Source organism: Homo sapiens, chromosome 7 (assembly GCF_000001405.40).
Source record: "Homo sapiens chromosome 7, GRCh38.p14 Primary Assembly".
Lineage (NCBI taxonomy): Eukaryota > Metazoa > Chordata > Mammalia > Primates > Hominidae > Homo > Homo sapiens.
The window spans coordinates 27,338,389-28,298,467 of NC_000007.14; the positions used below are offsets into that span (position 1 = coordinate 27,338,389).

The following is a 960,079-nucleotide window of genomic DNA, read 5'->3' on the forward strand; positions in this document are numbered from 1 at the left end:
CATCTCTACTAAAAATACAAAAATTAGCTGGGTGTGATGGCATGCACCTGTAGTCCCAGCTACTCAGGAGGCTGAGACAGAAGAATCACTTGAACCCGGGAGGTGGCGGTTGCAGTGAGCCGAGATTGCACCTCTGCACTCCAGCCTGGTGACAGAGTGAGACTCCATCTCAAAAAAAAAAAAAAATTTTCATTCAACCAACATGTCCTGGAGGAACCAGATTTAGGACCTGCCTTCAGGGAGGGCAGTCAAGAGGAGGAGACAACAGTAACGGTGCCGTAGTGAGAACGTGATAATCGAGGTAAGTTAAGGACGGACCCCTAACCCAAACTTGAGAAGGGGATGGTGAAGCTGGGCATAGGGAAGAGCACTCCAAAGAGTGGAGAGAGCATGCCATGCCCAAGAGCCACACCTGTGAGTCTACAAGGAAAAGTGTTTCTAGATTTACTATGAAGAAAAACAAAAGAAATTCTGGGTTGATGTATTTTGTGTGAATAGAGAACTTGATCTAAGGTTAAGAAAACCAGAAAATTCTGATGGTAAGAACACTGAATGGGAAGTCTGGAAAGCCAGCTTCCTCCAGCACCAGCTTCTTCTTGGCTGTGCGGTTAACTGGCTGTATGACCTGGGCAAGTCATGTCACCCCTCTTGGCCCTGGATTCTTCACCCATGAAAGAAGGGATAGGGAGTTATACCCAAAGTCCCTCAGACTCTGGGATCTGCAAATCCTAAGATTCGAGGTAGCTTTATGCACTATGTCTACCACACAGAATATGTATTGAATGAAATTCCTAAGTTCTACCCCATTCTAATCAGAACTAGGTTACAGGTTAATAAAACTGATTTCAAGAGGCATAGGCAATGCAGACTGCCCAGTGACCTCCTTTCCTTTTAGGAAAATACATATGTATAATTGATTGTGTTTCATGCATTTTATTTAGCTATTAAAATAATATTGTAGATAGATATGACTCTTCTCATTTACAGATAACAAGACTGGGGCTCACAGAAGTTAAGTAATTTGCCATCATGACACACATTAAAAGTGGTGGTGGTGGGATTTGAACCTGAGTCTGTGTGAGGCCAACATCTGACTTCTTCCCACTATGCTATTTGAAAGTAAATTTCTGTTAGAGAGAATCCTGACTATGTAGGAAAATACACTGTGAAGATGACTTCCACTTAGGCAAAGGTCATCTTCCGCATCCACCACCAAGCCCCTGACTCATGCTATTTCCTGCCCTGCTCCCCCGTCTTAGTTCTCCAAACTATACCATTCTCTGCTCTAGGAGCCCCAGCTCAGGTTGCTGAGTGAAAAAAAAAGGGAACTAGGGCAAGAACTAGTAGAGTTGATAAAGTTTTCTTCAGAAACCACTTTGTCAACCTGACTGTCTCTGCTTTTGTCTGAAACCAGCATGGAAGCTTCCCACTACTGAGACTAGAAACAGAAATCCCATCCTGTTTCATGAGTTTTCAACCAGAAATATCACCCGGCATGCGTTTCTCTCTTCTACCTTTTCTCCCTGGTCTGTCAAAGCCCCTTTCCTGGTCACAGGTATTGCTTGACAGATGGGCCTGTTAGCAGGCCCTCACTGGCCTCTGATTTACAAAACTTGTTTAGTTGCAAGCAACACTGATCTATTCAAGTAAGCTCAGGAAAGATAGTTTACATGAGGATTAATGTGAATGTTCGCAGAATCCCAAGAGCATAGTGGAAACAGGGCCAGAACTCAAAGTCCAGAACGGGAGGGTGTTTCTGGATCTAAGGTGGTCCCAATGGCCCAAGGACTGGGAGTTTATGGATCTTTACTCTGGTGTTCCACCAGTGGTATGACTCAGCAACCTGGGTATCTGTTCTTCTTTGTCTCTGATTGAAACTAGCTACAATGCACTTATTCTAATTTTTTTTTTTTTTTAGACAGAGTCTCACTCTGTCGCCCAGGCTGGAGTGCTATGGTGCAATCTTGGCTCACTGCAACCTCCGCCTCCCGGGTTCAAGTGATTCTCCTGCCTCAGCCTCCTAAGTAGCTGGGACTACAAGCAGGTGCCACCACATCCAGCTAATGTTTGTATTTTTTAGTAGAGATGGGATTTCACCATCTTGGCCAGGCTGGTCTTGAACTCCTGACCTCACGATCCACCCGCCTCGGCCTCCCAAAGTGCTGGGATTACAGACGTGAGCCACCACACCCGGCAATGCACTTATTCTTTTTAAAATCTACTTTATCCTTTAAAAATTCATACTTTTTTGGCCGGGAGCGGTGGTTCATGCCTGTAATCCCAGAACTTTGGGAGGCTGAGGTGGGCGGATCACCTGAAGTTGGGAGTTTGAGACCAGCCTGACCAACATGGAGAAACCCTGTCTCTACTGAAAATACAAAATTAGCTGGGCGTGGTGGCACATGCCTGTAATCCCAGCTACTTGGGAGGCTGAGGCAGGAGAATCGCTTGAACCCAGGGGGCTGAGGTTGCAGTGAGCTGAGATTGCACCATTGCACTCCAGCCTGGGCAACAAGAGCGAAATTCCATCTCAAAAAAAAAAAATTTCATACTTTTTGCTTAATCATAATTTCAGTTTGCCAAGATCCCTCACAGCCCCTTCTCTCCCTCCCCTCATAACCCTAACACTGCCTCAAGGCTTCTGTTTATGCATCCTTTGAGTTTCTACTCCTCCTGTTAATTTCCTATATTTCTACATGTTTCCAAAATAAAATTCCCAAAGAATTGTCCCAGATTATCCTTCATGCAAACAATGTTAATTGCCCCCAGACTCCAAGTATGCACAGATCAAGGTTGGATGCTGACTCAGGGTAGACCATTTATTGGCTACTTATGTCATAGCCTGGAATGAAAATAGGAGTCGGGCCATCAGCTGGAGAGGAATTGACTCCAACTAGATAGGTCTTGGCATCATCACTGACCTCCTTTGTATGACTACTATTGACCCATTTGGAGCAGCTTTATCACAATGTGAAACCTGCCGCTCACTAGTTCTGCTAGATGCATGTTGGAAGCACTGACTCAGGTTAATCCAACCTGTACAAGTTTCTGAGGCAGGTCTTCTTGGAGCCTTCAGTATGGTAAAGTGTATTCTAAATTAGCAAGCAGAGGATAAGGAATGCGGTGTGTTTCGCTCTATGTAGCAGATGCTGTCAGCACCACATCCATGTCCTCTCAGCACATACCTGTACACTTTGAAGGCTGCTTTCTATGAACACCTGCAATTCTTTGCCTGAAGCCTTTTTTTTTTTCTTTTTCAGGGTGGTGGTGGGGGCCGATGGGAGTCCACTCAACCTGTTAACAGGTAAGCTGAAAGAACAAGACAGTTAATGTCCCTCACCTCAAAAGCAGTGTTCAACCAAAGATGGACAGGCAGGTGGCAGATAAGTTTCCCAGTTGCCTCTCAGATAGGAAACTGAAGCATGTTCCCCGATGCTTTCCAGAGTTCCCCAGGAGGGCAGAATTCCTCCTACGAGCTGTCTTCACTGTGGAGCTGTCAATGAGCTGGCAGAGACTTTGCCCGCTCTGCCCGATGGTCTGACAGTTCTTCCTCTCCAGGCCTGCTTCCCACTTCTCCTCTTTCACAGGTGTTACTCTCCAGTGGAACTTTGACACTTCTAACTCCATCTCAATCTGCTTCTGACCCAACTGACCGAAAAGTGCCTATATCACAAAAATTAGGGCTGAGTTCCTGCTGCTGGGAGTGGAAACTGACTTGGTCAAACTCCTCATACTGGCTACCTTCCCCTCCTGGCCTCACTTCCCCACTCTTTTATTGGTGTTTCCCGGAATCGCCTCCTAAACTATTTGCACTTCAATCTTTGACTCAGGCCCGATTTCTAGGGAAACCCACACCAAGACCCTCCCTTTATTGTGGGTGGTGGGGGGAGTGGGGGGGAGGTGAGCACATCTTTTAACATCTAACAGGCCCGGAGAAATATTGACCTAGTGTACACAGGAGCTAGGGAAAACTACCTTTATCTCAAACTAGTTAAATTTCCTGAGACTTGTTGACGATAAAATGGAGAGCACACGCATTCCTGATTCAAGGTGTTCTTCATTGATAGCATTCCCACACATATAAGGATATGTGGATCTCAGACGTGTAACCACTCCATTTTGGTTTTACCTCTTTGTTACTCTCTCCCTGAAATATGGTTTACATTGCATCCTTTTATATTACTGTATTTCACAAGGAAGACATAGTAGAACATTTTTCTCAGCATGACTGTAAATCCTAATTGTTTTTGAGCCTGGCTCATCTTAGGTGTCATTGTGGGGACTCCATGAGTTACCACAAACATCTTTGTGATGTTAATAGATGATACAGCTTGATATGTCAGTATAAGAATTTTCTCCATCATAAGATTTAGAATTAAAAGGGGTTTTCAAGACTATATATATTATCCAAGCTTTCAACTAATAGGTTTCTAACCATTTTATTATGCTGATCTCCAGATTTATAATCATGTATTGTTATTAATTTATGAGATGATTTTATGTATGGTCTTTCAGGTGCTTTTTATTTGTGAAAATAAAAATAAGTATATTTTTAGGAAAGCTGGAGCACCTAATGGATATAATAATATCCTACAGTTGTTAGGCAATTTAAGATCTTTTCAGCTGATTGTAGCATAACTTTAAATGGCCTTAAATTGAGATACGTATCCAACTTGTTCACCTGGACAAATTTTCTGTTAGATGCTTGGCTGTAAGTAGCAGGAAACTCCAACTCAACTGTTTTAAACAATAAGGGAATTTTCTTTTCTTCTGTAACAAGAAGTCCCGGGGCATGGTGGCTCTAGGGTTGATTAATCCATCAGCTTTTCATCAGGGACCTGGCTTCCCACCATCTCTGTCATTCTCAGTGGATCAGCTTCTTCCTGAGGCTAGCTCTTCTCATGGTCATGAGATGATGCTACTCATTAAAAGAAGAGGGAGGGTCAGCTGGGCGCAATGGCTCACGCCTGTAATCCCAGCACTTTGGGAGGCTGAGGCAGGCGGATCACTTAAGGTCAGGAGTTCAAGACCAGCCTGGCCAACCTGGTGAAACCCCATCTCTCCTAAAAATAGAAAAAATAGTTGGGCATGGTGGCGTGTGCCTGTAATCCCAGCTACTCGGGAGGCTGAGGCAGGAGAATCACTTGAACCTGGGAGGCGGAGGTTGTAGTGAGCCAAGATCATGCCGCTGCACTCCAGCCTGGGCAACAGAGCAAGACTCCGTCTCAAAAAAAAAAAAAAAAAAAAAGAAGAAGAAGAAGAAGAAGAGGGAATGTTTCGTAATGTGCTTCTCTTTAAAACTAAGGAAACTTTCCTGAGAAGGCCTCTGGTAGTCTCTCTTGCATTTCACTGGCCAGAATTGTGTTGCAGCCTCCTTCCTAAACCAGTCACTGATAGAAGACAGCATTACCTTGCTTAGCTTGGTCTATTCAGGCTTTACTATGAATGACATAGAGAAAGGGAGGTCTCCAAACAAAATCAGGGCTCTCTCAGGAAAGAAAGGCAGAGGGGATAACTATTGGGCAGACCACCAGTCAGGTTAGCTTCCATCGCCCACACTGTTTGTCTTGGGATAACCAGAGTAAACGAGCAGCGGCTCTTAAAACACTTTCTGTAATGTCTAAAGAAACACAACCCATAAAAGGTTTAGCAATGACAAACTACTGTGTTATGACTTTAAAATGGTTACTGAGCATCACGCAGTGTTCAACATTGCTACTGTGAAGTTTGGTATGGTAAGGAGAGAGGCAGATTTGGAGAGAGAAGACCTAAATGTGTTCCTGGACTTCAACGATTACCTGTTTGACCTTAAGTAATGAATCAGCTTTTCTGGATCTTAGTTTTATCATCTGTAAAATAGAGATTTGTCTACCTCAGAATTTGCTGTGAGGATTCAATACAATGTGATGCAAAGGAAAGTGCGTTGTAAATTACTAAGTGGTTCATACATGAGGGAGATTTAATTAAATTAATGAATTTTAATTGGTAAATAAAAGTTGTATGCATTTATGGTGTGCAACATGACATTCAAAATATGTATACATTGTGGAATGGCTAAATCAAGCCGATTAACATATCCATGGCTTCACATACTTATTTATTTGTGGTGAGAACACTTAAAATCTATTCTCTTTCCAATTTTCAAGTGTATAGTACATTGTTATTAACTATAGTCACCCTGTGGTATAGAGATGTTTTGAAAGAGGAGCAATAATGTGCCATTTATCCAAGCAAAAATCTCCACACCAGTCTTGGCAGTAGACCTGCAGAGGCTCTAAGGGAAAACAGCTGGAAGGATTACAGCTAATGAGCAGGCTTTTCAATGAAACAAAGCTGATTTAGTAACAACCCAAACAAAGTTAGTCTCTTCAGGCATTTTTTTTTTAAGTTAATAAGTTCAGGAGGGAGTTTAGATGTGCAAATGTGGTTACCTGGGCTTAAAGGTGATCAGGTGAACAGGAGTATATTGGTTCTAATTAAGGAGCACTTGACTTGTATTTTAACATAGTTAAAGCTGAAATCCAAAGCGCTTCATTTCTACAGCAGGCTTGCCTCTTCATTATAGCAAAATCTTCACTCAGTTCTGTTACCTCATTAGAAAGCTTAGTCATCTATACAACATTCTCACTCACTCACACCTGCATATTTCCTATACCTCCAAATGGCCTACCAGGAAAATATCTTTTTTCCTAATTAATAAGTTACTGTGATCTCAGTTTCTCTTCCCACGCCCTCAGCACTTCAGAGCTTGAATTATTCATTTCCAGCCTCAGTGCTGGGCTCCAGCTGCTCATATTGAAGAAGGCTCTGTTGACCTTGAGCTTGAGAATTTGTATGTGTTATAATACAGATGTCATTAAAATATAAAATTTACCTGCTGAGAACAACATTATACTATTTATGAAACCATATAATTTCAATAACTAAACTCAGCAAGATTTTATTGCTCTTTCCACCTGCAATCACAGAAGTGCTGACTCATCACTTGAGAACCACAGCTCACCAATGCGCAGCTTCACTAAAAATCTGCAATGAGTCTTATTTTTTCATCATCTCTATGTAACCTTTTTTTTTGTGGCAGTTATACAGCCCCCTTCTAAAAGGTTATAATTAATTAAAGGCTCAAATTAACACCAGGAAAACTTTCATGTCACAAAATCTTCAGTGCCTCCGTGGTTAGAAAGAGCTATATTTTTAATACCATGATGATAAATTAAAATTCAGGAATGTCTTTAAAATTTTTTATAGGTATTTTAACAGTCAATTTCACCTTCTCTGAAGATAGACTAAAAGGAGCCTTCTTTGATGTACTGAATTTCCTTATCTCCCACTCTGGCTTATTTATTTTACTTTATGTTATATACAGATACACACACATGCACAATTTTCTTCGAGATATCAGTCCTTTTTGATCAGAATGCTTAAGTAATTTTGTAATTCTCTTAAGGGTCTTTAGACATAGTCATATGACCATTTATAGTGCATTTCATCTTGATCCCCTCCTCCCAAAAATTGAGGGGAAATAAAGGCTTGCCTCATGGAAATGGACAAATAATTTACCCAATTCCATTTTCACTTTGAACCACAGTTGATATCAATATAGTTAAAAGTGAGATGAAGGTATGAGAACAGCAGAAAACATTAATTGTACGTACACGGGATACCGCTCTGTTTATGTGTCACCAACAATTGCAGAAGCATGGCAATGGCCTGTGAAGTGTCCTCCCGACTCCAACTGTGGTACGAGTGTGTGCACAGAAAGTGAACATTCTTAGAATTCACAATCGCTAATGCCATTCTTATCTGTAGAAGTATTACATCATTTACACATTTTTACTAAGCTGTTAGCCTCAATCATGCCCCGAAGCAGTTATTTCCACAGGTTAATGATGTATTATATAAAGAACGATTTCCTTTTTATTCTTGGAGGATTTGCCTTTTAATTTCATTTAGCAACCATTTTGTCTTACATGATGGAATGTTGTAGGCTTAAATTAACTCTCCAAAGATTGAAAAAAATCGATGTCTGTTAGCTGCGCTTTGAACTATACTTAAACCTTACAAATGGAATTTTCTATTTTCTTTTAAAGGGGAGGATTATAAAGAATATTTGATTATTTTGGTAAAAACAGGCTTCCCTTAGTAAAAGAGATAGTATGTTATGAATGACGTTTATAACCTAATATTATTTAGATAAGGTGGAAAAAAAGCCCCCCCAAACCCAGCAGGACCTCAATGATGGAAGCAAATCTGGAAAATAAGGAAATCTGATAAAACATAAGCCCACCATTTTTGCCTTGTGGTGTGGGTGTTGTCCTTACCTGCTGGAAAACACTGGCAAGTCTGTTCAGTGAGAGGCAGCCGAAGAAGGCTAGCAAATAGATTTATTAATCATTTCAGGAAAAATGAAGAATGCCTTTAAAGACAACACCCTCTTCTTGGCTTCACAGAATCTTTTTAGGTTTTACTGTTAATAAGATTAAACAGGAGATGAGCAGTAAAGATATTGAAGCAGAGTTTTTTTTATAAGAAAAAGTACACATTAAGAATCGGGCTCCCCCACCACTTAGCTCAGCACTGTGTCCACATTCTTCTATTCAGATTTTTTTATTGCTGTTTGCTTAGGGGAAAAAGTCCCTGTTGAAAGAATGCGGGCCGGAGTACATTAGTCACCTTTCCAGTGCTGTTTCTGTGGGACGGGGCCACGTATCCCTCCCAACTCTGTAAGTTCTCTGCTAGTCAGGGCTGGAGACTGCTGCTGGCAGAAACCCAATCTTCTCCTTGCAAATAAAGGAGCCATCTGACAACGCTGTATTTGTTGGGGCCTCTTCTGAACCAATCAGAGACTGCCCTTGACCGACGGGAGGAGGAGAAGTTTATAATAGGATCAGTTTTGTTTGCAATTTGTTTCTAATAGATGCCAATAAGCCAGTTAACTAGGCTCCGGTTAATGGACATTTTATTGTTCCCCCCCTCCCGCCATGGTGCACATGACCTTTCCTTAGAAGCATTTGTGATGCCTGAAAACATGTATCTGCTGCCTGGTAGCCAGAGGGCTTGCTCTGCTCTAGAAAACTTGTTCCCTAGCCCCGAGCTGCAGACCAGACCCAAATACTTTGATCATTCTGTCAGTGGGAAATTTAGAGCAACATTCGGGCTTTTGTTCCATGTGTATTTCTCCAAATGTAATATCTCCCTCAAGAAATCAATGATAAGCTGTTAAACTAAAGAGCATGGTAACATCCACAGAGCAGTAAATTAATGGTCTTTCGTGGATAGATGGTTACAGATTTCATCATAAAAAATGGATAAAAGATTACATATCACACAGAGCGAAACTTTTAATAACTCAACATGACTTTTCTTAATGGGTTTTATTCATTTTAATCATTATAGTGTCAATGATGATTATAGCCTTATTAGATTGTAGTGATTGAAGGGCCTGTTTATGAGATATTGAAAATCTCAGCCTGCTCAGAATAGCCTGGCGGCCTGTGTGGGTTTGATGTGTAACTTTATCTGAAGGAGCAGGGCTTGTCAGGAGACTTTCAATTAATACTTTTACTAAATTGCTCCTGTCTTTAGTGACCTAGGTCACAGATGACTTAGGGATTCCACAACATCAGCTTTCCCAAACAGTTGGGCTACAGCAGTGTAAATCAAAAGAGGTTGTGAGTGTGTGTGTTTAAACGAAGGTAGGACTAGGAAAGGCCTCAAGTGAAGTGGCTTGAGTCCTTCTGTCTCACTTCGCAGCCAGGAGAGTCCTCTTTCTGCCTTACGATGCCTCACGAGAAAGGAGTTCTAATAACGGGATAAAAAGTTGGCCTCAAGAATCTGGAAGTTTCTCCGTTTTTCCCTCCATGTCTGGGCACATGATTAAAATAAAAATCAAGACTCCATTCATGATTAATAAGGTGCTATTTCAGAGAAATGCCCCAAAACCCAGTCATCCTAAAAAAGTTATTATAATAAAGGTGTCAATGTTCCTAAATTCAAAATAATAATAATAATAAAACCTACAGATGAATACCTTCAGTGGGACCAAGATTATAATGCCATCTATTTGATATCCTGATTTAGTATTGATTCTTTAGAATATCTATTTCCATTACAAATAAGTGTCACCTAAAAGTTATTCCAAATGTTTCACTATAATGGATGTCATCTGTAATAGGCCTTTGAGAAGCAGTGTGGTGTGTCATGGTGTTACAGGAGACCTGGGTATAAATTTGGGCTACTTCCTTTACCAGCAGTATGTTTTGGGACAGGTGACTTGAATTGTCATAGCCTCCATTTCTTCATCAGTAGAAATGGGAATAATGATAATACCCATTTTACCTGTCTCCTTTGTAGGGTGACTAACAGAATCAAATGAGTTCACATTTGTGCTGAAAAAACTCTGTTTTCAAGTGAATCTTTAGAATGTCACTAAGATCCAGGAGCCAGGTGATGTGGCTTTTAAAAATACAGGGTTCAGTGTTAGATAGAAAATATCAAGTGATTTGATGAAAATCTGGAAAAGTCAAATTCAATTGAAGTCTAAGTGATTAGGTCCCAAATATTTGAGAATAGAATAATAAAAGTCAAAAGGAATCTAGCAGAGCTTTTTTTTTTTTTTTTGCTTTTTTAGTAGGGAGAAGTGGATATTTGAATGTAAAAAGATAGTGCAAGCCAGTAGGAATGGCTTGGGAAATGCCATACTGTATGGACAAGTGGTCTGTCTCCGTCTGTCAGATGGGCATAGCTGAGAATCAATCTCAGTCCAGACCTTAGCACAGGAGAAGGGAGATAATCACGGGTGGGGGAAGCCCTGGAATTCAGAAGGGAAGAGAAAGGGAAAGAAATGGGGGTAGAGGAAGGACAGTGGCTTACGCCCAAGCTGGAGAAAACGCACAAAATTAAAGGGAACCAAGGGTTGGAGAGGGGGGCAGCTGGTAAGTGGGAACTGAATGGAGTCCATCTATGACAAGGAAGCACACAGCAGGGAGGAGGTGCGGTAGGGAAAGAACATGACCATGACCTTGGGATCCCACAACCCTGGTCCAGTCTTTTTCTACCACCCTCACGATGGCCCCCCAGCTGCCAGCCCCACTCAGTATCCACTCACCACTAAGGACATGCCCTGTGGAGTCAGTCACATTTATATCTGCTTGGGGTAGATATAATCTATGGAGTGGTTGCAGATACTCAGATAATCTCAAAATTTAATTCCCTCGGTCCACAGACTTCTATTCTTGATCTACACACTCTCCCTGGGATAGTCAAGGCTAAGCTTCTCTACACAGCCTTTCAGTCCCCCAACTTTCTCCCTGGGTCCAGACATAACTTTCTAACTGCCTTGCTGGTCATCTTTGCTTAGACATATCCTGAACCTACCTTGTTCTCATCAAACCTGTTCCTCCTCCTGAGTTCCATACCTTGGTTAATTACACATCCACTGGCCCAGGTCACCAATTTTTGAGTCATCTTCCACTCTGTGTGCTTTACTCCCCAAATCCAATCAATCACTAAGCCCTGTCAATTCTAATTCCTTAGTGCGCTGGTTTTAAAATATATCCACAAATTCTTTGACCCTTCTCCTATTGATAGGTGCGTCTGTATTTCTTCCCCTGGAAACTAGACTTTTATGACTGTTTTGACTAATAGAATTTGGCGAAAGTGAAACCATGTAACTTCCAAGAGGCGACTTAGCCTCCACCTTGCTCCTTGGAACGCTTGTGCCTTGGAGCCACGAGGCTTCCATGTTGTAGAGAAGCCCAAACCAGCACATGTGGTGAAACCACATAGAGAGGCCCCGGGACTACATGAAGAGAGAGAGATGGTTGGCTAGGTCCCAGCTACTCTGCCCCTCTGCTGACTACCTGGCTTCAACCATCATTTGACTACTACTATGATAGACCCTGCCTAGAAAACCACCTAACTGAATGGTCCCCAAGTTTCTGACCACAGAGATAATGAGATATGATAAAATGATGGTTAATTGTTTTAAGCTACTAAGTTCTGGGGAAAATGTAACATAGCAAAAGTAACTGGAACATTTACCATCCATCCCCTTTTCACTACCACCTTAGGTTGGGCCCTCATCAGCTTGCCCAGCCAGTGGCTGGCACACAGGAGGCCCAATCAGTGCTCTGGCTGAATGAAAGTCAACTTTATGACAGCAGGCTTTGCGGACGAGATTAGGACCTTAAATCTAGTTAGGTTAGAATTTTGTGGCAATAGATTTCTCCCTGCTGTTATAAAACTGCCGATGTGACCCAGATGAATTCGAGAACTAGCATGAGATCCATGCCTCCCTCAGAAATAAAACATGAAAGGGAAGAGAAAAGATTTAAAAATAAGCATTATCAAGTGCTGTAAGTGATTGGTTTAGAGTTGGTGCAGATCTTTTTCTTTTTTTCACCAAAATTTATTCTGTCTTGTTAGTTGAAATCAATTCAGTCATTTGAGTCTTTTTCCCAAAAGGGCAAAACAAAGATTGTCTTATGTTTTTCTTTTCATGACTGGATGTTACCCAGTTTTAGTTGGAGACATTTTGGTTTTAACTTCTCTTAATCCTTGGACAACACTAAAATGATCCAGAGAGATTCTGATTTATACATTCAGTGAGAAACAGCCTTCCAATTCTTATAGCCTTTTAAATGTTCCATTTTTCAATTTTATCTATTGGAATGCAAAATTTCAGCCCTTTTATAAATTGCCTATTAATATTTAATTTCTTACATCATTGTATTGTTACCAGATAACCACAATTGCTACATGGAACAGTAACAGAAGATGCATTAACTATCAATTGAGGAGGACACAAATAGATAGCAAAGCTAATATACATGAAAAACAGTCTGTCAAGCAACGTCGGCCTCAATGAGCATGAATTTACAGTCGCGTACAGTAGCCACAATGATTCTCATTGTTGATTCATCCTCTGATTACTCTGTTTGCACCACAGACAAAATAGTCTAAATGAACACCAGGATAATAAGTGAACTATCTATCATCTCTTTTATTTTTATTCCAAGCTAGGAGAATTGGCAGAAAGAGAACAGTAAATGGAGATTCCTGCTGGTTCTGTGTCATAGGACCCTTTTAAAACACGGAAGGCACTGTGAATTATTTAAGACAGAGAATAGAAAGCAGGACTTTGCAATTTTACTGAAGCTTTATGTCACATTCTTACCTGCACTCCAACCACAGTAATCTCACACTACAGGGTTTTTGGGTTATTGTTCAAAAACGATCAGTACAAGTACATTTTATGTCAGTAAAACAGAATGGCGAAGTCAGGAAATAGAGAAATGGTCAAAAAACAGGCATTGCAGATGCAGACTGGAACTCAGAGGAATAGTTTCGGTTAATCAGAGAATCACAGACTCCTTTAAGTGATTTTGCCTGTTTGACATCTCTGTTGGAGGTCCTACAGGTATATTCAACTCACCATATTTAAGATAGGCTTACTCTTATAGTCTTCCCTAACATTCTATAACAAGACTAAACTAACCCTGTTCCTTTTCATCTTGATCTTCTTTTTTGCCTAATGGCACCATAATTTCCCCCCGTACTCAGGTTCAAAACCTGACTTCCTGTTTCTCTGTCCACGTACCACAGCCAATTGTTGCTAAGAGACAGAATTATCAAGAAGCAGATGAAGCTTAAACTGTGGAGCCCCTCTAGTGCATCGGCCTTTTCTGGGGTTCTGGCAGTAGGGTGGGGTGGGGGGGTCGGGCAGGGGAGGCCGTGGGTGTGTTCATAATGCCATAGGCTTTGTAAAATTTGGAAAAGATACTTTAGCTGATGTCTCTTTTGAGTCCAACTTTTCCTCTGCCACACTTCCCTTCTTGTCAAATGCCAGTTTGGAGATTAGGCTAAGGGGATGTTGAATTGAGTTTGAGGATGTGTTTATTTGGGTTTAATGGGCCATATTTATGTGTTTTGAAGACCCTTCTGTTTATATTTGATTAATGTAAGTTGTCCCAGTATAAGGGATGGCTTCCAGTATACTCCTACCACCCACTGTGCTGACTTATGTGGCATCATGCCAAAAAGAAACAAGGCTAGAAGTGTATCGTGCTGTGCAGGTGTGAAGGGGGAACGAGAAGTGCATGTGTGGAGCAGTCTGTGGAAAGTTTTCCCGTTTTCAGGCATGTGAAATCGGAAGCAGAGGATTCACTTTTCATTGACACCTGGTCAACATACCAGTTCTGTCCTATCAGAAATACACCCTAAAATGCAATTTATATAATTGTGAATGTACTATACTTTTTAAAAGGAGAATAATACAAAATAGAATTTATCATCCTCTGTTTGCAGGGCACAAACCTGTAGAAGGACTGTAATTAGTGAGCATGTCTAAAACAAGTTGCATAGAAAAGCAACTTAATAGAAGAGTTCTTCAATTTGAAAACAATCCTAGGATCATGTGGTGGATCATGCCTGTAATCCCAGCACTTTGGGAGGCTGAGGCAGGAGGATCGCTTGAGGCCAGGAGTTGGGGACCAGTCTGGATAACATAGTGAGACCTTGTTTCTACTAAAATACTTTTAAAAATTAGCCAGGTGTGGTGGTGTGCATCTGTAGTCCCAGCTACTCAGGAGGCTGAGGTGGGAGGATCGTTTGAGGCCAAGAGGCAGAGGTTGCAGTGATCCATGATCATATCACAGCACTCCAGCCTGGGCGACAGAACGAGATCCTGTCTCAAAAAAAATTATTTGTTTTTAAAGAGGGCCCCCTAACTATATAAGCCTCATACCTCAGCAAACCAGGGTCCACCCTGGCCCAGCCCTGTGGATTCTTCCTCCACGGTGATTCTTGATTCTATGTTGTTTCCATTTGCCGGCCTCCCCTTTCTTCAGACTTCATTTCTTTTTGTGTGGTCAAGGAGAGTAAGTGCCTGCAATGGTTCTCATGCCACCTTCATCTTCTCCTTACCCTCATCCGCCCTACTCCCTGATATCAGATTACTCTTATTAATAACAATAAAAAGTACAGCTTATGTGATATCTGTTAGGTGCCAGGTACTTTATATACACTATCTTTAATTCTCACAGTCACCTAGGAAGTAGGTATTAATACCATTGTATAGATGAGGAAACAAGGACTCAGTGCTTATGTGACTTGTCGAAGGTCACAAAGTTACCACGTGACAGCCACAGGATTCAAGCTTAGCTCCTCCTGTTCTCATTCGGCTTGGAGCATGTGGCCTCTCTGTACTGTAAAACAGCTTCTCTCATTGCTTCCAGAAAAAAACAATTAAAACCTTTTGCCCTCAACAGTAAGATGCCGGCCTCTGCCTGTCACCTTTCCTGTGTGTATACCCTACAATCTAGCCAAATCAAACCCTTGGTGGTCCTTGAATATGACACATCTTCCCTTGGTGTGGAACCTTTCCCTCCACAGTAAGCCCTTCTCTACTTTCTGGAACCCTCAAATGCCTATTTCACACACCACTCCCATAGTCTCCCAGATGGATGTAACAGCTCCTTCTAAAGCCCCCCAAAGCATTTCAGTTTTGCTGTAAGAGATCACAGCACTTCCTGGACTTCCTTTTATTAAGGAACATGGGCACTCATCTTTAAATTGTTGCAATTGTCTCATTGTACATGTAGTTTGCTTATTCCATTTACTGTCATAGACTGACTTTTTCCATACTTCTGCATTGTCAATAATTTTCACATTGAACAGTTACATGACATTTTATTTTACTGACATAGCTGATTTAAATATTTCTCTGCAGTTAGACTTTTCTGGTTTCAGTTTTTGTTTGTGTTGTTGTTGTTTGCTACTGTTAAAAGTCAGGATTGGAGAGAACATTTTTGGAATATAGAATTATTTCTTCTATGTAATTATTTCCTCTGGACAAAACTCTAGAAGTGGCATTACTAAATCAAAGTGCATGGACATTTTATTACTCATATAACTCTGCTGCTTTCCAAAAGTTTGCATAATTTACATTGCAACTAATAGTACATAATTGTACTAGTTTCATCTTGCAGCATTGGATGATATTATTTAATTTTTCAGTTTTTGCCATCCCTTTGATTTTTTTTTTTTTTTGAGATTGACAAGTCTTTTGATTAGAGCCAGGGGAAAGGAGGAAAACCAGATAAATTATGTGAATAAGATTGCTTAAAAATTCTAATTTTAAGATGAATGATGAAGAAAGGATACATGAAGAGAAAAATCTATGACTAATTTGGTACAAATTGTAAAAATAATTTGATAATAAATATATCAAAGTCTTCAAACCCATGTAACTATTACCTGACAACAAGGTTTAGTTGGATGATTGGCTGAAGATTTGCAGATGCAAATATTACCACTATGCCAGATGTGTAATTGGACAGTCACTGCCAATTAAACAAGACAGGAAATTAAAAGAGTCTAAGAGATAATTCATTCTCCAAATTAGTAACTCAATTGGTCAAAATTACAATACCTGTTGAAGTTACTTTAAATTATACTCTAATAGTAATTAGAGGCTTTGCCTCATGTTCTATGAAATATTTCCATTTGCTGATGAAGTACTAAGGGACTGGTAATTTAGGCAAATAAATGATGATTGCCTGATCAAAGTCATTAAATTAATATAAAATGTAATGGTAGTAAATTCTCTGATAAAAGAAAACGGTTTAAAATCTCTATAGGGAGGTAGCCAAAAATATATTCTGCAAATATTTGGATACATTTTCATACGGTCCAGCAACCCATTCCATTTTGCAGATTGACTTGATAGGTTCATAGACCCATCTTTTTTCTTTTACTATGGCAATAAGTAATTGTGTCTATTCCATGCCTTTGTCATACCTAATTGCCACTTTATTGTTCCCGAAGGGCAACTGGACGAAGACTTGTAAAAAGCTGAAATTAAAATGACTAATAAGGATTAAAAGAAGAAACCCAGAGGTTGCGGAGCCTGTTGAAGCCTGATGCTATTTCCTAGAGTTATATTTTAAGGTAGTTAACTATAGGTCTCATAATCACACTTTGTTGAGAGAGTAATTGTGCTTTCTTGAGATCTATACTTTAAGAACCATATATTTGCCTTCATTGTGACATAAGGAGCATGTTCTGAGTCTCAGATACCTTTTGCCAAACGTTCAAATCCAACACTGTCATTCATTAGAAAGGAAAAATTGTCCTGATATAGAGCAGGATCCACAAAGGAAAATGAATCTGAAACAGACAGTTGCTTTACACACTGGGAATTCCACTTAATATGCAGCACTTGGAATGTGATAAGATTTCTGGCATCTTTTTAATTGTGTCCTGGTTGCTTTATAGAAAAGATTATGTCCCAGTCTATGTACCTGTGAAGAGAGGTATCTGGGGAGCACTCATTTTTCACTAACAAGGAACATTTTAAGTACCTACTAATTGCAAGACAAGTTCTGCACCAATGATGCTTTGGGATAGATGAATAATTCGGCTACCTTGAACAAAAGATATAGTCAGGTTTTTTTTTTGGTTTGTTTCCAGACCTCTGGAACATGTAAACGTTGCCTAAAAGTATAACACTCTATTGCTGCAAAAGCAATGTAAAAATTAAACATAATTTTTGGAATTTTTTTAACAAAGCAAGTTTCTCCTGGATGCTGGGTAGGAGCACCTAGGAAGGAGGCTGTCAATTTCTGGGTGTAGAACTTACGAAGAGTTAGTGAATCGGAACCATAATCAGTGCAATTCCAGTTGGTCTGCCTCAAGTAAAACACAAAATCGTATTTTAAAGGGGTGAGTAGATGCTTTAAAAATATTTTCAAAATAAGTGTTCTGAATGTCAGTTTGGTTTCTGAGTTAAATTGCCTCTAAATGACCCAGTTCTAAAGTCACATTTCAAAGCTTTGGGAAACCCTGTCTGGGGCCTGTCTAGACCTCAGAATTGGCCTGGTTTGTTTTAAAGTTTCAGCGAGGGCTGGCCTGCTGGGTTTGCCTATTTCCAGGGCAGAGGCATGTGTGAGACGTGATGCAGATTTCCAAGGTACTGTTTTGTTTTGTTTTTTCATTATACTCTGTATGAAAAAATAATTTTAAAAAGTGATATCATGGTATATGTCATTTATATGTCATGGAAATTGCATCCTTCTTTGGCTTTGGAGCTTCTTAAGTGAAAAGGGTCAAAGTGGTGGATCCCAACCGATGATCCAGTGGCTTTGATCCAGTGGCATCAGAGAGCTGGATTCTACTCTGACACCATAACTAACCCACTGTGGAAATCTGGAAACTCAGCCTCTCTGGACTTCACTTCTAAAATGAGGCATTTGGAATATAAACTCTCTATAGTCTTTTTGATTCTTTGCCTCTATGATATTACAAAGAGTGCTAGCAGCTTTTCTAAATTTTATTGTATGCTATATATTTTTCTGGAAAACAAATAAAAAATTCAGCACTAATTATATACTGGGTAAAGCTAAAACTTAGAATGAACTTAGCAGCTGGGCAGTCATGAGTTAGTAAATAAAGGTTTATGGAGACTCAGAATCTCATGCAATTGGGGCACTGAGTCAGGTGAGGTTGTTCATTTGTCACAATTGCTGTGATAAAATATTCAAACTAAATATACACTTTTAAAACATAGACATGCTTTGGTTTTTTTTTTTAAATAGAATTTTGGAAAATACTAGAAACATTGGTCAAATCAATTAGCTCATACCTTAGCAGTTCTGTGTTGCATGCATTTGACAGGGTGGAACATTCCTAAATAGGTATATTTAAGCCCCCGTCAAGGCTGGATTGTGTAATGGTCTGGCATATGTGACTTCTATGTTTCTTTAATTACTGCTTCATGCAGCACCTGCATTAAAAGTGGAACACTGTGGGTCTAGTGAGCCTACCTCACACTGAAGGGATGGAGGGGATCACTCATGTCTGTTGCATGATCCTTTCGAGTTGGACAAAGCAAATGGGTCAGTCACTGGGGGGCTGCAGCAGTGTGCATCATACTGGACCCTGTCATTCCAGCCAACAGAGGTATCCCCTCAACAGCAAAAGCCATTCACACAGCAGCAGTGAGCAAGGAGGCTCACTGCACACCATGATGCTAATACTTCTGAGATCTCCATCATAATGTGCGTGGCTCTCACTGTGTGAGAATATAGCCTCATCTAAAGAGAGACAGACTGGCAGTCTTCACTTAGGGAAGATGAGAAGAAGTTTATTCAGGTAATTAAGAAAGGCCACTCTTTCACCTTGAATATTAAACAGACTCATTGGCTAATTGTTAAATTCTCTTCTTATAGACTAATTTGGTGGTATGAATTTTCTCTCAAAATGTATCCTTGAAACTCTGTCTCATCAAAGAATTGACTTAAGGGTGAATGAAATCTGTGAGAGTAGTGTTTCACTTTTTGTAAAAAATTGTGAAATTCACATAACACAACAACCATTTTAAAGTGTACAATTCAGTGGAATTCAGTGCATTCACAATGTAGTGCAGTGACCACCTCCCTTTAGTTTCAAAACATTGTTATCACCCCAAAAGAACACCCCATAACCCACTGAGTAGTTACCCCCACTTACCCCTTCCCTCATTTCCTGGCAACCATGAATTTACTTTCTGTCTCTGTGGATTTGTCTGTTCTGGACATGTGTTATATTTTGAGAAGCTGCTTTTACTCCAAGGTACTCAACTCCTAAAGGATGTGAAGGAAGAGAGCATGCACCAGCGGCCCTGTGATTATCAAGTATCTACCTGTTGGGACCTCCTGCTTCCTGTACCCATGAGGTACAACCACCTTCAGACCACAACAGGCTGTCGACCAGCTCCAGGAAGGCTGCCTGGCACCCCAGCACAGGAGGGAAGAATGATGTCCATTTAGAGTTCCAGGAAAGGCATAAGTAGGGCTGAATAAAATGATTTTAGTTGGAATTTGGCCACATTCAAGGGCTAATTAATGGGGATTATGAACAAAGTGAGGAATGTGCTCTTGGCTGCCACTGAGTTATCAATGTAGTAAAGTATGGCCTGCGAGTTTCCTAACCTCTGTAGAAGGACGCCCTTGGGCTCTATCCAACATATTGAACTTGTTAAGTGCTGAAGAAAGCTGGACTCTTGGAAAAGGATGTGGAGTCTTTTATTCACGCACTGGACGATTGGTGCTTAAATCTGCGGGAACCTGGACACGTGATGTTTAATCTTAAATCTCACAGGGAAGTGGTTTGGTTAGCGCACACGGTTAGGATGCCATTCTGAGGCTTCAAAAAGCAATGGAGGAGATCATCTACCTGTTCCCTTTCCTAATTTGGACAGTTACCAATCTTACAGTTGAAGTGAAAATATTAATATTTCTAGACACCTGCAAAATGAGAAAAAAACTGTGGATTGAGTAGCTCTGCAGGCTTCTTTCTCTCTCTCTCACTCTCTTTTTTTTTAGGAACCTGAGATCTGAGAGGCTTGTTTCTTCATTAAGTATTCTACAAACCTGAGAACTCTAGAAATGCTAGCTGGGAAGAGAAAGACAAAATGGGGAAAATAACAAAAAATGGAAAAATCTTTCTCCCCACAGACATCATTTTTCAGTGAGTGAAAAAAGTTTCCAAATATCTGTCTGTTTCAGAATCCATTTAGGCAATCTTAATCATCTCAACTCCGTTTCCTTATTATTCTAGAGCCTAGTCATTTTTTCCCCTCTAGAGTTAAGTTGCACTGCATATAGAAATGCATGGGTTTTATCCAAAACTTGTGATTTATTTTAGGTGGGTTCTTTCTTTACTCACATAAAGTAGCATTATGCATAAAAATTTAAAAATTTCCAACCCATGATTTTTTAAAAAGTAACTTGCCTCCCCCACTGAAGTAATGTCCAGATAATACAATAAATAAAAACTCTATTCTTTGCCATCTAGCTTTTAAAATTGGGCAAGAGTGAGCGTTTACTGAAATTTGCTCCATTGCATAGAGCATAAATACTGTTTTAAGAGAAAAATGGGAAGATCTAAGCAAATGGGGATGTAGTCTGTTTTTCTGCTCTTGAATTGGAGGAGCTATTTTGCATTTCCTCAAAATCTAGAAGTAACTGGGGCAGGCTGGGATTACTATGTGTTGGGCAAGAGGGTGAGGAAGAGGAGGAGGGAGAAGAAATGAAGAGGAGGAAATGGAAGAAAGAAAAAGGGAGGAGGAGGGAAATGGCTCTCTAGAGGGACTTCCCTAAGCAAGGCCAGGGCAGTGCAGGTAATAAGTATCTGAATACAGAAGAGCTTATTGGCGGTTTGTGACCAACTCCCTCACTGGGCATCCCTCCAGGTAGGGGTTTAGTGGAAGGCAGAGTTTCATGGGTGCGCAACTTGGGCAGTGGCACAGTCTGGTGCTCAGAAGGCCCACACTCAGTGTAAGGCTCTGCTGTCATCATCTTGAAATTCTTACTAATCTTATTTTTGAACTTGTGTTCTGTACATAAAGTCTGATGGGACACGGAACACATACATGAGCAGAGAAGACATTTGCAATATTCATGTTTCCTGTTCCTTATCACCTCATTTGCATAAAGAACCCATGATGCTTAATAAGCACAAAATTTCAGCGGTCCCACAATGCATGAGAATTCAACAAGACTCAAAAAGACTAAGTGTAAAAAAAAGGGAAGCGTCTGATGCCTACAACTGAGTAAGCAGGGCAGCAGAAAGCCCCAAGAGGCCATGCTTTCCATTAGAAGACGTGCTTTCCAGAATTTGCTTCAAATGCAGGAAGAAGTAGTGGAATTCTAAGAAACACAGATGAACTGGGCGCAGTGGCTCACGCCTGTAATCCCAGCACTTTGGGAGGCAGAGGCAGGCAGATCACCTGAGGTCAGGAGTTCGAGACCAGACTGGCCAACATGACAAAACCCCATCTCTACTAAAAATACAAAAATTAGCTGGGCGTAGTGGTGCGTGCCTGTAGTCCCAGCTACTCGGGAGGCTGAGGCAGGAGAATCACTTGTACCTGGGAGGCAGAGGTTGCAGTGAGCCAAGATCGTGCCATCGCACTCCAGCCTGGGCAATAGAGTGAGACCGTCTCAAAAAAAAAAAAAAAAAAAGAAAGAAAGAAACACAAGTGGCCAAGGAACCCTATCACATCCTTTCTTATTCATGTTGCTTCCCTGTAATAGTCACCACTTACACTGAAAAAGATGACATAAAAGGAAAGGGAAAGATAGGGCAAATCATAGTTTCCTTTCCTTTCAGATCCCCCTTGCTTATCAGTAAGCCGAAGGTAGAGAGGGTTGATAGCATATGCACTTATCAAGCAGTGAAAGAAGACAAGCTGAGCTTGTTTTGTGCAGAATATTTACTGTTCTGGTGAGAACAAAATACATATGCATGTATGAGGTACAAAATGTGAATTGTGCAATTTTGGTGATTCTACATACAAGTTAAATGTTCCTATATTTGCATTTATAACTGATGTTGCACAATATAAAAATGAATGGTGGCTGGGCGCGGTGGCTCACGCCTGTAATCCCAGCACTTTGGGAGGCCAAGGTGGGCAGATCACCTGAGGTCAGGAGTTCGAGACCAGCCTGGCAAACATGGCGAAACCCCATTTCTACTAAAAGTACAAAAATTAGCTGGGCTTGGTGGTGGGCGCCCGTAATTCCAGCTACTCAGGAGGCTGAGTCAGGAGAATTGCTTCAACCCAGGAGGCGGAGGTTGCAGTGAGCTGAGATCGGCCACTGCACTCCGGCCTGGGTGACAAGAGTGAGACTCCATCTCAAAAAAAAAAAAAAAAAGAATGGTAAAATTCATGCTAATAATTTTAACTTAAAATTTTTCTTTAGTACAACATCACATAGCAAATAAGAACACATCATGACAACTAGGGAAGAAAGGAAAAACCTTTATAATTTAGTATCTTTAACGGTATTTCCCCCTGCTTTTTGAACAAGGGGTCCCACATTTTCACTTTGCACTGGGCCCCACAAATTCTATAGCTGGCCTAGGGGAAGGTGTGCAGGTGTGGTGCTGGAGCCAGGCGGAAGGTTGGGGGCTGGAATTGTAAAGCTTATCTGGTTACATTTAAAAAACAACTCTGAGTACCTTGATAAGGTATTTCTTTCTTTTTTCTTAATAATTTCTCTTAAAACCAAATAATACGGTTTGGCTGTGTCTCCACCCAAATCTTACCTTGAATTCCCACATATTGTGGATGGGACCCAGTGGAAGGTAATTGAATCATGGGGGCAAGTCTTTCCTGTGCTAGTCTCGCGATAGTGAATAAGTCTCACGAGATCTGACAATTTTAAAAAGAAGAGTTCCCCTGCGCAAGTTTTGTTTCTTTGCCTCCTGCAGTCTGTGCCTTCCACCATGATCATGAGGCTTCCCCAGCCACACAGAACTGTAAGTCCAATTAAACCTCTTTCTTTTGTAAATTGCCCAGTCTCAGGTATGTCTTTATCAGGAGCGTGAAAACAGACTGATAAACCAAATACCATGCTTCTCCAAAGCACTCCGCCCCTGGTATATTTCCGGGAGATAAGCCCGTTTTTCATATGAGAACAGTGAGCTCCAAGGAGCGGCCTGCCCTTGGCTTCTGTTCCCAGGGCGAGTGTGAAGGCTGAGCTTTTCCGTTCCCTCTTCCATGGAGCTTGGCTGGTTCCTATGAACTGCAAGTTAAGGTTTGTTATTTTATAGTCCATTAAACAATCTTTTATAAAAATTAAAAACAAGTTATAATGTAAATGTAAACAAAAAGCTAACGTAAAAAGGTTAAAAAAATTATTTTGGTGACTTTTTTTTTCAAGGCCTGAAAGCCGCAATCAGATATTGTTATAATTTTAGGTGTCATAGATCATATCTTACATTTGTTTTTGTATTTATAACTCTGTGGGATTTACCAATCTTAGGGCTATAATACTTTTTATAACATAAGTGGAAGCTGTTTCCCAGGTTTGACTTGTTAGTCTTCTCTTCTGCCGTTAATTTATTGGTTTGTTCTACGTATTTTACAAAATCCAAACCTTGAGAAACAAGGCTTGACAATTTAGCTCCATATACACTTCAAAACTTAAGAAATGGGGAGATGTGTTTCATTTATATTCTTTATTATTCATTTGACTTACAAAGTATATAGGCATGGAAATTGCCTGTCAGTTTTACTACTGAAAGCCCCAGCTACTCTTACTTAAGATTAAAGTCATTCTTTTTATAATCACTCACTTTCCTCCAAGAAAATTCTCTGTGTGGGGGGAAGTTTTCGATGGAGAAGGATTCTGTGTGGACTTCCAACCCTTTAACCTAGGTTATAGTGGGATGTTAAGTCAGGAAATGACATATCGGGGCAGGAATCAGTTGTGCTCCCTCCCAAGTCTATTTTAAAGCACTTTCCATTTTAAATATAGCAATAAAATATCAGCCTCGAAATGTCTGATAAGGATAAAAGCAATAGATCCAAATCCAATCTAAATCTGACACTGCTAGGAACAAGAATTCACATTGGTAAGTCAGGACTCATTTATGGGGCCATAAATGGGTGGGCCAGCTATAATTTGGGTATTAAACTTGTAAAATATATTGATGGTATGGAAGAGCTAAATAAATAATTTACTACAAAAAAATTGGAAATCTTTACATGGTACTTAATTGACCAGTTGGTCTCCCAGATTCTCAGTGCTCCTTGCTTTGCATTTATGTGTTTTTCATAGGCTGGATTTTCCTTTTCCTCACTTGAGTTTAATTTCCCTCTGCAATGAATGATCACAAGTTAGTGCATTTCTGAAAACACACACAGTTTCCATTTAAAATTTTGCCAATCCATTACAGGCCTTTGACAATTTCATTTACCTGTTAGGAGGATAAATGTACCCCCACGTTCTGCCTGTTCCAGGATAAGACAAATTTCTTTCTGGCCTCAAAAAGCCTTTTCAGTACCACATCTTATATTCCTGTGCTGAGCACATAATGGGAGGGGCTTCAAGGAGATGCTTTACAAAATTTACTGAATCTTTTTGCTTGGTATTTTGGGAATCTGCTGAATAGAGAAAAAAAGTGATTTTAGAAAGATCTGTCACGGCCTCCTACACATCTGTGAGGTGCTAAGTGTGGTTGGAGAAGGGAAAGGAGAATGAAAATATGGAAACTCAAAGTAAGACAGTGTTATTTATGTATGTATCCAGGAAAACAAGATTTCTTGGACGATTTTAAATTTATTTAATAGTAACAGTATCTCATATGTGTATAACAATTACTTGTTTCCAAAGACTTTCGTATCTTTTATTTTTTCACCTCTTGTGATATTCCGCCAAAGTAAACAATAGAGGTATTACAATGGCCAGTTTTACTAGATGAGAAAACTGAGGTTTGGGTAAATTGGGACTTGCACAAAGTAGTTTATACAGCAAATTGGCTGGTGCTTAGAGCCCGATTCTTCAGAATCCCAGGTTGACTCTACTGTGAAGGATCATTTTGTGCTTTCACTGGCAGGTAATAGAAAGGCCACCCCAAGCAAGCTTAAATAATAAAGAGTTGCATTGGCTTGTGTAATGAGAAACCAAGACGGGGTGGGCTTCAGGCTTGGTTCCATCTAGGTTTTGACTCTGTTTTTCTGCAGTTCTTTCTGTTCTGTGCCCTTCTGGGAGCTGACTTTGGCTTCTGGCTGGTGGTTGGTAGCAATTGAGGCAGCATGCCTCCTAGTTCACCCCTACCAGGTTGACAGTCTGATGTCCCCATTGTTATCTCTTAAAAGCAAGGTAGGACTTTCCTGGAAACTTCCAGCAAGATTTTTCTTTCTCCAGAATTGGAGTGCATGACATCCTCAGTCAGTGACTAGCGTGGACCATGGGATTACTTTGATGAGCTTAGTCTAATCAAAGCCAATTCTGAGTGACTGGTTATTCTGAAGAGGGAATCTATCTGAACAAAAGCAGGATCCTTGTAGGAAGAAAGAGGTGAGAATGGGTGATGGGTAGACAATCAACAGAGTCCTCTACAGTTACTTTGTAAGATTTCAGTAGGCCACACGTTTGAGGAAATCCATGTGTTTGTTATGGAACAAGGTAGCCAAAGAGACCTTTTTCGTTTGGCCAGAGGGACTGATGAAACAACTAAATCCTGGTTGTTTCGCAGTCTCTTATGCAGCTTCTTGTTTCCCCAGCAGCATCTGTGCTCTCCCACATGGCTTCTGCTTGGTCTTCTGCCAGACCCTGGGCTTCTCACAGGCACAATGGCTGTGCCTTACGCTCAGGAAAGCCAGGGTTTGCCAGAAGCACTCACTCCCCGAGTCCCTAACTTCATCCTCTCCTAGACCCCATTTCTGAAGTGAAAGTACACAGAGGAGTTAGTCATAGAGAGTCTTGTGCAATTCTAAGAGGGAAAATGGGTGAGAGTTCATTGTTTTCCCTGAAGCAAGGCTTGGCAGTCCAAAATATTCCCCAATGTGCTGAAGTTAGTTTACCAGCAATGTGTTTTTCTTATACCAAACTGCTGTCCGAGCCACAACCTTGTTGAAAAGAGTAGGGCCATACAGCTTACACAACTCTATCTGTCCTCCCCGACAATTACCTTATAGAACAGTACGCACTAGGAAACTTTAAATTTTTTGTCTGGAGAATCCTTGGTGTTCTAAATATGCAAAGCCTTCATCGCATCAGGCACCACCTCTTACCCTGAAGACAAGCCACACTCTGGCTGTTAATCTAGGCCCAGCCAAACACACCAGGGTCTGATGGGCCAGATCCCACAGTACAGAGGATGTATGCTCAGAGAGCACTGCTTAAAATGGAGGTCGCTGGAGATGCTGAGGAGGAGGTGCCCAGCTTCCTTTAATACCATCGTGTGTTTTCAAGTGGAAGATTCATTTAAGCAGGGGAAAATACCTTCTCCCTAGGCTTCAGGCCCAGGTAGGTAATAAAAAGCAAAGAACACAACTCCAAACCCCAAACACTATGTCTTTTTAAATGACGTTTGAGGCTTAGTTACTCACGTGTGACTAGCAGGATTGGTGTCATAATTTGCAGGGCTCTGTGCAAAATGAAAATGTGAACTCCTTGTTCAAAAATTATTAAGAATTATACGACAGTGACAGCAAAGCATTAAATCAAGCATGGAGCCCTTTTAAGCACAGGCCCTATGCAACTTCACAGGTCTTACACCTACAAAGCCAGACTTGGTGACTGTGCTCTGTAAAGTGACAGAGCACATTTTCTCTCACTATTTACTGTAGCTATTTCTTAGCTCTAAACAGTCATTTCCTTTCAAAGAGCTCGGAACATGGAAAACTAAATAGTTTGGATATTAAGAATTCTTTTAATTGAAGGAGGAGAGCCTAGAGACAGATAAAATTGTGAGTTTTTGTTCTGGAGTCAGCCTTGATTTGCTAGAGTCAAACCTGGTTTGATTGTGCTTTAATCTCTGAATCGCCTTCAGTGAATCGCTTCAGTCTCAAAGTCATTGTCTCATTTATTGTAAAGCAGGGGCAATTCTTGTGCCTACCTTATTGGACTTCTAGAAGAATTAAATGTAATATTGAATGTAAAGTACTTAGCATAATGCCTGGCTCATATTATTGCTCAACAAATATTAGCAATTGCCATAATAATTATGAACTGAGAAAGGGATGGTTGAGGACTGAGACTCCTCGAAGGATATCGTAGGATTCGGGGGTTTAATTTATGTTCTGTTTGCCTGAGCCTAGTTACCACTAGAAAGTTTAAAAATGTTTTCTGATGATATATTCTTTATTTGTAGAAAATTTTAGAAAAAAAAGCGAAATTTATACATGGATTAATCATTCAAAGGTAACAACTGTTAGTTTTTTAATGTATTTCCCTGAAATTTTCTTTTTTGCATGTATGTGTATGAGAATTGTACCCTAGTGTAGCTTTAGTTTTATATTCTGCTTCCTCCCCTTCCTGTAAATATCACCTTATGGCATTAAATTGCTTTAAAAATTTTTCATGACAGCTTAATTCTGTATTGTGCAGATGTTCCATAATTTGTTTCCCTATCTCATGGACTTTTAAGCCATTTTCCATTTTTCAGTATTGTAAATTATGCTATGAATGGCCATGTGCATATATCGCTGATCACCTCTGACTATTCCTGTCTTAGAGAAGAGTCCTCTTTTAAAGAAGGGATCTAGAAATGCATGGGTTAAGCCTCTTGCCATGTATGATACTTCCAAAATGATTGTACCAGTTTCTCTCCCATCAGGTAGGGATAGGGGGATCCTATCTTCCAAGACCTTCTCCAACATGGAGCTATTTGTAAACCTTTGACCATTTGATAGGCACAAAAGTTGTCATATCTATAATACTCTGTTGCTTTGACCAATAGTGAGATTGGGCATATTTTCATGTTTATTGAGTATGTTTACTATTTACTAAGTATTTATGTTTCTTTGTGAATCATAAGTTCATGGCTTTTTGCCAGTTTTTCTATTGGGCAATTTGATTTGTGCCCAATTATTATCTGTTTTTTGCTCAATTATATTATTTTTAATAAGGTACCCCAGATTCTTACCTCTCCTAATAATGCATAATGAATACATCAGGTAGTTTTCTGTAATAATGCAGTGTTACTTCTAAAAACATTTAGGACCAGAACAGAGTACGAAGTGGTGAGATGGTAAGGTATTTGACAAATATGGCTATTGACAGCTTCTTTCACCATCATAGTCATGTTAGGTGAAACTTGCTTTTTAAGAAAAATTATTACAATACTAATAGAGAGCAATTCTTCCATATTTTACAGGGTTATCATCAAATGTTAGTAGTAATTAGGACTGTGATTTTTATTTTATTTTATTTTATTTCCTATTATTCCTTGTATTTTTCAAAATTTATATCCTGAACACATATAGCCTTTTATTATCCGTTTTACAGTTAAACAATAAAAACAAACAAATTCAAAGACCTAGTAATGGCTAGAATAAGCCTGTAATATTTTTGTTTCATATGATTTAGCAGAACTGAAGTTGCAAGTAAAATTATTTGACAAATTACAAATGAGCTATTTAGTCCTATTACCTTTTTAGTCTTTATACAATCCAATCTTGCAGTTGCCTGCACTCCCCTAAAGGGGATGTAATGCAGTGGGTACCACAATAGGATATCGGGTCAACTAGATCTGAGGTCACATCCACATAGCCTCATGTTGGTTGTGTGACCCTGGACATTAACATTTTTGTGCCTTAATTTTGTTTCTTTTAAGATGGGGACAATAATATCTTCCTCTTCCTAATAAGGTTGTTGTGAGAAATAAATGAGAGTATTTAACACAGCCATAGGCACCCAGTAAGTGCTCAACAAATAGACTTCATTTTTATTAAATAGAGTTGATGTTAAGCCTATTTGAACAAATACATTGGATTCAGTGACAGCACTGAAAGTCAAGCCTACAGAGGCCTTTTTTTATGCCTCTTGTGCCTTCACCCTGAGCAAGTGATGTCAAGGGACAAAGTCCACTGCGATCACACCTGCCTGCCAAATAGGGTCTCATGTAGAACAGACCACTGTTCTCCCAGGAAAGGCCCCGTGTGGCTGTGTGTGTAGACTTCTCTGTCTCTGTCTCTGTCTCTGAGTCTCTCCCTGGCTCGCCCTCTCTGTTTCCCACACACCACACATCCACACACCCACACACTCACAGACTCACACACTGCACACTTACACATCACACACACACTTTCATACACCACACACTCAGACTCACACACACACCATACACACTTACACCACACATTCACAAACCACACATTAACACATACCACACACACACCACACACTCAGACTCACACACATGCCGCACACTCTCACATATCACATGCTCAAACACCCACACATTCAGACACACCGCACACACACACACCACACACTCACACATACACCACATGCTCACACCACACAGACTCACACCACACACATACACTTACATAACCACACAGACTCAGACACTCATACACCACATGCTCACCCACCACAGACTCACACACACCACACACTCATACAATCCCACACTCACACACCACACACACTACACACTTACACACCCACTCACCACACGCTCACACAGCACACACTCCTACACTACAAACACAACACATTCACAAACCACACATTAACACCCACAAACCACACACAGACACTCACACCCCACACACGACACTCCCACACACCACACACCCACCTCACACACTCCTATACCACACAACACATTCACAAACAACACATTAACACCCACACACCACATACACCACACACACACCACACCCTCTCTGATCTGAGCAAGTTGTTGTGGGCAGAAGAAAAATATTTTTTCCTTGCGCTCATCTTAAGTTTATTGGCTGGGGCCCTGGTAATAAAAGACAGAGAAGAGCACACACATTTATGTGATCTAAGTTTTCTGACACACGGGAGACCATCAGGAGACACAGAGCCGAAGGAGCAGTTAAACCCGTGTGTTTCTCTGCTAGGTTTGAGGAAGAGCGAAGAGTGTTGGAGAATATGACAAGACAAAGGAGGTCTGAATGAAATGTTAGGCCTGGGGACCTTAGTAAGGCCTGCTCGTCCACATTCCTCCCAGCATCCCTGCGTCTTCAGAGGCAACACTGCTGCTTCTCTCTGGGTCTAGGGGGTCACCTCTCTCAAGAGGGGCTTATGACCTGCTTCAGGGGAAGGTCAGAAGCTCTGTCTTGCACATGCTATTTCTCAAATTCCTTCAGCTTAAGATATTCAATATACCCCATGCCCTATTTTGGAGTAGCATGTCCTGAACCCCGTTATGTGGTGATGGAGGGTATACATTAGTTGATTACTTTCCACTGATTTTCACTGTACACGAGGTTGTAACCACAAATATGGTGGCAGTCAGTGAGAAGTTTAAATGACAGAATGCGTTCCCTTTAAATGTGGACATAATACTTTAAAGCACACTCTATGACTAGAATTAAGCATTAGAAAGCAGATGTTTTAACAGGACTGCTTGACTCAACAGACAGACCAACCTGTGATTAAGGCAGAAGCCCATGGGTGTACCCAGGAGGCTGACGTCCTTTCTCCCAATTAGATGGGCAGGCCCTATAAATCTTAAACTAAATGTTGTCTATAAATTTGGCAAAGAATTGCAACAACTCTAACGCTGGTAAGGGGAGACAGGCATTCTCATATCCTACCAGGGCAGTATAACTCGAGACTGTCATCTGGAGGGCAATTTGGCAATGCAAAGTTTGATCAGTAAACCCACTGTGTATCATTAGTGAGGATACTTTTAGATGCAAAGAATAGAAAACCTAGACAAAAACAACTTAGCCAAAGAAGAAATTCATTATCTCACCTAACAAGAATTCTAGAGGTAAGGGAAATCCAGAGCTTGTTAACTGAGTAGCTCTGTGGTCATCAGGGTCCAGTGTCTTTTCTACCTTTCTGCTCTGCCACTCCCAACATATGGGGTTGTCCTCATGGTTAATTCATAATGGTCATAGTATGGCTGCAGCAGCACCAGCCATCACAGACTCATTTGACAATGTCCAAGGGCTGGAAGAATGTCCCTCTCTTGTGTCCCTATTGAAGAGGAAGAAACCTTTCCAGAAGCCCCTCTGTCTGCCTTCGCGTGGCTAATTTTCCCTCTAAAATTTCCCTCTAAATTTTTCCCTCACGTGGCTAATTGACTAGAAACATATCACACATCTATTTTAAATCCTATCATTGGCAAAGAGAGTGAAATTGCACAATTGGCTTGGGGCTGAAGAGAAACTTGGCTTTCTCTGAAGCACAGACCCTCCCAAAATCTGAATCAGGTATGAGTTCAATTAACAAGGAAGAAGTTGGTGGATCCTTGCTGTCTAGGCCATCAGTAGAGTCTGTCATCCTTTTTAAAGCAGGGCTTTAGAGAGCTTTCCACAACACAGCACACATAGAAAATTCTAGTACAGGCTGGGCACGGTGGCTCACGCCTGTAATCCCAGCACTTTGGGAGGCCAAGGCGGGTGGATCACTTGAGGTCAGGAGTTCGAGACCAGCCTGACAAACATGGTGAAACCCTGTCTCTACTAAAAATACAAAATTAGCTGGGTGTGGTAGTACACACCTGTAAACCCAGCTACTTGGGAGGCTGAGGCAGGAGAATCGCTTGAACCCAGGAGGCAGAGGTTGCAGTGAGCCGAGATCGCTCCGTTGCACTCCAGCCTGGGCATCTCAAAAAAAAAAAAAGAAGAAAAGAAAATTCTAGTACAATATTTGCATGGCATTCTGAAGTAAATTGGGGAGCTTCAATATGGGGCTTGGTGAAAATTACTATCTTTATGATACATAATTATAATAAAAGTAAAATACAAAGTATTGAGAAAGATATGACACATTGAATTTGTATAAAACTTCCAAATAAAACCTTTTCAGGTTGTAACACAAGAAACCTGAGCTTGCTTCTAGAGACACATATTTTTCTATTTCAGGTTTTATGTTGAAATAGCTACACTGAACTCTTGATCAAGACTTTTCTTTCAATGATGATTTCTTCAAATTCTTTATAGTCACCAGAGGAGAACTTTATTCTTAAAATAGGTGATAAAAATAATTAAATTGGCCAGGTGCGGTGGCTAACACCTGTAATCCCAGCACCTTGGGAGGCCAAGGTGGGCGGATCACAAGGTCAGGAGTTTGAGACCAGCCTGGCCAACATGGTGAAACCCCGTCTCTACTAAAAATACAAAAATTAGCTGCGTGTGGTGGCACACGCCTGTAGTCTCAGCTACTTGGGAGGCTGAGGCAGAAGAATCGCTTGAATCTGGGAGGCGGAGGTTGCAGTGAGCCAAGATCCTGCCACTGCACCCAGCCTGGGTGACAGAGCGAGACTTAGTCTCAAAAAAAAAAAAAAATTAGCTGGGCGTGGTGGTGTGCACCTGTAATCTCAGCTACTTGGGAGGCTGAGGCAGAGGAATTGCTTGAATCAGGAAGGTGGAGGTTGCAGTGAGCCGAGATCACGCCGCTGCATTCCAGCCTGGGCGACAGAGCGAGACTCCATCTCAAAAAAAAAAAAAAATTTTTTTAAACCATTTTTACAACCATTTGAACATTTTCTGCAGTTGCAAATCTATTTAAAAAATTAATAGGTCTTCTTTTTCTTTCACTGACAAATATAACAGTGAAATTTCTTTTATTAATGAAAGTGGATTTCAAACTCATTTGAACTTTTTCATAACAGGTCTTTCAAAATCATGACACTGTTCTAATGTACATATGAAATGGTAAAGTGGGTATTATTACCTAGCCAAGATGCCGGTACAAAGGCACCTCAGGTACAAGTGGACAGAGGTGTACGGTATAGATGAAAAAAATGCCTCCTGGATGAGCCCTTCCAGAGCCCTGTATTCAGTCTCCATTTTGCCCCTCTGTTTAATAATTGCACTTGGGACATAAACTCCCCCAGCAGCTCCATAGGTCCTTGTCTTCCAAGGGCATGGTGTGATCCATAGCCACCTGCTTGGGGAATCACCCTTTCCCCATGCTTAATAGGTTACTCAATAGGTTACTCTAGAACAGTGGTTTTCTGAGTGTATTCCCCAGACCAGAAGCAAGAGCATCATCTGGGAGCTAGTTAGAAATGCAAATTCTGGGGTCTTACCCTAGACCTATTGAATCAGAAACTCGGGGTGGGCCCAGCCTGTGTGTCACAAGCCCTCCAGGTGATTCTAATGCGCCCTCAAGTTTGAGGGCTATAGTTGCAAACACTGAAGACAGATGTTGCTCATCATGCCCAACTATACATGCCCTGTTAGTCCTCACTCCAACCGTGGACTGAGAGGATTGCGATCTTGTGGTTAGCTTGTGTCTTACTCCATTTGTGTTGCTATAAAAGAATACTTGAGGCTGGGTACTTTATTGAGAAATTTTGGCTCAAGTTCTGCAGGCTGTAGGATAACGGTATCAGCACCTGCTTCTGGTGAGGGCCTCAGGAATCTTCCACTCATGGCGGAAGGCAAAAGGGAGCAGGCATTACATGGTGAGGGAGGAAGGAAGATTGAGGGGCAGGGTCAGAATCTTTTAATAATCAGTTCTCAGGGGAACTGAGAGAGTGAGAACTCACTCACTACCACGAAGACAGCACCAGGCCATTCATGAAGGATCTGCCCCCATGATCCAAACACCTCCCACTAGGCCCCACCTCCAACATTGGGGATCAGATTTCAACTCGAGGTTTGGAGGGGACAAACATCTAAACTATATCAAACTGTGACTCATCCAAGGCACACAGTCTCTGCTCCAAAGCAAGGGTGCAGCTCCACCTCTTGCCTCTGGCAGTTTTGAATGAAATAGCTGAAAGCAGAAAGCAGGACAGAACAACAGCCAGGGGAGGAAGGCCTGAGGCAGCCACCCATGGGATAGTTAGGGCCCATTGTATGTTTCCTTGGCTGTGGAAGTCATATTTCCCTTAGCATTGTTTAAAGTTGTCCAAGATTGATAATGGTGACAAGCCTGCCTCTGTCCCCATCAGAACTCCAGAGAGCAGGAGTAGCCGATCTCAGCCATTGGTGCCACCCACACGGGAAATGAGAGCACTTCCTCTTTTACACACACACACACACACACACACACACACACACACACACACACATCATTAGCAGTTATGGTTGGGCACTGTCTCACAAGATCTCACCTCCTATAGGGCTTGTCCCTTTGTTCATGAGGAAAGATGGGACCAGAATGCTGTGGGATGCAAAATCAATTCATTAGATCACAGGGTGCCTGGAAAGTGGTGTTAGATTTTTGACTTTAGAGAGAGGGTCTAGCAGACACTCAACCACTTACCAGATGTCCCTGAGTCTACTGCTCAAAGTCAAGACAGTCTTTCCTTCCAGGGTAACACTTTTGGTAGTCAATAAAATGTGCATGACAGCAGAGGGTGGCACTGGTCCTAAGGAAGAATTTACACTGGGCTTTGTCTCTCCCCTCTGGTGTGTTTGTTTCTTACCCTTGGAGGGTGATTTAGGATGGAGAGCTGAGAGGGTACCCAAGAGCCAAGGGGCATCATTTTCCATTCCATTCCTCACCAGCTGGACAAAATAGTACTATGCCTTGATATTGTGGTACTGACTACCCTATAGCATTTGATGCTTAAAAAGCATTTTCACATACTGGATCTTTGGAGTCTCCCTAGGACAGTAGTATGAAGGAGAATTTGAACCTCAGCATAAGTGACTTGCCCACGGGAATATGTTTGATTTGTGCAAGTGGAGATCTGAACACAAAGTATCTGGATCTAAGCACTGTCCTCTTCTTGCCCCAAAACAAGACCTCCTTGCCGCTTCACCTTGCTCATCCTCAGCAGGTCAGGGTCAGTTTCTTTCCTACAGACTTTAATGACGAAACTTTCTGAGACTTGCTTTGTCTAAGAAAACCATCTCATGTTGTTAAACATCTTCAGGCTTGGGAAATTCTTCTTATATTGGACTAACATCCTTGCTTTAAAAATCGTAAGTAAGCCCATTTTTTCTCTTTCCTTCCTGGTAAAAAGTGGGGTATAGTAATAACAACAACTAAATTTATCGAGCATCACTATATTCTAGGCATGCTTCCTCAACTTCATGAGGAAAGTACTATTATAACCCCATTTTATAGATAAGGAAAACCCCATTTTATAGATAAGGAAAAACGAGGCATAAGATGTTAAGAACTGGTATAACTGGCCCAAGATGGAAAAAAACAGAGGCGTAGGATGTTAAATAACTTGTCAGAGTTAAAATGGCTAATGAGTGATTATGTAGGGATTTGAGCCCAGGTGGTTTGACTCCAGAATCTATGTGCCTGATTCCAGGACCATGTTGACTTTAAGTAAAAAAAAAAGAGATCCCTGATAACTTGCTTTCTTTGTGTATCTCAGTGTAATTCCTTCATTCTCTCTCAAAATAAATCCAGCTGCTTTTGTAGTTTTCCCCAGGTGTTACTTACCATTCAGTTAATCTCTTTTTTCCCCCCTGTTAGCTGCACTTCAGCAGTAAACACATTTGGGAGGCTGTTCTAACATTCTTTTACTCCTGGGTTATTACTTCCACTGTGGCAAAACTGTTATACCAAATTTGGGTGTAGATCTCCCTTAGGAAGTTTTTCCAGGTCCTGCTTCTACATGACCAACAGGAATCTCCACTCCTGTTTCCTCCAGGCAACACACTTCAAAGTTCACATTAGACAGACTCAGCTAACCATTATTCTTGAGGCTGCTATAAAATTTCCCAATGTAATCAGTACGAAAGATTTCTATCATTTTGCATAATTTTAGGTTAATTTACATGAAGTAATTAAAATAAAGACAAACTAAAGTCTAAACTGTCGGTTGAACCTGTTTTGTTGTTGTTGTTTTGATTTGTTTTTTGAGAAAGGGTCTTGCTGTGTATCTCAGGCTGCAAGCTGGAGTGCACTGGTGCAATTATGGCTCACTGCAGCCTCCACTTCCCAGGCTCAAGCAATCTGCCCACCTAAACCTCCAGCAAAGCTGTTTATTATGTTTAGTAGAGATGGGGTCTCCCTATGTTGCCCAGGCTGGTCTTGAACTCCTGAGCTCAAGCAATCCCCCTGCCTCAGCCTCCCAAAGTGCTGGAATTATAGGCGTGAGACACTGCACCTAGCCTGAACCTGTTTTAAAAGCTTGGAATTCAGAAACACTGAAAGGAGTGTGTATTAAAAGAACTACCTGAGACTGGGTAATTTATAAAGAAAAGAGGTTTAATTGGCTCACGGTTCTGCAGGCTGTACAGCAAAAATAGCTGGGGAGGCCTCAGGAAACTTAGAATCATGGTGGAAGGCAAAGGGGAAGCAGGCACGTTTTACGTGGCTGGAGGAGGGGGAAGAGAGAGAAGGGGGAGGAGCTACACATTTTTAAACAACCAGATCTTGTGAGAACTCACTCACTATCAGAAGAACAGCAAGGGGGATATCCACCCCCATGATCCGATAACCTCCCACCAGGCCCCTCTTCCAACATTGGGGATTACAATTTGACATGAGATTTGGGTAGAGACACAAATCCAAACCATATCAGAATGGGATTAAGCCCAGACTATAAAGCTAAGAAAAACTTCATTATTACTCCTAAAATATCTGGGGACATTTCTGGGCATGAGACTGGGGAGCTGAGACAGGGATTGCCCCATCAAGCAGTACACCAGCTGTTCCCTTGTTCTGAAACTTCTTCCTTCTTCATTCCAAACTGTCCTTGACTATCATCACAGTCAGATGTCCACTTAGACATCTCCTCCTCTCTGGGGAGCTCCTCCCCGATTCCAAATTCAGTTAGGTGTCCCCCCCACCACCCCACCCCCCACAGAGCCCTCCTAGTGTCTTGTCCTTGCTCATTCTGCTGAATGGCTGGCTTCCATCCTGTCCCAGGTTGCAGGTCATTGCCTGCAGGCAGTGACCTTGCCTCACCTTTCATTGGCTCCTAGTCCTACCTCGTAAAGGAACTGATTCATAGATACTCAATAAATATTTAGTAAATGAATGAATGAGACCCTATTAGTGCAGATACTTTTTTGTTTGTTTACTTTTTCTCATCTCTATAAAAGAGGCAACCTTACTTTTCTATGTCAGTGAACATAATGAGAGCCTTTTTTTCCTGATTTCTCTCCTTTAGTTAGGTGGATCATGAAAAATCACAAAGTACTTTAAAAAATGAACTGGTTCAGAACATCCTTCCCAATTATTAGCAGCTCCCAAGGATTCTACAGGCACTTTTCAAGGCACTCCCTCCCTTTTCCTCACTGACGTTTCCAGAGCCTGCTGGCGTGGAAAGAATGTCTGAGAAGGAAAAAGAGCTACGCTGCGGAGACTGCTTTTTCAAGCCAGGTTCCCAGCCAGGACATTTTCTTCTACAGTTTCCCAGAGATCAAGCCAGCAGCTGCTTCCTGCCCCTTGCTGAGCTGTACCTGGGGGCTGATGGTTTTACTGTTCTTTGGTAACCATGCAGATTCAGAGCTGCATGTTCAGTAGCTAGAGGGCTCCCTTAAATGGACAAGGTTGGAGCCTCACATTCCACGAGCCATTGGAAACTCTCAGCCTTTGGTTCCTTATTATGAGAATGTTACTGTGGCTCTGGGCTAGACAATGAATCTAGCAATGGTTTTGATGTCTTTTGTTTCATGCAGCCCATAAAAAGCAGCCGGGCCCTGCTGTCTGCACTTGGTTTGGGCAGATAGACCCTCTACTATGACAGCCTTTAACTCTCACTCTAACCTGCCCTCATTAACTTACCTACAACAGGAAATCTTGCATATCACGTTTCATTTTATAGTGGCCTGTAGCACCCTCAAGGTGCCCATCCCACCTACTCACTTTGAAACCCTGACTTGGGAAGCTAAAGTGCGTTGTCCCCATTTGGTGATTGTTAGAACCATACATAGGTCACTTTAGTTCACTGGCCCATTCCCATCTTCCCTCCATTAAGTAGCTGCAACTGAATTTTGCGATAGCCTTTTCTTTTCTGCCTCTGAGGTGATTTTAGGGAATATGTGGAAATCTAAATCTCCTGCTGGTCAACAGGCAAGAGCTGGGTACCAGAGGCTGAGCTGCTGATAGGGCATTTGATTCTTTTTCATTCTGATTAAGCCTCTGGGGACTCATAGTCCAAACATGAAGAACAAATGGATTTTAAATTAGTTCTTAGGATCCAAAAACTCTGGCTGCAAGTACAAAGAGGTTAATGGTCTTGTAGGCATTTTTACTTGCTTCTCAGTTTTACAGCTTTGAATCCTTATGTGAGCTGATAGGAGCTTCTTGTTGGCAAGAGATGTTAGAGAACTAAACCCAGGAAGAATAGAAATAGTGCCAGGAAAGACAGATAACCTGCAGAAAGGCTATAAGGCTGTTTTGGCTTCTCCCAACCTGTGCAAGCTGCCATCAGGAGGGTAGGGGTAGGCAGGTGACAGCCCCCATCTTTAACTACAAAAGTGCCTGGAGGTAGCATAAAGAACCATCGGAGCAGTGTCAGACTCCCTTCCTCCCTATTAGATGTGCCACCCAGAAGGTATGGTCCTGTTGCTTTTCTGTTTAATTTTCTGAACAGTGGACATGTATTAAATGAGGAACAAGTCCTTTTGCAGATCTTTGTACAGTATGCAAGTATTCATTCAATACCCAAAATGTTGGAAAGTCAGATGTAAGCCAACATTAATAACAGCTAAGCCTGCAGGAAGTATGATTTCCTCAACTGCTACCAAAGGAAGTGACAAAGTATCAGATATATGTTTTTAATGTTTTACTTTTTAATATTTATGGGTACAGAGTAGTTGTATATATTTATGGGGTACATGAGATGTTTTGATATAGACATGCAATGGGTAATAATCACATCATGGAGAATGGGGGATCCATCCCCTCAAGCATTTATCCTTTAAATACCAGGTATTTGATTAAGAGAAATTGGGATGGAGAAGATAAGTAACTGCAACAGAAGTTGTAATGGTCTTCAACTGTCTGTATCATCATCAGTCTTCTAGCTCAAATGATGGCTTGAATACACTGCCACAAGAAGTATTTTCTGGTTCAAAAATTGAAAGCAAGTTTTCAAGGGCCAGGATGAAATCCACTGCAATAATGTAAAATGTAATCGCCCCATTTATTATTACAGAGATTACCAAAGGTCTGATGGTGTTTTTAATGGCAGTGTGTTTTAATGGCAATGTGTTTTATTTCTCTGGTGGAAAAAAGGGTTATGCTCCAGCGACCTAAAATAGCCCCACTGAGCATATTTCGCACCTCCACCCAAGGCACTTGGGGATTTGTATGGGAAGAGTCCATTTTCTTGGGTTCAATGAGATGCGATTTGGAAAGGGAAAAGGTTGCTGAGGGCAGGAAGTATCTTCGATTCAACTAAAGTCATAGCTAGCTGTTGTCCTTCTGGTACCTTCCTCTGGCCCATGGGGGCAGCAGTGGGCAAGAGGGCGTTATTTAGTTGATGGAGGTAAGGAAAAAATGAAGCGTATGAAGTCGAAGATTGAGCACTATGAGGAAAAGTTTTATTGTTAAGCAGGGAACCTGTGTCTAGGCTCTGGGGGATGAGATGCCCAGACTCGGGAGGGGGTGTGGGGAGAACTAGGGTGGGTCCTTCAAAGCCAAGACACTGCAAACTCTATTTGTGCCCTTAGGATAGCAAAGTCTCTGATGGTTGCTATTTGGTTGGTGATGTGTGAACTGTCCCTGGGAGGTTCTCCTGCTTGGGATATGGTGGTATAAGATGTGGTGCCCAGCTGCCCCTGCTATGCACAGGTCATGCGGGTCAGGATTGGGTGGCCCAGTCCACTCTGCACCAGTATCAGCCGGCTCATGGCCAGGCCAGGGTTTATCAGTGGCCACAGTGGTGGGAGGTGGAGACAGTGTCCTTGTCATATATTCCTTTTATTTATTACACTCCCCTGCCCATTTCTACCATCTACGTCATGTGGCACTTGGGAACATGCAGTTTGATCCTGGACACTACTCTCAGACTCTCTGAGCCTCAGCCTGCTCACCTCTGAGGAAGGGGGATAAACGCCCAGCACAGAACAAGCTTAACATCAGACATCCTGAACCGCTGACTGTGGACCACCCCGACCCTGCAATCTCACAATGGGATTTTTTTATCTTATCTCTTCCCAAATACTATGAACTCCTCCAGACACTGCATTCCTTATTAAACTGGACATATATGTCTAACTTAAAAGGTAATGAACTAAAAAGTCAAGGTATAGATCAGGGAACCAGGCCCCCCAGCAGCCCCCAAAGTTGTTGGTGTCTTCACACTGGAAAACAAGCCATTTGATTCCTTTTAGCTGGAGAAAAAATGCATTAAACTTTGTAACTGAGAACATTTATGATCCATCTGACCCCAAATCTCAAAACCCATTGAAAGTGGCATTTAAATCTCACAGTGCCCTGAGATTCTGCCAACACCAGTGGGGAACATAGCTAAGAGATTGTGTTACATCTTTGACCTGAGCTTTTTTTTTTCTTTTAAATATGGTCTTGATAAATGATTTCCCATTTACCTTTTTCCTTTCTCTATTGTCTGTAACCTTGAAACTTGATTTGCTATCCACCAGGCAACACTGATTTGCAACTTCACTAGATAGGTTGGAGGAGGGGGGCTTACAGCCTCAAAACAACCCTGCTTTCCCTATCACGGGGCCAGAGGGAGTGGAGCTGCTTCTGAATGCTTGCTCTGAATTCAGCCTTGCTGAGTGCTACTCAAGGTACGGGTGCGGTGGGTGGTGTCCCCAGTTCCTAATCTGGGGAATTATCCCAGTGTACTTTGGGCAGCAAATTTCTGATGCAGAAAGATGGTGTTTGTACTGCAGAGCTGTGGTCTTAACATTTACACAAAGTCACAAAGTTTGATCTCAAAGTCGCTAAACCTCTCTGTGCCTCAGTTTCCCCATATACACAAAGGAATAATAACCGTCACTATCAGTAGGGTGTTTTAGCAGCAAATAACAGAAAATCCAAATCAAATTGACCTCAACAATAAGAACATTTACTGACTCCCAGAACCAGAACTGCAGTGGTTGGGTATGGCTTCCTCTCCTGTCATCTCTTGCCCCCATCCTGTTTTGTTCTCATAACAACTAAATCCTTAGGCTGATAGGAAAATGGAAGCAACAATCTGCAAACTGACATGGGCCAAGGTTTCAAGGATTTTATTTAAGGTAACATCCTAACAGGAGATTTTTGAACCACAAAGGTTCCAGCCCTTAATGGTGAGATTTAGTGCCTTACAGTCACTGGTATATCCTTGGGATGCTAGATATTATCGTGGCTAGCATAAGACCATAGGGTCAACTTTGCTTCCCTTGACATTCTGGAATGTGTCCACACCAGGCACAGGAGCCGGAATGGCTGTGCCTTCTGTGAGGTCACCAATATCATCAGAGGATGCTCCTTTTAGGGGATGCAGGTAGCCAATGAACAGCCAGAGCTGAAGAGGCACCATGAAGCTGAAAGGTCACCTTGGGTTCCTTTGAAGGGAAGGATACAGAGTCCAGCCAGTGCTCATTCCTGTTGGTGGTCTTCTTCCAGAAGCCTAAAGTAGTGGTTCTCAAACTTGAGCACTGGCTTTGAGAGCTTCTCAAGGTACAGATTGCCAGCCCACACCTCAGGAATCTCTGATCCAGCAGTTCTGGAGAAGGTCCTGATCATTTACATTGCTTACAAGTTTCCAGATGATGCTGATGCTGCTGGTCCAGGGACCAGAATTTGAGAAGCACTGACCAAGAGGATGAATGATGGAGTACGCTTTGCAGCAGAGACCAACAGCAGCCACCCGGACTCAGTTGACTTTCTGCTTACTCTGGCTTATTTATTCTCCATATGCTCCCCATCATCACTGAAGTATCCTGGATCATTCATTTATGGAGGGAACCACATTTTTACCTTATAGGCTAGAGCTCTCTGTGGGAGAGCGGTGGGGTTTTATAATTTATCAACTATGAGGAGCTCACTATTTCATACCCATGGCTGTTTAGAATGCTTAAGAGAACACAGAAGCTCCCTGAGGTGCGGCCCTTTTTTATGCTGGATCTCCAACACTGGAAGCAAAAGGAAGTCCCAAACAGAAACTATATGCAGTGCTGAATCTACAGTGGCTCTGAGAACTTTTAACTAATGGGCACTTGTAAATCTCACAACATTTCCTACTGGCGTGAATGCCCTGGGTAAAATGCTCATTAAACTGTCAGCCAGCAGAGAGGTGTCGTTGCTGGAAAGAGAGTCACAGCATCCAGGGGTGGAAAGAGGCCTCCCTGGGCCACCAGGGCCCTCCTCTCCCCCATTCACCCACCACCAACCCCAGACTCAAACCCTCCTTTCAAAGCCTTTCAGAGGATGTTACAACTCTCCTTCACCTCCACCAGGAAATTATTCTTTTTCTCCAATCCAAATATATATATATATATTCATGTTTAATCACTATTTCTTTTTGTTGGAGAGGATATCTTCTATGAAAATTGAGAATGGCTAGCCACTGTCCATGGTGGACAGTCTTTCATGTACTTAGAATCCCTTATAAAATTACTCCTGAGTCCTTATCTTTTTTATTTTTGTTTCATCATTTTAAAAATTACCATTTAGTGGCTGGGTGTGGTGGCTCATGCCTGTTATCCCAGTACTTTGGGAGGCCGAGGCAGGCAGATCACGGGGTCAGGCGTTTGAGACCAGCCTGCCCAACATGGTGAAACCCCATCTCTACTAAAAATACAAAAATTAGCTGGGCGTGGTGGCAGGCGCCTGTAATCTCAGCTACTCAGGAGGCTGAGGTAGGAGAATCATTTGAACCCGGGAGGCAGAGGTTGTAGAGATCCAAGATCGCGCCATTGCACTCCAGCCTGGGCGACAGGGTGAGACTCCACCAAAAAAATAAAAATTAAAAAAAGATTACTATTTAGTATTAAATAACATTTACACAGTAAAAAAAAATTACATAGCACAAAATAGTATATAACAATTCTTTCCTATAATTAACCTCCAACAATAGTTTCATATGTACCTTTCAGAGATTTTCCAAACATATATTTGTATATACATACACACACACACACACACACATGATTTTAACTTAATGACATATCTTGGGGTTTCTTCATATCAACACATATACTTCTTTATAAGGATATGCCATAAATTATTTCATCACTTCTCTGTTTATGGTTTTTTGACTATTTCCAGTTTTGTACTTTGGGCAGTGTGGTAGATACATCTTTCATTATTTTGGCAAATAGAAGATTTTCTAAAAGTGAGGTTGCCAGGCCAAAGTTTGTATATATATTTTTTTCTTTTGAGATGGAGTCTTGCTGTGTCACCCAGGCTGGAGTGCAGTGGCACAATCTCAGCTCACTGCAACCTCTGCCTCCTGGGTTCAAGTGATTCTCCTGCCTTAATCCCCCAAGTAGCTGGGATTACAAGTGCGTGCCACCACACCCAGCTAATTTTTTACATTTTTGGTAGACACAGGGTTTCACCGTGTTGGCCAGGCTGGTCTCGAACTCCTGACCTAAAGTGATCCACCCGCCTCAGCCTCCCAAAGTGCTGGGATTACAGGCATGAGCCATTGTGCCCGGCCTAGGTTTGTATATTTTTAATTTTGACAGATTGCATTCTAGAGGTTGCACCAATTCTCACTCCTGTCAACAATGTTCAAGAGTGCCAGTGACTCCCTACATATGCTCACCTGTATAGTGTGTTGACAAGTTTTGAAATTTTTGCCTCATAGGCAAAAATAATGCTATAATCTTCAGACCTATAATTCCCACTTCTCTTCTTATGATTGAGCACCTTTTTTTTTTTTTTTGAGATGGAGTCTTGCTCTGTCGCCCAGGCTGGAGTGCAATGGCACCATCCTCGCTCACTGCAACCTCCACCTCACAGGTTCAAGCGATTCTCCTGCCTCAGCCTCCTGAGTAGCTGGGATTACAGGTGCACACCACCAGGCTCAGCTAATTTTTGTATTTTTAGTAGAGACGGGGTTTCACCATGTTGGTCAGGCTGGTCTCGAACTCCTGACCTTGTGATCCACCTGCCTTGGCCTCCCAAAGTGCTGGGATTGCAGGCGTGACAGCCACTGCACCCGGCCGTGCACCTTTTCATATGTGTAAGTACCACGTGTGTTTCTTTGAAGTTTGTTTATCTCCTTTGACCGATTTTTCTATTGGTTGTTGAACTTTTTTTGTAGGTTATTTTTACATATCAGGAATTAACTTTTGTATGTCACACATGTATATTCTGTTGTAAGAATTTTAACTATTTTTCCCCATTTTGTCATTTCTGTTGATTCAGTTTAAAGTGTTTTATGCCATGGAGCCATTTTTTATTTTTATATAGTTAAATATAATCATGCGTTTTCTTAGGGACTTCTGGGTTCTATGTCAATTCAAGATTATTAAAAATGAAAAACAATATTCCTTGCTTTCTTCTAGTACTTTTGTGGTTTATAGTCTTGTGGTTCCTTTCTAACATTTAATTTGGTATAAGGAGAGAGGTACTGATACAGCTTTATTTTGCTTCCCAATGGCTCTCCACTTGTCTCAACACTGCTTACTGATGGCCCATTTACTCTTTACCGATATACAATGTCACTGTTGTAAACTAAATTCCTGTTTGAACTTGAGTGTGTTATTTGTGGAGTCTGTACTCATTCCACTGATTGGTCTGTTCATTTGCCAAAATCTCGTTATAAGAAATAGAGCAAATTTATCATGCATTTTAGCATCTGCTAGGACAAGTATGCTCCATTACTCTTCTTTTTCAGAATTTTCTAGACACACTAGCATGTTTACTTTTGTGTAGAAAATTGAAAATCTGTCTGGAATTGAAAATTACCATGTTGGTACTTCTATTGAGATTGCATTAAATAGGTCTATTTAGATTGATTTAAGAAGAATTGACTTTTTATGATTATTAAGTCTTTCTATCCAATAACAAGGTTAGCATTTCCATTTATTCAGGTTTTCTTTTGTGTCCCTTAGTAGCATCTTAAAGTTTCTTCATGCACAACTTCAACATTTCTTGTTAAGTTCATTCCTGGATATTTTTCAGTTTCTTCTTATAAATGAGTATTTTTTTTTCATTTTGTTTTCTAATCTGTGTATATTTTGTATCTTATTTTCATACCCATCAATTTTCTGAATTCTTTTACCTGCTATAGTAATTTTTCGATTGATTATCTTTTTGTACTCTCTGCAAGTAGTAATTTTGCCCACCCTCTTCCCATGCTTCCACTTACTTCTTTCACCTGTTCTGTTGTAATGGCTACTACATCTGGAACACTGTCAAATAACAGCAGGAAGAATGGATATCTTGGTCTTGCTCCTGAGTTGAATTAGGAAGGCTTCTAGGGCTTCTGCATTCTGTATGATTCAGGCTTTGGTGAATGATCTTGTTATTTTATTGAGTTAATATGTTATGAAAGCATCCTCAATAATATTTTGTTAAAAGTTGGATAAAAATTTTACAATGAATGTTAGATAATTAAATAAGTTTTCAGCATCCAGGGAAGCAATTGCGATTTTTCTCTTTTGATCTATTAGTATGTTAAACTATAGTCATAGCTTTTTCCGGTATTGGAAAATAAATAGGTAATGTTTATTCTGTGTTTACTTTGTTCCAGGCCCTATTCTAAGCACTTTACATGTGTTAATTCATGGAATCCTCTCAATATACTATAATTAACCCCACCTGAAAAATGAGAAAACTAAAGCACAGAGAAGTTAAATAATTATGTGTCCGAGGTCCTATACCTGGTGAGTACCAGATCCGGAATCTGAACACAGGCAGTTTGGCTCCCGAATCTACATTCTCACCAGCTACTCTCAGCAACGGTCTTTGAAATTCTCATCAAGAGGTAGCATTCTCTTAATGTGTACTGGATTCTCTCTGCTAACACTTTATTTAAGTGGGTTTTTTGGCCTTGATATTAATAGATAACTTTGGACTATAGTTTTTCTGTGTGTATATTATCATTGTCGATTTTTGGAATTGATATCTTGTTAGCTTCAAAAACTAATTTGAAAGTTTTTCTTCTTTTACTGTGGCCTGGAACAGTTTAAGTAGTCCTGGAATGATCTTTTCTTTAAAACATTCTTTGCACCTGTGAAGTGTCTGATTCTAGTGCTTTTGAGCGAGTTGGATTTTTGATAATGTACGCTATTTTTTTCCTCTAATCATTGGTTATTTAGATTTTCTGTAACTTCTATGATTGGTTTTTGTAGTTTATGTTTTTCTAGAAAGCTATCCATTTCATTCAGGTTTTCAACTTTATTTCAGTAGAGCTGAGCAAAGAAATATCTCAAAATTATTTTGTTTTGTATACATACAAAACAGTTCCCAATGTACTATTTTGATTTTGTATTAGCCTATGTTCATATTCTTTTCTTAATTATTTTAGCCAGCAGTTTTTCTGTTTTGTTCTGTTTTCAGAGAAGTAGCTCATGGATTTATTTGTTGGTTTTCTATTTTATTTTAACATTTTACTCTATTTGTGGTTACTTCCCTTACCCATTTCTAATTTTGTATATGCTGTTTCATCTTTTTATTTGACTAGGTTGGCTAATGGTTTGTTATCTATTTTATTGTGTTTTTTTTTTGTTTATTTATCCCAAGTACCATCTTTTGGATCCATTTTTAGTTCCATTTAAAAAACTAATTCCTTTTGCCATATTTAGTTATATTTATTATTATTTTTATAACTTGCCAGAATGACTGTTCCTATTAATTATTTTCATTCTTTTATGTTTCACAACACTAGTTAGTAGAACTATGTGGTGAGAGGCAATATCCCAAAGATTGTGATACATGATTCTTGCATTATCAATATTTTCTAGATATTGCATTTTAAATTTTGTTTTAATTTTTCTATGGACCAAGAGTTAAAGAGATAACTTCTTAGTTTCCAGGTGGTTAAGATTTTTTTGTCTCTTATAAATAGGGTTATTTTGATCAATATTTCAAGGACAATTATATAATGGGCATATTCTTTGTATTCAAGGTTTAGAGGTATAGATATGTACAAATATAGATATAGAGATACACACTTATGTGTGCACACACTCCACCCTATTAACTATGGGATTTAAGTTGTCAGTGGCATTCTTTTTTGTCTACTTGATCTGTCATGGCCTGAAAAAGTGCTCACCACAGTTGCCTTTTTGTCTGTTTCTCTTTGTTTTTATTGCAGTTTTTCTTTTACGGATTTTGAAGTAATGCTATTTGCTGCATGAAAATTCACTAAATTGTGTTTACCATTATAAATTGTCCATCTTTGATTTGTATAGTGTGTTTTTTGTCTTGAATTTAATATTATGATCCTTGTTATTTTTTTGCTTGCACCTAATTTCCATGTCTTTGCTTTACCTTTTACTAGCAACCTTTCTGAGTAATTTTATTATAAATGTATTTCTTGAATGTGTAATGTGGCTGATTTATATCTTATTTCAGGTAAGATATATATTCAGATATCTTATTTCAGATAAGATATATATTATTTCAGATTTATATCAATCTGAAAGTGTTTTTCTTTTAAAAAGGGGAGTTTCCCATTTACGTGTACTGCTAAACTATTTCTGAACTTAGTTCTATCATCTAACAACTTACTATTTTACTCTTCCTTTTTTGTTGTTTTCTCTATGGCTTAGGTTTTATTGCTTTATGCTCTGAGTAAATGTATTTATCTTCTACAAGTTTTTAAGATTGACATTTGGTTTTTATTATTCTAATGATACCCCAGTAAATTTTTTTTTTTTTTTGAGATGGTGTCTCACTCTTGTCGCCCAGGCTGGAGTGCAGAGGCATGATCTTGGCTCACCGCAACTTCCACCTCCCAGATTTAAGAGATTCTTCTGCCTCAGCCCCTCGAGTAGCTGGGATTACAGGCGTGCACCACCATGTGTGGCTAATTTTTGTATTTTCAGTAGAGATGGGGTTTCACTATGTTGGCCAGCTGGTTTCAAACTCCTGACCACAAGTGATCCGGTCTCCCAAAGTGCTAGGATTACAGGTGTGAGCCACTGTGCCTGGCCCCCAGTAACTTTTAATATATTGAAACCTTCTTGCTTTTTCAAGTTCAAGCAATATTTTTCGACACCCTGCTATGAGAAATGAGGCAAATTAGCAAGACTCCCTCTAGCCCTCTGCACCTTCCTGTCCTTATTATCCCTGTCACCTTTGTTTGTACTGCATCACCACGAGTCCAGTTCTTCATGGCACTTATCACAGTGCGTAATGATGCTACTCATTCATTTGTTTACTTGTTTGTTCTTTAACTCCCCCTCTGGACTATAAAATACTTGAGGCCAAGGGCTTTGTGTGCTTTTGTGTGATCAGAAAGAAGTGACACAATTACAGGATAAGAGAAGGGTTATAAGGGGCCTTTAAGATTATCTCACCCAAGCTCTCACTTCGAGTTAGGAAATCGAGCCCTGGCGGGTGGAGACACTGGCCCTACATCACAGAGCTAGTGAGTGATGTCACAGAGCTAATGAATTTCGATCACTTCACCCAAGCTTGTTCCAGAACTCCAGGCTCCCTCAAACATATGTTAACCACAAGGGAGGCTTCACATTTACATAGAACCAATGTGGATGATATTTTTTAGCAATTTCAATTGCTGTCACTGAGCATCTTTTAAATGACATATTTGAAAATAGCTCCATTATAATGTACAATTTAAAAAAATCATTGTTTCATATGTTCATAATAATCTTGTAACTTTTTTTTTTTTTTTTCGAGACAGAGTCTCACTCTGTTGCCCAGGCTGGAGTGCAGTGGTGGGATCTCAGCTCACTGCAACCTCCGCCTCCTGGGTTCAAGTGATTCTTCTGCCTCAGCCTCTTGAGTAGCTGAGACTACAGGTGCGCACCACCATGCCCAGCTAAATTTTGTGTTTTTAGTAGAGACGGGGTTTCACCATATTGGTCAGGCTGGTCTTGAACTCCTGACCTTGTGATCCACCCACCTTGGCCTCCCAAAGTACTGGGACTACAGGCGTGAGCCACTGTGCCTGGCCATAATCTTGTAACTCTTTACAGATATATTCTGAATCTAATCTTTTGAGGTTTCTTGGTGGAGGAAGCCTGAGAGGAAGAACACCCCCATTGTAAGTTGGGAACCAAGATTCTAATAAGTGACACACTCCAAGTCACTTAGAATGGCGAGAAATGATTCCAGAAAAGAATCTCTGTTTCCTGGCAACCAGCTCAGTACTCTCTGAAGGGCACTTGGAAGGAAAGTTCAATCAATGGAAGGGTCAAATGTTTCTTTTTCAAATGGCCATTTTGCATGTAATGGCTGTTCTGTGCAGACATTGTGGGCTGTTCTTCTCTTGTTCATAAGATCTAGGGTCCTTCTGTGCAAATGTATGTGCTGTGGGTAAGAAATTACTTCAACTGAGTTTATTGGCATTTCTTAGCACATACGAGTTCGAAGAAAATTTATTACAGGTAAGAGCTCTGTCCGTTAAAACACTGCTGTATAGATTACATAGTGATACATTTGGTCAGAGAGACAGCCAAGAAAAGCTCAGGACAGATCTTGCCAATTCCAAAGACCAGCCTTTCCAAAGGGTCTGTAAATCTTTCTCCCAACCCCAAAGCCACCTGCTTGGCCCTGATAATGTTTTCAATTTGACTGAATTTCTGCTAATGGGAATGTGCGCAGTGTAGGAAGGGTGCTGGAATCAGACCGAACCGTTGGTTTGAACCTGAGCTTCTGCATGCTTTTGAGAAAGGTCTTATCGTGCCCAAGCCTTCATTCCTTTAGATGTGGACAGAGTATAGTAACATTATTTTAGAAGATTGTTGTGCTGCTTCAACAGGATTATGTGTGGGTATCTGCTACTTGGTATATTTAAGCCTTCTCCTGATCACAACGCATTACTAGCTGTCAAAAGATTGGCAGGGAGATCTGGACCAAATTGAAAACAGTACTGACCAATACTATATCATCATTTGTGCTCAATCAGAGACTTTGGTTAGTTTCTCTGCCAGCTCTCGAAACTCTGTATTAAGTGTACGTAATAACCCCTTAGGACTTAGAAACACGGACTTCCAGTTAACAGAAGAAAAAGTGGTCATCGAAAAGTAAGGCAATGAACCTAAAGCTACACGAGTCACTGGCCAGCTCTGTGGATGAGCAGCTCTCACAAGGGCCACTGTGGCACCCTGGGGGCCGCCTGTGTGTGGTGGGGGACGGGTGCCACAGATCTCTGGAGCTATGGTCTCTGGAGGGCTCTCTCTCTTTCTGACTGATAGGAGAGACTTTCTTAAATTTCAGTTGTAACACTGCATACATTTCTTCCCCTATTAATAACCATTAGTTCTTCGTGTGCTAGAAATCATGAGTTAGAGGGAATAGGACAGTCCTTTGTAAGACAGGCCATTGAGGAATAACCCCAAATAGAAACAGTGAGTTGCAATTTCTCATTCAACAAAAATATTACTGAGCACTTCAGCTGTGCTGGGCTAGGCGAGTGCTGGCTGATGGCAGGGACACCATTGGTGAATCAGACCCAACCTGTCTAGTGGGAGAGCTACAAATAACTAGAAAAGACTGTGTGGTGTTCACCTTCACCAATTTAACCTGGACCTCGATTCCTAAAGTACAAAAAAAGGAGACCTGGGCCAGGTGATTCCCCAAGGTCCATTTTACTTCTTCAACTCATGTTTATATGAAACTTCACCCTCAGTTTCTTAAAAAAACAAACAAAAACAAAACAAAACTAAAGGATAGAGAAATATAAGAAACATTTTAAATGATTTTACAACATCTTAATTTCCTCTATAAAAAGGTTTAAACTGAACTGGTAATGATGACTTCATCCAAGCAGCCAATTTTAGCTCAACATTTAGGAATCGCTGTGGAAGAGTCCCAAGAGCCTTGGCTGTTCTTTCTTTCTTTTTCCGCCTTTGCTCTTTCTGGCCTGCTGCTGCTCAAAGTTTTCCATGTTGATTTTTTTCCCTCTCTCCCTGCCTGCTGGTTCCTCTACATCATTTACTGCCTGTGTTAATTCACTTTTATTTGACCCTTAGCATCATCTGTCAAATTCTTGCATGTTCACTAGCATACCATTGTTTTAGTAGTGGCTCTGCAGCTTCAGTCGACCTCTGGCCACAATTCCCCTAACTGTTGCTGCTGTTTCTTCTTCTTTCCTCATCTGGCTAGCTAGAAATGGGTGACATTAGCATTGAAAGGTCTGTTCCCGTCCATTCCTGTTTTCCTAAAATTTCAGCTTTTGAAACTGAACAAAGTGATACTGTAGTAAATATGCCTGTGCTAAGAAAACTGGGACTTTCCTTTAAAAAAAAATGGAGTTTCAAATTATAATGAATTTGAATTTTTCCTTTGAAAACATATTACATTCAATTAAGCTGTATTGCAAGCTAGGCTCACAGTCTGTGATTTATATTGTTATAATTAGCAGATGAAATAAAGATTATAAAATACACTGAACAGGGAAATGCAACTTGAGAATATGTTAGAAGTGTTCATTCTAAACATTGCAGTGTTTGTTTCCATCACCCTGTTTCTAATTAGAAGCACAAGCACAAACTAAAACTAAAGGGTAGGATAAGAAATGGAGGCTATTTTAGGCCAGATGCAGTGGCTCATGCCTGTAATACAGCATTTTGGGAGACTGAGGCAGGAGGATCACTTGAGGCCAGCAGTTTGAGACCAGCTTGAATAATACAATGAGACTCCACCTCTACAAAAAATAAAAATAATAAAAAGTAAAGCTAGATATGGTGGCTTGTGCCCATAATCCCAGCTACCTGGGTAGCTGAGGCGGGGAGGATCATTTGAGCCAGGAAGTCGAGGCTGCAGTGAGCCATGATCACACCTCTGCGCTCCAGCCTGGATGACAGAATAAGACCTTGTGTCAAAGAAGACCCAATTTAGGGTAAATATCAGACTTTCTCAGGTTTGCCCTAAGTCACTCAATGTTTTTGTCCTTTCTTGGTATATATTTCAGTCATTATTTTGTTTATTGTCCATCCCTCCCTCCTCTAGGGTGTAAGCTCCATGAGGGTAGGGAGTTCTGTTGTTTTTGTTTAGTGCTGTATCTTTAGGGTATAGAATCATGCCTGGCATATAGTAGGTGCTCTCTCTATATTTGAGTAAATGAAAGACTAGAGGAATAGTCATATTTGCAGGACTAAATTCCAGTATTGTAAAAGGAAATTACTATACTGCAGGCTAAACATGGTAAATGGAACACATGTGTTTATCTCCGTTCCCTCCAGAAATGCCTCTAAAATAACATAAAAGGCCTAAACTCACAAAGACTAAAAGAACTAGAGAGAAGACTGCAGCAGATAAGAGATTTCAACAAAATTTTGATGGCTGATCACCTTGATGATTTTGTCATGCTGGGAAAAGCTGAAACCTAAGCCCATGGGGGAGAAGCCAATTAAAAACAAGCTATTTGTACCACAGCTCCCTAGAAAGGCTCAGGATTTGGAGGCACTTTGTGCCTCTCATGTACCCTTCTCAGGAAGCTACTGGAGGATGTACTCCACTAAAACAGGGTAGAAGTCAAGGAAGAAAAAGACCTAGGGTTGGGGAAACAGGAATCCAACACAGGAGAGAGATAAAGGACATTTCCAGGATGAGAGTAGAGAGAAGTCTCAGCCTGACAGGTTAACAGGCCTAGGGAGCGACCAGTCCAGATGGTGGCAGGGGAACAAAAGACTCCAAGGTTAATGTCTTAAAGAAATAGAAAACATGATACTTTCAGGAACCGTTTCTCTAGGTGTTAAAGAAGTAGAAGCAGCAGCAACAACCTGGTGTACTTGAACGTTCCCAGAGGAGATTTTACAGTTCTGTCAGAGGATTTAGGGTCCCATTAATTATACAAATGAGAAAACAAAGCAATTATAATCTCCAGGGAAAGCAAACAGCTATATGAAAAAGGAAATGGAATTATATTTTACTACTAAGGCTTAACTATGATTAATATTTACTTATTCATCATAATGCTATATATATTGGGATGTTCAAGGGGAGGGCAAGTGTTTGGTGTGTGTGGGGAGGAGACAGTATAAGAAAATAAAACCGGTATCTTCCATAACTGAGAATCAGTGGATGCTATCTAAAACTGAAAAATCATGGCTGGGTGCAGTGTCTCACACCTGTAATTCCAGCATTTTGGGAGGCTGAGGCGGGCAGACCATCTGAGGTCAGGAGTTCGAGACCAGCCTGGCCAACATGGTGAAACCCTGTCTCTACTAAAAATACAAAGATTAGCCAGGTGTGGTGGCACATGCCTGTAATCCCAGCTAATTGGGAGGCTGAGGCAGGAGAATTGCTTGAACCCAGGAGGTGGAAGTTGCAGTGAGCTGAGATCGCGCCACTGTACTCTAGCCTGACTGACAGAGCGAGACTCCGTCTCAAAATAAAATAAAACAAAACTGAAAAATCAAAAAATAGCAGTAGAAACATAGTATTCAAAGCTATGAAGGTAAAAACTCAAATAAATGGCTAAAATTTAAAAGTGCTGGCCTTTGGAAAGCTTACAAAGCTATGTGCACATGTGTTATATTTTTATATAAGTAAAAATAAAATTAGCAAGAGGAAATGAGGCTTTCATTATACACCTCAAGAGAAGGATCTTGAAGTCAGATGTGTTCATCTTTCAATCTCTATATGTAGAAGATATTTGATAAATGATGAATGAATGAGTGAATGGAGAGCTGTCATGAACTTATTTAGAGTTCATAACATATCCCTGGCAGCTGGTGGAATGATGAGAAGTTCTGCAAGAGAGAATGATTTAGGAAGCTTAGAAAAGATATGCAATTGTGTATCCCACTACAATGGAGCCCAAGGTTTCTGCTCAGTTTAACCTATTACACAGTGTAAGGCCGGCAAAAATTGTTCATTTCCATAGAGCTGACTTTGCAGATTTAAAAAGTCCTGAATGGGAAATAAATATGCTGCTCTTAATAAATGTCTAGTTAAGGTATAGTTAATATAGTTAAATGTGAAAGTGTATAAATGATATATTTTAATAGCACCCAGAGCACATTTCAGGACTGAGATAAATGCAAACTTTTAAAAAACTCTAACATCCTCTAAACACATTGCCTTATCCTAGTAAATGATAAATTACTAAAGAAAAATGTTATTCTGCAATGTTTTGAAGATTAAGTAGCATATGAGTAAAATTAACATTGTGTGTAAGTGAAGCTGTGACTATATCATGTCAGGTTGGTAATAAAATTGCAAAGGAGAGAGAATTAGAGTTTTATGCCACAGAAATGGAAGTAGTTTTCATTTTAATTGTTTTTCTTTAAATGGATTGTTTCTGTAGTATACTATATTCTTTCCAGTTCACAGATGTTCAGGAGGGATAAAAGAGTTATAAAATATTCTAATGTGAGCTTTTAAAATAGCTTTTTTGGAACAGGAAAAGAGCAGTCTAAAGAATTCAGAATTTTTAGAGTACAATAAAGCATTCATATTGCAAATTTAGTAATTTGTGTTTTGTGATATGGAAAAATAAATGGCCTTTTAACATTGACTCCAGTGCTGGCCTGTTAGTCACATACATTCACTTTATGATTTTATTTTTAATGTCAGAGTTCTGACAGTTCACTTTCTTCCTTGCCTCCTCTCTTGCTAGCAGTTCTTTATTCCTGGCCTTAGGAAAGTCCACCTTTTCTCTAGCATCTAAATCTGGCCCTGGACTTTGCCTGGGCTGACCTGGATGGATGAATTTGTTGTGCTAATATCAGAGGCTTCCAGCTGTGCCTCTGCCACTGGCCAGAGTTCCTTCCCCCTCCATCCTTCCAGCAGGCCCCACCCAGGTCCTCCTCAGAGGCCCTCCGATGGCACAGAGCCAGGGTGCTGTGCTCCTTATACTTGCTGCACTTAGTATTTCTTGTCTACTTCTCCCCATCTTCATATCTTTCCATGATTCTTTCTAAAACTACATTTATCCTTTGTGCTGTGTACAAAAGCTCCTGTTTATTTCAGGGCTCTGATCTTCTGTTACCATCACAGATGCTTTTTCCCTGCTGCACACATGATCAGAGCCTAAGATGTATCCTGAGAAATGGGCACCATTGTGGAAACCAACATTGGGATCAAAATGCCACTTTATTTATTTGTTTATTCAACAACAACAGCAACAGATATCTACTGAGTGCCTGTTATGCACGAGGTGCTGGGCTGGTTTTATAATGCTGAGCAAGAGAAACATGGGCTCAGCTCTTACGCAGCTTACCATCTGGTAAGCAAAATATACGTTGAAATGAATTCGCCAATGAATCTATTACTTTCCAGTATCATAAGCACCGGGAGATAGATGTACAGGGTGATATATGTACATAAAGCAGGGGTATCTGACCAAATTTGGGGGTTAGGAAAAGTTTTCTTCAGGAAGTGACACTTAAACTAGAGTCAGCTGGAGAAGAGCAGAGCTTCCTCTGCAGAAGCTCAGGAGTGAAGGCCTTGAGGCAGGGGAGAGAGTGGAGAATTTGAGAAACTGAGAGAAGGATCCTTGCCCTTCATTGATGAGGAGGCATTGAAGGATGAGGCTGAATGGGCAGGAGGAGATGTTATGGAGGGCTGGCACGTGAGGGGCAACAGAGGCTTGAATGGGAGCACGATGGCATCAGACCTGCACTCTGACAGAATGATTGCAGGGTGTAGGTGTGGATGGGGGACATCTGTTCCAATTCTCCCTCATATCCGAGGTAAGCTGGTACCCCAAGGCTCCCTGGGTTCACCCATCACTTCCTGTGGTCCTGCCACAGGGTCACACACAAGCGAGTGAGGGAACCAGAGGGCAAGGAGTGGTACACACCAGCCTGGAGAAGTAGATGTGAGAGATGCATGCTGCCTTGATTAGAAGACTTCTAGATTTTTCTTTGGGCATTTCTCTTATTTTTCAATGTACAGTCAATGCGTGGTTTTTAACCTTGCTTCTGCCTGATCCTCTGATACCTCTTGGAGGTAGAAGAGGAAACACTAACGTAGCAAAGGCAAAGGGGAGTACTCTGTTGTTTTGTATAAGGGCTGTATCATCAACCAAAAAAATGAAGCTACACTTGAGGTAGGGGAAAGTATGTCATTTCGAATGGAAAATCCAGTCGTTAACTACATTTTAAAAATTATTAACAAGAAAAGGACCAATGATAGAATGAGACATTAAAGAAAAACACAGACATCAGAGTTTCTGTTTCCCACACTGCAAAGTTGAATTCCATCAGTCAAGCCAGAAGGTTAGGATGACCCTGCTCTTCTAGCCTCCTCTCTGTAATCCAATACAAACATATTCTTTGCGGAAAGCAACACTGTTTGGTGATATTTTCTGTTATGTCAGCTATTTAGAGAATAAGTTATTCTACTCATCACTCCATGTATAGTTTTCCACCACAGGGCATTTTCCAATTTTTTCCTTGTAATGCAACACTTGGTTTCATGGGCAAAAATGTTTTCTGAGTATAAGAACAACTTCCTTCTTCCCCTCCTCTCTCCACCCTCCTGTCCTTCTTTCCACCCTTTCTTCCTTCCTTTTTCCTTCCCTTTCCCTCCTCCCGTCAATAAGTATTGGTTAAGACATTCAAAGCACTAACTTCAAAATCAAATTTGTGCGAAGTGGCGGTTTTGATCATCATCCCAGCATTGTCCTGAGATGACTCCCCGTTGATTGATGACCTAATTCTGCCTGGTCAAATCAGAGGAAGTCTTGGCCACATGGACTTTGTGGCCACAAATCCTGTCTAGCACATTGATTTTGATTCAGCTGGGTCTTCCCTATTTGGACACCTTCTTTGGAGATGTTTGAGGAAAGATGGAATGTTGGAGGAGGGGGTTGTCTTCTTTTCTCCAAAACAAAAAGGAGAGAGAAGGTGACAATACAGCTCTGCACAATAGAAAAGGAAAACCCAGGCCCCTGAGTGAGAGCCAAGGAGCACTGCAGAGACTGAAGCTTGTGCCCACAGGTAAACGACAGCAGCTCCCCTACATAGGAGCAGGGCCACTGCTATGGAGTCCAGCAGGGAGAGAAGGGGGCAGGCAGGAGAAGCAGGGGGAGATTTGCTTACCCGGCTCTCAACAGTGCTCGACTAGGGCAATGTGGCCTCCCTGACCAGGTGGTGGAGGCACTGAGGACATCCCACATCTCCCTTTGGCACCATTCCTTTGCACACCTGGCCACCCATCATGCACTCAGCAAGCATCTGTTGAGTACCTTGTATGGACATGACATTGAGATGCTCACATTGTGTCACTCCTCAAGGCACATAAAGTCTAGTGGGAGGCAAATAAATAGACCACAGAACACAATTTGTGGCAGAGCAAATGAAGAAGGTGCTTTAACAGAGGGACATTGGCAAATAAAGAAGGTGCTGTCACAGACGGACATTTTCAGGCACACAGGGAGAAGGGGAGAATTTATTATGGCTGGGTCTGAGATTTAAATACGAGAATATGATACTTAAAGTGACAAGGTCATGCAACATACGTGTGAGGTGTCTGATAAACCTTCATGTCAAAGAAGCCTAGTGTATGAAAATTTAATCTCGGAAAAGTTAGGTGGGGCTGTTACTTTATAAATAGGTGCTTTACAACAAAAGATTCTTAAAATAGTAAGTATGTCTTATGTTAATATGACATAAAATATTAACAGAAGGAATAGACTTAAAGGGCTTTTGAAATGTTAATATAGCTATGAAAATATGGTTCAAGCTACTAACATGTCATTGCACATTATTTTTCATAAATATTTCTGTTGCATAAGCTAAAACATACCTGTATTCGGGATCATAAGTGCAAACACCTCTAGGAATAGGACCCAGGCATCAGGAGTTTTTAAAGCTCCCAGGGTTGTTCTGCTGTGTGGCCAACACTGAGGACCACTGCTATGGAGTAGCGCCCCTCAAACTTGGATGTGCAGAGGAAGCTCAGGGGGTCTCTTAAGTGGAGGTTCTGACTCAGTAGGTCTGAGGTGCGGTCTGAGAGTCTGCATGTCTAATGGGAACTCAGGTGGTGGTGATGTTGCCAACCCAAGACCACATGGTGGAAATGATGTTGGTTTTAAACCATGTGCACGGTGCATCCTGGGGAGCCTCTGATTGGACAGTGGGGCCTTGATTTTTCCAGGGCTTCTCATCCTGAAGTACAAATTGAATTACACAACAATAACAACTCAGATGCCACCAGCTCTCATTTGAGCCAGTTCTCACAGGTGTACCACACTCCTGTCCCCACTCATGGAAAGAGAGTGCTGTAAATATGTCCAATAGTCGTGTCATAGTTCTTAGGGGTATGTCACATGCATGTCCAGTTAACTGCCCCATAATCATTTCTCTCTCTTGTCTTGATTAGCCTTGTTACCTTGTACTGTGACAGCAAACCCCAGCCCTACACCAGACCCACAACGATTCCAATGGGGGACAGCCAGGAGACGACTCTAGCTAAAAGACACCATCCTGTCCTCAGAATCACTGGTCCCAAGCAGCTCTTATAGCTCAGGGTGTTAGGTTTCATCATCCCTTATAATGAGTTCTCTCTGGAAGGTCTTCATGGCTCACAGTAAAAAAAATTCAGGGGGCCCACCCTACCAAGGCAACAGCCTTGTCTGAATCCCTGCTCATTTTCACATAGGAACCATAGCCATACCAAGTTTCGTTTTGTTGCTGGAAAGAAGAGGACAAGCCTAGTAGAAAAGGGAGTATGTGGAGACAGGAGGAAAAGAGTTCTCCGGGGAAATTCATGCCAAGGACCTCTGTAGCCACAGTCTCCACAGCAGTGGGAACACTGCCTGGGACTCTGATCAATGGGTTGTATCTATGCAGGGAGGGCTGGACTTGCTTGCAGTATGTTAGTACAGGGCCTTAGGACCTTCTCAGATGGCCTTCACAGATGGCGTATCTCATCCTACAATGGACATGATGTGACTGGGCAGAAACCTCAGTTAGGTGCAGAAACCTCATCAGTAAAGGTTTCTGTGGTTAAGGGAGCACCCCACCTCCGTCTGCTGAACCAATCTCTCTATAAACTCTTCTCATCATGTTTCCAGGTACTCTGTTTCCTCTCTCCATTTTTTCCATTCCCATCATGTGTGTGCAAGATGGACACATAGACGTGGCATGTGTCTACACCCTATGTTATTGTTAAACACACAATTATCTTTTTCTTTGCCAAAATGCATATTTTTGTTGTGTTATTTGAGGAGCTACTAACAGTTAAAGTGGCCCTCATAATGATTTAAAATGTCCATATGCAGTAATATACAGCCTTCAGAAAATACTGGCACAGTGTCTATTAACATACTGCAGTGTGTGTGTGTATATTTTAAGACAGGATCGTGCTCTGTCACTCAGACTAGAGTGTAGTGGTATGATCATGGCTCACTGCAGACTCAAACTCCTGGGCTCAAGCAATACTCCCACCTCAGCCTCCATAGTAGCTGGGACTACAGGTAGGTGCCACCATGCCTGGCTAATTTTTTTTTTCCTTGTAAAGATGAGGTCTCACTATGTTTCCCAGGTTGGTCTTGAACTCAAGGAATTCTGGCCTCAAGGAATCCTCTTGCCTTGGCTTCCCAAAGTGCTGGGATTACAGGCATAAGCCACTGCACCCAGCTCTGCAGTATAAAATAGTAAATTCCAGGAAAATTTAAATGAGGCCAGAATTTCCAAACCATTCTGCTGCCATTTATAACAAATGGGCCTATCATATTATCTATTTCACTCTTTTGTGTGTATTTCTGTTGTTTCATAAATACAACTCTCTCGACTAAGTATTGCATGCTTTCGGAGTAGAATGGAGATGCCACGTTGTTCACATCCTCAAAGGTTTTGTTTAAAGAGACAAACAGCTTAAGCAACACCCCAATTGGTAAGTTTAGCACAGTTTAGATGTAGAAAAGCAGAGATGTGCCTTACTGCAAATCACCGCCTCCACATTGCCAATATGTGAAAACCCAAACTTCCCAAACACACAAATTAAATTAATGCTGGATGTTTCATTTTACAAAGCTTTCATTAGATAGTGGGTTCCTAGAATGCATTCATGTGAAGGCAGCTCTTCAGAAGTCAATCTCCTGCACAGTATGAAGCAGGCCTTCCTCTCATTCTGCATGAAACATTCCAACTATTTTTAAATCATGAGGTCTAGATTTAACAGCTTTACAAGGAAAAAATTATCTAGGTTTTTACATGTGTAATGAGAGGATACAGTAAGGCCAAAAACCATCTTGAGCCAAGAAAATTTAGTCTTGGAGCAAACAGTGTTTAAGGATTTCCGATGTTACAGCAGCCCCTGGCAGAGCTGCAAAGAAAAGCCAAGAGATCTCCGTTCAAGTTACAGCCTGGGGCCAGCTTGAGCACGTGGGTGCCACTACTGCTGGGGCTTCTGATAGATCAATGAGGGAGTCACTGGCTGAAGAACACAATCATGTCCACTGTATGGGCAGAGATCACTAGGCATTGGTTCACTGTTCACTAGTTTTTTTCCCTACACCTGGTGGGTGCATGGAACTAGACTTAACCAGGTTATTAACAAAGTATTTCTGGACTGGAGAGATCTTAGAAAACCATGTACATCAACTCCCTCATTTATTATGCATGAGAAGGCAAATAACTTGCCCAGGACCATAACACAAGTAAAGGTTAGAGTTGAGACTGTAGTGCTCTTGGCTTCTAGTGCAAGACTCTTTCTGTACCTGCTACCATAACTCTTCATCTCCCACCTCCAAAATGGGGCAACTCCCTGGGGTTAACCTGCCAGTTAACCTGTTCATCACTAAAAAATGACCATGGTGAAACCCTGGGCACAAAGCTTCTCTAGCCACAGTGTGGGCCCAGCAGCAGGTTCATGTAACAACCCTGGGCTTTTACAGACTCACCTGCTCCCGAGCCTGGCTCCCTTTTATTCCGCAGCCTCACTCCTAACAGGCGTCTCAGCCGTCTCTGATTCTCTCCTTGTGGAAACCTTAGGACCTAATACCTTCAGCTCCTGCATGCCCAGCCATGGCAGGGCATTAATGCTGGCTTTATTTCCTCCAGAAATGAGCAATAGCTCTTCAAGCATTTTCTACAGGCTCCACATGGCTCCAAGTCACAGCCCATGGCCACAAGCACTGCCAGCTCCCTCAACAAAATTGGGAAGTTTGTGGACCCCATGAGAGGCCTTATTTATTACCTCTCCCAGAGAAAGCAGACTGGGGCAATAATCGTCAAAGTAATATTTACCCCTTAATAACTGCCTATTTTTATACTGGTGTTAGAGGTTAATAGCAGTGTTATTTACTCCTCTGCCAAAAAGAACTGAAGGATGTGAAATGTAGCAGTCAATAAAGCTCAACAGTCAGATAAATAACATTCATATTATTTCCTGACAAATCCTTCTGCAACCCAGGGATATAAATAACCCTAAGAAAGCACTTCCTGCATTACAAGTTTACTGATGTGTAAAATGTAATTTAAAAGAGAGCCTCGAACCCTAGAAGCACTGGACTCTGTAACTGTGTACACCAACAGACAGCCCCACGATTGTGCACACGCACATGTGTGGAGGCCATCCTCGAATGCACATTCATTCCCAGACACACTTATTATCGCTAGTCCGTGAGTGTGGTCATTCCTCTCATTTCCTCTTGACTTCCGGGACGTGCACTTCTGCTTTTCCTCCTACCTCTTTGATGACCTTTCTTAGTTTTCTCCTCTCATGCTCTAAAGAGGACCTCATCCCAGTCCCAGGCATTCTGTTCTGGTGCTTTCCTCAGTGGTCCCGCCTGTCTTCGCAGCTGAATCACAAATATGTATCCCCACCCACCATCTCCCTGAGCTCTAACTCCCTGACATTCCAACTGGCATGTATAAGAGGCACCTCAGTCATGGTCTGGCCACGATGTGGCTCTAAATCCCACCCTTGGCCTGCTCCCCAGTCCCTCAGCCCCTGTGGTCTTCCCCAAACCAGCAAATGGAATTACCTTTCATGCAGCTATTTCATGAAAATGCCTAGCATTTTTTTTTTTTTAAGTTCTAGGGTACATGTGCACAACATGCAGGTTTGTTACATATGTATATATCTGCCATGTTGGTGTGCTGCACCCATTAACTCGTCATTTACATTAGGTATATCTCCCAATGGGATCCCTCCCCCCTCCCCCCACCTCACAACAGGCCCCAGTGTGTGATGCTCCCTACCCTGTGTCCAAGTGTTCTCATTGTTCAATTCCCACCTATGAGTGAGAACATGCAGTGTTTGGTTTTCTGTCCTTGAGACAGTTTGCCCAGAATGATGGTTTCCAGCTTCATCCATGTCCCTACAAAGGACATGAACTCATCCTTTTTTATGGCTGCATAGTATTCCATGGTGTATATGTGCCACATTTTCTTAATCCAGTCTATCATTGTTGGACATTTGGGTTGGTTCCAAGTTTTTGCTATTGTGAATAGTGCCGCAATAAATATATGTGTGCATGTGTCTTTATAGCAGCATGATGTATAATCCTTTGGGTATATACCCAATAATGGGATGGCTGGGTCAAATGGTATTTCTAGTTCTAGATCCTTGAGGGATCACCACACTGTCTTCCACAATGGTTGAACTAGTTTATAGTCCCACCAACAGTATAAAAGTGTTTCTATTTCTCCACATCCTCTCCAGCACCTGTTGTTTCCTGACTTTTTAATGATCGCCATTCTAACTGGGCCTAGCACCTTTTTAATCCCCTCTGATATTCCCCTGCTCCCACTTGGTATTAAAGCCACCAGCAAGTCCTGCAAGCCTCTATCCCTGTTCTTTCTGTCTCTGCCCCATCCCGCAGTCCAAGGTCTCCATCTTTCTGATTGCTTTCCCAGCTGCTACTCCAGCCCCTCATTCATTCCCCTCCCAGAAGAGTGAGCTTTTAAAATATGAATCCAAGGTCTTTCCTTGGCCTACCGGCCCTATGTGACCTGGCCCTGTTCCTCTCCAGCCCCTCTCCCTCTCTCATAGCCCTCCAGCCACAATGGCCACCTCTTAGTTCCTCAAACAGATCAAGCAGGCTCCTTCTACCCAGAATGCTATGGATCCAGTGTTCCCATGCTGGCTTCCTCCTGTCACTCTGTGAGGGGTCCTTCCAACCATACAGTCTAAATACACGCTACTCCCTTTATGACACCATTACTATTTTCTTCATAGCACCCATCATTTCTTGAAATTATGTTGTTCCTAGGTGTGCTTGTGTGTTCATTATTGATCTCTACCAGACTTCGACCTCCAGAAGAGCAGGGTCTTGGGCTGTCATCTTCATCAGTGTACATCCAGTGCCTGGGGAGCCATCAGGCACACAGCAGGCATCTGTATTAGTTTGTTAGGGCTGCCATGCAAAGCATCACAGACTGGGTGGCTTGAACAACAGAAATTTATTTTCTTAAGATTCTGGAAACTAGAAGAAATCCAAGATCAGGGTGTCAGCAGTGTTGTTCCTTCCTTCTGAGGCTTCTCTCCTTGGTTTGCAGATGGCTGTTGTCTTCCAGTGTCTTCACATGGTCTTCTTTTTTTTTTTGAAACACAGTCTCTGTCGCCCAGGCTGGAGTATAGTGGCGCAATCTTGGCTCACTGCAACCTCTGCCTCCCGGGTTCAGGCAATTCTCCTGCTTCTGCCTCCCAATTAGCTGGGATTACAGGCACCCGCCACCACACACGGCTAATTTTTTTGTATTTTTAGTAGAGATGGGGTTTCACAATGTTGGCCAGGCTGGTTTCGAACCCCTGACCTCAAGTGATCCACCCACCTCGGCCTCCCAGAGTGTTGGGATGATAGGCGTGAGCCACCGCACTGGGCCCACATGGTCTTCTTTATGCATCTGTGTCCTAATCACCTCTTCTTGTAAGGACATATAAGTCCCAGTCATATTGGATTAGGGCCCACTCTAATGACCTCATTTTAACTTGATCCCCTCTTTAAAGACTTTGTCTCCAAATACAGGCACATCCTAAGGTACTGGGGGTTAGGGCTTCAACATATGAATTTTGGAGGGAACACAATTCAGTTCACACCAGCGTCTAATACAGGGTAATAGTGATGATGATGAAAACTACCATTATTGTGATTTTATTATGTGCTAGACATTGTTTCGAGTACTTTTCCTGTATTATCTTAATCTTCACAAACACCCTGTAAGAATGTCATTATTATCAGTTCCATTTTCCAGGTGAGAAAACTGAGGCACAAAGAAATTGGGTGACCTGCCTGAAGTCACAGATTATATGTGGTAGAGCCTGTTTGATTCTAGCATCTGTGGTCTTTACCACCACGCTTTCCAGCCCCCTGGTATTTACAAACCTCTGTTGAATGAATGGACGCAGGGGAAGTGACCCGGAATTCATCAGGTTCACATGCACAGCAGCTAAGGCAGGCACATGGCCATGCTGCACACATTGTTTCCATGTAACTAAATTTATCCATCTTTTTCTTTATGGCTTCCATGATGGCTCCTTGCCTTGCTTAGAAAGGTCTTTCCTTCTCCAACATTTACAAATTTGGGAATCGGTTTTTCTCCCTCATTTTGAGACATGAATTGCTACTTAAATTGATCATGAGAGTCACTCTTTTTCAGGGTGACTTAAACAAGGTTTTTCTTTTGTTCATTCTTTTTTTTTTTTTTGGAGACAGGGTCTCACTCTGCTGCCCAAGCTGCAGTACTGTGGCCATGATAGCTCACTGCAGCCTCCTGCCTCAGCCTCTTAAGTAGCTAGGACTACAGGTTTGTGCCACAACACCCAACTAAGTTAAAAATATACACTTTTTTTAGAGATAGGGTCTTGCTATGTTGCCCAGGCTGGTCTCAAACTCCTGGTCTCAAGTGGTCCTCCCATCTCAGCCTCCAAAGTGCTGGGATTACAGGCATGAGACATCGTGCCCAGCCTCCAATGTTTTTCTTAATCCACAAAACTGGAACTTTTGGCCTTGAATATAACGGTGATGGAGAGTTGAAAATGTGTTGTTTCCAAACCTTCACCAGGACTTCTCCCCCAAAAATCTCTTCTCACGTCATGTTGAACAGTTCGTTGGTAAGTGATGTGACACATTTTTCTAAGCCAGAAATCTCTGAACTTTTTCCTGATGTCAGCTACTTTTGACTTCTCTGAAGTCCTCAGACAAAGCAGGGAGGCAAGTGTGGGTGGTGGGGTGGGAGGGAAGGTGGCTGTGGCTGTAGGCATGTGACTATTCTTCTCTCCACTTTGGAATCCCTAAAAATCATGGCAGACAGAATGGGAGGACAGGCCTTGCAGTGATCAGGGAAAAAGGGGAGTGAAAATGCAAGATGCTGCAAGAAAATGATGTGACCAAGCTGACTTGGAGATTGACCCAGTAAAACTTTGAACTTTATTAGTTGTAAATATCTTAGTCTGTAAAAAAAAACAAATACTGCTGAAATATTCTTAGTGTGGCATGTCCCATTCTGGAAATTTCAGGTAGTTGCAGTCTGGCATCATGTGGCACATCATCACTGTCTCTTCTGCAAATTTCTGAGAATAAGAAGAATTGGTTGAAAAAACTTCTAACATCTCCATCGGTTTGTAATCAGCGAATACAGTAAGTGCAGGGAGTTGATGACTGCTTGCAGAGTACATTATTTTATGTATCTTGTGGGAGAGGTTGAGAAGGTTCTGTTTAAAAAGGTTACCCTAATAAATGATTTACCAGGGCAGCCAGAGATCAAAGAAATTGCTCAGAAATTGCATCTCAGGGCACCTAAAATTCAGAGTTTATGGAAGCCCTCAGAACCCCAAACCTTTTATGACTTTTATATTAGCTAACCACTAAATTTTCAAAGCAGTGTGACTGCCATGGGTTTTAATAAGAGCTGCATGGCCCAATCCCTCCTCTGTTAATAAATGGAACGACGATGCCGTGAGAGACAGTTTGAAAATATGGCACATGTCATGGAAGATCTAATACGGAGCAAGGCTCAGGCTGGATGGTGGAAATTTTAAATTCTGATGAGAAAAAAATTGACCCAAAACAAATCCCACATACTTTGAAACAAAACGATAGGAATTCTGCCTTGGACGTAGTGCCTTAGCTGGAGTCTGCACATCAGAGAACTGTGAGAGGCTGAAGAGCTCCAGAGATTAGAAACCCAGTTTAGTGCTCTCAGAGCAAGCTGGGCACTGACTTACTCCTCATCACCGTTGTCAATGATGAAAGTTACCCAGCACCCCTAGGACTTTAGAGAGTTTCCCTAGAACTAGCTGGTGTTCCTCTTCCCAAACAAGCCATGGTCCAATCTCAAAATGGAGAACCAAAAATAGGAAGGATAGGTCCTCAAAGTGTGTTCCAGGGACCCTTTGAGGGTTGGTCCCAGAGACCCTTTTAGGTGGTGTGTAAGGTCAAAACTATTTTTTAATAATTCCAAGACACTATTTGCCTTTTCCATTCTCATTCTCACATGAGCAGCCCGCAGCAAGACTGACAGAAGGATCACCCAACTGAATGCTGCTCAGATTGCAGAATTATGAGCACATAAAATGGTGGTTGTTTCCAGCCACTGAGTTTGGGGTGCCTTTTTTGCAGCCATAGATCATTATCATTGGAAGAGTCATGCCAGGGATGCATGTTGAGGCTGGTAGTATTGGTGACTTTTATTGATGACCTTTTTTTTTTTTTTGAGACAGAGTTTTGCTCTTGTTGCCCAGGCTGGAGTGCAGTGGCGGGATCTCGGCTCACTGCAACCTCTGCCTCCCAGGTTCAAGCGATTCTCCTGCCTCAGCCTCCTGAGTAGCTGGCATTACAGGCATCCGCCACCATGCCCAGCTAATTTTTGTATTTTTAGTAGAGACAGGGTTTTGCCATGTTGGTCAGGCTGGTCTTGAACCCCTGACCTCAGGTGATCCACCTGCCTTGGCCTCCCAAAGTGCTGCGATACAGGCGTGAGCCACTGCACCTGGCTGGTATTGGTGATCTTGATGGGGGAACCTTCTAATTTTTTTTCAGCCATTTGAGGACTGAGTCTGGGTGTCACCAAGGAGAACGTTTAATAAAGGATCACTCATAGAAATGGAGATCAGAATTACTGATTTCTTGGCATATTGATGGCTTGAATCAGAAAATGAGGGTATTCGCACAGCCATGGTTTCCCCTCACAGACAGAACTAAAAGTGGTTACTGACAGTTGAAGGAGATTTCTGCCGATGAATAACTTTGAGGAAATTCGTCGAAATGATGATGACGATGGTGGTGATGATGCTGATGATGGTGATAATGATTGTGTGGTGCAAATGGAACTTGGCCCGGGACTCCAGAGTACTAAACCAAGAGAAATGCATGTTGGAGAGAACATGTTGTCATGGAGAGAGTATAGGCACTGGCGTCAGAAGACCTGGTCCACGTCCTGGCTTCATAATCTTGGACAGGTCATCCCTGCCACCTTAAGTCCAGTTTCCTCACTGCTAAATGCAGACAGTGTACTTCCTGCTTCTCCTTTCACAGAGTTTTCATGAGGGTCAAGCGAGAGAATGTGGAAGTGCTCTAGAAAGTGCCATGCAGAGGGGAAGAATATTAAGATATGATACGTGAGCTTGCTGCTGGAAGGAATCTTCCTGATATTAAGCAGTTATGAAAAAAAGTAGCAGGTGATAAAAGACCTTTTTGCAAGAAGTTTTTGAAAAAAAATTTTTTTTTGAGAGTTACTGGACTTGGTGCCTCCTACAGCTGATGTCCAGGGAAAGGTGATGTGGCGCCACAAGTAAGTGCAAGCTCTGTGTTCCTGATGTCTGGAAGGTGTAGCATTTTCTGTTCTGTTTACCATCATCATGTATAAACTAGTCACGTCCTAGTTGTTCAACACAGTCCCAAAAATTGGGGATGGGGATTGAAGCACAAAAAGCAGGTCCTTCCTTTCTAGCCTGCTCATGGTATGCAGAATAATCCCCATCTCCTTCCCAAAGACGGCCACGTTTGAATCCCAGAACCTGTGGATGTGTTAGGCTGTGTGGCAAAGAGGAATTAAGGTTGCAGATAGGATTATGGTTGTTATTAGCTGACCTTGAAGTGGGAGAGTGTCCTGGGTTATCCACATGCATCCAACGTAAGCACAAAGGTCCTTAAAAGCAGAAGAGGGAGGCAGTGGAGGAGAAGCAGAGGGAAGGCCGGTAAGAAGGACTCGGCTGGATGTTGCAGACATTGAAGACGGAGGAAGGGGCCAGGAGTCCAGGGAGCAGCCTCTAGGAGCTGGATGAGGAAAGGAAAGGCATTCTCTCCTAGAGTCTCCGGAAGGAACAAATCCTGCCAACACCTCGATTTTAGCCCCATTAGACCTATTTTGTCCTTCCAACCTCCAGAACTGTAAGAATAAGTTTGCATTGTTTAAGCCAACAATTTCCTGGTAATTTATTACATCAGCAATCGAAAACTAATATATTGCCTGACATCATCTTAGGCAAGCTACCTTTGTGGGAGGACTGGGCGGAAGAATGGGAAGATTTGACCCAGGGCCACATATGATGTCAATGGAATTTTAGTTCCATTTGCCATGATACATTCAAAGACCTAAAGTTACTGGACTTGGTAACTTTAGGTCTTTACTGGCAGGCAGCATGGAAGGTCTGAGATTTTCCCATTTGTGAAGCTGTAGTTGTATAGGCAGGAAGTGGTATCAGCACCAAGAGCCAAGCTGCATACAATTTACCATCTGACATCTCCGCATTGACTTATTTGGCTTTTGTCTGGCTTCCCCTCCCTAGAATATAAGCTGTGTCAAATTCACTGCTGTGACCTCAATGCTTAAAATAATCCCTGGGCCATAGTAAATGCTCAAGAATTGCTTAACAAATTCACTTATTCAACAAATTTTTGTTAAGACTGTGTATCAGTACTAGAAAGTAAGTTAATTGCGGGCAGAGAGTTTTATCTGTTAGCTGCTGCACTTCTGTATGTAGAGCAGTACCTGGCACTCAGTAGACATGTATGGAATAGTTGAATTAATGATTTAAAGAATAACATACAAAGGCTCTGCTTTTGAGGAGTATATAGTCTAGGGACTTCTGTTTTTAGGTTTGTCAATATAGCTGCTTGTACCAAAATTGAACTTTATTTCCTCTCCCAAATTTTCAATAATTGGCAATGACTTGTCAATTCAATGTGTTGCAGGGGAGGAGAGGTGAAGGCATGAAGAGGGGCTGGAGAAATGACATGAGGTTCCTAAGTTAATATTTTTCCAGGTTATATGAGGATTTATCTAGACAAATAGAGTATTTGCTGAAACAATTTCTATTTTTATTATTGTAATATATGTATGCATATTTGCAATTTGACTACATGACATGCTCACTGTAAGAGAGTCAAGAAGCAATGGATTCCCCACCTTCCCAGTTCCACTCCAACCCCTCTCAGAGGTAACCACTGTTCACAGTTTGGTCTGTGTTCCCTTCTTTTCAAATATCTTAATAGAGGCCTTGTTTTCAGAACTGCTTAAAATAAGTATAGGCCTAGAGCTTGATAGGAACCAAAATTGCTGAGAAAACAGCTTAAAAATACATACTAAAAATAATATGAAAGACAACTGTGTAACAGAAACCCCTAGATGGGAAAAATTGTTTTTCAAATTGCTGTGATTTCTACAATAGCTGGTTTTCCCATGCTCTATGTTTTTGTCCCTTTAAATTTTTTTATATCTTAAAATTACCAGGAGCCCTAAATCTATTTGCCTGGGAATGAACAAATAAGCCTTTACTACTATCAACAGCAAAAAAGAGCCTTTCCTGGCCTTTACAGGGATGATATTTTTGTGAAAATTTGAGTGGAGTACTTTGGAAAACTTTGTGTTTTGCAGCAATATAGGGAGATGAGGTTATCAGTTGCTATCTCTCATCCAAATAATTCTCACCCATGATGACATCAAACCCTTCCAGAAGGAAGATATGTCAGCAAATCAGGACTGAAGCCCAGGCAGTAGTCTGATGGCTGCCCTTGAACTTCTCTCTCACTCTTATATTCCCTCCTAACCTTGTGTTGGCCTGATATTTAAAGGCTAAGTTTATCCTATAATAATATTTACTATTTTTATATCTTTTTACAGATTATGAAGCAATTTCCTACCTGTTTTTTTATTTGATCCATGAACTTTTCAAGAGATGTGTGCTATTGCTGTTGTGACCATTAGCTCCCATTTCTCAGATGAGGAAACTGAGGCTCAGTGAGCCTTAAATGACTTGCCCAAAACTATAAGGTCAGTTAGTGGTGGAACTTCTGCCTTCAAATTTCTTGTCTTTTCCTGGAAGCAATGTTGGCCCCCAGATAAGAAACCACAGTTCATAACCTCCTGTTATTGTTGTCAAAACCTTCACCAACTTATTGGAAAAACAATAATTATAAAAATAATAAAATTAGATAAGGTGTTTTATTGCATTTCGTTTATGCAGCAAATACAAGGCATAAACTGTGCCTCTCTAAGGTGGTCTCCCAAGATGGAGAATGGACTTTCTTAAGGGAGAATCGCCAGGATGTGCATGTGGGCATCTCTGACTTTTCTACTGCACTGGCTGCAAGCCCTGGCTAGGGCCCCGGGTAACGACTTTCACAAGAATCCAGGGCTAGGAACTCCCATTTTGTCCAATAGGGCACAGAGGCTCCCCACAGCATATTCACCGGCCTCCCTCACTCCAGTATCCCTCTTCCCCTGGCTTGCTGCCTCATTGTCCATACTACCCTCGCAGCAGGCTGGAAACACAGACAAGTGGGGCTGGCAATACAGGAGGCTTCCAAGACTTTAGAGTTTAATTGCAGGTCTGGAAAGATGGGAAGCCCAAAGGTAGGACCTCTAGGCCTTCCTGGAGGGTGCGGCAGGCTTCAAGTGCTCTGACCCAGTAGCTCCATTTGTGCACATGATTGGAAAAGAGCATTATGGGAAAGTCCTTCAGTGAATAAATACAAGATGGTGGTGGAGCATGGGGGTGGGGATTGAGTTTGAATCCTGCCTCTGCCACCTGATAATTAAAAGACTTCCTAATCTCTGTGACTCTGTCTTATCATGGAAGCAAAATAGAGGTAGCATTATCTGCCATTCCTGGTATTTAAGGCTGTTATAAAAACTCAATGAGTCATTAAGTAAAAGCACTTTAAAACCTATAAAATACCAAAAAAACCACCCCACATCTGCTTGATTTTTGTTGTTGTTGGTTTGTCTTTCAGATGGAAATCTCTGCCCATAAAAATCTTCCACAGTAAACAGACACTGATGCAAACACACTGGGCTTCCTTCTATTACCTCATCATGCATGTGCTCCTTAAAATTGATCACCAGTGACTTCCTCTCTTCTCCCTTTCCCTGTGCTTACGTAATTCCTTTCCTGAATGACTTATCTTAGTACCAAGCTTTGTCCTCCTTCCCGAGTAGCCCAGTATGAAGAGAACATAAGGGAGACCCATTTAGTAGTGGGAAAAGTAACTACCGGGTGAAAATGACGTTGATGTTTTCCCAACGTCAGCAACACTGCTTAGACTACTACTCCAATAGTTAATCAAGCTGGACTTCTAATGTTAGGGACTGAGTTTTATGTCCCCTAGTATGTACTTTCTCTTCTATAATAACAATGAAAATACAGACCACCCAATTTGAAAGTGGGCAAAGAGCTTGAATAGAGAATTTCTTCAAAGCAGATATACAAATGACCAATAAGCAAATGAAAAGATGCTCAACATCTCCAACATTAGGGAAATGCAGCTCAACACCACAGTGGGATGCCACTGCACACCCATAGATGGCTATGCCTTTTTTTCTTTTTTTAAAGGAAAATAGCAAGTGTTAGGTAGGTTGTGGAGAAACTGGAATCCTTATACACTGATGGTGGGAATGTAAACAACTCAGTTGCTGTGGAAAACAGGTTGGTAGTTCCTCAAAAAGTTAAATACAGAATTACCATGTGGCCCAGCAATTCCACTCCCAGGTATATACTCCAGAAAACTGAAAACAAGTACTTAAATGCATGTACACACATGTTCATAGCAGCATTATTCACAATAGCAAGGTGGAGACATTTCAAATGCCCACAATTGGATGAATGGATGAACACTGGTGGTACATACATACAGTAGAATATTACTCAGGAATAAAATGGAATGAACCACTGACACAGGCTACAATGTGATGAACCTCAAAAACATTAAGCTAAGTGAAAGAAGTCAGATACGAAAAGGTCACATACTACATGATTCCATTTATAGGAGCTATCCAGAATAAATAAATCCAGAGAGACAGAAAGTAGATCAGTGGTTGCCTGGGGCCTGGGTGGGGAGAGGGGAATGAGGAGTGACTGCTTAATGGGTATGCAGTTTCCTTTTGGGTTGATTAAATGTTTTGAAACTAGATAGAGGTGATGGTTGCACACCACTGTGAATGCACTAAATGCCACTGAATGGTCCACTTAAAATTAAACTGGTTTTAAGTCATGTGAATTTCACCTCAGCTGAAGAAAAAAACACAAAAAGCCATGGAACCCCAAAGCTACAGTAGGGTTGTTTGTTTCCAGAAAGACGCCCAGCAGTGCAGGGGTCTGTTTGAAACAAGAACCTGAGCCAGCTGAGCAACTAGGCCACTAATGAGCTCCCCTCCTCCCCGGAAGCAAATGTTTCTCCTCCTCCTCCTCCCAGCCATTCATTAGGCTCCAACCTGCTACTTGTCAGGTAGCATTAGTTGTACCGGTATCCTGGGGACCGGGGTGCCCTTGCTCTTCCTGGTTCCTTATTTATTATGTTAATGAGAACATAACCAAGCTTCTGAGGCAGAAAGTCTGAGATGGATATTTGTGCTCTAGTCAGTGGGCAGGTGGTCTCCACAGGGTGCTGTGGAAGGACTCCCACCAAGATGTCTGGTTTCAAACCCAACTATGTCACACACTTGCTCTATATTCTTGAGCAAGTCAGTTCTGAGGCTGAGTTTTCTTACCTTAAAATGAGACTAAACAAAATTTTTCTTAATTAATTTCAATGTCCAGAAACAGATCGCCTTGGTAACCCCTCACTTGCAATCTCCCTGGGTCTGAGCCACCATCATCTTTTCCTTGACAAATGCAATGGCCTCCTAACTGATCCCCCTGCGTCTGCCTGTGCCCTCTTCCCAGCATAAGACCGGCTCTTTCAGACATAAGTCAGACCACCACATTCCTCCTCAAAGCCCTCCAGAGAGTCCAGGCACGGTGGCTCAACACCTGTAATCCCAGCACTTTAGGAGGCAGAGGCAGGCAGATCACTTGAGGTCAGGAGTTTGAGACCAGCCTAGCCAACGTGGTGAAACCCTGTCTCTACTAAAAATACAAAAATTAGTCAGGCATGGTGGTGGGCACCTGTAATCCCAGAACTTGAGGGGCTGAGGCAGGAGAATTGCTTGAATGAGGCGGAGGTTGCAGTGAGCAGAGACTGTGCCACTGCACTCCAGCCTGGGCGACAGAGCCAGACTCCATCACAAAAAAAAACAAAAACAAACAAACAAAAACCAACCCTCCCAGAGCTCTCAGCTCACTCGGTAAAAGCCAGGTCCTGACACGGGCATTCGTGGTCCCACACGAGAGCCTGCCTGCTGCTTCTTCAATCACACCTCTTACCACCCATGGCCCCTTGCTCACTCCACTCGAAACCCGGAGGTCTCCTTTCTGTTTCTGCCTCAGGACCTTTGCACTGGCTGTCTTCCAACCTGAAAGGTTGCTTTTGCCCTTGGTTCCTCCAGGTCTTGACTCAAATGTCATCTTACCAGTAAAGTCTTTTCACCTTGGCAGTTTTTATCCCTCTTTCTTGCTCAGTTTTTGTTTTATATTACATTGCACTTAACACCATTCCATACTTAATACCAAACAACGTCTTCTTTGTTTATTATCTGTCTCCCCCTAAAATGTAAGTTCCATGAGATTTTTTTTTTTCATTGCTATATCCAAAATGCCTAGAGTTGTTACTGGAACATAGTAGGTGGTCTGTACACATGAACCAAATGAATGAGTTATTTTGAAGATCAAAGACAATGAATGTGAAAGTACTGTACAAATGTACAATGTTTGGTTATTCATATGAAAATGAAGTTTCCTTGATACACCAAAGTCTACACCAGTAGAATCGAATTTGTGATGTTTGAAAAAAGCAAATAACAAAAATAAAAATTTTCAGTTGGAAAACTGCCGTGAGCCTCAAAGGATATTTTAGGATCTGACAGAGCCTGTTTCTAGACTCTCATCCCAAATGGCACTGTTTAGTCAGCTTCCCAGAACTCATTTCATCAACCTTAACAGAACCGACTTCATATGAGCAGGTTTCTGACGTGTGTAAGTCGAAGGAGCCTGGCTATTTCATAGCTGGTGTGGGATTGTATGGATATCAAATTGGCTTTTTATTTGCTACTGCAAAATTAAATTAGGAATGAAAGTAATTTGGTTCAATGAAAATAAAAAACTAGACTCAAAGTCAGGGGAAAAAAGGCCAAATCAGACAGAGGTCAGGACTGCCAGGAAGGGTCCTTCTTAAAGTCTTATAAATAGAAGGTAATTTCTAAAATGTCAAGGGTTTCTCGGCTCAATTAAAATTATTTGTAGCACAAATGGCTGAGACCAGGGAGTGCTTTAAACCATGGAAATGCAGTAACAAGAATAATAAGCAACTAGGTTATTGTTGTTCACGAGATGTCTTATTTAAATGTTGAAGAATTTCAATCATGTCAGATGCCAGAAAGGGCCAGTTATAAAGGGAACGAAGCTGTTGTCCTTCAGGTTCTTTTCCTCCTACTTTCACTTAGAAATAGGAAACAGCCAAGAGCCATTTTGCAATCGAAACAACTTCATTTCCCATGTCCATTTGGAAGAAAGAGCCATAACTCAACTAATACACGTTTAGGACAGGTTGGGGAATGGCTGTGATGCCGCAGCCCTGAGCTAAGAGCACATAACTTCTTTCTAAATGTGTGTTGGACTCCTTGGCTGTCATCTATTAAAGGATGAATTTTGCAAATATTATGAACTTATCCATTAGGGAAGCAAAAACAAATATCTGATAGACTCAGCTTTTGTCACAGATAAATAGTTCTTTACATAAGCAAGCCCAAGAGTGTTTGGCACAGCCTCGCAATGTCCAGTGAAATGTCAATTCAAGCCAGAGGTGTGATTGTTTATTGTCAGCATAGACTGTCATCACTTATGGTCATAATCAGGAAAACTGCTGATGATTGATACCGATGGCAATGATGATTACTCTTGCAATAAGCTTAATTAAAATAATGAAGTGCTACTGCATGTGACTTAGCTGTGGCACACGAAGGATGTTGTATAGGCACCACAAAGAAGTCACCAGGCAGCATGGGGTTCATCTTTCAATCCTGACACACCTGGGAAGCCCCAAGGTATTGGGCGTGATTCTGGAGGTCCTCTGCCTTCTCTCCTGGGATCACAGTTCCTCATTCCTCCTGCATACATAATTGCTGGAATAAGTGCAATGACAGAGGTCTGCTGGTTACTGGTTTCAGCTGCAAATCCAGCCCAGGAGATGGTCTGTCTCCTCCTGGTCAGTCTTCCCGCGGAGCTACTTATCAAACTCCATGGGGATGGCGATTTAACCTGGGTACTACGAGTGGCTTCAATCTCCCCCACCACTGGCAACTGACCCCATCAAAGGTGAGGGAAACCCTGGAGAGAGAAATGCTTCTGACCTCCTGGAACACTGGCTCAGAAATCTCACCCTCCATTGGCCTGCACCATCCAGTTCATTTTTCTTCCCAGAGTTTCTTGCTGCTGACTTTTCCTCTGTTCTTCAGCACCTGGGGTGTAGGGGAGAGGGGAGGAGAAAGAATAAAAACCTTTGAGGGACATTTGAACCACCCAGAAGGCCAGCCTCCAACCCAGCCCTGAGACCATTTCCCATAATTGGTGAGGGCCTTAAAAACACAAACAGCCCTCATCCACGGGGGGAAGATCAAAGGAACATTTACCCACTCACTTAACTCAGAAAAAATAAAACACCCAGCGCAAATTGTGGGCTTTTAACTATCTTGCGGGACCAAAAACCTAATCAGAGTACAGAGGACTATAAACATCTAGGAAGGGAAGCAGACAGTCATTAAAATTTGATTATGAGACTAGCAGCTCTGATAGGGCCTTGTAGGCTCAGAGAAGAAAAATCCCGGACTGCCTGGCCACCTTCCCTGCAGAGGGGTCTGCGTGAGAGCGGAGAGAGTGAGTGAACAAAATCAGCCTGGAACATCTTTTCCTTCACATGTATAAGAATTTGGAGCCACACAGGCCTCTGCAACTTGTCTCCTATTAAGAGAAAAATTGGCCTCTGCAGTTAATGGATTTTTTTTTTTTGTATGAGCTTGCTCATGAAACATTAATCATATGTCCATCACAGGAAAATGCAAACCTTCACAGAGCTTACCATAGTGACATCTCCGGCTACTTGGAATTGGGATTTGTTTCATTCATTCATTCACTCAGGCATTCAGCAAATATGTATTGAGCATCTGCTTTGTGCCAAGCTCTGTTCTGGGTGCTGAGGATATAACAGTATGCAAAACAAAGATCCTTGCCCTGATGGATCTGAGGAAGTGCTTCCTGGACAAACTGGGATTGGAATCAGAAGAAATATCAGGGCAAGTTATTAAAAGGAAAGAGGGACAGGATTGGCATTTCTAGAGTGCCACCCCGTGACCAGTACAATGCTGGTGGCTTACGGGTGTTCTCGCTTTAAATTAAAGAGTGCCAGCCAGGCGTGGTGGCTCACACCTGTAATCCCAGCACTTTGGGAGGCCGAGGCGGGTGGATCACTTGAGGTCAGGAGTTCCAGACCAGCCTGGCCAACGTGGTGAAACCCCATCTCTACTAAAAATACAAAAAATTAGCCGGGTTTGGTAGCCTATGCTGGTAATCCCAGCTACTCAGGAGGCTGAGGCAGGAGAATCGCTTGAACTGGGAGGCAGAGGTGGTGGTGAGTCGAGATCATGCCACTGTACTCCAGCCTGGGCAACAGAGCAAGACTCTGTCTCAAGAAAAAAAAAAAAAAACAAAAAAATAGTGCCTTCTGTTGGCACTCATCTGATTGCAACAAGTTAATGCAGTCAAGGTCAGAATTGCTGAGGTCAGAACCTCAGGCTGTTTGTCACCCCAATTCTAAAGTGCTCTCTGGAGTCTAAATGACTTCAAGAAGTCACTCTTGGATGAAGGTCTTGCTTGCAGCAAAGTAAAACCACACATTTTCAGGGACCCACCTCTAGTCTATTAATTAATTAGTCCATTAATTGTATCACCCTTGGCACTATTAACATCCTGGATTGAACAGTCTTCTGCTGTGGGGGGCTGTCCTGTGCATTGCAGGGTGTGTAGCAGCCTCCTTGGTCTCTACCCACTAGATGCCAGGAGCATCACCCCAGCTGTGACAACCAAAAATGTATGTCTCCAGACTTTGCCCTAGATGACAAAATCACCATGGATTTTTGTTGTTGTTGTTTTGTTTTTTGAGACAGAGTCTTGCTCTATCGCCCAGGCTGGAATGCAATGGCACGGTCTCGGCTCACTGCAACCTCCACATCCCGGGTTCAAGAGATTCTCCTGTCTCAGCCTCCTGAGTAGCTAGGATTACAGGCGCACACCACCACGCCCGGCTAATTTTTGTATTTTTAGTGGAGACAGGGTTTCACCATGTTGGCTAGACTAGTCTCAAACTCCTGACCTCATGATCTGCCTGCCTCGGCCTCCCAAAGTGCTAGGATTACAGGCGTGAGCCACTGTGCCTGGCCTAAAATCACCATGTTGAGAACCAGTGACCTAATGTGCACTGAATTAACCTTGAAAATACATGTGTTTAAGAGAAACTCACAGAAACCTCAGCACTCATTCAGCACCACTCATTCAGCCACTCATGGAGCCACTCCCGTGTGCCAGGGCAGGACAAGGAGACTCTAGGTGAGATCACAGCTGTATCCCACCCCCTGGCCCATAGCGAGACTGTCCTCTTTGGCTTCCTTGCCACCAGCCTGCCGCCTGCCACCTGCCACAGCCTCTCCATCATCCACACAGTTTCTATAAAGAGATCTGAACTATCACTTATCTCTTTAAGACCCTCAACAGCCTTAGAGGATAAAATCCCAATGCCCGTTAGCATACTCGAGACCCTTCACCATCTGGCCTCAGTCACCTGCGTAGCCCCCTCTACCCCAGTCTCCGACTGAATGGTCTAGTCCCCTTCACCTTCTCTGTCTGTGCCCTAAATGGGATCATGCCTCCTCTACCCTGACCACACCCTTGTCTCCACCCCTGCCTTGGCTCCAATTGCTCACTTTTTTTTTTTTTTTGAGACGGAGTCTCGCTCTGTCACCCAGGCTGGAGTGCAGTGGCATGATCTCGGCTGACTGCAAGCTCCGCCGCCCGGGTTCACGCCATTCTCCTGCCTCAGCCTCTCCAAGTAGCTGGGACTACAGGCGCCCGCCACCACGCCCGGTTACTTTTTTGTATTTTTAGTAGAGACGGGGTTTCACCGTGGTCTCGATCTCCTGACCTCGTGATCTGCCCGCCTCGGCCTCCCAAGGTGCTGGGATTACAAGCGTGAGCTACCGCGCCCGGCCCTGACTTTTTAAAAATTAATTTTTGTGAGTACATAGTAGGTATATATATTTATGGGGTACATGAGATGTTTTGATACAGGCATGTAGCATGTAATAATCACATCAGAGTAAATGGGGTATTCATCACCTCAAGGATTTATACTTTGTGTTACAAACAATCCAATTATACTCTTTTAGTTATTTTTAAATGTACAATTAAATTATTATTGACTGTAGCCACGCTGTTGTGCTATCAAATACAAGGCCTTATTCATTCATTCTATTTTTTGTACCCATTAACCATCCCCACCTCCCCCTAACTCCCCACTATCCCTTCCAGCCTCTGGTAGCCATCCTTTCATTCTCAGTCTCCATGGGCTCAATTGATTTGACTTTTAGATCCCACAAATAAGTGAGAACATATGATGTTTGTCTTTCTGTGCCTGGCTTATTTCACTTAATGTAATGACCTCCAGTTCCATCCAAGTTGTTGCGAATGACAGGATCTCATTCTTTTTTATGGCTGGATAGTACTCCATTCTGCATGTACCACATTTTCTTTCTCCATTCATCTGCTGATGGACACTTAGGTTGCTTCCAAATCTTGGCTATTGTGCAGTTCCTCACCTTTAAGCCACAGAGGCTCACTGAGCCTTTAAAGTTCAGATCCAGTTCCAACTCTTCAGCTAAGTCTTTCTCAACATTCCTTTCAAGCCTTTAAAAACAAATGGCTTCTGGAACTACATCCCCATAGTACCCCGCTCACACATCTGCTGTGCATTGTGCCTCAGCTGGCCTGTTCTTCCATCAGTAAGTGTGTGCTGAGGATCTGCTATGCGCCAGGCACTCTTCTAGACCCCGGGAGAGAGAGGTGAACAAATCTGGCAAGATCTGCCTTTGCCAAGCTTACACTCTAGATAGGGAGCTAGAAAAGAAAATAAATGACCAAACATAGTCAGAGGGTCATGGTGCCAGGAGTTGTACTCGGTTTTGGGAGTAGAACTGAGCTAGGCCCAATCCCTGCTTTCAAGGAGCTTATGGTCCTGGGGATGGGGAGGGAGGGGAGCATGAAATGAGGGAGTAGAGGTGGGGGGTTATGGGAAGAGGAGGAAAGAGCATCTAAATACTGGGCCCAAGTGTGAGGAGTCCCCAAAGTCATGGAGAGGTCAATGAGCGATGGCCAGAAACCACAGGGAAGGCTGATTTAGAAACTACTGGAGAACCTTCTGAGAGGGTCAGGACGTTGACAAGGTAGAATGCATTCTAGGTAGGCCCAGCCTGAGAGAGAAGAAAAAGAGATAGTTTCCAGAAATGCTTAGATGGTATCCCCATCCAAATTTACCTCAGTCCAGAATTTTCCCCTTTGCTTCAAGGCCACTTGACGATAGTGGTCAAGACAGAACTGGAAGTCCTAAGGTCATATCCCTGATTCATATCCTGTGCCTGAAACCCTGCTACTTCCTGAATTCCTGTGCTCCTCGGGTAAGACTTCCTCGTGGAGATGGAGCTAAAGAAACTAAAAGACACTCCCACCCTTGTTAGGATAGACTTTATTTGCACATAAGGTCAGACAAATTTCCATAATGCCACCTGCTATGGACTGAACATATTCCTGCAAAATTCATGTGTTGAAAGCTACTCCCCAATGTAATGGTATTAGATGAGGTTTGAGGAGGTGGTTTGGTCATGAAGGTGGACCCCTCAAGAATGGGATTAGAGCCCTTACAAGTGGCTGAAGCAACCAGAGTGTTCCTTTTCCATGCGAGGACATAGCAAGAAGGTCCCACCCAGGAGCCGTAAGCAAGCCCTCACCAGACACTCAATCTGCCTTCAATGTGGACTTCAAGGTCTGTGGGAACTGTGAGAAATAAATTTCTGTTGTATATAAGCCACTCAGCATATGTAATTTTATTTTAGCAGTCAGTTCAAATGGGCTAGATGCTACGCTTGAGGGGACCTCCAGGAATAGATAAAGGCTGTGTCCCATGTCTCCTGCAAAGCAAGAAGTACACCACAATATATAAAATAAAAAGCCAAAAATCATCCCAAGAAGTCGACATTATATCATCATTAAGACCCAGTTGGTCTTTACTTGCCCTGTTTTCCATGGTTTGTCTGAATTCTCTCCCACCTTCCCACCATGCCAAGACTGCAGGGGTGTGTTGACTTTCATTGCCTTGAAATAGTTAATCTTTGCAACCAAGGTTCCAAATGGGAGGCTTAAACTGGGAATCAGCTCACTCTGTGTGTAGGTCATTTAAGAGCTCAATCTCATCTTTGAAATATAGATTAACTAGGAGAGTATGAGTTCAGCATTTCTCTATAATGTTGTTTCATTGATCCTGCGGGCCAACTGGACATGGCTTCAGATGGATACCTAAAAATTAGTTTTAAAACTTTCCCATCTTTTAATATTTTATAACCTGTCAGAAAATCAATTATGGACTCTGCCCCCTTTCAACGCTTGGTTTCATAGGAGCTGATGTTTAACCAAAGCAAGGTTCTTTCCTCTCCTTTACAAAAAGCAATGGACAAGTTTAGAGTAAATGATGACTTCAGGGAATTTCTTGGATTTGTAAAGATTTAGAGATGAATTGAATAGCTTTGACCTGCCAAGTCCACAGCTTGGGTTTCTCTCTCTCCTGAGCCATAGCCAGCAAATGGTTTCCCTAAACACTGGGAAAGATCAGGGATCCAGAGGTCAGTATTGTGGGAACCCAGTCATAATTTAAACTTGTCAAATATCTTGATATATTTCTTCAAGCCCAGTGAATCACAAAGGGCCTTTCTCCAAAACCTGTCCTTCCTCTTATGCACACACATGCACATGGAGCACAATCTTTCAGGTTTAAAAAAATTTTTTTTTCATTTTTTAGTTTAGGAGGATTTAAGGGAAGAATAAAGATTAGGAGATATGCCAGAGCGATTTTTATTTTTTCTTTTTCTGTATTTCATAACATTTCTAATATGAACATATATTAATTTTGTAAGAGAAAATAAAGTTAAAAAAAAAAGAACCTAGGTAAAGTCACACTAACATAACACTAAGAATCCATGTTGAAAGAAAGTGGAATTAATTTTAGGTTAACAATAAAAATTTCAACTTCCATAGCATGCATACTCCAATCACTTCTGAATGGCCATATTCATCAAAATGAACTATAGTTTGTCCCATGAAAATAGGTAGAAGCCAGGAACCGTGGTGCACATCTATAGTCCCAGCTACTTAAGAAGCTGAGCCTGGAGGATCCCTCAAGCCCAAGAGTTCAAGGCTGCAGCGAGCCATGATCGTGCCACTGCACTCCAGCCTGGGCAACAAAGTGAAACCCTGTCTCTATTTAAAAAAAAGAAAGAAAGAAAGAAAATAGGTAGATTAAGCATTCATGTTTAAGAAATGGGTAAGGAAGAAAGAGAGAGAGAGAGGAAAGGAAGGAAGACAAGAGGGAGGAGAAAGAGATAAATCCTGGCCAGGATGAAAGGGGAGAAAAGGAAGGGGAGTTGTAGAATGAAAAAGGAAAGTGGATCGAGTCAGATGCTATTGAACTGATAAAGTGTTCAGTTCTGTTGGGGAAATTCCAGCTGGCCTCACACCCATGTTTATTGCAGTAGGTAGCAGCAGCAGTATAATACCTCTCATCCCTGGTAGTACCCATGGCACAACTGCACATTATGCTGTAAATGGAAGCAGAACACTTGCTATCTTTATTGTGCTGACATTTAATGACTAGAAGAGGCCTGGGAGAGAGATACCCACGAGATCCTGCCTTTGGTATGTTGGCCACAACTTCCAGAATGGGGATGCCAGTTACTTGCCTCTCTTTATGCTTTTGAACAAACTAGCCACCAGCTGGGCTTTCCAGATCTCTCAGTGGTTAAAGAGCTGGGGAAGTCTCGGGAAGAAGGTGGTATGTTTAGCCTGGGGCACGGGGAAAGTAACATGGCTGCTGGTAGCAGGCACAGTGGTAGGGGAAGCCCTACGTGGATTACAGTGAAATGGAGTTTACCTAACAAATTAACAAATAATATGTTCAATTTCTGCTTTCGGCCTACCTGTCTGGTTGGTTCTGAGAACTCAAGTTAGTTCTTCCTTATTTCATTCGCCAAATTTGACAAGTCCCTGAAATTCATCACTGGCAACTTAACCCAGTTTGTTTCTTCTACCAAATGCAAGGAACCAAAACATTTTCTTTTCTTATTCCCATTTGGCAATGACATTTTACTTTGGATAGTGGGACATGTCTAAACATCCTCCTACTTATTAGTTACAAAGGTGCCATAATGTAGGCCTCAATTCAAATCCACCTCCCACATGTAGTGGGAACTTGGGCAAATTAATTTACCTCTCACTACCTTAGTTTCCTAACCTCTAAAATGCAGAGGGTAACAACAGTACCTCCTTGTCATGGACGTGTTGCAAGGATTGCCCATGTTCATGAATGTAAAGCATTTTGAACAGTGCCCAGTGTGAGTTTAATGCTCTGTGTTCACTATGATCATTTCAATCATCCACACATATTTTTGAGTCCCTGTTATGTGCCAGGCGCCTTCCTGATCACCAGGAATAGAAAAGTGAGGATGTCTTTGGAGCTTATATTCCAGTGGAGCAATAGAGTCATAACAAAATGAACAACAATAACGGCCACTAATATTTATTGGGATTATAATATGCATAGCCTTACTTGATCTTTCTAATAATCCTAAGAGGTAAGTAAGAGTATTGTTTCATAGGAGAGGAATCCACAGGCTTCAAGGGGTTCGATAACCTGATCACACAACACAGCTGCTAAGTGGCCCAGCCCAGGGCTGGAATGGAACAACATGGTTCCCAAGTTTTCAGTCTTAACTGTGTCTTTCACTTTTATGGAATTGGGCTATTTTCAACTAACAACCGTGGTTCTAGGAAACAACACAGCCACTTTGTCCCTTTATGTTATTCTTAAAGAATCATTGCCCTGTCTCCCACTTTTATGCCAGTCACTGAGTTTTTGGTAGCCATTCACTGAACATGATCAAATTTAACCACCCAGTGTAAAGGATTTTACCTGCTGGTCAGAGGAACAACTCAGCATTTGGAAGAACATTTAATACTGTACGGCGGCGTTGGCCTTCATGCTGAGAGACAAGCGCACATCTCAAGGCCTACCCTGAACCAATCACTGGAGGATGGTTTAATTGGTTAATCATATAAATTACAATCACTTAATCATTTTAAGCACCATCAGCCAATTAGCTCAGAATTATGGGCTCTGAGGTAACAGTCATGCAAATGTTTGTTCCACTGCAGGCTATTAACAGCCATATTTTCTCTATCAAGATGACAGAGACTGATGGGTGGGGGAAGAAAAGGAAAGAGAGCATTTGTTTAGTTTAAACTTCTTTCCTGTTGGGTTATAATGAAGCATTCAGTGGGGAGGAGCGCCATGTGCAGTGATTTCTGTATCCTACTCAATGTGAGTCTCCGAGTGGATTGGAGGGAGGCCCCTGAGCAAAGAACTGCAAGGAATGGCTTCAAAACTGCTGAATCAAGACTGCGCAGGAGTTTAGCCTACTCTTGCTGCCAGGTGCTGGCTTTGTTGACCACCTGGTGTGCTCAGCCATAATACAGATAAATTGAGGACTGGCTGGGCACGGTGGGTCACACTTGTAATCCCAGGAGTTTGGGAGGCCGAGGCTGGCGGATCACTTGAGCCCAGGAATTTAAGACCAGTCTGGGCAACATGGCAAAACCCCATCTCTACAAAAAAAAAAAAAAAAAAAAACACCCAAAAATTAGCTGGCCACGGTGGCACACACCTGTAGTCCTAGCTACTCAGGAGGTTGAGATGGGAGGGTAGATTGAGCCCAGGAGGTCTAGGCTGCAGTGAGCTGTGATTGCACCACTGTACTCTAGCCTGGGCAATAGAGCCAGACCCTGTCTCAAAAAAAAAAAAAAAAAAAAAAAAAAAAAAAGAAAGAAAAAGAAAAGGAAAGAAACTGAGGACCAAAATGAGGACATGACTTTTGTGGCTGCTTTTTCTCCACCAAGCAACAAAGAGTGTCCACTAATCATGCAGGAGAATAGATCAAGTTCAGACAGAGCGTCCCCATCTACGATAACCATTACTATATACTAACAATGAAGAAAATAAAACAGCTCTGGAAAGCAAGGTGAGTCATCGTCAGCCGACCAGAAGCTGTGAACACCTGAACGTTTGCCAGTGTGGGCGTAGAGGAGCTGTTTGTGCTCATCAGTCCCTGGTTTAGGGCCTGGTACATGGTAGCTTCCCAGTAAACTCTTGTGGATGAATTAATGATTAGTGGCCAAATGTGAACGTAAGAAGCAGGGAGATGGAGGAGCACTCATCTGTTTGATGTGGCTGTGCTCTGCCAGCGTGCCTGTGCAAGTGTGTGTAAGACAGCTGGACCCTGCAGTGGAGTCTTTGCCGGCTTCTGGCTCCGGCAGAGCCTAGTGTAACTGCGCTTTCTGTCGGGTGGTCAGTTGAGTAGACTGGGTCATTTGCTAGCCTGCGATTGTAATATTTGCAAGTGCTGTGATGGTAAGGAACATCAGAACTTCAAAGATTACTTTTGTCAGGAATGTGTAGGAAGCAACATGGTTTTGTGGTCCCCAGTCACTTTGTGACTACGGCATTGTGGTCTTCAGACTTCACCTGTCTTGACTGATTAATTAAAGTTGGGGGTGGGACTGCTCCCAGCCTCTCACCATTTCCCAAGTGCACGCGCACGCGCGCGCGCGCACACACACACACACAGAGGTACATGCAACATATTTGTCATAAAACTTCATGCAGTCATTAAATAATACATACTGGACTTTTATGTGCCAGAGATCATGCAAGGGACCAGGAAAACCGCACAGAACACATAGCACTTGCCATGTGATGGCAAAGTATGGTCAAGTGCAGAGAGGAGAGGAAGACTCCTGAAGGCTGACATAATCAAGGAGAACTTCCCAGAGGAGGTGGGGATTGATCTAGGGAGAAATTAGATAGACAAAGAGATGAAAGTAGGGTACTTCATTGCACTTGTCATATTGACCTAGACTTAAAGCTTCAGGGAGAAAGTTTTCCAAATTAGGAGTTTTAATTTCCTTAAGGAAGTAACTGGCCTTGTTTTATCTTGTTTACACATGTCCCGGAGGTGCCTTGCCCGCAGGCAGCAGGAAAGGGTTCCTGGTAACTCCCTGTCTGACCTGAGCCAGAGGCTTGTCTCCCTCTCTGGCCTTGCTTTTTCTTCCTTAAACAGGGAAAAAATGATATTGACCTACCGTTGTGAGGGAAAACTGATACAAAATATGACAACACACTTCAGAGAGTGAGGTGCTCTTAGAAAAAAGAAAAGCCTAACGATAAGTATGCTGAGACACAGAAAACAATGGGTGGGAATAGAAAATTGGACTAAAATCATAGAAAGAGGTTTTAAAGATTTTCTCACTTCAGCATTTACAACACTCTATTATTGACTGTAGATTTTTTTCTTGCACTTGATTAGTCAGAAACCAGGCGAACACTCTCTAAAATCCTTGTACAGGTCAGACACTAGCAGAGTCCATATTCCTAAGGACCGAGCTGTTGAGCCACTCCCATGTTTGATTACTTCCCTTTTAGTTTTCATGCACACTCAGCTTGCACTATGTTTATTTGCCCTTGAAAGTATGAAGTCATTTTGTTTGTCTCTGGGGATTCCTCACACTCCCCACCCCTGTCACTGCCTTTGCCCCAAAATAGGTTCCTAACTTCCTGGGGGACGTGTTTAATGAGGATGTCTTGGCAAGAGAACTCCCTTAAGAGATCTTATAACATCAGAGCTGAGTCTGACTCCAGCCCCGATGAGATGTGGTCAGCTCACATGCCCAGTGGGTTCCAATTCCTCCCACCTTTCATGGTTCAGGATGGAGTTGAAACTCACCCTGGGAGTTCCCTGTACTCTTCTGGCTTGATTTATATAGCATAGAATAGTTTGTGTCTTTGAGTTTCCCCAGAAGTAGACCCAGAGACAAGGGTTCAAATGCAAATGATTTCTTTGGGCAGGGAAGGGAGTATCAGCAGGGGAGAGGGGAAACGGGACAGGGGAGGCAGCCAGTAAAAGGTGCGTGAGTAAGCCAGCTGCCCCAGTGGGCAGCTGGAGCCGAGTCTAGGAAATGGAGTAGGACATAGCCCATAATTAGACCTCCAGAGGTGAGCACACTGGGACATTTAGACACCAACTCCTGTCAGTCATTGGTTGAAGGCATTGAGGAGGGGTTGTTAATTCCGAGGAGAGGTGCTAGCAGCCGGAAGTCATCTGTCTTTTGGGGAGCACCCGGAAATGGTGGGGTCTGAGGGATGTGGATGGGACAGGAAGAGTATCTGTTAGGATTTGCATCATAACATTTATACTTTCTTGCCTAACGGTCCAAGTTCAGGGACATAGTAGCAGACTTATAGCACAATTACAAGCTTATAACATGATCGCAAATTTACACCAGGAGCCAGAGGATGACGAAAACAGCCCTTTGTTTCCCCTTTGGATCATTTATCACAGGAGACTGGGCCCACCCACTCAGACCCTGGAGGGGAGGCTTGTTTGTTGGTTTCATTCCTCTTGCTGATGATTGTGTCCACTTGGCCATATGTCCCGGTCTCAGCCAATGAAACCTGAGAGAAAGTTGAGGGTGGACGTGCGGGGAGTCTGGAAAACAGTGTTCTTGCTCGTAAGAGAGATACCTGGATGAGAGCATCTCTCTTTTTTGCTAGACGTCTTACAGTCGGGTTCTGATGCCTGGAACTTCTGCACCCACTTTGCCATCATGTGGGGTAATCACATCCAGAGGGCAGGATAATAGAAAGATGGAAAACAGGAAACCCTTGGGTCTTTGTGAGCCTCTGAGTTACAACCCTGGAGGCACCCGCCTTTGGACTTCTTGTTCTTTTAGTTCAAGACACTTTTGGTTGGGTTTCTTTCAGTTTAAGACACTTATATTCCTTGTGCCCAAAAGCATCCTAAATGATACAATGTCAGGTAACCGCGTGACTAGTGAGGAGAACCCCTACCATATATGAAAGCAAGTGAGTGTGGGACTGCATGGATAGAGTGAGTCAGGCTGGACGCCTGCTCCCAGCTTGTGTGTAGCTGTTTCAGTCAGCTTGGACTGCCACAGCATAATATCACAGACTGGGTGGCTTAAACAACGGTAACTTATTTTCCTATAGTTCTGGAGGCTGGAAGTCCATGCTCAGCATGTCAGCAGGGCAGGTTTCTGGTCAGGCCTCTCTTCCTGGATTTCAGAGGGCCACCTTCTCCCTGTGTCCTCACATGTCCTTTCCTCTGTGCCTGTACTCCTGCACAAAGCACTTCTGCATGACAGTGTGACGGTTGTCTTGACAAAAAGTACTGGTGTGATTGATGAAATTGGAGATAACAGTAATGGATATAATTTTTTAATATCCTATAATAAAATGTTGAAAGTATATTTTCCACATGACCAATGTATGATGTTTCAAAATTGTGTGTGGGTAAGTGATCTCATCAAAGTGAAAGAGATACCAATACATTGTAATGTAACAGAGTATGAAAAGTTCATTGATAATGGTTTTAGATTCCACATTGCAACTAACATTTAAGAAAGTGCTACTTGTCAAGTTTTGGTGTAATATCAAAGAAGAATTATCTGGAATTATCTGAAAAGCTAGTAATATGTAAGACCAGATTTTCTTTATATATGTCAACCAAAACAACAAAACATATTGCAACAGATTAAATTTAGAAGATAAGAAAATTGAACTCACCTCTACTTATTCAGACATCAAAGAGACTGGCAAAAATAAAAATTAATGTTACACTTCTCACTAATTTTTTTGTTTTAGAAACATTTTTCATAAAATTTTATTATTTCTGTTGATGTGAAATAGGTTTATTATTGTTATTTTGAAATGAATTAATAGATACATACTTTCTTAAATCTTAAGATATAGTATGGTAAATATTGATAAATATAGCCTAACTAAACAAAAGCTTTTCAGAGTTCATGATAATTTTTTAATCCAGTAAAGAGATCATGAGACTAAAAAGTTTGAGCATTTCTGACATAAATTAATGAAAACCGTCTGAATAGATAGCTCTGCCAGGGTTCTCAGTTGCAAACAACAGAAACCCCTCTAGCTAGCCAGTTCAAGCAGAAAAGAAATTTATTTAAGGATGTTAGCTCCCCAAAGCTAGATGTCTCCTCCAGCACCTTTCTGGAAAAATGGACTCCATCCTTCTTGCAGAGTTCTCTTCCACATCAGAGCCTCATGGGGGAACCTCCCACAGTCAGGGACACAGGCTCGGAGCTCCTAGAAAAGCAAGAGACTAGAAACGTAAGTTCTGACGGCATCTCGGGGAGGTGTGGGAATTTCACAATGTGTGAAATTCCCCAAACATAGGAAGGCTGTGCAAAAGATTGCTGGGCAGCTACAAATGTCCACTATAGTAATTACTAATAGTCCCATTTTTTTCAGAGCAAAACCAAGGTTGAGGTGAGAGCTGTAAGGGAAGGAAGAAGCCATCATTTAAACTCAATTACTGATGCTGGATCCACTTCTGAACCAATGCACAGAGCCCAGAAATTCTTTAAGCTCCAAGACAGCTTCACTGCAGTTCGTCCCATGGGGGTCTCAGAGATTCCAGGGCTCAGGGAGGAGGACAATGTATTTTTTAAATATATTTTTTGTTTTCCTTATGATAACAAAAGTGAACATGTAATTCTGATAAATAACCCTCATTACCCCATCATGCAGTGATAAACACTCATAACATTTTGATGTATTTCCCTCCAGATATTTTACATTTGTTATTTTAAACAAAAATGAGTTCATGCTGTACATGTTATTTTTAACCTTTGAGGCTTATATATCAGGATTATCTTTGCATGTTATTAAATATTAATATTTAATATTCTTAATTTAGTGACTGTATAGTAGTCTACTGAATGGAGGAACATAATTTATTAAATGATGATACATTGCTCTAGAAATATATCCCATAATACTTCTATTTCAGTGGCTCTCCGTTTTTCTTTTTTTTGAGACAGTCTCGCTTTGTCACCCAGGCTGGAGTGCAATGGCGTGATCTTTGCTCTCTGCAACCTCCGCTTCCCGGGTTCAAGCAATTCAGTTGTCCTGCCTCTATTTCCCAAGTAGCTGGGATTACAGGTGCCCACAACCACGCCCAGCTAATTTTTGTATTTTTAGTAGAGATGGGGTTTCACCATGTTGGCCAGGCTGGTCTCGAACTCCTGACCTAGGGTGATCCACCTGCCTTGGCCTCCCAAAGTGCTGGGGTTACAGGCCTGAGCCACTGTGCCTGGCCGGCTCTCTGCTTCTAAGACTAAAGACATCAAAGTCAATTTTTACTGCATTCCTAATTTATAAAGCTAATCCTTTCCTTATATCCACAGTGCCTAGCATAGAGAAGACAATCCAAAAATACTTGATAAGTGATTAAAAGAGTGACATACATTCAACATGAAAAATATAGTGGATCAATTCAAGCCTCATGTTTCAGAGTTTCAAGATTTGGAAGTTAATGTGGAAAAAAGGAAAGGACATTTGGAAATAAATTTTTCCTGTCTTGTGGCTGTCAGACACCTAACTGTTACAGAAGGAATACCCTGAGATAGCACAACCGAGAGTGGTCTACGTTCTGCAGGAAACAACTGGTGCAGGCAGTGAATCTTAAAGCCATAAAACTGAGAAGCATTGAAAGTACAAAGGAGCCATTCTAAACTCCTGACTTAGACTTTTAATACAACTGAGATGTGGCACTGCTGCCAATGAGGATAATGACTGAAAAATCATGCCTCTGTCCATTCTTATAGGTAGAGAGAGAGAGAAAAAAAAACTGAGGAAGAATGGATGAACAGAAAAATAATGGGAATATCTTAATTTTTAGCCAAAAGCTGTTAAGTTTCCAGCAACCAATAACCAAAAGATCCTATTCACCTTTGGTTCAAAGAGTAGTTCTTAGGCTAATTTATTGCATACCCAGGCAGATAAGCTCCATGAGGACAGACACTGGGGTGCCTTGGTTGTCACTCTACCCCTAGTGCCTACAACAATACTAGGCATGCCCACAAAAATTAAAAATTAAAAAAAATTTAAAAAGAAATAAAAATACAAAAAATACTGGGCATGTCACAGGCACTCAGGAAACACCAGTCGAAGGAATGAATGAAAGAGACTTCCTTGCCTTTCTTGTATACTCCAGCCACTCTACATTTCTTCCATAGCCCCGACACTTTCATAGGTGTGTACCTTTGCATATAAACCACTCATTTTAATACAACAAATAACAACTGAGCTCCCACTAACCGTTCTGAGCATGGGAGATACATGGACAAATGGGCACAGAACCTGCCCTTGAGAACTCTTGACTCATCAGTGTGTTTGCCAGTGCTTCCTAGACTTTAATGTGCATAGGAGTGTCCTGGGGATCTTGTTAAAATGTGCATTCTGCTTCAATAGGTCTGGGGCAGGGCTTGAGACCCTGCATTTTGAAGAAGCTTCCAGGTGAGGCTGATGTGCTAGGAGGCACATTGAGGACAAAGTATTCCAGCACTTCTGATTGTAGTATGACAACCAGGAAGATGGTTCTGTCAACAGATACTCATAGCCTGATTCCCTGATTACCACATATAGACTTAGCTCTGGTCTTTTTAACCCAAGAGTTGTTTGAGGCCCAGAGTGTGTATACCTCCCAGCACAGTTGGCCTGAGGCCAGGCAGGATTACCTTACAGTTCTGCCCAGGTGTGAAAGGGACAGGGTAGATACGGCCTGGATGCTGACAGCAGGTGAGAAACTCACATATCTTGCATCAGTCATAGAATCAGGGTTTCTTTCTTTTTACCACTGGAGACAGTTGAGCACATTCTCATTGTCACATCTCGTTGAAATATTTCATAAATCTGCAGGGTAATCATTTAAAATTTAAGTTATTTCCTTCTAAAAAGTGTTCAGAGAGGATGTGAAACTGAGCAAAATGCAAAGGCTTTTTTTCCCCACATCATAAATGTGCTTCCTCAGCAACTAATACCTTTCAAATGATCTGTCACACTTTGCATAATTAAATCACAGTCTCAATGGCAGCAAATCACTGCAGGAACAGTAAGAAAACACTAAGAGAAGATAGAATATGAAGGGGAGAAACTTCCTTCGTTAGTAAATTTTTCTTACATCAGGCTAAATACTCCACACCAGTCAATGAAGGTGGAGCAAAATTAACTCAAGTTTTTTTTTTTTTGTTTTTTTTTTGAGACAGGGTCTTGCTCTGTCACTCAGGCTGGAGGGCAGTGGTGTGATCATGGCTCACTGCAGCCCCCACCTGCCAGGTGCAAGCAATCCTCCCACCGAGTAGCTGGGACTGCAGGTGCACACCACCATGCCCAGCTAATTTTTGTATGTTTTGTAGAGATGAGGTTTCACCATATTACCCAGGCTGGTCTTGAACTCCTGGCCTCAAGCAACGCCCACCTCGGCCTCCCAAAGTGCTGGGATTGCAGGTGTGAGCCGCCATGCCTGGCCTAAACTCTCCATTTAGATCCACCAATAGGATATTTATAGGGCACCAACTGGGGTGGTTCCTGCCCACAAGGGAGCTTATAGTCTTATGAACACCAAAAAGTCAAACAGCAAAACAGAGTTCATCAGTAGTGTTTCAGGAGAACTGTCTAGATAATGATATAATTGCAAGTCAGTTATAAAAAGGATCACTTCATGGAGTCATGTGGATTCAAACTGCTCATGTCGTCTTTCTTAATACCTCAGCCACCCAACAGCACAGGTCTTCATCCCTTAGACCTGCTCTCCCTCCAAGACTTTGAATTCAGAGACAGTTCCCACCATATCCCCGTTACTCCCTGCTTTTCCTGTACCCCACTCTCTAAGCACACCAGGACTTTTTATCTTTTGAGACAATATAGTGATTCAGAAGACAGGAACACACATACTGAAGCCTGACTGGGTTTCTGTGACCTTGGGCAAGTCACCTAACAACTCAGTTTCCTCATCTGAAGAATGAGGATCATCATAATACTAGTTCATAAGGTTGTGGGGGTGATGCATGTGAGCACTGTGTAGGGGTTTGCTGTCCTTACCAGTACTCTCCTTATTCTCAGTCATCTCCAGCCATGCAACTTCCCTCACCTCCTGACTGATGATGGTCAGTCGGCCCATGCCTGCCTTCACAATGTACAACCCTGAAGACCCAGAAGTTGGTTTTGTCCATTCCCATGGCTAGGATGCCAAGTGTTATTAGGGGAAAATGAACCCTTCTTGGTGTGTTGGACAGACTCACTATGATACCTGTTCTTTGGAACAGTCACCAGTACACAGAGATGGGCTGCCAGTGAGCCCTTGTGCTCTGGCTGTAGCTGATTGTCTAGGAGTGAACATGTAGCCTAGGCTGGGCCCATCATTCCATCTCCCAGGAAACTGAATCTGGAATGGAGGCCTTGACTCGATCCTGATCAATGGCAGAACTTGGGAGAAAGAATCTCTGACTTCTTGATGCCAAGTCCCCAGGGACTGCCCTGCCAACCTCGCTTCTCCTGGCTTCTGCTGAGATACCCCTATGTCTTTCCAATAAATTCCTCTCTCCTCATACCCTGGTCAGAGTGCACCTCTACCTTTCACAGACCAAAGGAACCTCAGCTGAGGTTGCCAAGAAACAATGACAGTGAGGTCTTGCACAGAGCCACACTATTTGATTTCAGATGACTTGTCTGTCACTACAGCCCAGCACTTACTGATCATCTCTTTTTGACTCCCTGGGACTTTCACCACAGCAGCAGTGGTTTAAAATTTTCTCCACTCAGGCCTCACCCGACCCTCCTCCACCTCTTCACCTGCTCTTTAGGGCAGTGGTTCTCAACCCTGGCTCCACACTGGAATCACCCCCAGGGTGCCTGAAAAATCCTGGTGCCTGGGTCTCAGTGGGTCCTGATGGGGTGGAGACTGGCCTGAGTTATTTTCATTTGTACCCTGGATATAGTCCTCTCCCAGTCAGACCAAGACTATTCTACACAAGCCCCTTCAGCCTTCCGCCTCTCCCTCCAACAGTTTTTACTTTCTAAACCCTTTTTCCCTTCCATCCAGGTTTAGAGGATGGCGTGCACCTGCATTTTGCCAAGACAAGGCCTAAACTGAAGAAGGTGGCCAATCCTGTCCCTGTCTTCAATCCCCAGCACCACACGCACACATTCCTTGGGAATCACTGGCCTCTCCTCCTTCCATTTATTTCCTCAGGCTCCTCAGAGGAGCAGGCTGCAGCCTAAAGATTCTATTATGTGCTAAACCAAGTTAGGAAGCACTAAAGAATATATTTATCCTCCTGGGCATAACATGATTTAATCATTGTAATTAAGAGTTTTTAATGAACAGAAAATGTAAATAATAAGAATAAGAATAGAAAACATGTAGTAAAGCACTTACTATCTGTCAGGCACTGTCCTATGCACTTTTCATATATATCTTACCTAAATCTCCAAGCACCCTGTGAGACAGGAGCTGTTATTGCCACCTTACTGGTAAAGAAACTGAGTTATCGCAAGGCTAAGGAGCTTGCCCAAGGACATATAGCTGGAATGTGATGGAGCTGGGATGCAAGAAGATTATAATAAACATTTAGAAATAGGGCATTGTATTTTATTTAAGAAACAGATACATAAATGTTTTGTTTTCAACTTAAATGGTTTTTTACATATGGTTAACTCTAAGTTTGATTTTTTAAGTGGCAGTATGGCCAGGATTTTAAAATTAAAGCAGAAATTAAACAGCTGCTGTCCCTTAGACTACAATCACTTATTTCTGTAGTAATAGCCTTTTTCTTAAAAAAAAAAAAAAAAAAAAAAAGAGAGAGAATGTAGGAGGGTAATTGACAGCATTTTATAGTCAGTGTGGAGGCCAAAAATTATCCAACCTAGTCATGTCATATGCTAATGTTGATTAAATTTAATGCTGAGATTTTTCAGCAAGTGAAAAAAAATTCAATCTATTTGTTTCAACCTAAGAGAGACCATTTATGGAATTCTTGCTGTTTGTAATTGACCACTATTAGAGAAGGAACTGTGTAATGCAGCTGCCCTCTGTGATTATTTTCTGCTTTCCTTAATAAATTACAATTTACAGTAGCACTCACTAGGAGCACTGTTTGCCGCCCCAGTCTGCATGGGCAGACGGCAGAATCACCAAATGAGCACCAGCAAGGTTGAGATGAGGCCACCGCGTGCCCACCATCATAACCAGTTCACCCAAGTGACAAACAAGCCGAAGCTACCACCTTGGCTAAAAAAAGAAATTGACTGCTGCTCAATTAAGCAGAAATGAGACTGTCACTCAGGGGGGTGGACACTGAGAATTGCCTTATTTAGTGCTCAATAGCAATTTGGGTTTTTGGAAGTTATTTTACAGTTGTAATTACAAAGGGAAATGAAGTCTGCTTTTGCAGTGTTACCAGGTGCTCTTCCTTCCATTATAACCTTGATGAATAGCCCCCCAGAGCAAACACACTGGCTGCTCTGCTAACTGGTTTTATTATGCAAGTACAGGATTAAAAGGAATGCCATTCAGTTGAGGCAGCATCTTAAGACCTGGGGACGTCTGTCCCCATGTAAAACTTCTGGTGAATGATTTAAACTATCTCTACTAGGCCAACATCCTTTTAAGCTAAGAAAACCACATTCTAATCTAGACATTTGATATAAAAATTAGATTTCATGAAATAGCATAAACGTATTGTCGTTAGCTCTTCTCTGCCATGGAATCACTGGAGACAAATGTGATCATGTGACAAGGTCCAGGTCCTGAGCTGGCGCAAGAGAGCAGAACTCAGGCTCCACTTCTAACTTTCTATAGTCAGACCTCAGGGCACACCCTTCACTTTTCTGTGCTCCACTTTTCCCTCCTGTTAAACGGGGTTTTCTAAACGGAATACTTGTAAGGAGGGCTACTGAGAGAGATGCTGTGGAAGCAGACCACAGCAGAGTCACGGACTCCTAGAATGTTGGCGGGGACTTGAGCAGCCATCCTGTCCAGCCCCCTCTTTGACAGTGGAGGGAACTGAGGCTGGAAGGAGGAGTGACTGCCCAAGGCCACACAGCCACTTTAGTGTAGGGCCAGAGAGGGAAGCAGATCTCCGAGTCACAGGCCAAGAGCCTCTCCAGGAAAACTTCGAAGCTGAGTGGAATTCAATGCAAAAGTCACAACTTCCACCTTATATCTGACACACAGTGGGTTGCACAGCAATCACAGCCTCGATCTCAGCAAGAATGCTAGCTGATGGCCAAATGATCAGGATATTCCCTCTTGAAATGGGCATGATTGCTGTGCCTATGTTAAAGAGGGAACCAATGACAGGACATAATTATTAAGCATGTGCCATCTGTCAAGTGCTGCCCTGATCAGTAAGCTTGCAGATGGGATCCCCATCTCCCCCAAACAAATGAGGAGAATGAGATCCTTCCATTCCCTTCTGCCTAAAAGTTTCCTCTAAAGCACAGACACAACAATGGAACTAACCAATGAATCTGTGTCTTCCAAGTATTCCGGAAACTCTACACCTCTGGTGGCCTGAGTGGGAAACCACTTGCAAGAGTTGGGTTGGTGAGCTAAGAGCTAACCTTCTGACCCTGGCAATAAACAAATAGTAAAGTTGTCTTTTGCTAGTCAGTACAAAACTCCCTCTCACTGCTCTAAAAACCATTTGGAATTGGTCCAACTTGCATATCTGTTGGATGTTTAAGAAATAGATTAAGAGGTCAACAGAGAAAACAAGGCATCTCCAGATGGTTGTCTAAATGGACAATGGTAAGAAGAAAGGAGTGGAGGGGCTAGGGAGTTCATTGTGGTGGAACAAAAAGGGGCTAATCAGATCACGGAAGCAGAGAGAAGCCCAGAGTCACCAGTGGAGGGAGCCTGCGATTTTTAGGATTTGTTAAATCGAGAGTCATGGAAAATTCAAGTCAACAGGATTAAACTATATTGGGCAGTGCTTCTTGAACTTTAAAGTGCACATTAATTAGCTGGGGATCTTGTTAAAATGCCGATTCTGACTCAGGAAGTCTAGGATGGGACCTAAAATTCTGCATTTCCACAAAGCTCCCAGGTAATGCTGATGCTACTGGTCCTCAGACCACACTTACTGGAGTATTTAAGTCCATGTGACTGACAAGACAGCTGTAGAGGTAGGCTCCAGGATACTCAGTCCAGAGGCTCAATCTCATCCTTGAGGACCCAGTTTATTTCCATTTCTCTGCACTGCTGGCTACAGCTTTGGCTACAGCCAAACAATGTTTCATCTAGTGCTCATGTAACAGCTTCCAGTTGTAATCTGAGCTACTGGCCTCTTCATTCTCATCCGGTGAGAGAATGCCAAGCAGAGCTCTGGGAATTCACCCTAACTGGACCAGCTTAGGTCATATGCCCACCCATGAGCCAGTCACTGTCAGAGGAACGGGCTATGCGAAGTTTGCTTATGCTCATCAGGCCCCATTCCTTGAGTTGGGCAAGGGAGGAGGTTACCCTCAAGCACAAGGGCTTTGTGGGCAAGAGGTGGCTGCCAGATGAAAAAATTGGGTGCTGTAGGAAGTAGTATGGAAGAATGAACACTGGGTATTTTCAGTTAATGATCCTTTGGTTATGGTGGTTGGTAAAAAATGTGAGCATTAGCGACATCCCTTGCCAGTCTTGGGTCTTTGGATGCCCCTAAGCTTTCACTTTGTGTGTGCAAGATCATATTGAGGACTTCACACCCACAAAGGTGTCTGCTAGTGTCACCCACCTACATCCACCCACACATACACACTTGTAAACCCCTGGTTAAAGTGGATGAAAAGGGCTAAGGTCATCTGTGTTTCATGAATGAAATCTGTTTGCCAGCATCCTTCTGTACTGTGGACCTCCTTCCGTGCCTCCACCATTTCCATTGTCCTGGTACAAGATCCAAATGTGTTCTTGGGACCCCAGTAAAGTGTACTTACCCTGTGTTTCATTTTCCAGGGTGACAACTAGCTGATCTGATAACCTGCTTGATATCATGTGTGCCCAGTGGTAAAATGTGTTACTTCTCCCAAAGGGATCATGCTTAGGTTTTAAACTGGTGTCCTCTGCAGCCTCAGCATCTTGAATCAAAGGATTGAGCCCAATAATGGGAATTCAGGCATCATGACAGACTCCAGTGGGAAGACATTTGGGGACAAAGGAGCTTTTGGAGCCCCTTAGGCCACAGTATGTTGGCAGCCATGTGTCCTCACCCAGAGGGAAGGGTAGCCAAGATTGAAGAGAAAATGCACTTCCAGTTTAAAGGCTATTTTTCACAGGGGCACATTCTCTAATAGAAACACACACACACCGTGACATAAAAAAGCATGTTGCTCACGCCTCTATTTATTACTGTTACTTTCAGTATTTATTTATTTTCTATTTTCTATTTCTGATAGAACCTCATAAGATAAAGTCAAAATTGGCCAGGCGTGGTGGCTCATGCCTGTAATCCCAGCACTTTGGGAGACCAAGGCAGGCGGATCACCTGAGGTCAGGAGTTCAAGACCAGCCTGACCAACATGGAGAAACCCCGTCTGTACTAAAAATAGAAAAATTAGCCGGGTGTGGTGGTGCATGCCTGTAATCCCAGCTACTCAGAAGGCTGAGGCAGGAGAATCACTTGAACCCAGGAGGTGGAGGTTGCAGTGAGCCGAGATCGTGCCATTGCATTCCAGCCTGGGTAACAAGAGTGAAACTCCATATCAAAAAATAAATAAATAAATAAGGTCAAAATTAAAAATTAAAAGAGTGTTTTGAGGATGACATCATTTTGTCTGTACATTCTATCAGATATCCATTGAAGTAGCCAAGGTAGCCAGCTGCATTAGGGCTGGGACCCTGCCAGGTCTCCCTAGAGAGGCCAGGAACAAGGATACTGAGGGTCTCCTGTGTAGTTACCTCATCAGCTCTGACTTGGGATCCAGAAGGACCCCGTGCCAAGCAGGAGTTAGAATGATCTTTGTACCCCAAGTCATCCTGCACTTTTCTTTGTCCCCCTAAGCTGGCGAGAAAACTATTTAGATTTCCATTTTAAAATGTGGTAAGTTTTGCTTCACACTGGTTTAAATTATTGCATATTAGACCAGTAAGAGAAGAGTTTCAGATATAAGTTGAGATCCTAAAACATTCCCAGAATCTGCCTCCGCAGTAAGCTGTCAAAGGTGCTATTTTGTTCAGAAAACTACTGGAGGTAATTTTCAGTTCTTAGATCTGGCTGAGGGCATATTATAAAAAGTTAAGAGTTGAAGGAGGAGACAGTTTTTGTCTTCTTTCCTCAAAATGGACAGTATTCTATTGAAAAGACACAGGAGCTCATGTGATTCCCAAAGCTCCAGTGAGTGTTAGTTTGGGGCCTTTCTTCTTCTGCCCTGGAGAACAGAAGGGAGGCCTGGAGCAGTGGGCCATAGGGAAGTTTCCTTTCTTACTCCAAGAAGTGCAGTCAGCTGCGCCTGCCAGGAAGCTGTTAGGATGGGAACTTTATCTTCGGGGAGTGCTTATACCTTTCTAGCTGTGGATACAACTGTACACAGGAGGAAAGAGTCAAGTGTAACTCCCTATGAAAGAAAAAAAATTTAAAGATAAGAACTAAGAGATGGATACTGAATTGTTCCTAGATACATATTTTAAACTCTTGCTTTCATAAAACCAGTCTCTAAAATGACATTTAATAAGGGAAGACAGCTGCCTTAGAGGGCCAGAGGCTTGGGCTTTGGTGCCATTTCTGCTGTTTACTGCTGTGTGCCTTTAGAAAGGCCACTTAACCCAGTAGAGTGACCAGCTCATCCTGATTTTTATGCTGAAAGTCCCATGTGCCTGGAAACCCCTCAGTCCCAGGCAAATCAAGGTGGGCCTTGCTGGGTCTCCCTTTACTCACTGATAAAATATGCAAGTTGGATTAGTTTTTTTTTTTTTTTTTTTTTGAGACAAAGTCTTGCTCTGTCACCCAGGCTGGAGTATAATGACGTGATCTCAGCTCACTGTAACCTCCGCCTCCCAGGCTCAAGTGATTCTCCTGCCTTGGCCTCCCAAGTAGCTGGGATTACAGGCACCTGCCACTACCACCCGGCTAATTTTTGTATTTTTAGTAGAGACAGGGTTTCACCATGTTGGCCAGGCTGGTCTCGAACTCCTGACCTCAAATGATCCACCAGCCTCGGCCTCCCAAACTGCTGGGATTACAAGTGTGAGCCACCACACCTAGCCAGATTAGATTGTTTCTTAAGTCCCTGTTAGCTGCAGAAAAAACTGATTACCTTAAATTGTTCTATTATTTTGTTTATTTACATATAATGGACTATTTTTACTAAAGGATTTGGGGCAGCTTATAGAGAATAAGCAGTATAAAATAGAAAATAGATTTTAAAAAGCAGGGCCAGTAAAAACATATAGAATAGAAGAACAAGGCCAAGGTTCAAGCTGAAGCAGAGAGATGCTGGACATTGATCCAATAACTATTACAATTGAGTGGCAAATCTGGCTCTGAGCTTCCTGGCAGTCAAAGCAAAAAAACAAAACAAAACAAAAAGCCTAATCTATAATATGATTCATTGTGCATGAGGAAAAGTATTAATTTCTCAGGGGAATAAAAGATTTTCCTGGGATTTGGTCTGAAAGAAATTTTACACATGCATCTTTATATAGAGGATATTGAATTGGTTCAGAAACACTGACTTAACAACGTCTTAACAGTAAATGCAATAATGACCTCACATGGCTGTTTATTGGGAGTCCTTCAATGTAAACAGAGGAGAGTACACCAGAGCAAACTCCGTGCAAATAATCCCAGAGTCTGCCAAAATAATATTGTACAAGATGATATTTTTGGCTTGAAAAAGAGAAAATCTACGTAACTTAGAACACTTGGTATGCTGCATGGCCATCAAATAATCCTCTACAGATTAGTATCTTTCAGCCAGACATTTCCTTGGGATTATAAAAGGGTTACAAAGCAGGGAAGAAAAGGGTAAAACTGTACCTCAGATAGAACCACACTAGGAGTTCATTGGCAATGGCCCTTGCTGGAGGTTGCCCCTGGATCTCTTTCCTCACACCCCGGCCCCTCCCACTCCAACCTCCATGTGGCAGGTCCTCTTTCTTCTCCCCGATGGAGTCCCTTCCTCTTTCCCACAGATCAAATAAAATGTCAGTGCATATGGTGTAGATATCTTCGTATCACTGTCCCAAACTGTTTATCATGAAACCTCCAATTTAGAATTTGATTTGGGTTTTGTCTTTAAATAACAAATGTCTGTTGAAGTGTTTCATCCTAATTAAGAGCTCAAACTTCCAAGAGGGAATTCAGATCTCCACCTGGAACTACAGATGGAATTTTAAGGCCTTGGGTGGTGCTCCAGAGTCCAGGTCAAAGCCTTTGAAAATGAAAACATTTTCCCCCAAGTGCTTATGGAACCCACCATTCCCTGGGTAATGTGGCTGGGGTTGTTGGAAGAGATCTTTCTTTATTTTCCACGGCAAATGCCAACATCTCTGAACTTTTCTTTGTTATATCCATAACACAGATGTAAAGACAGAGAGAAATTAAGAAATTAGATCCAGGTGAAGGTAAATGAACATCTGGCAGAAGCAGGGTCCTTTTTAAATTAATTTTTTTGGGGGGGGTTTATTTTGTTTTTATTATTATTATAAAGTCAACACATGCTTACAATAAAAACTCAAATAAAAAAGAGTAAAAAGTAATACTTCCTTTCCCTTCAGACCTACTTCCCAGAGGAGATAGGAAAGATGCACAGCTTGCATATTTTTCTAGATATGTTCTATTGAGCCATATTTCTGATCAAAGATGATCTGTCAAGGATCTGGAAGCTGACTTAACAAATAACTTGCTATTTTTTCAAAAAAAAGTACAAGATACTGATTGAGCATAAAAGTCATGGTTCTTAACTGAATCTCAAATCAGAGCGAGTACCTTATCATTTGGTCAGTGTTTTTCATAACTAAGACCCTTACTCACCTAACATAGGCTACCTACCATAGGTAGCCTAGTATGACAACAGGGAAAATGTTGCAGAAGAAACACATGTGTCTGGAGCAGTTAGCAAACACAAAGGTTCATTAGGGATCCTGTGAAACTCAGCAGCATATTTTACCATCATCTACAGAAATTTAGATATCCTAAGATATAACTTGAGACACCGTGGCATGAGATGGTAGATCTGTTAGATTAAGATCCTTTAAGATGGTGGGATTCTGCAGGTGGTCATATAGTTCTAAAACTGATTCACCGTTAAGGTTACTGAGTGTTGGAAACTAGAGCATAAGTGGTACCAAATTCAGGAAGAAGAAGTAACAATTTGTCTGACTTCCTTGACTCTTGCCTTATTTTTTATTTTTATGAGTCCTTTTAAGGGAATCAAAGTTTCCCTTTCTAATAAAATATAAGTAATCTCAAGTTAACAGTAATAATGAGAAAAGTAAATAATGCAGTTTAAAACTTTTAGCATATGTACACATGCAATAAAAAACACCAGAGACATGTCTCTGCCTTTCAATTTCTTTATCTGTAAAATGGAAAGAACTTTCCTCATTGTGCTTGCCTGAACTAACAGATTACTGTGAAAAACTTTTGAAACTGTCAACACCATTTGTATTAGTTATCTATTGCTGTGTAACAAAATTACCATATATGTGGTGACTCAAAACTAGACAATCATTTATTATCCTCTGCAGTTTTTGTGGGTCAAGAATTCAGACAGGCCCAGCAGGGATTTCTTGTCTCTGCTTCTCACTGTTAATGGTTTTGGCTGGAAAACTCAAAGCTTCAGAACTGGAAGCATGTGAAGGCTCTTCACTCACATGTCTGGCAACTGATGCTGACTGTTGACTGAAGGTCTAACTGGGACTGTGGATTAGAACACCCACATGTGGCTTCTCCATGTGGCCTGGGCTTCCCTAAAACATGGTAGCTGGGTTCCAAAGGCAAGTGTCCTGAAAGAGCCAAGTGGGAGCTATATCCTATGAGAGGTCACATAGCATTGCTTCCACCATATTCCATTGGTCAGGGTAGTCACACCAAGATTTGAAGAGAGGAGACAGACTCCCATCTCTTGGTGAAGAAGTGCCAGGCATCTTGCAAAAAGAGCGTATGGGATAGAAGAACCTTATAGATATTGCGATTTCTGGAAAATACAATCTGGTACACTATTCAATGGAGAAAGGGTTATTGTTAGTGGTAATATTAATGCTAGGAAGGTTTTTTAGACATGATTATTAACACTCCTCTTTTGTCAGATCTTGGACTATCTCTATGTGCAAAACAGTGAAATAGGTAAGGCTTGTTTTCAAAGATGTGCCCCTGCCCCTAGCCTTCTACTTCACTCTTATATTTATTCTTCCTCTCTCCCAGGGGTTCATCTTTCCATAACACTTCCCAGATTCCCAAGCTCCAGACATTTCTATTTTTCTACCTCCCATGCAAACTCAACCTTTGCTGTCCCCATCCACCAAGGCCTCAAGAGATCTCACTTTCAACCCCACTTGCTAAAGTAAAAATGGTTTATGAGCCATCTCAGAGACAGAACTAATTTCTACAGCATCAGGGCTTTGTGAAAGCAATGTCATATGCCAACACATATCTTGGGGGACCAGTAAAGCCAGTAAGGTTCTTGCACTGTAAAGGAATTTGCTCCTTGCTTCAGAAGAGCCAAAGCATGTCCTTGATAGACACCAGAATGTTACCTCTTGTTATCTGTGGAATTATGGGTGACTTTTACTTTATCCATTCATATTTTCAATCTTTTATAAGTTTTCCACAAAGAATGTGTATTGATTTTGTCATTTGGAAACAAAGCTATTTTTTAACAGCTTTATTGAGATATAATTCACAGACCATACAATTCGCACACTTAAAGTGTACAATTCAGTGGCTTTTAGTGTATTTACAGAGGCGTGCATCCATCACCACAATCAACTTTAGAAACATTTTTATTACCTCCCAAAGAAACCTCACACCCCTTAGCTGTCCCCCTTAACTCCTCATCCCCCATTTTCTGTCTCTATGGATTTGCCTGTTCTGTACCTTTCATGTAAAAGGAATCATATAATATGTGGTCTTTTGTGACTGGTTTCTTTCACATAGCATAAGGCTTTTCAAGGTTTTATGGATTATAGAATGTATCAGTATTTCTTTCTTTTTATTGCTGAATAGCATCTCATCATATGGGTATATCACATTTCATTTATCCATTCACCAGTTGAGAGATGTGCCAAATCTTTACCCCTGGAAGTGAGTCATAGGAGCCAGAATTTCTCTTCCCCAAAGTGAGTCATAGAACCTAGAACTCCTCTCCCCAAAGCAAGCCATAAAACCTAGGATGATCACTCTCCCTCTTCCCTTCTTCCTTGAAGACTCTCATCCCAGAAGGATCTTGCCCAATCCTCAAGGAAGGAATGCTACACAGAGAGGCCAAGAAGGATTTGAACAGACAGGTCTTGCTGGGTTCCCCCTCTCCATCTATTACTATTAGATCATACCCTTTTAATCTAATCATATTTCTGCATGGCCATCCATTCTTCATTAAACCTAAGCATAAACATACAAAATTTTCCCTGGTTTTTGGATCTTTATTTCTGAAGGCTCCTATGTCACGTAAAACTTTGATTAAATAAGCTATTATGCTGTTGTCTTGTTAACCCAACTCCTGCTATAGGCGTGTTGGTTGTGATTCTTATGATGGGTGAGGAAAGGTACCACACCTTTCCACCCCTACAGGGACATCTGAGTGGTTTCTGTTTTTTGCCTATTATACATACTACTACTGCTGTGGACATTCGTTTATAATTTTGTGACTGGACACACATTTTCATTTCTCTTATATATACACATGTGAATGGAATTGTTAGACTATGTGGTAGCTGTTTAACCATGTGAGGAACTATAGGGCTGTTCTTCAAAGTTGGTGTACCATTTTACATTCCTACCAGCAGTGCCTGAGTGTTCTAATTTTCTCTACATCCTCCCCAACACTAAATTATTACCTGTCTTTGCGTCTAGCCATCCTACTGGGGTGTATCACATTGTGGTTTTGATTTGTATTTCTCTAACTGCTAGTGATGTTGAGCATCTTTTCATGGGCTTGTTGGCCATTTGTGTATCTTCTTAGGAGAAATGTTGATTCAAATTCATTGCCAATCTTTCAACTGGATTGTCTTTTTATTACAGTAGTCCCCCCTTATCCACGGGGGATATGTTCCAAGACCTCCAGTGGATGCCTGAAACTGAAAAGAGTACCAAACCTTATATATACTTTGCTTTTTCCTATGCATACATACCTGTGTTAAAGTTTAATTTATAAATTAGGCACAGTAAGAGATTCACAATAACTAATAATAAATGGAACAATTATAAAAATATGCCAGCATCACTACGATTGCACTTTGGAGCCACTATTTAGTAAAACAAAGGTTACTTGAACACAAGCACTGCAATATTATGACAGTTGATCTGATAATTAGGAAGGTTCCTAAGTGACTAATGGGTGGGTAGAGGATACAGCGTGGATGTGCTGGACAAAGGGATGCTTCACTTACCCGGTGAGGTGAAGCGGGGTGGCATGAGATTTCATCACACTGCTCAGAATGGCCTGCAATTTAAAACTTATTAATTGCCTATTTCTGGAATTTTCTATTTAATATTTTCAGCCCATGGTTGACTGTGGGTAGCTAAAACTGCAGAAAGCAAAACCATGGACAAGGAGGAACTACTGTATAGAATTGTAATTGATCTTTATATATTCTAGATACAAATCCTTTACCAGATGTGTGATTTACCAAATTTTCTATAGATTGTCTTTTCACTTTCTTGATGGTGTCTTTTGGAGCATAAAAGTTGTAATTTTGATGAAGTCCAGCTCATTTGTTTTTTTCTTGTCCATGTGCTTCGATGTCATATATATGTAAAAAAATCATTGCTTAATCCAAGGTCACAAAGATTTACCCCTATATTTCTTCTCAGATTTTTATACTTTCAGCTCTTACACTTAAGTTTTTGATCAATTTTGAGTTAATTTTTGTATATGCTGTGAGGTAGGGGTTCAACTTCATTCTTTTGCATGTGGATATCCAATTTTCCAGCATTATTTGTTGAAGAGACTATTTTTTCCCCATGGAATTGTTTTGACACCTTTGTCAAGAAAATCAATTGACTAGAAATTCAGGGGATTATTTCTGGTCTCTCAATTTTTATTTACTGATCTATATGTCTATCCTGAGAGAATAACTCACTGTCTTGATTATTGTAGCTTTGTAGTGAGTTTTGAAGTTGGGATATGTGATACTCCAAGTTTTTCTTTACTTGCAAGGTTGTTTTGACAGAAGACATACAAATGGCCAACAGACATATGAAAAAATGCTCAATATCACTAATCATCAGAGAAATGCAGATCAAAACCACAATGGATATCACCTCACCCCAGTTGGAATGGTTGTTATCAAAAAAGACAAAAAATAACAAGAGCTACTGTAGAGAAAATGGAATTGTTAGACACCATTGGTGGAAATGTATTATGGAAAGCCATTATGGAAAATAGTATGGAAGTTACTCAAAATATTAAAAATAGAACTACTATATGATCCAGCAATCCCATTACTGGGTATATATCCAAAGAAAAGGAAGTCAGTATATCAAAGAGATAGCACTCCAATATTTACTACAGCACTATTCACAATATCCAAGATATGAAATAACTTGTGTCCATCTACTGATGAATGGATAAAGGAAATTTTATACACACACACACACAGAAATACTATTCAGCCATAAAACAGAATGAAATACTGTCACTGGCTAGGTGCAGTGGCTCATACCTACAATCCCAGCACTTTGGGAGGCCGAGGCAGGAAGATCACTTAAGCCTGGGAGCTGGAGACCAGCCTGGGCAACATAGTGAAACCTCATCTCTACTAAAATTAAAAATTAAAAAAAAATAGCCAAATGTTGTGGCATGCACCTGGAGTCTCCAGCTACTTGGAAAGCCGAGGTAGGAGGATCGCCTGAGCCCAGGAGTTTCAGGCTGCAGTGAGCCATGATTGGACCACTGCATTCCAGCCTGGGCAACAGAGTGAGACCCTGTCTCAAAAAATAAAAATAAAAGAAAGGGAGGGAGGGAGGGAGGGAGAAAGGAAAGAAGGAAGGAAGGGAGGGAGGGAAAGACATTCTGTCATTTGCAGCAACATGAGTGAACCTGGAAGACATTAGGTTAAGTGAAATAAGACTGGCACAGAAAGATAAAGATAAACACACTCTCATTCTTGTGTGGAATCTAAAATCATTGATCTCATAGAAATAGAGAGTAGAACAGCGGTTACTAGAGAGTGAGGAAGGGGAGAAGAGGGATGGGTAGATGTTAGCTAACATCTAGCCAGTTACAGTTAGACAGAAAGAATTAAGTTCTGGTGTTCTATTACACAGTAGAGTGATTGTAGCTAATAAGAATACATTGTATATTTCAAGATAGCTAGAAGAGAGGGCTTTAAATGCTATCACCACAAAGAAATAATAAGTGTTTAAAATGATGGATATATGCTAATTATCCCGATTTTACCATTATGCAATGTCCACATGCATTGAAACATCACACTGTACCCCATAAATATGTACAATTTTGTGTCAATTATAAATTTTAAAAGACAAAATAGAGACTGTTTTGTCTATTCTGTGTCTCTTGAATTTTTATATGAATTTCAGGATCAGCTTATCAATTTCTACAAAGATGTCAGCTGGGATTTTGAAAAGAATGACGTTGAATCTGCAGATCAATTTGGGGAATATTGCCTTCCTGATAATAGTACATCTTCTAATCCATGAACATGTGATGCTTTCTGTTTATTTAGGTCTTCCTTAATTCCTTTCAGCAATATTTTGTAGTTTTCAGAGTATGAGTTTTGTGCTTCTTTTATTAAATTTACTGCTGTTTTATTCTTTTTTTCTTTTTCTTTTTTTTTGATGGAGTCTTGCTCTGTTGCCAGGCTGGAGTGCAATGGCGCGATCTCAGCTCACTGCAACCTCTGCCTCCCAGGTTCAAGTGATTCTCCTGCCTCAGCCTTCCGAGTAGCTGGGACTATAGGTGGATGCCACCACACCTGGCTAAGTTTTGTATTTTTAGTAGAGACAGGGTTTCACCATGTTGGCCAGGCTGGTCTTGAACTCCTGACCTTGTGATCCACCCACCTTGGCCTCCCAAAGTGCTGGGATTACAGGCATGAGCCACCGTGCCCAGCCATTTTATTCTTTTAGGTACTATTATAAATGGAATTGTTTTCCTTTTAGTTTTTAGTTTTTGGGGATGGAGTCTCACTCTGTCACCCAGGCTGGAATGCAGTTTTCTTAATATAATTTTTGCTTGCTCAATGCTACTGCACAGAAATACAGTTGATTTTACTGAACACATTTATTATTTCCAGTAGTTTGTTAATGGGTTTCCTGGGATTTTCTATACATAAGATCATGTCATCTGCAAATGGAGATAGTTTTACTTCTTCATCTCCAATCTGCATATACTTTATTTCATTTTCTTGCCAAATTACCTTGGCTAGACCCTCCAGTACAATGTTGAATAGAAGAGGCAAGAATGGACATACTTGCTTTGTTCCTAATCTTTGGGAGAAAACATTGTCTTCCACCATTAAGTATGACACTCACTATGGGTTTTTCATAGTTATCTTTTATCAGGTTGAAGAAGTTCCCTCCTATTCCTAGTTTGTTGAATGTTTTTATCATTAAAGTGTATTGGATTTTGTCAAATACTTTTTCTGTATTTATTGAGCTGATCATGTGGTTTTTGTCCTTATTCTATTGATGTAGTATATTACCCTAATTGATTTTTGGATGTTAAACCAACTTTGCTTTATGAATCTGGGTGCTCCTGTATCGGGTGCATATATATTTAGGATAGTTAGCTCTCCTTATTGAAGTGATCCCTTTACCATTATGTAATGGCCTTCTTTGTCTCTTTTGATCTTTGTTGGCTTAAAGTCTGTTTTATCAGAGACTAGGATTCAACCCCTGCTTTTTTTTTGCTTTCAATTTGCTTGGTAGATCTTCCTCTATCCCTTCATTTTGAGCCTATATGTGTCTCTGCACGTGAGATGGGTCTCCTGAATACAGCACATTGATGGGTCTTGACTCTTTATCCAATTTGCCAGTCTGTGTCTTTTAATTGGGGCATTTAGCCCATTTACATTTAAGGTTAATATTGTTATGTGTGAATTTGATCCTGTCATTATGATGTTAGCTGGTTATTTTGCCCGTTAATTGATACAGCTTCTTCATAGCCTCGATGGTCTTTACAATTTGGCATGTTTTTGCAGTGGCTGGTACCAGTTGTTCTTTTCCATGTTTAGTGCTTCCTTCAGGAGCTCTTGTAAGGCAGGCCTGGTGGTGACAAAATCTGTCAGCATTTGCTTGTCTGTAAAGTATTTTATTTCCCCTTCACTTATGAAGCTTAGTTTGGCTGGATATGAAATTCTGGGTTGAAAATTCTTTTCTTTAAGAATGTTGAATATTGGCCCCCACTCTCTTCTGGCTTGTAGGGTTTCTTCCGAGGGATCCACTGCTAGTCTGATGGGCTTCCCTTTGTGGGTAGCCTGACCTTTCTCTCTGGCTGCTCTTAATATTTTTTCCTTCATTTCAACCTTGGTGAATCTGACAATTATGTGTCTTGGAGTTTCTCTTCTCGAGGAGTATCTTTATGGTGTTCTCTGTATTTCCTGAATTTGAATCTTGGCCTACCTTGCTAGGCTGGGAAAGTTCTCCTGGATAATATCCTGAAAAGTGTTTTCCAACTTGATTCCATTCTCCCTGCCACTTTCAGGCACACCAATCAAATGTAGATTTGGTCTTTTCACATAGTCCCATATTTCTTGGAGGCTTTGTTCATTTCTTTTTACTCTTTTTTCTCTAATCTTGTCTTCTCACTTTATTTCATTAATTTGGTTTTCAATCATTGATATCCTTTCTTCCACTTGATTGGATTGGCTATTGAAGCTTGTGCATGCCTCACGAAGTTCTCATGCCACGGTTTTCAGCTCCATCAGGTCATTTAAGGTCTTCTCTACACTGTTTATTCTAGTTAGCCATTCATCTAACCTTTTTTTCAAGGTTTTTAGCTTCCTTGTGATGGGTTAGAACATGTTCCTTCAGCTCGGAGAAGTTTGTTATTACCGACCTTCCGAAGCCTACTTCTGTCCACTCGTCAAAGGCATTCACCATCCAGCTTTGTTCCATTGCTGGCAAGGAGCTGCAATCTTTTGGAGGAGAAGAGGTGCTCTGGTTTTTAGAATTTTCAGCTTTTCTGCTCTGGTTTCTCCCCATCTTTGAGGTTTTATCTACCTTTGGTCTTTGATGTTGGTGACCTACGGATGGGGTTTTGGTGTGGTTGTCCTTTTCGTTGATGTTGCTGCTATTCTTTTCTGTTTCCTTCTAACAGTCAGGTCCCTCAGCTGCAGGTCTGTTGGAGTTTGCTGGAGGTCCACTCCAGACCCTGTTTGCCTGGGTATCACCAGCAGAGGCTGCAGAACAGCAAATATTGCTGCCTGATCCTTCCTCTGGAAGCTTTGACCCAGAGGGGCACCCACCTGTATGAGGTGTCAATCAGCCCTTACTGGGAGGTGTCTTGCAGTTAGGCTACACTGGGGGTCAGGGACCCACTTGAGGAGGCAGTCTGTCCAATCTCAGAACTCAAACGCTGTGCTGGGAGAACCACTGCTCTCTTCAGAGCTGTCAGACAGGGACGTTTAAGTCTGCAGAAGTTTCTGCTGCCTTTTGTTCAGCTATGCCCTGCCTACAGAGGTGGAGTTTATAGAGGCAGTAGGCCTTGCTGAGCTGCGGTGGGCTCCACCCAGTTCGAGCTTCCCAGCTGTTTTGTTTACCTACTCAAGCCTCAGCAATGGTGGACGCCCCTCCCCCCACCAGGCTGCAGCCTCGGAGGTTGATCTCAGACTGCTGCCCTAGCAGTGAGCAAGGCTCCGTGGGCATGGGACCCACTGAGCCAGGCACGGGAGAGAATCTCCTGGTCTGCCAGTTGCTAAGACCTGGGAAAAGCACAGTATTTGGGCAGAAGTGTCCTGTTTTTCCAGGTACAGTCTGTCACGGCTTCCCTTGGCTAGGAAAGGGAAATCCCCCAACCCCTTGTGCTTCCCAGGTGAGGCGATGCCCGCCCTGCTTCAGCTCACCCTCCGTGGGCTGCACCCACTGTTCAACCAGTCCCAATGAGATGAACCAGGTACCTCAGTTGGAAATGCAGAAATCACTGTCTTCTGTGTCAATCATGCTGGGAGCTGCAGACCAGAGCTATTCTTATTCAGCCATCTTGCACCATCCGATGTTAAACCAACTTTGCGTCCCTAGGACAATCCCACTTGAGCGTAGTATATAATTATTTTTCTATATTACCTATCCTAATATTTTGTCAAAGACTTTTGTACCTATATTCCAAGTGATGCTGATATGTAGTTTTTCTTTTCTTGCCATGTCTTTGTCTGATTTTGCTATCAGAGTAATACTGGCCTCATGAGTGAGCGGGGAAGTCTTCCCTTCTCTTCTATTTTTTGGAAAAATGTGTGAAGAATTGGCATCAGTTCTTTTTTAAATGTTTGGTAGAATTCATCAATGAAGCCATCTGGTCCTGGGCTTTTCTTTATAGGAAGCTTCTTGATTACTAATTTAATTTCTACTTATTTTAGGTTTACTCACGTTTTCTATTTCTTCTTAAGTAAGTTTGGTTGCATCTGCCTTTCCAGGAATTTGTCCATTTGATCTGTTATCTAGTTTGTTGGCATACAATTTTTTTATAGTATTCCCTTATAATTTTTATTTCTGGAACGTCAGCACTAATGTCCCTCTTTCATTTTTGAGATTTATCTCTTTTTTTCCTGTCTGGCTAAAAGTTTGTCAATTTTGTTGATCTTTTCAAAGAACTAACCTTCAGTTTCATTGATTTTCTCTATTGTTTTTCTGTTTGCTATTTTACTAACTTCTGCACTAATCCTTGGTGCTGCCTTTTTTTCTGCTTGTTAACAAAGCTTTTTTGACATATTAAAAAGAAGAAAAAATTACTTATCCAATATACTTTTGATGGTTATTTGGGTTATTTCCTGATTGAGGCTAGAGGCTATTATGTATAAAGTTGTATGAACATTCTTGCACATATATTTATACGAACATATATTTTTATTTATCTTAAGTACCTTGGAGTGCAACAGGAATAGGGTAGATGTATGTTTCAGTTTACGGAAAACTGTCAAACAATTTTCCAAAGTAGTTGTGCCATGTTATATTCCAACTAGCACTCTGAAAATCACCACATCCTCCCAACATTTGGTATTGTCAGTCTTTTTCCTTTTAGCATTGTGGTGGGAGTATAATGGTATCTGGTATTTTAGTTTGCATTTCCCTGATAACTAACGAGACTGATCGTCTTTTCACTTCTCTCAAAGTAACTAATGAATTTTGTCCCCTTTTCTGTTGACTTGTCTCCTTTTGTCTTACTGATTTGAGTTCTTAATATATTTTTTATATATGTCTTTTGTTGAATAAATTACAGGACCTTCATACAATGGATTACTCTAAAGTAATCAAAGTCAATTAACTATTGCTATATACAGTTACGTGTGTAAACTCACAGACATAATATTGAGAAAAAGAAGCTTTCAAAAAAGAGTACATACTGTGTAACTCTATTTGCATAAAGCTCAAAACTAGGCAAAACCAATGTACTATATTAAAAGTCAAGTGAGTGGTCCCTATAGGATATTGGGTAATGACTAGGAAGGGGGCATGTGGGGATCCCTGGGTATCCTGGTAACATTCTATTTCTTCAACTGTACACAGGTTACACAGGTGAGTTCACTTGTGAAAATCTATTGATATGCCACATTGCAGTTTGTGCACTTTTCTGAATGTTACATCTGAGCAAACTATTTTAAAAAAAGGAAAATTGAATGAGTTCTTGAAAAAAATCTGTTAATTATCACATGATATTTGTTAGCAGATTCTCTGTATATGATGTATTTCTAACTTACTGTATTAAGGTGGGGGTTTTTGTATTAAATGCTTTCCTTGTTCATACTTTATATTGTAAGCCTAAAAATTTCATTCATAGGTCAATAACAGCTTAACTTTTCCTTTGCTCTGGACTGCAGACATCTTGGCAAATAACACAATCTGAGTTCCCAAGGGCTATACCGATTTTAAAATCTGCTCCTTCCCCATCAATCCCATAATGCTGAATACAGTGCTCATACAATGAAATGCCACAGCTAACACTGCTCTAGCTGTCCCCTTAGGAATTCATTGTAAAAGGGTTTCACTGTACTTTGTAAAGCAATTTGGAATCCTTCATGATGAAATGTTCTATATAAAGAAGGTAATATAATGGACTTGGCTTTCAACTTATTTCATTTAAGCCTTAACAGAAACATGAATCTACTATATTAGCATCATAAACCAATAGGTGCTATATAAATGCTGAATAGAAATATTCTGGGTGAATTAAATTGCGAATATAGCCATGTATTAGCTAAGTGCTTTACCAAGTATTATGCAAATACTGATTAATAAGGCAATTATACTCAAAATAATAATAATAATGTTACATTCTTCTATATTCTCCCAATTCTCTGAGCACCCATTGACTTAGTTATTTTGTTTGTGTCTGCCACCTAAATCTCAAGCCTAAATGCAAACTCACATAAGATGTCCCTTTGGAAGGAAACAGTCTTCCTCATGGGTTGGTACCAAACAAAAACTTCAGCAAGTATATGTCAAGGGGGCGGGTAAAAGAAGTCCCTCTAACACATGTGATTGACATGCTTTTAAAAAGTCCATAATATTCGAAAAAATACTCCCAGGTCCTGTGTAATACTGCCCAGAGTTACTTTTATACTCCTTAGCATTTCTTTGGAGACCAGATTCTCCAATGCTTCCAACATTATAATCATGTCATTGAACAGTTGCTATGCTTCACCCCAAAGACAGTGATGACCAGAAATGCCTGATGCAACCCCTACATGAAGTTTAAAAAGTTACTGGAGGCTGGGCGCGGTGGCTTATGCCTGTAATCCCAGCACTTTGGGAGGCCGAGGTGGGCAGATCATGAGGTCAGGAGATCAATACCATCCTGGCTAACACGGTGAAACCCTGTCTCTACTAAAAATACAAAAAATTAGCCAGGCATGGTGGCGGGCGCCTGTAGTCCCAGCTACTCAGGAGGCTGAGGCAGGAGAATGGCGTGAACCCGGAAGGCAGAGCTTGCAGTGAGCCGAGATCGCACCACTGCACTCTAGCCAGGGTGACAGAGCGAGACTCCGTCTCAAAAAAAAAAAAAAAAAAAAAAAGTTACTGGAATGCTTTTGATGAAAGGTGTGTTAACATGAATCATTATCGTCATCATCATTGCTCTTTTAAAAATTTCATCTTTCAGGACTGATAGATGATTCCTACTTTTATAGGAGCTGCATTTTAAAAATGTTTTGGGTTTTTATTTTTGTATTTGTGAGTCTAGATTTACAGAGAAATGTATTTATGGAAAAATGTGTTAAATCTCCAGCTATTAGTTTTGCAGGTATGTCAGATGAAGTACTCAACTTGATGGGTGAAAAATGGAATTTCTATTTCAGCCTCTCATTTACTGTGCCTTACTGTGATGGGACAGGGCACAGCAGGGTCTGGTTAGAAATCAATTTTCTTGAAGTTCTAGCCCTCCGTACAAAATAATATAAATCACCAATCCTGTTGCAGAAAGTTTCAAATTTCACTTTGAATGGTCACAAATTTGAAAATGAAGAGAAGAGGGACTGCTAGACTGGAGAGGCTGCTAAAGAGAGGATGGTGACCAGCTGTTGACAGTGTCACTGAAGATGGGGCCTGGCTTAACTGAATCAGGAAGGGTGAGGGTTTATATCCCTGAAAGGAGTTGCAATGAAACATGCAAGTCCCTCATCTCAAGGAAAGCACGGAATGAACCTTATTCTTGTCTCTATTCCTTTGAGTTGTAACATCACAGATATTCTGTGCACAAAGATTCTTATTTTAAGAGTAGTCTAGCTGGGTGTAGTGGCTCACGCCTGTAATCCCAGCACTTTGGGAAGCCGAGGTGGGTGGATCACCTGAGGTCAGGAGTTCAAGACCAGCCTGGCCAATGTGGTGAAACCCCATCTCTACTAAAAATACAAAAATTAGCCAGGCGTTGTGGCACATGCCTGTAATGCCAGCTACTCAGGAGGCTGAGGCAGGAGAATCACTTGAACCCAGGAGGCGGAGGTTGCAGTGAGCCGAGATCACGCCATTGCACTCCAGCCTGGGTGACAGAGTGAGACTCTGTGTCAAAAAAAAAAAAAAAAGTAGTCCAGAGGGTTTCAAAGCTCTTGTAGCTGTGGCATACTTTGTTCAAGGAACCTTTAACATGAAACCTCAAAGAGAAAACAAAAGCCCCAGGATCCTCTCAGGCCTCCTCTCCTTCTCCAGCCCTCCACAGGGGCCCTCCCAGCCTGTTGTCACTGCTCTATTCTTGTGGAATGAAGATCCACAAGGTGAGGCCATTGTTAGACTCCCAAAACCTTCAGTGAGCTTCATGAAGCAGATGGGATCTGAACCAGGACTCTGTCGTGGGGGATGAGGGGGGACAACTTCGGTCACATCAAGAAGAAAGGAATGAAACACAGGGAATGAGGTTGCTACAAAGTCACTGGAGGGGCCGGAGGAATGAGTCATGGGGTCGCTAGGCTAGATGATTGGCTTCAAGGTCACACCACAGCAGCTATGATGACGAAGTCAGGAAACTACCAGACACTGAACTGCCTCCACTCTGGCTGCTGCCACAGTCACCCTATACCCAAGAAATTGTTAGAGACCAGCTGCTGCCAATAGTGCTTGCTCGTCAGGCAGCACTGCTGCAGGAAGATGGCCTCTGCTTCTCTCTTTCTAATCTTTATGCAAGGGCATATCTCACTGCAGAATCTAAATCACGTCCAGAACCATAGTCTAGGAGTCTGAGAGTCTAGCTGTCAGCCTTCCAGCTCCATGAGAGGAGACAGAACTAGGCGGATCTCAGTGGATCTGGCACAGAACAACTGGGGAAGAGGCAATGCTTGTGAAGAGCCTGAGCGAAAGTGGTGTCAAAGTAAACTGGAGGTAAATTCTGGAAGTGGAGAGCTTTAGTCCTGCTGTGAATCAACAAAAAACACCAGCAGCCTTCAATGGATAAGTGGAAGGCAAAGAATCTCCTTCCATAGAAAAGTTAAATAATGAGGCCAGGTACGGTGGCTCACACCTGTAATCCTAGCACTTTGGGAGGCCAAAATGGGAAGATCACTTGAGGCCATGAGTTCGAGACTAGCCTGGGAAACATAGCAAAACCTTGTTTCTACACTGAGAAAAATATTACCAGGCATAGTGGCAGGCACCTGTAATCTCAGCTACTTGAGAGGTTGAGGCAGGAAGATTCCTTGAGCCAGGAGTTTGAGGCTGCAGTGAGCTATGATCACGCCACTGCACTCCAGCCTGGGCGATGGAGCAAGACCGTGTCTCAAAAAAAAAAAAAAAAAAAAAAAAGGAAAGAAAAGAAAAATTAAAGAATAGCTCAAGCCATCATTTTTAGGATCATTTAAGATGAAGTCTTTGATTTCTTTCCTATTTTTGTAACATAAGAAACTTATGTTCATTGTAAAAATACTAGAAAATGCATTCACTCAAAAAGAAAAATAAAAACCACCCATAATCCCACCATCCAGGGATAATCACAGTATTGGTGACTCTCTTTCCTTCCAGATATTCCAGGGTTATTTTACTATGATATCATTGTTTTAAACTTTTTAAAAATTATGAACAATGTCATCCAGTGGCATTATCAATATTAACAGCCACATTGTTGACAGCATTCTGTTATAGAGCTGTCTCATACTTTAATAAAATATTTGAAGTCCCCATTTTGTTGGAAATGCTAATATGTTAGATTAACAGTGATGGAATGGATAGAAAAGGCAATATTGCAGAGGAGGTTTGAATTGGGAGGTGCTTAAAGCTAAAGTATTAATGACATGGGAGGATGCAGGAAAACTCACAATCCGTTGAAGCTAGAAGGAACTTAGAGGTCATCCTCGTCCACTTTCCTCATTGAAGGGATGAGGGTAACTGCAGCCACATCACACTCTCTTTATCCCAACCTCTCCAGTCCTCATTCTTCGTATTTCTTTATTCTGTCCTCAGCCATGTGTGTGATTCTTATTAAAACTCCAATCTAAACAGCAACTCACAGAAAATATGACTTAAAGAATAAGAACAACAAAAAATCCAAGTTGTCATAATTCCATTCCATTCATTCCTTTCACCTAGCATTTATTGAGAGACCATTCTGTGGCTGATACAGTGTTATGAAGGAGGGGTTTAAAAATCCAACACAGAGCCTAGCACGGTGGCTCACGCCTGTAATCCCAGCACGTTGGGAGGCTGAGGCAGGCGGATCACAAGGTCAGGAGATCAAGATCATCCTGGCTAACATGGTGAAACTCCGTCTCTACTAAAAAAAAAATACAAAAAATTAACTGGGCATGGTCCGGGCACCTGTGGTCCCAGCTACTCGGGAGGCTGAGGCAGGAGAATGGCGTGAATCCGGAGGTGGAGCTTGCAGTGAGCCGAGATTGCACCACTGCACTCCAGCCTGGGCGACAGAGCAAGACTCCGTTTCAAAAAAAAAAAAAAAAGAAAAAATCCAACACAGATCCAACCCTCCACACACTCACTATCTTACAAAGGAGATGAGAAGAAGTCTTTCAGTCACATTGAGGCACATGCTTTTCCTATATGTGGGAATGGCCCTGGGACCCAGACAATTTCTTCCACAATTTTTTCCTTCTTGGGTTTTGGTTGTAAAAAAGCAGGAAAGTGAGAAAGGAGGGTGTATGTGGTTTTATGTCTTCCAGTACAAGAACATTTAAGACATGATCTCTAATATTTTTCTTGTCTAGACATCCCCATCTTTTTATTTTTTTATTTTTATTTTTTATTTTTTTTAAATATTACGTAAGGTTTTCTTTTATTTAAAAGATCATTCACAAAATACCATATCCATAGATTTACTTTCTGTCATATAGCTGAATGTGTTAAGTGTTTGGAATTCCATTCTTACATTTAAAAGTCAACTGGATTGCCCAGCAGTTTAGATGCATGTGTTTTGTTCTTTATCTTATCCACATTGAAGATGTAAGTAGGTCATCTGAAAGCCTCGGGTTTGATTACACCACATAATGCATGTCTTTCTGAAGTTAAGTGTTGGTGTTACACAAATGGTTCTTATCTCAGAAGCAGAGAAGCTGACAGGTGGAAGGAAGGAGAGAGAGTTCTGTGGATTGCTGAGGCCTTGTAACAAGACACAGTAGGAAAAGCCCAGGATGACGGCTGGTGACCAAATACTAAGCACATTCCGCTGGGTGCCCCAGGCCACCCTGGCCCTGCCATCACCTGGCGAGGGCCTCTTTCCCAGGCTCCTGCTGCCGGCCGCCCCCAAACTGCTCCCCATAGGACAGACTGGGACTTGGGTACTGAAGGATTTTTCATCTGTTCACACGCAGGCGTTCAAGCTCAAAAGCCTAACCCCTAGCACTCCCACGTAAGTGCTGAACCCTGCACATGGGAACAATCCAGTGTGTCCCCAAGATGTGGCCGCAGACCTAGGCAGCTGCAGTCCTCTACTGCTATCTGAAGGTTCCTGACAGCTCTGCACAGTACAATTTATCAAAGGAAATGAGTAAAGTGCCAGATTCTAGACCCATTTTGGCTCTGAACTGAAGGGGAGGTGGGAAGCACAGTATCTCATTATGTTGCCTATACTAGGAACAGATCCACACAACACACAGGCAACAGGGATGGGGGGAAACGCTGTGTCAGCGCCGCAGTCAGCCCAGTGCAGCGCCAGCACCACCCCCTCCACCCCCAAAGCGCCTTGGCCCAGCAGAAAAGAAACCCGCTGGCCGTTCACTGCACCCGGCCAGAGAGGCGAGCCTCCACCACGCACGGCGAAAGGAGTGAACTAGCTGGGACACACACACGTGTGAATGCATGCAAGCATTCACTGCATCTTCTCCGTGGACTCCCTACCGCTCTTCCATGGCCCCCCCTTTCAGCCTCACTGTTTCTCGTGTGAGCCTATCTGCTTGGACAGTCCACTCGGGAGGGGGTCATGGAGCCAGGACTCCCTCTAAATAGGAATGGAAAGGACCCTGCAGATATTTTTATCCTAGTTGTGAAAACAAGGTGCCTCCGATTCTCTATATCCATCACAGCTGAATACCAACAAGGTCTCTGCAGTTCCCTCTGTCAGTGACTCTGGTTTTTGTTGGAAGCCCCAGCAATACAGAACTCAACATGCAGGTCAGAAGAGAAGCACTGAGGGAATGAAAGGAAACTCCTGGAGTTGGGCCAGTGTCTAAAGTAAAGAGAAAGCAAAGGAAAAATGACGCAGCACCGCAGCCCAAACGCCCCCCCACGGCGGCCACCTCTGCTCCTCCGAGGAACCCCGTGTGCTGCTGGGAAAACAAGGAGCAGGAGAAAAAGGACAGAAGGAAAATGGGGAAGCAGCGGAAGAAAGAAAAAAACGCACAAACAGGCACTAGATAGATACAGCAAAGCCCAGAATGTACTAAAAACCACTTGTTAACAGCTGACATGCACTCACAAGCTGTGTTTCCGCTGTGAGGAGGCCAATGGCAGGCGCAGGAGTGGCGGCTGCAGGACGGCTGCCCGGGGACTCACCAGGCTGTGGTCCTGCTCTAACCCCCCACGCCCCATTCCCTCCCAACCGCAGGCTCATTTTTGCTCCTTTTGAACAACTTCCTCTCTAGGCCTGGCACCCCCGAAGATAGCAGAGTTGGGATTGGCTACTTGATTGAGGGGCGTCGCGACTGTTCGAGGTTTAAGCTGGAGTCGTGGTCTCTGTGCGCTTTCCTCTTCTGTGGGTTCTCTGAAATCCATGTTGGATCCACCGAGGGGAGGGCCATCTCCGAAGCGGCTGCCCATGGGGGGGCCTGTTCGCCGGTCGCCTGGGCGACTACCTCCCCTGCCCCCTAAGAAGTCATCCCTGAAGCCTCTGTCATCTGGTCCACCTTTTCTGAATCCAAAGCCACCTTTATCTTGTTTTCTGCCTTCTGCAATGTCCACACGAAGTGACCGATCGCCCAACAGTGCACCATCGTATGTCAAGGCTTCCTTAAGGGAATCCACTTCATCGAATTCTACATAGCAGAATCCTTTAAATTTATCTGTGTCTTTGTCTCTGACTAGCCGTACACTCCTTATGCTGAGATCCTTAAAGATAGCATCTATGTCGCCCCGAACCGTATTGAAAGGTAGATTTCCTACGTATGCTGTGTAGGGGGGCTCTGTGGGCAACTCCTTCTGGCTACGGGAACCATGGCCACCAGCACTGCCGCGGGACCCTCTGCCGCTGCCGAAGCTGCTGTAGGCCTGATCGTCGTAGGTGTCGAAGTCCGCCATTTGCCGTCTCCGCTCCGAGAGGAACCCCTTTTTATTTTTTAATAAAGCAAAAGGCAGTTGTCCCTTGTGGTTTGTAGCAAGAGTTCATTATCAGAGGAATGCTTGGCTTTTAAATGGTGTTAACACTGAAATCCTCTTCTCTTCTCTTTTCCTAGTTAGGATTTCCTCATCTTGATCCTCTCTCCTCACATATTGATCACACATTGCATGCTTCAAAGTGTTCACTGAATCATTCTACTTTTTCCAAGAGAATAGCTAACTCTTGACATGCTGCAGGTTTCCAATTACACTTCCTTTGCCTTAAAAAATGTCTTGAAAGAGTAAATCTGTCCATAAAGAAACCACTCGGACCAAAAAGCCTTTGTACACATTCTCCCAAATGGAGCTGGACTGTAAGCAGGGAAGATGTAGCAATAGCATCCACACACTGTCTGGGGTTCCTGGACCCATTTATCAACTGGTCCCATTTGAATGGAAACAAAGCCTCCACCCGTCACTCCCTCTCACTTGACTTGCACTTTCTGAGGTCTCAGCCACATGCATCTGAAGCTGTCTGGGGATTATCCATTCTACAAATGGTTTCAGATCTGGTCATTTTACTCTGTTGTTCTTGTATTCCTTCTGTTTGACAATCTGTAGCTTTTAATTTGGGGGACAGAGTAATAGCTCTTAAGCAGATGGTTGTCATTGGTCCCCAGGGGTGTACTTGGGGAGGAAGATTGGATGGGACTCTCACCAAGGTTCTAGGATTCTGTGACTCACTCGGCTTGATTCCAGGCCAGAAGTGAGGTTGCTGATTGCTTCTAACCTGTTCTTCGGCAAGTAGTAAATGTCAATTGATCTTTCTTCATGTGGTGGGGATGATATCCATATAAGAGAACATGAAAAACTGTACATGTTAAAATGCATTCACAGCAGCCAAACCCATGCGTGCTTAGAATTAAGTTGTTGCATCCAGTCCATTTGTCATTCTTTTTATGTCCAAGTTTTAGTAACAGAATGTTTTCAAATAGTTTACATTTCTCTTGGGACATCTTCCCTAACCAAATGTCATACTAGTGTTAGGCTGGCGTTATTTGGATTGCTCAATTCTTATTGTTTCCAACAACATTTAGGCCATTTCTGCAAGCAGAATTCTGCATTGAAGATAATGGGCTTTTTCATGCATGTCCATAAGGAGAAAAATTATTAGATCAGTGGGAATTTTAGAGTACATTATTGAATTCTTGGACATTAAAAACTTCAGTTACTTGGAACACACACATGACAGAAACAAACTGCAACTGACACTCAAAAGCACATCTGATGAAAATATTAAGGTTGATGTTTTTCTTAATATTATCTTATGTAATATCTAGTGTTCTCTAAGGAAATTATATTTATTAGGCCTTTCTTTTTTCTTCTAAACTCTTTTACTGTACTCCAAAATATCTTTATTTTCTGGTTATGAAGTAGTAGATCTTCACTGTAGAAAATTTGAAAACATATGGAAAAGTATAAAGACAATTTTTAAAGTACCTATGATTCTTCAATCTTGGGGTCTTATTTATTTATTTAGAGACACAATCTTGCTCTGTTGCCCAGGCTGGAGTGCAGTGGCGCGCTCTCAGCTCACTGCAACCTCTGCCTCCCAGGTTCAAGCAATTCTCCAGGCTCAGCCTCCCAGGTAGCTGGGATTACAGATGCATGCCACCACGCCCAGCTAATTTTTGTGTTTTTAGTAGAGACTGGGTTTCACCATGTTGGCCAGGCTGGTCTTGAACTCCTGACCTCGTGATCCGCCCACCTCGGCCTCCCAAAGTGCTGGGATTACAGGCATGAGCCACCGCGCCTAGCCAGGGTCTTTATTTTTAAAAAGATAGTCAACAGTGAACATTATTTGAAATCTTATTAAATGTTAAATACTTTTTTCTGAATTAAAGATTTCCTGATTTAAACCCTGATTCATTCTTCTGCTAAGGATCTTGCTCTAGTGTCAAAGCTCCCTGATGCCACACTTCAAATGAAGCTTAGTTCTAGAATGACTCCTTTTTTAGATAAGTGGACAATAAGTTATGGGCAAAGGTTTAGCCTGGTTCATCTCACTGGGGTCTTGGTGAAACCACTATTTCCTTTTTAATGTAATATTCTGTGAATAAAATCAAGATTAGAACAATGCTTGCAATTAAAGGGATTACTCAGTACTAATAAGATAATTAGAAAATGAAGTATCAGCCCCAGCTGCAAGGAAGTATGGGGATGTGAGTATTTTGAGTAGGACACATTGCTGCTCTAGGTAAAATGATGTTTCTGAAATGGAAGGTGAAAAGAGAGTAATAACTAGTAGGCTGCTAGCTGTGCCTGCCACAGAGATACTCACAGAGCCACTCAGAACAATTCTGGGACACTAACCTAAGACTTCTAGCCACACATCCCATGAGTTTTGAGCTACAGAGAAGTTATTATGCCCACCTTTCCAGATAAGCCTGAAACCAAGTCAATAAGACAGTTCTGTTTTAGAATTGTTCAACACAGGTAGTGAAAGATAAAGTAATAGCTTCACAGAGCACATGGAATTTTACTGAACCAAATCACGTGGATGTATTTCTGGCTGAATTTACCTTCTATCTTCAGTAGGCTTTTAAAAGCCAAGTCTCTGGAAGCAAATTCTTTCCAGATACAACTATCCTAAGATAGTTGCATCCATGTCAAGAAATGTTTGTTCTGTGACGGGTGCGATGGCTCACACCTGTAATCCCAGCACTTTGGCAAAAGGATCGCTTGAGCCCAGGAGTTCAAAACTAGCCCAGGCAACGTAGCAAGACCTCATCTGTACAAAAAAAAATTTAAAAACTAGGCAGCTTGAGTGGCCAAGGCAAGATGGGTCAAAGTCAAGAGTGGTGGTCATGGTCTTGGAGCTGGAAAGAAGGATGATAGGACAAGAAAAAGAAATATGAACCTCCTATACCAGCTAGAGTGAGGAAGAAGAAGAAAACAAAGGGACCAGATGCTGCCAGCAAACTGCCACTGATGACACCTCACACTCTGTGCCAGTTAAAATTATTGAAAGTTAGAGATAATTAAATACTGTCTTCTCATGAAGGAAGAATTCATTAGAAATCAGGAACAAATGAAACTATTAGAAGGAAAGCAAGAGGAGGAAAGATCAAAAGTGGATGATCTGAGGGGACCCTGATGTCAGTAGTAACCTTGGAAGAGATTATTGATGACAATCATGCCATCATGTCTACATCTGTGGGCTCAGAGCATTCTTGTAGACAAGGATCTGCTGGAACCTGGCTGCTCGGTCCTGCTCAACCACAAGGTTCGTGCTGTGATATGGGTGCTGATGGATGACACGGATACCCTAGTCACAATGATGAAGGTGGAAAAGACCCCCCAGGAGACCTGTGTTGATACTGGGGGGTTGGACAGCCAAATTCAGGAAATTAAGGAAATCATTCTGAATATTATGAAGAGATGGGTATAAAGCCCCCTAAGGGAGTCATTCACTATGGTCCACCTGGCACAGGTAAAACCTTGTTAGCCAAAGCAGTAGCAAACCACATCTTAGCCACTTTCTTGCAAGTGATCAGCTCTGAATTTATTCAGAAATACCTACATGATGGGCCCAAACTCATATGGGAATTGTTTCTAGTTGCTGAAGAACATGCACCTTCCATCATGTTTATTGATGAAATTGATGCTATTAGGACAAAAAGATGTGACTCAAATTCTGATAGTGAGAGAGAAATTCAGCAAATAATGCTGGAAATGTTGAACCAGTTGGATGGATTTGATTCAAGGGGAGATGTGAAAGTTATCATATCCACAAGCCGAATAGAAACTTTGGATCTAGCACTTATCAGACCAGGCTACACTGACAGGAAGCTCAAGTTCCCCCTGCCTGATGAAAAGACTAAGAAGCACATCTTTCAGATGCACACAAGCAGCATGACACTGGCCAATGATGTAACCCTGGAACGACTTGACACTTGACATCAAGGCAATCTGCACAGAAGCTAGTCTGATGGCCTTAAAAGAACATGGAATGAAAGTAACAAATGAAAACTTCAAAAAATCTCAAGAAAATGTTCTTTATAAAGAACAGGAAGACACCCCCAAGGGGCTCTGTCTCTAGTGAACCACAGTTGCCATCAGGAAAATGGCTGGGAGATTTCCCAAGCCCTCAAAGGGATGAGGTTGGGGGAGTTGCCCAGAGGAATTCGTGTTCCAGTTTATTTTTATTAGCAACACTTCCTGTGAGTCTTTTGGAGTATGATGTGTAAGACGTCCATTGGGCCGCCTTCGCCTGTCGGTCACTGTGCAACACTCTGCTTCCCAATAAAGTGTGCTTTTTCTTTCTCTCTCTCTACACACACACACGAACTAAAAACCAGAAATGTTTGTTCTAGAACCAGTAGTTTTTCATATAATCAATTGCTAAGCTGAAAAATATGCCCTGCCTAACAAACATCAGGTAGGAAAAAATAAACCTATTTATTTAATTCAACAGATTTTTGTTTTGATGTGACTTAGTACCGTAGGTTTGTGTATAGCAATGACTTTAATCTTCTAAGACATCATTGATGTAATGCACTTCAAATATGTGTTGATGCCAAAATTATCTATAAATCTAAATTTCTATGAGTTTTTCTTAGGCTTTTATCTTCCCATTCCAATTAGAAAGTAAAGGCATTCTCTGGCTAATATTCACAACCTTAACCCAACTCTAGGTTGAAGAACTTGTTAATTCTTCATAACTTTCCCATTCTTCACCTTCTGTCTCCATTTATCACAGCCATCCACTCACACTAGCCTATGGATTGGGTGAAGTTTAGAAGCATAAAGGAGATATTATTTGGAACAAGGTGTTGTTTTATTGCAGTCCTACCCTTTCCTGCTCTTTTCTTCAAGTGAGTGACTAATTCCTCGGAATTTCTAAGATTTGGGTTTAAAACTACACTGTCTCTAGGCTGTACCTATTATTGAATGAGATAACTACCCTTGCAGAGGTGCATAGATATGTTTTGATGGTAAAGCACATTCATTTGCAACCACTGCTGCACAGAATGAAGGAAATGCAACTGCTATCCTCCTGGGAGAAGCCACTTAGGCAAGAAAATAAAGAAGAGGATTTTGATTATATTTGGAACTCTTAAGCTTGTGCTCAGGGAGGCTCCGTCTTTAAACTCTTGTCGTTTCATGTTTACACAAAAATTATAATGGAAAAAGTAGGCTCATAGTTCTCTGTGCAAGCATGGCACGTTTTAAAAATGTATCCATGTTTTATTGGGATAATACCAGCCACAATTTGCACATGTTATTGCATCTTATTGTATGAGACAACAAATGAAAAGGGCTCAGCATGGTCTCTGGCACGGTGTGGACCAGGAGAAGTGTCCTTTTTCTTCCATTCTCCCTCTTTTGCATGTATCTTATTGTCCCTACTTCTTGTTAAAGTTATTCTGAAGAGAATGCAGAATTCCAGGTATCTGAGCCAGATACAGCTGTCAGAGCCAACGAACGTAGTACTCTGCCATTGGACAAATTCTCCTACTTCTCACTATTTTCTGTGCACATCATGTCTCTTCATTGGTGAGTGCAAAGAATCCATGTTCACACTGCCTGCCTCTTCCCCTACCTGCCACAATTAGTTCAGCAAACAGAGTATCAGTCTAGTTGGGGGAGAGATGTGCACATGGATAATAACAATATGATTATTACTAAATAACATTATTTAATAATAATACTGTGTACCAGACACCAGGTGCAAATACTATAGTAACTGTTACTACTATATTTATTGAGCACTTATATGCCAAACATTGTGCTAAATGTTTTTACACATGGCAGAGAATTATTCACTAAATGGGCCCAAAGAAGTAGGCTTTAATCTAGAAACTTCTTAATTTATCTCCTTTAAACACAGTCTATCAGAAATTGGACAATATTAGTTGCCTATCTCTCCCGGTCACTTTCAGTTATTAAAACAGTCCTGGCCAGGCTTTGTGGCTCATGCCTGTAATCCCAGCACTTTGGGAGGCTGAGGCATGAGGATTACTTGAACCCAGGAGTTTGAGGCTGCAGTGAGCTAAGATCATGCTACTGCACTCCAGCCTGGATGACAGAATGATACCCAGCCTCTACAAATAAAAATAAAACAGTCCTAATCACAGACATGTTAAGGTCCAATTCATCCTAAAACAAAACTTCAGACTCGTATCCAGTTTAGTTCTGCCTGAGTCCCTGACGGCTTCCTAGTTGCCATCTGTAATCCCCATGAAGACCAGCTGCACCTGACTTCCATGAGCCACTCCTATACCTGTTTAATAGTCTCCTGTCTTTATTTGAGCAAGCTGGCAACCTTACAACCCACTAGTCAATCCCTGACTAGAAGAAGATGGACAGTACATTCTCAGCAGAGATTTTGAAAAAAAGACACTTTGGCTATTGCCACCTCCACCCTGGCCACCACCCTGTAATTCTGTCAGGAATCAGCTGCCTTTCTCTGCCTTTCCACCTTGATCAGTTCATGTGTTGTGGTTTCGTGATTTTTAACTAACATCTTTATTTGTGTAAAGACACCAGGCACAGTGGTGCATGCCTGTAGTCCCAGCTACTTGCGAGGCTGAGGCAGAAGGATTGCTTGAGCCTGGGAGTTTGAGGCTGCAGTGAGCTGTGATCTCACCACTGCAATCCAGCCTAAAGACAGAGCAAGATCTTGTCTCATAAATAAATAAATATCTTATATATATGGGGGGTGGGTTGCCGGAAGGTATTTTAGAAAAGGCTTTGCCATAGATCCTGAGGGAGGTTTCTGCCTTCTCCCCTCCAGTGAGGTAGGGCCCCCATGGGGCTACCTGGTAAACTTAATATGTAAGCCCTATGAAGGGCGGTGAAGCTCTAGCCTCCTCTTGGAAAGTCTACTAGGGCCATGCTTGCTGAATCCCTTTGTGAATCCGGAGGGATGTTTCTTGTTCCACTCTTTCAAATACAGAGTTCCTTTCCCCCCATGTCTCCATTTGGAAGTTCAGTCAAAACCTAAGACAACAGGATATGTCCCCCTGTACATTGTGTTACGTAAACATCGGATATAATCCTCACAACAGCCTTCTGAGGCAGAGAATAAGATCCTTGCTTTATAAATGAGGAAGTGTAGGGAGACTAAATATCTTGTTCTAGATCACATATTTAGTGATGCTAATACAGGATTAAAACCCAGGAGGCCGGTCTGATTCTGAAGCCTATCCTTTCCACCACATCCTGGCGGAGAAGAAGGCAAAAAAAAGTTGCAAAAGGTTGGTGCAAAAGTAATTGTGGTTTTTGCAATTACTTTTTTAAAAAAATGACCAAAACTGTCATTACTTTTACACCTACTTAATAGCTTAGTGTGAGCAGGGTCCTCGGGGGCAACCGGCAATGTCTGTGCTCTGTGGACAGGGTGCTCCTGGCCAGCTGGCATGGAGGGAGTCCATGGGGGATGGTAGGAGACGGTTCTGCAGAGGTAAGGTCTGGCCAGACCATGGAGGGCCTTGGATGTGGGAGGTGCATGTAAAAATGGTGGGGAAGTTGGACTCTGCCACGGGTAACTGGGGGTCATTCAAGTTTTGAGCAAGTAAAGGACTCCTTCATCTCTGCTTCAGAGATTGTCCAGGTGGCCAGGGGGAAGCAAGTAGGAGGGGAGCAAGGTTGCAAGTGGAAGCGGATTGCAGATCCTGAGTGGATGCAGTAAGAGTCCAAGCAGGCAGTGAGGCAGTGCAGGGATAGGGATAGGGATAGGGATAGGGACAGGGACAGGGACAGGGACAGGGACAGGGACAGGGACAGGGACAGGGATAGGGATAGGGATAGGGATGGAAGGACTGGGCTAGGAGAAAAACCAGTGGCCTGCAGTGACCACTAGTTCTTCCCAGACACAGACAAAATTGAGGCAGGAACAGGAAATGAGTGTGGGTGCTAATAGTGCGGGTGCCCCAGATAAAACAGTCCTAAGGGCATCTTCAGCGAACCCAGCCCAGCTGGCACACAGGACGACAGAGAGGTTCTGAGGTCTGCAAAGGTGAGTTCAGTACTCAGCCAAATGCATTCCTGCAGCATTAGATGGCCACAGCCCCCGACATGTGTTTTTAATGGATTCCCAGGCTGCTAACAGTTAACATTGTTAATGACCTGCGGAGAGTTCAGATCCCTGGATAAGGACTACCTGCAAATCTTGGTTATTACTTTTAAAGTATGCAAAGTGAACCTGAGCTGGTTCTTTTCTTCTTCCTTTAAAAAATGTAGATTCTAGAGTCTTAAGGGTGTGGGGTGGTGTGTGTGTGTAGTCATGTCTATATCATCTCTCGCATTGACAGACCACTTTCTCTGCCTGAGTCAGGTCACCTTGCTTAGGCTGAGAAACTTCATGTCAAGCATGAAGCTTTTCACTCTAAATCAGTTTTTACTTCTAAATTAGTTCCACAAAACAGCATCCATTAATCAATACCCTGTTCAATCATGAAGCCTTTTAAGCTGGAAGAGGTTGAGTGCAAGGGTGTGACGTGGGCTTCCAGATCTGCACCCCTAATCCCTGGAGGCCCTTCATCCTCTGCCCTTTCTTGCCCTTGTAGCCTCATCTCTTCCCTCTCAAGGGCTCCCTGTTTCTCAGCCTTTTACCCAACATGCTTCTTCACACTCTAGGGCCATGGCACGTTTTGTTCTTTCTGCCTGTGCCCTTCAAGTGCAGCACCATGTGCTCCATCCTTTCCTCACCCAGCCCCAGCTCACCTTTAATGCTTGGTGCGGGTGACACTTCTTCCAGGAAGCTCTCCCTCACCTGCTGCTCTGTGTTTTCATCTTCTGTGTTCACACAGTTTTGTCGCAACACTTTCACACTATATTTAAAAAGTATATTTCCCTTGATTATAAAAGTCACTCACACTTGTAGAAAATGTGGGAAATAAAAAAACTTAAAGAAAAAAATGCATATAAATTGACTACTTGGGGGTTATAAGCACTGTTAACATTTTGATGAATTTCTTTCCAGTATTTTTTCCATCTATATATTTGTAAAACTTTCATACTCAGAAAAGAAAAAAAATAAGTGCTGTAAAAAGACAAGGGGAACTTTGACTGAGAAAAAGTTCAGTGCATTTATTGTTTCTAGGTGACTGGCAACTTAAAAAATTGCTTAGTTTAAAAATCAAATTACAAGGGATTTTTTGGCACCAGCATAACAAAAGTGTGTGCTGGAAGATGAGTGCTTACACAAACAGTTGGTGTCCTCTTTTTTTATTTAGCATTTGTCATGCCCTAAGACTTCTTTGAAAATGTGTTTTTACTCCATAACCCTCTGTTTTCTGATTCTCATTATATTGCCCCGTTTGTTTACCTTTTGGTAGCCACTATTGGACTATAAGCTTCTTTCTTTCAGGCAGGGCCTGTGATCTTACTGTTTTTTAATTCAATCCCTAACCCATTCTGATGGAGTGGGAGTAGGCATGTAACAAACAGAACGCATTACCTGAGATTACCAAAAGATTACCTGAGTCTTCCTGAATTGCTTACTTACTCAACCCCTATTTGTTCTCTACGCTGAGGTGTGTCGAGACTGTACCAGCATCCACAGGTCTGGTGGGTGCCACAGGCCTGCACCACCCACATGCCCCTTAAGGGATGAAGGGCCACTCTACAGCTGCAGGGACTGCTGCCAGCAGGAAGCCCTCAGAGATTGCCTTGCCCAATGAGGAGCCGCTTCATCCAAGGTCACCCCCTTTCCCGGGGTGGCCTGCTGCATCCAATGACTGGTCCATGGAGGTATAACGTCCTGGCCCGTGTTCCCCAACTGGGACAACTCTGAAAAGTTCTGCTTCAGAACTCTCCTTAGCATCTACCAAGGTTGCCATTGAGACCACACCACAGCTGGACTCCTCCCACTGCCCGATCCTGCTTCCCTCTCCTCCCTTCCCTTGGGTGTCATCCCAAGAGCACCGCCCCCCCCCCGACAAAGCTCCTGCAAATTCATCTTTGCCTCAGAGCCTGCTTCCTGGGTAGCCCAGCCTGCAACAGTAGGCATCTAAACAATGCCCAGACACACCCCTAACTTGAAGTGACTTACAAGCCAGCCGTGTCATGTGCTTCCAGGTTGTAGATTGTTAGTTCCTTGAACAGTGACCATGTCTTATCCCTTTCACAGTGCTGGGCCTCACTACAGTCCCTGGAGCACAGAACATGGCCAAGCACGTCCCATGTCGAGAGGGTAACATCGAATGGGGAGGGAATAAGAGAAGAGTTCCCAGGGAGCATCAGCTGGGTGCTAATGGCTGTTGGGATACAAGGCGAGAATGACGAACAGGTGGTTTCTGAGTCTCAAGCCTGAGAGACTGAGAGAAGAGTGACTGCTGGAGTGAGAAGTTAATATTGTGGAAAATTGGTTTGATATTAGATTGGTGTGAAAGTGTTACACTTGAAGCACCAAAATCTTCTAGGGGAACTGTCCTGTAGGTGGTAGTTGAGGCAGAACCAGGTCTTGTGTACAGAACGATTTAGAAATAACGTTGAGGCACTATGGATTCCCACAGGGGTAGTATTAGAAGCTGTGAGAATAAGGACAGGTTCAGAGGGTTTCTGTTTGTTTTTCTTTTCTTTTCTTTTTAAGTTTAGACATAGCAGAGAAGAAAATCCACCGAATGATAGCTGGACTTGAAGTGCAACATCAGCTCTTCCCTGGATCTCCAGCCTGCTGGGCTACTCTGCAGGTTTTGGACTTGCCAGCCTTCGTGAGCCAATTCCTTATAATCTCTCTCACTCTCTCCATAGGCATATACATAACAAGAATGACAAATAGATGGTTTCCAAGTTTCATACATATGTGGAGAGAGAGAGAGATAACCAATAGAGTGTGTGTGTGTGTGTATGTGTGTGTTTCTCCAGAGAGTCCTGACCAATAAAAATTTTGACTAAAATCTCACTAAGCCACTTGATTAAGGAAAAAGCAGCAGCACTGAAAGGAAGGAGAAGTCAAATGTTTTACAAAGAGATTCACTATGGTGCAGTGTCTTCAGGGGCTAAAAGAACCAGGTTTTAATCTTGATTTCCTTCTGTTTCTTTGGCTCAAGCTGCACATTGAGTTAGCTATCCTATGATGCAGCCTTTGTAGAGGACACAGAAACAATGCAAGGAGCAGGGGGAAGCTTCTGGAATAGTGATTGATATCCTCAGAGAGTAAGAAAAATCAGATACTAGAAGGAAGGAAGATCCAGCAAACAAGACATAGCTCTTGGAAATTAAGCCCATGATGACAGAAATTTTACAAGTAATAAACGAATTAGGAGGTAATTGAGTAACTCTCACAGTAAATAGAATAAATAGTCAAAGAAATTGAGAAGAGAAAATTGGAGAATCAATTCAGAAGGTCTAATTTCTGAAAGACAGGACAGATAAAATGGACCAAGGAATTATCAAAAAATTATACAAAAAATTTCCCTGATGGATGTGATATTTCAGATTGAATGGGCTTAAAAGCCTGGCATAATTAATGAAAATGACTAATAACAAAGCATTTCATAATGATATTTCAGAGTTCTGAGGATAAAGAAAAGATCCTGAGAGCTCTGACAGGGAGAGAGAGAACCGGTCACAGGTAAAATAAATATGGGATCAGACTTCTCAATAGCAATACCAGAAGTTAGAAGACAGGCCGGGCATGGTGGCTCACGCCTGCAATCCGAGCACTTTTGCAGGCCAAGGCGGGAAGATCATTTTAGCCCAGGAGTTTCAGACCAACCTAGGCAGCATAATAGGACCCCATCTCTACAAAAGTAAAAATAAAAAAAAAAATTAACTGGGTGTAGTGGCACATGCCTGTCATCCCAGCTACTTGGGAGGCTGAGGTGGGAAGATTGCTCAAGCCCAGGAGATAGAGGCTGCAGTGAGCTGTGATCACACCACTGCACGCCAGCCTGAATGACAGAGTGAGACCCTGCCTCAAAATAATAACAATAATAATAATAATGTTAGAAGATAATGGAATAATGCCTTTGAGATCCTAAAGGAAAATAATTTCCAAACCAGGATCTTATACTCAGCTAAGCTTTCAATCGAGGATGAGGGGGATTAAGACAAGGTCTCAAAATGTACCTTCCATATATCACTTTCTGAGAAGTCACTAGAAGACGCACTCCACCAAACCAAGACTGTTGTCAAGAAAGAGACGTGAGATTAACAACAACAACAATAAAAATAAAAATAAACAAAAGCCAGAGGATTTTCCACAGAAGAGTGGGAAAAGAGTTTCAAGGATGACGGGGCAGAGGAATATAAGAAAGCTGAATTCTGATCTTTCATAGCAGGAAGTCAGTGGGTGATATCTGTAAGTGAAAAATAAAGGGAAAACAGTATAATATTGTTATTTAGAAATATGAAGGTATATAGCAGGAGGAACGGCTAAAGAGATGAAAGGAATTTCCTTTGGGAAACAGGAATTGGAGGAGGGGGTTGAGTCGGGAAAGGATTGCTGTTTTTCTTCATATGTCCTGTAGTATTATTTGACTTTTAAAGTAAGCACATTTATTGCCTTCATACAAATTAAATTTAAATAGGCAAAAGTCTATTAATATGCCAAAAATAATTTGTAAATTGTGAGCAAATATAGACCCCTTGCCCACACTACTAGAAGTGGTCTTTCAGGGGAGAAAGCACGACCCTCTGATTTGTCTTTCTTCCTCTGCAAATGGTTTTTAAGCAAATTCTTGGGAACCCATCAATCTGCCAATTAGAAGAAAATGCAAGAGTAACAGCAGGAATCATGACTGCAAGGAAACAGTTACCATCCCATAAAATTATTGCCTTTACCAAATTAGAATAAACCTGTCAAGACAACGTTTAACTATCTTTATGTAAAAATCAAAACGGTCTGACTTCAACTGTCAAACAGAGTCTTCGAACTTGTCTGTAACAAAGTGCTCCCTTAGTAAGTCGTATAGTTCAAGTTGCATTTGCAATTTGGGGAAATGGAGCTGCCTGGCCCATGAATCCAGCAAGCTCGACTTTTCTATGGCTGCTGTTCCTGTAGAACGACTGGCTCATTTAGTTGGCTGGGCAGTTGCAGCAGGCTGGGTGGGTGTTGCTCCTGCAGGAAAACTATGAAATAAAATATCATTGCACCTACCTCACTGATCAATAACATAAAAGGAAAAAAATCTAGCTCCTCTATTTGGACAAAAGGCAATTTTCTGTGGCTTCTCACATTTGCTAGAACTTTACAAATATGTATCACAAACTACCAGATGAGACAAATCGGTACAATACTAGTTATTTTTATGTGCTGCCTCATCCTTTATACAAAGTATCTCAGATCACTTTAAAGTGAGAGGTCAGAATGGAAAGTGTGATTTATAGAGCCTAAGGGACCAAGGCGAAGGCTGCAGAATAGGCAAACGGCCCACTAAGGATTCTGGGAAAGGAAGGCAGGCTAGGAGTCAGATGCAGACCTCACTGCAGCCCCTTCCAGAGACCAGGGAGACAAGTGTAGCGGGTGTCACAGCTTCAGTTTTGCAGTTGTGGAGCTCATTATGAAAGGATGATCAAACTAGAAGATAAATGAACATTAACAAAAGTTGAACTGCTTCTAAAATTATCTGCTTGATCAGTTCTTTTTAAAAAACAACTGCTTTTTAAAAACCTCCTGGATTCAAGCAATCCTCTTACCTTACCCACCCACCCCCCCCGCCATCCCCCAGGGAGTAGCTGGGACCACAGGTCCATGCCCCAACACCTGGCTAAGTGTTTGATTTTTAGTAAAGATGAAGTCTCGCTATGTTGTCCAGGCTGGTCTTGAACTTCTGAGCTCAAGGGCTCTCCCACTTCGGCCTCCCAAAGCGTTGGGATTACAGGTGTGAGCCACCGCACCTGGCTTGATATTTTTTAGTATATTTACAGGGTTGTGCAATCACTACAATTTTAGAACATTTTTATCCCCCAACCCCATACCCCTTAGTAGTCACCCTCCTTTCTCTTTCTACACCACCATTCCCCTACACACACACACACACACACACACACACACACACACACACACACACATACGTACATGTCCATGCAGTTCCAGGAAACCACTATTTCTGTCTCTGAACATTTCATATCAACAAAATCATACCATATATATTCTTCTGTGATGTTTCTTTCACACTGCGCTGTGTTTTCAAGGTCCATCATGGTGCAGCATTATCAGCCTCTACTCCTCTTTCTGGTGGAATAACCTTCCATTGTATGTACGTACCACATTTTGTTTACCCATTTCTCCATCCATGGACATTTGGGTTGTTCCCACCTTTGAGTTGTATCAATAATGATGCCACGAACATTTGTGTACAAGTTTCTGTACACACACTTGCTTTCAATTCTCTCTGTTATAGACCTAGAAGAGGAATTGCTGGGTCGTATGATATATCTATTCTTAACATTTTGAGGAACTGCCAAATTATTTTCCAAAGTGGCTGCACCACTTTACATTTTCATCACTGGTGTATGAGGGTTCTGATTTTTCCACATCTCCATGTGGAAATTGTTGTTATCCATCTTTTTTTTATAGCCGCCCTGACTGGTGTGAGGTGGTGTCTCACTGTCCCAATAATTTCTCATCTTTAATGATGCTACTATGCTCTCATGTTATGCAGATTTTAATATCCAACAACCGTTTTGTTAAAATCCCAAAATGGAAAGAAAAGATCAGTAAAGAACTCTTGAACTTTGGTGCACCATTCAGAGTTGTCCATGGATCCCAATGCTTGGGAAAAATGTTTATTTGAAGGTATAATCGTGGATACTGAATAAACCACATATTATTACTATTCAGCAGCAGCTATTGAGAACATATTGGCCACCAAATGGCTATTCTAAGTGTCTTAGAGGAAATTAAAAACACACAGGCTCCTTACTGCCAAGCACTTGTAGAATTCTGGTACTCATAATGATGGCAATAATACTGTTTACATGCACCTTTACAGATTATATAGGGCTTTGAAATTTTAATTCTGATTTCTGTTCCTGGGGCCGAGAGTTTCAGCAGCCACGTCATTCAGACCCTAACATTGTTGTATTATAGGGGACTGGGAGAGTTTGGCAGGCTGAAAAACAGTGACCCTCCCAGGTAATTGCCTCTGACTGCCCTGACCTGCCCACAGAATCTGGTCTTCAGCTTTGTTAGTTTTCAAAGAGGTGCCAGGATTCAGGGGGCCCCCATCCTTGTTAAACCTCCCAGAGACTAACTAGTAAGCCAGGCTGGCTATATACGAGCACACTCTGCCCAGAGAATCAGGAGAGCTGGCTGACATTCTGTGCATTCTATCTTCAGAGGGAAAGTCTCCTGGGAGGCCCCAAGAATTAAAGAAAAGTGGGTTGGATGGTTTGCAGAGCCAAGTGACTGAGCTAAGAGCCCCTGATAGACACAGGTCCGCTCCAAGGCTGTAACCACCAAACAGACATGAGGATCAATATCGACAGCTGGGAACCCCCCTCCCCACAAAACAGTGCTGAAATTCTCTCACAAACTCATCTTTACACTCTTCCAAAATGCTGAATCGGTCACCAGAGCTTCCACTATTACTTCACCTAATGACCGGCTTAGAAGCCCAACACCTGGTAGGTACTCAACAAGTAAATGGATGAGTTGGTGAATTAAGTTTTAAAATTACCTTCATTTGCTACACATTTAGATAAGATTCTGGAGCCATTCTCCTCTTAGGAGTCAGTCGCACATTATTTCTCGGGATGAGTTATCTCCTGGGAAGATTTCCAAAGAATCATTCATTAGATCACTTTTCACTTATTTACTCACTATTCATCTAACAAACATTTCCTGAGGGCCTACTACATACAAGGCTCAACAGCACATGTAATGGGGCTTTTAAAAAATTACATATTTGGGAGGCCGAGGCGGGCGGATCACGAGGTCAGGAGATCGAGACCATCCCGGCTAAAACGGTGAAACCCCGTCTCTACTAAAAATACAAAAAATTAGCCGGGCGTAGTGGCGGGCGCCTGTAGTCCCAGCTACTTGGGAGGCTGAGGCAGGAGAATGGCGTGAACCCGGGAGGCGGAGCTTGCAATGAGCCGAGATTGCGCCACTGCACTCCAGCCTGGGCGACAGAGCGAGACTCCGTCTCAAAAAAAAAAAAAAAAAAAAAAAATTACATATATAAATATACAAAGAAAAAAAGGCATATCAAAATAAAGAACAAAAGATATACCAAAATGTTAACAGTGGTGGGATCATTCATCATTTTTCTTCCTTCTTTTTGCTTATTTGCATTTTGTACAGTGCCCATGTCTTGTTTATTTAAAGTGTTCTAAAGCATTCAAGATGCATCTTGCCCTCAAAAAACATGGATAGAGTGAGTGGGCAGGAAATGGGACAAGACAAGCTGAAAAATGACAACTCTGACACAAGTGCAGACCGTGATCATTTCCCTAAGAGGCTTAAATGCTGTCAGGGTTAAGAGGAAATTGCGATGACCTTGACAGATGAGAGACCAGGTCACAGAGGTACCATCCTTGAAGCACAGGAGGGTTTCTCCAGGGAGCAGGACCTCAGAGAGTGGGAAGCATAAAGGTGGGGAGACAACAAGAAGTCTTCACATTTTCTATTTTCTCTTCATTGAGACCATTTCAGTGACTTTGCTTGCTATTCACAGGGCTCTGGCTCTCTAACCTCCTACCCCAACAAGGCAAAGGATCAGGGCTTACCAGGAGGTGGGGATGCTGGGGGAGGGCAGAGTGGCAGAGGGAACATCTCTGATGAGACATGCTGGGGGAGCCCCACGATGCTGGAGCACAATAATGGGAGCCAAGAAGGATGGGAAGTCTGAGAAGGAAGTCCAGTCACATCATGATTCCATGGGCAGGAGAAGTAGCTGGGTACAAAGAGGTAAACTGGAGGGCCCAGTGCGCAGATAGGCCCCAACAGAGTGGGACCAACCTGGGGGCATTTATTAAAAGCCTTTGCCAGCTGGGTGCAGTGGCTCATGCCTGTAATCCCAGCACTTTGGGAGGCCAAGGTCGGAGAATCCCTTGAGACTAGGAGTTTGAGACCAGTCTAGACAACATAGTGAGACCCCTGTCTCTATAAAAAAAATTGAAAAAATTAGCCAGGCATGGTGGCACATACCTGTGGTCCCAGCTACTTGGGAAGCTGAGGTGGGAGCATCACTTGTGCCCAGCGGTTTGAGACTGCAGTGAGCTCTGATGACACCACTGCACTACATACAGCCTGGGTGACAGAGCAAGACCCTATCTCAAAAAAAACAAAACAAAACAAAAAAAAACACCAAAAGCCTTTGCCATCTCATCACCACTTATAAGAAGGTGGCCAAAGTGCGGCAATCAATGCTGTTCTCAATGTAGCCTCACCCTGCGCCGCCCACTCCTCTGCTACCCTTCTCCTGGCATGGGTCACTCTTCCATACACTCTGCAAAGCCTTCCCTGATGCCCCTGAGCAGAATTGACTCCCTTTTGCATGTGTTTCCTCACCCCTTGCTTTATACCATCATTGCCCTCATCATTGTCTAGCATGCTGTATATAAAGTTGTGCACATTTTAGTTTCTCAGATTGTGAGGTCATTGAAGGCAGGGTCTCTGTCTCATTCATCTTTCTATCAACAGTGCCAAAGTGGGCAATCCAAGTCAAAGCATTCAAAAGGGAGGGAGGGAGGAAGGGAGGGAGGGAGGAAAGGAGGGAGGGAGGGAAGGAAGGAAGGAAGGAGTAAATGAATTTAAAGGAAATACCAGATTTGTTTAGAAAAATACTTGTTTAGAAAAATATTATCTTGGATAAATGTCGTGACTAAGTTTATCTCAACATGAGATCAGAATAATTAGCAAATTGTGCTTACGTTTACACTTTTGTTCTCAAGAGAGACTATTTACATATGCTCTCCTGCTTTGATTAGAGCTCTTTTTGATTAGTTCATACAGGATATAGAAGTATTATTTCAACCAAGATTGCAATAAAAACAAAAGAGAAATTAAAAAATGAAATGCTTTGATTTACCAATGGTCATCAATAGCAATGAGCTAGAAGTGCAAAGAAATTCACAGTTCCTGAACCTAATTACTTTCCATAATAGTAAGATACATTAAAAAAGGGAGAAGGGCTGGGTCTTTAGTGATTTTCTAAGAAATGTAATGCACTAGTACATTTGCAGAACAATCGGGCAACATCAGAGATACCCTTTGTGGTACTTTATGTCCTCAGAAGGGAATTGATCTGCCTGTAATGAATTAAAGATGGCTGCACATTCTCTAGCACTGCTCTCATGGAGAGGCGGAGTCTATGCTCTTTCACCTTGTATCTGGGCTGGCCCTTGACTTGTTTCATCCAGTGAAAAGTAGCAGAAGTCACACTGCATAACTTCTGAGGCTGAGCCTTGAGAGATCTGCAGTCTCTGCTTTTGTGTGCTGGAAATGTTCCCTCTTAGAATCCAGACACCATGCTGTGAGAGGCTGCATGGAGGGGTCCTCCTAAGGTGGTCTGGTCAACAGCACTGAGCTTACAGCCAATAGCCAGTGCCCACCGTCAGCCATGTCAGTGATCCAGCTTTGACATTCCAGCCCAGTGAAGCCTCCAAATGACTACAGACCCAGCCAACACCAACATGAAGCCAAAGAACCACCTAGTGGAGCACAGTCAACCCACAGAATTGTGAAATATAGCAAATGGCTGCTGTTATTTTAAACCACGATGTTTCAGGTTGTTTGTTACGCAGCAATAGATAACTGAAACAACCCCTGATTTGTATTTACTGGAAAGTAAGAACAATTTGAAATTCTACTCATCTCTAGGAATAGCAAAGTAGGACAGAAATAAGGCTTTCTGTCTCCCAGGCAATTCCTAGGAGAAATAGCTTAGTTGGCTGTAGAAGAATTAATAAGAACAATGCAGTAAAGTAAGTAAGACAAACTATGCTAAGTCAGCAGTGTCACTGGCAAAGTGTGCAAAAACTTATCGCGCCATTAAGGCACGCAATCCAATTACTACAATACGTACAAAGTGAAATGATAAAGTTGATGGGAAGAGTATATAAAATCAGTGGCTGTAAAGAGCATGGTAGAATCATTAAAGTTTATGAAAATGGAATTAGTTGTGCATGAACGTGGGCAACAAACGCACAACATGTTCTATATTTAGGAAATAAGGACAGAGCCCTATGTGGTCTGAGGCTACATTCAGAATAAAGGGTTAACAAATACTCGTCTACTCCCTGATTTATTTTGATCACATCTAAGACTATTGGGTTTATTCTAATTTTTTAGGCTTTCCTTTTGCCTGTGTAGCTTCTGCCTCCAACCCAGTGGACTCCTACTTTTCAAGGTCCAGTGAACACTACCTCTGTGAAGCCTTCTTTATTTCTCCTGCCAGTAATTAGTCATGTCCCTCACTGTGTTCCAGTGACACTTTTTACGAGTTGTTGTAATAGCACTTATCAGCTCTGTTTCAAATTCTGCTTACATGAGCTCATTGGGGATGGGACCAAGCCTTATTGAGTTTGGTGTCCCCTCTCATGAGTAAGACATGGTTCCAGGCAAGTAGAAAAGGCTACACTGTGAGTGCTTAGCATTCAAATAGATAGATGAATGGATACATGGATAGATGGATACAAAGAAGATTAAATGGATGAGTGTGTGAATCCCCACTAAACTGTGATTTATGAAGTATCCTAAGAGCTGGAAAGATAGGAAAGAAAAGTTATGTGGTATCTTGAGTATTCTCTATAAGATTAGAACCATTCATTGTTCTAATAGCTTAAATTCTGATCCAGGTACAATGGCAAGGACCACACTGTGTACAGGACACTCTGGCAACAGAATAAAAACATTGTCTGCAGATGAAGAGAGCCATATTGTATATACATTAATTCAGATGACATTTACTGAGTGTCTATGATGTGCCAGGTCTGTCCCAGGAGCTGGGATACAAGGATATGCAGCTCTTGTAGAGTTTATGTAAGTCTAGTTAGAGTATTAGACATTAAATAATAAACACACTCATAATTACAAATTATGATAAGTGCTATGGAAGAAAGGACAAGATGATGTGATACAGAAAAATCCAGCTTAGATGGGGTGGAGACAGAAGAGGAAGGCAGGAAGCAAGTACCAGTGAGATTGAGAGCTAAGAGTATAATTCAATTATATATATATATATGGAGTTGGAAGTTACTGTTAGGTTGAAACACATGCAATTACTGATACTTAACTATTTATGACCTACAAAATGGCAATTTCATGTGGTTCAAGCTAACTTATGTGTGTATTCCAGGCAGGGTCAGAGACAAAAGGGTATTCTATAATACTTTCATCAGAGCAGGCACAGATGGCTGCAAGATTAGAGGGAACTGTAGCAATGGAAAGAAAACTCGCAACCCCACATTATAAAAGTAGCACCAGAATTTTAGCAGTATGAATTGAGGTTTATAGTATTCTTTTGATTTTAAATACTCATGCTTGTTCTCAAAACACTGAATGGATGATTGGAGAAAAATCTGAACTTCTATGATCTCACCTCCTTCTGAAATAAAGGTGGAGGCGGGATGTTGTTTAAGTTTAGGCCTTGGACAGCAAAAGAAACTATCATCAGAGTGAACAGGCAACCTACAGAATGGGAGAAAAATTTTGCAATCTACCCATCTGACGAAGGTCTAATATCCAGAATCTACAAGGAACTTAAACAAATTTACAAAACAAAAAAAACCCATTCAAAAGTGGGCAAAGGATATGAACAGATACTTCTCAAAAGAAGACATTTATGCAGCCAACGAACATATGAAAAACGCCCAACATCACTGACCACTAGAGAAATGCAAATCAAAACCACAATGAGATACCAACTCACGCCAGTCAGCATGGTGATTATTAAAAAGTCAGGAAACAATAGATGCTGGTGAGGCTGTGGAGAAATAGCAACACTTTTACACTGTTGGTGGGAATGTAAATAGTTCAACCACCGTGGAATACAGTGTGGCGATTCCTCAAGGATCTAGAACCAGAAATACCATTTGACCCAGCAATCCCATTCCTGGGTATATACCCAAAGGAATATAAATCATTTTACTCTAAAGACACATGCACATGTATGTTTATTGCAGCACTATTCACAATAGCAAAGACTTGGAACCAGCCCAAATGCCCATCAATGATAGACTGGATAAAGAAAATGTGTCACATATACACCATGGAATACTATGCAGCCATAAAAAGGAATGAGATCATGTTTTTTGCAGGGACGTGGATGAAGCTGGAAGCCATCATCCTCAGCAAACTAACACAGGAATGGAAAACCAAACACTGCATGTTCTCACTTATAAGAGGGAGTCGAGCAATGAAAACACATGGACACAGGGAGGAGAACAACACACACCGGGGCCTGTTAGGGGGTGGGGGGCAAGGGGAGAGAGCATTAGGACAAATAGCCAATGCATGCAGGGCTTAAAACCTAGATGATGGGTTCATAGGTGCAGCAAACCACCATGGCACACATATACCTATGTAACAAACCTATACGTTCTGCACTTGTATCTGGGAACTTAAAGTAAAATAAAAATAAAAACAGTTTGGGCCTTGGGAATTGTGTATTTCTAAATGAATCAGCCAGTACTGTCACCGTGTACTGTTATGCAGTCACCATGTACTGTTTTGCAGTCACAGTGACAGGAACATGAGCACACAGCATTAGGTATGCTCATGTCCCTATTACTGTGACCACATAACAAGCCACCCCAAACTTACTGGTGTAAAACTACAGCCATGTATTATGCTCACAGGTTCCAAGGGTCAAGTACTAGGAAGGGCACAGTAAGGATGGTTCTTCTCTGTTCTATGATGCCTCTGGCCTCAGCTGGGAGGATACGAACTGTGAGAGGCTGGAATACAGATACTTCTTGACTTACAATAGGGTTTCATCCCCATAAACCTATCGTAAGTTTAAAATATTGCTAAGTAGAAAATGCATTTAATTCTCCTAACCTACCAAACACTTAGCCTAGCCTGCCTTAAGCATGTTCAGAACATTTACATTAGCCTAGACACAGATGGGTGTTTCATAGACATGATGGGATGTGAAAACACAAAACACAATATTTAAGAAATGCTGGCAACGCAGTACACGGTTGGGTATGGGTTGTTTACCCTTGTGATCGCGTGGCTGGCTGGGAGCATGGGAGAGTATCATAGGGCATGTTGCTAGCCTTGGAAAAGATCAAAATTCAAAGTACAGTTTCTGTTGAATGTGTATGACTTTCACACCATCTTAAAGTTGAAAACTCCTAAGTTGAGCCATCCTAAGTTGGGGCCGTATGTAGTATGGTATGTGGTGGGAACTGGAGGATCCACTTCCCGCATGGGTTCTTCACTCATTGTCTGGTGCCTGAGCTGATATGTAGGTGGCTGGCTCCACCAGGACTGTGGTACACAGCATCCCACGCAGTGTGGGCGTCTCGCAGCCTGGAGGCTCAGTTTTGAAAGGAAGGGTTCCGATAGGGGGCCTCTGGAAAGGGAGAATTCTAAAAGACTAGGCCAAAGCTCCATGGCCCTTTCTTCACAGCCCATTCCTTCTAGTGTACTTTACTGGTAGAAACAATCACAAACTCACTCAGACCCAAGGTGGCGGGGGTGGCGGGGGGGAGGCTGCAAAAAACCCACCTCTCAATAGGAGGAGCGTCAAGGTCACAGTGTAGAAAGCACCTGGGATAGGAGATATTGCCGCATCTATCTTTGAAAATATAATCTGCCAGACAGGTGCGGTGGCTCGTGCCTGTAATCCTAGCACTTTGGGAGGCCACGGCAGGCAAATCGCTTGAGTTTGAGACCGGCTTGGGCAATGTGGTGAGACCCTGTCTCTACAAAAAATGCAAAAATTAGCCTAGTGTGGTGATGCATGCCTGTGGTCCCAGCTACTTGGGAGGCTGAGGTGGGAGGATTGCTTGAGCCTTAGCAGGAGTCAAGGCTGCAGTGAGCCTTGATCGCACCACTGCACTCCAGCCTTGGCAACAGAGTGAGACCCTGTCTCAATAAAAAAGAAAATAAAAGAAATATAATCTGCCATGCAGTGATTAAAGAGAGAGTAACACCCAAAGAAACTTTTATTGGAGGGCCAGGTAATAGCTTTGCACAGGATTGTTGCGTATCTGTACAAAGTGAAGGCGAAGGTGGAAGTATCCCCTATCACAAGAAGGGAGTGGCCCCACCAACAGAAGTTTTCCAAAAACAGTCCTTCTCTTGTCATAGCATGCAGAAAACTATTGGCTGTTTCTGAGAAGATGGAAACACACACACTCTGTCTAGAGAGACAGGTGACTTCTGCCAGCAGCGTTAGCATTTTGGAGAGCGTAGTAGGGGAAACAGAGTACCCCAAAGCGATCAAAGGTTCAGGTTGGAAAGGCTGCTCTTTGAGCAAATCACATAAGCAATATCTGAGAGTTAGTGGTCTGAGGCAAGAATCAGATGTCAAGACTTAGATATTGCAGACTTCAGCCCAGAAGAGAGGGAAGGAGTTGACCTTTCTCAACTCCTCCCATTCCATCTCCTTCCACTTCCTACCATTGGCCAAACCAAACCAAGCCAGAGGGCAGAAAGCCTGAGTGACACTGTCCTTAGAAGCCAGCATCCAGAGACACAGGGCAGGGTGCAGATGGGTGGAGGATGAACCTGGAGCACAGCCCTAAATGAAAGAACCCAGAACCTATTTATTAAATTCAAGATCCAGTGGCAGAGAATAAGCAACGATAATTTTGTGTTATTAAGGCTTCTGTCTCTATGCTAATGGTACAGTACTTTTCTGAAAAAAAAATCTTAATGTGAATACATCTAGAAATCAGGATTTCTGTGTTCTGTCTGAATTACTGTAAGGTGGGCAGCATGGTGGTTGAGCTTGAGGCTCTGGAATCACACAGTCTGGGTTCAAGTCCTGACCCTGCCACATATTAGCTATGTAGCCTTAGGTGAGTTACTTAACATCTCTGTGCTTTTATTTCTGTCATTCAGAAGTTAGGCATGATGATTGCACCTCATGGAATGTTCTAACAACAAGGTGAGATTGTGTGTAGCAAGCAGAGTGCCTGATGGGTAGTTAAGGGGTTGATAAATGCTACTATTGTTTTTGTGCCATAGAAGCTTTCAGAGGTTAGTTTATATGTGAACAGCTCTGTATTTTTTCAATACAGCATAAAGTTGTTTAAAACATACTTTTTAATGCAATTTTAATAACTTGCCTCTTAGTTATTCTTTAACCTTCATCCCTCTGACAATTTTCAGGTGGACAAAAACATTACCAGTCAAAATTTAAAATCCATATGCCTTTTGACCCAGCAATGCTAATACTAGGATTTATTTAAAACATAGACTGTATTGCCGGGCGCAGTGGCTCACGCCTGTAATCCCAGCACTTTGGGAGGCCAAGGCGGGCAGATCATGAGGTCAGGAGATCAAGACCATCCTGGCCAACATGGTGAAACCCCGTCTCTACTAAAAATACAAAAATTAGCTGGGCATGGCGGCATGCGCCTGTAGTCCCAGCTACTTGGGAGGCTGAGGCAGGAGAATCGCTTGAACCCAGGAGGCGGAGGCTGCAGTGAGCTGAGATGCACCACTGCATTCCAGCCTGGGCAACAGAGCGAGACTCCATCTCAAAAATAAATAAATAAATAAACTTTATTTTTTAGAGTTGTTTTAGATTTACAGTGAAGTTGAGCAGAGGCATGAAGAGTTCCCATATAGCCTCTGCCCCACACATGCATATGGTTTCGCCCATTATCAACCACCTCTACCACAGTGGTACATTTATTACAATTGATGAGCCTACTCTGACACATTGTTTTCACCCAAAGTCCGTAGTTTACATTAGGGATCACTCTTGGTGTTGTACATTCTATGGGTTTTAACAAATATATAATGACATGTCTCTAGTATTATAGCCCCATACAGCATCAATTCATTGCCCTTAAAATCCTCTGTGCTCTGCCATTTTACCCTTCCCTTTCTTACCCACCCCCAATCCCTGGCAACCACTGATCTTTTACTTTCTGCACAGTTTTGCCTTTTCCAGCATGTCATATGCTTGGAATCCTACACTAGGTAGCCTTTTCAGATTGTTTTCTTTCACTCAGTAATACACATTTAAGGTTCCTCCATTCTCCCATGTCTTTTCATGGCTTGATAACTCATTTCTTTTTAGTGTGGAATCACATTCCATTGTCTGGATGTACTGTGGTTTATTTATCAATTCACCTTCTGAAGGACACCTTAGTTGCTTCCAAGTTTTGGCAGTTATGAACGAAGCTGCTATAAACATCCATGTGCTGTCTTTTTTTTGAGATGGAGTCTCGCTCTGTCACCAGGGTGGAGTGCAGTGGCGTGATCTTGGCTCACTGCAACCTCCGCCTCCCAGGTTCAAGTGATTCTCCTGCCTCAGCCTCCCAAGTAGCTGGGACTACAGGCACATGTTGCCACACCCAGCTAATTTTTGTATTTTTAGTAGAGACAGGGTTTCACCATGTTGGCCAGAATGGTCTCGATCTCCTGACCTCATGATCTGCCCACCTTCGCCTCCCAAAGTGCTGGGATTACAGGCGTGAGCCACCGCGCCCGGCCCCATGTGCTGTTTTTTTGTGTGAACCTAAGTTTTCAACTCCACTGGGTAAAAACAAGGAGCACAATTACTAGACTGTATAGTAAAATTATGTTTAGTTTTGTAAGAAGCTGACAAACTGCCTTCCAAAGTAGCTGTATCATTTTGCATTCCTACCAATAATGAATGCGAGTTCCCCTTGCTCCACATACCCACCAGCATTTGGTGTTGTGAGTGTTCTGGATTTTGGCTACTCTCCTGGGTACATAGTGGTATTTCATTGCTTTGATTTGCATTTCCCTGATGACATATGATGTGGAGCATCTTTTCATGTGCTTATTTGCCATCTGTATATCTGCTTTTGTGAAGTATCTGTTAAGGTCTTCGGTCCATTTTAAAATTAGGTTGTTTTCTTATGTTGAATTTTAAGAATTCTTTGTATATTTTGGATAACAGTGCTTTATAAGATATGTCTTTTATAAATATAATATTTCCTCCAGATGGTAGCTTGTTATTTCATTCTTTCAAAAATGTCTTGGCCAGGCGCAGTGGCTCACACCTGTAATCCCAGCACTTTGAGAGGCCAAGGCAGGAGGATCACGAGGTCAGGAGTTCGAGACCAGCCTGGCCAACATAGTGAAATCCCATCCCTACTAAAGATACAAAAAATTAGGCAGGCGTGGTGGTGCGCGCCTGTAATCCCAGCTACTCAGGAGGCTGAGACAAGAGAATTGCTTGAACTCTGATGGTGGAGGTTGCAGTGAGCCGAGATTGTGCCATTGCACTCCAGCCTAGGCGACAGGATGATACTCCATCTTAAAAAAAAAAAAGAAAGAAAGAAAGAAAAAGAAAAAAAGAAAATGTCTTTTGCAGAGTTGAAATTTTTAATTTAATTTTATTATTTTTTTGAGACAGAGTCTCTCTCTGTTGCCCAGGCTAGAGTGCAGTGGCACCATCTCGGCTCACTGCAGCCTCTGCCTCCCAGGTTCAAGCGATTCAAGTGCCTCAGTCTCCCGAGTGGCAAGGATTACAGGTGTGTACCACCATGCCAGCTAATTTTTGTATTTTTAGTAGAGACGGGGTTTTGCCATGTTAGCCAGGCTGGTCTCAAACTCCTGACATCAGGTGATCCACCTGCCTCAGTGTCCCAAAGTGCTGGGATTACAGGCACGAGCCACCACTCCCAGCCTAATTTTTTAATTTTAATGAAGTGCATTAAAATTTTTTTGCATTGATTGTGCCTTTGGTATTGTATCTAAAAAGTCATTGTCATATCAAAGGTCATCTAGGTCTTGTCCTCTGTTACCTTCTAGGAGTTTTATAGTTTTGCATTTTATAATACTAGGATTTTTAACTCACAGATATGTGTGTTGCATCCAAACAAGTATGCTTGAGGATGTTCTCTGCGGTTTGTTTATAATTTCAAAAAATTAGGAATAATACAATTGTCCATCAGTAGGGGACTGGTTAAATTATGGCACAATCTATACATGGTGATGTTGAACAAACTTCAAGATATACTGTTGAATGGAAAAAAATCAATATACAAAGCAATGTTAACAATGTGCCACCTCTTGTACTTTGAAAAGGATACCGTGTATACACACACACACAAGCAAACAAACATACAGACACACATACATACATGCTGGTATATATGTAGACTATCTCTGGAACGACACAGAAAAAACTAAAAACAATGGTTGCTCCATGTGCAGGGGAAACAAAGGCCTGGGGAGTGGGGCAGGGATGGGAGGAGAGGCACCTCATCCTCATTGTATACTCTTTTGGACATTTTTAGCTTTGACATTGTGCATGTATTATTTAGTAAAATTAATGAAATAAAAATCCAAATACAATAAATGCACAGCAATGGACACCTGTTCTATACAATTCAAGGACACATTTTAGGGTTGACGAAATAATGCTAATACATTATTTAGAATTTAATATTTAGGTATATTTTTAATGATGGTAAAGCTGAGATTTCTGGGGATGTGGAGGAAACGGAGAGGGATAATCCACATACAGGTGGGCTTGCAGCACAGACATTACCTTGGGCTTTCCTCTGCTGGGAGATGCAGCTCCATGGGGAAGTCTCTGGGGGCGAGGAGGGGTCTCTTGCTGGGTGTCTGCCAACCATCCACATCAAAGGTCATTCTCACTCCTGCCATCTGGCAAAAAGGGTGTGAATTTTAGGAGGCAAATTATTAGACTATGGCATTCTCCATTTCTTCTTTACCTGGATGTCATTTACTAGCATATTTTAGCAAAGTAGGATGGCGTTAAGGGTGCAGAGGTGAGGAAGCCTGGGAAATGCTTGGGAAGCGAAGGCCTTGACTGGACAGCAGCAGAGGTCTTTGAGGGATCCTCAGAAAGCATGCCTTGCCCTTCTCCAGTTCTAAACAGAAAGGCTGCACAGCAGGGAGCTCCGTGTGCCCCACCATCTGATTGCCACCCAGTGCCATTGAAGCTTAGCCTGTGCCCCAGGAGCCAAGCAGAGATGGCCAGCCTCCAGCCTTCCGGGAGCCTCCATGGCCTCCAAGACCACACTTCATCTTCATTGGTGGCCCATCTGCAAATGGGCCAGGGATCTTAGTGACCCCCTTGAAGCCATATCCCTGGACCCCCTCCCACATCTACCTGCTCTGATGAACTGAGTCTGGCCTCCTTGGCACAGTGGCAGTTCCCTTGTTGGAGGCTGGCCACCTAGAGGACAGTGATTAGACCCTGAACCAGGCCAAGTTAAAGCACAGGTCTCTAAGTCCTATTGTGTAGAGGGTGGTGGAGTGCAGGGTTCCCCTGACTGAAACTGTGGATAAATAAAGAAATTCCATCTCATTGCCTATCAGTTTTTCCTGGTCTTCCCCCACAAGCAAAAATTACCAGAAAAGTACACACAGGTGAGCCAGCGAAACCAGGGAAATAAAGACCTGGGCCAGAGCAGCAGGGCACTGAATCTAAACAGGTGCTAGGATCCAGCCCCATGGATTTCTTCGGGGCCTGGTTTCATCTGGTGGACACTCACCTGGCTCGAATCCTACAGATGACTGTACGGGCTGTCCTGTCTGAATCTCACTTCATACTTGGATTCAGAGATGGCTTGTCTGGAAGGAACACTCTGCCCCACATGAAGACTTTTTCTAAAGAAAGATTTTTGTCTTTTAATGAGAAGCATCTTATCATTTTTACTTGACCCCTGGACTGCAGTGGAAGCCACGTCCCAGCTTGCACGTCCTCCCACTCTGGAGTGCAAACGAGCTCCCACTTGCACCACGCGTTCCCTGTGTGCTGGGCCCCGCTGGGCGGTCAAGGGCATTGTCTCACTTACTCCTCACAGCATCCTCTGAGGTGTGCACTATTTCTAGCCCTATTTTACAGAGAGGAGACGGGTTTGGAAAGGAAAAGCAAGTTACCCAAAGTCAACTGGGCAGCCTGACTCCATCCCTCCACCTCTCATTGCTCTTTTAGTAGTTTAAACAACACATCCAAAAGTTAAAGATCTAAAATCCCATTTCTTGACCCCCTAAAGTCCGATGCTTGATTTCAGTGATGTGGTCCTGTAGCTCAAGCAATGCAGGGTAAAGGAGACGGGGTCAAAATCTGCTGACAGTGCCCAGTGCCTTTGCCCATGCAGGAGAGGGGACGGCTGCCCACTGTTGTCCTATGGCTGGCACCTTCTCCTTGTCCTTCCTCTGGAGAAGAGATGTGGTCACAGCTGATCTGCCACAGTGAGAAGCAGCTTCTCTTGGCAGACTGGCAGTGTGTATGGATAACCTCGGGGTTCATTGGAACTGCTCTTGCAGGTGGGGGTCTGCCCCACCAACCATCACCTTGTGTCCGCTCTGGCTCAGGACATCTGCTCCTGGGCACACGTGCAAAACATCTCCTCCCCAGGAATGGCCTTTGAGGGGATATCCTTGAGTGCAGCCTGGCTCACTCAGACTTCTCTCAATTGGGAGATCACCTGCTTTCATCAGTCTCTAATTTAGAGTTCTCTACCTGATTTAACAAGACACTAGTGCTGTCCTCGGGATTCCTGGAGTCTACAAGTCTTTGCTTGGAAATCCCTGGGGAGAAAGAAAGGTGCCCTAAACTTCTTTCTTCCTCACCTTTAAAGGGGTTCCCATTGAAAATCCTCCCTGCTCCCCTCCTTTCCTAAACAAAAGGCATTCTTTACAGTCCCCCTAACTCACAGTTTGTTTTATTTTTCAATATTTGGTGGTTGCTTTAGTTTAAGGTCCTTGGGGGATTTAAACTACACGGATTAAAGAAGAGCAGCTGGAAGGTGGAGAACATTTCAGCAGAGTATCTTTTCTCTCTCTAATTGGTAGCAGCACAAACTGTAACAAGGTGAATCTAATTCCATTCTGCTGAGAGAGGAAGAGTTTTGTTTTTATTATCCTTCCAAGACTGGCAAATTGGCAGGGTTTTTTTTTTTCTAATATAATAAAAAGTAGAAAAGCCCCAGTTTCTTCCCATTTCTGAGGAAACATCAAATGTGGGGGTCAAATGAGGACACAGACATGTCCCTTTCATCACACCATTGCCTTGTTCTAGAGCCTCCCTTGCCTGCCAGGACCCATCTTATCTAGTTCAGCCTGGTTCAGTGTTGCTTGGAGACACTTGCCACCTTCTCTGGTCCTACCACTCTGCGCCCACACCTGCTGGGGCTGGTCTGAAGGGCACCTGCTTCACATCAGCAGCTTTCTCCACCTCTGGACCGGTCTGTTACCCACCTTCAAGACCTTCCTCAAGCCTCATCTCTCCACAAAGCTTCTCCAGACTCAACCAGACCCATAAGACTGCTCCCTTTCTGTGAATTCCTTTAGCCCTTATGCCCATTACTGCAACCATGCACTGCTTGGCATAGTTCTCTAGGTGTGACCACAGCAGCATGGAGGGAACCTTCAACTGTCATAGACATAAACCCTGTGCACACTGTGAAAACAATTACTATAACCCCCTCCATACTCTTATATTGGCCAATTAAAAAGCAGCTAAATACAGCCCTAACAGAGGGTAATTTGGTAATATGAATTTAAAAACTTAATATTTTGTAGACCCTTTTACCCAGCAATTACACTTCTAGAAATATCTCCTCAGAAAAAAATCATGTTTGCAGGAATGTCCATTAGGAATATTTATTCTAAAAATTGGAAATAATTCAAATGTCCAACAATAGGCAAATGGCTAAATTATAGAGCAGCTATGCAAAGGGCTATTCTATAGTCATTCAGATATTATAGAATAGTATTTAATGACAGGGGAAGATATTAAGGTTTTATTATTCAGTAAAACAAAACCAAACCAGACTTCAAATTAATGGCAAATTTTACTTTAAATTATCTATCTACAGCTCAGAAGAGCTAAAAAAGAAATAGACGAGTCATAGAATTAGAAGGTAAAGCTCTTTCGATGGGTAGTGATTCATTTTCTATATGCTAGAAAAAAATTAAAATACACATAAGCAAAGGAAGAGAAAAATTGGCCAGCTGCCTCCACCCACATATAACCAAAATTAACATTTTGGTGGAGGCTTCCCATGACTTTTCTATGTGTGCATGCAAGTGCATGTGTGCTTGGGTATGAGTGCATGTATCAAGAGTGGTACTCTTTTAATAGTCCTTGGGTCATTAACATAGAGATGCAGTATACATCCTGACTTATAAAAGCCTGATGTTATTTTATACTTCTACCCTCTTCTGATAATGCCTTAAAATACTGATTTATTAATTTACCCCCTTCCATCCCACTCTGACCTTACATATTATTGTTGCCATGCATTTTAATTCCATAGGTATTATAAATTCCATGAGGCATTATGATAATCAATATTTATTTATATTTCCTACATACATTTTCCATTGCTCTTCGTTCCTTTCTACACCTCCAATTTCTGTCTTTAATCATTTTCCTTCTGTGTGAAGAATAACCTTTAGTATTCCTTCAGTACAGGTCTTCTGCTGACAAATTTATCCATGTTTGGTTGAAAATGTTTTTATTTCATCTTCATTCTTTAAGGGTATTTTTACTGAGTGTAGGATCCTCAGTTGGTTGATTTTCTGTCAACTCTTTGAAGATGTTTTGAACAGTTTTGCTGTGATGTGCCTAGGTCTGCTTTTGCTTTTATTCGTCCTGCTAGGAGCTGGTAGTACTTCCTGAGTCTGTGGCTCAATGTCTTTCATCATTTTTTGAAGATTCTCAGCTACTGTCTCTTCAGATATTGCTTCTACCCAATCTCTCTCCTCACTTTTGGGACTCCAATTACACATTATGTTAGATTCCTCACAGTATCCCCATGTCTCTTATTCTTTCCTCTGTCATCATTCATCATTCCAAATATTTTTTCATGGCCTATCTTGCAGATCATTAATTTTCTATTCAGGTGCATCTATTCTTCTATTAAACTCACTCAATGAATTATTAGTTTCAGTTACTGAATTTTTCAATTCTACAGATTCCATTTGATTTTTCTCTGTGAAAAATCACAATGTTATTTATTTATTTTTGCATTTTGATTGTTTATTATGTTTTCTCTCCATCAGAATAAAAGCTCCTACTTTGGTCTACTGTCTGTATTGGTTGGTGCCTAGGATTGTGCCTGTATGCGACAAGCACGCAATAAATATAAATATTTTTGCTGTAGACTGGACGGACATGAGTTAGATTATCTGGGGCTTCTGCAGAGTTTGGTTTGGAAAGGGGGTGCTAGGGAAAAACCCTGCTCCCTGCAGCCTCCCATTTTAATCTTTCAGTGTTGAAAAGTAGGGAGGAGCTGGATTCAGTTTGCTGGGGACAGAGCCAGTGGGGCGCCGAGGTGCCCAGAGCAGCCTTTGGGAAGGTGTGGGGGAAGTTGGATTCCCAACTGCCAGCCTCCAGGCCTGGGATGGACCTAGGACGCTGAGACAGGACATACATCGCTAGGGAAGTCACCCACCAGTCACCAGCTCACTGAGGAACCAGAAAAATGTACTGTTCTTGGTTTGAAGGCACTTGGAGAAGGAGAGGAAGGAGGGATGGGGGCTGAATCTCTTCCCGCCCCATCTCTGCCAGGTCCCAGCCCCACCTCTGGGCTTCTGTCCCACAGAGACCTGCCTGCAAGTCTTCAAAGGCCAAGGAACCCCAGTTGGGGGTCCCTATTCTGGAGCCATGGGGTTGGAGTGCCGGCTCCAGCAGAGTTGTCTGAGCAGCGGCCTGAGGTGCTGGGTCTGACATGATTGTTGGCCGTGGAAGGCCTCGGGCCATCCTGAGCTCAGATCTTGGCTGCCGGCCGCTAGGGCGGCTGCTTCTGCAGCAGGGCTAGGGTGTCCCGCTTCTCAATGGAGCGCAGCTGCTGCTGCTTTGCCCGCTTGAGCTTGGCAGGGTTTCGGATCACTTGGACGATCTCCACCTTCCGCTCGTTCTCCAGGCGGCATTTCAGGTTCTCCGCCCGACGCTGTTTCTTCTCCTGGCGGCGCCTCTCCTACTCCTCCTCCAGGTGACGGGCAAAGTCCTTGGCCAGCTTCCTCTCCTGCTTCATCTTCCGCTGCCACGATATACGCAGGGGCTTGTCCTAAAGCATCTGAGAGAATCTTTTCTTGGAGCGGTCCTTCCACACTTGCCCCGACTTGGGCTTCCCCTTCGGGATTACAGGAAGCTCCTCCTCCTTCAGCTTCTTGGACGCTGGGGCCTGGGATGAAGAACCCTTTGGCTTCTTTGCCCCGAAGCCGTCTGTCACCATCTCCCCAGCTGGAGGTGGTTTGCTCTGCTCGTGCTGACCCTGGGGGAAGCCAGGTGCCTCGAGTGTTAGCTGCAGTAGTGGCTGAGAGGGCTCCGGACCCGGAGCTTCCTGACTGGGGTTAAGGCTCTGGTGATCCTGGGCCCGGCAGTAGCTGATGCTGGGGGGCCCCCTGGGATCAGCTCCTCCTTACTTTGGGCCAACTCCGAGGCCAGGTACTCCCTGGCCCTGAGCACACTTGGGTGCCTCCTCACTTGGCTTCGGCTGACATCGTGGGGATTGAGGACTGGACTCCAGCTGTCTTTGAGGCGACTCCAGGTGTAGGCCTTGCTGACACTGGGGGGACCCTGGACCTGATTCTAGCCGCCCTTGGGGGGACTCCAAGCCTGCACCCTGCTGCAAAGACTGGGTGATCCTGGGCTTCTCTCCAGCGTCCTTTCGGGGGGCCCCAGGCCAGCTTGTTGCACACTCGGAGGAGACCCGGGCTCCCTCGTTTCTTCTGTGTCCAACTCGAACTCCACAAGGACCCATCTCCTACGTGAAACTGAGGTGAGGCTCTGGAGGGATTCAGGCCCTAGGCCTTCCAGCTGTCGGCTTCGCCTTGGCGGTGTATCCATCGTTCAGTCGGTAAGTTTCCAAACCCCTACACACATCCACAATGTTATCTTTAAACATATCAGGCATGGTTATTTTAAAGTCTATGTTAATACCTTCCTTGTTTGGATCCCCCGTGGATCTATTCTTTCTCTTGATTTTCATTTGTACTTTTCTTTTTTCTCATATGCCTGGTTATTTTTGCATAAGTGCCTGAAATTGGTTATGAAAAATAGTAGAAAAAATTAAAAGTTAGAAGAATGTTACCATGTCTTCAGAAAGGATTTATCTGTGCATCTGGATGATAGCTGGGGCATTAGCAACCTAGGATCCCATTAATCCAATTCAGTAATGAGAGGATTTTAAGCTGAGTTTCAGTCCTTTTGAAAGTTAGTTTACTTCTAGTTCATCTTTTTAGTTTACTTCTAGTTCATCTTTTCTTCCAGAGTATAGATAATTATGAGTATCACCTCAAATTATAGAATCCAGTTTCTGTTCCCCTGTGTTCTGCAAAGCAATCAAAGCCCTGTTTATGTTTTTAACCTCTCAACCATCTCTTCTGGGATTGGCAGAGGTAGTCCTAAATGCCACTGGGTTTCCATTGCTCTGGGTTTCTGCCTTCCCCCAAATCTTAACCTGGTAACTCTTTTCTGCCTTATTTGTTCTCTAATGCCTTCAAGCAGATTTTTACAAACTACTTTGTTCAGCTTTTCTGATTGTCTTCAACAGATAGGTAGGTTGGTCCAAATATCCTATTCTGCCACTACTGAAAGCAGAAATCTGATATCTATTATGAAATTCATTTTTAAAGGGCTTCTATAGCTATTTTTTAACCCCTATTACTGAATAATTTGCCACTTTCTGTTTCTTATTACTGTTGAATTGGTTGTCCTTTGTTCCTTTGAATCTCAAAAGAATTGCCAACCAAAACCGTAGAAAATTACTTCTGCCTGGGACTGTTTAAGGATTCTTTCTCCTGTGGTTCATCTACTTATATCCCACTTTACTGCTCAGAAACTCAACCATGATATCGCCTGGCCAATTGGGACCCAAGACAAGAGTGCTCTTGAAGTCTCCCTGAGTGCAGACTACCCTGCCTCTTCCTCCCTGGGGTCTAATTCTTGCCAATGGATGAAAGCCTGTCGTGGCCCAGATCTACTATCCTAATTCTAATGCTTTGGGGCTCTATAGAAGAAAAATGCAGTCTACAATTCCACACACCAAAAGCCTGGGAAGCAAAGCCAAAGCATCAACAAGATCATATTTTAATCTGCCTTTTGCCTGCCTCTCATTTGTATTGGTGAGAGCTACAGCTACTGGCCCCTTTTCTGTCAGTGATTCACACAATTTTGTTGCTAGTGCTGAATTTCCCAGCTACTAGAAAGAGGATCTAATGTTTCTTTTTCAAAGGTCAAGTCTATCGCAGTTATTTTTTTGTTTGAGTTGATTTTAAGAACAGTCTTTGGAAGGATAGTGGGTGGTGTGGTATTCTATAACACAGCTTCCCTGTCCAGGGCTCCTAATGAACAGAGGTGGGACCTCAGAAGAGGTCATTGGAGCGGTATCCAAGACTTCAGTGTTGGGTTCCTTTTGTAACTCATCCATCCACCCACTCACCCCCTACTCTTTGTCTTGGTTTGGGCTGCTATAACTAAGTGCCACAGACTGGGTGGCTTTGAAACAACAGGAATTTATTTCTCATGGTTCTGGAGACTGGAAGTCTGAGACAGAGTGGTAGGGTTCTGGTGAGGGCCTTCTTCTTGGTTGCAGATTGTCATCTTTTCATTGTGTCTTCACATGGATAAAAGAGTATGAGAGAGCTCTCTGGGGTCCTTTTTATAAGGACACCAATCCCATTCATGAGGCTTCTGCCTTCATGACCTAATTAACCTTCAAAGACCCCCACCTCCTAATACCATCACACTAGAAATTAGTTAACGTACGAATCTGAGAGTGACCCAAACATTTAGTCCATAAAACTCATTCACCTCCTCATTGAATATATACTTATTAGACCTTACCACTTGCAGGACTTTATGCTAAGTATAGTATTTCAGGGGATCAAAAAGGTTAGAAAGGCAAGGCACAGTGGCTTGAGCCTGTAATCCCAGCACTTTGAGAGGCTGAGGCAGATGGATCACTTGAGCCCAGGAGTTCAAGACCAGCCTGGCCAACGTGGCAAAGCTCTGTCTCTACAAAAAAAAAAAAAAAAAAAAAGAATTAGCTGGGTGTGGAGGTGCAGGCCTGTAGTCCCAGCTATATGTGCAGCTGAGGTGGGAGGATCACTTGAGCCCGGGAGACGGAGGTTGCAGTGAGCCGAGATTGTGCCACTGCACTCCAGCCTGGGTGACAGAGTGTGAGACCCTGTCTCAAAAAAAAAAAAAAAAAAAAAAAAAGAGAGATTAGAAAAATCATTATAGAAGGATGAAGATCTAATAGAGGCCACTATCATGGCCCTAAAATGTTTGCGCCATGTGATGAACAGTGAGATGCTCCTCTGAGATTTTCCCTTCAATGAAAGACCAGTTGTCCCAGCTACTGGGAGGCATGGGCAGACAGCTTTCAGTTGTCAGACCCTTCAGGGATTGCCTCAGCTCCCGAGAGCCATCTGGCCTGGTCTTCACAGGTGGCCTACATCCAATGAGTGACTGATGCATGAATATAAAGTCCTGGGCATCTCAGCCCAACTTGGGAACAGTCTGAGAGGCTATTCTAGGTTCAGAGCTCCTTGTGTGACTGGCTGAGTCTATTGCTGGGCCTGAATCACAGCCCAGCTTCTCTATCCAGTCCAACTTCCTTGCCTATGTTCCACAGGTGTCAATACCAAAGGTGCTCCTTAATAAATATCTGCACATTAAACTCCATCTCAGAGTCTGCCACCTAAGAAATGCAATCTGCCATACACCTGTCCCAGAATATCTAATGGTTACAGAAACTGCTAGAATAAGTCAGGTTCATTTAGACTCTTGGCATAAGTCTAGCCAGGGCTACAGAAGCAGTACTGCATGGGGAAACGGTTGGCAATTTTTTTTTTCCTTAAAGGGACAGTAGTAAATATTTTAGGCTTTGCAGGCCACGTAAGATTCTTGTTGTATATTCTCCGTGTGTGTGTGTGTGTGTGTGTGTGTGTGTGTGTGTGTGTGTGATAGTCCATTAATGTAAAAAACATTCTTAGCTCATTGGCAGTAGGAAAACAGGCTGCAGGCTGGTGGGCTGTAGTTACTAACTCCAGTGTAAGGTATTAAGAGCATAGACTTGTTGGGAGGCAATTATCCATGGGTCTTTCATGTTTCTACACACCTAGCAAAGCACAGATACCAAATAACATTGTTCTAAACTACTTTTTTGCGTTAGGCCATTCTTTCACATTGCTATAAAGAAATACCTGAGGGTGGGTAATTTATAAAGAAAGGAAGTTTAAGCGGCTCAGGTTCTGCAGGCTGTGCAGAAAGCACGGGACCAGCATTTCTGGGGAGGCCTCAGGGAGCTTTTACTCATGGCAGAAGGCAGAACAAGAATAGGGGCATCACAAGGCCTACTCCCACTGTGGGAGCAAGAGAGAGAGTTGGGGAGAGATGCCGCACACTTTTAAACAACCAGACATCGCAAGAACTCAGTCACTACCCTGAGGACAGCACCAAGCCATGAGGGATCCATGACTCAAACACCTCCCACCAGGCCCCACCTCCAACACTGGGGACTACATCTCTACATGAGATTTGGAGGGGACATCCAAAGTATATCACTTTTGAAAAATTTTGTAGAGTGGTCAGCCTTCAAAGATACAGTGTCTCTTACCAGAGAAGAGATTGGGCATACTCTCTGTCCATTATAAAAGACTCAGGTTCCCTCATCTTAGTGTTCCTCTCCTACAACTCAATCTACCACATGTAAAGGAATCAACTGGCCCTCTTTGTATTGCCCTGTGGCAATGAGGCTCATGAAACCAGCAAAAGAAAATGCTGATACTCTACCTACTGCTATTGCTATGAGCAATAAATTGCTCTTTGTCTCTGATCCAGGAGTTTTGTGTCTATGGCCAATCCATGAAACTGTAGCAGGCTAATTTGTTAGATTACAAGTAGAGTAAAACCTCAGACCCTTCATAGTTCTTAATTTCCTAGGTTCAAATTCTGGCTCCTTCACTATTTATAGGTTGGTTAGATGGCCTAATGCCCAGGAAGGCCCAGAGACAGGGACAGGTAGGAACCATACACAGGGACTGCCCACAGACCTCACCAGCTGACTGCATGTTGGGCTTGCCCCATCCCTGGAGTACAGAACTCTGCAGCTGCTCCCAACTGAGCTTGCCCAGACTCTGTATTTCCTTCCCTCTTCAGGTTAGAGCAGTGGTTCTCAACGTGTGGCCACCAGGCCTGTAGTATGAGTGCCCCGTAAGAATTAGTTAGACATGTCCATTTTCAGACCAAGCTCTCAACTCAGATGTACTGAACTGGAAATTCTAGGGGCAGAACCCAGCACTCTGTTTTACCAAGCCCTCCAGTGATGCCCATGAGTGTCTTGCTCTGGCTTTTCATCCCAAGAAGAAAAAAGCTCTGTTTCAAAGCCCGAACTCATTCTCACATATCAGAACCCCAAAGGCACCAGGGTTTCCAGTGAGCAACTACACCTTTTAAGTAAATTAAATTCTTTCTATGAAACTTTGACCCCCATCCAAGGACGTGTTCTAAGCACAAAATTAAAGGATCAAGAAACATGCCTCAAAGTCAAGGGCTCCTGTGAGAAGACAACAAATTCAAGCTTGAGAGTTTTGCAGATCTCTCTAGGTACACATTTTTTCCCCACCTAAAAGCCCACTGCAAAACTTTTCCTACTTGTTATCATGAGAAATAGCCCATACCCTTTTGGTAAATATTAAAATCTCAAAATACTTCTTTAAACATTTGAATTATCAATATCCTGACTTAATATAATAGTACTTTTACAAGAAAAATTATTTTGGTATTAAAAAACATTTTGGGGTGGGAGTGGTGGCTCACGCCTGTAATCCCATTATTTTGGGAGGCTGAGGCGGGCAGATCACTTGAGGTCAGGAGTTCGAGACCAGCCTGGCCAACATGGCAAAACCTACTAAAAATACAAAATCTACTAAAATACAAAAATTAGCCAGGCATGGTGGTGGCACCTGTAATCCCAGCTACTCGGGAGGCTGAGGCAGGAGAATCGCTTGAACCTAGGAGGTGGAGGTTGCAGTGAGCCAAGATCGTGCCATTGCACTCCAGCCTGGGTGACAGAGCGAGACTCCAGCTCAAAAAAACACACAAACAAAAAGCGTTTTGATCATGGGCTATCAGTGTGAGTGTCACACACTTTCTATCTTAGGTAAAACATGGAGGCTGGATCCAATCCAAGTCTGTTAGCATCAAGCTCAGTTCATGATGTGTGCAAAGTGTACTGTGCCCGCGCCTTCCACCCCTTTCCTTTGTTCCTCCTTAAGGGAGCATGCTTCCTTTCCTCTCAGTTGAGAACCTCTGATTTAATATCAGTAGAATCACAACAGGGTGAAAAAGTATAGACCAGCACCCTAGAGTGTCACCTCCAATTGTGTCTGGTTTTTATTAGACTATATTAATTTTATATACTGCTATTTGTAAGATATAGAGGCACAAATACAGAAAAAAGGAATGAAGTAAGTCCTCATTTAACGTTGCCAATAGGTTCTTGGAAACTGCAAGTTTAGGTGAACCGCCATAAAACAAAATCCATTTTCCCATAAGCTAATTGCTATAAACGGAAGCTAAGTTCCTGGAATAGTTCTAATCGCAAAAGCATCACCAAACTTCTAAATAAAGACCAGAATGCTCCTGACATTAAACACTGAAATAAATATGAGCAATACATACACTTAAGACAAATTCATAGAAACAAGATAATTATTTTCCTGCTTATTCCAGTTCAGGGTGGCAGGTGGCCGGAACCAGCTCAGGCTGCAGGACGGAACCTGCCCCAGCCCGGACACCATCAGATCTCAGGGCGCACTCACACACACCCACACTCACACTGGGACCAGGTAGACATGCCATGTGCACACCTTTGGGATGTGGGAGGAAACCGGAGTACTTACAGAAAACCCACGCGGATGTGAGGAGCATGTGCCAATTCCACATAGACAGTGGCCCCAGCTGGAATTGATTTTTCTTTTCTCATCAATTTTGTAAGAAAATAACGTTGAACTAAGTGTTATTTGGCCGGGCATGGTGGCTCATGCCTGTAATCCCAGCACTTGGGAAGCCAAGGCGGGTGAATCATCTGAAGTCAGGTGTTCAAGACCAGCCTGGCCAACATGGCAAAACCTACTAAAAATACAAAATCTACTAAAATACAAAAATTAGCCAGGCGTGGTGGTGCATGCCTATGTCCCAGATACTTGGGAGGCTGAGGCAGGAGAATCACTTGAACCTGGAGGGTGGAGGTTGCAGTGAGCTGAGATCATGCTACTGCAGTCTGGCCTGGGTGACAAGAGCGATACTCCGTCTCAAAAAAGAAAAGAAGAAAAACAACATTATTTGAGGACCTGCTGTATTTACTAAGTGCCAAGTATTGAATACGCATTACCTCGATTCAGTACACAGCAACCTTCCAAGGTGGCAGCAGCATTGCCGCCCCGGGTGGTTCTCATGTGCAGCCAGACTTGAGAGCCACTGATGGGTGAAGTTTGTTGGCAGATGTCGTGGTTAGTGAATGCTGGGGCTCACCAGCCTGCTCCTTCAAGGCCTCAGGTTCTCCCTGGAGCCCTGGAGCCCTGAAGCTGACACCGCAGATGGTAAGGGAAGACTCACAGGAGGCCACATCTATTCATGGATGTCTGGGAAGCGGCCAGTCCCGTGCCTGCCCCTCCTGGACCTGCCTGCTCTGGCCGTGGGTCTGGAATGGAAGACTTGAGACCCTCCACTGCTGATGGCACTCTTAGGTTGCCACTCGTCAAGAACATTCTGTGGCTCAATATTTGTCAAGAAGGTGGTCAGTTAAAATGGAACCTGCTTAAGAGAAAGAGCAATTATTAAAGCACCACTGTGCCCACTGTGGAGGCTGGAGACTCCAAGTTTATATGGCCAGAGAGAGAGGGGCCTGATGTGGGTTTTTTCCCAAAGCTTCACCGGAACAAAAACCACATCTCTGGCCCTTGCATGGTTATTCTCCCCTTGGTGCCAAGAGGGGCCTTGTGCTGGGCTCTGGGATGCCTGTTAGGCCTAGCTTCAAGAGCTGGGTAGCTAGCAGAGGGCTGTCCAAGCTCCTTGGCTGTTTCCTTCTCTGCCTCCCTTACTGCCCACATTTTGGTCATTTTGCTGCTCATTAGCACCTCCTCCAGAAGGTGACCTGGTTAAGGGGAGGAGGTGAAACTCAAATCCTGCAATTTTCCTGCCTGTTAGCAGCTCTTATAAAAGTCTTGACGGACAAGCAGGTTAATGCTGTTGGCTAACCCTGGAGCCTCCAGCATCCCCGTCCAGGGGCTGCATGGGGGCTTGCATTTACTGAGCACCTACTGGCATCACTAGAGCAGCAAGTGATGTTCTGTGAGGTGCTGATGAGTTCACGGAGCACTTTGGAATGTATGGCTCAGGTGATCCTCACAGCAAGCCTATGGGGTCACTATAATTCTTGTCTTATTTTACAGATACAGAAGCTGAGACTGTGAGAGGCAAGTGACTTGTTCAACATCCCACAAACCACAGCAAATAAGTCCACCAGGAATGTGAATTCTGATAGGAAATTGGGAGTCCAGATCCTACTCGCATTACTATACCACTCTGTTTTTCTACCACGTCACATTTGGTGTGAGGATTTCAAGTTCCCATTCTTGATATACTTCTGACCTAACGGGGGAGGGATGGCATCTTCAAGGTGAAAACCTAAAAAACAAAAGGGAAAGGGGCATGTGAGATCACAGCTGCTATGAGGAAGATGAGACATCAACAAACCAGGGAGAAGGAGGAGGGGTATCTCGAAAGCGGTATCATAAATGCACTTGAGGCTGGGCATGGTGGCTCACGCCTGTAATCCCAGCACTTTGGGAGGCCGAGGCAGGTGGATCACCTTAGGTCAGGAATTAGAGACCAGCCTGGCCAACATGGTGAACCCCATCTCTACTAAAAATACAAAAATTAGCGTGGTGGCAGGCACCTGTAATCCCAGCTACTTGGGAGGCTGAGGCAGGAGAATCGCTTGAACCCGGGAGATGGAGGTTATAGGGAGTGGAGATCGTGCCACTGCACTCCAGACTGGGTGACAAGAGTGAAACTCCGCCTCAGGTGGAGGGCATTTTGAAAGACAGAGCCCAGAGGAGGTGCTAGGCAGGGATAGGAAAGCTGGGGGCAGTGAGCAGGGACGGGGGACTGGGCCAGCACTCCTGAGGAAGGAGACCTTGCAGGATGACAAGAGTGTATGGTACAGATAAGAGTGTCGTGGGAGGTGTGGCCACTGTGCAGAGTGTTAAGGCAGGTGCCAGACTGGGGAGGCTGCGCTTCCTTCACGACTTCTGCCGGTGTCTGAGCAGATCAGGTCTGTGGTTGGAGCTGTGCCTCCAGGAAGGCCAAGTGGCAACTGTGTGTGGATTAGGCCAGAGGGGACAGAGTGGAGGCAGGGGAATGAGTCTCACTGGCCAGGAGGGAGAAACAAAGGAAAGGAGGGGCCTGACCAGCAGAAAGACATTGTGCAAACCGAATCACCTCTATTTATGACTGCAGTGAGCTCTCAGCAGTGCCTGTTGAACTAGGCTGCAGGGCTTCCATAATGTTATCTTGTTGTAGCATCAAAAGGCTTAGTTTTTTGTTTTTTTTTTTAAGTTTTTAAAATGGTTTAATTTCTTTGAATATCATCGGACTAGAGTTTGCCCAGGTGGCAGAATTTAGTTAGGGCCTTTAGCTGAAAATTGTTAGTGCAGTGAAGGTTTACCCTGAGTGGGCAAAATATTAAGGATCCCTTTCAAGTTTATTTTCAATTGATAAAATGCTTATTCTCCTAACCAATTCTTCTTTTTTTTTCTTTTTCAACTTTTATTTTAGAATCCAGGGGTACACGTGCAGGATTGTTACAGAGGCCTATTGCATGACTCTGAGGTTTGGGGTATGACTGAACCCATCCCCCTGGTAATGAGCACAATCCCTAATAGGTAGATTCTCAGCCCTTTTCCTTGTCCCTCTCTCCCGCCTCTAGCAGTCCCCAGTGTCTACTGTTCTCCTCCTTATGTCCATGAGTACCCATTGTTAAGCTCCCACTTATAAGAACATGCAATGTTTGGTTTTATTTCTGCATTAGTTCACTTAGGATAATGGCCTCCAGGTGCATCAATGTTGCTGCAAAGGGCATCATTTCATTCTTTTTTATGGCTGCATAGTATTCCATGGTTCATACCACGTTTTCTTTTTTTTTTTTTTTTTCATTAAAGTAGGCCTTTAATGGTGGAATTACAGTCATCTTAGTTGAAGAGATTTGTTTTTCTTTGTTTTTTTTAAGTTTTAGGGTACATGTGCACAATGTGCAGGTTAGTTACATATGTATACATGTGCCATGCTGATGCGCTGCACCCACTAACTCGTCATGTAGCATTAGGTATATCTCCCAATGCTATCCCTCCCCCCTCACCCCACCCCACAACAGTCCCCAGAGTGTGATGTTCCCCTTCCTGTGTCCATGTGTTCTCATTGTTCAATTCCCACCTATGAGTGAGAATATGCGGTGTTTGGTTTTTTGTTTTTGCGATAGTTTACTGAGAATGATGATTTCCAGTTTCATCCATGTCCCTACGAAGGACGTGAACTCATCATTTTTTATGGCTGCATAGTATTCCATGGTGTATCTGTGCCACATTTTCTCAATCCAGTCTATCATTGTTGGACATTTGGGTTGGTTCCAAGTCTTTGCTATTGTGAATAATGCCGCAATAAACATACATGTGCGTGTGTCTTTATAGCAGCATGATTTATAGTCCTTTGGGTATATACCCAGTAATGGGATGGGTGGGTCAAATGGTATTTCTAGTTCTAGATCCCTGAGGAATCGCCACACTGACTTCCACAATGGTTGAACTAGTTTACAGTCCCACCAACAGTGTAAAAGTGTTCCTACTTCTCCACATCCTCTCCAGCACCTGTTGTTTCCTGACTTTTGAACGATTGCCATTCTAACTGGTGTGAGATGGTATCTCATTGTGGTTTGATTTGCATTTCTCTGATGGCCAGTGATGGTGAGCATTTTTCCATGTGTTTTTTGGCTGCATAAATGTCTTCTTTTGAGAAGTGTCTGTTCATGTCCTCCCACTTTTTGATGGGGTTGTTTTTTTCTTGTAAATTTGTTTGAGTTCTTTGTAGATTCTGGATATTAGCCCTTTGTCAGATGAGTAGGTTGCGAAAATTTTCTCCCATTTTGTAGGTTGCCTGTTCACTCTGATGGTAGTTTCTTTTGCTGTGCAGAAGCTCTTTAATTAGATCCCATTTGTCAATTTTGGCTTTTGTTGCCATTGCTTTTGGTGTTTTAGACATGAAGTCCTTGCCCATGCCTATGTCCTGAATGGTAATGCCTAGGTTTTCTTCTAGGGTTTTTATGGTTTTAGGTCTAACGTTTAAGTCTTTAATCCATCTTGAATTGATTTTTGTATAAGGTGTAAGGAAGGGATCCAGTTTCAGCTTTCTACATATGGCTAGCCAGTTTTCCCAGCACCATTTATTAAATAGGGAATCCTTTCCCCATTTTTTGTTTTTGTCAGGTTTGTCAAAGATCAGATAGTTGTAGATATGTGGCGTTATTTCTGAGGGCTCTGTTCTGTTTCATTGGTCTATATCTCTGTTTTGGTACCAGTACCATGCTGTTTTGGTTACTGTAGCCTTGTAGTATAGTTTGAAGTCAGGTAGCATGATGCCTCCAGCTTTGTTCTTTTGGCTTAGGATTGACTTGGCAATGTGGGCTCTTTTTTGGTTCTATATGAACTTTAAAGTAGTTTTTTCCAATTCTGTGAAGAAAGGCATTGGTAGCTTGATGGGGATGGCATTGAATCTGTAAATTACCTTGGGCAGTATGGCCATTTTCACGATATTGATTCTTCCTACCCATGAGCATGGAATGTTCTTCCATTTGTTTGTATCCTCTTATTTCGTTGACCAGTGGTTTGTAGTTCTCCTTGAAGAGGTCCTTCACATCCCTTGTAATTTGGATTCCTAGGTATTTTATTCTCTTTGAAGCAATTGTGAATGGGAGTTCACTCATGATTTGGCTCTCTGTTTGTCTGTTGTTGGTGTATAAGAATGCTTGTGATTTTTGTACATTGATTTTGTATCCTGAGACTTTGCTGAAGTTGCTTATCAGCTTAAGGAGATTTTGGGCTGAGACAATGGGGTTTTCTAGATATACAATCATGTCGTCTACAAACAAGGACAATTTGACTTCCTCTTTTCCTAATTGAATACCCTTTATTTCCTTCTCCTGCCTAATTGCCCTGGCCAGAACTTCCAACACTATATTGAATAGGAGTGGTGAGAGAGGGCATCCCTGTCTTGTGCCAGTTTTCAAAGGGAATGCTTCCAGTTTTTGCCCATGCAGTATGATATTGGCTGTGGGTTTGTCATAGATAGCTCTTATTATTTTGAGATACGTCCCATCAATACCTAATTTATTGAGAGTTTTTAGCATGAGGGTTGTTGAATTTTGTCAAAGGCCCTTTCTGCATCTATTGAGATAATCGTGTGGTTTTTGTCTTTGGTTCTGTTTATATGCTGGATAACATTTATTGATTTGCATATATTGAACCAGCCTTGCATCCCAGGGATGAAACCCACTTGATCATGGTGGATAAGCTTTTTGATGTGCTGCTGGATTCGGTTTGCTAGTATTTTATTGAGGATTTTTGCATCAATGTTCATAAAGGATATTGGTCTAAAATTCTCTTTTTTGGTTGTGTCTCTGCCCAGCTTTGGTATCAGGATGATGCTGGCCTCATAAAATGAGTTAGGGAGGATTCTCTCTTTTTCTATTGATTGGAATAGTTTCAGAAGGAATGGTACCAGTTCCTCCTTGTACCTCTGGTAGAATTCGGCTGTGAATCCATCTGGTCCTGGACTCTTTTTGGTTGGTAAGCTATTGATTATTGCCACAATTTCAGCTCCTGTTATTGGTCTATTCAGGGATTCAACTTCTTCCTGGTTTAGTCTTGGGAGAGTGTATGTGTCAAGGAATTTATCCATTTCTTCTAGATTTTCTAGTTTATTTGCGTAGAGGTGTTTGTAGTATTCTCTGATGGTAGTTTGTATTTCTGTGGGATTGGTGGTGATATCCCCTTTATCATTTTTTATTGTGTCTATTTGATTTTTATCTCTTTTTTTCTTTATTAGTCTTGCTAGCGGTCTATCAATTTTGTTGATCCTCTCAAAAAACCAGCTCCTGGATTCATTAATTTTTTGAAGGGTTTTTTGTGTCTCTATTTCATTCAGTTCTGCTCTGATTTTAATTATTTCTTGCCTTCTGCTAGCTTTTGAATGTGTTTGCTCTTGCTTTTCTAGTTCTTTTAATTGTGATGTTAGGGTGTCAATTTTGGATCTTTCCTGCTTTCTCTTGTGGGCATTTAGTGCTATAAATTTCCCTCTACACACTGCTTTGAATGTGTCCCAGAGATTCTGGTATGTTGTGTCTTTGTTCTCGTTGGTTTCAAAGAACATCTTTATTTCTGCCTTCATTTTGTTATGTATCCAGTAGTCATTCAGGAGCAGGTTGTTCAGTTTCCATGTAGTTGAGCGGTTTTGAGTGAGATTCTTAATCCTGAGTTCTAGTTTGATTGCACTGTGGTCTGAGAGGTAGTTTGTTATAATCTCTGTTCTTTTACATTTGCTGAGGAGAGCTTTACTTCCAAGTATGTGGTCAATTTTGGAATAGGTGTGGTGTGGTGCTGAAAAAAATGTATATTCTGTTGATTTGGGGTGGAGAGTTCTGTAGCTGTCTATTAGGTCTGCTTGGTACAGAGCTGAGTTCAATTCCTGGGTATCCTTGTTGACTTTCTGTCTCGTTGATCTGTCTAATGTTGACAGTGGGGTGTTAAAGTCTCCCATTATTAATGTGTGGGAGTCTAAGTCTCTTTGTAGGTCTCTAAGGACTTGCTTTATGAATCTGGGTGCTCTTGTATTGGGTGCATATATATTTAGGATAGTTAGCTCTTCTTGTTGAATTGATCCCTTTACCATTATGTAATGGCCTTCTTTGTCTCTTTTGATCTTTGTTGGTTTAAAGTCTGTTTTATCAGAGACTAGGATTGCAACCCCTGTCTTTTTTTGTTTTCCATTTGCTTGGTAGATCTTCCTCCATCCTTTTATTTTGAGCCTATGTGTGTCTCTGCACATGAGATGGGTTTCCTGAATACAGCACACTGATGGGTCTTGACTCTATCCAATTTGCCAGTCTGTGTCTTTTAATTGGAGCATTTAGCCCATTTATATTTAAGGTTAATATTGTTATGTATGAATTTGACCCTGTCATTATGATGTTAGCTGGTTATTTTGCTCGTTAGTTGATGCAGTTTCTTCCTAGTCTCGATGGTCTTTACATTTTGGCATGATTTTGCAGTGGCTGGTATCGGTTGTTCCTTTCCATGTTTAGCACTTCCTTCGGGAGCTCTTTTAGGGCAGGCCTGGTGGTGACAAAATCTCTCAGCATTTGCTTGTCTGTAAAGTATTTTATTTCTCCTTCACTTATGAAGCTTAGTTTGGCTGCATATGAAATTCTGGGTTGAAAATTCTTTTCTTTAAGAATGTTGAATATTGGCCCCCATTCTCTTCTGGCTTGTAGAGTTTCTGCTGAGAGATCAGCTGTTAGTCTGATGGGCTTCCCTTTGTGGGTAACCCGACCTTTCTCTCTGGCTGCCCTTAATATTTTTTCCTTCATTTTGACTTTGGTGAATCTGACAATTATGTGTCTTGGAGTTTCTCTTCTTGAGGAGTATCTTTGTGGTGTTCTCTGTATTTCCTGAATCTGAATGTTGGCCTGCCTTGCTAGATTGGGGAAGTTCTCCTGGATAATATCCTGACGAGTGTTTTCCAACTTGGTTCCATTCTCCCCGTCACTTTCAGGTACACCAATCAGACGTAGATTTGGTCTTTTCACATAGTCCCATATTTCTTGGAGGCTTTGCTCGTTTCTTTTTATTCTTTTTTCTCTAAACTTCCCTTCTCACTTCATTTCATTCACTTCATCTTCCATCGCTGATACCCTTTCTTCCAGTTGATCGCATCGGCTCCTGAGGCTTCTGCATTCTTCATGTAGTTCTCGAGCCTTGGTTTTCAGCTCCATCAGCTCCTTTAAGCACTTCTCTGTATTGGTTATTCTAGTTATACATTCTTCTAAACTTTTTTCAAAGTTTTCAACTTCTTTGCCTTTGGTTTGAATTTCCTCCTGTTGCTCGGGGTAATTTGATCGTCTGAAGCCTTCTTCTCTCAGCTCGTCAAAGTCTCTCCATCCAGCTTTGTTCCGTTGCTGGTGAGGAACTGCATTCCTTTAGAGGAGGAGAGGCGCCCTGCTTTTTAGAGTTTCCAGTTTTTCTGCTCTGTTTTTTCCCCATCTTTGTGGTTTTATCTACTTTTGGTCTTTGATGATGGTGATGTACAGATGGGTTTTTGGTGTGGATGTCCTTTCTGTTTGTTAGTTTTCCTTCTAACAGACAGGACCCTCAGCTGCAGGTCTGTTGGAGTACCCTGCCGTGTGAGGTGTCAGTCTGCCCCTGCTGGGGGGAGCCTCCCAGTTAGACTGCTCGGGGGTCAGGGGTCAGGGACCCACTTGAGGAGGCAGTCTACCTGTTCTCAGATCTCCAGCTGCGTGCTGGGAGAACCACTACTCTCTTCAAAGCTGTCAGACAGGGACATGTAAGTCTGCAGAGGTTACTGCTGTCTTTTTGTTTGTCTGTGCCCTGCCCCCAGAGGTGGAGCCTACAGAGGCAGGCAGGCCTCCTTGAGCTGTGGTGGGCTTCACCCAGTTCGAGCTTCCAGGCTGCTTTGTTTACCTAATCAAGCCTGGGCAATGGCGGGCTCCCCTCCCCCAGCCTCGCTGCTGCCTTGCAGTTTGATCTCAGACTGCTGTGCTAGCAATCAGCGAGACTCCGTTGGGTAGGACCCTCCAAGCCAGGTGCAGGTTATAATCTCCTGGTGCGCCGTTTTTTAAGCCTGTCGGAAAAGCGCAGTATTCGGGTGGGAGTGACCTGATTTTCCAGGTGCCGTCTGTCACCCCTTTCTTTGACTAGGAAAGGGAACTCCCTGACCCCTTGTGCTTCCCGAGTGAGGCAGTGCCTCACCCTGCTTCGGCTCGCACACGGTGCACGCACCCACTGACCTGCGCCCACTGTCTGGCGCTCCCTAGTGAGATGAACCCGGTACCTCAGATGGAAATGCAGAAATCACCGTCTTCTGCGTCGCTCACGCTGGGAGCTGTAGACCGGAGCTGTTCCTATTCGGCCATCTTCTCTCCTAACCCAAAAGGCTTAGTTTTTGATCCCCAGATGGCTGACATATCTGCCCTGAGATTTGTAATTTTTGTAGGAAAACTAAGATTCCTGATAAAGATTCAGATCTTTCTTCAGTAATAATTTTAAAACTCTCAAACTTTCTCTAACAACTTCTTCCAGGCTTCATAAATGCAGCTATGTTATTAGGCTCTTTGAAGAGAGGTAAGGGGGGTACCTGTCTTCTACATAATATATCAGAAAATTTCAATTCTTTAGACTTACTCTCACCAGCCTCCCAGGTATGTAGTTTTTTGTCTTACTATAAGTCCCTAAAATTAACTGGCCCACAAAACGTCTTTAAAATCAATGTTTAGTTCCCCATACTCATCTTTCCTTCTTTCTCTCCCTAGAATAGGTCTGGCAGTAAATAAATTTAGAAACTTTTTTTATTTCCTGACTTAAACTGACATTTGCATTGGGGAGCAGGTAAGAGTTTTGTTGTGTATGTGTGTGTTTTTTTTGTTTTGTTTTGTTTTTGACAGAGTCTTGCTGTGTTGCCAGGCTGGAGTGCGGTGGTGTGATCTCAGCTCGCTGCAGCCTCCACCTCTGAGGTTCAAGTGATTCTCCTGCCTCAGCCTCCCGAGTAGCTGGGACTACAGGCGCGTGCCACCACGCCCAGCTAATTTTTGTATTTTTAGTAGAGATGGTTTCACCATGTTGGCTAGGACGGTCTCAATCTCCTGACCTCGTAATCCACCCACCTCGGCCTCCCAAAGTGTTGGGATTACAGGCGTGAGCCACCACGCCCAGCTGAGAGTTTTTTCCCAAGTTCCATTCAGATTTTTTATTGTGCAGTTCCTACAAGCTGTGATAAATTTCAGGTGGCCAGGGTCCCACCTCTCAGGCCTCTTGAACTGCCTGCCAGTCCTTGGCCTCCTCCCCTGCTGAGGTCAGCCTTCACGCAGATCATTTGTACCCCCAGCCCCTCGAGCTGATCCAGAGTCCAATTCTAGGCTAGCCAGTGACCTGTGGAAAGTTGGGAGCAAAACGTTTTATTGGACCCATCAGATTCTAGCTCTTGAGAATTTAGATGGAGGAAATCAGGCATCCGTATGAGCTGAAGCTGAAAGGAGGTGCTGATGGAGAAAGGGATTGGAGGGGCCATCATGGACCATGTCAAAGCCTAAGTTGTGTAGCAGCAGAAGCCATGAGGAAGCTCTGAAATGTGGTCCGTGAAGGGAGGAGAGTGGAGCAGACACAGGAGCTAGGGGCAGAGGACAGCCTGTCCCTGGAGCTGCCTCCAGATCTTGCTTTCAGACTCCAGTTCAGGTGCATGTATATCCCATGAGTAAGCCCTCTGCTTCTTGGAGTGCTCTGGGTCTAGGATTCTTTCCTCGTATAGGACATCCCTTCAAACTAAAAACCTGCCAACAACCCTAAACACCAGCATCCCCTGGCACAGTGCAATCTGAGGGATACTCAGCAGCTCTTCTCACGACAGGTCTGGCTGGCAGCCGAGGCTCTGCATGTCTATCACAGCCCTAGGTGCTGCCACTCCTGCGGGCCCCCAGTTCACAAGGGCAAGAGAATGGGTGACTTGCACGAGCAACCCTGTTACTCAATTAGAAAGAAAGAAATCCGGATCTAAAACAAAACCAACAAAAACTAGGTTTCCAGCCAATCTAAAAGAAAGAATAAGTGATATTTCCTCACTTTTTTTTTCCCTTTCTGTGGCATTTAGGAAAAGAGTAGAGGAAGATGCTCAAATCTGGCATGACCAAGAGCCTCTGAGGCCTCAGGATCCTTAGTATCTTGAGGAAAGCTTTTTTCTTTCTTTTTTATTTTTTAGAAGAATTCTTGGGTTTATAAATAAATCTGTTCTCTGATATCAATAAATTCACCCAGAGAGGAGGAATTTTTTTTTTTTTTTGGCTAAATGGATTGGTCTTGAATAGTTTCTAAGACTCTAACAAGAAACTGCTAGATTTCACTAGAAGGCAGTATGATGGAATCTGGTAATCATTCTAAACTCAGCAGTAGGTCTCCTGATGTGCAATTTCCAAACATGCTGCTTTCCATTGCTGCTGAAGTCTGTTGAAGTTTTTGATGCATATTTTGCTTTTAAAATGAGAGGGTTGACTCTTGACCAAATGACTGAGTGCAAATGGTAACATCATTTTCCTCGCACATATTTTCCTGTTCTAACTTCAGGCTAGATCAATGTTTGCCCTCTTCAAACACTGGAAAGGCTCCACTGGGATAGAGGTAACAGTGAGATGGGAAATAAAGGGAAAACAAAGAGAACATTACTGCAAATACCAGTCAAACTTGGATCTGGTTCAAAAAAACCAAAAGGTATAATATAAAAATGTAAGCTTGAAAAATATCCAGTAGACTAAACATTCACTCATCCTGATTAAAAAAAAAAAAAAAAAAAAAAAAAAAAGGCTTTGCCTTGGTGTCTTCTGGGCTAAACTCTTGGGCAATGGCTTTTAGTACAGTATAATTTGTTAGCATTTACTGCCGGTGATAAATTAGGAGGCCCCACCATGAGATTTTACTGCTTCAGGTAGGGTGATCACAGCTTTCCAAATTGTAAATTACTTTAGCAACTACTTGGGACAGAAGGAAGTGAAACAGAACACTTAAGCTTAGAAGACCACTTCTTATTCTTCCTCTACCCTGGTGCTTATCTGCATGGAATGCTTGGGTAAAAGCAGGCTTTAAAACATCCCGCCATCCCTTGCCTGACCAGCCTTTTTAATTGTCTTTTGAGTAAACTTCAAAGCCATCTGTTAGTTATGCAAAAGATATCAGTACAACTCACCTGATGTTAAACATAGTGCTTACTGGAAGCACCACATTTTAGGTAATCATATTTTTTAAATGCTACTCTTGGACTTAATAATCCATACTTTGTTATTTAACCAACTTCTTAAGAGAGTCTTTAATCAAAAAGGTCACTACAAGGCTAAATTCCTTAAAACCCCACTAAGATAGTGGAAACTACATATACGATAATAAATCAGACTGTTCATCTGGGACATAACAGAGTTTTAGAGATGTCACATTGATCATGCTTTTTGAATCTGAAATCACACATTATGTAATAAAGGTTTCTTAAGGAGACAACAGGACAAAGTATTTGAAAACGAAACTCATTTTTATTGAGTACCTTCCCTGGGTCAGATGCTTTGTATATGCTCTTTCATTTAATTCTCCCAATAGCTCTACAAATTGCTTTTCCTATTTTGTTTTAATTATTTTTTTTTTTAGAGACAGGATCTTGCTCTGTTGCCCAGGCTGGAGTACAGTGGTGTGATCATAGCTCACTATAGCCTCAAACTCCTGGGCTCAAGTGATCCTCCTGTCTCAGCCTCTCAGTAGCTGGGACTATAGGCGTGTGCCACCACACCCAGCTAATTTTTATTTTTATTTAGTAGAGATAGGGTCTCACTATGTTGTCCAGGCTGATCTCTAACTCCTGGGCTCAAGTGATCCTCCTGCTTCAGATTCCCAAAGTGCTGGGATTGTTAACATGAACCACAGCACCAGCCTGCTTCTCCATTTTATAGATAAGGAAACCAAGCTTCAGAAGTGTTAAGTAGTTTGCTATTTATCGGTAATTCAGGTACTCAAATATAAGTCTGCTATATTCCAAAGCCCCTGTTCTATTCTCTATGTCCTAAGATACTATCCTAAACAATGGCAGCTCACTCTCTAATCCTCTTTCCTTCCCCCTACTATCTTCCTGTCTTCCTGTAGCTCTATTTTACTATGAGCTCTATTTACATTCTATGGCTCTATTATGCTGGAAGCATGTTTGGCTGGCTATATGCAGTTATTTGTAATCCCTGCCTAGGGCATTTATTAAGCATCTACTACAGGTCAGTAACTAGGAGAGCTGTGGATGGCTGCAAGTAAGGAGGGATAGATAATTTTCACCAGCCATGTCATGCCCTATTGACAATTTAACAGTGGTAGGGAATACTCCAGGGTTCCTATGGTTCTTTTTTTTTTTTCCCCCGAGATGGAGTCTTGCTCTGTCACCCAGGCTGGAGTGCCACGGCGTAATCTCGGCTCACTGCAACCTCTGCCTCCTGGGTGCAAGCAGCTCTCCTGCCTCAACCTCCCGAGTAGCTGGGATCACAGGTGCCCACCACCACACCCGGCTAATCTTTTTATTTTTAATAGAGACGGAGTTTCACCATGTTGGCTGGGTTGGTCTCGAACTCCTGACTTCGTGATCTGCCAGCCTCAGCCTCCCAAAGTGCTGGGATTACAGGTGTGAGCCACCACGCCTGGCGGTTCCTATAGTTTTGTGGTGGCTCTTCCTACTTCACTGCCATCTCCAAAGCCAAACCTCTTCACCAGCTGCACTGGGCCTGGCAAAGCTTGGCTAGAAAGGGCCCAATAAGGAGACCAGGGCATGGAAAAGGATCTGAATCACTTGTCAATACTATTATATAAAACAAGCTAAGATGAATGAATACATTTGTAAATATTTCAGTGTTTAATTATAAATCAGTGTTTTTAAAATCTATTGGCAACTGATCCTCCAGCAAGATTTTTATCAGTCTACACTCCCATCAGCTGTGCACCAGCTGAGTCCCTGGGTTTGCAGACATTTAGCTAGCAATCTCCAGTTTGGTTTAGAGTGATGTCTGCTTGTCTGGCGGCTTCAGAATTTCTAAACGGGAAAGACTCAGGGACAGGGAGGTGGGAAAGTGCTTTGAAACCGCATCTGCATAGCACTTTACATGAGATTGACAAAGTGTCCATTTTCCACATCAAAGAATGGGGTAGGGGAGGATTGCACAGGAGAGAGGACTTAAAGCCACCATTTGCCCCACTGGGCTGAGCACTAACAGCCATGGGCTGCGCCAAAGCCCCAGCTCTGAGTGGAATTCATTCAGCAAGATCTGTCTCCCAGAATATGACCTTGCAGACCACTGCTTTTGTCTTAGCAGATACAGCCAGTGAGTCCGCACATGTCTGACTTATCTTCTGCCAAGTTTGAGAGAGCCAGGCTTTTCGTATTCGCTATCTCTACTGGGTCCTACAGCACTAGAGAAGAAAAATCTCCCACAAGCAGATTCGAATACCCTCTTGCTAACTAACCAGAAACCATTTGAGGTAGAAGATGGCTGATGGCAGTCTTGTATTTATCAAGTTTGCTCTTCACCAACTGGCTTCTTGGTTACCAGTAGCTCATAATAAGAGCTCGTAAGTTTTAGTGAGCATTAACTATGTGGCAGACACCATGCCATGCCCTGTACCTACACTGTCTTATTTAAGCCTTTCAATTATCCCCTGGGACAGTTACTGTTATCCGTATGTTACGATGAGAAAACTGGCACTGAGAAAGGCTAAGTTACCTGCTGAAGCCCACACTAGAAAATGGTGTTGCTGGGTTTAGAACTCAGGCCTGACCTCTCCGTGGCCCAACTTTTAATACAGTGTTGAAGGATATGGGAGGTGAGTAGGGCAGCAAAGGATGGCTTTCATCATTTTCAAAAGTTGATTATAAATTTGTAAAATAAAGCAGAGTGTTTAGATTATCTCACTTAAGATATATTAAGTGAAATGAGATTAAGCAGTTTCTGGTCTCCTGCTATGGTGGGCTTCTGTGTTCTCTAAGCTTGAGTAGCACAGCAGCATTTCAATGTAACAGGCTCGTGACTCCAATCAAAGATCCTACCTGCCAGTATTCAGATGCAGTCACTCTGAGAGCAAGGGCATTTATTAAGCATCTACTACAGGTTAGAAACTCTGCTAGTGATTTATGTGTGTAAAGGGATGTTTAGAGGGCCTATTCCTGATGCCTTGGAATCGGCCCTGGGCCCATAATAACACAGGTTATGTGTTCATGTTTCTAACTCAGGGAAAGCTTCCAAATATTGGGGCTGGGCTTCCTAAGACTTGGCAAACCTGCCTCACTACAATCAATCCCTCATTTCCTCCAATCCTTCCTGCTTTAGAGCTCATGGAATCAGGACCCTGGGAGCTTTGGCTTTGCCTGTGTTCCTGGACAGCTAAAGGAAGGGGAATTACTAGTTCCTTAGTAATTTTATTAGTAATTCAAGAGAATTACTAATAAAAACTGGGGTTATCTCATTCATTTGTTCATTCACTCATGCACCAAACAAATGCTGTGTGTGGGATCCATCCAGTGTGCCAGGTGCTTGTGATACCTCAGTCACAAAACCACAGTCCCTGCCCTCATGGAGCTCATGTTTGAATGTCTACTCAGGCAGTGGACATGCTCATTTGCCTGGTGCCAGCCTGTGGTAGAAATGCAGGTGCTGCCACGCATCAAGAGGCCTCCTCAGTAGGTAGGTGGGTTGGAGCCTTCTTGTCAGTGCCCATCTAAAGAGCCCAATAAGGAGACCAGGGCATGGAAAAGGATGTGAATCACTTTTCAATACTATTACATAAAACAGCTTAAGATGAATGAATACAGGAGGTCCCTGCCTATAAGACGCAGGTCTGTGCCCATATGGAAGTTGAGAGAGATGTGGACAAAGGCAAGCTGGAAGAGATCTTCCCATCAGAAAATAGTGGGGTTGGGGAAAGGTGACAGCAAGAGGGACTGCAAGGCCCTCTGAGGCCTCACACATGGTGCCTTGAGAGATATAGAATACCCCCAGTTTTCTTAGGGAGGGTTGCAGCTGTTTTACCTGGTCTCAAGTAGATTTTACTAGAATGCTCTCCCTAGCCATCTTCACAAGCAGACTAACAAGGCCTCCTCTTCCTCCTTAGCCTAATCAAATCCATCTGGAGAGACAGAGGGCATGGCCTCCCTTTACACCCGCTATCCATCTGAATTACCTGGACAGGACCCGGAGTCTTGCTCACGCCAGTATGAAATTGTCCCTAGGCTCTCCTGACACTTCCCAGAGCTGCACTGTGTCTTCCTGAGTGCAATGGATCCAAGGTGACATTTACAGGAGAGTGCTGATTTGATCTTGCTTCTAGGAAGCAGGGTAAGGCTGAGGTCCTTGGCCTTGACAAGGCAGGACCCAAAGGCCAAAGGTTGCTATTTAAACACACGTTTCTAGCTGAGCAAGTTAATGTTGCCAACGTTGACAATATTTAAAAAACGTCTCCCATAAGCAGGATGCTGCTGCTGCAAGCCAGACAAAGAAGCACCCACTGTCCCCCGGCAGCTCACTGCATGCTTGGAAGTCAGTTGAAAACTTCGGAGATCACTTTGTTTTACTCAGAAACTGCTTATTTTTCAAAGTTAAAATTTTTCAAAGTTAATATTTTTCAAAGTCACAATTAAGCAGTTTCTGATTTTTTGTTTCTACTGAGCTGCTCCATTTGTTATCTGTTAAGTGATCAAAATAGGCAAAGGCTTTCTTTTGACATTTTTCTTTTTTTCTTTTTTCTTTTCATTTTTTTTTTTTTTTTTTGAGATGGGAGTCTTGCTCTGTTGCCCAGGCTAGAGTGCAGTGGCGCAATCCCGGCTCACTGCAACCTCTGCTGGTAGGGTTCAAGTGATTCCCATGCCTCAGCCTCCTTAGTAGCTGGGATTACAGGCACGCACCACCACGCCTGGCTAATTTTTGTATTTTTAGTAGAGATGGGGTTTTGCCATGCTGGCCAGCTGGTCTTGAACTCCTGACCTCAAGTGATCCGCCCACCTCAGTCTCCCAAAGTGCTGGAATTACAGGTGTGAGACACCACGCCCTGCCTCTTTGGACATTTTTCTCACTCCAACAATTTAAGGAGAAGAGAGGTTCTTAGTTACTGACAGGAAGGTGATTGCCCATTATTCTGAAACTCAAAAATAAAAGTGCAGAAAGATTGATCAGAGGATTTGCTCTCTCTGGAAATACCGGTCTTGCCATCTTTCAAGCAAATAGCGGCTCACTGGTAGGAATTTCAAAACCTGTGCTTAAACTGCCAAATTCCTTTCCTCTGCTGTTCCCATTTCTCTGTAATGATGGCCCCAGAAGGGAGGCTTGGTGCAGGCTGACGCTTTCTCTGCCTTGGGCAGCATGGAATGTCTCGCCTTTGACACACAGCCAGGCTCCAAGGAGGTCCTCCATAAACACTTGTGGATACATGTTTGTGGTCTGTGTCTGCAGTGCATTTACCTTCTCTACCTTCTCTATTATAATTCACATTAGTCCTCCTTTGTCTCTCTAACAATAGAGAAGGGTAGGAAAACCTTTTTTGTAACCTAATTTCAAACTCATCACCTATTTCTTTCATTACAACCTTCATCATTTACAGCAAGCAAAGCAAGCCTTAGGTCATCATTTTCCCATTAGTAGAGGACAGCAAGGGTTCACTTTATATGAATATTCTTTCCCTTTCCCACAAAGTAATGATCTAAGACTTCTAGCTAGGGGGAAAAAAAATGGTGTTCTTCCCAACCTGGAAATGGCATTGCTCATTAAGTGACTGAGGCTTGCTGAATCCTATGCAAATCAGTCCTGATGAGCCTTTAACTAATCTGTTTACAAACCAGACCTGCTAGACAGGCCTCAGTGATTTTCTATCAAAGCAAAAAGCACTGCTCTTTATGGGCATCTGGCTGTCCCTGAATGGGTAGTTTAAACATAGACTCTTTCCTTCAAAGTAAGATCAAAGGCTTTATGACTCCTAAATGAGTGCATTATTTCCACTTACTACCTTCTTGTTTGCAATTTGTGTTTATTAACAGCACTGTCTCAGGTTTACTTTGTGAATTACTAGTTTCTGAAAACAGTATGGCAGTTTTATGGACCACAGTATACATTTGTGGAGATTATGTAGCATATAATATATAGAATGGCCCATCAGACAGGACATTAGGCAAAGACAGTTCTCTGCAAAGATGACAATGCCTGACCATGCAGAATACATTCATGATTTTTTTAAGGAAACCATCTGGCATAACAGGGCTAACACAAGAAAAGATTCCCCAGCTCTCCAGATTTGATAACTCTTTGACTACCTTAGAAGAATTTTCTTTGAAATTTTATTTCTTTTGAAGAGAGTAAGTACCTAAAGCTGTATCGTAGGTGAGGGAATGCCACTGGTACTTTTCAAGGAGAAGCACAAACAGGTTCTTTTAGAGAACAAGCAGATTGTTTTAAAAACCACAACAAAGATTCCAGCATGTAACTAACCACTTAAGAAACCCTTCTTTTAGTCCTTCAGCTAGCAGCTTCCCAGTGCGAAGACAGAGGTCTCTATCGTCCCTGGTCCTAACACAGAGATTAGAACCCTGTCCTTCACTCCCACCATCCAATTCATCTTAGGAGGATAAAGCTGCCAAGAAAATTGCATCTTTTAAGATTTGTGGTGACTCAGGTATACAAGCTTCAAGGTGTCACTGACCTATAAAAGGGACTAGACTAAACTGCAATGAGTACAGTGCAATGCAGGGAACATCCACCTTTGGAAGGGGCAGCTTTTAATGTCACTAGATGGTCCAGCCAGAAATTAAATGGGATGGCCAGGAAAGGCCATAATCAGGGACCAAGCCACTGTTCAAAGTCATATCAGTTTTTAATAGATTTTTTTTTTTTGGACACTGAAGTGAGCATAAATTCACAAGGATAAAAACACATTTGTCAGAACCCCATGGACAGACCCCCTACCAATCCAAAATGAATTGGGCTGAAAGTGGCAAGCTGGACAACAGGGAAACTAAACCCATCATAAATCTTCTCCTTAAAAGTCTCTTCCAGCTTATCACCTTCTAAGTGTCCTTGATGGCCCAGTTCTGCCATTGCAACTTTGAAAAAAAAAAAAAAATCAGAGACTACGTATTAAACTCAAGTCAGAAAAGTATGCCTGCACACACAAGCAGAATCAGAAATTATGTTATAGAGGCTGGAGAAATAAGACATTCGGATCACAAAGTGACAAACATGAAAAATTTTAACTTGGAGATATGATGATTCCTAGAACTCACAAGAGGAAAGTAGTGTGAACAGGAGCACATTAGGCTTTAACTGTATAATGTTCATTAACATGTTAATGAACATTTATACTGGAACTATAATATGGCAGTTGAGGTACAGGATATAAAGATACTCTCCCTCTCCAGCAGTTTGTTTTATGTTTCACTCTGTATCCTGACTCTTGTTTAAGTCAACTGTTTGCATCTCTTTGTCTAAGACAAACGTTTCATCTCTGAGACAAAGGGTCAATTCTAGGCAAAGCAAAAGCCAAATAAATGAGTTAGGAGTTAACTAGTAGAGCATACTTACATTAGCGCAAATAAGCTATCAGGTCTCCTGGTCATCTTGGCTCATAAAAGGAACAAAACTAAACCAAGCAAGGAGAATGAATCATGTTTGGCACTTACAGAGAGTGGTCCTCAGGTCAGGGTTAAGGTCATTAAGGGGAGGGAGAGAGAGACGAGATGAAAGCTGCATTTGCTCTGGAGTCTCTGGGATTGGGACTCTGAAGTGAAATTTCTGGAAGAGGTCTCAAATAGTCTAAAATTACCATAGAATACTTCAGTTCTATCCATAAATGGTATATAAACGAAGTTCAAGAGGCTCAAAACAAACATAAAAGACTAGTGAACTTAATATCATCTGAACTCAGAGGGGCTGAAAAGCTCCATCTGGAAGTGAATTAACTCTTTCAGGGCACAAGGCTATCTCTTAATGGTGCTGGGAGGAGTAATTCACTTCCAAAAGGCCCAGACCATCATTTTTACAAGGAGAACTGGCAACAATTATGCTCAATTCGTATGATTAAAGGGAAAATAGTGAAAAGATTTTAAGTTTTGATTTGACAATGTCCATGAGAAGTTTTCCACTCTAAAATCCTGTTTAGTATTGACACAATATTTATTCTAACCTACAGTAATCCAAACTCTAAAGTATTTTAGGCATTTATCATGTTTAATGACTACAGCAAATGCCAAATTTTGTCCTTTTGAAGATAAAATGCTGCACTCAAAAAGTCATGGGATTTGCATATACAGCCAGGGCTGAGAAACACACCCCAAACCTGCTTTTGATTTTATGAGTCTGGCTGTGAAGAAGGTTTCCATAGTTTCTTCCTCTGCCAATGTCATTATTTCACAGAGAGGCCTGCCAAAATGCAGCTCGAAGCTAAGCTTATGTGTCAGGTTTATTCAAGTGGCTCATTCTAGATGAGCTTTCTTGCTATCTCTTTACCAGGCATGACGGACTATCATTAATAAAAATGTATTGATCTCTGAATCTATTCCTGGCTATAAAAAAAACCTTAATAAATGAGATGGCTATATGAGCAATAAATAATACCTAACCAGAGAGAGTCCAAAAACTGTCAGAAGCACATGCCTCATGTTTTCTTAAACCCTTAACTATGGGGAATCAGAATTTTAGAGCTAAAACAAACCTTAAAGATCAATGGGATGCCCTCATTTTAAAGAGAAGGAAACAGATCTACAACACACACAGCTTAGTGCTGACCTAGGGCTAGAGCTCACGTCTCCTGTCTCCCAGCCCGGGAACCATTCTTGTAACCAAGGCATTCGAAAGCACTCCCTGTAGGCTGGTTGCAAAGGGCTTCTGATTTACTGTGTTTTCCTATTAATGCTCTAATCTGAATAAAGAAGTGTTCATCCCCTTTAGATATTCTTGAATTATTAAATGATGAATACAATTACATAGCAAAAGGTCATCTTCAGTCTGTCTGCCACCAATGAGAGACGATTCCACTTGCGCATCGGTATGATGGACACGCTAGTTTATGGGTCTGACACCTTGCATGGAATGTTACAAATCCCTATGATGTCCTTAAGCTCCCTCTTCAATTGAACTGAAAGATGGCTAAAAACCCCACTCAAGCAGACGCCTCCCCATTGGCTGGCCATTTGAGAATACTCAAGGGTGCAGTTACCGCAGCTGAGGCTGGTAGTAACTCGTGCTGTTTTCCTGAGCAGCAGCAGGCTTCTGATAGTAGCCTGGGTAGAATTTATGCACGTGGATAATTTTGCCCCATTCTCTGCTCAGATTTGCCTTTCTCCCCCCTATAATGTGGACATAATATACACATTTCTGATTGCTTAGAAAACAAGATAGAAATTTGTGTAATGTGAAGAATGGCCAAGGAGTAGGCCCAGTTCATTTGGTGTTCACTTACATGTGGACTCAGCTGTGGCTGAGCCGTGTGCTCCATTATAATGGTGTCAGATCAGTAGGATGGCAAAGAGTCTCTCATACACCTATTTACAGATTCCCTTGAGTAAATCAAACCTAGATTATTCTGAGATTCACCTCATGTCTCAAGGTCTACATAGCATGTTATGTAAGATTACATTTGCAACTGCTGTACTCCATAAGGGGCAATAGGTGCATGCTTTACTGTATGCAAGTACATAAAAGTTTAGACTAAGCTTGCTACCAAAAATGCATACTCTCTCTTCCAGAATTTCTCCAGTTTTAGCAGCATAAGCTAAACTTTTGACTAATAAACTTGGTCTGCTAAGCAAGAATCTTTAAGAAAACGTTTATGCAGTCAGTAATTCACCTAACATAAATGTAATGCCCTAGCTTTCACTCATTCATTCATTTATTCAAACGCTTATTGAGCTCTTAATGCTAGGTGCTGAACTCAACGCAAACCTCAAAGCTGATACGACACATTCTGTGCCGTCCAGCTCACAGTCTGGTGAGGAAGACAAATGAGCAAAGCTGCAAATATAATGTAACAGGGCAAGTCCTATGATGAGAAAGATGTCAACAAACTGCTGTGAAAACAGAGTGGAAACGACTGAGTCTGAAGTTGCTGAGGAAGGCTTTTTAGAAGACAACAGTGCTGAACCGGTCACGGTGCCAGAAGGGGCGGCATTCCAAATGGAAGAAATGGCATGTGCAAATGTACTGAGGTGTGCAAAGCATGGCACGTTTGGGAAAAGACAAGTATTGTGGGCAGTGGTGCTGGTGAAATAGAAGCCCCAGCAGGATGGCTTTGGAGACCAGACTGTATCCTAGGCTCAAACATTCTAAACAGGGTTGGCCGGATTGGATTTCAGTCTTAGAAAGACCTCTCTTGCAGCAGTGCTCAGCAATTGGGAAATAAAACCAGGCTGGTGGCCAAGAAGCAGCTTTAAATCTAGAGTCAGAAAGCTTAGTAGCTGCCAATGGCTGGGGGCCGGGAGAATGAGCAGTGATTACAAATGGATGCACGGGATTTTGCAGGGGTGATGGAATGTTCTAAAACTGAATTGTGGTGAGGGTTGTAAAACTCTCAGTTTACGAAAAGCCATTCATTGTATAAAAGGAGCAAATTTCATTGTATGTACACTATACCTTTAAAAAGCTGTTAGGGAAAATAAAAGGTGTCGCTGCAGATACTGAAGTGCCCTAGATCAGGGGTCTCCAACCCCCGGGCTGAGGACCAGTACTGACCTGGTCCGTGGCCTGTTAGGAACTGGGTTGCGGGGCAGGTGAGTGGCCAGCCGGTGAGCAAGCATTACTGCCTAAGCTCTGCCTCCTGTCAGATCAGCAGCTGCATTACATTCTCATAGGATCCTGAACCGTATTGCGAACTGCACATGTGAGGGATCTAGGTTGTGTGCTCCTTACAAGAATCGAATGCCTGATGATCTGAGGTGGAACAGCTTCATCCCAAAACCATTCCTCCAACCACCACCCATGGAAAAACTGTCTTCCACAAAACCAGTCCCTGGTGCCAAAAATGTTGGGGACTGCTGCCCTAGATAAGAACTGGTGAGGGCCTATAATAGGCACTAGAGATTTAGAATTAGCTAAGGAGAATGGGTGGAGGAATGGAGGAGTCAGGGATGGGTCCTGAAAGCCTGGGAGGAGTCGTGGGATAGGACCAGAAGGAGAAGCAGGGCTTTGGGGGAAAATGAGGAGCTCAGGTTTTGATATGCTGAGTTCAGGTCTTGTGGAACATACACCTAGAGCAGCGTTTCTTAAACTTTGCCTGACTGGCATTTTGGGCAGGATAACTATTGTTGTGGGTGCTGTCCCGTGCATTATAAGAGGTTTAGCAACATTCTTGGCCTCTGCCCACTAAATGCCAGTAAAATGGACAACCAAAAATGTCTCCAGCCATTGCCATGTGTCCCCCCTGGCAAGCAAAACTGCCACAGTTGAGAACCACTTATCAAAAGATCTTAACTCATGATATTTTCCTTAGGCTTTTTAAAAATTGAGAGGTAATTCACTATTTACAAGTATACAACTCAGTGATTTTAAAATATATCCACAAAGTTGTGAACCACCACTATTAATTCCAGAACATTTTCATCACTCCCCCCAAAAAACTCCATATCCGTTAGCAGTCACTCCCCATTTCCCCCTCTCCAGTCCTTGGAAACCACTCATCTACTGTCTGTATGGATTTGCCTATTATCCAATACTTCAAATAAGTAGAATCATACAATATGTGGCCCTTTGCATCTGCCGCCTTTCACTTGGTATGTTTTTAAGTTCATCCATGTGGTAGCATGGATCAGTACTTTATTCCTTCGTATGGCCAAGCAATCTTCCATTGTGCAGATATGACAGTTTGTTCATCCAATCATCAGTTGGGGGATATTTGGATTGTTTCCACTTTTTAGCTATTATGAATAATGCTGCTATGAACATTTGTGTACAAGCTTTGTGTGGATATATTTTTTTCCTTATGCATCTAGGAGTGAAATTGCTGGATCATGTGCCAACACTGTTTAACCTTTTGAGGAACTACCGAGCTATTTTCCAAAGTGGCTGCACCATTTTATATTCCCAGCAGCAATGTATAAGGGTTCCAGTTTTTCCATATGCTGCTATCATGTGTGATTGTCCTTATATCTTTTGTTTTCATTTCCAGAAAGCATTTAATATTAAGCTAGATGGTTTATGACAACTTCATAGATGAGAAAATGAATGGTCAGTAGAGGGTGGCTTGTACAGGGTCACACTCAGAGGTAATTCCTTTCCAGCACAAATATTTTGTTCGTGTTGAAAACTGTATAATTGATTACAATTCTATTCTATCCTTCACGTAAGATGCTGACGGGCTGAAATGTGATCTGATCTGTTTTTGCTGGTTCCTTTAATTTGCAGAGATTTGGCCACAGTTAAACCCCTTCCCTCTCAACTACTCGAAAGGCAGCATTTAGCAAGTAGCCTCTCTGTTGTGCCATTACTTCCCCTCGTTACTGGATCATTCCACTTCCATCCGTATAATCCCATAACATTTCCTATTTTAAAAATATAATAAAACTCCTCCTGGTCCCTTATTTGCTGCCAATGTCTATCCCATTTGTCTGTTTTCCTCTGCAGCAAAGCTCTTCAAGAATTCTCTATACTTACTGTTTCCAATTCCTCTCCCACTCTCAATCCAACTCTCATTTCCAAGACTCCACCAAAACTCTTGAAAAAGTCACCAGTGATAGCTCTTTTGCCAAATCCAAATGATTCTCAGCCCTATTACTCAACTCACAGATCATCATTCCCTCCTTAAAATACTGTTTTCATTTGGCTCCTGGGACACTGCTCCCATGTTTTTCCCCTACTTTACTGATCTCTCTGCTTCAGTCTCATTTGCTTGTCCCCCCTCATTTTCCTAACCACTAAAGTTACAGTAACACAGGGCTCAGTCCTTGGACTGTTGTTCTTCTTTACTTAGATGTCTATTAAGGCATCTCATATAAATCTCTGATTTTTTTCTCCTAAACTTCCTACAATCCTCCCCAAATCTTCCCCCCATGATCTTCCCCATATAGGAAATGGCAACTTCTTTCTTCTGCTTTCTCAGGCCACTGACAGTGGGATTATCCCTGACTCCCTACTTTCTCTCTCATGCCATCCATCAGTTAGTGGCTCTGTTTTCTAGGTTCAGAATCTAACCACTTCTTGCCTCCTCCATCATTTTAACATTCTGGTCCCAGCTACCACCTCTCAACTGGGTTATTACTATTGCCTCCGAATTGGTCTCCTTGTTTCCAGCCTTGCTCCTACAGACTCTTCTCCACACAGCATCCAGAGTGATCCCTTTAAAAAAGTAGGTCAGATCACATCAATCTGGTGAAAAAGTTTCACAGGCTGCTTGTGATAGGCTGTTTGCAAAAAGGCCACCATAATGCCCCTCTTTGTGTCCACACTCTTATGCAGACCCCACATATGCTGATTCTGGGCTTGGCTATGACATTTGCTGTGGCCAAGGGGAAAGTACAAACATGAAGCAAGCAGAGGCTTAGAAAGTCAGGGCTTGTCCTATGCTGCTGCTGGGATGCTTCCACCACTATGTGAACAAATTCATACCAGCCTCCTGGAGAATGCATGAAAACATGGAGAGAAGCCCCAACCATTCCAGCTGTCCCAGCTGAGTAAAGCCAAACTAGACACTCTAGCTGCAGATGAGCTGGTCTAGGCCAGAATAATAATATGGCCAACCCACAGAATCTTGAAAAACAATACATGTTTGTTGTTTTAAGCCACTAAATTTTGGGGTGATTTGTTATCCAGCAAAAGCTAACTGATACATTGCCCATTTTGCTCAGAATAAAAGCCAGTGTCCTAACATACCCTGCAAGGCCCCATATGATCTGGCCACCCTCATTCTGTGCCACTTCACTTATAGCCTCCCTGTTATTCCTCATATTCAGTACTGTCCTACCTCAGGGCCTTGGTACTTTCTGTCCCCTTTGCCTGGAATGTTTGTTCCTCAGATACCTGCATTGCTTACTCCCTTACCTCTGCTCAATTGACACCTTATTGGGGAGAACTTTCCTTATCACCCTAAGAAAATACCCCTGGCACTCCCTATCCATCCCCGTTATCCTGCTTTTTCTTTTTAGTTCTTCTTATCTGAAAAATACATATTTCTTGTCTGTCACAAACACATGAGACACCAGAACTTATGCTCTGCAAGGGCAGAAATCTTGTGTCTTGTTCATCACTGTATCCCCAGCACTTATAACAGTGCCTGGAATTTTTTATCACCAGTAAAATGATGAAAGTAGTAATACTTCTGCCAAATTTGGTGTCTAGGTCTATTACCTGGAATGTTTCTAGAGGCTGAGGTGGGAAAAGTGGTGACTGTGCTCCATATTGGGGCATGTTACACTTAATGCTGGCTGAATTCCTAGAGAACTGATGACCTAAAAAACATTCAAACGAATACTCAATAAGGATTCAGGTAAAGCAGCAAAACACTAGCTTGCCACTGGCCAACTCAGAGCTTTGTTCCTTTTGACCTCCCCTCCTTTCTCTTTATTCCCATCCTTTCCCCATTAGTGTGAACATCAGTTTGTCAGAACATTAGTTCACCAAATGATGGGGAAGAAACAAAAACACCAAGAAAGTATTACCAGTATAGAAATTTATTTGAATTCAAAATAATATGGCTATATTTATAATAATATAATAATTATCTAAAGCAAATATCATCATTGGCTCTGAAATGCATCTAAAGATGTCATTCTTAAGTCAAAAAATACGTAGTAAGAATGAACAAGAAAGAAAAAAATATAAAAACAAGTCTGCTGAGTGTCGGGAGTTGGTGAGGGATATCCTACCATATTGTGACGGAGTCCAAATAGAAAACATGCAGCAACAGTTCTCCTGCTTTATCAGCTCCCTGGAAAATAAACCAGTAACCCTGGTAGTGCAGTAACCATTTGGTTAACAGGACAAACTTCCTGATGGACACAGATAGTAATTCACTGCATTTCCCTTCTCTAACTTCTCTCTTCACACCAATTCCTTTTCTTTCCTTTAAGATGGGTTTCATCCTGTTGACAAAAGATTTGGTTTTATTTGTAAAGTAAAGCAGATAATATCCTGATTGAAGTATTCAATGATTTAGTTGAGGATGCTTGGGGATCAAACTTTGTAAAAAGGTCAATTAAGCTAGTTAGCAGAGACTATCAGTGGCTTGCAGAAAAAAAATTCGGATAATATGTTTGTTAAAAAGACAAAAAGAATAAGCGGTGAAAAATCCTAGGGATTACTGTGACCTAGACAATCAAAAGCAGATAGGTGACCTTTGATTAAATCCATTTACTTGTGGAGTGAGCTAAAAGGAGGCTCCAAGACAGAGTTTGGTTCCCAACAGTGTCCGTGGCCAAAGGGCACACTCAGAAGGTCTCCTCCTCTCGTAGGAACTGGAACACGGATGAGAAGTCTTTCTTTGAGTAGCCCTTTGCACACATCATCCTGTAGATCTGATGGGCCAGACTGCCAAGAAGGATTGGGCTCTTTGTGCTGGTAGCAGAGTCTTGTGCCAATCCCAGATCCTAAATCAAACAGGAGGAGAGAACACGCTGAGACTGGTGGTAAAGGCTCTTTGGAACTGTGGTTCCTTATGTTTTGGTTTGAAAGAAGGAAAAATGTAATCTGAAAAAATAAGATACTTATAAATACTATGGTAAGTTAACATTTTTAAATAAGCGCTTTCATATAACTGCAAAATTGCTCCAGACAGAAACCTTGATTTCTGAGTGTCTCTTCGATTTTTCCACCTTCCACAATACCTGTTTGTTTTGTTCCACAGATTTGAAGAAAAAAAATTTCCCTGTGTAATCTTATCTGTGGAAATCTTTAAGACATAAATTTTTTTTAAAAAATTCTTAAATGAAAACAAGGAGAAATAAAACTGCAAAACAGGAAATACAGTTGCAAATATTACTTCATCCAATAAATATTTGAAGTGTGCTGACAATGTGCCAGAAGCTGGGATAAAATGATGAGCAAAACAGCCACAGCCCACCCAAACTCACATTGTGTTAAGGAGAAAGACAATTAAATAAGCATGGTATAATTGGATAGGAGGAGTACTATCATGGGATCCAAGGAAGCAGGGTCTGGGGTGCTGGGAAAGGTGAAGAAAAAGAAGACAGTGAAGCACAGACCTGGAGCCAGGTGAAAACATGGGGGTGGCAGGGAGGTGGTGGGCAAGGAAGAATGATCCATCCTGGCAGACAATGTGACAGCAAATGTGAAGCAAATGTGAAGGTTTCCAAGAGACAGAACAAGAGGGAGAAGTGAGTTCAGCACGATGAAAGCAAGGAGAGGGGGATGGGAAAGAAAATCAGTCTGGTTGAGGCAAGCAAAAGCCAAGGCATCTGGGGGCTTGTCAGACAAGTTGCAGGGATGGACTTTAATCTCCAAGTAACTGAAACTACAAAAGCTTCAAAGGAGAAGTGACACAATCAGGATTTTACATTTTAGAAAGCTCACTCTTGCTTTGATATGGAAAATAAACTGGAGAAGATCAGGCTGAAAGACAAGATCAGTTAAGATGTATTTGTGGTACAACACAAACGAGGCTCAGCCAAGGTACAGCTAGCTGGGGAGGAGGGAGCTGGATGAATTCAAGGCATATTCAAGAAGCAGAATGAACAAACGTCATGGGGAATGAGGGAGAGTAAGCCAAGTATGGGCACATCTTGTCTTAGTGTGCTTCACTTTATCATGCTTCACAGATAATGCATGTTTGTTTTTGTATTTTAATAATTGAAGGTTTGTGGCAATCCTGCATTGAGCAAGTCTATCAGCACTGTTTTTCCAACAGCATGTGCCCAGTTCATGCAGCTGTCACATTTTGGTAATTCTCACAATATTTCAAACTTTTTCATTACTATTATTTCTGTTACGGTGATCTGCAATCAATCAGTAACTTTTTTTTTTTTGAGACGGAGTTTCTCTCTTGTTGCCCAGGCTGGAGTGTAGTGGCGCAATCTTGGCTCACAGCAACCTCTGCCTCCTGGGTTCAAGTGATTCTCCTCCCGCAGCCTCCTGAGCAGCTGGGATTACAGGCATTTGCCACCACCACACCCAGCGTTTTTTTTTTTTTTTTTTTTTTTTAGTAGAGACAGGGTTTCACCATGTTGGCCAGGCTGGTTTCAAACTCCTAACTTCAGGTGATACACCTGCCTCGGCCTCCCAAAGTGCTGGGATTACAGGCATGAGCCACTGTGCCCAGCCGATCAGTGATCTTTGATGTTACTATTGAAACTGTTTTGGGGTGTCAGAAAGCGCACATAAGATGGCAAACATAATCGATAAATGTGGTACACATGTGTTCTGACTGCCCAGCCACTGAATGGCAGCTCTCTCTCTCTTACCCCTCAGGCCTCCCTATTCCCTGAGACACAAAATATTGAAATTAGGCCAATTAATAACCCTACAATGGCCTCTTAAGTGTTCAAATGAAAAGAGGAGTCAGCTGTCTCACACTTTAAATCAAAAGCTAGAAATGATTAAGCTTAGTGAGGAAGGCATGTAGAAAATCAAGACAGGCTGAAAGGCAGGCCCATTAAAACAAACAGTAGAATGCAAAGAAAAAATTCTTGAAGAAAATTACAAATGCTATTCCAGTGAACACATGAATGATAAGTGAAACGGCCTTACTGCTGATAGGGAGTAAGTTTGAGTGGTCTGGATAGATCAAACCAGCCAAAACATTCCCTTAAACCAAAGCTTAACCCAGAACAAGGCCCTAACTTTCTTCAATTCTGTGAAGGCTGAGAGAGGTGAGGAAGCTGCAGAAGACGTGTGAAGCTAGTAGTGATTAGTTCATGAGGTTTAAGCAAAGAAGCCATCTCCATAACATAAAAGTGGAAGGTGAAGCAGCAACTGCTGATGGAGAAACTGCAGGAAGTTAGTTATCCAGAAGATCCAGCTATCACTGATGAGGGTAGCCACACTAAACAACAGATTTTCAGTGTAGATGAAACAGCCTGCTGTTGGAAGATATCATCTAGGACTTTCGCAGCTAAAGAGAAGTCAATGTCTGTTTCCAAAGCATCAAAGGACAGGCTAACCCTCTTGTTAAGGGCCAGTGCAGCTGGGGACTTGAAGTTGAAGCCAATGCTCATTTACCATTCCAAAAATCCTAGGGCCCTTAAGAATTATGCTGAATCTACTCTGCCTGTGCTCTCCAAATGGAACAGCAAAGTCTAGAAGAAAGCACATCTGTTTATGGGATGGTTTACTGAATATTTATTTTAAGCCCACTGTTGAGACCTACTGGTCAGAAGAAAAGATTCCTTTCAAAATACGACTGCTCACTGACAGTACACGTGGTCACCCAAGAGTGCTGATGGAGATGTACAGGGAGATTAATGTTGTTTTCATGTCTATGAACACAACATCCATTCTGTAGCCCATGGATCAAAGAGTCATTTTTCAACTCTTATGTGAGAAGTATTTCATAAGGCAATAGCTACCATATATAGTGATTCCTCTGACAGCTCTGGGCAGAGTAAACTGAAACCTTATGAAAATAATTCACCATTCTAGATGCCATTAAGAATATTTGTGATTCATGGGAGGAGGTCAAAATATCAACATTAACAGGAGTTTGAAAGAAGCTGATTCCAATGCTCATGGATAACTTTGAGGCCTTTAAGACTTCAATGGAGAAAGTCACTGCAGACGTGGTGGAAATAGGAGAACTAGAATTAGAAGTGGAGCCTGCAGATGTGACTGAATTACTACAATCTTGTGCTAAACTTGAAGGGATGAGGAGTTGCTTCTTATGGATGAGCAAAGAAAGTGGTTTCTTGAGATGGATCTACTCCTGGTGAAATGACAGAAAGGATTTAGAATATTACACAAACTTAGTTGATAAAGTAGCATCAGGGTTTGAGAGGATTGCCTCCGTTTTTGAAAGAAGTTCTACTGTGGGTAAAATGCTATCAAACAGTAGCACATAAATCTTCTGTGAAAGGATGAGTAAATCAATGCAGTAAACTTAAACTTCATTACTGTCCTATTTTAAGAAATTGTCATAGCCACCCAACCTTCAGCAACCGCCACCCTGGTCAATCACCATTCATCAACCTCAAGGCAAGACCTTCCACCAGCAAAAAAGGACTATATGACTCACTGAAGGCTCAGATAATTGTTAGCTTTTTTAGCAATAGAGCATTTTAAAATTAAGATACGTATATTGTTTAGACATAATGCTAATGCACACTTAATAGACTATGGCATAGTATAAACGTAATTTTTATATGTACTGGGAAACCAAAAAATTTGTGTGACTTGTTGTGGTTGTCTGGAACTGAACCCACAATATCTCCAAGGTATGCTTGTGTGGTATCTAGGTATATGTATTCTTTTTCTTTTTTTTTTTCTATTTGAGACGAAGTCTCACTCTGTTGCCCAGGCTGGAGTGCAATGGTGCTATCTCAGCTGACTGCCATCTCCACCTCCCGGGTTCAAGCGATTCTCCTGCCTCAGCCTCCTGAGTAGCTGGGCTTACAGACACGCACCACCACGCCCGACTAATTTTTTTTATTTTTAGTAGAAACTGGGTTTCACCATGTTAGCCAGGCTGGTCTCGAACTCCTGACCTCAGGTGATCTGCCCTCCTCGGCCTCCCAAAATGCTGGGATTAAAGGCATGAGCTATCGCGCCTGGCCGTATTCTTACTTTTTAATCAGGAAAAACAAACAAACAAACAAACAAACAAAAACCAACCCTCAACTGGGAGAAAATAAGCACTGCAGAAATCTGAAAGTTAGCTGGTCTAAAAATTATTTTCTGTAGTTGAGAACATAGACTTTCTAAAGTTGAGATCTCAAATAAGAGAAGGATGACAGTTTGCTTTTCCAATGACTTAACTAGTTTTTATATATAAATCCATATATTAAAATCTTAAAGCAGGAAGATGTATTTGGAAATCTATTATCAATGGGAAAATCCTCTCTTCGTGATGCATATATGCACTGCCAGTGTATTATTAACAATGAGAAAATTCTCACTGTTCTCATTTAAGAAGTTGGTAAATTAACATAAATTAATGGTGAACGAAATTTTACCGGCTCATATAAATAAACCCAAGTGCGCACACACACACACACGCACACACATACACACACACACATGGTCTGGCCCATTCTTCTCAACCAAAAGGCCAGGAATAAAAATGAACAAGATAAGGATTTTCATCTAAGTTAGGTTTTTACTCATTTTCAGTGAGAGTGAATATTCTAGTAATTTTGCCTCTTACCTGAGACATATGCTTTATTAAGAGAAAGAGAAGGAAGGTGTTATTGGACCGTGAAACGTTTTTCCTTCTCTCTTGGGTGTCTACATTTACCATACCTTAGCCATGAGTGTTGTTCCAAATCCACCCTGATAGTTATTAGCCGAGGGAACGCCATCCATCACTCCAGGTACAGGATTATAAGTGTCACTTGACCAACACCGTCCTGAGCTCATATTTAGGATTTTAGCCAGTAGTTTTGGGTCAAGCCCTAACCTGTCAAAGGTCAAAGAAAAGAAGTGTTAAGTGTCAAAATGTACACGTCGTGCGTGACTTATTTATGTATGGGGATGCTCCATCTTCTCTCTCCATTTATTATATGTCTTCTAAAATCTAAGCAGGTTGATACGAGAGTGAAGAATCCAATTTTGAATTATAGAGTACTAAACACTACTGGTTAAATAAGAATATTTTTGAGCCAGGACCATTTTGCATTTGGAGAAAACCTTCTATGTTATCCTATTATTAAGAAAAAATAATATACAATTGCATAAAAATATTGTTGGTTTATCACACTCATGGGTTTTCTAGTCTTTGGACATTACTACATTTATATGTCACATAAGAACCTTAAAACAATATGATAATTTAAATTCTACATTCTTTACCCACAAATGATATATTTCAGAAAGAAATACTGACAGATAAACGATGCATCATGGGAGTCTGTGTGAATGCATTTATATGTATGTTTATTCCTTTAGTTTTTATGAGAATAAATGCAAGAGATGAGCCAGGAGCTGTAAACGAGCTTAAGAAAAGTTATTATAAAAGAAGACTTTTTGCTGCAAACTTTTCCTTATTTATTAAATCTTTATTAGACAATCTTGCTTATGAAGCAAGTCTGCACAGAGTTGTGACATATGCTATCTATTCAGAGACATGCATTATAGTTCTGGGTCAACTGCTGATAAGGTTACTGATCCTGATAAAACAAAGCTTGCCCAAGCAGAAACATCATTTGTTCTATCACTGGGCTGATGGCATAAACGGCTGTTCAATGTGGACCCTAGAAAAAATAATAGAATCAAAATGCTCCATTACTTGGATTCTAAAGATATAATGCAGTTTGGGAAGCACAATTTTGCTAGGTATCACTGAATCAAGTTTCAAATAAAACTTTATTCCTAGCAATTTATTTGGTTTCTTTCATACACAGAGCCATTATGAAACAATTGTCATAAAAGCTTTCCACTTTTTCTTAAAACCAACCTCTTCCAGAAAATAAAAAAAACACTGAAAAGAGACACTTATGTAAATGTTAAACAAACTGTGCATCTTGGCACGCTCAGATTGTTTACTCTGTGTGTCTAAAACACATGCCTGTTTATTTCAAAATCTGAATATCATGGCCAATAAAACATTTTTTCAGATGCTAGAGCAGGGGGCTGAGGCTAACAGCCAAAAATATGTATGGAATTACCACATAATACAACTGTTATGTAATCAGGCTTTCAAGGGGTAGCTGTGGTTCCCAGACTGCTATGTGGCATATCATGTATCTGAATTCATATGGTGGCCCATGTTATAGTGATGGATTTTACTAAGGATTGTAACAGATACAGAAATTCAGTCTAAATTGGCTATCATTCATTCTGTTCAACTGTAGATTCCCAGAGAGAAACCCAACAGTTTCATTCATTCTTTTATAAAGATCCAAGTTCACTGCATGCATAGTATGCTACTGATGCTTGCTTTCTCCTTTTAAATAAGATTAGGCTATCAGTATGCTACTGTAGTATATCACTTAGGAAAAGATAAAGCCAGTGTGCTTAGGGAATAATTGTGAAAAGTAAAATCACAATTAACAATTAGTTAATTTGCTATAACTGCAAAGTACCAAATGTTCAAGAATGCATACATCTAATATGCTCCATAAGGAGAAAATACTTTTAAAGACTCCAAAACGTCACTTTCTCTCTCCATTTGAAATATAATTTCAGGGCTTCCTAACTTAGATCTTTTAAGATGGTTCATCATATTTAAAGCAGCAGAATTCCTTCCTTCTTTCTAATCTACCAGGTTACACTCAGTAGTAGCTCACAAGAGCTTTTACAGCTAAGGAAATTCACTCTTTTCTATAATATTCAACAAAATGGTGAGCAAAGCTAATTATCCTAACTTTGTAAAACCCTACATTTTTCTTGAATGTTCAAGGAAAAGTACTGGTATTGATTGATGGAAACCCTTTCTGGTGAACACATTACTATTTAGAAGCATCCTGAGGGGCACACACAAAAAATCAGGTGGCAGTTGTTTCATTCTCACTTTTCAAATCTGATGCTTCCCCACCGTGCTGATTCCCTTCAGGAGATAGTTATTCCCTCTCCACTTCCCTCCCCCTGCCCCCACCCGCAGCAAAGTGTATCATTAAAAAGAGCAAGTTAGAAGTGTTTTGCATTTCATCTTTCTGAGGATTCGTTCTCTGGCACATACATAACTGACAGTTAAAATTAGACATGATATTAAAATCAGTTACTGAAGTCCTCTGTTTTCCACTGTGCCCAAGGCTTGTAATGGTCTGAAACCAGCTAGAATACACAGTAATTGTCATTCAGAGTCTATCCTAGAACGTCATGCTTCACTGGAGAAGACTGAGTTTCCATTCGAAATCAACAAATTAATCCAAGACAGGTATCTGAAAGGGCAAGTTTAATAGGAAGCAGCTACTGGGCTCTCAACCATGATAAAATGTTATTGCTGTTTCCCTGTAAATTGGCTGGGAACATATGATACTTTCTGCATAAGAGCCCCATTGCTGTTCAGAAGATATACAGCTCAAGCCATCAAAAGAATGACAGTCTGTCAGTCCCCATAATAACTTGCCACTGGATGTGGTTCGAGAGTGCATGCGTGCATGCATGTGGCTTTACAATTGCTGGAATGTTCTCTGATATAAACAGAATGAATTCATCGCTCTGACTGCATATATAATGCGTCTCAAATAAACGTCACTGTGTCAAATCTACTCACCTCTAAAACAAGAATTTTAAATGAGGTTTGGAAGAAGTAAAAATAATGCATAAACTGCAAAAAAATTTAAAAAATTAAACATTTGCCTTCACTGTAACCAAGACTTTAAGGGCCAAAAATGTTTGTTTATATTATCTGTGAGTAATCTATACTGTCTGGTTTCACGTAAGAACGAAATAAATTATGTCACTAAACTGGGATGTTTGTATCACAGGAACAGATCTGGAAATGAAACATCTAAGACCATGTCAGTTTTAATTAATCAATCACTTATCCATCAATGTTTACTCAGATCTGCTATATCCAAGTGCTACACGTGCAGCGAAGGAGACAGTAAGAAGGAAGCTAAGAGGAGGCTGTGCCTGTCTGCCAGGAGGGCTGAGTTAAGACCCACCTGGATAACTTTTACCTTTGGCAAGAGAAGTGCCATATCTTATCCCCTCACTCACTCACTCCCCTACCTCCTCCCTCCTCTCCTTATTTATCTGACAAATCTTCACTGGGTGCCTAATACCTGCCAGGTATATTCTTAAGATATGGCAATGAGTAAACAAACCATTTCCCATCATGGAGCTTCTAGATGGGAAGACAGGTAATAAACAGACAAATAAATATGTAATGCCAGCTAGTGAGACATGTTAGGAAGAAAAAGATTAAAGTACAATTTAATTTCAAACAATAACCACCTCACCACAACCACAAATATCATTACCACATATCGACACCTACTATGTGCCAGAAACTATTTAATAAGTTTTATATGGATTAACTCACTTAATCTTCACAACAACCCAGTGGATAGATGTAATCACTTTTGTCATTTTATAAATGAGAAAAGCTTAAGTCTGTGGGACAGCTTGAATGCAGACCTACATGTATGCCCAAATGCCATCGTACTGGCTAGTAGTTGACTATTAAGTAGGTGGTAAACTTAATAGTCAACAACTAGCCAGTACGATGGCATTTTATGAGTTTATTAAGAAATTTGTATGATGGATAAGTGAATGATTTGGATTGACATGGTCTTAGATGTTTCATTTCCAGATCTGTTCCTGTGACACAAACATCCCAGTTTAGTGACATAATTTGTTTTGTTCTTATGTAAAACCAGACAGTATAGATACATACAAAGAACAAGCTTTTTGGCCATTTACAAATTACAAACCTTTGCCATCTGTTATATTTATTAGGGTAAACAACTAAGGCTCCAGTCATCACATAAATGCAAAAGCAACATCTTCTAAGGGCAGTATGCAAGAAACTATTAATAAAACTACATTGGAGGGAAAGTTCTCATCTTGAACAGCTTTCCAGAAGTTCAGCTGCTTCAAGCTTCTTTTGGCGGAAGACAATACAGTGGTTGCTGGAGGAGCCTGGGCCTGGTTGGCAATGCAAGTAACTTGTTATACCACCAAAAATTTTTTTTTAAAATCAATTTCCAGTGGAGCTGGTAATTTAAAACAACAAAACATCATCAATGTTATTTCTATGTGATACACAGGAACAAAACCTCTCTAATACAAGTAGGGTACTTTCAGGACCATAAAACTATGCTTCTAATGCCTATGTAGGAATCCAATTAGAAAGCAGAAAGGTCTAATAAAAAAGGAATCTCAAAATATATTGTATACCATATTTTTTACTCTTTACTTTTTTTTTTTAACAACATTTAAAAATTTTGCTAACATCCATAAAGACTCACTGTAAAAGAGCATAGGGTCAATAAGAATTTTAAACTGTAAGATTTTATTCTTCAATTTTTTTAAAAAAGGGGAACAGTGTTCCAGAAAAACCACTGACTTAGAATAAAATTAATCAGAAATGATCACTTCACAGGAATGGGTGACTCAATTTGTAAATGTTGACATTAATACTCTGAAAAAATTTCACTTCAGAGTGGGCAGAATATAAATGTGGCTACACCATTTTGATGCTATACTACTTTGCGGGAATTTACTACTTGGGAATTTATGCTTGCTGATGCCAATTTTCTCTTTCACCTTGCAAAGCTCAATAAATCGTGGCCGTTCTCTATACTCTATTAGAGAACAATCCTGTCACTTTAAACCATGTCTGTAAACCGTGAAGAAAAGACAATAGCAGAAGCATTCATTTTTAGGGTCTTTAAACCACTGAGAATCTTCGTAAGATAAAGTGATAAAATCCTCATGTTATGAAAATAAGCAATTCATTGGTATAATCTGAAACACTAGAAACTTATAAATTATTTTTAACAGTTAAGTATAACTAGTGAGTTTCTGCCTTGTGTTCAGACTTTTAGAATATATTTTATGTTATATATATCAGTATATATGTAGAGTTTTAGAAAAATGAAAGATTTAAAAGTTTCATATTTCTAAATAACAATTTTGTCATAGTTGATCAGAGCCAAAAATAAGGGAAACTCTATTAATTGCTTCTGCTCTCTTACATCTCTATTTTTTATCACTTTTCATTTTCTCCTTGAAAACAAACCCACTACAAGTAGCCAATGGTTTTTACTTCATTGTACACCTCGTATTCGATTGTATTGCCTACAGTTGTAGCTGGTGTTTGCAGTAGAACTTCCACAAGCACTTAGCCTATACAAAACTTCATTTTAGAAGGTCAAATGATCATCTTATAGTAAGAGTTCTGACAGGAAAATTATTCAAGAAATGCCAGAGGATGCATCACTATGACTAAGGAACATCCTGGTCCAGTGATGCTCAAGGTGAGAAGCACAGAGTCAATGGGCAAAGAGGGAAAGCTGTAGTACAGTATAACCTAGGTTCATCCAGCCTTTTACTTTATATAATCATTTATATCCAGAAAAATAAAAATAAAATTCTAAACATACATATGCATACCAATCCTGGTGTCAACACCAATTAATTGTGTATGCCATTTATGTTCCAGAAATGTACATTTTCCTCTTCCATGAAATTAGTCTAGAGAATGAACATGAAAACAAGTTACTAGTAACCAGTTTTTCAATTATGATAAGTGACCCATATCCTAAAACTGGCCACAATACAAACATAACACTGAAAAGGTCCCTATATACTACCACTTTTATTAAGGCTCTGTACAGACATGCTTTACCATCTTATGGACATTCAATTTTAAAATGTAAATGGTACATGATATTGATAAACCAATTAGTGCTGACGCAAAGCAAATTCCTCTTTTATCTCAATTACAACATGACAACTTAATAGGTCAAGATAGTTAAACATCTGAGACAAGGGCAATTCAATAAAACAACAGCATCTTGATATGGTAATTAAGAGGAAATGTGAATCCATTACTGTGTTTTCAAAAATATCTCAAGTATGTTGGCTCTTTTTATTACTTTTATCAAAAGCTATGGTATGAAACACTATTCTGTTTTGTGATATATTTGGTAAGCAGTTTTGGGGAATGTGATGAAAGCAACTGAGTAAAGCATCCTGCTCATTAAGCATTTTCTAAAGTAAGAAATGTATATTTATTATTTTCATGAAATATAAAACATTCAAAAATTAATTAGGTGATTAATCATATGTAGCATTACTAACCCAAAAGATTAAAGGCTAAAATTAAGACATTAACCTTAAGCATTTAAAAGATGATCATCCATAGGAAAAACAGAATTCCTGAATCACTTTAAGCAAAGTATGCCACTTTAATAGAAAGATACATACGAATGCAAAGTAACTAAACCACAGGCAAAATAAAATGAAAGAGTTATGCATATGAATTGCATCTTTATGAATGCTATCCAGTTTTTAGCCTGAGAATGAACCACCAAGAACACTTTTAGTGCAGATTTGGGGGACTATATTTTTAAAAGGTACATAAACTAGTCACATGGTAGCATACCACTTGAATTCACTACACACTAAAACCATGTCTTATACAAATTTGTCCCAACATTGCCAAAGTATGTTTAAATTTTACAGAAAAGTGTTTCTTGTATTTCAACATAATAGAAGAAATGGGGGTCCCACATAAAAAGGATAATATAGCTTCAAATGCACAACTTCAAATGCACAGGCAATACATTTTATGGCTATGGCAAAGAGTATTCATGCTCTCCTGGGTCCTATTGCTTGTCCAATAAGCAAAGTCTATTAAAGTTCAATAATGAAGTACTTTCAAAATGTTCTTGGATCAACTCATTTATCTCTCATGAATATCATTTTTTTAACATCAGAAAATCAAATAGGAAAGCCTATAAAAATGTTAGTATAAAAACGTACTATTCAACAAACCTGATTCCAAGATTCATAGCTTCAGCAGTTCCAATCATACTAATAGCTAACAGCATGTTGTTGCAGATCTTTGCCGCCTGAAAATAAATTGAGTACATATTAAATATCTGTATTTTCAAGGTAAAACTCACAGGACGTTTTTCCTTGCCCAATTCCAGGGGCTGCTTTCTAAAAGAAATAACATTCAACTGTTGATTTTCTCGAGTGCGGAAGAGAACCTGATGCAGCATGGCTCCCTCTGAACCTCACATGCTATCCCAGAGCAGACTTGCGGGTCTCCTCCACTAGGTAATAAATTTGCCTATGTGAAAATTTATTTTCCACATAGCTACTACGGGCTCAGCACTATAGGGCACAACTGCTCTTTAAGGGATGGAACTTACAATCTAATTGGAAATGGGAGTAATATGCTGTATGAAAAGGCAACAAAAACAAGTGGTGAATTGTAAGGTAGAGGCTATAAGAGATAGGAGTTCAGAGCAACAAGACCACTGAAGGCAGGAACAGAGAGGAAGTGGAACCTGAAATCATCCTTTAGGAGGCCAAGGCAGGATTTAAACAGACAAGAAAGAGAAAGAAGGAGATCCGGGGCGAAGGGTAAATATATAAGAAGGATTAAATATTTAAGAACATGGGATGTTGCTGGAGATCAGTAAGAAAATTGTTTAATATGCCTGTGTTTTAAGGAATGGTGAGAAATTTGATCGTTAAGACTGGGGCAAGGACATGTCAGCTATGAAAGCTAGGGTGGAGAGTTAAAATTTGACACGGTAGGAAATAGGGATCTATTCAAAGTTTCAGAATGGGGAAGCACTATGATGATACAAGCATCTTGATGGAGTTGGTCTGGGTTATGATGTTGGACAGAGTGGTAAATTTGACATTCAGAGACTATTAGGCCCCCTGACCAGTAAACTAGGTGTGAGACACTGAAAGAAAGGCTTGGACCAGGTCCTGTGTTGAATGGAAATGAAGGTCAACAATGAGAGTAACTTGAAGTAATAGAGCTTGGAGACTGACTGGACAAGAGTATGGAGACAATAAATATATCTAAGATAATACCAAGTCTAGAGTGAGATAAAGAGAGTCCTAGTGACCAGGATAAAAGCATTAAGAGGAGGAGAGAGAGTGTGTGTGTGTATTGGGAGGGGGAGGGAGACAACTAACAATTTCAGTGTTCAGTATTGTTTAATCATCTCTGTCAGTCACCTCATACTTCTAAATGAAAGTTACTTGCTTTTCAAGAAAAATTTGAAGTCCATGGGTTATTGCTGCGTGATTGTACTACAAATAGAGAGGACTATGGCAAGTACAGTTGACCCTTGAATGATGAGGGGGTTAGGGGTGCCAACCCCCAGTGCAGTCAAAAACCCATGTATAACTTTTGACTCTCCAAAAACTTAACTACTAATAGCCCACTGTTGACTGGAAGCCTCGTCAATAACATAAACAGTTGATTAACACATATTTTGTATATGTATTATATATTGTATTCTTATGGTAAAGCAAGCTAGAGAAAAAAATGTTACTAAGGGAATCATTAAGGAAGATAAAATATATTTATTATTCATTAAGTGGAAGTGGATCATCATAAAGGTCTTCAATCCCATCATCTTAATAATGAGTAGGCTGAGGAGGAAGAGGAGGGGTTGCTCTTCGCTGTCTCGGGGTGACAGAGGCAGAAGAGGTGGAGGTGGTAGAAGGGGAGGCAGAAGGGGCAGGCACACTCCGGATAACTTTATGGAAATTGTAATTTCTATCTGATGTTTTTGCTCTTTCATTTCTCTAAAAACGTTTTTGTATGGTACCAATCCGTCTTCCACTGTTTGCTTTATTTTCAGTGTCTGTATCAGAGAAGGGTCCATGTTGTAAAAGAAGTTGAAAGGAGTCTTGAATAATCAGAACCGTTCTGCCATACTGTCTAATGTCAATTTGTTTCCTGGCACTGCTTTTGGTACATCTTCTTCCTCATCATCTGGTACTGTTCAGAAGCACTCATCTCCATCAAGCCTCTTCTGTTAATTACTCTGCTGTGGTGTCTATTAGCTCTTGAATTAATCCAAGATCCATATCTTGAAAGCCTTCATACACTCCCCACCTTTTTTGCCATATGCACAATCTCTTTAGTGATTTCCTTGATTGGCCCTGCCATAAATCCTGTGAAGTCTTGCACAACATCTGGACAGTTTTTTCCAGCAGGAATTTACTGTTAGGGGCTTGATGGCCTTCAAGGCGTTTTCCACAATAACAATGGCATCTTCAATGGTGTAATCTTTCCAGATTTTCATGTTCTATCAGGGTTTTCTTCCACAGTGACAATCCTTCCCATAGAGTACCATGTGTAATGAGCCTTAAAGGTCCTTATGATCCCCTACTCTAGAGGCTGAATTAGGGGCGTTATGTTTAGGGGCAAGTTGGCCCCTTGGACACCTTCAGTGTTGAACTCATGTTATTCTGGGTGGCCAGGGGTACTGTCCAATATCAAAATAACTTTAAAAGTCAGTCCCTTACTGGCAAGATATTGCCTGACTCCAGAGACAAAGCCATTGATGGAAACAATCCAGAAACAGGGTTCTCATCGTCCAGGCCTTCTTGCTGTACAACCAAAAGACAGGCAGCTGGTATTTATCTTTTCACTTAAAGCCTCAGAAGTTAGCAACTTTATAGATAAGGGCAGTCCTGATTTTCAACCCAACTGCATTTGTACAAAACAGTAGAGTTAGCCTATCCTTTCCTGCCTTAAATCCTGGTGCTGCTTGCTTCTCTTCCTAATAAATGTCCTTCGAGCATCCTTTTTTTTTTTTTTTTCTCCGTAATAGGGCACTTCTGTCTGCATTAAAAACTCATTCAGGCAGATATACTTTCTCTTCAATGATTTTTTCTTAATGGCGCCTGGGAACTGTCTGCTGTCTCTTGGTTGGCAGAAGCTACTTCGCCTATTTCTTGACATTTTTTAAGCAAACCTCTTCCTAAAATTATCAAACCATCCTTTGCTGGCATTAAATTCTCCAGCTTTAGATCCTTCACTTTCTTTTTGCTTTAAGTTGTCATATTTTTCTTGAATCATATTAGATGTAAGTATGCCTTTCTACAGCAATCCTGCATCTACATAAAAGCTGCATTTTCAATGTGAGATAAAAAGATGTTCTGCAAAAAGTGCAAGCCTGCTGGAGTAGCTGCAGTGATGGGTTCATGACTATTCTTTTCTTTGTTTACAATGGTCCTTACATTGGATTTGTTTATCTTGAAATGGAGGGCAAACGCAGCCGCAGACCTCAATCCATGGTATGTATCAGGCAATTCAACTTTTTCTTGTAATGTCATGACTTTTCTCAGCTTCTTAGGAGCACTTCCAGCATCACTAGTGGCACTTTGTATGGGTCCCATGGTGTCATTCAAGGTTTATGGTATTGCACTAAACATGATAAAAAAATACAAGAGAATTCCAAGAGATCAATTTTTACTATGATACACAATTTACTAAAGAGATGAACCACTCACACAAAGATGATTAGTGTCACATGACATTTTATGCTCAATACTTGTAACACTTGAGTTCACTGCAATAGCAACAGGTGGCCACAAAATTATTACAGTAGTACAGTATTACTAGAGTTAATTTTATGCCATTATGATTTAATGCATCTTTACATTTCTTTACATTTCTCTCAACTGTAAATGGTGCCATGTATGGTCTATAAATATTTGTAAACTTTGATAAATTTTAACTCTTTATAACAGATTTGTGCATATTTATAAACTAGTATCTATCTACATATATTTTATGCGTTCACGACATATCTAACTTTTTCTTAATGTTTTTGATATTTCTAGGCCATGTGGTTCATCTGTTTTTTCAAACTGTCACAAATCTTCAAAAAAATTTTCAATATATCTATGGAAAAAAAATAGATGTATAAGTGGGCCCATGGAGTTCAAATCTGTGTTGTTCAAGGGTCAACTGTAATTACAAAATTAGATGGAGGAAAATAGCAACTCAGAAACAAGCACTTCGAATAAGAGCAGTTTTAAGGATGATTTCACTAGTTGCTGGGATGACAGACATGTCAAGATCCTAATAATGAATTTTTTTTCCCGTTTTTTTTTTTTTTTTTTTTTTTTTTGAGATAGGTTCTTGCTCTATCACCCAGGCTGACTGCAGTGGCTCTATCATGGCTCACTGCAGCCTCAATCCCCCACCCCTGGGCTCAGGTGATCCCCCCACCTCAGCCTCCTAAGTAGCTGTGACTATAAGTGTGTGTCACCACACTCGACTAATTTTTTTGTTCTTTGTAGAGATGGGGTCTTACTATGTTGCCCTGGCTGGTGTCAAACTCCTGGGCTTGAGTGATCCTCCTGTCTCAGCCTCCCAAAGTGTTGGGATTACAGGCATGAGCCATCACGTCTGGCCAATAATGGAAGTTTTTTAAATAAGTAAATTGGCTGATGTCTGCTTAAGCCCACCAGGAATGATGCAAAACTAATTTATTCCAAATAAATGTTTTAAAATCTGAGCAAAGAATCCATAGGTTGAAGAAAGAAGAATAAAAATATGGTCAGGAAAGAGAAAGGAACATTAGTCAATTTTACATCATCAAGTCAAGGTCATTAATGTAAAAATCTTACCTGCCCAGTCCCAACAGCTCCACAGTACACCACGTTGGAGCCCATGCACCCCAGCAACTCTTGGGCAGCAGCAAATTCATCTTCAACTCCTCCCACCATAAACGTGAGGTTCCCAGATCGTGCAGCTCCTACACCTGAATCATTTGGGGGTAAAGGGATAGAAGCAAAAGAATATATTTCTTAAAATGTTTAGGCAGGTAATAAAATTAGAGAAACCAACTAAAAACATCCTGCCTCCAATCTGTATTTATGCCAGGCATGTATAAGATACTCTAAATCTCTACAGAAATATTCAGCAATCAAGTATCACCCAGATTAATCACAAACCAAGAGAGACATACAGATTCAGTTGTACTCTCAATCTCAACTCACCTTAATCATTTTGGCACAATCATGGCCTAACAGATAAGGGAACTTAAAATGTAAATGTTATTATTCCCATGCATCTATTATTCTCCTAAGAAACCTACTAAGTTATAGAAAGTATACAAAAAAAAAGTTTTACCTGGGCCCTGATCAGCAAAGGAGCAGCCAGAGAGAGGTCTGCTGCCCACGTTTGGATTCGGGGTTCTTGCTCACTCACCCACTCTCCAAATACTATCTATAAGTGAGATCTACAAAGAGGGAGACCTGGCTCTTTGTTCCTTAAACAAGTAGGCATTTCAGATGGTAGATTCTTTTTTTAAGGCAAGGAAAACTTTGCTTATTTTGACTGATTATTCTCATATGTACTTTTCAATATTATTTGATTTTTCTTTTCCTTCCTGCTATACATCTTTTGGGCAATTTATTTTTAGTGATATGAGCAAGAAGAAGAAATAAACTTTAACACTGACTTCACTACTCCTTAGTAGCTTTTAACAGAGGCTTAATGCATGTTCATTCATTCTAATGATTGGAGAAAGAACCTTCAATTTAGCACAGAAAATATAATCTAGACTTGTCCTAAAAGGGAGAGGAAAAGCTTCATTCATCTAAATTTTTATTAACTATAAAATAAAACCAAGAGCGCTATTACTGTTTTTAATATTGAAAGAAATCTTGATTCATAATTTTCAAGTTAGGCTTTATTTTTCAAAACTTCCCAGGCAAGTATGTGGAAGAACTTATTTTACAGTACAGTAAGAACAAAGAAACTGTAATTGTCTGTAGTATGTATCAAATCTGGCCATTAGACAGCTGCAGGTAATGGCCTGCTTTTGGATTTAATGTGTTCAATGAAATACAGTATTTATATATTTTTTAAAAGCCCAAGTGAAGAGATACCTATTTCATTCAAATTGTGAATATTTTGCTATTGTCAAATCAAATAGCTTTCTATTTTACAGTTTATACTATTCATAAGCAATTATTAAAAGCCAAAAAAGTCAGCATTATGCTAGCCAAACAATCTTGGAAGAGTGAGTGCCCACATGTTATGAAAACCTGAGATGCTCACACATATGGTTAAATTACACCATTTTACAATATCTTCACTTTGGATTATATACAAAAACCCAATTTATAAAAAATGCTTTCAATTAGCCAATCTATGTCATTCAAACATTCTTATAACATTAAAGTGACTGCTGTTTTGTTAGTTTCTAGTTTACTTTATCAAGATGGTAAACCATTAATGTTTTATAATTATTTCGCTCAATTTCTAGACATTTTTATTTAAACCATATAACCACCATTCCTCCTAATCCTGTTGATCTCACCTAGAGAAATTAAGTAGACGATTTAAGTCAAAGCTTACAAGCAAATCCAGCACTATCCATCATAGATCAATAGTTTTGCTTTGTATTTAGATTACAGACTGCTAAATAGCTTCGGAGTCATTTATTTAAAAAAAATTAATGCTGACAATGGTTCTCAGCTGGTTAGTCTTTTGACAGGTGTACTTTCTCACTTATTCAAACACATATTTTAAAAAGCAGAAATAAGTTGCTTAAGCAAGAGAAGACCACAAAAGAAAGAATAATTTATCTTTTAATTCAGAGGTCTGTGGTAGTTCGACTCTTTCCTCATATTGATGTGGTATCATAATTATTTCCGACTTCATCATAACCTACATCCCAAAGTAAGCATCTAACTAAAATGGGTAATTCTAAAGTTTTGACATTCCTTGGAACCAAATCTTATCTTCTCATACATATTCCTTTAATCATATAACACTATCAAGCCTAGTCCCACAGCCAAAGACCTAAATTAGCTAGGCATAGTGGCTCACATCTGTAATCCCAGCACTTTGGGAGGTTGAGGCTGGTGGACTGCTTGAGCCCAGAAGTTTGAGACCAGCCTGGGCAACACGGCGAAACCGTCTTTACAAAAAATACAAAAATTAGCTGGGCATGGTGGCATGTGCCTGTAGTCCCAGCTACTCAGGAGGCTGAGATGGAGGATTGCTTGAACCCAGAAGGTGGAGGCTGCAGTGAGCTGAGATCGCACCACTGCACTCCAGCCTGGACAACAGAGCAAGACCCTGTCTCAAAAACAAAACAAAAAGACTGAAATTATCCTGAAATAAATGTAACCATTTTGAACTTAGGAAAGAATACCTAGAAAGCTGCGACTCTAAAACTGTGTAAGACAGCTTATGGATTTCAGGAGACATTGTATAGATGTTTATGTCTATCAAAAATGAAGAAATTTATTACAATGACACGCCATTTTGATTCTAGTCCATTTTCTAAAATAGAAAAACACACAATGCATACTCGGGTAGTTGCTAGAATACTGAAAGAAATACTTATTTTACATATATTTTATTAATTATATATACAAAACCAAAATCCACCCTGTGCTTGATTCTATTACAGCATTTATCATACTTTATTAAAATCTTGGATTTTCTTGTCTGATTCCTCCATTATAAACTTCCTAAAAAGTCAGCACTGAGGTCATGGCTTGCCAGCATCCCCATTATCTATTATAGTGCATGATATACTCAACAAATGGTTGGCTGATAAATAGCATGGTAGAAAGGGTAAAAGATCTGGAAATGTTATATTTTGTTTTGGGGATGTGCCACTTGCTGGCAAATTGTGTGACAAATTATTTAACTTCTGAGTCTCAGTGTATAAAACAGGAAAAGTATTAATAACTTCTTCATAGATTGGCTGTGAATATGTGAATGTATGCTGTAAAATAAAAATGCTATTTATTTATTTATTTTTTGAGACAGGGTCTTACTCTGTCACCCTGGCTGGAGTGTGATGATCATAGCTCACTGCAGCCTCAACTTCCCAGGCTCAAGCAATCCTCCCACCTCAGCCTTTCGAGTAGCTCGGACTACAGGCATGTGCCACTGTGCCTGGCTATTTGTTTTTGTTGTTGTTGTTGTTGTTTTTGGTAGAGATGGGGTTTCACTTTATTGCCCAGGTTGGTCTCAAACTCCTGGGCTCAAGCAATTCTCCTGCCTTGGTCTCCCAAAGTGCTGGGATTACAGGTATGAGCACCGTGACCAGCTAAAAATGCTATTTAAATGTAAGGGCTTACTACTTTTTAACTTGAATTTGTGAAGTGGGCATTTTCCTATTTAGTTACTTAAGCCATTGTCTTCTCTGGGATAATTTTAGCCCCTCTTTTTAAGTATTAGCGGGTTTGGGCCGCACCTATAAATAACAGAAGTAGGCTGGCACAGGTCAAGAAGAACTTTAGTGGTCTACAGCCACTATGTTAAGATGACATCACTGTGAAGACTTCTTGCAAAATCTTTCTCTGGCAGCATAGTGAATGGGAAAGACAAGAAATCTGCATTTGTTTTATCTATTCAACACAATTAACTGGGCACCTGCTAAGAATCAGGCCCTGTGGTAAGCCCTTGGGTGAAGGATGAATCACAAATGTCCCTGCTCCTAAGAAGGTACACACTGGTGATTCAGCCACTTCTCTCACTGTCCATCCCTACTACCACGGTCTGAGCTACAGGTAACTCCTGCCTGGATTACTGCAATAGTCTCCTACTTTATTTCTCTTCTCCTCTTGTCTCTGTAGTCTGTTCTCCATATAGCAGCTAGAGGAATCCTCTTAAAATATAAATCTAGTTCACCCAGCTCATGTTTGTTCCCTATTCCCAACCCTCCAAAGACTTCCTAGCCCTCTCAGTATAAAATCCCAAGTCCTACAAAGCCCTACATGATGTGGCTCTGGGCTACCTCTCCTATTTCATTTCATATCATTCTTCCCATCACTTGCTGCTTTCCAGCCACCTTGCACTCCTTGCTGTTCTTGAAACAGGTGAAGTATGTTCCCATCTCAAAGCCTTGAACTTGCTATTCCTTTTGCCTGAAATGTTCTTCCCCCAGATACTCATGACTGGTATAGTTTAGTTCATTCAGGCCTCTGTTCAAAATTCACCTCTTCAGAGAGGCCTTCCCTGACCACTCAACCTAACAATCTAAAATAGCATCTCATCACTCTCTCCTTTTCCTGCTTCAATTTTATTCATAGCATTTATCACCTCTTTAACAGTTTCATTTGTTTCTGGTCTGTATCCCCTAGAATAACACTACCTCCATGAGGGCAGTGATTGTTGGCTCATTCACTCACATCCACTAGCTCTAGTACATAAGAGATTCTCAGGAGGCAAGAGAGAAGGAAAGTCTCAAGGAAACAGACAACGACTGTAATACCATGTGATAACTGCTCTCACAAGATATGCACAAGATGCCAAGGATTACAGACAAAGCATTTCTATCATTCCAGCAAGTCATTAAATGCTGCTCACCCTGTTTCTTCATCTAGGATGTGAAGTGGTTAGAGAAAATCATCACTGAATTCCTTTTAAGCTTTTGAAATTCTATGATAATTTTGGGTTTTCAAGTTCATAATCATCCACTTTCCCACATTTATTATATTAATACACAAAACTATGGCATGTTTTACTTTGCACAAAAAAATTGTTCCAAATGAGAAAAAAGAAAATTTTCTCATGTAACTACATTAACTCTAAAAAGCCTAAATATTTGTGGCTGCCTTTAGTGCTTTTTCTAACACTTTCCTGTGATGATGTCTCTAGTGTTTCTCTCCCATAATACTACAATCAGAAACATTGAACTCATTTGTACAAATAAATGAAAAAGCAAATGCCCAAACTATGCAAAATGGGTAGCTGACTACCCTGATTTTAAAGTGATAGACATCTGTCACTTCTCGTGGTAGTCTGTTTTGATTTTAATAAGCCTTATAGTGGAGAAGCACTTTTAAATCTAAGCACAAATCCTCTAAGTCAGCCTCTCTCTCTCTTAAAAAAAAAAAAAAGTATCATAGAGGACTCCATTTGCTAAACTGCCTTCTTTCTTCCCTTCCACACCTACTTATAGTTGACATCAAAAATGTGATCACTGGAGATCCATTCTTCAGTGGTCCTCAACCCTGAGAATGAGGAAGAAACAATCCTTGTTCTCAAGGAGTTTGAAATCTTGTGCTTGTGATGGTTGGGGGGAGGGAGAAGTTGGAGAATGGAGGTGGGGGAAGGGATAAGGAAAATACATATAGCTAATAAAAAAGTCAGATTCATGCTATTAGAGGGCATACAGTTGTACAAAGGTCCAAAGAGGAAAAATATCATCAGCAAATATTTATTCAGTGCCTTTAACAACTTGCTAGATCTCTGTGCTATGTGTAAAGATTCAACGAGTAAACATATTTGCTGAATCAAAAATAAGGACTTGTTTTCTGTTATATTCAGAAACTACTTGAAATATGACCATCACAGACAGTCCAAAACTAAGGTCATGGTAGATATAAAACCTAGTCTTTGCACTCAAAAAATCCAAAATATAATTAGGGAAAAGAGATGTATAACCAGAAGAAAATGCCAAAAGGTAGCATCACATACCAAGTGTCAGATGAATGAGGGCAATCGCCACCAAATCCTGATTCCCCCTTTCCTTTCATTTTTCAACCCTCGTCATTGAAAGAATAATGAATTCTCAGAGAAGGGGTGAAAAAACAAGATATTGTTCTTGAAGAGTAATATTCTTGCTGTCAACTGTAGGTAGGCATATAAAAACTGATGAGAATACAGGTATTCTGAATCCATTTGTGAATCTAGTTCAGAGCAGTTTAACATGAACTGAGCAAGTAATCTGGTATGCTTTTTATTAGACGCTGAGTTCTGCCTGTTATCTAAATGCACATAATACTCCACCACTCTTCACAATCAATGTGGGTTTGCTTATCAGAGCAAAAAAAATAGAGAGCTTTTAGAAAATCAGAAATAAGGAGAAATAAGTTCAAGAGACCTACTGTACAACATGGTGATTATAGTTAATAACAATGTATTGTATTCTTGAAAATTGCTGAGAGTAGATTTTAAGTGCTTTTATCACAAAAATAGTATGTGAGGTAATGCATATGTTAATTAGTTCGGTTTAGCCATTCCACAATATTTACATCTTTCAAAATATGTTGTACATGCTAAATATATACAATTTTTGTCAATTAAAAAATGAAATCGAATTTTCAAAGGAAAACAAAATCAGTATTAAGAATAAAAAAAGAAACCATAGTATCTCACAACAAATCTCAAATATAGATCTGAGTATCCTACAAGTCTTGGGAAACTCTATTTGAGAGCAAGCATATATTTTCCTTGAACTCAGTTAACATATTTTTTAAAAATTCTCATTTGGAACTTCATGCAGGAACAGTAAATGAAGTAATGAACAATGTTTTCACATTTTTGCATCAAAAATAGTGACCTTTTTTCCCAAGATAAACTGAATTGAAGCTTGGTTCTTGCTTTATACCCTTTTCAGGCTAATCTTAGCCTTATACCTATAAAAGAAGTAAAACTTACATCACCTCATTCTAACATTTATGCTAATCTGTCTCCTAATCTTTGGGCAGTTTTATTTGATATAAGAATGAAAACAGGCTCAAGGCTTAAGTTATACATTAACATGAAAATAACCAGTAACTGAAAACATTATTCACTATTACTTAGCATTTCTTTTCTTTTCTTTTCTTTTTGAGATGGAGTCTCGCTCAGTCGCCAGGATGGAGTGCAGTGGCACAATCTCAGCTCATTGCAACCTCTGCCTCCCAGGTTCAAGCGATTCTCCTGCCTCAGCCTCCCGAGTAGCTGGGACTATGGGCGCGTGCCACCACACCTAGCTAAATTTTTTTGTATTTTTAGTAGAGATGGGGTTTCACCATGTTGGCCAGGATGGTCTCGATCTCTTTGCCTCATGATCCTCCTGCCTCGGCCTCCCAAAGTGCTGGGATTACAGGCATGAGTCACCACGCCCAGCCAGCATTTCTTATATAATCTCAAAGTTCCTCCCATTTTTTCTCCATTAAGTTATTCTTTCTGAAGTACCTGTATATTTATGCTTCAGCAAAAAGGAGAACTACATAACTCACTGTACCCTCTCTTCTGTCTTCAGTTGTAGGAAGCAATGAATTTTCTCTTCTCTCCTTAAATGAGCTCTGATTTTTAAATCTTTATTTTCCTTGTCAGTGAATCCTAATTACTTCTCTGGTCTCCTCATCTAACCCTTGCAACAAAAACTACCACTCAATGCACACTGAAAACTATTTGCAATGGCCAGAATGTGCAATGATTTTTCATGCACCCATGCCTATCTTGGGCTGTTCCCTCACATGAAATACCCTTCTCTGCCTTCTTTGCCTGGCTAACTCCTGCTTATTTTTCAAGACTCAACTCATGACAACTCAGAAGTATTTCATGACCCCCCTTTCTCTATTCTTAAAACATTCCTGGTGATATCTCTAATAAAGCACTTACACTACTCTAATCAATGATTTTTCTGGTGTGTCTTATTAAGATCCTTATTGTCATGAGCTGTTTGAATCTTTGCACCCAGCACATGGCATGTGTCTGATAAATGTTAATTTTCTTCTTAGTAGGCAGGCAGATATCAATGGCTAATAAAATGACCAAGAATACTCATTAAGACTCATTAAGACTTAATATTTTCTAGTTTATCAAAAAGCTCTTTTTAGTATCAATGTGTTTATTGTAATCTTGAAAATTACTGAGAGTAGATTTTTAAGTAACTTCACCACACCACACCAAACACACACATACACATACACACAGATGGTTAGTATGTGAGGTAATTAACTAGCTCAGTTTGGCCAATCTACAATGTATACATATTTTATAACATGTACACAATATATACAATTTTTTTTTGTCAATTACTTTTTTAAAAGCTCAACTTTGGGGCAGCATGATTCTTTACATGTGGTAATGGCATTTTCACTTACTGCTACATAAACATGCATAAGCTAAGTGTACATGTATGAGGACATTATTATGAGGAGTTAAAAGTGAAAAACGTGATTGAGTTAAAAGACTTGGAAAGAAATCACAGTGCAGGGTCACACCTCTTGGACAAGTTATAACACCTCTCAATCTTGGTTTCTTCATCTGAAAACAGTGATAAAAACACTGGCCATACTAACTTTGACACTCAAATGAAACAATACATTGGAAAGGTATATAGCTATTACACAAATGTTATAAAAAATTTAAACATAACAAGTAAATTCATTCAGCTTAAACATGTCGAAGTCTTTGATCTAACAGTAGGAAAGAGCTGAAATTTGGAATTTAGCCTTACTGAAAAGCTGACCCAAAGAATTATGATAGATAAACCATGATGCAGGTGCTGATAACTTAGACGAACTACTCCCAAGTTACAAATAAGGAGATCATTTTCAATTCTATGACTATTAGAAAGAAGGCTTCAAATCCAAAGAGGGAAGAGATGGAAAACTAAAAAGTACAATTCAAATTATATTTGTCTTTAATACTGTAAAAACATTGCCACCAAAGCACTTCCATTGATATATAGCCAAACATAGTAAATCACTTAATTTACTCAAAAGAACTTAAATGTTTTAACCAGTGTGCCATCAAAAGAGATCAAGAAGAGGACCAATGGGACTTGGGCTGCAATGTGAGCCATCTTTAAAATGCAATTGTTCTAATCATTTTCTACAGATGCAGCCTCACAAGGGGCTGCTGTCACAGGGACCATTTACGACTTGCTATGGTGTCTCTATTGTTTACCAGCGACATTCGCAGAAAAAGGCGACAGCTGGGACAGAAAGCTGCTACTCAACGAACAATATAATCCCGTGAAAGTAATCAACAAATTTAAGGGTGTTAATTAACTTTACACTTTATCATGTTCAATTAGTTGTCCTTTCTAGAAAAGATTGCCGTGCACAATCAGTTTAGAGCGTGCCATGTTTGATTTGTAAGTGATCACTGTTTCTGTTTCAGAGTCCATGTCAGATGTTCTCTTGGGTTTTGGTGACACAGATGAATGGCTTTGCACATGTTAGGGGTGATCTGGTTTAACATAAGCCAGCATAACATAACCCCTTGTTAACACTATTTCTGGCATTATCCAAGCTGGAAACAGAAAAGCAAAAACACTCACAGCACTCTTCTGGAGTCAGATAAACAAAGTTTAGTTAGCTTTTCCTGAAATAAACACAGACACAAATACATGAAGAAATAAGCAATTTTTCATCATTATTTTTCAGAGTAAGGCTTGTCTTTCAGGGGCATGTTTGGGATCATTTCCTCCCAGCAAGATCTCAAAGCTCTGCTGCATTATGCACAAAGCACCACTGTATCCTCAGACTTTACATAACGCAGACAGTCTTTTCTATGGCAGTTGAATAAACGCTAGGGATGTGTTGTTAAGTGCTGGCTTGTGTTAAATTCTAGAATATGACTTTTAAATCCAGAAACTGTATTTCACAAGTATGAAAAATCTGCAGGAAGAATACTAATCTATGAATGCAATTTGCCTTCTCTCTTACCTTAATGCACCTGTTCCTACTTGCTAATAGGACAAGGAAAAGCTCATGATGGAGTGACAATATATTCAGTATTGCATTTTAATGAAAGTCACTGCAGCAGTTCCTCTGAATTGATAAATAGAGCTCTGCATCAAAATATTTCATAAGCCATTGACAAAGTGAACAAAATTCAAAACTGAGATTTGGTAGGTGTTTAAGAAAACAAAAGCAAGGGACATGCATCTATCTCTTTTTTTAGAAGAGATACCTATATACGATTGTGAAACATCTTAATAAAGCTATACCTTGCTCTTACAGACTAGCCATTTCCTGCACAACACACAAATTAAATGCATATAAATAAACTATAGCTGATTAGCTAAAGCCTACACAAGGACAAAGCTGAGATTCTTCAAAATAGAAAAGTTGTTAACTCTGAAAGCTAATAATGTCCTAAGTTAAATATTAAAGAAGGAAATTATAGGCTATATCTGAAACAGCTGAAACCACAATACACAGCAGCAGAAAACATTAGTTTTCTGCAGAAGATCTGCAGGGAGAAGAGAAGCGGTCGATAGATCCTTAAATTGGAAGCAATAGCCGTTCTTCTATCCCAAGTTGGCAGCTGCTACATTTGCAGACCTGGTTCATTATTTACCCATAATGACCATCAAGCTGCAGTCAAAGTCAGATCACAACAACTGTCAGCAGCTCTTTTAATTAGCCTTGCCTGAATTCAGATAAATATCACAATAGACCTGCTTATGCTGAAAGAGCAACAGAATGTTCCGCATGGAGCTGGCTGGCTTGAGGAGGACTGATGCAGTACAGAAGCCGTAAGACAGAAATGCAGAGTGGGGTTTTTAAAGGGAGGGCAAATCAGAGATGAAATGGTTTTCTTTTATTCTAAAAATCACTTTAAAAAGCAATTCCTTGGCATTCACCTCAGATCAAGATGGTGCACAATGTCGGTTTACAATAAAACACTAAACTCCTGAAAGCTAAATAGCTGGAGCACAAAGACAGTTAACTTAATGCCCCTGGAGAATATGATTTTTAAAACTCCGTCTTGCAAATAACGTATCTTTCAGCTTTAAAAGTCATTTTTATTTTTACTATTTATTTGAGATGGAGTTTTGCTCTTGTCGCCCAGGCTGTAGTACAAGGGTGTGATCTTGGCTCACTACAACCTCTGCCTCCTGCATTCAAGCGATTCTCCTGCCTCAGCCTCCCAAGTAGCTGGGTTTGTATGTTTGTTTGTGTTTATGGAGTTTCGCTCTTTTTGCCTAGGCTGGAGTACAGTGGTGCGATCCCAGCTCACTGCAACCTCCACCTCCCGGGTTCAAGTGATTCTCCTGCCTCAGCCTCCTGAGTAGCTGGGATTACAGGCGCCCACTACCACAGCTGGCTAATTTTTGTATTTTTAGTAGAGACAGGGTTTCACCATGTTGGCCAGGCTGGTCTCGAACTCCTGACCTCAGGTGATCCACTTGCCTCAGCCTCCCAAAGTGCTGAGATTACAGGCGCGAGCCACCGCGCCCAGCCAAAAGTCATTTTTAAAAGCCAAATAAGAGGAAAAAAAAGCCAAATAGCTTGTAATCATTATGTCCTTCTATTTTACTTTCTTTAGGCAACACGTGGTTTGTAACATTTCTGTGATTGGAGTTGGCTATTTTCCTGTAAGTTTCACATGCATCCTTTCATTCAGCATTAACAATCACAAAGTAAAACAAGGCCAATAACCAAATTCTCAGTAATCCAATTACCACCAATACCACACCCTTCTGGGTATCCTCCCATCCCTATTCCCTGTCTAGTTTGCTTGAGAAGAAAAACAGGCATAATAATCATGTGCCCTCTATTTTAAAGAGAACTGATTATTCACATGAGTTCTGTTATAACTTTGAGGGTAGGTATACAGAAGTAATGGCTGTCAGAGGAGAGAGGGAAGAGAGTAAGAAGAAATAAGCAAAAGGCAAGATGATAACCCGGCAGCAAACAGTAGAAAACTGGGGACAGCAGAAAACTAAAGATTAAGAGAAGGCTGTGCTAATAAGCTACACTTGGCTAACCAGGAATTATCTCTTTCATGTGAAAATCCCTTGAAAATGTGGACTCTCATATTTTGGGGTTGGGGTACAGTTGAAGAGGGTGCCAACTCCTACAATGAGTTGAGTATGGTCCACTCTGCCATTCTTGGTAGCCCCTCAGCCAATGCATAGCCTTTTGCAACCATTTCTGATGGTGCATTAACATAACATTAAGGAAAGGTAACTAACCAGATTTGCGTGAGGACAAAGGACACAGTACTGCTTGTATAGAGTTTGAATGCCATGTGACTGTTTCCTTATTGAGCAGAAAAACACTCCTCTGGGAAGTAGTTTAAAAATTATTTTATTTTTGGTCTACTTCAAGGACTAAAACCTTGGAATAAAATTTTTACAGAATTCTGTATATGTGATAAAGGCAACCACTGCTTAATGGTGGTAATTTAAGTGGGGAGAACTGTTCTTCCGGTTTCATGAGAACCAATCACAGCAAAAGGAACATTTCTTGCTCTACTTTTTTTTTTTTTTTTTTTTTAAATAAAGACTAAGCCAAATACATAAACCTATTATGGATAATGGCCTTCTCCCTCCTCAGCCCTTAATACAACCCACCTCCTGACTACATACAACTTGTTTCAGTAGAACACTGAGTACAAAGACAAGACTCAACTTGTCAGTTCCAAGTCTAGAGTCAAAATTTCAACTATCTATCAGCTAATTCTTACTACTGGCCCTCAGAAGCACAATGAATTCAACATGTCCAAACACCTTTTGTCCCCCTACCCTCTCCTCAAATAGACCCCAAATTGGTCTCCTGCATGTCCATTCAGTTATGATGTTACCATTACCCACTTATGGCAGCATTTCCAAATTTACAGTGATATAAATGTATAGATATGTATTATTTATTTGGATCACTTGAAAGACAATTCAATACTATGTCAAGAAGTTCAGGCATATAAAAAAAGTACCCAGCCAGTCAAAATCTAGAGACATGATTCATGCAGTATTTGCCAAAGTAGAACAGAAACAAATCCTCGTAAAAATCATGTCTATCTTCTCAAGTCAAATATATATGCATGCAAGTGTGTGTCCTGAAAGCTTAACCTGTTAGGGTCACATGATCAAGGGTAGCCAACTGCATTTCTTTCCTTGCCCTTTCTCTTCAAGGGGCATACTAAATAAACACCTTCAAGTGTATTCTGAAAACAAAATTTAAAGATAGTCGTGAATTAGAGAATACAGAAAGGATTTTAACTTAATGCAAAAAACATTCCACTTTGATAAATTACAGTATTTGAAAAAACGTCCACCATAAGTTACTAATTCTAAGACTCAGTTTTCTCACTTGTTAATAATATCTGCTTCGACAGGACTGTGAAAGACTACATAAGCAATGCTTGATACACGATAGTCATTCTGTGTCCTCTAGAAAAGTCGAGTATCTTTTTACATAGTTCACTGGGTTTCCTCTTCAGTAAACTGCCTATCATGTTTCTTTACTTTTCTCCTGATTCTTGGTCTTTTTCTTGTTAATTATAGATTTTATGTCTACTCTGTTATATATTTTGCAAATAATTTCCCTCAGTCTGTTGTTGCCTTTTAACTTTTCTTTTTGTCACAAAGATGTGTGTGTGTTTTCAATTCTTGGATCTGTTAATTTTTTAATGGTTTTTTATTATTTGTCTTGCTTCAGAAGGTTTTCCTCATTCTAAGATTTTGAAAGAATTCTCTTAGACATTTCTTTGGCCTTCTTACACATTTTTTAAAACAATCAGTTATTTAATCCATCTGCTATTTATTTTCAGTGTATGGGGTGAAGTAGGGATCTGCTCCCCACAATGAATTGTCCTAACACAATTTATTAAAGAATTCATTTCCCCACTGATCTGATTGCCTTACTCAGATTCTAAGTACCTATACATACAAAGGTCTGTTTGGGGACTTAACTCTGTCTCCCAGTCTGTCTGTTCTTGAACAAATATGATGCTGTTTTAATCACTGTAACTTTATACTGTGTTCTGATATTTATGGAGTCCTAATTGTCTTATTAAAAAATTTTTTTGGGCAGGTGCCTATAATATTTGGGAGGCCAAGGCAGGAGGATAGAGGATAAAGGAGGATAGAAGAGGATAGAGCCTGAGCCCAGGAAACCTGCCTGTGCAACATGGTGAGACCCTGTCTTGACAAAAATTTTTAAAATTAGCTGAACATGGTAACACATGCCTGTGGTCCTAGCTACTCAGGAGGCTGAGGCAGGAGGATCACTTGAGCCTAGGAGGTTGAGGCTATAGCGAGGCATGTTCACACCACTGCACTCCAGCCTGAACAACAGAGTGAGACCCTGTCTAAAAAGGAAAAAAAAAAAAATTGGCATTTTTTATTTACTTATTCTCCCAGATGAGCTTAAGGTTTTTTTTTTAAGAAATAACACGGTTTTGCATTACAATTTATATATTATCTCAAGAGAATGGACATGTTTACATGCTTTTCCAAGCAGATAAGTGGTGTCTCCATTTATTCAGATCTTATTTTGCCTTTATAGTTTTGTCATCTTCCTCATATAGGTCTTACACATTTCTTGTTAAATTTGTTAAGTACTATTCTAGACCTCAGAACCAAGAATAATATTAAACTATATTATATAGTTACATATTGTCTTAGTCTGTTTTGTGCTCCTATCACAGAATATCACAGACTGGGAAATTTATAAAGAGCAGAAATGTATTTTTTCACAGTTTTGGAGGCTGGGAAGTCCAAGATCAAGGCACCAACAGGTTCAGTTGTCTGGTGAGGGCTGCTCTCTGTTTCCAAGATGGCAGCTTGTTGCTGTATCCCCTCCAGAGGGGAGGAACATTGTGTCTTCACATGGCAGAAGACAGAAGGGCAAGCAGAACAAAATCCCTCCATTAAGCTTCTTATAAGGGGGCCTAATCCCATTCAGGAAAGGAGGAACCCTCATGACCTAATCACCTCTTAAAGACCCCACCTCTTAATATCTTTACATTGGCCAGTAAGTATTAACACCTGAATTTTGGAGAGGACACATTCAAACCGTAGCACAATATACAAGAACTAAGTATTACTTGAAGACTACATAAGATTTGTCTTTTAAAACCATCTTTACTTTGTTCCTTCTTAGTAATGGCTGTCTGAATATCTCTGGTCGTTGGAAGTTTACTCATGTGTTTACCTCTTCTTGAATCAATTTTGGTAACATTTTTTTCTAGAAAATCACCTATTTCTTCTGGACTTTCCATTTTTCTGCCCACAAACTTATAATTCCTTATTTCATCCATATCTGTGTGCAATCTCTTATCTTATTCTTGATGCTTATGGTTTCTATTTTTCTTGGTGAAACTTCTTAAAGATTTGTCTTCTGAAAGACCAGTTCTTGGTTTTATTCAATGACTCTATTTTTCTTGTTGTTAACTAATTTCCTAATTAATTCCAATTACCACATTTGTCACATTTCTCTTCTTATTTAAATAGATTTATATTTGTTTTATTCTAGTTTATTGAGTTTTAGAGGATCTGCTTATTTTCCATTTTTTGGGGGGACAGGGTCTCGCTCGGTCACCCTGGCTGGAGTGTGGTGGTACAATCTCGACTCACTGCAACCTCCAACTCCCAGGCTCGAGCAATCCTCCCACCTCAGCCTCCCAAATAGCTGGGACCACAGACAGGCATGACCACACCCAGCTACTTTTTTGTATTTTTTTGTAGAGATGGCGTCTTGCCATTTGCCAGTTGGTCTCAAACTCCTAAGCTCAAGCAATCCACCTGCGGTCCCAGCTACATAGGAGGCTGAGGCAAGAGGATTGCTTGAGTCCAGGAGGTTGAGGCTGTAGTGAGCCATATTCACTCCAGCACTCCAGCCTGGACCACAGAGCAAGACCCAGTCTCAAAAACAAAAAACAAAAACAAAACAAAACACAAGCATTTAGTCTATAAAATCTCTTCCACAGTTTTAGCTTTATAAGGGGGCCAAATCGCATTCAGGAAAGGAGGAGCCCTCATATTTTTTATGTAAAATGTTCTCATTTTCATTTATTTTAGCTTAAAACTTCTCTGATCTTAAAACTATCCAGCAGAATATTTTCAAGTTTGAAATGGTAGCTGTATTAGTTTGCCAGGGCCATCATAACAAAGTACCACAAACTGGGTGGCTTAAACAACAGAAATTTACTGTCTGACAGTCCTGGAGGCTAGAAGTCTCAGATTAAGGTGTTGGCAGGATTGGTTCCTTTGGATGGCTGTGAGGGAAGGATCTGTTTCAGGATTTTCTCTTTGGTTTGTGGATGACTGTTTTCTCCCTGTGTCTTCCCATCATCTTCCTTTTATGTGTGTGTCTAAATTTCCCCTTTTTGTAAGGAGAACAATCATATTAAATTAAGGCCCACCTTAATGACCTCACTTTAACTTCATTACCTTTGTGAGGACCGTATCTCCAAGATGGTCATATTCTGAGATACTTGGGTTAAGGATTTCAACATATGAATTTTGGGAGCCCACAAATCAACCCAAAACCACAGCTTAAAACTGTATTTAGGCTGGGCACAGTGGCTCATGCCTATAATGTCAGCATTTTATGAGACCAAGGCAGGGGGATTGCTTGAGGCCAGGAGTTCGAGACCAGCTTAAGCAAAAAAGCAAGATCTCATCTCTAGAAAAAATTTAAAAAATAAAGAAAATTAGCCAGGTGTGGTGGCCCAAACCTACAGTCCCAGCTTCTTAGGAGGCTGAAGCAGAAGCATCACTTGAGCCCAGGAGGTTGAGGCTGCAGTGAGGTATGATCACTCCACTGCAGAGCAGCCCAGCCTAGGTGACAGAGCAAGACTCTGTCTCAAAAAACAACAATAACAAAAAAACCCTATGAGTAGGGAATCACAAAAACTATATATGCCCTTGTGATTAGGGAATATGACAGGATTTTCTATTTCTGAATCTTTAAACGTTTTATCTGTGGCCAGTTCTCCCCATGGAAATGTGATAAGAAAGTATATTCTCTATTTGTAGTATTCTATTAAACTAAGCATCACTGTTAATTACTTTTATATGTGTTGTCATTTTGATCTGTCAAATGCTGAGAGAACTATTATAAATGTCCAATATAACTGTAGTTTTAAATCAAACTCGTAAATTTCTAAAGATTTTGCCTTTATGTATTCACTGATATATAATAATGCTGTATGCATAAAAGTGCATAATTTTGTTTCCTCTTCACAAGTTGTGCAGTTTTGTTCCACTATAAGACATCCCTGTTCATCACAAATTCTGCCCTAAGTTTTAGTTTCTGTAATATGATGTTGCCATCAAATCTTGTTTACATTTCTATTATTATTATTTTGATAACAGAGTCTTGCTCTGTTGCCCAGGCTGGAGTGCAGTGGTGAGATCTCAGCTCACTGCAACCTTCACTGCCTAGGTTCAAGCGATTCTCCTGTCTCAACCTTCCAAGTAGCAGGGATTACAGGCGTGCACCACCACGCCTAATTTTTTGTATTTTTAGTAGAGACGGGGTTTCGCCATGTTGGCCAGGCTGGTCTTGAACTCCTGGCCTCAAGTGATCCACCTGTCTCTGCTTCCCATGGTGCTGGGATTACGGGTGTGAGCCACTGCACTCAGCCTTTTATTCATTTATTTTAAATATTTTTTATTTCATTAACTTTTGGGGTACAAATGGTTTTTGGTTACATGGATGAATTGTATAGTGGTGAAGTCTGAGATTTTAGAGCACCTGTCACCTGAGTAGTGTATATTGTACCCAAAATAAATATATCGTTGTTTCTTCTTTTATTGTTAGCCTTTAATATAATTTTGTTTCAGGTATTTCTTAAAAAGAGCAAAGAGCTGCATTTTGTTCTTTAACCTTGAGAATACTGTCTCAATAACATTCCATTACGTGCATATACCACATTTTGTTTGTCCATTTATCCACTGATGGACATTTGGGTTGTTTCCACCTTTTGGTTACTATGAGTACTGCTGCTATGAACATATGTGCTTTCAATTCTTTGGGCATATACCCAGAAGTAAAATTGCTGGATCATATGGTAATTACATGTTTAATTTTTTGCAGAACCACCAATATCATTTTCCACAGTGGTTGCACTATTTTACATTCCTACCAACAGTGCAAAAGGGTTCTAATTTCTCCACATCCTCAACACCACTTGTTTTCTATTTGTTGTTTTAATAGTAGCCATTCTCATGAGTGTTCAGTGTAATCTCTTTGTGGTTTTGATTTGCCCTTCCCTAATGGTTAGTGATGTAGAGCATATTTTCATGTGCTTATTAGTCATCTGTGTATCTTCTTTGGGGAAATGTCTGTTCAAATCCTTTGTCCATTTTTAAACTGGGTTATTCACTTCTTGTTGAGTTCATTTTAGTTTTCACTGTGTACTTTATATTGGAAAAAATTTAAGTTTTCTAATACTCACCTTGCCCCTTATATTTTCAAATTCCACTCAAAACTTGCATTCTCAGTTTCTTAAAAGTCCTGCTGCAGCTGCATCCCAGTTTAATATACAGGATTTTCATTACTGTTGAGTTCTAACATTTTTTCTTATATGACTTATTTGACTAAAAAAAATAAATTCTTTAGAAATGTGATTCTAAATTTTAAATGTATAGGTTTTAATTGTATTTTTACTACTAATTACATTGCATTGTAGTCAACAATGTAGTCAAAGAATGCAGTCTATAAGATACAGATTCATTGATGCTGGAGACTTGCTTCATGGCCTATTGTGTGGTCAATTATTAATAATTTTTTGATGTGTCTTGAGAAATACATTTCTTCAATTGCTGGATATGAGGTTCTACATGTGTCCACCTGATCAAATTTATTCAAGTCTATATATTTACCAATATTTTTGTTGTTTGATCATCAACTGAGAGAAGTATACTGAAAGGTCCCACTGTGACAGTAGACATTTATAAATTTCTTCTTGTGGTTCTACAATTTTTTGCTTTATACATTTCTGAGGTTATTAGGTACAATACATACACGTTTACATTGTCATATCTTTTTAAGCCTTTTAATTAGTAATGATCCTCTTTATCCCTAACAGTGCTTTTTAATCTTAAGAACTGTTACATTTAATTAATTAACCCATTTATTAGATATTAGTAAATCCATATTTCTTTTGATTGGAATTTGCATGGTATGTAAGAAAAAGATACTTATATTTTCTGAGTCTTTATGTTTTAGGGGTGTGTGTCTTATAAATAAGATTCAGCAGGAGTTTTCAAAAATCCAACATGATAAAAATCTGTCTTTAATTGGGTACATTTAATCCATTTTTTCCTACTATTTTACTTTGTGCTTTTCCTCTATGTGATTTTTATTTCCCCTCCTTTCTTGTTTTTTAAATTGATTCAGGAGTTGTTTCTGTTTTCTTTTTTCCTTTACTGGTTTGGAAATAATATACTTTATTTTTATTGTTTTCAAAATTTCACCATGCATACTTGAAGTTAAACTGAAAAGTTAATCAAATCTTGATCTATCTTTCATAGAACAGAAGACCTTTAGACATTCCTTGCTCACACATTACTTCTGTTCAGTATTTTAGTTCTTTAATTCCACAATTTATATTTTATTTTTATTTAGATATTTTCAGATTTATCCAAATAATTTAAATTACCCAATCTTATAGACCATTTAAATTCAAATTCTGTGTTTACATTTCTTGTTTATCATTTCTCTCTTTAAAATTGAGACAGGATCTTGCTCTGTTGCCCACACTGATGTGCAGTGGTGCAATCATGACTTACTGCAGTCTCAACCTCCCTGGTTCAAGTGATCCTCCTACCTCAGCCTCCTGAGTAGCTGGGACCACAGGCACAAGCCACCAATGCTTAGCTATGTTGCCCAGGGTGGTCTCAAACTTCCGGGATCAAGTGATCGTCCTGTCTTGGCCTACCAAAGTGCTGAGATTATGGGTATGAGCCACCACACTCAGCCTTTGCCATTTCTTTTCATATCTCAGACTTCCCTTTAGGATCCTTTAGGATCAAAGGATAACCTTTAGATGTTCTTTTAATGTACATCTCTTGGTGTTAAATTTTATCAGTCTTTGTTTACTGAAAATGTCTATGTTTAATCATCATTCCTTTTTTTATTTTGAAATTATCATGCTGTAAAATTAAATTTTATGTGTGTGTAAAGTTCTACAAGTTTTAGCAAGTATACATTCATTCAACCACCATCATCAGTGAGGATACGAAATAATTCTCTCACCCCCAGAAGTTCTCTCATGCTACCCCTTTGTGGTCAAACCCTCTTGCCTTCTCCAACTCCTGATCCTACTATCTGTTGTTCATTCCCACGGTTTTGCCTTTCCAGGATGTTATATGAACATAATCATAGAATATAACCTTTCACACTGACTTCTTTCACTCATACAATGCCTTTGGGTTACCTGTTATTGTGGGTATCAGCAGCATATCCCTTTATATTGCTGAGTAATATTCCCTGTATGGAGGTTACACGGTTTGTTTATCCATTCACCCATTGAAGGATTTTTAAGTCGTTTTCAGTTTTAGTGGATCATGAATTCAGGTACAGGTTTTTGTGTGTACACAAGTTTTCATTTATCCAGGCTAGCATGAAGGTTTACCGAGAGGTAGGATTGCTGGAAACTTAGATAAGTGTATGTTTAACTTTATGAAAAGCTTCCAAATTGTTTTCCAAAGTGGTTGTGCTATTTTGCATCTCCACTAGGAATATGAGCATTCCAGTTGCTCCATATTCTCATCAGCACTTAAACTGTTGTATTTTAAAAGTTGCTGTAGCCATTCTATAAATGATGTGTACTGGTATTTCACTGTGGTTTTAGTTTGAATTTTGTTAATGGTAATGATGTCAAGCATCTTTTCATGTGCTTATTTGCCAACCATGTATTTTCTTTGGTGACATGTCTGTTGAAATCTTTTGCTCATTTTCTAATTGAGTTGGTTGTTTTATTGTTGACTTTTGAGAAATGTTTATACATTCTGGCTACATGGCTTTGGTTGAACATGTAGTTTGCAACATTTCTCTTAGGCTGCAGCTTGTCTTTTCAGCCTCTTAACAGTGTTTTAGCAGAGGAGAAGTTTGTTAATTTTCTTTTTTTTTTTTTTTTGAGATGGAGTCTGGCTCTGTCGCCCAGGCTGGAGTGCAGTGGCACGATCTCGGCTCACTGTAAGCTCTGCCTCCCGGATTCACGCCATTCTCCTGCCTCAGCCTCCCAAGTAGCTGAGACTACAGGCACCTGCCACCACACCCAGCTAATTTTTTGTATTTTTAGTAGAGATGGGGTTTCACCATGTTAGCCAGGATGGTCTTGATCTCCTGACCTTGTGATCTGCCCGCCTCAGCCTCCCAAAGTGCTGGGATTACAGGCGTGAGCCACCGTGCCTGGCCGTTAATTTTCATAAAGTACAATTTATCAATTATTTTTTATGAATTATGCTTTGGGTGCCATATCACAGAATTTTTTCCAAACCCAAGGCCAGAAGGATTTTCTCATATATTTTCTTCTGTAAGTTTTACATTTAGCTCATTTTGAGTTATTTTTTATATAAGATGTGAGCTATAGATCAACAACCTTTTTTTCTTAATATATGTAGAATTGTTTATCATTTGTCGAAAAGACCATCCCTTCTCCCTGAATTGCCTTTGCACATTTGTCAAAAAACAAAAACATTCACGAGTCTTATTTTAAACTCTCTTCTGTTTCACTGATCTCTATGTCTTTCACTAATACCACATTTTATTAGTATAGCTTTGAAGTAAGTATGAAAATTGAGTAATGTGACTTCTCCAACTTTATTAATCACATTCAAAATTGCTTTGGTTATTTTAGTTATTTTGTTTTTCCATATAAAATTAATGTCAATTTCTCTATAGATGCAATAAAAAGTAATAGTGCTAAATTGGGGGAAATTGACATCTTTACTACACAGAGTCTTCAAATCCATCAATCCATGAACACAGTACACTTCATTTATTTAGGTCTTCTTTAACTTCTTTCATCAACTTTTGTAGTTTTCACATGTTCTGCACATTTAGATTTATAGCAAGTAATTTAGTTTTTGAAACAAATGTAAATAATAATGTTTTAAATGTCAGTTACCAATTGCATTAATTATGCCTTTTAATTTATTTCTGATGTTTTGAAATCTGGGCCCTTGCTGATCCTGGAGAGACTACCCCTCCCAGGGCTAATCAATTCCTAGAGAGAGTAAAAGACTAACCTTTAAGCGTGCCTTTCATATGCAAACCAACCAATCTAAAGCTCACATCCCCAACTACCTGCATTATAGAGCTCTTATGCTCCAAGCCACTATTTCTCTGCTCTAATCACCCCAGGGCCAAGTACCAGACACTTAGAGATAGCCCCTACACCCCAAAACTGCTGAAATTATTCAAACTAGCCAAGCCTAAGCCTGCTTACCCTGCCTCATCCATTCTTTCATGTGGAAACCACAACAAAGGCTCTTGCCCACGTTTTCCTTCTGTTCCTTCTGCCTCCTGATCGACCCTGATGCATCCCCATATGGCCTTGTGTGGTGTGACACGGCCCCTCCTCTTGGGAACTGTAAGTAATAAACTATCTTCTCAATGGTAGTGGTGTCCTGATCTGTTGGCCTCACTATACCTGCTTAATAATAAACTCTATATCTTAAAACACCAATGTTGATTGCTAGTATAGAGAAATATGATGAATTTCTGTATGTTGACCTTGTGTTCTATGACCTTAGGAAACTCATTTACTGTTTATAAGCATTTACTTGTAGACTCCTTGAACTTTTCTACATGGACAATCATGTCATTTGTGAATATGAATAGTTTTATTTCTTTTTATTTTTCTTACTTTATTGTACTGGCTAAGATTTCTAGTGAGAGACTAAGCAGTGAGAGTAGATATCCTGTGTTGTCTGATCTCAGGGGGAAAGCATTTAGTCTTTCACTACAAAGTATAACGTTAGCTATAGGTTGTTTTTGTTTTAGTACATGCCTTTATCAGTTTTAGGAAGTTCCCTTCTATTCCTAGTTTGCTGAGAGCTTTTATCATGAATGGATGTTGAATTCTGACATACAGATATATGTCATCTATATGTCATACATACATTATATTCTGTATACATATATATACATATGGATATTAGCATCAAGTCTTCTTTAGACTATTAATATTACAAAGACTGATTTCAGTTGAACAAGATTTGCATTCTAAGATAAATCCCACATGGCTGTATTGTTCTTTTTATGTATTGCTGATTCAATTTCTTAATATGTTGATCAGAATTTTTATGTGTACAGTATAAAGAATACTAATCTGTACTAGTCTTATAGTTTATCTGGTTTTAGTATCAGTGTAACACTGGTCTCAAAAAATGAGTTGGGAAATACTGCATACTCTTCCAGTTTTCTAGAAGAAATTGTGTAGAACTGCTATTTCTTTAAATAAGAAGAAATGTGGTAGAATTCATCACAAAAAAACATCTAGGCTTCTGTTTTTCTTTTTCAGAAAGTTTTTAACTACAAATTCATTCTTTAATTTCTTTTTAAATAATTTTTAGTAGTTTGTGGCTCTCAAAAAAAAAATGGTCCATTTCATTTACACTGCAAAATTTATGTCAATTGAGTTCCTTACAGTGCTCCATTCCTGACACTGGTAATTTGTGTCTTATTTTTTGGTTAGGCTGGCTTTTCAAAAGTAGCAGCCTTGGGTTTTATTGATTTTCTTTAATGTTTTTCTGTTTCCAATTTCATTAATTTGTTCTTTATTATTTCCTTTATTCTATTTGCTTTGGTTTTATTTTACTTTTCTTTTTCTAGTTTCTCACAATAGAACTTAAATTACTGATATGAGACTCCTTTTCTAATACAAGCATTTAATTTTATAAATTTCCTTCCAAGCACTGCTTTAGGAGCATCCTACAAATATGTTGTATTTATATTTTTGTTCAGTTCAAAATATTTTCTAATATCCCTTGACATTTCCTCTTTGACCCATAGATTACTTAGGAATGTGTTATTCAATTTCCAAATATTTGAGGAGTAAATCTCCATATATATGTTACTGGTTTCTAGTTTAAATCTTTATGATTAAAGAATACATTTTGTTTAATTCTAGTTCTTTTCAAATTGTTAAGGGTGGTTTTGATCCAGGATACCATCCATCTTGGTAAATGTGCACTGAAGTAGCATGTGTTTTCTGCTGTTGCTGCATAGAGTGTTCTATACATGTCAATTAGGTTCATTTGATTGACGATGTTGCTCAATTCTTTTATATTGTTGTTGATTTTTCTGTCTACTTGTCATATCCATTACTGAGAGAGAAGTGTTGAAGTCTCCAATAATAATTGTGGATTTGTTCATTTCTCCTTTTCATTCTGCTAGTTTTTATTTCATGTATTTTGAAGCTCTATTATTAGGTACCTACAAATTTAGGACTGTTAGTGTCTTCTTGGTGAATTGACTCTTATCATTATGTAATGTCCTTCTATACCTTTGGTAATTTTCCTTGCTCTTTGTTTTGACTAGTATTTACATGGTATATCTTTTTCTATACTTTTAATCTACCTACATCATTATATTTAAAGTGGATTGCTTGTAAACACATTTTGGTCTCTTTTTTAAATCCAATCTGATAATATCGTGCCTTTTAGTTGGTGTATTTAGGTCATTTACATTTAATGTTAGTATTGATAGGTTTGGATTTAAGTCTACTAGTTTATTTTCTGCTTGTCCACTATGTTTTTAGTTCCTCTCTTTCTCCTTTCCCACCTTCTTCTGCATTACAGTATTTGAATATTTCTTTGATATTCCATTTTATCTATTGCATCTTTGTATAGGGTGTGTGTGTGCGTGCGTGCACACGTGTGTGACTGACCTAGGGATTACAATATACATACTAAAGTTTTCATGTCCATTGAAAATTAATATTTTACCACATCAAGTGAAATGTAGAAAATTTACTATTACTGCCTTTAATATTATAGTTGTCATCTGTATTACATTTACATATATAGAAAATTCCACCAATGTTTTACAGATGGCCTTCGACTTAGTTTGCCTTACGATTTTTTTTGACTTTACATTGGTACAAAAGCCATATGCATTCAGTACACTCCTTGATTTTCCATGGGGCTACATCTAGATAAACCCATCCTAAGTTGAAAATGCACATTCAACTTACAATATTTTCAACTTATGCAGGAGTTACTGGGATGTAATCCCACTGTAAGTCAAGGGGCATTGGTAATTTTTAATCACAACCATCACACATATTTTTAAGAACTTAAAAGTAGAAAAAATACTGTATTTATCCAAATGCTTACAATTTCTGTTTCTCTTCTTTCCTGCAGTTCTATAGTTCTCTCTGGTATCAGTTTCCTTTTACCTGAAGAAGTTCCTTTATCCTTTTTTTGGTAAAGCAGATCAACTGGAGATAATTTTTCTGAGTTTTCCTTTACCTGTGAATATCTCTATTTCATCTTCATTCCTGAAGCATATTTTTGTCACATATAAAATTCTGGTTTCAGTGCTTCAAAAATGTTATTCCACTGGCCTTTTGGCCTACATGTTTTTTTCTGAAGTTGTTGCAATCATTGTTCCCCTGTAATGCATCATTTTTTTTTCTAGCTGATCTCAAACAATTTTATTTCTTTAAATAGCCTTTTATTTTTTTGAGACAGAGAGTCTCTCTCTGTCACCCTGGTTGGAGTACAGTGGTATGATCTCAGCTCACTGCAACCTTCGCCTCCAGGGTTTAGCCAATTCTCATGCCTCGGCCTCCCAAGTAGGTGGGATTACAGGTGACTGCCACCAGGCCCAGCTAATTTTTTTTTAAATTTTTTTGTATTTTAATAGTGACAGGGTTTCACCACGTTGGCCAGGCTGGTCTCAAACTCCTGACTTCAAGTGATCCACCCACTTTAGTCTCCCAAAGTGCTGGGATTACAGGCGTGAGCCAGCACCCAGCCAACATTTTTTCTATGTGTCTGGTTTTTAGTAGTTTATGATAATCTGGGCATAGATTTCTTTATTGTATTTGGGGCTCACTGAGCTTCTTAAACCTCTAAGTTTGTCTTTCACTAAACTTGGGAAGCTTTCAGCCACCTTTTTTTTTTTCCAAATTTTTTTTTTTGTACCACACTCATCTCTGTATGAAACTCCACTGGCACAAATGTTAGATATTTCTTGGTATTATCTCAGGGGATCCCAAGGCTCTGTCCATTTTCTTACAGTCTTCTTCTTTTAGTCTGATTAGATAATTTCCATTCATGTAATTTCTGTCTCCAAATCCACTGACTCTTTTCTTTGTCACAAGCACTCTGCTTTTGAACATATCCAGTGATTTTCTTCAAATTTCTAATTATTGTATTTTCCAGTTATAAAATTTCCATTTGGTTCTTTTTTATAGCTTCTTTTTCTTAACTGAGATTATTATTTCTTAAAGCATGGTTATAACAGCTGTTTTAAAATCACTGCCTAATATAAAACATCTGGGTAATCTCAGGGTTGGTATCTTGTCTCTTCCCTTGAGACTTAATCAGACTTTCCTGGTTCTTTTTGTGTCAAGTAATTTTGTATCATATCATGAACATTTGGGATATAAGATGCTATGAGACTCTGGGTCTTGCTCCAATTCTATGAAGAACAGGATGTATTTGAATCTGTCCTAGATGTGCATCAGCCAGGAGCCAGCCTGATATCTGGGTGGGCTATCTATCCCACAGCTACTTGGTATGCTGTTTAGGGTCAGATCTATGTTGTATGGCTCAAGGGTGGGCCCAGAAGTTCATACATAACATCATGCGGTCCCTTTATGAGCTCCCTCTTATCTGTGAAGGGCCCCACTCTCTGACACTCTACTACCCCACCTCCATCCCCCACTGCCACCCGGTCCTCTGACTAGAAAGTCTTGTACTTCCTGCAACTAGATCTGTCTCTGGGGCCAAACAGCAAGAGAATTAAAAAAAGAAAAAAGCAATAGGAATCATTCTACACTGTTTGGACCATAGTTCCTCTGATCAGAGAGGATTCACTTCCCTTGGATTTTTAAGTGTCTGGTTGGCTGCTGCTGCCACCACAAAACTGCAGGTTCAGAAGAGAGGATCATATGGCAGAGCTGGGAGGGAAGAAAAACAAGACAGAGCATTTCTTCCACTTTCTCTGTCTCATAGAGCCTCTCTTCCTGCTCCTTGGATCAGAAATTTCCCTTGGAATTCTTGTTGTTTGCACCTGTGCACAGTCCTAGGATTCATGCTGTCTTTGAATTCAGACTGGGAGATACAAAAAGTGGGGAAAGGATCCAGGAAACTCATTGCCAGAGCTTTTGTACTTAAAAGTTCTATTTTCCTTCTCCAGTCTATTTGCTATCATTTACCTTTCAGAGTCCTCAGACAGCTTCTCCAGGCACTCTGCCCAAGGTTTTTAGACACATTCAGTAGGAGAGAAAGGACAGTATATTTACTTCATCTTAACCACAACTGGAACCTACTATCATTCTTGGTTCTGTTGGATGCAAATTCTAAGGTGACAGTTACTTGTATTTTGATGATATTGTTCTACTGTTTTCTGGCTTCAGTTGTTCTTAGGAGGTCTGCTATTAACACAAAAGGCTACCTATTGTATGAATTCTACATGCATATGTACATGATATTTACATGATATTTTTACACGATATTCTAGAAGAGGCAAAACTATGGTATCAGAAAGCAAATCAGTGTTTACCTAGGGCTGAGGAAGGAACTGACTACAAAAAAGCATGCGGGGAGTTTCTGGAGTGATAGAAACTCCCCTCTGCCTTAAACGTGATGACGGTTACACGACTATATATAGTTGTCCAAATTCATCAATCTCTACACTTCAAACAGGTAAATTTTACTGTATATAAATTATACCTCAATAATGCTGGGGGCGGTGGGGGGAGTAAAAAGAAAGTATGGTATCAGTCTGTATTGTTCTTTTATAGGTAATGTGTCTTTTTTTCCCAGCTGCTTTACACGTTTGTATTTGGTACTGCGTAGTTTTACTATCATGTATTTAGTAAGATTTCTTTTTTAAAAAAATTTAAACTCCTATTTGATATACATTGTCCTTCCTGTTTCTGTGGGTTTATGTCAATTCTGAAAAATTCTCAGATATCATCATGTTGACCACTCTCTTCCCATTCTATCTAGAACTCCAATTAGATGCATGCATAACTTTTTCTTTCTAGCTTTCTATTCATGTCTCAACTTTTCTTTCATATTTTCCATTTCCAACTCTTTCTGTAGTACCTTTGGGTTATTTCTTTAGATATCTCATTTACTAATTCTCTCTCTTCTGCTCCCATATACCATTTATCTATTAATTTTTAAATTTCAATGATTTTTCTAAATTCGGTCATTTCTGACATTTTCTGGATCCTTATTCATTTTCAATCTATCTTTTATTTTTATTTTTTTTTGAGACGGAGTTTTGCTCTCGTTGCCCAAGCTGGAGTGCAATGGTGTGATCTTGGTCTACTGCAACCTCTGCCTCCCAGGTTCAAGTGATTCTCCTGCCTCAGACTCCCGAGTAGCTGGGATTACAGGCATGTGCCACCATGCCCGGCTAATTTTCTTGTATTTTTAGTAGAGACAGGATTTCTCCATGTTGGTCAGGCTGGTCTCAAACTCCTGACCTCAGGTGATCCACTTGCCTCAGCCACCCAAAGTGCTGGGACTACAGGCATGAGCCACTGCTCCAGGCTATCTTTTATTTCTTTAAATGTTTTATGTATAGTCATTTCATACTCTGTTTTGGAAACATCAGTATCTACAGTTCGTAGAGATTGAATATTTTTGTTTCTGTTGGCTTGTCTGGTGACCTGTCTCCCTTTGTGTCTGGTAATTTTTTTTTAACTGTGAGCTTACATTTATTGTACTTGATATTTATGAGTTCTAAGATTCCTGGATTAAGGATGATTTTCTCCAGAAAGAATTTTTATTCTTCTATGGATGACAAGTTCTAGCCCTACCAAATTAAGGTCTTAAATTTAATTATTGGTTGAGTATCTTCCCAATTGGATGAGTAATTTAAATTTGAACTCTATGCCCATAAATTCAGAGCTACTATTGTAAAGATTCAGGAGAAACTAATATACTTTATTTCTCAACCTGTAACCAGCATAGACAGACAGATTTCCTAGTTAGATTCTTTAACTAGCAGGCTTACGATCCATAGAACACCCTTTCTCCCAGAAGTTATGGCCTCTTTGGGCATTTGGCTTTGTTGGGGCCTAAGGGTTGGCTTTCTCACTTTGTGTGAGCATAGGGCCTAGGTTTCCATTACCCCATGATTGTTTTACTCACAAATGTTAACGTCCAGAGCCCCTGTTTTCTGGAATCAGCATTTGCTTCCAGGTCAGCCAGAGCTTCTGGCTTTATTTATTATTCTTATTTCAGATTACTACTCGATTATTTGGTCACTGAAGATCTCCATTCTCTAATGAGAAATGTAAAGTGCATTTAAAAGTACATTTATTGTAATTTATCCAGCCACCGGTATTTTATAGCAGCAGGGTATTTTAATATACCTAGTCTACCATATTGCCAGAAGCAGTAGATGGCTATGTAAAGAAACAAAACAGGTCCTTAAATGTCAAAGTAAAGAGTGATTTCCATTGTATTTTTATGCCAAGATACTTTTAACTGTTTTCTCATAATAAAACAGGTTTCATCTTTACCATTAGCACCTTCATTATTACAGCAGAATGTTGCTTTTATGACATCTATTTTTACAAATGAAATCAAGAAATTTCATCCAACTACATACAGCAGTCAATCATGTTAATGAAGACTTTCCATGAAAGTAATCTACAAGAAACATTAGGTACTTGAAATCTCTAGATCACTTCAATTTTGTGCTTTTGTTTTAAATATCTCATAAAAATATTTATTATCCACGAATCAAGTATTTACTGAATATCTTCTGTATACAAGGAACCCACTCTCAGCTCTTCAGGGTATACAAAAATAATTAATATGCAATTCTTGCTCAAATTAAGAATTTGATTTGGTGAGCCAGACTATTACTGCATTATAAAATTAACTTTAATACACAAAATATTGTCATACAAAAGTTAAAATGTTCAAAATTCCAAGAAGAGAAATATCACATTCATTTGGGGCATAAAACTACAACAGAAGAGTAAAAGAAGCTTCACTAAAAAGATCAGATCAATATGGGCCATGAAAGATGATTAAGATTATATATACTGGTAAGAAACGACTAGGGACAGAGAAAGAAATTCTGTGTAAAGTGATCTGCAAAAGCAAACGCATAAAGGCGAAAAAAGTAGGGAATTTGTGCAGAAAATTGTAAGTAGCTGAATTTAGAACAAACAAAACTCCAGATACACTGACTCTCATTTAATCTTCAAACATGCCATGCCCTTTTCTAATTCTCAACTTTGAATACTATCTCTTCTTGGAATGTCCTCATCCAGCCCCATAATACATGGTAAACATGGATTACTTCTTCAGGAAAGCAACTGCCTAGCAATCAGATCTGGTAAATGTGGATGACCCTAACTACATCATCGTCTTATCATGGAACTTCTTTATATCTCTGTTATGGCAATTACCGATCCATACTGTAACACAGTATCTTTTTCCATGCCCATCTCACTGATTAGACATCGTCTAGACTAGACTAGAGTATGAGCTTCTTGAGAGCAAAGACCATGACTTATTCTAACAAAGTGGCTGATATATGCATTATTCTAAAAACAGGAGTGGAAGAAGTATAGGAAAAAAGGAACGAGAAAAATTCTGTAAATTTCCTTGCATGTATTTAACAAACTTTGACAGGTAGTGCAGAACCAGAATATGTCACTGGCTAAGAGAAAAATGTAGCGGCAGACTCTCTAAGGCTGTGTCCTGTCCCACAGAGTAGCTACTAGCAACATGTGGCTGCTGAGAACTTAAAATATAGCTAGTTCACATTCAGATGTGCTTTAAGTGTAAAACACACATATTTCAAAGACTTAGTATGAAAAAATGTGAAGTATCTGAATAAATTTTATATTGATTACATGTTGAAATTATGTTTTTGATATACTGGGTTAAATAAAATGTATTCCTGAAATTATCCTCACCTGTGTTTCTTATTACTTTTCTAATGTGACTACTAAAAAATTTTAAATTACACATGTGGCTTATATTACATTTCTATTGGACAGTGCTACTTTCAGAATTTGAACCTAAAAGATTAGAAAAACTGAAATTGTAATATACTATAGAGGACCAAGAGCTAGAGCTGGTTTTACTGAAATGAAAAAGTTTGACTCCAAAAATGAGCTTGATTGAAGGAGTCCAATAAATAAAAATGCAGATCCAGAAATCAGAAAAGTCTGTGATGGAAATACAGAGTTAGAAAATCTCTTTAGAAATTAGATAGTTGGAATTTTGGAAAAGCAGGTGAATCCCCAGAGAAAATTTCAGATCCCACAGCTTAGAAAAGGGGAGGAAGAGATAGCAGGTGATTTTTTTTTTCCTCAAAGGATAGGATAGGAGGGGCTGGTATCCCACGAAGAATCTCTGAAATCATTTCCCACAGAAATATGATGCTAATTGTGTTATAATTTAGGGATATTCTCAATATATGTGAGGTTGAAAATAATAGGGACCTAAATATATTAGAAAATATTTTTTCCAAGGAAAGTACATTCCAAACTCCAAACAGGTAACTCTTTACCTTTTTTATTTGTAAACAAACAAGCTTGCAAGTTAGCTTCTGTCATAACTAAGTACATAGATAGGTTCAGACATGCAAAACTTTATTATTGCTGCTCTAATAGAGAAAAAAAGTGGTTATGCACACCTCCCCCTCTAATAATAATGAAATTTACATACTGTACTCAGCCACTGGAACTAATACTTGAAAAGAGCCCCCAAAATATAGTTCAAGTTCAAAATCCATGTATCTTCCACATCTCTTATTTTTACCAAAACACAAGCAATCTGGAGCTGTTATAAGCAAAAGACTGTTTTAACAAAACTCAATTTCTTCAAAATAGAGCTATGTACATACAAAATGAACATACCATTTTAAATTATAAAATACATTTTCCTCTCATTTAGGAGATTTAATAGAGAACTGTTTGTATTCCCAGTGATATTATAAAGCAGGTAATCGAGAAGGGCAAGCTGACTACTATTCTTATGTGTTCAGACAGAGCTCAACTTATTGGACAAAGGCTTATCTTATCTTTTGTAGATGAGAGTTCTAGGATATCCCATGACCTTCCCTAATATTACAAACCTTAGCATTATAAAATTATTTTACTTTTCCCAGAATAAAATTAGAAAGCCAGATACTCTGCCAAATAGGTTTTTTAATTGGAAATTTTAGCACTCTTGATTTATTTGTCAAGAATCTCTGGACTTACAGTGTAGCTGAGAACATAGGTATACAGTAATTACAATGTAGGTGAGACCCTAACCTGTCATGGTGCTTCACAGGGAGGGTGACTTTTACCTAAGGAGAGATCACAGGAGGTGGCATCTACATTGGGACTTGAGTAAATAAGGTAAATATTTAAGAATTAGTGAATAGTCCAGTTTGGTTAGAATTTAAGGCATGTGGAAAGAAGTAGCAGAAAATAAGAATGGAAAAGTAAGTTGGATCCAGAGTGTGGAGAGCCTTGAATGGCAGGCTGAGAAGGAAGACTGGGCTGGACTGGGTGAGCATCAGGAACCAGAGAAAGTTTCTGAACAATTTATCAGAAGTATATCTTGGGCAGACTGAAATCTCAGAACAGTGAGGTGGATATAACTGTATAGCAGTGGCATAGCAGCAGGGATGGTAAAAGCAGCAAGAAGTAGAGGAAGTCCGAGCAATGGTGTGATGTGCCTGCTTTCTAAGAAATAATGCACAGGGCTGTTTTCAAAAAAAGGAAACACATGTGCACATGTTGTTTTTTCCCTAAGATCATGAGGCCTCCTCTTGAGCAACTAGCCTAGCCTGTAAGGAGGAAAACAGTTTTTATCATGTAAGTACGGAAATCTGCTTTTTCCTGAATGGATTCTGGGCTGGACAGCCTGAAGACAGCCATCTGCTCGCAGCAACAGCAGCAGCAGCATGCTTGCTTATATGCATACAATCTTCCTTTGCACTGCTGGTTGGCTCAGCTCAAGTTGCCCACCCTAGGATTACTTTAACATATGCAGTAAAAGTCACATTCTTCTACTCATTGAATCAAGGCTGGAAAGCTTGAGAAGAAACATTCAATCACTGACAAAATAAAGTGGAAAAGGAATCCAAAGGAGGGAAGGAAAGAAATAAGACAGCAGAGAAAGGGATGGGAGCAACGGAAACCAAGAATGAAGCAGGAAGACAAGACATGAGGGAGGAGGAGGAACTGATCATAACCATTACACCTATGTTCACTTAAAAGTAATTGTTATTTAGAGTAAAACTTTATTTCCAAAAACTGTGTGGATGTGGAGGCGGTAACAAGGTTAATTATGTCTCATAATTAGTAATTAAGATTATATAACAAAGCCTTTGGCAATGTTCTATTCTAATGATGGAGGGCCAACATCAGAGAAATATAATAGTGCATTAGCATAACCACATATGCAAAGTACACAAAACCATTTCCAAAGTTAACTTGTCATTGAATGATTAAATATGAATTCATAATTAGAAAAATCCACACTGTAATTTATTGGCTCTCCTGACTGTTCTGGTTCATTAAAAGTTGATTACTAAACAGTGACCTCTAGTGGCCCATAATTTTCCAATGCTATATTGTTTCTCTTAAAGAGTCAGCATAGATTTGAAGAACCTATTTACCCTAAATAAGGCAATTACTTTGAAGATGTTAATATTCCTTTTCATTATAAAGGGAAATATTCCTTTTTCCTATACTTAGCTCCTTAAAGTATATTCTGGCAAATACAAAATGCCAAAAAGCTCTCCTGCTTCTACCCAAGTGTCACACATTCATTAACAAATTATGATCGAGCACCTATTTGTGAAACCGTGGGGCTGGGTGTTTGGGGTATTTTATTAATAATTAGAAACTGACTTCACTAATTCTTTACTATCCAATAAGAAATGAAATCAACATTAATACAATTGTCATGCTACTATCTATTCACTGCCTATACACACGGGACACACTGAAAACATACTTGATTTTAAAATTCAAAGACACCAACAATTTCTGATTCAATGCATACCAAATTACTAAGGTTTATCTTAAAAGGCAATAGATTAACAACTGTAAAAAACAAATCCAGCTCATCTCTTAAATTTTTCTTAAAGAGATTTCTATAACAATGACCTTTCGGAAGAAATTACTTCTACAGCACATTTGTGAACTTTCCAAGCATCATTTCTCTCTTTTTTTTTTTTTTGAGATGGAGTTTCGCTCTTGTTGCCCAGGCTGAAGGGCAGTGGCATGATTTCGGCTCACCACAACCTCCGCCTCCCGGGTTCAAGCAATTCTCCTACCTCATCCTCCCAGGTAGCTGGGATTACAGGCATGCGCCACCACACCTGACTTATTTTTTATTTTTAGTGGAGATGGGGTTTCTCCATGTTGGCCATGCTGGTCTTGAACTCCTGACCTCAGGTGATCTGCCGACCTCGGCCTCCCAAAGTGCTGGGATTACCGGCATGAGCCACTGTGCCTGGCCAAGCATCATTTCTCTCTTAAAATGAATACAAATCTTTTTAAAAGACCCATATCCTTGTAATAATAATTTATGTTAAATTTAAACCCAATTTAAAAATCCATAAATATATTTGTTTTTATTACTTGCAACCCAGGTACACTCATTATGAAAACAAGGTTTCAGAAAGGCTCGCAATATAAAGAGAAGACTTTGGGTGTGTTATTAAAAGGATTATATATCCCTTCATCCCCCCAAATCAGTCAAGATAATCATCCTCGTTCCCTAAAGTAGTGGCAATGCTGTAGCATCCTTTAAGAATGTAGGTAAGCCTCCAAAAAAATTTGAGATGTAAATAAAAGAAACAAATATACTTCCCTGATGTACCATTGCTGCAGAACACATGGGTGTGGAGTGCCAATTGTTTCTGTAATGATTTAATATAGTAGCTGGATAATGAGTTGTACCTTCTGCAACAACTGAATCACCATTTAATGCTATTATCAACAGTTCATGACCCACCAGCAAGAAATGTCAACCTGATTAATCTAAACACTGCTGACCTCAAAAAAAACCTTACTCCTCACAGAATACTGTTATTAGCATCCATTGTTCATTAGAATGAACATATATAAATCAAATCATTAAATAGTTTAGAGAGTTCAGTATGCTAATTTTGCTAAGTGAGAGTTAATAGGGTTCTGAAAATGTGGAGCTGAAGACATTACTTAAGCATGAATATTTGTTAAAACTAAGAGAATCTTTTTTTTGAAGATACATTATTTTATAAGTTCAATATGTCAATGAAAATATTTGTTTTCTTAGTATTGTACATTAGGGTTACAGTAAGATTTCATTTTGGTTCTAAAGTTCAATGTTTAGATTTTTTTTTTTTTTGAGACAGTTTCGCTTTGTTGCGCAAGCTGGAGTGCAGTGGCACGATCTCAGCTCACTGCAACCTCCGCCTCCCAGGTTCAAGCAATTCTCATGCCTCAGACTCCTGATAGCTGAGATTACAGGCGCCCACCACCACACCTGGCTGATTTTTTTTGTATTTTAGTAGAGACAGGGTTTCACCATGTTGCCTAGGCTAGTCTCAAACTCCGGAACTCAGGCAATCCGCCTGTCTCGGCCTCCTGAAGTGCCAGGATTACAGATGTGAGCCACCGCGCCCAGCCAAATTCTTACTTCTTAACATAAATTTCAAAAATAACCAGATTATATTTAGAGCGCATATTGGACACTGATTTTTACTAAAAATAAAACCACATTTTTTTTTGTTGTTACAATAAGCTAGGTCTTCAGTACCCACAAAAGTAGTCAAACTCTGCTTCCTTGCACCTGAGTTGAGAGGTTAGGACTCTAAGAAAAGCAGGTGCAAGCAGGCAGAACAAGTCAAGATTCTCTATAACTGAATACTACACTTCTTAAAAAATAATCAGACTCTATATGGTAACCAGAAAGATTTAACCTAAAATTAACAGTAAGAAAATAATCAGACAAATCAAGAATGAGGAACATTTCATAAAATAACTGGTCTAGACTCCAGAAATGTCAAGATAGATTATTTTTATTTTTAAAGGGAGGGCATGGGAACTGTTTTAGATTAAAGAAAGATGAAGAAACAAAACAACTAAATGTAACATATGAACTTTTATTAGATGCTGGATCAAAGAAAATTAGAAAATCCAGTTATTTGGGGGACAACTGAGAAAATTTGAATATGGGTTATATATTAGATGGCACTGAATCAAAGTCAAATTTCTTGGGTGTGATAGTAGTTTTGGAGTTATGTCCCTATTCTCAGACGATATATACTAAAAGTATTTAAGGCTGAATGGTTCCACCAAAAACAAAAATTATGTGGCACGGGGCTGAAGGGGGCAAGAGAGAACACATAAATTGAAATTTAAAATATAACAAATAATTACATAGCAGAGCACTGATACCACACATAAAGAGAATCTCTATACACCCATTATTTAGAAATGTTTCATGAATTCTATTTTTACTGTGTCTTCCAAAAGGGCAGAAAGTGAAGGAGGAAAAACTTTGGTCCCAAATACCAATGAAGGTAGTTATCTTTTGATTTACAAAAACAGATATTTTATTGAAACATCTGAGTCAAATTTCTATAAACTGAATACTTAACCATTACTTCGTATTATTACATTGCTGAGTTACTCTGTATCTCCACTTTAACAAGCAGGTTTACTTATGTGCTTTCTGTCTCTAGTGGCTCTGAGTTTGCCCTGGCAATAGCTTTCCAAGTAAATGACTAACCACATTAATGGTGTTTGTTCTGGGGTATCCACCACAACATTACGTTTAGAAATGACCTAGCTGAGTTCTATTTTAGGGTTGTCCTACAAATAAAAACACAGCCACCAAAAAAGCAGCGAGGTATCTTTACCATAATACCATTTGACTCACATTAGTAAGAACTGCAGGATTCATGGACTGGTTCTATAACCTACTGCCATGCTACTAAGTTATAGCCCAAGAAAATCCATAGTACTTGCTCCCATACAAAAACCGCACTGCATGTATTTCAAAATACATGAGAGTCTGTTTGAACAGCCACACTTCTACAAATTAGGATTAAGGGAAAAGAGATATAGAACTAAATTAAAATACATGTGGCTGTTTTCTACGATTTTTCATGAAACACAGGTGTCAAGGAAACAAACATGTTTCCCCTGATTTTAATGAAAGAAATGCAATCAATTATATTGAGACTATACTAGGCATTTCTCAATACAAGAATCATGCCCAGATTCACTTCAGTGAGAAAAAGTGATGGAGCAGGCAGTTGAACTCAGGTCTTCCAAGTAGCAGTAATGAGTAAAATGAACAGTTCTGGATTTGTACAGATCTATTCACTTGTGAAACTGCCACCAGAGAAATTCATTTGAAAAGCAAAGCTTAACCACTTAGAAATCAGAAAAATCTCAGTTCCCAATAACAACAACAACAACAAAAATCCAGATAACTAGGACTGTGTGCATAAAAATGCTAGGAAAAGTTTTCAGGTGAGGATAGTTACAGTAAATCAGCAGAAAACTCTTTAAATGAACATTGTAAGATGAACAGTTTAGCTCCAATTTGATCATAAAACACAAGGAAAGATTATTTATTAAGCTCTTCAGAGCTTGTACTGCAATTTATATCTTTTTTACCAGAAAGATTCATTTGTTCATTTATCCATTCACTCATCTATCCATTAAACACAAGACTGAGTGCCTACTATTGGATTATGTATTGTTACAGGCATTGAGAATACAGCAATGAGCAAGAGAACAAATCTTTGGTCTGTGGAGTTTACATTCTAGCAGAGTGGTTCTCAATCTCAACTACCTATTAAGGAACAACTCCTAGAAATTGATTTAATGGGGAAGAAGGTAAGAGAGGTGGAGATCAAAGCAGAAGTAGAAAGGCTGACTTCAGAGACCACTGCTGCTTGGCCAATTCTAACAGGAGGATAGGCAGAGTACATGCATACAAATGCATGCAGGTTAAGGGGTAGGCGATCATGTGGAAGTTCTTTCACGACTGTGTCTATTCTCAGTGAAAGTAAAAAGGAAAGGTCATCAGCTGACACTGCGTGAGGATACCAGAGGCATAGAGACAAGAGAAGGTGTGAAATAATTGTTTAGGTGATGGAAAAGAATGAATGGACTAAGGAAATGAAGGGGAACTGTCAAGCAGCCCTAAGGGCCAACTTGGGATTAGTGATCATTAATTTAAAATTCAAGCCAGACCAACATGGTCATCCATTTACTCCAACCATGTTCAGCTACTCAAGGGCCAATGCAGAGCAAATGAACAGTTGGATTTGACCAGGGGTGGGGTCAAATTCAATAGAGGAAGGAAGAACGAGGAAGCTGAGGATGTGTAATCATGTACGGTGGAATATAAACCAGTAGGGAAGGAAGCTAGGACATGAAGAGGGTAGAGATAAAGAAGCAGGTGTTTAATTATTCTGCTTCAGTTTTATCTACAACAGGTACTGCCATCAACTATAATTGCTTATCTTCCTAAAATTTGAAATTCCCTTCCTTTAGAATTATTCAATTCCTTTTACGGAAGGATGGAAGGTAGATTTCCTTTTCTCCTCCAAATTTATTAAGGTTTAATTGATAAAAATTTTATAGATTTATGATATACAACATATTTCGATAAATGTATACATTGTGCAATGATTAAATCAAGCTAATTAACATATCCATCACCTTATATACTTATCGCTTTTTCTAGATTACTTTTGCTCAGGAGTGGCCAAACTTAGTTTCTTTCAAAGTTCAGAAGACTCTGTGGATCCTTCAGCACTTAAAGACCACCATACAGAATATCATTTTTCCATTCTCATTTTAAAAAAATGAGATTCTATTACAAAAAGGAATCTACAAAAAAAAAACCCAATTCAAATGGATTTAGCTTCTTGTGTTTTCTTTGATAAACACAGATCCTCTAGAAAAAAAATATAGTACTTGATTTTAGTCCCCAACTTCATTTAAAGTGACGCATACTTATTTGAAAGAAGATAAAATAAGAGATGCTTGTTTTCTCTCTTTGGATGTAATTATTAGCATTTGAAATCAGAGGCCAAAAAGACTTCATGCTTTGACTTAGGATTAACAGTCTCTTTTGAACAGAACTATCACTTGTCTATTCAACTTAGTAAAGTAATTGCTTCTTTATTCTCCTTGAAATGTTGTTGTATGCTTTACAAGTACACAATCCCTTCCCTTCAACTCTTATACAATAAGCTCTGAAATGCAAAAGAGTTTTTCTTCACTCATTTGGCAGCAAAACTTTACCTGAACTGATTTAAGGCTATAGTCTTCATTTCTTCTGCTTAGTGTGAATATTCATATATTTCATTGCAGAAATTGTTGGTGTTTTGATTACAGGGGGCTGCCCTGGTCTCTGCTGGGGATGTTACATAGCATATGGTAAATATACATATTACCTTGCTATAATTCTAAAACAAAACTCACATGACTCCAAGAGTTTCAAGTAAGGGATTGTGGGACTATGGGAATTTTTTTCTTTTCCTATTTTATGAACAGGAACCTAATTTCTGGCTTAGTCGTAGAATTATTGTAATAGTTCACTCCCACTTACTAAATAATTATGATATACCAGGCACTGGGTTTTACATATTTACATTATTCTAATTGAATGCTGTGGAATGAATCTTTATGGCCTAGAGATCTAAGTGTATGGGACTTTATCCAGGCTTCTCCCCACCTCAAAATCAATCTGGTTTCCCAGAGTAAGAAGCTGGGCGAGCTGCTCTTTGTGTCCGTATGGTGGTTTTTCATTTCTCTTTGGTTGGAGATTATTATATGGATAAAAAGCACAAACCTTACAGTCAGCCAGGCTCATGTCTGAATTAGCTCTACCTCTACAAATGAGTAGGACAAATTCTTTAACCTCTTTATGAGACCATTTCCACATCAGTAAAATGGGGATAACAACAGTACTGACCTCACAGGGCTTTTGTGAGGATTAAATGAGATGATGTCTGTAAAGTACTCAGCAATTTTACAAAATACCTGGCCTAGTACTTAGTGTATAATCATAAGCTACCTTACCTATCTTTACCAATAAGCATCTGCATGATGATAATTTACTTTCTGTATTACAGCTATTATTCCACAAAACTTTTTTTTCACAGAAATAAGATGATATTTACAAGATGTGTTCTTGTTTTCAAAAGACCCTTATTTTGACTTCAAGGGAAGCTTTATTAAGCATTAATTGTCACAGATACACCGCTATTATACAGAATTTTAAAAGCTAAGGAGATGTTAGAGGGAAGTAAAATACATTGAACAGCTTACTCTGTTAACAACCTTGATCTGATTTTTAAAGTAAGGAGAACAAAATTCAGACTTGGCCAATGTTACAAAACTAGTAAAAAGCAAATACCTTCACCAAAAGCCAGAAGGAAACAGTATCTCATGATGCAGTCTAATACTGTTATGACAACTTCAAAAAAACTTTTTCTACCTTCCTTTTCAAGAAAAAGCTACCTAATACCTAGGTATTATAGAATACAATATTAAGCATATTATATATTAATAACTTTTTGTGACATTAATTCATGTATTGTTTCAAAACCTGCTTTTACTACTAACACAACACTGTAAAATATTTTCATGTCAGATATTTATCTACATCACTGATTCATAATATGTAATTTAATCAATTCTCCCTTATTGGACATTTGGGTTATTTCCAAGGCCTCATCATTTTAAACCAGTGGTTCTTAAACTTTTTGGTCTTAGGATTTCTTTATACTCTTTAAATATTTTTGAGGACACAAAAGCTTTTGTTTATGTGGATTATATCTATTGGTATTTACTGTATTAGAAATCAAAACAAATTTTAAAAACATTTCTCAATTGACTTAAAAACATCAATCATAAACCTAATACATATTAACATATTTTGGGAAAAATAACAAGCAACAAAATTTAGTGAGAAGAGTAGCACTGCTTGACAATTTTTCAAATCTCTTTAGTTCTGGCTTAATAGAAGACAGCTGGATTTTCATAGTAGATTAAATGCAGAAGCAGATATATGTTGTTTTGGTTGAAATTAAGAAAAGCTGACCTCATATAGATAATGCAGTTTAAAAAAGTAAGAGAGAATTTTAATAACTTTTTCAGATAATTGTGGATATCCTTCTTTTATATTAAACCCAAACCTGACAAATGGTGGTTTCTTAAAGGCTTGTTGCAATGTGGAAAGAACTTTTTATACTATGTTACATTAAAATCTATCCCTCTATTTTGTACTTTGCATCTTTTATCTAGGCATAATTTGGTAACATCATACAACGGTCAATTGGAAAATACTCGTTCAGTTAGTTATGCAGATATTCTAAATTCCCAGTATACAGTAACAGAAACTCACATTCTTTAACTGCACCAACAATCTTTTCACAAAAGTCTTTAAGGATTAGAAAGTTGTTAAGTTCATATGGTCAGATACAAGTTTTCCAAAATTCTAATTTTTACTTGAAAGATCCAGTTTTATCATTGGTTACAAATACCCTCAGTTGCTTTCCTTGAAGTAAGACTCACTTTTTTCTTTCTATAAGATGTCTTGTTATTCTTTGAAATAAAAATGGTGTTCCACAAAAATGCAGATAGTATAGCTGGCAACTCAAACAATCACCTAAATACTTCTCAAGACAACCCCAATACCAACTGTAGCAGGATCGTTTGGGGCATATTTTCCATTACATCAAATAAAATATACAAAAGACATGTACTCAACATTAAGATTTAATAAAATTAATAATTTTTAATGCTTCATCAAGGAACATTAAGTGGAATGCTTTATGTGTAGCTGTTAAGAATACGATACCACTGTCTTGACTCTTGCTAAGGGCAGCAGTTTTACTCACCATTCCTTTTGCACCATGAGTATTATTACTCTATTATTAGAAAAATAATTTTCACTTTATGGCCTCCTAGGGATCCATGGAGGGTACACTGAGAACCAATGTTCTTAACAATGCTAAAAGTACATTCTTATAGTTAAATCTTTACACATATTCTTACTCTGGGGGGATAAATTCTTAAAGTGGAATTACTTGGTAAATTATATATATTTGTAAAAATATACATACATAAATTACTAGGTAAATTTATAGACCTATAAATATAGAGCTTTTATACATACATACAGGTGTGCATGTTTTTTATATATGTATATATGTGTGTATATATGCACACACATATGTATGTATAAAAGTACGTGTGTATATTTGCATGTGCACACACGTGTGCATATATACACACGTGTGTATGTATGTGTATGTATATGCACACACGTGTGTGTATGTATAAAAGTTTTTGATGCATACTACCAAACTGTTCTCTGAGTTGGTTCAAATAACTTACATCACCAAAGCAGTCTATGAGGCTACACATCTTCCCTATCTATGCTAGGACTAGACTTTTGTATCTTTGCCAATCTGAGGGTTAAACATAATAACTTTTCAGAACCATCCTGACTGCCACAAAGACTGGGTGGCCCCAGATTAGCCAGGAGACACTACATATATTTGCCTTCATTGTGGCTCACATTTCATCTCATCAAAATGAAGATATTATTTACCCTGTCTAATTCACTGGGATGATATGAGAAATAATTAGGAAAAGAATGAAAAAGTAAAAAGCATTTGTAAGACGATTCAAAGAGAAACAGATCAAATGTCAATGACACACACTCAAAGGAAGTGTATAAATTGGTTTCACCAGATTTTGGTTGTCCTAAAAGTGAGTGAGTTTGGGGCTTGTAACATTTAAGTTTTCTGTTTACTGAAAAATGAATCTAGAGTTTTCCTGCCCTTAAAAATGGTTGTATTTTCTAGGTACATGATTTTTTTTTAAATTTTTTTGGAGAAAATGTTATAAGATGGCAAAATTCTCAATTTAAGAACACAGATGTAAACTTTATTAACAGCAGGCAGAAAGCTGGCCTTCTTCCATGCTATTCTATTCTAATCTAAGAAGATAGGTGGTTATGTAATTCCTCCACATAAATTCAGTCCACCTGGACGTGAAGGGGGAGGTGACTTAACAAACTGACTTCACATCAGTTCACGCATTTTCTCTGCAATTTATTCTTTAAAAATGTTTTTTCCCTATGAACAATACATTCAATATAAATTATTAGATTATCACCAATTTCTACAAAAGCAAATATGCCCTTGTTGCAAATATGCAAAAACAGAAGGAAAACACAAAAAGGAACATTCTTTCCATTCCAACTGATAGTCTACATGAGCTCTCAGGAAGTTTGGCAACTGGGTTTCAAGGTTTTAAGAATATTACAATAATCCAGAGCAACTGCAGTGTAGAGCAATGTGGAAAAAAAGAAAGAGAGAAAGAGAGACAGGGAGAGAGAGAAGGAAGGAAGGAAAGAAGGAAGGAAGGGAGGGAGGGAGGGGAAGGGGTTGATTAAAGATGGTTTCATGAATAAAATATATCATGAAACCATCTTATTCTCTGCTAAGACGATTTTACTAACTATAATTTTGCTTCTAGAAATTAAAATTTCCTCAATTCCATCTGAGCAATCAATACTCTAAAAGCATAAAGTGTTATATTCTCTAATTATTTTTACTTTTTAACTCTGTTCTTGACCAGAAATGAAGGGGAAGGGGAAGGGGAGAGACAGAGAAGAAGAAAAAGGAGGAGGAGGAGGAGGAGACAAAAAGAAAAGAGGACAGCACTCTTAGAAAAGGAGGGAAATCACTCTTGTGAGGCGTTAGCTTTGTGGTTCCAACAGTGACCACCTCGACTTTCCTGGGACAGATTTATTCAGCTTAACAACCCTCACTGGTGACTTGTGACATTCTCCTGCCAGTCCCTGCAGGTACAGTACCCTGACAGGCCATTATAAAAAGGCTCTCTAACAGGGCCACTGGCTGTCAGAAGCCACCAGCTGGCGTGCCACAGCCCTGCAGTCGCCAGGGTCCAGCTGCCAGTCTGGGCGGTGCCGTCCATGCTGCGCAACGTGCCACCCAGCTGCTGCATGGTCACGTCCATCTGGAGCTCTCTAGCTAGACAAATCTCTATGCCTGTCAGATCTCTTCAGCAAGCCTTGTTATGCAAATTCAATTACTCAAGTGTGCCCTATTACTGCTGGCTAACTGCTCCTAGAACCGATCTCACACTGACAGTTCACATTTTTTGCTCACCAAAAAGTACCTCATTTATTCTTGCTTTGCTACCTCCTTGTATCATTAAAGATGAACAGCCAAAGTCCACAGTATTCTAACCTCTCTGCAGTGGGCTACTGTTCTCCACAAAGAGCTGAGAGGAAAATTAATTGCAAAAGAAAACCTTCTAATCAGACATGAAGTGGTGTTAAAGCTGCAGATTCCCCACACTTGACAGATGATTTTACTACCAGAAATATGAAATTTAAATCTTAATGACCGAAAGGAAAATCTGGTATAACAAGTTATATTGGACAAAAAAAAATGAATTATTAGGAGAAAATGCTGTAGTAGCTTTTACTAATACCTACTTTTAAATAAAAAGAAAAGAAGTGACAAGAAATTTCATTAGGTAAAGTTCATGTGAGATAGCTCACTGCCTTGTCTACATTCTCCCCTCCCCTGCACCCTCTAGCCCTAGTCATGCCACTCCCAAACACATGCACTTCCTCTCCCCACTGCCTATACCCTCTCGCCTTACCGCTACAATTAGGAGGTTTCGTTCTTTTTCAATAACTCATTTTAACCCATCAGTGATTTGAAGGTTGAGATGAGTATTTGAAGCCATTTAACCATTTCTAATCCATTCAAGACAACTGAGAAAAAATTCCAAGGTACAGCTGTAATTCCAAGATTCTCACCCAAGCAACCTCATCATAAAATGAGACATTTTAATCAACTGAGGAGGTAAGAGAAAAAGAGTCCATCAGTAGTTACACTTTCAAAATAGCAGTTTCCACAACATGAGTAGAGTATAGCAGTTTAGAAGAGAAAGGGAATAAGTAATGTCTGTTTATGAATCATGCAATGATACAAATACCAACAGAAATTTAGCTAAAATAGGGATTACACAGTGATATCTGGACATCAGTCCCCAAGAAATGTTTCTAATGCACAAATCTTTAGGATCTTTACTCTGAAAATAACAGTTAACTGTTGATTACAAAACTAAAAAAATGAAAAGGCTGCTGGCCAGGCACAAGTCAAATGTAACCATGTTTCAGGTTTAAAGCTTATGGACAATGGAGGGTTGTTGGTTTTTTTGGTTTGCTTCATTTGCTAAGTGAACTTGGAAAATGTGTAAGGAAAGGAGGTCCAGGATAAATACAAGGCAAGAAGTTTTGGTAAACAGTTTTTATTTTTTATTTTCTTTTGTTTAAGAGATACGGTCTCACTCTGTCACCCAGGATGGAATGCAGTGGCATGATCATAGCTCACTGTAGCCTCTAACTCCTGGGCTCAAGTGATCCTCCTGCCTCAGCCTCCCGAGTAGCTGGACTACAGGTGTATGCCACCACACCCAGCTAAGATTTTAAAAATTGCTTGTAGAGGCAAGGTCTTGCTGTGTTGCCCATGCTGTTCTCTAACTCCTGGCCTCAAGTGATCCTCCTGCCTCAGCCTCCCAAAGTGCTAGGATTACAGGGATGAGCCACCACACCTGGCCCAGTATAGAGTATTTTAAAATATATCATGAAACCATCTTATTCTCTGCTAAGATGATTTTACTAACTCTATAATTTTGCTTCTAGAAATTACTAAAATTTCCTCAATTCCATCTGAGCAATCAATACTCTAAAAGCACAAAGTGTTATATTCTCTAATTATTTTTACTTTTTAACTCTGTTCTTGATCAGAAATGAAAAAGTAGAGTGCCTATATGCTTGGCCTTAAACCCCTAAAATCCAATTGTTTAGGAATTGCTTTTCAAATGCCTCATTTGTAACCACTTTTTAAAATCAGTATCTCTTATGTTTTGAGAGACCCGACCACAGTTTTTTTAAATTATACTAGTTAAAACTGAAAGCAAACTATTTCACTCAAGTATGTGAATAATATGTATGAAAATTAGGAACTATCTGCATTTGCAGGGACAAATAGCTATCCCACAGGAATGAATTTTAAAATGTGGGAATGGCATTATTAGGTAATATAGGTATATTGAAAATGTGTATTTTTATGTTATAAAATGGTTTTATCAGCATGTTATATTTCCACTTAAAAATTCAGATTAACAAAAAAGGGTAAGTATGCTTCTATTACATTTTTAAAAATCACTAAAATGCTTATATTTGAATTAGGAAAACCTTAATTTTTTTGTTTTAATTTTTATAGTGAATAAAACCTTTTCCTTCAAATCTTTATACATAAGTAGAAAACGAGTAACTAGAATTTATCCTTAAACTATGCTGCTAGCTCTCAAATTCTTATTGACTAAATGAGAAATTCACATTTTCCCCTTAATAATTCCAATAGTGATTTTAATAACAATAGGAGTAATTAACACTATTCAGTACATACTGTGGATCAGACACTTTTCTAGACCCTTAAGAAATCAACCCTTGAGGTATGTGTTACATAATAATGCCTATTTTACAGATGTAGAAAGGCACAGAGATATTAAATAACTAGGATATATGCCCACTATGCATCAGAGAAAGTGATTCTAACTCCACTGTCTTCAAATGTATGGTAGAAACTAAAAGGAAAACTGAAATCAAGTACTTGATTGTAAGACAATCAGTAAAAAGGCAATTTGGGGAAATACTTCTCTGTATATAAAATGAAGAGAGTTATGTTCTCTGAGCAACCTTTTCTGTGGCAAAGACTCTGTGGTTGACTTTTGGGTATATGTGAACATACCCAAGTCATACAACTAGTAAGTGACCTACATTGGAGTCCTGAATCCAAATCCCGTGATCGTCCCATCACACCAAACTGCCTCTTCTCAAAGTTCTAGAAGTCCTGTTTTGTGAACCAGAGTAAGAGTTCTGATTTGGGTTACAACATTCTCAAGTAAGTACTAATGTGTATCTTTCCACAATGATTACATTAGAACATTCTGATAAAGTCAGCCCTGAGGTTAGGATTTTGGTGAGAAAAAAAGAAAACACCAAAATCTCATTTGATTTTCACAAAAAGTCAGGCCCTAAAAATGGCATTAGAGAAAGGAATATGCCCACTCCAAGAGATTCAATGGTACATCATTTCATTTAAGTCTCAAAATAAGCAATGCATTTAGACTCAGCACCAACAGTCCCATCACTTTTATTTACACCCAGAAAAGTTGAGACTCAGAAAAGTTAATTTGCCCAAAGTCACACAACAGATAGAGGAAATAAAAGAACTCAGATCTGAGTTCAGATTTCTCATGTAAGTGCTCTTTTCACTATACCTAATGCACTTCTATACTGCAATTAATTGTTCTGCTGCCCATCAGTCAGAATTTCCTGCTTATCCAAAACTGTCCATTTTACAAAGCAAAAAGAGTAGGCCCCAAATTTCCAAACCATCTGAATAGTTTCTTCTTGATACTTTCAGAAGCACTAAAAAACATCAAGGTTTCTCATGGAACCAAGTCAGCAAAAAATAAGCACTGTACTTAACAGACCTCTAGTTTGAAGATTTTAAAAGGGACATCTGCTATTGCTTAACCACCACCCACCTAATCCCTTTAGAGCTCTACATCTATCTACATACACCTCAGCTGTAAAGCATTCTGAAGGTATCTGTTAATCCCGTCATAGTCCCAGATAAGGATCTCACTTAATCCTATAAAATACAACTATCACTTTCTTCAAAGTTTGGTCATAATATTAGCAAATATTATTTGAATCATTTGAATTAGAAAAGCACTTTCTTATACCATTTAAGAAGATACTACCAGGTACGGTTAAGTGAAATTATATTTCCAGCCTTTCAGTGAGGGACTCTGTTCGCTTCAATCCTTGAATATCTCCCTCAAATAACAGAGAAATGGTTAAAGGCAGGAGACAGGATCTCAGGAAAAATATTAACACTGCAAGAGAAAAGTTGATTTTTCTTTTTATAAGGAACTTAACTGATACCATCATATTTTGGTATCAAATGGTCTCATCTAAGTCTTACATTTTTAATTTGAAGTTTAGCTTTCAGTTTTTCTAAATTGAGGCACCATATAAATTCAATTAGGTAAATGGGTACGATCAAAACATCATTTAAAAAATACTCTACGAATCTCAGAGACTCTCCAAGTCTCTCCTTAGAAGTAAATTTTAAGTTGGTGAGGACCTGAGCCCTCTCAGCTCACTTAAGATTATCACCTGTGGCCGGGCGTGGTGGCTCACGCCTGTAATCCCAGCACTTTGGGAGGCCAAGGCAGGCGGATCACGAGGTCAGGAGATCGAGACCATCCTGGCTAACACAGTGAAACCCTGACTCTACTAAAAATACAAAAAATTAGCCGGGCGTTGTGGCAGGTGCCTGTAGTCCCAGCTACTCGGGAGGCTGAGGTAGAAGAATGGTGTGAACCCGGGAGGCGGAGGTTGCAGTGAGCCGAAATCACACCACTGCACTCCAGCCTGGGCGACAGAGCGAGACTCCGTCTCAAAAAAAAAAAAAAAATTATCACCTAACCCACCACAAGTTCTGACTGCCTTCAGTGAAGAGCGTGGGAACTTTCATTATTTTGTTTAACTTTCATTATTTTATCTGCAAGCATTTACATATACACACAATGTAAGGCATTTATAAAGACAGTATTTTCTAAAAGTACAACTAAATCTGTCCCCTTGAAACTTAGTTTAACAATTTACTTGTTAACCTAGGTAAAAACAGCATCTTTTAAATGGAGTTGTGGGCTTCTAAAATCTAAATACATTGCTATGTTAATTTCTCATGCTAGCCTTTTATATCCCCCAATCAATGTAAATGCTTTTCTGAATACAGTGATTCTAGAAGAACCTTCATGTGAGTGTCTTGTCAATCGAGCTAATCTCATCTCTTCCCACTTTCCTCTCCATTTACAACCAGAAATGCCAAAATCCAGAAATATCAAACTTCCATATTTAAGCAAAAACATTGTGTTATTTCACATTTCTGTATCTTTGTAAATGCTATATTCCCTTTGCCTGAAAACAGCCTTCCCCTTCCTCACTTGGAAAATCTCTATTAATCTTTTAAAACATAATTTGAACCTCACCTATTCCAGAAAGGCTTCCAAATGATGCCTCAAATGTATCAACAGCTTCATTTTGTGTGTTACATTTAGTGCAATGTGTTTTTTATGAATATGCATCTGTCTCACCTAATACATTATGATGATCTTGAGGTCCCTGAGGGTCCATTTATCTTTTTCCTCAGCACTCAGCAGAATGCATGATACAAGAGGTACTCAAATGTTTGCTGGATGAAAGAATGTTTAAGATAACGAAGAGACTATCTGAAGAAAAGAGACTGAATTTTTAGGTCAGAAACCAAAATAGGAAAGATGAGAAGAAATAGCAGGATGAGAATAAAAACAATAAAACAAAAAGTACTCAGACCAACTTGGTTATTTTTTATCCCAAAAGCCACACCTTCGCCTGGCCCCATTCATCCTATGAGTTATTCTTGGTGAATGTTATAGGCTGACTTCTTGTAAAGCCTAAATTTAAGGTACTTTTAGGAAAACAAACAAAAAAAAACATGCGACAACTTTTCTCTATATCTATATCTCTAGCTCAAGCTACCATCCGTGTGTGCCTGGACTACTACAAATGCCTCTCACTTGTCTCCCAGCTTTTACTCACACCCTGTCTCTAAAATGTTTTCCACACTATAGCTACCATAATCTTTTAGAAATCCTAATCTGATTATGCTGTCTCCTTACTTAAAACTTTCAATGGTTTTTAGCATATGAACAAAATTAGTAACATGGTGAAAAAGGTCTTGATAGTCCAGCCCAACCTCTCTCTTCAGCCTCATCCAACACCATACTTCCCTGTTTAAAATGTGCCACCAGGTGCTCAGCATGCTCTTCCTCTGTGCCTAGTTAACTCATACTCTCCTTTAAGGTCACAATCAATGGTACTTTTTCCAACAAGACTTTCCTGACCTCCAAGAAAATCCACCTTAGGTAAATACTCCTATGGTTCAATGTAACCCTGCTGTAGCACAGGGCAAAATATGGTACAGTTTTTATGATTATATGATTAATACAGGTTGAAAGGATCCCCAGTCCAAAAATCTGAAATCCGAAATGCTCCAATGAGCACTTCCTCTGAGCATCATGTCAGCCCTCAAAAAGATTTAGATTTTAAAGCATTTTGGATTTTCAAACTAGGGATGCTCATCCGGGTATGTATTCTGCAAACACTCCAAAATCCAAAACGCTTCAGGTCCCAAGCATTTTGGCTAAGCAATAATCAACCTGTATCAGTTCCCCCAGACTGTAAGTTCCAAGGGCAGGGATTGTGCCTATTCTGATTGCTCACTTTCCAGGGCCAATGCAGTAACTGACTCATACTAGAAACATAATATTGGTTGAGGAAATGAATAATGCAAACATACATTTAAAAAAAAAGATATTTCTTCAACATAATTTTTCAAAAACCTCCTTCAAACCAAAGCTACCACTGTGTTTAAGATTAACTCAATAAAAGCATTTTCATTAATGTCAGGAACATGACAAGGACACTTGTTATCACTACTATTATTCAATATTATTCTGGAAGTATTAACCAAATGTTTAATAACCAGTTAAGAAAGAGAGATAAAACTTACAAAAAGAGGCAATATGATTTAGGAAAAAAAGGCACAAAATGATCATTTTTAGACCTAGAAAATCAAAGAGAACCAACTGAAAAACTAGTAGAATAAGAGAATTCAAAAAGGAAGTAGAGTTCAAATTAATATATAGAAATCAATACCTCTCATATGTATAAACATCGATGGAAATTTTTTTTTAATAAAAGAGAAGTCAGTTTACAATACCAGCAACAGAGACAGGAGAATGGTATGAACCCGGGAGGCGGAGCTTGCAGTGAGCCGAGATTGCGCCACTGCACTCCAGCCTGGGCGACAGAGCGAGACTCCGTCTCAAAAAATAAATAAATAAATAAATAAATAAATAAATAAAATAATACCAGCAACAACAAAGATAAAAAGACTTTGGAATAAGCTGTTGAAGAAATGTTTAGGTTGTTACATAAAGATGTTTTTGTTTTTTTGTTTTTTTTCTGAAACAGAGTTTCGCTCGTTGCCCCGGCTGGAGTGCAGTGGCACAATCTCAGCTCACTGCAACCTCCTCCTCCTGGGTTCAACTGATTCTCCTGCCTCAGCCTCCCGAATAGCTGGGATTACAGACATGAGCCACCACGCCTGGCTAATTTTGTATTTTTAGTAGAGACGAGGTTTCACCACATTGGTCAGGCTGGTCTCGAACTTCTGACCTCAGGTGATCCACCCGCCTTGGCCTCCCAAAGTGCTGGGATTACAGGCGTGAGCCACTGCACCCAGCCTAAAGAAAACTTTAAAGTCCTAGTAAGAGACACACAAAAAGAAATCAATGAGTATATCTTATTCTTAAATAGAAAGATTTAGTTGTGTAAATATATCAATTTTCCATAAATTAATCCATAAATTCAGTGCAATCCCAACAAAAATATTAACAATGTTTTGGGAGGAACATGATAAAATGATTTTCATGTCTCTTTGGAACAATAAACAAGCAAAAGTAGTCTAAAAAATTCTGAGCGAGGGAAAAAGAGCAATGAAAGACAACTACCCTTCCAGACAGTAAAATAAAGCAACGGAAAGTTGTCCTACTCAGGAAACACTCAACAATGAGATATCAACAGAGAGCTCAGAAAAAGACCCAAATACATGCTGGAACTGAGTGTATGAAATTAATGGGGCATTTGAAATTAGGGTAAAAAAACAGACTTTCATTAAATATATTTTTAAAAGAAAAAGTAATCTAGATTTCTACGCTCACCCCTTCAACTAAAATAAACTGCAAAGGAATAAAAAATTTAAGTTTTTAAAAATGAAATCACAAAATAACTAAAAGAAGATGTACATAAATTTCTTTTTAATTTTACAAACTTAGTGACAGTAAACCTTTTCTGGATAGGACACCAAACTCAGAAGCCATAAAGGAGAAGACTGATACACTCAACTGTATGATAATTCCAAGCTTCTGTATTTTAAAAATTACCATAAACTGAATAAAGAAAGGACAAACTGGCAGAAAATATTTGCAACATTTTTATCTCCCCACGCATATTCATACTCATTAAAATGTAATTTCCAGCCAGGCGCAGTGGCTCACACCTATAATCCCAGCACTGTGGGAGGCTGAAGTGGGCAGATTGCTGGAGGACAGGAGTTCGAGACCAGCCTGGCCAACATGACAAAACCCCCGTCTCTATGAAAAGTACAAAAATTAGCCAGGCATTGTGGTACGTGCCTGTAATCCCAGCTACTCAGGAGGCTGAGGCATGAGAATCATTTGAACCTGGGAGGCAGAGGTTGCAGTGAGCCTAGACCGTGGCAGTGAGCCTAGATTGTGACACTGCACTCCAGCCTAGGCGAAAGAGACTCTGTCTCAAAATAAATAAATAAATAAAAATACAGTGTAATTTCCATAAGGGCAGGTGTGTGTGTGTGTGTGTGTGTGTGTGTGTGTGTGTGTGTGTGTGAACCGCTATATTCCCAGGCCTAGACTAGTACTTGGTATATGACAGATAATATTTATTGAATAAATGAATGAGCATTTGATACTCATACATACCAATTAGAAAAGATCAATGCCTAGCACAGTGCCTGGCAAACTGTAAGTACTCAAGAAATAGCTGCTGAATGAATAAATCTAATAAAATTACGCATAAAGGACAGGAATTAGCAATCACTTTTTAAAAAGGCAAATAAATGGCTAATAAATGTTCTTAAAATGCTCAAACAAGATCGTAATTTGGAGGAAAAAAAGAAAAGAAAATCAAAACCACACTATACTATTTTTTACTTCTTATTAGACTAGAAAAGAAATGTAAAGATAATGTATCAGTTCCCCCAAACAGATTGTTGCAAATGTATGAATAAATGCTCTTTTTCCTTTTGTGCTCCTACAACAAAACATCTGACACTGGGTAATTTATAAAGAACAGAAAAGTATTTCTCACATTTCTGAGACTAAGAAGTCCAAGTCAAGGTGCCAGCAGGTCTGTTGTCTGGTGAGGGTTCCAGCTCTGCCTCCAAGAAGGCACCTTGAATGCTGTGTCCTCTGGAGGGGAGGCATGCTGTGTCCTCACATGGCAGAAGGGGGCATAAAGGCAAAAAAGGACCAAAGGACCAAACTCCCTCCACCATGCCCTTTTCTAACATTATTAATCCATTCACAAGGGCAGAGCCCTCATGATCTAAACAGTTCCCAAAAGTTCCCAAGACTGTTGCACTGGGAATTAAGTTTCTAACACATGAATTCTGGGGGATACATTCGGACCACAACATTCTCCTACATTGTTGGTGGAAGTAAAAACTTTGATGAAAAGACTGGCAACATCTACCAAAATTTAAAACACACATACTCTTTGACCTAGAAATATCATTTCTTAAAATTTCTCCTACTGATAAATTTGCATTTACATGAAAATATCTCTGCAAGAATATTCAGAGTAGCCTCTGTAATAGCAGAAGTCTGCCTACAAAATAAAATATTTTGTAGTAATTTGAAAGTATAAAGTAAATTTATTACAGGCTGAATGTCCCTTATCTAAAATGCTTGGGACCAAAAGTGTTTTGGATTCCAGATTCTTTCAGATGTTGGAATATCTGCATTGTACTTACTGGCTGAGCATCCCAAATCCAAAAATCCAAAATCTGAAATGCTCCAATGAGCATTTCCTTTGAACATCATGTCAGTACTCAAAAAGTTTCAGATTTGGAGCATTTCAAATTTCAGATTTCATATGCTCAAGCTGTATATATGAAAAGATATATGAAATTTTAAAAAAGTAATTTGCAAAAAAATCCCATTTGTTTTTTAAAAAAGTGTGTATATGCATATATATGCAATAAAAACTTTTTTTAAATATTAAGGCAAGTGTTAAGGAAAAAGTAGATGTAGAGAGTCTTAATTTTATTAAAAAATCGGAAAAAATAAGCAAAGAAAATAAAAATTAAGGCAGGAATAAAAGTACATAGAGAAAGATTTTAAAAAGAGACAGCGTAGCACAAAAACCTGATGGCCCTATAATTCATATATTTACTTCCAAAAAGGATTTTGAGATAATCTGTAAGATGACAGAAACATATGCACTATAAGCACTAAAAGGAAGGAAGGCAGGTCTCTCATGTATACCATTGTATTCTCAGTGCCTACCAGATAGTAGGGACTAAATAAATATTTTTTAAGCTAAAGACACAAGTGAAAATAGAAACCACACAGAAAGAGGGAAGGCCAGGGGAAAACGATGATTATTATTGGGTACCAAAGTGTAGCTCCGAGCTTCCCATAGACTCAGTAAAAAAAAAAAAACAATCATGATGCTCGGAGTCAATAATCCTGTATTTTCAGGCTTAGAATAATGTGCTGGGTACAGAGGCTACACCACTATAAGAGGCACTACCAGAATCCCCCAAACCAGACTCCTTTGCATCCTGTATCTCAGATGCCATAATCATAGTCAAAGACATGAGTGGACTCCAGATACCACTAAGACCACTTACTGTTTTGATCATAGTTCACTACTTTCCTCCAACACCAATAAAAAGAGGGGCTTAAGACTGCAGATGCTGCTGCTATCTTATTTTGCTCCTAACTACTGAAGGAAAGAATACCTATAAGATAGAAAATAAAATATAAAGGAATTTGAAGAGGGCGTTTCAGATCCAAGATCAAATTTTGATTACCTGTATTAGTATAAGAAAATATTAATGGCAAATAGCTGAGATGGAGGATAATAAAAGTTTGCGAATCACCCCACAGACTCAGTTCAGGCTATAAATTTACTCCCAGTTGTGTCAAAGCACATCTGCAGTGGGAATCACCCAAGAAAGAAGAAAGAAACTCTGTCTCTAAATGCCAAGCAATGTGATTAGAATCTCCTACTTGTTTTTAGCAACAAGTTTATTTGTTGGGAGAATTTAATCAATCAAAAATTTATTTCCATCCAGTAGGTAAGTGGTGGCTAACAGCTTTCAACACAAGTGTAGATAAATTACAGACTGCATAAAAGCTATTAGAAGTACACAATTATCTAAAAATACTATTAGTCAAACTAATCAGAATAAAACTAAAGATTGCTATGCTACATGAATGGGAGAATTGAACATTTTATTTCTGGAATATAAAAGAACCACATAACTTCTTTGCTTTTATTTTCTTTTATAAAATAAGGGCAATCCTTCATTATCTAGATATTTCTCTCTAGAAGTTATGAAGAAAAATGTTTGACTATTTCTACCATTTGTTTTATTTTAGACAAAACTAATAATCAATCCTGGTTTTTATTCCTAAACCTTTGTTTTAAAGAAGGAATAAGAATCACAAGCATCAATTAGAAGTACACATTATTATTGCTGGTCTGCTTGTGGACTTGTTTGCTTAATGGTTTGAATACTATGATTCCATTTTCTTCAGGAAACTGAAACGAACAGTAATCTTTCCAGAATAAACTTCCACCAAGCAGTTTTAGTACAACATTTATCATACCTAGCAAAAATACCAGAGGACAACTCCATCTGCCACAACAAAACAGAGAAAGATAAAGGTCTCCAAACACTTTCCCAAAAAAGGGCCATATACCTAACACCACTGCAAGAGAAATGCAATCTGCACTTTGCAGACCTAGACAGGAATTGCTTCAATACTATCTTTTCCCCTCTTCCTCACCATAAAAACTACCCAACCCTAGTCATGAGGTACAGATCTACATCCCAAGACTCTTAGAAGATTAGGAACCTACAAATACCAACAAAGACAGGAAACAAGGACTTCTTTCCCATACAAGCTTTATGTACTGAGTGAGCACTGAAAAAAAAAAGAAAAAGTATGACCACCAAGAGGCATAAAGTGAGTACAATTCAAACTCGACATACAGTAACATAATCATCTATGTCAAATGCAGAACATCTTACAATGATATGTGATTGCTCCCATTCAAAAATTTTAGTTCGTTACGGAAAGGGAATAATTAAGGACCCCTTCAGAAAGCAAACATCATATCAAAAATGTGTTCACATATGATGTATGTACCAATTAGTCCGTCAGAGTTGTTATTTTGGATCCAAATAAAAAAGTTTATCAAATGCATTCCTTAGGTTGAACTTAAAGAAGGATTAAAATGAAAGAACATTTTTTAAAGGAATTTCTATAGAAAATGCAGAAAAATAGCAGAGCCAATTAGATCAATTTCCCTTCCCAAACTTTGTTTTAAATCCTTTGTATTTCAATTTTTAATTAGTTTTAAAAATTGATGGCCGGGTGCGGTGGCTCACGCCTGTAATCCCAGCACTTTGGGAGGCCGAGGCGGGCTGATCACGAGGTCAGGAGATCGAGACGATCCTGGCTAACACGGTGAAACCCCACCTCTACTAAAAATACAAAAAATTAGCTGGGCGTGGTGGCAGGCACCTGTAGTCCCAGCTACTGGGGAGGCTGAGGCAGGAGAATGGCGTGAACCCGGGAGGCGGAGCTTGCAGTGAGCCCAGATGGCGCCACTGCACTCCAGCCTGGGTGACAGCGAGACTCTGTCTCCAAAAAAAAAAAAAAAAAAAAAAAAATTGATTACAGCTGAACAACAGAAAGTAAAATAATACAAATAAAACCAAATACCAATTGTTTAAAACATTCAGTTTTTTTTTAAGGGAAGTTTTTTTTCTTCAAAAAAGGTTTGCATGGAAAATTGTAAGTAAATGTTTGTTGGTCCTTTATAATTGTATATATTGTCTTATAATCACACAAAAAATTCAAAATTCAGACATAAGTAAAAGGAATGCTATATCACATTTTTGTTGCCAATGGGAAAAAAAAATCAAAGTTTAAGTTACTATGGGATATGGAAGAAGTAACAGAGATAAGTAACTTCTTATTTCTCAGATGCTAAAATGTTTTGACGGGGTCAGGGAGTTCTCTCCCTTAAACAACAAAAACAGAATGGGTCTTCTTTCACATTTCTTATTTTTCTTCACCTTTATTGCTATGGTTTTCCCATATCATCTCTCCTTCATGAAAACACTGTCATATGTTCACTTAGCATACTTCCTAGAATATAACAATCTACCCTTTTAAAGTTACAGCCTCTATCTTCAAAAAACACATCACTCAAAACATGCATAAAGATCAAGAATTGTTCTTTTTTTTTTTTAAATGAAGAATCTCATTATCATAAGGCATTTTGGTTTGAAAAGATAACATCATTGAAGTCAGGCAAAGCTAAACTTGACCTTGGTCCTGCCATAATCAAACAACCCACTAAAGGTCTTTGCCAATCCAACCAACCACAGGAAAAGAGTAAAATCACACAAAAATAAGAGTTGGCTAAACTCCAGTTTTCATCACTATCTAGTTGGGCAATTTTCTGGCTAGCAATAATCCTTATTCCCTTGGAACTTTATCCCAGTAAGGGTGAGGGTCAGAATATATTTTCAAAAGTAATTTTCTCTACTCATCCTTTTCGAAACCTTTCCTTTCACAGCAACCTATCTAGTAAGCATTTCTAGAAACAATTTAGTATATAACGAGCCAGGAATCTTTAGAATAAGAACAAGTTGAAATGAAAAGGTCTTCAGACACTACTTCTAAAACAATCTGGAAACTGGTAGATGGCTCTTCTTTAGTGCTCTAAGCTATAGTAACAAAAATACTGGTTTATATTTTACTTTTGAACACACCAATGTAAGAAGAAGAGCCTCTTCTTTACTCTTCTTTCCAAACTGCTGACAATCTTATTTGGTGCAAGAAATCTATGAGTTATGAAGCCAGACTTACCAGACTACTGAATTCTCGTTCTTAGAATATGTAAAATCTATTGGGTAAGTGGGTTTTGGTTTGTTTTCCAAAAATACACTAGCATTTCGTACTTTGGATACTTGATCTTTGCAAAATTCAGACAAACACTGGCAAAGGAAAATGTTATAAACATCAGATTTTCTTACAGCCTTCAATGAAACCTATGTATAAAACTGTAAAAGTTAAATCATGATGAGTATGGGCCGGTTGATTGGATCTTTTTAACATAATCTAGAAAGTATCTTTCACTGAGTTCTCTTCAAGATAAAACTATTACACACACCTCACACTCTTGAAGGTCCTCTGTTTAAAGTTGTTGGAACAGATTTCTTTTGATGAAACTACTGAAAGATTATATATATTGAGAGGGATTAAAAATACTAACAAGATGAAAAGCATCAGTTACCAATATAATTCTTTCAGTACAACACCAAATGATAATTGCAATGCCTAATTAGCACTGAATAGTGTATTTTATTATGATTGTGCAATAAGCTTGATACACTGTTAATCATGTATTAACGTTAAATACCTATACTATAAACGTGCTAAAAAAAAGCTTATCAGTGATTAATGTTGAATACTGAAATTCTCATTGATATTTTGTAAAGGTCAATTTTGGGTATTTAAAAAGTTATAAAAGTGCATTTAACTGGGTAATGTTGGAAAATAAAAATTTAAAAATTTAAGGTAAAGGGGAAAATACGTAAAGCTGTCCTGTGTACTCATATTATGATTAATAACTAAATAAGGTATTCTGGCTTTTTAATAATCCAATTGCTAAAAGACCTATGAAGGATATTATGTTAGAAGGTTAAAAATTCTGGTTTTCACTTGTTTATACATGTTTGCCCTTTTTGTTCCTTTAGTTAACTAGATTAAAGCACTTAAAACCAAAAATAAAATTACTTTAGATTACCTATGTGAACTTTTTTTGGTTAGCTAATAATTCTTTCTATATTTTGATTGTGGGTATTGTGTGGGAGTGGGGTCATTGAATGGTGTGATATCGATAGAACAAGAAAAAGTATTTTTCTCTATTTTGTTTTTAAATGAAACAAACCAAAGCCTTTTAGTTATTCTAGCAACCCAAAGAAACTCCAAACTTGAATGTATTAGTCTCCTGCAATAATATTGAAAATCCTCTACCTAAAATGTCTTATTTTTGCTAAATCAGGCTAATTCTTAAAATTGCATATTGTCCTATTGTGCCTTCCTGAGACTCAACTTCCTCACTGAAAAAAAAAAAAAGAGGATAATCTGCATTTCATGGGGATGCTATAAGGATGAAATGTTTTAAAATACAGAAACAACCCAGTGTGATAAACTGACACACAAAAGGTACTTAATTAATCAGTTGACTTCTAGAAAATTCTGCACTATAAAACTTTAAGGTGATTAGAGATGTTTTGAATCTACTTATTGATAAGGCTGTGTGCATTTTCACACTTTCCACTCCGTTAAGACTATCAGATTTTATTCCAAGAAAGAGTGCAGGGAAGAAAAAGCAGCAGGCAAAAACTGAAACAGAAAAACAACATGGATGTTGTAGCTCTTACTTTCATTCTCTTATTTTTAAAAATAAACTTGACTTTTCATCCCTCTTGTTACCTATTTTTCAAAGAAATACAAGTTTCCTTAGTCTTTTAGTTTTTAGAAGCCATGTTTAGAGCTAAGCTGATATACTATGCCAAAAGTACACTTAAAACTGGGTATCTTCATTGCTGAACGTTTTACATTACAAGGCGTCAGTCTTTAAAAAAAATTTTTTTAAACCTGAAGATTACTGACAAATAAGCATTCTCTAACAATTATGAATTATTTCACATCATTTTAAGGTTTCACTTGATCAATTTTACATGCAAACGTACTTTCTCATTATTTACTCTTTCCTACTATGTTTCGCATGCCAAAAAAAATCCACTAATAGATTATAAACTCTGCTTGCCAGTTCCCTTCTCAACAACCTCCATCCATCCCAGCACCCACCCATTCCCAAAGAGATACCCAGCATTGTTTATGTGGAGTTGGAAACAATACACTCCCCACTGCTGGTTAATTTACATCAGATACAGCCAGGCCCAGGAAGCAAAGTGCCTGTCGTTTTCACCCCTTTTTTCTTCTCCCTTGCTTGCTCATGCCCCCTCACCCCTTTTAATTTAAATTACTCGTTTTAACTTAAAAACTTCTGGATGTTTTATTACCTTGGCAGCTTTTTCTCTGGATTGACTAAAAAGGTAAGTTTAAACAGTTTTTGTCAGTTAATATCTCTTCTTTTTTTTATATTTGTATCTGACAACCAGAATCCATAGTGTTAAAACTGCAATGATGATGCTGCTGCATTTTACCAGGCTAACTCAGGTTGGGCACAATTTCATTGTTTTTTTGTAACCTAAACATACAAAAAACAAAAATGTTACTTTGCATGCAGTTAAATTGGTTGTTCTCTAATCATCTCTATCTCTACAATCTTTATGTGCTCCTAAGGGATATAAAAAGATTTTATGTTAGGTTTTGTTGTTTTCATTCTTTATTTTTTTAACCATAAAATATTACACATGCAGATACAGTAAGTCATTGTTTCCTTGCCTATATATTTATAGAAAATTACTAAAAATCTAGTATTAAAAATACTATAAAGCCAAAATGCCAGCTTTTCTTTGAAAGCCACATTAACTGTGTCCTAATCAGTTTTTCTAAATTTCAGATATTTAAAAAGAATTAAATATAACATCTTTAATAACATGTATAAAGCCATTTCAAAGACTGAAATCCTAACTCTCAAATTTCACTAAATTAAATTTTATCTAAAACCAAGTAAGTTAAACATATTCCACTGTACATTAAAAATAAGATATGCAAAGACTCCCCAGTGTGTGCAAATGATACCAATAATTAAGAATCACATTTCGAGCTTTAAAACACTTCTATCTAAAAGAATCCAAAAGTGTGAGTAAATTGCTTTGACTGCTAACATTTACTTTCTGTAGTACTTTCTCTCCCCTTTTCATCCTAGCTCTCACCCCCACACCAACACACATACATAAAATAGATCATTTAGGCCAGTGGTATTTCAGTACATCGCCCCTCCTCCTCCACTTAGACAGTATTGCCTTTTATATCTATGTGGAGGTTCCCATGGCAACACTCACTTACACCAATACTATTTCCAACTGAAATGAGAGAATCCAAAATCTAAATGCTTCATTACTAAATAACATATACCCTAACAAGTAAGAATTGTTTTTCTCATTATCATTATTTTTCAATGTTTTTAGATTTCTGGAATTTCAGCAAAAAAATCATTTTAATATTATAGAAATAACTAGAAAAACAGTCATTGTAGGCAACTATATGTATGCATATCATTACATGAGATTTGTATGTGCTTACTCTTACTGCATAAAATTGATATGCTGAGCCAAGAAACCTCAATTATAATTATGAATAGTAAGTATAATTTTTACTAGTCCAGTTTACTCTATCAAATTTGATTTTTTTTTTTTTAATGTTGGCTACATAGCTCACAAAAGACCCTGGTGAGAAATTCTAACACAACAAGCCAAGAAGCAATTCATGGACAGCAGGAGGCAATTCCAGAACACAGGCATAATCTATAAAGAGAAACCTCTACAGCTTTTTGATGTTAAATAAGTAGAAATATTAGCATACAACAAAGCTAAGAAGCAGACTGTTGCATCAAGTTTAAAAGTAAAAATTTCAGGGTCAAATGTCATGAGTACCTTTGTCTAGACTACTTTCAAAAGTGAAATTTCCTAATTTTTAAAACCAAAAGGTCTCTTTTGGTAATACTGAAGGGTGCATATATTTAGTTTTAGTACAACACACATTCTCATCAAGTTATTCAAAATATAAGGGAGGGGAGGGTTTTGCTTTTAAGTGGGAACATCAAGGTGGGAGGTCAAACATTTACTTTGAAAACATATACATTTCTTAAAACAGGTTGTGCACATTAAGAAGCCTCAGAAGAGGCAAGAGTATAAAATGAGTAGCACTAAGCTTTTTGCTAAATGATCAAAGCTAAGCATTAAACATCACTCTGCATGGTGAATACATTTTTTAAAAGAATAAAAATCAATAGAATATACACTGAGCTTTATTTATTCTGACAACATATCCTATCACCTGGATAGCTGTATTAAGTAATTTAATTGTTTCTGCTACAGTTTATTAACTTATATTTATGGGTTCATAAAAATAGAACATGAATACGTATTTTAATGAAAAAAATCACACTTTTATAAAATTTATAATGAGCCTTTTTTTATTGTGCTTTTTACATTATCACTGTTTTAAAATGAGCTGATTCAAAAGACTATAAAGACTCCCTGAAAAACAGTACAGGAAACTCAAGAATTTACTTTCCCAAAAACAGCTTTTAAGACATGAACATGAACTGCCTAATGAATCTCATAGTTAGGCTTGTGAAAAGGACCAACTTGCACCTTTCAGAGGTTTCTCCCTCTTTTTAAAAATTCCCATACAGTAAAACCTGCTGACACTTTTTTTTTTTTTTTTTTTACAAGACCCAGGGAGGGGGGTGGAATCTTGCCACATGGTGGGGGGCGGGGATTTGAAATATTTGTGAGAATTTTTATACGCTGGATTCCCCTCTCCAGTGTTTAGACAAGCAAAAAAAAAAAAAAAAAAAAAAAAAAAAGCCAAATGTTAAATGCTTATTTTACTAAATGAAAAATAGCAATCCCCTCCAAATATTTCATTTTCATTTACTTTCGTTTTAATATCAACAACCTAAAAACAAATATTTAGAGTTTAGAAATCTTTTCAATTCTTTGCAGATACTTAACCTTGATATCAGATGTAGTTTTCAGTCAACTTCAAAAGTAAAATCGTTATATCTTTAACAAAAAATAATATATTTTATAATCCTTTTATCATTAGCAGGTTTGGATGCAATGCCACCTGGTGGCACAGATAAATTCTTAGCTGGACTTAGGTTTTTGGAAACTGAGCTGTTCTATGAAATACTAACCAACTCTTCTGACTACTCTAACCTCCTCCCAAACAAGTTATTCATCCCACAGTTTAACAATAAATGATCATTTTCATTTCAAAAATTTTAAGATTTTTAAGCAATTAAACTGTACATATGCACATGACAATTTCCTCAGCATTTAAACATCATAAAACATTTTTTTCATAAACCAAAATTATACCAAAGATTTACTTTTTAAAAGTTGAAATGTTTAAATATGGGGGAGGGGGTAAGATGGAGTAACCAAGTTGCTTTGTAAAATTACACTGTATAATTAATTCCATGGTAAGAATGTTTTTATGGTGTGTTTTGGTGACCTTTTATGACCATCAAGTTCACAATGCTGGTGGGCTGCCTTTTAATCCCTCCGCAGACAAAGGCCCTAAATAAACACAGATCCCTTCCTGGGAAAAAGTCCACTCTGGTTAAATGGTAAGGAAATGAGTAAATCATTAGTAATCTTTAAAGCCAAAGCTATAAACTCAAGTTACCTTAAGTTGAAATGAAAGTGTCCTGCAAGAGTTTCAAAGTTCTGTCACAGATAGAAATCTCCAGCTCTTGACTCCAGACTAGGCGCCAGCTGATAAACAAACAATTTAAGTCAAGAGCTGGAGAATTCCCAGCTTTTTCATTTAATGGCTTTGGCCAAGAGTATTTATTGCCTCCAGTTTTATTCTCACTTAGCTCTAAGAGGAAATTTAAACTCATCATTATCTTAAAGCCCCATATGGGTAGCAGTCAGCTCACCTGATAATAGCTCCTCTTACTCTGCACTGATTGTTGAGTCTCTACTAAAAGTGATGTAATAATATAAACTAATTAACCATAGTTTTAGGTTGACTTTTTAACAGGCTAAATAAATTTTGTTCAATATAGTTTACATTCCCACTTTGGATAGTTACAATTCCAAAAAGTTAAACTTTACAGTTTTCAGTAGAAACTACCAACTAAAATGGAAGAGGACAATGTAATCTCTCTCTCATTCTTGCATGCTCTGGTCTCTGGCACCCCCACCCCCTAACCCTTGTTCACTAGCTCCTCAATATTGCGTAAGGTAACTTTTCTGTATCAAATGTAGACTTTTCCTATTAGCTTGAAATATCCAGTGTTGCTCTATTTCCTAACAGAGCAAAGTGCAGGATTTAAGATGTAAATGCCGAATCATGAAAAGCTGTTGATTTTATATGTGTACTAATAAGAATGTAAAAGTTCAGTCCAATTAAAGACCATAAGATGTCATCAAACCTTTCTAAATGCTGTATTTAAAAGTCTGCGGCTGGGCGCCATGGCTCACACCTATAATCCCGACACTTTTGAGAGACCGAGGTGGGCAGATCACCTGAGGTCAGGAGTTCGAGGCCAGCCTGGCCAACACGGTGAAACCATGTCTCTAGTAAAAATATAAAAAATTAGCCGGGCATGGTAGCTCATGCCTATAATCCCAGCTACATGGGAGGAAGAGGCAGGAGAATCATCTGAACCCAAGAGACGGAGGTTGCCGTGAGCTGAGATCACGCCACTGAACTCCAGCCTGGGCAGCAGACCAAGACTTTGTCTCAAAAAAAAACAAAAAAAGTTTGCTATCAAAGATTACAGGTCTCAAAGTCAGAATTATGTCGCTGCTCTTATTCCTTTCTCAAAATTATCATTTATTTTTAGAAAAACCTCACCTCTACCCAGGATTTTATATGGAAATAATTATTTTAACTATCTGAATGTTTGTAGATATTTAACAATTACAGTAAACTAACTAGCCTCCTTCCTCCAGCTGCTTATCTAATGAAAGAATGCTGCAAAAAAAAAAAATGTTATAGCCTAAGGTAAAGGGTTAATAAAATATGCCATTAGTGCATAGAAAAATACTTTTCTTCCCGTTTCTTAATTTTCACAAAGTTTTATAAAACTATCTTGGCTGTAAAAGCCAATTAACTATTTCAGTGTCTGCCAAGACTAGTTTCTATTCTTTTAATATATGGACATAGTACATTAAATATGTTGGTCACTTAAGAACAAGTACTACTCTCACACATAAGAAGCATTAGGGGAAATGAAATGTAATTAATGATAAAATTATTCGTATTCTGGCCTCATACTAAGTTTGATTTTTTAAAATCTCCCTAGGTACAATGTCCTCCTAGAGGCTGTAGTAGATAAACAATTATGATAACCAAAACTAACAGTCAATAATAACTCAAAGCAAAAAGATGTCAGATACTAATGTTAAAATTCTTAGTACTCTTTTAAAAGAAATCCACATCTTTCCTATCCCTGTAGGTAACCTAAGCTAAATGCAAAAAAACAACAATCTTCTACCTTCAGGTCAGGTCAAAATCCCTCCAAGGCAAAAGACAGAAGGCATATCTGCTGCCATACTTTCCTTGGACCTGAAGGAAAGATGACTACTATGAAATTTGCATGTAAATTTAAAATGTTCACAACTACATCACCCAAGCAATGCAAAACAGAATTTTATGGCAAATACATAGAAAGACAGACTTAAAACTTAACGTCATATACTTTTCATCTGTTAACATTATCAAACCTCAAGAAAATCGGACTTCTTGAAAACTTCAAATAAGTCTGATAAGGTTTCAGTTTGATTATGGTAGCAAGGCCCTTGTCAAATTCTCAATTACATCTCCTCCTCCCACCTCACTGCCAATGCTATCCAGGGATCACAAACAAAACAAAATGAAGACATATAATACATAGAGTATACTGGAACTAGTTTCACATTGCTTAGAAATCAATAGATGTTAAAGAAAAATAAATTGTACATAAGTAATAGCTTCAGATTTATTTGCTAAATTCACCTTTATATAAACAGGGCTCAGTAGTCCTAAACTGTGACCAGACCCAATTGTGTCTGACTTACATCCTGAATGGCAATTAAAGGACATTAAAAATACCCTGGGATTACTTCAGGCAGGACCCCTGCCTTATCCATATACTTTCCAGCATAACCATGTAAAGAGAACACAGGTTCCCCCTCTACCACAGAATAGAGCCTGGCAAGAACAGCTGGTGTCATGGTTACTTGATTGGAAATTACAGTGCAATTAAAATTTGGCCTTCAGGTCTGGAGATAAAGGAATTGCAAACTGCAAAAGTAAATTTTTAGAAATAAAGTAGCTTGTTGTTGGCAATAATAGTAATTATTACTAACAATAAATAATGAGAGCAATAATAAAAAATACTGTAAAAGTGATCACCTTGCCTTCTCTAACACATTCTTCTGTAATTTTCTTAGGCGACAAACTGCTGGAGCTGCCTCAACCATGTTATCTTGGGCAGTGAGTCACCAGTCTTCTTTGAATGTGTTAAGAACTTAACACCTTATATATGAATTACTGTCTATGACAACTGTTGCAAGGCAGTCTTAGGCATGCCAAAGAATGTAAAAAGAGATTTTTATGGGCACCTCTTCTTCAGGACTAATTTCAAAGAAACCCTTGGAATTTATTTACCAAACATTTCTGAACTACTTGTGCAAACTGTAGAAAATCCCAGGCTAAAGATATTCTCCAGAGACAGAAAGGATACTTTATGGATACAGAGTGATAAGTAAAATTATGGGAAAATGTAAATGGCTAACATAATTGACCCAGTTCTGTGTACTAGTACTGATGAATCTTAACTCATTTCTAAGGAAATGGATTTGTCCCTCAAAGTAAGGTATACTTTAATTATAAGAGTTACTAAAGTTTTAAATAATAGCAAGTCAGACCAAGGAAAGTCTTATTTTATTTAATTTTTTTAAGATAATGTAATTCAAGCCTTTCATATAATAGTCAACGCACTAAGTACTTTAAATTTTATAATAAATAACAGCAGTTGCTAATTAAAAAGTAAGTTTTTAAAAATTTATTTATTTATTTATTTTTTGAGACAGAGTCTTGCTCTGTCGCCCAGGCTGGAGTAGACTGTGCAATCTTGGCTCACTGCGACCTCAGCCTCCCAAGTTCAAGCGATTCTCCTGCCTCAGCCTCCTGAGTAGCTGGGATTAGAGGCAAGCACCACCACACCCGGCTAATTTTTATATTTTTTTAGTAGAAATGGGGTTTCACCATGTTGGCCAGGCTGGTCTCAAACTCTTGATCTCAGGTGATCTGCCCACCTCAGCCTCCCAAAGTGCTGGGATTACAGACATGAGCCATCACGCCTGGCCAAAAGTAACTTTAAAATACATAATAGTACTATAACTCTTTAAAGACAGGAACCCATGGAGATGAATTATTTTACCAAAATATTTCAAATCATTTTTAAAAATTTTCTTAAACAGCCTTATTGAGGTATAATTGATATACTGCACATATTTAAAGTATACAATTTGGTGAGTTTGGACATATGCAAATACCCATAAAACCACCACCACATTCAAGGTAATAAACATTTCCATCACCTCCAAAAGTTTCCTCATGCCCCAAATGTGGTGGTGGTGGTTGCTTTGTGGTAAGAACACCTATCCTGGTATCTACCTTCTTAACAAATTTTTAATACTCAACACGATATTGTTAACTACAGGCACTATGTTATACAACAGCTCTCCAGAACTTATTCATTGTGTGTAACAAAAATAAATTCTTACTGAGGTAAGAATAAAACATAAGAATAAATATCACATACAAGACTACTGTATAATCGAAGCACTTGTGAGAGTATCAAAAAAAGACCTATTCTGATAGCCCTTCCCCCTCCACACATTATAAACCAAGGCAATTTCAGTTATATGAAATTTGATGGAAGAATTTGCTTTTGGACAAAAACAGCAATGTTTCAGCCCAAAGCCAAGTAAAACTGCCAAGTTATAAACTTCTCTAAGAAAACGTTTTAATGGAAATGCCAAAAGACCCTTAACTATAATAGTGTTAGGTGCCAAAATAGAAATAATTTTTTGTGGTCCTTTTACCATAAATTAGATACAGATCTAGTGGAAAAACAGTAGGTATCCAGTTCAGTGAGCAGTAAGGGCCAAGCCTGCATGGTTGATTTTAAAAACAATAATGAAGTCTATATGAAACTCACTGAGATTTACCAAGCAAGCCTACCTCTCTAAGAGAAATTTCTTAATAGGTTTTGTGCTTATTCTAAGAATGCCTCAAACAAATTACTAAAACTTAACTCAGCCAAGTAGAGTATAAAATTTGGTTTTCTGGTATGGAACTGTTATACAAACACATACACACAAGTTCAATTATTTAATTTTGACATTAATTCCTACCTAGAACAATACAGTTTAGCAAATCAATGAGGCGTGCCAACATGCAGTGCCTGGGGCTAACTACAAGCGCCACTTCAGAGTCACTTCAACTTAAGGTCTCTGGGCAAATCTACAGATGTATTAGGCAATCAGTGAGTTTATTCTTCAATTATTCAAGCACAGCTATAATGATGCCCTGGGAGCAGACTGAACAGTATTTGGTCATTAGTCACTAGCAATAGTTTTTAATTTAGTTTTAATTTGCTGTATGTCTAGCATTCATTATAGACGAGAGCTGATCAAGTTGGAACCAACACTGTGGTAGCAGACCCACTGCGTGTGTGCGCGCACACACACACACCCACCCACCCACACACGTGTATGTATCCAAAATGGCATGACTAAACAACATGAGACATTAAATAAGGATTACAACTTTCATAAAAATGTGATTTGCACAAGTTAATAGGGCATCATACTTATGAGACCTGTGTCATGGGCTAATTTATATAAAGCCCAGTTCACTTTACTTTGGAAACAACAAACTAATAAACAAAGGCATGGTATTAGACATACGGGGAGTCAGGTACAGGTTATTCAATTGAACAAACTCTGAGTGAAACAACTGCTAAGTCTGGTGATACAAAGATAAATGTTCCATGAACACACCAAGCTAGTTCAATGCCTCAGAGCCCTTACAGAGCAACTCCTTTCAGTGAAACACTCTTCTCTAAACCTTTTCATTCAAATTTCTGCTTAAATATCACTTCCCCAGAAAGGGCATCCCATCCACTATCCAAAAGAGCACTCTCAATACTTTCTATCTCCCAAACTGTTACTCTTCCTTTTTTTTTTCCTTCATAGCAATTATCACTGAAATTATTTTTATGTTAACTCTCTCTATTCCTCTATAAGTTTCAAGAGGCAAAGGACTTTGAGTATCTTTAAAGCCTTATCCCTAGTGCCTTCTTTGTATGAACTGGAAAATAAGGCAAGTCCCTTGTGGTGAAGATGCTGTCAGCATAATACAGAAGATGAGATTAAAGTGTATAATCAGAAACAAGTAGATAATCTTATAAGGACTATATAAATAATTTCAAGTACAAGATATTTTGTTGAAGAAAGAAATGCAGACCTTGATTTTTAAAGTTACATTCTCTTTTTCTTTTCCTTTTTTTTTTCTTTTTTTTTTTGAGAAAAGTCTTGCTCTTGTCCCCCAGGCTTGAGTGCAATGGCTCGATGTCGGCTCACTGCAGCCTCTGCCTCCCGGGTTCAAACGATTCTCCTGCTGCTGCCTCCCAAGTAGCTGGGATCAAGGTGACTGCCACCACGCCCAGATACTTTTTATTTTTTAGTAGAGACGGGGTTTCACCATGTTGGCCAGGCTGGTCTCGGACTCCTGACCTTAGGTGATCTGCTGCCTCGGCCTCCCAAAGTGCTGGGATTACAGGCATGAGCCACCGCGCCCAGCCTGTAATCTCTTTCTAAAAGTACCAGGCTCAGCCAGACACAGGGGCTCACACCTGTAATCCCAGCACTTTGGGAGGCCAACGCAGGAGGATCACTTGGGCCTAAGAGTTGGAGATCAGCCTGGGCAGCACAGCCAGACCCCATCACTACAAAAAAAATTTAAAAATTAGCTGGGCATGGTGGTGCATGCCTATAGTCCTAGATATTCCAGAGAATTCCTAGATATTCCAAGCAGAAGACTGCTTGAACCCAGGAGTTCAAGGATGCAGTAAGCTATTATTGCATCACTGCACTCCAGCCTGGATGACAGAGACCATCTCCAAAAAAATATATATATATTATTTATATATATATTATATATATATTTTATATATATAGGATATATATATCCAAAAATATATATATTATATTTACATAATATATAAATATATATAATATAATTTATATATATTACATATAAAAATTATATAAATTATAATTTATATATATTCATATAAATATATTTATATATATTTATATAAATATATTTTATATAAATATATATATTTATATAAATATATTTATATAAATATATATATTTATATTTATATTTATATATTTATCTTTCTGAAGCTGTCCTCCAGGTTATCTCCAGATTATTTAACTCTCTTTGAAGTGTAAGCTAAGTGCCTCTACATTTTGTTTTATATATATATATATAAAAGAATAAATTGAAAGAAGTTTCCCTGGATGGTAGAAAGAGCCTCGTTTAGATAGATAGACAGATAAAGCACAACAACAAAAAAATAAAGGTGGTAGGAGAATTATATGAACTAATTCCCTTTCTTCTTTATTTAAAGAATATGTACTAAGGAACTGTCAAATCTAATTCCAAATTCCACTGGTTCCCCCCAGGTTGTTGCTGGGAAGAAATTTTAAGAAATTTCCAGTTGATCTTTAACAGAAACTTTCCATTTCCAGAACTAAAAGTCCTTCTGTTGGCCTGGAATCAGCTGTATAGATTAAATCTAGTGGGGTTTTTTGTTGTTGTTGTGGGTTTTTTTTGTTTTTTTTTTTTGAGACAGGTCTCACTCTGTCACCCAGGCTGGAGTGCAGTGGCACAATCTCAGCTCACTGCAACCTCCACCTTCCAGGTTCAAGTGAATCTTCCATCTCAGCCTCCCGAGTAGCTGGGACTACAGGTACACGCCACCATGCCCGGCTAATTTTCGTATTTTTTGGTAGAGACAGGGTTTCACCATGTTGGCCAGGCTGGTCTCAAACTCCTGGGCCCCAGTGATTTGCCCACCTTGGCCTCCCAAAGTGCTGGGATTACAGGCGTAAGTCACTGCTCCCGGCCTAAATCTAGTGTTATTCTCTCTTTAAATATCCAGAAAGCTGACTATGAGATAAAAGTGTAAATAATAAAAGTCAACCGAGATGGGATGAGGACTGTTTCTTTATAGTGCCTAGAATGCTGTTAGAGATTAAACTGGTAATGAGGAGTTCCATTTCTGCTTGTTAAATACTTCTGTAACTATTTGCAAGTATTAGTATGTTTTTCTAAATTCTAAACTTTTAATGTAAGAACTTCCTCTTTAAGTTGTTCTGAGTATTTCTCTCTTATCTCATCCCCACTAAATTGATCATAATCACACTCGCCACAATGGCACCTAATATTACAATACAACATTTTAAACATAGTATATGCCTGCTACCTGACTGATAACAAAATGTAGAGGCAGTTAGCTTACACTTCACAGAGAGGTAAATAATCTGGAGATAACCTGGAGGACAGCTTCAGAAAGATGAATAACCGCAAGAAGGCTCAAAATATTTAACATCAGTCTTGAATTTTAAAGAAGAAAAGATTCTTGATTCAACCAACCATACTTTATTGTCTACAAGGAGATATACATTGGAGATATAAAATTAAATAAGACATGGTGTCTGCCCTCTTCAGTCTAGTAGAAGAGACAGGCACAAACATAAGCATAACACAGTTGTCCTTGCAATAGCATGGATTTCATACTATCATTGTTGCTATATAAAAATCCTCTCATCCCTTTGCTTTCAACTATAATTCTGTTCAATTCACAAATCCTTATATCTAAAAACAGATCTTATCCCATTAAACTAAAACATGTTAAAGATATGTCAAGGTATCACTTTACTTTTCTTTCTCTGGAGGCTTATTTGATGAAACAGCACTAGTCAGGTGGATCTCAATCAGGAAAGACCCCAAAAACTGGTTCCATCCCAATCCATCCACAGAACAAATGCCCCTTAGAGCCAGTTAACAAACATTCCAGGATGGACCTAACCTAATAGGACTGATCTGATCTCTCCTGAGTTCTCCAGATTCAAGAATAGTGGCTTCTCAATGATTCTTCTCGTGTGAATCTAAAACAGAAATGTTAAGCCTCTAATCTTAACAGAAATGTTAAGATTATAAAATAGCCTCTGAGGACTAGGAAATATGGCGATTCCCTGTTTTTACTACATGCCAGTGCCTATCAGCTAGCAACATAGGAGATAGGGAAGCAGTTGCCGGGGTAAATAAAATGGATACAAATGGAGTTATGAGAATCCCTTCTGATAACTATGACTGCTATGAAGAAGACAGGAGGCCACCAAGGAACGAGACTGAAGGGAGGAAGGTGTGACATAGTGTGGGAAGAACATTAGATTTAGCTGGAAAACTGATTCTAGTCCTAGAGTTGCTAACAACCTAGAGAACCCTGGGCAAGTCACTTATCCTCTTTGAACCTCGATTTTTCCATCTATAAAATGTTAATAGAGTTAAATTAAATTATTAGTAAGGTCCTTTCTAATAATAAAACTGAAGTCTAGGAGCACAAGAGACGTTTAACAGCTAGACATACTACCGCCATGCACTGCATAATGACATTTCAGTCAATGACAGGCTGCATATACAACACTGGTCCCATGAGATCATCACGGAACTGAAAAATTCCAGTCACCTAGTAATGTCACAGCACAATGCATTATTCATGTTTGTGGTGATGCTGGTATAAACAAACCTACTGCACTGCTAGTCAAATAAAAGTGTAGCACACAACAATTATGTACAGCACATAATACTTGCTAATGAAAATAAAACAACTCCGCTACTAGTTTATGGATTTACTATATTTTTAGAGTAAATAGAGTATAATCCTTCTATTGATAAAGAAAAGTAAGCTATAAAAAAACCCCAGGCAGGTCCTTCAGGAGGTATTCCAGAAGAAAGCATTGTTATCTTAAGACATTATGGCTCCATGCCTGTTAATTGCCCCTGAAGACCTTTCCAGTGAGACAAGATGTAGAAGTGAAAGACAGTGTGTCTAAATGGACTACCATTTAGTGTTGCTATAAAGGAATACCCAAGGCTGGATAATTTATAAAGAATAGAGGTTTATTTGGCTCGCAGTTCTGCAAGCTACACAAGAAGCATGGCACTAGCACCAATGCATTTTCTGAGGGCCTCAGGCTGCTTCCTCTCACGGCAGAAAGTGAAGGGGAGCCAGCACGTGCAGAGATCACAGGGCAAAAGAGGAAGCAAGAGAAAGAAGGGGAAGGGGCCAGACTCATTTTAACAACCAGATATTGTGGGAATTAAGACTGAGAATTCACTCACTCCTCACCTCCAAGGAATAGCATTAATCTATTCACGAGGGATCTACCTCCATGGCCCAAATACTTCCCATGAGGCCTCTCCTCCAACACTGGGGATCAAATTTCAACATGAGGTCTGGAGGGCTCATATATCCAAACCACACAGCACAGTAATATCAAATGAGTGAATGTGAAGGCTTAGGAAAGGCCCAGGCTAATGTGTGTGATCATGTCTTCGTTGTTTTTTTTGTTTGTTTGTTTTTTAATATAGGGTTTTTCTGTCGCCTAGGCTGTAGTGCAGTGGTGCCATCACGACTCACTGCACCCTCAATCTTCCAGGCTCAATCGACTCTCCCACCTCAGCCTCCTAAGTAGATGGGACTACAGGTGCACACCACCATGCCCAACTGATTTTTCTATTTTTTGCAGAGAAGGAGTCTTGCCATATTACCCAGGCTGGTCTTGAACTTCCGGGCTCAAGTGATGTGCTCGCCTTGGCCTCCCAAAGTGCTGGAATTACAGGCATGAGCCACTGCGCCCAGCCCCCATGTCTTCCTTTTTTAGAAAAGAGTTAAAAGGTAAAAAAAAAAAAATTTTTAATTAATAGAAAAAAAGCTTATAAAATAAGAATATCAGGAAAAAATATTTTTGTACAGCTGTATAATGTGTTGCTGTTTCGAGTATTATTACAAGAGTCAGAAAGTTTTTTAGAAATTTAAGTTTGTAAAGTAAAAATGTTACAGTAAGCTGAAGTTGATTTATTATTGAAGAAAAATATTTTTTATAAGTTTAGTGTACCCTAAGAATACAGTGTTTATCAAGTCTACAGCAGTGTACAGTAATGTCCTGGGCCTTCACATTCACTCACCGACTCATCCAGAGCAATTTCCAGACTCACAAGCTCCATTTATGGTAAGTGGCCCTATACAGGTGTGCCATTTTTTATCTTTTATATTGTATTTAATATTGTACCTTTTCTAGGTTTAGATATGTTTAGAAACACAAATACTTACCATTGTGTTACAACTGCCTACAGTATTCAGTATAGTAACATGTTGTATAGGTTTATAGCCTAGGAGCAATAGACTATGGCAATATAGCCTAGATTCAGGTTTGTGTAAGTACACTCTATGATGTTAGAACAATGACGCAATTGCTTAACATTAAGTGACACAACACTGCATTTGATCTCAGCAGTCCTAACACTATAACAACTTATATTAAATTTTCACCAACTTGGTCAAAACTCAGTTACCTGGTTGAAAATGGCTGACGACAGATACCAGACAGCCACCCTCTCCAGAAAGAAGAGCCAAAATTAGGAATAAAAATACCTCAAATAGAAGAGAACACTAGAGTCCAAGGGTGAATTCACAGCAAACACCAGAGGCATAGAAAGAGAAGAAAGGAAGCAGCCAGCTTAACCAAGATCAACCAAGAGCCCCGAGGGACTCCCTATTACAGGAAAACGGTAAGTAAAAGAGCTTCAGCAGTCCACGTCTCTGCAATGGACTGTTGCGATATGAACCACAAGAGAGCTCCTCTACTTACATGAACCCTGACACTAGCGCAGGTGGAGATCTGGAAACCCTGCAAGGGCAGGCACTGCACCAGACAGGAAACTCATCCTGGGTCATTCACCATCCCCCAAGACCTGAATGGCTGTGGTGGCACAGCACTGGCTGGGTCCAAAGTGCTTTAACCCACAGGGTATACTACTCCCCAGGAAAAAAATGGTGCAGTGCGCTGAAAGGCAGTACCTGGGACAAAGGAAACTGAAGCACACTCTACAGTGTCTGAGAGCTCCCTGTCTGGGGCTGTGAGAAATGACTCCAAGCCCAGCAATTCACAAACCCTGTGCTTGGCTTTGCAAAGGAAGAGTGAACTCTTCTCCTACTGGTGGAGCAGCCTCTGTGATCAAGCTCTCACACAGAGCATGGTACCCTTCCCCCTGCTCTGTACACTTGCTCCTGCTATCACCGGAGGCTGGGCCAGGCAAGCTGGAGGGCTACCTATCCGGGGCAGAGAGTGGTGACTGAAATCCCACTGGCAGCATGGCCTCCATGCTAAGGCTCACATGCAAAGGCAGGGCCCATACACCACTCTGTATAGCATGGCAGCATTGCTGCTATAGACGGCAGAAAAGCCTGGTAGCAACATGTCTGGGGCTGTTGGGGGTGACCCTGTATTGCAGCCACAACCAGTATCGCAGCCACCACCATCACCAGCCCACGCAGATAGGGACCCAGAAGGTAATCAAACCACCACTATTGCCATTGCCCATACCACTCCAGCTGACCAGTGACATAAGAACCTGCTCACCTACCCAGCCCCCGCTGCCACTACTGGCATTGGAGTAAGCCATGTGAAAGCCCAAGAATTGGTCCACTGGTAACCACTGACACAGGTGCCAGCATGTATGAGGCTGTTCTTGCATTGCTATAAAGAAATACCTGAGGCTGGGTATTATAAATAAAAGAAGTTAATTGGCTTTTGGATCTGCAGGTTGTCAGGAAGCATGGCATCAGCATCTGCACAGCTTTTGGATAACCCTCAGGGAGCTTTTTCTCATAGTGGAAGGCAAAGGCGGAGTGGGCATATTACATGGCCAGAGTGGGAGCAAGAGAGAAGGGGGAAGGTGCCACACACTTTTAAACAAGCAGGTCTCCTGAGTAGTTACTCATTATTGCAAGGACAGCACCAAGGGGATGGTGTTAAACTTTCATAAGAAATCTGCCCCCGTGACCTCCCACCAGGCTTCACCTCCAACACTGGGGATTACATATCAACATGAGACTTGGGGAGACAAATATCCAAACTGTATCAATTGCCCTGGGGAACAAAGCATGCACAGCCCACTGCTGCCACCACTAGGGCCTGAACACTGGCCTACCTGGCTTCCCAGTCCACACCACAACTTCACCACAGCTTCCACTAATAACTTCACCCTAACCCTCCAAGGAAATAACAGATACCAGAAAAGCTATTTACAGCCAAGGAAACCATGCAGTGACTATAATACTGCATGCAACCGTAATCAAAGCCAAAGAGCCCTGCTCAATCATGAAACCACAGATACACCTTTAAGAAAAAGTCTTCCCCTATAAAAAGTAAATTCAAAAATAGGAGGAAGAGACTGTTACACCAGATGCACAGATATCAACATGAGGACACAGGAAACATGAAAAAGCAAGGAAATATGACATCTCCAAAGGAATACAACAATTCTACAACAATATATTTTAATTTTTAAAAATCTTCAAAATTCCAGATAATACATTTAAAATATTGATTTTAAAGAAGCTCAGTGAAAAACAGATTAATTCCAAAACACAATGCAAACAAATCAGAATAACAATTAAGGATATGAATGTGAAATTTACCGAAGAGATAGATATCTTTAAGAAGCAACAAGTAGAAACTCTGGAACTAAAGAACTTATTGGAGGAAATATAAAATACATTAGAAAGCTTCAACAATAAACTACACAAGGAGAAGATAAAAAGCTCAGAACTTGAAGATAGATTTTTTGAAATAATGCAGTCAGACAAAAATAAAGAATTAAAAAGAATGAGTAAAGCATTCATGACATTTGGGACAACATACAGTGACCAAATATACAAATCATCAGTATCTCCAAACCCACAGAGAAAGTGAAAAGATCAGAAAATCTATTTAATGAAAGAATAGGTGAAAACTTCCTAAGTCTAGCAAGAGATTTAAATATTCAGATACAGGAGGTTCACCAATTCCCAGAAAGATACAATGCTAAAAGATCTTCTTCACTACACATTTTAATCAGACTGTCTAAAGTCGAATCCAGCAGGATATGGTAGCTCACTCCTGTAATCCCAACACTTTAGGAAGCCAAGGTGGAGGAGCGCTTGAGCCCAGGAGTTTGAGATCAGCCTGGGCAATATACTGAGATTCCATCACTACAAAACTTTTAAATTAGCTGGGCATTGTGATGCGTACCTGTGGTCCCAGCTACTCAGGAGGTTGGGGTTGGGGGGAATCGCTTGAACCCAGGAGTTCAAGGGTGCAGTGAACTTTGATCACACCACTGCACTCCAGCCTGGGCAACAGACTGAGACCTTGTTTCTAATAAACAAATAAATAAAGTCTAAGCTAAACAGCAAGACAAAAGCATCTGGTCACCTATAAAGGGACCCCCATAAGACTAACAGAAGATTTATCGGCAGAAACTTTATAGACCAGAAGAGAATAGGATGATATATTCAAAGTGCTGACAGGAAAAACAACAACAACAACAAAAACAAACCAAAACAAAACAAAAAAAAAACCCTGGCAGCCAAGAATACTGTATCCAACAAAATTACTGTTCACAAATGAAGAAGAAATAAAGTCTTCTCTAGAGAAGCAAATGCTCAAGGAATTCATTACCACTAGCCCAGCCCTACAAGAAATAATCAAGGGAGTCCTAAACCTGGAAGCAAAAAGACATTTACCATCATGAAAACACATGAAAGTATAAAACTCACCAGCAAAGCAATCACACAAAGAAAAAAGGACTCAAATGGTACCAATACAGAAATCCACCATGCCATAATGACTAACAATGAGAGAAAAGGAAAGAAACAAAATATATAACACCATCAGAAAATAATTAACAATATGACAGGGACAAAGCCTTGCATATCAATAATAACCTTGATAGTAACTAAACAGATTAAATTATCCTCTTAAAAGATACATAAAGGTTGAATGGATTTAAAAAAAAAAACAATCCAACTGCTTACAAGAAACTCACCTCACTAATAAGGACACATACACAGCTAAAGTAAAAGAATGGAAAAAGATATTCCATGCAAACAGAAACCAATAGCAAGCAAGAATCGTTATACTTACATCAAACAGACTTTAAATAAAGAACAATAAAAAGACAATCATTAATTGTAGGGCATTAAATAATGAAAAAGGAATCAATCCAGCAAGATGATATAACAATTCCAAATATATATGCACCCAACACTGGAGCACCCAGATTCATAAAACAAATATTACTAGATCTGAAAGAGAGATCCAATAATAGTTGGGGGCTTCAACACCCAATTCTCAATGTTAAACAGATCACCTAGACAGGAAGTCAAGAAAAAAACGTTGAATTTAAACTGGAGTTTACACAAAATGGACCTAACAGACATTTACAGCACATTTTATCCAACAGTTGCAGAATATACATTTTTTCCATCAGTATATGGAACATTCTCCAGAATAGACCTTTTATTAGGCCACAAAATAAGTCTGAATAACTTTTAAAAAACTGAAAACAGCCAGGCGCAGTGGCTCACACCTGTAATCCCAGCACCTTGGGAGGCCAAGGCAGGCAGATCACTTGAGGTCAGCGGTTTGAGACCAGCCTGACCAACACAGTGAAACCCCGTCTTTACTAAAAATACAAAAATGAGCCAGGTGTGGCAGCACAAGCCTGTAAACCCAGCTACTCAGGAGGCTGAGGCAGAAGAATCGCTTGAACCTGGGATGTGGAGGTTGCAGTGAGCCGGGATGGCACCACTGCATTACAGCCTGGGTGACAAAGCGAGACTCGATCTCAAACAAACAAAAAACTGAAAACCTGTTAAGTATCTCTTCGCGCCACAATAAAATATAACTAAAATTAATACAAAGAAGAATTCTACAAATACACGGGTGGGGTGGCGGGGAAACATGCTCCTGAATGACCACTGTGGTTGACTAAGAAATTAAGATGAAAATAAAGGCTGGGCACCATGACTCATGGCTGTAATCCCAGCACTTTGGGAGGCCAGCACTTTGGGAGGCCAAGGTAGGAGGATCACTTGAGCCCAGGAGTTCAAGACTAGACTGGGAAAACAGTGAGAATCCATCTCTACAAAAATTAGACAGGTGTGGTGGTACACACCTGTAGTCCCAGCTATTCGAGAGCCTGAGGCTGGAGGACCCCTTGTGTCCAGGAGGTTGAGGCTGCAGTGAGCTGTGATTGCACCACTGCACTCCAGCCTGGATGACAAGGCAAGAGCCTATTTTTTTTTAAAAAAGTTAAAAATAAGAAAACATGGAAATTAAAAAAATTTATTGGAACAAATGAAAACAGAAACACAACATACCAAAACCTCTGGGATACAGCAAAAGCAGTACTAAGAGAGAAGTTTATAGCAATAAATGCCCAAAGATCATAACATAACATAAAATGAACAGGAGAAAATAAATAATAAAGATCAGAGCAGAGCTAGATGAAATAGAGACTTAAAAATACAAAGGATCAACAAAACAAAAATTTGGCTCTTCAAAAAGATAAATAAAATTGATAAACCATTGGCTAGTTTAACCAGGAAAAGAAGAGAGAAGCCTCAAATAAAATCAAATGAAAAATGACACATTACAACTGATACCATAGAAATACAAAAGATCATCAGAGACTATTATGAACTACTATACGCTTAAAAAGCAGGAAAACCTACAGGAAATGAAAAATTTCTAGAAACATACGACCTACCAAGATTGAATCAGAAAGAAATAGAAAACCTGAACTGACATTATAGGTAGCAAGATGGAAAGAATAATAAAACATCTTTCAACATGGAAAAGTCCAGGACCAGACAAACTGACAGCTGAGTTCTACCAAACTAATACTAATCTTTTTGAAACTATTCCCAAAAACTGAAATGGGGAGAATTCTCCCTAACTCATTCTATGAAGCTGGAATCACCCTGATCCCAAAATCAGACAAGGACACAACAAAAAAAGAAAACTACAGGCCTATATACCTGATGAACACAGGTGCAAAAATTCTCAACAAAATACTAGCAAACAGAATCCAGTAGCATATCAAAAAGATAATACAACACGATCAAGTGAGATTTACACCAGGGATATAAGGATGGTTCTATGCAAATCAACAAATGTGATACATCACAACAGAATGAAGGACAAAAACCGTATGATCATCTCAATAGACACAGGAAGCGTATTTGATAAAATTCCACATCCCTTCATAATAATCCTCAACAAACTAGGCATAGAAGGAACATACCTCAAAATAATAAAGGCCATATACAACACACTCACAGCTAACATCATATGGAATGGGGGAAAGTTGAAAGCTTTTTCTCTAAGAACTGAAACAAGACAAAGATACCCACTTTCACCACTCCTATTTAACATAGTGCTGAAAGTCCTAGCCAGAGCAGTCAGGAAAGAGAAAGAAATAAAAGTCATCAAAATCGGAATAAAGGAAGTTAAACTGTCCCTTTTTGCTGATGATATGATCTTACACCTAGAAAAACCTAAAACTCAACCCAGAAGTCTTAGATTTGATAAATAAATTCAGTAAAGTTATAGGATACAAAATCAACACACAAAAATCAGTAGCATTTCTATAAACCAAGAGTGATCTAGCCGAGAAGAACATCAAGAAAGCAATCCCACTTATAATTGCTATGAAAAATAAAAGTATCTAAGAATAAATTTAACAAGGTGAAAGATCTCTACAAGAAAAACTACAAAACACTGATGAAAGAAATTGAAGATGACATAACCAAATGGAAAAACATGACATGCTCATAGATCACAAGAATTAATATTGTTTTTTGTTTTTTGAGACAAGGTCTCACTCTGTCACCCAGGCTGGAGTGCAATGGTGCGATCTCAGCTCACTGCAACCTCTACCTCCCGAGCTCAAGTGATTCTCCCGCCTCAGCCTACCAAGTAGCTGGGACAACAGGCGCATGCCACCGTGGCCAGCCAAATTTTTGTATTTTTAGTAGAGACAGGTTTCACATTGTTGCCCAGGTTGGTGTCGAATGCCTGAGCTCAGGTGATCCACCTGCCTTGGCTTCCCAAAGTGCTGGGATTACAAGCATAAGCCACCGCATGCCCGGCCAAATTAATATTGTTAAAATGACCATATTGCCAACAGCAATCTAAATATTCAATGCAATCTCTACCAAATTACCAAGTTATTTTTCACAATATCAGAAAAAAAAAAATCCTAAAATTTGTACGGACCAGAAAAGAGCCCGATTATTCAAATCAATCCTCAGCAACAAGAACAAGGCTAGAGATGCCACATTACCTGACTTCAAAACATATTCCAAGGCTATAGTAATGTTAAAGCTGGCCTTCATATCAAAACCGCATTACAATAATTCTCCTTCAGAAAGAGTTTATAACACTTGTACTAAATAAGCACAGGTAGCACACTGATAATACAAGCAACATTAAATACTTCTATATAATTATGGAAATATCAACTTTATTGGCTGCATCAGTTATTTACTGCTACATATAACACCCACCCCCAAATTTAGTGGCCTTACTTGTTCACAATTCTGTAGGTAAGCACTTTAGATTGGGTCTAGCTGGAATGTTCATCTGCTGCTTAGCCCTAAGGTCACTAATTCTTCCATTTAGCAATCTTTATTTCCCTCTTGAAATATATGAGAACTCTAGAAAATATTATTTCCTAATACAGTAGAATATGCATTAAAGAACCATCATATCAGTCCTTCAATTCTGCCCCTGATCAACAGTATGGTCTTGAGGTAAGTTATCTAATATCTCTTGGTGTTACTTCCACCCTTGGTAAAATGGGAGTATCACTGCTTATCCTGTCTATTTCACATGGTTGTTTTTCCAGTTGAAGTCAACTCAAGTTTTTAAACATTTAGTGAAGACCAACCATGTTCTAAGCATTACACTGGAAAAACAGAGACTAAAAAGACACCTTTCCATGGTGTGTAAGAATGCGAATATTTTTTTAACTTGGAAATAATCCAAATGTATATCACAATAGAAAGAAAAAATAGTGATGTATTTATATAGAACAATACCACAGAGCAGTTAAAATGAAAGAACTGCACGTAACAACCACATAATGGCAATACATTTTATGTACTGCACATGGGCATCTAGCCAAATGGGTGAGCAGGGGCTGACATTTAATCTACATTCAATGTGTCAAACCGCAAACCCTGACATAAGGCTACACGTGTCTACAGAAAGGCATACCTTTTTCTTTATACAAAGGTTCGTTCTGCTCACCTGAAGGGCTATTTTGGTATAGAGAGGTGCCCTTTCTAATTCTCACACAGGTACCAAGTAAGCCAGTGGCTCTAGTAACACCAGGGTTGAAACTCAGAAATACAGTGTAAAGTGAAAAAGCAAGTCACAGAATATGCTCATTATGGAACATTTCTATAATGTTCCAAAGGTGGAAAATAAACTACTGTTTAGAAATAAAAACATATGGAGTTAAACTTAAAAAAAAAAGCATGGGAATGAGACATAAAATTCAGGATGCTGGTTACCTCTCATCAGAGAGAAAAGAAAATAGGATCAGGGAAACAAGAACTTCAAAGGTAATAAATAGCAAGGCTCTAGTTCTTAAACTGAGTAGGGGGTACGTATTAGTTCAATGTATACTTACACTTTATACCGCACATATATTTTATAAATATGTTGCACATATATTCAATATTTAATTTTAAAAATTGGGGAAAAAAACTTACTCCCTGCACTAAAAAAGCTTAAACTCAAGAGGAAGAGAATCATAGCCTATAAATATAGCGTGATGTGGGCTCTGATAAAGATGTACACTTTAAGGCCAGGCATGGTGGCTCACGCCTGTATTCCCAGCACTTTGGGAGGCTAAGGAGGGCAGAACACCTAAGGTCAGGAGTTCAAGACCAAACTGGCCAACATGGTGAAACCCTGTCTCTACTAAAAATACAAAAATTAGCCAGGTGTGGTGGCAGGCGCCTGTAATCTCAGCTACTCGGGAGGCTGAGGCAGGGAGAACTGCTTGACCCTGGGAGGCAGAGGTTGCAGTGAGCCAAGATTGCACCACTGCACTCCAGCCTGGGTGACACAGTGAGACTCCGTCTCAGAAAAAAAAAAAAAAAAAAAAAAGATGTACAGTTTGACAGCTTCAAAAAGAAGCACCAACCCCATTTTACATGATGTGATTATTAGGCAGTGCATGCCAGTATCAAAACATTTCATCTACCCTTTAAGTATATACACCTATTATATACCCACAAAAATTAAAATTAAAACAAAAAGAAGCATCAAATAGGCTGAGGCATGCCAAAGTGCTTTATAAACTACTATCTATACTATAAAGTGATAACTACACAAATATTAAAGTGGTTCTTCACATTGGTTTCAGGATGATAAACATAACAGTTTAAGCATTACTTTCGATTTTTAAAAGAAGTCATATAGCACTTAAATACAATTGTATTCTTTCTAATAAGGATAATGTACACAGGAGCCATTACACAGTGGGTCTAATAAGTATCAAAATGAAACCTGAGGAAAACTTTCCATCTGTTATTCCATAGGCTAGAAAAATGATTAAGTAATAATTCTTACTTTACTCCCCAGAATAATACTTACCAGGAAGTAGGGGGAAACGCTTGACTGAAGAAACCAATTGCTTCTCAAAAATCATTACTATTTTAAATTCATCTGAGTTTTTTAAAAAAACTTCTCTTTAAAATACTAACCATAGGATAATAGAAGTATAGTATGTTCCCATTTACACTTTTAGAATACTACTCTATTTGTACGTACCTATATATAAATCCATGATGCATTTTTTAAAGTCTGGAATAGGAAATAGATGAAGACTTGGGAGAAAGGGATGGGGAGAAATTCTTCAAGTTTTGTTCAAATGATCTCAAAGATTCCATGTTTCAAGACTGATGAACACTGGACTTCTATAAAACTGTGGGCCCATTCTGGGTATCTAAGCCATGCTTTCCCCACATCCCTTTTGAAACCACCCTCACAGAGTTGATGGAGAACTACAAGCCAGGCTTTAGGCAGAATTATAGTCAGGCATTGACCAGGGTGCACTGGGGTACTTCAACCCACTTCCCTGTAGCTGGTAACTAACCAAGGGTCATGCGGCATGCTGACCACCTGCTCCCCCATTGTTCCTATACACAGAATCTCTGACACTGGACCTTTTTACCCAAGAATTGCTTATGGTGTTTTTCAGGTCCTGAATTCCAGCAGAATGGCTGAAGCCAACCAGTCTCAAGACCTCAACCAAGGAACCAACCAACTCTGCACAGGAATGCGGTTTCTTCATCTCCCTGTCCCAGGAATTCCCCCTTGCTTCTTGACCAATCAGCAATCCCCACATTTTAGCCCTACCTGTTCAGACCCTTTACAAGCTCCATCCCCAAACCCTGGAGGGAGGAGGATTTGAAGGTTCCTCTGTCTCATTTGACTGCCCTACAATTATTAAACTCTTTCTCTACTGCAACTCCCATTGTGTCTGCATACTGGTCTGTTATCATGCAACAAGCAATCAAACCTAGTGGTCCTATAACACTTTGGTTTAACTTTATTTAGTTAAAATACAGTAATTTTTAAACCAGCCTATTTTAAGTGGGAAGGTGGAACAGTTTGTAACATACCATGTTAAAAAATATAAACATAATAACAATAAGACCAATATAAATAAGCTGCTATTATATACTGGTTAACCTCATAATGATCATGTGTCAACCAATAAATTACCACAAATCATCCCTGCACAAAGCTTTTAATCTACTACATATGCAGGTTCAGGTGTATTCAGTTATGTTAGCATTTTTGTACACTAAAACAACAAACCAAAGTTTAAAAATTGCTTGATAAGAACAAAAGAGTAATTTCAAAGTTTTCTCATAAGATTATATTTTAAAGGTTAAAATAATGTTTAAAAATCAAATTGGTATTTTTTATTATCAGATTATAATTTCAGGTTGTACTCTTGAGACCAAAGAAAATCAATCAATGGCAAGAACATTTGTACCATACCAATTTTCAAATTCAACTGCAGAACCACTCTAAGAAAGATCTGTTCAGTTTATTAATTCCATCCAATAAAAACCACATTAACGCCAACCTTAAAACTGCTTATTAGTATTTTGTAGGTACTTTTAATCAAAGTACCTATACCACATCATAAATTTTTATACCTAAATCCTATTTAAGTAATTCAATATAACAATCAGAAGAGCCAGCAATTATTTATTCCTCCACCTATATTCAAAAATCATTTGGGATATAAGGTACCTCTACAAGATCATTAAGTTCTTTATAAAAAAATACGAAATGATTTAAATTATTATATGTTACTTTTTAATTCTAAAGCCCACAATCAAGTTTAATGTAACTGGAATAAAATTCATATTCTGCTGTCTACTGCTATACTGCTACAAATACATAATATAAATGTGTACACAGTAATTCTGATTACACAGTAATTTTGGAAAACTTGGAAATTACAGAGAAGCCATACTATAATCCTGCCATTCCAAACTACCCAGATACCTGCTATTAATGTATGAGTTAATAGTAAATTTTTAGCATTTCATTAGTGGGTCTTTTCTTCTAATTGAGACAATCATATGACTTTTAACCATGTTAACATGGTAAATTATATGCACAGATTTTCTAAAATTAAGCCATCTCAGCATACATGGGCTAAAGGAAACTTGGTTATAGTGTTTAATCTCATTCATACATGGTTGGATTCAGTTTGCTAATATAAAGTTTTTACATCTACATTCATGACTAAAATAAACCTATATTTATTTTTTCTCTTTTATAACATTTCTATCTGGTGTAAATATCAGAGTTATAAAGGTCTTACAGAATGAATTGGGAAGTATTTCCTCTTTTCCTGTTCTCTGGAAAAGTTCGTATAAAATTTAGATGATCTGCTCCTTGAAATTTTGGTAATATTCATCTGTAAAATGATCTGAGCCAATGCTTCCCTTGTGAAACAATTGTTTTTCTTTTTTTCCCACTTGTTCAATTTCTTTAACAGTTACAGGATTATTTAAGCTGATTTTTTTTTCAATAGTTCCAAAAAAAATTTTCTAAAAACTGATGTATTCCTATCCACAGTAAATGGACCAAAAATTCACAACACTTCAAAGTTATGACACTTTTTTATCTGAATTTAAGACTAACAATGTTAGTTATTTAGACTTGAGAGTACTAAATAACGTATCAGTTTGGCTTTATTTTTAATGAGAATCCTGTAACAAGTCTAAAAATAACTACTACAAAACCATATGGTACAACAAAACCATAATTGCTACTTTTGACAAACATAAATAGGTTTGCATATATTTTAGCTACCACTTACCACCAGAAACAGGGGCATCCATGAAAACTGCTCCCATTTTCTCAACTTCTTTGGCCAATTCTTTTGAAACTGCAGGATCAATAGTGCTGGAATCTATTAATAATGAGCCCTTCTTCACTTTTCTAAGTAAATAAATAAAAATATTTGTAGTTTACAACTCTGAGTAAAAATTTCATGCAACTACCTACAGAATTAGAATCTGCTGAAAAGCTGCCATATATCAAGGAGGATTTTAGTTTAGTATTAAAAACATTATTAATTAGAACACGTTTAAAAATCTCATTCTTTTTGAGACCAATTGTACTTCAAAAGTAAACCCAAACTCTTTCAAAAGATCCAAAAAAAACCTAATAAAACCTAATATACTACATGGTATAAATTCTGATTTCAGATGAACTACACACTAACCATAATAATAAACATGAAGCTAAGATGTAAGCAATTTAAAACACCTATTAACTTTAAAAGGGTATTAGATAGGACTTAAATTTTTGTCTGTAAAGTAGCTGGATCTTTAAAAAGTAATTTATTTGTCTTTAACAAGCCATACTGCAAATTTCATATATCCGTGTTATTTCCACAATGAAGAATAAACATAAGCAATTAAAATCTAGCCATTTGTGTTGGGATGGCATATTATTTTATAATTGTAACTTTAATGACAAAATAAAATATCAAGCAGGTAGAAAGGAAAATATATGAAAGAATCTGGAAATCTCACAGTCTTTTTGGCTTTTTAGGGTAACTTATATATATACACTATAAGGCAGTGTCTATCTTCACTAGCTAGGAAACTCTAACCTAAATTATAATTTATTTAAAGGGTATGGCTAACCTTTAATTCAAACTTTCCAAAGTTCTTTAAGACAGAGTCTCCCACCTCAGCCTCCCAAGTAGCTGCGACCACAGGTGCATGCCACCATACCCGTCTAAGTTTTAAATTTTATATTTACAGAGATGGGATCTCACCATGTTGTCCAGGCTGATCTTGAACTCCTGGGCTCAACCAATCATCCTGCCTCAGTCTCCCAAAGTGGTGGGATTACAGGTGTGAGCTACTGTGCCTGGCCAAACTTTCCAAAGTTCTTACTATAGATATACTAACCCAGAGGGCATGGAATCATGATAAGAAAATTAAAACTGAATAAATATAAATACTGAAGAAGAAAACAGAAAAATCATTGATAAAAACTATTAAAAGGAAAAATCTTTCTATTAAAAAAATAGCACACAAAATGGTTTAAACATAACCAGGCATGGTGGCTTAAGGCTGTAACCCCAGCACTCTAGGAGGCCAAGGCAGAAGGATCACTTGAGGCCACAGGTTGGAGACCAGACTAGGCAACATAGCAAGACCTCGTCTAAAATAAAAAGAAAAGAAAAATATACATATTAAAAATTGTTTAAACAACAATTTTAGACATATGAATTGTTACAATTCAAATGCAATTGTTGGGTATATTTCACAGAAGAGAAATAGCATACTCCAAGAGTATGTAGGTTTCTCTTTAGCCTAAAAGAATAAGAATTAAGTTTATCAATCTGTGATCTTAATATTTTAAGATCTTAAACCTTTCAACAAATGGAAAATCATCCCAAAAATTATACATGCACTGGGTGTATGGAAATGATCCTCACCCAGAAAAAAATAAAGAATCACCCATAAGAAGCAAATTATAGTTCAATGTAAAGTCAAACTTTTTAAAAACACTCCCTGGACCAAACTGTTCTGATAGCTAGTCACCATATTCCTTAGCAAAGGATATTAACAAATGTAGGGCTATGTCTCCTCAGAAGTTTTTAGTAACTTTTCTTTCAGAGGTAAAGCAGGACCATAACTGTAACAGGCTAGGTAACAGGACAGCTAGGATGCCTCTGGACCACACACACTGTGGCCCTGAGAGCTCCATCCAAAATGAGTGTCTTTTAACCTTCCCTGAAATCTAAACATTTATCTTATCAGTTTTCTGCCTAATATCCAAGTGTCTTTTGCTTCCTTCCAAGTTGGTTAGTTTTCCAACACAATTCAATTACCAGAAACTTCAAATTTCACATATTACAGTTTCCTGAAATTACACCCTTTCTTTTAGCCCTTCTTGTGACTACAGTGTCTACCAGTTTGCTCTAGCTCTTTGCTGAAATTCAACAACAAAATAAGTTAGGAATAGAAACAGTGACATGACAAAACTAAGCTGGGAATTCAATCACTATCATCCTAACATAACCGCAAGGGTTTGGCAATAAGCAGCAATTAACCAAAAGGTTTCTCAGAGCCAGGGAAGACAGGCACTGATTAGGAAACTGACCTAAACTGTATTTTACTTAACCCATTTATGCCTAGTGTTCCATTTATGCTAAGTTTGTGGGAGTTATTTACATCCTACTGCTCAAGCAGTACATCCTACTACTCAAGGTCATTGCCAAGGTCTGATTTTTCACAAAAAAATTTGCAACCTCTGACATAAATGGGTTAAAGAGCTACTGCTAACCTTTAATTCCAACTTCCCAAAGTTCTTACTACAAACGTACTAACCCACAGGACATAACTTTTTTTCGTATAATAAAATGTTAAACGATGGTGTTCTTTCCAATGTTTGGCTATATTTTTCATAAAACCCTTTTCCTGAATTTCTATAAGCTGTAAGAAAATTATATTATTAACAGTTGCAGTTTCAAATGTAAGCTTTAAAAGTCTCTTAAACATGTTACTAGTGAAAGGGTAAGTTTAACGCAAGAGTTAAAGGAAAGAAACGGAACCAAAAAATTTTATACACATTGTCACATACTTGACTTCAGTGAAAAAATAAGCCTTTTACAATGAGAAAACCACCACACTATTCACTTTATGAAATAAAAACAGTATAGAAAGGTTTAACAAACACAATTGTAATTTCCTAATAGTTCTAACATGTGAAATTCATGAACTATCATAACAAGAAAATATCCACAGGTGAGAAATACATACTTTAGAATCCCATTTGCTCCGGAATAAGCTTCTATTGCATTGATACTGGTGGGCAGCATTGTAATAATTCTGTCAGCTTTTTCAGCAACATCTGCTGGGGAAGATACTACCTTTAAAAAAAATTGCAAAGGCACATTATTTAAATTAAAATGTAAGCAGTTTCTAGAGCACAAACAGGATCCACTTTTCATGCATGCCTATAACAGTGACAGTGCATAAAGACTAATCCTTGTTTGCAAATGACCAAAAAAAAAAAAAAAAAAGCTTACTGCCCAAAATAAAGGCACATCATTATACATATACAGATGCAGTTTCTGTGAAATCAAATCTATCGTTTATTTTTAAAAGTGTGAAGGGAGTTGAGGGTAAAAGGGCAAAACCCAGCAGTCCTGGGAACAGACACACTTCTCATGGGTTCTTCCAAGTTGGATTCCTAAACAGCATAATCTTTGGTATACACTTTGACTAAGAAAAATATTCTAGTACAACAACGCTGGTAACTCAACTGTAGGATTCATCAGTGATTTGGTGGGCAGCAAAATCCCCTAACAAAATCTCAAGTCCCAGTCCCCACCATCCTCCAGTCTGTATTTTCAAGCAAAAAAAAAAGAAGAAAGTATCTGTTTCAGAAAAGAAAAGTCTGTTTCAGAAAAGAAAAGGTCAGGACAAGGACATAAACACTTACTACAATGACTGCAAGTACCACCAGGAAGGCTAACAGTATGAGCTACCGAAACTTACGTGGAAACTACATACAGAATAAAGATATATGAATAGGCATCAGGGCACTCTCTCAACCCTCATTTCTGCTTTAATAATGACCACGAACATACTGCAAAGGAAAATTGCGCTGTCTATCCTGTTTGCTTAGGTGCATGCATGAGTAGATGCACTGTTACTCACATCCCCCATCCCCAGCTCTCTGGCTCTTTTCCACATATTCACCTTGATAAACCTGGCCAGCCAACTGGCAACCAAAGAGGTCAGGAGAGACCAGGAGCTCCTTCCTTGACTCAAACTCTCCTTTAATAGAAAGAATCAGCTGGGCACAATGACTCACGCCTGTAATCCCAGCACTTTGGGAGGCCGGAGCAGAAGGATTGCCTGAACCCAGGAGGTGGAGACCAGTCTGGGTAACACGGTGAGACTCCATCTCTACCAAAAAATAGAAAAATTAGCTGGGTGTAGTGGGGCGCACCAGTAGTCCCAGCTCCTTGGGAGGCTAAGATGGGAGGATAACTTAAGTCCAGGCGTTGGAGGTTACGGTGAGCTATGATCGCGCCACCATACTCCAGCCTGCCTGGGCAACAGAGCGAGACCTGTCTCTTAAAAAAAAGAAAAAGAAAAGAAATCCGGCATCCCAACTGTCACAACATCTTCTGCAAAGCCTTTTTTCTCTTCATTAAAAAAAGACAAAAGACGATCAGGCAGATTATTGAGGATTTCTCTCCAGAATGAGTTACATATGTAAAAACTAACATATTTCTACATACATTATGCATGTAGAAACGTATTTCTACTAGAAAATGTGAAGGGACATGTAAGCATCTTACAAATAGGAATGCCTCTGCTTTTCATGTGGCAGAAGTTTACACATGTTCTTTTTGTATTTATGTGCATTTGATGAAAGTAAAAGAATAGGAAGCCAAACAGAGTGTGTAATCTAAATATTAAGAGCTAGAAGTAATTACATTTCAGTTTTCCACAAGAGACTATCAGCTTCTAAATCAAATTCAGGATAAATGTAGCTTTAACAAAAAGCAGTTTCATAAGTCACTCTTTAAAATTTCAGTAAATCAAGTATCCTGGCATATTGTGTATTAACAAGCTAGGAAATGATATTATAAAATATCTCAGACCCTAAAACAACAAAAAAAGATATTCTCTTTTAATGTTTCACTCTAAAGACAATACAGCATTTTATAATCTACAATGAGATACATTCAACCTGTATATTTTGATATATAATGAGGACTTGCTACAAATAATTCTAAAAATTAAAAAATTTTCCATCAAATTACAAAGAAATAAGCGCTTAAGTTGCATGAAAACCTTTCCTACACCTTCATAAATATTGAGACTCTAGAAGAGGCAACTATTTCCTGGCAAACAGTTCAAGTTTACTCAAGAAAAATAGAGCTCAGTGAAATAAGAAAAAAAAAGTTGTAGTAGTCATACTTCTCTACTCCTATACTATACCAAATATATGTTACTTAGTCCCATTTGTTCATCCTACTCTAATAAACACAATGCAAAACAATGGCATACTTTCCTTCTATTGCAGCTCCATCCTTCCAGACCTTTAAGGGACATCAGTAAGACCTGAGGTCTAAGAGTTAATTTCAACTCTCTCTTAGGAATTGAGTTCTCTCCCACTGAAAGAAATTAAATTCCATCTACATAACTCCTTTAGAGGGGCCCTGAAGGGCACCAACAATTAGCTCACAGGTCTAAGGATGTTTCACAGCTCCAAGTTTCTTAATCCCATAAACTGGCAGTGCCAATTCGGGCACTTGCCAAGTGCATGGGGTGGCCAATCAGCCCCCTGCATCCCTAGCATCTGCTTCTTGAGATGGTTGCATTGCCAGAATACTGCTAACCCCTCAATTGTATAGGAAAGTAGTATCAAAGCTCACAGGCCCGGAAGAAATACACAACAGTAGTGATAGCTGGAATGTCACCACTGTACTGGCCACAACTGCTCTATACCTAATAACACACACTCTCTCTCTTTCTCTCTCTCTCTGTGCATGTGTGTGTGTGTGTGTGTGTGTGTATTTGGTACATCCTAACAGTCTCTAATTTGTACTACAAAGGCATGTTTATCAGACAGATAAACAGACATTCAAACAATCTCACCATCCATGTGATGACTTCAAGACCCTGAAATAATTGACTGACAAAATCTGGCCACAACTCAAAAGCTGGGAGGAAAAACAAACCAACCTTGTTGCCAGTCTGACATCAACTACAAAAGCCTTTAGAAGCCAAACTAATTAGAGTCCTTCAATTACATTTGCTAATTGAATGGATAAGCAAAGACAGCATGGATCAGTGAAAGGAACACTAATTTGGGAAGCCAGAGACCCGGGTTAAGTTGCAGCTCAGCCAAGAAGTCATGGGTGATTTTGTGTAAACTATGTAACATCTCCAGCTTCAGTTTCCAAATCTATAAAATAAAAACAGTGATTTGGGTTATCTCTCAGGGTTCCTATCTCCAAAGTAAAAAGGAAACTTAGACAGATATTTTTCATATTTAGTAATCTCAAGTTCTAAGAAGGTATGGTTCCCATGAAAAGGGGCTAAGGGGACTGGAAGCATGTGCAATGATTCAGCACAATGCACAGCATTTGCAGGACTTTCACCGTGCAGGTTTTCAACACCTCCATAACTGGGGATGGTCATTGGCCTGGCTGACTCTGGGACATGGCTCTGCTCTGATTGTCAAGGCTGCCCCAGACAGATCTCCTGCTAATTCCAACGGCCTCATACTTATACTATTATGAATTAAGATAATTCTACTCTTCTATTATCTCAATTTTGACTACAGGAAATTGGTTTCTGTGTAAACCACAATATAGTCTTTAAGAATTCTTGCAGCCAATTTCTCTGAATTAGACTTTGATTTATCTGTATGCCAGTATGCATCAATGGTGGGTGTGTAATATAAAGAGCAGAGGACTGAATAAATTAAAAATCTGCTAAAATAAATTAAAAATCTGTTTAATAACAAAAAATCTGCTTTGCAGCATGAGGAGGGGGGTGAAGAGCCAAGAGTAATCTGAAGGGACTACACCCCCTTTTTACATATCCATTGGAAGAAGACAAATGTTACCTAGTTGCTTTACATGAAGAGAAAAATCTTGCTGCCTCTTCTAGATAAAACAGTCACATAAGTTAAGTTCAGCATTGCTTCCAAGTAAACCAGATGGGTAACAGAAATTTATAAAGAAACAAGAAGAATGTGATCTTGTTAAACTTGCCACTCCTGTGTTTTTTAATCTTTAACAGTACTCTTTAAAAGTACTTTTTAAATACTTTAAAAGTAGAAAAGCACAATTACTTCAAAATTAAACTACACTTGAAAAACTGACAAAAGCGCTTTGTGCCTACATCTTGAAACATTTGGTCAACAATGATGGAGCCCACTCAGCAAGAGGCTTTTAAAGCTCTCATTTAACAAGACCTGAGTGGATGCCAGATTAGATCCCAAGAGATTTACTTAAGCAAACATGTTCAGCCTTACAACTCAGGAACAACAAAATGGTTTCCAAGTTTTTAAAGAGAAAACAAAAGAAAAGAGAATCTAATTAAGCCTAGTTCAATCAGAATAAACTCACACAGAAGTGGTGCATACATCCCAGACTTTTGGCATAGATCAGCAGCATCTCCAAGGAAAATCCTAGACAATGAAAATGAAGCACAAGTCACATGTCCTTGATGCTAAGGATTAAGTTAAAAAGAAAAACCAGTATCTTCTGCAAAATAAAGGTGGGTCAGAAGGGGCAGTGCAGAGCAGACTCTTAAACAGGAATGCTGTCAAATCACTTTACCTCCTAGTTTGGTTTTAATTTGTATCTTCATTCTTTCATTTAGAAATATGTCTACATATCACTTCTTGGCCTTTTGGCTATAATCAAGAATGAAAATACATCTATTATTCTCTTTCAACATATTCTGGACTCAATAATGCAGCTGAGACAGTGGTGTTTGGGGTATGTTGGAGAATAAAGATTTTGGAGAAATATGGCATAGATACAGTAACAGCAGCAGCAGCAGTAATAGTAGTAGCAGCAGCAGTAATGGTACTTTCTATGTGCCAGGTTCTTTTGGGCTAAGAGAAAGGTACTCTTATCATCCCCATTTTATATAAGAATAAGAAATTTAAGCAGAGAAAGGTTAAGTAATCTGAAGTCACACAGCTAGCAAATGGCAGAGCTGAGATGTGAGCCCAGACAGTTTGGTTCCGGGGTTTATATTTTTAAATCACTGCATTCGCAATTTATTGATTCAAAATTTCTAAAATATTAAGATCTGATCATTATTATCAGTTACGTTTTTTAAAAAGATGCTAAAAGTTGAAATGATGCATCTGTTTCCAACAGAAACACGAATATAATAAAGGGATAAGCTATAACAAACCCACAGCCAACATCATACTGAATGGGCAAAAGGTAGAAGCACTCTTCTTGAAAACCGGAACCAGGCAAGGATGCCCTATCTCATCACTCCTATTCAACATAGTACTTAAGTCCTGGCCAGAGCAATCAGGCAAGAAATAAAAGGCATTCAAATATGAAGAGAGGAAGTCAACCTATCCCTGTGTGCAGACATGACGCTGTATCTAGAAAACCCCATAGTCTCAGCCCAAATCTCCTTAAGCTGATAAACAACTTCAGCCAAGTCCCAAGACACAAAATCAATGCGCAAAAATAACTAACATTCCTATATACCAACAACAATCAAGCCAAGAGCCCAATCAAGAACACAATCCCATTCACAATAGCCACAAAAAGAATAAAATACAGGAATACAGCTAACCAGAGAGGTGAAAGATCTCTATAACAAGAATTACAAAATACTACTCAAAGAAATCAGAGATGACACAAACATTCCATGCTCATGGATAGGAATAATCAATTTTGTTAAAATGGCCATATTGCCCAAAGCAATTTATAGATTCAGGGCTATTCCTATCAAACTACCAATGACATTCTTCACAGAATTAGAAAAAAACTATTTTAAAATTTATATGGAACCAAAAAAGGAGCTCAAATAGTCAAGGCACTCCTAAGCAAAAAGAACAAAGCTGGAGGCATCATGTTACCCAACTTCAAACTCAAACTTTTCTATAGGGCTACAGTAACCAAAATAGCATGGTACTGGAACAAAACAGGCACACAGACCAATGGGACAGAATAAAGTACAGAAACAATGCTGCACACCTATACCCATCTGATCTTTGGCAAAGTCAAAAAAAAAAAAAAAAAAAAAACAAGCAATAAGGAAAGGACTCCCTATTCAATAAATGGTGCTGGAATAACTGGCTAGCCATATGCAAAAAACTGAAACTGGAACCCTCCTTATACCATACTCAAAATTCAACTCAAGGTGGATTAAAGACTTAAATGTAAAACCTAAAGCTATAAAAACCTGGAAGATAACCTAGGAAATACTGTTTCTAGACATAGGACCTGGAAAAGATTTCAAGACAAAGATATCAAAAGCAACTGCAACAAAAACAAAAATTGACAAATGAGACCTAATTAAACTAAACAGCTTCTGCACAGCAAAAGAAACTATCAACAAAAAATAAACAGACAACCTACCTAATGGGAGAAAATGTTTGCAAACTATGCATCCCACAAAGGTCTACTACTCAGAATCTATAGGGAACTTAAATCAACAAGCAAAAACCAAACAACTGCATTAAAGAGTAGGCAAAGGACATGAACAGACACTTTTCAAAAAAAGACATACACACAGTCAACAAACATGAAAAAATGCTGAACATCACTAATCATTAGTGAAATGCAAATCAAAACCACAATGAGATACAATATCACACCACTCAGAATGGCTGTTATTAAAAAGTCAAAAAATAAGAGATGCTGGCAAGGTTGCAGAGAAAAAGGAACATTTATACACCGCTGGTGGGAATGCAAATTAGATGAGTTACTGTGGAAGCAGTGTGGTGATTCCTCAAAGAACTCAAAGCAGAATTACCATTCAACCCAGCAATCCCATTATTGGGTACATACCCAAAGGAATATAAACAGTTCACCATAAAGACACATGCACCCGTATGTTCATCATAGCACTATTCACAATAGCAAAGACATGGAACCAACCTAAATGCCCATCAATGGTAGACTGAATAAAGAAAATGTGGTACATATACACCATGAAATACTATGCAGCCATAAAAAAGAATGAGATCATGGCCTTTACAGCAACATGGATAGAGCTGGAGGCCATTATCCTAAGCAAACTAATCCAGGGAAAGAAACCAAATACCACACATTCTCACTTATAAGTGGGAGCAAAACACTGAGTACACACAGACACAAAGAAAGGAACAACAGACACTTGAGACTACCTGAGGGGGGAGGGAGGGACAGAGGGTGAGGATCAAAAAACTACCTGCCAGGTACCGTGCTTATTACCTGGGTGGCAAAATAATCTGTACACCAAACTCCTGTGACATGCAATTTACCTATATAACAAACCTGCACAATTACCTCCGAACCTAAAAGTTAAAAAACATCAACTGCAAGCTTCCTGTGGGCCTTGGAGGCTGCCCTACAAACACACTCATTTTCTGAGTCCATCATTCTGCCCAACTTATTTTAATAAATGCTTATATAATAAAAACTTCCCTCTGATTTTGTTTTTAAATTAAAAAAAATAAAGGGATACGGAAACGTCCACATATTTTATGAAAATGACCACAAATAACAAGTTCAACCAATTATAAATGCCTTATCAGAATAGGTTAACACTTAAAGGCATAAACAAGCTATTAAGTAGTCCTGTAAAACATATTAAACTTATCAAAGTTTTTATTTCCCTAATAATCCACGTACAGTCAAGCAAAAGAGATACGTTCTGAGAAATGCGTTGTGAGAAAAGAAAAATAACTTGAAGTAGTCTGAACTATGTGAGGTTTGCAAAATTTATCAGGCCCAGAGAGACGTAAGCATAGGACTTTGGTCACCGCCACCCTCCGTGCCCAGTGGCAATTGCTTAAAGGCATTTTTGTTCCTGACTAGCTGCCTCCCTTATTATTGTCATATTCCTGGAATTTGGAATACAAAGAACAATGTACAGTCAATTAATAATTTATGTTAATGTAAACTCTTGTTAAACAACTTAGGAACTGCCTCTTCTTTTTTCCTTAAAAACCCACCTGGGGCCAGGTGCAATGGCTCACACCTGTAATCCCAACACTTTGGGAGGCCAAGGTGGGCTGATCACTTGAGCCCAGGAGTTCAAGCCCAGCCTGGGCAACAAAGCAAAACCCTGTCTCTACAAAAATACAAAAATTGGCTGGGCATGGTGGTGCACACCTGTGGTCCCAACTACTTGGGAGGCAGGGGCGGGAGGATCACTTGAGTCTGGGAGGTTGAGGCTGCAGTGAGCCATGATCCCGCCACTGCATTCCAGCCTGGGTGACAGAGAGAGACCCTGTCTCAAAAGAAATGAACAAACAAAATCACTTGTAACATCTGCTAATCGTATATATTCAAGGCAACTTGAATTTATGCTTCCAGGTGGCCATTTTCCACCTTTTGGGCCTGAATAAACTCTATACCTAATCACAGTTTCTGAATCATTATTTTAATAAGGTTGACAGTTGTTAGGCTATTTCATGTTGCACGAACATCAGAGAGAGCACTTACAGACCTTCATGGTGTAGTGTATTTCTTCTAGGCTACAAACCTGTACAGCAACGTTAATGTACTGAATACTGTAGGCAACTGTAACATAATGTAAGAATTTGTACATTTAATGATCTATACATACAAAAGGTACAGTAAAAATACTCTATTATAATCCTATGGGACCACCTTTATGTATGCAGTCCATGACCAAAACATCCTTATGAGGTGCATGACTACGGTTTTACTAAAGCTTGAAGAAAAGCCTCCAGGGTCATAATATTCTAAAATACTTCTTCACCTGGAACGGCAGGTGGCCATCTTGCACCTTGAAGGGAGAGAGGAGCCTGATGGAGAAAAGCAGACTCCAGAAGCAAAGAGAAAAGAAAAGAATCTGGCTGTATCTATGTCACTAAATTCAGCTCTGCCAGAGGTCAGGCCACTCCCCAACTCTTCCAATACATGAAACAATAAATTCTCAGTTTTTGCTTTCAAAAAAAACAAAAGCACTTCTTCAAAACAACATCTGATTTTCTTCCCTGCAAATCTCTCACTGAAAGAACAGCTGACATTAGAAATCAACTAACCAGCATTTCTGCAATCTTGGTGGGGTGTTGGGGGATGGGCTTGTTTTCTTTGGCTCTCACTTCATCAGCTTGACTTGATATAGTAACACAGAGGGAGGAAATGGACACCCGTCCTTAAAAATGTATGAGTCAACTCAAATATACGCTGAATTTTTTAACCTTTAAACCCACCCTTCAGGGCACTATTGTGGCAAAAAGTTTCAGAGTTTCACACATACTTTTCCATCTCATCCCAAGTCGTGTCTTGGCCTTATGGTAATAGAATGAAATTCATTTTTTCTTTTATCCAACATTTTAAAAAACTAAACATAGCTATGAAATAAGAATGTTGACATTTTAATATATCAGAACGTATTCATCCAAATTAATATTACCTTTTAAAGTAGTGCTCTTAGGAAATCACACTTGTTCTGATGACATGGCCACTGTTCAAAACACTCTCTAAGCTGCCAACGTAAATCATTTATCAACAAATGCTTTCATTTTCTGTTGCCCTCAGGACCAAAGCTTTTTCACCCTTTACCTTTCTCACTTCATTCATCTGAATTTCACATTGTCCCACCTTCCACTGCTGTTAAAATCAATACTCAGAGGACCTCTTAGAGTCAAGATGCTTAAGAGAATGAGAGATGTGAGGAAGAGAGGCAAGAAGATTCTGTCTTCCAGGCTTCCTGCCTCAGGGTGAACCACACACAGAATTTTCCCCACTGTGTATTGGGGGAGGAGTGGCAACTGTGCACAAGAAGCTAAGTCTTCGCTATTATTCACTAATCTGGGAGGAGCACCGACCCAGAACCCACCTTCTTTCCTTCTTCACACCCAGTGACATATTGCAAGGAAGAAGAAAAAGGAAAACCCAGTAACTGAGTCTGTGTCCTGGAACCCTCAAATTTTTATGCAGGAATCTTGGAGACCTTGTCCTTCATGATTTCATTTTACAATCTTTGTTGGGTGAGTAAAGATTACATGCAATCTTCCTGTAATTCCCTATCAGAAATGAAATGATCCTTAAGAGTTGCTTATTTTTTTCTTCCTCAAAAATTGCCTTAGCACTTAATTATAGTAAAATTACAATAGAAACTTCCTTGCAGTATTAGTTGGTCTTGCCACCTAAGACATATCCAACACCTCGTCACATCCAACTCAACCTGTTTTATTTCCCAACAGCATTAGGTAAACTACTAGACATTTGGTAGTTACTCAAGCTATCTCTGTTGACCTAAAGTAAAAGTCTTCAGCAAAGACTGAGGCTCCACTTTTTGAGGAAACTGCTCCTTTGTCCTCATTCTTAATCTGGATAAATCCTACTTATTCTTTCGCTGTCTGCCTAAATGTCTAGTTTTTTTTTTTTTTTTTTTTTTTTTTTGAGACGGAGTCTCGCTCTGTCGCCCAGGCTGGAGTGCAGTGGCGGGATCTCGGCTCACTGCAAGCTCCGCCTCCCGGGTTCACGCCATTCTCCTGCCTCAGCCTCCCAAGTAGCTGGGACTACAGGCGCCCGCCATTACGCCCGGCTAATTTTTTGTATTTTTAGTAGAGACGGGGTTTCACCGTTTTAGCCGGGATGGTCTCGATCTCCTGACCTCGTGATCCGCCCACCTCGGCCTCCCAAAGTGCTGGGATTACAGGCGTGAGCCACCGCGCCCGGCCAAATGTCTAGTCTTTAGAGAGAATTCCCCTAACCACCCTCTCACCTAATGTAACACATATTTTACTAAAAACTAATGTGACCTTTTACTTTTTCTTTAGACTTATCACAATTTGGAATCACATATTTGTGTAATTTGATAATCTAACACCACCTATTGGTCCCTAAAGGCACAGACTGTGACTGTCTTGTTCTGAGCTATATTCCCAGTGCCTGGCACATAGAAAGTTCTCGAGAAACATCTGTTACATTAGTGACTTAATGAAGGTCCTATCCCATTTTGCTAAGGTAGTCTACAGTAGCCTTAACCCATAGTGATTAGAGCAATAAAAAGTAACTTTTCTTCACAAAAAAGGAGAGAATATCTGATACTACCTGTTGAATGGACAGCATGAGAAGAGGAACAGCTGTGTACAGCAGAGGTGAAACTAAGGCACACAGAAACTAATTTATAGTTAACATTAACATACAGTGATTAATATGTGCCAAATGCTACTTTAAGCTCCATGCATAATTAACTCACTTAATCCCTATAACAAGTCTATGAAAACAGTATGATTATCCTTCATACATGTGGAAACAAGCGTATAGAGACACTGAAAAACTTGCCCAAGATTGCACAGATACTAAGTGGTATAGAAAGATTCAAAACCTACACATTTTGTAGATTCCCAATGTTTGCTACATTAGTTTTCCACAGCTGCTGCAACAAGTTACCACAAGCACCGTCGCTTAAAACAACAGAAATTTACTCTCTCACAGCTCTGGAGGCCAGAAGTCTGAAATCAAGGTGTCAAGAGAGACACACTCCCCACAAAGGCTCAAAGGGAGGATCTGTCTTTGCCTTTTCCAGCTTCTGATGGCTCCTGATATTTTCTGGCTGGCAGCAGCATAACTCTAATGTCTGCCTCCATCTTCATATGGCCTTCCCCTCTGTGTCTCTGTGTCTTCTTTTCTGTCTCTGGTAAGGACACTTGTCATTAGCTTTAGGGTCCACCCTAAATCCACGATGATCTCATCTTAACTTTAGATCGTCAAAGACCCTGTTTCCAAAAAGCTCACATTCACAGGTACTAGGAGTTAGAACTTGAATATATCTTTTTTAATAGCTTCACTGACATATAATTCGCATACAATTCACCCATTTAAAGTATACCAAAGGCCCTGTTAACATATTCACAGATATATGCAACCATGATGACAATCAATTTTAGAATCTTTTCAAGAAGAAACCTGGCCAGGCATGGTGGCTCACGCCTGTAATCCCAGCACTTTGGGAGGCCGAGGTGGGCAGATCACGAGGTCAAGAGATCGAGACCATCCTGGCCAACATGGTGAAACCCCGTCTCTACTAAAAATACAAAAAATTGGCCGGGCACGGTGGCTCACACCTATAATCTCAGCACTTTGGGAGGCCAAGGCGGGTGGATCACCTGAGGTCAGGAGTTCGAGACCAGTCTAGCCAGTATGGTGAAACCCCATCTCTACTAAAAATACAAAAATTAGACAGGCGTGGTGACATGTGCCTGTAATCCCAGCTACTCAGGAGTCTGAGACAGGAGAATTGCTTGAACCTGGGAGGCGGAGGTTGCAGTGAGCCAAGATTGCGCCACTGCACTCCAGCCTGAGCGACAGAGCAAGACTCCATCTCAAAAAAAAAAAAAAAATTAGCTGGGCGTGGTGGCGCGTGCCTGTAGTCACAGCTACTCGGGAGGCTGAGGCAGAAGAATCACTCGAACCCAGGAGGTGGAGGTTGCAGTAGGCCAAGATCGCACCACTGCACTCCAGCCTGGTGACAGAGTGAGACTCCATTTAAAAAAAAAAAAAAAATCAGAAATCTTATACGCATTAGCTATCATTCCTCTATGCCCAACTTTCCCTCTTCCCCAGCGCTAAGCAACCACTGATCTACTTTGTGTCTCTATATAGACTTCCTTATTCTGGACTTTCAGGAAAAGTCTATAGTATGTGGTTTTTTGTGACTGGCTTCCTTCACGCAGCATGCTTTCAAGGTTTATCAATGTTGCAGCAAATATTAGTACTTCATTTCTTTTTATTACTGAATAATCATCATTGTATGGATATAACACATTTTGTTTGGACATTCTATCCGCTGATAGATTTTTGCGTTGTTTCCACTTTTTCGTGATGATGAATAATGTTGCTAAATACATGTTTCCGTGTGGATACAAATTTTTTATTTCTCTTGGGTATATAGCTAGGTGTGAAATTGCTGGGTCATGGCATAATTCTAAACTTTTAATTATTTGAGGAACTCCCAAACTCTTTCCCAAAGTGGCTGTACCATTTTACATTTCCACTAGCAGTGTATGAGGGCTCCAACTTTTCTACAACCTCACAAACACATTGTTATCTAACTTTTTAATCTAGATTCTAGTGGGTGTGTCTCATGGTTTTGATTTTTTTTTTTTTTTTTTTTTTTTTTTGAGACAGAGTCTTACTCTGTCGCCCAGGCTGGAGTGCAGTGGTGGCAATCTCGGCTCACTGCAACCTCCACCTCCTGGGTTCAAGCAATTCTCCCACCTCAGCCTCCTGAGTAGCTGGTATTACAGGTGCACACCACCACACTTGGCTAATTTTTTTTGCATTTTTAGTAAAGACAGGGTTTCACCATGTTGGCCAGGCTGGTCTTGAACTCCTGACCTCAAGTGATCCACCTGCCTCGGCCTCCCAAACTGTTGGGATTACAGGCATAAGCCACCTCACCCGGCTGTTCTGACTATGTTTCTACGATGCCTAATGATGTTGAGCATCTTTTCACATGTTTACTGGGTCATTCATATATCTTCCTGGGAGAAATGTCTATTAAAATCCTTTGCCCATTTAATTGAGTTACTTGTCTTATGCTGGCGTTGTAAGACTTCTTCATATATTCTAGATACAAATTCCTTATCAGATATATGATTTGCAAATATTTTATCCCATTCTGTGAATTGTTTTTCACTTTATTGATGGTGTTCTCTGGAGCACAAGTTTTTAATTTTGATAAAGTCCAATTTACCTATTTATCATTTTGTTGCTCATGCTCTTGGTGTCATATCTAAGAATCCTTCGCCAAATCCAAAGTCATAAAGATTTACCTCTGTGTTTTCTCCTAACAATTTTATAGGACATCTTTGGGGGTTGGGGAGGTGGGCCACTATTCAACCCACTAAACAACCCATACAATAGATAAATATTATTAAATTGTAACTCCGTGGGTACAGAACCACACAAGAGAAGGCAAGGGAGACCAATGATCAGTGGCTTGACTGATCTAGGCACCTTATTTTCCAGCAATCTAGTTTATAAATAGGTTAACAGGTAGCTACATTTCAGAATCATCAACACAGATGTCACATACACACACTCAAAAATGTCTTTCACATTAATTTCAAAAAGAACCAAAACTCCGAAGTCAAAGACCTTTGTTTAGACATTGGCTCTTGCTATTCATTCACTACACAGTGGTAACCCCTCCTCTGAGAGGTATACATTCCAAGACTCCCAGTGGATGCCTGAAACCACAGACAGTACCAAATCCTATACAGACTATGTTATATAAACATATAGACTATGTTTTCTGGTTTGTTTTTTTTTCTTTTTAAGGCAAGGTCTCACTCCATCACCCAGGCTGGAGCACACAGCTCACTGCAGCCTCAACCTCCTAGGCTCAAGTAATCCTCCCACCTCAGCCTCCCAAGTAGCTGGGACTACAGGCACACACAACCACGCCCAGCATTTTTTTTTTTTTTTTTTTTTTTTGAGACAGAGTCTCCCTCTGTCATCCAGGCTGGACTGCAGTGGTGCAATCTCGGCTTATTGCAACCTCCGCCTCCTGGACTCAAGCGATTCTCATGTCTCAGCCTCCCAAGTAGCTGAAACCACAGACACACGCCACCGCGCCTGGCTAATTTTTGTATTTTTAGTAGAGCCGGGGTTTCGCCACATTGGCCAGGCTGGTCTTGAACTCCTGGCCTCAGGTGATCCGCCTGCCTTGGCCTCCCAAAATGCTGGGATTATAGGCACAAGACACTGCGCCCAGCCAGTTTTTCTTTATATATACACTCCTATGATAAAGTTTAATTTATAAATTAGTCACAGTAAGAAATTAACAACAACAATAAAATAGAACAATTATAACAATATGCGAGCAACACTACTCTTGCGCTTTGGACCATTATGAAATAAAATAAGGGTTACCTGAAAATAAGCACGCGATATCACAACACCCGATCACTGAGGCGGCTAGTAAGTGACTAATGGGCCAGGGAGTGTCTGCAGCATGGAGACGCTGGACAAAGGGATGATTCACATCCAGGTTGGGACAGAGCTGGACAGCACAAGATTTCATCATGCTACTCAGAACGGCATGCAATTTAAAACTTATAAATTGTTTATTTCTTGAATTTTGTACTTAACATTTTCAGACCACATTTGACCATAGGTAACTGAAATCGTAGAAAGTGAAACTGCAGATAATAAGAACCACTATATAACATTAGGGATATTATTTAGCTTCTCCAAGCATTGGCTTCTTGATAGCACTTCTGTTGCAAAGATAAAATGAGATAATACATACAAAATATTTAGCAAAAGACCTGACACATAGTAGGTGCTCACTAAATACTGTATTAGATTCTTTTCTCTCCCTTTCAAAACATAAATATCTCCTTCATGCAGGGATAAGCCTTATTCTTAAGGCAGCCTTCCTTCATACCTACCTAAAATTAGCAACACTAAAGAAATAAGAAACTTGTTGGGAAACAGAGGTAAGCCTGGTAACTTCAGAGTATGAGGTAATTCAGGCAGAGCATCAGAAAGCTCTAGAATTCTGGGAAAAAGCAGGAGAGAGTCACAAAGCAGTGATGATCATTACAGTCGTTCCACATACAAGCTGGAAGTACTACAGGCATAGAGGGAAGAGTACCTGTGTCTGTAACAACGTAAAAGGTCACAAGCTTCTGCTTTGCCAGTCTAGGGTAATAGTCCCCATTCAATTCCTACCCCACTCTTTGGTTAAATTCTGTTTTTAATTGAAGATATTTCCTCTGTTTAGAGATCAAGTACCCTTGTTACTCTTACTAACAGATAAACCACTGTAAAATGGCAATACCAAATAGATGTGTTATCCCAAAAAGTAATAACTGTCTCCTCAAAATAACTACTAATTGGTTCATCTCAGACTGAATATCAACTTGAAATGCTCACCATCTCTGAAGATGGTAAAAGGCCGCCTTTCCCAGATTCTCTACTATACGACTGATCAAATCTCTCCAACAAGGCTACTAAGTCCCTACATTAATTAAGCCTGTAAGCCTGCTATACTGGGAGTGTAATATCCGTATTCAGAGACTGAACAGGCAGAAGCAGCCACAACACTACCCTGAAAAGTTCCAAAGTCATACTTCCATCCTCACACTATACTGCTGCAATTTCCATATGGCACAAAAACCATGGAAAGGAAAAAGATTCAGATATATAGTTCTGAAAATGGCTTCTAAGTTACCTAAAGCTGTTCTGTAACTAGGTATAGCATTTTTCAGTATTTACTTTCAAGTCTATTATCTAGAAGCTGGCTGTGTAATTTTTTTCTCACCTTTTTCTCAGGAATTTTTTAGTATTCTCTGTTCTGGGATCACACACTATCCTCAGTTACCACTCTACAACTTGACCAAGAAGAATTTCCCTCATATCTAGAAAAAACAAACTATATTCGGATACTGATACATGGTCTCCTGTAATTTGAGTTATTGATAAAGTTTAACAAATCCAAACAACTCAAGACTTAACCAGCAGATGTTATCATCCAACATGATAAACTCTGGTACCAAAATTCTTTAAACATGAATGATAGCCTAAAAACACTAGAGATCCACTATAACTCAACTCTTCATTATAGGACATAGTGTTTTTAGGCTGTCTCCTGGTTTATGGCCAATAACTAATAATTATTCACAAAGTGCTGCCATATGATGTTTTCAAAGTATGTTCACATACATTCTCTCATTTGAGCTTCACAACCTAATGGCATAGGTTGTCATCGTTCACATTTTAAGAATGAGGAAATCAGCAGAAGTGATGTAACTTGCCCCCAGTAAGAAAGCATGTATCTGAGCTTCAACTCAAACTAAGCTTTATATCTCTAAGCCTACTCTTGTTTTAAAGACATATGTGCTTTTAATAACACAGGAGGTTATTTCCACCAAACTAACTACTTTAACAGCACAATCAGTAAAGTTACTATCTCAGAAAACTGATACAGAGCTAAAACAAGGCCCTCTGACCAAATGTGCAAAATGTTCCAAGTCACCTGCCAAAGAATAGATACCCCTGAATGTCTAACGAGAACTCTCCTTTACTGCAAATCTGGATGTTGGATGAATGATTACATATATATAAAATTAACACTGAATTAGGTTTACAACTCCATTGGGTATACTTCTAAGAAGCTGTCACTTATTTGAATGTATATTCATTTTTCATTCTCAAAATCTAAAACAAATCTAAAGAAAAGGTCTTACCTGTTCACCTGCATCTTGAAACTCTTTGCAGGCATCAGGGAACACATCATAAATAATAAGTGGATAGCCATGTTTCATGAGATTTTTTGCCATTGGATTCCCCATGTTGCCCAGTCCAATGAATCCAACTGGAGTCTTTGAAGCCACTGACCTAGAACACACTGATTTCAATACATTATTTTCAATAGGGGCAAATAACATTTTTTATTGTAAACATTCATTTAATATTAGCAAGTCAATTGTTAGATTTTTTTTTTTTAATAAAAGAAACTTTCAGGAACCAGGTGCAGTGGTGCACACCTATAATCCCAGCTACTTGGGAGGCTGAGGTAGGAGGACTGCTCGAGCCCAGGAGTTTTAGAACAGCCTAGGCAACACAGTGAGATCCCATCTCAAAAATAAATAATAATATTTATTAAAAAAAAAACCCACTAACTTTTAAAAGGCAAATTTTAAACTAATGGACCTAACCACATTTAAAGTTATCAACAATGTGCAGGCAGACTAACTTCTAATTATTTAGTTTTCTGGGGCACATTCACAAAATTTTAAGCATTTTTCCTGTTTTGTACCTGTATAACATTCTTTTACCATTTTTAACAATAAACTAAATAATGTTATCATTTATAAAACACCTAATATGTAATTTACTTATAATGTGAAGTATTCCATATTATCTCCCTTAATAATGTGTATAAAAGACAGAAAGTATTCAAAAAGACGTAAGTCTTGGACCAGCTTCAAGAATGGAAAAACTTTTTACCTTCCCACTCCCACAGTTACAGAAACCATCCCCTCCAATGATACAAAAAAAAAAAAACTCAAAAAGATGTTAAACCCAGGAGAATGGAATCACCAGTTTATAAAGGTGGTCCTGGGGTAGAAAGGGGAGATACCTCCATAGGCTTTAAATGGCAAGTGTAACAGTATCAGGACCTTGGTCTAACAACTCTGAACTTTCAGAAAAGAGAGACTTCCTTATTATATTTTTATTTATTTATTTATTTATTTATTTATTTATTTATTTATTTATTTTTTGAGACGGAGTCTCACTCTGTCACCCAGATTGGAGGGCAGTAATGCAATCTCGGCTCACTGAAGCCTCTGCCTATTGGGTTCAAGCAATTCTCATGCCTTAGCCTCCGGTGTAGCTGGGATCACAGACACGCACCACCATGCCTGGCTAATTTTTGTCCTTTTAATAGAGACAGAGTTTCACCATGTTGACCAGGCTGCCATTAAAAAAAAAAAAAAAAAAGCCTTAAAAACTACACAGGTTTTATTTATTCTTTTATTTTTCATATAAGACTTTTTGAAATTACTCCGTGGGCATATGAATCAAAGTAATGCGTTACAGAGTGGGGAGGCTTTACAGTACTATGGAAATAGCGTTAGATGCAATTTTTCACTTTCTAGATTTAGAACTCCACTCAATAAATATTCACTGCATGAAGTACTATGACAGAGCTCAGAGACAGACACAAGCAACGTATGGTCCCTGTCCTTTAAAAGCTCACAGTCTAGTGAGGGAAAAGAGAGAAGTAACTCTCCTTGCTCTTCCATTTCCCAGCATTCTTTTTCTTTTTTCTTTCAAGAACTCCAGCTTTAAAATTTGTAGTGCAACAACTAATCACAGTCCCTCTTTTAAGTTTCAGGTCCCCTCAACTGAACTTAATCTGCTCTTCCCTGAACTGAATCTGAATGGAATGAGATTTGTTAAAAGCAAATTATTTGAAGCCCTAATGCTTAAGAACTAGAGGTCTTCTTGGGTTGGAAGCATATTTAATTCCTTTAACTTAATGACTGACTCTAACACTTCCATTAAATGTGGGTGTCATTTCTGTGCAACATCATTTAACAGGCGCTAAGTTTAATACACTGGTATAATAGTACACTGGTATAATAGTACACTGGTATAGTTTGTCTTTCTGGCCTGCAAGGAATTCAATGACAGAAAAGTGACACCAAACTGAAATTTTATTTTGATATTAAACAGAATGAGTACACTTCATCAGAGAACTCTAACTAATGCTCATAAACAAACTAGCAATAATAGCCAGAAAGAAAATGTGGCATTACTGTGTTAAGGTTGAAAAGGTGTAATTTAGCAATCTAAAAACTTCAGCAACTAGGAAGATTATAATTTAAAGACAGTTAATTTAACAGGCAATTCACTCTAGGTCAAACAATTCATAAGTATGGTCACGTAGAACCACAATTCATTCACAAATTCAACAAACACTAAGCAACTATCACATGTACCAAAAGAGATGCCAAAGAAGGTAAGAGACACAGTCCTTGCCTTCAACAAGCTTAAAACCAAGAAGAAATAAACCATGTACATAAACACTAACATAAGACAGTTAAAGATAAAAACACAATGCTGATGAAAAATGAGAATTCATGGTGTGGGAACTTGAGGAATGTGGCATCTGACCTGGATATTATACAAGGGGTAGGATTTCAAATGGATAGGAGGGTAAGGAGGAGGGGAACTCCATACAGAAAAAGGAACATGAATATATACAAGGAACTAGAAGAGCCATGAAGAAATGACAGTAATAGTTAATATTTACTGCAATTTTACTACATGCCAGACACTATGCTAAGCACTTTATAAACAGACCTATTACCATATGCTATATATGAAGCCCATCTTACAGCTGAGAACCCTGATGCTGAGTTGAAGTAAAATACCTAATACTTTACTAAGTTGTAATGCCAAGATTCAAATCCAGACATTCTAATTCTAGAGTCTCCACTTGTAAACATTGTATGATACTGCCCTCTATTCTTCCTAAAGAATGCACAAAGAAACAAAACAGCAAGAGATTAAGATTAAAAAAAAAATGCAACCATAATGTGGAAGGATAGAAGGATGCTAAACAACTTGTATTTTGTAGGCAAGAGGTAGTTATTGAAACAGTGGGCAAGAGAAATGACAGATGAGACTTACACTTTAGGAACAGAAATGAGGCAGCAGTGTACAATGAATGAACTTGAAGAAAAGAGCCTGGAGGCAAGAAGACCAATATAAAAGTGACAGTAATCCTCTAGATGCCTTAGTTTGAGCTACTATAACAAATATACCATAATGGCTTAAATAACGAACACTTATTTCTCACAGTTCTGGAGGCCAGGAAGTCCAACATGAAGGTGACAGCAGATCCAGTGTCTGGTAGGTCCACTTCCTCGTTTGCTGATGGCCATTTTCTCACTGTATCCTCACATGGTAGAGAGCAGAAAGAGAAGCCACTCTCATGTCTCTCTGTACAACAGCACTAATCCTATTCACAGGAGCTCTATCCGCATGATCTAATTGCCTCCCAAAGGGCCTAGCTCCTAATATCATTATATTGAGGGTTAGGAATTTTGGCCAGGCGCAGCGGCTCACGCCTGTAATCCCAGCACTTTGGGAGGCCAAAGTGGGTGGATCACCTGAGGTCAGGAGTTTGAGACCAACCTGGCCAACATGGTGAAACCCAGTCTTTACTAAAAATACAAAAATTATCCAGGCATGGTGGCATGTGCTTGTAATCCCAGTTACTCAGGAGGGTGAGGCAGGAGGATTGCTTGAACATAGGGGGTGGAGGATGCAGCGAGCCAAGATCGCACCACTGCACTCCAGCCTGGGTGACAGAGCGAGACTCCGTCTCAAAAAAGAAAAAAAAAGGAATTCAACATATAAATTTTGTGGGGACATAAAATTTCAGTCCATAACAAAGTCAAAATTAATAAAGTGTGGTAGCCACAGGAAAAGACAGGTATAAAAACTATTTCAAAGACAGAAGTAAAAGGATAAAACAATGGATTGGATTATAGGCTAAAATAAGGGTGAGGTCCAAAATGACAGTAAGAGAATAGTGTTATCAATACCTAAGTGAAGAAATCAAGGAGAGCTGGCTCAGTTTTACCCAGGGTAACTATGAACTGTCAATGAGCTGAAAAGATGTCCAACAGACTATTAGAAATACCATGACCGGCCGGGCGTGGTGGCTCACGCCTGTAATGCCAGCACTTTGGGAGGCCGAGACGGGCGGATCACGAGGTCAGGAGATCGAGACCATCGTGGCTAACATGGTGAAACCCCGTCTCTACTAAAAATACAAAAAAAATTAGCCGGGTGTAGTGGCAGGCGCCTGTAGTCCCAGCTACTCGGGAGGCTGAGGCAGGAGAATGGCATGAACCTGGGAGGCGGAGCTTGCAGTGAGCTGAGATCGCACCACTGCACTCCAGCCTGGGCGACAATGTGAGACTCTGTCTCAAAAAAAAAAAAGAAATACCATGACCAAGGTTTCAGTGATAGGATGAGAAAAAAGAGATATACCTGGTAGCCATTTGTCTCAAAAGTTAAGAGGTGAAATTTGTAAAAGTTAATAAAATCACCAGATGAGTATGAAGAGGCTGAAGGCCAAAGTTGAACCTCTCTGAAGCCCAAGGGAACGTGTATACTCAAAAGTCAAAAAGTCAAAACCAACCCTAAGCTGAAACAGATGTTAGAATTAGAAAACAAGGACGTTAAAAATTATAACTGTAGTCTATATATTCCAAAGGTAGAATTATGAAAGATATTTTTATCAATACAAATTAAATTTCTTGAGATGAAATCTACTACTAAAATATGTGAGATGAAAATTATACCAGAAGATTAACTGAAGAGTAGATACCAAAGGAAAGATTAATAACCTTGAAGATACAGCAATAGAAACTATTCAAAACACAAAGAAAAAAATAATTTAAAAAATAAAGAGAGCATCAATAAGCTGTGAGACAGCTTCAACCACCCAAACACATATGTAACTAGAGTCCTCAAATGAGAAGAGAGAAGTGGGGCAGAAAATATGTGTGAAGAACAAATGGCCAAAAATGTTCCAAAGTTGATGAAAACTACAAACCCCATGCATCCAAGGAACTCTATGAACCCCAATACAAGAAACATGAAGAAAACCATATTAAGATGCATCACAATCAAACGCACAAGAGCAGCCACAGGAAAAAGGACACACTATGTAGAAAGGGAAAAAGATAAGGATAAAGGCAGATTTCTCATCAGAAACAATGCAAGTGAGAAGACAGTGGTGCAACATTTTTTAAATACCAGAAGGAAAAAACAACTATCAAGCTAGAAATCTATAACCAAGAAAAATATACAAATATTTGTATATTCCAGAGGTATGAATCAATCTCAGGGGTATGATGATGGATATGTTTACCATTTTTTTGTGTTTTTTTTTTGGACAGGGTCTCACTCTGTCGCCCAGGCTAGAGTGCAGTGGCATGATCACAGCTCGCTACAGCCTCAACTTCCCAAGCTCAGATGATCCCACTTCAGCTTCCCAAGTAGCTGGGACTACAGGCACATGCCACCAGTCCTGGCTAATTTTTGCATTTTTTTGTAGAGATGAGGTTTCATCATGTTGGCCAGACCAGTCTCGAACTCCTGAGCTCAAGCAATCAGTGGGCCTCAGCCTCCTAAAGTTCTAGGAGCGCAGGCGTGAGCCACCGCACCCAGCCACACTCTCTTGACTGTGATGATAGCTTCACCGGCTTATATACATCAAAACTAATCAAACTGTATACTTTATGTACAACTTATCATATATCACTATATTGCTAATAAAGCTGTTTTTAAAAAGTCAGTATCATATATATAGAAACAAACAAGAGAAGACAGTTCTCAATTAGTACTAAAGTGATAGATCAAATGTAAAGTGTGAAGTCTGAATGGATCCTGACTTTAAAAAAAAGCTAGCCTTTAAGAAAATAATGAAATTTTGAATGCAAATTGTACATTAGATGATACCATGGAATCACTGCTAATTGGCTTAGGTAGGATAATGGTAGTTTGGTTACATAGGAGAATATCCTCATTCTTAGATTCATGCTGAAGCATTAGGGTTAAAGTGTCATGTCAGCAATTTACTTTCAAATGATTCAAGCGGGATAGGTATATATGTGGAAGAAAAAAAGTCAATGTGGCAAAATATTAACAACTTGTTTCTAAGGAAAGAGTATATGGATGTCAGTTATATTATTCTTTCAATACTTTCTGCTTCATATTTTTCATAATAAAACAAGGGGAAAAAGATTAGCATATCTATATGGAAAAAATATCACAAACAGATAAAATACAAATAAGAAAAACACTCTAACACATGACAAAAATAGAGCTACTTTGTTTTATATGTAAAATAACTTTACAATCTGGAAGAAAAACATGAATAATTTTTTAAAGTAGGCAAAAATCACAAAATGACAACAGAAAATATGTAAATTACCCCCCAGAAAACCTCTAAAAATATACCCAACTTGTCATAATTAGAGAAATGCAAAACAAAATGATGTGATACCATTTTTCACCTGTTGGATAAGTTTTTTCTTTGATAAAAACTACTCTTGGTAAGAAATAACTGATGAAAACATATGCTCTCATATACTGTCAAATTGTATATTAGGTCGACCTTTTGGATGGTAATTTGGCAAAAAAAAATTTGAACTTTTATTTAGAATTTAAATTTAAAACATGCATACTCTTTGACCTAGCAATTCCATTTCTAAGAATATATACTACACATGAGGGGCCAGCCAACTTTGTCTTAAAGAGTCAGGCAGTAAATTATTTTCAGCTTTGTGAGCCATTGTGAAATGGTGTTACAACCATTTCATTCATCTACTCTAGTTTGAAAGCAGCCATAGACAACATACAAACAAATGGGTATGGCTGTGTTCCAATACAATTTTATTTACAAACAAGGTGCCCAACTATGGGCCATAGCAATCCCTACTATGTATTAAATTCTGAACAACACAAAGATATAGTTTATTACAGCACTACTTGTAACAGCCAAAAAACTGCAAATAACTATGTATTAATAAGGCACTTCATTCATAACTAATTATATATTAATAGGGCACTTAATTCATAACTAAATGTACATTGTAGGACACTTGATAATTCACAGTAAATCAACACAATGAAATGTGCAAATGTTTAAAAAAAGGTGACATTTATCTAAAATTATAGGAAAAAATCTCCAGGATAAGTTATTAAGTGGAAAAAAAATGCTGAGCATTATCTATAGGATACAGTATAAGAGAAGAAAAAATGATACATATGCATTAATTTTTCTGATTTTCTGTATGGATACACACGAAACAGTACTTACACCTGGAGAGTTGGACTACTGGGTCGGAGTTGAAGAAAATTTTACTTTTAATTTTATAACCTTTCCCATTTTTTACCATGAGCATGTAACTTTTGTAACTACTTTTATAATAAAATGAAATAAATGAAGTGGCACAGTGAAATTTAATATATGCTATGTGAATGAATAATAAACTAGGTAAGTTTCATCAAATGGGCATATGGGAATAAAAGCCAGTTCTAAAGCAATTACAAAGTAATGCTGCTGATAAAAGTGGACTGTGTAAAGGTAAACAGTGTCACAGCAACCATTACACATTGCAGGTTGACTCTCCAATATTCTTTCCCGTAGATCCGAGGTCAAGTTTCAAACTGTCTAAACTAATACATGGTAATGGCATCCTTCTGCCAAATGACTGGTTCAGGAGCTGCCAGCCCTAAGTTAAAGTTCTGGAAATGCTGTGGAAAATCTGAAAATGTAATGGGGAATAAACAAGAGATTAATGAAAGCATTGTATCTAATCAGCAAACTTCTGTGACTCTCCATATCACCAAGCTAAGTGACAGCTGGGGAAAGGCACAAACAGACCACAACAATGGATTTATCCAGAAATACAACAAGAGGCTGAAAAAAACAGTATTAGGCATCAGTGAAATTCCTAATTATAAATAAGTTTGAGAATGGGTACAGACAAACCTAGAGAGAGACCTTATGAAATGAGGAAACAAGAAAGCATGTCTATGTACTTGGAGGAAAAGGGAGGGAGTCAAAGGACCAGGTGATGAGCATTATGTAACAGTATGTTTGTTAGAACAAGAATCACAGAGGAGGTTAAATCAACCAGAGACTAGTTCTGCTGGTGAAATCTCAGCAAGAGAATCACTCCTACTACTAAGATCCTAGAAAAACTGAAGTAGAGTGCTGATGTTACTGAAGCTGAAGAAGTTAAGAACAATGAGGCCATGTTGGATGGGCCAACATGAATGTGAATGAAGATAAAGTTTTCAAAGGACTCAGCTCTCTTTATTTCATCTTTCTCTGTGGCAAAGTTAAAGAAAGGCCAGTATAATTAGATGACCTGATGTCAAAAGAGAATAAGTTATCTATTGATGGTGATAATGTTTAAAATTTTCTCTGAGTTGGGAAGGCCTAGGTTCCTATCCTGATAAGTTCACTTCTTAGATGTATACCATTGAAGTTACAAGTTACTTAACTTCTCTAGACAACATTTGATCAATAAAAGTACCTACTTCAGAAGATTATTGTAAAGATTACTTGAGATGATGCATATAAAGCGTTAAACAGTGCCTGGCACACGATTGATAATAAGTATTAGTTACTCTTACCAAAAATGGTCAAGTTGTAGCAGTACAGGTCAAGTCCTATGCCAACTGCCCCTTTTTGCCTAGTGGGTTACAAGAGCCAAAGAGATAGAAAAAAGTATAGATGACTGTAGGAGAAGCCCTGTATCTGGGGAAAGAAAGCTTTTAGTTAAGGTGAAACACCTGAATAAGCGCTTGGCAAATATAAAATAATTTGCACCCAAAGGGGCAGAAATCCATGAGTATAATGGAATGATTATTGCCCTAAAAACTCTCAAACCTAAATAATGCATCTCTCTTTAAATAACTTCTGACAGTAGTGCGTGGAAAAAGTAGAGTTAAAACATAAATAAAACCAAGCTGGGAGAAAATCAATCAACCAAATACAAAGGTGATACTGGTTCACTGGTTAAGAAACTAGCATTAGTGTCTATTACTGAGGACGAATGAAAAGAAACTAGCCAGAAAACTTGGCAAAGTTTGTTTCTAAATTTATAGATGCAAATTTACCGATTATGACCTCTTTCTCCAATGTAACAAGGGGAGTTATCCGTATCTTGATAACCTTAAGTGCTATCAAAAAGCAGGTTTCACTAAGTGTCAAAATGCAAAAATTGGTAACAAGTTAATTATTTTACATTTCTGAGGCTTCTTTTCTATTCAAAGTAATGCATTTTCATTGTAGAAAACTAGAATGAAAAAGTATACAGTTGTAAGGGGAAGCAATCTCATTACACAAAAATAAAAAAAACATTTTGCATGGACTTTCAGTCTTTTGACTGCATTTTTCATTATATCATAAGGTTATATTTTCTATACAATGTATGTCTATTTTATCACATAATACATTTTTTATATCTATTTTATCACATAATACTACGTCATAAGCACTCTATCTGCTTTACTATTAACAGTTACTAAACTAAGGGTGACGACTTTCTCTATAAAGGCCTTTACGGTTTCAGTCAACTTATTTTAGTAATAAATACGCTCCTTATGTAATTTCACAAGTTTAGGGTCAACTTTTAGGCCCCGGACCATGAGCAGCTTTTCAGAACTTCATGTGCAGCCCTAGAAGCTAATGTAAAGGGAAAAACTGCCATTATATATTTGATTTATCCAATGAGTTATGCTACTTTGAAAGTAAATTTCACATATACAAAAAGGACCAATAATATTAAAAATTGTATTCCTGTTTCTATACATGATGCTAATTTTTCCATTCTACCTTTGGTCAGGTGGTCACCTCAAGATGATCTGATGTGATTTATTTTTCCATGTACAAGCTGTAGAGTCACAACGTGACATTTTGTAGAGGGCCTATAGCTGTAGATTTTCTTCTCTGTACAAATAAGTCTGAAACTAAACTTAATTACCTTCTAAAATAACATACACAATTTTATCAAACAGGTGATGAAATAGTAATACATGTACACTTTAACATTTCTCATTCTTCTATTTCCTTTTCAATGCTTTAAGTATTTTAAAATTAGGCTTAGGCACAGTGGCTCATGACTGTAATCCCAGTACTTTGGGAGGCTGAGGCAGGAGGATCAGTTGACCCCCAGAGTTCAAGACCAGGCTGGGCAACATGGTGAGACCCCATCTCTACAAAAAAAATAAATAAATAAATAAAGCCAGGTGTGGTGGTGTGCACCTGTGGTCCCAGCTACTTGGGAGGCTGAGGCAGGGGGATTGCTTGAGCCCACGAGGTTGAGGCTGCAATGAGCCATGATTGCACCACTGCACTCCAGCCTGGACAAGAGAGAGAGAGAGACCCCATCTCAAATAAACAAACAAACAAACAAACAAACATTTAAAAATTAAGATGTGGCAGGCTGGGCACAGTGGCTAATGCCTGTAAGCCCAACACTTTGGGAGGTCAAGGCAAGAGGATGGCTTCACGCCAGTAGTTCTAGACCAGCGTAGTAGGCAACTAGCCTTGTCTCAAAAAACATTTTTTTTTAAATTAGCTAGGTATCGTGGTGCACCCTGCAATCCTAACTACTTGGGAAGCTGAGGCGGAAGATCACTTGAGTACAGGAGTTCAAGGTTGCAGTGAGCTAAGTAGGTGCCATTGTACTCCTGCCTGGACAACACGGGGAGACCTGTCTCTAAAATGTATTTATAAAAAAGTTAAAAAGATGTGCTACTAACCGGCAACTTTCAGGTTTCATTTTTTTAAACAGTAAATTATATAGCTCCTTATAATATTATCATTCATATGATATAAACATCTTAAACATACTACAAATATCCAACAGAATTCAGAACATCACACATTACTATCTGAACATGGTTCTTTTTCTTAATGTCATTTGACTCCAAACTTGCAGGCAGATTTTTTTCTACTCTTTAAGAATCTAATGTCAGAAAAGTTAACACTTTTGCAGTAAACTAAAATTAACAGAAATTTAAATGTTTAAAACAATTCCAAAGAAAGGCCGGGCACAGTGGCTCACGCCTGTAATCCCAGCACTCTGGGAGGCCAAGGCGGGCGGATCACGAGGTCAAGTGATAGAGACCATCCTGGCTAACATGGTGAAACCCCGTTTCTACTAAAAAATACCAAAAAACTAGCCGGGCGTGGTGGCAGGCGCCTGTAGTCCCAGGTACTCCGGAGGCTGAGGCAGGAGAATGGCGTGAACCTGGGAGGCGGAGCTTGCAGTGAGCTGAGATTGCGCCAATGCACTCTAGCCTGGGCGACAGACAAAGACTCCGAGGGAAAAAAAAAAATTTTTTTCAAGAGAAAAAAAAATTGCTTAAGTGATTTAACCACTTCATCACAAAAGAACTATTTAAAATTTATCAGAAATCTATATTCTGACAATTACCTTTGGGCCAAAGAACCCAAAGTACAAGACCATATGCCAAAGTAGTCTAATCAGCACTCTGAGGTAGGCCCTCCCAGTTTACAGAGGCACGTATTACAGTCTTAGGCCTCAGGCTCTTTCACCATGAATTGGTAAGAACTTTCATAACTCTAAAAGGTACATCAAGGGTTCATTAAAATACCATTAGAACACCTTGTAAAACCACTAAACAGCAAATATGTCTTCCTTGGCTAATGGGAACTGAAAGAATTGTGAATTCATGTGAAAACTGGTGCTACTGTGGAAAAGTGTCTATTCTTTTAGGGTTATCTCAAAAGTCGGAAGCATTTTTGTAGCTCAATATATGAAGCTCAAACAGTGGTTACATTCAAGTTTGGCATATTCTGAGTTTTTATCTTGTTACTGTGGTTCTGTATCAGACATCTGGTCTCTTGCATCTCACCGAGCCTCTGTTCTTCTCCAGCCAGAAAGGAAATTCAGAGGTTTCACTGAGGGGGAGAATGGGAAGCTGTTAAGAATTGTAAGAGAAAGTTCTTACAATTCCTGGCCAGCCACAGTGGTTCATGCCTATAATCCCAACGCTTTGGGAGGATCACTTGAGCGCAGGAGTTCAAGACCAGCCTGGGCAACATGGCGAAACTCCGTCCCTACTAAAAATACAAAAATTGGACGGGCGTGGTGGCACATGCCTGTAATCCCAGCTACTCGGGAGGCTGAGGTGGGAGGATCACCTGAGCCCAGGAGGTCGAGACTGCAGTGAGCAGTGTGACTGGGCCACTGCACTCCAGCCTGGGCGACAGAGACCCTGTCTCAAAAAAAAAAAAAAAAAAAAAAAAGGGCGGGGGGCCAAGGGGCTCAAATCCTAACCCACTATTTTTTTTTTAAGCAAAGATTAGAAAAAATTAATGCCAAGGTTTTTTTTGTTATTAATCCTCAGTATGATCTTGCTAAACGATGCATTGTTACAACTCTCAAACTTTCAGTTTGAGGAAGACAACGGCAGTGCCCCCACAAATCAACCAATTTTTCAATTAAAGAGGAGTCCTGGTGTGATAGAAAGTTAAGGAATTAGGAACAACTGATAACAACTTTCTAGGTCTTGCTGGGAATATCCTGATTCACTCATCCAAGGGGCCTCATGTCCCTCGTGCGGAGTATGAAAGACTGTATTAGATCTCCGTGGATCTTCATCCTGGCTCTAAAAACTGCCTCTTTGTAAGTTCATGGCTAGCTTCCACAATTTACCATGGTATGAGAGGAGGGAGGCAGGATTAATTCTGCCCACAATCTTGAGGACGCTGAACGTGTTTTGGTTCATAATTTGACAAAAATGACATTTTTTTAGGTTACAGTAGAGGGGGGAAGCCCGTCTTGCTGGTCAAGGGTGACTGAAACTTTGCTGAAAGACTTACTGCCTGGCTTGTACAGCCACCGCTTGTGTAATAAGGCCATCCCCTCGGACTCAGGTGGTTAAACATCAGGCCCTGCTGCCCAAGTGTGTCCCCAACCCAAGGTGCACCCTGGGGGCGCTGAAAGACCAGGGGTCGCTGGGGTGAGTGCGGGTTGCTCCTGGAGTTGGGCGCTCCAAACGTCCTCGGAGTCCTAACTCCAAAGCAGCATGCCGGGGTCCCAAATACTCTCTTCTCTTCAGCCCAAGCTCTTCCCCACCTCTTCCTAAATCCCGAAAAGGGCGCTGAACCCGTTCATCAGGAGCCCGGGAGAAAGGGAGGGAAGGCAGAGGGGGGTACTCGCGGAGTGAGTGGCGGCCGCAGAAAAGGACAGGCCTTTAGTACCAGCCAAAATATTGTTTTTTAAGCCCCAGCCCAACCGCAGGGCCTCCCGAGAAAAGACTTCTTCGGCCGTCTGGACAGAAGAAGCGAGCGGCCGAAAGAAGGACAAGGGGGAGGAGGCGTGAGGTCCTTACCCGCTGCAAAGCTGCCGGCTGCCGGCCGCAGCCGCCGGCTCCAGTACCGGAGACCGGAGGCAGCTCCGAGGAGCCGTAAGGAGGCTGCCATGCTGCGCCCGCCCCTCTCCCCGCGGTGACCTCCGCCGCCTCCCGGAGGGCCCACAGACTGCGAGCGTGTGCAGCGGGACTGGCTGGCTCGCCCACGGAGAAGGGCGCGCGCGCACGCGCTCTCACCGCTCGGGGGCGGGTGCCCACGCGCGAGGGAAGGAGCGCGGAGCCGAGAGGAGCGGCCTGACGCGGCAGGGCCTGTCAATCCCTTTACGGACAGGGAAGCAGACCAATCAGAATTCCCAGGTCCGCAGCTGTGCGAAGGACCAATAAGAGGCCTTTTTGAACAGTGACGCCAGGCGCCCTGGCGCTGCCCCCAAGCTCGTGCCTCATTTACAGCCTGCGGGCGGGAGTCTCCTTGTTTACCAAAGCAGAGGGCGTGTGGGAGGCGGGGGCCGTCGCTCGCTCCCGCCTCCTCGGAAACCTTGTCCCCACAACCGCTGCGTGTTAAAAAGGACAAAACTGACTCGCAGCTTGAAAAACACTCAGAAAGCTACCATGTGTGTAATAACTTTTAAATTCATTTGATTTTACTTAACACAACAGTTTCTCAATACTAAAAATAGTAGGAAAAGAAGTTGGTAACATTATCTTTGAAGGGAAGAGTTACTAGAAACTTGCACTTTCTATTTCAAGGCATATTTCTCTAATCTTTGAAAATTCTACACCCTAAATCCATTTTGTAAGCAAAACTAAATATAAAATCCAGAAAGTAGTAGTATATGTATGTGTATTAGAAAGACCTTTTTTTTTTTTGGAGACGGAGTCTCTCTGTCACCCAGGCTGGAGTGCAGTGGCGCGATCTCGGCTCACTGCAATCTCCGCCTCCCGGGTTCAAGTGATTCTCCTGCTTCAGCCTCCGGAGTAGGTGAGGTGGGACTATAGGCCTGCGTGCGCCACCACACCCGGCTAATTTTTTTGGCACTTTGAGTAGAGGCGGGGTGTCGCCATTTTGCCTAGGCTGGTCTCAAACTCCTGGCGTCAAGTGATCCGCCCGCCTCGGCCTCCCAAAGTGCTGGTTATTACAGGCGTGAGCCACTGCGCGGTGCAGAGAGACAGACATTTAGTCATTCTTCTGTCAATGCTTAGTGTACATATTTGAGTCTGTAAACCCCTTGGGGGTAATTGCAGGCCTTCTCATCTCCACTGACTCCACCAAAGGGTTGGAAGCCATGACCACACCAAAGCAAGACTATAGCCTTTGGAGAATGGCAATACAGCAGGAAAGAGAATGTGTATGGAGTAGCTAGGGAAATGCGAACCCCAATCTAAGTAGCACAATCAACAAAATTTGACTTTGACCTTTTTTTCAACTCAGTAACCCATGGAGTTGAAAGCAAAGGAATTGGATCATTTCCATCTGGGCTCTTTTCATGTTTCTGGGCATGCTGGCAACGTTTCCAAAAACTTAAAAACTTGTACAGAGTGCAAGGTCCCTATCTGTAACTGGGAGGAAGTTAATGCCCTTCTTTGACCATCACTCCACCCCAACCCTCTACCCAACACTAAATGAAAAGAAGGAAGGAAAGGGACGAAGGGAGGGAGGGAGAAAAAACTCATTTCAACAATTAGACCTTCTCCTAGATTTGGGTCCCCACCCCTACTAGGGGTAAATTAGTTTCTGGAGCATTTCCCACCTGTGCCTCTCTTCCTGGTTTCGTCAGGTTTTAGCTGGAATAGATCTCCTGCAGGCAACAAATGTGGGCCTACAGGTTTCTTTTTCTTTTTCTTCCTCCAGCACTACAGGTTTCTATAATTAACTCCTGAACTGCAATTGGTCTTTCAACTGTGTCTCCTCCAAGAAGCCCTGCATTGTCTTCTCCAACAATGTCTCCTCCAAGAAGCCCTACATTGATTCATAAACTAAGGAATTTTCATAGGTTTCCATGATTTTAAAGAAGCGTTATGAATTTTTAAGTAATTCTTACTGTTTGAAGGTGCTTGCAGATATTATTGTACTGGCAAATGCAGTTCCTGCCTATGGCTGGTTAGCTTTCTTCATTTGATTGCCCTCCTGATGCCCTTGTTTGAAAGGCACTGCAACTCCTCCCTGAGTCTTTGCCACGCATTTTTGTTTGTAATTGTTTCAATGCCTTATAGTGGCCCCTGACTTCCGCTTCCAGGAAGATGGAGTAGATAGGTTTCTCCCTATTCTTCTAAGTACAACTAAAAACTCAACATTATATATAAGATAAACATAGGGAGACTTTGAAAGGTGGAGAGAAGTCACACTGGCTAGGGTCCAGAGAGCAACACGGTGGGAAGTTCCTTGGGTTTTCATGTAGCCTTATATACCCCAAACTGGGTGCTGGAGAAGCCAAAACCAGAAACCCCAAAATGCCAGGAAGCATAGATAGACAAAAAGTGCCCCAATAAAAGGCTGCTCTTTCTAGCCAAGTGATGAAAAAGGAGTGGCCTAGCAAGAAAGGAAACATTTAGAAGATAATCACTCCACTGTAGACAAACAATACACACATACATACACACACTGACCCCACCCCATAAAGCAAAGGCTGAGTTGGGAGCCTAGACTTCCACACTCTCCAGGTTGTGATGAGACACCCCAGCATCCTAACACCCCAATCGCTCTACTCCTCAACCCCTCTAAGGTGATGTCAGAGAAAACCAAAGAGAGGTATGGGATTTTCATCTTCAACTGGGCAGTAACAAGTAATCCTCCACACACATCCTTCCCTACTCTCAGTGTCACTGGAAACCACAGGGCGACCCTGGATTTCCACTCCTACCTTACAGTGGTGAGGTACCCCTCCCTTTCCCTGCTTAGATGGTGTAATTGGAGGTGTATTGGAGAGTCAGAGCTTTCATCACTGCCCAATGGTAAGGATGTCACACCCCTTCCCCTCCATGGTGTCACTGGAGGCTACATGGGGGCAGTAAGGAGCCATTCCAAGCCCTCTCAACTAGGGAAGTATCAGTGGACAACTAGTGGGGAGCTGAAACTCCCACCATTGCCCAGCAGTAACAAGGAACCACCCACCCTTGGTGTCAACAGAGGTGGAATAAGGAACCTAGACTTCTACTACCAGTTGCCATTTACAAGTTGATGCCCCCTGCCAGAGCAGTGTCAAGAAAAACTAGTTAAAATAAAAGGTTTAAATAATATCCAAAATATCATAATACCCAAATGTCCAGATTTCAACAAAAAATCACTCATGATACCAAATTTCAATTAAAAAATGACTCATGATTCCAAAACCCAGGAAGATTTCAAGCTGAATAAAAAAGACAATAGATGCCAACACTGAGATGACAAGTTAAAATTATCTAACAAAGATTTGAAAGCATCCATCAGAAAATATTTCAAGAAGCAATTAAAACATGCTTGAGGCCAGGCATGGTGGCTCACACCTGTAATCTTAGCACTTTGGGAGGCCGAGGCTGGCAGATCACTTGAGGTGAGGAGTTCAAGATCAGCCTGGCCAACATGGTAAAACCCCATCTCTTCCAAAAAAATACAAAAATTACCCAGGTGTGGTGGTGGGCACCTGTAATCCCAGCAACTCAGGAGGCTGAGGCAGGAGAATCACTTGAACCCAGGAGGCGGAGGTTGCAGTGAGCTATCACGCCACTGCACTCCAGCCTGGATGGCAGAGTGAGACTCCTTCTCAAAAAGTAAAATAAAACAATAAAACATGCTTGAATTAAATAAAAAGAAATCTCAGCAAAGAAACAACATATAAAGAAGAAATAAATGGAAATTTTAAAACTGAAAAAATGCAAGAAATACAATTTTTTAACTCAACAGCAGAATAAAGAAAAGAATCACTGAGCTAGAAGATAGAACAGTAGAAACTATCTAATCTAAACAGAGAGAAACTAGACTGGGATTTAAAAAGCTACGAAGCGCTGGGCGAGGTGGCTCAAGCCTGTAATCCCAGCACTTTGGGAGGCCAAGGCGGGCGGATCACGTGGTCAGGAGATCGGGACCATCCTGGCTAATACGGTGAAACCCCGTCTCTACTAAAAATACAAAAAAATTAGCCAGGTGTGGTGGCGGGCGCCTGTAGTCCCAGCTACTCGGGAGGCTGAGGCAGGAGAATGGCGTGAACCCAGGAGGTGGAGCTTGCAGTGAGCCGAGATTGTGCCACTGCACTCCAGCCTGGGCGACAGAGCGAGACTCCGTCTCAAAAAAAAAAAGCCACGAAGCTCAGGGGCATGTGTTGTGACTCTTAACAAAAGATCTAACATTCAGCTGGGTGTGGTGGCCCACGCCTGTAATCCCACTTTGGGAGGCCCAAGCAGGTGGATCACCTGAGGTCAGGAGTTCAAGACCAGCCTGGCCAACATGGTGAAACCTCGTGTCTACCTAAAATACAAAAATCAGCTGGGCATGGTGGTGGGCGCCTGTAATCCCAGCTACTCAGGAGGCTGAGGCAGGAGAATCGATTGAACCTGGGAGCAGGAGGTTGCAGTGAGCCGAGATCGCGTTACTGCACTCCAGCCTGGACAACAAGAGTGAAACTCCGTCTCAAAAAAAAAAAATCTAACATTCCTGTCATCAGAATCTCAGAATCTGGGAAGAAGAGGAATAAGACTTTCCCAACAATACCCACACTATCTAATCATTTTTACGCCTATTCCTAAGATATCATTCTCTCTGTACTCACCTCCCTGACAATGCAGTACTCTTTCCCTTTCCCAGAGCACTCTGAGTTCCTCAGGTTCTCTGCTTTTCTTCTTTCCTTCCTTTCTCTTTTCCACACATTCTAATACTGCTTCTACACTCCCCACTTGTTAGGACTCAACTCAAAGTGACTTTCCTCAAGAAGTCTTTTTCTGAATAATATATAAGCAGTCATAAAAACAATCCAGTTTGATTAAGAAACTACATTTAAAGTCACTTTCAAAAACTATCAGCATCAGGTTTGGTTGGATAAAACAAAGTCCAAATGATAACAATTTGGTTTTTCCTCTCATAAAAGTAGTGTGGATGTAGGCAGAACCAGGGCCAGTTTGACAGCTCTGAGTTGTCAAAATTCCAAACTTCTCATTTTGTTTTACTGTCTAAAATGATTTTCTAACCTCATAATTACTTCATGATCAAAGATAGCTGCTAGTGGTCCAACCATCTTGTCTGAGTTCCAGGCAAGAGGAAAGAAAAGGAGGGAAAAGTAAAGGAAAGAGGTGTGTCAGCAAACTGTTCTCATTTTCAGAAGCCTCCCTATAAGTCCCACCCCACAATTGTCCTTCCCACTGGCCAGAACTTAGTCACTTAGCCATAAGATTTGGATGGCATGACAAGTCTTTGTTCTAGGCAGTTTTAAAAATTTTGGAACACAAAACACCGGTAAGATAATTGAGTTGTGTCCTAAGATAAGAGCAAATCTAAGTACATATTATTGCATTTATTTAAATGGATTAAAGTTGGAGACATCAGTATGAACTCATGCTTAACTTAATATAGATACAGATGGTTACATATAGAAATATTTATCAATGTGTATATAGACACAGGTTAGTATACACATGTCTCTTTGCTCTGTCATCTGAGGGGGCCTAGAAGCAATTATAATCCAGTAGCAACAATTGTGTGTTTTCCAGTTCTATATGTCTACCTTTGACTGTGGTCAACAATTATCTTGTAATTGGATTGCAAGATCCTTGTAAATATGGATTACAAAAGGTTATTGAATAAATTTAATTACCATGAAATAAATATCTGTTGATTTTGCCAATTATTATTATCATACAACCCAATTTATATTCAGAGTTATTTTACTTACTATGTGGCCCTCAACATGCAAATTCAATATGAACATATAATCAAATGAATTAACTATATTCTTTTGTTTCTGTTTCATAAAACATATCCAAACATGTTAATGTTCATAAATACTATTGAGCAATGCACTACATCTTTCATTATCTTTTTTCTTTTCTTTTCTTTTTCTGAGACGGAGTTTCACTCTTGTTGCCCAGGATGGAGTGCAATGGCGTGATCCTGGCTCACCGCAACCTCTGCTTCCCGGGTTCAAGCGATTCCCCTGCCTCAGCCTCCCAAGTAGCTAGGATTACAGGTATGTGCCACCACACCGGCTAATTTTATATTTTTTTAGTAGAGATGGGGTTTCACCATGTTTGTGAGGCTGGTCTCGAACTCCTGACCTCGAGTGATCCACCTGCCTCGGCCTCCCAAAGTGGTGGGATTACAGGTGTGAGCCACCACACCCAGCATACTTTCTAATATGGCATGATAGTAAGGAGCCTGAGACTTATCTCTTTTGATGATGTCTATGGTATAAAGGTGTTACAAATTCCCATAAATCACTGTTCCATCTTGATAATTTTGTTCCTCAGTCATGGACCTGAATTTTTATGACCTCTCAGTATGGGAAGATTCAAAATCATCCTTACTTTTTTGCTAGTTATATAACTAGCAAAAAAAAAATTAACTAGCATATGAATTAATAATATTAGAAAGGGATGTATACAAGTGATAAAACTTTTTTTTTTTTTTCTGAGACAGAGTTTCGCTTTTGTTGCCCAGGTTGGAGTGCAATGGCATGATCTTGGCTCACTACAACCTCCGCCTCCCAGGTTCAAGTGGTTCTCCTGCCTCAGCCTCCCGCGTAGCTGGAATTACAGGCACCTGCCACCAGGTCCAGCTAATTTTTTGTATTTTTAGTAGAGACGAGGTTTCACCATGTTGGCCAGGCTGGTGTTGAACTCCTGACCTCTGGTGATCCACCCGCCTCCACCTCCCAAAATGTTGGGATTATAGGCGTGAGCCACCGCGCCTGGCCAAAACTATTTTAATTCTAATAAAGACCACATAGTAAATCAGTCTTTATGTCACAAGTTGTCTTAGTTCATTTTGTGCTGCTGTAACAGAACACCACAAACTGGGTAATTTGTAAAAAACAGAAATTTATTTCTCACAGTTCTGGGGTCTGGGAAGTCCAAGATTAAGGTGGCATCTTCTGTGGGCCTGCTGGCTGTGTCCTCACATGGCAGAAGAGTGAAAGAGGGCAAATGTACTCCCACAAGTCCTTTTTATAGTGGCAGAGCCCTCATGACCTAAACACCTCCCAGAAGGCCCCACCTCCCAATACTGTTGCATGGGGGATTAAGTTTCCAGCTATCAATTTTGGGGAACACATTCAGACCATCGCACAAATTATTTTAAAATTTTAATTTGCTTAAAGAAATAAAAAGAGGGTGTTGGTCTGCATTACTGAAAAGTCTGTAGTAGAGAGACTTGTTCCACTCTACCTGCCATGGTCTTGGCTTCATCTTCAAGCATCACGCACTGTCCTAGTTGCTCCCCTGGCAGTGGCCAGTGGCTATGGCTGCTTACATTCTCATACTGAACCATCCTGGGGTGGATATGAACTTTCTTATGGAAGACGGAGGAAACTTTTGTCCTCACAGATACTGATTAGATTCTTGCTTACCTCTGAATCAATTACTATTGCCATAACAATGGAATAATACAAAGCTCTGGTATCAGGGCTCACAGTGGAGCTAAGTTGAGGTCATTCTCACTCAAACTATGGCTTGAGCATGGGAGATGAGGGAAAGATATGTTCTGGGTTTTTTAACCCACAAGAGGATGAAGGGCTACAGGATAACAACAATGGGTGTCGACCTCAGACAGTGACTGAGCAAATTAATACATAGACGTGACTTTAAACAGGGTTTTAGACTGGCAGCTCCAGGTAAAATCTCATCTTCAAAATGTACTGCAGTGCTTTTAAAAATTGGAATCACAATCTGTCATGGGATTAGACTGAAATAATAAAAGAAAAAGAAAAAATTGGAATCAGATGCCTTTGGAGAAGTCAGGCAGTCTCCCATGTTGACATCGTATGTTTATGTAACCTACTGGCCCCTTTGTGATTGAGGAAGCAGTGGATCAACTTTGTTCAATATCCCATATACCAATTATAACAAAAAAAGCTGAAGTATATGGTTTTGCTGTTGTTTATTTGATTTTGTTCAAGAGTTTAATTACCAGAGACTCATAACATAATTCTGGTAGCCTTGGATCACTCTGATATTTCCTAGTCAGATTACTTCTACATCTGGCCCAAGATGGTTCAGTTCATCTTCCAACCCACTTCCAATTCATCTTCACAGATCATAAAGCAATGGCTTGCCATCCTAAGTGCACATTAGAATTTTTTCGAAATGTGAAAGTCCAGTCCCCATCCAAAAGTAATTTCTAAGGTGAGTCATCAACCATTTGATTTTTTTTTTTTTTTTTTTTTTTTTCAGATGGAGCTTTGCTCTTGTTGCCCAGGCTGGAGTGCAATGGCACAGTCTCGGCTCACTGCCACCTCCGCCTCCCAGGTTTAAGCAATTCTCCTGCCTCAGCCTCCCGAGTGGCTGGGATTACAGGCATGTGCCACCATGCCCAGCTAATTTTGTATTTTTAGTAGAGATGGGGTTTCACCATGTTGGTCGGGCTGGTCTCGAACTCTGACCTCAGGTGATCCACCCACCTCAGCCTCACAAAGTACTGGGATTACAGGCGTGAGCCACTACACCCAGCTGAATTTATTTTTAATTTCCTCAAGTTCTGCTTTACAGTGATAATTGAGAGCCACTTCCATAAAAGGTAAAACTATCTAAGACATAAGAGATGCTCAGGAATAAATCATGCTAGCAGTGATAGCAAGCATAGAAAGAAAGAGGCAGGTATGAGAGATATCTGGGGTGCAAAATTAATATTATCACTTACTTCCAGGGGTTGAAGGAGACTTGAAGGAGAATGGATAATCTAGGTAGATTCCCAGGCGTTTGGGTGAGTGGATAGATGAAAGTGCCATCTCCCAACACAGGGAACTGTGTAACAGTGAGTCGGAAGTGGACATTATTCAAGGGCAGTTGGCCATATGGAGAGTGTGAGTTAGAGATATATATCTGGGAGTCGTGGGCTAATAGATGATACTTAAATCATCAATGTAGATGGGGTCATCCAAACATTTATAAAATGAGAAGGCAACATGGTTTCTGATAAAACCCCTGGGAACACCCCTAAGGAGGTGGGAAAGGGTGTAGAAAAATAAGTTTATGAAGATGGAGAAGGAGGGGCCGTTGAGGAGGAAAACAAGAATGATGTCATAGAAGTTGAAGCAGCAACAAAGCTTAAGGAAGGAATATTTCACAGTGCTGGTTATTATAATCAGTGATTGGTAAGATAAGTACAGAAAAGTCGGTATAGGCTTTTACAGCTAAGAGTTATTGTTGACTTTAATAAGGGAGAGCAGGTTCAGTGAAATGGTGGGGCCACTCACAATAGGTCAAGGGAAGAATGAGAAATGGAGAAATAAAGACAATGAATCTTGCCCACTTTTTCAAGAAACATGGCCTGTGAAGGAAAGGAGAAATCAGAAGACAGCAAATTTAATGAAGGTTTTTATTTGTTTGTTTTCATTTTAAAGAGGAAAGAGATTTGAGTATGTTTAAATGCTAAGGGGGAAAAGTGAGTAGAGGGCTGGGCAGGGTGGCTCCCACCTGTAATCCCAGCATTTTGGGAGGCTGAGGTGAGAGGACTGCTTGAGCCCAGGAGTTCAAGACACGCCTGGGCAACCCAGCGAGACACTGCCTCTACAAAAAATAAAATAAATTAGCCAGGTGTGGTGGTGCATGCCTGTGGTCCCGACTACTCGGGAGGCTGAGGTGGGAGGACTGCTTGAGCCCAGGAGGTTGAGGCTGCAGTGAGCCATGATCACGCCACTTCATTCCAGCCTGGGTGACAGAATGAATCCCTGTCTCAAAAACAAAAAACAAACTTCCCCATTTAGTTTATACATGTGGCAAAGTAGTTAGCTGAATTGTGTTTATGTTCTAGTGTTTTGTGGAAGGTAGAACTCAGAAGTGATGAAATTGGAGGTTTCTAACAAGTGTTAAAGGAGGGGCTTGGTTCCTTCCATTTATAGTAAAATGCAGCAGGAGAGAAAATAATTGAAGATGAAATTGTCAAGCAAAAAGGAACCAGAAGTCAAAGCAATGTTTAGCAAGTCGCAAAAGAGTACGTGCATTTATATGGTACTCAAAACAGGCAGAACAAAAAGTATTTCATTTTTTGAATACATATACAGATAGTAAATCTATGGTGCTGATTTATTATTATTATTATTATTATTATTTTGAGATGGAGTTTTGCTCTTTTTGCTCAGGCTGGAGTGCAGTGGCATGGTCTTGGCTCACTGCAATCTCTGCCTCCCGGGTTCCAGTGATTCTCTTGCTTCAGCCTCCCAAGTAGCTGGGATTACAGGCACCCGCCACTACGCCCAGCTCATTTTTGTATTTTTAGTAGAGACAGGATTTCTCCATGTTGGCCAGGCTGATCTCGAACTCCTGACCTCAGGTGATCCACCCGCCTCGGCCTCCCAGAGTGCTGGGATTACAGGTATGAGACACCGTGCCCAGTCTAAAACTATTATTTTAAGCAAGAGAATAATTAACACAGGTTTCAGTTAGAGGTTACCTCTGATTGGGAGGAAGGGAAGGCAGATTTATTATTATTCTTTACATAATAGTAAGGTCAGGAAAATTTCACAGGGATTATTCCATGAGTCTAGATCAATGATTCAGAGAAATCAACATGTTTTATGTATTCTTAGTCACAGGGCATGACACTGAGCAGAACATTTCCAGCCTACCTTGCAGCTAGATTTGGTTATATAACTAAATCTGGGCCCATAACCTATGAGCAGAAGTGATGTGTGTGACTTCCACATCTTTCCTTAAAGCCAGAGTCCCCTGCCCTCGACATTTTTTTTCCATTCCCACAGACTAGAATATAAACATGGAGAGAGCCAGTTTCAACCATATGGATGAAGACAATACCTAGAGAGGTGGTAAAGCAAGGAGACAGAAGAAACTTGGGTATCCGAATGAAACCCAGGCCTCTGCTCTAATGAAGTAAGACCCCCAGGCCAGCCCTGGACCTCTTACTCTAGATTTATAAGAGAGAAAGAAACTTCATTTTATTTAAGTCAATATATTTTGGAGTCTCTTTATTATAGCAGCTTAGCTTGCACCTTGACTAATAAAGCCACTGCCATGTATTTTTTTTGTAAATGTCAGTAGATAGGCATGAATTTAAAAATGGAATCGTGTGCACAATAGCAAAGACTTGGAACCAACCCACATGTCCATCAATGATAGACTGGATTAAGAAAATGTGGCACATATAGGCTGGGCGTGGTGGCTCACACCTGTAATCCCAGCACTTTGGGAGGCCAAGGCAGGCAGATCACAAGGTCAGGAGATGGAGACCATCCTGGCTAACACGGTGAAACCCTGTCTCTACTAAAAATACAAAAAATTAGCCGGGTGTGGTGGCGGGCGCTTATAGTCCCAGCTACTCCGGAGGCCGAGGCAGGAGAATGGCCTGAACCTGGGAGGCAGAGCTTGCAGTGAGCTGAGATCCCACCACTGCACTCCAGCCTGGGCAACAGAGCGAGATTCCATCTCAAAAAAAAAAAAAAAAAAAAAAAGAAAAGAAAAGGAAAAAGAAAATGTGGCACATATACACCATGGAATACTACTCAGCCATAAAAAAGGATGAGTTCATGTCCTTTGCAGGGACATGGATGAAGCTGGAAACCATCATTCTGAGCTAACTATCACAAGGACAGAAAACCAAACACTGCATGTTCTCACTCATAGGTGGGAATTGAACAATGAGATCACTTGGACACAGGGTGGGGAACATCACACACTGGAGCCTGTAGGAGGGTGGGGGGCTGGGGGAGGGATAGCATTAGGAGAAATACCTAATGTAAATGATGAGTCGATGGGTGCAGCAAACAAACATAGCATATGTATACCTATGTATCAAACCTGCATGTTGTGCACATGTACCCTAGAACTTAAAGTATAATTAAAAAAAAATAAATAAAGTAGCAAAAAAAAATGGAATAGTGTGCATGTGCCATGGTATACAAGAAGACCAGCTGCTTCCACATCCTGGAAATGTCATTTTCTCAGTGCCTGGGAGTAATCAGGCCCTGAGAGACTGGGACAAGTTGTCTGAAAAGCACAAGAGACCAAAATAGGTACCAGAATGCAAATGTATTAATTTACTAGGAGAAATAAAACAGCAATACCCCTGTGGACATAATCAGCATATTCCCTCTCCTGTAATGAAGCTACATAGGAAGCTAAGCCATATTCAGAAGTCATTTCCATGATTTGCTAGAAATGTTTGAAGTTCAGGTGGTCAACCCAGGCTCTCCCTGGTTGATCTACATTGGAATTAGATGGTTCCTTCATGAGTATGAGAGAAACAGATAAATCAAATGTTTAGTGAATGTCCTGTTACTTTTGTGACCATATTAAGAGGAAGTACTCAAAATCAATGCCTAACTCTCCTATATTTATCTTTGCATTGGAAATGGTATTGCAAGGCCAGGCACAGTTGTCTCAGGTCTATAATTCCAGCATTTTGGGAGGCTGAGGTGGGAGAATCACTTGAGGCCTGGAGTTCAAGACCTGCCTGAGCAAAATAGTGAGACCATGATTCTACAAAAGAAAGAAAGAAAAAATAAATGGTTTTGCAACTGGAACCAGGAATAGGTCAAATTTAGGTGGCATAGTTTCCTTTTGCTTGGACAGTGGACACTACTGGTGTTTGCCTTTGTGACTTTTCTTTTTTTGAGACAGGATCTTGCTCTGTGGTCCAGGCTGGAGTACATTCATGTTCTTAGCTCAGGCATGTTCTTAGCTCACTGTGGCCTCAACCTCCTAGACTCAAGCAACCCTCCCATCTCAGCCTCCTGAGTAGCTGGGACTATAGACATGTGCCACTACAACTGGTTAATTAAAAAAAAAAATTGGTAGAGACTGTGCAGGCAGCGGGGGGCCTCACTAAAATTCCTCACTCAAGCTCAAGGGATCCCCCCACCTCAGCCTCCTGAACCACTGGGATTACAAGCACAAGTCACTGTGCCCAGCCCCAACTGTGACTTTTCTCATCCCAAGGGCTGATCCAAAGAGTATTGCTTGCCTTTCAGGAGATTTTCACCTGTTGGGGGGAAAAAATCTCCCTAGATTAGTAGACTTTCTGGGAAGTACTATCTTTGTTCTGAAGATATGCTATGTGTATTTTTTGGAGACAAAACATCTTTCTTTTAGGACATGACAGCAGTAGTAGACTGTTAGATCTTTTTCATGCCAGTCTTGGGTAAATTGAAAAGTTGGCAGCACTTCATCACATTCTACAATTTTTTTTCTAACTTGGTCATAAAATTCAAAGTCCTGGAACTACTGTTCTGTCCTGCCACAGTTGAACAACGACTTGTTTTGATTGATACATTCTTAAAATGTGATAATAACTTCAAACTGGTTTCATTAAAATTTTCTGGGCCTTTGGCCGGGCGTGGTGGCTCACGCCTGTAATCCCAGCACTCTGGGAGGCCGAGGCGGGCAGATCTCGAAGTCAGGAGATCGAGACCATCCTGGCTAACACGGTGAAACCCCGTCTCTACTAAAAATACAAAAAATTAGCCAGGCGTAGTGGCAGGCGCCTGTAGTCCCATTTACACGGGAGGCTGAGGCAGGAGAATGGCATGAACGCGGGAGGCGGAGCTTGCCGTGAGCCGAGATCACGCCACTGCACTCCAGCCTGGGAGACAGAGCGAGACTCTGTCTCAAAAAAAAAATTTCTGGGCCTTCGAGCTATCCTTCATGTGATTCCTTTTAGTTAGTTTTATAACTAAAAATTTAGGGGCATTTTGTTTTATCACATTCGCAAGTTATCAATGCATATCACTATAGCTCTCAATTATTCACAACATCCTATGGATTCACTTTCTAAGAGCACAGGAATCATGTCATAGTAATAATAACAATGATCTCTACCATTTATTGAGCATACTGTATATGCTAGGCACTATGTAAGTCCTTTACGTGGAGCAATTCAGGTCAACCTTTCAGCAACCCTTTGAAGCAATTATAATTATTCTTTGCATTTGAAGAGAAAACAATTAGGAAATGAAGAGGTTGTTAACTTGTCCAAGATTACACAGCTATAAATAGGACTAGAACTCAAAAAAAGGCATCTGATTCCAAAGGCCATGCTCATAACCACTATATATTCTGTCTTTCAAAAAATCAGGGGCTGCATCCCCATTGGGAATTTGAACTCTGGTTTTCCATGAGAAAACAAAACTAGTGAGGCCTTGCAGGGCTTTTTTTTTTTTTTAATATTTAATACATAAAAAATATTCAGTGCTAAACCTAATCTATACCATCCATATACAAAAAACTTTCATTGTGTAGGGTAGAATAATGAAAATATTTCTCAATAAATTTTTTTTTTTACTCTTTCTATTTGTAAACTTTTTGTCCCTAAAGAGATTCCTAACTACAGCTTTATCAAGAACAGTATACTTTAAAAAAGAAGTGGCCAGATGCAGTGGCTCACGTCTGTAATCCCAACAGTTTGGGAGGCCGGGGAGGGCAGATCGCTTGAGCACAGGAGTTCGAGACCAGCCTGGGCAACAAGGTGAAACCCCATCTCCACTAAAAATACTCAGGAAGCTGAGCTGGGAGGATCACTTGAGCCTGGGAGGCAGAAGTTGCAGTGCGCTGAGATTGTACCACTGCACTCCATCTTGGGCGACAGAGACACTGTCCCTCCCCCCAGAAGAAAAGAAGTCTATTCTTTCTTGCAGGTCCTTTTTTTGTTTTGTTTTGCTTTGCTTTGCTTTGTTTTTCCAACACACTTTCTGATTTTAACCTACTCAGCCAATGTGACAGAGATAATACCAGCCCTTGTCTCTCTATTCCATTTTCTGGGATATGGTCTTGGGTTCTGTTTAAGGAAGGTCCTGTCTCTGATTTGCATGTCTTTCTGCCATACTGAATCCTTCAAACCTTCCTTGGTCTTCCTGCACTGATCTCTCCTGAGTGTACCCTATGTAACTTGTCCTAATGGGGGTCTTTTGGGAAGTCTACAACATATGCCAATTTTCCGCATATTATTAGCCTCGGCTTTAGTGCTTTGGATCTCCCAACCATATTATGTAATGCTTGATGTATTAGGGATTCCCATTCTGAACTCTAAGAAAAATAATCAAACCAAAAATTACATTCAAGACTTTCTCCAGTGGTTTCCGTATATTAACTGATATGTCAAGGGCCCCCAAAACCATCCCCAGATTTGGTTATTTGCTAGAAGGACTCAGGAGTCAGCATATGGTCACACTCATGGCTATGATTTATTATAGCAAAAGGGTACAAAGAAAAATCAGCAAAGGCAAAAGCACATGGAGCAAAGTCTAGAGGAAACCAAGCTCAAGCTTTTGATAATTCTTTCCAAATGAAGTCACAGAAGACACGCCTAACTCCTTAGTAATGAGTCATGATGACATGTGGGAAGTGTTTTCTACCAGAGAAGCTCATTATACACTCTGCACCCAGGGTTTTACTGGTGGTTAAATCACATAGGCATCCTCTGCCTACCACCAAATTCCAGACTCCCAGAAATAAAGCAGGTATTCATCATAAACTCACATTGTTTGTATAGTTTAGGTATAGTAAGCCACTTTTATCAGTTAGCATAGTAGAAACCTTTCCCAAATTCAAGTTCGCAGATGTCAGCCAAGGGCAAACCTGGTAAGGAGCCAGGCCTGCCATGTTAACTGTTTTTTGTTTTTTTAAATATCTAAGGAAATACAAATAGAGGAGCTCTGGTAGAACAGATCTAAGGCAAATCTCTTGAGGGAGAGCCAAGGGTCTGAGGCTGGAGTCACCAGACATAACTGTCAAGTCCAAAGGTCTGCAGCTTGACAGTGAATGGGAAAGAAAGCTAAAATGGGAAACCGAGCAGGAAGTTGATTGAAGTACAGCCCACTGAATGCTTTGGTCAGAATTGATTCTTCCCAAATGCTGCTAGGTGCCCAAAGTTACCCTTCCAGGTGCATAGGTGAATCAAGCAACCTAAAGATACAGAGTCAAGATTGGCAAACACTCTCCAGATGCCACCCCACCCCCACCCACCCACCATGACATGGCAGATTCCTCAGGGAAGAAAGGCTATGACTGGTCACTGAGGTGAGTGTTTGTATTAGAAGGCCAGTGTTCTGAGTTTTCCATTTGTTTTTCCATTTGCTTTTTCCATTTGTTTCCAGCCAAAGTCTAATAGCTCTACAGTGTCTGACATGACCCATTCTTTCAATGATGCATTTGTGGCAGATGCTGAATTATGTGTATAGTACCCCACAACATATAGCCAACTATTCTTGAAGAAAAAGAAAAGCCCCGCCTCACTTTAAACCAGGCTGCAGTGTCCCATGCTCCTTGGGAAGAATGAGAGGCTATGTCAGGAATACTGTGGCCTGCACACAGTGACCTTAGGGCGTCATTATCCACTCACTTCCTCTGCAGCCAGTAGTAACAGGCCCTGAGAGGCTCATCAGAGAGTTAGATCTCTAAGGAGGCTAAAGCCTTGGGCATCTCTCTCAGGAAATAAAACAGTTTTTCCAAGCCCAATTCAGATGTTTGAATACTGGCTATAAATATTAGTTTCCTAGCAATTGATTAACAACATTTTTCATGACTCTCTGAACTAATAGACTTATTTGGTCCCTGGATCTTGCCTCTCACACACCTCTGGTGCTGAAAGTCCTGGACTGAAATGGATGTGGTATGTTGATCTCCAGGCAAACTGGAGAAATTCAATTCTGAATGCCTTGCTTGTAGAGAGCACCTCCTCAGACCCAATATCTATTCATAGATTTTGGATTTTACAGCCTCTGGCCACACATTCACTAGTCTAACTCTCCCACTGACTATTCTCTGAAGCAGCACTATGCAAAAGAAACATAATTTGAGCCATTTAAATTTTCTAGTAGCCACATTTCAAAAGAGGATAGAGAAATAAGTGAAATTAATTTTAATAATATATTTTATTTAACCTGATACTAAAAATAGTATTTCTTCATATAATCAATATTTAAAAATGATTAACAATATATTTTACACTTTTTTAGACTAAATCTTTTAATTCCAGGTTCTATTTTATGCTTGGAGTACATCTCAATTCGTACCAGCTACCTTTCAAGTGCTCAGTAGCCACCTGTGGCCAGTGGCTACCGTACGGGACTTTGAAGTTCTAGGGAAAGGCCAGGGGGTCACTCAGAATCCAGCAGTCAGGAAGTCTGTGACCCTGTAATGCACCCTACACATTAGCATTCAATGCCATTGTCCTAAGAAAATACCTGCAGATGTGCCCTGCTACATGCTTAGTATTTTCACACAGACTGATGCCAGATGAGTTTAATTACTAGGGTAGAAGAGCAGCTCCTCACCATAAAGTTCACCTTCAACTCCTAAAGACCCCGCCTCAAAAAGATCTATTGCCAGGCATGGTGGCTCACGCCTGTAATCCCAGCACTTAAGGAGGCCGAGGCAGGTGGATCGCCTGAGGCCAGGAGTTCAAGACCAGCTTGAGCAACACGGTGAGACCCCATTTCTATTTAAAAACAAAAATACAAAAATTAGCTGAATGTGGTGGCACAGGCCTGTAATCCCAGCTACTGGGGGTCGGAGGTGCGGGATGCTGAGGTGGGAGGATCGCTTGAGTCCAGGAGGTCAAGGCTGCAGTGAGCCATGATTTCACCACTGTACTCCAACCTGGGTGACAGAGCAAGACCCTGTCTCAAAAATAGAAAAAAAGACTTAGCACTCCTATTAAGTTCAGAATGAAGCCCTTAGCAGATATGTGCCACTATAAATTAAGGCCAGAGGCTTAATTCTTCCACTGGTTAATTTTAGGTTTTAAGGTGCTTTGAGACCAAGAAGTCAGAAAATTATCCCCATTCCAGATCTTTCATTCAAAAACCTCTGCTATATAGTCCTACAACCTCAAAAGAACTGGCAAAACTCATACAGTGCCACCAAACAAAATTTCTGTATCTGTCCAATCTTACAGGGCTCTGAGCATACCCTGAGAGTCAGCCATGTGAACTAGGAGTAAGGAAGGCCTCCCATGCAAATACAGCCAGTTACATGTCCCAGCAGACAAGGCCTAGGTCCAGGTCTTTCTGCTGTGCCAGGATGCAATCTGAGAGGGCCACTGGGGCCCTTTCAAGGAAACTAATTTGACTCATTAGGGACTCTAATGGTCCCGTGTGTAACATAACTTCTTTCATTAGTCAGGCAAGTGCAAATGGTACTCCTGGCCAAAAAATAAATGGGTGATTCCCAAAATGCTATTATTCTTTTTTCTGCCCCCTAAGCCTGCTAGGGTACAATGTCATCCAATTTAATCATAAACTTTCCTGTTTATCTGGGTTCATCTCAGGGAAGATGGGGCTATTAATGAAGATAGTTTTATTTATCACTTGTGCCTGACTACACTTGACACTGGACACTCAACCATCACCTGCAAAATGTGATAGAACAGTATAGACCACTGAGTAGATTCCTATCATACATGTAGAACCCTTTAGAGGACCTACACTTGTGACTCGCCTTGTAAGACATCACTTCCAGGTCCGAATGTACTTCCTGTTACCCCTAAACTCATGGCTAAGAATTCATCAACCACGTGCTAGAATACTTCAAATTTAGGGCATCTTCTTAATAGGGTAATTGCCCTTAATAGGCCAAACTTCACACTATGAAATTTTAAAAAATAACTTCATTCAGCCAATATTTAAAATACATACTACAATTATGTGTTTCAATCTGTCTACATTATTTGGGCTGCTGTAACAAAACATCAGCCGACAACAGAGGAATGAATAAAGAAATCATGGAGGCTGGGCGCAGTGCCTCATGCCTGTAATCCCAGCATTTTGGGAGGCCGAGGTGGGCGGATCATCTGAGGTCAGGAATTCAAGACCAGCCTGGCCAACATGGTAAAACCCCATCTCTACTAAAATTACAAAAATTAGCCAGGCGTGGTGGTAGGCGCTTGTAATCTCAGCTACTTGGGAGGCTGACGTGGGAGAATTGCTTGACCCCAGGAGGCAGAGGTTGCAGTGAGCCAAGATCGCATCACTGCACTCCAGCCTGAGCGACAGAGCAATACTGTCTCAAAAAAAAAAAAAAAAAGAAAGTGTGGTATATTTGTATATATACAAAAACATATATAAATATTTACATATATGTGTAAAAATACAAATATATTTACATATCTATGTACCACAATGTGTGTGTGTGTGTGTGTGTGTAAAATGGATATTTATTCCACCTTAAAAAGGGAGATCTTGGTCAGGCACAATGGCTAACACCTGTGATCCCAGTGCTTTGGGAGGCCAAGATGAGAGAATCATTTGAGGCCAGGAATTCAAGATAACAGTGAGCCATGATCATGCCACTGCACTCCAGCCTGGGTAACAGAACAAGACCCTGTCTTTTTAAAAAACAAAAAACAAAAAAACAAAGGCAGGTGCAGTGGTTCATGCCTGTAATTCTAGCACTTTGGGAGGCCCAGGCAGGTGGATCACCTGAAGTCAGGAGTTTGAGACCAGCCTGGCCAGCATGGTGAAACACCATCTCTACCAAAAAAAAAAAAAAAAAAAAAAAAGAAGGCTGGGGTGGTGGCTCATGCCTGTAATCCCAGCATTTTGGGAGGCTGAGATGAGACGATCACAAGGTCAGGAGTTCGAGACCAGCCTGGTTAACACGGTGAAACCCCTTCTCTACTAAAAATACAAAAATTAGCTGGGCATGGTGGTAGGCATCTGTAATCCCAGCTACTCGGGAGGCTGAGGTTGGAAAATTGCTTGAACCCGGGAGGTGGAGGTTGCAGTGAGCCAAGATTGCACCACTGCACTCCAGCCAGGACGACAGAGCAAGACTCCGTCTCAGGGAGGGGAAAAAAAATACAAAAAAGTAGCCAGTCATGGTGGCAGGAGCCTGTAGTACCAGCTACTTGGGAGGCTGAGGCAGGAGAATCACTTGAACCTGGTAAGCGAAGGTTGTGGTGAGCCGAGATTGTACCACTGCACTCCAGCCTGGGTGACAGAGCAAGACTCTGTCTCCAAAAACAAAGGGCTCCTGTGATTTCCCACAACGTGGATGAAACTGGATAACATTATGCTAAGTGAAATCAAGCCAGACACAGACAGAAAAGTGTTACATTATCTTACTTATAAGTTGAATCTAAAAAAAAAGAGTGAAATATGCAGAGATAGAGAATAAAACAGTGGCTACCAGGGTTGGAGGGTGGAAGGAAGAAATGGGGAGATGTAAGTTAGAAGCCACAAAGTAGCAGGTATGTAGGATGAACAAGTCTAAGGAGCTGATGTACAACACCATGGCTATAGTACGGCTAGAGTTAATAAAACTGTGCTGTATTTAGAATTCCTGCTAAATGAGTAGATTTTACCTGCTCTTACCCCCTCTACACACAAAATGAGTTACCATGTGAGATGATGCATATATTTGCTCCACTCTAAAAATTACTTTGCTCTATGTATCCTGTAACATGATGTCGTATACCTTAAATATACACAATAAAGTTTATTTTTTAAAAAGTATCATAAGTGGGGTAGCTTATAAACAACAGAAATTTATTTCTTACAGTTCTGGAAGCTGGGAAATCCAAGATCAAGGCACCAAGAGATTCAGTATCTAGTGAGGGCCCGCTTCCCGGTTCACAGATACTGTCTTCTTGCTGTGTTCTCACATGTTGAAGGGGTGAGAGATCTCTCTGAGGCCTCTTCTACCAGGGCACTAGTCCCATTCATGAGCACTCCACCCTCATGACGTAATGACCTCCCAAAGACTCCATCTCCAAATTTCACCACTGAATGTATGTTAAGAGTTAACATATGAATTTGGGGGTGACACAGACATATAGTCCATTACACACCCCAAATAGTTCTCCATCATTCACTTCAATCACCACTACAACAACTCATCTAGAAGAATCCCATGCAGCCCAGAACTATCAAGCCTTTTGAGACCTAAAAGACTAGACTCTGAAGTCTAAAATACAGCCAACAATAATTGTTTTATAGATGGTGTCCATGAAATGTTCAGCTTCGCTTCCATTATGAGGTTCTTTGGGAATATCTCCTTTTGCTGGGCATACAATGAAAAACAGATAAGCTTCAATGTTCACAGTTGCCATTGTTTCTCTTGATAGCATCAGTATTTACTCTATATTGGGCTAAATCTGGGAGAGATAGAATGTTCATGGTAATTTTAACATAAATTTAACATAACTTTAAAATTTTAACATAATTTGTATTAGCAAGGAAAGATTCTGTAGCTTATTTTTTAGGCTTTTTGTGGGCTTCTCTCTGTAACCTTTACATTGTTTCTTTGTAGACAATCATTAGTGAAGGAAAGTTAGACCTAATGAGTCCCACTTTGGAGTTTATAATTATTTCCTCATTGTGATGATAATTATTCTATATCCTCTCCAAGTCTGACATTCTTGAAGATATAGTTCTATTTCTATTCCCCCAATGGTTGTATCCTAAGTAATAGGATAATCTAACAACTGATCTGTATCAAATGAGAGAACCTCCTATAAATTATATCTTTTTAAAAGACATATTATGATCATTATTGCCAGGCATTATTCTGTTGCAATAGAAGAAAAATTAATTCATTTTCTTTGACAGTAATTTACAAACTTTTTGGAGGCAACAGTGGAAAGGCTTTTATAATAGCATTGAGGAAGATTAGAGTAGAAGTCATGGTCTTTGTTGGTTGCCTGCAAGGCACCAATTTCCCTCTTTTCCCTTTTCTAACAGTTTCCTAATTCAGGTTCCAGTATAATTCTTCTCTCGTACTTCAGGGAACACTGTTGTACCTAGCTCCAGAGGAAGACCATTTTGAATGAAGGGTAATGTCATCTCCCTTGCCACAGTGACTGGTACAGGAACCCAGGCCTAAGCTTATCTGCATATGGCGTTCCTTTGACCACAGGGATTAGTTCAGGAATGACATAAGAACCAGTTTAAGCCAATGAGACATAAGAGGACACGTGCAGAATCTTCTGAGAGCTTTTCTCTCTTTCTCTGGACATTAAGGAGAGCAGATGTGAAGGTAACATTTGGTCATGAGAAAAGCCAATGTGAAAAGGAATCTAGCCAGGCACGGTGACTCATGCCTGTAATCCCAGCACTTTGGGAGGCCAAGGCAGGTGGGTCACTTGAGGTCAGAAGTTTGAGACCACCCTGGCCAATATGGTGAAACCCCGTCTCTACTAAAAATACAAAAATTAGCCAGGCGTGGTGGCTTGTGCCTGTAGTCCCAGATACTTGGGAGGCTGAGGCAGGAGAATCGCTTGAACCAGGGAGGTGGAGGTTGCAGTGAGCCGAGATTGCACCACTGCACTCCAGCCTGGGTGACAGAGCAAGACTCCGTCTCAACAAACAAATAAACATTAGCTGGGCATGGTGGTGCACACTTGTAGTTTCAGCTACTCAGAAGGCTGAGGTGGGAGGACCACCTAAGCCCAGGAGGTTGAGGCTGCAGTGAGCCGTGATTGTGCCACTGCACTCCAGTCTGGGTGGCAAAGTGAGGCCCTGTCTCAAAAAGAAAAAAGAGAAAGAAAATAAATCCAACAAACAGGAATAAATAACAGTCTTGGCAGCCTGCACCAGGTGAAACCTGAAGCCTGCCCTACTCTGGACTTCCATTATGTAAATTCCCAGTTACATAAGCCAATGAAAACTAAGTGAAGTCTGGTTTTCTGTTACTTTCAAAAACATTCTAAATGAAATGGTGAGTTAGTTTTAATTTTATTTCACTTTTGGAGTATTTTAGAGCCTTAATTCATGCCTGTAATCCCAGCACTTTGGGAAGCTGTGGTGGGTGAATCACCTGAGGTCAGGAGTTCAAGACCAGCCTGGCCAACATGGTGAAACTCTGTCTCTACTAAAAGCACAAAAATTAGCTGGGCGTGGTGGTGGGCGCCTGTAATCCCAGCTACTCAGGAGGCTGAGGCAGGAGAATCACTTGACCCCGGGAGGTGGAAGTTGCAGTGAGCCAAGATCGTGCCACTACACTCCAGGCTGGGCAATAAGAACAAGACTCTGTCTCAAAAAAAAAAAAAATTATAAGCATATGGTAAAATTCAAGCAGTGTAAAAGGGCAATCAAAGTAAATGTCCCTCTCATTTCAGGCATCATTCATCTCTCCAGAGTCAACCTCAGACAAGTTTCGTGTGTGTGTGTGTGTGTGTGTGTGTGTGTGTGTTTCATTTCTACTCAAATACAAGACAATATACACATTGTTTTACATCTTGTTTATTGTACTTTATATATCTTTCAATCAATACATATAGATCTATCTCCCTTTTTAAAGACTGCATGATATTATATTGTATGGATATACCACAATTCATTTAACCAATTCTAATTTTTTACCATTATAAATAGTGATGAAATGGACATCTTTAAATTTACATCTTTAGACAAAGATGTGAATAGAAATCTGAGGATAAATTCCTAGAAATGGAATAACTGATTCAAAAAACATGCATTTTACATTTTAACAGCAATCGCCAAAATTTCTTCTAAAGAGGTTCTATACATTTACATTCAAGAATAAGATAGTTTTGATAATAGAAAAAGTTCTATCCACCCTCATAGATTTCCAAAAGCCTTAGCTGTTGTCTATTTCAAAATTAGCAGACAATATGGTCATCTCCTATATGCTAGGCACTTTGCTAAGCACTTAATATACACTAACTTATTTAATACTCAGAACAGTCATGCAAGGCACAAAAGGATGAAGTAATATGTCCAAGGTCACACAGATAGTAAGGAACAAAGGAATTAAGTAACATACCAAGGTCACACAGCCAGGAAATGGTGAGGCTGAGACTAAACACTCATAAACTGACTTCAGAGCTCATGTGTCAGTTGCTATCCTGCCTCACTACTTTACTTTTTTATACTAATCAAAGTAATATGTATATATGGTTAAAATTTTTTCAGCTTATAAAAGCAACTATAATGAGAGACAATAGTCCTCTGCTCCCCAGAAACCACAGCTTTTAATCACTATGATTTTACTTCTAGTAGAGACTTCCATACATCTAAATAATACGTTCATATTTTCATTGCTTGATTTATTTGTTGATCTCCCACTTTAAAAGATGAGGATTTAACTCACTCTACTTACATCTACATCTCTTTCCATTTTTCCTTTTTTAGATATTTGATTGTTCTATCATTTTTTAAACTTTGTAATATTTAAGTTTTATTTATTGTTGTCTTACTCAAAGACAGTATTTCTTAATTCCCCATCATGTTTTTTTTTTAAAAAAAGGTTATTAGTGTCCCTATGCTTCCATTTACTTTTCTTCTTCAATTTTACCTACCAATTTCTATCAGCTTTATCTTTCTTTTACATTGTCAAGGGTGGTTTATATTCTGTTCTGTGGTCATAACATAATAACATTTTCTGTATCTTATCTATAAATTGATTCTAAAAGTTGAATCATAATTAATAACACATTTATTATTTAGACTATAAAGGTATTGTTCAACAGAGAGCCAGGAAGCTTGCTTTTTTTCAAACTATAGATTCCATTTAGGATTGCTGTATACATGAAGGAGAATGCTTCTGACATCATAGTCAACTAGATTGTTTTTGTTTTTTTGTTTTTGTTTTTGTTTTTTGAGACGGAGTTTTGCTCGTCTCCCAGGCTGGAGTGCAATGGTGTGATCTTGGCTCACTGCAACCTCTGCCTCCCGGGTTCAAGTGATTCTCCCGCCTCAGCCTCCCAAATAGCTGGGACTACAGGTGTGCACCACCACCCTCGGCCAGATTGTTTTTTATACTCTGCCTTATACTGTATTGTATTTCCTTTATACTCTGCCTTATACTGTATTGTATTTTCCTTGTACTCTAAATACAATATAATCCTTGTACTATAAATACAGTATAATATACAATTAAGTTATACTGTATTTTAGATTGATTAATATGAGGAATACAACTTTATTTCAGCATTTTTGTTTTCCTGGAGTTTCTAATTGCCTTGCTTTTTTTTTTCATGAAAAAAAGAACATGCTTACTTTCTCATATCCAAATATCTTTCAACATTTTATTTATTCTACCTATGACATGGGATTCTTTCCTTTCTTACTGAAAATATTCTTTTTAGTCCCCACTGAATTCTTGTTCCAATTTGGAAAGACTTATTTCTAGGCCCGCAGTACCCAAAATAAGTTCTTTTTATTTAACTCCTGAGTAGTTCCACATTTTCTGTATTCTAAGTCATTTTCTTTCAGATTTCCCTCCCTCTTATTTTTTTCTTGGGTACATCAAGTAACTTCCTAAGAAAAGGAGTTTCTGAGACCTAAAGTGTCTTTATCTTCTTCTCACGCTTACTTGATGGTTTGACTCCAAGTTCTCCAGCCTCAGAGTTTCTCTGAAGTGCTGCCGGTCAAATTCATTCCTACTGCCACTGAAGCCCCTCCCGACTGTATCTGGGTTATGGCTTCCTTCCTTCTGTTTAATCCATTACATGATTCCATCTCTTTTCTGACTTCCATAAATTTAAAACAAATCTCATCTGTTGGTGATTCTCATTCCATTCTCTTCATTCTTGTCATTTTATTTCCTTTCCAATTTTTGTTCCTTTATTGCCATTTTAATGGCATCCAGATCAAATACATGTGTACAGTCTGCTATTGAAAATAGAGGCTTCTCCCTTGTCCTTTTTATTTTTTAGAGTCGCAAAGATTGTGTTGTTGGTTGTCATCATGCATAAGAATCCACCTTTCTACTTTTTCAACGAGCCAGGCACTATAATGTATGCCTGTAATTTCAGCTATGTGGGAGGCTGAGGTGGGAGGATCACTTGAACCCAAGAGTTTGTAACCAGCCTGGGAAACACAGAACGACTCCATTTCAAAAAAGAAAAAAAAGAAGTAGCTCATGGTAAGATCTAACCTCTTATGTAATCATATAAAATTGAACTATATAGGTGGGAATAAAACGTTACTTTCCAAAAATAGTATGCAGTTAGCATTTCAACATGGCTTTAAAGTCTCACCATGGATCTCACAGGAGTTCACTTGTCTATTTGTCACGAAAGCATTTAAGGAAATAACTGAATGAGAATTCCTATTAAGCACTGGTGACAGCCTGAACTTTTTGTAGCATTGATGGAGTATGATTTAGGGTGGAGTCATACTAGTCTGGAACTAAGTGAGTGCAAGTGGAATGAAATGATGCATTATTCATATTTTGTTATTATTAGCAATTAATTACAAACATATTACCTAGAAGTAGTGGTGCGCTAGTAAATGTTTAAAAACTGACTCTTCAGGGAATAAAAGTGTGCATACATATTTATATGTGTGTGTGTACATATAAGTTTATTATAAATTTCGTGACATAAAAGATATAGAGCGTACGATTTACAAATAATAATAAAATATACAATACTTTTATTGTGACTTCATGTAGCCAATGGATTTGTGAAGAATGCATTTGTTAATTTTTGCCAAACTTTTGTTTCTGTAGCCAACATATGGTTACAATTGAGCAATGATTTGACAAATGGAGTTGCATCTCAATCTGCTAACTCTTTCCCCAGTAAATCTTTTGTCATTAAATCTGACATGTGTACTTTATTTTTCATGATGGCTTCATTTAACAACCAGCTTGCAAAATTCCTGAAAATTTAATACTCAGCTCTCACAATCTGGTACAAGCCAACTCCAGCACACCGTCACTTACAACTCCACTTCACTTACAAACTCCATGCAGAGAAGTTTACACTCCTTCCAAACTCCACTTACCAACTCCACTTCTCTGACTTGAAGGACAAAATGAGGAGCCATCTATTTTTGTTATCCAAATAATACTTCTCTGACATGAAAATATCTTTCTTCTCTGTAATCCCATCTCTCTGACCATTCCCACATCCCACCATAGGAAATCCATACACCTCAGGGACTGTACAGTCAGGTCTGCCTCTAGAAGAGAAAACCAGAAATTTGGCTCAGAGTGGCACACTGGGCTAGATCTAGGCTGTTGCTGGTGTCATAGCCACATGATGGCACTATTGAAACACAGGTGTTGCAGCTGCCTCAATACCCCCTCCATACCCAGCCCCCAGCTTGTCCTCAGTCATGCAAAGCCTACATCTCTTCTAAAAACCTCACATCTCTGTCTCCTTTCACACCCAGTTCCTTTCAGTGCAGGAAGTTCCTTAAGTGCCAAAAGCCCATGGGCATTCTGCTTGCCTAAAAGTCATATCACAGGACCTTCCTGTTGCATCTGTCCTGGCAACTTCTACCTTTTGACATCTGATTTTTAGACTCTGTCATCCATAAGTCACCAGGGCCTTCTCTGTCTCTCACTGATGCAGGCAATGCTTTGTCCGAATACCATTCCAGGGCCTGGGTTCAAGTTCTTATAATTTGTGTGTCCTTATTTATTTGTGTCTTTCTGTCTTCCATTGTTTACTTTATCTGCATGGCCTGCTCCATATGAGATCCTAATGGGAAAACTTGATTGTTTATCATTTTCCATAAGAAATCCAACACAACTCAGCATTTTTATGTTTTGGTAGCCTCATTGAAGTGTTCCCAGTTTCATATAAATATCACAGGGAAAGACTCTAATTGGCCCCGCTAGGGTCATATGCCTACTACTGGGCCAGTGTGTGGCCAGGAGGATGGAATACTACGAATGATTAGACCTGCATCGCATGACAACTTCTATGATGGTAAGAATATAAATGAAAGCCCAGAACTGCATGGAGTGAAGGAGGAGCAATATCCTCAAAGAAGTGGGAAAGTATTACCTGAAGATGGGAGACAGAAATACCGAGAGGATAAATGCAACAAACATTTCCTACTGGTAGAGATTTTACCCTTCCTTATGGCTAGTTCTCCTTTTTGGGATGTTTTACAATTCATGGAGAAAATAGGGAATTATATGCTTTGGGAAAGAATGGTAAAATGAAAACATATTTACCATAAAGTGATGCTGAAGAATGTCCTTTGAAGCATTCCTTTGAAATATCAGCTTATCTATTATGAAGCTTGGATTTTCACCCATATAATTGGCATTATCAAAGCAGGGGCATGATTTTGGCATGCTTTCAAACTCTCTGACATGTGGCATTACTTTAAATTCTCCCTTAATATGCTGTCATTATAATTTAGGAGCTTCAGTGGAAAGTAAAGCAGAAGCTGCCTTATACTACTTTGGTAAAGCCAAAAAATGCAAAATAATCCCACTGCTATTTATTCTACTATTCTAGTTTTATATTTTTGTCTTATAGACTTTTTCATCTCTAAAAATTCAAAACATATAGATTAAAATAAAGAAAATAATTTAACTTTGGAATGTGAGTTCTGCCAATAGTGGAGCGTGTTCACAAAGGAGTTCCTTTTGCCCTACTGATTTTCTGGCGGCCTGATGCTGTTTGCATGCCTCACCACCGGAAGCCTATCTTCTATCTAGCATCTTCATAGCACATGCACTTCTAAAAAGAGTTCAGGGGAGTAGGCTTCAAACTGGATACTCATATATTCCTAGGGTACATGAAGACTTTCCAAAAGCACATTGTGATGGATAGTGCAATCAGTTTCCAGATTCCCAACTTCTACATCTTGGTTTCCTGAGAGCTCCTTTTAAGGCCTGCCAATATCTGCCTTTACACATTCACCCTTCTTCCATCTCAGAGAAGACGGACTTATCTCTCTCCCAACTTGAATCTTACCTTGGTGTATTGCTCTGGCGTATACAAATCTTGAGGATAACTCATAAGGGGATAATTTAAAATGCACTGCTTCTGAGGGGGCTTCTTCTCATTCCTCCCTAACAGAAGAAAGAAGGAAAGAAAGAGAGGGAGGGAGGGAGGGAGGGAGGAAGGAAGGAAGGAAGGAAGGAAGGAAGGAAGGAAGGAAGGAAGGAAAGAAAGAGAAAGAAAGAAAGAAAGAAAGAAAGAGAAAGAGAAAGAAAGAAAGAAAACAAGAGCAAAGACAGTCTCAGTAAAAATTACTAACGCCTGGCCGGGTGCAGTGGCTCACGCTTGTAATCCCAGCACTTTGGGAGGCTGAGGCAGGCGGATCATGAGGTCAGGAGATTGAGACCATCCTGGCTAACACGGTGAAACCCCGTCTCTACTAAAAATACAAAAACTTAGCCGAGCGTGGTGACGGGCGACTGTGGTCCCAGCTACTCGGGAGGCTGAGGCAGGAGAATGGCGTGAACCCGGGAGGCGGAGTTTGCAGTGAGCCGAGATTGCGCCACTGCACCCCAGCCTGGGAGACAGACCGAGACTCGGTCTCAAAAAAAAAAAAAAAAAATTTACTAAAGACTTATTTTATCCAGGCAACAAACTCTTGGCAAATCTCCATGCCTTCTCTCTCTACCTTGTCTCTGTCTCTCTCTCTACCTCGTCTCTGTCTCTCTCTTGTAGAATTAAGATTCACAATGATAGGCCATTCATTTAAATTTTGAAATGATAGGCAGTAAGTCTGATTTAGCTGATTGGTTTGACAGGAGAGACTGGCTTCTCCAGTAACGTATTTGTACAGTGGACTTACTCCATAAAGTGAGCGAGCTAAACCTGCAGCTCCAAGGATTTGATAAAAATAAAATTAGGCCAGCCACTGTGCCTAAAGCCAGTAATCCCAGCACTTTGGGAGGCTGAAGGGGGAGGATCACTTGAGGCTAGAAATCCAGATCAGCCTGGGCAACATGGTGAGACTGCCACCCCCTCCCCCAACTCCATCTCTACAAAAAAATGAAAAATAAGCTGGGCACAGTGCTGTGTGCCTGTAGTTTTACTACTTGGGAGGCTGAGGCAGGAGGATCTCTTGAGCCCAGGAGTTTGAGGCTTCAGTAAGCGATGATCAAGCCGCTGCACTCCAGCCTGGGCCACAGACAGAAAGACCTTGTCCCAAAAAATAAAATAAAGTACATATTCAAATTATAATACACCAGGAAATACATTATTTGCAATGACTTAAACTTAAGATAAAATATTTTTAGATATCCTTGTAAAATGTTCAAGAGACCCGTTGTTTTTCAAAATGCTTTGGAGATTAAATTTGCAAAGAATTTTGAAGGCCCTGGGTCTAAAGAACCAGAAAAATACTTTGAACAGTTTAAACTCTATTAAGAAAATATAACTATATAACTTACAGCCATAATTATTAAAAATACCCCATTGAAAAGAGAAGGATGGAAAAGAACATAACATGTTAGTAAAAAGTCAGTTAACTAAGCAAACTTTTTTTTTTCTTTTTTTTCTTTTTGAGACGGAGTCTTGCTCTGTCACCTGGGCTGTAGTGCGGTGGCACGATCTTGGCTCACTGCAACCTCTGCCTCCCAGGTTCAAGCGATTCTCCTGCCTCAGCCTCCCGAGTAGCTGGGATTACAGGAGCCCACCACCACCCCTGGCTAATTTTTCGTATTTTTAGTAGAGACGGGGTTTCACTATGTTGGCCAGGCTGGTCTCGAACGCCTGACCTCATCATCCACCCGCCTTGACCTCCCAAAGTGCTGGGATTACAGGCATGAGCCACTGTGCCCGGCCCTTTTTTTACTCTTGAGTCTATTCAAATGTGGGGATTTTCCTGTTGAATATAGAATTTGGCCAGAGGACATACTAGCTTTCAGTCCCACTATCTTTTATGCTATAGGAGGGAAGTACCTGGTGTTTAAATTCAATTTTCCCAATATTTAAGCCTATTACACTTATATTTTAACCCCTACAAGAGCAAACGTTTCTGATTACAGTTCTCCTGGTGGTGGTTTTTCCCCTCTGCTAAATATTTCTCAAAAAAGAAGAAAATAGCAATTTCCCCATAGTCTGGTAGATCCCATGACTATTTCTACCCTATGAAAAAGAAAATCGCGAAAGAACTACTAACTTTTACTTTCCCTCTTCCACCTCTGCTGCTTAGATACCTTAGGGTCACTTAACACAATTATAATGAAAAATTAATTACTAAAGTTTGATTATATTAAATTGCCAGATGGTTTCACTGACCCAGAGCCAAACTGGTTTTTCTACCAGAATTTTCCTCCCTGTTTCTAATAACTAAAAAAAAAAAAATTGAAACTATAATATAAAGACTGTAAATGCTAAGCAGCACAATTTTCTCCACAAACGGTACCCTCTTACCCATTAATTTGCTGCCAGCTGAGAGAAAAATTTAGCAGGGACAGGGAGACCCCTGAGAGGTAGAGGGAGGGAGAAGAAGCGACTGCAAAGAGAAAGGGAGCTGTTTGGAGATGTGCATGTGACAGAGACAAACTTCCTATTGCATAAGCTTGCTTCTGGCAAGGCCAGGCCTTGAGGACAAGGCTCTCTTTAATCACCACATTGAACCTGGGATGACCTTGGTTTGGGGAGACATAGTAATGTATTGATACATATTTGGAGCAGAGGGTTAATTTTTGATTTAGCTTTTCTGCACTTAATTTTTATTTTCTATCTGCCTTGTAGGCAAAGCCCTTGCGATAATAAACTAGGTGTGGCTACAACTTTTGGTACAAAAATCGAGCTTTGAAAAAGATATTCTAGCTATAGACTTGGAAGCGTTTTTCTTTTTTTCTCTTGTTTCCATAATATTTTTGATGTAGTGGCTGATTCATCTATATTTTGCGCTTGCATCCTGTAAAGATTTTTCTGTTGACTCATTTGAGGAGTAAAAACTCCCCAATTTTTTTTTCAAGAATATAATCCCAAAAGAGTAATTACCTGTTCCCTGTGGTGATAGGAACATTTTCTAGTCTCATCAGCAGAGACTGCAGAGCACAGCCAATGAACAATGAATAACTGTTAATAAGGATAAAGCCATAAATAAGCAAAATTAAAGTGTGATTCATTATAAATTGTAATGGTGGACATGTTACCAAGAAGAAACAAGTTAACTACTCATGTAACATATTTTAAAATGATGAGAAAACCATTCATTGGTACAGAACTCTTCCTCAGCTCAGATTAAATGAAGATTTAAGTGCAGTTAAGTGTATACACGTGCACTAGAGAGTAGACAGAATCTTCTTGCCAACTGCTTCATACTAATAAGGACACTGAGGTCACCGAGGAATTCACTGAGACTCTGTCTACGCAAGGGCCCAAAGTCATCAGTTTTGAGACAGTTCCTTACAAATCTGTTTTCACTATCATGTAGGAATAATCATAATTTTATAATATCAATATGGTCTACCTTATAACTTTTGCGAACCAATAGGCATCCCCCCAATTCCCCCAGTTCCTCAGCAGGTGCTGTTAAGGTAAAGCTTCTGTTTGCCTAGCCTTCTAAGGTTAATCTAATCAATATTGAATTATGTATTGACTTACTTCTTCAAGGCACCAAACCTATTTTCCATCAAGAGAATAGGAGAATGATGTACCAGAAAGCATACTGCAGACCAGAGGACTGACTCAATGTTTTAGCATGATATAGGATGAAATACAGCATAAGAAAGTGCAGGCAAGGAGAAAACATACGGATGGGAAATATATCTTGTCTGGAAACACAAATTTAAAGCATTCCCTTCCATATACTCTGATCAAGACGACAGAATGAGTTTACTTGGAAGCAACATCCTACCCACAAGAAAACCACCCTCTGCCCTCCACAGCATCATAGACAGAATGTTTATTTTAATAAGTCTATACTTAGAAGTGATAAAGAAAAAAATTATTCAATGATGCTTGTTAAAGCATGCTAAAGAAGACTTTATTCAGGAAGACTGCAATAAGTGTAAGAACCATGGCGAGGGGATTTTGCAGTGGAGGAGAGAGATTGGGCTCAACTCCGAATACAACACAGGCAAATGGGAATTTATAGCCAAGAAGCAGGGTAGGGCTCAGTGGATAAAAATTACTAAGAGGACACATTAAGGGTAAGGGGGATTCTGGTGAAATTGACCTAACAGGATTCTTGCTGAAGACAGGCCAGGGTGATCAGACATCTCCTGCAGGATGGCGGAGTTTGAGGAACCTGATCAAGCTATTGAGGGTGATAGGAAATGCAGGATGGAGAGTTCTTGCTAAACTGACTTAGCAGGGCTCTTGCCAAAACTGGATTTTACAAGGAAGAGCATAGATGGGCCTAGGAGAAGGTTCAGGAGCCTGACTAAAATTTGGTCAAGCAAAGCATCTTTGTCAAAAGACATCTCCAAGTTCCAAAATGAGAAGCTTAAAATGGGATTTGAAATATGTCTCTATGTACACATGGAGAAATAAGAAACATGATAAATTTATGTATTTTCTTTTAGAGAAGTTTGTGATATATTAAGTAAAAATAGTAAATTGTGGATTCACATTTATAATTCTATTTCACAGAAAACAAACTCAAAAATCAATCTGTGTGTGTGTGAGATGAGCAAATTATATAGGCTAGATTATACTATATAATTTGTGAAATGATACATGTTGGTCATTTAACATGTGAGCCTTAGATGGCAGAGACAGAATATATACATAAAATAGTTTTTTGGCTTTTTAAAAGAGACAGGGTCTTGCTGTGTTGTCCAGGCTAACTGGAACCCCTAGACTCAAGTAGTCCTCCTATCTTAGGCTCTTAAGTAGCTGGGACCACAGGCATGTGCCAGGAAAAATTGTTTTTTTAAAATATAACTTTGTATAATCTCAGTTGTTACAACTAGCCTGTATTATTTTTATAGTTTGAAAATCCCCAAATTAAGGGAAGTATAAAAAAAATTACATGACTAAGTTTAACATAGTTTCTAGATTCAATAGTAAATTTCATACTGATTCAGGATTCATTTGTAAATTTTCTAAATTTCATCTAATTATAAAAATATTAAATATTCATTTAAGAAATACTGAACAACAGAAAATCACACAAGTACAAAGAAAATAGGTAACACCAATAATTCCAACTCTTAGAGATAAATATTATGAACATTAATATTTTGGTGTAATTATTTCTGGTCTTTTTTTTTCTATGTATGCTATGTGTGTGTTTGTATATTTAAAACAAAAATTAAAAAAAAATACTTTCTATACCCCACTGTTTTTGAAACCCAACAAAGGTTTTCCAAAAAATCAAATATCTTTTTTTTTTGAGATGGAGTCTCGCTCTGTCGCCCAGGCTGGAGTGCAGTGGCGCAATCTCGGCTCACTGTAAGCTCCGCCTCCCGGGTTCATGCCATTCTCCTGCCTCAGCCTCCGGAGTAGCTGGGACTACAGGCGCCCGCCACCACACCCAGCTAATTTTTTGTATTTTTAGTAGAGACGGGGTTTCACTGTGTTAGCCAGGATGATCTCGATCTTCTGACCTCATGATCCGCCTGCCTCAGCCTCCCAAAGTGCTGGGATTACAGGCGTGAGCCACCGCGCCCGGCCTCAAACATCTTTCTTTAGCAGCAGTGTAGTGACTATACTGCACACTGTAAGGGCAAGGATTATATTTGACTAAAATGAAACGGTGATTTAAACACAAAAGCAGGCAGTTTAGGGATGGTGTGGTGGTTCCTTGACGTCAAGGCTGACTGTAATTGTGGGGCCCAGTGCAAAATGAAAATGTGGGGGCCCCTGTTCAAAAATTTAAAAAGTGTTTCATTAAGAGTACTGAAACATAGGCTGAGCGTGGTGGCTCATGCCTGTAATCCCGGCACTTTGGGAGGCCTAGGCGGGCAGATCACCTGAGGTCAGGAGTTCAAGACCGGCCTGGCGAACATGGTGAAAGCCCGTCTCTACAAAAATACAAAAATTAGCTGGGCATGATGGCAGGTGCCTGTAATCCCAGCTACTTGGGAGGCTGAGGCAGCACAATCGCTTGAGCCTGAGAGGCGGAGGTTGCAAACAAACAAAAAAAGAGTACTGAAATATAAAGATTTTTCTTTTCTACTGGGACCTCTCTCTTGACTTGCCCTGGTGTTTTTTTAAAATTTCCTATTGTTGATCTAAGTAACAAAAAATACGTAAAAACGTAAATTGATAGCATGAATTTTACCCTTCATCTTTATATTAAGCAATGCTAGTTTTAAATGCAAATATAAGAACATTTAATGTGTGTACATGAGATCACCGAAATCACATAATTCATATTTTATAATATGTGTGTGCATTTGTACTTTGTTCTTAACCAGAAGAATGAAAATGTTGCACAAAATGAAATTAACTGTTTTTATTTCACTTCTTGATACAAGCAGCTTCTACCAACACTTTCTACCTTTGGCTTACTGATAAGTAAGGAAGGACTGAAATTAAAAGGAACTATGGGCTGTCTAACTTCCCTTTTCCTTCTATGTTATTATTTTCAGGGTAAGTTGTTGACTACTACAGGGAAGTAACATAAGTAAGAAATGACACAACAGGATTCCTTGATTGTTTATGTTCCTAGAAATGCCACTGCCTTCTTTCTGCATAGCAAGTTCTAGTTCAGATGGAAAGTGTGGCCTCTTGGGGCCATCAGTACTCCAATTAATTAGTCATAGATCTAACACATTTTCCTTGTACACTCTGAGTCTCATTGAACTCTCACTCATTGTGGGGCCTCCGGAATTCAGAGCTCATGAGACTACATGCAAATAGGGCAACAAGAAACAGCAGACGTGCTGATTGTGTGTAACTTCTCTTTTCACACACATGCTTCCTTGTTCTACTAGACTTTATGTAGAAAGCACAACCTCAGGCTCGGTGTGGTGACTCATGCCTGCAATCACAGCACTTTGGGAGGCCAAGGCAGGCAGATCACTTGAGCTCAGGTGTTTGAGACCAGCCTGGGCAATGTGGCAAAACCCTGTGTCTTCAAGAAATAAAAAAATAAAAATAAAACAAAACAAAACAAACGGACGTGGACGCACATGCCTGTAGTCCCAGCTACTTTGGAGGCTGAGGAGAGAGGATCACTTGAGCTCAGGAGGCAGAGGCTGCAGTGAGACTGCACTGCAGCCTGGGCCATAGAGGGAAATCCAGTCTCAAAAAACAAAACAAAACCAAAAAATATAACATCAAAGATGACAGTTATTAAAAGTTTCAAGGTAGCAATAATAGAGCATTGAACCACATGTGAGGCCCTTCTGAGCAGAGGTCCTTGTATGACTGCACACTCCAAATCTTCCAGGATTTGGTCTTCTTTATCTTTTTCCTCCTTCATATGAGGGTCTCCAACCTCAAGGTCACTTCATGGTCCAAGCTGACTGTTGAAGTTCAACATCAGCAAAAGGGGTGCAAAGAAGTCTCCCCTTTGGGCTGAATCAGCTCTCTAGAGGGAGACTTCGCAGAAGCCCAGCTCTGCTTTCATCTCATTAGCCAGAACTTAGTGATGGGACTACACTTAACTCTAAGGACAGCTGGAAAATGTAGTCTTTTTGCTGGATACATGGCCACCCAGCAAGAAATAAGGCTTTTACTAAGAAATAAAGGTGAATGGATATGGGTAGGCAACTAACAGTCCCTGCCATACCAAGTGAAAAAAATATTTAAGCAAACCTTAATTTTTATTTACAAAAATCAGGTTGTATCTGATTTTTCACCATTATCGACATTACTTGCAAACTTTTCAATTGTGTCTTGCTCTAAATTTTTAAAAAACACATCCCTAAATACCAAGTACACTTCTTTGGAATAATTTTCTGTTTATTAAATCAAATTAAATAATTTGTATTTAATTAAGCTTGCAACAATAACAGTTGAGTTCTTTTTAAAAAGGAGGGCAATTGAATGTTTATATTGATATTTAGTCCTGACATAAGCTTGACCTTGTGGGTCAAGGAATAGATGGCTAAGATAAAGATATGTTAAATTATGATTTTCTTTCTTTCTCTTTCTTTCTTTCCTTTCTTTCTTTCCTTTCTTCTTTTTTGAGACAGTCTCCCTCTGTTGCCTAGCTGGAGTGCACTGGCACAATCTTTGCTCACTGCAACCTCTGTTTCCCCGGTTCAAGCGATTCTCATGCCTCAGCCTCCCTAGAAGCTGGGACTACAGGCACGTGCCACCACACCCAGCTAATTTTTTTGTATTTTTAGTAGAGATGGGGTTTCGCCATATTGGCCAGGCTGGTCTCAAACTCCTCACCTCAAGTGATCTGCCTGCCTTGGCCTCCCAAAGTGCTGGGATTTCAGGCGTAAGCCACCATGCCTGGCCTAAATTATGATTTTCTATTCTTGTACAGTATTGCTAATTAATGTGTGACTACATTACATAAATAAAGCAAAAGTGATGTAAGCAGCTTCTGAAGGTTGCTGATTTTTTAAAGATCATTTATGTCTACTTAAATCAATCTACTGCCAATATCTGGATGCATTGTATCATCTTGCATTAATGTTATCTACTTGAAGCATTCCAGATGACTAAATTTAAATGAGAAATAGCTATTGTTCATTTCTGCATTAGCATTTTACATGGCGTATAATCAAACTGCTCTTTAATTGGTGAAAACTAGTTCTCTGTTTGGTGTTAGTAACTCAAGGCTGAAATAACTTGAATTTTCTTAGCTCATTTTTATGTTTCTCACATCTTTGCCAAGCTTATCAAATTATTTCCATGTGAAATGAAAAAAGACTTTACTAGCCTCCACAACATTTTTATTTCAAGTAAATAACTGTGAAAGAATTTACTTATTCAAACCAGTTTTTAAAATTTGTTTTTAAATTACAAGAACTTGTAGTTTATTAAACAACAATTTCTGCATATTTAGATTCTAATGTGAGATTTTTCTGAATGAATTTGGGCACAATTCTATTTCAAAAATGGAACCATTAAAATCTGCGCATTATGAGTAAACTATTATTTATAGAGTATAGTTCTACATATTCTGACATTTTATCTTTCACATATAAATATCTGGGTACATGCACATCTGAGCGTATAAAATTAAACTACCTGAACACCTTTAAAAAATTAGAGTAAAACGTAAAAATGTCTATAAAAAGAAACTCATTAGAGATTTCAAAATATCCGTAAGTGCTAAATAAGGTTTCCAGAAATCAGTGATTACGCTGAAACGTGTCACAAGGGGAACTGTTAACAAGTGTTACTTTGCCAATGGTAGGAAGATTGCCAACCTTTAATTGGCTTTAAAGTTGGTGTTCTATCAATGGTGTATTGTAAAAGGTAATAATGCCCACATTTATTATTTAAGCCTGAAACGGGAACTCTAGATTTGACTAAAGGTGGCACTGTGCACTAGTCCTTCTAATTAAAAATATTCAAATGCCCACATTTTAAATTTGATTAAGATGCACATTATCATGTTTATCATTAACAATAGCAAAACAAAAGATGTTTGTCTACACTTTACAATACACAGTGACCAGTCAACCTTCCCTTTTGGTTTGCTATTCATTAACTGTTTTGTTCTAAGGAAAATGCTGAAAATAGCTCTTGGTAGGTTGATAGGAAGGTACAATTTTATTGAATGAAACCCGAATTTGGCGTGCCATCTTTCTTTGTATTCTGTTAAGGTCAGGGAGGCTCCTCATTAATAAACGCAAATAAGGGATTATCTTATCTTCCAGAATAAACAATGCTCTATCCGTTGGTTTCTGGATTTCTAACCATGAATTACCATATAATGACCCAGAACCTAGGACAGCACAAGAGAGCTCTTGAATAACAATTATGAACAAATAAATATGAGGAAAAACCAGTCAAACACTTAAGATAGAAAATTCCCACAGAAAGATCACTTTCAATATGTGTGAGGCTTCAGAGAGTAGGAAAAAGATCCATTGAAGATTTTTGAGGGAAATCAGCTGAATGTTGAATATCAGCATTCATCTGATTAACCTCGAAGTTTTGTCCTGCTAACTTGAATAGCTTTGCGGATTAGGGATAGTTTACAATTTTTCTGACTCTGGCACATTACATATTCATCAGACTAACATTCTATACCAGGCATGTGTCTTTTATTTTTTTTTTTTAAGACGGAGTCTCAATCTGTCACCCAGGCTGGAGTGTAGTGGTGCAATCTCAGCTCACTGCAACCTCTGCCTCCCGGGTTCAAACAATTCTCTGCCTCAGCCTCCCAAGTAGCTGGGATTATAGGCACCCGCCACCAGGCCCAGGTAATTTTTGTATTTTTAGTAGAGACAGGGTTTCACCATGTTGGTCAGGCTGGTCTCGAACTCCTGACCTCAGGTGATCTGCCCGCCTCAGCCTCCCAAAGTGCTGGGATTACAGGCGTGAGCCACCATGCCCCGCCGCCATGTGTCTTTTAGCCCTCTCCTCTTCCTTCCACCCCATGTGACATTCACATCCTCCATGTTTTAGCTCATTGGCCGTAAGAAAGATGCAAGGCACATGGAGTGACGATAGCTACAAGACCCTTGTGGCAGACCTCGTTGGTTTCCTTCCCAAGGTCTCCTTCCTTGCTGGCAGGGCCATCTATATTCTATAACAGAGACAGAAAATACCCAGTACTCCCATTCCTAGCTTCCCTGTGACCCCAGTTCTGGTTTATGATGTGAGGTGAAGTCTGCTGAGAATTTCTGGAAAGAAGAAAAGAATAAAAGTTTCTCCCCACCCCCCATCCCCAGGCTTTCTGTTTTTAATGTGATCAGGTAAAAGATGTGATGTTTGAAGCCCAGAAGGCCGTTTTGTGACAATGAGGATGAAGCTTAAGATATCGCATAAAAGCCAACTTACTGTCTGTTACCCAGGCTGTCACCCGGGTGGAGTACAGTGGCTTAATCACAGCTCACTGCAACCTCAAACTCCTGGGCTCAAGTGATCCTCCTGCCTCAGCCTCCTGAGTAGCTAGGACTAAAGGCATGCACCAAAAGATAAGCTATCTTTTAATGCCACTTGTTAATTGATTTTTTTACTTGTATCCAAAAGCATCTTATCAATACCACTGAATCAATATAGTTTTCTAATATAAACAGACTGACCTGTGATGACTTAAGTTGCCTTTCAGACTGTGCATAGTATCTACTAGATCATTTCTGAATCCAATTTCTATTATGCTATAGAAAAGTAGTTATCAATCAAAGGTATACATCTAATATGTTGAGATTTAGATATAATCTACATAGAGGGCCAGGTGTGGGTGTGGTTGCTCATGCCTGTAATCCTAACACTTTGGGGGGCCAAGGTGGGAGGATCACTTGAGGCTAGGAGTTCAAGACCAGCCTGGGCAACATAGTGAGACTCTGTTTCTATAAAAACCAAAAAAACCTAGCCAGGTATGGTGGTGCACACCTGTAGTCCCAGCTACTTGGGAGGCTGAGGTGGGAGCATCGCTTGAGCCCAGGAATTCAAGGTTACAGTAAACTATGATTGCACCACTGCACTCCCGCCTGGGCAACAGAGTAAGACCCCATCTCTTGAGAAAGAGAAAACCTGCATAGAATGAGGGTCTGTGAAAATTACTTATCCTGCGTGACAAAATTCACTCATCCTCAACATGAACGCATTTTTTTCTCCCTAGATGCTTCTATAAACATAAGGCAGAATGCCTGTGAACATAAAAATGTCTTTTCCAGAAAAGGTGGATTTAAAAAAGTCTTTGTTAATACAATGTCTTGTGGAATGTAAAATATGAAAAGATGAAAATCATATCCACTAAGAGCTAAAAGTAATGATAATAATTTTAAAAGAAAAACAAAATTGACTTTAATATTTTGTTCATGCAACTCATTCTCATATAATCACAAACTATGAAATAAAAATCTAAGTATTTAAACCTGAGGTTTTGAGGTCATCTCAGGAACATTAGCAAATGCTAAGGAATCTTTTGCATTTATTCTCAGCTAGAAAAAATTGTCAAAAATTTTACTATATCCTGTAAGCATCACAATTATTCATTAGTCAGAAGAATAAAAATGTGGAAAGGATATTAAATGTGTTTAAGAATTGGCAAATCTCTATGCTGGGATTATCACTGAATTAATGGGAGCTCAAATATAAAATATCGACTAAATCACCTCATCTCATAGTCTGTCCCTTCATAGCCTATTCTATGATATGGAAACAATATTATTGACAGTTCCTGAATGTCCCCTGTGAGCTTGGAAAATTTCCCATCATGGCCGGGTGCGGTGGCTCACACCTGTAATCCAAGCACTTTGGGAGGGCAAAGCAGGTGGATCACTTGAAGTCAGGAGGCCAGCCTGACCAATATGGTGAAACCCAGTCTCTACTAAAAATACAAAAATTAGCCAAGCATGGTGGTGGGCGCCTGTAATCCCAGCTACTCAGGAGGTGGAGGCCGGAGAATTGCTTAAACCTGGGATTCAAATGGGTTCAGTCACGCCACTACACTCCAGCCTTGGCGACAAAGGGAGCTGTCATCTAAAAAAAAAAAAAAAAAGAAAGAAAAGAAAGAAAGAAAGAAAGAAAATTTCATACACACTGAAGGTTAACCCCAAGCAATTTATAACATTATATCATTTAGGATTAGGCTAGTTGTTGGCAACATAGACTGAAGTTATAGCAGCTTAAACATACGGTTTATTATCTCTCATAAAATAAGTCCAGACATGGCAGTTTAGGGCTGATGTAAAGACTTCACAAAGTCATCAGGGACCCAAGCACTGCTATGCTTGATGCATGGCTTCTGTCCTTATTCCAGCCGTCATATCTACATTCTAGCAGGAAGCAGAATGGAGTGGGAGGAAAAGGGCACAAATAGGGTAATTGCAATAAAGACACCTTTTCAGAAAAGAAGAGAATGTGAAATGTACAGAGTGAAGAAATCTTTAGTTACTAGTGTCATTCCATCATTGATTTCTTGGTTTTGACAAATGTCCCATGTCAAGGTAAGATGTTAATATTAGGGGTAGCTTGTTGGAAGGTATAAGGGAACTTTTTTATATAGTGGTAAAACTCACCATTTTTAAGTGTCCAATTCAGTAATTCAGTGGAATCAGTGCCTTCACAGTGTTATGCACAATCACCACTGTCCAAGTCCAGAACATTTTTGTAACCCCAAAAGGGAGCCCTGTACTCATTAAGCACTCTCCACTCTCCCTTCTCCCCAGCCCCTGGCAAACCACTAATCCATTTTCTGTCTCTGTGGATTTGCCTGTCCTAGATATTTCATGTTAATGAAATCATACAATATGTGGGCTTTAGAGAGAGTAATCAGAAGACTGGCTTCTTTCACTTAGCATAATGTTTTCAAGGTACGGGAATTCTTTGTACTATGTCTTTTCAACTTTTCTGTAAATCTAAAATTATTTCAAAATAAAAAGTTTATTTAAAAAATCTTAGTAGGCTTATGGTCTGTTTTCTTCTAATACGTTCCCCTTGCTAGTGACTATAGTCAAAGATCAGGCTACATTTGTGTATGCTGAAGCCATCATGTTCATATTCCAGACAGGAAGCAGGAGTGGGAGTTGCAGGACGCATGGGATCATTCAGCAACTTCTGCTTACATCATGGCTGGGGAGTTGTAGTCTTTTAGCTGGGCACATTGCTGCCTGAATAAAACAGTGATCCTGTTACTTACTGAAGAAGAAGGTGAGAATGGATATTGGGTAGGCAACTAGCAGTCTGCCACAGATCTCCAACAAAATTCCTCATGGCCATGAAAATTTGAAGCAAGTTTGCTTGCTTGAAGCTGTTTGCTCTAGGGAGCAACAGCATGAAACTTGAAGTCTCTCTGAAACCTGGCTTTGATACTATCTTTGTTACTTACTAGCTATGTGACCTCAGACAAGCTGACATCTAAACCCTAATTTATCTTGCATAAATGCAGAGAAATAAAATATGCTCAGTACTTGTCAGAGTGCCTGGCCATCATCATCATCATCATCATCATCATCATCCTCCTCCTCCTCATCATCTTCGATGCCTTATCTCCCAGTCCAGAAAATTTTCTGTTACAATATTTTGACTCTTTTTCTTTCTTTCTTTCTTTTTTTGGCAGGGTCTCACTCTGTCTCCCAGGCTGGAGTGCATAGGCACAATCTCGGCACACTGTAACCTCCACTTCCTGGGTTGAAGTGATTCTCCCACCTCAGCCTCCTGAGTAGCTGGGACTATAGGCGCGTGCCACCACACCCAGTTAATTTTTGGTAGAGACAGGGTTTCACCATGTTGGCCAGGCTGGTCTCAAACTCCTGACCTTAAGTGACCCGCCTTCCTCGGCCTCCCAAAATGCTAGGATTACAGGCATGAGTCACCATGCCCTGCCAATATTCTGCCTCTTTTAAGATTCTTTTTTGGTTTTGTTTTTTAATAATTTTTTAAAAAAATTAAAAAGTAGATAAATTTTTAAAAAATAAAAATAAAATAAAATATGCTTAGCAAGAAGATTAACTGTAATAGTAAGTGGGAGCTATTTCATATTTATCTGATGAGAAGTGATTTGAAAAGATAAGATCTAGAGCTGGAGCAGGACTTGGAGGGGTTTCTCAGGAACAGCAGCCTTGTTGTTAAAAACAGGAGCTAATTGGTTCTCACAGATTTCAAAATTTTCTCCAATAGGCTGCTGACTAGCAGTGACAGCAGGTATTCTTGTTTCGTTATGGAAGACCTCAAAGGCTCTTCTGCCATAGTTCTCCATGATGGTTACTTTTATGTGTCATTTTGGCTGGGCCACGGTGCCCAAATATGTGGATTATTCAGGATGTTTCTATGGGAGTATTTTTGGATGAGATTAACTTTAAATCGTTTAAATCGGTGGACTTTGAGTAAAGCAGATTACTTTCTCTAATGTGGATGGGCCTCATCCAATCAATTGAAGAAGCCCTGACTACAACAAAAGGCTGACCTCCACCACCCCCAGAGGGAGTTCTAGTGGCAGATGGTCTTCACACTTGAACTGCAGATTTGGGGTTTACCAGTCTCCGTAATTGCTTTAGCCAATTCCTTAAAATAAATCTCTCTTTCTCTCTTTATATATGTACACACACACACACACACACACACACACACACACACACACACACACACCATCCCCTGTTGGTTCTATTTATCTGGAGAACCCTGACTAATACATTCTCTGACAGAAAACCTAGGGGTTAATTTCACTGTAGTCTCTTTTAGCCTAGATCCCTTAGTAAAACTTACCCTTTTAAGATGTGTCTTAAAACATCACTGTATCTGAGGAAAGCACAGGATAATGACCCAATTCCAACAAGATTGGTTACAATGAGCCTCTGTTCGGATGATTAAGTGGGGAGATAATTAACTCTTAGCTGGGTATAAATGTGCATTGCCTATTCCAACCATGTTTATGATAGACAAGGCCTTAACACATAAAGTAGGGGCTATATAAACACAGTGTTATAGTGACTATGTGTCTTACTCATATTAATTTTCCATATTGAGCTGGTGATTTCCTGGAACGCTTATTAATGTGCATATTAATTGCATTTCTAAAAGCCTTTTGCAGCTTTTAAAACGCAATTTATTAGCAAATATAGTTCACAACCACAAACTCTTACTACTTTCCAACTGTGAATGCATCAATTCATCATTCCTTGATACTTTTTCATCATACATTTCAAAAGTGCATTCTCAATGTTTGGTTGGAAAAACTTCAAGTTGGCACTGAAAACAAATTATTGAGCATGAATGTGATTTTCCTATTCTAAAATATAAAATTATACATGTAATGATGACCCATTTACACAGGTAAACTAGAGTTTTATATAAGTAACTGAGAAAGGAGATATTTACGTTATGATTTTTCTAGTGTTGAATAAGAATTTTATGACTAGGTATGAGCCTTTTCAATATAAAGTAATAATTATTTTTCCACTAAAGATAATATGTAGCTTGTGCATTCAGATGTTTTTGATCACTTAAAGCATACAGCTTTATTTTTAGCTTTTGCATTCTAAAGAGCTGAAATAGTTTTAGGAACTCTCTCATTAATCTTCACAACATTCCCTTTGAGCTATAATGGGAATCAGTCATTATCTTTGGGTAACATAAGGATAATATAATATAGATGTATATTTATTAATATAAGTATTAATATGCTATATGCAGAATACACACATGCTCTGAGTATGTTCAGTTCTTAACATTTTTACTTAGACACAGGTTAAGTAACAGAGCCAAGCAAATGAACCTCTTTCATTAAATCTTTACCATCCGTATCTCACATGCATATGAAGGTTTAAAGACATTTAGTCTTGACTGGGCACAGTGGCTCACGCCAGTAATCCCAGCACTTTGGGAGGCAGGTGGACGGATCACTTGAGGTCAGGAGTTCAAGACCAGCCTGGCCAACATGGCCAAACCCCGTCTCTACTAAAAATACAAAAATTAGCCAGGTGTGGTGGCAGGCGCCTGTAATTCCAGCTACTCGGGAGGCTGAGGCAGGAGGATCGCTTGAACCCGAAAGGCAGAGGTTGTAGTGAGCTGAGATAGTGCCACTGCACTCCAGCCTGGGTAAAAGAGCAAGACTCTGTCTCAAAAATAAATAAAGACATTTAGTCTTGATTACATTTGTATTAAACACACGCACAAAACAGTACTATATTTTTCCTATGTATATAATGCATGGAAATAATCTGGAAGGATGCATATTTAACTAATAACAGCAAATACCTTTGGAAAAGTAGTGCTTGCATCAGGATGGAAGTGGTGTTCTAAGAGACTTTAGTTTTATCCATTACATATATAAACTCCTGGTCTCAAGTGATCCTTCTGCCTCAGCCTCTTGAGTGACTGGGACTACAGGTGTGTGCCACCACACCCAGCTGTTTTTTATAAGAAATTAAGTTATGTATTGTTTTAGTAATTAATTAAAAAAAAAAATTTCCATCCTACCCAGCCTGAGGCAGAATAGGGTCTGGAGGCAGGGAACTTAAGGCTGACTTCATGCTGACTTCCCTAGAACTGAATCAAAAGGAAAACTCCAACTTTCCACACCCAAGTAACAAAAGGATCAGAGGCTACTTCCTTTGCAACACCCCCCACCTTCTGTGTTGCAGATGAAAAATGGAAGGCACCTCTGATTGGTACCCTTCTGCAACCAATCAGACATTTGCGTACGGTGTAACTTTGTAACTTCACTTCAGCCGCACTGGTTGCCTTGTGCCAGAAAATTCTGTAACCCGCGCTCTTGAGCTGCTTGCTGGAGCCTGCTCCCACTCTGTGGAGTGTACTTTTATTTTAATAAATCTATGCTTTTGTTGGTTGCTTTGTTTGTGCGTTTGTCCAATTCTTTGTTTAAAACACCAAGAACCTGGACATCTTCCACCAGTAACAACCAGGCAGGCATAATTAAAATAATTTGTAAAATGAAACTGCTGGGCTGTTTTTCCTCTTTGCAAGATAGAATTACAAACAGTATTTGTCATGCCCATCACCTGGGTCCCTATAATCCTATATCACCACTTTTGACCCTGGCCACCCAGTATCTGGTTTTAGAGACTCTTCTTACCACAGAGGAAAGGGTTTTGTGGAAATTTGTACATGAGGCTTCCTTGTACATATATGATGGCTGAGAAAGAATAAGTAACACACGTATCCCTTAAAGCTCTGTTTGCAGTTTTGTTATGAATAATAATCTGGGTTTAAGTAACAATTATTTATTCAGTGTCTATTTGGTATCTAGGACCAGGGTAAACATTGAACATACAAACATGCATAAAAGTGTTCTTGCTTTTAAGGAAAGGTGGAAGGAGTGGGCAGACATAAACAAAAGAATGAAAATATAGTGAGATGAAAGCTAATGGAAGTCTGGGCCAAGTGCTTGGGCAACACAGAGGATGAGGTAACTAGTAGTGCAGAGGATAAAGGTGAAGAATAAATCAGGGCAGACTCATAGTGATATTTAAGTTGATTCTTGAAGCAAGAGTAGGAGTGTGCTTGGCAAACAAGAAGAAAATGAGCATAACCAGGCAAAAGAATTGTTAGACTCTCTAATCAAAGATCACCAGGAGTACCTGTTGATTATCCAAAGCTGGGTTTATTATGCATACTGAGCAAGGCACAGCACAACTGTGACGGTGTCCCAAAAGGAAGGAGTCAGGGAAGGGTACTTGGGTAGGGGCTGCAGTTAATAATCAGGTGGTTTTAGGTGGCAGATAGTAAGTGTGGTCTTAGCAGGGATTGGTCAGAATATGTAAATGAAGTGAGCTGTTAGGAGAGTCAGTGGTCCCATCTGCACAAGATATGAGTCTGCAAAATTTCAGTTAAGTCAGTTTATCTGTGGTCTTACTTGGAAGATGTGAATCTGAAGGAGATAGGGTTAATTTGATCTTAGATTGTGTGTGTGGCACATTATGGTTTGGTGCAGTTTATCTGTTTTGTGAGTCATGGTGCATTTTCCAAGTTGCATTTCTGTTTCATTTCTAGGATCCATTTGTGCACTAAATATAAGGCCATAATCTGAGAAATATGACACATGAAAATAATGACTCAGTCTGGATGTCAGCCTCAGGGCCAGGGCAGTGATCCATCACAGATGGTTTTTTGTTTCTCATTGCCCAGCAGGTCCATGGGACGGTATGGGGCAGAAGGACCAATCATAGCTCCAAGTTGTATGTCAGAAGGGCAAGAACAAATCTGCGAGATTTCTAATGTTGGAGCTGGAGAAGTGACTCCAAACAGGTTGTCAAAGCAAGGAAAGCCTGAGATGAGGATCTTGAGCCAGAGTAAGAAAGAACAAACAATAGTGATTTAAGCTGAACAAGTGGGATTCCTAGTGATGTGTTTGCCTATAATACCAGGGGTCAAGAAGAATGTCAGAAAATCACACCCCAGATAAGAACTACATAGTCTCTGAAGTCCTTTCCAAATTCAAAACTTAATGGATCAAAAGGATGAAGGTAGAAAAGGGCAAGGTAGAACCGATGGACATAAGGATAAGCAAATGGTCATAAAATATATACAATTTTGTCAAGTGAAACTTCTTATCTACTCACTGCAACATCCCCTCAATGGGTGGTCATCTGCCTTCTGCATGACAACTTTCAAAGAGTTTATATACTACTTTACAATGTGTCCATTTTGTGTGTGTATGTGGGGGTACAGTTTTAATCATCAACTGAGGTAAAACTGGATTATCTGTCATTTCTGCTCATTATTTCTGCCTTGGGAACTATACGGCATATATCTTACCTTCCACACAATAGAGGCCTGCAAATATTTTAAGAAAGTAACCAATATTATTATTTCCCCAATGTGTTTCTTATTCCTGACTAGAGGTCCATTAAAATAATTTCTTGGCCAGGCATGGTGCCTCAATGCCTATAATCCCAGCACTTTCGGAGGCGAGGATGGGAGGATTGCTTAAGGCCAGGAGTTTGAGACCAGCTTGGTCAACATAGTGAGACACTGACTCTACCAAAAAAAAAAAAAAATTCCACTTTTATTCTGATAATTTCTTGTCATGTACATATAGGAATAAATTATAAACATATATGTAAATTTTGACTTTTATGGTTTTAATATTGATAAATATTTTTAACAGTGAATAAACTTTTTATTTTAGAATAGTATTAGATTGATATAAAAGTTGCAATAATATTACAGCGAGTTCTCACATACCCCACACCTAGTTTCCCCTATTATTTATGTCATTATGGTACATTTGTTACAGCTAATAAACTGATATTATTAACTAAAGTCCATACTTTATTCACATTGCCTTAGTTTTTACCTAATGTCTAAAAGTCCACTTTTCACATGACAGTTTTCTGGCCTTTATAGTCCTGGACAAAGCCCTCTTCAAATGCTCAGAAATAAACATGATTCTCCAGATGTAATCTTCCCAAAGAAGATCCCTGGTCAGAAACTAGAAAGTGAATGAAAATAAGAAAGAGAGGTTGGGGCAACCCCAAGAAAGGATACGAGGCCAGGCATGGTGGCTCTTGCCTATAATCCCAGCACTTTGGGAGGCCGAGGCAGACGGATCACCCAAGGTCAGGAGTTCAAGACCAGCCTGGCCAACACAGCGAAACCCTGTCTCTACTAAAAATACAAAAATTAGTTGGGCGTGGTGGTGGCACACCTGTAATCCCAGCTACTCTGGAGGCTAAGACAGGAGAATCGCTTGAACCCAGGAGGCAGACGTTGCAGTGAACCGAGATGGTGCCACTGCACTCCAGCCTGGGCAACAAAGCAAAGCTCTGTCTCAGAAAAGGAAAAAAAAAAAAGAAAGGATGTGAGATCAGCATCAAGGAGACTATGTCTTAAAAGCTGTGCACTGCTCATTGATGGATTCATTTAATCCTCCCAACCATTCAGGAGGTAGGTGCTGTCATTATCTTCATCCTTATAGAGACTCAGATAGGTTAATTGATCTCCCCAGGGACACAGATGTGTCTGACTCAGAAGCTCATCGCATTGCCTCCCCTTGGTATATTTCAAAGAAAGGATGCCACGTCTCTCTCTCTCTCTCTCTTTTTTTTTTTTTTTTTTTTGAGATGGAGTTTCATTCTTGTTGCCCAGGCTGGAGTGCAATGGCGCGAAGTCAGGTCACCGCAACTTCCACCTCCCAGGTTCAAGCGATTCTCCTGCCTCGGCCTCCTGAGTAGCTGGGATTACAGGCATGCGCCACCACGCCCAGCTAATTTTGTGTTTTTTAGTAGAGGCGGGGTTTCTCCATGTTGGTCAGGCTGGTCTCGAACTCCTGACCTCAGGTGATCTGCCCACTTCGGCCTCCCAAAGTGCTGGGATTACAGATATAAGCCACTGCGCCTGGCCAGTATGCCACGTCTCTTATCCATGAACCACTCATTGTTCATCCAACATTGTAACATGAAGGGCATTTAGCCATTCTCTGCTGTGAATTCATTTATTTAGCAAGTGCTTTAGCTCCTGCTATGGGGCAGAAATGACTGCACTTTGCAGAAAGGACTTTGGATAGAAACAAAGGTCAGGCTGGGGCATGTGGCCCCAGCTAGTAAATGTAAGTGTGAAATATCAACACATTAGTGTTAAAGTCAAATTTCTTGCCTTTAACCATCAGACTCCTAAGACCAATAAATGCAGGGAAACTGTGTTCAATTACGATTTGGAGTTGTTAATAAAGATAGACCATAATTAAGAAACCAGTAGTACCCAGGTCCATACGTGTGCTATTTGTACTTCTATCTTAAGAGAGTAGGACATTATTAAGATTCAAGGGTAAACAGGTGACTCTTAATGTGTATCTCAAGGTTGAGAACCACTGGTTTACTGAGTAGGTTCTACATGGGTGAGAGACTATGTAAAAGAAAGTCCTTTTTTCTTTTGATATGTATTGTCCACCTAACTGTTGATGTAAAGTAGTTGTGATATCATAAACACGTACTAATGATGTTGGCCACCATTTACTGAGCCTGTGGTGATGTGGACCAGCCTCTGCATTAAGTGCTTGGCATTCATTTTCTTATTTAACCTTCACAAAGACTCTTGTGGGAGATATCCTAATCACAATTCCACAAGGAGTGAATTGAAAATTAGAAAGATTAAGCACTTACTATTAGTAATTTCGTACTGAGCCCAGGTTTGAGCCTGGATTTGTCTGATGCCTGGCTGGCAGTGAAGAGGCTGTGGTTTACCTGGCTCAAGCATGAGCCATATGAGTCGGGGAACATGTGATGAATGGCTGGCCTCGAGGAGGTTCACCACTGGGGTTTGGAAAATAAAGATATCCTTTAAACATGAAATAGAAATGTTTAGCTAGTTCTGATGTATTAGTCCATTCTTGCACTGCTATAAAGATTTACCTGAGACTGGGTAATTTATGAAGAAAAGAGGTGTAATTGACTCACAGTTCCACAGGCTGTACAGGAAGCTTGGTTGGGAGGCCTCAGGAAACTTACAATCATGGGCAGAAGGTGAGAGGGAAGTGAGCATGTCCTTACACATTGGAGCAGAAGAGAGAGAGCAAAAGGGGAAGTGCTGCACATTTTTTTTTTTTGAGACAGAGTTTCGTTCTTGTCACCCAGGCTGGAGTGCAATGGCGCGATCTTGGGTCACTGCAACCTCTGCCTCCTGGGTTCAAGCGATTCTCCTGCCTCAGCCTCCCAAGTAGCTGGGATTACAGGTGCCCGCCAGCACGTCTAGCTAATTTTTTGTATTTTTAATAGAGACGGGGTTTCACCATGTTGGCCAGGCTGGTCTCAAATTCCTGACCTCAGATGATCCACCCGCCTCAGCCTCCCAAACAGCTGGTATTACAGGCATAAGCCACCGCACCCGGCCTTGCTACACACTTTTAAACAACCAGATCCTGTGAGAACTCACTCACTGTCACAAGAACAGCAAGGGGGAAATCCACCCCTATGATGGAATCACCTCCCACCAGGTTCTTCCTCTAACATTAGGAATTACAATTTGACGTGAGATTTGGGTGGGACACAGAGCCAAACCTTATCACCTGGGATGTAATATTGTGTCATTATACTAAAGTCCAGATGCCAGGCTAGCACTGTAGGTAAAGAAGCCAAGCTTCGCCTAGGGGTGGATTGATGAGTTTGATATAGCTTATTCCAACAAATCTATGATATAGTTTATTCAATCAACAGGGCGATCAGTTTAAAGGAAAAAGAAATAAACTTTACCTACCCATGAGGGTAGGAGGAATGTGAGAAAGAATGAGGAAATTAATACATATAAATGTAGAGAGAAGGAAGACAGAGCCAGGTGGTGTCTTCCCATGATGATATCATTAATACTAGTAATAATAATGATGATGATAGCATTTTAGTCAGTTAGGGCTGCTGCAACAAAGTGTCATAGACTGAATGGCTTAGAAGCAACAGAGATTTACTTGATGGAGTTTTGGAGGTTGGAAGTCTGAGATCAGGGTGCCAGCATGGTTGATTCCGGGATGGCCCTTTTCCAGGTTGCAGACTGCCAACTTCTCAATGGACTCTCACAAGGCAGAAAGAGGACAAGAGAGCTCTCTGAAGGCATTATAAGGGCACTAATGCCATTCATGAGGGCTCCACCCTTATGACATATTACCTCCCAAAGGTCCCTCCTCCTAATATCATCACACTAGGGGCTAGGATTTCAATATATGAATGTAGGGTGTGGAGCGGGGGGTATATATTCAGTCCATTGCAGATAGGAAACTTTTTTGAGTATTTATCATATGCAGGCACTTATGTGAATGTTTCATAACTATGAAATAGGTGCTATATGGATGATAAAAAGCTCAGAGAGGTGAAGTAATTTTCATAAGGTCACTCAGGTCTATCAGACTCAAAAGCTAAGAAACAGTACTATTTCTTTATCCATGTGTGTATCACCTATTATCCAGCCAGGATGTCCTTCAAACCTCCCTCTAAGAAGGCATGAAGACTAAGAAGGATGTGGAGTGAAAGTATCTGGGTGATCTGAGATACAGTTTCACTGGATGGGATTCTCAGGAGGGTGTGGACACCACTGGTGAGAGCCTAGTGCTGTTTGGTTATTGTAGGAGGAGAAATCTGTGCTTTCTCAGCCTCACTGTACTTATGAACTTTGTGTTTTCTTTACGTTCTTTTATCTTCAATCATATTCCTTTGGGAAATTCCAGCTTGCTTTACTGTGCTGAGATAACAATGTTCTTTTGTTCATGTCTGAGCCAGAGAGTTTCTCTGCCAAGGGTAGAGGAAAGGATGTGATGGGATGGGGGTGGGCATGGAGTTAACAGTGGATTTCAAAATGTGAGAAGCTTAAAAGGGCGACCCATCTGCACACACACACTCCTGGGTCCTTTTCTCCTCCATGTACCGTTGCAAGGGAGAGGGCAATGAAAAATGGCGAACATCTTTTTACTTAACCTTGCTGTGTTGTCCCCTCTTGGCTGTAGATGGTCTCTGCAAAACAGGCATCCAGTGGAGCATATGTAGGGTTCTCTGGGGACTGCTATAGGGGTCCTCCCCACTGTTTAGTTCTCTGACTAGAGAGAAGCTAGCCTGATGCTTTTTAAAATCCACCAACCCCCTCTCCTATCCCTCTTTTCCAGTCCTGCCGCCCCTTGATCTTGGGTCCTTTTGCCCCACAGGCAGCCCTCTTGGGCGGGGCACCTCCAAGATGGCTCAAGCCTATCTGTCTTCATCAGGGTCCACTCAGATCCTTGCCAAGCCCAAGAGAAATCTGACAAATTACTCATACAAAAAAATAAAACCAAAACACACAACTGTTTCCACTGACCTATTTGTGTTTTACCAGCTAAGGCTAACATGGTGCCCTCTTTGAGTGCAGCTGTCCTACTACCTCAGCAAGGGAGCAGCCTGCTCCTAAACTGTCCTGTCTCCCTTCCTTGTTGTCACTCCCTGATTTCTTTTTCCTTATGCTCAAATGGGCATAATGGATAAATCAGCAATATCAGGGCATAATTATAACTTCAGCCGGGGAATGACTCTCTCCTCACAGGCCCTTTCCAAATGTACAAATTTACCAGAGATTCTCTTACTGTCCTCCTCATGTGGCTTGGGTTGGGAATGGAGAAGGAAGAAGCACAAAAGAAGCGTGGTGAAGAGAGGGAACTCACCACACAGCTAAAGGATTTCTTGAGAATTATGAATGGGAAGTACAAGCACCTATTTTCCTCAGTTTTAGGATCCAATGTTCTCAGCTTTGGGGTTTTCCCAGCAATCAAGAGGTGACAGGAAAAATCTTATTTAACTTTCGGTTATATGTATATACTGAACATATAGGTGCAGAAATATATACTGAACAGCAAAGGTGCAGAAATATGTTTATCTCAGTCATAGGGTTGATGTGAGAATCAAATGAGATAGTCAAAAGGCTAATAGCTGCAGCCTACGGTATCTCTTAAATTAGTGATAGCGATTCTAGTTCCACAATCTCTTATTTGAAACCTGTAGGGCCAACCATATTCTAAGATTCAGAAGTTTTTGGACTTTAGAATAGTAATTCTATATATTATAGCACCTCCAGGGAGTCTGGAGCAAAGTCTTCTAATCAAACACATTCATATTTCTGCAGTGAAATGTATAAATAGTAACAGTAAATGGTTTAAATAGATTTTAAATAGCCTGACATCAGTTCAGGTGATAATTTGCCACTAAATGAGTTCAGACTAGTCCAAGGTTTTGGCATTTTGAGATATGACAAATTGTCAATTTCAAGAGTTCTTTGGATTTCAAAATTTCAGACAAAACATTGTGGACTTGTATTAAGAATACAAGGTCTTTGTCCTAGGAACTAAAGCCCAACAAACCAAGTGCTAGACTGTAGCTTTCCTTGCTGACAGTTTCCGTCATTGTGTCATTGACCCGGCCCTTCACAAAATAAACTGTGCTTTGTGTGACCCATTCATATTTTCCTTACCCAGCCTAAAACAATACCCTTTCTAAGTGTATCAATTTTTCTCCCACTCTGGCAAGAGCAGTTGGCTTCTAGTAGGCAAAGCCTCTTGGGTGACTATAACAGTACAGAGATTTATTAAAGGGTGCCCTGCTGGTTAACAAGCATTCACACAACTCTGAAACATGCCTAAGTTATAAGTAGGGATGGTCAAACACAAGGCTGAGTTCATTGGGAATTTTGCTCCCCTTAGAGAGTATAGAATACACTGTTTAGTCATTAGCCCCTTTAAAGTGTTTGGTTCTGGCTACTGTCCATTGATTAGATATTCCATGAGCATTGGCCAAGCTCCAGGTAATCAAGGGTTCCTTCTACTTTTGAATGGCTGATTTTTTTTTCAGTTTAAAATATGGTAGAATGAAAACCATAAATTTAATCCTCAGAGTCCCCAGATCTCTTGCAACTATTATTTGACTTGGGATATTTACTACCAATTAGTTGACTCATTTAAAATAATGTATGGTGGAAAGCTTCATTTTATGCTAAAAATATTTTTAATATAAACTTATTATAGCAATGAGAGATATTTTTAGCACAATTTAAAAAGTGCCCTAGAGCTTTAAATTGAAAGAGTATGTTAATAACTTCCACAGAGTTGGCATGAAATATAATTTTCAAGAAACACATGGGATGATAAACACTCAATTCAGAATATTAGTTATCCCTGTATGGAGGGGAATGCAATCTCTGGGAGTACACAGAGCCCTTCTTTATCAATAAGTCAATACTCTGAAAGATTGATTGATAAAGTCAATATTGATAAAGTTTTGATAAGGTTTTATTTTTAAGATGGATTAAGGGTTCATGAGAATTTATTACTCTTTCTTTTCTCCCTTCCCTTCCTTTCCCTGCCCTTCCCTTCCCTTCCCCTTTTCCTTCCCTCCCTTCCTCCCTTTTTCCCTTTCTCCCTTTCTCTCTTTCTTTCTTTCACAGGGTCTCACTCTTGCACCCAGGCTGGAATGCAGTGGCATGATCATGGCTCATTGCAGCCTCAACCTCCCTAGCTCAGGTGATCCTCCCACCTCAGCCTCCTGAGTAGCTGGGACTACAGGCACATGCCACCACATCTGGCTAATTTTTGTATTTTTTGTAGAGATAGGGTTTTGTCATGTTGCCCAGGCCAGTCTCAAACTCCTGGGCTCCAGTGATCTGCCTGCCTCAACCTCTCAAAGTGCTGGGACTACAGGTGTGAGCCACTATGCCTGGCATTTATTATTCTTTATGCTTTTTTGAAAGTCTGAAATATTTCATGATAAATTAAATATAATATACATACAATTTCATGAATTCATCTAGGCTAGGGTAGTGAAGCACAAAATAGACTTCTATATCATACATCTTGATAATGATGAACTATTTACTACAGCCATCCTTCCATGAGTTTGCTTCTCCCGTCCTCCAGTGATCAATGTTTCTTCATCACTGGCTGTCCCCCAAGCTCAGAATTCATTTTAAGAACTAGTCATTAGACAAAGGGAAAGGCCTCTCCATACAAAGTCTGTGAAAAATGATTTCATTTTAATGTGAGGTGTGACATTTTATTCTTAGAAGGAGATTGAAAGCACTCCTGGCCTCCCCTAAGGCCCACTGTGGTGAACATTTTTGCTTTCTTGCTCAGTTCTTGCATTGTCTCCTCCTGGCCTCACCTTTGCATGAGGCAGAAGTCGGTCATGCTATGTGTATTTTTTGTTTTATGCTTCCTTTCTCATGGAAACTATTGAAAATAAGGCATCATTACTGCATGGGAGTGGCCCTTCCCAGAATTCCAGGCTCTTTTCCATAAAAATTTATTTGTGAAAAGAGCCACAGTCCACATTAGTCAGATTTACAAAATGTGGGAACCTAATACTGGGCCTACTTGGTCTTTTCTAAGCAGAAAAATCTCCTTGAAGGCAGATATAAAGCAAACATTTTGAAAATGCTCATTTAGCACTATTTACACAAACTTTAGTAAGTTTAAGAATTTCTCATATTAAAATCATATTCTCCTTTTATGCATCATTATAGTAATTATGTAACACTCCATTATGAGTATAGTTTAGATAAGAAAGGTCTTTGATATCATATACATATGCTACATATGTGTTATATGTAATGCCTGCAATATGATTGTTCATAGAATCTTGGAGAAGTATGTTTATTTGTCTGAAGTAAAATACACTACATTTGAAATCCTTAAATAAACTCATGATTTTCAAAATTTGTTGCTTCATAAAAAAACACTGAAGTTTTGTTGGAGTTGTTTACCTTCTGCCTGTGGGCAAGTCTTTGTGGAATGGGCAGCTCTAAAGCCTTCTAAATCAGTAGCTGTCTTTACTATTAACTCCTTGAAACCGGTGTGGGGAGCAGAACCAAAGTCCCAGAAGTCAAGATCTGGCAAGTGTCCAGAAATGACTGATATCACATTAAACAGAGCAGGGAAGGTAAGGAGGGAGAATGAGAGGCATACGTCCTTCAAGTCCCTTTGGTTTGCTGAGTGAAGACGGGATGCTGATTTCCTTGGTTCCACGGGCAGAGGCCAGGTCAGTCTTGTGTTAATGTGCACAATGGTACAGAAAAGGATCAGTCTGCAGCTGTAAGGAGCTCAGAGTAAATTCAGTACTATTGGAAATGCAATCCAAAATTACGTTTTTCAAAGGATAGGGCAGTTATATTATGTCCAGGAAAAGGAGAAGCCTGTGTTCATTTGTGGAATAACATGATGGTCTATGTTTCTTTTCTTTCTTTTTTTTGAGATGGAGTCTTGCTCTGTCACCGAGGCTAGAGTGCAGTGGTACGATCTCGGCTCACTGCAACCTCTGCCTTCGGGTTCAAGCAATTCTTCTGCCTCAGCCTCTTGAGTAGCTGTGACTACAGGCGCCTGCTGCCATGCCCAGCTAATTTTTGTATTTTTGTAGAGACGGGGTTTCACCATGTTGGCCAGGCTGGTCTCGAACCCCTGACCTTAAGTGATCTGCCTTCCTCGGCCTCCCAAAGTGCTGGGATTATAGGCGTGAGCCACCGCCCCTGGCCAATGTTCTATGTTTCTAAGGGTTAAGTTAGCCACAGTACAGTTGTTTCTAGGCAGTGACCTCGAGAAGAGCCTATTCTAAAATGGAAGCTTTTCTAAGACATTACTACACTGCTGACCTCAGTGTAGTAATCTGACAATTCTTTTAGTCCCTCCAAACTGGACTGGAAATAATGAAAACTAAACTATATAGGGCCTTAGCATTTGCAAAGTGCTTTCTCCCATCCCTAAACGCATGAGTCAGACAGACTCTGGACAATCAATTGGTGGCAGATAGAGTAACTCAATATAGCAGGTTTACTGATTTGGCTTTGATGAGGACTCTGAGCTGTATAACATGTACATTCATTCATTTAAATTATACATATATATATATATATTTTTTTTTTTTTTTTGAGATGGAATCTCACTGTCACCCAGGCAGGAGTGCAGTGGCACAATCCTGGCTCACTGCAACCTCTGCCTCCTGGGTTCGAGTGATTCTTGTACCTCAGCTGCTCAGCAGCTGGCATTACAGGCATGCACCACCACACCCGGCTAATTTTTGTATTTTTAGTAGAGATGGGGTTTCGCCATGTTGGCCAGGCTGGTCTGGAACTCCTGGCCTCAGGTGATCTGCCCGCCTTGGCCTCCCAAAGTGTCGGGATTACAGGCATGAGCCATTGCGCCCGGCCTATTTATTTAAATAACATTTTTTGAGTTTTTCTTACATGCAGCACACTGTTCAAGGCATGGAGACATTGCAGTGCAAGAAACAAATTAAGTCCCTCTCCGAATGGGGCCTATAATTTTTACGATCGCAAAGATGACAAATATCAGTTAATGAAGAGTATTATTTAAAAAAAGCAGGATAAAGGACTAGAAAAAAGAGTAAGTAAGTAGGATAAAGGACTAGAAAAGTAAACAGGATAAGAGGGATGCTGTTTTGTGTAAGGTAGTCGGAGAAGGCCCCTCTTAAGAGGTGACATTTGAGCAGAGGCCAGAATAAATTAAGGAAGCACACTATGTGGCAACCTGGAAGAACAATATTCCTGGCAGAGGTGACAGCATGTGCATAGGCCCTAAGGCAGAAGCATATTTGCATCATTTTTTCTTACTTTTTATTATGGAAAAATTTAAACTATACAAAAGTAGACAGAATTGTATAAGGAACCCCATGTATCCATTCATCTGCTGCTATACTGCCAACCAATTAATCAACACCCCCACTGGATTATTTTAAAGCAAATCAAGACATCATATAATATCATCCAAAAAAAAATTCAGTATGTATTCCTAAAGACAGGAGCACTTTCCTTTGACATGCCACATCACTGTCACACTTCAAAAATTGTCAATAATTCCTTAATATCATTGAATATTAACTAACATTCAACTTTCCCAGATTGACTCATATATATTTTTACTAGTCGGTTTGTTAAAAATCAGTACGTAAATAAGATTATCTACAACATCTGAAAAATAGCAAGGAGGATGGTGTGGCTGGAAAGAACACAGCTTGATACCAAAGATTACAGCTTCACAGAGAGGGAAAAAAAGCAGGATTGGAATCAAGATGTCCGTTAAAGGAAGTGGGAGAAGGTGATCAGTAGTTATGAGGATGCAATGAACAGGCTAGTGCTGGTTGGCAGAGGTGAACAGGCTTCTGTCAACATTTATGAGAAGTGTTGTCCTGTGGGTCCAGCTCCAGGAGGGGCAATCTAGAAGATGCTATTGCCCCATCCTTGAGATCCTTGGATCCTCTTGCCCCAGACAGGAGAGAATACTAATCTTTATATACCAGCTCCTAATTCTCACAGTAGCCCTGCAAGATGATAACTGTTGTTTATAAAAGATGAAAGAGGCTCAGAGAAGTCAAGTGTCTGGTGTGGTGTGGAGAATGAATTTGAGCACTGGCCTATCTGGCCCCAAAACTGGCCTTCACTTTCTGATATTATATCCTAAATCTATTTCTTTATTGTCCCCTCATGAGGGCAAGGACTTGTCTGTTTCATGCACTGTGATATCCTTGGACCTAGAAAACTAACTGGCACTTGGAAGAAACAAAAATATACATATATATTAATTTAAGGTATGAATGTACATGTTACATAACCTTGGGTCTCACTGAAAATGCTTTTGCAGGGATCAACTCAATTTCAGATCAATTTCTGTGTCTCCATGGCTCAACATGATGCTTTCTACCTCTCTCTACTTCCTTTAATTTTTTCTAGATCCACAGGTCTTGGATGGCTTGGAATATGGTCAGAGTTGGGAAAGATGAAAACAGCTCAGGAATGACCCCAACTGAGATACTATTTTATACTTACTAGGTTAGTAAAAAGTAAAGGCTGACTATATCAAGTGTTGGTGAGGATGTGGACTAACAGGAACTCTTACATATCACTGGTGAGAATGTGAGTTGATAAAATCACTTTGGAAAAGCTTGGCACTGTCTTGTAAAATTGAACTTCTGCATATTCTAAGACTCAACAATTCCACTCCTAGACCTTATTCCTGGAGAACTCTTGTACCTCTTTACAGGAGACTTTCATGGCAGCCTCATTCATAACAGCAAACAACAATACTTGTAGTTCTATTCACAGTAGAATGAGTTCATAAATCATGCTATTGTCACACAACAGAATTTTGTTGTTGTTGTTGTTGTTTTGAGAGGAAGTCTCGCTCTTGTCTCCCGGGCTGGAGTGCAATGGCGTGATCTCGGCTCACTGCAGCCTCCGCCTCCTGGGTTCAAGCGATTCTCCTGCCTCAGCCTCCCGAGTAGCTGGTATTACAGGCTTCTGCCACCACGCCCGGCTAATTCACACAATAGAATTTTATACAGCAGTGAAAATGAATGTGTGAGCTACAGCTACAAGCAACAATATAGATGAATCTTGAAAACATACCCTTGGGTGAACAAAATCAAGTTGCAGAAGACTATTTTAAATATGTTGTTTTTATAAAGCACAAAACAAGGAAGGTGAAACAGTGCAAAGTTTAAATATCTATATATTTATATCTATCTACTAAAACCATTGTTTTAAAACATAGGAAAAACAAATGCAAACAAATCAAGATTTCAGTTACCTCTGAAAAGGCGGCAGAAAAATGAGAAGATTCTGTGAGGTAAAGGAGAGAAACATATATAGGTAGGTGAAAAAAATAGATAATGTTGTCATTCTTCTTAAGTTTGGGTGGTGTGTTAATGGCTACTTATTTTATTCTAACACTTCCAAGCTCAGAAATTAACTATGTGACTTGTTTTGTAGGTATCAAATAAATAAATAAATAAAACAAGCCAGTCAGCAGGATGGAGCAGTGTGTGAGGGCATCCTGTCTGCCATCCACACAGCCATCTGCTGGCTGCTGGCAGGAGTGTGCTTTTGGCATCTGGAAGCTGTTGTTTACTGTATGGTGGGTGCCAGGAGGTGTGCTGAATCCCTTAAGTGAGAAATGAAACACTTGCTCAAACTTGGAACTCCCAAGTACACATCCAGTAATTACACACCAGGGAGCAGACTTCATTCAGGGAATGCATAATTTATTTGTGCTTAGACATTCCTTTACTGTTTGACAATGTAGTGATCACACCGAGAGGTACCAAGGATTCAAATGTGTTCTTTTATAAACATTTTTCTTCATGCCCATCATGCTGCATAAAGCTGCCAAAGATCACGCCTTAAGTTCACTGAGCTTCTTTGCCACAGACACGGAGGCACACACATTCTCAGCTACATGTGTAGAATTAATATGTCTGATCTCACTTGGTCTCATGTGAGAAAAGTCACAAATTTCATCCATCTTTCTAGTACAGTTTCAGGACTCCTGGCAGCTCTTGCAATCTATAAATGGGGTAACTTTATTAATTCTAATTAAGTGTCAGAAATGAAAATAGAAAACATACAGAAGGACTTTTTCCTTAATAAGAAATGTTAACACCATGTGATCTCAGCTTGTGCCAAAGACAGTAGTTGTACTGGAGTCTAAGGTGTCAGACTGTTTTGAAGAGTTTTAAAAGTATTGAAAAGGAATTTATTCATTCTTTTTAATGATAAGTTTTAGAGAATAAAAATCTATGCTTGCTCTCCCCACAATGAAAATGAAGATTTATAAATCATCCAGACAATATGATCAATGTAAATAAACTGGTAATCTAGATACCTTTAGTTTTAGGCTTATATTGTCAACTGAATGTCTTTATCCCATGAATCAGACAATTGCTATATCTCCATTTTACTTTCTTCAAATTAGACACAGTGTTAATAATTACTCTGGCCTACAAGATCATTTTCTTGCAAATTAAAAAAAAACTTTGAATAAACCAATTGAAGAAGCCATGTGCATATATATAATATATAAACATATATGTGTGTATAATACATACACATTATATATGTATATAGTAATAGTACACACATACTTAAATACATATATATGGAAAAACATTTTTTTTTTCTTTAGAGACAAAGTCTTGCACTGTTGCCCAGACTGGAGTGCAGTGGCATGATCGTAGCTCACTGAAGCCTGGAACTCCTGGACTCAAGCGATCCTCCCACCTCAGCCTCCTGAATAGCTGGGACTACAGGCATGTGCACCATGCCCAGCTAATTTTTTTTTTTTTTTTAGACAGAGTCTCACTCTGTTGCCCAGGCTGGAGTTCGGTGGTGCGAATTAGCTCACTGCAGCCTCCACCTCCCGGGTTCAAGCGATTCTCCTGCCTCAGCCTCCTGAGTAGCTGGGATTACAGGCACCCGTTACCATGCCCGGCTAATTTTTGTATTATTAGTAGAGATAAGGTTTCACCATGTTGTCCAGGCTGGTCGCGAAACTCCTGACCTCAGGTGATCTGCCCGTCTCAGCTTCCCAAAGTGCTGGGATTACAGGCATGAGCTACTGTGCCCGGCCTGCCCAGCTAATTTTTAATTTTTGTGTAGAGACAGGGTCTCTACACAAACTCCTGGGCTCAAAACAATCCTCCTGCTTTGGCCTCTTAAAGTGTAGGGATTACAGGCCTGAGCCACAGCATCTGGCCAGGAAAAGCATTTTTAAAAAACTGCCTACTATTCTTAGACTATGTAGCAGTGGGTTTATAAAAATACTTGTATTAAAATGATATTCCATTAGATTAATTCACATGAAACTTTTTAATTTTTTTTTTTTTTGAGACGGCATCTCACTCTGTCTCCCAGGCTAGACTGCAGTGGTGTGATCTTGGCTCACTGCAACCTCTGCCTCCCGGGCTCAAGTGATTCTCCTGCCTCAGCCTCCCGAGTAGCTGGGATTATAGGCACACACCACCATGCCCGACTAATTTTTTGCAGTTTAGTAGACATGGGGTTTCACCATGTTGCCTGGGATGGTCTTGAACTCCTGAGGTCAGGCAGTCCGCCCACCTTGGCCTCCCAGAGTGCTGGGATTACAGGCGTGAGCCACTGTGCCCAGCCCACATGTAATTTTTAAAACTTACAATCATCAATAAAGAATGACACTATACACAACATGATGTACAAGTGTCCTTTCGTAGCTTAAGGGTCTGGTCACGTTGCTGGGACTATTTCTTACATAGTTATTAGTATTTTCCTTTACGAGCTTTTGGTTCTTGGGCACCATGATTATACAATATCCACTCATTTATTCATTAATTTATTCAACAAATATTTATAAAATATTTGAAAATAATACTGTGAGATGCTACTCACTTTGGTGCTGGGGCCATAATGATGGACAAAATCAAATATGACTCTTTACCTCACAGAATCTTCTGTCTAATGCTAAATATATTAATAAAATAATCACCAAAAAAGTTTTTTTTTAAATTTTTTTAAATTTTGAGATGGAGTCTTGCTCTGTTGTCCAGGCTGGAGTGCAGTGGCGTGATCTTGGCTCACTGCAACCTCTACCTCCTGGGTTCAAGCGATCGATTCTCCTGCCGTAGTCTCCCAAGTAGCTGGGAAATACAGGCGCCCACCACCATGCCTGGCTAATTTTTTTATTTTTAGTAGAGTCAGGCTTTCACCACATTGGCCAGGCTGTTCTTGAACTCCTGACCTTGTGATCCACCTGCCTCGGCCTCCCAAAGTGCTGGGATTACAGGTGTGAGCCACCGTGCCCGGCCCCAAAAAGGTATATAATTATGAAATGTGAATAAAGAAAAGTATGTGGTGCTGAAAGATTATAATGGAAATATGCCTTAGTTTGGGAACATCTCAGAAGGCTTTCCTGAGAAAGCCATGTTTAAGGCGAAGAGGGCCTGGTATACAGAATCAGCCATGTGAATCTCATTTTCTTTAGAATTCTTTTTAATGCCTGGTGTTTTGCCAGTTACTCTCTAATTACTTTCAAAGTTGTATGATTAGTTATAATCAAATTCACAAAAACCGACTGAATACTTACTATGTGATGAGTAGTATAAGTACTAAAATAAAGTCCTTCCCTTCAATGAGTTACTTAGGGAAACAGCACAATGTGATAATACAAAATAAAACTTACAAGCAAAATAAGAGATATGCAAGCTAGAGCACAAAAGAAGGAAAGCTTTCTTCTAGTTAGAAGTAGATTCTAGAGCATTTTCACTAAGCTTGTGGCATATATCTTGGGCCTTGCAGTATTGATAGGAGTTTGAAGATACAGATGGGGGAAAGTAATTCAGTACGACGTAGGGATGGGAAAACATGAAACATATTCTAGAAATTGTGGGTCTAGTTTGAGTTCTGTAACAGGAAGTGGTGAGAGTTGCGGCTGGACAGTTAGACTGGAATCAACCTGTGACAGTCCCTGATGGCCATGAGTTTGTATGGGCTTTTCAAAGTAGTAGATGAGCCAGCCTCAGTGGCTCACACCTGTAATCCCAGCACTTTGGGAGGCGGAGGTGGGCGAATCACTTGAGGCCAGAAGTTCCAGACCAGGCTGCTCAACATGATGGCACCCCGTCTCTACTAAAAATACAAAAATTAGCCAGGTGTGGTGGCTCACGCCTATAATCCCAGCTACTCGGAAGGCTGAGGCAGGAGAATCACTTGAACCCGGGAGGTGGAGGTTGCAGTGAGCCGAGATCGAGATCGTGCCACTGCCCTCCAGCCAAAAAAAGAGAGGGAGGCAGGGAGGGAGGAGGGAGGGGGAAGGAGGTAGAGAGAGAGAGAGAGAGAGAAGAAAGAAAGAGGATAGATAACTCCTTAGATGTGTAAAGAAGTGGATGATAGATAACTCCTTAGACGTGTGCATCCAGCCCTGCTCAGCTCTCCTACTCCATACTGTGGCACTAGGTCAAGAAAATGATTAACGCTAATATCCCCGTCCGTTTCTGTTCCTTAAGCTGGGCAAAAGTGAGGCAGATAAATTGTGTGCATTTGGAGGAACACAGAGGGACTATATCCTTGAGGTTAGAGACCTTGTCCTATTCATATTGATATGCCCATCGCCTCCTTGAGGTTAGGGACCTTGTCCTATTCATATTGATATGCCCATCGCCTCACATAAGCCTGGCATTTGATTAGTAATAAGTAACTGTTAGCTCCCATATTAATCTACTCAGTCACTAAGTAGAAGACAATAAAAGATCAAAACCCATATATTGCCCTTTTTTCAATTACATTTTTTATTACAAGACACTGAGCAGACATAACCAAATACAATGTATTTTATTGGACCTTGGCTTGAAAAAAATAGATAAAAAAGGCATTCTTGGGACATTTGGTGAACTCTGAATATGGCTCATTTATAGGAAGATATTATGAAATTATTATTCATTTTCCTAGGTGTTTGCAACTTTCTCAAATGTTCAGAAAGCACACAAACATACATATAAGGCAAATATATAAAAATATTACTAATTGTTGAATCTGGATGGATGATATGCAGTTATTCATTTTACTACTCTTTTAACTTTTTTTTTTTTTGAGATGGAGTCATGCTCTGTTGCCCAGGCTGGAGTGCAGTGGCACTATCTCTGCTCACTGCACTCTACCTCCTGGGTTCAAGAGATTCTCCTGACTCAGCCTCCCGAGTATCTGGGACTACAGGCACATGTCGCCACGCCTGGCTAATTTTTGTATTTTTAGTAGAGACAAGGTTTCACCATGTTGGCCAGGCTGGTCTCGAACTCCTGACTTCAGGTGATACGCCTGCCTCAGCCTCCCAAAGTGCTGGGATTACAGGCGTGAGACACCGTGCCTGGCCTTAACTTTTCTATATGTTTGAAATTATTCATAATAATAAGTTAGGGAGGCTTTTCATTTCAAAAATCAGTGTTTTTAGTGTCTAGTAAAGAAACAAACTCTGGCTTATCTAGGAAAACAGTTTTTACTGAACAGGGAGTGGACAGCTCACAGATCCTCTGGGAAGGCTTGAAAATCATAATATGAGGGACCAGTCCTTCAAAGAACTACTCACCTTTCCCCCACCGTCCACACAGCTGGTTCTGCTAACACTGATGCTACAATTACTGTCATGTCTCCCTCTGGAGACCCCACAGTTTCCACTGAGCTGCTGCCTCTCCTGGGCCAGAATGAATTCTATATGCAGCTAACTGGTGGAGCCCAGGACCCGATAACAAGGGAGTATGAAAAAACACATTTCTTCCATTTTCAATATTTATAATGGAATACAAAATCTGCTTCATAAGGTGGGGGATTCCCCAAAGCAAGGTGGTTCAGAAGTTGATTGGTCAAGAACAATAACAAAGGTCAACTACAGAAGTATGTATGTATGTATTATTATTATCTATTTTTTTTTTTTTGAGACGGAGTCTCGCTCTGTCACCCAGGCTGGAGTGCAGTAGTGCAATCTCTGCTTACTGCAAGCTCCGCCTCCCGGGTTCATGCCATTCTCCTGCCTCAGCCTCCCAAGTAGCTGGGACTACAGGTGCCCGCCACCACGCCCGGCTAATTTTTTGTATTTTTAGTAGAGACGGGGTTTCACCATGTCAGCCAGGATGGTCTCGATCTCCTGACCTTGTGATCCACCCGCCACGGCCTCCCAAAGTGCTGGCGTGATCCACCGCACCCGGCCCAGAAGTATGTATTATTGAAGATGAAAGTTATACTCCTTCTCAGAAAGATAGGAGACATATGAAAAAAGTTATACCCCTTTCCAGAAGGCATCACAATTTTATATGTATCCTTCCATATATACAGATAGATATAAATACATATAGATATATAAGATACTGGTAAAAATATATATATTTTATATAAACAATAATAATGGTAGTAGCTAACATTTACTGAGTAATAGCTATGTACCGGATACCATTTTGAAATATTGCTTATGTAAACTAACACATTTCTGCTGACAACAGAATCCTCTGAGATGGGTACTAACATTACTACTCTAATTTTCCTATAAGAAAACCGAAGGCTAAGTAAATATTTAAACTATCCAGGTTTCCAGAACTAGTAAGTGGTGGAGCCAGGATTATGAATTCAGATAGAGCATACACTCTTTAAACACAGCCTCTCTAATACCTATTGTTTATTATTTTCCTTATTCACTTACAATATGTGATTGTCTACTTCATTCTTTTAATGGCTACATATTATGGGCATATCACAATTAATCTAACCATTCCCCCATTAGTCAACATTTAGTTTGTCTAATTCTTCCCTATTCAAAGTAATATGTCCTATTAAATATTTTTCTGCATATGTGTAAGTATTTCCAAGAGTCCTGGAAGTGCAGTTGCTGGTCAAATAGTACAAACACCTTAAATTTTATGTATATTGCTAAATTGTCCTCTAAAACATTTTGTACCAATTTACATCCCACCTCTCTGAGTATGAGGGTCTCTTTCTGTTATCAATCTCTACATTTGTATCAATTTAATGGTGAAAAGCATTTCATTGTGATTTTATGTTTCCCTGATCATTAGTGTAGCTCAGCATCTTTTCATGTGTTCATTGACTGTTCATAATTTTCCTTCTATGAATTGCTTATTTATGTATTTTAATCCATTTTTCCATTGGTTAGTCTTTTTTTTTAATTTGAAGCTTTATTAAAAAAATCCTTTGTCATGTTACTAATGGTTAAACTTTATCTAAACTGAGAACAAATAATTTAAAAAGCAAGAGACATGTGTGTCTGTGTATGCACTTGTGTGATTAAAAAATCAATCAGCGGTGAAATCTACACAGGGCCTGTGGTCTAGTTAACAGTATGGTACTAATGTCAATTTCCTTGCTTTGATATTGTACTATAGTTATACTAAATATTACCATTGGGGCAAGCCGAGTGTATTAGTTTCCTAGGGCTGCTGTAATAAATTATCACAAACCGGATAGCTCAAAATAATAGGAATTTGTTCTCTCTTAGTTCTGCAGGCTAGAAGTCTGAAATCAAGGTATTGGCAGATCCATGCTCTCTGAAGCATCTAGAGGAGGATCGTTTCTGGCTTCTTCCCCAGTTTCTAGTGGTTTCTATCAAATCCTTGTATGCTGGTGTTCCTGTGCTTGTACATACAGTACTTCAATGTCGGCCTCTGTTGTCATGTGGTGTTCTCTGTGTACCTATGTCCAAATATCCCTCTTCTTACAAGAACACGAGCCACTGGATTGATGCCCACCCTAATCCAGTATGACCTCATTTCAACTTGATTATATCTGAAATGATAAGGTGACATTCATAGGTTCCTGGGATTAGGACTCGAGCGTATGTTTTTGGCACACTCAATTCAACTCAGATACTGGGTGAAGGGTACAGCGGACTCCCTTTACTTTTTTTTTTTTTTTTTTGCCACTACCTGTAAGCCTAATTATTTCAAAATAAAAACATTTTAAAAAAATCTATCTGGAAAAACATAACAAAATTATTAACAACGGTTACCTCTTTAGAAAATTTTACATTTTATTTGATACACTTCAGTCCAGCTTGGCTTTCCTTGGGAGTTATGGTATATGACTTTTGTCATTTAAAAACTAAAACAAAAAAAAATAGAAATTTGGGAGAAAAGAATGGTCTTGTCATTAAAGCACTTAGATCTTAGCCTTTTGGAAAGAAAACTTTAGTAGCAGTGTGAAGGGATGGTAAAGGGATGGTTTGATGCTAGAAGCTGAGAGACTAGATAAGAAATGTGTGCACTTATCAAGGTGAAAAGAGATAAGGACCTGAGCTGGGAGCACTGGTAGGGAACGGCAAGGAGGAGGTAAATGTGAGAAACATTCAGAATGCAACATAGACAGGATTTGGTGACTGATTGCATATAATGGAGTAAGTAAGAGCGAGGAGTTGAGACAAATTCCCAGGTTCCTGGCAAGCAAGACTGGGTCCTTGGTGTTGCCATTCATTGAGATAGGCTGGTTTTTGTCCATTTGCCCCAATAGAACTATTCTCCACCCTTTACCTCACTACTTTCTGCCCAAGAAGCTGACCTCAAGAGACCGAATCCCTGGGCTCTTTTTATCCCTGGTTTCAGGTTGGGTTTGGCCAATGAGTGGTATTAGCAAGAGATCAGAGAGAGGCCACACCTTCTAACAGAGAGCCCTTCCTCCACATCCAGGTCTCAAATGCTTCCCTGACCCAGTTGGGGGATAACAGCTTCCTCTCTGTTTCTGCTTCTTCTGCTGCTAGAGAGAAACTTTACTGGATTCTTAAAGGGTCCTATCATTAAACTCTCATCAATGACTTACAGAGTGTGTCATCCATTTCCTGCCAGGACCTTGATTGGTATAGAAAAGGAATGCAGGTGAAGGGGAGTGAAGTGAGAGAAAGATGGCAAATTCACTTTTAGAAATGCGGGGCTGGACATGGTGGCTCATGCCTGCAATACCAGCACTTTGGGAGGCCAAGGCGAGGGGATCGTGTGAGGCTAGGAGTTCAAGACCAACCTGGGCAACATAGCAAGACACTGTCTCTACAAAAAATGAAAAATTAGTCAGGTGTAGTGGTACATGCCTATCATCCCAGCTATTCAGGAGGCTGAGGTGGGAGGATTGCTTGAGTCCAGGAGGTCAAGGCTGCAGTGAGCCGTGATTGTGCCACTGCCTTCCAGCCTGGGTGACAAAGCAAGACTCTGTCTCTTAAAAAAAAAAAAAAAAAAAAAGAAGGCCAGTTCGCATTGGCTCATGCCTGTTAATCCCAGCACTTTGGGATGCCAAGGCCAGCGGATCACAAGGTCAAGAGATCAAGACTATCCTGGTCAACATGGTGAAACCCTGTCTCTATTAAGAATACAAAAATTAGCTGGGCATGGTGGTGTGCACCTGTAGTCCCAGCTACTCGGGAGGCTGAGGCAGGAGAATCACTTGAACCTGGGAGGCGGAGGTTGCAGTGAGCCGAGATTGTGCCACTGCACTCCAGCCTGGTGACAGAGTGAGACCCTGTCTAAAAAAAAAAAAAAAAAGAACAAAAAAACCTGGGTTTAGGATGTTTGTGTGACATGTAAGTGGATATCTATTATACATAGGGTTGATGTCAGGAGGAAAGCCTGGGCTGGAGATATAGATCTGGTAGATCTGGTAGTTATTAATAAATGTATTAGTATATTTGGCAATTGAAAATATGCAATCATAATCAGAAATAATTTAAACCTGAAGGGACTGATGGCTGGACTCTGAGGAAGATTAGTACTTATGGGAGCAACTGCAAAATGAGAAGCCCACAAATGAAATTGAGAAGGCATATTCAGAGAAATAAAAGGAAGACTAGGATGCAATTGTATCCCAAAGGGGATAAGGAAAAAGTTTTAAGCAGGAAGGAGTGAACAATTCTATCATTAGAACTTCTTGGTTGAAAAGTTTGTGGAATAAGGTCTGAGAACTGAAAAGTAGGTTGGGAAATGAGGGTCATTGATGACCTTACCATGGTAACTTTCAGTGGACTGGTGGGGGTTGAGCACACTTTTTTTTTTTTTTGAGATGGAGTCTGCTTTTGTCACCCAGGCTGGAATGCAGTGGCACGATCTTGGCTCACTGCAACCTCCGCCTCCCGGGTTCAAGTGATTCTCTTGCCTCGGCCTACTAAGTAGCTGGGACTATGGGCACCTGCCACCACGCCCAGCTAATTTTTGTATTTTTAGTAGAGACAGGGTTTCACCATGTTGGCCAGGCTGGTCTCGAACTCCTGACCTCTGGTGATCTGCCTGCCTCGGCCTCCCAAAGTGCTGGGATTACAGGCGTGAGCCACCATGCCCAGCCTGAGCACATTTTATGGGGTGAGGAAGGCAAGATTAATGAACATGTAGCAGTATGAATTTTAGCCCACAACTCAAGCTTGTAAAGAAATATGTTTTAATATATTCCACCAATTCAATTTCTGTTTTGAGTCTCCATTCTGGTTTTGTCAGGATTTTGAAATATTGCTCTGTACTAAGATAGGGTACGGGATATTTTGGAGACCAGGAAGGTTAAACGGGCTGTGTGGTTTTGTCCACCTAGAAGCACCCTCCCACCCTCTCAGACCCAGAGAAATCTGTTTCTAGAGTTGAGGGGGAGGAAGATGCTGCCTGTTCTCCCTCCACCTATATACCCCTGCCCTTGGCTTCTCCTGAAGCCATTTCTCTGTGGCCTGAATCCTCTCCCCATTTGTGGGGTTTGAGAGTCTAGAAACAAAAGCCAGAAAGATTTTCCTTCTACATCCTTTCTTCAATGCAACAAACCTATGGGTGAGGGTTGGGAAAGTGGCAAGCTATACAAGGAATACCAAGAAAAATAGGTTAATATCTAAAATATCACATCATATAGGTTGGTCCTTAAGAAGTTCAGCTGGGAAGGAAAGAAAAAAAATAGGATGCTAGTTGGAAGAAGATATGGGTTAAAAGGAGCTTCTCCCGGAATGATAGCAACTGTGCTTAAAGAAGCACAAGGAAGTTTCCTTACTTAAAGAGATCCTCCCCCATGCATGGAAATCCAGCTTGACAGACTCATTACTTTATGCTCGTAGGTCTTATTTTGAGATCCTGAGACTTGCATTAAGTTCCTCACAGGCACAGAGATTACTACTGAGAATCAGTCTCTTTTTTTTTTTTTTTCCTGGATAACACTGCTTGGTGCCCGAGGGGTGGAGGCTGTTAAACCTGTGAAGGGTACCTGAAAAAGAGGAAAAAGTGTAGAAAAGGAAAGATTCAGGAAGGGGAATTTTGTCTACTCACAGCTTGTCTTAGAACTTGCTATATCGCACTATGTAACGTCAGAAGTCAATTTTCACAATTAACTAATAAAATGTATTACAAATTACTTTCTAAAGATGCTCAGCATAAGTACTTGGTAATAATTTCATTTTTCCTTTTGTCTTCATGGCAGGATCAGCCTAGCCACGGTCTCTTGTGAGAATAAAGGCATTTCTTTCATCTATTAAACCCAATGCTAAATGGCAATAAATCATCATTCATTGAATTCTGCAACCTAAACTATACCTTACTGAAGAAATTCTAGCCCCTATGCATCATAATTAACATCAAGTAGCAGTAGAAAATTACAGTACAACAAAGACCTACATTTTGGCAGCAACCCTACTTGGTCGGAACGGAATGAACTCTGAGCAATTACTTCAGGGGAAGAAAGAAAAATAAGACAGGCTTTACCTATGAAGCTAAACAAAGCAGTAGAATGGTTGTGTCAGTCTGGGTCCAATTAGTAGAGAAAAACCATATAGGTAATACGAACAAGGAAAGTTTAATATAAAGAATTATAAACTATAACAGGAGATTGAAGTAACAAGGCTAACAGGAGTAAAAGGAACTCTAAAAAATATAAGAATGGCTGATATAAGGAGAGGCACCACCCCTAGATCTGAGATAGAGTGTCCAAGCAAGATCACCTCTCAGGGCTGACATCTAGGCCCTGGAAAGGGCACGTCTGTGGGTCCCTGAATAAAGTCGCACAGAGAAGTCTCACAGAGAAGTCCTTGTGTTGCTGAGCTGGTGAAACTTGCTGGAAATTCACCTTCTGGAACTTGCCAGAAATCTACCATCTGGAACTTGCTAGACATCCACTATCTGGAACTTGCTAGAAATCTGCCCTCTGCATCTTGCTAGAAATATGCCTTCTGGAACTTGCTGGAAATAGATGGAAGATGAGGGAGTATAATATAGACAATTCTTCCTAGAAGTGAGAAGGTTGCTTGTAAAGACAAAAGACAATAGGAGCTGGAAGGAAACAGGGAGCTGGGAAAGTTTTTAAAAATTGAAGAGACTTCAATATGTTTAAAAAGACAATGGAAAAGATCTCGTGGAGATAGGGGGCTTGAATATAAAAATGAGATAATGCAGAGTTCCTGAGAAGGTGGGAGGTGTTGGGATCTGTGAAATAAAAACATATTTGAGCCTAAAACTTTGATTTAGCCTTGGTTAAAATTAAACATTTGAAGATTATCTTAACATTTCCTTAAAATAATTTTTATTAACTTTAATTATCATTGATACACAGTGACTCACAAAATACAGGTATTTAATAAGAAACACTGGGAAGGAAGAATCTTGTTGACATAAGTACCTTAAAAATTCAAAGTACTTTGCTGGCTATTACTCTTCTCAGTAAGATGAGGAAGAGAGGTTAGAAAATATTTACATTCTAGTGACCTTTCAGTTGCACAAGGAACAAAGAACACTGTTAGGAGCCAATGGGGCAAAGGTCTTATATAAACCTCTGCAGGCTCTGTTTCTTAGTATCATAAATTATAGTTTCTCTTTTTGATAGTGCAAGAAACTTCCCAAAACACTCAATTTTAACTTCAAAGTTTCTGCTTAGTATTTCCAGACGTAAACTTTAGTGTAAAGCATGTGATGACTACAAAGTCTGTAATGCATTTGTTATAGGAAATTTTCCTTAATGTGCAAGATAGGAAGTCAAGGGAGTTTAAGGTGTTGGAAGTCGTGTTAATGAAATTATAGCTATGGACTCTAAGTTGGATACTGAGGGAAGTATTAAAAAAAGAAATGGATTGAGATGCTGATGAGTTTGAAAAATAGTTCTGCTGGGCATATTTGAATGAACAAGTTAGAAGAATAGGAGATTGTGGTCAAAGAGTAGGAGGCTTGCTTTTCAAGATGATGGCAAGGGCCAAGGTGTGACCACAGAAATAGGTATCTGGAGTGGAGTATTTGAGATGAGGGATTCAGGAAATTAAAATGCTGGGATGTTGGCCTTTTCATTTTAATCTCATCCAAGTAGACAATGAATGGCTTAGAATGGAGGAGACTGTGCACTAGGTGACACTCTTCACTGAATGAGGAACAGTGACTTGGAGATCAGAAGACGACAGCCACAGGGAGGGAAGACGGAGCATAACACAACAGTGTATATCTCAAAGGAGCAAAGGTGTGTTACAAGCACCTAGGTAGGTAATGATTGGGAAACAAGGAGCAATGAATACATCAATAAAATCTAACAGACAGGGAAAGAGAAAATCAGCCTATTTTAGAGTGTTTGGAATCCTCTCTTTCTCTGCCTATCCAAAGCCTACCATTATTCAAATCTCATTTTTAAAGGCTCTCTTTTTAGATTGAGACCATCCTGGCCAACATAGTGAAACCTCGTCTCAACTAAAAATACAAAAAAATTATCTGGGTGTGGTGGCATGCACCTGTAGTCCCAGCTACTTGGGAGGCTGAGGCAGGAGAATCACTTGAACCCGGGAGGCAGAGGTTGCAGTGAGCCAAGATTGCGCCACTGCACTCCAGCTTGGGTGAAAGAGTGAGACTCTGCCTAAAAAAAAAAAAAAGCTCTCTTTTTAAAACAAAGGTTTACAAAGGTGTTTTTTTCTTTTTAATTAAGAATCATTTATAACAAAAGGAATCTTTAATACAAATTCTAATGTAAACCATTGTTCTAAGAAAGGAGAACAACTCATTTGCCTGGCTTTTAAAACCTGTAATGTTTCTAATAAAACATGTCTATTTGAACTTTTTCAAAAATTTTCAATCCATGTTTTGCTATCTAGTTGTCCCATCTGTGCCTTTTAAATTATATTATTCTCACTATGTAAGCCTTTTTTTCATCTTTTCAAATCTTATCAGTCTTTTGAAGTTTAGAGACCAATCTCTTTTACAAAGTCTAGCTAATTTCAAAATTAATTATTCTGTATATCTTTCTACTTTATTTCTCATAGTCCATTTCCTTCAAATTTGACAGTTATCTATACCATCCGGTAACATCTTGACCTGATTTTAAGCAGTTTCAGGGAAGAAACCATGCTTGATTCCTTGTTTTTCCCAGAGCACATAGTAAATGAACAAAATGCTCTTATTAAGAAGCGACATGACACAATGGTGAATGAATGAACTTTGGAGGAAATTATTATTTTTGGTTAACAATTTTCTTCTTGCCTGATTCCCTTGCCCAAGCTCTTAAATCCTGACTGGAAAGTCCTCCTCCTCCATCTCCTCATCGAAATCATACCTCACTTTGACAGTCTAGGCCTGCCTCCCCCATGAAAAGTGTACTGCTAACATAAGCCTGTACTTTCTCCCATCTCTGAATATCTGTCTTCCTATTCATTTACACTTTAGTTACCTACATTTTCATGGGCTCATTTCTTTTCTTCCCTTTGCTATCATAAGTTCCTCTAATGAAAGAACAGTGCCTTTTAAATATAGTCAGCATATTTTCCCAATCAAACACAGGACAACTGCCTAGAAACTACTTGACACTGTAGTTGCTCCAGAAAAATCATGGGTTACTCACTGATTTACTTTCCAATAATTCTCTCAATATTCACCACTTCGAAATCTAAAAAGCTCTGAAAATTGGCCAGGTGCGGTGGCTCATGCCTGTAATCCCAGAAGGAGAATCACTCGAACCTGGGAGGCAGAGGTTGCAGTGAGCCGAAATCTTGCCACTGCTCTCCAGCCTGGGTGACAGGGAAGAGGGCAGAGACCCCGTCTCAAAAAAAAAAAAAAAAAGAAAAAGCTCTGAAAATCAAATGTTTTCTCAACATTTGGTGGCAAAACCTGTTTGACCTGACTCATTTGTCATTAAAACTTGACCTGAACCCAAGGGCAAAGTGGCAGAACCTGACCTGAAAAACTTGACTTGAGTGAGACTATACATTTCATTTATCTTAGTGTGATATTCATAATTGTTCCGGAAAAAAAAGTTGACTGTGGGTGCTGCCCCAGATAGTGAGGAATGTCACATAAAGCACACCTCTCTAAAGTCTGAAAAATTCTGAATTCTGAAATCCATCTGGCAGAAAGATTTCACTTAAAGGAAGTGAATCCATATCTCTTCTAGCCATAGTCCACTGCCATACAAATAAGAGGCTAACTTTAAGAAATTCAATTAAAGCCGGGTGCGGTCTCTCATGCTTGTAATCCCAGCACTTTGGGAGGCTGAGGCAGGCAGATCACCTGAGGTCAGGAGTTGGAGACCAGCCTGGCCAACATGGAGAAACCCCGTCTCTACTAAAGATATAAAAATTAGCCCAGTGTGGTGGTGTGCGCCTGTAATCCTAGCCACTGGGGAGGCTGAGGCAGGAGAATTGCTTGAATCTGGGAGGTGGAGGTTGCAGTGACCCGAGATCATGCCACTGCACTACACCCTAGGTGACAGAGCGAGACTCTGTCTCAAAAAACAAACAAACAAAAAACCCAAACCCTACTCCCCCAAAACCCAGAAATTCAATTAAATACTAAGAGGGTATCTATTTATCTTGGTGGGAAAAACTTGGTCTAAAAATTAAAGGATCATTATTAAAATGAATGAAGCAAGCTAAAATTCCAGAACAAATACCTTCCTGGGGAAAATAAGGTCTAAAAATTCAAGAAATAATTAAAAATAACAAAGTAAAAATACCTGTGAAAATGTCCTTTGAGACCAGCCTGACCAACACGGCGAAACCTCCTCTCTACTAAAAATACAAAAATTAGCCAGGCGTGGTGGCTGGCTCCTGTAATCCCAGCTACTTGGGAGGCTGAGGCAGGAGAATTGCTTGAACCCGGGAGGCGGAGGTTGCAGTGAGCCGAGATCGCGCCACTGTACTGCAGCCTGAGCAACAAGAGCGAAACTCCGTCCCTCTCAGGGCAAAAAAAAAAGTCTTTCAATTATGGTTTTTATTAAGCATACTGTTTTTCTGATTTCATTAACTGAAAATTAGTGGTAATTAAAAATGTATTACATATAAATAGGAATGTGATTTAAACAAAGAGTGACATCTCTGACAAATTGTGCTTATAAAATTCACTGCTATGTTTACATTTCTTAAGGGACACAGTTATTTCTACTACCAGAAGGTTGCTACCAGTAACGCAAGTGATAACTTATGTTGATTATTCACACCGTTTTCTTCATCCATAAAATAAGGAGACTGGGACTAAATGGCCTATTAAGGTTCTTCTGAAATTCTATGATCAAGTATAATACCCAGCACAAGACCAAGTTCAAAAATGTCAATACACAGGAAACAAATCAGTCTGTAAATATTGAGAACCTATGTTATCAAAGCTAATGTCTTCTGAAATAACTGGAAGTAAAGATGAAAGTATATGAAAGATAATTTTGAATGTTCTGTATTTAGAATGTGCTTCAACATTTAATGCGATCTAATTTACATATCCTTTCTGGTGCTATTGCAAGGTTTGTCAGGGTTTTACGGCAACAGAAGACTATGATGAATTCGAATGGGACACATTTGCTTCTGTGGAGTTACGATTCAAACTGAATGTCCAATATAGGAAGGCAACATATACAACAAGCAAAAGTGATTTTAGAAATAACAGAACGCGGGAGAAAATTCACACACGGAAAATGATACGGATAACAAAAGCAGGTAACTCACAGAAATGCGGCTAGAAAAGAGGCCTCTGCTGGAGCGAGAGCAAATAGAATCAGAGGGCATTAGAACTGAAAAGCTCCTAGGAGCTTTCAGTGAACAAAACTTCATAGCCAAAAAAGCACACGACTGGGCCAGGAGTTCAGAGACAGTCTTGGTGCTCAGGGGTTTGCAGCCCTAGCCGTGTGGTCACTCCCTTGCTTCTCTGGCTATTTCCTTATCTATAAAATGAGTGGGCTAGTTTAGGCCGACTGAGACGCAGACAGGGATACGGTACTGTCCATGGACCTCTGAGCTGCCCTTTCCACATCGCTGGTGAGTTACTTAAACCTCCTGTGTGTTTCCCCCTTTCGTATGTCAAAATAATAACATAAAATCAGAATGTAAATCCAGACGCATTGTTTTGCTGCGATTAAGTTGAACGAAAATAGCAAGGACGAAGTAAGGAGAGAGCCAGCCTACCCGCGGGATGAGGCGTCCCGCGGCGGAGTGGGCTGGGGGCGTGTCGTCGCGGAGGGGAGCGGCGAACCAGGCAGGAGGCGGAAGAGACCGCCCCGTGGGCGGAAGTGACGCAAGGCCTACTGTCGGCTGGGAGGGGAGGTGTAGCCGGTCTTTGGGGGTAGGCGGTAGTGGCGGAAGAGGTTCGGCGGCTGATGGCGGATCAGGATCGGAAGCCTGCGTAACTTTCTCCCTTGATCCGGGAGTCTTTCCACTGGGTAAGGCGCCTCCCCGGTCCACCCCAGCGCCTTGTGCGGGGCGGCCTCCAGCTGCATCTCTTTTAGGGCTCGTGCTACACCCTTCAGCCCCTGTACTGTAGGGGCCTGGCCGGTCTCGGGAGAGGTCTCTGTGGTGACGAGGCTTTCCTTCCCGAAGACAAACCTTCCTTTCCAGACTGCGATTGTGACGGGGGTGTGGGCGACTCGGATCAGCTGTGGAGTTTTGGAATGGCAACGGGTGGCCGCCCCACGCGGTGGGAGGCCCGTGGGACAGGCCTTCGCGATTTGGGGGAGGCGTGTGGGACGGGGGCCCTTTGGCTGGGGACGAGTGACGCTGGCGACCCCCGAAGGAAAAGCTTCTGGTGTCCAAGGCTAAACTCTGGGGTGACTGTTTTGAGGGCAGTGTGGGTTTTACCGGCGCAGTAAGCTGAGAAAACACGTAGGTCGCGTCCGAGAAGGACGCTGGGGTTTGCCTTTGCGGAGAGAAACCCAGCTGTTTTGGTTTGAGTCGCCGGTGGCGAAGGGGGCGGAGACTCCCTGCGCCGCCTACTTTTGAGGGCCGCGGGCGGAGTTGGCGGTTCTGGCTGATGGCCTGCTTCACCTGGAATCCATTCCCCACCCCGCCCCGTTCGCAAGGTGTGGACTAGTCCCGACCGACTTGCACTCCTGGCTTAGGGAATCTGTGGCTAGAGTTTAGCGTGCGCGCGCGCGCGTACACCTTATTAGTAAAAAATTGAGCTTAGCGTGCGTCTGTGTGGGTGTGTGTACACACCTTATTGGTAAAAGTTTTGTTAGAAAACACTGGCATTTGACTTTAGACATACACAGTGTTAGATTTCCGGTTTCACACAGTGGTTATGAATTGCTATTATGTTAGGCTTTAGATGGGAAAATAAATCTTGATTTTTCAGCTGTCTGCATTCTGCTAATGTTAAAATTTCTACGAGCTGTGCACGAACAATTAATAGTTACAAGTTTGGTGCTCAATTCCTAAAGGATTTAAAGAGATCATTTGAATAGAAACTAAAAGTGGGTCGATCGTCCTCAAAGTGCTTTTCGGGTTTAGGGAAGGAGCTTAGGACAGCCTTTCTCTTTCGTTCTGTTCCTTTCAAGGGTAAACTTGAAGGATTGTTTGATGATGCCGACTTCTAATAAGGTTTTATTTATTTTTCAAACTGATTGTTCAACTTCAAAGAACATTGTAGTTTTTGTTTTCTAGTCATCACGTTCTTTTTTTTTTTTTTTCCTTGAGATGGAGTCTTGCTCTGTCTCCCAGGCTGGAGTGCAGTGGCGCGATCGCGGCTCATTGCAACCTCCGCCTCCCAGGTTCAAGCGATTCTCCTGCCTCAGCCTCCTGAGTACCTGGGATTACAGGCGCGCACCACCACACTGAAGGGGTGGGTTGCCCCTCCACACCTGTGGGTGTTTCTCGTTAGGTGGAATGAGAGACTTGGAAAAGAAAAAGACACAAAGTACAGAGAAAGAAATAAGGGGATCCGGGGAACCAGCGTTCAGCATATGGAGGATCCCGCCAGCCTCTGAGTTCCCTTAGTATTTATTGATCATTTGTGGGTGTTTCTCCGAGAGGGGGCTATGTCAGGGTCACAAGACAATAGTGGGGAGAGGGTCAGCAGACAAACACGTGAACAAAGGTCTTTGCATCATAGACAAGGTAAAGAATCAAGTGCTGTGCTTTTAGATATGCATACACATAAACATCTCAATGCTTTACAAAGCAGTATTGCTGCCCACATGTCCCACCTCCAGCCCTAAGGCGGTTTTTCCCTATCTCAGTAGATGGAACGTACAATCGGGTTTTATACTGAGACATTCCATGCCCAGGGACGGGCAGGAGACAGATGCCTTCCTCTTGTCTCAACTGCAAGAGGCATGCCTTCCTCTTATACTAATCCTCCTCAGCACAGACCCTTTACGGATGTCGGGCTGGGGGATGGTCAGGTCTTTCCCTTCCCACGAGGCCATATTTCAGACTATCACATGGGGAGAAACCTTGGACAATACCTGGCTTTCCTAGGCAGAGGTCCCTGCAGGCTTCCACAGTTTTTGTGTCCCTGGGTACTTGAGATTAGGGAGTGGTGATGACTCTTAAGGAGCATGCTGCCTTCAAGCATCTGTTTAACAGAGCACATCTTGCACAACCCTTAATCCGTTTAACCGTGAGTTTGACACAGCACATGTTTCAGAGAGCACGGGGTTGGTGGTAAGGTCATAGATTAACAGAATCTCAAGGCAGAATAATTTTTCTTAGTACAGAACAAAATGGAGTCTCCTATGTCTACTTCTTTCTACACAGACACAGTAACAGTCTGATCTCTCTTGCTTTTCCCCACACATACCCGGCAAATTTTTGTATTTTTAGTAGAGACGAGGTTTCTCCATGTTGGTCAGGCTAGTGTCGAACTCCTGACCTCTTGATCCGCCTGCCTCGGCCTTCCAAAGTGCTGGGATTACAGGTGTGAGCCACCGCACCCAGCCCATCACGTTCTTAAATTGTAGACCGCTGTTTATAGTTCTCACTGCAGCCATGTTTGTAGAATTAACCAGCAAATACCTTTTCCATAACAAAAGTAAAATTTTGGAATTCAAAGTTTCAACCTTTTTAATAATGTTAAAATAATCATGAAAGATCCTAATGATGCTCCTTGTATACTTCTTTTGGGGACTTTGTTGTATTCTTTTGGAATGGATATGTTAAATCTGGGCTTTATGCATTTCTGTCTTTTTAAAGCTTATTTTGTCCCAAATAAACCTTTAGAAGAAGATAAAAATGTCCTCTACCCTAATATGTGTGGGCCAATATCATAGCATTTTAGAAACCAACTTATAAAAATCTAAAAAGTAAATAAAAGTGGTGCGGGTGATACCTGGGCGGAATGTCTTGGCACTCAGGTGTAAAGGATTCTGGAAATAGGGATGTCTGCAAGGGTGCAAATTAATAGACTGGGGCTTTTGCTGTTGCCTCCTAGAAAAATTGCTGATTACATTTTTTGGGAGCAGAGGTCTGTTGAGAGTTGTTAGTCTTTCTTTTTTTGAGCCACAGTGTGAATAATTGGAAACTATTTGAATGCTGGACATTTTTTCCTTTCATATGTTTGTGTGTCCTATCGGATTAAAGTTTGGAGATAATTCTAAAGGTTTTTTAGCTGAAGATGTGAAAAACTTTCAGTAACTCTATCAACCATTACCTGAATTACAACACTTCTAAGGGTACAAAGCGTTCATATTCTAAAATGCAGTGTTTCTGCTACAGTGGGTCATATGTGGAGTGTTACTAATCTGTTTCATTTCTTTATTTGCTTTGGTTTTACTATTACAGAAATTTTCAAACATACACAAAGGAGAATGAACAGTAAAATGAACCGACACTTTACTAATCTTGTTTTATTACCCCCTCTAACATTAATTTTTTCCCCTGGAGTTTTTAAAGCAAATCTTAGACATCAAGACATTTCACTTACAGTTAGTTTAGTATCTTTATTTTTTTTTTTTTTTTTTTTTTTTTTTTTTTTTTTTTTTTTTTTTTTTTGAGACGGAGTCTCGCTCTGTCGCCCAGGTCGGACTGCGGACTGCAGTGGCGCAATCTCGGCTCACTGCAAGCTCCGCTTCCCGGGTTCACGCCATTCTCCTGCCTCAGCCTCCCGAGTAGCTGGGACTACAGGCGCCCGCCACCGCGCCCGGCTAATTTTTTGTATTTTTAGTAGAGACGGGGTTTCACCTTGTTAGCCAGGATGGTCTCGATCTCCTGACCTCATGATCCACCCGCCTCGGCCTCCCAAAGTGCTGGGATTACAGGCGTGAGCCACCGCGCCCGGCCTAGTATCTTTATTTTTTATTTTTATTTATTTTTTATTTTTGAGACGGAGTCTCGCTGTCACCCAGGCTGGAGTGCAATGGCGTGATCTCAGCTCACTGCAGGCTCCGCCCCCCAGGGTTCACGCCATTCTCCTGCCTCAGCCTCCCGAGTAGCTGGGACTACAGGCGCCTGCCACCTCGCCCGGCTAATTTTTTGTATTTTTAGTAGAGATGGGTTTTCACCGTGTTAGCCAGGATGGTCTCGATCTCCTGAACTCGTGATCCGCCCGCCTCGGCCTCCCAAAGTGCTGGGATTACAGGCGTGAGCCACCGCACCCGGCCTAGTTTAGTATCTTTAAATGATAAAGACTAGAAAAACACAGAATCACCATAATTATATTATCACACATAACAAAATTACCTTATTTTTGAATTCTAATTGTTAGGACTGGCAAATTATATTTAGTATTTATCTAAATTAAAAAGCTTAATTTGGCTTCATATGTTTAATGTACAGAAGTTCTTACTATGGTCTATTTTTCAGTAAGTTCACTAAGGCTTACATTTTTGGGCTAAAGTAAAACAAGTATTGGGAACCACTGGAAAAATACTACCACAAAAGTCAAATCTGCTTTGGGCTTGAAAAAGTTACAAGAGGAGTAAGTAAAGATAACATTGAAATGCTTCCCTGCCCCCACCCCATGTTTATTTTAGCTGTATACATAACTGAGTGCCCACTATATATTATTTATCTTTTTTATAGACATTAATGCATTCGCAAAATAATAAAATTGGAATTTAGACCAAAGACTTTATAATATACAGTTTACAGCATAACACACATAAAGAAATTCTAGAGGCATTGGAACTTGGGGAAGTGTAGTAGGAAACCTGGAAGAGGGCACTGTAGCCAGCATGTATAAGCATTTCTGATTTTGTTTCCCAGCCAAATGTGTCTGGCCCCTTAATTGTTGACTGGACGTTTCATACTTATCCTTGGCTTGCCTACTTACTATACTCCTGTTTGTAGAGGTGCACTTTAGAGAAGGGGAATCAGAATTTGACATGGTAAAGCTGCTTGCTTCTACTTTCCTTTTTGTGTAGGGAGTGTACTTCTCTCCAACTGAGAGGAGGTTTGTACTTTTTCTCAGGATGTTAGTGAAGCTACACTTCCCAGGCATTACCACAAGGTGATGCAGTGACTTTGCATATTATTTCTCCACTCCCGTGCGACCTTGACATTCTCAGTGAATTCCAACATTTTTGTAAGCTTGCCTAAGTCTGTTATCTGTAGGAGGAGTGAACCAGAGGAACTATGTGGGAATTAGAAATTTTATTATTTAAAATGGGTTGATAATGACATAATTATATTTGATTGCATTCATCCATGTAAACTTTTTAAATGATTAGTAGCTATATTGTAATTTAATAAGAGTAAAAAATGACAAGGTACTGGAATGACTTTTGTAAAATATTTCTATAATTATAGCAATGAAATTTTAAAAAGATTGGAGTGTTGGAGAGAGATTAATGAAGGCCATTAATAGGATAATCACAAATTATTTTACTTTTCAGACTTGTAACCATTGTGAATACTATATTTTAAAGTGAAATACTAGTGTTTTCTATTAGAAAATGTGAAATTCAGGGGAGGGTTTAAAAATGGAATTTCTTGTTAATAGGGCTATTTAAAACAATAGAAATAATACATTTATATATACTTGTAAAAATTCAAACAATAAATTGATGTAAAATTTAAGGTCCTTAAGTCTTCTTTTTACACACATCCCTTATAAGACTATTAACTCTATAGTGTATACTTCTTGAGTTCCTTTTGATGCATTTGTAAACATATACAAATACATATATGTATACCTATGTGCTATTTTGTACCTCAAAAACTTCAGTGAACTAAAAGTATAAGGTTGGATTGTGGGTTTTTAAAAAACTGTTATAATTGAGGTTAACAGAAGTTGAAACACTTTTGCCTTGTTTTATAAAAAAAATAGTTACAGCTTTGTTGGTTTAATTTATTTTAGGAAATGATATGTTAAATTTTAAGAAAAAAGTATTATCCTTAATCAGCTTTTGATTAAAAACATGGGACGTTTATTCTAAGCTAGTTTATTTCCTTCTTACTGAATATCTTTCTTAAAGGAAGCGTGACTATTCACTCACTTCATAGAAAAATATTATTCTCTTAATTCAGTTTTGGTAGTTGTATCTAATAGATGTTGGTTCTGTTGATTTAGCTATAGTTTCTTTTGTTGGTGTCTTGTAACCAGTAGTGAGTTTTTTTTTTTTCTTTTTTTTTTAAAGAACTGGAATTGGTGTTTTTTTTTTTTTCCTTTGTGAAGCCAGTGACTTGAGATAATCATTAATGACTTCATTAGTATCATGACCTCCCTGGGAGCCCAAATTAGCTCAGACAACTCAAAGAAACAAAATAATAAAACTCTTCAGTTATTTTAGGCAGAGTTCTCCAGTGTTTGTAAATGCTACCTGTTCATTTTTCTGATGGCTTTAGGTTACCAGGTAGAGAGTATTCATAGTTAAGTCTTTCCATGAAATATGGTTGCTGGTAGCAAAGTCCCTTTATTAGTGCAGAGGTAAAGGGGGATTGCTACTGAATATACTCTTTATCTTGGAATGCTTGCAAACCTCAGGTAGGGAGAGGCTGACAACTAGCCTGATACTCTACAGTGGTTTCCAGGTTCATGATTGACAGTCTCTTTTTGGGATATCCATTATATTCAGTAAAGCAGGACTTTGGCCATAACAGAAGCAGAGGGGACACAAGAAGAAAGTTGATATTTTTTAAAGTGCTTATTATTACAAAACTTTAAAAATTTGCCTTAGTATTTCAAACAGGTCAGCAAAAGAAACAGTTGTAAAAGCACACTGTTTTAGATCTTAGCAATAAGCCTTCTTACTAATGGCTAAAATATGAGTAGAGCCTTACTGCTGTGCTTGCTCTGTAGAAACTTCATTGATTTGTGAAGTAAATTAGATTAATTTGGTTAGCAAAAACCTTGCCCCAGTTTTCCCCATTATTACAGAGATGCCTGTTTTAATGACTCAAGCAAGTGCAGTCAGGACAGTCATAGTTTCTTATGTGTATTGTAGAATTAGTGATTGTACGGAGCCTGTGACAAACTCTACAGATTGCTTTTTTGGGTAAATCCTCATTTGTTTCTGTTTTCTCAAAAGTAGAGCACAAAATAGGGAAAACATTTGGATCTTGCAGTTTTTATAATCTGCTTTCACCATTCATCTGCTATCCAGTGCTTGGTGTTTACTAAGCCAGTGAGCGTTCATGAATCTCTAAGAGATTTTCAACAGTGTGTATTTTATTAACACTACACTTTTATTTTTATTTTTAAATATAAGTTTATTTTAATCAGTAAACATGTGGAAAGGGTACGTGAATACTAGAAGTTGAGGTAGGATCATTGATTGGACCTATGATGAAATGATAGGTTTGTTATAGGTGGAGAAGAACAAATAGGCTGAGCCATTTCAAGTAGACCAGCTAAGATTTTACATGGTTTGAGAGATTTGAACAAGCTTGTAACAGAAGCCCAAGAAGACAGGCTGGGTCTGGGATCTGTGGAAATGAGTGAGAGGTAGAAGTTGTTGGATAGTGGTTCTCTTTTCTGGTTGCATACAGGATTGAGATTACTTGGGGCGATGTAGGGGCAGGGCTATGTATATTCGTATACACACCCACAGACACACATGCACACACTCCCAGGCCCCAATCCCAGAAAGTTGTTGTCATCTATTTTTTTTTTTTAAAGGCCCCTAATGATTCTAATGTGTAACCAGGGTTGAGAAATGCTGGTCCAGGGGATTAGAAGGGCAGGAATGTAGGCACAGAGATGTTAGCGTCAGGTTTAGTTATAGGACCCCAAAACCTAGGGAGAGGGGAAGAGATGAATGGGATGGGCTAGGTTAGGGAGGAGAATGATGAAGCCCAAGGGTTCTACATAGGAAGGAAATGTTAATTGACCCATAGCCAGTAAAATACTGACTTTTAACTGTTCTTGTTTCTGTTTCTTAGTGTTTGTTACTAGGAGCCAGCAGGTTTATATTGGCAGCGTGTGCACAAAAACACCTCTGGTTCATTTGCTTTTGATTTAAATAGAAGCAGAGGGCTAGGCTTTCCAGGAGAGTTAATTTTTGGTTTTGGTTTTTTAACTTTTAAATGCCCATATAACTTTCTGAGCCAAATGGGTTTTAGTTATTTTTCCAGTTTGTCTGTATTTTTATATTTAATCAATTTTTAAGAAGTTCCAGTATTTACAAAGTATATATTTTCTTAATTATGACATGCAAATATTCATGAAACTTATATTAAATATTATGTATTTTCTGAAGGCATAAGTTTATTCTTAGTTGGTATAATTTAACTTGTATGAATTACTTGTTTCAGATTCACAATGACATCCTTTCAAGAAGTCCCATTGCAGACTTCCAACTTTGCCCATGTCATCTTTCAAAATGTGGCCAAGAGTTACCTTCCTAATGCACACCTGGAATGTCATTACACCTTAACTCCATATATTCATCCACATCCAAAAGATTGGGTTGGTATATTCAAGGTAAGAAAGCTTTCTGAATATGTTCTCCATGTAAACACTTAAAATTTTCTTTTAAAACAGATTGATAAGTAGCTTTTACTTGCCTTAACTCTGCATTAAGACTCATTTTTGTAAACATCACCATGAAATATTTAACAGTGGGGAGTAGATAAAATGGATGTTGGGAACTCCATTTCACCAGATTTTCCTCTCCCTGATCAGAAAGTTTACCTTCACTTAAGGACTTGTGAAAATTTTTTCAGAATCTTCTTTTCCTATTTTCTCCATTCATTACCTGCAATAAAAAAAGATCTTTTTCTTTGGGTTCTTATATTATTTACCATTTTTTCCAGTCATTTGAAATTAATTTTATACAGCTTGACAGCCATGTTATTATCCCTTCTACTGTCCTGCATGGCTTAAATATTGCTCAGATTGTATTACACAGTTTTAAGAGTATTCTGTTTGTATTACACAGTTTTAAAGTATTCTGTTTAACATGACTGAATAGTAAACTCTTTGATGGCAGGAGTTCTAGTTCTTATATTTTACCAGTGATTTTGTATAATACTTTCTTGAAAATGAAGGTGATCATTACAGTGGTACACCTCACTGTGCAGGACTTTTTCTGGCAATTTTAACTCTTCAAAATGTAGTGGAAAACCAAAACATAAGAATGTCCTCTGAGCAGTCAAAATAATGTCACGAATGTCCAAACAGTAAAACACATTCACTTTTCTCCTGTGTTATTCTGTAGTCTTCCTCAGAATCAGTTTGTTTTATTTTAGTTAAGATTTTTATGGGCTTGAAATTTTGATTGTCTAATCTGTATAAAGTTAAACAACAAGGAAGAAAGAAATGAATAGCTGCTAGAAATTAGGCACATTGAAAGTGTCTAGAAGTAAAAGTCCAGCCTGACGGGAAGGCAGAAAAACATTTGGACAAAACAATTTTGGCATTTAATGACTTAGTTCCTTTCTTTGAATTCCTCATTTCTTGATGTTTCTGAATACAACACAATAGTTATTTACTGTTTACTTTTTGTGTCAGTTTTTTAGGCTTGTCAAATCCCAAAATGGAGAAACATTCATTGTAACAATTTTATGAAATTAGGAGTAGTTTTTAAATTTTATTTCTTATTTTTTGAGACAGGGTCTTATTCTATCACTCAGGCTGGAGTGCAGTGGTGGGATAGTGGCTTACTGCAACCTGACCTCCTGGGCTCAAGTGATCCTTTCCCCGCAGCCTTCCAAATAGCTGGGATTATAGACACAACACCACGCCTGGCTAATTTTTAAAATTTTTTGTAGAGACAGGGTCTCACTATGTTGCCTAGGCTGGTTTTAACTTCCTAGGCTTAAGTGATCCTCCTGTCCCAGCCTCCCAAAGTGCTGGGATTACAGGTGTGAGCCACCGCACCTGGCCTCAGTAGTAGTTTCGATTTTATGGGAGATACTGGTATCAAGTTAAAGATACTGATTGAGAACTGATGTTTTCTGTAGTAACAGAGCAGAGAGGAAGAAAACAGAAATGTGACTGAGGAAAAAGAAGGGCATTTCCAGCAGGAAAATGGTACAGGTTGAACATCCTAAATCTGAAAATCTAAAATCTGAAATGCTTTAAAATCCAAAACTTTTTGAATGCTGACATGATGTGCAAAGGAAATGCTTATTGGAACATTTTATGTTTTGGATTTGGGATGCCCAACCAGTAGGTATAATGCAAATACTCCAAAATCTGACAGATTTAGAAATCCAAAGCACTTCTGGTCTCAAGCATTTCGGATAAGGGATACTGAATCTGTATAAGCAGAGGCTTAGAGGTAGGAATGTTCATGAGAATGAGTAAGTCAGTTTAACTAGAGCATAAGCTTCAGTTAGGGAAGTTGTGGGAGATGAGATTGGAGATAAGTTTCATTCTGTCTATGGACGACCTTCAGTGTTAGAGAGTTTATGGACTTTTTTCTGAAGGACAGTGGGAAGTCTTTGTATATGTATAGGTTGTTTGAAAAAGTATGTTTCAGGAAGATGAATTATTACCTTTTTCCTGCAGACTACTTGTTTATTTCTTATATTTTTTCATTTTTTTAAAGCCAAAAGACTGTGACTTTCCCTTCAAATCCAAACAATCAGTTCTAACCATTTTACTGCTTACATATTTCTAAATCCTTAATATCACTAGTTCATGCCTTCCATATTTTTTACCAAGACTATTGCAATAGGTCAGCTGTTTTACCCACTTTCATTCTTGTCCTCTAACCTTTGTTTTTTAACTGCTCTATATAAGCTGTAAAATGGAAACCTGAACATGTCTTTCTGTTGTTTGAAACTCTTCATTGGTTCTTCATCATCTGTAGAATAATGCCAAGACCAAATAACCTAGAGCCATACAGGGCTCCTGTATAAGATTTTATTTCCAGCTTCAGTTTTGGTCATTCCTGCTGCTGCCTTTTTGCTTTGGTAATGCTAAACTATACTTCTTTCATTGTGCACTTTAAGGATTGTAAGTTTTCTCTCAGCAAAAAAGAAAAAAAAATCTTCTGTTTAATACCCTTTCCATCCTTTTTGCCAGCATAAAACTTTAAAACTCAATAGGAAGTTCAGGCATGTAGTAAAGATTTCAGGTAATACAGGAAGGCTCAAGGAAGAAAATAATCATGCTTAACACTTTTACCTACTGTTAACTATTGTTAACATATTGGTATATAGCTACATGTAATAAAATTACAAATAATTATACACATGCATAATGTGTGTATAATAAATATATACACACATACTACTGATGCATCATAGTGTGTGTATATATTCGTTGAACCAGTTTCTTACTATTGGAATTTACATTGTTGCTAAATGCTTATCATTAATACTTAATAAAGATCTCTACCTATCTTTATTTTGTCTACTTATTTCATAAGGTAAGTTCTTGGAAGTAGAATCACCATGTTTATGGCATTGTTTGTTTTTAAGCACTTTATGTGTACTGCAAATTGCCCTCTAGAGTGATTTTGATAGACACCATATTGACAAGCAGGCAGGAAGAGAGTGCCTGGGTAGCAATTGTAAGGGAGGAGGAATGAAGATGGGAAAGTAGTATGCTTGAGAAAGTGTTAAGGAATTTGATTTGCCTGGGACAGCTATCAATTAAAAATTTATTATTATTATTTTTTTAGAGACTGGGTTTTGCCATGTTGCCCGGGCTGGTCTCGAACTCCTGGGCTCAAGCGATCCACCCGCCTCAGCCTAAATAAGTGCTGGGATTGCAGGCGTGAACCACCATGCCCAGCTACAGATACCAGTTTTAGAAGATGAATGGGAAAAGTTAGTTTGGATCATGTTGTAGATTGTTTTAATATTTGAGGGATAGTTTTTAAGTAAGGAGTAATAAAGTTTAGAAGTGAAGCTTAATCTTATAGTGCTGAGTAAGATAAATTGGAATTCGAAAGGAATGGAGGTAAAGAGAACGTTTAGACTATCCTAATTTTCTATGTGAGATAATGAAAGCCTAAAGTGGAGAAGGAAGTAAGTTGTGTGTAATAATCCATAAGTAGAATTCATAGGATATGTCAACAGTCAATTGAATTAGAACTGGCACTCATTCTATGGCATCTCAGTAAGGAGGAGCAAGGTCATATGTTAAAAGTTGGGGAGGGCTTGAGTATAGATAATTGGTCTTGCTACTGTGGAATAATGTCATAGGGAATCGGAGTGGCTTAACCAGAAGATTACTAAGCAGCAATTTTATGACTTTTTCCAGAGAGATTCAGCATCTGGAGTTGTGTCAAGAGTGCCAGAAGTGGCTGTCATTCAAATTGGGTGTTGGAAAAGGGTGGGAATGGGAAGGGAAGTTAAGAGGACAAAGGATACTATGGTGGTTTTGAGTACATTATTGAAATGATTGACTGATAGTGAAGTCCAGGTTGGGTAGGGAAATGAGTGAAGCCAAACAAGGGATATAGACTGGGTTGGAGGTTTTTGTTCCTTTTAGTTTTTTCACTCCCTCTGAAGTATTGATTGATTAGTTTTAATTATAATGAAAATAAACATTTAACATGTTGGGAATTTTATACATTCACCTCTCATCTGAGCATTATACTCCCTGTTTTACAGATGAGGGAACTGAGGTTCAGAGAATAAAGTGACTTGTTCAAAGTTATCCATTATACGTTGGAGCTGAGATTTGAACCTTATGTAAATTGGCATTCAATAATTATTCTCTGGTTGTTTGGTTAAGTGAGAGATCTGATTATTCAAAATTAACAACAGAGTTGCTAATAAGTTCAGCATGGATTTTCTTTAGTGACAGAATTGAAGTAAAATTACAGGGAAAGATTTAGAACTGCACCTGATGCAGGCTGGGCACAGTGGCTCACGCCTGTAATCCCAGCACTTTGGGAGGCTGAAGTGGGCAGATCACTTCAGGTCAGGAGTTTGAGACCAGTCTGGCCAAAATGGCGAAACCCTGTCTCTACTAAAAATATAAAAATTAGCCGGGTGTGGTGGTGCATGCTGGTAGTCCCAGCTACTCAGGAGGCTGAGACATGAGTATCGCTTGAACCCAGGAGGTGGAGGTTGCAGTGAGCAGAGATTGTACCACTGCACTCCAGCCTGGGCGACAGAGCGAGACTCCGTCTCAAATAAAAAAATAAAAAGAACTGCACCTGATGCCATATCTTTATTATTAAACCAACGTTAATTGCAGTAAAATACTATATGTTACATTATATTTGAGTTTTGTTCCGTTTTGTGTTTATGAATTTGATTTGGTCTTAGTTGTATAAGTACATAAGCATGAGGAATTGGTGTATGTTTAGATTTATGCTTAGTACAAATTAAATTACCTTACAGTTAAAGATCCCCAGTGGATGCCTGAAATTACAGGTAGTACTGAACTCTATTTACACTGTACTTTTCTGATACAGTCATACCTATGATAAAGTTTAATTTATAAATTAGGCACAGTAAGAGTTAACAACAATAACTAAAAATAGAACAATTGTAACATGAAATTGTTATATTACCTGATACCCAGCCTGCATCATTAGCAACTCTGTTGCTAATTTTGAATAATCAGATCTTTCACTTAACCAAACAGCCGGAGTAAAAGTTATGTGAATGTGGTTTCTCTCACTCTCAAAATATTAAAATATCTTATTGTACTATACTCACTTATTTTGGGGTCTTGGTTGACCTTAGGTAACTAAAACCACACAAAGTGAAACCTTAGATAAAGGATGACTACTGTAGTAATGTTAAAGGTCCATGAGTTTTTGTTTTTTAAACTTTAGAGTCTTAGAATTCTCACATCTCTGAGATACTGTTCTAATTGGAATTCTCACATCTCCGAGATACTTTTCTAGTTGAGGAAACTGGAAGTGCAAAGTGGTCATGTGACATGTTCAAAGTCACATTGCTAATGCATAACATGTCCTATACTAGACAAACAAAACCTCCCTGTAAGGTACTGTTTTCACTGCATCCTGCTGTCAAGCACATCAAAAACTAAGTTGCCTGATTAGAAGGTGGATCCAAACAGTGATTTTATGCTTGAATATCCTGTTTCAAGCTTTTGTTTCTTTGTTCCTTGTTTTTCCTTTTCAAATTTTTTTCCTCCTTCTTCTCTTTTCCTGCCTTGGTCTCCCCTTCAGTCCTGTCTCATTCCACTCATTTTCTGTTTTTAAAAAAAGTCCTCTGGTTGTAAAAAAAAATTACAATTATAATATATATAATATATAAATATTTATAATTATACTTATTTATAATTATAAAATTAAAATGTCCTACAGTCCCACTACCCAAGTATATCCCTACCTAATTAATATCAATGGTTAGCACTGTTAATGTTTTAAGTATTTCCTTCCAGCCTTGTTTTATTAATGGAAGGAGACTTTCAGTCTTTTTTGTTTTTTGTTTTCGTTTTTGTTTTTTGAGACAGTCTCGCTCTATCGCCGAGGCTGGAGTGCAGTGGTGCGATCTTGGCTCGCTGCAACCTCTGCCTCCTGGGTTCACGCCATTCTCCTGCCTCAGCCTCCTGAGTAGCTGGGACTACAGGCACCCGCCACCACGCCCGGCTAATTTTTTTAAATTTTTTTTTATTTTTAGTAGAGACGGGGTTTCACCGTGTTAGCCAGGATGGTCTCCATCTCCTGACCTCGTGATCCCCCCACCTCAGTCTCCCAAAGTGCTGGGATTACAGGCGTAAACCACCCCACCTGGCTTGTCTTTTTTCTAATGCATATATTTTGAATGTTGCTGGCATATCTCATGCCTTTTTTAATGCCGTGATTTTTTCACTTAATCACTTACAATTAGTTCTGTACCATTTTATCTCATTGAGGAATTTATGCTGTTTATGATATTTCTCTTTTGAATCAATGTTGCATACTCCCTGTGTATATCTAGGCATTTTTGCAGTCATTTTTTTCCTAAAGGAACTTTTCTAGTAACATGATTTTTAGAAGCTACATTGTATACAGAAGAAGGAAAATGAATGCTTCTACCCATTGTACTCCTACCTTCCCCAGTGATGTCTGTTGTTGTATGTTTCTGGATTAGAAAAATTCATAGGCTCATTTGATACTTTTTTGTGGGCGTTTTTCCTCACTTAATTATATTTCTTGGGAATCCTCCTATATCCATATGTAATCAGCTCATTTATTTTCAGTGCCTTTCCTACTCCAAGGCTTGTCTCCCTTTATTCATCTCCAAACATCAGTCCCCTCTTCTCTATTTCTTTCTTTCTTTCCAAGTGGTGTCTCATATGCTTTCCTCAACCTAATGTTTCTGTCTTTTTCTCAATGTTTCTCCAGGATTTATTATCTTGATGTTTTTCTAGGTAACTTTGATGTTATTCTGGTCTTCTGTATGTTCTTTCTCAGAATTTCCTTTATGATCAAAACTTATCCAACATGTTTTTCTGAAATGTTAATCCTATTTAAAAGGAACACTTTGTGGCTTTCTCCCTTCTCTGTCACCCTTGTTTAATTTCCATTTTCTCATTTATTTTGCTGTTGCAGTAGTAACAAGAATGATGCCCACTGCTGTTGTAATTCTTCAAACTAAAGTATGTGACATATTCATTGCTTTAGTTTCTCTCTTAACATACATACAGCCTCCAGTGGTATCTGTGACTACAATTAACTGGTTAACTAGATTCAGGTATATCTCCTAGAAGCAATGTATTTTGGCAGTTTTATATAACTGGTATTTTGTCCCATTGTCCAAAGTGTTGCCATGTTCTCCCTGCCATTTTTCAATGTTTGAAAATTGCTGTTATTAACTTTAAGTGTAATAATTTTCTTTACACTTGGTAATGGTGGACTAAAAGACAAGATTTCTTGCATTTCAGTGTGTCCTGTAGCATTGAGCAGCAAGTTCTAGCCCGGTGACCAGGAAAATAAAACAGAGAATCAACCTTTGGTTTGGACACATTATGGTTTATTGACCCTTCTAATTAGATTTATTATTATTGCAGTGGACTCCTGCATAATTTCCTGATGTTCATCTTTTGTGTTCCTTCCAGTATTATCCACTCTAGCATACTTTCATGTGGGAGCTTAGATATAAGACAGTTACATCCCAAAGGAGCCCATTCTCTGTATCTTTCCAGGTTGAGAGACTTCTACATTTATTTTTTATGTATGCCCAACATGCCCCTCTCTAAGTAACTTAAGAACTATTGTTTAGTTTTAGTTTTCCTTACTCAAAAGCAATTTGAAGTGTAGTTCTATATTTCTGACTTTTTACTCAGGATTGTATCTTGCCCCCAACTTCTTGGTAGGCTCAGTTCTCAGGCTGCTAACAAGCACTTATGTGATAGGCACTGTGCTAAATACAGGGATGAACTCACTTAATACAGACACAACCTTTTGAGACTGTTTTTGTTATCAGAGGAGAAAATAGAAATGAATAACTTTTCCAAAACCATACAGCTAGCAAATTATCTTTTCTGGTATTCTGACCTCACACCCTATGCTCTTAGTTATTACAAAATACTACACCTATAATAACTACCATTCATGGAGTGTTTGCCATGGATTAGGCACTTCAGATGCTGCTTTTAGGTTCATTACCTAATTTAATTCTTCCAACAACTGTGAAAGGAAAAAAATGGGCTCAAACAGGTGAGGTAAATGACTTGTTCACTGATTCCTCAGGTTTCATATCCGTAAAGAGATGAATAGTGTCAAATGTTTTTTACCTTGACACAGAACAAAGTAAATTGTAAGATTTGTCCCAGCATGCAGATACACCAGAAACTAAATTTCATGAAACACTTACCCTTAATATACTCCAGTACTTTCTCTTCTATATAATTACAAAATAAATGCCAGTCATGAACCACTAAATTGGTTTTATCACTTCTTACTGGGTTTGTAACCTGTAGTTTCAACCATTCCTTTGGAGGCTAAAGGTGACTAAGGTTCGTCCAGCTTCAGTATTCTGTTGTCTACAATCAGGCCAATCAGAATCATAGAACATGGATAATCTAACCTTGTGGCTGATGCATAAATTTTTGTAATATTCCTAGCAAATGGATATCTAGTACCTGTTTTAAACATCTCCAATTTTCAATATTTAACATGGTATTTAGTCCATCTGGAAAATACAGATTGAGGTATGTATATATTCATGTTGTAAGTAGAAAATGTGTTAGCATTAGGTGAGACATGGGTGGTCTGTTTGTGCATATATAAACATCTTGGTGCTAAAGGTCTTTTTACAAAATTTGCCAATTGGCTGCAGGCAAGACTTGCCAAAGATGAGAGATTAGTGAATTTAGTGGATTTAGGGGGAGGCAGATGTCTAAGTAAAACAAATAAAACACTTACATTGGAGGTATAAATTAAGTTTTTTGAATTTTGATATATGTGAAAATTCTTCAGAGGTGAATTTGTAATGCATGTCTAATATTTTAAATATTAATTTTCTTTAGTCTATAACTCCCTCAGTTGTTGGATCTGCTAGACATTCAGTATGTGCCACCTTTGAAAATAATACTCTGTGGTCAATAAAAAATAAATAACAAGTATTTAAAAACTCACTGTGTTTAGTGAAATTAAATTTTAATCAAAACACATTTTTATATTTGATCATATGGATAGTTAGATTATCCTTGAGAAATTGGATAGCAAATTGCATTTTAATATAGTAGAAACTCTACTATTCAATTTATGTAGATTTTTATAGCATTAGGCTGTAGTTTAATTTAGAAATAATTTGACATGCTTGTTAAAATACTCATGATTTGTAAACATATTAAATGTATATTTTAACTGTAAAATACAATAAATAAACAGTATGCTGTATGAGCCTAATATTAAACTATTTGCTTATAAATCCGCCTTTTTTGTTATTTCCCTTTAGGTTGGATGGAGTACTGCTCGTGATTATTACACGTTTTTATGGTCCCCTATGCCTGAACATTATGTGGAAGGATCAACAGTCAATTGTGTACTAGCATTCCAAGGTAAGGACTGAAAACTGCAGAACTCAATGAAACTAGATGTCTTATTGCCATTAAAGATGTTGTACTCCATTGTAATGATTTGTTCAGGTATCTCCAGGGTACCAAAGTTGAATTAGTTAGTGTCTTTACTTAGCAAAAGCCCTAAGAATGTAACTGTCTGGTGTAGGCCACATGATATTTTATGTAGACATTTAAAAGTTATTGGTTGTTGTCTTAACTTTCACTGAAGAGTGGGTTTCTTTTTAGGTACTAATTTTTGGAGATTTTTTTTTTTCAAGTGAGAAAACAATACAATAGTAATAACAGATATTAGAATAATGTAACAAAAAAGAGGTGAGGAAAATAGTCCAGATGCAAACCACAAACATGATTAACAGAACTTATAGTTATTTGAATTCTGTCATGTGTAAGTTCCTTTATTATAAAATGATAAAGTAATATAAAATTCATTTTTGTGTTAGCTTGGCATTATTTACAAAATTTAAAAAATACTCTTATTCAGGTAATTCTGACATATGCTACAATATGGGTGAACACTGAGGATGTTATGATAAGTTAAATAAGCCAATCACAAAAAGAAAAATACTGCATAATTCCGCTATATGAGGTACTTAGAGTAGGGATAGACACAGAAAGTAGAATGGTGGTCTGCAGGGCATTCAGGTTCCCTCAAGGGAGGAATGGGGAGTTATTGTTTAATGAGGGTAGAGAGTTTCAGTTTTAAAAGATGAGAACAATTTTGGAGATAATGGTGGTGGTGGTTGCACAACAATATGAATGTGCTTAACATTGAACTATACACTTTAAAATGCTTGAGATAGTAAATTTTATGTGTTTTTTAGCACAACTTAAAAACTTGAAAAAAAAATAACACTTATTCAGAGATCTATCACAGAATTTGCTGCAGAGTAATTTTGTATTATAATTGTACTGACTTTAGGATTGTATTAAAGTGAATTCTTACCCTTGTATATGTCATAGATTTCTTTTGGTCTGGTGAAGTTTATGGACTCTGTCTCAGAATAATATTTTAATGTATATAAAATAAGACATAAAATTGCAAAGAAAACCAATTATATTGAAATAATTAAAATATCACAGTAACAAATTTTTGATATATTAATACATGTGCTTCAAAATCTGTGTGTTAACAAGATGTATTTTATTGGCAGATTTAATCACTGCCATGATTTCCAAGTAAGATAACATTGAGATACCTGTAACAATTGTAATGTGGTATTAACATATAAGTAATTCCTGTTAGTGACAAAAATCACAAATACTGATAGTAATCAAAGTACATGCTAAAATTTTAGTTAGATGTTAGTAAAAATAAAAATATAATGTTTTTCTCCATTAAAGTTGATGGATGACCTGAATTTTCTGTATCCTTTAACCCCAAGTTGAACATTCCCTAAAACTGCCTCTTTGCTATTGAGAACTTTATTTGCCTTTATGTTTAAAAAAAAAAAATTCTAGGACTTTATTGCTTTCCCCTGGGGCTGGCTATTAATAATTAAGACTTTTTCCTCTGGGTTTCTCATATCTTTAAGCAATGGGCTCTGTTAAGAATGTTCTTATGTTAGCAGAAAGAAGTTTACATTGTATGAATCACTACTTTAAAAAAATGTGCTCAGGATTATGAGATGAATGATTTAAAATAAAGTTTATTGTCTCACACATTTTCACATATTTTAATGCAATTTTAAAATTTTGTAAATCTTTTTTTTTTTTTTTTGAGCCGGAGTCACACTGTGTTACCCAGGCTGGAGTGCAATGGTGTGATCTCAGTTCACTGCAATCTCTGCCTGCTGGGTTCAAGCGATTCTTGTGCCTCAGCCTCCTGAGTAGCTGGAACTACAGGTGCTCACCACCACGCTTGGCTGATTTTTGTATTTTTAATGGAGACGGGGTTTTGCCATGTTGGCCAGGCTGGTCTCAAATTCCTGACCTCAGGTGATCCACCCGCCTCGGCCTCCCAAAGTGCTGGGATTACAAGTGTGAGCCACCATGCCTGGCCCTAAATCTTTAAAATGAAACCCCAAATCATTTCTCCCTTATCTGATCTGGTTTACCATATTCAGAATGTTAAAAATTAAATTTGTTTTAACAAACTAAAAGAAAAACCTTTAAAAAACCAAACTATACTAAAATATTTATTTAATGAAAATACTTTGTTAGCATGCAAATACTTACTTCAGAAAGGAACCAAAAAACAGTTTGAATTTGGGATAAACATTTCTAGTATTATTTATTTTAGAATTTTTTTTTTTTTTTGAGACGGCTTCTTGCTCTGTCTCCCAGGCTGGAGTGCAGTGGCGCGATCTCGGCTCATTGCAAGCTCCGCCTCCTTAGTTTTCGCCATTCTCCTGCCTCAGCCTCCCAAGTAGCTGGGACCGGAGGCGCCCGCCACCATGCCTGGCTAATTTTTTTTGTATTTTTAGTAGAGATGGGGTTTCACCGTGTTAGCCAGGGTGGTCTCGATCTCCTGACCTTGTGATCCGCCCGCCTCGGCTTCCCAAAGTGTTGGAATTACAGGCATGAGCCGCCGCACCTGGCTGAAAAATTTTTACAGTGATCCCTCCCTTGAGTTTCAGTCAGTTTTTGTTATAGTCGCTAAGAGAGAGCATCAGCCTGTTTTAAGGGCAGCATAACTTGGAGCCTATGCACATAGCTTTGGTATAGTGATTTCCAAACTTAACTTTAATTTGGAATCCTGCGTGCTTTAAGACACACAGAAATTTATGTCCCACCTCCAGATGTTGTGATTTAATTGGTCTGTGGTATGGCCTGGGTTTTAGAATTTTGAAAAGATCAACAGGTGATTCTGTTATGTAGAAGTTTGGGAACCAGTGGCATGGCAGACAGTTTTCAGCAAATAATTGTTAACATTATCTAATTGATATGGTCTTATCTAAGTTAAAATGTCCTGTTTTTTTATCAGGCAATATCTGACTTGGATTTTGGTGACATGTGCAGAGCAGCCTTCTAAAATAACTAGGCTCAGATTAATCAGCTTCAGATAGTTTAATTTTAAAAAATTAACATACTTTTTTGGAGCAGTTTTAGGTTTACAGAAAAAATTGAATGAAAAGTAGAGTTCTCTTGCAATCCCTTACACCACCCTTCCCTGCTTTCCTTTATTTTAACATCTTGTGTGCTCCATTTGTTATAATTGATGGACCAATATTAATACACTATTATTGTCTGAGTTCATAGTTTACATCAGGGTTCACTGTGTGATGTAAATTCTGTTGATTTTGATGAATGTATGAAGACATATACCTACTGTTGCAGTATCATAAAGAACAATAACTTCACTCCCCTAAAAGTCTCCTGTGTCCCACCAACTCATCTCTCCTTCCCTCCTGGTAAAACCCTGGCAACCAGTGATGTTTTACTGTCCCCACAGTTTTGCCGTAAAATGTCATAGAGTTGGAATCATAACGATATGTAGTCTTTTCAGATTGGCTTCTTTTACTTAGCAACATGTGGTTAAAATTCCCTCATGTCTTTTAGTGGTTTGAATAGCTCATTTCTTTTATTACTGATTAATATTCTATTGAATGGATGTATCATAGTTTATGAATCTATTGAAGGAGATCTTGGTTGCTTCCACGTTTTGGCACTTACAAATAATGCTGCAATAAACACTCTTGTGCAAGTTTTTGTGTGGATGTAAGTTTTCATTTCATGTGAGTAAATACCAGGGAATGTAATTAATTAATTGTATAAGAGCATGTTCAGTTTTGTAGGAAACTGCGAAACTGTCTTCCAAAGTGGCTTGTACCATTTTATATTCCTACCTGCAATGAATGATGAGAGTTCCTGTTGCTCCACATTTTCAGCAGCATTTGATGGTGTCATTGCTTTGGATTTTGGTGGTCTGTTTGTTTAAAAACTTTTTTTCACTTTATTCTGAATTTTGCATATGTTTGGTCTAAACATTAATTGGCAATGTGAGTTCATGGAACTTGCATATATAAAGAAATTTCCTTCTGTTCTGTGCCAGGAAACCAGTATGCAGAGGATAAAACTTGTGGTGAAATATGGGCAATGATTTAGGTATTCATAGATGTTTTTTGGATAAGGAAATGTTGTAAGTTATATATGTAGTTTATCTTTTAATAGCCTTTTTTAGATAATAAAATTTAGGTGTGTATTGGAACCGGTTTTGTTACATTTAAAACTTCTTTCCTGAAAGCTGTTGGTTTATTTTTAGTCATTTTTATTGTGATTGGTTTCCCCTTAAAAAATAAGTTAACTGCCAGGTTAACTTATTTTTTAAGTGGTGACTCACACCTGTAATCTCAGCTGTTTGGGAGGTTGAGGCAGGTGGATGGCTTGTGACCAGGAGTTAAGAGACCAGTGTGGGCAACATAGTGAGACTCCATCTGTTGAAAAAAATTTATTCAATTTGTTATAGTGACTATTGCTTTTGTTTATTAGGGACTTAGGAGTAAGTTTAAAAGTGGTTAAAAAGTAGAGAAAAGCATCCAGTTTATTTCTGTTAATACTTTAAAAACATTTTTGGGCCAGACATGGTGGCTCACACTTCTAATGTTAACATTTTGTGAGGCCAAGGAGGATGGATTGCATGAGCCCAGGAATTTGAGACCAGCCTGGGCAATTTGGCAAAACTTCATCTCTACAAAAAATACCCCCAAAATTAGCCAGGCATGGTGGTGTACACCTAAAGTCCCAGCTACTTGAGAGGCTGAGGTGGGGAGGATCACTTGAGCCCAGGAGGCTGGGGTTGCGGTGAGCCGAGATTGTACCACTTCACTCCAGACTTGGCGACAGAGTGAGAACCTGTCTCAAAAATTCATGGGCACTAAGCCTAAATGCAATATGTTTTACAAGTTTCTGAAAATTCAACAGTTCATTTTTATTTTGAATTTTGAAATTCAGAAATAAAAGCATCTCCGTGCCTAGAACTTTTTTGTTATATAAGGAAGTCAGGGAAAGCTTAGTCATTGAATATTAGAGTTATAGAAGGGCTTTCAAGCATAATGCAAATCACTTTGCTCATTTTGTGGATGAGTAATGAGAATCCTGAAATGCAAAACCCAAAACATCTAACAATACCTAAACGTGATTGTTTTCCTAAATGAACCCTTATTTATTTATTATAATCTTGTTGAATACTAAAGGCACAGTCTGTAAAATTTGACTCGAAAATTTAGTTTTCACTTTTTCCCATTTTATTTTCAGTATCCATCTGACAAGTTTTTCCAGGCAGCTTTAAATTGCAGCTCTGAATAATTATGTCTATCTCAAATGGTTTTGAACCATATTTTTTAGCAGTTTATTTTAGTGAAGTTTTTGTTTTTTAAAGAATCAGACCTTGAGGCCGGGCACGGTGGCTCACACCTGTAATCCCAGCACTTTGGGAGGCCGGGGCGGGTGGATTACCTGAGGATAGGAATTCAAGACCAGTCTTGCCAACATGGTGAAACCCCGTCTCCACTAAAATACAAAAGAATTCGCTGGGCGTGATGGCGTGTGCCTGTAATTCCAGCTACTCGGGAGGCTGACGCAGGGGAATTGCTTGAAGCAGGGAGGTGGAGGTTGCAGTAAGCTGAGATCAGGCCACTGCACTCCAGCCTGGGTGACAGAGCGAGACTCTGTCTCAAAAAAAAAAAAAGAATCAGACCTTGAATACCTAGTTTGTACAGTTTCTAATGTCTTGATGCCAGAGCTGATTAATTATGCTATATATTTGTTTTCTAGTTAAGCTTTTAAATAAGCCTAGTGGCTATTTGGAAGTTGGTATGAATTAGTAAGTTTTTAGTAGCTATTAGGAGGGTGGATTTTTAAAATCTTTAAAAATGTATGTTGCCAGATACATGTCTATGATATTTATTTAAACTTTGTATTTTGAAGTAATTTTAGATGTAAAGAAAACTTGCAAAAGTAGTACACAGAATTTCTGTATGCCCTTTGCCCATCTTCGTGTCATGTGAGCATCTTACATGACCATGGTACATTTATTTAAGAAACCAATAGTTTAACAGTGGTACAGTACTATTGACTAAAGTACAAACCTTACTCAGATTTCACCAGTGTTTCCATTACTGTTCTTTTTCTGTTCTTAGATCCAGTCTTTAATTCCTCTTTGTATTTAATTGTCATGTTGTCTTAGTCTCCTTGGTTTCCTCCTTATCTTTCATAACCTTTACTTTCTTGTGAAGTACTGTTAGCATTTTGTGGTGTTGTTTGTTTTGGTAGCTTGTCTCTCATCTTGGTTTTGCTCGATGTTTTCTCATGATTAGATTGAAGTTATGCATTTTTGGGAAGAATGCCATAGAAACAGTATTGTACCTTTCTCAGTACATTTTATCAGGGAGTATGTGATGTCCATACATCTTATTACTGGTTATAATAATCTTGATTGCTTGTTTAAGATTGTGTCTTCTGGATTTCTCCACTGTAAATAAAGTTATTATTTTTTTCCCTTGTAATTAATGAATATTATGAGGGAGCTACTTTGAGACTGTGGAAATATCTTGTTTCTCCTCATATTTTCAGCCACTAATTTTAGTATCCCTCTGTGCATCTTGCCTACGATTATTGTGGTGTTTGCCTAATGAAGTTCATTACTTGTATATTTATTAGTTGATCATTACGTTAGAAAGAATTTTCTTCTTCTCCATGGAATCATTAATTTCTTCTGTGAAATAAAGTCTAATACCATATTTTTTTTGTTACTTAAATTGTTTCAGCTTTAGCCATTTGGAGCTTTTCAAGTGGGCTCCTGTATTTTTTTTTGACATGCTCCACCCCTCTCTTAATTCCTTTTTGTGGACTGCTACTTTGCTTTAAAGCGCCACAAGAATTTCTCTTATCTTATAGATTGTCTGCCTCTCCTCTCTGTTTTTTTTTTTTTTTTTTTTTTTTGAGGCGGAGTCTCACTCTGTCGCTCAGGCTGGAGTGCAGTGGCACCATCATGGTTCATTGCAGTCTTGACCTCCTGGGCTCAAGCGATCCTCCCGCTTCAGCCTCCCTAGTAGCTGGGACTGCAGGTACATGCCATCACACCTGGCAAATTTTTGTATTTTTTGTAGTGACAGGGTTTCACCATGTTGGCCAGGCTGGTCTCTAACTCCAGGTGGGCTCAAGCGAATCTGCCCACCTTGGCCTTCCAAAGTGCTGGGATTACAGGCATGAGCCACCGCACTGGGTCCTAAAGCTTATTTTTACCATACTGCACTAGCAGACCTCATCTTTTCTGCCTTCATATAGTTCACATGTGCAGCATATTACTTTAGTTAATATCTCTTATTTACATGTAATGAATGTCAAATTGGAGGGAAGATTTCTCTAAATGACATATTCCCACCCCCACTCCCAGTCCTCAGTAGACTTTTATATTGGTTCTTCCCTTGCTCCTCCTCCAGCCTCTTTCCCATTGTAAAGTATATACTTGCCTGTCCTAAATGAGTGGGTTTTGCCCTAGTGAAGATACAAGGGGAAAGGATATTCTGGGAATATAAGCTTAAACCTAAGAGAAGAAAAAATTTAACTTTGAGTAGGAAGGAAGAATCTAGTTTTGATAATTTGCGAAAGGAGGAAGGACATATCCCAGATTCTTGTCAAGAACAGTGTGGGGAATGAGACATGGCAAGTATTGTTAAATTGAAATAACATGAATTTTATAATAGGAAGTTTAATAATTTTGTTTGTTAACTTCCTCTTAGGATATTACCTTCCAAATGATGATGGAGAATTTTATCAGTTCTGTTACGTTACCCATAAGGGTGAAATTCGTGGAGCAAGTACACCTTTCCAGTTTCGAGCTTCTTCTCCAGTTGAAGAGCTGCTTACTATGGAAGATGAAGGAAATTCTGACATGTTAGTGGTGACCACAAAAGCAGGCCTTCTTGAGGTTGGTGTTCACAGTGAGATAGTGATTCATTGATAATTTTAAGAACAGAGCTCATGTTGGTTGGCATTTTAAGAATTTTAAGGTTATGTGAGAGTTGCCACAAAAATCGAATGCTTTGGCTGGGCGCAGTGGCTCACGCCTGTAATCCCGGCACTCTGGGAGGCCGAGGCAGGCAGATCACGATGTCAGGATATCGAGACCATCCTGGCTAACACGGTGTAACTCTGTCTCTACTAAGAATACAAAAAATTAGACGGGCGTGGTGGCAGGCACCTGTAGTCCCAGCTACTCGGGAGGCTGAAGCAGGAGAATGGCATGAACCCGGGAGGCAGAGCTTGCAGTGAGCCAAGATCGTGCCACTGCACTCCAGCCTGGGCGACAGAGCGAGACTCCGTATCAAAAAAAAAAAAAAAAAAAAAAAAAAAAAAAAAAAAAAAAAAAAAATCGAATGCTTTTTAACTAAAATAATAAATTTAGAGTGTCTTTTTTTGAAATGCTTAAAAAAATCTTTTGGCCACAATTATGCTGTTGGTTCCACTGTGGCAGAGACTTTCCCTAGGGCCTATCCTTATTTTGCGCATAGTGGATAGTGCAGTAAGTACCAATTGGGAGAGTTTAGGTCTAAAGCTTTCCTTATGTTCCTTTGCCTAACTTTTTGTGGTGGCGTAATCAGTTCATTGTAGAATGTTACCGATTTGGGGATGAAGCTGCTTGGGATAATGGTGTAAATCAATAAATCTAACTGTAATTGGATGTGAACTTTGTTTCACTACCATGAGCATTCTCTTTCTAAAGTGTGGCAGTGAGTCAGGGGAGCTTCCCAGTCTCTTAATTTAGATTGGACATTTTTAGAATGATTCCTGTTGTACTTCTGATGAAATGAATAAGCCTAGATTAACCATAATTTAAAAAGAAAATTTAAAAAGCTATTTACTCCTTACTGTTTTTGTAAATAGAATATTGTGGAGTCATGATCATGGCTTTAATATAAATTTACTATGTAGATGGTCTAATAATGCCTTGTGTATTAATTTTTAGTAGTCATTGACAGAAAAAATAGAGTGACATTCTTTTCTCATTTTAAGATCACATTTTTCAATATCTTTATCCTATACCTAAAAAACTACAGTGTTATATTTGAGTTATTGTGATTAATTGTATATAGTGCCCTCTATTATAATAATAAGAAAAATAGTTTCTCAAATTGGTTCAGTATACATTTTTGGCTAATTTATATTCATATTTCTTCTATTGCAGCTATTGCTTTTTCTTTATAGTTGGATAGATTTTTTTAACATGTAAATATTTAATACCTTTGATTTTACTTTTATTTACCTCAAAGAACTGAGACTGGAGTAAAAAGACAAGAGGTTACAGATAGAATACTTTTATTAGACAGTCAAACTAGGTTAGGAGGAACTAATGATTTTTTATTGTGAATTCTTTCATATCTTTCCTTCCCCTTTACAGAAATTCCTCTCTTATCTTAAAGAAATGTAACTTTTATAGGGTGACTAAAACATTTTGTGGTGCAACTGCCTGATGATCAAGGTTTTTAGCTTTGTATTTGAATGCCAGTCAAAGATGCTGAAACAAACCCAGATCTTAAGAATGCAGTCAGTATTTATATTGTAGCTTTTTGAATACTTATTAGACCACCCTCATTTCAGGGCCTCCAACAGAAAAGTGATGGGCATTTTGGCATTCACATTTATCTTGTACTTTTTCTTCAAGTAGATTGAGACATATCTCATTCTGTTTCACTCCTTCCTACTCCACAAAGGGTACTTTATAAAGAATGTGAAAATTGCTGTTTCTTAAGTAAATATTTCTGAGATTAAATGTTTTTTTAACAAATATTTTGGTGAGTCTTTAAAATTCTCACATTCATTAAAATCTTTATCTAAAACTGCACAAAATTATTACAAATGTGAGACATTATCTGGGGTCCTGTTGACATTAAAAGTGATTAGTGAGACATAATTTTGCAATCTGTGGACCTTGATTGTGTCCTAGATTTAAAAAAAAACTGGGGGGATAGTGAGGGATATTTGACTATGGCCTATTGGAGGATATAAAATTATTCTTAATATTCTTAGCTATAATAATAGTGGTGGTTTAAAGCCAACTGTCCTTATTAGGTGATGCTTGCTCTGAAGTATTTAGGAGTGAAGTGTCTGCAATTTCACATTAAATGGCTTAGAAGAAAAAAGGATACATAAACTTAGGTATATAAAGAGATAAACATGCAAGATATTAATAATCAGTGAATTTAGGTGATGGATGTTTGGATGATCATTGTAAAATTTTAACTATTTTGTATGCTTAACATATTCCAAAATACAAAATTGAGGCAAGAAATGAGACATATACATTCTTATCTAATTTGAATTCTTCTAAAAATGTCTACTTAAGCTTTAGTGAACTCTTGAGAAAGTATATGTGAATTAAATAAATCACTGGAAAAGGTGATTCTTTTATAAAGTCTATGTTGTGCTATGTCAAGATATATCTTTATTTTTAAGTTGCCAGAGTTTTGAGCCAGATTTAATGCCAAATTAATAATGACATTAACCTTTATGGGTGATATACTTGCCTGGTTCTAATTTTCTGTTGACTTTATTGAATGCCATTTATTGCAAACTATTTCAAATCATTTTTTAAAAATAGATAAGATATAAAAAAATTCAATGATTGAATAAATAAACTTTTCCTGGCATTTTGATTTGATTTGTTGGAACAGGTAGAAGAGTCATTCAGAAAGTTTGCAGCTATTCAACTTTGATAAGAGCCATTTTAGAATTTAATCAGTTTGATTTCATAATCCCATGACCCTGGAAAACCAATTTGGGGTGTATGGAGGAAAAACATTTTACCAATTAAATGTATAATACCACCTTTGTTAAGTCTTCCCTGTGAGTCTTCATTCTTCCTGTAAGAGAAATATTAACTTTGTTTTACTATCTTATGACCATTTATTTAGTAATCTTTTAGAATATTGAAGTTTATATTTTCCTGAACTATTAGCTGTTCCCATAAGAATCAGGTATATTGTTAATATGTTGTTACAGTCTGCATGTTTGTCCTAAAATTTGTATTTTTACTTATGAAGAGTGTTTTAATTTAGCCAAGTAGAGGCCATTTTATATATAGAAACTATACATTTCTTGGTGTCTTAAGGAATCAGCACTTTTAGTAGTAATTCCATAGATGAAGGCCTTATATACCATATAGTAAGTTTGTGATAGATTCAAAGATTTCCTATAGGTTTGCATTCAAGAAGAGGTACAACTTTTCCTCTTGGAGTATCTGATTATTACTGTGGATAAGAAAGCCCTGTAATTAACGGGAACATTAATATGCCTTATTTTTAGTTCTGATCTCAAAAATGATTAGCAGCCAACTTCATAATACAGTTCTCTCATTTTGTAATATTTTCTTCTTTGCTCAACCAAAAGAAGGTTTAAATTTATGATTGATGAATTTTTCTAACTGAAGGCTAAAAAAAGGCTGATTGATATAAAGTAGGTAGAATGTAAGAGTTCTTTCTGTGAATGTCTTCATTATTTTTTTTGGAAATGGAAAACTAAATTTGTAATAACATATTTTAGGATTAAGCAAAAAACTAATTAATCTGAGTTTTTTGCTTTATAGTTGAAAATTGAGAAAACCATGAAAGAAAAAGAAGAACTGTTAAAGTTAATTGCCGTTCTGGAAAAAGAAACAGCACAACTTCGAGAACAAGTTGGGAGAATGGAAAGAGAACTTAACCATGAGAAAGAAAGATGTGACCAACTGCAAGCAGAACAAAAGGTTAGTTGTGTCTTATGTAACTGATTGAAGTTGATAGTATATTGCCTGAAACCCACCTTTTTAAAGAGCTGAACCAATTAAGTAAGTGAAAACCAGGTACTGAGAAAAGTAGCCTTTTAGATAGACGTTTATACAAGAACAGGTCAGTTCCTATTAACCTTCTGCCACAGCTGCTTTTATGTTTGTAAGATGGTTAAAATACTTTTAGACTTTTGGTACCAGGCTTGTTGAGGTAGTCCCTGACAACTATTTCCAGATGTTTTACATCTAATTGTAGAATACTTGATTTTTTTTGTTTAGAAATACAATTAGAAATGATAAACGCTGAATAAAGGAAAAATGGGATACATAAATTAAAATTACTTTTCAAAAAAGCATAATTTGGTGAAATAAGATGTAGTATTAGACAAAATTTTGAAATTTTTAATGGGTGAAATGCTATGTTATCCTAAGAAACAAACTAGTTAAAATTGGCAGAATTTCTTGAGCTAAGAAAAAGAGAGACAGGTACAATGAAGCAGAAAACATTGTGGCTTCATTAGTGATAGAAATAGACTTGTAAGAAGCCAAAAACAGTGAAAAAACAGTTATCTAGTCATTGACTTGTTTATTTAATATTTTCACAAGAAAAGCAGTTTGTTCTGAAACTTACACAGACTGTGATCTTATATATTACAGTCTCATGTACAGTAGAGCCGGTTGGGCATATTTATGCCCATTTACAGTATTGAGCTATTGTTTCCTGAGGGTGGGGTCTGTTCTGTTATCCTTTTGTCCAACAAGGCCTCCAGCAATTGCTTAATAATTGCTAAATGAACCGCTAGTGCAGTGATTCTCAAACATTTGTATACTCCAGTGGAGTGGTTATATATTGCACACCTGGGCAGAGATGTTATACAAGTAAGTCTTAAATTCTGAAAAGATTTTCCTTGCTTTGTTCTATTTGTTTGAGGATTGCTCTTTTGAGTTAGAGGGTAAACATAATGTCAAGTACTATGTACATTTACAAATCTCCTTATAAATGTGAAGTCTTCAATTCTGTCTTTTCTATCGTTAGCCTTTTTAGTTAAAAATATGCAAGTATTTCCCAGTTTTACTCCTGGGGAACACTTAGTGTCCTGCAGCAGACTATAGGAGTAGGATTTTCCATTTGGTTAAGGAACTACTTTTTTCATTTGAACCTTTGAAGCAGGTATACCAAGTATTAAAATATAGTAAAATCTCATAATATGTGCCCTCGATGACTATTAGGACATTCAGCAATTTTTTTTTTTTTTTTTTTTTTTTTTTTTTTTTACTCATTTGTTGTAATTCTCTTGCTGCTTTGTGTAGTTATTACTCTCTTTTTCTCCATTCTTCACATATTTTTCTCATGATTTATACCTGGATTTGGTAGTTTTCCAAAGTTTAATGTCAATCTTTTTTTTTTTTTTCACTGTATTACAAGCCAGAGGGATCAAGGTGAGATAGATGACTCATGAAAAAGGCCCATTTCACCATGTCCTAAGCCCATGAGATCAAGAATATCCTGAAATGTGGGCTTTGAGGTTTTGACTCTGATTACTTTGAAATCCAAGGAAGGAATGGATGATTGTGAGAATAGGAATGGCGGAATGATAGGCCTTCATTTGTGTGAAATTACATATATATATACACACACACACATCGGGCCATTTCTCTGGTCCATTTGAGTAGTAGCTAAGATTTAAACAGTCTCAGATTCTCTGTGCTCTCCAGGTGATAAAGGGGTTAAGGACTACAGACAAGACTAAAGTGGTAGACTGAGGTCAGGGGATTAATGAAGCAAAACTTGTAGGACATTGTGGCCTTGGTGCTCAGAAGAGGTCTTCAGCAGAAGTTTTTATGCCAACTCTTAAATCTTGATGACAGTCACGAATCTTGGAGGAGACTGCTTCTCTGCTGCCATTCTTGCATTGGGGCATATTCTCTGGGAAGCACTTGAAAGTGATTTTTTAAATGATATTCCATATTATAGAAAAAAATTGACAAAGGACCTGGAATGGTACTTGATGCATGGGAAGTTCTCTCTAAATGTAAGTAGCTATTATTATTTTACTGTTTTTCATAATAGGAACCAGAGAATCATCAAGGAAGGACTACAATATAAAGTGTCATCCAACAGGACTGGAAATTCATAGCATTTCCCTCAGATTCTAAAAGTATAATGGATACATAATGTAACCAAAAAAACCCTCTAAGTTATAAGACATATGTGGTGACAATTGTTTATTTCTGGGGATAAAACGTGTTGGCCAGGAGAGATAGTTCCTCTTTGTTACTAGTCAATGGACTTTTAGTTTTTTTTTTTTTATGAATTTGCTTCATATTCCAAAATTAGTCTCCATTTTAATCAAGCATGCCTGCTGGGCAGCTACAACTCCAGACTTTCAAACTGGTCTGGTTGGATGGCTTATAAAATCTGTGACATTTCTTGGCACTTGTTTTAAATCTGTTCCATGGTGTGAATCCTATAGTAGTTCTAGAGGTCTTCTATTTGAGGTACTGAGTATATAAACTGTTGAATATCTGAAAGATTGTTCTGATGTATCATCTATAATTTCATTTAAAGTTTTGTAATGGATTCTCCATGTAATAAGCAGAGACCTTCATTTTCTTCATAATAGGAGAAATTTATTGCATTTCCATTCTTTTATAAAATAATATGACTAGCTTATTACCTATTCCATACTTGACAAAAAATAAAAGTGAATTAAATTCTGTAATTGTTTATTAATAAAATTTTTCATCTTTTATCACATTGACTTTTATCACTCTAAAGTGCTCTAATAATTAAAACTAAATGAAATTCTGATAATTACAATTCTTTAACTTGGTAAATTAAAAGAATTGGATATGTTGGGATTATTACAACAGATTGGTTTAAATTATGTGTTTGTTTTTAATGTTATTTTATGAAATTGGCTGCTTGAAGGAATAAACTAGGATTACAAAGTAGATTAAAACTAAAACAAGATAATGTTTATAAATTGAGAAACAATAAATTACATATTGTATTTCCCCTAGATTTTTGTGGTATCTACTTCATTATTCATGTACATCCTAGATTTAAAAAGTAACTCTATTATTAAGGATAATTTTCCATTCCTTTCTGGTTCAACTGTAAGGGAAGATTTCTCCCCTCCTCTCTTGAAAAAGGCTCATTAATAAAAATAACTCATATAACACTTAATAAAAGCCAGATGGTGATTTGAGTGCTTTACATATGTTAGCTAACTTCGTCCTGTGAAGTAAGCAGTATCGTCTGCATTTTTCAGAGGTAGCACAGAGAGGCTACTTACTTGTCCGTGATTGCACAGTTAGTAAGTGATAGAGGCTAGCAGTATGGCTCCAGTCCGTGCTTTTAACCACTGCTGTATACTTCTGAGGGCCAAAGATGTGAGCTGATCTAATTGATTATTTTTCAAAACAGCTTTATTGAGATGTCATTTGTGTATCATAAAGTTCACCAGTTTATACAATTCAATGGATTTTAATGTATTTACAAAATCATGCAACCATTACCATAGTCTAATTTAGGAACAAATTCATCCCCAAAAGAAAGCTTTTACTTACTTGTGGTTACTCTACCGTTTACCTTCTGATTGCTTCCCCCAGTCCCAGACAGCCACTAATTGAAATTTCTGTATCTATGGATTTGTGTATTTTGGACATTTCACATGAATGGAATCATATAATATGTGGCCTTTGTGACTGGCTTATTTCACTTAGCATAATGTTTTCAAGGTTCATCCATGTTGTAATATATATTGTTAATTCACTCCTTTTATTGCCAAATAATCTATTGTACTGATGAGTATTTTTTGAAACCCCATCTTTACATTTATCAAAGACTTCTGTGAAAATTAGCAGTTTGTGTGTTTCATTGTGTTCTTGTTTGTATTTTGGAGTGCTAGATACGTATTGGAAATTGAAAGAGTTAAAACTGAGGCTCAGAGAACCAGTGATTTTGAATCTTGTTTTTCAAATAGGAGTAAAAAGAGCTGTGCCTCTGTTAAGTTTTTCAGTTAATTTAGCTTATAATTTTTTTGGAGCCTAAACTATGAATTGAGTTTTTTTCATATAATTGTATTTTCAACTTGAATAATAAGATGGATGTGATGTACTTCAAGGCATTTTTGAACTATATTTGAGAATATTAAAGTAATATTGCCAAAACAATGTAATGGAGGATGTTACAAACTGTTAAATGTATTCATACTGTTTTGATTCTTAAGTTTCACAAACTGGGTAGGAGACATCACCAGGTATTTGGGAAGTATCATAGGTATGGGAGTGAGAGAATGTGCAAGATCTCTTCTCTGGTTAGTGTGGACCTCTTAAGCTATCTTTATCTTTTTGGCTGTTTCTTCTCTAAAACGTAAAGATATTTTGTGTTGTTGTAGAGTGACAGCATATACTGCAAAGAACAACTTGTCATCAGATAGAGTTTTCCTTTTTATTCTCATTGAAATAAGGTGGTCACTTAGTTTTTCTGAGTTCAGGCTTCCTCATGGATAAGTCGTCTAGTTAACAAGTGGCAAAGTTGAGAACCTGAAAACCCAAGCTAGGTGTTTTTGTTACTATATTACAATGGCTTATAATAACAGATACAAGTATAGTATGTCTCTTTATTCATCAAGTATTTATGGAATAAATAGATAACAATGAGTTTTGGGGCTTGTGGCATTCTGACCAGCTTTAATTGTAGTCAAAAGAAGGGTCTGAAGGTGACGTTTTATTTGGAATATGGGATTTTATGGTCTTGAAAAATGATTTAAAAAAACATATATTTAAAAACTATCATTCTTGGACAGTCCTGGTTTACTATATGTGAGCTATTTACAATGTTTTCTTTTTATGCATCTTTAGTGTTTTTCTGTGGCCTTCCAGTTCTTTTAAGAAGTTTTAAAAAAGCACTATTTTGTACTTTATCATTTTATAAATATTGTGGGTATTCTGGTATTTAAAGGGATGAAAATACCAGTTTTTAACAGCTAACAAATGAATTGAAAGATTTTGTATTACTAAAACTCAGCAGTCATTTGTCTCCCTCTAGCGATCACATAACTGTGCCACATTGCCCATTTACTTAGCATGTTTTGATTGAAAACCAGAAAAAAGAAGTTTAATACCTTTTAAATTATGTTGCACATTTTATGGAATTTGGTTTACATTTATTTAAGATTGTCCTGATTACAATTTTAATAGAAAATCAGTAGTTCCTGCAAAGATTTTGGGAAGCCTTTAATATCTTGCTTCATTGAGCCTGAGAAGCTATGGTTATACATCATTACTGCCAGGAAAAAAATAATCCAAGTAAACTAAGACATACCGTTGATTGTAAGATGCATCTCCATTTCAGAAAGGATAAATTGTGGGAAAAAATCAGCATATAGTTTTAGTACAGTAATGTAATGTCTTTGTGGATATTAGTCATTGAAATGGTTTTCTCATTTATAGAAGAAATTTTTCTTATCAGAATATACCAGGACACATAATGGTATGGTTAGATGAAACTCATTGATAATACAATTGAAGGATCATATGTATTAAAAGTTTAAAGTTTAGAATTTTGAGTTGCGGGAACTTAAGTCAAATGGAGTTCTTTCTGATAAATGGAATTTTGTGGTGGTAGCTTTGTAATATGTCACCTTGCTAGGCTGAACTTATTTTCCAGAGTTCTCTTCTCTGTAATTTGTTTAGGATGAGACACAAGAGAGATTCTTGCATGAGATTTGAAGGCAGAAGTGAAGCAGCAGCCATTTTTGTAGCTTATACAAGTTGTGGCTTCTCTCCTGGCTCACCTTGTTGGTATGAGGTAGTAGTAGCCAGGCTGCAATTGCCCTACCTTCTGTGGAATCCTCTTTCAGTTTCTCCATCTCTTGGGTTAGGTCTGTCAGGAAGGACCCCAGCATGCTCAAGACATCTTGAGACTATCAGGGTCAGAATAAAAACCAACATGGACTTCAGTTTTCAGTCCGTTCTGGTGGGCTTCATCTGGTGATTGTGGATCCTATTTTGTTCTTGCTTTTCCCACTTTATGATGTCTTTCTTGATTGCCTGCCTTACACAAGCTAGTTCCAGCTTCTACAGTTACACAAGATCAAATCTCTTAGTGTCTCTCTCAGTCTGTCTGTTCGTCTGTCTGTCTTTCTCTCTCTCCCCAGCTGTTTGCTTATCTGGTCAAGCACTGACTGATAAATTTACCATGGTACATAATTCTTAGGGAGATTTTATGCAACTTCAAATTTGAAATTCTAGTAATGTAAATTAACATTTAGGAAATTGAATTAACCATTTTCCCTTCAAAATGGTAGTGGTACCTTTTGGAGTACTTAAGTATTCTTCAGTGTATTGTAAGTAATTTTAAGGATTCTTATAAAGAACCAACCTGGTAAAATGCATAGATAAAGGTTTCTGTCTGGTATAATTTTCCTTCTACCTGAAAGGACTTTCTTTAACATTTTTGTAGTGCAGGTCTTCTGTTGATGAATTTGTTCAACTTTTGTATGTTAGGAAAAGTCTTATTTTACCTTTAGTTTTAAAAGAGATTTTTGTTGTGTATAGAATTCTAGATAGATAGTTTTTGTATTTGAGTATTTTAGAAATGTGGTTCTTCTCACGTTTATTGTTTTTGATGAGAAATTCAGTGTCATTGGTATTTTTCTTCCTTTATATTTAATGTGTTTTTTTCCTCTTACTATTTTTAAGATTTACTCTTTATCATTGAATTTAAGTGGTTGATTATGTTGTGTCCTCTTTATTTTCTTTATTTTTTATGCTTGGGGTTCAGTGACCTTTTTGTATCTGTATACTTATGGTTTTCATTAAATTTTGAAAATTTTAGGCCATTATTTCTTCAGCTGTTTTTTCTGTCTTTCCTCTTCTTCAGGGACTCGAGTACACATATGTTTTGTTGCTTAAAGTTGTTTCAGAGTTCACTTGTGCTTTTTTTTTTCACTTGTGCTTTTTTTTTAAGTCCCTTTTCTCTCTGTTTCATTTTAAATAGTTAAATTTTATTTGTCTCCAAGTTCACTAATCTTTTCTTTGCAATATTTAATCTGCCATTAGTCCCATCCAGTATATATATATTTTTTATCTCAGACATTGTTGTTTTCATTCCTAGAAGTTTGATTTGAGTCTTTTTCATGTCTTTCATGTTTCTATGTGTTTACTGTGTTCAATTTTCTTCTAGCTTCTTGAACATATGGAATACACATGTTTAAATGTCCGTTCATTAACTTGATCATCTGGCTCATTTCTGTATCAGTTTTGATTGATTGGCTTTTCTACTCATTATGGGTTATATTTTTCTGCCTCTCTGCATGCCTAGTAATTTTTGATTGGATGTCATATATTGTGAATTATACCTTGCTGGGTGTTGGGATATTTTTTATATTCCTAAAAATATTCTTGAGCTTTGTTCTGGGATGTGGTTTAATTACTTGGCAACAGTTTGATTTTTTTGAGCCTTGTTTTCAAGCTTTGTTTAGTGGTACCAGAGCAGCATTTAGACTGGGGTTACTCTCTCCCCACTACTGAGGAAAGACCCTTCTTTCAATTAGAGAATACTGTAATTGTTCTCCCATGAATTATGAGTTTTTCCACTCTGGCTGGTAGGAATAACCACTATTCCTGGCCCTTTTTGAGTTCCAGGCACTGTTCCCTGTAGTCCTTTTTGGGTGATTCTTTCTCCAGCCTGGGTTAATTTCCTCACACGCATATGCTGATCACTAATCAGCTCAAGACTTGAGGGGGACTCCTTGCAGATCTCTCGAGTTCTTTTTCTACATGATTCTTCTCTGGTACTCTCTCCTGAAACTATTCTCCTTAGCTTTCCTAGACTCTCAGTTTCTCTCCATAACTCAGGGAGACCACTGGATTCTGCCTGAGTTTGCCTCTTTGCCCTGTGGCCTTAAAAGTCTCTCTAGACAGTAATAAGCTGGAGCAGTTATAGAGGTGACCTCTGTTGTTTCTTTTCTTTCAGGGATCACTGACCTTTTATCCTGATGTCCAGTGGCTTGAGAGCTGTTCTTCATTCAGTTTTTTAGTTTTCAGGTGGTAGAGTTCATTTGGTTCTTGTTACTTTATCTTGGCACGATTTTAGTTGCATCTAATTGTGTGTTTTAGAGTCGCTATCAGGAGAAATGTTTATTTAGAGGAGCCAAGATATTCTTTCTCAAGTGATTTGAATTATCTGGTATTCTAGGTACCCAGGTTTAAAAGCCTGTATGGTTTTTCTGCACGTATTTGGCATTCTGTTCTTAGTTTTCTATTCCATGGTACTCAAAGTAGCTGGTTCAGAAACTTTGTTACTGGTCTGTGTTGGAATGAAAAATGTACACTGCAATGTATGTAAATGCATTACTTTCTTCACTGAGAAAGTATTGCTATGAAAAGCTGTTAGGTGAACCCAACAGTGTGGTTAGTGATGTAGTTGATTTATATTTTGTACAAGTGTCTTGTCTTGATATAGCCTGGTAACTGTCGGTGGTCTAGTACTGTTCGCCTAGTCACACTCTTGAGTAGCTGCTTGTACTTTATATTACGTAGTTTAACAAACGTGGACTTTTATTTAATATGCTTTTTATTGTACTCAAGAATATAGATAGGTTCTGTAAGATTGTATCCAGGATTATTCAGTTGCAGATATAAAAGAAAGCAAGCATCCAAAAGCCAACCTATATTAACTTCAGTTACCTTGATTTTTAAAAAACTTATACAATTGGCCAGGTGCGGTGGCTCACGCCTGTAATCCCAGCACTTTGGGAGGCTGAGGTGGGTGGATCACAAGGTCAAGAGATCGAGACCATCCTGGCCAACATGGTGAAACCTCGTCTCTACTAAAAATACAAAAATTAGCTGAGTGTGGTGGCACGCACCTGTAGTCCTGCTACTCGGGAGGCTGAGGTAGGAGAATTGCTTGAACCTGCGAGGTGGAGGTTGCAGTGAGCCAAGATCATGCCACTGCACTTCAGCCTGGCAACAGAGTGAGACTGCGTTTAAAAAAAAAAAAAAAGTATACAATTTGGATGGTTTTTTGTATATTTATAGAGTCATGCCACCATCACCAAAATTTAATTTTAGGATGTTTTTTATCATCCTGCAAAGAAACCTTGAGTCCATTAACAGTCACTCCTTACATACCCCTGTCTCCAGCCCTAGGTAACCTTGAGTCTACTTTCTCTGTCTCTATATTTGCCTTTTTTTTAATATTTGTTTAATGATTTTGAGGTTCATCCATAGATCAGTACTTTGTTTCTTTTTATTGCTTAATAATATTCTATATCTTGATGTAAAATTTTCTTTTTAAAATATAGAGACAAGGCCTCACTATGTTTCCCAGCTGGCCTCAGACTCCTGGACTCCAGCCATCCTCTCACCCCAGCCTCTCAAGTAACTGGGACTACAGGTGTGCACCACTGTGCTTGGCTCATATCTAGATTTTTGATTTTTGAGGCAAATATCTTGAGGCACTTTCTGACAAGTGCTTTGCTGTTTTGAGATCCTCTACCATATGTATTTGTTGCCCTTCAAATTGGCTGTTTTTGGATTAAGTGTACTCAGTATCATAGCAGTGTTTGAACTAGCTTTGTAATTTCCCTATTTTTGGCTTTTAGTTGCTACATTTTCTCTTCAAGATTCAGATATTTAAAGTAATTTACAATAGTAGTTGAATTTGGGTATGATCAGTGATGCATATCTTATACTTTATTACATAGCCAATTTAATTTTTTGTCTTAATGGCAGTGTATCAGATGAGTTACTTGATTTGAATACTAGTCAGGGATAAATAATGAATTAGAGTGAAGACAAAGAAACCCAACAGTGTAAAGTTTTTGTTGTTCTTAATGTAACAGTCTATGTCATAAGTCATTGAAGTCTGGGGAGGGGATCGCAGATTTGCTTTGCATGATTATTCGGGGGCCTTGTTACCTTTTATATCATTCCACTGCCCACCCTTAGATTCCTAGAGAATTTATGTCTTCGTGATAGAAACTTGGTCACTGACATATCCTGGTTTCAGCTGGATGAAAGGGGAAAGAGATCTTAGACAAGGCATGATCAATAGTGTAAGTTATAGAGGTGGAAGTAATATATATCATTTCATTTATATTTAACTGATGATAATTTAGATGACTATAATGCATTGCAAGAGAAGCTGGGAATACAGTATAGTTGGGCAGTGATATGTAGTTACTATGGTTGAAAGGAGGTCATAATTTGGCAGACAACCAGCAGTCTCTGCCACAACACACAACACCAATATAGTAGTCTTTGAATTTAGCAGTTTGTGAATGAGATCTGGAAGTTATCTTTGGAGAGTATCTTATAACTTAATCTATTTATTAGTACCACTGTTAAGAAAGGTCATATCAAGAGTAGATAAAAATCAAATTACCAAAATTTCAGTACCTCAATTATTAAAATTTTCAGTTATTATTTTAGAAAACTTTTGTTTAAAGATATTGGAAAGTTGAAATCATTCTCAGTTCTTCCATTTACTAGCTGTGTAACCTTTGATAAACTACTTAACTTCTCTGTGGCTCACTTTTCTCATGTGAACGAGCCTTATAGTCGTTCCTAATTCTTAGGCCATGTGCTCATCAAATGAGAATGTATTATACATAAAGCACATAACATTTCCTACACAGTAGCTCTCAAGATAGCTGTTATTGTTATCATAGCATTAGGTACCTGGTTTTGGACAGAGGCAGTTTAAGGCATTTAGTATCTAATACATGGAATTGCCAAAAACCAGTTTTGAATTTATGATCTCATTGAATTTGTTTTTGTTTGTTTTTGCCAATTGTCATCAAGAAAAGATACAAAAGGCTTAATTTTAATACATGGGGTGATGATTATAACTTATGTATACATAGCAATATATTTCTTTCAAGCCAATTACTTTAATTTTGTACCTGCTTTACAAAGTAATAGTTTTAAGAAACTCATAATATATTATTTCTACAATATATTTATATACTTTTAAACCCATAATTTTTGTATTGATAAGTACAGAACTGTACAATGAAGCATTTTCATAGTTTATTTCATAAGACTACATCATTGAGTAGTTCCCATTCAATTTAATTAAAAGGTAATTTTAAGTAAAGTTATACTACCCTAAATTTTTTTACTTATTCCCTAACTCTTTAAAAATGTATATGAAACCTAATGTTAAAAAAAAATCACTAGTTTGTGGAATAAATTCATATTCAGGAAATAATTTAGACACTAATATATTTGTAGCCTGTCTCTCTTCCCCCTCCTCTCCACTCCAACCACAAAAATAGTGCTTGGATCTGTTATTTTCTGTAAAAGTTGAATTTAAGTACATTTGTTCATAGCAGATTTTTCAGTGAATTGAAGGTAGCCCTCACATTTTTTACTATAGTCATGCACCACTTGACAATGGGGATACGTTCTTAGAAATGTGTTGTTAGATGATTTCCTCTTTGTGCAAACATCATAGAGTGTACTTACACAAACCTAGATAGTATATCCTACTGCGCACCTAGGCTATATGGTATAACCTGTTGCTCCTAGGCTACAAACCTGTACAGCATGTTAGTGTACTGAATACTGTAGGCAGTTGTAACACATGGTAAATATTTGTGTATCTAAACATATCTAGATATCTTAGAAAAGGAAAGGTACAGTAAAAATATTGTATAAAATGTAAAATTTGTTATACCTGTATAGGGCATTTACCACAAATGGAGCTTGCAGGACTGACAGTGCTCTAGGTTATTCAGGGAGTGAGTAGTGAGTGAATGTGAAGGCCCAGGGCATTGCTGTACACTACTGTAGATTTTATAAATATTGTATACTTAGACTACACTAAATTAATTAATTAATTAATTTTTTTTTTTGAGACGGAGTCTTACTCTGTTGCCCAGGCTGGAGTACAGTGCAGTGGCGTGATCTCGGCTCACTGCAACCTCCAGCTCCTGGGTTCAGGTGATTCTTGTGCCTCAGCCTCCGGAGTAACTGGGATTACAGGTGCACGCCACCACACCTGGCTGATTTTTATGTTTTTAGTAGAGACAGGGTTTCACCATGTTGGCCAGGCTCTCGTACACCTGACCTCAGGTGATCTGCCCGCCTCGGCCTCCCAAAATGCTGTGATTACAGACATGAGCCACCGCACCTGGCCAGACTATACTAAATGTATAAAATATTTTTTTCTCCAAAAATAAATTAACCTTAGCTCACTGTAACATTTTCACTCTCTTTTTAAAAACTTTTTGATTCTTTTGAAATAACATTTAGCTCAAAACACAAACATGTACAGCTGTGCAAAAATATTCTTTCTTTGTATCCAAATTCCATAAGATTTTTCCATTTTAAAAACTTTTTGTTTTCTTTTCTTGTTTTATTTTATTTTATTTTTTTGAGATGGAGTCTTTCTCTGTCGCCCAGGCTGGAGTGCAGTGGCATAATCTAGGCTCATTGCAACCTCCACGTCGTGTGTTCAAGCAATTCTCCTGCTTGAGTAGCCTCTCAAGTAGCTGGGACTACAGGCACACACCACCACGCCCAGCTAATTTTTTTTTTCTTTGGTATTTTTAGTAGAGATGGGATTTCACCATGTTGGCCAGGCAGGTCTTGAACTACTGACCTCAGGTGACCCACCCACCTAGGCCCCCCAAAGTGCTGGGATTACAGATGTGAGCTGCCACACCGGCCAAATATTATATTTTTGTCTGGTGGATTTGTAGAAACCAGAGAAGATGTCTTTATAGTCTGTGTAGCTGTCATCATAACTTGGTATTATAGTTGATTTCAAAATTAGGTGTTTGAGAAAAGCCAGATTAAGTAAAATGAGTGATATTTGATTTAAAATCTGACTAGCAATTTTCATAAATAATTGTTTTGTCAATAATTTGTTATTTAAAGTGTTCAGGTGCTAGTTTACTAAATTTTACTCTGTGTATGTGTGAATCTAGAATACCATACCTTTTTTCTAGATAATTGTTAGTGATACTGTATCTGGTTTCTTCATATGCTTTTGTTTATAATCAGAATTTTATTTTTTAACATGAGAATAAATGTGCTCTGTTATTTTAAATACTTTTAAAATGTGTTTAGCCACCTAGATGAATGATTCATAATCTTTTTATCGGGTTATTCATAAGTGAGAGTTATGACTTGTGGGAATTGGTAATAGTGGCTCATGGAAACAGTGATTTTTTTAGTTTAGGAGTGGGAGGAAAGTCCCTGCATGAATCTGAAGTACTCAAATCTCTTTATCTCCCTTTGCCCCAATTTTTATGATTGTTTTCATATCGGCATACAATGTAGCAGGCTTAATTATCTGATGGAGGTTTTCTTTGTTTTAATATTAGAATTATGATGTCCTTTTGGCATGATTTACAAATGACTAAAAGTGTTTTAGAAAAATTGTCTTTTAGATTTTATCTTTTAAAGTTAATTTTTGAAAGCATGATTCCTAGTTGTTTGAAATGGCAAAGCTCTTAGCTTTTTCATGCTAAGAACGACGGAGCCACATTGAAGATGCTTATGCTTAACTCAGACGTGAAAACTACAGGCCTGAAGAATAATCCTTACTTTATCGTTTTCATGTGTTTTGAAAGGAGGCTTGTATGCTGGGAAGCTATCAGGTGCCTTTATGGGCACCAGAGAAAGTCTAAGACGCTTGTTGTAGTCAGAGTTAATTTATAATTCACTGTAAAGTTAACTGACTCAAAGCAATTAGTTCATGATTTACATTCAGTTGCTAGTGATTTTTTTCTCTTTTCCTATGCATTTTGTAGAATGCTGTATACCCGTTATAGGGCTTCATTACTTACAGGATTGGAAAGTAATTTTGTCCTAGGGAGAAATACTTGGGTTAAATCTGTAGTGTATTTGCAGTGCCAAGAGAGCACTGGTGGTAAAACTAAAAATAAAAAAAATGTGAACATTATTTAGAAACCTCTCTGGCCATCTTTATAAATCAACAAGACAAATCCTGAAAATGTGCCCAATTTCACAGCAATCATTATGATTGCAGAGGAAATAAATATTATTTGTTTTTTTCTCTGGTATTATGGCATTGGAACCAAAAAAGCATTTTGTACAACAGTTTTTGGTTAGTGTTACAAATTCAGTCAGACAAACATTTGCTTTGACCAAAAATAAGTCAATAGGGTGTATCTGACTTTTAGAAAATAATGTAGCAATGTTCATATTCTAGCAAGATATTTAAAATGATATTCTATCAAGAAAATACTTGGGTGAGTTCTTTTATGTGAATTAAAGTGAATTATAAATACTATATAATCTTTCATACTTTTAACTTGGCAGAACGGTGATTTTTTTAGTTTTTGTTGCTGGGTAGGTAAGTATTACTGTTTTGGGGAGAAATTTTAAAATTGTTCTTTAATAAAAATAATTTTATCTTAATTTACCAATTCTTTTATAATATAGTTTTCTATAACAAAGCACTTCCCTATATACACTGTTATATTTGAGTCTTATGAATTGTCCATTTAAAGTAGAATATTCCAAGTAGAAATTCAATTCAACATTCAATTTGTTGCACTTACTACCTCTTTTATATTTGTCTTAGTGTCTTTGAATATTTGTTTAGGCCTCTGAGTCACACTGGCAAGAAGATTAGGAACATGGCTTTAGGCATATGTTAGTGCTTTGATGGCAGTTAGTGACCTGTGCTAGAAAAAGTGGGTGTTAACCTTGATGGTGTCGTGTAAGACTTGATATGTCGTGACTAATTTTTAAAATTTTTTTCTCATTTTTCTTGCCTGCCCCCTGGTGGAGAAAAGTTAGTAAAATCAACATACAGGGTACATGAAAAGTCTGAAGGTGGGGGGAAAATGTATATAAATAAACGAATCATTGCTCATGCCTGTAGTCCCAGCACTTTTGGAGGCCGAGGCAGGAGGATTGTTTGAGCCCAGGAGTTTCAGCCTGGGTGACATGGCAAAACCCTGTCTCTATTAAAAAAAAAATTAGCCAGGCGTGGTGGTGGGTGCCTGTAGTCCCAACTACCTGGGAGGCTGAGGTGGGAGGATCACCTGAGCTGTGATTGTGCCACCATACTGCAGCCTGAGTGACAAAGTGAGACCCCAAACAAAAAACAAATTATCGATTAATTTAGTATATGAAAATTTAAATATATGTTATCATTTCAAGTTTTATAGTCTTAGCTTCTCAAATTTGGAGGGAACAAATGTGGGATTAAAATTCTAAGAATACATAGTTTTCTTAAAGATATGCAAATTTGCTTTACTGATTATGTTTCTGTGTTTTCTCAAAATACCTTGTTGTCACTTCTCAGGGTCTTACTGAAGTAACACAAAGCTTAAAAATGGAAAATGAAGAGTTTAAGAAGAGGTTCAGTGATGCTACATCCAAAGCCCATCAGCTTGAGGAAGATATTGTGTCAGTAACACATAAAGCAATTGAAAAAGAAACCGAATTAGACAGGTATTTCTCATGCTTTTAAAAAATAAATTCAATAAAAATTTTAAAACTTTAAAACATTATAATGTTACTTTATCATACCTATCTTAGTTTAAAGGACAAACTCAAGAAGGCACAACATGAAAGAGAACAACTTGAATGTCAGTTGAAGACAGAGAAGGATGAAAAGGAACTTTATAAGGTAATTTATTTTTTACCATATCTATTGCCTGTTGCTTCAAAAGAAATGACCCCAGAACTTAGGGGCTGTAGGTCAGCAATTTAGGAGCAGCTTAGCTGAGTGGTTCTGGCTCTAGCCTCTTGTGTAGTTGCAGTCAGGATGTTGGCAAGGGGTGCAGTCAGCTAAGGGCTTGATTGGGACTGGAGGGTTTGCTTTCAAGATGGCTTACTCCAGTGGCTTTTGGCAGGAGAACCTTCAGCTCCTCTTGAAGTGGTCTTTTCATAGGCTGCTTGAATATCCTCACAGCATGGCAGCTAGCTTCTCTCAGAGTGAGTGATCCAGGAGAGAGCAAGGAGGAAGTCACAGTCATGTTGTATATCACCCCTAAAAGTTAGTTTTCAGGGAATTAATTTGCTGCTGTTTTAGATACTTAACAGGTAGTGTGTAATAAGTTGAAGAGGTTTAATGGAATTAAGATACTTGTTTATCACAATTCATGTAACTATTTTTCCTTTTTAAGAACATATATATATATACACATTGGGGAGAACATTAATTTAGTAATAATCCCATTTTAGAGTTTGACTTTTAGAATATCTTCAGAGATGTCATTTTGTAAAAATATCCTCACTGCTAACAAATCTTGACCGCTTGAAGTTTTGAATTTTTTTTTTTTTTTTTGAGATGGAGTCTCGCTCTGTCGCCCAGGCTGAAGTGCAGTGGTGCGATCTCGGCCCACTGCAAGCTCTGCCTCTCGGGTTCACGCCATTCTCCTGCCTCAGCCTCCCGAGGACCTGGGACTACAGGTGCCCGCGACCACGTCCGGCTAATTTTTTGTATTTTTTTAGTAGAGACGAGGTTTCACCATGTTAGCCAGGATGGTCTCGATCTCCTGACCCGCCTCAGCCTCCCAAAGTGCTGGGATTACAGGCGTGAGCCGCCGTGCCTGGCAGTTTTTATTTATTTATTTTTTTAAGCAACCCTGAAATATAGGGTAGTTAGCTTAATTGTCAGTAATGCTGTGGGTGCAAATTGAGACTTATTTTTTTAAGTGGCTCATAAGCATTTCCTGAAGGCAATTCCAGATGAGGAATTTCAAGAACATTCTGAGTTAAGTCCGTTTCTTGTTAAGTCAATTTAATGAGCTGATGATTATGAACATCAGGTAGCGTTTTAAAGTGATGCTGCAAGGGTGTTGGTTGCTGATGTCTTCAGAGAATCAGGAGTTAATATTCTATCCTTGTGAACAGGAATTAGTCCTTCAGCATTCTGTATATTTAAAGAGTAAAGTGCAAGAAGTAAGTTAATTCATTTCTCCTCAGTACTCTTAACGAAAGCAGGATATACTTGATAGTGTACACTACAGGTCTGTATTTATAATTCCAGTTATTGAATTTGATTTGTATGTGTGTTAGGAGCAAATCAGCAATAGCGAGAGTCATGGGAAAATCAATATAGTTGGGTTAGTCAACAAATACATTTTTCAGCACATTGAAACTAAATGATATCGTACTTTTCGCCTGCAGAAAATGGAATTGTTTGAGATGTTGTTTTTGAATGCACCCCTTCTAGTTTTCCAGAGTCTTGTCGTGCCAGATTTGAATATGCCAAATAACATAATTTGTTTCCCCAAAAGAACAACCAAATCTATTTGCATTTTTAAAGAGAACCTGAAACCATTAAATCAAAGGAAAAGACTTTAGAGATCAGGTGATGTTGTTAGGGCTTAGAATAATCTCTCTGGAAAATAAAAAAGCTTAGAAAAGCTGTGTTCTGCTCCTGCATGCTTAACTAGTCATTTGGCAGAACCTGGGTCTCCTAAATCCTAGTCTAGTATGTCTTTCCTTCCTTTCGTTGTCTTTGGGTTAGAAATATAATGGTATTTTAAACTTTGACTAACTTAGGTCATGGAGTTAGAATATTCTTGACATTTTCAAACACCATTACAGGTACATTTGAAGAATACAGAAATAGAAAATACCAAGCTTATGTCAGAGGTCCAGACTTTAAAAAATTTAGATGGGAACAAAGAAAGCGTGATTACTCATTTCAAAGAAGAGATTGGCAGGCTGCAGTTATGTTTGGCTGAAAAGGAAAATCTGCAAAGAACTTTCCTGCTTACAACCTCAAGTAAAGTAAGTACTTTTGCTATATATATTTGAAGATTGTAAAACATACCTATGAAATGTATGCAATATGATTTTCATTTTTAATTCCCCCAAGCTTTTGTTCTAAAAAAGTTCAAACTTACAAAACAGTTGGAAGAACAGAACAATGAATACTGATGTACCCTAAAATATTTTGCCATTCTTTGTTTTATCTCCCTCATTTATATGCCTTTTTTTCTGAGCGATGTGAGTTGCAAGTATTACGATAATTTACTCTAAATACTTTAGCATGTCTCCCTTATGAACAAGTGCATTCTTCTTCATAGCCATGACACCGTTATTACACCTAAGAATTTAGCACTGATTGAATAACAGTCATTCTCATAGTTAGTTCACAATCACATTGCCCCAAATGTATTCTTATATAATCTTTAAAATTTTGTGATTCACAGTTAGTCAAAGACTACATATTATTTTGATTGTTGTATTTTGAGTCGGTTTCAGTCTAGAATAGTGTCCCTACACTTTTTATGACATTGATATTTTTGGAGAAGACAGGCTAGTCTGAGAAAATGTTCTATAATCTGGATTTGTCTGTTGTTTCTCATGACTAGATTCAGGTGAGACATTTTTGCAAGAAAAGACATAGATGATGTTTTGTCCATCCTGTTGGAGTCATATCAAAAGTTATATAATGTCAATTTGTTTCGTTCTTGATAATGTTAGGTTTAATAATTTGTTTAAAGTTATGCCTACCTGTCTCTATATAGGTGCCTTTCTTTTCTTTCCCTGTTTGTGATTATTAAGCAATCTGTATAAACACCCTGTTCTCCAACAGCCTTTCCTCAATGTTTTTATTGTCCTTTGATGCTCCTCACCTGCATCAGCTATTATGTTGGTAATAATTAATGATAGAAAAATGGTGATTTAAAAAATTCTATTATGCCTTCTACATTTATTTGTAGGTAATCTTTTATCATGAGGACATTCCTGTCACCCTTCCCTCTTTTTTAAATATAACTTTGGACTTACTGATTTTTTGCTGCATATTATGCATAATCATCATTATTCTTTTTCATACCCAAATTGTTCTGAATTTAACCAGGGGAACCTTTTCAAGCCTGCTTTTTTGTCCTGATATGTTCCTATAATGCTTTGAATACTTTCTTGCTTTATGGCACAACTGTATGTTCTAACTTCAGGTTGTTCCCCCAGACCTGATATTACCATTTCTCCAAGAAACTCTGTTTTTTTTAGTAGGTAATGGTATTTTGAAACCAAGAACTGGATCCTATTGCTACTATGGGGCTGCTGCTTTGCACATTCAGTGGGTATTTTGCATCTTTAATTTATATTGATAGCTCCAATTCAGATTTAGTACCTTAGGATTCTTCCTTCCTTTGCTCCATTCCATATTTATATCTCTCTTCTCGCAATGTGAGAACTCTTGTTTCCCAAACATCATTATTACTCATGTGTTTCCATCCAGCCGTACACACCAGTGTTTTCACAATTATTACATCAATGCCACTTCCAACAATAAATGTACTAAATAAAGCTAAGGTATTTTTACAGCTCTTTTTTCTTAGAATATGTTTCACTAAGGATGTATAGAAACGCCATGTTCAAAAGTTACTTGAACTATTTTTTTGCATACCTATGTTATAAATTTGTAATATAATTTCATTTGCTTGTATTTAATTTTAATATTTGCTTTTATTCTTCTGTTTGATTTATTTTTATTGTTTGAATATGTAAAACAGTTGCTTTGTTCAGAAGTCAAAATGATAGAAAAATTTTACTCTGAGGTCTCAATCTCTTCCTTGTTTTTTTAAACCCTTTTCTTACCTATGCCCATAGATAAACATTTTCATAAGTTTCTAGTTTATTCTTATGTTTCTTTTTGTAAAAATAAGCTTATATATGCATGTGTACATGTACATACATCCTTCTTTATCCTCTTCGTTCTTAAAAAAGGTAGCGCTACTATACATACCATTTTGCACCTTTTTCTCACTGAACAAAATAAGTTGCTAGTTACTCCATATCAGTTTGTAGAGATCTTCCTCATTTGAAAAAAATGGCCACATAATATTCCATTATATAGATTTACCTTGATTGATTCATTATTTCTTATGATGTTATTTTTAGTAATTTGCTATTAAAAATACTCAGACATAGTTAATGTAATACCTAAAACGTCAGAAGCGCATGACATTTAGAATTAATGGTTAATCCTTGTTACTTTTTAATGTAACAGATTGCCAGTGCAAACATGAGAAGTGTATTTGATTATTTGTTATTTAATAAGATGCTAAAAATTTCTCTAAGCATCTTTTTCCTATTTAAGCAAGACTTCTGTGAGGAAAAGCGTAGTTATGGAAGTACCTGAGAAAAATGACTACTAGTTGCTAAAGCTTTTAAAAGATTGTGAAAGTAGTTTGAGGTGATGGTTATAAAAAAATTTAAACAGTACATGAGGATACAAAGTAAAATGTAATCCTCATCCCTTCTCAGATAAGTAAGTTATTATTGAATTTATGAATATACGTATATTTATATTTTAACACAAATTAGAATTTATACATTTTTTCCTTTTAAAAAAATTTATAAATGGATATCTTGCACTATGATACACATGTGGATCTTTTTCATTCATCATAACAACTGCCTAGTATTTCTTCTCTTCATTTAACAACTGTGTAGTATATGTTTTTTGATTGTTTTTGATTGTTTATAGTCTTCAGCTTTTATAAGCATCCTGCAGTAAACATCCTTATAGCAATATGTAGGCACATTTATAATCCGTAGAATAAGTTCTTTCAAGTGGAATTACTGGGTCAATGAGTATTTAAATTTTGATAGTTATTTTCAAATTACCTTTCAAAAAAATGTTCTATTGATTTTTTTATTCCCACCAAGAGTATATGAGATATGTATTGTTTGTAATGTCTGCACAGACTTTGATTATATAGAGGTAGTATATCATAGTTTATCATAAATTCTCATGTTGGTAGACATTTTAGGTTCTTAATGATTTTTCATTATTTTAGTATTTTATTGAATCCTTGTAAAGCTAAACCTATGTCTATACCCTTTGATAATTTTCTTGGAAACTTATGGAAATAAAATTGCTAGATCAAAAGCTGTGAGAATTTTTAAGGTGCTGATGAATGTTGTAAATATCTGATGAGAAAAGATGCCAGTTACAGTTTATATAAGCCCACCTGTTTGTGAATGTGCCAGTTGCCCTAAACCCATGCAAATATTGGAATGTTACTGTTTTTTTGATCTTTGTTAGTTTGAAAGGTGAATGGCATTTGTTTTAACTTATTTGTTTGATTGTTGGTGAGTTGAATTTTTTTACTGCATAATCGCATTTATTTCTTTAGAAAATTTTGTATGTTCATGACTTTTGACTTTTGTTTTGTTTCTCCTTATTGACTAGAAAAGTTATTTATATCAAGTATTATTATACCTTTCTTGAATATATTACATATAATTTTCTTCTAGTTCTTTTTCTTCTCCTTTGACATATAGAAGTTGGCGATCTTTTTATAGGTAGATCTATTAGTGTGATGCCTCCGAAGATTTTGTCCATGCCAACACTGCATAAAATCATCATTTACATTTCCTTCTAAGGGGCTAACAGTTTAGAAACCAATATTGGGTTGCATTTTTTTCCTGATTTTACATTATTTTTAGTACAGAGATTAAAAACAGGAAGTTGAATAAACTAAATTTATTGTGTTTATAATGTTTAAATGTTATAATGTTTAAACATTAATATTAAAGGAAATAATTTCACCATGGCAATTTTAGCTTTTTAAAGATACTTTTAGGTTTGTCAAGCAGTATGAATTACTTTTCATTTTCCCAATGCCTCGTCTTTACTATTTGTATATCAATATTTTGTTTTTAGAACTAAGGCCTAAATCTGTTCTGTGTTTTTATAATGATATGAAATAGATTTATATTATATTGGATGTCTCTTGGGGTAGAAAGTAGGAAACATCTTTTAACCAAAATTTTTGGTGTTACAAAGAAGCTTTCGGAATGATTTTTACTGGTAGTCATACAAAATGAGGGTCAGTATTTCTAGCTGAAGAGATTCTGGGGGATGGGATCTTTTGTTTGAGCCTCAGTTTGGGCAGGTCCTTAAGCACTGGGTATGTTGCCTGACTCGCTGTACTTTAGCTTCCTTGTGTATAAAGTAGTAGCAGTGAAACCAAGTACATAGGGTTGTTATAGAGGGAACCTAAAACAAAGTTACTTCTTAAGTTTTTTGTAGGCATATACTCTGTAAGTCATGAGTAGAAAAACCAATATCTAAAATTTTGGCCCTGTTGAAATATGTGCGAAAATTGTTTCTGCTTCTGTTTTTTACTTGAGTGGTTGAATTACAAATATATTTATCTGCTTTCTTCAGGAAGATACTTGTTTTTTAAAGGAGCAACTTCGTAAAGCAGAGGAACAGGTTCAGGCAACTCGGCAAGAAGTTGTCTTTCTGGCTAAAGAACTCAGTGATGCTGTCAACGTACGAGACAGAACGATGGCAGACCTGCATACTGCACGCTTGGAAAACGAGAAAGTGAAAAAGCAGTTAGCTGATGCAGTGGCAGAACTTAAACTAAATGCTATGAAAAAAGATCAGGTAAAACAAGTTAATTTTGAATTTGCATTTTGATTTAAGAAACCACTATAATCTCACAAAGTAGTAAATTGTGTTAAGATAAGACAGGTCAGATTTCTGCCTTATTTTAAATTTAAAATTTTCATTCCTTTTGTTTAGTCATTGTGACTTCTTGGCTTACAGTTAATGTGTGCTGTAAGGAAAACTTCTGTAAGCAGAATTCTTAATGGTTGGTGAAAGCTGCCCTATTGATTAAATATATTGATGTCAGATATGTATTGTTTTGTTTGGAATTTCTTACTAGCTGTATAAAACAGTATTATGGTTGTTTAAGGGAGTAATAATTGCTCTTCAGGAGGTGGATTATTTTTCTCTAGTTTTTTAAATGAACCTTAGTCCTAAGAATGTAAAACTGGACTTAACAAGAGACCCTATGTTGCTCTGTAGCCAAAATCCCAAAATAAAAAAGTGGCCGGGGACAGTTGCTCACACCTATAACCTCAGCACTTTGGGGGGCTGAGGTGGGAAGATCGCTTGATCCCAGGAATTCAAGACCAGCCCGGGCAACATAGTGAGACCTCATCTCTACAAAAATTTTCAAAAATTACCCAGGTGTGGTGGTGTGCAGCTGTAGTCCCAGCTAGTCCAAAGGCTGAGACAAGAGGATTGCTTGAGCCAGGAGGTCAAGGCTGCAGTGAGCCATAATTGGGCCACTGTGTTTCAGCCTGGGTGACAGAGCAAGACTCTGTCTCAAAAACAAAAAAAAGAAAAAAAGTAAGATTGAAGTTGGGGTTACTATTAACATTAGGAGGTATCAGATTTTTATTTTTTTCTTCAAATGTTTGTTTCTTTCTAGGACAAGACTGATACACTGGAACACGAACTAAGAAGAGAAGTTGAAGATCTGAAACTCCGTCTTCAGATGGCTGCAGACCATTATAAAGAAAAATTTAAGGAATGCCAAAGGCTCCAAAAACAAATAAACAAACTTTCAGATCAATCAGTAAGTATCATTAAATTTACACATAGTAAAATGTGTTGTTAGTATTTTTGTTCGAAAATCAAATTTGTAATATTCCAAATATCAACCTTTTAAATATTATTTATCTCTGCTTGATTTCAAGTCATTGGCCAAATATTGTAATAACTCTTCTTTAAAAAAGTCTGGAATTTTAATTTACTGGACAGCCAACAAAGGAAGCAAGGGCAGTAGCAAGGAAAAAACAGAAAAAAGTCTTCTTTTCTAGATAATTTCCCTCTTAAGTTCTTGATAAATATCTGTCACTCAAAACTCAATACTTATTATTGACTCTTGTGACCATGACATCTATCCTCATTGGAGTTCACCATTAATCATCCCTAGGTCTTAGATGGTGTCTCAGTTGTAATTGGCAAGTTCTTCATACTCATATTATGAAGATTCCTATTCCTATTAGATTAGGAACAGTTAAAGAGTGTTAGCTAATTCTTTTTTATTCCATTTGAGAATAGGTAGGTAGATTTGTAATATACCAAAGAAGATGTTTTTGTTTTGAGGTATGTATGTTTCAATGTGGGTCCTTAAACTGTGCTTAAATACAAGGCTTACTATCTGAGGAACTCCTGGAAATGTAGAAGAAACATATTTAAAACCTGAAATTGAAAGTGGTACTATAGCTCTCTTTTACTATGTGATGCATATGATACTTTCCTGGTCCTACTTTTTTAAATCAGAGGAGACAAGCAAGGAATGCATGTAGTAAAGTAGGAAGGCTTTTGTGAAAAAATATGATACTTTAAGTATGACTCACTCACATGTATGAATTTGGCCTGGGGCCTTTTGAGTACGTTATAACTTTGTAGTAGATTTCTGTGAATGACTTATTTTGGTGGTCTTTTGATGAGTTTATAAGAAAAAGCAAAATATAGTATATTTCTTTTGCAACATTTAGGTCAGTTAGCAAAATGATGTGTATAACTTTAGTCTTTGTTGGCTTTTAAAACAAGAGCAGCTTTGTGGACTTCTTAGGATTTCCTAAAGTAATATGTAAAAATATTATTTACTTAGTTACTGCAAGGAGGAAATATAACTAATTCATTGACTCATTTAACAACTTATTAACATTTTGAATAGGCTAATAATAATAATGTCTTCACAAAGAAAACGGGGAATCAGCAGAAAGTGAATGATGCTTCAGTAAACACAGACCCAGCCACTTCTGCCTCTACTGTAGATGTAAAGCCATCACCTTCTGCAGGTAAAAATCTTTTAGACTTTTTGTGTAGGGTGTCCTACATTGAAAAGTACTTATACTGCCTTCTTCCATGTGTTAGAATTTCAGGATGTTCATAAAAATTTTCATGTGATAAGTGAAGGAATTGAGGCAACAAGAAAATAAGGGTATAAATGTAAAATAGAGTCATGCAAGTGGTGAATATACACAACATGAACATATAAAATGTGAATGTAAACTAGTAGTTATCTTCTTGAGACTATTCACACATGTTAAAAATGAGCTGGTGCTTGTGAGTACTCATTTGGGCTACATAGGACAAAAGCCACGAATTGAATTTTTACTTTATGTTCCATTAAATCTATGGAATTTTGAAGCATTTTATTTGTGGATTTTAATTTTTAAATTCTGCAGGGGAAAAAATCCCCTATTATTCTCATATTTTTCTATTTATTCATTTATTTTTGGCTGCTTTGGATCAATGGGGGTACTTCTTCCCTTGTCAATGTACCTGTTGGCTGATGAGTTAAGTTTTTATTAGTTTATTAACTTATAGAACAGAATAGAGAGACATAGTGAGAACATTAATAACATGAAAACTTGGATTAACTAGGTTTTCATCTGTCCTGATTTTTTCACTTTTATGTAAATTTGACAGTAATGACGTTAAATACTAGAGAAAGTATATTTTCTTGTTTAGTGTGTGTAGTAATTGATCTTTTAAGTCTTTTTAAATGTAAACATCTTAGACTATTAAATATTAGGTTTATCCCCTGTAGGACAGAATTGAGCCTTCTGTTTCCATGTATCCTCTGTAGTACCTAAAATGGTGTTATAGGGTATTTACTTAATAAAGACTTAGTGGTAATGAAGGGCTAGAAGAATGATTTAAAATGTGTTCTTGGTGGGGTATGGTGGCATGCGCTTGTACTCCTAGCTACTCTGGAAGCTGTGGCAAGAGGATCACTTGAGCTCAAGAGTTTGAGGCTAGCCTGGGCAACATAGTGAGACCCTGGCTTTCAGAGAGGGGAAAGAGAATTCTCAGAGTATGGTTTTCCTACTTACCCTGTCTATTCAGTTATATAAGGAGAACAATTTTTGTGCTGTTATGGAACTCTTTTTAGCAAATTTTGTTTTGTTTTGTTTTTGAGACAGAGTCTCACTCTGTCCCCCAGGCTGGAGTGCAGTGGCGTGATCTCAGCTCCCTGCAGCCTCTGCCTTCTGGGTTCAAGCAATTCTCCTGCCTCAGCCTCCTGAGTAGCTGGGACTACAGGTGTGTGTCACCACGCCTGGCTAATTTTTTGTATTTTTAGTAGAGACAGGATTTCACCGTGTTAGCCAGGATGGTCTCGATCTCCTGCCTCGGCCTCGACCCGCCTTGGCCTCCCAAAGTGCTGGGATTACAGGCATGAGCCACCGTGCCCGGCCGCTTTTTAGCAAATTTTTAAAAAATCAAAGAATAATCCTTTATTATTGAATGCGAACTTGGTTCTGGCCAAACACACATTTAACAATTCTCAACTAGAGTTTATATATCCTTCTTTGTATATCTAGGATATGAATAGATATTTCTGTCCTTCAGCATTCCATTTACTATATTTTACAGTATACTGACCTTTAAGTTATTCTGAACAGGAAGATAATATAAGGGGCAAAATACTTTTTAACAGTCTTATATTCTGCCTTTCTACAGCAGAGGCAGATTTTGACATAGTAACAAAGGGGCAAGTCTGTGAAATGACCAAAGAAATTGCTGACAAAACAGAAAAGTATAATAAATGTAAACAACTCTTGCAGGTAAGTTAACTACCTTGTAAGTGAAAGAGATTTATAAAATGTTAATGACTTAGCTTACCTTTATTGTTTCAATTGATTGGTATCTTTGAGTTTCTTTTCCATCTCCATATAGTGTTACTTAGTTTCACTTTGGCTTTTGGGATGATGAGGTGGGCGTTTTGTGTACCTGTTCACATAGGCGTGTGTGTAGCATCATGAGACCTAAAGTTACTATTTTCTTTTCACCTAATAAAATGTTCTTGTTTGGGTAATGGGCAAATAGTTAATTGAGGTTAGAAATTATCTGTCATCGTATAAAGATGCATGAAAAATATTTGAACTTCATAAAAGGGAAGTGCTGTTTTTAAATTTACTATTATCGGCCAGGTGCGGTGGCTCACGCCTGTAATCCCAGCACCTTGGGAGGTCGACGTGGGTGGATCGCTTGAGGCCAGGAGTTCGAGACCAGTCTGGCCAACATGGTGAAACCCTGTCTGTACTAAAAATACAAAAATTAGCCAGGCTGTGGTGGAGCATGCCTGTAGTCCCAGCTACAGTCTCCTGAGGCAGGAGAATCACTTGAACCCGGGAGGCGGAGGTTGCAGTGAGCCGAGTTTGCACACTGTACTCCAGCCTAGGCAACAGAGCGAGTCTCTAAAAAAAAATAATAAATAAAATAAATTACTATTATAATAGCAAAGATTTTTACATCTTAAAGTGACTAGACTTGCATAGTGGAAAAGGGAATGTTAACCAAATGAATTGTCTCTTACGGTGTTTATTTTGATTATTATTATTTTATTTTATTTTTTTTTTTGATACGGAGTCTCACTCTCTCGCTCAGGCTGGATTGCAGTGGCGTGATCTCAGCTCACTGCAATCTCCGCCTCCTGGGTTCATGCCATTCTCCTGCCTCAGCCTCCCAAGTAGCTGAGACTACAGGCGCCTGCCACCACACCCAGCTAATTTTTTGTATTTTTAGTAGAGGCGGGGTTTCACGATGTTAGCTAGGATGGTCTCTATCTCCTGACCTCGTGATCCACTCGCCTCGGCCTGTCAAAGTGCTGGGATTACAGGCATGAGCCACCGCGCCCGGCCTATTTTGATTATTTTAAACAGCTTCATTCAGACTTTTCTGGTTTGCAGCCTTCTTGGTGTAGTATTCAGTACTGGAATATTTAAAGGAAAAGGGAAAATGCTTCTCATTTATATCAATTTGGCATAGAGAGGAAAAAGTGTTGTTTGTGCAAGTGATTTTTGTTTGTTTTTTTAAATGTGCTTTGTGTGTTTTTGTGTGCATTGGGGAGGGGAGGGGCATTTTTTAGAGCTATAGAATAAAATTTACACATTAGCTTCATGTTACTGTAATTTAATTTACAGTAATTATTTAAAATATTTTGTTGCTTATAAATAGCAAAATCTTTTAACCAAAGTTAAAATGAATTTTTTTTTTTGCTTGAGAGAATCCTGTGGAAGGGTTGATTAGAACAGTTTTACTCTTGAATTCAGGGTAGTTTTTTGTAAGAGTGAACTACATTTTCGTTAAAGATGAAACAATTCTGGATGAATATTTCAAGATTTTTCTATAGAAATAGTATTGAAAGGAAGATAGAATAATGTTCAAGCAAAAACCTTCCTCAGGGTGCTTTTTTTTTTTTTTAAACAACCATATTGAGGTATAATTGAAATCCAATGAATTGCACGTACCTAGAGTATACAGTTGGATCAGTTTTGACATACACAGTTGTGAAACTATCACCACAGTGCCATCACTCTCCCAGTTTTTTTGGTACCTGTTTGCAACACATCCCTTTCGTTATCCTTATCTCTAGGAAATTATTGGCCTGCTTTCTGTCACTATCAATTAGCCTACCTTTTAGACAATTTTATAAAATGGAGTCATGTAATATGTACTTTTTTCTACCCACTTTCAGCATGATTATTTGAGATTTATTCATATTATTGCATATATTTATTCCTTTTTTATTTTATCATTTGTTTATCCATTCACCACTTGATGGGTAGTTGGGGTTGTTTTTCGGCTGGTACAAATAAAGCTGCTTATGAACATTTGTTTAGAAGTTGTTTATGGACATATGTTTTTTTTTGTTTCTTTTGGGTAAATATCTAGGGGTGAATTGCCTGGGTGATATTGTAGTTGAATAACTCTGTAAGAAATTACCTCCTGGGTGCAGTGGCTCATGTCTGTAATCCCAGCACTTTGGGAGGCCGAGGTGGGAGCATCACTTGAGGTCAGGAGTTTGTGACCAGCCTGGCTAATATGGTGAAACCCTTTCTCTACTAAAAATACAAAAATTAGCTGGGCATGGTGGTACACTCCTGTAATCCCAGCTACATGGGAGGCTGGGGCAGGAGAATCGCTTGAACCCGGGAGGTGGAGGTCGCAGTGAGCCAAGACTGCACCACTGCACTCCAGCCTGGGTGACAGAGTGAGACTCTGTCTCAAAAAAAAAAAAAAAAAAGAAATTACCAAACTGTTTTGTAAGGTGTTTGTACCATCTTACATAGCCAGCCTAATGGGTGTGTACTGATAGCTCATTGTGGTTTTAATGTGCATTTGTATAATGACTTGATGTTGAGCATCTTTTCTTATGCTTATTTGCTCTTTATCTCTTTGTGTGAGTGGTCGAATCTTTTTGGTAGTTTAAATATAGGGTTGTTCATCTTGAGTTGTGTTTTTTTTTTTTCTGTATATGTCTTTTGTCTGATATATGTAAGGTGAATATTTTCTCCAAGTCTGTAGCTTGCCTTTTCATTTCCTTAATGATGTTTTTAGAAAAGCAAAATTTAAATTTTGATAAAGTACAGTTTATCAGTTCATTTATGTTTTATGCTTTTTACCTTCTAAGGAATGTTTGCCTAATCCAAGGAGATAAAGATTTTCTCCTGTGTTGTCTTCTAGAAGTTTTATAATCAGCTTTTCTATTTAGGTCTGTGAATCATTTTGAGTTAATTTTTGTGTATAATATGGAATGTATGGTATGGATATTAAACTGACCTAGCGTTATTTGTTTAAAAGATTTTCCTCTCCATTGAATTGCTCAAAGTATATTTTTAAGCGTTCACATTGAACAAAATGTTCCAAATGGAATTGGCCTAATTACCTTTTTGTCATGATTTGTAAGTCCTCCTTTAAGATAATCTGGGTTGTAGAGAAGAGCAATGTATAAGAAGTCAACCTAAAAATTATCTTGGTCAGCAAATCCTAGAGTTTATCACTGCATGGAAACAACAGCATTATAAATATGACTTTATTTCCTCCCTTTGCAAAAGTAATATATACTTATTGTGAAATGTTGTAGTGTTCCAGAAATGAAGAGTAGAGATGGCAAAAATTACCTCTATCATTCTGATCCCCTGAGATAAGAACTATTAATATTTTGGTTTATATTTTTGTATACAACACAAACATATAGATATTGTATTATAACTGTGTAAAACAACTTATAAACAAAAATGGATTATATATTCTATTTTAGCAACTTGCTATTTTCAATTAATGTATCTTAACATTTTTTCTTGTCAATTTGTACATCTGCCTTATTTAAAAATATATATACTATTTCATTGTGTGGATAGAAAATGATTTATCCAATTGTCTATTAATAGACATTTGATTATTCCAATTTTTATGCTGTTACAACAGTGTTATAATAAATGTTCAGCCCATATCTAAGTACATTAGTATAGATTTTCACTCTACATGAATTTAAAATCTTTTGGTAATTATACTAATTTCATTTAGGATGAGAAAGCAAAATGCAATAAATATGCTGATGAACTTGCAAAAATGGAGCTGAAATGGAAAGAACAAGTGAAAATTGCTGAAAATGTAAAACTTGAACTAGCTGAAGTACAGGACAATTATAAAGTAAGTTTGGTACTCCTTGTATGTAAACTTAAGGCATAAACTTCTGAAAATTAGTTATGTATAATTTTATTCAATCTAATGTACATTTTAAATATGGATAATTGATAGTTTTTTCTACAAATAAAAATGTACTATATATTTAGTTACATAAATACTGTTCATTAACTTTGAATTGAGAAAATGGATACCATTTGCATTGCTATTGTGGCTTTAATTCTGTGGGTTCAGATGGCTATTAAAATTACATCTTTTAATTGTGTTTATTTTTAAAGTTGAAAAGTGATCATTATCCTCCTGTTCATTTTGAAACAAACATGAATGCATATGTAAAATTATTTTAGGATGGCTGGGCATGGTGACCCACTCCTGTAATCCCAGCACTTTGGGATGCCAGTCTGGGAGGATTGCTTGAGTCCAGTAGTTTGAGATCAGCCTGGGCAACATAGGGAGATACCCACCCCCCTACCAGTCTCTAAAAAATAAAAATTAATAAATAAAAATAATTATTTTAGGGCCTTGACTTTTTTTGGAGTACAATAATATGTCATCAGTAATTTTAAAAATTTGGCTGGAGTTTTAACATTTATCACTAAAGTATGTGACTGTGATCCTAAATGAAATACTGTAAAAGCAAGTGATGTAATCTTAACTGATGAAAATTATTTTTGCCAATATAATCTTAGGCAACAGACAAGCCCAAATGATAAATGATACTGTAAGAATGTTAGAGAAGGTCAGGCATGATGGCTCACGCCGGTAATCCCAGCACTTTGGGAGGCTGAGGCGGGCGGATCACGAGGTCAGGAGTTTGAGACCAGCCTGGCCAACATAGTGAAACCCTGTCTCTACTAAAAATACAAAAAATTAGCCAGGCGTGGTGGTGGGCACCTATAATCCCAGTTACTCGGGAGGCTGAGGCAGGAGAATCGCTTGAACCCTGGAGGCGGAGGTTGCAGTGAGCCAAGATCATGCCATTGCACTCCAGCCCGGGTGACAGTGTGAGACTCCGTCTCAAAAAAAAAAAAAAAAGAATGTTAGAGAAAAAAAAAAAACAGGCTGTCCAGCTACTTAATAAGTAGAAATATGTATTTCTTCTAAGGAATAAAGTATAATTTAATATATTTTAAGAAATGTATGTAGATATAATTTACATTTTTTTTTTTTTTACTGAAGACCAGGAATTCTAAATGGTTTAAATATCATAGCTAATTGTATCTATGATCTAATTTTAAAGTTAGAATTACTTTAGTTTTCCCTTTTAGGGGCTGGAGATGTAGCACATTACAGGCTAAGTTACATTAGCTTATTATTTCTGTGATCCTTGTGGATATTCTTTTCAATAACTGGAACCTTCCTTAATTATTTATTAAGTGTGAATCATGAATTCATATGAAAAGAATTTTTTGCATATTGACTAGGAAAATGGTTTAGTAAATGTCTATTGAAGCCTATTTTACATAAAGTGCTATGTTAGATATTATGTGGGCGATCACATAAGGCACAGTGCTATGCTTAAGGAGTTTATAATCTGGTAGAGTGCTAGAAGTGTAATGGTAGTATGCACAAAATTTTCACACCACCCTAGGTAATCATCTATAAGCCATGGGAAGCTAAACAGGTAATTTTATTTCATTAATGTTAAAAGTAAGCATTGAGATCAAACAACATATCTAAAATTACGTAGTTGGTAAATGTGTTTGGCTTTTTATTTAGTTTCTTTTGCCCTATTTTGTACTGTTTTGACACAGACTAACACTGACCAGACAAGGCAAAATGTGATAAAGCTCCACATGAATGATAAGTTTAATTGCCTTAGAGTTGTGTCCAATCAAATATTTAGGGGGAAGACATTATGGAGTAACTAGACCTTTGAAAGAACAAACTGGAGGGGAGGAGAAGCAGAGCTAGGGAAAGGAAGCAGCAGCATTCTAAGTAGATGGAAGAGCATTAAGACACGTTTGGAGTTCAGAAGTGGAGCGCGTAGTCTGCGAACTGTGAGCAGTCTTGATCATTAGGACTTGAGTATCTATAATGGAGTAGCTTAGGCTTGAATGATAGCTTGAAGCCAGGTTTTAGAAGGCCTAAAATGGAATTTCGGTGCTAGTTCTGTTAAGAATGTTCTAGGAGAAAAGAGACCCAATCACAGCGAGTCTTTTTGAAAATAATTTGGCAGCATTGAAGAGGATTTAGAGGTGGGAAGGGTTTGAAGGTGAGGAAATCAGGTAGGAATATTCTTAGAATGAATTGATAAAGACCACCTCCTTTTGGGTACCTTCCCTGATCACCTGCCATTGAATGGGTCATGTGTCTACAAGAGAAAGCTGTGAAAGACATCTTTAGGGAAGAACCATTGAAGAATGATTTTATTTGTATTTGTATCCATTAATGCTTAAACTGTAATAGGTGACCAGTGGGTGATTGCTGAATGAATGAATGATTTAGAGACTGAAAGTGTTGGGGAGTGGAGAAAGAGGAAAAGGAAAAAGTATTCCAATATAGTTTCTAAGCTTTAGTCACAGTGTAGTCTGAGATTGAATTCTGTTAACAGAAGTACGAAAGTAGGCTTGGGACATTAACCATCAATTTAAAAGGCAGATTTGGAACTTGGGAAAGAGAAAGTGGTACACGAGTTAATATTTGTGATTTATTCCCGGGGGCGTGATATTTGAAGGTTTGGAAGAAGGTGAGTTTTCAGAGAGAATATTGAGAGAAGAGGCCAAAGAAGAAACTTTGGAGAATACTCATATTTGGACTGGGAAGAAAAAAAACACAAAAAAAGGGCATGGGATGATGAAAATATTCATGCAATTTCACATAAACCAAAGGAATAGTTTTAAGAATAAGGCAAGTTGGTCAATAAATGACAAGTAATTCAGAGAAGTCAAAGAATTAGCTGAGGAAAATACGTGGATTTAGTAATAGGAATTATTTTCGTAAAACAGTATAAACCAGATCTCAAAGTTGCAAGGAGGGAGTAGGTAAATGAAAAAAAATAAAGAAATTTCTTTCTTTATTCAGCTTCAATTGGCAGAGAAAGACAAAGAAATAAGTGGTCTGATTTCACATTTGGAAAACCTCTCCAGGGAGAAGGTATTGAGCAATGTAGTTAAACAAATGTGTATCACATGAAACTGAATAATAATAGAGCTTTATGAAGAGACACATTTTGAAGTTCATGTGACAGTACAATGTTCAAATTTAGGAAAACAGTGAAATTTCTAAAAATTACGTGAAATGTTTATCTGGTTTTCTTTTGTAATAGGAAACATTTTTGAAGTTGTTTAATGACTTACAGCAAAACCTCACATTCACATAGAGCAATACATTTGTAATGTAAAAGATACTATAGTGCAGCATTTCTGAAAGTGTGGTCTGTGGTCCTTTTGGTGGTTCCCAATCCCCTTTCAGGGGCCTGCAAAGAAACAATTTTCATAATAATACTACAACATTATTTGATTTTCTCCCTGCTGTGACATTTGCACTGTGTGAAAGCAGTGTGGAAAACTGCTTGTGTATTATTATGAATTAAGGCAGTGGCACCAAACTGCATTAGTAGTTATTGTATTCATCACCACCATGTGCTCACAGTAGAGAAAAAAAAAGCCAGTTGCACTGAAGATGTTAAAACAATAAAATGTGTTAATTTTATTGACGCTTGATCCTTGGGTACATGTCTTTTTAGTATTCTGTGTGATTAAACGGAAAGTACCCCTAAAGTTCTTTTGTTGCCTAATGAAGTATGATGGTTAATAAAGGTAAAGTGCTTGTTTGTTTGAGTTGTGAGTTGAGCTAGTCTCTTTTTTCATGGAAACCATTTTTACTTTAAAGAACAATTTCTATATTCAGACTTGGGTATTTGACAGATATTTTCTCAAAGTGAAATGAAATGAGCCTGTTATATCAGGGAAAAACAATTGATAATTTTTTTTGCCATTGATAATATTTGAGCTTTTAAGCAAAAACTGGAATTTTGAAAAACTTGTTATCTTCCAGTGTAAGCTTGATGCTTTCCAATGTTTACAAACTTTTCTAATGAGATGGTTGTAATATTTAGACTGTATTTTTTAATTGTATAGCAAAATTTGTCAGCATTTAGAAGATCCACATAACTCAGTGAACCAGTAGTTTTCCAAATGACCAGCGATGTTACAAAATCATGTATCATAAAAGAGCCATTCTAAGTGCAAGTTAGATTTCAAGGTTGTATGAGGTTACTGTGATAGTTGTGAAATTCTGATTTTTCAACTCATCACTTTTTCCACATTTGTCCTTTGGCATTCTACTATAAGGACGAACCTTCCTTTGTCCTTGTTTATGTATGTCTGTGTGGTATTGTTCCAGCAACGATTTTCTGATGCCAAAACTGGTATTCTACAATTCAGTTCAATTCTGATACTAACTACCATGAGTTAGCATAGACCCCTCAGGTTAAGGCTCAGTCCCACAGGACTGCTCCCACTTTAGATGCCAGTTACAAGTGAGGTCCTCAGGCTACTGATAGCAGTCATTTTCTCACACTTATTCACACGTAATTCACACATAAGTACTTAATAGCAAAAACTATTATGTACCATTAATAACAGTGAAAAAATAATGTGGCAGATGGGGAATTGTCTACTTGTGGCATCATGTCAGTGCTCAAAAAGTTTCAGTTTGGAACATTTCAGATTTTGGATTTTTTATCAGGGAATGCTCAACCTGTGTATGCTTTTTCTCAGCACTACTATATTCTGAAAACCATTCCATATATGAAGCTCATAGAAATCCTCCATCTTTTTTTAAACAGCTGTGTAGTACTTCATTATACATACCATAATTTATTCAACCAACTTCCTGTATTTGGCCATTTAGGTAGTTGCTAATATTTTACAAATAATACTGCAATGAATGATTCTATGCACATGTAGTTTTCTGGTGTTGGGGTGGTACCTTCAAGGTAAATTCCTAGAAGCGTGATTGCTGGTTTGAAGGGTAAATGCATGTGTAGTTTTGTTAGAGATTGCCAGATGCCCTTTCATAGAATTTGTATTATTTTTCGTTTCCACCAGCAATGTATGAGAAGTGGACCTGTTTCCCATATAAATTGTAATCAGGCTTTCTAATTTTTGCATATGGGAGAGATTAGGAATAGTACCTTAGTGTAGTTTTAATTTGCATCTCTATTATGAGCAAGGTTAAACATCTTATCTTTTTTGTGAGTTCTTTGGCTCATTATTCTCTGATTTTTGGTTTGTTTTACTTATCTTGTTATATATATATTTTTCCCCTATTAGAGATATTACCCCTTTATTTGTGATACATATGTGGTAAGGATTTTCTCTCAGTTTATTTGACTTTTGACTATGCTCACTATACTTACTTTTACCATGTAAATGTTCTTTATTTTTGTGTAGTCTAAAGTGTGGTACTGCCTTGACCAGCAATGTTAGCACCATCTGGAAACTTGTTAGAAATGCATATGCTTTGCCGGGTGCTGTGGCTTACGCCTGTAATCCTAGCACTTTGGGAGGCTGAGGCTTGTGGATCACCTGAGGTCAGGAACTCGAGACCAGCTTGGCCAACATGGTGAAACCACGTCTCTATTAAAAATGCAAAAATTAGCCAGGCATGGTGGCTCATGCCATGAGCCCAGCTACTTGGGAGGCTGAGGTGAGAGAATTGCTTGAACCCGGGAGGCAGAGGCTGCAGTGAGCCGAGATTGTGCCACTACACTCCAGCCTGGGCAACAGAGTGAGACTCTGTATCAACAACAACAACAACAACAACAAAATGCATATTCTTGGGCCCTGTTCTGGTCCTGCTGAATCAGCAGCTCTGGAAGTGATGCCCCAAAATTTGTGTTTGACAAAAACCCTCCAAGTGTTTCAGATTTATGCTCAGCTTTGAAAACTACTGATGTGTTGCATTTGAATTTTTAGTTTTCCACAGAAAGCATTCCCTACACCCAGGTTATAGAGGAGTTCACTTGTGTTTTGTTCTAATACTGATAGAGTTTCAGTTTTTTTTTTTTTTTGAGGTGGTGTCTTGCTCTGTTGCCCAGGCAACAGTGCAGTGGCACTAGCTCGACTCACTACAACCTTTGCCTCTCAGGTTCAAGCAATTCTCCTGCTTCAGCCTCCTGAGTAGCTGGGATTACAGGCTCCCGCCACCAAGCCTGGCTAATTTGTATATTTTTAGTAGAGACAGGGTTTTGCCATGTTGGCTAGGCTGGTCTCAAACTCCTGACCTCAGGTGATCCACCCGCCTCAGCCTTCCAAAGTGCTGGGATTACAGGTGTGAGCCACCATCAGTTTTTTTTTTTTTTAACATTAAAATTTCTTATCCATTTAGAATTTATTCTTGGATATCACAGAAGGAATGCATCTAAGTTTATCTCGTTCTAAATTGCTATCTAGTTATCTCAATCCATTCATCAAAATGCCGGTTTTATGTCAGTGATTTGAGATACTACATTTATTGTATAATAGATTTCCATATGCAGTTGGGTCTCTTTCTGTACTTTGAGTACTGTTCCATTGATCTGTCTACTCATATGGTAGTAACATGGTGTTTTAATTGTAAGAACTTTGTAGTCTATTTTAATATTTGGTTGGGTTAGTCCTTTCTCATAACTCTTTGTTTTCAGTGTTTTTCTAGCTTTTCTCTTGAAGGGTTAGTTTTCCATAGCAATTTTAGTACCAACTTTTCTAGCTCTAGAAATGATTGTTGGTGTTTTTATTGATATTGCATTAAGTATATACATTAACTTAGGGATAACTAACATCTTGGTGATATTTCTACCTTTTAATAAAGAACAGGCAATATGGGATGTTTTGTTCAAATCTGTTTTGTGTCTTTCAGGAATTTTAAATAATTTTCTTCCTATGGGTGTGGAAGAATTCTTTTTAAAGTTTATTCCTAAGTATTTTTGTTTTTCCTCTTGAAAATGGGATTTTCTCTTTCATTGTATGTTGTAACTGGTTATTGTTTTTGAATATGGGGCTCTTGAACTTTTTGTAGTTTTAAATTTTTATGTAATTTCAAACTCAAGTTGAAAAAATAGTATAGTGAACTCTCATTTATATTCTTTCCCCAACATTTGACAGTAACTGGAGGTGAAGACATAACAGTCCCTGCATATTGTATCCTCAGTACAAGGATGTTCTTTCAGCCATGTTAAAGTTAACAGATTTAGGAAGTTTAACACTGACACAGTATTATCATCTAACCTACAATACATATTGAAATTGTATCCTTAGTACTTTGTTTATTGTTTATAGTCTTTTCCTCCCTGATCTAGGATCCAATCCATGATCATACATTGCATTTAGTTGTCATGTGTTTAGTTTCCCTTTATCTGGAACAACTTTATAGCCTTTCTTAACCTTGACATTTTTGAAAAATATGGGCCAGTTATTTAATATAATACTAATTTTGGTTTAATATTTCATCACGATGAAACTTAGGTTATGAATTTTGCCAGGAATACTATAGAATTTAAATATCCTTCTCAATACTGGTGATCTTTCATTATTTGGTTAAGGTATTGTCCACCAGGTTTTACTGATATAAAATTAATATTTTCCCTTTGTAATTAATAAGTAATTTGTAGGGAGATACTTTGAGACCATGTAAATATCTTGTTCTTTATCAGACTTTCACCTGGTATTTTAGTATCTATTAATGATCTTCTAACTCCATAATTCCTTCTATATTGATTAGAATTTTTCTGTAAGAGCTATCTTTTCTTTCTCCCCAATTTGTTTATTTATTCATTGATATTTATCATTGTAGACTCATGGATTCCCGTTTTAGTCAATGGATTACAGTCTATTTTTATAATCATTTTGATACTCAGATTGTATCAGATTTAACTAATAAGAGCCCCTGCATACTAGCTCTTGTGGCTTAATGTGTCTTTCATTATTCTTTGAGCACTTATTACTTTCTGGTGCAGAAGGATGTTCCAGGCTCATCTTGTTATTTTCCTGCCCCAGCCTGGAATCAGTCTTTTCTCCAAGGAGCCCTGTTCCATTTACTGGTGTATGTAGTTTAGAAACCAAGATCTGGGCTGTAGGTGTACCCTCATTGATTCAAAGTCCTTAGCAGACAGAGCTGGAAAATATGGTTCTCCCCCTCTCTTTCCCTCTCTGTATATTAAAAAATAGCAACACACACAAAAAACTATGAGTAAATACTTATACCTCCAATTGTAGTCTAAAACTACAGCATAAATTCTAGTCTTCTCTCTTTCCATAATATAACTTCCTTTTCTAATTAGACTAGGAACCTGGTCTGAGTTTCCTTGATATATTTACTCAAGTGTTGAATACACAGAAAATAATTTCAGAATTGCTAACCCATAGCACTGTGAAAAGCACATCTAACTAGAGTTCAACATTTGTTTCATTTTTTTGGTGGGTAGGGTGGAGGGTGTAAAATTTACATATTTAGTTGTCCTATGGTGTACTCTCCGCGCTCCTTTACTCTCAGAACATTCCCATGATGGCAGAGAAGAGGAATATATTATTTCTCCTATTTACCAGTTGGAGTATCAGAAACATCCTTAACTTGTCAAATAATTTGTAAAACCGGGGTCACTGTGAGCCATTTTGGGTACCGAAGAAAAAAAGTATTTAGGCACCCTGGCAAAGGCAACCAGCTAAACAGACTTGTTCCTGGGAGCTGGAACAGTAAGAGATGACTACTTCTGACAAAATCTCTTTCTTAAATTGTGGTGGCTATTTTAGGAAAATTATGAGTCAGCAGTTAATACTGTTTTGCTCAGTTAAGATAGCTACACTTATGTTATCCATGCCTTTGTAAGTAGGAGAGGTCCCCCAGGGATTCTTGACCATTTTTGTTTCTAGAACCCTTTGATATTTTGACAAAGTCTATTTTCAGAAAATGATTTAAAATGAATAGAGCAAAATGTGTAGAATCACAAAGGAAACACATTATTGTAGTTATCAAAATATTAAGACAAATTTGTGATATATATGATAGAGTATGTGCTTATTCTTTTAAATGTTAAATAAGATTTAATAGCATGTCTAATAATGACTGTAATTTTGAAGTGGTGATCAATAGAAAGGCTATTTTGAGATGGCTACAACAAATGTAATTCGAAACAAATGTAAGATTTAGCAGCATGTCTGATAATGACCATAATTTTGAAGTGGTGATGAATATAAAGGCTATTTTGAGATGGCTACAACAAATGTAATATGAAACAAATCTGTTTGATCTCTGTAGGTGGCCAAGTTACAGGTACCACAACCATTACTGTGTTTTTTGGCCTACATTCCTAATGGAAGAAAATCCTAAATTTTAGTTAGAAGTTAGTGAATAGATACAATTTTTTTTGCCCATGTAAGTTCATGGACCTCCTGAAATCTAAACATGGACCCCTTGAGGGGCTTTGTGAATGCAAGTTTAAGAACCTTCTCTAAGTCCAGGTATTATGTTTTGGAGGGGAGAGTTCAGTCTTCTGATTTGCAAAAGAACCTAACCTTAACTATCTTGTCCATGTGCATGCATTCTCTGTCCCCCATGAGGAATCAAAGCTGCTTGTCACCAATCCTATTCTTACCCTGAATCCTATTTGCAAATAATTTATTGTATCTTTGATGGTAGAGTAGGCATATTAGATTAAACTCTCTATTAGGTTGGAACTCTATAAAGTTGCTTGACTGTACCAATGCAGCCTAAATCTTTTCATGAAACCCTTGACTCTATTTCAGTAGTGTATTATTTGCTTACAGAAGAATTTAAACTCTACTTCTTTAATTTGCATAAACTTTTGAATAAGTATTTTATTATCTCTAACTTCTTTTGTGCCTTTTTTTTTTTGGGAGACGGAGAATCTTGCTCTGTCACCTAGGCTGGAGTGCAGTGGCGCGATCTTGGCTCACTGCAACCTCTGCCTCCTGGGTTCAAGCAATTCTCCTGCTGCAGCCTCCTGGGTAGCTGGGACTACAGGTGTGTGCCACCACGCCTGGCTAATTTTTTATATTTTTAGTAGAGACAAGGTTTCACTGTGTTAGCCAGGATGGTCTTGATCTCCTGACCTCATGATCCACCTGCCTCAGCCTCCCGAAGTGCTGGGATTACAGGCGTGAGCCACCACGCACAGCCCTTTTTTTTTTTTTGAATCGTGTTTGAAATGTTTCTTGGATTTAACCTTTCTTTTTTTTCTGTAGTCACATGCCAGTCTTGAATGACTACAGTAGCATCTCTGGGGTTTTCAGTCATGGCAAGAGATGAAGGATATCTTTTGAATGCCTTTCTTGTTCTAAATGTATCTCCTATTTCTCAATAGCCCTGTAAGGCTTAGAAAAGGTAAATTCTTTAGGGTTATTAGTGCTGATCTGATAATCAAATCTAGGTCAGCCTGATTCCAATCTACCATGCTGTGCTGCCTTCCTACTAATTTGCTTCTGGTTTTGAGTATGCCCATTATTGTTTTGCTAGATTAACCTTACCAAGGACCATTTTTACCGTGTTGTTATTGTTAAAAAACCTGAAGGCCCATTGTAAATTGTATGACAGATTTGACACATCTGACCTTCAACTTGTCTTTTCAGCTATATCTCCTGCCTGAGACAGGGTCTTGCCTTGCTATGTTGCTCTCTAACTCCTGGGCTCAGGTGATCTTCCCTCCCAAAGTGCTGGGATTATAGGTGTGAGCCACCATTCCCAGCTCCTGCTGCTCTTAATATGCATCCTTTGCTCTAGTCATATTTTACCAAGCCTGAAATACGTTATTATTTCTCATATGTTCTGTATCTTTTTATTTACTTTATGTCAGAATGCTCTTCATCTGCTTGGTGAAAATTCCTTAGGATCCATCTCAAATGGCTCTTCTCTATAGTCTCTTCCTAGTATACAGTGTTTCCATTTTGATACATTGCATTTTACCTTCATCTCTATACGAGACCACTTACCACAATTAATTGCTAATTATTTATCTAGAGTTGTACCTTTTATTAGACTGAATTCTTTGCAGGCAAAATCCATTTCAAGTTAATCTTTGTATCTCTAGTTCCTAGTACGGCACCTGTTACATAATAGATGGTGTGCTAGGTATCTTGAAAGAGTATTTTCCTTTTTTGCTTAAAATTTCACAAGTCTTATTTTTGCAGTTAAATAATGAGTGGTTGAAAGGCAGGAATGCCATCTTAACCTCACAGTTTTACACAGTACCTGGCATAGTTGATATGTGGACGTGTATGTTATGTATGGACTTGCTTAGAAAGAACTTTTAATTCCTGCATCTCTTATCAAACCTAAGTTGACTTGCATTTTTCTTAATGTTTGCAAGTTTTGCTCTTGATGATGACTTTCATTTTAAGGTTACTTAGTCCATTTATTGGATCATTTATATAGGTAAAAATGTGTTAACTTAGACACAGTCTCATCTCTACCCCCAAGAAATGACAAGCAGCAAAACCAGCTCAACTTTCCAGACTAAATTTTTCATTCTTATATCCTTTGTTAATAAGGCCTCTGGTTGATTTTTTTTTTTTAACAGCTCTGTTAAGGTGCAGTTTACATGTAATAGAATCTGTTCATTTAAATAGAGTTTGATGACTTTTGGCAAATGCATGTAGTTCTGTAACTACCGTTTCATTCAAGCAGTGTAACGTTTCCATTACTGCACAAAGTTCCCTCTTGCTCATTTGCATTCGTCCCCTCCTGCTACCCCCCTGTCCTAGAAAACCTCTGGTCTGCTTTCTGTCCCTGTCGTTTTATGGCTTCTAGCATTTCATGTAATTGGAATAAAGCAGAATTTATCCATTCATTAGTTGATAGACATTAATCTACCAGCTGATGGACATTTAAATTATTTCTGATATTTTGCTATTACAAATAATGCTGCTATGAACATTCTTACGTAAGTCTTTTTGTGGACATATGTTTTCATTTTTCTTGAGTAGATACCTAGGAGTGGAATTGCGGGCTTATATGGTAAGTGTATGTTTTTAATGAAACGGCCGAATTGTTTTTACAAAGTGGCTGTACCATTTTTGTATTCCCACTGGCAGTGTATGAGCATTCCAACTGCTCCATATCCTCACCAGCACTTGGTATTTTTGTCAGTCTTTAATTTTAGTCATCCTAGTGGGTGTATTAGTGTTATCTCATTGTGGATTTTAGTTTTAATTTCCCTGATAACTAGTGATGCTGAGCATCTTTTCATGTGCTTGCAGGCCATTTGTACATATTCCTTTGTGAAGTTTCTGTTCAAATCTATTTTTTTTTATTGAGCTGTCTGTCATCTTTGGTTGCGACAGTTCTTTATATATCCCAGATATAATTCCTTTGTCAGATATTTTGGTGTTATTTTCTTCCAGTCTGTGATTTCTTTTTTCCTTTTTTACAACATTATCTTTTGAAAAGCAAAAGCCTTGAATTTTGAGGTAGTCCAGTTTATCAGTATTTGTCTTAATGCTTCATGCTGTTTGTCCTATCTTAAATTTTTGCCTAAATCAAGGTTATGAAGATATTCTCCTATTTTTTTCTTCCAAAAGGTTTGTAGTTTTAGCTCTCTTACTTTAGATTTATGATCTATTTGTTTTTTATATGGTATGATATGTAGTCAAAGTTTATTTTGTATATAAGTACCCAGTTTTTAAAGATCATGTTGAAAAGACCATCCTTTTCCTCCATAGAATTTCCTCTACATCTTGAGGTATTTTAAATGTTGAAAATACTCTATAAGTATGGGTCTACTTTTAGAATCTATATTCTATTTTATTGATTTTTATCAAGGGTCAGCAAACTAAGGCCTATATGCTAAATCTGGCTTTATATAAATAAAACTTTATTAGCACATGGCCATGCCCATTCATGTAGGTATCATCTATGACTGCAATTGCAGAGACAGATTTCAGTAGTTGCAACAGAGACTGTGTGGCCTACAAAGGTGAAAATATATACTGTTTGACCCTTTGCAGAAAAAGATTGCCAGCTCCTCATCTATATTCTTATGCCAATACTATACCGTCTTGTTTACTGTAGCTTTATAATACGTCTTGAAATCAGGTTTCATAAGTCCTCCAACTTTGTTCTGCTTTTTTTTTTTTTTTTTTTTTTCTTAAAGACAGCATCTCCCTGCCATCTTCCAGGCTGGAGTGAGTGGCTTGATCGTAGTTCACTGCAGCCTTGACCTCGACCTCTTGGGCTGAAGTGATCCTCCTGCCTCAGCCTCTGAAATAGCTGACTACAGGCATGTGCCACTGTACCTGGCTAAATTTTTTCTTGTTTTCTTTTCTTTTCTTTTTTTTTTCTTTTTTTTTCTGAGACAGGGTCTTACTCTGTCACCCAGGCTGGAGTGCAGTGGTGCCATCATGGCTTACTGTAGCCTTGACCTCCCAGACTCAGGTGATCCTCCCACCTCAGGTTTCTGAGCAGTTGGGACTATAGGCACATGCCATCACACCCAGCTAATTTTTGTATTTCATGTAGAGAAAGGGTTTGCCATGTTGCCCAGGCTGGGCTCAAGTGATCCACCCAGAGCCTCACAAGTGCTGGGATTACAGGTATGAGCCACGGTGCCTGGCCATTTTAAAATTTTTTATTGAGATAGGGTCTCACTATGTTGTCCAGGCTTGTCTCAAACAGGCAATCCTCCTGCTTTGGCCTCCCAAGTGCCACATTGTGAAAATCAGTGAGAAACAGGAAATGAAGGTGGCTTGTCCAATCTGATTCAAAGGCTTGAGGAGTTGTACAGTGGCCAATAGTCACACACATCCCATTAGTAACTACTTATTTAGGAATGAAATAAACACATTAATTTTCTTTCAATTTATGTGTAGTTTTTTTTTTAACGGTCACTAAATTTGTTAGAAGACAAATACTTAATGGTCAGTAAGTCCTCACTTAACATCATAGAGCAGTTCTTAGAAACTGCAACTTTAAGCGAAAGGACTTACAGCAGGTTGAAAGAAATAACTCCTCATGATCCGCCCGCCTCGGCCTCCCAAAGTGCTGGGATTACAGGTGTGAGCCACCGCACTTGGCCTTTTTTTTTTTTTTCTTTTTTTTGAATCGTGTTTGAAATGTTTCTTGGATTTAACCTTTCTTTTTTTTCTGTAGTCACGTGCCAGTCTTGAATTACTACAGTAGCATCTCTGGGGTTTTCAGTCTTGGCAAGAGATGAAGGACATCTTTTGAATGCCTTTCTTGTTCTAAATATATCTCCTATTTCTCAGTAGCCCTGGAGTTACAGGCATAAGCCATCATGTCCAGCCTGTTCTGCTTTTTACATATGGGCTATTACAGGACCTTTGTGTTTCTGTGTACATTTTAGAATTATTTTGTTAATTTGTACAAAAGCCTACTGGGATTTTCTAGGCATTGTATTGTATCTATAGTTAATTTGGGGGGGGAATTAATAGCATAAAAGTACTAAGTTTTCTAGTCCATGAACATGTTATATGTCTCCCTTTGTTTATGCTCTTCTTAATGCATTATTTTGTTTAGTGTATAGGCTTTGCACATCTTTCATATATTTATTCCTAAACATTTTATCTATTGATTTTACTCTAAGTAGAATTATTAAAAATATCATTTTCCAATTATTTGTTGCTGTATGTAGAAATACAATTGATTTTACATATTGATCTTGTATACTGCAACCTGACTAAATTATTTACACTCATTTTTCTAGTTTTTTTTTTGAGACGGAGTCTCATTCTGTCACCCATGCTGGAGTGCAGTGGCGCGATCTCGGCTCACTGTAACCTCCATCTCCCAGGTTCAAGCAATTCTTTCTGCCTCAGCCTCCTGAGTAGCTGGGACTACAGGTGTGTGCCACCACGGTTGACTAATTTTTTTGTATTTTTAGTAGAGACGGGATTCCACCGTGTTAGCCAGGATGGTCTTGATCTCCTGACCTTGTGATCCATCCGCCTCGGGCTCCCAAAGTGCTGGGATTACAGGCGTGAGCCACTGTGCCCGGCCATTTTCCTAGTTTTTATAGATTTTTTGGGATTTTTTACATTTATCCTCATACCATTGTGAATAAAGATTGTTTTACTTCTTCCTTTCCAGTCTACCTTAATTTTGCCTTGATCCACTGGCTATTTTGAATGGAAGTGTTGAGAGCAGACATCATTGTCTTATTATTATTGATCTCATTTTGATCTTCAGTAGAATCATTTAGTTTTTCACCATTAAGGGTCACAGTAGGTTTTTATAGCTGCCTTTTATGAGGTTAAGAGAGCTCCTTTTTATTCTTTAGTTTCTGAGATTTAAAAAAAATCATGAATGACTTGAATTTTGTAAAATATTTCTTCTGCATCAATTGAAATGATCATGTTTCTTTTTCCCCTTTATTAAAAGGTAAATTACATTTATTGATTTTTGGATGTTGAACTGCATTTGGTTTTTGGATGTTAAAATGACTTTTTTTGTGATAAAGTCCATTTGATCATGTTTTATTTTTTAATATTGGGTTTGACGTGCTATAAGTTAAGGCTTTTGCATCAATATTTATGAGGGATAAGGTCTCTAGTTTTTTTGTGAAATCCTTGTTTTTGGTATCAGAATAATACTGGCTTTGTAAAACAAGTTAGGAAATGTTTCTTTGTGTTTTGAAAGAGTTTATACAGGACACATTTTTATAAAAAAATCTTAAGTGATAGAATTCACGTTTTTCTTTTTTTAAGGAGACTTTTTGGCCGGGTGCAGTGGCTCATGCCTGTAATCCCAGCACTTTGGGAGGCTGAAGTGGGTGGATCAAGAGGTCAGGAGTTCAAGACCAGCCTGACCAACATGGTGAAACCCTGTCTCTACTAAAAATACAAAAATTAGCCAGGTGTGGTGGTGCGCATCTGTAATCCCAGCTACTCAGGAAGCTGAGGGAGGAGAATTGCTTGAACCCAGGAGGTGGAGGTTGCAGTGAGCCAAGATCGTGCCATTGCACCCCAGCCTGGGTGAAGCTCTGTCTCAAAAAAAAAGACTTTTTATTCATACCTAAGTTGTAAGAGATTCACAGTTTACCCTACATTAACTCAATGAGAATGATGTACTTTCTTGGCACAAATAAATTTGAAAATACATCGGCTTTATCCTGCTTTCTGATTTTGTTATATGTGGAGGATACATTTATGAGAAGTTGAGAGCCAGCTTTTCTAACTGTGTTTCCAATTGCATTCCAACTTCATAATAGGAAATAATTTTATTGTTATATTTTGACTAAATGTTTAATACTGCTGTATTTATGAAATATTTTATTGCTTTGCTTATTCATCTTTGTTTTTGTTAATTTTAGGAACTTAAAAGGAGTCTAGAAAATCCAGCAGAAAGGAAAATGGAAGGTCAGAATTCCCAGAGTCCTCAATGTTTCAAAACATGCTCAGAGCAAAATGGTTATGTTCTCACATTGTCAAATGCACAACCAGTTCTGCAATATGGTAATCCTTATGCATCTCAGGAAACAAGAGGTTATTACAGTATTTTTGGTTTGGGATTAGCTGCATCTGGAGATTTTTTTATGGTTTATATTTTCATGGATTAGCAAACTGCTGGTATAATCAACCCTAATACAAACATTATTTTATTTGTATAATTAGCAGTTTTAATATTTAACACTGTAACTGGCTTCATCTAGAAGTGATGCACCATGAGATGAGTACTTTATTTACTTATTGCATATAGTTCACAATTTAAAAAATCACCTGGGTTAAAAATAAAAACATCTATTTTTTTCACATGCCAAAGTGGTTCTTTATATCCTGTTCATCATATCTGTATATACAGATGTTAGTTGTAGTAACCAGTTTCACTCTACCTTTCCAAAAATTTTATTACAGATGGAGCAGATGGTGCTTTTTACCCAGATGAAATACAAAGGCCACCTGTCAGAGTCCCCTCTTGGGGACTGGAAGACAATGTTGTCTGCAGCCAGCCTGCTCGAAACTTTAGTCGGCCTGATGGCTTAGAGGACTCTGAGGATAGCAAAGTAAATTGAATTTTCATTGTGTGAGCCTGTCCCTTTTTTATTTTTTAGCTTATGTAGAGAGTTAAGGGTATGTGTGCATATGTGTATCTTTGTGCGTGCATGCGTGTGTGTGGAAGGAGAGTGTGTGCTTGTGCCTGCACACAATTGCCTACTTGATTTTTTGAAAACTGTGCTTGTATTTAAATTTGAAAAATCTACCAGTATGCTTCAGACTTATACTTTAGGATTTATATACTAAAGTAAAAGATTAAGTTTAGAGAATAATCTCAGAATATTGTAGTTATCAGATAGTTTAATCTTAAACATCACTAAGTAACTTACTATATTCTTTTGATTATAGATGTTAGGCTTGAAGCAGCAAAGTGTTAATGGCAGTGTTATGCTTCAGTGTACATCTTTTCTTTATAGCATTTATATCCCACTTTAGATTTTAGTGTGGACTCTTCATTATCTTCAGCCAGAAAAAGAGAAAAGTGTATGTATCATATAGTGGTTTTCTTTTTTGGAGAAATACTATTTGAGATGTCTTTAGTATTTAGGTAGGATTTCTTATTCTCTGGCAGCAACACAATACTGATGATAATTGAATTAGTTTGTATAGCATGTCATTATTTTTGTAAATTTTATTTAAGAGATTCCTTCAATATTTAATGAATAGGTTTGTTTCCTTACAGCAGCTCTTTTTGGATAGATAATATGTTCTTTTCTTCATAGTAGCTCTTTTTGGATTTCCTGTGCATTAAGATGAATTTAAAAGAAATGCTTTATCGTGCTCTTTGCAAGTACAGTGGTATCATGACCTGTTTCTTATTTAATCTAGTTTGCTGCATTTAATTGCTATTAACCTTTGCAGAAACTGATCAGTGTTCAGACAGGCATGATTTTAGCCCTAGTGCTCAACACCCATAATGGAGAAAAATGTATTTCTCCCTCCTGCCTTTTGGCCTCCTGTGTCCATTACTGGGAATAATTAGGAAAACTGTCAGAACTTTTGTAGCCTATTTAAGGTCTAGAGTATCATCTTACTGCTTTTTCACACCTTTACTTCACATTTTGCGTATTTAATCTGATCATTCTTGGCACAGATGTTACATGTGACAAGCCCTTCTCTTCCGTAGTCATCTGCTTCAGTTTAATTAGCAGAATGTTCTTTCTGATCTGTGTGCTTTGCCCTCCTGCAAACCCAGGAGAAGCAGTGTTAGAGTCTTGTGCTCATTTGCTGACATGCTTAGATTTGGTAATGAGATGGAGGACTCTTAATATGCACACCTCGAGTAACTTTATTTTGCAGTCAGAAGATTTTTCACATTAGAAAGTAATTCTTATGTATATTCAGAATTAAAAAAAATTCTTGTTGTTACAACAACAAAAATCACTTGCAAATGAAGTGTTTTAGTAAGTAATTTTAGTAAGAATATGGAAAGCAAATTTGAGTTGACCTGTTCTTTCTTTCTGTTTCTCTGCCCTGGGAGTGATTAATAGCCACAGGCCCCAGCACTTTTGAGTCAGGGTTGAGGTGACCTACCTACTCTTTCAGCCTACCCTAGTGCCTACACCTGCCATATCTCCTCTCTTCTGCACCAGAAACTGTGGTCAATTGTCAGATCAAAAACCTTTTGTGACTCCCGTTTACCTAATGATTGTAATAACTTTAACATCATAATTATGACAGCAGCAAACATTTCTATACCCCTCTTTGCCATTAATGCTGAACTCTTTAGATAGAGTCACTTATTTGTTCTTCATAGCAGTCCTATGAGGTAGGAATTGTTACTGTTACAACTTTATAGTGGAGGAAACCAAGAGACAGATTAAATAGCATGCCCCAAATCACTTAGCTGCTGTGGGTAGAGACAGGATTGAATCTCATGAGATTGGCTATAGAAGTTGTGGTCTTAGCCACCTGTCAAATGGACTAAACCAGAGGTTTTCATACTTTCTTAGTTCTAGTAACCCCTAGGCCAAAAGAAATACAGTAAGTCCTCACTTAATGTCATATATAATAAGTTACTGGAAATTGTGACTTTAAACGAAATGATGTGTAACAAAACCAGTTTTTTCCCTCATCAACGTTGTAATGAACCGATGAAAGAATGATGTTATTTCTTTCAACCTGCTGTAAGTCCTTTCACTTAAAGTTGCAGTTTCTAAGAACTGCTCCATGATGTTAAGTAAGGACTTGCTGACCGTTAAGTATTTGTCTTCTAACAAATTTAGTGACCATTAAAAAAAAAAGAAAAAACTACACATAAATTGAAAGAAAATTAATGTGTTTATTTCATTCCTAAATAAGTAGTTACTAATGGGATGTGTGTGACTATTGGCCACTGTACAACTCCTCAAGCCTTAGAATCAGATTGGACAAGCCACCTTCATTTCCTGTTTCTCATTGATTTTCACAATGTGGCACTTGCTTTATATCACAGCAACTGCCAAAACCAGCATCTCGAAGATAAGATGGCATTGAAAGGAATGTGTAGCACATTTAAAGTTGAATCTGTGAGCGATCTCCAGTGACTGTAGTTGTTCACGTGGTATATGACAAATGCAGATGCTCCTCAACTTACGATGGGGTTACATCCTGATAAACCCATCATAAGTTAAATATGTGTTTTTGACTTGAAGGATATTTTCAGCTTACAGTGGGTTCATTGGAACGTAACCCCATCATAAGTTGAGGAAGGTACTGAATGTGTATTGCTTTTGTACCATCTTAAAGTTCAAAAATTGTAAGTCTAACCATTGTATGTTGGAGACCAACTCTAATGAATATTTCTGTGTACTTCTGCATATATAATATCCTTAGAAAATTAAAATTATCCCACAGTAACCCTCGGAATTTACTGTGGTGCCCTAGGTACTTTCATACCTAGTTCTGCAAACTATGGGTCTAAATCCTTGCTCCTCAAAAAAGTGGTTTGTAGACCAGCAGTAGTGGTATCTCCTAGGAGTATGTTGGAAATGGCAGAATCTCCTGCCCCACTCCAGCCTTACTGAGAATCAGACTGCATTTAACAAAATCTTTAGGTGATCATATGATTTTTAACATTTGGGATACGCTATTTTAAAACTGCCTAACCCCAATCATTCAAGGCCAGATTATTATCTCTTCCCTTAATTCATATCTTACTTTCTAGTTGCATTCTTGCATTTCTTAGTGTTTCTCTTCTACCTTCATTCCTTTCTCCTCTATCAAAGACGAAAGCCCACACATTCTATTAATATGTGGCTTATTTGAAACTTTTCACATGAGCCCTTCACTGTGAACCCCTAAACTGCAGACATTTTTTGTTGATAGACAATTTTTTTCTTTTTTCTGGTGAGTTCTAGCTTTTATTCTCAGAAGCGTCTGTTACTCCAAAATGATTGAGAACCAGTGCTTGAGAGAGTTGAGGGCTGTTTCCCATTTATCATGTTGCACTGTTTGAGTTTTTGCCTTTCTCAAACTTGCCATTTTTCATATATTATCTTACGTTTTAAATTTAATTTTAATGTGTTTTCTGTTCACAAAAATAGTGTGTGATTACAGTCAATTCATTTTTATCAAGAGAGCCAAGACAATTCAAGAGGAAAAGAATAGTCTTTGCAACAAATGGTACTGGAAAAACTGTATATGCAGTTCGATGAAAGAATGAAATTAGACTCTTGATTCATAGCCTGTGCAGAAATTAACTCAAAATTTGATTTTAAATGTTAAGAGCTAAACTACAAAACTCAAAACATACAGATAAATCTTTACGACTTAGATTAGGCAGTAGTTTCTTAGATATGACACCAACAGCATAAGCAACAAAGGAAAAAATAGATATAGGTTGACTATCCCTTATCCAAAATGCTTGGGACCAGAAGTATTTCAGATTTCAGATTTTTTCAGATTTTGGAATATTTGCATTATACTTAACAGTTGAGCACCTCTAATCTGAAAATCCAAAGTCCACAGTGCTTCAGTGAGCATTTCCTTTAAGTGTCATCTCAGGGCTTAAAAAGTTTTGGATTTTGGAGCATTTTGCTCTTCAGATTTTTGGATTAAAGATAGTCAGCCTGTAATTGAATATGTCATCAAAAGGATTAAATGAATCTTTGCTGTTCCATTTAAAATTTTTTGTACACAGTTATTTCCAACAGATAATATATAGCTGGTTGGCATCTCTTAATTCTGAATATTCACTTTTCTATACCATATTAGTATAATACCTTTCATATAGTAGAGGCTTTTAAAATGTTATTAATGAGTTTAAAGAAATGTGTTTGTTCCATTTTTGCCTATTAAACTATTTAAAATTCAGGCCATCTTAGAAAAGTAATTGTTGGGCTGGGCATGGTGGCTCAAGCTTGTAATCCCAGCACTTTGGGAGGTCTAGGCAGGCAGATCACTTGAGGTCAGGAGTTCGAGACCAGCCTGGCCAACATGGCAAAACCCCATCTCTACTAAAAATACAAAAAAAATTTATCTGGGCATGGTGGTGCACGCCAGTAATCCCAGCTACTTGGAAGGCTGAGGCATGAGAATTGTTTGAACCTGAGAGACAGAGGTTGGAGTGAGCCAAGATTGTGCCACTATACTCCAGCCCGGACAACAGAGCAAGACTCGGTCTCAAAAAAAAAAAAAAAAGTAGTTAATTTTTTGTGATAGCTTGAGATATAATTCACATATTATACAATTTGCCATTTAAAGTATACAATTTAGTGGTTTTTAATGTATTCACAGAGCTGTGCAACCATCACCGCATTCAATTTTAGAACATTTTCCTCACCAGCAAAAAAAACCCTGTAGCCTGTAGCGGTTAACCTCTTCCCATTTATTCCCACCAGCCCAGGAAACCCTCAGTCCACTTTGTTTATAGATTCGTCTGTTCTGCATAGTAATATAAGTCAAATCATAAAATTGTTATCTTTTGTGACTGGTTTCTTTCACTTAGCATGTTTTCAAAGTTATCCATGTTTTAGCATGCATCCATGTTTAACATGAAGAATGGGTTTTATTCTTGTTTGTTTGGGTGGTTAGATTGAGCATCCAAAATCCGAAACTGAGTGCTGACATGATACTCAAAGGAAATGCTTACTGGAGCATTTTGGATTTTCAAATTTGGGATGTTCAGCTGGCAAGCGTAATGAAGTATTACAAAATCTGAGAAAGTCTGAAATCTGAAACACTTCTGTTCCCAAGCATTTTGGATAAGGGGGACTCAACCTGTCCCACATTTTGTTTACCCATTCATGTGTTAGACATTTGGGTTATTTCACTTTTTGGCTATGGCATACGTGCTTTTGTTTTCATACCTTTTTACTTCTTTGGGGAAAGTGGAATTACTAGGTCAGTTCCACTAGCAACTGCTGTAGTGGAAATCCTAGGAGTGGAACTGCTGGGTCATGTGGTAACTCTTATGTTTACCTAAACCTTTTGAAAAACTGCCCGATTGTTTTCCCCAGTGGCTGCATGACTCTACATTCCCATCAGTAGTGTATGAGGGTTCCACTTACTCCACATCCTCAGCCACACTTGTTACTGTCTTTGTGAAATGGTTCATCATTGTGATTTTGATTTGCATTTTCCTGGTGGTTAATGATGTTAAGCATCTTTCATGTGCTTGCTGGCCATTTGTATATCCTCTTTGGAAGAATATCTGTTCAAATCCTTCTGCTGTTTTCAAATTGGGCCCCTTATCAGATAATAGGGTTTGCATATATGTCTCCCATTCTGTGGGTTGTCTTCACTTTTACGATGGTGCTCTTTGCAGCACAAAACTTTTTAGTTTTAGTGAAGCTGAATTTATGTTATTTTGTTGCTTATACTTTTGTTATACCTAAGAAACCATGGTCTCTCCAAGGTTTTTAATTTACTCGTATGTTTTCTTGTAAGGGCTTTATAGTTTTAGCTCTTATATTTGGTTTTTGGTCTATTTTGAGTTAATTTTTGAATATGGAGCAAAGTAAAGCTTTTGAAAACTAACAGATGTGCAAAATTATTTTTAATTTTTGAATATGGAGCAAAGTAAAACTTTTGAAAACTAATAGAGATTTGCAAAATTATTTTCTTTCTGATTTTAAATGCTTTTAAATTAGATAAATTATATATAGTTCAATGTTATTTCTTCATTGATATATTACTAGAAATGAATGTCTGGCAAAGCATAAGCAATAACATCTCATAAGAAGAGGAGGAATACTGACTAATACTGTATAGTAATACAAAGTTTTGAGGGGCAAAGAGATATTCTCTTGTTTTAAATAAAAGTTACCCAGAGTCATTGGGTACTCTCTTTTCTCTTATGCATTGATTTTGGCCTTAGCAAATATGTAAATTTCTTAAAGTGTGAATACTCTTGAACTAAAGTAATAATTATCAACTTAGTAAGAGTTTTGTTAAGTGGTGAAACTTTTCTTCCTCAATATTAATTACTAATTCCTGAATGATAACTAAATATTTCAATTAGTAGTTCCTAGCAAAGGTAGAATTACAACACAGTTTGGGAAATGCTAAGTAGAGAGTCCCACAGTCTGGATACTGATGATACAGATTATGTAACTCAGTCATTTACCCCTGAGTATGTATTGCCATAACTTGATCATGATAGATGGCATTTTTTTTATTGTGGTAGAATAAATATAAAATTTGCCATCTTAGCCATTTTTAAGCATATAGTTCTGTAATGTTAACTTTACTGCTGTGCAGCCAATCTCTGGAAACTCTTCATCTTGTAAAACTGAACTCCTTACCCATTAAACAACAACTCCCATTCCCTCTTCCTCCAGTCCCTGAAAACCACCAGTAATTTGAATTTGACTACTCTGGGTACCTTATGTAAGTGGAATCATATAGTATTTGTCTTTTTGCGAGTGGCTTATTTCACTTAGCATAATGACTTCAAGGTTCATCCATGTTGTAAACATGTATCAGAATTTCATTCCTTTTGAATAAGGGTAAATAATATTCCACCCTATGGATATATGCCACATTTTGTTTATCCGTGCATATATCAATAGACATTTGGGTTGTTTCTACCTTTTGACTATTGTGAATAATGCTGCTATGAACATGGGTTCGTGATTGAACATATCTGTTCAAGTCCTTGCTTTTAGTTCTTTTGGGCATATACCCTGAAGTAGAATTGCTGGATAATATGGTAATTTTATTTTTAATTTTTTGAGGAACTACCATGTATGATCATGATTGCATTTTGAAGTTAGTGTGATCTAACCCTAATTTATTTTCCAACAGGTTATAACCCCCTTTACCATCAGGCCAGGCAGGTGACTCATGTCTGTAATCTCATCACTTTTGGGGAGGCCAAGGTGGGAGGACTGCTTGAGCCCAGGAGTTTGAGACCAGCCTGGGTAACATAGTGAGATCCTGTCTCTTAAAAAAAATACCGAGTGTGGTGGTACACGCCGGTAGTCCTAGCTACCTGGGAGGCTGAGATGGGAGGATTGCTGGAGTCCAGGAGGTCATGGCTGCAGTGATCCATGATCGTGCCACTGCACTCCTGGGTGACAGAGCAAGACCTTGTCTCAAAAAAAAAAAAAAAAAAAAAAAATTACTGTTCAAATGTCCAAGGTGGTCGTATGCTTTTAATAAGAAAACAAGAATGTTTTTGTACAGAGTATATCCTGAGCAGATAATGAGAAGTTTTTGAGTTTCAAATTGAATGTCAGTTTATCGTAGCTTGTTTCCTTTGCTTAAAAACCAGTTTGTAATGGAAAGAGTATTGTGCTGATGGGTGTAAACATAGATGAAAACAATAGGGCGTTTAGATCTTTAAATGGATTAAAGTAATATTAATAAAAGTTTTCTGAAAAGGTATTTCTTAAAATTTGGAACTGTTCATAAATATATTTCAGTACGGTATTCTCAATAAAATTTGCTTACAAGATTATTTTAGTAGTTTAGCTAAAATACTAGGTGGTGATATTTTAAAATGTGCTGTTAAACCCTTTGGGTTTGTAAGTTTCAGTGCTGAAACTGATAATTTAATAATTTGGGGTAGAAATATTTCTAAAACAGAATGCATGATTCTCTGGCTTTCCATGCTTTCATTTAATATAACCTTGATGATTAAGGTTTATTTAAAAAATCAGTGTTACATGGTGTCATATTCTTTTAAGATGTATAGTAAGGCTGTGTGATCTATTACTAATAGTGAAATGCCTAACATTGGATATTTCAAGTTCTTGTCTTGCTTTTCTTTTTCCCAGTAGCTTTTTTTTTTTTTTAACTGTCAGTCGGCCTGCTTTAAAAGCTTCATTTCCAAATTAAAGTATTTTTAATCTACTGTGGTTTTGAAACTAATTAACCAGGCTTGTTGAGTAAAATAGAATAAATGTATTCTCGAGTGAAGATTTCACTCATCATTTTGCCTGTCAATATCATGAGAGACTTTATTATATGTATTGGCTCCTTAGAGTGCTTACTGCATACTCTCTGATTTCAACCTATGCTCTGGGTAGATGGTTCATGTTTTATTTCATGAGAACTTATTGTTTCTCATTATAACATGTAGAATTATACTCTTGAGCCCCTCTCCCCTTTTATTAGGTAATAGGTGGTAGAAGATAACAGAATAATCGGGTTATCATTGCCAAATTATATATGACTTAGAAAGTATAAATTACTTCTACCTTTTTTCCCCTCCAGGTATTTAACGAGCAGGGTTAACATGTCTGACAGTTTGTCTGAGTCTGGAACCTTAGCTACAAACTCTACTGTTAGCTGATTCATGGAAGCAGTAAATTGGTGTAGGCTGTTAGCTATTATAAAACAGGAAAAGGAGGTTATGAGACTTTTGGTTCCATTACATTTTTGGCCCCTAGAAAATTGTATTCTATTTTAAATATTTGTCGTTAAAAATTCTAAAAAATATAATATCAAGACCTGCCCCATTTTATCTTTTCCAATTATTTTCTTCAGCATTTCAATATTTTGGATTTTTTTTTCAAAGATGAGTGAGAAAATTTTGTTCCTTATCACTGTTTTGTAGTTATTTAAGTATACTCAGTGTTTCAAAGATTGTTGCTGGGAGGCCTAAATCTGGGAGCTAGAGTAACCTGGCACAAAATCAGAATTCACTGTCCTACATACTAAGCTCAGCAGATTCAACTACTTTCTCATCTTCCTTCTTTGTATCTACAGACTTAAAAGCTGTCTGGATTTTAGTTACTTGATTGAATTTTTGAAGTATATAAAGTATTCGTGTTTTATCTCCCAATTTAATCCCCCATTAGGTTATCTGTCCCGTTTTCCTTTTGCTCAGTTATATCCTATGGGACTCACAGATAAACAGAAGTATTTTACCCCTTCTTTTACTTTTCAAGAGGGGAAAATTGTCAGAAGGATAGTCAAGTACTAGAAATACTCATTTTGTCTTTTGTTTGTTCACGTTGCACTTCACACCATATATACTTTTTTTGGTGCTCCTTCCCATGACAGACTTAACTGACCCATTAATAGCAGCTCTGGGGCAAGCATGCCTACCCAGTAACATAAAGGCTTCCTCAGTGCCGGCTGCGCTTGGGGATATGCTGTTAGTTCATGACATGAGAGCAGCTAACGGCTGCTGAGAGATAAAAAGGAAATAGGCAATTTAGATGATGTGCCTGGTTTCAGTGTTAAATGAGCCTGTGTGTTTGGCTGTTGATGTAGCACGTACAGATCTCTAAAAACTGCTGGGATGCAGCCATGGGAATCCAAATCAGTGTTTTCTTTGTGATGAAAACTAGATGCACAAATTTTTAGAAGTCTCACTTGACAACCTCTGAAATATTTAACTTTGGATTTTGTTCCTCTATAGCAGAGTTTTGAGGCTTGTAGTTTAGTGCATTGCTTTGCTTTAACACGTGTTAATCCAGTTGGACTTGCTTCCCCAAGAATATGCATATACAAACTCACACATACTTTATTAGTTTTTCATTATGATTTCTGTATATCATGCAATGGATGTATCTTGTCAGAGAGACTGTCTTTCTTGTAATTAAGCTTACAGTTATTAAATGAGAACGTTTGGGACAATAATGCAGTCTGACAGTATTGAAAGTAGGGCCAGGCACAGCGGCTCACGCCTGAAATCCCGGCACTTTGAGAGACCAAGGAGGACGGATCACTTGAGGCCAGGAGTTTGAGATCAGCCTGGCTAACATGGTGAAACCCTGTCTCTACTAAAAAATACAAAAATTAGCTGGGCATGGTGGTGCACACCTATAATCCCAGCTACTCAGGAGGCTGAGGCATAAGAATTGCTTGAACCCAGGAGGCAGGGGTTGCAGTCAGCCGAGATCGCGCCACTGCACTCCAGCCTGGGTGACAGAGTGATGACTCCATCTCAAAAAAAAAAAAAGCAAAAAACTGGTCACCCAGTCTGCAGAATGATAAAGTCAGTAAAAGTTACCTACGTATATAGGTTTGAAAAGGTCTACTGTTCTCAGCTTCATTTACACATACAGGTATGGTAAATGGTATGTGTAAATGGTATGTCTCTATTCCTCTGAATACTGCTTTTTATTTCAAGAACACCACAGTGTTAGTTTATAGTGAAATACTCTGCAAAGTTTCAAACATGTTTATTTGAAAGTCTAATTAAATGATAGCAGAGAGAAAATTTCCTGAAGTGTAATCTTCTTTTATACTGTCAGTATGTGCTTGATTGAATTAAGGAATTTATATTTGGTTTTACTTTTCTTAAAAGTTCCAAAATTATTTTTCCCCTAGGAAGATGAGAATGTGCCTACTGCTCCTGATCCTCCAAGTCAACATTTACGTGGGCATGGGACAGGCTTTTGCTTTGATTCCAGGTAGTTTTCTTCTTTACTTTGTAGAATTTGGGTTATATCGGCCAGTGGTTCTCAAAGGTGGTCCTTGGGAACTCATTAGAAATGCACATGTGTAGGGCCTGGCCTAGCTGAACCAGAAACACCAGGCGTAGGCCCAGCAATATGTGTTTTAACATGTCCTCCGATTTAGGGAGTTTTGTCAGAAAACATTTTTAACTTGCAGTATTTAAAAGAATATTTACTGTTCCTAAAATGTCATTCAAATGCATGTATTGTCTGTTGTTTGGGGATGGGAACTAGTTTTGCAAAAAACACCTAATGTTGTATAATAATGCACCAATGATCTTGCTGGTTAAAAATACAGTATTTTTGGCCAAAAACAAAAACATGTCCTCCGACTGATTCTGATGCATACAAGCATTTGAGAACCAGTGCCATAAAAACTTTGCTATTAAACCAAATGCACTGGTGGGAAGTTATGAGTTGTATTTATCCTTACAGTCTTACAAAAGGCATTTTCTGTTAAACGTGGAAGAATTCTTGGTACTAATTTCACGTAATTGTGATTGGATTTGGGAGGTTTTAAGGGGGAAAAACGGTTTTGTTAATCTAATTGTAAAATTGAATTTAGAGGCTCTATAAATGGGTTACACAATTGTCTACAGCAAGCATTTAGAAGCAGAGAAATGTTTCTGGAGTAAAGACTTTTAAGGTAGGTTGTTTAGTATGAATATCAGCTAACTAGATAAATGGAACCTTGTCATATATGGACAAGTTGTTGTTCTACATTTATTAGAAACATGTAATTCTTTCATTTTTCTCTTTAAGCTTTGATGTTCACAAGAAGTGTCCCCTCTGTGAGTTAATGTTTCCTCCTAACTATGATCAGAGCAAATTTGAAGAACATGTTGAAAGTCACTGGAAGGTGTGCCCGATGTGCAGCGAGCAGTTCCCTCCTGACTATGACCAGCAGGTGTTTGAAAGGCATGTGCAGACCCATTTTGATCAGAATGTTCTAAATTTTGACTAGTTACTTTTTATTATGAGTTAATATAGTTTAGCAGTAAAAAAAAAAAAAAAAACCACACCTAAAATAGACCACTGAGGAGACCATAGAGCGGATGCTTTCATGCACCCTTTACTGCACTTTCTGACCAGGAGCTACTTTGAGTTTGGTGTTACTAGGATCAGGGTCAGTCTTTGGCTTATCAATAAATTTTAATCTCTGTTAATCTTACCTGCTTTAAAAAAAAGTTCTTGTGTGTTCGTATCTTTATTTATTCCCTAGTTTGCAGAACTGTCTGAATAAAGGATACAAGGATTATTTCAATGTTACTGCACTGAAAAACGTGTATGTATTAGTGTGCTAGATTATTTAGCAGAATATTCACAAGTTTCTGTTGACCTTGTTGATTGAGCATGACTACTAAATATTATGTAATAAAAAGCATTTGTCATAACAGTCTTATGAAGTAGTTCTTCGAATATAGAAAGTTCTATAATTTAGCCCATGAAATGATAGGTTTTTAATTTTCAGAAATGGAGCTGCATGTAGAATGAGATCACATGCTTTTATATGTGAAATATTGGTTTTAGCAATTAACAGAAGGCATACTTTGCTAATTTTATGGCAAAATTTTAGAATAACCTGAATGATTATTTTTAAACTATCTTGAAGTTGTATGTATATATCTAATGGGAAAATGGAACAAGAGATGTCAGTATAATTGTTTTCCTATTAAATGATCTCATAACAGGGGTGTTTGTGGCATAAAAATCATAGAATATATATCAGTATCTTTTTTACATTTTCCTGATGAGAATATAAATTTGAAATATTCTCAGTAAGTGATTAAAAGTACAATACATAAACCCAAATCAAAGTAATGTGTTTCTTCAGTTATGTCTGTGCTGTATAGAACTGTCACTAACATTAAAGAAAGAGGACACATTTTTCAAGATCTGTAATTTCATTGTTGTCAAATTTATTTGTGAAAGTTTTTCATTAATCTAGCATCTTGAACATCTTTTTTTGGTTTGGGCCTTTAAAATACTTCTGAATTGTATTCCCTTTCCCTTTTATAATGTGCGTGTGAATAATTTAAAGCACCAACTTTTGATTTTGCCGCTTTTGTAGTTATCATCAAAATAGTTTACATTTGTTCTGAGCAAACTAGCTATTGAAGATGTTAACCTAATATTTAGACTTGGTGGCATTTTGAGTTGCTATATGTGAACTGCAGCATATCATGTCGTCACTTGTATTTGTTTGTGGAAGCAGAGTTTGTATATTGTTAGAATCCTTTAAAAAGTTTTTTGAGTCTAGGGCAAACCAGTATGAGGCATTCATATGCCAGCTGTTAGGACACAGCAGTCCTAGGAAGCAATAGCTTTGGAGACTTTCAGCTTCCAGATAGGTTATATACTTAGGTAAAATATGTTCAACAATGGGAGCATTTTTGTTGGAGTTAATAATTATGGACCATGTTAATCCAAAAGTATCCTTGGAATATTTATTATAGTAGTAGACACTGTTCATCTTACTAGCCTAGAACTTATTTTAAAATAGTTTAAGTAAGTAAGTCCAAGCTTAATTTGTTATTGACAGAAAAGTAATACAGCCTAATCTAATCTAAGCAAAAATGTAAGGGAATAAAGTCTACATGCATCAACTGAACAGCCTTAGAATGAGGAACTGAATGGATATATTAATTTCCATGGTAAACTTGATACTGGTTTTCATAATGGACACTAAGGAAAATAAAGAGCCATATTTATTTTTGGGTCAGAGGCAGTTTATTTTAAATGTGATTTCATTTACATTTATAAGCAGCTTTTCTTGACAGGAATTTTGATTAAATTGCCTTCAGTTCTAAAACAAACCTCTGTTGCTTTCAGACTTAATGTGCTCTGTCCCCAACAAAACATATGAAAATATAATTTAAAGCACAGTTTTCACAGACACAGTACAATACATTCACTATACACAGTATAACAAAATATTCCCATCCTTACCTGTTTAGTAATACTGTCACAATGAATAAGTAAATAGAAATTGGAATTTATCTTTGAAAGCATTGAAAGAAATTTAACATGCACAATGACTATTTTATGACTGTTTAGCTGTTGAACTACTGATCCAGCCTGCAGTTTCTTGCACTAGAAAGAGCGAAGCTAAATAATAATTGCTGGCCTAAAAAATTTTTTTTGGTCAATTGTAGGTAGATATGAAATAGCCAAGTGGGGCCTTCTTATGCACCAACTAGTTGCGTCTCATGTCTGGATCACCCTTTTAAACATAGGATAACACTGTATATTCAGGACCAAGACCATACTTCAGATCTGAGGAAATTTTTAGAGGGCAGTGTTTTTATAAATACTTTGAATCCCTCATAATGAAGGATTTTAGAACTTATGAATATAGAGGTTTACTCATCTAACAAACAGAACTGTCATCCTTTCAAAATGTCTGAAAATTGAGGAGGGACCCCTGCTTCCCAGTTATATGTGATGTAAGACTTTTCATCAAATGGGAACATGGGAAGAAACTTTATAAGCAATTTGAGTTTGTTTTATGGGCAGTTAGCTATCTCAAAGCATTTTTTATTGCATTATTAGGCAACTGGTAAACTCTCGTGTTTAAGGAATAGCACTTGGGAGAAAAGAACACTCAAGGCATGATGGTACTGTCGGTGAGGAAAAACTTAAGGAATGGTCCAGATGTAGATTACTCTAATAGGTCGTATTAGTCATGCTTTTCTTTGACCACCTGCTGCAAGAAGCACTTAATTGTCAATAAGGCTCATTTTCCTATTTCAGCAAAGTGTTTGTTTTATAAAGCTAAACAGACATTTCCAATGAGAATGCAGACCTCTCTACAATGTGATGAGAAAAGTACCTTTTAAAAAAAGTAAAAAATGAGCATGAAGAAGAGGCAATAGGGGTCTTAACAAAAGTGTTCATCTTTGAAACGTGCTTAGAATTTTAGTTCTGATTTGCAACCCACAGGTTTGGTAGGGCAGTGGTTGCAAGAATTGGCAACACATAAACATTAAATTGTTGGCAATAGAGAACTACAAAGTGCTTTAAAACTTCATCTGAAGATGAAGATATAACTAAACTTCACACACACACACTTTGCACTGAAGTATTTCAAAGTCTTTTCTAACAGATTTCAGGGAAAAAAGTATTTCACTAAATGGGTATCTTGGTCCGCAGATATCAATAGGCATAAATTGAATCCCTTGTACCCAGCAGGCACTCAATCAATGTGTGTTAAATGAATGAACGAACTGAATAGACTATTTTGTACAAAATGCCATTTATAACACTAAAATGACTAGTAAGTCAGATGGCAAGATTTTCAGCTTTTTAAAGGGCAAAAGGATTTGCAAGATAATATAAAACACAGAAAGCACACCTTTACGTATGTTATTTAAATATGAAAATATTTTTAGCATATTATGTTAAACATTCTTTCTTATTTATATTTCCATTACCTAAAGTCTTTCTACTCACAAATACTAACTCCATTATGTAAGGCATGGTAACCAGTTTGATAATGAAGGTATTATTTTGGTTTTGAACATATGTGAGTTGATGTGTTGAAAACTTCAATCACATTACAATCTTGAAAAAAAAATCTCAGTGCCAGCCCCTCCTCCCCCCAGGTTGATACCACCGCAATACAATTCAACAATATGCAACATGCCCTCAATTTTATTTTGTTTTGGGGGAAATGTGCTGAAGAACCTAGAGCTTTTTTTGTTTAGCACCTTATATCAAAGTAATGAAAATGGGTATGATGATTACATGTGCAAATGTACAAAATCATTAACTCTACAAAGATACATCATTCCAAAATTACAGAAAAAATTTAAAGCATGCATTTAATTCTTTTTCTTTAAAGGGTTGCTGAATGCTTCCCCTGAAAAAAGGTGGCTGTTTTCAAAATCAGCAACTGCTGGTGAGGATTTCTTGGCACAGTTATGACCAGCATGTTATTGCTGCATCTTCCTGATAATCTCAGCCGACACCGGGGGATGGAAATTGATTGTGTGGTGCCGCAGGCCCTGAGCTGTCTTGTAACTCTTCCCACAGCGACACTTGAATGGTTTGCGGACACGAATCTGTGTTCTGTGACCATTCTTAGCGTGATACTTTATGCCATTCACATTCTGTGGAGAAGACAAAAATATTTATTACATGGATTCACAGGATACCTGTCAAACTTCGGAAACCTCAATTTGGGTCTGGATTGCAGTTCCTGGATGGCAGCTGTTTAGAGTGTAGTCTTTTGCAAGGACTCCAGTTGGGACCCTTCAAGGACATTCTGGTGTGTCGGTCATGGGCTGTACGGATGGTCACACACACAGCTGACTCAAAATTTCAGATGTGCCTCAATTACTCTGAAAATGAAAGTACTGATTTCTTCCAATTTTATATAAAATATATATTTAGGACTTACAGACTGTATAAAGAAAATCCTCTGAATCTTTTCCACTCTAAAGAAAGTTAACAGTGAACAATCCTACACAAATATCCTCAGCATGACCAACAAAATATCTTTCTAAAGAAAAACATCAGGGCATATCCCAAAAGTTTAACATATAGAAATTTTTGATTTGGAAACTCAATTTACAGCTTGCTTCTAGATAACTGTGTTAACAGTTCCCTACCATGCCTTAACCAGAGTTTTTGTCAGTTTTCTGCTCTGCACTAAGCCAGTATCTCTGATGCCACTGTGGGAGCTACTTGTTGCCCAAATCTTGTCCCCGCCGTACAGTTGTACATGTTTAATAAGCACCTGTAGTCAGACTAGTCCTTACCTTAAGTATTACATTCCAAACATACAATGAACTTTAAAAATTTAAGGTTATATAATGTTAGTCACTAAGATTGGACTTCTTAGCATCTGGATACTAAAGTTATCAAAATGCTTTCTAAATTTCTGTTTGTCGGTTTTGCTAGTTCACCAGCATATTCTATGTAAGATTCCGTATTCTATGTAAGAGTCACTCTCTACAGTTTTAACCACCAGTAATCCTCATCCCAATTAAATGGTGAGGAAATGGGCTTGAGGGTAGTAAGTAACTGGTGGAAGATCTAAGAAGGGACGGCGGACGTGTGGTATTTGAGATAGGTCTTAATTTCCAAGTCAGCAATTGCCAGATTAGAGAGTAAGGGAACACAGAAGAGACAGCCTGAAACAAAAAGCACAGATTTTAGGAGAGTGAGCTGTTTCCTAAAATATTACCTAAATCCAGTCCTGCTAGAGCCAGTCCCTTGCCCAACTGAAGGATTCCAACACAAATTGTTCCCACTCTTCATGGGATGCCTTCAAAGAGCTCCCAGAAAACAGCTCCCTGCTGTTGTCTCATGAATACCTAGCACAGTGCCTGGCACATTGTCGATGCTAAGTCTTTGTGAGTGAATGAAGTTACAACAGCACTTCCCAAGTTCACGCCTCACTAGTCTGGAAGAAGGGTTGCTACTAAATATAAACGTGGTGGTGATTACTACACTAGAGATGTGCAGTACACATGAATGCTTTTTTAAAAGTCCTTGGAAGAGAACTCTGCTGGACTTTGTTGAACCCAGGGGTGCCAAGTAGCAGCTGGCTATGCTCAGAGTCTGAAGGTTGTCCAGTGATTTGAAGCAGAAGGACAAACACTCTCCCCTGAACACCTGGCTCCAGGCCTTCTGCACCTCAGCCCTGTCCTTCCAGCATCAATCCTTTCAAACATAAGGTACTTCAGTCTTGTTAAGAGGCATGTTGGGGGTTTCAGAGCCTACTGGGGCAGGAAAGGGGAGGGTAGTGGTGGTGGTAGAATCAGACCCACTGAAATGTTAGATGGGTAGATATGCCCTGCCAGTCCCTGGCGGTTCCATCCCCTCCGAGGCCCAGGCACATGAGTGAAGAGGCCAACGTGTGTATCCAGCCCAAGTGAGCCTTCAGATGATTCTAGCCCCAACTGGTGTCTTAGAGCAACTGCATGAGACCCCAGGCGAGAACCACCTTGTTGAACCAGGCAGCCCAGAGAACTGTAAAAGATAATTGTTTTAAGCCATGTATTGTGTGTGTGAGAGAGACAGAAAGAGAGTGAATGTTAGTTTTATGACCATTAGATAAAGACTTTCAACTTTAATATGGTGGAAAGTATCCTGGGTTACAAATGCTAGAAATGTGCACCTGCCTGCTTAGTAATATCCCATGTATAGCTCAACGAATATTGAGCACCTAGCAGGGTCCTTTTCCGTGGATGAAGGGCTACTAAAATATTTCATGTCCTTGTTTTCATGGGGAACTTGATGCAGGACAGCTCATTAATAATCCAGCTACCTCTGTGCCCCAAAACCATTCAAACCTTGTCAGAAAATAGAGGAAACCAAAAATAGAAAAGCATTAACCAAGAAACAAAAAGGCACAGCAACTCTTAACAGTATCAGGGCTTAGCCATTCCATTGAGGGCTGAGGTTTTTATAACTAATTAGGCTAAAAAAAAGATTTAAGACCAGAAATTGCTAAAGCCATAAAAGCCAGTCCAATGTGAAGCCAGATCTGTCGTTCACCAAGAGAAGGACAAGCCAGGGCTGAGGGGATTCCGGCAGGCGCTGTGGCCCATTCACAGCTTGAATGTAAACATTATGTTGTGTGTCTGGCATGAGACTGTGAAGAAAACAGCCAACACCACACACACATCAGCTTTATGACTCTGGAAAAATCAGGAAGCACATTTAGAAACATAAAGTATTTCCAGGGTTGGTCAGAGAACCTGCTGTGCCATCACTCCTTTGTCTTTGCTGCTGTGATTAAAAAATGTTGACAAGCGTCAGTGGGTTGCCCTTATCGCAAATGTTAGTACAAGGTCAAGTGAGACTCTATTAAGACATTTCCTCCATCCAGCCATTCAGTTACAGGCCGCGGGAACGTCCTCTTTACAAGACCAGAGGAGCTCTGAAAAGATCCACCAAAGTTTATTTCATCAGTCCTGAAACAAATTTGATCTTTCAGAAATATTAGTAAAAAAAAATAAATAATGGCCGGAAACCTGAAATGCTGAAATTGCTGAAATTCTTTGGTCTTTGAAAAAAATGGAATCAAGCTTCAAAAGGGCAAGGAAAGTTGCTAACATTTATTAAGAGCTTACCATACTGGGTACTTGATGTCAATTGCCTTATTTAATACTCATGTTCTGGATGAGAGAATTGACTCCTAGAGAAGGTGAGTGACTTGGCCAAGATCACATGGCTGGTAAATTACAGAACTGGAATAGGAACCCAGGGATGTCCAATCCATAGTCCATATTTCCTCATTTAGTCTCCTAATGTGCTAGGTACTCGTTAATTAGAACAACCAGCTAGTGGTCTTTGAAAAATCTTACCAGTTGGGAGGAAGGATTGGGATAATAGTCTGGAGAAAACTGTCTTTGAGTTTTCTCAAAGTGATGCTCTGACATCAAGCTAGTAAGGGAAGAAAGTGGGAAGGTAGGAGGTAGAAAGGAGAACTTAGGTGGGGGGGGTTCCACCATTAGGAACTACCTGTCCCCTCTGATGGAATTAGGCCAGTCAATAGACAGCAGGCGACTTAAAGGCTTTTCTAAAAAGTCTACTCCAAATCAAATCATGAGGCCTGAAGTCCAGATGCTGAGCTGGGCCATCCTGTCCTTACCTGTATGGGATCTTTGTTGTCAGTACTCAGGCCTTCATGTGTACAACATGTGACGCTTGCCCTAGATAAGCCCAGTGGTCAATTTCCCAGGGCCTGGATGTTGTACACAGCGGAGAAGATGAAGTTGCTTGGGGATTTGATGAGGAAGAAGAGTAAGAAAACAAATTGGGGATGGTAGTAGTGGTAATGGTGGGGGTTAAAAGTGAAACCACTTGCAGCAGTGTGGACACCTCACCAGCCCCAGAAAGCAGGAGGCTGAGGTGCACGCAGTTCCCTACTGGCCACTGCACAGCAGCACACACTGTGTCCAGCAAGTTGGGTGGGGTCTTCAGGAAAAAAAGAATTGCCTCTTCCCTCAGTCATTTAAATAACATGTTCAGTTAGACAATTACAGAAATTCAGAAAACACAGAAGAGGATAAAAAAGAACAGACACTATCACTGTTAATATTTGAGGTATTTCTTTTCACTATTTTTTCATACACACACACACACTCTCTCTCTCAATACCTTTTTTCCACTCAATGTTACTTTGTGAGCACTCCCTCATCATTAAATGTTTCTCAGTGTTTGAAAATGGGACACTGTATCTGGATCTGTCTCTGTTGCTGAAACAATCAATGTACCTCTCTGCAGCAGAGGACTCCAGAGGAACTTTGGGGGGCGGGGTATTGTTCTGTGTAACATTTCTTAAAACAAAACAAAACAAAAAAACTTTAAAAATGCCTTAATCCTCACCATTCTAACATAAAAATTATCAAAGGTTAAGCACTTCAACCCATCTTTTAAACCTATCTGCATTATAAGGAAGGGAAGTCCTCTCTGTTCCCTGAATTCAGGCGAGCATGAGCAGGGCAAGGGTGGTGGGCTCAGTGGTTGTGGCCTGGAACGCCTCTGGGAAGGATACAAAGGAAAAGAATCCTCCCATGGCTTTGGGGCTCAGTGGGGAGCCCACATTTCCCCGTTCCCATGGGCTACACCTTGATTCCTTTGCCCTCAGAGCATCTGTCACATCTGAGACATGTGCTGGGTGCTGAGGAGGGACAGTGAGCTCTGCGGGTTATGGGAGCAGTAAGGGAAATGGCGCCTCAATGTAGAAAGAGCATGTGGGGAGGATGAGAACTTGACCTATGAGGGGCGGAGAGGGGAGTAAGTCTGGGAGGTTGGTGAGGGGTCCCAGAGGTGGAGGCACTGGAGCTGTGCTGGAGAAAGGAGTGGAATTAAAATGAGAGATACTGAGGGAGAGAGGAAGGGACAGGGGACCCGAATATGCAACCCAAAAATGCCTCTTTGCCCTAAGGACTCTTTAGCCGAAGGCAGTTCAGCAGCAGCAGATGCAGGAAGGAGGCTCCCTGCTCTCCCTCTGTGTGCCTCAAAACAGGACACAAATTTACAAAGTCAGAAGAAAGCCCACTCCCACTTCTTCTGGGGAGATCAAAGGTTAACCAATGAAGAGGACTTCAGACTCTTATTGGCCTGGAGATGGTACTGGAGGAATCTACATTAACAAGCTAATACACTAACAGGACTTTGTCTGCCTTTTTTTTTTTTTTCTTTTTTCCTTCCACAAGTTGCTGCTTCCAGAGACTCAAAGCCCTTTTCCTTTGTTACTTCTCTAAAAATGTACTTAACTGTTCTTTGTTGAAGATGCTGTATAAGCTATGAGAACTGCCCATTCCCTGGGTGTCTTGTCTCCTGTGTGTATATGAAATACACATGTTGATAAACTGTTTTTCTCTTGTTAATCTCTCTTTTGTTAGAGAGAATCTGTTGCAACTAGAACTTATGATGACTGAGGAAAACATTATTTTTTCCTCTACAAAGGGCAGGGAGCGTCCTAGGCTAAGGAGTTAACATGGGAAGGAAATGTGGAGACTTGGCCTTACCAGTGGGATCCTTCTCCCATTCCCTGCTCTGCATGAGGTCTGGGAGTTCGGTACCTCATCTTCTGTCTGATCCGTAAATGCCAATGAAATGGTGAGGACTGTAGATCCTGGTCAGTGCCCAGGAGACTTGGCTGGCAGAGACTGCTGCCAGCAGCAAGCAGGGAATAAGAAAAGTCTGACTTGCCTTGAGAACAAATGAGGTGGTAGCACTTCTGGATTCTGCCCGAGTCCACAGTACCCAGCTTATCCCACCCTCTTCTCTCCAGTACCCAAGCCAGCAATGATGCTGTGAATAAGATGAAATACTAATCGCACTGGAGCACAGCCCTGCCTTCCAGCCAGCAACTTCGGGGCAGAAAGAGTCAGCTGCCAGCTTTGGGATGTAGGAGCAGCTCATCTCCAGCGCCTGGTCACAGGTGTGGTCACAAGCCTGCTATGGCCCTGTGTATCATGACCTGGCATTCTGGCCAGAAAAGGAAACTCACGCTTCCCTCGTGGGATCAGGACCACCAACTGCCACCCATGTCACCTGCCAGTTAATGGGGCTGGAGCCAGCAGCCCCTTCAGCCCAAGGCTCACTGAATTCTCAGTGGCCTTGGGTGGAGAGAGAACACTCAGAAAAGCCCCCACCAACCCAGACACAGAGAACGGAAGGGGGAAACTGCCAGAAACCCAAGCAAAGGAAAAGTAAAAGACAAAACAGAAATGACAAGGAGGAAAGGATGCGAGTAAGAAAAGGGGATGGAGCTGGAGGTGGGAGAGAGGGGATGCCTCCCCTGCACCCTGTGCCCAGAACCCAGGGCGTAGCTTGTATTTCCTTTGTTTTTTGGCGGGTCAGCCGAGTACAGGTCATTACTTGGCTCCCGCTTTTAACATGGCCGAGGTGCAAGACACCCCCGGCCTGGTGCTTGGCCCTGGAGAGCAGGCAGCAAGACCGCAGTGGTGGGGAGGAACAGCTGGGGGAGACGCGGTGGGAACCAGCCCCAGCCCAGGCAGTGGCCAGTCACAGCCTTATCTGTACAAATCAAGAAAGAAGGAAAAAGTCTCTTTCTGCAATGAAGCGCTGCCCTCTGGAAAAATGGGCTTGTCCAACAATCCTGTGGATGTTTTGTATCCCAAGGTAACCCCTGAGCAGCCCTTCCCTCCTCTCCCAACTCCACGCCTCTGACACAGAATGTACAGATGCGTCCTGAGACCTGTTCTGACCCAAATGCAGCGCTCCTCTGCCAGCCCTCAGAGGCTTCTCACATCTGCATCCTGGGAGTTCATTTCAGTTTAAACAATGAGCATCTGGACTTTGCATGATGGAATTGTAACAGTACCTAGGGAAGGTGAAACCTAGAAATGCTAACTTTGTGATACATTTGTGTGCCATGCTTTTATATCAATAGCTGCTATGAAAAGTACTGAAATAGATTAGTGTTCAGAGACACATATTTAAGAAGGGGCAATATAAGTGCTTATGCTATCTTTTTTTTTAAGCTTTAAAAAATAGTCAATCTGCTAGCCTATGAGTGAATTAGCATATCATCAAGCATACCAGGTATGTTTCTGATTTTTATACTCCTAGCTCACAGTTGGATGTGAAAGAGCTGCTAACACCTCATGGGGAAGTTTGCAATTTTGTTTTTTAAAATGCCCTCTAGACCCATACTTGACTATTGTGCTGTTTCTCGTTGTTTTGTCCCTGTTCCTTATTAGAAAAGTTAGCACCCCCAGCTGCCCATGACACCCAGGCCCTCAGAGACCTGGGTCAGCAGACAGGCAGCTGAAGCTGAAGTGGATGGTTTGGTGAGAAAAATATCAAAGGCCTTTTTTCTCCTGATCCCCTTTCATGCCACTGGGTGGAAGGAAGCAAGAACTTCCTCAGCTGGAAGCTAAATACCCTCCACACTCACCAAATGGCTCTGGGAGCCATCTGGGGCTTTTACAACTTCAAAGTGGTCTCCCGTGAGCCATCTGTAGGGCCATCCGTTGGGGAAGGTGCTTGGCAAATAAAGTAGGTTGACATATTTGATATTCTGTTCTGATGGGTCCCCCAATATGACATGAATTTGAAGACTATCAAAGACATGATCCTCCTACAAAAGCTCTCTCTTGACTGCCAGGCTCCCACGTAGGTGAGCAGAGGGGAAAGCCCCGGCAGCAGCGGTGGCGGGTGAGCACTTCCTTGAGGGCACCTGTGTGCACACAGGGGTGAGGCCCACGCACTCTAATGCAGGAGAGGGGAGTGTCTCCCCCCAGCCCATACGCTCGCTTTAAAATCAAGAAAGGGCTGCTGCCTTCCATGAAGCTTGCCCTGTTTCCATGTGGTTATGCCAAGCATGCAGCACCTCTGTTACCTTGTATCTCTTTTTACATCCAGGAACTGGGCAGGCAAAAGGCTTCTCTTCCCCTCCATTCATGCACATGGAGCTGAGGATGGCTTCGGAGCTGATGGCACTCTCTGTGGTCCAGGACTCATCGCTGTCCGACTCCTCATAGTCCACCTCCTCCTCGTCATACTCGCTGCCTGCAGGACAAGAGAAGTGCAAGGACTGTCAGGAGCGCTCATCTCCCCACAGGTTCACCCGGCCACTTCCAGGACAGGAGATGTGGCCGTGGCAGAGCAGCGCTGACGGCCCAGGGAGAGGGCACTCCCGGCACCAGGGGACTGCAAACACGGCTATTCCCTTACAACCCTGGAAGCAGGAGCCCTGCGTTCCCACCTAAGAGACCAGGGCAAGGGCTTCCCAACAATTCACAGCTAGGAGTTGGCGGAGCAAGAACATTAACTCGGTTCTATGGCAACCCAGCCTGTGGCTGCAAAGGCACAGGGAAGACTTGCTCTGGGGCCAAAACCAAAAATAAGCAACGATGACAGGCTCCTCACACTCCCCATGCTAGTGCCTGACACTCCCAAATGAGCAGAACACTGTCCCCTTAGTTTTATGCTTTACTGGCCTAGTAAATGCAGAAGTCTCCAAGGTCGGGGGTTACGTTTTGGACTTTTAAGGCATTTCTACTTCAGTGGAATGAATTTCAGGTCTTTTTCTTTATAGATTTGAGCTGGGAAATTTGGAACTAAAAGAGGGTTACCCTCACGCTAGGGAGCAAGAGGCATAGAAGGCCAGGAGGTCTAAGGATAAATCGCCAGCGGCAGAATGTGGGGTAGCTCCTGGAAGACGAAGCGATCCCCTACACACGCAGTACTAGGCACCGCATCTGCCCTTCAGCTCATGCGACACTTCCTGCTAGGGCTGACCCATCACAGTTACGCAGCTCAGACAGGAAGCAGGGATTCTCTTTTATTCCTAAGGGCTAAGAGCTCTGCTGAGAATCGAATTGAAATACACTCTACTGACTTCTTTGCAAGACGGCAGGGATGGAGAACCACTTCAACAGGCAGCCTCTTTTGCTCTTTTTTAATGAGGCCCAAAGCCATTTATTTGGAGCTTTTGCACAATACAACCCTGAAGGACATAATTCTACCGATCATAAACAGTGTAAAATAATATGTTGACAAGTCCTAATGCATTTACAAGCCCCGTGGAATAAATAGGAATTATAGCACAACATTAATAAGAATTATATGGTAGCAATTACAGTTGTGAAATTCATCCCCCAGGTGTGAGGCTACATTGCACCAGGGGCCTGCCTGGGTGCTTCAGGGGCTTACTCTGCTACATCAATTATTTCAACACCAAATATTGGCACTTTTATTGGGTTTCATTTTAATAGGCATTAATAAGATTGTTTGAAGAGCCAGTTGCGCCAGGAACAGGGACGCCGGCATCTGAGGCTCAAAGTTGAAAGGAGCCAGGAAGGAAGGAAGGGACCTGAAGTTTACTCAGTGCCTATGATGTTTCAGGCACACTCTGTGCATTATCTCATTTAATCCTCCAGTAACCCTAGGAGGTGGGGATTACTGTCACCGTTATACACACGAGCAACTGAGCCCTCGTGAGGTTAAAACGCGCATGTGTTCTGAACTCACCATTAAGGGACGGTGTGCTTTTTCCCTCATTGCTTCCCAGCCCCCAGTGCCAGGCTCTTCTGAGGGGTTCCCTTTTAATCTCCTTTGAGTTGCTGGCTCTTCACCATTTAATACTGAGATGGAATTCGAAGCAGTCTGTTTTGAAGTCTGTTAGAAATTCTCGGGTGGTGCAGAAAAAACAATCTGGCAAACATGAAGCTTTGGAGCTAAATGTGGGTTTCAATAAATTCTGCTGTACTTGGCCATAGCTCCCTAAATAAAGAGAGCCGGTTTGGAAACGCTTGTACCAAGTGACACAGTGGTACCACTTGGCCACGTTGCTTGGGGTCTGTCCTGGAGCAAATCTTGAAATCTGTTTTTAAGTAGGGCATTGTTTAAGACATTTTACTCTTAAACAAATGCCACATGCTGGCGTCCTTTAACTTGCTTGTTAGAAAACTATAAATGCTATTTCGCAAAGCTCCTCCAGCGGGACTTCAGAAAGTTAGAAAGACTAATTTATCCATCTAATTGGGCTAATTTGTTAACCTGAATACCAAGAGCCATGAAACATTTAGAATGGGGGGAGGGTGGGGCACCTCAGACCAACTGGGGGATTAATGAAGCCCAACAGAAGAGAAAACTTCAAAACTCCACTGGATCAAAAGCGATCAGCCCGAGGCGTTGAAGCAGCCTACACTGTCTGCGTCTCAGGGGGAAGGCACGTGGTATCCAGCCCCAGGCAGGGCAGGAAGGGGACACACAGCTTACCCTGCAAGTTGGAACACTTCTGAGAGGGAAAGGTAGTGTAGGCCGACAGGTGGTAAGTTGGAACTATCCCAGGCAAGGTGGGACACACACCACTCGGCAGCAGCTTACCACCAAGTCCTTGGGTGAAACTAGTCATCTCCCTCGGTTGCGACAAGATGGACTTTTGTTTATATACTTAATTTTGTCCTCTGACAGAGAACATCAACACAGACCTGGGTTCATGCCTTTGCTTTCGTTAGGTGAAGGACAAGCCACTTGGCTTTTATTTTCTCTTTCATGAAACAGGCACAAGTCTCTTCCTTGCAGGTTGAATTTAAAGATCAGAATGAGTGTGTATAGAATACCTGGGATAGGAGGACCTCCATAGAGTATGCACTGAAAACATGGAAGGCAGTGTAAGCAATGCCATCTTTGTAATCATATTACATATTCCATATAAAATAAGATGATCTTTAGAAAGGCCTGTTGTGAAACCAAACAAAATAATTCCAAAAGGGTTGGGAATCCCTACTAGAAAAAACACAAGAGAGACTCCAGGACCAGACAGGCCCCATCTGCTTTAAGCTCAGAGAAGGAGCAAAGCACACTCCAGCCCCCACCTCCAAGAGGCTACAGAGGCCAGGAGGGAGCGCAGCTGGGGCTCAGAGCACTGTGAGCCCAGGCAAGTGACGCCACCTCTCTGAGCTTCAAATTGCTCATCTGTAAAATGGGCGAACGCCTGTGTGCACTAAGGCTGTTGTGAAGAATAACTGAGTTCCTGTTTTTAGGACTCTGGACAAAATGCCTGGCCCATGGTAGGCCTTAGAGTAGCACATGGTAAGAAAATAAACAAAATGCTATGTGAGCTGTTTATCTCATTTACTGTTGCCTTGCTCTCTCTTGAGAACAGTCCCCTTTTTAAACCAGAGGAACATGCTGGGGTTCTACTACAGCTTTTCTTACTGTACCCCAAATGCTCCCCTTTTATTAACCAGGCGTCCACAGCACCAGGCGGCAGCCAGAGGGCCTGCGGTGGGCAGCGTAGGGGCTGCGGGACTCGAGTCACAGGCGCTCAGATGCTGGCACCCATTCGCGTCCCTGACAGGGCGTGGGGTGTCCTGCAGAAAACTTTTGAGGCCAAAACACAACCGCTGTTAGTCTCCTTTCAAACATTTTGGAACTCTAGAAAGAAATACCCTAAAACTAAGTCACCAAAGCCCCTGGGCCAGCCTCTGTCCTCTGCTTTATCCATTTCCTCATGTTTTCCCACAAGAGGAAAATAAATCCCAAGCTCGTTCATTCATCTTCAATTGCTGCTTCAGCTGCTATCTCTCAACACTCACTGCAGAATGAACAAATCCCCAGCAGTCTCCACACCTTTGCTAGGGAACTCCTTCCCCATTCCTGGAAAGCAGGAGGTAGCAAAGCTGCTTCTCCTAGCAACACCCTCCCAAGCTTTTACTCCTGCACTTCAATTAATAAAAATCACGAGCACTGCCCCGACTATGAATGTGTGTGAATATTTTTATTATAAATGCCAAATATGTACTAATATATCATTGCAGAAACCACATATGCAAAGAAGCAAAAAGGGTAGGGATAAAATAAGAATAAATATCTTAATACAGGAATAGTTTTAATAAATTTTTTATAAGTAGGTACAAAGAATTAATACCCCCTTCTCGCACCTCACTTTGAGCCCACTGCCCTGCATGCCAGCTGGGGCTCCAACGGGGCACATCACAGTCTGCACTGAGGCTATCAGGTTGAAATGAGGCTCTGGGCTACTCTAGGGGAAAATGAGGGGACCTTAAGGATGAATACATTCATTTATTCACATGGCAAACTTTTACCCAACACCTGTCATTAAGTAGAGTTGGTGGTCGTTAGGTCCTGTCTAAACTCCACCCTATAAGCCAAAGGAGAGGTGCCGGGTGCCCCGCCAGGAGACAGAAGATCATAAGGAAATGAAATGATGTTCTTGTTCTGTGCCTCGCACCATCCCGAGACAAGAAATGTTAATTTCCATACAATTTTTGAAACAACAACAAAATATATAAAGTATTTCCTCTGTGTAAAAGAGAGGGGAAAAAACAACTATGTGTATATATAGTTATAAGCAGTTGGGGCAGGACAGGTCTTTGCAGTGTGAGAGTCACAGAAAGAATCTACCCCTTTGGGGCCCAGAGTGGGCATCTGTGGAGACACTGGCAGATGTCCTCAACGCCACCCTCTTAGCAAGCTCTGCTGGGGAACTCTGGACTGGGGGGTCAGAATGTTGCAACTCACTTCAGAATGAACAATGCAGACCACTGAATCCCACGCTCATCTTGGTGTCTCAGAAGTTAGTGACTAGGGCTGGGCGCAGTGGCTCACGCCTGTAATCCCAGCACTTTGGGAGGCCGAGGCGGGTGGATCACGAGGTCAGGAGTTTGAGACCAGCCTGGCCAACATGGTGAAACCCCGTCTCTACTAAAAATACAAAAATTAGCTGAACGTGGAGGCACGAGCCTGTAATCCCAGCTACTCAGGAGGCTGAGGCAGGAGAATCGCTTGAACCCGGGAGGCAGAGGTTGCAGTGAGCCAAGATGGCGCCATTGCACTCCAGCCTGGGCAATAGGGCGAGACTCTGCCTCAAAAAAAAAAAAAAAAAAGAAAAGAAAAAGAAAAAGAAATTTTAAAAAAATGTTAAGTGACTGGCCCACAGTCACACAGCGGTCTGCAGCCTTTTCATGGGGGCTTCCCTTCTCCAGGTCTACCTCATGCAGGATTCTAAGCAGGAAAAGATCACACCGTGGCCTGCACCCATTCACATTCCCTCTCTTCTCCCTCTCTCCTCTACCCCACCCTTTCCAGCCCTAAATCGCAGGATGCTTCAAGGGAAAGGGACAAGGTGCTAAAAAACAAAACAGAAAAAACCCGTTATGTGCCAACCACCCCTCCCCATACGTTCCTGCTTGGGGGTCCAGAGGAAAGCTTTCTCACCACTACCACAAAGCTCTCTAGCTTTGTTCATCCTACGTACCTACTACTTCATAACTTCTAAGCTACATCTCCCCATTTCTTCCCTCCACCCCACAACCACTGTTTTATTCCCTATCTCTGTATATTTGACATTTTCCACATATAAGTGAGATCATGTACTATTTTTCTGTGTCTGGCTTATTTCACTTAGCATAATGTCCTTCAGGCTCATCCATGTTGTGGCAAATAGTAGGATCTCCTTTTTGTAAGGCTGAATAGTATTCCATTGTGTGTGTGTGTATACATATGTACACGTATATATACACGTATACGTGTACATATGTATACGTACATGTACGTATATATACATATACGTATACATGTATATATATACATATATACACACAGATTCTTGGTGCATTCATCCACCGATGGACAAGTTGGTTGTTTCCAATTCTTGTCTGCTGTAATGCTGGGAGAACATGAGAGTGCAGACATCTTCCTGGGGTGATGATCTCATTTTCTGTAGGTATATAACCAGAAGAGGGATTGTTGGGTCATATGGTTAGCTCTATTTTGCTAACACTTGTTATTACTTGTCTTTTTGATCAGAGCTGTCTGAATGGGTGTGCTCTTTTAAGTGCTAGCTCATGGTGGTTTTGATTGCATTTCTCTGATGCTTAGTGATGCGCACCTTTTCATATCCTGTTGGCCATTTTTATGGTTTCTTTGGAAAAATGCCTATCCAGGTCCTTTGCCCATTTTTTAATCAAGTTATTTGTTTTTCTGCTATTGAGTTGTATGAGTACTTTGTAAATTTTGGCTGTTAACCCCTTATCAGATATATGGTTTGCAAATATTTTCCCTAATCCATAGATTGCTATTTCATCTTATTGTTTCCTTTGCTGTGCAGAAGCTTTTTAGTTTGATGTAGCCTTATCTGTTTTTATTTTTATTTTTTTGAGATGGAGTTTCACTCTTGTTGCCCAGGCTGGAGTGCAATGGCACGATCTCGGCTCACCACAACCTCCACCTCCTGGGTTCAAGCGATTTTCCTGCCTCCCAAGTAGCTGGGATTATAGGCATGTACCACCACAGGCATGCACCACCCCGCCTGGCTTTTTTTCTTTTTTTTTTTTTTTTTTAGTAGAGACGGGGTTTCTCCATGTTGGTCAGGCTGGTCTCGAACTCCCGACCTCAGGTGATCCACCCACCTCAGCATCCCACAGTGCTGGGATTACAGGCATGAACCACCATGCCCAGCTATGCAGTCTCGTTTATTTATTTTTGTTTTTGTAGACTGAACTTCAGGTGTGATATCCAAAAAATTCATTGACAAGGCTAATGTCAAGTTGCTTTCTCCCCCACATTCTCCTGTTCTCTAAGAGTTTTACGGCTTCAGATCTTATATCCATTTGGAGTTGATTTGTGTGTATGGTATAAGATAAGGGACCAATTTCATTCGAGTCTATGTAGAAACCCAGTTGTCCCAGCACCAATTACTGAAGAGACTATCCTTTCCCCATTGTGTTCCCTCTGTGCCCTCGTCAAAAAGCAGTTGAATACATGTGGGCTCTCTCTTCTGTTCCACTGGTCTATGTGGCTGATTTCATCACAGTACCATACTGTTTTGATTATCTTTGCTTTATAATTTTTATTCTGAGATGGAGTCTTGCACTGTCGCCCAGGCTGGAATGCAGTGGTGTAATCTCAGTTCACTGCAACCTCCGCCTCGTAGGTTCGAGTGACTCTCCTGCCTCAACCTCTTGAGTAGCTGGGATTACAGGCACCAGCCACCATGCCCAGCTAATTTTTGTATTTTTTGTGGAGACAGGGTTTTGCTATGTTGGCCAGGGTGGTCTCGAACTCCTGACCTCAGGTGATCCGCCCGTCTCAGCCTCCCAAAGTCCTGGGATTACAGCATGAGCCACCGTGCCCAGCCTATAATATAATTTTAAAGCAGGAACTGTGATGCCTCCAACTTTACTTTTTCTTTCTTAGGATCACTTTGGTTATTTAGGGTCTTTGTGGTTCTACATCAGTTTAAGGATTGTTTTTACTGTTTCCGTGAAGGATGCCATTAGGATTCTGATAGGGATTGCACTGATTCCATATGTCACTTTGGGTAGTGTGGACATTTTAAGAACATTCATTCTTCTGATCCATGAGCAAGGGATATTTTTCATTTATTTGTGTCTTCTTCAATTTCCTTCATCAATGTTTTAGTTGTCAGTGTACAAATCTTTCACCTCCTCATTAAATTTATTCCTTTTTTTGATGTGATCATAAATGGGATTGTTGTCTTGATTTCTTTTTCAGCTAGGTTGTTATTTGTGTATGGACATGCTACTGATTTTTGTATATTGATAACGTATCCTGCAACCTTACTGAATTCATCTTCCTCTGTACTTAAAAACAAAAATCAGTTGGATTAGATTTGTAACTTTGATGAAACCATTCTCTATCAGAGGAGAATGCGCTCAGAGATCTACCTTTCAAAAGGACACAAGGTTTAAGGACACAAAGGATCCACCGGCTGTGACACTGGGTGAGTGCGACAGTAGGGTGGAGAGTCAGCCCAGCAATCCCTTTTATTGGGATGGTTAATTGTTTCTGCTGATGCTCTGATTGAAGTGCCACGGTTTTGAGGCCCTATTATTTTTTAATGAACAAATGGGCAGATTGTAGGAATGTGTACATGTCATGGCAGCCAAAATGCCTGTTTTTTGATTTGGCCTCCTTTTGCTCTAAGCTATTAGCTCCTTAAATTCTGGCACTTGTCTTTATACCCAAACCTACCTGTGCTTACTTGATTTTTTATTTTAGTAAAAATTCTAGCTGCCTAAGAATGGGCAAATTTTGTTTTACATGTGCATTTAACCAGAGAAACATCTTTGCCATTTAGGCTGGAGGTGCCACCTATGAACCTGGCCCTAGGAGAGGTGCTTTCCACATCACCAGCCTTTGTCTCCCCAACTGATCAGAGGGGAAAGCTGGGGTGTGGGAGGGTAAGGGATGTGCCACAGGTCACCTGGCTAGCAACAGGCCCATCAGGTCTTTGGTTTCAAAATTTGTGTTCCTTTGATTTATTTTTAAATTGAATATCCCCTGTGTGACGGGGAGAACAGAGACGCGACAAAGCAAGGCCCTGGAGACGGGCTGCAGGGAGAGGAAAACGAACACAACGCATGGAGTCGCTCAAAACCACACGTGACGTTCAGTGTGTGAGCAGGTGGGGGCAGCAGGCTAAGCCTCGTGACAGCCAGTGATGGGACCCTGCCACCCAGGTGGCTGTGGTCCAGTCTTCCAAAGGCAAGGGACAAGGGCTGCCTTTGTAAGGCTCTCTGTAGTCTCAGATATGATTAATCAATTTTAAAATGGTGTTCGCTAATGTTAGAGTTTCTGCAAGAAAACGTAATTTAACCTGACACTGTCACATATAAAAATTGGCTGCCACTCATCTTTCTTGGGTTGAGTTTTCTATTTTCATACTCCATGGTTTCATAACCACTGTGGTGGGAACCTGGGGCAGGCAGGACAGCAGCCGAAAGGGGCCTCAAGAGCTCATTTCAGCATTTCAGTTGGGGAAATGAGCAAAACGAAGGTAGGACCCTGTGATAAAACAAATATATTCCACAGGATGGCTGGGGAGCTTCTACTGGTTGTTGGCAAAGGAGGTAAAAATCACTGTCAGTTTCATGAATCAATATTGGAACCCTTACACACAGACACACACACACACACACACACCCCTACACCTCTTCCCGGCCGCCCACCTACACGGAGCCCACATCGCCATCCAGGGGCCCCGCCGGGTGCTTCTGCCACGTTTGCTCTCTCACTGGCCACAAGAAGATTTCCAATCTTGCCCACTCTCCTCGAACCTCTGCCCGCAGTTCCCTTTGCTGACCCCTTACCCGTGGAGATGGCCCAATTCTGTTTTACTACCTAAAGAGTTCTCATTCTTCATAGTCATAAACATAAAACACTGACATACAGATAAAAGTCAACCTTTTCCAGAAACCCAATATGCCACATTTTTCTTATAATGTATATCATTAATATTCATGTAAAAGTGATAACTGCAGTGACAGCAAATTAAAACTTTCCTGGGGTATCAAATTCTGGCAAATACATTAGCAAAGAGTTGCCTTTCTGCCTTATAGATTTATCATTATAAATTAGCTTTAATTGGTACTGACCCACTTTATAGGAGCTGAAGCAACAAGTCTAAATGAATTGGCAACGAGTGATTACAATGAAAGACACATTAATGGCTCTGGGACCACGGGCCATGCCTGGAAAATTCTTGACCTCTTTGTTCCTGGGCCTTAGCTCATTACTGGAATGTCATTCTCCCCTGTCTCCTCCTTAACTATGGAATTGGTTCTGGTTCTCCAAGCCAGAAGTAATACTTCCATAGGACTTTACACACTTTCTAATGAATTGCCAGCCCGGTGTTGGATTCATCTCTGGTATTTGGAGTTCTTGGTCATTATTTGTGATTACCTGACAGTTCCCAGGACACTGCTGGAACCACAAGGAGCCACTGGACATGTTTGTTGAATGAACGAATGAGTGAATCGAGTTCAGACGGGAAGGAGGACCCAAGATAACACAGCTTCAACTCTTGACTCCCTCTAATCTTTTTTAAAAAATTACGTTATTTCACTTGCCTGCTTAAACCCTCTAGTGGCTTCTCACAGCAAAGAGCAGCCCTGGGCCTCATCATGACCTTTTTCTTTATCAAGGTTTCTTTATCAAGCCATCTTTCAGCTCTGAAGGACCATTTTTTTTTTTTTTTTACTTAAGAACTATTTGTACTTGGTTTAATGATAAACTTTTACAACTATAAATCTAACAAACATTTATAAATCTTTAGATAGTATTAAATAATAATACATCGGAATGAATTTTTAAAATAATTTTTTTTTTGAGATGGAGTTTCACTCTTGTTGCCCAGACTGGAGTGCAATGGCACGATCTTGGCTCACTGCAACTTCCACCTCCCGGGTTCAAATGATTCTCCTGCCTAAGCCTCCTGAGTAGCTGGGATTACAGGCACCGGCCACCACGCCTGGCTAGTTTTTGTATTTTTAGTAGAGACAGGGTTTCACCATGTTGGTCAGGCTGGTCTTGAACCCCTAACCTTAGGTGATCCACCCGCCTCGGCCTCCCAAAGTGTTGGGATTACAGGCGTGAGCCACCAAGCCCAGCCTAAAATAAAATGTTCTAATACATTTAAATATTGATTACAAACACACTCAAATTTGACATATTTCAACAAAATCATGCCAACTTTACTATGTAAGTTTTAAAAGATCTTAAAAATACACACATCAAGGCTGGGCATGGTGGTTCACACCTGTTCACACACACTTTGGGAGGCTGAGGTGGGAGGATCATTTGAAGGCAGAAGTTTGAAACCAGCCTGGGCAATGTAGTGGCACCCCATCTCTATCAAATAAAAATTAAAAAATTAGCTGGGTGTGGTGGTACACACCTGTTGTCCCAGCTACTCAGGAGGCTGAGGCAGGAAATGAGCAAAACCAGGATAGAACCCTGTGATAAGTTCGGGAAGATCACTTGAGCCCAGGAGGTCGAGGCTGCAGTGAGTGGTGATGGCACCACTGTACTCCGACAAGGCAAGACCTTGTCTCCTAAAAAACAAAAAAATGCAAACCAAAAAACGAATCACACCAATGATCACAATGACTACCAAGCCTAAATTTAGCCTATTACACAGTTGGTTCTAAAGAGCTGAATTATTTTTTCATAATTTCCATATTAGCTTTGACCTTCCTGGGTCACAAGAATCTGGTGAGACCTAAAAGACAGAGGAACTGACCTCGGGCCAGTGGAGGGTGTGTGTTCTGAGTTATGGACCCACACTGATGCCTGGGGGTTCTGAGTTATGGACCCACACTGATGCCTGGGGGTTCTGAGTTATGGACCCACACTGATGCCTGGGGGTTCTGAGTTATGGACCCACACTGATGCTTGGTCAGTATGCAGTCAGTACAAGATGATTCAAAAGTGAGCCTGTGTTTCCTTGCCTAGACTCCTAGGTTTTTTGACCAACGTTTGCTTGCTCAATAAACAGGACTTTTTTTTTTTTTTTCTTTGAGATGGAATCTCACTCTGTCGCCCAGGCTGGAGTGCAGTGGAGCGATCTGAGCTCACTGCAACCTCCACCTCCCAGGTTCAACTGATTCTCCTGCCTCAGCCTCTTGAGTAGCTGGGATTACAGACGTGCGCCCCAACACCTGGCTAATTTTTTTGTATTTTTAGTAGAGATGGGGTTTTACCACGTTGGCCAGGCTGGTCATGAACTCTTGACCTCAGGTGATCTGCTCACCTCAGCCTCCGAAAGTGCTGGAATTACAGGCATGAGCCACTGCACCTGGCCATTTTTGCCACTTTGATGCCTTCAGTCTAATTACTAGGGTCATTTGAGGTTGCAACTCCCTCAGTGTGGCCAGCCCTTTTCTCAGGGCACACGGCCATTCTCCCATCTTGCAACCCTCTCTCAGGTCCTCTTTCTACCTGTTTGTGACCAACACAGTGTTGGCCAGTCTTTCCTACTCTTGCCCCAGGCCCTACTTTTTCTAGAACTGTGGGGTCACTCACAAGTCCCTGCCTATCTGCTAAACGAGATGGAGAAAATATCTATATTTTATAAACAGCAATCTACTTTACAGAACACATTTCACCTGTTCTGATATTATAGCTACTGTTTGGGCACACTTTATACTATCTTCCCCATTTTGAGTAGCATTTTGGACTCACTTATTTTCAAAGATTCAATTAATTACCAGTCATTATCCTACTCTGTGATGCTCAAATTACCACACCTTGGTCGATGGAAGCCCCATTAGGTGGCCTCCTGGCTCTTTTGGTAATCCCCATTACTATTTTTTAATTTAAATTTTCTTCTCTTTAATCAAAGTTATAATTGCATGCAGTAAGAAGTCAGATAGGGCTATGAGGCTTGCCATGAACCACAGGAGTGCCCTGTCCTGTCCCTCCCTGCGGTGACGCCTTCCCAGTCTTTGACGTGGCATTTACCTCCCCATTTCTAAATAATGTACTTCTGCTGGTTTTTGGTGTCAGTTTTGGGGTATCTACTGATTTCCTACTATGGAAGATAAGAGTTTTGATCTTTTACATCCTCCCAACCCTCTTTCTGCACCTTCCCTCCTCCCAGAAGAATTTCATTATATTACAGCAGGTTTTTGTTCAATGTTGTTTTGTTGGAACATTGATGAGAAAAACTGATTCCCAGTAGGGGCCATTGTGTATGTGGAGTCTGCTGGTTCTCCCCTCATCTGTGTGGATTTTCTCAGGGTCCTCTGGTTTCTTCCCACATCCAGGGCTGTGCACGTGAGGTTCACTGGTGTGTCTGCATGATCCTATCTGAGTGAGCGTGTGGGTGGCCCTGCGACGGGAGGGTGTCCTGTCCAGAGTTGGTTCTTGCCTTGTGCCCTGAGCTGCCACGACAGGCTCTTGCTACCTGAGACCCTGAACTGAAATAAGCGGGTTAGAAAATGAGTGGATACTCATTGGTTTCAAAGAAATTATTTATTTCTGCCTTCATTTCATTATTTACCCAGTAGTCATTCAGGAGCAGGTTGTTCAGTTTCCATGTAGTTGTACAGTTTTGAGTGAGTTTCTTAACCTGAGTTCTAATTTGATTGCACTGTGGTGTGAGAGACAGTTTGTTGTGATTTCTGTTCGTTTGCATTTGCTGAGCAGTATTTTACTACCAATTATGTGGTCAATTTTAGAATAAGTTTGATGAGGTGCTGAGAAGAATGTATATTCTGTTGATTTGGGGTGAAGAGTTCTGTAGATGTCTATTAGGTCCACTTGGTCCAGAGCTGAGTTCAAGTCCTGAATATCCTTGTTAATTTTCTGTCTTGTTGATCTAATATTGACAGTGGAGTGTTAAAGTCTCCCACTATTGTTGTGTGGGAGTCTAAGACTCTTTGTAGGTCTCTAAGAATTTGCTTTATGAATCTGCATGCTCCTGTTTTGGGTGCGTATATATTTAGGATAGTTAGCTCTTCTTGTTGCATGGATCCCTTTACCATTATGTAATGCCCTTCTTTGTCTTTTTTGATCTTTGCTGGTTTAAAGTCTGTTTTACCAGAGACTAGGATTCCAACCCCTGCTTTTCTTTACTTTCCATTTGTTTGGTAAATATTCTTCCATCCCTTTATTTTGAGCCTATGTGTGTTTTTGCACGAGATGGGTCTCCCGAATACAGTACACCAATGAGTCTTGACTCTTTATCCAATTTGCTAGTCTGTGTCTTTTAATTGGGGCATTCAGCCTGTTTGCATTTAAGGTTAATATTGTTATGTATGAATTTGATCCTGTCATTATGATGATAGCTGGTTATTTTGCTTGTTAGTTGATGTAGCTTCTTCATAGTATCTATGGTCTTTACAATTTGGTATTTTTTTGCAGTGGCTGGTAATAGTTTTTCCTTCCTGTATTTAGTGCTTCCTTCAAGAGCTCTTGTAAGGCAGGCCTGGTGGTGACAAAATCTCTCAGCATTTGCTTCTCTGTAAAGGATGTTATTTCTCCTTTGCTTATGAAGCTTAGTTTGGCTGGATATGAAATTCTGGGCTGAAAATTCCTTTCTTTAAGAATGTTGAATATCGGCCCCCACTCTCTTCTGGCTTGTATGGTTTCTGCAGAGAGATCTGCTGTTAGTCTGATGGGCTTCCCTTTGTGGGTAACCTGACCTTTCTCTCTGTCTGCCTTTAACATTTCTTTCAACCTTGGTGAATCTGACAATTATGTGTCTTGGGGTTGCTTTTCTCAAGGAGTATCTTTGTAGTATTCTCTGTATTTCCTGAATTTGAATGTTGGCCTGTCTTGCTAGGTTGGGGAAGTCCTCCTGGAAAATATCCTGAAGAGTGTTTTACAACTTGGTTCCATTCCCCACTTCACTTTCAGGTACACCAATCAAACATAGGTTCGGTCATTTCACATAGTCCCATATTTCTGGGAGGCTTTGTTTGTTCCTTTTCATTCTCTTTTCTCTAATTTTGTCTTCATGCTTTATTTCATTAAGTTGATCTTCAATCCCTGACATCCTTTCTTCTGCTTGATCGATTCAGCTATTGATACTTGTGTCAATGAGAACAAAGACACACAATGTATCAGAATCTCTGGCACACAGCTAAAGCAGTGTGTAGAGGGAAATTTATAGCACTAAATGCCCACAAGAGAAAGCAGGAAAGATCTGAAAGTGACACCCTAACATCACAATTAGAAGAACTACAGAAGCAAAAGCAAACACATTCAAAAGCTAGCAGAAGACAAGAAATAACTAAGAGCAGAACTGAAGGAGATAGAGACACAAAAAACCCTTCAAAAAAATCAATGAATCCAGGAGCTGGTTTTTTGAAAAAATTAAAAAATAGATCGCTAGCCAAACTAATAAGAAAAGAGAGAAGAATCAAATAGACACAATAAAAAATGATAAAGAGGATATCACCACTGATTCCACAGAAATACAAACTACCATCAGATTATACTACAAACACTTCTATGTAAATAAACTAGAAAATCTAGAAGAAATGGATAAATTCTTGGACACATACACCCTTCCAAGACTAAACCAGGAAGAAGTCGAATCCCAGAACAGACCAATAACAAGTTCTGAAATTGAGAGAGTAATTAATAGCCTACCAACCAAAAGAAGCCCAGGACCAGATGGATTCACAGCTGAATTCTACCACAGGTACAAAGAGGATCTGGTACCATTCCTTCTGAAATGATTCCAAACAATAGAAAAAGAGGGACTCCTCCCTAACTCATTTTATGAGGCCAGCATCATCCTGATACCAAAAACCAGCAGAGACACAACAAAAAAAGAAAATTTCAGGCCAACGTCCCTGTTGAACATCGATGCCAAAATCCTCAATAAAATACTGGCAAACCGAATCCAGCAGCACATCAAAAAGCTTATCCACCACCATCGAGTTGGCTTCATCCCTGGGATGCAAGTGTGTCCGGAATTGGTGGGTTCTTGGTCTCACTGACTTCAAGAATGAAGCTGCGGACCCTCGTGGTGTGTGTTACAGTTCTTAAACGTGGTGTGTCCGGAGTTTGTTCCTTCTGATGTTTGGATGTGTTCAGAGTTTCTTCCTTCTGGGGGGTTCGTGGTCTCGCTGGCTCAGGAGTGAAGCTGCAGACCTTCGCGGTGAGCGTTACAGCTCTTAAGGCGGCACATCTGCAATTGTTTGTTCCTCCCGGTGGGTTCGTTGTCTTGCTGGCTTCAAGAGTGAAGCTGCAGGCTTTCACAGTGAGTGTTACAGCTCATAAAGGCAGTGTGGACCCAAAGAGTGAGCAGCAGCAAGAGTTATTGCAAAGAGCGAAAGAACAAAGTTTCCACACTGTGGAAAGGGACCTGAGCGGGTTGCCACTGCTGATTCAGGCAGCCTGCTTTTATTCTCTTATCTGGCCCCACCCACATCCTGCTGATTGGTCCATTTTACAGAGAGCTGATTGGTCTGTTTTACAGAGAGCTGATTGGTCCATTTTGACAGGGTGCTGATTGGTGCGTTTACAATCCCTTAGCTAGACACAAAAGTTCTCCATGTCCCCACCAGATTAGCTAGATACAGAGTGTCGATTGGTGTATTTACAAACCCTGAGCTAGACACAGAGTGCTGATTGGTGCATTTACAAACCTTCAGCTAGATACAGAGTGCCAATTGGTGCATTCACAATCCCTTAGCTAGACATGAAGGTTCTCCAAGTCCCCACCAGAGTAACTAGATAGAGAGTGCTGATTGGTGCATTCACAAACCCTGAGCTAGACACAGGTGCTGATTGTGTTTACAAACCTTGAGCTAGAGACAAAGTGCTGACTGGTGTATTTACAATCCCTTAGCTAGACATAAAGATTCTCCAAGTCTCCACCAGACTCAGGAGCCCAGCTGGCTTCACCCAGTGGATCCTGCACCAGGGCCGCAGGTGGAGCTGCCTGCCAGTCCCGCGCCGTGTGCCTGCACTCCTCAGCCCTTGGGTGGTTGATGGAACTGGGCGCCGTGGAGCAGGGGGCGGCGCTCGTCGGGGAGGCTTGGGCCGCGCAGGAGCCCATGGGGGCGGGGGGAGGCTCAGGCATGGTGGGCTGCAGGTCCCGAGCCCTGTTCTGCAGGGAGGTAGCTAAGGCCCGGTGAGAAGTCAAGCACAGCAGCTGCTGGCCCAGGTGCCAAGCCCCTCACTGCCTGGGGCTTGCGGGCTGGCTGGCCGCTCCGAGTGCGGGGACCGCCGAGCCCACGCCCACCCGGAACTCGTGCTGGCCTGCAAGTGCCGCCCACAGCCCCGGTTCCCACCTGCGCCTCTCCCTCCACACCTCCCCACAAGCTGAGGAAGCTGGCTCTGGCCTTGGCCAGCCCAGAAAGGGGCTCAAACAGTGCAGCGGCAGGCTGAAGGACTCAAGCGCGGCCAGAGTGGGCGCCAAGGCTGAGGAGGCGCCGAGAGCGAGCTAGGGCTGCGAGGGCTGCCAGCATGCTGTCACCTCTCACAAGGCTGGTTCAACATATGCAAATCAATAAACATAATCCATCACATAAACAGAACCAATGACAAAAACCACATGATTATCTCAATAGATGCAGAAAAGGACTTTGACAAAATTCAACATCCATTCATGCTAAAAACTCTCAATAAACTAGGTATTGACGGATCATCTCTCAAAATAATAAGAGCTATTTATGACAAACCCACAGCCAATATCATACTGAATGGGCAAAAGCTGGAAGAATTCCCTTTGAAAACAGGCACAAAACAAGGATGCCCTCAAGGTCTCACCACTCCTATTCAACATACAATTGGAAGTTCCGGCCAGGGCAATCAGGCAAGAGAAACAAGTAAAGGGTATTCAAATAGGAAGAGAGGAAGTCAAATTGTCTCTGTTTGAAGATGACATGATTGTATATTTAGAAAACCCCAATGTCTCGGCCCAAAATCTCCTTAAGCTGATAAGCAACTTCAGCAAAGTCTCAGGATGCAAAATAAATGTGCAAAAATCACAAGCATTCCTATACACCAATAATAGACAAACAGCCAAATCCCACTCACAATTGCTACTAAGATAATAAAATACCTAGGAATAAAACTTACAAGGGATGTGAAAGACCTCTTCAAGGACAACTATAAACCACTGGTCAAGGAAATAGGAGAGGACACAAACAAATGGAAAAACATTCCATGCTCATGGATAGGAAGAATCAATATCGTGAAAATGGCCATACTGCACAAACTAATTTACAGATTCAATGCTATCCTCATCAAGCTACCATTGACTTTCTTCACATAATTAGAAAAAACTACTTTAAATTTCATATGGAACCAAAAAAGGGCCCATATAGCCAAGACAATCCTAAGCAAAAAGAACAAAGCTGGAGGCATCATCCTACCTGACTTCAAACTATACTACAAGGGTACAGTAACCAAAACAGCATGGTACGGATGCCAAAACAGATATATAGACCAGTGGAAAGAACAGAGGCCTCAGAAATAATGCCACACATCTACAACCATCTGATCTTTGACAAACCTGATAAAAATAAGCAATGGGGAAAGGATTCCCTATTTAATAAATGCTGTTGGGAAAACTGGCTAGCCATATGCAGAAAACTGAAACTGGACCCCTTCTTACACCTTATACAAAAATTAACTGAACATGGATTAAAGACTTAAACATAAAACATAAAACCATAAAAACCCTAGAAGAAAACCTAGGCAATACCATTCAGGACATAGGCATGGGAAAAGACTTCATGACTAAAACACCAAAAGCAATGGCAACAAAAGCCAAAATAGACAAATGGGATCTAATTAAACTAAAGAGCTTTGCACAGCAAAAGAAACTATCATCAGAGTGAACAGGAAACCTACAGAATGGGAGAAAATTTTTGCAATCTATCCATCTGACAAAGGGCTAATATCCAGAATCTGCAAAGAACTTAAATTTACAAGAAAAAAACAAACAACCCCATCAAAAAGTGGGCAAAGGATATGAACACACTTCTCAAAAGAAGACATTTATGCGGCCAGCAAACATATGAAAAAAAGCTCATCATCACTGATCATTAGAGAAATGTAAATCAAAACCACAATGAGATACCATCTCACTCCAGTTAAAATGGGAATCATTAAAAAGTCAGGAAACAACAGATGCTGGAGAGGATGTGGAGAAACAGGAAGGCTTTTACACTGTTGGTGGGAGTGTAAATTATTTCAACCATTGTGGAAGACAGTGTGGTGATTCCTCAAGGATCTAGAACCAGAAATACCATTCGACCCAGCAATCCCATTACTGGGTATATACTCAAAGGATTATAAATCATTCTACTATAAAGACACATGCACATGTATGTTTACTGCAGCCCTGTTTACAACAGCAAAGACTTGGAACCAACCCAAATGTCCATCAATGATAGATAAAGAAAATGTGGCACATATACACCATGGAATACTATGCAGCCATAAAATAGGATGAGGTCATGTCCTTTGCAGGGACATGGATAAAGCCAGAAACTATCATTCTCAGCAAACTAACACAGGAACAGAAAACCAAACACCACATGTTCTCACTCATAAGTGGGAGTTGAACAATGAGAACACATGGACACAGGGAGGGGAACATCACACACCGGGGCCTGTTGGGGCATGGGGGGCTAGGGGAGGGATAGCATTAGAAGAAATACCTAATGTAGATGACGGGTTGATGGGTGCAGCAAACCACCATGGCATGTGTATAGCTATGTAACAAACCTGCACGTTCTGCACATGTATACAGAACTTAAAGTATAATAAAAAAAGAAAATGAATACAAATTATCAAATAAAAGTCTGTAAAGTCTACGATAATTGTACAAGTGCACGACAGTAAATGATGATGTGCAAAAGTGCTCAGCGAGCCTGCCACATCTGTTATTGCTGGTTTTTGAACTGTGGTGGGAGGAGGTGCTCCTTACAATAGTCACACATTTATTTCTTAATTTAACCCACTACCAAGAGGACCATTGTTACTCACTGATGCATCAAAACTTGGGTAAATAATTATCCTGTTTAATTAATTTTCTTAAATGTATGATAGCTCACATTTATTTTAATGTTTAATACTAGAAGTGTTTTGGGTCTTTATTTAGAAGTTTGCTGTTTTTGTGATCAGAAATATGCTGTAGGAACTTAACTTCTCTTTGTATAAATTAGCCTTTGGGAAAATTGGTTCTGTTATATGTCATTTCACTTAAAGTGAAAATTTCCAAGAACCTCTTGACAACATTAAGTGAGGCCTTCCTGTATTTGGCTTCATTAGTATTCAATGTTGCACTATGATGACACTGAGCCATGGGATGAACCAAGCTCACATCTTTATCTTCCTTGGAGTTCAACACCATCTCCACAACCTCTGTTGTGATCTTTCTCATCTTCATCCTCCTCCTCATCCTCCTCACTGCATGAGCAGCTGATGTGTATCTGGGGCTCACTACAGGCCAGGCACAGCTCTAAGCGCTGTACATCTATTAGCTCATTTAAATGTCACAACAACCCTTTTAGGTGAGTACTAAGATTATCTTCATTTTACATAAAATGGAAGCCCAGAGAGGCAGAGTATCTTGTCAGAGGTCACAAAGCTCCTCCGTGGGGTGCAAGGGTTCCCAGCTGGCCAGGGTCTGTGTTCCCAGCCAGCGTACTGCACTGCATACTTGAATCCAGCCTGACCCTCAGATGGACTGTAAGCCTCCTCTCAGTGTGTTTAAGCCCCCAGGTATTCTGGTTCCCCCCATCCCCACTTTCCTCTTTGCCTCCCCTCGTCCCTCCTTTTTCCTAAGAGACAGTCTTTGGGCACCTGGTGCCCTCTGTCCTTCTACTCCAGAACCACCCTGCATGGCTGCCATCCTGGGATTCCCCTTCTCCACTGTCCCAGCAGTTCCCTTTTCCTCTCCCCACATGGGGCCGATGCCTGTTCCAAGGTTCTGTGTCTTCCTCTTTCTTCGTTCACCCCTTGCTTGGGTCATGGGAGGTAAAATCTGGAGTCCCTGAATGTCTGAGGACGTCTTCATTCTACTCTCAGGTCGATGCCCACGAGTCCTGAGCTGCACTAACTCCCATTCTCAGATGTGTCCTCCTCCTGGGAGACTCAGCTTCTCGCTGCTCTCTGTCCTTCCACCTGCCATCCTTTTACTACTGTGCGGGGGACTCATCCACCTGGAAACTCACGCCCTTCAGTTCTGGGAAATTTCTTTGAAAAAAATTTTTTTTTTATAATTTCCTCTCTTAGCTGTCTTTCTGGGAATTCTTTTTATTCTAATGTTACACACCTCCTGGACTAATCCTCTCATATTCTTATCACTTCTGTTTTCTAAATCTCTGATTTTTTTTTTCCTTTTTACTTTCTGGGAGATTTTTCTAAAATAGCTCTCTGTCCTTTCTATAAATGTTTTCATTTCTGCCATCACCTGTTTTAATTTCCAAAGACTACTTTTTTTATTCTTTTTTTTTTCATGCACAAAGCTTTCTTCTCTCTGTAAGGAGAAGGTTGTTGTTTTTATTTTCTCCTGCCCCATGCACTGTCACTGTTTCTCCGGTGTGCCTTTTTTCCTCTTTAATCTGGTCTCTGACACTGTCTGTCCTGGAAGCCATTCCCAAACCTTGAGGATCCTTGTCTGTCTGCTCATATTTAAAAGTGAGGCATAAAAAGCAGATTGGATGCTCTGGTGCATAGGTGGGTCTATCAAATGGTGAAGGTCCACACAGTGAACCTGGAGGGGGACCACCTCACAGGTCCTTTCCCCTTGGGCTGACCATCCTGGGTGGTGTGAGTGGCTGTGGGTAGAGAAAGGGCACTGGACTTCTACCACTCAGGATGGAGTCTCTTCCTCAGCCTCCCTGTTCTAAGAACTGTGCCCTCACCCTGGGCTCTGCCTGGCAGCTCTGGTTCAGCATCTCCAGAGCCATGCTCTGTCACGGGAGGGATGGCAGCTGCCTGGCCTCGCAGAGTTAGGGAGGATACAGAGGGGGAAAGGAAGGGACATCCCGTGGAGACTCTCAGCCAGTTCTCCTGACTTCAGCCTTATCTGTACTCCCACATTCAGAGGTATCTGTAGCTCCATTTTTAAAATAGAACAGATTTATTTTTACTTTTTAAAAAATATTTTCAACTTTTATTTTAGATCTAGGGGGTACACATGCAGGTTTGTATATTGTGTGATGCTGAGGTTTGGGGTACAATTGATCCCATCACCCAGGTCCTGGGCATGGTAATCAATAGTTAGCTTTTCAACCCTTGTCCCCTCCCGCCTCCCCCGCCCCAGAGGTCCCCAGTGTCTACTGCTGCCGTCTTTATGTCCATGAGTACCCAATGAACATAAAGCTTTACTGAGGTATAATTCACATACTATACAATCCACTTATTTCAAGCGTACTGCTCAAGGTTTTCCATATATTCACAGAGTAGTGCAGCCATCATCTCAAACAATTTCAGACCATTTTCATCTCTCCAAAGAGAGACCACGTACCTATTAGGTTGCTCCAGATCTGGAGGCTTTCTGGGATTATTGAATGTGAATCAGCCCACCTCTGAGCTCACCCTTTTCAGCTTAAGTTCCAGCTTTTTCTAGTCTGCTAAGTCAGTGACCTCTTTTCCACTTGCTGTCCAGCTTCCACGCTTCTGTTGCTGCTGCCTCACCTCTATCTTTATCTTTGTGGCTTATGATTTTGAAACCCCGCTTTCTGTATTTTGGGTGCATGTGCGTGTTCACATCACCTTTTTAAACTGGAAGTTCCCTGGCTGCTTTGAAATCATTCTTTTTTCTAGCAAGAACAAAAGTTCCAGGCCTGTCTTGGATTACTCCTGCCCTAAGACATGGGGTCAGCTCCTTTCCTTTAAATAGAGGACAGCACTGAGACCAAAATCTAGGTGCTGCTTGTGGGGCCCGATGGTCCCATGTGAGGGCTGCTTCTGGGTAGGGCCACCATTCCGGCCTGCCTTGGGGACAGGGCTGTCTGGGCTTCTCTTTAGGATCATGAATTCACTACTGACATTTCCAATTTAATGCTAACATCAACATGTGCTTCAAAATGTTATTTCAGGTGAACATGCAGATTTATTTTCTCTGCCTACGGCTACTTCGTTGTCTATTCCTTCCCTGCCCATCATTATCCTTCCCTCTCTTTTATGACACTTGTATGTCTCCATGTCCATCTGGCTGGGGTCCCTTTGATGACCCTGTTCTCCCTGCTCTTGAATTAGAGACCGGTGGCTATAAAATGCTGAGCCTGTCCCCGCCACAGGGCCTTCTTCCCATGGTGCCCTCTCCTTGGACTTTCTTCTTCCAGTTTTTCTCATGGGTGGCTGCTCAGCATTCAGGTCATGTCAGCTCAAATGTCACTTCCCCCAGGAGGCCTGCCCTGATCACCTCCCTGCCGAGGGAGCCCGTCCTTGCCCAGGCACAACCTCCGTACCTGGGTATCTCCCTCATAGTGCAGCTAACTTTCTAAATGATGCTGTTTTCGTCTTTGCCATCCTTCTTCCCCCAGCACTGGAATGCAAGCTCTGCAAAACTGAATTCCTGGTATCCTTAAAAGTGACTGGCACACAATTGGCACTCAATATATATTTGTTGAAGAAATAAATCAGAGGCAGAGACAATGTGCAAACACAGGGCCTCCTGACCCCCAGGCCACTGTCTTGTGACTACGCGATGTGGTTCCTTGGGGAACAGAAATCCAAGTACAAGGCTCAAGGGAGGAAGGCATAGCGAAGACACACAAAAACGTCACCTACCTGAGATTCAGCTTCCAGCAAATGAAACGCCTAAGTTCAATTCCCTGTCACATTTCTCTCTGCCAGTTTTTGGCAAAGAAGTGAAACTCACAAGTTGATGGAATGCTTGTGGGCAGTGGCACTTCCCGCTAGGTCAACTGCCAGAGAGGAGCACAGGAGAATGCAGGGGCTGCCTCCTCCAAGCCGCCAGCTTTGTGAACAGAGCCCGGACTCACCAGGAGCGCAGGGCCCTGACTACCGCCTGGCCGCTGTGACGAGACCGTCGTCATCCTAAGGGCTAATGATGCACAGAGGAGGCTGTGACTCACCCCTGGCTCCCTCACTCTGCATCAGGGAAGAAGGAAGAATGTCACCCTAATTCCATGGCCCGCGATTTAATTTGAGGTCAAGATCAAAGCTATTCAAATCAACATCTTCTAAAAACTGGAAATTCAGATTTTAAGACAATTCCACAAAGCCATAACAAGAAATTCTGCATGTATTTAAATAAGCACATTCTCAGAAAAAGATGAAAAAAATGCACACCCTAGGAAAAATCAGTCCCTTTCTCATTAACCCTAGAGTGCCAGGCCCCTTCATCCTTTTCTTCTTTTCATTTTGAGACTTCAAAGCAGCCCTCTGCTCACCTACTCAGTTTGGAGTCAAAACCCATGGGTTTGCCCGGCTCAGAGCCTACTGCCCCCCTAGCAGGAGTCCTCTCCCTGCTGAGGGCTCCGGTCAAGCTGACTTCTCCTGGTACCTGAGTTCCCTGCTCTCCCAGCTTGGTTAGAAGAGAAAGAAACCACCTGAGTAGCACCAAGAAAATATCATCTCCTTTATTGTTCCCATATGTTGTTTCAGGTCTCATTTCTTAAAAAAAAATCCTACATTTTTAGGAAAAACTGAGCAACGAAAAATGCCAACGTCTCTTCAGGACAGCAGGGAGCTCAGAGAGACACCTTTCCCCATCCGTTAACCAAGTCAGAAGTCCCACTACTTCCCTCTTGGGGAGATCAAAATGACTTATTTTCCCTTAACAACATTTCTCAATGTTGCTACAGACTTGGGGAAATTTACTATAAAGTTTTTCTGTGGCAATGGGCTCCCTCACAGGACCTGCTTCCCCCAGAGTCTCGAATAGTGCTCCCAAACTGCAGACCGTGACCCAGGAGTAGGTTGTGAGATCAATTTAATGGGGCATGACGAGCATTTGAAAAGGGACAGAATGGAATAGAGAGTATCAGAGTATAAGGTGTGTTCATGGGCTGGGCACAGTGGCTCACAGATGTTAATCCTAACACTTTGGGAGGTTGAGGCAAGCAGATCGCTTGAGCCCAGGAGTTCAAGACCAGCCTGGGCAACATGGTGAAATCCTGTCTCCACAAAAAATACAGAAATTAGCCAGGTGCAGTAGCACACGCTTGTGATGCCAGCTACTCAGGAGGCTGAGGTAGGAGGATTGCTTGAGCCTGGGGAGGTTGAGGCTGCAGTGAGCCATGATCGTGCCACTGCACTGCAGCCTAGGTGACAGAGTGAGACCCTGTCTCCAAACAGAAAACAATGACAAAAGAGATGTGTTCATGAAGCTTTTGTTTCAGGGGTGTATGTGCTCTCTCACAGAAAATGTAGTTCTTACTACTTCAAACAGTAAAAATCTTTAAAGCCATATTTAACCATCAGAATCTAGTTTATAGGATTTCTTTATAAAAGAACCAACATTTAACCCAGAAAAAACATACTACTGAATAATGGTATCCAACATTTAAATAGGATATAAAACAGGCTAACAGAGAAAGAGAAGGGGAGTTTTTGGCGACCATCGACAAGATGTTGTGTTAGCTAGGAGTACAGTGAGTGCCACCCACCAGCCCTCCCCACCAGGAACCTGAAGTTTAACCGGGGAGCAGAGCTGTTGCCAATCCAACTTCCGTAGCTTCAGAAGGGCCCAAGTAGAAGGGAGCTGACAGCCACAGACACGAAAGTGACAGATACACAGATTGATGGACAGTATGCAGAAGATTCCCAGCTGATTCAGTATCCTTTAGGACACGGGGCACATTCTTTGTGAATATTCTCAAGGGCAGTCCACCCTTGCTTTCTGAGCAGGTGACTTTGTTCTAGGGAACAGCCACAAGTCACTTGGGGCTGTTCTGCTGGACTAAGAATGATCATGTATGCGGCACTTTGAACTCCTTACTCAGGCCGTCATCAGGCTGCTACCTAGAATGGGTTCGCAGACAGGTTCAAGTCTTGCAGCACAACCTCAGCTCGTCTTCATCGAGTGAGGGCAGCACTGCCGGCACTGAAAGGATGGTGCTCTGTGACACAGTGCACGTAGGCATTTGTATGTAGTATGGATATTTTGTACTTAGTAATTTTGCTTACTTAACAGACACTACAATTTCTATATGATAAAATGAAAGGAGCCACAATGATGATAGGCCAGATTGCAATGTGCAAAGGTGCACACAGAACGGCTTCATCCTTCCATTAACCCTGATGAACACAAAGACACAAACTCAACCCAACTGTCCAGAGCCCACATGGTGAGGTGGCTAAGAGAGGCACTTGGGAGCAGGCATCCTGTGCTTCATTCTGCTCTGTTCTGACAGTTATCTCACCTCTCCACACCTCCATTTCCTCATCTGTAAAATGGAAGTAATATTAGAGCTAACCTCACAGGGCTGTGGTGAAGATTCTGTGGTTTCATAAGCATATTTAGGTTGACTTCCAGCACACAGTTAACACTATATTAGTGTTGGTTGCTATAGTCCTGTTAATCAGTATTTTTAAATTAAATGTCTGGATTTGAACAACGACCAAGGAACCACAAAGGCCTAACAATAATCTAATTCGAATTATCTGCCTATAATTAGTGGACTAAAATGTCTAAAATGTAGTTTACATTTCGAACACACTCGATTACCATACTGCTTCCTAACGGTGTTGGAGAAACATAATGTGCTGATTTAGGATTATATTGCTGAATTTATTTTCATTAATCCATTCACATTAGTGGAGACCTGGGGATAAAGAAGACACGCTGTCTCTCTGGCCTCGAGGTGCACGATGCAGAACTTGGGTGGGCAGACTGCATCACACCGTGGAGGAATGCAAGGTTGGAGATGGCCCAGACACTAAGGGAGTGCCTCACTCTTAACGACATGACTTCTGAAGGCAGTGAGAGTGAGTACTGTCTTTGTTGGACCAACTGCTGCTTGTGTCTGCACTGCGGCAGCCCTCGCCGGAGCTTGTTTTGGTATGATGATTTCCTTCTTAACTGTGAAATAAAATGTGCTATATTTATAGAGGGTACACCTACAGACAGGGTGGATATTTTTATGCCAAGAGAAAGCTCAAAAGGAGGGCTGGGAAAGGGAGGATGATTGATATAGAGAAAAATGTTGCAATGATCAAGATGAGAAATAATTAGGGTCTGCCAGCCAAAACCAGTTTCTACTACATCAGAGTAATTGTCTCTTCCAAGACATAGCATATGACATGAAAATGCACCAACAGAAAATAAGCTGCTTCTCTTGAGAATAATGTCGTGAGAGTCACTGAAAGTTCACGCAAATCTCAGAGATTGCCCATAAAAGCTTAGTTTCACACTTCGTCCCATGGGGAAACTACAGCCTGTGCCGCATGAAAAACGAGTTTTATGAGAGTACTTCTGATTTTTAAGAAGGCTATTTGGCTTCCTAACAGGGCAGCTTCCTAAGAGCACCAGCAGTGTCGCTTTTACATATTGCATGTACCAGGCAGGCCTCATAACCATCAGGGCTGCATTTCAATCTGGTAAAACGTTATGCGGGTGACAAACTTTGACATAAGCGATTGGGAGAAACTGCAAGGGCAAGAATTTCCCACTCAAAGAGATCGTTTTAAGAATGAGATCTAAAAATCAGTCAGAATTTTACACTCCAGGCATGACAACAAAGACCGAGGGAGAGGTAGACAGCGTGGCTGTCACTGCTCCCAGTGCCATTCATGTCCTACATGCTTATCTACTAAGCTTCTCTTAGACATGGGCATTGTGGCCAGTTTCAGAGGGCCAAGGTCTCAGTGGGAGTGCCCAGTGACCCTGGCAATGCTTTTCCTGTCATTTCTATTTCTTTCGCAGGATCTCGCCTGGTCATGAGAGGACACTCTGTGACCGACTAGCCTGGGTTCCATGTTGGTTTCTTCATGGACTCGCTTGGTGACTCAGGCAAGACATTCAATTCCATTTGCCATTTTCTTCTCTTGCTACAGAGCCCACTTCAGAGGATTCAATGAGTGAATACGACAACGGTGCTTGGATCAGTGCCTGCCATACTGTCAGCACTAGTCGTTACTATTTTCACTGGTTGAACAGACACGTGAGTTCACACATGACACCATCTATTGGGATGAGTCACGTTGCTTGCTCAACAACTTTAAGGCCTAGGATCAGTGACAGAACTCCAGGAGCAGCGGGGTTAACACGGGTGACCAATTTCTCCTGCCCACTGTCACTCACATGGCCCATGCCTGCTCCTGCAGATGCCGTTCCCCGGTCCTCACCGCAACTCCCTGTGGGGTTGACTGCCGCTTGCTTCTCCCGCTCCCATCCCCCTCTCCAGATTCCTCCGCCCCTGCATGGGCCGCCTCACGGGGGTTTCTCACCATCCACTCTGAACAAGGCGTGGAGTTGCTTGCTCCAGCCTGGCTGGTCGGCTCCCCAGCTGCCCTGCCCCAGCCTATCTAGGTGACAAAGGCATGATGTCACTTCCTCTGAAGACTGGATTCTTCTTTAATTTGGACACAGTGGACTTCAAAAGTGGCACTCAGATTTCCCTGTTGCTGTGACTTATAAGCATTAACTCTGGCAGTGAGAGGTTGCCTCCTGGAAAGAGAGAGCATGGTACCCAAGTCAAACTGCCAACATTTAAACCCTGTTTGTGGGATCTTGGGGACTTACTCCTTCAAGCTCCAGTTACCCCACTTGAAAAATGACAACCACAACAGTAGCTCACTGTGGCAAGGATACAACTAATACATGGAGAAGGCTTTTCACGGTGCCTGACAGAGAGCAGTAGCTCAGTCTAGACCCTGGGCAGATTGGTCACACCAAGAATGAAAGGGACGATATTTTTCTTCCCCAGAATAGAGGTGTGTGGGCTCTTTCCTCCACTCTTGTCCTTTGTTCATTCAACTTCAGGGCCTCTCTGGATACATGTATTGTTATGTATTGCTACACTGGAAATCCTGCATTCACAAGTTGCAAACTTCTCTGCATGTTCATAAAATGTCTTGTGGAACAGAACGATGCCACATAAACACCACATAGTGATAAGCAAGAGGTTTTTACGTGGTTTGGTAATAAGACTAAGTGTTATTAGACCTCTATTCAGGGCTGAAAAACAGGAACAGTCATGGCCTAATAAATCACACCTATCAGTTCCCAAACAAGCGGCAACAGAAATAAGGGAGGACCCCGCACCCTGCTGTGAATGGAAATGCGATGAATGACGTATTTACCAGTAGGACTCCAAAACCATCAGGTGCTTCCATTAGGTTCTGCCTGAACTACGGGTGGCCAGTTTGGATAGTAGTTTCCATTGTAATAAATGTGGACAGACTAGGTATTTTGGGGACTCTAGACAGCAGTAGCTCGACGGCACCAACATGGAGGTACAAACATCTGCAGCATCAGCTGTGCCATCCCCCTTCTCCTCCCCATGCTTCCGAGACAGATGATTAAATGGACACAGGCTTCTATTTGGGTCCCTTCCTAGTGTGGTGATCCCATGCAGGAACCAAGGGGTTGCTTCTGGCCTGTTTTCCAGAATCACATCCAGGACGGGGCAGGCCAGGAAGATGTCCCACCTGCCACTCGTAATGTGCAGTAGGAAGTAGGCTTTGTGTAAAACAAAAATAGAAACACGGCAACAAAAGACACTATCTCTCTGTCCTTCTGCCATTTCTTCCCTTCTAGGGTTAGGAAATGGTATTTCTACCAAGGGCTGACTTTCTGTGCAAAGTAAAGGGAGGCTGGTTTGAATTTCTGTGTCGTATTTTCCTAGCCCCTCCACCATCAAGCCCTGCCTCCCTAACTACATTTATTTTATTTTGAGATGGAATCTCGCTCTGTTGCTCTGTCGCCCAGGCTAGAGTGCAGTGGCACGATACTGGCTCACTGCAACCTCTGCATCCTGGGTTCAAGTGAATCTCCTGCCTCAGCCTCCTGAGTGGCTGGTATTACAGGCGCACACTGCCACACCCGGTTAATTTTTTTTTTTTTTTTTTTTTTTGTATTTTTAGTAGAGACTGGGTTTCACCATGTTGGTCAGGCTGGTCTCGAACTCCTGACCTCATGATCCACCCACCTCAGCCTCCCAAAGTGCTGGGATTACAGGCGTGAGCCACCATGCCTGGCCCCTAACTGCATTTAGAAAGCCCCCATAAGCTCATTTCCTGGGGTCTTGGAGGAGGTACTGGTCCTGCTGTGCCTCTCCCTCCAGCCCCAACTTGCTCACTGCCCCTGGCTCCGGCTCTGCTACCTGTGTTCTGGCCATGTCCCATCCCTTTCATGTATGAATTCCACATCTGCTTTAAGTTCCAAGTGGGCTGGGACCCTGTTTGATGAGTCTCTCCTACACAAGTCCCAAGTATGCCATCAGTACATACTTTCTGATAGATTTTAAAACACTCAAGCTTGACCTATATACAATGTTATCACTGTGTCATAGAATAATAATATTTCAAGGCTGGAAAGAACCTCAGATTTCCTGTGCCAACCTCCCCTCTTACAGAGGACAAGACCAAGGGCCTGGGGAGGGGGTGACCTGTCCCAGGTCACATACTCAGCAAAGGTCCAAGCAAGGGTGGAAGTCCGGCCCCCAGGTCACTGGCAACCCCTCCAAGGTCCTGCTAGTGGCTGCCCAGGTCAAATAAATGGGAAACCAGCATTTGCAAGCCAGGTGACAGAGCCCTCCTGAGTCACAGATGCTGCTCGGGAGGCTGCTTAAAACTCATTCTCAGGCATACACCAGCGCACGCATCCAGTACTCTGTGATTGTGTCCACCCAAACAAGCTGCTTATCTACTTTTCTGAACATGAGGTTCGAATAGGGAGTGCTTTTGAAAACTCCAGAGTAGTTAGCAATGCTTCCTGGATGATTTTGACTGGGTTCATGTACCCCCAGCCACAGTACGTATATGTAGATGCAGTTTCATGAATAGAGGAAGAATACCAGGTTTAAATGTGTCTCTTAAACCGTCATTGTAACGAGAAGTTACAAGTTGGGTCCTGAGGGAAATAAAAAGGAGAGATTTTCCAATTCTAAGTTCTCAAACCACTGAATAACTTCGCTGTTCCTCCTCAACTGGTTTGGAGTTTGATTTGAGACCAGCACTAAATACAAATGGCTCATTTTTCAAATCAATCTTGATCTAGAGACATACAGGTCAACCTTGGGAAAGCAAGGTCAGTGCTGTGTGCCAACGGGGTTGTGACATCTGTAAGGAGATGATCACAATCTTTAGCCAACCTCCCATTTGTCAGCTCAAGTCTATTAACTGTTTCTTCCCTTGCTTTGTTTTGCTCTATAAGGAGAATACCACTTTTCATCTCAGAACAAACCAACGATATGTCATCCACAGATGTCCTAATGGGATAATCCATGTGTCACAGACAATAAGGAAAGTACTTTCCAGTTAGCTAAATAAGGATTAATGAACAGATACTCAGCAAACCTTCGGGGGAGACACAGACAACCTCTGCAATGGGTAGTGTCATCAATGTCCAAGAAGCCTGCACAGTATGCATTTGTAAATGGCCATTTCAAACTGCTTCAGGGGCAAAATTTTCAAGTTTGTGCATCCAAGAGAAATGTTTTCTATGTCTATATTTTTCTAAAAAGTGAAGGTTTAGAAAAACATGCTTCGAATGTTAATTATATGATGATCCCAATCTTTTGGGGTGGGTTCTAGAATTAGAAGCGTGTGAAGGGTATATGGTTCAAGTGGGCAGAACTTTTTCTGCCTCAGCCGACTGTCACACGAGAACTGTCAAGGATGGAAGGTGGGGAGACACACATGTCAAGGATGGAAGGCTGGGAGAAAGTGGTGGTACTATCTGTGGCATGTGCTCCGTTCAGCGGGGCTCACTTCAGAAAATGCAGCTGAAACACTTCTGAGGTGCTAAAGCAAATTGTTATAATGTCACTGCCTATGGTGCTGTTGAGGCTTTATAGCCACAGAGCGCCCATAGTCTCTGGAAGTCATTCTGCATTCTCACATAAACTCGTCCCCGCCAGCAAGCTCCATTCTCCACAGAAAAAGGCCTTTCAATAATGAACAGCCGTCTGTTCCACAGAGCACAGGAAAAACATGATAAACCAAGTCACACAGCCTTGGCTGTAAACATATTCTTACACAAGATTTCTCCAACTCCATATAAAGAAAAAAACAAGCTATTAACCACTTGCAGAACAACAACAAAAAATGCATTGGGTTTCCTGCAATTAAGCTGCAATGTTTTACAGTGCAATTTTATTTATAACTGAAAAAGAGTAAATAAGTAAATATATAAAACGTCGAACAGACCCCTCCCGCCAAAGGCTTTTTCTGCAAATTAACTTAGCAGTAATAAAACCTGTGCCAGCTGGAATCCTTCCCCTGTGCTCTGTGGCAAGGGCAGCCCACGCGGGTATACGGCTGAGAAAAAACACAGTAGGGCATTTTCTACCTTCAGCCAGGGGATGTTAACTCAACTTTGGCAAGTGTTTAAAGATTTCTCTCTCCACATGTTCAAGAAAGAATTAAAAACAGTTGAACTGGGGAAAATGAACATCTGTTACTTACTTACACTCACAACCACAATGAAAAACATTCACAATTAAAGCGATTTTGCTTCCCTGCTAGTTGCAGCTGTAATCTTGGGTTAAAAATATAAATGCGGAGGCTCCTTATTGTCTTTGGGGCTTTCTTCTTCAGGCTGCTTGTAAAAAAGGTAGTTTACTTGGGTTCGATTTTTTTTTTCCCATTGGAATAACAATATCAGGAAACAGGTCTGCATAAAAAGATAGGGGATGGCAACAAAAAGTACCTACGCAACGGAGCCTTGTTTTATGAAGCTATGAACCAGTAGTCAATAAGTGTTTTATATTTGGGAGTTAAATACACTTTACAGCTGTGTAAAAAACCAGAGCCATTTTGGGCCAAACATAAACATTCCAGCGTCTACAAAGTTTACTTATATTAAGCGACGGGGTAGGTTTCTATCAACTGGGAGGGATTTGTGCGTTATGCATGACAGCACTGAAAAGCTTCCACATCAAGTCATTTCCCGTCCAACATGCAGAAATTTCATCAAGAAAATCAAATCTATTTCCGACAAGGTCTTCATACTTCCACCCAGGCTAATGAAATAACCTCCTAACTGATATGCCAGGATCTAGTCTCTTGGCCCTCCAATCCATCCTCTTTCTGGCTGCCACATTCAACCTTCCTCCAAATAGCTGCAATCCATATCGCTCTTCTTTGATTGCATTAGTTACTTTGCTTATTAAAAGTGGCTCCACTGCCAACTCTATTAAACACAAATTCCTTAGCGTGGCATTTAAGGTCCTTATATCTATGCATATGCTTCCCGAACCCAACACACCAGTTCACTGGTGTGGAATGGGTCCCCAACCATCCCCTGGCTGGCTGTCTAGGTTTTTCTGGCTTGAAATACACAACACTCAGCCCACCCTCTACCCTTTCCTGCACTCATTCTTGAAAACCTCTCAAATGCTACTTTCCCCCGGTCATTGTTAACTGAATTGTTGCCAGTAGATGTGCCTACTACCCCTTTTAACCATGATAGCGGTTCACTGAAGGCACTGAGGTTGAGTCTCCTAGGAGCTTTATTTACACCTTGTCTTCCTCTGTGACTTCACTGCCATCTCTCTGAGCGTGGCTCATCTTTGCATCCCCTCCAGCACTCAGTGCTGGGTCTTCGAGGAACAGCCATTAGAGCCAGTTGCCTGTCTCTCTTCTAGAGAGTTGGTGGAACATTTCCTGACTCCACTCTGATATGCTGCTGAGAAGGTAGACTGAGACACTCTGATGCAATTATTATATGGACTAAAAACATCAGACTTCCACCAGGATCATGTATAATTCAGTCAAACAGATTTGCCAGGCGTGGGTTCTAATTGGAATGGCAATCATAAGCAGTCTTTCTCCTTGGTCAGGCCAAGAAGGAATTAATTTGTAACTCATTAACATTTATTTGGAGGAATCTTAAACCATGGTGGGAATGAGTTCATCTCCAGCTGGGCGCAGGGCCTTGCTGCTGAAGGTCCAAGGTCACTGCCCAGGAAGGCTGGCTCAGCCTTGGAATGTGTCCATGGGCTCGTGCCAGCCCTGGCCCTGATCCCACACCACAGAACCCATGTGGCTGAAGGAGCTGAGGCTGGGAAAATCCCCAGGGAGGGGGCAGAAGACTGTTACGTCCTTAGCAGAACATGAGGCTTTTTCTGAGGTTCTGGAAAATAAGTCTGGACAGTTTTCTTTCAAAGTGGTATGGTTCAGCACACCTCTGCCCTCCTTTGCCACCCCCTCAGGAACAAAAACCAGAAGTGCAGAGGGAGCTGTCATGTTATTCCTGGCCCAACGAGAGCAGGAAGTGCCATAAATCTCTCAAGACAGCCTAGGCTCATGGGATTTCCAGAACCAATCTGTCGATTTATGAGAATCAGATCATTCAGACAGACATCCGAACCTTAGATCCTTATGAAAAAACATTAACATACAGGACATTCCTGTCACTTAGGAAAACATTATTCTTTCAAAGTTCCTCCCATAGAACACATCTAACATCTAGGAGAAAAGAGCAAAGAAGCATGGCCTGAATCAGGCCAACCACTGAACCTTTAATCGAGATCCTTATCTGGGGAAATCGCTAGCAGCCTGCTGGACAATGATCAATGAGGGCTGGCTTGGCGTGGCACTGCCTTGGGCCCTGGGTGGGAAGGCTGGTCAATAGCCTTTGGGATCATCAAGCCTGGCCCCAGAAAACAGAAAACAAAGCAGTGGCTTGCAAACACTACCTACAGATGATGTTGGACCGGCAGTGCTGGAGCGCCGGGAGCTGCAGAAAAGACCCGAGGTCCAGGCTCTATCCCTTGGAATTTGACTTGCTAGATTTGGGGTAGGTCCCAGAGAGCCGTATTTTGAAGGTCACTGGGAAAAGCTTGGGAACTATTGAAATACCATATATTGTGACAGAGGCGGTCAGTGATTTAAGACCATGTCTTGATTCTAAAAGATAGTCCTTGACTGTAGGCTGCCCCTGAAAACCTGCTTGTCTCCCATCCGTGCAAGAAATGGCCCAGCCTCCACTCGGCTGCCTGGGAGTCTTTCTCTCTCGCTTTCTCTTCCAGCCTCATCCAACTCCCATCGGCTCTACTCCAAAACATTCCGAGTTCATCCGCACTTCCCTGCTCTGTGATCCTCGTCCCAGCCTTACATCACTTTCCTCTTTCCTCGGCACAGCTGGAATAGAGTCCCTCTTTTAGCCATTTTTACAGCCCCAATCCCAGCAGTCATTGGTCAGTCAGAATAACCTTTTAAAAATGTGAAGCAAACCATGACATTCCCCTGTTTAAAACCCTCCCTTAACTTCCCCTCAACGTAGCAAAAAGTGCCAACTCCTGTCATCTGGGCATGTTTCCCCCACCCCACCCACCAGACCTAGCTAGCCTCACACTCCTGTTTTTTCTCTTCATCTAAGAGGTACTCATCCTTAAAGCTCAGACTGGGCATCATTGCTTCCAAGAGGTCTCCTGACTCTTCATCCAAGTCTGGGCTAGGCAGGTGCCTGCCCTGCATGGGCTCTGAGCTCGTCCCTATCAGAGAACTGTCCACCCCATGTGAATCTTACCATCTGTCTCCCCACTAGTCTCTGGGATACTGGGGTTATGTCTTTTATCTCTGTACATTCATTAGGTACACAGTAAGCACTCAGATGTTTGTTCAGTATATTAACCAGACCTATCCTAGTTATACCTGGAAAACTAGTAATTATCCTAGGAGCTAAAATGAATGTTATGGAAGGACACACAAAGGAATCACATTTCCTATATTTCCAGTCATTCCTAAGTCCTCAGAGGCAGCAGAGGAGAGCACTCAGGAGTCTGCTTTGCAGCAAGGCAGCCCTGGGTTAAGATCCAGGCACCAAAACTTCCTAGCAGTGTGGCCTGGGGCATGTTACCTAATGTCTCTTACCTTCTGGTCTACATTTGCATAGAAAATGGGTGTGTGAATGACCTGGTTAGCCAAGTGCCCAGTACATCCTGGGTGTCCCCGCATGGTAACTCACAGCGTTGTTCTTACTCCTTTAGGGGGCTAACCCTCTAATGCCTCTGGCCAAGGTGGGGTGGAAGGGACAGAGGGTCTCTCTTCAACCTGCTTCCAGAACTGTTTTATCTAATACAGCATAATTCCTGATTTGTTTTCCTCTTTAGGTAATCTTGATTTTTGGTATTTCTGAAAAGTCAACTCTACTGGACTCTAGAATAGCTTTGGTCATCTGTTTCCACCTTGACTCTTGGGAGAGCATCTGATAGGACCTCGAGGGGCATACCATCCCTTTCTGCCCTTCTCCCTCCAGAGTGCACGTTTCCATTTTCCAGTCCCATTAACACCACCGTTATCACAACTGCTAGGATTTTGCTAAGTACTTAAAGCAGAAAGAGGCCTGGATTAGAATTCTGAATCCTTTTAATCTCTCTCTAGGTAAGTTTTGCCAGCCTAGTTTCTTAAAATGTCAAGTATTAAACTGCTTTTATCTCACTAATTAATAATTAGCTTTGGCAAGCAAGAAAGTAAAAGGCATGGCTGGATCTTTCTCAAAAATAAGATCCCGGATAGCAGACTAGGTATAAAACGCAAGGTGATGGCAAGATCATTTGGATTCAAATAAAGCAGAAATCATGAGCTGAGTGTCCTTCCTCAGAGGATGGAACTGGGCGGGAGAGTTTCCATTACTCTCCCTGGAGAGAGGTCTGTGCACTGGTGGGTTTCCACAATGAGCGCTCTATACTTGAATGCCCTTAAAGACTAGAGGCAGTCTTTTCTATTGCTGCTTTGTAGCTTGGAAATCCCAGCTAGAGATGACTTTATGGGGTTGTATGGTCTAGACAAGAGGGTTACTCTTTGGTGAAATTGCTCCTTGGGGAGGTTACTGTGAAAAATTCCCATACAACTAATTAGCATTCAGAAGGGCAGGCTACCGAGAGGGCGCTAGACTTTGGCAGAGGCCGCTGCTGGAAAGCCAGCATCCCCAGCTTTATCACCGACCACGTTTATTTTCTTCCGTCAAAGCAAGGACAGGAAAGGGGAACGAGAGAGCTAGCGAAAAACACAACTCGAGGTAATGGTGGAGAACAAAAAATGAAGCCTGCCCATGGCTCCGAATGAGAGGTCAAGCCTTCTCTGAGAAATATGGAAATACCAAACTTTTTTTTGTTGTATATTTTCTACATAAAACATTTTCAGCTTTCTCAGCAGCTTCAGATCTTTGGAAGCGAACATGGAAAGGTATAACGGTCTGAACGGGGTATGGGGTAAAATGCTCCCCCAAATGTCAGCAAGTCATAGTTTTAAAACCCAGAGGAACTCACAACTATTTTCACCTCAGGTTTTACAGGGCCAATAGAGGTAGGTGGTTGTATGTGTTCCTTCAATATGGGGAAGAAATAACTTTCACCTACCCTAGGACTGAGCCAAGAGAAAACACCTGTCTAGAAAGCCTTGGGTTCTGGTCAGCTGACAAGTGGCCTCTGTGCAGGGATGTCAGCCTGTGCTCCCGAGTCTCATATCCAAATGCAAAACCCATTCTGGCAAGTCAGCATCTTCTCCAAGAAGCCCTTGGAGACCAGCCCTGCGCAGTGGCTTTCCTTGCCATACGTGCTCTCAGATGATCTCACACTTACACAGACGTGGTTTTTTCACGTCTACGTTATTTGTGGGGATGCAGTTTCTTCTTCCTGTTGAGTTCATCAGGGTGTGGCACCTTCTCCACCTGCATTTCACCCTGATGGCCCTATGATTGTCTTGCACACTAAGTGCTTCACACCTAAGATGGAATAACTTAAGTATGCAAAGGGGGACCATCTACAAAAGAAGCCATATTTTAAAAAAGCATTTTTCTTCCTCTCTGTGGTTATGCTCCAGACATGGACTCTGTATGCATTCTGTTGATGCCGAGTCTGCAAGTGTTCCAGGGTCTGCAGGCCCAGAGGGAATTATATAGCTATGGCTCGATGGGGTCTCAGGAGTGAACTACGAACATGATGCAGTGTGATTATGGAAACACACTTGCTGTTTTGTAGTGGCTGGAATGTGACTGAGAGGAATAAGCACTACAGTGGGAATCAAGAAGCTTGGACTGTGGTACTGTTTTATGCAATTTAGCTACATGTCCTTGACTCTACACTTATGAAGAGATGAGCCTAGATCACTTGTAGCCTTCCAAATTTTTTGACCATGATCCATTGAAAAATATATTTTACATTACAACTCAGAAAACATCTAACACACACACACACACCCCATTTCCCCAGGTAATACTTATCCTTATGGAGTGTGAAACACTCTATTTTCTGTTTTTTTCTTGTCTTTCTAAAATGCTGGTTATATCTTACCAATTAATTTCATGACCCATCAATGAGATGTGACTTCAGTTTGAAAAAAGTATCCAAGATGATCTCTGCATAAATTTCTGGTTCCCAAATTCCATATATGTAAAGATCTGATGCTATTTCATGCCATAGTGTTTTTCCTTCTTTGTTTTCTTTAATCGGGAGGAGTTCGGGGCAGTAACGCATTTTGTAAATTTAGGAGTGTTAAGGAATGACAACTTCCATAATGAAGCCATTGCCTCACCTGCCATTCTCCCAAGAATTCTCATCTAAGTGGTGGAATAGGGAATGGAGTCACTCTCTGGCCTCTTTGACTATCATTTTAAAAGAGAGCAGTAGGTGGAAACAGCCCCCTTCCGTTCATGTCACTAGAATCCCTGTTCTTACCAGGCAACAACTACTGAAATGGTTTGCAGCTTCCCCATTTTTAAGACATACATTATTATTTTTGTTGATCTGTTTTCCATTCTTTTGAATATTCTGAGGACATTTGTACCGAACACAAAAGATGAACAGGAAGATCAACAACATGTTACAGCAATGCTGCTACTCTGTCAATGCATAGATGGAGGCCAGAGATCTTAACACAGAACTCTCAGGAGTCTCTGAAACCTGTAATTCTTTTATTTCCAAAACATATGCAGTAAGACACGCATTTTAGTTGTTTTCTCATAACCATGATATTTTCACACTGACCTTGAGGGTAAGGCCAATCTTTGAGAATGTGATTTGTCCTATGTGTATGTTCCATTTCTTCATATCAAGCATCCTCTCTTTTCTGAGAGTCAAGGGACCACATTACCTGTTGTTTGACATTTAGCTAGCTTCAAGGGCATGGTTCATGGCGCCAGGATGAAGCTAAGTCAACTGGCCCACATGAGAATTAAACCCATGACCTCAGACTTATTAACACCATGCTCCTATCACCTGAGCTCCAGTTTGCAAGCATCATGAACAGAGAGGGAAATGACTTCTTATAAGACAACAATGAACAGGTATGCAGAACTGATACGCTTTAGTATCTTCTCTAAGATACTTAATGAGTTAGTATCATTTAGTATCTAACTTCATCATGGTGAATTTTAGGGAGACTTTCAACACAATAATGGTCTAAAACTTGGTGGAATATTAGAAAGTAACCATTTAAAAGGGTGGGGCCTGCTCAAGATATAGGGTCATGATCACGCCTCAAAAACACCATCCTACATTTAGTATCTTAGAAAAGATACTAAAAGTACATTTATTTAATATCTTAGAAAATATACTTGAATGAGAGGAACCAATGAAAAAATATTAATTTGGCATCTAAGTAACAATATGGTTTATTAGGTTAATAAATTCAGACCACTCAGAACACTACAGACAAGAACCTGCGAACACTCTGAAGGAGCCACAAATTGCCATCTTCTGGAAGATAACAAAAGAGGCAAAATGTACTGAGAACACATCCATTCACTTTTCAGTCCTGCCATCTTTCCAAAATATACTATTATATAATAGAAAACACACAGTAAATACAAATTCTAGGAGGCTGTTAGATGCTATTTTTAAGAGGCACAGCTACCACGAAGATGGAGCTACTTTCAAGTTTATATATAGCATAATTCATTTTCCAGTTTACCCTCCTTGCTTGACAGAATTAAAATGACAATGTTCATCAGTGTGCCACATTTATAGCTTTAGCTAAAGGTCTCCCACATGGCAAAGGACAAGCTTTCTAGTCCTGGCAAAACTTCCATTTTTGACGATGCCAAGAAACACATATTTGTTGGAAAGCAAAAAAGGGAAGGAAAAAAAATCCTTTTTGGAATATTTATTACTTATTCATTTTAGAAAACAGAGCCCTATAGATTACTTACAAATGTGTTAACTAGCTGGGCACAGTGGCTCATGCCTGTAATCCCAGCACTTTGGGAGGGTGAGGTGGGCGGATCACGAGGTCAGGAGTTTGAGACCAGTCTGGCCAACATGGTGAAACCGTGTCTCTACTAAAAACACAAAAATTAGCCAGGCGCGGTGGCGGGTGCCTGTAATCCCAGCTACTCGGGAGGCTGAGGCAGGAGAATTGCTTGAACCCGAGAGACAGAGGTTGCAGTGAGCCGAGATCATGCCACCGCACTCCAGCCTGGGTAACAGCAAGACTCCATCTCGGGGGATGGTGGGGAAAGGTTAACTAGATTTTACTAAACTTTGCTTTGTTTTGAGACAGGGTCTTGCTCTGTTGCCCAGGCTGAAGTGCAGTGGTGCAATCTAGGCTCACTGCAGCCTCAATCTCCCAGGCTCAGGTGATCCTCCTGCCTCAGCCTCCTGAGTAGCTAGGACCACAGGCACATGCCACTGCACCTGGCTAATTTAAAAACAGTTATTTGCAGAGACAGGGTCCCCCTGTGTTACCGTGGCTGGTCCTGAACTCCTGGGCTCAAGTGCCTCAGGCCTCACCTGCCTTGGCCTCCCAAATTGTTGGGATTATAGGCGTGAGCCACTGTGCCTGGCCTGAACTTTTAATTTACTATTTACTTGGCAAGTACTGCGTATTAGTTACCAAAGGTTTATTTATGTTTCTGTAATGCATATTTATTATACAGTTATTCCAGAAATGGTCTCATTTTTCTTTGATTTAAAGAAAAAGCCAATTTTTATATTTGCAGTTACTTCATAATTTTATGGTTTTAGTTTCCAAAAGGGGCCTATTCATCTCCCGGGGAGGGGGCATGGGGAACCCTTCCAGATTAAGGTGCATGGCCCACAGGTGGTGGCAGTAGCCCATCTAGCCCTTCAGAACCAACTCCAGTCAAGATCCCCTTGGTAGCTCACTCACAACTAAGTTGTGACATTTTAATTGCATGCTTTTAAATATTAACCATTTGTCAAGTTTTGTTAGTCTTAATTTTCCTTTACACGCAACATAGCATAAATTATATATACTGGTATTACAGAAACCAAGTGGCTTTAATTAAACACTTTTTTCAAAGAATGCTTCCTTTTAATGGCAGTGAAATACCATTCATAGCATCTAAGTGCTCTGCCAAAACTAACTTCATCATGGTGAATTTCAGGGAGACTTTCAACACAATAATGGTCCAGAACTTGGTGGAATATTAGAAAGTAACCATTTAAAAGGGTGGGGGCCTGCTCAAGATATGGGAGTCACGATCATGTCTCAAAAACACCATCCTACATTGATGGCCCAGCATCAGTCCCCGTAACTGTTAGCACACTGTTAGTTCAGCCTGGATAACCCCAGACAGTTCTGTCTAGAGGAGGAGAGCTGAGGATGCACCAACAGAAATGCATATCGAGGGCCTTTCCACCCCTGAATTTAAGACTCTAGGCAGCCATTTTCAAGTCAAACATTCTGATGAGACTTTTAACTATACAGTGACACAGCTTATCTTAGAGAGCTCACATGAAAACAGATCACATGAAAAGCACCACTTCATTTGCCAGAAAGAAGTCTGCTTGACTTTTATTTTTTATTTAAAAATTTTGGTAATTTTGAAATAGGAATCTATGTGAAAAATAAAAAATGCATCCAGTCTCAGGCTGTAAGGAAACATCTTAGTTGGTAGACAATGTCAGGGACCGACTAATTCATTCAAAATTATTCAGGCTCCCTGAGAATGATTTGTCCTGGGGCCTGTAACTACTTAGAATACTCTGGCTGCCTTAAAATAAAACTGAAGAATTGGGGTACTGAGATAGAAAACACAGTACATCATGAGATCAGTAGATGTCAAATTCATATACAGTTGTCCCCCAACCAACTTTAGTTTCTTATGGTTGATTTTACCTATGTGTTCCATACCAAGCAGAGCCTAATTGGCTTGTTTTTTTTTTTTAAACAAAAAAACAAAAAACAAAAACTTATTCAGCCTAGTGGAATATGAAATAAATCTTTGATCTGATAAGATCAACCCAACTTGTTACAGCTAAATATGAATTAACACCAGTCCAATTTTCCAAGGAGGAACTATGTAATTTTGGTTGCAAGGTGCCAGACATGCACAATCTCTTTGTCCATGGTCCCAGAAAGGTTCTAGCAACTTCAGTTTCTTCCTGCCTGTCAAATACCACTTGTTCTGAGTGCATTTCCAACATCTGACACAAGTCCTGGGACAGGAGCAGTGAGATTCTGTCCCTTGTCTTTTTAGCAAAAACAAATTAGCTTAAAGCATTCTCAGTTTTCTGCAGGTTCTTTAATGCTGTGCAGCTGGGTGTGCCTGGGGATCATTTTATTGTTAAAACTTGAGCCACATGGAAAAGACATTAAAACAAGTTTGCCGCCGTGATACTCATGAAGATGAAAGGGCTTCTCTGATTTTAATATGCCGTGTTTTAGACTGGTGGTGGCAGGGACGGGGGTGTGGAGAAAAGGTGTCTTTGGAAATATATGAGTTTGTCTGGGCTGTGAATTCTTCAGGTGCTAAATCTACATCACCTTCACAAGGGAGGTGTATGGCAGTCTCGGGCGTCTGTTTGTTTATTCATATTTTCAGTAGAATCCACACCATTTTCCAGGCTTACAATATGTTGCTCTCTTTAGCACTCATATTTCAGTTCTGGTTTGTGCTTCCAAAGGAAAATTACTGAGAAGTGTGCACTGATGGATGTTGGCATATGAGTGAGCTCTGGACGTTGGCTTAAAAAGATGGCATTCTTTCTTGGGGAGACAGGGTGTGAACAGCACAGTCTTAATGTGTGCTCTTTAAAACAACTTTACCTTGTGATCTTTTTTGATATTTTTTTGGCCAATGCAGAGACCCCTGCTGGGACAAAGAAAAAGCAGCTAGGACCTAGGACCAATGCCTCACCACTAACCGTGTTTCTAGCACGAAGTGAAATATGGCTGTAAAGACCTTTGAGATTTCTTATGGGAATTCTTAACAGTGGACATACTATTTTTATTGAGTTTGATTAAACAACACAGTTAATAGTAGAGATGAAATTCAGGTTTTTAACTAAATGTAAATGGTCAAGTGTGGTATAGGATCACTTTGCATGAACATTATAAAAAATAACACAGAAACACTGAATTATTGGCTTTCTGTTAGTACAGATATTAAATCTGAGGATTTAAGTGCCTGCCCGTCAGAGAAACTGGACTACTTAGAGTTTCTGAGGATGTGCTCAACATGGACTGAACCTGGGCGGCTTTAATTTTCTTTCTGGTAATATTCTCAATGTAAGGAAGCACTCTTTATCTCATGGGAAACAAAACACTTTGGGTATTGGAAGACGTAGGTGCTGTAAGTTCTATCAGAAACACTTTCAGTCATTAACCAATTCTCAACTGTGTCACTGGACTGAGAGTTTGGCAACAGCCCTTCTTTATCTTTTCTTCTCTGCTCCTTCTCTCTACTTAATATGTCCCGTAACTGGTTTATTTGTCCATGTTACTGCTTCCTTAGTGTTGCCATGCTAAGGATGAAGAATTCCGCCTACTGTCTTTCTTCAATGAACAGGAAATTCCAGAGATTTTCAAACTCAAACTACTGCATGTATTTACTTCATTGTTCCTAAATGAATTGTTTATAAGAGCGGAAATGCTATTTGCTAGTTCAAAGAGTGACTGGAAGTTGTGGACTCCTGTTCTTCATTCCTGCCTGAGCAACCACTCTTTTGTTTCAATTAAGGTAAGATTTACACACACTGAAATGCACAAATCTTAAGTGCATGCTTGTTTTTTTCTGAGACAGGGTCTCACTCTGTCACCCAATCACAGCTCACTGCAGCTGCGACCTCCTGGACTCAAGCCATCCTCCCTGCCTCAGCCCCGAGTAACTGGGACTACAGGCATGTGCCACCACACCCAGCTAATTTTTTGATTTTCGTAGAGACCAGGTCTCACTATGATGACCAGGTTGGTCTCAAACTCCTGGGCTCGACTAATTCTCCCACCTCAGCCTCCCGTGCTGGGATAACAGGTGTGGGCCACTGCATCGGGCAGGTATATAATTGGATGAGCTTGATAAATGTATACATTTGTGAAACCAACATCCCAATCAAGACACAGAATATATCCATCACTCAAGAAAGTTCCCTTGTCCACACCTTCCTCCTCACATACTCAAGTTAACTATGGTACTGATTTCTGTCACTGCAGGTTGGTTTGCCTGTACTTGAACTTCATGAGTACCCTTTGTGTCAGGCTTAACTTGCTCAGCATAATGTTTTTGAGATTCATCCATTTGTTGTGTGTGTATCAGTACTTTCTTTTTATTGCTAAATTATACTCCACTGTCTGGATATATCACAGTTTACCCATTTATCTGTGGATGAACTACTTATCATTTTGGGGCTACTGTGAATAAAGGTGCTATATACATCCTTGTATCCGTCTTTTGTGGATACATGTTTTCACTCCTCTTTGGTAAATACCTAGAGTGGAAGTGCTGGGTCAACATCACTCAGCTCTGTGGCCCCGAGGAACCTATATCACACCTCTGTCAGTTTCACTCTCTCTGCCGGGCGGAGGGATAATGAGATCTGCTCCCCTCTCCCCTCAGAGCAGGTTTGAGGACATTCTCTGCTCTGCACAGGAAGGAGGGGAGGGAGTTTCAGAGACACTATAGTCAAAACTCCCCCGGTTCTAAAGACTTTGAGATGCCCTTTACATGGCCCCCTGACCTTGATTTAAATATTACCAGTGGGATGTTCAATTCTACACACCTTAAAGGGAATCTGAAATGTAAAAGTACCCCAAATTGGATAGCACAAAGGGGTGTCCCCCCATTCCCAACTGTGATGATGGCTGGGCCTATGTGGGCACATCCTTCAACAAGAAAGGGGACAGAGCTCCTTCACCAGTGTGTTCACCTGCTGGAAACATCCAGTGCTCTGTTTCTTAGTACTCTGAGTCTCCACATTTAAAAGGGTTATTGCTACCTTTACTAAAATAACAACCAGGATATAAAAATTGGTCAACTTGCTCCATCTTCACTTCTGCCACCCCTGGCTATAAAATGATAATCTTAAATGCTTCTGTGTTAATAACAACAGTGTCATTTCCCCCCATTTCTAAATTGGGTTGTCCTTTCATTGTTGAATTGTAGGAGTTCCGTACGTATTCTAGATATGAGGCCTTTATCAGACACATGGCTTGCAAATATTTTCACCTATTCTGATTGTTGTCGCAATTTCTTGATAGTGTCCTTTAAAGCACACACTTCTTTAGTGTTGCCGAAGTCCAACTTCCATTTTTTTTTTCCTTTGGTCCCACAGACACTTTAGATATAGTGTTTGTATCCATTCTGACAAGAAAATGACCCCATCTCCTTCCTGAAAATTTATCCATGTCCAGAGCAGTCATTAGCAAATACCACCTGTAATGCACATTCCTGGAATCAGCCTTCTCTGAGGTTAGTGCAGACCAAAAATAAACATGCACAAGCAGCCCTCGCCAGGGCTGGTGAAATATTGTCTGCCCAAAAAGGCTGGATTCAGCTTAGAGCAAAAAATGTTTTGATTTACATGTGCTATATAGCTATTTCTAGAAGCCCTAACTAACCTGACAACATAAGCCATTTCCACCATTGACAGTCAACACTTCCTGAACACATGGGGCTTATTTACTAATGCAGGGTATCTTGAAAGCAGAGCGGGGATATTCCTATGCTGATTTATTTTCTGAACTGGTGGTTTAAGTAGAATCAGTGTAAACACAGCAGTTGTTCCTGGCCCTATCCTTATTTTATTAATCCTCACAGTAAAGTAAACACTGCCTCCATTACACAGATGAGGAAACTGAGGCTTGAGAAGGTTTAAGTCCATCTGTCTCTCAAGCAGCAGAACCAAGAATTGGATCGAGACCCCTTTGGTGTCAAGGACTCTTAGCACTTTACTTCTGTGCTCCCAGAGTTCTGGAGGGTCTCCCAGAAAACTCTAGATTTGCATACCACCTTTAGTCAACACATCCAGGTCTGCTCACTAATTCCCTAACCTGACACATTCCATAATCATGGACTATAAAATTGTTTGCCCAAATCACTTTCCCTATGATCTCACCTTATTCCAACTCCTTTGGAACTTACATTTGCCTTGCAATTATCTATGACATTTTATGGGTGTGAATATACATCTTTTAATTGCATTGAAACAGCGTAGAATGACCCCATGTGTATCTCTATATTGTCTTATTAATCATCTGTGCTAATGTAGCCCATGTGTGTATACATCATGTTCATTAGTTGTCTGTTCCACAAGCATATGTTGCCTGCTTCTATTAAGGGATGTAAGTTCTAAACCACAAAGGCTATGCCTTATGCTTTTCTGTATCCCCAATACTTGGCACAGTGCCTTATAACAAGATAGATGCTCAGATAAATGTTCATTGCAGCACTATTCACGATAGCAAAGACATGGAATCAACCCAGATGCCCATCAATGATAGACTGGATAAAGAAAATGTGGTACGTATACACCATGGCATACTATGCAGCCATAAAAAAGAATGAGATCATGTACTTTGCAGGGACTTGAATGGAGCTGGAGGCCATCATCCTTAGGAAGCTAACACAGGAACAGAAAACCAAATACTGCATGTTCTTACTTATAAGTGGGAGCCAAATGATGAGAAAGAGCTAAATGATGAGAATACATGGACACATACGGGAAATTATACATACTGGGGCCTTTCGGAGGGTGGAGGGTAAAGGGTGGGAGGAGGGAGAGGATCAGGAAAAATAATTAATGGGTACTAGGGTTAATACCTGGGCGATGAAATAATCTGGACAATAAACCCCCATGACACAAGTTTACCTATATAAGAAACCTGCATTTGTACCCTGGACTTAAAATAAAAGTTAATAATACTTGCCTTGTGTCCCATCAAGTATTAACAAGGATCAAATTAGATGGTGAATGTGAATGCTGTTGTGCACTATAAGGTTAGAAAAAGATCTATTATGATTACAGATCACCACTGATTTGTATTTATTTATTTATTTATTTATTTGAGATGAAGTATCACTCTGTTACCCAGCCTGGAGTGCAGTGGAGCAATCTTGGCTCACTACAACCTCTGCCTCCCAGGTCCAACTGATTCTCATGCCTCAGCCTCCCAAGTAGCTGGGATTACAGGTGCGCACCAACATGCCTGGCTAATTTTTGTATTTTTAGTAGAGATGGGGTTTTGCCATGTTTGCCAGGCTGGTCTCGAACTCCTGACCTCAGGGGATCTGTCCGTCTTGGACTCCCAAAGTGCTGGGATTACAGGCGTGAACCACTGTGCCTGGCCAATTTGATTGTTTTCTTCAAGTCAAAAAAATGTTTTGTTTGGGAAGGTTTTTTTCTAAGTGGTATAGCTGTGGAAAAACAAATAAAATCCTATTTCCTTGTTGCCATCCTCACTCCAACATTTTCAGTAGCAAGAAGAGATTAAAAATAAGTGGCTGCAGAAGATGCTGGGGAAGCAGAATTAGCCATAAGACTCGACCATGACACTCAGGCAGAGGAATAAAGGTTTTTACTAGTCAATCAAAAAGGAAGAGGAAGAGACAAGGATTAGAACAGAGTAGTATATAAACAAGCAAATAAACTGTAGGCCAGGAAAGGGTCTTTCAGTGACCTACAGAACACAGGCGGAGAATATAGCAACATCTTCTCATTCTCCAGCTACAAAAGCGGGTATTTATGTGAAAAGGGAAATGTAAATCAGATCAATACGAAGATTTTAGGGAACGTTGCTTAGGTATCATGCAGACATCCAACTCTTTAGGGAGAATTTGTTAGAAAAACCAAATCACAGCCTCAGGAATTCATATCACAAAATTCAGTCAGGCTGAAGAATTTCACCTTTCTCCCCTCATTTTCCACTATTAAACAGAATAGTATTTCTCTCTCTGAGATTTTTCCTTCCATTTTGTTCTTTTCTTTTGCGTAGGTGGGAGATGTATGTTAGTTTATACTTTATTTTGGTTATCTTTTTTCTGTCTGGGATTTTTTGTCCTTACTAAGCCTATTTAAGTTTATTTTGCTTTCTAACAATAAAGGCATGAGGGAAGAGCTCACCTCAACTCCATTCAGATAGAGCTTCTAAATGCCAAGCAAAATTCTATCAGTCCTGTAAGTCTGTATTGCAGAGAAATGTCCACCCCAAGGGAAAAATACTATATTATTTAAAATAATTTGCTGTGTATTAATAACTCCTGAAATTTTCAATAACTTTATAATCTGAACAATTTATTGTAAAAGCCATAAAGAAATGTTTCTTAAAAGGCCATACCAAGATACACAGGAATATGAAGTAAAATAAAACAATGCAGAAGCTTAAATTTTATATTAAGAATCTAAACAAGAAAACCTAAAAATTGGTTTAATTTCCTTGGGTGCCTTTCTCTGGTTTAATACTTGAATTTTCCCCCCCAGAGTGCGCCAAAATATATATACAAATATTTTCCAGGAGTAACTATGCGATGCTATTAGAACCAGAAACCCAGCCAGCTCTTTCCATGGCTTCTCCATTAAGACATGAGTGAGCATCTGTCAGTCCCACTGGATTCATCCCGGAGGTCAAGGAAACGGATTACAGTAATCTTTCTCCAGACAACGTGGAATATGTTCAAAATTCAAGCTAGAAGGCACATAGATACTACAATGAGATGGGCCATGTTTTAAAACAGTGGTTTCTTAACTCTGGTTGTAGAACTACCCACCCAAAAGAGCTTTTAAAAACTCCCAATGCCCAAGCCCCACCCACCAGCTGAATCAGAGTGGCTGTGGGTGGAGCCCAGGCAGAGGTAGATTAAAATTTTTTCCAGGTGATTTCAACGTTCATCCTGATCGAAAATCACTGTTTTCAGAGGTTCAATGGGGAAATATGGGGGGAGGGGGGAGAAATTACTTTCTTAACTAAGCTGTAGGCAATAATAACCAAGACAACCTGCTCTCTAATGATGGATGCAAAAGCAAAAAGGCCTTTGCTATAGGATGATCCCACGTCAAAGGTCAATTAATTTGATGGAAAGAGATCCATTCAACTCTTTTTAGGGCCAGTAATTCTATATCTTCCAATCATATGTCCTAAGTTGTTTTAATTATAAAAAGAAAGACAAACTCATTTTAGAAAATATGGGAAAAGAAAAAGAAGAAAATAATATTCATCTTCCTATCATATTAAGGTAGTTAACCATGGTTAACTTCTCTTAAATAAAAGATAAAATTGAGATCATGGGCCAGGTGCGGTGGCTCACGCCTGTAATCCCAGCACCTTGGGAGGCTGAGGCAGGAGGATCACTAGAGGTCAGGAGTTCAAGACCAGCCTGGCCAATATGGCAAAAACCCACCTCTACTAAAAATACAAAAATTAGCTGGGTGGTGTTGATGCGCACCTGTATTCCCAGCTACTTGGGAGGCAGAGGTCAGAGAATCTCTTGAACCTGAAAGGTGGAGGTTGCAGTGAGCTGAGATCACACCACTGCACTCCAGCCTGAGTGATAGAGTGAGACTTTCTCTCAAAAAAAAAAAAAAAATTGAGATCATATTGCTTATGCAGTTTTGAAACTGGATTTTCTCGTGTAACAAGATAATTGTGGTTAGTGCCTACAAAGCAGTCCATTGCTTGAAATGGTCATTATTTATTTATTGGTGATTGACTTTAGGTTTATTTGCAGACACATGGATCCACGATTCCTTGACCTACAAACTAAGTAAGATTAATCTGGTAAATACTGAAAGGAAAAAACAGTGGTATAATGGTAAAGTGGGGCAGGGAAGGTCCTGATATGTAGCATTTGCCAATGTCACTGGTGTAAATACTCCCACCATGGCTGATTTCAAGGTAACAGTTTAGCAAACAGCTTGCAAACCTGATTATTTAACAACCGGCTATCTGGAGTCAGCTGACCCTTAGAGAAACCCTGGCTGAATGAAACTGTTAAGTCCTTCTGTTATGACATGCTGTTTGAATGGTAGAGCTGTGTGAAAATGAAAGTTACAGTGAATGAAGTCAAACCAAGGTTTCAGTAACTTAACATATTTTGAGTTTGGAGGTGTCAAGTTCACACACAGTGTGGATGGTATAATAAAGTTTAAAAAAAGTATTAATGTAATAATAATGAATGTGGATAGAAAGTGTGGGTATACTGGAAAGAGCTTATTCTTTGAATAGACAGACATGGATGTGTCAAGTTAACCTTAGTAAGCCTCTATTTCTTATCTGTACATGGGAATAATAATGTCTCAGTGAGGCTGGTGTTAAGATTAAATACAATGTCATACATAAAGAATACAGTAAGCACACACAGCAAACACTCCACAAGTGCTACTTGCCTTTCCCTCTAAGTAATTGTACTTTAGATGTTACTACTTTTTTTTTTTTTTTTTTTTTTTGAGATGAAGTCTTGCTCTGTCACCCAGGCTGTAGTGCAGTGGTGCAATCTCGGCTCACCGCAACCTCCACCTCCCAGGTTCAAGCAATTCTCCTGCCTCAACCTCCCAAGTAGCTGGGATTACAGGCGTGAGCCACCACACTTGGCAAATCTTTATATTTTTGGTAGAGATGGGGTTTCACCATGTTGGCCAGGCTCATCTCGAACTCCTGACCTCAAGTGATTCGCCTGCCTCTGCCTCCCAAAGTGCTGGGATTACAGGCGTGAGCGACCGTGCCTGGCCCATGTTACTACTTTTAAAAGGAGAAGGGTATGAATTATCTTAACACTTTATTTTCAGATAATTTAATCACATTTATTTTTCAATTCCATTTCTCTATTATGTAAACCAGGGGTTGGAAAACTGTGGCCTATGGGCCAACTCTGGCCTGTTTTTGTACATAAAGTTTTAGAAAAACTTTTAATAAAACACAACATGCCCATTAATTTAGGTGGTTCTATAGCTGCTTGCACATTACAATGGCAAAGTTGAGTAGCTGAAACAGAGACCCTGTGGCCTGCAAAGCATATTTACTATATGGACCTTTATAGAAAAAGTTTGCTGATCTATGATTTAAACTATTCTAAGCTTTTCTTAAATGAATACTTTTTCTATATATTAAAAGAAAAAAAGACAAGGATAGGAAAGGAAAACAATGAGAGAAAAAGATTCTTCTAGGATGTAAAAATGGCAAAACAGGCCATATATGGTGGCCCCTGCCTGTAATCACAGAGTTTTGGGAGGCAGAGGCAGGAGGATTGCTTGAGGCCAAGAGTTCAAGACCAGCCTGGGCAACATAGCAAGACCTCATCTCTACAAAAAAAGTCAAAAAATTAAGTGGGCATTGTGGCATGTGCCTGTAGTCCCAGCTACACAGGAGGCTGACGTGAGCTACACAGGAGGCTGAGCCCAGGAGTTTGAGGCTGCAGTGAGCTATGATAGCATCACTGCACTCCAGCCTAGGTGATAGAGTGATACAGTAAGACCCTGTTTCAAACAGAAAAGAAAAAAAATTGCAAAACAAACATTGATTCCAACTATACCTAAGAAATACTCGAAACTTTAGGATAAAGCTGAGCTCTAATTCAGTATTGTCAAGAAAGTATACCTTAAAGAACATTTTATAAATGAAGTTCCTACAAGATGACTATTACTTCTGAAGTGGGAATGCACCATGAATATAGAACTTGCAAGAGTGAATTTAAGGGGTAGAAATGTGGAATTTTATAACCTGGCAATGAAAGTGACTGAAACCACATTAGTCAGGCAAAATAAGCTGATCTCTCTAACTACAGGTAAAATAACATTCCAAACATTGAAAAATGTACACAATCAAAATTGTACGTGGTAGGGGTTTAAGAAACCATTTCCCCTGCTAATTTTTGATGTTTACATGGAATGTTCTTACAGCAGCAAATAACTTACCAATAATCTTGACAGACTGAAAATGATACATCTTTACCACAACATAAATTAATTCTCTCAATGGGAAATTGCTAAAATAGGCAAGGTGTCAGAAAGATTTCTTTATGTCTGAAGGAAGGGAAATGATTCCATTTCTTCCAAACATTCTTACATGAAAAATAATAAACTCTCACTTTTAAACTGTCTTTATTTTCATGGGGTCCTAGGCACCCGTCACTAATTGGGGCAGTCACAGTTATCTGGGGTTGGACATGAGTCAGTCCATATTACTTCAGGTATAAAACACAGCCAATGGGAAACTGTTCCCATAATTCATATTATATGTGAATAAGTATCATAGCAATACCCAGAAAAGAGGATTGCGGAATTACACTACACTCTCTTTCATTCCTTAGATTTACAACATAAATGTTACAAAAAGATCCTGGAAAGTCAATCTTCACAAAATAAAATATAAGGGAAACATGGTGGTCTATTCAAGGAAATGGACAAATGCCTAACACAAATGAACTGGTTTGTCCTCTAGAAGCATGACCTTGATTCTGTTCCTAAAATACAAAGTTGAAAACCCCAGATGAAAGAAATGAACATTTATTGAGCACTGTGTTATACATGTGCTATCACATTTAACTTTGACAAAAAATCTATATAATGGGTATTAGTGACTTGCCCAAGGTGACACCATTTGTAAAGAAAGAAGTTAAGGCAGCAACTCTGGTTTATCTCCCATACCTAATCTGTCTTCAAAATGTTCAATCCTGATTGAACACACGGTGTCTGTCAACCATGAGTCCCCTGAGATGCCCCATAAAGAAAGAGGTCCCCTAATCAGAGCAACTAAGTTTGGGAAATTTACTAAATCCTCCCCTTGGAGACTAACAGTGCATATTAAAGCCCCGAATTAAAGAAATCCATTTAACTTTGTCTAACTCATCATCTCCCCAAACTTACTAGGAAATCCCTTTTCCCCAACTAGTATTTTGTGAAGTTAGTATTCTGAAACACACTTTGCACAATGGAAAATGGATGACAGAGAAATACGTAAACTGTCAGAGAAGATAATTTTAATCATGGCTAAGGAGATGATGGTGTGGTTACAAGTGGGTTCTCTTTGCTCTTCGATTCAACCAAAATTTTGAATAAGACCCCCAGTGCCCTAGTCCCCGCCTACCTCCTCAGTCTCATCTTACACTCGGGCCACCTGGCCTTTCAGTAATGGGGACCTGCCAGGCTGTCCCCCTCCATGGAGCCTTTGCAGAATGTTCCCTTTGTGACATTGCTCCCCCTTTCCTCTTTACTTAGTTGACTCCTATTTATCTTTCAAAGGAAGCCTTTCCTGACTGGGTCAAACTTCTCTCCGGATGCCCTCCTATCACAGAATTCTATATAGCACTTGTCATGATTACAGGGTTATATTTATTTGCGTATTGATTTGATTAGTGACGGTCTATACTCCCACTGGGGGAAGAGAGCTATTTCTCTGTTTCTCAGACAGCACAAACATGCGGACCTCTTCCACCATCTCTATTCACTCCTGCCCAAGGAGGAACAGTGACTTAATGAAGCATGAACTAGGGAAGAAGGGCTGGGCACGCTCTGCTCAGGGTCCAGAGTGCGCTCTGGTCAGCTACCACCCTGGGGTAAGCTGAGAAGTGCACTTTGGGAAATAAATTGAATTCTGGGAAGACATACTAGGAAGCCCAATTGTTACAGATCCAAGCTCCATTCTGTGGTTTAGCTTTATGTAATAATACAGTTGATATTTTGTTCTTCGTCTATGACTGCTATTTTACTTTTTAATCATTTCCACACTTGGGAGAGGAAGACAAGAGTGATCTTGTTTGGCCCCTAGAATGCCAATATCCTCCAACAGGTGTAAGCTCCTGAGGTCAGGGCAGGGGGCCTCTCTCTGCTCACCTCAGTAGCTCAGTTTCTGGCACTTGTGAGGCATTCAAAATGCCATTTCGCCCAGGCTGGTCTTGAAATCCTGGCCTCAGGTGATCCTCCTGCCTCAGCCTCCCAAAGTGCTGTGATTATACATGTGAGCCACAGCACCCAGCTGAAGTTCTAGTTTCTTGAGACATGTAAGTCTACCAAGGTTTTCTTACTAATATTTTCTTTTAAACAACTGAACTTTGTCTTCAGATTATTATAGGCTAATCCTAATGTGGAACTGAGGATAAAGTTTTGAGCAGAGTTGATCCAAATCAATGAAGATGGTACCCTTAAAAGGACAGAAGCCTCTTTAAGGCGAGGACCTGGAGGAGAGCAGATGAGAGTGCTGGAGTAGTGCACATCCACATGTGTGTCAGGGAGACTGACGGGAAAGAGAAGGCAAATAGGAGAGATGGACTGGGAAAAATAAAATGGATTACTTGATTGGTGAATAGGTGGGTATAAAGAAGCAAATGAAAAAGCTAAATTGAAGGGCAAGTTTCCACTATCTATAGAAAAAGCTGGAGAAGACAAGGACTCCCCCTTCTTCTCAAGGTGTTGTAAAAACAATGAAGTCTCCTTGGAAGAAAAATTATATCTAAATTTCTCCAAGACTGCTTAATAAATTATGTTTTCTCTAAAGGATACAATTATTTTAACTGTTTTACAAGAGAAAACGTTCATAATATATTTAGTTGTAAATCGGGTGATGAAATATGTATTACAGAGCCCATTAAAAATGTTGTGTAGATGGGTATGCATGGTAAAAATGGGAAATATATTGACAAAAAATCTACAAAACCATTATCACATGCATATTAACAATAATCTATAAATATTTCTTCAATAATAAATTAAAGAATTTATCAATATGTAGACTAGTGAAAGGATCAACGATGTGGTGGGTCTGTGTCGTCATCTGTCCCCAGCCCCTTTCTGCCCCCAGCACATCACACACACTTTCTCTTTCTCCCCTCTCCTCCTTCTCAAGGCGGTAGGGCCAGGCCACTCACCTGTCGGAGTGCTGCTGCGGAATGAAGAGGAGGGGGTGATGGGTGGGGTCACGGGGGGAGTAAGGCTTCCACTGCTGTGGCGTGGGGGAGTGGACACATTCCCTCGAGACACTGAGCTGGACAGAGTCAGCGAGAGCTTCGGCTGAATCTTCTTCTTTAGGGACTCCTGCTCTCGGCGGGCAGCATCTGTCATGAATCTGAAACAATAATGGAAGGTAAGGAACCTGGGCCATGTATAGAGCATGAGGACTGATGACATTTATTAGAGTTTCAGACATGCACGACCCTGGAAAAGGACCTTGGCCACAGGTCAGTCCCAATCTCAAAAACTCACAACAGCTTCCCTTTTCCAATGCAATGGAATTATCTTCTAGCTTGTTATTTTTAAGGTTTCTCAAAGTCAGGTCCATTTCTTACCCAGCAAATCCTCCTTGCCAGGAAGCTTATACACACAGAATACATCTGCACCCACTGTAATACTTTCAGTTACAAGACTTCCTCTCTTGGAAGGTCTGCTCTCTTTTTCTACCCATAGGAAGCCCACACATCCTCAAAGTTCCCCAACCACTCCTAAGTAGACAGTGCTTCCTTTATCTGCAGGTTGGCAGTATTTCTTCTTTGTACCACTTAACTGCCATCTAACATAAATGGCCTCATGAAAACTTTTTTTTTTAAATTTTTTGGTATTACTTTGATTCTCATATTGTTATTTGGGTTTAAAAACTTTTCTTGGCTAATTGAGTCCTTGCTTCCCTAGTCATGAAGGCAAGGATTCTAGTCCCCAGTTCCTAGCACAGGGCCAGGCCCACCTCAGGAAACACAGACAGAACTGCATACATCTGCCCAGGAAGATTCCAGAAGAAGGGAAGAGAGCAGCACAAGGAAGGAGGTCACCACTGATGATTTGTTTATGTTCTAATTTTATTACTCATAAAGAGAAAGGTGACTTTTCCTGATAGTTTCACTTTGGAAACTTCAGTTATTCTTCCAGTGCTTCTCTGATGTTGGTAATATTCAAACTTTGTTCTTTTCTCACTGTATAATCTACCATTTTGTAAATTCCTGTAATATGAGATTCAAAACAATCTATGAAATGGTATCTCCTACCTAAAGAACATTCACCTTTTCATATTGGCAGGCAAACTTTGTCAGCTGCATTTTTGAAAATTGCCATAGAAAGCATAGTCCATAAATGTATGATAGCGTTCAGATGATAAAACCACAGCTGTCCCCACCACCTAGGCTAAGAAACAGAACATTCCATGCCCCCCAAGGCCTCTCTCCAACACCTCCCGCATCAATTATATTTTGACTATTTCAATATAATTTATCATAAGCTCACTGCATTGCACTTAAACATGGTATTTCACCTAACCTATTTCACATTTTGTCTACAAAATTCCTTAGTATTTTTCCTCACTACACAATGAAGTTTTGGAAGTCAACAGATAGTTCTAATACCTGGCGAAAGCTTGAAGTCAATTAAACACCCAATGAAACAACAGTAATACTGTTACGCTGTCTTAAAATTTCTATTTTTATACTTGGAACATGGATGGCACATTTCTTGAATGGTTCTTGCAATATAATCCAGATATATAAACTGGATTTTATATGCTGAACTGAGCTTAGTAATAAAGCTTTGCCTTGAGCTCTTAGGTTTTGTGCTATAGGATAGTGATGATTTAAAAAGAAGAAAGGAATGTCAAGGCAAAAGAGAATTGTTTGCACCTGGTAGCCAGGTAGGTACTCATTTATCTTCAGATGCAAAACTGGTTCTATTGTCCTTAAACTTCTTTCCCTCCGCCTCATAAACCTCTACTAAAAATACAGACTCACAGAGAAAAGCAAAGAACTAGTGCTTTTTTTTTTATTATCCTAAGAAGAACTGCTAACTATCATGGTGCTGAGCTTCTCACACTGGGGTATGCAGTGCGCCAGGGAGTGGCAAAGCCACAGGATAAACAGGCTGCTGCTTCCAGGAAGGCCGATTGTTCTCGAGGGTTAAGTAATTCAAACTAGTGTTTCAAATAGCAAAATAAACACGGACATGCTTATGGGGGTAGAAAAAAATGTTTACATCTTGCATTTTAGTTAAGAGCATGGTATTTGGAGTCAGGCCGGGGTTCAAATCCTGGCTGGGTTATTATGTAATTTGAGGCAAGTTGATAAACTTCTCTGAATCTCAGGTTTATTCTCTGTAAAATGGGAATGAGAGTAGGTAAGGAATTAACGTACGTCTTTTCCCTTTCTACACGGGAGTCTGATCTTTGGCTACATTTGGTAACCTGCTAAAAGAGTGTGTCAACTATGTTACTAGGCAACACTATCTACGTAAGAATGACCTCTGACTGGTGAACTGCACAGCCTGGAGGATCTAGGAACCTGTAGCTATCTGATAGGAAGCCAAGAATCCTGATTTGGACTTCCCGAGCGTGGTGATCTTGTAGCTGGGCATGGCCCTTGCACAGAATGGGGAGCTATGCCCAGAGCGTGTTTCAAGAGCTTTGGCTCCTATGGGGCGTGAGGCTCTTCTACCAGGATAGCTTCCACTCCTACCTCTCTGCACCTGAACAGACTCCCACGTGCACTGCTGCAAGGGTGCCTGCAGAAGGCGACTTGTCCTCCATCCTCTGAACAGACCCAGTGCCCTATGTGGCCCACGGTCATCTGTGAGTCTGAATGTTCACAACCTAAGAAGGTGACTTGTTGGCAGACGGGGCAATAACATTTCAACTTCAGAGGACTGTTGTGAGAGTAAATGAGGTAATTGGCCTGTCATGTACCAAGTGGCTCAAAATGCAGAAGCTGTTATTAATTACATAAAGCATTATTATATCGTTATGTCTCTATATTTTGTCCACCTTACTCAACTCCAAGTGTCTTGAGGACACACCACACACCCATGGCTCTGAAAGCACTGAGCACACACGTGCCTCGTGTAGAGCAGAAATTCCGTTTGTGGAATGGCTGAATGGAATAAACCCAGAGGGTGCATATCCAGTGTAAGAGACAGAGGGAGAGACAGCCAGAGGCAGAGAGAGAAAGGCTTCTCTACGTCTAACTCATATATATATATATATATACATCGGTTTTTTTTTTTTTTTTTTTGAGATGGAGTCTCGCACTGTTGCCCAGGCTGGAGTGCAGTGGCACGATCTCGGCTCACCTCTGCCTCCTGGTTCAAGCAATTCTCCTGCCTCAGCCTCCCAAATAACTGGGACTACAAGTGCCACCACCATGCCCAGCTAATTTTTGTATTTTTAGTAGAGACAAGGTTTCACCACATTGGCCAGGCTGGTCTTGAACTACTGACCTCAAGTGCTGCACCTGCCTCGGCCTCCCAAGTGCTGGGATTACAGAACTCATACCTCTTGTTGTAAAATACTCTCCTACAGCTCAGATATAACACAACAACTATAAACAACCATAACAACATTCACACACACAAACCCCACCTTCACCCTCACATGGGTTTGGCCAGCTACAGACAGCAATCTGGATTGGGGTTATATCTTCTATAGTGCTTTCTAGAAGCAAGAACAAGGCACCCATGTTAAAAGCATTAAACATGAAACACATTCTTAAAGCCCTGTCGCTAAGACTTCCTCCTGCAGTTCTCCCTCCTCTCTTGGTGTTGTGAACTTGGACATACAACCTATAAATCATGGTAACCTTGACATACCAAGGTACACAGCTGCACAATTTGTTCTAGTGACAACCATACACACACACACCCACACCACCCGCCCCCACAAACACACACAGGAATGCCACACAAACGCTGTGGGAACCCTGGTTAAAAAGGGCCCGTGTCTCCCCTGCACTAGCATGCTGCTCCTCTTCCTCCTCCCTTCATTAACCATGACTTAACCCATTTTCTGAGACTTAATTTAGTAAGTAAATTCTCAAGTTTTTGAGCAATGTTCCATCAGCACAGCTGTCTGTCAAAAGGTGGGCAGATTCCTAGTGGCAAGGAGCCATTTGGGGAGACAAAAGTGTCTAGAGAAGCCAAGGAGGCACAGCAAAGGCTGTGATTCTGGCCAACAAATGAGGACTATGTTCCCTGTTTCACCAAATATCAGGTCTGGAAAGATTAACCGTGTTGCCAAGGCTGAGTTCAGGTTAAGCAAGTCATGTGACTCAGTGGCCTAAGCTTTCCTCAATGAGTCTGGACACCACTGGTGATCTTTCTGAAGCCCTCAGTAATCACGGCTGATGTGGATATTTTTTTGGAGACAGGGTCTCGCTGTCACCCAGGCTGGTGTGCAGTGGTGTGATTACAGTGCACCGAAGCACCAACCTCCTGGGCTCAAGCAATCTTCTTGCCTCAGCCTCCCAAGTAGCTGAGACTACAGGCACGCCCCCCCATGCCCAGGTAATTTTTGGATTTTTTGTAGAGATGGGGTCTCTCTATGTTGCCCAGGCTGGTTTCAAACTCCTGGGCTCAAGCAATCCTCCCACCCAAAGTGTTAGGATTATAGGTGTGAGCCACTGCGCCTGACTCACTTGGGTTTTAGAGCAGGAAGGAACCTTGGTTAAGTCAGATCATCAGGTCCAGCCCCCTCATTTGTTACAGTAACTGTGAACTGAGGTGGTGTGACCTGTTTGAGGTCATTTAGGATAGTGGCAGAGCTGGCATCAGGGCCCAGTCAAGCCTGGGGATGCTGTCATGGTTTTCACAGTTGAAAGTGTTCAGGGAGCTGGAGCATGGGGACTGGGGAAATGCAGTGAGAACTCCTCTGGCGGTTTACATGGGGGCAGTGGGCAGCTGGGAGAACAAAAGGCTCATCCTCTCAATGTCAGTCCATCCTGCTGTGTGGGACCACTGGGCTCCCCGGTTGTGGCAGGGGAGGTCTCTGGAATTGTAGCCCCACTGGGCTACGATCTGGGAAAGGCTGGCTGTGCCCACCTCCCAGAATTCTCTCTGCTTTGCAATGGTGACACTGCTCTGATCTGGCAGCCGCCGTGTGCTGGAGCTGGCTCATACTGGGTTGTGAAAGCTGACTTAAATTTTCAGGGATTTGGTGAGTCTGTTGTTAAACACAGCCGTTATTAAAAACTAAATGACGTAAATAATTAAATCAAGTGCTTTGTTAAAAACAAGGATATTTAACTCAAGGCTCATCACTTATTTTATTGAATTTTAATATTATCTATATTCTTGTTATTTACATTAACATTTTATCTATTTGGTAGAATTATTTATAACTATATTCTGTATAATGCAAAGTAACCTACTCTGTGTTCAGTAACATGTGGGTAGCTTGAAATTGGCTATGGCAGGAGTATTTACACCACAGAAACTGGCAATAACACAAATTGAGACTTTTTTCCTCCCCAAGTCAGTTCAACATTTGCCAGTACACCTTCTAGTGATTATTATTTTTTAATGTGGGGAAAAAAAAGCATTTGAACCGGGCTTCTTGCCTACTCACTAAAGGAATTAATCAGGGAAGGAACGAAGAATGAATAAGAAAGTCTTCTTTTTTAAAATTGTAAAAAGTAATATATCTCAGTAAAGAACATTTACAGAACATTTTTTATGGATTTGTGACTTATGTTTAAAAAGTTTTTTAATTGACCAACACACAGGTTAGGAAAAGAAATGAAATAAAGGTATTTTTTAAAATTATGGAATATATATGCAAATCAATATATACATTTCCACACATAAAGATTTTAATAAAATAGAAATCCGTGTACCTACCATTCAGCTTATGAAAAGAATTTTTGATGTTTCCTGTGTAAAAACTTTTTTTTTTTTTTTCTAAGAGACGTATTACCCAGATAAAACTATGGTTGATATTTTAGGGTTTTTCCTTCTAACATTTTTCTACACGTAGAGAACACTGAATATTTCTTAAAGAAAAAAAGTCACTTGAGACTCTTTCACTCACTGTTGACTAACAGCCTGAAAATCTGCGGTCAGGCAAAGCAGTGTTTTCATTTTGAAACTGAAACTGCTGTAAGATTAATTTCAACTTCCCTACAAATCAGAAATGTCTAAGTTACTTTAATTTAATATGGTCATTTGTAGCAATATTTGTTATTGCTAGGGGAAGTACATATTCCTTAAGTAAATTTTCAAGACTCCATTATAAATCTTTTAAATCCTCAGACCACAATGTTCATTCAGTCTGACATGCTCAACGTGGAAACATGAATATAACTCCACAGGGGGAAAATGTCAACTGCTGGTCCAGGGAGACTAGTTTCAACCACAAACTCAGGAAATGTACACTATTTGCTGGAACCTGGGCAGAGACTCCATTGCCACCTCACTCCATGGCCAAAACACCTGAGTCTAAGTGACCTGCTGGGGAAAAAAATCACTTGGCTTTCACTGGATCAGAGAACTCAGAAACTGAAGTGACCACTTGAAACTGCAGTCTCAGAAAAAACTGAAAACTCCAAGATGTGTGGTGTGATGTGGCTGTGATTATGAGACTCTGGAGAGGACACATGGTCCAGAGGCCTGCACTGCATGTCGCCAGGAGGCTTGTTCTGGGGCAAAGAAACTGGTGGCCTCCGGGAGTCACTGTATTCACTTTTGTGGTCCTAGTTTTTCTACCTGTTAAAATTGAGATTTGGTTTTATGGATATATGGAATACATCACTGCTAGGGTCCTTCCCAGTTCTAACAGTGAATGATTCCAGCAATAGCACTGTGCAGTATTTTTCAAACTTTGTTTTGACTTCAACCCATTATAAGAAACGTATCTCACGGTGCGACCTGGTGCGCTCACATGTATAAATAGGCCTGCAACCTGCAATTTTGAGATCTCCAAAGCTCTGAAACCTGAAATTTTTTAAAAATAAAGTTTGGCACTAAAACATCATTGGAAGGCAAACTAACCTGACTGGGTGAAAGGCTACTTACAGATTTTATTGTATTTACTGAAAATATTCATGTGTTTCACTGTATAAATATTAATGTACGTGATTATATGGGGCTGCCCCAGACCCTAATGGGGGTATTATGTAATATGAAGTATTTCTACTATATTATCTTTATGAAATCTAAAAAATTATGAATAATGAAACATTTCTGGACTCAAGGACAAGACATTTTAATATAAATATCTGAAACAGAAATTTCACAAAACAATCTTTACTACATGTGATATACTCTGTCATTTTCCTGTTCTATTTCATTTTAACAAAATATGATGGTCATGACCACCACATTGACTTCTTGACCCCCTGGGAGGTCATGGTCTGGAGTCTGAATATATTAGTGTAGCAGTTAAGAGGGTGGGCTTTGGAGGTAGACTGTCTAGATTCAAATCCCTGATCCATGCCCTGCTAGCTGTGTGATGACATTGGGCAAGTTACCTACCTAGCCTTTCGGTGCTGCCATTTTCTCATCTATAAATGGTGACAATGACAGGTCCGACCAAGGGTTGTGGTGAGGATTAAGTAAGTTAATATTCATAAAGCACTTAGAACAGGGCCTGACACTTCGTGCTTAACAAATGTCAGGTTCCTGGTTCATAAAAGAAGTGATTAACATGCTGGGCACGGTGGCTCACGCCTGTAATCCCAGCACTTTGGGAGGCCGAGATGGGCAGATCACAAGGTCAGGAGATCGAGACCATCTTGGCTAACACAGTGAAACCCCATCTCTACTAAAAATACAAAAAATTAGCCAGGCATGGCAGCATGTGCCTGTAGTCCCAGCTACTCAGGAGGCTGAGGCAGGAGAATGGCGTGAACCTGGGAGGCGGAGCCTGCAGTGAGCCGAGATCGCGCCACTGCACTCCAGCCTGGGCGACAGAGCGAGACTCCGTCTTAAAAAAAAAAAAAAAAAAAAAAAGAAGTGACTAACACTTGTACTGGAAATCTTAACTCGCAAACCTTTCACCTTCTGCCATCTACACTAGCATTTGGTTACTTTGGGGCACGGAATATTAGGATTTTAAATACTGCCATCATGAGTTTTGCTGATTCTGAAAGCAAAGAGCCACCTTTACTGATTCTGCAGGCATTAATGTTATTTTTATTTATTTTTTGGCTCACTCTGTCGCCCAGGCTGGAATGCAGTAGCATGATCATGGCTCACTAGCAGCCGTGTGATTTTCTCATGTCAGCCTCCTGAGTAGCTGGGACTACAGGCGTTCACCACCACATCTGGATAATTTTTTGTACTTTTTGTAAAGATGGGGTTTTACCATGTTGCCCAGGCTAGTTTTGAACTCCTGGGATCAAGCAATCTGCCCACTTTGGTCTCCCAAAGTGTTGGGATTACAGGCGTGAGCCACTGTGCCCGGCCCAGGCATCTATTAAATTGCAATGGTATCTATTAAATGGCAATCACAGGCAAATTCAAGAAGACAGATACAATAACTACTCATGAACAGAAAAAGAAGGTTCCTCTCATTAGACAACACGCTGGGGCCCATCTATAAACTCATACACCTCTTCTTACTTCCTGGCCTTGATTTCTAGAGTAGAACAAAATTATAGAGGGTCTTTCCAGCAGGACAGGCAACAGGAGACCCTCCATGCCATGAGCTGCTGGACTGACATCCTTCCATCCAGCTAAGGGCTGTTCTCTGCTTGGCAGATTCATCAAGTTGCACAAGGCTCTGACTTCGTCTGCTAGCAGACCCTCTGTAGAACATCACATCCAACTATGCTTCATTTGAAGTTCAAAAGCTTTGTTCTGCCTTTTCAATGGCCCTTTGGGCATTGCCATTTTTCAGCAAAAACAAGCTTTTGAGAAAAGCTGTGGGGAGTTGGCAGATGGGCCCTGAGATTCCAAGCACTCCCAAATCTGGTAATTCATTGCTCCAGATGATGGTATTTCTGACATGACAATCTAACCTTCTGAAGGACAGTCTAACATGGAGAGTAAGGATTTTTCTTTTCTCTGGCTGTTACTATGCAATCCAGGACAAGGATGGATAGAGAACCAGTAAGTAAGCAAAACAGTGCATGGCACATTTGAAATGTGGCTGTAGGAAACGGTGATGGAAATAATGGGTACATTTCAGCATGCAACCATGTGTGGCCCACATGTCAAAGGATCTGGCTGCTCTAGGTCTCAATGTAATGATGGCTTTCAGAACGTACATCTGCTAATAAATTCATGTGGCGGATCTTCTTATTTTAGCAGCAACTTAATTCCATAGTGAAGCTAAAGGCGTATTTGGTTAAAACAGCGAGTTAGTAAAACGACCTAGAAACAGCAAGTGGAGTAATCATTTGTCAGCACCCCTTCGTTAATAGAATGGCCTTTTTTGGTGATCTGGGAACTTAATAAATGTACTTTTCAGTAGAAAAGAGAAAATCTGGATTTCCAAATAACATTAATTTCAGAAAGTTTCTAGTAATGCTTTAAATAATCCTATGTTTCACTTCTTATCCCAGAGTTATTTCTGACTTCACGATCTGAGGCCCACGGGGTGGATTTTGAAGCTTCATAGAACTTTTGCAGTATCACCGAAACTCTGAGCCCCTTTTAACATGCTATTAAAATTCTAATGAAAAATAATAAAACTAAAAGCAGCACCAGGAAAAAAAACCCACTCCATTTGATCAGATCAGTTTGGCACTTAACTTGTAAGAGGTATTTTTTGTGATTTTTCACTTGACCTTTACAATGGTTGTGGATATAATCTGAGTAGTACACAGCTAATGAAATAGATTGTGTTCTTGGGTACCAAACTAAAACTGACAGACTTACTGCATTAAGAGAGACGTTATTTTCTCTCTCCTTTTCTTTTTAAGACAGGGTCTCACTCTGTCAACCAGGCTGGGGTGCAGTGGTGCCATCACGGCTCATTGCAGCCTTGACCTCCTGGGCTCAAGTGATCCTCTTGCTTCAGCCTCCCAAGTAGCTGGGACTACAGGGATGCACTTCCAAACCCAGCTAATTTTTGTATTTTTTGTAGAGCACCACATCCAAGGCTAAATTTTTGTAGAGGCAGGATCCCACTCTGCTGCCCAGGCTTGTCTCTATCTCCTGGGCTCAAGCAGTCTCGTTGCCTTGGCCTCCCAAAGTGCTAGGATTACAGGCATGAGCTACCCACGCCTGGCCTGTTTTTCTAAGTTTTCTAAGTTTATATATGACATATATGGAAGGATATAGTTCCCGGTCTTTGGAGAATTCTAATCTAATTTTGCATAAAATAAATAAATATGAGGGCAAGCCAATTTCATACCAAACCTTGTAGCTTATTTTGCTTCTAGATGTTCATTTCTTTCTTTCTTTTTTTTTTTTGTGGGGGAGAGGGAAGAAGAAAAGGTGGGGTAAGGATAAAAAAAGATAAAAGGTGATCTTTCCTTCATCTACTGTCTTGACAATCATATTTTATTTATTTTTCTTTTTATTTTTTATTTTTTTTCTTATTTTTATTTTCTTTTTTAAAGGCAGCTACAGTAAATTTATATTCTCTTTGGTATATTATAGTTTGGATATTCCATACCTTTTTTAGTATTTAAATAACATTGGGTTGCCAATTTTTATATTGCCATGTATACCTTATCTAACTACCATCTATCATCACCAGCCTCTAATTAAAAAGGAAAAACTACTTTAACATAAAATATAGGAAGAGCATAATCTTGGAATAAATCCTTTCTTGAGAAAGGCTTTCTTGAGAAAGATTCTTCTTTATTCTGAGATTATGATAACAGAACATAGGAAAAATCTACTTAAACTGTTTTGATGAAGAAAAGCCACAATATAAAATTTCATGTTATCATTACTTTATACTTGCATCACATATATATAGTATTATTTATAACATACTGTTTACAATTATTCTCTAGATGCAAATTTTTAAAAATATCTAAATGTGTTTTCTATTATTATCATTGCGAAAAATTCAGTTGCAAGGAATGCTGACCAAACAGAACTCTTAAATTTAGGTGGAATTGCTTGAAATATGCTAAGCAAACGAAAGAAGGCAAATACAAGGGCACTCAAATCCAGTAGCTTCTCCTTTCCAAGAGCTGGGAGGTGGTGAGCAAGAGCTGAGTGTCCTCTCACAGCTGGACACACAGAGGGGTGGTGAGGTGCTGGATGCCCCCGTTCCCTGGCCCCACATGCCCCAGGCAGACACTGCAGACCAGTGGAAACGTCCTCATGAACAGCAGCAGACTAGCAGCTGTGGTGTGGATAGCACTTAAGAACCACTTTTTTAAACCAGTAGTATCTTTTCCTAAATTTTGGCACTCAAATGAAATCCAGGCACCAAAGCTGAGCCATTGAAATAACAAAATCCCATTCCTGAATACTATGTCTTTGTATGTTCCCAACAAATATTGTATATTTTCTTCACAACTATGGAATGATATAGTCAATCTACCTTAATGAAAGCTTGCTCAGGCTCTGGCAATCACTCTTTAAAGTCACAGGTCAGCATAAATTATCAGTGAAGCAATTAATTTTGATTTACTTTAGCCTGAATAAAATAAACCATGGTCTTTTCCGTCATTGATGCCAAGAATAAAAAACACTTCTGAAAGCTACCATACCACAAGTCTTTGGTTTGGAGACCAATGGAATATCTTTCTCTTGGCAACTCCCTATCCTCCTTTCCGTTCCTTTTCTACCCTCATTGAATTGCAAATAACTATGGCTATTTCTTACACATGGTTTTCATTGCTAATTTGACATCCACGTAAAGACTAATGAACAAAACAAAGAAGCTGCACTTTACAAGGTTTTGTGGTATAAAACTACAAATAGCTTTTCAGTTTTCTTGTTTTGCCTCCTCTAGAAGTAAATTAAATGAGTTATTGAGGTTTCACTGTAAGCTGCTAATGAGATGATGCGTAACTTTCCCCATAAACTAGAAGAAATTTAAAAACTGAAGAGAAAGTTGCACTAAGGCTCTTAGAGTTTTAAATCCAGTATTCAGCTGGGAACACAGCCTGGTGGGTGAAAAAATCTAGGTTCTGAAGGCAAACTCTTAATCTGAGTTAGTTGGTGTTCAAGCTTAGAAAATTAATGACTCCTTCTCATCTTGGGGTCCTCCTTATAAAACAGAGGTAATCCTAACACCTACCTCATGGGGTTTATTATCAACATCTCATTGGATAAATGCATGAAAAGCCCTTGGCTCCACATAATACTCAATATATGTTAGGAGACCACTCAGAGTTGTGGTATTTCCATGGGTGCTGGCCTTGTGCTCCTGACCCTTTCCCAGGAAGGAGAAATTGTTTATAAATTTAACTGCCATCTAGGAGAATTCTTACATAAGAGGTAATTTCTTGGGGGAACCTATGCAGTCCACAGTTGGGCTAAGATAGGTATCGAAGCCTGGGATTGGACATCTCCATTTCCAAAGAAAAGTGCTTCTCTGATGTTGCATGGCCTTATCCTTAGGTGAATTCTTCTGACAAGGTGGGGTGGGTGACCATCAACATCCAGCTAAGAACAAGGGACTCCCGGGGAATCTAGCACCAGGGGGTGAGGCACACTGGAGGTGTCCAGTTAATTAAACACTGGGTTGAGAAAGGGGAGGAGAAGCAAATGAGATGGTAGAAGATTCTCAATGTGAGAGGAGGTCTCAAATAGGTAGGGTTTTTCTATGCCAGAGATGGCACACACAGTGGCTCTCGTGCCACTTAAATGCACTCTGCCCAAGACGGCCACACGAATCGATTACAGCACTCTTGCCTGTGCTGCTTTGGGACTCAGCCTTACAGTTTTCTTCAGCACTGTGCCCTAGGTAGTCACTACAAACCAATGAAGGTGACATGTAAGCTGAAAGTCTGTGCCATCGTGGACTTACACATTTTCTTCTATATCTACTGAGATTTCCACTAATACCCTGGCCTGGGCATTTGGTACATACTTTATCCCTTCTCAGAAAATCAGAGAACAAAGCTGGCAGACTGTAATATCTGAGAGAGAAAGTTGAGTATGTCTAAGACAAGAGCTGTCCCCAAGCTAAAGCAAGAATATTAGTGACATATTCAGATAACAGCATCTATTCATGAAATGTAATTATGTATGGGCCAACTGCTCAAATTTATGGTGTATATGAGACTTGTTTATACACAGAATAGCAGTCAGCAAATTAGCATTGTTGAAAGATAGAGCAGAGTTTACAGCACTTTTTCTTAAATGAAGTACTAATAATAAGACAGTAAAACTATTTTGGGGGCAAAGCCAGTTTCCAGCATGGGCTGTTCTGTGACAAAGCATGTGCATGTGGGCATCTCAAGCTTACAGACCTCAAGTCTCATGGGTTTTGGGGGTTGATTTTTTTTCAAAGTGATTTTTTGCCTTTTGTTGCAAGAGTTCAGTTAAACTACTTCTGAACTTAAAAGCATTAAATAAAATTCATGGACGGTCACTGATTTGGACTAAGGTTCTGCACTAGGCCCCAACTGAGCAGACCAAACCAGAATGGAGTTGCTCAGGCTAAACTTTGAAATGGGCCAGTTTTCCAAAAAAACAGGACAGTCACAGCAACCAATCAGAAGGGGCCCAGTTTACCTAAGCTGGAAGTCCCCTGTAAGAACAACAAATGACTTTAAAAGAACCAATGCACTTTTTGTTCTGTTTCTGCTTTTCTCAGCCCTTTTCTGCCTATCAGGCCAACCTCATCTACTCAGCTCATTGGAACACACATTCTATTTTATAAAATGAGGTGTTGCCTGATTCGAGAATCACAAATAAAAATCAAGTGAAGTCTTTAAATTTGTTGTAATTTTGTCTATTGACAAGTTTAGTTTTCCCTGTTATCCAGGAGGCTGGCACCTGTTGAATATGTTCAGGTATTATTAGGTTATTCAGGTAAGTACACACTTGAATAATATTCATTCATTCATTCATTCATTCAGAGGCAGAATCTCGCTGTGCTGTCCAGAATGGAGTACAGTGGCGTGATCATAGGTAACTGCAGCCTCGACCTGCTGGGCTCAAGCAATCTTCCTGCCTCAGCCTCTTGAGTAGCTAGGACTATAGTTGCACACCACCAGGCCCTGCTAATTTTGAATAACCACCCAGGCCCTGCTAATTTTGAATAACCACTTTCTTTTTTTAATTGAAGAAATGTGAAGTTCCATGCCTCCTCTTCTGCCTACTGAAGGTTAACCCAATTAGTCTGAGTGCTAAATATACTTGGTAAACTGTGAACTGTGTGTAAATCTTGGGTATGGAAAGGACGCAGATGTTGATGATGGTGATAATTTAAACTTTTTATTAGGCATAATTTCAAAAAAAAAAAACCCACCACTGGCCGGGCGCGGTGGCTCATGCCTGTAATCCCAGCACTTTGGGAGGCCAAGGCGGGCGGATCACCTGAGGTCGGGAGTTCGAGACCAGCCTGACCAACATGGAGAAACCCCCATCTCTACTAAAAATACAAAATTAGCCGGGCATGGTGGCACATGCCTGTAATCCCAGCTACTAGGGAGGCTGAGGCAGGTGAATCGCTTGAACCTGGGAGGTGGAGGTTGTGGTGAGCTGAGATCCGCCACTGCCCTCCAGCCTGGGCAACAAGAGTGAAACTCCATCTCAAAAACAAAAAACAAAACAAAACAAAAAAACAAAAAACCCACAACAACCGCCACAATGTCAATATTTTGCTATCTTATTTAAGCTTTCTCCCTTCCTCCCTTTTTAGGCCATGATTGATAATTCACATATTTTTCATCTTGTGTTCACATAATCACTTAAAAATATATACGGATTTTTAAAAATGGAAGAAAGGAAAGACAGAAGAGAACAAAGGGAAAAGGAAATTTTTCCAACATAGTTCCTGGGAAATACCTAACATAGATTCACAATTAAGATGGCCAGCAGCATAACCGCAGGGACACAACACACACTGCCAAATGCTTGCAAAGGAGGAGCACTGTTATATAGAGTCTATACCATTGAATGACACTGAATGTTTATTAATTTGAAAATATCAGCCAATGGTTCCCAACTCTTTCAGGTATGAGAGTCTGTTATAATGTCAAATGGTATGCTGTCTTGCACAGTATAGTGAGATTTTGGTGGTTTTTAAGTTAGAGGGAAAAAAGAATGACATAAAACCACTATTCAGTAATGCTTTGAAATCAATGTGTATTTTATAAGCTCTCCTAGCCACCTTTCCCCTACATGCTCCATCCCATGCACAGCTCCCATGCAAAGCCTGCACAAATTTATGGGTTATCTGGAAAAAAATTCAGGGGGTATGTGTGTGTTTAAATTTTTCAAGAATGTCACTACTTAACTGCTAATGAAGTATTTCTTGGAGGGGCCTCTGGACCTTCTGCTGATTTACAAGGAGCAGCCTTCATTTGCATGCCAAAGGCATGCACTAATCCTGGGCATCAGCTGGCTCCCAGGAATGCATGCGTCCCACAATCCTGTTTATCCTGCTGGTTTATTTAGCAAAGCTTTTCTCAGAGAGTACAGGCCCCTATTTCAGGCCAGCCAACCTGATTATCCCAAATCCCTAATTAGTGTAATTAAAGCTTTAATGGATTGCAGCCGGGATATAAACCAGGCAAACCCTCTTTAAAACCCATTACTTGCGTATGCAGGAATGGTCCACAGCAGAGGGCTCCTTTTTGAGTGACTGAAGGTCCTGGACACCTCTGCACCCAACACCCGGGCCATTTTTGGTGACCAGGGAGCCTCTTTCACCAAGTTCGTGTATGCAAACCAAGCGGTTGTTCCCCCCACCCCAAGTATCCACTGAAGCAATGGGCATTTTCAGATGGGGTTACCTCTCAATCATTACTGCACCAGATGCTAGCCTCGTGGAGATTTTCCTTCTGTTATTGTGCCCTGGGAAATGAGACAAATACCCTAACTAAAATAATTCCAACCAACTAGGAGAATCTTGTCAGACCCTGCCGAGCACTCTTATATTAACCATGATGCACAGAATTGCTCAGAACTTTTCCAACAACCAAACACCGAAGAGCTACAGCTTTAAGCCAGATTTAATCCATAGCGTTTTTAGGTGTTCCCAACGGTGTGCAAACTAACCCCTTCTTAAAATGGCTCTGGAGAGCATTCACATTATCCAAGCTTCAGGTGGATATCTGGATGTTAATATTAAAGAAGGAATAAGGGCAAAAGATCTATGACTTTTAAAGTCTTTTTAGTATGTGATATGCTACGTGCTTTATCATTATTACCTTATTTAATCCTCATAACAGCTTGCAAGGGGTTATCAGTCCTATTTACAGATACAAAATTGAGCCTTGAGACATCAGGTAGTTTGCCCAAGGACCCACAGCTAATATCATGCCATAGGAAAGTTACAAAATGCTAAAAGTCTGTGTTGTTCAATACAGTAGCCATTAGCCATATGAAGCTATGAACACCTGAAATGTGGCTAGTACAGCCAAGGAATGAAATTTATAATTTTATTTAATTTTACTTAATTTAAGTAGCCACATATGGCTAAGGGCTACCATATTGAATAGAAACATAAAATTTCCACGATCACAGAAAGTCCTATTGAGCAGTGCTGTTACAACTGATAAGAGCTCCATCTGGATACGCTGGGTGTGAAATGGTGGTGGGATACTCAAGGATGTGGACAAACAGGTCAGTGATCTAGATTTGGGAGTCATCCACCCAGAGGAGAAAACTAAGGGAGCAAGCAGGGAAAAGGAGGCAAAGGTTGAGAAGAGAAACTTGGGGAATACCTGCAGTATAAATGGCAGGAGGAGAGACTGAGTAATGGGTCTCATATATTTTTTTCAGACAATATTTTTATGTTTTTAGATGAACATCTGGGGTACAAACATTATTTAAGAGTGAAGATCTGAAATGAAAAAGTACATTTATTTATTTGAGTGTTTTATGCAAAGACGTCCTCTCAAAGGCATAGCATTTATATCTTCCAGCTCAGAATGGGGGTGTACTGGGAGCTGAAAAATGTTAATAGAGGACATAAGCATCACGTGGCTTTTATGCAATAAGTAGCTCAAATTCCATTTCAATCTGTTCACAAACCCTCCTAAATAATGGGATCCCAACAATTTGCTGAAATAAAACTCTAACATTGGTACCCGCTGTGAAGGGTACTTTACAATAATTTTCACTTACACTTCTTTCAGTTGCCTGGGGGATTCTTTGTGATGTTAACTGACCTTGTATTTCTTACTGTGTAACCAAAAACACCTAGAGAAAAAGTCGACTCCTTTTCCTTATTGGAAGTGAAAAGTCTGCTCACAATGCAGGAATTTTACTTGGGTAAGACCTGAGACCAAACTGGGTTTTCTCTTGGAGAGGGTGAGAAAAATCTTGGGGCTAGTTTACCTCCATACTCTGCATCCTATCGAACGATAGGAGTCCGAAACTCTCACTGACTTCAGAAGAAAATTTTTCACCCACCCCTATAAATGGAGGTGGGTGATGCAGAGAGGGAGGAAGGAAGAGGGAATAGTGAGAAAGGTTATTAGAATGGGCTGTTAAGATTAAGGTTAAAATTAAAACAAAAACCTTGAAATTTAGAGTTCTGAAAAGCCAATTAAGACATTTCCAACTTTTTCCCCCCTATATAATTTACAATGGGGCTTGGGTGACTATTTACAGAACATGTGGCCCAGAGCATGTGGCCCTACAATGCAGAATTTGGAAAAGAGGAATTCTGGGAATTAAAATGCAGAAAGTGCACAAACAGAAGGCCAGAGTTGCCTATGACAGCTGGGAAAAGACTGGAGACGGCCAACACAAAGCTCCCTTTCCCCTGTCATCACTCGTGATGGTGGCAGATACTGTTTCCACTCACGGTGCTGATGATACAGCTGACTCTGGCCTCATTTACGCAATTAACCACACATTCTCTGTGTCCGTATCGCTCCCTCGGAGAACATGAGGTATTTGTGAGGAGACATTGTATCTTTCAGGATATCTGGGAGCTACTTAGTGGGTAATTCACTGAATGCTACCCCAGTGTCTTTGAAAGAGTTAATTCACCTCCTGAGGGCCTCCAGAATCTGCCTCCTCATTAGGCCTTATGGGACCAAAGGGAGGTCAATACAGAACAGCATACATTAAAAAAAAATTTATATACATTTTTTATATATGTATATACATAGATATTTATGTTTACATATTATATATGTATTTATATATATTATATATATATATTTGTGTGTGTGTGTGTAGCCAGATTGAGATTTTCTAACCATACAATGTGTTAAGAAAAGGGAGGAAGAAAAAAACAACAAAAGAACCAGAAGGCCATACCTTTTGGACAAGTAGGACAGCGAGAAGGGAGGTCTTCTCTAGGTCTGTCTCATCTCCGCTGTCTGTGGGCGGAAGAGGGTGGGGAACAAAGAGACCCCACGTGAACAGAGCTTGGTGGGAGGGGCGCTGCGGAGCTAAGTGGTCAGCACAGCTGCAGGAGGAGTGGAAACCCCTTGCTCTCTTTCACACTGAGTCAGAGCACACTGGGTCAAGCTTGCTCTTACCCTCTATTCCTTGACTGATTAACATCTCCAGAAGAAGAAAATCCAACCCACCTATGGGAGCCCTTGCAGATGCCTCATTTCTCTTGCATTCAGGCAGTGAGATACCTTGGCCATTTGCTTTCTGACCTACCTTCTTCTTACTATAATTGAAGTCTAATTTCTCTCTTTCACTCTTAGTGAGTTGTTACCTAGCAGGGGCTCTTAGCAGAGAAGCAAAGGTGGGACCTGCAGGCAAGCCCTGTATCCAGCTTTACCACGTGCTAGTTATATGCCTGTGATAAGCTTTTAACCTCTCTGAGCTTCAGTTTTCTTATCTGTAAATGGGGGTTTCATTGATGTGTTTCTTTATTTCCACAAGTTCTGAAAGCACGTAAGGTGGCTCTTCAGGATAAAGATTTAAAGCACAGTAAAATCGAATGAATAAGAGGGGCGGGAGAACTGAGAGAGAACAAATCTGGGGACAGAGCACAGGGGCAGGAGAAACAAAATGTGGAGAGAACCGCCTGCTATCTGTTTGCTATGTGGGTTGAAAATTTTTGAATACTTGTAAACTGGAAAGTTGAGTCAACAATGCAAGGAATTGCTCCTAATATTTTCAGATGCTGTAACTCCATTTCACAAGTAGTTATGGAGGTACCTGTACGTGGGCTGAGGGGACATGGAGATGGGGACAGGTTCTCTGCTCTTCAAATGCTGCTAACAGCCTGGAATAGGCACCTGAGGGAGGGCACAAAAAATTCTAAAGCCAACTGTGGGGAGTATGTTATGCACAGCGTGAGGCCCGAAGCAGAAGACCACTGTGTATGGTTGGGCCGGGGGCTGTACTTTGGTCCTGGATGTTAAAAACTACTGTGTGTGCTCGTCAACCCCAGCTTCTGTTTTGTTTAGGTTTATATAAATTGTGGCAACCTTTTGTTGCCTGACTGCATTCTGATTTTCTCATGCCTTCAGCAGGACTGCCAGGGAAGTAGCCCTCACATCCCTTACTAAAAATGGAAACTCCTGCTCACCAGCCAAGGACAAGAGTGCTGTGTGGCCAACATTTACCTTGCAATTGTTACTAGATCTCCCATATAGATATAGCACTTCTTCAGAAGCACAGGGCAACAGTTACCTTTCATTTCCACACAGGGGCCTCTCAGGATGCTACAGTAGATCGGTTCAGCCTTGACTCCATCTGATGCCCAATGTCCCTACAGGAAACAGCCTTCTGGATTTCACAAGCCATGCACTGGGCTCCTCTGTTCTAGAACCTCCCTCTAGTGTGCTCATAGGACCTAGTTTATTCATGGCAGTAACCAGAGCGCCATTTACTTTATGTAAAGGATTTTAGCTGGTGAAGAAATGAGCCCCAGCCCTTAGGCGAGGATTAGACCCAGCCTCAGCAACCAATAAGATGGCAACCACCAGCCATTTTAGCTACAAATTACTGTTAAGAGTTTACTATGAGGATGATTCCTTCAAGCAGGCCCTATTAAAAAAATAATCACCATCTGCTAGACTCCCTTCTTTATTAAACTGGTCATTAATTACTGGTAACAACTAATTTTGTCTGGATTTTATTGAGTAATTATAAAATAAACAGGGAGGAGCTCAAGCTTCCTGCCTTGCTGAAGGCAGGAATTCTTTATAATGCTATGTTTCAAAAGGGGGCTGTAATAAATCACCAAATTCCATTTAATATGGTAATTATAATTTGCAAAATTCATCCTTCCTGTGGTTAACGAGTGCCTTCTTTCAGCTTAGCTCAGCCTGACTTCATCTTGGGTCATTAAATAGCAAACTAGTCTTTACTCACTGGTAACAATAGATCTTTCATGGGTTATTGCCTAATTAATCAAGGTGCATAATTTGATCGCTAGCACTTTTTAAAAAGTGTTATATTCCAGGTATCATATAACAATATGGTATTGCTGTAGAGTAATTAAAAATGAAGCAAGTTTTAATGTTTTGATTAGAACAGGTTTATTATCCTGAATAAGGTGAAGTGCAAAGTTTCACTGATGTTCTTCAACTACAACATTTAGGTTGAAACATTTGAAACAAGCCATTAATTTAACAACATGCTCATCCAAAACAAATCATAACTCATTTCTTTTTACTGCAAAAGTAATTGAGTAATGAATAATGAAAATCATCCCACTGAAAAGGGCAGTAAATATATTGACTTTATTATTAATACTCCATTTTGGTTAATAAGGCAGCTATTAAATTTGAAACATGATGGACCTGATTTATTGACTTATTCAAGGTAACAGTGAAATACTATCCAGTAAATACTGGGGTTCTTACAAGAGAAGATTTGATTCTGAAAAATTAAGTAGAATTCAACTGAAATTTCAGTTCATATTTAGAATGATTTGACCTTAAATCTCTTATCCCTGTACTTTGCTTGTTCCTTCAAAGAATTTAAATTGTGTGTGTGCACAGGGGTGGGTATGGGAGGCCTCAGAGGGCCTTACACCATGCACTCTAAACCCTAGTGAGCTGGAATTCTCTGGTGAAGTCAGTAGTGGCTTGATCATTCTTAGACTCTCTCCAAAAGGAGTTCATAATAAAATACCACAAGGACATTAGTTACACCTAAAGGATTAGTTGCAGCCTAAGTCTCAAACCCAACATTTCAGTGATGGTTCAGGGAAAAGAAAAAAAAAAAATGTAAAAGGGATCAGTGGAATTTTTTTTCTCCTTCAAATAGGATTATTTATACTAATATGAATACTTGTTATTCATAGTACTAAGTTTCTTTGAAACCAAGTTAGTGTATACTGAACCATTGCTCCTAGGGGAAATTCAAGGTTAGGTTCCTGCAAGCCTCTGGCCACAACATTTTCCTCAATGGACTAATACATGACCTTGTTTTAGGTGTGTTTCTGTTTAAACATACCTTCTGTAAATACATATTGTTGATTCCTTGAACTCAGGGCCAACAGTACTATGACTCATGCTGGTGTAAACTTACCTGACACATATTTTCTCCTTAAGTCACCTCACAGCCTTCTTGTGCTTAGGGACTCTAGATAGCACTTCAGCGCTATGCTTGGTGCCATTTTTAACAGCAAGATCACCAATAAAAAGCTCAAAATGCAAACAACATGGCACTAAATACAGTGTGAAAAGGACATGCATATAATATAAGAGCTGAAACAAGAAAGCAGAGCACTGCTTCGCTCAGCCTCAGCTGGGAACGTGTGCACTGGTCAACTCAAAAATCCCACCGCTCTGTCCATGTCGGTGAGTGACTGTGAAAGCACCACAAGTAGTGATTTGGGGACACAAATACATTTTAGTGAGAAGGCAAATTTACAAACACCTAATCCACAGATAATAGCAACTGACTAGGCCTGGCACAATGGCTCATGCCTGAAATTCCAGTACTTTGGGAGGCCGAGGTGGGAGGATTCCTTGAGCCCGGGAGCTGGAGACCAGCCTGGGCAACAGAGTGAGATCTCACCTCTTAAAAAAGAAATAACCGATTGTACCTTAAACTACAGGCTCTTACTATGCATTCACCCATGTATTATATTTGCTTATCCACAATTTGGGGACATTTCAAGTGCTTGTCAAACATTTTCTTATTTATCTGCATATTTCAGAGAAGGGCTTCATTTCATTAAGTGGCATTAGGTAACATCCTGAGTTTGCTTTCCATGGAGGCACAGTCTTCTCTAAAGGCAATGAGGACCTGTTCCAGCGTGCCTCTCCTCACTCTCAACTCTGGCGTATTTCTCCTCAGGTTTCACTGGCTAGAACTATATCACAATATTGTTTACATCAATCACTGGCATGAGGAACCAACTGCTTCCATTAGCTTAGACCACAGTTCTGACTCAGTAGGTCTAGGGTGGCAACTAATAATCTGCATGTCTAACAAGTTCCCAGGTGATCCTGATGCTGTTGGTTTGAGAACCACGGAGTTTAGACAATTTAAGATTTACCACCTGAACACACTTATGGCCCTTCCAGCAAATGAGAACAGGAGGGAGAGTTTTAGGTGGAAACAGGCAATGGAGCTCTTCTACATGGTCTTTGCAGACTTTTGATGTTTGCTGAGACACTGGTCAGGGTACCTGCGAGTGGGGAAAAGTACTGCAAAGAAGGCTAGCAACATGTATACCAGTATTCAGAAGCCAAGCAAGCTATTTTAAGATCCCTGGAAGGTAAGCTGGAGATTTTCATGCTATGACAAGTTTGCATAGACCGTTTTATTTACTCTAAGCATTGTATTCTGGCTAAAGATTACACAGAAAGATGTGGCAGTCACTGATGCTCTTTCCCACATATTTCTGACTCTCCACTTTTGGGCCACATGATGGTACTGCACTTCTTTGTTCCCCTTGAGGTTACATACGGGCAGATGACTTGATTTAGAGAATGCACAAGCGATGATGAACTACAGTGGCACTTCCTGCTATAGTGATTACAGAATGTGGGTTGAGATAAAGCTTCTATCAGACTAGGTTCCTGAGTGAAGGAGCAGGGCCTCTCTAATGAACCATGGTGGACACGCAGAGTAAGCAAAAAATAAACTCCTGTTGTGTTAAGTCACTGAAATTTGGGGATTTGTTACTGCAGTATAATCAAACCCATCCTAATACAAAGGATGTAAAACTTTTATACTGCACTTTAATTATTCGTTTTTTTCCTTTAAGCTCAAATGCCCCTTTAAAAAAAATCCTGATTACCCTTCAAGCTCTGGCTTGAGTTACATCTTCATCATCACTCCAGCCAACATTTATCTCTTTGTGTGAACAACAATTGCAACTCTAAGAAAAATCACGAGGTTTAGCACTTATTTTATAATTGCCCATATATATTAGTATCACCTCACTGACTATATCAGAGACTTAGGAGGGCAGAGTTCATGTTGTAGGCATCTTTGTACCATCTTGAGCAAAGGAGGAAAATGAGTAGTTTTTAGATAAAATCTAGCTGGAGAATGGATGTCAATATTTTCTAGTATTTCAACTTTTCCATGTGTTATTTGCACACAGTCAGGCAGTTATTGAGCACATATTGCTGCAGAGTTATACAGAAAATTTGAGAGCAGAGTTGCAAGTAGCCACGTGCTTGCTTCATTAACTGTGCTTGTGGCAATTTTTACCACCTGTGCAAATTTCCATTTCTCTGAACAATCTGACTATACATGTCCTGTTCACTCCCTCTTTCCAAAATGAATTAAGGAGAAGAGAAAACAGTGGTGATAAGAGAAAAAAAAAATCAGCTAGTGAGATTTAAAACAAAATTTGGTGAGCTTATACTAAATTGCTGCTTAAATATGGGAAATGACATTGATTGTTGAAAAGAAATACAGCCTAAGTTTCATTAACACCAATAACCTAAACATGGGACTTTGTGATGTTATCTGGCCTAGTCCTTTGTCTTCAGATTTGTGCTTTCAAGCATGCAAAGTATCATGGTTCTTAAAAGTTAAGAGGCTGACTGAAGGTCCCTTGCTTACTAAGTGATGAAGGTAGCACTGAAACACAGGTCCTAGTAATGGGCAACTTTAAATACTCAACACCTGTGGGTAGACTATCTTGTTAGCATGAAATGTAAAATTATATTTTGAAGAATTACAATTTTTGAGCTCTTAGGAGAGGAAATGCTCAACATAGGTGTGTAGACTATCTCATTAGCATGAAATGTAAAATGATATTTTGAAGAATTATGATTTTTGAGCTCTTAGGAGAGAAAAATATTTTGAACCTGGCCCCCCATTGTGAATAGAAACTAAAATGGGAAAATTTGGAGAAATAAACCAATAAGGAATAAAGATCATAAGTCATTCATGCTAAAACCTGTGATGAGAGTTAAAGAAAAGTCATTTAATTTTTCAAAGGTAAACGGAAAATGCAAGCATGTCTACAATGCCTTAAAGCTCAGTAGCTGCTTATCTTGTCAAAAATGTAACTATCAGAGCTGGATAACACAGAACAAGCATGAGGATGCATTTTACGATGATAAGGTAGCAACAGGAAATAACATATTTATAATCAATACAATAGTGCCAAATTTGCTTGGGTGAAGTCATACAAAAGAGGGGTGACTTATGGTTACAAAAGGAAGGAGCAAGCTCAGTTTTGTGCTATTTGACTACAGGAGTGCTCTGGAACGCCAAGGAAGATTGGACCAGCAGTCCAATTCTACCCACACCATTTATTAAATAATTAATACGTAATCATTTCAAAAAGTACTAGCTGGGAACTGGCTCTAAATCTAAATATCACTAATGACAATGTATGTAGAGGCAAATTCAATCCTGGTTTCCAAACAACTTTACAATCAACAACTTGTGGAGTTTACTCTGTGTGCAAGTTGTATTACTGCTTGCACCTTGGAATCCTCCTTCATTGCTACCCTTAGAATCCAAGCTAAAGGGACTCTCTTACAGGAGTGAATGCCTTAAGGGAAGTGCCTTTGGTGTTTGAGGAACCAAAAGCTCCTGGCCCTGACCCAAAACTAATCCACATTATTGTAAGGTACATCCAATATTAAAGGCACTATGGTGATGTTTTAGTACAGTGAGTCCTTAGCGTTCCTTAAAACTTCAGCTTCATTTGGCAACTGATGCCTCTTGGGGAGCAAAATTACTTACATCATTAAAACTTCATCAAGTCATAATTTTATTATAATTGTTAACATAAATAACTGCAGTAAATAAGTACAGAGTGATCGATTTGTTCTTGATATCTCAAGGGAGTCTTTATTTAGCTTTGATATATAAAATCAGGACATTATTTATTTGCATTACAAACTGCATATCAACTATTCACTTGGGCATGTTTTAATTGGTTTTAGGTTTTGCACATTCCATAACTGAACTGTGTAAGCAGGTTGGCTTCAAAAATAAGGTCTCATGTAACAGCTAAGTCTATATGACGATGTGTCATATGGCGTGTCAAACATTTTTCTGCTTTCCTCTGCTTCCCATCCTGACATCAGAAAAAACTTTGTTCTAGTGAAATAGAAAATAAATTCTGCTAAGATGGGATAAAAGGGGAGCATGTGAATAAGACCCTCTTCTTTCCTGGCCAGCAGCAAGTGCCTCCAGCTGTCTGATCTGCCTCAGTAGCCCAGCACAAATTTTTTAGTTGACTAATGCTCCCCACTTCCGCCGACAACAGAGTAAGATATCACCTGCTAAGATAAATTACCATAATATAATGATTGAAGGGAAAATATATGGTGTAATAGAGAGGTCTAAATACCCGTAAGTGGAAAAAAGCATAAACGACCATTTTAATTAATTTCCTAATGTAAAACACAGCTGTAGTAATGTTGGCAAGTCTCACCTGCCCGTTTTAAATTTGTGACATGAAATCATGCCACTTAATTAAGTCTTAATGCACAAAAATATATTTTATTTACTTTTTATGGAATACCAGCATTTAAAGCTTTCTATTTATGTGTGTAAGCGCTTTATAAATTACTTGAAATACTGAAAAAATCTGACTACTACTAACCGGCAGTTACAAGTACCAGTTTTAGTTTCAATAATTAAATGCCTTTTTGGTGGACTCCTGCTGCTATGTGAACTAGCTGTAGGCTATTAAAGTAATGAGTCCGGACAGAGTCATCTGATCTCATGGTTGGTGGAAAACTCAAGGAAAAGGGCTTTGCCCACAATTCCTAGTCTGTTTACCAGACTGCAACCAGACTGCCTGCTGGAAGCATTATAAAGCCTCTGGGCTTCCCCTTCCCCCTTCCAGCAAGTATCTTTTTTTTTTTTTTTCCTTTTTACAAGTGTTGTCTAGGAAAATATGGTATTATAGAGCCCTCTGCAGGCCAGAAGTTTTGTAGTGTAGCTTACCAGCATGATTTTTCTTAAAGTGGCAGTAAGAGAGGGGAAAAGCATAATTGTCAAAACTTCGTAAATCAGATCTCATTAAGAAATATGTTTGTCATAAGGGCAGACTGGCATCGATTCTTCCAGAAGACTCACTGAAAAAGAGCATCTCTGTTAACTTGTTTAAGGGATGTTGCCTTGATAGCAAAATTTTGGAGGGCCCCTGGTAACTTCATAATGGGTTGCAGTGTTAGGGATTATATCATCTTCATCATCATCGTAATTCTTAAAATAATCCATGAAAAATACAGGGCTCTGAACTGTTCACTTAAAAATGCAATTTCTGGCCAGGCATGGTGGCTCAAGCCTGCAATCCCAGTGCTTTGGGAGTCCGAGGTGGTAGGACTGCTCGAGACCAGGAGTTCAAGATCAGCCATGTAGTGAGATCCTGTCTCTACAAAAATAGAAAAGTATTTTTTTAAAAAAAGAATTTATATCACACCTGGGCTTTAGAAGCCTAGGTATAAGGAAGAAGAAATTAGAAGTCAGTTATACGAACTCTATGATTTCCTCAGCCAAGTTTTCATTCGAATGAATGAAGTGTATGCCTAGAAAAATTCAGTGAATTTCTTAAGTGTTTTAGGGAACTTAGTATAAATTTTTACAGGGCATTTTATATTGTGTTTTAAACTTTTTGGATGAAATGGATATAAATCATTACAGAAAGAAATACATAAAGATAAAAATGAGGAAGTGCATTGAAGACAAACAGAACAAATAAATAAGGTCTGATTTTCATTTAGATGGTACTTTTCGAACCACATTTTATGTTGGTTATAAAGTATTCTTTTTTTGTTGGAGACGGAGTCTCACTCAGTCGCCCAGGCTGGAGTGCAGTGGCACGATCTCAGCTCACTGCAACCTCTGCATCCCAGGTTCAAGCAATTCTCCTGCCTCAGCCTCCTGAGTAGCTGGACTGGACTACAGGCTCACACCACCATGTCTGGCTAATTTTTTGTATTTTAGTAGAGACGGGGTTTCACGGTGTTGCCCAGGCTGGTCTCGAACTCCTGAGCTCAGGCAATCCGCCCGCCTCGGCCTCCCAAAGTGCTAGGACTACAGGCATGACCCACCGCGCCAGGCCTTATAAAATATTCTTAAAGTCAGCAAAATAACCAAATAACTTAAAGTCAGCAAAATAACTTTTAATAGGAAAATTTTTCCTAATATTTTCAAGTCAGCAAAAGTACTAACAGCTTTTAATAATGGGTTTTTTTTTGCATAATAGTCAAGAGAGTATTAATTTAAAAGAGGAAGCATTTGACCAAAATATTTCCTTTTATTGAGTTTAATCTGTGCCAGGTAACTCATAAACCTCCTGGAGCACCCAGAGATACATGCTTCTAACAACTCACAGAGGTGCCAGAGCCGTCTCCTCAAAGTTCCTCACCCTGGCAGTAAAACATTATGATCAACATTCGCCTAGAAGCCAGGATAAGTGGAAGAAATGGGAAGTGATATGATGATGAAAAGAATCAGATATTGCATATGTTAAAATTTCCTTCCACAGCATTTTAATCATTTAACAGGGTCTCTTTAAGGACCCGAAGGGAGTTATGAGGAGGCCGTGGTCTGGAGGCAAGAACCCAGGCTGTGGTTGTTGGCGGCAGTCTCCAGATGAGCCTCAGCAGCTCCCTGGGGACTCTGGTGACATTCTAAGACCATGCCTTCTGTGGTTGTTTAGCATAACTGACTGCTGCTTTTCCCAAGGACAGCCATTTGGTGTTGGAGGTTTTTCTAGTCTTCTCTACTCAGTGGTATAGACAAGACCAGCATGTCCTTAGGGTAATGTCTGCAAGGGTTTGGGTTCCAGTAAAATGACTCTTCCAAACGAAAACCCGAAATTAAAACGTCGAGTTTCCAGATTTGTTGAATTCAGAAACAAGTGCTCTCGGCATGAACTGTCAACAGCCAAAGTTAAAACAGGCCAGCTGGTGGCTCCTGTGGGATCGTCTCCACACACTCTATCCCAACTTTGCAGAGTTGAATGTCAGACATTATTCTATCAGGCCTGGAATCCGCTGCCAGACTCAGCCTCCTTCATCCGGCTTATCTCCTACTGGGAGGCTGTGGCTGACTGGATGGAACTGCACACTTCCCAGCAGATGTTGGGCTGCCAACGGATGGGAGCATGGCTGGGCTGGCGCCGCCAACATTTACAGTCATTCCTCTTGCTCCATTCCCCCTGCAGCCCCCCAGCCCTGTCCCACCAACGCCTGCTTGCAGACTTGGCACACTAGGAGAGGACAGGTGATGAGGATTAGGCCAAACGTATTTGCATATCGTCAGCACAGGGAAGGAAATTAACACCACAGTGACATGATTTAGTGGCTAACCTTAAACCTGAGAAAGGTCTGAACCAATTTTTGAGCACTATGAGACTGAGGGAGATGTAAAATGCAACCCATCTGGCAGGGATGGGCTTGTCCAGGGTTAATGGAAGAAACAGAAATGAATTAGTTTGAGTATGAAGTGTTGTTTAACGTTCACTCACAAATTATGAGTGGGCCTTATACTTGGGCACAAGAAATGCCACCTTTACTGTATTCTTGTGGGATGGGGACGGGGACTGAAAATGGTGGGACAGTTTTCATGATCATTTTCTCCTCTGGCAGCTGTATCACAATCTTTTGAGACCGAGTCTTGCTCTGTCGCCCAGGCTGGAGTGCAGTGGCGCCATCTCGGCTCACTACAAACTCTGTCTCCCTTGTTCAAGCAATTCTCTGCTTCAGCCTCCCGAGCAGCTGGAATTACAGGCGCCCGCCACCATGCCCGGCTGATTTTTGTATTTTTAGTAGAGATGGTGTTTCACCATCTTGGCCAGGCTGCTCTTGAACTCCTGACCTCATGATCCACCCGCCTCGGCCTCCTAAAGTGCTGCGATTACAGGCGTGAGCCAGTGTGCCCAGCTCACAATCTTAATAGGCCCTTAAGGACAATGTTGACCATTTGTCTGCAGCCAAATTCAGAAATGCTCTGACAATTAGGTATTTCAGAAACTGAACATTTCATACAATTTTTGTTCACTATAATAAGAGCATAAAAACTTTTCACAATCTCTCACAAAGTTAAGTGAAAGAGAAAATGAATTAGTACCCATGAAGTATATTTTCATTTTTCTAAAGCTGCTTCTCATGGGAAAGTCAGAAAAGGGGCTGATTTTTTAAAATGATTATTTAGACAACTGAGTCATTCTGTAATTTGAAGCCAGCAAGAAGGCAGCTAATGCTATTTCAATTTGCTGTCATATGAAGGTACCTAGAAAAATGAATGCCATTAAAACTTTCTTCTCATTTTTATGAATCCAGTAAGGTAATGTGTGCATTCTCTGGGCAAATCCGCATAAAGCTGCTTTAATTTGTTTTCTGCTAAGACAATGGTGAGTTAGTTTCTCTGTAAGTAAGCACAAGTCTAGCATCCCTTGGAACACAACATGACATCCATCGTGAACACAGTGCTTTACCAACACACAGTGACTGACTACAATCTAGCTAAAGACAAATGCCAGACATATATTTTTAAAAATAGGGTTATTCCCTTTAATGCTGCCATCTTAGGAGGATATATGTACTTACTCTACTGCACTGCCATTTTATTACTCAAAAACATTTTGGACTTCCTATTGAAAACACCTTTGGAAAATACCTGGACTTCTATGGAAGATCACTAAGGGTGGTAACTATCACTGAGGAGCCAAAGGCCATTTGTAGTCAAGTTTGGAGAATAATGTAGGTAATTCAGCTCCCAGAACCCCTTAAAGTAAAAACCACACAGCAAAAACTTACCCAAAACAAATAAGGTGAAGCTAAATAGAATCTCAGCCTTTCATGAGATTTGAAATTATCTTTGAAGGCCATGCCAAAAAAGCAGCTGAAAACATATTTTGAGCAATGGTAGAGTCATTGAAACAGGTCAGGTAAACATCCCCCAGTGTGGTACTTTTTAAAAAGACAACATTCATTTATTTTATTTCTCTAGAGACAGGGTCTCGTCCTGTTGCCCAGACTGGAGTGCAGTGGCAGTCATAGCTCATTGCAGCCTCTAACTCTTGGGCTCAAGTGATTCTCCCACCTCGTCCTCACAAGTAGCTGGGACTACAGGCATGGGTCACCGTGCCTCACTCATTTTATTTTTAATTTTTTTCTAGATACAGGCTCTTGCTATGTTGCCCAGCCTGGTCTCGAACTCCCAGCGTCAAGGGATCCTCTCGCCTCAGCCTCCCAAAGTGCTGGAATTACAGGCATGAGCCATGTGCCCAGCCCAAGGCCAATATTCATTTGGATGTTGTGTATTATGTGTCTTTTGCAGAGTAAGCAAAACACCCATCGGAGGAGTTCTTAAAAATCATGGCAGCCCCTCCTACAACTAGGAATCTATTGAGGTCACCTGGATGCAGATCACATTTCTTCTGGGAAGCCACTTGAATGATACCTCCGTAGTTACAAAGAAAGGTGTACTAAAAACCTTAGAAACCTCACCATGGCTAGCCTGGAGAGTCCCCTGTGGTATGCAGAGCTGAATACTTGGAAGGAAGTGAACCACTCTGCATGAATGATAAGGGAGTCCCCAAAGGGGAGTGATGTTATCATTAGGGCAGGCAGAGTGTGGACAGGCTCAAGACAGACAGGACATCTTAAGGACAGGCTCAAGATGGAGAGGAAGGCTGGTTTGGGAAGAGTATATGATGAGTTAGAAACTCCTTTGTAACCATCTTCCTGGACACAGTACTTGGGTTTGGGGAAATCTTGGCTGAGAGTACAATTATGAAACAAAGCTGTGAAGAGAGGCCCACATAAGGATCTACCATGGTGTGAGCCATAAATGGACCTGCAAACCCCCCAAATAGCAGCTAATCCTTGGAACTGGCAGGACATACCTTCAACAGCAACACTGTACAAGGGAGATGGTGAAAAAGAGCCATTCAGGTCCTGGCTCGCACTTTTTCCTTAACATCTATAAAGTAAGACTGACCTTTTTGACTCTGAGCAAACCACTGGGTTCTTGGGTAATTTGTGCATGTCAAGAAGACATCAGACTTTCTTCTAAGAACATACAGGTGCTCTACTAATTGGAAAAAGTCACCATATCAGCACTCTAGCCTATTTTGTCATCTCTCATTCATTGCCTTCAACGTATGAACACACTCCACAAATATTTGTCAATACAAATGTTGTGTGAATCTCACAACAAAGTCAGTGATGTAGACAAAAAGAATACTACAAGACTCATTTTACAGACAAGGACACTGAGGAATGGAGGCACTGAATGGCTGACAGACAGCACTTCTTTTGAACGAGGAGTTCAAGAATCCTCTCAGGCTGGGGCTCTTCCCAGTTCCTTCCATGTTGGGGATTGGAGGTATGGCAGAGTCCAAATGTAGTGGCAGGAGGCAACAAAGAGGTAAGGTTTCTAGAAGCAGGTATGTATTGACAGCATTGATATCATGACAACAGCAGCCTGGCCCTCTTCTTTAGGGGATTAGACCACATCACTGTAGATTCTCAGGGGACAGAACATCTCCCCGGGAGTTCTTCATTTGTATGGACAGACATACTCCTCCCTTCCATCTTCATGGTGTTGCCAGGGGCAAAAGAATGGGGTGAATTTTTTCTGCAAACTGATTCTGTTATCTTCTAGAAGTTGAGGAACAGGGAGAAGGGAGTAACTGAGTAGCCGAGGATGCACAGGAGATCCAGGAGCTGCTCTGTCTCCCCCTTCAGAGTTTCCCAGGATTCCCAGAGGCAGTGGCTCCAGCACTCTCGTGCTCAGCTGGGAGTCCCCTGTGGAGCCCCCATCCCAATTTCTTCCCTGCACTTCTATTTATAATATTTACTAAAGAAATGAACAAATAAACTCTCACTATTGGGAAGGTCACTTAGGAACATTAAGAGGATGGGCTGCGAAACCTTTCTGCTGTGATTTGAATCCCAGCTTGATCATCTACTCTCTGTGACAATGGACAAGTTTCTCAACATCTCTGTGCCTTAGTATCTTCATCTGTAAAATGAGGATAATAGTATCTTCCTTATAGTGTTGTTGTATGCATTAAATCATATAATAACTATAAAGTACTTATAGTTGTGTCTGGTATATAGTATTTAACAAGTAGTGAGATTTTAATGCCTCCCTCTGCTTTTTAAAGTAAACTATAAGCCTTTGTGGGCAAGGGCCTCATAGAATCATCAAGCTATATTTCTCATTTGAATAACATCTCACAAGAGATGTTTTTTATATTGCAATATAAAAATATAAAAAAGAACTATGAAGAGAAGTTACCAAAAAAATAATTCATAATGGTAGATATGGTAATGCTGTTTGGGTAAGGAGTTCTCAGCACCCTTTAAATCACCCCAAATGCTAATTAGTATCCTACAAGAAGGTCAGAGCAAATTCTAGAGGCAAGAATTTCTTCCCCAAATCAATTTTCAGGAACCCTATGATGAAAACGTCTCATTTTACATGTACTTGATAAAATGAAATAATAATTGAATCTACAAGGCCCACATGCAACATGAGGTCATATAACTTTACGTCAACATGTTTGTGTTTTATTTGAATAGTTCATTTGTATTTATTTAATTATATATTTACTGAAAAGCAACAGAGACTTGTACTAAATTGTGCCAAATGGTATGTGATGGCTATACTTAAAATGCTCAGATTATTTTGAACAGAGGGATTTATTTTCTTCTCATAGCTTTTGGAAGTCTGGGCCTATCTGGTTTCAGTTAGGCAATAGTCTTTGGCCAGCATTTTCTGGTACATTTGAAACTGTTGAACAATGAAAAGTAGAAACTTTTCATTGCCAGTGCAGCTTAAGCCTAATACAGATATAAACACATTTAATAGCACTTTATTTAGGTTCAGCTTTATTATTCTTAACTTTCATAGTAATTTTGAATCACATTGCATTAACAAATTTTTATTGGGTTTCCCAATGGAAAGCCAATTGCAGGCAAGGCCTTTTACGACTGGGATGTCGCAGTCAATCTTAGATTTGCCTTCTAACAAAGAAGAAAACACAATTCTTAAAAGCTTGCTTTTGTTAAGTTCTGATATAGTATGCTCTAAAGGACACTAATTCTTTGTTTTGTTCTTTGCTAGTGCCCATCTTAGGTATTGTGCAAGTACCCTTCTTAAACATTTTTGAGTTACAGCCTTCTAACAGAGCAAGCACATGGATGGAGCTGGAGGCCATTATCTTCAGCAAAGTAACGCATGAACATAAAACCAAATACTGCGTGTTCTCACTCATAAGTGGGAGCTAAATGATGAGAACACATGGACACATACAGGGGAATAACACACACTGGGGCCTGTCAGAGGGCGGAGGGTGGAAGGAGGGAGAGGATCAGGAAAAATAATTAATGGATGTTAGGCTTAGTACCTGGACGATGAAACAATTTGTACAACAAACCCCCATGACACTTTACCTATGTAGCAAATCTGCATATGTACATATGAAAATATGTACCCCTGGACTTAAAAGTTAAAAACAGAGGACATGGCAGTTGGTGACAGGAAGGGCATGGACGATGCTCACCTACAGGCTCAAAATCTAACCTGGGCAAGAGGGGCACGTTCAAGATTTGATTTAAACTGGCAACTCAGTTTTCTTGCAACTGAAAGTATTCTAAGCAACTTATCCCTCTGGACTCCTCTTCAAAACTAATAAATAAAGCAGTCTTCTAGGAGCCAGCTCCTTTAGAGGAGCTGCTATATTCTGGTTTCTGATTTATTTAGTGGTTAAAATATTTCCCTGTGATTTAGGGTAGGGTGGCTCCAGTGGGCAGGCAGCATTGCCCCGTGGCCTGTGGCATGCCCACAGCATATCGGGTGCTGTGGCCAGCAGGGGGAGGGAGCAGAAGTGGCGGCCACCCTGAAAGATCTGGTGGCCAGCAGGCCAGGGAGTGTGTCCAGCAGACCTGTGGAGGAGATCCAGGCTCACAGAATGAAGTGAGGGTCAGCCTGGAATCTTCAATGAAAACCTTCACTACAGGGTATAAGAACCACTTTTACTAAATAGTACCTTAACCACAAAGAAGTTACTTAGTTTGCCAGTTACAAGCACTTTAGCTTATTGACTGTAAGCAGAAGTTTGTAGGTAGAAGAGTACATACAGTACCTAAGAATGTGAGTTTAGGCATGAGCTGTGTGACTTTGGGCAAAAGACTTAACCTCTTGGGTGAAATTTCTCATGGGTAAAATGAGGTTTATCCCATCTGTACATGAGGGATGCTGTCAGGATTAAGTGATTAAGCTGTTGCAAAGCGCAGAGTGAAGCCAAATAATAAATGGCAGTATTATTATTCCTAAGACAGTATAATAGCAATTTTTAAAAATGCATGTAATATATGTGGGAAAAAAGCCTAGAAAGATATACCCCAAAATATCAACAGTGGTTATCTCTGGGGAGCAAAATTTTGGGAGAATTTATTTCCTTCTCTATCCCTTCCTCCATATTTTCTGCATTCTCTCTCTCTCTCTCTCTCTCTCCCCCTCTCTCCCTCCCTCCCTCTCTCTCTCTCTCTCTTTCTTTCTTTCTTTTTGAGACGGAGTCTTGCTCTGTCGCCCAGGCTGGAGTCCAGTGGTGCGATCTCGGCTCACTGCAAGCTCTGCCTCCCGGGTTCACACCATTCTCCTGCCTCAGCCCCCCGAGTAGCTGGGATTACAGGCACCTGCCACCACGCTCGGCTAATTTTTTGTATTTTTAGTAGAGACAGGGTTTCACTGTGTTAGCCAGGATGGTCTCAATCTCCTGACCTCATGATCCGCCCGCCTTGGCCTCCCAAAGTACTGGGATTACAGGCATGAGCCACCGTGCCCGGCCAATTTTCTGCATTTTCTATAATGAACATATATTACTTTTTGATCAGAACACAGTTATTACAATACTAAAATGTATCTTACATGAAAATATAAAGAAAATGGCTACGAAGAACAAGATGAGAAAATGTTATTGCAAACCTGACCACTGTTTTCCCTGACAGTATCTCTGGAACATTCCAACCTTGTCCTTTTCTCCCAAGAAGAACACATTTCAAGTGGTCACACTGAGGTTAATGAAAACAGGCACATTTACAGCATACGAAAAGGCAATACAACACAAGTATGTTCACTTTTTGATAGTTTTATTGGTTTTGTGATATATTTTTTAAAAAGGAAAGACTAAACTTTTCTTCATGAAAAAACTGTTCAGTTATTTTTAGACACTTTCATAAAAACTCAAAATTGTAGGTTTTTGCTCTACCACTAAGAAAATGTTCATATAATCTAAATTTTGCATTCTTTTAAGAAACTATATTTATATCTTACCACTATAGCCCAAATATTCCAAATAATTTTATCCTATAGACAGCCATTTTTTTTAAAAAAAAAAGGAAGAGATAAGTTGACAAAACAATATGCTAAATATAACACAGCCATCAGCAGGACAGTGGTATTATATGACCAGTAATTGAAGTTTTCCCATCACTTTGCTCTCAGAAAAAAAGCCAGTGTTAAAAATCACATCTTTACTGAATGTGAAACTAAATCTAAGTAGATTAAATGACTTGGCCAAGTCCTTTCTGTAAATTTGTGGCAAAGGAGAATTTCTCAGTGCAGTAATTACATCTTTGCCTTCCAGAAGGCCATCTACAATGAGATTACATGTAGAGCATGGGTTAGCAAACTTTCTGTAAAGGGTCAGACAGGAAATATTTTAGGCTTTGTGGGCCAGAGTATTTCTGCTGCAATGACTTCACTCTTATGACAGTGTGAAAGCAACCATAGACAATTCATACATAAATGAATATGTCTGTGTTTCAATAAAACTTTATTTACAAAAACAGGTGGAGGGCCAGATTTGGCTCACAAGTCATAGTTTGCCAGTTGCTGGTGTGGAGGAACCTAACTGTTGAATTACAAAACCAGTCTTTAAAAGCTGTATCCTAAAAAAACAAAACATAACAAAACAAAAAACACAGGACTATTACATTACAAGAATAAACTCTGCATGTGGGAATTTGGGATACCTTGGCACAGCAATGTGTGTGTTTGCACATGATGGCAAAAATCAGGTTTGGAGGCTGGGCGTGGTGGCTCATGCCTGTAATCCCAGCACTTTGGGAGGCTGAGGCAGGCAGATCACCTGAGGGTCAGGAGTTTGAGACCAGCCTGGCCAATATGGTGAAACCCCGTCTCTACTAAAAATACAAAAAAATTAGCTGGGCGTGTTGGTGCACACCTGTAATCCCAGCTACTCGGGAGGCTGAGGCAGGAGAATTGCTTGAACCTGGGAGAACTGCTTGAACCGGGGAGAATTGCTTGAACCTGGGAGACGTGCTGGAACCTGGGAGAATTGCTTGAACCTGGGAGAACTGCTTGAACCTGGGAGGTAGAGGTTGCAGTGAGCCAAGATCGCACCACTGCACTCCAGCCTAAGTGACAAAGTGAGACCCTGTCTCGAAAAAATAAATAAATAAAAAATAAAAAAATTAAAAAAATCAGGTTTGGGTGACTTCTTGAATGTATTTGGAAAGAATTCTCCCTGGTTCATCATGGGCTCAGTCCTGAGCAGGAACTCGTTTGATAAACTAATAGCGTGGGCTATTTTAATTTTTTTAAAAACAAGGTTTGGGGGACTGGAGAAATAAGCCAAAGGAAAAGCGGGTAAAAACAGAGAAGAGTTTTATGTGTATGGAGAGTGAGAAAGGAAAGAAAGAGAAACCCAAGGTTTGGGAAGGTCATCTGGAGTTGGATAGGACTAACGCAGTAAGTTACCTAAGACATTTCCCCCAACTGTTCTCAAGTCCAACTGGGGATGAAAGGAGGCATGTGTTGTGTGTAAATCCATGTATAATGAGAATGCTGTTTGAAGTAGCATAATCTTGGCTCTATAGCCTGTCACAGTTGAGAAAAATATTGGTGTTTGATAGGTGCTCCCACATCATAATGTAATACTTTATGAGGACTGTTGGTATGTAAAGCCACAGACACAGTCATCCATAATCTAGGTGCAGGTGGAAGAGAGGGTGCATCTTGTGCTCTCAATCAGCTGGAAACAATAAATAAATTTATGATTCGCAACATGAAATACAGACTTTTAAAAAGAAAGATTTTAAATGAAGGTTTTAGTTACACATTGTTTATCCCAAACCATTTTAATGTATATCCATTTACTTCAAACTAATCTTTTATTTAAATAACGACAGCTAGAAGTAAACCGAGACTGAAGACAAAAAACAAAGTCTTTCAAGATGTGAAAATGAACTTGGTGATGATATTCAACAGACTCCTCACTCACACTCCTGCAAACCTATAAGCTGAAGAGATTTAGAACTATTTACGTGTGTGGTGACTGGATAGGCTACTGAAAAACAATGATTCTTTTCTTCTAGCCTTAAGGCTTACATACTTTTTCATACTTATAATTTTTTTATGCTTCTTTAGGATGTTTTTGATATTGCGTATAAATACGAAAGGGCTGCACCAGACATGTGTAAAGATGATATACAAGATCTGGTAACGATGGCTGTCATTCCCTGAGCATAAAGGCAGGCCAGGAGATGCTTTACAAATGTTACTGGGATGGACATTATAAACAGCTCTGTGGAATGGGTATTATTAATTCAATTTTCCAACGGAGGAAAATGGGCTCAGTGATGTATAGATGTCCCTGGTAAAAGCAGGACAAAGATGATTAAACATTTTTAAAATAATGCTCTGAAATTAGGGGTAGAGGGTTTAATAAAGACAACATTCAATCTATATTCTAAATGGATATATGATGTGATATGAGCATTTTGAATACAGATGGAGAATTCAAAAATAGCAAACAATCACTAGCTGACCAATAACTGCTAAGCAGAGATTTTCCCAAAATAATACTCCAAGCATGGAGAGGGTAAGAACTGACTGAAATATAAGGTCTAGAAAATGAGCAGAGCTGCTTCTGCAGTAGGAAATAGTCTACAGTAAAATCCTTCCTAGGCCCTCCTTTGGGACTCTCCAGTTTATTACAAAAAACACACATAAATATTACTATGTTTTGTGTTTTTGAAAAGGTGCCAACAAAACAGGTTGTTTGGCTATAGATTTTCTTCTCTAGATTTAGCAGTTTTGATCTTTGAATCACATTTACAACAACAGAGTAATTTTAGTAAGCCATATTTGGCTAAATATTCTTTAAGGCCTTGTTGCTTGTGGATATACTGTATTTTTGCACACTTGTGGACAAGATGTTGGCTTCATTTTACAACTAACATCTTGTCCACATCAGGGGAGCTTTCTCACACAGACATGCATACCATGTGGGCTACCTGCTGAGTTCTGGCAAGCTTGGCAGACTGCAGAACATAATGGGAAGGCGGTTGGAGTGGAAAAAAACCTTCCTGGGAATTTTTTAAGTGGTTAAAAAAAAGGCATACCATTTCCTAATGTCCCACACTGTGAGTTGGCACAGGAAAGATAATCCAGGAAATGAGATGTAAAAACTGTACACAGGTTTCTTAACAGAAGAGGCATTTTGCAAACAGCCAACATAAAGAATGCACTTCCATTTAGGAAGTCAACCACTTGAAAGTTTTACTTTTTCATTAGCCGCATGGAAATTGAAAGAGTATGAGCTGGAAATGATCATTAATTCCACATGGAGATCTTACAGTTGAGCAACCAGTTCTCAGAAGCCAGTATGCTCATTTGTTAGTCAGGGTGCACATTCAAAATAACCCAGTTGGAGAAGGATACTCATTGGATAATGTCTTCAAGAATTTCAACTGAAGAAGCCATATCAGGTAAATGTGATCTAAATGCAGTTATTTTAGTTTTCTACTTTGGTGAAAGGCTTTTCTCTAGTAAATTACGTGGTTTACCAAAGCAAGATGTAAACCCTCTGATTTTTAAAGCCAAAAGGAAGAAAAAGAGAGAAAATGCAATAGCACCACCTAAAGGGCATTTCAATAGCAATAAAAACTAAATGAAGGTTGAAAACCAGTGAGGATTTTTCATTTTACCATACATACACACACACACACACACACCCCATATATATTATATATAAAACATATATATTACAGTGTACCAGATTGTTATGATAAATGCAGTTTGACAGATGGTACACCTTGGCGGTAGCCTCTGGAGCACTTATATTTGGCTCCATATCCCATCGGGTGGGGGGCGGAAATCAATCCAATTTACAGAAAGGATCATTTTGCAAGGTTCAAAATTCAGTTGAATGAACTCATACACCAAGACAATCACAGACCTAAATGTAAATGTAAGAGCTAAAACTATATATAAAACTCTTAGAAGAAAACACAGGAATAAATCCTCCTTACTTTGGGTTAGGCAATGGTTCTTTAGATATGACACCAAAAGCACAAGTGACAAAAGAAAAAACTAGATAATTAGACTTCGTTAAAACTAAAACTTTAGTGTTGCAAATGATATCGTCAAGTAAGTGAAGACAACCCACAGAATAGGAGAACATATTTGCAAATTTTATATCTGATAATGAACTTGTATCCAGAATATAAAAAGAACTCTTACAACTCAACAATAAAAACATAAATAATCCAATTAAATAATGGCAAAGGATTTGAATAGTTATTTCTCCAAAGAAGATATACAAATGCCAATAAGCATTTGAAAAGATGCTCAACATTATTAGTCATTTGAGAAATGCAAATCAAAATCGCAACGAGATTCCACTTCACACCTGCTGGAATGGTTATAATCAAACAGACAATAATAAGTGTTGGTGAGGATGTGGAGAAATTGGAATCGTCACCTATTGTTGGTGGGAATGTTAAACGGTGCAGCTGCTTTGGAAAATAGTTGGCGGATCCTCAAAATGCAACTGTACCTCGAGTGAGAAATTAATAAACAAAATATGCCATATTCATACACAAGAACATTCTTTGGCAATAAAAACAAAGTACTGACATATGTGATAACATGGATGAACCCTGAAAATGTCGTGCTAAATGAAAGCAGCCAGACACTTTAGGTCACATATGATTCCACGTGTATGAAATCCAGAATAGGCAAATCTATAAAGGTGTAAAGTAGATTAGTGGTTTCCAGGAGCTGGGAAAGTGGGGAAATGGGCAGTGACAACTAATGTGTACGTGGTTTGAGAGATGACAAAAATATTCTAAAACTAGGTTGTATTGATGGCTGCACAGTGCTGTGAATATACTAAAACCAATGAATTATATACTTAAATATGTGAAATGTATGGTATGTGAATTATATCTACAAAGCTGTTACATTCAGTTGAATAGTTCTCAATTGCTAGCCCCCAGCAAAATAGAAGGTATTGTTTACATACAAAAATAAACCAAGCACAGCCTCTGTGATCCTGTAGTTTGCAAATCTCTTCTACCCAATTTTGAAGGGGGAAACAATGACAAGTTGGTGAGGTCACACAGCAGCAGAAGTGGGACCAGGAGCTGGGTCGCCCAAAGTTCCATGCAGGGCCAGGACTAGGGTGAGGAGTGAGGTACTTGGAGTGCCCCAGTGAAGAGGGTGCTCACTCCCAGTACCTCGTGCGCCTTGCCCTAGTCCCAGCCCTGGTTCCGCTTTCCATGCCACCTCCCTGGGAAGTTCGAAACAAGAACAGCTGCAAGTAGAAACGCTATTGTTAAAGCAACAACCATCATTCTTCATTTCTTTTTCCTAAAAATGTTGTTAAAGAACAAGAAAAGATTTTTTTCTTCCCCTTTACTTTAGGGAATACTTTAGGGAAAAGAGAGATGACACAAAGAATGAGAAGTCAGGCTGAGCCTGGAAGAAAAACTAAGTGTGAAAAAATACATGCTTGCCAAGAGGACATGCTTTCTCTGGTGACCAGAAGTACCACCACCACTTATTTTAACAGTTTCATCTAGCATGGTCTTCCACAACATGCCTACTACAGCTGCCAGTGGAATCCAGACTGGCCAACTCTCTTCCTCATACGTGTCTATACCAACATGCTTCAACTGGATTAGTGAGTTTCTTTGTGAGTGCAGTGGACATAGTGTAAATGCTACAATAAAAATGTGGCCTTACTGCTACCCAATAATCTTTTATTTTTTATTTACACATCTATGCAGTCTCTCTAAGGTAAGCTCAGCACACACTCTCTGCATGCTACATGGTTATATCCAATGCACAAACTCAGGGACAAAGTATTCCTGAAAGAGTACATAAGCTTTCAGCTTTATTTTGTCCATTTGTTTACTTTGACATGAGATGGTGGTAGTAAAGATTAAAATGCTCTCCCATGTCTATCCTGATTATCTATCCTGCCTGTCGATGGCATAAAACGGCTCGTAAGGCCAGACTTTCTATTTACATGTTCTGATTTATTTGCTGTTGTCAAAGATTCCCTGTTTATTATCCCCTCCAGAATGAGCTCCATGCTCCAGCTAAACATATTTTTATACCCTTTCCTGCTTTAATCATAGCCAAATATTTGAAATCACAGACATGCTTGCTGACTCTAAGTTTAAGTATCCCATTACACAGCAAGTTAAATAGATGCTTGGGCTTTACAGTTTTAATGTTTAGTTTTGCTCTATTTGTTTCTCTAAATAAGCATTGTACTCATCCTTAGATTTTCTTGTGAGGCTTTGCCAACAGTGTTAGGTTTTTTCTCATGCACTTCTATTGCTTGGTGTCAACTAGAGTTGTCAAAGCCTTGCCAAATTTCCTTTCTTGGTATATATCTTACAAACCAAAGAGATTTGTGCATTATGAAGAGAGCTCTTATGTCCACAACATTTACGCCTCAAGCAAGCACATAGGCTTAATGTTTAAAAAGGACTCCACAAGCCTAACTCATATACAGGGTCTGAAACCTCCCCCTACCACTTACTAGCTCTGTGCACATTCTTTACCCTAGCTCTGCCTATTTTCTTTAATGGAAAATGGTGACCAGTATGAATAGCTCCTCCATCAGGCTGTTGTGAGGATTAAATGAAGTACATAGCAATCACTCAATAGAGGCGGTTGCCATTAGTATTGTTGAACTTTTGCCTTTAGGATGTTCCCATGACATCCTCTTATTCTGGTTTGCTTATAGATAACCAAAATATGATCCTCTCCTTTAAGAGCATATGTGCTAATTGAAAAATAAATAATTATTGACTCAAAAACACTCAAAAACCTGTAGAATAGGTTTACTGCTTATAAACAAGAAAAAAAATTAAGCAATCAGTGTTCCCTCTTGGTTTTATGGATGGATGTATAACAACAGAATCAATATGCTATGAAAAAGCTTTATATTCCATTAGGAAATCTTATACCTGAGTCAATAGAACTATCCATTTAAACCTGTTTTCTATCTCTTTCTTTGGAATTCAAAAGCAACATACCTTTCCATAAAAATGCAAACATCACAGGATTACTGATACTGTAAAAAAGGGAAATTCTTACAGTCCTATCCCAACAGCCACTGTCAGTTATTGGGAAATACTCCGGATTGCATTTTTTGGTGCATTTTCTTTAGCAACTTTTTTTTCTTCTTAAACTTAGCAATAGATCTTGGACATCTTTTCAGGTCAGTACATATAGATCTACCTCATGGTTTTAAACAGGATGGATACACTCAATTTACTGAACCAATCTCAAACTGAAGAATATTTTGGTTACTTCCATTTTTCTTTTTCTATCACAAACACTTTCATGGTCAAATTCTTAACAATTTCACAACCTGACCCAATCTCTATGTTTGAAAGGTTCTTCCAAGTTTCATGATTATCTATTGAAATGAATGGTAACATCCATCCTCAAATGAGCCCCGCTATTTTATGTCCTCTTCTCTTTAGAATCCTTAGGTTATATTGTATCCAGGAGCATGGTTTGTTTTGTTCTTAACTTTCCAACATTACCTCTTCCCTGGGAAAAACAAAACAACAAAAACAAAACACCAAAGCATCTGTGTCTATGTTACAATCCTCTGAAAATCTGTTTCTCTGTCCTGGCCCATTCATCTATTGACTAGCTCTTTGTCCTGTAGCGATTTCATGGAGGTCCAGGGCATATTAAACTCAGCTTCACACCTCACTGGTGCTACAGCCTTGGGCAAGGTACTTATCTCTGTGCCTCAGTTACCTCATGTGTGAAATGGGAATAATACAGTTGTGAGGATTGAATGAATACAATGCAAAGTGCTTCAAATGGTGCCTGGTAATAGCTATTCAGTAAGTAGCAGCCATTATTGTTAATAGTTGGTTGGTTGCTTTTAATGATTTTTTGAGATACGGTCTGGCTCTGTTGCCCAGGCTGGAGTGCAGTGGCATGATTATGGCTCACTGCAACCTCCACCTCCCAGGCTCAAGCAATTGTCCCACCTCAGCCTCCTGAATAGCTATTTTTTTTTTTTTTTTGTAGAAATGGAGTTTTGCCATGTTGCCCAGGCTGGTCTCAAACTCCTGAGTTCAAGCCATCTACCCACCTTGGTCTCCCAAAGTGCTGGAATTACAAATGTGAGCCACCATGGCTGGCCATAATGATTCTGTTTTAAAGAACTGAAAATACTGATTTCTGCCCCCTTCAGGGAGAATGGCTCTCACTTGTTTCCATGACTGATGCCGCTTTTGCCACCATCACTGTTTAGCAAGAAATCTGAAGCTTGGGCCATTTCTCTAAAACACCTTGTGTTGCAGAGCCAAGTAGCAGCTGGCCATGAGGTCTACGGAGCACAGAGCAAACCTTCCTGCTTCAAAATGATATGGTTAGAGGCTCATTACTTGGAGCTTTAGGAATGGTTTTGTTATCAGGAATTCTCTGCTTAAAATATCAAAACTCCTGGGAGAAAAAACCTTTAGTTATCTCACAGCTCAGCAAAGATGAACTGATAGTCAGCTAAGCTAAAATAGGTGGAAATCACAGCTGGGGGTGGGAAGGACTGAGTAGCAGGCTGAGAAGCAGCACTGTGGCAGGGGAGGCAACAGGACAGGAGGGAGGCCTTGCTTCCTTTGCAGGGTGTGGTTCCCAGGTCCTGCCATACCCCCAATACTCTGAGGGCCCCAAGCCAGTTTTAGAGGCCCCTGGATCTGGAGAGAAGGGGATGAGCTGTGTGTCCCTGGGGTGAGATGGCCCCTGTGCCCTGTCCCACCTGCCAGTTATCCATGGCCTCAGGCTTTTTTCCTTCTCCATGCCCCTTGGATGGCAACTTCAGCAATGAGCCAGTGTAGGGAAGAAATGGCTGTGGCCTCCTAGAGGGGGAAGACCCTGTATGTAAGGCCACAAGCCAAATGCGACCTTGCCATCAGCAACCCTAATGTGTTGCTTTTCTTGGGCACTCGCAATAGGGAGACTGGTTTTATAACACACTCACTCATGGTCTGTCTCTCCACTTCATGAGAAACCCCTTCAGAATTCAGATGGTTTTCACTCCTCGGTTCTCATCACGGGGTCTACACATGATGTTTATTGGGATGAACACATTGGAATCTGGGGCTCTGCTTTCCTCTTTGCATGTAAGTGACCCTGCCGCTTGCTAACAGTGGTTGAAAACCATTCCACGGCTGCCGTGGCCAGTGAGGAGGGTTCTGAGGACTGAGGCAGGCAGCAGGGCCAGACTGCAGGTGTTGGCCAGGAGCCCCGGCACAGCAGTGAGCAGCTCCCTGTCTTCTGGGAAGAAGAAACCCGGCTCCTGCCTGCTGCCCTCCTCTCACCTGCTCCCTACAGAGTGCTGCGCCAGCCCTGAGCATGCCCCCGGTACCATTCTCAGTGAGCCTGGAACACAAAGGCCTCTTCATGTTTAGTTTTGAGATAAGTTTCTTGGAAAGGCTGGTGAAGAAGGTGACACCTTTCTGCTCTCCTATCTTTCACAGGGCCGGGTCACGGCGGTGTGGTGGTGGGGGGTGCTCTCCCCGCCACCCCCCGTGATCAGCCTTACCCTGGCTCCTCCTGACTCTAGCTCCTTCATGCACCCTGTGACCCAGACTCACCTCACAGTCCTTCTGCCTCAGTGTAATGCATCTTATTCTACAGCCTGCATTTCCAATACACAGCACACACACATGCCCAGATGCCGTCTCAGCAGTCAGCCCGCATGGTTTCACAGAGAACGACTACAGGCACAATTAGGCATTGAACAAAAGCTCTCTGATGATGCTGCTGATTTGGCTGAAATCCCTCAAGTCTGATGACAGCACTGAGATGCCAACCAGTCCACGAGAACGACTGACTGCTGCATCTTGGGTGGGTGGCGTACTTGGGTGGAGGCGGCCTGGGTCTTGGGTCTCCGATCAGAAGGGGTTTACACCAGCGCAGCAGCCCTTAAAATTAATTTTCCATTAAAATCTAAGCCTCTCAGTCCAATAAACAAACTGCACATTTACTGTGGATTCTGTATCTGAACTTTTACACTGGTTTTGTCAACAAAATTTACTGTATTCATAAATACTAATGTTCTCACTTGGTTCCCTATCTTTAGTATACTGTAAATTATAAGCAAGTACATAAATGTCTTGGCCTGGTAATATAGTGGCCTGAAATGACTTCCTTTTTCCTTTAAAGATGTTGCATGTTTTAATGGTAGGTGTTTTTAATTAACTTGAAGTGCCATAAACTGCCCATGTATGAACAAAGACAAGTGAGTTGCATTAAATTAAAAGTGCAGTATCTGACTAATGTTAACAAATTAGGCACGCCTTCAAGATGCACAATTTCTGTTTGGAGTTGTCATTTTACTAATGCAGAGATACCAAAGCTCCTAGAATAGCTGCACCAAATGAGCCTTTCGAAATTAATATTTTTGGCAATCAATTAGGAATAAGATTTCAAGCTTTAAAAAGATTCCCACTCAGGCATCTCAACATAGCATCCCTTCCCTTTTTCCTTCATAAATGAGCTCAATTTGGGGATGTGATCTTTTTGCCAATATCAGTGCAAATTAGCACTGTAAATATTAAAATCAAATGTTACTACTTCGCCTAATTTTCTTTCAGCCTGCAGTTAATCTTTATTCAGCCTTAATGAGTATTTATTGTGTGACCCTGACAGCTTGCTACTGCTGTGATAAATTATCTGACTCAAGTCCGATTAAAAATGCAACCCTGAGTGCTAATTATCTCAACAGACCTGCTTAATAATAGCATTTCTTGTCAATTATGGAATCTCAGCATGGGTGTCAATAGCAACAAATGCACAGGCCTACCTTGGATGCTGACTTCCCATAAGCCCTTTTACTTGCCATATGTAAATCAGAGTGCTTCTGTACCTGTGATGACCTTTTATTAGCAAACTGTCAAAATGATAAAACTAGCCGTAGCAAAACCCTCACCACCATACAATTAGGGGCTACAGCTTAGGACAACAGGAGGGCAATCAGACACAGCTAATTATGATGCATCTTACTTGTGGCCTGTCCAGCAGGAAGAATGAGCTGTTTTGAAATTTATGCCAGCTTCAGCACGGCCCACAGGAGGGAAGCTGCTGGAAAGTGGGGTAAGGGGGAGGGGACAGGCAAGGAACTGCATATTTCTACAGTTTTTCCGGGAATCTGGAATCAGATCCGAGTTCAAATTTCAGCTCACTTATTTGCTGTGTGACGTTGAATAAATCACTTCATCAGAAAAATGGAGGCAACACCATTTCACCTCACTGGGGGCTGGGTGAGTGAGGGGAATGGAAGGTAACAAATGTAGAAACACCTAGCAGAGTGCTATCACATAGAAGGTGCTGAGCATCTGTTTACTTTCTTCCCATTTGCCTTTTCCTTTCCTAATGATCAAGATAACAGATAACAACAGCTAGAAGTACCATTTATGGAGCTCTTGCATGCACCTTGCACAATGTCTTATGCGCAGCCTTCCTCCTTCACCCCTGTGGTCAGAACTGATGAGAACACAGCAGAGCTGAAAGCTACCCTACCCAGATCATTTAGTGCAGTCTCCCCTTTGTAGGTACAAATGTCTTAAAGAATTCAAAAGCAAAGACGACTCTCTTCTCAAAGGGTTACCTGAGTCAAACATTTTGCAACCTGCCTTGGTAATAGCAAATGGAGTAGCATTTATTTAACTGAGCATTTACTACGTGCCAGTCACCATGGGGAGTGCTTCACTTTGTTTAATCCACACAGCATCCCTATGAGGTGGCTACTCTTAGCATATTCCCTCTGGAGATGAGGAAAGAAGAGAAGAAAGGTTAAACGACTTGTGCAACATCCACAACTTGTAAGTTTCAGAGCCCAGGCCTGAGTTGAGAGCCAAAACACCCACTTCTCAAAACAGAGGGGACACCACAATACGTTTTAATTACCTCCACAATGCTTTTAGTAGAAAAGGACAGGGTGATACCGGCCTGAAAATGTTCCCCACACCGTTATGTGGCACTCTAATTATAAGGAACAATCAACAATAAGTGCCTTTTTGGCTCTCTGCTGTGACAAACTGCAAAGGCAGCAGGGCAGGAGGCAGGTCTGAAACATAAGCCTTGGCCTTTGCATGGGGCAAGGGGTGCTGGGAGTGAAGTAAGATGAGGCGCTATTTGGTCACATGACCTCAAGCGTGATCAGCCTTGAGTGGTAATTTATGGGGCACAAACCTCCTCTGGCTTAATCCAGAGAGGCTTCTTTTTCATGACGAAACAAATTCTGTCACATCGATGCGTTCCTGCCTCACCTGCCTGCCCTTCCTAGGCCAACCTGACAAGAACCCGGAATACAGCAGGGTTCTGAGCATAACTGGAGGCAACATCCTCAGATACAGTTCTGAATTTTCCCAGAATAGAAGGGGACTGTCTCAAGTGAACCCCTATTAAAACACAGATGTTCACATCCCCTACATCCGGACTGCCTGGCCTATGCAGACAGAACAGGGAATCCATCCTGTTCTGTAAGGAGCCAAATAGCATTTCCCTGGTGGCCACACCCAGGTTGTGATAAGGCTCAGGGTCGTGGGAAACAATGCAGAGGAAAGGAGGGTAGTGTAGACGCCTCCGCTGCTAGCTGGAGGCCGCGCACTGGATGGCTAATGAGGCCCAGATGCGGGTCTCTCACAGACTGATCCGGGGAGATGTGAGAAAGGAATGCGATCATTTCCGTCTGAAATAACGTGCTCCCTCTTCCCCGACACCTCGGGCCCACTTCATTACTTCCTCCACAGATGATCTCAAATTAGGAAGCCAATCCTTCCCCTCGATATGATGCCAAGTTAGTGCCACGAGGGTGTAAATCAAGTGTTTCATAAACACTGTGTGGGCTAATTTCTTTCCAGGGGTACTCAAGTCAGTCATCTCCCTCTCATGAGCATTCGCTGCTTTCCCATAAAGTGAGCATGCCTGTGCTTTCTTTGATGAGTGATGCTAATTGTCATTTGGGGTGAGCTACAAAGCTCTTTCTCTAGAGCATTAGCTGAAAGTTAATGCATTCCACAGAGATATCTGGGGGCCCAGTTTTCAACATCCTGATGCTTCTCATCACCTTATTCTGTCAAGGTAAACCCAGATTTCAGCTGGGAATAAAGCCTTGTGGGTTTAAGTCTGTCTCCTGATTTTCATACTTTCTTTGATTCCTATGACACAAAGCAATGTTGATAGGAAATTATTTTGTACCACACTTCCCTCCTTGGCGTGTCCTTCAACAGCCATTCAAATTCCACCTAAGTTTCACAGGAACTATGGAAACATATCCTCTACAGATGGGCTTAGCATGAAAGTTATTGCCCCACTGTGCAGAGCCCAGTGGTCTGACATTATTTACCTCCCTCTGAACACTACTACAAAAGGAACTACATCTTGCCGAACCCTTTAGCAACAAGGAACATAATACATGTGCCCAGTGTGCTGTTAGATGCATATCTGTAGTCTCTGTATTTCAAATTGTTCTATGCATGAGTCCAGTGCAAGAAAAAGTGTGGCTCAAAGGCTGTGTCTACAGCGCATAAGGTTTTAATGGCCTTCGCTTGCTTGCAGACCAATCCCTTAATTTTCCGGTTATCCAACCATTTGCCATTTGGCTTCCTATTTTGAAGAATATGCTTGTTGACACATTTTACTGAAAAATCAAGTAACCTGAAATACAAACTGTGACTTTAGTGGTAGATTATTTGTTTTGTAGGTGGGTGCCCAATTTGAGCAGCTATTATCTACTTTTTTCATTTTATAATGTTGACCAAATCTTAAAAAAAATTTTATTTCAGTCTGGGTCTCAGGCCAACAAAATAGTCCCTTGAACTTGACTGAAACATATGGATGTGAGATTTCATTTATTGTTTTTGGTAAAGTCATGTTCCTCCAGAAATTGTGCAGGGGTCACATGAGAATCTTGGGTGCTGCCACTTGCCTGAAGCTGTTTCCACTAGCAACGATCTTCCTAAAAACACATGTCAGCAGTTAGCAATCCAGGAGTATGACTGAAGCCAGCCCTAGGGAGCTTCATTTCTATTTTGGAGACTCACTGGCCTTCCAAGGGACAGAAAAAAAAAATTGGATCATTTGGCTTTGCAGGAAACCCCTTGCCTAATTTCTATTTCTCTAAGCCACACCCTTTCCGGAACGCTGTCATCTGCTACGGTGTGACTGGTAATACATTTCGGAGTTCGAGAAATAATCCTTGACACCTCCCCACTATGCATTATCATCTTAAAACTATCACAAGACCCACAGGAAAACAGTTCTTCTATCTAGGATCTTTGGAAAAGTGATCGAGAACTCACTTTGGTACCTCTGGGGATACTGAAGTAAAAAAATTTTTTTTTAAAAAAATCTTGTTTCAGGGCCGGGGTTTAAGCACACCGCTGTTGGACACACTGTTAGAAAAGAAAGTAAATCCAGAAGCCGTGATTTCAAGCAGAATTGAGTGTGGGTGTTGGCTTTATGCGGCATTATGACAGCTAGCCTGTAAGATGTCCAGGGAAGCCCAGCGGGGCAAGCCATGCCCAGCACCAATTCCCTGGACTAGGAAAAGCTCTGCTGATCATCCCCCTGAGCTTCTGTGTAGCACCTCCCGATTCCTGACCTTGGTGTGGGCCAGCAGGGTCCTCTGCACCTCTTCTTAACCCAGGCCTTGTGTGTCCCTAAAATCAGATCTTTTCAGTTCTTCCTCCTCCCCTTCTCTCAAAGTTACTATCACTTCCCACACCCAGGTCAAGTTACACCTGTCCGTTTTTTACGGTTGATTTTCTCCAGACCAGCAAGCAACACATATCAAGGGTTGTGGTTCATCACCATGCCCTTGCTGGGAGTTCTCAGAACCAGCTGCATCGGCATTGCCTGGGCACTTGTTAGGCAGAATCCTAGACTCCACCCCAGACCTATGGGATTTGTATGCACTTTAAGTTTAAGAAGCACTGGTCTGGAAATGACAGGTCTTTCTTGAAAGCAACTTATTTCTGAGAGTTCATGAGTGATCTAGAATTCTGGGCCAATTCACAGAATATTGACAACCATGGCTGCCTTCTAAAATCTCCCAGGTGAAGTCTTCATCCTGCAGACAGAATGATTTATGATAATTTGACTTACAATTTTTTGACTTTATGATGGCGCAAAAGTAATACACATTCAATAGAAACAGTACTTTGAGTACATACAACCATTTTGTTTTTCACTTTCAGTACAGTAGTCAATAAATTATTTAATCCTCTACTATAAAATAGGGTTTGTGTGAGTTGATTTTACTAGAATAAAGGCTAATATAAGTGTTTTGAGGATGTTTAAGGCCAGCTAGGCTAAGCTATGATGTTTGTTTGGTAGGTTAGGTGTATTAAAAGCCTTTTTAACTTAATGTATTTTTAACTTATGATGGGTTTATCAGGACATAACTTCATTATAAATCCAGGAACATCTGTATTTGGATATCCAGGAGATATGTTTAAATCTGTAGTAAATTTGTTTAGTTTAAAAGGGAAATTAAATGTTCTGGTTACCACACACACCAAATAAAGATATGTAATTTTTGAAGAATTAACCTAAAGAAGATCTATCTAATACGCAATCTGAAGGCACTTTGAAATCTTGTAGTGTCTCATATTTAGCACCAGCTGACAAAGGCTGGGGATAAAACAGCCTTTGTTTTAACTGAAATTCTCCTGGAAAAAACATCCGAGAGTCTCCATGATTCCCCCAATGACCAACTGATTTTCCTTGAAGTTTTGGAGTACTCAGTATTCACAGGGTTGTGAGTGGCTTCCAAAAATAGATTTCTGGGCTGCATGTCATCCCTAATAGAGCAGAACTGTCAGATGTTGGGGTAGGGATTTGTGGTTTTAAATCTCCCTAGTGACTGCAGAAGGACCATAAGTGGGAGCAATTATTCTAGGCCACTGAGGGGCTCCAAAGGTGGCTTCTGTCTTATGTTGTAGCTGTAACCTCAATCACAAACACAGATTTATACACAGAGATTTTGATGACATAGAGTTCTGAATCCAAAGGTGAGGAAGGGTTTTGTTGTCTACGTGTCAGTCCTTGAACTTGTGTCTACATGTTTAGTAAACTACGGTGGTCTTTTATTCCACTGAGGACAGAATATCACTGTAATATGTAAATATATGCTACTGCCCTAAAGAAAAAAAAGAATGCAAAATGTTCTGAGTAGCTACGCTATGCCCACTGCATTCAATCAGAAATGGTCCTGAAGTTTTTGTTTTCAAGCAAACTTGGCTGAAGTCTAGATCATTTTATAGTGGAATCACAAAGCAATTTGTTTTTCCTCTCACAAAGCAATTTGTTTTTCCTCTCTGAGGTGAAAATATAAAGCCTCCTGTTACTTATGCCATGACATCTAAAAAGCAGATGATATTATACATTTTCATTGTCGTCAAGAGTCTACGTTTTTGTTCCTTTCTAGCAGATTATTTAATTACTCTGCCAAAGGATGCTCATAATGTCATGTTTGCAAAACAGCTTTAAATGCTTTCAAATACTTCCAAGATTAAAATAACTGCTGAGTTATTTTGCTTTCTGTGGACAGTTCAATTTCATCTCTGAATATACTCTTTTTCTGATGGATTTATAACTACTACACAATAGTAGCCATCCATAAAGAACAATATAATAGGTACTAAGAATCTAGCACTCACAGTTGTTCTGTTTTTGGCATTTGTGGCTTATGAGAGCCTCTGCTATTCCTTTCAAGTGAATCTGCTTTCATGCAGCATTTACTTCTTGACAGTTCACATAATTTAGTCAACACTCCTTAATTTTTTCCCCTTTGATCCATGACTATGTGTAAACCAACCAAACAAAAAACTATAAAACTCTAAACATAGTGAATTTCTCCTGTTTTTCCTCCCTTCTCCTTCTAGTTGGTTATTTACATCACTAGTGACATACTATAATAAATTGCCATCACCATCCCCTTCCTCACTGTGGATCAAAGCCTTGGAGTGCTTGATGAAAATTTATTAGACCTCTGCCCACTGATTCCCACCTGGCTGCTCACAGCACCCTTGGCCAGCATTGCCTTGAGCTGGCTGGAGACGGACACTCTGATGACTAACAGCTGGGTGTCTCAGACAAGCCGTCTCTACCTCCAGCATCCACGGGCTAACTCTGCTTGCTTTCCTACTTCTCTTTTCTTATCTTACACTTAGGTCTTTTGGTCAATTCATGGCAGAGGCTGCCAAGGATGTCAAAAACAAGACGTGGGGGCAAAGGGGTGGGTGTGGCCTGCAGATGGTCTATGTGCCATACCAGGCCACTGGACGGTGCTGCTGGGCTGGTGATATTCGGGTCACTGATGTGGGGTAGCCAGCCACTGAGAGGTCCTGGGGAGCCTGAAAATCACAGGCTGGGCAGAGAGAAACACTCTGAGGGGCTTTACTGTGGGAGATTTACAAGACCCAGGGGTGTTTACATCTGTGCTCAGTTTCAAGCATTTTCCCGACTGCTTCATGCCACGGTGCTCCAGCTTATCATTGCAAACACAGCCAAATAAAAACTACATGTGGCATTTGGTAAAATTTATACAGAGGGGCAGCTGTTGTATCCTGCCTCACCTGAGGCTCATCTAATCAAACAAATCTGGCAATAAGGATGAGAGACTGTAAAGTCCAAATGAAGCATTATTTTTTTTCTGCATCCCCTTTCCCACTGTGCCACAATGCCTATGGAAAATGAGACCAAATCAAAACCTTGTAAGAGTCTGTAATTACCCTGACAGCAATGACTTATCATTTGTACACCCCTGTATTTTCTGTCCCTTCTTCTGAAGACTCACTTCAGGCATGCGGGAGCACTTACAGCCAAGATGTCAGGAACAGAAACACAGTAACCATCTGAATATTGATTGTATACAATCTTTATATTGACTGTATATTGACCACCTGTATTGATAACCTACAAGGGTTTGCAGATAGATTGCTAGATCATGTTTTTGGTGATTAAAAAGAGAATGGGGGCTCCTGGATGTAAAATACCATACTTGAAGGTAGTGGTCAAGTTTTGGAATTTTTTCACTTGCTTCATTCTACATTTGTGCAGCGTTCTACCCTATGTCAGTGATTAGAAAACTGGGCAATTAACTTCACGGATTTCTACCTGCCCTTAGAAGACATCCATTTTCTGAACACCCAGGAAGTCCTGATATATGCTAAAATGTGCACCCACAAACTCACAAGGCTGCATAAGAGGCCAAATTCAGCAGGCCCTGCTGTCAGCCACACCCTCATCCCACAACAGCTGCTCTCATCAGTTACACCCTTTGCATCCTTGTCTAGATGTTATTTTCTGGACTCCTCCAATTCCATAGTCACTCAGATAAATTCTGTAGAACAATAATACTGACATCTGGATTTTGGGAGGCCAGGGAGAGTTGAGGAGAGAGAAAGGGATGAGCTGAGAAGGGAAGGATTTGCGATGCAAGGCAACTGTCAACACAACAATTCTGGCTGATCATGCTGTTCCTTGGGCTCCCCGTTTGACCTCCACCAGCCTTTCTATTGTCGTGCCCTCCTGTCATTCCCCAGTGTTTTCTTTTCCTTTTGGTAGTGGAGGTCCCCACACTGTCAGCCTTTAGAGTGCATGTGTAGTTCCAGGACCCAAACTACAAGCAGGGAAGTGTTGCCATGCTCATGCATGATGCTGACCTTCTCCCTGTGGGTCTGAGCCACAAAGTGTGCTCTTGTGGTTATTTAAAAGTCTGCCTCCGGCCAGGTGGATCATGTGAGGTCAGGAGTTTGAGACCAGCCTGGCCAACATGGTGAAACCCTGTCTCTACTAAAAATACAAAAATTAGCCAGGCGTGGTGGCACATGCCTGTAATCCCAGCTACTCGGGAGTCTGAGGCATAAGAATTGCTTGAACCCAGGACAGAGAGGTTGCAATGAGCCGAAATTGTGCCATTGCACTCTACCCCAGGCAACGGAGCAAGACTAGCAAGACTCTGTCTCAAAAACTAAATATATAAATAAAATAAAATTAACAGTCTGCCTCCTAGACAATGCCAATCGTTAAAAAGCTGCCTCTCACAGCTCTGCTAGCCTCATGAATGTATGTCAGGAGTCTCAAGTTTACCCCTCAGACACAGGTCAAAATTATCTCTCCACTGTCTCCCAATCCCCAACTTAGGAACTTCCCAGGATTCCTGACTTTTACTAGACACTCAGCTTCAGACCTAAATTAGAGAGATAACTTACCTGCTTTTCACGATACTTTTGATACAATCTCATTCCACCTTCCACTCCTCTTTGTGAAACATTGGCATCATTGAGCTTTGCACCGGTTAACATTTTCAAGGTTCAAGACTTTGTAGTATCATCATGAGCATGTCAAATGAGACTATGTATATCAAAATATTTTGTAATCTGTTAAGTAATATAGAAGTGGTTAGATCAGCCAGATACCAGAGCATTAAGACTCTCTGCAGAGTTGTTGAGGCTATACAGTCTGATGTCAGAGCAGGAGTCTCAGCTGACACCCTGAGCAGTTGACAGCGAATCACTTGAGGGACTAAATATGCAAAGCTGCTTCAAGCTCCAGGTGGCCCAGTGCCCATAGGCACGTTTGGATCCATTGCCTTGGAATGCCATCCCTCCCAAGAGGGATTGGGATCATCCAGTAGCCCTATCTAGTTGAAAAGATCTACAGAAGACTACCAATGAAAAGCCACTATCACACCCACACCCACGGGACCTTTGAGTAGGTCTAGGTAGGCGTACACTTTACCAAAAACCAGGATTTTTATGACACTAACCCTAATGATCTTCAACCTATAATAACTGAAGAACCAAATGTCAAACACAGGTCTGGTACTTATGAAACCATTCTAACTTTGAACCAAACTTGGTTAACAAAACTTCAATTCTGTATTGTCCAAGGGACCTACAGAGTGTCCACTATGTGCCATGAGCTTGATATTTAGCCAAGTACATTGCCTGCATTGTACTACATAAGACTACATCGAGTAGTTGGTCACAGCATTCATAAGCTAATGGCTACCTCAAGGCCAAACATAGGACACAAAATAATTACAAATCAGTGCAATAGGCTTCTGTTAGAAATGAACAGATGGCTCGAACAACCTGAATTTCAATGACAAAAAAGGCACAACTCCTGCATACAAGATAATTTCGTCTTTCTCTTCTAATTTTCTGCAAATACAAAATGAAGCAACTACATTTTCCATTTTAAATGATATTTAAATAAATGTTGGTATGAGTTCCATGGAATTTTGCCCATTCTTTTAGGATGGTGAACCCACGTAACCCAGCTTTAATTACTTCTATTCCCCATCTTACTGAAGAGGCTTAGCTCAGTGCCTGGCCCATAGTAAGGACTCAATAAAAGGTTGTTATAATTAAGCTTATCACTCCTATTTAAATATGCTGTTCAATTTTCATCTGGGTGTGCTAACTTCCCTGTAGGAATGCTACTCTGGCTCACATACATCTAGAACCCCTCTAGATGTGTAATGGTCTTTACCCTGGCATTGCTTGATGCATTAGCCCTGCTAAGCCAAAAGAACAGTACTATTACCTTAAGAAATTGTATAGGTCTCTATTTAATAATGCAATTTTTTTGCCAGGTTCTAAGGCATTTGCTGCCACAGTGTACATGAATAAAAAGGAAAAGCATGCATTTTAGACATCAAAGCATAAGCCTTATGGTTACTTTTCTGAAATGGTCATCTTTCCTGGGCGACCAGATTTGTTTTTATAGCTTCAAGAATCCAGGTGTGTCCAGTTTTGTAAAATGAATTAGTTCATTCAGCAAACATTCAGGATCCTGAATCCTTTTACAAGTTAATTATTACAGTATTTAGGTCCTGATGTTGGTGCTTATACTCAACAATTCTTCCAAAGGCAGAGAACCAATTAAGAAGGAGAACACAGCATTGGTCCCACACTATTGGAACAAGACAAAAACACTGCTCAGCCATCTCCTAGTTTTAGAATCAACACATCAGAAAAGGTATCTGGTGTAAGAAGAGAAAGACGGCGGGTTCATAAGCCACACTGCTGACATTCTACAACCTCTCTCCTTTGCTGCCTCTGTGTCCTTCCTCAGATTGAATTACTGAGCTGAGCCACAGGTTCTGTCTCCTTTCATGCTCACTCCATTCCCTCCTATAGAGAAACTACAAAAGCCTACTCTTTGAGGAACTGAGCCAACGCAGAATATTCCTTGCATATACCTGTAGGATGAGAAACTGGTTAATGACTAGGCAGGTGGGGTGGGCACTCAGAGCAGCTGTGTCATCAGCAGTTCATGGCACTATAATAATGAGTTTGTGTTCACTTCCAGGGACATAATGAGTAAGAATTAGCACCTGCCTTCAAGGAGCCCATAGTCTAGTAGGGAAGGCAGGTTCACAAATGGAAAAACTTAACTACTTTGCACAAGGTAGAGGCTGCACCTAGCACAGAAGGGGTAATGAACCCTAAGAGGTGGGGAGGGGTCAGAGAAGACATTTCGGAGGAGGTACGTTGTGAGAAAACATCTGAAGTTTATCAGCCCTAAATGGGGAGTAGGGGACCGATCCCAGCACCCAATGAAATGGTTCCCATGCTTCATCTGTGTCACCAATGTCAATAGGGGACCTTTCCCCACTTTCCACGAGGGGCTTTGCCCATGCAGACACAACCTATGAGTACAAAATTACATTGTAATCCACCAATTCTCTCTTACATTCTTTCGTAAGTCTCACAAGTAAACCAACAGCTGAAATACAGATCTGGCTACAAGAAGTTAAATCCCTTTAGGCCTTCCCAAAGTGGCTGAGCTGTAGTTGGCAGTGGAGTTGTTCTCTGGGCTATGAATCACTGAGGGAAAAGGGCCGGAGAAAACTGCAACCAGCTATAGGGCTGGGGGAGTTGAACAACAAGCATATTCCTTTCTATTAAAATCAGATGTTATCAAATTTCATCTGTTTTCTTGTTATGCACAGAAATGCACTGAAAACATGTTTGAAACATGTTCAGGAAAAAACACATTAAGATATTTTTATTCTTATGAGTGCAAGCACGGAGGGATTTGAAGTCATCTGCTATCAATATTCAATAAACAAATCTTACCTATTTGATCTCTTAAATGTTACCAAGTGGAACCACATCCTGATAACAAAGAGCTTCATAAGATTAAGCAAAATCATCTTTAGCAGAAAGAAACATGCAGTTTCCTCTTGTTGCTCTAAAGGCAGTAACATAGGATATTAGTTACAGCATTAGCATAATCCTGAGCTTACTTTATTTTAAAAGCATGGGAACAAATATTTGATGATGCCTCAAGTTTTACCAAACTCAAGTTTTTCCAGCTGGCAAACCACAGGCTGAAAAGTTAAGTCATATAAGGCTTTATAGCCCCATGTACTAAAAATATTCCCAGCCAATGGGTAATTTTTTAAGCTGTTCTAATCTTACCTGTAGGTGGATAAATTTTAAGCTTGAACAACATTTTAAGGGGTAGGCTTTTTGTTAACTATAGCCAAGAGGTAAAAATAGTCCAAACCCAATTCTGGCATTCATTTGCAAGGTCATGTTTGAGACTAAAATTTATGTGTATAAAAAGGATTTACAAACTTAATGCTGAACCCAAAATGTGCCATATTAGTTACCATGACAAATGACAAATCTAGCCCTCTGACTTCACACTTAGCTGAAGTGCCTGCAGCTTAATGCAAGCTCAGCTTTGAGAGGATGAGAGGGCAGTAGGCTTCAAAAGGTTCTGTGGTTTGGCTGGGATGCCTGACCTCAGAATCCACCTACTCAGAAAGGTCTGGATCCCAGGAATCTCTAAAGAGACTCCAACGAGGTGGCATGCACACACCTATATTCTTTGGGGGTGGAGGGTTATGAAGGATAAAAAAGACAAATTTAACTTGAACAACTAGAAAATAAATAGACTGAAAAGTATGTTTAAACCCCTTGATGGATCAAAGATCTGTAAAATATATACTTATCCTAAGTTATGGGCTGAGTCTGTGAGATGATAAGAAGTGCAGCTTCAATGATCTGGAGAAAAGATGGATGTTTACCCTGGATAACTGTAACACAGTCAGCTTCTTACTGGAGATGTCATCAGAGAAGCCACAGTGACAGTATTCACACTGCCTCAGCATGGCAGATGAAGGCATACATCCTGAGCTAGATGACATGACCCACTGGGCTTCCAACCTCTTCCCACCCTGGTGTCCTGCCATGCCCCACCCTGCGGTGAGCTCATTAATCCCTCAGCCAGTCCTTCCCAGTTAGTCTGTCTAGGAACCAATGAAGATGGGACTTTAGATATCTAACTGCAAACATCCTAGAGGCTTCTGATAGACATCATTTGTCCTTCTGTAGTAGCCCAGCTCAGGGATCCAATCCATCATAGCTCCTAGAGGTAAATACTTTGGTTAGTGAGGTCCATGGTGCTTCTTCTTCCTGCTGCCTTTCACTATTTCCTGCTTAACTACTCTGCCCAGCCTGACTGGGGCTGTGTCTCACTGATCATGCAATGTCAGTAAAGATGGCCCCTGGAAGCTCAGTGCCTGCCGTCATCTGCAGAGGAACATTCTCTGTGGAACAGAGTATGGTCGGCAGTGGGTGTGGCTGCTCAGTTTGGGAACACTAATTTAGGATGGTGGCTTTGGCAGGGCATCCTTGTCCATCTGCAATATCGATCTTGTCCTCCACCCCTCAAAAAAGAAGTCCAGTCTTGTACTCCAGCAGCTTTTCAATATTATGACTAGTCAGCCCATATATAAAGGTCAAATTCAGCAACTCAAATGCAGGTGGCTTAGGGTATCAACTGGTAATGTGTAAATGCAGTTACTTCTGTGACAATCAAATGTGTGAAGGTTGAGGCCTATGGGTGGAGGGCAAGGCAGCATGTCACTCCAATCTGTAAACAAGGTCACTCTCTAAGCATCACATTTGATTTTCCAGACTGCGAACAGGACTTATTATTTTTTCTTTAGATGGAGTTTTGCTTCTGATGCCCAGGCTGGAGTGCAATGGCATGTTCTTGGCTCACCGCAACCTCTGCCTCTTGGGTTCAAGGGATTCTCCTGTCTCAGCCTCCTGAGTAGCTGGGATTACAGGTATGCACCACCATGCTCAGCTAATTTTTGTATTTTTAGTAGAGATGGAGTTTCTCCATGTTGGTCAAGCTGGTCTCGTACTCCCGACCTCAGGCGATCCACCTGCCTCGGCCTCCAAAAGTGCTGGGATTACAGGCATGAGCCACCGTGCCCAGCCAGGACTTCTTTCTAATTGACGTCTTCCAACTAAATGACAATTAAGTTGCCTGGCCAATAAATTCTTGTGGTTTGGTCTACATAAATTTCTTAAAAAGTATATTAGTCTTTTACATGTTCAACATTGGTTTCTGCCAGATTTGTGAAGTAATAGAAAAAAGTGGTCATAAATGAAACACATCCTTTGTAGCTCATATGAAAAGGATGCCAACATGCATTCCCTGAATTCAGTGTGTTTTTAGAAAAAGCAGTATAATTTATATCATTTCATTTACAACAGTGCTAAGTTAATGCTCTTGGCTGATTTTGACAGAGGCCTTTCCAATCGAACTGCAATGATTTGTTTCCCTTAAACACTTACCGTACTGAAGGACTTTTAATTAGCTTTCTAGCGTGTTTTCCTGATGGACATCACCTCCCTAAAGCCTTGTAAGTTTCCTGGCTTCTAAAAAAGAACAAGAAGTTAAGGGGCATTCTTTGGGTTTCAGGCTTTCTGTGAGTCAATAACAAATCGTTGTTTCGTGAAATTGGGTGCAACTGCTTACTGGGAATCACGGAGAGGCTTCTTTCTCCACCCTCTCAGTCCAGTCCCCAAACCTGCTCAGCAATTTGACTATATTTTATTTTACAACTCATTGTGACAGTGTCACTAAAAGGCAAGTTTTTACACAATAATGTCAGCTGGGAGTGGTAATATGAGACCACAATTAGGCATGACCTTTACTTAATGAAGCACTCCCTAAAGGGTGGTGGAGGAGTGCCAAAGCTCAACAAGGTTAACCAGACTATCTTTAGTGAATAAAATTCTCAGAGGCTTGAATCTGCACTGTGAGTCTTTTAAATCTGTACCTACGACCTACAGCAGGTCCCAAACTCAACCACAGACTCCTTCTTTGGAAGAGCATCTCATGGGATGAGTGTTCTCAAGAACTCACTCTGGGGCAACTTGACTTTCTTCACTGAATTAAGAAAGTGCTGGAGGAAGGGACCATGACCTTGTTGTGTTCTGATTGGGTGGGATGAGGTAGCAGAGATGAAGTAGTGACAGAGTGTCAAGGAAGTCTGTGAGTAGGGTGTAGCAGATCTTAAAGGCGTTTCACAAAAATCAGAACCTTTATTTGGCTCCGAGATCTGTCATGAAGCACAGGGAGGAACGTAGTGGAGGGGCTGATGTGGCACCTGTGAATGTGCAGCTATCATTTCCCCTTCACACTCTCGTGAGAGCAGTCAACTAGCCATATATTATAAAACTGAGGGTCCGGACCTTTGACTCAATTACTTCCCTCACTGATTCTGCCAGGTGACCAAAGACCCCTATTAAGATCATGCTCTTTGGGGGTGTAACCCAGGCATTCCGAAGATTTTAAAGTGGGAATGCTATCAAGGAGAATAATGTGCTAGGCCATGGTTAGTCAATGCCCTTGAACCTCATGACTTGCTCATTATTATTCCCTAATATCCCCTCCACTTGGAATCTTCATTTATTGTTCCCCGTTTTCCACTCCTAACCAGGCCTCTCAACACTACTGGGGAGAAAGTCTATTTTCTCTTCATAAAAGTGCCAGGGACTGCTCTTCTGGAAGAAAGGGCCCTATGTGGTAGGGCTTCAGAGTACAAGGCCAGAAAACACCAGGCAAGTCACACCATGGCCCAAAAGGAGGATGGGGTGAAAATGCGGTCATGCCAAACCTCACCTCACAGTTCTGGCTACAGCCAGTCCGGGCTGCTGAGGACATCTGCCTCCATGGCTGTCGGAGAAGAATATTTTCAAATTGTTAATTCAACCACTGAGGGACTGGGAGGCTAGAGAGGCAGTAAACTCTGTTGAGTGTCACTGCCAAAGCAAGAGTCTATTTATGTGAGATCACGCTGAGGCAAGGCTGCACACGAATAACGGCAAATCTTGCTCTTGAGTTTTAGTAGAAAAATGAAGTGTGGTACCTCATAAAGCCATTTGTCAATGAAAAGTTCGTGCCGCTGACTCAGTTCTGCTCTGCCCTGAGTCTGCATTTTTCCCTCCCTTCCCCCAGTGGCAAAGGCCTATTTGGACCTGACATAGGAATCATCTTTGGTTCTCTTCCGGGTAAGTGAACTGAATTTAAATCCTCAAAGCACTCCTCCTGTGACCTTCAGGAACAGCAGCCAGACCCTGACATCAGTTGGCCACATTTATTCCTGAAATTTCTAGCTTTTGTGTCCTAGATATGAGGCCCCACTTGGCACTTGAGAAGTAGTTCAGTGCTTAATTATTTATAAAATAAATAACATGATTTTGTGCTTTTATTTTATAGGATATGATGACATAAGGGATGATGTATGTTCAAGGTAGCCTCAGAGGAAGCAATACCTCCAGGTAGTTCATCTAAGTGGGGACATTTCTGCAGGATTTCAAACGACGCAGCTGGTGTGAAGCATTGTACATTTCAAGAACACCAGATACAGATGTATAAGAAAGTGGATGAATGAAAACAAACTCAAAAGTACATTCAAACGGAGCACTTTGGTTACCCTGGACTACTGTATTTTCTACCCAGCCCAGTTCCATTGATGTAACATCCTACCATCTAGAAGATCCTCCTGTTTTAAGACACTATCTTGCAAATGCCCCTGCTCCATACTCAGACTACTGCAATTACACAGTAAGATTAATGAATTCACAGTCTGTTTCTGAGGATTTAATGACTTCTTAATAGAACAGAGTGCACACATAGCTAGACTATGACAAATCATAAAAGATTCTTAATAAGAAACCCCAATTAGTTAATTAAAATTTGCTAATTGAAAATTCTAAGAATAGCATGTAAAATATTCCAGACCTTGAGATAAAGCAGTAAAACACATATCTAACGTGCCCACCAGACAAGTTTTACATATCTATGCAATAGAAGACCTTGGTAAGTGAAACAAGAAATGAGGGAATAGGTCATCACATAGAAACCTTGAAAGTGGTCTAATAGATCAGGAGAGAGAACTGGAAATTATTATTATTTATCACACAGAGAGGAGGTGCAAGGAATGGGGTCACCTTTATTAATTTACTCATACATTTCTTACTCCCCCTACTCCGTTACAGATTCATCTCTCTGTAATGGTATAAAGGCATATGTAAGAAACATTGAATGGATCTTATCAATTTTGGATATTTTAACATTCATTCCTGTTCTTAAAATATGCACTTGATGCTCAGGGTGGCTCTACAAGAAAATGCTCAAAATGTGCCTCATTAAGATGGCTGATGTAAATTTTTACTAAAGAGTAGGTGAAATGTTGTAAGGAAAGGAATGCCTTCTAAAGCAAGTAGAGAGAAACCATTTTTTAGCTCCAAATGCCACATAACCAGTTCTAAGTTAAGGGGAAAGGAGGAAGAAGGATAACAGAGCTACAGGACTCAACCTCCATGAAGTCATCACATGGAAACCTTGACAGCAGTCTAATACAGCAACCCCTAGTTTGTGTGCTGCAGAGGGAACATGGCTGCTGCTCCACCAAAGCAATCTGGCAGGCTAGACTTTACAGCTCACCCAAAGCATCCTTGGAGCTGTCTACATGGCTCCAAGCCCAAAGCCCAGCCCAGGCTCTCTGATTCGTTCTTGTTTCGAGCCAGGGGTCCAGTTCTGTGTGACTTACGTTTCCTCACCATAACTTGGGAGTAAAGTAAGGTGAAATGTTCTGGCTTTGACTTCAGCCTTCAAATTTGATTTTGCAGTCCAGACGGTACCACATCCACCCTAGCATCCCCAAGTCAGGGCTCCTTACAAAGAATTTTTGGAAAGAAGAATGGATGACAATGGGGAGGGCAGAAGGAGACAAGCAGGGAAGGAGCTGGGATGTGACCTGCTAATAGAAATTAGAGTAGTACTAATAGCGGTAATTGGTTTTACTAGCAGTACCAGTAAAGTGCAAGAGTAATGGCAAGATTAGCAATGGCAGTGGTGGTGGCAGAACAGTGACAGTAGTAGGAGTAATGTTAATGGCAGCAATCATTTGAGGAAATGCCTACTGAGTGGTAAAATAAAAAGACATGTTATTAACTTTTCTGTATTATCTTTACTTTGCAGATGAGAAAATTATAGCTGTAACCTGCCAAGGGAACCTGTCCAAGGCCACACACAGAGTAAACAGCAGATAAAGATTTGACATCAGGTGTCCCAGTGCTTTCTAATTATGATCAGGGTTCCCTGAACAAATCTCAGGAAATACTTCTAGGCTAGTCATTTTACCATTCCTTTTACATAAAATGTCATTCTCCCTCTCTAGCTAGCCAACTCCTCTTTATACTGCAAAGTCCATCTCACTTTTTCCTCCATGAAACTTCTCTGATTACTTTAACCCTATGAAGTTATAGCACTGATCATTTGAGCTATTAGCTTGGCACAAGGACATACTTTGGCCCTGTGACATACTTTACACTGCTATTTAAGTTTCCATGTTTGTCATCTTGAGTATCTAGACCCACCAGTTATATTTCTTTGTCTCTTCTAAAGTACCTGGCACCCACGAGTATACAGTAACCATTCTCCATACAGAGCATATGTTACAGACACTCTAAAACTGAATTAACAGCTGGGCACAGTGGCTCATGCCTGTAATCCCAGCACTTTGGGAGGCCAAGGCAGGCAGATCCCCTGAGGTCAGGAGTTCGAGACCAGCCTGACCAACATGGCGAAACACCATCTCTACTAAAAATAAAAAAATTAGCTGGGCATGTTGGTGGGTGCCTGTAATCCCAACTACTTGGGAGGCTGAGGCAGGAGAATCGCTTGAACCCAGGAGGCGGAGGTTGCAGTGAGCCGAGATCATGCTATTGCACTCCAGCCTGGGCAACAGAGTGAGATGCTGTCTCAAAAAAAAAAAAAAAATGTGCAGATGAGTTTCTTAATCTTGTGGAAGTGCATGATACTCAGATCAGATGCCCTTTCACAGATGATAAGGACAGACTGTACCAACGTACTGGGGGTCTAAAATGAGGTTAGAGTGAAATACTGCTACCTTGCCACCTACTTTACTCAGCATAAAAATGCATTTAAATCCCTCAATTCTTCTCTCTGGAAAAGGTATACATCTGTGAGCACCTCCTAAGAGAAAAACGCAAACTTCAGAACATGAAATCTTCCCAGTTAGACTTGTTGTGCTTATTTAATTGAATGGCATTTTCACTGGAAAATTTTAATCAATTCATGTGTCTCCTTTAAATCACAAGACTGAAAGGACCCAGGGAATCCAGTAGTGAGAATTTACTCCTTTGGGGAAAAAACCTCTAAATGCTAATTTTTAACCTGCATATCTTTCTTGCCAAGGGCACTACGTTTATCTTGTGTGCACAATTTCTTTAGGTTACACTCACTTTGGGGTAACCCATGCCAAATGAACCCAGCAGGCAGACTTAGAAGAGAAGGCATTGTGTAAAAATGTAACAAGGATTGACTGGCTCTAACAATGTCTGACAGTCTTGCTGGTATATTCTTCAGTGCACAACAGGGTATTCTGTAGGAGTTAAGCTGTGGCATGAGGTGGAAGTTCAGCCTGGCTGCTGACATATTTTGGACAGCAGAGAGGGCTGAGGTTGCTGTGGTTGCCCTGACAATTGAGGGGTTGGCACATCAGCAGAATGAGAATTGGAGAAATCTGGCAAAAAGTAAAGCCACAGGAGGGTGAAACCTGGAGGAACAAAGCCTGGTTTCCCAAGCCACCCAGCAGGCTCAGGTCCGTGAGGCTCCAACTCATAACCTGGTGGAGGCTGCTGGGAGAAAAGTGCAGGAAGGTACGCAGACAAGGAAGGAATGGCAAGGGAAGCAGCAGAGGGGAGATGCTGAAGGTGGGCAGAACAGACAACAAACACAGCTAAGAATGAGGAGTCCAAGAGAAGCATGACAGGCCAAAGAAAACCCTGGGGTGTTATAGAGGGAGCATGTGAGAGCAGGCAGTGCAGAAGCAAATGGAGTCAATCAAACCTCTTCATCAAAATGGAAACACAGCATTTGAGGACTTACTGTTTGAACTTCTATGAGAAACCAGGACAATAAAAGCTGGCAGTTTTATTGCTTACTATGTGCCAGGCACTGTTCTAACTGTTTTACAAACATTAACTTATTTAGTACTTATAACAGTCGTTAGGGTAGCTATTACAACCTCCATTTTACAGATGGATAAACTAAGGCACACAGAGGTTAAGTAACTTGTCAAAGGCCACCAAGCTTATCAGAAGCAAAGATGAAATTTCAACTCAAGTAGTCTACCTCCAGAGTCTGTGTTCCTGGTCACTAAGCTATACTCTCTCCCACGGACCCACGACATGTAATTATAATATATGATGTGTATATGAAACGTAATTGCCTGAGGCAGGATTCTCAATTCCGACTGCTGCCCAAGGCTGGTGTGTGGGTGAGTGGCACAGGCGATGACTCAGACCCACTGATTGTCCCAGACCACATCATAACTGGGAGAAGCTGGTTTCTATTTGTCACCACACATATGCCCAGGAACTCTGGTGAAGACATTAAAGAGTTTATTTTTCAGGAAAATATTCTCCCCAAAGAAAGCTTACTGCAAGAGCCAGAGGTGGCAGGAAAGAAGGAAAAAGGGACAGGTTTTGCCAGATTACAGAAGAATTCCTTTTTGGATAAAGAATAGAATGCCGACTTTGATGCTAGCTGGACTTGTCCACCAGTCAATATAAAACAAGGAAACATTGTCATTTAAACAGTTCCAGTAGGAGCTCCGGACAGAGCAACACTGCATTTTAAGGGGGAAATTGTACACCCATGCCATGGTATTTGAGAATCTAGGGATTCATGATGCTCTCCGGATCTTTCCATCATGGGTATCAAAGGTTTACTGTCATCACCTAGAGGCAGAAGGCTATATGCTGGTCCAGGACTTTGGCACTGGAGAGACCTGAGTTCAAATCCCAGCTCCACTAGTGGTGAGTAACCTTTTTGAGCTCTGTTACCTTATCTATAAAATGAAGATGGCATCTCAGCCATAATAATAGATTATTTAAATAGTGATCATAAACACTCTTTGCTTTTTCATATCAACTTTTGTTTGATGTGAATTCTTGAGAGTCTTCATGTACAACAACACGATTCACTGCAGTATGGATATTCTCACTTAATTTATTGAATATTTACCAAAAACAAGACTAACTGTACACAAGAGGAAATACACATAGGTAAGAAGTATGAAATCATTTTCCTCAACATTTTCTGATTGTAGATGTGCCTTTGTTGATGTTATGTTAAAAAAGGGTAAAAGTGATCATAGTAATATTCAGGAAATTACCCTGACAACCATACCCATTAAGTGTTAGGAAGGCCAAGCCTCACAGTTCATATGCATCACTTATGAAAAGTTTATCCAACTGGCTCTCATGGCTGGGTGATTCACAGTCTTCCCCAATCCACAGAGAGTCAAGACTTGCTTTTCTAAAAACAGAAAGCTTTCATGCTAATCCTGGAATCTCTGAGGGACAAGAGAAGCCAAAGGGATCAGTCCTTGTATTTTATAAATGGTGGATACAAGTTATATTTGGAATCCCATATTGAATGCAGAACTAACAAATCCATAGAGGAAAGGCAGTAGGCTTTGCCAGCCCATAAATTAATTACCTTTAATGGCCAGGCTTAGGGTAAAAGCAAGAAGATATGCAAGGGCTTCCCTATCTGCTGCTTTCATTTTGTATTTAGTCCTGGAATTAAAATCACGTCTAATCAGCAAGAAAAGCAGTTGTTTTAAAAACAGTAACATGCTGAGGGGAGAATTTCCCCTGATATTCTAGGGAATTTGAACTTTGGCCCTTGCTGTGGAATAATCCTACATATGCCTTTCTGAAATACACTGCAAATCTTTTTTGTCCTTGTTAAATGAATAGACTGAAGCTCTGAAGCTTAACAGAAATGATCTACCCACTATCCCTCCTTTTAAAACTTCACTGTGTGGGGTTAGCATTCACCTGTTTAATAAACTCAGCAAGCTGAACATGGCAAACCTTCATTATTAGGGAATCTGAATTCCAAATTCAGATTGTGCTGCAAAGTTTAATTCTTTGGGATGGATTTTCTGTGAATGAAGGGGAATACATAATAATACAGAATTTTCTGGGGAATATGTTCTCATGTATACTACGTTACAATTTGGCATACAGCATTCTGCAAACATTTTCTATTTAAGTCAAGGACAATTTTAGGAGTATGGTAATAATCATGTTCCTCCATATCACAGTTAAATTTCAATTAACTTTAAATTGGAAACAATGTAGCTTTGGAGCTCTCTTTCCAACTGTTAAGAGGATCAGAGCAAATGCTTGGATGAGGAAAAAAAACTACTCTTTTATTTCATTCCAAATTCAAAATTGCCATGCTTGTTCCCTATGATTACTCATATTAAGTTATAATGGTAAATTGGGGGTAGCTGTCAATCCTGGGGTCTTGCACATTGTTGTGATGTGTCACAAACATTCAAATAATTGCACAAATGATAGCAAATGGATCAATGTTTGCAATTCCCCCCCCCCCTTTTTTTTTGGAGACAGGGTCTTGCTCTGTCATCTAGGCTGGAGTGCAGTGGTGCAATCACAGTTCACTGCAGCCTTGATCTCCTGGCCTCAAGTGATCCTCCTACCTCAGCCTCCCGAGTAGCTGAGACTGTAGGTGCACGTCACCACACCGGTTTTGTTTTGTTTTGTTTTGTTTTGGTAGAGGCAAGGTCTTGCTACATTGCCCAGGCTGATTTCAAACTCCTGGGATCAAGCAATTCTCCTACCTTGGGCTCCCAAAGTGCTGGGATTAAGGCATGAGCCAACATGCCAGGCAATGGCTCCATTTTTAATAAACTGAAGTAGATTGAAGATTAAAGGGCTGGATGTAAGCAGCACTTTCTTTTAACACAATTTCTTCAATGAAGAATGAGGACAACATCTGAATTGGTTGCTTATATACCTATATACCCATAATATAGTGATGGCAATTGTGAATTTCTCTAGTGCTTCCATTATACCCTCTTCCTCCAACATGTTTTGGGATTTAGTAAAAAGACTAAGTTTTCCCTTGGAAATGTTTAATGAATATTATCATCCAAAACACACAAAAATTGTTACAAAAATTGGAAACTCACTGGTAAATAGCATTGTAACATCTGTATCCTTTTTCCCCAGTCCAACCACTTCTGAGAAAAGGTTCTATGAAAATGATCTAAAGGGAAAAAGATCCATTAGGTGGATCTTTTTTGGAACAATGAAAAATGTTTGCTTCAGTGTAATTTATAATAATGAAAGCTTGTAAGCAGCCATCATGACGAAATGAAGGGCATGTTTCGGTGAACTCTATCTTATGGAATATTATGTGGCCACTAAAACAGTAATTTTGAAGATGCAGCAACATGGAGAATGCTCATGATACAATAGTTAAATGTATGACCCAATTAGAATCTTGCCACAGATGCTTATAAAATTAGAATGGGACTCAAAAAATTGAACCACTGAACCTAAAATATTGTACAAGAATGGGTACAATATAAATGATCCACCCCTACCACCAAAACCATTTTCAAAGCTTACTTTTTACTATTTCCCTAATAATCAGAAAAAGTTTTTTTTTTTAAAATGGCTGACACAGTATATTACGTTTTTAAAAAGAAGTCAAGCAGAAGATGACCAAGGAAATCAAAGGAAAAAAGAACCAACATATTTTGGTAGTCATGAATCTTACCAAAGGCTAGTTGGGTCACCTCAGATGCCAACAATGGTAACTCATGAATCTGTTAGTCCTTAAAATATTGGCTAAAATGGTCAAACTAATCTCAATAAAAGTCATTTTAAAAAGAAAGAGAGCAAGAGAGATGCCTTTCCCAGTATATCTTGTGATCTGGAATTTATTGCGGTATCTGTGACAGAGAAGAGTGTATGTTCGCATGTGTTTCTTTTTTCTAACATTATCAGCATGAGAATGACTAGAAATGAGCTGTAGGTTTTTCAGAAGTCAAGACAGCTGCGACAGCTACAGGGTTTCATTTATAGATACTGACACTGCATATTTCAGTATATATCAGACACAAAGGTTAAAATATGTACATACTGTTCTTCAGCATAAAATCTAAGCAAAGATCTTAACTCTTGACAGCACCAAAATGTTGCTCTTACTTTTTCCAGTCATTGTACACCCAACATACTTTATTCCCCGATATTTATAACACAAATAAGCAAACAAAAAATCAGGCATCTAATCAAAATGCATCCATTCTATATTCAAAGTCTAAGAAAGTAAAACTGGTGACAGGTATTAAAAGAAGATCTGAACATGTTTATTTTTATAGTCAAGTTGTCTCACAAAGCATAGATACATATGTTTTCCTTATAGCTAATATTAACACACATAAATGTCTTTCACTTAAGTCTTCTGACATCCCAAAATTACTGCTTGAGATGAATCAAGGCTGTGGATCACAACATCCTTAAATTTGACTGCATGAAGAAGACTGGCAAATGTTTCCCTGTTTTAAGAAAATGTTATATTTCTATATGAGACATCTTTTTGGAATACATTTGAGCATATTCAGTAAAATGCTGATTAACCTTTCTTGATCTTTACTTGTGACAATAAATGAAAGATCCTTGTATTTTATAAATCTTCAGCATATTAGATTTCGGTAGTCTAAAGATTAATGAAAAATGAAAGAGAAAAACAAAGCCAAAAATCATAAATCCTTCCTGACCAGAAGGCATTCCTCCCTTATCCCTAAAAGAAATTCATTCCTGCACATCTTGTTTCAATTTAACTTCTGAAGTTTGTCTTGTTCCATCTCTAGGACAAGTCAGGCTGCAGGGTATAGAGATACGACTACATGAATAAAAACACATGAGCAATGCAACCACTGCATATACAAAACCAAGATGACTGTCAAGTGACATGTCACTTGGATACATGTGTTTCTGTATTTTGTCATGAATGTTCAAGCTGAAAGCTACTGGAAGAATCTGAATTCTCCTTCCCCTGCTATTGCAGAATATGGTAATGTAATTAGAAAAAGCTAATGCTTTATGAGCAGCATGCTGGCATCCCTTTTTAGCTGCAGAAGATTCATTTTAAAAAAAGCACCCAACACATTAACACTACACAATACATTCCACAACTCTACAATGAGGGCAAGACTCTCCTGCTAACACAACCCCAGGTTCTTCTGAGGAGGTGCCTTGCACAGATGCTGGGTTTGAGTTTTACTTGGGAAGAGGGTGCTGCTTTTCTTTAATCCCTACCCACTCTTTCTTACACCAGCCTTACATGATTTATAGCATTTTTATTACAAATAGAGAAATGAAACCTTGGTTTGTGCAGATTGAAGCGGTGATGAGGGAATTGGGGTGGTTTGGCAACGGATGGAGGTAGAGAGTGAGATGCAAAATTCTACTCCTATCACAAGTGAGAAAAACACAATTCAAGGCTGACCCTGGACACAGTCAAGTTCACAGGGGTAGTCCAGGAAGGGAAGGGCACTGATGGTGTATGTGGCCAAGCCTGTAAAGGAGATGAGGTCCATAAACTGCAGTTCCCCTTTATCTGAGTCTCCATAAATGCATGGGAGAAGCAGAAGCAGGGTAAGTTTGCAGCAATCGTTACTGGTGGCCAAATTTCTCTGGTGGAAAAGGCAGGTTTTCTTTTTCATGCTTTTATATTAGTTAAAGCCTTTGAATAAACAAAATTCTTAGGGAACTCTCAAGGGGTAATTTTTTTTGTCCAGAAAGTTCCTTCTACTTATTTCTTAATTCCTTTAAAGGTGTGAGATTCTGACCTGGTAACTTGCAATGAAGCAGTATAAGCAACAAAGATGAGGTAGTGGTTTAACTTTCCAGCTGCTTCAACTTTAGACACGAAAAGAAACTGATGGGGGCATCCAGGTTGCTTGGCAAGATGGTGCAGACTGCACAGGTCTAAGGAACTGACTAGTCAGGGTCTATGCCAGTGATAAACCAAGAGATCTGAAAAGGCCCAACTACCATTTCTTATTACAGTCTCCTCTTCATAAAGCACATTTTTATGCTTTTATTATACACATATGTATCCCAGACACATCGGTTTTATTTTTTAAAAATAAAGCTGTCCTCATTTGAGGTGGGGGAAAGAAATTCAACTAGCTGCACCCTCCTCAAGATGGTTTTGGGCAGCGGGTCAAAGCCACTGGCAGACCCATGATGCACCTGACAGAGCTTTGGAGTAGATGCTGCAGGACCCCCGTACCATGCTCTGGCCATACCCCTACCCCTGAGACATGAACAGGAATAGCTAAGGGATCTGTGGGGTCCTCTGCTTGCACATAGGAAGAGAAAACAGAACATAGGGACATCTTACAGCTTTCTGACTGTCCGATCCCTCTCATAGTGATAAAGGGAGGGACCCGAGAGACTAATACTTTTAGTTGTAAAAAGATGAAGTAATGTCTTCTTGCCAGCCATATTTGTGTACTCAGATCAATCAGGGTCATTAAAAACTATATATTACTAAATAACAATCTACAAAAACATAGGTTAAATGAAAAAGCAAAATTTAAAGAAGTTCCTCTAATGCAATTTTACACATATGTGTGGATAAACACTTGAAGGGAAATACAAAAGCATCTTATTTGTTGATAAATTCCTGGTGCTATTTCTTTCCATTTTTGTTCCTATTATTTTTAAATAGAAAAAGAGATAAGATGGATCAAAAATAAATTGCTCTATATACCACTATACAACTACAAGAATGACTAAAACTGAAATTACTGACAATACAAATTGTTGGTAAGCATGCAAAACAACAGGAAGTCTCAAACCTTGCCAACAGGGCAGTATTGTGGTCCCACCATTTTATTTTTAAACAGTTTAACTGGTTGGCTGTTTCTACTAGCTAAACACACATCTATACCACAAGCCAGTGATTCCACTTATAATAATATATTAGAAATGAGTGCTACGTGCACAAAAAGACTGGGAAAAGAATATTCATAATCTCTCTCTTTATAGTAGTCAAAGACTTTCAACAGAGAATAAATAATTGTGGTAATTCATATAGTTGTATGGTATATAACAAACAACAAAACATGTACTAACACATGCAGTAATATGGAAGAAACTCAAAAACATGCTGAGCAAAAGAAATCAGACACAATTAAATGAAAGTTAAACGAAGACCACCTGAAATTCCAGATTAATTTGCTTTGCCATAACAAGTATTATTCTATACATAATATAATTAGTCCCATAACTCACAGTCACATAATAAACTTATTAACAGATGGGAGAGGTGGTAGCAACTGGTGAAGTACTTGTCTTGAAGATGGAAAAAAAATGCTTATATAAGGTAGAATTCCAGAGCCTGAGCCTGGTCTTTTTGCATTCAGCATCTTTCAGTGGCTACAAGGGTGTTTGTGCCTAGGAAATCAGAAATTGCAGGGCTTACCACAGTTTTCCAATTTAAATTAATAACTTTGACTTTGCTATTATATACAAATATGCACATGCCTCTTTAAAACTGTAGAAAATAAGACCTTGATGTCTTAGCCCTTGAGACAAATTTATGCCAAACACCAGAAAGTGCTATTTTCAAAAACAGTAAATAAGTTAAGAGCATAATGTGCCTTTATTATTAAAAGCATTCTGGCTTTGAGTTTTCAAAAATATTCCCGCTGTCTAGCAAAGATTAATGCAATATAGAAACCAGCTTTTCATCATACTTATTTGGCCCAGGAGAACTGTACATCACTGAATCTGGTTGGTGTTGAACATAATGATAAAATGGGCAATAAAAGAAAGTAGGGATGTTTGTATGGGCACAAGGAAGACAAGTCTAAGCAACTTCCCAGCTAATTTGCTCCAAATGAATTTACCCCAATAATAAAAATGAAAAAAAATCAATCAAGTTTGTACGAATAATAGATAGTATTTTTCCTAGTAGTATACAGTACCAAGATGGCCCCCAATGTCTAAGAGTAACATAGCACTCTTTCTCCGGGTATCAGGATGTGATGCCATTTATCCTTTTCTGCTAACCTTAGTCTGGTCAATAGGCAAACTTGGACAACTCACAATTTGCCAAGGTGATACTGTGATTTCTGAGAGACACAACTATTGACTATTGCTAAGCTCTCTCAATTTGAAATGAAAGAGTGAGTCAGCCAAGTCTGGCATCATCAAGAAGAGATGCACGCAGACATCACCAAGAAGGCAGGGATAATTCCAAAAGCCAGATCCCATTTCTGGTCTTGGCATGCTGAATATCTCATTAGGGGAGAGAGGACGTTGGCAAGGACTGATTGTATGCCGGCCCTACCAACTGTAAATTACACAGGGCCATGTTGTCACCTAAATCTGCAGGGAAATTTCGGTGGTCACGGAAGGTGGAAGCTGCTTGGAGGGCTTCTCTGCGAATCCTTCTGCTTGTTGAACATCACGTTTATGGCCTTAGCAACGGTGCAGAGTGAATTGACTGTCAAGGAAAATGCACTAACTCACATCAAGCCAGGGAAAAAAGCTCCTGGGACAAGACTGACACGAGTGCAATGACCAGAGACTAAATTACCACCTGCTTAGGGTGGAGTGAAAAAACCAAACAACAAGCAAGGGGATTTATCTGCAACTGGAGACAATGACATAAAATACAAGCTAGCACTTCAATTATTCAAGTCTGGTAATTCCACACAGTCTGTATGTCTGGTTAAAGAACTCTGTGTAAATTCTGAGCTGCAGGTTTTTAGAGGCAATGTGTATGAGGCAAGACAATGGAGTTGGAGATTAGGAGACACAGGCCTTGCCTTGGCCATGCCTTGATTCCGTGCAGTATGGCGAGAAATCATCTAGCATCTTTTTACCTTTGTATCTGAGCAATCCAGAATAATGATAAAAACAGGGATGTACAATAGAAAGATCTCGTAGTTCAAACCTTGTCTGCCATTTATTAGCTGTGTAAACTTGGGCAAGTCACTGAATTTCTCTGATCCTTATAAAAAATAGTGGTAAGAGCAATCTTTTAAAGTAGAATCATGGCTCACATGAGCAAATGACTTTGTAATAAACTAGACACCTGGAAGTATCTGTGCAAGTTCTTTGTAAAATAGAGAGGGTTATATACATTTTGGTTTTCATTACTGCTTCTGCTATGACTTACCACACAGGGCAGTGTGATGAAGTGTACAATATATAAAAGATCTTACAGAAAGCAAGGTATTAGTATGGAGAGGTTCTATGATATCCAAGAAAAAACAAAACTTTGGAATCACATAAATTTCGGTAAGAACCCACTTCTAAAAGCTTGACTACTTAGAACTGTGATGACACCTTACTCGGGCATTCTTAACCTGAGGTCTGTGGACCCAAAGGGGTCATGGGGAGAATTTAAGAGATCTGTGAACCTGGACAAACAAAACAAAACAAAACAAAACAAAAAAACCCCAAAAAACTTACATCATTACTTTCAAGTAGCCTGTAACCGAAATGTAGCATTTCTTTCAATTATGAGTATATGGAATGAGTCACAGTATTTTTACAGTATCTACGCATGACTTTGTACCTGTAGAAGTCAGATATTTTGATATCACAGTACGATTGTAGCAGATATCTCAAAATATTATTTGTACTCATTACTAATTGAAATTATGGAAGCTACTAACCCAGTGCCTAAGCTTCCTTATTTAAGGCTTTATTAAAGAAGCACACATTAGTGTATCACAAGTTTGTAATTTTACTATTTTGACAACAGCATTTTAATGTAACTGGTTTTCTTTGGAATCTTACATATTTTAGTTTATGAATCTTAGTTTACTTTAACTAGTTTTAGTTAATTCCAAAACACTATTTTGGGAAGCAGTCCACAGGCTTCACAAGTTCGCCAAAGGGCTCCCACAACCTCCCTTGGGCATCCATTTCTTTAGGTGTTAAAGAGAGCTAAGAGCTATGATGCATGGTCACCGTGAAGATTCCAGATGACAGAGAAGCACACCGCCTAGTGCCCCACACATAGTAGGCATTCAAAAGAAGCCAGTATGCGTTGAAAACAATGAGAGAAGGGAATTAATTTCTATGTTATGCCTTTCATTCTTCCTAATTTCAATACAGTTTATTTTTGGTATTTCAAGGATTTAAGTCAATGAAGACTTGACTGTCTTCATTTGCTGGACGGCTTTGGGTGTCGTTTGTGATGATATGGTTATGTGGATGTCCTTTCCTTCTAAGTTCAAAGTGCTATTGCTGGAGACAACCTCTGCACAGGCCAGACGGGAGAGCTCTGGGGATGAGTCCACGCTGGCTGAGGATGGGGGCGCCTTACAGGGGATATGCCGCTGACTTAGCTGCACTGCTTTGAGCCAACGGGCAAGGTCTTGGCCACAAGGGAGGAAATGAGAACAAGTAATTTAGAAACTGGGAACACAGAGCTATTTTAAAGCTTGCCAGTGAGAGAGCCTTCAAAGGCAGGACTAGTCTTTAGGCTCAGCATAATGAACCTCAATGTGAGAAAATTAAGTAATGTTTCAACTCGAGTCCCAAATCAACAGTCTCAGCAATATGAGAGTACTCTACAAATGGGAATGCACTAGAGCTATAGAGGGAAGATTCATGGCCTTCTTAATTAACTCCGAGGTGCCGCACATAAGGGGAAAACGATAAATCAAGTAGATTACTGCCGGCAATCTGAATTTCCAAATGAAATAAGAGAGGTGTAGCACCTTGAGTCATTTTGTAAATGTGTATGGTGGGGGTGGAAGGGAAATCTCCAAGGTCATCTCTTGTGTTTAATTCGCCACTTTATGATTTAATTTCATACCATGTGCAAAGTACTTGCTATACAATCAGGTGTGAAAAGATAGGAAATAGAAAGATTGGTAAGACATGATGGGAGGGCAATGCAATATACACACATGTAAAACTGTAAACTTGTTACTCATGCATTTATCCCATATATATTTATTGAGCTACTACTGTGTAACAGTGTACTACCTACTGTGTAACAGTGTACAACCTACTGTGTAACAGTGTTCTAGAAGCTGAGGATGTAGTAACGACCAAGATGGACAAAATCTCTGCCCCCATGGAGCCCAGATTCCTTAGGGGAAGACAGGTACTCAACAAGATAATTACATAAACTGTGATTTCAAGCAGTGATAAGCACTATGAAGAACAGAAGAGAAGAGTAAGGGCACAGAGAGGGATGAACAGGATACTGTTTAAAGGAGGGAAGCCCTGCTGCGCAAGTGACATCTGACCAGAGACTAAAAGAAGGGGAGGACATGAACTGTGTAAAGCTCTGATTGGAGGGAGAGCATCCCAGTAGAGGGCCAACAAGGACAAGAGACTTGGAGCAGGCCTGAGCTGGGTGTGCTCAAGGGGCAGGAACCCCAACTCTTTTAGGGGAAGGAGGATGGGGGTAAGAGGTGAGGCTGGAGAAGTGAGGGGATGCCTGGTCGCAGAAGCCATGTTGGCCATGATAAGAAGTTTCACTTTTACTTCAAGTGTGACAGGAAGCCTTTGGCAGATGAAGGAGGTGATATGACTTAGCTCCTGCTAAGATAAAAACACAAGCAAAGAAATATAGGTCTGTAGAATAAGGATTAATCCACATTGCAGGATTATCGTTAGTGGTGAAAAACAAACACATGCAAGCAAGCCTGGAAACAACTGGGATATCCACCACTTAATAGTGAAATAAATCATTATATATCCGTATCATAGTATTTTGCGTTGCTGTTAAAAAGAACGACTTAGATCTATCTCTATTGACCTGGAAGGATGTTACACGAAAAACAAAAGATAAGTGTGTGGGGGGAATGATATATATATATATACACACACATATACATATACGTATATATCTATATACATATATGTATGCAATATATAGATATATTTTATGCATATATATGTATATGTGTGTGTATATATACACACACACACACATACACATGTAATATATGATGTTTATTTTAGGCTCGCTCTCAATTTTATTTAAAAAATGTTACAACCAATTAGAGCTATATATATGCATATCTCCATACAGGGAGAATACCCGCCACAACGTTAACATTTGTTAACTTGGGGTGGGGCAGGGTGGGGTGTTAGGGAGAGAGGAGAGAAGCTATTAATCTTAAATATATTTGTACACAATTTTAAAATTTCTATTATTCAATAGTCATAGCCAAATGTGTTAATGTTATGATTTTTTAAATTTTAACTTTTTAGGAGATGGAGGTCTCACTTTGTCACCCAGGCTGGAGTGTGTGTGTGTGTATATATATTTATTTTTATTATTTTCTGAGACAGGGTCTCACTCTTTTACCCAGGCTAGAGTGCAATTATAGCTCATTGCAATCTTGACCTTCTGGGCTCTGGTGATCCTCCTCCCTCAGCCTCTTGAGCAGCTGGGACTACAGGCTCATGCCTCCATGCCCAGCTAATTTAAAAATTTTTTTGAAGAGATGGGGTCTTGCTTTGTTGCCAAGGCTTGCCTCAAACTCCCGCGCTCAAGTGATCCTCCTGCCTTGGCTTCCCAAAGTGCTGGGATTACAGGTGTGAGCCACCATGCCCGGTAGGGGGTGTATGATTTTGAAAAAGGAACTTAATCAAATATTTAAACAATTTATTCTCAGTGATTGGGAAATCTTTGTAAAATAGATAGTGTTAAATGTCCATCTTGAAGAACAGGATTATCACAGCCAGAAAGAAGTGGAGAGAAGAAGGAGTACGCTGCAAGCCAAGGGCAAAACAATGGAAGGTTTTCATTCATGGCACTAACAGACTGATGCTTTCTACAGCTCTAGTGATGGCAGCTGGTGGACAGGGTTTCAGTGGAGAGAATGGAGGCAGGCAGGGAGATCGGTGAACTCTTGGGACAATCCCAAACAGGAAGTTAGAGCTTCAAGTAAGGACAAGAGCAGGGGAAGCATTCAAGAGGCGATGAGGATGCAAAGGTAATACATTTGGTGCCTGATTATTTGGAAACAGGGGTGAGGAGATGAGATGGTTGGAATATAATTCCAAGCTTCCTAGACTAATGAATGGGTAGGTGCCATTAAACATAGTATGAATCAAAAAAAGAGGAGGCACTCTGGAGAAGGATATAAAATAACGGGCCTGGCACTAGATGAGCTGAGCCTGTACTGAACATTCCCAAACCCACAGATAGTGGGGTGGTTAAAAATGGGGGCTGAAGGAAGCATGGGACTAGGGTCCTCTCCACATCGGTTAACAGCCAAGGTCAAGGCACGGAACAAATACAGATAGAAAAGCAAAATGCTAGGGACGAAACTTAGGGAGAGGCCACCGCTTTTATGGCAAAGAAGTAGAAGAAGAACCAGGACAGAACAAACTAATGGGCACAAAGGAAGAAAGAATTTCAGCACTGAGAGCATCTGCTGACGAGGGGATGGGGACTTCCTTAAGGAACTTGAGTACAGTGCGAAACACTTCAAACTGAACTGCAGTAAGTTTAGCAAGGTTTTGACCTGAGAATGTTACAGGTCAGTCTTGAGGGTCCAGCCGAGGTTGGAAAGATTGCATTTGAAGTGGGATGAATCATCCTGCTATATACTTTTATGTAGGAATTCTCCACGTCCACTAAGTAGAGAGGCACATATTAGGTTCATCTGAGGCTGAGGACTGGAGATGATGAGTGGGCAAGGTCATGGGGACAAGTCAAAGTTGAATTTAGCAATTGAGTGAAGGCAAGTTGTGTTTGGCTGTTCTTCTGAAGCTATGAAGGAATACCTGAGACTGGGTAATTTATAAAGAAAAGAAAAGAGGTTTAACTGGCTCACAGTTCTGCAGGCTGTGTAAGTATGGTGCCAATATCTGCTTGGCTTCTGGGGAGGCCTTAGGGAGTTTTTTTTTTTTTTTGAGATGGAGTCTCGCCTCTGTCACCAGGCTGGAGTGCAGTGGCACGATCTGGGCTCTCTGCAACCTCTGCCTCCCAGGTTCAAGCCATTCTCCTGCCTCAGCCTCCTGAGTAGCTGGGACTACAGGCATGTGCCACCATGCCTGGCTAAGTTTATGGTATTTTTAGTAGAGATGGGGTTTCACCATGTTAGCCAGGATGGTTTCGATCTTCTAACCTCATGATTCACCTGCCTCGGCCTCCCAAAGTGCTGGGATTACAGGCGTGAGTCACCGCGTCGGGCCAGGGAGCTTTTATTCAAGGGTCGAGGCAAAGTGGGAGCAGGTGTGTCACATGTTAAGGGCAGGAGCAAGAGGAGGGGGAGGTACCACATGCTTTTAAACAACCAGATCCTGTGAGAACTCATGATCTCAAGGACAGCACCAAGGGGATAGTGCTAAATCAGTCATGAGAAATCCACCCCTATGATCCAATCACCTCCCACCAGGCTCCACCTCCAACACTGGGGATTACATCTCAACATGAGATTTGGAGTAGACATCTAAGCTATATCACATGTCAAGGAAGGACGGGCTGAGACCCTAGAGGTCTCAAGGCAAATGTGACACCCAGGAGAGGACACAGCAGGGGAAACAGTGGAGCCTCTGGTCAATAGGTCAACTTCACAGTTTGAGATAATGAAAGTACAGCAGCTCTTGCTTATGACAAAGTCCAGGAAAAGGCTTTCTACATAAAAAAGAAATAGGAAATCCAAGTCTATGTCTAGGGTGTTTCTTTATCACTGAATTTCTACTGACCTGTGATAAGTTTAAAAATTTTGAAAAATTATAAAGCAGCTTTGAATTGGGCTCAAAGATGCATAAAAAGATCAGTCATAAATACTGATGAGTGGACATAAAGATTTTTAAAAATGGTCTGATGTGATTTCAATTGTATAAGCAACCTGTTTAAAACATAGAGTGTCCTAAGAATGAACTGTAGACTACTGGAGGCACAGTTCCTAACAAATGAATCACATCACCCAACTGTGACAAGACTCACCTCTCCTACCAAGTGTTTTGTGTGAGCAATGCAAACTAATTCTGTTGGAGCAAGCCAAAATGTCACATAAGGGTTGTCCTTCCAGCTTCCCAGTGTCCCTCAAGAATATATGGTCTTTCTGGGCTAGTCGCGATGGCTCACGCCTGTAATCCCAGCACTTTGGGAGGCCAAGGCGGGCGGATCACGAGGTCAAGAGATCGAGACCATCCTGGCTACCATGGTGAAACCCCGTCTCTACTAAAAATACAAAAAAAATTAGCCGGGCATGGTTGTGTGCGCCTGTAGTCCCAGCTACTCGGGAGGCTGAGGCAGGAGAATGGCGCGAACCCGGGAGGCGGAGCTTGCAGTGAGCCGAGAAGCGCCACTGCACTCCAGCCTGGGCAACAGAGCCAGACTCCGTCTCAAAAAAAAAAAAAAAAAAAAAAAAGAATATATGGTCTTTCTGGAACACAATGAGCACACCAAATCAAATTACAGATATTACAAGGAAAATCTGGCAGGCAGCCATCTCAGCTTTGTTTCAACTGATGTCCATAAAAATATAGGCTAAGAAAACGGTAGCACGATGCCTGGTGATTGAGACCTAAGAGCATGCAACATGTTTATTATGGCATGTATCAGGCCACAAACTTCAGTCTGGAGCTGGGGCACACAGCAGAACCTTAGTTCTAGTAGACAAGGGAGGAAAATAGGAAGGCATGCCTTGTACTGTAATAAATATGACTGCTCTCAGAAGACCATAAACAGGTGGTTTCATGAAAAAAAAAAAGTCATCGCTTTTAGATTTAAAAAACATCAAATGCTTCAGGCTTGTTTGTATTAAAAAAATAGAAGGCCAGTACACACTCAGCTAATTATAGCATTTTTTATGAGGCTATGGCTGACTAAAATCTGGCAAAAATGAGTCCAACTGAAACACCAAGAGTGAGAGTTTGGGAGGATTAGGTGAGGTTTTGGAGTGGGAAGAAATGTGGGAAAGAGGAAGAAAGCTTTCATTAAGCAGCTCACATTCTGGTAGAAGGAGGAAAAAAAAGCATCCAGACTGATTTTATTTTCATTCAAAACAACCTCTTATTCCATACATTTTTACTTTAAATCCCTGAACATGTTTATAATGGCTACTCTGAAGTCATTGTCTCTTAAATCCAACATCTGGGCTATCTCAGGAAAGATCTCTATTGACTGCTTTGTTTTGTCTAAGGGAAGATTTTCCTACTTCTTTCATGTTTAGTAATTTTTCATTATATATTAGACATTGTGATATCTGATCCATTCCTATGAAAATACTGAGTTTTGTCCTAGCAGGCAGTTCAATTTCATGCTGATCATGTTGAACTTGTATAGGTCTAGACTTATACTTTATTAGAATACATCTCTTAAAAGCCCAAAACGTTTCCCAAGACCCTTTAACTTGTCAGAACTCCAAATTCTGTCTCCTCTGACAATCTTATGTGGGTTTGGTTTTAGGGATCATTGGGGTGCTTTTAGAGCAAGTCATACCCTAGAGCAAAGTCCTTATTTCTAATTTGAAGTCTTTCTGGTATCTCAGTTGAATGACTAGGTGTCCACAAATTGTTTCTATACTGGCTGGGCTGGAGTGCAACATGGTTTCTCTGTTCTAGTCTCACCCTTGTGGCAGCCACTCTTTGATTAAGACTCAAAGTCTTACCCCGAACATGAGCAACCCACCCTCAGCCATGGACTCATGGAGGATCCTGATATAGATTTTTGGAAAGTCTTCACAGATCCCTCATCTTCACTTGCACCCCCTTTCTCTCCACACACATACACACACAGGCAGATTTCAGCAACTTTAGTTGTGCCGATTCTGACCTCTGCCTCCTCAGTTCAGCGAAGCTGCTGTGTTCTGCCTGGACTCTAGCTTACTCCATTGCAGTAAGGACATTGTCCTCAGACAGCGAGGGCCAGGTAGGTGATCATGGGGCTCACCTCCTAAGCTTCCTTTCTTTCAGGGATCATGGTCTTGCACTACTTATTGTCTAGAGCCTGAAAACCATTATGTTGTACATTTGTCCAGTTGTTTATGGTGACAGAAATCATGATGGAAATTTAATTATTTAAATATTTTTATGCTGCATGCCATATGAATGTTGAATAAAAGTTGCAATAACATTCCACATAGCTCTCTCAATGCAAATAGGCAGTAGCAGCTCCTTGTTTCACATCAAAGTGTCCCTAGAGTTCTTAGATCATTCATTCTTATTCTTTCATAAACAAATTCATTTATTCATTCAATAAATACTTATTGAGAGTCTTATATATGACAGACACTGTTCTGGGGGCAGAGACAGGATTCGAACCTAAACAGTCTGACTCCTGCTCCTATACTCTTAACCACTACATTGTTCTACTTCTCAAAGAGAGGAGAAATACATTGGAAATGTGGGAAAAACAGTGATAGTTTCTGAGCAAAAAACAGCTTGGTGTCTGAGCAGGTTATGAGTAGTTGGGAACACCACTAAAAGAGGCACAAGAGGAGAATTTGATTGAGTTAGACCATTAGGGCAAAATTTTGTCCTTGTTTTTCCCAGACGATGATGAGTAAAAAGAGTATTCTGCCTTTTGTATCAGAAAAAGAACAAAAAGCCATTCTGAATAAAAGGCTTCAGGGTTCCTCGGGGAAGTTGAGGAAGTAGGTGGAAGTGATATTACTCTAGTGATATTACAATTACCTCAAACTATATACACAACACTACTCCCATCAGATGCTTCAAGAAAAAGTGCTCTGGAATCAGGTACATATGAGAATTATATTACTCCTCTTGGAGACTTAAAATGCATATCAGCATAGCAGAGGATCTGATAAATCTTATGGTAAAGAAAACCATTTTATTTAACTCAAAATTTCCCAAACATAAAGACCACAGTACCCTATACTGTGAGTAAGTGTGTGAGGGCGTGAGGGTGTAGGGGTGTGTATGTGTGTGTGTTTTTTGGGGGGAGAAAGGCAGGGGAGAGGGGGAGAGAGAGAGGGACAGTGTGAGAGTGAGTGCATGTGAAACTGGTGAATATCCCTTGGAATTACTGTTCTATGAAACAGATTTTAGAATTTGCTATCTAATGTCAACAGCAAATACTAGGTTAAATAAAAATAATTTTTAGAGGTCGAGCCTACCATTACTGCACCAAGTAGTACAGGGAGTCCTACAAAGAGAACGAGAGTAGATCTGTAACTAAGTTATAAGAACATAGTATATTTTTGTTAAGTAGTAAATGAAAAGAATCGAGTATAAAAAGGTGCCAATTTGTGCCTAGGCATGACAATTCTTTACATCTTATACTAAATGCTATATATATATTTTTAAGGTAAAGTTAATTTGGAAACTCCAATTTATGTTATTTTAATAAAAGCATATTTTGCAGAAAATACAGTATAATTAACAGGCGTGGCCAGGTACACTACATTTTTTTTTTTTTTTTTTTTTTTTTTTTTTTTTTTTTTTAGAAACAGAGTCTTGTTCTATCACCCAGGCTGGAGTGCAGTGGCCCCATCATAGCTAACTGTAGCCTTGAACTCCTGGGCTCAAGCAATCCTCTCATCTCAGCCTCCAAAACAGTTGAGATTACAGGTGTGAGCCACTGTGCCTAGGATCATATCTTTAAGTTATGTCAGTTATCCATTTCTGGGAAGCCAAAAGTTATTACTAAGCTATCTGAACTACTCTGACAATAATCTGAAAGAAACACCCAGGGACAGTCCCATGCTTCTCAGTAACCTTTTTATGGAGACTCACCTGCCTTTGCCCTGCAGCTCCCCGAATCCCCTGCCTCTCCCCTATCCCCTGCCTCATTGGTGAGTCACGATGGAGAATAATTTCCTGGGTGCTATGCCCTTTCTTTCCTATCGATTGGAGATGCTAAGGTGTCCTTATCCATTACAGCTGAGGCCTGTTATGCTAGGGTTTGCCTTGCACAGTCAACCTAATTCAGTGGTAGCCATCTATCATATAGGAATTACTGGTTACCTCTCTCATAGAGTTTCCAGCTTCTTCAGTCTCCTACTGTTTCATCTTATTGGGTTGCTAACCTCTAATTATCTAGGACATGGCAATTATTCTTATTTTTATGTCTGTTCCCTCTGCCCAGGTGTCCTACCCTATTTTTCCAATATTAGATACTTTTTCAAATTCTCCTCTTACTTTTCTATCCTCTAATACTTAAGTTTTAACTCTGATATCCCAACAGGTCAAGCTACACAGTGGCTAGAGCCTAGAGCCTAACTGTGTAGGTTTGAACCCAATGCCCCACTGTGTACTATCATTTGCCTTTTTCATTCTCATTTTTTCACAGGTATACTGTGGGGTTTTCCAGAGGCTGTACGACACATAGCATTGCAGCAGATTGGACGCAAAATCCAAAATCTAGCTGATGTCCATTAAGTCATTAAAAAGCCCACTTTTAAGAAAATCATAGGTTTTTTTTCCTACCTGTAAATATCTATTATGTTCAACATATTATGTTCAAGAGTGTAGAGTAATTTTAAATAGGTATATAAAGGCAACAATTTTTACTTAAGTGTTTTCTTCTTTTTTTTAATAATCCAAAAAGCTAGCTCCATTTTAAGGAACCTAACCCTCTGCTGATTGATTAGTCAATGTTATTGCCAAAGAAAGTTTCATTTCAATTTTGAGATGCCCAAATGTCTATCAAGGTTGTTTAAACAGATATTTGAGCAGAAAAGTCGTCATTCTTTTCTGGTCTTCACTGCTCAGGAAAATTAGAGTTTATTTCCCCTGAGGGGAAATAAAAATCTCTTATTTGTATAAACATCATTTTTTTTAAAAGCACCATCTTCTGTCATATTTAGCCTACTGTTGTCAAGCCGATTTTCTTTCACATGACTTAACCCTTATTACTATCATCTTGAATGCATACTGGCTTCATCTGAATTTTGATACTGCATGCTTCCTTTCTCTTACCAAAGGTCCCCAAGACTCCTTTTAGTTATCTTTCCACTATGGCCAGGCTAGTAGTTGTCTGTTGCTTGGCCCTCTCTTTCATTTACTATGTTCCTACAAATACATATCCAAAGTTCCTACTGTGTGGTAACTTTATCCTCTGAAAGTGGCACTAGAAATCCTGTATGAGTGGAGGTATTAGTAACTTAGGCAACCTTCCACTCAATCTTTCTCTTCACTTAAAAATCATTCGTAAACTTACTGATCCACTATACATGTCTACTTCTCTCCCAGCTAGGATTTGATCTGTCAAATTCCATATTTTCTCAGGTTTGTAATTATAATGAGGTGCCCAGTTCAAGACCCATCTTCTCCAGATCTAACTTCTAATTTACAGTAAATACAGAAGACAGAGGAACCCATCAAATGACATCTAGAGGAAACAACCAAGAGAAAATCCAGAAGGTAGAAACATTCTGTGGGACAACAAGCCTATCTCTTCAACAAGTTATTGTCAATAAAAGGGACTGTGATTCCCTGAATTGGGATGCTAGACTAGACTGACCAGCTATAAAGAACATGTTTAGACCACCTGGAGAAATCTGAATATTAGATTAGAAATCTGGGTATTAGATAAGATTTAAATTTAGTGAAATGGAAAAGTAGAGATGAATGACTAAAGAGTAGATTATGAAGTAGTATGTACAGCTCTCAATTAAAAAATTATATATGTATTTTTATAAAATGATCTGAAAAATATGAGTTAAAGTTTTAGTAGCAGTGATACCTGGGTGGTGGGAATGTGATGTTTTAATTTGTTTTTACATTTTTGTCAGACTATATTTTCTAATTTTCTATAATGCCTATAGACGGCTATAATAAAATGTTATTTTAAAAATTACTCACTTTCTCCGAGATGACTTATCCAAGAAATTTCACACCCACTGATCATGCCCTGACTCTAGAATTCCAGCACATCCTACTGACAGTTTATGCCAAACCACTGCACTTGATTCAAGTTCTCTGGTGGTTTTTGTATGTGGCCCCATCCCTATTCTTTGACTTCTTTTGTAGTCCCAAACCATGCTTGGCAAAATATTTGTTACTTTAGTGAGTATAACTCCTATATAGAGGAGGTTCCAAGATGGCCGAATAGGAACTGCTCCAGTCTGCAGCTCCCAGTGTGAGCGATGCAGAACATGGGTGATTTCTGCATTTCCAACTGAGGTACTGGGTTCATCTTACTGGGGCTTGCCAGACAGTGGGTGCAGCCCATGGAGCAGGGCGGGGCATCACCGCACCCAGGAAGTGCAAGAGGTAGGGGAATTCCCTTTCCTAGCAAAGGGAAGCCATGACAGATGGTACCTGGAAAATCGGGACACTCCCATCCTAATACTGCACTTTTCCAACAGCCTTGGCAACACAGCACACCAGGAGATTATATCCCGCGCATGGCTCAGAGGGTCCCACGCCCATGGAGCCTCACTCACTGCTAGCACAGCCATCTGAGATCGAACAGCAAGGCGGCAGCGAGGCTGGGGGAGGGGCGTCCGCCACTGCTGAGGCTTGAGTAGGTAAACAAAATGGCTAGGAAGCTCGAACTCGGTGGAGGCCACCACAGCTCAAGGAGGTCCGCCTGCCTCTGTAGACTCCAACTCTGGGGACAGGGCATAGCTGAATAAAAGGCAGCAAAAACTTCTGCAGACTTAAACGTCCCTGTCTGACAGCTTTGAAGAGAGTAGTGGTTCTCCCGGCACGGAGTTTGAAATCTGAGAATGGACAGACTCCCTCCTCAAATGGGTCCCTGACCCCCGAGTATCCTAACTGGGAGACACCTCCCAGTAGGGGCCAAGTGACACCTCATACACCTCTGAGACGAAGCTTCCAGAGGAAGGATCAGGCAGCAACATCTGTCGTCCTGCAATATTTGCTGTTCTGCAGCCTCCGCTGGTGATACACAGGCAAACAGGGTCTGGAGAGGACCTCCAGCAAACTCCAACAGACCTGCAGCTGAGGGTCCTGACTATTAGAAGGAAAACTAACAAACAGAAAGGACATCCACACCAAAACCCCATCTGTACGTCACCATTGTCAAAGACCAAAGATAGATAAAACCACAAAGATGGGGAGAAACCAGAGCAGAAAAGCTGAAAATTCTAAAAATCAGAGCTCCTCTTCTCCTTCAAAGGAATGCAGCTCCTTGGCAGCAACGGAACAAAGCTGGATGGAGAATGACTTTGACGAGTTGAGAGAAGAAGGCTTCAGATGACCGGTAATAACAAACTTCTCCGAGCTAAAGGAGGATGTTCGAACCCATGGCAAAGAAGCTAAAACCCTTGAAAAAAGATCAGACTAATGGCTAACTAGAATAAATAGTGTAGAGAAAGCCTTAAATGACCTGATGGAGCTGAAAACCATGGCACGAGAACTACGTGATGAATGCACAAGCTTCAGTAGCTGATTTGATCAACTGGAAGAAAGGGTATCAGTGATTGAAGATCAAATGAATGAAATGAAGTGAGAAGAGAAGTTTAGAGAAAAAAGAGTAAAAAGAAACAAACCAAAGCCTCCAAGAAATACAGGACTATGTGAAAAGACCAAATCTACGTCTGATTGGTGTACCTGAAAATGACGGGGAGAATAGAACCAAACTGGAAAATACTCTGCAGGATATTATCCAGGAGAACTTCCCCAAACTACCAAGGCAGGCCAACATTCAAATTCAGGAAATACAGAGAACGCCACAAAGATACTCCTCGAGAAAAGCAACTCCAAGACACATGATTGTCAGATTCACAAAAGTTGAAATAAAGGAAAAAATAATAAGGGCAGCCAGAGAGAAAGGTCGGGTTACCCACAACGGGAAGCCCATCAGACTAACAGCTGATCTCTCAGCAGAAACTCTGCAAGCCAGAAGAGAGTGGGGGCCAATATTTAACATTCTTAAAGAAAAGGATTTTCAACCCAGAATTTCATAGCCAGCCAAAGTAAGCTTCATAAGTGAAGGAGAAATAAAATCCTTTACAGACAAGCAAATGCTGAGAGATTTTGTCACCACCAGGCCTTCCTTACAAGAGCTCCTGAAGGAAGCACTAAACATGGAAAGGAACAACCAGTACCAGCCACTGCAAAAACATGCCAAATTGTAAAGACCATCAAGGCCAGGAAGAAACTGCATCAACTAACAAGCAAAATAACCAGCTAACATCATAACGACAGGATCAAATTCACACATAACAGTATTAACCTTAAATGTAAATGGGCTAAATGCTCCAATTAAAAGACACAGACTGGTAAATTGGATTAAAAGTCAAGACCCATCAGTGTGTTGTATTCAGGAGACCCATCTCATGTGCAGAGACACACATAGGCTCAAAATAAAGGGATGGAGGAAGATCTACCAAGCAAATGGAAAAGAAAAAAGAAAAGCTGGGGTTGCAATCCTAGTCTCTGATAAAATAGACTTTAAACCAACAAAGATCAAAAGAGACAAAGAAGGCCATTACATAATGGTAAAGGGATCAATTCAACAAGAAGAGCTAACTATCCTAAATATATAGGCACCCAATACAGGATCACCAGATTCATAAAGCAAGTCCTTAGAGACCTACAAAGAGACTTAGACTCCCACACAATAATAACGGGAGACTTTAACACCCCACTGTCACCATTAGACAGATCAACTATACAGAAAGTTAACAAGGATATCCAGGAATTGAACTCAGCTCTGCACCAAGCGGACCTAATAGACATCTACAGAACTCTCCACCCCAAATCAGCAGAACATACATTCTTCTCAGCATCACATTGCACTTATTCCAAAATTGACCACATAGTTGGAAGTAAAGCATTCCTCAGCAAACGTAAAAGAACAGAAATTATAACAAACTGTCTCTCAGACCACAGTGCAATCAAACTAGAACTCAGGATTAAGAAACTCACTCAAAACCACTCAACTACATGGAAACTGAACAATCTGCTCCTAAATGACTACTGGGTACACAACAAAATGAAGGCAGAAATAAAGATGTTCTTTGAAACCAATGAGAACAAAGACACAACATACCAGAATCTCTGGGATACATTTAAAGCAGTGTTTAGGGGGAAATTTATAGCACTAAATGCCCACAAGAGAAAGCAGGAAAGATCCAAAATTGACACCTAACATCACAATTAAAAGAACTAGAGAAGCAAGAGCAAACACATTCAAAAGCTAGCAGAAGACAAGAAATAACTAAGATCAGAGCAGAACTGAAGAAGATAGAGACACAAAAACCCTTCAAAAAAATCAATGAATCCAGGAGCTGGTTTTTTGAAAAGATCAACAAAATTGATAGACTGCTAGCAAGACTAATAAAGAAGAAAATAGAGAAGAATCAAATAGATGCAATAAAAAATGATAAAGGGAATATCACCACCAATCCCACAGAAATACAAACTACCATCAGAGAATACTATAAACACCTCTATGCAAATAAACTAGAACACCTAGAAGAAATGGATAAATTCCTGGACATATACACCCTCCCAAGACTAAACCAGGAAGAAGTTGAATCTGTGAATAGACCAATAACAGGTTCTGAAATTGAGGCAATAATTAATAGTCTACCAACCAAAAAAAGTCCAGGACCAGACAGATTCACAGCTGAACTCTACCAGAGGTACAAAGAGGAGCTGGTACCATTCCTTCTGAAACTATTCCAATCAATAGAAAAAGAGGGAATCCTCCCTAATTCATTTTATGAGGCCAGCATCATCCTGATATCAAAGCCTGGCAGAGACACAACAAAAAAAGAGAATTTTAGACCAATATCCCTGATGAACATCGATGCAAAAATCCTCAATAAAATACTGGCAAACCAAATCCAGCAGCACATCAAAAAGCTTATCCACCACCATCAAGTTGGCTTCATCCCTGGGATGCAAGGCTGGTTCAACATACTCAAATCAATAAACGTAATCCATCATATAAACAGAACCAAAGACAAAAACCACATGATTATCTCAATAGAAGCAGAAAAGGCCTTTGACAAAATTCAACAGCCCTTTATGCTAAAAACTCTCAATAAACTAGGTATTGATGGGACATATCTGACATATCTCAAAATAATAAGAGCTATTTATGACAAACCCACAGCCAATATCATACTGAATGGGCAAAAACTGGAAGCATTCCCTTTTAAGACTGGCACAAGACAGGGATGTCCTCTCTCACCACTCCTATTCAACATAGTGTTGGAAGCTCTGGCCAGGGCAATCAGGCAAGAGAAAGAAATAAAGGGTATTCAATTAGGAAAAGAGGATGTCAAATTGTCCCTGTTTGCAGATGACATGATTGTATATTTAGAAAACCCCATCGTCTCAGCCCAAAATCTCCTTAAGCTGATAAGCAACTTCAGCGAAGTCTCAGGATACAAAATCAATGTGCAAAAATCACAAGCATTCCTATACACCAATAACAGACAGACAGAGAGCCAAATCATGAGTGAACTCCCATTCACAATTGCTTCAAAGAGAATAAAATACCTAGGAATACAACTTACAAGGGATGTGAAGGACCTCTTCAAGGAGAACTACAAACCACTGCTCAATGAAATAAAAGAGGACACAAACAAATGGAAGAACATTCCATGCTCATGGATAGGAAGAATCAATATTGTGAAAATGGCCATACTGCCCAAGGTAATTTATAGATTCAATGCCATCCTCATCAAGCTACCAATGACTTTCTTCACAGAATTGGAAAAAACTACTTTGAAGTTCATATGGGCTCTCCCTCCCCCTCCCCCTCTCCCTCCCTCTCCCTCTCTGTCTCCCACTTTCCACGGTCTCCCTCTGATGCCGAGCTGAGGCTGGACTGTACTGCTGCCATCTCGGCTCACTGCAACCTCCCTGCCTGATTCTCCTGCCTCAGCCTGCCCAGTGCCTGGGATTGCAGGCGCGCGCTGCCATGCCTGACTGGTTTTTGTATTTTTTGGTGGAGACGGGGTTTCGCCGTGTTGGCCGGGCTGGTCTCCAGCTCCTGACTGTGAGTGATCTGCCCGCCTGGGCCTCCCGAGGTGCCAGGATTGCAGACGGAGTCTCGATCACTCAGTGCTCAATCTTGCCCAGGCTGGAGTGCAGTGGCGTGATCTCGGCTCGCTACAACCTCCACCTCCCAGCCGCCTGCCTTGGCCTCCCAAAGTGCTGAGATTGCAGCCTCTGCCCGGCCGCCACCCCATCTGGGAAGTGAGGAGCGTCTCTGCCTGGCCACCCATCGTCTGGGATGTGAGGAGCCCCTCTGCCTGGCCGCCCAGTCTGGGAAGTGAGGAGCGCCTCTTCCCGGCCGCCATCCCATCTAGGAGGTGAGGAGCGTCTCTGCCTGGCCGCCCATCGTCTGAGATGTGGGGAGCGCCTCTGCCCCGACGCCCCGTCTGGGATGTGAGGAGTGCCTCTGCCCGGCTGCGACCCCGTCTGGGATCTGAGGAGTGTCTCTGCCCGACCGCCACCCCATCTGGGAGGTGAGGAGCGTCTCTGCCCGGCCGCCCCGTCTGAGAAGTGAGGAGCCCCTCCACCCGGCAGCCGCCCCGTCTGGGAAGTGAGGAGCATTTCCGCCTGGCAGCCGCCCCGTCCAGGAGGTTGGGGGCAGCCCCCACCCGGCCAGCCACCCAGTACGGGAGGTCGGGGGCAGCCCCTGCCCGGCCAGCCGCCCTGTCCGGGAGGGAGGTGGGGGGCAGCCCCCGCCCGGCCAGCCGCCCCGTCCGGGAGGGAGATGGGGGGTGCCTCTGCCCGGCTGCCCCATCTGGGAAGTGAGGAGCCCCTCTGCCCGGCTGCCACCCCATCTGGGAGGTGTACCCAACAGCTCATTGAGAACGGGCCATGATGACGATGGCGGTTTTGTTGAATAGAAAAGGGGGAAATGGGAAAAGAAAGAGAGATCAGATTGTTACTGTGTCTGTGTAGAAAGAAGTAGCCATAGGAGACTCCATTTTGTTCTGTACTAAGAAAAATTCTTCTGCCTTGGGATGCTGTTAATCTATAACCTTACCCCCAACCCCATGCTCTCTGAAACACGTGCTGTGTCAACTCAGGGTTAAATGGATTAAGGGTGGTGCAAGATGTGCTTTGTTAAACAGAGGCTTGAAGGCAGCATGCTCGTTAAGAGTCATCACCACTCCCTAATCTCAAGTACCCAGGGACACAAACACTGTGGAAGGCTGCAGGGTCCTCTGCCTAGGAAAACCAGAGACCCTTGTTCACATGTTTATCTGCTGACCTTCCCTCCACTATTGTCCTATGACCCTGCCAAATCCCCCTCTATGAGAAACACCCAAGAATGATCAATAAATACTGAAAAAAAAAAAAAAGAACATGATTCTAATCTCTGTGGATGGTTGAATCATAATTCATTTAAACAATCCCTGTTGGATATTTAGGTTAGGTCTATTTTTTAGCATAAGTAAGGCTTTGACAACCAGCCTTTATACAAATCTGTACCCACATCTCTACATTTTCCCCCTTAGGTTAAATTGTAAATTTTTTTTTTTTTTTTTGAGACAGTGTCTCCCCCCATTACCCAGGCTGAAGTGCAGTGGTGCCATCGTAGCTCACTGCAGCCTCAAACTCCTGGGCTCAAACCATCCTCCCGCTTTAGCCTCCCCGTGTAGCTGGGGATACAGGTGTACACTACCAAACCTGGCCAAAACTTTTAAATGTATCACCAAATTGCCCTCCAAGTGAAGTTACACATATGTACACTCTCATGAGTGACATTTGAGTGGCTATTTCCCCATGATCTCTCCAACATCGGTTATTGTGATTTTTTAAAAGACCTTGCCAATGTCATAGGTAAAAAAAATAGCATATCATTGTTTGAATCTATTGTTATTTTCATTATACTGTTTTATTTCTGGTAGAATGTAAAATTGCATACATACTATTTTTACAACTTTATAAAAATACATGGAACACGCATGTTTCAAGTGTGGAAAGAACAACAGAAAAATGTCAGTAGTTGTATGATGGGATTGTAATATAATTCTTTTATGTTGTAAATTTTTTAAATTAAAAAGAATCTCTGTAAAAAAAAAAAAAAAAAAAAAAAAGTTCATATGGAACCAAAAAAGAGCCTGCATTGCCAAGTCAATCCTAAGCCAAAACAACAAAGCTGGAGGCATCATGCTTCCTGACTTCAAACTATACTACAAGGCTACAGTAACCAAAACAGCATGGTACTGGTACCAAAACAGAGATGTAGACCAAAGGAACAGAACAGAGCCCTCAGAAATAATACCACACATCTACAACCATCTGATCTTTGACAAACCTGACAAATACAAGAAATGGGGAAAGGATTCCCTATTTAATAAATGGTGCTGGGAAAACTGGCTAGCCATATGTAGAAAGCTGAAATTGGATCCCTTCCTTATACCTTATACAAAAATTAATTCAAGATGGATTAAAGACTTAAATGTTAGACCTAAAACCATAAAAACCCTAGAAAGAAACCTAGGCAATAGCATTCAGGCCATAGGCATGGACAAGGACTTCATGACTAAAACACCAAAAGCAATGGCAACAAAAGTCAAAAATGGGATCTAATTAAACTAAAGAGCTTCTGCACAGCAAAAGAAACTACCGTCAGAGTGAACAGGCAACCTACAGAATGGGAGAAAATTTTTACAATCTACCCATCTGACAAAGGGCTAATATCCAGAATCTACAAAGAACTTAAACAAATTTACAAGAAAAAAATCAAACAACCCTATCAAAAAGTGGGCAAAGTGTATGAACAGACGCTTCTCAAAAGAAGACATTTATGCAGCCAACAGACACATGAAAAAATGCTCATCATCACTGGCCATCAGAGAAATGCAAATCAAAACCACAATGAGGTACCATCTCACACCAGTTAGAATGGCAATCATCAAAAAGTCAGGAAACAACAGGTGCTGGAGAGGATGTGGAGAAATAGGAACACTTTTACACTGTTGGTGGGACTGTAAACTAGTTCAACCATTGTGGAAGACAGTGTGGCGATTCCTCAGGGATCTAGAACTAGAAATACCACTTGACCCAGCCATCCTATTACTGGGCATATACCCAAAGGTTTATAAATCATGCTGCTATAAAGACACATGCACATGTATGTTTATTGTGGCACTATTCACAATAGCAAAGACTTGGAACCAACCCAAATGTCCATCAGTGATAGACTGGATTAAGAAAATGTGGCACATATACACCATGGAATACTATGCAGCCATAAAAAAGGATGAGTTCATGTCCTTTGTAGAGACATGGATGAAGCTGGAAACCATCATTCTGAGCAAACTATTGCAAGGACAGAAAACCAAACACCGCATGTTCTCACTCATAGGTGGGAATTGAACAATGAGAACACTTGGACACAGGGTGGGGAACATCACACACCAGAGCCTGTCGCGAGGTGGGGGGAGGTGAGAGGGATAGCATTAGGAGATACACCTAATGTAAATGACCAGTTAACGGGTGCAGCACACCAACATGGCACATGTATACATATGTAACAAACCTGCACGTTGTGCACATGTACCCTAGAACTTAAAGTATAAAAAAAAAAAAGGAACTCCTATATAATTAGTAGGTACCTGCTGTCCAACATGGCTGACAATATAAATACAAATAATGAAGGTGAAAATTTCATAGATTCTTATTAGAATATGGCTTAGTATTACACAGATTTGTATATACATAGGTGACATATTTTACCCAAAGTGACAGCCACACTATTAGAAGTCCTATTCAATACCATAATTAATCTATATGCCTGTTCATCCTATTCTCCAATATTAGTAGGCCAATATTATTAGTTATATTAATTCATATAACTTCAATATATAATTAAAAATTTCAAAACCCTTGCTAATTACAGAAAACAATACTGGCTCTGTAAGAAACCCAGAAAAGTGTATGTCTTTATTTTCATTTGATGTAATTTTGAAGGCGTTCTATTTAACACATGTCAAATATTATTGGTAATGAAAAATTGGAGATATTCCATCTCACTTCTTGGGAAGGCTGATAAGCAAGAAATCCAAGGGAGGTATGGAAATAGATGTTTATGTCAATAAATCCTTTTAAAAACATGTTTCATAGAAGAACCTGAAACTGAACAACAGGTGTCTCTAATTCACAGCACTATCTGGGCAAGAATCAATTAAGTTTTCTAAAAAGGCACTCAAATGAAACAGTACAGGTAATTCATTCCCAGCTTTCCACTTCAGACCCTGAACCTCAACTCTGGTACCAAGAGACTAAAAACACTCCTCACCTTCTATAAAAAGACCTATCAATAGAAATTCATTCCCTGAATTATGAGCAGAGAGTTTCTCATTCTCATTAAAAACTAGTTTTGCTTTTACTTTGTCTTTTTTGCTTTGGGACTGTGTGTTTTCTTAACCTAAGTTGATTTCAGTTTCTCTCCAAATATTACTGTCTCCCTAATTATTTGAGTTGGCTGAAACACTAAGTCCTCTTTTAGACCTGATATATCAAGTTTGAAATGGTGCTCTGAAGTTGGGCTCACATGTTCAGTTTAAGTAAAAACTCAAGTTACTCTACAGCTGGGGTCAGTTGTTGAGAATGTTTTTACTAAAAGATGAGCTGCTTCTAAATAACTTTCTGATATTAAATTATTTCAATTTATTATATTCTGATATTACAACAATGTTTTGAATTCATAAAGTACTTCTTCACCTCAGGATTTAAAAGGTTCACTCGAACATAAATCCATTAATCTCCCAAACTGCCCTATGAAGTCAAAAGAGCATATTCTAACTCTGCATATAAAGTACTTCCAAAATGAGCTTATAAATCAGTCATGTTTGCAGCATATGCACAGAGCATTACAATTCAACTTCTCCCTAACAAAGAAACAAGAGCATTCCATATACAGGTTGCTTTTAAATAGTTTCATGCAAATATTTTAAGACTGAAAACATTTTTCCACTCTGTTAAAAAAGATGTGTTTAAAAAGTCAATAAGCAGCAGATATAAGGTTGTTATAATAAATTCTGAAAATGGCTTACCTATTTATGTAACTCAGGGCAACATAGGTTGGCTGCTGTAATTCTTGTTTTTCTAAAACCCGTGGATCTGTATCTGTAATAAAAACACAATTACGATTTTTTTTAGATTTTGCATCAGAATATATGAGGCTACCTAACACAAAGTAACAGAGGCTAAGCAGAGAAAAAGATTAATTTAGTACACCACTTTTTAAAGAAAACTGAGTCGGCGAAGCACAATCATTTGTTCATTCATTCATAAATAACAAGATATTGCATTACTTTTCAAGGGAATTCCAAACATCAACAGTGATAAAATGTCCATCTGTCACACAAACTCTTGCACAATCCCCCTTATAAATATTGGTTTTCACTGCTTACAGTTACAATGTTGGCATGGTTTTTGGTGGTTCATCGGCCTAAGAAAGAAAGTCTCTGTTAATTATGCTCACTTCAATGCTGGAACAAATTAGTTTCCATTGGAAAGCTCCATCAATTTGAAAACCTACTGAGTATTGTTCTTGTTCACGGAACACTTTTCTGCATTTGGATTCATATTCTGAAGGGCAGTTCTTCTCTTTTTAAAATGTATAATGAGTTTATTATAACTTTTCTAGACTCTCAATCAGAAATTCTCATACTGGTTCAGAGTCAACAAACACTACATTCACCAGAGGACTTTTCCCCTCAAAGAGACAGAATTCAACACCATAGCAACGCTTTATAATGGTGCTTCTCCAGCACAGCACCAAAAAGGTACTTTTTTCATAGCCAGAAATGTATTCTCAAACTTCTCACATAGAGAAATGACTGTATAAATATATGTATAAACAATGTTTATGTAATAAGGACATATAAGGAAGAAAATGAGCACACAATTTTAATTTTCTTAGAAAAAGGTTCATAGATTTCACACAGATTTCTTTTCATTATAAACTCACTTCAAACTATCTCATTATTAGAAACCTTCCAGGTGCACTTGGCAGTAACCCCTTCTTTGATGTAATGACAGATGTTGTTTCCAGCACCTTTGCACAGGAAGTGTTTACTGCACATGGTAGATGTAAGCTATGTCCACTAACTCCAAAGTGCATTAACAGGTGATGGGGGGAGGGAAGCAGATACAGTGGCAGAGAACACGGGTGGCAACAATGACAGCATAAAAATCAATTTACAATGCTTTTAACTCCCAGATTAAAACTGGACAGTAGTATCAGTTTTATTCGTGGTGTTAAAATTAAGAATCTCATGTTCACTTTATTGTTTTTTCTATGCCAAGAATTTCAGGGACACACTATTCAGAAATCCTGCCTCCTGGGTCTTTGCCACTGCAGGTCCTTGAAAGCCAAATTCTGAAACAAGAGACAAAGATTCTCTGAATGGCTCCATCAAGTCGGGTCTGAAGGTTTTGGCACTGCAAATGAGAACAGATCAGTAGCTCTGCGCTTCCTCAGTACACATGCAACTGAGGCTATTCCTCGATCTCTGGCCTAGGGATAAAAGGAGTGGTTCTCTAAATAACAAAAAAACCACTCTTCACGGGGAAACGCAGTTTTCAAACGTAACTCTTACTCACACTCATTTAAATTTGCTGTAATCCCAACATATATCCATGCTTCTGAGAGAAAGATACTTGCTGGAGGAGACAGTAGAACAATGTTCAACAAGGAAAGGTGTTTTGTCCAAAGAAATGGCACATTGGTATGCTGGGTGGGCCATTTGTGCAAATGGTGACTGACATGCTAATCCTACAGGGTCTTTCTAGGTGCTTAACGAGGTAAGAAACAAGAAATTAGAGATAAAAATCATGAAAATGAAAAGAAAGGAGGAAGGTAAGAAAGAACAGGGCAATGTAGAAAATTTCTCAAGTGCTCACAAAATGGTTTCACCTCAAGTTTAGGTACTGACGATCAAAGGGCTTTGCTTTTGAGACTCAAAGAGATATCTGGTGCATGATTTAATAAGGTGTATTATTTTGAAAGAAAAGGGCACCGTTAGGAGTCTAAAATTTGTGTGTAAAGGGGAAAAGAGGCCCATAAACATTTTTATAATCATTTGCTTGTCTTCATTCCTGTAACTGACATTCCCCAACCTAACAATATTCCCACAAACCATCTTCTAAAGATTTCTTTTTTTCTCAAATTATATAATTTCTAAAATGTTCTAAATATTACCTCTCCAGACTACCTTGATTTTTATTTTTTCCCGTGTGTATGTGTACAAAGATACATTTATATTATCCTTTTCCTTCTTCAAGCTCTAGAATCTCTTTGGGAAATGGGAAGGAAGTATCTTATACAAATGTCTACAATTTTGTTGCTCAAATAAATGGCATCAGCTCCTGCTGATCACACAAACTGCATCTTGTAATCTTGATTTACAAAAAATCAAGAATGTTTAGCACTTTATTTGCAAAGCAAGGTTTTAAAGTTTTGTTTTCTTAATTTGCTTCATCATCTTTCATAACCTATTCTAGACTTAGGCTCACATATCCTCAAATTGTTAAGTGGGAAACAGACTTCTGGAAGCTTCCAAACACCACCCTCTCCATCACAAAAAAAAAAAAACAAAAAACAAAAAAAAACACACACACACAAAAAACCATTTGGAAGCACCTCAGGTAGGATTCTACTTTTTCTAGAATGTACTCTGGTAACCAACAAGACAGCAGAACTTCTGGACAGACATCCACCAGGTCCCCAAATCTCCTTTTCAAACAAATGTTTCCTTGGGCAACCTTTAGAATATCCATTAAAGTGCTGAAATCTTAAAATGAAATTAGGCACTTGGTGCCCACAAATCAGGAGAGGCCTGCACCAGTGCTACCGGAGGAGTCAAATCAGCTGCTGGTCACAAATAAATGTTGGTTCTGTCACTTGCTTCCTGGCGGGCTGGTGTGTGGGGATTATGACTCACCATTTTATGGATTTAATTATGCTGTTGAGCACTTCACATTCAGTAAAAGTGTAATAGCTGCCTTCAGTATTTCTCCCTCCCTGACAGAAATGTAACTGTCTGATGCTAAAAACTCTCCACAGGATAGGAGGAGAGAGACAAGAGAGTATGATTTTCAGAGCAGGACAGATCCCCACATCCTGCACAATGACATACTCCTCATGAGGATTATATGAGGGCAGAAAGGATACAATCAGAACAAACTGGAAAGAGTAACACTATTCATTAGACATTACTAAATCCAACAGGAAGAATTTCCTTATACCATGCCACATTGTTCAGATATTTTTTGAACATGATAAATCGCTACACTAAGGAATATAATATGAAATGAGATGGCCATGGCACACATTTATGGTGCCGATAAAAATCTGGAACTAGAACATTGGCTACAATTGCCCAGAGATACAATCCACCTCAGCAAATGGTCTATGGAATAAAAGCACTTGGTTTTTTCATAGCCACATGAGGCTCCTTAAGCTTGCAATTTGGCAAGAGAGTAAGCATTTCTATAACATTGCTGTCAACAGCCACATAACAACATTCGACCACTTTCATATCACTAAGAAGTGACAGGAAGATAAACTCAAAACTTCAACTTTTTTTTAGCAGGGCAGGGTAGGGCCAAACACAGCACCGACAGAGATTATGACACTGTTTTCCGCCCTAGACTACTCCTTGCACAGTCCCTTGCATACTCACAGATTTCAGGTTGACTGGAGGATAAAATAATTCACATATTAAAATATATTTTAAAATACCCAAGTGATAAATACCTACACTAGCTTACTTCAAAGTTTCTAAAACATAGCATTCTTGACATTAGATGGCAATGTGTCTATCTTTATTTCAGGGGATGAGATTCTGAATGCACAGCTCTATTATAAGGACTTGGCTATGTAACACTAGACACAGGTACAAATTGAAAGCTTTCTGTAGCTCCTGTGGTCCTAGTAACTTATGGTTTTACAGACTCAATTACATTGCGAAGGGCTGGGGGTCACAGCACTAGCTCCCATTGCTTCTCAAGTGGCAAGGAAACAGCAAGGCAGATAGCAGAAATAAGGAAAGGACAGCATTCAGACCTTTCTCAGTAGGAACTGGAACTGCAACGTGACCAAGGAAAGGCAAACACCACAGACCACCTTATTGTCTCTGTGAAGCCCACGTTGATCCTCTTTGTTGTCTCCAGCACTGGAACCAATGGCCATCAAGCATCAGGATTGCCACGGTTCTGAAGAATTGCCTTTTGCAGTGCTCTTGTCAAGTCTAAACGAAAACTCTATCAGGGTTATTTGCCTGGTCAGGTGAGGCTAATTAACGAGCTCTTGGGCTTTGGCTATGCTTTAGCTGGTCTACATTTTATAACCTGGATTACTTATAATGTAAGAAAGTCAGAAACCAGCCGCACAATGTCTCAACAAAACTAGGGAGGCCTCTAAGGGCAATGTGCTATTCGCAGGCTGGGAGGTAGCAGTGTGGGGAAGATGTGATATCACGCCGTTTGAGAACTTGTTCAAATTCGATATCCTCCAAACACCAGGTTCTTTTTTAACTGTGTACAGCAACAGTGGGAGGCCTGAGAGGATGTGGGTGGGAAGGTAGTAGGGGATTTGCAGTGTTGGAAGACCCTGGGAAGGCAAATGCCCACCCAGCCAGATGAGTAATTTTGAAGATCTGGGCTGGATACGACACTTTTCTTGGGAATCAGCAACAACTAATGGGTGCTGTCTGTTCTTGGCCTTCCCCCAGCTATAGAACTTGTGAAGCCACAGAGTTGTAGACTTTGTTCAGCACAGCCTTCCACAACATTCCGTGTGGAGTTTGCTGCATCCTCCTCTTCCTCACTCTGCACCACTGTGTTCCTAGTGCTAGCACTGCAATTATGCCCCTGGAGGGGTGTTATCAAGGCATATCCTCTCTTCTTTGCACACTTTTCAGAGGTGAAGAACTTGTCTCAACTTCTTTCATTTCTCTGGCACTCAGCTCAGTGCCCTGCATGTAAGAGATGCAAAGTAATTGCTGAATGAATACACTGATCTATTATTTTTATAATGAGAAAATTGAAGGCTTTTGCTTACAGGTAGCAGCTTCATCAAGGGTATTTGTTTCCTTCACCATCCAAAGCCCCACTAAAATAGAAATGAATGAATAAAAAACTAACCAAGGATAGAAGAATGGCAGCAGAGGCATCAGGAAATAAGTTATTTGAACCAGTGTTTTGGAAAATGGAAAACCCATACAGGAGTAGACAAAGACCTAGAGTAGATACAGTCTCAAGTACCTGCAGTGGGGGAGACCCACAGCCAGGATCTGAAGACCCTGCAGAAACCCTGATAGGCCCCAGACTTAGAGGTGTCAGGTATGGCAAAAGGCAAGTGAGGGAAGGTTCAGGCCTGAAAATAGGGGGGTTGTTTAAAAGGTTGATTATCCAGGGACACTAAAGCAAGACACCAACAATAGTGGAGGGAGGAGAGGGGAGAGCGCAGGGCTGAGAAAATAGGGGAGTTAAAATGGAAATATGCCAACTCCACTGCTCCCAATAACAATGGTAACCAGTCAGGAGGATTCTTCTCTGATTCAGTTAAGTGGGTGTGGAGAAAAGACTGCCAATGCCAACATCTGGTGATTCCCTAATTAAACAATCTCCCTACAGTTAAGTGCATGGTCAACAAGCTCCATCCATGCTTCCATCCAGAGCCTCCTAGCAGCTTTTTATTGCTGTGATATATTTTCTTAAGAGTCAAAGTCTTGCTCTATTGCTCAGCTGGAGTGCAATGGTGGAATCAGACCATAGCTCACTGCAGCCTCAAACTCTGGGCTCAAGATATCCTCCTGCCTCATCCTCCTGAGCAGATAGGACTGCAGGTGTGCACCACCATAGCTGAGCAATATTTCTACTTTTTTTTTTTTTAGAGTTGGGGTCTTGCTATGTTGCCTAGGCTGGTCTTGAACTCCTGGCCTCAAGCAATCCTCTTGCCTCGGCCTCCCAAAGTGCTGGGATTACAGTTGTGAGCCAATGAGCTCAGCCTGCCTTAGCTTTAAATATGAACCAAGAACAGTCAAGAAATTGTCTCTAGACATTGGAGGAAAAGTCTTAAACGTGAATGAGAGAAACCAGAACAAACAAATGGGGAGGGCAGGACAGAAAAAAGGAAGGGAGGAAGAGAGGAATGGGGGGAAGAAGGAAGGAAGGAAGGAAGGAAGGAAGGAAGGAAGGAAGGAAGGAAGGCAGGCAGGCAGGCAGGCAGGCAGACATGAGCAAAGTAACAAACACATCAAGGCCTGGGAAGTTAAGTGACATGTTTACTTACACAAACCTGGTACTGGCAGGGCTAGGACCAGAAGCCCTGCGTCCTGAGTCTTATTGGGCCAGCATTTGGACTATTAAAAATGCTGCTTATCCTCTAAAGACATTTCATTGTTACTATCCAGTTCTAACACTGGACTCTGTATAGATAATCTTTTTTATACTTTCTTAAAAGCCCCATAGTTCTGTCGGCTGCAACTTTTACCCCACTTTGAAGACTGAATTTGTTGCATCAACAATTTACAAAGACCAACTTTTAATTCATGGCTAGTTTACTTCAGCTGCTGAAACAAATAATGCTTGTTGGCAACGGCCCTTTAAAAAAAAAATTGTACAATTGCACATAACCAGCCTTTGAATGGATCAACTTTTCCTTAGTTTATAGACATGTCATTTGAAACTTTTCCCAAGCCATAATTTCCATTACAGGGAAGTCAGTGCAAATTTCAGTGAGATTCTTGGTTTCCCAAATTCAATGTGAAATCCAGATGCGGTTAAGTGTTGCTGTAAACTTTATGAGTTAAATATCTAAAAGTCAGGGACACTGTGCAGCACAATAACACCATCTATTAAAACAAGCATTCATATTCACATTTGTAGCCTGAGTTTTCCTGCCACAAGTGAATGAATAAACATTATTCAACCAAGAACTGTTTGGACAATGTTCCATAGCCTAGATCAGCCGGCTGCTGCAACCTTCCCTATTCCTGGCAGACCAGAGGGTTAAAATGATCAAAAATAATTCTGACTAGGATACTTCCCAACTTTACCAATCTATCCAGCTTGTAGAATCATCAATGACTGCTTGAATTTTTCCCCAAGTATAAGATGTATAGTCCTTCTATGAAAATGACACTACCAGTTCACACTCTTCAGTGGTGATGGGGTGTGCTTTGTCCACCCAAGCTCTCGCCTTGTTACTTGTGAGAAAAGAGCCTGCCAGAAACCATAATGGCTGCAAGATATGCTTGTGAAGTATACAGCCTGCATATCTGTATACAGCAGCCCTGGAAACTGGGGTGCTGAGATTAAACAACAATAAAATTCTTTCAAACTGGAGTAAGGCCAAAACTTGGTCCCATTTAATCCTGGGACCAAGTTAATTTGTGTGCACACACAAATAAATATACATGCCTGCTTTCTCCAGAAATGAACCTGATGACAGATCCAAGCAGCATGCAACACAAAAGATCACAAAGAAGCTGGTATACCTCCCCTGCTCATGAGAAGAGCCTATGAGAAGGTATCTGGAAGAGAAGACAGCTGCTTGTGAGTGAGGCTTAGTGACAAAAGAAAAGGCAGGAACATGAGGCTCTCGAATTCATCTCTGAAGGCTGGAAGGCAAAAACCTGTTTATGGAAAGGAAACCTTTCCCTCCTTCTGCCTAACATTGTTTGCCCAAGGAAATCCTACCCATCTTCCAAGGCTTTGGCCCATATAGTACTTTCAGCATGCATTGTACCATATATATTTGCAAATATGTCTTATCAGCCCATTAAAATGGAAGCTCCTTAAGGAACCAGATCTTAGAGGCCACAAATCCTAAGCCCAGTGTTCTGTAAATAATCAGTGTCCATGATGATATATGATGAATACATGAATGAATGCCCTGGACATGCAGTACCACAGAGGATACAAAAGCATTCAGCTCAGACAGCTCTGCCTTGGAGAGTCAGGCAAACAGGAGGGGAAAACAGGCCCATGGTAAATGACTTTACCAGGATATATACTTCCATCAAAATACATCCCACCAAGCACAGATGTTCAGAGGGCTATAAAATGATGTACAATTCACAATAATAAGGGACAGAGGGCAGACAGGGCTAATCTGGGCAGGCTTTACTGATGAATGGGAACTGAGCCAGGTTTTGAAGGGAGTGAGCGTAGCGAATCATTCACAGGTGAGGGCGGGAAACCTAAGAACAGCATAGGGGAGAGGTCTGTGGATACTGTAGAAAAGCAGTGAGTTGAAGAGTATTAGTTGCAGTATTAGTATTAGTTGTAGAATATTTATAGAGACACTTTTTAGAGATACTTCAGAAGAGTGGTTCTGAACTGCAGGCAATTTTGCAGCACCCCCCCGACCCCCCATCCACACCCTGGGATATTTGGCAAAGTCTGCTAACAACTGGAGGGAGGGTTCCAGTATAGTATCTAGGGGGTAGAGGGCAGGGATGCTGCTGAACACCCTACATACGCACGCAGAGTAGCGCCTACAACAAAGAGTCATCTGGTCTAAAATGTCAATAATGTCAAAGTTGAGAAACCCTGCTTTAAAACTACACGAATATTATGAGAAACAGAGCTATTGCTCCTAGATTGCTTCTAGGTGATAATTTGTTGTTTTCTGCAGTCTAAATCAAGAAGCCAGAAGGCTGGTGAGGAGACAACAAGAGAAGAACAACACAGAGGCTGTTTGGACCTAGATAAGTGCTCCTATTTTCTTTTTCTTTCTTTCTTTCTTTCTTTCTTTTTTTTTTTTTTTTTTGAGACAAGAGTCTCACTCTATCACCCAGGATGGAGTAGTGGGATCTCAGCTCACTGCAACCTCTGCCTCCCACGTTCAATCGATTCTCATGCCTCAGCCTCCTGAGTAGCTGGGATTACAGGCATCCGCCACCACACCTGACTAATTTTTGTGTTTTTAGTAGAGATGGGGTTTCACCATGTTGGCCAGAGTGTTCTCGAACTCCTGGGCTCAAGCAATCCACTGGCCTTGGCCTCCCAAAGTGCTGGAATTACAGGCATGAGCCACAGCGCCTAGCCAGTTCTTATTTTCTTAATGGAGACAAATAAATTGAATTCATTTAAAAAAGACATTGAATTCTTGCCATGTTTAGTTGCTTAGGGGAAACTTTAAGTCAGTAGGTTCACAATTGAGCGAAAAAGATGAACAGAATTCACAGTTAACAATAATCTGGCCGGGCGCAGTGGCTCATGTCTGTAATCCTAGCACTTTGGGAGGCCAAGGCAGGCAAATCACTTGAAGTCAGGAGTTCGAGACCAGCCTGGGCAACCTGACAATACTCTACTTCTAATAAAAATACAAAAATTAGCCAGGCATGGTGGCGTGCCTGTAATCCCAGCTACATGTGAGGCTGAGATATGAGAATCGTTTGAACACGGGAGATAGAGGTTGCAGTCAGCCGAGAACGTGCCACTGCACTCCAGCCTGGGTGACAGAGTGAGACCCTGTCTCAAAAAAAACAAAACAAAACAAAACAAAACAAAAAACCTAAACAAAAAAAACCAATAATCTAAGACAGACTACAATGTTTGTCAATATAGAGGAATATACTTACTACTCTAGAAACAAAACATGACTCTCTGTGCAACTGAGAGGAACTTCTTGAAAGAAAAATTTACATAAGCCTTGAACTAAATCTACATTCAGAAAAGATGAGAAAATGATGAGTCTGAATAGAAGACAGTTTGAGCAGATAAACAGAAGTATTTAATAGAAAGGAGCAGGGGGTGGCAAGAAGTCAGTGGGGCTGGAACTTGGCAAGAGACCTGAAATGCAGATTGGGTCACATCACAAAAGGCTTGCAATGCTTTCCAAGAGTTCAAACTTAGTTCTGCAGACGATGCAGAGCACTGAAGGTATAAACTGGTATGGCCCATGTTTTAGAAAAATAACCAGTGGTGGCAGGGAGGACTGGGCGGGGGCGGGAAACTGGGATGTAGAAATATAAGATTCGATGAAAAAGAACTGGAAATAGAAGACTTTTCTTATGTTATAGATCTGAGTATTTCATTACAAAAACAAAGAAGTAACTAGAAGGTGAAAAGGAGTTTGATAGACAAGAATATGAGGTCTGCTTCTGACATGTGGTAAGATATTCTGCAGAACCAAGAAGTCTGGAACTCAAAGGGGAGATAAAAGACTCATGGTATAGATAGGAAGTGAAGTGCTGAAGAATCCCATCATAACACCACACATTCCAACAGACAACTGAACCAAAGCATGTCTCTCAAAACAAAACAATCATATTCCATAAAACCCCAACTACCCTGATTAAAAACTTGCTTATCATATAACTTGGCCAAATACTGGCTGAGAACCTACTAGGCCCAGTGGAATTCCAGCAGGGATTTTTTAAAAGCCAGAGGTTGTGCTGCATTTGAAACCAACTGAATGGTAAATTTCCCAAAAGATGACTATGAAAGACGGGGGGGAAAAAAGAATAGAATAAAAATTGGCCCTGAGTTCAGTTTTGATCTGGTACCCGAGTCTCCAAGGCTTACTATGACAATCGACCTCTTATTGGCACATTTGTTGTTGCATACAAGTCAAACTGCCTCAATTCAATCCTAGCTGTCTAACTTCTTTAAGCCTCAGTTTTTTTCATCCACAAGAAGTTGATAAGGATAGTCCTTTCACCCTAGGGTTGAAATGTGGATTAAATTAGCAAGCATGTTAAGTGTAACTACTGCTCAGTTCTTTAGTCCATAAGGCGTTTTGAAACTAAAACTTGCATTGTTCTGGATTATTTCCATTTTATGTGGCATAATGGTACATAGAAAATCTAAGAATTCATCACTCACTTAAGTGTGGCTGGGACTGCTGGCTGCTGCCCAAGAGCTATTTTCCCCCCTTTCCCTCCATAATGCTTAGAAACATGGCTTCCTGGTATAAAAACCACACTTCCCAGCATTCCTTGAGCCAGGTGCATTCATGTGACTAAGTCTTGGCCAACAGGATAAGGCTTCAGGAAGCCTCCTTAATATGGTAGATTTCTTTCAGGCTGCCTGAAAGAAATTCTGGGTATGAGATAATCTTGTGAATGGAAGTCATACATGGTGAAGCAACACAGTAGGAGTCTGGATCCCTGATTGGGTGAAGCTCTATACTACTCTTGAACTGAGCACCTCCAGCCTTCTTTAAAGTGAAAGAAATAAACTTATCTTCCAATTAAGCCATATATTTGAAGGTTTTTCAATTACATGAAGTCAAACCAAAACTTGACTGAAATACAAAACAACCGGAATTCTGGTTTATTTTGTTGGACCTAAAACTCTCATCTGAAACATGAAATATTTCATGTTTCATTTTATTTTCTTGGATTTAAAAGAAAAAAAAAACCTCTTTAAAAATGTATCATACTAAGTGCAGGGAAAGAAAATCAGAGTAAAATCACACCTGAATCACCACAGCCTCTGTGGCTAACTCTAAACAGGAATGGTTAAAGACTGGGAGAAAGAGGAGGAAAAAATCATCATGTCAAATTATGGCTCTTTTGGTCGTTTTAAGACTTTCTCCAGAATTAGTTATTAGTGGGCAATAATGAAGCAAATTGCACATGCATATTACTTCTGAGTTATGAACAATACAACCAACAGTAACCTTTGAAGCTGTCAGGATCTTTTCAGGCAGGCAATTAAAGTGAAAAATGAGTGTGCGCACAACTTCCATCACCCAATACTACATGTAATAACACCACCTACAAACACTGACATAGGAGTGGGGCTCAGTCTGAATATTTATTAATGCAGATCTGTTCCCATTTGTTCCTCTCCATTTCCTATAACCTATCCCACCTCCACCTGCCAAAATTTTTTTTTCTTTAAAGGGCAGCTCTGACATCATGCATCACATTTACCTGAAACCTACATGCACCGTGACATCTCTCCTATCTGCACTGAAAGAAATTTTCCTCCCTTTCCCTTGACTCAAATATAAATTTAGGACAAGCTGGGAGTCTAGAAGGAAAAGAAGTCTATAAAGAAGTAAGCCCAATCAGGAAAACACAAAATAAGATGAAAATAATCAATAATGGATATTTACAGATGGCCAAATATATACGTCAAGTATTGGGTGCTAGGCATTGAAGGTCCTCCTGCCTGCCCCTACCCACCCCTGCCAACACACATACAAAAAGGTCTCAGCTCTCAAGCAGACTGGACTATAGAGGATGTGACTTATATTGATCTAAGAATAATCTAGTGTAGAAGTATCAGCTTTTCTAATAAAGTGTAAGAATCACTATTTGCATGTTTTGTGATTTAAGTACCTGGACTTTAGAGAAATGGCAGGGATAACCAGAAAGGGGGGGTACCTGATGAGCCAGTTGGAGTAGGTGTTCCCAAGCTAAGAAGAAACACCCATGCTACAGGCTTAATACCTGACGCCTATGATCCCATCTGTGAGTTTGTCTCCTGTGGTTTCAGCCATTTCTAAATCAACAAGAGCCTAGAGGGCCAATGGTTTCTAGCCAGAACTGCCCATTATTATCACCTGGGTAACTTAAAAAAAAAAAAAGTCTGATGCCAAGGACCCATCCCCAAAGATTCTAATATGCAGTCAGGGTTGGCAATTACTATTACAGACTCTGAGAAGGCTCAGAAACTGGAAAAGGGATAGAGAACTGGTTGGGAAAGTTATTTACACCAATTTGCATCTCTCCCACCCTTCCAAACTAAAAAGGCAATTGTGAAACTGGAAAGGAACTACTGGAAGTGATTTAAAAGTTGTATAAGTCCGACATCCAGTGAAATAATTTTTTTTTTTCTTTTCTGAGATGAAGTCTTGCTCTGTCCCTCAGGCTGGAATGCAGTGGCATGATCTCAGCTTACTGCAACCTCCGCCTCTTGGGTTCAAGTGATTCTCGTGCCTTGGTCTCCCAAGTAGCTGGGATTACAGGTGTGCACCACCACACCTAGCTAATTTTTGTATTTTTAGTAGAGATGGGGTTTCGCCATGTTGGCCAGGCTGGTCTCGAACTCCTGACTTCAAGTGATTTGCCCACCTCAGCCTCCCAAAGTGCTGGGATTACGGCGTGAACCACAAGACCTACCTGAAATCATTAAATTTTGACTTCACTTGGGACTCAGGTTTATTTCCACCCCTTTCACTTTCTATACAGAAAGTATTAAGCTTAGTAATTATGTAGACAAGTTAGTGTTTTCATGTATTTCGAAAACCAAATCACAATCTTTGAATTGTGATATGGTTTTCATCTATTCAGTAAGGGTGTTCTGACAAGACCTTTGACTGGGAACCATTTATTTTTCTTCACAGTATGTGCCTACAATTAATAAGACCACATCACTTTAGTTGTTCTGTGGTTCAGAATTTTCTGTAAGTCAGATTGGCCAGAACCACTGTGGTTTTCCTGTGCTGTCATTATTCACCTTGGTAACAAATCAGGCTGTATCCAAGTATATTAGTTTTGTATTTCGGAAGCCAGTTTTGTCAAGGATTTGACAAAAGGAATTGCCTTCGTTACTTCCTATCTCCCAGGGAAGCCGAATCATTGCTTAAAAAAAAAAAAAAAAGTCACAGGAGAAAGAGCTGAACATCTGGACACAGACTGACTGGATGGCCCTGCCTAAGAGTTATCAAATGTAAGTGCACATAGGTCACAGCTTACTCAGGTCAAATTCTGGTCCAAGAGGCTCTGCCAGGCTGGCTAGAGCATTATGCCTGCCGACTCCACACCCAGGTGGCAGCCAGGAACACAGTGTTCAGGTTCGTGGGCCACAGAGGTTATGTGCTAGCTGGGGATTTATCGTTCCTGATTCTGTGCAAGTTGTGTATTCATTCTACTTGCTAATGAGTAGGGGAGCATGCTGAGCTGTAACTCAATTGATCTCGCTGATGGTGTGAATTTGGGTGTCTGGGAAGTCCCTGGACCTTCTCAGTTATCTGGCACTTGGCAGATGGCTCCTGACAATCTTGGCTTCTGTGGAAGGACTTCTGGGAATTAACTCTGGACTTTCTGTTGCTTAAAAAAAAAAAAAAAAAGGCTTAAATTTCTTTAGACAATGTAAGATGGTAGTTACTGACAGTCTGCTACTTTCTGTGTGACTTGAGCAAGTTTCTCAGCAGATAAAGATGACAGTGACTCATGGCTCCTACACATGAAGAGGTTATTAAGAGGATTAAAAGAGATAAGCCATAGACAGCACAGAGCACAGTGGCTGGTACATGATAAATACTTAATAAATCTTACCCACTAGGGGCCAGGCTCAGTGGCTCATGCCTGTAATACCAGCACTTTGGGAGGCAGAGGCAGCTGGATCACCCCAACTTGGTGAAACCCCATCTCTACTAAAATACAAAAATCAGCCAGGCGTGGTGGTGTGCTCCTGTAGTCCCAGCTACTCAGGAGGCTGAGTCAGGAGAATTACTTAAACCTGGGAAGCGGAGGTCACAGTGAGCCAAGACGGCACCACTGCACTCCAGCCTGGGCAACAGAGCAAGACTGTGTCTCAAAAAAAACAAAAAACAAAAACCCCAAACACCAAAAACTTACCCACTAGGTACCATTATTATTTTAGGTAGTAAGGTCTGAAAGCATTTAGTGCTTGCGTTGTGGGACTACATTTGTGAACAATCAATAGTTCTCAAGTAGCAATAATAACTGATAATAAAGATATTATTACTATCACTGCGTGTCTACTATGGGTCAATACAAAATGAATTGCTTTCTGTGTGCAGTCCTCATGAAAATCCTGTAAGGGAGATATCTCCTGACCCACCCCACTTCCCAGAGGAAAATATAAAGCTCAGAAAAGGCCCAAATCACAGGACCAGGAGATAAAGCCTTAAATCTGGGTTTGTCTGACTTCAAAGTATGTGCTATTTGACCACATTTGCTGCTTCCCCTGAGTAGAAATAACTTGTTTCATAGCATGGAGCCCTGAAACACTGTTCAGTAACAATGCTCTCTAATTAAATTGCCAGGTGGCCTTTCCTTTGTATTTTAACTTTTAAGGTGATTTTATTATATCTCTTCCATAAATGAACATGGATTTTTTATGACAAAATTAAAATAAGCATTATGTAACTATTAGCATAAAACATTTTTGTTCTTGTATGACCCAACATCATCTTACATGGCCCCAGAAGCACATGGAACACTTTCCAGGCACCCCACCTTGCCTAATTCCCACTCTTTAAGTGCTATCCAGCTACTGCAATGGGATGTCAACAGCCCCATAACTTAGGAGCAGGTAAAAGTATGCTATTCCTGATCTTTCCAATAAAGTTTATGTTTTTGATTGCCCACGTCTGACTCTAGGCATAGAATTATTTCTGGACCCAAATATTTCTCATGCCCAGTACTTCGGGAGGCCGAGGTGGGCAGATCACCTGAGGTTAGGAGTTCGAGACCAGTCTGGCCAACATGATGAAACCCCATCTCTACTGAAAATAAAAAAAATTAGCCGGGTGTGGTGAGGTGGGAGGATCACCTGAGGTAGGGAGTTCGAGATCAATCCGACCAACATGGTGAAACCCTGTCTCTACTAAAAATACAAAAATTAGCCAGGTGTGGTGGTGTGTGCCTGTAATCCCAGCTACTGGGGAGGCTGAGGCAGGAGAATCACTGGAACCCGGGAGGCGGAGGTTGCAGTGAGCCGAGATCATGCCGCTGCACTCCAGCCTGGGCAACAGAGTGAGACTCCATCTCAAAAAAAAAAAAAATTATTTCTGGACACTAAGGTTGCTCTTGGGGCTGGCAGGCAACTCTCTGAATTAAGTGGTTGGTTTTGGCCTCATTGCCATGGTGGCAGGAATCAATACAAATTGACCAGGTGACCAGCTGGATGGGAAAGCATACAGGTCTGAGACATGCCTCTTTCCCTTTTTTAAAAAGACTTAAAAATTAGACTTTTTAAAAGAGCAGTTTTAGGTTCACAGCAAAATGGAGAGGAAGGTACAGAGATATCCCATATACTTTTGCTCCCACCCCATGCATGGCCTCTCCCATTACTAGCATTCCCCACTAGAGTTCTTTTTTTTCCTCGCTAAAAAGTGCTTCATAGAATGCTGGAATGCTTTGGAAGCACTGGGATGAAATATTTAGACAAATTCTGATGGAAATCAGAACCCACGACAGAAGCTGCAACACTGTTACTGCACCTGCATCTTTTATTAAATTTCTCCTTTGGGTGACTGATCTTAAAAAACACCAGAGGTTCTAGTCCAGGTTCTAACTATTTCTAGCTTAGAGCTTTCATCAAGTCAGTTTCTTTACCTGTGAAAAGATAATGATATATGCACCAACTCCCTCACAAGCTTTAAGTGAGAATCATACATTTTAATTATTTATTTTTAAAATTAATTATTATTATTTTTTTTAGAGATAGTGTCTGTTGCCCCGGCTGCAGTACAGTGGCACAAACATGGCTCACTGCAACGTCAATCTCCTGGCTTAAGAGATCCTCCCACCTCAGCTTCCTGAGTGGCTGGGACTACAGGCGTGCACCACTATGCTCAGTGAATTAAAAAAAGAATCCTCCCACCTTGGCCTCCCAAAGTTCTGGGATTATAGGTGTGAGCCACTGTGTGAATCATACATTTTAATTGAGCAATTCCAGTATAAATTCTAAGGTCCTACCCCAGCTTCCAAGACAAGGTGGTCTGAGAGTCATTGTCTCTCCAGCAGGAATAACCCAGTGCAGCCACATCTTAACTCATTAGTCTCTCTGGCAAATAATCTCTGGGAAGAGAAGGCTTAAACTATACACTAAAACAGAAACCTGAATTATTTGCATAAAGAACTTAGATTTCATTTTACTTTGCTATCCTTGGAACTTGAGTGCACACATGCACTCAGATTATGATTTTTCTCTTGCAAGAGTAGGGACTTGCATCAGAAAAGTTCTTCAAAAGTTTTTCCAAAGAGCCATATGACTTTTCAGTAGAGATAGAAAACCTTTTGGCTAGCTTTAAGCTGAGTTTATTAAAAGCCATTCTGATTCACTACAAACTGTGTGATCAACTAACTTGTTTTATACATAAAGGAAAGCCTTTCAATTTATAAAACCAAGATACATTTAAATGATTTTATCACACATTCAAGTCAAATGCAAAACTTTCTATCATGGTTAAGTAAAACAGACATTATCAAGGTAATCACAAGACATCAGATTCCTCAGAGAAGCTCGGGAGACCTCTGGGATTTGGTAAACCTTACTATCAGCTGAGTTTCCACAAATGGAAGGCAGAGACTCTGATGGATTTTCTAGGCTTACTTAAGATGAGGTTTAATGCTCTAGACATGGATTCAATATAATAAAGATACTGCGTCTTCATTTCTATGGCTTGGTTTTAAAAGGAATGCAGAGATAACATACTTTCAAAAAAAAAAAAGGTAGTTGCTGAGTATCTACAACTACTCTGCCTGTCAATCTCTCCTCCCTTCAGCCCACACCTTCCTACTTTAGCCAATCAGTTCAGTGTTTTTACAGTATTTTTGATGCAACTCACAGTAAGACATACATTTTAAATCATAACCAGTACACCCCTCCAGACACAAACATACGAAAGTTTCACAAAACATTACTAAACTTCACCATATGTGATGTACCCTGATAATACCATTGCTTTTTTTTTTTTTTGAGACAGAGTCTCGCTCTGTCGCCCAGGCTGGAGTGCAGTGGCACGATCTCGGCTCACTGCAACCTCCGCCTCCCAGGTTCAAGCAATTCTCCTGCCTCAGCCTCCCGAGTAGGTGGGACTACAGGCGCATGTCACCACGCCCAGCTAAGTTTTTGTATTTTTAGTAGAGACGGGGTTTCACCGTGTTAGCCAGGCTGGTCTCGATCTCCTGACCTCGTGATCTGCCTGCCTCAGCCTCCCAAAGTGCTGGGATCACAGGCGTGAGCCACCACACCCACACCCGGTCACCATTGCGTTTTTTAAAAATGTTATGACAACCCATTAAATTGATGTTGTCACTGACTAATGAGTCCTAAATGGTGACTTCAAAAAAATTCAAATCTTGCTGAATTACAAATCAATAATGTCATGTGTTAAGTCCACTCCCACACATGGCTCTTTATTGCTTACATGATAAGAGATTTAGGTAAAACATAGAAGATCATTTGCAATTTGGCTTCATCAATCAAATTATTCAAACTCATCTCTAGTTCTCTACATGCCCCCTACACTCCAGCAACTCCTAACTTCTTCCCGTCCTCTGCACATACCTCATCTACACTCTATACCTTTGGTTCTGATTATCCTGTTTGCCTTTCTGTGTCCTGTTCCCTGTGCCAAGCACTGTTTTACACAGTCTCTCTTGCCTTTGGTTAGGTTCAGAGAAAATCAGGGGGTGAAAGGAGAGGGTGGTCCAGTATTTGTTCTCCTACTCCCTCCTAGCTAGGCATGGTTTTGGAAGCAGCTGCTATGCTCCACCTAGGGCCACAGCTCTGGGAGGGCGGTCGTCCCCCTTGCAAGGCTGCCACTCTCCAGGTTCTGTTCACAGCATCACCTCCCCTTCCCCTTCAGCCTTCTGCTGTTCCTAGGTCCCGGGTGCCTCAACATCTCTTACCCTGCCACACCCCTATAAATAGCCCCCATATTTAATTCTCTTCTATTCTTTGGGGGCCTAGAATGATATGCCTTTGTAACACATGCTACCCAGAACACCTCGTCCTCACCTGCTTTTCTGTGGTCATCCTCAAACCCATCATCCAAAGTCCACTATAAAAGTCACCTCCTCTACAAAACATTCCATGAAGCTACATGGTAGAATCTGCCTTAATAGTCAGGTATATTAAAAAGATAGATTACATTTTAAAGTGCTTTGTTCCCAACAGACTCAGCTTCTCCAAAAGCCAGCAACTTGTTTCTTTCCTGTCCCTAGCATTTAGCACAAGGGCTGGTAAATAATCATGATCACTGAAAGAATAAATGAATGAAAGGTAAGAGGATTCTCAATTATTAAACGACATCACAACTGCATGCCAGTAGGTCGTATTTTCTAACAAGAGTGTCTACAGAGCTTTGTCTGAATTCCCATTCTGGGGTGATCTAGTCAATTTTCTCTACATGTAGCTGCTGGGATCCAGCTAGAGACAACTGCTGCTTACTGTGTGGTGAACCCAGTATCTCTGGTGGTAACTAGCGGGCTCCTCACAATCCCACATCACCTGGCAGGGTGTTTCTGCTTACGATGCTAATGAGATTTTACTTGAAAGATGTAATTATTGCCGCAACCCAAGAAAATAATTAATGGCCAATTTTAGCGGGCAAAATATTCATTAATCAAGTCAACAGACAAGAGACCTGCAGCGTTTAGGAAAAAGGTCCTTAGAGAGAAGGAAAAAAAGATAATCACCTAGAGATTTCTCCTTTTCATAAGTATAGGTTAAATCTATTCAATTATAGTCTCTTGAAAGTTTACATTTCAGATTTAGTCCAATGACTTCTAATGAAGTCTAGGTTTAAACTTTTGAGTTTTAGAATGCATTGCACAACTGTTATTTAATCATTATACTGCACAAAAAGGTAGTGATAACAAGGAGACATTAATCTCATATTTGGTTGGTTTAAAACACTTCACGCAAGGACTTCTGAACATGACAAACGTCAGCTTCTGTTTTCTTATATTACAAGTGAGGAGGAAGAAAGGTGTCATGATGAGAACACCATTGGGCTTGGTAAACATTTACGTCATCTTTGACCCTTATAAACACACGGCTTTTTAACTGAGGGTGAGAGGACATTTTAAATTCTTCTAACACCTTGGTAATCAGAGCGCAGGGAAATATCTGCCCAAAAAACAACATAGTGACCCAGAGATCAAATCAAACCTACACCTACTATTAAAAGATACTTCAATCCCAAAGAGCATGGGCCCTCATAAAAAATGATAAACAAACCCCTCCAGCCTCTCTCTCCAGCCCTTCTTCTCAACGCCCTTTTATAATATTCATGTCCTCAGATTTATGTCGACCATATATTGCCTAGATGTGTCTCCCCATTCCATTAAAAGGGACTTAAGGGATGGGAGATGGGTCACAGAAGGCAGCAAACAATAACTGACAGTTGAGTTTATTTTTTAAAACCAAAAAAACTTCCATGTTTTCATTTAACTTTAAATGCTAACAACCATATTCCAGGCTCGACATGCCCGTAAAGCTGTTTCACAGTCCAGGGAAAAAATTTTTTTATTGTAAATAATGTTCACCATCCACATCTTAACAGTCTGGATGCTGAAGCATTTTTCATTTAGAGTAATGATCTCCAGGAGTAAAAATAATATAATTATAACTGAACTACTTGGTCAGCTAAATCACAACCAGAAATGCACTGGTATGTATTTCATTCACCGTGTCAAAAAATCTTCATTCTGAACCATCAACACAGCACTAAATTTTGATCTGTCATTGAAAACAGGTCGCTTCTATTTCTGGCTTACAGCATGGTAACAGGGCACAGCAATTGGCAAAGACAGCTAATATTTCACATTAAATCTCCCTACCTGACCTTCTGAATCAAAAATGGAGGGACTCATGAAGAAGAAATTAAGTAAACACTCTTTTTTTCTTTAAAAAACAAAACCAAAAAACCCCTCTTAAAGGATAGAAAAGAAACGACTGAAATTCTTGGGATACAAATTTGTTGTTGATAGGTCAGCCAATTAAGGCCACTGAAGGGTGTGGGCTGCACCCCTGGGCTGCCTCCTCTTAAAGACAGATAGGAGGGAAGAGGGAGTTTCTTGGTGTCCAGGTGGTCCTTAAGACAAAGCCAGAACTGGCATTTCCAGTGGAGGGAGGACTACAAGGTCAAAGGGTATGTCAGCCACTTTGGGTGTGGCCTCAGCTGGCCCTTTGCAACCCACCACTACTGAGGGTTGAGATGTGGACAGAGGTTGATGGACATGCATTGCAGAAGGAAGCAACATCTCTTGAGACTCTTCTCCTCCATGAGTCATTTTAAAGTCACTTGTGGATCTGTATTTAAACCACGTTTTTTATCTTTCTTTTAGTTTACCTTTAAATACAATTTGAAGAAAGTTTTGCAGATACTTCTCCCTCCTTTTTCCCACCACAACCTAAGCCTGGGTAAAGTGACCCTCCCATCTGCTCCTTTTAGTTGCCCCATCTTCACACTTACCCCATGGTTTGAAACCTCCTGATGGGCATTCTCTCCCACTAGCTCCATGTTTCTCAGCCTGGGTAGGTTTATCAAGTAGCGGCTCCTTGCTATAGCCCCAGTGATTCCAGTTTAATTTGATCTGGCATGAAACACCCACTGAGACACCTGAGTGCACCCCCGGTGACTCTCATGTGCAGTCAGGGCTGAGAACCACTGCTGTGCTAAGCTCCCTGGGGACAAGCCCCAGGGCTGTTCACCTTTGAACCAGACCTAGCACAGGGCCTGCTTGCTAAATAGGAACCAGACCTAGCATAGGGCCTGCTTGCTAAATACTAATGGAATACATAAAAGAATGTTGTTCAGTGATTAAAGAAGACAGTGGGAGGAAAAAATAGGAGGGCCATTCAGGATGGCCTCTCAAACTTGAGTGTGCATCAGAATCACCTGGAGGCCTGTTACAGCTCAGGATAGCGGGGGTTGGGGGGGTAGGGCAGGCATCCCCAGTGCTCCTGATTTAGTAGCTATAGGGTGGGCCCTGAGAATTTCCATTTTTTACAAGCTCCCAGGTGACGATGATGCTGCTGACTGATCTCAGAACCACGCTTCTAGAACCACGGCACTGAAATGACCAAAGCAGTTTAGTAATCTTAGATTAGATGACACATAGTAACGGGCTGCAGGATCTGATGAGGTGGTCAAGGATAGTAATTCTATGAGGGACATCACAAGGAGGGGTCCACAGGTCTTTAATCCTATCTGATTGCTGGCCACAGAGAGACCAGGGCTGAGGAAATCTCCCTTTTAGACTGTGATTCCAATTCACTCAGCTACCTTTAATCTTCATGGCTTAAGTATATGAATTATCCATCACATGTCCACTACTATTCAGAATTAGGGTGTGGCTGGCAAGAAGAACAGACTGCCATCAATATCTAAATAAAAATTACAGTAACACTTTCTTAGAAATAGGCCCAAGAAAAAATTTTCCAAAAGCAACCAGTGGCAGAACTAGGCCAGAAAACAAACCCATGGCTGCTAGTTAAATCAACTGAGGCAGTGGATTCTACAGCTGTAAAAATACAGTGGTTTAAAATCCAAGCTTCCAACAGCCATCCAAATAGATGCTAAAATTACATGGTGGGGGTGGGGGTGGGGAATGCATGCTCTCTTTACTGCCAGTTAAGAGATTTCTTTCTTAACAGATAAAGGAAAGGAATAGGAAAATGCCAATTGCATTTGGTTTTCCTAAGAGAGCACTGGCTACTGGTTCCCAGTAACCCTCCCATCACCCAAGCCATTGAACAGTGACACAAATGGCATTGTGACAGTAACACAAGCAGGGGTTCTCTCTCCATTTCTGATGAACCATCTTATGGGTTGATATGGTTTGGCTGTGTCCCCACCCAAATCTCATCTTGAATTCCCATGTGTTGTGGGACGGACCTGGTGGGAGGTAATTGAATCATGGGGGCAAGTCTTTCCCATGCTGTTGTTGTGACAGTGAATAAGTCTCAAAAGATCTGATAGTTTTAAAAAGGGGAGTTTCCCTGCACAAGCTCTCTCTCTTTGCCTGCTGCCATCCATGTAAGACATGACTTGCTCCTCCTTGCCTTCCACCATGATTGTGAGACTTCCCCAGTCACGTGAAACTGTAAGTTCATTAAACCTCTTTCTTTGGTAAATTGCCCAGTCTTCGGTATGTCTTTAACAGCAGCACGGAAACAGACTAGTATATAGGTCCTAGACAGCAGTAATAAACCTGGGTGTTAGAGAACGGAATGTCTCTCTACTCTGGGGTTGTGAGACAGTCTTCAAGGAGTTTCTAGAACAGAAGTAAACAGGAAACTATGTTCTCTGAAAACACAGTCTGTTATTGGGAAGGGAGTGGCATAAAGATGGTGGGCTCACCCACTCAACAAGGATCAACCCTTACATTTGCAGAGAGCAGTGGTTTAAAGTGCGGTCCTGGAGCAGCAGCCCCCAGGATCCTGCCAAATTCTCAGCTCCTGCCACTCCTCAGACCCAGCAAAAGCAGAAAGTGTGTATGTGTGTGTGTGTGTGTGTGTGTGTGTGTGTGTAGGGGTAGGGGGCAGTGCAACCTACATTTTAACAAGTCCCATGCTAAAAATTCTGACGCAGCTCAAGTTTGAGAGCTACTGACAGAGCTTCAGAGTCCTCGAAGCACCTCGGCATAGCTTTTCTTGGGCAAGTCCAACAACCACGTGGGAAAGATGGTATCATTCCATTTTAAACATTAGGGAACTGAACTGAGACAACCAAGATAAGCTTAAGGAGGCATAGTGGCTAAATGTTAATACAGGATCCTGGAACAGAAAAATGACATTAGGGGAAAACGAAGAAATCTGAATAAAGAATAGCTGACAATGCATCAATTTGGTTCATTAATTGTAACAAATAGACTACACTAATGTAAGACATTAATAATAGGGAAAACTCGGCATGGGAATATATAAGAACTGTACTATCTTTGTGATTTTTTCTAAAATAAAAAGTTTGTTTAAAACAATTAGGGAACAGATGCTCTGAGATACATGTTAAAGCAAGATGCTAAATACACAATGGGTGCCTATGGCATTATTTTCTGTATGTTTAAAATATTTATGAAATATTTTATAATAAATTATACAATACTTTGAAACTGTAAAAACTATACATACTCAGACACTGTTTTGTCTTTTCTCCGGAAAAGGACTGGCATGTGTTTAGATAAGGATACTGTGCTTACAGCAGGCCTGAAACACACCCTCGTCCCAGCAGAGGCTGTGGATCCTTTTTGTGCAAGCCCTCTTTGTATTGTCAGCTCTGGCACCATGAAGGGGACCTGCCCATGCTCAGGATCGTCCCTGAAAAATAACTGCTGTGATGGAGATGCTCTAGGTCCCCCCTGCTCCCCAGGCTCCAGGTCCCTGCCTCTCCCCTCACACCCACCACAGGCCCGGGCATCTCATCATGCTTATAACCCCACAGGGCCCTCATCTCAGCTAGGCCTCCTCTAACAGTAGCTGCTCCTCTTCCAGACAGTGACGGCATTTTAATGAGGGCACTATAGAGCCTCTGAGCCCCGCAGGAGTGAACTGCATGCTGAAAGCTGCCGGTGCCTTCAGACCAAGCCAGTTGGCCATTTCCCTCTGCCTTTCTTTGCTGCAGACTGGACTGCCCTTGGTCAGAGGTAAAACCCATGCCCCTCGCCCCAGTGGCTTCTGATGGAGCAATGCCTCTGAGGTCAGCCTGGAGCTCTTGATGATGCATCAAGTCACTTACTTACCTCTTTCTTTTCCAACCTCTGAAGGAGTTAAAAACAGGTGGTGAAACCGACAGAATGGGGATTCAGAGGAAAGAGAGCTAAGAGGCCTGAACAACCCATAAACTGAATTTTAATCCCTAGAATAGTGGGACATTCACGGCTGCCCACATGTTTCTGAGGCTGGCTATTTTCACTCTGCTGTTTTAATGCCAACACCAAGGAATGTGTGTGGCAGCCAGCCTTCCCCTGACACCTTTGCCTTGGGTCTCACCCAGACCAAATGAGTGAGGATGAAGGGACAGGGGCCAAGGGGGCATTGTTTGTGAGTTCAAGAAACAACACTGAAAGCTTACTGGTTTGTTTTCTAGACCAAATACATCACCCTCATGTACCTGCTGGCTCCCCCTGCCCTTACTCATGCCATTATGTCATTTTTGACTGCTCTCCCTCCACTCCTCAGTGGAGTCAAACACAATCCCTCCCTAAAGAGCCTGTTGAAGTCCAAAAGGCAGCCCAGGGGATCGTTCTCTGCTTTCTTTTGTATCATTCATTCTTTCATTCAACCAATATTTATCGAAGACCTACTATGTGCCAGGTACTGTTCTAGGCACTAGAAATATGGCAGTGAATGACAAAAAAAGAGGATTTACATTCTGGGAAGGACAAGGGTCAATAAGGACATCACTAAGTATACATTGTTATGTGTACTATGTCAGATGGTAACTTCCAGGAAGAGAAACAGAACAGGGGAAGGGATGAAAGTGACAGCCATCCTACTCTCTTCACTGGCACTTAGGTTAAATATGCCATTATCTGGCCGGGCCCAATGGCTCACACCTATAATTCCAGCACTTTGGGAGGCTGAGGCAGGTGGATCACCCAAGGTCAGGAGTTCGAGACCAGCCTGACCAATACGGTGAAACCCCATCTCTACTAAACATACAAAAATTAGCCAGGCATGGTGGTGGGTGCCTGTAATCCCAACTACTCAGGAGGCTAAGGCAGGAGAATTGCTTGAACCTGGGAGGCAGAGGTTACAGTGAGCTGAGATCACACCACTGTACTCCAGCCTAGGCGACAGTGAGACTCTGTTTCAGAAAAAAAAAAAAAAAAAAGCCATTATTTAACTTAGTTAATGTTTTGTTTCCTCTTCAGCTAGATCCTCTATGTTCTCAAACAATAAGGGCTGTTTTCGGCTTCTTCCAGCATAGGATTGTACATACTGTCGCCGTTCAACCAATTCTGTTGAACAAAAAAACTTATACAGCTGATTCATATTTTAGAAACACAGACCTTCTGGGTGCAAAGGGAAGTCAGGAGATGAATTAATCCATGTGGAACTGCAGGCAGTGAGTCATCCATTCCACATCTATTTTCCAGCAGCCATGTCCTAGGCACATGAGTGCAGCACTGGCCAGATACTTGTGGGCTCACCAGTGAAATCCTGCCCTCGTGATGTGTACATTTTGGTGAAAAAGACCAGCAAATGATAAGTGATTACTTCTTTGTTTTTGTTGTTGTTGTTTGTTTGTTTGTTTGAGACAGAGTCTCGTTCTGTTGCCCAGGCTGGAGTGCAGTGGCACGATCTCGGTTCACTGCAACCTCCACCTCCGGGGTTCAAGCGATTCTTGTGTCTCAGCCTTCCAGGTAGCTGGGATTACAGGTGCCTGCCACCACGTCTGGCTAATTTTTTGTAATTTTAGTAGAGACAGGGTTTCACCATGTTGGTCAGTCTGGTCTCGAACTGATCTCGGGTGATCCGCCCACCTCAGCCTCCCAAAGTGGATAAGCAATTACCTCTATGAAGGAAACGGGCAGGGAGATGAAAAGGAGAAAAGCAACACGGAGGATAGGAAAAGCCTTTCCATGGAGATGATGTTCCAGCCAAGACAGGAAGGGGTAGAACGAGCCAGCGAGGCCAAGGGCAGGATGGGGGTGGGCAAGGATACTGAGAAACAGCTCCTGGAGGAGGAGTCGGCCAGGGCACAGGCCTGGAGGCGGAAATGTGCTGGGTGCATGGTCACAGAATCCAGTTAGTGTGGGGATGAGGCTGGGGAAGGCAGGAGCCAGCTTTCACAGGCCCTTGTGGGCCACCGTTGGGAGTGTGGGTTTCATTCTAGTGCAATGGAAAGACACAGGACAGTCTTAGCAGGAGAGAACACAAGATTTCTATTTTAAGAGGATCCCTCTGAAAAGACGGCCCCAGAATCACGGTGACTACATGTCACACTTTGCCAGGGACAGTGCCACTTTATACCCGTTGTCCTAGCATCATTATTAACAGCACCCCATTTCACTCTCCAAAGTGTTGCAGATTAAGGGAAAAATTATACAGTCATCCTATCCAGAACCCATTATTACAACTAACATGATTCACTGTTCTGAGAAACCTGATATGCTCTGTACCAGTCACATCCCCCCAAATACAGCAGAGGCTGAATACAACATATTCTATGGTGGGAAATTAAGCCTGTCCTCCAGCATCGCAATTATAAAAAGGTTCTACTGTGTTCTGGTGGTTTTTTTGAAAGACAGGAAGAAGAGAAAATTCTATAAACTTCGCTCCATGATGTATTCCACATTTTACAGCTGCTGCGAGGGGAAAACTTTTCCACAGATGAAATCTAAAATTTTCGTGGTTCAGTTGGAGTCTGTCCTCACTTGATATGGACAAAAAGGGCCAGTCATTGCTGTCTGTGCAGAGATCCTGAGAGTCCTGTTCTTGAAGAAGCCTGCCAAAGTCACCTCTGAGCAGCTCCAGGTTACATAAGCCCTGTTTCTCTAACCTCTCCTCTCAGGTCTTATTTTTCAAATGTTCAGTCATCCTTGTGGCTCCTCTGTTTATCCTTGCCAAGTTCTTCACACTGACACAGTACTTCTAAAGTTATACTCCAGAAGCCCTCTGCTATTTTCCCTACCAAATCTTTCCAGAAGCAAAGCCATTCTCCTCTGCATCTAAGCCATGGGCCAGGACACTGGAACCGGCGCTGACAAGCCACACTGTACCTCCTGCCTTGCTTCCACCTGTCCTCCTTGGACCAGACCACCTAAAGAGAGGATTAAGCATAATCTTACCGTGTCTGGGGGACAAAGGCACGTAGGGTGGCAACCTCTGCCGGCTTGGATTATGCCCCTTCTCATATTCCACCTTAGAATCTCAGAATGTTGGGGTAAACGCGACCTTAGCAACACTCTTTTCATTTGGTAGATTTATTGAAGGCAGATCCTACAAATTGCTCATAGATGGGACAGAACTCACCCTGGACCGTGGCCCTTCCCCTCTGCTTTGCTGCCCCTCCAACCACTTCATGGAAATGTTACCATCCTCTGATTGATTTATACTGAGCTGAATTTACATGTCTTTTCCTACCCCCCTCCTTGACTTTATTTAGCTTCTTGAGGGCAAATAATATATTTAATAGGTCTCTGTATTATTCACAACATGGCATCTTCCATGTAGCCAGGTCTCTGGGGAGATATTTGCTGAAACTCCTGAATGGATTCTTAAGACTCCTCCTTGCTTTATGATAGAGACAAGAGTAACACTCCCAGGCTTTTGGGGGTCACAGGCTCTGCGACAAACAGACCGGACTCCAAATCCAGGCTATGCCACTAGTTTCCAGGCTATGCCACTAGTTTACCAGCTAGTAGTTAACTAGTTGTAGGAAAGGTATTATAATTCATCTTTCTTCATCAGAATAATGGGTGCAATATACCTACCTCTTTCTGAGGGCTACAAAAGCCTACCTATGTTGCACAGAAATGCCTCAACAGACACATGTTCTGCCCTGAACACCACTTCTCCCTCTTTTGCTTGCTCTGCTCAGCTATTTTCCCTATAGGTTAAGCTTTTACCAAAAAAGAAAAAACATCCTAATAGTGCTGTTCTTACCAGAGATACCATTTTTTCCTCATGCTGAAACCCTCCTTAGATAAGAGATAAAACTATGCTGTAACTTATATCCTTTTGCAAATTTTTAAAGTAGAGTGCTGCGATAACACCAAAATGGGGGAATTCCTAAGGTGACTTGGGACATAAGTAGGAGTGAGGAAAGTATTTAAGCTTAGAGAGAAAAGCGAAGAGAAGCCTTCTGATGAGGTGTGAGCCCATGGAAAACGGCACAGGGAAAATGAATCGGAAATGCAGCCTGTGGGGTAACACTGCTGCAGAAGGAAACAAACGAGGAGAGCCAGCGCCTCCACGGTGCCTTCTCCTCCTGGAAGCAGGAGTTGAAGCCTATGACCCCTAGGACTGATCCCATACTGACATCTTGTGGTTACAAGTGTCATGACACTTACGTTGTCCTACGGCAGGCATGGACATGCATATTCGTACAACAACCATGTCTTCATTTCTCAGCATTTCAAAAGCATCAAACGTTTTCTCAACCCCAAGCTCCCTGTTCTCAGTAGAGGTAGAAGTGAGCGAAGGAACTGCTGATGAATGTGACACTGGCATTTGTCCCTCCCAACTGCATCCATGCTAGTGGCTGAAGCCTCTGCAGCCTTGGCTGAGCATCTCTTCTCCAGCACCCAAGGCTTCTTTAGGAGAATTACCAAAACTCACTGGTTGTTTTAAAAGTGAAATGAAAACTGCAGCTGCTCAGAGCTTTCAAATACCAACCGAACCACTCCCTCATGAAGTCTAAGGGAGGAAGTCAGGAAATAGAAAAGTAACCTGGTTCTTTGGAATTTCAAAATTAAATTTCTTTTCACAACCATACCCCGGAGCTACTCAGTAATGGAGGTGCTCCAGAAACCCTCCATCTTGCAGAATCCCAGATGGTCCTGAGTGCCTGCTGCATTCAAAGCACCTGGGGGATACTAGTGCACCTCAGAGGGCCCACGGTCCAACAAGGGATGGGCAGGACCCCATCACGGTGAAGTAAAGGAAGATTGGCAAGCGGCGGACACGGGCCGAGAGAGTTCTTGCAGGAGACATCAGGAAAGACTCCCATGGGAGAGCAGCATTTTTTCTTTTAGGATGAGCAGTGTGGGGCAAATAAAGTTGTGCATGAAGGCATTTATAGCAGGTGGTTAGAGTCACAGGCCTTAGGAATCAGACAAAACAGGATTTACGCCCAGGCCCATCACTTCCTAACTGTCCATCTGAACATGATCTGTGAGCTCTCAAAACCTTGTTTTCTTCCTCTGAAAAGCAGGGATGAAAATTCTGACTTAATGATGGAGTTGTGAGGAATGAGTAAAATAACGTGTAGAACTGATAACTCGGCACACACTAAGGACACACACCAGTTGCTAACAGCTGGAGGAGCAGCAGGAGTGCAGTGACGGGCAGGAAAGGCCGCCACCGCCTGTGGAAGTCAGGGGCAGGTGAAGACAGTGTGGACGTAGGACAAACAAAGACATGGTGGTGGGGCAGGGTCGGAGGACAGAGGCACTAGACACCAGGCAGGGCCTCCTGACCAGCTCTTGCTCCTCTCTGCTCTCCCAATGTGTCACCTGACTCTTCACTTGGTTTCTTTTTGCCTGTTTATATCCTCTCTCCCCAGGGATGTTATTTTGGCTTTCTGGAGACAAGGGCCCACAGTTCGTCACCATGGGTCCAGCAGAAGGCCCAGGTGCAGAGCAGACATTCACTGAACATTTGGCCTGGCCCCTGCCTGTGCTGGGTCACTTTCAGCAAATTAACTAACCTCTGTTAGAAGGCAGGTTTCTCTTCAGTAAAATTCAAACAAAGAAACAATACTTGCCTCTTTTGGTTGCTGTGAAGATTAAATGAGAAAATGCAAGTGAATGGACAAATGACTGGGAAAAGGCTCAATAAAAGATAACTGCTATGAGAGCCGCACCTGCTAGAGTCCTAGCTGCCAACTTCACAGAAAGCACTGAAGACTGTTTTCTATGAAACCCAGTCTCAAAGACCTAAGGATATGCTCAGATAAATCAGACAGCATTGAACAATATCGTCACAACAATATTTTCTAAGAGATTTGTTAAGAAAATTGGGTTTTCATCTGAATTTCTCCATATTATGTAACTTTCCCACTTCTTAAGCATAGCTTTCAAAAACACACCATGGCAGCACTGCCCTTAACTGCTTTTCCAGAAAAAATCTTTTCAAATTTCCACCAAAAGAATGCAGTTGGCACCACCTTTTCCTGACCGTTCTAACAAATGGATAAACTTTGCTGCAATGAGACAGTTTAGGACAACATCTGCTCCTATCTGCCAACAAAGTTCAGCTGTGGCTTCTGACACTAGGGGAAGAAAATCTCTTCCTTTAAAAAATAATAACATTTATACTTTTTTGTTGATCAAAAATAACAGATGACTACAGAAAAAGTGGAAAATCTAGAAAATTATAAAAAACAAGTTACCCATAATCAACTATCCAAACATAGTTCAGGCTGTGCATTTTACTATATCCTTTACTATTCTCTTAGTCTTCTTTGCATATATATTTTTAAAATGGAGTCAGTCTTATCTTTTCACTTATTATACCTGAAGATTTTCTTTAATATTTCACTGTTGTTGTTGTTTTTGTTGTTGTTTGTTTGTTTTGAGATGGAGTCTCTGTTGTCCAGGCTGGAGTGCAACGGCATGATCTTGGCTCACTGCAACCTCCGCTGCCCAGGTTCAAGTGATTCTCGTGTCTCAGCCTCCCGAGTAGCTGGGATTACAGGCACGTGCCACCATATTTCACTTTGTAAAAAATTACCAAATTACATAAAGCTGTGCTGGATGTCAGGCAGTATTGAAAGAGATGTGAGGTGAAGTCTTTATTCTCTAGAGGTCGGTGCTTCGTGAGGATACAAGACAAACACACAGGAAAAACAAATAATGGTATACAATAATGATGGTATACAAGAATGACTTAAGACAGGGGTAGTACAAACAACGTCTGTGAGGTTCACACCTAGATGAGATTACCATGGCCTAGAATGGCCTTGCAAGGACTCCATGAAGGAAGACAGAAACGAGTCCAGCCGTGAAGCATTGTAGTTCTATAGAAAATTTTGAAGTGATAATGACTAATTTACCTCCCTTTCTCCAATATACCGAAGGACAGATTCACTGAAGTAATTTCCCTTGCTAAGCCTTTGCTCTTATGGACAAAGCTGAGCTCCCACAAAAGCTGTTTTTCAAATATCATAAATGAGGATGTAAGTAATTCGAAACGATTTTCCAATTATGTTTGCATTCATGAGGAAAACTAAGGTTTTAAGAGAAAATAAAAAAGGTTATCTGAAGAATTAGAAGTGAATTCTGAAATTCCAGATTCCTGGTGTCTAAATAACACATAATACAAGAATTAGCAAGAATCTACTCCACACATGATATTGAAACTTGGAACCACTTAACAACCAAGCTTAATTCCTAGGACAGACCTTCCTGCTTAACCTGTATTCATCCACTCATCCATTCAGGAAATACTGTTAAGTATTTTAGAATGCGTGTTAATGAGTCCAGCACTGGGCTAGGCGCTAAGGCAAAGTGAACCATACGGACAGGTTCCTGCCCTCATGGAGTGGACAGTTTTAGTAAGAGAGAGGCTGACAGGTAGACAGACAATGACAGCCCAATGTAATAAATGCTTGGTAAATTAAGCTACCTTAAGGACTTATAGATGCTATAGATATAAATGCTTCATTAAGAAATGAGCACCTAGAAAAAACACTATATTAACCTACACTTGGAAAATTAGGAAAGCTTCTTAGAATAGATAACATTTAAGTTTAAGGAAGAAGAGCAGAAAGTCAGGAGCGGCAGTAAAAGAAATATCTAGGGCTAGGCACAGTGGCTCATGCCTGACATGCTAGCACTTTGGGAGGCCAAGGTGGGAGGATTGCTTGAGGTCAGGACTTCAAGACCAACCTGGGCAGCATAGCAAGACCCATCTCTAAAAAAAAAAAATAAAATAAAAAATTTAAAAATGAATATGGTGGCACCACCTGTAGTCCCAGCTACTCAGGAGGTTGCGGCGGAAGGACTGCTTAAGCCCACGAGGTTGAGGCTGCAGTGAGATGTAATCACGCCACCACATTCCAGTTTGGGTGATAGAACAAGACTCTGTCACAAAAAGAAAAACAAAGAGAGAGAGAGAGATGTTTAAGAAGAGAGAACAGCATATTAAAAGTTCTAAGGGAGAGAAAAAAACATGGTGAAAGAGTGGAAAAAAGATATTCAGAATGGCTGGGTCCAAGGGTGGAGAAAGGAGGATTTTGGTGAGCTAGAGGTATGCACATACATAACCAGGTGTGGGCATGTGTGTATACACACATACTCATTTAGACCTCAAAACAATCCTCCCATAATTATCATCATTTTGAAGATGAGGAAACAGGTATGAGAACACTAGTTGGTGATAAACAATAAGTAGCCAAAGGACCCTGAATGGAAGAGGGACATGATGAATTTTGCATCTCTGGCAAAATACCAATGATGCAGTGTAGAGAATGCTTTGGAAGATAGGAAGTGATGATAAAATCTTTATTAAGCTTCCCAGAGAGATTAAAGGGCTCACTTTCTGTCATCTGACATGCCATGCCCTGAGCCTGCAACTTGAGAGATCATGAAACGCAGACAGAACCTTTTCCTTCAAGGAGTTTATAATCTACCAGGGGCAACAAGCATATTGGGACACTGGGTGCTCTCTGTATTGCTTGACAAGGATTCCATAGACCAACTACTTTCTAAAGCACCATGACCAGCAGAATCATAGACTGAGGTTCCTTCTTTGAAAGACAGCCAAGCTTCTTGCAGGAAGAGAAAGCCCTGACCACAGGGAAACAGTGACCACAGCTACAGCCCAAGCTCTTCTCTGGGTCTGACAAACTCAGGACAATGGTTCTGTTCCCTAACACCTTTCTATAATCCCCAATCCTAACCTGGTGACCCAGCAACAATGTCCGTTGAGTGTCCAGGGCTGTTACTGGCTTAGTCACACTCTTCCCCTCTTGGGGTTTAGCTACTTTGTCACCTCCCTGCTGGAGAAATGCCACTTACCAATGATAGTGTTAAAGAACATTTGTCCTCATACTTAACAACAACCCAGTCAACCCTTTATTCTACTTTCTTCAAAGCTATGAGTAAGAAAGAGAAATTAAACTAAAATTTTCAGTGTAGGTAATACGTTCTCCATACAGCAACATCGTATCTAAATCCTTACAACCACCACCATGAGAAAAAGATGTGCTTGTCCTCACAAAACATGAAAACACGGGAAAAGGTAAATAGACTTGCTTTGGTCCACATGGCTAAATAAGAGCATAAGCAGTCTTCAAACCCAGTTCTGACTCCAAGGCCAGCCTCATTCTACTATGTTATTTAATTTTTCAGAAGTAAAATACGTCATTTAAAAACATACTATCTTTCTCAAGTTGGCAGTTAACGTGTTTGCTACAGAAGATTGGTCAAGAAACCAATCAGGGGTTTAAAATCCGACTTTGAAATTATATCCTCAACTCTTAAACCTTCATTTATGGTTCAGTGGTGTATTTAGTCTTGTCAATATGGCCCTTGCAGCAGCAGATGTTGGACTGATGTGAGATGGAAAAATTTTTGGCCAGGTTTCTGAAACCCTAAATTCTAGACCAGCTTACAGGTTCATGAGAGCTAGGGCGGAGCTGGGGTTACTCTAGCCAAATGCACACTGTTATTATTCAGAGCCTTGGCACCAAACTTTGCCAAGGTGCTGATAAATCAGGGTAGGTTATATGTCAATTAATTATAAGTAGAGGATCATATAATTCATTGTCCAAACTATTGGGACACAGTGAAAGGGAGTGTTATTAATAATGACAACAGGACAAATGTGTAATCCAGGTCTGGCCATGGCAAACCAACACTTATGGTCACCCTGGTCATAAGGAGCCCCTTTACCTTCTAGCTTAAGGCCTAGGTTACAGGAAGTCTAGAGGCCCCACTGGGTCTGGTTGCCCAGGCTCACACCCTCATCCTGTTGCTAATAGCAACAAGTGACTTCTAAAGATGAATCTAAGGAAAAATGCTCCACAGGAATAAAAGCTACAAAAGTATTCTTCTCTAAAGCCCAAAGTTAGCCCAAATCATCCACCCTAAACCTTGGAGCAGGGTAGGCTGCAGTGGAGGAAGTCTGTTTTTCTTACTACAATATCCTTCTCAAAAGAGGACTAAAAGAATAAGAGAATGCAGTGCAGACACAAGAGCTCTGAGCCTTTTGTGCACCAAACTGACAGTCCCTGGCACTTGTGGCCCAGTAATAGCCCTGATTTTGAACCTGTTCCAGCTGCTTTCCCCCTCAAGGCTCAGGTTCCTCCGGGTGACTGCAATGCTTCTAACGTATGTACAAAATGAATGTTGAAAATGCATTCCCCCTAGAATGTGCTACTCATAAGAATTCCTTGGTGTAGGGGAATCTAACCAATGGTGCAGGTATCATTTGTGTAACTAAGGTACCATGCAAAGGCTATATTTTCATGTTATAAAAATAGACCCAATTTCTTGCCCCTAACACAGAACTCTATACCCAGTAGTCATTTACTAAACGTTCTCTCAACTGAACAGGACCTAGTTAAGTATTCCTGAAGCCACCGGCACTGGAGAAGGGAGCCAGCACCTCCTTACTGGTGAGTGGTCAGGAGATGTCCGCAGAATGGCTTATGCCACAGAACTTACTGCACCGCTTACCTCAGTTTTCCACTGCATCAGGTCAGAAACTTATTTGATTTGCTGCCCCAAGTGGGCTTCACACCTTCCCTCCTATTCGCCAGTGTGTCTTTTTCCATTACCCGTGTTTAAAAACAGACTCTTTAATTTATGGGCATTTAGGGCTGGTGAAAGTCTCCAAGCTCTGCGCTCACCACAGACTCAGGCCCCTAAATGGTAACAGCTGAGCTGGCTTGTCAGGAGGGGTGAGGCCCCTTCTCCCATCCCTGGAGAAAACAGCCTGAATGAACAGACGTACTGACCCCAGCCCCATGCCAGTCTCAGGGGCTGCCCCACAAGTGGCTCACTTGGGGATAAGGGTTGTTGCTTCCACGGTGAAGAAGAAAATCCTTATTTGTGCCTGGAGAGTAGGAAAAAGTGGTTCCTACTGCTGGCCCTGGCCTGTTTCTGATCTCTCACAAGGGATGAAACACTGATAAGGACAGTCCTTTATTTGTGGGTTATGTTCTTGTTTGGTTATTAAAATACCCCTTATTTGTGAAATAATGTGGGACAGTAGGTGACATTTTAAAATGTCTTTCATTGGCAAAATAAAGAGTTACCATTGGCATATTGATAAAGTTTTTTGATAAAATTTTACTGCCCCATGAAATGCAAAAATCTGGGAAATACTTCCTTAGACTCCATGCCAAGGCTTCTGAAGAGCAGAGAAATGGGAACGTGGGTTGGGAGAGTGGGGAGAGCACTCTCATCTCAGAACTCCAATCTGCTGGCTGCAACATAAACATTAAATAACTAAGGGGGATGGCAACAAAGCTACCTTCATCACCTAGTCCAGGCCAGGCTGGGTACTTATATTATCTCAGTTAATCCTCACAATTACCCTGCAAAACAGACACTACATTTTCCATTTTATAGCTAAAGAATTAAATGTGCAGCTATGTACCATCAAAAAGTAGCTGTGGAAGGCTGGGATTCAGCCCCGATGCCTGTTTCTTTCCCTGATGCACTGGGTATGCAGTGGGGAAACAGGGCTATCAGCTTCACTGAACAGCAAAACAGAACTTTTGAATTAATCAGAGTTATGAAGGGACCCATTTCTGAATAGAGCCTATTACATTCTAAAACCCAGATGATCATGAAGACATTATAATGGAAGTTTGTTTATTCTCTATATTTTCTAATTGGTTTATTTGAAAGTTTGGTCTCAGGAACTGCTCTGCAAGGCTCTGGAAATGACTGAATCAAAACAAGCCCAAGTTCAATATGAAACAAGCAACCTATCTTCTGCAAAGCAATAGTCTTCAGCCAAATCTGAAGCACCCAAGCAGTCATTACCCTCCCTTTCTTGACCTCTGGGTATTTCATTGCTTGTTGCCATTTCCAAGAGTTCAGGTAGGCTTGAATAACTGTTCATTAAAACCAGAGTTTAAGGGGGAGGATTTTGAACAATATCAAAGACCAAGGAGCTCACTTGAATATTACCTGCAGATTTAACTTAACCATGCTGTTGCTATTTCCAAAAAGGCACAAACCACACTATGGCTGTATTCTTAAGGGTCATGTAGCACTAAATACTAAATCAAACTTCTTGTGTCCATTGAATCTGCTGAAGGCAATATGTAGAGATGTTGCAACATTCTTCTCTACCACCTTTCCATTCTGCTCCATTCCCACTTTTAGACACAAAGCAAAACCATCCACCCCAGGAATGTAACAACAATGCATCTGCTCATTAATATGTACAAATAAAGATGCAAGAGTCAATTGTCACGAATAAGGATAGGATTTGGCATCTCATTTGGAATGTCTCCTTTGCCTCAACAACTCTATTAAGCGTTGGTGAATAACATAACGCAACTATTCATTCAACCAATATGTACTAAGTGTCTATTAAATGCCAGCCATTGCTCAGGATGATGGGGATGCAAAAGTGAATTAAGTATAAAGACAAAAATCCTTGCCATTATGGACTTCTCCCTGTAGTGGAGAGAAAACTTGATATTATACAGTAAAAACTTTACTCATTAAAGTTATAACTTAAAAATAATAATTTCACTTTTAGATGGTTTTCATGGTACATGGAAACTCATGAGTTTCTCAAATTTATTCCTTCATCCTAGGAGAAAAAATTATTTTGCAGATGATTTAACATAATATACCTAACTTAAAGCAAAATCATGCAGACATCTTTTGTTAATATCCACATTCCTGACATCTTCCTTGAAGTTTTTCACTTCTAAGGGCTGCAGTGATTCAAGGGACTGCGCCGAATGCTTCTTAGAGGATGGCCCCGGGGAGGAATAGGATTCCCAGCACAGGACTCATTCTTGTGATGTTCTGCCAAGTCAAATTTACTTCCTACAAAACCAACAATTCACTTTTATGCTGGATCACTAAATAATATGGCAAAATTTTAGTCAGAAAACTTAGGCAGAAGCTTATGAAATATCTTAGGAATGAAGGAGAAAGAATGAGGACGAAACAATGGAATCAAGATATCTGACACATCACACTTTGTCTGTTGTAAGGAATTGCTAACAGATGAAAAGAACGTCCTCTAAAAATCCCCTCTCAAATAATCCACAATCAAGCACAGGCAACAGAACAGACCATGGGAAGTTACTACAAAGGCAACTGCTTTCTTTATCCTAAACAGATGTATCACAGATAAAAATGGCTACAGAACTTGGTAATACCTATGTAGAGAATGAAAGGCTACATGGGAAAATCTATAGAATTCTTAGGAAATAATGTTTTCGATAAAATGGGAATCATTTTAAGTATTGAGGCAACAGAGATATTAAATTTTTTAACCTAAATGTTTAGATCTTTTCTTACAGCATATAAGCTAATTATTTAAAAGCTTGAAAAAGAAAGCAATGGCACCTTTGCAATGATCAGAGCCAAGTTTGCTGACAAGGTGAAGAACTATACAGTCAGTACTCAGGTACTGGCTACAGTGCATCACTAGGTGGAAAACAAATCATAGGAATCAGTGGTAAGTTCAGACTCAGTAAAGTGCTACACATTTCTTGAAAGTCAAGGGGTTGAGGTGAATGGAGCACTGGCCTCAGGTATACCTGGGTTAAAGCATCCTTACTTTCAAAATCTGAAAAATAACAAGAGTTAATAATACAACTTGGCATCATTATATCAGAGTGTCAGAGCAGGTGAGCTGATGAGATTCAGAAAATAAAGACAAGGACTCTGCAGGCGGTGCCCCTCTAGATGCAGACCTGAGCAAACCAGAAGCAGCAAGAGCCCTGTAGGGGCTGGCGCAGGATGGAGAATGTTTCTAAAGAATTGAAAAGGAGTGTTCAGTTTAAATATACAGATACAGAACACAGCCTCAGTTCTGACTGTAGTTTAGGGAAGTTTTATAGGCTTGTGGAAGGCAGGCATGGAATACAAACAAATCAATGCGGACAGGAGTAAGAGATAAACAGTTTTAAATGTCTTGTACAACTAAAATGTTTCTGCAGCCCACGTTTACTGCCAAAAGAGGAGACTTGGAAAATTTTGGTCTGGCTATTCCAATTATAGCGCTTTATGAAACCACACAGGATACAGCACTACCTTCTTGAGAAAAGCAACGATGCCTTGACCAGGTAAACCTCCATGGTAAATGTGACTTGTTATGGATAACTCTGCATAAGTAAGGGCTGTTCGTCCTTTCAAGGCCTGGCTTCATTCCTTTTGGAAGACAGTTGCAAAGATCTTGTAAATTTTGCTTTATCTATTTGTCAGATTGAGACTTGTACCACTAAAAAAAAGTACATGAGTTACTATGAACAATTATACTATTTATAATGTGAAGTACAGGTCGTCAGTTACCATCTTGACTTTAAAATAGTTTTTATTTATCTTTGTGTTGGTTTAAAACTTAAACTTTAATGTCTCTCTCTCTTTTGGTTTAGGGAGAGAGAAAAATGAAAGTTTTGATTTCTATTTTGGTCTTGCCCAAAAGTATTTCATAAACATTTACTAAGAAGGTTGTCAAGCTCTACCTAACTGCCCCCATGATAAAGATAAACCTTCTTATGATATATTCAGATAAATACATTCATCATTTTCATCCTTGTGTCATTATTCATACCAACAAAGGCACAGTTGTCATTAAAAGTAACCATAGTTCCCAGGCATCTCATCAATTACCTAACTACCTATTCTTGGCAAAGCTTGGTTGCTATACACGAAGCATATTCACATCTACTTAGTATATGGTCTAGCTGTTGAGTCCTCTAAAGCTAAAAAGACATCTATATCTCAGGTTCAGCTCTCCTTTGCATCCTTTCTCTATCGATGGCACCTTCATACATTTGATCCTAAGAAAGAAGTCACCCTTAGGTCTTTCTAGACCTTAGGAAAGAGAAGAGTCTTTAGAAGTTGATATGGGGAAGAAGGGGCCAGGAAGTATCATCTTTCTGATGGCCATTTCTGCCTGTGTGTCTAACACAGTGAACGTTCATATAGAACAAACACCGGCATGGTGATGGTGGGGGATGACAGATGTTGAGTGGACGATGGGGAGAAGAGAAAGTGTTTGTGGGAAGACGCTCACTCCCAATATCCCACCCCTCAGCCCCAGATTGCTTCTGAGACTAGGAAGCAGAGAGCAGGAGGAATGTAGCTGGCGATGCAGTGAGACCTTATGCTGGTTACTAGCACCGTCCTGCAGAGCGTACCATTTGTACATGTACGTTTGTGTATGCATAACTTTTTCACTTAGAAAATGGGCTTCTTTCATTATTCTCAGCAACCTAAAGCAGGAACAGAAAACCAAACACCAAATGTTCTCACTTATAAGTGGGAGCTGAACACATGGATACAGAGAGGGGAACAACACACACTGGGGCCAGTCATGGGGGTTGGGGGAAGGGAAAGCATCAGGAAAAATAGCTAATGCATGCTGGGCTTAACACCTGAGTGATGGGTTGATAGGTGCAGCAAACCACCATGCGACATGTTCACCTGTGTAACAAACCTGCATATCCTGCATATGTACCCCAGAACTTTAAAACAAAGAAAAGAAAATGGGCTTCTTTTCTCTGATAAAGACTCTCTGGGAAGAGACAGGATCTACACTTTGTCACATGGGAACCTGCAATGGGAGACATGAGGATTTTCTTCTTTCTGCGTGTGGGAGGCTTTGCTTTTCCAAGACACTTTGGAGTGTCTCACGCAACCATTAAGTGAAGACTGGGGCTGGTTCTCTTCCTAAGCTTCACAACAAATCTAAAAGTTCTAAAAGTGGTATGATCTATGTTTATAGAAGTTCATCTTGTATATGTACAAATCATATGAATAAAACATGATTTCTTCCTTACTTTCATGTTTACCTTCTCCTTCTCTCTTCTTTAACCTGCAAAAGGGAACTGTGAAATCTGCATAAGAATCAACACTGGCACTGCACATTTTGGATACAAACCAAGGACAGAAAATATGGACTCTGAAAATACTAGTTCAGAACTAAATAAATAGATCTGCAATTTGGAAATTAATAATAAGAAAAAGTTACTGGCTTTCTTTGTAAGACTCACAGAGGATAAATACATCTTATAGTTTTGGAATTAAAGAGAAAAAAAATGGCTCTGCTGTGCCTTGCTGAAAGCTTTCTCTGCCCTGGCATGTTTGTAAACAGTATGTTTCACTTTGCTAGCAGGAGTGACAGCTTAAGAGTGTCAAGCCCACTCCCTCATTTGCTAGATCAGATAGCCTCTTCTGTTTGTGAGAAGTGAAACCTTATCTTCACTTTAATAAGAATTTGCCCAATATATTTAGAATATGAGGCAGGGCTATCCCTGAAGCAACCTAACTGTGCTTCATGCATTTCCAGCTAGATCTAAGAATCAACACAAAAAGATTGAAAGCTTTAAACACCTGAGTTTGGATAATTCTAGCCAGGAAGAGACCCCAGGACCAGGCCAGTGTCATTACCACGTAAGGAAGTAACATTAGCACAACGGGCCCAGTCTTTGACCCTAACCTGTGCCGCATCCACATGCTCTACCATCTCCCCTTATACCTCTTGGTCCTCCCACTGCAGCTCCAGCAACTCCCCTCAGCTCCCCACAAGGAGGCGAAAGCAACCCAACACAAACGTGTGTGCCCAAGCATCTCCTCTCAGTCCTTGACCCCTTCATCTTTACTCTCTAAAGATATTACTACAGCACCTTGCAAATTGAATTTAACAAAGGACCTATGTAAGTATGGTCTATGTTACTTAAGCAAACTAGATGGGGAGTCCATCTTTTCCATATCTACCCCTAGAACAAAGCAAAGTGCCTGGTACTTAGTTGACATAATGCTGACTCAAGTGAAAATAAGGAGACTGCACGGCCACTGGGATGGAACATCGATTATGCGATCAAAAGTCCACAAAAATAAAAACATTTCCAAGGAGTTAAAGAGGAAGACCACAGATTTGGAGCCTAGTGTGTAATGTGGATAAAGACTTGAGGCTGGCAAGGTGGCAGAGGACAATGGCACGAGGGCTGGAATGGCAGCAGACTGTGGCTCTGATTAGAAATGAGACACTCCAGGACCCAAAACTGGCTAGGCCTAGGGTACGCTCGAGCTGCACATGTAAGCCTGTGAAGGCTCCAAAGTTATTTGGGGAGTAAAACCCCTGGAAGAGAGAGGACGTACCGCTAATGAGAACTGAGGGTGTGGAGCAGGTTTGGGGAATTACTGTAATGTGACCACAGGGCACACCCCAGCTGAGGAAAGCAAGAACTCACCAGCTACCTGTGTAAATACTATCCTTTGTGCTTGACAGCAACTCCCCTTTCTTTCAAATGACATGCACCTCTTTCTTTCCTGATTTTCAAACAGCCCTGATTGCTAAACTTGTAATTGTGGTACTCTATGGGAACTCTTTTTTGGGGGGGCAATGGGAGGAGTCTCACTCTGTCACCCAGGCTGGAACGCAGAGACACGATCTCGGCTCACCACAATCTCCACTTCCTGGGTTCAAGCAATTCTCCCTGCCTCAGCCTCCTGAGTAACTGGATTACAGGCACCGCCACTATGCCCGGCTAATTTTTGTGTTTTTTTGTAGAGATGGGGTTTCACCACGTTGGCCAAGCTGGTCTTGAACTCCTGACTTCAGGTGATCCACCTGCCTCGGCCTCCCAAAGTGCTGGGATTACAGGCATGAATCATCACACCCAGCTGGAACTCTTAATTCTTTCTCAAATCAGTTAGTCCTGGTGCATAAGAAATACCAATACCTCTCTAAAAAAAAATTATCTTTTATGACTTTCTAAAATAAAACATCACAATATGAATTTCAAACTGTTCTGTGTTCTACTGATCCCAGGCAAAACACACACATGCACACACACACACGAAGTTTAAGTAGAACCTTACTTAAGCAATTTGAGTCAAAGGAACATGAGAATCTGAAAGGTTAGGATGGGTTTTTGTTCCCTTTGGCCAAATCCTAGAAGGCTTTGCCTACTGGGGGCCCCACTGCTTTTAAGACAAACAACAGGGAGAAGAACAATTGGAAGCACAAACAAATCCTTTCAGTTTCTTTTGTTATTTTGAGGCAGTCTTTGAGGGTGGCCAGTTATAATAAAAATATGAAAGAAAACTAATACACACACACACACACACACACACACACACACACTGATTTATAATTTTTATAATGGAGCATTTAATATTCACATTCTTGTATGGAAAATATTCTTATTTTTCCCAATCCTGCTTCATTCCAAAAGCATTTACAAAAGAGACAGCTCTGTCTTTAACTCACAAATGAGAAAACAGAGGCCAAACTGTGTAAGTGACTTCCCTATACTCACATACCCAGGTGTATGGCCAAGTTGGAATCTGAACACAAGTCTTTTGAATTAAAATGCCATAATCCTTCTAGAAAGTACAGAAATGACACCATCATCCTCTTAACAGAAACAGAGATCTGGATGAAATATCAAAAGACAAATCCTGCTTCCCTGTTCACTCAGAAAGGAATTTGCTATTGAGTAAAAGGTAAACATGCCATGGCCTCTGCAAACAAAGTGTGATTTTTTACTATCCTGTATATTAATGAAATACCATCACAGCCAGCAAGATGAGAACTTACAACGTGAAGCTAAGACATGAAGGCTGAGCCGTTACCGTCCTCAAATTGCAATCTTTTATATATATAAAAGAAATAGGCTGGGTGCAGTGGCTCAAGCCTATAATCCCAGCACTTTGGGAGTCCGAGGCAAGTGGATCACCTGAGGTCAGGAGTTCGAGACCAGCCTGGCCGACATGGTGAAACCTCATCTCTACTAAAAATACGAAAATTAGCCTGCCGTGGTGGTGGGCGCCTGTAATCCCAGCTACTTGGGAGGCTGAGGCAGAATTGCTTGAACCCAGGAGGTGGAGGTTGTGGTGAGCTGAAATCGCACCTCTGCACTCCAGCCTGGGCGACAAAGTGAGACTCCATCTCAAAAAAAAAAAAAAAAAAAAAAAAAAAAAAGAAAGAAAGAAACAGGCCCAATTTATCTGTTATAGTGTTGAAAAACATCAGTGTGGCATTAATCTCAAGTAAGTAAAAAAAACAGGAAAAGAATGAGAAACTTAAGAAATCTAAAGAGATAGAGAGTATCATCAAAAATAAATTTTTCAGAAAATATTTTTTCAAAACATGTTTAACAAACTCTTAAAAGCAAATAATCCACTCAATTTTGGTGTAGAGCCCTTTCTCCTAATGGATGACTGCAGGAGAGATGATTGTGGTTCCTTGCTTTACTTTTGGGAAGGGCTGGACGAGAGGAGTAAGCTGGAGGATAAAGTGCAGAGAAATTATGGCATGCATAGAAATTGTTAACATGTACTCATTAGTGAGTACACAGAGTGACAAGATGTAAACCAGAAAATATACACCCGATTAATATTTCTTCTGGGTTTTCAAAACCCAGCAAAGCTTTCAACCATTGTCCTGAACAATTCTCAATTTCAATTCTAAAGCAACAGCAACCTGAAACCCTGAGAACAGACCATAGACATGTATGACAATAAATACATGAAAATAAAGGAGAAAAATTAAATGCAATTGTCAAATAATATCTTTAAGTGGAAGAAGATATATTTGTGAAAATTCAGCAGGAAGACCTTATCTTTTTTTCTAACAATGTAACATACATAAAGTCCAATGGAGTAGCTCTAGCCTCTCTATAAGTACATGTATGTGAGATGATTGCCAAGGACCTTTGCAACTTTACTCAGTAAATTATAATCATTTCTTTGTCTTGATGCACTAATATGTAACAACTGTGGGGGAAAATACAAGTAAATAACACCTTCCCCCAACCAGTCATTTTAACATGCAGCACTCTGCAATAATTATGATTCCATTATACATTCAAGTCCACCAGGACAGCAGCCCTGCCTAGAATAAACTTCAGGTTAGAGTCAGTCTGATAAACACTGATTAACAAACTACTGACATAGTAACAAACTAAAACCTATCTGACTTCTATAGTGATTTTTTTCTTATGTTTTGTACAGTTATTGGGAGCATGCATATTATTTGAAAATATTAATAACCTGAAGTTGTTTTCCTTGTTTATTCTTCATCTGGTGCCATAGTCTTCACTCATTTTTGGGGGGAACAATGAGGATGCAAATAGAAGTGGTAGAGTAACGCAACCTCACTCTGCAGGCAGCTTTGGACACAGAGCATCTTGAAAAAGGCTCGCACTGGAGGAGGTAGGGTCATCTCTGGAGGACATTTGGGCTTCCTCATGGCACACAGATTATTCTGGGGCCTGCCCCAAATGCCATGATGCCTTGTGCCAAACAGAGGAAAGGAGGGAAAGCTACCTTCTTAACGTGGGTTAGTGGCTTTTACCTCCCTTTATTAGACACCTAGAGGTTCCTAACCCTGCCTGGGCACTCAGGGGTATGGGATGTTGGGGGTGAGGCTGTGCTCCTGGAGAAGGTAGGAAAGTATGGTCAGGGATGGGGAGAAACATCTGCAAAGAATGCACATAGCAAGACCAGAGAAAGTGAATAACCAGCAACCCTCACGGCAGCCCATTGGCATCTACAGAACAAACTCCCTCTAGGTACAGCAGATGCCAATCTTTTGGCTCACTAATGGGCACAGTTCAGTGGCCCAGTTTACTTTAGGAAGAATCTGGGCCTGGGGACAAGGGAACACAGTGGAGCACACCCTTACTGGGGTGCAGAGGGAATCAATCTGTTCAGAGTTTATTTGGGTACGTGCAGAACTTGCTTAACTGTCCACCTCTGCCTGAAAAGAGACAATTATGATGTAGGAAAAGAAAAAGCAGCAAGACTAGATGTACTCAAACACAATAAATATTATGTTTTCTTGCAAATGTCCTCAGCAATGAGATACAGAAGCAGAGGAATTTAAAGAGCACATCCAAGAGATCTGCACAGTCAGAGAAATCAGTGACTTTGTTTTATGTTTCAGTTTTCCAGGCAGGACCAATTAAACCTGTCTTAATAAAATTCTCAAGCAATGCTGACATGATTCATCTGTGTAGTATTATAAGAGTTTAGCAGGCCCCATTTTAACCTTGGTCGAGTTTTATGACTCATGTAAAACATTCTGAAAATGACTCAGGGAAAAAGAGGGGACATAGTGAGATAAAAGTGGAAGAGGTGAGTCATGAGATCTGAGTTCTTATTCCCCAGATCAGTAACTAGCTGTGCGGCTTTGAACGGGTCCCTTCACTTCTCAGAGCCTCTTTTTCCTCGTGTGAAAGAAAGGGAAGGAATTTTTACAGTTTTATTTGTATGTGTCTATTTCATCTCCATTTTATTAAAAACTGGGCTCAGGTTGAACACACTTGGTCAAAATGAACCCTCTTTCTAAATGCCAATTCACAGGATTGTTCCATATCCAGAGATGTGTGGATGGAAAGGTTCCTTATTCAAATCTTATTAATGAATTCCAGACACCCAGGACACCCCCAGCAACAAGGAATCTTTCGCTGAGTTGGTTCATGCCATTTTTGGACAGCATGAATTATCACAGATGTCTCCAGGTAATATGTCTCCTCATAATTTCTACGTCAAACTCACTTTTCTCTACTCTAGTCACATGTATGCATAAATTGCTTTACTAGAAATGGGCAGAGAGATTTTGGAATTTTCATTGCCAACATCACAATTTCAAATAGGAAAAATAAAAAGCTTTTTTTCTTCCAGCAGAGAATGCATGAAACTCAGTTGATAATTCTTACAAATGGTACCAAACAAAGGAAGAAAATACCAGAACCAATGGGCTAATGCAACACAATACAAAGAACAGAGGAGAATGGGAATTTCCATGAAGTGGGTAACCTATTTTTGGCAAGGTAAATGAAACATTAACATATTATATTAGAGTAATTCAGGTGAAAGAAAACATACAGCCTATAAACTTTGGGATGGGGGAATGATTGTGGCAAATAGCTTCTCACTGTGCTTGTATTAGCATAACTAGTAGATATAAGCTCATTTTTCAGGGTTTTATGATTCTGACACTATAAATCCAAAGTAGACTTGAACTTGTTAAGTACATGATTCATATAATTTTGTTTACATAACTGAACTAAAGAAAGGAAGACAAGATAAAAATTCTACTACGGAATTTGTTGTTTTCTTTCAAGCATTTACAAATATTAGAGATAATCTTCCTTTTTATTTAAACAAAACTGTTTAACATCTGCTTTTTATAATATTGTTATTTCTTGTGAACATTCAGGTTTGAAACTCTTGTTCCCAAGAATTACTTGCAAATATCACATAACTAAAATTCCAAAAAAAGAAGCATGCACACACCCCATAACTCCAGCAAATCCTTGATTAACTGAAAGTCAAAACCCAACCAAACAGAATTCCAGATGAGCTGAAGCTTTTCCTTTCCATATGACTTTTATAAGAAAGTAGGAAACTACAAAAAAGATACAAATTTATTTAAAGCAAAAGATTTGCTGAACATATCGGTAGTTTAGTACATATTCAGCTTCACTGTCCATGCTTGGTATAAAGTATTGTACAAAAAACCATGCTCATGATGAGGTATGAACTGTTCCTTTTATCTCTACCTCAAATTCTTTTGTGGAACAAAGCAGAATGTAAGCAGGTATTATCTTTTATCTCTACAACTTTAATGCTTAGCACATTGATTAGACCTGCATACTAAAATATTTGTGTTAACAAATTAATAAAGAGTGGCAAATTAGAGGCAAAGCATGCTAAATTTAAAAAGATTCATGATTGCTCTGCATATGGAACGTAAGCTCATAGCATCTTAAGGTTTAAAGAGACCTTGGAGACTTACTTAGCCCTCCTTGGTGCAGGGCTCCTCCAAGAACATTCTAATGTTTTAAAAAATGCTTTGGTATTAGCTACCATATTGGGAACACACGCACATGCGCACGTGCATACAAACACACACACACACCCCTTATTATTTCAGTCTTATGAGATAGATGTATTTATCTTGCAACCGGGGAAACTGAGGTTCAGGAAGTGACAGAGGGAAGACAAGGAAGAAGAAAAAGTCAGAAAGAAGTGTAACATGTTTTTGCCAATTCTTTTCTATGGTCTAAGATCCAAGAATAAGTAAGAAATTAATCAGACAAGATGAAAATGTGCCTCCCCTGCCCCATGCAAATACCAATATTATAACTGACTTACTGAGATATATGAAGCTAAGATAGTCCCTGGAACACACTACACACATAAATGTTAGCTTCCTTTCTTTTCAGTATGTTACAGCATCTTGGGGACAAGTAAAGATATTTAGGACCCATTCTCAACTCTGAAAATTTTGGAATTATCGCATAACTAAAGAGAGTTATGAGGAATGCTAAAACCCTTTCCCCTAAGAATAATCAGTGTAATTGTGTTTCTTACTTTAATTTAAAATTCAACGTGTATATGTCTCCTTCCCCCCGCCCCAAGGATATAAATAACTGGAATGACTGAATACAGCACAAAATACAGACGTGGGGAAAGGGTGGCAGTTTTAACTTTGAAATTCACTATACTTGTCAGTTAAAGTCAGGCCTAAAGCATTAATTTATTCTGAAACATTAATTAACTGGAGCTTTTTTGCATTTAATTTTCTCTGGCATTTTGGAATTTATTCTAAGCCCTGTGGAAATGGCAGGTCTGATGTTATTAAAGTTAGCCTTTCAGAAAGTCCTCAAACTGAAGACTCCTACACATTAAAAAATGCTGAGAGTCCAGATAATGCAAACCTAAAGTATTATTAAAGGGTATTCTTTACACATGAAAGAAAAACCTTACGTTTATTAAAAATGAATTAAACTGTCAGAAGTCTTCAATTTTACATAATGTTTGAGCCCTTTAAACACATAAAAAAAATCTAAAGCCAGTTTCATTTTTTTATTCATTCATTCACCCACTCCTTTAAGAATCTGTTGAGTGCCAACTATGTGCCAGGCAGATACTGCTCCAAGTGGGGCAAGCAAGGTCCTGTTCTTGTGCAGTTTACAATCTAGATGGGAAAATAACAAACAACAAATATGTAAGAAAATATCGAAGAGAGATGAGTACTATAAAGAAAATTAAAGAGTAATGTAATCAAGAGTGACTGGTAAGGCCTCTGTGAAGAGGAAGAACTTATGTCAAGTCCTAAATGATCAGCAGTTGGCTACACAAAGTCTGGGGGTAAACATCTCAGAGAGAGGGATACACGGTGCCACAGTGGGGAGGTGGGAATGAGCCAGACAGGTGTGAGGAGGAGGAAGGCAGCCATAGAGTCTAGGCCACCCGGCAGATGAGGGTGTCGGGGTGTAGAAGTGTGTTTGGTGGGATCAAGAGTTGTATTTTGGACATATGGAGTTTTAGATACCCACTTAAAAGAATGGTATGATAAAACACTAATGTACAGCAATTCCATGATCGCCCAGAGTTAAGAGAGGAATTGGGAATGGAATTCAGAGATGGATGCCAGTGACTGCAGCGACGTAAGGTAGAAGACCACAATTCTCTAACAAGCTTTATCCCAAGAATCACTTTAGATATTCCATTTAATCGGCTAATATTTAATTTAATATGCCCCAAATTCAACATAGCAGACACTATGTTCCTTAATGTTCTATTAAGGAAAGGAAGAAGACCCATCTAGAAACCACAGAGATTATTTCTATTACATAGATAACACAGTGTGCTCTCAAAGACACAAATTCTTTCAGAAATGCATATAAATGGGTGCCCTAGATATATGTGGCAAAATTTTTTAAAAATTAAAATGTGTGTAATCAGAGAGAGTATTTGGAGAACGTAAGAGCAAAAGGCTTTCTAGGGGTGGTTCACAACACAAATAACTATTGTTTACCTGGAGAATGTGTGTTTGAGCCCAGTTCTGTGCATGTCTGCATGGGTGTGAGTGCACGAGTGTGTATGATTTGATATTGCTGACGGTGGAGGGAGGGAAGTTCACCCTCTTTCCAAGTCAGATTGCCCAAATGATTATACCTCCTTGCTTGGGATGCTTTGAGCTTGACTTTAGATGGATAAATAGTTTATAATTTGGTATAAGCTATTTTTTAAAAGGTGACATTTTTTAAAAGGTATGGGAAAAATGAAACTAGACATCTTGCTATGCAAATTTCTGAGGCAGCACAGAATTCCATGGCCACATCTACTTCCCAAGACACAGCCTTCCAGAAGCCAGTGAGATATCACCGCTTCTTGTGCCTCTTTACTTTCCAAGACATGTTTGTGTCTGAGCCTCATCAGCCTAAGGGCAAGACCTACATACTTCAGATGATTTGCATTGATGGGTTATGACTATAATACATACCAGAGTTAACAATCTTGATTCCAAGTCTCCTTGACTACATTTGGGAAAGGGCCACCTTACTTTTTATTAATAAATCTTCAGAGAATTCCCCTGTACGCAGCTGTCTGAGATACTCATCTTGAGTATCTCAGAAACAGTATTTCTCATACCCACAAATGCTACTCATGACTAAGTTCTCTAAGAAACTGGCAGGGAGTCATTTCCACAACTGTTTGACTTTCAAAGAATGGCTCCTTTCTACTCCTGTAGGAGGAGATCAAGCCGAACTGGGCACCAAGGATCTAGATCACCCTATGAAGTGCTGCCCTCAAACACATTCTCTGTACAGTCACAGATGGTGGGGTCACCCAAGGAAAATAAAGCCCTGGGTGCCTAAAAGAGGCAGCCCTCTTGGGGAAGCACAGAAGTAAACAGTGACAACCAAGAGGAAGAATGTGCTGAAAGCACACAGGATAGGTTTTGAAGGATCAATAGGAGTTCGTTAAGAGGGCTGAGAGATGGTGACAATATTTCAAAGAGATGGAGCCAACTGTGACAGAAAGAGGCAAGGTGGAGTGTGATGTGTGGAACAAGTAGCCCCATCTGATTACCGTGCAGGGTGTGGGGAGGGAAGGGGAGACTACTGCCAGCTCCATTCAGAAAGACCTTAGAGTTCCTGCTAGAGTGGGACAATTGCCCTGAAGGAAATGGAGAAGCACAGAAGAATTCTGAGTCTGAGGGGGAGCTGGGGGGAGTTGGGTTCCTGACATGATCAAGTTTTAGAAAGACCACTGGAAATGGCAGCAGCTGAAGAATGGATGGGTTAAGGCTGGGGAGGTGTGAAGACTAAAGCCAAAGCAGAAAGCAAATTAATTTATGTTAAAAACCAAAGTAACAACTGTCCTTTAACCAACTGCTTGGCAGGAGGGATTGTTTTTAAAACATTGTTGTCTTGGTTGTCTCCTATGCACTATAACATATAGACATGTACTGCAGAACAACATTTTGGTCAATGATGGAACACTTACGTGATGGTGGTCCCATAAGGTTGTAATGCTGTATTTTTACTGTACCTTTTCTATGTTTAGATACACAAATACCATTGTGTTATAATCACCTACAGTATTCAGTACAGTAACATACTATATGGGTTTGTAGCCTAGAAGCAATAGGCTATAGCATATAGCCTAGGTGTGTAGCAGGCTCTACCATATAGGTTTTTGTAAGTACACTCTTATGATGTTCAGGTAATGATGAAATCACCTAACAATGCATTTCTCAGAACATAGTTTCTCAGAAAGTATTCCCATTGTTAAGTGATATATGACTGTATTCTACTAAGTACGTGTGCTTTGCCTACCTGACAGTCTCCTGCTGTACTATGATCCTGCAAAAATGTAAGACAGATTTGAAACTGCTGCAAAAGATGCATATGATCTGAGCATCACTAGGGAGTATATGGGAATACTGAATGAGGATTCACATTAACAGGTGAAGCTAAGTCTGTAACAATGAACTGTGACATAAGGAGGCAAGGTAGAGTACTAGGAAGCCAATAAACTGGCGAGCCAATGGCCTTATACAAAAGATGGCTGCTTGTTAATGGTGGACCACTAGCTCTCTTTCTCCAAGAACATGAGCTCTTTGGTTGCAAGAATGCCAACTGTTGTGAGTCTGTTTTTTTCTGTGACCTATCACCTGCATCTTTCGGCTCAAGTGTTGCCTCTTCTGAGAGCCAGAGCGTGAACTACCCTCCCCTAAGCTCGTCATGTTCCACCCACCTTACGGCCCCAACATTTTCTTGGGGGCTACTTTTTATTCATATTTGTGCTCTCCTGGCCTAGACAAGGGCTGGATACATGAGTTGGTGTTTGTTTTCAGAAACACTGTGAGTTAAACGTTGCTCTAAAATTATTACACAGCCATTGTAGAAAACTGGCAGATCCTCACAAAGTTGAACGTAGAATTACCATATGACGGGCAATTCCACTCTTAGGTAAATACCCAAGAGAGTGGATACAATTGTTCAAAGACTTGAACATAAATGTTCAAAGCAGCATTATCCATAGTAGCCAGAATGGAAACAACCCAAGTGTCCATTGACTGATGAATGGGTAAACAAAATGTAGTATATTCTTACAGTGGTATATTATTCAGCCATAAAAAAAAAAGATGTACTGATGCATGCTACAATATGGATGAACCTTGAAAACATTATGTTAAGTGAAAGAAACAAGACACAAGAGGCCAGATATAGTATGATTCAACTTAGAGGAAAAATCCAGAAAAAGCAGATCCATAGAGGCAGAAAGCAGGTTACCGGTTACCAGGAGCAAGGGGGAGGGTGGAGTAGGAAGAGACTGCTTAATGGGTTTGAGGTTTCTTTTGGGGTGATGAAAATGTTCTGAAGTTATACAGTGCCGATGGTTGTACATTACTGTAAATGTACTAAAAACCATTAAATGGTACCCTTTAAAATGTTTAAATGGTGAATAGTACGCTATGTGAACTTCACCTCTACTAAAAAAAATGCATCAAATATATCTCATCTCACTGAAGACCATAAAATATATCTCATCTCTTCTTAGCTAGTAAGTGTCCATCTGTCCTTCCTTCCTTCCTCTCAACATTCCTCTCTTCCTCATTCCTTCCTCCATTCCCAGCTTGCTATGAACCTTGAACAAAGGCAAGCAAAGTCTTCACCTGCAAAATGGGAACTGCATGAAGATGATGATCATACAATTTTCTCTGCTCTAGCATCTGACAGATAATTTGCTGGGATGCTGCAGTTCCTATGGACTGGACATCCCATAGTAGACAGCAGGTACAGGGATGAGTGATCCCCTTCCTCCCAACTGTCTGCACTGTCCTAGCTGATGAGGTGATATGCCAAAAATTTTAAGAGTCTGCCCACCTTCTTTGAAAGTTCAGCAAGACAGTGGGAGTTACAAAGAAAGCTAATAACCTATTCTTCTAAGGAAAAAAAAATCCCACAAAATGTATTTTTCTTTAGTTTTTAATTAAAAATGACCTTTCTGATTCTATGGCTGGAGGCAGCTATAGTAATGAAAAACGATGTCATTTACTGGTGATACTAACAGTGTGACAGTTACAGTGAAAAAGGTTATAATCATCAGAGAATTCCTAGGTGTCTACACACCACCTAATTGCTGGGATGCGGGGAGGATACAGATTGAGAGACATTGTAATCACTCTGGAGCAAAAGACTAACCACCAACCCATTTGGAATATGGTACTCTTGGGACTTTATTCTCAGCTTTTCCTTTAATGCTGCCAGCAACCAGAAAAGCAAATGAGAAGGAGTTCAACCCTAAAAGAGATGAAATTTTGACACCAGGGGTCACCATCCTCTTAAACTCTGAATGAGGTGAGACCAGTGCCTAGCCTAAGGGGCAGGCAGGAAGGAAGAAAAAAGGCTGGGAGGAAGCCAGGAGGAAGGTGAAAATTAGGGAGGCATAAAAGAAATTCTTTTGCTTTGCTTCTTCAAAGAAGGTGAGGGGCAGGAGGTGGGGGTGGGGATGGGGATGAGTGGTAGGAGTATGTCTACAGAAATGCTGCTGAATGGCTAAGTGCCCTGAAGCCCATTTTCCCTAAAATCCAAAATATGCTTTCTTTGGACAGTATCTGGGCTACTTTCTTCTTCACCCAATTCAACCCAACCTGAATAACAAAAGAAGGGGAAGCTGCCAGGAATGGGAAGAGTTTCTAAGGACTCTTGAGAAAAAGGTCTGCTGAACTGAGATTAAACTATTTCTCCACCACTATGCTTATTTTCTGCTATATTCAAAACCTAGGGCAAAGGGGAGTGATTATATTCAGAGTAAGAAACATCTATTGGTTTAGTGGGCTAGAGAGGATACACAGAATTGTTAAAAGTGCAATGAGTGTGTGGATTAGAAGAACTTCACAGCAGAATTTTGTTTTTGTTTTTTAGAGACAGGGTCTCACTCTGTCGCCAAGTTTGGAGTATAGTGACATGCTCATAGCTCACTATAGCCTTGAACTCCTGGGCTCAAGCGATCTGCCTACCTCAGACTCCCAAGTAATAAAGACTACAGGCATGCTATACCATGTCCCGCTAATTTTACTTTTTGTAGAGACACGGTCTCACTGTGTTGCCCAGGCTGGTCTTGAACTCCTGGCCTCAAGTGATCCTCCTAACTTGGCCTCCCAAAGTGCTGGGATTACAGGAATGAGCCACTGTGCCTGGCCTGTTTTTATTGCTTGTTTAAAAGCATTTTACTGGCCTTAAAAATTACAAAATAGCATTTGCAAATTTTTAAAAAGTGGAAAACCATTAAACAATTTAAGAAAGCCATATAGAAGTGTAAAGTTAAAAAGTGAGTATCCTTAATCTCCCACTACACCTCCCTAGGTTAATTACTACAAGAACTGTGATAGGTTTCCTTCTCTAATGTTTTCAATGTATGAGCAAATATGTAAATGCTTTTGTTATATTTGTATCTGTTTCTTATTCAGTGCTTCCAGCTGTGCCCAGCATGACACAGGAATTATTTCTTTAGTTTCTACAAAACCTTTAGGAGCCAAGTACTACAAAAAGCCCCATTTTTACTGATGGGCAAACTGAGGCGCAGAGAAGTTAAGCAACTTGCTCAAGGTCAACCAGCTGGTAGATGACAAACCTAGTTCCAGACCTGGCTTGTTAGCCCTTATGCTGACATATGGCATCTGTCCGTGTCAAACCATGGAAAACTAGCTTTTTCTTTTCAGATGGCTGCATGGCATTACATATAATGAATACTCCAAATTTTATTTAATCTGTTCCCTTACTAGGGGACATTTAGGCTGTCCCAAACTTTCCTCTATTATAAATATCATTATGATGAATGTCCGCAGTATAGCAGAACTGTTAGGTCAAAAATAGTATGGTTTAAGTTTGGATAGGTGTTACCCTCCTAAATAGCCTATGTAAATCTACATTTCTAGAAAGAATGTTCCAAGAGCGTCCTTTCTGACACAACTTCCCAAGTGCTGGACATTGCCAATCATTTTCATTTTTGGCAATCTGATACATGAAAACTGATTTCAATATTTGTTTTCCCTGATTGTAACTGAAGTTGAAAGTATTTTGATATGTTAAATAGTCATTTGTATTTCTTCTGTGGTTGTTCACATCCTTCCAACATTGATCTATTTCATTGTCTTTTCCTTACTGATTTGTGGGAGCTCTGTATAAATTTTGAATATTAACGCTTTTTATGTTACATATGTTTCACATATTTTTCTCCCAGTTGGCCCTCCATATTTTAATGTTGTTTATGGTCTCTTTCACCATAATTTCATGAAATTGAATTTGTTAAACATTTTAAGACTTCAGGGCTTCTTGTCATGCTTTTAAAGGACTTCTCCATGACTATAAAAATATATTTTCTTCTAGAATTTTATAGATTTGAAATGTAGTTATGTTATGAATTAGGGATCTAAATATCTATTTTCCCAAAGAGATTGCCAGTTGACTCAACACTATATATTAAATATCCCATCTATTCTGAGTTGAAAGTTACCTTTATCATATATTAAATTCTCATGTACACATGGATCTCTTTATGGATTCTCCATAGGATATTTTAAAATCTGGTGGGGCATATTCCTTCTAATTATTTCTCTTCTTAAAAATAGTTCTTTGATATTTTTGCTTACTTATTCTCCTGTATGAACTTTAGAAACAAACTTTAAAGTTGTAAAAAGAAATTCTATTAAAATTTCATTGAAATTGCACAGGAATGTTACATTAATTTGAAGAGAATTTATAATACTGAGCTCCTAGCCAGGAGTGAAATGTATCTCTGTTTATCAATATCACTTTCCAGATACTTCAGTAAATTTCTATCGTTTATCTCATAGACGTTTTTTGTTAATTTTACTTTTACATTTTTATAGATTGTGATGCAATTGTGAAAGGTATCCCTTTCATCCCATAATACTATATATATGGTTACTGATATCAGATGAAAACAATATTCATTTTCTTCAACTTTATTGAAGCTTTATTTCTCCTAATCCATTGCTTCTGATATTTATCATATATGGAGATGATCATATGGATTCTGGCCTTTTATGCCGTTAACTAAGCAAATTACACTGATTTCCTAATATTGGACTATCCTTGCTTTCCCAGGCTAAGTTTACAATACCACGGAGTATTATTTTTCTGGTATTTTGCTGTACTTGGTTTACACTTATATTGATAAATTAGATGGTTTCGTGTTTTCTTGATCATATTCTTGTCTGGTTTAAATAACAAGAGTTAAACCAGTCTGTAGAATAAGCCTGGATGTGTTCTGTCTTTCTCTATGCTTTGGAGGTGTACAAATTACCAGTAAAATAACAAAATCTGTCCCTAGTATCGTTGAGGAGGAAGGAGATTTGGCTACTTTTCAGAAAGAATTAGATGGTTGGTTAGAATGAACGGTGCATGGATGGACAGACAGAAGAAAGACCAACTTTCTTCTGTGGTTCCTTTCTATTCATATGTTCCTTTTTGAGTCATTTTTGGTAATTTTCAAATTCATTTCTAAAAGACGGATACATAGAAAAATTTTACAAACCTTTGGTTCTATCTCCCTCTTACCCTCAAGTAAGCTTGCCAGGTGTTCCTATTTTATCAACGTTTTCAAAGAGATTAGTTTTATTTAATCAAATCCATTAGGTTTTTGTCTTTAATCTTGTTTTGTATAATTTCTGGACTTACAGCTATTACTTAATTAGTTGACTTTTTGCTTTATTATAATAGTTGCTCTTTTTCTCAAATATTGATTTGAATACTTAGTCCATTTATTTTCAGCACTTCTAAGTTTCTTTTCTTTTTTAGGCCAGGAATGCTGGCAAAAAGCTTGTCCAATTTTCTTATAAATGTCTTCAAGACTATAATTTGTTCTCTGAGAACTGCTTTGGCCAGACTTCTGGGTTCCTATATGAAGTACTCTCATTCTTATTAACTTCTAAAGAGTTTGTCATTTTCATTATGATTTCTTCTTTCACTGAAGAGTTGTAAAAAATGCTCACACAAAACCTTGTAAATGAATGTTCATAGCAGCATTATTCATAATAGCCAAAAGGTAGAATCATCCCAAATGTCCATCAATGGATGAATGGATAAACAAAATGTAGTATAACCATACAATGGAATATTACTGAGCCATAAAAAGGAAGCCAGTACTGACACGTTACAGCATTGATGACTCCTGAAAACATGCTAAGGAAAAGAAGCCAGACACCAAAGGCCCCATACTCCATGTTTCTATTTATACGAAATGTCCAGAAGAGGCATGAGGAAACCTTTTCTTTCTCCCTTCCCTTCCTTCCCTTCCTTCCTTCCCTTCCTTCCTCCCTCCCTCCCTTCCCTTCCCCTCCCCTTCCCTCCCTCCCCTCCCCTCCCCTCCCTCCCTTCCTCTCTCTCTCTCTCTCTCTTTCTTTCTTTGACAGATTCTTTCTCTGTAGCCCAGGCTGGAGTGCAGTGGTGTGATGTCGGCTCACCACAACCTCCGCTTCCTGGGTTCAAGTGATTCTCCTGCCTCAGTCTCCAGAGTAGTTGGGATTACAGGTGCCCACCACCACAGCTGGCTAATTTTTTGTATTTTTAGTAGAGACAGGGTTTCACCATACTGCCCAGGCTGGTCTTGAACTCCCAACCTCAGGTAATCCATCTGCCTCGGCCTCCCAAAGTGCTAGGATTACAGGCGTGAGCCACCGCGCCCGGCCGGAAACCCTTTCTTTCTATTCTACTACTTCCAGTACTTCACTTCCGACACCAGATGTGTGGGGTTTTCTCCCTTACACCAAGCAATTCTCTAATCCTTGGCAAAAACCAACTGGTGTCCTACAATATATTCAATTCAATTATGACACTAATCAGAGTTAGTGTCAGTTCCCACAGGTAAAGGGCTCAGTCCTGCAAGAATGTCCCTATTTCAGATGCCAATTGAAAGCCCAGGTAGCTGCTTATGCTTCTGAACAACTGGCTATAAACAGGAAGTTCTGGTAAATAGGAAGCTCTCTTCAGGTTCAATTATTTGCTAGGATGGTTCACAGAATTAGGGGAAACATTTTACTTAAATTTACCCATTTACTATAAAGGATACAACTCAGGAACAGCCAAATGGAAGCGAGGCACTGGACGAGCTATGGGAAAGAGGCACAGAACTTCCATGCCCTCTCCGAGCACACCACCATCCCAGCACCTTTCTATGTTCACCACCCCAGAAGCTCTCAGAGCCCCATGCTTTAGGAATTTTTATGGAGGCTTCATCACATCGGCATGATTGATTATGAATTTAATCTCCAGCTCCTCTCCCCTCCCTAAGGCTGGCAGGTGCGGCTGAAAGCTCCAACCTTCTAACCATGGCTTGGTCTTTCTGGTGGCCAGCCCCATTCAGAAGCCCACCAAGAGTTGCCTCATTAAAACAACAGATAGTCCTGTCACTCAGGAAATTCCATGAGATGGAGGAGCTCTGTGTCAGGAACTGGGGTCAAAGACCAAATATTAGAATTAAAGATATATTTAGCACCCCTATTGCTCAGAAAATTACAAGGGTTTTAGGAGCTCTGTGCCAGGCATCAGGGGCAGAAACCAATATATTTCTATTTTTATTATGTCGCAAGGCAAATCCATAGAGACAGAAAGTAGGCTAGTGGTTACCAGGGGTTGGAGAAAGAAGTGAATGGGAAGCGACTGCTGATGGGCACAGAGTTTCTTTTGGGGGTGATGAAAATGTCCTGATTTTAGACAGTGTTGATGGCTGCACAACTCTGTGAATAGAAAACCCCTGAATTGTACACTTTAATAGGGTCTATTTTATCTTATATGAATTGTATTCCACAACAACAACAGTTATAAAGAATAGTATTTTTAAACGTCCATGTTGTTAGATTTGGGAAGGCTAACATCTACTATCACTGTATCTCATTTGGAGAATTTAGACTATGCATGGTGTCCAATTTTTGAAGTGTACAGAGATTTTCTTTGTGGCTTAGTCTCTGTCAGTTTTTGTAAGTGTCACTAAGTACTTCAAAAGAATATGCATTCTCTTATTGTTGGATTAAAAAAAAGAATTCCAAATACTCTCATTAAGTCATGCTTGTTGATCGAGTTATTAATATTTTACATATGCTTTCTTTTGTTATTGATTCAGTCAATTTCTGCTAAAGGCATATTAAAGCCTACCACAATGGCCGGGTGTGGTGGCTCATGCCTGTAATCCCAGCACTTTGGGAGGCCGAGGCGGGCGGATCACAAGGTCAGGAGTTCAAGACCAGCCTGGCCAAATAATGAAATCCTGTCACTACTAAAAATACAAAAAATTAGCCAGGCATGGTGGTGTGCACCTGTAATCCCAGTTACCTGGGAGGCTGAGACAGGAGAATCGCGTGAACCTGGGAGGTGGAGGTTGCAGTCAGCCAAGATCGCACCATTGCACTCCAGCCCAGGCGATAGTGCAAGACTCCATCTCAAAAAAAAAAAAAAAAAAAAAAAAACAAAGTCTACTACTATAACTGTTTTTTTTTAAGAAACTATTGCTGTATTTTAAGTGAGTATAATTTTTTATTTTTATTTTTATTTTTTGAGATGGAGTCTTGCTCTGTTGCCAGGGTGGAGTGCAGTGGTGTGATCTCAGCTCTGCTTCCTCCACCTCCTGGGTTCACATGATCTGTCTTAGCCTCCCAAGTAGCTGGGATTACAGGTGCACACCACCACGCCTGGCTAATTTTTTTGTATTTTTAGTAGTGATGGGGTTTCACCATGTTGGCCAGGATGGTCTCAAATCTCTTGACCTGCCCACTCAGCCTCCCAAAGTGCTGAAATTACAGGCGTCAGCCACCGCATCCGGCTGTGAGTATAATATTCTTACAATAAATAATAGCTCTAATCTAGTAAAGTTCTGCATTGTCTCCTGCAAACTGGCTCCTGAAACCTAATTTTTCCAGCTCCTTCTGCATACCCCTCATCTGTTTCACTTATAACCAAGGCGTCTCCCCAACAAGCCTCACCCATCACACTTCCCCACTAAAAAAATGTCCTGGGGTTCATATGCAAACTCCCTACAAAGGTCAGTGCCACCAAACAGTGCTATAAATAACACAGTCCATCAATATTTAAAGCCTGCAAATAAGAACAATTAAAATCAACTAGTAACTCAGAGAACAGAAATCACAAGGAAAGAAATCACACCTAAAATTGATTTAGACGGGCATTAGAAACCTTACAAAGTGATTTACTGACAAACTAAACATTCTAGTGTGGCCTAGTGGAAAAGAAAAAATACTGTCATTTTTTTCTGTTTAGAAGCCAATGCATAAAATCTGAAACTGCAGGTTCACTCTGAGGGCAGGCCTCATGTGATGTTTAAAGGAAAAAAAAATTAACCTTGTGCACACCTCCTATACTCAAGATCATTAATGAAAAGCCAAAATGTTTAATTTGCTCTGATGTTTCTGTTTTCTGTCATTTTTGTATAGTTAACAGGATCATAATTTAAGTAAGTCACACATTGTAAATAACCTGGGTATATTATTCTCTCCTCCTTGGTAATTAGACCACCTTTTGTTACAAAGAATCCTATAAACCATTTAACCACGAGTAGCTGTAAACTACTCATATTAAAAAATGGGTGCTTCTGCTCTTAAGAAGTTGAATAGTGCCAAGGAAATTACATAGCTTTTTGTCTCTCCTTCACTTGCATTTTATTTGAGTTTCTGGAGTCAGTTTGCTAATTTGATAATTGATATGCAGGTGTAAAAATCTACTATAAAAACTTTTGGAAGAAAGCAATCCCTATTGACCCCATCATTTTACTTCAGTGCAAAGCAGACAATCTACACTCAAGACCTCACCTACAAGTGGCTTCTCCAGCAATGCATAAAAAAGATGAAGCCATCTGGCACAACAGGAATTGCAGAAGTATTCAACAAATTAAAACAAAGAAACAAACAACACCTCCAATCACTTCAGTTTCTTAAGCAGAGCAAAGCAACTTGTATCTTTGTGTTACTTGTGATTACTTGATATGCTGATCAACTAGGATGTAAAAATAAAACTTGCAAAAACCAAGCTAAGAATCCTAGTTTTAGAATATAGGACATCCACAAAGATGAGGAATCATTTTCACCCAAAGAAACAGCGACAAGTATGGATACTGGCTTTTTTTTTTTCTGATTGTGGTAAAAAATATAGTATTAAATTTTACCATCTTAACCACTTTTAAGTATATAGTTCAGCAGTGTTATGTATGTTCATATTGTTGTACAACAGATCTCTAGAATTTTCCATCTTGCAAAATGGAAACTCTATACAATTAAATACTAATTTCCTCCCCCAGCCTTTGACAACTGCTTTTCTACTTTGTTGCTATGATTTTGACCACTTTAGATACATCATATGCTTTGACTCATAGTACATGTCCTTTTGAGACTGACTTATTTTGCCTAGCATAATGACCTTGAGGGTTAGCCATACTGTAACATGTGATAGGATTTCCTTCATTACATCTGCATGACATTCCACTGTAATTACACACCACACTTTCTTAATCCACTCATCTGCTGATGGATACTTGGGTTGCTTGTACTCCTTGGCTATTGTAAATAATAGCGTAAATAATTTCGGCGTGCAAATATCTCTTTGAGACCCTGCTTTGAATTATTTTGGATATATACCCAGAAGTGGGTTTGGTGAATCACACAGTAATTCTATTTTCAGTTTTTTGAGGAACATGTTTTCTATAATGTTTTGTGGAACTGTTTTCCATAATGGCTGTACTGTTTTTAATTCCCATAAACAATGCATAAGCTTTCCAATTTTTCTGCATCCTTGCCAATTCTATGACAATTACACAGATAGGAGGAAGAAATCTTTTACAGGAGTGTATTCAGGAAATAATTGAAGAAATTGATTCTACTATATAGCAAAAGAAAACAATAGATAAAACAGTATTTTCATACCTCCTATTAATGGCAAAAAGTATCCCAAAGAACCAAAATATGTTGTGATCCCAATGACAGATTTCAACCAATAAGAGTTTGAAATGAAATAGCTTTTCTTAAATTTCATAACACTGGCACTTGGCTTTTGAGCAAAGGAGTGGAAAGGTACGGAAAGAACTGGAGGGGGCTAAGAAGACACAGGCTGAATCCACTCATACTGAGAAGATGCTAGAGGGCCTCACAGGACCCTTCCATCCTCACCTTTCCCACCCCACCTCACACCCCGAGCAGCTCTGCATCAATCTTTTTAAAAAACTGTTGAATAAAGCAAAAAGAAAAGGAAAAAAGGAAAGCCATTAGTCTTTATGCTCCTTCCAGGATTAAAATTCAATTTCTTCAATTAGGGTAGGAATCCTTGTCTATTTCTCACTTTGCATATATACCTCCCCAAGTATAAACTTCCCATCTTCATTCTGAAAAGTAAATGTGCCTCAAACCAATTAGTGAAGTAGAACAAAACCTTCAAATTCTATTTTCCACAGAGCATATAATCCTATATCTACTTAAATATACAAAGCACTACTTTCAGTCATCATTCTTGCTCAATCAATACCATTTATCTATTAATAGGATGGCTCTCTTATTTGCTCTAGCATAAAACTGACCCCATAGTAGTTATAGAAGTTGAAGAGATACAACTTAAAAAGAATCTACCCTTTTAAATTTAACCAATCCCAGTTGTCCTTTATAACAACTGATACATGGATATTCAACTAGTGTATGGCAAGGCAGTCACCAGCACTGGAACGAAAATGGGTCCTTTCCTATATACGAAGAGAACACTGTACCATTACTTTTGAGAGGGAGAATGGCAAAAAACACTGACCCTAGGGCCCTTGCTCCCTAGTCATGCCCCTAGACCCAGTGAAGCCTCCCCTTGTACACTTGCTGACAGGATCTCTATTTGCAGTCTGTTTGGGTATGTTCTGGCCACACTAAAGCTACTTGTAAATATTTCTGCCATTTCCCTTTAGGAAACCCAGGGCCTGGTATAATATGTGATTCTCTCATGCTCGAGGCCATTAGGGTAAATGTGCCTCGTGTATCCCACTTAAAAAGTTAACGCAGGAAGAGGTGCAGACGCTGGTAGACACAGTCTGCCTTTCTTCCTGCTGTCTGGTTAATGTAGCAACTGGCTGCTCAGGAAGGAAGGGGAGGGAGATGGACCGGAGAGCTGAAAAGACGGCTGGCGCTAGGTAGGATTTACCTCATAGACTTACCCACACCATCCCTCCCTAAAACAAGCTACAGTGCATGGCGCTCACATTGCATTTTGAGGTAAAAGTTCTCAATATAGGTGCTGGCAATGTGCTCTATCTCGATCTGGATGGTGTTTACCAGGGCTATAGATGAACTATGCAATGGGTAAAAATCAGTCAAGTACACTTAGAATTCGTGTACTACATGTTAATAAGACTTTGAGAAATTAAATTTTAAAAGTTCCCAATATAGACTTACTAAATGACAGAGGATGGCTCCAATTCATTCCTTTCAGGTGTTTTAAAAAAAAAAAAATTTTTGCAATGACCTGATGTCTCCAACTTCTAGTCTAGTCTCTCTCCCTCCCATCCCCTTTTTGCATCACTAACACATTAAAATTCCTGAAGTTCCACTCTGATCAAGTCATATTCCAGGGTAAAAATCCCTGATGGCTCTCCACGGTTTATCACTGTCTATAAACTCCCTGGCCTGGCACTCATTCCCCACTCCAGGGTTAGCCACATGCCCTGGCCCAAAACACCCCTCAACAGCCTTCCCTAAGCCCGTCCTATGAAGATCTCCCAGCCCACACTTTGGTGCGTGTGATTTCCTCTCCTCTACCTCCACCCCTCCCCAAATTTCCATCTTGGACTGTTAAACATATGTATGTATACCTTTCCAGCTTCCTCCAAATGAATACTCTAATAGTAACAGCAAGAGATCTTTGTTTATTATGGATTTGATAATTAATAATGTTTTAATATCATTTACTACATACAATGTAAGCTTCACGAAGACAAGGCTCTTTGTTGTATTCACCAATGTATCTCTTGGGCTTGGAAGAGCGGCTGGCACATAGTAGATGCACAACGATTATTTGCTGATTTGATGATAATAGCTTTCCTGAAGGAGAGCCTGTTTCCCACACACTGTGCTTTAATACAGATCATTTCTATTCCTGAAAACACCAAAGCAATACGTATAATATAAGCCCCACATTCCAGATGGGGAAATTGAAGCTTGATGATGTTAAGTAACTTGTTTAAGGCCTCACAGCTCAGGATAGTCAGGATTCAACCTCCTCTTCCTTTGAATTCTCAGAAAACATTGTACTATGGTGCTTATCTTCTGCCTGATACTACAGCTACATAGTAGCCTGTTCTCTCTTTCTGCTTTCCATTCTTTGTGAACAGAGACAGTGTCTTACCCACCACAGTATCCTCTGAAGCACCCAGCTCAGGTCTTCACAGTGCAGGGGCTCCATAAATATCTAGTGAGTGACTGAAGAGTAGATAATAATAAAGGGGTGGGGGAATATGATTTAGGGAGTATCTCTAAAAAAAAAAACCTGGAGCACGCAATAAACTAAAGCATAAATGAGCACTAATTAATAAAAGGAAGCAAGTTAATTAGTAAAAGGAGGCAGTTCATACCACATGTACATGACAGGAGAGAACAGCCTCATGTCAGATGGGACTCCTGGGAGCGCAAGTCTTTACCATATAAAAATTAACTACAAGACTCAAAGGGCAACATCACGTGGCAGCTTCATTCCTTGAACTATTTCAACAACTACACACACACACACACACACACACACACACACACACACACAATAAGAAAGAAATTCTTGAGGCTGGACTGAATGTATTATCTGAGTGTGAGCATGAAATTTCACAGAAGAAATCATTATAAACCTTTTCCTCCTTAAGAATCACATCCACCATGTCACAAGTGCTAAACTAGTGGATTAAACTAAAAGCAAACACAGCTCATGAAATCAGGAGAGCTATCTGGCTTTATGCTCAGCTGGGGCTCAGGCTGCTTCTACAATCTCCAGTGTGGCTGCATACCACCCTTCTCTTTGTCTTCTTCATCCTAACAATTCCTGATGCACACACTCCTGTCCCCTGCTCCTGAAACCCTTTCCCAAGTCTGTAGCTCCTCACCTCCATGACTTAAGAACTAAGTAAGGTACAACGATATTCCAGAACCCACGCATCTCTTAAACTGAGGGCTGCCTGTACTCTCCTTTATGAATACATATATATCAGAATGTTTTGTGTCTTTAGGGGATAAGATTTTGAGCTGCTATTCTAGAGCATGCTAAAATGTTAATTCTATACATTCATTCTGGAACACCTGAACAATGACACAATTTTGGCTATTTTTCTGAATTTCTCCATAATAGAAAGTAAGATTAAAGCAAGTTCCTAGCTATCCATCATGCTGTGACCCTCATCACTGAAGTTCAGAAATTACTGCACATTAAAGAGGGTTTACCTGATAGGGGCTAGGCTGAATCTTACCTTTAACCCACGCCTTAGTAAACAATTTGCTAAATAAATGAATTGGTAATATAAGGAAGATTTCAGCTTGACTATTGTAAAAGCACATAAAAAATGCTTTTATGACCTTAACCTCTATCTGTATGAGGTTTTCAGAGATTATCTATTTTAAACTCTACTTTTGTACCTCAGTATAGGTTGAAGAGAGACCCTGCAAACAAGCCCAAGGCATGTTAAGAGTGATAATAGCTAAGATCTACTGACCACTTAATATTGTGCCGAGTACTCTGTAAGTACTTTATATGTATTATCTCATTTAATCCTCAATCATCTTATGTGATAAAAACATCTGGGCCTGGTGTTTTCTCTATGAAAAGATTTTAATTTTTAACTATTTATTACAGAGATTTTTCAAACATACACGAAAGTAAAGAGAATGTTATAATGAATCTTCATGACCCATCACCCAACTTAAGAGATTTTTTACTCCTATTTTTAATGGTTATAAGCTACTTAGGTCTTTGTAGCTTTTGAGTCAGTTTTAATAAGTTAGGAATTTTCCCATTGTGTCTAAGATTTAAAATGTATTGGCCCCAAATTTTGTTCAAAATATTCTTTTATTAGATTTAAATCTCTGCCCTAACTGCAGTTACTAACATCATTTGTTTATGGCTTTTCTCTTTTTGTTTTCCTTGATCAATCTTGGCAGAGGTTTGTCAACTCTATTCATCTTTTCAAAGAACAAACTTTTGGCTTTCTTGATCCTGTCTAATGTAAAAAAGTTTTTTCCACTTAATTCCAGTTCTTGTTTCATTATATCCTTCCATTTTCTGAGGGGTTTTTAGGTGGTTATTTTTTCTAACTGAGGCTGGATGCTGTACCAGTCAGGGATGCAGAACCATTACCAGTGACGTGACAGGAGGAATGCTTACAGCAATTAGACTTTGCCAGTGTGTGAGGGGCTGGGGAAGTGAAGGCGGTGGTACTGATCCTGGTGGGGACACCAATCACTCCTTCTGAAGCCCTGGAGCAGAAGGACCAGTCAGAGTTTGTATGCAAGGAACTCAGAAGCCAGGCTCATATACACCAAAGTGAACCTACAAAGTGGGGGATGCACAGAGAGGTCTAAGGAAAGCTCACTTTTTATGAGTCCACAGCAAAGAACCTGGGGTGGCCAGCCAGAGGAAGAAGAGCTAGATGCAGAGAGGACGAAAATGAGGACAAGCCAGAACCTGCCTGCACCTGCCTCTATTTCTGTTCATCATCCCATCTCACCCTGAAGCATTCTGGAGAACCAAGGCCACTGCTTCACTGATTCTACCCCCCAGTCTCCTACAAGTTCATCTTTTGGCCTTCCTGTACAAGGAAGGAGATTCTGGGAAACACAGTTCCTAGTTTAACCAACTTGATCAGGGAACAGTATAGCATAGATGCTTTCATCTCATTAATGTTCAGCCTTTCTTCAATACATTTCTAAGTACTATTCAGCTATATCCCATAAGTTTTAACATAGATTCTATGTATTTTCATTACTATTTATTTCTAAATATTTTACTTTTCCCATAATCTCTGCTTTGTCCTGTGACTTACGTGCATGCATGCTTCATAATTTCCAAACATATGCGTTTTCTTCTAGTTTTTGTTACTGATTTTATAGTGCAATTTTCTTAAATATTTTCATTGCAGTCAATTTTCTCAAGTATTTTACATGCCCTTAAAATGCTCTGCCACTTCAAATGTTGGATGCAGCCTTCTTTATATGTCTTTCACATCAAGCGTAACACTAACTGTGTTACTGTTTTTTTGCCTGCTTGATAAACCAATTAGAGTGACAAAGAAATTAAAATCTGCCCCATGATAACAAGACTGTTTTATTTTTCCTTGTGATTTCAATAATTTTGACTTTATATATTTTGGGGTGATAGTAGTAACATAATAAGTACATAAACATTTAGAATTGTTTGATGTTTCTGGTAAATGGAACCTGCTAGGACCTTCTTTGTAATTAATAATATTTTTGCCTTCAATTCCATTATTAATTTACCAGGTTTCTTTTGGTAGGACTCTGCCTGGCATATAATTTTACATACTTTTCATTTCAACTTTTCTTTGTGTGTTGTGAAGATGATTCTTGGAAGCAGCACACTGCCAACATTTTTTAAAATCCAGATTGATAATCTTTGTCTCTTAACTGGAATAATTTGTCCAGTTGTATTTAATATAATTTAGTGGTTATTCTGAAAAGACTGAAATTATATATAATGTATCAAAACCTAAACATTACTAATTTCTTTACCTTCTTCCTAAGTAATATGTTATATGTAATCACCTCCTGACTGACATGCTATAAACAACACATATTTTGGTTTTTTAAGCTCACAAGAAAGTCACTGTTGATTCAAATTTACCCACATATTTACCACTTTATTTTTTGTCCCTTCTTTTAACTCTTATCTTTTTATTCATGATCTCTTACCTTCTTCTCAAAGTACGTATTTTAGAACCTCCTTTCATGAAAATATGTTGCTCCTCTTTCCCTGGTCTGAAAATTGCTTTATTTATCCTCATTTTTGAAAGACAGATTTGGCTGAGCAAACAATTACAGGCTAATTTTCTCTCTGTATTCTGAAGACATTGTCCCACTATTTTCTGCCCTGCCATCACTATAGTTAGTTGAACCGCTCCTTTGAAAGCTACATGTCTTTTCTCTGTGACTGCTTAAGGGTTTTCTCTTTGTCATGGTGCTCTGCTATTTTACTATGCCATATCTAGGCATACGGATCTCTTTTAAACATTTAGTCGTGTTTAATGTGTTGGTATCTTTAATCACTTCTGGAAAATTCACTCTTCTCCTTGTCTTTTAGCCCCCTTCCATATTTTTCATCTTTTGTGTCTACTACATTCTAAATATTTTATTCAATTTTATCTCCTAGCTTATTAATTCTTTATTTGATTCTATCTAATCTGTCATTGATTGCCTATCAAGCTTTTAATTTAAATTTCTATATTTTAGTTAATAAGTTGTATCTGCTTTTCAAATTTTCTTTGTTATTTCAATACTCTTGCTCCTTAGACATATTTTCAATCTTCTCTTCCATTTTTGTAAACATAGTAAACTTACTTATTTTATGTATTATGTCTGATAAATTCAGTACCTGAAGTCTTTGCAGGTTGATTCTGCTGACTCTTGTTCATAATGATTTATTTTTTGTGTGTGTTTTGAGATTTTTGAATGGGAGCTAATGTATTTTAGGAATTCTGTAACGATTCTTTATGGTCAAATAAAGAATTCCTTCACAAAGAATCTGCATTTGCTTCTGCTAGCTGACAAGAGCAACTACCAACCTGGTACCATTTTAATTAGATTCTAAGCTGAATGTTTTTCTGACCATTCAGCTAGTGTGAATTTCAGCTGTAAATCCACAAGCTGTTCTGTGGTTACAGATTTTCTGAGGAGATTTATTTTTTGCTCCTCCACATAGCTCTAAGGTTCAAGACAGAAAATTTTCCTTGGAGGAGTCTCAGGTTTTTTTCTAGCTTGCCATTACCAAGAGAATATAGCTTAGAGGTACCAGTTCCATGGTGGGAGGAGCCTTTGCTAATTATACAGTTCAACTTGGGTGGGCCTAGAGTTTTCCTTCTGTGGCTCTGGAGGTTGTAAAAACCTAAGAGCAAGTTCAGGGTGAAAGTCCAGAGCCTCCAGAGCTCTCTCTGGGTTTCCAAATTTCACTTGGTATTTAGCATCTGAGCATTTCTTCCTGTCTTGTCACATTGGCAGTACAATTGAAAAAAATCTCTTCCACTGATCCTGCAGGCAGTATGATTTACAATGGTTCAGAATGAGAGCTTTGAAACTAGTGCCTGGGTTCAAATTTCTGCACAGCACTGATTAGCCAGGCAGCCTTGGGAAGTTATTTAAACTCTGCTTTAATATTCCTACTTCTAAAATGGGAACAAGAATAGTACTTGCCTCATACATGGGTTTTTGTAAGGATCAAATGAGTTAGTGCAGTAAAGCACTTAGAATACGGCTGGCCATAGCCAGCATTCAAAAGAAAACAAGGCATTATTATTACTATTACTATTAGATTGTGGTACCATGATGAGACCTTACAATGCAGATGCTGCTTTCTACTCCTTAACATTCTCTCTTGTATGATCACGTTATAAAATCAAGCTCTGCAAAATGTAATTTTATATAAACATTTCTGCCAGTGCACTCATTTTTATGAAACCTCTGTTTAAGAAAGTACACAAAACACATAAATATATGCATAACAATGAATGGCAGACACACTCCGCTGAACACTCCTATTTAACTGCTCTTACCATTTAGGACCAAGAGGGAGTACAATGAAAGTAAAAAGCATTAATCAAAATAACCCAAAGAATAATTTTAATGATGCCTAATGGAGGGATTCAGCTGTTGCCATCAAGTGTAAAGGTGAGCATGTTAATAGCAAAAAGAAATGGCTTTGTTAAACGTGATTATCCCTTGCTCTTACTAAGCCTTATGAGATAGAGCTACACAAATAAGAGCCAGGAGAGTTTTCAGGCCCAGAATGGCCGTATTTACAATGGTGAAAACCCAGTATATTACAAATAATGTAAAAAGACATACACCATGCATACAATCTGAAAGAGCTGGCTTTAGTAAGACAAGTGGGTATTTCTTGATTTTAATATGTGAACATTTTTAAAGTATCAAAATCAATCTTATTATCATGAACACATTTTGCCCAGCCATGAAAATCTTTATTTTTATATTTAGGTTTGATGAATGAACAGCCATACAGAAATGTGATTGGACACAAAGGATCTGGCCTAACGGTGAAGGACGGAGTGGGGAAACCCAGCAAAACCACAGAATTTTTTACTGAGTACTTCAGTTACAAGGTAGAGCGTGAACCCTGCAAGAGAAATGAGCTCCTATTGATTTGTTTATAAATTATCACAACAAAACAAAATGCCCCTGGCTAAACTGGGATCTGGGATTTGGGGTTGTGCCAACCGTCAGGTCATCACTGTTCAACTCCAAATACACCCCTTAATAGCTGCTCTGTGATAATGGACTGGACTCGAAGCATTTCTTCCTTACTCAAAGCCTAAGATTGAGTGAGCTCAATATTAGTTAGTTAGAGTGACCTCAGTGTTAGGCCTTGTCAGTAGAGGGCGCCGCAGGGACACTGTAATGGCTCCAGAGTACTGTGTTTTGACGTTTTCTTGCTGCTGCTTCACTGTCCTTCAGCGGTGCATGTATATAGGGACATCTCTGCTCCAGTCTTGTGTGCAGAGCATGCAGTCCCTTAGTGACTACGCAGCCCTGTCCTGAGGCTGAGTAACCACCTTTCCACAGGCCTCCCACACAGACCCTGCATGCTGCATGCAGGCCTTGTGCCCACCGTGATACTCCAAGTGCCCACCGTGATACTCCAACTCTCCACCAGCCTCAGGTTGCCTGTGCCCCAAAGCCAGCAAACTTCTGTGACATCACAGGGAGCGACATCCACATCCTCTCCAAAGCAGTCTGAACCCAGCCTTGGGGAGTGGCTTCCGAGTGTGTCCTTCCTTGCGTATTTTTCTTCAGCCTTAGGGCACTTATTGAGTTTTCTTTACATCTTTATAGTTACTCTCCTATCTTAGTTTAGTAATTCCTTACACTAAACTTCCTGTTTAAATTCCTTTGTGGTTTTTGTCTCCTCGTTTGACCCAGACTGACACTGTTTAATTCTCATTTCTGAATTCATATAGTCATCTACTCTTTCCTCATCATACACCACTTACTCTATCCATTAAAAATATGCCATCTTTTCATGTATATGTCAGCTGAAATGTTGGCCAACTACATGTTTTGAAAAACTTTGAATGATGCAAGAAAACATCTAAGCTTATTTTATTCTTTGCTTATATCATATGAAAAAATTCCAAGCTCAGCACCTTGCCTACCCAAGGATTTAAAGTCAAATTAATTATTTCTTCCTCTTTTCACACTCTGTTCTTTCTCTCTTCCACAGAAAAGGGCTGGACTTTTGTTTATAATTTAAAAATAACAAATAATTTCACAATGCCTTATTCTAAAACATTTTAACAAGAATTTGCAGATCCTAATTACTTCCAGAATAACATTTGAAACTAAGGTATTAAAAAGTGCGTTTAAAAATATAGATCATTTATTCATCTTTCCTTTAGTACCCAGTATTGGACAGACTGTAGACTAGGTACTGTGATATAAAAAGATGAATGAGGCATCCTCACTTCTGCGAACTGCAATAGAACCAGAATATAGGTGAAAAAAGAGAAGGAAAGGCAGGGAGACTTCATAGCAAAATATAACAAAAAATTTCCTCCAAAAAAATCACTCTTGTAATAATGACCAACATTATTAAACACTTCTTAAGTGTATAACCCATATAATTCAGTGGAAAAAAGAATCAAATATCTTTAAGAATAGTTTCATATCACATCTATTTGAACGTGGGCTCTTAATTGTAAAAGCTAAATTAAATCAAAATCTAAAACAAAACTACACTAAAATAGAACAGAAAGAAAAGAATGATATGTATTATTTGTAGTATATTCCCGTGTTTCTTGGTAATAGAAACAAGCAAATATCTGGGATTACAAAAATTTTTAGGACATCTAATTCACCAGCATGCAAATAACTTGACATTTTACAACTATATTTATAGTACCATTTGAGGTTGCCTGAATAAATAGTTTCCAATCTATATGCATCTCTTTGACATGTGAGAGAGGGCTCAAGAAATGCCACAGTGTGAAAGTTACCAAAATGGAATTTTAAATGTAATGAGTTGCATATCATATTGAAGCAGAGTTTCAACATGACTGCAATAAATGCTCCATTTTTTCTCTTCCCAAAATATTCTAAAAGGTCACACCAGTCTAACAGTGATAGGTAACTGCCAAGAGTTAAAAAAAATTGGACATCCTGTAAATTATAATTTAAAAAATATATATATATGTCTGAGGTAGGCAAAATCAAGGAAACCAAAGATATGGAATTAACACCCCTCAATGACCGGAACATCTGGCTATATATTTACTTATTTTTGTCTTTTAATTTTAATTTCCCCCCAAAATAGAAACATATTTCAAACCTCATCATTTTCTACTTTAACCAGCCAGCAGGAAACCAACATAAAATTTAAAAGAAGGAAACTATGTAAAAATCGTATATAAGCAAATGCTTTTTCAATTTTTATTCCAACATGAGAGCAGAAAGCAAGATTTCTGGAAACTGATTATTAAATAGAAAAGAACAAAAAGAAATGTGGTCCTATTTATCACCCATTCAACAAAGAACTAGTTTTTAAATTGAAAAACTAAGCAATGCATTCTGAAATGTAGCTACAAAAAAATTCTATAAATGTTTAAACTAATATCAATATAATGACAGTTGAGGAAGCAAACTTTCAACAACACTCAAGTAGTCAAACAGAACTTCCTCATACTTCATGTTTGCCAAACAAAATATCAGGAATGTGGGATAAAGCATAAAGAGATCTTATTATCATCTAACTCAGTCTTCTTTCACAGATTAGGAACTTGAGAACCAAAGAAGTTTTTTTGTTTTTTGTTTTCCTCTAAAAACTGCTCTGCTAATGACCTTACTGGCAGGTGGAATAAACAGGGTACAATTTCAGAGGCACTAGATCACTTAGCCTTTAACATTTCTTGACCAGCTTAACAGGATATCTTAAATTCTACCATTAGAGATTCATTCTATAGGGTTATTCATTATATAACTTTAGATCTAAGAATCTAAACTTTAGATCTGAGAATCTAAGTGTGAAGGGCATTTGTAGATCCTGAGTCCAAACTCACTCAAGCAGCATATCCAAATCACATTTAGGTTAAGTGCTTTTAGGGAAATGACTGGATCTTCTTTAACTCCATAGTCCCAGATCCTGGCAGACAATAACCTACATATTAATTGTGGTGTTGGTGAAAATGACCAAAGAATCAGTCAGCTGACTTTCTCCCTAAGCGCTGATAAGGAATCTTTTGGGAGTAAGATTTGGGGGTGGTAGGTTTTAAATAGGAGAGGACAGAAGGGAGCCAGACTTGGGTCCAGGAGACATAGTCTGGGGTTCTTGACAAATGTAAGCAGAGTGAAAACCTGGGTAGAGTAGAGGAGTGGGTGAGAGAAGCGGGGAGGCGCCTCAAGAGAACAATCAGACAGCGAGGTGAGGGAATGGAAGAAACACAGTGAAAACCTGGGTAGAGTAGAGGAGTGGGTGAGAGAAGCGGGGAGGCGCCTCAGGAGAACAATCAGACAGTGAGGTGAGGGAATGGAAGAAACACACTTTGTTTATTGCACAATGTTTCACAGACCTTCTCCTGCCAACAAGCAGACCATAAATGTCACGATCCTATCCCAACATGTGTTGTTAAGTCAGCACAGGATGGCCTACAAATTTTGCAACTATTTCGAAAAATTACCAAAAATGTTTTACATCCTGCCTAGCATCTTGTTATCTAGGTAGTAAAATACCAAGGGTTAATGTGATAGCTAAAGAAAAAGAAAATCACCCAACCACCTCATGCCTTTTCTTTTTCTTTCCTAGGAAATTGCCAGTTATATGAGTCCTATATTTGTCCTTCTTTTTAAATGGGAAAAGGCAGAGAAAATAAAACTACAACACGTTTTATTTGTGTGTTAGCGATTACAGCCCGGGGCTATTTTTCCTTTCCCAAACAGTGCGCATTTTAGACCTGACACCAAGCAGGGGGTGGGATGTTGAGCTCCATGAAGGAAATTTTTACTTGTGACCAAAATACTGGACCAGATGGATCGCAAAACTTGCCAAGAGCACAGTTAAATGTTCACGAGAGGACTACTAATGTAAGCAAGGAACTCACTAGTGCTATCTCTGTTTTTTGTTTTCATTCCACCTAGAACCAAGAATTTAGGAATGCTAAGGAAATCACCCCCAGGCAGATTTAGTCTTTGCTAAGCTCATTACAGAAGTGTTAACACACACCTTAGATGCACTGAATTCTAACAATTACAGAAACAAATCTCTAAGGCTACGGAACTTCACCAGAGGTATTTCTAAGAACTGCTGGATGCTTTGTTAAAAGAACACTGGAAAGGCTCCGGTACAGGCCAGGTCAGGGCTGGAAGTGGCAAAGAAAGCATCAACAACAAGGCTGGGCGCAGTGGCTCACACCTGTAATCCCAGCACTTTGGGAGGCTGAGGCAGGGGGATCACAAGGTCAGGTGTTCGAGACCAGCCTGGCCAGCATGGTAAAACCCCATCTCTACTAAAAATACAAAAAATTAGCCAGGTATGGTGGCGCATGCCTGTTATCCCAGCTACTTGGGAGGCTGAGGCAGGAGAATTGCTTGAATCCAGGAGGCAGAGGTTGCAGTGAGCCGAGATCGCACCACTGCACTCCAGCCTGGGCGACAGAGCGAGACTCCATCTCAAAAAAAAAAAAAAAAAAAAAAAAAGAGAAAGCATTAACAACAAAAGGTGGGAACCATCAAACCAGATGATGATCCTCAACCAGAGTACTGCAAGGTCCCTGCTTGGAAAAGAAGTGTCTGTGCTTGCCTCAAGCTCACGGTTACCACCTAATGGCACCTTCCAGAGGGTGGCTGCTGCTGTTGATTTGATTGTTACTGCTGTTTTAAAACTCTAATTGGAAAATCAGTTTGTAATTCCATTTTATGACTCCTGAAAAGATGAATGGTCTTTTTAAGAAAAGCTATCCAAAAAAACCCTACAAATGCATCCAAAGACAGCTTCTGCTCATCCAGAGCCAAGAAGAACTAGCAGGTACCTCCAGCATCTTGGCACAGGGCTGGTCCCCATTCCAGATTAAGCTTCCACAAGTTAACTCCTTTGTACCTGCCTACCCTTGAAAATGAGAATCTTTGACAAGCTGCTGCCATCCCTCCATGGCTGTGAGACCACCTGGACAAAAACTCTAGGAGAAAATGCTGGAGTCTGTGTCCACTCCAGATAACTAAGTGAAACTTTGTCATTTACTAGGTCCACAGCACATGGAGATAGGAAAGGCTGGGTCTGAAAAACCTGAATTAAGGTAACTATTATCCTCAGTGAACATGTTTCCTTGCTCCATCAGTGTTGTGAGGGGGTAAGATCCCAGAGATGACTCAGACATCAACAGGGATGAGTTCTGTTGTTCTGGTTGTTAAACCAGTGGAATCTTTATCTCTCCATTGACAAATGCTGTTGTGCCCATATCCCCAAAGGAATCCCTTGCTGCTCCTGCCCTCTCCTTGGGGCTATAATCCAGCAACTAAAGAGGTGACCACACAGCACAGCCAAAGCCCTGTGAGAATCAATGCCAAGGCTTCAGCCAGAGCCTCATCAGTGCTGCCCAGGCTACACCAGGCTTTAGGTAATCTGACTTCTGCTGGAAAGCTCTGGAGAACCAATGATGGAGCAAGTGTTGGGCAAACTTTCTCTTGTTTTCTGCCCAGTCTAATAAAATGAAAAAATGACGAAGAAGGTAGATTTGGGCCACTTGGAAAAACATATTTGAACCAAGTAGGGCAATTTCGTTTGAATTTGTTAAATCTCAGTGTCAAAATAGGTTGGAAGGGGACTTCGGCAGGTGCTCAAACCAATCTTCAAACTGTACAGATGGGATAAATGACTTTTGCTCACTTGCTAATCAGTGCCGAGGCGAGGAACAGAACCTAGACTTCAGCCTCAGTCTCTCAGCCTAGTGTCCTTTCCCGTCTCCTTCTGCTTCTAAGTAGTTTTTTTCGTTTGTTTGTTTTTGAGACAGAGTTTCGCTCTTGTTGCCCAAGCTGGAGTGCAATGGTGCGATCTCAGCTCACTGAAACCTCCACCTCCCGGGTTCAAGTGATTTTCCTGCCTCGGCCTCCGGAGTAGCTGGGATTACAGGTGCACACCAACACGCCCAGCTAATTTTTTGTATATTTAGTAAAAACAGGGTTTCACCATGTTAGCCAGGCTGGTCTCGAACTCCTGACATCAGATGATCTGCCCACCTCGGCCTCCCAAAGTGCTGGGATTACAGGTGTAAGCCACCGTGCTCAGCCTAGTTTTTTTTTTTTTTTTTTTCATAAAGACAATTTGTAGTACTTTCAAGTGTGCCAAAAACTGGGCTAGGAGGTAAACAATATAAGATGATTATTATCTCTAAAATACAAAAAGGATATGTAATGGGCATGCAATTGGTCAGTAAATACCTAGAAGCTTCTCATGCATGCATAATAAATTGCTTCCCTTAAGTTAAACAATCCTCTTGTCGTATCAATTATACCATTCACCTAATTAACAGAATCTTTCCTAAACTGTGCAAAGGCAAACTTCCCTGAAGACCTTGCAAATGATCCCAGTGCCCAATTGCTGGAATGGCACTAATAAGATTTGACTCTACTGACAAATTAAAATTTTAATCAGGGCCACATGAAAATCTCAAGAGCAGGAAAAGTAAAGCAAATTGAGAGGTTTACATTATAGGTTTTGAGATACTTTTCCATACAAGCAACATAGAACAGAGAAATTAACAGGCCAAGGAAATGTTATTTTTTAAAAAAGGAGGAGGACAAAGGAAAAAAAAGACACGAGTCACTGGTAAACAATGTTGACACTGTTGGCCACTTTGTTTTAAAATCATATAAAATCTTTGGGGTATTAACAATTGCCCATACTTTCCCCTGGAATTGCAGAAAAGCTGGCTCTGCAGCAAAGGGAGATGGTTTAGGCCACTGACTGAAAGACTCATCCCTGTGTATGGTTTCAAAATGCTGCCTGGTATCATAGCAACCATACATGACTGAATGTTGTACAAAATGTGATCAAGGCCTCCCCTGGGAAAATCTCATGTAATTTACTCCATTTCTAAGATGTTCCCTGGGCTCTGGAAATCAGGTCCTCAGTTCAAGGATCTTCAGCACAGGAGGAACTTACACATCATCCAATCTGCCTACTGACAAGGCAGAGAGGGGATGGAAGAGCCCAGTAACTTAACCAGCACCACAGCTGGTGGCAGAGCAGAGAGCAGAGCCAGCTATCTGGACTCCCAGCTCAGCGCTGCTTCCTCTTGATCTCACGGCCTCATCTCTCCAATTTAGTGAGAACTGACCTTCCTCACCAATCAGCTGTTTTCACAATGAGACTCATGCATCATAGCTGTATTATATTTTAACCTGGAGATCAAGTATGGTACATCAATTGGATGTCTGTACCCTGGGGATTTTGCCTTGTTCTAAGGTGACATGACAAATGGCAGATTCTGCACCTTTCACTTCACTAAAGATAGTCTTAAGGACAACTGCCTCAACTTCCTTCAGCCTTTAGCTCCCTGCCTGCTCCCTAGCATTAAGAAACAAAGGAAAAGTCAGCTGATTTGTTCCATGAGCCTGAGCCATGCACCTGTAATGAGAGGTACCGAGGGAGAGGCCCAGGTTTCCTGGGTCTGTACCAGGTTCAAAGGGCAGAAGAGCTGCTCTCCATGCCCAACTTGGAACATACATAATGACCTAAGGGGGGAGAAAACTAATCTCCAACCCTCTGGTTCACAGGCAATCATGTGCAGAGGCCTTTAGCTTTAGAGTTTGGGGCGCTTTTTTCTCCTGGAGGTGCCAGGTACGGCTCCATGCTAGGTCTGCAGCATTCACCATGCTGAGCGTTGAGCCGTGTTCTCAAAAACTCATGCCCCCAAGTTTGAACAAACTCATACTTGTCCCCTAAGAAGTCCCTGTCATCCCGGTCTGTCGGCCATGAGCTCGTTACTCCCCTGACCTTGAGGCCCACAGACTGGGATGAAGCCAGGACCTGGCTCCTCACTCAAGTCCTCCCGCGCCTTCTCTGGATGCCTTTCTCTCCCTGCTCACGGCACACTGCACTTTGTAAAACGTCTTCAGATGTGGAGAGCTGAGTCCTGGCAGTCATCCCAGGAAAGGGGAGCTTTTTTGTTGCTCTGCCCTTGATTGGTCCTCACTCTCAAACAGCTGTGAACCTTTTTCTTCGTTTATTTTCAAGCAATTAAAACTACAGCTTGATAGCATTACTGTAATCTCTCCCATTGTGTTTAGAGAAATTTTTCTTTCTTCAAGACTTCATGTATCTATCCAAAAGAGAGAGAACAGTCTAGAGGCACTGCATACCTCACGAAAGTGATCTGATTGGTTCTCATCCCTGAAAAAGCCAAATACTTGGAAATAAGAAGTTGAAAACATACATGTGGCCACATTTTCCTCTCCTTTGCTTCCACGTCCACATAGAAAAGAAGAAAAGCTTCTAGATATTTGCAAAGGTTTTGTGAAATATGAGCTTTGGCTAAGCACATGTTTTTAAAACTATTTGGACCCTCCAAACAGAACAGATGTTTCTGCAAAATTTTCCACCATCCAGTCACAGCAATCCCGGCACGATCCTGCCCCATGTCCGGCTCCGGGCAGGCTGTCAGTGGCAGCTGGTCTGAAGAAAGTTTTACAAATCATCTAGCTCTTCTTAGACTTTAGAACAAGCTCCCTCCAAGCCCTGCAATGTTTCAAGGTAGAGGAGGTAGCAGGAAGATGGGCATTTGAACAGCACAGAGGGCCAGAGGTAGAGTGTGAAGGCAACAGAAAGGTACATATTCTCTTCATGACATTCATCAACAAAGCCTAACATTTCACAAGTACTCGGGCTTATTTCTTACTAAGTCCTGAAGCATTAAGGTCATCCAAAATCCCCTATTAAAGCGTGAGCTCCTCGAGGGCACAGACTGTGGTTTTATTCATCTTTCTATCCCCAGCACTTGCATACTGCACACACAGAGCAGACATTCAATAAATTTGATTGACTGAAATGAAAACTGTGAATACCTTCATGGGAACAGGGCCATGACCAGCAGGCATCTTACCTAGAACTGGTTACCGGGTGAAGGTAAGATAAACAGAGTATTCCTACATGGGGAAGGCAGCTGCCTAAAACGGAATCGGCTCTGGAGAGCCAGAATCCCTGTGTGTAGCGAAATACTACAGGTCAGCAAGCAATGCGGTGTGATACAAAGATCCAACTAGGTGTAGCCGGAAGCCAGTGCACAGGGAGGTTTGACACCAAAAGAGACTGTTCTAAGTCACAGGCAAGACCTGCGTTCATAACGTTATGAAAAGAGCTCATCACAGCATACTCTTCCACTTTTATGCACCAGGACAAAGACCTAATAACCTCAGCAGATACACCTCTGTCAACTCCAACACCAGCAGGCGTCTACAGTTTAGTGGCTAAATGCAAATTCTGAAAACCCTGCCTCAACTGCCCTGAAAAATCTTTAGTCCTCCTTTCAAACTTTTATAATTCAACTCTCATTTCTTTCCTTCCTCATAGAACCATTTGGAAAGATTTTGGTTTTTCAATAAATATATTAATACACAAAAGTTAGTATGTCCCATAAAAGTATTTTTAACCAGCTCCTAATCTGCCAAGATTTCAGTGAAACCTTTCACTTACCATTTGCCACCCACATACAGACCCAAGGACGGACCTTCTATCCAGTGACGGCACTTACAGCTGATTAAAGGGTTTGGAGGTGATGACAAAAATATGCTTGGTTTACAAAGACAGGCAACATGGAAGGACACATCTGTGATCAGAAAAAGTGCAAATTTGCAGAGGAGGAAGCTGCTTTCGATTTGCATTATTACTGCTCGGGTTCAGGAGAGATCCTGCTGTTTCAAGCGATTCCATGTTTAACAAGTTCTCGGCATTTCTTATTCCAAAAATATGTAATGGAACTACTAACAATACAAAAGAGCTCATTTTAACTTTTGTTTTCTTGTCAGAAGGCAGAAAATGTTAAAGAAGAAATTCATGATGTTGTAAGTTTAACATCGTAGTATGAAGTCTGGGAGACGTGTCTGAATCAAACACGTCTTCTGTTCTAAAATCCATCAAAATGAAGAACTTCTGAGAAGACGAATAAAGGAAACACTGTATATATTGCTTGCATAAATTGGATCTCATTAAAAATATGGTGGCTGGGCTTCACACACAGTTTGCACCTTAACCTTGCATCTGTTATAATTGCCCCAAGCATTATTCCAGCTCTTTCATTTCAGTGAGAAAGTGTGATGATTTTGTCAACCAGGGTGTAAAACTGACTTGAAACAAACTTCTATAATCAACTTCCCACAACCCACTGAACTGTGCGAAATGGCAGCATGTAATAAATAATTAATGCAATTAACAAAACGGCATAAGCCTACTATAGAATATAATCTGTTCAGGCTGAAGAATAAAGTTCACTTCAAATAATTGTTACCATATTTACTTATGGATATGGCTATATGCAACTCTATGCTTAAATAGCATATAACAATTCCCAAAGTCAGGTCTTGTAATGTAAATTGGCATTGCTTCACTTTTGAGATAAGTATCTCCAGACATACAAATTCTTGGATAAAACTTAAAAAGACTAGAAGTAATTATAAAAATTAGAAAAGATAAACTAAAGAAAAAACAGAAACCATCCATAATTCAGCTCCCTTCCACCACCACCCCACCCAAACATGTATAATTAACGTTTTAGAAGGAAAGATATAAACACTTAACAGTTGTTTCAAAAGTTGGGATGGGGTTGGAGGATCAGGGAAGGATGAGTTTACCTTTCTTTGTATCATTTAAATTTTTCAAGTCATGTGCATGTATTTTTAATTTTTAGAAAATAGTTTATATAAACTTGCATACACCTTTCAGATTTTCCTCTGGATACATATTTTTTAAAAACCAAAATGGTGATGACATTATGTGAATAACCAAAAAAAATTATGTATTTAAGAAAAGTACAAAGACAACCTCTCTCACCTTGTTCCCCTCCTCCCAAAGCTCAGAAAAGGAAACTCCAGCCTTGCCTCAGTATGAAAATACATGACTTTTTAAAATAGCACTATCGGTAGGTGTTAGCAGTGGGCAATGTGTGACCCACAATCTTCCTTTCCCACAAAACACAACACTATCGTCTTCTAAATTTCCTTCATCCGAGTTGGAGATGACCCTCTCCAATCCCCTATGTTTTAAAATAAGCAACTAATATCTAGATAGGTTACAGGGTACTTGAGTTAGCAGAGCTCGTTGTGCCGGAGCGTGGCTGGAGACCTGGTCTCTGGGCTTCCCATGAAGCCCACACACCCATCCATGCTGTTGTTTGTAGGGCTCTTTTATACTGAGAGGGAAGGTCAGTCCTCAGATTTGCCCTGGAGTGTGATCACTTCAGGCTGCCTCCCCTCCCTTTCTCTCAGGCAAGGGCGCACCCAAGGACTGAAAATCAAAGCCAGGACCACATGACTCCCATCCTGACTCTCTGGACCCGAATCTTTGCATTTTGCTTTATTTTCACTTTAAATCAAAGTAGTTTGTTAGGCTGTCTCTTAATAATTTGGCCTAAAGTATTCTCCCGGGAGACAATTTCACAAGGTACACTTAGAACCACTGAGGCACAGTCTCTTTGGAAGAATAAGGAGCCCTCACGTCTCATCACAGGGAACGTGCTTATTTACGTCACATATGCATTATTGCCCCTGCCCGGGGCAGTGCTGGCTGGCAACCCCAGGAGGAAAAACCACTCTGTTGTGGCCATTTTCAAAGAAACTCACCTACATGCAGAAGTCCCTGGATGTGTGAATTTTCTTTGCAACAAAGGGAAAGAAGGTCCAGTGATAGTCTCATGATTACATGGTCAAAGGGGTTGATAAGAAGCAAAACATAAAATAAAATAATCGTAATTAGAAAGAAATTGCATAAGAAAAAAGAACCTAAATGCCAAGTAAATTCAATTATTTAAGAGTAGATGCTTGAAAAAAAAGTTTACTTAGTTAAAAAAAAAAAAATCAGAGGTGAGGCTTTTTCCCTTCAACGTATTCTATTGCTTTCTTATGCTTTATTATAAAATTAGCTAACAGTACTGTACAGGGTCATTGCAACATTTTCTAAGTGCCTCATGTCTACCTATGTGTTCCTACTTTTCCAGGCCTCTGGGCAAGGATGTTTACATTATTTGTCCTAAGTAATTAATTTGCCCCAAATAAGTTAAAAAAGTCAGTGTCACAATGTCAGAAGAAGGGCCATGAAATGTTTGTTGAGGTCACTGGAAGAGGCTAACTTGTGGCTAAATTTAGTAATTATTTCTTTCATAGGAATAATTCCAAAGTTTGAGTCATGGAATAGAGAGGAAACCTGAAATGAGATTTTAATATTATGCACAACACCTTAAAAAGCCAACAGGAAAGCAGTATCCCATATGAAGCAGAAATCCAAGCTAAAGAAGATATGGGAAACAAACAAAACATTGTGGAGAGCTTTTAAAAATCAGAAACAGAAATACACATATGTATGTACTTATGTGTACATACACACATACATACAGAGTCCTAGTTTTTGTTGATGAAATAAGCTTATTTTTATGAAATCAAAAAAGATTTGTGGCTTAATAAATATGTTAGAAGAAATGAGCTATTTGAGTAAGCTGCTACTTAGCAGGAGTAAGTTTATAAAGGAGTTTATAAAAATACTTTTATAATTATTCTGATCTTTAAATTTTGCATAATATTTCTCATTAATGAAGACAACCCTGGCTTGTCTGATGTGTGAAATTGTTTATTTTTAAACTGTATTTCAAATGAAATTAACTGACATTATTATACACTGCCTCATTTTAGGACAAAGACTTCCACTCACTGGAGAATCCACTGTGAATCCCATGAGCACAGAATGAGACTTCTTAATGACTAGTCTAAGCATTTATAAAAAATGTCAACCATTAACGACAATAACAACTACTCCTGAATTGTGTCCTCATTTTCTTGAAAGAAATGAAGAGGTAAAGGACACACGTCCCAGGAAATCAAATCCACTTTTAAAGAACTGTCCTCAGAAACCAAGCAGGCAAAAGGGAAGAGGTTATGGGCATGTCGCTAGAGCCAAGCTGACCTGGGTTCAAAGCCTTACTACACTCACTGCAAATTTATGACCCGGCAAATCAACACATCTCTCCAAACCTGTGCATCCTCGGGTATAAAGTAAGTGTAACAGCATCTACCCCACAGGGCTGTTGGCAGCATTTTCCAAAATGAAGAATGTAAAGTTCTCCCTCAGTGATAACCCCTCTCATCATTACTATGCCCCAGCATCCCTTAATACCAGAAGCTTCTCCCCACTCCTCCTGGACCACAGAAGCTCATTTATTTACTTACAACAGGGCATTTACCTGATAGTGAGCTAAACTATCCCTAGAATATAAAAAGTATGTATTAAGTAAATATGAGAAAATAATTTTAAAATACACACATACAGAGAGTAAAAAAACTTTACCTCCCTCCATCTCCACTTTTCCTGATTTTTACCATAAACAATTTAGTATACTTTCTTCCAAACCTTCTCTGTCTACCTATAAATGTATATTGTAATTGGTTGGTTTTCCCCAAAAACCACATCATGCTCTATAAACTGTTCTATAAGTGACTTACTTTACTTAACAACATAAAACAGACAGTATTATTCTTTTTAATGGCTGCATAGTGTTTCCTATAGTGAATATACTTTACTTAAGCACTCCCCATATTAATGGATATTTAGGTGAATCCCATTTTTTGCTATTAAAAAAAAAGGCTGTGCACTATTTTTAGGGTGGAATTCTAGAAATGGGCTTGCTAAGTCCTTGATTCATTTGAAACTTAATTTGACACTGGTTATCTTGACCACAGTGACATCAGATCATAAATATGGTCATAATGACATCATAATGGGAGAGACAAGAGATAGAGAACTTCTACAGGTATTCAGAGCATTTTTTTTCTTTTGGACATAAAATGAATCCATTGTACAAGAATGCCTTCTCCCCATTCTCAGTGCAGAGACAAAGCTGACAAGCTTAAAAGTGCATGTTTAGGATTCTAGACTTGGTTTAACTCAAATGGCCTTGATTGGATGGGGTCCCTCTGCAGTATTAAAACTGCTCTAATTGCATTCTTCAAGCCAGCTGAAGGCTGACAGCTTCCGCTCCCGGCTCATTATCAGAGCACTTCAAGGGGCTCCATTATGAGCAGAGCACCTGGTCCAAATTTATTTCAACGGCCCAGAGCAAAATGGGAAGGTGCTTAATGTTCAACCACAATGGTGACATTTTTATGAGATATCCAAGGTTCAGAAACAAATAAATGAAAGGTTTGAAGGGAGCATGAACAGAAACTGTGACAATAAAAATTCAACATTGATATATCAATTTAAAAACATATACCACCCATACACTTGGGGTAAGGCCAAAGGTTCAATGCAGGCTAACCAGAAAGAAAAAGAAGAAAAAAGGTCAATACTCAACTCCTCCCATGACTGGCTTTGCTAAAAAAGACTGATGAAATTCTAAAAATGTTTAAGGAAATCAGAATGAGATGCGAATTCTGAATTCCGGTTAGGATAACAATTATGTTATCTATCTGCACCAACATGAGAACGAAAGAAAATCCAAGTGGAATTCAGAGTGAATGCTAAATGTATTATGTTCATAGTTTTTCTCCGGTTTGCTTACACAATTGCTGTCTTTCTCTCTCTCAAAAAAAAAAAAAAAAAAAAATCCCGTGTGGAAATGAGTAAGTTAATAATTCCTTACAGATGTTTCCATAAGAAAACATTGTGCAAATATATATTTAGAATTTTTTAATAAATGTATAATAGGGAAATTTTTCCAGGTAGATCATAGCAGGTCCAAAGTAAACATGACATCCTATTGCATAAATCCATATCTAGAGACTGCTTGTCAAGTGGGATTTTGCTCTCTGCGGCTGAGTACTTGCAGAGATCTTAGTGTGTAGACGACAACCAATTTTAAAGCCCGAAACCCAGCTGCAGAGCATTAGAAAGCTCTACCCTCCACTAAGAATCTGTTTAAAGAATGTTAAAATAAATATTTGTATTCTTTCACTAAACACAACAACGACACTTACATTGGAATCTAAGAAAATGATGAATGAAAAATTATAACACCGGCACTTTACAATGGGAATGCTGACTAAATCGGAACTATACAAACTGGGAGGATTTACTCAATGTTTAGTCTCTTAAGAAAAAAAGAGGAGGACAATTAATCAACTACATAGAAATTTTTTTCAGCTATTAGTTGCTTTTGGTCTTGTGATTTTATCTTTCTCAAGCATTTTCCCTATTAAGCCGACCATACAGATGTGCAATACATTAATCCGCCAGACTATAAAGGCTTTAATTATTTTACTGATTTAGAAAGGCAATTAGGCAGCACCTATTTTTCACGTATTGATTATACCGACTCTGGTTTTAGATCTGAATTCATGAATCATCAGGTAACTGGTATAACCACAAAAAAAGGCTACTGGAGCCTTTTTTTTTTCTACAACAAATAAATAAAAGCACTTAAAATTAATTACCTGATAGAACCACCTTAACTACAAAAAAAAGTGGCAAAATCCCAGTAGAATAAATTTGGTATATAAGTCCTCCAGCAAAGTGACCACTTGTCTGACTGCTTGCAGGCCACCCAGTGTTAGGTCTTAGAATTTGGGAGCTTAGAAAAATCTTCATCTGGGTGTACAAAAACAGGGTGCTTTGTTTTGGTTCTGATTTAGCCTTGCTTCTGCCTTTACTGTATTCTGCTCTCTCCTTTGAAACTACTTAAAGAGCTGGAGCTCTGGGAGTCCATGGGGAATTTCCACGTTCACCATGGAAACTGAGGAAGTGGTAATTTGGATTATGTACATCCGGGTCCTGATTTCTCCTTCACTTTGACCTCTTTCTCCTCCCCATCTACTATTTAAGACCCACTATGTAATCTAGCTCAAAATAACTGAGACTGCAATGATGGCTGTGCATGGTGGCACTTATGAGACAAATAATTCCTGGCCTTTCCCATCTTTATGGAACAGAAGAAAACATAAGTCTTGAAAGTTTTCACAAGATGCTGTGTTAGATGAAAAAAATTGAGAATTTTTCCCATAGAACAGATGTTTCCTAGGTTTGTACAGCCTCTCAACTGTACATTAGGAAGTCACTCGTATGATGATAATGTACCACTTACGGGCAGGATGGTATAGTGGCAAGAGACTTGGATTCAAGCACTGCATGGCATTTATCAGCTGTGCAACTCTATGCAAATTATCTTTAAGCCTTTCTAGCATTAGTTTCTCCATCTATAAAATGGGAGCGATTATGCATGCTTCACCCATCACAGAGAACTGCTGAGACCATCATATGTGCATGTGAAAATGCTCTCTAAGCTGGAAACTAGTGTCATAAACGTCATTTCTTTTTGCAGAAGCCATCTCCATGCAATCACCTACACTGCCCTCTTGCGGTAGGCAGGCTGCATTGCTACTCAAAGGCAAAGAAAATTATTTTGTGAACTGAAGATTGTATTACTACCAGATTAATTTCATGTAACCAACTCTTAATTGCCAGGCGAATAGAGAGAGGGCCACTTGACATGAAATATACAATTCAAAGGATCTACTTGGGTTTTTTTTGTAATGCCATTTATGAACAGTGAATCCGGACACTATACTCTGGCCCCTTTTCTTGCACTACTAGTCCATGATAAAAATTTTTGAAAAGTGGAAAACACTGGAAAAGAAGAGAAGCAGCAGATCAGTTGAGTATTGGTGAAAAGTCCTACCTTCCCTGTTACTTTGGACATGGATATTAAAGCCAGTGAAAATGTTCATAAAAATTGTAGGAACAAAAAGCCATCCATAGTTTTGCCTGTACTCTAGAACTAGAATAACTGACTTTTAGAATTGGTAGGGACCTGAGATGCCACATTGTTCCTCCTCCTTTCTTTACAGATGGAAAATCTAAAATGCCCATAATTTTTTTTTTTTTTTTTGAGACAGAGTTTGCTCTGTTGCCCAGGCTGGAGTGCAAGTGGCGTGATCTCTGCTCACTGCAACCTCCACTTCTCAGGTTCAAGCAATTCTCCCGCCTCAGCCTCCCAAGTAGCTGGGATTACAGGTGCCCACCACCATGCCAGGCTAATTTTTAAAATATTTTTAGTAGAGACAGGGTTTCACCAAGTTGGGCAGGCTGCTCTTGAACTCCTGACCTCAGGTGATCCGCCTGCTTGGGCCTCCCAAAGTGTTAGGATTACAGGTGTGAGCCAACCACACCCGGCCATGCGCATAATTTAAAAGATGTACCTCACTTGGACTCTGATCACCAAATTCCATCACAGCAACCACCTTCACTTGGAGCTGCCTCCCGCTTCTGTTTTTATCACTTCTTAACTCAAAATACATCTTCAATCCCATTTTTCTCTGACAGACACTGATATAGAATAAGAAATACTGGAAAACTAAGCCACGAGGAGCAAAATAAAATATAAATATCACTTAAGGGAATTCATTATGAGAAATCATAAAACTGACAAGTCTCCTGAACAAAAATGACCTGAGAGTTTACCCATAGGTTAGCAAATATTAAAATAATGATAAGGATGACAACCACAAGCAAATCAATACATGCTTGCTGATGAACTGAGTAGGAACTTAAGAACTTGGCGCCTCTCTAAAATTTTTAATTAGAAACATTTAATTGTACTCACTATGTAGTAGGCCATGTTTCAAATGCTTTCTTCTAATCTCATCACAACATCCAATATGCTGTTAATAACCTTTATTGACTGCAGCATCGGTTTACGAACCCTGCTGATTGTTCAGCTAGCACCATGGATCAGGGAGTAATCTAGATGCATAACTCAGAGATACTGCTGGTCTGGTTCCAGACCATTGCAATAGCAAATATCACAATAAAGCAAGTCACACTAATTTTTTGATTTCCCAGTGCACATAAAGTTATATTTACACTATACTGTAGTCTATAAAGTGTGCAATAACATGTCTTTAAAAAGTATATATCTTAATTTTAAAATATTTTATTGCTAAAAAATACTTTGTAAAAATGCTTATAGTCATCCAAGCTAGATCTTCTGGATAAATTGTTGCAGCTTCTCCATCAGCACTTGCTGCCTCACTTTGCACTTTCACCTTACGGAGATGGCTTAGTTTCCTAAACTTCATGAACCCAACTTCTGCTAGCTTTCAACTTTTCTTCTGCAGCTTCCTCACCTCACCCAGCCTTCATAGAATTGAAGAGACTTGGGGCCTTGCTCTGGATCAGGCTTTGGCTTACGGGAATGTTATGGCTGTGTTGGTCTTCCATCCAGAACACTCAGACTTTCTCCCTATCAGCAATAAAGCTGTTCTGCTTTCTTATCATTCATGTGTTCACTGGAGTAACACTTTTAATTTCCCTCAAGAACTTTTTCCTTGCATTCACAACTTGGCTAACTGTTTGGTGCAAGAAGCCGAGTTTTCAGCCTGTGTTGGCTTTCAACATGCCTTCCTCACTAAGCTTAATCCTTGCTAGCTTTTGATTGAAAGTGAGAGACGTGTTACTCTTCCTTTCACTTGAACACTTACAGGTCATCATAAGGTTATTAATTGGCCTAATTTCAACACTGCCATGTCTCCAGGAATAGGCAGGCTCAGGGAGAGGAAGAGAGACAGAGGAAGGACCTGTTGATAGAGCAGTCAACACATAAAACATTTATTGATTAAGTTCACCGTCTTATATGGGTGCAGTTCATGGCACCACCAATTACAATAGTAAAGTCAAAGATGACCGATCACAGATCACAATGACAGATACAATAACAATGAAATTTAAAATATTGCAAGAATTACCAAAATGTGACACAGAGACATAAAGCAAGCACATGCCATTGGGAAAATGGCCATAAACCTACAATTTGTAAAAAAAAACAAAAAAAAAAATGCACTGTCTGCCAAGTGTGGTAAAGCAAGGTGTGCCTGTAGGGGGGAAGGGAGGGCATCAAAGTTCCTCAAAAGATACAGAGTAGTAAGCTGGTAAATTAGAGGAAAAGTCAAGAAAACCTCGTGGGGACCAGCACAGGAAAGGCAGCTGGCAGAGATAAAGCAGGCCTTGCATTCTTTGACCTCAGGGCAGCGGGGGACATCTCTGGGATGTGACCCAGTCAGGTTAAGGTTTTGAGACAGGGCTAAGCCCAGTGTTGTTACTCTTCAGTAAGCCTGGAATGGAGCCAGCCCCTCCCCAAGGAAATCACATAACGATGAGGAAGCCACATGCAGATAAACAGTAAATGAAGACAGGATGACCAGCTCGGAGGAACCAACACCAACATGGGGGAAGGAGTGCGGGAGTGCCTGGGGGGCTGTGCCTGCAGAGGGGAGCAAGAGGGAGAGCATCCAGCACTTCGGGGCACCAGATGCTTTTTCTAAGGTTTGGTCATAACCAGCACCAAAAAACAGCAAGCTGCGCCATTCCCCCAGCTATTCTACTTCTTCACGCTGCTTAGCTGGGGTTTTGGGGACTTGAAAAGTTACCTGGGGCTACAGAACACAGTGTCCACGCACTTGGACAAGCTGGTGAGCCTGGGGCATTGTAGCGGCCTCTGCTCCACCCTTTCCCCTTGTCCAGAAGCCTCGACACCACCAGAGAGCGAAGTGGGACAAGACCCCAGGGAAGAATTTAATAAAACATCAAGGCCAGGGAGTTTGTGATACTCAAAACTTTGTGGAGGATGGGTCAATCTGCATTTATATGTGTTTCCATCTTTCCAGAGAGAGAAAAAAATTAACATGGACTGAATTTTCTCTATTTCTATTAATTCACATATTATGCCATTTTCATTACCACAAAATGCTGCACTCTTATGCTTTCTTAAAAAGATCACTATAGTAAAACTATTAATCTATATACCTGGATGATACTAGAGTTTAATAACCATTTATAGAATAAATCAATGACTGACAGTAATATTAAGGGGCTAAATAAGTTGATCTCTAAAATTACTTTCAACCTAAAAATGCTACATTCTGCGATAACAATAAGTTTATTATTTAAAAGTCCTTAGGCTATTTTAGAGTAGAGTATGTTTGATGATTATGAGAAAGTATCTGGAGACTTGAAACTTTAGCCTGCTAAAGTATCCTTTAGACAGGTCCCTCTGACAAAATGAAGTAAGACCTGGTAGAATTTCTCAGACAAATCATGCCAAAGCATCACCTCCTTCAAGACAATGCATGGGGGCGTGGGGAGGCGAGGATGTCACTCACCCTTGCAGCCCTTGTCTATTTGGCTTTCTCTGCAACATTTCACTGGGCTGAGGAGTGTTCCTCATTGAACTCTCCTTCCTGGGCTTCCCGTTGCTCTCCCGCCTCTGCCCGTTCACTCTACTCCTGTGCAGGCTCCCTTTTCTCTGTCCACCCTTGGTGAGTCTTTGACCTTGGGGATCTTCTTAGGTTCTCTTCTCATACCACACGGTCTTTCCTCTCCTGTGATTTTAGTTAATATCTGTATGCTGATGGCTCTCAAATCTCTTCCTCCAGCTCCAGCTGCCTATTGGACATGTATAACCAGTAGCTCCCCACGCTGCAGTATGTTTGAAGCTCCCTTGCCCTGGTCTCCCTCCTCGCAGCCTCTTCTGGGTGAAAGGCACATGTCCCACCAGACACCCATGAGCCATCCTTGGCCCCTCTCTGGAACCTTACCCCTCACATCCCATAAATCCCCAAGGACTGTGCATCCACCTGCTGAACATCACCAAAGTCCACTTCCAATTCCACTCCCAGTGACTGCAAAGGGGGCCTTTGCCTCGGTGCCACCATTACTATTCCCTGCTCCACAAGGTAGCCAGGGCCAGCTTCTCAAATGCTGACCTGGACACCTCATTCCCAGCTCAGAACCCACCAGTGCCTTCCTTCAGTCTGTGAGAAAGTCAAAACTCCTCCAACTGGGATTGCAAAGCCCTTCCAGAGCTGACCACCACTGAGTGCTCTGGCCTGTCCCTCATGGAAACACATTTTCTCACCTCCTTTGCTTCTGCTGTACTCGTGGATTAAAATGTTTTCCCTCATCCAAATCCCCTCTACCTGGCTGGGGCCATTGCCTTCCAGCTTTTTGGCTTCTGGTAAGTTTTGCCTGAACCCCCTCAATCCTAGATCAAGCGCCCCTTCCACATGCTCTCTTGGGGTTCACATCTCTCAGTTTAGCCCTTGTGCCTCAAGTGTAAGTTCCTGTAACGTCTCAGTATCCCTGCCCCACTCGTGCATATACCCTAAGGCTGTCTCACTCATATCACAACCCCAGAATCTGCACAAGGCCTACCACATGACAGCCACTCAACGGATATTTACTGCATAAACTCATGATTATGAATATTTTAGTACCTGACCTATGAGTTATTGATACGTAATGGGAGTACCATGGGTTGCAGAATAACACAGACCTTGTTTCCCATCCCAGCTCCACAGCTCACATGCTATGTGAACTCAGAAAATGTATGGAAACTTTTTAAGGCTGTTTGCAAAGCTGTAAGAGCACGACCAACCACTTACTTCACAGGGTTGCCGTGAAGACTAAAATACACACAGCATATGAAGTGCCAAGAGTGCTGTATTATTTTATATTTTTCAAAATGCAGTGCTACAAACTTCTTTATCACTATGTCAATTAATGCTACTGCTGCCTTAACCCACAGGCCATCAGATACATTTTTAAAGTTCTTTATGTGAGCATTATTCAAGGAAAAGCCTTGTCCGCTGACCCAGCCAGTAAAAACATTGGGCCCTGACATTGGGTAAGAAATGTTGCTTACAACATTGTAACATTGTTGCAACATTGTCTTACCCAATGCCAGGGCCCAGTGCTATTACTCAAGCAGGCTGGAACATCCAACAATTTCTGCCAGCCTAAGAATTATTGGTATTGCTTTTACATGTTACATTTTATGACAACAAGTCTAACAATATAAAGCAAATAGTGAAATAGCTTGTTTCTTTCCAGGATTATCGAATGAGGGCAGAAGATGTCATGGGTATATTTTGATAAATATTTCAGGCATTACAAACAATACTGAAATATATGCCAGTCTTGTAACCATCACACTGCAACATTTTCTGCTGCCTTCTGAAGACTGTGGAAAAGCCCCCTTGCAAGGGAGGGTGGAAGGAAGAGAGGGAGTTTCTCAGAAAGAGAAGAGAAAAACCTAACACTTGCCCAGTATCATTGTGGGTTTAACAATTTTGCTTTACTGATTTTATGGCACAATCTAGTCTCCCCATATCCCCAAAACAAAAACAAACTAACAGCAACAACAAAAACCCTTTCCATCAGGCCAACTAGTGGCTTTGGAACCAATTACAAAGTACTATGAGATGACTCTTTAAATGAAAACTCTTAAGCTATTCACCAAGTCAAGTACATTGTGGGAGCTGAACTCCCACTTCAAAATTTGGGTTCTGACCACGGCCTCCAATCCAACCTCCCTCAAATTCCAAGAGAGTTAATCCTGGCTTCCCGTCAGGAAGTTTGCTCTCACAAACTTGTAGAAGTACTGGCTATTAAAAAGTGTATGGGTTCTTTTAGTCTTTCTGTGCCATGGTCAGTAAGGGCACAAAACAAATCCTGAGCTTCTAAGGGTGACCCCACCCCACAGCGGGCAAGCAGCATCATGCCATTGCCATGCCCAGGAGGGAGACATGGAGATGGCCTTGGAGCAGCTCTGGGCAGGCTCCCTCTCTCTTCACACAAGAGGCAATTTATGTTCTAGGTCAGAAAGGATGTTTGTTGTCTGCTGTGGTTTGAATGTTTATCCTCTCCAAAGTTCGTGTTGCAATTTAATCCCCAATATGGCAGTATTGAGAGGTGGGGCCTTTAAGACGTGAATGGATTAACATTTATGGATTAATAGGTTCATATGGGATTGGGGCTGGTGGCTTTAGAAGATGAGGCAGAGAGACCTGGGCTGGCATGTTTGCACACCTCAGGACTCTGTAGAGTCCCCACTTGGAGGAAGGCCTCACGAGATGCAGCCCCTCAACCTTGGACTTCTCAGCCTCCATAACTGGAAGAAATAAATTCTTTTCTTTATAAATTACCCAGTATCATGTATTCTGTTGTGTGCAACATTGTCTTGCCAAGGTGGCTCAGTTCATACTATATTTTCCAAGGCTTGCAAAAACTAAGCTTTGCCCTAGTATTCTTGTTGAGAAGATCTGAAACATATGATTTTTATGTGGCTAACAGGCATAAAATCCCAAAGACATTAATACAGAATGATTTTTTAAATATCTTCTGATATGTACCATACCATGTTTAAAATGTTCCCTTCCAGTTTAAAATGTATGCTCTAACTATACAGTATTTCCTTAGAAAAACTGAACAAGATGAGCAATAAGAAATCCTATTTATTTAAAATGTTTCTCTTTAAAGTACATAAAACTTGAAATTTTTATATGCAGCTTAGGTCTTCATAAACCTACAAATAGGTAAAGGGAACACTTAAATCTTTTCCTGAAAATATCTTTGTTTCCCCAGACTAAGACCTCATATTCAAAGTGTCATCCCCCCGTGATTTTTTATGACCACGTTATAAACCCCTCCAAAAATGGGGTTTACAATGGAAGTGTTGACATCATGTTAACTATTGCTTTGCAAACTGAGCTCAGTAATCAAGGCCCATTATATTTATGAGGCAGGTAAAATCTGTAGCCATTAATCACAGAGCCATATTGACAGATTCTAAGTTTGAGGTCCAGCAAAATTAATGTATCCCATTTCTTATATCATTGATACCAAGAAGAAAATTTGCAGGCAGCTTCATAATTGTGAGGCTTTTACATTTTTACAGAAATCCAGAGGCAGACTTGTTGAAACATTTCATTTATTTACACCTGCTGTGGTCAGTTTTTGCACATCTGCAAAGTACTAGAGAAGATTTTTCTTTCCCATAGATAATTCATGAGAATTACATGCATTTGCACAAACACAGCCTTTATTAGAAGAGCACTGCAATCATGAATTCTATGTATCCATATGCCTAACCCACACTGGGGTTGTATCAAATTGTGATTAATTACCAAAAGAATATTCCACTCCTAAATTATAATTCAACATCCCTATATAAAACAATCTGAAATGTCAGCACTCTGTCTTTATGACATCATGCCATCCCAATAATTCTGTTTTACAAGTAAATTCCTATTATACATTAATAAGGGCTGTTGGTGGCTAAACATCTTGCCTCCCCAGTAATGACTAGGTTGAAGGCAATTAGAGCAGCCAGGTGCAGCTGAGCTGGGTACTCATAAAAGTTTTTAAATTTTACTGTTTCCGTTTCATTTGGGGAGGTGCATTCCAATCTGCCCAAATTAAAGAGGAAGCTCTGCCCATGTTTTCAGCTGTTGTGTGTTCTAACCATTACTGATAAACCCCTTTAATATTTCTTTGCTCCTTAGGAGCTGATGATCTGAGGAGTTCAAGTTTCACCACGAGCATCTATATTTCACTGCCTGTCACAGTGGTTACTCCAGACACACATATACATGTGCACACACACAGTCCCAGGGTAACAGAGCAGCACCTTCATTTAAGACTTTCTGGGGCAGCCCTGAGTAGTAAAATTGATGCATGAAAGAAAGAACTTTACTCACTTTGTTAACATGTTTTTGCTGTAATTAGTTTGGGTCAGTGGAGGAGACATCAAATTAAAGTTTTATGTCATAATAGGAGCGATGATTTTCCCATTACAAGAAAATCAATTTCCTTCTACAAACTACCAACACTACATAAAAGAATTAATAAGTGTAAAGACTTAACACATCTGAAGCAAGAGAAAAGGTTACCACTGATGATGACAAATATCCTTAGAAGTAGAATTTTAAAAAGAGTTAACAACTTCCCCACAGTAGTATTATAAGGGTGATGTACCCTGGGAAATTTTCCTACCATTCAGAAAACACAGAGCCCTTTATTTAACTTACTATGTGTCTTTCTTCTCTTTACTCTGTAACTCATACTAATCAATTTAATTTAATTCAGTTAAAACATTTTTAACGTTATAAACAATCAGTTTTATGACATCAAATGACTGACCTAAGTAGGTTTTTATTTAGCTTTCAACAAGTTATATGGATACTCTACACATTAATGATCAGATAGACAAAAGTAATTATGTAACAGCTGCTAATCCAAGGACCAACACCATCCTTAAAAGGTGGATTCATGTTGATGACAGTAAGACAGGGTCTCACTTGATTTCAAGAATACATCAGCCAGAGCTATTCTAGGAATCAATCTTGGAAGGGCCCCTTTAGAAGTAAAAAAAAAAAAATCATATTCCATTTAATTTCAGAGGGCAAAATAGACGTGACTGCCTCTGAATGAGAACAGTCCTCAAAAGTGATCCCTAATTTTTGTCTAGGTGGTTTGGGGAATTTTCCTTTTTGTTTACTTCATTTTTGATATAAAGTTTACATTTACCAAAATAGGATTTAAAAAAAAATAGAGTAGTGCAGCATTAATTCAGAAAATAACGTCATTCAGAAATGTACTGTTGGTCTGTATTAACAACCAACCTCTCCATTTTCTGAGGGGAAAAAGGACACATAAAATGAAGACCCTTTGCATACAGTTAATCATCTCTTGCTTCTAAGCAAAGAAAAATTTATCAAGGACTCATTTTCTTAGGATAGTGAGCTTTAGAATGTCATCAGTCGACATAAGGTTTTTCAAAATTCCTAATCAGGAAGAATGCAAGGAGGAGGTCATTTGTCTATATCAAAGAAGGAGCACCAAAATCTAGATTTATCTTTGTTTCCTTCCTTTTGTTTTCCTTAATCAATGAAAATGTCCATTTTAAAAAGGAAAAAAATAGTCAAAATCAGTATTCTTGTATATTTTCTTTCTCCTCTCCACTTTTTTTTCCTAGTGGGAATACAGGAGATAAAGAGAAGGCTTTGACAAAGGGCCTTTATTTCTTTTAAGCAATTACCAAGACAAGTCCTGCTTCCCAGTGGATGTCTCCCTGCCAGCTTTGAACTACATCCTTGCCCCCCTCATACAGATTAGATGCCCTACATTAACAGAAACAGCCTGAAAACCAGGGGGTCTGAAAACACATCCCTTCACGGAGCTTAACAGTCACTCAGGGTTAACACCACGGGGCTACAATCTGCTGCAAGAGACAGTGGTGCAGGGACATGGTAGCCAACAGCAGTTTCAACTGGTATCATGTTCCGAAAGTTTCATCACTTTTAAAACTGCAACTTCTACATTTTTCTGCAAGTCTCTCTTCCGCATTGCTAAATCCTTTCTGGATTCTGAGATATTTTGCTACTAGGAGCTAGCTTTCTTACTGGCTCCCTGTGCCTTATAAGGAAATTAGGCAATACATTAATAAGTGCTATTGGTGGCTCCCTTCTGACCACTGAGCCACAACTAGGTTGCAGGTAATTAGATCTAAAGGCTCCACTGTCAAACACACCTTTCCTTTTCCTAATTACATGAGAAAACCTCAGTAAGTCCCAATTTTAATAATAGTGCTTCCTGCCACAGGGATCAAAGTCAGAGATGTGTGTGATGAAGTGTAGCTAGGTTTGTTTAAGGAGTGTCTCCTTTTCCTTCTACTTCCAACCCTTGTCCTAATATCTCCCAAAGAAAAGGGGGCCTGTCTCCATTCCCAAGGACTGGTCCTCTGATTCTCCTCTGTTAGAACTCTGTTATTTTCACCTGCCAAACCACCACTATGCCATTAAATCACTATTTGCATTCTGTTGTCCCTTGTGTTTCTCTTTTATTGTTTTAAGCAGGGATGGATGTTTCTGTGAGTTTACATAATCTCTCTCAGGATAAATTCATTCTTAAACTAATAATGGGCTTGATTCTCATGTTAATTCCTCCCTTCAATTAATTTTATTTTACCAACATCTCCAAACTAGGAGGACACTGGACAAATCATCAGCACTGCGCATACTCATCATATTTCCAATCATCACCAATTTCCAACAAGAATAAAAATGCTCCCAAGACATAATCTCCCATTTGGATACACTTGGTCATCACAGTGCATTCCAATGAGCAATACAAGAGGAAAATAATAAAACAGAAACAGAAAGCAAAACAATAATAGTACTGAATATTTAAGGAAACTTAAAAATCTAATCCCCAATGTGATGGTCTGTGGCGATGAGGCCTTTGGGAGGTAATTAGATCATAAGAGTGGAGTCCTTGCCTATGATGGGATTAATACTCTTATAAGAGGGGACTTGAGAGAACTTGCTTCCTCTCTCTCTGCACTATTTGAAGACAGCAAAACCACAGCCATCTGCAAACCAGGAAGAGGGCCTTACCAGACCCAATTATGCTAGCACCTTGATCTTGGACTTCCCAGCGTTTAGAACCATGAGAAATAAATACCAGTATTCTATTATAATAGCCCAAGCTAAAACAGAAATTGGTACTGGGAAGTGGAGTGCTGCCTTAACAAATACTTAAATATGTGGGAGTGGCTTTGGAACTGGTTAACGCGTAGAGAGGCTGGAAGGTACATGCTAGAAAATGTTGACATTGCTGTGAAGGGACTTTGGAAGGTGATTCTGGTGAGGGCTCAGAAAGAAAAGAGGAGAGATATATAGAAAGTTTTCATCTTCTGGGAAAACACTTAAGTAATCCTGTTCAGAATGTCGTAGAAATAGGGATGGTCCAATGAAGGCTCAGACAAATGAGGAACATGTTATTGAATAATTAAGAAAAGTAAATTCTTGTTATAAAGTGGCAAAGAACTTGATTGAACTGTGTTCATGTACTAGTATTTTGTAGAAGGTAGAATTGGCAAGTGATAAAATTGGCTATTTAGCTGAGGAAATTTCTAAGTGTTGAAAGAGGAGCTTGGTTCTTCCTGACTACATATAGTAAAATACAAGATGAGAGAAATTGAGATGTGAGGGAAACAAGAAACTCCGTGGTGAGATTACATCATTTAGATTCAAAAGTCCATGTAAGATTTGGGTCCCCAAGAAGTTAACCACAGGTACCATCAAATCCAGTATGGTGCCATTGTCAGTCAAGAATCAAGGTTGCCTGCCAGGGCTTCAATCCCAATATCCACTGTAGATACTAACAAGTTACTCAACCTCTTTAAACCACACTTTCCTCAACTTAAAAATCAGTTTAATGATTGAACCTACCTCATCGGACTATAGTGAAGATTGGATAAGATTGCCTGTATAGCTCTTATAGTGCCTAACATACCTTATGAACTCAATGAACATTAACTGCCATTATCATCATCATCACCTTCTTCATCATGAACAACAAATCTCTCTGCTTAACGAAGATGCTAATATCCAGTCAAACTGCAATCTTAATACTGGGTTTCCCCAGTTTCTTCAATAACTGCCTAACTTGCCCATTCATCTTATTTTTCATAACTTTAAACATTATTAAATCAAAGCATAAGACTCTAGTATAAATTCTAGGCCAATTACATGCCAAAAGGAAATTATTTTAGTGTTACAGTGCATTCTTAGCATTATCCTATTCTATCTACATGAAAAGTAAAAACTCACTCTGTTTAAAATATCTCCTTTGAGCATCACAATATCCTCCAACACAGGTACTAGTACTCCCACATAATAGAGAAGAAAAGTGAGGCGGCTTCACTGCCTAATCTACCCAAGGCCATAGGCTAGTAATTAGTGGAACCTGAATCAAAGCCAGCTTACCCGACTTTTAACCACACCTCCTCATTCTCTGTCTTCCTCTTTTCCTATTCAAGCTCTTATTTTTTTTTCTATTCCACAGACTTTTTTTTAGTTGTTTTTTTTTTTTTTTTTTTTGAGACGGAGTCTCGCTCTGTCACCCAGGCCGGACTGCGGACTGCAGTGGCGCGATCTCGGCTCACTGCAAGCTCCGCTTCCCGGGTTCACGCCATTCTCCTGCCTCAGCCTCCCGAGTAGCTGGGACTACAGGCGCCCGCCACCGCGCCCGGCTAATTTTTTGTATTTTTAGTAGAGACGGGGTTTCACCTTGTTAGCCAGGATGGTCTCAATCTCCTGACCTCATGATCCACCCGCCTCGGCCTCCCAAAGTGCTGGGATTACAGGCGTGAGCCACCGCGCCCGGCCTTTTTTTTAGTTTTTTAACTTAAAAGTTAATTAAAATTATTACTATTTTTTCTAATTATATCAGGGGAAATAATGTTATTCATATTTTTACATACTTTTGAGAGATGCACTTTCTTCTGTCAACCTGAACTTCAATTTTTTATTATGTCTCAACTAGAAGTCCATATTTTCATGAATATTTAATGTTTCCTCCTAACAGTCATGTTATTTTTCACGACTATTTAAAACCACAGTTGTTAAACTAGGTATTTATGAGGCATTTTCCCTTGCTCCCAATATGCTACCATAACAATTTTCACCACTAAGAACATTCTTAAAATAGTTTAGATTTTTTTTTATTTAGGTATTTCCCATTAAATCCACTTTTTGAGAAAAGAGAATACAGTTTTACTTTCTTTTATGCTCTTAAAATCAACTTAATACTAACCTGAATAAACAAAGTCCTGAATGAAGATTTCAATGTAAGTTAAATATACATATATATTATATATATATAACATATATATATATACACACACACAGACACACACATATATATGCACATGCAGAGAGAGAGAGAGAGAGATCAAAGGAAAATCTGTTTAATGTAAACTTTATTACTTTGGGGTTTTAAAATTCAGAAATACACTTCAACATTCATATTGCTGTTAGAATAGTCGGTGTGTGTATGGCCCAACTGGAAAATATTCTCTTGTTTTAAATGATGATGGGTCCTTGAATCCTGTGTAATGGAACTTAAAAGACTCACACCTTCTACCTTAGCATGTCAATAGGTCAAAACCTTGTAAAATCAACTTGGCAATAACATTTCATGCAGTCCAAGTATGTTACCGTAGCAGAAAATTTGCTACGATGGCTTAATTACACAAGTACATGGCAACATTCAACTTCTAGTGAGAAAAGGTTTAGATTTGGGGAAACTTTTCAATATTTTCTCTTTCCTCTCATTGAGGGTATATTTGGGTTATTACATATGACTTCACATATATATGTAAACACAATGTTGTATTTGTGTATATATGTAGACACTGTAATTACATATATAAAGGGCACTCAATGGGTAGGAGTCAATGTTTAAACTATCAACTTCTAATTAGTTTCAATTTTTTTTTTAACCTGACAGCAATAATCTAAACTCTAACATCCCATTTCAGGGACAAAAGGCAAAAAAAAAAAAAAAAAAAAAAAAAAAAAAAAAAAACAACTAATGTCAAAGTAGAGGAAGAAGGAAATAAAAAGATCTCATTTTTAGAAATGACAGCTCCTTATTTTGGCTTCTATTTAGTTAAAATACACGGTTGGACTGAGCTTTGATGTTATATTGCCTGTTCAGAAAGGGATAAGCAATATTAAAAGTATATAAAAAATTAAAATAGGGAAGAAAAGGAAAAGAAACTGCTTAAACTACTTCATAGAACTGCTTTTAGAAATTTCTGGCTGGATGCGGTGGCTCACACTTATAATCCCAGCACTTTGGGAGGCTGAGGCAGGCAGAGTGCTTGAGCCCAGGAGTTCAAGTCCAGCCTGGGCAACATAGTGAAATCCCATCTCTACAAAAATACAAAAAGAAAAAAAACCAAAAAAATTAGCTGAGTGTAGTGACTTGTGCCTGCAGTCCCAGCCACTCAGGAGGCTGAGGTGGGAGGATCACCTGGGCCTGGGAAGATCGAGGCTGCAGTGAGCCGTAATTACACAACTGCACTCCAGCCTGGGCAGTAGAGTGAGGCCCTGTTTCGAAAAAAAAAAGAAAGAAAGAAAAGAAAAAAAGGAAATTTTTATCTAGAAATTTCCATTCATAGACAAATAATCAAAACATTATTTCATGTAACTTAAATATCTTTCCTAAAACATATCCCTGAAAGGGTTTCTACAAAGTGTTCTAGTTGCCATGTGCACTGGAAGAACACAGAAGGGCACAATCTTTTTAAAAGCATTTTAAAATTTTGATGTTTTAATACTTCAGTGTGACTTATCACCCCTTACTTCCCACCATTAATTAGCATCTGTGAATTTGGTGTTTGATATGGTTTGGCTGTATCCCCACCCAAATCTCATACTGAATTGTAGCTCCATAATTCCCACATGTTGTGGGAGGGACCAGGTGGGAGATAACTGAATCCTGGGGGCGGTTTCCCCCATACTGTTCTCGTGGCAGTAAGTCTTGCGAGATCTGATGGTTTTATAAGGGGTTTCCCTCACTCGACGCATTCTCTCTTGTCTGCTGCCATGTAAGACATGCCTTCTGCCTTCCACCATGATTGTGAGGCCTCCCCAGCTACACGGAACTGTGAGTCCATTGAAACTCTTTCTTTATAAATTACCCAGTCTTGGGATGTCTTTATCAGCAGCGTTATCAGCAGCGTGAAAACAGACTACTACAATGTTGCAGACAAAAAAATTACTGATTGGATAACTTCAAACTTATCTGAAAAACTTGATTCTTCATCAATTACCACTTACATATGTTCCTTTCAATTTACTAAAAATTTCTCCTGGTATATGACCATTTCACATTGCTAAAATCCAGTCAGCTCTCTCAGGCGGCGCGTTCACTGGGTTGTTTTGCCCATTCAGGGGGAAATGAAGAGAGTGCCACAGTGATAGTTCACTTCTCACCGAGCTTTGGGCAAACCCAAAAGACAGGTGCCTGCCTGCAGATGCTTGTCCACTGTCTCTTTTCAAATGCTGTAGCGCCCCCCTGTGGCAATGCCTGCAAACAAGCCAATAACAAGAATGCCTTTTAGAATGAGCTGCAGACAAAAGTAAGGGTGTGGGTGGGCAGGAGCCAGGGAGGGAAGAATGCATTCAGTGCTCAGGACAACTTGACCCTCCCTCTTCAGTATTCCATATATTCATTCGCAAAGCTTGGAACTTAGATTCTTGTGTGGCCAAAGCAAGAGACAGACATTAACTATGAAAGCACATAAATAAAATTATTTCAGACAGTGATAAATGTCCCCACCACTCAGAGGTTCAAAATAGGGTAAGGCTATGAGACATGGTAATATGCATAAATCAGCAATGTAACCCTCTGAAGTAGAAGTCAACATTCGATCTGCTCGGAGGCAACAGACATTTGTATTTCTTTTTCGGATCAAGAGAGGATCTAAAAGTAAATCGTTGTCTGCCTCCCCGATATCCCTTCTTCCCTTTTCCCATCAATACAGATCCCTAATGTTCACTCAGAACAGAGGCTACATTGCCAGCCTGAAGGTCCCACGGCTGGCAAGGAACAAGACAGAAACCAAAGGGCTGACTCGCCAAACATCAGCAGTCTCCTTTCCAGCCCCGGCACCGAGTCTCCAGGGCTGCTCGCTTCTGCCTATCCGCTCCGTAGCACGAAAAGCCTGGAGAGGCTTGGCCTGGCCTGGGTTTCTGTTCTGACACATCAGCTAACTTTTTTGCGACCCTATACACATTAATAACTTCTGTCTCCAAACTGTCATCTGCTGAAAAGCAGCCATTTATCTTACAGGAATGCCATGGGGGAAGAAGGAACCCAGTAGGCACCCAGCACTTGAAATTTTCTGGCAGAAGGAACATGGGCAAGCAGACCCGAAGCTTCTCCTTCCAGGCAAGAACACCTGCTTCACCTCCACTTATTCATGTTTTGCTTATGGTGCTTTTTAAAAATTATTATTTTTTATTTTTTTTGCCAGCTCAGCCCCACCCTGTGGCCAGAGGGGACCAAGGGCCGAGCTGCGCCTGCTCATGATGTTTTAACAATGCCCTCTTTCCTCCACTGCCCTCAATCGTCCTACCAAAGCTCCCTTAGTAAGACGACAAGGAGGAAACACACAGAAATACATGTGGAGTCCCAACAAGAAAGAAGCTCCATCCAGAAAAACTGGCACCCCAGAGAAGGGCACAGTCTCTATGCTTTGGCTTACCTGATACCCACATGTACCCCAAGGGTGTGCCATCTCCGAATCTGAGAAGCTCCCACAGCACCAAAGCCAAACCACTTTCAAGGCTCCACGCAACCTCTCCCATCTTATTCCCACAAGTCTTCAGTTTCATCCCAGTCCCTCTCTTCATTCTCCATCAAGAGCACCACAATCATTCTACATATTTGTTCACTCTGTTGGGCCTCCTAGGCAAGCCCTGTATTAGTCCATTTTTATACTGCTATGAAGAACTGCCCAAGACTGGGTTATTTATAAAGGAAAGAGGTTTAATTGTCTCACAGTTCAGCATTATCGGGGAGGCCTCAGGAAACTTACGATCATGGCGGATGGTGAAGGGGAAGCAAAACATGATCTTCACAAGCAGGGAGGAAGGAGAAGTGCCAAGTGAAGGGGGAGGAGCCCCTTACAAAGCCATCAGATCTTGTGAGAACTAACTCACTATCATGAGAACAGCATGGGGGAAACCACCCCCATGATTCAATTACCTACAGCTGGTCTCTCCTTTGACACGTGGGGATTATGGGGAGTATAATTCAAGATGAGATTTGGGTGGGTACACAAACCCTAACCATATCAAGTCCCTACCTCAAGGAGTTCTCTGGCTTTCTGCTCATCTTCAGTCCACCTGTCCTTCTAGCAGAGCCTCTGCTGCCTTCCAACAGGTAATCATGGTCCCCTCCGCTGAACGTCAAATCCCTGTGAGATCCTAAGAGGGCATCAGTCAGCTTAGGCTGCCATAACAGAATACCACAGCCAGAGTGGCCTGAACAACAGAAGCAATTCTGGAGGGCAGAAGTCCCAGATCAAGGCACCATCAGGACTGTTCTGCTGAGGCCTTGCTTCCTGGCTCATAGGCTGGCCCTCTTGCTGTGTCCTCACACGGCTGAGACGGAGAGCTCTGGTGCTCCTCCTCTTCTTATACTAGCACTAGCCTTTACTGGGCCCCAACCGTATGACTCATTTAACCTTCATCATCCCCTCAAAGGCTCCATCTCCAAATATCCTGGGGGTTAGGGCTTCAACATATGAAATTTGGGGGGGGCACAAACATTCCATAGCATCAAGGATGGCGTGAGACAGAAGACACTAAAAGGGAGAGGGATAAGCAGAACTGAGAGGGAGGCCACTGAAGAGAGAAGTGGGAGGCAGGGCCTCTGTCCGCTCTTGGAGTTGGAGAAAACAAGAATGAAGGGAACAAGAGGGCCAGTGGTTAGGGTTGTCCGAGAAGTTCTGTGGTGAGGAAAAAACTATGAGTAAAAGGCAACACTTTTGGTTATAAAGCACAATAAGCTATGACAAGAAGCAGTCCTTTGCTGTTAATTCTCTGAAGGTTAACTTGACTGGACCATATATGTCGGAAATGACCTTTCCCTTGTCATAAAAATAACTGAAACCCTTACAGACATAATGAAAATCTTACTATCCACTATTGAGCAAGGAAAAACATCTATAATCAAATTAAATATTTTGTCTTTTAAGTGCATTAGCAAAATGATTTACATAAGAACTACACTTTTCACATAATCATTCATGCATGTTGATAGACGATTCAAGGAAAAATTCATAAAACAGAACTGCAGCTCAAATCTGTTCTGAACAATTTATCTTCTTACTACAAGATGGCCAATAAGAGACTATTTTTTAACTTTTTCATTTGCAATTTTTTTTTTAATTCTCAAATTGCATCTATATCTCAAATAAAGTAATGGGAACATTCTAGCTCTGGGGTGTGGAAAAGCAGCCATGGCCGTGGGAAGCTGACTGCAAATGAAACACTGGCTTACACTGCCCTCTGCTGGTATACTGACCACATTTCAAGTTCCTTCGTTTTTACAAAGTTGCCAAAAGACGTTCAGTATTTTGAAACAGCAAATTCAAGCCTAATTACTAAGAACAGGTTGTGGAAAATATTACCAAGTGGCTTAAATGCCATCTGCACCACATCAGGCACACATTCCTAATGAAAAGGGCACATGTGTAGAAAGAAATGGTGCCAAATCACACCTGCTAACCTAATATAAAGGGTTTTTAACTAACTCTTTAAAATATGCATTAAGTTAACAATAATGCCTTTAAATCACCCCCCACCCCCACTTTCCCACCCAACCTCTGCCACACTAACCAACTTTTCAGAAAACAAATATTGCAAAAAATGAAATCTTGGCTCCCACCACTGCATTTGGGCCTCTGCTTAAATCAGCTCAGCAATAAATAACTGCATGTTACCACAGTTTACAAAATTCATTTTCTAAGTACAGACTTTTTTTTTAAATTTAGATGCTGCTAATTTGCCAGAATGTTGCTGGAAAACATGCCATTTGTTTAAACACATACAACATCAGCCTCCATTAAAATGATTACAGCATCAATTCAAAAGTCTGAAGCATTTATTAGGTGTCTCTAATTCCACAGAGCCTTTTACTAAGCCCTGTATAAATTAGTTAAGCCAAATTCCTGCCTCAGAGCTTGTTTCCTAAAATAGATGAAGTCACACACATTGATACAATAGAACAACACAGGTACATTAACTTAAGTGAATGGACCTACATTGTGTTCTGAAGCAAGAAATGGGAGAGCTGAAGGAGCTGGATATATAAAGGGTGGGGCAAGAAGAAATCACAGCTGTCTACGAATCAGTCAGCAAGTCCTTTGGGAGGAGGTGGGATTTCAGGTAGCTGAATGAAGGGGAAGGTTCGGGGAGCTAAAAAGAAAGGTGGCAGCCACAGGCCTGCTAGAGTCTGGGAGGTCATTTTGCATGTAGAAATGGGAGGGTGACAGGAAAGAGGTAAATCTTGGAAATGCCATGACTCCCAGCAGCCACACAGCAATCTGCTTTAACCAAACCCAGAACACTATGCACTTCTGCACAGGGGTGCCCAGCTCCAGGCTACTCATTAAATTCTCAAACCATTCCATAACGTAGTTATTATTATTAAATCTCATGATGAAACTGAAGCACACAAAACGGAACATTTTGTCTCTAGACCCCAGAAACCTTAAGCTTGCTACTATGGACTGAATGTCTGTGTCCCCTTAAATTCCTATGTTGAATCTGTAATCCGCAATGTGATGATATTTGGAGTGAAGCCTTTGGGAGATGATCAGGTCATGAGGGTCTCTGGATGGGATTAGTGCCCTCATAAGAAGAGAAACCAGAGAGTTTTTCTTCTCCCTCTCCCTCTCTCCCTGACATATGTGGACGTAGCGAGAAGACAGCTATCCACAAACCAGGTAGCAGGCCCTCACCAGGAAGTGAATCGGCCAGCACCTTGATCTCAGATTCCCCAGCCTCCAGAACTGTGGGAAATAAATGATTGTGTGTAAGCCAAACAGTCTGCAGTATTTTGTTGTAGCAGCTCAACCTAAGACACTTCCTGAGTGCAAGGACCAAGTACGTCTTCTTCATCTTTATGCCTTTAGCACTTAGCCAAGTGCCTGGCACATAGGAGGTATACAGCGACCACCAAGAGGCATTACTAAACAAATAGCACTCAATCATAATCTCCCCAGTAAAATGTAAATTCTGGTTCAGAATGGAACATTATTCACTTTTTATTTCAGAGTCTCCTTTATCTAAAGTGCAACTAGATTCTAGCTCCTTTGAACTCTGGGATGCCTCACAATGTGTCCCACTGAGGAGAAATGAATGCTAGACTCACAACTAAGCATTTGATGGTAAGAAATGATTAGTAATTACGATGGTAATGGTAACCGCTAACACTGACTGTGTACTGACAACATGTTTGGCACTGTGCTAAGCATATCATGCACAACATTTCATCTGACCATCAGGAAAACACTCTGAGGACAGAACTATGACCATCCTCCAGTGCAACAAGAAAGTCCATAAAGGGAGGTCCGCTAGTCATGCCCAACTCCTAGTCTGGGATTATTCATAAAACAAAGCAAAATGTTCTGAATTAAATGTTCTCTCTCTCGGGCCATGATAGGCATCCATGGGCTACTCTACCTTTTCCTAATAAGCATCAGGGCAAAGTTAGCACTAGGACTGAGGGATGCCAGCACCACTTTCTTGGGACTTTCTATTATTGCTGGCATGTTAGCCAATGTGACTTAGAATAATGTGGGGATTATTTGTAGTATGGAATGGAAACCTTCCTCTTCATTTCAAAGAGGATAGTGTACTTTGTTCAAATGTCCAGTATCTTGTCTCTTATGATGACAGTCGGCCACATCTCCATCCCCAAATTCCAATGTTCTTTAGCATTTGATACTTATTTCTTAAATATGTATTCAGTCTGACTAAAAAAAATTCTATGAAATTTTCATTGTCTGTTCACAACTTCCAGCAAGACTAAAAAGCTTTTTTTTTTCTTTTTTTTTTTACAGCTAATAAATTCCAGCTTAGAAAAGTTAAAACTTCTACACTTTGGAATCTCACCAACATGGGGGAGAGGAGTATGCAAGATGGAACAGCCTTTTAACTCTTTTTTTCTTTTGAGACAGAGTTTCGCTCTTGTTGCCCAGGCTGGAATGCAATGGAGCGATCTCGACTCACCGCAACCTCCACCTCCCAGGTTCAAGCATTTCTCCTGCCTCAGCCTCCCAAGTAGCTGGGATTACAGGCATGCACCACCATGCCTTGCTAATTTTACATTTTTAATACAGACGGGATTTCTCCATGTTGGTCAGGCTGGTCTCAAACTCCCGACCTCAGGTGATCTGCCTGCCTCAGCCTCCCAAAGTGCTGGGATTACAGGCACGATCCACCGCGCCTGGCCTTTTAAACATATTTTTAAAAGCTAACCAGTGACAAAAACAGAACTGATGAACAAGAAGGGGTCCTCACTTTCCTACAAAAAGATATGGCCTTTTAGTCTCCAAGATTTCAGTGCTTGGAGCTATACTTGGCCTGCCTCAACACTGGAAACAGCCAAGAGAAGTTTCTGTGCTCACTAAGAGAAGAGAGATGCACTAAACATCGTGTTCTTTTTAATGGTCCTGATTATATATACCCAAGTACTTAAAGTCAAGTTTTTGAAAGATGCTTGCTTTCTTCTGTTAATTAGTCTAAAATCTAATGTTGGAAGGAAGAATCATGGACAGTGTGTTCCACACTCCCAAATTTATTAGAAAGGACAAAGCAGAAAGTTCTGAAGAGAGGGTGGGGAGAGAAACCCATCAGCCTTAATAAATGAGAGTAATACTTCTGTTCATAAATCAAGTTCAAAATAAACTATAAACCAGGATTACTAAACCAATACATAAGAGCATTTCTATAAACCACAATCCTTACATGAACTCTGGGTTTTAGATTAGCATCTCTCTGAGCTCGCCTAAAACTTGTATAAAGTAAATCACTGCAAATCCAAATCAAAAAAGTTTTATTTTTCAAACTACTGATTGTTCAGGTAGAGCATATATATATACATATATATATAATAATAACAAGATATAATCCCTATTAAATGAGGAGGTCTCCATTTACCAGCAGGAAGAGGTACTTTCAGATGGATGGAATTATATCTCAGACAACTTCTCAATGCTAAGCGTGATTCTGCAAGTTTAATTTACAGTCCTGTAAGTTAAGGCTCTATGAGCAACATGATTAGTGTCCTACAAAATGGCTCAGTTTAACTTAACCCATCACAGAAGTGCCTTCACATTCTGATCACTCTAGACTCAAACTTAAAGAAGTATAAGAAAGGAAAAGAAAACAGAATCACAAGACCACCATCCATATGCACTGCTTTAAAAATGTGCTGAAATTCTGAGAAGCAAAGGTGTGTCTGGAAAAGAAGAATCCAAAGAATAGCTGGACCAAGTCTGTGGTAGGTGGTCATGGGGCCACCAAGAAATAGGTTTGAGGCATCTGTGCATCTACACTGTATTTTGTATTGGGTTAAAAACTGGAAAAAACAAAACAAAACTTTAGGCAGCACTCATCCACTCTGGATAAAGAATAAATTCTCCATCTAACAGTGAGCTGGTGATAGGAATTATTTATAGATCATGTCATCTAAGCACCTAAAAAGATAAAAATATCATAGTGATTTTTATGAAGTTTACATTTTCAGAACTGCTTTGAAGCATATTTAGTGACTTAATGACATAAGCATTCCTTCAGCATTCCAGATAACAATAGAGGCATTGGAAATACAGGTGGAACCCTTTTTTTATCCTCATCGTGCCACATTAATTTTGTAAATAATACCACAACTGTGACTTCAAACACAATCAATCTGATATTTCTGCCACTACAGCTTTTCAATGTTTTAGCTCTTGCTGTATACCACATATTAAACACACCTCCATCACAGACACACAGTTATACAACGTGTTATATATTATTACGTATATTATGTTATATATTGATTCTACTGTAAGAATATCTAAGAAGACTAGGGTGCCCAAGAAGGGCTGAAAGGGAATCACAGAAGATTCTGACACATTTACAGTTTTGGCCAGTCATGGTGGCTCATGCCTGTAATTCTAGCACTTTGAGAGGTTGAGGTAGAGGACTGCTTGAGGCCAGAAGTTTGAGAGCAGACTGGACAGCATAATGAGACTCATTTCTATATTAAAAAAAAAAAAAAAAAAAAAGCCTGGCATGGTAATGCACACCTGTAGTCCCAGCTACTTGGGAGGCTGTGGAGGGAGGATTGCTTGAGCCCAGGAGGTTGAGGCTGCAGTGAGCTGTGATCCTGCCGCTGCACTCCAGTCTGGGTGATAGAGCAAAACTCAGTTTCAAAAACAAAATAAAATAAAATGTAAGCCCATTTTAAGTGTGCGCTTGGTGTACTTGAGAATCTGTAAAGAAAACAAACAAACAAATAAACAAAAACAAATACAATTTAACTGCTTGACGGAAATGCCATTTTTTTTTCTTAGCTCAAAAGGGATCAATACGGCATGGGATGCTTTTAGATATATTTTTAACAGAATACAGCTAGAGGGATAAAATGCTAATTTTCTACACGTTGTCTTATGAACCACAGAGGAATAAATGGTGCCTCATCAGACATGTCTCAGTGGCAGAACTGGGGAGTGGTACCACCCTGAGTGGGAGGCAGGGCACCAACAACCCCTCCCAGCCTGTGCCACCACCCTGATTGCCCAGCACCCCCAAGGGACAATGCAGAGGCAGGCAGCTGGAGGGACAGCTTAGCCTGGGCTCAAATCTGAAACACAGAAAGAGATAAGAGATGGACCAAATCCATCCCTGCTCCAACATTTGCTGCAAGGTAACCACAAGCAAATGTCTTTATCTCTTAGGGCATTTGCTACAAAAGTGGAAACAGTAACAGCTACACCTCACAGGACTATTGTGAGAATTAAAAGACATATTGTGAATAAAATGCCTGGCGATAGCGCCCAGAGCATGCTTAAGGCTCTGTGAATAGAAACGATTCCCATAAGTATCACTCTCTGATTTCTGGGCTTGTTCTCATTGGCAGTCCCTAGGTTATTTCTTATCACCATGACCTTGCAAACCATATCATAAATATCCAGGCACTATCTGAGAAAAAAATACAACAATGTATACTTATTATACATAGTTGGTGAAAAGGGGTATATAATATTTAGCACAAATTCATTTTTTGAAAAAAAATGTCTGCATATGTGGTTGAAAAAAAGTCTGAAAGGACATATACTGATTTGTAAACATGGTAGGTTCTGAGTGGTTTAACTACAATCAACAGCTTTGTCTTTCCTTTTGCTTCTCTGTTTTTCTAATTTTTCTATAGTGAGCATACACTCCATAGTTATATAAAAATATGAGAAATCAAAATTTTCATACATACTGAAAAACAAAATCATAAGATACTGCTGCTAAAATATCAGAACTAGTACAAACACAATACCACCTCCAATGCAAAAGAACACGATGACATAAAACAGCACTCAAAGGTCAAGCACAGCCAGAGGACTCTCATGGCAGAGAGAAAGTGAACTTGACCTTGAGCCCTAACTCAGCTCTTCCCCAGCCACAGCCCTCGGTGAGTCACTCATCTTGGGCCTCAGCTTACGACCGATTGATGTAACCATTTTTGCCCCAGTGGCAACACTTGCTAGGGATGACCAGTCCCTTCTCCTTGGAACACTCTGCCTTGGCTTCCAGGTCACTCCCTCCTGGCTTTTCCTTCCACCTCGGTGGTCCCTCCTTCTTGGTCTCCTTTACTGGTTCCCGGATCTCATCCAGTCTATTGTTTTAATGCCCACCATTCCCAAATGCCTATCTTCAGTCCTGACCTCTCTCCTGAACTCCAGAAGTGAATATCAAAAATTGCCCACTGGATGCTGGGCATGGTGGTATTTACCTATAGTTCTGGCTACTTAGGTGGCTGAGGTGGGAGGATCCCTTGAGGCCGGCCAGGGGTTTGAGGCTGTAGTGTACTATGATCGCGCCTCTGAAAAGCCACTGCACTCCAGCATGGGAAGCAGAGCAAGATCCATCTCTAAAATATTTTTTTTTAATTGCCCACTGAAGATTATCATTTGGCATCCAACAGGCATCGCAAACTTAACCTGGCCAAAACAGAGATCCTGATTTCCATCTTCCTCCAAAACTTCCTCCAGCCAGTCACCCTCATCTTAGCGAATGCCAACCAAATCCTTCCAGTTGTTCAGGTCAACCACTCTGGAGTCATCCTTGGTTTCTTTCTTTCTCTCATACCTAAACCAAACCTGTTGACCTTATCTCTAAAATCTACCCAGAACTCTACCACTTCCCACCACCTTCACAACTACCACCTGGACCAGGACCACTGGTTATCTTGTTACTGGACTATTGCAATCCCCTCTTAATCAGTCTCCCTGCTTCCACCCTTGTCCCCTCCAGTCTACTCGAGACACTGCAGCCAGAGTCACACTATGAAAGCACCCATTCATCCATCCTGTCCTCCTCTTCTCAAGGGCCACTGGCTCCCCATCTCCCAGAGAGTAAATGCCTCAAAAGCGCAAACTGGCCTACGTGGGTGCCCACCACGACCTTATCTCCCCCTGCCCTCTTTCTCACTCACTCCAGCCCCACTGGCCTCCCTGCAGTTCCTCCAGCACACCGGGCAGGCTCCCACCTCAGGGCCCCAGTCCGAGCTGTTCCCTCTACTTGGAATGCTGTTCTCCCAGCTGGCCACCTTCCCACTTCCTGCAGGTCATTACTCAAATGTCTTCTCCCTGGGGCGACTCCCCAGCCACCCTAGGTAGTACTGTGACAACCCCACACTCCCCCTCTCCACTTTCCTTATCTTACTTTTCTCCATGGCAGTTTCATTTCCCAACATAACTTTTGTTTCACTCACTTCATTTATTTGTGGTCTGTCTCCCTACAGCTAACACATAAATTCCACAAAAACAGGATTTCTTTATTGTTTTGTTCCCAATTGTATCCTTTGTACCTAGGACAGGGCCTGGCAAATACTAGGCACTCAATAAATGTTTACTGAATAAACAAATAGGATTTAACAACCTGCCCTTACATGTCTGAGTTACATAAGAAGCCCACAAAATAAGGAATGTAAATGTAACTACTTAATAATTTGTCACTTAGATAAACATGTGGATAGTGTTACTATTATCACTGTTGTATTGAAGATATGTCCCAGTTCTGCCAGATGTGGCCTTATTCATGCTTGACCTGTGATTCTCCACCTCCCTCCTACTTTATTTATTTCAGTACCAAGGTTGGTAACTGAGAATTCCTACAACATTAGGATTCTGGAACGTATTAGGTTCGCAGACCCACTCAATGTCCAACCCTACAAATAATTATCTGAATCTTCCCATTTTTGTCTTCCCATGGGGAAGAATAAGGGGAGATTAAAAGATTAAACGTCATCACCGAAGAGTGCAAACAGTGCCTATTCTTTCTTTACTGTGCATCAGAAATAGTATACCACTTAACCTAAGGCAGCTCAGGGTAGAAGACTCTGCCCTTGACTTTTGCTTAGCCCTCATGAAACAACCATGTCTCACCCGAGGTGGATTTCTGTGTGACCTCTCAATAGACAATAGCTTGGGTTCAGCTCAGAGATCTTCATCTGGAAACCAAGAGTATTTAAAATATGCCAGTAACTCTAGGAGATACAGAAAACTGCATGTTAGGTTATGACATGTCCGGATTTTTTTTTAGAGACACCAAACAGAAATGATACAGAGTTAAAAAAAACAAACAAGAACTCTCCTCTCAATGCCAAAGTCTCTTGGCAAGTAGAAAACTCTACCTGAAGACAATTTTGCTGACCCATATTCCATCTTGGTTAGAAATAGTTGTTTGGAACTCTTCTCTGTAAGTTCAAAGGAACTATAGCCCTTTCGAGGTCAATAACAGTACCTTTTACTTACAAAACTAACATTTAGTTACCGCAGATAAACTGCAAAGCATTGTGACTCCTGGTGAGGAAGGTAATTAATCTAATTGAGCTGAACACATAACGGTTTTCGAGTGGATAAAACTGCACCTTGGGACACTTGAGCCCAGCAGCAATGCCTGCCCTATTTCAGGAATGCGCAGAGTTGATAGGAAGGCAGCTGCACTGAGTTCACCTTTTAGTTTGACAAAAGGATTTCCTTCGTCACACCCTAAGGCTCCTTTAGAAAGAAGCAACTTATAAAATTATATCCTGTTAAATACCCTAATATCAAAGTGGGAAACTGACCGATTTAAGACTTAATCAGCTTAATTGTAAGATTTTGCCTGTCAGCAACATACCAAGCTTGACTTGCTCCTCTCATCTCATTGCATTGAGTCTGTGTTACCACAGACGCAAGAGGAAGAGTCTATCAGAAAGAATTATACAAGCGGCTACAGAAAAAGCTTTCATTTCTCACTTTATCAAAGTGACTCGATGAGCACACAGCATCTCATCCTCATCAACCGTGGCTTCTTTCTTCATTAAAAGTAAACCAAACAAACAAAAAGCTATTTTGCATTTGGACTCTCTTCCAGGAATAACAACATATTCCCAAGAAAAATGAGGTAGCATGGGAAACTGTTTTAAGGATGACACACTGGCAAGCTCACGATCGGTTCTGCTAGGATCCAATCCAAGCACATGTGGAGGTTTTCAGTAGGTAACAAGAATAACCTTCACTGTGAATGCTGTCTTACAGGTTATTTCAGCGTTTAAAATGCTTTATTTATGATAGTAAAACTAGAGAAAATAAATGAATCCATATCAGACCAAAGGATTACAAATAAATCCCCTAGTATTGTTGATGTGGCATTTTTCCTTCCGAAGAGCAATGGTTTTTCTTTTCACTTGCTTTTGGTATTGGTTTAACTCCACATTGGGGTTGATATTTTCATCACACAAAAGTCAGGAAATCTGGAGTTAATGTTCCAATAGCCACTCTCCCAACAACCTCTGACGCAGACATGCACCTGGCTTGCTGAGCAGCAACGTCCCAATTACCACATGTCATCATTTCAATAAATAGAACTCAAGTGTTACAAGACAACAGCGAGTTCTAGGGAGACACAGGATCTGACACGTGTTAATACCTCATTATACACCCAAGCCTTCTGCCAAGCAGAAGAAACACAGGATCACCTTCTAACATAAACATTATAGGCCTTTCTTGCTATGGGGATCAAGTCCAGTATATTTTTCATTCACCATATGGTCATTTCCCTCCACTGCAAAGGAGATGCAGTGAATAAAAGCTATGTTAGGATAGCAATATGCTTGAGAATTTTAAACAAACCAGTGAGGCAGATCACTTACGGTTTTCATACCAAGCATACCTCTGAAGGCTGCATATAAATACTCCTTTCAGCTGTGAGCACCATGCACCCCGATAGGAAATACTGTACTATATATATAAGCAAGAGACACAGCATTCCACTGACTTAGGAAACACAGGTTCAGACTTTTACACTTTCATCTTCCATGCAGGCCCCATGGTCTAGTGGGCTAGCACAAGGCTGGAACTGGAGGAATCTGAGAGTTAGTTACAGGACTGCCTTGGTTCCTCACAGATTTTGAGTTCAGGAAAATTATGTAAATTATACCTCGGTTCTTTATTTCTGGAAGAGGGAACAAAGTGACTACAAATTCCTAATTGCAGCAGAAGCATCTAAGCTTTGATGACTCAAGCTGCCAACATCGAATTAATCTGCCACCTGATTCTCCCAGTTTTACAGGTGTGCTTTATATTTGTCCCTCAAACACCAACCAATCCACAAACATCCCACTAGAGTACGTTTCCAGCACTTAGTGAGTGAAGTATCTTGAAGGTATTTCTCATCATGGGCAGAGTTTTACAACCAGTCTCTTGAAGCACTTTTGTGTATTTCAAAAACCATGACCTACTACAGAAATGTGAGCCCATATAGTAGCTGAGGCAAGTCACCTGTGGAGAATACAACCAGGAACACCTTGGTATCAGATGTACTTTACTAAAGTGCTTTGGGGCGCTGAGAATGTTCTCAGTATCTGTACTCACTGTGCTTCTCCCTCCAAATTGATGAAACCTAAACTGGAGATGTGTTTCATGACATACAGCATGAAACAGCCAGGAATATAGGAATCTAGTGTCTCCATGGGCTTCAACTTCTCAAGCCAAAAATTACACTGTAGCTATCTAAGCCAGAGGCCACCATGGCAGACCAACAGAAACAAGGCAAAATTAAGTGAACGTAGTCAACCCAAGGCACATACACAAAATGAGGACATAAGGACCTCACAGGTTACAACATTATCAGAACAAAATGCCATTCAATAGTGGTTCAAAGGAAAGAATACACAGAGACACCATTTCCGTTGTTAGACACACATATCTAATGTAGTTTACTGCCAGAGAATGCATACGGAGTTCCACTTTACAGACCCTACGATGGACCTAAAGCATTTTCACAGAGATGACTTATTAAAACCAAAATAAATGGTGGCCTACAAATGAAACCAGAGACATAAGCGTAAAGGCTTAGGATCCAGCACCACACCCAGGCACGCCTCACTTCCCTGAGCTCAGAAGGCATTTGCTCCATCACGGCTAAAACAATGAGCTCCCAGGTCCCAGAGGCCCACTGATCAGACCTGGGGGGTGGGATGCAGTAACTCTCTTCTTCAGAGGACAGGCTTTTCCAGATGGCAGTGTGACAACACAACCTCAATTCTGCAACTGGTTCTCTGCACTATCTTTATTGTACCCACTGAGTCACTCAACAAGTATTTCCTCAGCCCTTGCTCTGCCAGGCACTGGACTTGGCATTACATTTTCCTAGTCGAGACAGTCATATCCAGGCCCAGTTAATGCCCCGATTGGATTAACCTTCCAACCTCTCTTCATGCTTACCCTTCCAGCAATGCCAAATTCATTCAGTCCCCAAGGTCACTGGCATCCTAGTTTCAAATGAGGAGCCTCGTCATGGTGCTCCTATTATTACATTTTGGTGGCAGGATAGCCCCTGCCCTTGGTTTCCAAGCTCATCTCTCTATAATCAAAACAACTCATGTTGTCTTTACTCTTCCCTGCCAGTTCTCTCTGCTCCTCTAACATTCACTTGCTCAGTTTCTTACGGATCTGATCATCCCATGAGGCAGCCTGATCAAGGAGGGCCTGTCCTCTGTGGAGAAAATGAAACCCTTGTGCACTGTTGGCAGGAATGTAAACTGGTATAGCCACTATGGAAAAAACAGTACGAAGGTGCCTCAAAATATTAAAAACAGAACTACTGTGTGATCCAGCAACCCCACTTCTGGATAGATGCCCAAAGAACAAAAAATCAGTATCTCAAAGAGATACCTGCACTCCTGTGTTCACTGACGCATTATTCTCAATAGCTAAGCCATGGAAACAACCTAAGTGTCCATCGATGGATAAACAGATTTTAAAAATTGTGGTATTCATACACAATGGAAATTATTCAGTCATAAAAAAAGGAAACTGCCATTTGCAATAACATGAATGAACCTTGAGGGCATTATTCTAAATGAAAAAGTCAGACACAGAAAGACAAGTACTGTATGATCTCACTTATATGTGGGAACTAAGAAAGTCGAACTCATAGAAACAGAGGGTAGAATTAGAATGGTGGTTGCCAGGGGCTGGGGGTGGATGGCTGGAGGAGGAATAGGAAGCCATTAGCTAAAGGATATAAACTTCCAGTTATAAGATGAATAATTCTGGGGATGTAATTAATAGCACAGTAACTATCGTTAACAATACTGTTTTACATACTTGAAAGCTGGTGAGAGGGCTGGTCTTCAATGTTTTCACCACACACACAAAGATAACTATGTGAGGTGATGGGTCAGTTAATTAGCTGGTTTCTGGTAATCATTCCACAATGTCGACATATATCAAAACATCACATTGTATATGGTAAATATATTCACTTTTAATTCATCAGTGATACCTCAATAAAGCGGGGAAAAATAAAATTGAAATTTAAAAAAATAATAATTTAAAAACCAGCCTATCCTCTTCCTTATTCAGGTAACTGATACGCCGCATGCCTACATATTTCATCTGATAACCCATAAACGCTCTCTCAAGGTATATCAACCACCTGCCCAGGAAAAAAACATCTGTAATAACAATAGCACTGAATACTGTAAAGCACTTCCAATTATACCATCTCAATCCATCCTCAACACTGTGAAATGGCTATTACTTAACTCATTTTACACACAAGGAAACTAAGGTTTGTACAAATTAACTAGTCCTAGATAATAGAGCTAGTGAATGGCTGAACTGGGACTCACTCTGTCAATAGGCTGCTAAATAATGGTCCTTCCATCACCCACTCTGCCAACCCCTGTTCAGTATTAGCCATGAGAGACTGCGGGGATGGAGGGCACTCACCTTGCCTCATCTCCCGAAGGCCAAACAGGGCCAACAACTGAAGAGAGAATCAGCCAAGCCAAAAGAGATGGGCATATGAAGACTTGAATCCTAAACAGCCTAAGTGAATTTAAAAAAGTAGTAGTATCCAACGAGAAGTTGTCAGAAAAGAACTCAGAATGAAGCTGCAAAGGTTACATTACAAACTACACTAGATATTTTTTTAAGGAACAGTTGCACGTCACACACATTTATCAATAAAAAGGAAAACATTCATTTGACTCCTGAAGAGTTAAAATTTTAAAAGACTGGTCAAGAGGAAAAGAATCAACTGAAAAGAATTATAATTAGAAAGTTTAGGCCGGGCATGGTGGCTCACACCTGTAATCCCAGCACTTTGGGAGGCCAAGGTGGGCAGATCACCTGAGGTCAGGAGTTCGAGACCAGCCTGGCCAACACAGTGAAACCCCATTTCTGATAAAAATACAAAAATTAGCTGGGTGTGGTGGTGTGTGCCTGTAATCTCAGTTACTTGGGAGGCTGCGGGAGGAGAATCACTTGAACCTGGGAGGCAGAGGTTGTAGTGAGCCGAGATCACGCCATTGCACTCCAGCCTGGGCGACAGAGTGAGACTCCATCAAAAAAAGAAAAAAGAGAGAGAGAAAAAGGAAAGGAAAGGAAAGGAAAGGAAAGGAAAGGAAAGGAAAGGAAAGGAAAGGAAAAGGAAAGGAAAAGGAAAAGGAAAAGGAAAGGAAAAGGAAAAGGAAAAGGAAAGGGAAAGGAAAAGGGAAAGGGAAAAGGAAAAGGAAAAGGAAAAGGAAAAGGAAAGGAAAAGGAAAGGAAAGGAAAGGAAAAGGAAAGGAAAGGAAAGGAAAAGAAAAGTTAGTTTAAAAACAAATAAGCAAAAAATCCAGGATTCTCAGGCTGAGATGTTAGAGTTCAGTTACCAAGGTGTGAATGGGACGGTGCTTTCTGCCTCAGTGTCCTGAAGACTAAGACGTGGTGATGTGCCCACATGGCTGGCCACAGGGTAGCATGATATCTCAGTCACCTAAAATCACACTCGCAACCTGGGAGCCTTGCCTGGGAGGGACTTCTAATTCCATCCAAAAGTTTTGTTCGCCTCTTATTTTTGTAAAGATAGCAGTAAAAACTACCACTGGTAATACATTTAAAATTAAAAACTAGGGTGGGGGAAAATGCTTGCAATCTGGTCAACAAGATGGACAAACGACCCTGATTTTCTGGCTTTGAGTTTCCTGAGGACTCTGCTACAGTAGACAACTAGATCTGGCTGAAGAAAAGTAAGGAATTCATAGAAAATCTTGGTCTATTTTATGCTTGATACAACCCGAGTATCAAAGTATTCATAGATAAAGGGATAGTCTGTTGTTTTCCTACTTAGCAAAGTAATGCTAATCCAGTTAAGTTAAATAAATACTTATTGCAAATCTACCGTAGGCTTGCCTGCATCCTTGCCACATCTGGTTATAGGCACAGAAGTAACAAACAGAAAATATTCATTTGCTTCCATGTTTCTACTTTCTGACCACTGAAGACATTTCTCTTTAGGGTTCTGTTTTATTTATTAGGGTTTTGTTACATTTTATTTATGTGTTTGTTTATTAATTCATTTGGTGAGCTTTTTATTGAGGAAGAACATGCAATAAAGGATTTTCCTTCAGTTTTATGGTAAAATATAAAACTAGGCCTTTATAAAATATCATCGCTTTCTATCACATGATAGCTATGTCTTTGAATAAGTCACAATGCTTCTTTGAGGAGGTTCCTCAGTAAAAGGCGGATAATAAAATCTATGCTATTCATCTTAAAGTGGTTTTCTGAAGGCCAAATCAAATGATGAATCAAAAAGTGCTCTGTAAGTATTAGAGGATATTGTTACTTATTATTAGCATAGATACCTATGGATCAGAAAACCTAATAACAACAACAGTGTATTTACCTTCAGGAGACTTCCCAGGGGTGTGTGTGTGCATGCAGCATGCATGCATGTGCATGTGTGTATGTGTTACCAGCAGGAGAAGTAGGGTGGCTCTGTGCCTTGCAGCCAGGGTGATCATTTCCCAGGTACAACCATATTTCTGCAAGCATCAGAGTTCAAGGAAGAAACAAGACTTGGGACAGCTGTCTATATGCCTGACCTAGAATTGTGTAGTATTATGGTGCTATACCAACATCTAATTTTTAATCGTTCCAACTCTAGAGCTGTTTTTTCACTTTGCTTTTGTTTCCAGAGCTTGACTGGTGGCAAAGGATACTTGAAACGTCCCAAACCTATGATTTTATGATCATGAGGTGTCTTCGCCTCTCCCCTGCTGGTGACAGATACTTGGCTGTCCCAGAGTTACTTAGAACAAATACCACTAGGAAAGAACTTTCTGAAGAAACCTTAGTGGCCTCCAAATTGGCAACGGAAAGAAACCAAAAGTTAGTGGAGGTGAAGTCACTGACATAACAATGGAGGCCAGTTTCATTAGTTTCATTCACTGAAGCAAAACTTGGACCAGAAGACTCATTATTCAAACCAGATGCTGATTTTGTAACATCCATTTCAGTGATGAACTGTCTCCATTTTCTTTTTATTTTGAATATGCAATATTACAAAGCAGACAAATCACATTAATAAGAGCACACTTAAAGTTTGTAAAGTTGGTTTTAAAAAGAACTGAGTGTAGAAAATCTGTTTTCAAAAGTTTATTGCCAAAAGCATTTTTTTTTAAATTTTTAAATCATGTGACAAAAGAAATGCTACAATTGGTTTAAGATAAGATCAATTATGGGCAGCAATGAAATTACCTTTTAATGATAATTAGCCCCAAACTTGATTACTGTCAGCTTGAATTATCTGGTCATAAGGCATACAAAGTACTGTGTTCATCTGTCTCAAACAAGAATGAATGGTGGGCCCGCCCAGGTTAGCAGTCAAATAAGATGGGAGGCAGGGGAGGAAGGGGAGCAAATGAGGCAAAGAAGGCTGACCGTACAGACCTCGAGTGCTTAAGAGAAAGCAAACATCATAAAAATTTGTATCAAGCACAAAACTCACTTTTAAAAACAGCCTGCTGATAAACTTCCTCTTAAAAATGATGATTCTGTATCTCTTGTCAAAAGAATGACGAGGATCTCAACCCCAGAAAAAATAGTGAGCCTCTCCAGGGAGAAACTGAACCAGGTCAAGCTCAGGAGAATATGAAAGCAGAACAAGGGGAATGGAGCCTGGAAAGATGACCTGCGCCTCTGGACATAATCTCGAAGGGGAAATGGGAACCCGCCTCCAGTTCAGGGCATTCAGAGATGACACAGCCTTGTTGTGCAACATCCAGGTTCGTTCTCAGAGTCCGGCCTGTTGAATCGGTATCCTACAAACAAGGCAGTGTAACTTCTGGGGGCCCAATTCTGTTGCTTTATGGCGACAGACTACAGTATTTAGAGATGGAAATGATCGCCAGCCTCGTTTTACAAACAGGACCAAGGAGGCAGAGTGAATCCTCATGGGACTAACTAATGGCAAAGCCAGTTCTCCAACCCACGTGTCCCGACTCCTTTACCCAGCTGCTCCTGTCCTCTCTCCCTGGGCTAGTGGTGAGGCTCTGAAGAACAGTTACTAACACTGCTGCTGAGGAGCACTCACTCACCACAGTCTGCCCACTACGAAAGGACATACTCCTCTCTGACCTTGGGCGTTCTCACCTGGTTATTCAACACCAGATACCTGCAGAAGAAAATCTGTATTCATATCGGAGCTATAACTCCTATTTACCAAAACCTACTATGGACCAGGCACAGTGCTAGGCCCCTGCATTCATTCACCTCTTGTAATGCCTATAACTTAGGATGTGTTTAAGCCTCATTTTACTCAATAATGAGGGCTTAAAGATGTGAAGTAGCTTGCGAAGTCCACACCACTACGTAGTGACAGTCCTAGGTTCAGACTGGTTTTTCTAGCCACTGAAGGTACTGTACTTTCTACTACACTACTAGCTCTCAAAATTTTGCTAAAGAAAGAGCTCCTCATTCAGCTGATTATGAGAGCTGCACAGGAAGCTTTACCTGATGAAAATATCCGGATCTCTATATATGAAATAAGTAGATTCTGAACAATGGCAATAATGCTTCTAAAATCTTGGAGGGTAAACACAGGCCCTTTCAGTTTACTTTGCTAAAGAGAGAAGTTTCTTGCAAAATTCTAATTTTTCCTTCCAAAAATCTTTACTCCACATAGTTTGGGTATTGTTTATTATTCTTCATTTCTTTTTAGAACAAAAGCTTAACACAACAGAAGAGAAGGACAATGGGAATATTAACAAGCAAGAATAACTTTCCACGGAGTTGGTAACCGAAGTAAGATCCCACAGACCAGACTGTGGAGAACTTCATTATTCCAGCTCACTGCCTCCTTGGAGCTGGCCATGCTCCACTGATGCTTTCACCTTCTGGCAACCACCTGCTACCTTTACCTTCTGCAAACGCAGGCACCTGGCCAGCCTGGAGAATTCTGCTCTCTGAACAGAACACAGATAATTCCCATCTTCCAGTCTGAACACAGCCCTGAAAACTAGAACTCACTGCGGGTTTGGTGCTACTGACATCTCTGCAGTTTGTAATCTTCTGCTTGCAGGGAGGCTGGCTTGTTCAAAGCTAGAACACTCCAAAGAGGCCTATTCTTAATCAAGGAAGGCTGACAGGTTGGAGCCTGCTTTCCTCAATATATAGATTAGACAAACAGAAGCATCATCAAGGCAAACTGGGCATGGTGTACTGTCAACCAAATACAACCAACTTCTTTTTAGGTTTTTTTTTTTTTCTTTCTACTTTTAGGGTTTATTTACTGGCAGTTTCAGGTCTGGAAATACAAAAAGGAACATGACATGGGTTCTGCCCTTGAGGTGCTCCCAGTCTGGTGAGGGACACAACACCTTTCAGGGGACAACCGTGGTACTGAGGATGAGTGTGAGAACACAGAGGTCTACTAGATGCTATAAGAAAATGGGACAGGGGAACTAGGGATGCCTCATCAAAAAAGGTGCCACGTGAACGGGGCTTATAGATGAGTAGGAATTTTCTGGGCAACAAAATGGGGGTGAAAGGACATTCCAAACAGAAAGAACAGTGTGTTCAGAGACTCAAATTTATCAAGAGGCCTGCAGTCCAGGGAGTAAAGAGAAGCAGCGTTTGTATGTGCAGGGAAGGGGAATGGGTTAAAGGAAGGATCTCAGAGACTATTTACAAAGGGTCTCTGTAGGCATGTAGGAGGCAAGAGGTTTTAAAGCAGTGAAATGACACATGTAGGTTCTGTTGTTGTTTTTAAGTAATTCTGGCAGACATGCTGACTGTGGATAGGAGGCTACATCAGGGCTGCACAAAAGAAGTAAAATGCCAACCACAGGGCCAAGCCACATATGTAATTTTAAATTTCCTAGCAGCCACATTTAAGGTAAGAAAAGACAAGTGAAATTAATTTAATAATATGGTTTAACCCCTCAAACACAAACTACTATCTTTCACCATGTAATCAAGAGTTTTAAAATTATAAATGAGATAGCTTACATTCTTTTTTTCATACTAAGTCTTCTAAATCAGGCACAGTGCAGCACATCTCAATTTAGACTAGCCACATTTCAAGTGCTCAAAAGCCAGATGTGGCCAGTGACTACCATAACGGACAGCACAACTGTAGATAAACCACTACAGCTAATACAAGACCCACTTAGGAGGCTGTAGTCAACAGTACCAACAAGAAATGATAAAAGCTCTAGGAAGGTTATTTCTGGCCCTTGGACATATGTTGAATTGGCACTGAAATACAACTGTAAAGACATGTAACTTATTTTTTGTTTTGAATAGGTAATACTTTACAGGCTTCAAATATAAAAATAATACAACAGAGTACACAATGAAGAGTATTGCCCCCTGCCTCTTCCTGCTCACCACATCCTTATCCATGCTATCCCCCACCTACCCACTAAAAGTAACCACTTTTATTGAACTCCTTTCATTTATCCTTTCAATGTTTCTTCATGTGGATTCAAGCAGATATGACTACAGACTCATATTTTGTCTCCTTTCTACATCAAAGGGAGCATACTATATATGGTTCTATACTTTGGTGGGGTTTTTTTTCCATTTAATAACATATCTTGGAGGTCTTTCCATATCAACGTATGAAGAGTTTCCATGCTCTCTTTAAAATGCTGCACAATATTCCATTGTAAAAGTGGATCATAGTTTATTTAACCAGTCTTTCACCAGTGGATACTTGAATTGCTTCCAGTCTTTTCTATTATAAACAATGGTCTAATGAGACACCTACTCTATAGGTCACTGCATATGTATTCAGATGTATCTGCAGGAGTAATTGCCAAAGCCAGACTGCTGGGTCAAAGGGTAATTGTATTTGTAATCTCGATAGATGAAAACTGGCCGAACTGGCCTTCATGAGGGTTATGCCATTCTGTACTCTCAGAAGTACACTGCTGATGTTTCCACAACTGGTCAACAATTTCTAAGTGTCACACTGTAGAATTTTTGCCAATCTGATAAAGTTAAAAGTGCTACTTCAGTACAGTTTAAGTTTGTGATTCTCTTATTATGTGTAAGGCTGAAGATCTTTTGGTAGGTTTGAAAACAATGTATTTCTTTCTCTCTCTCTCTTTTTTTCAGACAGAGTCTCGCCCTGTCACCCAGGCTGGAGTGCAATGGTGCGATCTTGGCTCACTGCAACCTCCACCTCCCCGGTTCAAGCAATTCTCCTGCCTCAGCCTCTGAGTAGCTGGGATACAGGCACGTGCCACTACGCCCGGCTAATTTTTTGTATCTTTAGCAGAGACGGGGTTTCACCATGTTGGCCAGGCTGGTCTCAAACTCGAACTCCTGACCTCGTGATCCACCTGCCTCAGTCTCCCAAAGTGCTGGGATTACAGGCGTGAAACACCGCACCCAGCCAAGACAATGTTTTTCTTATTCTGAGGATAATCTGTTCATATCCTTTGCCTAGGCTATTGGTATTCCAAGTCATTTTCTTTTTCTTTTTTCTTTTGAGACAGAGTCTCGCTCTGTTGCCCAAGCTGGAATGCAGTGGCGCGATCTCAGCTCACTGCAACCTCCGCCTCCCAGGTTCAAGCGATTCTCCTGCCTCAGCCTCCCAAGTAGCTGGGATTACAGACATGCACCACCACACCCAGCTAATTTTTGCATTTTTAGTAGAGGCAGGGTTTCACCATGTTGTCCAGACTGGTCTCGAACTCCTGACCTCAGATGATCCACCCGCCTTGGCCTTCAATGAATAAGAAAGTCATTTTCTTATTCATTTGTAGAAACTCTTTATATGGAGGTTAACTGTCCACTGCAAATAGTTTCTTCTCTGATTGTCATTTGAATTTGCTTATGGCATTTTTTTAATCAGGTAAAAATACTTTATTTGAATTTAGTCAAATTTATCATTTTTTTTAATGGCTGCTGGATTCTGATTCACGGTTAAAAAGTCCTTCTTACTTCAAGGTTATAAAGGAATGTCTTCCAGTTTCTCAGCATTTTATGCAGATACAAATATATTTGTATATTGAAATCCTTCTTAAAAATATCATTTTTCACTTTTTTCCAACTGAGGTAGACTAGACATTTGCTGAATTGCCTTTCTGATTTCTCCTTCCTTTCTTTCTTTGTCATAACTCTGTTGAATATGACACTGGTCATCATATAAAATTAATTGATCAGGTTGGAGTTTATCTGAATGGTATGAGATATGAAACCAACCTCACCTTTCTCCAGATAGCTACCCACTTGGCCCAATAAAAATTTCATCATTATCCCATGGAAAACACAATTTTAAATACTATTCTATTTGTGTGTAGACAGCAACCTAGATTTTTATAAACTCATGGTTCTAATCCTCTAGTCTAGACACTACAGAGGTAAATACAACCTATGTTATTCAATTATTTATGGGAACTGCCAAGTTTCATGAAACTGCATTTATCACATCATCAACAATATCTTTTGAGCAGATGCTTGACTTGAAGAGATATACAGACACAAACTGCCATTTAGAAGTTTACAACTGGGAGGTCGCTAAATTATTTTTCACTATTAATTTGTTTAAAAAGCAAGCAATACAACACAATTAAAGTCTGGCAAAACTCACAGAATTCTGGTTTACTCAAGTTTATTTTATATGAACACCAGTACGTGCGGTATTAAAAAAAAATTACAACAAAAATAGGACAGGGAAAACAGGCAAATCGGAAAATGTCTGGTCCACCGCAGCTGGAAAAGTGGTAAATGACGTTTCTTTGAGTGTTTCATAAGGATAAAAATATAAAATGCTTCATAAATGTGTGTGTCATCCTTGCATAAGGGCCATGCTAATCTTCTCTGTATCTTTCCTATTTTTGCATATGTGCTGCCAAGAGGAGCACAAAAAGAATGTTTCTGGCCAGGCGTGGTGGCTCACACCTGTAATGCCAGCACTTTGGGAGGCCGAGGCGGGTGGATCACAAGGTCAGGAGTTCAAGACCAGCCTGGCCAATATGGTGAAGCCCCGCCTCTACTAAAAATACAAAAATTAGCCGGGCGTGGTGGTGGGCGCCTGTAGTCCCAGCTACTCAGGAGGCTGAGGCAGGAGAATCACTTGAACCCGAGAGGCAGAGGTTGCAGTGGGCCAAGATTGCACCAGGGTGACAAAGTGAGACTCTGTCTCAAAAGAAAAAAAAGAGTATTTTTTAACAAGGATCTAACGTTCCCAATTATTTCTATTTGAAAATTTCTCGTAAACTGGAATTTTTAAAGTAAAAATGTGAAAGCTACAGTATTCTATGGCAAATGACTTTGTATTTCATTACTAATTCTAATTTTCCATATTAACATTCTTCAAGTTTGTATTCAATCCATAATGTACACATTACTCTGTCATTTGAGGTTGTAAGATTAGTTGTTGGAGATCTATTTCTAAGAGAGTTTTACACACACACACACACACACACACACACACAACACACACACACACAGAGTCATGAGCAGCATATCCTCCAAAAACAGCAGAGGGATCTGTTCCTGCAGAGGATGCTCATTCATTAGACACAAATTATAAAACTTTCACACAGCAGATATCTTACCAGATAAATAGCTATGACAACAAAATACCCCTACATAATAAATAAAGGCAATGCTGGGGAAGAGAGCAGGGAGAATCCCTTGGAATGAAAGCTCCCTAGACATGAACAAAGTATGGCTCCTAAGACCTCTGTGCTGTTAAAAGAAACAGTTGAACTGGAAGCCAACAGCTCTGTGAACCAAGAGGCAGTGGCCATGCTGCTCCCCAGGCAGCCCCCGGTCTCCCTACCCACTCCCACCCTCAAGAAGCTCCTGCTTCCCATGGCAACCTGCAGACCATCACTCACAAACCTGATCTCCAGCCCTGAGAGGACGCTCCTGAATTTCAACCTTTTTTCGGCTTGCAAGTAAGTGCCTAATGGAGATGATTTGCCCTTATATCATATCTAAGTATCTAAAACTAACCATTAATACCCGCTGCCCCTCCCCTCCAACAAAACCCTACTTTGTTTCCTCTATGCCAATCATATGATCATTTTCCAACTTATCTGGACTCCTTAGCACCTCAGACTGCAGGCATCTTCTGACTCAACCTTCCCTTGACACCTACTATAACCATTCAGGAAGTCTATTCTTGTGATGTCTCCATCCTGCCCGTCCTTTTTGTTTCCAATGCCACTCATCTATTTCAGACCCTCCCCATGACCCTGTGCCCACTTTATGACATAATCTCTTAATTTGCTTCTTTATTCCTCTATTTACAATCGGCTGTCCACATGGCTGCCATGGACCTTTCCTAAATGGTACTTTCTCAAAAACCTTCCATGCTTCCCCCTACTACTTACATGACAGCCCCAAATTATGCCATTAATCATTTCATTAACTCAACAGATATTTACTGAATACCCACTACGTGCCAGATGCTATTCTGGGCATTTGGGACATATCAATTAACTGATAAAAACTCTTGCTTAATCTTGTCTTAACCTGTTTTCTCCTGCACCTTACCCCACTAGTCCCCTACATAACTGTAAACATTACCTATACATATATCTGTATCAACAGTTATATTCTACTGTATTGATACATTCAATGATGCCTAACAAGCCCCTACCATGTGTTAGATCCAGCAGTCAGCAAGACAGATGTAGTCTTTTCTGTTCCCTCTAACCCTGCCATCCTAAAATATGCAATCCAACCCCTCCAACCTCCACAAAGACTCTCGTAGGTACCCAAGCCCACATCAGGGGCCATTAATTCCTGTCTTGCAACAGCACTTATCTTATCTTGTAAAAGTACTTATGGTTTTCATTTGTTTGGTGGTTTTTTTTTTTTATTAAGCTTTTCAGGGGTTTAATGAAACTCCCTAATTAGAGTAAAGGTCTTAGAGGATTGGCTGCTTATTTTCTTCTTTGCACTCCCTAGAACGCCATGATCACTGAACACTACAGCCAAAGGAAACTTCTGACCCTTGTTCATCAAACCCATATCATTGCTTGAGGAATCTGAGACACAGAGAAGCTAAATTGTAATATCAAATGCTAAAAAGAAGTGAATAGAAATATGAAGGAAGTCTAGCAGGCATCCTTCCCTTTGTCCCTAGGGGTAGAGGAAGGAAGATGTCTGAACCACTAGCCACACACAGTTCTTTTTTTTTTTTTTTTTTTTTTTTTGAGACAGAGTCTCGCTCTGTTGCCAGGCTGGAGTGCAATGGCGCGATCTTGGCTCACCACAACCTCCGCCTCCCGGGTTCAAGTGATTCTCCTGCCTCAGCCTCCCGAGTAGCTGGGATTTTCATTTAACTCTGGAATTCATGCAGGGACTCTCAAGCTGTCTGATGAATTATTTGGAGCTTCTCCCCAGATGAGGCCTAACTAAGCTGGGAAGCCACCCCAAGTGGGAGATTTGCTCAGCTCTGCCCTGCTACTCTCTTTTCAATCCTCCACTCCGTGCACTTGCTTGGGACCTAGACAATGCTAATAAACTAAACCCTAAGCCCAGATACTTACCAGAACTAAACCCTAGGCCCAGATATTACCCCCACGCCTTGAAATCCAGGGGTTCCACTGGGCATGGTGGCTCACACCTGTAATCCCAGTACTTTGGGAGGCCAAGGCGGGTGGATCACTTGATGTCAGGAGTTCAAGACCAGCCTGGACAACATGGCTAAACCCCATCTCCACTAAAAATACAAATATTAGCCAAGCATGGTGGCACATGCCTGTAATCTCAGCTACTCAGGAGGCTGAGGCTGAAGAACCCTTTGAATCTGGGAGGCAGAAATTGCAGTGAGCCGAGATCGCACTACCGCACAACAGAAGGAGACTGTCTCGAAAAAAAAAGAAAAAGAAAAGGAAAAAAAAATCCGGAGGTTCCCTTATTGTGCCATATCAATGCTTTACCCTCCCCTCTGGCCAGTGAGCTGCCCCTGCTGGAAGCTAGAGAGCTCTCTAAGGGAGATAGCTGTTACCCTCAGCTAGAGGTAGAATGGGACTACAATTAAAAGGATCTACAAGCGCAAAGTAAGAATAATCATATGAGACGTTCAATTTGAAACAGGCTGGTAGAGTCCAGGAATCATCTATAAAGCTGTGAGATGTAGCATGGTATATCCTGCTATAAGATTTTTAACATGAGCTCCATTTCTGTATCCATGTGATTTCCTCTCCACTATTCGTATGACACTCAAGGGGGAAATGTGTGATCCTATTTTCATCCCACCCCTGTGCTCACTGAAATGACAACTGGTGCTCAATACTGTTTCCTGGATCCCCTAATAATGAAAGTCAAATTTAACAGAGGCGTAGTTGCATACACGTGACCAATGTAGATAAGAATGTCTCATATGTTTGTACATTTCTCTGTGGGGCCTAGAAAAAGTGATAGCACTTAATTGGGCATAGATTCTGAAGTCCATGTTGACCAAGTTAGACACCCTTCAGGTGTTGTTTTACACAGCTTTCCCATTATTCACAATAAATCTGCACCCGCAGTTTATAATCATCCTTCAATGTCCCAGTCTTTTGGTTTAGCCGAATCCCATAATCTTGGAAGCTGACAAAAGTTCTCTCCCAAGCTGCCATCACACCTAGAGGATAGTTTGGTGCCAATGTTCACATAAAAAGAAAAGTTTTCAAGATCAAAGAATATTCCTTGCATTTATGAAAATCTTTGAAGTATAGAGACTTTCTACCTAGCAGCAGCCAGCAAGAGGCCTTGTTTATTTCTGTTTAAATGAATTGTTAAAAGCAGGAGAAACATACCATTCTAAGCTCCAATTTTAAATCTTCTATCTGATTTTAGTTTCTTGGGGGAAAGAAGTAAGAATTCATGTCTGAGCCAAAACCAAATACATACAAGTCCTGCCATCAGTGATACAGCTGCCAGGGAGTCTTCTCTAATGCGCTCCCAAACTCATGTTTCAGTTTTTCCTCCCCTTCCTCCCCTGCAAATAGGACGGGCAACTTCCACCCAATCCAGGCTCCTACCATGTCTGGAACATGCTCTGTAGCTCAGCTTATGTGAACATCTGAACCTTGTTTTCCAGAACCCAGCCACCATGACCCAGGTCAGCCTAACAGTAACTGCTGACCCAGACCACAGGGCTGGAGCTCTTTTGGGTGTCTCCTGGCTTGAGCTGAAATTGGTTCAAGCAACTAGGGTGAGGCTGGGGCACCAAGCAGGATTTAAGGGGTTCTCCAGGCCCAGATCTGTGAAGGAGAAGAAAACAGTGGCTGAGGAACCAGCTGGGCCTGAGATGTCAATGCGGCCTGCCTTCCATCAATCCACCAGACCTGAACAGATGAAATATTAACGTATCATTGCTTGTAAGGTTAGGGCAATCCCGGAACACCAACCAACACCACTCAAGCAGGGACGCAGCACTCATGTGTTCATTCATTCATTCTCTATGTAATGAGCCCCTCCATAGTTATAGGGAGATACATCCCAATTTGGAAAATCTAGTGAGCCTCTAGTTAGCTAGAACGCAGAGAAGTATAAAATTCCATTAACTGGAATGATGGTTCCTTCACATAAGTGACATTTCAGCCTCGATGAAATTCTCATTATTTCCTGAACACACCAAGATGCTGATATCCTATCTAAAGATGCCTCTCCCTCTTCTCTACCAGCAGCAATCAGTTCTATTTATCCTTAAAGACAAAGATGTCACCTCCCTGGGAAGTTTTTTCCAACTCCCCCAGCCTTCCCAGGAGACTTTCCAGCTACGTCACCCTGCATGCCCCACCCTCCCTCTCTCCTCTAGCCACACTGCCCTTTTCTTCATTGCTTCCATGTTAAGTTGCTTTCTGTCTCAGGGCCTGTGCACATGCAGTTTGCTCTTGAGAAATGTTCCTCCCTGTACTCCGAATCATGACCACCCCCAGCACCTCAATCCCTACCACTCACCCCTTCATCGAAGTAAGTCTCATCTTCTTCAGATCTCAGTTCAACCAGCAAAGCCCTCCTTAACCCCTCAACATTATTCACCCTCACAGCAGGCCATGCCTTTCCTTTCCTGCACTTATCAGAGCTGTACTGGTAGAACTGTGATATGACCTGATTAAAGTCTATTTCCCCACTAGACTGTAAGCTCCATAAGAGTAGGGACCATGACTATTTTAGTCTATCATTGCAACCCCAGTGACCAGCACAGTAGCACATAGTAGGCACTCGGGAAAGATTAGCTGAATGAACGAATGACCTTCTCTATAGTGTCTGTGTCATTATATTCTAAATGCCCATTGTGTGCTGGCCACAAAGCCTGGCCCCTGCCAGCCACGTCAAGAGGCAAACACTTTCCCAGAATTCATTTAAAAATGGAAATGGACATGTATCCCTATCACCTGTACCTTGTACATACACATCTATAGCAATGATGGAAGATGGAAATAAGGGTCTTAAAATCCTGGGATTGATGACTCTTACTAAGGTCAGGAAAAAGTGGCCATAGAACAGATCCAAAAAGGTAGAAATACTAACCAAAAATCAAGGGGGCAGGTAATATTACTGTTTCTGATCAATTCTAACCTAACCAGAAGTCACAACCAAGAAACCCCATTTCCTGGCTCTTCTGTTGATGTTTCAGCTGTTTTGACTGCTGAGAAAGAACAAAACTGAGTGAACAGGAGACGCAACGTGCCACGTGCAGCATCTCGGTCAGTCCCTGTTTGGGGCTGACTTGTGTCCTTCCAAAATTCAAATATTAAAGTCTTAACCCCCAGTGCCTCGGAAAGTAACTATTTGGAGATAGGGCCTTTAAAAAGGAAATTAAGTTAAAATGAGGCCATTAAGGTGGGCCCTAATCCAATCTGATTAATAAGAGGAGAGCAGGACACACAGAGAGACCCCAGGAGTGTGCATGCACAGAGGAAAGACCCCGTGAGGACACAGCGAGGGGGCGGCCATCTGCAAGCCACACAAAGAGGCCTCAGAGGAGACCAACCCTGTCAGCACCTTGCTCCTGGACTTATAGTGTCCAAAGCTGTGAAAAAAATACATTTCTACACTTAACGCCAACTGGCCTGTGATACTGTGTGCTGTGGCAGCCCAAGCGGTTCTCGAGAGAAAGGGAAGGAAGAGGTTCCAAGTATCTGCTGCCCAACCCACTCTTCACCATCCTGGGTGTCATCTTCTCCCCAGTGCCGTCCTTTCATCTTCATTTGACCAATAAGGACACTGAGGCTCAAAGCCACAGAGGGGGCTGAGCCAGAACTTGACTGCAGGGCCATGTGCTTCCAAAGTCCATGTCCTTTGCACTTTACCTTCAGTTCAAAAGACCAAAGTGGAGTATAAAATATGAAAGCAGATTCCATTTTGCTTTTCTTAGCCCTTAGAAAAGGGGGGAGATCACCATTCTAACTAAGTTAAAGAACCAGACACATTTAAATAAAGTGACTGAAATGCTGTGGAACAGATGTGAATAGGAACTAATTTTGCTTTTTAATGAGCATTTTGATCAGATCAATACTACAAAATGCTAAACTGTACAATGCCATTACTGTTTAAATGCAACTACCCAGTTGACTGGCTCAAAGGGGCATTACAGTAGCTAAAAAATATACTTTCTCTTTATAAAAGCAGGGTCTATTATGTAAAATAAAGTCATAAAAATTTTAATTGCACTGCATAAAGGACAGAACCTGATCTAGCCTACAAACCATGGAAAGCAGAGAAAAATAAAATGCAGCTGAATGCTTAATCAGCTGTCTGTCACTTTCTGAATAGTGCCTAATATTCTAATTATTAGTCACCACACTGAGAAGGTGCAATTATGGAACAGGGAAGATTGCTTTTTTTTTTTTTTTTTGTTAACCCACAATTTGGAAGGCCTTCACAAAAATATTATTTAAGACCCAATAAGCTATAAAGGGAAAAAAATGATTAACAGTTAAAATTCAGTTTTCCCCCCTAAAGCATTTTTTAAAAGCTTTGAAATTGTATTGACAGATATGACTAACAATTGTAATCACAGAAATAAATGTAGTAAAACGATAATTTATCTGTCACAATTTACCGAGGGGGAAAAAGTGCAGCACAAGCAGCTGAATTGTGAAGTTAAATGAAAGCAAAGATAGAAACCGGTTTTTAATGAAATGTGGAGCATTATTAATTGGTTTCCTAGCAACAGCGGGGCTAAAATTACTTAACATGTCTGTTCAATCAGATGCAAATTTGAGTGTTATCCCTTAAATGTTGATTATAGCTGGTCTTTTCAGATGCAAATCCAATGTGTAAAGTGAATGTAAATGTTGACAATGCTGATACAAAAAATCCCCTGATTAACATCATTCTGGTGTTCAAAGCACTAGAGTTGAGGATATTCCCTTGGAAGGACTGCAAGCTGCCAGGGTTGCCCATCTTGTCTGGCATTTTCCTGTACCTGTCCTCCCTGTCCCACCTCACCACCACCCTCACTCAGTGCAAGCATGACAGATGACTAAAAAATGAGATTGCTGGGCCTTGTGATTTCTCAAACACTGGTTTCTCATCAGTGCTAAATGATAGAGACAGATGATGTTTTCAGCTTAGAATTCCATCAGCTGATGCAAGGGCCTTGCCAACCCAAGACCAAGGTTGGTCTCAAGTGTAGTTTTTCAGATGGAACAAGACCTTTGGGTGACTCCACCGGAATGGGATCCAAGCAAACAAATTCCCTACAAGACTGCCAAATAAGGCAGCCTTCCTCAGCTATACCCTGGCCTTATCCTATGGTTCAAGTGTAGCATATTCCAGTAAATGGAGGCACCAGGAAGGGGTTAGGGGTGGGAAGGATGTAGCCCCTTCATAATCTCCATCATCCCCCAAAGCTACCCTAGTAACACACTACTCCAGACAAAAGCAATGTGCTTGCCTCACTTTCACTCTCATGCAACAAATATTTATTGCACAGTTACTATTTGCCAGGCAATGATCTTAGGGAGCTGGAGACACAGAAGTGAATTAGAAAAAGTTCCTACTCTCACCCTAGTAGTTCAGGGGAGAGATAAATACATAAATAAACTGAGAAACAATAATTTCGGGTAGTGATAAGAGCTAGGAAGAAAAAAGTAGCTTAATGAGGAGAGGGGGATGGGCATGGCTGGGGGACCACTTTGGATAAGGTCTTTTGGAGGGAGGATACCTTCTGCACAGACCTAAAGGAAAAGGAGCAAGCCAGGCAAGGTGGGGGGAAGCGAGTCTCACTCAGAGGCAGGAATGACCTTGGAACAGCACAGAGACCAGAGGCTCTGAGTGTGACGCAGAACAGGAAGGGGAGCGGTGATGATGCAAGAGGAGCAACTTTGAGATAAGCTCCTAAACCATCTTCCAACAAGACTGTACTCCCCATTCCCCACCTTACGGTGTTTCAGGGACACAAGTGTCTCTAGAGCCACCTCAGGGTACAGTGCAGGAGCAAAAGTCTGCCATGTGAGGAAGAGGAGAGGGAAAGGAAGGGGAGGGGAGGAGTGAAAACAAGAAGGGAGGAGAGAGGAAGAGAAGAGTGAGTCCACGGAACCCTAAAGGTCATCTCCTTTCCAGGTCAAGGCCCAGTCCCTTTCCAACCCTACCCCACCCCCAGAAAAGCTTCCATGCCAGTGGAAAGTACATTCTTAAACTGATCTCCCCTAGAAAACAGTGAATGGCTTTTCTGGCCAAAGCCCCCTGTCTCTCAATGAACAGTTTGTTCCAGACACTCAATCAAGGCTCTGGGATATCCCAGGCAGTGGTCAACAGGACATATATTCCAGAAAGTTCTGAAGCTTGCTTTTCATTAGAATTGACAGTCTCCTGACAGCTGCATACTAGGCGAAGGATCCTAAGGCTAACCTTAAGAGTACTGGGGCAAGGGAAAATGGACAGACCCTTCCTGCAGAGCATCTCACTCTAGCCTTAGAAGTCATGCCTTCAGTCTTTGAAGTATTTAAGGATTACTATTAAATGCGAATGCCCTTTAGAGAAACATGTGTAACCTTAGGTATAACCCATGTCAGGGTGGGGATACAGATGCCAGAGGAAGCTGTGGAAGTGGGATGGAACCTCGTCTATCAAGTGGCCTAGCATGGACCTGCATTGGGAATGGTGACAATGTCAAGGTATGCAAGGGGAGTTGTGATGCCTGACTGGAAAACACAAACCTTCACCAGGCTTGCCTTAATTCATGTTAACCCTTAGAGAGAAACACCACTGGCACCTCATTTCACCAGGGAGGTCTAAAAGAAAAAAAAAGTGCCAAAAAGTTTTATTTCATGAAAAGCAGAGATAAATGTCAAAAAAAGGGAAAATGTGGCTGTATTAGTCCATTCTCACACTGCTAATAAAGACATCCCCAAGACTGGGTAATTTGTAAAGGAAAGAGGTTTAATTGATTCACAGTTCAGCATGGCTGGGGAGGCCTCAGGAAACTTACAATCATGGCAGAAGGGAAAGCAAATGCAACCTTCTTCACACGGCAATAGCAAGGAGAAGTGCCGAGCAAAAGGGGGAAAAGCCTCTTATAAAACCATCAGATTTCATGAGAACTTGCTCACTATCATGAGAACAGCAGTATGGCGGGTGTTCTCATGATTCATGAGAAGTGCCCTCATGATTCAATCATCTCCCACTGGGCCCTTCCCACAACACATGGGGATTATGGGAACTACAATTCAAGATGAGATTTGGGTGGGGACGCAGCCAAACCATTTCGGTGGCCTACCACTCAATTACAAAAAAGAGATATCCTCTCTTAGTAGCATCTACTCAGAGTTCCAGGAGGCCATATTAAATTGTGAGTTAAGAATCAGGTTGTAGATGTGATCATAGTCCTGGTTACTGAGACGTATCTTCTAGGTCAGTGGTTCCCGAAGTCTGGTCCCTAGAGTAGCAGCTGATGCAACACCTGAGAACTTACTAGAAATGCATATTCGACTGGGCGCAGTGCTTCATGCCTGTAATCCCAGCACTATGGAAGGCCGAGGCAGGTGGATCACGAGGTCAGGAGTTTGAGACCAGCCTGGCCAATATGGTGAAACCCTGTCTCTACTAAAAATACAAAAATTAGCCAGGTGTGGTGGCACGCATAGGTAGTCCCAGCTACTTGGGAGGCTGAGGGAGAAGAATCGCTTGAATCTGGGTGGCAGAGGTTGCAGTGAGCTGAAGTTGTGCCACTGCACTCCAGCCTGGGCAACAGAGTCCGTCTAAAAAATAAATAATAAAGAAATGCATATTCACAGGCCCGGCCCCAGACTTAATGAATTAGAAATCTGGCAGTGGCCCCAGCAACCTGTGCATTAATAAGCCCTCCAGAAGCTTCTGATGCACAGTATATTTCAGAACTAACATTCCAGGCCAATTCAGCAAGAAGGTGTGTCTTGCTGAGTTTATACTTAGCACTGACTTTATATTTGCTGAGTTTATACTTAGCACTGACTTGCTGCAAATTATTTCAATCAACAGGAAACCAAGGATAGCTGCACTGTACCTCCTGCATGATGGCACACATTCAAAATAAGCACATTCATGGTGTGAATTCTTTCACATAATGACTTCTTCAAAAGAATGTACTACTCAGAACACAAGATGCTGATTTAGTGATTTCTTAAGATAACCCATTGTTCTGACTGGGAGAGAAGTAAAAAGAAAAAAGTGAGTTATCCTTTAGGAAACTTAAGTTTGGGGTAGCCTTCTGAGAGTAGCTCTGAGAATCACTGGGTTCTCTGTTTTTATGCAAGACTCTTTTCCTTGACCCTTCATGGCCAGCTGTCAGGTCTCCATCCTAAACAGCAGGAGCTCCCTAGCATTGGACAGAGGGTCTTTCTTAGTCATACAAGAAGACCCTCTGTGAATACCCCCCAAACTCCCTCTACCTCTCATATTTTAGAGAGAATCATATAATCTCTTAGTGTTCCTGACAACAAAATGGATATTATGCAGGTGTATGGTTACTTAAAAAGTCTGAAGATGAAAAAAGAGCCTAGAAAATACTTTAACATTATAAGACAGCTACACATGGACAAATCTACAAGCAGAAGGATGAATCTCAAATGTAACTGCACATCAGAATCACTTGTGATGCCTAATAAGAATGGAGATTTCTGGGGCCCGAACATTGTTGATTCATTTGGTGTGAACTGGGGCCCAAGAATCTGCCCAGGTGATTTTCATACAGGGATTTGTGTTTAACTTATCTACATGGTAACTTTTCCAGTTTTCAAGGGGTATTAATATGGCATAATGAGAGAGGGCTTTTTAACTTAGGGAAACAAAGCAATGCTATACCAAAAGAACTACAAGTTCCTTTTCCCTTGGGTGTTTACTAAAGCAGTTGAGAAAAAGTCTGTATGTCTCTCATTAAAGTAAGTTTTTAATAAGTAATTTTTTATTTTAATAAAAGTTATACATGTTCATTATAAAAAATTTAAAAAAGAAAAGAAAGAAAAACAAAAGGGAGAAAGTATAAAATACCCACAATCACATCATCCAGAGATAAGTTGGTACATTACATTTTCCCAGATAACGTGCTGGCTGTTTCCAAATACATTTTTTTTTAATAGTGGGATCAGAGTATATGCAGTTACTGTGTTATGTGTTTTTTACATCTAATAACACTATCGGTATCTTTCCACCACTCCTCAATTCTTTAAGATATAAAGTGAAAGAATGCCTAAACAGGAACTACTGATTTTTTTTTAAATCAAGGAATTAAAATTCTATGTAACCAGCACATAAATACAAATATTTATGTCACTTGTACAAGTATGCTAAAAATTTGTTTTTATTAAACTGATTTTGTATTGAGGCAGAGTTTATTAGTAATCTTTACTAGCTCATTAGCTCATTTTAGTGAAAGCATGCACATTACTGGAGGCCTCTGGATACATCTACAATATATTCATACAACAAGTATCCACTTTAATGAAATGTATTAGACAAAGGTTTTTCTCATGAAATCCAAAGGGAGCTAAAAGACTCTACTGGAAAAAAAACAAAACAAAACTGAGGACCCTCCCCCCAACAAAAATGTTTTTTTAACCTGCCCTGAGAGTCTATAAACTAATTCTGTTCAACTAGGGAGTGGTTGAAAAATAAATATATTTCACAGAATGCACTCATCATAAACTGAGAGCTAAACTCTTGCATGTTTATAAATGAGACACAAAGAATGTGAGTTTACGTAACGACCCACATTCACCCTCCCTTGCAAGGCCTGCCTGGTATCAGACAGCTTGTAAAAGCTTCAACACAGTAGTCACATGAATGTAGGCAAGCCACTTAATGCTTCTATGTTTCAGTTTCCTCATCTGGAAAACATGGACGCTACTAAACAGCATCTGTGCTAATCTACTCAGGGTTTTCTGAAGGCCACATGGGATAAAACATGAAGCTCTATGTAGACTGTCGAGTGGTACTCCAATGTGATCAGGAGTCTAATTGGTATTTCTCTCTCTCTCGAAAGGGTGCTCGCTCACTATTCCTTAGTCTATTGCCCACACACAATATTCCGCAACTTCCTGAACACAAGAGATTGGATAGAATACCAAATGTATGTGTGTTGGGCCAAAGAACAGAGATTAATTTAATCTTTCAATATTTGGCCTGACGACTACTTTACAATGGAATCAGACCCATGGATCCCTCACTACCATCATGAAAAGTTATATATTCTGGGAAAATCTTTGTGAATAATAATTTTCTGAGAATTATTGGGCATGGTCCCAAACTGAGCTTATCATCACCATTACCTGGTAAGCTTTTCAGAAACAAAGGATTCTCAGGCCTCACATCAGAGATTCTGGAGCTTTTAACTTAATCACATACAAAATTTTAAGAAGCCCTAACTTCCCTTAGTAGTTTCTATGCCAAATTATCCTTGACAAAAGATTGTTCATTCGTTTCAGTAAGACTGGGAACCCTCAATGCAATATGATTGAATTGCATGTCAGTGATTTATATATTCACAAAAACAGATGACCCTTAAAATGAGTGTTCTCTATCACTTAAAAAAAAAAAAATCTAAATGAGTATACCTGACTGTACACAATAAACTTTCTCCCTATTGCCCCATGTTAGGGAAAATAACAGAAGATTCTCAATCCCTTTCCAAAACACTTTTTATTTCACCAGAGCCTTCTCTCCTTACATAAATAAAACCACGATATGCACTAGATGACTAGAATCTTTAAAAAATCCTTAAAATTATAGGTATTATCTCTTTTTCCTATAAGCATTTCACAAAATGAACAGACATTTGGTCCATGGTCGATACAACCTTGCCTTTGAATACATGGACTAAGCTCTGTTCAACATTCTTTTATTCATCCAACAAATGACCAAAATAAGCACTTCTCAACACTAACCACAAATCTTCAGGGCTTATCCCAGAGCAGTATCCTACAATTTGCATAGAGTTTTGCTACCACTCTCGGAGAGTCAAATATTGCCTAATTTTTCTAAGCTCTAGGTTGGAAAACTGGGCTGTTACTTTGCCATGGGCATTTGTTCTCAAAAGTTTCTTCTGCTATGGGAAAATTGACAAAACACTTCACTCGATGTATTATTTAGAAGTGATTCTTGAAATTTAATGCAATGGAAAATGCAACGCACAAATCTTCAAATTTATTGTACTAAACAATCTCTCTGGAATATATGGGGCAAAGACTGACCACATAAAATATTGATTTGAAAAAAAAATACTCTTTGATCCTACTACCCTCATGATCAGATGCTTCTTGGGTAAAACATTTCCTACTTGGAATTCCATGGAGAATATCATTACATGTAATTTTCCTACTATAACTGATGACATGGAATGCAATAAGTGCTCATTTTGAAAACATGTGAGCTATTGGTCACTTGGTTTCCATCAGAGAATACTAATTAGGGTAAGCAGTACATGGCGGTCTTGGCCCAAAAGACAGTTAGCAATGAATTCATTAGGGAGAACGAGGATCAGCAAGGCTCAGCTAATTTATAATATTGACCACAACATGAAATTAAGTCATGTTCCAGAACCAGAACTCATTAAAAATGCAGTGGGAGAAGAGGGAGCAAAGACTGTTTTACTTAGAAGCTTAAAGACTCGTGGGAACAAAGTATCAGGATACCCATAGCTTAGGGGAAACCAGGGCTGCCTGCAAAGATTTCAAAGGAGTCAACTTCAAGGACATGGAAAGATTCTTAAGGGTGGTAAGGAGAGGATTAAATAGAAGTTATAAAGTGAAATTATTGCGACGGCAATTGGAGCTACACATAAGGAAGCAATTTCCAGCCATAATTTTAATTAGGAGCATAGAATGATCTTCTGTGTAATGATGACCCTTCATCATTAGCATTATTCAGAATTACCCTGCATCCACATGCATAAACATAGATGGAAATTAAACATAGACATGGAAGAAAGGTCAACCATAATCACATCTTTCAGATCCTCCAACTGCAGGTGAAACTTTTCAAACAAAATACAGTTAGCTCTCAATGTATAAATATTCAATTTACAAACAATTGATAAATACACTGTCACCACTGCCCCCCACCCCTACCCATCTCTGAGCCTTCACACCGTGTACTCCTGACTATGGAACTCCATGCTGCTGCTGCAGTAGCAACACAAATACCTTTATGGATAAAAATGGAACTTTCAAGAGAATTTGTGTATGGAAGAAAGGAAGAAGCCGTAAAAGCAGATGTGCTTTAAGCACAGAAGCAAACCACCTCTGGCAAGCAAACAAGGCTGGCTCACCTCTTCCCAAAAAAGATCACCCTCCAAACCTCTGACATGGATTACTCATCTTTATTTTACCATCTTTTTCACTAAAACAGAAGATTCATTCAGCTTAACAAACACCCTCTGTAAAATGCAAATGACTTGATAAGTGGACCAGACCACATCCATTATGCACATTATGAATCAGATTTACTTTCCTACTACCAGCTACCATCAGCTGCCCTGAAGGAATGAGAGTTTTGACTGAGAATGATTAAAAGAGGAAGAAAGGTAAAATTAAATTCAGAAAATGGAGTGCTACAGGGATATGACAAGGAAGGAGTATCACAACAGGGAAAGAAAATCCAAGAATCATAAGCCTATCAGCTGCTTAGATAAAGGTCTCTAGATGAAAAGAGATGATGACATAAATTGTGTTTTTTAAGATCTGCCAGGAGAATCCAGGAAAGAAAACAAATGTTCTTTTCTCTTCTTCCTTCTTTCCCTAGCAGCAACTTGCTTCCAGGCCCCAGAATTCAACTTAGTCTCACTAAAAAGGAAAAAAACCTAGAACCAGGCTTCCACTTGAGATAAATGGTCTTTTGTGCACTAGTGTAGGAACCTGTCCACTGTCATAATTCTTTATCATGGCCTCCCAGGACACCAGCTCCCCCACCAACCTCACCACAGTCCTTACTCAGTGTTCTAGCCATATGGGTTTTCCTTCTGTTCCTCTAACAGGTCAACTTGCTCCTGCCTTAGGCCTTTGCTGCTTCCTCTGAGAAACAGTCTTCTTCCAGAGAGTCCTTCACATCACTCTGGTCTCAATAAATTTCACCTCTCCAGATGGGCCTTCCCTGACCCTAACCAATGTTGTCCCACTGCCACTCCCCAAAACTCATACATAATGACTTGTCTCTATCAGTCTTACTATATGCTTATTTCCTTCTTAGCACTTAGGCCTATAAGAAACATTATCTTGTTTATTTATTTATTCACTTAGCATCTGTCTTCCATACTACAACCCAAACTTCCTGTAGGCAGGGGTGTCATCTCTTGATGGCTGCTGTCAACCCTGTGCATTGAACAGCGCCTGGTGGGTACTGAGCACTCCATGCATGTTGGCTATAAAAAAGATTTTCAGTAACTACATGGGATACTGCTTTTTTTAATTTGGGAATTTCTCTATTATGAATAGTTTCAAAGGCATAGCCAATAATCATCTCCAACTAAATATTTATAGTTCTAATAGCCCAAGTTGGGTCTCCACATATATTTGTTTCTTTGATGATTGATTGAGAGAGACAGGGTCTTGCTCTGTCACCCAGGCTGGAGTGGAGTGGCACAAACACAGTTCACTGCAGCCTCCATCTCCAGGGCTCAAGTGATCCTCCCAACTCAGCCTCCCGAGTAGCTGGGATTATAGGTATGCACACCAGCATGCCTAGCTTTTTTTTTTTTTTTTTTTAATTTTTCATAGAGACTGGATCTCACTTTGTTGCCCAGGTTGGTTTTGAATTCTTGGCTTCAAACGATCCTCCCTCTTCAGCCTCCCAAAGTGCTGGGATTACAGGCACAAGCCACTGTGCCTAGCCTCTATCATTGTTTTAAATTTACCAATATTTGTCTTTTTGAAGAAATACAACAGGATCCTGGTTCCTGCAGGCCATCAATTAGAACCCAGTCTAAGTGATATATTTATTTTTTTTTACACCCAAATGATATAAGAAGAGAGAATTGAAAAATATGTGTATATAGGTGTGTGACTCCTACAGTATACTGTTTTACACTATCATTTATAATCTTCTATTTTGTATTAAGGCTTTATGTATACACATATTCTCTCGCTTGGACTATAAGCTCCTTGAGGAGTGGAATCCACATCTGATTCCTGCTACCTCCCGAATGCCTAGAATTGTGCTTTATATATACACGTGCTCAACAGACCCCAAATGAATGCACAAATTATACTTGCACTATTACTTAAAATGACTCAAACTATGACCTATCCTGTTTGCAGTAGCAATTTCCCTAAGTGATAACTGGGTGATTGTAGGGAAGCTATATTTTCCTTATATAGTAGCAGCCTAAATGACAATTGAGAAATATAGACTATTTGAAATACAAACATGCACAGGTTACATTGCATACACACAGACACAGGTTTGAGTGAAACTTAAATGTGAACATGTAAACATGGACAGTTCTATTCCCAAAGTCTGTGTTCCGCAAAACTAAGGAGCCCTCTCTCCTCAACTGGCTTGATACCTAACAAGCAGGCTGTGTTGCTACCACAAACATTAACTAAAAGGCAGATATGAGACAGAGCTTTCACCACGTAGCACTAAATATATTGTTTAATATGTAAGGGTTGCTACATGTTACTAGTTTTACAATTGTTCTTATGTCAGTTAATTGCTTATAAGAACAAACAGCACCTTGCCACATGCTCACAGCCACATGTTCTTTGGCTATTTTAATAAGAACTGGACTGGATTTACAGCAAAATAACTTTACTTAGGACTTTCTGCCAAAATCTTATCTGATAACCGCCCCCCACACATGGACATCTGGGGACGGCATTTTGAAACACTGTTTTGAAAGAACACGGAGAAGAAGTTTTCAAGGGCAAAAGAAAGCTTCAAAAGAGGCAATTACTTTTTAAGTCTGATCAATAGTGAAGAGCATGAACTATAAAATACCTCTTAAAAACTCATTTCAGGGTGAGGTGCAGTGACATTTACAGCAACACCAAGAACAAAATACTTATAAACAAGCTGGTGGTATTCTGGCTAAGTAGGTGGTATAAACATAAAATTCTGTTTGTATCTATGTAACTAGGTGGATGGAGATTATCAACCAATTCATCTCTGGTCCTCTTCCTGTATTAGAGTCTTGTACTATTGTACTGGCTCTCTTATTTTAAGCAACTCTGTGTAATGAAGTTTCTGCAAGCTGCGGGGATTGCCAACTGTACAAATACCTTTTTCCATTCTCCATGTTTCACTTCAGGAAATAATTTCATTCTTCTGAAATGTATGGATAGCACTGCCAATCTACAACGCTGCTATGGAAGCCCAAAATACAACAACAACAACTAGCATGATCGCAGCAGGGAGTAATTACTGAATGCTCACTGTGTCAGGCACCCTGCTGAACGTTGGGTATTTATTATCTCAAATAACTCTCACACTCTATTCTCCCTATTTTACAGGTGAAGAAGCTGGGACACAGAGTTTAAGTTACTTGATTAAGGTAGTTCAGCTAAGAATGAGTGGTAGGCCTGGGATTCCAAACCAGTTTTTCTAACTCTAACCCAATACCCTTATCTCCCATATTGAACCAGTTCCTGCCCTGCTGATTTCATAAATGGAAAATTCAACCTCCCTCAAGAAGGAAAAGACAGAAATCCCTGGACACATATAGGGATCTGGGCTGCACCACTCCAACAAGGATGAGTCTAGAAACAGCAGCGTGCTCAGAATCTAGAGAGAAATAACACATTGGTGGAAGTGGGTCTGTGCAGGGCTGCCTTCGGCACTGAGTTGAATGTGTGGTATGATTAGACAGCTCAAATCCATCTATTTTTTAGTGAGCACCCACTATACACTCACCATTTCCACACACACCACAATTTCAGAGATGAATAACAGAGTCTTTGTCCTTACGGAGTTTGTGGTCTAGTTAGGGAGAGAGACAGGAGGAGGAGGAATTAAAATACTGCATGAAGAGACCCAATTCTGACCTAAGTACTAATTGTTCAGGGACAAAGGTATGTCTAGACCCAGCCTATGGTGAGGAAGATGAGGGACTTCCAGGAAGGCTTCCTGAAGGAGAAGGCCTGAGGGAGCCCACAGAGTGCGATGGGTGGACAAGCCTGCAGGCCGCAGGGTGGATGAGTGTTCACACGGGAGGCTCGCAGGAGATGAGGCTGCAGGGCCAGAAAATAGCAATGGCCAATGCTGAATGCTTATGCCGTGCCAGACCCTGTGCAAGTGCACTTTCCTGCCCAACAGCCCAACAAGCTAGGCATCCTGATACCATCTTACCGAGGCAGCTGGGGCACTGGAAAGCAGTGACTCGTGTGAAGTTGCTCAACAGTTACCATGGTAGGGTAGGGACTGAGACTCAGAACCTCTCACTCCAAAGCCTGCAGAGAACTGCGGTGCTGTTTGGCCTCTGAGGCTCAGTAAGCATCTGAGGGCAGGAAGGAGCAACACACAAAGGGTCTAGGTAGAGAAGTAACACGATTCAATCTGTGTCTTAGAATACCACTCTCACCGCTGTGAAAAGTAAGGGGCAGGGGTGGACCAGAGGCACGGAGACCAGTCAACTGCTCAGCAACAGCATCTTCCTTGTGGTCAAACTTCTCATGCTGATAGCTCCCTCTCCTGCTGCTAGTCACCCTTCACAACCCTGCGGCATTCCAAAACAAGGAAGGAATCTATTTGGAACAAGCAATCCATAGCAAATCAGAATGCCCTTTTCCAGTTCCCCACCCAGGTCTCCTTAACAGCATTTATCACAGGCCTCAAGAGGCCTTGCAAGTCCTTTTCTGCCTCCACAGGGTGCGCTCTTGGATGAACTGTGCATAATTCCTCTACGTATCCCTGGGATATAGATGGCAGTGGTTTCTGAATGATGCCTCCCCCTCTCCACAGATGCCGTTTCTTAATAGTCACCACAGGAATGGTGTCTGCCGTGCAGCCAGAAACTCAGGATGGCCAACTTCGATCCTTTGACACCATCTGGCAACTGAGAGCCCAAAGGAATTCCATTATTAGTGTGAACCAACGTGAGTGGTACTTAGAAGGTATCTGACACTCTTCCAAGAACTTTCCGTGTATTCATTCAATTGTCATGACAATCCTATGGGTAGATACAATTAATTATTACCCATTTTCCTGATGGGGAGACTGAGGGACAGGCAGGTTAAGTGCCTTGCCCCAAGTCACACAGTAGGTAAGTAAGTGGCAGAGCCAGGATTCAATTCCAGATAATCTCACTCAGAGCCCTTGGTCTTAATTACTATCCTCTGTTCAATGCTTCTCACAAGAAAAACTAAAGAAAAGAGATCCATGTTCCAGAACCATACCTACTACCTGCTATGAAACAAGCAGGTATAAACTCTCTGCAGGGCTTATGTATTTATTACCAGAAGGGAATAAACACAGATCTAAAAAGCACATATTTTCAAAAGCCTGATGCTGGTAGAAGTCACAGTGGAAGCAGGAGCCACAAGCTCCGAACAGAGCCAGCCAGGTAAGACAGGCACAGAGAACAAGTTAATAATGGCCTAAATATAAAGACATAGCTTCAAATCCAACCTACTATTAATTAATTTATGTATTGCCACTAGGGAGGAGGCAGTTAGTATTAAGTTAGATTAAATTATGGAGAAGCTTCAGCATTGCTATGACTATTTCAACAGTAATTATTAAGTTGCTATGCCTTCCTTCCCTAATAAAAAACCCTTTATTCTGATTCTCAGAATGCTTCGCTGTTCACCTGTTGCCAGCTTCTTTTGACAGGCATGACAGGCTTTTAAGATTAGACTAAAGACACTTTTCAAAGAGAAAAAGGAAATCTGATTTCTAAATCCTAGTAGGCTTCTCATCCTAACTCGCTCTGTGAAGAATATTTGCCACCCTTCTTCTTCTCCAAAGGGTTTTGGATTTCCTTGTTATGCTGAGTGTTACACTTGCAAAGACTGACAGTCCTGGAAGGAAACTGTAGACGTCGAGTGCTGGAGCACTAAATTAGGAGTCCAAAGACCTGGGCTCGGGCCCCAGACTTACCACTTGTGAGTATGGATTTGCCCTCAGTTTACATATTTATAAAATAGAGGCACCTCCCAGACTACCTCCCAGAGCGGCTGGAGGCTCAAATGAGATAACATACATGACAGTTGTTTGGAAACTGTACCAACACATAAATATGAATGACTTGGTGAACTGGCTAATTAATTAGGTCAAGGTAGACCTGAAGTGGAGGGGCTGAGTCACTGCCCCACTGCCCAGCACTGAAGATCAGGGGCCTGGTACTAGTTGTTTTGCTTCACCATCAGAGACAAATTTCCCGGTTGCCTGTAGTGACCTTGGTTTAGATTTTGTCACAAAACACTGATTTTGTATCCTCCTGTCAGTGCCTGAAGACCTCAAGGGCCATCAACCCACTCCATCTATGAAGCTGCCAAGTTTTTCATGGAAACACCAAAGGAAACTCTTTGCAAGGGCATATTCCTTCTTCTGTGCATCAGCCAGAGGCCCAGGGAACAGTTAGTGCCATGAGGTGAACTGTGTCCCCCAGAGCTGATCCACTGAAGTTCTAACCCCTGGTACATCAAAATGTATTTCATTTGGAAAAAGGGTCATTGCAGATATAATTAGTTAAGATGAGTCATTAGGATGGACCTCTAATCCAGTGTGATTGGTGTCCCTATAAAAAGGAAACGTGTGGACACACAGACAGACATGCATACAAGGAGAACTTCCTATGAAGACTGGAGTTATGCTGACAAGAAACTACCAGAAGCTGGGAAAAGGACCTGGTATCGACCCTTCCCTAGCACCTTTAGAGGGAGCACAACCCTGCCAACACCTTGATGCCAACAATTCTAGTCCCCAGAAGTGGGAGACAATAAATTCCTACTGTATCAGCCACTCAGTTTATGGTACAGTTATTGTAGTCCCAGGAAACCATATATTTAGGATTTGCTTTTCCTGTTTCCCTACACTCAATAATTCGTTCATTTAATCACATTTACTGAGGATCCACTAAACGACTAGGCCTTGGACACAAGGTTGAAGAAGACATCTATATCCTGCCCTTAAAGAACTTAGAGCAGGGTAGGAGGTAACAGCCCTATGGACAAACATGATAAAGTGGTGTGGAGGTATGTTTAGAGTATATGTATTTGGGGAACAGGGAAGAAGGCATGGTTCTTTCTGGAAAGAGACGGAGGTTGGGGAGGGAGACTAGAAAAGGTTGCAGAAAGAAGTACTTACTCTGACAAAGTAAGTTCTTCAAGGTCTCCAGCTCCTATAAAAGTTGAAAGTCACAAATCTTTTTTTTTTTTTTTTTGAGACGGAGTTTCACTCTGTCACCCAGGCTGGAGTGCAGTGGCGTGATCTTGGATCACTACAACCTTCAGCTCCCCGGTTCCAGCAATTCTCCTGCCTCAGCCTCCTGAGTAGCTGGGATTACAGGCGCCCACTACCACACCCAGCTAATTTTTGTATTTTTAGTAGAGATGGGGTTTTACCATGTTGGCCAGGCTGGTCTCGAAGTCCCAATCTCAGGTGATCCACCTGCCTTGGCCTCCCAAAGTGCTGGGATTACAGGCATGAGCCACCATGCCCAGCCAAAAGTCACAAATCTAAGTAGCCCAGAAAACAGGCAGAGAATAAAATGACCAAGGTGTCAAAATATGAGGAAGGCTAACAGACAGAAATACTCACTACAGTATTTTTACTGCAGTCTAGGAAACATAACACCTGCCACCCCTCACCCCAAACCCCACCGAGATTCTGACTCAGTAGATCCGGGGTGGGGAGAGAACATGTATGCCCTTAAAAAATTCTACAGGAGATTTTACTGTCCGGTCCCCCGTGGATTCTGTTGGTGCTTCCCAACATTTTCACATCATAGCACATAGAGTCAATAATAATATGTGTACAACACATTGAATTAAAGTAGAGATAACCTCACAACATTTATGCAGCAACCGGTGAGAAGAATCTATTTTTATTCTTTATATCACATTGTTATGGTAAGAGAAATAAAATACTAGGAAAGATCTTAGCAAGAATTTTTATAAATATTCCAAGCACAATTTCTTAAAATCACTGACTTCAAGAACTTTACATAAGTTCCGTAAGAGCCATATAAGTGATGCTCAAATATAATTTGAACTGTTATAATGTTTTGAATGGTTGTAGGAAATGTTCAATGTTTTAACGCAGAAAGAACTTTACAGCTGTGAATATCTGGTGGCAATGTGAAACTCATTCACAGCATATAGTTTAGTAAGCTCTTGGTTATGTTATGCTATCCCAGCTTTTAATTTGGAGTAGAACAAAATTTCACAGACTCAAAAGATGCAGCCACAGCCCTGTATCCTGTTACAGTGAAATCCCAAGCCAAATGTGAAATAGAAAATCGAGACAGACACAACTCAGAGAACATGTGACTTCTAGAAGGTTGAAGTTAACAAACAAAATGAACAAGCACCTCCTACATGGAAAGCCTGACAACCAGAACAGAAGGTTTAAGGAAAGGATTTTTCAAAGACTTGGCTTTTTAAGCTATAGAGGTGGATTCTGAGAACTTGCCCTAAGTTCTTTAGGTACACAGTCATGGAATGCCAGAAAATTCCTGTAAGGTGTTGGTAAGAGGCCAGTGCTACTCAAGCCAGGCCAGTTTTCTTGGTTAAAAAGGTGCAGTTAGAATATGTTGAGTTAATTCCAATAAGACTGTCAATTCAACTTTTACAGGATTGTATTATGGCCCTAAGATCAAATTAGATGTTTTCAATAACACATGCCTTAACAACAGGAAGCCTTCATTAGTATCAGGCATAGACTAAACTAAAAAAGAAAAAGAAATCCTGGTTTTTAGTACAAATGTTCATATACAGTAAGTTCAGCAGTTACTGTGACTGCTCCCTGAGAAAGAAAATGCAAGGTTCTGATGTTAGGTGCTTGACAGATACTTTACATATAGTTCTCTTAACCTATGACTTCCAGAGTTTTGACCACAGATGACAATAAGAAATAATTTCTAGTATCTTCATCAGTATACCTACATGTTTAAAATGAAAAAGTTTCACAAAACACTCTTTTCTAATTTCTTTTATTATAAAAATAATACTTGTTACTGGTCAATATTAATATATAACCTCTTATTGGGTTTACAGTCAGAAAAAAGACTACAGTCAGAAAAATACCAGTTAGCTAAATTATACTACATCTGCAGAGCAAAATATGTGGCGGTCATTAGAAACAATGAGGCAGTTCTACTTCTACTCACATGGAATGATTTTCAAGGTATATGATTAAATGAAATAAAATTAATTTAAAAATATTAGGATTACCTTCTTAATGATGTTCAAGCATTTTTTCCCTCTTCTTTGTAAACAGGACATGAAAACAGAATTTCGTAAATGCTACTGCCCATAAACATCATCTGGGGAGCTCAGTGAAATTCCTGGACCTCATCCTCAGAGACTCTGATGTGATGTTCAGAATCCAGTATTTTTGGTATGTACCACCCCCCACCAACAGACACATATGCACATGCAACAATTCCAACAAAGGTACTCTGAGGACCACACTTCGAGAACCATTTCTAAAGCCTCAGTGACACTCAGTCTTTCAGAGCCAGGTGAGCAGTAACATATTCCCTGAGGCTCGCTGAGGAGCCTCCACTTTAAAATAAAGACTTAGGGAGCACTGACCACCAGGAGTCAGAAATAAGTTCTAAAGGCAATGGAGGAGGTGACTCCATGAGTACTTCCCAAATACTCAAGGCCCTTCTACCGTGCGCACCTTTCCTTTGTCCTGCCATTTTTAGCTCCCAGCACAAAGGACGCTGCAGTAAGACATCAAGTATAGGAGGCCTTGCTGTTGAACTTATGTTGCTCACTGTATCTGTCCCTTGGAGCCAGAGTATGTCTCAGCAGGCCACCCAGGGCCCTGCTAGCCCATGCAGCCCTTTCGTCAAAAGAGGTACCACTACTTCTGGGTAGGACAACAACCTAGCATGAGATGCAGGGTATGGCCAGCAGAGAGCAGGCTGGATTTCAGCACCCTTTCCCCAACCCAGGCATTCATGCACAGTGACAACGTGCACAACCACACCAGATGCAATCCAATTCACTGTCAACCCTGCCTAGAGCTTCTTCTGTGTTCTGGGGATAGAAAGTATGGGCATTGTGTTGGAGCAGAAAGAGCATTGTACTGGGAGTCAGGAGAGCTTTCAGTCTCTACCCTGCCTCCAACCAGCTACTGAGATCGTCACTGGGCCACACTGCTCTGCAGTCTCTGAGAGAGAGAATGAAGAGTTTTGTTTAAGCCTAGGTCCAACCCTCTGGGTCTAGTCTCACCTTCCACAACTCTCATCTCCTTCTCTATACTGCAGATTGACTCAAACACTTCTACTTCCAAAAGTCATCAGACTTTCTCTGTGATGCCTCTAGCCTTGTAGTGCTGTTCCCTGCTCAGGAAGCCCTTCCTGATACTTGTGTGTCTTCAGAACTCATCCATGTCCTTCAAGTTTAAGTTCCAGCAAATTTAACTTTGATTTTAAAAGGCTGGAATAGAAATAGTAATTTCTATGGCCCTTTGTCTCTGGTGAAGCCTTCTCTGACTCCCTCAAGTACTGCTTCCAACCACTACACCTTGAACATATACACCCTCCTTAGACAAAGCATCACACTGTATTATAGCTCCTGGCCGGTGTGCCTGTCTTCCCATTCCATGCAGGTACACAACCTTTGGAGATGATGTTCCATTGACTATACAGTCCCAGGTTTAGAAGGCTCAGTATTCACGGAAGGAATTAATAAATGGGAAAACTGTTTCTTCTACCCTCTAGCAGTTACTACAGTGTCCCTCTGATCAAAGAGACGGATGGACCTACGCCCAGTCTTTGGAGCTATAGACAGATCCTTTAAGTAGAAGAGAAAATGATACTATCCATAAAAGGAATTTATGGTATATTCTTTTCATCAATGCAGCCAGACTGCAGGTCTTAAAGAGGGTCCTTTTACGGATAATATCATTTTCTCCTTACATATAAGCTCCTCCTTATATACCGTAAGCCAGGTCATGTTTATTATTTTATTATCTGTCTTTCCTCTTAAAATGTAAGCTCTAGCAGATCAAAATCAATTTTCATTTCGTGCTGAATCCTCACCACCTAAAACAGTACCTGGAGCCTAGAAGGTGCTCTGTAAAACATTGTTGAATGATGGAATAAATGAACAAATAAGCCCATGAAAATGAAAGTTGCTGGGTGGGTGTGTTAAGAGGAGGGAAAGAACTAGGAACAGGTTCTGCATTTGTAGCATGTTTACAAATTGCTTTATAATCACTAATTAGATTTTCTAAGCCACATTCTCTCCATTGCAGGCAGTGCTATCCTCCCAATTTTAAGATAAGGGAATTCAAACCCAAGGTCACACAGCATATCAGCTTCAAGTTCAATGCTTAGCCCCTAGCCAGTAATAGGAATAAGATTAAAGATACTGCTGATCTCCAAAAGGTTGACATATTAGAGAAAATAAGAGTTGAAGGCATGAGACCCACAAAGCTTTGCACATATTCTCAGCACACTGCATCGAAAGAGAAACAGACAGTTCTGTCTGGAATTGTAAGTTCTCAGTGTGTATACACTGCATTATTCAGTCATCAATTTCCAAGGTCCTGAGAGGCAGACATTTGCAGGAAACAATGGGAGCAGCAGTCTCGCTCCAGAGTCTCAGGCCCTGCCTGCCAATCAGCAGTGACACCACTCTGTCACCAGGAGGCTGGGGCTCGCTCACTGCCAGGGGTCTGTACAGGCTCTTTACAGAGCAGCTGGAGAGGAAAGAGAAAAGGAAATAAAACCTAACTTAAAAATAATTAAATCAAACACACAATAGGCTGACATCAAAAATAAATATATTTAATCACAGTTTAATCACAGTATAATCATCTAGCAGCAAATATGCTCATTTATATTATACATGAGACTCCAAATTAAATTTTTAAAAAAGGAAAATGGACAGATGGATAAAGACTCCTAATTTTCCGATTTCAGCCTTTTTAAATCAAAGGTAAATCTGCTGGAAAATGGCACTTGGCTTCCAGTATTATTACTCATATTCCAAGAAGGGAAAGTAAAATGTAAATTTTGATGAAACTTAAAATTAATTTTGGTTGGACTTTTTCAATTTACTTTTTACTTACAGTTAGGAGATGAGATCACTCTCCTCTTCTGTTTTAAAAATCATTTTCTACAGAACTATCCAAACACGTTCAATACTGCTAGATCTAATGACAGAGGTCATAGTGAGTTTGCATCACTGAACAAGGAATAAAGAAACCAAGAGATCAAAGCATGATTTAGGCTGATAGAAAAATTAAAAAAATAAACCTAGAGAGCTCCCATCCTTGATCCCTTCTAAACCGGATCCACATTTCCAGCAAGTAGAAGGACAAAGGAAAAGGTAACTAAAATGTCCAGGGCAGTAAAAAGTCTGTGAGTCAAGGTTCACATGTATACTCTTTGCTTTTCCGGGTACTGAGGGTATGAAACTAAGAGGTCATGCCTCCCAAAATACTGGAGGTAAATATGAAAACACGCCTAAGCACATACTGAAATGGAGACCAGGAAAATCCAAAGATAAGAATAAATTATATGCTGACTCTGCAGCTTAATCATCAACCACTTAATCTTACCCCTAAGTAACATCACATGAAGCATTTTTAAATATTTAGCACCATAGTTTCTTGTAGGCATCCAACAAATAATAACAAGAGGGAGAAGGGTTTGGTAACAATTCATCCTCAAAGAGCACAGAAAGTGACTGGAAGCTTTCTCATATCACTTAACAGCTACTGAGAAACAATTTATATAAAATCAGAGTCATCCATTTTTATGTGTGTAGTTTGATGGGTTCTGGCAAATGCATATAGTTGGGTAACCACCACCACAATAAAAAAAAAAACAGAACATTTGCAGCACCCCAATAACGTTCCCTTGTGCTTCTTCGTACAATCTCCTTCCCCCATTCCAGGACGCTGGCAACCACTTTGCTGTTTTCTGTCCCTATAGTCTTGCCTTTTCTAGAATTTCATAAAGTAAAATCAAACTGTACGTAGCCTTTGTGTGTGACTTCTTTCACTCAGTATGATGGGTTTGAGAGTCATGCATGTTGCTATGTGGATGAGGAGTTTGTTCCTTTTTATTGCTGAGTAGTATTCCATTTCTCCATGTCAATTTTCTACTCTTCCTAGAAGCCTTAAGATAAGCCCCATGCTACTATTCTAAATACTGTTTATTGACTTTCCTTGATTTTGTCTTTGGCAGAAATGTCAACACAGCTGTGGCCACTTGGCCAGGAACAAAAATAGCACCTGTCAGGAGGGTCAAGCTAGGCAAGCCAACAAGAATTTAAACAAAGAGTTGGAAATGCCTAGCCATACTAAGGAGCAGAAGCCAGCAGATGACAGGCCACCATCTTGAAGAAACCTCTTGACTGTAAAAGATTAGAACAACATTAAATTAAGGAAAACCGTTTCCCCATTGATCGATTGATCAGTAAGTATTTCCATTTAGGGAACAGTGATATACCAGATGATCTGTAACTTGTCCCACTGTGAGGGTGACATGAGCTATCCCATGGCACTTGAAGATTCAGGGTGTTCTGGTGTAACACAGGAGTGAATCTTCAGATAACTGAAATTTATCTTATTAAGTACTGTAAGTACTAATTAAGTATTAAAAGGTGCTAATTCTATGCCTTCTTAAACAGAGTCTACTGAATATAATCAAGTGTTTACTTGATGAGGCAGAGTGATCATTATCAACAGTCTGACTGCATGATAAGCCCTTAAATAGAGTTGTCCTCAGGGATGGCAGACAATTGTCTCCCTATTCCAAATGGTCCCAGAGTATTGCCATTTAAAAATAGAAGTTCTGATCTTCTTCCTATAATGTTAACTATCACTAGTCATACTGTTGCTGTTCTTGCTTTTAATCTACTATAGGTTGAGTTTCCTTTGTCTAAAATGCTTGAAACCTGAGCACTTTGGAATTCTGGTTTTTTGCTTTTTTTGTTTCGTTTTGGTGGTTTTTTTTTGTTTTTTTTTTTTGAGAGAGTCTCGTTCTGTCACCCAGGCTAGAGTGCAATGGCGTGATCTCAGCTCACTGCAACCTCTGCCTCCTGGGTTCAAACAATTCTTCTGCCTCAGCCTACTAGGTAGCTGGGATTACAGGCGCCCGCCACTACACTTGGCTAATTTGTTGCATTTTTAGTAGAGACGGGGTTTCACCATGTTTGTCAGGCTGGTTCAAACTCCTGACCTCACACCTCGGCCTCCCAAAGTGCTGGGATTATAGGCATGAGCCAGTGCACCTGGCCCAGAATTCTGATTTTTTTTGGCGTTTGGGATATTTGCATTATACTTACTGGTTGAGCATCCCTAATCTGAAAACCCAAAATCCAAAATGTCCCAATGAGCATTTCCTTTGAGCATCCCATCAGCAACCCAAAAATACCCAATTTTAGAGTATTTTGGATTTCAGATTTTCCAATCTGGGATGCTCAACCTGCACTATTTTCTCTTTTTATATAAAAAAATTATAAAATATGTCCTTCATACAGAAAAGCCCAAAGAATAAGTATCCAAGTACTCACCTTCTGATTCAGCAACTGTACACACTTAACATATTTCTTTCAGATCACTTTTCCTCTACTAGTAAAAACAATTTTTTTTTTTACATTATGAAAGTTTAGCTACCTTCCAAGACATCTGGAAAATAGAGAAAAGAAATCACTCTTGGCTGGGTATAGTGGGCCATGCCTGTAATCCCAGCACTTTGGGAGGCCAAGGCGAGTGGATAGCTTAAGCCCAGGAGCTCAAGACCAGCCTGGGCAACACGGCAAAACCCCATCTCTACCAAAAAAAAAAAAGTATATATACATATATATATACACACAAAAAAAAATTAGCCAGGTGTGTTGACACATACCTGTAGTGTCAGCTACCTGGGAGTGGGCTGGGGGGAGGGGGGACAGGGAGGCTGAGGTGGAAGGATCACCTGAACATGGGGAGATTGAGGCTGCAGTGAGCACTGATTGCACCACTACACCCCAGCCTGAGTGACAAAGTGAGACCCTGTCTCAAAAAAAAGGAAAAGAAAAGAAAAAGAAATCACTCTTAACATAGCACAACCACTCTTTACATTTTGGTAAATTTCTTTCTTTCCTTTATCCCCATGCAACTGGGTTTCCCAGATCTTTGTGCATTATATATATAATGTGGTATGTCACTTTATCACATGTTTCTTACTTTTTTTTTTTTCAGACAGAGTCTCACCCTGTTGCCCAGGCTGGAGTGCAGTGGCACGATCTCAGCTCACTGCAACCTCTGCCTCCTGAGTTCAAACAATTCTCCAGCCTCAGCTTCCCGAGTAGCTGGGATTACAGGCACGCACCACTACACCCAGTTAATTTTTGTATTTTTAGTAGAGACGGAGTTTCACCATGTTGGCCAGGCTGGTCTCCATCTCCTGACCTCAGGTGATCCATCCACCTCGGCCTCCCAAAGTGCTGGGATTATAGGCGTGAGCCACCGCGCCTGGCCCACGTGTTTCTTTAGATTGCTACACACCATAATTTTTTAGAGGCCGCATAGCAGAGCAAGTGAATGTACCCATTATTGAACCAATCCTCTCTCATCATTACTCACTTAGGATATTTCCAATTATTTGCTATTGTAAATAGACTCCAGGGAATATCTTTAAGCATACGGTTTAGTCTTTGGACTTTTAATCTACTGAGAAGGCGTATCTGAGTATTTCTTGACTTGACTTGTTATCATCAGAGTGAGGCCTAAGAAACTGTTGCATTCATTCATTCATTTATCCATCCATCTATTCATTTATTTGAAACACATTTACCAAGTTCCTTCTTAAGGTTAGAGATCTTTTTTAATGAAATAAATTAAAATGCATGGTTGCTGCACTCAATAAGCTCATGAACTAGCTGTGAAGACAAACTCACTGCACTTGAAACAATCAGACAGCAACAAAGGAACGAGGCAGGATTCACTGATTCACTGCTGAGTGAATGACACATGCAACTCAGGGTCTGGAGGAGGAAAACCTCCTTGCGGTTTACGCAGTCAGAAATGGGCAGCTGAGGAGTCCTTAAGGATAGGCGAGGTTTCTACTTACGTTGGCTTTACTTATCTATTTTACTGCTCTCATATTAACGAAGAGATGGTACTCAAATCTTTCCCCCAATCCAAAGTCAAGTAGAGCAAAAATAACTCTTTGTCTCCTGGCATTACGTGCTGTCCCCATCATTTTTGGTGAAGGAATCAGGATGGTGGGCCACCTTTCCTGTGCTACCAGGGAGCATTCACACATAGGCTGGGCTGCAGAGCCTGTAAACAGCCTCCTCTCCTCAAGCAGCCCAATTTCTCATATCTTAGCAATTGAACCAGACAACTATATCCCCTTTCTTGCTCTGTCAACAAATGCATGAAAAGCCTCTTTTTTTCTTAATGCCTATCAGACTGGAAAAAGTGCCAAAGAAGTATGTCGCCAGTGTCAAGAAAGACGTCCATGGAGAAAGAAAGGGCAACAGTTCACCTATTTTTTTCCCTCTGAAGATCAAAATGTAAACAGGCAGGCAAAGGCAGGCAAGCAGAAAGGCCTGGGTCAAACTCAAAGTTCCCCACCCCACCCCCAGTCTCTCTGCTCTATGAGACCCTGTCTTTTTGGGCTATCGCAAGTCCTCCTTGGCATGCCTCCCTCACCGGTGAACTTCTCAGTGTCAGAAATAGGGAGGTGCATCCAGTTGGTAAAAGCACAGAAATAAAGAGGCAATGGGAAAGCCTGAACCCACAGGTTCAACTAGATTCCCACACAAGCACACATTGATCTTCAATTTGAATCAGTGGGGGGAAAGGTCACTTATCTTTAAATGTGAGAGCTGTCTAAAACGAATGTATCTGCTGAAACATGGGATATAGCAATGGGCTAAATAATTACTGATTAATTCACTTAGCAGTCACCTCATTTTCTTCCCATTGTCTTCCCTACGTTTTCTTCCCCTGAGGAAATAAACACCCTGATGAAATAAAACAAAGTCTCACAATGCTGATTGGAAAGTCCCTTCTGGCAGGAGCCTCAGCAGTGACCACTAGAGCAAACACAGCGCCCACGTAATCTGCAAGAAGGTTTTACCTTCCTCTATTCCCTTGCCAGGAGCACCCTGACAAACATTACCTGGCTTCTTTGAAGATAGGTTTTCTGAAGAGGATTCCATTTCCTTCAGGAACTTTCTAGGGGAGGCAGTCAGAGGACTGAGTAACTGAAATGAGTGTTACTATAAGGAGGACAGGATCATCTTGCCCGGTGGGGAGGCAGGTCCAGAAAGCTTCGGGGGGCAGGGTACTGCTTCAGGGAATTTTGACAGAATCTGTCATCTTGTCAAAGGTGGGCATTCAAGGAAGTAGAAACAGGGTGAGCAAAGATGTGCTGGGAGGACTCAGGGAATTGCCAATAATTTGGCACAGATGGCCTGCAAAAGAATTGCTTCCAGACTTTTGGATTTCACAAAGCAGGCCATGAAAGAAAAGTAATGCCCATGGAAGAGTCCAGAAAACAAAGATATTGACTATCATTATCTTCATTTTGTAAAAGAAACAACAGTTTAGTGCACACATTCATCAAAAGGCATCACCTTCGAATAAAGGCCACAAATGCCGCCGTATCTAACTTGAAGAAACAGTCATGACAGCGTGTCTATGTTTTTTTCTCATTGCATGAGGACCGGTGGGAACACTGTCATGGGGCCAGCCCTGGTCTGCACATTTGGGCATGATGACTACAGGGCACAGGAAGGGGCTTTCCTCTCCTAAGAGGCCACACAACTTGCCCAAGCCTCACACGGGGGAGACATTAGGAAGCACTCAGGTGGGGTCTGAAGGGAAGCCTGTGTGTCCACCTGCTTCTCATGCTACAGGCCACTTCGCCTCCAGGCCCATGCTGATGGCCTGACAACTGAAGGAGACTGGCTCTTGAGGTCCAAAACTCCACCAGTCATTTAAGTGTCTGCAGGCAGCATGTGAAGTATAGTCATCAAGTATTTTAGATAAAAATGTGCTCATTCGATAGGTAACGCCATTAAAAATTTCATGCATGAAGAATTTGTAACTAGAAGTGAAAAAGTTTTAAGTTATAAGGCAAATGGAAAAGCACAATACAAATTATACATAATAATTAATAATGTAAATAAAGACTGAAAGGAAAGGCATCCAAATGTTAACAGCAGTAGCTCTTGGGAGGGGGGATTTTCGATATATATATATATATATTTTTTTTTTGAGACGGAGTTTCACTCTGTTGCCCAGGCTGGAGTGCAGTGGTGCGATCTCAGCTCACTGCAACCTCCACCTCCCGGGTTCAAGTGATTCTCCTGCCCCAGCCTCCCAAGTAGCTGGGATTACAGGCACATGCCACCACACTCGGCTAATTTTTTGTATTTTTAGTACAGACAAGGTTTCACCATGTTGCCCAGGCTGGTCTTAAACTCCTGACCACAAGTGATCTGCCCGCCTTGGCCTCCCAAAGTGCTGGGATTACAGGCATAAGCCACCATACCTGGCTTGGAGGGGGAATTTTAAAAATGCTTTTCTATGTCTTATAAATGTACTATAATTTATTTTCATGTTTTCCTTTATTTTCTATATTTTCTACAATACTTTCAAAAACAAAGGATGAGGCCAGGCACGGTGGCTCATGTCTGTAATCCCAGCACTTTGGGAGGCCAAGGCAGATGGATCACTTGAGGTCAGGAGTTTGAGACCAGCCTGACCAACATGGTGAAACCCTGTCTCTACTAAAAAAATACAAAGTTAGCCGGGCATGATGGCGCATGCCTGTAATCCCAGCTACTTGGGAGGCTGAGGCTTGAACCCGGGAGGCGGAGGTTGCAGTGAGCCGAGATCATGCCATTGCACTCCAGCCTGGACAAAAAGAGTGAAATTCCATCTCAAAAAAAAAACACAGAGGATAAAATCTTTTAATTTTTAAAAGTTTGAGTCAAAACTAATGTTTTTAAAAAACCTGCATTATCCAATTGTCATAAATTGCCACAATTCACTCTACTAGTGAAAAAACAAAAAAGAATTGTGGCTCATGTTGACATATACTTAATAATTATTTTTCTTTCTACTTTAGTATATCTATCTCATTAGCATTTTATTTTTAGATTTCCCAAATCAAACCAGCAGCTTCATGTCTTTACGTAGTTTCGTCCTCACATGATGATGTGAGAGTTTCGATTTGACTTAATTATGTCACTATGCAGAGGAAATTTAGCTAGGTCTGTTGATGAATCAGAAGTTCTCTTATATAAAACAACAACAACTACTACTACAGGTCAGCTAATGATATAGATGGTTTTTAAAGGAAATGAATCAGCTTTCATGGTTTCATGACAGGGTTGCTAAAACTTTGCTCTATACGATTTTCCCATATTTGGCTACATCTCTTCAACAACTTCACAAGTATTCATCTGAATACCTAAAAGTCCTGTATTTGGAATAAATCAAAAGGCTTGACTTACTACTCATGAAACCCTGAATCTAATTCCCTGGCCAGGGTATAAGTAAGCTGGCCCTCTGACCCACTCCATCTCCCAGTTACCCCACTGTGCTACTGAGCACACCTTTTCCTCTCCCAAACTCTACTGCATTTCTTCTAATACTCAATGCTTCATCTATGCCAGGCATTGGATTAGTTTTTTCTATCTCCCATTGACTCAGAAAAGGGAAAAGAAAAATCAAAGGCCATATAAGTAATAACAAATGAATCCTGACTTACTATTCCTTTGTAAAAGAAAAAGATAAAAATTAAAAATTCGACTCAGGAAATACAAGAATAGTAAGTAAATACAGCGAGTTAATGAAGAATTACAGATAAGAAAGTAGTGATTGAAGAATGAGTTATGCAGAGGCGAAATTCAGCTAGGTCTATTGACACAGGACAGGAAAAGGAAGAAGGTAGGAGGTTTGAAAAGGGGACACTGCAAAAAATGGCAGTGGAAAAAGTACAAGAAAGATACAGAGATAACCCAATACAGATACACAGAAATACATTTGAATTTTACAACTTTTTCATAACTATTATGATTACATGTTTTTGAAAACAGTGTAAATTGGTGTTGCATTTTCACAAAGCCGTATTATATAGTTTCTTAGTTTCTAGGGAGAATTTTTAAAATTTATAAATCATGTAAAAGGTTTGTTGAGCAGTCTAGGTAATTTCCAACTTCCAGAGACCAATGTCCAGTTCATTATAATTTCTCCCTCGAATCAGCACCTCCACTATGGCCCTATGAGCAGTGTGGGGCCACTAGTACTCTCCAAGGGTACACTACTTGGTTTGCTCATCTTGGAGCATACAGTTCTTAACACTGTCAGCCAGGAAGTGGGCTCTCAGAAAATGTTTGCTGAAATAAAACTAATGAAATGTAAGCATCAGGCTCTTTGCGAATGATAAAAAGCATCACACTTCCACTAAAAAAAAAAATTAGCAACAATGTATTTTATAAATTTATTTTCCTAAAGTCTATATTTAGAATATGATTATTCAAAAAAGTGAGTAACTTCTATTGGGGAAATTTTCATTAATAACCAGATTGCAGGTTTTTCCCAACTATAATAAAAAGGCAAAGACCAAAACAAAACCAAACAAAAAAAGGATTGTTCAGTTCTAGATGACGATACCAGGAAATTCTACCTGAGGCAAACCTATCCCATAGCCATCTCCATTCTAACTGTCTCACTCTCTGCAGCCATACTGAACAAACCTATTCCCTCTTTCTTGACAGCCCTCCTCATATCTGGAACTATGTTCTCTTCACCAAGCTAAGCATTACCAGTCCCTCTTCTCTTCCTCATTCATGGCTTCCAGAGCCTTCATTTCTTGATAGCCTTTCTACAGAGACTTATTTCATTGAATATGACAATCAGAATTGATGTGGTCTGGCAATGACCACGGTGGGGTTACCACTCACCATACCCAGAAATCCATACCTCTATTAGGGGTGCTTTGGGATGTCTGCAGCTCAGAACTGTTTGCAAAACATGTATCCTCTCCTGCCCTCCACCTACCTGCCCCTCTACCCCCTCCCCCTGGAACAATTATCATGAGACTCTAAGAGAAGTCCCTATCAAAACTTCACTATGAAAAATCCAGGGAGAACACTGGGAAATGCCAAGAATTCTCAGTCCCTGGGTACTTTCATAATGGGATGAAGAGGTACACATGAAGATGGCCCCTAACAAAGCCTCCCCGAAGTTTTGGGGACTGCTGTCCTCCTTGACTGACCCCCTCCCATCCCAACCCATGAGGGTAACTGGCTTATATGACTATTTAAGAAAGAATCTGCAAAGCGCAGATGAGCTTTTGCTACAATCCCACAAGTTGATCCCATAATCTAAGCTGTCCAGCAACAGAATAGACCTGAAATAAGCTGATGTGAAATAAGCCCTTAGTGATCACAATGTTCAAGCATGGCAGAGGGCCACTGTCAGGGTCCCTACAGAAGTCTCCAATGGGTAGAGCAGATGGGTTTGAGACCACTAATGACTCTTCTAGTACTTAAGATATGATCATTATACAGCCTCTTCAAGATCCTCTGGTCAAACTTAACCTCATATCCAATAGTCTGATGTTCTGGAGTGAGTGCAGGACTCAAACATTTATTCAACAATCAACCAACTAACTAACCAAACCACATTTACTGAATGTCTCTTGAATGCCAACCATTGTGCCATACAGGTGAAAAAGGAATTCCACTCACATTCTCTGGCCAATGGGATCCTTTATTTTTCTGCTTGATCTTATTAATCTATCACTGAGCAACCTTAGGCTGCTGCTGACAATTAATACTAAATAATTATTTATGATTCCCTATTCCTACCTTTTATTAATTATGGTACTTAATTTCTCAGTTTCAAAATTTCTGTAACATCATTGATTATAAATATATTCTATTTCCTACTAAGATGATGCCTACAATATTGAAAAAAAAAGGGGGCTCTCAATGATAGAAGGAAAAAATGGCCTTTTCTCCTAAAAACAATTATATTCAAAATAGACAAAACATACTAGGGAGAGAAAAAGGCAAAACATTAAAAAAAAAGAAAAGTAAAAGCTTAGAAGTAGATACAGTAAGATATTTGCAATTGCTATCTGCCCTTGCTCACTAAAACTAAAAATAAAATTGGCTTGCGGTTTACTAAATTTGGTTGCAAGTACTTTTCCCCACCAAACCACTCTGCAATCACATCAGTCACTAATGAAAATGATTGGGAGGGGGGATGGAAAGGAGGCTGCAGTAAAAACACACTGTATATTTTCTGGAACATATGATGAAACAGAAGGTTTCACTTCTTGTTTCAACCATTTTAGCACCTTCTCCTTTTACTCAATTTCAGGGCATGAAAGAGACTGGGCAGTTGTGCAGAATATGAGGAGAACTCATTTTGAGAGAAGATTAAAACCTGGCCCACTAATAAACTATCTTCAGTTACTGTACACATCAGTCAAACCAAATAATTCACTCTCAGTTTAACTCATTCTACAGGGCTCTGGAATAATACATCACTCTTCTGATAGAGGCACAAGTCCATTAATTACCAAACTGTGCTGCCACAGAGTTATACGGTCTTCATTCTTCCCCTATAAAGTGTGTTTTAGTTTTCGAGGCAAGAGGAGAAATTCAGAGGGGAAATGAGTAATTTAGGAACCTTTTACAGCTCTCTGGCCTGCACTAAGTAATCCTTTCTTCCCTTTCAGAGTTAATCATCAAAGGTACTGAACACAGTATGGAGGGCCTGGCCACCCATGCCCATTCAGCAACTACAACCTCCACCTAAATTCAGAATTATCATACAAGAAATGACCCATGCAGAAGAGACCAAGAGAAACAACCACATCTAGGCTGTGACAGCACAGAATGTATGTGTGTGTCTGTGTGTGTGTGCACGCGCACATGGGAAGTATAGGAACCAAATACCTGGGTCCAAATTCTAACCCTGCTTCTTCCTGGGAAGATGATCTTGTGCAAATTAACCTCACAATGCCTCTGCTTTTTGATCTGGAAAATTATCTTAAGGGTATAAGGGTACCTACCTGATAAGGTGTCTATGAGGTTACATAAGCTAATGTAGGTAATGTCCAAATCACAGTAGCTGGTATGTACATATACATACACCCTTGATAGATACCTTATTCATTCAATCCAAATTGCCACTCACTCCAGCACACTGGTATCTCTGGCTGCCAAGAGTTATGCAACAACATACTTAAACACCAAATCATCTAAATCATTTGGGTGGAACCATCGATCCTTAACCAGGCTTGTGAAAGGTTCTCTTGGCTCTGTTTACTTTGGACAGGCATCAAGCGTCTGTTTTCCTCAGAATCTGAAAGTCACTGGGTCAAGGCTGTAGAGGCCCCTTTTCACACAGAGGAACCAGTCAAGGACTGAGATTGCTCTGTGTGGTGGTGGTGGTCACCTGGCCAATTGCATGGGGAGTCACTTCGTGGCTTTGGCAGAGTCTGCCACTGTCTGCTAGAATAAATGTGGAGCCAAAATATGATTTGTCTATTTTGACTTGTGTACATTTTCTGAGTACAAGAGACTATTGATAAGAAGTTTAGGTAAGTGGAGAAAATGTTTGTTGATTCCCCAGAAAGCACAAAATGTTCATTCAGTGAAGAGAGAAGACCATTCGCTCATTATAGTTATGAATTAACGCTACATCTTCTACAGCAGAGGTTCCCAAGAGTGTATTGAAATTACCTGGGAATTTGTTGAAACACAAATTGCTGGGTCTCAGCCCCATAGTTTCTGATTTCGTAGGTGTGGGGCAAGAGGACACAGTGTTGAGAATCTGCACATCTAATACAATAATCCAGAAAATACTGCTGCTGCTTGTCCAGAGACCACTCTTGGAGACCACTGCTCTATAAGCAAGAGTACGTCACCAAGAAATTTAAATTCAGATCCTAGAACTAGAACACTACCAAGCAAGGGGGGAAATCATTCTTATGAGACAGTCATTGAATGAATGCATGAATCAAAGGGCAGATAAATACCTTCTCTTCCATCATATGCTACATTTCCCATATTTGTTTATACCGGACTCCATACTACGTATAAATAAAGACAGTCTTCAATATCCATTAAGATGACCTTCGATATCCTTCAACCAACCACAGTGGATTCTGAAAGCATACATACATGTGCATGCACACAGCCCCTGTGGTGGTCTGCTCAATGTAACTCAATCTCCTCTCTCCTTCCTTTTAATAGCAGAACCTCCAGAGTGTCTGCTGGGCAAATGGCTGCCCAGCTGCAGACTGATCTCCTCAGCACCCCCACAGCTAGGTGTGCCCACTAAGTCCCTCTTCCCACAGGCTGATAAGCAGACAAAGTGAGAGGAGGCTGGCCTCAAGCACTGAGTCAGGACCACAGCCTAGAGTAGAAGGTGGCAAAGTTCCTTTGTAAAGAGCCAGACAGTGAATATTTTTGGCTTTGTGGGCCCTATCAGCTCTATCACAATTATTCAACTCTGCCATTGCAGCACAAAAGCAGTCACAGACGGTATAAAAATAAGGAGTATGACTGTGTTCCAATAAAACTTTATTTATGGACGTGAAATCTGAGTTGCAAATAATTTTCACATTTTTTCCAACCATTTAAAAATGTAAAAGCTATTCTTAGTATGCGGGCTGTACAAAAACAGGAGACAGGCCAAATCTGTCCCAAGGGCAGCAATTTGCCAACCCCTGCCCGATGGGAAGATGACACAAGACAGAAGGAACCCATCCTTAGACAGCTTCGTGGAGGAGACATACTATCCACCCTGAACCACAGTCTACTTCCATTCGTGACAGAGACAGCTTTTATCTTCTTTTAAACAATTGATTTCAGGGTCCCTGTTAATGAAGCTTAGCATGTAATGCTAACTCATGCACCTACATACACAAAATCACATTTTGGTGTGACACGGTTTGAGTTTAGTACTGTTCAAAATGAACAAAAAATTAAGGAATGGAAGAGTCCCCTTTATTTTTTTTTAATCCCCGATGTAAGCTTAAATTCCCCATGGTCTCCTCCTAAGTTTCTCAAGTAGCAGAACTGATAGGAATAAACACTCATGTTGGTTCCTGCAGCAGGGATTGCCCAATGTCTATTCTCTCTTTATCTCTGCATAACAGAACCCTGCACAATGTGCCCTGCAGGGGGAATTATACTTCTCGACCTCTCAAAACTTGGTTGAGGGCAGGCACTCTGGGCCTAGGGAGAAAGGAGACCACATTGAAAACACGCGCGCACACACACACACACACAAACACACACACACACACACAGAGAGAGAGAGAGAGAGGGAGAGAGAGAGAGAGAGAGATACTTCCTAATGCTGCCTGGGCCTCACCCAAAACCCATGGTCCATAGGGGACTGACAGGAGATAAAAAGGCAAGGAGGGGTAGCCAACGTAATGGAGGCAGTAGTTATTGGTGGGGCTTTCCAGTAAGCCCTTTTGGCCTTCCTGCCCTTCCTTCTGGAAGCCTAGAAATCAGGAGTGCTAACGAAAGGGGAAGAGAACGGCAGAGACTCCAGCTGGCACAAACATCCTGGACCACTGAAGACAGCAACAGGTGAATTCCAGAATTCTTGACTTAAGCTGCTGTGTCAGGTGTCTGTTACTAGTAGCCAATGCAATTCCAATTCCCATAAGCCCCAAATTAGATCCTATTTCCACAACCGAATAAAGGTAGCACCCACATCAACGCAATGCACAGCTCTGAGATGGAGAGAATTCTCAGATATAAAGGAGCAACAATACATGGGGCTAAGATGCGGGTCTCATAGGGTGACTCTGGGAAAGCCAGTTTTTTTGCCTAAGTCCTCTCACCATCAGTTTACCCAAATAACTTCTGACTGGTCCTCTGTAGAAGCAGTCCTATCTTTGATTGCCATTGAGAATTCAATCTGATATGGACATAGACTGGGCTTAATGATGTCGAGCATTTGAATGAATGTCAAGAAAATGAGCTGCTCATTTTGGCTCTCCACTCATGGCTTTAGGCCTTGGACCAGCCTTCCCTGACTGAAAGCCAGTCAGTAGGTCAGAACATCCTATGTGCCAGCCACTGTCCTGGGCCCTGGGAACTGCAGTGCACTTGGCTTTGAGTCCCTGCCCTTAAGGAGCTCACAAGCTGATGAGGGGAGAGAGACGCTGAACAAACAAATACATAAAGACAATTTCGATAGAGGAAAGTTTTATGAAAAGACATAACGGGGTAATGCAATAGCAAAATAGGCAGGAAGGTGGGCTCCTAACTCAGCTGACATGGAGAGAGAAAGCCTCCGAATAGATGAGACTTAGATGCTGAGGGGATATTCATAGGAAAACCCAGGGAAGTAACTGGGAGTGGGGTTGATGGGAACTCCCTGTACTACTTTTGCAACTTTTCAGTAAGTCTAAAATTATTCTAAAAATTAAATTCATTTTTAATATAACAAATTTTTTAAAATCTAAAGAGAAACCCAAGCAGAAGAAACAAGAGCAAAGATCTTGAGACATGAACAACACTGGCCAACTCAGGAGAGGAGGACCGTGAGTGGGTGCAGCACAGGAGCAGAGAGGAAGGCGGGAGGTGGGACCTTCGAGGGGGCGTGGGCAGGAGGTGTTGAGACCGTAAGCCCTGGGAAGGTGTCTGGGTTTTCTTTTGTTGGAATGGAGAGCCTTGTCAGCACAGTGGCTTGACATGATTGACATTTTGAAGGATCACTCTTGCCGCTGTGGAGGACGAGCTCTAGGGTGGTGGAGAAAGTAGAGGCAGGGAGGCCCAGGAGGAGGCTGCAGCACTGGGAGATGGGGCTTCAGTCGCAGTCTTCAGCCTCCTTACCAACTGCAGGAAGAATCAGTTTTACCTAGTAAAGTTCATTCTTCCTGGTGTACACATAGCCTATTATACTGTAGACTGCATAAAAACGGGGAGTCTAGATTCTCATACTTCACTCCTGGTGCCTGAACAATTTTTTAAAATATTCACCCAAGCCCTGATACCCCTTATAAGCGAAACCATAATTACGAAATAAAGTGCTTTGAATTAAAAAGTTGTTTTAGGTTAGATTGTGATAGTTTAAAAATGGCTACTTCATGAGTTTGATTTGCTTATAATAGCAAAAAAGCAGAACTTAACAGAATGATGGGGTGATACTGCCCTCCAGGTGGTGAAAATCGGTTCTGGGTGGGGTACGGAATCTCACTCTAAGTGTAAAGCACAGATTACATATAGGACATCAACAGATGCACAGTTTATCTGTGGTATTAAAATCTCATGAGGAGGGATGGGAATAGGAAAAAAATGTCAAAAAAGGCTCCAGGATATGGGGGTACATAGTGAAAAAAGAGTTGAGAAACGTGAATTTGCATAAACACCCCAAATATAGCATAACCCAGGCAGAACTCCGCTGTCACTCTCTCCCCTCACCCTGTTCTACCTTTCTTTCCAGCCCTTACCACTACCTAATATGACATACTTTTGTTTCTTTGTTGTCTACCTGTGTCCCCCATCTAGAATGTAGGCTCCATGAGGGCAAGGGCTTTGCTTGTGGCTGCACCCCCAGCACTTACAGAAGGGCCTGGCACACGGTAGGCGAGGCTTGTTTTGTGAAGGGAGGCTGTTGGGTGAGATGTCCTCAAAGGTTCCTTCTGCTGCAAACTCTAAGATTCTCAGATGCCCTCGCAGCATTGTCAGCCACAAAACATCGTTTTAGTTCCATCCCAGGAGGCCATTCCTTGCATACCAAAACCATCTCATCAGAAGGTGGCCCCACTTATGATCTCCACCAGCTGTGTTTTAGGAAGGTCACGATATATTTATCGAAACAGCTCCATAGTCAGAAACTTCAGCATGACAGTACCTCATGCTGCATCAGGTGATCATGAAAAGATTACAGGCTTTCTAAAATTATCAGCAAGATATGGACCTTTATGGCTTGCATTCAGCTTCTAATTGTCAAGAAGGAGGTAGTAAATCATTTGGAAGTTTGTTTTTGGTTTGGTTGGAGAGAAAAGTTCTTGAGCTATTAGGTATAGAACCACAGCATTTTTTGACCTGAAAGAAACCTCAGAAATCATCCATTCCTGCATTAGAATGTAGCTGTGGATCTCAACGTCTAAGTCTGAACTCTGGTTATGTTCTAGTAAGTGACAATGAACAGATTATTTAAGCACTCTGTAGCTCAGCTTCCTCGTTTGTAAATTGGGAATAATAATAGATGCACCCCATAGATGAATTAATTCATGTAAGGCTGTCGAAACAATAATAATATGTAGCACAATTCAGGCATTCAACAAATATTAGCCATTATCATTATAACCAGCCTTTTGGTTTTTACTTTTTTTAACTTGAAAAATCCTTTAATCTAAAAAAAAAAAAAAAAAAAAAAAAGTCTACTCAAAAGCCCTGTAGGTAGAGGATGAAAACTACTAGGAAGTCCTACAGAAACCCTAGAGCCCCAAGAACACTCCTAGAAAACCAGTGATTAAGCCCAAAGCACACATTTTATTCCCCAAGAAATGGAGGCTACAGGTTGAAGTGACTAGTCAAGGTCACAGAGAACTCCAGTTTCAACTACTGGCCCTCTTGCACTCTACGTTACCAGGTGCCTCCTTGTTATTAAGGAAGTACAGAACATGTGCTAATGGGGGCTTTGCTGCTGTCACAGGAATGAGTGTCAGGAGTGACTTTCAGAAACTGCATGTGATCTTCACAGAGAATCATGGAGGTCCCCATGGCAAAGTGAAAAGCAATAAGTCCCTCTGGGGCTTCCCTGCCAGATGGTTATACAGCCTCTGCTTGAATATTTCCAATGAACCCACTGCTTTCCCTGACAGCCTTTGCTGCTAACTAGCTATAAAAACCAGACTTAGAAGCAGTATATGATTATCCTTTATTCCCCAAGAATCTCACCATTCGCATGGCAGTATGGTGAAGGCTTTGGAGTCAAGCAGGCCTGACTGTGTGATCTTGAGGGGATTACTTACTCTCCTTAAGGCTCAGTGTCTTCGCCTACAAAATCCAAATAATATATAGTACCTCCTTTGCAGCCTTTCCGAGAGGGTCAAATGAGAAAATGCATTCAATTGTGTTTTGTAGTCCCTAGTACTTAGTTGCAGCACAATAAATTGTAATTGCTATTAATTGTCATTATAACCATCTACTCTCTCCATTAAACCATTAGGCTATATGTTACCTATTCAAAGGAAAGGCAAAGTTCTTAACAGCAGGCTCACTTATTTGGTCCAAGGCAGGAACTTGCTAACTGTCTACCCAAATCAGGCCTTCCTTTCCTCTACAGTAATAGAATTATAGCTAGGCCATGCTGAGGATACATGCCCCAGTGCCTTTGCAGTTCCATGTAGCCATGCAATTAAGTTCTCACTAATGCAATAAAAGTGGAAATAAGAAGTTATCACTAATAGCCTAGGCCATACATATTGTATGTGTACTCCTCCATACTCTTTTCCTTTCCCTCTACAGGAACACAAAGTTTCATCCTCAGGCCCCAGAGAATCCAGCTTCTACCTTATGTGAAAGAGAGACAAACTTCTTGAGCCTTTAGTTCATGTAAGGTTGGGCCTATTTGTTACAACAGCTGAACTTTTTGTCCTAGAGTGACCGCTCCTTGGGATCAGTGACTTAAGCTGAAACATTTACAATACCTGTCAACAAGCTAAATGGTAAGATCATGGTCACAACCTGACAGACAAGTAAAAGGACAGGTGTTAGAAGAATATTAGAAGGATATATTCTTTAAATACCCTTTAAGTCTTGCAGACACACCATGAAAATTAGTCTCCATGCTTTTTGCAACTCTTCTGATATAAAGACACCAGGGGCTTCCTTGGGTGTATAAAACGTCTGATGAAAGGTAAAGCATGAAACTAACTCAAAGCCTTTACATTCCTATGGCTTCAGGAGTCTTTATTTCAGGCAAAATATGCAAGTGAAAAAAGGAGGACTAAATCTGTTTTTAGGAATAATCTAATCTGGTCCTTGGAGCTTAAGACTTCATGGTAGAGGAAACATCTGAATACGATTCAGTGGCTATCAGTTTAAGTTCCTGCGTCATAAACTTAGTGCCATTGCAGATGAGATGCAGAGCCATGGATCATGTCTTCTGGAGGCCCACAATTTAGTGAGGAGAAACAGGAAGATACTGGAATAACAATAATAGAATGCTGCCTGTTGTGCTTGTTATACCAGATAATAACAAAAGCATTATCAGCTCATGGTCATTAAATGTTTAACATGTGCCCCTCACACATCAGCCTTATATGGCAAATATCCTATTCCTCAGTTTGCACATGGAAAAATCATACCTTAGTAAGTTGCCCAAGGTCACACAGCAGTCCAACCAGAACCTGGGACAACTGACATCAGAGACAGCTCTCTCAGCCACAAGAAGGTGTGATATACAGTGGGAGAAAGGGAAAAAGAGGTTCCCAACTGGCTGGGCTGTCCTTTTCCATCCTCCATGACATCGACTTGGAACTGGGGAAGAGAAGGGGCACAGGAACAAGTGGCAAAGCACCCCAAAATTCTTAAAGCTCTCTATGCTAGGGGAGGGCATCACAGGAAGCATCCCTTAACCTTCTCAGCCTGGCCAAGCAGCTCAGGAATTGAGAACACAAGTACAGAAGACTGGGCAACCCAAATTAAAGCCTTTAGGTTCTTAAGGAACCTTGTAATAAAAAGGGGTCATCCCTAACCAAACAAGCAGGTTCCCCTATTCTTTGTGGCCAAGGAGAAATCATTTAATTGCTTTTTCTCCCCTTCAAGTCCCAATTTCCCTGCCTGAAATGCTTATTAACTCCTCCATGGGGAGTTACAACATATGCGTCCCAAGCCCTCTGGGATGTCGTAGGGACAGCAACCTCCTGTTTAAAGAGTACCGTGGTCACTTTAGGAGAAAATTTTTATCTCTGTACTAAACATCAAAATCCTTTTGGACTCTTCCTATTTCTGATAAAATGCATCCATAATAGATTGGATTACTGTTCACTCACAGCTCTCCCTCCTCAAAAGAAACATACTTCCTTGACCTAATAATTCTGGCCTTGGCCATATTACTTAATTTGGCAAAAAGAATGTTATGTGCATGATGTGAATAGAGGCCTTAAATAAGCTTCTGTGGTTTGGCTTGACACTTGAGCTCTAGTAGTCCACCATGAGAAAACCATGTCCCTACTAGCTGCTGCCCCTTCAGCCTGGTTCCCAGAAGGAACATCTGTGACCAGATGTGAGCCCAACCCACAGCAGATTAGCTGACCAGCAGCCTAACACAGAGCCACCCAGCTGAACCCAGCCTCAATCAGCCAAACCACAGTGCCCCTGCAGACCAGATAGCATTAATGCTTATTGTCTAAAGCTACTGAGTTTTGGGATAGTTTGTGATGCTTCATTATTGTAGCAGCAGCTGATCATCATTTTAATTTAGGAAAGGCTAAATTACAGGTACGAATATATGTATCTTGGCATATCTCACACTCTGATTTTTCTCTTGAACTTCATTGACTGCATGGGCATCCTGTCACTCAAAGCACACTACTTTCAATTACTTGAACAAAGATGCTGACAGGTTAAAATACAGATAACAGGTCCAGATGTCCTCGGTAAAACAAATGGCTTATTCTGACAGTAAAGTGTTTCCACTAACATCTCTCCATAACATGCAGATGTGAAAGAAAAAAACTGTTCATGGAATTCATAAAATACTACCTTTCAGAATTAAAGAAATGGCACTGTGATGGTGAAATAGTATCTTCAGAGGTGGAATCTATACAATCTCCCTCAGTACTTCTTCTCAAATAAAATACATGTTACGTTACTGCTTTCAAGACCATTCTCCTCCCCTGCCCCCATTTCTGGCAGTCTCATAACCACTAAAATCTATGCAGATTTCACAAAGCTACTGAAGAAATTTTTTAAAAGAAATCTATGGGCTCTCAGTTTGAAAAATGTACCAAACATTATTTTTAATACAACACACTTGGCTCGGCATGTGGCTCACATCTGTAATCCCAGCACTTTGGGAGGCCTAGGCGGAAGGATCACTTTAGCCCAGGAGTTTGAGACCAGCCTGGGCAACACAGGGAGACCCCATCTCTACAAAAAATATAAAAATCAGTCAGGTGTGGTGGTGCGCACCTGTAGTCCCAGATACTCAGGAGGCTGAGGTGGGAGGATTGCTTGAGCCGGAGAGGCGGAGGCTGCAGTGAGCCAAGATGGTGCCACTGCACTCCAGCCTGGGTGACAGAGTGACACTCTGTATCAAAAGAAAAAAACAAAAACAAAACAAAAACAACAACCTTATTTTTCATTCCCACTTCCAAATAGCAAACACTAAATAAATTACATTAGTCAAGTGAGTTACATTAGCCAAAAATTTTTATTTCAATACAGAACACAAAAAGTAAATAGAGCTTTTAGAATTAAAAAACAAGCAAACTAGATTTAAAGAGAACTAGAGTGCCAGTTAGGGCTTCTCAGGTCCCTAGGGGCTTTGAAGGTGGTAATGGGGCTTTGAGCTATTTGAATGTTATAAAAAAGCAGAATGGAAACTAACCATAACGAAGTCACACAACATTCCACATCATCCTTTGGGGCTGGAATTAGGTTCCCTCCGTGTGGTAACATTGTCTGACACAAGGCTACACATGCAGGTCCCAGCTCCCTCTCCTATCCCACCCCCTCAAACACACCAGATACTCCAGTCTCAGGCCCTTGCAGCCTCTGCCTGGAACATTCTTCCCCTAGATGCCCCAATGGCTCATTCACTCCCCTTCATTGAGCTTCACTGAACTTCATTCAGACCCCTTCTGAAATGTTTCCCTCTCAAAGAGGCCGTCCCAGACCACTTTATCTCAAACAGGCCTTTCAACCTCTCTCTCCTGACTCGCTGTATTTTTCTTCACAAGGTTATGACTGTTTGAAATTAGCTCATGTATTGTGTTTTGTCTGCTTCTTCCATGAGCATGAGGCTTTAACTGTGTAGTTCACTACTATAACCCCAGCTCCTAGACAGTGCCTGCATAGTTGGCACTCAATAAATAGTTACTAAACGCATAAATTGGGTGTTTGAGATGTTGCTGCATGAAAAATAAAAAAAAAGCATTTAATTACTTATTAAATCAGCCTGTTTTGTTAGACAAAATCTTTCAAGAAATAGAACCCATGAGAAGGGAGAAGGAAAATTAACAAAAGAGGCCCTTGGTTACATATATATATATATAAAAAAAGTTGGAAACCACTTTCTTACTCAACTACTGCTGAGTCAAATAAGCCTGGACCAGCTGCTTAACTGTATCAGGGCAATATATTCTATAAGACTAAAAATGATTTCAAGTGATGTTGACAAAGATTGTTTAGGAATAAAGTATTTTAAATATTCTCTGCAATAAGTAAACAACTCATATATTGCTGTGCAAGCTTCTAAAACAAGGCCCAGCCTGGGGTTTTCCTGAGAAGCTTCCAGTGTTTAAGTCTGTAACATTTCAAGGACTATTATTAAAGAGATGCACAGCCCCTTAAAGAGGAAGGCATGGCATTTTGTGAGTCCTAGAGTCATGTTCTCGGATTTCTTCATAAAAGCCCTACAAATCTTTCGAATGATTCACCACAAACCTTTACAAACCACACATATAAAATCATCTCTTGTTTTTTCCATTGCTTGGTTGTTGCAACATGTAATAATTATGTTTTCTGCTTATATAGATTAACAAACCTCTCTAGACTCTTGAAATGCCTTCTTTCCGAAAGAGAAAACTATATTTATCAAACATGGAAGTATTTTTCTAATCACATGATCTAATGTCTCAAAAACTTAAATCTGGATAAACAATACTAAATTAAGGCTGCTATATTTTCAAACAGCAAGAATTTGTGTGTGGAATGTTTTAACAGCTCATGAATTCCTACGACCACTCAGTATGACTTACACAAACACAAACCAAAACTCTACCAGGGAAATCAAATTTCACCTAATATCTCCAAGGTAAAATATTTAACAAAAAGCAGAAATGTATATGGTTATTTTGATTGTTTTTCTCCCATCATATTATGGAAATATGAAGAGGACAGGAGACTTTGAGGAGTATGTGGCATAGGGAGCATCACCATGGATGCAAAAAAAAGGTAAATCCTATCAGTGTTATAACATGTGTGGGGGCTTCCTGATCTCCAGGCCCTTCATAGTCATGTTTCTACTTAATCCTCATAACAACACTGGGAGATAAATACTATTCCCATGCTCATTGCACAGAAGCTGAGGGCTACAGGAATTAAATAAGTTGGCCAAGGTCACGTAGCCTGTGGGATTCCAGGGTCATGCATAACCGCTTCACAGTAAAACCTCCACCCCAGCCTCCTGCAAAAGACAAGGAAGGGAAATGACCAGACAGCTTTCTTTTCTTCAGAATTCACCAGCTAGCACACTGAATATAGGTGGTGTCTCACAAAACACTGTGATATGTGCATACTATCACCCCATCTTAGAGAGGAAGAAAATGAGGCACAGGGAGGTTCTATAACTTGACAGGAGCAAAGCCAGGATCACAAGTGAGGCAAGCGAGCTCCAGGAACCTCACACTGAACCACAGCTTACTGCTATTCTCTCAACTTTTCTCGTCCAAGCACCTGCACTCACTCAAGACTTAAAATTTTCATCGACAGAATTAGCTAGTTGGCCTAGATCATCTGTAAGTTTCCTTTCCATTTTTAAATGATAAGATGCTCAATTCACCTGCAAAAGGGTTTTTGCCACAATAAAAACACTCTGGAGAGAGTGTTTCAGTGGTCCTGCTTTTTTTCCCAGGGGAAGGAAATGGTACTGATAATAATCTTAATACACTTTTAGGATTAAGGCTTATCATTTTAGAATTTGGTATAAAAGAAAAAGTTTTAATTACAATGTTTTCATGTTAAAAAATAGTTAACTGCTTCATAAAGAACAATGGAAATTTTGAATAAAAACCACTATAAGCTACTATTCTTTTCATTTTCTGTAGTTCAGATAGCTTCTTTGCAGGAAGCAATGGTATACAAGGTTTACTTTGCACCCCGCCATTCATACGTGCTTCATTAAAGCACATGGCCTGTCATCAATGGCTCTTATTAAACACAGTGATTGGGTGGAGTGGAGCAGTTGTCTTGCACAATGTTTTTAAACCCATCTGTATTAGTTACCAGCATTTAAAGATGAGTTTCGGCCGGGCGCAGTGGCTCATGCCTGTAATCCCAGCACTTTGGGAGGCCGAGGCGGGTGGATCATGAGGTCAGGAGATCGAGACCATCCTGGCTAACATGGTGAAACTCCGTCTCCACTAAAAATACAAAAAATTAGCCGGGCGTGGCAGCAGGCGCCTGTAGTCCCAGCTACTCGGGAGGCTGAGACAGGAGAATGGTGTGAACCCAGGAGGTGGAGTTTGCAGTGAGCTGCGACGCGCCATTGCACCCCAGCCTGGGTGACAGAGCGAGACTCCGTCTCAAAAAAAAAAAAAAAAAAAAAAAGATGAGTTTCAAGTAAAAATCTTAATTCCTAGCTTCTCTCTCTCAAATAATAATAATAAATAAAAGCATCTGCCAACAAAGGGCCTGTACTCCAACATGGCAACACTGGGTATCGGCTGCCTTTTTAAGCAAAGCAAAGACTCTTCAGTTTGCCAGTCTCTGCCACGCCCCACTGCATTGAACTTGGTTACTTCCCTCATATGCTGTGTCCTGAGGCATGTGAGTTTGAGACTCTTTCACCACCACAGGTGCCCTGGTTTGAGCATTTGTACTCTAACTACATAGCTGAGACAGTAACACAGCATCAAACTTGCTGTATATTAAAGGCCTGCCTCCAGTAAAACTAAAAACTACACCCACAGAACTGAAACCCAAAATGGACACACACCTTTAAAAGTTTGATTCCTTTTTGAAACAACACAATCCTCCCAATGCTCGATATTTCATTAGTGTAACCCAATGAGTTCCCAACCTTGGCAACACATTAGAATAAACTCTGAAGGGCTAAGAACACATAGGCTCTGACTCAGAACCCGGGAAACCTTTTCTCCCCCAGCTTCACCCAAGTGATTGTGAATGGCAACCCATGTGTTAAAGTACTGGTGTAAACACTGACATACACAGTGTGACTTATAAATCAATAAGGCTGATTTTCCACAAGCCACAGATGAGAATCATTCTCATTACAAGTTATGTCAGATATACTACACTGAAGGTGCCATGATAGTTCCAGGGATTGACAAAAGACGATTCCTTTATTCTAACATCTGAAGTGAAGTGCATGTATAACTTAACGTTATACGTTAATCTCTTTATTTTTCTGTGTGATGTTTGCATATTTTAACAGCAAATATTTTGGTGTGGGCCCCTGAAAGTGCTGAAGTGGAGCCAATATATAAAAGGGAGTTTCCAATCTGGGCAGAATATTGAGACACATTAGTTTAAATCACACATCATCAACCACTTTGAGTTGATGCCAAACTCCAGATGTCTAGTGTCAGAAAGATCTTATTAAAAGATGTACTTGGCATCTCTCTAAAATCTAAACTATCTCTAAGTTACAGGAGGGCTGCAAAACACCTGTGTGACACTTGCTATCAGTCCTGAAGATGAGTCATACTCCACAGTCTACCAGCCGGTGAGATTCCCAAGTAAACTGAGATGAGCTCAATGAGGACAAGAGAGGCCTAGAAAAAGTTAACTGCAAACTGTTGAGGCCAAGCTTTCCATAAGAAGTACTTAGCTTGGGTTTACAAAGAAACTTCAAAAACCCCATTTCCTTCATGTGATGTTTGATACCTGAGGAAGCCTGGGCATAATTTCTGCTTATTTATGCCTATTACCATGGTGTTCAATTTACTTAACAGAAAACTGTACAAGTATGCCTCTACAGATTCCCCTGCTTTTGCCATTACTTTCATAATTATGCCATATATGGAAAATCAGGCAGCTAAATTAGCATTCGAGAGGCTCTCGCTAAATGAATTAGGTAAGAAAACGAGTGCTTCAATTTTAAGCCCAGATGTGCTCCTGCAGAAGCGATTTAAGGTCTGGTGCTGGAGTGACAGGACTTGATGTGTGCCTTCTCTGTGGATGGCACCAGGGAAGCATCCAGCAGTGAGGGCTCTACACATAGGCCACAAGCACTGAGGGTTTTCAGTGCTTAACTCACAGTGTTTACAGTTGGGCCCCATATGTACCACTAGTCAAAAAAAAAATCTTTAAAATAAAGTACATGAGCTGAGTACTGGGCCGTGTGCATGCAATCCCAGCTACCAGAAGGCTGAGGCAGGAGGATCGCTGGAGCCCAAAAGTTCAAGATCAGCCTGGGCAACATACCAAGACCCTGTCTGAAAAATAATAATAAAATAAAGTACCTGAACATAATTACATGATTTTAATTTTGGAAATCTGAAGTAAAAGAGAAGTTGATATGTGTGTGTGTGTGTGTGTGTGTGTGTGTGTGTGTGTGTGTGTGTGTGTGTGTGTGTATGTGTGTATGTGTGTGTATGTGTAGAGGGTTAGGTATTGTGTTTGTCAGGAGAACCTATCCCTAAATGATCATCAGCGAGAGAGAGAAAACCAGTTAGCGTCTTTGGACAATTCAGTAATTACAACCATTTTAGAACTGCCAAATTATTGTTTTCATTGTTGTTACTGTGATGGGATGCTCATGCACCCTCCTGTCCTACCTAAGTGTTTTCTTCAGAAGCCTTGACACATTCAGAAACATTTCTACCTCAACCAGACAACCGGCATCAAAATATGTCATCAACCATCCATACTGCTCCCATCGACACTGCTCTTGGTGGAAATCCAGCCTTTCTGTATTTATTTCTCCAAGACTTTCAGGTGCGGAAGAGCCTTCAATGAAAATGCAAACATCTTGTAAAAGATCACAACTTAGGCTGTAAAGAGCAAGCACTGAGTATATGGGCACACCTGGCAGCAAAGCCGGCCCTGGCTACCCCGGGCATTTTCCTGGCTGTTCTTTGCTCTGTGTCCTGGCTTCCTCCTGCGTCGCATGGGACTAACACTGCATAATGCATATTAAAGCAACTAGCCAGTAGGTACTGTGAAAGGAAAATCAATCTCGGGATCCCCCCAAATAATAAATAATAGTATTACTATCTCATATAAATAAGACTGTAAGAGCTGCCCAAGTTTGAAAAGCTCAAGTTAGTGAGATCAGGAGGATTCAAAATCCAATTCTGTATAGCTTCACAGTCCATGCTTCTCACCACCCAGGCCTCTGCCTCCTGTGTACCAAATACCCCTGGCAATTTAACAAGGAAAATCAATTTCCTTTTTAAATCAGCTTTAAAAAGAGTCTCTTTCAGATTCCCTTAATATAAACCATACTGGACTAATTGCATAATGGATATTTGTGTGAATGCCATAAACACATAAACATATAAATATACAGCCCTCATTGATGCAAACCTACAGAAATTAATTTCAAAGATGTTTTTCACTGTCCAAAGTTACCTTTGTAATTTATTTTTTTCACAGCCCAAAGTACTTCTCAATTTTTATTTTCATACCATTTCTGAAAACACGTCTTGGGGACGAGGATAGGATGATGACAAGACCCTGAGTTTCTGGGGGAGGAAACAGTGCACAGGAGGTGACCACACAGTTCAGAGCACACCCCCGCTGGTGCAGCTGTGGGCAGGGGCTACAGGACAGAGAGGGGAAGACCCATTAAAATAATGATATTTATTGAGGTAAAAGAGGCTTTCTGTCCTGAAGAAAAATATTTCTGTTTTATACCAATATAAACAAACACTCTAGTTCATATTTCACTAAGTGTGTTATTTAACTAATATGGTAGCATATTTAACTCCAAAGCGGAAGGCAGTACTTACAGGATGGGGGTAATGTCTACTTCACAGGCTTGCTGTGAGGGCCAATGAAATACTATACAAAAATTATTTAGCACTGTCTGTGGCACATATAGTAATGATTCCCGAATTGGGAGCTCAAGGAATAGACCCAAGTTTTGTGGGCCTGCAGATTCAGACTTTTCTTATGAAAAAAAATTGAATGTTATAAAATGTTTACAAAAGTGATTATCTATTGAGATTAAGAAATCACAACAAATCACAAAATTTTACAAGCCGCAATACCAAAACATCCTAAAATCAGAATCCAGGAAAAGAACCCAGTATGTGTATTAATTAACTTCCTGACACACTGCTATAAATACTTCTTTTGGGCTGTATACTCTGATGAATCCTCATATCACAATGACTTATATTCATATCATTTTCCACAGGGCAGAAAGATGAATCAATCTCCCCTCAAGCATGGGTGATCAAAATTTATTCCTAATTATTGACAATTCAGAAAAGTTACTTTTAGCCTTATAGTTCTTTATTGGCAATGACATATACATTTTTAGGATTGTTGTCAAACCTGTAATCACATCTCTTAATTTTCTTTCACATATGAGCCATAAAAATCCAGGACATTTCAAGTTTTCTCGTGCAATGACTAACTTTAAATATTCTTTTTATCAATGATACTCATTAACCAGTTTGTTGTCAGTATTTTTGGTATCAGGCATATTCATGTCAAATGAACAAGAATCTTAAACACAGAATTCCCATTAAAAATGGTGCATTTCTAATAGTATATTTGTATTATTGAGTATATTCCTAAAAGAAGAGAATTTTCATACTGACTACACTTAGATAAGAACTGAATCCTCCACGTAGAATTTTACACATCTAACAAGTGAAAGAATTCTCCACAGACCTGGCTCCACGCACCATAAACCATCCCACAGCAGATGTCATGGTACCCGTTAACACTGCAATTCTCTCTCTGACCCTCCCCTTTGTGTAAGGACCCCAGGTAAGCTGGCACGGTGGGTGGCGATCCTATGAAGCAACTTCTACACTAGGATGGCTAGGGATAACTTGACACAGAGATGACTGTGAACTGCATAAATACATCCCACTAAACCCAAACAAAATGTGGACCCAATTCGACTTCCCCCTAGCTATATCTCAAAAGCACTTTCAAGTCCAATGTCATCAAACCCAAACAGAAATGTGACAGCAGGGAAGTCAGAATGAGAAAGAAAAACATTAAAGGATTGCTTAAAATCTTCTTCCAATTTTACCAGTTATGATCCCATGAAGGCCCAGCTACGTATACTGCTAGGGCTCCTCCAGGGCCCTGGAAAGTGCTGGGTGGGCCCTGGCAATATATTCAAAAACGGCAAGGAATGCGTTGTACAAGTCAGGGGCCCTGGGGCTGGAGCTTCATTAGCTTCACAATAAATCTGCCTCTGTGGTCCCTATTATTATTCATTATTTATCTCAGTCTGTACATGTCTGGTCTCTCCAAATAAATTTCAAATCCTTAGAGATAGGAAGTACTGTCTTAAGCACTAACATAGGAAATACTCAAAAATGTGTGGCTGTCCTCACTATCCATGGTGATCTTGAAAGAGAGGGAAAAAATGTATAATACAAATGTATACATATACACACATAAATATATACACACATATGGATATACGTACACACATATATGTGGTATGTGTATTAGACATATACATGTATTATTTATATATGTGTTAGATATCCTACATGCCTTTGTGCCTAAAATATATATTTATTTCTATATATCAATTATATCTATAATACCAAAGAAATGGTGAATTTTTCAGTGTTATTAACCTGGCATCCAGATCATGTCCCTTCAAGGAGGTCTATCTCAGGAGAAAGTCACCATTGTAGTCTGGCAGACAATGAACAGTGCTTCCTTGGGAGGCCAGTGGGTGAGCTGGGCAAGGGACAATGGCCGTCAGGGGACTATCAGTGCTCTCTGGTGCTGGGCAGACAGTCTATTGTTAGTGACCCAAGAAGAGTCCCTCTGACTCCTGCCAAAGTTGACAGCAATTGGAAAGACTTCACCCTTAAAGAGGATATCCACTAATCTGGTCCCTGCTTGCAGCTAGCTTTAAAAAAAAAAAAAAAAAAAAAAAAAAGTAGGTGAAAACTACTGCAACATTCCAGTGCTTACAGCGAGGGGAAAATACAATTTTCTTTACAGCAATTAAATATATTAAATGGAAGGCACTTTTAAAAAATACACACATAATAAATTTCTGACATCTATGGTTTCCTATCTTCAGATTCTAAATAAATAACATTTTTCAACTTAATACGTTAGCCAGGTCAACATGGAATAAATCTATTACCTCACCATGAAACAAAATGAGTATCTACAATCCAGCAAGTATTTCTTTGTACACAGGACACGTCTGTACTGTCAAGATCTGAAGGCGGGGGTAAGAATGGGGTAGAGAAATATAAGGGAATGTGGGGTATGTATGATTGTTGCCCTAGAAGCTAAAACTAGAAAAGGAGGATTTTTAAGGAATTCAGAAACATTGTCTCCTGTCTCTCAGACTCAGTCTACAACACCAGGCCTCTGGCTTCCAAACAGTCCCAGGGAAGCCCCTCATCAAGTGTCACCAGCCTGTGCCAGCCTTAAGGTATCCTCACTGTCACCTACGGGAAGAATTGGGTTTTCTCAAAACAGCTGTCAGTTTGTATTTCTAGAACTGTCAACGTAGGAGATATCTCCGAAATATATGAACTCTAAAGGAAACCATTTTCTGAAGAATATGTGGGTTTTTGTCAACCCAGTCAGTTACAGGCAGAGTTCTGGTGTCTGTACATTTCGGTCACATGTCAGAAAATGTGTATACTAAATGAAAACAATTAGAAGCTTGTGAAACTTATGAGACAGGATGTTCAACAGTGATGTTTTATAAAGGATGATCTGACTGTTTACAGGTGAGAAGAGGCTAATGGAAAAACCAGTGAAAACAGAGTTTTGGAGACTGCCGTAAAGTTTCAGATTTCGGGTTCCCTGATCCTGCCTATGGGGTGTGTGGGTGTGTGTGTGTGTGTGTGTGTGTGTGTATGCACATGTATTTAAAACTCCTAGCATTACACCTGGGGGCTTCTCGGGAACCCTGGGAGTAACAGGGAGATCTTGCCGCCAAGCCACAGGGCACAGGCAGAGAGCAGGGCAGGCAGCAACAAGCCTTTCATTCATTCATTTATTAATTCAGTCATTCCTTCTCCCCACAGGAAGTGTCCTCAATGGAATGCACCCACAGGCCCAAGGCACAGTGCCTCTTTCTAGTCCTGGATTTTTTCAAATAAATTCAGGCCACAAGGAAAGGCCATGTTGGAAGCCGCTGGCTTTGACACCACTTTCCCAGTCCACTGTGGCAAATGCCTCTGCCAGGGTGTAAAGTGCCTCTGGCCACACAAAAGAGAACGTGGCCAGAGGCTGCAACACCAGCACTAGACTGTTGAGGAGTCTCCTATTTTCCATTCTCAGTCCTTCCCAGGAAGAGCCTGATGATGTCATAGTTATAAAATGCCCAAAACAGCACCACTAATAGGTGGATACAACCCATGTTAATCTCGAAGGTAGACTCTGACAGTAGGATTACATATTTATTTAGCAGATACACAAATGGCAAGAAACTAGATGATGTAGACAACTTATTATTGTAGATAAACACTTCACATATATTATCTCACTTAATCCTCACTAACCACTCCGTGAGATGGATGCTGCTACTATCCTCATTTTACAGAGGAGGCATAGTACGGTTAATTTGCCCCTGGTCATAAGGGGGACAAGTGGCAGACATGTGTGTTCAACTCCAAGCAGGCTGGATTCGCTATGCCACTGCTCAGATGACCTTCATCTCGAGTTCAGTTACTTTCTAAAGGAGGAAACAGAGTCAATCGTGTGAGGGGAGGTGAGGAGGGGACTGTCACGTTCTTCACCTAATTGGCAACTGGCATAGGCTTAGCTTTGCATACCTGTCTGGAATTCAAATCTCAAATCATACACATCAGCCACGAAAGCTCAGGCAATTATAAACTGTACCTTAGTTTGCTCACCTAAAAGTGGGAGTAATAAGGACCTATGACATATTGCACAGCTTATCTATTTAGTACACTGTGATGCTCCTTTGAGAAGATAATGCAAATATTTACTAAATCATCTTAGGAGCTAAATTCTACAGTTTTGATAGTAAGTGCCCTGATTTTTTTTTACAGAAACTTTGACCTTTATTAATTAGACGGTTTATAAATCTATACTATGAAATGAAGCACTGTAGGTTTATTACCTGGGTTTTGGAGATGAGGAAACTAACAAGTAGAGACTCACAACAAGAAACCTGTTGATATTCGGGGTCAGGAACCAAGTCATAGCTAATGCAAGCCATTCTTGGTCAATGAGACTCTGCCCCTTAACTGGGCCCTTGCAGGGAAATGTTTCAATAGCAAAGCTGAGGATCCTAACATCTGAGGAAAGTTCTAAATGACCTGCTAGTCTGGTACGATCACATGAATAACTGAATTGGGTCAGATTCCTGTGTTTCTATTCAAGTGCTGCAGGCCTGCCTTGGGGCCTGTGTACTGCCTGCGCCCAGAATGTCCTCATGACTAACTCTCACACCTCCTTCGAGGTTTTGTCTCCCATATCAGCCTCTCAGCAAGGCCCACCCTGACCAATCTATTTAAAATTCTCATACTTTCTCCTCCCAACCCTCCGGACCCTGATCTAGTTTTTCTCTTTTCTGTATCACTAACCACCTCCCAACATACTGTGTATCACATACCTCAATTGTTTATTGTCTGGCCCCCTATCCTAGAATATAAACTTCCTAAAGAGTGATATTTTCATTTTGTTAACCAAAAAATATCAAGTGCTCATAACTTTGCCTGGCATAAACTAGGGACTCAATATATATTATTACATAAATAAATTCAAAATGCAGAGGTACTTTTAAAAATGCACCAAATAATCAAATAAGAATGATTCAACAGTTGTGTTTCTCAGACAAAAAGCCATACGATTTCATAGCACTGGGATGCAGGGTTGTAGCGGCATTTCATGAGCCTGGGACATGACCTTCAGTGCTAAATTTAGTGCTCCTGGTGTTTCTAAGATTCCCAGTTACCAGTTTAACTTCATCTATCTAGGATGTTCATACCAAGAATGTTTCTACAAACTCAATTATCTACTCAAAATAAGAAGCAAGCAAACCTGGACCTGCTTTTCCCATCTCCATGTAACAGACTCAGACCTATGAATGAATTGATAACAAAATTGATGGAAAAGCACTTCACAGTTGCAGGGCTACGGGATTTCTCGGCAATTTAAATTTAAGTGGGGATGGGGGAGAGTTTTAGCTAGGATATTCAGTGTATACACTGAGACAGGTACTCCAGTACTGAACCAGCAGTGAAATGCAAGAAAGAAAACAGGAACACCGGTACAGCACTCTTCCAGGAGAGAAAAGAGCTAAAAAAGTGGGTGGTGAAAATCACACTTCCCTTGGTTCTAAAGCCCCCAAATCCTTGTTCATTATGGGGAGAGGAAAACAGTTAAAAACAAAAGTTAAGCATACACATATAAGATAACAGAGAGTTATTCTCAACTTAATGCACTTAATTAATCCAAACTAAACATAATACTTTTATAATGAAAAACACAGGCCTTGAAAAATCTGCCAAGCAAGAAACACACCATATTCCCATAAATATTCATTTTATCGCTGTTTAAGGGTTTTTACTAGTGGCTAAAGGTAATAACCCAGATAGGCCCCCAAAATGGAATGCTCACCTAAGCATATCTCTAATACTCACGGTTGCTAAATAACAAGACTGTTGAACAAATTAAAAGCAAAATAACACACCTCTTATTCTTTTCATGAATCTTTTTAATGTAACCACTCACCAACAGACATGAAATCAGTAAGTCAATCATTAACGGTCTCCAAATACTTATAGATTGAATCAAAAACGATAAATACCACATAACAATACCTGTCTAGAACTTTGACTAAATGCTTTATATTTTCACCCATGTCTTTTCATCAGAAGTGTATTTATATGACACTATCTACTAATTGGGATATTTTTATTCTTCTTAAGATCAGTTCTTCTTTCTGCATATAGGGCTGCCTTTGATAGTAAAGGGCCTCTCCCCAGCAGAAGTGTATAATAGTTTGAGCCTCTTCATCCTGGGAATTGCAAGTGTTTGTTCATTTTAACATTTGCTTTTCATAAAGTTTGCTGGTTCAAACTGTTTTCAACTGTGTTAGCCCTGCAACACAGTTCACCTAGGTCACTGCTATTGCTGTAAACTTAATTTTTCCACATTTTCACTATTAAAAGGACAACACTAGCCTTCTGGGAATGAGGTAGCATTACTTCAAAGCTGAGTTTTAGAAAACGTATCAAACTCTTAACCTTCTTTAAAAATGTGTGCAAAATATTAAGACAATTTCTACACTTAAAAAAAAAACCTCATGATTCACCAAGTTTTAAACCATCTCAAACTAAATCCTCAAGAAGGATAACTGTCTTTAACACATTTTAATAAATATAATTTATACTGTCTTTTAACCAGCTTGTCTAAGTAGGTAGGCAATGGGGTAAAATTATTACTCAGCTTATATAAATTATAGTTTATTCTGAAATAACTGTTAGCGAGAATGGATGGGATATGCAATGACAGCCTTCTGTAAGTCAAGAGAAATTATTTATTTATATTACTTATATCATACATATTAATGTATAGCATTATCTATATTTATTTTTTACTTATTATTGGGAGTAAGGGGAAGAACTTGAACTAGTAACATTTCTACCAGAACTTCACAGTACCGGTGTTTTCGCTTTATTTTAAACTAGCCATCATGAAAAATCTGATTTAATACTTTCAAGCACTTTCAGTTATGACTATTCAATCATGATATGAATCAGCAAATTGGTTGCTCCATTAAACTGCTTTTAAGACTACCAAAACTTGCCCAGCTCTTCTGTCATACCTTTAGCAGAGGAAATGGAAGAAGCTATTACAAGGACGCCTGAAAACTTGAAAAGTTTCAAAACCTGGACAATTACTCAACAGCATTTTCCTCTGAAAGACATTTTGTAGACGTTTCCCATGATTATCTCCTATTCCGGATGGCCCATCAAATCACATTCTAAACAGGCATTCAACACTTATTAAGCAGCCACTGTGTGCAGAGACAGCACTATACTAAGCAAAGGAGCATAGGGTTCTGCCTCATTTTATTCCTGCATAAATACACAGCAGTCGTGATTTATTCTCTCAACTTTGTAGAAACGTGAGCTGCATCCACATGGCTGAATCCATGGCATTCATTTGGACTTCCTGGGGGCAATTTACAGGTTCTCTGGATTAGACAGCCCCATTGGGACATCGCTCGGACCCTTCACCTTCTAGCCCACGCAGGACAACTCGCTGGCGTCGGTCACACCTTCCGCAGGTGGTTGGACCGCCTAAGCCAGATGCACCCGGCCCACCTCCCTTAGCAGGGGTTCCGAATAGAAGTGTGAAAATGTGTGCAATGACTTCTGCAAATCAGAGGACTTGTTGAAAGGTCCAGGGGTCCAGGCGTGAAGGGAAAGCAGCCACCCTGCGGGGCGCCCCCTCCCCGGCGTCTCCCGGGCCCGGGGCGCTGCGCAGGCCGCCGCCGATCCCAGGGCGCAGCCAGCGCACCTCGGGCCTAGCACCATTAGAAAGGCAAATCGCAGAGCCGGGGTGCATTTAAATGCCCGGCCATGGGCCCTGGGGGTGTCTCTCCAGCGGGCGCCGCCGCAGGGGCCTCCAGGGCGCGTCGACCCCGGGGCGCTGGGCGCGGCCCGCGGGCGCACCCAAGACCTCAGCCCGCAGCGCCCGGGCGTCCGCGCCAGGCCGGGGCAGGGGAGGGCACCCAGAGCCCCCGGGCCCGCGTCCCCGGCCCCGCCCGGGCCCCTCGGCCGCCTCCCAGGGAGAGGGCAAGCTCCCCGGCCCCCGCCCGCGGCCGCCGGCCCCGGCCCCCTCCCGACGCACCACACCTAGCAACCGGCGCTGACAGGACGCAGTGGCGGCGGCGGCGGCGGGAGGAGGAAGCGGAATGGCTGCCGCGGTGGAGCCACCCCCGCCCCCCCGCTCCACCTCCCCGCGGCTGCAGCCGCCGCCGAGCCCTGACAGCTCGAGCCGGGGCGGAAGCGCCCGGCGGCGTGCAGCGCCCGCCCCCCGCTGCCCTCAGCGCCTCGGGCTACTCCGACCACCCGGGCCAACTAACTCCGCGACCCTGCCCAGCGCCCAGCTCCCGCCGCCCGCCGCGCCCTCCGCCCCGCGCCCCGCGCGCCGGCACTCGGCCCCGCCGCCGCAACCCCGCCGCCCCGCCGCGGCGCTCCCCGCTCCCACCACTTCGCAGCCCGCGTGCACGCCCCTGAGTCCCCCAGCCGCCCGCCCGCCCGCCCGCGGCACCTCGGGGCGCCCGCCCCCTCCCCCACCCGAGCCCGCTCCCCGCCCCCCGGCACCTCGCGCCCCCGCATCCCGCCACCCCCACCTCGGGGCTCGCACGCGCCCTCCCCGCCCTGCCGCCTCCCTCCCCGCCGGCCACCCCTGGCCATTCCGGGGCTCCCCGCCCGGGCAGGAGTTTCCGCGCGCCTGGCACCCCCGCCCACCCCCGGGCCATTTACCGATGTGGTTGTCCTCGATGTGCTCGATGAGGTCGGCCAGGGTGGGGAAGTGGAGTCCGCAGCCCCCGAATCGGCAGGTATTGGAGAAGAAGGAGGCGGCGGCGATGCCTGTCATGGTGCTACATCGAGAGCCCCCCTGGTGTCGGCTCTGCGAGCGCCGGGCGGGCGAGGGAGGGAGGGAGGCCGGGTGGGGTGAGGAGAGGAGGGGCTGGGGGAGGGGGAGAGAGGCGGGGTGAGGGGAGCGGCGAGGACGGGACGGAGGGAGAGGGGGCGAGAGAGATGGAAGGAGAGCGAGGAGCCACCGGGAGGCAGAGGGGAGGCGGCGGCTGCGGCGGCGGCGTCGGGAGCGGCGGGGGGAGGGCGGGGGCGGGGGCGGGGGGGGAAGGCCGCCGCAGCTGGGAGGAGGGACCAGGGCGCGCGGCTACAGCTGTGCGGCCCCAACCTCAGCGCGCGGACCCAGGCCTCACCTGCGAGCCCTGCCACCAACTTTATCTCGCTAGGCCTGCCCTTTACGGCTTGCCATCCGTGCCATCTGTTTGGAGCCTCCTTGGTTATGTATATGACGTTCTTAATACACCCACATCGATTAATTACACCTACCTCCCTGCGAGGAGAACTCAGGGAGTTACCCTGGTCCCTCTCAGGGACATTTTTTTGTACTCAGCCACCTGTCTAGGTGTGACACATTCACAGGGGACCCAGGAAAGGTAATTGTGTGCACCTTCTTCTTTAAACCTTCTTTAGAAAAAGTACACATTCTCCGGAGGTTTGTACTAACTAATTGATTTTAATGAAGCTTTCCCTCTAGGCCAGAAAAAAATCTTAGCTTTATTTAAATTTCAAAATAGAGTGCTTGGTTGTCAAGTGCATTTGCCTGTGTTTTACATATGTGCCACGTTTTTTATACTCCCTGCTCCTTCTAGGAAAACAAAAACTAAAATAATTTCATCACCCGAAATTACAGCACCCTACTGCACCCACTCCACCATCTCAGGTCTGGTAATTAACCCATCCTCGTTTCAGCCACTGCAGAAAGGACAGTGCATTGGTTAAGGCTAGAAGGAGCGGAAACAACGGCAAGGGACATAGTGACTCTTCATTTAAAAAGGAAGCGATTTCATCCTGTGAGCATTTAAAGCATAATGTTGACCAGGTAACCACTTAAGGTGAATTTAGTAGCTTCCCTGAAAACCAGCATTTTGCTGAGAATCAATTACTTTCTTGTCCCCACCCCCTCCTCCAGTTGCAGTCATATTTCTTCTGTAAAGTGTGTATTTTCCAGTAGCACTTTTCCAGGTGTCTAAGAAATATTACACATTATCAGCAGTTTATGACCCAACAGTACATTTTTTTTATTAATATTAATATATGCATACTGAATTTAGCATTTTTCCTTAGGGCAAATTTCACTTACCCTCTGGTGCAGATGCATGGAGAAATAGTATTCCTCCCTCCATAAACTCTATGCATCTCTGTCTAGTGTTATTTCTAATAATGGGATTGTTTGCTTTTCATGTAAGTGCTTAGAGTAAAGGCACATGTAATATGTCTGTTGCTACAGGAAGTTTTATGATCTGACCATCACCGGTGGCATTTTCTCTTCTCATCTCTTCTGTCTTGCAGCTCACAAGGTGACAAACTTGCTGAGATGAGATTCGGCTTGGGTGGGGCTGGGGCAGCTGTGTCTTGAAGTTCAGTTTGGTGCCAAGAATGGTTTCATGGGCCCAATGAGGGTGGGGGCAGGGCCCTGGTGGGCCTGATAATGAGCCAGGGACCGAGTTGGCAGGGGACTGAGGCCAAGGCCAGACAAGGGTCTAAAGAGCAGGAGTTAGAATTCTAGATCTTGAATTAGAATTTTGGCAGCTGTGCAGTACATTCAGCTGCCCAATCTGGGAAGGCCTTCAGCTGAGAGCAGGCAGAATATCTGGCAGGCACACACCACACCAAATGACATGGAAATGCAATACAAAACTTCAGCCAAAAATGATGCCAAAACAGCCACCCTTAGAGATGAATGTTAGGCACCCCCACTATGCAGCATCTGGGAGCCCCAAAAGCTTTGAAGAAGTAGCAGTTCTGTCCTCCAGAGGAAAAATTGTCTACGTGGAGTTATTAACTCCCAAGAGTGTGGAGAGGTGGTTCAGGCAAGAGAGTTCCGAGATGGGAAGTGCCAGAAATGTGCAGGTGAAAGATGAAGGAAGTAAGGGGCCTGGGTTTCACTAATGCATGGCTTTCTACTACCTCCTGTCAGTTTCACTATTCCTAAAATAAAACCTTGCTAGACCAAATTGAAAAAAATAGATTTTTTAAAAAATGAAGTGAGCTAAAATAACTTCCAAAGTAAATCAAGATATTGGTTTTTAAGACAAAATTATTTTCTCTACCTTGGATAATTATTACTGTTTTGTAAGGAATCAGTTCATTTTGCCTGAAAATAATCCACCCTACTACTTCTTCATATGTGACTGAAGCTTTGTTTATGTGATGTTCTGCTCATACTACTTTTTAAAAATCTGTACACTCTAGGCATTTCCGGTCTTTATATAAGATACATGATTGTGATCTCTTAGACCTGGAAGATACTCTGGCTGTCAGAACCACTGGTTTTGGAGATGTGGTAAACTGAGGCCGGGGCATCAAGCAAGTTCTCCCAGGTGCACACAGACAGTTTTTTTCTCTGTACTCATGGTGCATTTAGAAGGCATTGATAGACAATAGAAGGACAAATTATATATAGATAGTAACCACAGGCAAAGTTTTTTAAAAATTGCTAATAGCATGCTTACCTTTCTGTACTTATATTTTTAAAATGTTTGTTTCCAGGATATCCCTTTAGATAAAGTCAACATCTAAGCTACAAAAATATATAAAACAAACAATTCAACTTATTACATCCGAGAGAGAAGGTGATGACTGATATACCTCTGTACTGGCAAAAAACATCTGTCTGATTTGGAAAGTAAAAATATTTGAAAGGAGAGGGAAAGTGAGGGAACTGAGAAGTCAGAATGATATGACAGTGGCTGTAGACAAGAAGCATTCTCTGGGTTTAAGAGCCTTTTCTTGAAAACCATCTGTCTCTCCCCAGAGCCCAGTGCCTCCCAATGTATAGGCACAAAGTATGGATGTGCAGTGGCCCCATAATATGGTACTTAGCATTACAAATGGTTTGAGATCGCATAACAGTCTCCCCAAATCCAGCATGTCCAGTGCCCTCGAGATGGGGCAGCTGCCGGAAGGTGTGAATCCACTGGTCTAATGGAGCCAACTGAAGACACTGAGGATCCTGCTTCATACAGCTGTCTGTCCTCCACATACAGGAATTGGTTTATTTTGGCATACACTGATAATCAAAACCGTGCACTTCCTGTGTCCTGTGTGGACATCTGTTAATGATGCAAGAGGATCTATATGAACATTAGATTCTATCTTGAATCTAACTCTATACTGCCTTCAACTGTAGCTTTCTCTGGCTTTTTAGATTGTTTTCCAGGTCCCTCTTGAGGTGCTTTTCAGGTTTACTAGATATTTCTTCTATTGTCACCACTGTGTCGAAGGAGCAGATCATGAACCTTGGTCTTCTTCAGCTCATGCAAGTCTGTGGACGCTTACAATGTCTGATGTTCCCTGGCTCTTGAATGCTAAGGCTGCCACTTCCACCAACAGCAACCTTGGGCTCAAAGGGATGCCTTCTTTTTAGGCTCCATCTTCTTCTAAGGAGGATGATTTCTATTCCAGGTTTTATTGTTTAATATTTATGTAACCAAGTTTTCTGTATTTATTTTATTCCAGCTCAGAAATGAATCAGCTTTATCTGCTCTCTGGTGATTAATTCTCATTTTGTCCCTCAGTCTCATTTTGCCTAGGATTAAGAGCTAGCCTTAGAATGAGTAATGGGGGTATTCTTATTAGTTGCCACCAGTGACCTCATGAGTGTTAGCCCCTAGCTCTCCACCTGGCTGCTCCTGCCTACTGACTGTATACGTAGTTTTGGCATTTATTTCCAGTTCCTTGAAGGACTTTTCCAGAACTAAAGTAGTAAAACACCCACCCAATCACTGCAGTTCTAATTGAGCATCCTGGATCCATTCCACTACATTATGTGCCACACTACTACCCAGATGATAACTCCAAACCCAAATCTGATGGGAGCCACTGCTGCTCAGGCCACCCCAACCTGAGTTTTAGAATAATGTTAACAGAAGCAGCTAAGCAATTACTGTTTCATTTTTGCCTTTAACCTATCTTGATTGAACATCTATGCAAAGCTCCTGTTACACAACTCCAGAAGGCTCTATTTATATAGGCAACTGCATGAACAGTGACCCTGGGATCTGTGCAGCCTTGCAGTCCTGTTCCACTGCGCAAGATATGAGGGATACAATTTGAATAAGACAAGCCCAGTCTCTCCTCACGTGAGAGAGCACTAGGTGCTTTGCAAAGTCCTCCTCAATCTATTCTAAGGGCCTGCTAGGGGTGGCTTGGTTGGACTCCGTGTACTACCCTCTTGGCTGCTCTGGTATCTATTATTTCCCTTCTTTCCAGCTTTGGCTCACTCAGATGATAACTTCAGTTGCTGTTGACTGTAATGGAGCCACTAAGGCCACTAATGCTTGTAAAAGACTGCACAGCCTTTTTTGCCCAAAGATGTGTTTTTAGACGTCACTGATTCTCACCCAGCAATGCACAGTCTTGAGGATTTCTATAACTTCAAAGGCTACTAGCACGTTTTTTGTTCTAGCTTTTTGAGGTTTTACCAGCTCACACTATTGCAGTCCGTTTCCTCTGGACTCAGACAAGTATCACTGGAGATTGGACTAGAAGATCAAATTGGGAATACTCCATGATCTCATCTCCCCTGCTAGAATGTCTTAGTGGTAACTTTCACTACCAGAATAGGCTTCCTGCTTTTCAGTGACCAAAATTGATCCCAGCCTTACCTCCTACAGTTTCCCCACATGTACTGACAGTTCAAGATGTACCAAATCATTTTAGTTTTCTTTCTTCTTCTTCTTTTTTTTTTTTTTTTTTTTTTTTTAAGATAAGATCTCACTCTGTTGCCCAGGCTGGAGTACAGTGGCACGATCACGGCTCACTGCAGCCTCGACCTCCTGGAGTCAAGCGATCCTCCCATTTCAGCTTCCTGGGTAGCTGGGATTACAGGTGCACGCCACCATGCCCAGCTAATTTTTTGTATTTTTTTATAGAGATGGAGTTTTGCCATTTGCCCAGGCTGGACTCGCAGTCCTGGACTCAACCACCTTGGCCTCCCAAAGTGCTGGGATTACAGGTATGAGCCACCGCATGCTGTCATTTAGTTTTCAAAATGCGCTCACTTGTTCAACAAAAACCACCTTGCCTTTCTTTGCAAATATTGTGTAGCCTGTCTGGAACATTCTTTTTCCCTCTTCCCTATTCCCTCCCCCAAATACTCTGCAGCAACTCAGCATGTCATCTCCTCCAGGAAGCCTTCCCTATAACTTCCTCCTCTTCCTTCCCTGCTGAGCTGGATGCCTGTCATCTGTGTTCTAGCCAAATTCCCTCTGCATCAGATTCTGACTGCTGGCTTACTGGTCTTCCATCTCCTGTGTACCAGTAGTTCTCAAACCTTTTGCTCAAGAATCCACTTGAACCTTGATCTCATTAATATTTATATTTACTTATAAATTATATACAGGTGCTACTTTTCACATATAGTATGTATATTATAGGCTGGGCACAGTGAGTCACGCCTATAATCCCAGTACTTTGGGAGGCTGAGGTGGGAGGACATTTGAAGCCAGGGGTTTGAGACCAGCCTGGTCAATATAGCAGGACCCTATGTCTGGCAAAAAACTAAAAAATTAGCTGGGTGTGGTGGTACACCCCTGTAATCCTGGCTATTCAGGAGGCTGAGGCAGGGGGGAATAACTTGAACCCAGAAGTTCAAGGATACACTGAGCTATGATCACACCACTACACTCCAGCCTGGGCTACAGAGTGAGATTCTATCTCTAAACCAAAACCAAATGTAGTATGTGTGTTATGAAATAAATCAAATTCTTTTTAAAACGCAGGAATAGAAGGCCTAGTATCTTCATACCATACCGCAGAGTATTGCCTGGCCCACATCCTGGGGTGAATGCATTCCTCCTTGGAGGCCTCTGCACTTGATGGTAGCCTCCTTGAGAAAAGAAACTTTTATTTTTTTTTTTTTAGCCGGAGTCTCGCTCTGTCGCCCAGGCTGGAGTGCAGTGGCACCATCTCGGCTCACTGCAACCTCCGCCTCCTAGGTTCAAGCAATTCTGCCTCAGCCTCCCGAGTAGCTGAGACTACAGGCGCCCACTACCACACCTGGCTAATTTTTTGTATTTTTAGCAGAGACGGGGTTTTGCCATGTTAGCCAGGATGGTCTCAATCTCCTGACTTCATGATCCGTCCACCTTGGCCTCCCAAAGAGAAACTATCTTTAGGCCTGCACTGCTCAATAAAAGTTGCATGGGAGTATAGTTCAGCACTGTGATAAGGCAGTGTGCTAAGACTTCAGTTTTCAATGTTAAAGCAATTTCTAACAATTTGTTACTGTTCCTCTCTAATGTAGCATCGAGGAAAGATAGTCTTCAATCTCTTAGCTTGGATAGATTACAAGTCATTCCTTCCCGTGGTTGTGGACACACTTTTGACGAGACCTCTTTCTAAGGTCTAGCACAGGGACTGTGCTGCGCCAATAACAGGCACTTAGAAAATGCTTGTCTCATTTGTTTTGATGGTGCTAGTTTACTAGTCTCTGCTGACGCAAAGCCATTCAACTGGACAGAGATAAGCAGGGAGCCATTCAGCAATGACATGAGATCTGACACTAGCTCTCCTTTCGTAGACTGACTACGATACCTTTCCCTTTACACAGATGTTCAAATTCATTATGGTGATTATTTTAAATAACTATTACCACATTCATTGAGTGCCTACTATTGGACTTGATGCCTTAACAGAGAGCAGTTCTTAAATCCTATGAGGTAGACAAATGCTGTTATGCCCAAACTATGGATGAGAAAAACAAGACCCTGGGAAATAAGGTAACTTGCTGAGGTCCTTAAAGCTAGTAAGTGCTGGAACTAGGATTGAACTCAGCTCTGTGTGACTCCAGAGTCCTGGCACTTAACATTCTACCCGTACTTGAATTTGTGGATTATAAAACACTTTTGTTCTCTCCCCTTGAATCTGGGGGCGGGCCCATGCTCACATAAATCACAGAAACTAGGCTAGAGGGGCAACAGCATCCTAGTTTGCCAAATGCACTTAGGTGAGGATACTGAGAATCAGGATGGGGAATTGATGATGGAGATGTCATGAGGCCTCCAGCAGGAACTGAAGCTCTTGGCTTGTCTTTTGCCCTCTGCTTCTCTATTGGGAGGTCCTCTCATTACTGTTACCAAGCTTGTTTCTGGTCTTAAATACCTTATTTTAAAACTAAACTTTATAGAGACGTCAGACTTTTAAAAGATACCCTTGGGTTGCTCTTCACCCTGTTCCTGACAACCTCCACTCTGCGCCTTCCTGCTGGTGATTTTGGGGTGGAGTAGGGAAAACAGGCATCACCTCTCATGAGGAAAGGTGACCCTTTTGCTTTTGTCATGCTCTTTATCTTTGTCTCCTGTTTTGTAAGGACTTAACTCATGTTGCCTTTCAGCTAATTGTTTGGCATAATTATATTTTCTGTTGCAATTTTTGTTCCCAGAGTCACAGAACAAACAGTCCCATTAAACGTCATCTCAATGGGCTCTGCAGCTCAATCCTTTCTTTTCCAGATCTGGACCAATGTGGAGGCTACTTTTGCCTTTCAGAAAATGGACCCAGATTCCAGTCATTTCTCTAGGAAATGACTTTTCCCCTGGGTTTTATAACTCAATTTGCCTTTCTGTAATTTTCATCCCATTATGTGTTTGCCAAGATAAATGATTCTTTCTTCTCTGTATTACCTTATATATGTAATGACTTTTCTTATTTATAAGGCCTCAAACTCAGAAGCCTTAGGGTCAGACACAGGATGCAATGAGAGAAGAGGTGTGTGAATGCACCTTTGTATTGTGTGAATGGTGGGGCAATGGTGACCTGGAGAGAACTGTTCTTTTAAAACACTGGAAGGAAAACACATTCCACCTGCAACCCACAGTTGGCCCATGAACCTTCCAGTTTGCACCCCCTGTTTTTCCTTCCATGCCACGGTGCCCAACTTAGATTACTGTTATTGCCACAACAGCCCAAAAATATCCGGATTAATTATTTCTCATCACTATGAGATTAGATGTAATCTAATTCTTGTTGTTAACAATTCAAGAAGGGTCATTTGCACCTTAAACACATCTTGAAGATAATATCTGAGCTGCCCAGGTAAACAGTCATATCAGAGGGAATAAATAGTTGATAAGGACTGCCTTCCTGGTTCTAACACTTCTTGGTTCTCAACATCGTTCTATATTACCCAGTGCAGATCAGAGTCATAAGAAAATTTTCAACAAGCTGACTATGTAAGTACTACAAATTTATTTAAAGCGAGTGCAGTAAAAGATAATGTTGTATAGTGCCTGACCAGTCTTCATCTATAAAATAATTAACAAAACCCTTCAGTTGGTAGGTTTGGATGGCCCAGTCTTTGCGTATTCCCTCTCCTGTGTCTGCAGCTCAAAGTCACATTACTTGCAAGGTATTCTCTTTAAAAATGTGTATAGTAATCAAACATTTTAGATAACGGTCTTCAGGGTTAGAGCCAACTCATGACTCCAATTTCTTTCTCTCTCTTCCGCCATTCCCATCCTCACTCTCCCCGTCCCAATCCAATATCCCTCCCCTGCTGCCTTTCCCTGCCATCCCCAACCCCCTGAAAATATGGTGCCTTTTCAAGATTGATTCTTGAATGGGGCCTAGGCATGGAGAGTGTTCGGTATTGTGTTTGAGAAAGTTGCACCAGAGACAATAATTCAGGAAAGAAACAAGAAAAAGGAAATTAGGAAAGAAAACTAAAAAGGGGCAGAAGCAAAGGCTGAGAGGATCTTTTCTGTCTTCTCTCTCCTGTGCACCAAAGTCCTGCAGCAGAGGAATCCTCTCTTCAGATAATCCCTACTCAGTCTCTTATTCTTATGAACCACAATCAAATTTGCATCTTATCTTCCTTATTCTATACCCTGATCCAAAAGACTGATCAGAGGAAAGGTCTTCACAAAAGTCCAGCATCGAAAAGACCTAGATCCTAATGCCAACTCTATTTTTTGACTTACAGATCATTAACCTTGGGGAAGTCACTCAGTCTCTCTGAGACTTCTTACCTACACACTGGATTTAACAGTACAGATCCTACCCAGCTTCTGGGGATGAAATGAAATGCTGCATGTGAAAACACACTGGAAACTATAAAATGCTAATCAAAGATGAGGTATTATCATTATTATCTCTGAATCCAGTGCTACAAATGCTATGGCATGTGGTCATCTAACTAAATTTTCTTTGATTTTTTGGAGAAGGGTGTGGGTGTTACAGGCTGGTGCAGCAATAAGGTAGAGCTTTAAGTTATAGGGAGGAAACTTTAAGTTGTCAACCATTGCTATTTCAGAGACATCATGAAGATGTGAAATCACTTTGGAGCATACCTGCTTTATTTTGAGATGAGCCATTTGAGTGGACCCTTCTGAGTGATGTAGACATAGTAAGACACTTATTATTCTGGGGGGAGTGCAACAGGTATTGTTTTAGTTTTGGTTTTGGTTTGCTTGACTAGGGCTTGAGGCTTCAGCACTGCAGGCAGCTGGAATCTTGCTGCCAAAATGATTGGTTCGGGAGGTGGGCATGTGGCCAGAAAGTCCCATCAGAGTTAAGTTCAGTGCTTTTATCCAGTGGTTATCTGCATTTCTATCCAGATAAGCCTCTGCCTGCTCTCTTCTTATCATTTGAGAAGGAAGCACGTAGCCCAGTTGATGCTGGCAGACATCTTAAGACCATGAGGGACTTCTGCCTGAGGACAAAGCCAACTTGGCAGAATGCAGAATTAAGAGATCTCAGAGAAACTGAACTGGAATTCTGATAGAACTGTGCCCAAAGCCCACGTTGGTCTTATGCTGTTACATGATCCAGTGATTCATCTTTATTGTATAAGCCAGTTTGTGTTGGGCTTTAGAGTACTAGATAGTGACGGCGAAGTCATTATCCTAAATGATACAGAGTTTGAAGGTTTCTGGAGAAGGGGTGGGAAAGTTTACATAGTGTTCAGGGAGCTTACTGGAGGAAGCTGCCCGTCTCTTAATCTTTTTTAATGAGGTTCACAGCAGTGAACCTGCCTCTGATGGGCTAAGGTGGGACCACCTATGATCAGCTGATGGAGAGAACACTGCAGGAGGGAGACCTGAGCCATCACAGAGGCAGGAAGGCTGAACTGGGTCCTGGCATTGGCGTGAGGCTGTGGATAAAGCTGTGTCACTAAGTTGATGGCCATGAGTATAGTCCGTAAATACGCCTATGTTCAGTTTTCATAGATTCTGCCAAACCATTTTCCGAGCCAGCTTAGCAATTTACATACTCACCATCACTGGTTCAGAGTTCCCAGAGCCTTTTACATTTACATTGTCTATAGGCTAAATACATTTCAATTCTCTTAAGTTTTTTTTAAATGCAAGTGTAACAAAAGTGCCTGAGTACCTGCTGGCTGTAACCTATTCTCCATGAAATAGGAATATCTCAGCACCCCCATCAAAATTTTCCTTCCTGATATGGCAGTCATGTGTGGAGAGAGAAGGGGAAGGAGTGTGTGGGGGGGCAAATGATGAAGGGGTGGGTAATGGTAGGGAAGGTTGTTTTCTGCACAAATAACAGCCAGTCAAAAACATTTTATTACAATTAGGTTGATTCCATGTCTTGGCTGTTGCAAATGGTGCTGCAATAAACATGAGAGTGCGCATATCTCTTTGACATGCTGATTTCATTTCCTTTGAATATATATCCAGTAGTGAGATTGCTAGATCATATGGTAGTTCTATTTTGAATTTTTTGAGGAACCTCCACACTGTTTTCCATAATGGCTGTACTAATTTGCATTTCCATCAATAGCGATAAGAGTTCCCCTTCACCTGCATGCCACCATTTGTTATTTTTTCTTTTTGCTAGTAGCCATTCTAGTTGGGGTAAAGTTATATCTCACTGTGGTCTGATTTGCATTTCCCTGATGATTACTGATGTTAAGCATTTTTCATAAATATCATCAAGGAATGAAGGAATAAAGAAAATATGGTATTTTCATTGCAATAGCCTGAGGAAAGAAAGAAAGAGAGCAGAAGAGAGAGAGAGAATGTGTTACCTATAAACAGTGGAATACTATTCAGCTATAAAGAAAGAATGAAATCCTGTCATTTGCAGCAACATGGATGAACCCAGAAGACATTATGCTAAGTGAAATAAGCCAGGCACAGAAAGACAAATATTGCATGATCTCACTCAAGTGCAACTTAAGGAAGTTGATCTCCCCAGCTGCAGAGGCTGGGGAGGAAAAAGGGGAGGGTGAGATGGGGAGAGATTGGTCAATGGGTACAAAATTATAGTTAGATAGGAGGAATAAGTTCTGGCATTCTGTTACACAGTGATTCTGGCTAACAATATTATATTGTATATCACAAAATAGCCAGAAGAAAGGATTTTGAATGTTCTCACCACAAAGAAATGATAAATCCATGAGGTGATGGATATGCAGTAAGATTTGGTATTATTTATACTATTGCTGGTTAATTTTATATTAATTTTTACTTAAAATAATGCCTCAGTTATCAAAAAAACTTATTTCATTGGACTTAGTTGACTAGTGGCACCAGCTTGTTAAGCATGAAAGATTTACTTGAAGATGGAGGAGAGAGTTGATATAAATTTAATTGACTTAATATTTTCATTTAAATGTATATCTCCTAAAAAGCAAAACATGCAAACTGACAAAACTATGCATGTTCACTCAGGTACTACCTAACATATTCCTATGTTGCCTTTCATGGGTTCTATCCTTGGAGTAGGGGGTGGCAGCCTCATGAATTGGAGTCCATGTTTCCAGTGGCAATGTCTTTCACTGTCTGTAGGTAGGCTTGTCATATATGCTAGATTAGTGGGATTATTATCAGTTAGTGTTACCTGCCAGCCTTTGGGAGCTAATGAACAGAGCTCAGGAGTTTCTGAATTTTTCTATGAACTTGTTCCTGCCATGTTACAGTTGGCACTTTCAAGAATTCACATTTTCGTGCATTCATATACATCTTGTGGCAGAGACTTCTAGGTGCCTATCCAATATCTATTCTCACCTTGCTCCTTAGTAACAGGATGAGAATAAAAAACATACTGACTCAACTACTGGGCATTGTTTTCACTTGGCCCATCTTCCCTTCTGTTTCCAAGAGCACAACATGACAGCCGGAGCAACAGTAGCTATCTTATGAATGTGAGAATGTGGATCATACTAGATTGATGAACTGCAATTGCCCTATCAGCCCAGCACTGCCTACTTCTGGAATTCTCGTTGTGTGTGAGAAAAATAAATTCCTATTTATTTAAACCACTGCTTCTCAGATTTGTATTACTCATAGTCGAATGCAATTCTGGTATTCTAAATATTCATTCAATGTAATCCCCCATTTGATTTGTTCAACATTTTACAATTGACTTGGAACAGAAGTCTATACAACAGAAATGCATACAACTCACTCAGGCTCCCTGACCTGGGTCATGAAAGACTAAGCTTTAAAGGCTCTGCCAAGCCAAATTATCCACTATAGAACAAGGGGCTGAGTGGCAGGGCAGGTCCTTCTACTCTAAGGTAGCGTCGGGAAGTCCACAGGGTGGAATCAAAAGTTGAGGTCTGAGGGTCATCATAGCAGAGCTCCCTGCCTGTTGTCATAGCAGGAAGGAGTGATCCATGACAATGTGTTGCAACAAATACGAAACTTCCCCCTGCTTTTACCCTAGAGACTTGCAGGCCTGCCTGTTGAGTTAATCAAGCCCCCTGAATCTAAATGTCGAGAGCTTTTGGAAGCTGTAAAGGATTCTGTCATCAGCCCATAGGCACTTTCTCACTGCATCTGCCTTTTTCCACCTGGCCTCAGACTAAGGATGATTCTCCACCCTCTTTCCCCCACCCCCACCCCAACACCACCACCATTGGAAAGATCACTGCACTTGTGAAAGGAGCAGCAAAAATGCTCACTGTGGCAGCTCTCACTCCCATTCCCTTTCTATCTCCCACTCCATTTCCCCTTTTTAAAATTTTGTTCCCCAAATCATTATTTTATGTTATGTTATTTTATTTGAGATGGAGTCCTGCTCTGGCCCCGGCTGGAGTGCAGTGGTGTGATCTCAGCTTACTGCAGTCTCCACCTCCTGGGTTCAAGTGATACTCGTGCCTCAGCCTCCTGAGTAGCTGGGATTACAGGAGTGCGCCACCACACTTGGCTAATTTTTGTATTTTTAGTAGAGATGGGGTTTCGCCATGTTGGCCAGCCTGGTCTTGAACTGCTGACCTCAGGTGATCCACCCGCCTAGGCCTCCCAAAGTGCTGGGATTACAGGCATGAGCCACTGCGCCCAGCCTCATCGTTTTATTAATAAAAAAAAGTGTTTACCAATAGAAAATGTTTGTAGGAACTAAAACAGGTCAACTGCATACTGAAACATTTTGTGAGTACAATTTCCCAAAAGCAATTTATAGATACAGAAAACTAAAGCAAACTGAAGATTAAAGCAGGGGGAAAAAAACAAAAAAGGAAGAAATGAGTTTAAACTTAAGCAGGGCTGATCTACCTGCTTGGTAAATGAATCAGACCATTTCCAAAATCAAGAACTTTTTTTTGCTCTGCCAGTTATTAAATTAATTATCTGAGCTATATCCCTTAATACCAGAGTCATTTTAGTAATGGTATAGCTTATAAACTTTTCACTCTCCTGTGGTTTCTTAAGCTGAGCTGGAGCCAGCTTTTCAAACTACATTTAACTCAAAGCGCTGTTATAGTGTGTTATAGACTTCAATGGAAACTAGAGCAGGTGTTTCCCTGGACCACCATGCTAGGTGTATACTCAAAGTGGTAATGAGGAATGAAGCTCATTTTCTGTGTCCTGACTCCCACAATCTCCTCCTTCATTTTCTGTTTTATTTTTATTTTTTTGAGACAGGGTCTTGTTCTGTCACCCCGTCTGGAGTGGAGAGGGGCAATCATGGCTTACTGCAACCTCGATCTCCTCGAATCAAGCGATCCTCCCACCTCAGCCACCTGAGTAGCTGGGACTACAGGCACAAGCCACCATACCCAGCTAATTTTTTGTAAACATAGGGTCTCACCATGTTGCTCAGGCTAAATCTCCTCCTTCTGGTCCAAACAAGACAGGGAATTGCTGGGGGCCCTATAATGGCTTCCATTCCTACAAGTGTCAATGTCTGTCCCTGGCAGCCCCACCTGGAGAATCCAGGGGTTCTTGCAGGGTCCTGCATGTGTTGTCATAATGCTGCTCCACTCAGAGCCCTGTTCCAAAGTCACACCAAGCCCACTGAGGCCTCCTCTACCCTGGGAATGTGAGTGAGGAGTCCCAGCAGCACAGGGCACGTCAGGCTGCCCCTAGATCTGTCATCTCCAAATGTGCTCAGGGGGCCCATTTTTTCTTGCTCCCACCAGCCACACAGGAACTGTCACTGGAGCAGGCCTAGTGACATTTGTCTGGATTCCTCTGATGGGGACCTGAGCCCCACAAGTTAGGTCACAAAAGCACAGTTACTTAACAATTGAATCAATCCTTCTGAACCTCATTTTATTTATCTGCATGATGGGGATAAATAATGGTACCTTTACTTTGCTGTCATTATCACCACAGCCACAACTACCATTTTTTCCCGTTTACTACAAGACGTGTATGTCTTAGTGGTTAAACATACAACCTGTAATGCCAAATTGCCAAGGGTGAAGCCACACTTCTGCTACTGAATTCCGAGATAACCACAGCAAGCTGTTTGAGTGCTCCGTGCCTCAGTTTCTCCATTTGTAAAATGAGGAAAAGAAGGAGCCTACGTTACAGGGCCGTCATGGAGGGAAAGGGAGCTAATGGTATGAAAACACTTGGAGAAGCCCACAGCATGAGAGATAGTGAACGCCAAGCCCATGCAAGCCCTAAGTAAGCCGGCAGGTGCCAGAGTGTTTGCCAAGCACAGAAAGCTCTGTTTACCCTCCCACAGAGGCAGGTACCGTTTATTCCCATCTCACAGATAAACGAACTGAGGTTCAGAAGGGTTAAATGATTCAAATGTTAAGTAACTGTGCTTTTGAGCACCTGGGGGGTTTTCTCCTTTTCTCCTTTGCTTTGAGAAGCCCTAGATCTCATGGGTCGGGGGTCATCACCCATACTTCCCAAATTGATATTGGATTTCACAAGTTGTTTCCCTATACCTCAAACCTAAACTGAAAATACGTGCCTTCACCTTGTCCCAGTGCTAACTCCTACCCTTCACCCACAATTAGGCGCCTCCTCCCTCCTGGGGCCACATTAGCCAGGGTTCCTGGTGAAATCCTGGCTGGGGGAGATGCCTCACTGCAGAGAGAGGGGTGTAGTCCCTGCTGAGAGTGAGGCCTGCAGCCCTGCAGGGACAGTTGGCTGCCTTGGGTGATAACTGCTCCAGTTTGCAGGAGTGGCTGCAGACTGTTTCATTTCTTCTCCAGTTCACACTTCATAATTAGCTATAACCTCACCACCTTCTTAAATTTCCTGTTCTAGGTTTCTAGCGCACAAAACGAAAATCTCCTTCTAACATTTCTTCTTCACATACTTCTGGGAAAGAAGCACTATCTCTTTTTCTGAATGGTTTGATCCTGAACATGGAGTTAGTGCCTACTTTTTCCACAATGACTTTGGGTTTTTTTTTTAATTCTCTCTCAGCTTCCATCTGAACTTCAAGTCTGGCTGCTCTGGACCAGAGATTAGCAGTTCTCACACCCAGCAGCTAATTGCTCGTGTCAGAGAATGTTATTTATCTACTCTCCCCTGAAGTTTAGAGTAACATGCCTGCAAAATGCCAATAGGGCTTAGTATGGTTTCTTTATCTTCTTCCCCAAAGAATTTGATGTGGAAATGGATTTTCTATCTAGTGACAGTTCTCAAAATGTATTACAGTTCTGAAAAGTACATCATGAAAAGTAAGTCCCGCTTCCAATTCTGACCACTCCCTCCCCAGTGTGCCCCTTCCCAGAGGCAGTCACTATTACTCACTTTTTGTTTTGCCTTCCAGATACGTACAGGCCCATGTGTATGTCCCTTGTAACCAAGGGGTAGCATGATATTCACATTGTCTGAGACTTTAATGTGTTTCATTTAATAATACGTCATGGGGATCTTCCCGTATGAAAATGTGTAGGTGCTCTTCATTCTGTTAAATGGCTGCGTTGTATTCCATTATATGTGGAAGTACTTGTATTAGTTTCCTATTGTTTCCATAACAAACCATTGCGAATATTGTGGCTTAAAACAATACATATTTATTATCTTATGGTTCTGGAAGTGAGAAGTCCAAAATTGGTCTCACTGGGTGGAAATCGAGGTGTCCTCAGGAATGCATTCTTTCTGGAGGCTCTAGGGCAAAATCCATTTTCTTGCCTTTTCCAATGTCTAGAGGCTGCCCCCATTCCTTGGCTCATGGCCCCCATTCACCAATCCTATCGTTGTGACTTTTGTGTCTGTCATCACATCTCATTCTCTCTGGCTCTTACACTCCTCCCTTGTGATTACATTGGGCCCTCCTGGATCAACCAGGATAATAGTCTCCCCATGTCCAGATGCTTAATCAAGATCCAGCTGAAATGTCTCTTTTGCCATGGAAGGTATTCACAGATTCCCGGGATTAGGATGTGGACATCTTTGCAGGGGACACTATTCTGCCTACCACAGTATCCTGGTTTATTTTATCTGTTTCCTACATATGAGCTTTTAGATCATCTTTTATGACAAGCAGTGCTTCAGTGACTATCCTTCATTTTGCTTGAGGAACTCTGAATGCACAATATCACTAAACCATTTAGAAGGTAATATAATTTACTCTCTTATCTGTGATTGCTAGGATTGGATCCTTGACTTTAACAAAGACTCTGAGTCTCAGGAAGTGGTTTTATATTCATGGAACTGAAATAATTTATTTGGTTAAAAACCCAATACTCTAAAGCTGTGGCTACTTTAATTTAAATTTAGGTAATTCAAAATTAAATAAAATTAAATATTTAGTTTCTCAGTCACACTAGCCACATTTCAAGTGCCCAGTAGCTACATGTGGCTAGTGACTGCCACATTAGAAAATACAGATATAGAACAGTTCCTTCATTGCAAAAAAATTCCATTGTACAGTGTTGGTACAACGTGATCTTTTAATCCACTATCAAATTAGGACCAATCTGTTGCCTGGACTGCATTTAACTCATTCCTATAGAGTGAATGTTTATGTCCCCTAAAATTCATGTTTTGAAACTTGATCCCCCAGGTAGTAGTATTAGAAGGTAAGGCCTTTGGGAGGTGATTAGGTTATGAGGGCAGACCCTCATGAATGGAATTACTGACCTTATAAAAGAGACCCCGGAGAGCACCCTCACCCCTTCCTATCTCTATGTGAGGGCACAGTGAGAAGGAGCCATCTACAAACAAAGAAGTGGGTCTTCACATTCTGCTGATGTCTTGATCTTGGACTTCCCAGCCTCTAGAACTGTGAGAAATAAATATAAACGGTTGTTTACAAGCCACTCGGTCTTTGATATTCTGTTATTGCAGCCTGAATAGACTAAAACACCACTAATTCAATTAATATTTATTAAATGCCTACATCGTATGAAGCATTGCATCTCCTAGATACTCCAGGGATACAAGGACTTTTTTTTAAAGGATCCTGTCTCAGGTACATCACATATCAATGGAGGAAAACAGAAATGTTTTCTGGACTTGCCCCAGGAACACCAACCAACTATAACCAAGAAAATAACAAGTACGATAAGTTCCAAAAGAACTTAGAAGCACAAAAGAAGTACATATATTGTGTGAGTAATCCTGGAGGCAAGAATATATAAATTCTTTTCTGATCTTTAAAAATAGCTTGGTCATTGTCCATTGTTCTGATGCTTTTGAAATATTGAAATATTCATTGACATTTGATATGTAAATAATACAATGAATAAGATTTAAAGGCTTTTTTTTTTTTTGAGACAGTCTCTCACTGTTGCCCAGGCTGGAGTGCAGTGGTGCAATCTCCACTCACTGCAACCTCCGCCTCCCGAGTTCAAGCGATTCTCCTGCCTCCCAGCTAATTGTTTGTATTTTTAGTAGAGACGGGGTTTCACTACGTTGGCCAGGCTGGTCTTGAACTCCTGATCTTGTGATCTGCCCACCTCAGCCTCCCAAAGTGCTAGGATTACAGGCTTGAGCCACCGCGCCCGGCCTTAAATAAGGCTCTTAATAAGGCATTATAGAGAAGCAATTACAGCACAGATTCTGGAAAGGGACTGCACAGGGTTCAAATCTAGATTCTGCTGTTTACCAGCTATGTGACCCTGGGCATGTTACTTAACTCTTCCGGGCCTCACTTTTCTCATCTGTCAACTTGGCTCTTATCTCACAAAGTTGTTATGAAGATTAAAAGAGTTAATGTCTGTAAGTACTTAGGATGGGGCCTGGCACTTAGTACTAAGTGCCAGCCCTTATTATTTTCTAAACGTGAATAACTACAGTGCTGGAATTTGAGCAGCTCAGAATGAGTCTAAATGTTTCAATTGATTCTGAACTGACCATAGAGGAGTTGGTAGTTTGTGGAAGTACTCTAGGCTCTGAGCAGTCAGTGAGATAGGTGTGATGTATGTGTGGTTGTCTTGACTCAGGTCCAAGCTGCCCTCCCTAGACTCCTTGAGGGACAGTGACACTAAAGAAATTTGCAAGCAGAAGGCCTGAGTTTCCAGTTTCCTCTCTGACATTCACTGAGAGGGAATTCTGCACTCTCATAGTAGTTAGTTATGGCCCGGTCATTTGTAAATTTGGCCAAATACTACCTCCTCATGTTCTATGTGCTTCTTTTTTTCTTTTCTTTTCTTTTTTTCTTTTTTTTTTTTTTTTTGAGACAGAGTCTCTCTCTGTCGCCCGGCTCGATTGCGGTGCCGTGATCTCAGCTCACTGCAACCTCTGACTCCCTGGTTCAAGTTATTCTCCTGCCTCAGCCTCCCAAGTAGCTGGGATTACAGGCACGCACCACCATGCCCAGCTAATTTTTGTATTTTTAGTAGAGACAGGGTTTCACCATGTTGGCCAGGATGGTCCCCATCTCCTGACCTTGTGATCTGCCCCGCTCAGCCTCCCAAAGTGCTGGGATTACAGGTGTGAGCCACTGCACCCAGCCCCATGTGCTTATTTCTAAGTGAGATAAGTAATATGTCCTTTCATTGATTATGACGTCTCAATCTCTGAAAGATACCCCCTCGCTACAGCCTAGAAATTCAGGTTTCTATGCTGGTTACAATTGCATTCATTTCAGTTATATTTGCCTTTGGATTTCTCCAATATTCCCACTGCTTGGAGTCTGTCTTCCTATGGCATTTGTGTCTTTCTGCCCTTTAGATCATTTTTTGTAGCCTCTGCCTTTTTCTCTCACCTTTCAAGTGATGCTGGTACCCACCAGGATTGGTCTCACTAGATCATTAACAGAAACAATTAAAGGTTAGAAAACATTTAACAGATACAAAGCGCTATATAACTGTGAAATAATGCTTTGCACTATAAAATGCATATATCATTGCTTTTATTGCAATATGGGTTACCTGACTCATTTGTACCTACAAAGCCTACTTCTTAGGTACTAAATTCATCATGCAACATTTGGAAATATATATTATAAAAGCCATTTGTTGTACTGACTAACCACTTAGCACCTGCTTTTGAGTGTCTAGGGCTGTTGTTTATCTCCCTGCAACTGCCAACTTCGATCTTAAAGCCAAACTACAGAACTTTAGATTGTTTTCAACAGAGAAGACGTTGGAAAAAAAAAAGAGTAAGGAAGTAAAACACACCATGCTGCTTATATTTTCCTTAATGCAAATTAGCTAGAGTTCTTCAGAAAAACAGGAAAGATGAATCAATTTACAGGGGGTCCCACTACAGTCTGTACTTCTGCTCTGAGGCAGTTTTCAGGCACCTCACTTGCACGAGTCCTACAAGACCCTGTGTCTAATGCTGTATTCTTTTTCTTAAAGAGTTCCCCCATCAGACGTATTAGCATCAAGCACCACAAAACCTCATATCCTCTGTTGGTGCCATAGTAATTATCACATTTGGCCACTGGCAGCTGCAATGTCAGGGTGGTGGGGGCAGAGGGGTGTGTGTTCTGTGCCAAGTGTTGATCTCTGCTGTGCAGAAGATAGTGCCCTACTTGGTCCAATTGTACATGGAGTTGCTGACCCAGGGCCTAGGACACCATCTCTACTTTCATCAGGCAGCCCCTGTGGGCTGAGAACTCATTCCCTAAACTTCACTCCATATTTCTTCTTTAGAATCCTGCAGCTTTGAGAAGAGTGGCTCAAGTCAGTGAGAGAAGAGGCCATGTTTAGAAGCTATTCCTTTAATCCAGGGTTTCTCAACCTCAGTGCTACCGATATTTTGGGCACGATAATTATTTTTCTGGGGGGTTTCCTGTGTGTTACAGGATATTCAGCAGCATCTGTGGCTATTGTCCTGCTCCTGCCCCCCAAGCTGTGACAACCAAAATTGTCTTCAGGTAATGCCAAACGTCCCCTGGAGCAAAATCTCTATTCAAGAACTGGTGCTTAATCCAACATTCCAGTAAATACTCTCAGATGAAAACCCTCCTTTTCCCCTAAATAGCAAGATGCCCATCTGCTCATCTTGCTGCTCACAGGCAAGACTACTGCCACTCCAGTGCAGACAGGACTTCTGACTGGTTAATTCAACATCCAAAAGCCAATTAGTTCTTAACAGATGACATGATCTCATATGTAGAAAATCCCAAAGTACACACACACATACACACACACACACACACTCACACAATTATTAGAACTAATACACAAGTTCAACAAGATTACAGGATACAAGATCAATAAACAAAAATCAATTGTATTTCTACAATTGATTTGAATAATTGAACATGAAATTAAGAAAACAATTCCAATGAATAATTGAACATAAAATTAAGAAAACAATGCCATTTACAATAGCATCACAGGGAACAAAATGCTTAGAATAAATTTAACAAAAGAAGTACAAAACTTGGACATGGAAAGCTATAAAATAAAACATTATTGAAAGAAAGTAAAGAAGACCTAACTAAATGGAAAGACATTTCATTAGAAGATTTAATATTGTAAAAAGGTAAAACTCCCCAAACTGATGTACGGCAATACTCCCCAAATTTAACAGCATAATCCTTAGAGAAATCCCAGCTGCTATTTTTTTTTGGCAGGAATTGATAAACTGATCCTAAAATTCATATAGAAATTCAAAGAACCCAGAATAGTTGAAAAAAATCTTGAAACAGAAGAACAAACTTGGAGAACTTAAACTTTTCCATTTTAAAATGTAAGCTTACAATAATCAAGCCAGGATGGTACGGGTACAAAGATGGACAGACAGTAGTCAATGGAATAGAATTGAGAGTCCTCGGCCGGGTGCGGTGGCTCACGTCTATAATCCCAGCACTTTGGGAAGACAAGGTGGGTGGATCACCTGAGGTCGGGAGTTCAAGACCAGCCTGACCAACCAGGAGAAACCCTGTCTCTATTAAAAATACAAAATAAGCTGGGCGTGATGGCGCATGCCTGTAATCCCAGCTACTTGGGAGGCTGAGGAGGGAGGATCGCTTGAACCTGGGAGGTGGAGGTTGTGGTGAGCTCAGATCGCATCATTGCACTCCAGCCTGTGTAACAAGAGCGAAACTTCATCTCAAAAAAAAGGAAGAAGAATTGAGAGTCTTCTTGTATTTATGGTCAAATGACTTTTCAACAAGGGTGCCAAGAGAGTCAACGACGGATCTCTATAATAGTCTTATCAACAAATGTTGCTGGAACAGCGGGATACCTACGTGCAAAAGAATTAAGTTGGACCCCTACTTCACACCATATACAAATTTAACTTAAAATGTATTAAAGACCTAAATGTAAGAACCAAAAGTATGAAACTTGTAAAAGATAACATAGAAGTAAATAGTCATGATATAGGATTAGGCAATGGTTTATTAGATTTGACCCCAAAAGCACAAGCAACAAAACAAACAAAAGCAAATACATTGGACATCATTTAAATTAAAAATTTTATACTTCAAAGGACACCATCAAGAAAATAAAGACAATCCACAAAATGATGTAAAATGTTTGCAAATCATATATTTGACAAAGGACTTGTATCCAGAATACACAGAGATCACTTACAACTTAACAATTGAAAGATAATCCAGTTTTAAAAGAGACAAAGAATTTAAATAGATATTTCTCCAAAGAAGGTATACAAATGGCCAAAAAGCACATGAAAAGACGTTCAACGTCATTAGCTATCAGGAAAATGCAAATCAAAACCACAATAAGATACCACTTCACACCCGCTAGGATGGCCGTAATTAAAAAAACAAAAACAAAAACAAAAAATCTGGCAATAACAAATGTTGGCAAGGATGTGGAGAAATTGGGGTCCTCATACATTGCTGGTGGGGATGTAAAATGATGCAACCACTTTGGAAAACAGTTTAGCAGTTACCCAAAATGTTAAACATAGAGTTATAATGATCCCACAGTCCTATTTCTAGGTATTGAATTAAAATATGAGAATGAAATATGAGAAATATGAATGAGAGTTTGAAACACGTTTCTACAAACAAATGTTTATAGTAGCATTCTTCGTAATAGACACAAGTGGAAACAACACAAATGTCCATCAGCTGATGAATGGATAAATGCAATGTGCTATACTGGTATACCCATACAACGGAATTTTATTCAACAATAAAAAGGAATTCAGGGCTGATACATGCCACATCAAGGATGAACCTTGGAAACATGCTAAATGAAATAAGTCACATACAAACAACCACATTTTGTACAATTTCATTGAATGAACTGTCCAGAATTGGCAAATCTATAGAGACAGAAAGTAGATTAATGGTTGTCAGGGACTGGGGGACTGGGGGGATGGGGTAATGAAGAATGACTGCTAGTGGATATGGGGTTTCTTTTCGGAATGATAAAAATGTTATGGAAATAGTTAGTGGTGATGGTTGCACAATATTGTGAATATACTAGAAACCACTAAATTGTACATTTAAAAAATAAACTAGAAAAATGACAGAGCAATTGGAATGCAAAAAAATAAAAAAGTCAACCCTTGGCAGAAAAACAGGATTTCTATAAAAACCTCATCAGAGAGGGTCTTATGGAGAATAGAAGCTGGGGATGATGATAACCTAGCACCTCTTAGTAAGGGTTGGGGAAAATGCCTTTTCACCTTATCATACCAGCTGCACCAAGTATATCACAGGAAATGGCACTGCTGAAGGTCCCACCCTCTCCAACACCTCCCATGTTGTCTGGTCTATAAGTTAGTCTGATGAAACTTTAAGATCTCACAGGAGGGAGCCACTGATAAAACCCACAGGGAAAGGCCCAGAAAAAGACTTGCTTGCAAAGTATGATACACCAAGCGCCAGGAGCAATGGTGCAAGGATTACGTGCCTCCCTTATTCCCATAATGAAAATGAGGTTTCCGTCCAGGAACCGAACCCACAACTTACTCCTAGTTTTTACCCGTTGTAGAAATCTACTTCCTTTTAGGTTTGCCCCTTGCCAATTACATCAGAATCAGGACTGCCCTCTTTTGCAGTTTATTTTAAATAGAGAAAAAAAGAAGGTAAAAGAACAGTGCCAGGCACTGTCCAAGGCACTGGATAATACAACAATAAACAAAACAGAGCCAAATTCCTGCCCTTGTGGAACTTACATTCTAATCGCTTGATGCCAACCTTTTTTCCAGGAGCGTGACATGTTTTTTATTTAAATTCATGCCACATTGTTATGATATAGCTACTATTATAATACGCATTACCCATGAGGAAAACTGGTGGAAATAATAGTCTTATCAACAAATGGTGCTGGGACAACGGGAGGCCTCATTACACCTCTAAACTCACACTGTAAGGGGTGGGCCAAGATTTGAACCCAAGCAACTCACTCTAGGAGCTGACCACAGAACTGCTATGGCCACAGTTCCCAAACCAGGGTGCCCTAGAGGGCCACACAGAGGAAAGTCCTGCAGGATCTTTTACCTTTTGAGAGAAACACAGACCCATCTTTCAGGAACCACATTTACTACTACTATTCAGTTGTTTGGAATTAAACTAAAAAATAAAACCATTAGGTATTTCTTTTGACCTCGGGGTACTGTGAAATATTATGGAGATGCTAGAGGCACCATGAACTGAGAACACTTGGGAACTTCTTCACTATGCTATTGGCTATTTATATGTCTGGTACCTCCTCTAGACTGAGAACTCCTGAGAGCAGCCCGGCACACAGTAGGCACAACAGCAGTGTTTGTCGAATGAAAGAAGAATAGAATAGAAGTAAGAAGAGATTTATAAGGGAATTGGAGCTGAGATATGAGCAGCGGGGACAACAGAGATAAGAAATGGGAGAAGAGGGTGCAACATTTGAAGAATAAAAATTATGTGGGGAACATAATACAGCAAAAGGCAGTACAGTGAAATTGTTAAGTTGTTGCTCTCTGAAGCCAGACTACCTGACTTTCAATCCCAGCTCTACTACATACTAGCTCTGTAATCTTGGGCAAGTTATTTAATTGCCCTTGGCCTCAGTTTTCTCATCCATGACAGGGAGTTAGAGTTATTATGACTGGTTAAATGAGTCTACATGAATAGACTACTTGCAACACTGTCTAGCACACGGTAATTGTTTCATATGTATTGTTTGATATCATTATTAGTATTACTCAGGTTCTATTCAACCAGGTTTGTTTTTTCATAAATTTGAAGTCATTTGGACTCTAAGAGGATGGGACATCAGCCAAGCTGGTAGCAGCCAGGATGGCCCATTGTCCCCTTTAGCCTGGGACTGAGAGGTTTCCCTGGAGATGAGATTTTCATTGCTAAAACTGGGGAAAGTTTTGGGGAAACTGGGATGAGTTGGTCACCCTAGTGGCTGTCACCTCTAACTCCTGAAGGCTTAATTTAATTGTAGGCTTATTCCTAGCTCAGGAGAGGTCAATTCCTTGGAGGCCCAGAAGAGGCGACAGTGAAGCATTCAGGTTGTGATGTGTCTGAGCCCCATGAGGCAAGGAGTGTGCAATTTAAGGCAGTAAGGCATACATGATTTGATTTATGGCAACGTTCTAAGAACAGAGGAAAGGATCCGTCACTACCCACCTTCATAAGTGCACCAAGTTGCTCAAACACTTTATGTTTTTGAGAGTTTTCAGAGGAGGGGAAAAAGGGGAAATAATTGCTTTAATTAAATTTTATAGATAATTCAGATGACCTAAATATTATTGGACCATGTGAATGCATACACCAAAAAAGCCTTCCTCCACTCCTGTCATCTAGCCAGCCAGCTCTCTACACACAGAAACATCCTTCCAAGAGTTCTTTAGCCACATGCAAGAAAATACCAATATATATTCTTATTTTTACCTTGTTTCTGGCATTAGAGACCTTAAAGGTGGCTGCAAGCATTCTGATCACTACAGAGGCTATGCTTTAAGAAACATGCAGCCCAGAGTCAAGATCTAAAAGACTATTCCCCTTCTGAGTCCACTGACAAATTGAGGATTGGGACCTACAGAATTAAAGACAAGCCCCTAAGAGGCAGTGACTACATCAAGGCCCAGCTACCTGGCTGGCTACCTTCATAGAGGTCTCCTTTATCTCTTTACTCTCTTGCCTCCATAGAAGAACTGCAGTTTTTTACATATTCATTGTCAAGATTCACAACCACTTTTACATAGAATTGTTGGTGGTCATTTCATTTTTATTTCCTTTGTCATATTGCCCATTCAGGATGCTTGACACCTCTCTCCCCCTACGCCTACAAGTTAACCTCATGATCCCCTTTATCTCAGTTTCTAACTGGTGGTTTTTGTTTTGTCGACTAATTCTACCTTTAGGTACTTGAAACTCCTACCCCAAAAGTTATGTGGGATGGGGGAAAGATGCTGTAGGTGTGGGCTGGTTCACTCCAACATTTTGTCCAACCTCTGCCTTTGCCCTCGCGTGCCATTGCCCCACCCCTCTCTGCTTGCCATTCTTACGTCCTCTCTCTTTTTCTGTGTTTACTTCCTTCTCATATCTCAAACCTTCCACCTGAGTTCACTTACATTCTGACTGCTGTACCTTTAGAATTTCTTTGAATAAGGGACATCTAGTATTAAGTTGTGTTTTTCCTTTACAAATGTCTTTATTGCCTTCATTACTGAAAGTTATTGTCACTGAGAAATATATACAACTCTGCATTGGTAGCTATTATCTTTCAGAATAATGAAAATATCATTTCTGTTAAATGTATTTTAGACCTTATCACTTTACAGTCCAGGCATCTTAAGCTGTCTTCCATTTTTTCCCATCTTTTTTTTCGCCTCTTAGTGTATTCTGGATACATTTTTTTTTTCAGAGAGCGTCTCTGTTGCCCATTCTAGAGTGCATTGGCATGATCACGGCTCACTGCAACCTCGATCTCCCTGGCTTCAGTAATCCTCCCACTTCAGCCTCCCAAATAGCTGGACTATAGGCATGTGCCACCACACTAAGCTAATTTTTTTTTTTTTTAGTAGAGACTAGGTCTTGCTATGTTGCCTAGGCTGGTCTTGAACCCCTGAGCTCAAGTGATTCTCCCGCCTTGGCTTCCCAAAATGCTGTGATTACACTGAACCCATGGATACATTTTTCTGTATCTAATGCTACTGTTAAGCCCATCTATTGAGTTTTTAATTTGAGTTATTGTTTTCATTCCTAGACATTCTAGACATTTCTAAACATTTAGTTCTTTTTCAACTATGCTAGATCACCTTTTATATTTTCTATATCTGCAGAAATTTTTTCAAGCTTGTGTCTAATAATTCCAATACTTCAATTATTTGTGGGTCTGTTTCTACTTTCTATTGTTCCTGTTCTTGCTCATGATGCCTCATTTCCTGTGGTTGGTTATTTTTGGCTGTGTGCTTCTCATCACCTTAGAAAAGTTGTATGTGGGGGTTCTTTGAGGTCAAGGATAAAGGTGCCTCCTCTGTAGAGAATTTGTTTTTGTAGTTGCCGCATAAAAACTGTACTATTTAGCCTGGGATCACTTTAAATTCATGGCTTGAGGTTCTTGTGGACCACCCAGATGATGTAAATTTTAGGTAAAAATTTTTGTTAGAGCTAATTTGTAGTTAAAAAAAAAAAAAAATCTCAGGATGGGGATTTCCCTCTTGTTCAGCTCAGCATAAAGGCAACTTCCTTTGCATTCCCCTGGAGATGGTGTTGGTGTTGGTTATATTTCTGGTCTTGGGGTACCTTGAGTGCTTTGATTTATTTCCCTTCACCCCAACAAGTAGAATTTTGAAGTTGCTGGGACTGACAAATGATCTCAGGATAAAGATGGCTGCTGTGATCACTTATCTCTCTGGGTTCTCACTTTTGTTCAGATATCTTTTGTTATTTGTTGGATCTCCCTTGTCTTAAGGGCTAATTTAAAAATATTTTAGCCAGCATTTTAAATTGCTTTCAGTGGGAGGGTTGGTATGAATAACCTAGCTTGCCATTACCAAAAATAGCAGTACAATTTTTTAACAGCTGCATAATTTTCTATTGTATGCATATACCAGTGTTATTTAACCACTCTCCTATGATGGATATTTATGTTGTTTTTATGTTTTGTATTATAAATAATAGTGCAGCGAAAATTCTTCATCCACCATGTATGCATCACATATATATTACACACACACACACACACAGACACACACACACGCACACACAGGCACACACACATCTTTCTGTATGGTAAGTGTTGAGAAGTAGATTTCAGGATCAGATTTTATTATACATTTTTCTTTTGTTTTTTACTTTTGAGAGCTATTAACAAGCTACACTCCAACATACTAGCAATGTAGGAGAGCTTCACCACAGCCTCGAATTTGGGGGAAGGCAGATAGTTCTTAAAGCTATGTTCTCAAATGCATGCCATCTTGGCTTGTCTAGAAATTGTGGCCACGAGATTGTGATCAAGGTGGGGACCTTCCTGGGTAGGACCACAGCTGCTTTCAAAACCTACCATAAGATGAGTATTAATTGAGGGCTCAATCATATCCTCAAGCCCCATAGTATCTGGACTTAAAAAAAATATAGTAAGCCCATTAAGGTTATTGACCAAGTTGGAATTTAATACCAATGCTGGTCTTTCAAAGATACAGTGCAGAGAGACCTGAATGGCCTCTGAATTAGTGGGCTAGGGAACTACTTCTCCAAGAATGAAGTTGTCCACATAGCTCTGAAAGTTTTCTAGAAATTTTAGTCATGGAATAAGCTTTGTCTATTTTTAAAATGTGTGGATATTATTATTGATAAAGGCTCTAATCCAGGCAAAAGGAATAATTCTTAATCAATACCTACTGTAGGAGCTAAATTATATCACCCCCAGATTCTTTTTCTTTCTTTCTTTTTTTTTTTCTTTTGAGACAGAATTTTGCTCTTGTCCTCCAGGCTGGAATGCAGTGGCGAGATCTCAGCTCACTGCAACTTCCACCTCCCAGGTTCAAGCAATTCTCCTGTCTCAGCCTCCTGAGTAGCTGGAATTATAGGCACCCACCACCACACCTGGCTAATTTTTATATTTTTAGTAGAGACGGGGTTTCGCCATGTTGGCCAGGCTGGTCTTGATCTCCTGACCTCAGGTGATCTGCCTGCCTCAGGCTACCAAAGTGTTGGGTTTACAGGCATGAGCCTAATCCCCAATATCTCAGAAAGTGACTGTGTTCAGAGATAGTCTTTAAAGAGGTAATTCAGGTTAAATGAGGTTTCTGGAATGGGGCCTAATCCAATGTGACTGCTGTCCTTCTAAGAGAAGATTAGGACATAGATACACACAGAGGGAAGACCATGTGAAGACACAGGGAGAAGACAGCCGTCTGCAAACCAAGGGGAGAGGCTCCACAATAAATCGACCCTACTGCTAACATGATCTTGGACTTCCAGCCTCCAGATAAATTTCTGTTGTTTAACCCCCCCAGTCTGGGGTATTTGTTATGGCACCCCTGGCAAACAAAGAAAGTTAAGCATGGCTGAGGAATTGTTCATCCTATCTGATGTTAAACTGCCTAAAACTCTGAGTTAAAGAAAATATGGTGAGTGGAAACTTATTTCATAACTTACTTGCCTGCCTCTTCTCTACTTATTTTAATACAGTTCTTAAGGAGTCCATAGAGTGATTTATAGGTTGGTGCAAAAAGAATTACAGTTTTTGCCATTGAAAGCAAAACCAAAAACCACAATTACTTTTGCACCAACCGAATAATTTTGAGATGAATGAAAAAAATTTTTTTGAGACTTTCAGAACTGTGATATTTCATTATCCTTGCATTTTATGAAAGTAGTATGATATTAAATGACATGATGGACACATGACAACTAGAACTTTTTGAGTATGATTTTAAGATAGACAGGGCAGGACTTAATACTTCTCTGGGCACTGTGCTCCCTCATCATGGAAAGCAGAGTCCAGGTTGACCCTTGGTCCCTAGCACAGGTACACATTCAATACAAACCCCACACTGTACGACTGGCCATTTGAGTGGGATGGATTACACATGCTTCTTTTGAGGGAGGTGATCTGGGACCTGAATCCTTTCTCTAAAGGATTACTTAGAGACCAGCTCCTACACCTGTTAAGCTAAGATTTTGAACTTCTCACTGTGTCTCTTTCAGTAGATGAGGGTGGAATTTGGCCCAGAAGGCAGTGTCAGGAAGTGCATGCTGGGATGGTCCACAGAATACCTGTTTACCAGTGAGTTGAAGGGCTGCCCCTTTGGGCACAATTTGCAAACTGTTGACATATGTTTATGAATATAGAAAAATAAAATCTTTGCTTAATAAACTTATCTTTTATTTTACAGACTGCTTTTAAGAAAATATTTTGCCTTTTTTTGAAGACAATTTTTAAAAATCTTCATTTCATATTCTTCTGGCCAAAGGAATTTACTTTTGTTAAGCATGGGGAAAAAGCTCAGTGCTTGGGGGTCTTTCTCTTTCTATATTTTGAATTTAATGGCTTTCTGAGTCATATTCTGTTGGCATGTACTATAGATATCCATTCAAATTACTGAAGACCTGGGTGAAAATAATTTCTTGGTACACATGCCTAATTGTCATACCCATATTTCCCTAGAGCATATCACTGTTCTGAAACCATTAAGTGATTGTGCAAACTTAAATATAAAAGACAAACTTGAATAATAACAATCTTAAAAAAATTAAGATATTTATATTAGTTTTCATGCTGCTAATAAAGATATACTCAAGACTGGGTAATTTATAAAGAAAAGAGGTTTAACTGACTCACAGTTCTGCAGAGCTGGGGAGGCTTCAGGAAACTTACAACCATGGCAGAAGGGGAGGCAAACACATCCTTCTTCACATGGCAGCAGCAAAGAGAAGTGCAGAGTGAAGGCGGGGGAAAGCCCCTTATAAAACCATCACATCTCATGAGAACTCACTATCATGAGAATAGCATGGGGGAAATGCCCTCATGATTCAATTACCTCCCACCAGGTCCTGCCCATGACATGTGGAATTATAGGAACCACAATTCAAGATAAGATTTGTGTGGGGACACAGCCAAACCATATTATTATCAAACTTCAATAACTTTACTAAAAATAAAGAAAACACACCATAGCTAATTCCAAATAATTTGAGATTACTCTCAAACTTCCAATATTTTTTCAGATTATAACATAAACCTGAATTGGAAGTCTATAAAATTATTACAAATTGCAAAAACAATATGTTTTATTTTGAAATAGTTTCAAAATCACAGAAAAGTTGCAGGAACAGTTCAAAGAACTCCTATATGTACATCACTCAGAGATCCCATTCATTTCACTAATTGTCTGAATAATGTCCTTAGGGAAATGATCTAATACAGTGTCATGTGTGGCCTTTGGTTGTCATGCCTCTTCAGTCTCTTTCAATCCAGAACAATTCCATAGTCCTTCCTTGGCTTTCATGACTGTAAAATTTTAAAATCATGGGCAAGTTATTTTAGTAGAATGTTCCTCAATTTAGGGGACTTCAATGTTTCCTCATTATTAGAGCCAGGTTATGCATGCATTTTTGAGGGAATATTACAAAAGCAATCCCAAGTTCTTACATCCTGTCAGTTGGCACATGATTTCAATCTGGTGATGTTACATTTGATGTTATACTTGAGTAAGGTGGTTTCTGCCAGGTTACTTTACTAGAAAGTTATTCTTTTTCCTTTATAATGAATGTCTTTTGTGGAAACATACTTTGAGACTATGTAAATATTTCATTTGTCTTCTAACTCTTGCCCACAAATGTTAGCATTCATTGATGTTTCTTGCCTGAATCAGTTATTACTATGATCATTGCCAAATGGTGATTTTCTATTATTTCTTCTACATTTAATAGCTAGCATCTGCTAAAAAGAGGAACTTTCTCTTTTTTCCATTTATTTATTAGTTTGTTTAAATATGATTGGACTCAATGATACTTTATTCAGTGTGTTAATGGTTCAACTGGCTTCAAACTGGCTTCTATGTCCTTTTGACATGCCCCCATCATTTTTGAGTACGTCATTACTTCCTGACATTAAGTTATTGTTTAGACTGGACGCAGTGGCTCACGCCGGTAATCCTAGCACTTTGGGAAGCCCAGGTGGGCAGATTGTTTGAGCTCGGGAGTTTGAGACCAGCCTGAGCAACGTGGCGAGACCCCATCTCCACACACACACACAAAAAATATAAAAATTAACTGGATGTGGTGGTGCCCACCTGTAGTCCCAGCTACTCGGGAGGCTGAGGTGGGAGGATGGCTTGAGCCTGGGAGACAAAGGTTGCAGTGAGCTGAGATTGCACCACTGCACTCCAGCCTGGGCAACAGAGAGCCAGACCCTGTCTCAATAATAATAATAATAATAATAATATGTTATTTTTCAGACTCAAAAAAAGCAGAAGCAAATTGTGCTTTTGCTGCACCAGCCCTGAAATCTGTCTTTCTTTTTTTCTAAGATCTCTTCTGTTAGTGGAAAATGGTTTCTAGAAATCTGTAAGCTATGTAGGCTTACTGCTATTGGCCTATTGCTGCTTCCAGGATCTCTCAGTGGACAGAACAAGGACAGAACATTGAAACATCTAGATTCATTTTTATATCTATCTAATTATATATATATATATAAGTTTATAGCAGTTCCTCCACTTCAATTCAAACACAATCGTTTCACCTTTTCATATTTAAAATTCTCTTATCAGGCAGCAAAGGAACCCGGCTGCATAATCCTCAATATACAGTTATCCCTTCATATCCATGGGGAGATTGGTTTTAGGCCGTCCCAAGGATACCACAATCTGCAGATGCTAAAGTCCCTGATCTAAAATGGCATAGTATTTGCATATAACCTAATCATATCCTCCTGAATACTTAAAAAATTATTTTGGAGACACGGTCTCTCTCTGTTGCTCAGGCTGGATTGCAGTGGTGCAAGCATGCCTCACTGCCATCTCAACCTCTGGAACTCAAGCAGTCCTCCCACTTCAGCCTGCTGAGTAGCTAGGACTACAGGCATGTGCCACCATACACAGTTAATTGTCTAAATTTTTTATAGAGATGGCATCTCACTATGTTGCCCAGGCTGGTCTCAAACTCCTGGCCTCAAGCAATCCTCCCCTCTCAGCCTCCCAAAGTGCTGGGATTACAGACATGAGCCATCATGACCAGCCTGTCTGAATACTTTAAATCATCTCAAGATTACTCATAATACTAAATACAATGTAAATGCTATGTAAATACTTGTTTTACTATATTATTTGGGGAATAATGACAAGGAAAAAAGTCTGCACATGTTCAGTGCAGATGTTGTTTAAAAAATATTTTTGATGTACAGTTGGTTGAATTCACAGATGTGGAATCTATAGCTAGGGAGGGCCGACTGTATTTATTTGTTCAGTCCCCCTGTATGCAACAAATCCTTCAGCCTGCTGGGCCACCACCCACTCAACTACTTTCTAACTTTCCTTCTTCTTGGGCATCTCCAGTGATTTTTAAAATGAGTGATTAAGTAGAAAGGAAAGAAAAAAGTAGTGAGAAAAGGAGGAGGAAAAGAAGAGAGAATAAAAATAAAGAAGGAAGGATGGATATTAATTGTTAATATTGATCATGGAAAAGCATGTGAGTAGAAAATTCATGAATTAGGGAAAGAAAATACAAACTTAGGGATCTGCCTGGTTGAGAAGGTAGTTACTAGGTGAGACTAGGTTGTGCTGCAGTAATAAACTGAATTTTAGGTGATAAAGACCCTAAAATCTTAGTGGTTTAAAACAATGCATGTCATGAGTGGCTCTGCAAGGTAAGTGCTCTCTGTGGGGTGCTCAGCGCTCCAGTGTGCTTTGACCTCATCATCCCTCTGTCTTAAGATGTTACCATTGCCATCCAAGCCTTCAGGGATCACTGAGGTGGGGGAAGAGAACATGTGACCAGCTCTTACATACTTCCTCATGGAAGAGACACACATCAATTCTGCTCACTATTTATTGGCTAAAGAGTCAGGTGACCACTCATAATTTTAAAGGGGCAAGGAAGAATAGTCTTCCCACTGCCCATAGTAGCAGAACAGAAAATGCTGGTAAGCACAGGGATAGTTACCACAAAAGCTGTTTTCTCCCAACTGTTAGGAAAAGCTAGCAATATTGAGACTATTCAGAGTCATCTTTTTTTTTTTGTAAAAAAATTTTATCATGTCCCCTTTGCCATAAATATTCTTGAAACCCAAGATAATTAAGATAAAGGTCACATTATAGATACCAAGAAAATCATCTGAAAATTATTTACTTTGACTTTACATGGAACTGAAATCTGAATTTAGAGATGGTTCACATCGTTTCCACTCTGAAACACTTTTTAGTAAAGATTGAAGTCACTGATTCTAGAATAGGGCTGCACATTAGAATCACTTGTGGAGATTTATAAAAATTGCTGCCTGAATGAACCTTGTTCTTGGAGATTCAGATGGAATTGGCCTGGGTGGGGTCTAGACAGCAGTAGTTTTTAAAACTCTCCAGGTGAATCTAATGCAAAAGTCAGGCTTGGAATCTCTGCTTCTAGCCCTGACACCATTGTACTCCCACTGGTCCTTCAGCCTGCATGTCACTTCCTCAAGGAAACCTCACCAACTCCTAAGTCTAGTGATGTGCTCCTATGTCTCTCTATGCTTTCTGTCTTATTCTCTTTGGAGATGGAGTCTCGCTCTGTAGCCCATGCTGGAGTGCAGGAGCACGATCTCAGCTTACTGCAACCTTCGCCTCCCAGGTTCAAGCAATTCTCCTGCCTCAGCCTCCCAAGTAGCTGGGACTACAGGCGTATGACACCATGCCCTGCTAATTTTTTTGTATTTTAGTAGAGACAGGGTTTTACCACGTTGCCCAGGCTGGTCTCCTGAGCTCAGGCAATCCACCTGGCTTGACCTCCCAAAGTGCTAGGATTACAGGTGTGAGCCACCGCATCCGGACTTCTGTTTTATTCTTTATCACACTGTGCTCTGTTTGCCTGGATGCTTTGCTATATTTAGCTGTAAGCTCTATAATGGTAGGGACATGTGGTCTTCATTTTTTGAATGCACAGTCCCTGACATAGATGCCTACCTAACACATAGTAAATGCTCAATTAATGTGCATTGAATAATTAATACATAATATTGGATTTAGAACTTTCTTTATATTGCTTCCTGTTCCAGTGTAAAGCTTGGAAGGACAGACATAGGGTTAGGAAATTAGTTTATTTGGATCCTTTATGAATAACTGATAGATATGGACCTCTTTTAAAATGATCCCGGACTATGTACACAATGAACATTTGTAAGATGGAGTAAAAGCAGAAAGTAGGCTAGGTGCAGTGGCTCATGCCTGTAATCCCAGCATTTTGGGAGGCTGAGGAAGGCAGATGGCTTGAACTTAGGAGTTCCAGACCAGCCTGAGAAACATGGCAAAACCCTGTCTCTACAAAAAATATTTACAAAAATTAGCCAGCGTGGTGGCACACTTATGGTCCCAGCTACTCAGGGGACTGAGACGAGAAGATCACTTGAGCCCAGGAGGTTGAGGCTGCAGTGAACTGAGATTGTGCCAACGCACTCCAGCCTGGGTGACAGAGTGAGATCCTGTCTCAAAAACAACAAAACCAAAAACAAACAAACAAAACCCACAAAAATGGCAAAATAAACAACAACAAGAAGCAAGTAAACATTTGATGCTTTTCAAAAATGATTGTTTGAACTCATTTACAGGTTAAATACACTGGGAAATTTTCTTAAGATAATCAGAAATGGCTAATCTATTTGCCTAAGCATGTTGTAGCTGTATGCCTTTAGATAATAATTATAGTGCCTGCAAGGTAAAGGATAAACTTCTCTGTTATTCAAAGACCTTTGCAATCTCTTCCCAGCCTGCCTTTCTAACTTCTCCCAGCTGAGTGAAGGTGGAAAGAGAGTACATTTTGAATTCAGAAGCCTCAGAGTCAAATTGCTGTTCCACAGTATTCTATCTGAGAATCTTAGGCCTGTTTCTTAATTTCTCTGGGCCCCAATTTCTCCATCTGTAAAACAGGGAAAAAGGAGCTACCTCTCACAATTGTTTTGAAGGTTAAGATATTGCATCTGATGGTGCTTTGTAAAGTGCAAAGCCCACTGCAAACAATTCTTAATATTAGTTGCCAAACAGAGTTACTGATAGGTGTCACACTTTAGATGAGTACCTGAAGTTTCTCAACCTGGCGCCTTCCCCGGCTGAGAGTACTTTTTCTTGTCATTCTATCTATCCAGTTTTTATGCTCAGTAGTTATTAGTCTCCTTCCCTCCCTTCTTGAATTGTTATTTCTCAATACGTCTGGGCAATGGAACTCAAGCCGTGATGCAGTGATGGGAGGAAGATGCAGCAATGGATTGTCTTTTCTGTGGCACTGCAAGTGGAGAACAGGGTAGGAAAGAAACAGTAATGCCTGCAAGCATCTGCTCACTAATCTCAAAAGTGCTATTTACTTTTAATTATTTATTATAATACTTCAAAGCATATTTTGTAAAATTAATAAAGCCTGAGTAATTTGAAACCTCTCCATTTAGCTTGCCAATACATCTTTGCTGAGAAATGCAGTTGAGTGGAATTCTGAGAGAACGATTTGATCTATGGGCCAGGGACAGAAGGATTACTGAGGATTTTTATATGTTCTTAGAATGCCTTTCTATTTCAGGAGAAAAATAAAACAAACATAAAGCAAACTCCACTTCATAGAAGCAAGCCAAGTTATACCAGAAAATCTCTTATTACTTAGCGAAAAAGAGAATTTCTACTCTAAATCACACTCCTTATGTTTACATATATTAAATATAGAATGAAAAGAATTTAGAAAGCAAAAACAATGTTTATAAGTGAACTTTTAAAATCAGACGCAGACATGTAAATGAAAATGTTACCATTGTATGAGGACCTATGTTAATTTTTGCATAACGTTTGTTTCCAGGGGTTCCTGTTGAGATTAAAGTAAATGCATTTACCAGCATACATGTCATGGAAGACTGACTCTGCACCATGCTCTGTGACAAAAGGCTTCAAGATTAAACCGGTTTGGTAAATCCTCTTCTTGGAGATGCACAATGCATGTCTGCCTATTAAATCTCTGAGTGCTCCAGCAGTAGAGATCCTGTTGAAATTTAACTTTGTTGTTCTTAAATTTCCTTGACTGTGGAGCCTTTTAAAACAATTATTTCACCTATTAACAGCTGAAAACATGCTGTCCTTTGGAGTACTTCTTGGGAAGCTCTGAATGACGTCAATTAAATACATTCACTTGCCCCGCTCATCCACAGTGTCCTTTCTGGAATGGCCTTGCAATAACAGTTAGGTAAAATTTTACATAAAGCATAATGTGCTTTAAAACTAGTCATAAAAGGATTTTTCTTGGTAAGAGCTTTATTGGGATATAATTCATATAACATACAATTCACCCATTCAAAGTGTACAATTGCATGGTTTTTCGTATCTTCACAGAGTTGTGCAAGCATCCCCATGGTAAATCTTAGAACATTCTCATCGCCTCAAAAAAGAAAATTCATTCGTTTTAGCTATGATCCCCTATTCCTCTATCCCTCCACTCCACCCCTAAGGAGCAACTAATCCATCTTCTGTCTTTATAGATTTGCCTATTCTAGATACTTTATGTAAATGGAATCATACAGTATGTGGCCCTTTGTGCCTGGTTTCTTTCACTCAGCGTAGTGTTTTCAAGGCTTTCATGTTATAGCATCTATTAGTACTTTACTCCTTTAAAGTTTTAAAGATGGACAGAAGCCCAGGAAGGTAAGAAAGTAAAGAAGGGCAGGGTGGTGAGTTGGTGCCCTGGGGATCCTTGAGCTTGACTAGGATAGGAAATGCCCTGCCTGGGAGAGAAATGCCATATTCTTTCCTTTCTTCCATAACTTCTTATGGTTTGGGCTCCAAATCTTTTTACACACACAGAGTTGATCTCCTTTGCAAAATCTGCTTCCTGAAAATTGCTGGTGGATCAACACTGATGCTTTTCTTGGATATGAGGGCCACAAGGCTTGCACCTGTTTCTCAAAATGAGTATCTGAAGTTTGAGACGCTTGTATTTGTTTCCTGCTTATTTTACAGACTTGAAGAGGGAATTTCCAAGGGGATTGCATGGCGCTTCAGTTAAACCTTTGAAACCCCATCTCTACTGAAAATACAAAAAATTAGCCAGGCATGGTGGCGCATGCCTGTAGTCCCAGCTACTCGGGAGGCTGAGGCAGGAGAATGGCGTGAACCCGGCAGGCAGAGCTTGCAGTGAGCCGAGATTGCACCACTGCACTCCAGCCTGGACGACAGAGCGAGACTCTGTGTCAAAAAAAAAAAAAAAAGAAAAGAAAAAGGAAAAAATGCTGCTTCTCTCCTGAGGCAGCTACTAGAATCATTGTAGGGATATTGCATTTTGTAAAAAAGCTCATAAAAGTTTTCAGCAGTTAGCTCATAAGAGCTCTGGAGGTGAGAAGAGTTCTTTTTCCTAACAGAGTAGGTGAGTCAGGGTCTGGGTACAGAATTTATCACCCCGCCAATGCTCTTCCCAAGAGGAGAAAAAAATGAAAAAAAAAAAAAAAAAAAGAATGTGAATGTTCCCAAGCGCTCGGGATTAAGGTTGATTTAATCTGGTTGCTTCTATTTTGCCATGTTGTGACTTTCACGTGCATCCCATTGCCTGATGCTTATAAATGATGGTTGCGCATAATGTCCCATCTTTTGGGTGCAGAGTTCAAGGACCCTGAAACAGCTGTAGGGGGTGTTTTGGACCCTGGTCTAGCAATGGCCTCAGAAGATTCTGATAGAGGTTTGATTGGTCACTTTACAAGGAACACTGGTCTATACTTAGTCTCTGTTACATGCAGGGAAATATTGATTCTGAGGCATTGAAGTCACAGAACTTAAGATGCTTTTATCCACTAATTCGGCCAACGTTCCTTGAATGCTGCTGTTTCTACACAATAGGGATATAGCATTAAACAAGACAGTCCCTGCCCTCGTGTAGTTTATAATCTGGCTCAGATTCCTCTAAATCAGAATTGTCTAATGTTTCTTGTGGATGCTGTGAAATGATCAAGATGTCTCAAATTAACTCGTTTCTGACCTGAGCTCCCTAGACAGACCCCGCATGAGCAGGAAGAAGCATTCTGTGCTATGTGTCAGCCACTCCTTTGGATGTGTCACATGCCTTTCTTCTTTCATCTTCCTGACAAGCCTACAGGTAGGGTCTTGTTACAACTCTCTGGTGGAAGAAGTTGAGGCTCAGCAAGGTTTATTAAGAGACAGAACCAAGATTGACTCTAAGACTGTCTACCTATTCTCTTTCAATGAATCAATGCTACTCCAACAAACTGAAACACTTTGATATTGACCCCAAATTCAAGGGATGCCCAAAGGAGCACTAACAGGTGACAACAAAAAGTGTGTTCAATTCAACAGTAATAACAGAAGGCATTTTTGTGCCTTGAATCCTGTAGCGTGGTGGAAACAGCATAGGCTTTGATAAATCAGTGAGGATCACATTAGTCTCCAATCAATTAAAATTCCAAAAATAGAGGCTTAAGATTTAAAAGTATTTTCCTGTAAAAGGTGGCATGTAATTCCTTGGTCTTCAGGGTCAAAGGCTCTTCCAGCTTTCTGTTTCCTTATCCTCATTGTCCAATATGGCTGCTAGAGCTCCAGATATCACATCCTAGTTCCAGGCAGCAGGAGAAGGGAAAGGCTGAAAAGGGGCATTGCCCCTTCCCTTTGGAAGACTTCTCAAATGTTTTACATAATACTTTAACTTCCATCTCCTTGGTTAGAACTTAGTCACATGGCCAACCTAGCTACAAGGAAGAATGGAAAGTGTGATCTTTTAGCTGGAGAGCAGTGTACCCAAATGTGAATTGAGGTTCTGTTACTAAGAAGAGGAGTCTTGTTACCAGGAGGTAACTAACAGTCTTTGTTGTAATATATTCTATGCTTTTTAATTATATGGTAAAATCTTAGCTACAGCTTATTAACTGAATTGATTGCATTTTTTGCATTCACTCGACAAACACTAATTGATGCCTACTGTAGGTATTGTGTTAAGTGCTAGGGATGCAAAGACCAATAAGACACAATAGGAACTCGATATTATCAAAATAAATATTAAGGGTGATGACTAAGGGATGCAGGGTTTCTTTCAGAATTCTAAAATTGATTGTGGTGATGTATATACAACTCTATAAATATACTACAAATCATTGAATTGTACACTTACATGGTGAATTGGATGATATGTATTCTATCTCAGTAAAACTGTTTTAAAAAGACAATGTGTGCCAGAGTAGAAAGGAGTCTGTATGCCAATGCTTAGGAGATTCGTGTCAGTGCAGAGAATGGATTAGAGCAGTGGTTCTCAAAGTGTGTTCCTGGACCAGCAGCATCCGCCTCACCTGGGAACTTGTTAGAAATGCAGCTCCTCAGGCCTTACTCTTCATCTGCTCAGTCAGGAACACTGGGGGTGCGAGCAACAATCTGTGATTGAACAAGCCTACCAGGGGATTCTAATGCACGCTCAAATTTGAGTTTCTAGATTAGAAAATATGAAAGGACTGAAGGAGAGCATTTAGGATGTTACTTCAGTGAACACCAGTGAAATGACAGTGAACACTGGTGACACTGAACACTGGTGGCTTCAAGTAAGGATAAAGAGACAGATGTGGAATTATTAGCTATAGCTGGAAACACTTCTAAAAGGGTCTTAATATACTTAACTATTAAAGTGATGAATCAGGAGGTAATGGCCAAAACTGATGAAAAAGAACTAGAAGTCTATGTAAGCATATAATGAAGGTAACCTATAAAGGAACTAGAGTGATAGTCATTAACATTTTGGAGGAGGGTAGAAAAAGAATAATGAAAATGAATGACGTTTTTGCCTTTCTGGCAATCTCTTGAATATTCTTGAATCTTTTGAACAATAATCTCTTAAATTGACAAGTAGATTTTTGAAAAAATATATAAACTTATTATGTAAGGAAGAACTAAACCCAGAAATGGTTAGGTTTCCTCTGATGAGGTGGCCAGGGTGGAGCTTTTAATTATCTGCCCTCCTGCACGTTTAAAAAAGTGCAAAAATAGAATGTTTATTTAAAAAACAACCACTTAACTCTCTAGGTAGATTATACTATTAGTCTCACTAATCTGATCCCCCTTAAGACATCAGCTACAGTTTATGAGTAAATTTGAAAAACCAAGAGTTTTAAGAGGTAACGCCAGAGAATTAAATTTAATCTGAGAAAAAAGTCATCTAACAGTAACACAAATAATCTTGGGTGTTTCTAAAGCCCTATAGCTGGTATCTTTTCGGTGTGAGTTAGTACCTGAAGACTCATGATGTTCTAGTTATTTTTCTCTCTAATTTGAGTTGCTCTTGTCCTGTCTCTTAGGTGTATAACATCTCTCTCAAGAGATTTGTTTCACTGGGTCCACCCAAGTCAATAGCATCCACAGGTTCCTTCAGGTGCTAAATTCTTTGTGCTATTATACTTCATGGAGATGAGCATCCCAGGAAGCCTGGGCCGCATTTCACTCAGGCCTTCAGCCTCATCATTTCTCCAAAACCTGTCCCTTCAAGGCCCAAATAATCTTTGTGCTTCCAGTCTCAAAGCTCATTTCTTGGTGTACATCTTATTCAACCTACCAACCCCAGCTGACCATTTATTCATTGACTATATCTTCACTTGGCTTCCAGGACCCTACTACCCTGGTTTTCAGGTTTTCTTGATGGCTTCTTTTTAATCTTCTGTGTTGCTTGCATCTCTGAACCTTGCTGAGTCTTAGGGATCAGTCTGAAGATCTCCTTTCCTCTCTAGCTTCACTCACCTACTCATTCCACAAATGATCTCATGTAAGTCTCATGACTTTAAATACTGTCTATATGCTGGTAACAACCAACATTTTATCTCCAGCCCTTACCTCTGAACTTACACCTCCAGCTGTCTATGTCATGTCTCCACTTGGGTGTTTAAGTACCCATTTCGAATGTGGCATGTTCCAAAACACTCCCTCTGCAAACTCTTATTCTTTTGCAAGCTTTCCCAGCTCAATATGTGGAAATGTCCTTTTTCCAGCTGCCTAGGTCAACATGGACTCATTCTTTGTCCCTCTCTTCCTCTCATTCCTTAGGTGTGATCCATCAGTCATACTGCAGCTTTCCCATCAGGTATATTCAGAAGATGACCACTTCTCAACATCTCCACTATCACAACCCTGAGTCAAGCAGCCATCATTTCAGCCTAGAGTATTGCAATAAATGGTCTCCCTACATCCACCTTAGTACCTTCTCAACTAATTCTCCACATAGCAGCCAGAGTGAGTGTCTTAAAATATGCACCAGATCTTGCCACTTCCCTGCTTAAATCACCCATGACTTCCATCTTACTCAGAGAGAAAGCTAAAGTCCTTACATATTCCCCGGAGCTGTGGCCTTATCTAGCAAACAATACCATGGTTTTCTTTCCCTAATCAGTGTTGGTTTCACTCTGTTCTTGATAAATCCTTTTCCTGCCGCTAGCTATCTTGAACATATAGGCCACTGAACACAGAAAATTCAGTGAAAGGAAGTGGCTGAATCAGTGTATTTTAATCTGCTAAAAACAAACAAAAGGTTAAAAGAAGAGTAGAATTTATGATACCCTATTAATGAGGAATGTGTATACGTACAGCAAGTAATAATCTCAGTCTATAAGCATAGATATTCCAAAGATGTAACTTTATTTTTCTACAATTCAGTTTATATCTAGAGCAGTGTGCATCCTGTAGAACCTTCTGAGATGATGGAAGCATTTGCTGTCTGCAGTGTCAAATAGAGAAGCCATCTAGTTTCTTGGACAGGACAGATCCAGAGCCCCCATTCCTCCCAGTGGTGGAAAACATAATCAGTGCAGGGCAAACTCAATCAAAACAAGGATTTCTGTTATTTTAGGGGACGTCCCTCCTCTCTTTATCCCTAGGTTGCATCTAAGTCTTACAAGGCTCCTTGAGAGTTTCTGGTTCTCAATCCTCTGTCATCTGCTGAGCAGTCTGAGTTCTTATTGATCTCTGGTCATTGGTCTCTCAGGTGACTATCTTCTGGTTTGCCGGCCATCCCATAAGTTTTTTTAGGATGAGAATGTACACTACAGGTGTTTTTATTTGTGACCTTATGGGGTATGTGAGTGTGTGTGTGAGTGCTAGATAAATATGCATTTGCTCTAAATTTGAGAATATTCAATTCTGCTATAGAAAATAGAAATGGATGGTGATACTCTTAAGACGTGTTAAATATAGATAAGGAAGTTAGTAACTTGTGAGATGTGTTAAATGTAGATAAAATAAGTAGGGCTTATGCATACTGAACATAGATAGGGAGAGATGGAAGAACTAAGAGACACCTAATTTTCACAAAGCGCTAAATATACATGGGGTACCAGAGGCATCTAATTTTCATGATACACTAAATATACTAGAGGTATGTGAAACCCTTTATATTTATGACATCTGAAATTGATAACCCATTGGTGACACCCATTCTGACTCCAAATGTCCTCTGCCAAATAAAATCCACAGCTGCTCAACAGGCTAACTAGTGAGGAATAGCTGTAGCCAGATATAATAAATACATGTGTTTCTCCTAGAAAACAATGTCTGTGCTGGTCCCAGGCATATTCTGTGTCTTGGGCCTCTTTGCTCATCTTTGGTCCTTATAGCCTCACCATCAAGAGGGAAGACTGATGGTGTGGGGAGAGCAATGTCTATGGGTCTTTCATAACCCAGGTTTTATGTAGTGTGGTCCTTCTACCTTTCCTGCACCCTTTCCTAAGTACATTACCCGACCCCATTTCTTTTCTCCTTTTTATTGATGTGTGGATAAATTGATTTAATAAATTGTGTGCTTTGAGTATTTTAATTTGGTCTCTGATCCTTTTTAGTCCTGCATCTCTGGGGTAGCTTGTGCAACAGTGTACTGGTAGCATAGAGGCTATCATGGCATCAAGGTAATTTCCCTCATGACACTGGGGGTAGATGGGATTGAGACTGCCTCAGGGTGACTCTGCCCAGACAGGCTGTGCTATCATCACTATCTACTGCTGCTGCTCTACCACACTGCTGTGGGAGAGGGCAAGAAGATTTGGCTCTTCTGTGAACCCCAACTAAGGAGTGAGACATAGCCCTTGATCATGCTCAGATTCCCAAACTTACTAGGGGGTTCTATCTAGCCAGACTCGGCCAGGGGCAGGAGTCACTCCTTCTCTGGGACACCCACCAGTGTTTCAATAGCTTTCCTCCTCCTCCTCCCTCAGTATGGAGGGTCTGTATGTCCTTTGGGAAGCACTGTTTCCAAATCTGTGGCTAATAGTATAAACTTCATGCCTCTAGTCCTTAAGTACCTTGGTTTTGATTCTCATAATCCAGGCTTTTGAAATTCAAAAATCTTTTTTGAGTTAAACTTTTTGAGTTTATTGTCTCTAGTTTAAAAAGTCTATTTCAAAACTCTACTATGGCCTGAATGTCTCTCAAAATTCCTCTTCATCCCCACTGTGAAACCTGATCCCCACTGTGGTGGTATGAATAGGTGTGGTCCTTTGGGGAGTGATTAAGGATTAGTGCCTTATAAAAGGGCAGGAGGAAATTAGCTTAGGTCCCTTTCTGCTCTTCCGCCCTTCTGCCATGTGAGGACACAGCAAGAAGGACCTCACCAGACACTGAATGATGGCATCTTGATCTTGGAATTTCCAGACTCCAGAACAGTGAGAAATAAACTTCAATTAAATTACTTAGTCTGTGGTATTTTGTTATAGCAGCACAAATGGACTAAGACAAAGTTATTTCTCTTTTCTATCTCTGCATTTCTGCCATAGCAACCCTACTGTGAGGGCAGGCGCACACCCACATGCACACACAGACACACACACACACATACACCCGACATCTCTGCTGCCTGAATTGGAGGAAGGTTGAGGGTAGGCCTGGAATACTGGGGAAAGAATAAGCCTAAGTCAATATTTCAAATCCCCATTCTTCCCCATTTGCAAAGGACTGCATGTAGCTATGAGTGAGTTGTCTGGACACAGGGTTTGGAGGACTCTGCAGGCTGCTCCTTCTTTGTGTCTTAGTCTACTCTCCTGCTTGTCTTTATTTAGCAGCAGGATGGACACTGGCAGTTCCACAACAACATTATCAGTAGAGTTCAGTCGAGTTCAGAGGATGCTTTGATGTCCCTCTGGATCTGAAAATATCTTTCTTACCTTCTAAGTTTGCTTTGGTTCTTCAACGGAATGGAGATAGCATTTATTGATAACCTTCCACATGCTGGGCATCACTTTCCAAGAGGCCCCTTTTAAAATGTAAATTCCCTCTGGCAGGGAAAAACCCTTAAGCCCTCATTATCTAACCCCTAGAATTAACTTATTAGAACCATTTCCATCTGTCATAGCCAGCTGCGATCAAGGCCGTGTGAGACTGGCATCAGGATAGCTGTCCTGGGGAGGGCCCTGGAAAGGGGAGGGAGCAATGAGAGGGGCAGGAGTGGAAGACCTTCCAAATCAAAGTTTATCTGCTCCACAACATTTGCCCTGTGGTAGCCCTGAAGTAATTGATGTGCTAATTAAAATCCCTGTAGATTCATTAAAGCAATACCGAGAAAATCCCTGCTTTGCACTTAGGTTGTCTAGACAGTAGTTTGGGTATAAATATGAAAGTAATGAAACTCATTGCTTTAACAAAAATTATCCCATTTTGGCTTTTTCTATCAGTCCAAATGATGAGGTTGTAACTTCATTTTAATGCTTAGAAGTGCAAAATAGTGATAGATAAGAGAGAGGGTGTGGGTTATATACGCAGGCTGGCTTGTGATTTACAATTTGTATTATACAGACTAGCCACAGATGATCAATTAGCATGCATGAATTAAAATGGCCTATTCACACAATGAGATACTCCTCAGCAATAACAAGGAATTACCAATTTATACAACCATGTGGATGCATCTTAAAAACTTGTTGAGCAAAAGAAGCCAGACACAAAGGAATATACACTGTATGACTCCATTCACATGTTCTTAAATGGACAAAACTCATGTACAAAGAAACAATCTGAATAGTGCTTGCCTCAGTGGGGGTAAGAGGAGAAGATTAAAGCATGAGGGGACCTTTTAGCTAGGTAGAAATGCTATCTTGATTTGGGTGTTGATGACAGGATCTACACGTTTGTCAAAACTACTAGAATTGTGCACTTCAGATATGTGCCTTTAGCCCCATGTAAATTATAACACAATGAAAACAATTTAAAAAACATTTCCTGGCCTTTTTTTGAGCTAGCTTTCCTTGGCTGACTGCATGTTGGTTTGGTGTCTGAGGTAACTAACAGCATAGGTATATCTAGCATAAAGCCAAAACTGCAGATTGTGTAACATGCAAATTGCTTTAAGTCGAAGAGCTAAACATTTAGGGTTGCTCACATGTGATGTTATTAATCACTTTATTATGTAATACTTGCTCTGAAATACAGGCAACACAAGCAAATTCCATCAATATTCTTTTGAACTTTTTATTTATTCAGTGTGTGTGTGTGTGTGTGTGTGTGTGTGTGGTTTTTTTTTTTTTTTTTGGACGGAGTCTCACTCTGTCATCCAGGCTGGAGTGCAGTGGCGTGATCTCGGTTCACTGCAAGCTTCACCTCCCGGGTTCACGCCATTCTCCTGAGCCTCCCGAGTAGCTGGGACTATAGGCGCCCACCACCACTCCCGGCTAGTTTTTTTTTTTTTTCAGTAGAGACGGGGTTTCACCGTGTTAGCCAGGATGGTCTCGATCTCCTTCCTGATCGCTTGATCCACCCACCTCGGCCTCCCAAAGTGCTGGGATTACAGGCGTGAGCCATCGCGCCTGGCCCAGAGTGTTTTTTTAATAGGAAAAGTGTGGTCCATATTTAATCTGTGCTTCATTTAAATCCATTCTTCAAATGGCTTACCTCTTTCTCTTTCTTTTCTTTTCTTTTCCTTTTTCTTTCTTTCTTTCTTTCTTTCTTTCTTTCTTTCTTTCTTTCTTTCTTTCTTTCTTTCTTTCTTTCTTTCTTTTCTTTCCTTCTTTTCTTTTCCTTTCCTTTCCTTCCTTTCTTTTTTTTTTTTTTTTTTTTTGAGACGGAGTCTCTCTCCGTTGCCCAGGCTGGAGTGCAGTGGCGCGATCTCAGCTCACTGCAAGCTCCGCCTCCTGGGTTCACGCTGGGACTACAGGCACCCGCCACCATGCCTGGCTAATTTTTTTGTATTTTTAGTAGAGACGGGGTTTCACCATGTTAGCCAGCATGGTCTGGATCTCCTGACCTCGTGATCCGCCCGCCTCAGCCTCCCAAAGTGCTGGGATTACAGGCTTGAGCCACTGCGCCCGGCCTCCCTTCCTCCCTCCCTCCCTCCCTCCCTCCGTTCCTTCCTTCCTTCCTTCCTTCCTTCCTTCCTTTCTTTCTCTTTCCCCTTCCTTCCTTCTTTCTTTTTTTCTTTCTTTTTTTTTTTTGAGACAGAGTTTTGCTCTTGTTGCCCAGGCTGGAGTGCAATGGCGTGGCTGGGCTCACCGCAACCTCCACCTCCCGGGTTCAAGCGATTCTCCTGCCTCAGCCTCCCGAATAGCTGGGATTACAGGTGTGCGCCACCATGCCCAGCTAATTTTGCATGTTTAGTAGAGATGGGGCTTCTCCATATTGGTCAGGCTGGTCTCAAACTCCCAACTTCAGGTGATCCGCCCGCCTAGGCCTCCCAAAGTGCTGGGATTACAGGCGTGAGCCACCGCGCCCTGCCAACTTACACTTTTCTAAGCTACTCCCTATATACCACTTTTGCTACAAAAAAAGTAAATTAACACAATAAAATAGTTTAACTCTGGCCCTGTAGTGTGCTACACATAAAAACTCACATACACCTCTAAATCTCTTTCCAAGATGCTATTGGAGAGTATTTCCGTACAATTGGCATGTACCTGATTGGAATGTTCTGGAGCTTTGATTAGGCTTCCCCTTGCCCCTTTTGTTTATACAACGTCTACAGTATAGGAGTAGCTGCATCTTAGGGTAGGTGAGGTCTCCTAGAAAACTGAACTGAAGTAGTTGTTTTGAAGGCTGAAGAAATTCCGAAAGACCTATAGCGTACATTCTCATCCTAATATTCCTTCTGTTCTGATTGAGAATAAGGATCATGATTATTTTCATTATTCATCTGCTCCTCTTGCTTAGTCCTTTCCTGAAGTCTTAATCCTCTCCTTGAGACATCCCAGTTGGTTGCCATGGAAATGATTATTTTGCCACAAACACAGAATTATGACCTACAGTAAAGAATAAGCAGCAGAAGCCAATGAACTCTTGGAAAATAACTCAGTCTTGCTGACACTAAAAGAAGACTAACACTATTAAAACTGGAAGCAAAGTTGTCCAAAGTTTTTCATGAGGCAATAAGTTATCATGAATTTTTCTCAAATAATTATTAGATCAGTTGTTGAAGAATTTATGGTTTGAACATATTTATGGGCACTAATACCTTTACAAGTTAAAGTCCTTCCAAAATTTTGAACCTAAAGGTTCAAAGCAACTAATGATTGATATTAGTAATAATCATTTAATTGTTTCTGACCTGTCATACATACTCAAAAAGTACAGTTAAAACTCTACTTCAGGCTGGGCATGGTGGCTCATGCCTGTAATCCCAGCACTTTGGGAGGCTGAGGCGGGTGGATCACCTGAAGTCAGGAGTTCGAGACCAGCCTGGCCAACATTGTGAAACCCCTTCTCTACTAAAAATACAGAAGAATTAGCCAGGCATGGTGGAGAGCACCTGTAATCTCTGCTACTTGGGAGGCTGAGGCAGGAGAATTGCTTGAACCCGGGAATTGGAGGTTGCAATGAGCCAAGATCGCACCATTGCACTCCAACCTGGGAAACAAGAGCAAAACTCTGTCTCAAAAACAAAAACAAAACAAAACAAAAACTCTACTTCAAACTCAGCCATTTAAATTCTTGTGCACACCTTTCTGGTTTTATACACGGATATAGCCATAATTTACTAAAATATATTTATATTAAATAATTATTAATATGATTATATCTACTTTTGACATAATAAAATATATCTGTACTTAAAAAAATAGAAATATACTTATGTTTCTATCTATATTCTTTTCTATGTTTCTATACCATCTTAATATTTATAATTTTCAAATTAAGAAACTTCTTATCCTGGTTCCATATAGTGGAATATTTATGTTGTATCAAATCCTTTTGCCATTATAAATGAAATGGCTGTAAATATCTTGATAGCAGGTCTTGAAAGAAATTCTGTAGAATTAGCTTGGAGAAATTGTGTTCTGGGCATCAGGAGTGTGAGAATTTTAATGTAACACCCTTCCCTATATATAGTAGGCCATCATTAAATATTTGTTACATGAATGGACCTCATCAAATATATTAAATTGAAAAGTAATGGCAAAAACCGCAATTACTTTTGCATCAACCTAATACTTTATGGCAGGTAATATTTACGGCTCTTACAAGTCAGAGAAACTAGGATAAGAGAAAGTTCCAAAGAATCTTAGGGAAGAAAGCAAATCTTTCATAGACTAAGGTCCAAGAGTGTCAGTAGCTTGACTCAGGCCCTGCTTGTGAGAAGGGTGTGTTTAGAAGTCTCATCTTCCCCCTTTCCATTGAATTTTCTTTGCACTGCACAAGCTGCGCTTCTCAGGGAGCTCAACAGAACTTGCAAAGGCCCTGAGGGAATGCAGTGTGTTCCTGACTCTGCTTAATTTGTTAATTTTTGTGTTCTTTTTCTTCCAAAACGATTTTAGGCAGGTTATATAAGGACATCAAATACAGTGGAATAACACCAAAATTAAAACAAAAAAAAAAATCAAGTCAAAGAGGAAGTATAAACAACAAAATAAAGTTGTCCCCAAAATGTGTACCTAGGGTCATATGGAGTTGGAAAAGATGTGACACAATTGGACTCTGAACTTCCTCAAGGCCAGAGGAAGGCAGGACATAAAAAACAGCACCTGATCCATAGCGTCTGCAAGACAAAAACCAGTTACCTAAGGGAAGAACAGCACTCTTTGTCAGTGAGTCCGTGTCTGTCCCTGAATGCCAAGATATTGCTAAGTTACACTTTGACCTCTACTGCGGAGCTTTCAAGCTTCGCTGTTGTGACAAGTGCTGCCACTGACATCGGCTGGTTTCATAACGCCTGGCCCCACGAGTGCTTCATGCTAGATGGCTGAATTTTGATGACCACCATGAGGAGGGTAGAAATACAGCCTTGATGAGAGAATTTATGTGTAAATACCTGAGAGTCTGAAAGTGTATCTCAGATGAACTTGATTAAAAACTTTTCCTATTGTGATTAAGAAAAACACATAAAATTCAATTGATTTTAAATATCTTTTTCAATTAAAAAAGTAATATATAATAGTCTTCTTGTAGAAAATGGAAATTTTAAGGAAGAAAAATATCACTGTAAATCTATAGTGTATAAGGCCAGGCACTGTGGCTCATGCCTGTAATCCCAGCACTTTGGGAGGCAGAGGTAGGCAGATCACTTGAGGCCAGAAGTTCATGACCTGCCTGGCCAACATGGTGAAACCCTGTCTCTACTAAAAATACAAAAATTGGCTGGGCCTGGTGGCAGTCACCTGTAATCCCAGCTACTTGGGAGGCTGAGGCAGGAGAATCATTTGAATCTGGGAGGCGGAGGTTGCAGTGAGCCGAGATTGCGATGCTGCACTCCAGCCTGGGTGACAGAGAGACTCTGTCTCAAAAAAAAAAAAAAAAAAGTACAGTATGTAGAATTTTTCAAGGCTTTGGGTGTATTTCTTTCCACAGTTAGGGTTTTATGTGTGTGTGTGTATACATATAAGTGTGAGTATGTGTATGTGTATATGTATGTGTGTATATATATCTATATTTATATACAGCTATATCCATATATGTAGTGAGAAAGAAAAAGAGAGAGAGACTATCTACAGACAAAGCAAATTGAAAAGAGGTAAGATGAAAAGATTCTTCGAGGCCCTGCAGTGTAACCGCAGGGGGTTTAATAGGGTCTCTTTGGTCTTATCCATGGGTGGAAAGGCAATTAAGGACTCCGAGTCCCTTCATGTGGCTGTCCCTCGGTTTCTCTAAGACTCATAGTTCTCAGTATAATTTTGTAATTTTCCACATATAAACACCACCTATTTCTTGTGGAGTTTAATACTACTATATGTGTTATTTTTTATATTGTGAACAAAAATGTTTGTTCTACTATATTTTTCTCTGGCCATTTCTAATATCTATAGATTTTTATACCTTTTTTTTTTTTGCCTCTGGCTGCTTAACTAAATTCTCTTTTAATAATAATTTTTTTTTTCTTTGTGAAGGTTTCCTTGGAATGAAATATGTCTTGAATATAATAACATTATCTTCTCCTTGTTGATGAGCATGTTTTTAAGACTGTTATCTATAGCATTTATCTCTAAATATGAATAGTATGCCAAAACACTTTTTCTGCTCATTAAACTTTGTGAATCAGTTTTTTCATCAGTAGCTGTTATTTTCATTATCTTTAATGGATCCTTGGTGGGATGAAGGGAAAAATAAGCCAACAAAAAAAATAAGGAAAACTGTCTTTGTCTTTAATCCTTGCCTTTCTGGTCCCACCCTTCTTTCTATTCCACTCCTATGGATCAGTCTCATATCTGCAATATTAGGAAAACAGGAACAGCATGTGTGGAGAACAACAAACGTGTACTCTAGGGATGGCTAAATCTTTCTAAATTGTGTAATATTTTCCAACTTACCAGGATACCTGTTATGATATATAAAATTCTGCCACAATTATAAATAACATGCATTTTTCCTTTATATCAGTACTATATAAGTGGCATGCCTGATAGAAGAAATGGACAATTTTTTTTTTTTTTTGGAGACGGAGTCTGGCTGTCTCACCCAGGCTGGAGTGCAGTGGCGCAATCTCTGCTCACTGCAAGCTCTGCCTCCCGGGTTCACGCCCTTCTCCTGCCTCAGCCTCCTGAGTAGCTGGGATTATAGGTGCTCACAACCACGCCCGGCTAATTTTTTCTTTTTTTTAATATATTTTTAGTAGAGACGGGGTTTCACTGTGTTAGCCAGGATGGTCTTGATCTCCTGACCTCATGATCCGCCCGCCTCGGCCTCCCAAAGTGCTGGGATTACAGGCATGAGTCACTGAGCCCAGACCAGAAATGGACAATATTTTAAAAGCACACATAAAAAAAAATCTAAATTATCCAGAGTTGTCATATCCCAAAATAACCTCTGTCTTACTTCGGTTTCCCCAGAAAGACCCTGGGACAAGGGTTCATGTGCAGATTGTCTTTTGGGAAGTGATCCCAGGGAATGGGAGTGGAGGGCTAGAGAAAGGGAAGCAGGGAAGGAGGGAAAGGCCATTCAAAAGTGTATTATCAAATCGTTCACCACTCTGGGTAACTAAGGCTTAGTCTCACTGTAGAATGAGCTTCAGATTGTCCATTGAAGAGATGGAAGGTCGAGGCTGCAGTGAGCTGTGATCATGCCATGCACTCCAGCCTGGGTGACAGAGTGAGATCCTGTCTCTAAAAAGAGAGAGAGAGAGAGAAAGAGAGAAAGAGAGGGAGAGAGAGAGATAAGAGAGAGATGGAAGAGGTGAATATATTCAATGGTGTGTTGGAACCTGCTTGCCCAGCTTGGCATGGCCTGTTGTGCATATGTCGTGCCAACTTTGTGCTCAGTGACATCAGGTTGGTAGCTTGAAATTGACCACAGTGGGAGTGTTTACACCGTGGAAATTGGTGAAAGCCACATATCAGGGCTATTTTTGTTAGACAGCTGGTTGTTAAAGTTTATTGGCATATCACTTGAAATATTGATCCACTGGCTCCCATCTTCTTTTAGTCAAGGGTCACCCCACAGGGCATGAACTCCCTTGTTCTTCTAAATTTGCACAGACATCAGAAGGCTGAGATGGTTTCTGCAGACAACCCACAGGGCTGAGAGGACCTCCTCCCAGCCGAGGCAATAGGCTGTCAGTTTACACCTGTGTAGCTGCTTTCCACAGCAATGACTGAAGTAAAATGGACGGCTGAGGGGCTGTAAGGCCCCAGAGATGTCTAATCCAAGCAGTATTAATGTTTTGGCAGTTTTCATGGACATGTGCATGCACACATATAAAAACACACAGTTTTAAACTTACTAAAATGGCATCATACCAACTATACTTTGTCTCCTTCTCAGCTTTTTATGTTTACTTAACAATAAATGGTGAACATTTTCCATGTAAACAAATGCTACTTTAGTGGTTGCAAAGTATTAGATATACCATAGAGTATTTTCTAATCTTCCACTGTTGCACACCTAGGTCTGTTTTCAATTTCATGCTATTACAAATAGGGCCATGATGTACATATTTGTATATATATCTTTATACCTCTGATAAATTCCTTGAAGTAGAATTACTGGGTCAGAGGGCATGCCTATTTCTAAGACTTTCGAACAGATTGCCTAGCCTAGAATATGTGTATCAACAAAGCCCACACCTTATGATCTTTCGAAGTCTTTTCTAGCCTGCCTGCCTGCCTGCCTTCCTTCCTTCCTTCCTTCCTTCCTTCCTTCCTTCCTTTCTTCCTTCCTCCATTCCTTCCCTCCTTCTCTCCTTCCCTCCCTCCCTCCCTTCTTTCCTTCCTTCCTTCCTTCCTTCCTTCCTTCCTCTTTTCTTTCTTTTCCTTTCTCTCTCTCTCTTTCTTCCTTTCTTTCCTTTTTTTCAGACAAGTTCTCATTCTCTCACTCAGGCTGGAGTGCAGTGGGGCGAACACAGCTCACTGCAGCCTCCACCTGCCAGGCTCAAGTGATCCTCCCACCTCGCCCTTATGAGTAGCTGGGACTACAGGTGCACGCCACCATGCCTGGCTAATTTCTTGTATTTTTTGTAGAGATAGGGATCTCACAATGTTGCCCAAGGTGGTCTCTAACTTCTGGGCTCAATCTGCCCACCTCAGCCTCCCAAAGTGCTGGGATTACAGGCATGAGCCACCATGCCTGGCCTTTAACTTTATTATTCTATAATTCTCTCATTCCAATGCCGAAGTATCAACGATTCCTGTAAGACTAGCATGAACCACAATAAGTAAATAGATTGCTTATGACTCCGTATCCAATAGCCCTGAATAGTACATACTTAGAAAACAAAACAAAGCTACTTTACTTTAATATCTCTACCCAAAGAAATAATGTTTTTCCATATTTATAATTCATATAAACAAAACAAACTTGCAGCACTCTAAAAATTGAGTTCTTTAGACTTTAAAACTTAAGGCATTTCTATAACTGCTATTAATCACCAGTCTTAAATATATTATCCTCATGTCTTCAGACTCAAGAAGGCTTTTGTCTATAAGTCCATTCTACATAGCTATTTTATTTGGAAGAGAGCATAACGCAGATGACAAATGATTCATTGTTTCTGGAGCAAAGCAATATTATTCCAGAACAAAAGGAAAGAGAAAAATAGTAACAAACATTGTGATATTTTTGAATTTGGATTGATTTGATCCTTCAACACTGTTCTAAACTATCATATTTCTATTTGATTACTTTTTTTCCTAGTCATATCTTTAACGACAAAAAAATAATGTTTGAAATCTTGCATATGTGCTCGGGTATTTAGTAACTTAAGACATTCGTACTGCATTGAATTCTATCGCACGCAAGAAATTAGAAAACACAAAATCAGTGTAACAAAGCCAACATGGGATTTCTGAAAGGCTTTAATTCAACATTTGTCACAAATGTTGACTAATCACCTTCTCTGGTCTCGTTGTAGTGCTAGGCACCAGAGATAATGCAGTGAACCAGACAGACACCATCCCTAGCCTCATAGAGCTTGCAATTAAAAACCATACTCCAATGGAAATAAGGAAAGAAAGAGGCAAATGCCCAGACCTCTACTTGCTCTTCTGGTCTTCCATTGCCTTCTCAGCTGTTAAACCAACTCTTTGTGTCATTTCCTTTTTGAACAATGAAGGGCCTGCTACTGGCCTAACTTATAAGGAAAAGCTCATAAAATTGATTTGCCAGATTGACTCACAACCCAAATGCATCTCATTTTTATGGCATAAAACGAAGATGTAGTGTGAATAACAAACATACTTACTTTAATGGATGTTAATTGTATTCTTAGTCCCTCTCCAGGCAATTAATATTTTCCCTTGCCATTTTATACATAAAGATCCTCTGAAAAACTCAGCTAAGGGCATAACAGGACTGTTGTCAGTGACCATGGATCCTAAAAGATCCATATAGGCTCCCAGGGCAAGCTGGTCATGGGTAAAACTGTGAAGGTAACGGTCGCTGATCATTGTTGCCTCTCCCTGGAGTGACGAGATATCTCCTTCCCACCCTCTGCATCCAGCATCTCATACTTGTGCCATCCTTTCCTTGTTAAAAGGTTTTCAGGAACTGATCAAGTATTAATGTCCAAAGAATAATAAAACGTGAATTTTAGCGAAAGTCAAAAGGGTGAATTTAGCAGAAAACAAATCTTTAAATCAAAGGGATAGCTCTACATATGTAATTTAAGGTATTAATTAGCATATAGAATATATCTGGGCAGGAGAAAAGTCCAGATATAAAATAACTCTAGAACAAAAATAAGAGAAAACTAGTTAAACATTGGTGGGTGGATGACAGGCATCTGGGTGTAGTAGGGAAAGCCCAAACTCTGGATGAAAGAACATACCTGGGTTCAAATTATTCCTGAGCCTCAGTTTCTCCAACTACAAAGTGGGAACAATGACATCTATAAGATTTTTTCTATTTATGGGATTAAATATGATAATGTATGTAAAGTACATGGACCACATGAGCTTATGCCATCATGAAGTCAGACCACAAAAGTGCTTGCAAATTCTGCATATGCGCACTTCCTGAATGCATTTTCCTATCCGTAAAATGAGGTACAACAGGATTTTCAGCTGAGTCTGAACCCCAATAATTTGGAATACCGATGGAAAATCATGGAAGGGAGAGTGGGAAAAGCAGACTTTGTTTTGTTTTTGTTTTTGTTTTTGTTTTTGAGACAGGATCTCCCTCTGTCACCCAGGCTGGAGTGCAGTGGTGCCCTTTTGGCTCACTGCAACCTCCGTTTCCCAGGCTCAACCGATTCTCATGCTTCAGCCTCCCGAGTGTCTGGGACTACAGGAATGCACCACCACCCCGGCTAATTTTTGTATTTTTTGTAGAGATGGGGTTTCACCATGTTGACCAGGCTGGTCTCAAACTCATGAGCTCAAGTGATCCACCCGCCTTGGCCTCCCACAGTGCTGGGATTATAGATGTGAGCCACCGGGCCGGCAAAAGCAGACTTTTTTTTAAACTTCAGTTTGTTTTTCTAGAGCAAAACAGTGGGGTCTTTAGTTTGCATTAGAATTACTCAAGAAACTCCTCCCCACCTTTAAATGTTCATTTATTTATCACAATGAACAGGAAACATGTAAGCCAGGTAGCTTTTTCCTCAGGAAATTTGTTTTTAAATGCACATTCTGGGGCCCATTCCTATGAAATTCTGATTCAGAAGATCTTTGGGAATCTGCATTTTTAAAAAGTTCCATAGGTCATTCCGAGGCAGGGCAGCTGTGGGCAAACTTGGAGAAACAGGGCTGGAGAGAGAGTGCCTTGATTTCCACTTTGAGAACACAGTGTTTGAGAGTCTCTTTAATGTGGTATTTGGTAATGTAAATGGAAAGCAAAACTCCTTTCCAAAGTGGAAGGATTTAAGACAATGAACAACTAAATTGATTGGCAAAGTAAAGTAAAGGCCGTTTTCATTGTGAAGTGAAATCTTGGCAATGTGTTTCTTTAAGGAAATGCTTCTTGTTCTTAATATAGATTTGGGCTGCTACGAATCTGGATATTCTTTTGGTTCCCAAAGAACCAAATCATTACGCCAGGAGGGCTAGAGCTGAGGTGGGCATGAACAAAGGATGAAGGAGTCTAGTTTCTCTTTGCTAATGTGAACGGAACACAGAGGTGGGCCTGGTAGTTCCAGAGCCCAGCACCTTCAGTTCTGTGCGCAGTTCCCTCTTGGTGTTTTTTTATACCAGATGTTTCAAAATGTGAAAAAGATGCTACTGTCAGCTTGAATTCGGATGCCTTGTCCTTTTCGCAATAGGAGGTGGGGCCTTCCTGAATGTCAGGGCTTCCTGGGTGGTTGGCCATCCTGGAAGGCAGAAGTTTGTGAGCAGTGAAGTTTTCCTTCAAACATTGGTTGGGGCCTGGGCTCTGGGAGAAGACAACTGGTCTAGGGGCTCTTGCTGGGGAAGGCGCTGGCCACTGCAAAGTGGTGGGCGCAGGCCAGGGATGAAGGAGAAAGTGCTAGTAGGCCACTTTCCTCTGGAAGGGCTCCTCTTATGATTCTGCTGGCAGTCACATCCAGTGTGAAGGTCTTTGTTATTCTTTGATCTTTTATTCTTTTTTGTTATTTCCAATCCTTCAGTAAAGTTGGGCACTTGAACAGATTTTTCAGTTCCACAAATTGAAGAGCACCTCCCATATTCTAGGATACTGAAGTTAGCATGGCAGACAAGTGTCCTATCTTTATGGGCTTTCTAACTTTAGATCCTGAGGTCTGAAGGGAATTAAGGAATGAGCTGGCATCCAAAATTGGACTGGGTTGTATGAGGTGAGCTACACAAAGGGTCCGCACTCCTGCTGTGGACCTGGCGGAGTTTGCCTGGAGCGACACAGATCTGACTACTCAATCCACCTTGAGGTTACCACTGATGGTCTGTTATCCTTCTCCCCTATAGAAAATCCTTTTAAATTTGGATTAAAGATTTATAGAGCTTTACTAATGTCTTCAAAGAACGGGCATATGCAGTTTGAACTCTATCACAGAAGCAATTCAGTTCTTTGCAACTAAAAACATTGGCTTCTACTTGAAGTATAAGTAAAAACTGCCTGATTGACTTGATGAAAATGAGAATTGTTTGTAATTAGCAATCACTTGATTGGCATCCAAATAGCAGCCTGTTTGCTCTCTTGAAGCATGCTCAAATCACTCACCATCTTACTTTAAGAAAAATTTCTTTCAATTACAGATGTAATGTATGCTCCTATTGAAAATTTAGAAAATAAAAATGAAGAGAAGGAAAAAAAAGATTATCAATAGTTTCACTTACATATACATTGTGATTTATTTTCTTCTTCTGACATACAAACAGTTGCCACTTTATGAAGGTTTGACCTACAATTTTTCACTTTTTGTACATTGGTACAAAAATGAAATGCATTTAGTAGAAACCATACTCCAAGTATCCACCCAACAATTCTCAGTACAGTATTTAATATATTACATGAGATATTCTACACTTTATTATAAAATAGGCTTTGTGTTAGATGATTTTGCCCAACTGTAGGCTAACGTAAATATTCTGGACATGTTTAAGGGAGACAAGTTTAAACTATGATGTTCTGGAGGTTAGGTGTATTAAATGCATCTTCACCTTATGATATTTTCAACTTAAGAATGAGTTTATTGGGACGTAGCCCCATCGTAAATTGAGAAGCATCTGTATTGATTTTTAAACAGTTGCAATTTCATGGTATATGTGCAATTGCATAGGCTGGTTTCTTAAAAATCTGTTTTTAAAATATCTGCTAACTATATAAAGCAGGAAAAATATCACTTAGAAGTCTACCTCCCAGAGGCTGGGCACGGTGGCTCACACCTATAATCCCAACAATTTGGGAGGCCGAGGTGGGTGGATTACCTGAGGTCAGGAGTTCAAGACCAGCCTGGCCAACATGGTGAAACCCCACCTCTACTAAAAATAAAAAAATTAGCTAGGCATGGTGGCACACCCCTATAATCCCAGCTACTCGGGAGGCTGAGGCAGGAGAATTGCTTGAGCCGGGGAGGCAGAGGTTGCAGTGAGTCAAGATCGTGCCACTGCACTCCAGCCTGGCCAATAGAGAGAGACTCTGTCTCAAATAAATAAATAAATAAATAAATAAATAAATAAATAAATAAATAAATAAATAAATAAAAAGTCTACCTCCCAGAGAAACTATCCCTTCCTTCCTTTAACATCTGGGTGCATTTTCTTATAATTCCTTTTTTTTAAACACATAGTTGTGTTTATGCTGGATTAAAGTTTTGTTAATATGCACAGATCTTGTAAGAAAGAGTTTCAAGAGGCTCAGTTGCAGATCATATCTGTTATTGGTGGTTTAGTAGTCTTTCCCAATTAAACCTCAATGACTCAGGACTCTCAGTATGACTTTTAAAGGTGCAGAAAGCCATCACTTATGTTCCATGGCAGAAAAAAAAGGACGATTATGTTGCACTATGTCATTCTACTTTTGTGCAGGGAAAATACCTTTTGAAAGTAATTCTCCTGGTTCAGTTTCTTAACAGTGTGACCCACATAGCCAATGTTAGCAAGCACTGGAAGAGAACACTATTAATTACAGCTTTAAGTGGCCACTAAACATGCAGAAGATTTCCTCTGAACTGAGAGTTGAAGGATATGGTGCAACAAGCCCATTTCCTGGCACTGGAAAGCGGAGAGAGAGCTGCAGGAGAGGCGGTGGTGAAGGAAGCAGTGCAGGGCCATGCGTGGCCCCCGACGTGGGCATTCGGCTGGAGCTCTTGATTCTAGGTCCCAGCCTGAGTACACGAGGATTCCTCTGGCCTGTTAGCTACAACTTCCTCTTCTGGAGGTCTTACTTGTCATCTATGTCTTGGTCGTCTGCATATATTTTCTAGAAATTTCCTCAAGGTACTGTGATGATTCACTTTCTGAGATGTCACAAACTTGAGAATGACTTACTATTGTCTTCGTATATGTGTGTGTGTGCATACACACACACACACATACATATGCATGCATTCTGGTGTCATGACCCTTTCCCTAAAGTCTTTATTGTCTTCTGAAACTTACTATTATAGATGTCAAGACTGAGCAAAACCTGATTTGCATCCTTTTATAGAACCTTTTGTTCTTCTTATTTTAATTTTTAGTTTAATAATTTTTCTAGAATATATATATTGTGGATACTTGTTTTGTAAACCCCTCAACTATACTTACTTTCTGTGTGATCCAGTTTGTTTTCCCCCTTTCTCTTGCAGCCCTTCTACCGTGAAGGTGAGCCGTGAAGTCTATTGCCCAGGGATTGGGGACGTTTGTATTAAAGAAGGTTTTGGAGTACAGAAGCAGGAAGATGTGTTGTGGAGATGCTGTTGGCAGAAACAACTGGCCTTGACTAAACAAACCAAGAGTTCCTACAGGAGCAGAGGCAACCGGGTGAAGGCTGACGCCCTTGCACAGGCTTGGGCAGCTCTTCTCCACATGTCCACGTGGCTCACTTCCTTACCTACTTCAGGGCTCTGCTCACACGTCACCTCCTCAAGAAGGCCTTCCCCAACTACCCTGTCCTCACTCCCACCCCTTACCCCTGCATTCCCTGTCCCTCTCACTCTGCTGTGGTTTATCCTACCTGACATAGAACAGGTTTATCTCCCTGTTGTCTAGCAGGCTTTTATCCAGTTCTGCTTTGCCGGACTGTATTAAGTAAGTCTCAGTTCCTGGGCTTTATCACTCAGCATGGGTGGAACACACGAAAATGGGATTTTCCTGTTCCCACTACAGCACTTTTCTTGTGGATACCACATCTCCCCATGTGCAATATTCTATTCCCATCTCACTCTTACCTTGTGCAGAGCTATTTTCTCAGAGCATGAGTCTCTGAACGGAAAATCTACTGCTTTGTGCCCTGCCTGAGGATAAGCTTCACCAGAGCAGTCTATATTGTTGTTGCTGTTGTTGTTGTTTATTGCTGTATTCCTAGCTTCTAGAACAGTGCCTGGCATGGCAATCAGTGGCATGAGTAAATTTATGAGTATATATAATGGACAAGTTTGGGAGAAGATAATTAGTTTGGAAACGGGAGAGTTTAGTGGGAGAGACAGGGCCCTGACTACCTCAAAAAGCAGCAGTACTATAAGAGGACAGAGTTTCTATTTTTCTGCCTGGTCTAGGACTTGTACTGGTCTTTCAACTTGAATTCATGCAGCAAGACAGTGGTGGTGAAAAGATAAAGGCATTTCTACCTGGGTAGACAGTTTCTTTTTCTGGAGACAAGAATTGAGAAGGCCTACCAGATTCTGGCAGTGAGTTGACTGTACTTGTTTTTAGCATTGTGAATTTTTGCCTTCATATGAATTTAAGTAGGGAGTTTAGCAATGCTGTTTCAGGGTTTCCATCCAGATTTTCCGTTTCAAATTGGACATCTATTTGCACCTTTAATTCGCGTAACAAATACTTCACAGAGAATACAAAGTTGAATTATGGGCAGCTCAATTCATCCCCCCAAAGGCAGACAAGAGATGGCAGGTCCAAGTTATGCCTATATTACACAGTAGAGATTATTTTAAGTGTTTTGTTATTGCTTCCAAGTTCACACAAATGCTTCTTACTAATTTATATTGGTCACATTCACTATTCTTATTTGGTACTCATTAGTGACTTTGTACTCTCTTAAAGAAAATAAACCTCCAGATTAACTAAAACATTTAAATATGAATTGTACATAGGCTTTATTCATTTATAAAATGCAAAGAAATTAAGATTAAAAGGAAAACCACATCAAAACCCAGAGACATAAATAAAATGCATTTAAATGGCTCTTTGGTAGTTTATTGATGCTGAGATAGTTTTTTTCTCCCCTTGAAAATATATAAAATTTTCTTTTCATCTTCCCTGAAGCATATCCAAATAAGTTAGTGACTACATAATTAATATCCAGGTATTTTGTGATATTTGGATAATAGGCTTCAACTTCTTCTAAACTTATTTTATATTTCAGACCACACATTTGCCGTTTGTTGATAATGTTTTTGGTTGCAGCCTGAGATATTTCCAGGTCTAAAGCCAGGTTCACATTTTGCTTTGAAGAGACAGAAATTCCAAACAAATACAGATAGTCAGGCCATAAACTTAATTAAAATTTCTGCTTTACTGGATGTTACATTAAATATGGCCATAATGCCAAGAGAAATACTTGAAAAATCCATTTGCATCCACATACTGCTGCTTCCACATAGAATAAAATAACAAAATGCTAAGAAGTACATGTTTGTGTGTATGTGTGTGAGAGCACATTTGTATTAAGCTAGTTCTCTCTTTTGGCTGGGTGGCCATACTAGTCATATTTTGACTAATAAAAGATTTTTTAAAAAAAATTTAAAATTAATTTTTTTTTTTTTTTTTTGAGACCGAGCCTCCCTCTGTCACCCAGGCTGGAGTGCAGTGGAGTGAACTTGGCTCACTGCAACCTATGCCTCCTAGGTTCAAGCAATTCTCATGCCTCAGCCTCCTGAGTAGCTGGGATTACAGGCATGCACCACAATGCCCAGCTGATTTTTGTATTTTTAGTAGAGATGGAGTTTCACCATATTGGCCAGGCTGATCTCCAACTCTTGACCTCAGGTGATCTGCCTGCCTTGGCCTCCCAAAGTGCTGGGATTACAGGTGTGAGCCTCGACACCTGGCCTAAAAGATGGGTTTTAATTAAAATCTGGGATTGGCCAGCTCCATATCTGTTAACTTTCCCATATAGTGCTGGAGCACTAATTTAGAGAGCTTTTGAACTACTGTGTGGTTTGTCTGCCTCCTTTTTGTGTAAATCTAGGACATCTTTTTTTTTTCTTTTTCAATTTGCCTGGAATATTTTCTTATTTAGAATTCTATGGAGATCATAACTCATCTCCAGGAGAGTGAACAAGGTCACTCATAGGAAGGTGGAGCATGTCTTTCTTATACAATTGGAAGGGAGGAAGGGACCCAGCCCTGTCATTTACAGGTGAGGACTCTGTGTCCCAGGAGGGCAAGGGAACATGCAGAGTCTGGTGTGGTGAGCACAGGCCAAGCCCTGTGCAGATGGGGCAGTGAGAGCAGAAAGGACGGCTGGGGCCACATTTGACAGGTCTGGTTGACCCTGCAGTAGGACATCATCCAGAATTTCCATTAGATGCCTTAGTCCCAATTCTTCAGAAAGAAGGGCTTGAGAGCAAGCCTATGTATGAAGTCTTTATTGGTGAGTATGATCCCAAAGAGGAGTAGGGTTGTAAACCAGGAAAGACGGGTAAGTCAGCCACTACAGTCAACTGGTTGTTCTGCCCATCAGGACCTTGTGAGGAGCCTAATGAATTGTAGCCTGGGACCCTCTGTCATGGGTTGAATTGTGTTTCTCCAGGATTCATATGGTGAATTCCTAACCCTCAGTATCTGAGAATGTGACAGCATTTGGAGATAGGGCCTGTAAAGAAGTGATTAAGATAAGTGAGCCTGATAGAATGGGCCCTGTTTTAATCTGACTAGTGTCCTTTTAGGAACAGAAAATTTGTACACACACAGAGACATCAAGGATGCATGTTCACAGAGGAAAGGCCAGGTGAGGCCATAGCAGGAAGGCGGTCATCTGCAAGCCAAGAAGAGAGACCTCAGAAGAAACCAACCTGCTGACACCTTGATCTTGGACTCCCAGCCTCCAGAAGTACGATAAAATAAATTTCTGTTGTTTAAGTCACCAGTCTATCGTGCTTTGTTATAGCAACTCTAGCCAACTCATACGTTCTTTGACAGGGAAAAAGAAAGACTTCAAGTTTTGACTCTTAGAGGGCTCGTTGCCTAGCACTCTGGGTTGCATATGCTTGGGTATGAAGAAATTTCCCCTGGAGTCTCATGCATTGAGGTCAACAGAGATGTCCCAGGGCAGGAGATGACAGGAGCACAGCTGGGTGGCAGATGTGAGAAGCAGATTGGAGCCTATGCGGAAGTGGACTGCAGGGGTTGAGAGGTGGGGAGGGGAGACAGGTAAAGCTGGGAGGAGCAAAAGCAGAACTGAAGTGGTGTCTAATACTCAAGGTAATAATGGTATTGATAATAGGGATACTGATACTGGGTGATATTTATTGAGCATATTTTATGTGCCAGACACTGGGCTATGCACTTTACATAAACTATTTCCCTTTCTATCTCACTAACTCTCCAGCAAACACTCTAGGATTTAGGTACCACTCTTATCCCTATTTTACAGACAAAGAAACTGAGGCATAAGGAGTTTCAGGCACTTATCCCAGGGTCATAACAGCTACTAGTCAGTTGCCTCAACTCAAGTGACCTGGCTCCAAATTTTGCATTCTTACTCTGCTTTTTCTTGATGCTGTCATTAAAAAAGTGTTCTAGAAAGATAAATTTGAACAGTTATTTTAATTCATTTTAATTTCATATACAAGTTATTTTTTAAAGAAAATACAAGGTATTCTATGTGCAAGATTATCACAAAAAGATCAATATAATAGAGTGGTTAAGCATTCTGACCATAGAGCCAAGTTCCTAGGTTCAAATCCCAGCTCTACTATCTTCCTGCTATGAGAATTTGGGAAAGTTACTCAACTTTTCTGGGCCTCACTTCAAACCTGTGGATGATAAAAACAGCCCCTACCTCATAGAGTTAGTCCCAGTTTTCCAGAAAGGGAAGGATTAAATTATTTAATATACATAAACTGCTTTTTGTACGTAATGAGTACTAGAGGTTTTTATTAGTATAATCTTTAAAAATAATTTAGCTGGGCACAGTGGTGCAGACCCGTAGTCCTAGTTACTCAGCAGGCTGAGGCAGGAGGATCTCTTGAGCCTAGGAATTTGAGGTATACAGTGAGCTATGATCATACCACTGCACTCCAGCCTGGGCAACAGAGCAAGACTTTGTCTCTAAAAAAGTAATAATAATAAAATAATACATAAATAAATGAGGAAAAATTGACCAGATGTGACTTTCAATAACTCTTACTCATATTAAATTCTTGAATTTTACATGTGGATCTCTGAATTTTTGCAACACTTCAGTTGCCATGTAAGCTAAGGGACACAGTTTTTTTGAAGTACTGGTCACATGTCAGCTGTTAAACATCACGTTACCGGCATCATAAATGAAGTCACCATTTGGCAAATAATTTGTTGGCAGGAGTGGCTCTCACCAACAGGGAAAACGAAAAAACACAAATAAAATCCCTATTGCAATTATTTAACGCATTTCAGACACATGGCTCAGCAATTTTTTCAACTGCAAATCTCTTTTCCTTCCATCTTTGAACTCAGATGGCTGAGCTGTGCGGAGGAATTGAACTGTCCGGTAAATCCATTTATTTATTTATTTATTTATTTATTTATTTTTTCTGTAGCTGTCACTTATCTGCAGGTGACGCTGTTTACCACAGAAAAAGATAAGCACATTAGGGAAACACATGCATGGTCTTTGTCTTAAAAGGCCATAGTTTGTTAACTGATTGCTTTAAGTTAACGTGGGGAACCCGCATGAATGGTTGCAATAGTTGTCCTTATGTCATTTCCTCCCTTTCAAGTGTAGATAGAGCAAGTTTCCTCATCTGAGAAATGAAGGGGGTTGGACCAGATATCCTCCAAGCTCCCTTTTGGCTGTGACATTCTGTGGCTTCAGATTCTCTTCTTCTTGGGCAGGGTTTTTGGTTTTTAGGGCACTGAACCCAAACAGCCCTACCTGCTAATTTCAGTTTGGGCTGCTGTGAAGACAAAAGGCAAGGCCTGACGTTTCAGTAAAGCATTATAACATATAAAGTGGCTTCACATATGCATCCTTTATAAAATCCTCCCAGAAACTTCCAAGGAATTTTGCAGATGAGGAGAATGAGATCCCAGGAGGTCAAGTGACTTGTCCAAGGCCACACAGCTTACAGGAAGCAAGGCCAAGTTTAAAACTCAAGTCCTTTTATCTGTTGGTGCAGTGTTATTTGCAGCATGCCACAGTCCCTCACAATCCAAGGGATAAACCTGATGAGATTATGTGAACTCTTTCAGTTCCTTCAGCCAATCGGCCAGCATTGACTCTACTAGTTCTGATTGGGTCATGTGTATAACTCTGAACCAATCATTGTGGCAAGGGCAGTGTAAAATTTCTGATTGGCCAGACCTAGTCACAACCTTCCCTTGAAACGTGGAGAGGTTCCCTGAAACACAAAGCTAAAAATAGGAGATGAAAAAAAAAAAATTAAGGGCCCTCATCAGACAAGACAGAATAAATGATGCACAGAAAAATAAGAAAATTCGCATTGCCCACAGAGAAAGAATTTCCCCTAAGATACACTTCAAAAAGAAGTTGTTTTAAAATGTTTTATTTTCTATTTTGTCTTAATTGAATTTAATTTTTGCAAAAGCAGTTTTTTTTGAACTGATGTCAAATCGAATACTAACTCAAGGGTGGTTGAGGGAGCACAATGATAAAAGCCCAATCATTTCAAGTACAGGGATTTCTGAAATTCACATCCATTTAGTGCATTTGGGTCCCAGCTCAAATGAGATAGGCTCATTCTTCTTTGGGAAATGAAATAAGGATTTGAACTGCTCTCAATCAGATCAAATCAACAAACATTTCTTGGACACCTTATGTGTAAGGTGCCCAGGATAAAGAGAGGTGGCTGAGCCAGCCACGTTTCCAGCTTTGTTAATTTGACAATACCTTCTAGTTTTCTGTTTCTTGCCTTGTGATCCCCAGATTTTATACCTGTGAGAAATTTTACTTGTTGGGCGTGCATCATTCACATTCCCTTTGGCTTCTAGAAGCTGCTCAAAAGGTTTTTTTTTTTTTTTTAATTGCTTTTGGATTATATTCTGTTGAGCAAAACTTTCCCCGTGGTTGTTATGGCAACTTTCAAATTGCAAGAGTTAGATGTCAGCCCAGAGGTTTGACAAACAGATGACTTCCAGACAGAGGGGCTGATTTAGGAGTTTTGGATGGGGACACAGGGCTTTTACTGTACTCTGAATTAGTTTACATAATTTGCAAATTGTTTTGGTTCAAGTAAGCTAACCTCTGAACCAACCATACAGTGTTCGGTTACATTCCAAGTCCCTACAAGGAACTACTCAATTCATTCATTAATATTCTGTAAGTTTCAACTAGCAGCTAACTAGTTAGCCCATAGATGTGGGGGCAGTGGACGGTGTCTGCATCTTGCCGTTGTTAGCAAGCTGGGTGCGGTTGTGCTTTTGCTTCACATGTCTCCTAACTCGTCCTCAAGTTTTACTGGCTTCCAAAAACACGAATCCATCCCATTACTAAACCTCTGTCCAGAAGCCTGACTCTTACACACTATCTGGGACTACCTGGGACTGTTAGGCTGAATGTGATTGCAAATCATAATTTTCTCAGTGAAAGGAACGTGTTCCTGTTAAATTCAGGGTTGTGGCTTCCCCCTCCCAAACCCCCAACAAAGACTCTTAGTCTACCTTTTCATTGAGAGTCTGTATAGTTATTTTTTGTTTTTATTGTTATTGTTGTTTGTGTTTTCATTAGGACAAAGAGTTATTTGTAGTTCCAGTTCTTGAAACTAAAGTCTATTCCTTTAAATTGTCATGTAAAGGAAATAAAAAAAAAAACTGTTGAGAGGTAATTCACATACCACAAAATTCGCCCATTTTGAATATGTAATTCAATAATTCTTAGCAAATTTACAGAGTTCTATAACCATGATCACAATCCAAATTTAGAACATTTCTAACACCCCAAATAGAAACCCAGTGCCATTTTAATCACTTTCCAGTCCCACCCCAGCCCCAGGCAACCAATAAAGAAGGATGATTTATCCTTAGTCTACTTGGCTTCACTACTAAATCCTCAAAGTCCCTTTTGGGATTCATGAATGACCATCATTCCAGGAAAAAAATAAAGGAAACAAAACCTTTATTACTTTTTTCCTGGTTATAAAAGTAAGACATGCTTATTGTGAAACAAATTCAAAATTTAAAGAAAAATACTTTTAAAATATGTGATTTGTAGCAGAAAAAAAACCATTGTTATATTTTGGCATGAAATATTTCAGGTTTTTAAATCATATTAGAAACAATAAATATTTATAGTGGAAAATTGGGAAAAATACTTAGAAGCACAAATAATTTTAAAAATCACTTAATTTCACTATCCAGAGATAATCTCTATGTATTAGTTAGCTTTTTCAGTGTAACAAATGGCCTCAAAGAGCTCAGTGGCATAAAACAATGAGCAATTATTTCTTGCTTATAGTTCTATGGGTAGGCTTGGGCAGCTCTGTTTCATGCTACAGGCCAATTTTAGGTTTGTTTCACAGATGTCACTTTATTTCTTAAACTCAGTAATTACTTGGAACATGTCTACTCAGAGGATTAGTGGAAATGTGATATTTCTTAAGGCCTGCCATCAGACCTGCCATACTCCATGGCCCAAAACAAGGCACATGGAGAAGTCCAACTTGAATGGGCGGGGAAGCATACTCCTCTCATGGTGATACTGGGGGAAGGGAGCCAGTATTTGCTAAACAGTATATCAGTACCCTGTAAAGATTTTGATGTCTAGTCTTTTCTTTTTTCCCCATATAATATTTGTATAAAAACTTTTTTCTGTTATGAAAATGGGTTCTTTCTAATAAGCACATGAAAAGATGCTCAACATCACTAATATTAGGGAAGTACAAATCAAAACCACAATGAAATACCACTTCACACCCATTAGGATGGCTATTCTCAAAAAAACAGAAAACAACAAGTGTTGGTGAGGATGTGGAGAGACTGGAACTCTTGTGCACTATTGATGAGAATGAAAAAGGGTGCAGTTGCTACAGAAAACAGTATGGCAGTTCCTCACAAAATTAAAACTAGAATTACCATGTGATCCGGCGATTCCACTTCTGTGTGTACACCTAGAAGAACTGAAAGCAAAGACTTGAACAGATGTTTGTACATTAATGTTCATAACAACATTATTCACAATAGCCAAAAGGTAGAAGCAACCCAAGTGTTCACTGACAGACAAATGGATAAACAAAATATGGTATATCCAAACAAGGAAATATTTTTCAGCCTTAAAAAAGAAGGAAATTCTGATGCATGTTACAACATGGATGAACCTTGAGGACGTCATGCAAAATGAAATAAGCCAGTCACAAAAGGACAAATATGAGTTCCCTTATATATAAAGTACCTAGAATAGTTAAATTCATAGACACAGAAAGTAGAACTGTGGTTCCTAGGGGTTGAGGGGAGGGAGAAATGGGAAGTTATTGTTTAGTGGATACGAAGTTTCAGTTTTACAAGATGAGATAAATTCTGGAGATGGGTAGTGGTAAAAGGGGCATAACAATGTGAATGTACCTAGTGCCATTGAACTGTACACATAGAAGTGGTTAAAGTGGTACATTTTATGTTAATTTTATCATGATAAAAATGGTTTCCTTTGCTACATATGGTTTTAATTGCCTTGTTAACATTTCCATGTCAATAAACGTTATTTTGTAGCATTATTTTAATTATTTAATTATTTTTTATTTTTTATTTTTTTTCGAGGCAGAGTTTTGCTCTTGTTGCTCAGGCTGGAGTGCCATGGCACAGTCTCAGCTCAATGCAACCTCTGCCTCATGGGTTCAAGCGATTCTCCTGCCTCAGCCTCCTGAGTAGCTGGGACTACAGGCATGTGCCACCACGCCCGGCTAATTTTGTATTTTTAGTAGAGACGGGGTTTCTCCATGTTGGTCAGGCTGGTCTCGAACTCCCGACCTCAAGTGATGCGTCCACCTTGGCCTCCCAAAGTGCTGGGATTACAGGTGTGAGCCTCCGCGCCCAGCCTGTAGCATTATTTTTAATGATTGCTTATATAGTTTCTCATAATGTAGATATAATTTACTTAATTTCTTATTATGGGCATTTACTTTTTCAATTTTTTTCTATTGTAAATAATACACTTTTGTTCCCACCTCTGATTACATTCTTTAGATAATTTTCCAGAAATGGAATTTTGAGGTCAGTGGTTATGAACACTTAAAAATATTTAAAAATCTGGATTCTCACTTCTTCAATTACTTGCCACCATGGCATGTTACTATCTTAAAAACCTTTTTTTTTTCACATGAAAAATGCTATTCCGTAGATATTTTAATTTGGATTTCAAAGATTAGTGATGAAGTTGAATGTATTTCGACATGGCTTTTCTTTTTCTCTTCCCCTACCCACCCCCCGACCCCCATCTCTTCATTTTTTTTCTGTGTGTCAATTGCCTGCCCATGACATTTGCTCAGTGTTCTGTTGGGACAGACACACACTAAGGGCAGGACAATGGCATCAGCCTACCCTGGGTACAGGCCATATGGGGGTATATTGCCTGTAGACAATTTAAAACCAGTAATGAAACCTGTTAAAGGTCAACCTACACCAGCTTTCTAAACAATGTAAATGATAAAATACTCCACCCAGTCCTCTCTTTTCTTTTCTTAATGGTCTATACATTCTTTATATATTATAGTCATTAAACCTTTGTCTGACATTCATGATATCTGCCCTTTCATTTTGTGGATAGCTTTTAAATTGCTTTGAGTAAGTGATTCATTCACATGTTTAAAATTCAAAAAGTACGAAAGGGTCATCAGGGAAAAGTATCCCTCTCATCCCAGCTACCTAATTCTCCTCTTTTCGGACACCATAGTGATTAACTTCCTATACATCCTGCCAAAAAAGAATTTATGCATAAATATTTCTCCTCTTTTAATCAAGTAGGAGCATACTATAATAATTTCAGTGCCTTGCTTTTTTTTTTCACTTTGTAATAGAGATCGTTTTATATCACTACCTTAATAGCATCCATTTCCAGTGCCCTGAAAAGTTAGATTTGTGCCTACTGCCAATGATGGAGGGACACTGCTTCAGCATGCAAGGAGGAGGTGAGGGGTAGAAGTACTTAGAAGACAAGACAAATTAACTCGCCAAATCATTCTCAGCATGAATGCAAAAAAAATCTTGCATAATGAAGGATTGCCTCCAGTACCACCAAGCATCCATTTTCTTGCTTTTCTTAACCTTGGAAATTGAGGTTCCAGAAATCCTCATAACTTTGTGTGGTGTTTGTAACAGTTGCATGTTTTAGTATCAAACAATTCATATATATGTGTGAAGTGTGATATCTAATATTTATGTGGGCAATGGATGACTATTAAACACTTGAATTGCAAAAAAACCACTTATTTCTATAAAAGTATGTAATAAGCTTTTACTAAGTTTTCAAAAAAAAAATGAAATATGCTTTCAGCTTTATTAAATACTTTTCATTTAACCCTATATAAAACTTTGATTTTTGTTAATAATAAATTGCATTTGCCTTTTAATAGATTATTTTTAATATTTAGAATAAAATATTTTTGGAAAGCATATATAAAAGTAAATTTAAATTTTTTATGTTTATATTTATTTAACTTATTTTTTTGATAAAATATTCAAATTTTGGATATTTTAATACCATTACATTTTATATTTTTAATCTTTTAGATTATTACTTTCTACAGACTGCAATTCATGTGAAATTATTAATTATAACAACCTAGTTAGAGATTAAAGTGAGGGCAACATATATTAATTTTGTCCAAATAAATATATAACTTACAAAACTATGTGTGTCTATTTTATTACAATATCACAGCATAGCAATACAACATTCACATGTGTACAATAATAAGGCCAAACACAATGGCTCACACCTGTAATCTAGCACTCTGGCAGGCCAAGGCAGGCGAATTGCTTGAGCTCAGGAGTTTGAGACCAGCCTGGGCAACATGGTGAAACCCTGTCTCTACAAAAAATACAGAAATTAGCCAGGCATGGTGGCACATGCCTATAGTCCCAGGAGGCTGAGACTGGAGGATCCCTTGAGCCCGGGAAGTTAAGGCTGCAGTAAGCCATAATCATGTTACTGCCACTCCAGCTTAGGTGACAGAACAAGATGCTATCTCAAAAAATAAATAAATAAAAATAAAATTAATCATAAAATTCAGTTGTCTTTGATATTTTTCCAGCTTTCAGTTATCTAAAAATCCTGGTTTGAAAACCATAGCTTTACATGTATCTTACATGCATTTAATACACATTATAAAGGTATATTTGTCAAGATATGAGAATGAAATGTACTTTACGAAGGTTGGTAGTTCAATTCACAAGTTTTAAATGTCTCGACAATAGCATTGGGCTTCTGTGTGTTCTTGAGCTCCAGGCCCTGTAAGTGTGAGGTGAGCTGGCACACACACACTCAGGTTTTCCCACTGAATCCATCCTCAGGTTTGATTACTTGGTTAAGGCTGGTGACCGCTGAATCTCTCCATTGGGAATGTACAGTTTGTCTTTGTACGTGGTCAGTAATTGATGGGGTGAGATTTTGCACCGTGTTTTAGCATCCATTGGCTATCTTTGCCAAACCAGTTATTACCTTGGGGACTAGAAAAGGATGATTTTTTTTTCTAATTCCAGTATTGCTTCTACATGTACTAGATGACATTGTTCTGTAACAAACAAAAAGCTAGCCTTGCCTTTGTACTTTCCCTGCCCTAGGCTTGGAATCACCTGGATCCTCAATGCAATTTAATCTGAAAATTAACGGTCCTGGTTTGAGTGATGTTGAACATTATTTTATTTGTTTAAGGGCCATTTGCTTTTCTTTTCTGGAACAGTTTGTTGATATCCTTTGCCCATTTTCATTACCCTTTAGTTTTTAAAAAGTTTGAAACATACTATCGTGGCAGCCACAAAAATGCACTTTTCAAATCTCCCACTGTGGGTAATGTGACTGACATCGCAGCTACTGCCTTCTGAAAGCACCTCTGAATTCATACCAAGACCATGATTTCCAAGGCTGGTCCTAACTGGTGGCTGGGTATGACAAGAACACTGTCCCTGCAAAATGGGGACTCCTTGATGGGTGATTTTGACTCCTTATGGATCTGGTTGAAACTTTCTTAGAACTGTGCTGCAGTCCAAGGCTCTGACTATCTAATCCTGCTTCCTTCTCCTTCTCCTTCAGAGGTAGCAGACCTGCACCGTGGTCCCTTCCAGGCATTTCCCTAATAAGTCTCTTGCATGTTTAACCCCATTTTGGCATCTGTTTCTTAAAGGACCTGAGCAAACACAACTCCACAAACATAAGAGTGTATAAAACACATATGCACACTTTATATAATAAAAAAATAGATGTGTGAACCTGCCACCTGGGTTAAGAAATAGAAAATAACCTGTAACTCCCTCCTTTCCCCCATCAATTCAAAATTAACCATCGTCCTGAAATTTGTGCTGTTATTCCCTTGCTTTTCGTTATTGTTTAATCACTGATATATGTACTATTAAGTAAAACATTGTTAATTTTGTCTGTTTTGGAACTTTATGCCAATGGGATTATACTTTAGGTATTCTTCTGTGACTTAATTGTATTATTCACTCAACATCCCAGGGCATCAACACAACATTTAGATGTGTGCACTCTAAAGTGCATAACTAAAGTCAATTGACTTTGATATTTGCCCAGTTTTTTCTATTTGATTATTTGTTTTATTCTTTTGTAGTAGTTAATTGTATATTCTTGATATTGATTTTTTTTATAATTACAAGTGTTGGAAATATCTTCTTATCATTTGGGGCTTGACTTTTCACTCTCTTTGTGACTCTTTTGATGTACAGATGAACAGAAGTAATCAAATATATCTACCTTTTCCTATATTGTGTCTTATTTAAGGAATTCTTCCTTACTCTAAGATCTTAAGTCACATCTTCCTGTGTTGGGTATTAAACATTTTTTGTCTTTTATGTTTTAATCTTTAATGTACCTAAAACTGATTTTTAATCTGGTATGAAATAGGAATCAGATTTAATTTTTCTTATTGAGGTGTGATTTACATCTGGTAAGATTCACCTTTTATAGTTCTATGAGTTTTGACAAATGCAGGTGGGTAACCACCACCATCATCAAGATATAGAACCATTTCCTCACCTCATAAAGTCCCCCAGCCTCCTTTGTAATCAACTTCTTCCCCTGACTCAATCCCTGGAAACCACTGCTCTATTTTTGTCTCTATAGTTTTACCTTTTCTATAAGGTCTTATAAATGTCAGATTCATACATATATGGCATTTTGAGTCTTCTTTCACTTTGTAAAATGCATTTGAGATTCATCCACATTGTATGAATCAGTAGTCTGTTCATTCCTTTTTTATCGCTGAATAGTATTTCATTATATGGTTGTAGCACAATTTGATCCATCATTCACTGAAGGATATTTGGGGTGTTTTCAGTTTTTGGTGATTCCCATCGGCAATATAAGAGATTTCCATATCTCTGCATTCACCAGCACTTGGTATTATCGGTGTTTTTTTTTTAAAAAAAACATTCAAATGGGTATGTGCTGGTATCTCATTGTGGTTTCAATTTGTATCTCCCTTAGGATTAATGACATTGAGCATCTTTTCATGTGTTTATTTGCCATTTGCATCTCTTCTTTAATAAAGCATTTTTTAAATTATACTTTAAGTTTTAGGGTACATGTGCACAACGTGCAGGTTTGTTACATATGTATACATGTGCCATGTTGGTGTGCTGCACCCATTAACTCATCATTTAACATTAGGTATATCTCCTAATGCTATCCCTCCCCGCTCCCGCCACCCCACAACAGGCCCCGGTGTGTGATGGTTCCCCTTCCTGTGTCCACGTGTTCTCACTGTTCAAGTCCCGCCTTTGAGTGAAAACATGCGGTGTTTGGTTTTTTGTCCTTGCGATAGTTTGCTGAGAATGATGGTTTCCAGCTTCATCCATGTCCCTACAAAGGACATGAACTCATCATTTTTTATGGCTGCATAGTATTCCATGTTGTATATGTGCTACATTTTCTTAATCCAGTCTATCATTGATGGACATTTGGGTTGGTTCCAAGTCTTTGCTATTGTGAATAGTGCCACAGTAAACATACGTGTGCATGTGTCTTTATAGCAGCATGATTTATAATCCTTTGGGTATATACCCAGTAATGGGATGGCTGGGTCAAATGGTATTTCTAGTTCTAGATCCCTGAGGAATCGCCACACTGACTTCCACAATGGTTGAACTAGTTTACAGTCCCACCAACAGTGTAAAAGTGTTCCTATTTCTCCACATCCTCTCCAGCACCTGTTGTTTTCTGACTTTTTAATGATTGCTATTCTAACTGGTGTGAGATGGTATCTCATTGTGATTTTGATTCGCATTTCTCTGATGGCCAGTGATGATGAGCATTTTTTCATGTGTCTGTTGGCTGCATAAATGTCTTCTTTTGAGAAGTGTCTGTTCATATCCTATGCCAACTTTTTGATGGGGTTGTTTGATTTTTTTCTTGTATATTTGTTTAAGTTCTTTGTAGATTCTGGATATTAGCCCTTTGTCAGATGAGTAGATTGCAAAAATTTTCTCCCATTCTGTAGGTTGCCTGTTCACTCTGATGGTAGTTTCTTTTGCTGTGCAGAAGCTCTTGAGTTTAATTAGATCCCATTTGTCAATTTTGGCCTTTGTTGCCATTGCTTTTGGTGTTTTAGACATGAAGTCCTTGCCCATGCCTATGTCCTGAATGGTATTGCCTAGGTTTTCTTCTAGGGTTTTTATGGTTTTAGGTCTAACATTTAAGTCTTTAATCCATCTTGAATTAATTTTTTGTATCAGGTGTAAGGAAGGGATCCAATTTCAGCTTTCTACATATGGCTAGCCAGTTTTCCCAGCACCATTTATTAAATAGGGAATCCTTTCCCTATTTCTTGTTTTTGTCAGGTTTGTCAAAGATCAGATAGTTGTAGATACGTGGCATTATTTCTGAGGGCTCTGTTCTGTTCCATTGATCTATATCTCTGTTTTGGTACCAGTACCATGCTGTTTTGGTTACTGTAGCCTTGTAGTATAGTTTGAAGTCAGGTAGCATGATGCCTCCAGCTTTGTTCTTTTGGCTTAGGATTGACTTGGCAACTTAAAGCATTTTTTAAAAAATCAGATTTTTGTGTTCTTATTGAATTACTGAATTGTAAGAATTCTTTATTTGTTGTAAATAAAAGTTCTTCATGAGATAGTGGTGTGCAAATATTTTGTCCTAGTCTGTCATTTGCCTTTTCATTTTCTTAATCTTGTTATTTAAAGAGTAGACTTTTCTAATTTGATAAAATCTAATTTGTTAATATTTTTATTTTAAGGATCATGCTTTGTGTGTCATATCTAAGAATTCTTTGCCTACCCAAGTTCATAAAGATTTTCTTCTAGATATTTTTTAGTCTTAGCTCTCATTTTACATCTATGATTCATTACGAGTTAACCTTTTCATATGGTATGAAGTCAAGCAAATTATTTTTTATTTGTATGAGGTCAAGCAAATTATTTTTTATGATACTTTTAAAAAATTTCTTCTAAAAAAACAAGATACATGTGCAGAACGTGCAGGTTTGTTACATAGGTATATATGTTTCATGGTGGTTCACTGCACCTATTGACCCATCCTCTAAGTTCCCTCTTCTCACCTCCACCCCCTCAAATTATTTTTTAACAATAATATATCACCATTCTAAAATACTCTATTGAAAGTTATATAAGATATATCTCAACTACTTCATCTGAACTTTTTTTTTGTTTTAGTTTTGGGGTTTTAAAAATTTTATTTATTTAAAAAAATTTTAATTGACAAACAATAATTGAAACATTTATGGGGTACAATGTATTGTTTTGATATATGTGTATATCATAGGAGATTAAATCAAGCTTATTAACATATTTATCACCTCACCTACTTGCCATTTTTTGTGGTGAGAATTTTAAAAATCTACTCTTTCAGCAGTTTTGAAATATACAATGCATTGTTATTGACTGTGCTCACCATGCTATGCAGTACATCTCTAAAACTTATTCCTCCTAACTGATACTTTGTATCCTTTGACCATCTCCCCTTTTCTCATCTCTCTCACCAGCTACCTCCCCACTGAATCCCCAGCTTCCATTCTACTCTCTGCTTCTAGGAGTTTGCCAATTTCACATATAAATGAGATCATGTAGTGTTTGTCTTTTTAAATGAGAGAATGTGGCTGTTTTCCCTCACTTATTTTTTTTTAACTTTATTTATTTAGTTTTTGAGACACAGTCTCGCTCTGTCACCAGGCTGGAGTGCAGTGACGCGATCTCGGCTCACTGCAACCTCTGCCTCCCGGGTTCAAGTGATTCTCCTGCCTCAGCCTCCCAAGTACCTGGGACTACAGGCACACAGCACCATGCCCAGCTAATTTTTGTATTTTTAGTAGAGACAGGGTTTCACCATGTTGGCCAGGATGGTCTCGATCTCTTGACCTCGTGATCCGCCTGCCTTGGCCCCCCAAAATGCTGGGATTACAGGCGTGAGCCACCACGCCCAGCCTGAATCTTATTTTTTTAACCAGGCTGTATGCCACAGGATAAATCGATCTACCCATTAGTCAATTTTCTTAGCAGCATGAAAACTACCAGGTAGGATATTTCCAATGCAGAGAAAATTTTGCTTCTAAATATAAAAACACTTGATGTTACTGAGTTGAAAATATAGATCTCAAAACATGTTTAAGACAGACTTGCTTTATTTTTAAAATTTCAATAGGAATATTGTTTTAGTAATTTCCTTTTTCTTAAAATTCCTGTTTACTCAATGAATGCATTTAAAAACAAAACCTTCAAGTGTGGTATTTTGTAATAAGACTTATTTTTATATAGGCTCTGAGAAAGCTTCTACAACTGGCGTTGTCTGCCTGCAGTTTGCCCATGGCAAGTTGAGTTGACATAGCAGGTGCACCTTAATTTTCCCTCATCTTTGAAGATGGTTATTAAGATTTATGGGGCATGTGTGCCTGCATATGTATGCCTGAAGAGACCTCATGGAAATGAAAAGGCTCTTTCACTTTGTGCACGTAGGGAGCCAGCCCTTTGATTAGTTACTACTGTGGAAGAGGCTGCTAGCTAAGGCCTTTTGCAGTTCATGATGCTACCTTTTTTTCCCACTATTGGCCTGAAAACTTTGTCCACAAACAGCAACTCCATTCAGCACTGCTGAACCTGTGCCCGAAGTCAGCCTTTCTGGGGAAGGTTCTTCAAAATACAGTGTGACTTACAGTTTGAAATGACAACTTAGCAGGTGTCAAGCAGCAGCCAACACTTCAGAATCCCACAAGTAAACATTTCAACAGATAAGTGATATTTTCTGTCCTCTACATAATGGATTTAATGAGGGGTTAGGTCAAAGTCATACACAGAACAAAAGGAGTGATGTTATGGAATGCCAAGCATGATATTTACAAAAACTGCTGAACACAGTAAATTATCAGTCTTTTCAGGACTGATAAAAGCCAAAATGGGCTGGAATGCTGACATTGAGGGGAACCTAATAGAATCCCACTTTGGCTTTGGGCTTGGCTGTCTTTAAACTCTGTCTTCTTTTTAAAGTCACAGAGACAAGGACCATACACAGGGTAATTGATACCTTTTACTTCTGCCTGTGTGAGCCTGCCACAACTGTTCAGGACAGGGAAGTTATGAAAAGTATGAAAAGAAAAGATGTACTTTGAAACTCCATGATATTGTTAGCAATGCAAGAATGGCTAGGATCTTAATATCCTTGAAAAACTAAATAGAAGACTCTTCAAGCCTAGCTCTGTGAATTAGTAAAATTTAGTTAATACATCAAAATTAAATGTTACTATTTAAAAACCTAAATAAGATTAACTAAATGCTTCCTCTTTCTCAATTTAGTTGGTTGATTCGTTCCTGGGTGTATCTAGGTGAATTCCTCTATTGACTAATTTCCCGATTTCTGTGTGTAATGAATTAGATTCTTCCCAGTTCTGCAGGTACAAGACTATCTCCTTTGTAGCAGAGTGAACTTGAGTCACAACCCGAAGTCATCCTGGTGAAGCGGCTTCATTTGTCTGGGGTAATACCCGAGGTTAGTTGTCTCATGCCAAGGAAATCGAGGATGTGGACACACAAGGAGTGGGTTTAACGGCAGAAGTTTAATAGGCGAAAGAAAGAAGAGAGCTTTCTTGTGCAAAGGAAGGAGTCCTGAACAGGTTTCTGGGTTCTCAGTGAGATGCAGTGTGTTTTATAGATGAGCTTAGGGAGGTGGTCTCTGATTTATATAGGGCCCAAAGACTGGTTGGACCAGGTGTATCATATACATAGCCTGCAAAGAAGCTGGACATATTCCACCCTAATTTTTTATTACGCAGATGGAGTCTCTACCTGGCTGGCGGCATGTTGCCTGCTTTTTTACTGCACACACGTGGCAACAAAGAAAAGGGAAGAGGGAACCTCCATGTTGAATACACCTGGCCCCCAGGTAGTCTTTTCCTATTGGCACAGCTGCTGGCATTTACCTATGCAAGCTTCCAGCTTGCTTATCTATGTCTGTAGCTCAATTTTACAAGCTGGTCTTTGTTAGAAAAGAAATGATTTGGGGGCTGCTTTTTGTTAAAAGATAATTCCACTAAGAACTCTCTTACCCTTACTAAATACCTAAATAATTTTTGTTTTTTTTTAGCTCCTGTATCACTGGTTACTGGCCCGTGTGGTTAGGTTTAAATGGCAGGGTTACAGAAAATCTCCAGAAGGGCCAGTAGCTATTAAGGGATTATGTCTGCTTTTTGAGTACTGTGCTTACAATTTTAGCTGTTAATGACTAATGTTTCTCAGAAATTGTTGCAATAAGCAATTTTATTAATCATTTTATTAACTGAATTGTAGAAATATACATATGCATATAAATAATACAATCTTTTGCATAAGTTCACTTGTGGATGCCAGCTGTCACAGAACTGAGAACTCTAAAGAAAACAGTTTAACAGTTACCAAATGTCTTGCATTGCATTAAAAATTCTGCAGATAAAATTCTAAATTATCAAATATCTATAACACTTTTAGAAAGCAACAAGGCAATATATAGCAAATGTGGGTTCATATTCTTTGACTCAGTAATTCAACTTCTGGGAATTCTTTAAAGGATATAATCCAAAAGAAGGAAAAGGAGTGTGTACCTATATTTTCATAGCAAGGCTGTTTGTAACAGAAAAGAAAGGAGATAAATTTCTCATGAAAGATAGATGCTTAAATCAATTGTTAAAAATGCAAGGGGTGATTATAGTTTTAAAGTGACTCTTATTATTTCTATTTATAGATACATAAAATGCCTGTGATTTGATATTAACTGAACATGCAAAAATGTGTGTCTCATATGATTGAAACTATATAAGGATATTTATTTATATGAGCAAAGAACGAAATGTTACTAAAAAGTGTGGTGGTGATCAAATTGTAGAAGATTTTTGAAATATTAAATTCTTTTTTATCTGTTTCTTTTTTTGAGACAGAGTGTCGCTCTGTTGCCCAGGCTGGGGTGCAGTGATGTGATCTTGGCTAACTGCAATCTCTGCCTCCGGAGTTCAAGGGATTCTCATGCCTCAGCCTCCCAAACAGCTGGGATCTCAGGCACCTGCCACCATGCCCAGCTAATTTTTGTATTTTTAGTAGAGACGGGGTTTCACCATGTTGGCCAGGCTAGTCTCGAACTCCTGACCTCAAGTGATCCACCTCCTTGGTCTCCAAAGTGCTGGGATTACAGGCATCAGCCACTGTGCCCAGCTTATTGTTTAATCATTATTTTAACAGTAAAAGATATTAAGGTATCTTTAAATTGCAAAACCACAGAAATTTTGTCAAATATTTGTAATCTTAAACCAAACTGATTCTTCATGTATTTTCAAAATGTCAAAAAAAGTACCTTAAAACAATCAATTACATCACTAAGTATACTGTTTAGTTCAGCTTTTTTTTCTTTTTTTTTTTTTTTGGCGAGATTTTCTTGCCGAAAGAGCAGTACTTTGATTTATATGCTGGCACAAATCCCTTCCCTTGTTGTGGACAACCTGTTGCAGGCAATGCTCTGAACAGCCCTGCCCTGCCACACTCACCTTTCTGTTTCTCAAACATGCCAGGCTGGTTTCTGTCTCCGGGTTTTGCACTTACCATTTCTTCTGCCTGGAATGCTCATACTCTGGATTGTCCTGAGTCCTTCTCAATGTTTAGGTCTCAGAATATTATCATTTAAAAGGGATCTTCCATTAACCTACCTTAGTCAAGGTTGTGGCATAAAATTTCTTTTTTCTTTTCCTGGAACTCTTCAGCAAGATCTCCAACTTTGGTTATGCACTGGGAGGTGGATTTATGGGTAATTCTTTGGATATTACAATGATATGTTCAGAGCATATTTCAGGTGGAACCAGAGCAAACCACTGACAGTTACCAATATGTGGGAAGAGACCAGCATCTTATGTTTGAAATAGGAAGATTCCAAAGATCTCACAAAAGATCTGGGAAAGCTCCCCACTTAGGTAGGACACAGGATGGAAGATCAGGTAGAGGAAACAGGATGAGACATGTGACTTCAGAGGCCTCTTTATTTTCTAGTCCCAAAGAATGACATGCATTCTCATCCCTCTCATTCCCAAGTGGCCATATATACCTTTGTTATCCATGTCTCAAGAAGTCCCAGATGAAGTGATGGTGGTGGTGGGAATTTTGCAAGGGCAATACTCCTGTCATGTAAAAAGCAAAGTCACTGTTTTAAGTAAATTTATTCTTGATATGTCTTTCCTTTCAGCACTGAACCAAATCCTAGTACATTCTTTGTGATGTGGAGAGGCTGCTGCCCTGGGATTGCCTGGGCACCATCTTTCCTGGCACCCACCCTCTATACCAGCCTTTCTTCTCCTCCTCAGTCACCAGGAAACTGACTTCTTTTGCAAAGCAGCAGTGATGAAAACTTTCCAAGTTTCAGCGGGTAGAAGATATCCAGCTTTGACCCTCAAAGTAAACAGAGCCTCAGAAATTCCATGGAGTAGGCAGGGACCAGGAGCAGAGCTCTTCAAACTTTTTGAATTCACAACACTCTTACTTTAAGTTTTCTGGTTAACTAAATATATAGTAGTACAGCAAAAATTAATATTGGTACAGAACCAATAAGCCAGATATTCAGAAAGAGTCTGAAAAAGCAGTAATTAAACATTGAGAATAGGAGTTGTGGGACACATAGTAAAATCTTCCTCTCTACTTATTATGGTCCTCGTGTAGGCCAAAACGTGATAAACTGAGTGGATATTTCATCTGTCAGTGCAATTTGCTTTCTGGAGTGGTTCTTGGTTATACTTGAGTATAAATATACTGCCACAGGATGAAGATGACCATATAATTTGGAAACAGAAGAAGAGAAAGAAATTGCTTCCGAAATACCTTCATAGAATCTTAAAATCAGTAGAGCCACAAAGTCACCTAAGCTTAATATTTCTTCCAAATGTCCCGAGGAACTAACATATGTTTCAGAAGACTCTTTCAGCATCATGAAAATATATTTAGAAAGACTCTAATTTTTGCCTCTAATATGTTGACTGGTTTGACAAGTATGATTAAAATTCTTCAAAATTCAAATTTCATAGGTAGGTTTCTTTTTTCTCGCCCTCCCTCCCTCCTTCCCTCCCTCTCTCTCTCTCTCTGTCTCCCTTCCTTCCTTCCCTCCCTCCCTCCTCCTTCTTTCCTTCCTTCCCTCCCTCCCTTCCTTCCTTCTCCTAGAAATATCCCTTAAATCGATTTATTTTACAAAGTTTTTGCCCCAAGATAGTCTAGCAGTTAGGAACAGGGACTCTAGACTCATGTGGCCAGGGTTGAAATCTCAACTGTCATTTACCCACTCTGGGACCTGGGCAGGTTACTTAATCTGTCTCAGCCTCAGTGTTTTATTTGTAAAAAGAGGGTAAAAATAGTACATATCTCATGGGTTTTCATGAAGACTAAATGAGTTAATCAATGTAAAACTCTTAGAACAGTCTCTGGTGATGGTCAATGTTTGAAAAGTGTTTGCTATTGTGATTTTAAACCTAGGGGATCAAAGCATTAGCTTAGGTATTTTTGGTAAAACATTTAGCTGAATTGGATAAATATTCTTAAATGAGTTAATATTAATTTCACTGTAAGCAGGTCCAAGACTTAAACATGCAAATGTTGTTTGTAGTATGTTGTACTGATCAGTTTTCCCAGTACTTCAACAAAAGAAACTCTAGCGCAGTAATTCTAAAATTTGAATGTGCTTCAGAATTATCTGTAGGACTTAAGACGCAGGCTGTTGGGCCTCACTCCAGAGTTTGTATTTCTGTAGCTCTAAAGGGAACTTAGAACTTTCTTCTCCAGCAAGCCATCAGGTGCTACCCATGCTGCTGGCCCTCATACCACACTTTGAGAACCACTCACTGCTTTACAGGATTGAGGAGGTCATGGTAATTGTATAGAGGAAAAATCCTCCTCTTTTCTTTTCTTTTTCTGTGAGGAACACAGCCTTCCTGTGGTTTCTTGGGAACTATAGTATTCTTTATAAACAACTTGATCTCTTTAATTGAATTAAAATCTCCATTACTACTTTACTTTGTCTGCAAGTACTTCCCAGACCGCTCATCTCTGGTCTAGAGCATTGGTGTTTTGTTTGTCTTGTGTTTTGTTTTGCTTTTTAATTTGGTGAGGAACATTAACTTTGCATAAGACAGATCACTTTTTGCTTCCTGGTAGTGGTTACACCAGTTACCACAGTGTCATCTTGGGCAAGTTTTCTAATCTATCTTTGGTTCTCTCATCTGCAAAGAGGGTATCATCTTCTGAGGCAGGAATATAGGTCTGGAGGCAGGGAACTTATGGCGGATTCACACTTCAGCTGTGACAGGAAATATCCTCTCCATAGGGCATACGCCAAGTAAATGACTTTGTAACTTTACTTTATCCTCTTCATTCACATTGGGCGTACACCACGTAACCAATGGAAACCTCTAGAGGACACTTAAAACCCCAACAATTCCGTAATGCGGACTTTGAGCCCCTGTGCTTAGGGCCGCTCCCACACTGTGGAGTGTTCTTTCATGTTCAATAAATTTCTGCTTTTGTTGCTTCATTCTTTCCTTGCTGTGTTTGTGCGTTTTATCCAATTCTTTGTTCAAGATGCCAAGAACCTGGACACCCTCCACTAGTAACACTTCTATTTCACAAGGGTGTTGTGGGAGTTGAATTAAATAATGTAAGGAGAGTCCTTAGTGTATACTTGGCCCAGAACAATGGCCCAATCAAGTGAGCTATTAGTATTCAGTAAACATAACACAAAGCTGAGAACTGGATTTAAAAAGCAAAGTAATTGAAAAGTAATAGAAAAATATATAATTTTTTTTTACAAAAAGGAGTTGGGAGTGAGGGGGATTTTAATTTTGATCAGATCATGGAAGCCAAGTCACCAGTTACTTCACTTCAGCACTTAATAATATCACACATCAGTTAAAGCCAACTTACTGGATTATTTTGACTTGTTTCAACTTGAGAGACCAGAAAACTTTTGCTGGGGCTTATCAACATGTTGTTGGAGGAATTTTGCTGTCTTTTTCTTCTCTCTGCCAGTACTCTTTACATATAACTTCTGAGTAGAGGGAGCTAGTCCATTTTGCATCCTTTCACATTGTGAATACAATCCTTTCTTTTTCAATTAATTTATTTCCCTGATGCATACATTTTCCAAACCACATTTCAGAAAATCACAATTTAACATAATTTGGCAGAATTTGCCATGAGTGGGTAACTCACTTTTGCAAAAATTTAAGCTTCTTTGGAAGAAATTCTCAGATTCACTTTTGCCTGATATCAAGTTGATTCTTCTCATGCATACATATTTGCCTTTCTCACAGCACCAGATATTAACATAACAAAGTTATCTCTACAAAAGTGGATCTCTGCAGTAGATATATTAAAATTCTAAACAAATCTTCAAAAACTTCCTTTAATTATAAAACAAAGGAAGCTATTATTGTTGACATTAGTATTGTTGCTAAACAACTTTTAAATTTATTTTGGGTAGGGGGCACCACATAAGGAAAAGAACTTGGTGAAATATAAACTTTTATGGAGAGAATTTCTTATAAGAACTAACCTTTTACAGAGGCAATCCAAAGCGTAAATATTCAGTAAAGTGAATTAAACAATAACTTTTGGCCTTGTAGCAAAATATAAGCCCAAAGCATTTTTCTTTTGCTTTTAGCTGAAATATTCATAATGTGTGTATAGTTACCAATTTGCAAACACCTGACTTACGAATTACAAACCAAACAGCTAACCTTTTTCAGAGCCCTCAAACTTTTATAACCAGTATTATAAAATAACTCAGGAGAGTGATTTTTGGAAGAAAAGTCTAAAAAAGAAAAAAAAAAATCCAACTGGAGACTTTAGAGCAGTAGTCCTCAAAGTGTAGCCTGCCTCAGAATCACCCTCAGGGCTTGTTTAAACACAGATTGGTAATCCCACCCCAGAGATTCTGACTCAGTGGGTCTCAAGTGGGGCCCCAAAATTTGCATTTTTACCAAGTTCCCAGGTGATGTTGATGCTGCTGATCTAGGGCTCCCGTATTAAGAACCATTGATTAAGAGTCTTTGAGGTCAGCCAGCCTGGCTTGCGCCTGTAATCCCAGCACTTTAGGAGGCTGAAGTGGGCGGATCATCTGAGGTCAGGAGTTCGAGACCAGCCTGGCCAACATGGTGAAACCCTGTCTCTACTAAAAATACAAAAATTAGCCGGGTGTGGTGGCGGGTACCTATAATCCCAGCTACTTAGGAGGCTGAGGCAGGAGAATCGCTTGAACCTGGGAGGTGGAGGTTGTAGTGAGCCAAGATAGTGCCATTGCACTCCAGCCTGGGCAACAAGAGCGAAACTCCGTCTTGGGAAAAAAGGAAAAAGAAAAAGAAAAAGAGTCTTTGAGGTCAAAATATGGGAAAAGAGACGAATGAATTGTTAAAGATAGATGAATTCTATTATTTACCTGTGGAAACCACACAGAAAACAGCAGAAACTACTTGCTAGAATTGTGATGAGGATCAAATAAGAAATTACATGTAAAGCACTTAGATGTCTAATGAATGGTAGCTTTTACTGATACTGTTACATTGTGGCTCCTCTGTTTTCAATATCTACTGAAGTATTACTGAGATGTATCTAGGCACTAGGAATATAAAAGTGAATGAAAGCCAGGCTTGCTCCCTGTCCTCATGGACTTTACTGTTTGATATTGATAAAATAATCAGTTGTTAAAAGAAAGACTTTTGACAAATTAAACTTAACAGAGTTTATCTGAGCAATGAACAATTCACAAATCAGACAGCTGTCAGAACCAGAAGAAGTTCAGAGAACTCTGCTCTGCAATGTAGGCAGGCAGCATTTATAGACAGAAAACAGAAATGAGGTACAGAAACAGCTTGATTGATTACAGTTCAGCGTTTGCCTTATTTGGATGTGGTCTGATCAGTTGGCAGCCTGTAATTGGCTGAAGCTCAGCTGCTATGATTGGCTGAAGTGCAGCTATTTGTTATAAAATATACTCTTAAATTAGGCTTTTGGTTTATTTAGGTACTGAATTGGATTGCATTTGTTATTTAGGGACTCGGTGCAGAGACAGCCTCAGGCCAAATTTAGTTTAATTTAACACAGTCAAATTAAATAAAATAACAGCTAGAGCAAGTACTAGGAAAACAAGGTACAAAGTGCTATGAGCATATGTAAAATGAAACCTGACTGGTATTTTCTGACTGAATTTTTTCACTGTCTGCTTTACTGTATGAAATTTCACCAACTAGAAATTCATTTGATTTGACCATCATCTGTCCTCAAGGGACAAATAACCTCTGCAAGCTATTTTATATGGTCAGGGACACTGAAAAACCACAATAGACAATATTTTCCCACACTTAGTTTTTCTTTTTAAATTGTGGTAAAATACACATAACATAAAATTTACCACTTTAACCATCTTTAAGTGTACAGTTCAGTGGTATTAAGTACATTCATATTGTGCAACCAATCTCTGGAGCTTTTTTAATCTTGCAAAACCAAAACTCTTATACTCATTAAACTAAAACTTCCCATTCCTCCTCCCCTCAGCTTCTGGGAATCACCATTCTACTTTGTCTCTATGAATTTGACTACTCTAGATATCTCATATGAGTAGAATCATATTGTATTTGTAATATTGTAACTGGCTTATTTCACTGAGCATAAAGTCCTCCAGGTTCATTATGTTATGGCATGCCAAAATTTCTCTTCTTTTTTTTTTTTGAGATGGAGTCATGTTCTGTCACCAGGCTGGAGTGCAGTGACGCGATCTCGGCTCACTGCAACTTCCGCCTCCCGGGTTCAAGTGATTCTCCTGCCTCAGCCTCCCGAGTAGCTGGGATTACAGGCGCCTGCCACCACACCTGGCTAATTTTTTTTATTTTTAGTAGAGACAGGGTTTCACCATGTTGGCCAGGCTGGTCTAGAACTCCTGACCTCAGGTGATCCGCCCACCTCGGCCTCCCAAAGTGCTGGGATTACAGGCGTGAGCCACTGAGCCTGGCCAATTTCTCTCCTTTTTAAAGGTCACTAGTATTCCATTGTGTGTATAGTATACACCACATTTTGTTTATCCATTGATTCATTAATGAACACTTGAGTTGCCTCCTTGTTTTGGCTGTTGTGAATAATGCTTCTATAAACATGAGTGTAGAAATATCTCTTCGAGACCCTGCTTTCAGTTCTTTTGGTTATATAACCAGAAGTTGAATTGTCAGATCATTTGGTAATTCTGTTTTTAATTTTTTGAGAAATTGCCATATTGTTTGCCACATGGCTGCACCATTTTGCATTCCCACCAACAGTATACAAAGGGTCCAGTTTCTCCCATCTTTGCCAACATTTGTTATTTTCTGATTTTTTTGATAGCAGCAGTCCTAATGAGTATGGGGTTTTGATTTGCATTTCTCTGATGATTAGTAATGTTGAACATCTTTTCATGTGCTTATTGGCCATTTGTAGATCTTCTTTGGAGAAATATCTATTCAAGTCCTTTGCCTATTTTTATTTCATTTTTATTTATTTATTGTTTGAGACAAGTCTCGCTCTGTCGTCAGGCTGCAGTGCAGTGGCACAATCTTGGCTCACTGCAACCTCCACCTCCTGGGTTCAAGCGATCGATCCTCCTGCTTCAGCCTCCCAAGTAGCTGGGACTACAGGTGCGTGCCACCACACCCAGCTAACTTTTTGTATTTTTGGTAGAGACAGGGTTTCATCATGTTGGCCAGGATGGTCTCAATCTTTTGACTTTGTGATCTGCCTGCCTCGGCCTCCCAAAGTGCTGGGATTACAGGCATGAGCCATTATGCTCGGCCTCTTTGCCCATTTTCAAAATCAGGGTTTTTGTTGTTGTTGAGTTGTAGGAGTTCTTTATGTATCCTGGATATTATTAACCCTTATCAGAAATATGAATTGCAAATATTTTCTCCCTGCCTTTTTGTTCTGTTCTCTGTGTTTTTTGATGCACAGAAGTTTTAACATTTTTATGTAGTCCAATTTATCTACTTTTTTCTTTTGTGGACTATGCTTTCAGTATCACATCCAAGTAATCACTGTGAAATCCATTGCTATAAAGATTTGCTCCTATGTTTTCTTCTGAGAAATTTTTAGTTTTAGCTCTTATGTTTAGGTCTTTGATTGATTTTGAGTTAATTTTTGTATGTGGTATAAAATAAGTCACTAATATTCTCTTCAGCTATGTCTAATTTCTGTTTAACCGATTCACAGTTTTAACATTTTAACAATTATTATGTTTTTACTAAAAATCTAATCTGATTATTTTATGAATCTGACTGGCCATTTTGATATTTTTTCCTTGCTTATTTGTAAATACTTCATTTTTGAATTTAAGAAACATTTCCATATGGTTATATTTTGTGCGGATAACTTCAATATCTGAGGTCTTTTGGAGAAGGGGTTCTAAATATGCTTTTTTTGTGGTTTCTGTGAACTCTCACTCATAGTGTCTTGCTTTCTTGCATGTTTGTTGATCTTTGTTTATTAATTCATATTTTATCTAGTCAATTATTCTATTCATTCAGTGAATAGATATTGAATGCATACTCTCTCTAGCCTTTGTTTGTATGTTGGGCATACAGAAGTAAACAAAGTAGATAAAATCCCCTTCATGGAGTTTACATGAGGGAGAAGCAGAGGGAGAGAGAGAGAATAAACAAGATAAGTATGTCAAATATATAATATGTTATATGATGACAAATTTTAAAGATAAATTAAATAAGTGGGATATAAAGTATGAAGTGTTGGGTTATGGGTTTTTTGTTTGTTTGAAAAGTTGGATAGGATGGCCAAGAAGGCTTCATTTAGATGAATTTTGGGTAGGCGTCTCAAGTGAAGAATCTAGACAGGCAGATATTTGGGAGAACATTACATGGAGAAAATAGTAGGTGAGAAGACCCTAAGGGCTCTTGAGTTCCAGGTGACAGTGAGGGGCAGAGTGGCTACATTGGTGAGCAATGGGGGACAGACTAGGAGATGAGGCCAGAGAGGCATGGAGGACCAGATTATATAGAGTCTTGTAGGTCAAAATAAGGACTTTGGCTTTCATTCTGAATGAGTTGGGGAGCCACTGGAGTATTTTGTCCAGAGGAATGACCACTTTAGCTTATGTTTTAACAGACTCATTTTGGCTTCTGTGTTGAGAATAGATGACAAGGAGGTACATGTAGAATCAGTGCACCATCTTGGAACCTATTTCAGTAATACAGACAGGACATGAATTGGCTTGAAGCATGGTAGTGGCAATGGAGATGGTGAGAAGTTATCACATTTTTCTACATCTATAGTTTTAAATTTTAAGGTGGAACCAACAGGATTTTTAGGATTAGATGGGGAGTGTGAGAGAAAGGGAAAAGTTCAGAATAACCCCAAATGGGCCTGAGCAACTGGAAGGATGGAATTGCAAGGAACTGAGATGAAGGAGGCTTATGGGCAGAGAGGTTTGTGAAATGAAAAGAGGAAGTCAAGAGCTCAGTTTTAGACATGTTAATTTTTGATGTGATTAGTCACCCGTTTGGGGATGGCCAGTAGGTGGTTTCATATATGAGTCTGGAGTTCTGGTAGAGATCTAGAATAGAGATATAAACTTGGGAGTGTTGGCATAGAAATGGTACTTAAAGCAATAAGATTGGATGAGATTACTAAGGAAAAAATATAAAAGAGAAGAGGTCTAAAGTCTAAGCCCAGGAACTCTCTAAAGCTTAGAAATCAAGAAAATGAGAAGGAACCAGAAAAAGGACCAAGAAAGACCAACCAGGAAAGTAGGGGAAAAAACCAGACAACTGTGGTGTCCTACAATCCAAGTGAGGCAAGTGAATCAAGGAATGTCAAATGCTGATGACAGGCCAAGTAATATTGATAGCAGTGGTATTTGGGTCCCTGAGGTTCCTGGCATCTCCAAGCTTCAGGGTGCCACTGTGTTCCCTGGTGCCAACTGTGGAAGCTGCTTGCGGTGCACCTGGTCCAGCTGCAGCCTTGCAGAGAGCTGGCGCCTGTGCTGGCACCTGGAGCTGCCCGCTCCGCTGCAGCAGCTGGCACATATGACTGTGCGGTGGCCAGACCCCATACTCGCTTACACACCCCCTACCGCTCCACGCAGTCTCCCTTGGCAGGCGTGGGATCCAGGCTGGTACCATGAGTCAAAGGAAACCTGCCAGGCTGAGTGGACAGAATGAGTCCAGCGGGCCTGAGCAGAACTCGGGCAAAGGTGTCACTGGCCACAGAGGTTTCTGGCCAGAAAAGCAACACCCTAAAAATTCTGTGACAATATGAAGACTAAGAAACATTAAATGGATTTAGTGACATCAAGGATATTTGGGACCTTGGTAAGAGTAGTCTTAGAGGAGTCATGGGGATGAAAACCTGATCAGAGTGGATTCAAGACAGAATGAGGTACACCCATGTTTCTGGCAGCATTATTCATAATAGTCAAAAACTAGAAAGAACGTGAATGTCTATCAATGAGTGAATGGCTATGCAAAATGTGGCATATACGTACAATGAAACACTATTCAGCCTTAAAAAGGAAGGAAATTCTGACACATTCTACAACATAGATAGAACTTGAGGACATTATCCTAAGTAAAATAAGCCAGTCACAAAATTATAAATATGGTAAGATTCCACTCATATGAGGTACCTCGAGCAGTCAAATTCATAGAGATGGAAAGTACAATGTTGGAATGAGGAGTTGTTTAATGGGTGTAAGAGTTTCAGTTTTGCAAGAAGAAAAAGCTCTGGAGATTGGCTGCAAAATAATGTGAGTATACTTGACACTACTGAATTGTACACTAAAAAGATGGTACGTTTTATGTTATGTGTATTTATCATAATTAGAAATTTAAAAAGTTAAAGAAATGAGAAACAGAAACTGGAGACAGAAAGTATAGAATCTTTTGAGGAGTTTTTCTGTGAAGGAAAGGTGAAAAATCGAGGTAGAAATAAGGCCAAGAGTGTTTTGTTCTTGTGAACCTAGGTTGTCTGTTCATATTTATGAAGAATTATGTTTATTAATCTAAGAATGCTTGCATAGATTCCTTCTTTTTTAGTGGGAAAATTGAAGAGAGCAGGGTGTGCATATGAATAGGTCTGAGTTAGGAATGTCCAGGTGAGAGATGGGCCGATGAATTTTTGCATTTAAATAAATGGAGTAATAATATTATCTACACCTGGGGTAGTGGTGATTATTAAAAAGTGCATGAAAAGTATTTTCTTGAGCAGTTAGTGCTGAATAAGTGGTAGGTACAATTATTATTTGTTTTTCTTCATTATCTGTTACTTGGAAAAGGCAAAAGTTAAATCTTTACTTTTAAATGTGTGAATTAGGAGACAATGTTAGCTATTTTATTAGAGTGACTTATATGATTAAACAGATTTAGTGGAGATTCCTTTGTCCATATCCCTTATACTTTTCTATTTGATTCCTGGATCTTTTATGAGGGAGTTATAATAAACAGGAATTTCCCCCTTCAAATTTGATTTGGTTGTGTTTTGCTATATAGGAAAAAATAAAACAGACTATGTTTGTAAAGCAATGGTTGCTTGTGAGCTAGAAAAAAAAAAAAAAACTCCATCTGAAAAGAAAAATGTATAAATTTTCCTGATCCTTTACCATAGAGAAAAACAAAAAACAAAAAACACAATTTGCTTCGACCTTTTTGAAAGACCCTAGTTATCTAGGCTCCAAGAAAAAGGCATGCTCAATTTTGTGAATCACCATTTTATGTGAACAAATTGAAGTCTTTATAGCATTCTTAATTTGGTTTCTGAAAGACATTTAGATAATTGGGCAATTTACAAAAGAGTATGTTCTATTTGGGGCGAAACCTGCTTTTCCTTTGGGTTGCAGATTCTCTGCCCCCTTGTGGCCTTCCTCCTTCCTCTGGGGGAGTGCGTGTTTAATGCTACTGCGTTTTGCATTTCCAGGCTGGTTTGAGAAGAGCGCGGCTGCCTGGTTCCCTGAACACCAGACGGGTTGCTAATTACATTTGCCCAGATGGCAAAGGGGGTCCCTCAGCCTACGGACTTAATTTCGGAAATTTACTTTCAGAGAGAAGCGAGAGAGAGGATTGCTTTCCAAATTAAAGAGAATTATGTTACAGGCATTTGATTGTGTGAGGAGACAGAATCACAGAACAGGAAGGAAATCCTCAGAAGTTATTTAATCCAATCTGGACTCCAGAAGACATTCAAGACAGATGGGCAATCTCCTAATCTCCATGTTTTGTCTTCCTGTCTCTTTTTGAAGATAGTGAAAGGATTCTTTTAAAAAACATTATTTATCAGAAATATATTTATTTTAAGATATTTGGAAAATGTTGAAAAATATAATGTAGACAATAAAAGTCATCTATAACCCCATCACCCAGAGATAGTTACTATTTAAGGGTTTAACTCCTCTTCATATTTTTTGACAGAGAAAAATGAAATATACAGTTTTGCATTGTATATATGATACATGTTTTCAGATGGGAGCAGAGACTGGCAAAATATGGCTTGTGGACCAAATCCAGTCCACATTCTGTGGGCCTGTATTGCCTGTAAGCTAAGAATGGTTTCACATTTTTAAATGGTTGAAAAAAAAGAATAACATTTCCTGACATGTGAAAATTACATAAAATTCAAATTTCAGTTCCTGTCAATAAAGTTTTATTGGAACACATGTATATTCATTTATATATATTTCTGTGGCTGTTTTTGCAGCACAGTGGTAGAATTAAGTAGTTGTGGCAGAGACTATATGTATTAGTCCATTCTCACACTGCTATAAGGACATACCTGAGACTGAGTAATTTATAAAGGAAAGAAGTTTAATTGACTCACAGTTCCACAGGGCTGGGAGGCTTCAGGAAACTTACAATCATGGTGGAAGGGGGGGCAAACATGTTCTTCTTCACAAGGTGGCAGGAGACAGAAGAATGAAGCAAAGTGGGTAAAGAGCAAAGCCCCTCACAAAACCGTCAGATCTTGTGAGAACTCACTATCAGGAGAACAGCATGGGGGAACCACCCCCATGATTCAGTCACCTCCCATGAAGTCCCTCCCCCAACATGTGGGGATTACAATTTGGATTACAATTGAAGAAGAGATTTGGGTGGGGACACAGCCAGACCATATCACTATAGCACTATAAAGCCTAAAATATTTACTGTCTGGCCCTTTACAGAAAGTTTGGCAACGCTTGGTACAGAATAAGCATTTTCTAATACCCTTAAATGCTTTTCAAAAATAGACAGCAATGCTGGGCATGGTGGCTCATGCCATAATCCCAGCCCTTTGGGAGGCCAAGACAAGAGGATTGCTTGAGCCCAGGAGTTTGAGACCAGCCTGGGCAACATAGTGAGACCCCATTTCTACCAAAAATTTAAAAATTAGCCAGGTGTGATGGTGCACACCTATAGTCCCAGCTACTTGGGAGGCTGAAGTGGGAGGATCCCTTGAGCCTAGGAAGTTGAGCCTGCAGTGAGCTGTGATTGAGCCACTGCACTCCAGCCTGGGCAACAGAGAAAGACCCTGTCTCAACAAAAAAAACCAAAATTATTGCTCATATAATTTTGTGGATGAATTCAACTTTTATTCCCTTAATTCTCCTGCTTTTAAACATTTCTTTTACAATGGTCCTTTAAATAATATTCATTATAAAAAGTTAAAATATACATAGAGAGTACAATATGGCCATATGTCCATCATCCAGATTCAATAATTACCAAGATTTGGCCACATTTAGTTAATATTTCCCTTTGTTGAAATATTTGAAAGTAAATTAATAGAGATTGTACAATTCCATCCCACTTGAGCAGTCATTTTTTAAAAAAAATTATAAAACAATTTGCCAGAGAATCAGGTTCAAAAATATTATAAAACTAGTCCATGTTCATGATGAGTATTGAAGCACATAAAAACAACACAGAATGTGTAAATACTTGAAGTAAAAAGTAGAAATCCCTTTTTCACCTCTCTTCACCCCTCCTCCCCTGCCAGTTTAGTGGGTATCCTTTCAGTTATTCTCTTATGTATATAGGAATAAATTTTTTATAACTTAGATTAACTGTTTAAAACATAATTTTGGAATAAAGGAACAAGAGAAGAAACTAGAATGTGAGCGCATATGACAGCACTCCAGATTGGTGCCTTAATTGATGGAGAGTGAGGACTGGGCCCCTTCTAAGTTACTAGTTAGGGTAGGATACGTTTTCTTCTTCAAATAGCACTGATCACCAAGAAACTCACATCAGAAACCAGGAATGGGAAGATGATATTGGTGTGGACGCTCCTTTTACTGCCCCTTGCCACCTCCCCACTTAATTTCTCAGGTAACAGGTGGATACATATAGTAAATTCGAGAGACCCTGCTTTAGGCTCCTCCAAATGAGAGTCACTGTATATAATCACCTTATTACTTTTTGCACTTCTTATCTTAAAAGCAAAACTCAAATTTAGAGAAAGTCTGCAGGAATAATGTAATAAATTGCTGTATATCCACAACCCAGATTCACTAGTTACTACTGCTATATTTATTTTCTCTCTATATAAATACTGATATTTATTAATATTGTTGTTATTGCTGAAGAATATGAGAATAAATTGTAGACATCATGACTCTTTACTCCTTGATCTTCCAGTGTGTAAGTGCATTTTTGGGGAAGCTTCTTCTTTTTTTTTTTTTTGAGACGGAATCTCGCTCTGTCACCAGACTGGAATGCAGTGACGTGATCTCGGCTCACTGCAGCCTCCACCTCCCGAGTTTAAGCGATTCTCCTGCCTCAGCCTCCCCAGTAGCTGGGACTACAGGTGTGTGCCACCAAGCCCAGCTAATTTTTGTATTTTTAGTAGAGACGGGGTTTCATCATGTTGGCCAGGATGGTCTCGATCTCTTGACTTTGTGATCCGCCCGCCTCAGCCTCCGAAAGTGCTGGATTACAGGCGTGAGCCACTGCACCTGGGCTAGGAATCTTCATTTTAATGTGTACTGAAGTCTGGGGCAAGGACCCTCAGGGTCTGCTGGATGCAACATTTCCATGTACAGTTCATTTGAGTGGTTTGTGGAGTTATCGGATCATTTTTATACTATAAATTGACAAATTACACAGTCTCTTCAGTTGTTTCATTTTTATAAAAGAAAACTATTTCTTATAGAAAATAAATTTTGCAGGGATTCTGTAGTGTTAGAATTGGAGTAAATTTTTCTCATTCTGGTTTTTCTTTTTCTGAAACATATACATAGTTTTAAAAAATAACCGCTTTATTAAAATATTACTCCTCTAACATAAAATTCATTCTTTTAAAGTACATAATTCAGTGGGTTTTAAAAAATATGTTCACACGTTGAATTGTCATCACTACTTAATTACAGAAAATTTTCATCACCTCAAAAAGGTACCTGTCAGCAGTGATTTTTCCTTCTCACATCTCTGTAGTCTCTGGCAGTCACTCATTCTGTTTTGCGTCTCCATAGATTTGCCTATTCTGGACATCTTATGGAAATGGAATCATGTAATATGTAGCTCTTTGTGTCTGATTTCTTACGTTTAACACAATGTCTACAAGTTTCATCCACGTTGTAGCGTGTATCAAAACTTCAATTAATATTCTTCTATATGGGTATGTTACATTTTGTTTATCCATTCATCAGTTGGTAGACATGCACATTGTTTTCACGTCTTAGCCATCATAAATAATGCTGCTGTGGACATTTGCATACAAGTTTTTTTGTGTGGAAATATGTTTTCGATTCTCTTGGGAATATACCTAGGACTGGAATGGGTCATTTGGAAACTACGTTTAATCTTTTGAGGAACTTTTCTGAGAAACTGCCAGCCTGTTTTCCCAAGCAGTGTACTATTTCACAATCTCACTAGCAATGCATGAGCATTCCAGTTTTTCATATCTTTACTGAGATTTGTTATTGTCCACCTTTTTGATTATAGCCATCCTAATGTATATGAAATTTCACCATAGTTTTGATTTGCATTTCCCTAATGACTAATGATGTTGAGCATCTTTTCATGTGCTTATTGGCCAAATTGTGTATCTTCTTTGGAGGAATGTCTATTCAAATTCTTTGCCCGTTTTTTAGTTGAGTTATTTGTCCTTTCATTGTTGAGTTTTAAGAATTCTTAATATATTCTGGAGACAAGTACCTTATCAAACATATGATTCATAATATTTTCTCTCATTCTGTGAGTTGTCTTTTTATTTTCTTGATGATGTTTTTTGAAGCACAAATGTTTTAATTTTAATAAAGACTAATTAATTTTTTTCTTTTGTTGTTTGTGCTTTTGGGATCACATCTAAGAAACTATTGCTAATCCAGGGTTATAAAGATTTATGCCTATGTTTTTTTCTAGGAAAGTTGTATAGTTTTAATTCTTATATGTAGATCTATGATCCATGTTGTGTTAATCTTTGCATACGGTATGAGGTAGGGACATATGATATTTTAAGAATAAAGATATTTAAGAAAAAATATTTCAGAATAAAATGTTTTTAAGAATAAAAAGTTTTAAAAATAAGTTTATGATCATAATGAACTTTCAAAGTCCTAACATTTGTTGTTTCAAAATTTGTATGCCTGTAGCCTAGAAATTTAAACTGGTCATCATTAGACTGAATTAGAAAAAGATATACAAAAACAAAGTAAGCTTTTTCCTTTTTAAAAAGATCAAATAATGTAATTGTCAGATGGCTGCTACCTGTGTATTGTTCCATTAACTATGTATATGCATGTGGTTTTTTGGTCCTCCCAACAGCCAATCTCATTTATTCACAAGAAAGCTAAAACAGTCATAAAGATCTAGGTGATAAATTTTAAGCCAACAGGCAATTCAAAAATAACAGGATTGTGAAATATCCAACTAAAATCATATTTGAAAATGGTCCAGGAATCCCCAAATAACTTTTATGCATGTTATATGAAGATAAATGGATTTTAACGTTTCTGGTTTTCATTTTCAGAGGTCATAGACATTAAAAAAATTTTTGATAATGAAAGGATATTTATTTCCATGTTGTGCTCAGGCCTGAGCTAAAGTACATTAAGACATTGAATGATGTCACCCAGGGATATGTAACCAGACAACACACAAGACTGAGATGAACAAGTGGTGGTGGTTGTAGAGGGGGTTGCATCGGTAATTCACGCAGAAGGAACCAGGCAGACAGTAAAACAAAAATTTGCAGAACACACCAAGTGATCAATTCTCACATCTTCAGGATAGGCAAACTTGATTGCTGGGTTAAGAACCTTAGAGGTCAGTTAAGGTGGGCAGTGGTGGGGTTTTCTCAGCTTAGATTGTCCTCTGATATGTATATTTCAGCCTATACATCTAATTGCCAGCACTGTACATTTAATTTCATGAGAAACCAAGTCCTCAATTAAGGGAAGGGAATCGCTTTGACCAGATCTTATGGCTCAGATTCATCAGGCTGGCAAGACCTCAAAGTTTCCATAATCAAAGCTAGGGAGAGGCTCTATATGCTAGAAGCAGTAACTAGTCACTGCATGTGGTCTGGGCCTTAACCCTCTACAGGGAGACTGACTACAGCACCAGGTACCTGGCTTTTCAGTCTCTACATAGGAATTCCACCATAATTAAAAGATATATAAACTTGACCTACGTCCTCCAACTCAAATTACTCAAAGGGCCCAAGACCCTTCCCCATAGAGCCTAAAGCCCAATAGCCTTCCCTCAAGGAATACCAGCAGTGTTCAAGTTAGGTTTGTTACAGAAAATGAGCCATAACAGATTTCTCAGTTTGTGACACTAGTCACCTTGAAGAACACCTCTAAATGCAAGAACTCATTGAGCACTGGTCCAACCTCTAATTTCTGGCTCCTTGCTTTTCCTGCCCCTGCCTACCTTTAAGAGACAGAGTCTCACTCTGCCACCCAGGCTGGAGTGCAGTGGCATGATCATAGCTCACTGCAGCCTTAACTCCTGGGCTCAAGCAATCCTCCCAGGTCAGCCTCCTGATTAGCTAGGCCTATAGCATGCACCACCAGGCCGGGCTAATTATTTTTTGTAGAGACAGGGTTTCACTATGTTGCCCAGGCTGATGTTGACTCCTGACCTCAAGTGATCTTCTGCCTCAGGTTCCCAAAGCTTTGGGATTACAGGCAGTGAGCCACCATGGACAGCCCCTGCCTACATTTTCAATATTCCACTCAACAAATAACATTGAGACTTCCTGGGTCTGGAAAGTGAAAAAAAAAACTGAGTACTGTGTAGAATTAAGCAAGCATGTAAGTAACGTTTCAGAAGTAACCTGTTTCTGCTTCAAGTAAGGCCTACATCAAAGCCCTAACTCAAACAAGGACAGACAATTGTTATTTAGTTTTTATTTCATAATCATAAACTTAACTCTGCAATCCAGCTAGGCATGGAAGGGAACGAAGAAAACATGGAACCCAAAGGGAATTGCAGTGGAAGCACAAAGATTCTAGGATACTGCAAGCAAAAGGGGTGCTCTCCTGAGCTACAGAAGGAATGGTCCAGTGGTTAAGACAAAACACAAGTCAAACTTACCAGAGCTGTCCACAGTCAGCAATGGTGGTCTTCTTGCTGGTCTTGCCATTCCTGGACCCAAATTGCTCTATGGCCTCCAAAATATTCATGCCTTCTTTCACCTTGCCAAAGACTACATGCTTGCCATCCAACCACCCCGTCTTGGCAGTGCAGATGAAAAACGGAACAGTTTGTGTTGGGTCCAGAATTTGCCATGGACAAGATGCCAGGACCTGTACGCTTTAGGATAAATTTCTCATCTTCAAATTTCTCCCCGTAGATGGACTTGCCACCAGTGCCATTATGGTGCGTGAAGTCACCACCCTGACACATAAATGCTGGTATAATTCTGTGAAAGCAGGGACCCTTATAACCAAATCCTTTCTCTTCAGTGCTCAGAGCACGAACGTTTTCTGCTGTCTTTGGAAACTTTTCTGCAAACAGCTCAAAGGAGACGTGGTCCAAGGGCTCACTGTCGACAGCAACGTCGAAGAACATGGTGTGGTTGACCATGGCTGATAGTACTGGGACTCCTGGCGGCAGTAGCCTCTGCAAAGCCGGTCATAGAAATTTGAGAGTTTCTGCTAGATGTATGTTTTAGCTACTTATTTTTATATTAAGTGGTAAATTCTTGACTGTAGGTACCTTGTCTTAATCCCCTTTGTTTTTATTTTTTTCTGTCCCCAGGGCAGCCGTGTTTGCTTTTATGGATTGTGTAGCACACAGCTCTAAAGAGTGCCTAGGGTTGAACAGTGCACGTCTGTCTCACTGTACAGGGAAGCCCGGACCGTCACAATAAACTGCAGGCAGCAAGTCTTTTTATTTATTTGCTGAGTTAAAATGATTCCAGTAAGTTCCCTCTAAAACCACCGCCAGATTTTTGGTGGGAAGAATGCATTGGAGACAGGCATTAAACACTAGTCCAGGTTAATATTTGCATTGAATGCCTCTCTTATATCTTTTAGCATACATTAAAATGGATCCTAGCCTTGTTCTAGTAAAACCCACGACTGAGTGAACCAAGGATGAGACTGCCGGCTTGTAGTGCACACTCTGCAGGGTGCCAGGAGGCTGGCTTCATCCATGTTGCCATGTTTCCTAAGGAATATCTTACATCTAGAGGCTACGGTGTCTCACATTTTTGTCCCTAGCTATCTACCTTGTGTGTACCTTGCATTCCTTCCTTTCAGCATGCAGAATTGAACTTGGCTCTGAAGTAAAACAATACAGGTTTTTGAGTGATCCAGCAGCTGTTCTACTTTGGTGAGAGTTTTCTTCTCCACCCAAGTCTTGTTTTCCATTTCTCTCTCCATCACTTTCTCTTGTACCCCCACCTCTTCCAGCTTACTCTACCCAATTACCACGCCAGAAACAATTCCTATCTCTTTTCCCAAAGAGACACTTCCTTTATTCAACTGCTTAAATAAATAAAACAAAGTTTCCCTTTCCCCTGAACCACCTGCTCAAAATACAAGCGGGAGACCAATTATAACCCAGGAGACAAATCCCCTTTGAACAGCTGATCCAGGGAATGGATTTGGAGGCTTATCTTCGGTCTGAATCACAGGGTCATGCCAGGGTCATCCCTAGAGCAAATTGTCCCCTTGGCTTCCACTGAGCTTACCCTGAAATGTGCACACTGGGTCTCTTTTCCCATGGATTATGAAGCTATTTGGTGAAGGCTGCCCATTTGATGTACTAATCAGTATCTTGACATAACACATGGGAAGAGTTTTAAAGTTTGCTTTTGCACTGCAAGGCTTCTAGGGTATTTTCTAATTATGTCCTTGTAATCACAGACAAAAGCCTGTGACTGTAAATCTGAAAAAATGACTTCCAAAGCATAGGGCAGTGCTTCTCAGACTTTCATGTGTATACACATCATCCAGGGATGTCATGTAAATGCAGGTTTTAATTCCCTAGGTCTAAGGCAGGGCCTGAGATTCTGCATTCTAACAAGGTTTCAGGTGAGGCTGACGCTGTGGTCCGCTGGACTGCACTTTGAGGAGACCCTACTTGATGGACAGTCAGCCAGGAAACTTTCAGTTTGAGGCATAATTACTGAAACTTCATATTCCTTAACGACTGCCCAAGGGCCTTGAATGGTAGACACACCTGTGTTTGGTAGACGCACCTGACAGTGATAACCTGACTTCAGCATACCCTGAGAATGACCCTGCATGGCAGATGCACACAAACGTGTATTTGGAGTTCCGAGCTAAGGAATCCAGAAGTTGCCAACCTGGAGATTCATTCCTTATCTATGAGGAATATCTGAGCCCCTCGCCCATCCCAAGGAACACAGGCTGTACAGGAGATCAAAGCCCTGTGTTTTAGGTTAAATGAAGGTTACCAGTTGGAGGTTGTTAGGAGGACGGTGCTAAGTGAAAACGCTGTTTCGACTGCATGCTTCTTACAAGCGGCTCTCCTGCCCTGTCTGCTGCCACTGGGCAGAGCAGTTCTGTGTAGCCCACTGTCACTGGACCATCCCTGTATGTAAGTAAGTTTCTCTCAACAAACCCCATGTCTGCTTTGCTGGCTCTGGGTCTCTTGTTCGGGCTCTTGAAGCTGGTGCATTCCCTATTGGAGTTGAGAGGGGTCTGGCATGACTGATCTCCTCTCTACAACTGCCCAAACTTCGCTGAGCATTCTTTATTTTTGCCCCCTTCCCCTAGTTCAAATGTTTTATTGTTGTAGTCATCATCTGAATGATATTTATTTGTTTACTTGTCTGCCTCCTAGACTCTGAGCATGTAGGGATAAGACAGCCAACTCTCATTCATCTTTGGATCAAGGGCACCTAGAACAGCATCTGGTACACACACACACACACACACACACACACACACACACACACACACGCACAGATACACACACACACAGAGTAGGCACTCAACAAATACTGGATAAAAGAAAAACTGATAGATTAAATTGACAAAATTAAAACCTTTTATCCATACCAAACAACATAAACAGGATACAAAGGCAAATGATAAACTGAGAAAGATATTTGCAGTGTATTAAGATCTCTTATGAGTTGTTATGGTTTGAGTTGGGTCTGTCAAAAGATACGTTACAGTCCTAACCCCCAGTACCTCAGAATGGGACCTTATTTGGAAATAGAGTCATTGCAGAAATAATTAGTTAAGCTGCGGAGTAGGGAGGGCTCTTAATCCAATATGACTGGTGTCATAAGAGGAGGAGACATGGACATACAGGGAGAACCTCATGTGTGGATGGAAGCAGAGATTCGACTGATAACAGCCACAGGCTGTGGAACACCTGGGGCTGCCAGAAGCTGGAAGAGGCAAGGAAGGAACCTCCCTAGAGACCTCAGCAGGAGTATGGCACTGCCAATGCTTTGATTTTGCACTTGCTGTCTCTAGAACAGTGAGAGAATATATTTCTGCTGTTTTAAGCCACCTAGTTTGTGGTATTTTGTTACAGCAGCCCTAGGAAACTGATACATAAGCAACAAGAAAAAGAATGATCTAGTAGCAAAGGGGGCAAAAAACCCAATCATAGGTAGTGCACAAAAAAATGCAAATTGCTCATAAATAAACAATGTTCAAGGGCTAGTAATCAAAGCAATGCAAAATGAGCACAACATTGAAATGCTATTTTTATCTTATTATATTTGTTATTTTAATTAGGAAAAAATACAGTGTTGTGAGTTTAGGACAACCAGGCCCTCTTCTGGGCTTGAACCACCAGTAGCTGTTGATATGATCTCCAAATATATCTTAAGTAATTCCACTTCTCTCCACGTCTTCTGCCATTGCTTCCTTCTAAGACATCATTGTCATTGCCGTTTACTTTTTTTTTTATTATTATACTTTAAGTTCTGGGATACATGTACAGAACGTGCAGGCTTGTTACATGGGTATATATGTGCCATGGTGGTTTGCTGCACCCATCAACGCATCATCTACATTAGGTATTTCTCCTAATGCTATCCCTCCCCTATCCCCCCACCCCCTGACAAGCCCCAGTGTGTGATGTTCCCCTCCCTGTGTTCATGTGTTCTCATTGTTCAACTCCTGCTTATGAGTGAGAACACACGGTGTTTGGTTTTCTGTTCTTGTGTTAGTTTGCTGAGAATGATGGTTTCCAGCTTCATACATGTCCCTGCAAAGGACATGAACTCATCCTTTTTTTGGCTGCATAGTATTCCATGGTGTATATGTGCCACATTTTCTTAATCCAGTCTATCATTGATGGGCATTTGTGTTGGTTCCAAGTCTTTGCTATTGTGAACAGTGCTGCAATAAACATACGTGTGCATGTATCTTTATAGTAGAATGATTTATAACCCTTTGGGTATATACCCAGTAATGGAATTGCTGGGTCAAATGGTATTTCTGGTTCTAGATCCTTGAGGAATTGCCACACTGTCTTCCACAATGGTTGAACTAATTTACACTCCCACCAACAGTGTAAAAGGATTCCTATTTCTCCACATCCTTTCCAGCATCTGTTGTTTCCCAACTTTTTAATGCTCACCATTCTAACTGATGTGAGATGGTATTTCATCGTGGTTTTGATTTGCATTTCTCTAATGACCAGTGATGATGAGCTTTTTTTACATGTTTGTTGGCCGCATAAATGTCTTCTTTTGAGAAGTGTCTGTTCATATCCTTTGCCCACTTTTTGGTGGGGTTGTTTTTTTCTTGTAAATTTGTTTAAATTCTTTGTAGATTCTGGATATTAACTCTTTGTCAGATGGATTAAAGATGTAAACATAAGACCATAAAACCATAAAACCATAAAAACCCTAGAAGAAAACCTAGATAGTACCATTCAGGACATAGGCCTGGGCAAAGACTTCATGACTAAAACACCAAAAGCAATAGCAACAAAAGCCAGAATTGACAAATGGGATCTAATTAAACTAAAGAGCTTCTGCACAGCAAAGGAAACTATCATCAGAGTGAACAGGCAACCTACTGAATGGGACAAAATTTTTGTTGTTGACTTTTTAGACTGCTGAATTAATCTAAATAGTGTTGTTACTTACCTTGCTTAGAGCTGCCAGAAGGAATCATTAAAAAACATTATTAGTCAGACCACATGATTCCTCTGCTTAAAACCCTTCAGTGATAGCTTTCATTGCAGTTAGTGTGGCCCCTGCCAAGCTCCCATCTTCTCTGTCACTGAACTTCAGACCCGTGGCTTCTTTCAGTTCCTTTGTGGAGCTCTTCTTGTGGGGCCAGCAGACATTGCTAGTCCCTCTCTCAGAATGCTTGTCCTGCCACTCTTCACCTCCTGGTCTTAGCTTCAGTGTCCCAGTGGAACTTCCTTGGCATTCCTCCTCGAGCTCTGCCTAAGTGAAGTCACTGTATTATATTTTCTCATGGTATTCTGTTGGTTTTGCTCATGATTTATTACTGTCATGAATATTGGGTATTTGCTTATTGTCTCTCTCTCTCTACCTGTATTGTAAACTCTATAAAGGCAAGGACTGTATTTATGTTGTCCCCCAACTGTAACTCAGACTTAGGTATAGAAGCAAACAGATAATAGGCAATCAATGTATATTTGCTTACTGAATAAATGGAGATTAACTTGGCAAAAGAGGTGAAAAGCCTTAGAAATGTGTATATCCTTTCAATCAGTAATCCTATTTCTAGGAATGTATTTTAAGAAAATAATTAGGGATGTGTGTCAAGACTAGTCACATTGCAACTTAAATAACAGTAAGATAAATTTTAGCAATGTATTGGGAACAAAAATAAGTATCTAAAAATGACCAATATAATAAATTATGATTTGTACATTCAAAGTAATATCACATAGGTAATCAAAGTGGTGTTGTAGAAATATATTTATTGACATATAGTTTCAGTAAGCATATATTTTTGTAAAAATAAAATATATATATATTTATATTTTTCTCTAATGCACAGAAGAATATTTAGAAAACTGTATACCAAAATATTAATTGTGGCTCCTTTTAAAATTTATTTAAACTTATTTAAAAATTGTATTATGTGTATTTTTAAAACATTCCATAAAAAGAATATTTCTCATATTATTAGAAGAATAAAAGTTTTTTTGAGTGAATGAGAGTTACCTGGAATGTTTGGTCTGAATTTCAAACTTTCATTCCTACAAAAAATAAAATGACTGATATAATCAAAAAGATACCTTCTAGGTTTCAGATGCTGTCATTCACTTCCACACAAGCTTATGCTGTGAAGGAAGACATCCCATCTGCAGTTAAATCCCAGGTCATCACTCTTTTCTATGGTTGAAAGTTTATTCTGTATTTTTTTGTTGGATAAACTCTTTCTTTTATGTTGGAGTTTTTTTTCATCTTAGGTTTTGGGTGAGAATTGAATGTAGAAATCTGCAGTTTCTCCTGTCAAAGGAATTTCAATACTTTGGTAGGCATCCAAACAACACATTCTACCATATAGACCAAATATTGTGTCAAAAAATGGGCTCTGGATCAAATTTATGAAAACATATTGGATGGATTTTATCATTTGAAAAGTTTCAGAGATAAAATTATATCTAATCTTAGATCTTCATTTCCTGATATGTCTTTACATTAGGAAGCCCTTAGGTTCTCTGGAGACCTTTGTTCTAACTTGGCAGAGGTGACCTGTGTTACTTCTTTATTTTCTCCTTGGACGTGGCTCCTTGGTTTTCATAGCCACTTGCAAGCACGATATTGGTTTGTTTCCAATCTCCAGATTCGACTGTGTTACACTATTTTTCACTAGAAAGAACAAGTTAAGGGCACACATTTGTTTGTGTATTTACTTATGTACACACACACACACACACACACAAAATTGACAATATAACATTGGGCAATTTTTAATCAATGTCTTGCAGATAATGAAGCTATATCTATTTTAAAAAGTGGTACGCACTCTCTCTTTCCTTTCTCAGAGTCTGAAATGCTATTACTTGAGAGAGTGGAGGAAGGAAGAAGGAATGATTTAGGAGGAACAAGGCAGGGTATGGGAGTGAATGGGTAAGGAGAAAATTCTTAGAGACACTGCCAAGTTCAAACTAAAGAAACCAATTAATAAAATAATTACTGCCCTTCCATGGCCCCTCTTTTGTGTACTCACAGCACTTACTCATGTGGGTAGTTATCATTGCTCACCCTGTTGCTATGATAAACTCCACTTCCAATGCTAACGACGTGTGTGACTGCTAGGCCTCAATGTCCTCAATTACATCTTTGTGAGAATCAAATGTGATAAGGCATAACACTCTTGGCATGGTGGCTTTAGATATTAACAACTCTTGCTATGTTGGTTGTGCTTCTATGTCTATCTTCATCAGGGGTTGTGTCTATTTTTCTGCATCCTCCTGGGTATCTAGCATCGTGATCACAGCATTACAGATGCTCACTGAGTATTCATACCATTTAAAAGAAATGTTCTGAGTGCAGTGGCTCATGCCTGTAATCCCAGCACTCTGGGAGGCCAAGGCAGGTGGATCCCTTGTATTCATAAGTTTGAGACTAGCCTGGGCAATGTGGCGAAACCCCGTCCCTGCATAAAATACAAATATTAGCTGGGTGTGGTGGGGCATGCCTGTAGTTTCAGCTATTTGGGAGGCTGAAGTGGGAGGAGGGCTGGAACCCAGGAGGCAGAGGTTGCAGAGAGCCGAGATCGTGCCACTGCACTCCAGCCTAGGCAGTCGAGCCAGACCTTGTCTTAAAAAAATGAATAAATAAAAGAAATGCATAAAGCTCCTGTTTTCACTAAAATGCATTCTAATCCAGGCTAACTCTATAGGAAATTACAACTTTTAATTTTCCAATTAACATTTTTTGGGGATGTGGTTGAATGCAAAAAGAATTAACACCTGTTTTTTTTTTCCACATGATTCATTTAATCATTTTCTTTCTATTTAAATAAAGGAAAACATTTGAATTTTGCACATTTTGACTTCTGTATTAGTCAATTTTCACATTGCTATAAAGAATACCTGTCACTGGGTAATTTATGAAGAAAAGAAGTTTAATTGATTCACAGTTCCACATGACTGGGGAGGCCTCAGGAAACTTACAATCATGATGGAAGGTGAAAGGGAAGCAAGGCACATCCTACATGGTGGCAGGAGACAGGCAGCATGAGGGAGGAGCTGCCAAACACTTTAAAAACCATCAGATCTCGTGAGAGCTCACTCACTATCATGAGAACAGCATGGGGGAAACTGGCTCCATGACCCAATCACCTCCCACCAGGTCCCTCCCTTGAGATGTGGGGATTACAATTGGAGATGAGATTTGGGTGGGTACACAGAGTCAAACCATATCAACTTCAATCTTTCATTATTCATGTATCTTCTTAACTGTTAGCCCCAGATTCCGCTAATTTTTATAATAGTAATTATGTCTCAGATTTTCTGGTTTAAATATTTAGTTTCTTTCTACTTTACTTTGATCTCCTCCTCCTCCTTTTTCTTTTAAAATAAAGACACAGCTAACCTAATGATTTTGCAATTCAGTATTCCCTACCCAGGACTGATTACATAAATTCTAGGTGTAGTAAAAAATAAAAATGCAGTGTCCCTTTTTCCAATTATCAAGAATTTTAGAGACAGCAACAGCAGAGCATTTATCCAAGTGTGGCTCCCTCTGAGCCCAGGGCCCTGTGAGACTGCATAAGTTGTAGGCCCATGAAATGGGTCTGTGCTGTGGGTCCTGTCCATAGCAAAGACATTGTCTTTGTACAGGGCAGTGATTAAGAGTGTAGATTCTAGAGTCATTAGATCTGGATTGAAGTCCTTGCTTTGCTAATTACTAGCTGAAAGGCCATAGGCAAGTTACTTATTTTCTCTGGGCTTTAGTTTCTTCACCTGTGGAATGGGGAAAATAGTATCACCAAACCATATTAAATGAGCTAAGATATATGTAACATGCTCTGGCATAGTATTGCCCAATAAATGTTTGCCGTGTGTGTGTGTGCATGCATGTGTGCATGTGTGTGTGTGTGTGTGTGTGTGTGTGTGTGTGTGTGTGTGTATTGTCCTACATTGTCCGATTGCCTGTAGGCATAGCATTCACATCTTTGAGGATTGAAGCTCCATCATTTTTCTTTCTCTTTCATTTATTGAAACAGCTTTTGTGTGTGTATCACAGTTGTTAAGAGTTAACCTGCTCCTTCTCAATCCCAAGAATTTCAAATGATACATAAAATCTTCATAATTTGTAACCACAAGTAAAAGTCAAATGCTCTAATTTACCTGCATCTTGAAGCAGTGTGGGTTAAAGGCACTAGAACAGCTTGGCCTGTTTTCTGTTTCTTGCTCTATTACCTGGTCTGTGTGGTATCACACAGAGTACTTCCCTTTGCTCTCTTTCCATTGCACAATGTATGCTATGTAACATTTCTACACCCTGATCTTTTCAATATGATATTTATTTAGTTATAGGTGCTATAGAAACAGACAGATCAAGGTGATAATCATGTCTCCAAAACCAGGCTGGTGATGAAGAGTGGGTCTGACCAACTCCAAATTGAACCCATTTTGAAGAGGGCTTTCCTGAAGGGAGAAATGCTCCATGGCTCATTGGAAGTGAATACAGACTTGTCAGGACTATGGCCTTGGAGCATCTGCCAGTGGTGCTGAGAAGACAGAGGTCAGGGACAAAAGCCTAAGCCAGAATGAAGTCTGTACCATTTAGTTGTTGATTGACCAAGTCCTTCCCTGGGCCTTTTCTTGTCACTTAAGACATCAGGATACTATTCCCTGCCTCAGATGGCTGTAATAAGGATTGGGAAAACATAAGGGAAAGTGTTTTGTAAACATAACCATAGCTCCTATAGTCTGTCACGATCTCAAGGAACAGCTGAGGAATATATGTCTGGCAGGTGAACAAAAATCAGTGCTTGTAATGATTCTTCCTTCAGGAGTCCCAGGGTCCAGAAATTTGCATATAAAGGAAACTAGTGACTTTGTGATTCAGAATATTTATACCATGAAACAAAAGCTGGTGCTCTGTAGTCAGATAGACTTGGATTCTGGTCCCTACCCAGCCATTTACCAATCGGGTGTCTTTGTGTAAATTGCATAAACGCTCTCAGTCTCAGCTTTCTCTTTGGTTAAATGGAACGAATAACAGTGCCTTACGTGGTCATAGGATTGTCCTTTTACAGTTAAATGAGATAATGCAAAGCCAACCACTTGGTGCTGTGGAATTGCAGCTTGCAGACCACATTTTGAGTGGAAGAGTCTAAATTACATACAGTGACAGGGGCAAGTTACAGTTTGTTATGACCAGCCCAGCAAGCATTTTTCCAGGAATGATTTGGAACAATCCCATCACCTGTGGAACACTCACTTTGGCTCAGAGAGTCAAAAAGAGTCTTTTAACTTTATTCCTTCACAAAACAAATTAAAAATCAGTAGCCACGGATCATTTCCAAGGGGGCCTTTAAACACTTCTTGAAAAAGAGCTTGGCATGGCTTTAGGCAGCTTTATGCAGGTTTTAGCTGCATTTTAACCTATAAAAACCAACTTATGAATCTATGAAAACCACAGTCAAATTAGATACATTTCAAAAATAATTGAGGTCAGAAGTAGCTCTTCTAATTTTCTTGGGCCATTACAGCATTGGATTATGAAAGAAAATTGTGACTGTGAAATTGAGGCCTTCTCGGGGTTTATTCTGAAGACAGCCAAGCTCGATCTTTATGACCATGGCCTCAAAGCAGTTGAAGCTATTCTCTTCTAATATTTAATGTTGTGGTACTTTCTTCAGATCCCCCATTCAGGATTGAGGGGCTCATCCCCTCAACTGCCAAGAGCATGTTCATAGCTGGGTTTGTCCTTGGGAATGGCCCACTAATGGAAGAGAGCAGCCTTGACAAGGTCATGCCCATCCAATGGTGGGGGGAGGGGAGGGCTGGTGGAGAGGGAAGAACTCAACTTCTTGCCTGTATTTGGGACAACACTGAAGGGCTCCAGAGCCCCTCGAGCGATCTGTTGAAACCTTTATTGTAACTGCATCTCTGTTCAGTGTTACTCTCTGTCCAACCTGCCTTCTATAGATACTGTTTGTGTTACTCCCAGTAAACCCCTTACATAGGGAACCTGACCTAAGATACTTCTCTAGGATTACCTTCTGAGACTTCAATAACCTAAGACCAGTGGTCTCAGCTTGGGATAATTTTGGCACCTACGGGACATTAGGTAAAGTCTGGAGACATTTTTGGTTGTCACAAATAGGGCGGCAGTGGGGAGAGGGTGTTACTGGCATCTAGTGGGTAGAGGCCAGGGATACTGCTAAACATTCTACAATGCACAGGACAGCTCTGATATGGTTTGGCTCTGTATCCTCACCCAAATCTCATGTCGATTGTAATTCCCAATGTTGGGGTGGGGACCTGGTGGAAGGTGATTAGATCATGGGGGCAGATTTCCCCTTCCTCTTCCTGTGATAGTGAGTGAGTTCTCATGAGATCTGTTTGTTTAAAGGTGTGTAGCACATCCCCCTTCACTCTCTCTTCCTCCTGCTCCAGCCATGTAAGACTTGCCAGCTTCCCCTTTGCCTTCTGCCATGACTGTAAGATTTCTGGGGCCTCCCCAGCCATGCTTCCTATACAGCTTGTGTAACCATGAGCCCATTAAACCAATTTTCTTTATAAATTACCCAGTCTTAAGTAGTTCTTTACAGCAATGTAAGAATAGATTAATACAAGCCCCCACAACAAAGAACTATCCACCGCACAATGTAATAGAGTAGAGGTTGAGAAACCCTGGATTATATATGTTTTGATCATGGCTCTTTATTTCCAAGTATAAGAGGGAAGATGGAAAATAAGTGTTGTAATTCAAATTATCAAATAGTGCTTAAGGTGAGAAGAAAACCTATGATCATGAGCTCCAGCTTCCCTCCCCCAGCCTCATTTCTTCTTTCCATGTGGCTGTTGACTCCAGATACCAGTTTGCTCTAAAAATGCCCTCTGCAGTAAGGCCCCAGAACTTCTCCTATTGCCAATTACAGCAGACAACACTGGAAAATATGAAGCAGCACTTCTCATTAATAGTGTTTCTTTGCTTCCTTTTTTTTTGTTTGTTTTTAGAGACAGGGTCTTGCTCTGTTGCCCAGGCTGGAGTGCAGTGGTGCAGTCATGGCTCACTGCAGCCTCAAACTCCTGGGCTCAAGTGATCCTCCCACCTCAGCCTCCCAAGTAGCTACGACTAAAGGTGTGTGCCACCATGCCTGACTAATTTTTATTGTTTTTTTTTTTTTTTTTTTTTTGTAGAGACAAGTTTGCCCTATGTTGCCCAGGCTGGGATAGTGTTTTTTAAATGAGGTTTTTCCTCTGTCAATCTGCTTCTGCTACCCCATCCCCCTGGCTTTCCACATCAATAATGACTCTACTCACCTATTGCTTTTTGGGAAGGAATTTTTCATTAACTAAGAAATAGCTGATTTGCTCCTTGACTTAGTGCTGGGAGGTCTCATGCTTTCATGAACTGGAGCTATTTCTTGACCCAAATCAGGCCAGACTGAGTTTGCATTACAAACGTGCCACATTCAGCAAATAGTTGACATTGCAGACTGTGATTTGCCTTTGAAGGCCAATGCTGACTCCCCGAGGAATCAAAGCTTTCACCCCAGTGGGGGCCAGGCAGCTGGTGACTTCTGCATACTCCTCCTCTCCCATTTGTTCAGGAATGAGACACACTTGGGGGCTTAGACTACGGTTCTCTGAATTGTTTTCATTCAGAGGGTGAGGTGGGGGAAAAATATGTGGTGGCAGAAAATAAATGATGAGTCCTTTTTTGCGCATGTCAAGTATGAGATACCTATTAGCCATGAAGTAGAGAAAGTGGGTGAGAGGAAATGAGAGGTCAGGGACAGAGAGAAAATCTGATTGACATTGAACTGCCTGTGGGATAGAAGGAAAACTAGTAGATTGTAGGGTTAAGGACAAAGAGGGGAAAGTATTTTAAGAAGGAGGAGCTGTGTCTAATGCTGAAGAGAAGTTTTAGTAAAGTGAGAACAGAGAAAGAAAGTTAGATTCCCAAACTCAGAAAATTAAATGAGAAAGGAACAGGCAGCTAGGACACCCACTTGGCGATGGTAAGAGTTTGTGCCTTGGCTGCAGTATATTGATTAATAACAGTCTGCTGAAATGGTCTGTAAAGGTAATTTTGAACACCCTCTACCACTGTCCCCTGCCTTCACTTCCCTCATCTCACCCCAAATTGCAAGGCCCTGAGCTTTTCATCATTACAAGAGTGTTTAATGCCCTCACCTAACTAATCAAGAGGATTCCCCCAAGTGAAACAGAAAGGGAGACGTGACAGAACCATGGCCCTGAGTGATTTGTGCTCATGGTCCCTTGAGTTGCCTCCTTTCCACACCATGCCCTCACTACATTGGTTATGGGCAGGGCTGTTAGACATGGCGGAGTGGCAGAGCATTGGTATGAAGCCACTTTACCTCTTTGAGCCTTGGTTTATGTTAAGGGAGAGTTTGGGACTAGAGGATCTTTAAGGCCCCTTCAGGCTCCAATATTGCATAGATCTGAAGTGGTTCCATTTCATTTACCAGCAGTGAAAAGCAGCGTGCATTCAGCTGTTCCGTCAATTTAGTCAAAGCAACACATTTCCCCTTCTTGAATTTACCTTCAACAGAGGGGGAAATGTAGGCGGCATTATTCCCAGCATGTAGAAGCTCTGTCTGAGATTCTTAGTATTGCAGGGTACATTTACTTTTGCTAATGATCCCTGAAGCTGACTGGTTTCAATCGTGTGATTCGAGCAAAGCACAGACACTCTGATTTGCAATAACGATGCCGTGAAATCAATATCGAAAAACCTTGGGCTATATGAAACTGCTGCTACTCAGTGAATCATACTAGGCAATATTTCCTGAAAGATAATGGGTTTCAAAACCAAACATAAATCTTCAGTGACAGGTTGGCTATTTGTCATGTTTTCTGGTGGTGGAATTACAGCAGCTTCAATAAAATCCATTTGGTGGTTGGGTTTTAGATTAATATCTGATACAATCATGGTCTTAGGGCCACAAGAAGTAAAGCTTAGAGGGAGGGAAGCAAGTTTGCAATTATTGTAGGGTTCTAGTACCCCTTGTGCCAAATGTTGGCACAGAAATTGCTCAAAAATTACAAAAAAGCAATACAATGTGGGACTTTGAATACTAAGCACTGTAAAGTGATACTATATTCTTGAAATAGTAAACATGTCTTCCATATGTGGCTAAGTGTGCCCAAGACTGCCAACTGTAATGCAAAGCAAATTGATTTGCAACTGTTTTGTTCTCAACACTTTAACTCCTGGCTTTCCATTTGACTCCTTGACACAAAATAATTAACTCTACATTTTTCTTGACTTAGCAGAAATATTTTCCCCATGACAAGGAAAATGAAATTGATTTTCTGATTAAATGACTTCAGTTAGTCCTTCTGAGTTAATATTGCTTCCCTGTGACCGATGAGTCAGCAACATTTATTGAACCCCCACTGGGCAAAAAGTATTTACAAGGTGTTACATGAATCTATAAGAACAATAACTTTCTGGCCTTCCTAACCCATCCATGTTTGGAATTAAGCAGCTATTTCTGTCTAGATGCCAGGTTGACACCTAATTCTCTCAATATTGTGGAGAAAGGGAAGGTTGTCTTGACAACAGTGTGGAAAAAATCAACTTGAAAAATTTATTTAACCCAAAACTGTAGTCTTAGCAATTGAATGTGGATGCCAGTTCTCTTGGTAATTTAGGCCAGTATCAGGATGGATACCTCTTTTTAAAACAATGAATAAAATGATAGGTAACATAGTCACAGGTTACAAAAACTAGGAAAGTACAAAGGATACACAGTAAAAATCCTCCATCCCATCCCAGTCCCTCAGGTGCCATTCCAGTCCCCATAGGTGTCCACGGTCCCCAGTTTTCTTTTATGTCCTTCCAGAGATATGAAATGCATAAACAAGCAAAAACATAAAGAATATTTGTTTTTTATTTTATTTTAATATGAATAGTGACATACTATATACATGTGCTTTCCAAATAATAATATTTATTGGAGATTCTTTTATAGCAGCACAAAGAGAAATGTTCCTGTTCTTTTTAATGATCCCCTAGTATTCCATTGCATAGATGTACCATGATTTATTTAACTTGTTCTCTATGGTTGGATTTGTTTCCTGCCTTGATTTTTACAAGCAAAGTGCAATGGATAACTTTGCATAAATGTCACCTTTCTTATACACTAGCATAGCGACAGGGGAATAAATTACTAGAATTGAGATCACTGAGTCAAAAGGTATGCAACATGTATTTAGCGGATAAATGGAAAGATGAATGCATGGATGAATGGAGGCTGACTTGATGTAGATGATTTAGTGTCATTTTAATTTACATCTCTCTTATCAAAAGTATACTTGAGGCCGGGTGCCGTGTTCATGCCTGTAATCCCAGCATGTTGGGAAGCCAAGGTAGGCAGGTCACTTGAGGTCAGGAGTTCGAGATCAGCCTGGCCAAAATAGTGAAACCCCATTTCTACTAAAAATACAAAAATTAGTTGGGCGCGATGGCATGCACTGTAATCCCAGCTACTTGGGAGGCTGAGGCAGGAGAATTGCTTGAACCCGGGAGGTGGAGGTTGCAGTGAGCCGAGATCACGCCACTGCACTCCAGCCTAGGCAACAGAGTGAGACTCCATTTCAAGAAAAAAAGTATACTTGAACATTGTGTCATGTTTCATGTCTTCATGGGTGGCAGTTTCCCTAAAAATTACAAATGGAACTATCATATGATCCAGCAATTCCAATTCTGGATATATTCATACATTTTCAATTTTGATAAACACTGACAGGTTGCCCTCCACAGGGGCTGTATTAATTTATTTTTCCACCAACAAGGTATGAGAATGCCTATTTCTTCATATCCACCCTAACATAGCATGTAATAACATAGCATGTTAAAGGTATGTCAGCCATGGTTGGGTGCAGTGGCTCATGCCTAAAATCCCAGCATTTTGGGAGGCTGAGGTGGGTGGATCACCTGAGGTTAGGAGTTCGAGACCAACCTGACCAACAAGATGAAACCCCGTCTGTACTAAAAATACAAAAATTAGCCAGGTGTGGTGGCAGGCACCTGTAGTCGCGGCTACTTGGGAGGCTGAGATGGAAGAATTGCTTGAACCTGGGAGGTGGAGGTTGGAATGAGCCGAGATTGTGCCACTGCACTCCAGCCTGGGCAACAGAGCGAGACTCTGTCTCAAAAAAAAAAAAAAAAAAAGTATGACAGCCTTTTTTGACTTTTGCTAATCTGAAAGTGGAAAATTGTATCTTAATGCTTTCGCAGTGTTGGGAGAAGGCAGATCAGGGGCTGGATCTAGATAGAATCCAGGTCTACTGTCTTCTAGTCCAGAACTCTTCCCTCCAGAGTCTCATACAGAAGTCACAAACAACACACAGTAGGCATGCAACGTATGTTTACTGGATAAATAAAGAGGTGGATGCATGGATGGAGGATGATTTGATGTAGATGGAATGGTTAGTGTCATTTTAACTTATATCTCTCAAGTATACTTGAACATTGTGTCATGTTTCATGTCTTCGTGTATGGCAGTTCCCCTAAAAATTAAAAGTAGAATTACCCTATGATCCAGCCATTCCAATTCTGGGTACATACCCAAAATATTTAAGGCTTATAAAGACTTGAACAACTATTTGTGCACCCATGTTCATAGCACCATTATTTCAATAGCCAAAAGGTGAAGGCAACCCAAGTATTGATCAACGAATGAATGAATAAACAAAATGTATATCCACACAAGGGAATATTATTTCGTCTTAAAAAATGGGAAGTCTGACACATACTATAACATGGATGAGCCTTGAAGACATGCTAAGTGAAATAAACCAGTCACAAAAAGAAAATATTGTATGATTTCACTTTCCAGAAGTACCTGGAGTAATCAAATTCATAGAGATGTAGAGACAGGCTGCGGAATGGGAGGATTGGAAGTTAATGTTAATGGGTATGGAGTTTCTGTTTGGGAAGATGAATGATTTTTGTGATTGTTGTGTGGGTTCCACAACACTGTCAGTGTGCTTAATGCCACTGAACTGTACACCTAAAATGGTTAAAGTGGTAAGTTTTGTATTATATATATTTTATAACAACAAAAAGTGGGGATATTGAGTTCTAACAAATATCTTTTCAGCATCTATAAAAAGGATCATGAATTTTCTCTTTTGCTGCAACTATATGATGAATTAAATCAACAGATCACCTAATATTGAGTCTTTCTTGGCATTTCACAAAATAACCTCAACCAGGTTATGGTTTAATTATTTTAAAATGCTGTTGGGTTCTTTTTACTAATACTATATTCAGGATTTTAAAAAATTGAAGCCCATAAATGAGATTGTTTTGTTTTTCTTTTGTTTTCTCTTCCTTCTTTCCTTCCTTCTTCCCTTCTCTCTTTCTCACCCTCCCTTCTTCTCTCCCTTTTTTCTCTCCTTCCTTCCTTTTGTGCTATGTCTTCTATTTTTCTCCTGAGTCTCTCCTTAATAGCTACAGTATTTTTCTCTGACTCAGCTACACCATTGCCAGAATATTCCAGCTATATTTCTACTTAGTCACAAAATTCTGAATGTTTTATCCTGTTGATAAATTATTTCTATTTTGAATAAAAAATACATCCTAAGGAGAGACTGTGAGCTTTTCAAATGATGTTGCTATTTGAGAAATTAGATGACAGTGTTTTGAATCATATTAACATATTTCACGAGCATTTGTTGGTCACCTTCTATGGGCCAGTGACTAAATTAGATGTGGGGAATAAAAATATGGCTGAGATAAGACTTTTGTTTGGTGGAGACAGAGGAGTAAACAAGCAATTGCTGTGCTGTAAGATAAGGGCTATGAAAGAAGCATGTTCAAGGTGCACAGTAGGGGGCGCCTGGGGGCCTCAGGGAAGACTTCCTAGCTGAATCCTCCACCTCAAATCTTGTTTCTTATAGTATATGCTTCTTCACCTAAACTCAGAATTGGCACGTAGCCTCATGTCTGGTAAAATCTCCCTCTTCTACTTATCCAAGGGTTGTCCCAAGATCCAAAATACTTCTGGTGACTGTTTGTACCTTCTTTGGATTCATAGACTTCTCTGGAGATAAGCCTCCAGAAAGTGGCCTGCCCAAGGACACACAGACAGTAAGTGGTAGAGTCAATGAAGGACTGATTTACTGTCAAAAAACAAATGTGCTAGGTTCCCATTGTGTGCTGAGAACAGGCTCTGGGGATGACAATGGAGAAACTGGAGCGGAGCCCTTCTGAGAAGGACTTCAAGATCCTCAGGAAATAGCCAGACCTGATGGTGTGGGCCTCTAGTCCCAGCTACTCTGGAGGCTGAGGCAGGAGGATCACTTGAACCCAGGATTTGGAGGCTGGGACTATACCACATCACTGCAGTCCAGTCTTGGTGACAGAAACAGACCCTGTCTCAAAAAAATAAAATAAAATAAAAAAATAAAAAAAAATTCAAGAAGTAACAAAGGTCTTTGCACTACTTACCTAGTGCCAATCTGGGTAATTGTGTTTGTTCAGTCTTTGTCTTTCTGCTAGGACTGCCAACAAAAGTATCAACGCTTGCTAAGTGGGCCAATGTTGTGTTCATGTCATTTTCTTAGGTTTAAGCTTGCTCTCTCTGCATTTGTGCCAGGGAAGATTTGCAGCTCCTATCACTTTAAAATGTCCCCTGGAGTTACATTTTGTTAGATCTTGAGCTCCAGCAAGATTCTCTGCCAAACTTAGTACAGTCTTGGGGCCTCTTGAGTTGTGGAAGCCGGAGGTGCGCCATCTGCTTACTTTAAAATCACAGTGAATGCTGTATGGAACTGGTTATTTTCAGTTCCTTTTTTTTTATTTCCGAATTTTATTTAAATTTCAGGGGTACATGTGCAGGATGTGCAGGTTTGTTACATAGGTAAACGAGTGCCATGGTGGTTTGCCACACAGATCATCCCATCACCTAGGTATTAAGCCCAGCATCTATTAGCAATTCTTCCTGATGCTCTCCCTCCTCCCCACCCACCTTCCTACAGGCCCCAGTGTGTGTTGTTCCTCTATTTTCAGTTTCTATATAACTTTCTGTTCCTTAGACATTTGTTTCTTGGAACCTACATCTATAAGAAGCTTAGCTATATTTCATATTGAGTATTTTTCCCATGAGTGGAAATTCTAAATTGAAAAAAAATCAACTAATCCTACACACAATTCTGTAACAGTGTAGTCTAGGTAAAATGCAATACTAGAATGCCATT

General features: G+C 40.1%; 3 protein-coding genes, 9 long non-coding RNA genes and 5 pseudogenes across 28 annotated transcripts in view, besides 34 other annotated features; 8 read left to right on the plus strand and 9 right to left on the minus strand.

Annotated features, from left to right (window-relative positions):
* The window catches only part of LOC107986733 (uncharacterized), a 12,916-nt gene extending 4,534 nt beyond the window's left edge, over positions 1–8,382 (minus strand). The window contains exons 1-2 of the long non-coding RNA XR_001745009.1: positions 8,322–8,382; positions 3,186–3,309 (exon numbers count right to left, since the gene is read on the minus strand). This is a non-coding gene — a long non-coding RNA (uncharacterized LOC107986733). The remainder of the gene's footprint in view (positions 1–3,185; positions 3,310–8,321) is intronic.
* A 33,446-nt stretch (positions 8,383–41,828) lies between these two features.
* LOC105375206 (uncharacterized) lies at positions 41,829–42,818 on the plus strand. The gene is made up of 2 exons (XR_927134.3): positions 41,829–41,987; positions 42,070–42,818. It is a non-coding gene; the product is annotated as an uncharacterized LOC105375206 (long non-coding RNA).
* Positions 42,819–49,379: 6,561 nt separating this feature from the next.
* Positions 49,380–72,092, plus strand: LOC105375207 (uncharacterized). 2 transcript variants are annotated; one of them, XR_001745153.1, is made up of 4 exons: positions 49,380–49,840; positions 65,817–65,937; positions 70,421–70,570; positions 71,533–72,092. It is a non-coding gene; the product is annotated as an uncharacterized LOC105375207 (long non-coding RNA). The 2 variants fall into 2 exon arrangements; XR_007060266.1 differs by lacking the exons at positions 49,380–49,840; positions 71,533–72,092 and having other exon boundaries at positions 65,569–65,937; positions 70,421–70,739.
* Positions 114,117–114,340: a silencer, noted in NCBI's record as "fragment chr7:27492124-27492347 (GRCh37/hg19 assembly coordinates)". NCBI's record gives its function as "represses an EF-1alpha promoter that drives an FKBP-Casp9 reporter gene in an ReSE screen in K562 erythroleukemia cells {active_cell/tissue: K562}" and the evidence as "EXISTENCE:reporter gene assay evidence [ECO:0000049][PMID:32094911]".
* Positions 115,482–115,776: an enhancer, noted in NCBI's record as "tiled region #2106; K562 Activating non-DNase unmatched - State 10:DNaseD, and HepG2 Activating DNase matched - State 3:PromF". NCBI's record gives its function as "activates a minimal TATA promoter and a strong SV40 promoter by Sharpr-MPRA in K562 cells, with weaker activation in HepG2 cells {active_cell/tissue: HepG2 | K562}" and the evidence as "EXISTENCE:reporter gene assay evidence [ECO:0000049][PMID:27701403]".
* Positions 117,987–120,487, minus strand: EIF4HP1 (eukaryotic translation initiation factor 4H pseudogene 1; annotated as a pseudogene).
* Positions 123,323–124,801, plus strand: PSMC1P2 (proteasome 26S subunit, ATPase 1 pseudogene 2; annotated as a pseudogene).
* On the minus strand, positions 153,094–154,387 carry LOC442292 (coiled-coil domain containing 86 pseudogene; annotated as a pseudogene).
* Positions 161,088–161,587: an enhancer, noted in NCBI's record as "H3K4me1 hESC enhancer chr7:27539095-27539594 (GRCh37/hg19 assembly coordinates)". NCBI's record gives its function as "activates a minimal SCP1, AML or CMV promoter by ChIP-STARR-seq in primed H9 embryonic stem cells {active_cell/tissue: H9 hESC(primed)}" and the evidence as "EXISTENCE:reporter gene assay evidence [ECO:0000049][PMID:30033119]".
* HIBADH (3-hydroxyisobutyrate dehydrogenase) lies at positions 187,054–324,495 on the minus strand. Of its 4 annotated transcripts, NM_152740.4 has the most exons (8): positions 324,310–324,495; positions 311,085–311,245; positions 293,948–294,057; positions 290,983–291,104; positions 204,579–204,712; positions 199,953–200,029; positions 192,804–192,960; positions 187,054–187,984 (listed from the first exon to the last, which is right to left on the minus strand). In NM_152740.4, the coding sequence occupies exons 1-8, from the start codon at positions 324,398–324,400 to the stop codon at positions 187,826–187,828; spliced, it is 1,011 nt and encodes a 336-aa protein (NP_689953.1). In that variant the 5' UTR covers positions 324,401–324,495; the 3' UTR covers positions 187,054–187,825. The 4 variants fall into 4 exon arrangements, with proteins under 4 accessions (NP_689953.1, NP_001417678.1, XP_047275790.1 ...); NM_001430749.1 differs by lacking the exon at positions 311,085–311,245; XM_047419834.1 differs by lacking the exons at positions 311,085–311,245; positions 324,310–324,495 and adding an exon at positions 310,160–310,236.
* Positions 188,620–189,197: an enhancer, noted in NCBI's record as "NANOG hESC enhancer chr7:27566627-27567204 (GRCh37/hg19 assembly coordinates)". NCBI's record gives its function as "activates a minimal SCP1, AML or CMV promoter by ChIP-STARR-seq in naive H9 embryonic stem cells {active_cell/tissue: H9 hESC(naive)}" and the evidence as "EXISTENCE:reporter gene assay evidence [ECO:0000049][PMID:30033119]".
* Positions 226,397–227,149: an enhancer, noted in NCBI's record as "OCT4-NANOG hESC enhancer chr7:27604404-27605156 (GRCh37/hg19 assembly coordinates)". NCBI's record gives its function as "activates a minimal SCP1, AML or CMV promoter by ChIP-STARR-seq in primed H9 embryonic stem cells {active_cell/tissue: H9 hESC(primed)}" and the evidence as "EXISTENCE:reporter gene assay evidence [ECO:0000049][PMID:30033119]".
* Positions 230,119–230,306: a silencer, noted in NCBI's record as "fragment chr7:27608126-27608313 (GRCh37/hg19 assembly coordinates)". NCBI's record gives its function as "represses an EF-1alpha promoter that drives an FKBP-Casp9 reporter gene in an ReSE screen in K562 erythroleukemia cells {active_cell/tissue: K562}" and the evidence as "EXISTENCE:reporter gene assay evidence [ECO:0000049][PMID:32094911]".
* On the minus strand, positions 264,006–270,876 carry LOC107986699 (uncharacterized). Its single transcript, XR_001744911.2, has 2 exons — positions 269,876–270,876; positions 264,006–268,142 (listed from the first exon to the last, which is right to left on the minus strand). It is a non-coding gene; the product is annotated as an uncharacterized LOC107986699 (long non-coding RNA).
* Positions 264,249–265,009: an enhancer, noted in NCBI's record as "OCT4-NANOG hESC enhancer chr7:27642256-27643016 (GRCh37/hg19 assembly coordinates)". NCBI's record gives its function as "activates a minimal SCP1, AML or CMV promoter by ChIP-STARR-seq in primed H9 embryonic stem cells {active_cell/tissue: H9 hESC(primed)}" and the evidence as "EXISTENCE:reporter gene assay evidence [ECO:0000049][PMID:30033119]".
* Positions 277,586–289,104, plus strand: TSL (testis-expressed, seven-twelve, leukemia). Of its 2 annotated transcripts, NR_122122.1 has the most exons (3): positions 277,586–278,407; positions 279,081–279,300; positions 288,835–289,104. It is a non-coding gene; the product is annotated as a testis-expressed, seven-twelve, leukemia (long non-coding RNA). The 2 variants fall into 2 exon arrangements; NR_122123.1 differs by lacking the exon at positions 279,081–279,300.
* Positions 277,889–278,089: a silencer, noted in NCBI's record as "peak6451 fragment used in MPRA reporter construct". NCBI's record gives its function as "represses an SCP1 promoter by STARR-seq MPRAs in K562 erythroleukemia cells {active_cell/tissue: K562}" and the evidence as "EXISTENCE:reporter gene assay evidence [ECO:0000049][PMID:32103011]".
* LOC105375211 (uncharacterized) lies at positions 309,458–384,661 on the plus strand. Of its 2 annotated transcripts, none has more exons than XR_007060268.1 (3): positions 309,458–309,542; positions 314,212–314,262; positions 384,522–384,661. It is a non-coding gene; the product is annotated as an uncharacterized LOC105375211 (long non-coding RNA). The 2 variants fall into 2 exon arrangements; XR_927139.3 differs by lacking the exon at positions 384,522–384,661 and adding an exon at positions 318,244–318,378.
* Positions 324,232–325,049: an enhancer, noted in NCBI's record as "H3K27ac-H3K4me1 hESC enhancer chr7:27702239-27703056 (GRCh37/hg19 assembly coordinates)". NCBI's record gives its function as "activates a minimal SCP1, AML or CMV promoter by ChIP-STARR-seq in naive H9 embryonic stem cells {active_cell/tissue: H9 hESC(naive)}" and the evidence as "EXISTENCE:reporter gene assay evidence [ECO:0000049][PMID:30033119]".
* Positions 324,265–324,684: a silencer, noted in NCBI's record as "silent region_18043". NCBI's record gives its function as "represses an Ori minimal core promoter by ATAC-STARR-seq in GM12878 lymphoblastoid cells {active_cell/tissue: GM12878}" and the evidence as "EXISTENCE:reporter gene assay evidence [ECO:0000049][PMID:35858748]".
* Positions 339,212–340,411: an enhancer, noted in NCBI's record as "MED14-independent group 3 enhancer chr7:27717219-27718418 (GRCh37/hg19 assembly coordinates)". NCBI's record gives its function as "activates an origin of replication core promoter dependent on BRD2, BRD4, P300/CBP and CDK7 cofactors, and independent of MED14, by STARR-seq in HCT116 cells {active_cell/tissue: HCT116}" and the evidence as "EXISTENCE:reporter gene assay evidence [ECO:0000049][PMID:35650434]".
* Positions 348,002–348,296: a silencer, noted in NCBI's record as "tiled region #14722; HepG2 Repressive DNase unmatched - State 8:EnhW". NCBI's record gives its function as "represses a minimal TATA promoter and a strong SV40 promoter by Sharpr-MPRA in HepG2 cells {active_cell/tissue: HepG2}" and the evidence as "EXISTENCE:reporter gene assay evidence [ECO:0000049][PMID:27701403]".
* Positions 365,689–365,889: a silencer, noted in NCBI's record as "peak6452 fragment used in MPRA reporter construct". NCBI's record gives its function as "represses an SCP1 promoter by STARR-seq MPRAs in K562 erythroleukemia cells {active_cell/tissue: K562}" and the evidence as "EXISTENCE:reporter gene assay evidence [ECO:0000049][PMID:32103011]".
* A 10,009-nt stretch (positions 384,662–394,670) lies between the features above and the next one.
* Positions 394,671–402,287, minus strand: TAX1BP1-AS1 (TAX1BP1 antisense RNA 1). The gene is made up of 2 exons (NR_187572.1): positions 401,628–402,287; positions 394,671–395,485 (listed from the first exon to the last, which is right to left on the minus strand). It is a non-coding gene; the product is annotated as a TAX1BP1 antisense RNA 1 (long non-coding RNA).
* Positions 400,985–491,379, plus strand: TAX1BP1 (Tax1 binding protein 1). Of its 6 annotated transcripts, none has more exons than NM_001206901.1 (17): positions 400,985–401,162; positions 410,130–410,298; positions 419,643–419,745; positions 427,446–427,633; positions 431,288–431,446; positions 446,775–446,923; positions 447,011–447,101; positions 449,030–449,215; positions 453,618–453,842; positions 454,678–454,824; positions 455,935–456,058; positions 457,728–457,831; positions 461,577–461,702; positions 477,961–478,006; positions 478,502–478,650; positions 489,350–489,432; positions 490,240–491,379. In NM_001206901.1, the coding sequence occupies exons 2-17, from the start codon at positions 410,137–410,139 to the stop codon at positions 490,439–490,441; spliced, it is 2,244 nt and encodes a 747-aa protein (NP_001193830.1). In that variant the 5' UTR covers positions 400,985–401,162; positions 410,130–410,136; the 3' UTR covers positions 490,442–491,379. The 6 variants fall into 6 exon arrangements, with proteins under 6 accessions (NP_001193830.1, NP_006015.4, NP_001349723.1 ...); NM_006024.7 differs by lacking the exon at positions 400,985–401,162 and adding an exon at positions 401,774–401,881 and having other exon boundaries at positions 477,961–478,132; NM_001362794.2 differs by lacking the exon at positions 400,985–401,162 and adding an exon at positions 401,774–401,881 and having other exon boundaries at positions 477,961–478,102.
* Positions 401,709–402,571: an enhancer, noted in NCBI's record as "NANOG-H3K27ac-H3K4me1 hESC enhancer chr7:27779716-27780578 (GRCh37/hg19 assembly coordinates)". NCBI's record gives its function as "activates a minimal SCP1, AML or CMV promoter by ChIP-STARR-seq in primed H9 embryonic stem cells {active_cell/tissue: H9 hESC(primed)}" and the evidence as "EXISTENCE:reporter gene assay evidence [ECO:0000049][PMID:30033119]".
* Positions 401,788–402,057: an enhancer, noted in NCBI's record as "active region_25792". NCBI's record gives its function as "activates an Ori minimal core promoter by ATAC-STARR-seq in GM12878 lymphoblastoid cells {active_cell/tissue: GM12878}" and the evidence as "EXISTENCE:reporter gene assay evidence [ECO:0000049][PMID:35858748]".
* Positions 402,225–402,457: a silencer, noted in NCBI's record as "fragment chr7:27780232-27780464 (GRCh37/hg19 assembly coordinates)". NCBI's record gives its function as "represses an EF-1alpha promoter that drives an FKBP-Casp9 reporter gene in an ReSE screen in HepG2 liver carcinoma cells {active_cell/tissue: HepG2}" and the evidence as "EXISTENCE:reporter gene assay evidence [ECO:0000049][PMID:32094911]".
* Positions 402,572–403,435: an enhancer, noted in NCBI's record as "NANOG-H3K27ac hESC enhancer chr7:27780579-27781442 (GRCh37/hg19 assembly coordinates)". NCBI's record gives its function as "activates a minimal SCP1, AML or CMV promoter by ChIP-STARR-seq in primed H9 embryonic stem cells {active_cell/tissue: H9 hESC(primed)}" and the evidence as "EXISTENCE:reporter gene assay evidence [ECO:0000049][PMID:30033119]".
* On the minus strand, positions 492,189–842,407 carry JAZF1 (JAZF zinc finger 1). Of its 5 annotated transcripts, XM_047420027.1 has the most exons (6): positions 680,941–680,994; positions 653,521–653,593; positions 575,004–575,065; positions 556,832–557,028; positions 502,310–502,479; positions 492,189–494,588 (listed from the first exon to the last, which is right to left on the minus strand). In XM_047420027.1, the coding sequence occupies exons 4-6, from the start codon at positions 557,022–557,024 to the stop codon at positions 494,412–494,414; spliced, it is 540 nt and encodes a 179-aa protein (XP_047275983.1). In that variant the 5' UTR covers positions 557,025–557,028; positions 575,004–575,065; positions 653,521–653,593; positions 680,941–680,994; the 3' UTR covers positions 492,189–494,411. The 5 variants fall into 5 exon arrangements, with proteins under 5 accessions (XP_047275983.1, NP_778231.2, XP_047275982.1 ...); NM_175061.4 differs by lacking the exons at positions 575,004–575,065; positions 680,941–680,994 and adding an exon at positions 842,075–842,407; XM_047420026.1 differs by lacking the exons at positions 575,004–575,065; positions 680,941–680,994 and adding an exon at positions 841,442–841,502.
* Positions 525,660–526,160: an enhancer, noted in NCBI's record as "H3K4me1 hESC enhancer chr7:27903667-27904167 (GRCh37/hg19 assembly coordinates)". NCBI's record gives its function as "activates a minimal SCP1, AML or CMV promoter by ChIP-STARR-seq in naive H9 embryonic stem cells {active_cell/tissue: H9 hESC(naive)}" and the evidence as "EXISTENCE:reporter gene assay evidence [ECO:0000049][PMID:30033119]".
* Positions 529,311–530,510: an enhancer, noted in NCBI's record as "BRD4-independent group 4 enhancer chr7:27907318-27908517 (GRCh37/hg19 assembly coordinates)". NCBI's record gives its function as "activates an origin of replication core promoter dependent on BRD2, P300/CBP, MED14 and CDK7 cofactors, and independent of BRD4, by STARR-seq in HCT116 cells {active_cell/tissue: HCT116}" and the evidence as "EXISTENCE:reporter gene assay evidence [ECO:0000049][PMID:35650434]".
* Positions 584,769–584,818: an enhancer, noted in NCBI's record as "active region_25793". NCBI's record gives its function as "activates an Ori minimal core promoter by ATAC-STARR-seq in GM12878 lymphoblastoid cells {active_cell/tissue: GM12878}" and the evidence as "EXISTENCE:reporter gene assay evidence [ECO:0000049][PMID:35858748]".
* Positions 643,135–644,334: an enhancer, noted in NCBI's record as "CDK7 strongly-dependent group 2 enhancer chr7:28021142-28022341 (GRCh37/hg19 assembly coordinates)". NCBI's record gives its function as "activates an origin of replication core promoter dependent on BRD2, BRD4, P300/CBP, MED14 and CDK7 cofactors, with strong dependence on CDK7, by STARR-seq in HCT116 cells {active_cell/tissue: HCT116}" and the evidence as "EXISTENCE:reporter gene assay evidence [ECO:0000049][PMID:35650434]".
* Positions 649,274–649,833: an enhancer, noted in NCBI's record as "OCT4-NANOG-H3K27ac hESC enhancer chr7:28027281-28027840 (GRCh37/hg19 assembly coordinates)". NCBI's record gives its function as "activates a minimal SCP1, AML or CMV promoter by ChIP-STARR-seq in naive H9 embryonic stem cells {active_cell/tissue: H9 hESC(naive)}" and the evidence as "EXISTENCE:reporter gene assay evidence [ECO:0000049][PMID:30033119]".
* Positions 698,514–699,713: an enhancer, noted in NCBI's record as "MED14-independent group 3 enhancer chr7:28076521-28077720 (GRCh37/hg19 assembly coordinates)". NCBI's record gives its function as "activates an origin of replication core promoter dependent on BRD2, BRD4, P300/CBP and CDK7 cofactors, and independent of MED14, by STARR-seq in HCT116 cells {active_cell/tissue: HCT116}" and the evidence as "EXISTENCE:reporter gene assay evidence [ECO:0000049][PMID:35650434]".
* Positions 699,128–723,826, plus strand: LOC105375208 (uncharacterized). 2 transcript variants are annotated; one of them, XR_001744910.3, is made up of 4 exons: positions 699,128–699,497; positions 699,661–699,809; positions 718,959–719,050; positions 723,533–723,826. It is a non-coding gene; the product is annotated as an uncharacterized LOC105375208 (long non-coding RNA). The 2 variants fall into 2 exon arrangements; XR_007060267.1 differs by lacking the exon at positions 723,533–723,826 and adding an exon at positions 723,098–723,169.
* Positions 736,896–739,764: an enhancer, noted in NCBI's record as "VISTA enhancer hs1430". NCBI's record gives its function as "enhancer in: limb[11/12]" and the evidence as "EXISTENCE:transgenic organism evidence [ECO:0001131][PMID:17130149]".
* On the minus strand, positions 779,725–779,831 carry RNU6-979P (RNA, U6 small nuclear 979, pseudogene; annotated as a pseudogene).
* Positions 840,626–841,127: an enhancer, noted in NCBI's record as "H3K27ac hESC enhancer chr7:28218633-28219134 (GRCh37/hg19 assembly coordinates)". NCBI's record gives its function as "activates a minimal SCP1, AML or CMV promoter by ChIP-STARR-seq in naive H9 embryonic stem cells {active_cell/tissue: H9 hESC(naive)}" and the evidence as "EXISTENCE:reporter gene assay evidence [ECO:0000049][PMID:30033119]".
* Positions 841,128–841,627: an enhancer, noted in NCBI's record as "H3K27ac hESC enhancer chr7:28219135-28219634 (GRCh37/hg19 assembly coordinates)". NCBI's record gives its function as "activates a minimal SCP1, AML or CMV promoter by ChIP-STARR-seq in naive H9 embryonic stem cells {active_cell/tissue: H9 hESC(naive)}" and the evidence as "EXISTENCE:reporter gene assay evidence [ECO:0000049][PMID:30033119]".
* Positions 841,482–841,601: a silencer, noted in NCBI's record as "silent region_18044". NCBI's record gives its function as "represses an Ori minimal core promoter by ATAC-STARR-seq in GM12878 lymphoblastoid cells {active_cell/tissue: GM12878}" and the evidence as "EXISTENCE:reporter gene assay evidence [ECO:0000049][PMID:35858748]".
* JAZF1-AS1 (JAZF1 antisense RNA 1) lies at positions 842,069–902,989 on the plus strand. The gene is made up of 4 exons (NR_034097.1): positions 842,069–842,151; positions 847,282–847,364; positions 878,855–878,961; positions 902,069–902,989. It is a non-coding gene; the product is annotated as a JAZF1 antisense RNA 1 (long non-coding RNA).
* Positions 848,768–848,968: a silencer, noted in NCBI's record as "peak6455 fragment used in MPRA reporter construct". NCBI's record gives its function as "represses an SCP1 promoter by STARR-seq MPRAs in K562 erythroleukemia cells {active_cell/tissue: K562}" and the evidence as "EXISTENCE:reporter gene assay evidence [ECO:0000049][PMID:32103011]".
* Positions 869,463–869,542: an enhancer, noted in NCBI's record as "active region_25794". NCBI's record gives its function as "activates an Ori minimal core promoter by ATAC-STARR-seq in GM12878 lymphoblastoid cells {active_cell/tissue: GM12878}" and the evidence as "EXISTENCE:reporter gene assay evidence [ECO:0000049][PMID:35858748]".
* Positions 902,990–940,621: 37,632 nt separating the features above from the next.
* On the minus strand, positions 940,622–941,354 carry PPIAP80 (peptidylprolyl isomerase A pseudogene 80; annotated as a pseudogene).
* Positions 952,418–953,385: an enhancer, noted in NCBI's record as "OCT4-NANOG-H3K27ac-H3K4me1 hESC enhancer chr7:28330425-28331392 (GRCh37/hg19 assembly coordinates)". NCBI's record gives its function as "activates a minimal SCP1, AML or CMV promoter by ChIP-STARR-seq in naive and primed H9 embryonic stem cells {active_cell/tissue: H9 hESC(naive and primed)}" and the evidence as "EXISTENCE:reporter gene assay evidence [ECO:0000049][PMID:30033119]".
* Positions 952,418–954,353: a biological region, named in NCBI's record as "OCT4-NANOG-H3K27ac-H3K4me1 hESC enhancers GRCh37_chr7:28330425-28331392 and GRCh37_chr7:28331393-28332360".
* Positions 953,182–953,476: a silencer, noted in NCBI's record as "tiled region #8220; K562 Repressive non-DNase unmatched - State 24:Quies". NCBI's record gives its function as "represses a minimal TATA promoter and a strong SV40 promoter by Sharpr-MPRA in K562 cells {active_cell/tissue: K562}" and the evidence as "EXISTENCE:reporter gene assay evidence [ECO:0000049][PMID:27701403]".
* Positions 953,386–954,353: an enhancer, noted in NCBI's record as "OCT4-NANOG-H3K27ac-H3K4me1 hESC enhancer chr7:28331393-28332360 (GRCh37/hg19 assembly coordinates)". NCBI's record gives its function as "activates a minimal SCP1, AML or CMV promoter by ChIP-STARR-seq in primed H9 embryonic stem cells {active_cell/tissue: H9 hESC(primed)}" and the evidence as "EXISTENCE:reporter gene assay evidence [ECO:0000049][PMID:30033119]".
* Positions 954,354–955,319: an enhancer, noted in NCBI's record as "NANOG-H3K27ac-H3K4me1 hESC enhancer chr7:28332361-28333326 (GRCh37/hg19 assembly coordinates)". NCBI's record gives its function as "activates a minimal SCP1, AML or CMV promoter by ChIP-STARR-seq in naive H9 embryonic stem cells {active_cell/tissue: H9 hESC(naive)}" and the evidence as "EXISTENCE:reporter gene assay evidence [ECO:0000049][PMID:30033119]".

What these genes read in the sequence shown, in the direction of transcription:
- JAZF1 (NM_175061.4), bottom strand. Translation starts at nt 842,189, where the DNA reads ATGACAGGCATCGCCGCCGCCTCCTTCTTCTCCAATACCTGCCGATTC. An exon ending in GCCCTGAGTTACATAAATAG is followed by an intron (nt 557,029 to 653,520) that starts GTAAGCCATTTT and finishes TTATTGTTTCAG; the next exon opens with ATTCATGACAGATGCTGCCC. An exon ending in CCGCAGCAGCACTCCGACAG is followed by an intron (nt 502,480 to 556,831) that starts GTGAGTGGCCTG and finishes CTTGTCCTGCAG; the next exon opens with GCAGCGAGTATGACGAGGAG.
- HIBADH (NM_152740.4), bottom strand. Translation starts at nt 324,400, where the DNA reads ATGGCAGCCTCCTTACGGCTCCTCGGAGCTGCCTCCGGTCTCCGGTAC. An exon ending in AGCCGGCAGCTTTGCAGCGG is followed by an intron (nt 311,246 to 324,309) that starts GTAAGGACCTCA and finishes TATTGAAATCAG; the next exon opens with TGTGTTCTAGGTCAGTGGCT. An exon ending in GGATGCCCCTGTTTCTGGTG is followed by an intron (nt 204,713 to 290,982) that starts GTAAGTGGTAGC and finishes CAAATGATTCAG; the next exon opens with GTGTAGGAGCTGCACGATCT.
- TAX1BP1 (NM_006024.7), top strand. Translation starts at nt 410,137, where the DNA reads ATGACATCCTTTCAAGAAGTCCCATTGCAGACTTCCAACTTTGCCCAT. An exon ending in TGCTTACAACCTCAAGTAAA is followed by an intron (nt 449,216 to 453,617) that starts GTAAGTACTTTT and finishes TGCTTTCTTCAG; the next exon opens with GAAGATACTTGTTTTTTAAA. An exon ending in ATGCTATGAAAAAAGATCAG is followed by an intron (nt 453,843 to 454,677) that starts GTAAAACAAGTT and finishes GTTTCTTTCTAG; the next exon opens with GACAAGACTGATACACTGGA.